The following is a 1152742-nucleotide window of genomic DNA, read 5'->3' on the forward strand; positions in this document are numbered from 1 at the left end:
TCGAAATACGATTCTTATTACGTGGCATCATGTTGATTTCGGAAACAGATGAGTGTTGCCCATCAACTCTCAATTGCATCAAAACAATTGATGTGTTTAAGATAATAACTGATTTGAGTATTAATTCTTTCATGCCCCGATTACCGAAGCGAAGCCGAAGATTGTCGAAAATTCCCGAATGCCATGACTAAATTTATCGGGTCTAGGACGATTCGGCGCCGGGACAACTGGGCGCCACGCAATCGAATGAAATTCAAAAATAAATAAATGTTTGTGAATTATAAGTAGTTTTAAAATAAATATTTAAATTATTATTTAATACTTGGTGTTAATTTAAATATGCACACGTAAATAATGATTTAATTATGCGTATGTTTTAGTTCCAACAAAAAGAGAGTTATTTTATTTTTATATAATACCTCAGTCATCATAATTCCCAGTCCGCAATAAACAAAACATTATAGCACGTTTACACGTGCATGGATTTACTGTTGACAGTAAGAACATGTATGGGTAAACATGTATTATCGTGCAGCTGGCAAGATTGCATGCACGAATCAAACAAGTTTGGAAGTTTCCGAATTTTATTGTGCAAGTAAGATCTGCGCCTGCTCAGTAGAACGATAATGGCGAACCTGCCGGTAAAAAACTACTTATTTTGAGATTTACCGATTTTCAATACGTCTTGTCAAATAGTTCTATAAAATGACAACATCGCGTCTCGATCACTCTTAAAGAATGAATTGAAGAGACAGTCAGCACTTTTACGTGTTAACAGTTATTGTCATGATAGTTTAAAATAAGCACTATTGCCGCCAGTAAATCCATGCACGTGTACAGGCGCTATTATGTTAAGAGCAACATATTAAATTAAAATTATTAAGTAGTAGATAGAGACTGAATAAAATTCCTCGTCTACTTTGTGTATAAAATCGTAACGAACGTCTATTTATTTCATTCGACAGTGTGGCGCCCGATTGTCTTGGCGCCAAGTAGTCCCAAACCCAATATGTCTACTCTATATTGTGGAAAGTCAATAAAATATAAAAGAGTTGCCAGTTCTAAATTAAGATAAATAATGTAACTTTAACAATTCAACTGTTAATTTTATATTCGATATGCCTGGCATTAAATAAAATACTATCGATCACATATTTTGATAAAATCTTTTGATGTTTTAATCCTATTGAGATGTTGTCGGTAAAAATGTTCACCCCACAACAGCCCTGACGGTGTTTTTTAGCAAATCTGTGACCAATTCCGTCGTTCGAATGATCTTGTTTCCGAAGTGATCAATCAGACCCATTGTTCCCGTGTAGATGGGTCTGAAGTCCACGTGTCCAGGAGCTGGAATGACGTAGTCTGGGATCCGCGACGGTCTGGTCTTCGGGCGCGACGTGGTCTTCACTGGTCTGGAAGTGAACGCTGAATTGTCGCGCTGGGTAGTCGCAATTGTTATTGGGATTATCGTCGACGGAGATGCAGTTGTTGGTATTCTGAAAATATTTTCAAATTGATTAAATATCTTTTTCAAACATCGTAATAACGTGGCGTATGCCCACTTACTACATCACAGCAGATTAATAACTGTAAATAATAAACTGATAAATGATTTTAGATTTAAAAGTGAATGGTTTAATTAAACAGAGACGACACAAAGAACCATAGCACCCTTATTATAATTCCAACCACTTTCATTTTTAATTATTTAGCTTATTTAATTGTATTGCAGTTTGCATACATATTTTAATTATACTAACAAAAATAAGTACTCAGATTCAAATCTATGTAACTTATTTTATTTATTGAACTTGCCATAGGTGTATGTAATATTTATATTTGTTATCTATCGATAAGTTATGTTCAAATATAAGATTAATAGTTCCGAACAACCCCCCCCCCCTACGGAATTATTTAAGGCTGCGCGCACACGGCAAAGCGAAGTTTCGGATTCATCCGCCAAACGACGTTTGCGTTTTATTTGCGTTTTATTTGCGAGCCGATTGCGTTTTAAATGCGTGTCAAATGCGTCAATATTTCGACAATGCTGTCCAAGAGAAAACACGGTTTTCAAGGGGATTCATAAACGCCTTTTTTTGAAACTGCACCCTGCTGCGAGAGTATTTATCTTTCATTACAGTGGCGTACAAGGGTAAATAAATCAATATAAAATCAGTACGTAATATTGCATTATACCTACATTTATTTTCCCACTATTGCTTCTTTTGGAGCTGGACTGTTTTATATCGAAAGCGTTTTGAAAATTACCTATTGTTGAGCCTATTATATACCATCATCATCAATACTATCGACCGAGGGTACTTGATGGAGTTTGAATTTAAATTCTAATTGATTTAAGTTTTGTACTATTATTATTTATTAATACAATAAAAAAAGATTATAAGTTAATACACGAAGAAAGGGTAAAAACCTTATTACCTAGATACCTACTAAGTAAATGATGAAGTATAAAAACATAATATTTTGAATAATTTGAATATTTGCAGTGTTTCTAAAAAAACCCGTTGTAAATACGATTAATACATTCGGTAGGTAAGCGTATTAAAATGTCATTTCTCGTAAACAATAGTTTTCTCGTTGTGCAATATGTTGGGAGTTTAATAATATTAACTAATGAGAGATGTCACCAACTGTAACTACTCACTAAATAAAAAAAAAACGAATAAACAATGTTAAGGTATAGTTCGTAATATGCAAATTTAAATAATTTTTGATGAATACCTATATATATACCTATACCGAAAATATTTATATAAGTACCTATAGATACGTATTGAATTACCCACCTACCTATTCATATTATATGAAATACATATTTAAAATAACACCATTCTTTTGGGAAGAATACAAGTAGGTATGCATTTGGTTATATTCGATATTAAATAAGTATGTATCTTTAATAGAATCATGCCTCCTTTTTAGTAGTAGAATCTTTATGTAGGTATCGAATCTATAAAATATTTTTATTAAATTTAATCTGTTTTTAAGCGTGAAGGCTCGCCATAACTATAAGGTAAACTAAACCATTATTATTTATTTTGTAGTAAATATGTACTTCTTTAATTATTTTTTTTATTAGTTGACACTTTTATCTTCTATAGATACACTAAAATGGAAACGGGTGCCAATAATAACATATTGAAGTGAGAATAATGAATACCTTCCTACTACTATCGATAGGTATGTTCCTGTGTACTTGTGTAGGTACATGTATATTTATATTAATTATTGTTTTCGTGTTATAATATATTATTTGCGATTAATTGATAACAAAATTTAGATAATTTATCTATTCACCCGCTACAGTAAAATCTATAAAATATTTTAATTAAATTATATCTGTTGCTCTACATTGCATGAACGCCACTGAAGCAATGGAGTAATTAATTATGTCATACAATACGTGCCATGAATATACTACCTACCACATGTTCTTTTAAATCTTCCCATTTAGGCCAGGACCGAACTTTTGAAAGCTGAAATTTATGGGGGCGCGTATTAAGAAATATTACTGATTAACCACATAATTATGTTCAGAAAGGCCTAATAAATTTTATTTACCAATGACAAACTCATGACCGGATGAGTGGGTATTTTTCATTAAAAACTTGGGTATAATGTAAAGGTTTAAGCCTACGCAATCTGCACCTAGCACATTGTCATATATAATAATATGAAGAATGTTAAATCTCAGTCGGTTCCATGACAAAACAGGACAGTGACAAAACAGAACATGACAAAACAGAACACCTGGAGAAAACCTGGCTGTTCTGTTTTATCATGTTCTGTATTGTTATTGTTGTCGAAGTCATGATGAACTGTTTGCAACCAGAAAGATTCACTTGAATGATTAATGCTTATTTGGACTATGTCTGCATTTGCGTATAGCTAACAAAAATCCGCATGAAAGTCATTAAAAATAATTTCTACACTATGAAAATATCATCAAATTAAAAAACGCTTTCGATATAATATAACAGAATTCTATTCCAAATCAAGCAATAGTGGAAAAAATAAATATAGGTAAAATGGTAAAAAAGAAATACTTAATAATTATGTAGGTAATGTTTACATATTATATTTTTATATTTTATTTATCTTAGTTCGCCACTGGCGACAAAAAAAAGGTTTTTTTTAATTCTTTGGATAGTGCAATAAATAAATTCTTACATAATAACACTAACGGTGAAAACAAAAAGTACTAATATCCATAATAGCTATAAGTTGGCGAACACAATAAGGCACATATTGTATGACATAATTTATTACTTTAGTCCGAAAAAATTAAAAAAATCTTCCTTCTTTCTTAATTAGTGTCATCAAGAATTTCACAGTGGCGTTAATGCAATGGGGAAAACAGATATAATTTAATTAAAATATTTTATAGGTTTTTTGTATATAATTTGTTAGAACAATGTAATATATTATTATACCTATTGTATCTTTTATTAAATAAACATTTAAAACATATTATTCATAAACATTTGAAATATCTCCCCTTAAAATCTGTTCATATTTCCAATAGAATATTATTGCTTAGAATTCAATAGCTACATATTAAAAAGATAGCTATTGTAATGAGACTATATCAGGTAATTTCGTGTTAGTGTACCTACTAATATTTCAATCTATTTTTTATGAAAGGTGTTTTGAATTCATAACTACCAACTTTTTTTGAATATGTAATTGAATAATATGGTACTGTAGCGGCTAAATAGATAAATTATCAAAATTTTATTGTCAATTAATCGCAACTAATATATTATAACAAAAAAACAATAATAATCTCCTATATATTATTATCCTAAGAGATTTTGGAAAATTCACCAACAGCTCATTTAAGCGACATTTTATTGTTATTTTTACATCTTCACTTCAAAATGTGCGCTACCGATTCATCTACCGTTTGAATTGACCACATTTCAGAAATTTTCAATGATTTTACAGGTACGTGATGTTTATAACTGATATTTTCTCATACAGCGTATACAATTCGCCATACTTCTTTTAACATACAGCAGAATGACGTCTTCGTCGCTTAAGACCTTCTAATCCTTTATTTGACAAACAGATTCGATTATTTTTATTCAAATATCGTAATGTAGGCATTGGCGCACTTTTTTCCGGTGAAAAAACCATAATTTTGGTACAATTTACTACGTAAATAAAAATCTAACAGGCACGTCCGCCACTGGTGTTCCAAATTTGATTCTTTTTAAATAATATTTTACGGCTGTCACGTTTACAGGCTTGCAACAATGTAGTACTAATATACTTTTGAGTGCGATATTTATATTAAAATGCATTTTGACAGACAATTCCTAATCGGTCGAGTGATACACATACTTTATTTAATTTAATCATGTTTCCGAGAGATATTAAATGCGAATTATTTCACAATATCGACTCAACAATTAAATAAGTACCCATAACCTCAAAATAAATGTAACGTCATCATAATGTATACACACAATATAGTGTTCTTTTTTTGTTTTTTAGAGTATGGCTATAAATAATATTTTTTTGAACCAATGAAAATTATTTAAAACCTGGATATAAATATAATTTAAAATTAAAATTCATTTTTGACAAACATCGGATCGACTGATACACATACTTTATTTGATTTAATCATGTTCCCGAGAGATATTCAATGCGAATTAATTCATAACATCGTCTCAAAAATTAAATAGGTACCCATAACCTCAAAATAAATGTAACGTCATCATAATGTATACACACAATAATATAGTGTTCTTTTTTTGTTTTTTAGAGTATGGCTATAAATAATATTTTTTTGAACCAATGAAAATTATTTAAAGCCTGGATATAAATATAATTTAAAATTAAAATTCATTTTTGACAAACATCAGATCGACTGATACACATACTTTATTTGATTTAATCATGTTCCCGAGAGATATTAAATGCGAATTAATTCATAACATCGTCTCAAAAATTAAATAGCTACCCATAACCTCAAAATAAATGTAACGTCATCATAAAAATGTATACACACATAGTGTTCTTTTTTTTTAAGTATGGCTATAAATACTATTTTTTTTGAACCAATATACATATTCATATCGTCATCATCATCATCATCATCAATCAGGATCAATCCACTGCTGGATGAAGGGTTCCGCAACCTCTATTCTACTACTATCGGTTTAACGAATTTGTGATATTATACCTATTTCTATCGTCTTTATCATCATCGACCTGAACCAATCCACTGCTGGATAAAGGGCTCCCTAGCCTAAGAGGCCATCCATGGACTGAAACCGAATGCGGTTTAGATCCGTGTGCCATACTAAACTTATGATTTTTGTTCATGAAAATATATTTTCACTAAATTTGTAAGTGTAAGTGTATGGTATAAACGGATATGATCAGATGCTTATAATATAATTTGTGGAAATAAATTTCCAAGACCAGAAAAGATAAGCTTAGTATGGCAGACGGTTTGAAACCGCATTCGGCTTCAGTCCATGGATGGCCTATAATTCTACTCCTTTCCGTCATATGAATTGCTGTATTAATCAAAATCGCTGATATTATATTTATATACATATTCATATCATCATCATCATCATCAACAACAACCAGGATCAATCCACTGTTGGATGAAGGGTTCCGCAACCTCTATTCTACTACTATCGGTTTAACGAATTTGTGATATTATACCTATGTCTACCGTCTTTATCATCATCGACCTGAACCAATCCACTGCTGGGTAAAGGCCTCCCTAGCCTAATTCTACTCCTTTCTGTCATTTGAATTGCTATATTTATCAAAATCGGTTATATTATATTTATCTACATATTCATATCGTCATCATCATCATCATCAACCAGGATCAATCCACTGCTGGATGAAGGGTTCCGCAACCTGATTCTACTACTATCGGTTTAACGAATTTCTGATATTATACCTATTTCTATCGTCCTTATCATCATCGACCTGAACCCATCCACTGCTGGATAAAGGCATCTTTAGCCTGATTCTACTCCTTTCTGTCATTTGAATGGCTGTATTTATCAAAATCGGTGATTTTATATTATATATATTTATAATGCCATTATCATCATGAGCCTGAATCAATCCACTGGTGGATGAAGGCCTCTCTAAGTTATTTGTATTTTTGTCGGTCATATGAATTGCTATATTTATCAAAATTGCTGATATTATATTTACCCATTCATAATATCGTCATTATCATCATCATCTGGATTAATCCACTGCTGGATGAAGGCCTCTAAGCTTATTCCATACCTTTGGGTCTTATAAATTACTATTCTAATCAGAATTGATTTATTCCTTTCAGGTGTATACATTGCTTCATTATTTATCAACATTTCTTTCGATATGAATGTCCCGCACCAACATTGAAACAAAATAATGTTAAAATTATTTTTTTACATTGCTTATGTACCTTCTTCTATTCTAAATGGGCCCCGCAGGAGATTAATATTCACGTTATATTGGATCGCTATTTTCATGATAATCACATATTGCTTTGTATTCGAGCGGTTCAGATGTATAATTTATCATATTTAAATGCACGTGATTTAACGAAACATTCATATTACCTATACACATATTATATCAAAATGTCAGTGGTAGCAATCGGTGATTGCCAGCTGTTTTGCTAGACCTAGCAGCCTGAGGTGGTATCAGGCAACATTCTGAAGGACAGACTCCGGACTAAACAACGCGGATGACCTCAAATTTGTATTGGCAGTGACAATGGAAAACTATGGCGTCGTCTATGCATTCTTCACAATAATTGTATTCAAATCCAACACCATGTCATTAGGATGCCAAGCTGTCTGCAAGACCTAGCGAGACAGACTGGCGAGAGCCAGCTGGCTCAGCTAGTTAATATAAATATACTTGTACCGATACAAGTACACAAGCACATACCTATCAATAGTAGTAGGTGGGTATTCATTATTCTCACTTCAATATATTATTATTAGTACCCGTTTCCATTTTAGTGTATCTATAGAAGATGACAGTGTCAACTAATAAAAAAATTAATTAAATAAGTACATACTACAAAATAAATAATAATAGTTTAGTTTACCGTATAGATATGGCGAGCCTTTCTTCTCGTGAAATACTTCTTCTCATAGCTGTGCTGTGTCACAACTTTTTATTATACGAGTATTTTGTAAAACTGCTTACCTACCGAATGTATTAATAGTATTTACAACAGGTTTTTAGAATACTGCAAATATTCAAATTATTCAAAATATTATGTTTTTGTACTTAATCCTTTACTTAGTAGGTATCTAGGTAATAAGGTTTTTACCCTTTCTTCGTGTATTAACTTATAATCTTTTTTTTTTGTATTAATAAATAATAATAGTACAAAACTTAAATCAATTAGAATTTAAATTCAAACTCCATCAAGTACCCTCGGTCAATAGTATTGATGATGATGGTATATAATAGGCTCAACAATAGGTAATTTTCAAAACGCTTTCGATATAAAACAGTCCAGCTCCAAAAGAAGCAATAGTGGGAAAATAAATGTAGGTATAATGCAATATTACGTACTGATTTTATATTGATTTATTTACCCTTGTACGCCACTGTAATGAAAGATAAATACTCTCGCAGCAGGGTGCAGTTTCAAAAAAAGGCGTTTATGAATCCCCTTGAAAACCGTGTTTTCTCTTGGACAGCATTGTCGAAATATTGACGCATTTGACACGCATTTAAAACGCAATCGGCTCGCAAATAAAACGCAAATAAAACGCAAACGTCGTTTGGCGGATGAATCCGAAACTTCGCTTTGCCGTGTGCGCGCAGCCTTGCGTGCATTTTTGAAGCAAGTGTTAATAAACAATTTTGAATTTTTTTAAAATAATAACTGTCAGAATTTTAAATGAATGGTAAGTATTTATTTCAAAATATCGGGATAAGCCCGCCAGTTTTAATGTTGAATGTAAAATATTGGTACAGCAAGAAATAATATTCAAAAATCAGTAGTAAAGATAAATAATCATTATTTAAATGACATGGGCCAATAGGTAAAACCAATATCCATTATTATTTTGATATTTGTGATTTGATTTTAGTGGATTGCAAAGGTATATAGGTAATCTCGGTAGGTTACTACAAATATTACAGAAATCATATTAATATTTTTTTAAGCTAAGTACATTTTTATTAGGTACCTATTATTGTCTAATTTTATAAAAAAAATGAAATTCAGTTTGGGTACAACAATAATTAATAGTATGATATTAAATATATCTCAATTAAAATATTGTATGCTACATTAATTGGTTAGGGTTCGTGGATTTTTTATAATTTCACATGTTTTAGACTCAAAAAAGGTTTTTTTCAACGTCTTTTAAAATTACTTATTTAAGTAGGTAAGTACATTAATTATTTATATATGTAGGTATATTATTATTTTTACTATTAGTGTAAATGCCGAATCAGATAATAATTTAATATTGTCAATTTATTATAGTACCTATGTAATGTAAACAAGACCATGAAACTTATTGCCAGCGCTCCATTGGCGAGCCAAAAGTCCGAGGACAATAAGTCGTCCGATTTGTCTATGCTCTGATACTGATCAACGAACGAATAAAAAAGTCGAGCCGTCAAAAGTTGCGAGTATCGGAATGTCTTCCGATAATCCTAAAATTTTGTGTTATTTATATGTAGACTTGCATAAATTAATATAACAGTTAAAACAACACAAATTTTATAAGATTATTATATTTTAAGCGAATTTCATCAGGATCTCATGACTGAGGGTCATGAACTGGATGATTTGCCTTCTCAATGAGTTGGCCGCATTATACGATACGAAAGGTCTGTGCTCACTGGAAAATCATTGACACTCAAAAATTGGGCATCCATTGTTTACTTTAATATTCCAATGCTGGTAACCGGACAAATCAGAACGTGAAAAAACAGAACAGTGACAAAACAGAACAGTGATAAATATAACATTTAATTTATAAATTGTCGTCATAACCAACTCTAGATGGGAAATTATTTATTAGGCTTGCGAACTAATTATTTAGCATCCATTCTAGTTACTGTATCTGCAAGTCACAGTTACGGCTCGGTAATGAGTACCCGGCTTTAAATTGTGTTTTCCCGAAAGTTTTAATTTAGACATACAATATTCCTACCTACTGGCTCACAGGTATGATTTGAACATCATTTGAAAACATCTCATGCATATACACACTAGAAAAAATCGTTTTGTAAAAAAATACGACACCCAACGGGACTTGAACCTGTATCTGCTGGATTCGCGCCAGTATGTTTTATCAATTAAACTACGGGCGCCTTAGATAATTACGACAATTTTAGTGAGACATGGCATCTTACTAAGCTTCATGAGTATCGGCTTTTGAGCTTTGAGAATCGATGTCTCCGCCGAATCTTAGGGGTACATTGGTACGATCGTTTTACAAACACCCGAGTTCGTGAGCACACACAGCAGCTTTCTGTGATTGAGGTTATAACGAATAGACGTTTTACGTGGCTGGGACACGTATTCCGGATGCTGCCAAAGAGTGCGATACTTTCTTACCCTTGTGGCACAGCCTCAAGGGTTCCGTCGCCGTCAGCAACAAAAGCAACCTACGTGCTGCAGGTTTGACATGGCGGGAGGCGCAAGAGTTGGCGATGGACCGAGGGAAGTGGCGCGAACTTGTGCTTGTCCTATGCCCCAATACTGGGTCGTGACAGGGTGGAAGAAGATATTCATGAGATGTTTTCAAATTATGTATATTCAGGATATAGAATGTCACATTCTGAAATCTTGTGTCTTATTCGTTGAATAAAAAAAATAATTTATTAAAAATATTTATTTTATGCAATATTTATTTTGTTAGGTAGGTACTGGTGTATCTTGAGCTAGACTATGCATTGAACACCAATGAAGTGTTCATAGTGATACGATACAACCCTCCTTTCAACAACATTTCATTCATTTACCTATTTAGCATAATGAGGTTTCTTAGTATGTGCACCAATATTTACCTCGTTGGCACAGGTGTGCTCGGAACCTGGCGGACTGTTGGCCGACTATTTGATGGCTGTCCTTGAGCTTCGTTATCCTCGTCACTTCCGAAGCGGTTAAAGACAGGCGGAGGCTCTGTGGTCGTGGTTGTTGTTGTGGTTGTGGTTGTGGTCGTGGTAGTAGTTGAAGGTTGTGTTGGTACATATATCGGGGTATCTGAAAAGAATGTGAACTTATTGAAGCATGTTCATACAGGGACACACCAAGCCAGTGACGTCCCGTGTGTGTAGGCAGATTCAGCGATCAGAATCATTTGGTACATAGATAAATAGCTACATAAACTTAGTAATAACGAAAATATCCTTCCAATAAAAAAAATTCAACTCACTAATTGGAAACAAAATGACGTGTTAATTAACATAAAAGGTTTAACAAGACTGTATTTTTGTCGGCTTCGCGACGTCTAGTTTACGTCTGTCGCCCTTCGACGTCCATTGTGAACATAAACGACACGGATGATAAAAAATACTGTATAAAAAATGGGGTGGCATTTTGGGTCTGCCCAAGGGCGGCATTTTGCCTAGTGACGTCACTGCACCAAGCGGGGGTGTTAGGGATGTGAAACATCCGGGCGATCAGATTTAAAAGACGGCAAAAGTCCACAGTCACCAGAAAATTAACTGAGTCATAAAGGTGCATTATTTCAAGAACGATTTCCATCATTAGCTTATTTTCTGTATGAATTATTAAAACCATTTAATACCCCTATTTGTAAGGAAAAATTAACGTGCAACATACCTATGCTCACTAACGCAATGTTTAAGTTGCGTTATGTCCATTATAACGATGACACCTATACTACCATGCTAAGTAAAAATACAGTGTTTTTAATTTTAGGGAAATGAGAACCCAAGTTTTAAACTATTTTTTTCCTTATATTATAATACAAAATTATTGAATTATTTTGACATAACCTCTAAATAGAGAGTGTTTATAATAATATAAAATATAATATAAGAGAAAACTTAGTTTAAAACTTCTCATTTCACTATAACAAAAAAACACTGTCGTTTTAGTTAGCAGGGCAATATAATGTTTTATTCCCTTATTTGGAATTAATAAAAAAGTTAATTCGATTGAAGAATATTGTGTGGACACCCTATCAAAATAATGCAATGTTTAAGTAACAGTATTTCGAAAAGTAAATTAACAACAACTGTGTTTTTTTATACTTCTATCTGGAAAACGTACCTATATGTGAAATAATATATCAGTGAACGTTTCATGATTGGTTTTGCGAGCAATCTCGTAATACATACCACCCAATGTAGATAGGAACGCACACAGAAGGAGAGTATATTATTAAAGAATATTACTTCACCTTATTCTTCGTCAGTATCACATGACTGAGGATCGTGACCCGAATGATCTGGCTGTCGAACAGCCTATGAACGAGTTGACTACACTCGGCATTCTACGACACGTAAAGCCCGTGACATTCATAAATTGGTTCTATTGTCAGGGACATCCAATGTTTCCAATGCTACACGTTTGAAAAACAAGACAGTGTGGACGACACAAACGAACACTAACGGTCCCAATAATTATGACGCGCATTCGATAACCACTTGTGAATGCGACAGCTCGCAACTAATTCTTAAGTGAACAATCCTCAGTTATATATGCAGGCCAGGTATCTATCGTTATATCTACTCAAAGTGTGGTGTCTGGGTATGGGGAAGGCATCTGTAAAAGTGCGGTATTCCGCGGTTGAAGCGATATAGTAGACGAAAGAAAAGTCCTGCTAGATTTTCTTAAGCCCCTCCCGCCGACTTAAAAATCAATATAGATATGTTAAGGATAATTTCAATAATGGGGGTGGGGGTTCAGAACAGATTAATAAATAGAATTCATATAGGGGGAATGGAACAACTGAACGCCAGGACAATTGGACTCCGCACTGTCGTAGACACGTAAACAGAACGTAGACGATGAATTTTAATCAGTTTCTATCTACTACTTAGTAGTTTTAATTCTATTTACTCTTACACTAACTAACTTACTAAACATTATTTTTTATTGCGGATTGAGAATTACCATGCCTAAGGCTGTATATAAAAATAAAAAACTCTTTTTTCGTTGGAACTTAAACATATGCACGATTAAATCATTATTTACGTGTGCATATTTAAATTCTCACCAACTATTAAATCATAATATAATAATTTAAATATAAATAATAATATTAAAAAAAAATTAAGTACGTATAAGTGCCTAACGTCTATTTATTTTCGAATTGCGTGGCGTCCTGTTGTCTCGGCGCCAAATCGTCCTAGACACCATATAGGCTACACTACTACATTTTGAAGCAGGGTTTTGAATGTGTATGTCTCCTACGATCATGAACGACACATTATAGACGTGCAATAGTGTGTGTTGCGACCTTCAAATACACCAATATTGAATGAGCGCCAGTGCATACACCGAGAGCAGTTGTCAGAACGAACGACAAGCTTACTAGGCAGGTGTTCAAGTTTATCCCATATTCTTTCACACTCGAGATCGATTGCCTGTTACTCCACACCCGTTAGGTATATCAGTTCCCATTAATTCTGTGTTCCCTGGTTCAAACCATTTTTGTGCGCACCTTTGTATATCGATTATCAATAAAAATAAATAAAAATACATTTTTATTTCTTACAAACAAAAGTAAATGACAGTTAAATGAGTATATCTAATGAATATATATATAACCTATTAATATATCTATTATGTATATATATCTATCTATGGTTGTATTATCTACTTACTTTCTAGTTTATATAATATTAATTATTATATTTTTTTATATTTTTGTGTAATACATAGATATATATATTAAGATTTTTTATTTTTGTATATAATAGTATTAGATAATGTTTATAAATTAAACAATGATATGTAATTAGTTTGTTTGGTTTGTAAGAACCCCTTTTCGGGTGAAGGCCTCCTCCAAAGTGTTAATCGATTATCAATAAATGATATTATTTAATTCAAATGATAATCGTATGACACAAATATTATTTTCTCGTAAATAAAATAATTACATTGTTCATCTTCACGCGCAGTCAAGGCCTATGATTGTTATCGGTACCTACAGCTGATGTTGAGTTAAAACCCATTAAATTGAATGGATAATCGATACATCAATATTTTAATAATATTAAACTGACTCCTTGCAAATATGTCAGTAATGACCCCACGATAAATAATATTGTCGTAATTAAGTGTTATTAGAGGGTCTGATAAATATGATGTTGTGGATAATTTTGATGACCCAAGATGGAACGTTGCGAATTACAATAATTATTTACTATTACACGAAATCAGCAAGAATGGAAAATAAATTGATACGATCAGAGGTGGTGCATAATAATTATGGTATTCGAACACGAGTGCCCGAATCCAGAGATCCTGTTTGTGATCCGAAATTCCCACAATTGAAAATGTTAAAATCTCGAAAATTTGGGTTATAACTCAGGGTAATAATATATAGAGAGTGGGCATTGTTCGGGAAAATGAAGCCATGGTTACATAAATATTGTTATATGAAACGTTGTACCATGATGTTGCTTCTCAGTATGGCTACCAAATTTAAACACAACATATTTAACCATATTTTCTACTAAATTAACTAAAAATAATTACCACTAACTTTATATTTAACACAAAAATAATAAATTTCATCAACATGTGCTCATAATTTTTAAAAGATTGTAGTCATCCAAATCAATATTTTTACTGGCGACGTGTATAAAAAATATTTAATTCAGCCGTAAAAATTCTATCTTACTCTAACGCAGTGGTTCCCAAAGTTGACTGGGCTCCGATCCATCTAACAAAAATTTCCAATCTTGGGACCCACCTCTTAGCTGTCTTAGAGAAAAGAGAGTATACATATTGGTAATGCTCAGATTCCCTAGTGGCGAGTCGTGGAACTACTTAATGCTGTCTTATTTTGTTCTAATTGAAATTAAAAAATATATTTTTTATAAGTGTTACCAATATGAATGAAAGACTATTGAAATAAGAAACACAACTTAAATTAAAAAAAAAAAAAAAAAAAAAAAAATACCTACACCTGCAAGGTTTTTTTTTACAAAGTTATTTCAATGGGCAATTACAGTTTTAGCATCAACTTCAACTTTAGTTACTTTTTATCGCAGTGAGTTTGATAGGTATATCCAATTTATTTCGGTATTTAGTTTTAATGTTAACCATAGCCGAAAACCCGACCTCACATAGATATGAGGTAGTAAAGAGGAGGAGGACTTTCATAGCTTCATCGAACAGGCAAGAATAATTATCAGCAACTGAGAGCCAGAATTTCGTTAACTGTTTACGATTTAAACTATTTTTCAGTGACGTATCTTCTGATAAATCAATGAGTTCTTCACTTGCTTTTGTTGACATATTAGTTGGTAAGTCGTCTTGAAATGGGCTACAAATCCAACGCAACGAATCAAACTTTTTCATCTCTTCCCCAAAATAGTCGTCAAAGTAATTCTTCTATTTACTATTATTACTTCCTATTTTTTTAATTCATTTATACAGTGGCGAGGGCCCACTAAATATTCGCTCGCGACCCATAGTTTGGGAATCCATGCTCTAACGCATATTGCGGAGATGTAAGCGTGCCGATTGCTTTCTCACTCGCACTTATGGTTAGTTTGTGTTCAGGCCTTAGGTTATAAATAAAATTGAAGGATGATATTATTATGTATGTCAATCTACAATTTGCTTCCGTGTCCGGAAACTTGTATGTATGCAGTTTGCTGTATTACACTTTACCGTGAAATGTTGTATCGGAAATACATAGCCGTATATTGAAGACCGACCAACCTCTTTGGGTCGTATAGTATTGACATAAAATTCATGACGAAATAAAACACGGTTCTTGTCGGTTTACAATAATTTACAGGAAGCCAGCAGCAAACAAATTTTGAAAACAGACGCTCTACTGGATTATTTGTTAGGTTAGGTTATGTTTTCATTCTTGAATTCATGAATTTTGTCAAAATCAGCTATGAAATTTGAATTAATGTTTATATTGAATCTAATAAAATTGGAGACCGTATGGTATACGGTAATCTCTTTCCGATAAGAAAGCTCACGGCGAACTGTGCCACAGTGAAATGTTTTAAGTACTTTCAATTTGCATGTAATCATTTGCTTCAAAATAAGGGTATTTGATCAATGTGTTCTCCCAGTGAATATTTACAAATCAGACCCATCGACCCTGATAGCGAGCCTAGTACACACAGTATGATTGCACACTAAGCGATGGAATACATAGCTATTGTCCATCACAAGACGTAAGTGTCAGTAGGCTGGACATTGCGACAAGGTAACGGCATTGAAAAAATATAAATTAACAAAAACATAGCCACATTAACACGAAATTACACATTGCCAACAGCACTATAGACACCAGTAAAGCATTATACCCCGTTTACACGTGTATAGATTTACTGTGCACAGTAAGAAACATGTATTATCCTGCAGTTGTCAAGATTGCGTGCATGAATCGAACGAGTTTGGAAACTTCCGAATCGTGTTGATTTTTTATGCTCAAGTAAGATCTGCGCCTGCGCAGTAGAACGATAGTGGCGCAACATGCCGGTAAAAAAACTAACTACTCATTTTGAGCTTAACAACCCATTTTCAATACACCTGTCAGATAGTACTGTAAAATGACAACATTGCACCTCGCTTACTCTTGAAGAATGAGATTGGAGAGACAGTCAGCACTTTTACATATAAACAATTATTGTCATGATAGTTTAAAATAAGCATTATTGCCGACAGTAAGTCCATGCATGTGTACATGCGCTATTAATCTGTGGCAGGATAGATGACAACACCGGCAACAAGCGAAAATATAAGAGTATAAAACCATAGCAACCAAAATCAACAACCTTATACAAGACCGATTGCAACGAACACAAAACGATTTATTACTATTAAGCATATTATACAATCAAATATAAAGACATTACAACGATTATTCAAAACATCCATTCATACCACTACGTTTTCATCAGCTTTGTGTATGGCAGAGAAAAGAAGAGCTGATGGCCGATGGGGAATAATGGAGACCTTGTACGCCTCATCAACGTATTGGAAAACCGCCTACTAGATAATGTATGGATGACAGCAGAAGACCAGCTGGACTGAGTTAGATGCAGAAAGCGGAGAACCTGGTGGAATTGAGACAAATGGGAGAGACGTGAAGTAGTTGACGTCATTGAGTAACAAATATTATTATTTTTTCACTGTTATATCTTTGGATGAGAAGATATAGTATTAAGAAATAACACACACTTAATTGGATATTATTATTATCTATGTCAGCTATTATATTTGATTTTTGTTCGCGTCTTAAGGACATAACCTGTCTTGCTCATATATTCTATGCACACGGCGGCTATCGAGGGTAGTTTATAATATTTATGTATTGATGCTAAACGTTACAATGAGTTAACCATCTGAACTGACAAATAGTGCTATTTTTTAACAGCACCTCTTTTGGATGTGTTATTTTTTAGAGCGAGATAGACAGTTTTGATTAATAATATAATTTTAAAAATTAATTTCTATAGAATTCAGTCACAATATATAAATATAGATTGATTTTAAAAATGAAAATAATTTTTATCTATTGATTTTGAAGAGGCGACGTTGGACCTGGCCCAGCCACGTGCTGCGGATGCCAGAAGAGAACTTCAACCTAGCCTGCTTGTTCTTCAAGCCGATCAAGCAAGAAGACTGGCGAACGACAGGGATTCTTGGAGGCGCCACCTGGTGTCCATAATATGCTCGAACTAAGGGGCAGATATGGCGGAAGAAGAAGATTTTTATCTTTAGGAAAATACATAATTTAAACACATCGCTCGATGTTATGTCAGTGAGCAATTAAAATTTCACTGAATCAGTATGTATCTATCCATCAGTAGTAATATTTTAATATCTTCTTATTTCCCGTAAGTATACCTGACAAGTGTGCTCTTTTTCTCTGATATTTTCAGCCTACCTGATAGCCATCCCCTTATTTTAACATGATATTATGTCTCCTAAAGATATTTAAAACATACATATCGCATATTTAACAAATAAAAACTTTGTTTCAAAACCACCATGAGCAAAATAATATGCTCGTGATGACATAATACTAACCGACGCGGTTGTTATCGTCCGTATCGAGGATGCCTTCGAATCTCCTGGTGAAATCCCCAGTCGGATCCCATTTGGCAGCCAGCCTGGACCACTCATCAGGGTAGTCCTGGCGAAGTCGCCTCAGAATGGCCAGCGCGTTGTGCTTCTGTCTGTTCGTGCAGCGTGAGCATTTTGTGCGGAGGCCTTCTGGTAATATACCTGTGGAATAAGAAGACAGCTATATGTTAATTTAATTACAAATGTCACCTCTTGTCAGATAATATTAAGTTACCCATTGAACTTTTTTTTATCAGGATTGCAGAATTAAACAAGGCTGAAGATTATTATCTCATAAATTAAATGCTAAAATATTTATATTTGTTTGCCTGCTTTCAACCATGGATTAAATGGAGCCTTTTGATTCACTAAACTTTTTAGCACACATCCTTTTATTTTTAGTAAAATGTTTTCATTTTGATTATTTTATTTTAATCTTTCAGCTTTTAATCTTAAACATGTAAAACGCCAGTGATTAAAAGAAGATTCGATAAAATAATCATCCTCAGCCGCAAATAAAACACAACTCTTATAGGGTCTAGACCAGGGATGGCGAACCTATGGCACGCGAATGTTTCATTTTGAAGAGAAAGGTAATTAATAGTTTAAAGTAGTGGATTGAGTATGCGGCCAGGGACACGCCAAGCGGGGGTGTTAGGAGAGCATAACACCCGGGTGGCAGGATTAAGGAGGCGGCAGAAGTCCGAAAAACTATATTTAAAAAAAACTCAATCTTAAGACGTTTTTACACACGTTAACTACTGCTGATGGATTGTGTTGATATGATTATGATTTAAATCTAATATAACTCTAAAAATGTACATTAACTTCTCCACAATATTTTAGCTTAGAAGATATTATAGACTTATTTGATGTACAATTGAATTCAGTACACTGTCTTTGATAATCATGACTTCAAACTGAAATTAATATTTAACACAACTACAGCAACACTCGTGAATTTATTTTAATATTTGAAAATAGAATACATTAGTTGGATACATATTTATATTTGCATAATAAATTAATTTAATTAAAGTTGGTTAAATGTAGTTTTACATTCAATGCACTTTTCAAAATAACAACTATTATAAGCAAAATGCCGTCCATAAACTAAATTAAAATGGCGCCCCATTCCATTTTTAGCATCAAGATTGTACGAGAATGTAAATTCATTACATACACTATAAAAAAACGAATGAATACAACAAGAACTCTTTATATGCGTATTATCTTATATGCCAGGGGTGTCAACTAATTTTTACGTAAGGTCTACTTTGGAGAAGAAAATCCTCTGCGATCTACTTTTTCTGAAATTAAGGACATTGTATATTAATAAGGATATTATACGCGGCTTAAGCGTCGGCCTATGACGTTGTGGGTCCCAGGCTCGAATCCAGGGTCTGGCAAATACACATATTGTTTTTCGATTTGTGTTTGAGTCAGAGAATGGTCCTAATAGGTTGAGCAAGTGGCTAACATCCATTTATCGTAAAAACAAAAAACAAAAAACGTTAAAACAAACCTCCACTCTTTGGAGGCCCATATGATTCTATTTGGATCGGATATGGTAAAGAGATATATAGTATAGAACATAACATAATAGATATATTTTTAAACCAAAATAGAATCTTACGAAGAAATTTAAATAAAGCGTTGTACATAGAAAAAAATCGGCGTGTGTACTTATACTTTGTATTGTATTTTAGTACATTTAAGTAGTAATTTAAGGGAAATCATACCCTTACAGAATTATAAATACTTAAGTATTATATTTGAACCTAGCTTACTCAAAAATAACCAGAATGGACTTGGTTTACTATGCTTGTGAACCACTCAATTCTACTATCAAACTTGCGTTTGTATACAGCTGGCTGACTCGCAGCTAACTTCATACTGTCGCGGACTTTCGTAACTGTGTGCGCGCGCAGCTCTCAATTTCACTCTCTACCAAATGCCCCAAAAGACGTATAACTTCAAAAATATTTACAAAGCTGTCCAAGCATACTCAGTTGTTAATAATAAGATAATTAAAAATGTGTATTATAGAAATACGTCTTTATAATAAATAAAATCCCATTATATTTCCAAATTATGAATATATAAATTAAATATTTTTGGCGATCGACCTTATTGACACCCCTGTTATATACTGATGTTTACAGTTAGTAATCGTTGGCACTTTGACAACTCACAGGCAAAATGATTTTTTTCTACTAAACGTGTTCTCAAATATTGAATTATTCTTTTTTTTTCATTTTTGTCGCCTCTCATAATTATATAACCTATGGGCAGTGAATGACCTGCCTACCCCATAATAATCTATGGTAATTTTTCATAAAGTATATGCGGACATTTCGTAGGAAGTAACAATATCTTATAAACATACGTATTTTTTTCAAAATCTAAGTGTAAAAAATCAATCTGAGGTTTTTAAAAAATCCTAGCAACCTAGTTATAGCTGAATTTTTAAAACGCAATGGTTATTTATGTATAGTACAGACAGCCTATCTCTGAACTTGTTAGAGCCGTCATGTACCTATATAAATGTGTCCGGAAATTTGTACGTATGCAGTTGGCCGTATCACACTTCACCGTAAAATGTTGTATCGGAAATATATGGTCGTACATTAAACACTGTCCAACCTTTTTGGGTCGTATATTACTGAGATAAAATTCATGTCTAAACAAAACACGGTTCTTTAAAAGTTCTCTAAATTTTGAAAATAGGGATTTTGAAGGGACATTATTGTCTGCAATGCTCTACGAACAACGCGTAATTTTTTCATCTCTTAACCGATAAAAAGGCTCACGGGGAACTGTGAACTGTGTAATACGTACAATTTACATTTAACCGTATATAAAACCTCCACTGCCCACGGGATGTAAGTGTGCCATATTGTCATATTACAATACTGCATCTAAAATAAGTCGAAAACATTCTTTGTATGTTTATGCAATTCATAATTCCAAAAATTGTACAAATTCTAAAACTAAACTTATATAGTTATTTTGAGTGGAAAAATCAAATAATGGAGAGTAAAAAACATAAGAAATGCTTTTTAGAATAAAATTGTATTGTCTTGTCTCCATTCTCGAAGAATTCCGGAAATAAACTTACAATACGGTTAGCACGTGAAATAACTGCATTTAATTTGCATATCAATGCAAAAAAAAATAATTGAAAAATGTAGAGGTCAAAAGAATGTAAAGTTTTATTACATTTTCACGAATTATTTATTATAACCTTATAAGATAAATGGATTATTTTTTTTCTATTCTGTGGTCAATAATAATATAATAGTTCAAATCTAACCATCTAATATTTTCAACATTTTTTCAATCAATGTTTAGGTACACGACATGGCTTTTCACTTGCTTGACACAAATACCTAATCCCTGTCATATTTATCATTATTTTTAATATAATGTTTGATATTATGTACCTAATTCATTGTATTACTTTTATTTTACAAACAATCGCATTACCTACGTTTGATCTTCATAATTTGTTTCATGCCTACTGCAAGAATAGCAGCATAAACATAGATCTCTCCAACCAAACCGCCCCGTACCATATCCGGTCTTAATCAGGCATATCACGAGGCCATACGTTTGGATATAAAGCCAGTCAACACCAGTTGTTTACGCCTAGGAATGTATCAGTAGTAGTTACACAAGATTGAGGTCGCCACACACTCAAGTGTTTTCAAGTGTGCACGGAAAACAGACAAAAATAAAATAATAAAATATAAATCAAACACTAATATAAAACTGCTAAATAATGATCTAAAAGAAGAATTTTGGTCTTTGTGGCAACCAGGTCGGATGGCTTAACAGGTGGTTGGAAGGACTTGAGAAGATTTTCTGTTTCAGTACACATTTTAGGGTAGTCCTTGAGGATATGGTTTGCATATTGTACTTATCTTCCACGTGGATATTCTGGTCAGGTAAAATGTCCAAACTCAAAGAGTTTGCCAGCAAAGCCACCGTGTCTAGTCAAAAAAATGACTGATGTAGGTAGTGGTCAGGAGTCTGTGCGATGACTTCGATTAAAACGTGTACCGAGAGACATATATGTACTAATCCAAAATTATTTCAGCGACAGATCTATATTATATGATACCGGCAATACAATAATATCTAGGAAATCCACAATGGGGTGTCCCCAGGGATCAGTTCTTGGACCCCTTCTATGGAATATCCTTTTTGATGACCTTCTGTCGATCCCGCTTCCAAACGATTGTAGTATTATTGCCTATGCGGATGACGCGCTTCCTGTTGTGAGTGCGAACAGCCGCAATGGTCTTGAGCTAGCTGCTAACGAGGCTTTGGAAACCATTATGACCTGGGGTTTTACTAACAAACTCACTTTTGCTCCGCATAAAACAGAATCCATCCTTCTCAAGGGAGCAACCAACCTCACTTCAAGGTCGCCCACCATCCGTATGGGTAGTACTTTAGTTAAAGTCAAAGATAAGGTTACATATCTAGGCATTTTACTGGATGACAAATTATCATTACTGCACCACGCCAAAACATCGGTGGCTAAAGCCAAAGCAGCTTACCATCGGGTTTCTTGGCTTACTGGAAATAATTGGGGTCTTAAGTTCAGACCTCTTAAAATAGCTTACGATGCAATCTTTATGAGTATCGCCGGATATGCCGCCAGCACGTGGTATCATAGATGTAAGTTATTGTCCATCCGAAAAACTCTTCTCAGCGGTCAACGCTCAGCATAACTTGCCCTCACTAAGGCTTATAAGACGACTTCTACCGACGCGTTGCCTGTCCTTGCTGGAGTGCTTCAGTTAGACCTGCACATTCAAATCCGTGGTGCCACGACCGCCTTGCTCGGGGGTCTGGGGGCGGAGGTTGGCGGTATCTTTATATCGCCGCCTTTAGGACTTGGATCCATGAGCCGGTGCGCTCGAAAACTTATTGTACGCGACCTGGTGTATGACACGGCGCTGCGTGCGTGGCAGGGGCGATGGACCACTTCTTCCAAGGGCAGACAAACGCATTTGTTTTTTCCTAATATAAAATGGCGCATGGAGATAACCAGATTGACTCCAGACCATTGGACTTCTCAGTTCTTAACCGGACACGGTGGTTTTGCCTCCAAGCTCTGTCAGCTTGGCCTAATAGAATCTCCGACTTGCTTATGTGGCGAATTGCAGGATGCCGATCACATCCTCTGGGAGTGTCCCCATATGTCGGTTGAAAGGGAAGAGCTTCTCAAGTCGGTCCGACCCTCAGTTGGACCGGTCGGCCATTGCGACTTGGTATATACGAGGGAAAATTTCTCAGCTTTTAAAAAGTTTGCGGCATTATACGGCGAGCGAGAAGGTCTTTTCTCATCGAGAATTGACCGTAATACATTATATGGAAGTAGGGATCACGCACACTCTAGTGCACGCCAATCAAGGTCTTGGGAAGTTCCTCCTGGGACACTTTCGGCACAAATTTGAATAGCGCCTATCGTTCGTTACGCCACGGTATACGCCTGCATAACTGCTGTGGAGACGTGGCGGGTGGTGGAGGGAAAAGCAAGTCAGTGCGATCCATTATTATATTATTACAGATTATCACCAATCGTACATTATAATAAAACAAATAATTGTGCCTGCCGCTGGTGGAGGTATCCCACTTTCTTTGCCAGGTCTTCTGCATCCAGCGTCATTACACGTTTCATCCAGTTCGTCATGAATAGTTTTTCAGGAGGGGGGTGGCGTAAGGTGAAACTAGCCGAATAAGATATTAGTAAACGAAACATCGTTTGGAAGGTGAGAAATATACCTACATGCAATAAACACATGCTAAAATGGCGGTTAAAAGGCATAATCAACTTTTTTCTTTCACTCTTCCTTGCCAATGACGTCCCTTCCCAAAGTGCGATCTTTAATCAGATTGACAATGTTATCCCCTTTCATTTTTAGTTTCAAATTACCTATAATATCGTCACCTTAATACTACAACTAGATAACTTGATTTTCACTGTTTTTGAGATAGTTTTTGAATATGATTCTACATTTCCTTCTCCACAAAATGACAAAACTAGGTAAATCAGAAGTTAATGGGAACTGTCTTAATTTTGTGTTTGAAAATATTCGATAAATTTAAAATAATAAATGCATTAAATAAATAAAATAATATATCTATAATATGTTTTCAGACACTTGAACATTATTTAATTTTTTCTAATTAGACATGCACAATTTTAAATTTTTATATTAAATAATAATTATAGCCTAGATTTATGTTAATTAAGAAAAGTTTAAATTTCATTTTGTCAACAATGACCAAATCAGAGTTATCTAGTTGTAGTATGTAGGTGCTTTATTATTTATGTTCGGCTACGTTAAATAGATGAATACACAAAAAAGTCTTTCACTTTACGGAACACTGAGAATTAGAGAATTTTCAAGAGACCTACTCTCAAATAGTGGTGGTTTTAGATATGTACATTATGGTATGTAGCGCTGACATGTTTGAAGGCACCCTTCTGAAAATCTTGTCTTTCCGATAAACTGCCATTACAATTAATAGTATGTTATTAGAATTTTTTATGCTATGATTATTCTTTTTAAACTAAATGTACTTTATAATGAAGCCACAGTATCGTTTGCTTCAAGGAAAACCGCCACTGCTCTTAAAAGTTTTAGTGTTTGTATTCGTTGCTTCATTCGCCGCCCTTTATAATATGCCGCAACCTTTGCAGCGCACGACCTGCCTACACCCACGGGACGTCACTGCGTTTTACGTAGGTATAGTATTAATTGTAGCTCGATTGCTACCGTTTTTGTAATGTTGAAAGTTGTCAAATAAACTGCATGTTACTTAACATTTTTTAAACGCGTTTTCCTTTAAATAATAAATGTTTTTGGGTTATTATGTATTTCAAAACTTCGTATCATAAGAATAATACGACAGTGTTTACATCGATACAAAGAAAAATGGAAGTTTGAAATATTTATAAGCTGAAACAAACATGTTATTCTTATGAATAATAATAAAAAAAACACAAAATTATAATATGTTTATGGAGCTACAACGTCTATTAATTTAAATTGTACTCTACTACTAATCAAGTCTGAAACCATATATTATTTTAATATATCCAAGAAAGAGCAAAACAGCATAATATGAACTTCTAGTAGGTACATAGATAGATCGTTAAAAAACAAGCTCTCGTGTAAGTAAAAAAGTGGTAATATTTAAATTGTTTCAAACACATTAGAATAGTGACGTCCCTAGACAAAATGCCGCCCCTAGGCAGCGCCAAAATACCGCCCATTTTTATACAGTATTTTACAACGTTTTTATTGGCTTGTATTCTTGTTTGTCCGGTGGTTGTTTGTCCAGTACAAATCTTGCAATCGATTTTTAACTAACTTCCCGACTAGCTAGGCATTTGAAACTTTTAATCAATATGAAATCTCAAAATGACATTTCTGTATTCTATAATATTTATTCAGTATTTCTATCAAGTACAATAAAAAGTTTTTATTAATATATAGGATTGTCAAGTTTGTATGATTCAACAGAAAATTTAAAAACGTGGTAGGTATATAAAAGCTCGTTTTTTCTTGTAATTATTTTATCATCCTTTCATGACTCCAATATTTAAGAAATGTGCTGTATGGAAACATTACTAACAAAATATATACCACTAAATCTAATTTAAATGCTATCCTACTTCAATAGACAATATTGGGAGTCCACAGTTTCAGATATATTTAAACTTACACCAGACAACATTCAAAACTTGCGAATAAATGGCAATAATATCTGGATAAATGAATAAGGTACTTGAGTACATGTACTTAACTATAATTCAAATATAATCCGAAAATCTGCACGTGTGATCGTTGGTCATCAAGGACGTGACGTCTAAGGACAGTGGAAGTCAACTAGACATCGCGAACTCGACAAAAAAAAATACAGTTCTGTTAAACCTTTTATGTTTATTAATACACTTTGTTTCCATTCAGTGAGCTGAATTTTTTAATGGAAAGATATTTCCGTTGTTACTAAGTTTAGGTACCTATTTATATTTATATATATAATATATAACTAATGATTGTCCACGATTTGCCGCCCTTCGAGAAACTGTCGCCCCCAAGCGACGATCAATTTGCCTACCCCCACGGGACGTCACTGCATTAGAAATATAAATAATCGAAAAAATTTAATATTGCTACTGGGGAACACATAATTAATGAAAACTAATTTTATCCTACAGGGTACAGATCTCGATTGTGGAAAACTATGGGATAAACTTAACACGTGTTAAATAATATATTATTTTCAATAGTCACGTCTGTCTCATAAAATATTCATTAAAGTTTACCACATAAGGATAACACGCATTCAATATTTTATGAGAGTCGATACGCTTTGTGTCGCTTGGTTTTACGGACTTAAGTAATAAAGCCAACCCTGCTTCAAAACTGCAACCGCACCCGATAGGGTAAGCTAGTTCTCATTAATCATTACTCAGTAAACTCAGTCAAATCTCACTTGAGAGCGTGGCGACCTCAGTCTTGGGTATCTGCTCCTGAGATATTACCAGGCAAAAAAAAACTGCTGATGCTTGACATCCAAATATAGGGCTTCATAATACGCTTGATTAAGTACGAGTATGGGGCGGGGCGGGCTGATTTGTAAGGGTATAGGTAAATCATTCTACAGTGGCACCATGGGTACGGAAAAAGCGACTTGCAGTTGTAGTGGTAATGTTTGTTAGCATTAAACCAGGCATTGCAGCAAGCAATTCCAATACATACGCGTAACGCCTATGGTGCCACTGTAGAATGATTTACCTATATTTGTGTTAGTTCCCATTAATTTTGTGCTCCCGGATTGGTACCAAGTAGGACTCGAATCTACATCTATCTAAATCTGGTTCAGGTTCTTTACTAATTTAGTCATCTACACCATATTTTATCACAACTAAATTAACCAATAACAATTCTTGTTATCAAACGCTTACCATGTTATCAAATTTCGATAATATCTTTTTAACACTACAACAACCCATGACGCCCAATGAGAGTAGGGTAGTGAACTGATAATATAATATAAGTAAAATAATCACACAAATACACAGGTTTTGAGAAGATGACATAAATGTATTGTAACCTTACCGGGAAACGAACCCGAAACCGCCGATAGCCGCCCCGGATGCACAGATATTCATTAATTTGGTCATGAGTATGTATGATGCACTTAGTTAAATTGATAAAATACACGTCTATTTACGAGTCTGATGCATGCGGGTCCTAGTTACTTGTAAATTGTACGTAAAAAATTTCACCGTGGCACAGTTCGCCGTTAGCTTTCTATCGGATAGAGATGGCCGTATACTATACGGTCTCCAATTTTATTAGATTCAACATGAACGTTAATTCAATGTTCATAGCCGATTTTGGGGAAAATTCATGAATTCAAGAATGAAAACCTAACCTAACCCAACAAATAATCCAGTGTATCGGCTATTTTCAAAATTTATTTGCTGCTAGCTTCCTGTAAAGTGTAAACCGAAAGAACCGTGTTTTATTTAGACATGAATTTTATGTACTATACGACTCAAAGAGGTTGGACGGCCTTTAATATACGGCCATATATTTCACGATGAAGTTAGATAAGCCGAACTGCATTCGTACAAGTTTCCGGACACGGCGGGTCCTAGCCAGCACCAATATTTTTTCAAAAAAATCAGAATAATGTATATAATATTAAGTATTATGTAAATTGTTTATTGCTACTAAATAAGTCTGAGTCAATATAATTAATATTGTTATTAAATATATAAGAAAGAAAAATAATTACAAGATAAAAAGAACTTTTTATATACAACATTTTTAAATTTTCTGTTCAATTATTATGCTCAATAATATGCTCAAACTTGTACTTGATATGAAGTAAATAAAAAACAAACAAACAAACAAATATAGAATACTGAAATGTCATTTTGATTTCCATAGTAACGCACGTATTTATTAATAATTTTGTTTGCTAGGACCACCCACTTAGCAACCAATAATAGTGGATTGGATTACGGATTTCTTCCGAAATAACTTTTCATATATTAAAACCTTATTAATAAAACAGAATTAACTGAAAATGAATTCAATTCTACTTAAAGATGGCTGAAAGTATCAAAAAGTGCATTGGCATCGTGTTCTGATAATATTCTTAAAGTTTTAAATGTCTAGCTAGTCGGGAAGTTAGTTAAAAATCGATTGCAAGATTTGTACTCGATAAACAACCATCGGACAAATAAGAATACGAGCTAATAAAAACGTTGTAAAAATCATTTAGATTGTAATATCAGATCGTAAAAATTTATTAAAATACACCAATTAACAATTAATCTAACCCGTTTGTAAGAAAAAATGACAAGATTAATTTTGTTCATCACAACATTCCAGGCTACCGCAAAAGCATTTTTTTTTTAACAAGAGTTGGAACAATGAATATTCATATTCATTATCTTATAATCCAATCACTCTTTATGACATGATCTTTTATTTGCATATAATAAATATACACAATGGCCATCGTATCCATAATTTTAGTCTCGTAAAGTCATGTCATAAAAGAATCGAATGACGAAGAGGGCGCATAGATATTTATATGATTAGACTTTTATTACTCTTGCTAGGCATATGAATAATGGATTACATATGTTTAGCATGTAACGACTTATAACAATTAATCTGCTTGTGTCGGTACTTTCTCATGAATAAAGATTAGATTTTATTGTGTCATTTTTTTTAAATAAGACAACGTCACCATCATAAGTGACCAGTTCTCAATATGAAAAAGTTTACGAACCGAAACGCTCAATTTCTTCTTCTTCTTTTTTTCTTTCGACCATGTCCGATCCTAATAGGATCATATGGGCCTCCTACAGCGCTCGAAATGGAAAAGTTTACGAACCGGAGCGCTCGACAAATTTTCTGAAGATATTTACATTGGCATTAAATCGTATGTGTATTTTATAAAAATAAGTGTGTCAGATTTTCTATTCTATGGCCTATCTAGCTCAGACGGTCAACATATTTTTTCCACGAGACGGAGCGATAATTTTACAAATTTCACGAGCCGGAACGGCGCTCCGGTGCGTTCCGTTCCATTTCGAGCCCTGGGCCTCCATAGAGTAGAGGTTTGTATTGACAGATTTTGTTGTTACGAGAAATGGATGTCAGCCAGTTGCTCAACCTATTAGGTCCATACCATGAGACACACAAATTGAAAAACAATATGTGTACTTGCCAGACCCAGGATTCGAACCTGGGACCCACGGCGTTATAGTCCAACGCTTAAGCCGCGCGGCCACCGTGAGCGACAATTTACTGAAGATATTTACATAGGTATCCGATTTTATGTGTATTTTTATAAAAATAAGTGTGTTAGTTTGTTATATGACCTATTAGACGAAAGACGGTGCCATCCGAAATCATACCATTTAAAAAATCATCAACTTTCGAGAAACCCCAATTGGGAAACTGTTAGGCCATCCGCTCACATGTATACTCAAAAAAGACAAGTCTAAAACTCCAGTATCCAGCTAATGTATTTCAATTTCGCTGACGGCAAAACTGAAATCTCTGTTTCAAAATGTCCGCAACCGAAACCGAAGAGACGCGACTTGATAGTCTCCCAGTTTCCAGTCACCCATAAAACAGTGGTACCAATATTAGTAGATTCGATGAAAAATCATATTTTTTTCCCAAAATTGGTGAACTGAACTGAATTAATCAAGCAATAACAAGTCAAGACGCCAAAAGTTAAAGATGGGCGAACCGATTTTTAATTTAAAATATGTGGCAGATGTTGAGAAATACTCCTGCATGTACAATTACAGGTTGCCAGAATATTCCCGTAAAGATATTATGGAAAAGCTTAGAATGAAGTAGGACAGACAGTGGATTTGACAGTTTGAGGTTATGAGAGTATTAGGTTTCAGTAGCCATGTGTGCAAAGCATCAGTCACTGGGGGAGGGGGGGGGGGGGTTTATGAGTTCCATCAGCAACCAGATTGTCGGATTTTAGTTTCTGCGTGAACGGATGGCCTTATTGCAACAGCTCTGAATTTATCTTTGTATGCTTATCAAGTGTTAATAAGCATGCATAATGAATGGCTGAAAATGCATTTGATAAAGATTTGTTTTATCGCACCATTGTTCATATCAATCCAATCCAGTGTTTCCCAATGTGTGGTACGCGTACCCCCTGGGTACGGGAAGAGTTTGATGGGGGTACGCGCTGCACCGGGCTTTGGCTGCGCCTGGTGCAACAAGCATTAATACGAACTTAATACTACATCCATGCTAGAAGGTTTATCGCATGCGGAAGAAGAGCAATTGTTGGAATTAGCTTTAGACGAATTCTCGAAAAATAAATATAAAGAGTTTACTTTAACATCATTCTGGCTGCAAATGCAACATGTGTATCCAGTTTAACAGAGAAATTCCTGAAATACAACTTGCCTTTTCCAACTTCATAATATCTATGTGAAGTTGCTTTTTCAGCATTTCTAGACATAAAATCAAAAAAGGTACAGGCTTTTGAATATGGAACCGCATCTCAGATTAAAATTAACAACCAGGGAACCAAATTATGATGATCCTCAGCATAAACAATTTCTTCCTTCTCATTGATTACAATGAATGTCATTTATAATATTTATTTATATTAATTTATTTTGAATGAATTTTATTTTTCATTTATTTTTATTTTGTTTATGTACTAAAAAAATCGGTGTGTGTACTTATGTACGCGCGTTAGAAGTTATACTTCTTTGGCGTAACAAAACAAAAATATTATTGCAGAATGTACCTACTTTGGAAGAAAAAAATCTCAAACCTGTGTTTGTAAAATTTAGCAAACCGCTATTTCGACCATCTTTGCTTAAACAGATGACTGAACAACTATTTTCATTAACAATAATAATTTACTACAAATCAAAAGTAAAACATAACCTATGCCCTATTTAATGGTTTAACTGAAACGTGATATTGGCTTTTGTGATGAAACGTAATAATTATTATTGTCTTTAATTATTATAAACAGCTAATAAATAAATCGACATGTGATATATAATATATACGACAAATATTGTCCTAAACTGTAAAAATATGTATTATTGTGTATGAAGTGTCTAAATATTGTAAATTTACAACATACCATTGTTTGAATTATTTACCAACTCAACATTCACAAAATTTATTTATTTATTGATATATAATTTTACTCATAAATAAAAGTTGCAACATTCAATTTTTACCCAACCGGCCCAAGCCACAGTCCTCAATATCACAGCTGAAAATTACAAACCTCCAGCATTTAGAACACCCGAACGTCGCCGCGCAAAATAAATTATGTTGCATCGGCGGGCAAAACTTACGCCAAATTAACGTGTTACATTTGCGCGCGCAACTTCGTCCCACGCCAAAAATACACTCTGATCTGTTTTCCCAAACGCGCCTAAAGAAGTATAACTTCGAAAAAAAGGAAAAAATAAATACATTTTGATTGTTATTAAAGTATATGCAATTTTTTTTGACGAGGTGTACCTACTCAATGTTACGAAAATTATAGAAGGGGTACACAGATGTCGAAAGTTTGGGAAACACTGAGTCTGATGAACTGGATTGGAATGTATCTTTATTATTCATTGTTTTAAACTTCATTCTAACGGATATTAATTATCGTCTGAGAATGCCATACGTAATATCAATGTTTGTTTTATATATTCTTAATCAAAATAGATTTTCAAATCAGTTTTTAACTCAACCTTAAAGAAGGACGCATCGACTGCATTCAATTAATGTAACAAATCAGATTGTTAACAAGTATTGTCTAAAACATAATCTATTATATATAATATACATATATTACATTCTAATAAGGCCAGTTTAAATTTGAAAATGAACCCGCCGTCCCATAACAAAACGTTGATCTAGAGCCGCGACATTCCGAGCCGTAATGTATTCAATTTCAAAGACATAATAATTATTCATTTCGCTAGTACATAGTAGTAAAATGAAACTATATAAACTATTCAATTTATTTGACACGACAAAACGATGTATGCATATTATATATGCACAACATTTAATAAGAATTTTCCCAATCAATTATAATAGTAAGACGTATTGTTTTCAAAAAGAAACTGAACCGGAAACAACGTTGACCTCAAAGCTAAGTATTCAACCAGAACATGCGCATTTTCTCTCTATTAAGTAGTAGTTACTTATAACGTCGACAGCACAACATCGTTAAATACTTACACATATATGTTACTTACCTATATTGTCAAGATTTACTTCAATTCGATCATTTGATAAGGTCATACCATGGCCCCCACACCCTGAAGCGGGCCACCAGGCCACTATGTTTGGCGCCCCCCCCCCCCCCAACCTATCTCTAAGGTTAAGGGCAGTGTGATGTTCTACAGTAGTGTTTCCCAAATGACATACCCGCGGAACTCCAGGGTTCCGTATAAAATAAAGGATATAATGTAGATTTTTAGCGATTTTTTTAAATAAATCCGCTTGAATTGTCGGCAATCAGCATCATATTTTGAAGCTCTGATCGGGACCCCTTTTGTGATAGCTAAGTAACATGTGAACCTTCGCTATGTTGGATAAATAGTTATTTTTATTAGTCAGGAAACACACAAAAAGTAATTATAAAATAAAATTTTATTCGTCTTATAGAACCGCAGGCGATTTTTTTTACTATTGAGCAAATTTGTGGTGTGTGTATATCTCGCTTAACTGGTTGACCTGCCACGCCGGGCCCCTCCTAAGCCCGGTCCCCCAGGCTAGAGGCCTGGCTAGAGGCCATGAGTCATACGCAATGTTCTCTGTAAGGTGTGTGCGTGACCACCTACCAGAATGTCTCCGCACATTTTGTTTTCATCCCCCGCACAGTCCTCACACAAAAATATTATAAAAGAAAGTTTCCTTTACCAGATTTTAGTTTTGCTCGAATACACGAAACCATCACATGCACAATTCTTCGACTCATTTTTCGGAAGGCTAAAGTCAAGTGCGACTAACGCGAGCACGCAAGTGAAATTTTACGTCGAGCGGGATAACTGTATCCATCCCATTCTGTCGCGTGCCAAAGTATATGAAAATATAATACGTATTTTAGCGTTTATCAATGACCATCTATGTGCCGGGTCATCTACATTTCTTAGTCTTTGACATGATTTAACTTGCAAGAAACATTGTCAGTACAGTCTCATAGTAGTCTTTATTATGAAAACATCTCACGGTAAAAGTTTTCGTGCCAAAAAGCAATGTTTTTAACTTAAGGGTCCACATGCTCAGCGTAGGTCAAAATTGAGCTTTTATGGTATTTTCAGAGCATAACCCTGACGTTTGTCATTGTAGGTAATCTATTTATAAAATTGTGAAGCCTTATTATCCTTTATATTTATTTTAAACATTTGATGACTGCATAAAGTATTTTTATTACATAAAATAGTATTCTTTTAAACCTCTCGCTCTAATGTTTTAGAATATAGTCATATTTCAGTACATCCATGTGCAGTGGTGTTAAGATTCTTTAGATTTATTATTTTTTAAACGCATTTATAAAACCATTAGTAAAATTAATGTTAACATTATATAGTGACATATTTACGATAAAAAAATATATTTTATAATCTTTGTGATTCCAAATTTGACAAGAATTAGGCATTTTATTATTCAAAAAATGGGCACGATTAACACATTTGAAGATAATTCTAAAGACACTGATTATAAGCTATGTCTTTAGATATAATATATTTTCTCCTAAGTGTTTTCAAAAATTATGTATGTTCAAAAATTAGAATGTTACATTCTTAAATCTTGTGAATTATTCGTTAAATATAAAAAGTAATTAATTAAAAAATATTAGCAAGTTCAAGGAAGCTACAACACTCAAATATCTTGGAGTGGTCTGTGACGTCGATTAGTAATTAAAGTAATACACACTTTGATTTAAAATACAAAACGCGGTAGCCAATGGTAGCTCAATTTAGAAAACTCTTCAGGGAGTATTATAAGAGCCATTAGTTAAAATTTCTCGTTATTAAGTATAGTACCTTTAGCATAGTGGCATTGCCCCCATATCCTGATGGATGACCTATCGCTAAGGTTAAGAGCCGTGTAATGTGCTATAATAGTGATCCCCAAATGGTACTCTGCGGAAATGCAGGCTTTTGGCATTTTTAAATAAATCTACTTGAATTGTCGGCACGATATTATGAAGCAATGATCGCGACCCCCCTTTGTGATAGCCAAGTAACATGCGGCCAATGACATTAATATGGACGAATCATCTGGAAAAGAAAATGACACTCACTTTATTGTCGGGTCTGCCGAATGGAATAATCTGTTCTAACGCCATTACAATAAAGATGATATTGCTATAAATTCCTGATGCTTTTTGTTGGGTCTGCCGAATGGTTCGGTTCGAACGGGTTCGCTCAAATGAACATTGACATTCGAAACACTGCTCTAACGCCATTACAATAAAGGTCATATTGCTATAAATTCCCGATGCGTGATATCGCATAATGGAAAAGTGCGTGACGTCTACCTGTACATGCGAATGCGCGATTACTTGCTAGCTATTGTATTGAGTGCGTCGTCCATTAATAATGTCATTGCATGCGGCCTATAGCCATATTGGATAAATAGTCGTTATATCAGCCAGGAAGTACACTAAAAATAATTATAAAATAAAACTCCATTCGTAAAATAGCACCGCAGAAGACTTTTTTACTATTAGCGCGAATTTGTAGTGTGTGTTTATCTCGCTTAAGTGATCGACCCGCCACGCTGGGCCCCTTCTAGCCCGGGCCACCAGGATCTAGCCCTGTCAGCCCCCCCTTTGTGGGGGCATGCATAGTGGTCTATGGTCTGTGTGCTTGAGCGCGAAACCCGAGAGATGCAGGTTCGATTACCTCGGTGTGTTTTACTTTTTTTCAAAAAAAAAAAATTCTAATGGTTTTAATATATTTTCTCAGAAGTGTTTTCAAAAAATATGTATGTTCAAAAATAGATATCTAAGACAAGAATCGTTGGAGGAATCTTAGGGATGCGAGGTATAATTAAGAGTTCTGTACGGAGCCTAAAAGGTCAAGTGAGAGCGGAGTTATTATTATTTTATGGTTAGTAAAAAAAAAAAAAACTTTAAAACATAATATATACTTACTTATATAATATATTTTTTTACGTGAATTAATTATTAAATCAAGGGCATGATTACTTTTTAGTATAATTTTTATACTTATCGTGTTTCATTTGCATGAAAAACTTGATCAGATTAATTATTGATATTGGTAAATTCAAATATAAGTATATTATTTCACAATATACACAGATAGTTGACACTTGCAAGTTTGTTAACTAAATTATTCATGATTTGCAATGAAGATTATATACGAGAATCATTGGTAAAGTTAAACGAAACATTGGGAAATAAGGTAGAATATATCATCACGATCGTATATGGGCATTGTTGAAGAATGTTGAAGAAGGAAATATGGGTTCCCATCTGCGTGAAGAAACAAGTAGACTATCAGGCCAAAATGCCAGTCCTGACGTAAGGGAACCATAACCATCACTATAAAATCTTATCACTCCTTTTGGTACTGTCTTCTGGTTACTCCTACTAGGATGAAAAGCACTCAGGCAGCAAGATTAGGGATTCCAATCCCGGGATCCCGAGCTATTTTCAATACCTATGAATCCCGGGATTGATAAACATAATCCCGATACTTTCTGGATTGAATTTTTTATCAATTTTTATGGAAAATAAAATAAAAACGAAAATATAACAGAAAAAATACTTTTAATAACAAATAACTACATTAGAAATAAACTGAGTTTGAATGAAGTTTGATTTATACTTATGTGTAAGTTGCCGATTCATTTTATTTTTTCACATAAATTAATAAAATTGAGAAAGATTGGAAAAAACAATGCTTAGCACTATTAATAAAGTAATTCCACCATGATCTCATACGTTTTACGGCAGTCTCATATTTGGCTGACTAATTAGATTAATGAAGCGGAAAGGCCATAAGTACACCATGATTTGCTTTACTATTTTAAATCTCGCTAACCCATTCATTAAGTCTTTACTATCAGAAACAGCAATCTCATATTAAATTCACATTATTATTTATATTACAATATTATTTACTCCATTAAACTTGGTATGTATTTCCAAGATTGAACTTATACAATATTAACAATAAATGTCTTAAATAGTATATATTATACTAGATTTAATTTAATTACCTAACCGATTTTTTTAAACGGTATAACTTCAATTATAGTTTGTCAATTTATGGCTACGGCCGTATGTTGTAGCTTAACCACTCGGGAATGCCAAAAGAAATGGCGTATTTAAAAAAAAACACTACCTTATTCTTAGGTCAATAATTATTATAAAACAATCATTATTCGTAGGATGTTTATCACACTTGAATGGTCAAAAACATAGCTTATAATCAGTATCTTTAGAATTATCTTCAAATGTGTTAATCTTGCCCATTTTTTGAATAAAAAAATGCCTAATTCTTGTCAAATTTGGGATCACAGAGATTATCAATATAATTTTTTATCGTAAATATTTCACTATAATAATGTCAATATAAATTATACTGATGGTTTTATAAATGCGTTTAAAAATCAATAAATATAAAAAATATTAACACCACTGCACATTTATGTACTGAAATATGACTATATTCTAAAACATTAGAGCGAGAGGTTTAAAAGAATACTATTTTATGTAATAAAAATACTGTATGCAGTCATCAAATGTTTATATAAAGGATAATAAATTATATAAAGGATAATAAGGCTTAAAAATTATATTAATAGATTATCTACAACGTTTAAGGTATGTCCAGGATCTTGCTATGAAAATAGAACAAAAGCTCCATTTTGACCTACGCTGAGCATTTTCCCCCTTAACAATGGAAAAAAATGCCAATTGTCAAATTTTAATCCCGAAATCCCGGGATCAGAATTATGGCTCGGGATTGGATTCCCTAAGCAGGATTCTAAATTGTGTAAATCTAGTATGCATTATTAAAAATATAATATATTATATTCAATTACGAAAACTGAATCTAATTTTGATGCCAAAAGTTGGTATGCCTCGAAATCATGTTGTGAAGTCCTAATTGCATTTTAATGTTTGACATGCTCTCTAAAATCAGGCATAATGCTAATTTATTTGTGCTTTATATGCATGTTCTATATATCGGATACCATGTTTTGTATGGTCACCCGAATGACCCTTTTTTTTCAAACAAATGGTTTTATTTGGTGGTTTATAATGCAACATATTTTACACGAAAAACAATTTTAGTGAAGTTGTCTTGCTATCACCAACTACAGTGGAATGGCAATTAATTGTAACAGTAAGCATTGTTTTAAGACAATTATTCTATACAACGTAATAGCAAAGCCGTGTTATTCCTAATTTGAATTTAAATAAATTGATTTGAAAGTAACTGCGGTCAAGGATAAATTAAACACACTTAAATGTTAAAAAAAAAACTTGATACAAATATACCTGTATGTAAATAGGTACAGGTAATGATGAATGCAGTTTTTATATTTCATACGTATATATTATAAGAGACATATTAATAAACAGGTTAGCGGGTGCAATCAATGTTGCATAATATTTTTCAAAAATGGAATTAAAAAATACTATTATTATTTTATTGTTATTCCAAAAGCTGTTTGAATAAATAATATTAATAATAATTAAGTAATGTTTCCCCTTCAAAACAACAATGAAATCATAATATCATATTAACATTAAATAAACACGCTTTTTATATTTTCACGACTCAATTCCCATGGATATGTTTGGTAGAAAGGATAGGGTCTATCATCCGGACAATTTATGATATATACTTACTCGAATTCCAGTAATTTTAACTATTGTTTTGTATGTGTATTTTTTGAGACACACGCGATTATTTTTTTATCGTAATAGATTCTTCGGTTTCCACCGCGTGTACTTCTTTCTTCTTTCCTCGACGTTTCAGGCTCGTTACAGAGGCCATTATTAAGAGATATGTGTTATGGTGAATGAATGGGTATATCGACTAAAACGCTATACGATGTCAGCAATTGCCGAGCAGTCAACGAACACAGGATACAAAGTTGACTTCGAAACCAAGATACTGGGTTGGAATAAGGGATATTATTCTCACGATTAGTAAACGAGGCCATTAAAATTTATAGAAACCATGAAAATATTAATAGGCTTTGGGAACTGTCGCAACGATTGACACATTACTCTGAGCAACGTTTTCTCTTAGCTAATCTGATTACTTTTGACATTATTAGATCAGCGTTTGCATTCATACATCTACACACAGAACAGATAATAAATAGAATTCCGATAGGCTATATTCAATACACTACATTTTGATGTAGGGTTTTGAATGTGGGTGTCCTACAAAAATGAATCACGCATTATGCACGTGCAATAGTGTGATTAATGCACCAATATTAATCGAGTGTCAATGCATAAACCGAGAGCAGTTGTCAGTCTTCGATGTATGACGTATTCTTGACACGTATTTAAGTTTATCCCGGATTTTTCCATACTTGTGATCAGTTGCCTACTACTCCTTACCCGTTACGTATTTCAGTTCCCATTATTTCTGAGTCCCCTGCACCTACACTACACTTCATCATAGCATTCAATGCCTCTGCAATGATTTAAAGCCAGAAACGTCTAGGAAAGAATGAAGAAGTATACGCGGTGGAAGCCCAAGATTTTATTACGATATTGTTCAATTATTTTTCTAATATATGTGTTTCAGAAATTTATCAAAATTGTGTATTTTCCTAATACACGGGTGATTGAATGCATTCAAGGCTACATAATAAAAAATAATAGATGCAGTAATTAAAAAATATTCGAAGCCATAAAATAAAATGAAATAAGGCGCATATGCCATAAATACAAATTGGACAAATAATTTCATCAATTCAACGGTATTCGGGTCATCAAAATTGAAAAAAAATCAAAATGTGGGCTGGCCATGCCCAAAGTACAGATCTAGATGGACCAGACAGGCAAACTTTCGAAATTATATACTATAACTGGAGAAATAGGCATAATATAGGCCGAAACTGATAGGAATGTCACGAATCAGCCGTTCATTGGCTAACAATAACTTAAATATGCGTAAAAAACTTGCGCACGACACATCATTAAGAACACAATAATGCACAAGCCTGATTAATAACCTATAAATCTTGAGTTTCTTCTGAGTTTCTTGCTTGCCCATGCGTTGAAGTCATTTTCGCCATTACTGGAAGTTTCACTTTGTTTGTAGGTAGGTACGCTCTACGTTACATCGACAGAACAGATAAATAAATATAATTCAGATAGGTTATCAGGGTTTTGAATGTGTGACTGCCCTACGAAAATGAAACACACATTATAGACGTGGAATAGTGTGTGTTTCAACATTCAAATACACCAATATTAAATGAGCGTCGGTTCATTAACCGAGAGCAATTGTCAGAACGGAGGACAAGCTTATAATGACGTATTCTTGACACGTGTTTAAGTTTATCCCATATTCTTCCACACTCAAGATCGGTCGCCTTTTACCCCACACCCGTTAGGTACTTCAGTTCTCATTAATGCTGCGTTCCCTGGTTACATCCCAATTATGAACAATAAATTTCTTAATATTAGATCATAATATAAAGCTCTAAAGTAATAATTTGGTTAATGTGAATACTCTACCTACCAGAGGCACCTAGCGGAAAACAAAATGGAAATTCAGTAAAGTATCCCATCTATTATTACATAATAATTTGTGGTCATTTTATGACAAACTCATGAAAAAGAAAATGTAAATTATCAAAAAACGTCTAAAATTGCAAGCTTGTATGTGTAGTATTCACAGGGAACTCAGAAATAATAGGAACTGAAATACCTAACGGGTAAGGAGTAGCAGGTAACCGATCTCGAGAAAGGAATAATCCAGGATAAATTTAAACACGTGTCAAGAATACGCATACGTCGAATACTAACAACTGCTCTCGGTTTATGCATTAATGTTGCACGTGCATAATACGTGCTTCATTTTCGTAGGACACTCTCACATTCAAAACCCTGTATCAAAATGTAGCGTATTGAATATAGCCTATCGAAATTCTATTTATTATCTGTTCTGTGAGTATTCACCCTAATTCACGGTTTTCTCGTAGGAACATTATCCAACTTTTTACTTTTTTATCTGAATTTGACATGAGTGTTCGTTTAAAGTATCTTTTTTTATTATAGTAAGAATTGTATATAAGTATCTAATGTATTGTAATTAATTATTCATAAACTATATAATAAATGTACTCGGTCAAAACCAAATGCCGCCTATTTGACGCTTGCATTCTGACGGTGCTGCTTTACGGTAGCGAATCATGGCACCTTACGAAAGCTCAGAGCAACCGTATACTGAGATTCGAAAACAAATGTTTGCGACGAATACTGGGTGTGCGATGACTTTAGGAGCAACGAGGAGATAAGAGAACGTACCAAGCAGCCTCTCATCACGCTGAAAGTGAAGAGGCGACATTGGACCTGGCACGGCCACGTGCTGCGGATGTCAGAAGAGAACCTCAACCTGGCTTGCCTGTTCTTCAAGCCGACCGGATTCCGGCTTCCCGGAAGGCCGCTAAATACTATCTACAGAGTGTATACGGCGGAGCTACGGGACGCTGGTTTGACCTGGAACAAAGCAAGAAGACTCGCGAGCGACAGAGATTCTTGGAGGCGCCGCGTGGTGTCCATATACCTCAATTAAGGGGCGGATATGGCCAAAGAAGAATAAGTTCGTTTAAAGTATCTTTTTTTATTATAGTAAGAATATTGTATATAAGTGTAGGGTGAATACCCTACCATCCAGCATGATTTAGCAGGAAACCATTAATTTATAATTACAATGTATCTTGCAACATAATATTGTTAAAATTGCAAAACAAGCGATTTATGTGAGTCAATCAAAATTCAACAGAAAGCTCATTTAGCAAAATAATATAATAATTCAATTAATCAATAATATCGCAAATTAAGAAATAATGCTGTGTAAGTTTACCACAAAAGTTGTTTGTATGAAAATCAATCTTGCTCAATTATTAAAACTGCATAATTGTTCAAATTAAAATAAAATGTTTATAATTTACGAAATGAATCATGCATTGCACAATAAACCTCATAAGTATGATTATTAAAAATATTCAAGTAGTTTATAGCAGCATTTTCTATTGTATCGAATCAATATAAAACACTCAGTAGAAGAAAGCAACATAGTCATTCAGCTATCAAAGATTTAACCGTAAGGTTATCGTTTTTCTTCGCCCGATCGAACATCGTAATCCATTAGAACGCATACTCGTGATTTCACCCATCTAAATTATAATAATTAAATCAATATTTATTTGGAAGGAGATAATAAAACCAGGGTTCATTTCATTCACTCACCAAATCCTGAGTTATTCATTTGGGAGTCAAACCAACCTACCCTGCCTGTTCTTTATTTCATCTCCTAGCCAAATAAGTATCTAATGTATTGTAATTAATTATTCATAAAACATTGTTCAAGTTATTAGTATTTCTCTGGCGTACGCGCATATTCAAAGCTTCTTTTTAATGTCCAATATGAAACAAATCGAAGCATTAGCTCGAAGGTTAATACGTTTTCAATTATGTAGATTAATCTTTGATGGCAAAGATTTTTTAAATCATTTAACGACTAGACATTTAAATAAATGATACGGTACTAAGAATTTTATATTATCAGTAGATTATATTTATTATCTAAGCTAATTTAGTATCCGTCGATATGCTTAATTAGACTAGTTCACTAGTATATTAATTAGTCGAAGTTTAAGAATAATTTTATTGCATTCTTTTCCAACGAACGAAAAAAAAAGATTGACAATACTTAATTAGTTAGTCAAAATAAAACAGTATTATAATAACAATCAGAGATTCACAACTAGTTCTTCGTAACCGATTAGGAAGTGTGATTTTTTTACGGACAGTAATATTCTTATCAATTCAAATCATCAAGATTTCCCAACTAAAATGGGCTAGTTTGAATATAGTTAAATCAGTTAGAGTCTTTAAGTAGAGTCTACTTCAAAGAGAAATGAGCTTAAGCTGATACTGAGGCTAAGAACAGGACACACGATGGAATAAAGATTGAATGTCTTTCATGGGAAGAAGCGATTCGCAGCTTTGCGATGAATGTAATGTGATGTTTTGGAGGACATTGTACATATAGCAGTACAAATCACTAAATATGAACGACACAGAGTACAGCTGCGAATTGCGGATATCTTTGAGAATGTCGACTTGAAAGGTGCCCTGGCGGTGGGTAAGGCGGAAGAGCTTGGCAAAATTGTAAAGTTCTTTAACAGATTTGGAGTGAGGACCTAATCGGCGGACCCCTTCTAGAAGAGAAGAGGCGATATGACAGCAGCGAGTCGCAGTCAAAGCCTCGGTAAAATCATAAAAAAAAAAAAAAAAAAACTGGGGACGACGACTTGGGGTGACTATTCAACATTTTTTGTATTACTTTTCAAAACTTTTGTAGCGTAGCTCTTTCATGCATCGAGAAAAAATGTTCTTCAAACAAGCGCAAACATCTTATTGCAAGAATTGATTACTTATCATATTACAATTTTCAAAATATTCAGTTATGCAAGTATACGTACTAATATATATTTTTTTTCAATTTAAGATATTATAACTGGACGAATGTAGTGTGGACAGATTGGTCACGACGTGTAGTCTAAAAATAGATAGAATAATTTCTTAAGACAAATAATCATTGAATTCCAATAATAGAAAACTAATAATTAGTTAGATGAGAAATCAGTAAAAATAAATTTTTACTTCCTTTAAAAACCTCATTTTTATACTTATTCTTCGGCAGTATAAGTTATTTGTTTTCCGGTGCATCTATTCAATACAGAAGGCTGCTATCGGCAACTATCGAGGATTGTTTATCATATTTATGTATTGAGGCGGTTAATTGTTACGATAAGTTAACCGTCTGAACTGTCAAAAATTGTTATGTTTTAGCAGCACCTCTCTAGACTGTGTTAACTTTTAGAGCGAGATAGACGGTTTAGACGGCTAACTTATTGTAACAATTATAATAAATACATATGATAAATTACCGTTGATAACCGCCAATAGCAGCCTTGTGTATAGTATAGATGCGCTGAGGTGAAAAACTAATCTGCCATTGGTGATAACAATTTGTAGACCAATATTAATGATTGCGTTCAATCAAATCACTGTAATTGATATATTTCACTTGCGTGTGCTGTTTAGATAGACGTTGTATTATCGTATATTCTTAAAAAAATAATTATATGCTATTTTTATAACGCTACCTTTTAAAAATATATTATTTTTAAATATTATTTCACTGTCTTGTTTCATGTCATGTTATCAACGTTTCAAGTTTCTAATTTCAAATTTATTTTTAAACATGTACATAAACAAATAAATTTAATACAGACAAGATGATAGAACATTACAAAAAAATAAAAATAGTTGGAGCGATGGCAACTTTTACTTTTGATAACATTTACCCAAAAAAGGTAAAGGTCAGTTATTTATAGTACCACTTGTGAACCATCATAATAATATCTTGATACCACAAAAATAAAAATATAAAAGTTGAAAAATACGTATAAATCACCCTTTGCTGAATAAATAATAATATTATGAATAAATAAACAAAAAGATTTTGTTTACATAGTATTTTAATTTAATATTAACAAAAATAAACCCTGTAAAAAAGTTGAAATAAATTATTTTATTCTGCCACCAAACCTTATTTTGCAGAGGAGTGATTCCCAACCATTTTCGCGTGGCATCCCAATTTTTTAAATTATTTTTTTCTTCGGTAGGTACACTGAAAAATACTTATATAGACACGTATCACTTTTTTCGACGTACAAATTATCATATTTTGCGAATAGCACATAAAAAACTAGTTCAAGGAAATTGGTCTATAACTAAACATTATATGGCATTTTATTCAGCATTTAATGGAGATTCCACTTCATTTGTAGTGTGGGTCAATTGGTATGGCATATTGAAAGATGGCGACTTATTGTGGCCTTTTGTTTTAATGTACGGTTGAAAAATTGATAATTGTGATGTTTGGAGATCATTCAGTCAACGTTATCGGCAGTCGCGTCTTATTGCGGACGTGAAGATCTCTTCACATAATCTAGTATATCCAGGGCTCGAAATGGACCGGAGCGCTCCGGAGCTTCGTTCTGGGTAGTAAAATCAGCAATATTGTCACTTCGTCTCGTGGAAAAAAATATTTTTACCTTTTGAGTTAGAATGGACATATAACAAAAAATTAAACACACTTATTTTTATAAAACACACATAAAATTAGATAACTATATTAATATTTTCAGAAAATAAACGAGCGTTCCGGTTCGTAAAAATTTCCATTTCGAGTACTGATATCCGTATTATTGTAGCTTTGTTTTTATATATTATATATAAATTAATTATAATCATTTATTTTTGTTAATTTTCCTCTCTCCCATGGGTACTTTGATTAAATTATGTCTAAGTGCCTGGCGACCTCATTATTGAGCATCTGCTCCTGATATATTTCCAGTCATAAACAACTGCTAATGCTTCACACCAAATGTAGGGCCTCGTTATACGATCGATTAAAACCGATTGTGGTGCGGACTGCCTGGTTTGGAGGGAACTATCGGGTAGTATGCACTCTTGTAGTCACATTACAGCTACCGTTGCCAAATTGTGTTTATAGAATAATATTCCTCAAACACGGTGCATTTTTAACCTAAATTGACTAAATTGAAAAAGTGCTTAACTATAGGTAGACAGTAATCGAAAATTTTAAGAAACGTGTACTATTGTGCAAGTACATTTTTTAGACTTTAATGAAGACTAAATAAAAATTACACCGCAGGCACACTTTTCACTTTACTTTACATACAAGTATAACAACATTGTCTGAAAAGTATACAATATACAAAAATAGTACCTTTAATTAAAATGTGGCACACCAGCGAATCACTGTAGTAGAGAAATAATATAAAATAATACATAAATAAAGTAAGACATGGGTCTGAAAAGAGCCATAAAAGGGGTCTTATAACAAAGGATTTGTAAATAAAGGTTGTATTACAATCACGTGAGGAGCGCGTGGGAGATAATATTTTTGACCCGCAATCATGCCATGGTAATGTCTAAAAATATCTAAATGATATTTTTTACGCTGTGGATTAGTGGAAAATGCCCACCTGTTAATCCATGAATCGCTGTTTTTAATTTCGCAACTGGATCAAACTTTTGGATTATGGTTATCATTGGTTTCATATCATTTTTATGTGCGTTGCATAAATTATGAGTAGGTATAGCATTTGTTTACAATTTACATGGAAGTTTGTTGAGGAGAAAGATTTTGGTGTGTTAGCTATATTTTGCAATCTGATTCCCAGGAGAGATCAATTCTCAAAGCTCAAAAGTGGGGACCTTCGGACCTTGGACTTCTTTATTATTAGATTTCACTGGCAGATACCTACACACTTTTTTTACATATTTGCCGAAAGGTGTAATTTATAATTATTCAGGTGAGGTATTATTATATAAATACGATATATAAATGATTGTTTCGCATCGTTATATATCGATTAAAACTGAATACCTTCTTTAAGTCAGTCAGATCCACTGTTAGAACGGTCGACCATCGCGACGATAATATTGTATTAAATTGAAATAGGAGTTGCTCAAAGGGCACAACTCTGAGGGGCTTCCAACTTTAATTACGCCACAGTAAACGCCCGCATAACGGATGTGAAGACGTAGTAGGTGCAGTGACGTCCCTAGACAAAATGCCGCCCCTAGGCAGCGCCAAAATTCCGCCCCATTTTTTAAACAATATTTTTTATCATCCTTTCATGTCTCCAATATCTAATAAATGTGTAGTATGGATACATTATTAACAAAATATATATCACAAAATCTAATTCAAATGCCATCTCTACTTCAATAGTCGAGTCGAATCCACGGTTTCAGATACATTTAAAAATACACCTGACAACTTTCACAACTCAATTGATCGAGGACAATGGAAGTAAACTAGACATCACAAACCCGAAAAAAAATACAGTCCTGTTAAACCTTCTATGTCAATTAATACATTGTATTTCTAACCAGTCATCTGATTTTTTTAATGTAAAGGTATTTCTGTTATTACTAAGTTTGTGTACCTATTTCTATATATACCTAATGATTATCCTTGATTTTCCGCCCTTCGATAAACTGCCGCCCCCAAGCGACGCTCAATCTCCCTACCTTTAAGGAACGTCACTGGATAGCTGGTTGAGAGAAAGCATTGATTTTAGATAGAAAAATAGTATTTATAACAAACTGAAAATCGCTTGAACGCTCTTGATAGGCTCTATCTGGAATAATGGGGGTTTATTCAAGATCTCTGCTCTCAATACACTCAAATTAAAAGGCATTTTCATAAATCCATACGCGTACGAATATTTTTTAATCTCTTTGTCAATGTAGACAGACGCGGAAATTTAAATTCAAAACATTCAAAGACCCATTATTTTTAAAACAATTCACGCAATGCTGTGTAGGATATCATGACGAATGCATTGACAACACTCTAAGATGTTTATTTTGTATTGGTAGTAATCATTTAGGTCGGGTAACCATTTATTTTCAAATTTCTATCAAAATAATTAGATGATGTAAAAATAAACGTTGCATCATCAAGATTATTATAATACATACCTAGTATGTATTATAATAATCTCTGTACTCAGTTTAAACGAAAACATTTTTTGATTGCCTAATGGCAAAATAATCAAATAGCACATATAGCGTCATATTCAAAATACAAACGTGCAGAAAACATTAAAAAAATCTTAAATGATAGTGAGGCCTTTGGATTTTTTTAATTTTAAGAAGAAAACAAAGAAATAGTAATATAACAAGGTCCTATAGAGGGGCTACATCTGTAACGCAGTGTGTAGTTGTCAAGTTTGAGAAGAGAAAATAATCAATTAAATTGATTTCGAAGTTATTTAATGAAATTTTACTGATTACTTTCATTTTAAATAATCAATAAGCATAAAAGAATATTAAAATATATTTTTTAGTTTAAAAATACACAAAATGTGTGTTTTTTGATGTCCGATTTTTATCAGTACATCGTATTGTATTTATACGGTAAACTATGAATATTTAAAAAATCGTTTTGTCACTCTCTGAAGAAGTTATCAAACTACATTTCAATGCTAAAATTTTTCTAAAATACATTGTACAATTTTGAAAAACGTACATTATTTATAGTTTTTTTTTCTAAAATTGTAAGGTTAGTTTTTAATTGTAAAAAAATAATATATATTGGTTAATTTAAATGAAAATTATCAATAAAAGTTTTCAAATTCATTAGCAGAGGCATTATAATCACCCTTAAAGACATGTACCTATACAATATTATAAGCCAATAATACTCAAAAAATCCCCGGATTTTAGCCAAAATTTAGATTTGTATTGTTTCTATACGGGACCCCTATTGATGCTGCGAATAGGGCCCATGAATGGTTAAATCCACGCCTGCATAGCCCCTTATAAAACCTTCCTGTGATGTATTATGTATTTATGTGGAGTTATTCATATGAATACATATTATACTAATGAAAAAATGGTCACCTTATTACTTTTAAAAGAACATCAATTACGTAGTGGGTTTCTTCCTCCAACACTGCATACAAATGAGATTCTTTCTTTGTTCTCATTCAACTTGATATGTCATTCAATTGTCGTACTTAAAGATTTTACTCGAAAAGATAGTAATTACTGAGACACAGTGACATAACTATATTTAATAAATACATATTATTATATTGCACAGCGGGCCCGTAAGTCACGCTCTAGTCTATGTAAGTAAGTAAGTAAAGTAAGTCTATGGTCACGCTACATTTTCAAAATTCAGAACATATTATATTTTGTATTAAGGTTTTAATTCAATATTGAAGAGGCACAAGAAATTATCTTTATAAAACACCAACAATAATAATATACTTATTAGAAAAGGTCTTATGTGAGATTTGAACTGACATCTTTCACTGTCCAAGTAAATGCTTTTAAATTCTAATGGATTTAAGTTTTGTGCTATTCCATTTGAGTCGTTTTTGCGACCCGGGTTTCGCCTTTCGGCATCTTCAGGCGCTGTGTATACTCACCGAAAGTAAACACACACTGACAACGAACACTCTTAACTCTAACGTATATAATAAATCAATACAATAAAGTAGGTAAAAACTCCATTACCTACCTATCAAGCCAAGGGTAACAATAAATATATATATATATATTAATATAATTATTGAGTTTAAAGTCATAATGCTATCAGCAGAGTTTATAAGTATGAGGGAATAAATACATATTATTTAAAATAATCATTAAATTAATTATACATAGATTTTCCATCAAGGAACCAGTTAGTTTTGGGTTTAGCGAATGACCAAAAACGTTTTGAATAAATTTCATCATCATCAGCCAGGGTCAATCCACTGCTGGATGAAGGCCTCCCCAAGCTTTCCTCAACTCTCTCGATCATGTGTCGTTTGCTGCCACGTATTTCCGCCGAACTTTACCAGTTCGTCAATCCAGCGGCTTTTAGGGCGACCCTGTGGCCGTTTTGTGCCCCTTGGGTACCACTGGATGACGGCATTTGTCCAGCGGCCGTCCTTACGGCGAGCAATGTGCCCCGCCCATCTCCATTTCAGCTGTTTGGCAACGTCTATTATATCACGTACTCCTGTCTGCTTCCTAACCCATTCGTTTCTCTTACGGTCCTTTCGCGTGATGCCCAACATACACCTCTCCATACCTCGCTGTGGACATCTCTCGTGTTGAGGGTCCACGTCTCGCAGATTATTACTATTAGAATAAATTTATAACTTCAATATGTTTGTTTTTAATCTGTAAATAAATTTAATTATCTATTTATAAACTTATGTGACTTATGGAGCATCTATATCTTAAATATAAACAATACTTTTTTGTTATTTCCTGATACTCAATGATTGCGTCAATAATATGACAAATCTTAGTATACAATCAAAAACAGTAATATTTTTATAGAAAAAATTGCGTTAAATTGAAATTGCATTAAATTGCATGAAAATTAAGTTATCCGGTATAATTTTTAATTACATTAAAGACAATGATAAGAATTGTGGCTTTTAATCAATGTTATTACTACTGGAGTAAAGTTGTACTAATGATAAGTCAAAGTAGGGCATACAATTAACCAGGGGAGAAATACCTACTGCACTGTTAGCGGGATTAAACAATCAACTGAATGGTTAACCGGTTTAAACCGTAATATAATTAAATATATCAATGATTAAATAGTTTATTTATAAAGGAAACGATAAAAAATCTTCTGTAAGAATAATTTATGTTTTACATTATATATAATATATTTTATACAATAAAAAAATTATATAAAAGATATTATAAATAATATATTATATATTGACACCCACGATAGGTGCGCGGCTTAAGCGTTGGCCTATAGCGTCGTAGGTCCCAGGTTCAAATTCTGGGTCTAGCAAGTACACATATTGATTTTCGATTTGTGTATGAGTCAGAGAATGGACCTAATAGGCTGAGCAAGTGGCTGACATCCATTTCTCGTAAAAACTAAAATCTGTTAATACAAGCATCTACTCTGTGGAGGCCTATATGATCTTATTAGGATCGGACATGATCAAAATATATAAGATATCATCATCATCATCAGCCGGTGTCGAAGGCTTCCTCTAGCTCTCTTCACTCTGCTCAGTCCCTAGCTCTTCGTTGCCACGTACATCCATCGAAATTTATGAGCTCGTCTGTCCAGCGAGTTTTATGACGTTCCTGAGGGCGTTTAGTGCCCCTTTGTGACGAAAGGGAGCAGATAAGAGTACACGATGTGATAGTGATAGAGGTCGCTAAGCAAATGAAATGGCAATAGGCTGGACAAATTCTGTCATTCAGTGGTACCCGAGGATTATTAGTTTTAATTACAGGGTAGTATTCAAATTTACGTGGGTAATTATTTTATTTTTGTAATGCCACGCTGCGTAGTTCTTAATATTTATTTAAGTAATTTCTTTTTTTATTTATGGCAACAAAAAAAATTCTAGGTTAACGGAGGAAAATTACCCGGTTTTCGATTAGTTTAGAATTTCGCGGTTACCCGGTTAAGATTTCGGTAAAACCATTAGTAATTTATTTATGGGTTTGACCTGTTTCGAGGCCCCTTAAAATTGTCTGATGAATGTATTGCGTTATCTGCGTCAAAGAAAATCACTCCTGAGTATCGTTGATTATATAAGATTAGTACAATCAATAATAATTGATTGACGAGTTTTAACTGTTCCGATGCCCCTTGAAATTGTCTGATGAATCTATTGCGTTATCTGCGTCAAAGAAAATCACTCCTGAATATCGTTGGTTATACTATAAAAAAATCAATTACCAACAACAGAAAATTACATATTTTTTATGAGACTGCCCATCTGTGAAATTATTAATTACGTATATACAAAAAAATAAAGACCTAATCGAACGCACATAGCATAATATATTGATATATCTTATTAAATTGATAATACAGAATTGGAAGGCGAAAAGTATATACAGGTAAACGTCGAATAGACTTCCACGAAAATACTGTTGGAAAGCGATATTTATAGTATTTCCAAGTTACTATCAATATACCACCATGGCCTCCACATCCTAAAACGGGTCCCAAGGCTAGGATCTTTGTCGGCCCCCCTACCTATCGCCAAGGTTAAAGGCAGTGTGATGCTCTACAGTAGCGTTTTCCAAATTGACTTCAAGTCTTCAAGTCAAGTCTTCAAGACTAAGAAGTTAAGGGTATTTAGTGTATTTTTTATATTTCCATACACTTGAATTATGGAGTTATCAAGTAATGACATGATTAAAAATTATATCGCACAACCACATATTTTAAAATATAAACAATAATACAGGAAAACAGCGCCGCAGGCGACTTTTTTACTATTGGAGCAAATTTTTTATGTGTGTTTATCTCACTTATTTGGTCGACTCGCCACGCCGGGCCCCCAGGCTAGAGCCCTGTCAGCCCCCCTCTCGTGGGGGCCATGTATACCACATTATATAAAGTTTAACAGTTCGGCCAGGTGATATGAAATAGTGGGAGAGGGGGGGAAATGAAACAATCCGATACTACAGGAATTATATAAATACTGTCAGTGAATGCGACCATATAATATATTACATACATACCTCAAATCTCCAATCAATTTTCACACAGTCAATATACTCCTGCAGATCTATTCCAAGATAACTTAACTCAAAAATCATTTAAAATGGTAATTACTGTGTTGTAGGTATTATATGTTTAAAAATATGAAACGTCAAAAATAACACTTTTAACGGGTCTAGGACGATTTGGCGCCGGGACAACTGGACGCCACGTAATTCGAAAATAAATAGACGTTAGGTAGTTATACGTACTTTAGAAAAAATATTTAATATTATTATGTATATTTAAATTATTATAATATTATGGTTTAATAGTTGGCGAGAATTTAAATATACACACGTAAATAATGATTTAATCGTGCATATGTTTAAGTTCCAACGAAAAAAGAGTTTTTTATTGTTATATAAAGCCTTAGGCATGGTAATTCTGAATCCGCAATAAAAAAACATTATGTTAAAAGTAAGATGAATTAAAACTACCAAGTAGTAGATAGAAAGTGATTAAAAATCATCGTCTACGTCCTATTTACGTGTCTACGACAGTGCAGCGTCCGATTGTCTGGCGTCCAGTTGTTCCATTCCCCTTTTAACGGCGTCCTTTCAGGCGCATTAATTCGTGCGTTCATCCATTCAGACATTCAGGCGTTTACGTTATTTTTATTTGTCCCATATAACACAGATATAATTTGGAGCAATCTACAATAATTGTTAACACACGGTTACTTGATTTCAAATGCATTCGATTAGATTCAAGTAAGACGTGTTAACTATATTACTCAACGATATTTGACAGCTTATGGATGACAGTTAACTTCCCCCCGGGATAATTAACTGCATTATACGACATCTTATATCTATCACTTTTGTATTGATTCTGGAGTTAAATGATATGTTAAAATATAGCCCTGCTGTCTGAGCCCGAAGCATACATGAAACACGCACGAGTTCAAAGGAATGGGGAAACACATTGGGGTTATCTTGGGAATATAATGAAACGGTGTTATTTAAGTGTTATGAAGTTACGTAGTTGGAATAGATGTACTGAAAACATACAAAGCTATGATTAAACCTACACATATTATACTAACGGGTTATAGTGCAATTAGATATTACCTAAAGAGGTATGTTAAAAATGTTTTCATTTACCAAATACTTAATTTACCAAAAGACTATAATATAATTATGTGTTATATAATCGTTTTAATTGCTTCTATATTTATATAATATAAACTGCTAAATATGTAAATAAACTATTCAACATTATATTATGAATATGTATAACCTTATTTATTCCACGAACTATTAGGACGCTAATATAACATTTAATAACAACACAGATAAGCAGAATTCGAGACAATTATATATTTTATAATACATAAAACGTGATAGTGGAACTATTTTTTTTAATCAAAATTTATGTTTTTTTAACATTAAACTTATTTTATTCGGGTAATTACAGAAAGTGGATTTTATGCATATCTGTCAGTGACGAAGGGCGGAGGTAAGCTTTTAAGATCCGGCATAAAAAGTACACACTAAACTTTGTCAGTCAAACGCATTTGTTTTCGAACATACATAATTCTGAAAACACTCATGAGAAAATAAAGCCAATAGATAAAATCAGGAATCAAACCTGCGTCTCTTGGGTATCGCGCCCTATGCATTACCACTATGCTACGACTGCCATGCTTAATTGCGACAAATTTTAACCATTGGCCTTTTTAATACCTGCTGTCCAAATTAAGTACGGTTTTCTTAGAACTATGAATTTTCAATAATTAGAATGGTACATTCTTAAATCTTGTGAATTATTCGTTGAATAAAAGAAAAAGTTAGTATTTGTTTTCATTGAACTACAATATTATGTAGATAGTGATTTTTAGTATATAAAATTTAATTAATTCCTACCTAATCCAAACCATAGTAGATAATGGTAAAAAAATATTTGTTTATCTATAAAATATGTAAAATTATCTCGTTGAACCATACATTATTTTAGATATTTTATAGATAGAAGCATATTTTTATCGATTATGGTTTGGGAAGACAGGGCTTACCGATTTTAAAAAAAAACTAACCAATACCATGTGTAATAAGTATTGTTAATTCGACAAAAACAAATAAGTATGACACACAAAGTTTAGTGTGCACTATTTATGTCGAATCATAACAGCCTACCTCCACCCCTCGCCACTGATATCTGTTTACATCATGCAAGTGACCTTTCAGATTGTTTTTCCTGAATTGCGACGAAATTGTAATCAACTAGCTATGCATTTATTTTGAACCAGTCTAAGTAATTATAATATTTATTTTAATTTATAAAAAAAGCTTCTGAATTAAATATAATTATTAAATGCACACCTAATAATAATATATGCAGAGTTGACTTGCTAACCTATCAATGAGATTGATAGTGACGTTAATATGGTCAGTAATGATACACGATTTGTCCAAATTGAAACATAAACATTATTAATTATTAAAAAAATTAGCCATTCGAATATGGCGAGAGACGCTAGACGTAAAGATGGACTAATGAAATTCCCAAACAGGGTGAAGAAACTAAGTAAGTAAATTGACAAAAACTTCAAAAGGACAACGCCCAAAAATAAATGTCTATAACCTATACTGTATTTAATAATATCGTATATTATCAATGACATTAATATGGACGAAGCATCTGGGAAAAAAATGACACTCACTTTCTTGTCGGGTCTGCCGAATAACATAATCTGCTCTAACGCCATTGCAATAAAGGTGATATTGCTATAAATTCCCGATGCTTTTCCTCGGGTCTGCCGAATGGCCCGGTTTGAACGGATTCGCTCAAATGAACATTGACACTAGAAACACTGTTCTAACGCCATTACAATAAATGTGATATTGCTATAAATTCCCGATGCGTGATATCGCATAATGGAAATTGCGTGACGTCTACCTATACATGTGCGAAAGTCACTATACGCGAATTTACTTGCTAGCTACTGTATTGAGTGCGTTGTCCATTAATTGTGTCATTGTATATTATATACTCGTAAGCGAGGGCACTAATTCACCGTATCTGGAAATTTGTACGTAAACAGTTCACCACAGGACACTTATTCGTGCGCCGCAGTACGTGAAACATGAGTTCGTGTAACATTTAATCAAATGACGAGTTCTTCGTTGAACATTTCACCGTAGAGTATATTTGTACGTATGCTTTAACATGTGGAGATGTCTTTACTAGGTTAGGTTAGGTTATGGTAATGGTTAATCTAATTGGAACAGTACTATTTGCAAACTATCGCCGCATTTTGTAAGATACGTACAAATGTATTCCACGGTGAAATGTTCAACGAAGAACTCGTCATTTGATAAAATGTTTTACGAACTCATGTTTCACGTACTGCGGCACACGAATAAGTGTCCCACGATGAACTGCATACGTACAACTTGCATGTGACCCTAATTCACACGTCATCGTTTGATAAACTACTTTTTTTTAACGTCTTATTATAGAGACATGAAAACAAAATAATCAATAATAATTATAGAGTGAACTTTTTTTTTTTGTTTTCTATGTTCTAATTTAACGACGGAGTACCGAGCTTATACCATCAAGGCCGGCTTTAATTTATAATAAAATCCATGCAAAAATTTTGCTGCATTTCAATAAGATTTTTTTTTCTCGTATTACTTCAAAATTTCAACCCGAATTGTTATAACGTTTAGATATGTCTGAAAAATTAATAATAATTGTTAGTTGTTAAAAGTTGCGTAGCGAATTGTAGTCATGAGCGGTATTTTTAGTAGCCACACGGAAAAATATTTCCTGTACGGAAAATTCCCATTTTCGACTAGCTAATAGTCAAAATATGGTTACATGTAAATTGTACGTAAAACATTTCACCGAGGCACAGTTTTCCGTGTGCTTTCTTTTCGGAAAGTCATGATCGTATACTATACGGTCTCCAATTTTATTAGATTCAATAATATGAACATTAATTCAATTTTCATAGCTGATTTAGGCAAAATTCATGAATACAAGAATGAAAACCTAACCTTACCTAACAAATCGAGGGCTTAGTGTCAAAAAACACTATCTACAAAAGTGCAACCTTACAGGAGAGCCAAAAATCGTTATTTTAGATTCTTGTAACTCAACAAGGGAAATGTTTATTTAAAACCTAATGTTAATATTTTATAATTTATTGTGTATTATACGTTTATCTTGCTTATGATGATGTTAAAATTTATAGGGATAGTTTTAAAAAAATATGAAAACAAGGGTAACTTATGTAGTTAGCGTTAAACTTTACTGACGATTTAATAAGAAATTATAAAAGATTGACATAACGTTGTTTGACTATCATGTAGCCGTAAATGTAAAATAACGTTATCTCAAAACAAAAAAAAAACACTTTTTTTTAGATAACGTTGTCTGACTTTAAGCACTCGAAATTATCCTGTATATCGGCTATTTTCAAATTTTGTTTGCTGCTGGCTTCCTGTAAACTGACAAGAACCGTGTTTTATTTAGACATTAATTTTGACAGTACTAAACGGTCTTATATATACGGCCATATATTTCCGATTCAACATTTCACGGTGAAGTGTGATACGGCGAAGTGAATACGTACAAGTTTCCGGACACGCTAAAATATATGAGTTTGTGGTACCTATATGGATTTAAAGGTGTACATATTATTGTGATCCGATCTTGAGCTAGCGAACATGTCTTGGTTTTCTGTTATTTGTCCCTTCCCCGTAGTGACGGGTTGATGGGAATGGCGTGATCTTGTGTTTGCAGTTTTGCAGTTTTGTACTGATCCTGGAGCATGATAAAGTGATTTAAGTAAGTAAATTACATGGCTAAACTCGCCGATCATTTTTTTGGCCTGATCGAAATATGACACTGCGAATGTTTTGTCTGGAATAAAATTTAAAAAAAATGCTAATATTACCATCAATCGAAAACATTCGAAGTAGACGTGATGTTAGATTATGTTAGGTTAGCCGAGCATGCTGTCAATGATTTAAAAATGTTTTAATAAAAAAGTTAACTGAAGTTAAAATACAATACATTTACGAAACAAAAATATTATAGTAAATACACTTGACAACTTTTACTTCACCAAACTCTACCTTTTTACATTTGAAATTTTAACTTCTAATTATAATTTTAAATACTAGCAACACAGTGTCTATTATACGTCAATCACAGCAGGCACCCAAATTATCTGATTGGTACTCGAATCATTGTGGATTAGCTATAATATATTGTCGAACAAGAACTTCTTGTCCGCGTATTAAAACCGTGAACTAACAATCCCCTACAGTGCAGCTAATCCCATTTTCGTTCTCAAATGAGGAACACCCCCAAATTTTCTATCTATCAAACAATTTACTTAATTTGAAAGTTTTTATAATAAAAATATCTCTTAAACGATCAGAAGTGATATTAAAATTATTATTAGTAGACCTTAGGTTTATTGCGAAGAAGAAAATGAGTCGCATCTAAAAATAGAGCCGATACATTATTAAACGTACCTGTCGTGCGCGCGTTACCGCCATGACAGGTACGTCACTGAGAAGTCTTCTATAAATATGCGACTACAGCGACTTCCTGTTATCGCCGATTTATTTATGATTTTTCACGAAAATCGGCATCTAATCGACGAGTAGAAATAGACAGGCTTTCAGATTTTGGTGGTACAAGATGATTCAGTGGTGGCCAAATGTTTAAGACTGTGGTTTATTATGGGCTATTATGACCCTTTCGAAGGTTGGCGCCTTGAATAATTCACGGTCACCTCCGCACTGGCCACACTGTATTCATCGTTGACTGGGCCTGGAATTCGTTCTTAAAAGCACTCATTACGATGATTATAGTAAGTATACAGTGTGCCAAAACAAATATTATTAAATGTATTTTTTCTGCAATTGCTTTGGCGAACGGTTCGGGTCTATGTTCTGGGAAATAGTGGAATAATTGAGATGTTAAGTGGTATCAGTGATGGAGTCGAACAAATTGGCATCAGATTTAAATACACGATCGTAAATTCTACATAACTATGTTTAACATTTTGTAAATGAGGTCTCGTTTTCAAATGGTCTTTTGTTATTATTACATAAAATATATTTATGTTTCTGTATGTATGTTTATTAATGTTTTTAGTGTTTCAAGGAAAACAGTTAAAGCTTAAATATTCGAATTAATTATGGTTATTAATAGAATAATAACGACATTTTATACACCATGAATTGGTTTGGAATAAAATGCTACAACTGAAACAACGCAGTTATATTATGTTTGGATCCTTTTTCAAAAAGATTTGTTCTATTGTTTACATATGTCTTAGAACTGTTTTCATATTATGTATGTTCAATAAAAGAATTTTACATTCTTAAATCTTGTTAATTGAACTTGTGATCCTGACACCGGTGAGTAAATAATATAGTTAAATACTTTGATTTAAAATACAAAATCAGATTGCCAATAATTACCGCAATCGAGTGTCGTAAAAACCATTAGTTAGACAAGACACGTATAGCTTAGTAGTCACGCGAATCCCAGGGGGCGCAAGTTCGAATCCTGCCGGGTGTCAAAAATAGAATTCAAGTCAAATTCAAAAATATTTTTCTAGTGGTTATATATTTCTCAGAATTAGGTATTTTTAAATTACGTATGAAATTTCATAGGTAAATTATTAGAAACTTTATAAACATTAGACAATATGTCAATAATAAATGACAGTATATTCAATAGAACACAAATAAATAATGTCATGGTATGATTTATAAGTAATTAAAGAATTGTGATCGTTTACAATGCATGAAGATGGCGAAAGGCGAAACTCGATTCTCAAAAATTCTTCAAATTGGAAATTATAAAACTTTAATCAATTTTAAAGTCGAAAGTAGGTATCAGTGGCGAAAAGGTGAAGGTAGGCTGTTAAGATCTGACATAAATAGTGCACACTAAATTTTGTCAGTCATTCGTATTTGTTATCATTGAAATAAGACTATAATTTACAGATGGTGTTGTTTAATTTTTTAAATTAAATTAAACCTTGCAAAAATCTACCCATAATAGATAATAGTCAAAAAATACTCGTCCATGTATAAAATATGTAAAATTATACAATTAAATCATACATACTTTTGAATATTTTATAGATAGAATAATATTTTTATCGATTACACTTTGGTTTGGGCAGGGTATAATGAATTTTAAATAAATAACTATCAATATGTGTAATATGTATTCGCAACACAACGAAAACAAATAATAAGTATGAATGAAAAGGTGTGCACAATTTTGTCGTATCGCCCAAAATATACCAAAACTATCGTGGTTTGGTTTAGGCAGGGTGTAATTGATTTTTAAAAACTAACCAATACCATCTGTAAATGTTAGTCTTAGTTCAATAAAAACAAATACGTGTGACTAACACTAGGTATTTATGGTAGATCTTAACAGCCTATCTCCACCCTTCGCTACTGGTAGGTATTAATTTATATGTCAGTTTAAGAGTTTTAATTTTTTCAACAGCTCTTATTAACCCACGATAGCCGAGCGGCTTACTCGTCGACTTATAATGTCGTTGGTACCAGGTTCGAATAATGTGTCTGGCAAATACACATGTTGTTTTGTAATTTGTGTTTGAAGTCATTGACCCAATAGGTTCAGCAAGTCGATAACATCCATTTTTCGTAAAAATAAAAAATCTGTTAATACAAACCTTCATTCTGCGGAGGCCCATATTAATATTATGATCTTATTAGGATTGGACATGGTCCAATAAAAAATAAATATTAGAACTTGTAAATAAATTTATATTATTTAATTGAAATGTTTACTTTAATCCATGAATCGCTGATTATTAGCCGTGGTGCATACATAATATTCAAGGCATATAATTATTAGTGAGACCATGTTTCGTGCTGTGTATATAAGTAGATGCTTGATTATAATAGCTGGTACTGATGGATCAACCGCAAGCCAATGATCATTCTTTAAAATTATAAGTTATACTGAATTCGAAATGATCGGCTAACCTTGTGACGACTTCGTTAATATTGCAATAAAAAAAAAACTCAGTAGCAATCGATTTGATATCTCTATAAGCCAGCCACATAAAATTGCGCTCACAGAGATGGCCAGAGTTACCAAATAATATGTTCGACGGGTGCACACTGAGCAAGAGACCCTTGGGAAGATAGAGACTTCGGCGCTAAGATAATGTGAGGGGTTGTTGTTGATGTATGGAGAGTAGTCTGGGCTCGATTTGCGCTATAGTGCATATAAGATTAATAGGGAATGGGACCACTGGGCGCCAGGACAATTGGGGGCCGCACTGTCGAATGATATAAATGTACGTTCGTTACGATTTTATACAGAAAATAGAGAGAAATTTTAATCAGTTTCTATCTACTACTTAATAGTTTTTATTCGTTTTGCTCTTAAAATAATGTTTTTATTGCGAATTGATCAATAAAAGTTCTCGTTGGAAAACAGGTGCACAAAATGTGTGCATATAAATATAAATAATAATATTTAATATATATTTAAAAAAAAAACCTATAATTCATGAACGTCTATTTATTTTTGAATGTCATTCGATTGCGTGGCGCCCAGTTGTCCCCGCGCAGAATCGTCCTAGATCCGATTAATACGTGTAGCAAAACGTCTCGTTTCACATTTTTATTAAATATACATAAACTTCGGAAAACACAATAAAAAATAAACTAAAACCCGAATCGATTGCGTTATCTGGAGAGCAGAAATTTATAATAGGTACAATAGCGTAATACAGAGACGTGCACGTTGGTCATAACATAAAAGGACAGCAACGGAATGGTTTGACAAGAGAACAAACAAGGATTATCGATGCTGTAGACTGTAGAGTTTTGTAAAACTCTTTAATGCCAATGAGCAGAAACGCTGGACAAATCTAGTCACCAAGTTAACTCATGAAGTAGAAAACGTCCTAAATCTTGACGTAGATATCACTTGAATGACAGGACAGTTAAGTTCTGCGAAAGAACGTAACCGAGACGAGTAGAATTATCATGGAGACCAGTCAAAGAGTCAAACTGATATACGTATCAACACGATAATACAGTACCTATACATACGTAGTATTTTATTGATTGACACAAATTCTGACAAAATTATTAGTTGTATCAATGGCATAAAGGTAGTTATTATGTTTTATTAACTGCACAAATCGATTCATGCAAAAAGCGTTAGATATAAATTACCAGAGATACCCAAACAGTAGTTTTCGGGCTATTAAATACTTAATTTTAAAATCATAAACTGGTGTAATAAGTAAGTTGTTCATGCAGTCAAAATTCTTGACCATATCATTATCTATCATCTATTTTTATTGAAAACAATAAAAAAAATTAAGAATGTCACATGAATACCGTTTGACAGATAAGAATCTAAGATAAGTATTGACCAATAGTCCTACATATCTCGTTTAACTACCCTAGTATATATTCATGGCCCCCACAAGGGGACTGAAGGGAAAGCTGACAGGGGTCTATCCTGGGGGGTCCATCTTAGGGGGGCACGACATGACGGGTCGAGCAGTAAAATGAAAAAAACACACACCTATTAACACATATTTAGAAAAATGTAGCCTGCAGCGATATTGTGCTCTTCTCTGTTGCAATTTGAGTAGGCCTCTATTGCCATCTACGGGTTTTTTTGCACAAATTTAACGTTTCAGATCTCGGTGTCAGTAACATAATATAATAATATTATATTTGACGTAAGCCGGCTCTCACATCACAACTCGCCTCGCTTGCAACGTGTCGAATACGTCGATGTGACGTCATCGTTATTCACAAAACACACTTTGCCAAATGGAGCTTCGCAGATTGGTCGAATTCGACTGTTTAGTATGAAAAAAATATCTGCTGTTGCAATCGACAAGTTGCATGCTTCTCGGGCTCTGATTCGAAGACGCCAGGTCGCATTCAAACAATTACGAATTGGTGATTCATATACCGGCTCGCCGATCACCCCTTCCAAATATCTGTGTCTATAGTCTAAGCACACACCACAAATTTTCTCTAATAGTAAAAAAAAAGTCATGTGGCTATGCGATGTAATTTGATGTGATATACTATTACTTAAATGATAATTCACGAGTAGGAATTTATTTAATAATTATGGTGAAGGGTTGCATGGATGCATGCAATATTATGTTACTTGGCTACCAAAAAAGGAGGTCGCGATCGGTGCTAATATGCCTAGTGCCGTCAACTCAATAGTAATTATACGGTCTCCAATTTTATTAGATTCAATATTAACATTAATTCAATTTTCATAGCTGATTTTGACAAAATTCAAGAATGAAAACTTAACCTAACCTAACAAATTATCCAGTATTTCGGCTATTTTCAAAATTTGTTTGCTGCTGGCTTCCTGTAAAGTGTAAACCGGCAAGGATCGTGTTTTATTTGAACATGAATTTTATGTCAGTACAATACAACCCAAAGAGGTTGGACAGTCTTTAATATACGGCCATATATTAATTTCCAACACAACATTTCACGGTGAAGTGTGATACGATGAACTGCATACGTACAAATTTCCACATTCCAATTGACACAGGAGGAGTCATTTAGTGATTTGAAACGACCAAGGTCAAAAATTTTGGGCATCACTGCAATGCATGAACGTCTAGTTTATACGTGGCTATATTACTATGTTATACAATATCAATTACCTATAACACTAAATATATTGAAGCCTCGTAGCCAATTCACTTTCAGATTTCATATCAGGAAGTAATGTAGGTTATCGTTATTATCTAGTGTGGATAAAAAAAAATGTTATGAAATATATATTTGATGGATTGCATTCATTCTATGTTAGATAATTACTTCTTCAAGCACTATTATTATAAACTTCTCGCTTATTATCTTCTTCTTAGCGACTTTTGCTGCCATCTCCCATCGAAAATTAGCAGTCAAATTGCAGTAAGTACACCTCCCAGCCGTATTATTTATTTATTTAAGAAAACAAAACATTGTGGACGTAAAAAATCAAAATTCAGGACGTTCACAACATGAGATTTACATTATAACACATATTTCTCTAACAAGAGAGAAGAAGAAGAAGAAGAAGAAAAAGAATAATAATAATATAATAATAAAACATTAACAATTAAATTTTATACAATAAAATAAAGTTTCAAAAACAAAATGTAAAGTACATCATTGAAAATGTCTATATTTTTAGTGAGCGCATTTACTAGTCTTGCACCCTTGCTAATGGTGCCTGATAGGCTTGACTAGAGGAAACAGTTCTGACGCAGAATAGGTCATGGCTGCGACCACGTAGGTAACTGACAGGCGCATATAAATTGAAATTCTTTAGGACGCCAGGATTAGAAACCATCCCACGTGAGAGCATAGGTGACCTACGAGATTCAAAAGAGTAAAAAGTGAGCATGCCTTGTAGAAAGGCAGTCGGAAAATAATCGTTTGACGAATTATTAAAAGGAAAATAGCTATATGTCTTAAAACAAAAAAGACATTGAAGAAATTTAATTTGGATGCGCTCTAAAATAAGCTTGTAGGAAACTTTATAAGGACTCCAGATAATAGACCCATATTCAAGAATACTACGCACTAGCGAGATCTTAGACTATAGATACATCTAGACGCCACCCATTGCATTGCTAAATGAAGCTGCGTGCCGTGCGTTTGGTTTGTGCGCGAGGGAACGCATTCGTATACAAATGTTTGAGACCATAGACTATTTCGCTAGTACTCGCCCAAAGTACTCGCACTAGACGCTCAGAATTAAAATATAGTTTTATATTTTTTATACGTTATATAGCATTTTTAAGCGGTCAAAATTCAACCACTAGGTAAATATATCTAAAATTTAAGTTATTTTAAAGAAACACTAGGTCACTTGATATTAAAATACATAATAATATACAAATAAATTATCACGAACATGTATCAACTTACCTATGAAACATAATACCATCTTCTTGCTTATCATTACGGTTACCACATTTTAATACAACACACAGAACCATCTTTTCAACTTAATTAACTAAAAATATTTACCACTGACTTTATGTTTAACACAAAAATAGCAATTTTAGCAACACACGCTCGCAGGTTATCGACGCTTAGTTAAGCAATAAACTAAGATTTGGCGGCGACACCGTAGCAAAACATCTCACACATCTGTAAACCTTTTATCTTACTCTAGCGCGTGTCGTAGAGATTATAAGGGTGCCGAATACTTTCTCACTCGCACTTGCGCATCGTTTTTGTTCAGGCCTTGAGCGAGACGTCACTAACACATTGGACATTGAGACACTTACGTATCCAAGATAATCTATTTTTGCTTTTACCAAGATCATCAGATCATCTCACAGAAAATTGGATATTTTTAATCTTTTCTCTAAACATTTTATGGCGCCGTGTCATAAGTATCATTTTTATTACTACGACAATAATAATTGACAATATTCTTTCAATCAATATTATTTTCTTCGCCGTATTGTATGATTGATAAAAAAAAACTGTGAAAGTATCCGAGGTCAATATTTTATTTAACTTTTTTTCTATGTAGTATTAATTCAAACAATACCCACTTCAAAATACGTTGGTACAGTGGGTTGGTCAACCTTTTTTATTTTGAGAGCTACTTTTTTACTTTAATTTGCATAGCGATTGACTTCCAAGACATTTACAAGGAAGTGCAAATATAATATTAAATTAATTAATACCAGCTTCATAGACCTGTGCCTATCCATTGCTGGATGAAAAACCTCTCAAAGTTTGTTCATTACGTTCCTAATATAACATCATTAGTTCCAATAATATTAGAACTCAACTATATCGTCGTTCTATCGGCTAGTTTGGACACTTTCTAAATGCGAGGCTATTCTAACATATCACTGTATGTATTCACTATTCAGACAGTTAATTATTACAATAAGTTAACTGTCAAAAATGCTAACTTTTGACACCCCCTCTCTTGGCTGTGTTAACTTTTAGAGCGAGATAGAGTATGTCAATTACCTACATATTGTAAATTGAGATGCGACTGTTTTGAAAAATAATCTATGTCACGGGTGACAGTAGTCGCCTCAATTTATAGTTCCCAATGAGCTTACAAAAAATATCAAGTGGCGAGTAGTAACGTATTTTTTTGAATACACACTGCAATGACATGACTAATAAAATTGTAGATTGTTGTTTGACGTTTCAATTTTTAAAAAATTGAGCATTTCGAGGTTCTGGTGGAAAAAACATAGATAAGCCAACACGGACATACCCGAATTTGACCGAGGTCCGCAAATACGAGACGTATTTCAGACGACATGTCTACCAACTTAAATTTTTACCGTATTACGAATTTACCAATTATTGGAAATAACCGCTCATAACCGCCTTGTGTATGGAATTGCTGCCTCCGTGTTAATTTGGACGAATGAAAATACTGTCAACGTGCTAAAGTGTTAACTATTAAGAATAGTTGTGCTGAGCTGGATGACGAGAATAATTACTGTACAGTGATCTTCTTGTCCATTGCCATTTAAGTTTTTTTAACAAACTCTATTAAATCAAACATTTACCCAGCGGCGATTTTCTTTGACGAAGATGACGCAATCGATTAATTAAATGATTTAAAAGGGAGCCTCGAAACAGTTCAAATCAGTCACACAATTATTAAATTATAGGAACTACAGGGCTCGAAATGGACCGGAACGCACCGGAGCGCCGTTCCGATTAATAAAATCTCGTAGGAAAATAATTTGACCGTCTGAGCTAGATCGGCCATAAAACAAAAAAAAACCTAACATTTATTTTTATAAAATACTCATAAATTTAGACAACTATGTTAATATTTTAGTAAAATCATCGAGCGCTCCATTTCATTTCGAGTGCTGTAAGAATCTTAAAAACATTCGTATTTTTAACAAATTGAGCCTAAAATATTACAGCATCAAAGGGGCCTCTACTCTAACCACTCAATCAGATAATAGTACAAATATATACGCAAAAAAAACACTTTGTGTATCATCACTGTCATATTCAAGCGTGGATCACAAAATCAGTGAGTGCCACGAGTCTTAAAGTCCGTAAACCCACAATTGCTGTTACCTACAGCCGCATTGGCAGAATATATATTCAAATTCAAATTTATTTATTTTTCATATAATGAACATAACACAAAATTATAACTTCAAAGCGTTCACGATATGACATAAGATAAGTGTTAACAATTTTTCAAATAAAAATACAGGGCATGTGAGTTAATAATACAATAAGTAATAAAATAATAAAAATAAAACTACATGGAAGTACACAGAGTAAACTAGGTTGATAGACCCTATGTTAAAAACTCATAAAACAATCTCACCTAAATTCACCCTCTCGTAAGTGGAATATATCAATATCCGAAGCGATTTGATTAAACATAGTTATTGCCCTCCCAATTGGCATTACTGACGATGTATATGTGTACCTTGTACGAAAAAGCAAGGACATAGTTATTAATAATTCTAAAAAAATGATGTAGGTATATGCACGAATGCTGATTTTAAATAATGATCTTATTACTATATGTATTACTGTATGTAAATAAGTAAATATTAATCTAGTTACTAAATAATGGAATTAGTTCTATGATCAGACATTTTGCATGCATTAATATGTCAATGATTTTGTATTGAATTCGAAATACGAAAAGCAATATAATCTATTTAATAATTACAAGATAAAAATACAGCGTTTTTAAATTCTGTTGAACCATATAAACTTGACTTGGCTAGCTTAAACGATCAAAAAGATTTGTACTTGACATGCTATATAGATTTCCATAGTAACGCACGTATATAGTAGTAGTACGTAGTTTAGTTGCTAGGACCCCAGACCCCTACCAACCAATAATGGTGTTGAAATAACTTTTCATACAAAACAGAATTCTACTTAAAGAACAATTCTACTTAAATATGGCTAAAAGTATTAAAAAAATGTATTGGCATCGTGTTCTGATATATTCTAAAAGTTTCAAATGTCTAGCTGGTCGGAAATTTAGTTAAAATTCGATTGCAAGATTTGTACCGGACAAAGAACCACTTGACAAAGAACCACTAGACAAAGAACCACCGGACAAATAAGAATACGAGCTAAGAAACATATTGTAAAAATTCATAATGCATAACGGCTAAATGTTTCTTCAGTTACTTTTGGTTGAGCACCCATGGTACAGTGTGTCACAGACAGTTTTTTTTTAATATTTTATTTCATGTAGATTTATAATCGTGTCGTTATTTATGAGACATGTTATGTAAGAAAGATTTATTTACTGAATATTGTTGTCTACCAACAATTTTATTATTATTACAAGACGCCAGCTGAATTACCGTATAAATCAGAAATTTGGTAAACATTATTAATCAGGTTTCTATTAATCTTGCAAAGCTTCATTAGTGTTTTTAATGCAATAAGAACCTGTAGCACACATAACTTATAACGTACTTAATATATTGTGCTAAATCATGGAAGATCACAATTGGATCCTTACGTATGGCTATAAAGAAGTAACCTCAAAACTCCTTGATCTGACAGGTTGACGAATTTTGACTTTCCCAAAAAGTTCTGCGTAATATTAAAGCCAAAAAACTAAAACTATTTTTTTATTTGTTCATTGTATAATATTATATCTGTTTTTTTAATATTTTATGCGTAAACATTGGCTATTGCTAGTAAGTTATTAAAACATTAAATTGGTACCAATTATTAATTTCATCTATGAACTATGCGAGTTTCATTAAGGCTATACCTCAGCTGGGGCAATGTCTAAAAAGATCGTGACTAGGCGATGCGCGGATTGTGTAAATGACGCGTGTCGAACGAAATATAATTTGTCATAAAAATTAAACATGCGTCCATTTCATGTTCTGTTTATTGTTCTATTAGTAACAATAATAATATATTAATTGACATGTTTTCTTTTTCAAGTAAATGGGTAACGTTTTTTAGTCATCTTCACACGATTTAAGAATTAATACCACCGTCGCCATCACGAAACAAATTGACGTGTTCACAGCTCGACTTTCGCTCTCCGATTGCCAGCGAGTCCAAATTTCGTCGCACCTATAGTTGAAAATTATTTGCCGTTTCATGTCATCATGTCTCATGTTATACACATTTATATTTATATAAAAATCGTAAAATAAAATGTTTAAATAAATATAAAAAAACTATGAATTAGTCAAAAATCTCCTCATGACAAAATAGAAAACTTAATATGTAAACTAAATTTAAATAATAAATATGACCATAAAATTATATGTAGAAGAAAAAAGATCACATTTTTTTAAAATTATAATTTTATCTTTGACAGGCAATAAGATATATTCTTCTTTTTAATGTTTTAAGATACGTCATATTTCATAAAACAATTTAATTTGTAAATTATCAAAAAAAAAATCAAAAATTGTAAGCTACGTATTTTCCGCTAAGTGCCTCTGGTAGGCAGAGGATTCGCCTTTAACAAAATTATATTGTATGCTTAGGTTTCATAGAAATAATCAAAACATTTCTAAATCAGACACTTTTATTATAATATTAGTGTAGAATACGTCGCTTTGCCTATGTAGGTGGCAAAAGCTTTATTTAGCGATAACAATTATTTTGTTATTTTTTTGTTATAACTGAAGAAATAATCAGAAAAATAAAAACTATTTTTTTTGCTTGGTGCAAATAGTCAAGAAGCAGAATAAAAGGCAAATATTTTGAAAGCATTAGTATAGATTTTTGTTAAAAAAATTGACAATTTTTATTTGTTAGTATTTAACCTAGATAAATGAAAGTTATCTATATTTTATTGATCAAACAAACATGCGACTAAAACTCAATTAACATAATATTATAAAATATATTTCAGATAGTAAATCTCTCGATTTCCAAATAATTGTGAAATTATAACCGTGAACTTATCACATTAGTCATGATTAGTCAATATTTTCTAAAAAAAAAATGTGGTTAGGAAATAAAAATATTTTAAATATTTCTTTTACATGACGTGACATTTATGGAGAATTTATACGAATATTTTTTTTATCGGAAACGGTCATAAAACGATAGTTTGTCATTTTGACGCGGCTATAACAATATTCAAGGCATCGAAACGATTTTATTTTTGCATGGACATGACAGATGAAGACTGTAATATTATCTGCTGAATTTATTAACACATAAATGGACTTTTAGGGGATAGTTTAAAATGGGTGACAGAAAGCTAAATATTAGGATTTCATTACGAGAGTTAGGTAATATATCATAACACTCTTTTTAATATACTGTTCTATACTGTATCCAGATTTCCCTCTGATTAACAGCGGACAAAACATCGGGAGCGTCGACAGCTTCAAGTACCTGGGGGACACATCACGGGAGATGGAATTTTGCAGAAAGAGCTCATTATCCGAATGGGAATGGCTGGAGCAACATTCAACTCGATTCGGAGTGTCTGTGACTTATGATTGTACTCGGTCAAAACTAAATGCCGCCTATTTGACGCTTGCATTCTGACGGTGCTGCTTTACGGTAGCGAATCATGGCACCTTACGAAGGCTCAGAGCAGCCGTATACTGAGCTTCGAAAACAGATGTTTGCGACGGATACTGGGTGTGCGGTGGTATGACTTTAGGAGCAACGAGGAGATAAGAGAACGCACCAAGCAGCCTCTCATCACGCTGAGAGTGAAGAGGCTACGAACCTCAACCTGGCTTGCCTTTTCTTCAAGCCGACCAGATTCCTGCGTCCTGGAAGGCCGCTAAATACTATCTATAGAGTGTATACGGCGGAGCTACGGTATACTGGTTTGACCTGGAACGAAGCAAGAATACTGACGAGCGACAGGGATTCTTGGAGGCGCTTCGTGGTGTCCATATGATCCAACTAAGGGGGGGATATGGTCGAAGAATAAGAAGAAGTTTTTTTTTATTTTAATATAATAGAGTCTCGGAGATCTAATTAATTAATTTTAAGACTTTAATATTTACAATACATACTTAATTGCAGAATGTTGGCTAGAAGGGTGGCTGCAAATCCCTCATAGCTTACAAAAGATCAAAACATGACAAGGTTACATTTTTTATTAAAACTATTAAAGTGTAAATTTTCCATGATGCGAAGTATGATTTGTCATTATGCAGCGAAAGGTGAAGGGTAACAGAACAGTAGGTAGAAGACTTTTCCTGGAAAATTAACTTCCGGTGCTACGACTGGCCATGTGTAATCTGTGTGTACAGTATACTGCGATTTAGTAGTCATCCTTCGATAGAAGGGTTACATATAAATTTTACGTATTATATTTCACCTTAACACAGTTCGCCGTGAGCTTTCTTATCGGAAAGATATAACCGTATACTATACGACAGTGGCGAAGGGTACATATTAAACTTTGTAAGTCATACGTATTTGTTTTTATTGAAATAAGACTATAATTTGCATATGATGTTGGTTAGTTTTTAAAATTCAATTAAACCCTGATAAAACTAAGCCATAATAAATAATGATAATATTCAAAAATACTCGTCTATCTATAAAATATCTAAAATTATGCAATTAAATCATACATAACTTTGGATATTTTATATATAGAATAATATATTTTATCTATTATAGTTTGGTTTAGGTATTTAAAAAAATGAACCAACAATATGTTTAATATGTATTCTTAATCGAACGAAAACAAATAAGTATGAATAGAAAAGTGTGCATAATTTTGTCGTATCGCGAAAAATATACCATAACTATTATGGTTTGGTTTAGGCAGGTTTTAATTGATTTTTAAGAACTGGCCTACACCATCTGTAAATTGTAGTCTTATGTCAATGAAAATAAATACGCATGACTGAGAAAGTTTCGTGTGCACTATTTATATCGAATCTTACAGCCTACCTCCACCCTTCGCCACTGCAGTATACGATCATCTCTATAGCACCGAGATGAAAAAATTACGCGTTGTTCGTGGAGCATTGCAGACAATAATGCTCCTTCAAGTATGAAAACCTAATCTAACCTAACAAATAATCCAGTATATCGGCTATTTTCAAATTTTGTTTGCTGCTGGCTTCCTGTAAACCGACAAGAACCGTGTTATATTTAGACATGAATTTTATGTCAGTACTATTCGACCCAAAGAGGTTGGAAGGTCTTTAATTTACAACCATATATTTCCGATACAACATCGTCATGATGCATCTTAGTTTTTTCTCGAGTCCTCTCGTGACAAGTTTCCACAAATTTTGCAATATATTATTTTTACCATTATGCGCGAAGGGTGACTTTTGGAAAGGGGTAGGCTGTAAAGATCTGAGACAAAGAATACACTTGTTAGGTATGCTTATGGGAAATAAGAAAATAATACGATATTACTAATAATGAATAGGTAAACACTAATGACAACGATACACCAATTCGATGAAAATTCAAAAGCTCACTGACGACATAAAATTGAGCGATGAGTTTAAATTATTTATTTTCATACGTATGAAAAATCATTAGATAAAATTATTTTTTATTTTTTAAAATCATCTAGGTATATTTATTTAAATATATGTGATTAAATTTCATTGATTTTTTTTGAAATATCTAATTATTAATTATCTTGGACAAAGTGCAGTCATAACAACAATATTATGCACAAAGCTTTTAGGCTATTCGATAGAAGCCTACCATATTTCATACAATGCGACAGACTTACTAAGATCACGTAAAGTCCATACGAAAAAACCTTTGCAGATTGTTCTGTAATCTGTATAATACATTCCTACATATACGATAGATGTCGTTGACAAATTAAATTATTTTTATAGAATATAAAACAACTATACGCAACGATGGCCTCGTGCCGGTCGTGGGTCCCAGATTTGAATCCGGGGTCTGACAAGACGTACTCGTATTATTTTTAAATTTATGAATGAGTCAGAGTATGGACCTAATGGTTGAGTAAGTGGCTGACATCCATTTCTCGTAAAAACAAAATCCGTTAATACAAACCTCCACTCTGTGGAGGCCCATATGATCTTATTAGGATCGGACATGGTCGAAAAAAACAACTGAGGGATTATATAAATACGTCAATATGCAATTAAAAAATATTTTTCTTAAGAAGGTAGGCTTTAAATTTAAATAATTTCTTAGTATGGCGTCTTTGCCACTGGCATCTGTTTACAAACGTCACCGATGTATTATCGTGATGGTGACACTGTCAATTCACAAACCAGCCATAGAACCGCTTGCTAAAACATAATTAAAAATGAGATTTAATTATTTTAATTACTTGTTGCAGTAATAAATATGTCAAAATATTTCCGGCCTAATTGCAAAATACGGCCATGTCAAATTATTGCAGCCCTTGATTGTGGTTCCCTTCCGTTTTAACCGAATTAAATAAATGACCAAAACATCTCATGCGTCAACAACAATGGACACCAAAAAACGTTGTGCCAAATTTAATTTGATATTATGAAAGTAAAATTTCGGATTAAATGTAATTTGTAATACATTATGGCAAACGATACGGGACAGTTGACATCCTAAAGCTATTATTTTCTTTCAAAATGTTGTCAGCTCGAGTGTGCTTCCATTTATATGAAATTGACAATAATAAAGACGCATTGTCTTATTTATGAGTATTTTAAATTGTCAAACGTAGAGTGAATACGAAAATCTGTGTATCAAAAACATTTCTCAATACTGAATTGTTAAAAGACTGTATTGAGAAATAGATTTAAATTGCAATAAAAACGTTTGAAGCGGTCTTTGGTTGTTAGTAACAGCGTTTGTTGTTAATAGTAAAATTCTATATTATCTCAAATGATTAGTTGCACGTCCATTCACAAAGAAAAATACAATTTTGTAATATCTTTAAAAATGCTAAATAACTCAATTTATATTCTGATTACCTGTGATGTTTTACGTATTAAAATAAAATGGTAATTTTCAACGTTGTTGCAACATTAGTTTTACTAGAATATTCTTGAAATCGACTTCAACTGGAAATATTTATTAGTGAAATGCAAAAAAATGCAGCGTGAATTAGAAATCTTTTAAAAAATATATCATCATCACCAACAGCCGAGGTCAATTCACTGCTGAATGAAGGTCTCCCCTAGCTCCATCCACTTTACTAGTTCTTTGCTGCAACGTACATCCACCGAATTTCATGAGTTCGTCTATCCATCGGATTTTATGGCGTCTCTTTGGGCGTTTGGTGCCTCTTCCGTACCACCATAAGACGGCATTTATTCAGCGGTTGTCAACTCGTCGAGCGACACGCCAGCCCATTGCCATTTCATCTACTTAGCGACTTCAACAACATCGCGTCTTCTTTTCTACTTCCTTATATATTGGTTTATTTTGTTATCTTTACGCGTCATGTCTAGCATGCACCTTGCTATGCCACATTGCGTTACCTATTTATGTTAATACTTAGAAGCTTATTATTTTTATGATTTTTAGAGTGGTTATCAAAATGTACAGAGCTTTTTAAAAGTCGTGTTAAGAGAAACATCACAAATTTGCTTCCAAATATTGAAAAAAAAGAACCAATAATTGTATATTTTTCTTAATAATAAATAGTAACGATATTTAACTTTTTTTTTATGACCGTAATATTTTCTCCTTATCACGCATTCTTGTGGCAACATTTTCATTCATTTGATCGAAAATTTTATAGTAAGTAAATTTAGAGAAAGTTTATTTAAAAAAAAACTCTATTTGTTCACATTAAAATGAAATCACCCCAAGGCACTATCTGCACTGGGGAAACTGGACGCCAGAACAAATGGGCGCCGCACTGCCGAATGAAATAAATAGACATTCGTTACGATTTGATATATAAAGTAGACGAGGAAGTTTAATAAGTTTCTATCTACTACTTAGAAGAAGTGTTAATTCATTTTGCTCTTAACATAATGTTTTTTTTATTGTGAATTACTATGCCCGATGCTTTATATAAAACTAAAATACCTCTCTTCTCGATGGAACTTAAACATTTGCACAATTAAATGATTATTTACTTGTGCATATTTTAACTCTCATTAAGTGTCAAATAATATAATAATATATAAACATATATATATACAAATAATATAAGTATAAAATAAATATTTTTAAAGTTCCTATAATTCACGAACGTCTATTTATTTTCGAATTTCATTCGATTGCGTAGCGCCTAATTGTCTCGGCGCCGAATCACCAAGCCAAAGCACCAAACCAACTATGTATATGAAAATGTTGAAAAAAATTTTTAGATTAGATTTAACACAGTATACAATTCTAAATGATTGCTTGAAAAATCATAACGTTTGTCGTGTATTTCTTCACGCATTTCATTAAGCTTTTCCGGCGTCAAGTCGGTGTCATCCAGTTGGCAACGTCCAGATCCAGCGATCATCATATTTGGTTGGGATTGGATTTTTAGAGAGGTATAACTAAGACATTTAAAATGAGCCACGATCCTCAACAATGAAGGACACGAAAATATAAAACACTGTGTTCCACTTGTAATTTTTAATAAAATCACGTTTGAGTAAACGCCGTTAATCTTTGGAATGTATCAAATATTTTCATTGAAAACACATACCTACGACATAAAGGACTTTATATAAGTCAAAATAATTACGAATTGCTAAATTTTAACGGTAAAAACATGACCTTTATCACCGCCAATTTTAAGCCTAAAAGCCTGAGAATAACTTTTTGCACAAGTAATGAGTGGTCCACTTGTCAGCTGTCAAAATAAGATCCCAGATTGCTTGACATATTGATTCACCCTTTCTCGTTTCAAATTGAATTATAAAAAAATCTCAAATCAAATATATTAACTATCAGTGTTATTAATAAATAATATACATTCCTGTTATTCATCAGCTGTCAAAGTAAGACTAGTCCTTCACACTAAAACCGGTGGTAATATCGATATCCAAAAAATATGTAGCATTACATTTATAGAAGGTGTGTTAATGCTAGTGTATTATTTATCATGTAACTTATCTATTCAAATCAAACCATTCCCTGTGTGAACACTGCAGACGCGTCAGTATGAGCACTCTATAGAACAATGACAGTTCATACATATACAACAACGGGAGGGGCGGAAAAAGAAGGACCAGTCGTTGTGAATGTATCGGCTTTCTACTTGAGTCGGCAATGCCTTTAAATAATATTTTTGTAAATATTTTCGAGGTCGTTACCCTTGCTGTAACGCACCAATCAAATCACTCGTAATACCAATTCCAACGACCAATAAATTTGTTTTAAGTACCCATTCACAGTTGTCAACTACCTGTATTCAAAACAAACACAAAAAGTGTGCCATCCGCACTATGTTAAACATCGCTTCGTCAATAGTAAATGCCTATTTATTCACTTTCCCTTTTTTTCCGGCCAATTTAACTGTCTATTTATTTACTCATGCATGTATATATGGACGTTGTTTGTATATATATTTCCGTATGCAATGCGCTATTACAGGTAGATACTGCACGGAAGTATACATGTTTTCTATGGCCTTGCATTTAAATTACGGAGATTTATTTTTTATGACAAATCCGCGCTTGGTTTCATATACCAAGCAACTATTGGTCTACAGATAAGATATAATTCGTTGGCATAGTACCTACAAGGAAAATCCATTAAGTACGTGAACTATTGTTTTGAGAATAATAAAATATTTACCATTTTGTTTATTAATCATTTATTTATTTATTTAAAAAAAGAGACATTGAGCAGATAACAAATTATGTTATAGGGAAGCCAGGCGGGAACCGCACTAATTATTGTCATAGCCGATTTTGGTGAAATTTATGAATTCAAGAATGAAAACCTAACCGAACTTAACCTAACCTAACCTAAACTAACCCAACCCAACATATATTCTAGTATATCAGCTATTTGTTTGGTGCTGGCTTCCCCATAACTGACTTGTACCCAAATTATTAACTCAAGACGTTCACAACATAACAACAACATGACATTTAGAATAAAAAGTACAGATAAATCAATTTAGTAGAGAAAAAAAACAAAGCAAAAAATAATTTTATAGCAAAAGAAATAAAATAAAAAAAACAACAATAATTCAAGAAAAATACAAATTAAACAATTAAATAGACTTTTAAAAACAATATACACATTGCATCGCTAACAATGTCTATAGCTCTAGGGAGTGCATTGAACAGCCGCACAGCCCTCGCTATCAGTGCCTGGTGAGCCTGACACGAGGAAACAGTTTTCACCCAAAATAGGTCATGGCTGCGACCACGCATGTAATTGATAGGTGCATAAAAATTCAAATTTTCCAGAATATCAGGATTGGAGAGTATACCACGTGAGAGCAGATGATTTGAAAAAAATAAATATAAAAATGGATATCTAAAAAATGATTTTTATTGGTTTTCGTTAAATGTAAAGATAATTTAGATTAGAATTATAAATATAACGTTTATGTCAACAACTAATAAGCAAAATCTTTTTCTGATTTCAATGAATAAATTGTCATAATAATTGTATTGTTCCTTTACTAAGAAAAACGTAAATTATGAAATAGTTTTACTAAAAATCTCTAGCTTGAAAAACTCAGTTTTTTTTATTCCCATTATTATTTTGTTATAACAATATTGTGCATATTATGAGGTACATTTATAATAATCGTGGGGTTCCTACCAAAAGGTGGTAAGTCGTTAATTTAGGTATTTAGAGTTAACAACGGATTATTGAAAAAATGTGTAATTAATACTGACAATGGGTTTAGTGAATCTTTTAATTATATATTAATTATAACACAATCACTGCTGACCGGTTAATTAATATTTAATTACCACATTTAAATATCATGTTAATTATATATAATGGCCATCTTACGCAAACGCGCCTGTCGCGGTGTCAGCACTAAATGAGTTATTAAGAAGAAGAAATGACATGTCGTACCCACTGGGAGTGCGCAACCCCTATTATAAAATACGACTGTGATTTTTTTAAATATAATATTTGATATTTATATACAGTGAATGACGTACGTCGTACCTACATGATTAAATTTATTTCAGTTATGAATTATTTATAAAAAACAAGGTTGGTGATCAGCACAATGAATAAATCAACAAAAAAGGTTACTATTTTAGTTTTGTTTTTTTTTCAAATAATATTTGAACACTAACACTCATTTGTTCTTATTTGGTCTGAAAAGATAATGGATGGAGCATAATATCATTAAATTTAATAATACCTACGTAATTTAAATCATCACTCATCGAGTCTAATCGATAAATAAAATACTGACCATATTATAATATAAACTATATAATATGAATTATGGAAATATATTTTTTAAGTTAATTATTTTTAATGGAAATACAGATTAGAACGTTTTTCAAATGATGCCAGACGCCTACCAATCGGGTTGTAGGTATGTATGTCGGGTTTTAAAGTTTGATAGCCGACAAACCACATTCGGACCGGGATAACCAGAATCGAGGATACTACATAACATGACGTGGGGTTACTGCAGTGTTTCCCAACCTTATTTCTGCTAAGCCCCACTTGAACGCTTCAAATATCTCCATACCCCAATAATAAAAAATTTATAGTTACCTAATTAATTCTGAAAAAAATGAATTGCTTCAAACAAAGAATGCACATATGCAATGCTATTTTTAATTTAACTTTCTTAAGTAAATATGTACATTGCGTTACATATACAACTTAGAAGAAAATTAGTGCGATTCTTGTGCTATGCTTCGTCTTCAAATGATTTTCAAGACGACCTTTTTGCACACCAAAACATTCAAATTGCCCCTGGGGTGTACGCCCTACGTTGGGAAACACTGGGTTATTGCCAAAAGAGAGTATGTCTTGAAATCATGTTATTAAAATTCTAATTCATATTTATTTATTTTACATAATTTAATGAACATAACAAATTATAAATTTAAAGCGTTCACAACATGACATAAAATAAGCGTTTACAATTTTTCAAATAAAAATACAGAACAATGTGAGTTAATAATACAATAAGAAATAAAATAATAGTAGATGGGGTAAATGTTCCATCAGGAGATTTTATAACTTTCTTTTTATACCAAACCAAACCTAACCTAACCTATAATCTTAGTTTGTGACAATGATGCATCAAATGTATTAAAATTTCAATTTTATCGGCCTATGCGCCGATAGAAAAAGGTATTTATTATATTATATACAATTATTATCTACATGGAATAAACTGTTTTCGTATAATAAAAGCTCATGACGGTATTTGCGGCACAATTACCGTAGATGGAAGCACATAGAGTGAAAGACCCTATCTTAAAAACTTATAAAACAACGTCCGTCCTAAATTCACCCTCACGTAAGTGGAATATATCAATATCTTAAGCGATTACGTTAAACATGGTTATTGCCATCCCAATTGGTATTACTAATGGCAGGTTAGTTCTGCACCTTGGCAGAACAAACAACGGATGTCCTCGCTTCCTAAGATAATTATCAGAGACACACAAGTAATTGCAATAATTTGAAGTTTGACATGCACTCTAAAATCAGGCATAAGGTACTAATTTCTTTGTGTTTTATGTGCATGTTCTATATATCGGATGACCTTGTTTTTTTTGGGATACATATTTATATTTTTTTTTTTTAAAAAAAAAAAAAAAAAAAAAAAAAAAACATATTTATATATCCGTTGTTAACTATATATACCTAAATTATCGACTTACCAACTTCTTTATAAAATAATTACAAGATAAAAAGAATTTCTTATAGGTATACCACGTTTTTAATTTTTCTGTTGAATCATATAAACTTGACAATTCTATGTATTAATAATTTAGGACAAATAAGGCAATTGTCAACAAATCATTTTTTTGCTATTTTGCAACAAACAAACAAATATAGAATACTGAAATGTCATTTTGATTTCCATAGTAACGCACGTATATATTAATAATTTAGTTGCTAGGACCACCCCCTTAGCAACCAATAATAGTGGATTGGATTACGGATTTCTTCCGAAATAACTTTTCATACAAAACAGAATTAACTGAAAATGAATTCAATTCTACTTAAAGATGGCTAAAAGTATTAAAAGAATGCATCGGCATCGTGTTCTGATATATTCTAAAAGTTTCAAATGTCTAGCTTGTCGGGAAGTTAGTTAAAAATTGATTGCAAGATTTGTAACGGATAAACAACCACCGGACAAACAAGAATACGAGCTAATAAAAACGTTGTAAAAAATCAAAGAATGGTTCATTAAATAAATTATATTAGTTTTTATTACAATAATATTCGAATAAAGTAACGTACCTAATGGTATTTTTTTTTTGCACCTTTAAGCTGTGTCGGATAATAATTGACGAAATAGTGAAATATTATGATTAGTGATTTCCGCACTTCCCGTGACCGATCAATAATAATCAGCAAGTGGTGTCCGGGTAATATTATTAACATGCAAGGACTTATTGTACAACTAATTTATAAATACACGCATCCTCATTGTTAACAACACTATATCCAAAACGCGGCAAAATCGGAAACAATTTTTAAAAAATCGAATCATTATCATAACGAGGTGCTAATTTCAGATTCGAGGAAATCGTCGTTTGCTCACGATTATTAAAAAAATATAATTGCATATACTTTCTTATTAAGTATGTATTTAATTATATTTAACAATGTGTTTACATAATGACTTAAACTTCGTTAACACATAGTTCATTATTTTTCAAAACTTGACATGTCCACTATTCACTCCTCAGGGATAAATGAACTTTTCAAATCAAAACATAGAGCAAAAATACGCACGCGACAAAAACCAAACTGTCAGATTGTATGACATGACTCCATACAGTCCCGCCATTAGCTGAAAGTGACATGTCTCATTTCGAATGTCAACAACGTTGGACGTGTCCCTATTTGAATGTCATCCTACTTTTTGAAACCTCTTTTCAATGTGAAATTGGTGTTTTGCGGCTATTTTTGAAAGTCAACAAAGTGTGTATGAGGTTATAGAATGATATTCCGATAATAACTCATTTTCGGCATATGTGGGACATGTCCAGTTTTGAAAGTTACCCACTGAGTTATTGATAAGAAATTGTTAAAAAACATATATATATTTTTTTTCTGACTATGTCCGATCCTAATAAGATCATATGTGCCTCCACATAGTGGAGGTTTGTATTAACAGATTTTGTTTTTTTTTTTTTTTTCGAGAAATGGATGTCAGCCACTTGCTCAACCAATTAGGTCCATACTCTGACTCATACACAAATTGAAAAACAAAATCTGTAGGTACTTGCCAAACACAGGATTCAAACCTGGGACCCAAGACACTATATGACGACGCTTAAGCCGCGCAGTCATCGTAGGCGCTATAATATTCTTTATTTCTGCGTTAGCGGATCGCGAAACATTTCTCCTACTTTCAGTGGTCCGCATGTGGCAAAGCCTGAATAAGCACTGCTCTAAATAACTACGCCATCGTGAGACCTAAACGTAGCTGATTATATAGAATAAGAAATTATAAGAATTTATTTCAATTTAGTTCATATAAATAACAATCATAAAAAATGCAAAAACCCAATCAATATTCTTGTTATGGATTGTAATATATAATTTTGAATGGGAGCAAACATCGAAATCAACTTTTTTTTATGTTACCAACTGGATGTATAATATATACGATTTTGGTCCTATGATTTTTATCTAATGCGATTGTGACGTATTTGACGTCCGTAGTTACACTTTTTAAGAGTGTGATTAAAAAAAGATTTTAACCGGTTCCTCGGTACAATAATTTACATTTTTGAACATGCACAGTAGCTCGATTTGAATTAATAAAATCAATTAATATGTTATTGCCGTTGATACGTATTCAAAATATGTTTTCGAGTATTTAAAGGTTGTTCACTAGCCGCGATCCGCCGGTGTTGCAAGTGCACGAATCAAAGATGTTGAAAAACCCTTACTGCCTAAATGTTTACGTGTCAAAATATTCGTAATAATGAGTGGCGTGCTAATGGCTAATTAATATTGATAGTAAATTGTAAATTAGTAACTGCATTATGTGCATATTAGTAGTATTAATTGATTATATATTATTTATAACCAATGGAAAAAATCTTTTTGAAAGAAGTAAGACACCCCGCAGGAATCGAACCTGCATCACTCGGGTATCGCGCCCACGCACATAGACAACTCTGCGAAAGGAGTCAAACTTAATTGCGACATATTCCACTTGCGTCAGGTGAATTTACGTGGGCTATGTTTAATATAATATATTATATATTATAAATAGACTCGATCGATGTACATAAGTCAATGTTTACTATTCTTATAACCCTGCTACTATAGTAAAAATACGATAACCTTTATTTTCTTTGTTTTATGTCATGTTGTGAACGGTCGCAATTTACAATTTGTTATGCTTACTATATGTAAAATAAATTAAATTAAATGATCATAGTATTTATGTCTATATGAAAAACAGGTCTCTTTTTATATCAAGATTTATCGTGAATTCAGGTGAATGCAACAGGTGTAAATTTCGATACACTCTCGATTTCATTAAAACAATCTCGCACACAGATACAAATAAATCACTTTCGATTTTTTTTATTATGACACTACAACGATGACGTCACACTTGATAGTATTTAATTGAATCAATCTCAAAACAAAATATTTAAAACACGTGTTTATGTTTTTCTTGTTTATTTCTTCATTATTGTGTTAATTAATATCTTTTCAAATTATGCTTTTAGGCAACTAGTGAATAAATTACCTAATTGAGATGTTTTTCTGACAGATTCAACTACCTAATTAACAAAAGCCAATCGCCAAATAGTAGCTCAATTTGGGAAGCACTTCAGAGAGTATTAAGACCCATTCGTTAAAATTGGTCGTTATTAAGTATGGTGCCTTTAGCATAGCGCTATATGTGTATGGGCGTGAAACCCGAGAGATGGAGGCTCAATTCCTGCGGGGTATCTTACTTTTTTCAAAAAGATTTTTTATTTTGGTTATATCATATTTTCTAAGAAGTGTTTTCAAAATTATGTAGGTATGTTCAATTAAGTTATGATTTATTTGGTAGAGCTCCGTTTTTCAAATTGATAATATAAATTATATTTAATTTTACCGGTTGTGTTATCAAACGATTCTAACAAGGTTATAACTTCAAGCAGAACATCCTGTTAAATGATGAACTTTTTTTTGTTGAACCCAATATTTTGTTGAACCCAAGATGATTTTTGTTAGCTGTTATTCTCGAAAGACTTATTTGAAAAAGCGAAGATAAATGTAAATTCAACAGCTCATAGCTCTAGCAGCATATTTAGTTAGATTAAATAATTATTGTGGGAAAGGGCATTAATGTACTTACAAGACCCAACCCTAGAAATGTAATAAGCCAGGAAATCGAGATCTACTCTTATAGACCTATCTCTTAGACCTCACAAGGTCTCAGTTAAAAGAAAAGGTAGAGGAAAAAAATATTTTTGTAGTCACGATAACGGTGTTACAACTGAAAGAACTATCGATTAATAAAAAAACATGTAGAATTTAATACGTTATAATATCATTTTGTAAAGATACAACTGTTTTCTCTTTCAAATTATCAAATTTTAAATGCAGAACGTAATATCATGAACTTTGCCATATTGTAATGAATCATAGTAGGTAGGTGTACAGATAGTAATATTATGTTTATATGTCAGCCATTCGGTGAATCTGTTTCTAATATAAGATCGAGGTGAAATTAATAAAAATGTAATCAGAGAAACAAAAAATGATAATTCTTTGAAGCGCTTATAATATTATAAACATAAAGTTGGAGACATTTTAAAATCAAATCTAGAAACATCCAAACACCTACATATCAGTGGCGTGCAGTAATTTGTAACGTAGTTTGTTGTGGTGGTGGCTGGATTTAAGAGGCGTCAAAAGTCCTAAGAACCAGTCATCAGAAAATAAATTGAGTCACAACAGTACAATATTCCAAGAAAAAATAATTTGTCTCAGAAGCATATTAATTCACGAATAGTAAAAAAGTTCTTTTCAATGTCATTATAGATTATTTTATAAAAATATGGGCTTCTGTGATTCGTCTATACATATCGATCGTTCCAAGTAATAATTTAGAATATTATAATATTTTGTGTCACAATTTTTGTGTCACAATTTTTGTTATGAATATTTTATGACAAGAAAATAAATTTTCAAGTTTTATTTGAGTTTTGCTATATTTTCACTAAGCAATTTTTTTTATTTATTTGGGGGACTGCAATTTTGGGCTGGTACCAGGGCGGCAGACACCCTTGGTGCGTCCCTGCTGGTGGTAGTCTATACATTTCCACAATATTTTAAATTGAAAATGTCAATAATTACAATATATTCAGAAAATTGCAAACTATGTATACATTGAACCATTCGAAGTTAGTATATTTTAGTCAATATAATTATAAAATTGCGCAATAAATTAATAATATAATTATCGTAATAGATTGTTGGGTTTCCACCGTGTGTACTTCTTCTTTCATTCTTCGACGTTTCGGCGTTTCCTCGAGGAAAGAAGAAAGAAGTACACCCGGTGACAACCCAAAAATCTAGTATGATGAAAAACAACCGTGAAAGTCTAAAACATTATATTAATATTATTGATACTGTCCGACAAGAAGATCTAGGCAATAACCGCAAGTCACTGTAGTTGAAGTGCGATTAACCTAGTAGGAGGAGTTTTTTCGTTCACTGTTTTAACACGTTGATAAGAAGATCTTGTTCGACAGTAGTAATATATTGAATATTTCTGGGGATGCTCCGATCTACAACAATACGGACCGCATGCCACTGTTACATACATTAGAAATAGCATGAAATAGCTGACATTGCATGTCTACAAATTTTCTAGATTCAGAGCTTCTCAAACTTTTTTATTGTCCGGTCCTCTTAATATGACAAAAAAATCAAGGCCCCAATTTTTTTAATAAAGAAATATTCAACATACAGAATTTTGAAAAACACTTTCTGAGAAAATATATTATAACCAATAGAAAAAATCTTTTTTGAAAAAAGTAAGCCACCCCGGCAGGGAATCGAACCCTGCATCTCCCGGGTTTACGCCCCATCCGAGCATTACCTCTATGCTACGCGGTGACATACCAATTGCGACAAATTTTAACTATTGGCCACTTTATATAATATATAAGAAACACACAAAAAGTAATTATAATAATTGCAAGATAAAAATAACTTTTTATATACAACGTTTTTAAATTTTCTGTTGAATTATTATGCTAAATATGCTCAAACTTGTACTTGATATGATGTAAATAAAAAACAAACAAACAAACAAATATAGAATACTGAAATGTCATTTTGACATTTCATTTTGATTTCCATAGTAACGCACGTATATATTAATAATTTAGTTGCTAGGACCACCCCCTTAGCAACCAATAATAGTCTTTTAAATTTTACGGATTTTTCTGAAATAACTTTTCATACAAAACAGAATTAACTGGAAATGAATTCAATTCTGGTTAAAGATGGCTAAAAGTATTGAAAGAATGCATTGGCATCGTGTTCTGATATATTCTAAAAGTTTCAAATGTCTAATTAGTCGGAAAGTTAGTTAAAAATCGATTGCAAGATTAGTACTGGACAAACAACCACCGGACAAACAAGAATACGAGCTAATAAAAACGTTGTAAAATAAAATTCTATTAGTGTAATAGCGCCGGAGCGCCGGAGCGCCGGCTAGGACAATTGGGCGCTACGCAATCGAATCAAATCCGAAAACCGACTTTTAAAATATATATTTAATATTTATATATTATTATATCATTTACTACTTGATGAGAATTTAAATATTCCCACGTAAATAATGATTTAATAGTGCATTTATGTTTAATTTCCAACGAGAAGAGATTTCTTTATTTTAACCCATAGCTTACGGGCCGCACAAAATTGTGTTTTTGCTAATTACTTTTCAAATGCAAATTAACACGTTAATTACAAAATTAATTAAAAGGGCCCGTAAGCATTGTGTTTATGAAGCGTCAGGCAAAATAATTCTTAATCCGCAATAAAAAAACATTATGTTAAGAGCAAACCCAATTAAATCCACTAAGTAGTAGATAGAAACTTAATAAATTTCCTTGTCTACTTTCTGTATCAAATCATAACGCACGTATATTTATTTCATTGTGATTGCGGCGCCCACTTGTCCTGGCGTCCAGTTGTCCCAATGCCTTTACGCCTGCCTCCGCGACTGATTTTTTTATAATATCGCATTCTGAGCACTAATGTTTCCTCCCACATAAATATGTCTATTATATACTTAACTATAATTTTTAAAAGTGTGATAAACATCTATCAATGATAAAGTTTCCAAGAATTTTCTCACCAAAATGATAATCATATGAAATTATTTGATACATTGACCTAAATTGCAACAAATATAATCATTAAAATATATATTTTTTTTATGAAAATTAGCTTACACGCATAAGGCGTTTTTCTTGACCAAATAATGTTCATTAGTAGTTTAATAAAAGTTAAAGATCTTTTTCATATCAATGGAAAAGGTACTAAGCGACTATTTAACCATTTAGCAGTTATCTTAATATATACTAGTGGCAATGTCTCATAGCAAACGATTATACATCATTTAACGTTTACCTTGACGTATAAAGAAAACATCTAATTACGAAAACTTATCAACCACGATATATAATATTTCGTATGTAGTTGTCACTTCTGTATAATTCATACGGGGGCGCGTCAAGCGGGGGTGTTAGGGGTGCAAAACATCAGTTCAGCAGGATTAAAGGAGCGGCAAAACTAGGAAAACAAACACGTTTAATTATATATTATTTAATTACATAAAATTAACTTTACGATGAAAAATCGCCTGCGGTGCAATTTTCTTCCATACCATTAAACATATTCGTGATTCCGTGTTCTATCAATATATATATATATCGATTTAATGCGCTTTACATTATAATTCATAATTTTATATTATTTAGTAGGTAAATATGTCATTTTTTTTTTACTTATATATTGATGACAATTCCCATAACAATTGTTTCAACTTTTCTTTGACTTATGTCATATTTTCATTTGGGGAAACGGCAATTTTGGGATACCATCCGGATGACAGGAATCCTTAGCGTAATTTCATAACTGTGTGAGAGTTTTCCTTTTTCATAGTCCATGAGGATAAATTATAGTAGTGTTAATAATAGCAGTGAAATCACAGGAACGTCCACCATTGAAAAAATCACATAAATAAATTGTGACGTCGCCGGGATCAAACCCTAAGACCTCGGATGAGACTCCAGTGTTTTACGCTTTGAACTACAAGAGCTGTTATTTTTTTAAGTAGGTATGATACTATTGTTTCGATTGTCCATTGCTTACCTTATACAAGATTTGTATTGCGGCGACGGGATGGACCTGAGTGACCCCAATCAGCGAAAAATAGACGCCATAGCTTTCTTAATTTGTAGATAGGTTTCACCGTAAAATAGGGAGGATTTAATTTAATTAACGCTTTCGCTGCTGAATAGATAATGAGATTTTAATTGCCCCCTTTAAAATGCACGTTAATTACATCGATTGGCCGCCTGGTCATTACGCACCGTGTGCGTCTTCCGCGTCCAAAGTATTAATTATTTTAATTCCTCGTAACAATCGTTATGTTATTACATAATCTACAATCATTGCTTTATTTATTTGTATAATAATAAATATCTCTATAGTATAGATCAGTGATCACCAAACGGTCGCTCGCGAGCTACCAGTAGCTCGCGGCGGCATTTTCGGTAGCCCGCGTAGGATATTTTATCATATTTATAATTTGCCTCTCAAACTTTATTATTGGACTGATGGGAACTGCGGCATACACTTTATCCCTCTCTCGCTCATTTGTTTCGTCGCTTAGGTGGGAAAGACAATCAGCAATGCATATAATACCACATGGCCTCACCCCTATATCATGGCCCTCACAAAGGGAGGCTCATAGGGCCTAGCCCTAGCTAGATGAAAAAAAATATAATGAAGGAATATGTATAAGTGGCTCACCAGACAATTTGCAATTTCTGAAAGTAGCTCACATATTTATTGAGTTTGGAGACCACTGATGTAGATGGATAAAATAAATTAAATAGTTCATTTAATCATGTAATTAGGTAGGTAAAATATCGAATATTTTTGAAATGATAACGATGTGGAGATGGTCCCTACAAACCCCTGAGGTTGAGCTGCCTCTGACTATTGTAGCAATTTTATGAATTGTGCGCTGAAATTCGAATTAGTATTACTAGCCTCGTTGGTTTCTCAATTCGCTGAAAACGAATTATTGCACCGGCCAGCGGCAAATGACCTATCGCCGAAATGATATCGCAAGCATGTCAAAACACTCGCGAAGAGAAAGCTCATTCACTCACTTATCGACTTTGCCTGTGGAGTATTTTGTAAATACGCTCGTGGAGAAAAATACATTACCGTTATTATTAAGTATTGGCGATGCACGAGTATTTAATAGAATGGGCAAAACATTTTTATCACTTTCATAAACCAATAAAATGTAATTCACAATTTCTACCAACGATGTTGTGGTATTTTGAACGAAGGTAAACGATTATAATCGAGATTAGAACAAATAAAAATTACATGATAAAAAGAACTTTTTATATACCTACAACGTTTTTAAATTTTCTGTTGAATCATATAAACTTGACTTGACTAGCTTAAACGATCAAAAAAAATTGTATTTGATAGAAATAATACTGAAATGTCATTTTGACACTCATATTGATTTCCATAGTAACGCAAATATATATAATAATTTCCTAGCAACCAATAATAGTGGATTGGATTACGGATTTCTTCCGAAATAACTTATCATACAAAACAGCATTAACTGAAAATGAATTCAATTCTACTTAAAGATGGCTAAAAGTATTCAAAAAAAATGCATTGGCATCGTGTTCTGATATATTCAAAAAGTTTCAAATGTCTAGCTAGTCGGGAAGTTAATTAAAAATTGATTGCAAGATTTGTACCGGATAAACAACCACCGGACAAATAAGAATACGACCTAATAAAAACGTTGTAAAATACAAATACACATAGTAATAATTAGTATTAAAGTTATGTCATAATACACCAGTGGCGAAGCGTGGAGGTAGGCTGTTATGATCCATCCAACTCGATATAGATAATATTATATTAGATTGGGGCAGGCGTAACAAACTGGACTTCAATATTGATAAATGCAATGTTTTATCGTTTACTAAAGCCTCACGAGTATTGTTATTCCAGTACTCGATGCATGGCAGAGTTCTCTCGCGAATATCATCTGTAAGAGATCTTGGAATTACGTTTGACGGTAAACTGACGTTTAGTGGTCATATAGATACCATTTGTAAAAAGGCGCTAAAGATGTTGGGCTTTGTCTTGCGTACTTCCCGGGTCTTTTCGGATGTAACGGTACTAAAAATTCTCTATAACTCCTTAGTTAGAAGCAGACTTGAGAGTGGTTCTGTCGTTTGGGCCCCGCATCAGTTGAAGTGCGGCCTTATGGTGGAGAGAGTCCAAAAGAAATTTTTAAGACTCCTTTACTTTCGGCTGTATGGATATTATCCGTGGCTCTATCCGACTGATTTTCTCTTAGGAATGCTTACATACTGTAGCTTGAATTTAAAAGGGATCTTTATTTAGCTACATATTTTTTCAGACTTATACGCGGCGTAAATGTGAACTCTGCCATTCTTGGTGGTGTTGGCTTGTGTGTCTCTGATAATTACCTTAGGAATCGAGGGCATCCGTTGTTTGTTCTCCCACGGTGCAGAACTAACCTGCCATTAGTAATGCCAATTGGGAGGGCAATAACCATGTTTAATGAAATCGCTTCGGATATTGATATATTCCACTTACGTGATGGTGAATTTAGGTGGACGTTGTTTTTAAAATTCTTAAAATAGGGTCTGCTTAACTCATCCGGCGTACTTCCTTGTACCTATATACTTAATATTTTTTGTATTTACACATTTATACTGTACATAAAACTGTTTTAATAATATTTCTTTGTTTCTAAATGTCATGTTGTGAACGTCTTAAACTTATAATTTGTAATGTCCACAATATGTAAAATAAATAAATAAATTGAAAAAATAAAATCCGACATGAATAATTCACATTACTTTGTCAGTTGTTCGTATTTTTTTTTATTGAACTAAAACTACATGTAAACCTTACCTAAACCAACCCATAAATACATAGTGCTCACTTTTTCATTCATACTTATTTGTTTTCGGTTAATTAAGAATACATATTACAAAAATGTTGTTAGTATTTTTTTTAAATTCATCAAACCCTGCCTAAACCAAATCATAGTAGATAAAACATATTATTCTATCTATAAAATATCCTAAATAATAATAGACGATTGTTTTTTTGCTATTATCTATTAAGGGTTGGTTTTCGAAGTGTTTAATTGAATTTTTTTAAAACTAACCAACACCGTCTATAAATTGGTAGACTTAGTTCAATGAAAACAAATACGTATGACTGACAAAGTTTATTGTGGACTATTTATGTCGGATCTTAACAGCCTACCTCCACCCTTCGCCACTGTCTGTAATACACCTATAACAGAAAGACAACGCAGTGTATAGTCAGGCCGTGCCATTACACGGCGAGTTCCGAAAATAGTGCTAGTTATTAAAATGTGGTAAACTGTTCGCAGTAAATGAAGATTTTCGATTGCATATTTCATTTGGTCACCGGAAAAAACAGAACAGCTAGGGGAAAAATAAAACATTCATATTTGTCGTATATATTTATTAATTAAATACTTAGAAAACTTAAGTTTATAAACGGATATATGATATATAATAATTATAATCATTGCATGTTGGTCATTCAGCGTAAAAACCTCAATTTATCTGCTGATTTTTATAATCATGCACAACTTCACAGAACTATTAAACTCATTATTTCGTTGTACCTGACCTTGTCACCCAAACATTTTGAACATATTCGATTGATTAAGACGAGATATACCTGGCTTGCCGGCAACACCGAGTTGAGTCCCGTTTAATCGAGGCTTTCCAGCGATACGGAATGCAGATATCATATAATTTGATTTGTTTACGGCGTATTGAAAACCTGTGTTATTAAAAAAATCTATACAACCTAATTATAGAGATACGACAATTTCAATATTAAAGGTTCTATTTTTAATCTTTGTCCTGTTATATTTCATATAAAAATATAGATTGTTTTAATATAAAATTGAATAGGTAAATAAAAAATAAAAATAATAAATAAATACAATAATAAAGATAACGAGTGATGTTATAATCGCGGGTTCGGATGTACTGATGAGATTGGCTATATTATTGAACTGACTGGTGATGTACCAAGATGTTATTATAACAGAGAGACTGGACTCGAGTGGAATGACGGTTGACTGTATCGAGTGACCGGACTCGATGTGAGTAGTGATCCGAGTGATGGACTCGAGTGGAGTGAGGATTTATGGATTGTCCTTTCCATGGCCCCCACAAGGGAGAGGCTGACAGGGCTCTAGCCAAGGGGCTCGAGGTCTGGCGGACCCGGCGTGACGGGACCAGATAAGTGAGATAAACACATATCACAAATTTTGTACTAATTGTAAAAAAAAGTCGCTTGCGGCCCTATTTTACTTCAATAGAAGCGATTGTGCGATTGTGTCGATATTTAAAAATTCCATAATTCAAGTGGATAATATCATAATCATAAACACAAAAAACCGCTAAAATACAATGAATACTCTTAATAGCGAAAACACCATTTGAAAAACGCTACTGTAGAGCCTTTAAACTTAGTGATAGGTGGGCCCGCCAACGATCCTAGTCTATGGGCAAATGTCCTTGCTATTTATACATATGCAGTTTATACATTATAAGAGACATTGTCACAATTAACAAATCATAAAAAACCCTTTTGATTTAGATTATGATTGAGGAAATGCTGACGATCGTTTCCGCTACATTCTTTTGTTTTGACAACAAAACATACATGTCATAATTTTATTATTAAAGTGTGCCATCCTTGTAAATACTGATCGGTATGATTGCTACAGCCATTGCTCCCACTGGGGGCTGACAGGGCTTTAGCCTGAGGGCCCGGGTCTAGGAGGGGCCCGGCGTGATGGATCAACCAATTAAATGAGATAAACACATACGAAAAATTTACGCTAACAGTACAAAAAAAAACTCGCTATTTCGCTTGAAGAATAGTAACATAAAAAATATGTAGCTATGTGATGCAATTTGATGTGATTTGATTAATATTATAATGAAATGATAATTCAGGCCGAGAATTTTATTTTATAATTATTTTTGGTGTGGTGTTTCCTATCTAATCTAATAAAAGTGATATTTATCCAATATGGCGAAGGTTCACATGTTACTTGGTTACCACAAATTTTTCGCGGATCATTGCTCTATAATATTATGCTTACTACCGACTCAATAATTCAAATGAATTTATTTAAAAATATAAAAGTCGTTAAAAATACACGTATGTACCTAATACCCTTAATTCTACCACGGAATACCATTTTGGAAACGCACTTCATCATCAGCCGAGGTCAATCCACTGCTGGATGAAGGCCTCCCCAAGCTTCTTTCAAATCTCTCTCGGTCCTGTGTCGTTTGCTGCCACATATTTCCACCGAACTTTATCAGTTCGTCAATCCAGCGGCTTTTAGGGCGACCCTGTGGCCGTTTCGTGCCCCTTGGGTACCATTAGAGGACGGCATTTGTCCAGCGGCCGTCCTTTCGAGCAATATGCTCCGCCCATCTCCATTTCAGCTGTTTGGCAACGTCTATTACATCGCGTACTCCTGTCTGCTTCCTAACCCATCCGTTTCTCTTACGGTCCTTTCGCGTGATGCCCAACATACACCTCCCCATGCCTCGCTGTGCGACTCTTAGCCTTTGGACATCTCTCGTGTTGAGGGTCCACGTCTCGCAACCATACGTGAGCACGGGCAACACATTGGTTGAATACCCTACGCTAAATCTGATACTATTCAGACGTCCGAAAGCACTCCATCGCAGCTTTGTTCACCGCACTTAACCTTGGCCAAACATCCTGGCCTGGGGACTCGCTTCAAGATGTGGGGGACATGGCTACAGCTATATAATGATTAGACTTAAGCCCAATAACTCCTCGCACGAACTACATACAGTTGTTGGACATATTATAAATGAAGAATACTCACGTTTCAGTGCTTTGCCATCTGGTGAGCATGGTTTCTGATTCAGCAGGCAATCCACGTAGTTTCTGACGAGTCGTTTGTTGTCCAATATTGAGTCTATATCGACGTAATCATAACGGGAGTCATAGAACTGTCCACCGTCCTGAGATTGACACGCTACCCATGTAGCGAGTAGCAAGAAACACGGAACCACCAATAACTTCACCATAATTACCTATACTTGTTTATGTTATGTCAATAAAAAAAATAGTGCACACTCTATTTTGATCGACGGTTTGTTTTTTTTTATAAACCTGAAAATAAAAGAGAAAAAGTACAATTATTATCATGTAACATACATATTTTTCAAATTATATGTTTAACATAACATATTATGTACTTGGAACTAGACACTATCTTATAAAACAGCGTCCACCTTGAGGTGAATTATCTGCCTAGGTACCAGAGGCACGTAGTGAAAAAATATGACTCCTGCAATTCCAGATTTTTTTTTATTACTAACATTTTAAAGTATTTTAAATACTTCTCTATTAACATTAAAAAAGTCAAAGATAAACATGCATTTAAAAGATGTTTTAAATTCGTTAAAGGATCCCATCCAGTGCTGCCAACTGTCATCACAATAATATGTCAGGGTAAAAATAATTTCAAGATAAAAAGAACTTTTTATATATAACGTTTTTAAATTGTCTGTTGAATCATATAACCTTGACTTGACTAGCTTAAACGATCAAAAAAATTTGTACTTGATAGAAATACTGAAATGTCATTTTGACATTCATATTGACTTCCATAGTAACAATTTAGTTGCTAGGGCCATCCGCTTAGCAACCAATAATGGTTTCGAAATAACTTTTCATACAAAACAGAATTAACTGAACATGAATCCAATTCTACTTAAAGATGGCTAAAAGTATTAAAAAATGCATTGGCATCGTGTTCTGATATATTCTAAAAGTTTCAAATGTCTAGCTAGTCGGGAAGTTAGTTAAAAATCGGTTGCAAGATTTGTACCGGACAAATAAGAATATTACCTAATAAAAACGTTGTAAAAAACGTTGTAAAAATGTTTTAAATTCGTTAAAGGAACCCATCCAATGCTACCAACTGTCATCACAATAATATGTCAGGGTAAAAGAAATAAGCTAAATGGTAGAAAATAATGCAAGATTTTCTCAAAATTCAAAAAGTGTCTAGTAACTAATATTTCAGAAAACTAGTAGAAGTTCAGTCATAATTTTGAATGTAGCATTTATTTTATTTATAAAATTTATAAGGTACAAACGATCAGCATGTTGACTTTCAAGCCAATATGGTATTATATTCTAGTTTTATGATGCTTAATACCTTAGACCAGGGGTGGCGAACCTATGGCACGTGTATGAAGAGAAAGAAAATACCTATAATAATAATAAATGACAGATCGCATTGTATAAAAAATACCAGGCAAATACTTTTCAAGAATAAGCATTATGTTTAATATAAATATATAATTGCATAGGTCGGTCCTTAGACTATGTGTCACAGATAATATTATCACACAGCTTCATCAGGCGGGGGAGGATGCCACGACGCGAACCACTAATTATTTACGATGCTTTAGTAAGACCACTGTAGCGAGAGAATGCCCCATCTGATCGGAGCAATTCTTGTGTCAATTTGTGCAATAAGAACCAAACTAATTGATACATTAACAAAAAAAATCATTTCTAACCACAAAAAATGGCTGCACCAAATAAGAAACAAAAACTTGGTGAAGCTAGTAGTAGTAATTCTGGCAGACAGTTTCAAAATAAGTGCACCGAAATGTATGGCGTAATAGAAAAAAGTGATAAAGCTATACATGTGCTATGTTCTGTGAGTGGTATCTAGCTAGATCATCATCATGTTTTAATAGAAATTTTTTTAACTATTTTTTTCATGAAAACTGTTCGGCACGTCAGACAGTTGAAAAATAATATTTGGGCAAGGCCTGAACAAAAACGATGCATAAGTGCGAGTGAGAAAGTATTCGGCACCCTTATAATCTCTACGACACGCGCTAGAGTAAGATAAAAGGTTTACAGATGTGTGAGATGATTTGCTGTGGTGTCGCCGCCAAATCTTAGTTTGTTGCATAGCTAAGTGTCGATAACCTGCGAGGGCGTATTGATAAAATTGATATTATTTGTGTTAAACATAAAGTCAGTGGTAAATATGTTTAGTTTATTAAGTAGAAAAGATAGTTTTGTGTGTTGTATTAAAATGTGGCTGCCGTACTGATAAGCAAGAAGATGGTATTACGTTTCATAGGTAAGTTGATACATGTCCGTGATAATTTATTTGTATATTATTATATATTTTAATATCAGTGACCTAGTGTTTCTCTAAAATAACTTAAATTATGGATATTTTTACCTAATGGTTGCATTTTGACCCCTTAAAAATACTATTTAACGTAAAAAAATAGAAAATCATATTTTAATTCTGAGCGTCTAGTGCGAGCACTTTGGGCGAGCACTAGCGAAATGGTCTATGGTCTCAAACATTTGTGTACGAATGCGTTCGCTTGCCCGCAAACCAAACGCACGGCACGCAGCTTCATTTAGCAATGCAATGGGTGGCGTCTAGATGTATCTATAGTCTAAGTATTTGGGAAATTTTGGCACGCGTACATAAAAAGGTTCGCCAACCCTGCCTTAGACTATAGACACTAAATACGTTTTACAGTGTTTGTGGTGTCAAAAAGACGCTAGATTTAACCCCATACGCCAAATGGGAATTTTGCGAACAATATAATAAAAATTCTAGATCTGGTAAGAAAATCACTTGTAGGAAAAATTGGAAACGTTGATTATTTCGTGGTTGTGTGTATTATAAAAAAATGTTTATTATCTATTCTCGTATGTATGGTGTTAGTGATTTTTGACTAATTCATACTTTTAATATTTTTTTATACTTATTTTTAAAAAAATATCGATTTCTATAAAAGAAAAATATAGCTTGAAAACCTTTTTATTTATAACAAATCTAATTTTACTATGGTTACAATATTAAAGCCTTACTTCCTCAATCTATTCATACATTTATGTATGAGAATGATACATTTATTATAGAAATAATACGTTTTTAAGAGCATTATTTTATTATAAATTTACTTATTAACATACTCGAATAATAATATTGAATTTAATGTTTTTCTATTTATGAAGTGTTAAAATTATGGAAATATTTTTATTTAACATTTGGTTTACCTTATTAATTTATGTATATTGTATTGCATTAATTAATAATTTGAATCAAATTAATAATCCTGCACACTCTATGACAGAGCTTCTCAACCGGTTGTGTAGTAAGCCGCACAGTGAAACCCCTAGATAAAATTCCGCCGTTACACAAATGAATCCATTTTGGTCCGTGAATTCCTATTTACCAAATAATACTTTATTGTATTAATCTTTCTTATTTTAAGGGTGATTTTTTTAAGTCAAAGATAAACTTCTGAATTGAATACTGAAAAAATCTGAATTTGTTACATATTTATGTCCACAGTTACGTTAATATTACATATATTTTATGGCCATATTTATTAATAAAATGTAGTTTATTAAGTTATGTTAGTTGTTATGACGTAGAGGACTAATTCATAGTTTTAATATTTTTATATTTATTTTAAAAAACATCGATTTTTATAAAAATGAGCCATGGCCCCCACATCCTGAAGCGGGTCCCCTGGCTAGAATCTTTGGCTGGCCCCCCTATCTATCGTTAAACTTAAAAGGAGTATGACTATCTACAGTTATGTATTCCAAATAGTGTTCGAGGTAAAAATTAGGGTATTTTTTACCGATTTCTTTTGTATATCTAATACATCCACTTGAATTATGGATTTATCGAATATTGACAAACAATAATCAAAAATTGCATCGTCCAACCATATGATTTTAATTTTGTTTTAAGTGTAATAGCGCCATAATTTATTTAATAATATGCGTTATTTAATTTATTTAAATATCGCATTTATTTATTTAATAATAATAATGCGTAATAACTTTTTTACTATTAGTGCATTTTTGTGATGTGTGTTTATCTCAGTTGGCTGGCCAATTTGCCAGGCCGGGCCCCCCTTAAGCCAGGGCCCCCAGGCTAGAGCCCTATCACCCCCCCCCCCCTTGTGGGGCCATGACTAGAGCTGCAGACGAAAGAAATCCTTTATACAAAACCTACTCTAAAAATTCACTAAATACTGTATTTGTCTCCCCTAAACACTGTATGACCTGCATAGCCCAGAGAATATTTAGTACAAGTCGGTTTACAGGAAGACAGGCGGAAACCGCGCTAATTTTTATAACCGATTTTGGCAAAATTCATGAATTCACGAATGAAAACCTAACCTAACAAATTATCCAGTATATCAGCTATTTAAAACAAAAAAAAATGCCGCTGGCGTCCTCTAAACTGATAAGATTTTTTTTGTCTACAGTAAAATTTAAAACGATTCATTACATTTGGTGTGATGACATTAAAAATATATTTTTTATCATTAATTTCCATATTTATTGTTAACGCAAGGCAAATGGCAAACAAACTCACAAACAAACAAAAATCACGAACAGCTCTTTCAAGCATCGACCGTCACATAATCTCAGCACAACAGCTGTGGTAAGTATATGAGATTTATTATATACTTAATATAATAGGGTGTTACGTCATGTTGTTTCGAATATTTAATACACAAATAATTATTGTATTTATGTAATTATTTATTTCTTGTGCAATATGCGAGATTGATAGGTATAATTAGGTGTGCTGCAAAATTTGTATGGTGTGCTATGACCCAAAAAGATTGGGAAATACTGCTCGATTACACGCCATTCACAACCTAGGTCTAGGGAAGGTCTTCGTGGAATACTTATAAAAAAATCCAGAAAGTAAGAACGCTTATAGAAATAGACTATATCTTTAGAATTTATAAAATATCGTCCACATTAACTAATCATTAATTATTAGGTATACTATTAATACTATGGACCGAAGGTGCTTGATGAAATTTAAATTTAAATTCTAATGGATTTAAGTTTTGTACTATTCTATTGGAATCTACATAATTTTGAAAAACACTTTCTGAGAAAATAAATATAGATAATATCAAAATTATATATGTTCAATAATCTGAATGATACATTCTTAAATCTTGTGAATTATTCGTTGAATAAAATAAATAGTTAATTATCTATTGAAATCGTTTTTTTGCGACAAGGGTTTCGCCTTTCGGCATCTTCAGGCACTGTGTACACTCAACAAAAGGCAAACACACACTGACAACGAACACTATTAATTAACAATTTGGTTTTTATAGTCCTAATCCGATAATAAGTATTGAGTTAATTAAGGAAAACCACTTTACTTCCTTCTTTTTTTTTTTAATTTGACAGCTAAATTTAGATAATAAATTGCAGTTATTTGCAGTGTACAACGTTATTTTCCGATAAAACCTATTTTGAAAAAACGGATGGTTACGTCCTTTTTTTCTACAGTCGAATGTTATCAAATAATTATATCTTATGATATTATAAGAAAATTCGGTACTGTTCGGTTATGAGGAATACAGCGGAAAACACATTTTGAAAATACCCGATATACTGGATTACAGGGCTCGAAATGGACCAGATCGCACCGGAGCGCCGTTCCTGTTCGTGAAATCGGTAAAATTATGGCTCCGTCTCGTGGATAATATAATTTGACCGTCTGAGCCAGATAGGCCACAAAATAGAAAATCTCACACACTCATTTTTATGAAATATATATAAAATATCAACAGAAAACTATCCAGTTCGTAAACTTTTCCATTTCGAGCGCTGCTGGATTATTTGTTAGTATGGGTTAGGTTAGGTTAGGTTGGGTTGGGTTAGGTTAGGTTAACCTAACAAATAATCCAGTATATCGGGTATTTTCATAATGTGTTTTCCGCTGTATTCCGCATAACCGAACTGTACCGAAAATTCACTCACGAATTGGCAAATAACTTTATTTATTGAATTTTTATTGTGTGACAGACTATTTTAATAATATAAATAGGTAATAATATAATTAATCCTATAATAAAAAGCACCTTCTTCTTTGAATTGATAGTTTTTTTTCAATATTTCGAAATTCTTATCGAAATATCACCAAGTATTTTTTTCTATGAAGGTCGGCGACATTTTTTTTATAAATAATCTTTTATGACGAATTTAGATTTTTATTCTTAGAAAATATTCCAAAAAATTTACGTCAAGGAGAAATTTTCCTCAATAAATTAAAATGAATGTACCTATCCACGTAAGATATTATACTTATTAATAACAACCATTCAAATGAAAAAAATAATAATCATAGTTATATACTTATATTTCTTCTTGTTCGTACATTCGCTACGTATGTGGAGCATATGGACACCATACGGAGCCAAATAGATAATATAATATTCTCTATAGCTTGCCATCGAGCTAGCATCTCATGTCTTACTAAATAATATTGACTTATACCGCAGCATTCTTTCAAATTAAAAAAATCTGATGGTTTTAAATCAATAGTTATTTTCGTTAATTCTATTTTATTTTATATTATTTACGTTTCAGGCTATAAACCCATTTTTGGAAATTATAGTCGGCCGTTTTGTCAGTAATTTAAAAATTGTATGACTGATTTGAACTGTTTTGATGCCCTTTTCTTAACTTTTCTGATGAATCGATTGCGTTTTTTGCGTCAAAGGAAATCGCCGTTTCCATTTAGGAAACGCCGAAGTAGAGAATGCTTGCGGTAGACAGAGATAGATAATGGCATTATCGAGCGGCTTAAGCGTCGGCCTATAACGTCGTGGATCCCAGGGGTTCTAATCCTGGGTCTGGCAAATACATATATTGTTTTTCAATTTGTGTTGAGCAAGGTGCTAACATCGATGTCTCATGAAAACAAAAATATATTAATACACTTCACTCTGTGGAGGCCCATATGATCTTATCATGATCGCCACTGGGTGGAGATAGGCTGTTTAGATCCGCCATAATTAGTGCACATTAAACTTTGTTAGTCATGCGTATTTGTTTTTATTGAACTAAGACTAAAATTTACAGACGGTATTGGTCGTATTTCATTGAAAACAAATACGTATGACTGGCAAAGTTTATTGTCCATTATTTATGGCGGATCTTAACAGCCTACCTCCACCCTTCGCCACTGAGGATCGGGCATTGTATAAAAAAAGACAGAGAGAACGAAGATATCATTCGTGAAGATGGCCAAGACCTAATGATGAGGAAGCTATACCTCAATGTCACTACATTGTAATGTAATTGCATTTTAATTTACACAATGTGAGTTTTGTTTTCAATAGACTTTTCTCTTTATCTCACATTCGTATTAAGAATTAGAGATTATAGATTAAAAGAAACACTTGAGGTCAGATTATTAATTAAACTATTAATATTTTATAATGATATTTGAATATTAAATATTATAATGTTGCAATATTAATGTTTGACTCATATTCTACAATGTTATTCAACTAATTTACCTAGTCATTCCGTGTGGATTCACAATTTTCTCACGCTGTTTTTTCAAAGCATAATATAATATTTGAAACTTTCACGGTTGTTTTTTATCGTTATAGACTTTTGGGTTTCCACCGCGTGTAGTTCTTCCTTTTTTCCTCGACGGTTTGGGCTCGTTGCAGAGGTCATTTTCAAGAGATATATGTTATGATCAATGACATTAATAATATGGTCGAAGCATCTGGAAAGAAAAATGACACTCACTTTTTTGTCGGGTCTGCCGAATGGCATAATCTGTTCTAACGCCATTACAATAAAGTTGATATTGCTATAAATTCCCGATGCGTGATATCGCATAATGGAAATTGCGTGACGTCTACCTATACATGTGCAAATATCGCTATGTGCGAATTTACTTGCTAGCTACTGTATTGAGTGCGTTGTCCATTAATAATGTCATTGGTTATGATGAAGTATATAGGCCAAACTATTCGAACGGTAAAGAAGCGTGTAAGTGAACAAAAGAGGGCAAACCGGCTTAAACACTACAGACAAGGGTTTGCGATGTAATAGAGTTCGCTAAAGGCCTCAAATGGAAATGGGCTTGGAGAAGGGACAATTGCTGGACTAATCTAGTCACCCAGTGGTACCCATGAGGTACAAAACGTCCGCAAGGTAGACCGAGAGGCCGCCGGATCGATGAAATAGTTAAGTTCAGCGGAAGTACGTGGTAATGCTACGCACAGGATCTAGAGAAATCGAATCAACTTGGAGAGGCCTTTACCCAGCAGTGGATAGATTCAGAATGATGGATATATTATATTATTATAACACTTCGTGTGTTTATTAAGTTTCTTAGTAATAGTATTGTAAATTTATAAATCAATTATTATTTGTCAAAATATTGTCATATCGATAGATATTATAATTAACTAAGTAAGTATGTAATAAATTGCTTTGCGATATACCAAACTTGGTAATCTTAAAAGTTATTATGTTTATTTTATTTTTTTGCTAACTGTCGGGGATTTCTTTTCTTAATTAGGTAGATACTATTAATGACCTTTTAATTCATAATGATTTAATGAAATCCCTCGTAACTTTTCATTGATGACGTATTTACAATAATTATGCAGCTTGGTTAAGTACTTTAATACAATTATAATGATAGTAGGTACCTATCTGAAAAGTTAGGTAAATTTAATTAGGGAATTTCTTAAAATTTATATCATCATCATCAGCCGGGGTCAATGCTGGATGAAGGCCTCCTCAAGCTTCTTCCAACTCTCTCGGTCCTGTGTATTTCACTGCCACGTATTTCCGCCGAACTTTACCAGTTCGTCAATCCAGCGGCTTTTAGGGCAACCCTGTGGCCGTTTCGTGCCCCTTGGGTACCACTGGATGACGGCATGTGCCCATCTCTATTTTAGCTGTTTGGCAACGTCTATTACATCGCGTACTCCTGTCTGCTTCCTAACCCATTCGTTTCTCTTACGGTCCTATCGCGTGATGCCCTACATACACCTCTCCATGCCTCACTGTGCGACTCTTAGCCTTTGGACATCTCTCGTGTTGAGAGTCCGCGTCTCGCAACCATACGTGAGCACGGGTAGCACACATTGGTTGAACACCCTACGCTTAAGACATAATAGTAGGTCACTCTTGAAGATACTATTCAGACGTCAGAAAGGACTGCATCCCAGCTTTGTTATTCCAGCAATTTCATCGTGCATGCTTCCGTCTATGGGCACCTGCTGTCCGAGATAGACGTAGCTGCTGACTTGCTCAAGTTGGGTGCCGTTAATGGACGCTGAAGACGCACATGCGCGTAATGACCAGGCGGCCGATCGATGTAATTAACGTGCATTTTAAAGGTGCTAATTAAAAAATCATTATATAGTCAGCAGCGAATGAGTTACAGATTATCTCAGGGTCCGAAAAACAGTTCCTCATCACTTTTGTCTTTGAGACATTCATCTTTAGGCCGACCGTTTTACTGACATCCGCGAGTTCTTTCATTCTACCTTGGAGGTATTTCGGGTCTTGTGAGCGTATTAGAGAATAGTAGAATTTATATAAATCTCGATAACTTGTTTAATAAACTCGTTAATGCATAGTATTCTTGAATGTCGACCTATTATCTGGAGTTCTTATGAAGTTTCCTACAAGCTTATTTTAGAACGAATCCAGAAGAAATTTCTTAGACGTCTTTATTTTAAGATTATTTTCCTTATAATAATTCGTCAAACAAATATTTCCCAACTGCCTACAAGGCATGCTCACTTTACACTCTCTTGAATCTCGTAGGTCACTTCTGCTCTTGAAACATTTTTGCCTGCTATCACGAGGGATGGTTTCTAATCATGGGTTCCTAAATAATTAAAATTGATATGCGCCTGTCTGGGATTGATCAGATGTGGTTGTTAGGAATTGTTGGCGACTCCTGTAATTTCAGTGCATCCATAATGAAGTAAAGGATGTAAAGAGAACGTGAAATATTATTATCATCATAGCCCCCCACAAGGGTGGCTGATAGGGCTCTAGCCTAGGGGCCTGGGCTCCGGGGGGGAAGTGTGGCGGGTCGACCAGACACACATCTTAATTTTGCTTTAATAGTAAAAAAAAAAAAATCATACTTCGGGATTATAACCATTTTACAATTACAACGTTTTTATTATGTCGTATTCTTATTTGTCCGGTAGTTGTTTGTCCGGTACAAATCTTGCGATCGATTTTTAATTAACTTCCCGACTAGCAAGACATTTGCAACTATTAGAATATATCGATGCCAATGCATTTTTTCAATACTTTTAGCCAGCTTTCAGTAGAATTACATTAATTTTCAGTTAATTCTGTTTTGTATGAAAAGTTATTTTGGAAGAAATCCATAATCCAATCCACTATTATTGATGCTAGGAAATTATTAATATATGCGTTACTATGGAAATCAATATGAGTGTCAAAATGACATGTCGGTATTATTTCTATCAAATACAATTTGTTTTGATCGTTTAAGCTAGTCAAGTCAAGTTTATATGATTCAACAGAAAATTTAAAAACGCTGTATATAAAAAGTTCTTTTTATCTTGTAATTATTTAAATATATGGTTGTGCCATGTAATTTTTGATTGTTGTGTGTTGATACTCGACATCTCTATAATTTGATGTGTTAAAAAATTGCTATAAATACCTACACTGAATTTTATTTGACCTCGAACTCCATTTTAAGAACGCTACTGTAGAGCGACATACTGCCTATAACCTTAGCGATAGGTAAGGGGCCCGCCAAAATATCCTGGCCTGAGAGCCCGCTTCAGGATGTGGGGGCCATGATTATCGTATATCACTATTAATACATAATTTGTGAATAAAATGTAGTTTGTCAGTGTGTAATGCGAATGACAGCAAATGCTTCGTTCATTTGTTCTGAATCATCGCTGTAACAATGACAGTCAAAATTCTTGATCTTTGATTCAATGAATCTGACATAATATATTATGCATATATATTTTATTAGTCCAAATGTGTGTCAATTGCCTTATATAGTTTGAAATCGAGAGTGGGCGACAGTATTAAACTGGAACAAAACGAAATCGGCAAAACCTTGGGCCAATATTATTTTGACAAAACCAAGGTATCGTGCATTTGATAAGTATGTTTGTCTTTTTTATTCTGATTGTAAATTTAGTTTGTGAATCGCTAATTTTATACCTATGTACCAAATGTATGTTAGCATTTAACATAATATATTAGTTTATTATTTATTTATTGATGTATTTTTTTAGATTTATATTGGAAAAAAGCTGGTTCTAATTAAGCAAGTTAAACAAATATACATAATTGTGTAATATGTATACTTAGGTATAATATATTACCCTCACAAGAGAAAAGAAAAAATAAAAAACAAACAATTTTAAACAGTAAAATTAAATTAAAAAAAAAAAAAAATACACAACACGCCAAAAACTTAAACGTACTGCTGAAAATATCAATCCTGTGAATCAAAGTGTGGATGAAAATCGAGAACCATCAATTACACGTCGTTCTCGAGAACTTGGACTTTCTTATGGCACTAGATGGAATATTTTTCATAAAGATTTGCAGTTAAATGCATATAACGACAACTTAAACCGAATGACCATTTGGTGCGTTAAAATTTTGCTGATTGATCTTTAGAACAACTTGAAACAAACCCATTATTTCATGGAAAAAATTTTCTTCAGCGATGAGGCTCATTTTTGGTTAAATTGCTTCGTAAATAAGCACAATTGCCGCAGTTAGAGTAAGTTATTAAAGCCCACATGTTATTCTTGAAACAACTTTACATTCACAAAACGGTTTGGTGTGGTTTATGCTCTGAAGGTATAATAATTGGACCATATTTTTTTGAAAACGAAAATGGCAATGGAGTTAAAGCAATGCAACGCTACAGAAGCATGATAACTTATTTTTTCTGGCACGAATTAGATGGTTTTGATCTGGACGATGTGTGGTTCCAACAAGATGGTGCAACACAGCTCGTGGCAAGACTTATCCGCTCACGCAGAAACTAAAATCTGACGAAACGATTGGCGATGTAACTCATAAACTGGCCAGTGACTGATGCTTCGCACACGGCGCTACTGAATCTTAATAATCTCATAACCTCAAACTGTCAAACCCGTTGTCTTTCCTACTTCATTCTAAGCTTTTTCCGTAATTTCTTTACGGGAATTTTCTGGCAGCCTGTAATTATACAGGCAGGAGTATTTCTCAACATCTGCCACATATTTTAAATTAAAAATCGGTTCGCCCATTTGTTACTATTGAGGTCTTGACTTGTTATTGCTTGTTTAGTTCAGTTCAGTGCTAGCAATTTTGGTAAGAAAATATGATTTTTCATCGAATCTACTGATATTGGTACCACTGTTTTATGGGTGACTGAAAACTGAGAGACCGGGAGACTAGCATGTCGCGTTTCTTCGGTGAGCGAGCCGCCATTGAAATACATTATCTAGCTAGATACTGGAGTTTCAATCTCGTCTTTTTTGAGTATTCTCGTGAGCGGAAGGCCTTACTTAATGACAATAAAATTTAATTTAGATATCTTTTATTTGATAATCCATAGATGCCTGATGCTCCGCACAGTGGCGCACCCAGGGGGGGGGGGCAAGGGGCCTTGCCCCCCCCAAAACATTGAAATTGATAGCCAATAGATTAGACAAATAATAACACGGCAAAAAAATGATTTGAAATTCTCCAGCACCCTCTTAAGAAAAATTTCTTAGATTTTAATTTCTAACACAAAAATTTCGAAACACTAATGTCGGGTTTTTTTATAAACTCAATCTCTAATGGAAATGTCAAAAAATTCTCGGTGTCCACCCGAATTTCGGAGTGGTGTAGGTCATGGCTGGGGAGGGCTGACAGGGCTCTAGCCTAGGGGCCCGAGCTGTGGGGGCCCAGCGTGTCAGGTTGATCAGATAAGTGAGATAAACACACATCATAAATTAGCTTTAATAGTAAAAAAGTCGCCTGCGGCGCTAGTACACTTCATGGCCATGAACATTTTCAATTACTTATATAATTGTGCAATATATTTTTTGATTATTATTTGTCGATACTCGACAGCTAAATAAAGTAGATGTATTAAAAATCGCCAATAATTCACTGTATAAGTACCCTTAATTTCAACTAAAACACAATTTGAAAAACGTTAATGTAGTGTTTCACACTGCATTTAATCTTAGCGGTAGGTAGGGGGCCCGCGAAACATCCTCGCCTGAGGGCCCGTTTCAGGATGTGGGGACCATGGTATAGGTACACCGAGTGCAATAGACAAAATAGCGATAAACGAGAAATTAAGTTGTGAAGAATAAAAAGAGTTATGGGACTAATTTACATTCTCCTCCTTGGGCCCCCCCAATATTAAATCCTGGGTGCGCCACTGACCATTATGACCGTCCGAGACATGTGACCTAGACAGCAGAGAGATTGCAAACACAGTTCCATTGACCTTTGAATCTCGCCTACAAACCATTTTAGCAAATTGGCTTTTGTTTTCATCACACAAAGCATTTTGTTCATCTCATTTATTAATAGGGTCACCATAGTATTACAAATGATGGGAAACTGTACATCTGTACTAGGTACTTCATAAAATTTAACTGTCTGTTTATTTATTTTTTAATTTAATAGTATTAACTGACAATATTTTCTGAAAAGATATTGTATGTATTAGATGAAATATAACGCAATATATAATACCTACTTATTTCACATAACTTGACATTATTAACTAATACGAAATACCATATTATAGCTATGTATACCAACAAATATTTAAAACAAAATTATTTATTCAAGGTATGGACAATAGTTAAAAGAAATTCTCCGTTTGTATCAATTCGCAATTTCTCATTGAACGAAACTGGCTGTTATTATTATCGAATTAAGTAGAATAATTTGTGTTTTATTTTATTTTCATACACTTATAAAATAGTTAGATGTATGGCAACATCTGCCATAAGATATATATTATAATTGTTACAGTTTACACATTTTGACGCAGGGTTTTGAATGTGTGATGTCCTATGAAAATGAACCACACATTACAGACGTTCCATAGTGTGTTGCCACCTTCAAACACGCCAATATTGAATGAACTTCAGTGAATAAATGGAGAGAATTTGTCAGAACGAAGCACAAGTGTATTCTTGACACGTGTTTAAGTTTATCCCATATTCTTCCATGCACGAGATCGGTTGCCCGTTACTCCACATCCGTCACGTAATTCAGTTTCATTATTTCTGAGTTTCCTTATATATATTATATTATTTTTAGAACTACAACAGGTGAGGAGGGCCAATGACCGTAGTGTAAAGAAACAGTAGTGTACTTAGTATATAATTTAAGTGAAACAATCACAATCACCTAAACAAAACCGCTTATTTCATCTAAAATTATGACACTACTTACATATTTATGGATTGCACTGTCAAATAAAAGCATCCAACTCAACAAGTAAAAATATAAAAAGTCATCAGCAAGTTATTGGAGATTAATCACGTTTAGTCATAAAGTCACCCCAGCAACAATGTTAATATAATATTCATGATATACAGTATTAAAATAACACTCCATATTTTTGGCAATCATTAATTTAAGAAAGTCGATCGTAATTTTACGTGTAAGAATAAACTCAACCCAATCTAATCGGTCTTTCAATGTTACCCTGCCTGATTTCCATGACCTGCTCAACGACCTTCGTTCCAATACATAATATGAAATGGTTACCTCTTGAGTTCAGCCATAGATGCACATGCGGTAAATCTCAAGATACAATGCATTCCCACCCATTTCAATATGACTACAAAAAACCACAGAACAGCGATAATAAATAGAATTCCGATAGGTTATATACCAATCCAGTAAATTTTGACGCGGGGTTTTGACTGTGTGAGTGTCCTACGAAAATGAACCACGCTTTATAGACGTGCAATAGTGTGTGTAATACACCAATATTAAAATTGAATCGCCTAGTTTCAAAAGCCCCTAAAACGACTTTATGTAGTTCTGAGAAAAATGAGGAAAACGATTTTAGGTAGTTTTAAGAAAAATGAGAAAAAATCATTTCTATTAAATTTGTGAATTTTATGTATTTATTTTGTAATTCGTTACATTCTAAAGAGTATTTTGGTTTTCCACTTTAGGGGTATTTGAAAAGCACACCCAACCATTATAGCTGGTTTTGAAAAGAACCCTAATTTTTGATCATACGTATTGACGGTTTTTGGCGTTTTTTCAAGTTCAATCTTTGGCCATCATCTAAATACCCATCTAAATACATGTCTAACTCAAAAAATTTCAAAAACCGTTTTAGGCAAAGAGATTGGACTCCTCCCTCTTTGGTTTTAGGGGCTTTTGAAACTAAGCGCTTCAAATGAGCTTCAATGTATAAACCAAGAACAGTTGTCACTATTAGACTTATTACGTATTCTTGACACGTGTTTAAATTTATCCCGTATTCTTCCTTGATCGAGATCGGTTGCCTGCTTCTCCTTACCCGTTAGGTATTTCAGTTCCCATTATTTCCGAGTTCCCTGCAAAAAATGTATGGTAACCCTATCTCGCTACAATACTGCAAGGTTGAATTGATTTTTAATTTTATTGCACTCCGTGTTGAAATAATGCAAAATGGAATTGGCACGCCTGCTCTAACTTCTTCTGCCGTATTGTTATGAAGTCATTCTTACGGCATGCTAGAATTAAGTAATTTTAATTTATACTGCTGAGAATAAATATTATGAATGTTGTCAATGATTGTTTATAATACTGATTATTATGACTATAAAATGTGAATTTTTAACATCATCCGCTGGATGAGTTAATTATTATATTGAATCTCGAAAACACACGTCACTTTTTTTATACAATTTTCTCATTATTATCTATCGAAATTACAAGTATTCTCATCTTCTTCAAGTTTTCCTTAACAATCATTAATTATATACTTATGTATATGTTACGCCGAATGTGCGAAATTGACTATTACATGAAATGGGCAAAATTTTGCCTAAATCATGAAAAATGCAAGCCCGTTGCCTTATTCATGAATTAGACAAAATATCTGCCGAATGCGTGAATTCGGCAGTAATTTTTCTGCCTAGTTCATGCATTGGGCAAATTATATAGTAGCGCTATGGTGGCGTTTTTTGCAACTAAACTAAATGTGTCAAATGCTCATGCATTTGTAAAAATAGATGGTCGCGCTCCGGTGGTGTTTTTTGCAACTAATCAAACTAACCAAATGTGTCAAATGTCATTGATTACAATTATTATAAAAAATATACCGATCAATAACTTCAATGACGTTCATATCCATTTACTATGCCCAAAAAAAATCTAGAACTATACTTTGATAACGGAAGAATTTTATTAAAAGGTATTTTCGCGATTTGATTCGTGCAATGGTCGATTGTATGTTTGTGATAGTATGATTTGATAGTTTGTTGACACTTGTTAGCTAACCTCAAAATGGACATTCAGTTGAATTCAGAATTACATAACCTAACCTAACCTAACCTAATAATATTATATGATGTCCAATTATAACTAATAAAACCATCCATATTAAATTTACTTTTCCTACTGTCATGTTGACAGTTTAAGAATTCCATACCCTAGCGAATTCACGCACTCGCCAGATAATATACCTAATTCATGAATAAGGCAACGGGCTTGACTATTACATGAATTAGCCAAAATTTTGCCCATTTCATGTAATAGTCAATTTCACACATTCGGCGTAACATATATATTAACGCTACAACAGGCTATGTGGCCCAGTGGCAAAGGGCCTGAATCTACCCACAGCTGGATGAAGGCCTCTCCAAGCTGATTCCACTTCTCTCGGTCCTGTACGTTAAGTTGCCACATACTTCCGCAGAACTTTATCATGTCATCGATCCAGCGGCCTCTAGGTCTATCTTGTCGACGTTTTGTACCTCTTGGATACCAGTGGATGACTAAATTTGTCCATCTCTCTTCTTTTCAGTCTCTTCTTCGAGCTATGTGCCAGCCCATCTCCATTTGAGGCTTTTAATGAACTCTATCACATCGCAAACCCTTGTCTGCTTTCTTATCAACTCATTCTTCTTTTTGTCCTTTCGCGTTATGCCCAGCATGCACCCCTTCATACGACGTTGTGCTACTCTAAGTTCTTAGATCCGCCATAAATAGTGCACATTAAACTTTGTCAGGTATACGTATTTGTTTACATTTAAATAAGCCTACACTTTACAGATGGTATTGGTTAGTTTTTAAAATTCAATTAAACCCTACGAAAACCATACCATAATAAATATTAGTCAATTATGCAATTAAATCATACATTACTTTAAATATGTATAGATAGAATAAAGTGTTATATATTATAGTTTAGTTTAGGCAGGGCTTAATGAATTTAAAAAATGAACCAACAATAAATATGTGTAATATGTATAACGAAAACAAATAAGTATGAATGAAAAAATGTGCACAATTTTATCATACCACTCAAAATATACCAAAACTATTATAGTTTGGTTTAGGCAAGGTTTAATTGATTTTTTTAATGCTAACCAACACCATCTGTAAATTGTAGTGTTTGCTCAATAAAAACAAATACGTATGACAAACAAAGTTTAATGTGCAGTATTTGTGGCGGATCTTAAAAGCCTACCTCCACCATTTTCTACTGATTGTAGCCTAATAATAACAGAAATTTAGTAGTAGAAGGCTTAGAAAAAATCATATAAATATATTGTGACTTGTGACCTCACCGGAATTGAACTCAGAACACCCGTATTAAATACCAATGCCCTTACATATTGAATTACGAGAGTCATCAGAGCAAGCCCTGCGTTTGAGTATTATTATTTTTTTACACGACAATCAATATAAATCTGTTCTATAATATAAATAATTAGCTAAACTCTGCAACGTTTTTCTGTTATGGTTCCCTGTCACGTTGTTTTGTCATGCTCAATTTTCTTCTATTTTCCATATTATAAACTATTACAGGTGCCAATACGGTTACAATCAGTGTTGCCATCTTTTTATAAGCTGATTATAGTACAAAAGCATAAAAACTATTGTATTTCTGAAAAATATATAGTACAGGAACATTTTCGTCTTCAATCCTTTAAAATTATAGTATTTTGGGATATTTGGCGTAAAATTATAGTATTTTACATTTTTCGCGGAATTAAAATTATAGTATTGTACTATAATTATAGTACGGTCGGCATCACTGGTTACAATATACTATTGACTATATATTACAAATTAGGAGCGGTTCGATACTTTAAACATAAACTACATACAACGTTTTTTTTAATAACTTTAATGTTAATGATTTCCCGACAGAAAATTTAAAAAATATGGGTGTCGTTGATCTACTTTTCGAGATAATGGAAATAAACATATTCCATTATTTTAATTATAGTAGGGCTCAGTTAGGTTGCTGAAGGCGGCCAGGGTGGAGAAGCCTCACTAGTATATTTATAAAAAAAAAGCTAAATACGTAAGATGTTCACTTAATATATTTGACATTGAAGTTAATGGGTGCACCAAACAACACCGCGCCGCACCACGCCATGTCTTAATCCACGGGACTCTACATTTGGTGTGAAGCATCATTTGTGAAAAATCATTTGTTTATAACTGTGAATTTTATTTATGTATTTATTTAGAAAAGAGTATTATGGCATTCTAGCGATTGGCCAATGCGCCATAATATATAATAAATACAAATTATGAAAATGACGACTTAATTACAAATAACAACCAATATAACAATAAAGTAGTTTAAGTATTTAGATATTAAAGTAAAATTATAAATACATTCATAAATTTAACCTATTTAACACGTCCACAAACATGATATAGAGCTTATAAAAAATAATTCAACCTTTATGGTGCTATCAAATAAGTTAATCGCACAATACACAGCATCATTAAATATCACATTCGTCCTGCGACGGGGTATCATGAAGACCGTAGAGTTACGAGTGATATTAGTGGGAACGTGAAAATTAATATTTGCCAATATATACGGATTGTAAATGAACCCACGAAGAAGTAAAAATAAATGCTTTAAAAGAGCAATCACTCTTCGAGTGGACAAGAATTGCATTGATAGCATACCCAGAAGAAAACTAGTCGGGAAATTCATTTTATTATCATTATTATAAGGAAAGAATTCGTATGTCTTTTCGTAGAGAAATCTATTGTGGACTCGATCCAACTTAATTGTGTGGACGGACCTGTTAGGACTCCAAATAATGCTGGTATATTCAAGAATACTCAACACAAATATGATACATATAATTTACGTAGCACTCGGATGTCTAAGGAACAGTTACTCAATACTGAGGTCACCTGATCCATGCAGTGACGTCCCGTGGGGGTAGGCAGATTGACCGTCGCTTGGGGGCGGCAGTTACCCGAAGGGCGGCATCGATTGGCTCGACCAGATCGATCGACAGGCTAAAAATATCATTACAAAAGTTTTGTGAAGAAGAACAGCGACAAGAATCACCTTTAATTACTCAAGACAGAGCAAATTAATGTACCTATAGCAAAAATTACATGTAAGAAACCATTGTATTATACGTCTATAATGTACGTCAAAAAAATCTTCACTTTTAAGGAACAATATTTAAAATTTAATTTTGTATGTCTAGTGGTACTAGTAGTCCTCGTAGGTACCTATATGCTTTGTCAGTAATGTATCCATATAACACATTTCTTTGATATTGGAGTCATGAAAGGATGATAAAAAATACTGTATAAAAAATGGGGCGGCATTTTGGCGCTGCCTAGAGGCGACATTTTGTCTAGGAACGTCACTGGATCCATGTGATAGGTTACACTCTCTTTAGACCGCACGAAACCTTCAAAATTTTATATGATCATTATAATAACATATTATGTAGTCCATCTGTCCAATAAAAAAATATTGCGTGACATCGCAATGGATAAGGCGATGTTTCCCCATTTTATTATTTAAATTAATTTCATAACAATTTTCACCTTCATTTTTTAATAATATCACTAATGAAATGTCCACAGAATATACACATTTCATTCATTTTTACATAGTGTTTTTTTTAATATCTCATAAATATGTATGAATGCGTAAAAAAAAATTAAACTAATGATGCATATAATATAATAATATAACGGAAGCCATAAACTATTATAGATTATCGCTATGTTAAGTCATAATATATCAGTAGCGAGCAGTGACGTCCCTAGACAAAATGCCGTCCCTAGGCAGTGCCAAAATGCGCCACATTTTTTTTTATACAGTACTTTTTATCATCCTTTCATGACTCTAATATCTAACAAATGTCTTGTGTGGATATATTACTAACAAGATATATACCACTAAATCTAATTTAAATGCCATCTCTGTTTCTGCTGACAATATTGTGAGTCTACGGTTTCAGATAGGTACCTACTTACATACTATTAACACATTTAATAAGCACAATAATTGTCATTATTGGGAAACAATTTAACTAGATAACGTTATGGAAATTAAAAATACACCTGACAACTTCCAAAACTCGCGAGTGACTGGCAAATATATTTGGATAAATTTTAGATTAGGTATGCACGTGTCATTGCTGTTCAGCAAGAACGTGACGTACAAGGACAACGGAAGTAAACTAGACATTGCGAACCCGACAAAAAGAAAGAAAGTCCTGCTAAAACTGTTATAGTAGGTACTTACTTAATTAATACATTTTCTTTCCAACCAGTGAACTAATTTTTTTAATGGAAAGATATTTCCGTTATTACTAAGTTTAAGTAGCTATTTCTATATATACCTAATGATTTTCCTCGATTTTCCGCCTTTTGTGTAACTGCCGCCCCCAAGCGACGCTCAATCTGCCTACCCGCACGGGACGTCACTGGTAGCGAGGGGTGGAGATAGGCTGTTAAGATTCGTCATAAATACTGCACAGTAAACTTTGTCAGTTATACATATTATTTGTTTTTATTGAACTAACAATACAATTTGGAGATGTTGCTGGTTAGTTTTTAAACTTCAATTAAATCCTGCCTAAAACAAACCATAATTAATGATGCACACTTTGTTTTCGCTGAATTACGAATACAAATTACAGATGGTATAGGTAAGTTTTTTAAATTCATTAAGCCCTGCCTAAACCAGACCATGATCGATAAAAAATATTCTTTTATCTATAAAATATCTAAAATTATGTATGGTTAAATTGCATAATTTTATATATTTTATAGGTAAACGAATTGTTTGACTATTATCTACTATTGCTTGGAATAGGCGGGTCTTAATTGAATTTTAAAAACTCACAATAGTATCTACATCACATACATTGTAGTATTGGTTCAATGAAAACGAATACGTTCGACTGACATAGTTTAGTAAGCACTATTTATATTGGTTCTTAACAGCCTACCTCCACCCTTCGCCACTGTAAATGTAATATAATATACATATTATGTACATTTACATTAACTACTTATTTGTTTTAAATGTATGCAATACAAGTAGATTAATTCGTAATAAAACGGGCTAATTTGCATAAGTTACTTAATATTTTACGGTGTGATTTTTCAACGATTATCAGTATGTTGGTTGAATGGTTTTATTTTATCAAGGTTATGTTTGAGAGAAACATTCATATCATCAAAAAACCTAGGTACATAATAAATGACAACAATTTTTATTAATTCGTGTGACATATTATAACCGTGATAGAATCAGTAAGGACAGTGACGTCCCTAGGCAAAGTGCCGCCCTTATGCAAATTTAGAATACTGACGCCCTTTTTAGTAGTTTTAGGTACATGAAGTTCTGAAACGCTGACTAATTTGGACGCCCCTTATAATTTATATGTCGGTACTTTCAAAAGAAGTGACCTCATCCCCGTTTCATGGAAAACCACCACTGTTTTCAAAAGTTGTAATAATCATATCCGTTCCTTCGTTTGCCGTCATTTATAATTTACCCCCACCCCCACCAACGCATGGTCTGCCTACCCCGACGGCTCGACACTGTAATGGGTGCAAACCGATTTCACCGTTTAATTAGTTTTGTTGAGTGAACACATTTAATATTATTTCTTATTATATTACTTTACGGTATTACTTTAACTTAAAGTTCAAGTAAGTTACAACACAAAAATATCTTGGAGTAATCCGTGACGTCGGCTAGTAATTAAAGTAATACCTACTTTGAATTAAAATACAAAAGTTGATATCCAATCGTGGCTCAATTTGGGAAGCGCTTCAGAGAGTATTATAAGAGCCAATAGTTAACATTTGTCGTATTTAGTATGACAGCTTTAGCATGGTGGTCTATGTGCGGCGGGCGCAATACCCGAGAGATGCAGGTTCGATTCCTGCGGGTTGTCTTACTTTTTTTAAAAAGATTTTTTCTATTAGTTATAATACATTTTCAAAATTATGTAAGTATGTTCAAATGAGTATATATTAAATTTATCAGATATTTTGTCCGTTTAGTTATGTTATATTATAGTGTTATATTATAGTGTTATATTATATTATTATATTATATTATATTCAATTGAATATGCCGTATCACACTACACCGTGAACTGCTGTACCGAAAGCAGATGACTGCATAGCGTTTAACCAAATGACGCATTGTTTGTGAACCATTAAATGGTCAAATTTTCAATGTATCTATCATTCTGCTTATAAAAGAAAATATGTATTGTAAAACCATCTCATTATTCTGTCAAATGCGTTTTATTTTAATTTTTTGCATCAATATATTTTTTATCATTTAAAAAGGACCAACATTAGAATTTTTAAATGGGGCGTAGTAACATAACGTTTGGAAACCACTGGCACACGGCAAACCTCAAACATACAATTTTCCGGACACTCTGGAGAGGCTATTCGACATCCATTCTGACTGCGAATAAAAATACACGGAGAAAACGAAAAATATTTTCTATAATAGATAATATGTTAGTTATTATCCTACTTAAGAAATGAGTACACGCTGTGATGATATCAGGTATTAAAAATGTGATAGTTAAATTTTGCAATCATTATTATCTACTTAGAGACTGCGAACTACGGTATGAGCAATTTATTATTACTTACTGTACATAGGTACTTTCCATATTAAATGCCATTTTTTGCCACAGTAATGCTGCTCTGTCTCGCGGCCGAGTTTCCTAACTGGTTTTCTTATGAGAATGAAAAAGTTAGTGTACAACACTAGTCGTTTGACGCGGTGGATAATATTCATTTCTTGACATATTTGTATCAAGTATTTTGCGCGGAAGTGTGCAGAATCAAGTTCAAATTAGTTGAACATTCCAGCTGTAGCTCTATATAATATTATTATAAAGTTTCAAACACTTTATTAATAATAACTGTTATAGAACACACATAACTTGTAAACACCTCAGATTTATATCCAGTGGCGAGGGGTGGATGTAGGCTGTTAAGATTCGACATAAATAGTGCATTCTAAGCTTTGTCAATCCTACTTATTTGCTTTCATTGAACTAATAATAACAGTTTGAAAATGGTATCAGTTAGTTTTTAAAATTAAATTAAGCCCTGCCGAAGCCAAACCATAATAGTTTAGGTATAATGGGCGATCCGACAAAAATGGTGCACACTTTTTCAATCATTAAGAATACATTATTACAGATGGTGTAGGTTAGTTTTTTTTTAAAATTCATTAAGCCCTACCTAATCAAACCATAATCGATAAAAAATATTCTTCTATCTATAAAATATCTAAAATTATGTATGTTTTAATGGCATAATTTTAGATATTTTATAAATAAACGAATATTTTTGACTATTATCTACTATGGTTTGGATTAAGTAGGGTTTAATTGAATTTAAAAAAAAACTAACAAACACTATCTACACAGTGTAGTCTTAGTTCAATGAAAACAAATACTTTTGACTGACAAAGTACAATGTGTATTATTTATTTCGTATCTTAATAGCCTACCCCTACCCTTCGCCACCGATATATACCCACTAGATAAAATCGCATTTGAGAAAAATTTGTTGAATATATAAATTAATGTTACATTCTCAAATCTTGTCAATTATTCGTTTAATAAAAGAAATGGTTATAACCGTTATGGTCTAATAACATTGAGTATACACGTAGGTACCTAGAGTTGGGTTTCAGGAATTTACCGACGGGAATTCTCGAGAAATTTTCTAGATTTTCCATCCCGAATCTCGAGAATCTTTTTCGGGATTCGGGATTTCTTTTTTATCAAATATTAATTGAAAAAACGATTTTCTATATGGAAAAAGTGGACAGAAAAAAACGAAATGGGGATTTAACACAATTAAGCCAACGTCGACTCAAAATGAGCACAATTTTTGCAACATCAGGGAATTTTCTGTCTCAAAAGCGTACGCGATTGTCAGACGTAGCCATTGACAGTCTGTGTTTTTTGAAATTCTATTTTAATAAGTAATGTTTTGAATTATTTTTGTTTTCCTACTTCTATTTTGTTTGACTTCTTACATAAACAAAAAAATCATATTTTTTTTGGAATTTGTCTGTTTTTACACTAATTTTAGGATTTTTACGATTTTCCCGATATCTCGAAAATTCTTTTCTGGAAATCCCGAATCTCGAGAATTTAAAATTTCATCATTTCGGGAAATCCCGAATTTCGAGATTGAGATTTCCTCGGGAAATACCCAACTCTACACGTACCTAGAAGGCATACTGTGATATTTTTCTAATAACTACATATTATATTATTTTGATAACGCTTTTTAGTATTGTTTGATTAAAAATTATAGAAAAGAATACCAGATGATCAATTAAACAATTAAACAAATCAATTAAACCTTGACAAAATTATGCACATTTTTCAGTCACACTTTATGTGTTTTCGTTGAATTAAGAATACGTATTAATATTACATGTGGTATTGGATAGGTTTTTTTAATTACCCTACCCAAACCGTAATCGATAAGAATATTCTTCTATCTCTAAAATTCTAAAATTGTGTATGGTTTAATGGCATATTTTTAATATTTTATAGATACACGAGTATATTTTGACCATTGTCTATTATGGATTGGTTTCGCAGGGTTTAATTGAATTTTTAAAACTAACTGACACCATCTGTAAAGTGTAGTCTTAGTTCAATGAAAACAAATACCTACGTATTACTGACAAAGTTTAGTGTGCACAATAATTTATGTCGGATCTTAACAGCCCACCTTCACCCGAAGTTTTTTTTAATCTATTAAACAGAGTATGTATTCGACTCTTGAAACTTTTCATCATGGCCACATGTTCTACTTAGGAAACCAAAATCGTTGAGTAATATGACAAAATAACAAGTAATTTTGTATCATCCATAAACTAAGCCGAGACAAGCTGAATTATTAATTTTAACAGTTTATTTCATATTAATTTGCCACGGTTTCGTTCGCCGAAAACCAGACAGTATTGAAAAAAGTGAAAGTTCCTCGATCATCTCTAAACGCGATGTTATAATAGTGAGCGGTCGATCAATTGAATAAATCGATATTCGGTGCCACCTACTTGCCTGTTCACTTCCTCAATTCAAAACGGAAGTTATTTTTATGTCCATAACACAATATGGCAATTGAAAAAAAAAAAAATTTATTCATATGTAGGTATAATAAAAATATATTAAGTATTCTATTATGTACGCTGATTGGTTATATCGTTGCCATGGTGATGTCAATAGCAGTATGTATTCAACCAAATTGCTTCATATAAGGCAAATGATTATAAATGCAGTTTCTGGAGACTTTCTGTAATTTCTTTTCCAAGAAACTTTCCTAATTTTATATTTATTGCTGTAACCAAAGCAAACATCTGCAATCAGACGCACACACTGAAAAAATGATATTATATGGTTCATTTCGAAAAAAAATATTATTAATTATTTTACTTAGTGAGGGGATTGTATATTTATTTCACGTTGGTTATAATAACCACAGTCACCGGTGGTTCCCACGCGTTGTGGACTGCATTTCCTGTCAGATGCGACTCGCTTCTTCTTCTTGGTCGTACACTCCTCATGGCTGAGGATCGTGACCACTTTTTAATTTTGCCATTCTTTGAGCGACCAAGACTTTCCATCCTTCTCAATCTTCCGCTTCTCTCAGAGCAGAATGAATGGTACCCCCCAGTCAGCCCTTCGCATGCCGCATTCGCATCTCTAATGCGCAGACGCTCTTCCTCTGCTTCGCCTTCCCTGGAAGCCACCCAAAACCAACAGTCTCTCCAGGTTGTCCGGTCCGCGCCGGACAATATTTCCAAAAAATTGCTGAATTCGTCTCAGACATATTGTCGAGAGCCATACCTTTATCTGCAGTCTCTAGATGATTTACTGGTTCGTCCTGTGGTCCATCCAACAAATACGAAGCATTCGGCGCCAACGCCACATCTCAAAGGCATGAATTGCCGTCCGCTCCCTTGCCTTCAGGGTCCATGACTCGACTCCGTATAAAAATATGGAGAAGACAGTTAGCCGGTGCCGCTCACTACTTAGGTACCGCTCTTTGACCTGCGTCGATTTCCCATACCCATATATGCTTAGATGCTATCAATGGACATCTGACTTACAGCTATAACCATTGACTGGTGAGAGGCTCGCCTACGAATCGCTTCAAGCTGTCACACAGTAAGTTGTTATCGTATATGCGTGGCCTAAAGGTTCTAACTATCAGGACTGTTACAGTCCGCTTGTATCTTTCGCGCCACGCTGTAAAGTTTTTTAGACATGCCGCATGGTAATATTAAGATTTATATCACCGTGGTAAGTAATGGGTATTTATTCTTAAAAATTTGTTCGAACAGCGAATATTCAACACATGCATTCTGACGATTCTGTTTTACGGCAGTGAGTCATGGCATCTTACGGAGGCTCGGATCAACTATATCCTGAGGTTCGAGAACAGATTCTGCGTCAGCTGAATGCAGAACTATTCTAACTCACATTTTGATTTATTTAGAAGGGAATTCTTTGAAACAACCTACTCCAATTATTTATATAAATAAATGTATACATGACTCAGTAGAACTGTTGATTATTAAAATTATTTATAAATTTGTTTAAGTATATAATTAAGTAATAAATAACTTAAGTAGGCTGTTTCAAAAAACACTTCCGTAAAATATGTCAAATGTGAGTTAGAATAGTTCTGCATTCAGATTCGTGGCATAATTTTAGGAGTGACGAAGAAATTAGAGAGCGTTTTCTGAATATTTCTAGAGAATTTCTCGAGAATTCTCCAAACGAGATTTCTCAATCAAAACCTCTAACTGACACGTACAGGATATTCCAGAAGTTTTTATAAGTAATTAAAAATACTTTCAGACCATTGAAAAATATTTGGAACTCCCTACTTATGTATAATATCTATTCAATAAATATGTGTATGTATGAGAGTAATACATGCATAGAAAACATAACAAGTCGGAAGTCACAAATGAAAATATTTTCGCTCGTGTGACCAATTATAATATTTTACATTTTTTTACATGTGTGTGTGAATGATAAATCATTATTTACGAGATATTAATTTTATTGTTGGGTGTTCGTTTTGGAATTCCTTCCGGATTTTTAATGCATTATTCATTTTAAGACATCATAAATATTTTTTTATTTATGGTGATTCCCAACCTTTTTGATTTGACGAAACATTTCGTAAAATCTTGCTAAACCTTTATTTGACTGATATAATAATTAAATTATGAACATAACATACGTGCAATGCAGTAGACAGTACGAGGCAATACAATGTTTGAGACTTTCACGGTTGTTTTTCATCGTAATAGATTGTTGGGTTTCCACCGTGTGTACCTCTTCCTTCTTTCCTCGACGCTTCGGGCTCGTTGCAGAGGCCATTAGCAAATATGAATAGTCATGGCTTCCGGCACTGTCAGCGAAATCCAATATTCGATCCGGTATCTCTGGTCGTAAAGATTGACACATTAATCTGAGCAACGTTTGCTCTTAGCTAATCGGATTCCTTTTGGTATTCTTAGCGAGACGTTTGCAATCATACACCCACATTACACTTCATCAGAACACATAGGTATTTCTTGGTCCTTGCCTCTGCAACGAGCCCGAAACATCGAGGAAAGAAGGAAGAATTACACACGGTGCAAAACCAAAAATCTATTACGATAGTATGCGGCAAATTGACACCCTTAAGCCATTGGCATATTATTGTCTGTCACTTCTAATTAATTTTGTAATGAACGTGTTATTTTCATTTGCAAATCAATTTGTCACCTCAATACTACAACTAGATAACTTAAGTCTCACTGTTTTTGACATAGCTATTGAATATGATTCTACATGTCCTTTTCTACAAAATGATAGAACTAGGTACCTAAGTTAAAAGTTAATGGGAACTGTATTTTTTTTTTGTTTGACAATATAAGATAACTTTAAAACCATAAATGCATTAAATAAATAAAATGATATACCTATCTACAATATTTTTTCATACAATTGAACATTATTTAATTGCTTCCAACTAGACAAACACAATTTTCCATTTTTATTTTAAATAATAATTATATACTAGATTTATGTTAACCAAGTAAAGTTTAAATTTCATTTTCCTAATAATGACCAAATCAAAGTTATCAAGTTGTAGTATTGAGGTGACGAATTATTGTATTGACCCGCAAATACAAAAAACAAAAGAGTGTGTGAAAAATAAAATGGACAAATACAAAAAACCCCGATAATACAAAAAACTGATAGAGTGTGTGAAAAATAAAATGACGCGAAGCCTCATACAATTTGTATTCCTCATTTTTTTCGGAAATATGAACTCGCATTAAGGGTCAATCCGTCATTGTTTTGTTTTATTTTGTTTATCCCCAACGCGTAATGTAATGTCAGTGTAGAAATTTTAAACGCATTGACATAAACAAAATACGCAGTGCGTAGTAGGCGACGACATTTACTATTGAAAACTAAAAAAACTTCTTTGTATTCCTGCATTATGCTACAAAACTCCCCTCCACAGAACAGATTAATAGATAGAATTCCGATAGGCTATATCCAAATACACTACATTTTGAAGCAGGGTTTTGAATGTGTATGTCCGACGAAAATTAAACATATATTATAGAAGTGCAATAGTGTGTGTTGCAACCTTCAAATACACCGATATTGAATGAGCGTCAGTGCATATACTAAGATCCGTTATCAGAACGAAGGACAAGTTTAGAATGACGTATTCTTAACACGTGTTTAAGTTTATCCCATATTCTTCCACACTCGAGATCTGTTGCCTATTACTCCACAACCGTTAGGTATTTTAGTCCCTATTAATTCTGTGTTCCTTGCTCCCCTTCTTCTTTGGCCATATCCGCCTCTTAATTGGAGCATATGGACACCACGTGGCGTCTCCAAGAATCCCTATCGCTCGCCAGTCTTCTTGCTTCATTCCAGGTCAAACCAGCATCCCGTAGCTCAGCTATATACACTGTATAGATAATATTTAGCAGCCTTCCAGGACGCCGGAATCCCGTCGGCTTGATGAACAGGGAACCCAAGTTGAAGTTCTCTTCTGGCATCTGCAGCAGGCCGCCGAGCCAGGCCCAACGTCGCCTCTTCAATATAATATAATAACCATGATCAAGATGAACTTTCTAATTGCTTCATTTCTCCATTAAATATATAAAAGGTGTCAAGTTTATCGGAAGTCTGCCAATAACTCAGGGAACAGCTCGCGAAACCCCGGTTGGCAAATACTGACTTAATAGTAAATAATAATAATTATTACTGTGTGTTATGAAACCATAATTTTATATATTTATAATATAATATTATTTTCTCTCTGTGTCCGCTTTACAAGTCGAAGTAATTTGCATTCGTTTAACTGTGATGGTCGGTCGAGCCGTCCATACACTAAAACTGCATGTAGCTTTGAACCGTGTGTCATACTAAAAACTTATGATGGAAATATTATGTTCACTGAATAGATGGTTATCAAATAAGAAATTTGTATTTTTAATTTATCTCTCAATAAGTTGATTGTGACACGAGCTGTATGGCATGTTGCACCATCTTGTTAGAACCACATATTATTACCCATATCAAAATGATGTAATTCATGCCAGAAAAAATCAGATCCAATTTCTTCTCCAGACCATAAACCATACCAAACTGTCAACTTTTGTGGATGTAAATGTGTTTTAAGAATAGCATGTGGGCTTTCATTACTCAAAATGCGACAATTGTGCTTATTTACGAAGTCATTTAATCGAAAATGAGCTTCATCGCTGAAGATGATTTTTTCATGAAATAATGGATATGTTTCAAGTTGCTCTAAACCCCAATCAGCATAATTTCGACGCACTAAATGGTCATTCTGTTTAAGACGATACATCAGTGAAACGGCAAATAATTTTCAACTATAGACGCGACGAAATTTTTGACTCGCTGGCATTCGGAGAGCGAACGTCGAGGTGTGAATACGTCAATTTGTTTCGTGATGGCGACGGGGGTATTCATTTTTAAATCGTGTAAAGATGGCTAGAAACGTTACCGATTTACTTGAAAAAGATGACATGTCAATGAATATATTATTATTGTTACTAATAGAACAATAAACTGAACTATAAATGGACGCATGTTGGATTTATATGACAAATTATATTTCGTTCGGCATGCGTCATTTGCACCTGCAATCCGCGCATCGCCTAGCCACGATCTTTTTAGACCATGCCTCAACTGAGGTATAGCCTTGGTCTTGTGTTGGCGATATTTTATACGCATTCAAATGCAAATCTTTATGAAGAATATTCCATATAGTGCCATAAGAAAGTCCAAGTTCTTGAGAACGACGAGTAATTGAATGTTCTGGACTTTGATTCACAATATCGATATTTTCAGCAACACATTTACATTTTTGATGGGTTGAATTCTTAACATCACAAGCATTAACATTTGACTCGAATTATCCAATTAAATTACGAATAGTAAGCTCTGTGGGTCTATTATATACACAAGGTGGGTATCGACGGCAGTTTATCTTATTTCTGTATTGAGTATTATAATTGTTACAATAAGTTTCCCGTCAAAGCTGCCAAAACTGTCTATATCGCTCTAAAAGTTAACATAGGTTGCCAAGAGAGGGAATGTTAAAACATAGGACTTTTTGACAGTTTGGACAGTCAACTTATTGTACCAATTAACCGCCACAATACATAAATATGATAATCTACCATCGATAACCGCCTTGTGTGTAGAATAGATCCACTCGCGCCCGGGGAATAATAGCGGCACAACTCGAAAAACTTGTTTTTGCAGGAGAGCAGTTTGAATATTTTATTTTAGTGTATTAAATCAGTTTTTTTTTAAATTTACTTTATAATAGCGTGAAGTTGGCACACTTGAGCCATCTCATTTTGAATGTTATCCGCAATAACAATGGCACAATGATCACTGTACCACTATTTCTGCTTGAATTCAAGTAAAACGTTATAATAATATGATAATGACAAAAATGCTTTTAAGGCCACCATTATATTTTTAAGAATTATGCCGCTATTTGTGCAGATATAAATGATATCTTGGATAATTTCTGCATACTTAATAATTCAAAAATGACAAATTTGGACTTGTGCCACTGTAGGTCGAGTATTTTGACGATAAATTTTACGTAGAGCCCGAAACGTAACTCGAATAGATTCATCATTATTTAAAAAAAATCAAATGGGAATCAAAATCAATTATATCTATAGTACTATTTTGATAACCCTTTATAAGCGTTTACAATTGTTGTGATTTTAAATATTAATAAAATAAGTATTATTTTAAATAATATAAAATAAGTAATGCTTTCACACCTCCCCCCCCCCCACGATGGCCGCGCGGCTTAAACGTCGGACAATAGAGTCGTGGGTCCCAGGTTCGAATCCTGGGTCTGGCAAGTACACATATTGTTTTTCAATTTGTGTGTGAGTCAGAGTATGGACCTAATAGGTTGAGCAAGTGGCTGACATCTATTTCTTGTAAAAACAAAATCTTTTAATACAAAACCTCCACTCTGTGGAAGCCCATATGATCCTATTAGGATCGGACACGGTCGAAAGAAAAGAAAGAATGCTTTCAAAATTTTATTTAAAGGTTATCAAGATCGCAAAACTTTACCGAAGTAATCAAAATTAAAGTAACATTCGATGTAAAACAGATAAAGAGTCGAATATGACACTAAAATGAAATCATTGCGTCGCTAGAAAACTCGTAGACTCGAAACATAATAAATGATTTTTACGCAACGGCGACCTTCGAATTGAATTCATTAATACTACACCTGCACTAGGTGGCTACTACGAAACCTTTTCATTACTTTAATTGTTTAGTAACCATAATCAAAATAGCGGTAGGCATTACTTACAGTGTTGCCAACTGTCGTTGACAAAAACATGCCAGACGTGGTACGAAAACAAGCTATTTGGCAGGAAAAAACTCTAGATTTTGTGTAGGGCTCAAAATGGACATTAGCGCACCGGAGCGCTGTTCCGGTTCATGAAATCGGTAAAATTATAGCTCCGTCTCGTGGAAAAAATAATTTGACCGTCTGAGCTAGATAGGCTATAAAACAAAGAATCTAACACACTTATTTTTATAATATATACATAGAATTAGATAATTATATTAATATTTTCGGAATATTATCGAGCGTTCCGGTTCGTAAAATGTTCTATTTCGAGCGCTGATTTTGTGAAAATAAAATTGCAAGTAAATTTACTTATTCTACCAAGAACGAAGTCAATACCTTTCTTTCCCTTCGCATACCGAAGAAAAGTCCATAAATGTAAAAACCACATATTTTAACAGAAATATATTTTTAAATTGACAACAAATGCCTACATTGTGTCAACGGCTTTCAAGTTTCGTTTCATGCATTGATATACTACTAGATGAGGAGTTCCCATACAAGTGTCATTTTAAAAATGTACCACAAGATATTACGAATATCGTCTAATAATATTTCCTTGTAGGTATAATGCGTTAAGACCGTTAACATGGATTCCCGAATTTCACCCGTATTGCCCTGGCTGTAAAACTAAAATTGCGTTCTTGGAATAGTGACCCTAAGGGTGTCTGCAACCCAAAGCTTGCAAGCTACCAAATATTCATGTCTGAGCGGACAGAGCAAGTCGTCATGCGCTGACTATTAATTAGAGTAAGATGCAAGCTAGATCGGGATTACTCATAATTATTGCCAGGTCGTTTTAGAGACAAATATTAAGTGCGCTTATATCGAGTTAAGCCCGCTGATATTAAAACAGTAAGTTTTAACACTGGCCGAGTCGCTGAAAATCGGGCGTCATTTTAAGAAGCATATTATTATGATTCATCCAGTAGTATATCAATGGTTTCATGTCATTCCGATAAACAGATGTGAGTGCTGTCACATACCTAAGCACACATTAAATTATATGATACCATTTCACTATAAGGCCATGAATACTCCTATTGTTTCAAAGTGTTAAATTATGTTGTTTTATTGCTCATGCTACCAAAATAGTTACCGACCTATCTGCATCTGATCAGTCAGAAATTTTATGCGCATGAAAATAAATAAACTAAATATCTATAGTATTTTCAAAACATTTAAAGGTGTTGGAGGCATCAAAAAGTGCTGTTATCAAAAACGCCACACGCTAGATGCCTATCGAAAAACGCAAAATTGGCAACGCTGATTGCTTACATACCGCTTGCTTAGTGTCGACTAAAATTCAATACATAAAAAGTATGGAAAATATTGTAAATTAATTAAAAAACGTTGCTGTAATAGTATGTAAATACTACATTATTATTATAATGCTATTAAAACGACATCTTTTTATGAATTTACATATTATTAATAAACTCAGATAATAGGATTGAATTTAATATTTTTCCATTTACAAAATTAGTGATAATACACAAAAAAAAATTTAAATGTTAGTTAATATTATTTGATGTAATATTTTGTATTGAATTAATTAGATAAAAAATAATTAAGAAAACTTATTCTCTAGTTAAGTCTAGTTTAATTTATCGTTTTATCAAATACACTATCACCAACAAGGCTTATCAGAATATCATTATTAAAAAAAAAGAAGATAACTTGTGCTTTATTTATTAAAATTATCTTGCAGGGCATTTATAATATTAGGCAGAACCACAGATCAGATTAATAATAATAGAGTTCAGATAGTGTATACCCCGATACACTATATTTTGAAGCAGGACTTTGAATGTGTGAGTGTCCTACGAAAATGAAACATACATTTTCGACTTGCAATAGTGTGTTGCAACCATGGACCCCACAAGGGGGATCTGACAGGGCACTGGCCTAGGGGCCCGGGCTCAGGGGAGCCCGACGTGGAGAGTCAATCAGAAATGTGAGATAAACACACATCACACACTCTAATACTCGTAGTACAAAATTCGCCCGCGGCGCCATATCACAAAGGGGTTGTTAACATTTAAAAAATGAGGTTGTAAAATGCAATTTTTGATTATTTTGCACACCACTCGACAACTCCATAATTCAATTAGATGTATTAAAACTACAAAAAATCGCTAAAAATAAACTGAAAGCCCTAACTTTTACCTATAACACAATTTTGAAAACGCTTAACTGTGCATCACACATGCTATCAAACTTAGCGATAGATAGGAGGCCCGCCAAAGATTCTGGCCGGGGGCCCGCTTTAGGATGTATTTCAACCTTCAAATACACAGATATTGAATGAATATCAGTGCATAAACCGAGAGCAGTTGTTAGAACGAAGCATAAGCTTGGAATGACGTATTCTCGACACGTGTTTAAGTGTATCCCATATTCTTCCTCACTCGAGATCGGTTGTATGTTACTCCACACCCGTTAGGTATTTCAGTTCTCTCACAACCATTTCGGACAGACATATTTTTGACATACTTACTACGTTGATGTTCCCATTCACATACCTAACAGTATACAAATTGGGGCACAATATTTAGCATTAATATATGAGGAATGCGTTGTAACCAAATATATTGAAGAAGGCACCATAATACAATGCTTCTTTTTATACATTTTCTCGTTACTGCACACTATCCGAATTAGAAAATTTTTGGGGACACACTGAATAGTTTTTACTTAGGTTACTCTTTTAAACTGCTAAAATTACATTGTATTTCAATATTTCCAAAATAACCAGATGCAATTATTTCATGTAATATTTTTTTTTCTTAATACATAGTATAATGTGATATTATTAAAATTCATATCGTCACCTCATTACTACAACTAGATAACTTGATTTTAACTGATTTTGAGATAACTATTGAATATGATTCTACATTTCCTTCTCTACAAATTGATAAAACTAGGTAAATCAGAAGTTAATGGGAACTGTAATAATTTTGTGTTTCAAAAAAAATTTTTTTTTTACCATGACCGATCCTAATAGGATCATATGGGCCTCCACAGAGTAGAGGTTTGTATTAACAAATAACAAGCATTCCATTGTTTTAATGATAGTAGGAAACAGTTCTTACTGGACGGTTGGTTCGCCGAAGATGGCCAGGGTGAAAGAGCCTCATTAGTATATTTATAAAAACGAAGCTAATATTTTTTTCGACCATGTCCGATCCTAATAGGGTCATATGGGTCTCCACAGAGTAGACGTTTGTATTAACAGATTTTGTTTTTTACGAGAAATGGATGTCAGCCACTTTGCTCAACCTATTAGGTCCATACCCTGACTCACACACAAATTGAAAAACAATATGTGTACTTGACAGACCCAGGATTTGAACCTGAGACCCACGGCGTGATAGTCCAACGCTTAAACCGCGCGGCCACCGTGGGTGTTACGAGATGCATTAAATAAAAATAATAATATATCTACAACATGTTTTCATACAATTGAACAATATTTAATTGTTCCCAAATTAAAGAAGCACAATTTTCCATTTTTATTTTAAATAATAATTATAGCCTAGATTTATGTTAATCAAGTAAAGTTTAAATTCATTTTCCCAACAATTACCAAATCAGAGTTATCTAGTTGTAATATTGATGGCGTGACTATATAAACTATAACTAGAACTATAGAAACGTATGCAAATTGTGTCCCGCCAAGCATATTCCATAACAATAAAATTAGTACTTAATACTATTATTAGTTGATAGATTCACAAGCTTATCAAATAAACTATACCCTACTCACTGTGATATTGAAGATGGTTAAAAATCACAACGACAATACAAAATGATTCCTCTTTGTTTTACAGCCAGTTAAATGAATGAAATATTTCTGAATACTGCAGCAACCATACATTTAGTTTAGCGAAAAGGGGGTAAGTGATGTTCCAGTGAAAATAATGGCGTTAGATTTCTTAGGATGTTATCGTCAGCGTACCAAAAGTTTCCCAGCATGAGTTATTCCGTGAAGAAGTTACTACTATTATTTATGAATAAACGAAAGCCAATCAAGATACTAATTGATATTCATGATAATTAATTATAAAATGAATTTATCATTTGGTATTCACAACAAGTATATTATAATTTCATGTTTTACGACAAGTGCTCACATGGTGAGCTTTATCAAGTAACCCAACTTGATAAAACTGATAAATAAATTTGATGAAGACAAAACTAAAAAGAAGCACGTGTCATAAAACATTTTTAAATTGGAAATATAATCAAATCACCTCACAAAAGGGTTTCTGAACAGATTTTTACGAGAAATCGATGTTAGCCATTTACTAATTCTATAACATACATTACATCTTTGCCTGCTATCACAAAGGATGGCTTCTAATCCAGGCGTCCTAAAGAATTAAAATTTATATGTGCTTGTGGTCGCAGCCATAACTTATTCTGGGTCAGAACTGTTTCGTCGTGTCAAGCCTATCAGGCACAATTAGCGAGGGATGCAAGACTAGTAAATGCGCTCCTTAAAGACATAGACATTTTCATTTTGTTTTTGAAACTTTATTTTATTCTATAAAAATGTTTACTTGTGTTTTTTTATTATCATTATTATTTTCTTCTTCTCTCTTTTGAGTGTAATATTTGTTATAATGATCTCATGTCGTGAACGTCCTGAATTTTGATTTATTATGTCGTCAATGTTTTGTTTTCTTAAATAAATAAACAACATATTTACTCTGGTTCAAAACACACATTGAAAAATAACATGTGGATTAATCAGACACGATATTCGAATCTGACAATTATAATTGAATAAACGGGCGCTAAATCAATCTTGTGAATAAACTCAATTTATAAAATAAAATTCTTATTTAAAATCACTGTACTGTTGCAAAATTGCAAATTATCAGTTTCATTTCTTTTGACTGTGGTTTTCTCTGTGTCGTCTGCGATCAATTTTTCGTACGGCCAATCTTATAATAAATATCTTATAATAACAAATAACGGATTTACTTACTATGGCGTGTGTTCCATATTATTTTAACGTCACTAAATCATCACTACTTGACACTCAACAATAACTTTACAATCAGATCAGTGGTGAAAGGCACAACAAAATAAATTAAAATATTTTTTTACTGTCAATAAGCACACGCGATTCTCACTAGATAGTTATAATATGTTAGTTGATGTTGTCAAAAAATATATTGAAATTGCGATCGACTTTTTTACGCGCGTAATATTTTGCGTTCGGTAAAAAACTTCGGTTGTGAATATTTAAAAAGTTAATTAAACGTTTCGCTCGCAAATGGGGGACGTCCGCGCGATCCGTGCCGCACTCTACAATGAGCAAATATCAACAAACACCAAGCTATTAACTGTTATGGGGGGGACAAAAAACATGATCGAGACTTATTTTTTCATTTTATTTTATAATAATATTGCTATTAAATTAATACTGCACACGTACATAGTTAAATAATATTATAAATTGTGATTTTATGTTTTTTTTATTTATTTTATCAAGAACGAAGTCAATACCTTTCCTTCATTCCGACAATAATTGTCAAACTGATGTCACATCACATTATAATATGATACTATTTCACTATAAGGGCATGAATGTTCCTATTATTTCAACGTGTTAAATTATGAATTATTATGATATTAAAAATACATATATCTGATAGTCAAAAAAATTTTGTGCGCATGAATATAAATAAACTAAATATCTAGCGTATTTTCAGCACATTTAAAGCTGTTGGAGGGATCAAAAAAAATATAGTAAAAGCGCTACAAGCCATATGCGTTTTTTGCAGGCTAGATGCCTATCGAAAAACGCTAAATTGACAACGCTGAGAAGAATTGACTATCCATTTGTTTATGATATTACCGAAGCTTTGACTGCGACTCGCTGTCATATCGCCTCTTCTCATCTAGGAGAGGATCCGCCGATTAGGTCCTCATTCCAATTTTGTTAAAGAAATTTGCCAAGCTCTTCCGTCGTACCCACCGCCAGGGCACTTTTCAATTCGTCGACATTCTCAAAAATATCCGCAATTCGCAGTTGTACTGTGTGTCGTTCATATTTAGGGCATTGTACTGCTATATGTGCTCCAAAACATCACATTCATCGCAGAGCTGCGAATCGCTTCTTCCCATGTGAGGACATCAAATCTTTTACCCGTTGTGTGACCTGTTCTTAGCCTCAGTATCAGCTTAAGCTTATTTATTTCTCTTCAAAGGAGACTCTTAAACCCAGGGCACCAACCGTGGGGATTATTTAATTATTAAATACTATAATATTATATTAGGTACATACATAGAAAAATCATCAAGAAAGGCACTCCTCGGTTTTCCTGTGACAGACTCTGACAATTCCATGACAACCTAGAAAAACTCATTGTATTTGGCAGTGGCGAAGGGTGGAGGTGGCCTGTTAAGATCCGACATAAATATTGCACACTAAATTTTGTCTGCCAAACGTATTTGTTTTCTTTTTTTTTGATAATTAATAACCATGTCCTTTTTCGTACAAGATGGTTGTTAGTAATTTTGAACAATCACAAACATCCAGGCTTTGAGAAAAACACATAAATGTTGTCGTCAGCTGAATGCAGAATATTCTAACTCACATTTGAAATATTTTGAAGGAGAGTTTTTTGAAACAGTCTAGTTTAGTTATTTATTATATATATAGACAAGTGTATGCACAATTTTTTTCATCAATAATCCCACTAAAATATGATTTGTACATTTATCCATAAAAATAATAAATAATTTCAGTAATTTGATTCAAAGAACTCTCTCCTATAAAAAAATCAATTGAAATTTAGAATAGTTCTGCATTCAGCTGACGTTGTGTCCTCACCGGGAATCGAACCCATAATTCTCGGGTGGAAGGCCAGCGCCTTACGCACTACACCACGAGAGCCGCATATTTATTTTCATTGTACGAAGACTACAATAATATGTAGATAGTGTTTGTGTAGTTTTAAAATTTTCAATTGAACCCTGCCTAATTCAATCTTTAGTAGATAATAGTCAAAAAATATTCATGTATCTATAAAATATCTAACATTATACCACTAAACCGTACATAATTTTAGATATTTTATTGATAGAAGAATATTTTTTATCGATTACGGTTTGGTATAGCCATTTGTAATAATAATGTATTCTTAATTCAACGAAAACAAATAATTAACTATTTCCTTTATTCAACGAATAATTCACAAGATTTAAGAATATACTCGTATCATTCTGATTATTGAACATATATAATTTTGAAAAAAACACTTTCTGATAGAGTATATAATAACCAATAGAAAAAATCTTTTTTGAAAAAAGTAAGTCACCCCGACGGGGAATCGAACCCTGTATCTCCCGAGTATACGCCTCATCCGTCGCATTAAGCCATTATGCTACGGCGTGACATACTAAAACTGAAAAGGTGTACACTATTTTTGTCAGATCGCCCATAGCATACCTAAGGCTATACTTCAGTTGAGGCATGGTCTAAAAAGATCGTGGCCAGGCGATGCGCGGATTGTGCAAATGACGCGTGCCGAACGAAATATAATTTGTCATAAAAATTCAACATGCGTCCATTTAATGTTATGTTTATTGTTATATTACTAATAATAATAGTATATTCATTGACATGTTTTCTTTTTAAGTACATACGTAAAGTTTTTAGTCATCTTTTTACAATAATTTAAGAATATATTCATCCGTTGCCATGACAAAACAAATCGACGTGCGCACACCTCTAACTGTCGGTCTCCGATTGGCGACGAGTGCCAAATTTCGTCGCACCTACTGTTGAAAATTATTTGCCGTTTCACTGAAGTACGCTCTTAAACTATTATGGTTTGGCTTAGATAGGATTTAATTGATTTTAAACACTAACCAGCACCATCTACAAATTGTATTCTTAGTTCAATGAAAATAAATAGGTACGACTTACAAAGTTTAGTGTGCACTATTTATGTCGAATCTTAACAGCCTACCTCCACCCTTCGCGACTGGTATTTGATCAGGACGATGGTGATAATGCACGAGAAAGACCTCACTCTAGAGTCTAGATCACGGGTTCCCAACCTATGAGTCGTGACCCCAATTGTGGTTGCCAAGGGTTTTCTGTGGGATCGTCGGCTGAAACGGTAAACATAAAAAAATATTCATATTAAACCAAATCACATCCCTAGTATGACAAGGTCCAACCAACAAAATTGACATGTCCAATTAGTGTTGGGAAAGTGTTTCTCTTATCTCATAATTATGACATATTTTATTTTGTCTCTCTATGTTTAATCTGAAGGTGAAATAGGTAGAAATTTTAAAGAGGAAATTATTGGGCATCTTAAATCCCTTGAAAACGAACTCTAGCGTTATTTCCGAGAGCTGACAGATTAATAAGAAGCTACACTGGTACGAAATCTATTTTCTGATTCTCATGATGTAGTCAGAGACGAATTACAAGATGAATTCTTGGAACTGTAAAACGAATTCTCAGCACGTAACCTATTTATCATGAAAAAAAAATCTGAATCAATTATGGTGTGCTATGTATCAGTCATGTCTAGAGTTGGGTATTTCCCGAGAAAATCTCAATCTCGAGAATCGGGATTTCCCGAAATGATGAAATTTTGAATTCTCGAGATTCGGGATTTCCAGAAAAGAATTCTCGAGATATCGGGAAATTTAAAAAAAAAATGTAAAAATCCTAAAATCAATGTAAAAACAGACAAATTCCAAAAAAAATATGATTTTTTTTTATTTATGTAAGAAGACAAACAAAATAGAAATAGGAAAACTAAAATAATTCAAAACATTACTTATTAAAATATAATTTCAAAAAACACAGACTATCAATCGCTGCGTCTGACAATCGCTTGTGCTTTTGAGACACAAAATTACCCGATATTGCAAAAATTGCGCTCATTTTGAAGCGACGTTGGTTAATTGTGTTAAATGCCCCGATCAATCTTTGAACGTTTTGTGTTTTATGTCCTCTTTTTTCATATAGAAAATCGTTTTTTCAATTAATATTTGATCCCGAAATGTTAAAAATTCCCGTCGGGAAATTCCCGAAACCCAATTCTAGTCATGTCCAAATGTTACCATGATTACATTTTGAGTTTTACTACCATTTATTTGCTTCTACGTATCTTCTGCGAGAGTGGATTTTCAACGCTAATCTTCATTTGAAAATCAAAACAAGATACAGATTAAATGTTGAGAATGACATAAGGTTGCCATTAACGAAAACTAAACCGCGAATTTTGAAGCTGGTTAACGACTTATAATTTCAACCATCGCATTATATATTCAATTATATTACACTGAAAAATCTATTATCGACGCGTTTTCTTTACTCAATTAAAAAGACTCTTATTGGGGTCGCGGGTCACTCGGCTTCTATAAAATGGGGTTATGACTTGAAAAAGATTGGGAATGTGTGGTCTAGATGGACGGACCAAGTCAATAATGCCTTAATCAAAAAACCAGTCTCAAATTTTCGATATTAAAATATTTCTAAATTATTCTCGAATTATGTCGAACTTAATCAAATAATCGTAAATGCGGCTTTTGACCCTTGGCGTCTTATCTGATGCACCGAGGGATATGCTCATTTGGCGACATCTATTAAAGCTCACTGTTTCGTCTGCTTTCTTAACAATTTGTCTCAATCATAGTCTCTCTAACCAATTTAAACGATATTTGCCATGACTTTACTTGTTCTACATTACTCTTATAGGCTATCCATGGAATTAGCAAAACCGAATGGTTTATGACGGTCTCACCTTACGCCGGAACCGTTTATTGCCGCAATAAAACTTGTCGAGTGTTCACTGACTTGTCTTCGGCTTTGTATACTCGGTTGCCGCGGTGTTCTATTATGCTCACAGTATGCTGCATTCAAATAACGGTGTTTGTATATGCACGTCTATGTAAAACAAGTATTCCTTATATTAAAACAGAAACATATTTATTCTCTATGGTCAGTTTTTGATGTCTATGTGCACTTAACTGTCAAACAAACGATATTTTTTCACATTTTGCCGCTAGGTAGCCCTAGTAGTCCACATATTTTGAACTCGCTATTCAATGACATTAATGTCATTGTCGCTATTACATAATTTTATATTATTTCTTTTATTTTTCGATTAATACTATGTACATTATGGCCGGATAATCCGAATGCCGAATAAACGTTATTAAAAATAAATATAATCATTACAATATAAACAAATGAAAGGAAATGGTTACCTATCGTGATAGTATGCCTACCTACCCTATAATTATTATGCATAAATCGATTCCAGCATGATGTGAATTGTGTTGTTAAAAATATTGTATTATATTTATTTGATTTTCATGAATCTGCGCTAGATTAGCTTCATCTACGAAAGCAAAGTTTAGTACCTATAAATAAAGCATTCATGATTGAATAAAATGAAGCACCAATTATAGGATCAATTGTAAAATAGATAATACCATTAGACAATAATCAAAATAATTCACTGAATCATAATGAAATACGGAAGAAAACAAGTACCTAGGTATGACAATTATCAACAAACGCGGGCTGTCAGTTGATCTGTCAAACATCGACTCTGACAAATTTAGCAATCGGTTCGCTCAACTTATGGTAGAGGGGCATTCGGTGTACGGATTCGGCGAGATGCTTATATACAAAATTTGGATGAACGCAATTATACGAGCGTATTATATACCTGGCGTAAAATCGCATTCGAAAATTTTGGATGAACACCCTATTAGATTTAAAATGTCTTTTGCATTAAGAGACCATGTTTTTGTATACATAGGTACGTATCAGTGGTAAATAGGTATTGAAATACCGGTATTCCAGTATTTAGCAATACCGAAATACCGGTTTTTTTAAATTTAAAATACCGGAATTTTTGTTATTGAGAAAGCACACTCGTTTAAGTGTTTGAAAATGAATTATAAGTTATGTGCTGCTAAAATGCAAATATTGACTGCATCTAACAGAGGTGAAAGAATGATAAAAACAAAATCGATCACATAATATACCTATGTATATAATTGTTGCGATGAATTATCATATTATATCGAAATAGAAAATATCCGTGACAAATGTTCAATTGAATGCAGCTGGGCTTATTTGCATTTAAATTAAAGGCTTTAATTAAAATTATCAATGTATTGAACTTATTTGTAAAATTCTCCAGTGTTCTACAGTATATTTTTTTAAACATTTTTTTAATGTCAACATGTAGGTAGGTTTTTGTCCTAAAATATTTTTTTAAATGATTTTAATAGCTATATTTATTTACTGATTCTAATTTAATAATAATTAAGTTCTTCTGTTTTTTAATGTTTAACTAATACCGGTATTAAATAATAAATACCGAAAAACAGGTATTGACATTTTCATTCGGTGTTGCAATCCCTAGTGGTAAAGACAGAAACGCATTACCATTACGTGAATTACGTATCGTGAGCTCACTGTAAGCTGGCGCATTGGCAAAATTGTCCAATGTTGTTTTATTCGGTATTTAAAATATTATCAGACAGATGCTCCCATCTCGTAGCACATTTTGAGCCGAAAACGAATAGTTTTAGTTAACAGATTCTGTCAAAATGTATCAGAACCACACTAAAGTCACCTCACGCATATCATTCCAGACCATCAACCCCACGCATGAATAGAACCTTTTTTAATACATATTTACACATTTTCGAGTTACGTGATCTCACGTATATTTGTTTATAGTAGTTTGGAAGCGAGCTACAAATGGCAGGTGATTAGCATGATCAGGGAACTCAGAAATAATAATTGGAACTGAAATACGTAACGGACATGTAAAGCAGGTAACCGATCTCGAGTAAGGAAGAATCCGGGATAAACTCAAATACGTTTCAAGAATACGTCATACGTCGAATACTGACAACTGCTCTCGGTTTATGCATTGACTCTCATTTAATATTGGTGTATTAAACACTCTATTGCACGTGCAAAATGCGTGTTTCATTTTCGTATGACACTCACAAATTCAAAACCCTGCATCAAAATGTAGCGTATTGAATATAGCCTATCAGAATTCTTTTTATTATCTGCTCTGTGGGCATGATGTTCTTGTAGGTTATCAGTTTTTATTATTGAATGTTCTAATGGTTCTAGCATTTGAATTCACGTGATGTGATAACAATATGTTTCTGCATTAACGCACATTGGTTAAACACTTCACGCTTTACAAACAACGAGAGGTCAACTGTTAATAAATCTAATATTCAATGCGCTACATCCAGTTCGATTCTTTAAGAGATTTCCACTCAAATATTATTATTTTTGTCGATGGACACTTATCCAAAAAATATAAACATTAGTATTTAAACAAAATATACTTACTTATATTTTTATTTGCATAGTCAATGCGCCATTTTATAATGAGATTTCTTTGCAATAATATCATTTCGTATAATATGTATGCAGTGAGTAGTAGGTACTCTAGAGTCTAGAGCAGTGTTTCCCAACCACCGGTCCGCAAATAGTTGTCACCCGTTTTAAAATGCATAGGTACATTCCAAAAAAGTAATCACTTCATGGAAGACCACAATCTATCGCTATCACTATACTAACTTAGTCGAGATTCGAGAATAAGGAAAACTAATATTTAGTTGTCTTTTGATGCAATTTTGTATCCATAAAATTCAAATATTTTTATTTACAAACCCATTAAAATATGTATCCGGAAATTTGTAGATAAACAGTTCACCGCATGACACTTATTCGTGCGCCGCAGTACGTGAAACATGAGTTCGTGTAACATTTAATCAAATGACGAGTTCTACGTTGAACATTTCACCGTGGAGTATATTTGTACGTATATGACATGACGTGGAGATGTCTTTACTAGGTTAGGTTAGCATAGGTTATGTTAGGGTTAATCTAATTGGAACAGTACTATTTGCAAACTATCGCCGCATTTTGTAAGATACGTAAAAATGTATTCAACGGTGAAATGTTCAACGAAGAACTCGTCATCAACTCATGTTTCACATACTGCGGCGCACGATGAACTGCATACGTACAACTTACATGTAACCATTAAAATATCATTCTGCCATGTCAGTAATAAAAACGAAATAGATAAACCGAATGGATGTTATTGCAGCGCTTTGTAGCTCCCATACAATACTGAAGGCCAGTTTTGCTAACTGTCATTGACAAAAACATGCCAGACAGGGTACGAAAACAAGCTATTTGGCAGAAAAGAAACACTAGATTTTTTGAAAATAAAATTGTAAGTAAATTTACTTATTCTACTCGTACCAAGAACGAAGTCAATACATTTGCTTTGGCGTATCGAAAAAAAGTGCAAGAATCGAAGAAATGTCGACCACACATTTTAACAGAAATATATTTCAAAATTGACTAAGTATACCTATATTATGTAAACGGCATTCAAGTTTCGTTTCATGTTTAAAGACGAGAGCTTCTTTTTACGTGAATAATTGTTAAATTATTATTTTATATCCGCGGAGATTCTAAATAATATACAACAACATGAAATTATTTCATCCTGTTATATTTCTCACTCACTCACTGCATTAAGTATCCGATAGTAAGAAATTTGATGCGCATGAAAATAAGTAAACTAAATATCTAGCAAGAAATGAAAATATAATTAATATTAAATTCGAAAGGTTTTAAGAAGGTTTGTCGATAGCTATTTCGGTTGTAACACCATTATCAAGACTATCTTGATAATGGTGTTAAAACTGAAATAGCTATCGACAAACCTTTTTTAAAAACCCGTAGAATTTAATATTAATTATATTTTCATTTCTTGTAAAATAGAATTCTACCAAGTAAATGCTAACTCAATTAATAAAATATCTCAAATAAAAAATATAAACTCAATTAAAAAATATAAATATATATTTTCAACACGTTTAAAGCTGTTGAAGGCATAAAAAATGCTAGTAAAAACGCCACAAGCCAGATGCGTTTTTGCAAGCTAGATGCCTATCGAAAAATGCTAGGTCTGGCAAGAAAAACGATAAATTGGCAACGCTGCTGAAGCCCTGGTTTTGCACGACTTTTTAAAAGCGACATTCTCAAATTTCCATAAGTAGGTACTAAGTATTTATTTACTGATCGGTTTCTGATTATTTCAATTAACAATAGAATAGGTATACATGTTATATTCGCAAAAACTATTAAACAAAATAGTCATTACAAATAGTTTCTTCTTCGTTAACGGTCCCTGATATATTTCTTCTATTTGTACCGATCCGCAGGTGTAAAAGGATTAAATAACACTGATTTAGAGAGACCACTCCACAATAATTTCTTTTTATCGAGAGATTCTTTTGAAGTGTGCATTTTTTTAATGGATAGAAAGTAAGAAAGTCGACTTAAGAAGGTTTTTTTAAGCCCAGGTATCGTCTTCAAAACAAATAATTGTACATAAACTAGATGTCAAGTGACTCCTTATATTTAAAAGAATAGTGAATTTTAAAGAATGTGAAGACATGTGGGCTATGTAGAAATAACTGTTGTCTTTATTTTCGGTGTCGCTATGGCCCAGTTCGAGGATTGTCCTCATCCACTGCTTTTGTCCTGGCAGCTCGTCCTATAACGACTTCTAGACTCTTTGTCCCTTCACCGGTACTTGACGTTAAGGTGAATCACAGAACAGATAATAAATAGAATACCGATAGACTATATTCAATACGCCGCATGTTGATGCAGGGGTTTTGAATGTGTGAGTGTCCTAGGAAAATGAAGCACGCATTATGCACGTGCAATAGTGTGTGTAATACACCAACATTAAATGAGCGTAAATGCATAAACCGAGAGCAGTTTTCAGTATTCGACGTAAAACGTATTCTTGACCAGTGTATAAATTTAACCCGGATTCTCCCTTACTCGAGTCGGTTACCTGCTATCGCCTTACCCGTTAGGTATTTCAGTTCCCATTATTTCTGAGTTCCCTGAGGTGAATACTCCGCCTACTAATACAAGTTTCCGGACATGACCAGGGACACCTAGCGGAAAAATACAACGCTTGCAATTTGAATTCATCTTATATTATGTTATTAACATTTGGTTTATTTTTGGTTATCCTTAATGCAGCGAAAATATTTTTAAATAATAATTAATAGTTTTAATGTATTTGATATTGGACTTGCAACTTTAGATCATTTTTATTTACATCAAATCGAGATTCAATATTGTAATCATATCGAAATTGGAATACAAATTATATATTTTTATTAATGTTTATTCAAATAATTAAGAAGTCTGAGCGACAATATTCATGAGCCACATGTTAAAAGTCTTATTAAAAATCATCCATAATAGGATTTTTCGAAAATGCGAAGAAGACATGGATGACACACAATTTGGCTTCAGAAGTGGTTTGAGCACTCGCGAAGCACTCTTCAGCTTGAATGTTCTAGTGCAAAGATGCCTAGATGCTAATGTTGATGTTTATATGTGTTTCATCGATTACGAGAAAGCATTCGATACTGTTAGACATCCTAGACTTCTCGAACTCTTACAGGAGAAAGGCATCGATGCAAGAGACATTCAACTGATAGCTAACTTATATTGGAATCAAACAGCGAATATAAAGATTGAAAACGAAATCAGTGGAGAAGTAAAAATTCGTCGCGGTGTAAGACAGGGTTTTATATTGTCACCTTTGCTATTTAACATGTACTCGGAAGCTATTTTCAAGGAAGCCTTACAAGGTGAATCGGTGGGTATTATGGTTAATGGCAAACATATTAACAATATACGATATGCCAATGATACTGTGCTGATTGCTGATAGTTTAAAGAGTTTACATCAACTGGTAGGAAAGGTTAATGAGGTCAGTAATTCTTATGGTTTAAAAATGAACCTCAAGAAAACAAAACTATTACTAGTATCAAAAACAGCGACACCAGACACCAACACAAATTTTGTCATTAACAGCGAACCAATCGAACGTGTGACCCATTATAAATATTTAGGTACATGGGTCAATGAGAAATGGGACCAGTCTCAGGAAAAAAAAAGAATTGAGATCGCAAGGAGCGCCTTTCTCAAAATGAGACGCCTCCTTAGCAATCGAAATCTAAACCTAGGTCTGAGACTGCGTATAGTACGTTGTTATGTGCTCTCAATTCTTTTCTATGGTATGGAAGTATGGACGCTAAACCAAGAGATGTCACGGAGACTTGAAGCTTTCGAGATGTGGCTGTATAGACGCATCCTCAAAATTCCTTGGACTGACCGGGTGACAAATGTTGAAGTTCTCAATCGAATGGGGAAGGACCGAGAAGTTCTATGTAGTATCAAAACCAGGAAACTACAATACCTCAGCCACATTATGAGAGGTCGAAAATACAGCATTCCCCAACTTGTCATTCAAGGAAAGATCAATGGGAAGCATAGCAGAGGACGGCGCCGCATTTCGTGGCTTAAGAACCTCCGTGATTGGTACGATTGCAGCTCCACCGAACTGTTCCGGGTAGCAGACGACAAATATAAGATCGCCTTGATGGTGGCCGACCTCCGCTAGGGGATGGCACAATAAGAAGAAGAGCGACAATAATTGTGAAGTTTCTTTTTTGTGTTCAGGCTATACCTCAGTTGAGGCGTGGTCTAAAAAGATCATGGCTAGGCGATGCTCGGATTGTGGAAAAGACGCGTGCCGAACGAAATATGATTTGTCATATAAATCCAACATGCGTCCATTTAATGTTCTGTTTATTGTTCTATTAGTAACAATAATAATATATTCATTGACATGTTTTCTTTTTCAAGTAAATGGGTAACGTTTTTTAGTCATCTTTACACGATTTAAGAATTAATACCCCCGTCGCCATAACGAAACAAATCGACGTGTTCACACCTCGACGTCCGCTCTCAGAATGCCAGCGAGTCCAAAATTTCGTCGCGCCTATAGTTGAAAATTATTTGCCGTTTCACTGAAGTACCGTCTTAACTGTCAATTCATGGTGGAACTGCATTGATTATTGATTAATTTAATAAAACGCAAATTTTTTTTAGTAGTTATTCCACTTTTAACAAATAAATTTGGACCGATTTCGTCCGCCTTAGAGGGACATTTTGAACATTCATTTCATCATCATTTTCATGTTGAAAATGTCCCTCTAAGGTGGACGAAACCGGTCCAAATTTATTTATTAAAAGTGGAATAACTACTAAAAAAATTGCGTTTTATTAAATTAATCAATAATAATAAAATTGTAAAGCTAACCACCAGATTGCGTGGAGGTGGTGCCTTAGTGGCAGGTGGTGGTCTGCGGTACTATTTTCGCAGGCAATCGTTGACTCAATCGCCGAGTCGGGTCTGGCAAGAATATAAAGATCCCTTCCGACTATCCTAGCAGATTCAATGTAACATTTTACACCAACTAATAACAATTTACTTGTCTATTTCTTGATCGATCAAGCACAGTTTTTTTTAAAGTAATTAGTATAATAAGAAGTAAGCAAAATTGCGCCGTGTGCCTCTTTTTTCATTGTATGAAACAGAAACGTGTAAGAAAGTCAGAATTTATAATAATATGGTGACGTTAATTTTAGAGAACTTCTTTTTCTGATTACTGGCTGTGTGAGTGTAACCGTGTCCGGAAACTTGTAATTTCCCCGTGAAATGTTGTATCGGAAATATATGGCCGTATATTAAAGACCGTCCAACTTCTTTGGGTTAATAGTACTGACATAAAATTCATGTCCAAATAAACACGGTTCTTGTCGGTTTACACTTTACAGGAAGCTAGCAGTAAACATTTTTTTTCAATAGCCGATATACTGGATTATTTGTTAGGTTAGGTTAGGTTTTCATTCTTGAATTCATGAATTTTGACTAAAGCAGCTATGAAAATTGAATTAATGTTCATATTGAATCTAATAAAATTTGAGACCGTCAGTTGTTACCAGGTAAAACTTTGAAACACATTTTTAATATTATTAGTTTTATGAAATAAAAAATATATTCATATACCTATATAATATAATACGTATTTTTACATATGTATGTACAAATATAAATTTACTTTATAAAAATATAAATATAATACTTAATATAATATTTTTATTAGTGGCTTCCTTGGTTTTGAAATTTTTGAAGTTTTTCAACATTTGGCAATGTTTTAAGTCGAACATAGGAATCAAGATTCTCTGGTGTTAATCGATTTCGCGGAGTATTCTGGACACATTTCATTTGAGAAAATGTTTGCTCACATGAATATAATAGAGCTGATAATAGAGCTAATGCAATTTTTTTAAACATGGAAATTTTTGTGGTAATGACGCCCAGCATGATGATAATGCATTCATGCAATCGTGTTCTGAGTTTTCAAGATGCTGGCGAAGATCTTTAAATTTATTTATCCAGGAACTGAACGAATTCAATGTATTATAATTCCAGATTATTTATTCAAAGATATTCAAAATATATTTAAGCTCATTTAAATCCATCTCATCCGGTTTTATAATAAAGCTATTCAGTGTACCATACGTCTTTCAATCCTCAAATCTCGCATCAAATTCCGTTTTCAATAAATAAATAATTTTATGAAAATAAAAATTTTAAAAAAATATCATATTTTCTTGGCGGGTAACTCAAAATGTTGTAGTGGCTAGTTCAATTACCTGCGGGTAGTAGGTTGCCGACCACTGCCGTAGAGTATACCTACATACGGTCATCTCTTTCCGATAAGAAAGCTCACGGCGAACTGTGCCACAGTGAAATGTTTTACGTACAATTTACATGTAACCGAGTGTCACAACTATCGTGCGACATCTGGATCACGTGTCCGAGCCACGTGCAGAGCTCACAATTACTAGATATAAAATAATTCGTAATTCGGTATTTCAGAAAAAATAATTTCTTTGTTTTAAACATGACAATTGTGGAAAAATACTAATATAAATCACAACATAAGTATTCGATAGGTTGTATTCTATAAAATATACTATTAATCATTATTGATTTGTGAACGAGGTATGTGTTTAAACGATTCATTAAATAAAACATACTGCTAATTGAATTAAATTATAATATATTATGTTTTATTTGTAGGTGTCATTGGAAGGTGTTTCAATATAGACTATTAATCATTATATCATATTATTGACCGGTATGTGTATCATAGTATGGAATGTGGAAAATACGACACAACCACGAAATCTACAATGAATTTGCACCTAATTTGAAACTACACTGTCCAAAGCATTAAGATTTTCCGACTAAAACTGTCCGCCGACACAAACCACCAGACGTTGAGTTTGACCCGCTGTACAGTATCGACCCTTTCGCAGTAGTAAATATAGGAGCCATGGGGTATATAGGGGAGAACTCAACGTCTAGTAGTTATGTCGGCAAACAGCTTAACTCATTTAGTGCTGACAACGCGACTGGCGCGTTTGCATTAGTTGGCCATTAGATATAATTAACATGATGTTTAAATGTGGTAATTAAATATTAATTAACAGGTGATTGTGTTAAAGCCCACACATCGAGTCACAGAGATCGAGATCACAAGGAAGTAGCGAAATTTCTGGTATGATTTCAAGATGGAGATATTTCACAGAGAAGCAGTTGAGCTATTCTAGTTTTTTGGTATATTATTAACACGAAATTTAGCACCTATACGTGCAATGAGATTGGGAATATTGAGATGATTCTGCGGCATCGACTTGACGAGGCCATCTGGATACCAGAACAAAAATGAACCCGAAGAAATATATTTAGCAGGGAACACCATCATTCACAAAGTAAATGTTCTTTGAAAGACATGTCCGTTAGCCGTCTCACACATAAAAACTCGTCTCGTCTGCAACGTGTCGAATACGTCGATGTGACGTCATCGTTATTAACAAAACACACGTTGCCAAATGGAGCTCAACACATTGGTGGAATGCGAATTTTTAGTTTGAAAAAAACATCTAGTGCTGCTAGCAACAAATCGCATGCGCCTCGGTCTGCGAGTCGAATCAGCCAGAACGCATACGCACACCTACGGCATACCTGTGCGGCAGGCGAAGCTAGTAATTTGTATCCAACTGACTTTCTCTAATGTATGCTTACATACTGCAGTCTGTAATTTAGAAGAGATCTTTATTTAGCTACGTATTTTTTTCGACTTATACGAGGTATAAATGAGAACTCTCCCATTATGGGCAGTGTTGACCTGTGTGTCCCTGATAACTATCTTAGAAATAGGGAGCATCAGTTGTGTATTCTCCCAAGGTGCAGAACCAACCTGCCACTGGTAATGCCAATTGGAAGGGCCATAACTATGTCCAACTAAATTGCTTCGGGTGTTGATATATTCCACTTGCGTGACGGTGAGTTTAGGTGGACGCTATTTTATAATTTCTTAAAATAGGGTCTCCTTAGCAAACTCGGCGTACTTCTTTGAGCTTCTATAGATATATAATTGTATTTTCACTGCTTATGTTCTCTTTTTATCGTTTTTATTACCTTTTTCTTTATAATAATGTTTCATGTCATGTTATGAACGTCTTAAACTTGTAATGTCCACAATATATTACAAATTTAAAAAATAATTGAAATTGAAAATCTTTAGATATGAGCCGGCTTACGATTCCAAACGACTTAGAATACGTCCGCAATCGACAAGATTTTAATTAATTAATTTTTTTCACCCTTTAATATTGAACCACCAATTTTGCAAGCGTGCCAAAACCGCATATTAATATGTCATCTATATTCTATACTATTAGTAGATAGTTTCTGTTGCGGTTTAACTTTATAGAGTCCATTGTTAATTATTAATAATATGTATTATTTTTAATTGTTAGTTTTTAGTTGTTTAGTTGTTTTTAGTTGTTAATTATTAATAATATGTATGTATTATTAATAATAATAATATGATACTATCCGTGGCTTTATCCAACTGACTTTCTCTTAGGCATGCTTACATACTGCAGTTTGCAATTTAGAAGAAATCTTTATTTAGCTATGTATTTTTTTCGACTTATACGAGGTATAAATGAGAACTCTGCCATTCTGGGCAGTGTTGACCTGTGTGTCCCTGATAACTATCTTAGAAATAGAGAACATCAGTTGTTTATTCTCCCAAGGTGCAGAACCAACCTGCCACTGGTAATGCCAATTGGGAGGGCGATAACTATGTTCAACGAAATTGCTTCGGGTGTTGATATATTCCACCTACGTGAGGATGAGTATAGGTGGACGTTATTTTATAAATTTTTAAAATAGGGTCTGCTTAACTCATCCGGTGTATTTCCATGTACCTATATAATTAATATTTTTGTATGTACATATTTCTACTGTTTAATAACATATTATCTATCTCTTTTTTATGTCATGTTGTGAACGTCTTAAACTTATAATTTGTAATGTCCACAATATGTAAAAATAAATAAATTGAATTGAATTGAATTGAATTGAATTGAATTGAATAATATAATAATATTAGTATGGTATGTGTGAATAATATATTATGTAGGTACGACAATGTGGCTTATGATTCTTCTGCTACATATGTATAATATTGATTTGTACATTTTTCTTTTGTAATCATGATATTGAAATAAATTATCACAAAATAATAATAAATACATAATAATTGTAATGTGTCATTAAACATGTACTATTAATTGTTAATTAATCAGTAATTAATTATTGCGGTGATGTAACAAGGGGTGTGCGAGCGGGGCGGCCGTGAATGTGAATAGTGAATGAGAATGGTAAATGAGAATAGTGAATAGTGAATAGTGAACATTGAACAGTGACTAGTGAACAGTAAACAGCAAACCGTGAATAGTGAATAGTGAATAGTGAATAGTGAACATATTATATAACAGTGACTAGTGAACAGTAAACAGCAAACCGTGAATAGTGAATATTGAACAGTGGCCAGTGACCAGTGACCAGTGACCAGTGACCAGTGACCAGTGACTAGTGACCAGTGAACAGTGACCAGTAACCAGTGAACAGTGACCAGTGACAAATCATAAAAAAACACAATTATTATGTAAAATCATCAGTAGCCTGATGATGAGTACCTCCGCTACACGGAAGTACATTTGAACATGTATATGTCTTAGAGCGATTGAAGACACGTCATATCCACATTCCAATGTACTTTCATGTAGCGGAGGTACTCCGCATTTACCCACTAACCAAATGTTTTTTTCAAAATTGATATTTTACCCAGTCTCTCAAAAAGTTACCGACCACTGATGTAGATAGTGTTTGTTACTTTTTAAAATTAAATTAAGCCCTAAATCCAAGCCATAGTAGATAATAGTAAAACAAGTTTATTTATTAAATATCTAAAAGTATGCCATTAAACCATACACAATTTTAGATATTTTATAAATAGAAGAATATTTTTATCGTCAATTTGGTTTGTCTAGTATTCACTTATTAACGTAAATTTGTCTTACTAAGGTTAAAAATATAAATTAATAATTTAAGAAATACATATTAGTAATAAAATAAAATATAAAAATATTTGTCGGAAGTTGAATTCGAACCCACGCCAACAGAACTTCAATAACGTATATTTGTCTTACAAGCGGGCACCCATCCAAGTACTATCCGCGCCCAATGTTGTTTAACATCGGTGATCGGACGAGAACCTTAGAGACCGCCTGGCTAGCGTGCTCGTCGCAATGCCGTGAAAAATTGTCATAAAATAGTAATAGTAACATTTCTGCATTACACTTGAATTTCTGCACACAATTTTAATATCACGTCGAGCGGTAAAACATATACATGTTAAAAACAGGCCACAACCGTTTGCAATGCTCCACGAACAACGCATCATTTTTTTATCTCAATGCTATACGGCTATCTCTTTCCGGTACGACAGCTCACGTTGAACCAATTTACACGTAACCGATGCCAGGAAACTCTGTGGTTATATCGGTTAAAATTTGAGTTTTGATTTCTGTGTGACTTACAATATCTATTATTCTTTGTGCTCGATGGTCATATACGCAATACATACGAGGAGATTGGGTAATTATATTATTTTCTTGTTAATTGAGTTAGTTTTCATGGGAAATAGGCCCAATTTATCGTGTAATAAATAGTACTCGTGAAAGAGAAAAACCATTAAGCGTTTCTCAAGAATTTAACAAAAGCGTGTGAATTATTTTCAGTGATAAAAATAGAATTCATGTGTGAATTATATTGTGCGTATCTTCACTTTCACTGGGTACTTACGCATTATTTGTTTGTTACAGTTCGGAAAAATGTACCTCCTTCACTTCCTCGGTTACGTCATATTTAGCGGATAGATTAGTTACGTTTCCTTTGAACGAAACCGTGGAAATGGGAAAAATGGGCAAATATTTCAAAATTTAAAACATTCACAACATAACAGAAAAACTACAATGAGATATAATATTATATGAGTATGCGAAATAAAAATTACGATTAAGTAATATGTAATAGTTTAGCAGCAATAAGTATTAACGCAGGTTCCGTCCAAGTGTAAATCCACCCCTAAAATGGGCCCTAATCGTTTACATGTAAATTGTACGTATTACATTTCACCGTGAGCTTTCTTATCTGAAAGAGATAACCGTATACTATACGGTCATCTCTATTGGCACCGAGATGAAAATATTACGAGCTGTTCGTGGAGCTTTGCAGACAATGTTCCAATTTTATTAGATCCTAACCTAACCTAATGTAACGCAACCTAACCTAACAAAATAATAATCCATCCTAAAAAAAATATACATTATCATTCTCATATTCTATTTCACTTTTTTTTCATGTAGAGGTTGGCAATAGAATTATTGGGTTATTATAATAATATTATAATTATATGGTTATTATATAGCTCGAGGAAATGACGATTAAACAGGATTTTGTATTGCAGCAGTTTTCTTTTTTCATGTGCAACCGCAGTTTAACTTCAGCTCTACTGTTGTGTCATTTTTGATAAATTTAAAATTCAGCGATTATTTAAATTTGCGTTTAAGGAGTAAAACTCAAATATAATTGGTTTTAAACAAAGTTTATCTAACTAAGGGGTGATCGATGACTCGGACCGGCTTAAGAAATTGTCTAGTCAATAGATCGATCCTAAATTCAATTATTATATTTCAAAATAACGTCAACTCTATTATCTAATATAGGTGATGTTTAATTATGATAATATTAATCGTTCATTTTTTCAAAATTTGTTTACCGCTGGCTTCCTGTAAACCAACAAGAACCGTGTTTTATTTAGACATGAATTTTATCTCAGTACTATAGACCCAAAGAAAAGAGGTTAGACGGTTTTTAATATACGACCATATATTTCCGATAAAACATTTCACGGTGAAGTGTGATACGGCGAACTGCATACGTACAAATTTCCGGACATGGCCCTAATCAAGGTCCACTATGTTCAGGCTGGGCCACGAAACTGCAAATTTCGATCGTAGTCTTGGTTGTTGCTTATTCTTCGAATACAATGGTAACCGGTCAAAACAGAACAGTGTAAAAATAAACCATTCATTTTTGTCGTTAATTACTTATAAAAGAAATATTTAAAATATATTATAAACTCTGCGTGTTGGCTATTCGGCGTAAAAACCTTAATCTATCTGCTTGATTTTGATAATCATGCACAACTTCACATAATTATTAAAAGCATTATTTCGTTGTACCTTGGGTGACTTATTTTGAACACAATTAGATTGATTAATATGACATATAGGATATAGGTACCTAGCTTACCACAACATCGAGTTGAGTTCCGTTTAATTGAGGCTTTCCAGCGATTAAGAATGCAGAAATTATATAATTTGATTTTTTACGGCGTATTGAAAATCTGTACAATATATTATTATAGAGATATATATCTATAGTCTAAGTAGAGATACGATAATATCAATATTAAATGTTATATTTTTCCTGAAATGTCATTAGTAGTTCTGTTTGTCGGTGTTCTGTTTTGTCACCGTTCTGTTCCTTCATGTCTGTTTATTCATGGAACTGAATACAATAATTGTAATTATAGTACAATACAACTGTATGTAGAAAATTATGATTGTCGTAAAATGGTAATAACAAAATATTCACTCGAAAATCTTCATTTACAGCAAACATGTTTCTGCATTCAATAATTTAAACTACCATCGGAAATTGCAATTTAGTGCCACGGCTTGATTATAGACGATTTTATACGATTATAGACGTATGGTATGATAATATTATTAAGTATCTAAATTTAAAAGTAGGTAAATTGTCAAGTATCTCGATTTCGAGAATTCTCGATTTTCGAGAGATAAAAAGGTCGAATTCTTATAGCACATACCTTGATGAGATACTTTGTGATGAATAATAATTAGTGTTCACTAAAACGGAGCATACACAGAGAAAAGCATAATATGGCTTCTCCTGTTTTAAAATGATTAATATCTTATTCCATATTTTTGCAGAATTAGAATTTTTATGTCAAAAAATTTTAATACCATTTTAAATCGCGTAATATTGAGTTTTAGTTATTTATTTTAGATGAGGGCAGATTATGTACCTAGCTCATCAATTATTCATAAAAAAAAGATAAACATTGCATAGATCTATTGAAAACAATGTCTTCTGTAGATTTTTACAATGAAATCAAAACGATGTTAATTGGTATTTTTATTGGAAACCTTGGTCCAAAAAGGTGCGTGACATTTTCTTCAATAGGTACTTAATCTGATGAAATTTCCTATTAGGCGTTAAAAACTTCATTATTTTGGTTCTAGCACAAAATAAAAAAGACACACCAGATGGCATGTAGGTAATTTCAATTATTCGGAAATTATAACTAAATTTCCAGGTGCGAAATCGTGAAAAGCTTTTGTTTCTAAATAAAAATAATATTAGACACCACGAGCAAAAACTAGCATTTTATATTATGTTCTTCCTCGTAGTTTAGATTTTTAAAGGGGGGCCTCGTAAATCCCCAGATCTAGTCACAATATCACAGAAAAAATGTTTTATTTTTTTTAATTCATCATCATCAGCCTGAATGTATCCACTGCTGGATGAAGGCCTTTGCAAGCTGCTTCCACTTCTCTCGGTTCTGTGCGTTGCGTTGTAACGTACTTCCGCAGAACTTTATTATTTCATCGATCCAGCGGCCTCTAGGTCTACCTTGTGGACGTTGTGTACCTCTTGGATACCACTGGATGACTAAATTTGTCCAACGATTGTCTCTTCTTCGAGCTATGTGTCCAGCCCTTCTCCATTTAAGGCTTTTAATAAACTCTATTAAATCGCAAACCCTTGTCTACTTCCTTATCCACTCATTCCTCTTTTTGTCCTTTCACGTTATGCCCAGCATGCACCTCTCCATACCACGTTGTTCTAGTATATATTGTATTAATGTAATAATTTAGTATTAACGTTGTATTATATTTTTTTAATTATGTGTTTGTTTATCTTTGAATTTAAAGAAATATAGCTATGTTGCTAAATTAAACATTATAAAATGTCAGCCGTACCCATTTTATTATTACATATTATTCTATGGTTGATGGCGCTTTTGCAGTGGACTGGAATTTGATGACGGACTACGGATGACAGATTCGACAAGATGACAGACACTGACCTTTTATGTTGAAAGGGCTGGCGCGCGCTGGAGCCGGTTCGGTGTTCAATGGCGCACTCAGGACTTAATATTGGGGGGAGCCCAAGGAGGAGAATGTAAATTAGTCCCATAGGCTCTTTTTCTTCTTCACAGCCTAATTTCTCGTTTATCGGTCATTTGTCTATTGCACTCGGTGTACCTACACTATGGTCCCTACATCCTGAAACGGGCCCTCAGGCTAGGATATTTGGCGGGTCTCCTACCTACCACAAATATTAAAGGCAGTGTGAAACACTACATTAACGTTTTTCAAATTGTGTTTTAGTTCAAATTAAGGGTAGTTATACAGTGAATTATTGGCGATTTTTAATACATCTACTTTAATAATGGAGCTGTCGAGTATCGACACATAATAATCAAAAAATATATTGCACAATTATGTAATTGAAAATGTTCATGGCCATAAAGTATAATACTATTAAACCTAATTTATGATGTGTTTATCTCACTTATCTGGTCAACCCGGCACGACGGTCCCCCCACAGCCCGGCCCCCCAGGCTAGAGCCCTGTCAGCCCTCCCCAGCCATGACCTACACCACTCCGAAATTCGGGTGGACACCAAGAATTGTTTGACAGTTCCATTAAGGATTGGGTTTCTAAAAAAACCCAACATTAATGTTTCGAAATTTTTGTGTTAGAAATTAAAATCTAAGAAATTTTCCTAAAAAGGGTGCTGGAGAATTAAAAATCATTTTTTTGCCATGTTTTTATTTGTCTAAGCCCAAAGGTATAGTTTATTGGCTTTCAATTTCAATATTTAAAATCATTCTGATAATTTTCATGTTTGGGGGTTGTCAGTCACTTGCTGAAACTATTAGGTCCATACTCTGACTCATACACAAGCCGAAAAACAATGTGTAGGTACTTGCCAGTCCCAGGATTCGAACCTGGGACCCACGACACTATAGGCCGATGCTTAATACGCGCGGCCATCGTGGTATTCATTTTACAGAATATAAATAATAATTTTTCTATTTTTTTTTTGTGTATTGTTTATTACTATGTCAAACCATAAATTTGCTTTGAAAATATAGGTGGTGCCTGCCGACCTACGGATATTTTAAAATGTGCTCTAAAGTACAAAAAGGCTCCTACCCCTGCTCTAATTTATAGAAGAGAATTTTGACTAATTCATAGTTTTAATGTTTTTTATATTTATTTTTAAAAAACATCCATTTTTAAAAAAAATTTAAATGTGTAACTCGAAATCCATCTCATTTATATCAAATCTAATATCATTATGGATACAATCCGGGTTCAAATCACGGGTGTGGCAAAAATTCACATGCTGTTTTTCAATGTGTGTTTGGGGACCCAGAGTAGGGACCAAATAGGTTGTGCAAGTGACTAACATCCATTTCTCGTAAAACAAAAATAAGGAACCTATGATTCGAAAAGTACCTACCAACAGAATCATCAGTGGAGAACTCCCACGCTGGTAAGCATGTAATCATGCACAACCTGAAAACTACTACTGAAAACCAACACTGTTGGAATGCAAGCATTGAACAAACAGCATTTGATTTTAGCCAAGTATAGTTGTGAGTCCCAGATATTCCGCATCGAGTTGAGTGTTGTTCCAGCCATTCCCAATCGGATAGCGAGTTCTTTTTGCAAAAAGCAATTTCCTGTGATGTGCAGAATTATTATGCAGCCTGTTGACTGTCTCTTGAATGCCCTCGATTGAGCCATCATATAGGACAGCGTAATTGCTGTACTCCAGGTCGAACGGCTTCACCGTGGGAGGTGATAACTATGCCTCAGATAAGGTGGTATTGATTTTCATGGTAGGAAATTGAAGAGGATGCTGAAGTGAAATGGAGGAAGCATGCCACTTATGGATAAAAAGATATATTTTGTAAATACTTTTTCTTTCATTATTGGATTATATTATACACCAATGTCATGGAATTGTCTAAGACAGGGTTTCCCAAACTATGTTCCGCGGAACACCAGTGTTCCACCGAACCTGGATAGGTATTCCGCGACAATTTGGAAAGGTTTTATACACTGCATCACATATTTTCAAGATCTTCTACTAAGTAGAAGTAAAATAATTAAAACTAAAATAGGTACCTAAGTAAAGAATCTACTTCATATTGAAAGGCGAGTGATGATCAAGTATCGATTATGACGTCAAGTATCTAGGTATAGGCGGAGGGCCATCTTTTCTCACACCGTGTGCATGAAAATAGAAAGCTACCTAAGTGTTCTGTTAAAATTTCCGGGTTTGCGAAGTGTTCCATTGCAGAAAAAGTTTGGGAAACCCTGGTCTAAGAAATTGTTGACAACTTACGTACAACCTTCTTTATAAAAAAAATTTTTATTCAAATACGTCGAAGTAAAGTAAAAAAAGTAAATGAGTGAAACACACTTTTGTGGATAAATAAAAATGCATGTTTGTGGGCATTGTTTAATTCTCGAACATGTGCCTTAATTTAAATACAATAGGTATAACTTATTACAATAATTTTTACTAAAAATAGTTTCATGAAACAGGTTTTGGAGAGTTACTCGACATTATCTATAAACATTGAATTCATACTACTATTCATTGTCATTTCAGATATTGAAATTGAACTACCAAATACTTATAAATACACATACACATTGACAACCACTTCAGTGTCAAATTCAATCATCCAAAACACTAAAATAGATTTAAAACAACCACAGCGGAATGAAAAATAAAGCAACCATTTTCTTCCTTCCACAATGCACAATTTAATAACGAAATGAAAAAATACAGGCCAATTCAGTATCTTTAAAACAATGTAAATTAGAATTTAAAATGCATAATATGAATAATGAAACTGAATTATCACAATATTCTAACTATCTACTAAATTAGGAGATCAGACACGCTTTGTCGATGACGTTTTTATTATTGTCCGATCTAGCCTGACAATTGGTACGAAAGACCGCCTCGCAAATAACATATCTTGTCGACGTTTGCCTCTGTACAAATAATTGCGTGTCCGGAAACTGTACGTATGAAATTCGCCGTATCCCACTTTGCCGTGAAATGTTTTATCGGAAATATATGGCCGTATATTAAACACCGTCCAGCCTCTTTGGGTCGTATAGTACTGACATAAAATTCATGTCTAAATAATACATGATTCTTGTCGGTTTACACTACACAGGAAGCCGGCAGAAAAAAAATTTTGAAAATAGCTGACATACTGGATTATTTGTTAGATTAGGTTAGGTTTTCATTCTTGAATTCATGAATGTTGCCAAAATCAGCTATGAAAATTGAATTTATGTTCATATTGAATCTAATAAAATTGGAGACCGTATGGTAAACGGTCATCTCTTTCCGATAAGAAAGCTCACGGCGAACTGTGCCACGGTGAAATGTTTTACGTACAATTTACATGTAGGTAACCAAAAAATTGTCACCAGACTTAATTATATAACAGAAATATACTTATCAGCGCATCTATTCTATATACACAAGACTGCTATCGGCAGCTATCGAGGGTAGTTTTGTATCCAAGTATTAGCACTTATTGTAATAATTACAATAAGTTTGTTGTAATTGTTACAATAAGGGCTATGTTATAACAGCACCTCTCTTGGATGTGCTAAATTTTACAGTGAGATAGACAGTTTTGACTGTTTATAACATATATTTATAACTTATTGTAACAATTATAATACTTTGATACAAACATGAAAAACTAACCTCGATATCTGCTGATAGTATTTTAGTGTATAGAATAGATGCGCAGGAACTTGTAACATCCTAAAACATTCTCTAATAATTTGCGGAGACATTAAATTTGATAAAAGAAAATACAACGGAAGACTATTGTAGAAGCTGACCAAAAAATATTTTTTGGTCTACTTTTAAGTTTCAATACTGATCACAGCTCAATTCATTCATTCGATTCAATTGGTACCTGAATTGTAGCTTATGACGATTGACGGGTGTGAATCATCAAGTTTACCATTATTTACGATGTTATTATATTAATACGATAAAAAAAAACATAGAATTCATCATATCTCATCTGCAATTTCTACAGAATTAACCAATGTGTCTAACAAAGTCGGTGGACCCAGCGGGCTGTCCGACTGAGTGTAGACCTAGAGTAGTATTTGGCAGTAGCGAATGGTGGAGGTATTCTGTTAAGATCCGCCAAAATTAGTGCACATTAAACTTTGTTAGTGATACGTATTTGTTTTTATTGAACTAAGACTACAATTTACAAATGGTGCTTGTTAGTTTTTAAAAATCAATTAAACCCTGCTTAAGCCAAACCACAATAGTTTTGGTATAATTTGGGCAATATGACAAAATTGTGCACACTTTTTAATTCATACTTATTTGTTTTTGTTGGATTAAAAATACATATTACACATATTGTTGGTTCATTTTTTAATTCATAAAGCCCTGCCTAACCAAATTATAATAGATAAAAAATATTATTCTATCTATAGAAATATCCAAAGATATTAATAATTTAATTGCATAATTTTTGATATTTTATAGAGACGAGTATTTTTTTTGACTATTATCTATTATGGCTTGGTTTCGAAGGGTTTAATTGAATTATAAAAACTAACCAACACCATCTGTAAATTATGGTCTTATTCCAATGATAACAAATAGGTATGACTGACAAAGTTTAATGTGCACTATTTATGGCGGATCTTAACAGCCTACCTCCACCCTTCGCCACTGGTATTTGGCACCGCCGTCTGGATGCCAGAATAACTGGACTACAGCAAACACTGCGTCGCATAGAATACATTAATGAAATGCATGAAGAAATACTACAAGCACATTACGGTTAGAACCAGCAAGCTAATATAAAATATCTTACCTTTAACAAAGTTCAGTTTTTGCTTGTTGCAAAGAATCATGTCGATGGTGTGCTTTATTATTCTAAAGTTGCAGTGAACTGCAGCGACTTTGTGCAATCATATGTGTGATATTTCGTAAAATATCTCCAACATCATCATCAGTGTACTGTGCCAATTGAAAGATTGTCGAAATATTTATTTGTAACAAGCAAAAAACTTGCTTTGAGGTAGATACCGGAAGTGAAAAAATCTCTCCACCAGTCTCCAGCAATTTTAATTTCCTTTCTTCATTATCATAATTTTATTAAACTAATTAAAGACACTAACGACAGGGATTCTTGGAGACGCCGTGTGGTGTCCATATGCTCCTAACTAAGGGGTTGGATAGTCAGTGGACAATTATAATATTAATAGATTTTACATAGATACTCTCAACCAGAATAGCGTTTTATTAATTTAGAGAGGGTGGCCAACCAAAACTAGACTTATCTACTGTTTTTTTACACTAATTTTTAAAAGTATCATTTCTCTATTGAATCCTGAAAAATCTGTGTGAAATTTAACTTGAATGGTGTCACAAATTCAATTCAAAATGAGCCACACGACCAGAAAAAAATTAAAACGACCACTGGAGCAAAATACAATTTAATAATATTTACATGCAAATTATTACCCTAGCATCGAATGTTTGTTTTATTTTTCATATCCGACGGTAAACCGCCGACGGTCACACTATTACAGAGCGACACATTTAATACTTAGGAAATTATAGAGAGCGCCATTTTAATGCGGCTAACTGAAAACGTCAAAACGATACTAAAACAGTATGCTAACATCAAAAAGAAACATTTGACAAGGGTGCTGTAAACCTTTCGGTTACATTCTAAATTTCCTGAAGAATTAAATTCGTTGCCCAGTGTTAGTGTCATCTCACCGGCATTGCGGACGTTTCAAACGTCTTCATAAATTAATAATATTGACTATCACATTCTGACGATCGCGGGCTCAATCCGGAAAACCGTTGAGGGGAGGAACGATGACGGAAATGAAATTTTCCTCGTCCTGCGAGAAGAGGGGGTCGGGCTCAGGATGGAAGGGTGCCACGACGGCGTGCGGGGGGCCGGACGCCTCCGCTATGGGGCCTGTGGGCAACTCCACCGTAGGGCAAATCTCGATAGGTACCTCTATCTCTATGGGACTGGCGGGTGTTTCCCCAGGGCTGGCAGGTGTTTCACCAGGGCTGGCGGGCATCCCTGCAGGACTGGAGAGGATCTCCGAGGGGCTGGCGGGCCTGTCGGCATCAGGGCTGAGAGGATTGGCGAGCGGCGACTGCGGAGAGATATCTTCGGATTGCGGCGGAGGGGAGTCGTGGCCGCCATGCGATGTGACGAAGGTGATTGCGGGGCTGGGAGGGCTCGCACACCGATCCGCAGCCGGACTGCGGATCATTATGGGGGTGCTGCGAGGAGAGCACTGCGGCGACGGAGACCCAGGGGTACAGGGCGGCGAGGGGCTATCCAGCGAGATGATGGACGAGACAGCCCGCTCCAGACTGGACTGCTGGGCTCCACTCGGGTACAGCATGTCGTCTATCAGCTCTGCAACAATATTATTTAGTTACAAACACCCATCCGACAAAGTACCGTCTGTTTACTTAATCGTACCGGAAGTTTATAGAGTGTGAAAACTTTAAAACCTGATATAAAAATGACTCCATAATTTGATTTATTCTACAACCAACATGTCATGGCTGCGATTTCACAGCACCGTATGCAGGGTAAAGGACGGAAGCAGAGATCAGGGGCACATAAATGTACATGAAAGAGCAGGGGACGATTTGTAGTTTCATAAATCGCCACTGAGACATCTGCAGCCATGATATAATGGTAAGTGCATAATGGCGCACACCATAATGAAAAAAATTATCTACGAGGGTGAAATGTTCGTTTTGGTTACCTCATTTTTGCGGTAAGACTGGGATTATATAATGGAACATAGTTCGCGTCTCTTAGACATATCCTGCCGTTTGGCTGAAACGGAAACAATTTCACGACGTCAATAAATCACAGATTGTATATACAATACGTCGATTCTGAGTTCAGTAATTTTACTGTTTGCTTACCAAGGAGTGCATCTTTTAATGGAAGCATTTTGTCAAGAATTAAAACTGAAAAAGTAATTTTCAATTTTCATTGCAATTAGTATTATGTAATAACAAAAAAATGTTGATGGGAGGTTAATGAGGACAGGAAAGGGACAACAACATCGGAAAAAGCTGATTCCTGGAGCCCGACACCCTAAAACATTAACCCTTTCAGGTCTTTAAAGGTCTGGGTTTTTTTGTCTAGATCCTTTTCACTGCCAGCAAATTTTTACTAGGTGGACACTTGTAGGCCAGCTATTTTTGGAATAATATAAATCCCTTAAAAACTATGAAAAACGGACAGAATGATAAATATTTGTGAAAACTTGCCAAATCAACATGTTTCTCGAGTTTATCGTGAATATTTTCACTCTAAAATGATAAATATTGTTTAGAAAATATACACAAACAGTAAGTTTATTAAGAAGTTATGACGTTTACAAGAACGCATGAGTTAACTTGTCCATGGCCTGGGGCGACATACATGCTTTATGAGTCAACTCGGCTCTGGCAGTGATCAGGTTTTAAATCAATTGCAATTTTGCAACTTGATTACCGGTGCACTTGTATCACTACAATCTTCAGCACCTTTGTCAATTAATTGTTTTGTACCTGTATCATTTTACAAAAACTGCTTAGCTGGTTTTGAAGGCGGGTGATACATTTATGTATAATTATATTTAGTGAATTAATTTGGAAGAGGAGCAGGGGGCAAGGTATGGTAGGTATACCTCCAAAGTCCTTCGTGATGGAGGCATCAGGCTGCGGCATCTGCTGCGTCTGAGAGAAGGCAGGACGGTCCTGGGAGCTGGGGATGCGCCTCTTAAGAGGCAGGTCATCCTCGCTGTCACTGGTGAGGTCCACGCAGGCAGAGCTAGCGCTAGGCGCTGGAACAGCCACCGGCACGTCCGGGTCGGAGTAAGAAGACAGAGCCGATCGCTTCACACTCGGGATGTCCGTGCTAGAGTCGCTGCCGTCGCTCAGCGGAATCACATCTGTCAAATTACACAGTCTATTCAATCAAAAATCATTATAATCAAATTTATCAGTTCAATTTTTATAGGGAGCAACACTCCGGGAGGCCGAAAACCAACCAAAAAATCATCATAATTATAAATTAACACAGATATTGTGTTTACCAGAACTCATCCAAGTAATTGAATGATTCCTCACCGATATCAACATCATCTTGAATGACTTCAATGTTAGGCAGTGTCTCGTTGAGTACTTCTTCTTGCATCATGTCCTTTTTGATGTGTGGCGTCCACGAGCCGTCTTTGTGCAGCTGAATTTCCTTGCAGTCCTTCGCCAGAGATGTCGAGTTCAGCACATCTTGGAAATACCTGTGAACAATAGCATCCATTTCAGATTTACCTGGAAACTATGTTCACGACTTTACGTCATCTCTTCGACATCGTCGACCCGAATATTTCTTCGCGGTACACATGTAGTTATGACTGGTGAAAAATTGGAAGTAATCTAAAAGGCCAATATTTTCAAAACAATACCCTAATAAAATATATTATATAAAAACAATAGACATATAAAAAACATCATGGATTATCCAACACATTACGCAATGTTGTGTTTGTCGCAATACTTCTATTTAATTCTATGCAAAAGTATCTTTTAGGGATTTGTCATCTCCCGTCAAGTACGAGAGTTAGAAGATGCATTCTCCTTCTTCACTCAATATGCCGGTTGCTGGGTGTCATCTGTTATTTGGGACTTGAGGTGAACAAAATGAACACCTCGGAATAGTCGAAAACGGCGACTTTTCTTTGACGTATACTTTTAGTTATTACATTTTTATACAATTTTGCGGAGCGCGAGGTGTATGCTATTTACAATTCCAACCTCTAGAAGCATCTGCTGCTAAATTTTTGCACTACCCTTACCCCTTACCCCTTCCGCTCCGAGCAATCTCACACACAAAAGCGGTATACAAATGCAACGTTGCCAGTAATTTTATAATGGCGCATGGACAAACAGCGTAGCCAGATATTTTTTTTCCCTCGTAATCGACCATTACTATGAGTCGGCTCGAAAATGGTTCCGGCCTCTCTAGACCCCCAGAGGAGATATCCCCAAAAGGGGACAATTTGGGGGTGTGACAGATTCCGTCACACTTCTAGGTCATTTGCAGCACATGGGTTGAGAAGCTGTCAAGACTATTGAAATGATGAGAGAGAAGATTAAGCTCGGATATAAGAAATAAAATAGCTGCGCCATTTGAAAAAGTTTGGACTCCAGATATAAAACGTCTACTTATACGCACTCTATATAAGTAATTTTTAAGACAATTCGATTTTTGAATCCGATGATTGTATTGGTAACAAATTCATTGTTTTCTCTTTCTATTGCTATGCTAGCCCCAAAAACAAAAAGGCGGCTCGGTTGGACTTGGTTTAAAGTCTGTTGTTTTGTTTACATAAACTACATATTCTCATTGAAACTAGAAAAATATGTAACTCCGTTTTAATCGAAAATTGACTTTGAATGCCATCTAGCGGCCGTTGTTAATATCTACCTGTCTTGCAAATGATATACATAATATTATTATATCATGGATGATTTAACTCCATAACCGTATATTTGTATACGAAACCATGTTTTTTGTCTCTCCTGTAAAGTAGCGTTTTTGGAGTTACACAATTTTCTAGTTTCAGCGACGATATGCATTTATTCGTGTTTTACATAATAATCATAAATGTATAGATTTTGACTGCCTACATAAAATTAACAAGGAAATAATATCTTTTCTAAATGTATGTGAGATGTGTGAAATTTCAAACTATCGGGGAGCTCCGGGTTAAACCCTGACCCGGTGAGGTCACAATATATTTGTGATTTTTGATTTATGATTTTATGTATTTGTGATTGTTTCACTTCTATTACTAAACACACTACTATTATTGGGCCTCTTGGCCTGATGTAGTGTTATAAAGAATATAAAATGTACATATTATTTAGTACTCAAAACATATTTTGGCAATGTCTGTAAGTACATAGAATCATGTATGTATGTAATTAACTGATTGACTGAATCTGAAATTATCTACTATACATTGTAAAAGATTAAAGTTATCTTCAAATCACTTGTGGCTAATTTAATCAGTAGAGCAAATGTTCGTTCTTATTTTTCTTTAATATCATACATTTAGGCTCCATCTCTATATAGACGATTTTTTTCAACAGCTTAGGAATTAATAGTGTTAACAAAGAATATTGACTGACCCATCAACGACGAGGGTGTCGTAGAGGGCGGCCTTGTCGCAGACGGGGCAATGCCAGGTGGACTTCATCTCGTTCATCTGCAGGAAGAGGGAGGCGTCGAAGCACTGCAAGTGCTCACAGGTGGTGGGGCGGCACGGCACAATCATGCGCAGCTGGCCCAGCGGACACATAAGAGACACCCGCAGGGACGTCGTCGCTATTTCACAATCCAGGTCCTCGCGTAGCTTCTCTTTTACTGCAACATCATCACCATCGGTCATTTTTTTTGTTGAGTACTTTGATTATTAATCTTTACGGGATATTAATATTATGTAATACTGAGTTGAGTCATTTTTCTTGAACTACAGTAAAACCTCATTAATAAGAACACGGATAATTCGAAATTCGCCGTAATTCGAAATTTTCGCGAAAAAATGTCCCTTGAACATTATTTTCATATAAAACCATACCTTTAATTCAAATTTTGTAATTTTCGTAATAAAGTACACTATTTCATGAGCCAGTCATTGAAAATTGTGACAGACTTTACTTAAAACATCATAAATTACTTATTTATTACTTTGGTAGGTACAGCTCTGATCGTAAACGATATTAATAAAAATGAAGAAAAAAAATACATATAAATACATACATTTTCAAATTTTTTTTCGATTTTCGGTCCCGTGGAATTTGTATTAACGAGGTTTTACTGTACTTTGCTAGTGACAGATTTTTCAGTAGTTATTCGAGAATATGGCGAGAGGTATTGAAGACTCACTGAGCGATCTGGTGTAGTCGGAATGCTTGGTGCCCTTGTTCTTGAGTCTGGCCAGCAGCTGCGCAGAGGTGAGTTTTTTGACGTGCGAGACGCACAGTGCGTACTGGTGACAGTCGAAGGTGGCTTTAGACCAGGAGCTCCAATTGACGGTGAGCGTGTTCGCCACCGTGGGGCTCAGCTTCAGCAGGCTGGTGATGTTTACCGGGAGGGGCGGCCTCTTCGGCTCCACACCTGATTTGTTCGTTGGTATCGGCATCTGGAAGATAATTTTATTTAATGCCTCTCCACAACAATTCATATCCCAGTATCGATGGTAAGAGTGAGGAGAAAATATGAAAACTCCATAATATTTATAATGATTTGATGGCATTAAATGAAGGGTCTGGGTTAACATAATGCCAACTCCAGAGAGCACAGTTATAAATGGTTTTACACAAATTTTACATGATTTTTTACATGAAGTGTATTGGCTGCTTGTCTACACATCATGACAGATCTTTTATTAATATGCCTGCAAATTAGCAAATAAATGTTAGCAGCAACGTTCCCTCTAATTTTTCCATTGTGTGTGCAGATCATCAACGCATCTGAGCAGTGGCGTAACTAGGGTTGGTGTCACCCGATGTGGTAAATTTACAACTCCCTCCCCCCACCACAAACACCCCCCACACTTTTTGGCACAAACACTTTTACGTTTAAACAATATTGTAAGAACTGTGATGTTTTCACAATAAGGACTACTATGAGATTGTAGCAGTGATGCCAACCGTACTATAATTATAGTACAATACTATAATTTAGATTCTGCGAAAAATGTTCAATACTATAATTTTATGCCAAATATACCAAAATACTATAATTTTAAAGGATTCAAGATGAAAAATGTTCCTGTACTGTATATTTTTCAGAAATACTATAACTTTTACGCCTTTGTACTATACCCAGCATAGAAAAGATGGTGACACTGGATTGTACTGACAATGTTTCTTGCAAGTTGAAACATGTCACAAAGATTAAGAAATATAGAGAACCCGGCAGATAGGTGGTCACTCATAAACACTAAAATACATATTTTTTTCGTATACTTTGGCACGCGAGGGACGGATATAGTGATCTCGCTCAACGTAAAATTCCACTTGCATGCTCGCGTTAGTCGCACTTGACCTTCGCCTTCCGAGAAATGAGTCGAAGAATCGTGCACGTAATGGTTTCGTGCATTCGAGCAAAACTAAATTTGGCAAAGGAAACTTTCTTTTACAATATTTTTGTGTGAGGACTGTGCGGGGGATGAAAACATGTGTGCGGACACATTGGTCAGCAGTAGCGTGAAATTCTCTGCAAATGAACGTGCAATGAGAAGTCACCTACCTGTAACTAATTTCAGATGTGGACTTTTTTTTGATTCATGTTCATACATCTCCGTCTCTATAGAAGGTTTTCAGCGGATTAGCTCTGCCTACTAAACGGTTCCACAATAGTTTAATTGAATTTTAGTTTTTTGAAACAGTTTAGTAGGACTCACAGGTAATTGGCAGACTCTATTGTTGACCTTGACAGAGCAGGACGGAGGAAAGCAGTCTTCCTGTTCACATGACGTCTCCAGCAGGCAGAAGCGTAGTTGGATCTGGACCTTATCAAAATCAATACGTATTATTAGTATATTAGAATCGCTCAAGTCCTGAATTAGATATACAGTCGAACTTGGTTATTACAAGGAAGATAGGACCGACTGAATTTGCTCGTTAAAAGCATTACTCGTTATATCGTTATATAAAATTTTTCGCGCCACGTTCTATTTAAGCATAGAACATAATAAATCTGAAAACCATGGAAAAAATCCCCGAAACAAGCATGGCATTCATCAACTACAAAAGAAGTTGTTTGTTGTAATGAAGTGCTGAGCCGCCGGCTTGGATTTTTTACATGCAATTCAACATTCAATTTGTTTCTTTAATTTCAATTAATTCGGCAAAAACACCAATTAGGTACTTAGACACTTAACTAGTGTCATAAACGTAATCCGATCCCGGCGGCATCGCTTATCGCTCGGATATAGGGTCGAAAATGTTGTTTTTAAACGATTGACACATTAACAGTTTTGCTCGGTATACCCGAGAAGTAGCTCGTTAAAAAAGTGAATAAATGTATGGAGAAAATCATAAACTTAAATGTCAACAAATGTTTCCTCATTACATTCGAGATCTCGCTATTTCCGTGATCTTAATAACCAAGTTCGACTGTATATCTTTCTCTCATGAGAGATATGAGTGATGAGTCGGTTATACATAATATGTATAAATAGGTTTGTTTCTGCAAGAGTTGAGGTTAGTACACTAATAATACACATTTTCATCACAGAACGACTAAGATACTACAGATGACACCTCTGTCTAAATTCTTCATTACGAAGGCAACGTCATGTTCCGCAATCAAAATTGTTGCCACTTTTTATTTTAATTGCCCGTTGAATAAAAAAAATAGTTTATTAAATTATTAGCAAGTGCAAGTAGTATATTATTACAAAAATTTGGAGTGCTCCTGACACCGGTTAGTAATTGGTAATACAATACTTTGATTTAAAATACAAAAACCGATTGTCAATAAGTAACACAATTTAGAAAGCGCTTCAGAGAGTATAAACAGGAATTAACTTCGTCGCAATTAGATAGGACACGTATAGCATAGCCATCGGTACACAAGGGCGCGAATGCCAGAAGGCACAGGTTCGCATTCTGTCGGGTGTAGTATTTTTTTCAAAAAGACTTTTCTAGTGGTCCATTAAACAGCCGTTTAGTGATAAATGACATTCTCTAAGCTCAATTATATATAGAAAACCTTTGGTTTCTGTATTCATAACATGATAAATGGATTATTCATACTTTATAATTTTATAAACACTGCTCTGATGTTTACAAAACAAATGTGAACGAAATAATCACTCACCGCATTGACCTCCGGTGAACTCATAATTTCGTGGGCCTGTTGAGGAGTGAGGTGGAAGTAGTAAGTGCCCTCGTGAAGGCGGGCGTTGGGTGAGTTGGCCACCAACGTGGAGGGCTTCATAATCTCCGACACCAGCTGGTAGAAGGGAAGCTTGCGGAACCTCACGTCAGGATGTACAGGGTAGTTGCCGCCCGCCACCTTGCATGCCTCGTACAAGTACTGCATGTTGCTCGGCTGAGCGTACGGGTGTGGCTGCTCTTGTTGCCGGTTCATGGACATTGAATCCTGCAAAATCTTTCCATTACAACAAGTTTGTATTCCGTTTACAAGGAGACCTGAGAGATAACAATGAATTCTGAAGCTTCTTCTTAATCCGTTCATTCGGTTTAGAATACGGACACCACGTGGCGCCTCCAAGAATCCCCGTTAGTCATTAAACTTCTTGTCTTCCCAGCATCCCATAATTCCGTGTATATACCCCATGGATCGTATTTAGTGGCTTTAGAGAACACCGAAATCCAGTTATATATTTTCACCAAATTGCTCATCTACAGCAGTGGTTTCCAAACTTTATGTTACTATGCCTCCCTTTTAAAAAAAACTAATCTTGGCGCCCCCCCCCTTTATTTCATTAAATAATACAGACACCTTTTTAAATAATCAACAATGTACTAATACAAAAATGAAAAAAAATATATTAAAATAAACAAGGTTTACTACCTACTTATATTATATTCATTTTTTAATTAATTTGTTTTTCATGCGACGAATGTGCTTGTTTACTAACATAATCAATTTCAATAGTAGTCAATCCAAATTCATCATCATTCATTGACAAATGGATTCTATCATGGGCCCCACATCCTGAAGCGGGCCCCCAGGCCAGAATCTTTCAACCACATATTTAAAATATTTACTAATCCCGAAACAAAGCAGTACCGCAGGCGACTTTTTTTTACTATTAATAAAATAATGTGAAAAGTGCATTATCGAACTAACCAAGAACTCAGTAAATAGATTTTTGTTTACTTCAATATACCTGGCGTAGAAATCTTTTAAAAGTGGAGACATAGCGAACTTATTTTTTTTGTAATTTTGATTTCCAAAGCTCCAATTTTTTATGAATGCATTCACTTTGTCTTTTTAAATCACTGAATGCATTAGTGGTCCTTGCATTGATTTATTCACTCAATTTTTTTAAATTTCAACCAAATAGACAAGTTTAACAACAAAATTATCGTTCCTAAACAAATTTGCCTCAAATAAAATTAGCCTCCATATTTTCAGACAGGTTGGCAAACAACCTTTTATAGGACTGTTTTTTGTGTAGTTTATAACTAGCGGTCATTTTATAAACTATGCATTTGCAAACTGCAAACCTGTGGCTACATTAATTGTGTTGAAGTTTTCACGCTTCCCTTTGCAACACTGTGCGCCTACAGTAAGCATATATGTAATTCAAAATCAAGGCAGTTCTGGATTTCAAAAAAAGTGTGAAATTCAAAGAACATGCGTCCACGTTTAGACTCAGATATAATGGACAAATCAACCTAAGTTTCACGAAGGAAAATTAATTTTTGACGTACTGCCACACTCAGCTGAAGAAATTTGCAAGTCAAGACATTACTTACAGAATGGTCATAGGGCTGATGGCGTCGGACAATGTCGAAGGCGGGCACTCGGTGCATGCCCGAGGAGCTGGACTGGTAGCCAGAGCCGGGATTCATGTTATGGGAGCTGGATGAAAGAGTCACTGTTGGCATGGGGGCCACCGGGGCGATTGCAGGCATCGGTGTCACTTCAAGGGTCAAGGATCTGTAAGCGATTATTACACCATGTTGTTCATAAATTAAGTTAACCATGTCTTCTTACGAGAGCTACGTTTCGAAATATTGAACTCATTGGAAATTAGGGATCCCCTGTCGTCTCAGATGTGAAAGTGGGGTACCTCTGTCGGGCAGAGCAGGCCATGTCTTAAAAGATTAGAGATTATATTTTCTTAAATATACATACATAAATTCTTTTTTCAACACTACAATAGGTCTGACGCCCAATAGCAGTAGTGTAGTGAAAGTGAAAGGATTAATAATAAACACCCAGGGTTCAAGAAAATCACATAAATATATTGTGACCTCACTGGGAATCAAACCTGAAACCTCCGAATGAGAGGCCAATGCTTTACAAACTAGACTACGAAGAATGGAAGATACCCAAACACTAAAGGGGCGCCTCTTCAACAGAACAAAGGGGAGAAGAAGGATGGGGAGATCTAGTGGTTGGACTGCGTAGAAACAGACACATTGAGTTTATTAATAAATGATATCGAGAGTAACCTTATTGGTTCATTCCTGGAGCGGTGGCGCTTCCCCGTGTTTCCGTTGGCGGTGGCATTGGCGATGGTGTTACTATTGGCAGAGCTGTTGGCCGAATAGTTATCGTGGAGGGGGGCGACTTCTGCCACCTCCTGCACATCCGGCTCGGGGGCCTTGTATTTCTGCAAGCGGACCGCGGCTCTCGTTCGTACCATTGCTTCACTTTTCTACCTGAAATAAACGAATCTAATGTAATTAATCTTTTCTCTACAACTGTAACATTAACGTATACACTTTAAACACTTTAGGTGGCGATAAATCAACATATTGAATAAAATATGTAGGAAATCATTCAAATATAGTGCAACCCGACAGAAATGCTATCCTCGATGCTATTGGCAGACATGAAAAATCATTTAAGCGTTAATTACATTGAGCTTCTTTACGAGCTGTTTGTTGGCAAATTTAAAAGCGGGCGATTCAGCTACTGCGATTTGATGATTACACACAAAACTTTCCATTCGCTGAGAAGCCACAAGCCAGCAACTATTTTGACAGAACGTAGTTCGTTTTTTTACCAGGAGGTTGCTACTGCGCTCTACTGCGCAGACGCAGTAGGCCCACACGCCGGCGTGTAGCATGTAAAGTTGACCGGCTTTCAACTTTTCTCGGTAGAGTGTTTACAACCTGCTTGTTAGCTTGTTCGATGATTACACTGGGCGACTTTACAGGCAGATTATAAATTCGCCAACAAACAGCTCGTAAAGAAGCTCAATGTAATTGACGCTTTAGTAATGGCGAACATTTATACATAAAGTATGGTAAAATTGTACTCTATTTTTATTTAAGGACTTGGTAAACAAGAAAAAAATATTTAAAGAATATAACTTTTAAATATTGCTATAGATATACCATCATAAATTATCCGGTGTTCGAATTTAGAACTAAGCTCATTACAGTATAAAAAGTATTGAATGATAATATGTCAAATGTTCGCATGTGGCGCCCTCACTCAGCGGACAACTTATACTGGTGGATCTATAGTTAAAGAGAATTTGTATGTGTTTCTACGTGGTGATTGTAAAAAATAAATATCTCATTTAGAAAATATATTGAAATTCCATTCTCCAATATAATTTTTGTATTTCTCTTTATACTGTTTTTCTAATACTGCTTCTATTTCTTTGTTCTTTTCATGTCATGTTGTGAACGTCTTGAATTTGTAATATGTAAAGTTCATTATATGTAAAAAAGTTAATTTGAATTTAATATTTGTGGAGTTTAGTAACTTAACCATTCTTCAAGCGTTAGCTAAACAATTTATTTCAAATGTCATAACAGAAATAAGGTACAAAACTCCTTTTATTTATAATCCAAATTTTGATTTGATTTGAACTAAACCGAATTCGATTTTTCGACTAAAACCGAACCTTTAAAAAACATGGTGGTTCCGATAGCTATTATGCCTACATATTGTATTAATTTTTATTAAGATTAATATAATAATAAGCTCTTAGATTCAGTGCAGACACGGGGTCTTTGATTTGCTCGGATGAATGATTGACAACCAATGCTCATAAAAAGATCATCGCATAATCTCCATGCCCACCTTGGGCAGGACAGTTATATTTTTTTTTAAAACGGTACATGTTCAAACACGCGCGTTAAGTACCATGATCTTACTACCTACTTCATTTGTCGTTTGTCAATTTATGGCTACGGCCGTATGTTGTAGCTTAACCACTGGGAAATGCCAATAGAAATGGCGTATTTCAAAAAAATACTACCTTATTCTTAGGTCAATAATTATTATAAAGCAATTATTATTCATAGGATGTTTATCACATTTGAATGGTCAAAGACATCGCTTATAATCAGTATCTTTAGAATTATCTTCAGATGTGTTAATCGTGCCCATTTTTTGAATAATAAAATGCCTAATTCTTATCAAATTTGGGATCACAGAAATTATAAAATATTATTTTTTATCGTAAATATGTCACTATATAATGTTAACATTAATTTTACTAATGGTTTTGTAAATGCGTTTAAAAATTAATAAACCTAAAAAATCTTAACACCACTGCACATGGATGTACTGAAATATGAATACTTATATTCTAAAACATTAGAGCGAGAGGTTTAAAAGAATACTATTTTATGTAATAAAAATACTTTATGCAGTCACCAAATGTTTAAAATAAACATAAAGGATAATAAGGCATCAAAATTATATAAATAGATTATCCACAACGTTTAAGGAATGTCCAGGGTTATGCTCTTAAAATACCATAAAAACTCCATTTTTACCTACGCTGAGCATGTGGGCCTTTAAAGAGGCTGATACCTTCCTAGAAATCACAGACATTAACCACGACTAAAACTATTGATAATGAAATATTGACTCTTGCCATCATTCTATTAACAATAATTTTATATTAAACAGTAAATAATAGTCTATGAAAATTGTTTACAAACAAGAGAAGAGCGTTTTTTTTTTAATTAGTATGTGACTATGGCATGTAGTGTAAATAATAAGTATATGTGGTTAGTAATAGTGAATTAGTTAGTGAGTTATTCGTTTTGAAAGTGTCAAATCGGTAGCGAGCGAAGGAAGTGACAGTTCCACATTTTCGATAACACATCACTCGTGTCAGTGACATGGGCAATCTTCCGGCATTTTCATTTGGCGCCCTAGCAAACCCACATTTCGTGGGTCCCGATCGACAATCAGACTGCCAAATGATTGAATAAATACAAATTAAACAAAAATGTTAACAAACCTTGCTATTCGCGCCGCAATTAGTTATTGCAAGTACAGCTGGGACACATTAGAAAGTGAGCACCGTGAATATTAGTGCCACTATTATTTTTAAATACATATATAGTTCTAATTTAAATCACCAGTTGTTGTTTTGGTAAATAGTGAATATTAGTAAAAATTTTAATTAATTATTAGAGACCCCGAAAGGTAGCCATTGCAGAACTCCACTATCCGTTAGTTAGAATATCTTTAGCATAGACAAAAGACAAAATTGCTATACTTAAGTGTTGCCAGCCCATGACATCTTCTTCTTCACTCACCCACACCTGCTCCGGTAAAGTACCTATGAGAAACACCTCCAAGAACCCTTGTTCGCTCGTCTCCTTTCGTTTTCCCAGGTCAAGCCAGCATTGTATAGCTTTTCCGGCCGTACACAACTACCTGGATAAATGTTTACATCCTACAAACTTATCTGAAGAATGGGATGGGGGAACCACTGTCAAAAACTAAGTAACAGTATCAATAGTAACGTAACTACTTTTTATAAGCTATTATGCATGTATTATTTTAATAAGAACGGCAATTTCAATAGGTACCTAGTTATTATTTTTTTTAATAATATTCAAAAATCTTGAACATTTTTTTAAACTGATAAATATAAATATTGGTTATTTTTATAATCCATAAGGACTGTTTTAATTTTTAAAATAAAATAATATGTTTATCATCTCGGTACTGAAATGGTTAACCAGAGACTAGCCGATAATTATTTTGTGTAGCCTTGCCGTGAAAACTTGCACTAATCAACCAAATAAGACAAACCTCACAACAACAACATTTTGACGGACATTATTATCAAAATTTACTGGTGATCGCGGCGACTCGCGCCCAGACTTTTAGACTTAGGCAGATTAAACAGATGGATCTCTTTCTAAACAAATAGGCCGCTTGAATTGACAAGATGAGTAGATATTACGATTACACCAATGGAATCTCATGGTGAGTTTTAATCTTTAATATTGCAGTATCTCTCGGCGGTGTGACTTACGGTACTTTGCCCATGGTAAAACACTTGTTTGAGGAATTATCTCTATTTACTTATTGGAGACAGTATTTTTGAAATGTACAACAATAAATAACGATCGTACTGGATCTATGAAATACGGCGGCACCCATAATGTATTTAAATGTAAGTCTATCATAATGTTTTGTCTGCACATACAGCTGGTAATGTCATCAAATTGTATTGTACTCATTTTTTATAATATCTTAATAGAATCGTTTTAGAGTATCCCTACAATTATAATTTAACATCAACGATATGAAAATCATTCGGTTTTTTATTTATGCCGTAAATACCTAAGAATACTTCAATATCTAGTCTCATAGGTAGGTACTTATTACATTTTGAAAATAGAACAACCCGAGTAAGGTTCGAAATTCAAAATTATAATATACCTATTACACGTGGTGCGCATGGGTGCATGGGTGTAGTTAATTTTTCAACCAAGTTTATCCAACTTTTGTTGTGATTAACCTAATTTTTTTCAATGTCATGGAATTGTACGGACTATATGGTGTTACAGGCAAAACCAGGCACTGCAGGGGGGCGGTGTGGGTGGCCAGAAAGAGACTTCCCGGGGGCCTCCCCAGCCTCCGCTCTACCAGCATGCTCCGCATCCCGGGTACACCTCTGCGGCCCAGGACTCACGGGTTGGCATGCCTGTCGCTGTAAGTCTACTTTGAATAATGGCGCCTGTACACGTGCATGAATTTACCGGTTTGGAGTTGTTGGCCATTAGATATAATTAACGTGTTATTTAAATGTGGTAATTAAAAGGTTAGTAGTGATTGTGTTAAACTATCATGACAATAACTGTTTACGCGTAAAAGTCCATGATCCATGCATGCAGTCTTGTAACATGCATGATAATGCATGTAGGTACTTATAGATTTGCAATTTATCGTTATGGTCACGACATTACGTACTGCCGCCAGTAAATCCATGCATGTGTAAACACGGACTATTAGGCTCTCATCTTTAGTATAAATTCTTTGGTTTAAATGCAATCATTATCAGGTGGAGCATTTGGACACACTAATTCGTAAGCTTTCATCCACATAGTAAAAAAAAAATGTGAAATATGTCAGAATGTATAATAATTATATACCTAGTAATTACAATTTTTTTTTTAATAAATGTCTACACCTTGAGTGAATGATGACGAATAATAATAGAGCAATGGAACTTTCGGAACCCGTAATTTTGTAGGGGTTCCTGCTTGAGGTTCTCAAGATTCAGAATAAATAAATTAATCTTATAATAGGGATTTCACGAAAACGTTACTTTGAGAGCTTTCAAGGGACTCAATAATTTTATGTGTAGTGTAATCGCTAAAGCTCACAATCTGGGTTCAAGTCCCATTCAGTACAATTTTTTCTTAAAGTGGGTTAAATTCATTGATTTTGTCTGATTGCAGCCACGGCCAAATGCTTTATACTCTCAGAGCATGTACCACCAGTACCCGCAGAGTAAAGCGCAGGTACAAGCACAGGCACAAGCACAAGCGCAAGCTCAAGCTTCCGTCGTGCCCAACTTCCCAGTTCTACCAGACGTGCGACTGAAGCGGCTCCCATACTATGACATCCTGGCCGAGATTGTGAAACCCACCTCGCTGATGCCGACCACCGCCCAGCGGGTGCAGGAGGTCGTGTACCCCTTCTACCTCACCCCCAATCAAGCCACTGAAATCGCCTGCGGAAGGGATCTCGTCGGGATAGGAAATAAAGTAGAAAACATAGTGCAGGTAAATAAATATCCTCATTTTCTAATATAATTCTCATAGTCTAATTCAATAGTTTTCAAACACAGCATAAACATGACTTTTTATGGCCCATGATTGGCTGACCATACTACGGTGACGTCCTGTGGGAGTACGCAGGTCATGCGTTGCATAAGGACGGCGAATCAGTGGCGGGTTGAGAGCAGTGGCGGTTTTCATTGAAGCGACCGCGTTGTCTGTTTAAGTATCGGCACCTTAGTTTTAAAAATAATAACTATTTTTGTATTGTAATACCCATTGCAATGGGTACTGGACGAAATCCCGAAAGCCAAAATCACGAAAGCCGATATTCCGAATGTCGAAATCCCACAAATATGTAATGTATAAAATGCATTCAATTACAATGAATTACAAATTTCATAGACAATTTAAAAATGGTTATCAGGTTTCTAACCTAACTATCTCTTCTAATTCTCCGCCTCATCACTGAGTTAAATAACATTACTCAGTAATACCCCGTTTACACATGCATGGATTTACTGCTGACAGTAAGTAATTCAGAAGCTTCCGAACTTTTTTTTTATGCATGCAATCTTGCAGCTGCAGGACAATACATGTTTACACATACATTTTCTTGTTTGATTTTCACGTGAGTCGAAAATGCATAGGTCTGCAGAAAATAGAAAAAAACCTTCACTGACTAGTGCGGTTCACGATGTAGCACAATACGCGTGAGGTGACCTCATTGTTATTTTGGCGATTTCGGCAGTTTTGTTGGCTGACTGTTCTTTTAAATTCCAAGAAAAACGACATTAAACACTTTATTTCCTGTACCTAGCGGCAGCTTGGTGTGACAGCACATAATGTGTTGATAATGTATTTGAGGCATAAGTCTGCTTAAGGGCGACACTTCATTACATGCTGCAAAGCGACGTGTATGCTGAATTATTTCAATACATAATACTTTTTATATGAATTTAATGATTGATGAAAATCTAGGTCATTTTATATGTCGCCAATCTGTTGCTACATATCGGATGTAGAAAGGAAAAAAGGCGTAACCATCAGTTTTTTCAAAATAGGTTTTATTGCATAATAATGTTGTACATGACTAAATACACGTTGTGCCCAAAGGATGTAAGCTGCAAATACTAATTTATTATCTGAATTTTGCTAGCAATTAAAAACAAAAAAAGAAGGAAGTGACATGGGAAAAACGACCTAATCATCATTTTCGTTAGTTTTTTTAATTAACTTAATAATTAATATCAGATTAGAAATATAAAAACCAAATTATTAATTATCATGAACTTCAAGGTTATGTCTATTTCGTTTTTTTAACTTTGACCGAAAACCATAACAAAAACGTTTTTGTCCCTCCTGTAAAATTTGATTTATATGGATTACGCCCTTTTGCCTTTCCACAGTCGATATGGATATGGATGGCAAACATAAAAAGATTCGCCCTAATCTCTTAATTGTCATCAATAGTTCATATTATGTGTACGTATAAGTTAAAAAATAAAAAATATTTATCTATCATCAGGTACAACTCCGCTTCTGCTTAGTGGAGACGACCTGCGAACAAGATGACTATTTCCCTCCGAGTTGCGCTGTCAAAGTCAACGGAAAAGTCTGCCAACTTCCTGTAAGTAATTAGCCGCCTGTGCATTCTTACATTACAGGCCGCACTTTGAGAACATATAAATAAGAGTGAGGCCACGCCGAGAAACTGTTTGTGCAAGTCGCGCGACTATCGTCTCTCGGGCGACTTGCAGCCAACCAGGGAGGCAGCCAATAATCCACTCACTTTCAATATATATACACAGCAATAATACGTTCTCTCCGCGCCGTGGCTGCCGGAGACTGGTCGCCTAGTGTGGCGGCGCTCAATACATAGCTATATGTTTTCATGCATCGCAACTGACGGCCCGACCAGAGATCAGGCAACCAGACCGAACGCAAGAACGAGATAATACTGGTCGTCCGACTAAACTGATTGCGCGACTACTGGGCAACCAGGTGTGGCATGGTCCATATAACTGCATACATTTGGTCTGGTCGCTGGCTGCGCTACCAGAGTTGCCCGGTGTGGCCTGGGTCTAAGGAACCAAGCCACATTTTAAAATGTTAATCTATGTTTATATTTACATCAACCATTATTACAACTATGTTTGACTAACGTATTAGACAACTCGCACATCTAAACTCGCCTCGTCTCCCACACAGCCATAAATCAAACCTAGGAACATCGCACCGCTGTTGCATATGAAGATCGCGAACATAGGCGTCTAGCGACAGTTGCGCGTAATCTCTCGAAACGTGGATATGAGCTTGGACGTCTAAACAGTCGTAGATGTCAATATCTAGAAGCCGAACACTAAGAGCTTACTCTTTCCGGCCTTATGATAGGTGGAAATTCCATATTTGGCACGCTGCATTAATTTTGTGTTCCGATTATCACTCATAACTTTGGGAAAAACAACCTTCATTACCTTGAAATTCCTTACATCGTAATAGGTGCAGTTGGCAATACTGTCATCCAATCTGTCATTCTGAAGCAAATTCAAGTGCAAAGGATTTTCACATACAATACATTGTAGAATTAAGTTAATGTAAGAATTAAAATAAATTACACAACTATTTAAACAAGTCAGCATTTATTTCCAGTTACAATGTAGGTACATAATATGTTATACGCTTTGAAATACTGTATCCGATTGCGTCATCTCAATTGTCACAGTGCGTGCAAAAATGTATTGTTTTTACCAGAGCGTTGGAGCGGAGCACGGTGCACTGGAGCAACGGGATTTTACCCGGAGCAGGAGCGGAGCCGGAACACCGAAAATTTGTAGTGCTCTACTGCTCCGGATGTTTTTTTTATTATTAAATTGTCATCCTAAAATCCAATGAAAACAGTATGTATATTTTAACACTTTGCACCACTGGAATTATTTGAAATATGGCAACACTGCCGAGTGTTAAATAACCTCACTTTTTTTTACAGAAGAGGCAAATAATGAGAGACGATTTGCTGTCGGAATTTTGTTTACAATTAATAATGAAAATGAAAATTATTTTAAAACTACTTATTTTTTATTTTTTTTAACATTTTTATACATATAATACTTATTAAAACTTTTTAATATGGGCGAAGCCGGAGCAAGTATTAGGTCCCGGAGCACAGCTGGAGCGGAGAAACTCAAAAAAGGGTCCTCTCCAACGCTCTGGTTTTTACGCCTGTGTGCGTTGCAACAGTAAAAAAAATTACAACGACAGCCGTCGTAATTCGAAGAATACCTGCATTGCTATTTTTTGTTTAACATGCAACACAGATGTTATGCTATGCAAATTTTTACTTAACAGCACCCACGTCTAATGTCACCCAAAACTTTCAGCATGTCAACAGTTTTACAAAAACACAGGAATGTGGGGTCGCTGAACTGTAGGTTAATACTGCTGGTCTGTATGTATGCCATTACATGTTGACCTGAAGGCTCAACCTGCAGCTCAAACCCACTTTCAATAGGCAACTTGTCTATGGCGTTATCTGTCTGACTTTCTCTTACGCGGCGTCTTACGTCGGCGAAGTCAATGCGAGTGCGACGAAAATATCAAGCAGTCAATGCCACCTGTTACAGGTATTATCTGCACGTAGGCCACTACAGTAGTGGCCTACGTGCAGATAATACCTGGCGAGCGGTGCGAAGCGGTACGGGGCTTCAGCGACTCGATCGGTTTGATATTTTTGATTTTTTTTTAACAATTTTATAATAAACATAGGAGGTAATTATTTACATATATCTAAATATTTCTAGGCGATACCATGGGTAATAAACAAATTGTATAAATGTGCGATGGTGACAGCTGGTGACTCAGCTACACGTAGGGCAACGATGCCGCTTCGCATAGTTTTGGATCGTATCGCTTCAAACCGCATCGCGATCGCATTCTCATCGACTTCGCCCACATAAGACGCCCAGTTAGGTATGCTTGCTGTTTATTACTGTAGTCTAAAAGACAGAAGAGAAATATATTTGGCTAATACTTTTTCTGACTCATACGGCGTGTAAATGCGAACTTGCTATTCCTCGCACTGTGGATCCGTGTGTCCCAGATAACTATCTTGGAAATCAAGAACATCAGTTGTTTGTTCTCCCAAGGTGCAGAACTAACCTGCTATTGGTAATGCCGGAGTATACTATTATATTGGTAGTGTATACGGCAGAGGTATGGGATGCCGGCATGACCTAGGAAGATGCAAGAAGAAGACTGGTGAGCAACATTGATTGTTAGAGGCGCTGTGTGATGTACATAATATGCTCCAACTACTAAAGGACGGACATGGTCAAAGAAGACGAAGAAGTATTATGTTGTTAAGGGGACGCTCTACAGCAATGATACTACCTTTAATCGGGCCAAATACATATTATTATATTTGTAAAGTATCGCGGGCAGCATCACTACTGGTGTAACGAAAAAATCATGAAACCCCCCCTGTTTTACAAAACATTTTTGAGATTTTAAAAATTATGCGTGTTTTTTAAATTAATCGTGTGCAATAGCAACACTCTTATACCAGATCTGATGTGGACCATAATGACAATCCTCTTCGGGTGTCACTATCTGTGCGTCAAAGTCGAAACGAATCTCAAGATATACGAAATTCATGATAATAAATGTGTTTCGAGCCGCACATAAAAGCTTAAAGGGCCGCAGGTTGAGTATCGCTGCTCTACAGAAATGCCCTTGAGAATTGAAAATATGATATTTTTATATGTGGTCCGAAATAGTTGGTCTACTAGTAATATTAAAAATTCGCCGCCGATGCGTGCCTCAAAAGTAATGGTCACTAAATTAAATTTAAAACAAACAAACTCACTCTAACTAAGCGAGTATGGGGTGACCAAAAAATAGTATCTTCTAATATACTTAAATGTTACTAAATTCAATATGTTAATCAGCCGTTTGGTGGGAAGTATTGCAACCAATATGGTGGATATTGTGACGTTTTTAAACTTAAAGTTTAGTTTAGTAGTTTAGAAACTTAGAAATTGATTAATAACTTTTTAACATGAAATTGTACGAGAACTAAACATACGAAGGATGTTGAAACACATATTATCTACATACATTTTTATTTCATGTGCTATCCAAAAAACATTATTAATGAATAGTATTTATTTTTAATGTGTAAGACCTACATAATTATTAAAAAAATAGGTAATTATTGTTTAATTCTAATGCATATTTTTTAAAAACGTAGAATATATCTAGTAATGTACCCGATTGGTTTAAGTTCAATCCAACACTTTTACAAACTAGTAACGCAACTTTACTTTTATAATATGTACTAGTGAAACAATAGGTAGGTACCATTATTGTATTTTGTTGGTTGAGTAAACCCAATGCACGAAATAATTTATAACGCCTGAAAATAAATATTATCGTGGAGGCACCCCATATACTTTTATTATTTTTCACATTGTTTTACATTCGGCCGGCCGGCGAACAGCGGTGACGGAACCTAATAAATCATTGCAATGAATTGCTCTACCTACTATAATTATTATTATGTTTTTAAAGTAAAATCTTCGATGACCAGGGATTTTGTTGTAAATTTGATTTAAAATGACGTGGTACTCGCTCTGTGGACTCTCTTCGACTGAAATATGAATCACACTGGTTCCTGTCATACCCACTCTTAACGCCCATCTCTAAACCTATGGGTGTGAAGTCGATCCCAGGACAGGGCTAACGAGCATTCCTCATAAAAAAGCTCTAAAGACCTCCACTCTATCGAAGTCCGTATGCTCCTCTTCAATGTGAAAATGGTTATTTACAATAACATTTTATCTATTTATTTAACTGCAATAATCGTGTATTTACTTAAATATGTAGGTTAACTAAAATCTGATTTCTAAATATTCCTGTAACTGAGTCGTTAATTGAAATTGCAGAGCCCGATTCCCACAAACAAGCCCGGAGTGGAACCCAAACGCCCCCCGCGTCCCGTCAACATCACAGGGCTCGTGAAGCTCAGTCCCACGGTACCCAACGCCATCGCCGTTAGCTGGGCAAACGACTTCACGAGGAACTACGCTCTCAGCGTGAACCTGGTGCGGAAGCTCACCCCCACGCAGCTGCTCACCAGACTGAAGAACAAGGGCACCAAGAATGCAGATTATACGCGCTCACTCAGTGAGTAATATTTCAATCAACTTTCAATCATACATTGTTGACATTCACATAACACACAGGAACTTGACACAACTTTGTAGACATATATACACAATGCATAGGTAAACTGGTTAAAATTATTAATTGTTCGATTTCTGCAGGTCTATTCTTAACAGTTATCACTTTAGCACGTTTCCGATGTTAACATTGGTTTAAATTAGCAGGGTAGCTATTCTTGCCAACCTTAGCACTTAGCCGCGGCTATGTTCTATCACAATAATTTTGTATTGACATATCAACATAACCTACAATTTTATTAGTCATGTCATATGGTTTTGCTTCCCGAATGCGCGAAGTTTTTTCAATAAACATTAAACCTCAACCTCAACTCTAACCTACAATTTTGCTAGTCATGTCAGGCGGTCACGGAGATGTTGACGTAATTATTTTTCGAAACATCTTGCATCTCAATTCTCAGTATGTAAAATTGACGTGCTTTGTCTCATTCTCGCGGTAGCACGGCAGAGAGACTCGCTGTTAAAAGATATCACCTTTTGACAGTACAGGCGGTTAACTTTTATACATAATTAACAACTGGAATAAGTAATGTGATAAATGTTACATATTTTATCACTTTAGCTATTTTTCGATGTTAACCCATTGCAGACAGAATTAATTTTTCAGGATCACTTAAAAAGGCATACTGATTACTAAAATTGATATAACTCATGTATTATTCATTCAATTAAATAAATCTTTTAAATAGTTATAGGTTTTGAATTTTTCTATGAAGTATTTACATTTTAAGTAAACTTTGTGTATAAGTGGAATAAAAAAAACATGTCAAATATAATTTTTTGGGTTTTTTTAGCCTTTTTTTATACAAAATGACATAGATAAAAACTCCATGATAGAAGTAAATAATAAAAGGAAGATATACTAAAACTGGAGCTAAATATAATACTCTTCAAGATATTTAGAAGATGGAGGGCCATTTTATGTTTATTACTGTCTCCAACACCTCATACCTAGCGAACTGATCATTATTTTGACAAATTTAAATAAAAATAGATTTTATAAATCAAATATTTCTTAAAAAATATATTGGACTGTATATAACTAACATCATAAATTATTAAGTAATTTCAACTGTTAGAAAAATTAAAATATAATTATTTTTTTTTTATTTTCATCATGTCCTGCATCCTGTAACACCGGCGCCGATAGGGCGCGATGGGTTAAGTGATATGTTAGAATAGAGCCGCTGGACTCTTTATCTCCGCCTCACTATATAATATTATTGCAGTGTGGTTGAAATTGGTAGCTGTAGCAAAAATTATATTCTGTATATAGGTGTTAAAATTTCAGTAATTTATATACATATGCGATTTTTGTGATTCTTCACCCAAATATTAACAGTTTGTTGTATTTGGCTACCTATCTCTGTATGTACTAGTGGCGAGGGGTGGAGGTAGGCCAATGACATATTAAATGGACGACTCACTTCATACCCGGCGAGCACGAGAAATTGTGCATGAAAGTCATTCACAGATGTATACGTAGATGTCACGTGACCATTGATGTATCCGTTTCCATTATGCGATACAAGCTTCGAGAATTTATAGTAATATAACCTTTATTGTAATGGCGTATTAGTGTCATGACTCATTGCGTTAGAAACAGATTCTCGGTTACTTACGACTTCTCGGAGATTAGACGCAAGTGAGCTCAGCGAATCACAGGCGACTGACTGTCCAATGGTTCCTGTCATTCAATTGCATTGAATAAACATTCATCAATATCTTAAAATGGCATTTTATAAATAATAAATAATACTAATACATGCAAAGTGATATCCCATCTTTCTTGGAGTGTTTAGTAGATTTTTTAACTAGGCACATTGGCATTTTGTAACACAATAATAACGGTGGAGTCGAAACCTGACAGTCAGAAATTTTGTATGGGCAGACCCAGCGGTGTCGCCAGACCGCTTGCAAGCAGAATGTTCATTTGAGCGTAGGATACCGATATTAAAATATGAATTTCGCCATCCGGCAGACCCGACACAAAGTGAGTGTCATTTTATTTTCTAGATGCTTCGTCCATATTAATGTCATTGAGGTAGGCTGTTAAAATTCGACAGAAATAGTGCACATTAAACTTTTCTCAGTCATATTGACTTATTTGTTTTCATTGTATTAAGAATACAATTATTTGCAGATAGTGCTGGTTAGTTTTTTAAATTCAATAAAACTTGGCTAATAGTTAAGGTAAGCTTTGGGTGATCCGACAAAAATAGTGCACACTTTTTCATTCATACTTATCTGTTTTCGTTGAATTAAGAATATCTACACATTGGAGTCTTAGTTCAATGAAAACAAAATACACTTGACTGACAAAGTTTAGTGTGCACTATTTATGTCGGATCTTTACAGCCTACGTCACCCTTCACCACTGGTATGTACAATGCCTTTCATATATAGCTATAAGTTACATTTGTGTTACAATGTGAATGTCATTGAATTACATAATTCAAATAATCTGAATGCTTTGTTTCCAACATTTTTGTATAAAAAATTACTGTTAGTGAATTGTGATTTGATCGTTTCCAGTTAAAGAGAAACTACGCGACGATGTGGACTGCGAGATAGCGGCCACGTCCCTGCGAGTGTCTCTGACATGTCCACTGGGGCGTATGCGCATGAAGTGTCCCTGCCGCCCCACCACCTGCGAGCACTTCCAATGCTTCGATGCCTCCCTCTTCCTGCAGATGAACGAGAAGAAGCCCACCTGGCTCTGCCCCGTCTGCTACAAGCCCGCTCTCTATGACAGCCTCGTCGTGGACGGGTAACTACCTCCATGTTCGATTCATTAGAAATTTAATTTTTAAAGAGCATCTGTATTACAACACTACATATATGACGATTCCGTGACATTTTTAGCTTGGTTGAATTGGTAACTATATAAAACTTTTGAAAAATAATTCATAGAAAAAATCAAAAACAATGTTGCTCCGAGTGAGATTCGAGCTATGCATCTTTTTCTGAATAGAATCTTAACATTCTGAAGTCTTGTGTATATATTCAGTTTTTTATTTAGTTATTTTTTATTCATTGAATAAAAAATATTCTTCTTTCACCCTGCCACACCTCAGCATTGGAGCAAAGTTCAAGCAGTGGCGCACCCAGGGGGGGGCAAGGGGCCCTGGCACCCCCCAAACATGAAAATTATCGGAATGATTTTAAACATTGAAATTGAAAGCCAATAAACTATACCTTTGGGCTTAGACAAATAAAAACACGGCAAAATAATGATTTGTAATAATTCTCCAGCACCCTTTTTAGAAAAATCTCTTAGATTTTAATTTCGAAACACTAATGTCAGGTTGTTTTAGAAACCCAATCCTTAATGGAACTGTCAAAAAATTCTGGGTGTCCACCCGAATTCCGGAGTGGTGTAGGTCATGGCTGGGGAGGGCTGACAGGGCTCTAGCCTGGGGGCCCGGCGTGTCGGTTTGACCTGATAAGTGAGATAAACACACATCATAAATTAGCTTTATAGTAAAAAAAGTCGCCTGCGGCGCTATTATACTTCATGGCCATGAACATTTTCAATTACTTATATAATTGTGCAATATATTTTTTGATTATTATGTGTCGATACTCGACAGCTCCATTATTAAAGTAGATGTATTAAAAATCGCCAATAATTCACTGTATAAGTACCCTTAATTCGAACTAAAACACAATTTGAAAAACCTTTAATGTAGTGTTTCACACTACCTTTAATCTTAGCGGTAGGTAGGGGGCCCGCCAAATATCCTAGCCTGAGGGCCCGTTTCAGGATGTGGGGACCATGGTGTAGGTAGGTACACCGAGTGCAATAGACAAAAGACCGATAAACGAGAAATTAGGCTGTGAAGAAGAAAAAGAGCCTATGAGACTAATTTACATTCTCCTCCTTGGCCCCCCCCCCCAATATTAAATCCTGGGTGTGCCGCTGAGTTCAAGCACAAGTTCGCGCCACTTCCGTCAGTCTATCACCAACTCTTGCACCTTCCGCAATGTCAGACCTGCAGCGTTTAACTTTGCAGAGTGAGGGAGGGCCAGCCACAGCGAAGCCAACCCTTACCCTTAAGATCGTTCTACAGGGCTATAAAGTATCGCACTCTCTGGCGGCATCCGGAACACGTGTCCTAGCCATGTGAAAAAATATTATTTTAATTAATTCGCCGTCATAGATCACGCATGCCCAATTCGTGGGATGGATTTTGGTCGTTCGCACCATAGGTCCATAAGAATTTGAGACATAAAAATGTATAAACCGAGTATGTTTCATTGTAATACAATACGACCTATGTTTCCTGTAAGGTGTGCTCGTGTGCGCATCTCCTACTCGATTATGTGCCGAATTGCAGGATGCCGATCACACCCTCTCCCCCATGTGTAGGTTGATAGGGAAGAGCATAATATGTTTGTCTGTTTAAACAACTTCTTGCTTAAGCTTGTAACAGCAATACAAAAATTTTTAATCGCTGACCTCGTTAATGCAACCTTAGAAGAAGAAGGTTTCTTCAGTCTTGGACTTTTTCGGAGCTGCTCATTATGCTGATGGTGTCAACCCTGATACTAAATGCTCCGGTATTCAAAATCAGTGCTTGACAACTTGAGAAGCCAAGAGACCCACCCTAGATTGAGGAGCCAAAGATTATAATTAGATTAAATTTCAACATCCCTAAACATTGACCTCACATTATTACCCTACTACATATTATTTACACATACGAAACTAATCGAATTAATAAATACATAATTATCGAGTGGAACTGTTTTGTTATTTTGCCTCCATGCTACTGATGACATTTTTTGTGTTCAATAAAAGAATGCCCTGTCGGCTTACAGTTACTTCCAAGACGTGCTGAGTTCGCCACAACTGGACGAAGATTGCTGTGAAGTTCAGTTGTACAAGGACGGCTCGTGGACCGCTCAGAAGGCCAAGAAGGAAGAAGAGATGGTCGCCACGCCCGTTAAAGAGGTCATGAAATCAGAACCTGTCGAAGATCTGGGTAAGTTACTCGGTTCACATCCAAACTGTTGCTAACAAGACATGGCAGAAAAAAGCATGCATTGTATTCTTTCTTTCACTCACCACCACGTAGTTGTATGTATTTACTTTTTCTATTTATTAGTATTTTAGGAGTGACAAGTGTAGAGATGGAAGTCTGATAGGAAGTTGCTCAGATGAGTGGAGGAGCAAGAGTTTATTGCTGCTTAAAGCTATACCTCAGTTGAGTCATGGTCTAAAAAGATCGTGGCTAGACGATGCGCGGGTCGCTGGTGCAAATGACGCATGCCAAACGAAATATAATTTGTCATATAAATCCAAAATGCGTCCATATAATGTTCTGTTTATTGTTCTATTAGTAACAATTACAATATATTCATACACATGTTATCTTTTTAAAGTAAATGGGTAACGTTTTTAGTCATCTTTACACGATTTAAGAATTAATACCCCCGTCGCCATCACGAAACAAATTGACGTGTTCCCAGCTCGACGTTCTCTCTCCGAATGACAGCGAGTCCAAAATTTCGTCGTGCCTATAGTTGAAAATTATTTGCCGTTTCACTGATGTATCGCCTTAACGGTATACCGTTGGTACAATAGTAAATGATACATCAGTTATATTAGAGGTCCGAGGTTCAGGGGAAGAAATGCTGTGCTGAGTGATACATAGCCTGCGATCCGACTGAGATTAAGATTATGGAACTAACTGAGGTTACCCATCAACTATGACTCACTATTTATATACATGAATATTCGGTAAATTACGAATATTACGATAGTCTCTGTGAGAGTATCTGAAAGTACATGTTTGTATAGCGTATATAGATTGAAAAACTGCATAGTGTTACTATTTTGAAATGACAATGAAATGCATGTTTGATTAGTCAGGTGTATTTTGTTTCGTAAATTGTAAATAAATAATTAATATCACTAATGCTAAATCAGCTGTCTTTTGAAATTTAATTGACAAACATAAATGACTTGTTTCACCATAAGTATTGTTTTGCGATTTTGAACAATATAATGTTGCGATATAAATTATAGTTCAGAAGTAATGGTTTTCTGCCAAGTCATGCTGGATGGTATTGTAGGGTCATGTAGATTACCGACACCTTGTCCGACGCTCTGCCTTCTTGGACGAGGCGAGCACCTTGTTCGTAGACGTCCTCACTGTAAGAAGGTTTCAGAACTAAGAGATCGATTCTTCGATCCACTCCCGGGATTCAACTGAATCTATCCAATATGGCGGTGCGCCCACTGCTTGGCTGACGCAATGCAATTTTGCCACTACACTAACGTGTCAATCTAGGCAACACAACAAACGTCAGTGTTGCTATTCAATAATAATAATAAAAACTCTTACATCATTTTACGAAAAAATCTTTCCATTCCCGTATGAAAAGTTTTTGTTTGTTGCAGAAGTTATTCCGCTCAGCGATGGTAGTAACTCAAGCACCGGTCCGCCCAAGCGCTCGGCCTCTTCTACACTCTCCCATAACGACAGCTCCAACTCAACCGCAGCTCCCGCTTCCACAGACGCTGCCACCAAGTGAGAAACCCATCATTTATATATACATCATTATCCAAGGAATAGTTTCACACAAATAACATTCATATACTCGTGATTTGATGTACAGTTATTTTTAATACGTATACGTATTGACGCCCACAATGTCAGAGCGGTTCAGTCGTCGGCTCAATGTGTCTTTGGAGTCGGGAGTATGGACCTAATAGGTTGAGCTAGTGGCTAACATCTATATCTCGTAAAAACAAAAATCTGTCAACATAAACCTCCACTCTGTGGGGGCCCATATGATTTTATTAGGATCGGACATGGTAAAGATATTGAATAACTGGGGAGATAAAACACATCCCTGACGGACTCCCGTCTCGGTTCGGAAACTATCAGAAAATGCTCTATCTATTCTTACCTTTATGTGGTTGCTGCCAAAAGTTGGTAAGTCAATAATTTAGGTATTTAGAGTTAACAACGGATTATAATATGTCCATATTATTATAAATATCAGTGGCAAAGGGTGGAGGTAAGCTGCTAAGATCCGCCATAAATAGTGCACAATAAACTTTGTCAGTCAAGCATAATTGTTTTCATTGAAATAAGAATACAATTTACAGTTAGTTTTTAAAATTCAATTATACCCTGCAAAACCAAAACATTAATAAATAATAGCCAAAAAATACACGTCTATCTATAAAATATCTAAAATTATGCAATTAGATCATACATAACTTTGAATATTTTTTATCTATTATAGTTTGGTTTAGGCAGAGTATTAATGAATTTAAAAAAAATGAACCAACAATATGTGTAATACGTATTCTTAATCCAACGAAAACAAATAAGTATGAATGAATAAGTGTGCACAATTTTGTCGTATCGTCCAAAGTATACCAAAACTATTATGGATTGGTTAGGCAGGGTTTAACGACAACACCATCTGTAAATTGTAGTCTTAGTTCAATAAAAACAAATACGGATGACTAATAAAGTTTAATGTGCACTATTTATGGCGCATCTTAATGGCCTACGACCACCCTTCGCTGCTGATAAATATGTATTTAAGGTCATCCGATATATTATAACACATGCACATAAAGCACAAAGAAATGAGCACTATGCCTAATTTTCGAGGGCATTTCAAACTTCAAATTACAATTACTCCATAATATGATTTCGAGACTTACCAACATTTGGCAGTGACCCCACAATATGATCTTATTAGGTTCTAGGAGGTTGCGGCATTATTTATTGTAACAGATGGAGTTATACTCAACTAAGTGTGTATACCTATATCGTTAAAACATCCGACTAGCTCAAAAATAAAACAACTGCGGTAAAACAAACGAATCCCAATCCCTGTAAGAAATAATACCTACTTATTTGAGGGTCGTGGATACCATGATGTATGTTCAAAATAGGTCCTCAGGCTTCCAGTACTTCATTTCAGAATGCTCAATTAATTATAGTGTAAATTAGAAAGGGGCGCCACTTCGCCTAGATTCCTCCAACTGCGTGTTCCAAACACGGGGGACATATCAGGGCAAAGAATTAAATAATAAAATTGTTTAGGTACGTTCCGAGATCGGACACTAAAAATTTATTAAAACAAGAAGCAAAAGCAACAAGAAATACAAATTGAAATCGAACAAATGCCATGCCATGCCTAACACAACAAGTTTCTGTGGGGAGTTATTAAAGGTTAAAAACGGGAATCTAATCCTCTAAACAAGTGATACAATAAATACCGGGTAAAGCGACGGCCATTTGTCGCCGGTCGTCCGAAGACCGTCCAGCACGTACAAAACTTGACTTCACTCGTCCAGATCCAGATAAAGACTGACGTTCGCTGTATCGCGCACGTAACTCGCGTGCCACGCGCAGGAAATACCAACTTAAAGAATTATTCCGCTGCAGACTGCCACGTCAACGATGTAAAATATCTCCGGCAAAAAATTGGCAGTGTGTTCATAACGTTATATTCCAATGATCGGGAATAAATTACGTTACATTATTTAATACATAATTTATCATAAAGCGGCCATGAGGAATGTATCGGTGAAGCTCTCAGGTCGATGGTGTTATTAATGAAAAAAATTTGGAAGAAAGCTGTGTGGGGTCCGCATGTTTGGAGCAGTGAACCGGCCACAAATTTTAATAGAATGTATTATGTATCAGCAGTTGTGTACCAAAGTCTCTGGGTACATTGCAGCCCCTTCCTAGAATGCTAATAGAACTGTATCTGAATAACTTGTGCATGTTGTCTCTTTTCCAATTGGGATTTTGTATTGCAGCAACGGTAACGGTGCGGCTCCGCGGGGAGTGGTGGACTTGACCAGCGACAGCGAAGATGATCTACCCCTCAAGAAGAAAGCCACCAACTCCGACAGCGCCCCCACTAATCACACTGAGACCACGCCGCATATCAAATATAACGGTAATCTTTCGATGTAACAGTATGATTATACGTGTCCGGAAATTTGTACGCATGCAATTCGCCGTATCTCGGAAATGTCTCTCGTAACGGAAATATATGGTCGTATATTAAAAACCGTCCAACCTCTTTGGGTCATATAGTACTGAGATAAAATTCATGTCTAAATAAAACGTGGCTCTTGTCGGTTTACACTTTACAAGAAGCTAGAAACAAACAAATTTTGAAAATACCCGATATTCTGGATTATTTGTTAGGTTAGGTTAGGTTTTCATTGTTGAAGGAATGTTTTGTCTGCAATGCTCTACGAACAACACGTAATTTTTTCATCTCGGTGCTGTAGATATGACTATATAATATATGCCTACGGTCATCGCTTTTCGATAAGAAAGCTTACGGCGAACTTTGCTACGGTGAAATGTAATACATACGATTTACATGTAATCATGATTATAATATATTATAGATGAAGGCCTCCCCTATCCCTTTCCACTCTTGTCAGTCCCTAGTTCTTTCCTACCATGTACATCCAGCGAACTTGGTGAATTTATCGATCAGATGGGTCCAGCGGTTCTCCACTCTCTAAGCGACTTGTCTGGCCCATCCCCATGGCACCAGCCTGGTGACCATATCATTTATTAAATCTTACTCTCAAATATAATGCCAACACCCCTTATTGTTTGTTTTATTATTCATTACAGACGTGAGCGGTTCGGTGGCGTCATCAGGTACAGGCGTGTCGAGCTCCGGCTATCAGAGTCCCGCCCCTTCTGCGCACACCCCCACCCTCCGGACTCCCCCCGCCCATACCTCAGCCGCGATCATCTCCCTCGACTCTCCTTCGCCACCTCCGGCCCCCGCATCTCCGACTCCGACGCCCGCACCTGCTCACCAGGCCTCCCTGTCGCTGCCCCGAGCGGCGGCCGCCTGGCAGAATCAGACCCCGCCCGCCGCTCACCCACCCCCCCGCTACTGACATCCGAGCACACCCGACGGGGACAACGCCTCCGCGCCCTCTTCGTCCACGCAGAATTCCCCGCAGGACGCGGCTGATGATAAAGTGCAACCGCAGAAAACAGACTCTGAAAGTGCGACGCCCGTGCCGTGAAGGATAAATTTTTGTGGATGCTTGTTTGTTGATATCTCAGTGGATTCTATGTCAGTCAAATTTAATCAGATCAGTAATGACCTAAAGGGTATATGTTTATTTATACCAATATCACTCAAAAGTTTAATGAACGTCTGGTTGAGATTAACAACAGCATTTTTTTATTTGAATTTAGTTTAGTTTTTAAACTGTCAGTTGACAGCTAACGAGTAACAGAGACAAATTCCTTTTTTAATCGATCTTATTCACTTTGTTATGATGGCGACACCTGGAATATTGTTATGTAACGTAACCTAACATACCCCATGGTTCATAAAAAATAAGGAGAATTTTATTTAATGTCCAACGTTCATTTGAATATATAAAGATATTTCACCACACCAGTTCTATCATATTAGAAGTTGTACTAGTTATAAGTAAATTGAGATTCAAGATTGACCCATCCAAATGTATGCAAGGCATGTGTATTATATCTACGTAACCGCACACGCACGTGACTATTATGGCCCGAAGACATTACCATCACGCAGTGGCGAAGGGAGGAGGTAGGCTGTTAAGAGCCACCATAAATAGAACGTTTTCAGTCATACATAATTATTGTTTTCATTGAAATAAGACTACAATTTACAGATGGTGTTGGTTAGTTTTTAAAATTTGAATTAAACCCTGCGACACCAAGCCACAATAGATAATAGTCAAACAATACTCACAATACTGCAATTCAATCATACATAACTTTAGATATTTTAGTTTAGGCAGGACTTTACGATATTTGTAATAAAATTTAAATTAAATTGAATTAAACCAACGATATTTGTAATATGTATTCTTAAGGCCGTGCATTAGTTGAGGCACGGTCTAAAAAGATCATTGCTAGGCGATGCGCGGATTGCGGGTCGCGGGTGCAAATGACGCCTGTCAAACGAAATATTATTTGTCATATAAATCCAACATACGTCCATTTTATGTTCTGTTTATTGTTCTATTAGTAACAATAATAATATATTCATTGACATGTTTTCTTTTTAAAGTAAATGGGTAACGTTTTTAGTCATCTTTACACGATTTTAGAATTAATTGGCCCGTCGCCATCACGCAGCAAAGTGACGTGTTCCTGGCTCGACATTCTCTCACTGAATGGCGAGCGAGTCCAAAATTTCGTCGCGCCTACAGTTAAAAATTATTTGGCGTTTCACTGATGCGTCACCTTAATCCAACGAAAACAAATAAGTATGAATTAAAAAGTGTGCACAATTTTGTCGTATCGCCAAAACTGTTATGGTTTGGTTAGGTAGGGTTTAATTGATTTTTAAAACTAACCAACACCATCTGTAAATTATTGTAGTCTTACTTCAATAAAAACAAATAGGTATGACTAACAAAGTTTAATGTGTAATATTTATGGCGGATCTTAACAGCCTATCTCCAGCCTTCGCTACTGCCATCACGTCACGTTCTGTCACACTATTTTGTGAATCACTATTTTGCATTTCGATAGTCGATATGTTAGAGTAGAAATCTAAGTAGCAAAGACATAGATCAAAATATACCGCTGTTTACTGTAAGAAAATGAAGATCACATATTATCTTACGTGATAATTGATAATAATTCCCTTACAATATGACAGAAATGGGGTGTTATTTGACAATAGTTAGTTTAGTAATATTCTTTCCACCGTCCAGGTATGTATGTAATTATAAATATAACTGATTGTGTTCATTTTGGATATAATGAAAACTGAGTCTTTTTCCCAACATGCTCAATTATGTTTTCTCTTCTTCTTGGTCGTACACTCATGGCTGAGGATCGTGACCACTTTTTAATTTTGCCATCCTTGGAGCAACCAAGACTTTCCATCCTTCTCGATCTTCCGCTTCTCTCAGGGCAGAGTGAATGGTGCCCCCAGTCAGCTATTCCAGCGCGCAGACACTCTTCTTCAGCTTCCTGGAGGCCACCCAAAACCACCAGTCTCTCCAGGTTGTCCGGTCAATATGTCCAAAAAACTGCAGATTGCCTCTCTGACATATTGTCGAGAGCCGTTCCTTTATCTGAATTCTCCGGATAATCGGCTGGTTCGTCCTGTGTTCTGTCCAAGAAATATAATGCATTTGGCGCCGACACCACGTATCAAAGGCATCAATTGTCTTCAGGGTCCATGAGTCGACTCCACATAAAAATATAGAGAACACTAATGTTTGCACAAACATCATTTTTGTGGCAATCGTAATTCCCCGATCCTTCCATATAGTGGTAAGACGTGTCATCGCATTTTTTGCAATCTGTATGGGCCTTCTTAATTCCGCTTCACATCCGCCTTTTCTACTAATGGTCGATCCCAGATGAGAATTATGTTTTAAAATTCAATAAAAGAAGTTTTACACTCTAGCTTCTTGGTATGTATTAGAATGATAGGGTGAAGACTGTTTAGTTTTAGTATTTGCTGAGACTGATTTACTGTTGATATTGAATCCACTGAGTGTATATATTAATAACGGACAAGCGTATTGAATTTACAAGAATAACTCTTGCTTGGCGGCATATCTAGTGAACCGCGGTGATGGATGATAGTGAAAAGTGATTGTGGATGATATTATTGCAGAAGGATGACCTTCCTTAAAATTTATCCGAGACAATTTATTGTATTAAAAATTCATCTTGAGTGAAGTAATATGTAATCACACAGATTGAATATTGATACACTGAGTTCAAAAGAAAAACTTAACAGTGTCGTTGTGTAAGCTTAATTACAAAACATTGTTTTTATTCCTTTTTGTTTGATTAACCTTTTGACTGGCCACTATACTGATTCTCCATGAAATTATCTCAAAAAGTAAATCGACAACACCCTTTTTTTCTATCTGGAAAACTGACCGCAATGAATAGATTGGTGAAGATTTCATAGAGTTCGCTGTAACCTGTCAATGTGTGTCATGCGGTGACGGAATATCGCATGCATGATGGCTCATTTATTCGTTGCGTGGCAACCATGTAAATTAAAATTATGATTGACTACAAATACCTTGATTAACACAATTGTCACATTAAGTCATTAAGTTAGACATTACAGACATTAAGTCTTTTAATCCGTGAAGGAATTTTTTTTGTGCGTGTGCTGAATATTAGTGAACCTTCCACAATACTTTCTGGAATATACCTACAGTACGTCCTCGACTTAAGTGAATTCGTACTTACGTGATTTTTTAAAATATGCTTATTTTGCTGCAGTTTGTTTCTCTGCGCTTGTGTTTATGTATTATGGATCATGTGAAATACTTAGTAGTAATGCAATCTACGATGAGAAAAGAGGAATATTAATAGAAAAAATGGAAATATTGCTTATATGGATGGAAGATATGCAGCAACAACAAATTCCAATAAGCGTTATACTCATACAGGATAAAGCCTTGAGTCGTCTTGACAAAGTGTAAAAATGATGATAGTGTTGATACTCGTATTATACATTTACTGCAGGCCACGGACGGTTTCAAAAATTTAAAACCCTTAATAAACTACACAACATCAAAGTAACAGGTGAGGCTGCCGCGTTATGCGGATACAAAGGAAGCTTTGAATTTTATCACGAGTCTAGCAGAAATTATAAAAATGAGGATTACCTGCCACAACAAATTTTTAATGTGGACAAAACTGTGATTATTGGCAATAATGCCAGATCTGACATACGAGTATAATATATCCCAAATAGAAAAATCTATGCCAGGTTTCAATGTGTCTAAAGATAGGCTAATCCTTTTATTTGGTGGTAGTGCTGCTGGGGATTCCAAAATCACACCGCTTCATTAATTAATAATGTTTTCTTAAATGTATGTATGTATGTCCATTTTATTTTCACTTATCCTTTGAAACTAACACATATTATTTTAAAAATTGCATGATTTTAAGTTTTATTCGACTTACACGAAGATCTTCGGAACGAATTAATCACGTAAGTCGAGGACTTAATGTATTGTAATTCATATATAAAAGTCTCACATTTTATTGTTTCATGTCACTCTTGGAAGTGTGTCTCGCGATAGAAAAATATCTCACCGTGTATTCAGGATACAGTGATAATATGGCAGTCAAATGGTTAATAAAATGCTATGTAAAATATATTGTACGCGAATTTCATAATATAATTTTTTAGATTTACATATTACGAACCCACAAATATTTATGTAATTACCAATGAATGAAGAATGAAGGGAACCTCTACTTAAGAGTGACTGATGTACACGCCCAGTGTGACTAATGACAACTTCTCCGTGTGATTCTTCGAAAACGTCACACATAACACGTCATACTTATATCATTTTCATGTATGTTAGTATTATTATGTGTGAAATAAATAAGGAAAGGCCGTGATGCATAGAATGTCGAATTATGTTAAATCAATGTAACCTCAAAATCACTTCGTCAGCTGAATGCAGAACAATCCTAAGTTACATTTGAAATTTTTCAAGAGAGAGTTTTTTGAAACCACTTACTGAAATTATTTATTATCTTTATGAATAAATGTACGCATCATATTTTAGTAGGATTATTGATGAGAAAATCGGTGCATACACTTGTCTATATAAATAATAAATAACTGAAGTAGGCTGTTTCAAAAAAATCTTCTGCAAAATATTTCAAATGTGAGTTAGAATAGTTCTGCATTCAGCTGATGAATGTGAAAATCTTAAATTAGTGATGTTAACGTTGAGTTCCTCAATTATAATTATTGTCACATTTTCATAAATATGTTCTAACATAGCGCGGTTTCATCTATATTAAAAAAAATTCATGTATATAATTTTCTTCTTCAAGCATCGCTTTCAAATTATCCTTAAAGATTTCCGCATCTTTCGAATTTGAACATGCTGCCTCTACACAAACTTCACATCATGAAAGTTTTCACGTTTTTTAAATCATTTGATGCCGGATAGTGCATTGAAATATTGGTCATTGTTTTCGGCCTTCTTTAAATTTTCGATAATATTGCGCGACTTATAGCGCCTGTACACGTGCATGGTTTTACTGGCACAAATAGTGTGTAAATTCAACTATCACGATAATCACCAATTTCATTCTTCAAGCGTAAGCGAGACGCGTCGTTGTCATTGTATGGTGCTATTTGACAGGTTGTCAAAAATGCTCTGAGCGAAGTAGTTCATATTTTTTCTGGGAGGTTTGCATGAATTCCAACTGTCGCGTGAAAATTCAGAAGCTGCTAAACTTTTTTGATAAATTCTTGCTGCTTGCATGATAATATGTGTTTAAACATGCATTTTCTTGATATGGCTGTGATAATATGTACTGTCAACAGTAAATCCATGCATGTATAAACGGGGTATTAGTTTGGATAGATAATAATATGACAGTTGGTAGAAACATTTTTCCATTTCATGTATGGGATCATTTGGTTTTTTTTATGGTCTATTTTGTTGGGCCATTTTACTGCTTCACTAATTCTTTCTTTGTCCTTTATTATAGTTGAAACTGTTGAATGAGAAAATTTATGTTCATGTGACAAGTCTGACACTGTTTTATCGCACTCGTGTTGTTTTATTCATTTTATTTATTTCTCTAAGTCTATTCACTAGTGTTCCAAGTGTTTGTTTTTGGCGAAACAAAAGTAGCAATTAGGTGGCTTAGAATTTACTACTGCATTGTTTGGTTTCTTTTGTCAATGATTTACACTTAGAACCTTGTAGTATTAGGCTCGTGTATTGTCTTTCCCTTTCTCTCATCACTAGTTTTTTTTAACTCATTCAACGCGGCTGACACGGCTACCGTGTCCCCGTTAAGCGGCCGATCGACCCAATTAGCATGTTATTAATTGCGGTAATTAAAAATTAATTAAAAGGTACGCAGCGATTGTATTAAGTTGTAAGTGCAAATGGTCGTATGTCAAGATATTAACTCTACAATCGATATTTTAAATAATTTTCTTTTGTCAGAAACAACAGACATTAAAAACTATTTATTGATTTCTGGTTAAAATATGACAGTTGTCGGATTTGCGGGTTATCTGTTGCATGCGCACGTTCGTTCTCTATTAAACACTAATTACGTAAGTGACATTCTAAGCATCTCGGCCATACATTTTAATTTTTTTGTCACATTGTAAGCTATCATTTCTCATACTATAAAAAAATGTAATAATCAGCTATGTTGATTAAAGAATTTTTATTAGGTACTTACTATTTTCAATTACCTACTTAACAATTTAAATTTTCCAGAGTTTTACAATTTCAAAAACCTCTAAAATTATTTTGTACAATATTTATGCCTAGTCCAGATCAAAATACAAATGTAACATTTTATAAGAACTGTTTATGAATATTTCTATAAAAACATTTTACATTCTTATTGTTTTTTGCCATTTTCTATACAAATTCTTCTTCTTCATCTCGCATTGCCTCCAACATCACTAGACACGTGCTTTCTGGAGTTTACTGAGAACTTACCATCACCCAGGTTTTGGATGACAATTACCTACTCGCGTGTTCCGCATTCTTAATTCGACGTGTTCTGTTCGGCATGAGGACAAGACAGGTCAGGATGAAACTTTCATAACGCATCCTTAGGACTTGGCCTAGCCGAGTTGAACGTCTCATCATCGTGGACAAAGTCATATTATCTTACTCTGAATCTTTGTATGGTACCATTACTGCCTATTGTAAAGCAACCCTATGTGGCACTTTGTTCTGACTGAGTTAAAAATCTCGTTTGAAATTTAAACCTCAATCAGCTATTCCCAATTGGATAACAAACTCTCTTTATGATTTCCCGTGATCTACACCCGACGTAAGTTTAGTTTTCCATTCGTTGATTTAAATTTAGTTTTGTGATTTGCTGATTTCGTTTTAGTGAAATTAGAAATCACACATGCAAAAATTTTTTGAGGTTTCTGAAATTTAAGTTCTCACAAAACTCTTAGTTATTTTATTTTATTTTTTATTATCATATTTATACACTACATTAAATGAAAATTCTGGACTTTTGTCTATAATCAAATTGATGGTGTAACTTAAAAGTTATAGTGAATTATGATAATTATAAAATTGCTGTTGTGTAAATGTGGCAATTTTCTTTTTATTTTTTGGGCAAACTATTCATTCCATTAAAGAAGGTACAGCAAATCGAAATATTCTGAAACATAAACAAATTTTAATGTATGTACATACCAAATAAATATTAATAATGTCTAATAACTATTATTGATAGAAATTATTAGCCGCCGTGCGCTGAGTATCGCGCTGGCTAGGTTTTTTATGTCGATTATTGGAAGCGAAACAGTCCCTCGAAAAATCGTGTCCGGAAACTTGTAAGTATGCAGTTCGCCGTATCACACTTCACCGTGAAATGTTGAATCGGAAATATATGGCCGTATATTAAAGACCGTCCTATTTGCGTCATATAGTACTGACATAAAATTCATGTCTGAATAAAGCACGGTTCTTGTCGGTTTACACTTTACAGGAAGGCGACAGCAAACAAATTTTGAAATAGTCGATATACTGAATTATTTGTTACTGGGCGTCTTACGTGGGCGAAGTCGATGCAAATGCAACGCGGCGAGGGTTGCGAAGCGGGGCGGGGCTTCAGCGATGCGATCAGTTGGTTTGATATTTTTGCGTGAAGTGGACGCGGCGAAAGTGACTTTTATCATACATTCATCATGTAGAAATTTTAATCAGTTCCATTCAAGAACGTCCTGCATTGTGGGACAAAAGATATTATAATCGTCTATTATCTCACCGTGAATGGGATACAGTTGCGGAAATAAGTGGTTCAACAAGTAATTACTTTTATTATTTAATTTACATTTCGTTGTATAGGATGTTGCCAAAATTTTCCCTCGCTTGCGCGGCTGTCATGAAGCATTTATATCTAATAGATGCATAATAATTAACACATATTATATTATTTAAAACATAATAATTAATTAATTGTATATAATATATGAGTTTTCAAATAAAAAGTCCTTGCGTCCGTTCATGATGAATGTGCAATACTGACCGGCCGACTGGTGACAGGTACTGGCAACGTAGAACAACGTTGCCGCTTCGCATCGTATTGCTTTATATCACTACAAACCGTTGAAGCATTCGCATCGATTCCGCCCACATAAGACGCTGCGTTAGGTTTTCATTCTTGATTTCATGAATTTTGCCAAAATCAGCAATGAAAATTTAATTAACGTTCATATTGAATCTAATAAAATTGGAGACCGTAGAGCATACGGTCATCTCTTTTCTATAAGAAAGCTCACGGCGAACTGTGCCACGGTGAAATGTTTTACGTAGGTACAATTCACATGTAATCTCGAAAAATACCGTTTAATATTTGTAATAGGGAAAAGGTTTAAGGTAATAATTCGTGGTGATTATTTATTGTGTGTTTCCAAACTGAATGAGTATTTTTAAAGATATTATATGGTAGGATTGTGTCGGAATTGTCTGTGAAGAGACTTCACAGAACTTAAGCTTATTTTTTATCAAAATTCCTGCACAGTTAACAGAAAAATGAGGGAGTAACAAGCAAGACAGTATAATATGTTAATAACTTGTTTTATAAAAGGTTTATTAAACATGACTGTTAACAACTACAATATAACAAAAATAAATTTGCAGTTTTTGTTTTATTTCAATCCAATAAAAATAAGCCCATCTTCCTTCCAAACTAGCGTCGCCAACTTGACGTTTTTCTTGCCAGATGTAGTATCTTTTAATAGTCATTTAGTTTTCAAAATACTCATCTGGCGTATGGCGTTAAAACCTAGAATGTTACACCAGATATATTTGAAATTCTACATGCTGACCTGTGCAACGAACAAATTTTAAATAATGAATTAAATAATTTACAAAAAAAAAAATTCTTTATTTCTGTGATAACTAGTAAATAGTAATAACAGTAAAACCTCAATATAATGGACTTTGGATATAACAGACAAAATATCCGGTGAAATGTGAAAATTGTTAAAAACATCTTGTTAATGTTATACAAATTTAAGTCCTAAGTGTCACCACTTATAAACTATATATCGTCACCGTTCAGGCAAAAGTCACCAACCCTAAAAACATAGTTTTGATATATCGCAATTTGAAAGTTTGAAAATGCAAGAAAAATCAGATTTTAATGTTTTTAAGATTTTATCTACATTAAATTATCTTCTCATGTCTATTTAATAATTTCTTTAAGGTAATTTTACTTTTTGATGCTAATTAGAACATCTGGACGGTTTTGAAGGAGGCAAGGTAGCTCAATTATGGTTTGGTGACTTTTGCTTGTTAATAATCTGAACAATGTTAGCCAAAAGAAGGATCAGTATAACTCACCATCCATAGTATAGTGACTTTTGCTTGTATATTTATAACGAAGGATTTATTTTTTTTATATAGTCAATAATGTATATTCACCTATAATGACTTTTGCTTGTTAAGATTTTATCGAAAGTCATTTAGTGAAAAACAAATAATTCGGATTTAAGCTAAATTTTACTAACTAATGTACCGTGGTGAGTTTTGCATCTTAAAGAACATAATTTTACGCTTCGGGTGACATACTCAACTCAAAACTGCCATTTTCAGGGTTGGTGACTTTTGCCTGAACGGTGACGATATATTCTGTCTATGATAATCACTGGAATTCATAGTATTTTTTTAATTACCATTACTGCTGGACGAAAAGCCAATATATAATAAAAATTTGTGGTAAGACTTTTGTATTATTATTTGATCTGTTTCGAGGCCCCATTGAAATTTTCTGATGAATCAATTGTGCCATATGCGTCAAAGAAAATCACCGCTGGCTCTGATATTAAATTAAATACTGTGAGAACTTGGTAAGTCTGTCACCTGACGCGCACTTAAAAAAATGGTATGGAAGGGGCCAGCGCTATCTTTAGATTAATAAAGCCTGAGCATATCTTTTTGCACAAGCAACGAGTGGTCCACTGTTCAGCTGTCAAAATCAGATCCCAGATTGGTTGACATATTGATTCGCCCTTTCTCGTTTCAAATTGAATTATAAAAAAATCTCAAATAAATACCTATATTAATAAATTATAAATAATATACATTCCTGTTATGCATTAGCTGTCAAATTCAGATTAGTCCTTCACACAAAAACCGGTAGTAATATCGATTTTCAAAAAATATGTAGCATTGATCTATGCATTACATTTGTAGAAAGTGTGTTAATGCTAGTGTATTATTTATCATGTAACTTATCTATTCAAATCAAACCATTCCCTGTGTGAACACGGCAGACGCGTCATTATGAGCACTCTATAGAACAATGACAGGTCATCCATACACAACAACGGGAGGGGCTGAAAAAGTAGGACCAGTCGTAGTGAATGTATCGGCTTTCTACTTGAGTCGGCAATGAAGGGGCCCATTTCGAACAATTATCTGTTTATTTGTGGTTTTTTTACGGTGGCGGGAGGGGAGTGGGTTAACAAAATCTAGCAAGTCTCACTGATGTCCACATTTACCCCGTGGACCCCCACAATTTTCGAGGAACATTCCCAGACACTACGCACTTTTGAGTCTGGCGATGAACACCTCACACCTGGCCGCAGCTATAACTACGTGTGCTCACCTACTAGTCATTGCGACCTATCGCATCTACAAGTGGTTATCAAATTTGGTTAACCCAACGGTTATAACTATTAACTCATTCACTGCTGACTAGATGATGATTTTTTAATTACCACCTTTAAAATGCACGTTAATTACATTGATCGGCCGCCTGGTCATTACGCGCCAGGTGCGTCTTCGGCGTCCAAAGTATTAAGATCTTTAGTGTCCGTTTGTGTCGTCCGCTCCTTTTTGTCTTTTTGGCTTGCAGAGTAAGCTGAGATAAGCAAATATTATTAAATGCCCCAGATGATTCCATCAATCCATGAGTGCCACCGATCTTCCATTGAAACAGGCCTCGCGTGTCCTAAAATGCCTAGAGAAGTGGGCCAACCCTTTAAGAAAGCTGTTCATCAGCCAGATCATCCCGGTCACGAGATCTTGAACAGGAAGAAGTAATGTTCCATAGACCTAAATAACCCTTTCATTTTTAATTTCAACTTATATGCAAATTTCTTATGTAGGTAGATACATATTTGTCTATTTTCGGAAATCTTTAACAGGCAGGACGTGTAAAATAAATACGTAGGTACACATCTACTGATCTTTTGAGCATTTCCACGAAAACTACTCTCAAACATTGGTGTCTTTAGGTACCCTACCTCTACCTACGTGGAGGTCTGAGGAGGTGATAGGTTTGGAGGCCCTCTTGCGAAAATGTTGCCATCGTTGGTCGATGTCGACACGTTCTTAACAGTCACTGCACTCAAAAGTTGCAATATTCATTTACCGCCATTTGCCCCTCAGCAACGCATGACCTGCTTGTCACCACTGCGAACCCCCCCCCCTCTTGTGTGAGCGCCTGTGGTAAGTAATGTAAAATAAAATTATATTGTAAAGACTAGGTATGTTGTTTTTTTATAGTTGGCAGCCAACATAAAAAGGAGGCCAGTGAAATCTCGCGAAATTTACAGGCATTTAAAACGACGCTATTCCCATTGTTTCTCTACCCGCATCGCATCGCCTCGGAACATAAAGAGAACTGGTAGGTAATAATATCTGTTATTTTATGCACTCGTAAAACATTTATGTCTGCTTCTCTTTGTTGAGATAAATATGGCGACTCGAATCTGAACAGCCATCTTGTATTTTGAATTCTTTTCGATAGCAATAATAAATAAACCAATGAGCTTAGATTATAGAAAAAAATACCAATGAGCAATGATGCACTAAACCAGTGGTCGGCAAACTCATTAGTCAATAGAGCCAAATATCAACAGTACAACGATTAACTCTTAGCACTCTCTGGGCCAGACAGTCTGGCCCGAACGATTCTAGTGCTCAGCCGGCCAAGGGGTCTGGCCCAGCGCAGGTATACATTTACTCCCCGATTTATCAAAAGTGTATGCGAATTCTACGAAATGTTATTGCCGACAACGGACAAATGTAGTTAAACATTATAACATCCAGGATAAACCATCAAATTTACATTAGTATCAACCGTTGGGTTGAATAAATTCACGGAAAAATTGATGTATCTATTCACCTGATTAAATATTTGCAATTTTCAAATATTTTTGAGACAGTATATCGTAATATCCTATAAGGGGCGGACTTTTAATGCTTTTCCCACTTACAATGACCATATTATTTGTTTGTATTATGGGACAGGTATTTTTATAACTCCTTGTATATTATTAATTTATTACTATTAGATATTCTTAATACATACAATAATTTCAACATGAGGTGTCCAGGTACACATATTATTGTTTTTCAATTTGTGCGTGAGTCAGGGTATTGACCTAATAGGTTGAGCAAGTGGCTGACATCCATTTCTCGTAAAAAAACAAAATCTGTTGATATAAACCTCTACTCTGTGGAGGCCCATATGATCATATTAGGATCGAACATGGTCCGACAGAAAACAATATAAGGATTGCATTGTTTGAGGTTCTAATAGGAAAGGAAATCAAAGAAAACGAACAATAGGTATATTATTGTAAAACTTGCGGCTTGTAACAAACCGGCACTTCATGTGGGCGGATGGATGCTTTGAAAAATATCATACTTTGAAAAAATATTCCGATTAGTGCAAGTAACATTGGTTTAATTTAAAGTTTAAATCGTAAACTATTTTTATTGTTATAACAACATTTAAAATAAATATCATTAATTAAGTAAGTACATTGTAAATGTTATATCTTAAACACCGTGTACAGTGATCAAAACTAGTGCAATAGCTGGGTTATACTTTCTACCCAAAGTTACGCCCCTTTTACGTAAGTAGCCTATAAACAAATTAATACCAGACGTCATTTTGAATATTACAGCCAATTAATAGTTTGCATGCGAAAAAAATTGCAATGAGTCACAGGATAAATAAAAAGAAACTGCTCCAAGAATTTAAGTACCATTTACGGTTATATTACCTGTGTTCTGAACTATGAACATAATATATTGGTAATTAATAGATGACTATACAACATATTTAAAGCATACGTATTACTTTTAGTAAATTTAAGTCCAATAAAGCATTTTTTTTTGCGAATCGTACCAAAAACCCATTGCATCAGAAATGGTCATACGAATCGTCAAAAATCTAATGAAGTTTTTTTTTAATATCAAATTTAGAAAAATGAGTTTTTCTTGTATATTCAGGTACTACCAAAGAGATTGGACTCCCTACAGACAAATTTATTGACATTTTCACTCGCTGGATCAGTATCAAATTATTATTTAATATAAACATCACAAGTTTTCTACTTTAAACATCTAAAAGAAAGTCCCGAATTTAGATCAGAGTAGCTAATACGTTTTGAGTGGTAAAGGTTTTAAGATATCTTTGGAGAGCCAAATTCCTAAATTTAAATTATATATTATGTAGGTACCTACACGGTTTATTAACTTAATAAACTTTTAAGTCTTAATTAAACTATAGGTACACTGAATAAAACTGAATAGGTATCATACGTAATAATGATCTTATTTAATGATAAAAATTAAATTGTAAGTTAGGTATCCATAAAATTGAATCATGACAATGACTAACAAACACTCAATGTGAATAATGGCCTTGCATCCCTTGGAAAGTTTGGGTAAGTCAGGTTTGTATATTATTGTTTTAATTTTATGCACGATTCCAGGTTCTCATCAATAAATCGACTTCTCAATTTACTCTTGTTTTCCTCTCTTAGAAATCTCTTTACTAACCACAAAACTTGCAATATTAACATTGTTGAAAGATTGTAATTAGTAGGTACCTAATTAAATACAGAACTTGATTTTTCTGGACTCTTCTCCTCAACTGCTTTCTTCCTTGCATCACCGACAGGATAATTAGTGCGAAATGACGCGTGTTTAGTTGTAAAGTGTCTCTCTAAATTTGAATGCGCCAATTTTTCCCGACAAATAATACAGGTCGGTAAGCCATTTAAATTTTGAATAAACACGAAAGTCTCGGTCCATTAAACTTTAAATTCACGGTTTTCGTTTTCCATTTTCTTTGCCTCTTCTTTGTAGCCATGTCAAATATGACAGAGGGCATTTGTGGCAGAGCCGCACTCAAGCGGTCAAAGAGCCGCATGTGGCTCGCAAGCCGTGGTTTGCCGACCACTGCACTAAACTGACTATTATTTTTATTAATACCAATCACAGATTTTCGAGGGCTGTTGTTTTATTGCAGAAGAAAAAAAACAAAAGTTTTTGATAAACTAACCATCCAGGCAATGCCGTATTTACTCATGATTTTTTATCACTAACAATCAATTAGTATGTGTACAAGATTATATGAGTGAAGTGTGTGTACTTGCACATGTCACAATGACATGATAATAAATAACCATTTTTCGTTGTCATACGATACGCAATCGTAAGAACATCAGAAAAATAATAAATTCGTTTATTTAACCAGCTAGACGACGCCACTAACGTTCCGGCACGCGAACGGCGTCTAACCGCCAGTTCCACGGATGTGCAGGCAAGCACTCGTTTTTACGCCGAATTTTATGAATGTTATCTTTTCTTAAATAAATTTAAAAAAAAAACTGTTTTACTTTCACATTATTATCTATATTACAATATTATTTACTCCATTGACATTAAATGTCTTAAATAGTATAAATTATACGAGACATTTTTTACCAATTTTACCAATGCTATTTGTATAAATAAATATCCTATTAACCAAAATTTAAAAAAATAATTTGGACTTTATCGCCTGACCGACATAAAGTAATAAATTGAATCCGGCTTCAAAACCTTGGTCACCCAATTATATTTTATTAATCTGTACCTACTGTGATTACTGATTAACTTAGTAATGCAATAATGATTCTTTTCTGGTGTAGACCCGTTCAAACCTAGTCGTTAAAGACAAGCGGTTCAAATGTAAATAGTGTGATTAACTTATTGTAAACACTGTATTGCTAAATAAAATAAAAGTCGCTGTTTTTAATAAAAATCTTAATCAAACCCCACAATTTTTGAAAGCACATTTTTTCGATATTTTGATGGATATGACCTATCTACCAAAAAAATCGCAACATCGATGACAACGATTATCAACATACAAAAAAAAGAAGCGAATTGATGCCAAAGACTGAATTTCACTAGGACTGACTAATAGCTTCTTTTGCATTTTTACAGTTTTAATGGAGGGCTTAGGCCCCCCCATCCATTCAAGATAAAAAAAAAACCATAAGTCAAATCCTTCAATTAAAATAATTATTATTAAGAAAGACACAATAATACAGGTCATTTTTACGTTTGAGTGGTAAAATTACGGCCTCCTTCGGTGTTATTTGCAAGGATTTTGTTATGCTTTGAGTGATATTTTATACTAAATTTGTGAGAAATTTATGTTTTCAGTAAGTATGTACAATTTATTCTTTGGGTGACAAGTATGAACTGTTTCAAGGCCCCATTTTATGTCTGCTGACTGTCTTGCATCATCTGCGTCAAGGAAACCCGCTACTGGGTAAAAATAACAACGGCATAGGTACTTGGATTTTTATATCCACGTGATTATATTTATGAGAATTGTCTGGGGACGTGCCGGAGCGCGCTTTGTTCTGGAGACAGGGGCGCACCAAGCGAGGATGTTAAGGATGCGAAAAACCCAGGCGGTAAGATTCAAAGGTCTGATGATGGTGAATAATGATATTATTAAAAAATATATGTTATTCATTCAGTTATATAAAATTAACATAATGATAAAAACTCTTTTATAAATTGTGCTTCCGTCCTTTATTTGGTATATAATAGGCACTTATATCGAAAATTTAGAAGTGTACATTATATTTTTAATAGGTAAAAATATACCTATGTCATATTTTTTGTTGTAATATTCTTTGATGACAATTAAATAAATGTTTCAAATTTTCTATGACTTCTGTCATATTTTCACCGTTTTTATTTGGGTAGGGAGGGTCAGCAACTTTGGCTTGGCACACGAGCGACAGCCGCCCTTGGCTGTAAATTATGTAATAATTATTAATCGATTATTCGTATAGATAAGACTCGTTTCGGTTTCATAGAAGATTGTATCAGTGCCGACCTAGCTTTGACATAATTTATAGTGTCGTGAACTTAGATTCCAATATTGCAATAATATTATTATCAGATACTTACTGCTGTGATATTTTTTTAATTAATTAAGGAATTGAAATTCTAAGAATAAAGTTAGCTTTAAAAGATAGAGTATGTACATAATCAAAAAAATATACAAGCATAATGGAGGGCGATAAAAAAATTGCGACAGGTCAACGCATACAAAAATACTTCATTGCACGAAGTCCGAATCATGCCAAAATGATTATGTTATCAGTCATCAGTAGTCCCCAACATTTTGTCAATGCAATAGAACATACCGGCCCCTTAAAGTCAAAGAAACGTATTTCATTTTTCTCTACTTTACAGGATACACCAAAAACTTTAAATTTACATTACACAGACATTGACAATAACGCGTTTGCAGGAGATATGTATTGACTTATCTTTTATCCATTGATTTTTTTGATAAGTTTCTTTGTCACTTAACATAACATGTCATTTAATGTCCAGTAGGTACCATATGTAACTCAAAATTGCTAAAAATTAAGATAGGTTTCTTTGACTCTAAGGGGCCGAACATAACTTGAAAACACCTCAGATATATATTACCCACTATAAAAAATAATTATATTTAAAAAAAAAATACGATGCTCGACGGGATTTTAACCCGTATAACCACGAGTCGAGGGCTTAGTGTCAAACAACACTATCTACAAAAGTGCAACTTTACAGGAGAGCCAAAAATCGTTATTTTAGATTCTTGTAACTCAACAAGGGAAATGTTTATTTAAAACCTAATGTTAATATTTTATAATGTATTGTGTATTGTACATTTATCTTGCTTATGATGATGTTAAAATTTATAGGGGTAGTTTTATAAAAATATGAAAACAAGGGTAACTTATGTAGTTAGCGTTAAACTTTATTGACGATTTAATAAGAAATTAGAAAAGATTGACATAACGTTGTTTGACTATCATGTAGCCATAAATGTAAAATAACGTTATCTCAAAAAAAAAAAAAAACTTTTTTGTAGATAACGTTGTCTGACTTTAAGCACTCGGAGTATCGTGCCAAAACCGCTACTGCTCTCAAAAGATATTATAATACTTCGTATAATGTGCCGCTCTTATCCAACACATGACCTACCTACCAATGTTGCCAACTGTCATTGACAAACTTATGCCAGATGGGTTACGAAAACAAACTATTCGACTGGAAAAAACACTAGATTTTGAGAAAACTTACCCGTTTTTGCTGATCGAAAAAAAAATTGCAAAAATTGAAAAAATGGGTATACATGTAAAAATCACACCACATTTTCCCAGACACTCATTTCAAAATAATTAACTAATCTAACAACCTACGATAATTAATAATTAGGTAATACCATAGAGTGGAATCCTTGATAATCGTCAATCCGATGCCATATGCTTAAGCACACAATAAATTATAATATCTGATACCAATATATCACTCAGTGACGTCCCGTGGGGGTAGGCTGATTCAGCGTCGTTTGGGGGCGGTAGTTACTCAAAGGGCGGCAAATCGAGGAGAATCATTAGGTATATATATAAATAACTACCTAAACTTAGAAATAACGGAAATATCTTTCCATTTCATTTCCAAAAAATCAGCTCACTGGTCGGAAACAAAATGTATTAACATGTTACACAATTAAAATGTAATTAACATACAAGGTTTAACAGGACTGTATTTTTTGTCGGGTTCGCGATGTCTAGTTTACTTCCGTTGTCCTTGACGACCACCAGTGACATGTGCAGATTTTTTAATTATAGGTAGATACATACTTGCCTAATTTAAAAAATTTCCAAATATTTTTGCCAGTCACTCGCGAGTTTTGGAAGTTGCCAGGTGTATTTTTAAATCTATCTGAAACCGTGGACTCATAATATTTCTATTGAAGCAGAGATAGCATTTGAATTGGATTTAGTACTAGTATATATTTTGTCGGTAATATATCTATATAATACATTTCTTAGATATTTTAAATAATGGAAAATACTGTATAAAAAATGGGGCGGCATTTTATCTAGGGACGTCACTGATATCACTAAAACGCCAAAAATACGCTCCTATTGTTTCATTGTATTATTTCTCAAGTACCGATCTACCTCCTTTAAATATCTGAATAAATAAACTAAAAATCTAGCTTATAGCACTTTAAAGCTGTTGAAGGCGTCAAAAAACCCTAATAAAAGCGCTAAAAGCTAGATGCATTTTTCGCAAGCTATCGAAAAAGCATAGATCTGGCAAGAAAAACGCTATGTTGGCAACGCTGCTGCCTACCCCTACGGGACGTCACATCCTGGATTCCCTAAAAACCTTGAACCCTTCTATCAAAACGTCAATATTAGATTTCGTCAACGTTAGTTGACTGATATTTTGACATATTCTACGCGAAAATATTAGCATTCGGCACGCTTATATCTCCGTACTATGCGTTAGAGCAGCGATTTCCAAACTTTGAGGCGCGCCTCCCTGTGAAGGCGTGGAGTGTTGCAAAGGGAGGCGCGAAAAGATTAACATAATTAATGTAGCCAAAGGTTTGCAGTTTGCAAATGCATAGTTTATAAAACGGCCGCTAGTTATAAACTACATAAAAAAACAATCCTATAAAAGGTTGTTTGCAAACCTGTCTGAAGATATGGAGACTAATATTATAATAGTAAAAAAATTTATTTCAGGGCTGTTAAATAGTTTAACTATGTGGTTGTGCGTTGCAATTTGATGTGTTATCTATATGATGATTGATATGCTTAAATAATAACTCCCGTCTATAATTTAGGAAACACTACATTAGACCACCACACTGCCCTTAACCTCAACGATAGGTAGGTGGGCCCGCCAAAGATCCTGGCCTGGGGGCCCGATTCAGGATGTGGGGCCCATGATAGAATCCATTTGTCAATGAACGGTGATGAATTTGGATTGAAAAGGAAAAATTGGTAGAATTATCATGCGATAATTCATTGAAACAAAAACCCTAGTTCAATTTTGGTTGAATCTAAGTGAAGAATAATATAATACTTTCTCAAGAAAAGCTATGCAAGTTGTAAGTAAAGTACTGCTAACATCTGTAACATCATATTTATGCGAATCGGGATTTTCTGCATTAGCTGCAATGAAATCCAAATATCGATCCCGTTTAGTAGAAAAAGAGCACTTTGTACTAACAAGCATATTCATCACATGAAAAACAAATTAATTTAAATTATAACAACCTAGTTTATTTTTATATATTTTTTTCATTTTTGTATTTGTACATTTTTAACTATTTAAAAAGATGTCTATTATTATTAATGAAATGAAGGGGGGGGCGCCAAGATAAAAAAAAATCAAAAGGGAGGCGTAGTAACATAAAGTTTGGAAACCACTGCGTTAGAGTCAGATAGAATTTCTACGGCTGAATTATTTTTTCAAAACGTAGCCGGTAAAAATGGATTAGACCGATTACATTCATTTAAAACTGCGAGCACGTGTTACTGAAATTTATTGTTTTTGTGTTAAATATAAAGTACGTGGCAATTATTTTTAGTTATTTTAGTAGAAAATATGGTTGGTTAACTATGTTGTGTTTAAATTTGGTAGCCGTACAGATAACAACAATGATGGTAAGTATAACGTTTCATAGTTAAGTTAATAATAATAAAATCGAGGTTCTACAGTGCGTTATACGCAAGAAACACGGCTTCGTTTTTCCGATAAATAGGCGCTCTCTATATATCATTACTTTGAAGTTAGCACTCATTTTAGCCCCATGAGAAGATGAAGAAGCACTAGTTGATCACCGCTGCCATATGTGATTTAATCGATTGACCCGTGATCCTGTAAGTATAGACCTCATTGGCCATCGCCCATTGCCGTTCAATGTGCTGGCTGGCTTTAGCTATCTCGGTTATCTGAAATCGTTCACGAATGCGGGTCACAATGTCAGATGTCATATATATATGACATTATCTGAATGATAATTACGTTGCTCCCCAAGCCAGTAGAAATTACTTCTTATTTATACCAATATCCATTGAGAAATTGATGCCTATCATATTAAATTTATTCTAGACCCGGTTTAGCTTGACTTAAAAATAATTGATGGCGTCAATATTTTTCCTGGAATAGTAATCAAATAATAATCAGTATGAAATTGACTTTAAATTCATGGCCCCCAGTTAAAACAATCTGGGATTCTCATTATAACAATTGGGATTCTTATTATAATTAATTAAAATAATTTCTTTATTTTACGTATAAAATATTTAAAACTTCACATAATTACACTTTAAGTTCATAGTTATGATTTATTTAGTTACCCACGTTGGCCTAGTTGCTAAAGCGACCGTCTTTCTATAATTACGTAGTCTTATCTGTTCAATGTATGTTTGATGCAATAAAAGAACAGACTAACAATTCCTCTTAAAATCAGTAGGGTCTCTACTCTATGACGGTCTATGTTTTTTTTTTTAGAATTATTATTAATAACCATGCCTTTGGTTTTTCGTACAAAGTGGTTGTTAGTAATTTTGAACAATCGCAAACACCCAGGCTTTGATAAAAACACATAAATGTTGTTTCATGACCGGGAATCGAACCTAGAACTCTTGGGTGGAAGGCAAGCGCCCTGTACCACGAGAGCCGCCTTTGAGGGTAAATTATATGCATTGATGTACATCGATGATCATATGCTTTGCTTACGATCAAACATGTTAATTTACTTTGTTATTTAAGTATATTATTTAGGATGGCTTTATAACCTATAATAGCCTAATAATAGGATTAATTTAATCAAATTAATGTAAACAAGAAAGTATAGAAAAAGGAAACAGATAACTAAATATTAATTAGTGCTTAGTTTTAGTCCAATGTAAATACCTATCTACTAATCAAAATTTCTCCGCAGACGACTGTTTTACTCTTCGTAAAAACACCGAACCGATACTATTTGAATAGACATTAAACTAACACAAGGTCGCTTTAAAACCCGCTGGATCGACGAACTCATTAAATTCTGTGGGTGTATGTGCGTGACAGCTAAGAACTGGGGACCGAGAAAAGTGAGGAGGCCTTCATCCAGCAGTTGGTCGATAATGATATTTACTTAGTAGTTATACGCATTCTGTATGACAGCATTTGTCCAGAGGTTGTCTGCTTACTTATATGTATATTGGTTAATACTTTGGACGCGGAAAACGCACACGGTGCGTAATGACCAGGCGGCCGATCGATGTAATTAACGTGCATTTTAAAGGGGGCAATTAAAATCTCATTATCTATTCAGCAGCGAAAGCGTTAAGGGGGGACATGCTCGTCGAAGGTCAAAATTGAGTTTTTATTGTATTTTCAAACTATGATCCTGGACACTCCTTAAACGTTGTAGATAATCTATTTATATACTTTTGAAGCCTTATTATCTTTTATAGTTATTTTAAACATTTGATGACTGCATAAAGTATTTTTGTTACATAAAATAGTATTCTTTTAAACCTCTCGCTCTAATGTTTTAGAATATAGTCATATTTCGGTACATAACTGTGCAGTGGTGTTAAGATTTTTTACATTTATTAATTTTTAAAAGCATTTATAAAACCATTAGTATAATTTATTACGAGATAATTTTTGTAAAATATTCACGATAAAAAATTATATTGATAATCTCTGTGATCCCAAATTTGACAAGAATAAGGCATTTTATTATTCAAAAAATCGGCAAGATTAACACATTTGAAGATGATTCTAAAGATACTTATTATAAGCTACGTCTTTGACCATTAAAGTCTGATAAACATCTTATGAATAATGATTGCTTTATAATAATTATTGACCTAAGAATAAGGTAGTGTTTTTTTGAAATACGCCATTTCTTTTGGCATTCCCCAGTGGTTAAGCTACAACATACGGCCGTAGCCATAAATTGACAAACTATAATTAAAGTAGGGAGTAAAATTATGTTAACGCGCGTGTCCGCCCTTTGAGTAACTGCCGCCCCTAAGTGACGCTCAATCTGCCCACCCCCACGGGACGTCACTGAGTGGATCGGCCCCGGATGATGATGATACGCATTCTAGTTTTTGGCTCTTCTGAACGTCCGAACGTCTCGCATGGGCCTCACAAGTATTAGAGTAACATAACATTGAATGGATGGCATAACAATGTTTTTCTGCCTACAAAGACCTGCGAAAGCTGCAAAGGGAATGCGACGTTATTCCAATATTATTTAGAGCATTTATTACCTTGACAAACGAAACAAGAATGAAGAAAGGGGCTTGTTTCAGAAAATACTATTCTCTGTATGCATTTTGTTTGCACAATATCACTATCTTTAAGTAGGCAACGTATTATGTGCGCCTAATACCGGGTAGTCCTATTACTGATCGTTGTTGTTCTTCTAACTACTTTATCATGTTTTTAATTTTTAGTTGGGTGTACAAAATGTTGGTCAGGAAACATAATTCAGAGTGTTGGAGCGGAGTTCGGAGCAGGAGCACGGAGCAGTGGAACAATGGGGTTTTACCCCGAGCAGGATATTTTTATTATTATTATTAAAATGTTGCCCTAAAATCCAATGAAAATATAATATTTGAAATATTATTTGAATCTACGGTAACACTGCCGAGCAATAAATAACCTCACTTTTTTAGTAATGAAAATGACGAATAATAAACCTTGTTTTAAAACTATGTCCTTACCTACTTATTTAAAAAAAAAAAAAAAACATTTGTATAAGTACATAATATAATAGGTACATATTAATACTTTTTACCCGAAGCGGAGTAGAGCTGGAGCAAGTATTAGGTCCCGGAGCGGAGCAACTCAAAAAAGGGTCTGCTCCAACCGTCTGGATATATAATTCACATAAAATCTAATAGATTTAAGTTTTGTACTTATTCCATTTGAGTCGTTTTTTGCGACCCGGGTTTCGCCTTTGGACATCTTCAGGCACTGTGTACATTCACCAAAAGGCAAACACACATTACTTTACTGCGACGGATACTGGGTGTGCGGTGGTATGACTTAAGGAGCAACGAGAAGATAAGGGAACGCACCAAGCAGCATCTCATCACGCTGAGAGTGAAGAAGCGACGTTGGATCTGGCTCGGCCACGTGCTGCGGATGACAGAGGAGAACCTCAACCTGGCTTGCCTGTCCTTCAAGCCGACTGGATTTCGGCGTCCTGAAAGGCCGCTAAATACTATCTATAGCTATAGAGTGTATACAGCGAAGCTACGGGATGCTGATTTGACCTGGAACGAAACAAGAAGTATTCTTGGAGGCGCCGCTTGGTGTCGATTTGCTCCGACTAAGGGGCGGATATGTCCGAAGTAGAAGAATACAACACAATAAAGTAGGTAAACATTTAGTTAAAAACTTTCTACGACCAAAATGCTGACATTGCACGTACCTACAGTCGATTATTCCGAAATAATCACTAAAAAATCGATGAAGGTACTAGGAACTAGGTACTATCGATTAATATTTTATAGCTCATATAGTATGAAATTTTTAAGGGGGCTTCAAAAATACCCGTTGCCCCGTGCCCCATATTTTCTATGGATAGTAAGTAGTTGACAAACTAACAAATGGAATAAACAAATATTATTTTTATATGCTTCAAGTAGGTATCTTTGATTGAATTTTTTTGTTGTTGTAAATCGGAACATTAACATTCAATAGTGAATAGAGAAATGTACCTATACGGATCTTACAAAAAAGTAAAATTTCCTATGAGGTCATCAAAATGTGAATGGAGATATCACGTTAATCGTGTCTGTGATAATGGACACAACTAAAACCATATACCTACCTACTCGTATTATAATACGCCGTTTAAAATACAAAATAACTTCTATAAGTATATAATTAAAATGTCACAGTACATTAACATAACTTAGATATTATAGAATTAACGAAAATATTACATCCTCAAATTATAGGCAATATAAGACCAATTGATTTCCAAGATACCTACTTACATTTTAATGGAAACGTACCAGGGAAATAATGGGAACTGAAATAGGTACCTAACGGGTAAGGAGTTGCAGGCAACCGATCTCGACTGGGGAAGAAACGGGATAAACTTAAACACGTGCCAAGAATACGTCATTTACATCGAATACTGACAACTACTCTCGGTTTATTAATTCACGCTCATTTAAATTGGTGTATTACACACATGGCCCCATCGCCCCCACAAGGGATTCTGCCCGGGCTCAGGGGGGCCCGGCGTGGCGTGTAGATCACAATATTTATTTGAGATAAATAGGTACACATCACGAATTTGCTCTAAAAATAAAAAAAGCTATTACATGACATGAGGTTGTGCGATACAATTTTTGACCGTTTTGTGTTGATAATTGACATTTCCGTAGATGTAAGATTTAAGTAGATGTATCAAAACTACAAAAAAAAATCTCTAATAATGCACTGAAGGCCCTTACTTTTACCTCTAACTTCTCTAACGCTTCCGTTGAGCGTCACACAATATGCCATTAAATTTAGCGATAGGTAGGGGGGCCGCCAAATATCCTGGCCCGCTTTAGGATGTGGAGCCCATGACTTACAATTGATTGATTGTCGATAATCTTCCAGACTTTTTTACCATCATCAATCACTGGGCAAACTATTCACTTGACTGATTTTCTTTCTTATGTTTGTCGTTTATTATTAAAATATTGCACGCACCTTGGCGTGATCACAGGCAATAAAGCAATAAATAAGAGACAACTTACTATTTTACCCTTTTTAGTATTCGTGCAACGTTCGTGTCTGATTTTGTTTGGACACGTAGGTACTAAAGTTGGTTAAATTTTACCCACACGGTTAAACTGGAAGTAAGTCGGCAACGGCCATATTATTTTCGATTACATGAGGTTTCAATAACAGAAACATGAGACATTCACATAATATTCATCAGTGGCGAAGGCTCCATACTAAGCGATTATTTAAAGCTTACCTTCTATTTTCAAGTATTTAATTTAAATAAATAAATATCTATATTGTCTAGGACAAGGTAATATAATAAAAATATTGATTGTCATCTATCGTCGGCATTTAGAAGTAGTAGAGCGTTTAATTTAGTCAAGTTTCGAATCAAAAATAAATGACGGAAGGTCACAGACATGAGTTCTATTTTTAGGATTATGTCGAACGTAATCCTCGCTGAATTCTCTACCGCGATTCCGTTGCCAACTTCATACATGTCTGCATATTTGTCCCAGACTAGTAAGCGCTACAGGACAAGCTTACACTCTATGTTGATTTGTTTATTGTCGATGACTATCTTTTTAAGCAAATAATAAGGATGATTAAAAAAAAACTATTGTGTTCGATCACATATAGTTTATAAATTGTTATTAAAAATAAATATTGTATTTCGTGATTATTATTTAGGTTACTTTAGTCATAGACAAACATACTTAACATGCTATTCACAGTTCATGTCATATTGACATTTCAAAGACGGTGATCAAGTTTTATTTTATAATACAAAATTCAGTGTATTACTGTGTTTTGAATGTGGATAAATTATGTCATAGTTTACCGAAATCGTTCGCCAGTGCTTTAAATATATAAGTATTTATTAAATTGTCTAGTGTTTTCGTAGATTGCATTTAAAAAAAATCATTCCCGAGTTTGACATTTCTTCAAAAAATAAAAATTATCAAAGCTTGACCTTCCAAGGGTTTTATTTAGATATGAATACAGCAAAAAAACTTATATTAGACATTTTCACAACAATTTATATAATAAATATTCGTTTTTAACTGGCAGTTATACATTAAACAAACTTTTTTGTTGGCCATGCGTATTGTTTGCTAAAGAAAAGTGGAATTCTACTGCCATAAGTAATTAAAATAATTTGACAAATTTAGCGGTGAAACCTATGACCAGTGTGTCGTTGTCATTAGTGTGCACCTATTCATCAGTAGTAATATCGTAAGTAGTATCTCCTTATTTCTCGTAAGTTACCTGACAAGTGTGCTCTTTTTCTCTGATCTCCACAGCTTACCTCTTTCCAAAAGTCACCCTTCGCCACTGATATTCATAATGTTATCGTCACTGTACAGCCTAAGTAGCGTAACCCGCAAATATCAAATTGTTCAAGAAGTGAAAAAAACTGTGGACATTGGATTTACTTACTTATTATTTTATATAATATTTATCATTTCATATAATATATTATTTAACATAGGTATATAATTTTGAAAAACACTTCTGAGAAAATATATTATAACCTATAGAAAAAAGTAAGACACCCGGCAGGATCGAACCTGCATCTCTTGGGTTTACGCCCCGTCCGCGCATTTTCCACTATGCTACTAGATGACATACGAATTACGACAAATTTTAACTATTGGCCTTTTATAATCCTGCTCATCAGCGCTCTTCCAAATCAAGCTACTATTGGCAATCGGTTTATATTTATTAAATCAAAGTATGTACCTACTACTTTAATTACTAACCGACATCACGGATCTCTCCAATATTTTATGATGTAACTTACTGGAACTTGCTAATAATTTTTAATTAACTATTTCTTTTATTCAACGAATAATTCACTATTCACAAGATTTAAGAAAGTACCATTCTAATTATTGAACATACATCATTTTGAAAAACACTTATGAGAATATATATTATAACATAACCAATAGAAAAAATCTTTTTGTATATTATTAAATATATTATTTTATTACAAATTGAGTGGCTTCTGTAAGTACCCTGTGGCTTACGTTTAGAGGGGTTTACAGCATTTGGCTGGAATATTTTTTGTCAAGTTAGAAATAGCTTAAAAAATAGTTTTGAATTACTATTTCGATATGAAATTATTTTTTGGGATTTATGATACTTGGCCAGTACGTGTAAGAGTATGCAATAAGTCCATTACACCAAACTGTCACTTTGGTGAAAAGTGAGGGGTACGGCAATTGGCCTGTACAGTGACGATATAATATGGCTTGTTCAGTAACGTCCCATGTGGGCAGGCAGACCATGCATCGCTTAGGGGAGGCACATGTATCATCATCGGCCGGAGTCAATCCACTGCTGGATGAATGCCTCCCCAAGCTTTTTCCAACTCTTTCGGTCCTGTGTCGTCCGCTGCTATGTATTTCCGCCGAAATTTATCAGTTCGTCAATCCAGCGGCTTTTAGGGCGACACTGTGGCCGTTTCGTGCCCCTTGGGTACCACTGGATGACGGCATTTGTCCAGCGGCCGTCCTTTCGGCGAGCAATGTGCCCCGCCCATCTCCATTTGAGCTGTTTGGCAACGTCTATTACATCGCGTACTCCTGTTTGCTTCCTAACCCATTCGTTTCTCCTACGGTTCTTTCACGTGATGCCCAACATACACCTCTCCATGCCTCGCTGTTCGACTCTTAGCCTTTGGACATCTCTCGTATTGTGGGTCGACGTCTCGCAGCCATACGTGAGCACGAGCAGCACACATTGGTTGAACACCCTACGTTTAAGACATAATGGTAGGTCATTCTTGAAGATACTATTCAGACGTCCGAAAGCACTCCATCCCAGCTTTGTTCTGCGAGCAATTTCATCGTGCATGCTTCCGTCTATGGGCACCTGCTGCCCGAGATAGACGTAGCTGCTGACTTGCTCGAGTTGAGTGCCATTAATACAGATAATCGCAGGGTCCAAAAAGCAGTTCCTCATCACTTTTGTCTTTGAGACATTTATTTTTAGGCCGACCGTTTGACTGACATCTGCGAGTTCTTGTATTTTCTACCTTGGAGGTCCTTAGGGTCTTGTGAGAATATAACCTGCAAAGCGCAAGTGACTGAGGTGTTGAGGTGATGGGGATTAATTGGAACACCTTTTTCCTCCCAATCAAGTTTCCTGAATAAGTCTCAAGAGTAGCGGTGAATAGTTTAGGCGAAATGGTATCACCATGCCGGACACCTTTGTTGATGGGGAATTCACATGAACGTTTGTGGAGTTTCACCCATGCTTTGGCATCACTGTATATACTGTTCAATATGTTTATGTAGCGTCTGGAAATTCCTTGGTTGCTAAGGGCGTCTATAATTGAGAATTTTTTGATGGAATCAAACGCCTTTTGATAGTCTATAAAATCAAGATATAATGGCAGTTTGTATTCCTGGTAGCGCTCTATGATTTCCCTGACGACCTGTATATATTATGATCCATAGTACTGTAGCCTCTTCTGAATCCGGCTTGTTCTCTTGGTTGGTTCTCGGCTAGAACTGTTTCGAGACGGTTTGAGAGTATATTCGTGAAAACCTTCTACAGAATTGGCAGTAGACTAATTTATTATTGGTCGATAGTTTTTCAGATCTTCAGTGTCTCCTTTCTTAGGGAGAATAATGTATAAAGGTCGGAAAATAAATAGATGAATACGATTATTACAACTATTGATATCAATAATGGTTTTCCATAAGGCAGGCGATAGAAAGTACCAACATCATAGTTTAAAAAATCGTAAGGAGGCCTCCAAAATTGTCAGCGCCTCTGAGTTTAATGGAAATACTCTAATCCTCAGTGACATGTGTACGCCAAATATTTCAAGTTTTTTTTGCGGTTTGTCTGTCTAGCTAAAAAATTTTGTAGTGAAAAGATCGGTATTTACCCAACGACTTTGCATACAACTTGATACTAAACATGGAAGGGCACGACATTATAAGTGTGCCTGGGCGCCAATTTGCCTTGGGACGTCACTGTACTTGTTTATTACAATCATCAATCTTGTGGCCCAGCTGTAATGAAACCTTTGGCAGAATATAGAATCAGATACATATTAATTATAGTAATATAGTAAAATTCAAAATGAATTGAAGCAACCATTTATGACTTTATTGGTATGACGTCACAAGGATAAATCCAACATCCTGAGTCTAAATAAAATAATAATGCCTAATTAATGTTCATTGGACAAAAATGTTGAACCGACGTACACGGCAACCACAAGACCACAAAACAGATTAATAAGATAGAAATGTAAAGCTAGTCCCCATAATACCTAGATTTTACCGACATCGTACAAACAACTTACATACTTATTTTACCTTGTCACGTCCCAGTGTTAGGGCCAGGGAAATCTGTTCTGTGATGGGCATAGGGCAAGCCCAATGTCGCGACATCCCTCGGTTCATTGCCACGTCTCGCGCCTCCCGCCATATGAGACAGAACTCACAGAATCTTTAAGGCACTTCCACCTTCAATTGGGCTTTTGTATTTATTGTGTTGTATGGACTAATCGTCACCAGGAAGTCATCAGCCATTACTGGCTTTTGCATCTATATTAATATAATGGATTATCTAATAGTCAAGCTACAAGCTTCATATAGCTATCACCAGACCCGGGACTCGTACCTGGGACCCACGACATTATAGGACGATACGTTATCTACTCTGCTAGCATGGGCTATTATAATAATTCTATAGTTGCTGGGTACAAGTTCGTCGCTTTTTTTTTAATCCCAATAATATAAAGTGTAATATGTATATAGAATTATTGTGCTTTTTTTGGTCACATAAAAGCACAATAAAGAGATATTTTAATTAATACTATCGACTGAAGGTACTTGATGGAATTTGAATTTAAATTCTAATGGTTTTAAGTTTTGTACTATTCCATTTAAGTGGAATAAGTAGTAAATGGAATAGTACAAAACTTAAATCCATTAGATATTATATTTTATTATTATTATATTAAATCCATTATTTTAATTATTAGAAATAGCTTAAATTGAGAAAATCATTTTTAAACCTTTACCACTCTGCTCATTTTTTTTCAAAACGTATTAGCTACTCTGCACCGCGATTTCCTAACTATCGTCTCGTGTGGCACCAGACGACATGACGTAATTGTGACGTCACGCTCGAGGCATGCCGCCCGCGCACAGTGCTCACCATAGAAAATATTATGATGAAACACCTATATGTGTATGGTGACAATGAATAGCGCCACTGTCTGAGTAGCGTTATATTCTCGAGTGCTATTATCACTCCGGTAGTACGTCATAATGATGTCATATGACGTCATGTCGACCGGGCAGCTGGCACTCGCAAGTTCGAACATAGGGGGCCTGATCTAAATTCGGGACTTTCTTGTAGATGTTTAAAGTAGGAAACTTGTGATGTTTATATTAAATAATAACTTGATAATGATCCAGAGAGTGAAAATGTCAATAAATTTGTCTGTAGTACCTGAATATACAAGAAAAACTCATTTTTCTAAATTTGATATTAAAAAAAAAACTTCATTAGATTTTGGACACCGTGTTTGACGATTCGTATGACCATTACTGATGCAAAGGGTTTTTGGTACGATTCGCAAAAAAAATGCTTTATTGGACTTAAATTTACTAAAAGTAATACGTATGCTTTAAAAATGTATATAGTCATCTATTAATTACCAATATATTATGTTCATAGTTCAGAACACAGGTAATATAACCGTAAATGGTACTTAAATTCTTGGAGCAGTTTCTTTTTATTTATCCTGTGACTCATTGCAATTTTTTCGCATGCAAACTATTAATTGGCTGTAATATTCAAAATGACGTCTGGTATTAATTTGTTTATAGGCTACTTACGTAAAAGGGGCGTAACTTTGGGTAGAAAGTATAACCCAGCTATTGCACTAGTTTTGATCACTGTACACGGTGTTTAAGATATAACATTTACAATGTACTTACTTAATTAATGATATTTATTTTAAATGTTGTTATAACAATAAAAATAGTTTACGATTTAAACTTTAAATTAAACCAATGTAACTTGCACTAATCGGAATATTTTTTCAAAGTATGATATTTTTCAAAGCATCCATCCGCCCACATGAAGTGCCGGTTTGTTACAAGCCGCAAGTTTTACAATAATATACCTATTGTTCGTTTTCTTTGATTTCCTTTCCTATTAGAACCTCAAACAACGCAATCCTTATATTGTTTTCTGTCGGACCATGTTCGATCCTAATATGATCATATGGGCCTCCACAGAGTAGAGGTTTATATCAACAGATTTTGTTTTTTTACGAGAAATGGATGTCAGCCACTTGCTCAACCTATTAGGTCAATACCCTGACTCACGCACAAATTGAAAAACAATAATATGTGTACCTGGACACCTCATGTTGAAATTATTGTATGTATTAAGAATATCTAATAGTAATAAATTAATAATATACAAGGAGTTATAAAAATACCTGTCCCATAATACAAACAAATAATATGGTCATTGTAAGTGGGAAAAGCATTAAAAGTCCGCCCCTTATAGGATATTACGATATACTGTCTCAAAAATATTTGAAAAATGCAAATATTTAATCAGGTGAATAGATACATCAATTTTTCCGTGAATTTATTCAACCCAACGGTTGATACTAATGTAAATTTGATGGTTTATCCTGGATGTTATAATGTTTAACTACATTTGTCGGCAATAACATTTCGTAGAATTCGCATACACTTTTGATAAATCGGGGAGTAAATGTATACCTGCGCTGGGCCAGACTCGGCCGGCTGAGCTCCCTACTAGAATCGTTCGGGCCAGACTGTCTGGCCCAGAGAGTGCTAAGAGTTCTCTTAGCACTCTCTAAGTAAAATTAGTGCGTGGGCAGCAGAGTGGATTTGTCCCGGGGAAGTCCTGCTCAGAGCATATTTCAACTCTCCGATGCCTCCTGCAACAGTACCAAGAGATGAATATAGGTACCTGTCGCCTGCTGCTTCGTGGACTATGAAAAGGCATTTGACAGTCCTCATCGTGAATCTCTGTGGCAAATTCTGCTAGGCTATGGTGTCCCACGGAAACTGGTCGCCGTGATAAGTGCTCTCTACACCAATACAGAGTGTCGCGTGAGAGCAGCCGGAACATCCTCTGACCTCTTTGAAATCACGTCAGGAGTCAAGCAAGGATGTGTACTTGCGCCCTTTCTTTTTATCATCATGATGGATTTCATAATGCGTAAGACGGTTTGCCCCGACAGTGGGATACGCCTACATCATGATGACACAACCGATATATGCGAAGAAAGACTGTGCGACTTGGAGTATGCAGACGACGCAGTCGTGTTTGACTCGACGATCGAAAGGTTGGAGGTAACCGTGAACAGGCTAGCCGCGAACTCGATGCGATGCGTATGGGTCTTCATCTGAATGCCGCTAAGACCAAATCCATGTGCAGTGCTGCATGCATCGACGCCGACACTCCTCTGCGGGTTTCCGGTCTGCCCGTCGAGCTGGTGTCCAGATTCAAATACTTGGGTGCCACGGTTGCCGATGATGGTGGTATTTCAAGTGAGCTTGGAATCCGCATGGGTGTGGCGGGTTCTGCGTTCAACCAACATGGAGTCGCATGGAGGTCAAGGCCGTATTCTGTGAAGACCAAATGTCGTTTGTTTAACGCGTGCGTGGTACCTGTGCTCCTGTATGGCTGTGAGACATGGCATCTTACTAAGCTTCAAGAGTCTCGGCTTTTGAGCTTTGAGAATCGATGTCTCCGCGCGAATCTTAGGGGTACATTGGAACGACCGCGTTACAAACACCCGAGTTCGTGAGCAGACACAACAGCCTTCGGTGATTGAAGTTATCACGACGAGACTATTTACGTGGCTGGGACATGTATTCCGGATGCCGCCAAAGAGTGCGGCACTTCGTACCCTTGTGGCACAGCCTCGAGGGTTCCGTTGCCGTGGCCGGCCCTCCCTCACCCTGCAGCGATGCTACAAAAGCGACCTACGTGCTGCAGGTCTGACATGGCGGGAGGCGCAGGAGTTGGCGATGGACCGAGGGAAGTGGCGCCAACTTGTGCTTGCCGTATGCACCAATGTTGGGACGTGACAGGGTGGAAGAAGAAGAAGAAGAAAATTACTTATAACACAATATCAAAAACTTAATTATAAATAAATAGAGTAATGTAAAATAAATTTTAAAAAAACACAGCGTATTAAAAAGATGTGATTTATTTAAAAACCGATTACCTATCTCAGCTGCAACCAAACAGAGTAAAGTACTTTTCTAATATTATTATAGTCTTAGAATAATTATAAAATACTAAATAAATACAATGACCAACAAATTTAATACAACGTCAACTTTGTAAATTGAAGCTATCCGGCGCACTATCAATGAAGATGCGCCTAGTATCAGGCTTGCAGAATATCTTCTAGGTAGAATAACGACAAGCACATTGTATGAAAAATGCCTGTGGTGTCTGGTCTGTCTAACGCGGCTAAAGCCTTATTACCAACAGTTGATCGATAGCTGTGAAAATAATTCCACGCACCTACAGAATAATTAGTATTATGTATTATAATTACTATCTTTTATTATTATTAAAACAATGTATTGCCACTAAGAATTGAGAGAAAACACCATTAAAGTACTAATTGCATTATATTAAATTCCGCGAATATTTTTTATTGACAGCTATTATTATGCCACGTTATAATAATTTAAAAATATTAATAAGTACCTACATTAATATTCTTATTAACACTACAACAGGTATAGATGCCCAATGACAGTAGTGTATTTAGCAATAGAAGCGAAATACTCACAAACATGTAGGTTTTGAGGAAATCACATAAATAATATATTGTGTCCTCACCATGTCGAGCCCGAAACTCCCAGATGGAAAGTCAGCGCATTACTCACTGCAGGTACCACGACTTGACAATTTGAATAGCTATCGACAATAAAAAACAAATTTGTGAAATTTAATTAACCCACCTTAGTCTTGTAAAATTTAATTATACAAAGTAAATGTTATCTCAATTAAAGGGTTATATACTAAACTAATTATCAATAGTATTCAGTAATCACTAATTAATTAATACATAACGGTACCCATTGAACCGAAAGAATGTTAGTATTAATCAAAGAAATTGGACTATAAATACCTATAATGAATCTTATACGTTATTTCTGTTATGGATAAGTTATTTTGCAAGCGCATGAAGCATGGTTAACTTGGTAAAGTCCAAAAATATTAAAATCACTCAGCTGCCATTCCAATTTTGCTACATACGCAACGTTGGCCATTTATGTTCATTGTGATTACTTACTCGAGTGCAGTTATAAACGGTTTTACAGAAATATTTAAACTAAATAATAATGCCGAAGTGTAGTATTATTGGCCGCATATCTACTCATCGTAACGGATAGTCTTTTTGTAGGAATTGGAAATTGGAAAATAACTGTCGTTGAAGTAGTGTGAAGTCAATTATAGCTAACTAAATCAATGCATCAGTGGTAATTTTTTGCTCAATTTCATACATTAAGCGCTTGGTTACAGTGACGGGCGGGCAGCGGGGCGGCAGCGACATGTACAACTCAAACGTATAACCATGTGTGATATATCAAAAAAAGACACTGTCTACGAACATTTCACACACGGTTATACGTTTGAATTGCGCCCAACCACTACACTCTTGCACTTTGGCTTCATCTCTAAATAACAGTGGCGAAGGGTGACTTTTGGAAAGAGGTAGGCTGTGGAGATCTGATAAAAAGAACACACTTGTCAGGTATACTTACGAGAAATAAGAAGATAACACGATATTACTACTAATGAATAGGTACACACTAATGACAACGACACACTAATTTAATGAAACTTCAAAAACTCACTGACGACATAAAATTAAGCGATCAGATTAAATTAAGTACTTACATATTTTTTCAAAACATTTATAGATACGTATCAAAAATCATTAGATAAAAGTTCTTTTAATTTAAAAAAAACAGTCTATATTTATTAATATTCGATTAAACACCATAGAAATTATTTTTTTAAATTAATAATTATTTAGTTTTAGGCTCTGCGATCGGAGCTTACGTTAGTTCATACAATTCGACAGACTGGGTGGGGCTACGTGACGTAAAGTCTATATGAAAAAAATTGAGAATTATTTGAAACATAATCCGACCTTTATTTACGTCAAGACAGATGGCGCGCTGTGGTATATTTATTAAAACCTTTGCTGATTGTTTTATTATTTATATTATTAGTTATTAATATTTTTTGTAAGAAGGTAGGCTTCGAATAATCGCCTAGTATGGAGTCTTCGCCACTGCTAAATAATAAGGATTTTTCAATTTCTATGGTAGGTTTTGATACTCTCGGATCCTGGGATGGGTATCGGATAAATATTAACGATACATGAGAGTGTTTGAAAAATATTTTGTACGGAATACATATATTTAGGTTCACTGAACAAACAAAATATCGAAAGAGACGAAAAAAAGTGTAGTATAGTGTCGGTCAAAAATATTAATATCCACATAAAAGTTTCGATATTTTATTAACATCCCTACGCGAAGGAATCGATATTAGTAATAAATCGGCAAACACGTGTGTTATCCATAATCAAGGAACACAGAATTAATCGGAACTGAAATACCTAACAACCTAACGGGTGTTAAGTAACAAGCAACCGATCTCGAATGTAGAAGAATATGGGATAAACTTAAACACGTGTTAAGAATACGCTCGTCCTTCGTTCTGACAACAGCTCTCGTTTGTGTACTGACGCTCATTCAATATTGGGGTATTTGAAGGTAGCAACACACACACACATGTCTATAATGTGTGTTTCACTTTCGTAGGACAGTCACACATTCAAAACCCTGCTTCAAAATGTAGTGTATTGCAGTGTGGGCTATAAATAATACCGTATTTATTACTGTGTAATTATGTATAAACTTATTTTTCAGAAATGTCATTAATCAATCATGTCTCTTAATTTGAGGTAGCGTAATATTATTTCCTTTCGTGGAAGATAATAATAATAAACAACCCGAAACGTAGCATGGCGATATTTTGACTAACCTCCATCTATTTTCTGCGTTCCTGATACTCATTCGAGTAATTAGTATTCTTGAATAATGTCGTATGCGCTAAAATCTAAATTGTCGCATGGTTGGTTGGCACTGCACGAGAAAAAAATGCGAATATTCAGCATTGGAACGGTCAAGAACTTATTAATTTGTTCTGCGGATCGAAGATGGCCGATAAAAAATATAAATCAGAAAGCCGACGTATTAATTGAAATAAAATTTTAATTACTGTTGGGCAATTCAATGCGACATTAGTTGATAATCTACAAAATACATGCGGTCGAAATTAATATTGACGAAACCTCTACTAGAAATTATGCACTCCAGTGGGTCTATTCTATGCTTATCGACCGCTAAAGTGATAAAGTGAAAAATATTATCAAACTTAGGGTAGGTTTGTATCAAAATATTAGCACTTATTGTAACAATTACACGAAGCCGGTTTTTATTGTTGCAATAAGTGCGATATTTTAACAGCAGCAAGATATGTGCTGTGTGTGTACATATCTTGCTGCTGTTAAAATATCGCACTTATTGCAACAATAAAAACCGGCTTCGTGTAATTGTTACAATAAGTGCTAATATTTTGATACAAACCTACCCTAAGTTTGATACTATTTATCAATTTAGTGTTCGATAAGTATAGAATAGACCCACTGATACTCATTCGACAAATTGCCATTCTAGTGACTGAAACCGCATACGGTTTTCAATCGTCTGCCGGTCTGCCGGTCTGCCGTACTAAACAAACTTATATGATTTCTGTTCATGGAAATATTATAATTTTACTTTTACTATGTATAAGCAAGCGTATGACAGATATGTTTAAATACCGTATATAGAAACATATCTATACCTAGGTATTAATATTACATACGTATTTCCATGAACATAAATCATAACTCTAGATTCAGTCTACGGATTTTTGGATTTATCATACATCATGACACGCGTACGTGACCACCACACAATATTTGAACACTTATCAGCTGAATGCAGAACTCACATTTGAAATACTTTAGAAGGGAGTTCTTTGAAACATCCTGTTTAAGTTATTTATTATTTGTATAGATAAAGGCCTCCCCTAGTTACCTTCACTTTTCTCGGTCCTTAGTACTTTGCTGCCACGTACATCCACCGAATTTTACGAGTTCGTCTATCTCTAGCGGGCTTTAGGGCGTTCATGTGGACGTTTAGTGCCCCTTGGCTACCACTGTATGACGGAATTTGTCCAGCGGTTGTCCACTCGCTAAATGACATGTCCAATCCATTGCCAAATCATCTGCTTAGCGACCTCTATCACATCGCGTAGGTTTAACTCTCGGTTGATTCCTTGTCCATTGATATCTTTAGTGATCTTTCCAAGTTATCTGTGATATGATGTGAGTTTATTAAGTAATCGTAAAAAGGATGACTTTAAAATAAAGGCTGTTTATTTATTAAGAAGGTTTCCAGACGATAAAGTTTGAAATAAGGAAAATTTTGGTATAACTAACTCAATATGTCATTTTTTCGAATTAGTGTTTTGTGCTAGAAAAGTGACGATATAATTATTTATTGAAAACAGGCGACCGTACTGTAGAGTGTTGGCAGTGTAGGGAGTGAAAGTACAGCGTGTATACACGCTCATTTTATATGGTCTGCCTTGCATGCACGGATTTGAAGAGCGCGTAAACGCGGTTAAATCTTGTGCTTTATCGGTATCGAATAAAAAATAATATTATTCATTCATTATCATCATAGATTAAATACAACTATTATCATAGAATAAATATTTTCAGTTTCATTATGAAATTTAAATATGTAGGTAGGAATGTATTGGCAATTTACCGTAATGGAGCGGAATGATTTTTCTATTGTTATTGGGAAGGACTTATTACCAATAATTATTGTTACAGTTTATTTTTCCACTATCATAAAATCATTAAAAGCAGATAATTTTTGTTCTCGTCAGAATGAAAGATTCATACATTTCGTTTAGGATAGATACTGTAATAAATAACATGAAGCTAAGCGTCACATGCAGTTAAAAAACCGAACTAATGCCGACAAAGCAGAGGGCATCGTTTTAAAATTGAAATGAAATAAATGCTACTTTCCGTTGACGGGTGTTGTCGTTTGCGTCGTTTAGTTGCGGGAAGGGAGCGTCTGCCGCCTGCTTGCTCTATCGCGATGGCCGCTCCGCGTGGCTTCTACGTACCGTAGAAATTCAGTGTTGCCAACATACTTTAATATTAATTAATATTAATTATAATGTAATATAATATTATTATGAATCCAGTCGTATACTTTGGGCGATACGACAAAATTGTGCACAATTTTTCATTCATACTTATTTGTTTTCGTTGGATTAAGAATACTTACGTATTACACATTTTATTGGTTATTTTTTTTAAATTCATTAAGCCCTGCCTAACCAAACAATAATTGGAAAAAATGTTATTTTATCTATAAAGTATTTAAAGTTATTTATGATTTAATTGCATAATTTCAGATAATTTATAGATTGACGTGTATTTTCTGACTATTATTTATTATGGTTTGGATTAGGCAGTTCAATTAATTAATTCAAATTCAACCAATTTCAATTAAGTACTTACATTTTTCAAACATCATGTTATCTATTTATGTCATTATTATCATCATCACCCTGGGTCTATTCACTGATTGATTAAACTTTTACAACACGCCATGATGCCATCATAGACATTAATAAGCAAATACGGTGAAAAACCTGGTATAATACTTTCAGACTATCGATCTGGATGCTTCGTCTGCAGTGGAACAAAAATATAAAAATTGAACTAAATGCCTATTATATATTTCTCAGAATGCGGGTTTGTTACGTTCCATAGAAAACATAATAATAAATCAAATAGATATTAAATGAATTTATATATTATTCTAATGCTATTATCAATGTATGCACTTTCGCTACACAAATTGTTGTATATTTATATTACATATTATAACATCTAGTGGATTTAGGAGTGGCCCTAATGTCATTTAGAGATTGCTATATGGACGTATCTCCATAACTTTTTCAACTATTCTCGAACTCTACTTCGTGTCTACAACATACTTCACAAGTGAGTTTCTTAATACAGCATTCGATGACTAACCAATATCTGCTACCAGTAATAACGTAAGCATGTAAACTTGGATGCCTGTTGTCAGAAGAATCATAAAATTAAAAGGAAGGAGAAAAAAAAGCTTTCGAGTGTGGTTCTTAAAGTGACTATAAAATAATACAGTCAATGATACATATACTTATAATGCTGGAAAACGTATTTATAATCTTGAATTTATAAATAAGATAAAAAATATAATAAAAAGTCACAAAATAGGATGCCAACATCCAGCAGCCTTTAATGAAATATTATTTTATATTTATAGTATTACTGCGAACTTAATTCCTAGAAGTTTGTGTTTAATACATATTCCTGACCAACATATATATGTTTGTAAACAAATTATAAAAATGTCTATTAATATCTATACCGAAATAAATTATTTGGTGTATTTGTCGTGCTTCACTGTAATTCGTGCTATTGGAAATCAATGCAATAATTAATATTATAATATAGGTATTTTACGTAGAGCCACTATATTAATCAACGAAATCAATGCTGTTTGTTAATACATTAGCGTAATAAATTATGTTTTTCATCCACCACGTAATTGGAAAAACTTGATCATAAAATTTGTATAATACATTTAAAATGTATTAATTGTGAATGTTTTTGTCGTAACAAATTATTGGTTAACATATTAGACCCATGTTCTGAGTCAAAAACACATATTGAAAAACGTAATGTAAATTTGACAGACCCCGGTTTCGAACCTGAAATCCACACTTAACAAAGGGATATGGATTCGGGTTTATAATATTAAAAATTTTTTTTTTTATTTATGTAGGGGTTGGCAGCATTTCGCTCAATATTTATTTTTTCGTCAGTTTCGCTGGCTCGCTCGCTCAGCAAGCTGGCACGCCGCGTGTTCCGCGTCGCGCGCAACGCGCATTACAACAAACAAAAAGAAGTCATTATTATCATTTAACAATATTATTCGCGTGAAAAAACACCGCTGCGAATACCCGCAGAGCAGTGGATCACGTGTGTGTGATGTGTGAATCGTTACCATTTACAATACACGACAAATTAGTGCCGAAAATTGTGACAAACGGATACCTTCATCATAGTTTTCGGGGTTCCATTTTCAAAATAGTGCAAGTACAAAGCCGCGGTTTGTATAAACAGCCGTGTGGATTTTTTTGTATTGATAATTTGTGATATCCATCGACGATTTCTGTTAAGCTCGTTCCTCTGATGGTAACCAGCCTATCTTGACGGGACGGATGAGTGTGTCCGGGCCTAAAACCATCCGATATCCAAAAGAAAATACCCAGTGCGTGTCCGGTGTGATTTTTGTTTAAAATTTTCATTGATAATTCAAATATTCTTAGTGATCTTTTAGTGTGATTGATTCGTCGTGGTAGTGGTGTTCGTTTTGTGTGTTTGTCTACCGTTGTGTTGGTGCGATAGTGTGGCGCCGTTGTGTCGTTGTGCGCTTTAACGGTGTGTATGGAAGTGTGTGTATGTGAGAGCTGTACAACCATTGGCAAAAGGATTTCAGTGCACGTGCTCTGGATATTTTTCTGTTCTCCCGGTTGTTTGAACAGGCCCGCTGGATATATCACAAGCTAAAAGGTATAAAATAACGACTTTTATAACATTTTAAACTCATTCTCATTACACTACACATCACAAACTGCATTAATATATGTCATTGTATTCCCACTTTAAAGTACTTATAATCAACGTTCCCTAATTTTCCTATTGTGTGTGCGGATCATCAACGCATTAGAGCAGTGGCGTAACTAGGGTTGGTGTAACGTAACCCGTCAGTGACGGGCCGTCACCCGGTGCGTTAAATTCCCCCCCCCCCCCACAAACATACAATCTTTCATTAACTTTCTTTCTTAATTTTGTTAATATATTTATTAATTTCAATGATACTATAATATATGAGAGAAATGAGTCGAAGAATTGTGCATGTGATGGTTTCATGCATTTGCCCTGATACCTAGTTGCTTAAAAAATGTTGTTCAAAACATTAATAAACAGTATTTCCCACAATGCACATAATATGCAAGTAACTATAACATACTATTGTAGTGGAACCATGTAATTTTGAATAGGCATGCGCGGACGCAATTTCTTTTAGTGCGCAGCGATTGTTCACACCATTAAGCCGCATTTAGACCAAGCGAGCGAATGTTTGTTCTTACCCCACTCCAGCGAAATTCTTATGCTTGCTCAACAAAAAGCAAGACAATTTCGCTGGAGTGGGGGGAAGAAGAACAAACATTCGCTCGCTTGGTCTAAATGCGGCTTTACCTACAAACCTATACGCGGATCAAACCCATTGCATCGCTTTCCGCACCTCGTACTATTTCCAATGTTTACGTCTTTACCACATTACCGTAAGGTTGGATAGTTTTGGCACGAAGCAAGACATGGTCGGAGGGGCGTCGAGGGAGATGAAGCGATGCAATATAATTTATGTAAGTATCTACAGTATACAATATCAACCGTAGCAATACTCACTTCGGCCATCAGAAGAAATCGCATGGCTAAATAATTGTTCAACAATAATTATTATGTTTTTTACTATGTCCGTCATCTAGGATGCTGTATAAAGGTCTCACCAACGAAAACACCATGCTGTATTTTCAAGACGTACATACTTGTGTGTGGTTTTTGGCGTACACCTTAAGGTATTTTTAAACGATCAGTTCAGTTATTCGTTCAGTATCAGTTTCAGTTTAACTGGTGTGTAACTGAAGAGGCCAACTGAAACTGACATTGAGGAATTTGCCATCAGTGCAAGTGTTGGCTTTCACGATAGTCTGATCGAGCTAGACCAGCGATACTCAACCTGCGGCCCTTTAAGATTTTATGTGCGGCCCGAAACACATTTATTATCAGGAATTTCGTATATCTTGAGATTCTTTTCGACTTTGACGCACAGATAGTGACACCCGAAGAGGATTGTCATTATGGTCCACATCAGATCTGGTATAAGAGTGTTGCTATTGCACACGATTAATTAAAAAAAACACGCATAATTTTTAAAATCTCAAAAATGTTTTGTAAAAAAGGAGGGGTTTCATGATTTTTTTTCGTCACACCAGTAGTAATGCGGCCCGCGTTACTTTACAAATATATTATGTATTTGGCCCGAAGAAAAAAAGGTTGAGTATCATTGAGCTAGACTATCGAGACTAGGGTCACTTGAGATTTATCGAAACTATTTATGCTCATGGATAAAGCTTCCTACAATGTTTATTTAGACTGAAATACCAAAAAAAATCTAATTACGAAATGTCAAAGTATCGTTTTTTGGAACTAAGAAAGTACCTAAGTACTTAATTAATTTAGGTACCCATTTAACTTAATCTGAGCATTTAGATATGACCGTATTGTATAGTATGTTTCATACCACTCTTTTAATATTGATTCAATTAATATTTCGGTACTTACAAGTCTGTTTACTGGAAGCCAGGCGGGAACAGTGGCAATTTTTATAGCGGATTTCGGCAAAATTAAGAATTCAAGAATAGTAACCTAACAAAACAGATAATTCAGTATATCGGCTATTTTAAAAAATTGTTTGCCGCTGGCTTCCACTGAACTACAGACAAGAACCATTATTAATAGGTTTAGAAAATTATTATTTAAATAACATTCGTTTTTAGTGGGAAAATAACATGTAATGGGTATATAGATGTAGGTACCTACCTACATCGCAGTTTACGAACTGAATTGACAACTAAAACTGCGCTGAACCGACAAACTTACGAACTAGCGTCTCTAAAAAGACCTTTACACGTACAATAGTAACGGTGGGTTTATCGTTTTTTAATGTAACGTAAATAATACACACATTTCAATGTTTGCGTATTAATTTGATGTAGAAATGGTTGACATTTTATATTAAATATTAATACTAATTATAGGACACAAATTTTATCTTCATTCCCTTGCGTGACAAAGGGAAAAATTTCGGCACTATTTATAAAAATCAATGTTTTAAGCACACACATGATATAGTACATATTTGGGTACACGTCGGTTATGGGGAAGCCAGGCGGGAACCGCACTAATTGTTGATTTTGGCAAATTCATGAATTCAAAAATGACAACCTAACATAAACTCACCCAACCTAACAAATAATCTAGTATATCGGCTATTTTCAAAATGTGTTTGCCGCTCGCTTCCCTATAACCGACGTGTACCCATATTTTGTATTATAATTCCTTTTCCAATTTCCCAAACAATATTACATAGATATAACGACTAAAGAGGTATTGTCTGTCGAAAGACTGTCACCACCCTTCTAAGGGGATGGGGTGCTTCACCGTTTGGCAATTTCTTTTATGCCGAATACAATCAATCCAGATCGATAAGAAAGGATTTGCTTATGTATTATATGTATAACAAGGATTTAATACATGATTAAATCATTGGATGTTTTGAATTTACTGTATTAGTAGCAAATTATAGATACATGTATACATTATACATCTACAACATTTAAATATACATAGTTATATAGTTTTTTTCGACATTCATTTTTATCATTTTAATTAATCGATTTCTGTAACTATTTAAACATATTTTTCTTATGCATTCTACGGGTTTAAGAAGTAATAGATCCCACATACTTTTGGTGTAAAATTACTTATTCAATATATATATATATGCATACTACCTACGTATTGTTTGTTAGATTTTGACCATAGTATGTGGGTTATACTAAATTATCGGTTTTTGGAAATATACGCCGCAATTCTACAACTAGGCCAAATCATTCGAAGCAAATGAACAATTATTAAAGTTTCGTGCATTTATTAATAAGATTATTATTTTCGTTTCGTTGCAGGCAGATTTTAATTATCGTCAGTAATGACAGCTGACACTCGGACTTGTGATAAATGATTCGCGAGCAATAAGTCAAAAACACGTTTGCATTTGAAAAACCAATACACGGCGCATGCAAGCCGTGTATTCATTCCGAGTTAATTATTAATCTCGATATAACGTGTTAATTCTCATCTCATGTTCGTCGGGATATTATTAAATGTGTACCTCACATCCGCTGAGTTTCATTAATATTAAAGTGATACCAATACGCTGTGCAGTTAAATGAAATACTACATAGGTTACAATAAGACAGTGAGCGCTTTTCTTACCAGATGTAACATTTCCCTGGTTGCTTACAAAAATCTCATTTGAATATAATAGATACATAATATAGCAGTGTCGAAGGCTGGTAAGATTCGACATAAATTGTGCACACTAAACTTTGTCAGTCATACGTATTTGTTTTCATTGAAATAATACTACAACTTACAGATGGTGTTGGTTAATTTTAAAAATTCAATGAAACCCTGCGAAACCAAGCCACAACAGATATGTAATAGTAAAGAAAATACTCGTCTATCTGTAAAATATCTAAAATTAAATGATACATAACTTTGGCAGGGCTTAATGAATTTACAAAAAATAAACCAACAATATGTTCAATGAATTAAGTTGGATTATTAATACATTCTTAATCCAGCAAAAACAAATAAGTAAGTATAAATGAAAAAGTGTGCACAATTTTGTCGTATCGCCCAAAGTATACCAAAACAATAATAGTTTGGTTTAGGTAGGGTTTAATTGATTTTTTTAAAGTAAACAACACCATCTGTAAACTGTAATCTTAGTTCTATAAAAACAAATACCTATGACTAATAAAGTTTAATGTGCACTATTTATGGCGGATCTTCACAGCCTACCTCAAGCCTTCGCCCAAAACAGAAATAGTCGCTGCGGAACAAGCAAGGCAATCGATCACCGTAAAGGTTTCCTTTTTCAGACTGGTATATGGATGAAACTCCTACGAAGGAAGGTACCTATACTTATTACGTTTTAGGATTCCACGATGTGCTCAGTGATCTCTATCACACCACACTCGCAAAATAGGGCCTCTTTGAAGCCCCAGTTGTGCATGATAAGACAATACTATATAAGAACACCTGTGGGTCTATTCACTCTATTCTATACTAAACTTATTGACCGCTAAAGTGATAAGATATTGTGTATGCGTTGATCGTAATTGTTGCAATAAGCGCTACATTTTAACAGCGCCTCTCTTGCTGCTGTTAAAATGTAGAGCTTATTGCAACAATTACAGTCAGCGTATTGTAAATGTTACAATAAGTGCTAATACTTTGATACAAACCTACCCTAACTTTGATAATATCTATCACTTAAGCGGTCGATAAGTACAGAATAGACCCACTGGAATGTCCGCACCGAATTTGGTTCAAACAGACAATCGTTATATTTGCGTGGAATCCTAAATTCAGTTCAGTGGATCCGCAATGATCGCATTCGCTAACTTCAAAGTATCTTATCAAAATTGTTATTTACAAAGATTTACGTTAAGGAGATGACTGTATTTGCATTTTTTATTTAAAGGAAAACTTCGATACCTGGAAGAGCTAAAAAAGTATCTCATTTATGAGAGGAGCATTTTGGGTTTGCAAGCTAATCGCTATTTTTTTCTTTATAGATAAACACAACAGTGATGAATAGACACCGGACATCTGGAGTCCTTTTTTTTTTGGGACGGACTCGAATATTACAACATTTTTTAATTAAAAAATGCGTTAATAATTTAAGGAACCTATGTTTTTCAGAAAAATAAGTTGTACGATGTAGTAGGTACAATGAAATATGAAATAAATGATATTGATAATATGTGCAAGAGACTGTATCGATACTTAATTATATAGAAACGCTGCTATTAGTAGATATACTATACTATTTAGAGAAATTAATGAAGCGCTTACGTATAGAGTGGAAGAATTAGTTGTTAATAGTAATATCTATAATATTTAATAATATTCCACTTTTTATATACCTATTATTGAAATCAAAGTTTAAAATTTCTACTAAACTACTTTTATTTTCACTATCAAATAACAAATCACACTTGCTCCCATAATGAGAAGGACCTGACAGCTAGTGTATTATTAAAATCGTACCAAATCTGAATGATTTCGTATATTATGTTGATACTACGAAAATATATAATATGAAAACATATTATTATATTATATGGATTTATGGATATGTAAAATGGGGAATATCGGACCTACGTGGTTAATGAAACCCTTTAGAAAAAGTTTCGTACGAAAGATACTTCAAATCGTACTTTTGTGTTTCAAGCAAGTGGTTGGACATATTGAGATATTCAATTTTAATATAAAGGTACTGATGTTGTAATGTTTTTTTTTTTAAATTTTGATAGGCCATTTTCAAACACTTTATATTCATCATCCAAAATATGTAAGTACATGCGTTTACTGTTAATTGCTACTCCCTAATACTATAAATTATATATCATAGTATTATATCAATGAAATATATAAACCCGACATAAATATTTATTTCGGAAGTTATCAAAATGATACAATCATAATTAGTCGACATTGATACATTGTGTATATATAGTACCTAATACCATTGATAATAAATTATTTTATCAAGAAATATTAGATATAAATAGGTATAACACAGTTGCAGTGCCTACCATTTCTTAACAAGTTGACCTTCCCTAATAGTTCATAGCTTTATCCAATCTGGGAGTTCACACATGAAACTTTAATTTGATGTTATAGTAATATGGTAAAAAAAACAAAAAAAACTTAACCTGCGCGTTTGTTAACTGATCTACGTATTTTCTTAAAATCCGAGATCACTTCAGTTTTGACGATTATGGATTATAGCTTAAAATTGTTTATTTGGTTTTATTTAGTGAGTAAGTATATTTCGTGATATTTCACATTAGCTGGTTCCTTTGTTTACGGGAAATGACGATTTATCGGGCTTACCTATTGAATGTATTAATAGTATGTAATATATTCATTACGGGTTTTCACAAACACTTCAGATAATCAAAATTTGTTTTTTACTTGATCCTTTACTAATAGATAAGAAAGTTTTCACAATCTTTTATTATATTAAATTACTATATAAACGAAAATTAGCTTTTTTCGATGTCAATGTGCATTTACGATCGGTGAGTGCGCATAGTGCACGAAGAAGCCAGAAGGCATTAGCTGGGTCGTAAATAATGACTAATAGAATACCTAGTACAAAACATAAATCAATTAGAATTTATTGATTAATATTTTTACCACTTGTACCCGTTAGATATACGGACCATTATACCACTTTCCTCTAGAAGGTATATAAGGTACTTTTAAACACTTTGTACATTTTGCATTTTTGTTTATTGTTATTAAATCTTAGTTGATATTATTCTTTTGACTTATTAATTTAAAAATAACAATAATAGATGAAATATAATATTCCTAGATATCATAATATGTCACAATCCTGGGTCTGGCAAGTACACATATTGTTTTTCAATTTGTGTGTGTCAGGGTATGGACCTAATAGGTTGAGCAAGTGGCTGACATCCATTTCTCGTAAAAAACAAAATCTGTCAATGCAAACCTCCACTCTGTGGAGGCCCATATGATCCTATCAGGATCGGATATGGTCAAAAAAAAAAAAAAAATATAATATATAATTATCAAGCCTCGATAGCGAAGGCTGCGTGACTAGCAAATGCACTTACGACCTATGTAAACCTGCTGTTATTATTGTTTTAAAAGCACATTGCATTGTTTTTTTTTAAAGATTATCCTTTGCTTTGTAATTTTATTTTTGTAAATCCACGGTTTTATAGATGGCTGCACTATTATATCTAAAATGTAAACATAAATTTATATACAATATTGGTATATACTACAGCTGATGATGATACATACTATCGTATGGAAAATAATTCATTTTTAAGTTGTGGAGTTCTTGTACGTATCATGCGACGAAAGCAATAAAATCGTCTTCAAGTTTTTGTCATTGGTCGCAAACCTTTTTTGATACCTACACCTACGGCAGGTGAATTTTAAACACAGCAAATATTTCACAGTTTTGAAGTTACGCTATTTATTAATGTATATAAATCAGTCATTTAATAAATAAGGACAAATATCACCAACAAGTTAGTTCAAGTAAACAATCGACTCCCACGTCCTCTATACTTAATTGACTTTTAATGCAATAATATGTACCTACCTATATTTTGTACTGTTATTCAATTGAAAATGTCCATTAGGATAAAATCGGTTGAATATACTTTATAATATGTAAGTATTTAAATCAAATACATAATATAATCATATATCAGATAATTACTTTTTAATAACAACATTTAAATATAATGCTAATTATGTCGAATGGCCACCTAATCGGCGCGCCTTTAGCGTACAATGAATTAATGATGGCGGGACTTTTTTTAACATTACACACCTACAAACTTACCTGTAGAATTGCCAAAATGGAACTACGAATTACCATAGGACGCCATTTTGAAAATTTCATTCGAATGTCAGATTTTGTCCAGTTACTAGTCTTGATTGGGTAGTTTTCGACAATGGCTCCATTTTTTTTTGTAGTACATATTCCACTTTTAATCAATAAATTAGGACCGGTTTCGTCCGCCTCTGAGGGACATTTTCAACTGAATCTTCCCTTGTTCAGTTGAAAATGTCCCTCTGATGCGAACGAAACCGGTCCTAATTTATTGATTAAAAGTGGAATAAGTACTACAAAAAAATGCGTTTTTTTAATTAAACAACAATAAATATTAACGCAATACAATCACTAAGTGAAAATCTGAAGTATTAAATGGGACGGCGGGACTTTTTTTTAACGTTACACACCTACAAACTTACCTGTCGAATGGCCAAAAATGGAACTACGAACTACCATAGGACGCCATTTTGAAAATTGGTCAAAATTTGAAAAATGTCAGATTTTGTCCAATTACGAGTCTTGATTGGGTAGTTTTCAACAATGGCTCCCCCATCCCATTCTTCAGATAAGTTTCTAGGTCTGTAACATGCATTTTATCTACTCAAGGTCTTATAACTAATTTAATCACGGTGAGTAGTTTAGTGTGTGGCATTGCGGATTAGTAGCTCTGGAATATTCTAAATCTAAATATATTAACGTAATACTTAATATTTATAATAAACCTATTCAATAAGTGAAAATCTGAAGTAATATTATACTGCAAACCTTTTAGAAAAATGCAATTACGGCTTATGCAATACACAATATTATAATAGTAGGTATTTTAATTATTCAAACGAATATTTCCAGGGATGTCTCGCATCTACATATGTATTCTATAGACCTTACGCCACTGGTATTTTGAAGAGGAAATTTCTTACGATCAATTTGATGAAATTCTTCAATGTCAATAGTTTATAATCAAATAGACCAGATTGGGCAGAGCATCCTCAAAATACTTAAATATCTAAATAAATAAATAAGTATATGACTTTTTTATCGATATGTAGGTATTGTTGTTTAATTTAATAAAACGCATTTTTTTGTAGTACTTATTCCATTTTTAATCAATAAATTAGGACCGGTTTCGTCCGCCTCAGAGGGACATTTTCAACTGAAGGCATAAAGGCTGAACTCATTTCCCTCTGAGGCGGACGAAACCGGTCCTAATTTATTGATTAAAAGTGGTACAAGTACTACAAAAAATTGCGTTTTATTAAATTAAACAATTATACAATGCAGTTCCACCATGAATTAACAGTTAAAAAAATAAAAGATATGTAGGTACTTTTGCGATATCGGTATTGTCACTTGGTAATACTAATAGGTATCAATATGATACATTTAGAACATAAAACGGGTCAGCGGACAAAATCTTTCAATATTTGTATTTATATTAAGGTGACGCATCAGTGAAACGCCAAATAATTTTCAACTGTACGGGCGACGAAATTTTGGACTCGCTGCCATTCACTGAGAGAATGTTGACCGAGGAACACGTCACTTTGCTGCGTGATGGCGACGGGTCATTTAATTCTAAAATCGTGTAAAGATGACTAAAAACGTTACCCATTTACTTTAAAAAGAAAACATGTCAATGAATATATTATTATTGTTACTAATAGAACAATAAACAGAACATAAAATGGACGTATGTTGGATTTATATGACAATTAATATTTCGTTTGACAGGCGTCATTTTCACCCGCCACCCGCAATCCGCGCATCGCCTAGCGACGATCTTTTTAGACCGTGCCTCAACTAATGCATGGCCTTAATGGTAGGTACGCAAAAGCTATTCGATATTTAATTACGAAAAACATATTCTACACGCAGTTTATAAAAATGGTTTACCATTACTTACCTGCAATAAAACAAACCATCAATTTTGTAATGCGATCTTTTTAATTGCGATTTGCGAATTTGAATTCGTTTGAAGTGGCCACACTTCGCATTATAATATTGGCAAGACGATTATTTTAATTACAATAATTATCATCGCACCTGAGCTGCCAGAAAAAACAACTGACTAATTGTAGAAATCCATACTAAGAATCATTTGGGCAAAAGTCTCCTTAGGATATTGGATTCGTCCACCATTTTAATGTGTTTTTTTATGGGTTGACGGTTAAAGACTCGAAAGATCCGGCCTTTAGTGATGAATTTCCATATAAATTTAAACAAAAAATGGGAGAGCCTATGCCTTATATATGCTCCCAAATTCTGAAAAATGCAATTGGATTTTTTTGGATTGAACCGCAGAATTACCACCGGAAGAGTTTAAAAAATCGACATTTTTTATAAGATAATAATTTTAGGTTTGGAATAACCATAAAAGTATAATATAAATGACTAAAAAGACTCACATTTATTCTTGATTCTTGATATTCTTGACAATAGCTGAGATAAGTATTCCTTTATTTTTTAGGAAATCTAACATTTTTTACTGTCAAATGGCATTCTTTAGTCTGCCAATAATTATTTTTATCGTCGAGTTTAGACAACACAATATGTTTAAAGTGCTCTCCAACAGAAGGGAAACTATATAACTATGTATATTTAAATGTTGTAGATGTATAATGTATACATGTATCTATAATTTGCTACTAATACAGTAAATTCAAAACATCCAATGATTTAATCATGTAACATTTTTAACATGTAACATGTAACATTTTTTACTGTCAAATGGCATTCTTTAGTCTGCCAATAATTATTTTTATCGTCGAGTTTAGACAACACAATATGTTTAAAGTGCTCTCCAACAGAAGGGAAACTATATAACTATGTATATTTAAATGTTGTAGATGTATAATGTATACATGTATCTATAATTTGCTACTAATACAGTAAATTCAAAACATCCAATGATTTAATCATGTATTATTAAAAAGTAGAAAAGTGTAAATACAAAAAATAAATAGAAACAAAGAGTTACCTACACCGAATGAGCTAAGTACCTAGACCCTATATTAAGAATTTATAAAACAACGTCCACCTATACTTATCCTCACGTAGGTGGAATATAATATATTCATATTCAATGTATCAACATCCGAAGCGATTTGGTTAAACAGAGTTATTGCCCTCCCAATTGGCATCACCAATGGCATGTTAGTTCTGCTCCTTGGGAGAACAAACAACTGATGCTCCTGACAATGTCCCAATTTTTTATTTGTTTATGTTTATTACACTAAATTGGCTAATAAAAATGAGTATATTGATTTGAGAATACAATGAAAAAAATAAACTAATGTCAAAGCCAACCACTTACGTTGATACACGTTTACTATAAATATATAATAATTGTGTGGACTCATCCTTACAGTTAATTCTTCAATAACATTCATCCATTGTTTCATGACGTTTTTTGTATGCGTGACTGTGCTTGTATCTAAAGTGTGACGCAGCGGAGTGAGGGGTGGAGGTAGGCTGTTAAGATCCGCCATGAATGGTGCACACTAAACTTCGTCAGTCTTAGGTATTGGTTTTCATTGAAATATTATACTACAATTTATTTACAGACCCTGCGAAAACCAAGCCATAATAGATAATAATAAAAAAATAATCGCCTATCTATAAAACATCTAAAATGATGCAATTAATCATATATGAATTTGGATATAGTTTGGTTAGGCAGGGATTAATGAATTTAAAAAAAATGAACCGACAATATGTGTAATATGTTTTCTTAATCTAACGAAAACAAAATAGAATGAATGAAAAAGTCTGCACAATTTTGTCGTGTCGCCCAAAATATACCAAAACTATTATGGTTTAGTTTAGGCAGGGTTAAATTGATTTTTAAAAACTAACCATCACCATCCGTAAATTGCAGTAAGTATTGGTTCAATAAAAACAAATACATATGACCAACATAGTTTTATGTGCACTATTTATGTCGGATTTTAACAGCCTACCTCCACCCAATACGCCACATACGGAATTGTTGATCATCTTAAAAGCTCTGTTTTGCGTGTGTGAATGTGACACGAGCTCCGTTCGGCCCTCTGGGAAGTTGGCACATTGCAATTTCATATAGTTTGAATATAAGCAGTAAATAAATGTGGTACCTTTAATATATTATTATGAAATTATATATAGGTAAGCATTGGATAGATATAATTATCGTTTCTTCGAATTCATTGAATTGTATCATTGGGAAATCTAGTCCTACGAATCTTCTTACGAAAACCGATGCGACCAATAAAACAATATATGTACATACCTGGTCATTTTTAACGGCGGCGAATACCCGTTTACCTGCTCGCGGTGTCTGCTGCCCTAATAGCCGGTGATACCTGCCGAGGTATCTATTAACTTCTGCTAAACAGGTACAAACAATCTCGTCTGATCATTAAGGCCCATTAGAGACAGTTGTTAAGCTATTTTCATATATCTATCTTTTCTGTTTAACCGTTTATATTTAATTCTCTCAATGCTGGTGAAGTATTTAATTATTTACCTTAATAACTCCGCATTTACTTGCTAGAGTATAAATAATACATCGATAATCAATACATACTCTAAAGTTTTTCGATTTACTATATTTCGACGTATATCTACACGACATTTTCATTATAAATTTTATCCAATAGATAAAAAAGGAAATCCAGATAAATGAAGCTTTTCTGTGTTAACTAACATAATATAAGAGACATACCCACCGCCGTAATTTTTTCTCAGTTGGGGTACTAAATTAAATACACTACAATTGATCATAAATAAAAATCATCCATTAAATAATGTTGGACAATCGTTTTATTCATAGTCTAATTTTTAATAATGAAAGCACATAATATTGCTTGGTGTAGCGAACGTTGTGTTGAGTGTCCCGGGAGCAACCTCGAGTGTGCATGGTTCTTATGTAGGTACCTATGTTTACAGCGACGCACCGACTGATGGATCTTCGAGACCTTCAATCTCATACATCAGACCTGAATGTACGTGCATGTCTACTGCTTGTACTCCAGCAATGCGTTGGTGGAAGTAGTTGAGACTCCTTTATTTGAGGTTATATGGATACAATCCGTGGCTTTATCCAACTGGCTTTCTCTTAGGTATGCTTACATACTGTAGTTTAAATACTAGAAGATATCAATATTTGACCACGTATTTTTTTCGACTTATACGTAGTGTAAATGAGAACTCTGCCATTATTGGTAGTATTGACTTGTGTGTCCCTGATAACCATCTTAGAAATCAGGAGCATCAGTTGTTTGTTCTCCCAAGGAGCAGAACTAACATGCCATTGGTGATGCCAATTGGGAGGGCAATAACTCTGTTTAACCAAATCGCTTCGGATGTTGATATATTGAATATGAATATATTATATTCCACCTACGTGAGGATAAGTATAGGTGGACGTTGTTTTATAAATTCTTAATATAGGGTCTAGGTACTTAGCTCATTCGGTGTAGGTAACTCCTTGTTTCTATTTATTTTTTGTATTTACACTTTTCTACTTTTTAATAATAACTTAAGAAGTACCTATCGATCTATTTATTTTTATATTATCCTGTTTTAATAATATTTCTTTGTTTTTAAATGTCATATTGTGAACGTCTTAAATTAATAATTTGTAATGTTCACTATATGTAGAAATAAATAAAATTTGAATTTGAATAAGCCTTAATGAGGACCAGTGATGCTGAGCGTTCTCTGTTGTGAAAAAAAATCTAATGAATGTTAGAAAACAGTTAAGATAAGCTTTACTTAAGGCCATGCATTAGTTGAGGCACGGTCTAAAAAGATCGTTGCTAGGCGATGCGCGGATTGCGGGTCGCGGGTGCAAAAGACGCCTGACAAACGAAATATTATTTCTCATATAAATCCAACATACGTCCATTTTATGTTCTGTTTATTATTCTATTAGTAACAATAATAATATATTCATTGACATGTTTTCTTTTTAAAGTAAATGGGTAACGTTTTTAGTCATCTTTACACGATTTTAGAATTAATTGGCCCGTCGCCATCACGCAGCAAAGTGACGTGTGTCTGACTCGACGTTCTCTCAATGAATGCGAAGCGAGTACAAAATTTCGTCGCGCGTACAGTTGAAAATTATTTGGCGTTTCACTGATGCGTCACCTTAATTGCGATCGATAACTTAATTTTAAATAGGTATTTCAACACGTATTAATTTTATTTTAACTTAACTGTTTGTTACCTTCCCTGCATCACATACTTAGGGTCGTCGCTCGCACTTCCCTGTAGACTGGGGGAGGGGGGTTTAAGATGCTTAAATTCTTGCTTGAAGATTTATTATAACGTCAAAGAGTACAGTACCGTGCTGAGGGGAGATTGCCCAAGCTACGGTAGCTTTTTTCGACATGTCTAAAGTATGTACCTACTTACCAACACGCACTCAGCAGGGTTGCCGACGTTCGAGCCCACAGAACAGATAATAAATAGAATACCGATAGGCAATATTCAATACGCCGCATGGTGAAGCAGGCTTTTGAATGTGTGAGTGTCCTACGAAAACGAAGCACGCATTATACACGTGCAATAGTGTGTGTAATACACCAACATTAAATGAGCGTAAATGCATAAACCGAGAGCAGTTTTTAGTATTCGACGTAAAACGTATTCTTAACACGTGTGTAAGTTTAACCCGGATTCTTCCTTACTCGAGTCGGTTACCTGCTATCGCCTTACCCGTTGTGTATTTCAGTTCCCATTATTTCTGAGTTCCCTGTTCGAGCCTCATTTTTATATAGATTTATTTAACTCGCGCGAACAACTCGCTTTATACACTAAATTCTTAAATTAGGGGTTGGATTTAAGAGGGACCCCTTATACCTACTAGCAGAGGCACCTAGCGGAAAAATACGAAGTTTGCAATTTGAGACATTTTTTTGATAATTTACAATTCCAACTTTATTAATTAATAAATATGTCATCATCATCATCATCAGCCTGAATCTATCCACTGCTGGATGAAGGCCTCTTCAAGTTGCTTCCACTTCTCTCGGTCCTGTGCATTGCGTTGCCACGTACTTCCGCAGAACTTTATCATTTCATCGATCCAGCGGCCTCTAGGTCTACCTTGTGGACGTTTTGTACTTCTTGGATACCACTGGATGACTAGATTTGTCCAACGATTGTCTCTTCTTCGAGCTATGTGTCCAGCCCATCTCCATTTAAGGCTTTTAATAAACTTTATTACATCGCAAACCCTTGTCTGCTTCCTTATCCACTCATTCCTCTTTTTGTCCTTTCGCGTTATGCCCAGCATGCACCTCTCCATACCACGTTGTGCTACTCTAAGTTTCTGGATCTCTCTTTTACTTAGGGCCCATGTTTCACACGCATATGTCATCACGGGAAGCACACACTGGTTGAACACTTTGCGCTTTAGGCACAGTGGAAGGTCACTTTTGAAGACATTATTCAGGCGGCCAAAAGCACTCCAGCCTAGCTTTACTCTGCGAACAATTTCATCAAATATACATCCATCTATAGATACTTGTTGTCCCAGATAGATGTAGCTTTTCACCTGTTCGAGCTGAGTGCCATTGATGAGGATCTCTTTTTGGCCTGCAAAGCAGTTGAACATGACTTTCGTCTTTGTTACATTTATTTTCAAACCTACTTTGTTGCTTACTTCAGCGAGTTCCTGCATTCTGCTTTGGAGGTCTTCTGAGTCTTGCGAGAAAATTACTATGTCATCGGCAAAGCGCAGATGACTCAGGTATTCTCCATTTATGGGGATCCCTTTGTCATTCCAGTCAAGTTGCCTGAATAAGTCTTCAAGGGTAGCTGTAAATAGTTTAGGTGAGATTGTATCACCTTGTCGGACTCCTTTGCTGATAGGAAATCTGCGCGATGGTTTATGGAGATTTACAGATGCTGTTGCGCTACTGTATATATTATTGAAAATATTTATATAGCGTCCAGGGATTCCTTGTTTTCTGAGTGCGTCGAGTATTGAACATTTCTTTATCGAATCAAACGCCTTCTCATAGTCTATAAAACCCATGCATAGTGGCAGTTTGTATTCCTGGTACCGCTCTATGATTTCTCTGACGACTTGGATATGGTCCATAGTGCTGTATCCTCCTCTAAATCCGGCTTGTTCTCTCGGTTGGTTCTCGTCTAGTACATTTTGCAGACGGTTTGAGAGAATTTTTGTGAACGTCTTGTAGAGAATAGGGAGTAGACTTATTGGACGATAATTTGCTAGGTCTTCTCTGTCACCTTTTTTGTGAAGAATGACAATGCTGGCATTTTTCCATACCTCTGGGACATCCTCTTTGCATATGCAGGCTGTGAACAATTGTGCAAGTACTTCATTTGCATCCTTTCCTGCTTTTTTGAGGATATCTATCGTTAAACCGTCTTCCCCGGGGGCTTTCCCACTTTTCATGTAATTTAAAGCATGGGTTACTTCCCAGGATGTAATTTCGGGAGTATGGTCTTCCGAATTTCCATTTCTCTGAAGATCTAAGTCTATAGTCGTATTGTCAGTGTCATCACTGTAGAGATCGCTGTAGAACTCTTCCACTCGGCTTAACAAGTGTTCCCAATTTCTGACGATAGAACCATCTTTTGCTTTTAGTGCTGTGATTTGACGTTTTCCTATCGACAAGCATTGCTTGTTTTTGTTTAGACTTCTGCCTGCTTTCACAATTGCTTGTATGAGGTTTACATTGAATTTACGAAGGTCTTCTCTAATCTTCCTTCGGAGGGTTTTGCAAAGTGATGAAAAGTCAAAGATAAACTTACAATTGTAAAAAAAAATGTGAATTTGTTACATATTTATATCACGAATAACGTTATTATTACATTATATTTATTATTAAATTTTTTTCTGTGTAAATTTTTGACCAATTCATCATTTTAATATTTTTTTTATATTCAAGTATTTCAAAAGACATCGATTTTTATAAAATATAAATGTGTATAACTTGAAATCCTTTTTTTTTAATATTAATTCCGTTAGATTCGTGCCAGAGTACTTTTCCATTAAAGCAACGGGCTTCCTATTTAATTACGACGATTTTAACTAGTAGATTTTACATAAATTGCGTTACAATGTCGGCTATCGGTTTTTGTATATTAAATCAAGGTAAGTATCAATTCAATTCCTTAATTACTAACCGGCGCATGGATCACTCAATATTTAAGTACATAGTTTCTAAAAAGATGTTTTGTAGTGGGTATAATATATGCATCAGTTTCCAATTATGCATGTTCAGTATTATCTTTTGTGAAGAATATTATACAATCTGGCCTTCATCATGCTTATAATCTTAGAGGTATCTTTGATAATAAACATGTGGCATTTAATGTAATATTGAATATCATTAGATATACTGAAATTTCAGGAAACTTGGTGGCAACACTGGATCACTGTTTTCACACCTAACATAATAACATATTCGCTGTCCATTTTTTTTTAAACTCAACTCGTATTAAAAACACTACACAGCTTTTAATATAAATGCAATAAAACTTAATGATAAAGTCTTTGTCAAGTGTCTTAGTTGTTTAGTTTTATTTGCAGATCATTTTTAAAGTGTCCACGGGTCTATTCTATACAAAAGGCTGCTTTCGTCCGCTAAAAGGTATGTTTGTATCAAATTATTAACACGTATTATAACAATTATAATTAGCCGGTATTAATTGTTGCAATAAATGATATATTTTAACGGCATGCCCCCTGCCTGTGCTAAAATTTGCATGAGCGATAGAGAGAGAGACAGTTTCGACTGATTAAAGCCTCAACTACATTGAGCTTCTTTACGAGCTGTTTGTTGGCGAATTTATAATCTGCCTGTAAAGTCGCCCAGTGTAATCATCGAACATGTTAGCTTGTTCGATGATTACACTGGGCGACTTTACAGGCAGAATATAAATTCGCCAACACACAGCTCGTAAAGAAGCTCAATGTAATTGAGGCTTAACTGATAACAATACAATTACAATTATAATATTTCAATATAAAATGTATGTAACAAAATAATACTAACACATTATCACTTTAGCACGTTAGCGGTCGATAGTCGCCTTTTGTATAGAATAGACCCGCGAAAAGACTGTCAAACATTAAAAACTCATGTGTTTCATAGCATGATTCGTCAGCATACTATTATGGTTTTCTTTGCACCATGTTAAAAAAAATAGCCTCTGATATGGGTGTAGCCCTGAAAATAATTCACGTGAAAGAAAGTATAAGAACCCCCCAACCCCTGCTGATCCAATTTGAATAAAAAGGGATGCCTAGCTTTTGACACAAAGCTCCGACGTTTTTTTTTATATATTACTCCCATCGTCCGCGTCCGCTAAAGACGAAATCAGAATAAACGAAAGCCTTTATGTTTATTATATTTAGCTCTTATAATTATTTATATAAGTAAACGTTGACGACTTTTACATCAACGCAAAAAATATTATTTATTTAAACTTCAAGTAAAATAATTACATGATGAAAAGAACTTTTTATATACTTACCACGTTTTAAATTTTCTGTTGAATCATATAAACTTGCCAATTCTGAGTATGTATTAATAAATACTTTTTTTTGTACTTGATAGAAATAAGCACTGAATAAATATAGAATACTGAAATGTCACTTTGACATTTCATATTGATTTCAATAGTAACGCACGTATATATTAATAATTTAGTTGCTAGGACCCCGTTAGCAACCAATAATAGTGTTTTACTTTTTAGGTTTTTTTTCCGAAATAACTTTCCATACAAAACAGAATTAACTGAAAATGAATTCAATTCTGCTAAAAGATGGCTAAAAGTATTAAAATAATGCATTGTCGTCGTGTTCTGGTATATTCTACAAGTTTCAAATGTCTAGCTAGTCGGGAAGTTACTTAAAAATCTCCAATCGTCCGATACAAATCTTGGACAAACAAGAAAAAATTTGTACTGGACAAACAAGAATACGAGCTAATAAAAATGTAGTAATAATAATATATTTAAGTAAGAATATCTCACTTAATAAACTATTATTTTTTCAACGAATAGGCGAAATGTGGCTTTCTTTATTGAACATAGGTACATAATTTGAAAACATTTCCGAGAAATATATTATAACCACTCGAAATAATCTTTTTGAATAAAATACACCAAAATAGATGGCATTATCTTTTAAGCTACCTATCTATTTTGAATATAATATGTAATATTTAGATGTAATATTGTTGATTCGAAGAATAGCTAAAACATTAATTTGCAGATATTTTCAGTTTAATGGGCTGGGTAATTTAAGGTGACTTTTCAGTAACGGGAGTGTTAATAACGACCGCTTTCATCTGTAAGTATTTATCCATTTAGTATGAAAGAATATTTACTAGGGTTGTCCAAAATTGAAGACCTTTATTATTTAAAAAATCGGGAAAAATTTATTTTTATAAAAAAGCACACGAAATTTTAGGTACGTGTCCCCACTATTTTTCGACGTAGTCCCCGTTACGATCGATGCACTTGATGAGCCGTGGCACTAGGTCCTTGATTTTGATTCCCTTGTCGTAGAACTCCGCCGCCGCCGTCCTCAAAAATGTTCTCACCTTTTCCTCCACGTCCTCGTCGGTCTCGAAGCGTTTTCCGGCCAAATGTTGCTTCAGGTAAAGAAAAAGATGGAAATAACTCGGCGCCAGGTCGGGGCTACGGAGGACACCCCATTTGAATGAGACCAAAAGGTTAAAAAAGACCTAGGCGCTTTTCACACGATTTTGTTTGTGAGCTTCCGTCAGCATTTTGGATACCCAACGAGCACACCTTTGCGTACCCCAATTTTTTCCTCAAAATCGTTTGTATGGTAGACTTACTTGATGTCTGGGATCAAAATTGCGAGCTCACGGATTGTCAGACGGAATTTTTTCATTGATATTCTTCAACAAAACGTCACCAATTGAGGACCTCCTTCCTCTCCCCTCCTCATCATGAACACTCGTTCTACCACTCGAAAACTCAGTACACCACTTCCTGACATTCCGCTGGTTCATCACATCACCATAATTGGATGTGAGACGACGATGGTAGGTACTCGTAATTATCAAACCTAAGAGGCCATCCATGGACTGAAACCGTATGCGGTTTAGATCCATGTGCCATACTAAACTTATGATTTTTGTGTGTATGGTATAAACATAAACGGATACGATCTGATGCTTATAATATACTTTGTGAAAATATATTTCCATGAACAGAAAAGATAGGCTTAGTATGGCACACGGTTCGAAACCACATGGATGGACTATAACTGTATGATACTGATGACAGCGTTATTATCAGATATTTATTAATTATTGAATTTAATAAAATTGGAACATTACTGTGTGCAATGCTCCACGAACAACACGTCATTTTTTATCTCAATGTTATATGGCCATCTATTTCCGGCAAGATGGCTCACGGTGAACTAAGCTAGGGCGAAATGTAATACGTACAATTTATTTACACGTAACCAGATAAGAGACTCTGATTCGTATTTTATTAGATAGATATATATTTATATATAACACTACTCATAAAATATATAAGTATTTAGATATTATTTTCTAACAAAGATTAGTTCATTGCCACCATTTCAAAGAATAGGTGAAATTATGATGGGCTTAGCCATTTTTATACCTTCCTATTGTGTTTAGTGGGTTTAGTTTAGTGAGTCCTATATTAAATTGGTGGACATCTGTGTAAGTGTATTAACTTTGATACTCGCATATTCGAGTTGTGGATATTAAATTTCTTTCAACGACTCTCATATAAATCACTTGGCAGAAACCTGTTTTCTATAATTCTTTGAACTCCGCCTTGCACATACAATATATTAGCATATTTTCCCATTGTGCGAGGCGTAATAATTCACAAGGATACACTAAAACAAGATACATAAATAAGCCATTATAATTAATTGTATTTACAAATTTTATGCATTGAACATTTCAATCAACGCTTTTTATCGTTGTACCTGATTATTTAAACACTGTTCTTGAACATTCCTATTGTAACGTGCACAGGTTGCCAACCTATGGGTTGCGGTCTCCAGTTTAATTGCAAGACTTTTTCTAGAAACTCGACAATTACTTCAGTATACGATTGGGAAAACTGCAACAAACAATATATCCACAAAACCGTGTCCGGAAACTTGTTTGCATTCATGCACCTACACTCATGGCCCCCACAAGGGGAGGCTGACAGGGCTATGGACTAGGACAGTGTGGCGCGTCTACCGTATAAGTGAGATAAACACACATCAAATTATTGTATGTATAGTATTATTGTAAAAAAAAGTCGCCTGCGGCTATTTTACTTAACGATTATTGACATTTTAAAATATGTGAATATGTGATGAAAATTTTGATTTTGTGTGTCGATATTCGAAAACTTCATAACTCAAGTGGATTTATTGAAAAATACACTAAATAGCCTTAATTTTACCTCGAACATCATTTGGAAAACGTTTCTGTAGAGCGTCACACTGCTTTTAACTCTAGCGATATGTAGGGGGAGCTGACAAAGATTCTGGTCTGGGGGCCCGCTTCAGGATGTGGGGGTCATGCCTACGCTACACTTCATCATGACACATATCTCTTGATAATGGCCTCTGCAACGAGTACGATACGTCGAGGAAAGAAGGAAGAAGTACCGCGTTATATTAAGTTAAACCATAGAAATGCCATAAATGTAATTAAAAATAACCTTTAATGCCAATACAACCTGTACAAAGTTTCTATCATTGAAATCGTCGAGCTAGAAAGAGTCACATGAACGTTGTTCAGCCCGACTGAAGGGATTTAGGATTTGGCAATTTTAGCGTTGTAGTATTAACGTGGGTTACTTATATTATTATCCATGTCAGGTTTTTGGAACAGTTTTGTCCGAATCTCTAACATCAGATATCGAAAACCTTTCTGAAGATTGGTTCGTAAGCTGAAACAGCTATCAACATAAGTAGGTACTTAATTCAAATACTTAATTATCGTAGAATTAACAAAAAATAACTTTATTTCTAAAACCATTATAATGGAGTTCTACCATTCAATTAATAATACAGAAATATTACGTCTGCAATCTAATCTAGCACCTATCTAGAAATAATATTACATACCCATAACATTTTTTCAAATTCCGTCAACATTGTCTATTAACTTTTTTAAAGTTATGTATTTTCAATGAATAATGATTTGTGTTTTCTTCAATCATTCATGTATAAAAAAAACATATTGATATTGTTATTATTGAGAAGTTCAGGATGTCAAGACCGAATTTGGAGTAATAATCCTTATATGTATCTAGTAATATCAATTCGTCAGCTGAATGCAGAACTACTCTAACTCACATTTTAAATTTTTGAGGAGAGATTTGTTTTGAAACAACTTCCTAAAATTATTTAATTATTATCTTTTTATATCTTTTATTTATATTCATCATATTTTACTAGGATTATTGATGAAATAAATGGTGCATACACTTGTCTATATAAATGATAAACAACTGAAGTAGGCTGTTTCAAAAAACTCTGCAGAACATTTCAAATTTAAGTTAGAGTAGTTCTGCATTCAGCTGACTAATTGTCTTAATTCAAATTTGGTTACAATTTTTGTCCCTTGATCTTTCATTTATAATGTTCTATATTTGAATATAATAATTTATGAAGAATATACCTACACAGATATAAAACTCACCAACAACTCTTGAGTTATTTATTATAAAAAATAAAATGTTATTCCTCTCCCAATTAATAAATCGCTTATTAACGTTTTAATTAATTCGAATTAATTCCTTTGTAATTAATCAGTAATTAATATGTAAACGCAATTGAAAAAAAACACAAGCTTTTGTGTGAGATAATAAAATATTCAATTAACTTTCACCGGCTTAGAGCGTGGCGATTTCGTAAGACCGTCCATAAACATTATATTAAGTATAATATCACGTATTATGATGAAATAATCTATTACAATTTTAAATTACTCGCCGAATAGATTGCATTTCAATTAAATTTTGGAATTATATCTATTTTTTTAATCATATAATACTTTAAATGCTACTGATTTTATAAAGATTCTTTTTATAATATAATATATGAATCTGATTTAAATTTTGTTTGTATTATCCGGGGATTTATTTCTTCGTAAAAACTTGTGCTCGCCATGGAGCAGTGATCGGAGTGCTTGTTTCTTGATTGGTCGGTCACAGGCTCGAATTTCGTGGCTGCAGTGACGTCCGGTGGGGGTAGGCAGATTGGGCGTCGCTTGGGGGCGGCAGTTACTTAAAGGGCGGCAAACAGAGGAGAATCATTTGGTATATATAGAAATAACTTAACGAAAATATCTTTCCTTTCAATAATTCAGCTCACTGGTTCGAAAAAAATGTATTAATTAGCACAAAAGGTTTAACAGGACTTTAATTTTTTTGTCGGGTCCACGATGTCTAGTTTACTTCTCGACGTCCTTGGTGACCAGAAACGACACGAGCACGGGTGATAAAAATATTGTATAAAAAAATGAGGCGGCATTATGGCGCTGCCCAGGGGCGGCATTTTGTCTAGGGACGTCACTGCGTGGCTGATTATAATCAATAATATTATACATTATAACAATTCATAATATTAATAGTATCGACCAAAGGTACTTGATTGAATTTAAATTGTAATGGATTTAAGTTTTGTACTATTCCATTTGAGTCTTTTTCTGCGACCCGGGATTCGCCTTTCGCCATCTTCAGGCTCTATGTGCACTCACTAAAAGGTAAATACACACTGACAACGAATACAATTAATTCTAACTTATATTATAAATTAATACAATAAAGTAGGTAAAAAATTATCACCCAGCTATTAAGTTATCAAATTATGAATAGGTAGTTGAAGTGTTTGTAAAAATTCAAGATAAGTTTTCAAAATACGTACATTGTATAAAACTAAGCATTTTAAAAAAATCAATTAGGTACCAAAATAGCTAATGCGATTTCTCGCGAAATCCGGTTTTAAATCACTGGACATGCTCTGTTCTTGAATTTGTTTTTTTTTTTATATTGATGAATTAAAATTTGACATCGCCAATTTACATAAAATGTTTGTAATTATATTAATTATTTACCTGCATATTTTAAAGGTGACATAAAAAGTATCCAGTAGGTGTCACTGGCTTCCACATTTACCCCACCCACTGCGTATAGCTTCTCGCAGCTTCAACCGCGGGATACCGCGCTTTTACAGGTACATTCTCCATACCCAGATACTCCACACTGTGAGTCTAGCTATAAACATCAGACCTAGGTATATGGGTCTTCACCTACGATTTATTGCGAGCTGTCGTATCCACAAGTGATTATCGAATGTGCGTTGTTTAACATAATTATTTATATAGTTGGTGATCGTTTGTGTCGTCCGCGTGGGCTCGTCTTTAAGACATGGCGCATCGGAATATTAAAACAAACATTGAATGGGCTTACGCCTAGATAGTCTCAGAAATGTATGAGTACAAGGTCCACTAGTGGCCACGTGCATGAGTCACGACCCTCAGTGATGAGGTTCTGGCGAAGAGTTAAGAACAAATTATATTCCATTTACCTAAATAATTTATATTTTTATTCTGGGGGGGGGGTGCTGATGCCGGGAACGAAAACCCTGTGTACGCGCCTGTAGTGAGTGTTATGTTTAAAAATACAGTGGTTATTTTTAAGTAACAATGTTAGATTGATTCAATAAAAATATGTAATAAACTATTTCTTTCATTTAACGACTAGCTAATTCACAAGATTTTAGAATGTAACATTCTTTATTGAACATACATAATTTGAAAACACGTCAGAGAATTATAATATAACCACTAGCAAAAGTCTTTTGAAAAAACCCGCGCCCCCCAGAATTCGCGCCCGTGTGCTTTTGACCACAGTCCTATCTAATTGCGGCAAAGTTGATTAGTGGTTTTTACAATATTCTCTGAAATGCATTCTAAATGTCGTTATTATTGGCAGTCGGGTTTTGTATTTTAAATCAAAGTATTAATTATGTACCTCAATTACTAACCCCCAGGCGTGTTCGAATCCTCCTGGGTGTCGTATTGTTTTCTAAAAGATTTTTCCTAAAGCTTAAATATTATAATATTATCTCTGACGTGTTTTAAAATTATGTATGTTTAATGTTTAATAGAAAATAATACGTATTTATTTATTAAAAGGCGTAGTTATTGATTTGCATAAATGGTCAATTACCTATTATTAATTTAAATTCACATTCCTGCATTTTTATAATAGATTTATTCATTGATTACCTAAATAAAAATAATATTTAAACAGATTGGGAAAAATATTATTCTAGTATGCCAATTAGATATAGCAATAAATAACAAAAAATACTGACCATAAAATTCACACAATGTATGTTTATTTTTTCCATTAATGTTAAGTTGTCTGTTCACAGTCGAAGTGGCTATTCAATATTGTCACTGCATTGGAATGTACCAAAGCTGTGAAGGTATTATAATTTCCAAGGTTTATTCTTCCACGAATGCTGTCGATAAGTTTTAATAATAATTATGTAAAATCTAAATTAATGTTGTACAATTATCAGTCGATAAAAAATATTTTTAATCAATTCGTATTTTATGTCAAATTATCGAGTAGATAATAAATACTATGTAAATTACAGATTTACCAGATTTGGCAGACTCGTTTTGAAATTACGAGTATATAAATAACAATTGCTAAGTGTTGTGAATATGGTGAAATGGTTATACTTACGTATATTACTAGGCTTAGGATTTTGAGGTGCTACAAATGAATCATAGGTGCTAAAAATTTAAGTAAGTATTACAATAATCATATAGGTACTTAAATTTCAACAGTTTAATTTATTATTTATTCACAAACCGAAAACGTTTTGTTACAAATAATAAAATAATGCTTCAAATTTATGTATTATTATTTATTTATTATTTATTATTATATATATTATTATTATACTAATGATTGATGTAAATATAATTTTGTGGGATTTTTAAATTTATTGTATATAAAATCAATTTATAAATATTGCCGTATTCTAAAAATATGACGAAATAGTTAAATACTGACTCATATGTCCATTAAAGGGAATAATTTATTCAAAAGAAAAGATTATAGGTCATATTTTATATTAACACGAATGTGTATTTATAGGTAAGGTTGTTTCGGTGAATCGATAAAATACACAATCCACTAGTGAAATCGTGATTTATTTTACCAACGTCATTGGTGTGTATTTTATGTCAAATTGTTTCTAATAAAAACAATTATAATCATTCTAATATATTCAAAGTAAAATTATTCGTGTATCAATATCGTTCAAGTATACCCTACTTAAAACTAATTTAAACACTACCCCTGTGTAATTATCTCCGCGAACCTAACCTCCACAGTTTTTGACACTTGCTCTGCCACATACAATAACTGTACGTATATGGGCACGTCTTTGACAGTTCGACAGATTTAAATGGGGTAGTTTGAACTGATCTGTGATGTGCCCACTAACGTACAGTTATTGTCTGTGCCATGTTCAACCTGCTACTCAAATTGTACGTGTATGGCCACCTAATTGGCCTGTACAGTGACGATATATTTTTTTCAATTTCAGTCTTTATTAAACTTCAAAATTTATCTTTCATATTTTATAATATATATTTTAACCCTGCATGATTGTAAATAAGAAAGTTGATTGAAAGATAAACAGTAAGAATAAAAAATATAATACAAATAACTACTTAATAAAAATAATATAAAATATATAGGTATATAATATTTAATATATGATATTCTTTTTAGCACACGTGTCATGTGGATGTGGCCCATTGACAGTGTGTAGTTAGTAATATAAGTGAAACAATCATCCATACTTTGAGAAAATTTCATAAATATATTATTGTGACCTCACCGGGCGAACCCGGAGCCTTCAGGATGAAGAGCCAGCGCCTTACGCACTGGACTACGAGGGCTTCGTTAATAAACATGTAAAAAATTGTAAATGTAAATAAATGTTTGGCAATAATGAACGATGACATTTAATGATTAATTCGGTACGTTGAATTTGTGGTCACGATATAATATTATTGAGAATCAAAAATCTTTTTCTAATGATTAATTAATAATGTCGCTTGACTGGGTTATTTAAATTTTTGTTTTGCGAACCGCATTCTTCGGAGAAGACACTGTTTTGCCTCGGGGCGTCTGTAATTATGCCTTCAGCGGACCTCTTAACAATTTAAGACCTTCAATTTATCACACTAGGTCTTTTTTATTATTATTATTTGTTCGCCAAATTGCGCTGCTAAGAATTTAAAGTAGGGTCGTCATTTATCTCCTTCGCTCGCGGATAATTGAAACTGGAAGCCATTTTGAAGAGCGACACACGACAGCTGCGCACGGCTGCGATAAGAACCGAGGAGATGTTTTGCTTTCAAGTTTCAGTGCTATTCGTTTCCCCCCTCTCGCAATGTAAAATGATATCAGCCAGCGCCATCATTAGATTAATAAAGCCTGAGCATATCTTTTTGCACAAGCAACGAGTGGTCCACTGTTCAGCTGTCAAAATCATATTTGACACTTGATATATTAATTCGCCATTTCTCGTTTTAAATTGAATTATAAAAAATTCTCAAATCAAGTATATGAATCTATCAGTGTTATTTATAAATAATATACATTCCTGTTATTCATCAGCTGTCAAAAGTCAGACTAGTCCTTCACACAAAAACCGGTGGTAATATCGATTTCCAAAAAATATGTAGCGTTGATCTATGCATTACATTTGTAGAAGGTGTGTAAATGCTAGTGTATTTATCATGTAACTCATCTATCCAAATCAAACCATTCCCTGTGTGAACACGACAGACGCGTCAGTATGAGCACTCTATAGACCATTGAAAGGTCATCTATAGACAACAACGGGAGGGGCGGAAAAACTAGGACCAGTCGTTGTGAATGTATCGGCTTTCTACTTGAGTCGGCAATGTATCAGCGTAATTTATTTACCCTGGAACTCCTTTTTTGTTCTGCACTCCCCATACAAATTCACAATATCAAGCACTGTATAAAAGTTTTAAACCGTCATTCCCAAAGGTTTATACCACGTTTCGATTATGAACCCCTTGAATATTCAATGCATAGAGCATTATTATAACGTCCTAAGTTACATTCAATTTGTATGCTTTAAATGCGTTTTACCTTTCCGTCAGATAACGTCGCTGTTAAAGTACGCGTGGAAGAATGTCGTATGAGGCAGATTTTCGTAGTCGAAGCTGCAACGGCTTTCGGTTGGTTATTCGGCGTCGACTTGTTTCGTTTTATAAAAGGGCGTTCGTTCACGCTTTGCCGTGGGCACTTTTGACGTTTTATATTTTTCGATTTCTCGGCGTGCATTCATACATGTAATTTACTGAAGCGAATGCAGGTATTTGTCGTAAGTATACTTATGCATGCTTACAAAATATGTTGTTGAACCAATGTCGACGTAATGACTTTGTTCTTTTTTTGTCGTTGCGGTTTTGGCTTATTGATATGTATGAAGTTATCTGCCTGAGCATATGGTATCCTGTTATTTGCTAACTTCGCAGCGACTGGTTTTATACCTGTTTTCTAAAGGTAAATTGTCATTTTAATAAAAACCCTATTTATAAATCTTCACGTCCTTCACGAGGACAATTTTATTCTGAATACGTTTAATTTGCCTTCTGCCAAAAGCATTTGTAAATAAATAACGCTTATTTAAAAAAAAAACTAGATTTTCAGTCTTAACAAGAATTCTTAATTTTCCCCATTCTTGGTTATATACTATTTTTGTATTTCGCTTATTTTATCGATTTCATTACCATAATTTGTCATTGGTTCAATTAACAGTATAATGACGTGTTAACTTTGCCAATAAGTAGTAAAATAAGTAATCATTGGTTTTTGTCCTGTTTATTTAACTGTTCTAGAAGTTTAAAACATACGTTTATAAACTATACCATCAAATAAGTAGTATTTCAATAACATTTACCAGATGGAAAACGTCTAAAAATGTAAAATCTTGAAATTATGTAATATCGCCTTATCGTATGTAAGATATTATCTTTGACATCACAGAATTGTGCAATATGGTGATGGATTACTTTTGATTAAATTTGAAATCTTCCACACTTTTTAATAATACTCGGGAGTCAGGACCGGTTTTGTCCGCTTAAATTTATTTTTATATAGCCTCTATAACTACGATTATATTATTTAATGTATTCTGTGAAGTTTGAACAGAGAATTTACAATAACATGCTTTCAATAAATAACATAAAATTTTTAGAACTAAACAATAAGAGTTTATAGGTATTTTGTATTCATTGAATATGTCATATTGGAGCGGACGAAACCTGTCCTGATCATTAATACATTATGTGGTCATATTGCAGATTGTGATATCAAAGATAAATGTGATTTGGTGATTGCATATTGTGTTTTATTTTACTTAATTAAGATCATCTTCAGTTTGATTGTATGATTTTGTAGAGTAAGTTGCAGTCATGTTCAAGCCATTAGGAATGAGTGAGAAGTATTAGTAAACCTTTTAATTAAATAATAAAACAATATACATATAGCCAAATATATAATATTATATTATATAAAGAGGTATTAACTAAATACCATTTCAAAAATTGCTGCACTCATAAAACTGTCGCATGTTTCCTGTATATAGATTATAGACAAAGAACCTCAATTTAAAACAAAATGGCAAAGGCATATAAAGCAATCATAATTGCTACATAAATAAAATCGTTTGTCACAGTCGACCCTTTTCACAAAATTATTGAAAACATTGCCCCTTCTCCCCCGGAAAATATGGCAATAGCGATGTCCCTTAGCGAGCACCCTCCATCCCCCAACCCTCACCCCACCACTTATATTATGATTTGCAGCCCTGTGCAGGTAAACCGGGGCGCCTTTGTGAATTTATAATCTCCCGAATGAAGTGAGCTTGCCTTTGTGCACCTGGTTTTTCGAAATGAATTCGTTTAATTTTAATTTGGTGTCTTCGTAACGTAACCTATATCTATATTATATTTATAATATACCCAATTGCTAGTTTTGTAGTGAGTGAATATATATATTACTTTAGTTTGCCCTCATATAAAATAATTACAATATAAAAAGAACTTTTTATATACAACGTTTTTAAATTTTCTGTTGAATCGTATAAACTTGACTCGACTAGCTTAAATGATCAAAAAAAATTATACTTGATAGAAATACTGAATAATGAAACGTCATTTCATATTGATTTCCATAGTAGCGCACGTATATATTATTTAATAATTTAGTTACTAGGACCCCTAGCAACCAATAATGGTATCGCAATAACTTTTCATACAAAACAGAATTAACTAAAAAGGAATTCAATTCTACTTAAAGATGGCTAAAAGTATTAAAAAAATGCATTGGCATCGTGTTCTGATATATTCTAAAAGTTTCAAATGTCTAGCTAGTCGGGAAGTTAGTTAAAAATCGATTGCAAGATTTGTACCGGACAAATAAGAATACGACCTAAGAAAAACGTTGTAAAATCATGACAATTACGGTATGTACATAGGCTTTACCATAAAATTCCGAACACTTCAGTTGTATTAATCATCATCAGCCTGACTCTATCCACTGCTGGATGAAGGCCTCTTCAAGTTGCTTCCACTTCTCTCGGTCCTGTGCGTTGAGCTGCCACGTACTTCCGCAGAACTTTATCATTTCATCGATCCAGCAGCCTCTAGGTCTACCTCGCCGACGTTTTGTACTTCTTGGATACCACTGGATGACTAGATTTGTCCAACGATTGTCTCTTCGAGCTATGTGTCCAGCCCATATCCATTTGAGGCTTTTAATGAACTCTATTACATCGCAAACCCTTGTCTGCTTCCTTATCCACTCATTCCTCTTTTTGTCCTTTCGCGTTATGCCCAGCATGCACCTCTCTATACCACGTTGTGCTACTCTTAAGTTTCTGGATCTCTCTTTTACTTACGGTGCATGTTTCACACGCATGTGTGATTACGGGAACCACACACTGGTTGAACACTTTGCGCCTTAGGCACAGTGGAAGGTCACTTTTGAAGACATTATTCAGGCGGCCAAAAGCACTCCAGCCTAGCTTTACTCTGCGAACAATTTCATCAAATACTTAGGACTTATGTAGTAGGTACTTATCTTGTTCAGTACTATTATTTTAATGACAATATTATTTTGTAATATTCATTAGTTATGCAAGTATATACCTACCTACGTAACAGTTTTTGCTTTGTTACTGCGCATTGTTCATGAGATGTTCCTATTCTGTATGTAAACGATTCTCCTCCAGTTTTCCTTGCCAGTGAACGGTTCGTCGACAACGAGAGGCGATCCATAGACTGAAACCGCATGTGGTTTTGAACCGTTTGGCTTATTAAACTTATGATTTCTGTTCATGGAAATAATATGTTTTCAATAGGTATATAAGCGTACATGTTAAAGGTTTATATACGAATGCTGTCGAATGTTGTGAACAAAAATCGTAAGTTTAATATGGCATACGGTTAAAAACCATATTATTATGTATGCGGTTTCAGTTCAGTTTATAGATGGCCTCTAGGAGTCGCATTCGCACTAGTCTCTCTAAGTTGTGTTTAATATATAAAACTGATTTAGTAGATTGCACATGTATTTATTTGACAGGTATATATTTAATACATAATTAACGGAAATGGAGAAATGGAAATGGAACATTAAAGCGCTATGCGTGTATTAGGTATTACTTTGTCATACACATTATTTTATAAGTATAATATGGTACCTCATTATATTGTAGTGTACATCAATAATATGAAGACCGCTTTATTTGGCATGGAAATCAATCCAAAATTAATAATAATATAGTGTTAGTAGTGCACTAATGCAACGTTTAAGTTTCACTATATCGAAAAGCATATCGACGACATCCATATATATTTTTTTATTACTACATATCGAAACCTTCCATGAGAATCTATTAGTGAATGTTTTTGATTATTAACAAAAAAGTAGACTTGGACCCACGTTGGCCGTGCGGCTTAAGCGTCGGGTTATAGCGTAGTGGGTCCCTGGTTCAAATCCTGGGTCTGGCTAGAACCTAATAGGTTGAGCAAGTGGCTGACATCCATTTCTCGTAAAACATAATCTGTTAATACAAACCTCCACTCTGTGGAAGCCCATATATGATCTTATTAGGATCGGACATGATCGAAGAAGAACAAAAAAGTAATTGGATGGAGCCCCATGCTTGGAGTACCTATCAGACCGCCCCTAAATGATAATATGTACAATGTATTGTCAATGGCATTAGCATTAATTGTTTATCCAATTTAAAGTTTAAGGGCTTTTTGAGAACTATTTTTAATATCATTGAGTAGATTATGGATCATGTGAATAAAAACTACAATATCTCACGTTTGTATGGATAAGGATGTCAAATAATCGAATAACCATTTCTAAATAATATCCAGAGCACAGAAAAGAAAAATAGTTCCCTGATCCAGAGCCTATACTTACAAAGACCTTTCCGAAAATATTGTTTATTGATGCAAACTTCGAGATGGTTCGCTTCTTGGCAGCTGGAGGGATCAGGGGTTAATATTCTTGCGGAGGTATTCGACACACACATACAAAATGCACACGTACGCATTCAGCCATTGAAGCTTTCGCGAATGCTGTGTACGTGTAGTAATCATATTACAGCACTCGTCGAGAGCAGTGAAGGATGATTTAGATTTTTTTTTAAATGGCGTATTGTTTTATATATGCGGGTTTCAGTAATTTTTGGTGACTTTCGAGGGCGGTTTGTTTAATTTAGTATAATTATTATGAATTACGAAAAACTGCGTTAGACCAAAAAAGTGATGTATGCACTTGTCCGACGATTTGATATGATATAACTTTAAATTCGAAATGTAGTAGAACAGCCATCATCTTTAGTGAATCTTGTAATATTAGAAGTAGTGGATAGAGATAGACATTTCGCCAAAGCTAGAGCCAGACCAACGCCAAGTTAGTTTACCTCCTTCGTGGCTCTGCTCGCCGCACTCTGCCAGATTACTCCGCGAACGCCATTCCCCTCCCAGCACCCCACTGCACCCTCCTCTTTACCCCACTTGCTACAAATAAGGGTTGTCTGAAATAATATTTTTGTAGAATATTATAATAATATAATGATATCACATACATTATACAATTATACTTATAAAACAAGCCAGCCCCGTGTACATACATTAGTGGCGAAGACTACATACCAGGCGTATACAAAAAGATCGTGGCTAGGCGATGCGCGCATTGCGGGTCGCGGGTGCAAATGACGAATGCCAAACGAAATATAATTTGTCACTTAAATCCAAAATGCGTCCATTTTATGTTCTGTTTATTGCTCTATTAGTAACAATAATAATATATTCATTCACATGTTATCTTTTTAAAGTAAATGGGTAACGTTTTTAGTCATCTTTACACGATTCAAGAATTAATACACCCGTCGCCATCATGAAACAAATTGACGTGTTTCCAACTCGACGTTCTCTCTCCGAATGGCAGCGAGTCCAAAATTTCGTCGCGCCTATAGTTGAAAATTATTTGCCGTTTCACTGATGTATCACCTTAAACCTTCCCATTCACTGCTATTCGCTAAATATGCTAATTATATCTAATGGCCAACTAATGGTTACGCGCCTATTCTCGAAATATAATAAAATGAATAAAAGGGCTTGGATTATTTTTTTCCTAGTAAATGACATCGCTGTGTCAGATAAGGCATCATGGTTTTTGATTGTCAGTGGAAATTTATTTAACTTTTGGATACAAATTTGTCTATTTATAATATCTTTCTAATATTCTAATGGTATTTAATTTAGTAATTTGAAGACGATGTTTTTACTGCCTATTCGCATTCACCTATTACTAACGTGACCGTGCGGTTAATGCCATATTATAATATTGTCTGAATCAATTAGAATTTAAAACCATGTAAATTAATGTCTAAATATTTTGTGATGTACTCAAATTTATTTATTTTACATTTAATAAACATGACAAATTATAAATTCAAAGCGTTCACGACACGACATAAAAAATAAGTGTTAACAATATTGAAATGAAAATACAGGGATATGAGTATTAACTAATACATATTATAAAAGTACACGGAAGCACACCGAGTGAACTAGGTTGATAGACCCTATCTTAAAAACTCATATAAAAACGTCCACCTAAACTCGCTCTAACGTAAGTGGAATACATCAATATCCGAAGCGATTTGATTGAACGTAGTCAACGGATGTCCCCGATTTCTAAGATAATTATTAGAGATACATTTCAACTTAACTTACAGAAGGGTATGTCCTGGATTCAACATCTTCAGAGACTTGAAACAATACGAATATCTTCATCCAGTATCCAAGAAGTATACAATCTGCTAAATCGCTGAGATAATCCAGGTTAACTACCAAAAATGGCAGAGTTCCCATTTACGTCACTTATTTTAGGTAGAGATACTGTCCAACAACAAAAATCGGCGATAACATGAAGTCGCTGTAGTCACATATTATATAAGACTTCTCGGTGACGTACCTGTCATGGTGGCAACGCGCGCTAGAGGTGTATTTATTAATTGATAATGTATCAGTTCTCTTTTTAGATTCGACACCTTTTCTTCGCAATAAACAAAAAAATATTAATAACAATTGTAACATCACTCCTGATCGTTTTAGACATTTCTATTATAAAAAATATCAATTTACTCAAATTGAAAAATCCGCACACCACGGGAGCGTAAAATGAAATTATAAATTTGGGGGCGTTCTTCATTTGAAAACGGAAATGCGATTAGCTGCACGGAGAGGATTATTAGTTCACAGTTTTAACACGTGGACAAGAAAAGAAGTTCTTGTTCGACAGTAGGTACGTTTACCGCTTATGTAAGTAAGGGTTTACAATTTAAATTATAGACCTCAATTTGTTGGTATAATCGAAAATTGTCAAATAAATATATCCGTTTTGGAATGAGAGATTTTTTTAAACGGGCCTATTAAACTATTTTACATAAAGCGGAATTATAATAATATGTACGCATTTTTTAAAAATTTGCTTTCTGTTACATCGTCATGTTATGTTCCCACGGATTCCACGTCAACTTTCCTCTCTCGTTTTCATCAAATCGCCTTTTTAATGAACCAGTTCTCAGTTTAAGTAGATACTAAACCCACAGAATCGTGACTGTTTATTGGATAAACCGCGCCATAATTTATAGTTTTACTGCCGCAATTCATGTGAATCGCTCTAATTAAACCATGACTACGTAAATATTGGATATGTAAAATAATAGTAGTAATAAACTATTGATTGAATACTGGATACAGATTTATAACACTATATAATATACCTAAGCAGTCGAATTTTAATATTACCATTTTTATCTGAAATTTTTCAATTAATAATTTAAATACTGGTATATTAAATTTCATCGTTGTTTTTCTTATCAAAACACAATGCTGTGACTAAGCTTTATCACAAATTTATCACGAATGATAAAATTCCTTCTAATATAATTAATTATTAACGTGACTTCAGGAGAAAAGTGTCGCACTACACCAGGGTTGGCGAACCTTTTTACGTACGCGTGCCAAAATTTCCCAAATAATATTTTTCGACTGTCTAACGTGCCAAGCAGTTTTTCATGGCGAAAAAAAAAGTTGAGTACAATTGAGTTCTTGATATTCTATCTTTCATCGTATTTCTAGCCAAAGGCATATCTTTTATTCTTTGAATATTTTTTCCTTGTTTTCAAATTAGTCAAAAAGATCGTGGGAGCATTTAAACCACTCTTTATTCATATTATATTCTCCATCACGGTTTTCCATTTCCAGAGATTATGTTTGAGGCAAAATAACAAACAGATATAGGTAATATTTGAACGACTGCCGATAATTAGTTTCATAAGGTTTGTTGATTGAATATTTTTAGTTTTAATTCACCGATACTAAGGACCGGCCTATGCAATTATATATTTACATTACACGTAACGATTATTCTTGAAAAGGATTTGCCTGCAATTTGTCATTATTTATGCATGCATTTCGTCGTTTAGATTTGCGCATCGATTGCCGAAAAGTCGAAGAAAATACCCACGGCTATGTCATTATTTTTTAAATATACTTATATAAAATAATAATTTCTTTTCTCTTCAAAATGAAACACTCGCGTGCCATGCAAAATCATCTCGCGTGCCATAGGGTCGCCATCCCTGCACTACATAATGATCTTCAGTAGAGTCGTAAAACGAGATAAATGTTTATATTTTTTTAATTCCAGTATAATGAGTAATGTCATACATACATACAAAATGCTCCCTTGATAGGTAGGTAGTGCATTTGTCTGAAAACATTTTGATTGTACAATATTCAAATTGTCTTGTTCCTTCTTTCTTTTGACTATGTCCGATCGTATTAGGATCATTTATGGGCCTCCACAAAGTGTAGAAAAGATTTTTGTTTTTAAGAGAAATGGATGTTGGCAACTTGTTCAACTTATTAGGACCATACTCTTGACTCAAACACAAATTGAAAAACAATATGTGTATTTGCCAGACCCAAGATTCGAACCTGGGACTCATGAGATTATATACGCCGACGGGTAAGCCGTCCGGTCAACATGTACAACTTCAAGTAGGCAGTGATCTACCACACTCTACCATTACCATCCATCAACTTTAATCGGAGAAACGTATGATTCAGGCCAAAGATACTGATGCTTTACAAATTAAACAATACCGTCTTCCACCATCACAACGAAATACTCCATTTTCCATTCGTCGTTTTCGTCGGTTCCAAGTTTTGGGTTTCTTTTCGGCATTCATCATCAAACTATTATCCTACATTTCATACAGCATACAGCGTGGCTGTACGGGGGACTACGACTCAGTTTAAAGGGTGGGGATTTACATCTTCTCTTTCTCTCACTCTTTTGCGATAGGCAGTAGGTATACGAATAAGAACCAAGTAACATAATGAGATCACACGGACTTACTCATGATTAATTATTTGATAATGACACTCACGTAAGCTGGTTAAGGAAATTAAAATAGTATAATAGTAAATCTCAATGAAATCATATTAATGTATATGCTTTGTACATTTTCACGTATGGTTACGTGGGTAATTAATTGATGAATTCTTTGTGAAATTTGTCTATGCAAATAATAAAATATATTGCATTTCGAGTTCAGTGTCTCAATGTAATGCATAGTTCTTTCTATCCAAGTGACAGGAGGGGAGTACTGCAGAAATTAGAGGAATAAGATTTTCCGCAGTGACGCCCGAGAAAGTATCAGGCTGGCATAAAACGACCCGGGTACTAAGTTGGTAAATAGTAATTTTTGTTCAGGTTTGCCGGGCAATAAATCTTTCTTCATAAATCAAGACAAGGCTGTACCGCGCGAAGGGCGACCACTGAAAATACAACATACGCCTTTCTGCGGTTATGATAGGTACTTATTACATGGTACAGACTGTATAAACCCGCGATACAATGAAACATTACTCACGGATTGTCTGCGACAATGTAGCAAGAATTGTACACACAAAATAAACTAGTAAAGATTATTGAGTTGGATGTTATAATATGATAATAAAATATATGTTTTATCGTGTACTTATGTTCGGAAATGATTTATCACATCTCGTGTTCAATAAATTTCTCGTTCGGATCGTCATCGTAATTGCTTTGTATTACATTTTTATCATATTGCGTACCTACTAATCGTATAAGTTAATTGTAGGAAAATTTGCTAATTTTATACTACTTACTCCATATCGCTTTCGTGAGCAATGTCTTTTGAGACGAAAAACCAAACCACAACATAACACAACCTAGTGTGGTTAATCCCTTCAAAATAAAATGAACTCATATTAATATATTGCAATTGAATGTAGGTACTCGCTTTGTACATTTTCACGTCTGGTTACGTGGGTCAATTATGTGGTTACATGTAAATTGTACGTAAAACATTTCACCGTGGCACAGTTCGCCGTGAGCTTTCTTATCGGAAAGAGATGACTGTATACTATACGGTATTCAATTTTATTAGATTCAATATGAACATTAATTCAATTTTCATAGCTGATTTTTTACAAAATTCATGAATTCAAGAATGCAAACCTAAGCTAACCTAACTTAACAAATAATTCAGTATATTGGTTATTTTCAAAATTTGTTTGCAGCTGGCTTCCTGTAACGTGTAAACCAACAAGAACCGTGTTTTATTCAGACATGAATTTATCAGTACTATTATACGACCCAAATATTTAATATACGGCCATATATTTCCGATACAAAATTTCACGGCGAACTGCATACGTACAAGTTTACGAATACTTATAATATTATGATAGAAAATCGTTGGACAAATTTAGTAATCCAGTGGTATCCAAGAGATACAAAACATCCGCAAGGTAGACCTAGAGACCGCTGGATTGATAAAATGATAAAAATCAGCGGAACTACGTGGCAACGCAACGCACAGGACCGAGAGAAGTGGAATCAGCTTGAAGGGGCCTCCATCCAGCAGTGTGTAGATGCAGGCTGACGATGATGATAATATTGTGGTATTGGTGTCGACCGTTGCTAGATCAACCAGACTGTCAAAAAAACTCAGCTGATTTTTTTCTGCGTTTTAGCGGATCCATAAAATTTTCCCATGTGGATTTTACCTTTTTATCCCTCGAACGTGCAAAAAAATGCCCCCCTCGAACACTCTTGATGCTTTTCTACTGTTTCTTTTGTTACATTATCTAAAAAAACATCCGCTATGCTAATGCATTTCTCGGAAGCGATGAACAAAATTCCTGTGCAGTGCTTGGTGTAACCAAGAATACTTCTGTGGAATTAACCTTTACCTCAAAATTATTTTTATTATGTATAGGTACCTATACGTTTGCTATGGAATATTTTTTTCTTTGACCACGCTGTGCATTGATCATTAGTTAACATTTGCGATTATTTTTTGATTTGCGAAGTATGGCTTACCAATTATTATTTTCCTATAATTTTGTCCGTAAACAAGGTAAATACCTACTCAATGTATTCTTCTTTTTTTTTCTTTCAGCCATGTCCGATCCTAACATGATCATATGGGCCTCCACAGAGTGGAGGTTTGTATTAACAGATATATTTTTACGAGAAATGGATGTCAGCCACTTGCTCAATCTATTAGGTCCATACTCTGACTCATACACTAATTGAAAAACAATATGGGTATTTGCCAGACCCAGGATTCGAACCTGGGACCCTCGACACTAGGCCGGCGCTTAAGCCACGCGTCCATCGTTGGTGCTTTCATGTGACATTAAATAAACAACACAACATTATGAAAGTCTTTAGATGTTTGCGTGTTGGTTATCATAGAATACTTCTGCGCAAGCTCTGTTAAAAAAAACATCGGTATTTTTGCTTTTAGGTACCTATTAGTCATTCATAGCGAGAGGGTTTGGACAATTTAGATAGGGTTGATAGGTATTCCCATTTGGATATATTTTTCAACGTTTTAGAACGATTTTCTGCTGATGATAAAACTGTTATATTATGCTTTCCAATGTATTATAGAAGTTTTTATTTTCAATAAATTCTCAACGCCTTAAGTTGATATCCTCGCTTCTTTTACCGTAGTAAAATGGAAGCTGTCTCGCACATATAAACTCGTCTCGACTGCAACACGCCGAATATGTCGATGTGATTTTGTTGGCATTCACAAAAACACACGTAAGAAATAAATTTACCGCCGCACACCGCATGATTGCAACCACAATATAATTCCGATAGGCTCTATCCCAAATACAGTACATTTTGACGCAGGGTTTTGAATGTGTGAGTGTCCTACGAAAATGAACCACGCATTTCAGACGTGCAATAGTGTGTGTAGCAACCTTCAATACACAGTAGTCATTTCATAAACCGAGAGCAGTTGTCAGTATTCGACGTATGACGTATTCTTGACACGTGTTTAAGTTTATCCCGTATTCTTCCGCACTCGAGACCGGCTGCCTGCTTCTCCACACCCGTTAGGTATTTCAGTTCCCATTATTTCTGAGTTCCTTAATTGAAACCTTTTATTTAAAAAAAAAACTTCTGTCGCTTGCACCAAATTTCACCCGAATCACAGCGCATGTATAATCCCGAAATGTCGTACTTTTTTGCTTGCCGTGTGACGTCACTGTCCCTGCATGCGCACGGAAGAAAGTTGCATGTCGTGCCTAGTTTTGATTCATGACCCCATGAAATCCCAGTCGAGACAATTTTCAATGTGCGACTGGGCTAAGGATCAGAGAAAAGAGTGTCAATTTATAACGCATTGTCTTGGCCCTAACTGTAAAGTATGGAAGTTATACTTCGTAGGGTTTTGCAGTACAGAATAAGGCCCGTTTCAGACGGGACACCGGTGTCGCGCTCGATATAATATAGGAGGCCCTTGTATTCGAATAAAGGGGTCTGTATTATGTTTATGAACGCCCCAGAGCTAATGAGTCAACGCATAATTTCGCGTGACGCATTAGCTTTGGGGCGTTCATAAACATAATACAAAGGCCCCTTTATTCGAATACAAAAGCCTCCTTATTATATACGATCACGACACCGGTGCCCCGTGTGAAACGGCCCTAAGACCATGTAGATACTAGGTACTCCACCGTGTTTACGTTACGGAGCGAACCACAAAAATCAGCAAGCATTATTAATAATGGCGGCGCATACTTCTCACAAAAATTAAAATACCCACTTTAATAAAATATACAAGAGATAAAATTAAAATGAAGAATAAAACCGCGATTGTGTAAATATTTTAGAAATACAATCCACAGTGTCGGCTCGTTAATTAAAAGTATAAAAGTCGGCGGACTTGTTGACAACACAAAGCAAATCTTTCGCAATAAAGAATATTTATGTGTTTTCACGGCATTTAATATAATATTTTATTAAAAATATCACAGCATGCAAAGTTAAATCGAATTTTAATTGTTCAAAAGCGCAGTTTAATCAATTAGCGATTTTTACATCAAGAGGATTAATCTCGTTTGTTCACCGTCTTACAACTTCTAAGTCTTCCGGGCATGATTGAGACGAACTATTTATTACCTATCAATTTTTCAAATGTCATATAAATTCAATTAATTTCAATATTTTTAATTTATAAACCATGCAATTTTATTAACAAAGTATAGGGTTTCGATAGTCCGCTAAATTTCGCAAATTTCCAGGTAGGTAGTGAAGGGTAGGGGTTTACGTAGGGTGTTGATTTACACTTTTACACTTATTAAAAACACTGGCTCAAGGACATTACGTAAGTATATTTCGCTTGACAAGTAACAATTAATAACATTTGTAAACGCACGCTTTGGCGCAAAAAGGTGGCAAATCGTATCGAGGCGTCGTTCAAGGCTCAAGGGTAGGATACCGACTGACCGTACCTACTCTCGACCCTTCGTCCGCCCAGAAACAGATAACGGTAACTTTCTTTTTCTTTGTTTCGCTGTGCATCCTGGTCTAGCCTTTACTCATTTACAATTACAATAATATCATTATATTCCCAACTCTGTCGATTGGAGGATTTTTGATGGGGGATTTAGGCATTATGATAATATAATAAATATTATTTGGTATCAGTAGGTACTTACTCTGTATTGCGTGTGATATTTTATTAGCAGTGAACGTGTCGAATAGGTAGGGCCGAACGATCAAAAGCTGTCACGATCAAAACTGCACCACCGTCCTACACGTATCTCTAGTTCAAGCTTACTCTCTTTTTCTCAAGTCGATAACACTCAGCCTCTCCGCGTCTATCCTTGCGTTGTCCGCCATTTTAATCCGGGGGTCACCAAGGCCTTACGGAAAGCTATAGAATATAGATAGATCCACCGAATCTAATAACGAGACCGCCCATCTGAGATTTCGATCCTTCAAGATATTAACTGTACGGGGATTAAATTGTTCGTAGATCTCGTTGTTCGTACCGATGCTGGCACCCTTGGTCCACGTATACTTGAAGAATTTTGATAGCCTTGTCATGTTACTTCGTGAGGGTTCGTATTTCACACCCATATATAACTATTGGTTTCACGATCACGTTGTATGGCAGTAAATGTGTCTAAAGCGTCAATTACATTGAGCTACTTTACGAGCTGTTTGTTGGCGAATTTACAATCTGCCTGTAAAGTCGCTCAGTGTAATCATCGAACAAGCTAACAAACAGATTGTAAACACTCTACCGAGAAAAGTTGAAAGCCGGTCAACTTTACACGCTACTAAAAACGAACTACGTTCTGTCAAAATAGTCGCTGGCTTGTGGCTTCTCAGCGAATGGAAAGTTTTGTGTGTCATCATCATAATCGCAGTAGCTGAATCGCCCGCTATTAAATTCGCCAACTAACAGCTCGTAAAGTAGCTCAATGTAATTGACGCTTTATTCGATAGAAGCTTGGATCTAAATAGTACAAATATTATTAACATGTATTCCTCAGTTTGGTTTCCAAGTGCTTAAAAAGAACAGTGCTTTCGAATTTTGAAGTAAAGTAAAGTGAATACTAATAAGGAAGTGAGTAAACAGTTCGTTTTAATCATGCTTGGCAAATAAGTACATGTTTTCACCATGACAACAAACAAAACAAGCGAAACCGCCTTCATCAAGGCAATCGAAGTAATTGCAGGAATTGCAACATGTAGTGGTATTTTATTAGCATTTTAAACGCAAATCGCTGGGCGGTATTAAAAAAATATGTTCCTATCACCTATTTAAATTTTAAAAACCCCATTCCTGCCTCCCATTAGATTCGTCCGATACTAATTCGTCTGCGAAGACTGTCTTGGCAGTCTGCCAAAAAACTGAATCTTAAACATTTACCATTTTGCCAATTAATATTAAAATTTTCACCGCGTGATCGCGTTACCGTATTACACCGACGTATTCAACTCTATTATATTCCACGGTCTACCTGACACGAAGATCCAATTTTGGGTCTAACTATTTAGCCTTGGCCACATTCGTCTCCTCATTTTTTCGTCTTAGTTTTTGATTTTTAAATCATTCTTGACATGTACTTCTGACGACTACACCGGTAAATTTTTGACTGGACAAAGTGGATTCGCTGCTAAGCTCTATGAGCTTGGGCTGACCTGACCTGACCTCGCCTGACCAACATGATCATGTGGCAGAGAACTATAGGATGTAAATTGTAAAATGTAAACCATGTGGGAGTGGACCAAAATGTGTATGGAAAGTGAAGAGATGCTTAAGTCCGTCCATCCAGTTGTTCTGCCCATTGTGATAAAGGATTATAGCTTTTAAAATATTTGCGGCGTCTTACTGCGGCCATGGAGATCACTTCTCATAGTTATGTCTATTGTTTTAGCTTTGTTTTTCGTCTATTTTTTGTTAGTCCACTATCCTCCTCTCTAAATACTTTGTGTTAGAATGAGTCAAAGCACTCCGTGAGTCTTTTTTATTTGCTCCTGAGATATTCCCAGGCTAAAAAATACTGCTGATATTTCACATCTAAGCCAAGTGTGGTGCGGGCAGTTGATTTCAAGAGGTATATGTTTGTGTTTCCCTTGTGTACGGAAAGCGAAGAGCTGGTCGGTACAACCAGCTGTTGGGCTCGTCGGACCGTCCGACGTAGTCGCCACCAAAGCCAATTTTGTTGCATTTAGAAATATATGGTGTCATCGTCGCTATATGATTGGTTTGTCGAATATCCGTTTTTGTCGAAATCGACCTTTTAATGCAGAATGACCTTTTGTATCTAAACTAAATGGACTAGAACCATCCTTTTCTTTATTGCTTTGTAATGCATACAGCATTCATATGCTGTAAAAACAACAATTAAAATTTTTCCATGTATTTAAACATAGGATAATGACATTGTTTTTCATCTCCTGAAGATTTGCTATTTGGTCTATTCGACAAACCAATCCTACAGCGACATTACTGCGAACATGAAGGTCTCTTCATTTTGACTTCATCTGGCAGTTTTATTAGCTTTGGTTTTATATTTAAGTATATTTTTCGTGCTCCTCTCTCCCATGCTCACACTTCATTAAAGCACACTAGAGTGCGTAGATTCCCCAGTATAGGGTAACTGTTTTTATTAGACATTTCCAGTCATAAACAACACTGCTGATGCTTCACATAAACACAGAGCCTCGTGATACGATTTATTAATTAAGACTGGGTGTGGTTTGGTGAGACTTCATTATCTTCACCTATGATCTGTGACTATTGTTTGTCGTTGGTTATGGAACACTCCCTCAAAATTTTGAAAGAGGCGCACCGTTATTAACATGGCAGATTATACGTCCATGACTGAAGAGAGGGCCCACAGAGGATCGCGTTGCTTGGGGAAGGGGCGTAGAGTAGAAGACGCCGAACCTCAAATTAAACGACATTTTAATATCATCTTAAATAAACATTTCCACGTTTATTCTGCAATTACCCAAAATGCGATGATCTTGTGTCGTTCAGTGTAATACAGCCATAACTCCCATACTTTGTTTTGATATCTTCGTGGGCGGGAAGTTTGAAAATTTTCAAATTGTTTCAGAGGACAGCCGAACTGACAGAATTACGAAATAAATTAAAACACATTTCCGATATAAAAGATCTCGGTTTTGTTTGTATTTATTTAAATGATTACATGCGATTGTCGATTATAAATGGGGCGAATTATTTTTACAGATTCGTCGCTGCTGCGAATCTCTATTTATCACTCCTGTCGTAATTTGCGAGGTAAATAAATAATCGCGAATCCTACGTACGTAAAATAATGTATTTTTTTCCTGAGTGTTTTTCGAGCAAGCAAATTTGTTTCGCATTTGTATTTTTAGCCCCCAATATTTATTTTGTACTAATGCACGTCACGAGTGCCCACATTTTATTAATAATTCGGGTTCGCATTCACTTAATTTTAATAGATCTAAGTACTTTTTAGTTATCTAATTTGTTTACAAGATAAGCATTGTATTTCATTATTTTAGTGCATGGCCGACTGCAAAACAATTCTTCAAACAATCTCGGTCCCGAACTTCCTTTGTTTGAAGTCAGCGACACTTAGCCCCAAACATTATACATATTAAATACTTATACCTATTAGAAACTTGCACGTATACAGCTCGCCGTATCATACTTCACCGTGAAATGTTGTATCGGAAATATATGGCCGTATATTAAAGACCGTCCAACCTCTTTAGGTCGTATAGTACTGATATCGTCACTGTTCTGGCACAAAACACTAATTCGAAAAAATTACATATTGTGTTAGTTATACCGAAATGTTCCTTATTTCACACTTTACCGTCTGGAAACCTTCTTAATAAATAAACAGTCTTTATTTTAAAGACATCCTTTTTACGATTACTCAATAAACTCACATGATAGACCATTTCAAACATTTTAACAACGTCAAAGTCAAAATACTCAAAACTAGTATTCTCCAGTTAGTGTGTTCTGCCAGAACAAAGACGATATACAATCCATGTCCAAATAAAACACGGTTCTTGTCGGTTTACACTTTACAGGAAGCCAGCAGCAAACAAATTTTGAAAATAACCGATTTACTGGATTATTTGGTAGGTTAGGTTAGGTTAGGTTTTCATTCTTGAATTCATGAATTTTGCCAAAATCAGCCATGAAAATTTAATTAATGTCCATATTGAATCTAATAAAATTGGAGACCGTGTAGTATAGTCATCTCTGTCCGATAAGAAAGCTCATGGCGAACTGTGCCACGGTGAAATGTTTTACGTACAATTTACATGTAACCATTAAATACTTAATACATACAATAATATTACATTCCACCAATTTGTTCTAAAGTTGATAGCCATATATTTTTATTTAAATAATTACTTTGTCTTGTCTTGTTTTGGGTTCAAATTCACAATGAGTTGAACATGTTCATCTAACTAACTAAACCAATGATATACAACCTTTATTAATATTTTCATATGTCGCGATATCATGACTGAAGATCGTGACCCGGATGATTTTGCCGTCAGACGGGCTTCTTCACGGTTTGCGCCTTTCAGCAACACATATAGTTAGAGTTGGGTATTTCCCGAGAAAATCTCAATCTTGAGATTCGGGATTTCCCGAAATGATGAAATTTTGAAATCTCCGGAAATTTAAAAAAAAACTGTAAAAATCCTAAAATTAGTGTAAAAAAAGACGATTCCAAAAAAATATGTTTTTTTTTATTTATGTAAGATGACAAACAAAATAGAAGAAGGGAAACAATAATAATTCAAAACATTACTTATTAAAATAGAAATTCAAAAAACACAGACTGACAATCGCGTACGTTTTTGAGACTCAAAATTTCCTGATGTTTGCAAAAATTGCGCTCATTTTGTGTCGGCGTTGGCTTAATTGTGTTAAATGCCCCGATCAGTCTTTGAACGTTTTGTGTTTTCTGTCCATTATTTTCATATAGAAAATTGATTTTTTTTCAATTAATATTTGATAATAAAGAAATTCCGAATCCCGACGAAAGATTCTCGAGATCCGGGATTTCCCGAAATGTTAAAAATTTCAATTCTCGAGATTCGGGAATGAAAATCTCGAAAATGTCTCAAGAATTCCCGTCGGGATCTATCCCCAGTTCAGATCAAGCTGTTCATAAACATTTTTTTGAATATCTAATACAAAAAAATGTCTACGCACAATCATTTGTTTGAAACTAACGCAGTTCACATCGTGTCTATAATTAATACATGTAAACGTAATATTGCTATAAAATTAATGTCGTTTAGACGCTTTAAGCAAAACAACATTCCCCGAATACTTACGATTAAACACTACAAATTCTCTCCCACAAGCATAACGACACCCGCTGTTTGTCAGTATATTTGCAATATTTTTCCATCTGCCGTGGAATATAAAAAAAACAGATATTTGTATAGGTTCAGTTTTATACAAACCTTGTTCACGGATAGATGTAGAGTAGAGCCTGGGCTATTATAATAATATTAGGTGTCCAATAAACATTGTTTAGCTTATGTGCCAACTGCTATCGTATAAATACCAACACCTGTAATTAATAATTAATTAATTTATTCTATTCACTTGAACAACCAAGTTTGTATGAGTCAGGATTTAATTGCATCTCGACACTCGTGCTAGGCTGGGGCAATTAAACCAACACGACTTCCATTTGATTGCTTTTAAGGTGTTTGTTTCGTTTTTTTCTTAAGTTATTTACTTAATTGCTTATCTTTAAATACAGTTACATTGAAGCCTGATCAATATTATTAATATTAGACAAGTAAGTAATTGGTTTATAATAAAATTAATCTTTTTATCGCTTTGCTTTTCAGTGTTCAAAGTGCGATATAAAGACGCGCGTTAAAAAGTTACAATTTTTAGTTACGTTACGAAAGTAAAAAGTTACGAACCGTCATGAAGGAGTTTATGATTAAAATGAAACAAGTCCACTTCCAGTTGAGTAAATCGACTTCAATATAAACATCCTATCTCAAAATATAATTCATGGTGAAGGGTGATACGGCGAACTGTATACGTACAAGTTTCTGGACACGTATCTAAATAGCGTAGCAATATCTGCACATGGTCTTGAAATTTTACCTTGGCACGTTCTGCATGGCCCCACAAGGGGGGGGGGTGACAGGGCTTTAGCCTGGAAGCCCGGCGTGGCGGATCGACCAGATAAGTGAGATAAACATCCAACCATGTCCGATCCTAATAGGATCATATGGGCCTCCACATAGTAGAGGTTTGTATTAACAGATTTTGTTTTTTACGAGAAATGGATGCCAGCCACTTGCTCAGCCTATTAGGTCCACACACAAATTAAAAAACAATATGTGGACTTGCCAGACCCAGGATTCGAACCTGGGACCCACGGCGTGATAGTCCAACGCTTAAGCCACGCGGCCACCGTGGGTGTGATAAACATACTTCACAATTTTTCTCTAATAGTAAAAAAGTCGCCTGCAGCGCTATTTCACTTATGATGTGTTAACGATACTCGACAACTTCAAGTAGATTTATTAAAAATACAAAAAATCGTTAAAAATACACTGAATACCCTTAATTTTACCTGGAAAACCATTTGGAAAACGGTACTGTAAACCGTCACAATATCTTTATTCCTACCAATAGGTAGGGTGCCCGCTACAGGATGTGGGGTCCATGACGTTCTGTCATTATTATGTATTTAGGTTCAGGGCGTTTAGTGTGTATTTTTTACAGCCCTCGGTTAACCTATTTATGAGTAGGTATTTGCAAACCTTTCCCACTCTCTACAATCTGTATTCTACAACGACCACTATTTCGTACATATGAAGCGCCTGGTTTCAAAAGCCCCTAAAACGATTTTAGGTAGTTCTGAGAAAAATGAGAAAAACGGTTTTAGGTAGTTTTGAGAAAAATGAGAATAAATCATATCTATTAAATCTGTGAACTTTATGTATTTATTTTTTAATTCACTACATTCTAAAGAGTATTTTGGCTTTCCAATTTAGCGGTATTTGAGAAGCACACCCAACCATTTTAGCGAGTTTTGAAATTTACCCTAATTTTTGATCATACATATTGACGAATTTTTGCGTTTTTTAAAGTTCAATCTTAGGCCATCATATAGCTCACAAAAATATCCATCTAACTCAAAAATTTTCAAAAACCGTTTTAGGGGCTTTTGAAACTAGGCGCATCATAATAATATATGATATTATCTACCGCAAGATATTGATAAGAATTCCACTATTGTGCCTAGTAATTAACAGAATATGGAGATTGTACTCGTATACTAAATTAGGCAGGCGTAGGCGAATCTGACTACTTCATTAAACTTCACGTTATACCTACATGTTAAATAAATAATCAAATCTGTAAAGTCATTGCACCCACATTGATCTGCGTACAACGTTACTTACACTAACATATTGATAAAACAACAAGCAAGCTGCCATCTAGCCGTGTGTCTGGCTCTCTCGCTCCGAACAATTCCGTCTACCTGTGTCAGCATTCTGACTTACGGATCGTATTGAATGCCGGCTGTCAGAACAGGTTTCTCTCCGTACGAATAAATTTCAATACATCGGCCCCGGCTATTCTATCTGACAGGGAATCAAGCGACGACTGGAAATTATACGTTGTTTTAATTTCAATCACGCGTCTCGTTTGACGGCCGTACTGACACTTAGCGTCTTGTTTGTGTACTTTGTGAAGTATTAATTCGTTTAGACTTTGTTGGTTGGTAAGTATCTACTTGTTCTATCATGGGTGCAGATTAATAGCTCGTAATCTATATCATCGTCAGCCGGGGGTCAATCCACTGCTGGATGAAGGCCTCCCCAAGCTTCTTCCATCTCTCTCGGTCCTGTGTCGTTCGCTGCCACGTATTTCGGCCGAACTTTATCAGTTCGTCAATCCAGCGGCATTTAGGGCGACCGTGTGGACGTTTCGTGCCCCTTGGATGACAGCATTTGTCCAGCGGCCGTCCTTTCTACTGTTTGGAAACGTCTATTACATCGCGTACTCCTGTCTGCTTCCTAACCCATTCGTTTCTCTTACGGTCCTTTCGCGTGATGCCCAACATACACGTCTCCATGCCTCGCTGTACGACTCTTAGCCTTTGGACATCTCTCGTGTTGAGGGTCCACGTCTCGCAGCCATACGTGAGCACGGGCAGCACACATTGGTTGAACACCCTACGCTTAAGACATACTGGTAGGTCATTCTTGAAGATACTATTCAGACGTCCGAAAGCACTCCATCCCAGCTTTGTTCTGCGGGCAACTTCATCGTGCATGCTTCCGTCTATGGGCACTAAGGGTAATCTATATAATATGATAAAATTGTTCGCAGAGTTTAGCTAGGCTGGAGTGCTTTGAATAATGTCTCTAAAAGTGGGCATCTTCTCCCAGGACACTCCCAGTCCAATTGTTTCAGATGCTTTACATCACCAATTGTAGGGTCCCGCGATACGCTCGATTAAGACCGAGTGTGGTGCGGGGCGAGTTTCGGTGGAGGGCGCTTAACTTCAATGTGCATAAAGCGCCAAGTGATAACCAGTGTAGTATGCTTCCCGTAATCACATATGCGTGTGAAACATGCACCGTAAGTAAAAGAGAGATCCGGAAACTTAGAGTGGCACAACGTGGTATGGAGAGGTGCATGCTGGGCATAACGCGAACGGACAAAAAGAGGAATGAGTGGATAGGGGAACAGACAAGGGTTTGCGATGTAATAGAGTTTTCTAAAAACCTCAAATGGCAATAGGCTGTATACATAGCTCGAAGAAAGAACAATCGTTGGACAAATTTAGTCATCGTGTGGTATCCAAGAGGTTCATTAAATATCTAGCTTACATTTAAAGCTGTTGAAGGCATCGAAAAACGCTAATAAAAACGCCATAAGCTAGATGCATTTTTTGCAATCTAGTTAGATAGATGCCTATCGAAAAATGCTATACCTATCTGGCAATAAAAACGCAAAGTTGGCAACGCTGATACTATCTGACTTTGTGTGGCACATGAAATTCCACTATTTTTATTTCCATCCAGTATAGTTAGTTTATATTTTCAAGCATTACATAGACTTTAAACTATGAGCTGATAAGAAATTAAATTTTTCATTTTTTTAATAAGTAATGACTTCCGACCGTGTTCTTTTTCCACATTGACAGCTCTCTTATCTAAACGCGTTTACTAGGTTGACAGTGCGTTAATTATTCAATATTTTTCCAACGCTATTTCACGTCGTTTATATTAAGATATCATAAAGTGTTGTATTATGACAGGTATATTATGAGAAACATGACGTTTCACGTTAATAGGCTCGGCTAAATGATTGAATAATCGCGAGATTACGGACAAATAGCGTTAGTTATATACGGCTGCTTGTTACCCAATAACTGGTTACTTATTTGTTGAGTGTTGCATATCCACGACTTGCGCTGATAGCCTGGTCGTTAAATATGCAGTCATAATCGTTTCAAAGTATGTGATTATCTAATGATACTTTGTTTCTTTATTGCTCAGTTTAGTTGGTCGCAAGAATTCAACAGCAGCAATAATCAGAGTTATAATACTGTTTCGCGGTTTTGGAAATCATTTGAAACACAATTTGGGTACTTACTTACGTACTGTGTTTTTAATTTGATTTGAATCGAGTTGCTTTCCCTTTGTCATTTAACTGCATCCTAGCGACAATGACACAAAACTAAACACAGCCACCGACAGTAACCGCTTGCCGCGGACTGTATTTTTGTTATACTGTCTGGTCAGTGTTGCCATCGTTTCAAAGTGGAATTATAGTACAGAGCCTCCAAAATTATAGTATTTGGAGAAAAAATATCGTACGCGTTGTCATCTGTTGAAAATATATAGGTTTTTTGTTTCTTAGAAAAAAAACTAAGGGAGAATTTGAGAAACTCCGAGACTTAACCAAAGTCAAGGGATTTTTTTACGTCTTCGAGCAATTTTTTTTTCCAAGTTCTCCAAAACTGCGAATTATATTGCGAAATTACTATTATATTAATATATTAATAATTAAATTTTAGTACTTTTTACATATTTTTTCCGATATTCAAAATTATAGTATTTTGGGCGTAATATACCTGTTTTATATTGTACCTACATAGTACGGGACCAAAATTATAGTACACATACTATAATTATAGTACGGTTGGCAACACTGTGTCTGGTCCACAGCTAGCCGGGGTGACTGAAAACATCTCTTACCCTGCCTACAACCTCACATTAATTAAAAAACCTCGTCGTTTCCAGGATACATTCCTCATATCCAGCCACTTCGCGCTTTGATTCCAACGATAAACACCTGATAGTTTATTTATGTTGACGCCTGTTTCGGGCTACTACTCACTTATTTTCGGTCGACTATAACCAAAGTAGAAGACCTCGGACGGCTGTGATAGAGCGAGATTATAATCATCGCCCGAAAAGCGAAAAAAAATCAACTTGAGGTTTCTTCACTTTAGCAAGTCTATTATTACTGCCTTCAACATGTCGTAGGTCATTTCAGTAAACTGTCGTAAGACGGAATTATACCATCGGGAGACTCCCTTCTTCTTGGACACCAATTAATTATTTTGTTTATTTTGTTTGTTTCAGGTAATAATCTACATTCAATATACACGATCTACAGCAGTTCCCCTGTTTTATATGAATTACTTAATTTGGAAGAATGCTACCAGCTGCCACGTCACGCCGAAAGGTATTTAATAAGATAAACTCTCATTTTCTCCCCCTAATTACTGCAATATTTACAATCATTAATGGAATAAATCGCTTGCAAGGATTTTTAAATTTGATTCAATTAAACTTTGACTGCAAACGTAATACCTATTCCTCCGTAGTTGTGTTAATTAGCTAATTCTTTCAAAGTAGGCTTAAATATGTGTAAACATTACAAAGATTAAATTCATATAGTGCTTCGCTGAACGAAAAGATATCCTCATAAACGTTACTCATTATAATTTTGGTATGGTGCTTATAATGTCTTGTCCAGGGTCTGGCAATATTCACATGTTATTTTACAACGTTTTTCTTAGCTCGTATTCTTATTTGTCCGGTGGTTCTTTGTCCGGTACAAATCTTGCAATCGATTTTTAACTAACTTCCCGACTAGACATTTGAAACTTTTAGAATATATCAGAACACGATGCCAATGCATTTTTTTAATACTTTTTAGCCATCTTTAAGTAGAATTGAATTCATTTACAGTTAATTCTGTTTTGTATGAAAAGTTATTTCGACACCTTTATTGGTTGGTAGGGGTCTGGGGTCCTAGCAACTAAATTATTAATATATACGTGCGTTACTATGGAATATGACATGTCAAGTACAATTTTTTTTGATCGTTTAAGCTAGTCAAGTCAAGTTTATATGGTTCAACAGATTTTAAAAACGTTGTATATAAAAAGTTCTTTTTATCTTGTAATTATTTCAAAGTATGGACCTAATATGTTGTGAAATACAAGTGGCTAACATCATTTCTCGCAAATACAAAAATCCATTATTATATTATTTCATTCTCCAAGTTTCGAACATGGAGATGTCATGTAAAATGTAATGGTATGATTTGTTTTAGTCTGTTATATCGAAAACTTTAAGTACTTATAGTAAACTTCAAAAAATATTACTAAAAAACTATGCTGGGTCCAGAAAATGAAATGAAACTAGAACTATCATCACAGTGATCGAGTGGAACTGTTTCTCTAGCGTCTTTTAAATTCCAAAATTTACCGCTCATTGTAACTGCACGACTGTATTTTTTCCCCCTTATATTCCCCACCTTCTTCATAATATATTATACAATATTATACTTTATATTTTTCTTTATATTTTATTTTTAACTCTTAGTGACAAAGCACACTGCGAGTAGCCGTGCGATGCGCTCCTGGCGTGAGAGGCGTAAAAAGCACTTGCTTTGCGCACAGCACGGGCTCTTGCAGTGTGCTCCGCCACTCGTAAGTATAATGTATTTTTCATAACTGTATTTAACATTTGATTTAATTATGTGTCCGCCTATTTTTGGAACCATCGCTTATTCTTATATTTTATATATCATATTGTATTTATTCACCTGTGATTGGTCCTGTCGGTATACCTAATAAGAAAATGTCAGTGTCTCAGCACTAAAATGACATTAATAAAATACGTTTAATCTAGGTTTAATACACCAAAAATGATTAAATCATTATTTGAAACACCATAGTGATTGCCTTAAAGCATGTATTTGTTTATTTGTGTCGATCTCTATTAAATACAGTTAATTATTAATTGGGTGGTTCACAATAATTATGGATCAAGTCCAATTTTCATAAAATTCGTTTTTTTTTTGTTTCAGTGATAAAACAGATTTCTATATTGTGTTTTAATATCACAATCGTAGCTCTACAATTTTCCGCATAAATGGCAATACTGGTATTAATAAGAATAAGACATCAAATTGAATGTGAATCATGTCCATTTTGACAGTTCCTTCAGCAGTATAAATATGTATTTGCTAACATTAATTTGCCAATATTAATAAAGCCTGAATATACTTTATATTTCGATTATATAATTAAATTGATCCATGTACCATCTATAAAATTATAGTAAGTATATATATTACGCCGAATGTGCGAAATTGAATATTACATGAAATGGGCAAAATTTTGCCTAAATCATGAAAAATGCAAGCCCGTTGCCTTATTCAAGAATTAGACAAAATATCTGAAGAGTGCGTGAATTCGGCAGTAATTTTTCTGCCTAGTTCATGTATTGGACAAATTAGATAGTAGCGCTACGGTGGTATTTTTTGCAACTAAACTAAATGTATCAAATGCTCATGCATTGGTCAAAATGTACATATATTATCTATGGTCAAAATAGATGATCGCGCTCCGGTGGTGTTTTTTGCAACTAATCAAACTAATCAAATGTGTCAAATGTCATTGATTATAATATAAAAATATACCTACCAATCAATAACTACAATGACGTTCATATCCATTTACTATGCGCAAAAAAATCTAGAACTATAATATGATAACGGAAGAATTTTATTGAAAAATATTTTCGCGATTTGATTCGTGCTTGGGTATCAAACGTGCAATGGTCGATTGAATGTTTGTGATAGTTTGTTGACACTTGATAGCTAACCTCAAAATGGACATTCAGTTGAATAATTTAATTCAGAATTACAAAACCTAATCTAACCTAACCTAATAATAATAATATTATATTAACTAATAAAACCATCCGTCATGTTGACAGTTCAAGAATTCCATACCCTGGCGAATTCATGTACTCAGAAAATTTACCTAATTTATGAATAAGGCAACAGGCTTGACTATTACATGAATTAACCAAAATTTTGCCCATTTCATGTAATAGTTAATTTCGCACATTCGGTGTAACATATACAGTGAAAACATTCCTGAATTTAACAAAAAGAGTTTTAATTGTATGCCCCTCAGGATCCATTTTGATGGACTTGATCCATAAATTGTGAACCACCCACTTAATAAATTAAAACCTTTGAATTACGTACCTACCATTAAAGATAAAATTGAAATGCATATTTTTTCAGTATGGCAAGATGATCAACGCACGTAAATTTTATTAGTGACTGGTATAAAAACGTTATTTAATTTTCTTCACATTATGCAAATCAGTAAATCCCATCGCGGGGATTCCATAATACGTTTTTAACGTTCACAATTCTGTAGTGAACAAAGAACAATCTTTCTCGAGTCGCACAATGGAGTTCGTACCTGTCTCATATAATGAAGATTAAATTCGGTGTAAAATAAATATGTTAAATGTTGTTCGGAGCGGCCCACTCTTCGTAATCGTTTGGGATTCGAGCTCAGAGCCCGCAGGCTTACAACGCGAGTGCCTGTAGCTTGTAGTGAACGAGAATTATTCATGTAGGCCTGTTTCATCCTTCATGAATATTTTATTAGCTAATGCCGCGGTCTCCGCTCTTTGCTTTGGCGTTGGAAAGTTTTCGAATTCATTCGCGGCTAGTCCGTGGTGTGCGTTGACTCCTCAGGCACACCTTCTCGTCGAGTCTTCGCTCCTGGTACACATTGACAATTAACATAGTATGAAAATCGTTTAATAATATCTATAGAACAGTACTTCTCAAACTTTTTCATATCACGCCCCCCCTCCAGACATCAGAAAAAAATCCAAGGCTCCTTTCCCCAAAAATTTTAGTCTTTGGTAACCAACAGTATCTTATTTACAATTAATTATGGTACACATCGGTTTACAAGAAGCCAGGTGGGAACCACGCTAATTTTCATAGACGAATAATCCTAACCTAACCTAACATAATCCAGTATAATATCAGCTATTTTCAAAATTTGTTTGCCGCTGGCTTTCATTCATTCCTTTCAAGTGGTTCAGTCTCAAAATGAAATTTGAAAATAAATTGACGTTCGTGAATTATAGGTAGGTACTTTTAAAATATATATTTAATATTATTATTTATATTTAAATCATTGTTTAATACTTGTTGAGAATTTAATTATGCACACGTAAATAATGATTTAATTGTGCATTCCAACGAGTAGAGAGTTATTTTATTTTAATAATATAAAGCCTCAGGCAGGATAATTCTCAATCCGTAAAAAAAACATTTTATATGAAAAGCAAAATGAGTTAAAACTACCTAAAGTAAGTACTAAAACTAAGTAGTACATAGCTAGAAGCTGATTAAAATTTCTCGGTCTATTTTCTGTATAAAGTAACGTACGTTTATTTATTTCGTTCGACAGTGCGGCGCCCAGTTGTCCCATTCTTTCGGCGAGGACAAGCTTGTCAGTTCGGTTGACGATCATTACTTTCGTCTTGGACCAGCGGTTGAGTTTCCAATCCGCCCTAGGAGATCGCACAATGTCTTTATACAAGGGGGGGGGGGGGTACATAACAATATTAATAATCATTATTCCAAAAATCCGCAACGAAAACATTTGACAAGATAATTCAAGTATTGCTCACAAGTTTAATGATCTTCTATTTCGAATTTTAAAACTGGCGGGTTGTCACTCAAACAAAGAGAAAAAAATATATCGTCGTCCCAAAAGCGAAAGGGCACATGTGCAATTTTGACAGTTTTGAGTTATGAATGCAGTTTTCTTCGTAATTTTTTCTCTACATTATGGGCAAAACGGCATTTGTGAAGCAAAACCCATGAATTCACAATAGAGCAAAGAAAATAAAGGTTACTTTTGTATTTGTAAACTGATCTTCATTTAATGTATAGGAAAAAGGCAACATGTACACGATTTTAGGAACTATGTGCAATGTTTACAAAAATAATATAGGAAAAAGGTAACAAGTGTAATTATTTAAAAGCGAGTAAGGGCCTTTGTACAAAAAAAAAATTCGTTGCAGAAAAATGGCACTTGTGAAATTTGTGAAAAATTTAAAAACAAGTTGGCAGCGGACAAAGAGGCCCAAATAAATATTTTAGAAGATCACACACATTAAGCGTAAAGTGGACGCTCGCAAATCAAAAGATGAAGTTAAAGCTATTCATAAATGCATATAGGAAAAAGGTAACATGTGACTTAAAACCTCTTAAAATTCACAAATTATAAAAAAAATAAAAATTGGATTTCAAAATATTAAGTAACAACCTCTCCACGATTTTTTCACTCCAAAAACACTTAAAATGCGTTTTTCTCAAAACTCAATTTGTGCACAAGTGCCCTTTTGCTTTTGGGGCGAAGATATCTTGCCAGTTTGTCTGTATTAATAGATAGTTACTTCTCCACTGTATTGTAATAATTAGATGTCTGAATAGTGTCTTGTAATCGGTAATATGTTTACTATTTAACAATTCGGAATGGTTGAGTACCTATCTACCTATCTAGGCATGTCTAGTTTTCCGTTATTCGACATGTATGTAAATATTTGATCGAGTACAATTTCTATACGGTTTGGGTGTCGTACTGTATATTAACTACATGTCTAATGTATTTCTACAACAGATGTTGTCGTCAAACAATGATCCGCGGGCCATGTCCGGCTTGTAATAATAATTAATATTTAAATGATTCAAATTTCTAAATCTGTTTGATCCTCAGAGTATTGATAATATATAGAGAGCGCCTATTCATCGGCAAAATGGAGCCGTGTTTCTTGCATATATCGCACAGTAGAACCTCGATTTTATTAATATCAACTTAACTATGAGACGTTATAGCGTTATACCATCGTGGTGCTTCTCAATACGGATACCAAATTTAAACACAACATAGTTAACAATATATTTCTACTAAAATAACTAAAAATTATTATGTACCACTAACTTTATATTTTACACAGAAACAATAAATTTCAGCAACACGTGCTCGCAGTTTTTAAATGAATGTAATCAGTCGATTTTGTAGACGTTTTGAAAAAATAATTAATTCAGCCGTATGAATTCTGTCTTACTCTAACCATTGATATACGCATAGTACGGAGATATAAGCGTGCCGAATGCTTACATACTCGCACTTATAGTTCGTTTTTGTGAAGGCCTTGGTTTGATCTGTAAATTTCTTTGCTTTTGCTACGATTTGGCGTTCAGGTTTGTCATGACATGGGGCATAAGGCGATGTGGCTAAAATATTAAAAATAAATCTTCTGGACCCTCCACGAAAAGGCCACATTCGAACTAAAACGTGGGTCAAATAATAGTCAACCCACCCTCAAACTTACAGGTTAGTGAATTATAAAGAAATTTAAATACTTATGCATTTACTGCTTTAAGGGTCGTCCATAAATGATGTCACGCGATTTTCGGTATTTTTGACCCCCACCTCCGTCGTTCTCTTTTATTTCTCTGTCTAAATTACGTTATTAATTAACGTTTTAAATTATCTTGCGGTGGCCGAGCGGTTAACGCATCGGCTTATAAAGTCTTTGGTCACGAGTTCGAATCGCAGGTTTGTAATATTTACATGTTGTTTTTCTCTGTGTGTTTGTACTACAGAATGGACCTAATAGGTTAAGCAAGTGGCTAAAATCTATATCTCATAAAAATAACAATCTGTTAATACAAACTTCCATACTGGAGGCCCATAATAAATGATCTATCATAATATGAGTATTATAATATTATCATATACGAAATTTCAACAATTTCTTAGATGGAGATATACCCAACATTATTATTTTATTTGTGTAATAGAATTGTATTGTAAACTTTCTTATCGGCTTTAATATAGTGGGAAAAGTTATACCATGTAGACGCAAGTTTAATAAACGATTAATTGTAAGCCTAGTCTCGTGTTTGTGGATACTATGTTTATTTAGTAACGATTTGAATAACTTGAAAGTACCTAGCAATAATAATCAACCACTTCACCGGTGTAGGCATTTCTAACGTAGAAGTTTTGTAACTTAAATCCAAATGTTGTGTATGTATAGGAAGGTAAATAGTTATCGATCCCTGGCATTTCTATGATGCGGGCAGAGCACTCAATTTTGCTTAACACGTTTCTGAATGCAGAACTCATTATTGTGAAACTTTACGCTCGCTTTTGAGCGCATGTATGCATGCATGCTGGTGAAAGACCCGTCTAAATTGGTTACGCTGCGAATGTGTTAAGTTTTACATTTAACAGCTGTACTATTTTACTGCCGTGGATTTGATTGATCTACCCGAGTGGATTCATGCTGCCCTGGTAGATTACGTAATGGATTTGTTAGACAAAGAAGTTATTTATTTTTTTGGTTTATGTTTATATCATCAGGGTTTTTCTCCATACCATTCATTAATATTATTTCTAGGTAATTTCGCTCCAATGATGTTGATATTTTATCTAAACCAATTGCTATCGAATTAATTCAATGTTATATATAATATAGGTACCAGTGTGTTTTTATGCTTCCCTAGTAGATTGAAAAATGCACATGATTGTATTGAGACAAATTCACAGTTTTTTATTTGAATCGTCCATTTTTCTTCTATCTACTCATCTGTATTATTGATTCTATGTTGAATTCATTGACATTGAAATTCATATCCCCCCCCCCCCTTTTTGGTGAGATTAAAGCTGTGAAATTTGAAATGTCACTGCGATGGATTTTATTTATCCACCCTAGACGTTTCATCTTGCCCTGTTAGATTAATAATAATTATTGATTTTATACTGTTTTCTTCTGGATTCTTCGCTTAAATGTAGTGATTATAGCAAAACCAGTATACTATTATGTATTCTATTCCCAGTCTCGATGTCATCGCTTAATAATTTTCGGTTATTGATACCACAAACTCATTATTTCGGGAGCTTAGTAAATTTTTTCGTGACATAAAACTTAGGTATACCATGTCTACATATTTTGGCATTTTATGTTGAACGAACTCATATACCTAGTTCGATGTATGTACGTGGCAGTGAAGAGTTGAGCTTCATCCAGCAGTGGACCGACCTTGTTTGAGGATGACGATGACATGCATTAGTACAAATACCACAAACTCGTTATTTCGGGAGCCTAGTAATTTTTTTCATGACATAAAACTTAGGTATACCATGTCTACATATTTTGACATTTTATGTTGAACGAACTCATATATATAGTTCGATGGGTGTACGTGGCAGTGAAGAGCTAGAGACTGAGAAGAGTTGAGCTTCATCCAGCAGTGGACCGACCCTGGTTGATGATGACAATGACATGGATTTCTTCAAGGCGTTCAGTGCCGGATGATCGCTTAAGTAACAATGGTCTCATAATTGAGTAATAATATCAAGAGAGTGTGTATTGTTCAGTTATATGAAGCCGTGTTTCTTGCGTATAACGCACATAGAATTTCAATTTTATTATTATTAACTTAACTATGAAACGTTATCGGTTATACCAGTGGTCGGCAAACTCATTAGTCAACAGAGCCAAATATAAATAGTACAATGATTGAGATTTCTTTTGAGAGCCAAATTTATTAAACTTAAATTATATAATGTAGGTAGGTACACTGTTGATTAACTTAATAAACTAAGTTAAGTCTTAATTAAACTATAGGTACACTGAATTAAACTTGACATCATACCTAATAATGATCTTATTTATTGATAACAATTAAATTGTAAGTATGGTATCCATAAAATTAATCATGACAATGACTGACAAACACTCGATGTGAATAATGGCCTTGCATCTCTTTGGAAAGTTTCAGTAAATCAGTTTTGTATGTTGTTGTTTTTAATTTTAAGCACAATTCCAGTTCTCATCAATAAGTCGATTTCTCAATTTACTCTTGATAAATTCTCTTAGAAATCTCTTTACTACTTACACCGACAAGATATTTAGTGCTAAATGACGTGACAGGGCATGTTTACTTATTTCTAAAGTGTCTCTCCAAATTTGACTTCTTGTTAATAATACTACAGGTCGGTATGCCATTCAAGTTTTGTATAATCGCGAAAGACTTGTCTTCCGTTTTTCTTTGTTTCTTTTTTGTAGCCATGTAAAATGGGGCAGAGGGCATTTTTAGCAGAGCTGCACTTAAGGGGCCAAAGAACCACATGTGGCTCGCGAGCCGCGGTTTGCCAACCACTGGGTTATACCATAATGTAGGTTCTCAGTAGGGTTTCTAAATTTAAACACAACACAGTTAACCATTTTTTCTACTATCTTTACATTTAGCACAAAAGCGATAAATTTTAGCAATACGTGCTAGCAGTTTTTAAATGAATGTAGTCATTCAAATCAATATTTACCGGTGACGTGTAAAAATATATTTAATTCAGCCGTAGAAATTCTATCTTACTCTGACGCATAATGTTTTCTCATTCGCACTTATGGTTCGTTTTTGTTCAGGCCTTGGTCTCATATGGAACGTACATAATATTCAATTCGATTGCTATCATCGCATAAGTGGAATCACAAATTTTAGCATACATTGAAATTAAGTTTGATAGAAATAATTTTATATCAAAATAATTCAATAAACCATACTATATTTGTCTTTCGGGACTTATACAACAAGTCCCACAGGAATTCCTTCTTGCGGTCGAAAATTCCGCGGAGCTTTTGCAATAAAAAAGAAATACAGGCCCCAAAATATCCCCATTTTGTCACGATCTCCACTAAAAAATAATACGGCCCTACCAGGAGGACATAAAAGTTATGATGACATAATATAAACCAGACGATATTATCCGTATTTCGCTTTTACATTCTCTTATCCCGGCATTCGCGTCCCACTTGGCCGATTCACGGTAATGGACCGACTTAACTAGTCACGGTGTTGCCTAGCAATGTTCGCCTTTACGACTTGGTTTATTTTACCCTTCGCTTATACTTACTCTTTATGGAACCCTAATACGCCCGGGCCGCATAATGAAAACGGCTTCTCCGTGAACATGCAAAGCGTTTCACAAAATCGATTCGCGATTCGAACGCATATCGTCTCCTATGCCGTTCTATCGCCCTGATACATTCATATTGTAAGATCCATAACAAAAATAAAACGAATGATTTGGAAGAGCGCTGATGAGTAGGTATGAAAATTGACCAATAGTTAAAATTTGTCGCAATTAGTATGTCACTGCGTAGCATATTGGTAAATGCGACGGATGGGGCGTAAACCCGGGAGATACAGGGTTCGATTCCCCGTCGGGGTGGTTTACTTTTTTCACAAAATATTTTATCTATTGGTTATAATATACTCTCTCAGAAAGTGTTTTTCAAAATAATGTATGTTCAAAAATAAAACACACATGTGAAAACATGCCTGTGAAAGTCTTTATCCGGCTGTAACCTAACATAATCGATGATTATGCAACAGTGGCGAAGGGTGGATGTAGGCCGTTAAGATCCGACATAAATATTCTACAATAAACTTTGTCAGTCATACGTATTTGTTTTCATTGAACTAAGTCTACAATTTACAGATCGTGTTGGTTAGTTTTGTAAAATTCAAATAATAATCGTCTATCTATAAAATAATATTTTTTATCTACTATGTTTTGGTTCAGGCAGGGCTTAATGAATTTAAAGAAAATGACCAACAACACGTGTAATATGTATTATGAATTCGTTGAAAACAAAAGTATGAATGAAAAAGTGTGCACAGTTTTGGTGAATCGCCCATAACATACCAAAACTATTATGGTTTGGCTTAGGAAAGGTGTAATTGATTTATAAAAACTAATCAACATTATCTGTAAATTGTTGGATTAGTTCTGTAAAAACAAATACAAATGACTGACAAAGTTTAATATATACCACATATTTATGTCGGATCTTAACAGCCTACCTCCACCCTTCGCCACTGTCATGCATGCACAGTAGATATGTATTTAATATACAATTTAAATAGATATATAACTGGAACAGCTGCATGTGTCACGGTGGTGTTTTTAACAACAAAATATTCCCAGATCGATTGTTAATACGCCAGTACTATAGGTAGGTACCAAAGTTTAAATAAACGCGATAGAAGCTTAAAAGAAAACTACACACTAAAACTATTGTTTAAATTATATATAATAAAAAAAACTCTTTAAGGTAGGTACCTACCAGTGGCGAAGGGTGGAGGTAGGCTGTTAAGATCTGCCATAAACAGTGCAAATTAAACTTTTTTAGATATACATATTTGTTTTCATTGAAATAAGACTACAATTTATAGATAGTGTTGGTTAGTTGTTAAAATTCAATTAAACCCTGAGAAACCAAGCCATAATAGATAATAGTCCAAAACTACATGTATATCTATAAAATATCTAAAATTATGCAATTAAATCATACATAACTTTGAATATTTTATAAATAGAATAATATTTTTTATTTATTATAGTTTGGTTAAGTCAGGGCTTAATGCATTAAAAAAAATAACCAACAGAATGTGTAATATGTATTTTTAATCCAACGAAAACAAATAACTATGAATGAAAAAGTGTGCACAATTTTGTCGTATTGCCCAAATTAGACCAAAACTATTATGGTTTCCTTTAGGCATGGTTTAATTGATTTTTAAAAACTAACTAACACCATCTGTAAATTGTAGTCTTAGTTCAATAAAAACAAATACATATGACTAAAAAAGTTTAGTGTGCACTATTTATAGCGAATCTTGACAGCCTACCTCCACCCTTCGCCACTGGTACCTACACAGGTACCAGTGGCGAGGGTGGAAATAGGCTGTTAAGATTCGACATAAATAGTGCACATTAAACTTTGCCAGTTATAGATATTTGTCTTCATTTAACTAATATTACGATTTTCACATGGTGCTGGTTAGTTTTTAAAATTCAATTAAATCCTGCTTTAACCAAACCATAATAGTTTAGTTATGCTATGGGCAATTTGACAAAACTAGTGCACACTTTTTGAGCCATACTTATTTGTTTTCGTAAGAAAACATAATATTACAGATGGTGTTTTTTTCCAATTCATTACGTCCTGCCTAAACCAAACCGTAATCGATTAAAAATATTCTTCTATCTACAAAATATGTAAAATTATTTATGGTTTAATGGCATAATTTTATATATTTTATAGATAAAAGAATATTTTTCTACAATGGCTCGGTTTAGGCTTTGAATTTAAAAACTAATAAACACTATCTACATTTACTGCAGTCTTAGTTCAATGAATATAAATCAGTTTGACTGATAGTTTAGTATGCACTATTTATGCCGGATCTTAACAGCCTACCTCCACCCTTCGCCACTGATATGTACATTCCATTTGAATCAAATTAATGTTTTTATTTTGTAATAACTTTCAACTGACAATAATATTAATTTACCTATACCTGTGAATAGTGAAGTAGTTAAACTGTCATTGCCTTGCATGACAGCTGATTTATTCAATTATGTATGTATTACTTAGCTAAAGTATAATCCAGCAATGAATAACTTTACTCAGCTATTAAAGAATAGGCTACATTTGCATTCATTTGTAGTCAGAATAATATTCAATTATTTGATTATACTCATCTGCTGATTATTAATCTATAAAATAATTCATGCAAAATTTATTAACGGGAAAAATAGTTTAGTAGATAATATATGCGTCGTTAAAATATAAGCTGACTCTCACACGATAATTAGTTAAGTCTAATGTTAATTTACAGATTCCGAATCTGGCTTAACTCTTAATTATTGCGGATTAATTAAATATCTCAAACCAGTAGACTTAAAAATAAACGAGTTATTAAACATTTCTACATTAGTATTCAAGCGGCATGGTTTTTATTACGATGTTGCCCGGTCACCATTTAATTAAGGCTCTCGATTTATTGGACTATCCCGTTGGAAATATTACTTCATTATACTTCGTAATAAAATGTAATTAATATATTACTACGATGCTACCTGACTGACAGTAAAATACCTGTCAGATTTCGAACAGCCTTATTAAGAAATCATTGATCTCTGTTGTCCAAGGATTCTATAGAGTATATTTATATAGGTTTTATATTTTAGTGCAACGTTTAACAAACTCTATACCAGGATTTGCGAACCTTTTTACGTATCAATTTGTGCCAAAATTACCCAAATATTATTTCGACTATCTAGCGTGCTGAGCAGTTTTTCATGGGTAGAAAAATAGTTTTTAACAATTCTATTAATAAAAAAGTTTAAAAAATACAATTCAGTTTTTTAAATTCTATCTTTCATCGTGTCTAGCTGAAGGTATATATTTTATTCTTTGAATAATTTTTTCTTGTTTTCAAAATTTTCAAAGAGACCGTGGGAGCATTTTAACCACGCTTCACTGAACGGTTTTCCATTTTTAGCGATAATGTTTGAGGCATAATAACAGGCAGCTATTATATTTGAATGACTGCCGATAAATTTCATTAAATTTTTGTTGATTGAATATTTTTATATTTAATTGGCCGATCAATAAATTGCTAAAGCCTAATGCCGGGTCCACACTGGCAACAAGTTGCTGGCAACCTCGTTAGATTTTACGATAATTATGATAATTATCGTAAAATTTCTTAAGCAATTATAATAATTATCGTAAAATTTAATGAGGTTGCCAGTGTGGACACGGTATAAGGACCGACCTATGCGATTATATCTTTACATTAAACGTAATGCTTATTTACTTGTTATTTTTTTATACACTGCGATCTGTCGTTTATGTGTGAATTTCGTCGTTTTAGCTTGCGCATCGATTGGTAATTAATATTATACCCCTTGGGTACCATTGGATGACGGCATTTGTCCAGCGGCCGTCCTTTCGGCGAGCAATGTGCCCCGCCCATCTCTATTTCAGCTGTTTGGCAACGTCTATTACATCGCGTACTCTTGTCTGCTTCCTAACCCATTCGTTTCTCTTGCGGTCCTTTCGCGTGATGCCCAACATGCACCTCTCCGTGCCTCGCTGTGTGACTCTTAGCCTTTGGACATCTCTCGTGTTGAGGGTCCACGTCTCGCAGCCGTATGTGAGCACGGGTAGCACACATTGGTTGAACACCCTACGCTTAAGACATAATGGTAGGTCACTCTTGAAGACACTATTCAGACGTCCGAAAGCACTCCATCCCAGCTTTGTTCTTCGAGCAATTTCATCGTGCATGCCTACGTCTATGGACACCTGCTGTCCGAGATAGACGTAGCTGCTGACTTGCTCGAGTTGGGTGCCAGAAATACAGATAATCGCAGGGTCCGAAAAACAGTTACTCATCACTTTTGTCTTTGAGACATTTATCTTTAGACCGACCGTTTGACTGACATCCGCGAGTTCTTGCATTCTACCTTGGAGGTCTTTCGGGTCCTGTTAGAGTACAACAATATCATCTGCAAAGCGCAGGTGACTGAGGTGCTCTCCATTAATCTCCATATTATATAAAAATTATTATAGGTAATTTTTTTTCTTCAGAATAAAACATTCGCGTGCCATGCAAAATCACCTGCTCTATACGAACTCGCCTTGACTGCAACACATCATATTAATTGTTGATGTGATTTTGTTGTCATTCAGAAAATACAATATGTAATTTAATGTCGTCATTGGGCGTGACATGTTTGGTAGAAAAAGAAAATGCTTTTCACATGTAACAAATTTCACTCGACATGGGCCGCAGGGAGACGCGTGACGTCACTGTCCTGACATGGTCCCGCTTGTGCGCGTGGAAGAGAGTTTTAATTTATCCCCAAAATCAATTAATAAAACTGCTAAATATGCCGTGTCGTATTCCCACGGTTAATTATCCCGAGATATGAACTGTCAGTCGGGGTGTTTATTTTTAACACGGACATTTTAGAGTTTAGAGCGAAATATATTACGACAATTACATATTGAGTATTGAGATGCGGCGATTTTGCGACACTAGCGACACGGCTGCCACCTCAATTTAACACCATAAAAAGACACATGTAAGAAGCTCGTATAAGTCCACAGTCCATATGAAGTTGGCCGAGCTCCGCAAAACATGTGTACCAACTTAAATATTTTCTTATCACTGTGTTATAAGTTTTGTAGATAACCGCCCTGTATACGTAATTGCCCCCGGTGATATTCGTGTTATTTTTGAACCAAGAAAAATAACGGAAACGTGTTAACTAATTAGAATCGATATATACCCGCAGAAGTGCTTTAGCCGCTTGAATTATGTATTCAAAATTAAACTTTCATTGTGCCTGAAATGCAAACAAAATATATAGCTGGAAAAATCTTGTCGCTTAGTGGTTGGCAACTAAAGTCGAGTTCTCGAATGCAACACGTCGAATATTTCGATGTGATTTTGTTGGTAATCACCACAAAACAGATAATTCCGATGTGCTATAAACCTAATTCACTACATTTTGACGCATGGTTTTGAATGTGTGAGTATCCTACGAAAATGAACCACACATTGTAGACGTGCAATAGTGTGTTGCAATTTCAAATACACCAACATTGACTGAGCGTTAGTGCATAAAACAAGAACAGTTATCAGAACGAAGGACAACCGTATTCTTAACACGTGTTTAAGTTTATCTCATATTCTTCCACACTCGAGATCGATTGCCTGTTTCTCCACACCCGTTGGGTATTTCAGTCCCCTGGTACAATTCACAAAACACATGACTATGTATTTAAATATGAACCCTAAGTAAATTTATTATGAGATAAGTGAAAATGATATTGGCCAGGTGCTGTGTAGTATGTAGTATTAAGTTCTGTACGTAGTCATAAAATAACGTAAATGTATTGGAATGGACAGGCTCTATCGCTGAATATACATTAAATATTGGTAATGTTTATGTAACAGAATAATAATAAAACTATTTAATTTGCATTAAACAAACCTGAATACTAATAATATTGTTGATATATTATTTAATGGGCATTATTTACAGTTAGGCAAATGTGAATGTCTCGCCTATGGCAAAATTCACTCGTCTAGCTTGTTAGCAGCACAATCGTACAGTTTTAATATTCGTAAGGAATCGATCGTGTTTTTTTCGATTTTCGTATTTTTTCTAATAGTAGAAAAAGCGCTTTTTTACTTGAGGGCTATACCTCAGTTGAGGCACGGTCTAAAAAGATCGTGGCTATGCGATGCGCGGATTGCGGGTGCAAATGACGCATGCCAAACGAAATATAATTTGTCATATAAATCCAACATGCGTCCATTTAATGTTCTGTTTATTGTTCTATTAGTAACAATAATACTATGTTCATTGACATGTTTTCTTTTTAAAGTAAATGGGTAACGTTTGTAATCATCGTTACACGATTTAAGAATTAATAACCCCGTCGCCACCACGAAACAAATTGACGTGTTCCCAGCTCGACGTTCTCTCTCCGAATGGCAGTGAGTCCAAAATTTCGTCGCGCCTATAGTTGAAAATTATATGCCGTTTCACTGATGTATCGCCTTAACATGTGGCCATGCGATGCAATTTGATGTGATATTTTGATGATTGATACTTAGTATAATTAAATCAGAATCCACAATATGTTGAATTATTTTTAGTGTGTTTCCTGACCAACAAAAATGGCTATTTATCTAATATGGCAAAGAATCGATGTTACTCGCAAAAGGGGTCGCGATCAGTGCCTGATAATAATATTATTATGATGATGAGTGCCGATAACTGTATAGTTCAATATACATAATTTGAAGACATCTCATGCATATTAAGTACACACTGGATGAGTATATCGTCTCTGTTCTGGCAGAACACACTAACTGGAGAATACAAGTATTGAGTAATTTGACTTTGAAGCTTTTAAAATGTTTAAAATGGTCTATTATGTGAGTTTATTAAGTAATCGTAAAAAGGATGACTTTAAAATAAAGACTGTTTATTTATTAAGAAGGTTCCAGACGGTAATGTTTGAAATAAGGAACATTTTGGTATAACTAACTCAATATGTCATTTTTTCGAATTAGTGTCTTCTGCCAGAACAGTGATGATATTTTGTAGAAAAAAATACGACACCTGACGGGACCTGTATCCGCTGGATTCGCGCCAGTATGCTTGTACAAATAAGCTACGGGCATCTTAGTCAATTACGACGATTTAAAACTAGTACTTGTTACATAAATGAATACGTGTATTAAATAAGGCTCCAAGTACCAAAAAGTAGTATTGCCTGTAGTTACAAAATACCGAGTCATTGCAGTAAAATTTCATGAAGAAGACCTTTTGAAAAATGTAGTTTTACAGTGTGAAGCAATCACGGCAGCTTCTATAATTTTAGGTATTAAGAACTCGCAAGTGTCAACACACTATCGTCAGCTATTTTATATTGAATGCCGTTGACCACTGCAGTGCTACTTACACCACTATAAATAAAACACGCCAACGGACTTACAACGTCGACAGGTTTAATTATTTTGCTGTATTTTTTGACTTGCTTGAAGCACTTAGACTATAGTTGAAGTTATTGGCGTTGGTATGTAGAACATTTTACCATAAAAATGTCAGTTTTATAATTTTGGTACTTAGCGCCTTAATTAATACACGTATTCAAATGATTATCGAATTGAGTTATAATGTTGGCTTTTTAGTATATTAAATAAAATAATGGAGTGTCTTATTCGTCGAATAAAAATATAGTTTATCAATAATTCGAGTTGATTTATTTAAAAATACAAGAAATCGCTAAAAGTACATGTGGTTCCGTGGAATATCATTTGGGGAATACTGCTGTAGAATATCACACTACCTTCAGGCTATACCTCAGAGCTGAGGCATGGTCTAAAAAGATCGTGACTAGGCGATGCGCGGATTGTGCAAATGACGCGAGCCGAACGAAATATAATTCGTCATAAAAATTCAACATGCGTCCTTTTTATGTTATGTTGATTATTATATTCGTAATAATAATAGTATATTCATTGACAAGTTTTCTTTTTCAAGTACATGTGGAACGTTTTTTAGTCATTTTTATACGATTTAAGAATATATTCCTCCGACGCCATCACAAAACAAATTGACGTGCAAACAGGTCGACTATCGCTCTCCGAATGGCAACGCGGCCGAAATTTCGTTCCGCATACAGTTGAAAATTATTTGCCGTTTCACTTATGTACGCTTTTAACCTCAGGTATAGGTAGGGGGACCCGCCAAACATCCTATCATGTGGACCTGCTTCAGGATGTGGATCCAAGCCGATTATATTAGTATCGCAAAGTGAATGGTTGTGTTGGAACGAAGGTGCACTGCACCAGTCGAGGCGCAGATGCGATAATAATTTATCGTCGCAAACAGAAATATCCCACGGTAAATTTGTGCTGCCGAAAACAATGTTGTGTTTTTGTTGCGTCAAACAATATGATAATATGTTTGACCCGACAGTGTAACCGTTAATTTATTATCTCTACATCAACACTAACTATTATAATTTAGATACTATTAATAGCAGTGGCGAAGGGTGGAGGTAGGCTGCTTAGATCCGCCATAAATAGTGCACACTAAACTTTGTCAATCATACGTATTTATTTTCATTGAAATAAGACTACAATTTACAGATGGTGTTGTTTAGTTTTTAAAATTCAATTAAACCCTGTGAAACCAAGCCATAATAGATAATAGTAAAATAATACTCGTACATCTATAAAATATCAAAATTTATGCTATTAAATCATACCTAATTTTGAATATTTTATAGATAGAATAATATTTTTTATCTATTATAGTTTAATTTTGGAAGGGCTTAAGGGGGGACATGCTCGTCGAAGGTCAAAATTGACTTTTTATTGTATTTTCAAACCATGATCCTGGACACTCCTTAAACGTTGTAGATAATCTATTTATATAATTTTGAAGCCTTATTATCCTTTATAGTTATTTTAAACATTTGATGACTGCATAAAGTATTTTTGTCACATAAAATAGTATTCTTTTAAACCTCTCGCTCTAATTTTTTAGAATATAGTCATATTTCGGTACATAACTGTGCAGTGGTGTTAGGATTTTTTACGTTTATTAATTCTTAAACGCATTTATGAAATTATTAGTATAATGAATTACGAGATAATTTTTGTAAAATATTCACGATAAAAAAATATATTGATAATCTCTGTGATCCCAAATTTGACAAGAATTAGGCATTTTATTATTCAAAAAATCGGCAATATTAACACATTTGACGATGATTCTAAAGATACTTATTATAAGCTATGTTTTTGACCATTCAAGTGTGATAAACATGTTATGAATAATGATTGCTTTATAATAATTATTGACCTAAAAATAAGGTAGTGTTTTTTTGAAATACGCTATTTCTTTTGTCATTCCCTAGTAGTTAAGCTACAACATACGGCCGTAGTCATAAATTGACAAACTATAATTAAAGTAGGAATTAAAATTATGTTAACGCGCGTGTTTGAACATGTACCTAACCGATTTTTTTAAAAAAAATTTTTAAACGGTACATGTTCAAACACGCGCGTTAATATCATTTTACTCCCTATTTTAATTTTAGTTTGATAATTTATGGCTACGGTCGTATGTTGTAGCTTAACCACTGGGGAATGACAAAAGAAATGGCGTATTTCAAAAAAACACTACCTTATTCTTAGGTCAATAATTATTATAAAGCAATCATTATTCTAAAAATGTTTATCACACTTGAATGTGCAAAAACATAGCTTATAATAAGTATCTTTAGAATCATCTTCAAATGTGTTAATCTTGCCGATTTTTTGAATAATAAAATGCCTAATTCTTGTCAAATTTGGGATCACAGAGATTATCAATATAATTTTTTATCGTGAATATTTTACAAAAATTATCTCGTAATAAATTATACTAATGGTTTTATAAATGCGTTTAAAAATTAATAAACGTAAAAAATTTTAACACCACTGCACAGTTATGTACCGAAATATGACTATATTCTAAAACATTAGAGCGAGAGGTTTAAAAGAATACTATTTTATGTAACAAAAATACTTTATGCAGCCACCAAATGTTTAAAATAACTATAAAGGATAATAAGGCTTTGAAATTATATAAATAGATTACCTACAACGTTAAAGGAGTGTCCAGGATCATGGTTAGAAAATACAATAAAAACTCAATTTTGACCTTCGACGAGCATGTCCCCCCTTAATAAATTTAAAAAATGAACCAACACTAGATACGTGTTATATGTATCATTATTCAAAGAAAACCAATAAGTATGAATGAAAAAGTGTGCACAATTTTGTCGTATCGCTCAAAGTATTCCAAAATGATTGTGGTTTGGTGACAGGGTTTAATTGATTTTTAAAAACTAACCAACGCCGTGTGTAAATTACAGTCTCAGTTCAATTAAAACAAATACGTATGACTAATAATGTTTAATGTGCATTATTTATGACGGATCTTAACAGCCTATTTCCACCCTTCGCCTTCGCCACAAAAAATGAAGAATTTTACGTGAAAACCGAAATAGCCGAGAATATTTTTTAAAATGTAGTCTCCTGTATTTTATTATTTTACAACGTTTTTATTAGCTCGTATTCTTGTTTGTCCAGTACAAATCTTGCAATCGATTTTAACCAACTTCCCGACTAGCTAGACATTTGAAACTTTTAGCATATATCAGAATACGATGCCAATGCATTCTTTTAATACTTTTAGCCATCTTTAAGCAGAATAGAATTCATTTTCAGTTACTTCTGTTTTGTATGAAAAGTTATTTCAGAAAAATCCGTAAAAGTAAAAAACTATTATTGGTTGCTAAGGGGGTGGTCCTAGCAACTAAATTATTAATATATACGTGCGTTACTATGGAAATCAAAATGAAATGTCAAAATGACATTTCAATATTCTATATTTTTGTTTGTTTGTTTTTATTTACTTCATATCAAGTACAAGTTTGAGCATATTGAGCATAATACGGAATATTTAAAAACGTTGTATATAAAAAATTCTTTTTATCTTGTTATTATTTGAATTATGGTAACATTCGATTAAATAACAACATTAGGCGGCTAGTATAACACGATTGAAAAATAAATAAATGTAGAAACTACAAATTAGCGTCATTGATGGTTGCGATTAGATCATATTATTAATTTCTAAAATAAAAAAAAACGAAATGTTGATTCGAGTGTCGACACACACGACACGTTGTTTCGCAACATGTATTTCGATTTCGTGTTCGTAATGGACCACACATCGGTCATTATTATGTTTATCATAGTTGTATTAATTTATTCAGAAGATTCCGTTTGTATTAATAATAAAAGTATACATATTCATGAGACATTACGCTGAGTTAGCAATGCCATGCGGTGGATGTATGGTATGTTCACTTTCTCTCCGTCAAAATTAGCTTAAAGATAATCCATACATAATGTCTAATAACTTAATCTACTAGTCTAAAATCGTGTCTGGAAACTTGTAGGTATGCAGTTCGCCGTATCATACTTCACCGTGAAATATTGTATCGGAAATATATGGCCGTATATTAAAGATCGTCCAACCTCTTTGGGTCGTATAGTAGGTAATGAGATAAAATTCATGTCTAAATAAAGCACGGTTCTTGTTGGTTTACACTTTACAGGAAGCCAGCACCAAACAAATTTTGAAAATAGCCTATATACTGTATTATTTCTTGAGTTAGATCAGGTTTTCATTCTTGCATTCGTGAATTTTGCCCGAAAATTGAATTAATGTTCATATTGTATCTAATAAAATTGGCGACCGTATAGACCGGTAAGAGACCGGGCATCTCTTTCCGATAAGAAAGCCACGGCGAACTGTGCCACGGTGAAATATTTTACGTACAATAAGTATACATGTAACCGTCTAAAATGGCAACATTTATTTAATCGTTCACGTAATTACAAAACATTGACACGGCTTATTCTAACATTATTTAAAAAATCATGATTACATCGACATTATTATTTTACAACGTTTTTGTTAGGTCGTATTCTTATTTGTCCGGTACAAATCTTGCAATCGATTTTTAACTAACTTCCCGACTAGCTAGACATTTGAAACTTTTAGAATATATCAGAACACGATGCAAATGCATTTTTTAAATACTTTTAGCCATTTTTAAGTAGAATTAAATTCATTTTCAGTTAATTCTGTTTTGTATGAAAAGTTATTTCGGAAGAAATCCGTAATCCAATCCACTATTATTGGTTGCTAGGGTCCTAACAACTAAATTATTAATATATACGTGCGTTACTATGGAAATCAATATGAGTGTTAAAATGACATTTCAGTATTATTTCTATCAAATACAATTTTTTTTGATCGTTTATGATCAGACTCGATTGGTCACTATTTTTCTACGGAAACGCGGAAATATAAATTGCACAACTATGTTTAACAAAGAAATTAACCAATTCGATTTGTTTTTATTGAAATCAATGGGATAAACAACGTTTCGATCTGGGTGTGAACCAAGGCCAATTGTAATCAGGCCGTGCCACTGAATTGAGAATTACGATAGTAGAAAAGTTAGTTACTGATTATCTTCAAGTCCAATGCGGTAAACTGTTCGCAATAAAGATTTTCGATTGTATATTACATTCAAATTATTACCATTAATTTCAAAAATATACATTTAAATTTGTCCCGTAAACGAAACGCACATTCAGTATTCGTAATATTTACACTTCGTGATTCTTGCGATTAATGGTCTGAGCCGAGCCCGGGTTCAAAATGGCTGTCCATAGAACTATTAATTCTAATTCGCATTTTTTAAATATTTTACAGAAGTCTTCTTTGAAACATCTTATTTAAGTTGTTTATTATTTATATAGATACAGTAATGCATCATTTTTTTCATCAATAGTCTTACTAAAATATAATGTATATATAGGTATCTATACAAATAATACATTATTTAATTGGAATGTTTCAAAGAACTCTCTTCTAAAATATTTCATATCTGAGTAGGAACAGTTCTGCATTCAGCTGACGATTTGACTTATTACAACGTTTTTAGAACGCTTTTCTTAGCTCGTATTCTTATTTGTCCGGTACAAATCTTGCAATCGATTTTTAACTAACTTCCCGACTAGCTAGACATTTGAAACTTTTAGAATATATCAGAACACGATGCCAATGCATTTTTTTAAAAACACTTTTAGCCATCTTTAAGTAGAATTTAATTCATTTTCAGTTAATTCTGTTTTGTATGAAAAGTTATTTGATACCATTATTGGTTGTTAGGGGGTCCTATCAACTATATTATTAATATATACGTGCGTTACTATGGAAGTCAATATGAAATGATTTCATTATTCAGTATTTCTATCAAGTACATTTTTTTTTGATTGTTTAAGCTAGTCAAGTCAAGTTTATATGATTCAACAGAAAATTTAAAAACGTTGTATATAAAAAGTTCTTTTTATCTTGTAATTATTATTTAATCTGTTCTGTGGGTTGTAGCATCAATGATAACGACGTAATTTTATTTAATGTTGCTTTTTTGGCGACCCCAAGTTATAACCTATAACACTGCGTTACCGTACTTTGAAAATGTTATAACTGAAATTTTGGCCTAAAATGACTTTTTGATGTGAAAATGTTCCATTAGCCATATTCTATCATAACTCGGTAACATAACTCAAAACACGGTCAAGTGCAATTGGAACCTTTTCAAAGTAAGGTAACGACTGGTTATCTGTAAGTATTTTTTTTCAATTAATGCGAATGAATTATACCTGCGTATTTTCAGCGGAATAATATCGAGTGACGTAGGATATAGCTTGATGTCATTGACAGGTAAATTAGCCGAACGAAAATAATATTCACAGCATCTAAAACCGGTAAACGGTCGGTCTTGCGTGAGCTCATTTTAAAGTATTATTTAATTTATTCCGAGGTGTAATTAACACCGAGCGTTATAAAAATATTGCTTTTTATGAATAATAATCACGCCAATGATTTATTTCCATATTGTATTGCCCGGCCTTAAACGTTTTCTCTCAGGCGTTTTTTACGACATCAATTTATTCTCTATTCGTCGAAAACCGGTATATTATTTTTGATCACAAATATTGTGGCGATAAATAAAACTCAATTTATTGATTTCATTGTCGGCTGGGGGGGGGGGATTTGATTCGGAGATTATTACCCGAAACGATTTAATCAGCGTTTCTTTGTGCAGATGATGCCGGGTTGCATTGTCAGAAGTGCTAAAATCTTAAATAATTACAAGATTAAAAGAACTTTTTATATACCTACCTACAACGTTTTTAAATTTTCTGTTGGATCATATAAACTTGACTTGACTAGTTTCTTCTTTCGACCATGTCCGATCCTAATAGGATCATATGGGCCTCCACAGAGTAGAGGTTTGTATTGACAGATTTTGTTTTTTACGAGAAATGGATGTCAGCCACTTGCTCAACATATTAGGTCCATACCCCGACACCCACAAATTGAAAAACAATATGTGTACTTGTCAGACCCAGAATTCGTACCTGGGACCCACGGCGTTATAGTCCATCACTTAGAGCCGAGCCACACCGGGCGACTCTGGTATCGAGACCAGTCGCCGAGACCAGACCGATGTATGCAGTTATAATGACCATGCCACACCTGGTCGCCCAGTAGTCGCGCAAGCAAGCATACATCGGTCTGGTCTCGAGACCAGAGTCGCCCGGTGTGCCTCGGCTCTTAAGCCGCGCGGCCACCGTGGGTGTAAACTAGACTAGCTTAAACGATCAAAAATAGTGTACTTGATAGAAATAATACTGAAATGTCATTCTCACATGTCATATTGATTTCCATAGTAACGCACGTATATATTAATAATTTAGTTGCTAGGACCCCAGACCGCAACCAATAATGGTGTCGAAATAACTTTTCATAAAAAACAGAATTAACTGAAAATGAATTCAATTCTACTTAAAGATGGCTAAAAGTATTAAAAAATGCATTGGCATCGTGTTCTGATAATATATTCTAAAAGTTCCAAATGTCTAGCTAGTCGGGAAGTTAGTTAAAAATCGATTGCAAGATTTGTACCGGAAAAATAAGAATACGAGCTAAGAAAAACGTTGTAAAATAAGCGTATTTTTTATAAATTGAGTATGGAACGAATTGTAAAAAACTGTCACAATATTACTATTAAATTATTAATGGCAGTCAAAACATTTCGACTTTGGAAAGGAAAAAGGGCGTAATCCACACAAATTAAATTTTACAGTAGGCACAAAAACGTTTTTGTTACGCTTTTCGGTCAAAGTTAGAATACAAAATAGACATAATCTTGAAGTGCATGATAATTGATAATTTTGGTTTTTATATCCGTGTTCTTATATTAATCATTGAGTTAATTATAAAAAAACCAACAAAAATTATGTTTAAGTTGTTATTCCCACGTCACCTCCTTTTTTTAATTGCTAGCTAAATTTAGATAATAAATCGGCATTTGCAGCTTACATCCTCTGGGCACAACGTCTATTATTTAGTCGTGTACAACGTTATTAAGTAATAAAACCATTTTGATAAAAACTGAGGGTTACGCCCTTTTCCTTTATAGAGTCGATTTACAAGGTGACCTCTAAACCTCCACCTCCCTAAAACAGCCACTGCATTAAATTGATATAAATTCAGATTTTAATTTATTATATTTATATTTATATTTATTATTATTATATTTAATTTTTATATTGTTAAGGAATGGAATAGATTCTCCCTAATCGAATTTATGACATGTATTACTTACTACATGTACTACGTTACACTCTCTCATTTATTTTTGTTATACAATTGTGATACCTTACAAAGCTTCAAAGGTCTCGGCTTATGAGCTTTGAGAATCGATGATGTAAATGAGGGAGAGAAGCCCTTTTGAATTTAATTTACTCAAACATTATTATAATAAATGTAACGTTGAAATCTTGATGAGATTGAAAAGTTCCTATTCTGGATCGGTTACGAACTTTTTTTAAACCAATCTCTTTTATACTAACCACGGGATAAATTATTGTGATAGAATCGCGATGTCTGTTACTAACCCACCTCAATTTTTTTGCGATCGCTCGCAAAAGCGAAGACTCCCGGCTGGCTAGTTGGAGAGTATTAAAAAAAGATAACACTCCGGGGATCTATATTTTATTTTCGGCCCAGTATTTTTAGAAACACAACACTGACTTGCGTAGTATATTTTTAGGTAACAACACTCACTTTTACTGGCCAAAGTCCTAATTGTAAGAACGTACACAAACGATTGTATACGTCAGTGAAATCATTGCGATCTACAATGATACGCCCTAAGGGGATAGGATCTGATATATATATGGTGTAGGTGGATTGTAGGAATAATGTGACATCACTAAACTACAACTATTTTTTTCTGAGAAAGTGACAATATTATAATTACTAAAATCGATTATTTTATTGTCCTCAATATAATTTATAACCATGGTGGGGCACACCAGGGACAATGTGGTGAAATTGGGCATTTTTTCTAATCGTGCCTGCAATTATATTTTCACACAAGGAAGACCCACTAGCATGTGAGCACTCTATTCTCTACTAAACTGTGGGCGCATCAAATGTAATTAAGTACGTAACGAAATAATTCATATTTTTTTAGTACGGTTACTCATACAAAATCGTCACGAGTCACGACTGCTACATGATCATAAATTAAAATTTCCAGTAAATTGCAACTCTTTTCCGCGCACACTGGCGGGACCATGCTGGGGAGTGGGGACAGTAACGTCACGTGGCTAGCCGAAACGAATTTATTAGATACAACAAGATGTTTTTTCTTCTTCCAAAAATGACGCATCAATGCTATGTGCGTCAATACATTAAGGTTATACCTCAGTAGAGGCACGGTCTAAAAAGATCGTGGCTAGGCGATGCGCGGATTGCGGGTGCAAATGACGCATGTCAAACGAAATATAATTTGTCATATAAATCCAACATGTGTCCATTTAATGTTCTGTTTATTGTTCTATCAGTAACAATAATAATATATTCATTGACTTGTTTTCTTTTTAAAGTAAATGGGTGACGTTTTTAGTCATCTTTACACGATTTAAGAATTAATACGCCCGTCGCCATCACGAAAAAAATTGACGTGTTTCCAGCTCGACGTTCTCTCTGCGAATGGCAGCGAGTCCAAAATTTCGTCGCGCCTATAGTTGAAAATTATTTGCCGTTTCACTGATGTATCACCTTAAGTTACACATCGTGTTTTCTGAATACCAAAATCATATCGACAATTTCGACTTGTTGAAGAGTGAACATGTGCGACCGAGCTAACATTATTAATTAGCACGCCCCAGGTCGAGTCCGACTAATATGACCCGACAATTGGCACACCTATGATTTTCGAAATCCAGTTTTCATTTGGACCGCGGGTCGAATCGCTGATCAATGTGGGTAGACTTATTTGTGTGGTAGGTACCTACTCGCATACATATAACATCTGAGGTGAAACCCAATAATTCATATTCTTAATTGCCTTTTTTTTGCTTATTTAAGTATGTTTAGTATTTGTACACCACTGACTTTGCCCCGAGGGTCATCTGTAATTACAATAATATGATAATATTTTGAAACGCTATGATTGGCGTTTCTATTTAATCATGTCCGTGGACTTTGAAACAGGTGTATAAGAGATGCGAATGCATTGGTGCCGAAATTAAGTAATAACTTGAAAGTTCAAAGTGTTGTATATTGCAATGGATAACTAACTATATATAATAGATAACTCCAGCTTATATAATAAATCAATACAATAAAGTAGGTAAAAACTCCATTACCTACCTATCAAGTCAAAAGTCAACAATAAAAAAAATACAACAAACAAATTATGAATAGTTAGTAAAAAACCTAATTAATAAAAACCCTATCTTATTAATAATAATACACTCGATAACCATATTAAAATAAATCGTCAAAGCCTGATAATAGATCATTAGTACTTACTTATAAACAATAAAAATACTACCCTCAAGAGGTGTACATCGTCAATTCTAGGAACAATAGTAACGTATTGGAAAGTATTCTATATTATTACTCAGTGGCGAAGACTCCACACTAGGCGATTCTTTAAAGCTTTCCTTCTCAAGAAAAATATTTTTTAGATTATTTTATATTCTACAAAAGGCGTGCCAGGTCAACTAGATAAGTGAGATAAACACACGTTACAAATTTTCTCTAATAGTAAAAAAGTCACATATTAAACTTCAAGAGTATTAACATTTTAAAATGTGTGATTGTGGGATGCAATTTGTGATTAATGTGTCAATACTCGACAATTATTCCTAACCCGCCGAATATTTAATAATTCAAGTGGATGTATTAAAAAAAATACTAAAAATACACTGAATACCATTAATTTTACCTCGAATACTTCATTGTTCTGAAGGGCTCCTCATCATTCAGAGAGTATTTGAATTTTATATCACCTAGTAGTCTTTCATACCGTAGCCACTTTATACTGTGCCAATTAATCGGTTGCCCTTCAACACACTTTGACTTTTAATGAAAGTGGTTTTCAGTAAGTCCGAATAAGAGAGAAAAGTTTCTGCTGACATTTCCATAATTTATTGTTTATTTCTTCCCACCGTAGTAATACTGGCAAGTCACCAGTGCTGTTTTGTTTTCACCTTAACCTAAAATAATGCATTTATATTTATACATTTGTTTAGTATGTAATGCTTTTTAATCAGATTATAAAGACCTGCGAGACATTAGCAGTGCGATCAGTTATCTTGTTTTACGTGTAACCAAGCTGTCAGATTAGATTTGCACAGTCATTCATTCCTTTGTACCTTGTCGAGCGAAATCATTAATAATTTGTCCGCTGTAGCCTTTTTCACATGCATTGTTTATTTTTTACATTCCACAATCTTTTCGCGTTCATAGTCCAACGACTGTTTGCCAGAAAAACGCGATTATTTCGGCCATTTTGATTTAATATCGAAGCACGTAGTTTACCCGCGTAAGTACGAGTGAACTGTCACCGGTCGTTAACAGTGATGTCCCCATTATCATCACATCACGACAAAGAGTTCGCTGAAATATTATCCGGCAAGCTTATTAAAATATCCAACACTGCAATTAGCTATATAAAACACCTCTGCCGTGAAGCCCAGTGTTGCCAACTGACGTTGACAAAACATGCCAGACTGGGTACGAAATTAAGCTATTTGGCAGGAAAAATGCTAGGTTTTGTGAAGATAAAATTTCAATACTTTTGCCTATCGAAAAAAATGCTAAAAAATCCACACCCTAGGCCTGAATAAAAACGACCCATAAGTGCGAGTGAGAGAGCATTCGGCACGCTTATATCTCCGCAATATGCGTTCGAGTAAGATAGAATTTCTACAAATATTTTTTGTCGCATCGCCAGTAAATGTCGATTCGAATGAATGCATGCAAGCACGTGTTGCTGAAATTGATTGTTTTTGTGTTAAATATAGTTAGTGGTAACTATTTTTAGTTAGTTTGGTAGAAAATATGGTCAACTATGTTGTGTTTAAATTTGGTAGCCGTACTGAGAAGCAACGTGATGATATAACGATTCATAGTTAAGTTAATAATAATAACATTGAGGTTCTACTGTGCGTTAAACGCATGAAACACAGCTTCATGTTGCTAAACAAAACCCACTCTCTTTAAATTATTACTCTGAGATCACACCACATTTTACCAGAAACTCATTTCAAAATTGACAAAAAATAATTAATTTATCTCACTACGATAAGTAATAATTAGGTAATAATAGAATCCCTGGTAGCCAATCCGATAGACATTTTTATTGATTAAGGGGGGACATGCTCATGAGGGCCGTTAATTTGTTAATTTACACAATATTGTAAAACGATAGATTTACTTACACGTATGTACTTCTTAAAAGAAAAGATTTTTTTGTTTTTTCACTCATATTCTTTGGAAAGGAAAAAGGGCGTAATCCACACAAATAAAAATTCACAAGAGGCACAAAAACGTTTTTGTTATGGTTTTCGGTCAAAGTTGCATGATAATTAATAATTTGGTTTTTATATTCCATATCTAATATTAATTATTGAGTTAATTAAAAAAAAAAACAACAACAAAAATGATGGTTAATTCGTTTTTCCCACGTTGCTAGCTAAATTTAGATACAAATCGGCAATTGCAGCTTACATCCTCTGGACACAACGTGTATGTCATGTACATGTGCAGTCATGTACAACATTATTAGGCAATAAAACCTATTTTGAAAAAAAACTGAAGGTTACGCCCTTTTTCTTTCCACAATCGGTATTATTGTATGCAAATCTCCATGTAAATAACACATTTCGGGATTATCGAAAGACGTAATGATATCTTTAATTACCGCAAGTGTCAATGCTGGACTTTTTTACTCCTTCGATAATCGTCCGTTAGTCAGTAGCAGAGCACCATAGACTAATGATTGGTCTAATCCAGGGGAGTCAACCTTTTTATAGCTACCGCCCACTTTTGTATCTCTGTTAGTAGTAAAATTTTCTAACCGCCCACCGGTTCCACAGTAACGGTGATTTATAAAGTAGGGAAGTAACTTTACTTTATAAAATTTATAAAGCAGAGTTACAACAAGTTAGAGCATATAATAATAATTTTATTAAGCAAATACTTTATGTCAAACTTTCGCTAAGTTTGGCAGAATAAATCTTTATAAAACAACTTACTGTAGTTAAATCTATCTTTTTATTTATACTTTGCATCATTATTGTCCTGGAAAAGCTGTCGAAACATTCTATCGTTTTTTGAATTGGATTTGATCTTGTTTACGGCTCAAATTATTATAGTTAATGATGAATGGAGACTTCTTACCCCTACCGCCCTCCATGAAAGCTGATACGTCCACTAGTGGGCGGTAGGGACCAGGGGCCTTATGTTGTAACTTGCGAGTTGAAGTCGCCCGGTCGACATGACGTTATATGACATCATTGTGACGTACTACCGGAGTGATAATAGCATTCAAGAAATTAACGCTACTCAAATACTGGCGTTATTAATTGTCCTCATACACAAATAGGTGTTTCAGCATAATAATATTTACGGTGAGCCGTGTGCTTGTGCGGCTCGCCTCGATGCGCGTATTGAGCTTACATCACGATTACGTCGTGTCGTCGGGTGGCTTCATGTCACAAGTTATAACATAGGGCACCGGGTTGACTACACCTGGTCTAATCGGACGACTTATTATATTGTCCTCGTACTATTTACGCCTGCATAAGATGTTTCTACATACATATTTCGGATTGATGGTAACTAAACTTATTAATAATGCGAAGAAGGTGTTCGCTGGGACATGTTTAGGGACACCACTGGTCGTTATAACATAATATAAATGGCCATTTTTATGTACGGCCATTTAGGTAAATTTCAACGCAAAATATTATAATAATATACATTACTATTTTGGAGTTTTTTTTGCGTGAGAGAACTTTGCGACTGTTGTTGCTAATGTCGGCTTACAATAAATAGTTTGCCAGGTAATTATTTATTGACGTTTCGTTTTTGTACAAGATAAATATTATTCGTTCCTTTATCATCGCTGTCGTTCGGGTATAATTTTTAATAAATTACGCTTCGCTTTTTCACAATGCTTTCGGAGTTATTACGTCAATGTTTCGCAATCGGCAAAAATTGAGATATTAAATTTGTATTTTTGCGCAGCGCTAATGTTCGCCGGCAGTACTTCTTGGTACCTACGGTGTTTTTTTTTTTATCTCGGGCATTGATAAATAATTGAGACATCACTGATTTTTTTAAATTTGTCGGCTTATTTTGACACTGTGTTCGTTCATTTTACGATATTGCTTGAATACGGCTAATAATCAATCAGCATAGCAAAGGTCAATTATTATTGACATTGTACGTTACCCGTTTACTAAAATTTTAAATGTTCTAATACCTACAAAATTACGAATAATTCTAAGAATTAAGAATTAATTCTTTTAAGAATAATTTCTAATACACACCGTCACGAAAGTGTGCGCGACAGTATGAAGGTAGCTGCGAATCAGTCAGCTGTGCTGTATACAAACGCAAGTTTTATAGTAGAATTGTTCCGTTTATTATTGTCGGACATTTGCAATTCCTTACGTAAACAAACGATTAAACGTCAGAGTGACAGTATTTACTTTAAGAATAAAAACAACGACAAATAATTATATAATTTAATAATAGAAGTTTAAGTGTATATAAATAAAACAACGGCGTTCCAATAAGCGGCCCTTTTTCTTGAGTGTGTAATTTGACAAGATAATTAAGAGCTAGTCGAAGAATCTAGGTTATCACAAGTTTTGTTTTTGTTTTGTTACGCCAAAGAAGTATAACTTCTAACGCGCGTACATAAGTACACACACCGATTTTTTTTTGTATTCCACTGCTGATGGATAATATTGTCTGCAGGGAACTCAGAAATAATGGGAACTGAAATACCTAACGGGTAAGGAGAAGCAGGCAACCGATTTCGAGTAAGGAAGAATACGGGATAAAATTAAACACGTGTGAAGAATACGTCATACGTCGAATACTGACAACTGCTCTCGGTTTATGCATTGACGCTCTTTTAATATTGGTCTATTACACACACTATTACACGTATACAATTCGTGGTTCATCTTCCTAGGACTCTCACACATTCAAAATCCTGCGTCAAAATTTACTGTATTGGTATTATTAGCCTATCAGAATTCTATTTATTATCTGTTCTGTGATTGTCTGTATCGGAGATGTTGGATCATCCAATTTTTTTAAAGGTCCGGTCTCTAGTTCGGTTCCATTGAAAGTTAAAAACCAATATACTTATCTACTTATACTTAACTACTAACAAAATGCCCTCGTGGTTCCGAAAGAATACTGTATGGAGTCGCGGGAGCACTGTGGAATGTTTTTGGCGAGGGGGGGCAGGATGAACACTGATTATGGTGAACAACTGATTTATTGACGTAGTAGAAATTAGAAAAATTGTACAAGATATTGAGTTTGCACAACGTGTGTGCTGGGAAAGAGTTTAAGAGTATGTATTTAAATCGCGTATAAATATTATTTCTCTCCTTATACAAGTGTGCACAGGAGAGAAGTAAAATAAAAAACGCGTACGTCTTGTTCCAGCGGTTGGCAGGGACATACCGAATCTGAAAAAAAAATTTGAATGAACTTTGTGCATTTGCCTCTATGAACAATGGAAAAAATCGCAGTATTTAGGTATCAAGTTGACGCAAATTTATTATCGGTAATTTAAAAATATTTTTTTTGTGGTTAAGTGTTTTTGCGGTCAAATTTGTCATGTATGTCCTTCATTCGTCCTTAAATGTATTGTAAATAATATACAGTCGAACTTGGTTATTACGAGGAAGATGGGACCGTCTGAATTTGCTCGTTATAAGCCTCTTTATATTAGAGAATAGGTATTTTAAATGAGCGGTCACATTTAACACAATAAGTCGCAATTCAAACAAAATTACACAATTACAATTTTTCCCTGAAACAAGCATGGCATTCATAAACTACAAAAGAAGTGGTTTATTGTAATGAACTGACTTCAGCTTGGATTTTTTACATGAAATTTCAACCATATGCGTGGATAATTTTTCAATATTGTCGGCGAAAACACCAATTAGATACTTTGACACTTAACTAGTGTCATAAACGTAATCCGATGCCGGCGGCATCCGTCTACGGTCGGATTTTATCGGTTACGGTCGAAAATGTTGTTTTTAAACGATCGACACATTAACAGTTTTGCTGGGTATACCCGAGAAGTAGCTCATTATAAAAGTGAATAAATATATGGAGAAAACCATAAACTAAAATGTCAACGAATGTTTTCTCATTACATCCGAGATCTCGCTATTTCCGTGATCGTAATAACCAAGTTCGACTGTATTATTACTCTCATGTATAAAAAGCATTGAGATGTTCACTAAAATACCACAGACTCACAGACACCATTCCCGCCTTGTGTCCCGCCGTGTGCGGCTTGAAATGTACATGGGGGAATAAGCAAAACAAAAGCCAGAACTGCGAAATGTTATTAGGGCTGTAGGAAATTACTGGATGTAAACTTTTAAAAGCCGAGATAATTCGCTTTGGCTGCGGATGTCTCCGAGACCGGACCGCCGAACCCTTCACGGGTCGGATAATACTCAATTACGATCTTAAGTGGACCCTCGTTAGATACCTCCTACGTGTTCTGCGCGCCTGGTAGTTTTCTGTCAGAGATAGAAAGAAAAGAAATTTTATTTATTTACAAATAAAACGAAAGAGGGTTGAAATCTTGTTGAAATAGTCATATTACACTTTTAGCGTGTGTTGGTCGCAGAACCTAGTTATTAAAAAAAATAGGCAGGACCAATTTTGTTAATTGTCGTTTGTTTGCAATTATTTAATTACTGCTAATAAATACCCATATTAAATAATTATAAGTCGTACTTACTGTATTAAGTCTTTAATATTTGCATCTTAGAACATTGTTTATGAATGACAGACTCGAAAAAAATACAGAAAACCCAAGTGCAAAAAATCGCTCAAGCAAATAAAATCTAAAGCGCGAACCAAATTGAGGTGCATGTCGCGAACTATCACGTGCCGTCACAGTAAACTGCCGCTACGGGAAAAGGTGTGTAATGTCGTTTTTCTTGGTGTTTAAAATCAGACTAATACTCCCACCCCGCAGCACATTTTGAACTTTTAAACTAACATTGTCAGTTGGCAAAATCTGCCGAAATCACTAGAACAATAATGAGGTTACCTCACGTTGAACTACACTGCATCGACATCTGCATGACTCAATGAACGTTTTTATCATCTTCTGCATGCCGACGATTTTCGACATGTCGAAATCACGTTTTTGTTTTTAGCGGTTGGCACGTAGAAACAGTTAAAATTAGGAAAATTCTGCAAAATGACGAAACCATAGTCTAAATTGTTGCCGCGACAGCGTGACAGTTAGTAGGCGACGTGCACCTCAATTTGATTCGCGTTTTAGTCGCACAACTTACTTATTTAAAAAAAAAAATAGGCAGGTCCAATTTTAATTGTTTGTTTGTTCTAACAAATACCTGTACAAACTTATGAGTCGTAATTACTATGTACGCACTTACATTGTTTATGAATGATAGGCTCCAACAAAGCAATATAAAAGACCCAAGTACAAAACTTCGCCTAAGCAAGTGTCTAATTTTATTTTTATTTATTTTACAGGATTGGTTTCAATCACAAAGCCAAATGAACACATATAATTCGTGCTTTCTACTAAGTAAACTCCATGTTATAATATGAAATAATGGTCGGTTCTCCAGAATAGGTTTTGCTGGCCTGAAAGATTTCTCCAGTTCTTTGACTTCATAGCCCGAAGAGACGATTTCAATATAAACATAGTTATTGCCAGCGCAAATACCGACGGTCTACGTGGAAGAGCCATGTTCTCTTCACGATGTGCTCTGTCGCTGCTCTTCAGCTATGCGAAATTAAATGATCACTGTAGGTAGAGATTATTTTCAATTAGGCGGTTCGCAAATTTTGAAAATTTGTTGCTTTTTGCACATCTGATAATGTTCATATTGAAGGCTTGCTGTTTTTCCGATGTAGACTCGGTAACAATACTTACTGCATGATAATCTACAGGTTTATTTGTGTCTGCTGTTTTTTGCTGGTTTTGGTTTGTTAAAATTTAATATTTTAGAGTCCATCAAAATAAATAAAAATATGTAATATTAACAGAAACAACATTACTTTAATTAACTATGTTTAAAATTTTAAACCCTTATTGCCCCCGCTCCGCGATTTACTATTCAAAGTTTTTACCCCCAGTCAATTGAAAAGGTATTTCTTACTATACCAGCTATATATGGTATTCTATGTTAGTAACACATTTAGTATGCATGAGTATAACTCATGCATGAGTTAACTTTGTACCTACATCGTTGTGACAAGCTTTTTTGTTCAGTTTGAAATATATTTTTTTACTATGCAACAATGTTTACAACAGACCAGTGTAATATGATACGGAAAATAAAATAATAATTAGGTACATGTCAATGGGTGTAGATTACAATAATGTGGACTTTATAAAACTACTATAATTATGATTATTGATTACATGATTCGAATAATGAACAATGTAAACTGTAAACCGTACACACCTAAAATGGTTGCCCGAACGGAATTATCGAGGCCCATTTTCCCCCATTCATCCAGCCGATCCTGCGTGTCCGACAGATTTAAACCTGATATTACATGTTAAAGAACAGATTAATGAGATGATAATGGACCAAGGTTTTGAAGCCAGATACGGTTTTTTTTCTTTATGATGGTCGGACCATAAAATGCATGAAACAAATAGCGTTCCGAGTGGCTACGAAAATTAAATGCGCGTTTCGTTTACGTGAAATTTTAATGTTCATTATGATACAGACGTAACTATTTAAAAACAAACATCACGTGTTTATGTGTATTCCATATTTCTTCACACTCAAGAATTTAACATTCTACAGCCTTACAGCCTCATCCATAAAGGCAACACACTTCTCTTATTTTTGTGTTCCCTGGGCTGCACTAACGCTATTTATTTTAATTTTAATTTGAAGTCTAAGTTTATGTGCGCACATTAAATTTTATTAGTCATACTTATTTGTTTTTATTGAAATAATACTACAATTTACAGATGGTGTTACTTAGTTTTTAAAAATCAATTAAACAATGCCTAAACCAAACCATAATAGTTTTGGTATATCTTGGGCGATACGACAAAATTGTGCACACTTTTTCACTCATACTAGATTTGTTTTCGTATGATTGATTATACATATTGTTGGTTTATTTTTTTAAATTCATTAAGCCCTGCCTAAACCAAACTATAATATCCAATGTTATGTATGATTTAATTGCATAATTTTTCATATTATATAGATATACGAGTATTTTTTGACTATTATATTCTATTATGGGTTGGTTTTCGCAAGGTTTAATTGAATTTTAAAAACTAACTAACACCATCTGTAAATTTATTGTAGTATTATTTCAATGAAAACAAATAGGTACGTGTGACTGACAAAGTTTAGTGTGAACTATTTATGGCGGATCTTAACAGCCTACCTCCACCCTTTGCCACAGCTATGTACGAGCATGCTTCCAGAGCTCAGCATATTAATCGTAAGTAGATACATGGGTACCCACAGTGTTATCTATTTACCGAAAGTTATGTTTACACGGTCTGATAAGTGATAGCTTATCAGGTAAAATAAATATTTAAGCTTTGTGACCATAAAACCGCGGACTTTGTTTACATGACGGATAAATTTATTCAATTAGGTATTTAGTAAATTGCGTGTTATTAAAAAAATTACTACCTGTCCCTCTTACACCCAATGATCACCTTTTCTTATCAATCTTATCACAGATTCCTATATTGTTGTACTTGTGAAACAAAACATAAGTAATTATTTAAGATGGGTAACAAAATAGTGTATTGGTTGAGAAACTTTTAGTGAATCGCTGTCATCGGCTTTTTAGTTGAAATCTTATCGAATTATTAGGTACCTACTCTAGTGTGACCTACCTCATACTGTTAGACAAAAACATCTCGTCGATAACCGGAAGTCGCTGTAGTCGCATATAGAAGACTTCTCAGTGACGTACCTGTCATGGCGGCAACGCTTGTTTAAATAATGCATCGACTCCTTTCTTCGCAATAAACCAAAAATTTACTAATAATAATTATAACATCACTCCTGATGGTTGTAGACATATTTTTATTATAATACAAATTATGTAAATAATTGATAGATCCGTACACCACGGAAGCGTAAAATGAAATCATTAATTTGGGGCGTTCCTTATTTGAAAAAAGTGCGATTAACTGCATAGGAGGGGCTTGTTAGTTCACAGTTTTAACACGTGGACAAGAAGTTTTTTTCGACAATAGAATACTTACACATTATTTAATTTTTTTATTTATTGTTTTTTTCATTTAAAATTAAAAGAAAAAAACTACTTGTCTCGAAGTTATTCTGCAATGTTGTAATTATTACAGCTTGTCAGCTCTAGTTCGTCAAGTCAATTCGCCACGAATTTGGATTTATGGTGAAGCCCTGAAACCTGAAACACAAAGTTCAATCCCCTAATAAACAAAGTGGTATTCAGTATCCGCCTTTTGTGGCGAGTTTTTAATGAATATCTACTGCTCTCCTAAGCATGCGTTTTACAATGGAAGAAATGATAAGTAAAATTCTTTCTCCGTACGCTGAGTCAACAGAATATTGTAAGTATACCGTTTTTGTAATTTTTACTGTGTCAATAAATCAGTGTTCATCCTGAAACAAAACCCCATCTCACCAAGCACCCTCTCTTCCGCGATTTTCCACCGCATTCGTCCGGAGCCAAGACGACGGTTTATTACTACATATAACTCAACAGAACTTACTTTTCACTCTCTTAAATCTCGTCGGTCTCTTCTGCTGTTGAAACACTTTTGCTTGTTGGTTTCCAATCCTGGTGTCCTAATAAATTTGAATTTACACGAGCCTGCCAATTACCTACGTGGTCGCAGCCATGATTTATTCTGGATCGGAACCGTTTCCTCGTGTCAAGCCTATCAGGCACCATTAGCGAGGGGTGCAAGATTAGTAAATGCGCTCCCTAAAGACATAGACATTTTCAGTGATGCACTTTGGATTTCGTTTTTGAAATTTTATTTTTCTGTGTAAAATTGTACTTAAATATGTTTTGATTTAATTTGTTTTTCTGTTATTATTATATTCTATATTCTCTTCTTCTCTCTTGTGAGGGTAATATTTGTTATAATGTAAATTTCATGTTGTGTAGTCTTGAATTTAGATTTGTTATGTCCACAATGTTTCGTATTCTTAAATAAATAAGAACTCATCAGTAGTCAAACTTCATCGTTTCTCATTTCTTTTTACAAATTATTAATTACCACTCACTGGGCCATATGGTGTTGTCAGTTCTTAATTGATATCCACGTAAAATGTAAATAGTTCTCGGGTATATTATGGGATAGGATATTTAGCCGCTCTCTATGTAAAGTCTACGGAATGTTTACGTTCCGCTTCGCCCATTAAACGCGCTTGGAAGCGATCCAAGATTTAAGCCAAGCGAGATATCTAGCGCTGAACTTCGCTTGCCTGCCTCTGCTAACACTCAGCTAAAATGATACAGCAAATTACGACACATTAATAATATTTTGATTGCAATATCTCAAGTAAGCTCCGCGTGGGAAGGGATTTGCCTGCCACGATAAATAGATGAGACTACATTGGTATAAACACTAATCTATAAATTATCGGCAGCCCGCCACGATATTTTAATCGAATCTGTACGAAGGTTGGTGACTTAAGAGCGTACATAACTGAAACGGCAAATAATTTTCAACTGTATGTAGAACGAAATTACGGCCGCGTTGTCATTCGGAGAGCGATAGTCGAGGCGTCTGCACGTCGATTCGTTTTGACATTGCGTCGGGTGAAAATATTCTTAAGGCTATACTTCAGTGAAACGGTATATAATTTTCAACTATAGGCGCGACGAAATTTTGGACTCGCTGGCAGTCTGAGAGCGAACATCGAGTCGAGAACGTCAATTTGTTTCGTGATGGCGACGGGTGTATTTATTCTTAAATCGTGTAAAGATGACTAAAAACGATGAGAAAAGATGTCAATGAATATATTATTATTGTTACTAATAGAACAATAAACAGAACATTAAATGGACGCATCTTGGATTTATATTACTGAAAAATTATATTTCGGTCGGCATGCGTCATTTGCACCCGCGACCCGCAATCGGCGCATCGCCTAGCCACGATCTTTTTAGACCATGCCTCAACTGAGGTATAGCCTTAAATCGTGTTAAGATGACTAAAAAACTTTACGTATGTACTTAAAAAAGAAAACGTGTCAATGAATATACTAGTATTATTACGAATACAATAACAAACATAACATAAAAAGGACGCTTGTTGAACTTTTATGACAAATTATATTTCGTTCGGCTTCCGTCATTTGCACCCGCGACCCGCATTCCGCGCATCGCCTAGTCACGATCTTTTTAGACCATGCCTCAGCTGAGGTATAACCTTAATTGTAGTACACCTCCCTATCATGCGCCAGTCATATCAGATCACCAACGTCTTGTAACTACTTCTATGCACCAGTTGCTTATCATTGGCTTAGGATTTTTAGGTGCTAAAAATGAATAATAAATACCTAAAATATGTAGATATAATTGGAAAATATGTTATTAAAATTTCATAATTATGTGCTAAAAACAAAAATTGGTGCTAAACATTTAACTAAGTATTACAATAAATCATATTGAATATAGAGTCTGTCTCACAGAACAGATTAAAATAGATTACCGATAGGCTATATTCAATACGGCGCATCTTGATGCAGGGTTTTGAATGTGTGAGTGTCCTACGAAAATGAAACACGCACTATGCACGTGCAATAGTGTGTGTAATACACCACCATTAAATGAGTGTAAATGCATAAACCGAGAGCAGTTTTCAGTATTAGACGTAAAACGTATTCTTGACACGTGTGTAAGTTTAACCCGGATTCTTCCTAACTCGAGTCGGTTACCTGCTATCGCCTTACTCGTTATGTATTTCAGTTCCCATTATGTCCGAGTTCCCTGGTCTGTCTTCTATAAGCTGTCTTACCGGTTTCCCCCCCCCCGCTTCAGCATCCATCTCGTTCCGTCCCATTGAAAACTTGCAACAGTTGAACGCGATGGCACAATGCTTTCCGTGTGACGCGTACGCCAATTTATAGAATACAGACTCTATATTTCAATAGTTTATTTTTTTTTATTCACAAACAGAACACGCTTTATTACAATAAATTATAAAATAATGCTTCAAATTTCCGAAAGTGAATCTTTGACGATTTGATCTTAACAAATTTTTATACATGGAAAGCTTCAGCTGATGTTATTATTGCGTATGTAAATAAAATTATTTCTGAAGTAGAAAAAATTCAAACATCTGAGGCATCTGATGGATTTCCTAAAACAGCTTGAATATTCTGCAGCGTTTGAAGTACAGAATTCTTATCTAAAACACTATTCAATTTTGTACTTATTTGTATTACAATTATTGGTCCTGTGGGTCTATTCTATACACAAGCCTGCTTTTAGTCCACTACGACAGCTAAATAGGGTAGGAAAGTATTGAATTATTAACACTCATTGTAAGAATTACAATAAGTTTGCCGTCTGAACTGTCAAAACTGTCAAAATTTATCACAGACAAGAGAGGTGCTGTTAAACCATAGTACTTATGGTAACAAATTATATGTATTTTTTTTTTGTAATTGTTACAAAAAGTATTAATAATTTGATGCTGTCCTACCCTATTTAGCTGCCGTAGCGGACCGAAAACAGGCTTGTTTATAGAATAGACCCGCAGGAACATTGACATTTTGTGTTTATGTGAAAATATGTGCCTAAACCTAGAATATGTAAAAATATGTAATTATCCAAAAATATTTAAAAATAGGTGCTAACGAATAGGGCTTAAATGTTTCAAAACTGTTGCTCAAAAAAAATATTTAAATACCTAATAATCCTAAGCCTACTTATCATCATAATACTTATATTAATATTGTTTTCTCTTTATTTCAGGTAAATCTACGTTCTACAGCTACACTATGCTCGGCAAGTTTCGTGTGTTATAGAAAATAACTTCGTTGAGAAGAATGCAACCAATCGAAAGGTATTAAATTTAATATAAATCCACAAAGAGTGTCGCTATTTTACATAGATATTCATAATCAGTCACCCTTCCCTAAGTAGTAGTTGGTGGATGTATAGCAATGATTCCCGACCTTTTTTGCTTGGCTTTTGGCTTGGCCTTTGGGATATTTTTTAGAAACTCAAGGATATAATATATGCAAAATACGTCGTAACAGCCCTTTATAGACAAAAACCACGTCTTCTTACAAATATTTTTGGTCTAAAAAAAGTGTTGTAGTGCGAAAAATCTAATCTGATGAGGTAGTTATTTTAACATACTTTTTGACTAGGGATTGCAAACCGGCATTTCAAAACCCGTATCTCAGTATTTTTCCATACCGAAATACCGATTTTAAAAATCAAATAATACTGATATATTCGGTGTTGAAAGTGGAAACAAAACGTATTATTAATTAACGAAGAGGGTTTGACGTGGCTGTATTTTTTGTCGACTTACGCGATGTCTGGTTTACTTCTGTTGCCCCTCAACGCCATTGGAGACTCCGTGCTATAAAATATTAATATTGACCGAAATACTGGTATTAGAATTATTTTCATTCGGTATTACAATCCCTACTTTTGATCAAGCTTTTGGGCAGGTCAATATGCACACACTCGGCAATCAATAGTACTTATAGCAATAAATCACCTTTGTGACTATAACGTTAATAGTACACTTTGACACAAATAAAATGAACAGTGCGTAGTAGGCGGTGACATTCTTTACTGATGATTCTTTTTAGTTCACATTAATTATTTGTCATTGTCAAAAAGAGGTCAGGTTAAACCCTTTTTTCTTATATCAAAATTGTTTCAAACTGTTAGCCTTAACACGATTTGCAGAAGCCCCAGAGTTCTGCGGAACGCATAATTTCGAGTTATTAATTAGAACATTAAACTGGCTGCGGTAATAAAAACAAGTGTATCGGCGGCTTGAGAATGTAGCGGCCGACGAAAAAGTGTACCAGACACGCGTCGACTCATTAACTCTGGGGCGTTCATAAACATAATACAAAGGCCTGTTATATAATATCGAGCGCAACACCGGTGTCCCGTCTGAAACGGGCCTATAACAATGAAATTTCACTACCTAATTGGTTGAAGTTTTTAAAATCTATTTTGTTTGACACGTACTTGTGTAGTGTGCACCAATATTAAACTGTGGGTTAAATATGATAGGTGAAAAAAATCTACCCCTCAAATAGATGATGGTATGTGTTTGTATCATTTCCCATCTCATTTCCATTTTGTAAATTTGACGCGGGGAAACGCCGCAACCCCACGGCACGTGTAAATCCATTATATCTATCGCATATCCACTGTGTTATTTGATGCAAACATTTTGCTTGATCGCCGGCCGTCGGGGGGTTCCGACCGGAAATACCGCCCCAGCGCGAACCAACCCTTATTCCGGCGGCCATTAATCACGGACTTCCCCTCCCAATCACCAGATGCCTGCCCCGTTCTCGATTACGTTCATCGTTGGCACATCAGGACAACAAGGCTTCGATCAATTTACATAATAATGATTTTCATAAGTCACGTTATTATTTAGTTTCGAATTATGGTTTTTAAATTGACTCATTATCAAGGGCGGACGTGCTCAGCGTGGGTCAAAATTGAGCTTTTTTTCTATTTTCAAAGCATGATCCTGGACATACCTGAATATACCTAACCGAATTTTTTTTAAACGGTACATGTTCAAACACGCGCGTTAACATCATTTTACTCCCTACTTCAATTATAGTTTGTCAATTTATGGCTACGGCCGTATGTTGTAGCTTAACCACTGGGGAATGCCAAAAGAAATGGCGTATTTCAAAAAAACACTACCTTATTCTTAGGTCAATAATTATTATAAAGCAATCATTATTCGTAGGATGTTTATTACACTTAAATGGTCAAAGACATAGCTTATAATTAGTATCCTTAGAATTATCTTCAAATGTGTTAATCTTGCCCATTTTTTGAATAACAAAATACCTAATTCTTGTCAAATTTGGGATCACAGAGATTATCAATATATTTTTTATCGTAAATATTTGACTATAATAATGTCGATATAAATTATACTGACGGTTTTATAAATGCGTTTAAAAATTAATAAATGTAAAAAATCTTAACACCACTGCACATTTATGTTCTGAAATATTACTATATTCTAAAACATTAGAGCGAGATGTTTAAAAGAATACTATTTTATGTAATAAAAATACTTTATGCAGTCATCAAATGTTTAAAATAAATATAAAGGATAATAAGGCTTCAAAATTATACAAATAGATTATCTACAACGTTTAAGGTATGTCTAGGATCGTGCTTTGAAAATAGAACAAAAGCTCCATTTTGACCTACGCTGAGCATGTACCGCCTTAAGTATGTAAAAGTAAATAATTTTAGCGGATAAAATGTTCAACAAGATGTACATTATTTTGTAGACATCTTACTAGATGTACCTATTTAAAATGTGGTTAAGTAATTGGTATAGTCAGGATTACTATTTTCTTTTTTAATCGTTTTCAATAACTATCCAATATATTCTTTGTGTTTGATATTTGATGTAATTTGATTTTTATGCTTTTTGTGTCCTCCTGTTATTGGGACCATCACATATATCATTATACTTCAGTGGCGAAGGGTGGAGGTAGGCTGTTGATCTGCCATAAAAAGTGCACGTTTGTTTTCATTGAAACATGAGTACAATGTACATTTATTATGATGTTGATTAATTTTTAAAATTCATTTCATCATCATCAGCCGGGGTCAATCCACTGCTTGATGATGGCCTCCCAAAGCTTCTTCTAACTCTCCCGGTCCTGTGTCGTTCGCTGCCACGTATTTCTGCCGAACTTTATCAGTTCGTCAATCCAGCGGCTTTTAGGGCGACCCTGTGACCGTTTCGCGCCCCTTGGGTACCATTGGATGACGGCATTTGTCCAGCGGCCGTCCTTTCGGCGAGCAATGTGCCCCGCCCATCTCCATTTCAGCTGTTTGGCAACGTCTATTACATCGCGTACTCCTGTCTGCTTCCTAACCCATTCGTTTCTCTTACGGTCCTTTCGCGTGATGCCCAACATACACCTCTCCAATTCGTTTAAACTCTGCGAAACCAAGCCATAATAGATAATAGTCAAAAAATACTATGAATATATAAGTATGAATGAAAAAGTGTGCACAATTTAGCCGTATCGCCCAAAATATACTAAAACTATTATGATTTTTGTTTAGGCAAAGTTTAATTGATTTTTAATAACTAACCAACACTTTGCAAATTGCAGTCTAAGTTCAATAAAAAAAAATACCTACGTATGACTAACAAAGTTTAATGTGCACTATTTATGACCGATATTAACAGCCTACCTCCACCCTTATTATCTGTGATTGATCATGTTTGTTGACCTAAAAAAAGGACGAACAAAACATTTTTTTATTTTTTTAAAATAATATGAATTATTCTGCAAATTTAAAAGTCATTTAAAGTGCTCCAAAGATTTTTCTATCCTTATCTGTTAGAATTTAGACGATTTAGATTTTTATTTCCAATTTTAACAGACACCTTTCAAGCTGGTTGTGTGTCCGGACTTGACTCTGAAGAATTATCGCGATGCATGCCATCCATAGATGTACTAAATAGAATGCCATCCCTACAATTTCCAAATTATACAAACCATTTATTACAAAATAAACATACCTACTAATAGTTAGTCAACTATGTCGTTCCCCCGATAGCAAAGTTGGAAAATACGTCGCTTATATTGCTAACAATGATAACGGTCATCGCCATTTAAATGTACACGTCATGCATTTTCGATTGACTCTATGATCCCGTTTAAGTGACGTCAGTTGGGACATTGTTGTCCTGAGTTCACCTACTTTGGACTAATAATTCTCCCCCTCTCACCCCCGCGCTAAAAGCCGTTGGTCATCAATCATCGTCGCGCTGAAAAGCTGGCAGGCTTACTTGCCCTTCGTCCCATATTCTACTTTGTTATTGGACCATCGTGAAAATTAATTAAAACCCTGCACGACTCCTAATGACGTAATGGTTTTATTGTTTTCCGTTGCCTTCCTTTGGGGCGGTAACATAAGTGAGGAAGGGGTAATCTGGACGATATATTCAGTCTTATCACCACTCTTGAAGTGATTCGCAATCCTCCGCAGATACAAATGTGTCGCTAGATTTCAAAATCAGCCAACTCCATAATATATGAATAGGAGAAAAACAGCTTTTTGTTTTCTCAAATACACAGTCACAAGGGTGAAAGTTTATATTATTTCGAGTATAGAATATTTACAATTAATAAACTCCACATTTTGATAATGCAGAAATGTTAGAAAGCAGTAGTTCTTCAGCAATTCACAAAAAGTCAAAAATACCTATATGTGGACTTGGCTGATTTTGAAATGTAGCGACACAAATATAATAGTGTAAGAAAATAAAAGAAAACTAACCGTAGTTTCTTATCGTTATTTTCATTGCAGCAAAATATATAAAATACAACAGTAAAAGAGGACACATAAGTGGCAAAGGGTGGAGGTAGGCTGTAAAGATTCGACATAAATAGTGCACACTAAACTTTGCCAATCATACTTATATTTTATTTTTACTGAACTACAATATGCAGATGGTGCTGGTTCGTTTTTAAAATTCAGTTACACCCTAACTAAACCAAACCATAATAGTCATACCACATAAACCAATCATACCTATTTGTTTTCGTTGAATTAATAATACGTATTATAGATGATGATTGTCAGTTTTTTTTAAATTCATTAAACCCTGCCTAAATAAACTATTATAAATTAAAAATATTCTTCTATATATCTCTCTTCGTGGTCGTGTACTCATGGCTGAGGATCGTGATCACATTTAAATTTCGCCATCCTTTGAGCGACCAAGACCTTCCATCCTTCTCGATTTTCCGATTCTCTCAGGGCAGAATGGATGGTGCCCCCAGTTAGCTCTTTCACTTGGTCGCTCCTCTGCTTCGCCTTCCCTGGAGGCTACCCAAAACTACCAGTCTCTACAGGTTGTCTAGTCCGTCCCTGACAATATGTCCAAAAAACTGCAGAATTCTTCTCAAACATATCGTCGAGAGCCGTTCCTTTATCTTAGGTCTCTGGATGATTGACTGGTTCGTCCTGTGCTCCGTCCAAGAAATGCGAAGCATTCGGCGCCAACACCACATCTCAAAGGCATTAATTGCCTTCCGTTCTCTTGCCTTCAGGGTCCACGACTCGACTCCGTATAGAAATATCGAGAACACTAATGTTTGCACAAGCATCATTTTTGTGGCAATCGAAATTCCCCGATCCTTCCATACGTAAGATTTCTATTTCTATAAAATATCTAAAAAGATGTATGGTTTCTCTTTATAGGTTAAGGGCATAATTTTACACATTTTATAGATGAACGAATATTTTTTGACTATTATCTAATATGGCTTGGATTAGGCAGGGTTTACATGAATTTTAAAAACGAACAAACACTACCTACAGTCCTACACATTGTATTATTAATTCAATGGAAACAATTATGTTTGACTAATGAAGTTTAGTGTGCACTATTTATGTCCGATCTTAACAGACCACAAACAGAAAGTAGTCTGGTCAGATTGCAATATATCTAAGTAATATAATAAGTATTTGTATAAACTCTAAATCAGCGATTTCCAAACTGACTGCGCGCCTTTCTGGGGAGGCGCGAAAAGTTTAACACAATTCACTTAAAACCAGAATCCATATTTTCATACAGTGAAAGTGACGTGACAAATATTTATTTGTATATGTAGATGTTGAATTTATTTAAAATTGAAGAAAAAATTAATGTTGCCACAGGTTTGCAAATGCATAGTTTATAAAATGGCCGCCAGTTGTAAACTATACAAAAAAACAGTCCTATAAAAGGTTGTTTACAAACCTGTCTGAAAATATGGAGACAAAATTTTTAATACCTCACTTCTACACTTTTGTCAAGCGCGCTGGCTATCTCGTGAAAAATGAAGTCTGAATAAAAGGGTCAAATCGAAATTTGGCGCAAGTTTGTTTAGGAACGATAATTTTGTTGTATTTGGTTGAAATTAAAAAAAAATGAGTGAATAAATCAATACAAGGACCATTAACTGATTCACTGATTTAAAAAGACAAAGTGAAGGCATTCATAAAAATTTGGAGCTTTGGAAATCAAAATTACAAAAAAAATAACTTCGCCATGCATCCACATTTAAATTATTTCTACGCCAGATATATATTGAAGCAAACAAAAATCTATTTACTGAGTTCTTGGTTAGTTTGATAATGCACTTTTAACATTATTTTATTAATAGTAATAAGTCGCCTGCGGCGCTGTTCTGTTTCAGAGCTATTAGATATTTTAAATATGTGGTTCAAAGATCCTGATCTCGGGGCCCGCTTCAGGATGTGGGGCCCATGATAGAATCCATTTGTCAATAAACGATGATACATTTGGATTGACTACTATTGAAATTGATTGTGCTAAAAATAGCACATTCATCGCATGAAAAACAAATTAATTTAAAAATGAATATATAAGTACTTAGTAAAACCTTGTTTATTTATTTTTTCATTTTGTATTAGTACATTGTTGACTATTTAAAAAGGTGTTTGTATTATTGAAATAAAGGGAGGCGTAGTAACATAAAGTTGAAACCACTGCTCTAAATGAATAAAAAGACGAATTAATTTTACATAACATACCGAAACTTTGTATATTTAATTTGACATGGGTTTTGTATGGTAACGACCTTGTTTACACATCTCCATTAATAATAAATTAAAAGCTCGACAAATGCTATGTTCCCTATAATGAGAATGCACCTACTCATTTTTTTTCAGACACGTAATGTATTTTACGGAATCAACGTAATGCGCTATGAAAGTAGTGGTATCAGCTACATTTGTGTGAAATTATAAACTATTATTTTTATCCTCAAACCTCGTGTCATTCATAATGATATGCAAAACACATTAAGTATTCACACAAAAACTACAATGTGGTGATTGAATATTTGTGTCAATGCTACCACGCACGCGACTGTGCTATAAATTGATATTTAAATATGTCACAGAACGTGCGTAAATGAGATTCTAGATATTATCGTTCTGTCTGCTATGCCAGCTATGCGATACTAATTGATGCGTTTGCTATACTGATATTGATATATTTAATTTCTAGTGCAGTCGATTATGTCCATTTTACTTTGGATGTCAAAGAATACCATACTAATATTTTATAAAGGTACTGCCTGACAATGAATGTGGAGCTAATAATAAGTTAACAAATGTCTAGTTTTTTTTAGTAATAAAACCTAACAATCTTATATTTTGTGTGGACATATTGCAGTGTGCCAGGTATAAACAAACAGATAGCGAACATGATAAATGAATTCACTTTGAATACACATAGTATGCGCCAAGATTTATAGAGGACAGGAAAATATAGAGAAAAATTCAGTCAAAAGTGTTGTCAATTCTATCTAACGTATGACTACAGTTCAAACTCAACGCCAGACAGTCAGTTGTAAACTAGATACTTATGGGTAATTTATGTACTTATACACCGCCATCTTTAGATTAATAAAGCCTGAGCATAACTTTTTGCACAAGCAACGAGTGGTGTACTTTTCAGCTGTCAAAATCAGATTCCTGATTGCTTGACATATTGATTCGCCCTTTCTCGTTTCAAATTGAATTATAAAAAATTCTCAGATCAAATGTATTAACTATCAGTGTTATTTATAAATAATATACATTCCTGTTATTCATCAGCTGTCAAAGTCAGACTAGTCCTTCACACAAAAACCGGTGGTAATATCGATTTCCAAAAAATATGTAACATTGATGTATGCATTACATTTTTGTAGAAGGTGTGTTAATGCTAGTGTATTATTTATCATGTAACTTATCTATTTAAATCAAACCATTCCCTGTGTGAACACGACAGACGCGTCAGTATGAGCACTCTATAGAACAGTGACATTACATACATAGACAACAATGGGAGCGGCGGAAAAAGTAGGACCAGTCGTTGTGAATGTATCGGCTTTCTACTTTAGTCGGCAATGACTTCTACCAAACTTGACACGATTTACTTTTTATGTGGTAATTGATTTTACCTTCATCGTACATTATTCATTAATTACTCCTTGAAATAATAATATTTTTTTGTTGAAATCGTGATTCAAACTCATGTTAATTTACCTTACAATGAAAAACATACACAGGAGAAACACAACTTGTTGTGTTACTGTTTGATATTCGTTTATGATCGCCTGATACCTATTGCACATTTTTTATGTGTATTTTCGTCTGCAAGTCAGTTGAATATATCGTGAGTGCGCACATAATAAGAGATTCAATGCCATTTCAATTACTGTAGGAGTTTCTAAAATGATTTTCAATAACACACTATTGATACGTGTTCACGTTTATTGTTTTATTATTCCTTGTAATCGATTATGATTGCCTGGCGCAAAAAATAAACGAACATGTTTTTATTGTGTTTTTTTAAACATAAATATTACTTTCCGGAATCATTTAAATTAGCTGATGTTTGAGAAATAATTTTCATCTTGCAGTAGTGGTAACGGAGCGTATAATAAATTTAATGCTTCTGCAATTCGACTCACTGTAATCGATTATGTTTGCCTGATAATAACTTGTATGCGCAAGTACATAAAATATATTATTAAGCCGTATTTTGAAATATTCATAGGTAAACTAACTGGCTTTTAAATTAGTTCCAATTTTGTTTTTAAACAACAATTTAGAAGATTTATTACATTTATTGATTTTGTCGTGTCCGGAAACTTGTACGTCGGCAGTTCGCCGTATCACACTTCACCGTGAAATGTTGTATCGAAAATATATGGCCGTATTATTAAAGACCGTCCAACCTCTTTGGGTCGTATAGTACTGTCATTCATGTCTAAATAAAACACAGATCTTGTGATCTTGTCGGTTTACACTTTACTGGGAGCCAGCAGCCAACAAATTTTGAAAATAGCCGATATACTGGGTTATTTGTCAGGTTAGGTTAGGTTTTCAAAATTGAATTAATGTTCATATTAAATCTAATAAAATTTTAGACCGTATAGTATACGCCAAACGGCCATCTCTTTCCGATAAGAAAGCTCACGGCGAAACTGTGCCACGGTGAAATGTTTTACGTACAATTTACATGTTTTACCGATTTGTATCATCAGCCGGGGTCAATCCACTGCTGGATGAAGGCCTCCCCAAGCTTCCTCCAACTCTCTCGATCCTGTGTCATTCGCAACCACGTATTTCCGCCGAACTTTACCAGTTCGTCAATCCAGCGGCTTTTAGGGCGACCCTGTGGCCGTTTCGTGCCCCTTGGGTACCACTGGATGACGGCATTTGTCCAGCGGCCTTCTTTTCGGCGAGCAATTTGCCCCGCCCATCTCCATTTCAGCTGTTTGGCAACGTCTATTACATCGCGTACTCCTGTCTGCTTCCTAACCCATTCGTTTCTCTTACGGTCCTTTCGCGTGATGCCCAACATACACCTCTCCATGCCTCGCTGTGCGACTCTTAGCCTTTGGACATCTCTCAAGGGTCCACGTCTCGCAGCCATACGTGAGCACGGGTAGCACACATTGGTTGAACACTTTACGCTTAAGACATAATGGTAGGTCACTCTTGAAGATACTATTCAGACGTCCGAAAGCACTCCATCCCAGCTTTGTTCTTCGAGCAATTTCATCGTGCATGCTTACGTCTATGGTAACCTGCAGTCCGAGATAGACGTAGCTGCTGACTTGCTCGAGTTGGGTGCCATTAATATATATGTAAATATTATCTACTTATTAGTGTCTCGTGAAACGGTCTTGTGTCATGTTTTTTCTAATTTTATTTATAATTTCTGGTCAAATACAATTGTTATGGAACGGCGGGATCATTCTCATATAAACAACTTTTATATTTAAACTGATTTTATTTGAAGCTAATTAATATAATATAAAATATAAAGCAGATTACATTTTAGACAATACCTTGTTGGTTTGATACAGTGAATACAGTTGATGCGTGTTTCTCTGATGCTGAATTTAAACTGAATAAAGAATTGTAAAGCTATTTTGATTACCTAAGTATTAAAACAAACATTGCCATTCTCAGACAACAATATCCGTTGGGAGGAAGTTTGAAACAATGAGCGATAAATCAAATCGTCATCAAACGCATTGCGAGACATTCATTGTACTGCTTATTAATATTTGATAAGCATAATGTAAAGATAAGCTCAGATATCGGAGCTATAACACCATCTTCTTAGATTCAGGAAATTCTTGTTGCTCCCTAGGAAATATTATTTTATATATTACCTACTTAAGGCCATGCATTAGTTGAGGCACGGTCTAAAAAGATCGTCGCTAGGCGATGCGCGGATTGCGGGTGGCGGGTGAAAATGACGCCTGTCAAACGAAATATTAATTGTCATATAAATCCAACATACGTCCATTTTATGTTCTGTTTATTGTTCTATTAGTAACAATAATAATATATTCATTGACATGTTTTCTTTTTAAAGTAAATGGGTAACGTTTTTAGTCATCTTTACACGATTTTAGAATTAATTGACCCGTCGCCATCACGCAAAGTGACGTGTTCCTGGGTCAACTTTCTCTCAGTGAATGGCAGCGAGTCCAAAATTTCGTCGCCCGTACAGTTGAAAATTATTTGGCGTTTCACTGATGCGTCACCTTAAGACGATACATCAGTGAAACGGCAAACAATTTTCAACTATAGGCGCGACAACATTTTGGACTCACTGGCATTCGGAGAGCGAACGTCGAGGTGTGAATACGTCACTTTGTTTCGTGATGGCGACGGGGGTATTAATTCTTAAATCGTGTAAAGATGACTTAAAACGTTACCGATTTACTTGAAAAAGAAAACATGTCAATGAATATACTATTATTGTTACTAATAGACCAATAAACAGAACAATGTTGGATTTATATGACAAATTATATTTCGTTCGGCATGCGTCATTTGCACCCGCGACCCGAATCCGCGCATCGCCTAGCCACGATCTTTTTAGACCATGCCTCAACTGAGGTATAGCCTTAATACCAGAGTGTCAGAGCAGGAGCATGGAGCAGTGGAGCAATGGTGTTTTACCGGGAGCACCGATAATTTGTAGTGCTCCACTGCCCCGGATGATTTTTTTTATTATTAAATTTTGTTCTAGAATCCAATGAAAATATTATATTTGACACTACAATTATTTGAAATACGGCAACACTGCTGAGTGATAAATAACCTCACTTTTAGCACTACTAATTTTCGGTGCGCCAGCTCCGCTTTTCCTCCGGGTTAAACCTCGTTGGTCCACTGCTCCGTGCTCCTGCTCCGAGCTCCGCTCCAACGCTCAGGTTTTCATACCCAGTCTGGCATGTTTTTGTCAACTACAGTTGGCAACATTGCGTCGCTATAGGATTGGTTTGTCGAATATCCGTTTTTGTCGAAATCGACCTTTTAATGCAGAATCATCCTTTGTATCTAAATTCTAAATGGACCAGAACCACCCTTTTCTTTAAATTACTTTGTAATGAATACAGCATTCATATGCTGTAAAACAACAATTTAAATACCTCCATGTATTTAAATTTAGGATAATGAAATTTGTCTTTCGTCTCTTGAACATTTGACATTTAGTCTATTCGACAAACTAATCCTACAGCGACGATTGGGTAGGGTACAACGATATGATTTTTTGTTTTTTTACGTTCATATCAAAATATTGTAATGTCAAAAGTCATTCTTTCATCTTATTTGAATCGTGGACATACTCGTTGGATAATGTCATTTAAATTGGCGGAAGCTCAAAAATGATTTCCAACTTGCAGCGAACTAATGCGGCGCGATTGTGTTTCGGTTCTCCCTAATTGATTATGATTGCCCGATACTTGTCGAGATAGCGAGGAATTGTATTACGGGCATGGTCGGGCTAATTTGTGGTGTGCGTGCGGTACGTAGGTACTGTGTAGGTACCATTGGTACCATCTATTAAGCCCGTGGGATTTAGTCGCGCTGTTCTTTGGGCACATTAGTTACGACGCGGTGAACACGATAATTCTATTATAGGTATGTGACGCATTAGAAAATAGACTCGTATATCCAATTGTTAAATAATGATATGGCTAAACAATACATTTGTACACTGTACATATAATTTTCACTTAGGTTATCCTAGAGACGGCTAACACGCAAACATTTTAGCAATTTTTAAATAAAGAACTATTCTAAGTCACATTTGAAATATTTTACACAAGTGTTTTTTGAAACATCATATTAAATCATTTATTATTTATGTATACACATTTGCATCATTATTTTCGTCAATTGTCCTACTAAAATATGATGCCTATACATTTATCTCTATCGAACCCGGATCCCCCTGATGAAAGGCCAGCGCCTAACGCACTGGGCTACGATGATCCTAGATATTCCAATTTCCGAGTGATCGATAGATATTCAATCTCTTGGAAGTAGACTTGTTTTAAGAATAAATAATGGTCCACATAAACTCATCTAACACAACTTTAATATATCAATATCTATAACAAGCGAGTTGATGGTGAACCTGCCCTGTGGCAGGTTAGTTTTATACCTCGGGAGAACAAACTACTGATTGATGCTTCCGATTTCTAAGATAGTTATCAGGTGAACATTCCCAGGAATGACTGAGTACTTATTTATGACAAAATACGTAGGTAAGCAACTACAGACCTATTTTATTCCATGGGGGCTTCGCTGGCAAGGAGTGTAGGCATTTTTATCAGCCTACATTTCTCTGTGTCTGTAAATTGTATGTTACTTACTAATCATATCTTCTGGAATTGTCTCTAAATGTGTTTAGTTTAGTTGAGGCGTAGTCCGCCTAATCCGATTTTAGCTTGTTAATATTGGCATGCGAGTGTCGTACTCGGACATGGTTCCATGAATAAACAGAACGGTGACAAAACAGAACCTGAAAGAACAGAACAGTGACAAAACAGAACAGCGATAAATAGAACTATGACCTTTCAGGAAAAATATACCATTTAATATTGAAATTGTCGTATCTCTATATTATGTTGTATAGATTTTTAATAACACAGGTTTCCAATACGCCGTAAAAAATCAAATTTATAATTTCTGCATTCCTAATTGCTGGAAAGCCTCAATTAAACGGGACTCAACTCAGTGTTTCCGACAAGCTGGTAACACCAACATAAAATACCGTTTAAATATCTATGATAATATAATATATATTTGATGGCCCAAACATTGTCACCTAATCTTTACCCCGGCGGCTTTATAAAACTCGTAATTAAAATCCCTTGGAGAATCGTCAATCTATCTTACTATTTCAGTTTAAGTCCTCGTCCTGTGTATGCACTGGTGTACACTAGGTGGGAAGAATTTGGTAAATTGAAACAAGTATGCGAGGTGACGAATGGAGTCAATAGATTAAGTAAATATTTAAATTGTTTAATAATGTTTTCAAATAATATGGTATGTACATAGCACGTAAGTTTTAAATAAAGAAATATCTTATTAATAATTATGTATACTCGTATGTGAGGAAGATGTAAAATTGATATACTATAAAGGAGATGAATGCCGGAGAGAATGAGAACTACGATAAATAAATATAAGCATTCATTAAAATATAATAATATGTATAGCAAAATTACCGAAGAGGGTTACTATTAAACTCAGTAGTTTTGTTTTGTATAATTAAATTCAGTAGCTGCATTTTATAATTTAAAATAAATAACGTGTTTAAATAAAATCTGTAAATTTAAAATAATACACGCACTGCACTGCGTATTCTGTCAATCACTCGATATGCGTGAATCGGGCGACTATTTTGATAGTGTGTGTGCACTGTTCATATCGATTCGAAACGAACGAAGAAATCTTTCGGCGGGAGATCCCTATACCTATATATTTTTTTCTTCGCAATGTTTTTATAATTTGTAAATTGAAATAACTTCTTAAATACTTAACTTTCTCCGTAGCTTTCTTCCGTAATTATGTTTTAAATAATTTTACCTAGTTGTTTATAGATTAGAATAAGATTTTATAACAAATTAAATGTTAAGGAATAATACGCGCGATCGCACTGCTAATTAGGTGGTGCCTCTGAAGGGGGACAGGCTTTAAAAAATAGGTCCTCTCCCGAAATAGAAGTAGTGTGATCAGTTCGATTCTGTCCTTCTAATAAGATAGTAATGTAGTTCGATTTCGCTCTTCTGATAGGATAGTTGAGTTCGATTCGGCTCCTCTAGGAATATAGTATAAAACCCACGCTCCTTTATGGCGTGCCAGTTAATAACTAAATAAATAAAAATTATCAATTGAATATCAAAAAATAAGTTCCTAAATAAATAATCCTTTTTATATAAAGTTAAAAATTAGATGTATAAACCCTGAAATGTTTTAAATGATAAAGACCGTGTTTATAACAAAATAAATAAATAAACAGATTTTAATATTTTCTTTAAGACTTTAATTCACATTGTATACATTTCCAAAAAAAACTATAAACATTTAATAACCACCCTATGGTACGTGCACTAACAAGTGAGCTAGCCAGATTTGTGTCGTGCTATTGAGGGTGTGTTACTGGGTATAATATCTCGTCTAATCAATCTAATATGTTCAAAATGCCTGAGTGACTAGATACCTACAACGAAATAATGAATTTAATGATTCTGTGGAGTTGTGCATGACCAAAATGAAGCATTGTCTATAAAAAAATATATGTATTTCGTTAATAACTTAAGTTTTATAGGTACCTATTTAATTAATAAAATAGATATGACAAAAATGAATGTTTATTTTTCCCCTGGCCTTTTTTTCATGTTCTGTTTTGTCCGGTTACCCTCGGACATACCTACTCCAAATAATCGTACTAACTATATTTAAATCTTTCAGTTCCTTTTAAGTGACTAATAACAAAATTATTGTCTTGTAAATAAACACTATGAAATCATATTCGGCATTTAAACATTCATTTCCCATGAAAAAATACACAATGCAACCAAGGCTGAGTCTGATTATCATTAGTCAAACCGACTTCATAAGAAATTAAATGCATACATTGATTTTTTCTAACGATGAGTTAAACATTTTAAACGTAGATGATAATGGCATGTCATTAAAGTTATTTCCTAGTATTCAAATATTATTTTGTATCTCGTATACTTACAACTTCTGATGTTAGGTCTAACAACGCGGATAATAATATACTGGGCTACCGCTTTTTTGTTGTATACAAAAAAATGATAAAAAATGTGATATTCTCGTAACAGACCCGCCGGTATTTGAATCTTGGCTGTTCAATAATTGAACTCTGTGGGTACTTACTACCACCTAATTTGTGCCCGGTCATGAGATAGTGTTGCCAGAATTGATAACCCCCATATACTATTATTAATGTGTAGTGGCGAAGGGTGGTGGTAGGCTGTTAAGATCCGTGTCCGGAAACTTGTACGTATGCAGTTCGCCGTATTATAATTCACCGTGAAATGTTGTATCGGAAATAGTATATGGCCGTATATTAAAGATTCGTCCAACCTCTTAGGTCTTATAATAGTGCTGAAATAAAATTCATGTCTAAATAAAAACGGTTTTTGTCGGTTTACACTTTACATGAAGCCAGGAGCAAACAAATTTTCATTAGTCATTCGTAGGTATTTGTTTTCATTGAAATAGGACTACAAGGTTAGTTTTTAAAATTCAATTAAACCCTGCGAAAACCAAGCCATAATAGAAAATTTTAGTAATAGTAGAATGTTATTTTATAATTATTATTTTTAATGTGTTTCCTGACTAATAAAAATATTTTACTCATACTAGCAAACTAGCAATTTTACTCTGAGCAACGTTTGCTCTCAGCTAATCGGATCCTTTTTGACATACCTACTTAGTTCGCAGTAATACACCTACACTACTCTTCATCAACACATTATCTCCTGAGAATGGCCTCAGCAACGAACCCGAAACTTCGAGGAGAGGAGAATGAAGAATTCGCGGTGAAAAACCCAAAACTCTATTACGATAATATACCGAGAAAGTTTCAAATATTATGATACATGTCCATGTCGCGTACCTATGCAATCAAAAAACTGTCAGATTATTGCAATTCGAATCTGTCAGATACCTATATTATGACAGCAAAAATCTACGCACTGGCAACACTACTAACAAGTGAAAATAAAATTTGTACTCTGTCCGCGACTGGCTTCTATTATTGATTGGCAGTTTATATTCGAAGCATATCTCGGCTAATTGGCCCCTGTGAGTGTGGAAACCGGAAAAAATACACACGATATTATTTACACATAGAAAACATGTAATGTAGATTGTACTTATCGACCAAAGTGTTTCATGTTGACACATACCGACAAATCTTTATATGTGACTTGGATTGGAAGCGTATTACGTTTCACTAGTGGTGGGCCATAACGATACATAGGCTGTCTTCTAGAGGGAGGTAAACGATGTGTAGGTAACTCTCAAGAGTAGGTACTTATATACACCCTTGGTTTGTCATACTAACAAGATTAGATAGGCCTGTTAAAAAATATGACGATACTATTGATAAAGTCTCTGATATTGCGGTAAAGCTACTACATACGTGAGTTGAAAATGTCTTTCCCAGAACCTTTTTAGTTAAGAGCGCGATGCACAATCATCTGGATTAACTTGGCAATAAACACTATCCAGAGTTACTAATTTAGCTCTATTTCGTTAGGCGTGTCTTGACCGTCTTTTAAATCCTGTCGTTCTGTGCCACTGTCTCTTTTCGTAGATTTACTAGAGTATATGCTTCATAACTTTGCACTCCGGCTCTAAGATGAAAATTATAACATCTAATAATATTTTTTTACATACCTATAATTATAATCTATTTATTTATTACTATTAATACAAGTCAATATCATTTCATCAACTTTATGCGAGGTGATCAGGCAAAGAGGCATATTAGTGTAGTAGAAAGTGCATTGTTATAAAACGTATACCCTATCTGCAACATAACGTACTGTTACTATGGATACTGTAATGCATTCCTATGTTACCGATATTGGCCTCTTAAAGATGGCGCGTACCTTAGGGACTTACTGAGTATTATTCTGCATCTGCAATGGATTAGGTACTTTTAATTTAAGTGGTTCTTTTAAATGCAATTCGTGAGCTGAATATACTATAACTCACATTTGAAATGTTTTGCAGAATAGTTTTTTGAAACGGCCTACTTCAGTTATTTGTTATTTATATAGACAAGTGTGTGCACCATTTTTTATCAATAATCCTACTGGGTTTGGGTCGAAATCCCGAATGGCCAAAATCCCGAACGGCCGAAATCCCGAATGCAGAAATCCCGAAAAATAAAAAAATACAAACAGCAATAATTGCGCAATCTCAACACAACACAAAAATGGTTTTTGCCTCTCTTATAAAAATTGCGCAATTCAAGATAAGCGCTGAGATTGCGCAATTATAGCTGTTTGTATTTTTTTTATTTTTCGGGATTCTGGCCATTCGGGATTTAGGATTTCGGCCATTCGGGATTTCGGCCTTCGGGATTTCGTCCGGTACCCAATCCTACTAGGTACTTAACATTATAATTCTTACAATTTATCCATAAAAATCATAATAATTTCAGTAAGTTGCTTCGAAGAACTCTCTCGTAAAAAAAATCAAATGTAAGTTAGAATAGTTTTGCATCCAGCTGACATTGTACATGAATAAAACCAAATTAAACTCGTTCGCACATAATAATATGTGCTGTTAAGATGAGGAATCCAATAATCAACAACTTGGCTTGTTGGGAATGATTTATATTTTAAATATCAAATCTTATAATTAACTATTCTATACATTTTGGCCGGGCTAAATATGTCGCAAGACTGAAACCGAGTCGGGATTTTGGTGTAATTTAAATTTAATACTCTAATTAGTTTAAAAATACAATTGAATAGGTTTAATTGCAAACCGCTATACAATGTAATCACTTTTTTTTACTTCGACTGGATTGACAAGTCGAGCCAACTTGGCTGACAGACGTATTAGGCGAGAGAATGAGTATCAGGATACCAGAAGTGAACTGTCAGGCTGTTTTATTAGTAATCGATATACCTGACGAAGTTGTTCGCTGTTTGTACGTTCTAACAGCTAGGCGCACACCTCGTTTGGTTTCTGTGCGCCTGGTATTCAGGGCTGACAACGATTGCGAAAACAAAAATATATTCATTTTACGAGCCAGTTCTTCTTCTTCTAATGGCGTCAGGTAAATTTCTGCTTACGCCTCTCTGATTTCAATTTCATTTTTTTTTAAACATATTGTGGACATTACAAATTATAAGTTTAAGACGTTCACAACATGACGTGAAACATTATTATAAAGAAGAATAGTAATAAAAACTAAAAAAATCGGTGTGTATTATGTACCAGGCTTGTTGGATTTCAAACATGTTTGATATTTTACTCTTTGAGTTGCCAGACTTCGTCCGTCGATCACTATGCAAATTCGATTTGACATACGCGATCATTCGGACATACTTCTTTACTTAACTTAACTTTAAACTACAGATTATACCATGTGAAATTTAATATAAACGTTATCATACCCAATAGCTTAAACGAGTAAAAATACACGAATCTTATTTTTAGATGGCTATGTTTTAATTTGAAAAATCAATATATTAAAGTATTTTTTTCACGCCCGCTTAAAGATTTATGTATGAACTCGTGTTACCGGCCATGTATGTATATGTGTGGGTACTAATTACACCATGTTCCTTTCATCTCTGTGTCGATTGCCACTTACTTGTAATACCTCGTAACAACGTAACGATATTCACTGTATTTTAACTCTTCAAAGCCATCGATAGACAGCTAGGCTGCTGCACGACACTGAATTTGGATCGCAGTGCTAGTTACAGCTTATACTTTAAACGCAATATGGCAAATTGTTTGTACAAAATGACAATTGTTTCATATTAATAAAATTGAAATTAAATCTGACAGCCAAGTCAAACAAAACAAAAGAACATCAAATTAAAATCGAATCCAAAATATGCAAACTTTATTAGCTTTTGATCTGTTGTGAAAATTCGAAATTCGAATTGGCCGTAAAGGTAATTTGAACAAACAAACTTTGTATTTTTTACAACGTTTTTCTTAGCTCGTATTCTTATTTGTCCGGTACAAATCTTGCAATCGATTTTTAACTAACTTCCCGACTTGGTAGACATTTGAAACTTTTAGAATATATTGTATCAGAACACGATGCCAATGCATTTTTTAAATACTTTTAGCCATCTTTAAGTAGAATTGAATTCATTTTCAGTTAATTCTGTTTTGTATGAAAAGTTATTTCGGCACCATTATTGGTTGCTGGGGTCGGGGTCCTAGCAACTATATTATTAATATATACGTGCGTTACTATGGAAATCAATATGACATGTCAAAATGACATTTCAGTATTATTTCTATCAAGTACATTTTTTTTATTCGTCAAGCCTAGTTTATATGATTCAACAGAAAATTTAAAAACGTTGTATATAAAAAGTTCTTTTTATCTTGTAATTATTATCATGTAAGTAGATGTCAGTTGATGCTAAGTAAGAAAAGGAACTGAAACAAACCTATTAATTTGATTTTAATATAATATGTATAAATAATTTGTGTACAATTTAGTCACATTAATCATCATTTATCTTGTAAACCTTACCATTTTCGAAGCCTCTGGGTATGTACCTACATATTTATTCAAAGTGCTTGTTTCGAGATATTGCACGGCTCGTGGTCGTCGTTGCGCGATGTCGTTGACCGCGTGTTTTGTTGCATTCTTTATTTGAACTCTCTTGTATCTTGGAAGTTTGTAAGTAATCTCCGATAGGCTACGTCTTTTATTTTATGATTCCCTGGTAGATTAGTTGTATACAGACTTGATTTTGCATATTTTTACCTTTGATTACTATAATGGCGTAACCAGACGACATAATTATATTTATTTATTGTTGTTTTATCTAATAAACAAACGTGGTAAGAAATAAATTATTGTTCTCTCATTTTATGATACCCTAATACAATTTACTATTTTGAAAATCTATGCATATTAAATTACATACCTAACTAGGTAAGTGCGATAAAACATTTTCTTAATTTGCACATTTATACCCCGTTTACACGTAGGTGCAACAAAAAAATGTATGGGTAAACATGTATTATCATGCAGTTGCAAGCTTGCATGCATGATCAAGATAGTTTCTGAATTTTCATGCGACAGTAAGGATTTTTTCGATCTGCGCTTGCGCAGTAGAACGATAGTGGCGAACCTGCCGGCAAAAAAACAAACTATACTCATTTTGAGGTTAACCGATTTTCATTCACTTTCAAGTAGTACCATAAAATGGTAACATCGCGTCTCGCTTACTCTTGATGAGTCTTGAAGAATGAGATTGGAGGGACAGTTGGCACATTTACGTGTAAATAGTTATTGTCACGATATTATAAAATACGCACTATTGCTGTCAGTAAATCCATGCACGTGTAAAGGCGCTATCATGTCAGAGAGTAGGTAAAACTAATATTTTTATTCCTAACATTGGATTATACTTAGAGTGAATATAATTCTTTAATGGAAATAGAGGAGATTGAGGATTGACTTTTTTAATATGAATTTGAATTCTTGCTTTCTACACGCCGATTTTTTGACAATTTTCATTTATTTTAGGCTTTTGAAATAATCCAAACGACACCTTTCTGAGCGAGCGAAAAAAACTTTTAAATGTTATTGTTATTTTTATAGCAATGTAATTATCGATTTTGAATGTTTCTCTTGGACGTGTACACGATTAAATACTATGAAACATTTATATCTTTCGTGGGTATCAGACTATACGATTATCACCAATTTCCGTAGTTGCAAAATGTTGAAACAGTTATAATCGCATATTCAACTTTTATTTCCTATTGCCGCGTTCACTCATGTCGATTTTTGTTGATCAACTTTCTGTTGAATGTTGAAAAAGAAATTGATAGGAATCAAGTGAATTTGTTAATGAAATTTTGACTATTTTATAAGTTTTTTGAATGAAGATGACATAGGAACTTACAAAACAAATACACAGTTGTAACTCACGACAATTGGTCGCATTACAATCGACGAAAGTTGTTTCCGTTTGTTTGAATGGATGATTCGCAGTTTAATTTAATACATTAAAAGTAGAAAATTACCTCAACTTCATTCGGTGTAACTTACAAGTTGATTCAACAGACAGTTGATCGGCAAAAATCGATAATACACAGCAACAAGGCATAATAATTATGTGCTTGAATCATTTTTAATCACCCAATTTCATTATAATTCATATTTACTTACATACATTTCATGTTTGCGTGTATGAATACATGCGAACCCTACCTACAGTTTAAACTTTAAAACAATGTGTATCTTTCGCACTTAGGAATATGAAAAAGCATCTCGCACAAACATAATATGTATATAACATGGCGATACAATTTTAGGGGCGATACATTTTTACGAGCCAGACAAAGTGTACACTGTACACGCTATACCAGGGGCGGGCAAACTTTTTGGATGGAGGGCCAAATTCAAGAATTCAAAATGAGCGGCGGGCCGCAAGTAAAATACCATTTTTAGATATACACTATTTATTATAACGAAAAATAAACATTACAAAAAAATTAATGAGAAGAATGAAAGTGTTGTACATTTTTTCAAATTCAGGTGTTAATTTTGTGGTTGATATTTTCAAAACTGGTTGTAAATGCGCATCGGAGATATTTGATCGTAAAGAATTTTTATTGAGGTTCATGATCGAAAATGTTTGTTCACATATATAGCTTGATCCAAAAACAACGAACATTTTTCTTGCATAATCTGTAAAATTTGAATATACCTATCTTCACGACGATGCAATTCTCTTAAATCAGTGTCACACTGCAGACCAATAATCTCAAGTTGTAGCTCTGTCAGTACACTATCAATATCTATTGAAAATGATCGCGTACTGTTGCTAAACTTGTCTCAATTTTTCGGAAGTCACCAAATCTTTGTAAAAAATCGTCATTCAGAGCTTTAATAATTTTACCATATTCTTCAAATTTATATTCTGGTATATTCAGCAACTTCAAAGTTGGAAAGTGGTCCACGTTCTCATTCGATATTTGTCGAAGGAACAACTTGAGTTTTAATTGAAATCCATTCAAACTCTTCACCATATCGTGGGCATATATTTTTTTTCCTTGCAACGCAGAGTTAAAAGTATTTAAATGTGTCACGATGTTCAACATAGAAAATAGTGGTTACATAGTGTGAGACGAGACGCAAGGAAGACATACTGAGATAATACATTAACGAAACAACAAATTCTTCAAATTTTAATCTATTGTCAATATTTTTTAAAATATATATAAAAAAGTTATTCGTAATCAGAAGTACAATTAATGATGGCGGGCCGCAAAAAAATACCCGGCGGGCCGCAGTTTGCCCTCCCCTGCGCTATACGTTGGTGGTACGTTGTACGGCTGCCGAAGCTTTTAAAAGGCTGTTATCCCTAGAAAATTGTCTATGGATGTTACAGCTTACGGTGCACTATGTAAGCAAATGTATGTTGAATTACTTACAGTACATTACAACAGAATGGATTTTATCGCACGTGTTAGGTCCAGAATAACGATGGCTAAATTGATTATTACGCCCACGATGGCCGACCGGGTTACGCGTCGGTTTATAATGTCGTGGGTCCCAGGTTGGAATCGTAGGTCTGGAAAATACAAATTGTTTTTCAATGCATGTTTCGACGTTATGACAGAGTATGTAGGTACCTAATATGTTGAACAATCCATTTCTCGTAAAAATATCTTTTAATACAAACATCCACTTTGTGGAGTGGAGGCCCATATCGTCGCACCAAAAGCAAAAGGGTACTTGTGCAAAAATAGAGTTTTGAGAAAAAGGCATTTAAATTTTTTTTTCAGTGAAAAGTAGTGTACATACATGTTACGTTTTTGTTATACGTTAATTATTGAAGATTAGTTTACAAATACACAAGTGACCTTTATTGTCTTTCGTAAATAATTGTGATTTCATGGATTTAACTCCACAAATGCCATTTTGCCTATAATGTAGAGAGAAATCTACATTCATAACTCAAAACCATCAGTGTCTCAAGTGCCATTTTGCTTTTGGAACGACGATATTATGATCCTATTAGGATCGAACATGGTCAAATGATAATAAGAATTAATGTTTCATTTTTTTCTATGTATGGATCTTGGGGCGGCAGGTTATATGAAAGTATGGTGAAGCAGGCAAGTATGGTGAAAAAGTATGGAAGGCAGGCTGGTAATCAATTTGCGGCAACATTTCCACGTTAACATTATATTATATGGGTACGTTATAATGACCAAAGTAAATCCTCCGAGATGCCCTGCATTTTTTTTATCGCGTTGCTATTTCTCGTAAGTTGTCGGTTATTGTTAGCCTGCTTCATTCAGAAAGCCGATTGATCGCCCCTCATTTTATTTAATACCTCTATGGTATGGATGATACGTTAGTTGGTCAATGAGATACTGATTTAATATGTACGTTTTAATAAATGAATGAAGTTTAGTCAAGTATTTATGCATTCTATTTTGTTTGTAACTTTTGTGAATGCATTTTTTAAAATCCGCTACCGATTCAATGCGCTTTTGCGACTGTTGGTTTGAATTAATTCAAACGCGATAGCAAATTAAAGTTGATGGACGAACGTCGATCACGATCTGCGAATAAATTCCTAGGCCGCGCTACGTGCATTATGTATTTTTATTATCCGTCTTGACGTGAAACTGCAGGAAACAGTATTTATTAGCGACGCCGCGATTGTAAATTATGCGAAACAATGCTTCGTTTTACGGTCCGCGTTTTACAACCCGGCGAGCAGAAAGCGAACTCGGCGCTGCGATTTCATTACGCAATCTTTGACGGTTTAATGAGGGGGGGGGGAAATAATAATGCACTGCGAGGGATCGACCGCCGCATTTCTCCGCGCAAAGCGTTCCGCATAAATTATTCCATTCCATTATGTTTCGAATTTAGAGCCATCGCCTTTTCTGGTTGCCTAATACATTGAAAAACACTCAGATACCGTTCAAGCCATCTCAGATGACATTAAAATGTGGAAGTGTCACATATGGGGGTGTTATTAGGTTCTAAGTACCAATTAGTTTAAGAGCTCAATGCACAATTCGTACTTACCAATTTTTCCTTAAGGCTCTTCAGTTGAGGCATGGTCTAAAAAGATCGTGGCTAGGCGATGCGCGGATTGTGCAAATGACGCGTGCCGAACGAAATATAATTTGTCATAAAAATTCAACATGCGTCCATTGAATATTATGTTTATTGTTATATTACTAATAATAATAGTATATTCATTGACATGTTTTCTTTTTTAAGTACATACGTAAATTTTTTTTAGTCATCTTTACACGATTTAAGAATATTTTCATCCGACTACATGACAAAACAAATCGACGTGCGGACACATCCGTAGGAAATTTTGTCGCACCTACTGTTGAAAACTATTTGCCGTTTCACTGAAGTACGCTCTTAAGGAACCGACAACCATGTGGTAACTATAAATTAAAGAGTTATGAACACGTCGCCTTCTGTATCCATGCAATAACGAACTGTCATTTTGCGAGTAAATTTTACGGAAAAACTAGGTTACGTAGGTAGGCAGGCAGTGCACTTTACCACTGACAGATCGTCGCTATAGGATTTGTTTCCCGAATATCCATTTTTGTCGAAATCGACATTTTAATACAGTTCAATTTCTTTTATCGAACTCTACCGAAATCATTTATAAAAACAATATATTTTTATCTAGGAACAGAGATATTTTTTTGAAAAACCCGAATACGCCATGTTAAGTTACAATTACTCCGTGTTGTTCTCCCGAATGTCCAACTATTCGTACCTGAATATCCAAGTTAATTTCGGTCGAAATAAATCTCTGGCTCAGTTTTTATTTCCCGAATATGACTTTTAGCCAATCAAACCGCGCTGACGCCGTGCATCTCGCTCCCACATTCACGCTGTCCAGCTCTAAAACAATCACGCCCACTTTCATATTTTTCGGCCGTCCGGAATGATCTTTCAAATTTCGTCTTATTGATATTGTTTTTAAAGTTACTATTGTTTTAATAGTGAATTCATCAAATTTGAAGAGATCATTTATAGCTGATACATCACCAGTTCGCCCTGAACATAGTAAAGTTTTGGAAGTGAGTATTTTAACCTAAATAACTGCATTTTGTTTTGATAAATGACACAAAATCCCAACGGTTATATGAATTCTACAGTGTGACCCGGCAACTACTATGACGTAAAAAATAATTATTATTTCAAATTATTATTAATTAAACATTGTTTGTCTTTATTTTACTTTTAATCTAGGTATTTCTATGAAAATAAAGGCGATGCTATTATTTATTTTTGAATGCGCTGATAGTTAATTTAATTTAATATGTATGTTAGTAACTATTTATTTGGTAAATATTATATACTTAGGATATTGGTACCTACCTAATATTAGCAGCCAATGGTAATTAATTTATAGATGCTAATATTTTGTATTGTCATTCCAATAGTAAATATATAATATTTATTTGGTGGTTTGTAATAAGTTTAATTGTTAATTATAGAAATATATAGATATAATAATATACATAGTTTTTTTTTTTTTTTTGGAAAAAGTATTAATATAAAATTGTTAGCAAGTACGAGTAAGTACCATCATAAAATATTGGAGAAATCCGTGACGTCGGTTAGTAATTGAAGTAGTAGATACCTACTTTTATTTAATAAACCAAAACCGATCGCCGATAGTCGCTTGATTTTGAAGAATACTGATGAGCAGGTATTAAAAGGCCAATAGTTAAAGTTTGTCGTCATAAGTATGTCACCTCGTAGCATAGTGGATAATTTGTGGACTGGGTCGTAAACCCAGGAGATGCAGGGACGATTCCTGCCGGGTGTCTTACTTTTTTCAAAAAGATTTTTTCTATTGGTCTCAGAATGGTACATTCTTAATTAATTAGAATGGTACATTTTTAATTAATTAGAATGGTACATTTTTAATTAATTAGAATGGTACATTCTTAAATCTTGTGAATTATTCGTTGAATAAAAAAAAAAGATTATTAAAAACTATTTTATTACTTATTACGAAAACAACCGAAAAAAGCGAATGCCGCATGTTATTATTACCTACGAACTTGGGTTATTACGATCATTAGGTATTTAAATAGTAAAAGTAATCATTAACAATTATCGTGTAAATAAATATAACATTTGAGGTGCGTACTTTTTGACCACTCAGTAATCCGTGGGCCGTGCAGCAATACGCTACGGTCTTAAGTCCCGAACGTCCTTGTTTTGTCCCGAATATCCATAATTCTGAGAGAGCGCTAAAAAATTCCCGAATATCCACAACGAGTACTTGTAAATAAAACGCATTTTCTGTGCATTTACTGATTTATACCAGTATATTATTCTTGGAATCTTTTCTTAGATAATGTTGCAATCATACAGTGTAGAAAAAATGATTGATACATCTACTGATATTTCATAATACGACAATGAAATTTGTTTTTCGTCTCCTGAAAAATTGACATTTGGTCTATTCGGGAAACAAATCCTATAGCGACGAGATGTCGAAATAAAATCGCGTGTCTATATAACAGTACCAACATACACACAAATTCATTTAAAAATCCGTGTCGATGGAAAATTCATTGTTAGAATTAGTAATTGTACTTTAGCCCAAAGAAATATGAAGATCAGTGTTGCCAACCGTACTATAATTATAGTACAATAATATAATTTTGATTCGGCGAAAAATGTAAAATACTATAATTTTACGCCAAATATGCCGAAATACTATAATTTTAAGAGATTCAAGTCTAAAAATGTTCTTGTACTATATTGTAATCAGAAATACTATAATTTTTACGCCTTTGTACTATAATTAGCATAGAAAAAGATGGCAATACTGATGAAGATTGATATTTTGAAGATCGATAAATGCTTTCGTTCAGTGCTTGACACCAGTGTTACCATGTTAAAAAAATATCTTGCGTGGCGTGTAAAATCACGTATAATGACTGATAACGGATACAGTAATAGTAGTATTATAAAGTAAGTATTATAATTAAATATCAATTGTGTATTTATAGTTATTGCATTTTTAAAGTGCAGTTGTCATATTATTGTCATCGTTTAACAATTTCAAAATAATTTACCTAAATAAGTGAAAAGAGAAATTTTATATATGGTATTATTTTCAATAGAAAAACCGAACGAAGCTATTTAAGATTTGGTGAACCATAGAGAACACGACCATTACTATTAGAAGCTACGTATAGTATAGTGTTTTGTGCTAAGGAAATTTTAGTTATAACAGATGGTTCTGCATTGCGCTCTTAGTATTTCGATCTGCTATTTAATTAAATTAGTTGGAAGCACCTGGACAGACTTTTTGATAGGTAGCTTTAGCTAGCTTCGTTTTCAATGGTAGTGAGTATATTACTTAGAAGTGTTATCGAGAACTCTTTCGTTTTCTGCACTCCCGTGAATGACACTCTAGCAATATGCCCCCCGGGAAATCTATTTAATTTCGTTATCTTGACGCTCCACGTCCAGAACCACGCTGCGAAGTGGCTCTCACTCGCACGGCTCCTTTTCACTTGATGTGTTCGGATTTAATAATGGTTTTATCGACTGGCCGGGCCAATTGGCCGTTTTGACTTAACGATCAGCGCCGGAGAACGGATGGCCCACCGAAGTGCAATTGCTTTTCTCATTTCCGCGGCCGACCCGCTGCGGGAAGATTTCGAGCAATAAACTTTATTAACACGCACGGACCAGTCGGTGCGGAAAGAAAATTTAAAACTGACTCACTTTTATCGGTCACCGTTGCCGATTTTGCGTTTTTCAACTTGCAAAAAATGCATCTAGCTTATGGCGTTTTTATTAGCGTTTTTTGATGCGTTCAACAGCTTTTTTAGTTAGTTTATTTAATTATTTATTTTTTATCAATTTTGAAATGAGTTTCTGAGAAAATGTCGTGTGAATTTTTTGCACTTTTTTTCTGTAAGCAAAAAAGGTAGTACTTATTGAAATTTTATTATCACAAAATCTATCGTTTTTTCTTGCCAAATAGCTTGTTTTCGCACCCCGTCTGGCACGTTTTTGTCAACGACAGTTGGAAACACTGTTATTAGTACGTTAAAACGTAAACAATCGGGCGAATTCGTTCTTCATATTATAAGATTAATTGTAACGTTCATAACTACATTAAAATAACTTGGAAATAATTACAAGATAAAAAGAACTTTTTATATACAACGTTTTTAAATTTTCTGTTGAATCATGTAAACTTAACTTGACTAGCTTAAACGATCAAAAAAATGTGTAAGTACTTGATAGAAATAATACTGAAATGTCATTTTGACTTGATATTCAGATTGATTTCCATAGTAACGCACGTATATATTAATAATTAAGTTGCTAGGACCCCGACCCAGCAACCAATAATGGTGCCGAAATAACTTTTCATACAAAACAGAATTAACTGAAAATGAATTCAATTCTACTTAAAGATGGCTAAAAGTATTTAAAAAAATGTATTGGCATCGTGTACTGATATATTCTAAAAGTTTCAAATGTCTAGCCAGTCGGGAAGTTAGTTAAAAATCGATTGCAAGATTTGTACTGACAACAAGAATACGAGCTAATAAAAACGTTGTAAAATAGTTTGAAACACCTTCAGATAACGGCGACGTTTATGAATTAGTACTTATGCAAAAAGCGAAAAGACACAATGGTCTTTCAATTCAGAGTTAATTAACATAACAGTGATATTATTCGATATGTTAATTATGCTCCTCTTAGTCACACATTAGGCTAATGGGTGACTAAGAGGACCATGCATAGAACGTTAAATTACATTAGTTCGAAATAACACCAATATTACATGCCCAAATGGTATTCCGCGGAACCCTAGGATTCTTTGAGGTCAAATTAAGGGTGTTTCGTGTATTTTTAGCGATTTTTGTATTTTTAAATAAACACAATATAATATTTAGTTGTCGACACTCAGCATCATAATATTATGAAGCACTAATCGCGACCCCCTTTGTGGTGGCCAAGTATCTTGCAACCTTTCGACATATATTGGATATATAACCATGTGTATAGTCAGGAAACCACACTCAACATAATTATAAAATAAAATTCTACACATGAATTATCATTGTACTAGGTATATCAATCTTCATATCACATCAAATTGCATAGCACATTATGTAAATATTTATTATGTACCTATTATAAGAGCGCAGGCGAATTTTATTTATTATTAAAGTAAATTTGTGGTGTATGTACCTATATCTCACTTAACTGGCCACGCCGGGCCCCCAGGCTAGAGCCCTGTCAGCCCCCCCTTGTTGGTACCATGTTAACACTATCTCAGGAAGAGTTTGCAATCGTCATTTTGAATCAGTTTTATCAGGTTATTTGGTGTACTACGTGCTAAGACATTGCATCATGCCATAATTGGAATTTCCAACTCTTCGAAAACTAGCTCTTGGTATAAAATTATTAGCTCTATGTAAAAATCTATTAGCATTCATATTTCCAGTTTTATAGGTCAGTTGTAAGTAACTGGTATTATTGAGACTTATTGTCGATAACGCGAAAATCAAATTACTTAGGTATACATTTTATATACACGAATATAAGTAGGCTCTTTATTCGTTTTTGCATTGACATTTCTCTTTTTAACTTTCATCTCGTGGACACCATAGGCCCAAACAGCGGCGAGGGGTGGAGGTAGACAGGTAGACTGTACTTTGTCACATATACTTATATTTGTTTTTATGGATTTAAGAATAAAATTTCCAAATGGTGCTAATTAGTTTTTAAAAAATAATTAAACCCTTCCTAAACCAAACTGTAATTGTTACAGTTATGCTGTGGGCGATCCAACAAAAATAGTGCACGCTTTTTCAGTCATACTTATTTGTTTTCGTTGAATTAAAAATATTTATTACGGTTACCCAAACCATAATCGATAAAAATATTCTTTTATCTATAAAATATCTAAACTTATATGTGTTTTAATGGCATAATTTTTGATATTTTATAGATAAATGATTTTTTTTTACTAGTATCTACTATGGCTTGTATTAGGCAGGGGTTAATTGAATTTTAAAAACTAATAAACACTACTTACACATTGTAGTCTTAGTTCAATAAAAACAAAATATATTTGACTGACAAAGTTTAGTGTACACTATTTATGTCGGATCTGGCATGGGATCGGAATGGCATAATTTTAGATATTTTATAGATGAATAAATATTTTTTGACTGGTATCTACTATGGCTTGCATTAGGCAAGGGATAAACTCATACACGTGTCAAGAATACGTCATACGTCGAATACTGACAACTGCTCTCTGTTTTTGCATTGATGCTCATTTAATATTGGTGTATTACACAGATTATTAATTGCACGTCCATAATGCGTGGTTCATTTTCGTAAGATACTCATACATTCAAAATCCCGCGACAAAATTTAGCTTACCCATTGAATACACCCTATCGTCATTCTATTTATTAAGGCTATACTTCAGCTGGGGCACGGTCTAAATCTAAAACGATCGTGACTACGCATGCAGAACAAAGCATAATTTGTCATCCAAATTCAACATGCGTCCATTTAATGTTATGTTTACTGTTCTATTAGTAATAATACTAATATATTCATTGACATGTTTTCTTTTTCAAGTAAATGGGTGAAGTTTTTTAGTCATCTTTACACGATTTAAGAATTAATTCCCCCGACGCCATCACAAAACAAATTTACGTGTTCACAGCTCGACTTTCGCTCTCTGATTGGCAGCGAGTGTGAAATTTCGTCGCACCTATAGTTGAAAATTATTCGCCGTTTCACTGAAGTATTCTCTTAATCTGTTCTGTGGCCCCAAATGCTTCTTCACAAGGTTTCCAAATCAATGGATTTCAGAAAGCTATATTATGATAATTAATAATAATAATAATATGGTTGGATCTTGTGATATTTTCTAATGTAGGTCAATTTGGCAGTGAGCAGTTTCGTACGCCTGTCACGTATGAGGTCCGCCATTAATATTTCTTGGCTTGTGGTTTGAATTCTTGCAGTTGCACTTATTTGCACGGGTAACGAGATGCATACATACAATAAAGGCAGTCAATTGGCCAATAATTAAATTATATGCGCAGACTGACTTGAATAATTCTTATTGTCTGCTAGAGACTAATCGTAATTATTAATAGTGTTCGAGACAAACGTATTTTGCTTTTGAGCAATCAATATCTTCCCGTATCTATGTATTATCATGTCGTGTTTCTTTCTATACAACAGTCTCGACCAGGGTTTCCCAAACGTTACCTGCGATAAAACAGTTCGCAAATCTTGAAATTTTAACGGATCACCTTGTTTATTTTGTCGTCTAGGTAAATAATACATAATCAATAACTTAAATAAAAGAAAGCCACTTGCTCAACCTATTAGGTCCATACCCTGACTCACACACAAATTGAAAAACAATATGTGTACTTGCCAGACCCAGGGTTCGAACCTGGGACCCACGGCGTGATAGTCCAACGCTTAAGCCGCGCGGCCACCGTGGGTAGTAATACTTCTTTAGCGTAACAATACAAAAACAAAACTTGTGATAAACTAGATTCTTTGACTAGTTATTAATTATCTTGTTAAATTACACACTCAAGAAAAAGGACCGCTTATTGGAACGCCGTTGGATTATTTATGTACACTTTAACTTATAATACTAAATTATATAATGGTTTCTCGTTGTTTTTATTTTTAAAGTACCAACTGTCACTCGTTGAAACTGACGTTTAATCGATTGTTTACGTAAGGAATTGCAAAAGGCGGACAATAATAAATTGGCTGCCTAGGCAACGCAACAATTCTGAACTATATACTTAATAATCGTCACGATCGCAGTATCATACTGTGGGGTAAAAGTAGTGCGTTCGGCTGACAACCGAACAATCGGTGGTTTGAATCCAATCGAGTGCGTTTTTTTTCGTGTGAAAAAATAAATTATGTGTTGCATGTTACACCCCAAAAATACACTCTGATCTGATTTCCCCAACGCGCCAAAAGAAGTATAAATTCAAAAAACAATTACTTAATTATTTATTTAGTTATTATTTTTAAAACATAATACATAAAAATGTACCTATGTCGATGAGATTCTTCGATTATTTTGGGTCCTAATAGCAAATCTTCTTGATATTAGGCACAATATTTTAAAGTTGAATTCTTATATCTGGTGTGGCGTCGAGCCTGTACCTGGACTTTGACTTCGTTCCAGCATACCATGGAAATCCTCTCCGTAGTTTGGGAAACCCCTTTCTCGACAATAATAGGCTAATAACATCTTAGGGTTTAATAGAATTTTAAAAACCAACCAACACCCTCTGCAAGTTGTACCTACTCTTAGTTATATAAAATTAAATACCTATGCCTGACAAAGGTTGGCGTGCACTAGTTATGTCGGACCTTAAGGGGGATGCTTATACCAGCAGAGGCACATAGCGGAAAAATACGAAGGTTGCAATTTAAGACATTTTTTTATAATTTACAATTTTAACTGTATTGATTAATACATATGTATCTGAAAACGCATATGTTAATTAATGGTCATATTTATTATTAAAATTTACTTTATTAGTTTTCAATTTTTCATCGTGTAGCTTTTTGACTAAGTAATTCATCGTTTAAATAATTTATAGGTATATTATTTTTTAAAAACATCGATTTTTATTAAAATACTAGCTGACCCAGCAAACGTTGTTCTGCCATATAAATTATTTCTAGTGAATATTTTGGTCGTTAAATAAAAAATAACGAATGTATCGTAAGTGTGTGGGGATGGGATATATGACAGAAAGAGGAATAGAGCGCCGTAGACGATGACCGCCGATAAAAATAAAAAAACATCTACCACTCATTTTCTCAATTCAAAATGAGTAATGATGTTCATAATGAATGAATTACCTGTGACAGGATCTCGTTGTTTAATGTTTATGCAATATCCGTCTTGTCCCTTCCAGAAAATTAGCGGATATTGAAGAGCGTCGTATGAACGGTGTGTGTCAGCGATGAACTCCAGATTATTGTTTCTTCTTCGAATCACGATTTCTCGCGTCGATGTGCGGTCGCCAACCATGATTCCAGCAATGTCGTCAACTACAGGCGCATTGAATCGACGCACGTGCTCTCCAGCTGGTGTTTTATCAGGATTGATGACAATAGCGTGATTGTCACTTTGCAATTCGTGCATGTGTGCTTTGAAGAATTTCAACAATTCATTGTGCTCATTCAACAGGGCTTTTAGTTCGCCGACGATACGCCTGGCATTAGGCGAATTGAGGCTATTGTAGCCGCAACGTGCATCCACGTGATTGATGTCCTCACCGCCCATGAAGTAGATTTGTAAAAAATTATGTGGTTCGTTTGGCATTGGCAGCAATGAGCCTACTTTGTGGTATACTTGGCCTTTGATTTTGAACGTAGAATGGAATTGTTGACCATTTGCCGCAGTATTGTGAACTATTTCTGTTGCTCCGAACGAAGTCTTTTGGAAGCATGAATTGAATGTGCGAATGGACTTCAGGAACAGGTTTGAATCTGGAACCGTGCCGATGAGCAAGCCGTTCAATGGTTCTGGTGGTATCTCAATTTCTGGTAGTTGCACTTTTCCTGATGCGCAACACATCCCGGCTGACTCATGTTTGAATTTGAGCGCATAACAATGGGGACATTCTTTGTCCATAGCACCAATCAGCACTTTCGGATGAGCGGAATATTCAATATCTGGCTCGTACTCGAATGCGAGACGAAGGAACGAAGCGGATGTAAATGTTCGATGTACTTGTTGGCGTTGTCGGTCATTTGCTCTGCGTGTGTTAACTACGAACCGGCGCGCTTGGCTCCGTTCCAATTGTCGTTGTTGATTTCGTTCAGCTCGTGCCTCTTGTGATTGGGATGCACGCAATTGCAACATGCTTTCACGCACGTTTTTGTTATCTTGTTGGATTTGTTCGTCTGTTCTTTCTGCTCTACTATTTTGCATGTTTGTTGCTTTATTTGTTCGACGGCCCAAATGGCCCCCCTTGCGTCTTGATGGCATTATGCACTGTAATACACGCACATAAAAATAGATAAATTAAAATAAATCGTACAAAATTTTGCACGCACTGCGTTGTGATATGCCGAATGAAATGTCAAAATGACGCGACGCTTCTCTTGAATTCTTCTCGGACGTAGCGCCATCTGTCATTCAACAACATAAATAATTTCGTTCTGTTTGAAATACGAAAGACGGTTAAATTTGTTCATACAAAAATAATAAAATCGCGATTAAAAAATCGGAGGGTGGGGGTAAGAGAGTAAAAATTTGGGGTTATAGGTATTTTTTGATGCAAAATAATAAAAAAAATACAAAAAGAAATTTTCAAAAAAATAAAAGAAAAAACTTTCTGGATAGAGATACCCTAATCACCTAGCGGTATGAAATATACTTGTTGACCTATTCTCATACCTAAAAAATATACATACAAAAATTCATAAAAATCGGTCGAGCCATTTCGGAGGAGTTCGACCACAAACATCGTGACACGAGATTTTTATATATATAGAGATAAATGTGTATAACTTGAAATCCTTTTTATTTATATGAAATCTTATTTTGGTATGGTCCCAATATTTAAGCTCAATATAAATAAAAAGTGCGTCTACTGGTATTTATAAGCATCCCCCTTAACAGCCTGCCTCCAACATTCGCCATTGCCCCGTGGTGCTGTCGACCAAAATCCAGCTCGCGGTCGACGCGTTTGACTTGCTTGGATTAAAGTACTTTTCTATGCATTTTTTTGGAGCAATTCTCGACATATTAAACGTTCGTTTGCTTTGTGATAATATTAATGTGTTGTTTTTGTTGTGTTGTTGCAGGGCTAAGATGGTGTATGCGGGCTCGAGGCCGGGCCGGGCGGGGCTCCCCTCAGCTTGGTGCGGATGGCTGCCCCAATGAGAGACGGCCCGCTGGACGGCGGCCACCGATCGAGGGCGCCAGACGCGAGGCCCGCGCCCAGAACCGATCAGCCCAACGTTCCCCCCAACAACTTCGAGTACGACGACAACGAGTGGGACATCGGCATCGGAGACCTGATCATCGACTTAGATGCCGATATAGAGAAGACGGACGAGGGGACGGCGGCGGGCGGCGCTGCGATGGCCAGCGCGGCCGGCGCCCCCGGCAAGACCGCCGCCAAGATGGGGGCGGACCACTCCGCCACGCTCGATAAGGGCCTCAAAATGAAAATCAAACGCACCAAGCCGGGTACTAAGACGTCGGAGGCCAAGCACGAGATTGTGAAGTCGAACGAAGTGAACGGTGCAGTGGAAGTGGCGGTGGAAGGCGCGGCGGTGCTGCCGACGGCGGGGACTGTTCCCGCGGGCGCCGTCCCCGCGAGGAGATCCTCGGGGGCGCACCGCAGGGACAAGACCGCTCGCGACAAGCACACGCCGACGGACCAGTCGAACGGTGTAGTGGTGCCTCCCGTGACCGGAGCGGCTCCAACGGCGGCGGTTGTCGCGGCGACGCCTGCGTTGGCGGTCGTCCCGGCGCCCGAGCCGCCGGCGCAGCCCCCGATTCCGGTGGCTCCTCCGCTGCCGCCCGTTGACGCGTCACCCCCTCCTGCTAAGAAACCAAAAATGGATTCAAAGGTTAGTTTCTGTTATTATAATACTGATATAATATCTACAATCGTTGTAGATAATCTTGGACGGCCTTACTAGAGCAGATATGTATTTAACAATGTTATTAGTTAACATCTTAGATAATATATCTATTATATTCAATATATTTGGTTCATTCTCTGTATCCCATCACTAATGCCTCATCCAAATTTGATGGACGCGGGATTCAATCGCATGACTTCTCCACGACGGATATTCTGTCACTCGCCTAGTTGGGCTATTTCTAACACAAATAGTTGCAGGTTTAGGGACATTTGTGATTTGGATAAAATTTGACAATTGGACCCTGCAATATCCTGCGCTTGCACAGTAGAACTATAGTAGCGAACCTGCCAGTAAAAAGACGAACTACACCGCACAGAACTTATTTTGAGGTTAACCGATTTACACCACATTAGATCGCGTCTCGCTTACGCTTGAAAAATGAGATTAGCGAGACAGTCAGCACTTTTACATGTAAACAGTTATTATCGCGATAGTTTAAAATACACACCATTGGTGCAAGTGTAAAGGCGTTATTATTCCAACTGGGCATAGAGTATCGGAGTATCCGTCAAAATGTATTGATACTTTTTTGACGGCCCTACTTATGAAGTTGTCGCCAATAATCGTGTCACTGTTCGATGTTTGTGGCATTTTAGACAAACGTGGTTATTGCAGCGTTGTGTATAGTGCAGGAATGGTGAACCTATGGCACGCGAATGTTTAATGTTGAAGAGAAAAGAAATATTACTATTTTATATATATTCAAAAAATATCTTTTTTATAAAAAGTTTTACAAATAAATCTATAATTACTTAAGTGAGTACTTACTTATAATATTAAAAAATAATGACGACATAGCCATGCGTATTTTCTTCGGTTTTTCATAATATGTTTAGGTACCTACCTATCGATGCGCAAACGGAAACGATGAAATTCATGCGTGACAAATGGCAAACCGCAGTGTATAAAAAATTACAGGCAAATCGGGGAATTAAACATAAAAATATTATACAATCAACAAACCGTATGAAATTAATTATCGGCAGTCATTGAAATATAATAACTGCTTGTTATTTTACCTCAAACATAATCTCTAAAGATGGAGAATATGATAATATAAAGAAGAGTGGTTAAATGCTTCCATGATCACTTTGAGTAATTTGAAAACAATGAAAAAAATATTCAATGAATAAAAAATATGCCTTCGGCTAGAAATACGGTGAAAGATAGAATAGCAATAACTCAATTATAATTGTTAACCTTTTAAATAGAATTATTAACTATTTTTTTTATAAAACTTAAAAAAAAATTCGCCGTAAAAAACTTCTTGGCACGTCGGATAGTCGAAAAATATTAGTTGGGAACTTTTAGCACGCGTACCTAAAAAGGTTCGTCATCTCTGGTATAGTGCATACACAACGGTGGAAGCGGTCCGCAACGCCACATACAGTTCTCTCATTCAGCCAGCCGCTCAATATTATAAATCCCGCCTGTCCGGTCGACGCTCGACCGATCGCTGTTTAATGGTGATCGATTTGTTTCAATTACCACCCCACCGCTCCAAACTTCCACCAAATTTAATACCACCATCGCGCCCTTCTCTCCCCCTGTTCAATCCACAATTTGTATGACAATTGCACATATGTGGAATATGGATCTAATAGGTTGAGCAAGAGACTGGCATCCATTTCTCGTAAAAACGAAATCTGTTTATACAAACCTCCACTCTGTGGAGGCCCATATTATAACCTTATTAGTATCGGACATGGTCGTGAGATGTATTGAGATCAAATACATATCTAAATAAAACACTTAATTAAAAATAACCGGAATCGAATACAAGAAAAAGGCAGTAGAAAATAAGTAGGTAGGTAAGTAAATTAAAAATACTAATATTAATATTAAATATTAAAGTATATATTTATATAAAATTCTGAATTTTTCAAAAGTAGGTAAGCGAGTAGGTACGTGCTCATTCGTATCAAGTCCGACCTATCATATAATAATGACATCATATTAGATCATCATAATCATCAGGGGCGCGACAACCCGGTGTGGGTCTTGGCCTCCTCCAACAGCTCCCTCCATCTGTCCCTATCCAGTGTGGCCGCTTTCCAATTCGGTACCCCCAGAATATGGCAGTCACTGGCAGCTCCATCCAACCAGCGAATCTTCGGCCTGCCTCTTCTTCTACGCCTTATTGGATTGCTGGACATCACTCTCTTTGCCGGTTCATTGTCATTCATACGGTGCACATGACCTAGCCATCGCAGTCTCCCAATCTTAATTGATTGAACTGCGCAACTGCAATCTTCGTATAGCCCGTAGAGCACAGGATTTTATCTTCTCCTCCAATTGGTGCCGTCCCTGATCGGTCCATATATACGGCGGAGAATTTTTCTTTCAAAAATGTTCAAGGCTCGTTCATTTCGCAGAGTTAATGTCCAGGTTTCCGATGCGTAGGTGAGCACTGGCTTTGCAAGTATTTTAAAGAGTGCTTTTAGTTCGGCGAGATACTATGCGGGACTTAAAATGTCTTAATAGGCCAAAGTAGCATTTATTCGCAGACATGATTCTCTTGTTGATTTCTTCTGTAATATCATTATATCGAGTTCATATTAGGTATAAACGTATAAATTGGAACATTACTATTTGTCCATCAACAACGTGTATTTTTTTGATCTCAATGCTAAACGGCCATTTATTTCCGATACGACAGCGCACATCAAACTGTGATACTGCGAATTGTAATACACACAATTTACAACAGCTAATCCTTATCTGCGTCTTTCATATGAGAATTTAAATAATTAATACTTAACTATCTTCACAGATTGTAAACAATGTGTTTTTTTACAGAGTTTATAGGTATTTTAGTATCTATGTAGGATAATGGATTCTTGTCTGCCGTATCAGTAACATTATTTTTATATACGGTTATTATCAGAAGTATCTGACATTCATGTCTTGTCGTGAGAGATAACAATCCATGCGATTTGGTTGCTGCTTACACAGTATTCGTAATACGTTTTAAATACTTAAGCAGTTAACAGCTGTTGAGTGTAATTTAGTTACACATGTAAATGAATGTGGAAGACACGGCGGAAATGATTTTCTTCACCATTCCAATGAAACAGGCCCGGGCAACGGAAATACATAAATTATTATCACGAATGTTGTGTGAAGACATCGACAATTTTTCCCACGTATACTGTGGGAATCGGTAGAATTTAAACACTGCTTAGTTATAACGTATTAATAAACCACAAAAGATCGGCTTTATAATGATTATGCCGCACGTACAACGATATTTATCGCTACCTGAAAGCAACAGTGAGACATAGTGAAAAAAGTCGATTTTGTGATAATTATGGCAATCGATTGTAGAAGGCTATATGTACCTGGTAAAGTTCGGCGGAAATACGTGGCAGCGAACGACACAAGACCGAGAGAGTTGGAGAAAGCTTGGGGAGGCCTTCATCCAGCAGTGGATTGACCCCGGCTGATGATGATATGTACCTACCTTCGTATTGATTCACTGAACCACTGGTGTTTATTAAAATTGTCCTGTAATTTCAAAGCAACAGTGGGATAACCCACTGTTAATAATCGTCACTGTTCTGGCAGAAGACACTAATTCGAAAAAATGACATATTGAGTTAGTTATACCAAAATGTTCCTTATTTCAAACTTTACCGTCTGGAAACCATCTTAATAAATAAACAGTCTTTATTTTAAAGTCATCCTTTTTACGATTACTTAATAAACTCACATGATAGACCATTTCAAACATTTTAACAACTTCAAAGTCAAATTACTCAGAACTAGTATTCTCCAGTTAGTGTGTTCTGCCAGAACAGAGACGTAATGATATACAATGAAGTTAAAAGCCCTCCACCAAACCCGCCCCGTATCACCCTCGGTCTCAATCGAGAGTATAAATTTTGCTGTCCGTATGATTAGCTTCGTTCTTTTGATTTAATAAACAATGTAACTTCATTTTCTTTTTACTAATTTCCATGTGATTTTTCTCTCCCCGGCACTTTGCATTAGATTAAACTTAGTAAACTCAGTCAGAGCTCACTCTGAGCGTAGCAACCTATCTTGGGCATTTTCTCCCAGGACACTCCCAGTCCAATTGATTCATATGCTTCACATAATGATATACAGTGGAACCCCGATCTACCGTTCTCGGATAAATCGTTTCCCCGCACGGATCGTTCATCCCGCCAAACACCCATAAAGAACAATGTTAAATATTCCCGCATTAACCGTTCCCCGATTAATCATTTTCCTCGATCTATCGTCTAAATATTGTGGTCCCGTCACTCATATTATCACGATTGACCGTTTTTGTTGAATATTTTCCATTTCGCGTTCGTAGAATTATTTATTATACCTATTACAGATCTTCCAGTCGCGTCACTTTGTTTGCACAGGTCGGCCGACGCTCAGGCTTGCCTCGCATCCCGTGTCACGAATTTTTATAATTCGCAACTAAAATGCCCCCCATGAAGTAAACTAGAACTGTAGCTGAGAAACTGAAAATAATTCAAGACATCGAAAAAATTCAGGAGAAAAACGAGAAAAAAAATGTAGGTATGCCCGCATTTATCGTTTTTTTCTAGGGTCCCTTGAAAATCGAGGAATTGAGGTTTCACTGTACACTCCTATTAGGGAATCCACTCCCGAGCCAAAATCATGATCCCGGGATTTCGGGATTACGATTTGACGATCCGCATTTTTATGCAAATAATGTTGATAAAATCGGTCAAAAATAAATCTAGTATAATTTATATCTATTTAAGACATTTATTATTAATATTGTGTACGTTCAATCTTGGAAATACATACATAGGTTTAATGGAGTAAATGATATTGTAATATAAATAATAATGTGAAAGTAAAACAGTTTTATTTAATTATGAAAAGATGACAAATACAAATACAAGTTCAATTAAAATAGAAAATGACAAATGCATTAAAAACATGGTGGAATCACGGAAAGTGCGAAGCATTGTTTTTTCCAATCTTTCTCATTGTTATTAATTTATGTGAAAAAATAAAATGAATTTTCAACACACGGGTAATAAAGCAAACTTCATTCAAACTCAGTTTATTTCTAATGTAGTTGTATGTTATTGAAATAATCTTTTCTGTTATATTTTCGTTTTCATTTTATCTTCCATAAAAAATGATAAAAAAACTCAATCCCGAAAGTTTCGGGATTATATTTACCAATCCCGGGATTCATAGGTATCGAAAATAGTTCGGGATCCTATCACTCTTTTTCAATTCATTGTACATACGTATATAATTCGGTATACTGGCTGCTTTCAGTGAAGCAGTATTCTATTTTATTTAATTTAATAAAAGTCATGGCATTCGATGGGTACTCTTATATATTCAGTAAGTAGAACATACCCTCCTTGGTATAGGAATTCATATCTTAATGTATTGCCGCACGTAGCGTCGATTCGACAGTTTTTGTTTATAAGAAAACATCTGCTCGTCGTGTAGCAAAGCTTAGAATAGCAAAATGTCGCATCGGCATTTCGTTTCTTCTATTCGTGTGACGTCACTGTCCCGGCATGGTCATGATCTTGCTTATGTACGCGGAAGAGAGTTGCAACATTGCCGGAGACTTTGATTTATGACCATATCCCAATTTTGGCATTGAGCAAAGAGAGTGACGACAGTTTTAGTGAAAAAAGTCAAACATGAAGTTTCCCACAGTTAGTTAGTCTTGTAAATACAATTGCTACTATTTGTGTTTTTATTGTCGTTTTAACTATAATCATGAAAACATAGATTTGGATCAACTCAATAATTTAATTCATGTTTTTATATTCCACAATAAGTCCAGATATTGCCATCATACACATTTAAATTGATATTCTGTTGTAAATTATTATTTGATTTCTATCTGAAAATTATCTATTGCCATGCTGTGATAAGCGTAAATACGTGTTTAAAGAAGGTGTGATTGCTTGTTCACACTCGTACGGAGTGTGTTTTAAAACACGTTTTTTAACAATATAAAATCGGGAAAAAACGTCAAAATTATCGCCATGTGATGTAATTTGAACTGCATTTTATCCAGTATGACTTGAAATTCTCGTTGTTTTAAAAACGAATTAATAATTCACCCAAAAATATGTTTAAAATCCGTCTTGAGAAGTAATAATATGATTATTAAATAGCAATCATGCGGATACCTATATTTCGCCGTACAATATCGCAATATTATCTGTCGACAAATCATTGCTTTTCTCATCAAAATATTGTGTATTGATAAATACATATTTGTGCTCTTTGATCTTCCAATATTATTATTTTTTTCTACGTCTATGTTTTTTTCCTGTATCCAAATAAATTTCCTGACCTTTGTTTTTCCTTCGTATCATGTTGGTATTTATGTAGTGTTGTACGTATTAGTTTTTTTTGTATGTAATTCATTTTATTTTTACCAATGGCAATAATATGTTTTTCAAGAATAATATTGTAATACATCACTGTCAGGAGAAAATTGTGTTTATTTTTTATTGTAATAATTTTATTTACGCAGTTTACCTACCTAATGAAGTGATAAAATGTCTTTTAAAGGAACAAAAGTATCCGGGTTACAGAAGTTGATTAATAATAAGTCTTCAGTACATAAGTAGATATTTACTGTGAATACTTACTTAGGTATAGCGCCTGTACACGTGCATGGATTTATTTGTATCAATAGTTTGTATTTTAAACTATCACGATAATAACTGATTACTCGTAAAAGTGCTAATGGTCTCTCCAATCTCATTCTTCATCAGTAAGACTTAGTGCTTAGTCAGCTGAATGCAGAACTATTCTAACTTCGAACTCACATTTGATTCTTTTAGAAGGGAGTTCTTTAAAACAACCTACTTATTATTTATATTAGTAAATGTACACACAATTTAATAGAACTGATGAATAAAATGATGGACTTATAAATTTGTTATGCTTAAGTTATGCTATTTCAAAAAACATTTAAGTAAAATATTTTAAATGTGAGTTACAATAGACGCGATGTTGTCATTTTATGGTATTTTTGCTATTATGATTATAATTATGATTTTATGGTCGTAAAAATCGGTTAACCCCAAAATAGAGTCTCTTCGCGGTGTAGTTCGTTTTTTTGCCGACAGGTTTGCCACTGTCTTTCTACTGCGCAGACGTAGAAAAAACTCAACTGTCGCATGAAACTTCGGAATTTTCCGAACTTTTTTGATTCATGCATAATGCCGGGTCCACACTGACAACATGTCGCGCGACAACCTCGTTAAATTTTACGATAAGTATGATAATTATCATAAAATTTTGCCATGTTGCCAGTGTGGAGCCGGCATAACATTTACACGTGCATTTTCTTGTTATGGCCGCGATAATACTGTATACTGTCAGCAGTACATGTAAACAGGGTATTATATTTATTTATTTACATAGTATGTTGTAGGTCAGGTCTGTTTTTGAAGAAACAGTTTTCCACTTAGAATTCATTCCAAATCTACACATTCGTTGTATCCGGGCTACAGATAGTGTCCGAAGGTAATGTCAAAAATTAGTTTTGTATTGTATTAAATTGCAATTACTTTATATCTTTATAACTACATATTTTATTGACTGTTAAATTATAAATTTTAACAGCAGCGGTTTTTTAATATATCTTCTATTTGTATTGTGCAGTTCGAATTTATTACTTTACTAGTAAAATGACAATTTTAATAATGTCTGCCTACTGATTGTAATGTATTAGGTCATTAGGATAACAGATTATCGATAAGATCGGCGGTAATTATTATAACTTAACAGGAAATGTTCAATTAAATCGTCAAACGATTGCGATATACCAATATTTTATTACTAGACTATTTTTATATGGTATCCGGGTTACAGAAGCTAACATGGGCGCGCTATTAGAGGCAAATAACCTGTATTTTATGATACCCTGTTTGAATATTTACTACTGAAATGTAAAATAATCGATATTAATTCAATCACAGATTGTGATCGGCGTTCGCCTTTTGCAGCGTTCATTAGTCCGATCTGTTCGATTTGTAGAATTTACTTTCCCATGATGTCAAATAATAATATTGAATCTGTATTTAATTATGTTGTTAATTTATTCAAATGGGCAGTTTAATTAAGGCGAGATAAGCATCTTTCTCTGCGTTCGGGTTTTATTGCCGGCAATTATTGGGAAATCAATTGGACTTGTTTTGCCTTTTATTTAATTTATTAATTCAATGCCGATTGCCGTCGTGATTTCTCCATTACAAAGATTCTTTTATGATTGATTATTTGTATACCCAAGGGGATACAGGATAGAGCTTTTTGGCGTAGAACTGCGTCTTTGTATTCGGCGCTGTAGGTCGCATTTTTCTATAGGCATCTAGCTTGCTAAACGTATCTGGCTTGTGGGGTTTTTACTAGTGTTTTTGATGACTCATTCTCAATGAATTCGTTGAAACAATTTCATGCATTATTTAATGTTTTTGTATATTAATCCGAATTTCCGCGTATAGGTATAAGATAATAATTTAACAGTAAAGTTATTCATCTAAATTCTAAAAGGTAGGTATGTTCTTTAATTCTCTATATCTGTCCTACAAGAAAGAAGCTCTCTTATTCAAACATGAAACGAAACTTTAATGCCATTGACACAATATAGGTAGGGGTATATAATATATCGTCTATTCAATTCTAAACTATCCTAAACGCCAATTTTTCGAAATACGTTTTTTTACATCAATCGATTCTCTATGAAATTTCCAACATTTTGTATAAACCTAAATGCATAGGATTATATTGAATTTAAGAAACAATTATTTTCATGCCACTTCTTAAGTATCCTAAGTGACATTATTTACCAATGTATTGAATTTTTCATAAATTTGAAATTGAAAAAAATTCCCCAAAATTTATTGTAATTTGAAACACAAAAAATGATTTTTTAATATTTCGATATTACAGAACTAAATCGAATTAAGTATAGGTTCATAATTTCTAAATTTCCCTTTCCTGCACATTTTATGATTTGGCATTTAGGATAGTTTATAATTGAATTGACGATATAATACCTTTGTTACAAAGGTATTGACTTCGTTCTTGGGAGAATAAGTAAATTTACTTGCAATTTTACACAAAATCTAGCGTTTTTCATGCCAAATATGTAGCTTGTTTTCATACCCCGTCTGGTATGTTTTTGTCAACCACAGCTGGCAACACTGGTCGCCAACCGCTCGGTAATGATGTCCAAAAAGTGTTACATTATAATCGCTCATAAATTGTGAAGAAACAAACATAGCGAAACAAAAATCTCGTGATAGTAAATATGTTTTGTAGGGCAGTGAGATAGGCTAGGGAAATTATGACTCGATAACTGCGTTTAGACAGCCATTTTATGCATGCGCATAATTTCGTGAGGTCTCGACCGATTGAAACGTTTATGTTGTACATTGTAAACCATTCATTCATTCAATGAAACCAAATTTATAAAATCATTTTATTCTCTAGGTCTATGTAATTCTCTAACTCTCTTCGCCCGAGAACCACTGATTTTTTTTTAAATGTTGTAAGTAAAACCTTAGTATGATTTACTTGGTAGCCATTAAAAAAGTAATATTCTTTTTATTGGCAAAGAAATCGTTTTGCTTATTCTTAGACCTAAGTAATGATATATTTAATGTCCATCCAGAAAACCACCAAGAACTGACTCTTAATATCCGATTTTTGCAAATGTTTATCTGTTTTTTGTTCTCCCAAGAACTCATATGCCATTGGTGAAGGAGACAATTGAGAGGGCAATGGATGCATTCAACTTTTTGCTTGCGTGACATAATTTAGCCGTTATCTTAGAAAAAATACTTTGGGTTTATTTATCGTGTATCTTCCCTGTTTTTATTTCCAAATATATTGTCAATATTTGGCACTAATAATCGATCTATTAAAATAGATAATATAAGTTGGCACCCAACTCGAGCAAGTCAGCAGCTACGTCTATCTCGGACAGCAGGTGTCCATAGACGGAAGCATGCACGATGAAATTGCTCGAAGAACAAAGCTGGGATGGAGTGCTTTCGGACGTCTGAATAGTATCTTCAAGAGTGACCTACCATTATGTCTTTAGCGTAGGGTGTTCAATCAATGTGTGCTACCCGTGCTCACGTATGGCTGCGAGACGTGGACCCTCAACACGAGAGATGTCCAAAGGCTAAGAGTCACACAGCGAGGCATGGAGAGGTGCATGTTTGGCATCACGCGAAAGGACCGTAAGAGAAACGAATGGGTTAGGAAGCAGACAAGAGTACGCGATGTAATAGACGTTGCAATAACAGCTGAAATGGAGATGGGCGGGGCACATTGCTCGCCCAAAGGACGGCCGCTGGACAAATGCCGTCATCCAATGGTACCCAAGGGGTACGAAACGCCCTAAAAGCCGCTGGATTGACGAACTGGTAAAGTTCGGCGGAAATACGTGGCAGCGAACGACACAGGACCGAGAGAGTTGGAGAAAGCTTGGGGAGGCCTTCATCCAGCAGTGGATTGACCCCGGATGATGATATTTATAATTGTAAATATCCCGTCGTTGCATTGGAAACGATATTATGGACGCAGTGATAATTATTTTGCATTCCATTCACCTCTTAATAGCGCCTGTCTAAAATTACCTTTTCATTAAATGCTTCTTGGAGATGGGGCAAAGAGATTGCATCGGGCGTGGGCAGGGACTTAGGTAATTAATTCTCGTCATGCCACCGCCAAGGCAGCAGATAGGTACACAGTTTTAACGTCGCAGGTAAATGTACATATTAAATTATTTGATAATGTATCACAGTTGCTCGGTTTTTTACAATGTAATAAACTATTCTGTGATTGAGGCATTTAGAATTTAGACTATAGGAAAGTTTCTTTCGCGCTTTATCTTTATCCTGGACCCTGGATCGAAGCAGAACATAAAAGACAGGTTAGATAGAGTCCGTATTCTTTATGCTGGCGTTCATTTCACGTCGTTCGCGGACGGAAAGCATTGTGTCATCGCGTTCGTCCGTTGCAAGTTTTCAATGGGTGGGAACGAGAGGGAACGCAGTTTTAAGATGCTGAAGCGGGGGGAAACCACCAGAATAAAGAATACGCACTTAAGAAAGTACTATCATCAAATGAAGGAATACATCAGGGTGCCGACGATAGTACAATTTTACTTTTACCCAATTGAAATATGTAGGTACCTACTGAAATTTTGTAATATGCTGCCATGTCCTGGGTGTAACGTGTCGTCTACAAAGGGTAATGTAGCTAGTGACATGCGTTCTCCCTCCATCATATGGCTCCATCTTTGGCCTATCTCCGCGGTTTGTCGTTATCTGTGTAGGCTCAATAATTTTTTTATCTTTTGTTAACGTCAAGTGACTCAATAAACCAAGACGACGCCCCCAAATATCGTGTTTTCATTCTATAATAACTCGTATTTTCTAAAGGAGTGCCGGGACTAAGATTTGTCAGTACCTATTTAATATACATTATTTTTATTAAATACAGTAATCGACTTACGCGAACTCGGAGTTACGTGGTTCATGATTTTTTCGTTAGGCAACACTTCAGACCCAGTTCCACAATTGCAAGCTTGACAGAAGATAAATCAGCTCAATTGAAAAGGGCTTAAAAATTTAGAAAACATAGACTCCAACGAATAACGCGTTATAGCTACAAATAAAGCAAGGAATATAAAAATTATTAGCTTCCTACGAATAAATTCTGCGTGAAAAAAAGAAGGTATTGGACGAATTTGTTAGATTTTATGAAACCATCGACATCGAAATATTTTTTTTTACATAACTCATTTATTTATTTAATATTTTGTATATATATTAATATGTACAAATAACTACAATTTTATTAAATATTACTCTACTAAACTTGGTAGTGTTTTTGTTAGTCCTTGGTCCCAATTAGAGTTGGGTATTTCCCGAGGAAATCTCAATCTCGAGATTCGGGATTTCCAGAAAAGAATTCTCGGGAATTCTCGAGAAATCGGGTTATTTAAAAGAAACCTGTAAAAATCCTAAAATCGGTGTAAAAACAGATAAATTCCAAAAATATATGATTTTTTTATTTACGTAAGAAGACAAACAAAATAGAAGTAGGAAAACAAAAATAATTCAAAACATTTCTTATTAAAATAGAATTTCAAAAAACACGAGACTGTCAATAGCTGTGTCTGACAACTGCGTACGCTTTTGAGACACAAAATTCCATGATGTTTCAAAAATTGCGCTCATTTTGAGTCGAGGTTGGCTTAATTGTGTTAAATGCCCCGATCAGTCCTTGAATTTTGTGTTTTCTGTCCACTTTTTCCATATAGAAAATCGTTTTTTCAATTAGTATTTGATAATAAAGAAATCCCGAATCCCTAGAAAAGATTCTCGAGATCCGGGATTTCCCAAAATGTTAAAAATTTCAATTCTCGAGATTCGGGATGGAAAATCTCGAAAATTTCTCGAGAATTCCCGTCGGCAAATTCCCGAAACCCAACTCTAGTCCCAATTAAAGAAAATTTATATGGATTTATATGCAAAGTTGAACCCAGACTTACGCGATTTTCAACGGACTCACATATCGCATAACTACCTATACTGTTAAATTCTTTACTCTATTGGGATTTATTTTTACATTTTTGTGTTTAATGAATCAAATAGAGACCGGAGTTTTTCGCTTTTATCATAATAAAAGGTGACGTTTGAACGTGTTAACATTCTGTAAGTATGTGAAATAAATTTAAATGTATGATTTTTTCATAACATAAATAGTTTGAAATATTGCTACTACCGTCGTCATAATAATTAGGAACGTCTCAATTTAATTAATTTAAACAAACTATGTGGATATCTCACGAGCGGTCTATCTATCCACCTTAGCAGCTGTTATGAACTCCTATTCCATCTTTGGATATTATTAACTCCATAATATCGTTTATTACCAGCGATAGTCATGTCAGAAATTCCTCACAGCGTGGACAAAGGATAATAAATTCATCCTAATAAGGAAACATCACTTACGGCCTGGTGAATACGGCACGGCTCTATACCTATGACTGTTATTGCGAAATGAATAAGGTTTTTAATTCCATATTTTCTGCGTTCAATTCTGTGCGTTTGGTCTGATACATTATTTTTATAGTGATTATAATATAAAATACGTTTTTTTTTATAGAACCTAATAGTGCTTATACACGTGCATGGATTTACTGGCAGAAATAGCGTGTATTCTTAATATCATCATGTCAATATAATGTTTGCGCCAATTATTGTTGCACAACTCCTAAGAACATTCCGACAGCATACCTTCCCAAATCATTTATGTCTCCCAGGCACGTACCAATTATTTAGTTACAGTTCGATCGACGACAAGTTAACACGTACTTACACCACCGTAACTTAATCATAAAATCATACAACAATTAGCAGAAGCCATGTACAGGGTGACTTGTCGCGAGAGTGATAAACATGACAATAATCAAACCCAGTGTGCGAGTGAGGGACCAGCTATAGTGCTGCAGACATCCAGCATGTCTACTATCAAAGGTTTAGTCTATATCCCTGCGTTAACTATTCTCCACAAAATTCCAGCTTCCTCAGATACAGTCCACTTAAAAATATCGCCATATAATATAAATATTTATTTTTGCTCTGTAGGTACTACGAATACAAACCCTAAGTAAAAGAGAGATCCAGAAACTTAAAGTAGCACAACGTGGTATGGAGAGGTGCATGCTGCGCATAACGCGAAAGGACAACATTAGGAATGAGTAGATAAGGAAACAGACAAGGGTTTGTGATGTAATAGAGTTTGCTAAAAACCTCAAATGGAAATGAGCTCGAAGAAGGGACAATCGTCGGACAAATCTAGTCATCCTGTGGTACCCAAAAGGTACAAAACGTCCGCAAGGTAGAATTAGAGGCCGCTTGATCGATGAAATGATAAAGTTCTTTGGAAGTACGTGCTAACAACGCACATGAGCGAGAGAAGTGGAATCACCTTGGAGAGGCCTTCGGCCAGCAGTGGATAGATCCAGGCTGATGATGATGAATACGAATTTAAAATTTGTCAAGAAGATAGCATTATTTTGTGCTGAGTCATTTTGATACAACTTGATCAAAACGGTATGTGTAGAAAGTTAGGTGACAGGGGAAGTATTTATAACACTGCCAGCAATGAATGGGCATGTTTATAAACACACATTTCGCTTGAATTAAAGAAACAACATGACAGTATTCTTCGACGTTAGCGATAATGAAAATGAAGTCAAGCAAAAAAGCTTCGCGAAAAATATGTATTTTCTTTTTTTTTTATTTGCGAAATTGCTTTTTCTTTTATTATTTGAAGCACGCGCAAAGGAAAACATCTTTTACAGTTTTCACAGCTCGAGAAAAGCGAGACTGGTTTAGGGGGAGGGATGGGGGGGGACCTTTGTGAAATTTTGAATACCTACGTAATAAAGGTATAACTACGCACGAGTCGGATGACAAATTCTACGCCCAAACTCGCGAACGAGGCGAGACGCAGAACGGAGAAAAGGAACGACCGAGATTAAAAGGAAACTCTCTTAAGAGAAAAGGAAAATGACCCTCGTTCACGATTTTACCGCCTCTATATATTATTATTATGTGCGCCTAATACTTATGGTGTAACCGGGAATTGTCTGAAGGCCTTGGAAATCTGCCAAATAGATTCCAAGGCGTAATGATTATTTAATTGATGCATCAGTGATTTATAACGGATAAAGTTATCCGCGAAAGCAATTTAATCTTTTATTTGTTGACACATATTTCCCTATCAAAGTTTTCATTTCGAATGGACTGATAATCTTTTAAAATAAAGCGGAAAATCCTATTCATATTATTTATGAATTCCTGTTATTTACATTTTACATGTCGTGTCAATCGTTGTTGGTAGGTTGCCAAATTATTGCTAAAAAGTAAACTGAAAAGACTGAACGTGTATTTCGCATTTTAAATAAAAGTATGCTGTTAATTTTAGTATATTTTAGAGATTATTAGTGGGAATAGGGTAAACTGAGCTATCTTTGTGATGTATATTTTTATACAAAATTATTTTATATTTCGTTTATCTCATATCTATTTCTTTTTAAGTATGATGAAATGTTCCCGCCAGTCACAAGGAATTATTCTTTCATTGCATGTCAGCTAGGTAATTCGGTTATATGAATCAACTTAGTGATATGGACTGTATCCAATTTTGTGATATTAGGTACCTATATTGCTATAATTTTTCTGATAGGAGTTACAGTCAACGATTGTACATATATAAGCAGCTAAATATACATTGATTTGAACATAAATCTACGTGATACCAAACCTTGATAATGTACAACATTCCGTCCATGTCCTATCCTAATAAGATCATTTATGGCCGGGTCGCAAAAATCTACTCAAATGGAATAGTACAAAAACTAAAACTAATATACTTATTTAAATTCAAATTCCATCAAGTACATTCGATCGATAGTATTAATATTATACTCTTCATTTATGTACACAATAAACTTAAATTTGTCACACACAAATGCCAGGAGCGCAAGATATGGGGCGCAGAGAAATCATTATTGGAAAACAATTCCGCACCGAAGCAATCGCTGTAAAATTCTTCAAGCTGTTTTCAAATAACCTACCTACATACTACATGCGATGTTCAAAAATATGTAACGTTTTGCGGGGAGATTTCGTTAGTTTGCCCCGTCGCTATCTCAATTTCAAAGTAATCCTTGATTCGGGCAAAATTGATCACCCCTAAGGGATAGCAGCCACCCTTAAAATACCCCCCTCTACAGTATCGTGTATCTGGTTCAAAGTTTATCACGGACATCTTCCAGTTTCATTATGCGGACATTTTGTCTCGCTATATTTTGGCGGTTTTAGTTGGGAGATAATTTATTTTGGAAGGGAAATTTAAAAGCATTATGTAATATTATTATTTCGAGACAAATTTTGCGAACATAAAAAGACTGCGAAACGGTTTAAACGAGTTACTTAAAAAAAAGATTTGTCTTTTACTTGGTAGGTATGAGGTATGATGAGATGTAAAATGAATTTCTTGAATCATTTATTTGTTATTGTAGGGTATATGGTTTTTGGAGAACCGAAATCGCGTGTCCGGAAACTTCTACGTATGCAGTTCGCCGTATCACACTTCACCATGAAATGTTGTATCGGGAATAATATATGGCCGTATATTAAAGACCGTCTAACCCAGGGGTCGTCAACCTGGTCCCTACAGCCCACTTGTGGACGTTCCAGCTTTCATGGTGGGCGGTAGGGGTTTTAAAAACATTCACAAAAACTCTGCTTTATAAATTTTATGAAGTAAAGTTATTTCCCTACTTTATAAATTACCATTACTGTGGAACCGGTGGGCGGTTAGCAAATTTTACTACTAACAGAGATACAAAAGGGGGCGGAAGGTATAAAAAGGTTTACTACCCCTGGTCTAACCTCTTTAGGTAGAGTACTGACATAAATTTAATGTCTAAATAAAACACGGTTCTTGTCAGTTTACACTTTACATGAAAACAGCAGCAAACAACATTTGAAAATAACCAATATACTGAATTATTTCTTAGGTTAGGTTTTCATTCAAGAATCCATGAATTTTGCCAAAATCAGCTATGAAAATTGAATTAATGTTCATATTGAATCTAATAAAATTGGAGACCGTATACGGTCTCTCTTTCCGATAAGAAAGCTCACGGCGAACTGTGCCACGGTGAAATGTTTTACGTACAATTTACATGTAACCCCAAAATCAAGCTTGTCGTGTGTGTTCCGTGGAACCGAAATTTTGAAAAAGCTGGGTGTTCATATAATAATACAATCACAATGAATGCAATAATAAACGCTTGACATGTTCAGAATTATAATTTTATTATTAATTATTTCACAAAAAATATGATATTACTTCACCGGATTTCACCGGTTTCATCATAACGGATATTTTTAATTGGTAACGAAACAGTTTTAAAATACAATATTTACACAATTTCGGTGAACATGTACCAAATTCTAAACAAACATTTTTTTGACGGGTCACGAAATAAAAATAGTTTTGTCAATCAATTAATAGGTGAATAATAACCATACAGTGATTAATAGTTATTTCTAATGATATGTCATTAGGATTTATTTTAATATTTAACTATCAACACTCAAAAAAATCTAAGTTATTTCAAGTTAAAAGTAAGAATCTTGATTTCAAATGAGCCGAAGTATTTCTCGTGGGTTTTTTTTATATAAATCAAACTTTTTTTTATTAACATTTAAATGTTCTCTTGTTTTTTAGTTTCGATTGATATTAAACCTTGTATTATAAAACGCCTTTTCATGATTTAATTGAGATAGATTCTGTGTTTATTATTTTTCGGAATGAGATGAAATTTATCTAATAAGTTTGACTATTTATCTAAATTCGTAAGTAACGAGAAACACATTTATTTTAAGTCTTTCGAGATATTCAACTTTATTGAGTGATGGTTTGTGATAAGCAAGCTATAACATTTATCATCCTTTTTTATTATTTCCATGGCTCTTCAAACCAAGTTGAGTCATGAGATTACCGTCCTCTACGGCTTTTCTCCAGGTGAACCGATTTTACAGCATCTGTCTCTCTCGGTAATCGACGGTGACAATGGCTCTTGCATCGCTTTCCTCCTACCAGAGCATCGTGGCCTCCTTATTCAGGGATGCCCATCGATGACTAATTTTGGCACTAGTGTTTCCGGCATGTGCTGGTCTCCTCCACCACAGACTCACTCACGGATCCGTATATCCGCCTCAGAATCTTCCACACAAATTTGTCAATTATGCAGTTATTTTCACAGTTGCTGTTGACGACGCGCGAATAGGCTCGTAAAGAAAAAACTTTGTTCTTCTGTAGACACTACTGGTGCACCGATAGCTATGACATCTTCCCTATGGGTTTTCTCTGCTTTACTTCTGTTTTATTAAAATTAAAATTTTATTTATTTTTACATAATATAGTGAACATTACAAATTAATAATTTAAGACGTTCAGAAGATGACATTTAGAAACATTTCAAAATATTATATAAAAAATTAAATAAAAGATAAAAAACCAATATTATATAAAAAGTTCTGCGGAAGTACGTGGCAGCGCAATGCACAGGACCGATAGAAGTAGGCGCAGATTGAAGAGGCCTTCATCCAGCAGTGGATAGATTCAGGCTAATGATGATGATGATATAAAAAAGAAATAGATCAGTATTAAGTTATTAAACAGTAGAAAAGCGTAAATTCATAAAAATATAAATTAGATACATTGAAGTACCTACACCGAATGAGCTAAGCAGAACCTATTTTAAGAATTTATAAAACAACGTCCACCTATCCTCATCATCACTTAGGTAGAATATATCAACATCCGAAGCGATTTGGTTGAACGGAGTTATTGGCTTCCCAATTGGCATTACAAATGGCAGGTTATAGTCCCTTGGGAGAACAAACAACGGATGCTTCCGATTTCTAAGATAGTTATCAGGGACACACAAGTCAATACTACCAAGAATGGCAGAGTTCTTATTTACACCACGTATAAGTCGAAAAAATACGTGACCAAATATTGATATCTTCTAGCATTTAAACTACAGTACCTATGTAAGCATACCTAAGAGAAAGCCAGTTGGATAAAGCCACAGATAGTATCCATATAATCTTATAACTACCATCCGAGTGACGTCCGAACATTCAACATGGTGATGTAATTAATGTACAGCCACAACAAGAAGGGGTAACACACTTCCCTTATGTGTGTGTTCCCTGATTGCAACTATCTATGACATACTTGACGTTTTGATATCTCCTTGCCACCTAGGATTGTCATCTTAAACATCGTATGCTCGTTTATACAATTACGATAGACTTACTTTAACTACCAATAATAATAGATCATTCGAGTATATACATATCTTTCGGTTATACCGTTACGGTAGATATCAAATGATCAGTCATCATTATTAATTACAAATTCACACGGGATACCAATTGTATTATACAATAACGGAATAAATTGATTCGAAATATAAAAAAAAAACAAATGAAGCGAACAATAAATAAATTATGTTAGTCGAAGGGGGGTGTAGGGTGTATGCCTTTGTGCCCTGCTATTGTGGCGGTGGGGAATTTTTTCCCTCAATAATACATTATTTCATTTCCATTTTGCATTGTTGTTTGTGAGCCGAAAGTATCCGGGCGGCAGCTGATGCCACATTCTACCCCCTCTCTCCTCACCCTATCCCGTTGAACCCCCACAGCTTACATTATTTTTACTACGCTGTTTTATCTACCGATCCGTGGATTATGTAATCCGGATAGAATGGAATTTATTTTACGGAAATATGGCGTCTTTCTTCAAGGTTTTGAAATAAAAGTTGAATGTTTTAAATTGTTTGGTTGTTGGGGAAATCACATTATCCACGAGAGATCCAAGAGATATTAAAATAGTTAAAGTCTATCAAAGTGTTGCATCTGTACGTACTTCAAGTCCCATTTTGCACAAAATGAGTACAGATTTTTAATCCAAATTATCATACATTTCAAGGCAATTTACCTTTTGAATATACTCAATTCATAAAACCATAAAGCCGTAAGGACGCCTTAAGGAACATTTTCAATTACATTTCCTCAAAGTGTTAATTTTTGACTATAAGATCTGTAGGTAATAAATAGTAGACACTAATTGGTAATGGTTTTATATTAAGGTATTTTCATAAAAAAAACCATGAATCAACCTAAACCTAGGCTTCTTTTCCCTTTGCATTGGCATATGTTTCCCTTGTTTCCACCACGCACCCTTATTAACAAGACTAATTATTCATATCGGGTCGCGAACAATTTCAGATTATCATAGACTTGCGGCTTATTTATTTGACTGTGTTTAATATAATCCCTAAAACCGGTTCTTATTATCTATTTACCAAGTATGTTTTAATGCGGGGAGCGTTATAAACTGGTTATGGCGATATGAAATGTTTATTTCGTCTGAAAATTTTCAATGTCATCTTTAATAAACGTTATACACAAATAGGGGTCGGTCTATATTTGTGTCTATCGTATTTAGGTCGATAAATTTAGGTTATTATTATCATTATGTAGATTATGTCACTGTTCTGGCAGATGACACTAATTCGAAAAAATGACATATTAAGTTAGTTATACCAAAATATTCCTTATTTCAAACTTTACCGTCTGGAAACCTTCTTAATAAATAAACAGTCTTTATTTTAAAGTCATCCTTTTTACGATTACTTAATAAACTCACATGATAGACCATTTCAAACATTTTAACAACTTCAAAGTCAAATTACTCACAACTAGTATTCTCCAGTTAGTGTGTTCTGCCAGAACAGAGACGATATATTATCATTATATAACTGTGATTATCATTATATAGGTATTTAAGATTCATATTTATTTCCAGTTTTTGATAATATGACAGGAGATAACAAGTTTTAATGTTTTATCAATCAACTCAATAACGCTTTGCAGTGCCTCTTATCTATGTAAATAATTAATGTTATTCTGTTATGTTATGTAATATTCAATAATTTTTTTCAAGATATGTCATTTATCTTTTTTTTTTCAACACATGTATGATCTATAATGGCATATTCTTATTCTATTATCTAGCGATAAAACCCTATGTGGCGTTTCATCTCCGCTAAGCATCCAGGTCTGTTCAAAGCCGCTTTCTTCCACATTGTATGATCAAGATCTTTAAATCTGTATACCAGAGGTAAAGTACGGTATATCCAAATGACAACTTTACGGAGAGACAAATTTGTGATTTTTGTTACTTTCAACTTCTGACATTCGTGAATGGAAAACATCAAATTTACATATTTATCAAAACAAGCATATTTTCTCGTGTTCTATTATAGGTGGGTACTATTTATATATTTATATTATTATTATTTAACGCTCATAATGGAGTTACATATTGTGTTTACCTCGAAATCTGTTGGTGGTACACAATAAAATATGCTAAGTGATAAACAACTGTAAGTCCAAGGGTATTTTTTAAATTGAAATTAGAACTTACCCTTTTATTAAAAAAAAAACATGTGTATTTGTTGCATTTCTTACCATTTGTTCAATCCCAAGGAGTCAATTAAAAAAAAAACCTTGGACATACTTACAGTTGTTTATTACTTAGCATATTTTATTGTGTACCACCAACAAATTTCGAGGTAAACACATGTAACTGTAACATTATGAGCGTTAAATAATAATAATAATAACAATAAAATATATACATATTATAATAGAACACGAGAAAATATGCTTGTTTTGATAAATAAATAAATTTGATCTTTTTCCATTCACGAATGCCATAAGTTGAAAGTATGAAAAATCACAAATTCGTCTCTCCTGTAAAGTTGTCATTTTGGATATACCGTAGTTTACCTCTGGTATATAGAAATATGAAACTCGACACTATGTCACGTGATCGACCAGGTATTTTTTTTTATGAGTGAGTCATCCATATGTACATGCCCCAGTCATGGTAAGGTGGTTCAATTTGATGGATTGTACAAAGCGTACATGTCGCTATAGTATTTCCGTTTCCACCTCTACTGTGGGTCATTGATAGATCCGCCGTGCTGCACGCTCCACTCAAATGAGCCCAACACTCTTACCTGTAGGCTCATTTCGAGGGCTTAGTGTCAAACAACACTATCTACAAAAGTGCAACTTTACAGGAGAGCCAAAAATCGTTATTTTAGATTCTTGTAACTCAACAAGGGAAATGTTTATTTAAAACCTAATGTTAATATTTTATAATTTATTGTGTATTGTACATTTATCTTGCTTATGATGATGTTAAAATTTATAGGGATAGTTTTAAAAAAATATGAAAACAAGGGTAACTTATGTAGTTAGCGTTAAACTTTACTGACGATTTAATAAGAAATTAGAAAAGATTGACATAACGTTGTTTGACTATCATGTAGCCATAAATGTAAAATAACGTTATCTCAAAAAAAAAAAAAAACACTTTTTTGTAGATAGCGTTGTTTAACCATGATAGGTATATAATAACAAGAACCAAATAATTAACGTCAGTTGCTATACTTAAATATGTAACACCAAAACGTCACGCTGAATGCGGAGAAGGTTGTTGCCAAGCCGTGGAGATGAATGTAATACAGCCAAATCATTCAGGTCACGATCCTCGGTTATTTCGGTTAACGATGAAGAAGATTTGACCTGATGCAACTGTTTGCTCCATTCTTTTGATTTTAAAAGATACATTCATGCGTTTTTTTACAGTTTTTCGTGAATGAAATACCTACGGAAGTAATGGAATAAGTTAAGTAAGGCCTTCACTTATCATTTTGTATAACCCATGGTACTTAATAATGTTGATGCTTACGATAGAAAGAACTTACGAACTTTATACCTCTGCAAAATGTATCAGGAGAATAAAATTACATCAGACATCGCTAACAAAGTGTACTGTTTATTCCAAGAAACGCCTTTGCCGTGAGCAAATGCACTTATGTTCTATTCGAGACTGCCTGACTTCGTCTGCAGTTTTGTAATATTTACGAAGGCTACATTGCTAGACTGAATTTTGCTTTTGATAATTATATCTACATATTCTACATAATATTAAGTATAATATATTGGTTTTTATCATGTTACAATTTTCAAGTAAAAAAATCACTGAAATTCTTGTTACACACGTGTCGCGCGTATCTATTGAATAAAACTATTTTAATATCTACATTTAAATGGTTGATCGGTGCGAGTATTTATAGTGTTTGTACTTTTCCATTTTTTATTATTAATTCAATTAAATTAAAAGAGCTATCAAAAAGAAGCATTTATTTGTATACTTAAGGCATTAAATGAAAGCGACAATCGTTGATGGCATATTCATAGTATTGTGTTTTTTTTATTATTTCTCAGAGATATTATCAATATTGTACTCATATAACAGTACACTACGTTAACTGCATTATTGCGCTATGTTGGAATGAATACTAAGACCAGTCGCACATTGATAATCGTCTCGACTGAGATATAGTCATAAATCAAAACTGGGCGCAACATTGCGCAACATTCTTTCATGCGCATAGGCGAGGCCATGCCGGGACAGTGACGTTACACGGCTAGGAAAAATGCATGACGAAGTGCGATATTTTGGTATTATACCTATATTATATAAATTGTTGCATGCGACATCAGCTGTTTTTTCAGACTAAAATGTTGCAATTATGCGATGTGCGGGAAGTACATTTAATTACATGTAACAAAATCACATCGACAAATTGGTCCTGTTGTAGTCGATACGAGTTGTATGTGAGACCCGGCTATCTGAACCCGTGTCCAAATTATTATTGAAGTCATTGTTTTGTTTGCTAGAAGATGGGGAATGTGACATATTCCTCATCTTCTAGCAAACAAAAAAATTACTTGTGACAAAATTCGTCACGAAATGTCATAAAGTATCGGAGCTGCATACTATGTGAGGAGATAGATGTTGAATTCGATTTGAATGGAATGAAGCTGAAGCTAAAGATTTAAATATGGAACATTCGAAACAAGTTGAATGAATTTTCCTACTAGTTATTTTTTCTTATAATTTTCTTTAAAACCTAATATTATATTTATTGTTATCAATTAACAACTTAACACATTTTTAATCATTTATACTACACGCTTTTTAAATGTCACTGAATCTGATAACAAGGCAAGTATTAGGGGATTAGAGCATCGAGGAGATTAGAGTCAACTTTTCCTTTCCATTTGGAATAATATAACGAAATGTTTTTTTCCGGTTGAATAAACAGTTTCCCCCGTCCGACGCAATACACCCAGAAAGCGGGGGCAGTCGGGAGGCTCGCAGTCACTTCGATATATTATTCATCTTCTTTGTCGTCTTATAACATCCTTTGGGCGTCGGGCGCGCGGGAATGGAGCCCATTAACTCGGCCTCAATAAATCAGGCGCTTCAAAAATCCATTAACAGTCATGGCGGCGCAAAGAGGCCGTCCGAATGCTCTTCTTTATCGTGTCGACCCTGATAGCGTGGCGTTCTTTTAAACCTATTTTTATTATCTCGAATATCTACTCTCCTTACCAGTGGGCGCCAACGATTTGTACCATTGATATCTACATGATTACAGATCCTCTTTTACGAGAGCCTACCCGTCAGATTTCATAGACAACCACGGTAAAATTAAATTCTTAAAAACGCTTTAAACTGGCGAAAATAATGAACATTTTTCAAAATAACGTTATAGGTACCTTGACAAAATCGCGTGTTTTTTGTTTTTAGCGGTTGGCAATAATTATGTAGTATTTTCTATAAGAATGTTGTCAATTATATTCTATGGTCTGCGGTTTGGGTTCTGTTCAAAATATTATCAATGGATATAATAGCCGAAATCACCAGAACAACAATGAGGTCACCTTACGTTGAACTGCACTGCATCGGCACCTGTATGATTCATTTTTTTTTCAATAATTCAACGTTTTTTTCATCTTCTACATGCTTACACTTTTCCACTGTCATGTCAAACTCTCGTTTTTTTTGTTTTTAGCGGTTGGCACTATGTATTTTCTACAAAAATATTGTCAATTATCTATGGTCTGCAGGTTGGGTTCTGTTCAAAATATTATCTAGTAATAGTAAAAAAATAATTTTAACGTACGTACACGTAAAAAGAAACTGTTACAATTAATTGAAATTAGCATGATTAATAAAAAATAATTCAAAATGCTAATACATTGGAGTTGGCACACTCTTCATCATAGAATTTACAGGGGTGGTGATCGTTCAACATATTCTGCGAAATGACGAAACTATAGACCAAATTTTTCGCCGTGACAGCGTGACAGTACGCGACGTACATCTCAATATAATCACAACTTTAGACGTCAATTAAATCAACATTGTTTTACGTTTAATTACGGCTAATTGTGTAGTGGCATAACAATAGTTATAAAAATGACGAATAATTATCCTATCCCACAATAACTACATAAAGATTAATGATTGACGTGCGTGCGGTAATAAAATAAAACAATAAAAAAATAACAATATAATATTATTGCCACTGATTGATCCCTGATCGTATCGGACACATTCAGCATGATATAAATAATAAAATCAACGCTCGAGTGAATCGAGAGTTTGGCTGCCATTATTATCATTTCCTAGTCGTCGATATGATTTTTTGCCGCCATTATATCTCGGGGAAACAATGGCGGCCCATTGTGCCCGGGCGCCATTGTGGAAGCGTGCGGAGAGCCGGCCGACAATAGGCGGAAAACGCGGGAAATCGATAGCGCGCCAACGCTACCTACTGTAAATCGCCAGGCGTGCCAACTTTTCAAGCCTTCTCGCGGGATTATGTACATACTATATATACCTAACTACCTACCGCTTTAAATTCTCTGTGGTTTCGTGGAAACAGCGTGAGCCTACCTATATAGTATATTATACTACCAGGCAGTGGCGAACGGTGGAGATAGGCTGGAATGTTGTGAGTATAGAAAACATTCTTTATAACAAAACGCCATCAAAATCTCATCTCGGTCAAAATTGCAGTTGGCTGGTTTGCAGATTAAGTAGTCGATATGGCAACGCTGCTCCCTACCCTTATTATTTATTCACATTATTTCGTCTTTTTAATACGTCAATGGTAGGTATAATGCAGTGGCGAAGGGTGGAGGTAGGCTGTTAAAATCCGCCATAAATAGTACACATTAAACTTTGTTAGTCAAACGTTTTTTATTGAACTAAGACTACAATTATTTTCAGATGGTTTTGGTTAGTTTTTAAAAATCAATTCAACCCTGCCCCAAACCACAATAGTTTTGGTATAAGTACTTTGGGCGATACGACAAAATTTTACACACTTTTTCAATATTACACATTGTTGCTTCATTTTTTCCAAGTCCTGCCTAACAAAGCTATAATAAATAAAAAATATTCTATCTATTAAATATCCAAAGTTATGTATGATTTAATTGCATAATTTTAGATAGTTTATAGATAGACAAGTGTTTTTTACTATTATGGCATGGTTTTCGCAGGATTTAATTAAATTTTAAAAACTAACTAACACCATGCGTAAATTATTGTAGTCTTATTTCAATGAAAACAAATACGTACCTATATTTAGTGCCTACGGCGCTATTTGATTTACAGAATAATAACATTGTAAAAGATGTGGCTATGCGATGCTAATGGTATTCCGCGGAATCCCTATGTGAGGTAAAATTAAAGGTATTCCATGTATTTTTTTATCGATGTTTGTATTTCTAAATATATCCATTTGAATTATTGAGTTGTCTGCACTCATGGAACTCAGAAATACTTAAACACATGTCAAGAATACGTCATACGTCGAATACTAACAACTGCTCTCGGTTTATGCATTGACGCTCATTTAATATTGGTGTATTACACACTGTTGCACGTCCATAATGCGTGTTTCATTTTCGTAGGACACTCACATATTCAAAATCCTGTATCAAAATGTAGTGTATTGAATATTGCTATCGGAATTCTATTTATTATATTATCTCGTATTATATGAACACTGATCGCGACCCGTTTTGTGATATCCAAGTAACATGCGACACTACCATATGAGATAAAATATTAATTTTTCTTAGTCGTTATTATAGTATCATTAGTAATTTAAAATAATTATAAAACAATTAAAATGCGATGTTTGTTCACATACAAGCAGAATATTTAAACAAATAAAATGATATTTACCGGAGAAAAGCAATATTTGAAATGACTGCAAATGACCACAAAATTCATTCGATGATTCGTACAGATGAAGGTGATCGGTCTCTGTTTGTATACTCCTCCCTTTTGAACACACCATTGCCTCTTGCATTGAGCTTTCTATCACCCCCTAGGCCTAGGAGGACATTAAAATTACCTATCTCCACTCTGCAAATCATTGCATTATATTATAATATATTATACGAATATCTCTAATCGGAGTCAATATAGGTATGCAGTAGCGGCTCGACGACTTTCTAGGTGGTGGGGTTTAGCCATTAATTATTAAATATCGATTCATACCTACTTTCTCATATTATACATTATGTACCAACCTAGTAGCCATCTAAAAAGCGTGCTTAAAAATAATAACTTAATTATCAATTATAATTATTATAAACATACCATGCAGTTTTGAACAACGACATACAGAGAACGTTTTAACTCACCTAGGGGTTATTTGATTCTTTCCCCCATATGCCTATACTAACGCTAATGCATCCACATCCTTTGTAGAACGAGATTTGTACCGCGGCGATGGGATGGGACTGAGTGACTAAATATCTTTATAAAATTGCGACGGCTTAGAATATTTAGATGGATAAAATAAATTAAATAGTTTATATAAGCATGTAATTAAGCAGGTATATTATGACAATGATAAAAATATCGGGCATGTATTTTTGACATGATAACGGTGTGGGGATGATCCCTAGGAACCCTCAAGGTAGAGCCGCCCCTGTAGGTATGTGAATACATATTAATTTTATTATACTTGGATATTTCATGATTTTTTCACAGTATTTACTGTCGGCTATTTTTCCTGATACATTTTAATATAAACATTCTCCCACAATATTCCAGTAAATACGAAAATATGCTTTAACGTTTTTTTTAAATACATAATACGAATACCTACACAACGTTTATTTTATTACCATTTTCACGTTTAGTAAACAACAGAAAATAAAACATGAAAGAAAATGCCCTCTCGTTGGAAAGAAATTCAAAATAACAAGGCTGGGAATACGAAATTAAAATGCTTTCCGAGAATTTTGTCTCTGGAATCGCTTTTATTGCTGACTGATATAAAAAATCTTTTCTTTTAATACTTCGTGGTGGGTATATTAAATTCACAAAAAGAAAATGATCTTTTATTGATGGTGCTCCATACTTTTACGTATATTTAGGTACTATTTTTCTAGAATATTTTCTCTAGATAAATATGACAATGTTGCTTTTAGAATATTGACTGTATTACAGAGTTTTCTATGCATTTACATTCTACAATGTACAATGTCAATATTCAGTGATAAAATGAGGTTTCATAATTTATTATAATAAGTACGTGATGATCGGTCATAACATAGCTCACAACTATGTCTGTAAAGTCAGCCGATTCTTGTAGTAAGTAAATGATATTTGTGCGTTATTTGATAGCATTTTTCGTTTCTTTTATTATAGATTATTGTTATTAGATTATAAACTGTCAAAAATTAATGTGAAATATTGCATAATATGTACCTAATGTTAAGTCGAAAAATAAAAAAAATTGGATTGTCTTTTAAATGCTGCGTTTTAAAAGTGCTTTCCGATAAGCGGACAAATTAATACTCGTATTTTCAACATATAAATTAGTGTAACTACGAATTTCGTAGATGAAGAATGACCGGACTATATTATATCTATAGTCTTAATGGTTGTGGATATACTTATCTATATATGGAAAAATAGTATTATCAGTAAAAGAAAATGACGTTCGCTCATAAACATACTATTACATATTATATAGCAGTGGCGAAGGATGGAGGTAGGCTGTTAAGATCCGCTATAAATAGTGCACACTAAATTTTGTCAGTCATACATACTTGTTTTCATTGAAATAAGACTACATTTTACAGATGGTGTTGGTTAGTTTTTAAAATTCAATTATACCCTGCGAAAACTAAGCCATAATAGATAATAGTCAAAAATACTCGTATATCTATAAAATATCTAAAATTCTGCGATTAAATCATACATTAATTTGGATATTTTATAGGTATAATAATAATTTTTGTCTATTATAGTTTGGTTTAGGCATAAAATTAATGAATTAAAAAAATTAACCAACAATATGTGTAATACGTAATCTAACGAAAACAAATAAGTAAGAATGAAAAAATGTGCACAATTTTGTCATATCGCCTAAAATATACCAATACCATCTGTAAATTGTAGTCTTATTTCAATAAAAACATATACATTTTACTGAAAAAGGTTAATGTGCACTATTTATGGCGGATCATAACAGCCTACCTCCACCCTTCGCCACTGTTATACAGACACAAACATAGATACTTATAAGAAAAAAAACTTGGTCCTAATGAAATTAGAACACATATTTCACTTGCCGGTTGAGTAGGTACAACTGAGCTATTGGCCCATTGATTTTTTTCTAGTTTTTAAAATTAAAGAATGATTTCTACTTTTCATATCTGTATTTCACGCGGACGATGTCGCGCGCTATCGCTAGTTATTAATTTGGTCAATGTCCATTTCAATGTCTACTTCGGTTCTTGATTTCTATGACATAATATTATAGCATGCATCCATACAAATGCATCATGGGTCACGGCTACATAGAGGAAGTAAGAAAACTTGACCGTCTTGTTTGGTCTTATTGAAGTCCGCGGTTGCTTGTCAAATAACCTCCCGACAAGTTTACCCTCGGTTCTGCTGTATCCCTGGCATTTGTTGCGAGGGAAACGTGACAAATTCGAGATAGCGTCTGTCTGGCAGGCTTATGTTTATTCGAAGCTCTGATATCTCTCTTTCCCCTTGCGACACAAATAGGGGAAGAATTTTCAAACTAACTAGTCTCATTCAAGATTTAATTAAAATGATGTTTTAACACTAATAGGAGAATAAATTAATAAGTAAATTATTGATTAGGTACATGTTTGGACAAACGGTTATCTGATTGCATTGTTCAAACAACGTTATCAATATGATATAATGCTTTTAATTAAACCGTTATTAACGGTCACTTCTAGATAAAAATATATTATACAAAACTTGTATATTCATAATAAAGATTATGCGGATCTGTTCTATACACAAGACTGCTATAGGCCGCTATTGGCAGCTATCGAGGGTAGTTTTTCATTTTTTGTATGGAAGTATTAGCACTTATTGTAACAATTACAATAAGTTAGCCGTCTAAACAGTCAAAACTGTATCTCTTTCTAAAATTTAACACCGCCAAAAGAGATGCTGTTAAAACACAGCACTTATTTTAACAGTTACAACTAACTTATTGTAATTGTTACAATAAGTGTTGATAATTCGATACAAACAATGAAAAAGTACCCTCGGTGGCTGCCGGTAGCAGTCTTGTGTATAGAATAGATGCGCTGATGCGGTTTTGATATAGTTTATCCACCTTTTTTTAATTTTCAAATCAATATTATAGGCAACGGTTGGATTTAACATTATCCAGCCAGTGGATTTTACGGCGTCATTTTGGCTATTTAGTGCTCCTTCGGTACCACTGTATGACAGAATTTGTCCAGCGGTTGTCCACTCACCGTGCGACACCTCCAGTCTCTTGTGTGCTCCTTTATCCCCTGGATCCATATGTACTCATAAATGTTTCCACTATATGCAGATACTTTTAGTTTGTAGCGTGTATGAAATAAACTAATTCGGATGTTTTTCTCTTAATTTCCAGGTGAGTGCAATTTATTCAAATGAATCAGGAGTTTAAGAACCTACGTCGCTCGCACCTTGATTAATCATGCAATAGTCTAAACGTAAGTTTTTTTTAAGTAGTTCTCTAATGTTGCGTTATTTACCTGCATTATTGGTCCATTGATTAAAAAGATATCAACACCATCATTTTCAATATACTATTTAAGTATACAGTTTCACCAAGTGGAGTTAGCTGAATTACTACGATACAGGTTGTCCAGGCATTTTCAGCTTGGTGCACGGCACAATATGTCATCCAAGAAAAGCACACACGGTGCAAGTTTTAACGATACGCTGATCGGTTTAGATTTGTCGTTCAGACAAAGGAGACAGGTTTAATCCCCACTTCTTATTGATGCTGTTGAGAAACACACTGTTGAGAGTTGGGGTACCTATAAGCACCACCATTGAATGTGACCAGATATGATTTACTTATATTCTTCTAGATTTTTATCAATGGACTATTATCAACGCGTGCCGTAAGCCGGCTCCCACATCTAAACTCGCCCGTCCGCCGCACAGCCATAAATCAAACCTTCTAGGAACGTCGATCCGGTGTTGCATATGAAGACTGCGCAGATCTACCTACCGTCAATCGTACGTAACCTGTCGAAACGTATAAATATTTGGATGCGGCGATTGGAGAGCTGGTATAGGAATTACCAATTCTGCGTTCTGGCGCCTTTGACTCGCTGCCCGAGAAGAATGCGATTTGTTGATAGCAGCAATAGATGTTTTTTTTCAAACTAAAAAGTCACATTCCACCAATCTGCGGAGCTCCATTTGGCAACGTGTGTTTTGTGAATAACGATGACTTTACATCGAAGTATTCGACACGTTGCTGACGGGCGAGTTTAGATGTGAGAGCCGGCTAAAATTCCAATGTTTCTGTATTTATTTGATTGAAGAAACGCATTATTATTTACTGTCACAGGGCCTAGAACTAGCTAAGTTCGGATAGAAGTAGATGTGATGGAGAATAATGGAAGGAGCTAGGGGATGCCTTCATACAGTGTGAATCAACACCGGTTTTAGATGATAATGATATTATTAAAACTAGACAACTTCACAAGATACGATATCAGTTTATTTTAATACGCAGGTATTGATTTTCTACCAGATATTGAAACGTATTATTAGGATTCCATAACATAGTAATAATGGAATAATTTTCCCAAATTATAGGGCAGGACGTAATAATAACCCGCTATCTTTTTTTAACGATTAGTGTTATCCACCTACTGCTCACATTATATTATACTCCCCGGATACCTGTGTGTTTAAATAACATGTAGTAGGTATCTTTTTATTCAGACTGTTCGGACATTATTTTTTAGTGCTTGTAATAATTGTTTATCTACACCTACTTATGTTTTACTCACGCTTTTGAGGCCGGCCATGCTTTCGTGAATCATTAAAAATAGCGAGAATCGAAACACTTTTAACTCCTATTGCACGTGTTGGGTTAGTCGTTGGTCCATGTCCGTTCTTTGGGTGGAGCATATAGACACCATGCGGTGACTAAATAAAACATGTAGCTTTTTCCGTCTTTCCAGATTGTATCTCGTAGATTCGCTGTATAAATAATACGGGGCTTCGAACTATTATTTTTTTCGGTTTTCGGTTCAGCTCACAGTGATTCATTTTTAAATGTATTCATTTGTATTCAAAATTTATTTTATACTGTATTGACAACAAAAACAATAAAAAAAATACTTACGTATGGATGGTTGTGACTTGTGAGTGACCCAAGAGTCTTAAGAGTCCAAGGGCCAAGACTCAAGACGTAAGACGGTTTTTCCGGTTTTCGGTTCAGTATCGGTTTGAAGCCCTGAATATTATACTACTAGCGAAAACTCCATGCTAATCGATTATTTAAATTAAGCGTAAAGCCTATCTTATTAAGAATTTAACCTTTAAATTTAATTTGATGATGATCCTTACATAATGTAAAATAAAATTACGAGTCGACCGATAAGTGAGATAAACACATACCACAAATTTGCTCCAAAAAAAAGTCGCTTGCGGCGCCATTTTAGTTCAATAATTATGAATAATTAAATTATTTGATTGTACGATGTAATTTTTAACTATGTGCCGATACTCGACAACTCCATAATTCAAATGGATGTACATATTAAAGATACAAAAAATCGCTTAAAATTTACCTTAATTTTACCGCGTACACCATGGAAAACGCTACTGTAGCGAGTCACACTGCCTTTACCCTTAGCGATAGGTAGGGGGGTTTTGGTATTTTAGGAGTAGTTCCTAAAATATGCTTTGACCGCACAGAGTCCTAAGCCGGATAAAGATAATCTTTTCAATAACGTAGTACTTATTGGTTTTTGTTTTGTTGCTGTTGTTTCATTACCGAAACTAAGCCACGTCGTAATAATAATATGATTAATTTTCACATAACAAACATAATCGTCGGGCTTAAAATTGCGTTCGCTTTCTCATATAAGCTCTGTTTGCCGCGTAATTTCGTCGGCGACGAGCTTTCACAAGGTTTCCCCGAATCACATTTACAAATTATAACGCTTCGCCGTTAACAATCTTAAATCCCTTTGTGAATTCTGCCACCCTAATACGCGGCGAAGTCAACGGTTCTTAGCTATTAAATTGTAAATAACGTAATCACATTTAGGTGTACGAGGAATGTTTTTTTTTTCCGATGTAATTTTGTGTGGATCTTCGGGGAAATTCTAGAAAAGCATTATGAAGCCAAGACCAAGTCAACCTTTACTCTAATTGTGAACTCGTACAGTATGTTGTAATTACATAAACAAAGTGTTGCCATTTTTTTAAACAGCGTTTCCCGTAAATTTTCACGTATTTTTAAAATTGAATTTCGAATTCAGTTTTCATAGTTTTAACATTGTAAACTGCACAATATAATTAAAGTATAGAATAATACCTAGTATAAAATTTAAATAATTTGATAATTAATGAGTTGCTATTAGTGTTTTAATTGAATAATGCACATACCGCTAATACAGTGTCCCTTGCATTATAATCCTAATACTGGTAATTACGTTGTCAAACACAATTTACTTAATTTAAAAATGTTAAGTGAATATAACCAACTCATTATAATTATCTGCATGTTTTTTTTTATTTGACGTCCCGATAATTCTTATCATATATCTTTTCCAAATTTTATTCATCTTTTTCTCCTGCTCATATATTCTATACGCATGGCTGCTATCGGCGGCTATAGAGGTTAGTTTATCATATTTATGTATTGAGGTATTATAATTGTTACAATAAGTTAGCCGTCTAAACTGTCTATCTCGCTCTAAAAGTTAACACAGCCAAGAGAGCTGCTAAAGTGCTGTTAAAATATGGCACTTTTTGTCAGTTCAGACGGTTAACTTATTGTAGCAATTAACCGCCTCAATACATAAATATGATAAACTACCCTCGTTAGTCGCCGATAGCACCTTTGTGTATAGAATAGATACTCTGATAATATGTTGATAGGTACTGGGTTTTATAAATAATTAATTTGGCCTTGTTCCGTTCTAATGTGTAGGTATTGTGTAAATACATACACTACTAGGATCACTGTGTTTTAATTATTCATTTAACAGTTTCACTACCTGTACAATTTACCAATAACTAATTGAGACTGGCTATTATTTTGCAATCTTAAAAAGCATCGACATTTCTATTAAAATCACAATAAGCATCTTTATTTTTTATCAATAAACCACAAAGATAAATGATCAGGTAAATAAAAATATTCTCTTAATTGCGTAAACATATCAAAATTAATAAATTACGGTTATAAAAAATGATTTATTTAACTGTGGTTTTGTGTATAACAATGTCTTCATTTCAACTTATGTTATTAGCATTTTATTTGTAACAATAAACCACAACAATAAGCGATAGTCCTTTTCTCGTTTAAACATAATAAAGCAAGAAAGTAATAATTGAAAAGAGATTTTTAATTAGAATGAATTCTGTTAGCAGTGGAAAATCTGTCGTAATTTTCTTTTGCCAACTTTATGGGGGTGGAAAATGAACATCGCCACCCTATCTTGGCTCGGGGAGGGTCTCTTTCGCAGTGTTAATTACTCTCTCGTCTGGGGGTTTGCGCCCCCTTGCTCCCCGAAGCCGTGTAAAGCGAAACCCCCCAACCTAAAGTTTTCGAATATCAAACTTATGAAAATCTCAACACTGCTGGGGGAAACAATGATTAAGTTATGGGTCAGTATTAGTGGATTATACAGACTTGAAGACTTTGGCGTCTTATCTAGTTTGCTTTATTTATATGTACTTATATACAGGGCCGGATTTCAGTGGCGAAGAGTGGAAGTAGGCTGTTAAGATCCGCCATAAATCGTGCACACTAAACTTTGTGAGTCGTACGTATTTGTTTTCATTGGACTAATACTACAATTTTACAGAGAGTGGTATTTAGTTTTTAAAATTCTATTAAACCCTGCAAAAACCAAACCCTAATAGATAATAATAAAAAAATACTCGTATGTCTATAAAACATCTTAAATTATGCCATTAAATTATACATAATTTTGGATATTTCTTATCCATTATAGTTTGGTTTAAACAGGGCTTAATGAATGTTAAATAATTAACAAACATCGCAATAGACCGTTAACGTAACGAAGATAATATTATTATGATGGTTCTAGTATAGTATACCTTCGGAATTCGCCATTTAATTTAGCGCCATGTAGTTGCCTAAATCACCGTTATGGCGTCCGTGACGACGTTATGATATGATTTTAAGGCTTATAGCGCTGATTATTGCTTTATTGCATATTAATTAACGTATTAGGTACTTACCATTTTTTTCCAATTACAATCATCATTTTCTAAAAACAGATTACCATAGTGTATTCGAAATATAAGCAATAACTATCAGTACTAGCACTACGATCGTAATTCACAGTTTCCTGCCGCAGCCTGAATATAGTGGACCCCTAACCGACGTACAGTCGTCTAATTGTTATTTAATTTTTGGTCGGGCCAATATTTCACATTCATTCCGTTCTTCCCACCTTCTTCCAAATGCCTTATTTATTATTGCCGCGCAATTACGGGTCATCAATCGACCGTGATTAAGTAACATTGAGTTACCCCAAGACGGCCGAGCGCATAGGCTTGCTAAAGCTATCGAGCTATATCTGATACGATACGAACGAGGCCGTTTTAACTAGTTATTCATACAAAACATAGGTATCTGTTTCGTTGCACTAAGTCTGTTACGGTTTGAGTGAACGTCGCGACTATATCATCCATCCTGAACTTGTCATCATCATTCATCAACCTCATAATATATCCATCCAAAATGTACCGTCCGTGAGTTCGTGAACACCGAATCAGCCCCAGCGCGCGCTAGCGCTCAACATAAAGATCAGTGTCTGGCATCCTGTGTAACACCCCCCTAGATCCGTAATCCACCATCACCTTCAAATTACAGTCCACTGCTAAAAGAGCCACCCAACTTTGTTAAAAATACTAAAATTCTTCGTAATACTAATAATAATATATCAATATTTAAAATTTAAAATATTACATAAATTGACGTACTGAAATCATGCAATTTATGATACCGATACCCTATGATAAAATGTTGATATTTTCGTACCACTTTTTTGATTTGCGTCGAAATCTTTATCCAGAAAAAGCGTTTCAAGCTGTGAATGTTGTGACGTTTTTGTATTCATTCTATTTAGCCTTAGCCAATAGCAAAAGATATTTCTGTGGTCGCTCGTGAACGTGGGTGAAGTTTTTTTTGCTGTTGATTAAAATATTTTAATTGGTTAGTTCCGCTGGAAAAGTGATATGTAACTTGTAACAGTGAATAAGAAACGATTTAGTTTTGACGGTGTTGGTAGTATTTTATGATATTATTAAAATGTTCCAATTAACCAATCTTACACCTAACATCTATGAGAATTGTAGAAAGTATTTCCTGTGGTTTTATATATCTAGTTAATTAAATTTTTATTTTTTGCATACAATCAAAAAGTAAATGATGAGTTTTCTCTCTCTTAAAAACCTATTTGTAATCGGTCATCATTTATTAGGGTATCGTGCATACTAAGAGGAACGTAAATTGTCTAAATGATTATGTATACTATAATATAGGAATGGCGAAGGGTGGAGGTAGGCTGTTAAGATCCGCCATAAATAGTGCACACTGAACTTTGTCAGTCAAACATATTTATTTCCATATTAATACTATCGACCGATGGTACTTGAAGGAATCTGAATTTAAATTCTAATGGATTTAAGTTTTGTACTATTCTATTCCACACGAGTCCGACTCAAATGGGATCGACTCTTAAATCCATTAGGATTTGTATTTATTTTCATTGAACAAAGACTGCAATGTGCAGATATTGTTAGTTAGTATTTAATTAACTAAACTCTGCGTAAACCAAGCCAAATAGGTATATAAACAAAATGGTTGTCTCTATAAAATATCTAAAATTATGCCATCAAATCTTACATAGTTTTAGATATTTTATAGACGGAAAAATATGTTCTATCCCTTTGTTAGACATGGATTAATAAATTTAAAAAAAACTAACCAACACCATCTCTAATATTATGTATTATAAATTCAACGAAAACAAATAAAAATATGACTGAAAAAGTGTGCACACTTTTGTCTCATCGCCCATAGAACACCCTGTTATAGATTGGTTAGGTAGAGTTTAATTGATTTTTTTTAAACTAACCAATACTATCTGCTAATTGTAGCTTAGTTCAATGAAAACAAATACGTATGACTGACAAAATTTAGTATGCAATATTTATGTCGGATCCAGCCTACCTCCACTCTTCGCTACTGCTATAATATATATGTATATATAATTAAATGTAGTTGAATGGTATTATGACGTTAGTATCAGGTAACTGTTACAAAAAAGAATTCATATCTATGTATGATGCGAATCTTCAATGAAAAGATACCAGGCGCACATGAATTGAAATTGTTTTCCGGGTATGTTGATCTCGGCTTTATCTAGTTACTTCACAATGCCGTTTGATATTACAAATTACAATATTATTAGTCTCCTCAGCAAACGCCAACACTTCAAAGCGATCGTAGCGGAGTTTGTAATGTGGTGACTGGTGACCCCGCAAATTATTGATTGCACCAATTTAATCTTTTGGCTAGCTAGGCTAGATCAAGCTTGTAGGAGGAGATCTATCCGGCAATGAATATGTGCGCCTGATACATTTTTACAAAACGGCAAATTTAATTCCAATCACTATTTATTGTCTTCTGATTATTTTAAGAATCCGGGATAAATTTCTTCTTCTTCGGCCATATCCACCCCTTAGTTGGAGCATGTGGACACCACGCGGCACCTCCAAGAATACCTATCGCTCGCCAGTCTTTTGCTTTGTTCCAGGTCAAACAGCATCCCGTAGCTCTACCGTATGTACTTTATAGATAGTATTTAGCGGCCTTCCAGGACGGTGGAATCCGGTCAGTTTGAAGAACAGGCAGCTAGGTTGAGGTTCTTTTCTGGCATCCGCAACAGGTGGCCGAGCCAGGTCCAACGTCGCCTCTTCACTCTCAGTGTGATGGGAGGCTGCTTGGTGCATTCTCTTATCTCCTCGTTGCTAAAACTAAAGTCATACCACCCCACCGCACACCCAGTAGGTATCCGTCGCAAACATCTGTTTTCGAAGTATACGGTTGGTGTGAGCCTTCGTAAGGTGCCATCATTCGCCACCGTAAAGCATCACCGTCAGAATGCAAGCGTCGAATACGTGGCATTTGGTTTTGATCGAGTACAATAGTGAGTTCCAAACATTCCGCATCGAGTTGAATGTTGCTTCAGCCATTCCCGTTCGGATGGCGAGCTCTCTCTGCAAAATGCCATCTCCCGTGATGTGTACCCATGAAGCTGTCGACGCTCTCGATGTTTTGTCCGTCCCTAATCAGAGGGAAAATCGGATGGATAGATCTCTAGCCGGGACAAAAATAATATGGATTCAGGGATTTAAAGTAAATTTAATTTTAAAATAATAATTACATATGTATTTACATGCGGGTAACTTGTTAAGGTGATTCATCAGTGAAACGGCAAATAATTTTCAACCATAGGCGCGACGAAATTTTGCACTCGCTCCCATTCGGAGAGAGAATGTAGAGCTGGAAACAAGTCATTTTGCTTCGTGATGGCGACGGCCGTAATAATTTTTAAATCGTGTAAAGATGACTTAAAACGTTACCCATTTACTTTAAAAAGAACACATGTCAATGAATATACTATTATTATTGTTACTGACAAAACAATAAACAGAACATTAAATGGACACGTGTTGGATTTATATGACAAATTATATTTGGTTTGACATGCCTCATTTGCACCCGCGCATCGCCAAGCGACGATCTTTTTAGACCGTGTCTCAACTGAGGTATGGCCTTAAGGCTATATATAATACCTCAGTTGAGGCATGGTCTAAAAAGATCGTGGCTAGGCGATGCGCGGATTGCGGGCGCGTGTCCAGAAACTTGTACGTACGCAGTTCGCCGTAACACACTTCACCGTGAAATGTTGTATCGGAAATATATGGCAATATATTAAAGACTGTCCAACCTCATTGGGTCGTATAGTATAGTACTGACATAAAATTAATGTCGTGTAAAGATGACTTAAAACGTTACCCATTTTCTTTAAAAAGAACACATGTCAATGAATATATTATTATTGTTACTGATAAAACAATAAACAGAACATTAAATGGACACATGTTGGATTTATAAGACAAATTATATTTGGTTTGACATGCCTCATTTGCACCCGCGACCCGCAATCCGCGCATCGCCTAGCGACGATCTTTTTAGACCGTGTCTCAACTGACGTATGGCCTTAATGATAACAGTCAAATTAAAGAGTACTTTCATGATGATAAATTCAAACAACCTTTTATAATTATTGTGATATTTGTTATAATTTTATAATCCCCATGAATTTTAATATTTAATAAACATAGTTACCTACTTAATGTGCTTACCAGTTCAACCTTTTAAAGCAAAACTTGATTTTTATTTCTTTATTCTAATAAACCACAAAAAATTAACATTCACTATTTAGTTGGTATTATTTAGATATATATAATTGATTTGGCATTTGAGTCTCATTAACGTTCAAGTAATGGTTTAAAAATACAACTCACTTAGTCGACATACTAAATATGGCAATAATTCTGTGTTGGTTCACAATGGCCGCAAATTGCAATCGATGTGTTTATATTTTCTATTCATTACGGGTAATTACGTTGCAATATTTTGACGAGTATTCAATGGATGACCTTAATAGTCATGGCGGTGTTGTATCCATTTATGTATTTAATGTTATAATGCATGCAGCTATACTGCATTATTTGCTAAATAAATAACCTTTTAGCTCAGCGATTTCCAAACTGGGAGGCGCGGATGGTTGCAAAGGGAAGCGCGAAAAGTTTAACACAATTAATGTAGCCACAGGTTTGCAGTTTGCAATTGCATTGTTTATAACTTATAAAACGGCCGCTAGTTATAAACTACTTAAAAAAAACAATCCTATAAAAGGTTGTTTGCAAACCTGTCTGAAGATATGGAGACTTATTTTATAATATAATTTTATAATTCCTTTATTTCAGGGCTATTAAATAGTTTAATTATGTGGTTGTGCGTTGCAATTTGACGTGATACCTATATGATGATTGATAACTCCCGTGTATAATTTAGTAAACACTACATTAGAGCACCACACTGCCCTTAACCTCAGCGATAGGTAGGTGGGCCCGCCAATGATCCTGGCCTGGGGGCCCGCTTCAGGATGTGGGGCCCATGATAGAATACATTTGTCAATGAACGATGATGAATTTGGATTGACTACTATTGAAATTGATTGTGCTAATAAACAATTCATCGTATGAAAAACAAATTAATTTAAAAATGAATATAATATAAGTAGTAAAACTTTGTTTACTTTTATATTTTTTTTTCATTTTTGTATTGGTACATTGTTGACTAAAAGGTGTATTATTTAATAATGAAATAAAGGGGGGGCAGCGCCAAGATCAGATTTTTTTCAAAGGGAGGCGTACTAATATAATGTTTGGAAACCACTGTTTTAGCTGGTTTACCGTGACGTGCCTATGATCATTTTACTAGTACGTTTACTGGTAACCAAATATAATAATATTAGGGCTGATGTAGCGAATCAAAAAAATATATTTATATAAATAGCGCTAACGAAACCAGTCGTAGTTAAATAACGTTGACATACCTATCATGTTTTATTTTAATTAATAAAACGTTTACATATTGTTACTTATTCTAACAGTTTCTTACCTAACGTGAAAAATATGACCATAAAACTATTCTCTAATAAACTATTTTTTTATTCAACGAATAAAACACAGGATTTGAGAATGTAACATCCTATCTATATATTGAATGAATATACATAATTTAAAAACATTTCAAATATAACGCAATTCGATAAGCATGTCATGTATCAACTACTTGTTAAAATCGTCGTAACTAACTAAGATGTCCGTAGCTTGGAAAAGCATACTGGCGCGAATCCAGAAGATACAGGCTCAAGTCCCGTCGGGTGTCGTATTTTTTTTCTACAAAATGATTTTTTTCTATTGTGTATAGATAGATATGCATGAGATGTTTTCAAATTATGTATAATAAATATTCTTGTTGAAACATACTGTTTTAAGTGTCAATTTTTATTACCTCCATAATTATTTTGTATCTTATATAATATACTAAGGATTTATCAGCCCGGGTCAATCCACTGCTGGATGAAGGCCTTTCCTAGCTCCCTCCACTCTTCTCGGTCTCTAATTCGTCGCTGCTACGTACATCCACGGAACTTTATGAGTTCGTCTATCCAGCGGTTGTCCACTTACTGAGTGACGTGCCAGCCCATGCCAATATAACTGCTTACTGACCTCTATCACATCGCGTACTCTGAGCCCCGGTTTCTTATCCATTGGTTTATTTTGTGATCTTTACGCATTATGCCTTACATGCCACGTTGTTCTACTCGTATTTTTTGATTTCTCTTACAGAGTCCATGTTTCACATGCATACGTGAGCGTTGGTAGTACTCATTGGTTGAACACTTTACGCAATTAATGAATAATAAAAGTAAATTAAATTAAATGCAAATAATATAGGTACATTACTGCGATGCATTACGCGATGTTCAAGGGACTGTTTTTGAGATGAGATGTCGCTGTATAAAGTGTTTTAGCTTTTTGCCTTGTCCCAATGAGGTCACCTGTACCTCGACCGCGCGCGACAGTCGTCGCGGCGCGAGTGCGTGTGGACGGCTCAATGAGGTCATAAGTAGGTACCTGGAATGCGCGCGAGCCAAAACGCGCCATGTGGACAAGGCCTTAGTTATATGCAAGACTTACGTTTATAGCCAGGAAGAGCTGTTAACACAAATAACTCGAACGTCGTAAAACTGTCATTTTTTTTTTCAAAACCACCATAACGAAAATTTACCGGATAACTAACTGTACGAAACTGTACGAAACTGTAGCATATTATTTATCAATGTTGCAACTATATCTACTTGTATATTCTTTACCCTGGTTGAATACATAATGTATAATATTATATATTATGCTGTCGTTATCAATTGTTAACTTCTAAAATGTATTGTGTTTCTAACATTTAACCTTTATATTAAATTTGACATTGAGATGTAAATTTTATTTAAGTTTACATTTTTTTTCATAAGGTACATTATAAATATATATTATACACAATTAACTATTATAATCATAGTGTATCTATGTGTATTGTATATCACAGCGGAATACGTTTCTAATTTGAATAGATTACTCAGTGACTTGCATTTTTTTTGCGCAATGTAATCAAATCATTTCGGCTATATTGCAAACATTACAGTATAAATAATAACCCAGGTTTTTGCAAGAGTAATTTACTACAAGCACCATGATTCATTTCAATTTCTGCCAACTCCGTCAGGTGCTTGAGGCGATTTTTAATTCGGTCAGATTAATACACCTTTTTTGCATGACATTTTGTATATATTATAAACCGCATGTTATTTTCACATTTTCATTTATTATGTTTCTTGATGGCGATACTTACTTAAATGATGCATAAGACCTTCCTGCATGATCTTGTGATGCTTGCGTCCAGCATGACACATTAATCCTTTCTGCACAATTATTACTCTGTATGACAGCGTGGTTCCCTCGAGGACCTTGTGGACACGTCTTGATCTCTCCCATCAGACAACGTGACCTACCCATCACCTGTGAGATGTTTGGTTTTCTTTTACCATTTCAAATATCACCGTGTAAGTCATTTTGTATTGCAGCTTCGTTTGTACAAACGGTCAGATTCATTGTTCACTGCCGCAATTAGTATTAGTTTAAGCATAAAACATGTTTTTTCGATACCATGAACCATAAATTTTTATAATCGAAACGGAAATAAAGGTAGGCACCTACCTACATATTACCTACATTGATCTTTATGGCCCCACCGAACCACACTCGCCTCGCATCACACCCGGTATTAATCGGGCGTATCACGGAACCCTACGTTTGGTGGAAGCATTATTTTTTATGACTGGAAACGTCTCAAGGAGCAGTTACTGCAGTATTTAACTTGCAGTCCGCGCTCTAAATGAACAATTTTACTTACCGGAGCGTATATTTAGTAATTTAATTATATGTAAGTATATAATAGGTAGTCAAAGTAATTTTTCCACGAGACGGAGTAATAGTTTTGTGGATTTCATGAACCGGAACGGCGCTCTGGTCATTTCGAGCCCCGCCTACAGCAAAGACTGAAATCTGAACAGACCGCCGTATTTCTATAAGATTACCACCAAATCCATTTCAACCAAACTAAAAACTTTCTTGAAACACTATTTGAAAGTGTTATAATTTAAAAAAAAAAAAACGTATTCGTATAGGTACGTGCAGTGCAAACATTTTGAGAATTTAGAGTAAGCACCTAATTTAACTATTCTGTGATGGAGTGTTGCCAACTCAATTGATACTTATAGCTATCCCATCATAAAAAAAACGATTTTGGCAAACATGTTTGACTGTGGGCACCAATATATTTATAGTCGAACATGTCAATAATGGATTTTACATCGCCGAATATTTATTATGGCTTTCGGGCAGGTCAAATTAATTAATGATCTCATCCCGCTTACAAGACAACATCGTGGGAATATTTTGGCACCAATCAGACTCGCGATTTTATATTGGCAACAATTCAATAGACTAGCTTAATCATTCGACATGGTTAAACGTCTCTTTATTATCGTAGTTCGTTGCATTGTCTTAAAATACCATTAACAGGTAATTAATTATTTGATGCATTTATTTTGACACATTTCGTGGCACATTAGTGTTCATCACTTTACTTTCAAAACCTACGAAACAACCAAACTGTTCTCTATTTCAATATCAACACATATTCATTCACCCTTTATCAGGGGTTAACAGAGTGTGTCCCACGTCACTTTTTGATGTGTCCCGCGAGTTTTATGTTACATCTGTATTATTTTTTATTGTTCATATCGAATATTAAAAATTACATTTAAAACTAAATATCCTCTGGCAAGAATGGGGACTTTCACTTGGGGTATATCCAAATATAGCTAAACATGCTCATCAAAATGCTTCTTTATTTGGTAATACCTAAATTTGTGAAAATACATTTTCTACAATGAGCATTAATAAATCAAACGTAAGATCAAAATAAACAGACAACCATATCGCACCTATTTTGCGTATTCACACCACAACATTTGAGCCTAGATTGCAGGATTGAGTTTTAAACAAAAAATTGCATAAATCATGGTAAAAAAAAATATATATTATGTTTTAATAAGTATAGGTTATTTATGAGTAGTTAAAATATTATAAGTATTATTATAAAAGTAATAACAATGTATGTTTAGTTAAAAATATAAGTTTACACCATGAAATATAATTTTATTTTTTTACCTTATGTTTTTTAAAAACAGAAAATATTTAGAAAAGAAAGCGCGACCCGCCAAATATTTTTGATTTTAAAATTGTCCCTTTGACGAAAAAGTTTATGAACCCCTGCTCTAGATGCAGAGATAAGACATGTCACAAATTTTTAGTTTCAAAATCTACACAAATCCAAAATACCTTTTTCGCTGATTTCGCATAAAACTCATACAAAAATGGCCGTTTTTATCTGATTAGGGCCATAGAAATGAATCGTCATTGTAGGTATGCCGGATGATAAATATGCTTTTAAAACTATATCCATCGGTGGCAAAGGGTGACAGGGTGAAAACACCATCTGTAATGGGTACGTATTCTTACGTAGCATATGAAAACAATTATGGTTTGGCTTAGGCAGCGTTTAATTGAATTTTAAAAACAAACCAGCACCATCTGAAAATTGTATTCCTAGTACAATGAAAACAAATAAGTATGATTAACATAGTCTAGTGTGCACTATTTATGTTGAATCCTCGGTCTACTTCCACCCTTCGCCACAGATACTCATATGATTCACTTTTTAAACCTACCCAAACCAGCAATGTCGAATTTAAAAAAAATATATTACGCGCGCCCTTTATGACTACGTTTGTCGACATCTGAGTCAGAGCAAAATGAATTCAACTTAATGTTGTTAGTAATCATAAGCAGATGTACGGGCAACAGGAGGGCGATTCCCGACTGAAGCATTATGAAGCACAAGTGACCAGTTGCGCAAACATTTACACAACATACTTCAACTGTAGCATATTAAAAGTCAACCGCTGGGTGTCACTAGGCCAGGCTTTGGTAGTACACATACTTTGACGGTAGGGGCGCTCGCAACTCTCCGTTTGACATAATAAACGTCAGATTTCGTATCGTACGTAATATTGGAGAACGCTGTTGATCTATTGTTTTACATTTACCACTTATTACCACATATTACCGCTAAAATTATTATTTCGTGTTTCAATTCTCATTTAAGGATGTATTTATTGTGATTTTGTAATACAGAAACACACATGTTTGTTTGCAAAATACAACGGAAATTCCGTGTTGTAATCTTGTTGTAATATTGTTATATTGGAGACGTAACTAGCGTGTTTAAAGATTAATTGGTTACGTACTTCAACAATGAATGATTTAATCATGCAACGTTAACGGTAAGTACTGATTAAATATGAAGTCATTACCAAAATGGATAAAAATGTTATTTAATTTCATGACATTGACAATAGTGCCGTCTTGACATGTTTACTTTCTATCTTACTCTAACGCATGGACATGAGGTATAAGCATGTTGAATGCTTTCTCACTCGCACTTATATGCCGTTTACCCGTTTCACTCGAAGCTCTGTACACATAATATCTCCTGTAAAACTAAAAATTTTACGAGCTTCAGTTGAAGCGGTTCGGTGACGTTTTTTGCACTGCTTCATTCAGGAATCGCCGTCCAGGAGGGAGGAGGTTATGTTGAATTTTCGCTAGTGCATTATCGTTTCGCACTCTACCCGTCTGCTGCTATGAGGGCCTGGTACTTGTATGCATTGTTATTTCGCTGTCGAAATGCTGCCAGCATTTCTGGGATCCTGATAAAGGCAGCCGCGTGAAGCTGGAGGTATTTATTATCCATTGTTATAGTCAACCCTGGAAGCACTCTTGGATTTCAAAAAATATAATTATATTCTTCTTTAAAACATCGTCCAACTTTTACTTTGGTTTATACACGTTCAACGCCTAATAATGTTATCTTGCGAATTTGTAGATTATTGTTAAATATGTACATGGTTGTACAACGTATCTAAGATAATTTTATACATTCATTATCATTAGTTTTTCCCACTGATTCAATTCAAATTAAATAAACAATTGACAAACATATGACGAATCAACCTTAGTTTTGTCAAGTTTTAATTTATTTCTTCTCCTATGGTGTTGCTGTCCGTTCATGCTGGAGATGAATAAGTACTTGTTTTAATTAAAATAAAGTACAATTTATTATAGTACTTACCAATTCCACTTTTTTAATTCATGTTATTAAACATTAATTAATAAGTAAATGTCTTGTGTTGTGTCAATAGTTTGTTAATGATAAAAATGATCTTGAGTTTTGCTATCGAAGTCCTAATAATAACTATTCATTGTTGAAACATTAATATCCACTTCATATTCGGCGCATTTACCTAAACATGATTATAATAATGTTTTTCTGATAATCTAAGTAGGTAGGTACCTAAATGTATTTGATTTATATTGAACAGTTCATAATTTCAATAAATTGTTGTACATTTTTAATTGGTTAGTATAAGTGTCTGTAGTATTGTATCTATATTCTTTGCCAGTAATGTTGACAATGACCCCTCTGAAGCGAAGAAGACTGATTCAAAATATTTAAAAAAAATTGTAGGTACCATACCTATACTGTGTTTTATTGTAGTTGATTTTAACTTACGTACCTTTAAAGAGTTTAAAGACAGTGATTTCCATCTCCAAATTGAGGGCTATTTGAAGAGACAGTGATTGCATTGGTGTGTAGGAGACATAAGGGGCAATAATATAAATCGACACATTCGCCTTTATGATTCATGGCATATTATGATTTGGAGTCATGAAACTTTAGATACGTGTAAAATTAAATTAAATAACACTGGAATAGTTTATCTCCAATAAGACGTGTCATTGTGCATGTTTTTAGGTGGCCAAATCGTCTGCCAATACATTTAAAAGTTTTTTTCCCACTAATTAGGTAGATACTATGTATGTGTAATTTTATGTATTTTTCATTGACATCTACAATCCGATATTGATCGTCGTAGCACACATTTCAAAATATGTGGACTTAACTGACGCAGTAACAAACATATATTTTTTTAATAAGTAGGTATACAACTAATACAATACCTTTAGATTTTAGGAGGAAACTCTTCTTTACGCTGATGAAACTGGTACTGATCGCTATATATTTGTGAATTCAGTACTTAATTAGGCATGTATTTATTTGTTTTATTGTATTTATTTAATTAGTAAAAACAAGAAAATCTATTGAAATGTTTATAAAATGTATCAGGCTGTCATGTAAATGTGTGGATGGAATAACTTAGTGGAACGAACGGCTTGAATTTTATTGATATACCCACTGATATTATACATATATACACTTTCATTCTCCCAACCTGCCTTCACTAGTTCGCCTGGGAGTTGATGACCGGCTTGCACGTTTCCCCGCTCCAATTCCCCACGCGATGTTAACTTCTATTGCTTCTTCCCGAAGGTGCACTTTGGCTCGGACGCTGCAGTCCGTTGCAGCGTTATTGCAAGTGGGTTTTCTGAAAAGCGGCTTCTGCGCGGCTTATCTAAAGAGGTTATTTTCGTTTGAAGTATGTTTTAAAGATGCGATGTTATGGCGGCGGGATATGTTTCGATAACTACAATGGAATGTTAATTATTGTTGGTACTCAAATCGTGTCATTATTTTGTGAAGGATTTAATTATTCTCTGACATCGAGTTGTCCTTGTTTATTTTAGAACCAAAAACAATTTGTTAGAATCTGAATCTGGAAGTAGGTAACTATGTTCTATGCATAGTCGTTGCCTACTGTCAGTAACAAAAAAATGCCAGACGTGGTACGAAAACAAGCTATTTTTTGTTGGGAAAAAACACTAGATTTTGAGAGAATAAAATTTCAATACATTTTTGCCGACCTAAAATTGACAAGTAATAATTATTAATTAATCTAACAATCTACGATAAGTATCTAATAATTAGGTAATACCAAGAGAGTGGAATCCCCGTTATTCGTCAATCCAATGCCACATGCCTAAGCACACATTAAATTACTTATAATAATATGTGATACCAATATATCACTATAACGCCAAGAATGCTCATATGGTTTCATTGTGTTGTTTTATTTCTCAATTACCGACTTACCTTCATGAAATATCTGAAGAAATAAACTAAAAAAATCTAGCTTATTTTCAGCACATTTAAAACTGTTAACGCCATAAGCTAAATAGATGCCTATCGAAAAATGCTAGATCTGGCAATAAAAACTCTAAGTTGGCAACGTTGGTCCTGATCCAAGATAGGTACACGTCGTGTTCGCTTACAAATTATACAATTGTTTGTAAATTTAAGCCGCTAAACAAAATGCACGTGGATTATTTGTTTGAAACTCGACAAACGTGCACACTTTCCCACACATGCAAAAATTGCTATCAAATCAAATACAGTCCACATCGTACAAATTGGCGTGCTTTAATAAAAACAACATTCCGCGAGACCACGTGTCGCTATTTCCGACGAAACAGTGAAATTATACCCTAAATATAGCCGCAATTATTTTATTGTCAGTACTTTTGCACAAGTATTCCATCTGCGGCGAAATACAAAGAAATATAGTCGTTTGTAAAAAAAACACCTACAAATGTTTGTAAACAGTTTTTACAAAATAATATATATTATCGATGGGAATTTAGCTTGTCACACCATTCATCTACTTCTAGCCTTTTCTAGCTTGCAATTTTTAGGTCTACCGTTCTGCGGCCTCTGCTCATGATCTTTCACAGTACGTTCGTCGTAGCCAGCGCAATCTCTCAATCTCGATTGATTGAAATGTTCTTAATAATTTGCCGTAGATGAAAAAAAAACGTGATAAATTTATGTAATGATTATTACAGCATTTGAAAGCATGAGTATTCGTGGTAAATATATGATGTAGCGCATCTGTATGCAGATGTAGATAATATTGCGACGAATATTAAATTATATTACGTATCGATGTTGCTCTGTCACTGATATAATGTACCTAATATAACATTTTTATAGTGATAGGCTCTAATTAATATCCTAGTACCTACTAGGTCCTCACCTGTTATATCCCCGCAACCTGGGCTTTATTCTTATCAAATGTTAATAAGCAGTACAATGAATTTGATATATAGCTATCGTTTCAAACTTCCTTCCAACCAATATCGTTGTCTGAGAATTCCATACATAATAATATCAATGTTTGTTTTATCTTAATCAAAATAGCTTCACAATTCTTTATTCAGTTTAAATCCAACCTTGGAGAAAGACGCATCGTCTGCATTCACTGCATTAAACTATCTATACCAGGGTTTCCCAAACTTTTTCTGCAATGGAACACTTCGCAAACTTACTATATTTTGTAGGTTATTTATTAGTGCAGCTAACCGTTCTGCCAATTTTGGCAACTGTCGCTTAACTGACACGACTTGTCAGCCGGTCAGTTAAAAACAATATACCCCAAATTTTTCAGGCACACGGTGTGAGAAAAGATGGTCCTCCGTCTCTCTCGTCACATCCTGAAGCGGGCCCCCAGGCTAGGATCTTTGGCGGACCCCCTACTTATCGCTAAGGGTAAATGCAATGTGACGATCTACAGTTGCATATTCCAAATGGTGTTCGAGGTAAAATTAAGGGTATTTTTAGCGATTTTTTGTATTCTCAATACACCCACTTTTATGTTGATATGCACAATAATGAACATGTCAAATATCGACAATAAAAAAAACTTAAGTATGGCAAAACCACATATTAGTAAATGTTAGTATGCCTGAAGTGAAACAGCGCCGCAGGCGACATCTATTTTACTATTGGTGCATGTTTGTGATGTGTGTTTATCTCACTTGGCTGGTCGATCTCTCACGCCGGGCCCCCCGTAAGCCCAGCCCCCAGGCTAGAGGCCTGTCAGCCACCTCCTTGTGGGAGCCATGACTTATCTAGACACTTGCCGTCATAAACATCAGTGGAAATTGATCATCACTCGCCTTTCAATATGAAGTAGATTCTTTAATTATTTTAGTTTTACTTATTTTACTTCTACTTAGTAGAAGATCTTTAAATGTGTTGCAGTGTATAAAACCTTTCCAAATGGTCGCGGAACACCTATTGAGGTTCGGCGGAACATAGTTTGGGATACCCTGATCTATACTAACAAGTTGTCTAAAATGTAATCTGTTTTATAGATTTTATTAATTAGCTTCAAATAAAATCAGTTTCAAATATAAAAGGTGTTTACATGAAAGTGATCCCGCTGGACATTTATGTAGTCATTCTGTGGTACACAAGGGACACTAAACTATCACGCGACAGTCGGAAAACATCACATAAATTTTGATTTCATCTTGAATTTCATTTAACTCAGGAAGTCACAACTGGGGTCACGAATTATAATAAGGACACTAAATCAATCGGAAGAAATGCTATGGCCATGTTTTGTAATAGGCTTATAACATCTCATGTAAAAATACATAGCGTGCCGCATAAAAAAAGAGTAGACGGGGCTATACATTACAATGTGCTCGAAAGCTCTCATGTTGTTTTTCGACATTCACTCTATTTTCCTCGCTCGAGCGTTCGATCCACCCCAAACCCCGGCCGTCGTTACACCGGGTGGTGCGGCGGGGAGAAGGGGTCTGTCGGGCGGACGGAAGTGAGAGAGCTTTAGCGGTTTCCATTTCCCGCCGCCGGCTGATTGCACACATTTGTTTTTCATTTTGTTTATTTTCCCCGAAACACCCCCACCCTCGAAGCCTCTGCTTTTTTCAGTTTTCGCCGTTTTTAGCGGGCGCGTTTACGCATAACGTCTTTTCTTTCGCCGGAATGAATACCACTATTAAAATAAATCGCTCTGAATTTAATATTGTTACTTTTTCGTGAAACACCATGATCTTAGAAATACTTCAAAAGGTTTTGTTATATTAAGACGATACATCAGTGAAACGGCAAATAATTTTCAACTATAGGCGCGACGAAATCTTGGACTCGCTGGCAATCTCAGAGCGAACGTCGAGGTGTGAATACGTCAATTTGTTTGGTGATGGCGACTTTGTGCGTAGTATGAAACGATAAAATTTACCTCAGTCACAATATGTGACGACAAAAGTACAGCATTCCACAACTTGTCATCTAAGGAAAGATCAATGGTAAACGTAGCAGGTTTGGTTTAATTGATTTTTAAAAACTAGTCACCATCTGCAATTTGTATTTTTAGTTCAATAAAAACAAACAAGTACGTCCTATATCGGTATATGAACATTAATTCAATTTTCATAGCTGATTTTGGCAAAATTCATGAATTCAAGAATGAAAACCTAACCTAACCTAACAAATAATCCAGTATATCGGCTATTTCTTTTAATTTGCTTCCTCCTGGCTTCCTGTAAAGTGTAAACCGACAAGAGCCGTGTTTTATTTAGACATTAATTTTATGTCAGTACTATACTATACGATCCAATGAGGTAGGACAGTCTTTAATATATTGCCATATATTTCCGATACAACATTTCACGGTGAAGTTGTTTTACGGCGAACTGCGTACGTACAAGTTTCTGGACACGCTCCCGCAATCCGCGCATCGCCTAGCCACGATCTTTTTAGACCATGCCTCAACTGAGGTATTATATATAGCCTTAAGGCCATACCTCAGTTGAGACACGGTCTAAAAAGATCGTCGCTTGGCGATGCGCGAGTGCAAATGAGGCATGTCAAACCAAATATAATTTGTCATATAAATCCAACATGTGCCCATTTAATGTTCTGTTTATTGTTTTATCAGTAACAATAATAATAGTATATTCATTGACATGTGTTCTTTTTAAAGTAAATGGGTAACGTTTTAAGTCATCTTTACACGATTTAAAAATTATTACGGCCGTCGCCATCACGAAGCAAAATGACTTGTTTCCAGCTCTACATTCTCTCTCCGAATGGGAGCGAGTGCAAAATTTCGTCGCGCCTATGGTTGAAAATTATTTGCAGTTTCACTGATGAATCACCTTAATGTATGCCATATTGTGCTCTAGTTTTCCATTCTTAGTTACATTACATTAAATAATATTTTACTATTTATATCTACCTACAAATCAACAGTTTACGTACATAATTAAGCCCGATATCTCTAGCACAGTTCTGTTATCCGTAACCACAAACAACCAAGTTGGTACATATATGTTGCAAAAATTCGCAAATGAAACGATATTGAAAGGACGTGGATGCCAGATAAGACCGATTTCGACTAATAACAAATATAATTACATATTATGATGATATTTTACAACGCAAACAAACGGTAATATTATATTTTTTTTATAATATTTTAATTTATAAATAGCAACTTTAGTTTCTTATCTCGCGTTCTTATCAGGCCGCGATAACACTTATTAACAACGCGATATGCGACGACCTATTTATCAAATTGGAAATGTACACAGCGGTTAATATGTATGCAGGTACCAGTGGCGGCCGGTGACAAGAATATGAGGGAGTGCAAAAAAGACTCACCTATTTATGCAAGAAGTCCATCCTCCGATCCTTGGATTTTGAAAACACGTCAATAACACGAATATTAAAGTCTGGTATTGACGATATCAATTGTTTTTCTATACTAAGCATCGCAAGAACATTTAGCCTGCCTTGAGACATGGTATTTCTCAAAAATGACTTAACCCTCTTTAAAGTTGAGAAACAACGCTCACTTTCCACTGAAGTCATCGGAATTGTACAAATTATTTTTAATAGGGTAACACTTTCACTAAATACTTCCAGTAAATTATTATTAGTGAAAAGTTGAAGTATCGACAATGCTCCATCAGTAACGTAGAAATCTTCTCTACTGTATAAGACTATTAGTTCATTTTTAAGTTTAAATTTGTCAATAATGTCGTATAATGTGGTTACCGTATTAAAATCTGTAGTTGGAAAATTTGTATGATAATCCCGGAACTTTTCACTAAAAAACAATTTGGCTATTACTAAATGACCTTTATATTCGAAACGATCTTTCGCTTGGTTCACTATAATGTCGCATACTTCATTGCATATTACAGAATGAGGTAAATCATTGGGACGACGTTTTTTCGATGGTTGAATTTGTGACATATGATTATTTTGACGAATACATTGTATAGCACGCGTAAAGTGTTCAATGTCCATATTTATCTCCAACACGTCCTTTGACCTCGATTGAAGTTGTTTAAAAAGTATATCACAGTTTGGCATAATTTTGGCAAAGAAATCTAACCAATAGTTAAAAGTGTCTTCGTTTAAATACCGTAACAACATTCCAGCTTGATTAATGGTATCGGCGTCTAAATTTTCAGATTCTAAAATGTGTTCCATGCACTCTTTTAACTGATCGCGATAAGTATGCACAACAGTAACTGTTCTTATATTGAAATTCCACCTCGTTGTTGGTGCTGCTGGTATTTTTCTATGAACTATTTCTTTCAAGATATCAGTTCGCTTCGCAGACCTCGAAAAAAAAATTGGAAACGCTCGTAAATTAGCAAAAAAGTTTCGGACTATGGTGTTAGCTGAAACACTTCTTTCCATTATCAAATTCAATTGATGTGCATAACAATGTATGAAGTGTGCGTGTGGATACGAAGCTTTTATCAAAGCCTGTACACCACCTAATCGGCCACTCATCACGGATGCGCCGTCATAACTCTGGCCAATTAGTTGTGCTTGTTTAATGTCGAGAACTTCTAGTTCTTTCAAAATTTCAGATGCAATACCTGCCGCAGTGTGGTTTTTCGGCGTCATAAATTTCCAGAATCGTTCATGTATCTGTCCGCGTAGTTCATACCTTATGACCAAAACAAGTTGTTCTGTAGTAGATATGTCCGTTGTTTCATCTGCTTGTATAGCTACAAACTTGCTTTGTGATATTTCATTTTTAATTTCGTTACGGCACACCTCTAGAATCGAATCTAAAATGTCATTTTGAATCGTTTTTGACGTACCCTTAAAAACACTATTGCTCTCCAAATGCTGTTTCATGGCTATGTCAATTTCCGAGACAAAGTCAATAAGCCCTCGGTAAACACATGGATTATTTGAATCTGCAGATTCATCATGTCCTCTAAGAGCTAATTCAAATGCACCACAGAACTTCACACAGTCAATCAATCTGGATAAAATATAACGATTTTTGTCAACACGTTCGTTAAATTGTTTCACAGATAAACGGTACCCTGCATCCAATTGTGAACGAATATCTATTTCTCCCAAGACTGCAAGTTGCATTTCATTTAAAATATGTTTTTCTGAACCACTGTGTTTTTTGATTTTTACTGACAGGTGGACCAAGTCTTGAATCCCATGGACCGTCCAGTTAACATCTCCGCCGAACAACAGACACGGAAAACAAAATAGGGTATTAAGAATATTACATCCGCAAAGCCATTGTGTTTTTGAGTACATTTGCACATTAAATTTCCGATTAACAATCTTCGATTTCACTGTACACTTTTGAATTAAATTTATACATGGCAAAGGACGGCCTGCCACTTTAATATCAATTCGTTTGGAAAAATCGTGACGATTGTCCTTAATATATTATGCAACTGAATACACGGTACTCATTGTAAATACTATTAAATCTATATTATAAACCCAACTGTCGAACGATCAACCCATAGACTATATCAACCAAACTAACAGTCGTGAATATGATTATATTTTTGACACAATATGCATCGACATGAAGTTCGTCATTTCATTATAATAATTAGGCTTCCAACTGTACCTCGACGCGTCGCCTGAGTTATATGTAGGAATATTCATATTGGTTTGTGAGGTTTGTGTATAAAGTCCAAATGACTAGCTTATGTGTGTGTGCTTTCGGCCGGTGCACTGTACTTGAAATGAAAAGAATATGAAAAACATCGTTTCCAACGAAGACTCATGTAGTCTTATAGAACTTTGGTGATTTTGATTCTACAAGCTTCATTTCTTTTGTCGCTGTGGTTGTCCGCTATAAATGTATGCGTGAAAAATGTGCGTAAATTCAAGGAACACTTCGAATAATGCTCCTGCATCGATGGAATTATTACGTGTGTATTGGTCGCGTCTCATCGACATTGTTTTTTCGACATTTGTGTGTATGGGTGGCTGAGGCGAAGTGTTGAAACGCTTGCGTCACCATTGTTCGAAAACGCGCGGAATTTAAAATGAGTGATTTCGCATAAGTTTTCGATATCGCAATTTTCTGAATACATGGGGGTTTTATATTACCTATATATTTTTATTTAATCTATGACGGGAGTGCACTGCACACTTTGCTCCTTTACTAGAGCCGTCCCTGGCAGGTACTCATCAAATGGGTTCTCTAAAATACTCCTATCTATATCCTAAATATCAGTGGCGAAGGGTGACTTTTGGAAAGAGGTAGGCTGTGGAGATCTGATGAAAAGAGCACACTTGTCAGGTATACTTACGAGAATAGTACGATATTTACTACTAATGAATAAGTACACACTAATAAATGTTAACGACACACAAATTCAATGAAACTTCAAAAACTCATTGACGACATAAAAGTGAGCGATGTGTTTAAATTACGTATTTTTCAAAACATTTATCCCCATCAAAAATCATTAGATAAAATTTATTTTTATTTTTAAAACAATCTATACCTACTTACTTATTTATTAATATTCGATTAAGGGGGGACATGCGCAGCGTAGGTCAAAATGGAACTTTTATTGCATTTTCAAACCATGATCCTGGACATTCCTTAAACGTATAATCTATTTATATAATTTTGAAGCCTTGTTATCCTTTATATTTATTTTAAACATTTGATGACTGCAAAAAGTATTTTTATTACATAAAATAGTGTTATTTTAAACCTCTCGCTCTAATGTTTTAGAATATAGTCATATCTCAGTACATGAATGTGCAGCGGTGTTAAGATTTTGTACATTTATTAATTTTTAAACGCATTTATAAAACCATTAGTATAATTTATGACGAGATAATTTTTGTAAAATATTTACGATAAAAAATTATATTGATAATCTCTGTGATCCCAAATTTGACAAGAATTAGGCATTTTATTATTCAAAAAATGGGCAAGATTAACACATTTGAAGATAATTCTAAAGATACTAATTATAAGCTATGTCTTTGACCATATAAACATTCTACGAATAATGATTGCTTTATAATAATTATTGACCTAAGTATAAGGTAGTGTTTTTTTGAAATACGCCATTTCTTTTGTCATTCCCCAGTGGTTAAGCTACAACATACGGCCACATCCATAAATTGACAAACTAAAATTGAAGTAGGGAGTAAGATCATGTTAAGGTGATGTCTCTAGGTAAAGTTGTTATCGAAAAATAGCTAGAAAAGTTTATTAATCGGTAAATATATATTCAAAAGTAATGAGAAAAATAAAATAAAAAATTAAGATGTATCGTGGAGTTCTATATACCAAAAATACGTGTCAAATTCGGTACATTTCTATCGGGTGGTATGGATGAATGACATAAGATTTATTATCAAAATTACGATAAAAATGTACGTAAATCTATTACCTAGGGAAACGCTAAACGTTAATTGGAATTTATTATATCCTTATATCTTTTTTTTCAAATTTAAAAAACATCGATTTAGAGGTTAGAAAGCATGCAATTAAAATCGAAACATCTCGGTTCAGATGTAATTTATCGCAATAAACGCTTAGCGTTTCTATTAAAAATATTATTTAATAATTTTTAGGCTAGTTATTTAAATTTAATCTTGTATTTTTGTATATTAACGAATCGATTGTAAATAAAATGAATATTTGACAAGACTTTATCGACATATGCTGCTAACGCGGAAATAAATCGAACTATTTTTGAAACAGTACTTGCATAGATTAAAAAATACATACACACACACATACATTGAAAATAAAGGTTCGCCAGGTACGAAGACAAAAACTGTGTTAATTCTGCTGTCAATAATTTTTGTTTGCGATATTGGAGCATAATATGTCAATGGACTACATATATCAACCTCCACTTTCTGAAATAGTGTTGTGTAATTATTTCAGATATTTATTACTGTTTTGACGTACCTACCTTTTATAAAGCGATTTTAAAATAAATATAGTTTCATAATAATATAAAGAAAGCATACGAGCGAAAATGCCTAAGATACTTCTGACACGCATCAAATTTAATCTTTGTCTAGTAACTGTACAATTTATCCATATTTATGTTAAGTGTTTAAAATGTTATAAGTAAAAAAAAATCGTCTATTCACGTGGTAGTCGCGAAAATTATGAACAATATACAATGTTAAAAATAATAAGAATTGTTAAAATTTCTAGTCACAATATTATTCAAAGACAAATTAACCCGATCAAAACAGCCTCGACAAACTTCCACTTCACTAACTTTTGTTCTATATGTTTATCCTGGATACAGCGGCAAACACATTTTGAAAATAGCCGATATACTGGATTATTTGTTAGTTTGGGTTAGTTTAAGTTAGATTAGGTAATCCTAACAAATAATCCAGTATATAGGCTATTTTCAAAATGTCTTTGCCGCTGTATCCAGGATAACCGACTTGTACCCTAACTTTAATTACATACATACTATTGTACTATATTTGGGCCATCAAACGTTCATTCCTGTCTACGGCCTTAAAATTATTATCTACGTGCCTATATAACTGTATGCCGTCCTGTCAAAAAGTGGAGGTTGATAATTTAGTATGTAGAAAATAGAAGTTATTATTAGTCTCCATAAAATATAGGGTAAACAATTCAGTGAATGAACACATAAGAGGTGAATTTGAAAATAAATTAAATTAAAAACGATTAAATGAACTAAGAAAATTATAACAATAGGTAGGTACAATAAATTGTGTATCACCGTGGTATTACTAATTTTATGCCGTGATGCTTTGATAGTTGAACTTTTCATAATATTTGGATCACTATTTAGTTGCTCATTTATCTGCTACATCATAAAGTCGTAAATATTGTTTTTTTATGAAGCAATCATAAATACAAAAAATTAAGATCTACTTTTCAATCATAGTAGATACCTAGGAATATGGTATAGGTGTTGATAATTTTTAATTATTTATTCGAGATCTTCAGGGAATTACAAAAGTCCACACCTAGAAACCACTGGGCCAATAAGGTTTCTTTTTATATCTCCAAATCCATTTCACTTACACATTTATAGGTAAAATAAATAAAACTATCTTTTATTTTATCTTGCACTGTTCTTTAAAATCGACATTAGATTTTTTCAAATAAATAACGTTCTGTCTTTTTCTTAGAATATTATGTAATCAGTGGTGCACTTACTTCAAATTCTAAATTTTTTTCTTACGTTTTACAATTTTTTTTTTAATTTGTCACTTATTTTGTCCTTGGGTTTGCTTATCAAGATTTGTTCGCATGTTTATTTACGTTTTTTCTTACCTCCAACTTCTTTTTTATTCAATTCGTTGCGTGTCTTACTTTATTCTTATCTCAGATATAGTTAGTTAGTTAATACAAACCGTCCACTCTGTGGAGGCCCATATGAACCCATTAGGATCGGACATGGTTGAAACGAAATGAATTGGGATGTCTATATAATATCGACATTGTCATAATTATAACTATAGTCGAACTCGGTTATTACAATCTCGGACATAGCGAGATCTCGGATGTAATGAGGAAACAGTCGTTGACATTTGGTATATGATTTTCTCCGTACATTTTTATTCACTGTTATAACGAGATACTTATCGGATATACCGAGCTAAAATACTGGTAATGTGTTGATCGTTTAAAGACATTTCGACCCTAAGCAATAAAATCCGATCGGACAGGATGCCGCCGGGGACAGATTACGTTTATGACACTAGTTAAGTGTCTAATTGTTGTTTTCGCCGACAATAAAAATACCTATTCTCTGATATAACGAGTACCGCTTATAACGAGCACATTCAGCCGGTCCAACCTTCCTAGTAATAACCAAGTACAACTGTATATTCCTTATTTTGTTTAATAATAATTCGAATGGCATTTGTTTTGCTATTCATTTCATATCATTCTTTTATTCCACCTCTAGTAGAAATTCGATGTAATTGTCAATTGTACAAGATTAAACTCAATCTTATAAACATTTGTACTTAAATGTTCATTTACTACTATAAATGAATTTTACTGTAGAAAAATATTTATATTAATTCGTATTGACAACGTAAAAAAATCTGGTTCATTGACTGGACAGGATACCCTTGTATTGCCATTGTAAAAAAAACTACGGTAAACAAAATGTAAAAATCATAAACACTTTAAATCAAATCAAATAGACATGTTAGAATTCTAAATATTTTATGAGGAAAATATTAATTGTAAATATTTTTACATAGGTAAGTAAATATATAATAAATTTAAATGCATTTTTATCAAGCTTATGATTTTTAATATGTGGCGACACACAATATTTTATTTTATATTTTATTGCCATCTGGTTGCGATCGACGAAAGTTTTTAGTAACACATTTTTAGAAATTCATGGTAGATGCCTGTAGATGCCTTTAGATGGCGTTGAAGTCACATTTGATCGTAAATTGAGGCAAAGAATTCGCCTTAACGCGCGTGTTTAAACATGTACCGTTTAAAAATTTTTTTTTTTTCGGTAGGTTAGGATTGGTGCGAGTGGAGTGGATTGTCAGACGCAGCGAAATTCCATTTTAATAAGTAATGTTTTGAATTATTTTTATATTTAATTTATTGGGGGAAATACCCAACTCTAGTTGTGTGTGTATTGATTTAACAAATTGAATGCGAGTTCCTATGACGTTACTCGGAATCAAATCAAAAATCATGTCATGTCGTTGCACTTTATCAAACGCCGACTATCCGCTCGCCGAATATCAACCCCTTGCCCTGTCAAAGTAAACTTCCCACCTCCTCAGCTTTGCTGCTGGCCTGATACCACTTTGTTTTCCGCATAACCTCGCTATTGAATTCCCTTCTATTATAAATAAAACTAAGCTCTTTCGTCGTACCTACGAGCGGGAAAGAGACCACACAGTCCTTACGTGCTCCCGGTAGCGAGACAGAGATAAAGTCCCCGTCTTATGTACTCCTGATACTCGCTGAGAGTATGAATACAGTTTGGGGAGGTATGGCGAGGGTGTTCGCTTTGAAAACTGTCCCGGCTATAAAATATAAGAGTTGGTAATTCCTTTAAAAACTCACCCTCTACCCTAGCTACCGTCTACTCTGCTTTTACCTCTGATGCTTTGATGTGGAAGTTGCTAGTGGCATATAATATGCACTCGAGTTATATTATATAGAACATTTATGCTCAATAAAAGTTCACAATAAATCACCGTGGCTGTGCTAGTTTATCGTAGAACTACGTCTATTGGGGGTCGTTTGTGTAATACTAATAGAAATTAAAGTACAAGCGATATATCTAAATGGTTAACGTCATTTTGGTGCCTCGCTGTTAGCGCGGGCTCCCCCCCTTTCTTTCTCTGTTTATAAAGTCTATAACGGTCTGCAGCAGTGCGTGGTGCCTTAAAGTCTGCTATTTTCTGCATTATACCATTATACGCTTTTTTGATACTGTTGATTTTTTACGGGTGTTACGCGAGGCGATTGTTCGGAGACTGATAACGTATCCCCCTCTCCTTTACCATTGCCGGCGACACGTGCTTTTATTTGTTATGAAAGCATCGGCATTTTTTTATAACTGGGAATGTCACGCTCATAGACAACATGCCAGACAGGGTATGAAAACCAAATACCTATGGCAGGAAAAAACACTAGATTTTGTGAAAATAAAATTGCAAGTACATTTACTTATTCTACCAAGAAAGAAGTCAATACCTTGCTTTTGTTTTGCGTATCGAAATCTAGAAATCGAAAAAATGTCGATACGTGTAAAAAACACATTTTAACAGAAATATAATTCAAAATTGACAATAAATACTTACCACCTATGTCCTATATTGTGTCAACGGCGTTCAAGTTTCATTTCATGTTTGAAGACGAAAGTTCCTTGTAGGACAAACATAGAGAATTGAAGAATATTCCTTTTAGATGAATAATAATTATTGTTACAATTATTGTTAAATTATTATTTTATATACGCGGATATTCTGAATAATATACAAAAACATTAAATAATGCATGAAATAGGTACCGACCTACCTGCATTAACTATCTGATATTCAGAAATTTTATGCGCGTGAAAATAAATTAAGGTGACGCATCAGTGAAACGCCAAATAATTTTCAACTGTACGCGCGACGAAATTTTGGACTCGCTGCCATTCACTGAGAGAATGTTGACCCGGGAACACGTCACTTTGCGGCGTGATGGCGACGGGTCAATTAATTCTAAAATCGTGTAAAGATGACTAAAAACGTTACCCATTTACTTTAAAAAGAAAACATGTCAATGAATATATTATTATTGTTACTAATAGAACAATAAACAGAACATAAAATGGACGTATGTTGGATTTATATGACAATTAATATTTCGTTTGACAGGCGTCATTTTCACCCGCCACCCGCAATCCGCGCATCGCCTAGCGACGATCTTTTTAGACCGTGCCTCAACTAATGCATGGCCTTAAATATCTAGCGTTTTTTCAACTCATTTGAAGCATTAAAAAAACGCTAGTAAAAACGCCACAAGCGAGATGCTTATCGAAAAATTCTAGATCTAGCAAGAAAAACGTTAAATTGGCAACGCTGCTAATAGAGACTGCCAACGAAGCCACTGGTGTAATGGTCCGGAGTCAGTTATCTGCATGTAATCGTAATCTATATACAATGCCACGTTTATTTAACGCGATATGTTGAATTTTGATAAAGGTATTATCAGCATTTTAAATTACTTCCAATTTCTTGATGCGGCCTCGTCGGTTAATGCCACTCCATAATGTACCGCAAAAAATCTTTGTTCTATCTATGTCATAGAGTTATGCTGTTGCTGTAAACTTGTGATACAATTGTAATTCAATTGTACTGCAAGTGGGTATTAAAAACAAATCTTCATGCCTACTTCGTCATTTCATTATGTTACTCGAAGTTATCCAAAGTTGGTTCAGTTTTAACTTCACCATACACATTATATTGTGAATTGTGACGCCGCAGATATCGCATAATAGTTTAGTTGTCCCAACTTGTGGAAAGACGAGAGTTTAGTTTTGAAATAACTCCTCTGGCTTTATTGTACCCGCTTCTGTACCTGGCACTAATATCTTCCGTGTACAAACTGAGGTAGGCTGCTATGCCGACTAGAAATTCATCTGCATATATCAACTCGGTCCTTGCCTTTTGTTCGTGTGTTTGTTCTTGTCGGTACACACAGATTATTTTTTATTTTGTTTGTATTTAAAACATTTAAGTAAAATACAATTTCCCGTGATGTCAGGTTTGTACCTATATGTTTGTTTACTAATTTTATCAGGAGTTACGTGGTTTCGAGGAAATTCGTTTTGACTTAATGCGCATTTTTACTAGTTCATAGGTAGGTGTGTGTCTCTCTATACTAGGCTTTAACCACAGCGAAATGTGTCTAGACTCTTCGCTTTGAATTTAGCTATGGACACTTGGTTTGCAAGCTATAACCACAGCTGAGTTGCTTACCTACTATTAGGCTGCCTGCATATAGCGAACCACACGCCGCAACCCCTCTGTACACCGCGCAACAACACACAATCCACACAAAACCGATCTCGAGTAAGGAACAATGACATTTATATGGACGAATCATGTGGAAATTAAAATGACACTCACTTTGTGTCGGGTCTGCCGGATGGCGAAATTCATATTTTAATATCGGTATCCTTCGCTCAAATGAACATTCCGCTTGCAAGCGGTCTGGCGACACCACTGGGTCTGCCCATACAAAATATCGAACTAATTGCCGTTCGCGTCCGTTACATTTCGACACCGCCGTTATTATTGTGTTACAAAATGCCAATGTGCCTAGTTAAAAATTGTAAAAAAAATTCTACTAAACACTCCAAGAAAGATGGGATAACTTTTCATGTGTAAGTATTATTTATTATTGATAAAATGCCATTTTTAGATATTGACAAACGATATTATTCGATGCAATTCAATGACAGAACAATTTGACAGAAATGGCCGAAAATTTTTACGCAGGCAGCGATGATTTCTCCGTTCCTAGGAGGGCTCAACGCACAAATGGTGATTTATAAATATGGTCCGTATTGTAATGACAGTAAGGTATATATTCGTTCAATTTTTCAAATATGGTAGTACTGTTTGCACCGTACTTCAGCTAATTGATTTGCATGAACGGACTGGTAATATTATTTTCAATTTATTATATGTAATTAAACATATTTTTTGACATCGTTTGTTTAATTAAAAATACTTTTTGTCACGAAATCGATAAATGTATTGGGAAGTATATATTTTTATTATTGAATCGCTACAAATTAAAAAGTGAAATAATGAAGAAGGGAGAATAGTAGTATTATGTCAATGGATTTAGCGGTTTTATTGTCATTATTATCTCTCATTAAATTTTAGAGTTCCTCGCGAAGCAGAAAGGCGATTACATTGGACATATATACTTAGAGTATTAAGATGCGATCCATGTTGGACACCATCGGATGAATGTGTAATATGTTCTGATCATTTTGATAGAAAACATTTCATCACGACAAGGAATGGACTTCGTCGATTAACAAAAGATGCGGTGCCTTCTTTAGTGGTGATTATAAGATTGCATACAAATATCCAATTAATATTATAAAGAAATTTATTATATATAAATGCTATCATAAATTTACATAGTTGTTACAAAATGAATATATATACATAATATTGAAATACATATAAATACATACATACGAATGAATTTTGGCTGGTGATTACGCGAACAATAATTAATTAATATATATATAATATATCCTATGAGGTAACAAAACTGCGTCTGGGCTATTTTCGTTTTTAGACTCTATGAGCGTTTGGGAGACGAGAAAACGTAAAATTACATGAATTCAATACTGCGTCCGTATACCGCACCTATAATATAACGTTAATCGTGTATTTTTTATAACTTGATTCTTGATTTTATTCTCATTTCTTGTTGTGATTCTATAATATTTAAATAAACAGTAATAGAATTGTTATCATTTTCATGCTGAAATAATATTTTCTCCAATAAACTGATACTGGTTTTGTCATTAAAACATTTTCAACGGATCAATTTTCAGTTTCAAAATATTCTTATTAACCGACGCTTCAAATTATACCAAATTATTATATTGCAATTCAATAACAATCATAATATGTTATTGTTTAATCTCAAACATCTTAAGCAAAGCAATATGATCAAAACGTGAAAATCTAATTACATATTCGTTGATATTTATTTGTACACTGTATGGTTTGTTAGCGCCGTAGCAAAGAATATTTTGTTTAGACAAACAACTTTTCTCAAAACTACGTAATATTCGTATTTCTTCCATAATTTGCCGCCCCTCATAATGTGGCGCCCCTAAGCAACGTTTGGTCTGCTTATCGTGTATATTTTATAACTTGTTTCTTGATATTTTTTTGTTTTCATTGTTTATGTCATAATAATTAAATTAACAATACCATTGTTATCATTACCATGATTTGATAATATACGGGTATCGTTGTTATAACATTTTCCACGGATCAACTTTCAGTTGAAAATGTCGTAATGATGAAACTGGTATCGCCTGTTTGAAAATAAATGTACGAAGATACATACGTCAAACATACAATAATAATATATTTTTATAACTTGTTTTTATCTCGAATAAATGGCGTTCAATAACAATTTAATTGTGTTTGACTATTTTTTTTTGTTATATTTATCTACCTCCGTTCTCTTGTATTATTATCATAGGTACCTACTTTCTTCTGTATTCATACTTCGAAACTGTGTTATTATTTGATAAAAGGCATGTATTTATTATACACACAACAAAAAGAATAATAATATAAATAACGAGTTACAAAAATATTTAAAGTTATTAATTAAGGGCAGAATTCCCAGTTTGCGTCTGGAATCGTTTCGCTGAATGCCTGGAAGCGTTTCGCTGAATCTCCGGAAGACGTAAGTAGCCCGAGAATTCTAACGCGATGACATTAATACGCCGTTACAATAAAGGCTATATTACTCTAAATTCTCGAAGCTTGATATCGTATAATGGAAATGCAACGTCATATGATCACGTGACGTCTACCTATACATCTGTGAATAAGTTTCGTGCACTATTTCTCGTGATCGCCAATATGAAATGAGTTGTCCATTTAATACGTCTTTGGTAAGGAAGGAGTTTATGCATTGACGCTCATTCAATATTGGTGTATTACACACACTATTGCATGTGCATAATGCGTGTTTCATTTTCGTAGGACCCTCGCACATTCAAAACCCTGCATCAAAATGTAGCGTATTGAATATAGCCTATCGGAATTCTATTTATTATCTGTTCTGTGGTTGGAGCGGACCCCTTTTTAAAAAGTTTTAATAAGTATCTATTAATTAATGTATATAAATGTTAAAAAATAAAAAAATAATTATTATTAAAAATAATCGTCATTTTAATTATTAAACAAAATACGGCAGCAAATAAGATATAAGATAAATAATAAAAAAGCTCATTATTTGCCTCTTCTGTCAAAAAAAGTCAGGTTATTTACCACTCGGCAGTGTTGCCGTATTTCAAATAATTCCAGTTTTAAAGTGTCAAAATTTACTATTTTCATTGGATTTTACGACGAAAATTTAATAATAAAAAATGGATCTGGAACAGTGGAGCACTGCAAATTTTCGGTGCTTCGGGTAAAACCCCATTGCTCCGTGCTCGTGCTCTGAGCTCCGCTCCAACGCCCTGCTTCTGATGAGCGATTGTAGGAGCAATACGGTGCATTGTGTGTTGCGAACTGTGGTTCGCTATGGGCGGGAAGCCTTACATGCCGCTTGTCGCACATATAAGTGTTTGCCGTGTGTGCGTGGCCTTACCCGGCGAAGGTTTGCAGACAATATTTTCCAGCTGTTTTCTTTTCTCGTTGCGCGCAAACTGTAATTTCGCATTCGTCAAGCCGCAAATAAGACGTCATTCATTTTCACTAAGTATAAATACCTGTTTTACTTACCTGCGCCGAAACCAATCAATCTTCACACGTCGAGGTTGTTTTGCATGAAGGAATTGTAATTGTAAACTGTAATCTAATGTAAACTATACGTAGGTTATAAAAATAATTATTGGTTTGCATGTTTGAAAACCGGGCAAAGTCGTATTAAAAAACGTATGTGCTGTTTCCAAACGTTATTTTGATTCGATACATCTTGGAATAATAAATTCGTAATCAAACATTTGCTTGAAACGTAAATAAAACAATCGTTAAACTAATTTTAGTATCGAATTCCGTCATTATTTTAATTTGTAGTTTGGATTGACCAAACGAAAATACTCACAACACTTACTTAGTAAAACTATATTCCACTTATCATATTATAAAATAACCAAATACCACAGATATGTAAATCCTGGATTTCATAATTATTTTGTTGACGGAGTCACAATGCCTAATTTGAAAAATAATATAACAACTATGAAATAAAACAACAAATCTTAATTTTCTTCGAACATCTCCGCCCCTTAGTTGGAGCATATGGACACCACGCGGCGCCTCCAGGAATCCGCCAGTCTCGCCAGTCCAATCTCGCCAGTCTTCTTGCATCGTTTCAGGTCATACCAGCATCCCGTAGGTCTGCTGTATACACTCTATAGATAGTACTTAGCGGCCTTCCAAGACGCCGCAATCTGGTTGGCTTGAAGAACAGGCAAGTCAGGTTGAGGTTCTCTTATGGCATCCACAGAACGTGGCTGAGCCAGGTCCAACGTCGCCTCTTCACTCAGCGTGATTAGAGGCTTCCAGGTGCGTTATCTTATCTCCCCGTTACTCCTAAAGTCATACTTATTGCACACCCAGTATCCATAGCAAACATCTGCCAACACAAATCTCCTTAGTACTTATCCTATATAAGTTCAGGGCAGAATTTGTACCCCTCAATAATACATCTAATTTCACATTTTTGAGCCCACAGTGGCCAAGCGGTACATGTCGTGAGTCTTTGGATCGAATCCTGGGTCTAGCAAATTCATGTTGTGTATTTAGACTAATAGGTCGTGCAAGTGGCTCACATCCATTTTTCGCAAAATCTTCACTCTGTGGAGGCTCGTATTATGATCCGCATATGATTGAACGTTGTAATTTACTTTTTATACAAAATAACACAATCTTACAGCTATTCTTTCTTACTGACAAATTCAAAGTTAAAAGTTATTTATAGAATCAACTATTTATTTCATTCAACGAATAATTCACAAGATTTCAAGAATGTAAGTTCCATTCTAATTATTGAACATTCATAATTTTGAAAACACTCATGAGAAAATATGTACATAGATATATAATCTCCTATATATTATCTCCTATCTCCTACATATTATTATCCTAAGAGATTTTGGAAAACGCACCAACGGCCCATTTAAGCGACATTTTATTGTTATTTTTACATCTTCACTTCAAAATGTGCGCTACCGATTCATCTACCGATTGAATTGACCACATTTCAGAAATTTTCAATGATTTTACAGGTACGTGACGTTTATATCCGATATTTTCTCATATACCGCATACGATTCGCCATATTTCTTTTAACGTACAGCAGAATGACTGTGAAATGGGTCCCGTGGCAGATTAATATTCATGTTATATTGGATCGCCATTTATAATAATCACATACATTGCTTTATATTCGAATTTATGAGATGTATAATTATTTATCATATTGAAATGCACGTGTTTTAACGAAACATTTATATAACTACACATATTTTATTCTATTAAAATGTCAGTGGTCGCAATCGGCGATTGCAAGCTGTTCTATTTCGCCTATCAGCCTGAGGTGGTGTCGGACGATATTGTGAAGGCCAGACTCCAGAATAGACTACGCATATGACCCCAAATTTATATTGACAGTGACGACTTGAAAATCGTAAAACTGACAAATCAGCAAAATGTCAAACTGTCTTGAGGTGAATGAAAATCAATTCCGAAGGGAAAACTCTATGCATACTTCACAATTATATTAAAATCCAACACCGCCAAGCCGTCTGCAAGACCTAGCGAGTCAGACTGGCGACCGCCAGCTGGCTCAGCTAGTTTGTAATAAATACTTTAATTTAGAATAAAAAAACCGATCGCCTACCATAACTCAATTTGGAGAGCGCTTAAGAGCAGGTATTAAAAAGGCCAATAGTTAAAATTTGTCGCAATTAAGCATGGCAGTTGTAGCATAGTGGTAATGCACAGGGCGCGACCCAAGAGACGCAGATTCGATTCCTGCCGGGTGTCTTACTTTTTTCAAAAAAGATTCTTTCTATTGGCTATATTTTCTCATGAGTGTATTATCTATACATGTTATTAGAACACAGACTTATCGGAGTGATCAAAACCGTTCATTTAACAATGTGAAATAAGTGTAATTAGTAATTACCTACTACAACATTGTGTTTCATTTCAATTAATATCTACAATAACATTGATAGTTAATACCACTAAAGAAACATATTAAATATAATATGAGCATTGTTTTCAATTATGCATGTTAAACATTTTCCTCTGTATTATTTCCTTTATTATTCGACCAATAATAATAATTTATCGAAAATCCTTCTTTCATGGCGCCCTAATCCCGCGAGAAGTTTAGCAGTATATCGGCATACGCTGTACGACATGCGCCACCCAATAAATCACCCCTAAACCGCGCTCTCCGAGACTGCTTTCCTGATACTTTGTAACGCCATCCGCTGCCTTTTATGGTAGCTATTAAGGGTTATTTTAGCACAAAAAAACAACGTTTTACATAGGTATTATTTAGTATTTTGATACAAAAAGAATGAAATACGATGTGTCATATAGATATCATCATCATCATCATCAGCCGGGGTCAATCCACTGCTGGATGAAGGCCTCCCCAAGCTTTCTCCAACTCTCTCGGTTCTGTGTCGTTCGCTGCCACGTATTTCCGCCGAACTTTACCAGTTCGTCAATCCAGCGGCTTTTAGGGCGACCCTGTGGCCGTTTCGTACCCCTTAGGTACCATTGGATGACAGCATTTGTCCTGCGGCCGTCCTTTCGGCGAGCAATGTGCCCCGCCCATCTCCATTTCAGCTGTTTGGCAACGTCTATTACATCGCGTACTCTTGTCTGCTTCCTAACCCATTCGTTTCTCTTACGGTCCTTTCGCGTGATGCCCAACATGCACTTATCCATGCCTCGCTGTGTGACTCTTAGCCTTTGGACATCTCTCGTGTTGAGGGTCCACGTCTCGCAGCCATACGTGAGCACGGGTAGCACACATTGGTTGAACACCCTACGCTTAAGACATAATGGTAGGTCACTCTTGAAGATACTATTCAGACGTCCGAAAGCACTCCATCCCAGCTTTGTTCTTCGAGCAATTTCATCGTGCATGCCTACGTCTATGGACACCTGCTGTACGAGATAGACGTAGCTGCTGACTTGCTCGAGTTGGGTGCCAGAAATACAGATAATCGCAGGGTCCGAAAAACAGTTCCTCATCACTTTTGTCTTTGAGACATTTATCTTTAGACCGACCGTTTGACTGACATCCGCGAGTTCTTGCATTCTACCTTGGAGGTCTTTCGGGTCTTGTCTCTAGTGAAAAAATATTCATTTGTCCATAAAATATCTAAAATTATGCCATGATTAAACCATACACAAGTTTAACCATTCTATAGGTATATAGAAGAATATTTTCTTATCGATTATGGTTTGGTCAGGCAGGGCTTAATGATTTTTAAAAAAACTTACCAACACCACCAGATCAAGTTGCTAGGAATCTTTCTGCTCGTACTTAGTCTGAAATAGTTCTCCTGCAATCCGGAAAAAGGTTCCAACTCCCAATTGAGTTGTCTGAAAGCATTTTCGAGGGTAGTTGTAAAAAGTTTTGGTGATATTGTATCACATAACATTATAGAAACGATCAAATTCATTCACTGTCATCTTTTGTTGTCAAGTTTTTCAATGTGTAGCCGAAATCTTTACAACACGCTTGTTGTAAAAGTGACCATTTTCCCACACCGGAGAGAGATAGCAGCTAGCAGCTTAATTCCGAAATCCATCCAAAGTTTACCAAGCGGAATGTACAAACAGAAACACATTAAAGCCAACTTTTTTTATACTCCGACCGCAGTTAGATACTCGGCTAGTTGAACCTACACTGTACGTAAGTAAATACTGGATATGTATTAGTAAACACTCTCTCTAACTTGTAATGAACCACAGTGCTTTCTGTAGGATCGTCGTAACGAAATAAAAAGAATAGATACTTGGTATCGGTATTGAATGAAAGTAACGATATTGGTATCGAATTGGATGAAAATTATCGTTACCGAAATGTCAGTAGTTTTTTGATAAACAATAATCTTGTTGCAATCATTAGTAATTGACGAGTATGACAATAGAGTGCATTTGTTTGAATAGTGTGTATTTTAAAGTATCGCGATAATAACGGTTTACACGTAAAAGTGCCGACTCTCTCGCCAGTCTCATTCTTCAAGAGTAAGCGAGACGCGATGTTGTCATTTTATGGTACTATTTGACAGGTAGTGAAAATCGGTTAACCTCAAAATGTGTCGGCGCGGCGTAGTTCGTTTTTTTAACGGCAACTTCGCTACTGTCTTTCTACTGCGCAGGCGATATTGCACGGTTTTACTTAGCATGGCAGTATTAAAATACCCCTTTAACGCATTCATGAATTTACTGCTGACAGTACGTGTTATCGCGGCCATAACAAAAAAATGCACGTGTAAACACCTATTATCGTGCAAATTACAAGATGGCATGCATGGATTAAAATAGTTCAGAAGCTTGTGAATTTTCATGCGACATTTGGACTGTTCAGTATCTGCGCCTGCGCAGTAAAACGATAGTGGCTAATAACCTGCCGATAAAAGATAACTAACTTCACCGCGTTTTATGAGGTTAACCGATTTCTTAACGTTTGATTCGCGATCTGTCATTTAGTACCTACCATAAAATGACAACATCGCGTCTCGCTTACTCTTCAAGAATGAGAGAAGAACGAGACAGTCGGCACTTTTACGTGTAAACCTCCGATCTGGAGGAAAAATACAGTACTTTTAAATATTGAGAATATTGCAAATATTTCAATTCACAGTAATCGCCAATCAATATTTTTAAAAATCGAACAAAGTAAAAAGTGTCTTATTATTATCCGATATTGACAAAAAAAGTATCAATACTGGTATAGTATCGAAGTGTTGGTCAAAAGGTACCGATAGCTTTTGACGTGTCTAGCTTTCTGCCATCTGGTCCGAGTCGGAGGAATGCCGACAACAGTCGAGTATTATATTATTATTTAGTTCGCGTGGGTTAATAAGTTATCGAAACTATTCTCTATTGCAGTGGTTCCCAAAGTTGACTGGGCCCCGACCCATCTAACAAAATTTTCCAATCTTGGGACCCACCTCTTAGCTGTCTTAGAGAAAAGAGGGTATAAATATTGGTAATGCTCAGACTCCCTAGTGGCGAGTCGTGGAATTACTTAATGCTCTCTTATTTGTTCTTATTGAAATAAAAAAAATATTTTTTATAAGTGTTACCAATATGAATGAAAGACTGTTGAAATAAGAAACACAACTTAAATAAAAAAAATATTACTGAAATATCTACACCTGCAAGGTTTTTTTTACAAAGTTATTTCAATGGGAAGGATGTATTTGTTTCTTATTTTTCTTCATTACAGTTTTAGCATCAACTTCAACTTTAGTTACTTTTAATCGCCGTGAGTTTGATATATCCAATTTATTTCGGTATTTAGTTTTAATGTTAACCATAGCCGAAAATCCGACCTCACATAGATATGAGGTAGTAAAGAGGAGGAAGATTTTCATAGCTTCATCGAACAGGCAAGGATAATTATCAGCAACTGAGAGCCAGAATTTCGTTAACTGTTTACGATTTAAACTATTTTTCAGTGACGTACTCGTATCTTCTGATAAATCAATGAGTTCTTCACTTGCTTTTGTTGACATACTAGTTGGTAAGTCGTCTTGAAATGGGTTACAAATCCAACGCAACGAATCAAGCCATCTGTAGTGCATTGGCAATTCAAATTATTATTATTTTATCACAATATTTTCCGTAACTTAAGTTTATTTCAATTTTTAAGAATTATAAATAGCTGAATGAAATATCAAATTTATCACTTTCTATTTTTTTAAATTCATGTATACAGTGGTCGCGACCCTCAGTTTGGGAAACCATGCTCTATTGAGTAATATTATTAATTTAGTATAATTTACGTAATGGTATTAATAATATAAACAAAGGTATCATTATGTTAACCCAATGGCCCTTTGTTCAAACCTTTATCGCTTCAGACGAATGATTGATTTCATTCCGTAAACAGACTATGGTATTAATAATTTGTTCTGTTGGAAATTGATCGTCATAAAGTTCTGAGAAAAATCTTTGATCAGAAATTATAAACGGCATGCCGAATGCGTCGATCAAAATGTAAAAAGCGTGTATCTATTCAAAATTCCCGCCCTTTTATGACATACTTTCAAAATATACCAATAGAGGCGTAGTTTAGGGGAATGGTACAACTGGACGCCAGGAGAATTGGACGCCGCGCTGTCGTAGACACGTATACAGAACGTAGACGAGGAATTTTAATCAGTTACTGTCTACTACTTGGTAGTTTTAATTCATTTTACTCTTGATATAGTGTTTTTTTTATTGCGGATTGAGAATTACCATGCCTAAGGCTTTATATAAAATAAAATAAAACTCTTTTCTCGTTGAAACTTAAACATATGCACGATTAAATCATTATTTACGTGTGAATATTGAAATTCTCAACTACTATTAAATCATAATATAATAATTTAAATATAAATAATATTAAATATTTTTTTTAAAGTACCTAACGTCTATTTAATTTCGAATTGCGTGGCGTCCAGTTGCCCGGCGCCAAATCGTCATAGCTAGACCCTAGTTTAATAGTAATAGTTACTAGTTCAATAGTTAATAGTAACTATGAGTGAAATGAGTTCTCGAAAGAATACTACAACCAAGTAGATCACAGCCTATTTGAAGTTAGGCATCTCTGCTATAGAATAACACTCTTTGTTAGGTACTTAATCCTCACGGTTTAAGAGCATACATCAGTGAAACGGAAAATAATTTTCAACAATTGGTGGGACGTAATTTCGCACTCGTCGCCAATCAGAGAGCGATAGCGAGCTGTGACCACGTCAATTTGTTTTGTGATGGCGTCGGAGGAATATATTATTGAATCGTGTTATACTTGTTATACCATGTATCAGCTGAAGCCTTAAATACGACCAGTCTCGACCGATTAATTCGGGGGAAATTGTCGACTGAAATCATCAAATACATAATATTATTATTCCAGTTTAATAAAAAAAATAATAGTAGTGTCTGTTCTCAGTTCACAAGGAGAAACAAAAGTTTTAACTCTTCTAATAGAAGAACATATTAGTTTCCAGTTAAAATAAATTGATCTAAGACCTCAAAAATTATAATATATTATGTTTCGTCCGCTTAATTAGAGGGACATTATCAACGGTTGTCAATGTTCACCAGTTATTAAATGAAACACTATTAGTGCAGGATCCCATAGACTTTTCGTATACATAATATGCGGAACACATTCTGACAATTGGAATAGGTTCTAGGGGTCACAAAGATATATAATGTCGATGTTGCCAGGCGATATTAGTGGTAAATTTTTTTTATTGAGGTTTTAATTATTTTTCTTATAACCCACCAAAAATTATTCTGAGTTCTTCAATAAAACCAAGACCGAATCAGAGATTGATTGAAAATGCAATAATTGTACCATGCCATCGGCAAAAGCTCATCTGATAAACTATTTGAGCCTATTGATTTCCTACAACTTGTCTATGAGTTACTAGAAAATAATTTGTATCCAAGACAGATGACGAATGAACCTCTACCAAATTATTTAGTTAAGCCATGCAAATGTAATTCTAACTGCAGTAAATTATCATGTAGTTATAAGAAACCGGCTCTGACATGTATATCATTGTGCAAATGTGTAATTAGTGTTTGTAAAAACTGTGATCATGATACTTAAAGTAGTTTGAACACTTGACTTATTGTTTCTTTTTTTTAATAAATGTGTACTTAGTGTGGTTATCGTTATTTCATTTATTCACCTACCGATATATGCAACCTACACTGTTTCAGGATTAACCATAATACTAAAACTAATGTCATATGCATAGATATAGTAAAGAAACCAATCTGGGTGATTCTATACAAAAATGCTACTAAATAAAATAATTTAAGCCAAGGAGGATCCTAAGAATCGATAATTTTGAACACATTGCACTACCCGCTATTTTTATTTTTTCAAATGGGACGAACCGTTCTACGACCATGCCGATGGCATGGTACAATTATTGCCTTTTTAATCAATCCCTGATTCGGTCTTGGTTTTATTGAAGAACTCGGAACAATATTTGGCGGGTTATAAGAAAAATAATTAAAACCTCAATAAAAAAAAATTGACCACTAATATCACCTGGCAACATCGACATTATATATCTTTGTGACCCCTAGAACCTATTCCAATTGTCAGAATGCGTTCCACATATTATGTATACGAAAAGTCTATGGGATCCTGTACTATATGTTTATATGTGAATTAAATACATATTATTTTAATGTGTCTTTACACAGATAATTAACAGCTAATAACACCACAGTGAAAGCGAAACATTTTAATTGGTAGTATGTATATTTTTAAGGTGACATGAATTTAATATCAGTTATTTACTAATTAACCACAAATTCAGAAAAATACAATATGTACTTATTGTTGTATTAAATTGGTTATAGTGTTTAGTTAATTTGTTTGTGTTAATAAATGAACTGAAGTTTGTGGTAGGTTTTAAATAACTCTATTATAATGTTTTTGTAACAAAGTACCTATTTGTTAATTTTATGATATTTATTGTATAATTAACAACAACTTTATTTCCAAACCAGAAAATACATTTATTACATCTAGCCAAGACGTGTTTAACGTGAGTTATATTCGCTTAATGAATTAATTGTAATTAATATTCAAAACAATGTGTACTGTGAATAAATTGTTTTTTATTACATTCTTTATATCAAATTAACGTGGAATTACGTGTAGTTGGGAATCTCAAAATGGTGCGCCGGCTCTACAAAGAGATCACATGGAAGATAAAGATGGAAAATACATTGAAATTATGTTATATGGGTTACCTCCATTATGAATTAACTTTACTCTAGTAGTCTGCTGCCAGCGACCACTGTTTCGTGAATTTATTTATTTAATTAGTACTGTTCACATACTAGTAAAATACGACTACATGCATGGCCCCCACAAAGGGGGGGCTGACAGGGCTCTAGCCTGGGGGCCAGGGCTCAGGAAGGGCCCGGCGTGGCGAATCTACCAGATAAGTGATTCAAACACACAACAAAATTTCTCTCAAACAGTAAAATAAAGTCAGTCACCCTCAGTTTTTCAAAATAGGTTTTATTGGATAATAATGTTGTACACAACTAGATACACGTTGTGCCCAAAGGATGTAAGCTACAAACGCCGATTTATTATCTAAATTTAGCTATCAATTAAAAAAGAGGATGTGAAGTGGGATAAAACGACTTAACTATAATTTTTGTTGGCTGTTCTTTAATTAATTGAGTAATTAATATCGGATTAGGAATATAAAAACCAAATTATTAATTATCATGCACTCCAAGAAAGATTATGATAATTACATATGTGTAAAGATTACGCTTTTTTTCCTTTCTAAAGTCGATATTAAAAGTATATTATGTGGATTAAAACATTACCTCGTGCTAACATCGCTCTTCTAAGACTTTTGCATTGTTGAAAGAAAGTGTACAGTATTTACATATTATTTATGGATGTAGTGTGGATATTCGCCGAACAACACGTTGTCAGGAATACGTCACGAACAAGCGGCGGTATCGCGATCATATTTTATATTACCTCAGCTCCATGCGGGATCCAATAATACGGGAATATTCTGTATGGAGGATAGGTACGCAGGGAGGATGTCAGTCAGTCTTGCCGACGCGTCGAGACTCTCGCCTCTCGACACAAAAGGGAGATACTTTGCGTCATGTAGCCGGGCAGGGTCTGCAATTAATACTCCCCGGGATTTTATTAAGTTTTAGAAGCATTTAATCATTATTGTCGTTTGCGATGCTGCATTAAAAATTAAACAAAATATTCACAACATTGAAGTTCCACCAAACCACACCGCTCCGCACCACACCCGGTCTTAATATAATTTTTAAAAATATTTTATTCACTGAATCCTCTTAAAATGGTATGTATGTATTGTTAATTATAATTATTTTTTTTAAATACCGTTTAGAAAAGATATTACTTACTCCCGTTATTGCGACTACAGTCCCTTGTCGCTTGAATATAATATTAAGGCTATACCTCAGCTGGGGCACGGTCTAAAACGATCGTGACTACGCGACGCGAAGATTGTGCAAATGACGCGTGCAGAACAAAACATAATTTGTCATATAAATCCAACATGCGTCCATTTAATGTTATGTTTATTGTTCTATTAGTAACAATAATAATATATTCATTGACATGTTTGCTTTTTAAAGTAAATGGGTAACGTTTTTAGTCATCTTTACACGATTTAAGAATTAATACCCCCGTCGCCATCACGAAACAAAATGTTGTATTGACACCTTGACGTTCGCTCTCAGACTGCCAGCGAGTCCAAAATTTCGTCGCGCCTATAGTTGAAAATTATTTGCCGTTTCACTGAAGTATCGCCTTAACGTAGATCTTTGTCATGCGGGTTTGTCGGTATGTCGAACGCCGCCAGGGCGATATTTTATTCTTTTATTCACGGGGAACGAGAAGCTTTGGCTTTCTTATTATGCGGTATTTTAGTATCAGATCGATCCAACACCAATAATTGTTTTCAATTCCTTATGGAAAACGTATTATAATAAACCGTGTCGGAAACTTGTACGTTTTCAAGTTATGTATGTTCAATATAATAATTATTATGGAATGTTACATTCTCAAAATCTTGTGAATTATTCATTGAATAAAAGAACTGGTTTATTAAAAAATTAGCAAGTTCAAGTAGACGTTATATCTAAAATATTTGGCGAGAGCCTGGCGTCGGTTAGTAATTAAGGTAATTATTAATATTCCTTGATTTAATACACAAAAACCGATAGTCAATAACAACGCAATTTGATAAGCATTTCATGTATGACATATTAGTTTAAATTGTCGTAATTAGATAGGAGACTCATAGCATAATTGGTTATTGCACAGATTGGCGCGACACCAATTGTTATACGGGCTCAAATCCCGTCGAGTTTCGTATTTTTTTCAAATATGATTTTTCTAGTGGGTATATAATACATATATTGAGGTGCTTTCAAGTTTTGTATGTTCAATATATGGAATGGTACATTCTCAAAATTTTGTGAATTATTCTTTGAATAAAAGAAATGGTTTATTAAAAAGTTTTAGCAAGTTCAAGTAGACGTTATAACTAAAACATTTCGCGAGAGCCATTGGAGCGAGTAATTATTAATATTCCTTGATTTAATACACAAAAACCGATAACGCAATTTGATAAGGATTTCGTGTATGACCTAATTGTTTAAATCGTCGTAATTAGATAGGAGGCTCGTAGCATACTTGCTTAATGCACAGATTGGCGCTACACCAATTGTTATACGGGTTAAAATTTCGTCGGTTTTCGTATTTAGGATTTTTTCTAGTGGGTGTGTATATCTGAGGTGTTTTTAAGTTATGTATGTACAATATATGGAATGTTACATTCTCTAAATCTTGTGAATTATTCATTGAATAAAAGAAATGGTGGTACAAGTCGGTTATAGGGAAACACATTTTGAAAATAGCCGATATACGGGATTATTTGTTAGGTTGGGTTAGCTTAGGTTCGGTTAAGTTAGATTAGGGTGGGTTCTTGATTCTTGAATTCACGAATTTTGGCCAAAATCGGCTATGTCAATTAGCGCGGTTCCCGCCTGGCTTGTCCATAACCGACTTGTACCGAAAATGTTTATATATTATTAGGGTAATTTATTACTGTTTGTATTAATTTATTATTGTTTGAAGATAATATAATACATTTATTTTTCTTTTATTTACAGGTGAGTGCTTCCAAATAAGATTCTGTTGTGACAGTATAATCGGTTGACATGGCGTCCCTTCGAGTTATCCATCTGTAAGTTTGATATTAATTACACTTCAAGTTTGAGCGACAATAATCCCTGTCCGCAATATCAGGAAACCATACAAAGTCGTCGGGCGTAATAAATACGGGGCCATCCGAGAACAAGCTCATTAGACAAACTTTGTCAGCGGGGAGATTGAACATGACAAAGTTCAGCGGAAACGACTGACCTCCTTCTCCTTCTCTACCCACTGCACGGTATGCGCTCCTGGGAATTCATTGGATAGACATTTCGGTCTGTCCATTTGTTTCTGAGACAAGTTGTATACTCGCTTTGTCATGCACTTGTCATACTATTTATATGAAATCCTGTAACATAAAGAGATGCAAGGAATTTATTGGTAGATTGATTCCAATCTAATTATCCAATGTAACCGTTTACCGTTGTAATATTATGCCAGCCTGTTAGTTAGTGTTGTTCAAAATTAAAACATAGCTATATTAGAAAAACTCCTAATATGATCATATGGGCGGGCCTCCACGGAGTGGAGGTTTCTATTAACAGATTTTATTTTTACGAGAAATGGATGTCAGCCACTTGCTCAACCTATTAGGTCCATAGTCTGACTCATACACAAATTGAAAAACAATATGTGTACTTGCCAGACCCAGGATTCGAACCTGGGACCCTCGACACTATAGACCGGCGCTTAAGCCACGCGGCCATCGTGGGTGAAACATCGTGAGAAAAACACTTTATTATAATATTCAGCAGAAATAGTATTACGAAATTAACTGGAATAATATAAAAAAAACATAAAAACTAAAAATGCCATCTTCCCCCACTTTGTCGGGATGCCACAAACTAAACAAAAATAAGTCACAAATGTCCGGATTGGACATGCTTGTTGCTTGCTTGGCACCTTTCGTGAATATGCAATCCAATCAACTGTAGGGCCTTATTTATCAAAGTAATATCCCTTGCAAATGGCGCAATAGTTTTCACTCAATTCACTCACATCAGAAAGGCTAATTACGCTACAATACTACAATATAGAATTTTTATAATATTTTAAATTAATTAAATGTGGGTTCTTCGATGATTCCAAAATATATTATTGTAAATTGTAAGACGTGTCATCCCTTGTATGCGATAGCCACACTATAATGTCTATGGTATTAAATTCGGTTTACCCTATGTGCAGCGTGCACTAAACTAGGTTTTCCGAACCAGCGCCCCTTTCCGGTCAGACCTCCGAGTTAATTCTCACTCCGGTCTGCCGATTAAATATTTGCTTTTCGTGTTTGAAGAAACAATATCGACTTGGTGATGGCGGCGATTCTATTTTAAGTTGAAAAGATAACATTGTCCGATCCGCCATTTTGGCAAAACAAAAGCTTCTTCTTTATATCGAAATAATTGGATTTTGTTTGTTTATTCTATTTGGTTCAATGATTCAATACGATTTTACAAGCAATGCGGTGTATTATACCTATTTGTATTTTTGTATGCATTATAATATTAGATTATAGCAGTGGCCAAGGATGAAGGTAGGCTGTTAAGATTTGACATAAATAACGCATACTAAACTTTGTCAGCACCAAGGAGCCTCTCATTACGCTGATAGTGAAGAGGCGACGTTGGACCTGGTTCGGCCACGTGCTGCGGATGCCAGAAGAGAACCTCAACCTGGCTTGCCTGTTCTTCAAATCGACCGGATTCCGGCGTCCTGGAAGGCCGCTAAATACTATCTATAGAGTGTATACGGCAGGGCAACGGGATGCTGGTTTGACCTGGAACGAATCAAGAAGACATACGAGCGACAGGGATTCTTGGAGGCGCCGCGTGGTGTCCATATGCTCCAACTAAGGGGCGGATATGGTCGAAGAAGAAACTTTGTCAGTCAAACGTTTTTGTTTCCATTGAATAAAAACCACAACGTGTGGATAGTGTTTGTTAGTTTTTAAAATTCAATTAAACCCTGCCTAATCCAAAGCCATGATAGATAATAGTCAAAAAATATTCGTTTATCTATAAAATATGTAAAATTATGCCATTCAACCATACATTATTTTAGATATCTATTTTATGGATAGAATAATATTTTCGATTATGGTTTGGTAAGGCAGGGCCTAATGAATTTAAAAAAACCAACCAACACATCTGTACCTAATGATATGTACCTATAAATAATTCAACGAAAACAAATAACTGAAAACGTGTGCACTATTTTTGTCGGATCGCCAATTGCATACCTAAATTATTATAAATTGTTTTATGCGGAGTTTAATTGAATTAACTAAGAGCGGAATGCAGAATCCAATATTTCGAACTTAAGGATAAGTTGCCGAAAAGGATGACTTAACTATAGACTATATATAGACTATACTGACTATAGAGTTAGAATGAATCCTTAACCATAGCCTACTTTTGTTATGAACACGCCCCCTTCTGTATTAGTATTTACCACTGACAGCTGCTATCAAATTAAAAGGAAATTTTGTTTAAATGTTTCTGCATTCCGCTCTAAGTATATAAAGTTTGTAAAATGTATGTTTGGCATTTTAGTGTGATAATAGTTTTATTATCTAAAGAGTTCTTATAATATATCTCGGATACTTTTGTTAATCTATCAAAGAACCCGTGAAATACGCAAATGTAAAGAAAAAGTCATCTTTTATTAAGATGATGGTACCTTTATTGTTTTACTAAAGAAATTAGGTTTCATCAATTGAAATTGGGGAGAGATTCCATGTTATATTGTGTTCCGTGAACCATTGGATGGCTTTATTTGTCCAAACATACACACACACACACACCAAAATACTAAAAGCCTCGAGAATAAAACGTACCCTCTTTGAAAGACATAATAACGCCGTGCTAACTTCTAGACTTGTGTAGTCGTTTCCTCTCCCTCATTCTCACTTCGGGCCGCATAACCTCGTCCTATTCCTCCCCTCACAAAGCGAATTTATAGTATTTCCAGTGCGAGGAGTTCCGGCAGACACGGAGGTCGTAGGAGGGAACGAGATGAAAAATACTTTTCCGTTCTTGGGAACAATTTATTTACCGTGTCGACGCTCTTACATTTAATTAAACCAATTTAACTTTGGAGCGTCATTCTTTCGCCCGCGTTATTTGAATCTTTCTGTTCGTTCTTTTCATATTAGATTGTCATAATGCGATATCTCTTCACTTTCATGATTCCCTGATACTTTTGTGACACTTCTGTGACGCGAAAACACAATACACAATACAATTATTAAGCTATCATCTTCCATTATCATCTTCATTAAGGGCCTGACAACTCGAGGCGGTTCATGGCCTCCTCCTATTACCCTTTCCACCCACCCCTATTGTACTGAACGGGTCGACCTTCAATTCGGTATCCCAAGCATACAAAACGATAGGGTTCCAGCAAATCTTTGACCTGCGTCTTGACCATGGCCCCCACAAAGGGGAAGGGGGGGGCTGACAGGGTTCTAGCCTGAGGGCCCAGGCTCAGGAAGGGCCCGGCGTGGCGAATCGACCAGATAAGTGATTTTAACACACATCAAAAAGTCGTCTGCGGCGCTATTTATCTTTAATACTAGTATTCTTTTAAATTATGTGGTTGTACGATACAATGTTTGATTGTGTATCGATACTCGACAACTCCATAATTCAAATAGATGAATTCAAATGTACAAAAAACACTAAATATTTGTACACATTAATTTTACCGCGTACACCATTTGGAAAACGCTACTGTAGAGCGTCACACTGCCTTTATCTTTAGCGATAGGTAGGGGGCCCTTCAAAGATCCTAGCTTGGGGGCCCGCTTCATGATGTGGGGGCCATGGTCTTGACTAACCACATAACTTTTTCCAATCCTGGTTGCACTGCATTAGAGTCCGTATTCTTTATGTTGGCGTTCACGTCACGTCGTTCGAGGACGGAAAGCATTGTGCCATCGCGTTCGACTGTTAAAAGTGTTTTATAACATAGTATAAATAATGTGTTGCGGTACAATAGAAATTGATAGTAAATAATACTTTCAATCAATATAGGTATACGATTCTTTACATGTAAAATTGGCTTGTTCCATCATTATTCATCAAATATACCTACATACCTGCCATGTGCTTGGAACACGGAATAAACTGCTGATGAACGACTCAGGAACTGCAACTCGAAAACAAAACTATTAACCATTAATTTGGTAGTTTGCGATGTTTATTATCTCAAACTCCATTATTATCCATTCAATAAACTGGGTTCGGAAACTTGTACGTACCCATGCAGTTCGCCGTATCACACTTCACCGTGAAATGTTGTATCGGAAATATATGGCCGTGTATTAAAGACTGTCCAACCTCTTTGGGTCGTATAGTACCTACTGACATAAAATTCATGTCTAAATAAAACATGGCTATTTTCGGTTTACACTTTTACAGGAAGCCAGCAGCAAACAAATTTTGAAAATAGCCGATATACTGGATTATTTGTTAGGTTAGGTCAAGTTTTCATTTTTGAATTCATGAATTTTGCCAAAATCAACTATGAAAATTGAATTAATGTTCATATTGAATCTAATAAAATTGGAGACCGTATAGTATACGTTCATCTCTTTCCGATAAGAAAGCTCATGGCGCATTGTGCCACGGTGAAATGTTTTACGTACAATTTACATGTAACCTCAATAAAAATCATAATATGCTCAGGAAAAATTAGGTATCATAATGACAGTGGTAAGTTTACAACAAAGTATACGGATTGTCCAAGGTACGAGTAACCCTAATGCCGGGTCCACACTGGCAACATGTCGCCGGCGACCTCGTTAAATTTTACGATAATTATCACACTTATCGTAAAATTTAACGAGGTTGGCGGCGACATGTTGCCAGTATGGACCCGGCATTACAGGCCTAACATAACTTAACCGAAGTTCTTCGTGTTCGACGTTAATATTCCACTTCTGCACCCCATTTTAATTCTTTCCCTTTACGATTGATTGATTTTCTTGGGTTATCCAATCAAACGTTTTTATAATTTCAGGACTATACTATTAATTAATTAGATACGAGATAGTCCTACATACTTAATGTGACCAGACGTCCCGTTCTCACCGGGACAGTCCCGTTTTCAGGCGGCGTGTCCCGGTGTCCCCGAACACAGCATCGGGACGCCAAAATGTCCCGTTTTCGAAAAGAAAGAAACTTGTGACCAAGATACAGAAATATTTGATGACTATTCACTTTTTTCTAATTACATTAGGTACACTGCAAAAAGTGTCTGAATGGAACACTGGGAATGTTTCAACCAACAGTCGTTGGGTGGAAGTTGTTCAAATACTTTCGCGTCAATTTGGATCACAAAAATTTTCGTATAATTATTGAATATATTTTATGTCTGCCCGGCACTAATGCACCAGTAGGAAGGATCTTCTCTTCTCTTATGAATAAGTTGTAGACGTGTGAAAAAACACAGTTAAAAGTAGATGTCCTTAAAGCAATGTTAATTATAAAAATAAATTCGAAAAAATCCTGCCAAGAATTTCATTCGTTTTGGAAATCAACACCAGATATACAAATTTGTTCTTCGGAAAAATATAACATCCGATAAATTTTCATGTATTCATCATACCTGTGTGTACTTTTCATTAATAAATAAAATGTACTATCAAAAATATATATAGGAACTCAAGCGTTGTACCTATGCGCCTACTCAAACATACCTACCGATAATCTTCAAATAAATAAATAGAATAGGTAACCTAAATGAAATGAAAAAACATTACTATAATTGTCTATAATTATTGTATTGTATGAAAGTGTGAGGCGCCTAAAATGGATAAGTAACTACCCTTTTTTAGGTATCCCGGCTTGGGGGAAAAAATAAATGGCCACGTTATACATACTATTAGTTTTGCATACACACTTGTCGTGTGTTTTTATTATATTATCGAATTATTGAGTGCTTTTTTGGCAGTAGGTATGCACATTAGTTATCTGGTATATTATAACATATTACATCTGTTGTGTATTATACGATAATGTGACATCAACCAAATTGCTAATGCAACTTAATATAATGTTCACATTGATCCGTTTTTATCTGTCACGTTATCAGTAATACGTGGATACCTATCCTAATCTTCTGATTTCCAGTACAAAATAATTAATTAATTTTATATTGGTGGTTATATTACACCTATGCTATTTAACATGTACTCGGAAGCTATTTTCAAGGACGCCTTACAAGGTGAATCGGTGGGTATTATGGTTAATGGCAAACATATTAACAATATACGATATGCCGATGATACTGTGCTGATTGCTGATAGTTTAAAGAGTTTACATTAACTGGTAGAAAAGGTTAATGAGGTCAGTAATTCTTATGGTTTAAAAATGAACCTCAAGAAAACAAAACTATTACTAGTATCAAAAACAGCGACACCAGACACCAACACAAATTTTGTCATTAACAGCGAACCAATCGAACGTGTGACCCATTATAAATATTTAGGTACATAGGTCAATGAGAAATGGGACCAGTCTCAGGAAATAAAAACTAGAATTGAGATCGCAAGGAGCGCCTTTCTCAAAATGAGACGCCTCCTTAGCAATCGAGATCTTAACCTAGGTCTGAGACTGCGTATGGTACGTTGTTATGTGCTCTCAATTCTTTTTTATGGTATGGAAGTATGGACGCTAAACCAAGAGATGTCACGGAGACTTGAAGCTTTCGAGATGTGGCTGTATAGACGCATCCTCAAAATTCCTTGGACTGACCGGGTGACAAATGTTTAAGTTCTCAATCGAATGGGGAAGGACCGAGAAGTTCTACGTAGTATCAAAACCAGGAAACTACAATACCTCGGCCACATTATGAGAGGACAAAAATACAGCATTCCCCAACTTGTCATTCAAGGAAAGATCAATGGGAAACGTAGCAGAGGACGGCGCCGCATTTCGTGGCTTAAGAACCTCCGTGATTGGTACGAGTGCAGCTCCACCGAACTGTTCCGGGTAGAAGACGACAAATATAATATCGCCTTGATGGTGGCCGACCTCCGCTAGGGGATGGCACAATAAGAAGAAGAATTTTATATTACGTTTCATGTGGATTGAGTATTAATATAATTTTTAAAAAAAATGTAAATTCCCGTTTCATCCCCAAGACGTAGTACCTAAAGGTATTTCACCATTATCAATATTTTATTACCATGTAATTTATCAAAAATCTAAACTCAAAGAATAATGCGCCAGGTTGTGATGCACCTTTTACCCTATCCCAGCGTTTCTCAATGGGGTACGGGAGACATTAACAATAAACATTTTGGAATAATTAATAGTAACGTATTTTTTTTACTTAATTTTACCATACTTATCTTATCTATTCCAGTATGTTAGTACAAAAAAGTTAAGTCTTTGTAGGTATTAATTACAATAGAAGAAGAATTGGCCAGGTGTTCATTGCTAAAATTAATTAGGCAGGGTTTTGTTTAATTGATTTTTAAAAACTAACCAACACACCATCTGGTAATTGTAGTATCCGTTCAATAAAAACAAATACGCATGACTAATAATTTTTTTTTCGACCATGTCCGATCCTAATAGGATCATATTATGGGCCTCCTCAGAGTAGAGGTTTGTATTAACAGATTTTGTTTTTTTACGAGAAATGGATGTCAGCCACTTGCCCAACCTATTAAGTCCATACCCTGACGGAAACAAATTGAAAAACAATATGTGTACTTGCCAGACCCAGGATTCGAACCTGGAAACTACGGCGTTGTAGGCCAACGCTTAAGCCGCGCGGCCACTGTGGGTGAATTAATAAATTTTAATGTACACTAATCATGGCGGATATTAACAGCCTACCTCCACCCTTCGCTACTGGTACCTACACACAATTATTATTATTGAGAACACAACACATTACGATTTTTACAATTGTTTTTTATTATTATTCTGTTATTCTACCAAAATAAATAATATGTATCTAGTCACCTTGCTTTTTTCAATTTTGTAAATTATTGTCAATACTTTACCATCACATACCGTGGATAATGATTGTTGCTTATATAGCTATTTATAATTTCATTCATGAATCGAATAACAATCGTAGGACGCATCTGACTTGCATCTATCAATGGCTGTGCCGAATAGGGATTGCAATACCGGTATTTAAAAACCGATATTCCAGTATTTATCAATACCGAAATACCGGTTTTAAAAATCAAAAATACCGGAATTTTCGGTATTAAGAAAGTACATGTTTTTGAAAATGAATTATTAGTTATGTGCTGCTAAATTGCAAATATATTGAGTGAATCCAACAGAGGTGAAAAAATAATAAAACGATATTCACCAAATATATTTATATACTGAAGTAATTGTCGCGATGAATTATTATCATAATATTATTTCGAAATAGAAAACATCCGTGACAAAAATGTTCAATCTTTCTGTAATTATTGATGACATGTACAAGCGTTGAATTTAAGAAGCTTTTCCTGCAGCCGGGACTTATTTGCACTTGATGGATGAACTTTTGAGGGCTTTAGTTAAAATTATCAATATATTCAAATTATTTGTAAAATATCACTTGTTCTACAATTATGATCAATACATATTTTTAAATTTCAACATAACAAATGTAGGTTTTTGCTATAACATAGTATTTTAAAAATATTCTAATTGCTATATTTATTGAAAAATACCTACTTCTGTTTTTTAATGTTTAAGAAATACCGAAAAACCGGTATTGACATTTTCATTCGATATTGCAATCCCTAGTACCGAAGAATCATCGTAGTCGTCCTGAGGAATGGAGGTCACGACCTTCGCCAATGGTATATAAAATATAATCCTTCGCTGAATAATAGCACTTAACGGTATTGTAAAATTCGACTGTAGGTACCTTATTTTAATTCTAACCTACCTAATGCTCGGTATGAATGTTTATGTATAAGCATTCGTAAGCTATCGCCGCTCTCTCGTATAGAGGTGTCGGAAAATAAATCGTCCACCCTTCCGCCGCGGCCCGGGCGCACCCCCACCGACTCATCCCTCCAATTCGAGACATCAATCATTCAGACAACAATGGCGGCTCGCCTGCCTCTGCCTACTTGACGAGTGAGGTGGCCCATCACACCACACCGAAAGACACGATCCTAGTTTATGGGTGAACCGACGTCGCAACGTTGCTGTAAGAACTAAGTTAATATAATATATTATATTATACCGATCATAATGTAAGTTATCGTAACATTATACCAGTAGCGCAGGGTGGAGGTAGGCTCTTAAGATCCGTCATAAATAGTGCACCTTAAACTATGTTAGACATACGTATTTGTTTTCATTGAAGTAACACTACAATTTACAGATGGTGTCGGTTAGTTTTTAAAAATCAATTAAAACCTGTCTCAACCAAACCATAATAGTTTTGGTATACTTTGGGTGATACGACAAAATTGTACACACTTTTGTATTCATACTTATTTGTTTTCGATGGATTAAGAATACATATTACACATATTGTTGGTTCATTTATTTAAATTCTATCTATAAATATACAGAAATATGTACGATTTTATTGCATAATTATAGATAGACGAGTATTTTTTAACTGTAATCTATTATGACTTGGTTTCGCAGGATTTAATTTAATTTTAAAAATTAACCAACACCATCTGTAAACTGTAGTCTTATTTCAATTAAAACAAATACGTATGACTAACAATGTTTAATGTGCACTTTTTATGGCGGATCTTAGCAGCCTACTTCCACCCTTCGCCACTGGATTACACGACACATCTGCCGAAAATTACTGACATGTTGTTGCATAATAACTGATATCCTGAGAAGCTTTATTATAGGCCCCATCTCGTGTTTACTCGTCGACGATCGCCTTTTCACGGACGTAATAATTATGTACATCTCTTGTAATCAATTATTAATTACACGCCATAATTCAATATCACAATAATAATAAATTGTCATATTTTTTATGTAAGATCACTGCGATGCCTACTTCTCGTATCATGTCAGCCTGATACATCGGGTCGGGCGGATGTGCCGGCTATTGAGCGGAAATGGGTAGTTTGTTTGGTTGAGCCGGGATTTTTTTTCTGGGAGTCTTTTGAACTCGTTTTAACAGCTTCTTTACGCATATGCATGTTATAAAATTAACACTATCTCCTCATTTTTATGGATTCCTCATAATATAACTGGGATATGTGGTTAAGCTCTTTAAACAACTCTTAAAAATAATATTGTCTGTTTCAGCGCATCTATTTTATGCACAAGACTGCTTCCGGCCGCTACAACAGCTATATAGGGTAGTAAAGTATCGAAGTATTAGCAGTTATTGTAATGTTACAAATATAATACATTAGTTGTAATTGTCGATGGCCGCGCGGCTTAAGAGTTAGCCTATCTATAGCGTCGTGGGTCCCAGGTTCAAATCTCTCTCTCTCTTGAAGAGTCTGGCAAGTACACATATTGTTTTTCAATTTTTGTGTTAATCAGAGTATGGACCGAATAGGTTGAGCAAGTCGCTGACATCCATTTCTCGTAAAAACAAAATCTGTTAATACAAAACCTCCACTCTGTGGAAACCCATATGATCCTATTAGGATCGGGCATGGTCGAAAGAAAAAGAAAAAATGAAGTTGTAATTGTTACAATAAGTGCTATGTTTTAACAGCACTTCTCTTGGCTATGATACATTTCAGAGCGTGTTACTTAGTCAGTTTTGACTGTTTAGTTTAGACGGCTAACGTAGTGTAATTGTTAAGAGCGTACTTCTGTGAAACGGAAAATAATTTTCAACAGTAGGTGCGACAAAATTTCTCAGTAGTCGCCAATCGGAGACCGACAGTCGTGGTGTCTGCACGTCGATTTGTTTTGTCATGGCGTCGGATGAAAATATTCTTAAATCTATAAATATGACAAAAACTTTACGTATGTACTTAAAAAAGAAAACATATCAATGAATATACTATTATTATTAGTAATATAACAATAAACATAACATTAAATGGACGCATGTTGGATTTTTATGACAAATTATATTTCGTTCGGCACGCGTCATTTGCACAATCCGCGCATCGCCTAGCCACGATCTTTTTAGACCATGCCTCAACTGAAGTATAGCCTTAAGTATTCCACAATTAATTATTATACCTAGTGCTTATATGCAAGACCAAAGATTTTGTCAATCTTATTAAGTTTAATACTAAGTGCTAATACTTATATACTTTTCTACCCTAGATAGCTTCCGCAGCGGGTCGAAAGCAGTCTTGTGTATAGAATAGATGCGCATGTGTAATAAAAATATCGATTTTAATAGAATATCTACGAAGCAAACTGTTTTATTGTGCGAAACTAATGAATTTTATTGTTTTTAAGTTGGTCACTGCCATCGACTTGAGTTGGACAATTTTTTTCGCATTGCTTTCTCTTCGTAAATAACTGGTCGGGAGAGTGTTCTGATGATTTGTCCGAGTGATGTTAATGGCTTTTTCTAATATATAATGAGTTTATGGCCTGAAACAGCTGTCAACATGACCAACCCAAAATTGTAGAATCAGCAAAGAAGTTGTTTGTTAAACGTCTGTTAAATCAACAAATGATAAATTAAATCTAACGTCGAATTTCATCCAAGCAATATAACCAATTGTAATTAATATTCAATTAAAAAAGAGAGAAAAAAGCGATTAGTTAATGGCAATTACGCGGCTTCATTTAAAAGCCATTTCACGATGTGATTGCTGATCGGTAGGGTTGTCACTCGTTCCCGAAATACGGGACTTCTGCCGTATTTCTCTCATATGCCCCGTATTTTTATTTTTGTAACTTATATACATTTAATAATATTATTTATATTTAAATTATTGAATACTTGGTGAGACTTTAAATGTGCACACGTAAATAATGATTTAATTGGTATATTATTTATTTATTTAGAAAAAAGAGTATTACGGCATTACAGCGATTGGCCCAATGCGCCATAATACATAATAAATACAAAATTATAAAAATATCTGAATTACAAATAACAACTAATATAACAAGAAAGTAGAAAAGACAGCATGTGTTTATATGAATATTAAAGAAACATGATAATATATACAATTATAAATTTAACCTATTATGTTGAAGTTCCAACGAGAATAGAGTTCTTTTATTTTTGTAGGTATAAAGTCATGATAATTCTCAATCCGCAATAAAAACATAGTGTTAAGAGAAAAATGAATTAAAACTATTAAGTAGTAGATAGAAACTGGTTTTAAAATTCCTTGTTTACTTTCTGTGTAAAATCGTAAGGAATGTCTATTTATCGTAGTAGATTTTTGGGTTTCCACCGTGTGTCCTTCTTCCTTCTTTACTTGACGAGATGAGATGATATATGGCCTCTGCAACGAGCCCGAAACGTCGAGGAAAGAAGGAAGAAGGACAAACGTTGGAAACCCAAAAATCTACTACTATGAAAAACAACCGTGAAAGCCTCAAACATTATATTATAACGTCTATTTATTTCATTCGACAGTGCGGAGCCCAATTTATTGTCCTGGCGTACAGTTGTCCCATTCCATTTCCGCACACTTTCCTCCGTTCCTCATTAAAGGAATCAGCAGGATAAGAACGTTTACATCAGAAACACTTGCAATTTGTTTACCTACTGAAAAGATTATATTATTATCATGAGAATTGAACATTTTTAATTTCCTCCGTTCTTGAACACTATCGCCCAGTTTTAAATGTTTCTTCTTTTTATGAAGTGTATTCGCGCGTTTTTTCGCGTTACTCTTTCGATCGTTGTGCGGCCGATTCCAGTTGACGATATTCAATAGTCAACGCAACAAATTATTTCACACGGTGTACGAGCATGTTAGACACACGTGGCTGTAAGCCGGCTCTCACTTCAAAACAACGTGTCGAATACGTCGATGTGACGTTATCGTTATTCACAAAGCACACGTTGCCAAATGGAGCTTCGCAGAAACATCTGGAGGCACATGAAACTATTTTTACCCGACATGCAGCGCAGGTATAATCCCAAAATGTCGCACTTCGTCATTCATTTTGGCTTGGCGAGTGACGTCATTGTCCTCGCAAGACCTTGCTTTACGCACACAAGAAAATGCATGTTGTGCCCAGTTTTAATTTAATTATAACTATTATCCCGGACGAGACGATTTTCAATGTGCGACTGGGCTAATGCAAATTTCATTACATCTCGTCTAATGCCAGACTTCTTCGTGTCCGGTTTTCAATGGATACAGAATGTCGCTCCAGAATTCTTAAGATTAGCAAAGAACACACTGGTTTTCTCAGCTCGCTAGATCTCGTTTAAATTGCATTTTAGTGGGTAATAGTATTTTTTGTACCAACTTTACAACTGTGGAGAAAGAGAGAGCAATGGCAGATGACAGTTGAGTGTATCTAAGTATCGGATCAGAGTTTTTTAGGCCACACGTACTAAGTATGGATAGTTGCATGCCAAGACATGAGTACAAAAACTGGTGTCAGTATTTCCAACTTACCTCTAATCCATAACGTTCAATTAAATCGCAGTCTCAATTCATGGGTGTCCCGTATCCTTGCTCCGCATTTATGGCAACCCTGACGATAGGTCCGCTCCATTCGATATAAAAGGTCTCACCGCTATCAGCTTTTTCCATTCGCTCATCAATTACTCTCAGCCAGCCGCTGATGTCGGAGCGATTTTATTATTGAAAGCCGTCCGATATGAACCAGAATCGAGAACAAAAGTAATTGATCAATTCTCGGAGTACAGCATGTCTGTCTATCCCAGCGAAAAGTAATTTATTACATTTGTTTTTTGTGTGAAAATAAATGTGTTTTTTTTTCACTCGCTGTGTAATTATGTGTGGAGCGTAGATCTGCGTTTCTCAACCTGCAGCCAGCGGGACGCAACTCTTTGTTAAAATTACTGTTACTACAAATATGACGTTTATATTGTCTTCTTCTTACAATATCTTCTCACGACTTTTTTAATATACGTCTTATAAACCTAAAACTCAATTATGATGCATGATTCTTCTTTTCTTCTTTTGCCATATCCGCCCCTTAACTGGAGCATATGGACACCACGCGGCGCCTCCAAGAATCCCTGTCGCTCGCCAGTCTTCTTGCTTCGTTCCAGGTCAAACCAGCATCCCGTAGCTCCGCCGTATACACTCTGTAGATTGTATTTAGCGGCCTTCCAGGACGCCGGAATCCGGTCGGCTTGAAGAACAGGCAAGCCAGATTGAAGTTCTCTTCTGGCATCCGCAGCACGTGGTCGAGCCAGGTCCAACCTCTTCACTTTCAGCGTGATGAGAGGCTGCTTGGTGCGTTCTCTTATCTCCTAAAGTCATACCACCGCACATACAGTATTCGTTGCAAACATCTGTTTTAGTATACGGTTGCTTTGAGCCTTCGTAAGGTGCCATGATTCGCTACCGTAAAGCAGCACCTGATTACTCAAGCAAATATTATCATTGATTCGAATACACGGCCTATTGTACCGTGTAGTGGCGAAGGTTGGAGGTAGACTGTTAAGATCCTACATGAATAGAGCACACTAAACTAAATCAGTCATACGTTTTTTGTTGTCATTGAACTAAGGCCCGTTTCAGACGGGACACCTGTGTCGCGCTCGATATAATATAGAAGGCCTTTGTATTCGAATAAAGGGTCCTTTGTATTATGTTTTAATTAATTTAAAAAAACCAACGAACGATATGTGTAATATGTATTCTTAATGTAACGAAAAGAAATAAGTATGAATGAAAAAGTGTGCATTATTTTGCGGATCGCCCATAGCATACCAAAAGTATTGTCGTTTGGTTTACGCATGGTTTAATTGATTTTTTAAAATTAACCAACACCGTCTATAAATAAATTGTAGTCTTGGTTCAATAAAAACAAAAACGTATGACTGACAAAGTTTAATGTGCACTATTTATGTCGGATCTTAACAGCCTACCTCCACCCTTTTCCACTGGACTACCGTGCCAACCCCTGATCCACAATGGGCGTTGTCTATAATTTTTTTGTATGGTTCGGTGACGTCGCAAATAATTCAGATATTAAAACAATTCCAGTCCGGGGCACCCGCGCAGCAAAACGTCTGGGAGAGAAACAAAACTGTATTCTTGCTCGTAGAGAATTGTATACAAAAAGAGTCTTCCGATATGGTTTTGTTACTTTGTCAATATATCATTGCTGAAGACCGTGACCTCCACTCTTCGGAACGACTACCACGATGCATTCATCTCTTCGGCACAGCCATTCAAAGATGCACGTCGGATGTCTTCTACCATAATATGGTACCATAATTAATATTATTAATTTATGAATGTTAATAATTATACATGTATAAGCATCAATCATTATCCTCGGTATGTGATGGTAAAATACTGACATTAATTTACAAAATCGAAAAAGCAAGCTGACTATTATTTATTTTGGGAGAATAACAGAATACTAATAAAAACAATACAGTAAATAACATTGTAAAAAAACGTGTACCTACATATTTCAAAAAGAGAGATCGTCGATCACTGGTACTGTACGTCGTAGAGAGAAATTCATATATATATTTTTTTTGTTATTAAACATTTTGATCTTTGACATTAAAATCAATATCAGTTATCAGCTGAAAGCAGTGTTCTCTCATAACGGCTCCGACGATGTATTTATTTCAATTTGAAATGTTTCTTTGATTTTATTTTTCGTACACCGCTCGTTCATAGATGTTTTTAGAGATTTATGTTTTTTCCATTCTATATTAATGGACGCCCACGAATTGTTGTGTTTTACACGTATTCTTTCTTCTACGTACCTAGCTCACGATGGTGGGTATACGTTTGATTAGATACATCGAAATATCGTGGGTAAACACAACATAACATTAAAATTTAGCATTTAGTTCTTGTCAACGAGAGGAATTGATTAGAAAAACTGACTAACTAGCGGTATTAACTCAAAACTAAAGAGAAAAAATATAACATTTCATATTATATAGGTAGATACTTATACAATATATTATATTATGCCTGTTGATTAATTGAACTTGCGTTATATGGTAGGAGTGGTAAGACCCATTAATTTATTGGTTTTTGGAACAATGTAATTTAGTTTTTTGATAGTTGTCCGATATTTGAATTAAGTAATTATTACGTTGACAGCCTTAGTACTTTGCTATCTATAACTAATTATTGTAAATTGTTTCAAGTATGGGCTTAGACACCAAATGACTGTCTACATAAATAACTTATTAAATGCCATTTTTATAATTAATTAACGGGAAATTTATTTTTTCATGTGTTGGAAGGGGTCAAGAAAAACATTTTCTTATTACAATATTTTATACATACATGCATGCACATTGAAGGTAGCCTAATAAATGCTTACCAATGGATCATAGATTAATTAAATAAACTTATATTTTGTCAATATACTTATCTACCTACTGCAGTACTTCCCTGTACGGCCTGTATGCTTATTATTAATTATGTTAATGAGGGTATCAATTACTTGTTTTCTTTTACGTCCCAATTAAAACTATGTCATTTTTAGCGTGTCAATCTATTTTTCAAATTTAGACTTTGTTGTATATTTTATCTCTTCTTGATGGGTATCTTTCTTAGTCTTCCAAGTCATATCCCAGTTTCGCTGTCTCCTACACATTTACACGTTTTCTCTTATGCGTTACAGACAGACAGTCTAGACGAATATATTATTAATTGTTCGTTAATTGCTTACCATTTAACTTATTTATATTATCATTGAACGGACACCTTGTTATTATGTTGTATGTTCAAAAAATAACTCTGCCTTATCTGCTTGTGAATTTTCAGAATATATCTTTCAATTTAAAATATAATAAATATATCTCAGTGGATCGATAAACCTGTTTGCCTTTATTTTATTTGTTGAATATTTAGGATGCATAGCTATTATGTATTCGCCGCGATATTGTTTTGCGCTCAAGGTATCCGGGCAACATCAGAGGACGGCGGGCGATGTGTTCGCAGTTAATTATTATCGTTTACCGCGATCTCCGCGGTAGATAGTACGTCCTTCTCCCTCCCGCCCATCACTCCCTCTATCCTCTGTCCCTCATTGTGATTCACGGCAACTCGTGACCATCGACCGATTCGCCTTTCAGCTACGCTGCGAGCCTGTGAAATTTTTCGGAGTGAAGATGCATGCTCATGATATTCACCGAAAGTATCGATCGATTATTGGCATCGATTGCTATTTATTTCACTATAGCTATTTTATATTTCTTATATTACTGCTGGATGAAGGAAAAGCTTATCAAATCTTTTCCACTCATGGTATTACACTAGAAAAAATTATAACACGTCTTGTTGGGACTTGAACCTGTAACCGGTGGATTCGCGCCATTGTGCTTTTCCAATTAAGCTAAGGGCATCCTACTTCATTACGACGATTTTAACTAGTAGTTGTTACATGAAATGCTTAACAATTTGTGTTAATAATGTTGGCTATCGGTTTCTGTATATTAAATCGAGTAAGTATAAATTAAATGCCTTAATTACTAACCGACGTGAACGACGAATTGGAAAAGCACACTGGCGCGAATCCAGCGGTGGTTACAGGTTCAACTCCCGTCGAGTGTCCTATTTTTTTTCTAAAATGGTATTTTTTCTAGTGAGTACCTATATGCATGAAATGTTTTCAAATTATGTAATATATGTAACATAGAATGTTACATTCTTAAATCTTGTGAATCATTTGTTGAATAAAAAAGTGGTTAATTAAATATACATATGTAATACATACAAGTAGAGTTATTTCTTTTGATTTACTTTTTGTGAAACATTATTATTATATTTATTATTAAATTAAAATTATTACCATCATATCACAATCGTAACGTGATTTACAGTAACCTACCAAAAGTACTGTTTTTAAAGATTTCCCCTTTCAATCAAATACACACGTAAGTCAAACGATATGCATATCAACATTATTATTATCCGTTAATGTCCCAACAAACACACATTCGTTTACCCACTTAACATGTGCAGCAGTTATATCCTGTCAATACTGATTATCCTGAAAAATGATAATCATCCTCATATTGCGAAGCCACTTAATTGCGTATTACATCGAGCATCTTGTTCTTTTTTTTGTTCAAAATAAATTAACTTCTCGCGAGCGGTGTTTGCTTGCAGATGTGCAAGCCACATAATCGCTCCATTACAAGCAAAATAATTATACAGAATATTATAATCATTTTTCAAGAAGCCGAGTGGCGTGTTCAGAGCCCATTAAAATAATTGAGAAATATAATTATACCTATCGCATCACTTACGTCTTGCGCTCTAAAAGTCTACGATCATAATTTCGAGTCTTGTTAAGGTGAATTTTTAATAAATCTTTTGTTGACTAATTCCGATGAAAAAAAATCTTTTTTTAAATAAGTAGCTTGGTATTATTTATTATTCTAAATCTAAATCAAACAAAACACGCCAATCTTGATCTCAATTATCGTTAAACACACATGCCTGCGATAGAATCAGCGTTGCCAACATAGCGTTTTTCTTGACAGATGTAGCATTTTTTGAGACGCATCTAGCTTGCAAAAAATGCATCTAGCTTATGGCGTTTTTATTAGCGTTTTTTTGTTCGCTTCAACAACTTTCAATGTAAATTTCTATGTAAATAAGCTAGATATTTAGTTTATTTATTCTGATATTTATTAATGAAGTTAGGTCGGTACTTAAGAAATCTTCTTCGTCGTGTCAGGTCTTCAATAGCTGCAATATGTTGCTCCAGTAGTTGGCGAAGGCAACACCATTTTCCTCGGCTTGTAGGATCTCGTCGAAATTGCAGCTTCCTGGGCAAGCCTTGCATGAAAAGAGGTGCTCCCTGCTCTGCATTTCACCTCACTCGCAGGTTTGGTCATCAGAGATCAGAGCAGAGATGGTCATCAGAGAACCTCTGAGGGTCTTGAAGATTGGGTAAAGCCAGCAGAGCATCTCCCACCGAGAGCCAGTCTCGGGTACCGTACATGGAAAGCCCTAAACAGACTTGAGAAATAAAGCCAATACAATGAAACAGTAGGAGCATTCTTGGCGTTATAGTGATATATTGGTATTAGATTTTATAATTTAATGTGTGCTTAGTTAGGCATGTGGCATTGGATTAACGATTATCGGGGATTCCACTCTCTGGTATTACCTAATTATTATTTATCGTAGGTTGTTAGATTAATCAATTTTTTGAAATGAGTTTACGTACTCCGTCTGGCATGATTTTGTCTACGACAGTTGGCAACACTGGATAGAATGACAAAATTAACATTGTTTTTCCTAATATTATCAGCACTGTGTTGACATACCTACGCATCCTTTTTTTATTTATAACATAAATCCCAGCCACTCGAATATTTTTTTTATTAAATTTATTATTAGTAAAATAAAAACCGAGATTTATGCCATCTACGGGCTAATAATAAGCCTAGGGAAGGTCTTCAATAGGTAACCCAATGAATTTAGTTACTTCAATAATGATAACTGATTATTTTTTGGTTATAAATTTCTGTTTATTAATAATTCTGCTATTTTCGTTTGAATGATAGGTTTGTAGCTACGACTCAACGAGAGAATATTAATTGTCTTCTTCTTTTGCCAACCTATATTTATTTTGATGTCAGTCACCGGGGTGCGATCTTTGCTTTATCGTCTGCTGCCCAGAACCGTTCGGTAGAGTTGCACTCGTTTTAATCACGGTCTTCTGCCAATATAATTATCGAAATACCAAAAAACATTGTTTCAACGCTATCACAGTGGATAACTAAGTATATTAAGTTATTTTTCAATAAAAATCGTGACATGACTATTTTCCTTGTGAATCATCGTGGTTTCAGTACTTTTAGTATTAATTTTCCAAAATTATGAAGAGGCCTGAAGAAAATGTCTATTTACATATTGTTGTACTATGATACTAAATGTATCAGGCATTCATGAAATCAAACGGGTAACCGAATATTCCATGTCATTTTCAAATTAATTTATTTGTATTGACACACACACATGTAAGTTGTGTACATCGTTCAATACATTCATACGCAATTAATTGCTCTCACATTGTATTCCGCTACCTCAAACCGTGGCTGCGTCGTTATTAAACGACATTGAAGCGTTACTTTGTAGCCCGTTGATTGTGTGAAGGCACGGGGATATCATATCAAGTCATTAACGTAGGAACGTTAATGCATAATGGATGTATGGGGCTGACGTGGCCCCTCTGGCAAACGACCTGCGCCGAGTTACGAGAGCTTGGGCGGGCTTCGGTATGTAACGTGGAATCACACCACGAATATCAGCCTTATTGCTGTAATGCCCAAAGCCGAAGTTCAAAAGTCAAAGATGACTCGAATCAAATACTTTATTGATGAATCGAACATGAAAATTGTTATCTATGCACGTTGTAAGCTGGTCTCCTTATCGAAATTTATAGATGAAACCGTTTTAGCTTTTAATCTAATTTGAATTATTATTAATTTCTTAAATTTAATAATAACGTAAAGTGGTACGTAAGATTAATTAATTGTAGGCTCAAAATATTCATTACCTTAATTGTATATTAATATTCTGCTATCCTGATCAAAATAATTTTGAGAGAGGTACAGAGGTCAAAATAATATAGATATTATATTTATTTCCTACTTTGTATTTATAATAATATATTGTATTGGTGGCTCTTGTGGTGCAGTGCGTAAGGCGCTGGCCTTCCACCCGAGAGTTATGGGTTCGATCCCGGTGAGGACACAGTATTTATGTGTTTTTCTCAAAGCTGGGTGCTAGGACATGGTTATTAATAATTAAAAGAAATAATAATAATACCTATATGTATTCACAAAATATTTACTTAGTATTTTAGCGCCTGAACACGTCCATGGATTTACTTGCACCAATAGTGTGTATTTTAAACTATCGCGATAATGACTGTTTACACGTAAAAGTACTGACTGTCTCTCAAATCTCATTCTTCAAGTGTGTAAGCGAGACGTGTTATCATTAATGGTGCTATGTGACAGGTTCGTAGATAATCGGTTAAAATATTCCGTGCGGAGTAGTTCGTATTTCCTCTGGCAGGTTCGCCAGTATCGTTCTACTGCGTATGCGCATCCGCCATGCAAGTACAAATTATTTCGTGTTAATTCAAAAGCTTCTGAACTTTTTTGATACATGCATGTAATCTTGGAACTTGTACGATAATACGTGTTTACACGTACATTTTCTTGTTATGGAGCCGCGATAATACGTACTGTCAGCAGTAAATCCATGCACGTGTAAACGTGTAATTAACTTAATTGTAATTACAAAATACCGCGTACATAATTTAAGTTAAACCGATTATCCGGAAAAAACTTGATATACCTACAGTTTAAACTCTGAAAGTATTATTAATAGGAATTCATCTATTTTGAGGATTCCATTTTTGTACAAAACTCTTTTTCGTACTGCATACTATGTAATAATATACGAACTTTTTAAACGACATGGTAAGTATTATTAAAATCACTATAAATGTATGTAAGTTCCTTTCTTGTTCACTGGTGAGATAACGACTTGAAGCTTTTCTTTGAAGTTATCACCTTTCACGATTCAGCTTCAACTTGTAGAAGAGTCATATGATCATTTGTATTATTATATTCGTAATAAACTGGACTTCATCGTTGGTACGTGTAATCTTTTATCGTTTACTAGAGACTGTAAAAAGGGTTTTGATAATTTTCTATGCATGGTTCTCTGGGGAATATCATAATTTAAAGCATGTTGGCATTAAATCGTTTGAGAGTCGACTGACGTTTTATCAAGATGATATAAATGTTGGCTTTTTTTTTGCGTACTTACCTAATTCCTTGGTCTTTTCAGATGTTAAATATGTATTATTAACAATTATAATATATAATAATTGTAGTTCCATTGTTTGAAGTACAACGGCTGTGCTAGGCTACAGCCCAGTGGCGAAGGGTCGAGGTAGGCTGTTAAGATCTGCGATAAATAGTATCTACACATTAAACTTTTTCAGTCATACGTATTTGTTTTCATTGAAATAAGATTACAATTTACTGATGGTGTTGGTTAGTTTTTAAAATTCAGTTAAACCCTGCGAAACCAAGCCATAATAGATAATAGTAAATAAATACTCGCCTATCTATAAAATATCTAAAATTACGCAATTAAATCATACATAACTTTTGGATATTTTTTAGATAGAATAATATATTTTGTCTATTATTGTTTGGTTTTGGCAATATAATATTATCGTCGCTCGCAAATCAAAAGATGAAGATAAAGCTATCGATAAATGCATATAGGAAAAAGGTAACATGTGACTTAAAACCTTTTAAAAATCAAAAATTGACAAATAATAAAAAAAATAAATAGCATTTCAATCTTGAGTAATTAGGTCACATGTGTTCCAAATTTTATTTGAAAATATTAAGTAATAACCTCTCCACGATTTTTTTTCACTCCAAAAACACTTAAAATGCGTTTTTCTCAAAACTAATTTATGCACAAGTGCCCTTTTGCTTTTGGGGTGACGATATGTAGGTAATATAATTATTGTATTCTTAAAATGAAAACGAATAAGTATGAATAAAAAAGTGAGCACACTTTTGTTGTATCGCCCAAAATATACCACAACTTAGCAGGGACGACTCTAGTAAAGGAGCAAAGTGTGCAGTGCACTCCCGTCATAGATTAAATAAAAATATATAGGTAATATAAAACCCCCATGTATTCAGAAAATTGCGATATCGAAAACTTATGCGAAATCACTCATTTTAAATTCCGCGCGTTTTCGAACAATGGTGACGCAAGCGTTTCAACACTTCGCCTCAGCCACCCATACACACAAATGTCGAAAAAACAATGTCGATGAGACGCGACCAATACACACGTAATAATTCCATCGATGCAGGAGCATTATTCGAAGTGTTCCTTGAATTTACGCACATTTTTCACGCATACATTTATAGCGGACAACCACAGCGACAAAAAAAATGAAGCTTGTAGAATCAAAATCACCAAAGTTCTATAAGACTACATGAGTCTTCGTTGGAAACGATGTTTTTCATATTCTTTTCATTTCAAGTACAGTGCACCGGCCGAAAGCACACACACATAAGCTAGTCATTTGGACTTTATACACAAACCTCACAAACCAATATGAATATTCCTACATATAACTCAGGCGACGCGTCGAGGTACAGTTGGAAGCCTAATTATTATAATGAAATGACGAACTTCATGTCGATGCATATTGTGTCAAAAATATAATCATATTCACGACTGTTAGTTTGGTTGATATAGTCTATGGGTTGATCGTTCGACAGTTGGGTTTATAATATAGATTTAATAGTATTTACAATGAGTACCGTGTATTCAGTTGCATAATATATTAAGGACAATCGTCACGATTTTTCCAAACGAATTGATATTAAAGTGGCAGGCCGTCCTTTGCCATGTATAAATTTAATTCAAAAGTGTACAGTGAAATCGAAGATTGTTAATCGGAAATTTAATGTGCAAATGTACTCAAAAACACAATGGCTTTGCGGATGTAATATTCTTAATACCCTATTTTGTTTTCCGTGTCTGTTGTTCGGCGGAGATGTTAACTGGACGGTCCATGGGATTCAAGACTTGGTCCACCTGTCAGTAAAAATCAAAAAACACAGTGGTTCAGAAAAACATATTTTAAATGAAATGCAACTTGCAGTCTTGGGAGAAATAGATATTCGTTCACAATTGGATGCAGGGTACCGTTTATCTGTGAAACAATTTAACGAACGTGTTGACAAAAATCGTTATATTTTATCCAGATTGATTGACTGTGTGAAGTTCTGTGGTGCATTTGAATTAGCTCTTAGAGGACATGATGAATCTGCAGATTCAAATAATCCATGTGTTTACCGAGGGCTTATTGACTTTGTCTCGGAAATTGACATAGCCATGAAACAGCATTTGGAGAGCAATAGTGTTTTTAAGGGTACGTCAAAAACGATTCAAAATGACATTTTAGATTCGATTCTAGAGGTGTGCCGTAACGAAATTAAAAATGAAATATCACAAAGCAAGTTTGTAGCTATACAAGCAGATGAAACAACGGACATATCTACTACAGAACAACTTGTTTTGGTCATAAGGTATGAACTACGCGGACAGATACATGAACGATGCTGGAAATTTATGACGCCGAAAAACCACACTGCGGCAGGTATTGCATCTGAAATTTTGAAAGAACTAGAAGTTCTCGACATTAAACAAGCACAACTAATTGGCCAGAGTTATGACGGCGCATCCGTGATGAGTGGCCGATTAGGTGGTGTACAGGCTTTGATAAAAGCTTCGTATCCACACGCACACTTCATACATTGTTATGCACATCAATTGAATTTGATAATGGAAAGAAGTGTTTCAGCTAACACCATAGTCCGAAACTTTTTTGCTAATTTACGAGCGTTTCCAATTTTTTTTTCGAGGTCTGCGAAGCGAACTGATATCTTGAAAGAAATAGTTCATAGAAAAATACCAGCAGCACCAACAACGAGGTGGAATTTCAATATAAGAACAGTTACTGTTGTGCATACTTATCGCGATCAGTTAAAAGAGTGCATGGAACACATTTTAGAATCTGAAAATTTAGACGCCGATACCATTAATCAAGCTGGAATGTTGTTACGGTATTTAAACGAAGACACTTTTAACTATTGGTTAGATTTCTTTGCCAAAATTATGCCAAACTGTGATATACTTTTTAAACAACTTCAATCGAGGTCAAAGGACGTGTTGGAGATAAATATGGACATTGAACACTTTACGCGTGCTATACAATGTATTCGTCAAAATAATCATATGTCACAAATTCAACCATCGAAAAAACGTCGTCCCAATGATTTACCTCATTCTGTAATATGCAATGAAGTATGCGACATTATAGTGAACCAAGCGAAAGATCGTTTCGAATATAAAGGTCATTTAGTAATAGCCAAATTGTTTTTTAGTGAAAAGTTCCGGGATTATCATACAAATTTTCCAACTACAGATTTTAATACGGTAACCACATTATACGACATTATTGACAAATTTAAACTTAAAAATGAACTAATAGTCTTATACAGTAGAGAAGATTTCTACGTTACTGATGGAGCATTGTCGATACTTCAACTTTTCACTAATAATAATTTACTGGAAGTATTTAGTGAAAGTGTTACCCTATTAAAAATAATTTGTACAATTCCGATGACTTCAGTGGAAAGTGAGCGTTGTTTCTCAACTTTAAAGAGGGTTAAGTCATTTTTGAGAAATACCATGTCTCAAGGCAGGCTAAATGCTCTTGCGATGCTTAGTATAGAAAAACAATTGATATCGTCAATACCAGACTTTAATATTCGTGTTATTGACGTGTTTTCAAAATCCAAGGATCGGAGGATGGACTTCTTGCATAAATAGGTGAGTCTTTTTTGCACTCCCTCATATTCTTGTCACCGGCCGCCACTGCAACTTAGGTTTAATTGATTTTTAAAAACTAACTAACACCACCCGTAAATCTTAGATCAATAAAAACAAATACGTATGACTAACAAAGTTTAATGTGCACTATTTATGGCGGATCTTACTGATACTACGGATACTGCTACAGCCTTATGGTGAAGTTGGTGTGTTTTCTCTGTATTCCGAATTTTGTTTTTTTTTTGCCTTGTGTTTAAGACACTTTTAATTGTGTCATCGTGTAAATAAATTTCTTAATTTCAGTTTGGGTTTATCCTACTCTAAACCGTGTAAGCTTGAACACAATAAATAATATTACCTATGTAAAATTATCAGCAATTTATCACGAAACAGATTAAAAGAGATACCTACATGATATTATGATTCCATTTTGTGATAAGACTTTTTATTGTATGAACAACCATGACGAAGCGATGTCAGCGTGCATACACGTTATCCCTATTAAATAATTCGTTATGCACCATGCACACATGGGCGCATTAATTTAATCCAGTCGATCCCAACCGGGGGTCGCCTGGCGTCGGATGGACAATCGCAGCGGACCGGGTTTTGATGGTTTACAAAAATTCAAACACAGAACGCAAAATTACGAGTAGATTAACAAACAACATTAATAAACAACAATGATAAATTTAGCGAATATATTTTACTATATAACGTTAGATAACAATTAAATTAAAATTATATTTCTGTAACTACTGACATCTCATTAAGAGCGTACTTCAGTGAAACGGTAAATAATTTTCAACAGGTGCGACGAAAATTTCTCACTAGTCGCCAATCGGAGACCGACAGTCGTGGTGTCTGCACGTCGATTTGTTTTGTCATGGCGTCGGATGAAAATATTCTTAAATCGTGTAAAGATGACTAAAAAACTTTACGTATGTACTTGAAAAAGAAAACATGTCAATGAATATACTATTATTATTAGTAATATAACAATAAACATAACATTAAATGGACGCATGTTGGATTTGTATGACAAATTATATTTCGTTCGGCACGCGTCATTTGCACAATCCGCGCATCGCCTAGCCACGATCTTTAAACCATGCATCAACTGAAGTATAATAGTGTCACCGACAGGTTTTTCTGCCCCTGTGGGGGGCGCTTCCATAAGGAGTAGTGCCACCCAGCCGCTCGGTCTGACCCTGGTAGTCAATGCGCCACCGATGAAATGATGATGACCCTTGGCAAAACCGAACAAAATATTTTCATATGTTAAGTCCCGCAGTTTGCTCTGACAGGCCCCACGGCTTCTCAGAGTGAACTGTGGATGGTTAAGTCGGTCGCCACAGACCATGTAAATAAAGGTAATAGGTAATAGGTAATATGGTATAAGATTGAATTTTTTTTTGTAATATAATATGTGAAGGGTAATTAAATTAAATTAGATTTGGTTGTAAGGATAATATATAGTGTAAATTGTAATATAATATTCATATGTAATGCAAAGGATAAAACAGTAATAAAGGGGGACTTATGGATGGGCGTTGATAGTATGTAATAATTAAGGTAGTTAAGATGTACGTAATATTAAGGTATATAGTTCGATGTCGCTACGCATCGCACGTACACGGCACAATAATTGTTAACATATGCTCATAGGCCTGTTGCGAAGGCTCCCATTTGTACGTATGTGCAATCACAAAGCATAGCAACACGTAGGGCAATCATCGATCCGATTATAATCACGATCCCGCGTAATTAATTTTCATAGTAAATCCGATCCTAAATATCCGCGGCTGTTCCGCGCGCGACGTTCCCAAATCGGTATCCCGGCAGGTTTCCTGCTCTGACATACGACGGCGTCTCTGTCGTATGTGTGGAAATCGATTTCGCGATCTGAATTTGCCAGCTTTGCAGAGACAGAGCCCCTCTCGCTCGCGTGTATGACGGCGTCACGCTCACGCGCGACGGGAGAATCGGATCAATGATTTTGGTCGATCAAGGAGACCACGTACTGGAATAAAGTGCGGGAAATCTTTGATCGGCGAGGTATGAGTATGTACTAAGCAATTATTACTGCCTATATGTTTGGTTGACGGAATAACATCCGTCAACTAGCCGTAAGTATGTACCTGTGGCGGCGCCGAGCTATATTAGTTGTTAATGTAAGAAAGATTGCGCGACCAGTACATTTATAAATTAGAATCAAGTAACTTCCCCACTTGATATTGTTTAATATTAAGCTTTTATTTTGTAGTTAAATTAACAATCTACCGAGTTCATGTTCTTAGACTAACGTCAAGTAGGTATTCAGGCCGTCGGGGCGCCTCAAAGTTGAGCCCCCCAACGGTAGTTGGCCGAAGGATTGGTATGCGCTGTCGTAGGCCTGGTGCCGCAAATATGTCAATTTAACCACTGGCATATGACGCCTTATCATCCAGGCTAACTTGGTAGTACTCTTGTTTCTGAGTGAGAGGTACCTTCGCGCCGCTAGGGCCCGTGAAGCCGGCCGCCGCGGGAACGCCCCTCCCTCAGCCATGAAGAGCGCCACCACGCGGGGGGTGTGCTGTATCGATAGGTAATTCAACCACGAATCCGTCGATGCCGCGCACGCCTTCGTAGGTGCGTTTTTCGTGGGGCTGGCCCAGAAACAAGGCGGTACTGCTACAGCAATTACGCGCTCTCGGTACTACAGGTACTCGAAGTACGTACGTGACGCGTGAGCGACGTCGCCCATCGGCGAGCGTCGACTCGCACCTATAATTTTACTTAGTCGGCCCTTGCGTAGATGTCGCGGGTAATTAGTCATTGTACAATTTCCGCCACTCTCGTAAGGAAACCGTTAATTAATTTTGTCACCCGAAAAACGTTGAGCTAAGGGATGAAATCGGCCAGATTTGCATATAAACCCACTATTTTTAATTTCATTATCAGTCTTCGCTCGCATTTACGACCCTGAACCTGCGAAGGTCAGCGGCGTAATTTATCCGCATATTTACATACAAGTCGCCAGGACTTGTGAGGAAGTGTTCGCCAAGGTTCGATACCTACTGGTCGACCCCTCTACCTTCATACCTACTGTCACTCTGACAGATCGCGGAGTAAACGTCAACCAGCGACTTAGTCATTTTTTCGCGTAAATTTTATCTTTCATTATTGGACCCGGTCCTCAACCTTTTCCGTACAGTGACCCGCGCTCGTGCAATCTCGCTTGCAACCTATAATAAATAATTAGTTAAATAAATAAATTGTGTGGTTCTATAAATAACTTTATATAATAAATTAGTGTTTGATTATAAACTTTAATAAATTGACTTTTTCCGTTGTTATTGTGGTTATGGTTCAATAAATTAGAGACAATCTAGTAACCTGGTGTTTTTCAATAACTATAATAAGTGCCTACCTGTTCTTCCAAAATTTGAATGTACCTCCACTCCAGGCCCGGAGCTAGCCGAGGATTCGGAGGCCTACAATAGCCCTAACAAAAATATGACTTTATCGTTAAAGTGTCGACGTTTACTATACCTACTTAATATGTTATGGTATTTGTATGTTTTATGTGATCCTGATAAGAAAGGATGGGACGTTTCCTACAGATTGTTCACACTTAAATTTTTCATTTTCTACCGTTATAAAACACTTGTTATACTGTGTTTAATATAAACGAATCTCTTGCATGACTCTAAGGTCTTTCGCTCATGGAGAAACTAAAATCCTACGAACTGGTTGGTGATGGAACTCATAAACTGCCCAATGACTGATAATTCGCACACGGCGCTACTGAAACCCACTTGAAATAATAATCTCATAACCTCAAACAGTCAAACACAATATTGTCTTTCCTACATCATTCAAAGCTTTTTCCGTAATATTCTGGCAGCCTGTAATTATACAGGTAGCAATATTTCTCAACTTCTGCCACAAATTTTAAATAAAAACCTGTTTGCCCATTTTTTACTTTTGATGTTTTGACTTGTTATTGCTTGTCCAGTCCAGTTCAGTGCTACCAATTTTGGTAAGAAAATATGTTTTTTCATCGAAACTGATGTTGGCACCATTTTTTTTTTTATCGGGGACTGGAAACCGAGAGACCGAGAGACTAGCATGTCGCGTCTCTTCAGTTAAGTCGCGAACGTTTTGAAACTGAGAGAAACCGAGAGATTTGTCGTGAACGAGCCGCCATTGAAAAATACATTAGCTAGATACTAGCTGGAATTTTAGTTTCAGTCTCGTCTTTTTCGAGTATTCTCGTGAGCGGAAGTCCTAAAGAGTAGCCAAAAAGACCGCTGTGTCGTCGATAAGACCACGAACCGTGAAGGTGGAGATCCTCATCCAGCAGTGGATAGAGAGTGGCTGAGATGGTAAATATTATATATCAATAGTATTTATTCCCCACAACTCATCAAATGAAAATGCAACGGTAAACTTAATAACTTTTGTGATTTTCGGAGTGATACGATATTTTTTTTACTTAGGAGATCGCGATGCAAATCAGGTTGTGCACCACTGTTTTCATCTATTCATTTATTAATCGTATTACTGCATTCACGATAATAATAATAATATATAATATGACAATATAAATTCCAGTTATAAACGGCTCTGAATTGCATACGGCCGGCCATATAGAATAATTAGCAAGTATTCATTCGCCTGTGTATAATATGAAATTATTATGCTCATATTTGCGAAAGAAATTTATTGAAATTTCACATATTATTACTCAAACGACATAAAAGTATTTTATAGTTATACGTTAATTATTATTATATTCGTATATAATCCATATTTTGTTACCTAATTATAAAACATACACTTCAAATAGACAAGATTGGGATAGTTATTAGTTAATGTTAATACACCTTCGACAGCCGTGCGACAATTTAAATTCTAAATCCTAAGACCAGGATCACAATCTTCAAAATCTTTTAACTTTACACGGTAAACTTATAAACTTCATTCACAATATTCATAATAATAATAAATGTACATGGCAGTAGCGAAGGGTGGGGGTAGGCTGTTAAGATTCGACATAAATAGTGCGCACTAAACTTTATCAGTCATACGTATTTGTTTTCATTGAATTAATACTTACCATTTACAGATTGTTTTGGATAGTTTATAAAAATTCAATTAAACCTTGCTTAAACCAAGCCAGAATAGATAATAGTCAAAACTATTCATCTATCGATAAAATGTGAAATTATGCAATTAAATCATACATAATTTTGAATATTCTATAGATAGACGAATATTTTTTTTTATTTAATATGGCATTTGGTGATCCAGGGCTCAATGAATTTAAAAATACATATGTACTAACTAACACCATATGTATTCATAATTCAACAAAAACAAATAAGTATTACTGGAAAACTGTGCACTATGTTTGCCAGATTGCCTATAGTATATCTAAACTATTATGGTTTGGTTTAGGCAGGGTTTAATTAAATTTTAAAAACCAGCCAACAGTTGTGCACATAGTAGTATTATATTAATACTATCGACCGATGGTACTTGATGGAATTTGAATTTAAATTATAATGGATTTAAATTCCATTTGAGTCGTTTTTGGCGACCCGGGTTTCACCTTTCGGCATCTTCAGGCACTGTATACACTAACCAAAAGGCAAATAAACACTGTCAGTAACAGAATCAGTTATTCCTGCAAACACCGGAAATGTTAAATCAAAAATAAAGATTTATAATCGAAGAAATAACTGCAAACTAACTATTAAATATTCTTATGAGTGCGATTTTCTTCTCATACATTCCCGATCTCCAGCCGTGCCAATTTGTGCAAGTATCAGGCTCTCAGAAAGCGGCAGATGGTCTCGCCGACATGTTTATTAATATATTATTATTTGGAACGGTCGCTTCAAAGAGAGACTTGAATCCAAATTACTCGCTGGAAGTTTGCAGCTCTACACGTCTTCGTCTTATTATCTCTGTGTGAAATGTTTGAGTTGTCGGCGCAGCTCGGAGGCTATTACGCCGATCGTGTGTACTTACTTACTGTTAAAACATGCAGGTTATTTCGGAATAACGTATCTCTCGTGCTTATATAATGAAGAAATATTATTTCATATCAGACCAGCATGTATTCAATAACTAATAAGTGCAAAATTCAATACTATGTCCTACAACCTACATATCAACGAGAAGAATGTGTTGTATTTTATTCAAATAAATAGTATTAATTTTACAAATCTTAAAAACCGTTTTAGAAAATAATGAACCATTTTAATAATTTTTCGTACCTAACGTTTTTGAACAATGTTTTTGATAATACTACTTTAATTGAAGGGTTGAAAGTCTATAGGGTCTAAGTGCCAAAAATGTGAAAGTGAGATGTAACAAAAAAAAAAGATTAAAACCATACATACATAATATATGAAAACTTACATTTTTATTTTTTACAAAGTTACAGAAGAACATCAGTATAATAATATGATAAGTACCTATACATGATTCTAAAAATAAAATAAACAAAGGAAGAATAAAATATTTAAACATGTACAATATTAAAACGTTCTCTGTGGAAGGGTAGGTAGGGGTACATAGACCCTGCCCATATTTCAATGTATTTGTGTGACAAAAATGGTAGAGTTAGGAACTTAGACCCTTCAGAATATCATTAGGCTTTACATAATATAGATTGTATCGGAGTAGAAAACTTCTTATAGATTTTTTTGGCACTTAGACCCTATAGACTTTCAACCCTTCAATTGTGTCATTTACGTTGACAGATGTTTCGGGCTATAAACTCAATTTCGGAACAGTCGACTATAACTCGACACTCAAGTTATAGTTCTACCACGTAAATGCCAGTTGAATTAATAGCCATTGATTCACAATTATAAAAGATGTTCACGAATACGAAATTTAAAAAAAACACCTCAATTGCATGTTAGGAAATTTGTACATTGTTATATTAATTAGGTAAATCACAGTGCTTGGAATGCCATGGTTCGGTTCAAATATTTTTCTATTCTTTCCTAATAAGTATGTTTACAAAGTTACCGAAAAATGATATACTTACCAATCTATTTATTTGTTCAAAAAACAACTAAGTATTATCTGGAGTATGGACGATTTACAGAAATATTTGTACTGTTTGATACCATATTGTCTATTTTAATGCTACCATTTAAAACCAATACAACTACGAATGGCTTTTGCTATATTCGTGGTGCCACTGTAGAGTGAATCCGGTATACGTCAAATATTAATTAATAATATATACTTATACATTCATCAAAATAGCTGTCAAAGATCACGGCATGTTTCATTACTAAGTCAACTTATAAAATTTTGTATTAATTTAATTAATTAATTTGTGTGTGACGTCTACTAACATTGATAAACCTTTCTCTTGTTTGTAGTCCAAAATCTTTAGGCCTGGTTTCACGTTAAAGTTATTAATACTAGGTAAATACGGCTTGTTATTACGTTTTTAATTGAAAAAGTATATAAACACAAATTAAAATCCGAATGAATGGAAAATAAAAAGAATCTAAAAACAACTTGAGATGAAGATTAAATCTTATCTCAAAGGAAACGGAAAACAGAAAGGCGAAGAGGTAGTGAATCTTGTGTATTTCGTTTTGTGCTTGCTCGTCGTCGAATGCACTTTTTTTATAGAGAAGGCGATCCGCTCTCGCTGGTAGGTACAGCTTTCCGCTCAGTAAATGTCGGGACATTAAATTTTATGTCGAGATTGAAAACAGCTCCCTTTGGATATCTCGTGGAGATATGATATTATTTGCAATGCACTAGGGTTCTAGTGTTTCACGTCCGAAAGCTATTTTTTTTTTTAAATAACATCTATATTATCAGCTTGTCAAAACTAATTTATTGTTGAACATATTATGCAACAATTATACCGCTCAACGTTGTGGTTGTGGAGATCAGTGTTGCCAATTCTCGTCGACAAGCTTTACGTTAGACGTGAGAAAATAACCTATCTGGTAGGGGAAAATTTTATGAACGTTAAAATACTGAATAAAATCCTCCGAGGATTAATATTGACATGTCTTCCAGTGAAAAATCGATAGTGATATCAAATATTTCACGTTATTAATGACAATTTGAGGGCGTGCAATATGACAACTGTAACTTGCGCGACGCGTTGGTGCCTAGTACCTATCGTATTTCAAGATTTAACATACTGTTCTCCTCTATCTCGCTATATCCAGTATCCAGGTTTTTGTGCCCATTATTAAAGAAACGTTACGCCTGAGTGTGAGGCCTCAGTGCCAGCGTTCGGCGCAGCGTTGATCGTTGTGCGCAACTAAAACGTATAACCGTATAAATGTATAACCAAAAAAAGACATTGTCTACGAACATTTTCACACACGGTTATACGTTTGAGTTGCGCAAAACGCTCAGCGCTGCGCCGAACGCTGTCACTCAGGACGTACACTAACAGTTTATTCTTTGAGGTAATTTAACTCTTGAAATACGACATAGCATAGTTATCACCTTTTTAATCGATTTTTTGAGATAGCTATTATGTTGGAACAGCCCTGCAGTGCCTATTTAAAAGACTTTTGGGATTGCTTCCAAAGAATGGCTTTTTGACGTTATATCTGTGGTAACCGATGGAAGGGGTGGACAGGGGTCTAGCCTGGCGGCCCGGATTCTGGAGGGCACCGGCGTGATGGGTCAACCAGATAAGTGAGATAAACACATCACAAATTGAGCCTAATTGTTAAAAAGTCGCCTGCGGTGTTAATTTACTTAAAATGTTAATGTTGATCATGGTTTTAAAAGATGTAGTTGTGACGCAATTTTTGATGCGTGTCTATACTCGGCAATTCAATAATTCAAGTGGATGTATTAAAAAATACTAAAAATTGCTAAAAAAATATTCTAAATACTCTTGATTTAACCTCGAACACCATTTGGAAAACGTTATTGTAGAGCACTATACTGCCTTTTATCTTATTGATAGGTAGGGGGGACTACCAAAGATCCTAGCCTGGGGGCCCGCTTCAGGGTGTGGGGGCCACTATACACACTACAACATAATATCCACCTTGCTACAAAGAATTTTCCAGGGTTTTTTTGCAAGGCGGTTTCATAGGCGACCCGATATATTATATAATAATACAGACGATAAGACATATTTCTCAGCAGGCACAATTTTCATTTGACTAGCATCAAGTAGAGTAGTTTGCGTGCCAAAGTTCTCGATAGTAAATGCGAGGTATCCATAAAGGCATCTAGAAAAAAAACACACTAAGTAGATTCCATTCATGAATAGAAAAAAGGTTAAAATAAATTATATAATGTTATAATACTTATAGGTATTCCCCAATTTCCTAAAAAGGAATTATCGCTATAAATTTACCATCCTTTTTGATTTTTCCTGTATTTGTGTGTGATTTAAAATATCTCCATATTATTCCATAATATCCCCTGTGTCTACTAAGTCTTAATTAAGTGTTGTTCAACCTTTTAACAACCGCAGCCCGGTGAATATAGGAAACATATTTTGCGAACCGGTATCAGCCAGACATAAAAACCATTATACTTAGATAGAATTTTATTTATTAAATCTCATGTTAAAAAATTACAACTTTTCATTTAGTGCGACATTTGCGTCTGCTTATTTGTAAGAAAATTTGATATACGTGGTTGCAGCTCTGTTTCTGAGAGATGAAGCGCTGCATTAACATCCATTCGATTTCTCTGTTTGGTTTTTATTACTGACATACCTAGATGAAAAAGTCTTTTCACACAATTAGGAAGTCGAAAAAATTACCAATAATCTGACAGCTTTATAACTCAGAGATGGATATTATTTATCGAGGGATATTCAAAATTGAGACAATGATTGCATTTTTTGTCTGGAAAAGCTGATCGAGCTATCTTCTGATGTACCAGAGTTACGTCAGAAGATAGCTCGACCAGCTTTTCTTTCTCAGGAGAATCAAGTGCGCATGATTTAACATCTTCGAAAAAGGGATTATTAATCCAGAGGTTAGAGGGTCCGCCTTTACGTAGGTCTTAATTTTCAGAGAAATATTTTTTAAGTTGTCAGCTAACGTTTTTAAATGTTGGCTTATGATGTTGAATATGACTTTCTGGTTAATATCAGCAGCATTCAAAAATTGTCGTGTATCGATATGTCGGTTGATGGCATGGTGAAAGCTTTCGCGGACCGGTAATTAATTCTAGTGGACCGGCGCCGGTCCGCGGAACACCGGTTCAAGAACACTGAACTAAGATCCTCTTTACTCCTGTTATATTGCAACGCAACGCACTCGGTCTTGCCAGGGCATCATAAGCGGATAATATTCCCAAGATTGCCGCAGACCATTGTGTGCAGCGTACCTACAAACCAGAGTGCCTTAAGACTTATTTATCGTTGTCTCGACTTTATTGTGCATGACACTTAGAAAGGATTTCCTCCTTGTAATTCTGCGCGCCTGGTACGTGCTCCAAATGCGGGAGACGTTTCTTCGAGATTTATTTACATTGTTTATTGATTTAGTTTGGCTTCTTTGTCGTTTTAACTTGTACAAAGCGACCGCGATCTCTGTATTGTGAATTGCATTCCGTAAAGTTTATTTTGTTTTATTTTATTTTGCTCATGAGCTCCTGTCATAGTCATGCTTAGGGAATACGTATTTCACACTGGAAATTCCAGGAGGGGTTTTTTTAGAAGACCCAATAATGCAAGATTATCACTTTTAATCATATTTTAAATATTATTTACGAATTTCACAGTATTTTATTTGCCTGTTTCGTCCGCTTCAATAGGATTTTTTTAACTGCACCTTCAAAAAATTAACAATCTTCATCAGTTCTGTTAAAATATATGAATATTTAAATTTTAAGGATGGCCATTATCATCTTGGTCCATTGCACTACTAAACAATCCAAAATCTTCTGATAGTATATGCACAAACATCGCATTAATTCAGAATTCAGGAAAAGTTTGGTAAATTAGGAGAGGAGAAATTAATTTTCTTCTTATTGAACGACAGATTTTGACAACTCTAATAGTAATACCCACGGTGGCCGCGCGGCATAAGCGTTGGACTATAAAGCCGTGGGTCCCAGGTTCGAATCCTGGGTCTGGCAAGTACACATATTGTTTTTCAATTTGTGTGTGTCAGGGTATGGACCTAATAGGTTGAGCAAGTGGCTGACATCCATTTCTCGTAAAAACACATCTGTCAATACAAACCTCCACTCTGTGGAGGCCCATATGATCCTATCAGGATCGGACATGGTCGAAAAAAAAATAGTAAATATTCCGTAGTGTCTTGTTGTTTAGTTGTACCTAATTAGTTATAATAATATAGGTATTGACAAGTAAAAACTATTCTGCCCTGCTAAGTGAAAATACTGTTTTGGTTCTCATTTCACTAAAGCAAAAAACAACTGTATTTTTACTTAGCATTGCAGATCGTTCGTAGTTGTTAATTTGTGCGAACCATTCGTTTCCAATGTGATAACCTTATCAGGTCGTAGTGAAAGCAGTGTTTCAAAAAGTGACTTATGATTTTCAATATTGTGTTATGCGCCTTTTTATTGTTGCAAACTTTTTCTTTCCGATAATAACGCTTATTTTTACACGTGTCGGACGCGTGGGCGCATTAGCATTCACGCCATGAACACGTGTACCCTCGACAGTGAAGTCCCGTGGGGGTAGGCAGATTGAGCGTCGCTTGGGGGCGGCAGTTACTCGAAGGGCGAGGAGAATTATTTGGAATATAAAGAAATAGCTACCTAAACTTAGTAATAACGGAAATATCTGTCCATTAAAAAAATCAGCTCACTGGTTTCATCGGGTTCGCGATATCTAGTTTACTTCCGTTCCCTTCGACGTACTTGGTGACCAGAAACGACACATGCAGATTTGCGAATAATTAGTCTGATATTTTATTAGTAATGTATCCATACAACACATTTCTTAGATATTGGACTCATGAAAGGATGATAAAAATACTGTATAAAAATGAGGCGGTTTTTTGGTGCTGCCTAGGGGCGGCATTTTATCTAGGGACGTCACTGACCCTCGATAGGATTTCGTGTGCCGACTCACAATGCGCGGCCGCGTTTATTTGTATTTTATAAAGTGCCCGAACGACGCTGAAACTGGCTTTATCGCGGCAATCAAATTAGGGTAATGAATACAGGGTAATTAGGCGGGGCCCGCTCCCATGTCGAGGCGGACGAGCGTGTCGGTTCGCAACCCCCTTTCCACCCACCCCCGAACGTGCTCGCAGTTTTCTGGTGAACGTCGAATCATTTTGCTTACACCCTTTCGATACATCGAATTTCCATTTTATTATCATGACCGCGGAACCCTTACTGGAGATCTGCATACTTAAAAATCCACCCCACTCCCGTCCTTTATACTGTCACGACTCACGTTAATTATAAAATACGCCATCCCAATCAACGCTCTCCACTATTCGCTAATAGTCAGTAAATAACTGATCCGCCGTCAATGCAAATATATGAGAATGCACGATGTTTCTTTTATTTGTAATTTACCCTTAAAAAGGGATATTCTAATTAGTTAACACGATAACGCGTTTCCGTTATTTTTCTTGATCTGAAGTACATGCAACGGATGTCGCCTGTGTCGTTTCTCTATATAAGGCGATTGTGTAAAATGGCAAGTTGACACTTACCAGTCCCTGTACGAGCGCTATGTCACTTTGACATTTTTTAACATAAAAAACAGAACTGAAATTATGTACTTATACGATATATTATCTCGGCTAGTTTTATTGTTCAGTATATCGTCATTGTTTTGGCAGAAGACACTAATTCGAAAAAATGACATATTGAGTTAGTTATACTTACCAAAATGTTCCTTATTTCAAACTTTACCGTCTGGAAACCTTCTTAATAAATAAGCGTCTTTATTTTAAAGTCATACTTTTTACGATTACTTTTATAAACTCACATAATAGACTATTTCAAACATTTTAACAACTTCAAAGTCAAATTTCTCAAAACTAGTATTCTCCAGTTAGTGTGTTTCTGCCAGAACAGAGACGATATTATATTAAGTATAACGTTTAATAATATATAAATATGACATTGTATAAAGGTATATTGCTTCTGCAATTTGTTGAAAACATTTCGCATAGCTAATCAATGAAATTTCATAGCTGGCGGGCGTGTTAAATACGCCAACTTTAGTTTGACGCGCTGCGCGGTGACGCTGGTGTCGCAACGTTAGTATTCATTTTCGAAATCGCTGCATCTCGACGTGTTAATTTCGTCTATCTCACTTTAAGTCATCCAGACCCGCGTTAAAAACGTCACGCCTGACAGTTCATATTCCGAGATATTTCATTGGTCTATTCTATGGCGACTGGCTTTCAAATTTAGATCTTATTAATACTATTATAATTACATTTGACTTAATATTAAGTATTTCGATTTGTCGTGGCTATAATATGGACTACTCCTACTGGTATGGGTGTGTGTCGGAATGTTATACTTTAATTAAAACCATGGATTCGGGGAGATTTCACACGAGATATGAGACATGGATATAGATTGGTAGCAAGATTTTGGTGCGGAAAAAATGGCGTCGAGTTAGGTCAGGCGGTTTCAAGCCTGCTTTCCGACTATATACCCTCTAACCTTCCAATCACGCAGAGACCAAACAACAGTACCTACTTTTTTGACTATTCCTATTTCACTTTGTCACTTTTTGTTGTGGGTCCCGTGTTTATAGCCCCGCAATTTGAGCTTATCTTTATATTATTCTTTTCAAGTGTTAATAAGCAGTAGCATGAATGTTTTGCAATGCGTTTTATAAGGATTTGATTCATCGCTTATTGTTTCAAACTACCTTTGAAAGGAATTTGTTGACTGAGAATTCCATACGTCACATTTTTTTTTTAGAATTATTAATAACCATGTCCTTGGTTTTTCGTACAGGTGGTTGTTGGTAATTTTGAACAATCACAAACACCCAGGCTTTGAGAAAAACACATAAATATTTTTTGTCATCACCGGGAATCGAACCCAGAACTCTCGGGTGGAAGGCCAGCGCCTTACCCACTGCACCACGAGAGCCGCCTTCGTCATATTGTCAATGTTTGTTTTATAATATACTTAATCAAAATAGCTTTACAATTAAGTTTAAATTCAACTTTAGAGAAAGACGCATCGACTGTATTAACTATATCAAACCATGCGGACCATACGGTAACAAGTTATTGTTTAAAATGTAATCTGCCATTATATATTATATTATATTATTATATTATTATATTTACTAGCTTCTAATAAAATCAGTTTAAATATAAAAGGTGTTTATATGAAAATGATCCCGCCGTTCTATAACATCCGGCCTGCACCGCGATTTCCTAACTATCGACTCGTGTGGCACCAGACGACATGACGTAATTGTGACGTCAGCCAATACACGCTCGAGGCATTAATATGACGAAACACTTATATGTGTATGGTGACAATGAATAGCGCCACTGTCTGAGTAGCGTTATTTTCTAGAATGCTATTATCACTCCGGTAGTACGTCACAATGATGTCATATGACGTCATGTCGACCGGGCAGCTGGCACTCGCAAGTTCTAACACAGGGGGCCTGATTCACCGATCGTTTCATTTAATTTATTTAAAATTTCTTAACATAATATTTTTCTTCCAAATTCGGTCGATTACAGAATTATTGATTGGGGGATTATGCGTTTATTAGATTACTTGTTTACAAGTTGTAATAATCTTGAAACTTTTAACCTCGTTTGAAAGTATCAACGCGACTTTTAAAAGCTCGACCGTTACAATTGGTCGAATTGAAACTCATGAGAGTGTACCTACACATTTTCAACTGTTTCGAGACAAACTTTCGCAACTAAGTCTGCTTCCATGTTCCATTGATTTTAGAGTACGGACTGTAGTTCTCCTCCTTGCGATATCGATTACAGTCGCCGAGCGGACTCGCACAACTTTTGTTTAATCCGAGTTAAAAGTTGTTGAGCAACTTCCGAAGCGCAGTTCGGCGCAACTTAATGAAGTCGGACTACTAGAATGTCGTCGTCAACTATTATATTGCTTGAAACATCTTATGCTAATGACATATTACAATCACGTCGCGTGAGCTCATGTACTATAGCCATTAAAACATTCAATAATAAAAACATGTCAATAATTACCTGTCATTTGTACTTAGCTCTCTTCAAACAAACCACTAAAGTAAACAAAAAAATACGTGAGATTACGTGACTCACAAATATTTAAACTTTCAGAAAATTAAAATCAGTCGTTCTATCACTCGTCAGTCTCGTCACATATTGGTGATGTGGCGTGTACGCGTGAGGTAACCTTTGTATGGTTCAGCGCATCTATTCTGTACTCAAAACTGCTTTCGGCCGCTTTCTAGGGTAGGAAAGTATCCAAGTATTAGCACTTATTGTAACAATTACAGTAAATTAGTTGTAATTGTAACAGCACCTCTTTTGGCTGTGATAAATTTTAGAGTGAGATACACAGTTTTCACAGTTCAGACGGCTAACTTATTGTAATTGTTACAATAACTGCTAATATTTCGATATTTTCCTACCGTAGATAGCTGCCGTAGAGGCCGAAAGCAGTCTTGTGTATAGAATAGATGGGCTGATACATTTTGTCGAATTTTGATAACATATTTTAATATTATAACTTTGTTTTCGGCTCGAATTGTGCTAAAGGGTGGGAGTATATGTCTGAAAGTGCACGTATGCTCACGTGATGTGATGGTAATGTGTGTTTCTAAAATTACGGTTGTAAGTGATCTCTACAACGAGCCCGAAACTGTGGTGAAAAAAGAATATGTACACGGTAGAAGGCTTTTTTTCGCTGTCTTGTAGAAACACATTCACGCTCAAAAATCGGTCATAGCCACTTTCAAAATTGCAGTCCCGATTGTATGTATGTATGTATTGTTTATATTGTATTGTATTGTATTATTGTCAAAAACTGCGTACCCGTCAAATTTATTTCACAGTTTATTCACTGACAGTTGGAGGCCTCTCATCTTTGCGCTCGTACCTAGATCACGCATCACCGCGGAAATGATTAATCCAGCATGTTTTATGTTCACCTTTGTCGTCTCTTGAGTCTTGGGTACTTAAAACTAACCACGTCCAGCGATTTTTGTTTTACTGAATACCAAGTCATCGTTAACTGTGTGTTAATATTTGTGTTATTATTACTCTCGCGTGTTATTTATTCATAGGAAGATATCCATATTTCTACGATTCTAATCGTTTGTGTTTTAAAAACATAACTAATGCTGAAAAGGTGTCATGGTCTACTGCTTAAATTAGCTGCTATTCATTTCACCACATTTGTAGCACATTTTTTACTGTTTTCGTACACACCTCAGAAACCGCAAGTATTTAATTTTAAAACAGTAATTTTAGATTCACCGAAACTATCAATTCCATACATTATTAATATTGTAATACCCAATTCACGATTTTACGCAATCCGTGTAGTTTTAACTTTAAGTGGATTATTAATATGACAATCCTGCAGTGGCGAAGGGTGGAGGTAGGCTGTTAAGATCAGCCATAAATAGTTCACACCAAACCTTGTCACTCATACGTAGGTATTTGTTTTAATCGAAATAAGAATGCTATTTACCGACGGTGTTGGTTAGTTTTTAAAATTCAATTAAGAAACCCTGCGAAACCAAGCCATAATAAATAATAGTCAAAAAATACTCGTATATCTATAAAATATCTAAAGTTATGCAATTAAATCATATATAACTTTGGATATTTTATGGATTTAATAATATTGTCTGTCTATTGTAGTTTGCCTTAGGCAGGGCTTAATTAATTTAAAATAATGAACCGACAATAATATGTGTAATATGTAAGTACCTATTGTTAATCAAACGAAAACAAATAAGTATGACTGAAAAAGTGTGCACAATTTTGTCGTATCGCCAAAACCAGTAAAAGTATGCGAAAACTATTATGGCTCGGTTTCGCAGGGCTTAATTGAATTTTAAAAACTAACCAAGACCATCTCTGTAAATTGTAGTCTTATTTCAGTGAAAATAAATACGTATGACTAACAAAGTTTAATGTGTACTATTTATGGCGGATTTAACAGCCTACCTCCACCCTTCGCTACTGCAATCCTGAAATGATTTGGTAATTATTTACGTATTAGACAAGTTTACTGGTTCAGCACAACAAATGCGGCTGTTGCCAAGATATTTAGATAATCAATTACAAATTACAAGCATGTTATCTAAAAGTGAGCAAGCCGTTATATCATATTAATTTCGTCACCTCAATACTACAACTAGATATCTTGATTTTCACTGTTTTTGAGATAGCTATTGATTATAAAATTCCTTCTCTACGAAATAATAAAACTAGGTACCTAAGTCAGAAGTTAACTTTAAAATCATAATTGCATTAAGTAAGTAAATAAAATAATATAAGTACATAATATCTACAATATTTTTTCATACAATTTAACAATATTATTATTTAATTTTCCACATTAATTAACCACAATTTTCCATTTTTATTTTAAGTAATAATTATTTTAGCCTAGATTTATGTTAATCAAGTAAAGTTTAAATTTCATTTCCCCCACAATGACCAAATCAGGGTTATCGAGTTGTAGTATTGAGGTGACGATTTGATTGTGGTTTCTTACTCTACCACACTAAAAACGTTACAGAAGTACCATCCATAAACAACATTATTACACCTATAAGACCTTATTGACGTGAACAAATATTATGTAACAGTCGATAGTAGGTGGCTGGAAGAAAACTAACACTCACTATTTTAATTATTAAAAAGTTCACATTAAAAGTTTCAGAATATATCTACCGGCTCGGGCGAAACGGTATTTTCCATTTACCCCCGACAGAACACAAATATGAGGAGTGCAGAAACGTAAAGCGGGGGCGCAAATCTCGCATGGCTGAGTTACAAACGGGGCGACAACTCTATAAGCCCACCCCCCCCCCCACACAGACGACAAGCATAGTTGCCGGTATGCAGGAGGCATGCACTTGAGAGGAACTAATGACCAAAGTCCTTGTTCAATCTGTAGATCGTGCGAACATTTTGGCATGCACGTACCTACGTCTACTTCGCTACCCACGTATTTAGGAAGAGTTATGTGCGCCTGATAGAATCTAAATGAATTTGAAACGATATTTAACATTGAATTAACTATATTAATCCTATTTGATTATTTTAATCGTGGTTTGCATGCGTTAGAATATTATCATAGTGTATTTTATTTATTACTCTTCCTTCCTGTATGTATTTAAATAGTATAATCGTTCAGGAAGTAAATAATATAAAACAAGTAATACAACTCACATTCAGGTTAATCAAATGTATCAGTGTGGAATGGTTCTGAAGTGATCTATGTATGTATTTTGTATCACAATTTGTGTCACCAATGGTAGGGGTTAGTTCTGGACTATTTGAGAGCAAACCACTGATGCTCCGGATTTATTAGCTAGTATGATCGTAACAGCGATACCAACTTAGCGTTTTTCTTGTCAGATGTAGCATTTTTCAATAGACAAAATTTGCATTTGGCATATGGTGTTAAATCTAGCATTTTTGACACCGCAAACAGCTCAAAACTTCTCGCGTTAAAGCTAGACTATTATCAAGAAAAGAAAATATAAATAATATTGAATTCTACAGGTTTTTTAAAAAAGGTTTTGTCGATAGCTATTTTATTAGCAAGACTATTCAGATAGACCGTTTGCCTTTGCTTAAATACTATACATATAGCAGTGTCTGCCAAACTTTTTTACTTCACGGCACACTGGTGAATTGGATTTGTTCCGCGGCACACCTAATAAAAATGCCTTATTGATATGAATAAAAGAAATAATATTGTAGGACGTAGGTAACAATTTTTTAAAATAAATTAATATTTTATCAACATATTACGCATTTAATTAGTTTTATAATTGTAAGATTATCTTTTTGCCTTCAGATTGATATTGATTAATTAAAACACTTCTAAAACCATTTATTTCAGTCAATTTTATTTAATTGAAGTTTCTTATTTTCGTCATTAGTACCTATCATTTCACTTCCCCGTAATTAAAAAAAATAATAATTGATAATCTCACTTTATCTTAATATTGTGTAGATAGTATATATTACTTACATTCAATCTATATAATATTTGATTCATACAATCCGTTGAAACTTGAAACCAAAGCACATGTGTAGCATATTATTTACCGTGGGAAAACACAATATGATAAATCAATCTATAGATTTAACACGCGATGCTAGTTTGTTTTCAGTCGAAAGTATCGTTGGAATTAATTATCCAGTCTTACGTAACAAATTCAAAACAGCGGGCGATTTTACAACTGTGAATATTAAGTTATTATCAGTCTGTATTTTGATAACGGGACAAATCTACATAAATGAGCGTATTAAATTCACAATCTGTCGGTGCGGTTTCAACCGGTAATAATTGCGAACATGTCAATCGATTGGCGCCATTCAAACAAAATGTATTCATTGAACAGATACGATTCGAATTGGTGACATCATCTCGTAGGTAACTAGTTATCATTCATTTTTAGTTCTACATTTAAAATTGCAATGTCTAGGTACCATATTTTTCTACCTCTTCACTTGGTCTGTGATCCTGTTCCATATTTTTTATTCTTTTTGTTATTGATATTCCCCTCATGGTTGATGTTTAGCTAGTCTCCAAATGTTATCTCCTGAAGACTAGTTCATGGTTCTCTGTTTATCTCAAGGCATAGTGAAGGTTGTAATTCCTTTACTCTTGTTGCGCTTCTCCTGGTTTGCCTATCCAAAACCACCAGTCTCTTCAAATTATCCAGTCTGTAACAAGGAATAATATTGATCGGGTCATTCTGTGCTCTGTCTAATGTGTTCGAAGCATTTGGCGTCAACACCATCTTGTCTCAGGGTCGGGTCCACGATTCAACACCGTGCAAAAACACCAATGTTTTGATAAGTGTCATTTTCTTCGTGGTAAGGTAACCGAGATTCCAAGATATTAAGATATAACTAGTCGTAAAACATGTCCTCGCAGATTTGGCAATCAGTGTGGGCTTTCTTATTTCTTCTTATAACCATGTATTGTAATAGTAATTAAAAAAAGTTTATTGTTATTTAGAAAAGTGTTAATATAGACTGTAGGTATAAAATATCGTCACTTTTCTGGCAGAATATACTAATTCGAAAAAATTACATATTGAGTTAGTTATACCAAAATGTTCCTTATTTCAAACTTTACCGTCTGGAAACCTTCTTAATAAATAAGCAGTCTTTTTTTTAAAGTCATACTTTTTACGATTACTTAATAAACTCACATGATAGACCATTTCAAACATTTTAACAACTTCAAAGTCAAATCACTCAAAACTTAGTATTCTCCAGTTATTGTGTTCTGCCAGAACAGAGACGATATTCTGTACTTTTTTTTATAAGTAAATATTAATTAGACGACTTATGTATGCAGTTTTTCTAACCGTATTTTTAATTAAATAATCGTAACGAGAAATTACATATATATTTTGCATAACATGGATTATAATTTGTAACATTATAGCCCGTTTACGCGTGCATGGATTGACTGCTGACAGTACGTATTATCGCGGCCATAACAAGAAAATGCACGTATAAACACATATTATCGTGCAAGTTGCAAGATTGCATGTATGTATCGAATAAGTTCAGCGGCTTCTAAAGCGGTGCCTGCGCAGTAGAACAATAATGAAGGCCCTGCCGGAAAAAAATAGAACTACACCGCGCAGAGCATTTTGACTTTTATCAATATTCACAACTTATCAAATAGCACCATACAATGACAACAGCGCGTCTAAAAGTGCGGCCACACCGAAAACAAGTCGCGCGACAACTCGTTAAATTTTACGATAAGCATGATAATTATCGTAAAATTTCTTAAGTAATTATGATAATTATCGTAAAATTTAACGAGTTGTCGCGCGACTTGTTGCCGGTGTGGACCAGGCATAAGAATGACATTGGCGAGACAGTTATCACTATTGCGTGTGAACAGTTATTATCGCGATAGTTAAATTTATACACCATTGGTTCCAGTAAATCCATGCACGGTGTAATGGCGTTATCAGGTTCGATAAATTCCATAATATGAATATTGAATCATCATCATCATCAGCCTGAATCTATTCACTGCTGGATGAAGGCATCTCCACGCTGATTCCACTTATCTCGGTCCTATTCGTTGCGTTGCCACGTACTTCCGCAGAACTTTATCATTTCATCGATCCAGCGGCCTCTAGGTCTACCTTACGAACGTTTTGTACCTCTTGAATACCACTGGATGACTAAATTTGACGATTGTCCTTTCTTTGAACCTTGTGTTCAGGCCATTTCCATTTGAGGTTTTTAGCAAACTCTATTACATCGGAAAGCCTTTTCCACTCATTGCTCTTTTTGTCCTTTCGCGTTATGCCCAGCATGCACCTCTCCATACCACGTTGTGCTACTTTAAGTTTCTGGATCTCTCTTTTACTTAGGGTCCATGTTTCACACGCATGTGTGATTACGGGTAGGTACTCAGAATATTTTCATGAAAATAACTTATTGTATCGATTTAATAGACAATTGCTAGAAAACATTATTTTGATCGACACTTCTGTTCTGTCAGTATCACACAGAAAACAAAATATGATATAGTACCAGTACGTAATATTTCAACAAAATTCAATTATGTTTTTTTTTTAGATAAGCACTCACGAATTGAATTTCTATTTTTCCTAACATATTGTTTCGGCGTATACTTTCACAATGACATAACATTTCACACCGCGAATGTCTTATAAAGTGGATAATAAAATAATAATTTGTGTCGGAGTTGCCATCAATCTTGTACATTTTTTTCTTTAAGTGGCTTATTCGCTCTGTGAGAAATTATTCCTTATACATATTATTAGAATTACATTGGTAACACATAACGTGAGATTATGACTATAGCGGCCTAACACACATCATATATTCTGATGCCAGGTTATATTATGTGCGTTGTAAATGTTACAATAATTACTGTCTATTGAAATATTGGAATATTTTCTTTTTAATCACGAGTGGTCAGACCTCGGAGTAATCATATAATATAATAGACAGTGCATATTTTTCGGCAAAATGATGCCGTGTTTCTTGCGTATAATATCGTCTCTGTTCTGGCAGAACACACTAACTGGAGAATTAATACTAGTTTTGAGTAATTTGACTTTGAAGTTGTTAAAATGTTTGAAATGGTCTATCATGTGAGTTAATTAAGTAATCGTAAAAAGGATGACTTTAAAATAAAGACTGTTTATTTATTAAGAAGTTTCCAGACGGTAAAGTTTGAAATAAGGAACATTTTGGTATAAATAACTCAATATGTCATTTTTTCGAATTAGTGTCTTCTGCCAGAACAGTGACGATATATTCTACTAAAATAACTAAAACTAATTACCACTAACTTTATATTTACTAACAATTAAAAGGTCCGCAGAAAATATGTTTTAAAGGCCAAATAATCAGTGTTTCCAGACACTTTAGCAATACAAACATCATCTAATAATGAATACAGCAAGCTAGGGGGACCGTACATATTTTACTATATACCTAATGTTAAACAACAATTCTATGCATGTGTTGAAAATTTGATAATTTAAAAAAGACACATGAATGTACTGCAATATGACTATAATCTTAACCATCTATTCACTATTGGTTTAAATGAATACTATTTTAAGTATTACAAATACTTTATGCAGTCATCAAAATATTTAACATAAATATAAAGAAATAATAGGGGTTTAAAATTATATATATACCTATATATTGTTTACGACGTTTAAAGAATGCACAGGTTTATGTACCTACTCTGAAAATACAATAAAATCTCCATTTTGACCTGCGTGGCACTTTGTGGGCTTTTAATATTTTTTCGATTTTTTGTTTAATTATCTAATATTCATAGGTTTTATAATGACATATTAAATTAAACCTTGAAGTAACGTAAGCAGTGGTCGCGTCTTTCTTTTAATTACCATTTTATCGTATATTTAAGAATTTAATATGCAATGTTTTTTTTAAATTTATTTACAAAATAAACCGATGAGATATTTATTAATTTAAATAATTAATGACTGCAATATCGTCACTGTTCTGGCAGAAGACACTAATTCGAAAAAATAACATATTGAGTTAGTTATACCAAAATGTTCCTTATTTCAAACTTTACCGTCTGGAAACCTTCTTAATAAATAAACAGTCTTTATTTTAAAGTCAATCTTTTTACGATTACTTAATAAACTCACATGATAGACCATTTCAAACATTTTAACAACTTCAAAGTCAAATTACTCACAACTAGTATTCTCCAGTTAGTGTGTTCTGCCAGAACAGAGACGATATTTTCTCCTTTGCAGATGAAGCAAGTGACTACAAATGTATTCCTATGCTGAAACTTTACGTTTATTTGATAGAAAAATCTGTAATAAATTTAATACAATCGATAGATATCCAAGAACGAAAATGACTACTTATACTGAGTACGTTTAGATTGGTTTTAATTCACAAAAGGTGATTATTTGAAACATCAAACGATTATCTCAATTGCGTAAGCCGAATTCACTTCGTGAATTTTCCATCTAATAATTATATAGCTATAAACGTAGAAAGTTATATACTTTTAAAATTGAATACAAATTACCGTCAATTCCAATCCAATTACTGCAATTCAGAAGCCATAGTTTTACACTTTCACAGTCCCTACACGAGAATTAACTTAAGGAAATGGTTTATTATTCATGTCATTCATTTGCGGTATCAATTGAAATGGGGGACATGACATGTTATTACGAAAGAAAACGTCATAATTAAAATAATCGTAGGTATAGGACATAGGTGGTGATGCTACATGCTACATATTTATTTACCTTGCTTTTTAGAACTGCCTATAGGACAAAAGAAAATATTTTTTACATAATATATATACTATGAATCTACCTATATAATTATAGCATGTCCATACAATTAATATATTTCGTGAGTATGTAGGGTTTCATTGATAATTCCATAATAATGTGTAGTCTATTTCGCTTGTACTAGCACCATGGGCAGAAATACAATGATAAGATTTAGATGTTTAACTTACTAGTTTTAAAAACAAATATGTAGTAAAGTATACTATAAATCAGGGGCGGGCAAACTTTTTGGATGGAGGGCCAAATTCAAGAATTCAAAATGAGCGGCGGGCCGCAAGTAAAATACCATTTTTAGATATACACTATTTATTATCACGAAAAATAAACATTACAAAAAAACAATGAGAAGAATGAAACTGTTGTACATTTTTGAACATTTTTTTTAAATTTAGGTGAATTTTGTAGTTGATATTCTCAAAATGGGCATCGGAGATATTTGATCGTAAAGATTTTTTATTGAGGTTCATGATCGAAAATGTTTGTTCACATATATAGGTTGATCCAAAAATAACGAACATTTTTCTTGCATACCTACTCTTTAAGTTGGTCGAATTTGTCTGAATTAAGGGTATTGTAAAATTTGGAGATTTCTTCACGACGATGCAATTCTCTTAAATCAGTGTCACACTGCAGATTAATAATCTCAAGTTGTAGCTCTGTCGGTACACTATCAATATCTATTGAAATCGATGTTCAACGTAGAAAATCGTGGTTACATAGTGTGAGACGAGACGCAAGGAATACGTACTGAGATAATACATTTACGAAACAACAAATTCTTCAAATTATGATCTATTATCAATATTTTTTTAAAAATTATAAAAAAGTTATTCGTAATCACAAGTACAATTATCGATGGCGGGCCGCGAAAAAATACCCGGCGGGCCACGTGCGGCCCGCGGGCCGCAGTTTGCCCTCCCCTGCTATAAATGGTAAGATTAAAATAAATAATCTCCAAAAAAATTTCCAAGTTTGTATTTTATAACTAAACCATACTAAGTATAACTAGCTACCAACGTTGGCCCAAAGTGTTTCTATGTTATAAATATATAAGAACCAGCCATCCTATCATCATTATCATCATCAGCCGGGGTCAATCCACTGCTGGATGAAGGCCTCCCCAAGCTTTCTCCAACTCTCTCGGTCCTGTGTCGTTCGCGGCCACGTATTTCCGCCGAACTTTACCAGCTCATCAATCCAGCAGCTTTTAGGGCGACCCTGTGGCCGTTTCGTACCCCTTGGGTACCACTGGATGACGGCATTTGTCCAGCGGCCGTCCTTTCGGCGAGCAATGTGCCCCGCCCATCTCCATTTCAGCTGTTTGGCAACGTCTATTACATCGCGTACTCTTGTCTGCTTCCTAACCCATTCGTTCCTCTTACGGTCCTTTCGCGTGATGCCCAACATGCACCTCTCCATGCCTCGCTGTGTGACTCTTAGCCTTTGGACATCTCTCGTGTCCATCCATCCTATAGCATTCATTTTAGCCAAATACATACTGCATGGAAAACAAGTCTAATTATCTTATTGTTCAGTACAATAATAATTATTGACTTGTGTTATGGGTCTATGGGCATAGTTTTATTACGCATATTAAAAAACCACTTAAATTGAATCAACTGATAGTAAAATGCGTTGTTAAATGTTTTCAAATTTATTTAACGACTTTAAGCGCCGCAGTCGGTTCTTTAGTCTCCTGGCACACGACCAGCGCGACAACTTCTAGGTTGAACGATCAGATTCATCCCCCGGGAGGTTATGTAGACACTGTGGAGTAGACACCCTCCTAACCCTCTCTATATATAGTGAATAACTTCCCAACCCTCCCCGTGCAGTTAACCGAACTCCGGGAAACCTATGCGAGTATGTACATAATGTGTTAGGTTGATCGCACATAGAGATTGCATGCAACATCAACTAAGCAATTACAACGCAATTTGGTGCATCATAGCGATCATTATCGTACGTAATTACTTACTCGTACACTCGCTTAAAACAAACTATCAAGCTTAGACTATAGCTATCAAGTTTTGATGCGTGACCGTATCAAAATATATCCAGGCGTACATATGTGGTTTTTGTTTTACTTTATAATATAACAATTATTCATTTAATTTTCACGTGATATCAACATGGATTATTATTATGTGTAGTTTATATCCCGTCGCCCAATGGGTGATAGAGTGAATTGCAAAATAATATGACAATTGACGGATTAATGCCTAAAGGCTAAACCGAACCATAATAGTTGTGGAATTTTTTGGACTATACGACAAAATTGTGCACACATTTTCTTTAATAATTATTTGTTTTCGTTTGATTAAGAATACATATTACATAATATATTGTTGGAATTTTTTTATTTAAACTCATTACGCCCTGCCTAAACCAAATTATAATAGATATATAAAAATATTATTCTATCTATAAAGCAGCCAAAGTTATGTATGATTTAATTGCACAATTTTAGATATTTTATAGATAGACGAGTATTTTTTGACTATTACTAGGTATGGCTTGGTTTTCGCAGCGTTTAATTGAATTTTAAAAAACTAACCATCAGCACCTGTAAATTGTAGTCTTATTTCAATGCAAAATATTAAGCAACAGTCTAGTTTTCGTCATAAATATTGAGTTTGTTACTTTTTTGATAACGGTACGTGCCTATTAGGTATATGCTTTATACCGGTAGACATTGTTTGCTGACATTTGACCTGTGAACTTGGAACCTGGGCAAAAGCTTAACTAATTAAGGCAATTAAGCTACAGGATCAAGATTCATGTCAATATTTTCGAGGTATTCCTCATTCTGTAAATTATTATTAATTGGTATGTCTGACGTTTCCAATAATATTTAATGATGATACTCCTTCTTATCATACGAATCACGGAGGTCCTTATTAAGCCATGAAATGTGGCGACGTCATATTATACGTTTTCCATGGATCTTTTCTTTTTTTGTTTCGTTGGGAAATGGTATACTTGTGTTCTTTCCCATTCAATTGAATACACTGGGCTAGTCCAAGGAATTTTGAGGATACGTCTTTACAGCCACTCGAAAGCCTCAACTCTCCATGGCATCTACTGATTAGTGTCCAATATATCCATACCATAGAAACGGATTGCGAGAATATAACAGCGAACAATACGCTGTCTCAGATTAGAGTTAAGATCTCAATCGCTAAGGAGGCGTCTCATTTTGAAAAAAAGCAACAATAATTCTTGTTTGTATTTTTTGACACGGGTACCATTTCTCATTGACCCGTGTTCCTAGACGTTTATAGTGGTTCACACGTTTAATTGTTGTACCGTATAGCTGTTAAGATCCGACATAAATAGTGCACAATAAACTTTGCCAGTCAAATGTATTTCTTTTTATTACACTGAGACTACAATAATATTAGTGTTTGTTCATTTTTAAAATTCAATTAAACTTTGCCTAATCCAAGCCATAGTAGATAATAGTAAAAAAATATTCGTTTATCTATAAAATATCTAAAGTTATGCCATTAAACCATATATAATTTTAGATATTTTGTAGATATAAGAATATTTTAACGATTATGGTTTGGTTTAGGCAGGGAGGGCTTAATGAATTAAAAAAAAACCTAACACCATTTGCAATTTGTATTCTTAATTCAATGAAAACAAATAAGTACCTATGAGTGAAAAAGTGTTTGTCGGATCGCTCATAGCATACATAAACTAATATAGTTTGGTTAGGCAGGGTTTAACTGAATTTTAAAAACTAACCAGCACCATCTGCAAATTGTATTTTTAGTTAAATGGATACAAATAAGTATGACTGACAACGTTTAGTGTGCACTATTTATGGCGGATCTTAACACTATTAACATTGTCGCAGCAATCTCTATGACCTGTGTGATGTTTGTGTGCGGCCCCATTCCATAGCCTGTATGCTCCCTCCCTCCTTATTTCTGTTCGCCTGTTACACGATTAAATATATTTTCCCGAAAGCCACAAAAGTAAAGAAAAAAAATAAAGAATTGTTTAAATGTTGCCAGCATGGCTGAACCGGGAGTTACAGGCTTAATAGTATAATTTGTATTATTAAATTTCTACCATTCTCTGGCGTCGACGGGCGGTTATCGGAAAACGATAAACAGAAGTAAAAAGCGGCCATTGTTTCATCAGATTGCGTTTAAGAGCCGAGTTCTTGTTTTAGTTGGTCGGGTCTGCGGTGGAGAAAGCAAAGATACCTCCGCGTCTTTTGTTTTAAAATACTCTTGTATTAAATCCTAATTGCTTTCCGTCTGTTGTTTTTTGCGCTGTGTACACAGAAGCCATGTTGTTACGAATGCCGGGCTCGGCGTTAATTTGTTTTACCATTAGGCACAAGAAACGCTTTCAAAATCATGAGTAATCCTCTCTTTGATAGCTTTACTTATTATTATGAATTAAAAATGATAATATTTAATGCTCAATAGAAATTAGCTATCAATTATTATATTAATATGAAATTCACTGTAGATGGTTATCAAGTAATACTGAACTTTTCTCTCAATAAGTTGATTGTGCTGTATTGCACCATCTTGTTGAAACCACATATCGTCCAGATCAAAATCATCTAATTCATGCCAGAAAAAATCCTACCTCACTGACGAAAACAGCTCCACTGCCATTTTCGTTTTAAAAAAAACGGTCCATTTACATCTCCAGACCATATACCAAAGTGTTTCAAGAATAGCATGTGGGGGGGTTTCAATACTCCAAATGCGACAATTGTGCTTATTTACAAAAACGAGCTTCAACGATGAAGATGATTTTTTCATGAAACAATGGGTCTGTTTCAAGTTGCTCTAAAGACCAATTTGACGCACTCAATGGTCATTCGGTTTTAGTTTTTGCTTTACCTGTATTTTATACCTACGCCTTCAAATGCAAATTTTTATGAAGAATCTTCCATGTAGTGCCATAAGAATGTCCAAATTCTCAAGAATGACGTGTAATTGATTGTTCTGAATTTCATCTACACTTTGATTGACAACATCGATATTTTCAGCAGTACGTTTACATTTTTGACGGGTTGGATTATTAACATTAGGTACTATTTGACTTGAATTTTCCTATTGAATTACGAATAGTAAGTTCTGTAGGTTGATTATTTTGTCCATAAATTTCACGTGATGCCCATAGCGTAGCTCGAATAGATTCATTATGATTTTATTGTTATAGATTTAAGAATTAATACACTCTGTACAGCTCTGTATGTTTCCATGATGATTTGCCAAACAATACTGATGAATGCAAGTGTAAATTTTGTTAAGAATGACGTTTTAAAAATTATAGTAGATATTAATTTGATAACCCTTTATAAAGATTTTAAACATTCTATCACGATTCATAATTTTTTTCTAGTAAATAATTGTCAATATTTTCTGCGTTGGCAACAATGGCGTATGCTGAAGTCCTTTATCCAGCATTGAAGAACGATTTTATATGCATTTTATTGACACGCTACACTTGAAATTGTCAAACAAAAGTATTAGGAGCACAAGAGATGAGTTGGGAACGAATCAATATTGGAAAGCAATTCTATGCATGCGACGCGTCGTCTCTGTCCCCTGGGGTTTGAGCGAAATATGGCAAAACATCGTCTGTTCTTTCATAGTAGCTACATATTTGACAAACAAACAAAAATGATACTGCATAAGAGAATGCGCATTGTAAACAACTTTCGTCAAATTGCCATACCGTACCACAGACATGTAAGACCTAAGTACACATAAATTTCATCTTGGCTATGTTCTGTTAGCCTGATATAATAATATTATTTGTTATGCACTCTGTAATATAAAAAGTTAGCTTTATAACTTTAAATTCGGCCAACCAATGCGGTGATGATACATACGATTATAAATTGGGGGCGGTTCGGTTCTCCAAACATGAGGCTTCACACAATGTTTTGTTAATAATCCTATCGATCTGAAACAGGAAACTCAGAAATAATACACCGACAGGTAACCGATTTAGAGGAAGAATACGCTTGTACTTCGTTCTGACAACTGCTCTCGGTGTACTGACGCTCATTCAATATTGGTGTATTTGAAGTTGCAACACACGCTATTATTGCACGTCTATATTGTGTGGTTCATTTTCGTAGGACAGTCACACATTCAAAACCTTGCGTCAAATTGTAGTGTATTGGGGTATAGCCTATCCGAATACTATTTTTCAATATGTTCTGTGAACTGAAACCTTCACTAATAGATTACTCATGGACATTAATTAATAAAGGTCATAGGCGATTGGAGTTTTCTAAATGCTTGTTCTATTTTTTTTTTAGATAATTAAGGCTATACTTCAGCTGGGGCATGGTCTAAAACGATCGTGACTACGCGACGCCAAGATTGTACAAATGACGCGTGCAGAACAAAACATAATTTGTTATAAAAAGTCAACATGCGTCCATTTAATGTTATGTTTATTGTTATATTACTAATAATATATTCATTGACATGTTTTCTTTTTCAAGTAAATGTGTAGGTAACGTTTTTTAGTCATCTTTACACGATTTAAGAATTAATTCCCCCGACGCCATCATAAAACAAATTTACGTGTTCGCCGCTCGCTTTCGCTCTCCGATTGCCAGCCAGTCCGAAATTTCGTCGCACCTATAGTTGAAAATTATTTACCGTTTCACTGAAAAACCGTCTTAATGAACAAGGCAGATGGTACACCTTTAAATAAACAATAATAATATTGCTCAAAGCATTCGTGTTTCTGAAAATTTGACTATCCCACAAAATAATATAATAAAATTGTGGAGTGGTATTAACACATTCTGTGCTGCTATAATTGCCATTAATGTGCTGTCGCTAATTTCACCGGAAAATTTAAATTTAACACGCCATGTTCCTAAATTCACCGCGCATTTCCCTTTCTCGTCTCTGAAACCCCAAAACCGCCCCATCCCTCTTGCCGTACGCAGTTTCGTGAATAAAATGCAAATTTGAATTTATAGCCGTGTCAGGATTGGGGTAGAAAAATCCCTTCAACCCGAAAGGTGCGAGTCTATTGGCTGTATTACACGGCAAGATATTATGCCAGTTTTTTGTACATTTTATAATGACCATTATTACTTTACCCACTTTTTTTTAAAAAAATATTTAGGTCTACCAACAGGATCAATCACATGGGATGAATATAAATATAATATAGAAAAAAATAATATGTTATGGTCCCAATACTAGGGACACAAAAGGCGGACACAAAAGCATGATAAATCAAATTAAATTATTAATATTACTACTATCGACTGAAGGTAAGTACTTACCACTTACCGTACTAAGTGGAATTTGAATTTAAATTCTAATGGATTTAAGTTTTGTACTACTCCATTTAAGTCATTTCTTGCGACTCGGGTTTCGCCTTTCGGCATCTTCAGGCGCCGTGTACACTCACCAAAGATAAACACACACTGACAACGAACACTCTTAACTCTAGCTTATATAATACATCAATACAATAAAGTAGGTAAAAACTCCATTACCTACCTATCAAGTCCAGTCAAGTCAGTACCAGCGTTCATTGCAATAAACAACTTCTTTTGTAGTTTATGAATGTCATGCTTGTTTCGGGGATTTTTACGATGGTTTTTAGATTTTTTATGTTCGATGCTTAAATAGAACGTGGCGCAAAAAATGTTATATAACGATATAACGAGTAGGTAATACTTATAACGAACAAATTCAGTAGGTCCCATCTTCCTCGTAGCAACCAAGTTCGACTGTAAATAACATCGGTGGTAAGATATAAACATCGAACATCCCCCCGATAGTCTGGCCAATATATATCTTTTGACATCCGCTACTAGCTTATAAACGTCGTATACAATTCTAGTCCATATTGTCTTTGGCATTTAATTAATCTGTATCTTATATTGTCCGGTGTAATATTGCTAGTCTGTACGTAAGTATAACACACCCAGAATTCACGTCCCTGCTAGCCTGTTCGGAAAAGCAACGCTGTTTCCGTGTCTACATAAATTACACCTCTCTCTCTCCTCTCGCAGCCTGTTCGGTTATTGCGGTGCAGGATCCGTGTTGTGTGTTGTGGTAGGCGGGCAATACACGTGCCGACCGCCATGTTACATTTACAATGACTCTTTTTTGCGATCTTGTTTTCAAATAGGTGTTGTACATTTCGACGACATTTTTCGCCGTTATAAGGACACTTTTATACCGTATATAAGACATCGCTATAAGGATAATCATGGCACCTTGTGAAGGCTCAGAGCAGCCGTATACTGAGCTTCGAAAACAGATGTTTGCGACGGATACTGGGTGTGCGGGTGGTATGACTTTAGGAGCAACAAGGAGATAAGGGAACGCACCAAGCAGCCTCTCATTACGCTGATAGTGAAGAGGCGACGTTGGACCTGTCTCGGCCACGTGCTGCGGATGCCAGAAGAGCAACCTGGCTTGCCTCTTCTTCAAGACAACCGGATTCCGGCGTCCTTGAACGCCGCTTAACACTATATATAGAGTGTATACGGCGGAGCTACGGAATGCTGGTTTGACCTGGAACGAAGCAAGAAGAGTGGCGAGGAACAGGGATTCTTGGAGGCGCAGCGTGGTGTCCATATGTTCCGACTAAGAGGCAGATATGGCCAAAGAAGAAGAAAAAGAAGAAGATAAGGACACACCATAGCAGTAGCGAAGGGTGGAGATAGGCCATAAATAGTGCACATTCAACTTCGTTAGGCATACGTATTTGTTTTAATTGAATTAAGACCACAATTTACAGATGGTGATGGGTAATTTTTAAAAATTATTTAAACCCAGCCCAAACCATAATAGTTTTGGTATATTTTGGGCGATACGACAAAATTGTGCAGACTTTTTCATTCTTACTTATTTGTTTTTGTTGGATTAAACATACATTTTATTAGATTCACGTATCGTTGGTTCATGTTTTTAAATTCATTAAAACTATAATACATAAACAATATTATTCTATCTATAAAATATCCAAAGTTATGTATGATTTAATTGCATAATTTTAGATATTTTATAGATAGACGAGTATTTTATGACTATTATTATTATGGCATGGTTTCGCAGGGCTTAATTGAATTTTAAAAACTAATCAAGACCATCTGTAAATTGTAGTCTTATTTCAGTGAAAACAAATACGTATGCCTGACAAAGTTTAATGTGCACTATTTATGGCGGATCTTAACAGCCCACCTTTCGCCACTGCGGCATAGTCATAGTTGGAAAACGAATAAATTCGTCTTCCGGTGGGTGGCGATAAATATTCGCCCTAACAACTGGATTCATTGAGAATTTGGTTTGTTTGGATTTGTTTAGACTGGATGGATTTTAATTTGGAAATCATGAGTAATTGAAGTGCCTAGTTTCAAAAGGCCCTAAAACGGTTTTTGAATTTTTTTGAGTTAGATGGATATTTTTGTTACCTATATGATGGCCAAAGGTTGGACTTTAAAAACCGCCAAAAACCGTCAATATGTATGATCAAAAATTAGGGTAAATTTCAAAACCCGCTAAAATGGTTGGGTGTGTTTTTCAAATACCCCTAAAATGGAAAGCCAAAATACTCGTTAGAATGTAATGAATTAAAAAATAAATACATACAGTTCCCAGATTTAATAGATATGTCTTTTTCTCATTTTTCTCAGAACTACCTAAAATCGTTTTAGGGGCTTTTGAAACTAGGCGCTTCAGTTGCATGTGCAGTAAATTGATCGTTTGAAACTACGATGAGCTAAATCATATCAAGGAAGGATCAAGTGTAGTATTTTAAATCAGTTCCCATTGCCGTGAATCAAGAATGATACACTAGAAATTATTTTTTAATAGTAAAAACTATCGCATTACATGCATCAATATGTTGTAGGTATGCCTTCGAAACATATCAATACAAAGATTCATTCGTACACATTAGAAACATAGATATCGAATTGTATTATATGCCCGCTTTGAACAGTCCGGCGTCTCCTGCCGCTTCATTGTCTTGGAACCCTTGAATCTTCTAGCACCAGGAAGCATTTGCTATCAATTTTGGAATCATTCAATCTTTTAGGCACTCGATTGATACAGGACACAAATTTGACTTTACTGGGTCGGAATAAGGGATATTGGTAAAGGAGGCCATCGAAATCTATAGAAACCCTGAAAATATTAATAGGAATGATGGGTTACATTTAAAAACGTCAAGACTTCGGGCACTGTTTGAAAATTCAATATTCGATCCGGTATCTCTGGTCGTAACGATTGACACATTTCTCTGAGCTTTGTTCTGAGCTAATCGGATTCCTTTTGACATGCTTACTAGTGCAGGATCCCATAGACTTCTCGTATACATAATATGCGGAACGCATGCTGACAATTGGAATAGGTTCTAGGGGTCACCAAGATATATAATGTCGATGTTGCCAGGCGATATTAGTGGTCAAATTTTTTTTTTATTGAGGTTTTAATTTTTTTTCTTATAACCCACCAAAAATTGTTCTGAATTCTTCAATAAAACCAAGACCGAATCAGGGATTGATTGAAAATGCAATAATTGTACCATGCCATCGGCATGGTCGTAGAAAGGATCGTCCCATTTGAAAAAATAAAAATAGCGGGTAGTGCAATGTGATCAAAATTATCGATTCTTAGGATCCTCCATGGCTTAAATTATTTTATTTAGTAGCATTTTTGTATAAAATCACCAAGATTGGTTTCTTTACTATATCTATGCATATGACATTAGTTTTAGTATTATGGTTAATCCAGAAACAGTGTAGGTTGCATATATAGGTAGGTGAATAAATTAAATAACGATAACCACTAACCACACTAAGTACACATTTTTATTAAAAAAAAAGAAACAACAAGTCAAGTGTTCAAACTGCTTTAAGTAAAGTATCATAATGACATTTTATGACAAATTATGTTTTGTTATGCACGCGTCATTTGCACAATATTCGCGTCGCGTAGTCACGATCGTTTTAGACCGTGCCCCAGCCGAAGTGAATAAAATTTTTTAAATATTTGTTTTTGTTTTAGTTATTTTTAACAATCTCATCAATACTGTCGTCGTTTTCATTATCGATTATAGACCAACGTATTTCTTGAGGAAGTGAATTTGGTACTGTTCGGTTATACCGGAGGCAGCGGAAAACGCATTTTGAAAATAGCCGATAAACTGGATTATTTGTTAGGTTAACCTAACCAAACCTAACCTAACCGAACCTAAACTAACCCAAACTAACAAATAATCCAGTTTATCGGCTATTTTCAAAATGCGTTTTCCGCTGCCTCCGGTATAACCGAACAGTACCGTGAATTTAATTTAAACAAGCACAAATCCACGAAATACTAATCTCGCGCCCTTAAAAGCTCTGAATTATTGACAATCTGGTTTATATTAATATATTGATATTTCGAGATGTTCACAACTACGTAATATGTAAACATGTATGTTTTAATTTAATTAATTGACAGTATAAAATACAAAGGCTTGACAACGTCTTCTCGCAAATCTTCTAGCACTGTTTGGAGTACGTTACGCTTCGCGAATTCTTTTTATAGCCGACTCGCTTGACTGACTTTCTTTCTCTTTCCCTCTTCAAAGTGAGTGTGTGTATGTACATAAGTAGTTACCCCCTCCGTCCTTTGCGCTCCTGCGAAACTCGGTTATTCCTCGGGAAATCGGAAAGTTCCTCTCTGGGGAGGAGAGGGAGCGGCCAGAGGTATTGCGAGGTCGATACATTTTCAAGTGTCGTCTGTCCGGCAATCTTCACGATTCGAGAGTTATTCCCGCATTTATTGCCATTGATTCGAAGAATAATTTGTTTCTGAATCTATAATGTTGATTGAATTGAATTGTTGCTGGTTGAATGTAGACCCGCTAATACCCATGCTGATTGCATATTCACTAGAAAGACTCAAGTAGAATATAATGTTTGACACTTTCACGGTTGTTTTTTATCGTAATAGATTTTTAGGTTTCCACCACATGTGCATACTTCTTCCTTCTTTCCTCGACGTTTCGGGATCGTTGCAGAGGCCATTATCAAGAGATATAATATGTTATGATGAAGTGTAGTGTAGGCGTATAAATGCAAACGTCGCTCTAAGAATGCCAAAAGGAATCCGATTAGCTAAGAGCAAACGTTGCTCAGAGTAATGTGTCGCTCGTTACGACCAGAGATACCGGATCGAACATTGGATTTTGCGGACAGTGCCGGTAGCCATGACGTTTTTAACCGTAACCCATCATCATGTCATGTTGTGAACGTCTTAAACTTATAATTTTTAATGTCCACAATATGTTACAAAATAAATAAATTAAAATTTAATCATAACATATATCTTGATAATGGCCTCTGCAACGAGCCCGAAACGTCGATGAAAGAAAGAAGAAGTATGTGCACGCGGTGGAAACCCAAAAATCTATTACGATTTGTAAATCTAACCCCAATGAACGAACATGCGTTTTATTTTGAGTAAGTAGGATTTAATTGATTTTAAAAAACTAACCAGCACCATCTGACAATAATTGTAGTCTTAGTTAAATAAAAGCGAATATGACTGACAAAGTTGAATGTGCACTATTTATATTGAAACTTAACAGCCTACCTCCACCCTTCGCCACTGTTATACGGTTATGTACATTTACATAGATTTTACGACGTCTAAATTTTAAGACGTCTAAATAGTATCTTCAAGAATGACCTACTATTATGTCTTAAGCGTAGGGTGTTCAACCAATGTGTGATGCCCGTGCTCGCGTATGGCTGCGAGACGTGGACCCTCAACACGAGAGATGTCCAAAGGCTAAGAGTCGCACAGCGAGGCATGGTGAGGTATATATTGGGCATCACGCGAAATGTCCGTAAGAGAAACGAATGGATTAGGAAGCAGACATGAGTACGCGATGTAATAGACGTTGCCAAACAGCTGAAATGGAGATGGGCGGGGCACATTACTAGTCGAAAGGATGGCCGCTGGACAATAATGCTGTCATCCAATGGTACCCAAGGGGCACGAAACGGCCACAGGGTCGCCCTAAAAGCCGCTGGATTGACCAACTGATAAAGTTCGGTGGAAATACGTGGCAGCGAACGACACAGGAACGAGAGAGTTGGAGAATATTTGGGGAGGCCTTCATGCAGCAGTGGATTGACCCCGGCTGATGATGATGACATAGATTTTATAAACTGACTACAAAGTATGAAATCTTTTGTATTTGAATTTCTTACGATGAATAGAGACAACCGTTATATTATTTCGATTCGATATTGTAATATGAATTTGAAAAGCTTCGTCAACGTAGACTGTAGAGAGATATAAATAAAATCCTTCAGTAAAAGTGGAAGCGAGCTGTAGGTATTGTACGCGTCTCGATTCCCGTGCCCACCTACCTATATCCATAGCTATATAGCGAACATCCATTTTGTTTCCTTACTAAATGTAGGAATATCTGCTTGGCAATCTCAGCTTTTGAATATTTAGATGGAAATTCAAAGCGCCGAGACTTCGCACTCAATTTAGTTTTATTTATCTTACAGTTCTGAATACCAAACACTCTCGTACACACTTACTTACTTTCAAGCAAACAAGATTAAAGCATTTTCTTCATAAATACTTAACTTTATATTATAACTTTATATAATATACCTCTTCTATTTTCTGTGCTCCTAGTAATATTAATAACGTCTAAGGATTTTTTATTCGATACATTTATTTTAAATGTGTTCATTTATTTATGTACCATAAGTACGTGATATATTCTTAAAGTGTATTTAACAGTGGCGAAGGGTGGAGGTAGGCTGTTAAGATCCAACATAGATGGTGCATACTAAACTTTGTCAGTGATACGATTTTTTTTTTCATTGAACTACTGAGATGATTGTTGTTGGTTAGTTTTTAAAATTCAAATAAATCATACGGAAACCAAGCCATAATATTATATAATAGTAAAAAAATGTTCATTTATCTATAAAATACCTAAAATTGTGCTATTAAACCATACATCATTTTGGATATATTATAGAAAGAATAATATTTGTATCTATTATGGTTTGGTTGAGGCAGGGCTTAGTTAATTTAAAAAAAATCAGCACTATGTGTAGGTAGTTACTATATTGTATTGTTAATTCAACGAAAACAAATCGTATGAATGAAAAAGTGTGTATATTTTTTTTGTATCGCCCGAAGTATACCAAAACGATTATGGTTTGTTTAGGCATGGTTTAAGATTTTTAAAAACTAAAAAAACACCATCTGTAAATTGTAGTCTTAGCTCAGTAAAAATAAATACCTACGTATGACTGACAAAGTTTAATGTGTACTATTTATGGCGGATCTTAACGGCCTACTTCCACCCATCGATACTGATTGCCACTATTATTCGCCGGATTGGAATCGAATCGAATACATCCTCGTGCAGCGCGGTGCCTTAGTAATGTGTGATATTTCTTGGATTAACGTTGTTTTTCTTCGTATAATTTTACGCTACTGCGGCTGAAGAAGTGTCACGTTGAAGAAAACCTTCGTGTAGTAAAAATCACTAAGTGGTAGTTCCCGACAGTAAAAAACGTCGGTAGAAATTAGCGTCCAACTGTTCTCCACTTGAGAGGGCGACCCCCTTTATCTCAGCGCGTAATTGCCACTCCTCGCTCTCATTAGCTCGCAAACAAGGCAAAATAAACAGAAAAATCCAATTACACAAGTAACACGAGAACGCATTAAAAATGTATGAAAGAATTAAATATCCCCGGGCGAGAGTATGCTAGCCTGATACTTTTTACTTTGCACACTGTTCTGTGTCTCGAAGCGTTTTCGTTGCAACTTTTCCAATTATGCGATTTAAATTTTCTTCTCGGAAGGGTCCATTATCTCTTATGTGAGTCTGATATTTATATTTTGAATTTAAGATGAATTTTTGAAACATCGAGATGGAAATGAATAATGTTTATTGTTTTTTGAATAATTTTGATGGATAAATAAATGTTTGAATCGTATTCCATCGTGTATTCTCACAGAACAGATTAATAAATATATAAATGTAAAAGCCATCGCAATAGACCAAAGTTCTGATGCAGGGTAGTTTATGGTCTGACCACCATAAAACCCAAGTAAAAAAAACCCCGTCGACTGTTCTCAAAGATTGAAAGGACGTTACATTATTAACGTGACAAACTAAAATACACATTGTTAGCTACTGAAAATAGTACGTGTTTAAGTTTATCTCATATTTCTCATACTCTGGATATTTAGCCTTTTATACCATACCCAGTAGGGTAAGCCAGTTCTCCCATTAATTTTGTGTTTCCTGTATATTCTTCTTCTTTCATTGACGCCATCTTCTAGCGAATATTGGCGACCAAAGCGCAGTACATATCCCTGCCCACAGTCGAATAAATTCAACAAATACATTGAGGCATTTACAGAGGTTCTCTTTCTGCCTACGCTTCTGCTGCCCTCTGCCTTCCCTGCATTATGAGTTAATCATAACGGAGAATATAGCTGATGTATGCATGTTTTCTGTACTTGGTAGCTTAAGTAAATATCTTATTGTATTAGTAAATTAAATGAAACGCAATTTTTATAGTACTAATTTCTTTTTTGTTAAATATTAAATTGGACCGATTTCGGCCGATTCAGATGAGCATTGTCAACAATAAGTATTTAATACAAATGGAATTAGTACTATAAAATTGTGTTATTTTTAAATTAATAACTATAATTTAATGGAATTTATCTTCAAGATAGCGTTAAAAACACGCAAAACGATATAACATTTATAACTATGTAATCTTGTTTCATTTTGATAAATAATATTAAATTAATCGAATAATTTTGCGTGTCTTTTCTATTTCGTGTCAAGATTATTCTACCCGCATGATCGTTATGCGTTCCCATTCCTCCCATAAACAAAACTTAGTAAATTATCCAAATATGAATACAGTCTATTTTGCATCCCGGGGGGATGAAAGAACAGCCTGAAACTGAAACGTGCGCTGTATAATGGGGGTTTTGTGGGGGGGTTGGGGCCGCACGCGTGTCTACGAATATTGGCAGACACGATTTTCTTTTGTGACGCTAAACTCGAGGCGCGAACGTTCGTTCTCTCAATTACATTTTCGCCTCGCCGCAGTGATGTGCCACACGGGATCGCGGCGGTTCGGTTGAACCCTTTGTTGAAATTGTCAACCGAACTCTAAATGTCGAAATGGTCACAAATAATATAATTGTCGTATTGCGAATCAACACATATTATTCGCGTTGTGTACGTGAATCTTTTAACGGCAATTGTCGAAATATTTGTGTACTACTTACCTAATGTACCTACCTATTTGAAAATATATTAAATGCTACTTCTGATAATACCTACTGTTTCTCTCGGAAACTCTGCACAATATTGGTCTGCTTATTTCTTCGACTTTACCAAAGCCATGAGACTCTTGACATTCACCTAACGACATATTTCAAATGAGTCTATAAAGCTTACAGCTACATGTAAATAGTACGTAAAAAATTTCACCGTGGCACAGTCAGCCGGTCTCCAATTTTATTAGATTCAATATGAACATTAATTCAATTTTCATAGCTGATTTTGGCAAAATTCATGAATTGAATAATGAAAACCTAACTTAACCTTACAAATAGTCCAGTATATCGGCTATTTTCAAAAATTGTTTGCTGCTGGCTTCCTGTTAAGTGTAAACCGACAAGAACCGTTTTTTTATTTAGACTTGAATTTTATGTCACTACTATACGACCCAGAGGTTGGACGGTTTATAATATACAGCCATATATTTCTGATACAACATTTCACGGTGAAGTGTGATACCGCGAACTGCATACGTACAAGTTTCCGGACACGACCTAATGTAGGTACCTATTTGAAATTATATCGAATGCTATTGATAATACCTACAGAAATACAGATTCAAAAACAAAAACCAGTTTAAGTTTTAAGGTTTCAGCGGTCTCTAAACAACAAATAGGTAGGCAGTTCGTGTACGTCGTTCAGTGCTGCCAACCGTACTATAATTATAGTGTTTGCACTATAATTTTTGTCCGCGTACTATGTACGATATAAAAAATATAGTACGCCCAAAATACTATAATTTTAAATATCGGAAAAAATATGTTTCTCTCGGAAACTCTGTACACTACTGGTCTGCTCATTTCTTCTACTTTAAAAAATGAGACTCTTGACATTCACCCAACGACACATTTCATAAGCTCTCGGCTTTGTGACCCGTGATACGTACCGATGTATTATAATATTATTATACAAATAGAAAAATCTACAGTTTCCACAATGAAAATTTGACCACACGTTCTTTGCCATCTAAAAATAAATCCTCATTGTACCTACTTTGCGTTCTTTTAACATTTTAAACATGAACCTGGAATAGACTGGCAATGGATATTTCTTAACAATTATTATTAGGAAAAAACCGGCCCAAGGAGAGATACCCTCGCATGTTTCTTCCCATCCCTCTCGTAGCATTATGGTGCGGAATGTCGCACTTCTAAACTGCATCCGGAGCGCATGTTCCAGTAAAACGTGAAACGCATTTGTCACCAACGAACGATTGACGCGTCTACTGACGAACTTAAGTGTTTGTGACGCGATCGTACTAGTGTAGACTTACAATTCGGCGATGGCATTCATTAACTTGATCTTTGGCCAGATTCCACGAGTCAACATCTAGCAAGGGCATTCGCCATCCGGCATTCGTTCCGCAATAAATACAAAGGATACTTCCATATGACTCTTCAGTTTCTTGATTATGTGCGTAAATGTTTCTTTTATTAGATTGTTGCATTGTCTTACATCATACATAATAGTGTCATGCAGTAGCGAAGGGTGGAGGTAGGCTGAATATCCGCCATAAATTGTGCATATTACACTTTGTTAGTCATACGTATTTGTTTTTATTGAACTAAGACTACAATATTTACAGATAGTATTGGTTAGTTTTTAAAAATCAATTAAACCCTGCCTAAACCAAACCATAATAGTATTGGTATATTTTGGGCGATACGATAAAATTGTGCTCACTTTTTCAGGCGAGTATTTTTGACTATTATCTAGTATGGCTTGGTTTTCGCAGGATGTAATTGAATTTTAAAAACTAACCAATACCATCCAATGAAAACAAATACGTATGTCTGACAAAGTTTAGTGTGCACCATTCATGGCGGATCTTAACAGCCTACCTCCACCCTTCGCCACTCGTGGCACGTCATAATATTTAATAAACATTGTAAAGATTCAGAAATCTTTTAGTATTATATTTTTGTGTACATCTCGCAACGAACCACCACCCCTTCCCTTATATGCGCGCCTGCCCCTGACTATATCTAAATATAAATCTCGTTAGTGTTTAAAATGGCGGTCAGGCTAGACATATCATTCCTAAAGACAAGTTGACTGCGGCTCCTTCAAAATGCGAAGGGATCTTTTCGCTTCCCCTAGTTATTTATTCTTGCTCTCGCTTTTTATATTTCTTTTCTGAAGGCAGTTGTCGCGTCAGACGACAAGTGCTTGGTGTGTGTACTTTAGATGGGTACCCTCTTGTACATATACTATGCATTGCGTATCATATTCCACTTGAGAAGTTGTGAGTAAAAAGTTATATCTACTATTTCTTTTATTCGACGAATAATTCACAAGATTTAAGAATGTACCGTTCTAATTATTGAACATACATACATTTACTCGAACAGTTGGCAAGTAATCGCGTATTATCCAAAATTAATCACATAATTAATGAAAATTTGGTAATGCATTCGTCACCACTATTAAATATAATTTAAGCACATGATTAACACAATTATACTAATAATATTTTAATTGATTAATAATGTCAAGAAATAACCAAAGCACTCAAACACTGTACTTTCGTTAAATTTTGTAAATTTTGATCACCATTAAAAACCCACTTGTGATTTCAAAGTATTAATAATATTATTACAATTAATAATAAGTATACATAGTGATAATATTGTTTGAATGAATAATAAAATGTATTCTGTCTCTATCTATTTAAGCAAAGGCAAACGGCTTATCTGAATAGTCTTGATAATAGTGTTACAACCGAAATAGCTATCGACTAACCTTTTAAAAAACCTGTAGAATTTAATATTAATTATATTTTCATTTTTTGTAAAATGGAATTCTAACAAGTAAATGCTAACTCAATTAATGAACATACATAATTCTGAAAACCACTCATGAGAAAATATAGCTAATAGAAAAAATCTCTGCATCTCCTGGGTTTACGCCTCAATCCGCGCATTATCCACTATGCTAAGTGTGAGGCCTCAGTGCCAGCGTTTGGCGCAGCGTTGAGCGTTATGCGCAACTCAAACGTATAACCGTATAAATGTATAACCAAAAAAAGACATTGTCTACGAACATTTTCGCACACGGTTATACGTTTGAGTTGCGCCAAACGCTCAACGCTGCACCGAACGCTGCCACTCAGGACGTACACTAAGAGGTGACATACTTCGATTCCTGCCGGGTGTCTTACTTCTGTCAAAAAGATTTTTTCCATTGGTTATATTATATTTTCTCAGAAGTGTTTTTCAAAATTATGTATGTTCAATAATTAGAATGGTGCATTCTTAAATCTTGTGAATTATTCGTTGAATAAAAGAAATAGTAATTAAAAATTATTAGCAAGTACGAGTAAGATACTTCATAAAATATTGGAGAGATCCGTGACGTCGGTTAGTAATTAAAGTAATAAATACTTACTTTAATTAATTAGAATACAAAAATCGATCGCCTACCGTAACTCAAATTGGAGAGCACCAATGAGCAGGTATTAATAAAAGCCAATGGTTTAAATTTTTCGCAATTAAGCATGGCAGTCGTAGCATAGTGGTAATGCACAGGGCGCGATACCCAAGAGACGCTGGTTCGATTCCAGCTGGGTGTGTAACTTTTTTCGAAAGAGTTTTTTTTTCTATTGACTATATTTTCTCATGAGTGTTTTCAGAATTATGTATGTTCAAAAAGTTATACGTTTGGATCTTAAAAAGAACAAATGTTATAAGACAGTTGTAGGTAAGTAAGAAAGATAAATCACTAATCTCCACCCACAGTTGTGTGGAGAGATCCAACATATTTTAATACAATTAATGTCCCATGTATTATTTTTTTCCGACGTGGATCTAAAACATCGTTCACTTATACAGCTGATGTTCTTGGTCTGGACTAGGAATTTGTGGATATCAGAAAGATTTCTAAATTTATAGATACTTTTTCGGGTAAAACTACTTAAGATAGATCAAAAGTGTTTCCGAACATTTACAAGATCAAACATATTTTAATACAATTAATGTCCCATGTATTATTTTTTTCCGACGTGGATCTAAAACATCGTTCACTTATACAGCTGATGTTCTTGGTCTGGACTAGGAATTTGTGGATATCAGAAAGATTTCTAAATTTATAGATACTTTTTCGGGTAAAACTACTTAAGACGATACATCAGTCAAACGGCAAATAATGTTCATCTATAGGCGCGACGAAATTTTGGACGCATTCGGAGAGCGAACGTCGAAGTGTGAATACGTCAATTTGTTTCGTGATGGCGACATTAATTCTTAAATCGTGTAATGATGACTACCCGATGACGTTACCGATTTACTTGAAAAAGAAAACATGTGAATGAATATATTATTATTGTTACTAATATAACAATAAACAGAACATTAAATGGACGCATATTGGATTTATATGACAAATTATATTTCGTTCGGCATGCGTCGTTTGCACCCGCGACCCGCGCATCGCCTAGACACGATCTTTTTAGACCATGCCTCAAATGAGGTATAGCCTTAAGTGTCGATTTTTCTTGAAAATTAGTTTTAACCGCTATACTTATTTATGATTCGATCCACCTTTGGGTGAAAAGTAAGTACCTACATGAGACACCAGTTATGTTTAAGCTTCAATTAGAGAATGCCTTGCCAAACGGACGAAACCGGTCCCGGTCTTTATTACACTCTGCGCAATATTATATTATTGTGTAGGTTTGTATCCCCTAAGGCTTGTATGTTACGCTTGCACTTCGTTCTGACAACTGCTCTCGGTGTACTGACACTATTGCATGTCTAAAATGTGGTTCATTTTCGTATGATACTACAAAACCCTGCGTCAAAATGTAGTGTATTGGATTGGTATATTTATCGGAATTATATTTATTAATCTGTTGTGTGGTTAACACAAATGAAGTGAAGTTACAGTATTGTTTAAAATTGATTGGACATATTACTTATTTCAGATTGTAAATAACTTATAACTGAAATAGCTTGTTAATTTAACATTTTATTTCATTTGCTATATATTGTACCTCTACGTGGCTGTTTTATTATGTAGTTATAACACTCGCAATACATCAAACATGAATAGACACTGAATCACCCCGTTTGAACGGAATCGTTCACTTTGTACTCCCTCGCTTCTCCTCGGCCCTCCTCGTAAACCTGTTATGAGGCTTACCTGTACACGTACCACCTACGATGGCTTCTTTTTATTTCACTTCTTTCTGCCGGCGCTTCTTCACAAGTCAAGCAATTATCAACAAGGTGTAACTCACCTGTCAATACAGATATTTAGAAAGCGGCCTAAGCTCAGAAAACATATCTGATAATATCTTTAATCAATAGACGTTTATATTAAACAAATATTGTAGGTATCGATTTAAAGAGAAATCTTTCTTAGGATAAATAACTCAACTGTCGTTATCTGGTATAAGATCATTCGTAAGTAATAATATATCATTCTCGTGCTGGCCTTTCTTATCATATGTTGCTGATCACAGCATTGCCCTCAACTCTCCGCTACGACTCCCACACCCTGTAAGTGTCCGGAAATTTATCGCAGTTCACCGTGAGATATTGTATCGGAAATATATGAACGTGTAGTAGGTATTAAGATAAAGTTCATGGCTAAGTAAAATACTACAAAATGTGTAATAGAAACCACCGGAATACAAGGGAAAGTCAGAAAAAAGTAGGAACACGAGTGATTTTTATGAAACTGTTATGAATGCCCTCAAATAAACGTCTGATATAGGTTTATAATAATTCTAATGATGTTTTTTCTTTTTTTTCAGGTAAGAGGCGAAGTTATCACCCTACTAATTCTGGAATTTGCATCGCAGTATTTTTCGTAAATGGGTAATTGCATTTTTATTATTTATTGTTACTACCTAATGCAGTGATATCCTGTGTGGATAGGCAGATTATGTGTTGCATAGGGACGGCACATTATAAAGGGCGGCGAATGAAGGAACGAATACAAACAACATACAATGGGTAACCGGACAAAACAGAACATGAAAATTCAGAACAGAATACATATTCAAATACTATTATAACTTACATAAAATTACAATATAAATTATAACTAAATTATTGTAATTGTTACTAATTCGATACTTTCCTTCCCTATTTAGCTGCCGTAGCGGACCGAAAGCAGCCTTGTGTATTATAGAATAGACCCGCAAGAGGGTTATAACTTACAATTTTTATAAACACTCGGAATAAGTGAAATACTCACTTATCTACTCCAATCGCTGTCATTTCCGTTTTATACGGACCGAATTACCGGTCCTTCAGTTACTTTTGATATCTTGTTGAAACCAGCACTGATTCCCCTTCGTTAATATTATTCTCAAAACATCTCTAATTATGAATCATTATACCCCCCTCGTTAGCTCTGTAAATATCTTTCGGCGTGAATCGATTTACCGCCAGGCAATTCGCCTTGCTTTATGCCAAAACCACTTAGCTATTTAAACCTATGTCGCCCTGTTCCATATTATCACAGAGAACAATTAATAATAAACCTATCGGTAAGCCTAGCAACTAAATTACATTTATTAACGAGTATTAAATTTGCATTTACAAAAATAATTATTACAAGATAAAAAGAACTTTTTATATACCATGTTTTTAAATTTTCTGTTGAATCGTATAAACTTGATAATACTATGTATCAATAAAAACTTTTTATTGTACTTGATTGGAATACTGAATAAATATAGAATACCGAAATGTCATTTTGACATTTCATATTGATTTCCATAGTAACGCACGTATATATTATTAATTTAGTTGCTAGGACCCCCCACTTAGCGACCGATAATAGTGAGTAGTAAATAATATTACTTTTAACGATTTTTTTCCAAAACATACAAAACAGAATTAACTGAAAATGAATTCAATTCTGCTTAAAGATGGCCAAAAGTATTAAAAGAATGCATTGTCGTCGTGTTCTGATATTATATTCTAAAAGTTTCAAATGTCTAGCTGGTCGGGAAGTTAGTTAAAAATCTTCAATCGTCCAATACAAATCTTGGACAAACAAGAAAAAATTTGTACTGTACACACAAGAAGAAATCTGTACCGGACATAAGAAGAATACGAGCTAATAAAAACGTGGTAATAAGACATACCTTTATATTTAATACTAGCGATCACCTACGACTCCGTCCGCGTAATAAAATATAGATATTGAAAGAAAAACATATATACGTAATGAAGAAATAGACTGATTTATTTTATTAAGTGTATGATTTTTTTGTAGTTCGCAGTAATTAGTTTGGCCAACTATGATCATTGTCACGGTTGATATCGTTGACTGTAATAGCAATATTGCATTGCTTTCTATCGCTCGGCGCCCCATCGACTATTTTTTTGTCAATACTATCGTAGGTATATCATTTTTGTGTGGTATGTTTATAATTGTTCGATTTAGACGCGCTTTTCTTTCCCCGTGGCCGACTTCATATTGTTGCATTTTTTTGATACTTGATTTGCTCGATTTATAGGCGTGCGTTTCTCAATCCTGGCGTGGAGTTTCTTTTGAAATATATAGATCAATGAAAGTCCACTAAACTTAGTTTGTACCAATAATGTTGTCCATAAGCTTTGTATGTTTCATTAATATTGGTTATTGAGTTAGGTTAGGTTAACGAGCGGACAGGCAAACACACTTAAATTTCATTATAATATAGTTTTTTGCAAAGATTTTCGACTGTAAATAGGTGTATTCTTACGTTTTTTTAAAATGTACTTCAGCATTCTATATGTTGGTGTCTTCAGAATAGAAAACGCTCCTAGACCACCCCTCCAGCGTCCACTTTGGGAAACCATGATCAAAATAATTATTATAGCTCACGTAAAGTTAATTATTGCATTGCGTTTTTATCTGTCAGTACCTACGTCATTGAAGAAATAAATACAAATAATTACAAGATAAAAAGAACTATTTATATAACACGTTTTTTTAAATTGTCTGTTGAATCATATCGAGGGCTTAGTGTCAAACAACACTATCTACAAAAGTGCAACTTTACAGGAGAGCCAAAAATCGTTATTTTAGATTCTTGTAACTCAACAAGGGAAATGTTTATTTAAAACCTAATGTTAATATTTTATAATTTATTGTGTATTGTACATTTATCTTGCTTATGATGATGTTAAAATTTATAGGGATAGTTTTTAAAAAATATGAAAACAAGGGTAACTTATGTAGTTAGCGGTAAACTTTACTGACGATTTAATAAGAAATTAGAAAAGATTGACATAACGTTGTTTGACTATCATGTTGCCGTAAATGTAAAATAACGTTATCTCAAAAAAAAAAAAACACTTTTTTGTAGATAACGTTGTCTGATTTTAAGCACTCGATATAAACTTGACAATTCTATGTATTAATAATTTAGGACAAATAAGGCAATTGTCAACAAATCATTTTTTTTCTATTTTGCAACAAACAAACAAACAAATATAGAATACTGTAATTTCATTTTGATTTTCGTAGTAACGCACGTACAAAACAGAATTAACTATTAAAATAATGCATTGGCATCGTGTTCTGATATATTCTAAAAGTTTCAAATGTCTAGCTAGTCGGGAAGTTAGTTAAAAATCGATTGCAAGATTTGTACTGGATAAACAACCACCGGACAAACAAGAATACGAGGTAAGAAAAACGTGGTAAGATAGGAGTGCGATATTTGCCACAAATAAATGAGCAATGTAAATACAATTAGTTTAGTAACTTTATTTATTATTAGTTTCACTTTCAGAATATTATGTAAGTATACGTAATATATATATATATTATGTAAATGTACGTTAATTATTATCTATAAGCGAATGTTAGTTCCCTTATGCCAATGAATTATTTATTATTTAAAAAACGGATTAATAACTTACTGTTGATAGCAGCTTTATTTTAAAAAAGGCTATAGGTAAAAGCGGGCTTACTATAACCGTTAAAAAATAGTAAACCCGCTTTCTACCGCTTCCATTTCACGTTTTATCGCAAAGTGAAAAACATTAATCTGTTTTGCAACATGCATGTAGACGAGCAATTCAAATGATAGAAACATGGCATGAGTGGCAATATTTTTATGTTAAAGGCTATAATGTTTCGTATACACGTATATACGCAGTATTCAATTCAAACATATGAGATACATATGTATACGGTTATATTGCAGCGTGTCACGTCTGCAGTCTCAATAAAAACGTCAAATCAATTTTCTGCTTCAACTTTTTCACGCGCTGTCCGTTGCGTCCCTATGCACTTACATGTACTTGTACTACATTCTATTATAGTTAATCTCGACACGCCCGTCAGTTAGTTATGTTGCCCGGATACTTTTACCCGCGAAATACTTATCCTTCAAATTGCATTATATGATAATAACTATTTTAAAAGTCACTAACATCTGTCTATGTTTACCCACTGCTGAATTAATGTTTTTCAAAATTGTTTCTTTTTTTTTTAATAAGATAATAGATAGTCATAGACCAAAGTTTTGAAGTCAGTTATCGTTTATTACTTAATCTCGTACTGTAATTCCATAAAACACACTAAATACAAAGCCCGTCTAGTATCCTCGAATATCACCAATATTGAATGTGTGTTTTGCGTACGGGACAAGCTTTAATGTGTAAAGACGTAACTTTTGAAAATAACATTCTTAAATACGTGTTTGAGTTTATTACACATTTCTCCACACTCGAGAATTATAACTTCTTACAGCCTCGCCCAGAAGGTAAGCCAATTCCCTAATATTTGGTATTTCGGTAAACCATTTTCTCATTTTCAAACCCAAGCATCTGCTTAAACTGGCGATACTTCAGTGAAACAGCAAATAATTTTCAACTATAGGCGCGACGAAATTTTGGACTCGCTGCCAGTCTGATAGCGAACGTCGAGGTGTCAATACATCAATTTGTTTCGTGATGGCGACGAGGGTATTAATTCTTAAATCGTGTAAAGATTACTAAAAACGTTACCCATTTACTTTAAAAAGAAAATATGTCAATGAATATATTATTATTGTTACTAATAGAACATTAAATGGACGCATGTTGGATTTATATGACAAATTACATTTCGTTCGGCATGCGTCATTTGCACCCGCGACCCGCAATCCGCGCATCGCCTAGCCACGATCTTTTTAGACCATGCCTCAACTGAGAGGTATAGCCATAAAGAAATATCATAGCTATAAATACTGTTATGTGATAATTTACTCAAGAGTATTCATGCAGTTTTGTTATATAACTCAAATGTCACATAACTATTACATAATAGTTGGGGGGAGGGGTATAAGACGTGATAAAACAAAAATCTTGATCAAGGGCAAATTCAAGGACTGGAAATAAAATCAAGAGCGTCTTCCGTCCGATTAAAGGATGTCCAGTAGACTACATGTCAATACTGTAAGTTGTAAACCATCTTTTTAATGATATTTTTATTGCATTATTTATTTTGTTTCCTCAAAGGGGGGCTAAATTCTACCAATGTACCCACTGAGCACTTCTCTTGAGCACATAGCTCCCCTCGATAATAATATTGAATTTAATATTATTAGGGTTTCATGCTGTCTGTCGTCTGGCGCAGTTGCTGCCGTGTCCTTTGTCAACACGTTTTGCGTCATATACGCTCAACTAAATAATGCACCCTCTGTAAAAATCGAGCCCCTTATATCGGTCGGTAATGTTAATTTTGTGGGGTACTTTAATATCTGTGTGCTTCGGTCAATCTATGATACATATTATTAGATGTATTTGAAACTTAATTTCTTTCTGTATCGAAAATTGTACTGCAATGGTAATTTTTATGAAATTAGTGCATCGAAATTACCAATATCGAACGAATAAATTGACCATAGACCACAATGTGGTCATGTATCATTTTAGTATAGTCATTGATTGCGTTGGTCCCGACTAGGGATTCCAATATTTTCGATACCTATGAATCCAGGGATTGATAAACATAATCCCGAAACTTTCGGGATTGATTTTTTTTATCAATTTTTATGGAAAATAAAATTAGAACGAAAATATAACAGAAAAATACTTTTAATAACAAATAACTACATTAGAAATAAACTGAGTTTGAATGAAGTTTGATTTAACATTACAATATTATTTACTCCATTAAACTTATGTATTTCCAATATTGAACGTATACAATATTAACAATAAATGTCTTAAATAGTATAAATTATACTAGATTTATTTTTGACCGATTTTATCAATGTTATTTGTAAATATAAAAATTTTATATTAACAATGGAGAAAAATGCCAATTCCGGGACCAGTCCCGGGATTGTCAAATTGTGGTCCCGAAATCCCGGAATCAGAATTTTGGCTCGGGATTGGATTTCCTAGACTCCTGACATGTATGCATATGTCACCAATCGAACAAGTTATGTCTGTTAATTGAATGAAATTATTGGGCAATAATTTGATTGAAGTATCAAAATTTTGTGCTTAATTTTATGACACCATCTAGTACCAAAGGCTGAGTTTTAATTCGTATATTTGAGCAATTACACATTCATTCAAGTTAATGTAACCACCCCTGCCTTTAATTCATATTACCTAACTATTACGTAATAATTCAACTATTACACTATAGTACCTACTTATAATTGTGAAGGTACACATGTTTATTTTCATCAGCTCATCGCCTTTGAAATGAATTCATATTGTAGTCCGCTATGTACCTACAAATGGATGCAATAATTCCATGACAATATAAAACGACATAATAGTAATATAATAGATAGGTACGAACCTAACATAACGTGCAACAGCTGCAGAATAAACACAAAGCTATGAAACTGTGCTTTAACATGGATACAATTTTATTTAATTTAGTATAGAATTTACCATACTTTCGTTGTATAAAGTAGCCTTTCCATATGGTTCGACTATAGGTATTTTTTCTACACATTAAGTGTAAACTGTTTTTAATTTAAAATACTATTTTTTATGAAGCTCTCACTGTAATAATATGCAAAAACGCAAACAGTAATCTTAGTAAACAGTCAATAGCAGGACGCTTTCCATGAAAGATTGATACATACATAGTCTGCAGAGAGTGGGCACTTCGAATGCAATTATATTTTCACGGCCCGCAAGCTTTTGCAATCGAAGTATTCATTTTTGCTCCGGAGGAGGGATCGTGGAGGGGCCTCGACCCCCTCCGGCGTCCTCCTCCCTTGGCCACTAGAATCCATTTTCTACGACCCCCCTTCAAGTAATGCTCGCTCGGGGGGCGGCGTGCTCGAGAACTTCAGACACCATTTGCGATAGACTTGTAGACAGGAGGTTACCGACTCATTTCATCCGTGTAAATCGGTGTGGAAACAAAACAATAATTTCATAGCTGACTTGAATGATTGATACTTAGGTGAGTTACCCCGTACTTCAACTCAGCGTAATGTACCCCCGAATAAGTCATAATATGATAATTAAATACTATCGGATCGCCTTAGTTTGTTCGTCGAAGCCAATAAGTATTAGTAATTTATTTATTTATTTGTTTTCAATGCTAAATATCAGTGGCGAAGGGTGGAGGTAGGCTGTTAAGATCTGCCATAAATAGTGCACATTTAACTTCGTCAGTCATACGTATTTGTTTTTATTGAACTAAGACTATAATAATTTACAGACGATGTTGGTTAGTTTTTGAAAATCAATTAAAATTAAACCTTGTCTAAAAGAAACCATAATAGTTTTGGTACACTTTGAGCGAATATTCATACCTGCTTATTTGTTTTCGTTGTATTAAGAATACATAATATTAAACACATTGTTGGTTCATTTTTCATGGTCTATGGTTAAATACATTAATACCTGCCAAACCAAACCATAATAGATAAAACATATTATTCTATCTATGAAATATGCAAAGTTATGTATGATTTAATTGCATAATTTTAGATATTTTATAGTGTGATGAGTATTTTTTGACTATTATCTATTATAGCTTGGTTTTCGCGGCGCTTAATTTCATTTTAAAAACTAACCAACACCATCAGCTGTAAATTATAGTCTTATTTCAATGAAAACAGATACTTATGACTGACAAAGTTCAGTGTGCACTATTTATGGCGGAGTTTAACAGCCTACCTCCACCCTTCGCTACTGGTATCATAACATACAGTTTGTCACGTAAACGAAACGCGCATGTAATATTCGTGATATTTTAGGATGGGTTTTGGACAGGGTAGGTAGGTTTAATACAATTGGCCCCTTTTAAGTTGATAATAATAAAATCGAGGTTCTACTGTGCGTTATAAGCAAGAAACACGGCTTAATTTTGCCGAGAAATAGGCTGTTTCTATATACCTATCATTACTCTGAGGTTGGGACAATTGGGAACACCTGTACACTATTAGATACCAATATTTAGTGAGAGTTAATTATAATATTGTAATGTTTGAGGCTTTCACGATTGTCTTTATCGTAATAGATTTTTGGGTTCCACCGTGTGTATAAAGGAAGCCATCGAAATCCATAGAAACCCTGAAAATATTAATAGGGATGATGGGTTACGGTTGAAAACGTCATGGCTTCCGCCAATATCAGCAAAATCCAATATTTGAGCCGGTATCTCTGGTCGTAACAATTAACGCATTACTCTGAGCATTGTTTGCTCTTAGCTAATCGGATTCCTTTTGACATTCTTAGAGCAACGTTTACATTCATATACCTACACCACACTCATCAACGAGCCCGAAACGTCGGAAAAATAAAGAAGAAGTACACACGGTGGAAATGCTCGATAAAAATGTGGATGTCAAGAATTTTATACCAATATTTGAGGCGGTTAGGTTGGCTACCTCATTTCAGCCTTGAAGAAAGAGCGCGGGAGAATTTGAATTTCTTTTTATCCGGGGTGGCAAGTCTTGTTGGGAAAATCGTCAATATTTCATAAAGGCATTCGATATGTGTTATTTTTCCTCTCCGGCGTTCATAACTCGCAGTCTGTTGCGGCCGCCAGCGTATTTCTGGCGATCTTGCGGTGTTTTATGGGCTATTACACCATTACGGCGCCCTGGATCCCTGGAATTAAAACGGGAACGTTGGGTAACCTATGTGCTTCGTTTTAGAAGTCAGTCAATACGTGCGTTCAAACGCCGCTCACATAAAACGATAATCTAAATTAATCCTTTGTTTTCTGGACTTCTCTACTTCCACCAGAGTATCTTCATTCACCACGTTCACAAACATTAAATTTTATGCCTTTAACTTTAAGTACTGTTTTAATATAATAAATTCTATTATTACCTATATTATATATACTTATGTGTATATGTATATAATATATATAAATATGTATATAAACTGTGTTTAGAAAAAAGGGCATAACCCTCGATTTTTCGAAAAGTGCTTTTATTAGATACTAGCAATGTATACAACTAAATACACGTTCTATAAAAAGGAAGTAAGCCGCAAATGCAGAATTATTATCTAAATTAAGGTTTTAATTGAGATTAATTAATTATTAATTTATGGAAAAAAGCATTTATACTCAATTACAATGATTTTTCTGTAATAACTTCTTTAATTATTATTAGATCGAACATATATTACACCAAATCATCAATCATCGTGCACCAAATGTCTGTGCCTATTTTTTAAAAAAAATATTAAACTAAAATCACTCAAAAAACGTTTTTTGCCTCTCCTGTAAAATGTGTTCTGTGAGGGTTACGCCCTTTTTCCTAAAAAACTATTCTATTATCTATTATTCTAGTGCTAAGAATGTATATGTTATTTAAGAAGACTCTATATTAAACAATTAAACATTTTTTTTGCAATATTGTATAGATACAACTCAAATTTGAAATCACCAAGTATCCACGGAGGATAGTATTAATTACTTACGTTGAATTTAATTTTAAAAACCAACAAGCAATATCGACACATTGTAGTCTAAGCCGGCTGTCACATCTAAAATCGTCTCGTCTGCAACGTGTCGAATATGTCGATGTGACGTCATCGATATTCACAAAACACACGTTATTTTATGGACTGCTGCACACTGCTGGCATGAAATATTTTAGTTTGGAAAAAAACCATCTGGAGCCGCATGCAATTATTTTCACCCGATATGCAGCGCAGGTATACTCCTGAAATGTTGCACTTCGTCATTCTTAGCTTGCCGTGTGACGTCACTGTCCTCGCACGGCCTTGCCTAGTTACGCAGATACCTAATAAAGTTGCATGTTGCGCTCAGTTTTGATTAATTTATGACTAGGGGCCGGATTTGTATGCAACAAAAAACATGATTATATGCATGCACGTATGCACTTAAAATCAATAAAATATGCACTAAAGCCGAAGAAATATGCAGTTAAAAATTGACATTTTTTGTGGGAAATAATTATAAATAAAATACCCACTTCACCCAATATTACCGACAAAAAATCGAATAACTAGTTAATAATTTTTCAACATAATACGATATCAGAACAAAAAACAAAAACAAAGAATATAAAGTTAATCAATTACAATTTTCAAAATAGTTTTTTCACAAGTACCTACAAATAATTGAATAATAAATGCAATGTAAACCAAACACAACTTAAAAAACAAAAACGACACACTACTATTCCTAAATACTATTTTCTGTTTTTTGCCCGAAAAAAAAAATACATTATTTTTTTCAATATCATGCTCTGGCATTAAATTTTTCTGCATATGTATCTGTCAGTATTTTGTTTATATGCGGAAAACTACCTCTCAACGTCCACTTGGGAAAACTTTAAATAATAATACCCGAGTTGACTTCACTTTTTCCACTGATAAATCCACAGCTCGGAGATGGCATGGCATTAAAAATGCAAGTGCAGCTAAACTATCTTCCTTCCTAACTTAGTTATATTTCGATAAAATAATTAAAAAAAAATAATATTATACATTCAAAAGCTCTAAAATATGCATTTATTTATGAAATATGCACTTATGTCTCAAATATGCTCTAACGTCTCAAATATGCATTTATATGCACAATAAAATTTTATTTTTGGATTCTGTGTCTTTCAAAACAGATTTCTGTGCAACTCTCATAGCTGTGCATACACCCTAACAAAACATGCACTAGCATATAAATCCGGGCCCTATTTATGACTATTATCCTAGTCGAGACGATTTTCAATGTGCGACTGGGCTTATTCTCCGTCTTATCGGATATTCACTGGGCGGACATCATTTTTATTCAGCTTATACTAATATAATCTCGTTTATATTGCAGTTTAGTGGTTCACCAAGCCTTACGTGAAAAACCTTCAGGCTTGGGAACACCATTTCCCCACCATATTATGCTGGGGGTTGGTGGAAGTCTTGGGTCAAAACACAACAACTAGGTAGGTAGCCTTGTTTTGCGTCTCCCTAAAATGGGACACATAATTTTATTAAACTAAGTCCATAGTAAACAACTATAATCCGATATGTACAATGGAGGGTTGGTGCATTGTGTTTATTTTTTTGGAATATTGGTCATTGTTGGAATTATCGAATAATAAATAATAAGTAGGTACCTAGGTAGGTAGGTAATGAATTCAACATCCGAACATTGCAAAGTATAATGTACCGGTATGATTGCTGTTGCGAACGGCGACCCTCTTGCGTTATTAAACCTTTTCAAAAAGACCCCAAGGCGAGGCGAGCCTGAAACGGATGCTTACAATAATAAAAATAACATTTCGCCAGATGTCGTGCCAACCCTTCTCCCCCCACCAGCCCTCCGTTGCCGCGTCGACATTTTTCGATACCTTCTCGTTTTTTATGCGCGCTTGATACATTTTATCGAATATGCTGCGGAATGTATGTTTATAAATTCCATTTAATTCTCGGGGGCACTTCACGTTTTTTTTCCTCAGTTATAATCATGTTTTATTGTGCTATAAATCATATTGCCCAGAGTCGTTATAACAAAAGATTTTAGTATTTTCAGGATTGTTTTTATTTGTGGTTGATTTGGTAACCAGCGGAGCATTTTGTAAGGTCTATTTTGAGTTTTCGATACGAATGACACTGAAATAATTGGAAATGCGTTAACTACCTTTTGGATGTGCTAGTACAAATAATTATGGGATTAACTTGGAACACGCGTTGAAGAAAATAGTGCACACTAAACTTTGTCTGTCATACGTATTTGTTTTCATCGAAAGAATACTATAATTTACAGACATTGTGGGTTAGTTTTTAAAATTCAATTAAACCCTGGGAAACCAAGCCATAATAAATAATATGTTGTCAAAAAATACTCGTCTATCTATAAAATATCTAAAATTATGCAATTAAATCTTACATAACTTTGGATATTTTATAGATATAATAATATTTGTTATCTATTTTAGAAAAAAGCTCTAACAAGATGTGTAGTATCATGACTAATATGTATTCTTAATCCAACGAAAACAAATAAGTATTAATGAAAAAGTGTGCACAATTTTGTCATATGTGTTTTTATGACCTGAGTAATAAATCGAGCTCTGTTTGAAAACCTAGGTCCATGGCGACTGGCTATTATATTGCTATCTTAATAATCTGGTCTGTGCGAATGATGTACAACACAAAATATCAACTGTAATATCGTAACTTATTACAACGATTGTAAACTATAGGTACCGTAAATATTATTATTATTATCTTACACCGGCTGTTCAACCTGCCCCATTATGTATTTGTATTATATTATCTGAGTCTATTGTTTATCCAATCTCCGCCTTCACCTGTGAAACTTGTTTCAAATAATAATTATTGGTATGTACCTACGTACAGGTACCTATCACAATATTGTTTTTCTATTACTATTCTAATCATAGTACTCTGTCATTTCTAATTATAACAAACTCATGATATTGCAGGTACCTCGTAAACGTGAGTAACGTTTCAGTAAGTAAAAGTGCGGCCACACCGAAAACAAGTCGCGCGACAACTCGTTAAATTTTACGATAAGCATGATAATTATCGTAAAATTTCTTAAGCAATTATGATAATTATCGTAAAATTTAACGAGTTGTCGCGCGACTTGTTGCCGGTGTGGCCCCACTTTTATGCTGGGTCAACACTGGCAACATGTCGCGCGACAACCTCGTAAAATTTAAGGCCATGCATTAGTTGAGACACGGTCTAAAAAGATCGTCGCTAGGCGATGCACGGTTTGCGGGTCGCGGGTGCAAATGAGGCATGTCAAACCAAATATTATTTGTCTTATAAATCCAACATGTGTCCATTTAATGTTCTGTTTATTGTTTTATCAGTGACAATAATAATATATTCATTGACATGTTTTCTTTTTAAAGTAAATGGGTAACGTTTTAAGTCATCTTTACACGATTTAGGAATTATTACGGCCGTCGCCATCACGAAGCAAAATGACGTCCTTCCAGCTCTACATGCTCTCTCAGAATGGGCGCGAGTGCAAAATTTCGTCGCGCCTATGGTAGAAAATTATTTGGCGTTTCACTGATGAATCACCTTAACGAGGTTGTCGCGCGTCATGTTGCCAGTGTGGACCCGGCATTAGAACTCGGTTATAATATTGTAGAATTAATAAACACAGCCAACGACTGAATAATTTCTTCATAATAATTCTTATATTATCAATTCTACAGCAATCGTTACATACTCCCTTTCAGATAATTGATTCAACAAACTTCTTATTTTGTCATCCCCTAGCGGAGGTCGGCCACCATCAAGACTATCTTAGATCTGTCATCTGCTACAAGCAACAGTTCGGTGGAGCTGCACTCGTACCAATCACGGAGGTTTTTAAGCCACGAAATGCGGTGCCGTCCTCTGCTACGCTTACCATTGATCTTTTCTTGAATGACATGTTGGGGAATGCTGTACTTTCGTCCTCTCATAATATGGCCGAGGGTACCTACTGTACTTTCTTGGTTTTGATACTACGCAGAACTTCTCGGTCCTTTCCCAATCGATTGAGAACTTCAACATTTGTCACCCGGTCAGTCCAAGGAGTTTTTAGGATGCGTCTATACAGCCACATCTCGAAGGCTTATTTTTTCCGTGATATCTCTTGGTACTCTTGACTACTTGTGAATTCATCCAAGTCTATCTTTAATGGCACTTTAAAGGACACAGTTGAAATAATATTTTTGTTGTAGCGAGTAGGGAATATGTTTAATTTGTAGCGAGTCGGGAGTATATTTTACATTTCACTGACAATATTGAATCACTTCTTTCGCAGCTTTGTACGTCACGATTAACAAGTACCGGCTTACTTACCTAGTTAATCCATCAATTGCATTACGTTTGTTTTTATATTAGATATTTAAATAAATAACAAAATAATACGAATCACACGAATAAAACATAATATACAACTGAAGTAAATTGTTTAATTATTAATTGATTTAATTAACAGATCGTAGCAATATAAACGGTTCCAAAAAAATAATAGTGGTCGTTAAGTGCAAAAGAAAAGAGCCGAATTTATTAATCTCTCGGAAGGCAGTTTGATTACTTTATAAGCGTTCTATCTACCTATTTAAAATTCATTTCACTCTTTCTCACAATTCCTTTGAAGTTTATACGAGAGATCTTGAGTCGTGACTTTTGGCCCCTGAATTTGACTATAAATCAATAGATTTATATTATGTGTACGTGCTCTTTTTTTATAATAATCTAGGATTTAAATTTCGAACACAAATGTGGCCGAGTCGTCTTTTTAATCTGATATGTATGTGTGTGTGCATGTGTGGGTGATGCTGCGAAACTAATCTTGCAATGTAAATAATTATAATAATATAAATTTCCTGGCACGTTAAACAGTGACAACACGCACACACATACACAATGACGCTTATAAGTAGTATAAATAAACATAAAGATTAAAAAAGCATTTTAAAAGTTTAATCTATCCCCCACGTGTTGAATACTAATAATAATGTACTAGGAAATGAGAAATGAGTGATGCGAACAGAGTTGTCTTTATGGGCTATTAAAATCTCACAGTTTCACATATTATTAATGCTAATTCATTTAGGAACGAACACTCCGTAGCTATTCCAGTGGGTCTATTCTATGCTTATCGACCGCTAAAGTGATAAAGTGAAAAATATTATCAAACTTGGGGTAGGTTTGTATCAAAATATTAGCACTTATTGTAACAATTACACGAAGCCGGTTTTTATTGTTGCAATAAGTGCTATATTTTAACAGCACCTATCTTGCTGCTGTTAAAATATCGCACTTATTGCAACAATAAAAACCGGCTTCGTGTAATTGTTACAATAAGTGCTAATATTTTGATACAAACCTACCCTAAGTTTGATACTATTTATCAATTTAGTGTTCGATAAGTATAGAATAGACCCACAGGATTGAATAATATAATTAATGACGGCGTTGAAATGCTATGTGACGATGGTGGAAAAGGATTCTTTTATCCAAATCTGGTAAAGGCTTAATTAATTACATTGGCAGCCGCGCAGACCCAACCCGATCCAACAACCTTCGCAGCCAACGTTTTAACACTATTTGCAATTACACGCAACGATTCAATCGCGTTGGTCCTTGCTTTTGATTGGTTTAAATAAGCATAGTGTTGCTATTATTAAAAATAAAGGTTGACAAAAAACTAGATATTTTCTTAGATTTGACGCGTGTGTGAACATGTACCTAACCGATTTTTTTTAAACGGTACATGTTCAAACACGCGCGTTAACATTATTTTACTCCCTACTTCAATTATAGTTTGTCAATTTATGGCTACGGCCGTAGGTTGTAGCTTAACTCATTCGCTGCTGACTATACATTACGCGCATGTGCGTCTTCAGCGTCCAAAGTATTAACCACTGGGGAATGCCAAAAGAAATGGCGTATTTCAAAAAAACACTACCTTATTCTTAGGTCAATAATTATTATAAAGCAATCATTATTCGTAGGATGTTTATCACACCTGAATGGCCAAAGACATAGCTTATAATCAGTATCTTTAGAATTATCTTCAAATGTGTTAATCTTGCCCATTTTTTGAATAATAAAATGCCTAATTCTTGTCAAATTTGGGATCACAGAGATTATCAATATAATTTTTTATTGTAAATATTTCACTATGATAATGTCGACATAAATTATACTGATGGTTTTATAAATGCGTTTAAAAATTAATAAATTTAAAAAATCTTAACACCACTGCACATTTATGTACTGAAATATGACTATATTCTAAAACATTAGAGCGAGAGGTTTAAAAGAATACTATTTTATGTAATAAAAATACTTTATGCAGTCATCAAATGTTTAAAATAAATATAAAAGATAATAAGGCTTCAAAATTATATAAATAGATTATCTACAACGCTTAATGAATGTCCAGGATCATGCTTTGAAAATAGAACAAAAGCTCCATTTTGACCTACGCTGAGCATGTCCCCCCTTAATTATTCAGCGATATATGTGTGACATTTTTTTCAACGTAAACGTTAAATAATAATTAATTAGCAATTAGTCTTTTCCACTCTGTAATACCTACATATTAAGGTTATGAACGAAGAGAACATAAATCTAATACATGAATACGTGTATTAATTAAGGCTCTAAGTACCAAAAACAAAAAAACTGTCATTTTTATAGAAAAGTGTTCTACATACTAACGCCAATAACTTCAGCTATGGTCTAAGTGCCTCAAGCAAGTCAAAAAAATACAGCAAAATATTTAAACCTGTTGACGTTGTAAGTCCGTTGGCCTGTTTTATTTATAATGGTGTAAATAGCACTACAGTGGTCAACTTCATTCAATATAAAATGGCTGACGATGATGTGTTGACACTTGCGACTTCCTAATACCTAAAATTATAGAAGCTGCCGTGATTGCTTCACACTGTAAAACCACATTTTTCAAAAGGTCTGCTTCATGAAATTTTACTGCAATGACTCGGTATTTTGTATCTACAGGCAATACTACTTTTTGGTACTTAGAGCCTTAATTTATTCACATATTATACGTTTCGCTCGACGGGTCCCGCGATCATAGTCAGCGAAATACCGCATGTCAACCGGTTGCACTTGTCACTACTTCTCTTTATCCGTCCCTCAATTACTAATGACATACTGTTCCGCTAACTACAAGATGCGAGTTAAAAAGCTGAGCAATAAATAAATTACACCTTGCCAACTTTTGCAATGTTATGCTCGCCTAATACTCTCCTTGAAGAAAAACCAACCGACGAAGATCAGCTGACAGCGCCAACTGAGACAGAAACACTCTAATTAATATAACTCTCTACGACCATGTTCCAAAATACCCTAATGTTGTTATGTGCGCCTAATACTTTGAAGAAAATTCATAGGTACTACCTATCTAGTTTTCTAGTCACCTGTTACTAAACGTTTATTTGTAATTTACTATCAAATAGTACGACTATAAAATAAGTCTATATATACTGTGCTGTGCTGCTAATTGGGTAGTACGGTAGGTAGAGTGAATTAATTGCTCACAGTGAAAAACTGACAGATTACATATTAAATACATTGCTATTCATTCGAAACTGTACATTTAATTAGATTTTAATAAATTTACGGTGCGAAGTGTTATGTTTTCCTAATACTCTTTCCTCAACAGAAAAACCACCCATCCATCATAAACCGAAAAATATTATATCTACGTTTATAAACCCGAGCATATTTCTGTGCGCCTAATACTTTCAAGTCTTTTGATGAAAGAGTTAAACTGGCCAACACAGCTAGTTTTCTGTTTTCCTGATAAAAAACAAATCCTATATATTTTTTTAATCAGTTGAGGAATGGAATTTACTTGTTAGTAAGAATCTTCTACACATTTCATTTAGGACTTAGGTACATACTTAATATTATATAGGTCGGTTCTCTTCAGCCATTTATTTTACCTTCGCCCCATATAAGAAGGAACACTGGTGTAAAAAATATATATTTATGAATCGAAATTAGCGTCTCATTCAATGTGAATGGTGCCAAATGTATTTAAAATTAAATAAATGCTATTGTGGGTAGGATTGGTGTTTATTGTTATCGTATAATTTCCCACTCGTTTTATATTAAACAAAATGAATTCAAATTATCTAATTCACCTCATAAGAGCGGAGATATTCAGAATTGATTGCGAGCAAGAGCATCGTATAATGAAAAAACAATTTTACGTATCTAAAATATGGTAATATAAATTCATAAGCCGTGACCGGAGCATTACTCTGGGACTTTAATAATAGAGCGGCCGCGAGGCCAGATGAAATAACTCGAGAACGGTGATTATTATTCAGTATATAAATAAAGTCATAAATCAGTATCATTGATGCATTAGCACTGCCTCGTAAATCATTCCGCGGGGTAAATTGTTATTAATACAATATTATTATGGCTCAAATCAATATGGTGATTAAAACCTCTCTGGAAATTGTCCATTTACGTAACGTACCTAATGCAACCTCACACGCTTATGTACTTTCAAACTAAACGTTTTCAATTATCTGGTTTTAATTTCTTCTATCGATAGACAGGGCCGCCCCGATTATAAGTGCTAAATGTGCAATGCACAAGGGCGACCGCAAATCTTTTCGGTTTTTGTTTTGATGTATGTCGAGTAGGTACATATTAACCTTATCACCCCTAGCCAATTTTTACTAGGAACTAGGGTTATTTTTTTAATTTAAGAAATCCCTTAAAAATATGAAATAATAACAAAATGATAAATATTTGTGAATAATTACCATATCAACATGTTTCTCGAGTTTATCGTGAATATTTTCAGACTAAAATGATAAATAGATATTGTTGAGAAAATATACACAAACAGTTTATTCCGAGGTTATGCTCGCCCATGTCCTGACTCGACATTTGACCCTTTATTCATTACCCTTATGGAGATACCCTCCTAGTTAAGCAAAAATCAACAAATAGCCATAAAAATATAGAAAGGAATGCACCACACGAAACGCTAATGATTTGTTGACATTCCGTAGTAAATATTGACACATTAAAATTAAAGGTTTGAGATAAGTATATTGACTAATTTCTTTAAATATGTATTTAATAAATTTAATAATATTGAGTAAGCTAAATTTGACCGCCCCGATACCAATCATAATTAGTAATGGCCAATATTTATTTTATCATATTATCTTATTTATTTTCTAAAGAAAGAAGAAAGAAGAAGAGTGTTTTTCTTGTTTTTAAGTCGTTTTTCAATGGAAATGGAGAGCCAGCAGATTTTTGATTGTTGTGCAAGGGCGGCCGATTCCGTTGGGGTGGGCCTGGACAATGCATTAGTTATATTTTCATTACCTACACTTAATGTCATACTGTATTATATTACTTTAACGATCCTATTGGCATTGACATAGTCTTACCTTATCAATTTATATTCTTTAGTAGGTAAGACTCTTACCTACTAAAGAATATAAACTGATAAAAGATATGTATAAATCTGCCGATAAAGGACATCTAATATTTCCTTCCTAAGACCGGCGTAGAAACATTTACTGATTATTATTAGCCTTAAATATTAATTAAGAATGACTATTATGTAAAAATAATCAGTATTAATTAATTTGTCAAAAGTTGGCTATAAAATCTTCTTACGTGCTAGAAATTGATCGGTTCGCAATCGACCCTGCCATACTACTATGGATACATCAATAAGTATCCAGCAGAGGCGAAGGCTCCATAGTAGGCGATAATTTGAAGCCTACCTTCGAAGAAAAATAGATATGAAGTATTTAAATTTAAATAAATTAAAAAATGTGCATTGTATAATATCTATCGCCAGAATAATTAATTAATATTTAATAAATATACATATATAAATGAGAGCCATCTATCGTCAGAATAATGTAGAATAATTAAGTAATAAGTGACAAAGCTGCGCCTCTACCGAGTAGGTATTGAAATATCGATTCACTCGAGATGAATTAGACGAGCTTATTGTATGAACTGCGTCTCAAGGTCATCGGGGTAGTCTGGTATTCTTCATACGAATGTTATAAAGCTTATATATTTAGTGTCGAGGACTGTCGCTTTGGCGCTTTATTCAAATAATAATTAATAATTGTGATAATTGAAAAAAAATAATTTCTATGGGTTCAATGACGTCATATAAAGATAGTTTTTAAAAATAATTAATAATTTTAACTCGTGATTATTATTTTTGCCAGTTATTTCAGTCATAGACTAACATAATATATATTATTTTTTTGTTTAGTTGTTTGTCATTTTGAGCTGTTGATACCGCTGTATTTACCGATGATATATTTTTAGGCGTATGTGTATGTTCCGTGTATGTATAGGAAAATACATAATTTATATCCATTTCTCAATTATCTATTATCGTCAGTGAGCTATTGAAATTTCATCGATTTAGTGTGACATTGACATTAGTGTGTATTCATCAGTAGTAATATCGTATTATCGTCTTATTTCCTCGTGCTTTTCTTTGATTTCCACAGCCTACCTCATTCCAAAAGTCACCCTTCGCCACTGGTATCCAGAGAAGACCTCCTCCAAATGGTCAAATTTGGGGTGGAGGGTGACACCTTGACACACTCGAATGAAATGCGTTCTTCAGAAAGCTAACTAGCTCAATGATTTACATAATATTATTGTAGATAGATAGTTTCGACCGATACGGCGTTACGTCTCAGTACTCGATCCAGCTTTATTTTAAAATCTCTGGCCCACTCGCCGAACGACTTGGCCGACAGCGTCCCATTTGTTTCATTTGGTGCAAACATTAAAAATATATTCGAATTATCTGCTACATCTCGTGCGTCATTAAACGCTTGGATGCACACTGTATTTTATACGAATGGAAAGATACAAATTTAACGTGCGTGGAACAAAGCGACCGTATTATTTGGCATCCTCTCTCTGCTAAGTACTTAACTATAATGAATAATCGCCGTACTATTGCGGACGATACGGGGAAGGCGGCGCATTTTCATAGTTCTTGGAAAATTCGCAATTGAAAGCTTTCTGCATTATTTTTTTATATTAAACATTTTTAGTCACGCATGCAAGTTCGTGCAATGGAAATCTGAGTGCAACGAAAAATGATACCGATCCTGGTTACATGTAAATTGTACGTATTACATTATTTCACCCTAGTACAGTTCGCCGTGAGGCTTATTATCGGAAAGAGATGACCGTTTGTGTTTTAGGCACGAGTCGATTTTACAGGAAGCCAGGCGGGCAAAATTCATGAATTCAAGAATGAAAACCTAACCTAACCTAATAAATAATCCAGTACATCGGCTATTTTCAAAATTTGTTAGCTGCTGGCTTCCTGTAAACCGACAAGAACCGTGTTTCATTTAGATATTTATTTTATCTTAGTACTACGACCCAAAGAGGTTGGACGGTCTTAAATATACGACCATATATATTTCCGATACAACATTTCACGGTGAAGTGTGATACGACGAACTGCATACATGCAAATTTCCGGACACGACCAAACCTACGGTAAGAACAGCGCGTTGCATTCTTGCAGTGTCAGTCCATCGAGGCAGTGGCTAACGTCTGCATTGAGCTTTGCGGACCAATAGCATATCCATTGTTTGCTACAATTAGAACGAGGTGGACGCGTTGTTCGTTCCGTCAATGTATAGGTACAGCCAATCCATCTTCAATTTGGCTGATTATGGTGGTCTGTACGAGTCCTTATCAAGCAGAACATGAAGCATTTGTATGTGAAAAACTTCACAAATATCAAGTACACGTGTACGGATTTACTGGCACCAATAGTGTGTAAAATTTAAATTAAACTATCGCGATAACTGTATACACGTAAAAGTGTAAACTGTCTCGCCAATCTTACTTTTCAAGCATAAGCGAGACGTGTTGTTATCATTATACGGTGGTATTTGACAGGTTGTGAAAATTGGTAAAGTCAAAAATGCTCTGCGCGGTGTAGTTCGTATTTTTTCCGGCAGGTTCGCCATTATCGTTCTACTTATTCAGAAGTTACTGATTTTTTTGACCCATCTATGCAATCTTGCAACTTGTACGATAAAACGTGTGTGCATGCGTTTTCTTGTTATGGCGCGATGTGTACTGTCAGCGGTAAATCCATGCAAATGTAAACGGAGTATTACGAATTGAAACAGGGAGTAAACATTCACGATAGATATAATATAACAACATAGATACGGTAGATTGTATTCTATTCAGCTATAGGAAATATTGAATATCCTATGTTTAGTGTTTTATACTTATTGGTTATTTTCCAATAATCCTGATTTCTTCTTGACGCCTTTTGCTAATTTGGTATGCAAATAAATTCGTTTCGAATATTTACAATAAGATTTGTCAAAAGTTGGATAAAAAAGGACAGCGAAATGTATGTGTCATGTATCAGGCGAGCAGAAGTAGTCCCATATCGGCCGCTATATACCTACGGACGGGTAGGATCACAAAAGGGCGGAAGAGGGTGCTATAAATTGTAATAAAATATTCATCCAAAGTGCTATCGTGTCCGCCCGGCCCTCTTCTGATCTCCCGGTCGCAACTATTATGTGCGCACCTTTGCCAAGTGTTTGGCAATCGGAGTGTGTTCGCGATTGATTGGACAGATTTGTTTGCTCGCAGGAGGCGTCATTTTGGCCATCCATTTGAAATGCTGAGTTTCTGGTGGCCTGATACTTTGCACGACAAAAGATAAGAGCCACGCAATTATTAATGATTGTTGACAAAAGTAATTATATTGATGGCGATGAGTCGATACTAAACGATTACTTAACTTTGACTAGACCTGATATAATTTAAATAATATAGTAAAGTAATCATTAAATTATAATTGTTTATATTGTGATATTATTATAACAAATGAATTTATTTATATGCTATTCGGTAGGTAATTACTAATTACTGAAGTGTCGATGCGAAATTCGTGACTTGGCAAATCATGGCACCTCATTTAGCTTGCAAACAAGGTGGTACCTATTAACAAAACGTACATTATGTTTAATACAAAAAATACGCTTATCTATGTTCTGTTCATACATTAAGACAATAATTAGACACTAAAACACTGTACAATTGGTGTCACGATCACATTGTGGCCAAGCAGTCACGACTGTTCGTCGAATTTTGTATTATTTTCTTTCGTGTCTTGCCTTAATCGGTCGTTATCTGGAAACGGATGTTTCGTTTAAAATCATTAGTCGAATTTGACAGCGGTTATCTTGCGTTTTGTCTTTTTATTTATTGATTCTGTTTATTATTGTATTTTGTGCTATTAATGATGTGAATAAACAATAGTCATCGATTTTACACCTAAATATTATTGGCTCTTCTCGCTTTACAGGTGATTTGCTGTAGACAGATTGAACTATAAAATGTACGTGGAGTGTAATTAATGTGTTGGACGTGTTGCGATTAGGAGACATGCAATATGCAATTATCTGAAACAAAATTCCAATGGCCATGTCATACCACATCTAAACAAGAATTGTTTACTGTACAAAACTGAGATTATAATTTACGTTTTGATAGACTCTAGCTAGCGCAAACATGTGGGTTTGTATTCAGACAAATTAAATTGAATTTCATTATTATTTATATATTTACTTATACTTACATAATAATATTGTTACCACAACATATTGATTTCCTATAGGTATCAAATTATCGTCAGTCCACTGCTGGATGGACTGGACCTCTTCATAACTCCTTTCCCATTCTTGAAAAAAGCATTTTTATATATAGATAGTACTTTTAAATGTATGAGATAGAACACTACTGCTATGACATCTGTTGTCAATTTGCAGGTTATATAAAAATCAATCTGTCACGATGAGTAGATAGATAAGCATCCGATTATATTGGGTTCGGCTTTAGATTATAGAAAAATATAGATGGAGCTATTGCATGTGTTTGTCCTTCAAAACATGACGAACTATTTCATGCACTTGCCTCGCCCCCTTCACGCTTCCTCCGCGACCCTTCCCTGGGTTATTCGAAAATATGTGTGACAGTGTGCGTGTCGTAGTGTTGCCAGATATCGAATATTTATTCAAATGTTATAATTTTACAAGCGATGTTTTTATAAATTATATTATGGCAACACTGGCGTGTTGGCTATGCACTTGGTAAAACATTACTCACTAAAATCGGCTCATGCGGAGGGCTTGGGTGCGGCATTATTAGGCAGTTGAAAAATCCTGTAAAATGTATATAAAACAGTTTAACATAGAAAATGGCAGCCATTGCGTAAGAAAATCGGAATGTCAACTGTTTGTAAATAATTTCAAACCCCTTAACAGAAATAACGTATTAAGGTTCTTTCTATGTAGGTGTAGTGAAAATTCTTTGGTATTTCTTCGCTGGCATTTACGTCCACTGATTTTGGTGATTTCTTTGCTCCAGCGAGTTTGTAAATCCCCTGCTTAGTACCCAATTTGGGACCACTGAATGATTCCTTTTTTTGTCGGTAGTTATATAGCATTTCCGCCCTACTACCATTTACTCAACTTAACCTTTATTAAGTACATCATGAATCATGTTTGTTCTGTCTCCCTTACCATAGGGATATTTGGTGGTCCTTTCGCGTTATGCCTAATAAGCATGTTTCATATAAAATACAATGAGTATTTAAAAAAAAGTGTTCTGGAGCACAATAGCCTTCTCTAAGATTAATGTAATGATTAATTGGTAGAATCCATTGGGTGGGCCATGCAGCAACAATATATAGTTAGAACTCCCGATGCATAAACCCGTAGGATACTGAGGTTGGGGGGGAAATACTAAGAAGAGACTAAGACCCACTCTGCGTTGTTTTGCCACTTCTGATGATGATTCGTCACAACCGGACAGCTTACTACACTATTTTTCGTTGTTAATATTTTGTAATAATATATAAGGTTAACAAGTAATCTACGTTACATTATCAATATGTGATTGGTTTTGTTGGTACATTAGCTACCTGGGTTCTGGGTTAGTTAAAAGAAGTTTTTTCACCAGTGTTCCGTGAAAAACAATTGAAGATTGTTTGTTTGGTTTTATCAAACACCGTTCGTTTAATTTTAATTGATTTGTTTCGTGACTTCGTTATGTTGTTTTATTTCGAAACAATAACATTTATTTATTATTTACCATCGTATTTAGTTAGCTCTGAAAAGTTATTTATTTTTTTCTAAAATCGTTATCGCAACCGTCCAAAGTGAGGACAATAAAAAATCATTAAATCCATCCTCACACTTGGTTAGGTATTAGGGCGCCATAAAAGCCAGCCGGATTCTCGAAAGGAAATAGATTTATATTGAGAGAGCGAAGCGTTCTGATAAACGTTGTATATCTTTAAATTGGTTCTGGCTAATAGTCCTTCAGAGTTATCGCGCGTCCCTCTCGCACCCGCGCGACCGCGCACCCGGCCTTTGTGCCCGCACTTGTGAAAGCTACCTTTCAACTACATTCCAGCCTCTTGCCCTCTCGCTCCCTCCTGTATTTCATGCTCTCCTGATACTCAGCTGGGTTCTCACCCTTCCGCCGTGACCGCATCTCCTCTGTATTGTGGAGGGAAACCACAATACCTCCTTCCCCACCCACTCCTACACCATTTGTTTCCAAGATCTTTTTTGTGGGTTTAGTAGCTTTGAACATATTACTTTTTTTTACGCTGTGTAAGGTTTTTTACATAGAGATTTTCCTAACGTAACTAAGTATAAATTGCTTTATCATACAATATAATGTACAGTTTTTTTTATAATCAACGTTGCTTAAAAAATTACATTTAAAATTTTGCGAAAATTAAATCACCCATTGAGAACACTCTGTAGCATTATCATTGGACTTGCAAAATGAAGACATCCGGCTTTCCTATATGTCCTTCCACTCTTACTGGTTCCCATTTATTCACTGCCACGTACCATCTGCGGAACGTGATGAATGTGAATATCGACCGAGCGTGTTTTAGGGCGGCAGTGTGGTCGTTCAGTACCATTTGGGTACCTAGCACTGTAGTCCAGTATCCACTCGCCGATAACATTATCTGCCCGTTGCCATTTCAATGGCTTAAGTAGCGATCTATATCATGTCGCGTACTTTTATTAACTCTGTCTACTTATTAAAAAATAAAGTTTTTTTTAATCTAACCGCGTTATTTACAAGATGCTCATTTTCATGGTGAGCTTTTATCAAGAGTAGGTACCGAAATTTGTGTGTTATAATAATTATTGTAAAAACTGTGTGATGAAGGTTGAAAAGGATAAATATGAGAAAGAGTCAGTTGGTTAAATTCCATGTTGGCCCGCTCTCACATCTAAACTCGCCCGTCTACCGCACAGTCAAATCAAACCTAGGAACGTCGATCCGATATTGCATAGAAAGACCGCGCACATCCACCTAGTGACAGTCTCGCGTAACCTTCGAAACGTATAGATATTTGGATGCGGCGAGCCGGTATAGGAATGGCCAATTTGTGGGTGTTCGTATGCCTCCTAGCGTCTTCGACTCGCGTGACGAGAAACATGCAATTTGTCGATTGCAACAGTAGATTTATTTTTAAACTAAAAACTCGCTTTCGACCAATCTGCAGAGCTTCATTTGGCTACGTGTGTTTTGTGAATAACGATGACGTCACATCGACGCGAGACGAGTTTTGATGTGCGAGACGGCTTATGATAGAGCGAAATAGATAAGAATTTCATGTTTAAAACGTATATTTATTACCTGGAATTGTAAACCATTAATTTTAAAGCCTTCTTTATACGTGTAGTAAAAGATTTTAATAATATTGTCTTCAGTAAAGTTGTGATCATGTTCGGTTAGGTTCAAACAAATTCCGAACGCCACTAATATCTAAAAGTTTATTTTTGTCTTTGCTATTTGAAAATATTTAGGTAGGTCCTTAAAACTTGTTTCTACCTGTGGTTGGCCACATTATAAACGAGCTTAATTTTAATAATTGACATGCAAACTCAAATAATTCATCACAGTTTTCCGGCGTATTTCAGCGCCTAAGTAGCAACAGAAAAATTCGTGAACACGGTCGCCAAAAGTAATTAGCATTATCAAACACACCGTGAGAGTGGGTTTCATGAACGTGCCGGTAATTCTGACACATTCGTGATACAAATTATCATTTTGCCAGTCTCTGAATACGTATAATTCACAGTTATCATGGCCGACAGTAAGAATTATTAAATAACATTACAACGTACACGCAATTGGTATGTTATGTTAATCCTATTCGAGGTAGTAGATTAAATTTAATGCTTGCTTTCATATTGGATTGTCCGACGCTATTACAAATTTAGGCCCGTTTCAGACGGGACACCGGTGTCGCGCTCGATATAATATAGGAGGCCTTTGTATCCGAATAAAGGGGGGTTTGTATTATGTTTATGTGCGCCCCAGAGCTAATGAGTCAACGCATAATTTCGCGTTATAAATTAGAACATTAAACTGGCTGCTGTAATAAAAACAAGTGTATCGGCGGCTTGAGAATGTAGCGGCCGACGGAAAAGTGTACCGGGCACGCGTTGACTCATTAGCTCTGGGGCGTTCATAAACATAATACAAAGGCCCCTTTATTCGAATAAAAAGGCCTCCTATATTATATCGAGCGCGACACCGGTGTCCTTTCTGAAACGTGCCTTAGTCTTATCAGTCTTAATCAGTTAGTATTGTGTTATATATTAGTATCCACGGTCATATTTTTTTCGATAATCAGCCAATCGGCCCATATTTTGATTATTAAAGATACGTCTAGTTCAATAGCAGTAGCGAAGGGTGGCCTGTTGGAGGGAGGTATGTAGGCTGTGGTAGATAATTGAAAAAATCTTCGACCAGCTATATTTACACTACTTGATTTTGAATTTTGTTCATCTTCAGTATATTACTGAGCACAATATATTATATTTTACATACATAATTTGACACCTCATACATATATCTACTAGAAAAAAATCGATGAAGGTACGACGTGACATGAACCTGTAAGCACTGGATTCGCGCCAATGCGCTTTTACAAGTGTGCTACAGACTACGAGACAGACGTTCGGGTTGCTTCGAATTTTAGTTATAACCAGTCACTATGCACTGCGGAACTGCAGCATCCCCAAGAAAATTGCGACAACTGTAATATTATAATATACCTACGTAAATTGATGTATATTGTATGAAAATATCAATATTGTTAAGCGTGTAATCAGCTCGCCCGCACATCGATACATCCAATGTCCAATAATATTATCATACACCGCGGTAGGTACCTACTTGATTTTGCACAGTACCGATTTCAATAGAATATTCTCAAGTGGGCGACGGAGGGGCGCGGACAGCTGTGCTTGCAGCTTCGTACTGCCGGTCAGACAGTCCGATTTCAGTATTTCTCCGTTTCTGCGTCGCACGTGAGCACGCGCGCCACAGCGAGGAAAGAAATATAGCTATAATTATTTATTAACATTGTTAAAATTTATTTCTGCAAGCAATTTATACAAAGTTCTTTATTTTCATTATTAATATAATTAATTATTTATATTTAATTCTGATGTTAATAGTAAAATATAATACAAATAAACATTTATTTTTATTTTTATTCAACCGCAGCACCGCCAGATATCTTATCCACGAGCCGCCACTAGCTATAGCATACTTGCACTTGCTAATAATTGAATAAACCATTTTATTTTATTCAACGAATTTTGATTTTGATAATGTAACATGCTTTATAATTTATAATTTTTAAACACCTCAGTTATAATATAATAGTAGAACGGGACTTGAACCTGTAACCATTGGATTCGTGCCCATATGCTTTATCAATTTGGCTTCTAGTTAATTTCGGCACACGTGTCGCTCACTATTATAGTGGGCATTGTATAAGACCCTCCTCTCGGACGTGACGTCACACATGAACAACACTACGACGTTATTACAGGGTGGTTTAATATCAGCTTGAATAGTACGAAATAATTTGTTTAATTTAATTAACGAATTTCATCAATCTATTGTTATATTATCCCAAATTTAATATAAGTACTTAGTGTTGATTGAGTAGGTAGTCGAGTACCCAATTTACGAACGATTATACATTGAATGGTTTCTCGAGCTAATCCGACGAAACACGCTTCATCGGTTGGATTTTGATGGTGAAGGTAATACTGAAAGCTTTTGTGTCATATATGTAGTTACTAACTTACTGTTTGGTTGCGTGTCTTGGCAACTTGCGTATAGGGATTGCAATACCGAATGAGTATAATGCCGGTATTTCGGTATTTCTTATTGAATACCGGTATCTATCAATAAACATAACTATTAAAATCTTTTAAAAACATTATTTTATAGCAACCTAAAGTACCTAAATACATACATTTATTATGTTGACCTTTGTAAATGTGTATAGATCATAATATATTGAAACTGCTAATTTTAACAAATATTAATAAAGTCCGGGTACAGAGAAATCTCTCTGAAATTTAACGTTTGTTGGAATGTTTTTTACTGTCAACGGTAAATTGGAAATATTTGCAACGAATGTTTTCTTTTTCGAAATAATATGTTAATTCATCGCGATAATTCTATATATTATATTTGTATATTCAGTTCATATATTGCGTTTTGGCAGCATAAAACTTATGCAATAAATTTAATAATATACCCAGGGGCGGCTATACCTTAAGGGTTCGTAGGGACCATCCCCACAACGTTATAAGTCAAAAACACACGATATTTTTATCATTGTCATAATATGCCTACTTAATTACACGATTACAAATATCATTCTACAAAGCATGTGAATGCATTAACGTTATTCTACACATACTGGGGAGAGAATTAATAACCCCTAGATGGGTAAAAACACTCGCTGTATGTCGTTGTTCAAAACTGATAATGGTAAGACTATAATAGTTATTATTATTAATTAAATTATTAGTTTTTTAGATGTGATTATTTAACGACTCAGATAATGATAGTATTTATTCTGAAAAAATACTCATTTCCTCATTAATGAAATCATATTATTTTAAGTAGCTTGGTACATAATGTATAATATGAGATAGGTTGGTAGGTATAAGTATATATTTAATAATTAATGACTAAACCCCACCACCTAGAAAGTCGTCAAGCCGCCACTGAATATATCTATTTACAATATGGTAGTTACAATAGCATTAAATTCATTTTTGAAAAATCTTCGTGTATGCTTTCCGAAAATACCGGTATTTCGGTATCGATGAATTTAATAATTGATTGTATTGCAATCCATACTTGTGTAGCCATGGCTTACAGTTAACACTCACCTCGATCACAATACGAAATTGTTGTATCTGAGCGTATTACTATATTACATATTCTGAAAATGGTTGACGTTCTGTATGGCTCTGATGTCCTGTTATATATGAAGGAAGCAGACAAGGGTTTGCGATGTAATAGAGTTTATTAAAAGCCTTAAATAGAGATGGGCTGGACACATAGCTCGAAGAAGAGACAATCGTTGGACAAATCTAGTCATCCAGTGGTATCCAAGAAGTACAAAACGTCCACAAGGTAGACCTAGAAGCCGCTGGATCGATGAAATGATAAAGTTCTGCGGAAGTACGTGGCAACGCAATGCACAGGACCGAGAGAAGTGGAAGCAACTTGAAGAGGCCTTCATCCAGCAGTGGATAGATTCAGGCTGATGATGATGATGATAATATGGGGTGTATTAAATTTTCGGTTGCTTGTTTGTTCTGTTCAGCTTTTGTGAATTTAGTTATTAAGTAAATCGTTCAGTTGAGTGCTTTGTAATAAATTATTATGTCAATCGATTTAACTTGTATGTGCATGCGCGCACCCAGAAAAATACTATGGGGGGGGGGGCTTCATTTTGAAAAAAATATCTATAATATAGGTAGATAAGGTTAGGTAAGAAAAACTTAGGTAAAAAAATCTAGCAGGTGCCATTGATTTCTCGTCGCTTCAAGATATGTTCCCCATACCCATACCAGCACTTATTAGCACATGAGTTTAGCGATAAACACCTGATCTGCTGGTAGAATTAAGGGTGTTCACTGATGGGTTATTGAGATTCGTATCCAAAAGTTGTTATCAAAATATGCAAGTGGCTAAATGGGGTATAAACCATTTTATCAATTGTATGTGTGTGTGAAAAAATCACATTTAAAAAAATACGACGCCTGACGGGATTTGAACCCGTATATCCACTGGTATCGTGCCAATATGCTTTAACCAATTAAACTATAAGCCGCCTACCTAATTACGATAATTTAAACTAGTAGGTCTTACATGAAATGCTTGGTTATTAAATTGCGTTATTGATTTTTTATCGTATCTGAAGTGTTTTCATGTTATTTATATGTTCAATATATGGAATTGTTACATTCTCAAATCTTCTGAATTATTCTTTGATTAAATTATATAAATTTTATTATAACTGTATATTATTTTCATATCTGCAACCCGGTCATTGCTAGTTGTACTTATATAGAAGAAAAAACATTGTTAAGAAGTGTCACAAACATGTGGCATAAACAACAAGCTTATCTAATTGATTTTCTCCTCTTTAGGAAATCTAGTATGTAGCGGTAGCGAAGGGTGGAGGTAGGCTTTTCAGATCCGCCATAAATAGTGCAGATTAAATTTTGTTAGTCATACGTGTTTGTTTTTATTGAACTAAGACTACAATTTCATTATTTATCGATGGTATTGGTTAGTTTTTAAAACTCAATTAAACCTTCCCTAAACCAAACAATAATAGTTTTGGTATACTTGGGCGATACGACAAAATTGTGTCCACTTTTTCATTAATACTTATATTTGTTTTCGTTGGATTAAGAATAGGTATCTACATATTATTACACGTATTGTTGGTTCATTTTTTTTTAACTTAAACCAAACTATAATAGATTAAAAATATTAGTCTATCTATAAAATATCCAAAGTTATGTATAATTTAATTGCATAATTTGAAATGTTTTCTTATCATTTATTATGACTAGGTTTCGCAGGGTTTAATTGAATTTTAAAAAACTAACTAACATCGTCGGTAAATAATTTTAGTAGTATTTCAATGAAAATAGATACGTTTGACTGACAAAGTTTAGCGTGCACTATTTATGGCTGATCAGCTGAACAGCCTACCTCCACCCTTCGCTATTGTTATGTAGTAATTACCTAATAACATAGAAACGTGGGCGAACAATAAAATTGAATTTATCGGAGCTACCCCACCCGGTTTTCCAGTCCTGTGGGGTCGGGGGTAAGTTGTGACACTTTTTTAACGACAAGGGGGCGGCCGATTAGCTACGTACACAAAACGAAGAAATGACAGCCACATCAATGGCGGCACGTGGCGCTCAGTTTTTTTGTTGTTGTTTTTTTCAGAGTTTAGCTCACTATTAAAATGCCGCACTTTTTTTAAACGTCCGCATGCAGTTAATATCGGCGATTTTTTTTAACATTTCGGAGAGTTTTATGGTTTAATTATGTCGTTGATTTCGTTTGTAGTTTGTTTGAAATGAAAAACTATAATTTAAAATATTGCTATACTAAATTATGTAGACATAATAATTATTATGATACCTATAATTAACTATTATGTAAGTATAAATAAATATCAGGGGCCTAATGCTAGAAGTGCCTATGTCAAATAGCTAAATATGACCAAAGCCAAAATGCATGAAATTCAATTGAAGCAAAAAGGGACCACTGGTCTACTGATTAAGCTAGTTAGCTAGCTAGGCTAGGCTTCGCATTACAGATTCACTTTAAGAAAATAACACACTTCTACTAATATATTCCATTGATACATACATGATTCTAATGGATTTAAGTTTTGTACTATTCCATTTGAGTCGTTTTTTGCGACCCGGGTTTCGCCTTTCGGCATCTTCAGGCACAGTGTGCTCTGTGTCAAACGGCAAATAATCACTGACAACGAATACAGTTAACTCTAACTTATATAACAAATTAATACAATAAAGTAGGAAAAAACTTTATCTCCTACCTGTCAAGGCTCACAAAAAAATATAACAAACTAATTTTGAATAGTTGAGAAGTGTTCGTAAAAAACCCCATCTTATCATTAATAATACATTCGCGTATACTCGATAAGCGTATAAATCGTCAAAATCTAATAATAGATCATTAGTAATTATAAACATTAAAAATTCTACTCTCAAGAGGTACCTACCCACTCATTGCTATCGGTACTGCAATCTCAAATATTTTAAAAACACTGCCATATTATTTTGAAAATCTAAAATCATTATAGGTATTGAAAAAGCTTAATATTGTATTCACTATCCATGTGGTTTGGTTCAGTTAAGTTTTAATTTATGCTGAAAGAAACACCCACGATGGCCGCGGGGCTTAAGGTGACGCATCAGTGAAACGTCAAATAATTTTCAACTGTAGGCGCGACGAAATTTTGGACTCGCTCGCATTCAGTGAGAGAATGTCGAGCCAGAAACACGTCACTTTGCTGCTTGATGGCGACGGGTCAATTAATTCTAAAATCGTGTAAAGATGACTAAAAACGTTACCCATTTACTTTAAAAAGAAAACATGTCAATGAATATATTATTATTGTTAATAATAGAACAATAAACAGAACATAAAATGGACGTATGTTGGATTTATATGACAAATAATATTTCGTTTGACAGGCGTCATTTGCACCCGCGACCCGCAATCCGCGCATCGCCTAGCAACGATCTTTTTAGACCGTGCCTCAACTAATGCATGGCCTTAAGCGCTGGCCTATTGCGTGGTGGGTCTCGGGTTCGAATCCTGGGTCTGAGAAGTACTCATATTGTTTTTCAATTTGTGTATGAGTCAGAGTATGGACCTAATAGGTTGAGCAAGTGGCTGACACCCATTTCTCGTAAAAACAAAACAAAACTGTCAATACAAATCTTCTCCACTCTGTGGAGGCCCATATGATCCTAACAGGATCGGACATGGTCGAAGAAGAGAAAGAAAGTTGAAAACTTCAAATACGATTTACGCAGAACATGACATTTGGGATTGTGCGGTGTTGTTCTAGGGGTGCGATATATGAATAGTAATTAAAAAAACTTAAGAAATTCTCTGTTCAAAAATAAACTAATTAAAATTACTATATATATTGTCATTCAAAATTACTATCATTATTGTAATCGATGATGCATATTTATGAAGAATTAATTTAATCATCACGAATTAGAAGGCAATTAAGTCATTATCAAAAGAAACCCCTAATTGTTAATATATGGCATATTATGTTTATTATGGTCGTCATAATAAGCATTTATGTAAGTATCATACTATCATATTCCTGGATTCTGATATACCCATGAATACATACGCCATTACTCTAATTAACCATAGATATTTTCGCAAACAGCTTTCCGTCAGGGGTAAGACGCGGCCGTAAATAAATGTTAACGCTCCCCTAATGCTTCGCCGTTTCATCCCCCACCCATGAGACCACCCCTCTAATTTACCCCTGCCTACACGGCTAAGTCATTCTGACAATTCACCTCCCGCAAATAATATTTTATTACGTTTGTCAAAAATACGATTTCAAACATCCAGATATACTAAATACTGTAACAAGTCTGAAAACGGCTTCTGATTTTCGAACGAAATATCGTGTTGATAGTGATATTTGAAGCACAGAATGAAAATAATTCAAACCATCAAAATTTCTCAGCTGAAATGAATGGACTTGTCATGTTCAACGACGACCAGTGATGCCATCTGGGCGGAAGAGTGTTGGAAGACCCAAATTGCAGTGGTTGAAGGATGCACCGGCGATTGGACTCTTGGGATTGGAGGAGGATAGTGGAACGGTTTATCCTGAGATCCTGATTCTTCCGTAGAATCATCGAATTCAAATCATGATATTACCTAAGTATGTGGATACAGAGGACATTTAATGTCACCGAGACTAACTGACTCAGGCCAACCCTTTTATCTCTAAATTCTCTCTTAAAGCAGCAGGTTAAGGTTGTTACCACGGAAAATCTTTTCTTTCTGGCGCGTTATAAGCGTAATGAAAGGCGGGCCCTGCATATCCACGGCTGTGCATACATGACGGGTGGAGATGGGGAACCTAAAATCAGGCCAAGACCCATCCCGGGCTGTTGCTCCATGAGTGATGATGAAGTTAAATTCTTCAATTTATTTAACAACTTTTTTTATTTATCGAATAATTCACAAGATTTAAGAATGTAACATTCTAATTATTGAACATACCTGCATAATTTGAGATTTTTTTCTTTTGAAAAAGTAAGACAGCAAGTAAGCAGGAATCGAACCTGCATCTCTCGGGTTTCGCGCCCATGCACATAGACCACTATATGCTAAAGGCGCCATACTTAATAGCAACAAATTTTAGTTAATTGGTATTAATTAATATTCTCTGAAGCGCTTACCAAATTGAGCTACTATTGACCATCGGCGTTTTTATTTTAAATCAAAGTAGGTACTCGTACCATTACTTTAATTACTAACCGACGTCACGGATTAATTCAAAATTTCTTGTTGTAGCTTGAACTACATAAGTATATTAATTAACTATCAAAAAATATATTTTTTTTGTACTGGTTATATATTTTCTCTCAGAAGTGTTTTCAAAATTATGTAGGTAGGTATGTTCTTTAATTTAATATTTTAATTTAGAGATAGATACAGACCTACAAACTTGTCTATATAATGGATGGGGGAGCCACTGTCGAAAACTACCCAATCAAGACTCGCAACTGGCGAGCTTTCAAAATGGCGTCCATATAGTAGTTCGTAGTTCCAGTTTTGACCGTTTTTTAGATAAGTTTGTAGGACTGTAGTCATCGCTTCGGCAAAATTCAGCTTTACAATATTCCATTTGTCAATCGGCCCGATTGCTTCGGTTAATTATTTTCGTTCAATTTACTCTTTGTGAGAATATTTTTTTCTTTGCCGTTTACCCGACAACGAATTATTGCCGGCGTGTCTCCGGGCCCTAGTTCGTTCCGGCCACTGTTCGCCGTCGCCCAATTCAAGAGCTTCATCTCACCGCGCCGGCCTTCTGTTAGCCTGGTAGACTCAGTGTACCCGATTTGGTCTTTTCGCTTTTATTCAGCCAGTACACATTTTTATTTGCGCTGTAATTATATCGCAAACATCTTTCTTTCTCTCTTTCCTGTGTGACTCTCTTTTATATTGCACCTGGCCTTTGTCACAAATTGCTCACACTCACACGCATTATTTGAACATACACCTTTACGGGCACAAATTGCGACACATATAACAACACATAAATCCTATATAATACTCTGAACGAAATGAAAATCCCTTTACTTCATATTAATGTAAATATTTTTATATAAATTCTAATAGATTAAGTTTTGTATTATTCCATTTGAGTCGTTTTTTGCGACCCGGGTATCGCCTTTCGGCTATTTTACCACGTTTTTCTTAGCTCGTATTCTTGTTTGTCCGGTGGTTATTTATCCAGTACAAATCGCGATTGCAATCGATTTTTAACTAACTTCCCGACTAGCTAGACATTTGAAACTTTTAGAATATGTGAGAACACGATCCCAATGCATTCTTTTAATACTTTTAGCCATCTTTAAGTATAATTGAATTAATTTTCAGTTAATTCCGTTTTGTATGAAAAGTTATTTCGGAAGGAATCCGTAATCCAATCCACTATTATTGGTTGCTAAGGGGGTGGTCCTAGCAACTAAATTATTAATATATACGTGCGTTACTATGGAAATCAAAATGACATTTCAGTATTCTATATTTGTTTGTTGCAAAATAGCAAAAAAATGATTTGTTACAATTCGTCAGCTGAATGCAGAACTATTCTAACTTACATTTGAAATTTTTGAGGAGAGAGTTTTTTGAAACAACTTACTGAATTTATTTATTATTATTATGGATAAATGGATGCATCATATTTTAGTAGGATTATTGATGAAAAAAATGGTGCATTCACTTGGCCTTATAAATAATAAATAACTGAAGTAGGCTGTTTCAAAAAACTCTTCTGCAAAATATTTCAAATGTGAGTTAGAATAGTTCTGCATTCAGCTGACGAATTGCCTTATTTGTCCTAAATTATTAATACATAGAATTGTCAAGTTTATATGATTCAACAGAAAATTTAAAAACGTGGTAAGGTGCATTGGGGTAATTCCGACAGAAATTTCTATGAGATGACTCGAGGTTATATATTTCGGTAAATTATTCAAAGTGTTTTATATTTACTGCCATTATTGTTTTACCTCTGTGTACTTAAAGAAAAGATGTATGATAAATATATATTAGATTCTTGAATATATAGTTGGTTTCTTTAAATTGAGAATTAGAAATATTGAGTCATTTTTTTTTGGCATTGGGGAAATTACGAACTATCTTGGGGTAATTCCGAAATTATTCAAAAGTTGATTTTATTGCACTTTGACCGAAGGTTTACCTTTCTTTTTCGACCGTAATTACTCCTTACACAAAATATCATCAATTTTGTTAATAGTATCCATAATCCTTAACTTTTGATACTATTAGTTCGGAATTACCCCAAAAAAAGATAGTGGTTCTCAACATTTCAGTTAAGAACTTAGGATTTAAGGGATTGTGGAACGGGATGGAGCAGAGCAGGTTTATTCCCGGTTGTTACTACCAGTTTTGTTCCCACCGGTGACAAATAATGAGAAAAAATAGCCCAATATGACACAAGTACCTACCACCTTAAATCAATAAAATAAAGACGAGGAAAATCAAAGAAAGTGATAATTTTTATAATGATAATTTGACTACCTTGATAGAACAATATTTTTTAAAAAGATATCTTTTGTTTACTTACTGCTTTTTGCATAGCAAAATAAACTTTCTTGATACCCATAAAATTAAATTAGTCAACATTAAAAATGTTAAATCAAAGTCGGAACTTGTCTTTTTAATCATTTTCATCTACTTTTATGGCATAAACTTATAATTTATTCCTTCTAGCAAACTTAAAACTAAAATGCGGGCTACACTGTTAAAAAATATAACAGAATTGCTTAAGACATGGTCTGAAAGCCTCACATATACATAATAATGATCTATTAGTTTGGTACGCAATCAGTCAAAATAAATTCTATCTTTATCATTACATAAGTAATATTCTTTTTCATCAGCATTTTTTTTGTATATCTATCCTCTTCACTATTAATGACTCTGGAACGTTGTCACTATCTTTTCTTTTGATCGTAATAAAGGTTAGCTGCTGCTGTGGTCTCAATAGTTTTTTAAGAAGCTGATAGAGAAGTATGTTTCCTCATGTTTTATTATTTCTTCTTTGAACCCAATATAGTACCTCCATTTTTTCTGATTGAATATCTGACAAGCACTGAATCATTTAATTTGTAATTTTCCTTCATGGCAGGGTCCTTTTCTTGAGTTTTGTATACTATATCTTTATTTTTCAGTTTTAGTAGCAGTTGTTCATCTTTGTCTTTTTCTTTTGAGTCTTCTCTAGTTGTCATATTTTTTCCTTTTATAAAAACATCAACGTTGTCTTTGTCATCTCTTTCAATGTGTCTTTTCTCTTCGTTTTTTTGTCTGTTTTATTCGTTTGATTTTCTTCACCTTTACTTTTTTTGCGAACACCTTTACTCTTAGTACAGAGAGAATTTGAATCGTTGTTGGTGAGTATCTTTTCGTCAGTTAAACTTTCACCGTATTTCACATCTTTTGTTTTTTTTTTTGTGACCTTGGTTCTTCCTTGTATATTTTTCTATCATCTTCAGAGTATTCATCCATCAATTCTTCAAAATCAAGATTATCTATAATATCAGCATTGCTATATTCGCTCATGATGTCGGATACACTAGTTATGCTGTTAAGTGGAGGCTGGCGTTACCGCACTTACCCAAGATTATAATAGGGCGTGCGATAGCTTCTTATTAGGACGACGCTAAATTTACTTACTTTAATATTAATTTAATTAAGTATATTATGTACATCTAAATTAGATATAATTTTAGTTTCTTTACAGATTGAGAATCACTGCCAATTACTATGAAAAAGTTAAGTGGGCTATTGCGGAATGAATATATATCGGAATAACCCCAAAGGGGTATTTCCGAAAAAAAATTAAAAACACAGCTAGGACGTTGTGTTCTCTAACCAATTCGTAAAAAACGATAATCTATCGTAAAAGCAATCACTTATTCAAATAACTTACCAGAATTCCGAGATATGTAAGTTGGGGTAATTACGAATCAGCAAAAATGGCGCGAAAAACACTTCTCCGAAAAAACTTGATGGTATGCACGCATTGTTGACACTAGCGACTAGCGACGACTTACGAGGCGATCACAATGAACATGGCTTCTAGACTAAATGTTGCCAACAGGAAAATATCGCTTCGATTGGTAGAATTTTTGAACTTTCGGAATATACCCATATTCGGAATTACCCCAATGCACCTTATATAAAAAGTTCTTTTTATCTTGTAATTATTTTTATTCCCTTCAAATAATTCTAAAGTCAATCTAGCAACATGTACTTCACAACGTAAACAAACAGTACCTATATTCACATAATGCAAACTATTGTTTTAATTTCAATCCTACTTCCATCCCATAATCGGTTCACGACCTTACACAAATCAGCATACAATATCATGCAGGGCATCCTTGTCTCAGGAGTCTACCTACAAAGCAAAAAACAAAACAATACCGAAACTAAGCGATATACAAAAGAAGGTAGCAAGCAGATCTAGCATTTTTCAGTAGTCATCGGGCCTGAAAAGAAATCTATCTGGGATGGCGTTGATTATTGAGCTTTTCACGTCACGTCTTAAGCTTTAAAGTTTCAAGAATAAAGCATAAAGGTTTAAAGAGGTTTTTAGGTACATAATACACAAGTTTTACTATAATATTATATCATCATCATCAGCCGAGGTCAATCCATTGTTGGATGAAGGCCTCCCCAAGATTCTTCCAACTCTCTCGGTCCTGTGTCGTTCGCTGCCATGTATTTCCGCCGAACTTTACCAGTTTGTCAATCCAGCGGCTTTTTTACGACCCTGTGGCCGTTTCGTGCCCCTTGGGTACCACTGGATGACGGCATTTGTCCAGCGGCCGTCCTTTCGGCGAGCAATGTGCCTCGCCCATCTCCATTTCAGCTGTTTGGCAACGTCTATTACATCGCGTACTCATGTCTGCTTCCTAACCCATTCTATATATATCATAGAGTATTTATATACGTTTTATAGAGTATTTATATACTTTGACCATTAATTAAAAATAACTGTATCTAGTCTAATTTGAACTTTTCAGAAATGGAGATAAACTCATTTTACCTTGAGAGGAATGTTTTCCATTTCACTATTGATTTTTCTTCCGACAATCTTACAAAAAGTCCATATTTCCTCAGCATTTTTTTTACAACGACGTTTGTTTTTCGAGAAATCTAGCGTTTTTCGTGATAAACTAAGTTACTTTCTTACCCGTCTGGCATATTTTTCTCGACAGGAGTTGGTAACACTTGTAAGACGTCGTAGAGAATATAATAAATAGCCGTGTACGCTTCAATAAACAATGGCTGATAAAATAGTATTGCCTTGTTAATTTGATTTTATATTAAAAAGCATGCGATGTGACCCAGTATTTATACGACAATAAATCAGTATATTCTTTTCGTTTCACCAAGTTTTCCCTATTATTTGTCCGACTTCGTATTTTAGAAGGCAACACGCGATCCGATCAAATCGTGTCATTCTGTGGACAAACTGATTACCGAATCGACGTCGAGAACGTCCCAAGCGCCGGGCTTGGCAAATATAATCCTCCGCAAGGTGAGCACGAAGCTTTACGTTTACTTACAACCTTGTTACATAATGTTCGCGTATATTCCCATAAAAGTAATAAGCATTAAGCCCGAGTTGGATGGAGCCCTCTTACGACCTTCTGATTCTTTCGGTTACGGTCGCTTGTTTCGTTTTGTTCCCCCGCGAATTCAAAACCCTCCTCGGCTGGCTTGCTTGCTTTATTATTGTTATTCTGGAGTCCGCTTTAAAAGAAGCGCTATATTTTATCACGGCTTCGTATTGCCGTAGGTCAGCGTTTCTCAAGTTATTTGCGTATTTATTTATTTTTATAAAACCTTTTTCGTCATCGTCATGACGCAGAAACGTAGCCACTCTGGATTCCAAAATGTCCAAGAAACTAGGGTGAACAAAAACGCGTTTGTTCCAAATACATAATCTCGTGTATGAAATTCAGCTTTTAGGCCATCCTCTCACGTGAATACTCAAAAAAGACGAGACTGAAACTCCAGTACCTATCTAGCTAATGTATTTCAATGGCGGCTCGCTGACGGAAAGACTGGAATCTCTCAGTTTCAAAATCTCCGCAACTGAAACCGAGGAGTCGCGACATGCTAGTCTCCCAGTCTCAGTTGCCAGTCACCCATTAAACAGTGGTACGAATATCAGTAGATTCGATGAAAAATCATATTTTCTTACCAAAATTGGTAGCACTGAACAAGAAATAACAAGCCAAGACATCAAAAGTTAAAGATAGGCGAACCGATTTTTAATTTAAAATATGTGGCAGATGTTGAGAAATACTCCTGCCTGTATAATTACAGGATGCCAGAATATTCCTGTAAAGATATTACGGAAAAGGCTTAGGATGAAGTAGGAAAGACAATAGGTTTGACAGTTTGAGGTTATAGATTATTAGGTTTCAGTAGCCCCGTGTGCGAAGCATTAGTCATTGGCCAGCTTATGAGTTCCATCAGCAACCAGTTTGTCGGATTTTAGTTTCTGCGTGAGAGGATGGCCTTACCCCGTCCAAACTCGAGAATTTTTCGCGTTGTAAACTTACATATTATAGTACCTAGGTACTTCTTTAATATAAAAGTATAGTAAGTAATATAATTATAACATATAATATAATTATTTTTACATGTATTATTCCAGGTCCAGTGTAGTAAGAGCCACGTTGGCCTGGTTGGTAGGGCGGCGTCTTTCTGCCAGCCGCGTGTTATAACTAAAATGACCGATCAAAATTGCATATTGTTGTTTTTTATGTATATTTCCATTGCAATAACCCAATGTTTGGTCGAATGACTGACTATTATTTTTATAAAAAATATGATCCACTTACGAGCGAACATGTCGATTCAATAGGTACTGAATATACACGATATTTAAGAATGTAACATTCTTTCTATTTGAAATATATACTTTATAATGTAGCTTAGTTATTAGGATTTGATGTTCGCAAGAAATATAGTTATGTCGACATATAAATTGGCCTCACCTCGACACATGGAAATGTGTTATCGAATCCCATTTGGTCCTAGATTTTTTCTATGATTCTTCCAATTGTAATGTTTCTGAGGCTTCTCCAAATTAATATACGTATTTTCAATGTAATCGATCGTCTTCGTATGAACATTGAATCAACATATTATTTAATCGAAAAGGTTAAATATAACGTTATTATTTGTTTATAATAATTTTAGATTCGTATTGATTTTTCACATTTTTACAATCACTGGTTCACGTGTATAGCTAGAAAAGGTAAAGCTCTCGACTCGGTTATGCAGGGGCGTAAGTCACCCTATTTCTTCAAGGGAAAGTCGTCGCACATCTTGAATGTTTTGTAAAAGAGTCGTTCTCTTTCCGTTCTATAGCGATATTATGTGATTAAGATTGTATTAGGCATGAACATAATCCATTTATGAGAGTGCGTGGATGTACCGATGTGGTGTGTCTAGCCTGCTTTTATTTGTTATCTTTTATTACACATGTTGCCCTAATAACCCTGTTATTCTTTTCAATGGATGGATAATTCTTGACATTTTAAATCGTTTTCAATTCTCCACACACCATTATAATTTTTTTTTGGTACTGTTCGGTTATGAGGAATACAGCGGAAAACACTTTTTTAAAATACCTGATATACTGGATTATTTGTTGGGTTAACCTAACCAAACCTAACCTAAACTAACCCAAACTAACAAATAATTCCAGTATATCGGGTATTTTTTAAATGTGTTTTCCGCTGTATTCCTCATAACCGAACAGTACCAAAAAAAAATATAATGGTGTGTGGAGAATTGAAAACGATACAAACATCAAAAATACTCATAAGATTTATTTCTGTGTTTTCATTGTGATTAATTATTATCCAGTCTAGATAAATAAAATCCGTCTTGACTCTTTGGATAATAAATTCTATTCGAATTAATGTCCTTTTCGGACTTAATTTTTTCTCCATTCAACGCCGATTTCAAGTATTTATTATTCCATTATGAATGGGGCGCGCTCGTCGGGCTTCGCGGAATAAAGCATTATTTCGTACCCCAACAAAACTCCCATCGCCGTAATATTTACCAAACGGCTAAAGGCTAAACTAAACTCTCTTACCAAATAATTTGGGAGAAATATTTTCACGAAACACTCGACTCCTTTCTGCGTCGTCGCAAGAGTCTAATGTCTCTTGTTTGATTTAGCCTCTTCTCTCAAAAGAGATTTTCATTCTTTGTTTTTTGCGTAAGGACTTTTTTTATTCCTGGAATCAAACGTTGAGTGATTCTTCTCATAAATATCTCTTTTCAACATAAATATCTTCGTCTCTTTTTCTGTGTTCGCATACCCATATAATATACAATATATTCTGTATATACTTATATATATTATTATTATTATTTCGATTGACAATTTGTTGTAGTTTTCATGGTTGTAGCTTTTGAGAATATTAAAGTTCATGTCAAATTGATTCAGATTTTTTTTAAATACAGATTTTCTTAATATAATGTTTGAGGCTTTCACGGTTGGTTTTTTTATCGTAGTAGATTTTTTGGGTTTCCACCGTGTGTCCTTCTTCCTTCGGTATCCCTGGTCGTAACGATTGACAGATCACTTTGAGCAACGTTTACTCTTAGCTAATCGGATTCCTTTTGACATTCTTAGAGCAACGTTTACATTCACATACCTACACTACATTTTCAACATAACACATAACATCTCTTGATAATGGCCTCTGCAACGAGCCCGAAACATCGAAGGAAGAAGGACACACGGTAAAAATCCAAAAATCTACTAGATTTTATTAAATATATTATAGTTATTACAAATAATTCGCACGACAAATAGACGGTCGATAGGATAGGAAATAGGTCTCTCAGTCCTCATTTTCACCTTCAATCTATTTGAGAGGAGCGTCCTGGTTGGTTATAGTTGCCTTCCATCGTGGCCCCCACAAGAGGTGGGAGGTGGCTGACAGTGCTTTAGCCTGGGGACCCGGGCTTAGGATGGGCCCGGCGTGGCGGATCGACCACTTAAGTGAGATAGACACACCACAAATTTGCTCTAATAGTAAAAAAATTCGCCGGCTTGCAGTAGAACATCACACTGCCCTTAAACTTTGAGATATGTACCTATATAGCTTCAGCATGTGGGGGCCATGAAACCAAGGTGTTAAACGACACAAAGGTACATCAATGTACGATGCGTGTAATATGCAGTTCGTGGTTGTACCTTTCTCGTGGTGTGCCATATTTGAAGACCCTTTTCAAAAATATCAATTATGCCAGCGAATATTTTAATTCAATATAATATGTCGATATTATGTTGACACAGTTTATCCGGATCTCAGAAATCTGCCTATCGATTTTCTGTTACTTACGAACAAAAACTTTTTCTTTCACCTTTGTTTTCCGGCCGAGAGATTCGGTCCTTTTTGAATTTCTGCCGGCCTGGTAGACTAGTATCACAATAGACTCTCTTATATAATTTATTACGTGTCTCCTTCTACGCCAATTTCCGCTCCGCTGAAAGGACTACCTCTCCCTCCCCTTACCATTTCCATCTCCGCCCTCACACCGATAAAGTTTCATACTACCGTCCTTTTCTCGTCGAACTTTTAGTAATATCTTTTTAACCTCAGTGTTCCGTTCCATTCCACATAATTCTTTATTTATTTGATCCCCGTCTTCTTTTTATGTCGCCCTAATACACAGAAACGTAAATGAGTTTAGTTCTTCTCCGTTTTTTTTTGCTTATTTTATTTTTACAGTATCTGAATAGTATACTAATAACGTTGACATAGCATGCGGATGGTTATGGGTTCAAATTCCATATACATAAAACAATGATACATGTACGTAGGGGTGCCTACTTATTAGCACTAGGTGGCTAGGTATGTCAACGGCGTTATAGGTGTTTATTATTGCCCTCATCTAATGGTTGGCGTGACGTCCAATCCTCGTTATTATTTATTATATATATAAGAAACATCCTAGAACACATAGCTAGAAAAAGAGACAATCGTTGGACGAATTCAGTCATCCAGTGGTATCCAAGAGGTACAAAACGTCCACAAGGTAGGCCTAGAGGCCGCTGGATCGATGAAATGATAAAGTTCTGTGGAAGTACGTGGCAACGTAACGCACAGGACCGAGAGAAGTGGAAGTAACTTGAAGAGACCTTCATCCAGAAGTGGATAGATTCAGGCTGATTATGATGATGATAAAAAACATCCATTATAATAATGATGAATATGTCGTTCCTCATCTAATTCAATTTACTTTTTGTTGGGAAGCAAATATTCAACATCAAAATTCTAATTGATGTGACTGCCTCACGTGTTCCTGGGGTTTATTTTAATTGAAATGCAATTTATTATACAAATAACGCTAATATTATGTAACCCACAAAAATATGAAAATAAAGGCTCTCTTTCTGAGGAAAGAATTTTAAATAGTAAAAATACGTCATTTATCACTCATTGCTTTGGTATGTAGTATTCTGGTTCTGCGGAGGATAGGTTGTAGAAGAAATACGGTAGTAGTTGTTCGTGATGATGGAGGAGGCGAGAATTTATTTACTGTTTCCACCTAGGTACAAGGGTACAATCGATGCAATATAATAAATATATCTGTAATCCGGTGCGATGTGTCTTTAACGGAGACTTGTAATCGAGTTAGATGTCCAATCGATTCTGACCCGCCATTTATTGACCGGCGCACTATGAAATAATATGTTGAAATTATTATGAAATAATATTAATTCGTAATGTTATGAAATTGCAGATCTGCTATCTCATAACATTACGAAATCATGTTACAGGTATATAGATACTGACTGATTGTATGTGAAAAATGAATATTTAATAAATAATATTATAATTGAGATCTGCGTTACAGGAATCCGATGACAGCCATATGTATATTAATTATTCTATTAATATCGAAGGAATATTTATATAGTCAAACTATTAGTTATGGATTATTGAAGCAAATGAAACCGAATGTTATAAAATTATGTGGAATAGGTGTATTGACTATAATATGTTGTTTTACGTTAATGTTTTTCTATTAAAAGTTTACAGTCAACAATAAACTAACAATAATTATATAAAATATCACAAACTTTCCGTTGGATTTCAGGGAATACATTGAGTAAATATAGATTCACCAAAAATCTATTTAAAATAAAGCGAAAAAGTAAAATCGCCGAACAAAAAATTCGCGCTTATTGATTCAAACTTCGAATTATCGGAAATCTTTGTTTACTTTCCAGGTATTTTCCGCTTCTAGTTGGTGTACACTTCCTGTGACCAGAATAAATAAATTGGCAATTTCATCTGACCAAATAATAATCAATACAATTCGCCCGGCGGGAACGCGTTTCAAGATGTTTGTAATTATATAAATATAGTGTATTTTTCTCGTACGCAATTCGTAGGAGCGAATTGTTAATTATAAATCCTGCTGACCTGATATCTTTATACATTATTCAGAACTCGCCAACAACGTAACGATGCTTTTAATTTTACACGTAAACACAACATTCCTTACCCGTTTTTGTTGTACCATAATTACATAATAAGTCTAACGACAATAAACACCGAAGATTATCCGACCATGTCCGTTCCTAATAGGATCATAAATGGGCCTCCACAGAGTGAAGGTTTGTATTAATAGATTTTTTTTTACGAGAAATGGATGTCGGCCACTTGCTCAACCTATTGGGTCCATACTCTGGCTCATACACAAATTGGAAAACGATATGTGTAGGTACTTCCCAGACCCAGAATTCAAACATGGGACCCACGACGCCAAAGGCCAACGCTTAAGACGATACATCAGTGAAACGGCAAATAATTTTCAACTATAGGCGCGACGAAATTTTGGACTCGCTGGCATTCGGAGAGAGAGAACGTCGAGCTGGGAACACGTCAATTTGTTTCGTGATGGCGACGGGGGTATTAATTCTTAAATCGTGTAAAGATGACTAAAAACGTTACCTATTTACTTGAAAAAGAAAATATGTGAATGAATATATTATTATTGTTACTAATAGAATAATAAACAGAACATTAAATGGACGCATGTTGGATTTATATGACAAATTATATTTCGTTCGGCATGCGTAGTTTGCACCCGCGACCCGCAATCCGCGCATCGCCTAGCCACGATCTTTTTAGACCATCGTGCGTCATCAAAGATAATGAAGTAAAACTTTGTGTATAGAAGTGCTAAACGAATAAAAGTGGTGACCAAAATGGACTACCTACTAATTTTCATACAAAACTCTTTATTAAAAGGGAGAGAACTTTATATTTTTTGTACGTATACAAAAATGGCATCTGCGTCAGGCTAAAAAGGCTTTAGCGATTTTTATAAGCAAATTACAGAATGCTCAATCTGGAAGAAGATTCAAAATCATTGTTGAAAACAATTTTCCAAAAAAATAAATAAACCATCAATCTTAATGACAAAGCTTTCCGGTATTTAGATTTTTTATCGAAAAATGCTGGTAAGAAAAACGCTAAATTGGCAACGCTGGTTGGGTTAGGTTAGTAACCTAATAAACAGAAATAACGTCGTGGTAAAAATCATTGTCATTAGATATAGGTGGACTGCTTTTAGAGAAAGATTCTGATGCGGATATACGGACCCATGAATGATGGTGGGGAGTGAAGAATTAGGTACAACACGGAACTATACCGCTTATATCAAGATTCAAAACTCTCCACCAGAGGCTAAACTGGGCAGGCGATGTCCAGTGCATGCCTGAGTCACGGATACCGAAGAAGATCCTCGAAGGAAACCCAGGGGGGAAAAGGCCAGTGGGAAATCCACGCACACGATGGGGTGATAACATTACAAAAGATGCCAACCAGCTGCTAAAAATCAGGGACTGGAAAAGACGTGCGGAGGACCGTTCCGGTTGGAGGACGGCGGTGGAGGAGGCCAGGGCTCGACTTGAGCTGTAGCGCCATCGAAGAAAAAGAAGAAGAAGATATTATTATTAGCCATTATTAAATGCAGTTGATTCGTTTTATATGCACGCACTCAAATGATGTGATATCGAAAATTACTTGACTTCGTGGGATCAAGATTTAAGATTATTTACTGTGTATTATGGTAATCGTTGTTTAAAGGCACTAACCTTTATCGCAGCCAATGGGTGGTGATTCGGAATTAATTATAGCCATCGAAGCTTCCCCTGCTTTTCCAATTCGGAGCACAAAATGTTCATTCATTTACCTGTTTATTAGGTAATTAAACGGCCGCGCTTTGATATAAATTCCCTCTTTGCACAGGTTCGTTGAAAGCTGGAGTTAATTTTCGCAACAACAAAAATAACATTGTTATTTACGGCTACTAGATTAAATTGATTTAATAACAGTCGAACTTGGTTATTACGAGGAAGATGGGACCAATTGAATTTGCTAGTTATATCGTTATATAACTTTTTTCGCGCCGCGTTCTATTTAACGGCCCACATGCTCAGCGTAGGTCAAAATGGAGCTTTTATGGTATTTTCAGAGCATAACCCTGGACATTCCTTAAACGTTGTATATAATCTATTTATATAATTTTGAAGCCTTATTATCCTTTATATTTATATTTATTTTAAACATTTGATGACTGCATAAAATATTTTTATTAAATAAAATAGTATTCTTTTAAACCTATCGATCCAATGTTTTAGAATATAGTCATATTTCAGTACATCCATGTGCAGTGGCTTAAGATTTTTTAGATTTTTTAATTTTTAAACGCATTTAGGTACATACAATTTCAACCATATGCGTGGATACTTTTTCAATGTTTTCGGCGAAAACACCAATTAGGTGCTTAGATACTTAACTAGTGTCATGCACGGTCTAGTTGACTGCCCAGTCGGATTTTATTGCTTAGGGTCGAAAATGTTTTTTTTAAACGATCGACACATTATTAGTTTTGCTCGGAATACCCGAGAAGTAGCTCGTTATAAAAGTGAATAAATGTATGGAGAAAATCATAAACTAAAACGCCAACGAATGTTTCGTCATTACATCCGAGATCTCACTATTTCCGTGATCGTTATAACCAAGTTCTACTGTATATAAAACAAAAATATAATTTGTAGTGTTCCATAATTAAAATTCAAAAAGTGTAATACATAATATGGTTTATCTGAAAAATTAAAAATGATTTACAAATAGTTTTAAATGTTGAAATAATCGCAAAGCGTACCTCACCATCATAATTATTATTATACCTATTCCTTTCTGCATTTTCAAAGTCTTGTGAAGGAGAATACAATAAATTCATTCGGGTTCGATCCACTGACTTATGAAGTATCAACCAACCCTTACCAACCTCCCCTTTAATTTTTCTACTGTGTGTGCAAATTCTTTATTTAAAGTTAAAGGAACTCGTTAGGTTACGTTAGGTAGGTACCTAACCTAACAAGGAAGCAATTATTTTCATCTAAATTACACACTATTCTACCCGATTTTACTGCTCAATCCCATTTGGTGGTGTAATAAAATGTTGTTTGTGGGGATTGGAAACATTTATTTCCTCGCACAAAATTTTACAAATTGCACGCTCACATCTTTGCCCCTAATTGACTCTTCTCGGTCCCTAGTTCTTCGCCACCATGTATTTACGTGCATCCATCGAATGAGTTTGTATATCTTGCTGGATAAAGGGCACCCTGTGTTCGTTTAGTTGGCCAGGTCTTTAGTCGTCAGTTCGACGACCTCTATCAATTCTTAACTAATTATCTCTTTTGAGGTCTTTGTTCGTTATGCCCAACGTGCACCGTTGCATACCACGTTGGGCTGCTTATATTTTTTTGAATTTTTCTTACACATCAACAAACAAATTGTTAACAGATTAATAAGAAGCAATTCGCCATGGACCAAAGTTTTGGATTAGGGTTCGCTTAATTACTTTAGTTATGCCATAAACGCTACGGACAAAAACACATCTCGTTTACGTGACAAACTTTAATGCATATTTTTCAATTAACTGCTTTTTTTATTCAACGAATATTTTACAAGATTTAAGAATGTAACATTCTAATTATTGAATATACATAATTATTTTGAAAACACTTCTGAAAAAATATAGGTACTTATCGTCACTGTTCTGGCAGAAGACACTAATTCGAAAAAATGACATATTGAGTTAGTATCAAAATGTTCATTATTTCAAACTTTACCGTCTGGAAACCTTCTTAATAAATAAACAGTCTTTATTTTAAAGTCACCCTTTTTACGATTACTTAATAAACTCACATGATAGACCATTATTTCAAACATTTTAATAACTTCAAAGTCAAATTACTCAAAACTAGTATTCTCCAGTTAGTGTGTTCTGTCAGAACAGAGACGTTATTATAACCAATAGAAATAATATTTTTGATAAAAGTGTGCTGGTTATAATATATTTTCTCTGAAGTGTTTTTCAAAATTAAGTATGTTCATAATTTATTATGAACATACATTATTATGTATGAGACAGACGTTTCTATCGAAAATCACATCTATACATGCTTAAATTTATCTCAAAATTTTCCACACTCGAGATTCATACCTCCCCTTTTATACCATACGTAGGTAAAATAATTTGACGTGTAATTTTAGAAGTTTTCGTATTTATGCTATGGTAATGTATTATATTATTAGGTACATATCATAGTAATAATTATTAACCAACTAATATTTTTGTAATATAGAGTTTTTAAATTTGAATTTAGAATTATTTATCTTTTGTTAAATGCTTTTTCTATGCAATAAGTAAGATAGAGGTTTTTTGTGTACATTATTGAATTTACCCTAGCTATTATTGAATCTGCTTCGTCTATGGAATCAATTGTCAAAAGGGAGAGAGCATTAATAGTCGTATATGCTTTCCCATATTGTGCATTCAGTTGGGATGAGACATTCCTAATAGGTTAGGTTACGATCTTTATTAGGTGAGCCATCACCACGAAATTCCGACGGGGCGAGCGGCGAGAGAGGCACAGACAGTGCGGGGACCGTTCAACACATCCCGGATCATAGTACAATCACATAGTAAGCCGGCACTCGTAAACCTGCCCCGCCGCACGACACTCCAGCCCGTCCGTCTGTCGTATTGATCCGCCGAGCCCCCTTTCGCCGCATTACCCCTCCCCGACGCCTCGTCCACCCTCCATCCCACTCCTCCCGCTATACTCTTTCACCCTCCTGCCAGCCTGCTACCGCCGAGCCTTATATTGCCGGCTGGCAGGGAGTGAATTTGTTCGCACTTTTTTTTTTTTTTTGAATTTTTAATTCAAGGTTTGTCTCTGCGACAGAAGTTTGCCGAGGGATATTCTTTTTTTTTATTAATAAAAGAAATCCGATAAGTAACCAGCACACACGATAGAAGTGAGACTTCTTGTTTTATATACTATTTATTTTATTCAACGAATACGACACAAGATTTGAGAATATAACATTCGATAATACGACACCCTACGGGACTTGAACCTGTATCTGTTGGATTCGCGATTCGATATGCATTTCATGTAACAACTACATATTATAATTCAATAAGATGCCCGTAGCTTAATTGGAAAAGATTCCTGGCGCGAATCCAGCAGATACAGGTTCAATTTCTTTCGGGTGTGTATATATATACATGAGATGTTTTCAAATTATGTATATTCTTGTTTTATCATACTTATATATTTTGTATTTTTATTTTTTTCATAAGATTTCTTCTTTTCTTTCGACCATGTCCGATCCTAATAGGATCATATGGGCCTCCACAGAGTGGAGGTTTGCATTGACAGATTTATTTTTACGAGAAATGGATGTCGGCCACTTGCTCAACCTATTAGGACCATACTCTGACTCATACACAAATTGAAAAACAATATGTGTACTTGCCAGACCCAGGATTCGAACCTGGGACCCTCGACACTATAGACCGGCGCTTAAGCCATGCGGCCACCGTGGGTGTTAAGATATCAATCGAATATAATTTTCTTCATTCCTATAAAATATTTTTAATGCCATTTTTTAATACTTAAAAAAAGCGATAATTTTTATTGGTCTGTGTCTACAATAATAGTTGCGTTTACATAAATGTCACAAATAAATCCGCACCCCGATATTACTTCCAACTAGTTTAATATGAATTCTTTTATTCAGCAAGACATGATACTATCATAAAATTTAATGAACTCACAAACAATGTAACCTTTGACTTGAACTGTCAGTGTTTGCATCTAACGCCGATTGAAATTCCCGATATGTTTCAATGAACAATAATTAATTACGGCCAACAATTTAGCAGTCTGGCATCCCTCGTGGGTTGGGCTGTTGAGCGTCGAGGGCTGGGCGGGGGTGTTTCGCAGGATGGGATCACAGGTTTATTAATCACGTGGAAATGAATCAGGTTTTTTAGTCCCGGCTCTGCAGCGCTGCCGGCTCACCTCTATTTTTTATTTTGATTATTTTTCGCCGCTTTTCGTTTTTCGCAGATTTTTATTTTTTACGTATTTTTTCCACGTTTGATGTTTCTATTTGCTCTGACAAAGTCTTTCGGAATATTCATAGTTTGTGCATTTTGTTCATTAATTCACTGATCGCCCGGTTTTTATATTCCCATTGTAAGTATACAAAAGCAGTGATGTTTTTAGTACGTATTCGTATTACTCACACGGAACTCACAAAATATATATAAAAAAAAAATGTATACTTTTCTTGTAAACATTTCCTAAAAAGTAGATGAAAATCATTCTACAGTGGAAACATGAGTAAAGCAAAAGCGATTTGTAGTTGTAGTGATATTGTTTTTGAGCATTGAAATTGAAACAGACATAATGCTGGGCCCACATTGGCAACATGTCGCCGGCAACCTCGTTAAATTTTACGATAATTATCTTAATTGCTTAAGAAATTTTACGATAATTATCATACTTATCGTAAAATCTAACGAGGTTGCCGGCGACATGTTGCCAGTGTGGACCCGGCATAAGAGCGAACAATGCCAATACATTTGACAATCGCCTATAGTGGCACTTTATATCATGGCCCTCACAAGGGGAGGTGGGGTGACAGGGCTCTAGTCTGGGGCTCAGCGTGGCGTGTCGATCAGATAAGTGAGATAAACACAAGAAATTTGCTATAATCGTAAAAAAAAGTCGCATATACTTGATAATTACTCACATTTAAAAAATGTGGTTGTATGATGCATTTTTTTATTATTGTCTATTGATACTTGACAACTCAATAGGTATTTCAAGTGGTTGTATTACAAATACAACAAAAACGTTAAAACTACACTGAATACCCTTAATTTTTTTGATATTACTGTAGTGCATCACACTTCTTTTAACCTTACTGATCTTACCGATAGGTAGGGGGGTCCGACAAAGACCCTAGCTTCAGGGCCCGGTTTAGGATGTGAGGGTATTTATATAGATATAATGATTTATCTATACCATGGCAAAGGGGTCGTGTTGAAGGAATGTAGGTACTGTGGTTGGTAACTGTAAAAGTCCTAGGACAGTCATATTTACGAGACTTCTTATCGGGTTAACGACAGTTGCCCTTTAACTGCAATTAGCAATGCATTTCATTTTATCGGTTCGATTAAAGTTGCGACCATTTTCTTGAAACAGTCATTATGTTATGACATTAATTATTTCCCTAAAATACGCATTATTATAAGCTGTTTTCCACGGGATTTGATAGCGTGATGTCACGGCCTTAATAAAAAAAAATGTTATTGCTCCCAACAATGAATGCATTAAAAATAATTGTTTTAAACGCCACCTTTTTTGAGTATAATTACGGCTCTCGTAAGAATTCTTAAACGGCTTCAGTTTTCATAATCCACTTTAATGTGTAAAATACGAGAATTCCTCGAGAATAACATAAAACTTTTGATCATACAAACTCTCTTCTGCATAATGGCTGTTAAAAGCGACACGCCAAAAATTAACATATAACGAGCATTAATAAATCATACAACTTCTCTAGAAGTATACGCAACGCCGTTTATTATTATATATTATACGTATTATTTATGCATAAGTCTTTTCGTAATTAGGCTTCAGTTGCTCTATGTATTTATTGCGCACGGTATACTGTCGTAATTGAGATACTATGTACGTACAATTTCGCACAGTGTATATTATTATGGCTTATTATAGGTGAAAATTAATCGCAAATTGCGTTAGTCAAAATTCACGGTAGCTAAAAATATTCAAACATTTAGAAAATAATTTTCATATAAACCAAATATACCTAGGCACACTTAATTTTGACAATATTTACGAGTCACAGTGGTAAAATTATTGTTCTCGATTACAACTATCAAAATTAACCTCTGTTTTTCTCTTTGTTTCAGGTATGTGGACCCAAATTTTCGATGTTCTTTTACTGCAATGATCCCAACCGGGTTCCACGGGCCGTGTTGGATGTTTCGCACACGGCGCTACTGAAACCACTTGAAATAATAATCACATAACCTCAAACTGTCAAACTGAACAATCAGCTGTTTTGTACAAAAACCGACAACACGCACGCTGCTGCGTTTATTCGAATAGAATTAGGTTATTTCAATTTTGTTTATCTTGTTATTTTGACGTCTTGGGTTGTTAATGATTTTTATAGCATGACACATGTTATCAGTGCGACCAATTTCGGTAAGAAAATATGATTTTTCACCGAATCTAATGATGTTAGTACCACTGTTTTACGGTAACTGGAAACTTCAGAGACCGCGCGACTAGCATGTCGCGTCTCATCGCGACCGTTTTGAAGCTTAAAGATTCCAGTCTCGCCGTCAGCCAACCGCCATTGAAATACATTAGCTAGATACTGTTTGGAATTTTAGTTTCAGTTCCGTCGGACTTCAGTTGCTCCGTGGGAGGAGGGCCTTAGAGGTCAATACAACCAATTTGGCAAGCAGAGTAATAAAGGTTCAACTTTATGTGCCTGTTTTTAAATACCTAATGAATTATTTTCCAATTTTATGAAAAAACCATGAATAGTTGTTACTACCCACTGTTCGTTTGTTTCTGTCGAAAGGGTTTAAAATTTGGACAACAGCATGACAGCTACATCACAATAATAATTTATAACTATACCATTTATTATTATGTGTGTTTATTGGCCTTAATAATATTAGTTTTGGACAATACGTATGTTAAAATAACAAATTTATCATTAAAAATGATAGTTAAAAATGGTAAACGGCTCTGTTTTTGTCTATATTTTCTTAGGTGCCCTTTGTCTTCGTCATGTCCGGAAACTTGTACGTATGCAGTTCGCCGTCGTACGTATGCACTTCACCGTGACGTTTACAGCAGTGTTTCCCAACGTGGGGCGTTACGTAACTATAAAATTTTGATAGGGGGGCATGGAGATTTTGAAGCGTAAAAGTGGGGGCACAAATAAGGTTGGGAAACACTGCAGTTTACAGGAAGCCAGCAGTCAACAAATTTTGAAAATAGCCGATAAACTGGATTATTTGTTAGGTTGGGTTAGGTTTTCATTCTTGAATTCATGAATTTTGCCAAAATCAGCTATGAAAATTGAATTAATCTAATAAAATTGGAGACCGTATAGTACATACGATCATCTCTTTCCGGTAAGGAAGCTCACGGCGAACTGTGCCACGTTGAAATGTTTTACGTACAATTTACATGTAACCTTGCCTTGGTAATCTTGGTATGTCACTTTCCGGTATGTCAATGTATGTAATTTTCCTATCTGAACCTTAATATTCATCACAAGGCAGGGGTTCCCCGATACTTTACAAATTGCTTTCAAGGATTCCGCCAACCAAAAAACGTTAAAAAGCACTGTTTTAATGTGAAAAAAAAATATCGTTTCAGAGCTTAATTTTAGTCCCAATTTCGTTAAAACTGTGGCAGTGTAGATGGTTGTTAAGTTTTTTCTAGTTGCATATAAGTTAACTGCAGCATAGAGTAGCATCGGTGGGCTGACAATTTTATTTCTTCTCTCGCCTTTATGGCCACTAAAACTTTTATAACTATTTCGTTCCTGCGCGTTCCCCGCCCTCCCGGGTTTTCTATTTTTATTGTTTTTTTTGCCTCGTTTTCGAAATCCTTTTTCTTATCGCCTCCTGCCCTATGTCATCGGCTATCATGGATGGCCTCGGGTCAGGCACGGATGCCAGTTTTGAAATTGCCGCCCACTAAATAAAAACTATTTTAATTTCAAATTTGACAGACATGTCTGCAAAATATTGACATATTTTACTTATTAAATAGTACTATCTATAACATTCTGAATATAAAATAAAGTGTCTTAAATCGATTCGACAATTCGACAACTCAATCGAGGGCATTCAAGAGACAATCGACAGGTTGCATAACAATTCCTCTCGCGTTGGTTTGAAAATTAACGCGAAGAAAACCAACGTCTTGTGCAATAGCACCTGTCCTGATCCAGATTTCCCTCTGATTAGCGATGGACAAAACATCTAGAGCGTCGACAACTTCAAGTACCTGGGGTACACATCACGGGAGATGGCATTTTGCAGAAAGAGCTCGCTATCCAAATGGGAATAGCTGGAGCAACATTCAACTCGATGCGAAATGTCTGGGACTCACGATTGTACTCGGTCAAAACCAAATGCCGCCTATTCGACGCTTGCATTCTGACGGTGCAGCTTTACGGTAGCGAATCATGGCACTTTACCAAGGCTCAGAGCAACCGTATACTGAGCTTCGAAAACAGATGTTTGCGACGAATACTGGGCTGCTGATTTGTACGAAATAAGGTAAGCTCCTATCGTAGAGCCTAATACATTCGCGCATAATAATGTTGTCACGACTGCGCACTTTGTCCAAAATCATTAATAATTAGATAATTAAAAAAATAATTTCAACGGCGTTTAATCGAATATTAATAAATAAGTAAGTATAGATTGTTTTTATAAATAAAAATAAATTTTATCTAATGATTTTTGATAAATATAATTTTGAAAAATACGTAATTTAAACATATCGCTCATTTTTATGTCGTCAATGAGTTTTTGAAGTTTCATTGAATTAGTGTGTCGTTGTCATTTACTAGTGTGTACCTCGTTAGTAGTAAATATCGTACTATTCTCGTAAGTATACCTGACAAGTGTGCTCTTTTTATCAGATCTCCACAGCCTACCTCTTTCCAAAAGTCACCCTTCGCCACCGTCCATTGGTTTATTTTGTAGTTTTTCTGCGTTATGCCCAACATGCACCTTCCCGTGCCGCGCCGCGCTACTAGTATTTTTTTTTAATTTTTCTTACCTTAGCACTGCTGGAACACCTCAGTTGAACAGTTAACGCTTAAGACAAAATGGAAGGTCACTTTTGAAAATACTATTTAGACGCCCAAATGCAATATCGTCATACGTAGGTACAACCGTCAATTGATATTTGTTAAGCAAGATAGACAGACGTATGTGCAGTAAAAACAAAACAATGATTCGGTTGGTCGATGGTGTGCGTGCGGATGGGGAGCCGTACTAAATACCTGGCAGCCGATTAGCGCGTATTCGTACGCATACAATCCACAAGACGAATCATTGTTTTGTTTTTACTGTACATACGTCTGTCTACTCTGTACATATTTGATCGCCATTGGCGAGGATCGATTTGATTCAGGAAGGCAGTTTTTTTATCATTTCTTTTGTCTTCGAGACATTAAACTTTAAACCATCTTTGCGGATTTCATTTCCAAGCTTTTCTGCGTCCTGTAAAGTAAGATTAGTAGTTAATAAATTGAAAATAAAGTTGAGGGATGGTCGTTAATGTGTCATTTGTAGAGTGACTCTCCAACTGTTTTAGAGCAAGCAAGACAGGCAATAAACAAGAGTTCGCCTGCCGCCTTGCCCAGCGATCCGTGGAAGAGGAGCGGAGCGCATTAGCGGAGGTAATTGACGCGGAGAAGGTGCCTGTTAACACGCCAAAGGGCAGACACTGCTTGGTCTCGTATTGTACCTATATAACTAGGGTTGAGATAACTGTCTCTCCGGGATTTTCGGGAATCTAATAAATTTCATATATTATTTATAAGAAAACTGTAACCAACGATTTCCATAAAAAAATGCGTAACATGAATTGTGATCTTAGACTATAGATACATCTAGACGCCATCCATTGCATTGCTAAATGAAGCTGCGTGCCGTGCGTTTGGTTTGCGGGCGACCGAACGCATTCGTATACAAAATTTTGAGACCATAGACCATTTCGCTAGTGCTCGCACTAGATGCTCAGAATTAAAATATAATTTTCTATTTTTTTTACGTTATATAGTATTTTTAAGCGGTCAAAATGCAACCATTAGGTAAAAAATATCTATAATTTAAGTTATTTTAAAGAATCACCAGGTCATTTGATATTAAAATATATAATAATATACAAATAATTTATCACAAACATGTATCAACCTATGAAACGTAATATCATCTTCTTGCTTATCAGTACGGTTACCACATTTTAATACAACACACAGAACCGTCTTTTCTACTTAATTAACTAAAAATATTTACCACTGACTTTATATTGTTTAACACAAAAAATATCAATTTTAGCAACACGCGCTCGCAGGTTATCGACGCTTAGTTAAGCAACAACCTAAGATTTGGCGGCGACACTACAGCAAAACATCTTACACATCGCATCGTTTATTGCATCGTTTTTGTTCAGGCCTTGATTGTGATGCTTTTGTCGTTCAGACAAAAACTTTGGTGGTCGGACGGTGTGAACACGGATCATAGAGCGGTCAGTACAGGCATTTGGTGGATACTGGATGGGTGAAAGGTGGAAGAAGTTGTTAGAGAGGGCTAGGATCTGCACCGATAATAATTATGTTAAGAAAATTCTTTAGTAAACGTCAATCAACAAATGTCAAATAAATGTTTGCATGATAATAATAGACGATTAAAGTAAACGCTGTCAAATTAAATGATACCGTACGTTGTACTTTTCTTTGTGGTAATTTCGCGTGGGCGTTTGGACAAATCTGGCGGAAATACAGTACGCAGGTAAGTATATTTTTTGTGTTTTCATTTCCCCTTCAATTCGGGTAATGCGATCGTAGCAACACGCGAAGTGAAGCGAAAGAATTCGCAAGAAACGTTATTTCTGACATTTCATTTTACTCACTTTCAAATCTACAAAAAGCATTGAGAGTGATTTATTATATTTTATTTTGTTGAATATTAAGTTGCCTTGAATGGGCACAGAAATATCCAAGTGGAACTGTGTCACGCATAGGAGGCATTAATCAATAAATACGTTTATATACTTAACATAATTTTTGATGATATTTTGAAGGATTCAGCGTTTACTTGATGTTAATTTACAAGAATTTATATATTTTAAAAGATGCGTTTATTTAAAACCACACAGATAATATAAATATATTTTTTACGACACGTGAGCTTTATCAAGTATGAAAATAAGGTTATGTAAGGTAATGTGAAAAAGTGGTAGGTAGTGTTACCACCATGGCCCCCACAAGGGGGGTCTGACAGGGCTCGGGGGGGGGGGGGGGGGGCTGGCGTACCGGGTCAATCGGATATGTGAGATAAATACACATCACATATATGCTCTAATAGGCGCTATTTCACGACGGGATTATTAAGGCTATACCTCAGTTGAGGCACGGTCTAAAAAGATCGAGGCTAGCCGATGCGCGGATTGCGGGTCGCGGGTGAAAATGTTAAATTAAATTCATGTCTCCTTAAAAATATATATACTACCAAATAAAATGTTTCGCTTTCACTGTGGTGTTATTAGCTGTTAATTATCTGTGTAAAGACACATTAAAATAATACGTATTTAATTCACATATATACATAGTGTTTCATTTAAGGCTATACCTCAGTTGAGGCATGGTCTAAAAAGATTGTGGCTATGCGATGCGCGGATTGTGCAAATGACGCGTGCCGAACGAAATATAATTTGTCATATAAATCCAACATGCGTCCATTTAATGTTCTGTTTATTGTTATATTAGTAACAATAATAATATATTCATTGACATGTTTTCTTTTTCAAGTAAATAGGTAACGTTTTTAGTCATCTTTACACGATTTAAGAATTAATGCCCCCGTCGCCATCACGAAACAAATTGACGTGTTCCCAGCTCGACGTTCTCTCTCCGAATGCCAGCGAGTCCAAAATTTCGTCGCGCTTATAGTTGAAAATTATTTGCCGTTTCACTGATGCGTCTTAACATTAAACAATGTGATTGTAAGATGGAATTTTTGATTGTTTTGTGTTGACTCGACAACTCCATAATTCAAGTAGATGTATTAAAACTACAAAAAATCGCTAAAAATAAACTGAAGACCCTTCCTTTTACTTCTAACACAATTTTGAAAACGTTTATGTTGTGCATCACACATGACATTAAACTTAGTGATAGGTGGGGGGGGCCGCCAAAGATCCTGGCCGGAAAAGTTCAGTGGAGCTGTATTCGTACTAACTACTGAGGTTCACCACGAAACCACGAAACCACGAAATATTACCATTGATCTTTCATTATATGACAAGTTAGGAATGCTGTACTTTCGTCCTCTCATAATGTGGCCGAGGTACTGTAGTTATCTGGTTTTGAGATTACGCAGAACTTCTCGGTCTTTTCCCATTCGATTGAGACCTTCAACATTTGTCATCCGGTCAGTCAAAGGAATTTTGAGGATGCGTCTGTATATACAGCCACATCTTGAAAGCTTCAACTCTCTGTGTCATCTTTTCGTTTAGCTTCCATTCCATAGGAAAGAAATGAGAGAACATAACAACGAACCATACGCAGTTAGAGCCAGGCCACACCGGGCGACTCGGTCTCTTCGTGCGATTTGCGATTTGCTTCGGGCGACCTGCCGGCGACCAGAGAGGCAGCCAATAATTAATAGTAATGAATGTACACGCAAGTATGCAAAAAATACATTCTCTCCGCGGCGTGACTGCCGGCGACTGGTCGCGACCGCGTAGTGTGGAAGCGCTCAATACATAGCTATATGTTTTCATACATCGCTACCGATCGCCCGACCAGAGAGACCGGGAGACCAGACCGAGCGCACGAACGAGATTTTATTGATCGCCCGACTTTATTGCTTGCGCGACTACTGGGCGACCAGGAGTGGCATGGTCCATATAACTGCATGCATCGGTCTGGTCTCGAGACCAGAGTTGCCCGGTGTGGCTCGGCTCTTACGATCTTGATTGTTAATACTTTGGACGCGGAAGACGCACACGGCGCGTAATGGCCAGGCGGCCGATCGATGTAATTAACGTGCATTTTAAAGGGGGCAATTAAAATCTCATTATCTCTTCAGAAGCGAAAGCGTTAAGGAAGTGTTTTATTTTGAGAATGGCACTCTTGTGATCTCAATTATATTTATTTTTTTGTTTCCAGAGACTGGTCCTATTTCTCATTGACCCATCTTCCGAAATATTTATAATGGATCATACATACGTTCAATAAAATTGGTGCACTGTTAACGCTTTCGCTGCTGAATAGATAATGAGATTTTAATTGCCCCCTTTAAAATGCACGTTAATTACATCGATCGGCCGCCTGGTCATTACGCACCGTGTGCGTCTTCCGCGTCCAAAGTATTAATAACGAAACTAGTGTGTTCGTGCCCAGACTTAAAAGGGTCCCGGCGCGGCGTTTCGACCAGTGAGATAAATTGGTACACGTTACAAATTTGATGTAGGTAATAGTTTAAAAAAAGTCGCCTGCGGCGCTATTTCCTTTAAAGACTGGTAACATTATAAATTACTATGTGGCTGTGCGATGCAAATAAATGCGATAAGATAATCTGTGTAAAATCTTATGTTATAATTACATATTTGTAGTGTATTTCCTGACTAATGAAAATGGCTTTTTATCCAATATGACGAACGGTCACATGTTACTTGACTACCACAGAAAGGAGTCGTGACTTCATAATTTATGATGCCGAGTGCCGACAACTGAATAATTCAAAATTTATAAAAAAAAATACAAAATCGCTAAAAATGCGCGAAATACCCTTAATTTTACCTCGCGGAATTGGGCTAACACTACTGTAGAACACCACACTGCCCTTAACGTTGGCGATAGGTAGGGGGGGCGCCAAACATCTTGACCTGGGGACTATTGGGGGTAATAGGAAGATGCTTGGTAGCCCGAATATCTGTTCTACAGGTTGCGGATGTGTGTGTGACATGGAGTGTTTCGGGACGTGATGAATAACACACAGTTATGGTATTTTCATGGTTTTATATTGTGGTGATTAAGCTTGATCATACAAGACACTATGGAATGACTGTCACAACTATATCGGTTGAGTTGGAATATTTACATTATAATTTGGAATTTAGATTAAGTGAGACGCGGAACAAGGACGCATTGTCGACTACATTATTGAAATGCCAAAATGCAACTGTTCTAGAACGGTCGAGATGCAACCGTTTCCTTTTCCGTTTTTGGGTAGTTGTATATGGTCCATAGACAACGGCATGACAGTTTGTAGGTTTATATACAAAACCTCTACATGACCCGCTTTAGGATGTGGGATGAGGGTGTTTCGTGTCGCAGTCCTAAATAATAATAAATTATAGATATTTTTTCGAACTAGACCATTTTTAAGTGTGTTCTGCTTACATCCAAAAGTGGATCTGCTGCTGAGCTATGAAAGTCACAGCTAAATTATTAACGATTACTTATCTCCTTAGCGGAAATCCATATTTTATTACAGAATGAGTGATTGTTAAGGTAAACAGTTGTTGTCGAAATAATTCGAAGGCATTAAGGCACCGCCGTTCTGTTTGCCGATTCCGAAAGTCGCATTTGCATAAGTAATTGCCGGATAATGTCGACGCAGAACAAACGGCATTCTGCAAGACCGGCTCGGGCAAACAATGAGAGAAAGACGAACATAATTGAATAAGAATTTATTTAAAATTATAAACCGCGATTGTTTTCAAATAGGTTACATCGCCGTGAATGATGCTTTATTTTATGGCTTTGTGGGCGCGGAGAAAATATGACAAAATATTTTAAAGAGAAAATTTAAATTGCTTTTTGCCGTTTAGCGCTCACGGCTCGTGCATTCCGTTATTATTATTTAATATTGTAAAATGCTTACAAATCTCTTATTACAATTCCATGTTCATTAAGGTGACGCATCAGTGAAACGCCAAATAATGTTCAACTGTACGCGCGACGAAAATTTGTACTTGCTTCGCATTCATTGAGAAAAAGTGGAGTCGGACGCACGTCACTTTGCTGCGTGATGGCGACGGGCCAATTAATTCTAAAATCGTGTAAAGATGACTAAAAACTTTACCCATTTACTTTAAAAAGCAAACATGTCAATGAATATATTATTATTGATACTAATAGAATAATAAACAGAACATAAAATGGACGTATGTTGGATTTATATGAGAAATAATATTTCGTTTGACAGGCGTCATTTTCACCCGCGACCCGCAATCCGCACATCGCCTAGCAACGATCTTTTTAGACCGTGCCTCAACTAATGCATGGCCTTAAAGCACACGACTGGTTATTAAACTAAATGTGAGGTTTGAGAACAGCGTTGATAACTTAGCATTTCTCTTACTAGATTTTAACATTTCTCAGTATTGAACAAACACAATTCGCAAACATCTCATGCATAATATGCCTTTGGCGGTAGATAGTGAAGGGTGGAGGTAGACTGTGAAGATCCGACATGAATAGTACCTACACAGTCATGCATATATTTTGTTTTCATTGAACTATGACTACATACAATATATGCAGATAGTTTTGGTTCGTTTTTTTTTTTTATTAATTAAACCCTGCGTAACCACGCCATTATTAGATATATGCCGTTGGCGGTAGATGGTGTGTAGCACTGGCGAAGGGTGGAGGTACGCTGTGAAGATCTGACATGAATAATACTCATAAAACTTTATCAGTCATACATATTTGTTTTCATTGAACTAAGACTACAATATGCAGATAGTTTTGGTTCGTTTTTTAAAATAATTAAACCCACCAAGCAATTATAAGATAATAGTCAAAAATATTTGTCTATCTATAAAATATCTAAAATTATGCCTTTAAATCATAGGTAACTACATAGTTTTAGATATTTTATAGATAGATGAATATTTTTTATCTTTTATTGTTTGGTTTACCCCGGATTTAATGAATTTTAAAAAACTAACCAGCATCTGTAATAAGTATTCTTAATTCAACAAAAAAAAAAACCTAAGTATGATTGAAAAAGTGTGCACTATTTATGTCGGATCGTCCATAGCATACCTAAACTATTATGGTTGATATCTATAGGCAGGGTTTAATTGATTTTTAAAAACTAACCAACACTATCTGCAAATTGCTGTCTTAGTTTAATGAAAAAAATATGTAAGCCTGACAAAGTTTAATGTGCACTACTTATATCGGATCTTAACAGCCTACCTCCACCCTTCGCCACTGGTGTGTAGGCAGCTGTGTGATATTTATTGTCTTGATGCAGATTACAGAGAGTTATACTGGTAGATATGATCGAGATCTGTTTGTGTTGATGATATTAGTAAACTGAGAGACTTGATTCGAATAGAGTGATGGTTAACTATATCGAGTGAAGAACTCGTGACAATAGTACCTAGTGCGTGATGAGTTGAGTGAGGATTCATGCATTTTCTTTACAATTTATACAAATGCAGTACATACATTACCAGAGATATTGTCGCAATTAACAAATCATATAAAAGACCCTACTGATTTAGTTATGACTGAGGAAATGCTGACAATTATTAGTGTTCTATTGTTTTGTTTTGACAATAAAACATACATTTTAAAGTGTGTCATTCATTTAATCCTGAGTGGTTTAAAAACAAAAAACGTCACCCGACGGGAGTTGAACCTGTAACCGGTGGATGCGCCAGTGTGCTGTTCCAATTAGGCAAAGGGTATCCTATTTAAATACGACAATTTTAACTAGTAGTTCTTACATGATATATTTATCATATTGCGTTACAATGTTGGCTATTGGTTTTTGTATAATATTAAATCAAGTTGTCATGGACCATTCCAATATTTAGTTTTTACGTACTTAGACTCGCCAATAATTTAATTATCTATTTATTTCATTCAGTGAATAATTCAAAAGATTCGAGAATGAAATATTATATATTTAGGTTATTTGAACATATATAATTTGTTCGATATAATATATGTACCTACTCTAATATTACATGCGAATTATTCGTTGAATAAAAAGAATACTTTGTGTATTTTTCAGTAGGTACTAGTCTCCAAAATTCTTATGTGGCATGTGTGATGTGACAGAAACATGAAATGTTGTTTTACTTATATTGACATCATAAATATACTAAAGTCTCTTCACGCGTTATGGAGCTTTTTTCTTTATATAAATTTACACATTTTCGACTCATCAATATTTATAAAGGTTTTCAGTGGTTCTTTATTAGTTTGTAAATTATGGTGGTTAGGTTCTGGTTTTATTTAATTTATAAATAAATCGGGGTATATGAAGTTATATCCTAGATACAATCATAGATCGCCTGATTATCAACAAATTCGCCAAGAAACTTGATTGGATGGAGAATATAAATTTATGTGATTGCTAATTAAGACAATGTTTATGTTGGTTGTCTTGCATGTGAGTTCACGGCGTAATGTTTTAATGTCACGATCCTCAACTAAAATAGAAAAGAAGAAGAAATAATATAAACTTAGCGAAACCTTAGTACTCAAAATTACCTATTAGTTGGACTGAACTGGCACTTTCTCTAGTATGTATTATAATTATAAATTACTAATAATTATTGTGTTATCGGGTGATATAATATAGCTACTTAGGCACGGCGCGCACGCGGTGCACCTACATGTGAATTGATTACAGGTAATAGGCAATGTTTCAAAGGAATACACCGCATGGATAATGTGCCGATACAAAACGCTGCGTTGGCTGTCAGTACGTTCATACAATTCTGCACGTTATGTCATGGATATAAATTAGTAGAAGTATGAATCGAACTATATGTACACTGTAAATCGATGCAATATATTTTGTTGGTTCCCGCGGTATCACTACCGAAGAATCGATAAAATGTACCCATAAAAATATTTAAATTCGAGAATTGCCAACAATACAATAATTGTCCCGGATAGCGGGAAGATTTATTATTTTCAGGGAACACAAAAATAATGGGAAATGGGTTGCCTTCTGGGTGACTGAAACTAGTTTTAATTCTCACTATGGTCATATGGGATAAACCGTGTTACATTTTAAATTGTTACTGAATGAGTTTAAATTTTGAATAGTCATGAATACTTTGTCGATAAAAAGGCAAGAAAAATATAATCCTAAGTTTTCTTATATTATTATAATGTCTTGTAGGTAGGTAGGTACCTACTGCTAATAGTTATATAGATCCATGCAGATTTTTTTGAAAAGTTTTTTCAATTAATTTATTCACACTGATAATCAACCCTTCTCATCTGTTTTTGGAGAGGAAAATAGTATATCTATAACCTGAGGACACAGAACAAATAATAAACATAATTCCAATTGGTTATACCCCCAATACACTACATTTTGATACATGGTTTTGAATGTGAGTGTCCTAAAAAATGAACCACGCATTACAGACGCGCAACAGTGTGTGTAATACACCAAAATTAAATGAGCGTCAATGCATAAACATAGAGTTGTTGTCAATATTCGACGTATGACATATTCTTGACACGTGTGTAAATTTATCCCGTATTCTTCCTTACTCGAGATCGGTTGCCTGCTTCTCCTTACCCGTTAGGTATCTCAGTTCTCATTATTTTAGAGTTCCCTTCTCCTTACCGCACTTGCTAGGACCGGCCCTACACCCAAATCCTCATAATCTTATATGTGCCTTCGCCCAACAGGCAGTCGTCGCCACTGCATCATGCCTAGTGATAAAAACAGACAGTAAACAGTTGTATAAAGATAAGCTTCATAATTACTGTATCATATCATATAACACTAATAATATAATTGCAGTGAGCGATTTTATAATTACATACCTAGTTTGAGTGTTGCTATGTGCAACGCAATAAAATATTAATTACTGCTTTTATACTAGTAATTATGTTCCCATTATAAACATTTACAGAAACAATATATCGCCATTAATAAGGTTTAAATGGCGCTTTTTATTGTATGTATGTATTTCATTCAAATTGTGTTTTACTTCTTAGTCACGGGTTATAAATTTTAAATGAGAATAGTCAGTCATATCATAATCTATAATCTACACATACTTAACTAATTATTATCTGCAACCGGAAATATAATATTTTATAATTTACGTTTTATGGTAACTTAATTCATTCTAATGGTACACGATCAATGTGTTTTAATTTATAATATTGGCGACTTCGCCCACGCGAAATACGGAAATAAAAAATATACAGATATACCCAATGAGGAAATAGAGTGATTCTTTTTTTTTTCAAATGAATGAGACAGATAACTGTTGCCTTCCCGCACCTCACCTCACCTCTCCACCGCTTCTATTTGACTTATTTACCTATGCGTGAAAAATATTTGTAAGCCGTTATGGGATATCAAAATGAAACTAATAAATTTGTACCAACAATTTGCTTTGTCTATAGTTTATACCTACTATGTGTAATCTGTTTCTAATTTTAAATTTAAAAAAATAAACAGTTTTATTGAACCTTTGGAATTGTCAACACTTTTTATTGGTTCTTGTTCCTTTTCACAGTTCTCAAATTCCGAAATGCAGAGTTGCGGTTACAAAATAATTAGAGGGTTTTTAAGGTTCTACTGTTTTATTCCGGTTCTATTTTCATAAATGCTTAGTATGGATCTCTGCAACGTGTATTTTTACTGCCGTTCTGTTAATTAAGTGCTATTCTCTTTTCTATTCTAGGTATATAGCGTGTATTCTTGTCTGCTGACCGTTATCTGAAACAATGGACGTTTAATGTTATAACAATTCCCCTGTCTTCTCCGTAAATTTCATGTTTATTTCAACAATGAGTAAAAATTCATTGTCCAGACTCCAGATGTTAATAAAAAGTTTCATTACAATATACGTTTCGAGTTATGACAATCTATTGTTTTAACAAATTAAACATTTTTATTCAGCATGATTAATGGTCATTTGTATTATTGATTCTTGAAATCATCATAGTGCCAATAAGGCATAAAGCCCACCGAAAAAGCGCTCGACGCGCTCACTACTGAGTAGGCCCCCTCCCACCCGCGCATTACCCTTCACCTATGTAATAAGGGGCTCAAGCAGCACAAAATAATTATTATTATCAGCGTCTCTCATAACAGTCATAACAAAGCAATAAAAATATTATTAAATTTCTCGGGGCTTGTAATTAAAATCGGACACGCAATAAAATTAAACAATGAGTTCTCTGTTATTAAATAATGGCTTCTCGCCCGTCGATCGACGATGCTTCCTGAGCGTGATTTTGCTCGCCGCGTTCAATGAATGGACTGCATTGTATTTTCGTTCATACGTATCGCCGAGAAGCCAAAAAACGATGACTCATGAGGCGGGCGCGCATAATGCGTCGTCAAATCCAGTGGGCGCTGGCGTATTTGATTACGTTGTATATTCGTTGATTTACGCGCCACTTGTGAAATTTTGCGCGAGAGCCACACTTGCTGCGTTAAGTGGGTTTTACGCCTAACTATTTAGTATCCATAGAAAGAATGAATAATACCTATTCACTATTGTAGATATCAGTGGCGAAGGGTGAAGGTAGGCTGTTAAGATACGATATAAATATTGCACACTAAACTTTGTCAGTCGAACGTATTTGTTTTCATTGAACTAAGACTATAACTGTGTAGATAGTGTTTGTTAGTTTTTTTTAAATTTAATTAAACCCTGCATAAAACAATTCATAATAGATAATAAATGTACCTACTGATAAACCACCACACTTCTGGTCTAGCTCAGTTCCGGTTTTTTTGAAGGTGGGTATCATTAATTGTTCTGTTGTAATTAGCAAACTGTCACTTTTATCTTTAGTATAGTTTTTCGTCTGTATTTTAGGATTTGGAGGTGAACAAATAACACACCGGAATTGTTTTAGAAACGGCAATGTATATTTAAGTTAATATTATATTATAGTTACATTTTTAATAATTTAATTTTACGGAGGACGAAATTGGCGTGTTCGCGATTTAGCTGTTTGTAGCGTTCTGCGGGCCATCTTGTGTTTTCGCTTTTCAACGAGAGCCGTTGGCGAAAGACGGCGACGTTGCAATATCTCCAACGGTCATAATTTACGGTATTGCCGGCTCGGCTCTGTTATTATTATTTATTTCCGTAATCAGCGCTTTACTATTTGTTGGGTTTGATACCGATTCGGGCCTCTCCAGATACACAGAGACATCCCCAAATGGGGTCCATACGGGGGTGCCACACTACCTACTCAAAAAAATATTCATTTATCTGTAAACTATCAAAAAATAAGCCATTAAGCATTAAACCATACATAATTTTAGTTATTATATATTATATAAGAATATTTTTATCGATTATGGTTTGGTCAGGCAGAGCATAATGAATTAAAAAAAACAACACCATCAGCTGTAAAATGTTTATATTTCTTATTTCAACGAAAACAAATAAGTATGACTGAAAAAATGTGCACTATTTATGTCGAATTTTAATAGTCTACCTCCATCCTTCGCAACTGATAGATTTAAACTAGACGTTAGATTCTAAAACAAAAATGTAGTCTTTATAACATACTCAACACTTTCCAAATCAAGCACAGACATACCACCTATAAGTAGCCAATCTTTAGTAAAAAGCCAGGCACAAAGTTTGCACCAAAACTTGGTGGACCTATTTCATAGCTGTTGTCAAAATCAAAACGCACAATTTCATCAGTTTTTTGATGTCATTACACAAATTGTGACATGTGTGAAAATGCGTAACGGCCTTAGACTATAGGCAGATGATTTCGGATCGTGGATTCAAGAGTCACGAATTTCAATATTTTTGACTGCACCTTTTAGAAACCCCTTCTTCTTCTTATTGTGCCATCCCCTAGCGGAGGTCGGCCACCATCAAGGCGATCTTATCTTTGTAGTCTGCTACCCGGAACAGTTCAGTGGAGCTGCACTCGTACCAATCACGGAGGTTCTCAAGCCACGAAATACGGCGCCGTCCTCTGCTACGCTTCCCATTGATCTTTCCTTGAATGACGAGTTGGGGAATGCTGTATTTTTGTCCTCTCATAATGTGGCCGAGGTATTGTGGTTTCCTGATTTTGATACTACGTAGAACTTCTCGGTCCTTCCCCATTCGATTAAGAACTTCAACATTTGTCACCCGGTCAGTCCAAGGAATTTTTAGGATGCGTCTATACAGCCACATCTCGAAAGCTTCAAGTCTCCGTGACATATCTTGGTTTAGCGTCCATACTTCCATACCATAGAAAAGAATTGAGAGAACATAACAACGTACCATACGCAGTCACAGACATAGGTTAAGATCTCGATTGCTAAGGAGGCGTCTCATTTTGAGAAAGGCGCTGCTTGCGATCTCAATTCTAGTTTTTATTTCCTGAGACTGGTCCCATTTCTCATTGACCCATGTACCTAAATATTTATAATGGGTCACACGTTCGATTGGTTCGCTGTTAATGACAAAAACCCCCAATCATTTCAATATATTTTATATTTCACGGAAGCAATAATTTCCATATATAAAGTTGTTATTATTATTGTCATAAAGTTGCTGAACCCGATGGTATAATCTGACAATACTCCTTGGTGACGAGTGAAAATGCTTGAAAGGCTATCCTGAAATGATTTGGTTAGAGAGATACATCGTCAAATGGCGTCTCAATATGGAATAATTGAATTATCGTTGATAAATCGAAATAAAGATGGCGCATATTATAAACTATTCGTTGTTTCAATTCCAATCAGTTAATTTACAAAATATTACTTTGTTCTGGTTAGTTACTAAATAAACCTTCCTGAAAATTGGTTTGATACCATTTTTTTGATTAGGATCACAGAACAGATGTATAAATAGGATTCCTATAGGCTATATTCCAATACACTAAATATTTGAATATGTGAGTGTCTTACGAAAATTACCCACGCATTATAGATGTGCAATTGTGTGTTGCAATTTTCAATACACCAATATTAAATAAGCGTCAATGCATAAACCGAGAGCAGTTGTCAGTATTCTACGTAAAGTATGACGTATTCTTCCACGCTCGAGATCGGTTGCCTGCTGCTCTACCCGTTAAGTATTTCAGTTCCCATTATTTCTGAGTTCCCTGATTAGTACTATAATATGTGTACCAGTGGCGAAGGGTGGAGGTAGACTGTTAAGATCCGCCGTAAGTGCATATTAAAGTTTGTTGGTCATTCGTATTTGTTTTTATTGAACTAAGACTACAATTATTTACAGATGGTATTGGTTAGTTTGTAAAAATCAATTAAACCCTGCCTAAACCAAATCATAATAATTTTGGAATGTTTTGGGCGATACGACAAAATTCTGGACACTTTTCATTCATACTTATTTGTTTTCGTTGAATTAAGAATACATCATATTACACGTCATAATTGTTGGTTCATTTTTTTTAAATTCATTAAGGCCTAAACCAAACTAAAATAGATACAAAATATTATTCTATCTATAAAATATTAAAAGTTATGTATGATTTAATTGCATAATATTAGATGTTTTATAGATACTGTAGATATACGAGTCTTTTTGATTATTATCTATTATGGCTTGGTTTTTCATTGAATTTTAAAAACTAACCAATACCTACCATCTGTAAATTTATTGTAGTCTTATTTCAATGACCATAAATACGTATGACTGACGAAGTTTAGTGTGCACCATGTATGGCGGATCTTAACAGCCTACCTCCACCCTTGGCCACTGATGTGTACAATATAATATCGAATGTATGATATTATTAATATTTAAATTTTTAAAGCATATGAAACTAAATAAAAGTAAGTCGAGTACTTGCGCGACTTCCACTGAAACACTTTTCTGTGAGGTTATCGTTCGTATTAATAATACGAGCACGTACAAAAGTACGCAAATGGCGGCAATAATATTCCCGCGAAAACAACATAACGACGCACGCTATATCTCCATTAATATGCTGCGAGCCGGATCGTCCGAACTTCCCTCTGTTATTTCTCGCAACGTTTTTTAGGGGGAGAGTTATATTAACATCATCTCTGTCTGCCTCCTGCTTGCCTGATACAATTCACATATCGTTTGGTGAATATTTTTACGATTCATCATAAATATGTAGTCCATGGCCCCCACAAAGGGGGGGCTGACAGGGCTCTAGCCTGGGGGCCCGGGCTCAGGAAGGGCCCGGGCGTGGCGAGTCGACCAGATAAGTGATATAAATACTTTCATTCGGTAATGTTATGAATCGGAATTATGTGTTTGTACGATACAATTTTTATTTGCGTATCGATACTCGACAACTCCATATTTCAAATGGATGTATTGAAATATAAAAAAAACACACTAAAATATACACATTAATTTTACCGCGTACACCATTTGGAAAACGCTACTGTGGAGCATCACACTGGCTTTATCCTTAGCGATAGGTAGGGGGGGCCGCCAAAGATCCTAGCCTGGGGGCCCGTTTCAGGATGTGGGGGCCATGATGTAGTCAGTCGATCCAGTGACGAATGAATGCTCGCAACGATTTATTAAAATGAAGAGTTGTATTAAACACCAATACCTCTTGTTGTGTTCTGCTTGCCTGATACTTTTCACATCACCGTCAGTTGGGATCGATCCACTATATCCACTGTTGGATGAACGGCTTTCTTAACTTATACTCCATTGTCTCCTGGAGCACTTTTTAGAGGAGAGTTTTTATCATACGTTATTTTTTCTGCCTTCTGCTAGCCTGATCCTACCAATCACATCGTAGATAAAATATGTATAATTAAAATTCTATGATCAACCGGAATTAATCTTTTTTAGCCCTGTACACTGTTATTTCTTGTGACGTTTCCAATGCAGAGCTATATTGTTATCAACAATCTGGGTGGATCACAATAATTATGGATCAAGTCTATCAAAATGGATCCTGAGATATTTGGACCCAAAGTTAAAAGTATTTTTGTAAAATTCAGGAATGTTTTCACTGTATATTTACCATATTTTGATAGTACATGGATCAATTTAAATAAATAGTCGAAACATAAAGTATATTCAGGCTTTATTCATATTAGCAAATTAATGTTAGCAAATGTCAGCCACTTGCTCAACCTGTACTTAAGTAAAACAGTATGTGTACTTGCCAGACCCAGGATTCGAACCTGAGACCCACAGCGTGATAGTCCAACGCTTATGCCGCGCGGCCACCATACTAGTATTGTCATTTATGCGGAAAATTGTAGAGCTACGATTGTGATATTAACACACAAGAAGTCCGTTTTATCTAGCCACTGAAACAAAAAAAATTGGACCTTATCCATAGTTATTGTGAGCCGCCCAAGTCTCTTTCTCCCTTCGGCTTGCCTGATATCTTTCTCGTCGGCTGCCAAACGGGGTCGATTCTCCGATATAATCTCTTCAGACGCTTCTACGTTCTTTGCCTTCGAAGCCTTTCGTTGCTATTTTAATAACTCTGTGGAATGGGAAACAGTCCTTTTAGATTGGCATACAAAATACATAATAAATTAAAAGTATTTATTTTTAGTTCTAATTTGACAGGAGTACTTATTCATTCTTTTGTTTCAAATGTTCTATATTTCAAATTTGTTTATATTATTACAGCTTGGTTTATTTGAGAATCAAATAACTTTTTATGCTATCCTGATATTTTATGAAATTTCTTGATTCCCAATTTTTGCGGGACGTCTCGTTTTTTAAGCAAAAATTGTTTGTCCCGCGCGGGATTCGATCTAAATTCACGATTATTCAACAAATACAGATATGACAGATTTTAGGTTAAGGCAAAATAATAAATAATGCGGTGGCTATATTAAATTTAACTGGGGAAGTATACATGAACGTGATATATGAAAAAATGAATTCGCTGAAACCTTCTATTGATGTGATTACGAAAAATTTGAAGGATTCAGCTGCAAAGAAATGGAATCAGTTATTCAAGTTATTCCCGGAAAAAAAGACTAAAAATATATTCAAGCTAATTTCATTTATTTTAAACATACTAATATATCTAATAATTGTTATACCAAAAGGGTATTTTCTCAGATGAGTTTAAAATTGTCAAAAATGCAAGAAACAGCCGATGTTCTATTGAGTTGATACAATCTACATTATTTGTTCAATTCAACATGATTATAATTGTTGCTGAATTTTACCAATATATTTAGCAGCAGAAAGAAACTCTTCAGGAAGTAAAATCTTCTGCCAAGTAAAAATTGGCGAGTGTCGAGAAAAATATTGTTTAATATATTATTTTGGAATGTAGTTGAAAATATTTGTAGTTTGTGTTGTCATTTATGATTGAAATAAACAGTAGAAGTATAGAACTATGCGTCTTTAGGTTGTCCCGTTTTTTGCTCCTTTTTTATTTGAAATGGTCAAAATCCCGATATGGTAAAATAATTATCTGGCAACGCTGCTTGCTGCTACCTACCCACGGAAATATACATTAATATCTTTTAAACGAATCGTACAAATATTGCATTTTAGCATTCGATAGTTTCTTTCTGTTTTTGATTTTCAGATACTGAATAATAATCATACATAATTGAAATACAATTCGTGCATGTTGTCAATGCTATTTCGTCACAAAATGCAAATTAGCTCGATCGCTATTCACAAAATCAATCTGGGCAAAAAAAAATACAACCGTTTTGTTGACAGTGTTCCCACTAATGTTTTCATTTACAATGTTGTTAATTATTATTCATTAATTTATTCTATGCGGGTGAATTTGCATAATTTGTTATAAAGAGCTGCTTTTTGTATCAATTTGTTTGACTTTTATAATAATTATAATAATTATAATGCTAAATAAAATACGGCCATGTTTTAATGGTATAGGTATATTTTACACGTACGCAGATATTTTTTTAATGTTATCTATTTTCCATTCATTGTTTATGCTAATAATTATTTGTTCATGAATATTAATAAAAAAAACTCTTCTTTACTATAATATGATCGCTTATTATAAGTAAATTATTTACATGTATTTATTGATTTCTCCTTGTGTGAAAACATTATTATCTAATATATTTGAATTGTTGATTTCGGTACAAGTCTGTTTACTGGAAGCCAGGCGGGAACAGCGGCAATTTTCATAGCCAATTTCGGTAAAAAATTTAACATAACCTAACCCGTGTCCGGAGATTTGTACGTATGCAGTTCGCCGTATAACATTCACCGTGGAATGGTGGCACGGTTCTTGTCTGTTTACAGGAAGGAAGCCAGCAAAAAAACTAAAAACAGCCGATAGCTATATCTAGACCTAGAGGAAGAGAAGATTATATTCATTTTGAACATCCTTTAAATCAGGGGTAGTCAACCTGGTCCAACCGCCCACTAGTAGTCGTTCCAGCTTCCATGGTGGGCGGTAGGGGTTTTAAAAACATTTTCATTGTTTTCATAAAATTACCCGTGACAATTTAAATTTCAGAAAATATGCTATTATTAAATTAATTAAATGTTATTTCATCAGACTTCATGATTCTATCTATGCAAAGTATAAATAAAAAGATAGATTTAACTACAGTTAGTTGTTTTATAAAGATTTATTCTGCCAAACTTAGCGAAAGTCTGACATAAAGTGTTTGGTAAGTAATTATTATTATATGCTTTAACTTGCTGTAACTCTGCTTTATAAATTTTATAAAGTAAAGTTACTTTCCTACTTTATAAATCACCATTACGGTGGAACCGGTGGGCGGTTAGAAAATTTAACTACTAACAGAGATACAAAAGTGGGCGGTAGGTACAAAAACGTTGACTATTCATTCCTGCTATTTAAATCTTTAACCAAATGCAATAAGAATTGCCCTTATAAATCTTCTGGCCTCATCTCATCTAATATTTTTCGCAAATATATATTTTTTGCGTTCGATAATTTCATTAATAAATAATTTATTCATTATAATAGGTATATGTGGCAAAGACATTGACTTATTGAATGAATATTATTATGCTAAATCATGTTTTTTTTCAACCGCTCTGCCCACTCGTTTTCGGACCTCGCTCTCGTAGATAACAATTTCATGCCAATTTGTCAGAATTGGGAGATTCTTTTACCCGATTGCCAAATAAATCAAATCGTCAGGAGTAAAAACATCACGACAGATTTCTATAGCTTAATTGTAATTTATCATTGTTATTCTGTTTTGGTGATAATTTCAATAAATTGACATATTTTTCTACATAAATACAATCTGCGTTCCTATTTGGTATGTCAGCATATTTTTCTATAATCTACTAAGGTCAGCATATTATGTGCCATTAATTTGTAATGTTGAAAACTCTCTGATTCTACTTTAAAATATCACTGGTTATATTTGTAATTGCATGTAATATGTGTGTAAGGCATAAAGTCCACTAAAGCAGGCTTACGGGGCGCTCGCGCATTTTCTATGTGAATCATCGAAAATACAACGTAATCAAATACGCCAGCGCACACTGGATTTGACGACGCCTTGTGCCCGCCTGCCCCATGAGTCACCGTTTTTGGCTTCTCAACGATACGAATTAACGAAAATACAACGTAGTCCATTCATTGAACACGGCAAACAAAATCACGCTCTCGAAGCGTCATCGATAGACGGGCGAGAAGCCATTATTTAAGAACAGTGAACTCTTTGTTTAGTTATTGCGTGTCCGATATTAATTACATGCCCCGAGAAATTTAATAATATTTTTATTGCTTTGTTATGAGAGACGCTGATAATAATAATTATTTTGTGCTCCTTGAGCTCCTTATTACATAGGTGAAGGGTAATGCGCGGGTGGGAGGGGGCCTTCTCAGTAGTGAGCGCACCGAGCGCTTTTTTGGTGGGCTTTATGCCTAAGAGTCAACGTTTATTAACCACACCCCATCTAAAACTCAAAAGTCTTATTGTACCTATATTTCCCCATCGTAGTTTCCTTCATTGTATACGCTTCAAAAGGCATGTTCAACAACGCGTCGATCGCGGGATGGGTTTTGGTCGATCACATTATATCGACATGAAAATGCAAAAAGCATATAAATTATAGTATAATATCACCTCCTGCCGCAGCAGTGAGTAAAGGAGAAGATAAGAATCTCCGCTCTTTAAACAGAGGCGTAGCTCATTTTACATTCGCGGTGCAGTTATACTCTTTATCCAGTAGGAAAATATGTGACGATGAGTGTTTAATTTAAAAGATGACCGACACTTATCATTTTCACGACGAATAGGATATTCAGTAGGTATGTATTTCTCGTGATCGTAAAAGTGTTGATATTTAATTTTTAAAGCCTCAGTGTCTTCAGCGAAATATAATACGTGTGTTTAAATTGAACAAATACAATGGGAGAGTGTAGTAGATCATCGTCAGTTTTGATAATGGACAACAGCCAATTTGTTGTTGGACATGCCTGCACTACACATGCCATGAGGCCCAATAGTGTCTTAGTAGCAATGAAAACAATTACAGACGCATCCATGTTAGAGAAAATCATATAGGAACATCCTGGTATGAGAACAAAGGTTACCGTTGAGAATTATTGTGGATGAGGCTCATTTATCATGTACTTATATACTTTTGAATGGACCCTTTCCTATTTATTTATTTTTAGATTTTTTAGTATTATGCCCAACAATTCATCTCGTCAAAACACACTTTGTTATTGGAAGAATACATTGGTTAGAGTTGAACACGTCACGCTTTATGGTTAGAGTAGGTATATTCCTCATAAATTTGCACTACGGTTCTCGGATGAAAATGATGTAAGTAATATATTCTAAAAATATGTTTTTACATATACATATCATCTATTTCTTTATTTATTAAGTACTACATATATGTTAATACAAAATGTATATCATTTGCTCTAATTGTATGCAAGGTAATCAATCGGGCAAAGAGGCGTATCAGCGTAGCAAAAAGTGCAAAGTTATAAAACGTACACTCTACCTTTTGGGGGTCTCTTTTGACTTGATTATTAATTCATTCAGCTCCAAATTTTTGGCGTATTGTCCCAATCAATGATCATTGGTCCCAATACTCCAAATGTTTTCCACTCCACCTTTGATCTCCGGAAAATTTATCCGTCTATACGAGAGTACAGTACATTAATTAAATAAAATTCTGAATGTTGTTAAATGTTCGCTGCTTGTACCTCCCTCCTACTATATACATATTGCATGCAGATTATAATTTAAATCTTGTTAAAATAATGTAGTTGTCAGTTTGAGCGCTCGCTTCAACGTGTCTTGTGAATTGGATATTTTTTTCTGAGCAAAAAAAAAACCGTTTCAAAAAATGTCAACACAGGATGCGGATGACATTAAGACAGATTAATGGCGTCGAGACCGTACATTGTAAAGCTGCGGCGATGCACTCAACCGCCCGAGAAGATTGAAATAAACACGTTTTTTGTTCGCAAAAGTATCAGGCGCTCAGAGTTGTAGCCGGTAGTGGTTTCGCCTCCCTCCCCCACTCGCAACTAATTGCCAGTGGGTAGTCGGATTTTCAGTCGACGATTTATTGCCCCGGCGCACGACCCGTTGCTCCTTTTCCCTTCTTTCGTGAAAGATAAACATCTGAGCGCCTGGTATATTCTTCGGCTGCCTTTTTGTTTCGCTTTTAAAGCTCGCCCCGTAATTACATACATTCCTCGTCGTTTTGGATCATATTATTGAACATACTTACCTGCTAATAGTGTCTGTTCCCCTACCAATCTAATCTAATCTCATAGATGTCGAACGTATAAATTTGATAAAAATTTGTAGGTGCATTTTTTGAGACAAATTAATAATAAGATTGGTATTAACACATTTTGCGCGGGCCTCAATACAAATTCACAGGTACACGCAGCGGGCGAAAACCAGCGGCAATTGAAATAAAATCGAATTTTACAAAAATCGCTCTATCTTCCAAACTATCGGTTATTTTTAAATGAAATTTGGAATTCACACTCACCATATATTGCTCCTCAGTGCTGTGTTTCTTTTTAGAACAAATTGTTTAAAATAACATAAGTACATGGTGCTAATCACATATTTACAGGAAGGTTTCGTAAAAAATATTCCATTCACTATAAATAAATTCCCGCACAAAAATTATTATTCTAATATTTGGATAAAGTATGATATTTATGAAAACACTCACCCCTGTGTAGGGGGACGTCACAAAATGTACACATATAACTAGTCAAACTTTTCTTTTTGTGCACCGAACACACTCGACACTGTCTTTGTGGGTATTTTTTTTTACCATCTGTAACAATTTTTATCATTCGATGCTTCTTCATATCGAGTGATAACCTACCAGGATGATCACTTTTACCCACTCTTCTTGGTAATCGTGATGTAGATGGCCCTGCTTCTTCCAAAATTGCGTCGGTTTCAACGATATGGTCGGCTATCCAAAATTTGCTTATACTACGCAAAAACTGTTTGTAAGTTAGCCTTTTGGTCGGATTTAATACTTTATAAACTTTAAAAGAATTGAAAAAAGCACAATTTAACAAATACATGACAACTCTCTTTGTCCATTTTTTTGTTCTTCGTATGATCGAGTAGTAAGAGAGATACTGATCCGCACGGTCAACCCCTTTCATTTATTTATTATATTCGATAACACATAGCGGTTTCCAAATGTGTAGTCTCGTATTCCAATCGGTGTTGTGACTCTCTAAAATGGTAGATGGATGTATTGTTGAAATCATTCGAACATCTCTCTTTGATTTCCAGAGTTGTAACAATACATCCTTTCGCCGACGGAAAATACTCTGTCCTGCACTAAGATTGACGTGTTTAAAACATTCTGGGAAGCCTCGGTTTATTCGCATTGTTCCGCACGTCCTAATTTTATTTTCTAAAAGTGCTTCACTGGTTTTTACACTATTATAATAATTGTCCATATAGACATGATGCCACAAATTTAAATACGGACCAAGAAGCAATTGGATGGTGTCTAATAGTGGTCTTCCTTGCCCACTGTAAATGAGCATATTACAGATGTATCCCGTAGTGGCTTCACTGACCATGCGCACTAGGATACCGTATTTTATTATCTTAGATGCATTATATACTTTAAATACAAGTCTTCCCCGCCACGGTATAATACCTTCATCTAAAGAAAGTTCCCTTTGAGGCTTATAAACCGAAGAAAACTTCGGTATTAGGTATGTCATAATTGGCCTAATCTTTTCAAGGCGATCGCTGGAATCCGTAATGATATCGTTATTTGAAAAGTGCCACGATTGCCAAATTTGTCTAAAACGATCACGACTCATTGTTTTAGAATATATTGGTGTTTCTATACTCGGATCAGTAGACCAATAATCATCTCTTGTGTCTTTTCGAACTTGTCCCATAAGCAAAATGAGTCCGAGGAATTTTTTCATCTCACCAAGATTTACAGGCTTCCATTTGATAGATTTCTTCATTTTCTTGATTCGGGATTCATTTTGTGTGCGGTATCGATTGCTTTCCTCTACCATCATGCTAAGTAAATCATCTCCAATAAATAAACTAACTATATCCATCACATTTTCAGAATTGTTTGGTGCTACGCAAATACCAACGTTGCCTAAAAATGGTTCAATATGCGGTGGGTTGTCTATTTCAGACCATTCCATGACTTCCTCTTCCTCCACTTCACTGTCTTCAGAATCACTGATTTGTAACGGTATCACTGGTACCCTTCTCGTGCGAGGGAACTCTTCACTATCGCTGTCGCTATCACTGTCGCTGCCTAATTCTGGTAAATCTTCACCCGAATAGGCAGACAAATTATCGGCAAATATTTCGTCATCGCTTTCATAATTGTCTGAAGCCATTTTTTAAAGATTAAATAAAATATCGATTACTTAAATATATTTCACTTGTAAAAACACACCCGTTCTATAGCGCCGTATTTCAAGACTGAAAATTCAATACTGATATTCAATATAGATCGTAGTAGATTACAGACATCTAAATAACATTGGTTTCCACTTATGTTATAATTTATTGCTCCGCTCGCATACCAGCGTTATCGCACCGCACAATATCACTTACACAAGTGCGAAGAATGCATTCCGTCTATCACAAATTGTCGTCTTTTCACTCGCTCACAAAGGATAATATTATAGTATGAAAAGGAGGCCTATGTATTTATCACACATCATAAAAATATACATATAATCGCATTCACAGTACAGCGAACAAACCATGTTTAAAGAATACATCGATATTTCACAAAATGTTGTCTTCCTGCTCACCCATCAAAAAATAAACAAGTGTAAAAAGAAGACGCATATAGTTTTAGCATTCTTATCGTCTACAGAAATATAGTTCGCTGATTTAGTGACTCTAAACAAATTTCCTGATTACGCACAAGCTCTCATTTGGGCTGCGCAAGAGTGTGTGTGTAAGTAAATGAATCGACGGTAAATTATTTTTTTTTGTAGACGTGTGTGTAGTTTGAAACATTTTCAAACCGTTGACATAAAATATTCGTATGCAATAATCGGGTAGAAATACCTTTCCCGCACTTCAAGTGGAGCCGGCGTAAAAGGTATTTCTACCCGTCCCGCCGACGAGCACCGGTACGGCGCGCGGGTAGAAATACCCTTCCCGCTCAAGATGTGTTAAGTAGATATGTAAGGACCAAAGACGTTGAAGGAAGTCACATTAGGATTATACGAAGCATACATATACATAATATGAATCATGGCCCCCACAAGGGGTGGAGGGGGCTGACAGGGCTCTAGCCGGGGGCCCGAGATTAGAGGGGGCCCGGCATGACAGGTCGACCAGTTAAGTGAGATAAACACACGCCACAAATTTGCTCTGATAGTAAAAAAGTCGCATATTTCAATTAAAATTAATTTGACTGGTGGTGCAATTAGGTGTGATATGATTGATATAATTAAATGATAATTCACATGTACAAATTTATTTTAATTATTTCAAGGGCGCATGTTACTTGACTATCGCGAAAGGGGGTCGCGATCAGTAATTCAAGTGAATTTATATAAAAATACGAAGAATCGCTAAAAATACGCAGCACGTTTTTAACTTTACTTTGCAGAACCATGGGGTTCCATTGTGTATATAGTATCACTCTGCTCTTAACAGGTATAGGGGCCTGCTTCAGGATGTGGGGGCCGTGATAGGAATACCTACATTACCTATAACTAATTTCATATTGCGGATTTGTAAATCCAGAATACTAGGGAAACACGATATTGAAACGGTATTTAAAATATTGCAGTGTTTAGAGACTGCAGTTGTGTATGAGATAAACTGTCGGGAATGTCTGAAGATGTACATTGGCCAAACCTCGCGAACGGTGAAAAGCGTGATTCAATACGAGGGGGTATATAGATTAATATATTATTATACAATGTCAGCGATTGCCGAACACTCTTTGGACACAGACCACAAATCTGACTTGAGATTAAGATATTGAACGGGAATAATGAGTATTTGTCGCGCTTTGTAAAAGACGCCATCGAAATATAGCGTAATTCTGACAATATCAAGGCTGTGGGCTATGTTTAAAACTATCATGAGTTACGGCTGGTTCTTTGAGCGCATCCAATCTGGTATTACTGACACAGTACATACGTACACCCCCCCCCCTCCCGTGAACTACATTCGATGCATTATCTCTTCAGAATGGCTTCTGAAACGTCGAAATACACATGGTGACAACCCAGAAAACCTAGTCATTCGAACAATGTGTATTTAATTTAATTAATACAATGTCTTGCCAACACCATTAAAGAAATTAACCAATTCAACTACGTACGATAAAGGGCAAGGCTTTCCAAAACTGCTGTATTATAGAATAGTTACATGCTCACGAGATAATGCAACTACTGTTTACTGTTACTACTACTACTACGTAGGCACTAAACGTTTATAAGGTTCCCTATTATTGTAGTTCAAACTATGTTATTAATAAAAATATTATTTAAATAAGTATCATTGCATGACAATACAATACAATACAATAATGTAAAAAAACATTACAGTATTAAGATAACAAAGTGGGTTGTCATAATGCAGGGTTGGCGAACCTTTTTACGTGCGCGTGCCAAAATTTCTCAAATTTTATTTGTCAACTGTCTGACGTGTCAAGCAGTTTTTCATGAATTTCATGATATTTTCTTATTTGGTACAGCCATTTTTGTGGGTAGAAATGTTTTTTTTTGTTATTGTTTTTCTTAGATTGATTCTTTACGCACAAATTGACACCAAAATTACTCAGGCATTCTCTTGCGACAGTGGTTGGTCTCAAGTATTGTAAATTGATCAAAATCAGAGGCTCGTGGCACGACTTCCCCCGCCGCCTGACGAGGTTATTGCGATAATATTATGTGACGGATAAAGCCTAAGGACCGACATATCCAATTACATATTTATATTAAACGCAATGCTTATTATTTATGAGTATTTACCTGCTATTTTGTATACAATGCAATCTGTCATTAATTATTGTTATTATAGGTATTTTTTCTCCTCAAAATGAAACATTCGCATGCCATGCAAAATCATCTCGCATGCCATAGGTTAGCTACCACTGTCATAATGGATTGTATTTTGTACCTGTATTAAATTTGACATCACGACTCATAACGCATTATACAAGAAAAGAAATACAACACGAAAAAGTTGCCGTCACGTAAAATATCCAGCGACACAAAAACGTGATGAATAAATTACGAATCACACGCCAATAAAAGATAATTTCATAATTCGTTTTCGGCTCGAACCGGGTAAAATGGCGATTTTTTAAATATTTTTATTCAAAGCGGAGAGAGACATTATTATTGTATTGAATTTATCGAGCGGCGTCGCTGAATAATTTAAACCAATAAATAAAATGGCTTCCTCGCGCATAAACGTTCAATATGAGATTGGCAACGATTTAAAATGCCAACGCAAAAGAATCCGTAAGAATTCAGTGGGTTTTGAATGGGATTACTTTTAAACGCTTGATTCAGAAAAATGTGATATTCATGGGAAAATATACTCAGCAGCCGTAAAATGTTAATTGTTGTTTTTATTAGTGTTTCAGACAGTAGCGAAGGGTGGATGTAAGCTGTTAAGATCTGCCATAAATAGTGCACATTAAACATTGTTAGTCATACGTATTTGTTTTTATTGAAGTAAGACTACAATTTAAAGATGGTGTTGGTTAGTTTTTCAAAATCAATTATACCTTGCCCACTCCAAACCATAATAGTTTTGTTAGCTTTAGGCGATACGACAAAATTGTGCACAAATTTTTATTCATACTTTGTATGTTTTCGTTCGATTAAAAATACATATTTCACATATCGTTGTTTATTTTTTTAAATTCATAAAACCTGCCTAAACCAACTACAATAGATAAAAAATATTATTCTATCTATAAAATATCCAAAGTTATGTATGATTTAATTGCATAATTTTGGATATTTTATAGATAGATTAGTTTTTGAGTATTGTCTAGTATTACTGGGTATTCGCAGAGTTTAATTGAATTTTAAAAACTAACAAACACTGTCTGTAAATTGTAGTAGGTACCTACTTATTATTTCAATGAAAACAAATACGTATGACTGACTAAAGTTTAGTGTGTACTATTTATGGCGGATATTTACAGCCTACCTCCACCCTTCGGCACTGGTGTCAGATAACAACGGCAGGTGGGAAAAGCTAGTTTAGGATTCGCCAGTATTCTAGACCGATCTCGATCCTCAGTTATGAGGGGATAAGAAAGAGAGAGATTGTTAACTAATATTCTTAAGCTATCGCACGTTTTGTTTGACTGATGAAGTCCTCCTCAAGGCTTACACACACACTAATGCAATTGTCAAGTCAAGCTTCTCATACAACCAAACGAACTACAAATCATTAGGAATTTAAAACCAATTTCCATTAAGTATTTTCCGGTTTTATGTGTTTACTAAAATAAAGTGTTTCGTAGCAGAGGGCGAATTATACGGAAAATTTTTTACGTTGAAAGAAATAATTAGGTTATTTTGGTTTATTACATTTTTCTTTGAAAATAAAATTTCCATTAAACATAAAAACACTCATAGGTATTAGGGGTTCATACCTTTGAATGTGGAACGTAACTCAGCACTGTAGCCGTGTTTAATGTGCCGGCTTCAATGCGGAATACAAATGGCTTCATTTGTCGCGGCGCGAACTGGCCGAGCGAGAGGGCCGTGTTATGTGTACTAACCTAACTACCATCGAGCACTTTCTACCTCCTTCTACTTCAGCCGCCCTGTTACATAATGCTCTTTGTAAAATGTTCCCAGCACTTTGTACGCCCGCCCGCCACAAACCCATTTTAATAACCAATGTAGACCATATTATTAGGGTTATTTGATATCATCTCGTGTTATCATGTTGACTCGGTAACTATGGATATCGTCTCTAATTTTCTACAAACACGTATCTCAATTTTTGTCAGTTTTGAGTTGTTTGATGTACTTAATGAATTCCAAATTTGAATACGTACATATTCCGCTAACATGTATCTCAAAACATACTTTATATTTTATGACATAATAGATTTTTAAACAATGCAAAAAAATCGTATCAAGACTTTTATGATTATTATAAACTTGTATTTTGATTTACGTGTCTGTAAGTACACAGAATACTGAATTTCGACAGATGATTATACTGGAGTTCTTTCTCGTAAGTCAAGATACGTGTTTACTGCAGTAATATTGTGGTGTGATTCACAGTAAAGTTGCAACGCATTCTCGTATCTTCGACAATATGACTGATCGGTCCACAATGTAGTGCGATAGATTGAAGAAACATAACATTTTTTTTATGAAAATATTTGTGTTTATACTAAATGGATAATATTATTCCATAGAAGAAAATTTATTTCTGAATTTAAAACTGAGAAAATAAAGTTGTTATTTGTCTCTCCTAAAAAGTTGTGTTTTTTTAGATACCTACGTAGCACTGATTTTGTGAACATATTGTAAATCAATTGTAACGTAACATAGGGACTAATTTACATATTGACTTGATTGATTTCTCTATCTATCTATACAAGTGACACGACAAACAGGGGAAAGGAACTACCTACATTATTACTATATCTACTGTTAGAATTACGCGTGTTTTACGAGCTTTCGTTGTCAGCCATTAACTCAATTATGTGCTGGCCAGCTATGAATTCAAATGCGCAATAGATCTTTTGAAAAACAACATGATATTTTACCCATTAAATGCGACAATGCGTAAAGGGAGACATTCATTGCTCAAAATAAGCGTTTTAGATTGATCAATGGTGCATGTTATTATTATATACTGCATTTATTTGAATTTCTGAAATATTTGTATTGCTTTGAATTGATAGAGACATACAAATAATTGTTTTCCAAGTTTCTACATTGAACCATGGCGGTTGTTTACCCAAACTAGATATTACCCCAAAATGAATTTGTTTACCCATCGAGCTAAAAGTGTTTTTCAAAAGTATTTCAATTCTAAATAGTTCATTCATTCCATTTGTATGGAGAATAAAGTAAAAATATCAAATTTATATATTATTGTGCTGTAAATAAACATGCGCAATTTTATTTATTTTTTTATTGAACCTTCATTACTGTAAAATTATCATTATTTTCCCACTTGTGGCAATTTATCCCGGATACCAACCCCTGATAATAAATGGGTGGATGGATGGATGTCTTAGTTCCTGTACAAGTCATGTTTCGTGTTGGAAATGGTCATGTAGGAATGTTCAATTAGGTACAGAATGATAATTTAAAAGATATTAAATCCTGCAGGTTGCAGGTGTGTTATATGTTTGTAAAATGGAATTATATAAGTAAATCTTAACATTTTTTATTAATTTATTTAACCATAAATACCGTATAGACGCATCTTCAAAATTCCTTGGACTGATCGGGTGACAAATGTTGAAGTTCTCAATCGAATGGGGAAGGACCAAGAAGTTCTACGTAGTATCAAAACCAGGAAACTACAATACCTCGGCCACATTATGAGAGGACAAAAATACAGCATTCCCCAACTCGTCATTCAAGGAAAGATCAATGGGAAGCGTAGTAGAGGACGGCGCCGCATTTCGTGGCTTAAGAACCTCCGTGATTGGTACGAGTGCAGCTCCACCGAACTGTTCCGGGTAGCAGACGACAAAGATAAGATCGCCTTGATGGTGGCTGACCTCCGCTAGTGGATGGCACAATAAGAAGAAGAACAATGCATAACGAATGCAAGTTTCAGTGTTTATCTGCGTATAGGTGCAGTGCTAAATTATCTACAGCTAAGCTGGCTCTCATATCAAAACTCGTCCAGCTGTAACGTGTCGAATACGTCGATGTGACGTCATCGTTATTCACGAAACACACGTTGCGAAATGGAGCTCCACAGATTGGTCGAATGCGACTTTTTACTTTGAAAAAAAATCTACTGTTGCAATTGACAAGTTGCATGCTTCTCGGGCTGCGAGTAGAATACGCCAGGACGCATATAAACACATACTAATTGGTCATTCCTATACCGGCTCGCCGATCGCCACATCCAAATATATATACGTCTTTTCGAAGGTTACGTACGACTGTCAATAGGTAGATGTGCGCAGTCATCAGATGCAACACCGGAAGGTTTGATTTATGGCTGTGCGGCAGACGAGGCGAGTTTAGATGTGAGAGCCGGCTAATTTCAACATAGATCCATTAGTCACTTTTGTTCACCCTAATAATATGTTTATGGTCGATCTATCTGAATAAAAAAGGCTTGCATCTTATTGGTTTGTTATTTTAATTCCATCCAATCTTTTGGTTCCCTAAAAGAAATAATAGGTATCAATTTATTATCTATAATTTCTCTTCATCAGATTCATATTATATTGTATATATATGACTATACGTTACTTACACCTATGTATATAATACGTACCTAGTTAAATGGTGTCCCTACCACATAATCTAAATTGGCTCTATCCTGCCTAGTGAATGCAGTGCACAACTAGACAAGACAAAGGGCTATCATGTCAATTAGTGTTCACCAATAAAACAACATGCCCAGTCAATTATCTACCCACTGAATAATATTTCTAAATGCAACGGAAAGCGTATGCACGTTCTACTCTGTTATCCTGATACATAATATAATGTTAATTTAACTTATAAGATAGGGAAATGGTAATTAAAACGAGTTTTTCGGTGGGTATTTCGTAGTACCGCAGATCCTTTTTAATTACTTTATCCCTATGCGTTTACGACACATGACAACAACATTATTATAATATTATGCGATAAAACTGCAGGTAATTAAATCATTATAAGGGAAGGGGTTGATGGGATGTCAGGTGCATATTATCAACATTATTGCTAAATGCAAAGTGAACCAAAGGGGTTCATATTTTACAACTAAAAAATAGACATGTAGCTGCCAAGCAAGTAGATTTGCTCGAAGCTTATGGGAGTTTATCATTTACAAACCTTATTATGTGTAGCAACTATTTGAGCGAATATTGGTAACAGGAGTAGGTACACCAGTATTTAAATCAGGGATCCCAGCTTGTTTTTGATCACGAGCTAATTTTTTCATCAAGAAGGAGTGGCGGTAACAATTGTTCGTTATAATTTTGATGGAAAAACAATATTGGTACCTAAGTAAGTAGGTAGTCGTGGCGAAGGGTGGATTTAGACCCTTGAGATCCGACACAAATAGTGCACACTAATAGTCTGTCAGGGTTCTAGGACGATTTGGCACCGGACAACTGGACGCCACGGAATTCTATAATAAATAGACGTTAGGTACTTACAGGTACTTTAAAAAAAATATTCAATATTATTATTTATATTTCAATGATTATAATTATTATGATTTAATATTTGGTGAAAATGTAAATATGCAGACGTAAACAATGATTAAATCGTGAATATGTTTAAGTTCCAACGAAAAAAGGGTTTTTTATTTTATATAAAGCCTTAGGTATGGTAATTCTCAATCCGCGATAAAGAATACATTATGTTAAGAGTAAAATGAATTCAAACTACTAAGTAGTAGATAGAAACTGATTAAAATACCTCGTCTACACGTGTCTACGATAGTGCGGCGTCCAATTGTCCGGAGGCCAGTCGTCCCATTCCCTCTGTCAGTTATACGTATTTGTTTTCATTAAACTAAGACTACAAAGTGTTGGTACTTTTTAAAAATTCAATTGAACCTGCGTAAACCTACCGTTTTAACAGTACAGTTATTTTTTGATCGAGCAAATACTGTTTTAACTGAATAAAATTGCTCACGGGGCGACCATTTTCATCGTATAAAACAGAAAATAGTACAAGAATGTGTGGCTTTTTATCAGAATTTATAGGGCTTAAAACGGAGAAAGGATGATATTCTAGGGACGTTATTTCCCTCCATAACTTGGCCATTCCTGAAAACTTCTGGAACAATGTATGCCCATTATTCATGACAGACGACAATGTCGTGAATTTTATTATCCATGTATCTTATAATATTATCAAAAAACCGTTCACGGTCGGCCTATAACCATTAATCCCGCTGTTTTCAAGCCAAGTGCGCTACCAATTGCACCATGTGAAAAACGTTTAAAATACTTAAGGCGATCTGCGATGAGGCACTTCAGTGAAACGGCAAATAATTTTGAACAGTATGTGGAACGGGATTTCGCAATACCTACTCGCCAATCGGAGACCAAACTTCGAGGTGGCTGCTCGTCGATTTGTTTCGTGATGGCGACGGGGGTATTAATTCTTAAATCGTGTAAAGATGACTAAAAACGTTACCCATTTACTTTAAAAAGAAAACATGTCAATGAATATATTATTATTGTTACTAATAGAACAATAAACAGAACATTAAATGGACGCATGCTGGATTTATATGACAAATTATATTTCGGTCGGCATGCGTCATTTGCACCCGCGACCCGCAATCCGCGCATCGCCTAGCCACGATCTTTTTAGACCATGCCTCAACTGAGATTATATTTTTATATTTATTATATTGTTATATATGTTACACCGAATGTGCGAAATGAACTATTACATGAAATGCGCAAAATTTTGGCTAATTCATGTAATAGTCAAGCCTGTTGCCTTATTCATGAATTAGGTAAATTTTCTGCTGAGTACATGAATTCGCCAGGGTATGGAATTCTTGAACTGTCAACATGACAGAAGAAAAAGTAAATTTAATACGGATGGTTTTATTAGTTATAATTGGACATAATATAATATTATTATTATTAGGTTAGGTTAGGTTAGGTTAGGTTAGGTATTGTAATTCTGAATTAAACTATTCAACTAAATGTCCATTTTGAGGTTAGCTATCAAGTGTCAACAAACTGTCACAAACATTCAATCGACCATTGCACGTTTGATACCCAAGCACGAATCAAATCGCAAAAATACTTTTCAATAAAATTCTTCCGTTATCATATTATATTTTTTATATTTTATATTATATTATATTAGATTTTTTTGCGCATAGTAAATGGATATTAACGTCATTGTAGGACGACATTTGACACATTTGTTAAGTTTGATTACTTGCAAAAAATACCACCGGAGCGCGATCATCTATTTTGACCATAGATAATATATGTACATTTTGACCAATGCAAGAGCATTTCTTACATTTAGTTAAGTTGCAAAAAATACCACCGTAGCGCTACTATCTAATTTGTCCAATACATGAACTATGCAGAAAAATTACTGCCGAATTCACGCACTCTTCAGATATTTTGTCTAATTCATGAATAAGGCAACGGGCTTGCATTTTTCATGATTTAGGCAAAATTTTGCCCATTTCATGTAATATTCAATTTCGCACGTTCGGCGTAACATATACACAACTACTTGATAAGGTATGTGTATAGTGTGGATTGCTTTGATTCAGAATCGGCCGGCCAGCAGCGTAAATCGCTTCTTATGGTGGAGCGAGTTCAAAAGATTTTTTGAGACTCCTTTACTCGAGGTTGTATGTATACTATCCGAGGCTTTATCCAACTGGCTCCCTCTTAGGTATGTTTACATATTTGGCCACTTAGACTATGGATACTTTTGTCCACGTTGTCCACGTATTCTCGTAAACGCTTCCATTCTTGGTAGTATTGACCTGTGTGTCCCTGATACCTATCGTAGAAATTGGGAACACTAGTTGTTTGTTCTCCCAAGGTGCAGAACTAATCTGCCATTGGTGATGCTGTTTGGGAAGGCAATAACTCTGTTCAACCAAATCATTTCGGATATTGACATATTCCACCTGCGTGAGGATGCTGGATGAGTATATCGTCTCTGTTCTGGCAGAACACACTAACTGGAGAATACTAGTTTTGAGTAATTTGACTTTGAAGTTGTTAAAATGTTTGAAATGGTCTATCATGTGAGTTTATTAAGTAATCGTAAAAAGGATCACTTTAAAATAAAGACTGTTTATTTATTAAGAAGGTTTCCAGACGGTAAAGTTTGAAATAAGGAACATTTTGGTATAACTAACTCAATATGTCATTTTTTCGAATTAGTACCTTCAGCCAGAACAGTGACGATATGTGAGCATTGTTTTATAAATTCTTAAAATATAGTTTGCTTAGCTCATTCGGTGTAAGTACTTCCTTGTATCTAATTTAAGTATATATTTTTGTGTTTACACTATTCTACTGTTATCTTTTATAATATTCGACTGTTTAGGAAAAAAGGCGTAACCCTCGATTTTTCGAAAAGTGCTTTTATTAGATATTAACAACGTATACAACTAAATACATGTTCAATAAAAAGGAAGTAAGCCGCAAATGCCAAATTATTACCTAAATTCAGGTTTTAATTGAGCTTCAATTAAGTTTTTAGTTAAGGAAAAAAAGCATTTCCCCAAAATTTTAATGATTTTTCTGGAATAACTTCCTTAATTATTATTACATCGAAAATTTATTACACCACATCATCATGCACCCAATGTCTGTGCCTATTTTTTTTTTAAATATTTAATCAAAATCATTCAAAAAACGTTTTTTGCCTCCTGTAAAATTTGTTCTGTGAGGGTTACGCCCTTTTTCCTAAACATGCCACCTAATAATGTTTATTTCTTTGCTTCTAAATATGTTGTGGAGGTCTTAAATTAATAATTTGTAATGTTAATCATATGTTAAAAAAAAAAAAAACCAAATTTGAATTTGAAGCCACGCAGTTATGAAAAATTCAACAATAACAGCATAACAGAAATGGACAGTTGACCCTTTGTTCTAGATATTTTTTGGTACAAAATTTAGTGGAAATGACGATGGGATAATAATATAATTACAATAATTACACTATTACAGTGATGTGAATTTCGTGAACAGTTACCACACATTAACTAGGTATAACGTTATTGAAGACTATACATTTTTTAAATGTAGAGCAAAACAAAAAGTTTCAGTACTGTCGCATCTGATCAACAAACATACATGGGCATTTTCGCCAAAGTTTGTACATGTTTGAAATTTGGGTAATATTATTTTTTCACTCAAATTAACCATTTTTATATAGCTAGCAGATTCCTTGTTCTATTGCTGAATTGGTGATAGCAATTTTTCAGCAAAATATTGATTAATACAATATTTATATCATTTTTATTATGAAATTGGGCATAATAAGTTTCCGTTCCGTGACTACGAAACTTAGCTTTTAAAACATGAATGAAACACTTTTTATCACTTAAAAGAGCTCTATTAGATTAAAAAAACCATACACTTCAAAATAAAACTACAAATAGTCAAAAAATATTATTGAATTTTAATTCTTGGGCACATTTCGTTCCCCTCCGTTACCCTATGTCTATAATGGCAGAGCATTTTTCCTTTAGTATTTGAAAAAACCAATCAATGTTCGTTCTGCTATTTTTTTAAAGACAATAATCACTTTTACTAAATTTTATTGGAAAAATAAATAAGTTTCGTTATTTAATAATCAAATGAAAAATAGTTAACGTTCAACTTTTTTGGGGACATTTTCGGAATGGAACGAAATGGTAACGGAGTGTAATTTGTAAAGCTTAAGTTACATGTTACCATAAAAACAAATTTTTGTTTTATGAAATTTATTTGAATTTTTTGATAGACAGATAAATATTCAACGTGCGTCAAAATAACAAAACAAATCAAACTTAATCACTAAAATAGACATATTTTATAATAAATTTCACAATACTTGTAAAATAAGGTAGGTAATAATTTTGACACACTATACATTACCATAACTTTATTTGGCATTTATATTATTTGTAACTCAGATAAAAAATATTTTTAAGCAAATTAACAATATATGAAAAAAAAAATCAGCAAGGGATTCAGACGCGAGTTCCTAGCGCGGCACGGAGTATATAACTTTTACGAAAATAATTATAGTCAAACTCGGTTATTACGATCTCTGACATAGCGAGATCTCGGATGTAATAACGAAACATTTGTTGACAATTGGTTTATGATTTTCGCCATACATTTAATTCTTTCACTGTTATAACGAGCAACTTATCGGATATACCGAGCTAAAATACTGTTAATGTGTCGACCGTTTTAAAACATTTCGACCCTAAGCAATAAAATCCGATTGGACAGGATGCCGCCGGGGTCGGATTACGTTTATGACACTAGTAAAGTGTCTAAGTACCTACCTTATTGGTGTTTCACCGACAATAATAAAAAAGTATCCACGCATATGGTTGAAAAATCCAAGGTTTGTGAAGTCCGTAGGTACCTACCAGCGTTAATTACAATAAACAACTTCTTTTGTAGTTTATGAATGCCATGCTCGTTTCGGGGATTTTTACGATGGTTTCCAAATTTTTTATTTTCGGCTTTTTGTGTAATGTGACATGCTCATTTAAAAATACCTATTCTCTGATATAACGAGTAACGCTTATAACAAGCAAATTCAGTCGGTCCCATCTTCCTCGTAATAACCAAGTTCGACTTTATGTTGTCTTGAAATTTAATTGTATTCATCAACATAAAATGTAGCTATACAGGTTGATTGTAATCAAGACGTACTTTTCTGACATTTCGTGAATACCTACAGTTCTAGGTATTAAATCTAATCGAGTACACATTTCTGTTAAACGTGACAAAAAAATACTTTTTCATACATTTTTATAAATTTCTATGCCTAAAATGTATGGAGAAGTTTTAAAATTTTGGTGGCGTATAACAGAAAGAGTATGACAGAGCCAGTGCCTGTCTCGCAATTATTTCAGTCTGGTGTTTTTTCTTTTCCTTCTGTTGTTTTTTTTTATCTCCATACTTTTATGTGCGCTATTTTTGCGTATTCAGACATATCACATACTTTTTTAATCTTTATTATATTATTATATTATAGTCAGGTTATTTTTTATATTTTTTAATGAAAATATTTTTGTTTTTCATACGAACAGACAAAATAATTTTTTTTATAATCTATGAAGAACTAAACACACACTGTAAACCCAACTTTATGCATGCCATTTCGTTACTTTTACATTCCACATATACGTTACCACCAATATAGTTTCGGAGTGGAAGTAACGGATTCTGTTTCAGAAGTGTTTGAAGCCAAAATTTAGCTTAGTTTTATTGTTAAACCTGCGATATGTTTTATTATATCTGTAGTATGAAAGATAAGCTCCATATGTGTAGTATGTGAAATAGAAATATGTGTTTTCTTACCTTATAAATCGTGGTAACAGTAGTGGAACTTCTTAAATGACCAACCCAGAAAGCAACCTGTTCCGATAGCGATACCGACACACACCAACAATTTAAAGTGTACATGGCGATCAGTGTTATACAAAAATGTTGCTACATTAAAAAAAAACATATTTATAGTGAAAATTTTTCGCCTTCATGCTAAAATCGTGGTAACGGAATGTGGAGTTCCACTTTTTCAAATATCCTGGGACACACTTTAAACGTGATTTTTTTTCAATATTGGTACAAATTTACGAAAAAACTATATATTTTCCAAAAATATATAATGTAAGCTGTTGAAAACACTACGAATTTAATTTTACACACTCAAAATTAATGACGAAATCAGACTTTGTTTATTTGAATTTATGGGTGGGACATGGTAAAAACGCACTACCTTTCGATCTAAATAATCAATTAAAAATATATACAGGTCAGATAGTTGTATTTAACTGATTGAATAGAGTAAATTAATAAATTTGCATGTTAAAAGTACATAACTTTCCAACATTTTATAATATAATAACTATGAAAAAATCAATCAAAGTCATGGGACATGCCAAAAACGCAATGTACAAACTTTGGCGAAAATGCCCACATACACATTTTTTTGTCGTCCTACTGTCACTAAAGATAATATTGTTTTTCATCAAAGATCGGATTCATCTGTGGTTGGAGTTTTAATGCATCGCCTCTCAAATGGAAATAAAATTCGGAATGTGGTTCTTACTTATACATAGGTGGTGTGTTTCACTCGGCTCGGAATGCGCTCTGTATGCCGGTCAGGCGGGAAGCCCCGTCTGATTTGTAAGCCGAGATTTTAAATTATCTTCGTACTTTGAACTGAGAGGAGATCTCGCCTCGGAGAATTTAAATCGTACAAGTGATTAACTACTGAGTGGTCGTGTGATCTGAAACTGTGAAAGACGTAACTGAACTAAGTAGCCATCATAATGTTATGTATCCGTAACTCCCCTCTCTATGGATATCTATCTCCCCAATAACAATAAATTATACTCTATGTTTAATTCATCGACACCCTAAGTTACCAATTAAGTATGTAGGTACCATTATTAAGAATATTCGATAGGTGTGATTTCGACTACATATTGCAATGTATATAGGTACTACTCAATATTATATTATTGATCAACCCAATTAATCCACCCATCTAGCTGTGTTACTACCATGGCCCCCACAAAGGGGGGGCTGACAGTGCTCTAGCCTGGGGGCCCGGGCTCAGGAAGGGCCCGGCTTGGGGTTTCGCCAGATAAGTGATATAAATACACATCACAAATTCTCTTTAATAGTAAAAAATGTCGCCTGCAGAGCTATTTTCCTTCACTAGTGTTATTATTTAAAATTATGTATTTGTACGATAAAATTTTTATTTGTGTATCCGATACTCGACAAATCCATAATTCAAATGGATGTATTAAAATATTTAAAAAAAAAACACTAAAAATATACACATTAATTCTACCGCGTACACCATTTGGACAACGCTACTGTGGAGTGTTACACTGCCTTTATCCTTAGCGATAGGTAGGGGCCCCGCCAAAGATCTTAGCCTGGGAGCCCGCTTCAGGATGTGGGGGCCATGGTTACTACTTACTACACACATATAAACCTTTGTACATGAACTAAGCGTCACTAATATTACTTACTTACTATTTCATATTTTATATCTACTGTAAGTGATTCTGATATCATTCAACTCGGACCATTCAACTTCTTGTTCAAACTTAATTCAGCTCTGCTCATCGAGTTGTTCCATTGCGGATCGAACTCTCCTGAGTTCTTTCCATTTTATATTTACAACATGTAACTGTAAATTGAGAAATGACGAATAAACGTCTCTGAAGATTAACATCCATCGAGTCTTATTACTGACATACACCTTTCACTGGACCACGTGAAGGATCGCGGCCCGTTGGTAAGGATTTCCGTTGCTGAAAACATAATAAGAGTAATTTTTGACTGCTGAGCATTGTGATTGTTCGATTCATTCTGTCATATGGCGGCAGGTTGTTAGTGGGAAGTTAAATAGCAACCCTGCGATAAAAATACCTTCAACGGACTCATAAATGGAGCATACAAACTCATCAATGTCGTACTGTGCCATTAACCCAAACCAACACAAATTTACATCAGTAAAGCATGATGATGATCTTTATCTCTTGTTTTTGATGGAGGTAGGCTGTTAATATTCGACATAAATAGCGCACACTAAACTTTGTCAGTCATATTCATTTGTTTTTATTGAACTTAGATTACAATTTGCGGATGATGCTAGTTTAATAGTTAGTGTCTAAAACAAACTATAACATTTTAAGTATCCTACGGGATCCGACAAAAATAGTGCATAATCTTGCATTCATATGTACTTAGGTATCAGTTTTCGTTGAATTACACATGGTGATATATTTTTTAATTTATTAAGCCCTGCCTAACCAAACCATAATCGATAAGAAATATTATTCTATCCATGAATAAGTATCTAAAGTTATGTATGGTTTAATTTAATGGTATATTTTTGGATATTACAGATAAACGATTATTTTATTATCTACTAAGGCTTGGATTAGGCTGTTAATTGAATTTTAAAAACTTACAAACACTTTTTACATTCCACACAATACTGTAGTCTTAGTTTAGTGTATACTATTTATGTCGGATCTCAACAGCCTACCTCCACCCTACCCTGGACCACAGTCTTTTAAACATTTAAACAATAGAGACTTGATGAAGAATATTATACCTAGGCACTTATTTTGTTTTCATTCGCTTTTTGTGTTTTACGACTCTCGATTTTAATTTATGCATTTTTCTATTCTCGAAGCTTTGCGATTAAATTTTACGATTCTCCACAATGGAAATAGCAAATGGCTACTAAACCCAGCCCATTAAATTTCGATAGTATTTTTCCGATAAATCCCCGTCAGTTGAATGAAATTTCGTATCACGTCTGTCTATCTTCTATGAAAGCTATAATCTCGCTCACATTCCTAATAATAAAATAAATTTAAGTCTTAAATTGAATTTTGTCTACTTATATTATATGTATTTTAACAGATACTTGTATTGAAACTTGCATTATACATATTACATAATATTATTATTTCACTGTGGCCGAAGGTGGAGGCTGGCTTTGAAGATTCGACATAAATAGTGCACTTAAACTTTGTCTGTCATACGTATTTTTTCATTGAAATAATAGGTAGGTACCTACTACAACTTACAGACAGCATGGCCCCCACCATGGGGGGCTGACAGGGCTCTGGCCTGGTGGCCCGGGCTTAGGAGGGGCCCGGCATGATGGGTCGACCAGATAAGTGAGATAAACGCAAATTAAAATTGTTCTCCAATGGTTAAAAAGTAGGCGGCTTTCGTGTTGCAGTGCGTAACGCGCTTGCCTTCCACCCGGAAGTTCCTGGGTTCGATTCACGGTCAGGACACACAATATTTATGTGTTTTTCTCAAAGCCTGGTGTTTGTGATTGTTCAAAATTAGTAACAACCACCTTGTACGAAAAAGCAAGGACATGGTTATTAATAATTCTAAAAAAAATAGTAAAAAAGTTGCCTGTTACGCGCGGTATTTTTCTTCAAAGATATTGACATTTTTGAAATAAGTACTTATGCGATAAAATTTTTGATTGTTGTGTGTCAATACTCGACAACTCCATAATTCAAGTAGATGTTTTCAAAAATACAAAAATCGCTAAATAATTTACCTCGAACACCATTTGGAAAATCCTTGTGTAGTGTCATATTTTTGTTAGCCTTAGCGATAGGTAGGGGGGCTCGTCAAAGATTCTAGCCTGGGGGCCCGTTTCAGGATCTGGGGCCCATGGCAGACAGTGTTGGTTGTCAAGCCAAAGCGTAGGTACCTGGTCCGTCTTTTTTCCACAAGCATTCAAGAAGACCTAGCAGTTTCCGATGCTGACGCTGATGCTGTGCCCATGATTTTGAGCAACAGCGACGAAAAAGAAGATATATGGCGAAACAACTTGAAAAATATGTCCAGCAATGCTCAAAACCAAACGCAAACATTGCACAACATGCGAGAAACGATTTAGAGTTTAGTTTTAGAGTTTAGTAACGAAACGATTCGTTACTAAACTCTAAAACTAAATCTATATGAAAAAAGTGGACAGAAAACACAAAACGTTCAAAGACTGATCGGGCATTTAATATAGTGAAGCCAACGTCGACTCAATATCAGCGCAATTTTTTAACATCAGGGAATTTTGTGTCTCAAAAGCGTACGCGATTGTCAGACGCAGTCATTGACAGTCTGTGTTTTTTAAAATTCTATTTTAATAAGTAATGTTTTGAGTTATTTTTATTTTCCTACTTCTATTATTTGTTTGTCTTCTTACTTAAATAAAAAAAATCATATTTTTTTGGAATTTGTCCTTTTTTACACTGAATTTAGGATTTTTTACAGGTTTTGTTTTAGTTTTCTCGATATCTGGAGAATTCTTTTCTGGAAATCTCGAGTCTCGAGAATTTTAAATTTCACCATTTCGGGAAATCCCGAATCTCGAGATTGAGATTTTCTCGGGAAATACCCAACTCTAGGCATAGTTGCAGACGCATAATATAGGATATTATGTGATCTAGAGAAGAAGTTTGCTTCGATGAGCTAAGTTCAAATAAATATCTAGATATAGTCAAAACTTTTTTATTATGTACATTGACATAACATTAGGTTTGTGGGTCGTTCGAAAAAGTTTCAACTCCTTACGTCGTATTTTCCCGCGTTACGTGAACGCATTATCGACCTTAGCGAAACAAAGAGACGTCGGGAGATGTCAAGCGGGCGCGCGTGCGGCGCGAACAATAAATAATAACAAGCCTATCGATCCTGCCGCGCTGATAAGGGTCGGATTGCCTTGGCTAACCGCAGGCGGCCGAACAATGACTGTGTCAGACGGCGTTTACACGAGAGGATTTTCGTTTCAATTTATTAACATTATCATCATCAGCAGGTCTATTCTTAACGGTTATCACTTTAGCACGTTTTCGTTATTTTCATTAGTTAAAATTAGCACGGAAGGCATTCTATTCTATAAACAAAACAGTTATCGGCTGCTATCTCTAATTCATAATACGGCGAAAATTTAGATTGGTAGACATGTCGGTGAAATTCGGTTATGTTCGAACTGGCGAACCCAAGCGGATGAGACCGAACACAACGGGATAAAGCCGAACCTGGTCCACCTTTCAGCTGTCAAAATCAGATCCCAGATTGCTTGACATAGTGATTCGCCCTTTCTCGTTTCAAATTGAATTATAAAAAAATTCTCAAATCAAATATATTAACTATCAGTGTAATTTATAAATAATATACATTCCTGTTATTCATCAGCTGTCAAAATCAGAATAGTCCTTCATACAAAAACCGGTGGTACCTAATATCGATTTCCAAAAAATATGTAGCATTGATCTATGCATTACATTTGTAGAAGGTGTGTTAATGCTAGTGTATTATTTATCATGTAACTTATCCATTCAAATCAAACCATTCCCCGTGTGAACACGACAGACGCGTCAGTATGAGCACTCTTTAGAACAATGACAGGCAATGACAGTTCATACATAAACAACAACGGGAGGGGCGGAAAAAGTAGGACCAGTCGTTGTGAATGTATCGGCTTTCTACTTGAGTCGGCAATGGCAGAACACAAGAATTTTATGTTGACAGTTGACACGTCAGTCATATCACATAACCTACAATTTTATTAGTCATGTCGTTGCGATTACAGCAAAACAGTCTGATCTTGCATCTCAATTCTCAATAATATGTAAAATTGACAATACTCGATCTCAAAGTTAACACGGCTAAGCTAGAAGGTGTTAAAAGTTATCACCTTTTGACAGTTCAGACGGTTAACTTTTTTATATAATTAACCGCTAGAATACGTAAAGTGATAAATGTGATATATTTATCCCAATTAGCTCTTTTTTGATGTTAAGTGGTTAGAAGAGGCCGATCAGCCAGCAGAGTGAGGTCGATCCACTATTGGATGAAGATCACATTTAGTTACTCTTCTCGGTTTACGCAGCAAATATTTTCTTGGACGCAGACGATACGATCGGTTCGTCACAAGATTTTGATATATTCTTAATTACTAATAGATTCAAGCACTGTACTATTCCATTTAAGTCGTTTTTTGCGAGCCGGGTTTCGCCTTTCGGCATCTTCAGGCGCCGTGTACACTCACCAAAGGTAAACACACGCTCACAGTCAGTGTGTACACGGCGCCAGAAGATGCCGAAAGGCGAAACCCTCAGTCGATAGTATTAATAATATTCTTAATTACTAAAGGAATGCGTACATCTCATAAATTGTGTAGATATAAAATGTGATCCAAACCATAACAATATGACTACAACTAACATCAATGGGTATAACACAATGACATTAATATAACATAACAATTCGAACGGTTACATGTAAATTGTACGTAAAACATTTCACCATGGCAGAGTTCACCGTGATCTTTCTTATCGGAAAGATATTACCGTATACTAAATAAACGGTCTCCAATTTTATTAGATACAATATGAACATTAATTCAATTTTCAAAGCTGATTTTGGCAAAATTAGCAATAGGTACCCGGTGCAGGTAGTGGAATTATTGTTTTCAATAAGGCATTTCTCTCAGCTGGCACAAATTTCCTTTGACTTTAGCATCAAGTAGAGTAGTTTGCGTGTCAAAGCCCTTAAGGCTATATATACTTCAGCTTGGGCACGGTCTAAAACGATCGTGACTACGCGACGCGAAGATTGTGCAAATGACATACAGAACAAAACATAATTTGTCATAAAAAGTCAACATGCGTCCATTTAATGTAATGTTTATTGTTATATTACTAATAATAATAATGTATTTATTGACATGTTTTCTTTATCAAGTTAATGGGTAACGTTGTTTAGTCATCTTTACACGATTTAAGAATTCGTCGCCATCACAAAACAAATTGACGTGTTCACATCTCGGCTTTCGCTCTCCGATTTCCAGCCAGTCCGAAATTTCGTCGCACCTATAGTTGAAAATTATTTGCCGTTTCACTGAAGTACCGTCTTAAAGAAACTTCCATGGTGAATGCGAGATATCCATAAAGGCATCTGATTAAAATAAACCTCATTTGACTATTTGAATTTAGGAATATTTTAAAGTAACAGTTCCGCATGGGATTGAAGAATAATATCTACTTAAATTTAAAAAAAATGTAAAACGTGCGATTAATCTTGTGGGTGTGGCCAGCCCCTAACGTTAAGCGGCTGACAGATTTTGACGATGATAATATCGCAAACACATCGGTGAGCAAACACTGCGGCAATGTCTCTCGCCAGGCCGATAGCCGAACCCCATCGGATTATGTTTGCCGGATATACGTGCCACAAAATGTCGACCGAATGCCTGCTATTATTTGCTATTCGTGATATTATAATACATTATATCCGATACGTACTGTTTACCTAGGTTCCTATTTTATTCGATTATTTTTGTGAAGTGTCTCGATCAAAAACTTTCTCTTCTTTCATATTTTTCTTTTTATTCATCACCATATCAAAATCGAGGATCGATTTTGTAGATAGCAGTGGCGAATAGTGGATGTAGGCTGTTAAGATCCGCGATAAATAGTGCACATTAAACTTTGTCAGTCATACGTATTTGTTTTCATTGAAGTAAGATCACAATTTACGGAATATGGTGTTGGCTAGATTTTAAAATTCAATTGAACCCTGCGAAAACGAAACCATAATAGATAATTATAAGATATAAGTTGTCTATCTATAAAACATCTAAAGTGATGCCATTAAATAATACATGAGTTTACATATTTTATAGATAGAATAATATTTTTTATCTGTTATAGTGAGTGTGCTTGAGGCAGGGCTTCTTGAATTCAAAAAAATAAACCAACAATATGTGTATTTATTCTTAATCCAATGAAAACAAATATGTTTGACTGAAAAACTGTGCAGTAATTTTATCGGATCTCCCACAGCATACCTAAACTATTATGGTTTTATTTTAGGCAGGGTTTAATTGATTTTTAAAAATTAACCAACAGCATCTATAAATAATTGTAGTCTTATTTCAATAAAAACAAATACGTATGACTAACGGAGTTTAATGTGCACTATTTATCGTGGATCTTAACAGCCTACCTCCACCCTTCGCTACTGGTAAATAATATGGCTGTCCTAGGAACACAGCCTACTTACCTTCAATAGGCACCCTTCGCCACTGATAACGAAACGACAAATAACCGTAAAATATCACACAGGTGTTATGTTTTTAGTTTTAATCGTATTTGGAAAAAAAGTAACTTTGGTGGTTTTTGGTTTGTCTAACCCTAACCTCATGTCATTTTGTCAGTAATGTGGGTCGGATAGTTTTTCTTCGGCTGCGCGAATTTACAGTCAATTAATAAGGTAATTAATTCGTTGTATTTTGTATTGTTACAGGATAGCGCGGACGTGTGCGTTGGAACTAGCGTGGGCACGATCACCGAGCCGGACTGCCTGGGGCCCTGCGAGCCCGGCACCTCCGTCACGCTAGAGGGCATCGTGTGGCACGAGACCGAGGGTGGTAAGTGTCAAACATTATATCCGAACCCTTTATAAATATTAAATACCTCCTGAGTAGATCTGGACGCCAGATACACGCCGGGCCTATTAGACGGAATAACGTAATGTTTTTCATTTTATTGTTGTTTTTATTAATAAATCCACGGTCTAGTTTTCCAATCGATATTTTGAACCCTTAAAAAAAGTTCGATTCTAAGATGATCAAATAGGCCTTCACATAGTGGACGTTGTACAGATTTCTGTGTTTACGATAAATATTGGGTCCATGCTATGACTCCAAACCAATGATGAATACTCCAAACACAGATTGAAAAACATCTGAATTTAACAGATCCAGGACCCACGATATTATAAACCGTGTATCAAAACATATTAAACGTTCGTAAATGTATGTTTTGATACAACTTTCAAACAGTTTTTATACCTAAAATGTTCATTAGAACCAAGGCCTGAACAAAAACGAACCATAAGTGCGAGTGAGTAAGCATTCGGCACGCTTATATCTCCGCACTAAGCGTTAGAGTGAGATAGAATTTCTACGGCTGAATTAAATATTTTTGTAAATCTCGCCGGTAAATATGGATTTTACTGGTTACATTCATTTAAAAACTGTGAGCATCTGTTGCTGAAATTTATTGATTTTGTGTTATATATAGAGTAAGTGGTAATTATTTTTAGTTATTTTGGTAGAACATAATGGTTAACTATGTTGGGTTTAAATTTGGTAGCCGCACTGAGAAGTAACACGATGGTATAAAGTTTCATAGTTAAGTTGATAATAATAAAATCGAGGTTCTACTATGTGTTATACGCAAGAAACACGGCTTCATTTTGCCGAACAATATGCGCTTTATATATATAAGTATACATTGTATAATATATCATAACTCTGAGATTCGAACCGTTTTATTTATGGACTATTAATTATTGGACACACTGTTTTCCGCCTGTCGAATAATTTTGTTCATAGGTGCGGTGAACTCACCGTTGTTCGACTGATGTCGGTATACTTGTGTCGGGAAACTCAATAGTAGCCTCGTCAGAAATATCTGAATGTTGGCGGCTCTCGTGATGCAGTGGGTAAGGCGCTGGCCTTCCACATGAGAGTTCTGGGTTCGATTCCCGGTTATGACAAAAACATTTATGTGTTTTTCTCAAAGTCTGGGTGTTTGTGATTGTTCAAAAATTACTAACAACCACCTTGTACGAAAAAGCAAGGACATGGTTATTAATAATTCTAAAAAAAAAGAAAAATATCTGATTGTATTCGGCATTCGTAAATAGTCAGGACTTACAAAAGCTGATTTTTCTCGGCACTTTGATAAATGTTTTGACACAAATTGGACTAACAGGTCAATATCTATGTTTTTATTAAAAACATAAATTACACATAGCATAATTATTTGAATACAAATAGCTAGAAATCGTCATTCTAGAACTGACCACAGCTCAATGATTTATTGCAATCCCAATTCAATTGACCAGCGATTGCCTTAGAAATAATGTCTCACTCGGCCTTGTTACAAAAAAGTTACAATAAATTGAATTGCTAATTTCATTTTGTAAACACCTCATTAATTTAGTATAAACAGCGCTGTCGGCGAAGTGTACTCGATGTATAAAAATAATGGTATTACAATTATACTAATCCGCCTCGCTTGCATCTCTAAGATGTCACTATGCGATACTGACATCAAATCTAGTAATTACCTATTAGTTCATATTGTCAGACAACAAGAAATTGGCGATAACAGGCAGTCGCTGTAGAAGAATTTTAGTGACGTACCTGTCATGGCGGCAACGCGTGCTAGAGGCGTATTTAAATAATATATCAGCTTTTTTTTAGATGTGACTCCTTTTCTTCTTCGTAATAAAGCACTTCGTAGTAACATAGTAATTCTTTATTATAATATATATAAAAAAATATTTTATTATAAAAAGTTTCAAATTACTTAAATTGACAGATCCGTACACCACGGGAGCGTAAAATTAAATGATTTTGGGGGCGTTTCTCATTTGAAGTGTGCTTAGCTGCACTGGAGGGGTTGTTAGTTTACAGTAAGTTTTAACACGTGGACAAGAAGTTCTTTTTTGACAGTACATACGGTCAGTTTATATAAAAGTGGAAAATGAAGAATTTAATATATTATGTTATGGACCTAAAACTGAACCATTCGTTTCTAATTATTAGGAAAGTTATTTGTCTACACATTTCATGACCACGAAAAATATTTTTATATCATACAATCGTAAGTATTGTTTATATTAAACGTTTTCATTTTGAAATTGAGAATAAAGCCATATTTTGTGTACTTATACGAATCCGTGGTTATGGTATTTTAGTAAATACCCTACATATTGTGTAATTAGTGAATCTCTAAAATTTTGGTGCTGTAAATATAAATTACCGAATAAATTTTACGAATTATTTATTTTTAAGTGGATATTAAATTAAATTAAGCCCTTTTTATTAAAAGAATAGTTATTTGAATTAAGTATGTACCCTGGTAAGGTGACTAGATTTGTCCAGCGATTATATCTTCTTCCAAACGTCGGTCCTGTCACTCCTGCCATTTCGATATACGGTTTTTAATAAACTACATGGAATTATTTTCTTTATTTCTTTATTTGATCCACGATTTTGGTCCATGATTCGCATACGTACAATTCGTATGTGATTACGGGAAGAACATAATATGGTTCAGTAGGTAGTAATAATTTTTACAGTCATGTCTGTCTATTACTAATAATTACACAGTGAACGATTATGTTGTTCACAAAGAAGACTATATTCATCCTCGAGAATATAAACATTTTCATTGATTGAATTAAAAAAAAAAGGATTACTTACGTACTGTTATTTATTTACTATTGAATAAATACCAAGGCAGCAGAAATATAGAAGGAACTCACCTTGGCGCTGTAAAAAATGGTCAGGTGTGTGTAATGACTGAATAACGATCATTATTTCCAAAGTGGAATACGCTAAATCAATCATTTTGGAATTCGATATTGCCTACCTGTCGAGGAGTGCAATTTAATTCTGGTTTAAATACTGCATTAGTGTCTTATCTATTTAATGCATTTATTTGAAGGGGAGGGAAACAATTCGATTGGATTAATTAGTAATGAATGACAGTCGTCTGTAATATCTATCAATCAATTAATTTATTTTATATTTAAGACTTGAATGAAGAATATTTTATTCATAAATCTTTGTACCGTAGTAAAATAAATAATCTGTATTTTGACACGTCGCGTACTGTCACGCTATCATGGCATCAAATTTAGTCTATGGTTTCGTCATTTTGCAGAATATTTTGAACGATCACCACCTCGGTAAATTCAACGATGGAGAGTGCCAACTCTAATGTATTAGTATTTTGAATTACGTTACTTTCCTACCCTATTTAGCTGCCGCAGCGGACCAAAAGCAGGCTTGTGTATTGAATAGACCCCCGCTGGTTTACAACATTTTCAGATATACATAAACCGAGTGAAATAAAAGTTGAGGATGATTTTCAGACCGTTCGGTGTCTTGAAATTGACGACGTATTATTAATCTTAAAAACGTATTTTTGTCGGTGTTTCGAGTGCCAATATTTGGTGACGACTGATTCGCACAGTTCTTAGTGCATTGTTGTATTAATTCTAGTATTAAGGCCCATTCGTCAACCTCCTGGCAAATGATAATAAATGTAACATTGATTGATGATACCCACTCTTGAGGTGGCGAGCGAAATCAGAAAGCATTATGTATTACGTACCTTCTAACTTCTACAATATTAGATATTTGATTCCAGCAAAAAAAGACTCGCATATTAGTCACACAGTAATGAAATTCTCTTCTTCTTCATTAGCGCTACAATCGACTCTTTCCCCCATTCAATGCTCCACCTCCAAAGTAATTAATTGGTCGCGACACAAAATGACAACTGTAGCAATAATACCACTCAGCAAGACGATACATCAGTGAAACGGCAAATAATTTTCAACTATAGGCGCGACGAAATTTTGGACTCGCTGGCATTCGGAGAGAGAACGTTGAGCTGGGAACACGTCAATTTGTTTCGTGATGGCGACGGGGGTATTAATTCTTAAATCGTGTAAAAATGACTTAAAACGTTACCCATTTACTTGGAAAAGAAAACATGTTAATGAATATATTATTATTGTTATTAATAGAACAATAAACAGAACATTAAATGGACGCATGTTGGATTTATATGACAGATTATATTTCGTTTGGCATGCGTCATTTGCACCCGCAATCCGCGCATCGCCAAGCCACGATCTTTTTAGAGCGTGCCTCAACTGAGGTATAGCCTTAAATGAGTGACACACTTTAAAATGTATATTTTGTAGTCAAAACAAAACAATAGAGCTATTATAAATGTCAGCATTTTCCTTAATCACAACTAGATCAGTAGGGTATGTTATGATTTGTTAATTGCGACAATATCTCTTGTAATATATGTACTGCATTTGTATAAATTGGAAGGACAATGCATGAGTCCTCACTCACTCATCGAGTCCGACACGGGACGCACTACTACTATTGTCACTAGTTCTTCGCTCGACATAGTCAACCGTCATTCCACTCGAATCAAGTCTCTCAGTTAATTAATTTAATCAATCTATTGATCACATCGATGTCACCGGTATATCATTAACCCGCGATTATAATCTCACGCGGACGCCCAGCAGGATTCGAACCTACGCCTCTCAAGATACGCGCCCATATGCTATATATACGTTTTTAATATTACGTAATACCTACCAGGGTTGTGCGGTCTATATAAGTATGCTGTAGTTGCTCTGCATTACCAGAAATAATCGATCTATTACCTAATATGCAATGATATTACCTATGTACTGTTATGAAGTAACATCTGTTGAACCCTAGACATAAAGCCCACCAACGCGGCGCTCGGTGCGCTCTCTACGAAGTATGCCCCCTCTCACCCGCGCATTACCCTTCACCTATGTAATAAGGGGCTCAAGGAGCACAAAATAATTAATATTATCAGCGTCTCTCATAACAAAGCAATAAAAATATTATTAAATTTCTCGGGGCTTGTAATTAATATTCACGATGACATCATTATACCAGCGAAATATCGGACACGCAATAACTAAACAAAGAGTTCACTGTTCCGTGTTCAATGAATGGACTACGTTGTATTTTAGTTAATTCGTATCGCCGAGAAGCCAAAAAAACGATGAATCATGGGGCAGGCGGGCACAATGCGTCGTCAAATCCAGTGTGCGCTGGCTTATTTGATTACGTTGTATTTTCGATGATTTACGCGCCACTTGTGAAATTTTGCGCGAGAGCCCCACTTGTTGCGTTAAGTGGGTATTACGCCTAACGTTCGATACTTATAATATCTACCTATATTAGTTGAAAATTTTTTGCACTGGCAATAGGTAGGTAATTATTGTGCAAATCGTATGATACATTTTATTTAACTTTACTTTAATAGGTTATATTTTACTAATATGTCTTACGTTGCTAATTATTTTAGAAATATATAAGAGCTTCCATGTTCCCATGTTACAATACGACATACCATAGGTAATCAATCGTATAATAATATGTGACAAATAGTAGTTTAACTTAAATATACTTTTTAACAGAATCTTTACAAGCCAAAGTGACCGAACGCCACTGGTACCTATATTAATAACGCGAAATTATCATTAGGTGACATATTTGATGTTCGCACATATTATTAAACTGTATCAATACCTATCCCTGTAGGTAGGGTGTGGGCAGACAGGCCTGGCTTCATCTTATTAATGCAAACGGATACAGTGGCTGTTTTCCCGTAATGGGATTCCGCCAAACAACTGGCAACCCCTTGCGATCGCTCGGCAAATTACAAATGTCTACGATGCAATGCACAGTCGCACCCACTCTGACTTAATTGAGGCGTTCATTGTTACGGTCGACACCTGCCGAGGAATCCGGCCCGAATTCCCGAAGCGTATAAGGGCCAGGTTCCTATCCCCGGGTGTAGGGGTTTACGTCGTTTCATACGCTGGCTTTAAGTGGCGTTGGATTACTCACATAGCCCCCGAGAGTTTGATACGGTGACGTCACTCAACCGGTTCGCGCAAGCCGGTTGTTAAATTACTGTTCTTGGGCTGTACGCTAATGGGGCGGTTATACGCTAGCAAAACCTCAAATGTAACAATGCGATGAATGGAAAGATTGTTTTACAATTAAAACTACATATGTATTAATGAATTAATACGTCGAACTTGGTTATTACGAGGAAGATGGGACCGACTGAATTTGCTCGTTATAAGCGTTACTCGTTATATCAGAGAATAGGTATTTTTAAATGCGCGGTCACATTACTCAAAAACTCTAAATTAAAAAATCTGTTTACCATCGTAAAAATCCCTGCAACAAGCAAAGTTGTTTATTGTAATGAACGCTGATAGCTACCTACGAACCTCACAAACCTTGGATTTTTCAACCGTACATGCGTCCGATACCTTTTATTATTGTCGGCGAAAACACCAATTAGGTAGGTACTTAGACACTTAACTAGTGTCATAAACCTGATCCGACCCTGGCGGCATAGTCAATCTCATAACAGTCATAACTGAGATTATATTGTACTGATTACTACATATTATAATATTTTTACAAATCTATTATTCTTATGATAACTTAAAGACACTGTAAAATGTTGCAGTGCACAAGGTTACTCAGAAATAATGGGAGCTGAAATACCTAACGGGTGTGGAGAAATAGGCAGCCGATCTCGAGTGTAGAAAAATATGGAATAAACTTAAGCACGTTAAGAATTAGCTTGTATTTCGTTCCGACAACTGCTCTCGTTTTATGCACTGCCACTCATTCAATATTGCTGTATTTGAAGTTGCAACACACACTATTGCACGTCTATAATGTGTGCTTCATTTTCGTAAGACACTCACACATTCTAACCCCTGCGTCAAAATGTAGTGTATCCTGATAGTATATCGGAATTATATTTATTATCTGTGAGTGCAATATTCACTAGACTACATTTTGCTGCAGGCTTTTGAATGTGTGATTGTTCTACGAAAATGAAACACGCATTGTGCGCGTGCAATAGTGTGTGTACTACATCAATATTAAATTAGCGTCAATGCATAAACCGAGAGCTGTTTGTCAGTATTCGACGTATGGCGTATTCTTGACACGTGTTTAAGTTTAACCCGGCTTATTCCTTACTCGAGATCGGTTACCTGCTACTCCTTACCCGTTAGGTATTTCAGTTCCCATTATTTATGAGTTTCCTGGTGCCACACTGCATAGGTAGGTATGAGGTACACTGCAAATATACGTCAATGAAAACAATCACTGAAGAGAGTCATAAGATCCATGTAGAGGGCTTCATCCAGTAGTGGATTAACCTCGGCTGTCGATGTAATTATTTGGTTAACTTAACCTGCGAACCGGTTGTTATAAAATTAGAACGACAGCACTGCCCTTCGATTACTCAGACGGCTCCTGAGAGTTTGATACACGTTCGGGAGAGTTTCCACCACCACCACCCGGTGGAACATCACTTATCATATCCTGATATTTGTCACCTCTGAATTGTAAAGGAAGCTAAGTGACTTGTCGGGTTTTGATCGATGACAATATTATCTTTCGAACTTAACTTTAAATCGAACATTTAAAATTGTCATTCACTCTACGTCACTTTTGTAGGATCCGGAGTTGCACATGAAGTGCCTCTTTATGGTGTCATCCGTCGCCGTGGACTGACATATCAACTCGAGTGTTTGTGACGCGGTTTTACCAATGTACCCCTAAGATTCGGCAGAGACATCGATTCTCAAACTTCGAGATCTCACAGTCGTAGTAGATTTCGCGACCCTCATAGTCCAGTACGCAAGGCCAGTGCCTTACCTGCTGGGGGCTCCGGGTTCGATGCTAAGTGAGTTCACAATACATCTATGTATTTTCTTTTATTGTGTTAACTGTCAATTCATGGTGGAAATGCATTGAAAATGTCCCTCTGAGGCGGACGAAACCGATCCAGATATAATTAATAAAAGTAGAAAAAGTACTATAAAATTGCATTTATTAAATTAAATAATGCATTTATGTGATTATCTCAAAACCTTGCTGTTTATGTGGTTGTTTCACTTCTACTGTTCTACTATTGCCATTAGGCCTCGTGGATTATTGTAGTGTTAGAAAGAATATAATAATATGTTATCTTGAACGCACGCGTTGTATATGCGGAATTTGGCCGCTGACTCATTTTGGTATAGTTACTTTCAAATGACACTAACGCCGTTACAAAGTGATTTTTTTGTCGTGGTCGCAATGCCAGAAGAACATGTCCTTCATCTACCAAACGATCTTCGAAAAAATATAGTAATTATCTCTCACTGTTCATCACTGTGATACGGTCGTGTAACTAAGGGGGAGGATGGCCTCATTATTGCTCTTCATTGAAATGAATAAGTCTTTAAGCGCATTACATTAAGTAGATATACGTACTGTCATCTTTCGATTAAGCACACTAATTAAGACGATCTATGTGCCACTATAAATTAAATTAATTAAGTTTTTAATTAGGGGCATAATTACAGTATGCCAGATAGAAAAGTGTAGCGTGATATGGCGATCAAAACAGATATTATATATTATATAGCGTTGGTAGGTACATAGCTAATTCATTCTTAATAATTATAAGTAGATTTGGTTTAATCTTTTTTTGTTAGGGCCCGATGCATTGTAGCATTTAAAATTTAAACAAATAAGTAAACTTATGCATTAGTGTTGTCAACCAATTAGTTAATAATTTCAGAATATTTGTTTAGTGTCCTTAATGATGTATGTACCTAGTAAGAAATAATATCCAATCTCATTAATTTTAATTTAATTGTTAGTGACAGAGCACTATTGGACGGATAATGCGATGTATTAGTGGATTATTTGTGTCGCCTTCATGATTTTGTTTTGGTTAATACCTGTTTTATTATTCAGTTGTAAATGTCCCTTTGAGGCGGTCGAAACCGGTCCAAATTTATTAAATAATAAGGTGGAATAAGTACAAAAAAATATTAATATAAATCAAGAGTAGTTATTAGGTAATATCTTTACAATAAAATGTCTTTTAGTTGTAGGAACTCTTGTCTGGATAGTAAAAGCTGTGTTAAATAAAATCCCAGTCAGTCCAAAATTAGTTTTTGATGATTTTTCAAGTCATGTAGGTATGTATTTTACAATATTAATAATCGAATGTCAGTACCTACATTAATTAGCTCTTTATAATTCGAATGTATAAATCTATTTTCTGTTTTAGTACATGGGCATTTTCGCCAAAGTTTGTACATTGCGTTTTTGGCATGTCCCATGACTTTGATTGATTTTTTCATAGTTATTATATTATAAAATGTTGGAAAGTTATGTACTTTTAACATGCAAATTTATTAATTTACTCTATTCAATCAGTTAAATACAACTATCTGACCTGTATATATTTTTAATTGATTATTTAGATCGAAAGGTAGTGCGTTTTTACCATGTCCCACCCATAAATTCAAATAAACAAAGTCTGATTTCGTCATTAATTTTGAGTGTGTAAAATTAAATTCGTAGTGTTTTCAACAGCTTACATTATATATTTTTGGAAAATAGGTATATAGTTTTTTCGTAAATTTGTACCAATATTGAAAAAAAATCACGTTTAAAGTGTGTCCCAGGATATTTGAAAAAGTGGAACTCCACATTCCGTTACCACGATTTTAGCATGAAGGCGAAAAATTTTCACTATAAATATGTTTTTTTTTAATGTAGCAACATTTTTGTATAACACTGATCGCCATGTACACTTTAAATTGTTGGTGTGTGTCGGTATCGCTATCGGAACAGGTTGCTTTCTGGGTTGGTCATTTAAGAAGTTCCACTACTGTTACCACGATTTATAAGGTAAGAAAACACATATTTCTATTTCACATACTACACATATGGAGCTTATCTTTCATACTACAGATATAATAAAACATATCGCAGGTTTAACAATAAAACTAAGCTAAATTTTGGCTTCAAACACTTCTGAAACAGAATCCGTTACTTCCACTCCGAAACTATATTGGTGGTAACGTATATGTGGAATGTAAAAGTAACGAAATGGCATGCATAAAGTTGGGTTTACAGTGTGTGTTTAGTTCTTCATAGATTATAAAAAAAATTATTTTGTCTGTTCGTATGAAAAACAAAAATATTTTCATTAAAAAATATAAAAAATAACCTGACTATAATATAATAATATAATAAAGATTAAAAAAGTATGTGATATGTCTGAATACGCAAAAATAGCGCACATAAAAGTATGGAGATAAAAAAAAACAACAGAAGGAAAAGAAAAAACACCAGACTGAAATAATTGCGAGACAGGCACTGGCTCTGTCATACTCTTTCTGTTATACGCCACCAAAATTTTAAAACTTCTCCATACATTTTAGGCATAGAAATTTATAAAAATGTATGAAAAAGTATTTTTTTGTCACGTTTAACAGAAATGTGTACTCGATTAGATTTAATACCTAGAACTGTAGGTATTCACGAAATGTCAGAAAAGTACGTCTTGATTACAATCAACCTGTATAGCTACATTTTATGTTGATGAATACAATTAAATTTCAAGACAACATAAAGTCGAACTTGGTTATTACGAGGAAGATGGGACCGACTGAATTTGCTTGTTATAAGCGTTACTCGTTATATCAGAGAATAGGTATTTTTAAATGAGCATGTCACATTACACAAAAAGCCGAAAATAAAAAATTTGGAAACCATCGTAAAAATCCCCGAAACGAGCATGGCATTCATAAACTACAAAAGAAGTTGTTTATTGTAATTAACGCTGGTAGGTACCTACGGACTTCACAAACCTTGGATTTTTCAACCATATGCGTGGATACTTTTTTATTATTGTCGGTGAAACACCAATAAGGTAGGTACTTAGACACTTTACTAGTGTCATAAACGTAATCCGACCCCGGCGGCATCCTGTCCAATCGGATTTTATTGCTTAGGGTCGAAATGTTTTAAAACGGTCGACACATTAACAGTATTTTAGCTCGGTATATCCGATAAGTTGCTCGTTATAACAGTGAAAGAATTAAATGTATGGCGAAAATCATAAACCAATTGTCAACAAATGTTTCGTTATTACATCCGAGATCTCGCTATGTCAGAGATCGTAATAACCGAGTTTGACTATAATTATTTTCGTAAAAGTTATATACTCCGTGCCGCGCTAGGAACTCGCGTCTGAATCCCTTGCTGATTTTTTTTTTCATATATTGTTAATTTGCTTAAAAATATTTTTTATCTGAGTTACAAATAATATAAATGCCAAATAAAGTTATGGTAATGTATAGTGTGTCAAAATTATTACCTACCTTATTTTACAAGTATTGTGAAATTTATTATAAAATATGTCTATTTTAGTGATTAAGTTTGATTTGTTTTGTTATTTTGACGCACGTTGAATATTTATCTGTCTATCAAAAAATTCAAATAAATTTCATAAAACAAAAATTTGTTTTTATGGTAACATGTAACTTAAGCTTTACAAATTACACTCCGTTACCATTTCGTTCCATTCCGAAAATGTCCCCAAAAAAGTTGAACGTTAACTATTTTTCATTTGATTATTAAATAACGAAACTTATTTATTTTTCCAATAAAATTTAGTAAAAGTGATTATTGTCTTTAAAAAAATAGCAGAACGAACATTGATTGGTTTTTTCAAATACTAAAGGAAAAATGCTCTGCCATTATAGACATAGGGTAACGGAGGGGAACGAAATGTGCCCAAGAATTAAAATTCAATAATATTTTTTGACTATTTGTAGTTTTATTTTGAAGTGTATGGTTTTTTTAATCTAATAGAGCTCTTTTAAGTGATAAAAAGTGTTTCATTCATGTTTTAAAAGCTAAGTTTCGTAGTCACGGAACGGAAACTTATTATGCCCAATTTCATAATAAAAATGATATAAATATTGTATTAATCAATATTTTGCTGAAAAATTGCTATCACCAATTCAGCAATAGAACAAGGAATCTGCTAGCTATATAAAAATGGTTAATTTGAGTGAAAAAATAATATTACCCAAATTTCAAACATGTACAAACTTTGGCGAAAATGCCCACATTCATTATTGTGCTTTATGGGTAATGAGTGCCCGGATTTATTTTTAATAATCCCCCAAAGCATGACATTATCATTATATTAATTATAACATGACTGTATCATATATTTTAAATCATTTAGCCTTGTTTTCAATACATATAAATAAGTGCCAATCGCTTTGAATAGCCAATAAAATATTTTAGTTGTTTTTGGTGTGCGTAGAGTCAATTATATTTGATTTATTAGTAATAACAGCAATAGGCAAGATAACAATCTATTTCAATTTAGCGTTTCAAGGCAGTAGCTGGTTTTATCTCGACAAATCGGAAACTGCACAAAATTCAAGTGAATAATAATTATGACGTTTATCTTGGCCTAATGAATAAATGATTCATTTTACTAACGGATATTAAATTTGTTACTAAATATTATTACTGATAAATATAAGACAGATTAGAGTGGTTGGACGAGATGGTTTATGTGAAATTAAATGCTACCTGTAGTAGTTATTTGTAAATGTTTAAATTATTGATATTAAGATATGGTATCTACACCTTAAAACTCAACAATTGAATTGTAGTCTTGTAATCGTATGTGGAAAAACGTAGATTTTGAGATATGTAATTGAATCCAAAGATCTTAGCGTCACATCACTAAAAAAAGACACAATGAAAAGAGGTAGAGATGATTTGAGTGGTTCACAAGCATAGTAACCAAGTCCATTTTGGTTTTTTTTTGAGTAAGCTAGGTACAAACATAATATTTGAATAATTCTTATTCTGCAAGGGTATGATTTCCCTTACATAATAACAATAACTTAAAAGTACTAAAAATAACACTTCAGAATTGTAATCATATCCTTACAGAATTAGAAATACTCAAATATTATGTCTGAACCTAGCTTACTCAAAAATAATCAGAATGGACTTGGTTCACTATCCTTGGGAAACCACTCATTTGTTAGGTAATATAAAAACAAAAAGCCCAGACACTAGGTATACTGATGAACTAACGGATGCCGTGATAAGTGTGTGTATGTAGCAAGCACAGAACAGATAATAAATAGAATACCGATAGGCTATATTCAATACGCCGCATGTTGATGCCGGGTTTTGAATGTGTGAGTGTCCTACGAAAATGAAGCACGCATTATGCACGTGCAATAGTAGTGCTATTTTAGATACGACAGTTTGATCGTTGAATAGAGAATTGAGTGGGTAATTATATAGATAACTCAAAAATGCATTTTTTTTATCGAGATTCTACAAATCTACAGTATGGTTCCATTATGCCGAATTATTGATTTGAATCATGATCAATCAGATCAATCAGAATTATACGATACGCCGGTGAATAACACCCTAATTCCATTAGTAAGCCCGTTTCACACCAGATTTTTTTTTTGTTAATCAAGCTGGTCCCGAATCCCGATATAATAGATAGCAAAATTCCATAATGATGTACTTATATCTATAGTTAACTAAAATCTGTTTTTCACAAAGCTGTTGAAGAAAAGATTATTGGGTCAAATCATTAAATTATCTAGACATATTGCATTGCGCAGGTACGTACTCATTTAGTATTTCTCAGATTTATTTAGCCCACGATAGCGGCGTGGCTACTGCGTCGGCCTATGACGTCGTGGGTCCCAGGTTCAAATCCTGGGTTCGGCAAGGACACATTGTTTTTCAATTTGTGTATGAGTCAGAGTATGGACCTAATAGTTTGAGTGAGCAAGTAGCTGATATCCATTTCTCGTAAAAACAAAATATACAGATACAAATCTTCACTCTGTGGAGGCCCATATATTATGATCTTATTAGGATCGGACATGGTTGAATTATTTACCAGTGCTGCACTGAAATAAAACGCAATGGATTAGTGTTACAGTTTTAAAAAATAATAACATTAGTTAATAAATTATCCAAAGCTCAAACGTCAAAACGGTTGGTATTTTTTTGAATTTACAAACACTGATTGATACTAATGAACAGATTATTGTTTTGTCTACAGTAGTACCAATTCAACCATTCATAAAGTCATTCATGAATCGCTGTTAGAAGTTGTTATATCTACAGAAAGTTCATAATAATTAAATTATGATCCCTCGTAGTTGAAAATAGACTGGAATTTTTTCACTCATATTTCGTACGGAAACGACAGATCGAAGGAACCAAATCCAGTCGATTCAAAATAAAAAAATACACTTTAATTTTCCATTTATGGAAGTTATGATCAGTGATGACTAAACAATACTTGGGTTTTATCATAGGATTATTTAGCCATAATTACATCGATAGCAGACTCGCATACCAATCCACGCGTAATTTTCGGATACGTGTGTCTGACACGTGCTTCGTTGGCTCGTTACACTTGCCCCCTGCCGGGGTGGCATGAGGCGCGGCCGGTCGATAAGGGGGCGAGAGAGACACGAAGCCTTCGCCGTTCATTGTGTGCGTCCTTCCTTCCGAATTTCTGCCCCCCTGGGAGCGCCCGACACGGCGAATCTCGATTCGCAACCCCTAAAAGGTTTACGCAGGCAAGAGCCGCGTAAAAGTTTTCTTCTTCGCCGTACCCACTTACCCCCCTGTCTATGCATTATTATGCTACCCCTAAGGCAGCGGAGGGGTCGTTCGCAGTTAATTCAATATGAACTCGTGAAGTGTAGTCATAATTTTTCGTTTTCTTTGGAGTAATTTTCTCTGTCTGTCATTGTCATCGTAAGGGGATGTTTTATATTCATTGTCGTTAGATTGTGTCTCTCTCCGGGTAATGCTCTCGCTTACGATATGTTATATATTATAACATGTCATGTCTTTACTAAGGCTTGTATAATATCGCTTATACCTATATATTGTTTTATTTTTTTATTGGTAAAATGCAATATAGATAGTGAGTTATTATTATCAATTAACTGCTGACTGTAGGTGTGGTCGATGGTGTGTGGTAGATGAAAGGCGGTCGTGGTTATTCGTGATGATGGAGAAGTGAGAGTTTATTTATGGTTACATAAGTACAAGGGTACAATCGGTACAATATAACAGAGGTAGGTGTTATTTTCCGAGGCACTAAGTTCTCTAGCAAGATACAAGTTTATTAAGTGAATATTACAAAGGACTGACTTGTTGACGTGAAAACACGTATAACTGATAATGAATGTACCACAAATTCCCGACAATACAACATAGCTGGCAGTTATGATTTATGGTTAGGTATGTTGTTTATGTCACCACGAATTTCAGTGTGCATTGCCCCTTATCCAAATTACTGCCCCATGAGCACGAGTGTATTTAATTATCCATCGGATATCCATTCAGTTTGGCGGTTAGGTACATGTAAATTGTACGTAAAACATTCCACCGTGGCACAGTTCGCCGTGAGCTTTTTCTTATCGGAAAGAGATGACCGTATGCTATACGGTCTCCAATATTATTAGATTCAATATGAACAATAATAAATTTTCATAGCTGATTTTCGCATAATTCATGAATTCAAGAATGAAAACCTGACCTAACCTAACAAATTTAATAATCCAGTATATCGGGTATTTTCAAAATTTATTTGCTGCTGTTTTGTGTCAAAGTGTAAACCGACAAGAATCGTGTTTTATTTAGACATACATTTTATGTCAGTACTATACGACACAAAGAGGTTGGACGGTATGTAATATACGGCCATATATTTCCGATACAACATTTCACGGTGAAGTGTGATACGGCTAACTAACTGCAGTTTATGGACACGCAGCTTGGCGACATCAATAATAATACACTGCGTGTGTTCCCATTTAGATTGGGTTCTCCCGTGGTTTTTCCATGTTAAATGCGTAATATGTATTTTTCCATGCCCAAATGAGAGAATGAACTTCATCTATGATTGGTGCCAAGCTATAAAGGTATTGATATACACTCACTCTAAAATAATCTCCATTACAGAGTGCCTCCCCGTTGGAATCGTCCGTTTGTTCGGCCCGCGATATCGTAAATACTCAGCCGCCACAACCCTGGCAGTAAATTTCTACCAGCCGCTTTTTCACTCTGGCATCCTTACAGTGGCTGCTTTAGTGCCCTGATACTTCGTATCGCGCCTCGCTGGCTGTGGTCATGCTGGAGGGCGGTTTTACGGTTGTCGGACGATTCAATTGGATTTAACACGCCGACAATTTCTTGAGTTTATAATATAATTTATAATAAGTGACCCCTTTTATATAGATTGAAAAGTTGAATGTCGTGTTTAACTGCTTCACTGAGCAAAAAAGATCATCGGTTGACCAATAACACTCAGCTCGAACAAGTTCGGGTAGAAATATTGTGCAATTTAGATAAAAAATAATTAAGTTTTTTACTATTCCATTTGTGTACCTACTATGAATTCAAATGGAATAGTACACAGCTTAAATCCATTAGAATTTAAATTCAAATTTCATCAAGTACCTTCGGTCGATATTATTAATATTATAAAAATAATTACTTCTTGTTATGTAGGTACCTAAGTACCATACAAATTTAACGAGTTCGTTTATCTATCTACACAAAAATCATGAGTACAAAATTTTGAGCTAAGAAAAATTACAGGGTGTTGCCAAAGTGAATTCCGGGTGATATGTCTGGTTTATTCAAGATTTGTTCGTTTTTCTCATCATTTTCATATAACTGCTGATCCCTGAGATATAAAAGTTAATGAATGACATATCCTTAATTATTATTACTATATATCAGTGGCGAAGGGTCGAAGTAGGCTATTAAAATCCGCCATAAATAGTGCACACTGAACTCTGTCAGTCATACGTATTTGTTTTCATTGAAATAAATCTACAATTTATGATGTTAGTTAGTTTTTAAAATTCAAATAAACCCTGCGAAACCAAGTCATAATACATAATAGTCGAAAAATACCCGTCTATCGATATAATATCTAAATTTATGCGATTAAATCATATATCACTTTGGATATTTTATAGATAGAATAATATTTTTTATCTATTATAGTTTGGTATGTGCAGGGCTTAATGAATTTAAAAAAAATGAACCAACACTATGTGTAATTTTACGAATGAATGAAAAATTGTGCACAATTTTGTCGTATCGCCCAAAGTATACCAAAACTATTATGGTTTTGTTTAAGCAGGGTATACATAATTGATATTTCAAAACTAACCAACACCATCTGTAAATTTTATTACAGTCTTACTTCAATAAAAACAAATACGTATGACTAATAAAGTCTAATGTACCTACACTATTTATGGCGGATCTTCAGCCTACCTCCACTCTTCGCTACTCCTACATATTGATGATTTGCACGGAAATCTACTCAGCATGAAACAATTAGTAGATGTGTAATATATTATAGTGTTAACATTTTAATATGAAACTCCACAAAAACCAAAACAGAATACATGTTGAATTACCACTAGGTAGCTGAATTAAAAAATCAATTGATTTCAATTGAGAGGAACTTCCCGACATACCCTTTCCTGTCGAAAGCGGACAGTTAAAAATACATTTAATATTTATTGTGAATTGTCTTTCATCAGTCCAGTTACGAGCGATTGTTCGAATGACGTGTCGTTTTGTCGTTACATTTTTATTCAGAGGGTGCGATTGCGACAACTCTTCCCCTATTTTTATAACAGGGTTGAAAATATGTAGTATTATACAACTGACGACATGAGAAATTGAGTCATTCTCTGAAGTGCTTTAGATTTTTAGATTGTTTATAATTTGAATGAAATGAGAGTTTTTCTTATTTCAATGAAATCTTATTTGAAATCAAATTTCTTTTGGTGGAATACGTTGTGTTTGTTTTCGTATTTAACCATAATATAAAAATAACGCGATGTGGATACATAATTTTCATGGTTAGGCATGTAACTAATACTATTTTCATGAAATGGTTTCTGTGCTTATAACTGTAGAACACATAATATGTTATTTCGTGCAAATAACTGAAATTTAACCCCAAATCCAGCATCAATTTTATATATATCTGTCCTAACTAAACCTAGATATATAAGTAATTTGAAAGGATTTTGAAATGTGGGAAATGTAGGTAGGTACCTAGTACCTAAGCTATTTTATAATTTTAGTTAAAACAGATAAGTATCCAGTACCTACATTATGGCATTTTTATTGGGTAGGTACATGATAATTTTGTTCTTTGACTTTCCCAGATTTTCCTTGTCTCAGCGATATTCTGTAAACTGTGAAGTAAAGCATGATTCTATTGTTTTTACATCAGCTTATCAGAAAGCATACCCTACTTTTAGTTTACTTAGTATTAATAATTATTGACTTAGGTATTTAAATATGCCCATTGGAAAACTGCATGACACATACCAACCTTCTACAAAAATCTTTAACTTCAAATTTATTAACCGCTTATGGGGTGGTTGATAGATGTGTGCTCGAATCTCACTAGGTCTAACAAAATTAACATGTTTCTTTCCGAAGTTTCTAGGTTATGTAGTTATTTAAAATAGCCACCGTCTTCTCTAGGTGCTGCATGTCTTATTACATTCTTAGCCGGCTCTCACATCAAAGCTCGTCTCGCCTGCAGCGTGTCGAATACGTCGATGTGACGTCATCGTTATCCACAAAACACACGTTGCCAGATGGAGCTCCGCAGAATGCGACTGTTTAGTTTGAAAAAAACATCTGCTGCTGCAATCAACAAGTTGCATACTTCACGGACTGTTAGTCGAAGACGCCAGGATGCATACAAACGCCTACGAATTGGTCATTCCTATACCGGCTCGCCGATCGCCGTATCCAAATATCTATACGTTTTGAAGGTTACGTGCAACTGTCGCTAGGTAGATCTGCGCGGTCTCCATATTATTATCCAATACCGGATCGACGTTCTTGGAAGGTTTGATTTATGGCTGTGCGGCAGACAAGGCGAGTTTACATGTGGGAGCCGGCTTACTGAATACGAAAATACGAAACAACCCTTATCAAACATATTACGATCATTAAATGGTTTTTGTAGATAGCGTCATAGCAGGCTTATACTTATGTAAATTATCAGACAAAATGTTGTATTATAATTATCTCAAATAACTTTTGCAAATGCGATCTTTTATAAATAATAAATAAATTAATACAGTTTCAATTACTCTGACATTAAATTAACGCGGGGAGCATAAAAAGCCCGCCTTTTCTGGAAGCGCTTTTATAATAATTTTCAAATAACATCTTTTGAGAGCGGTCCGCCGGAACGAGCCGGCGTAAAAAACGGGACAAGTCGCCGCAGCGCAAAAGAGATGCTAAGCTCAGTACGCCCCAAGGCTCTTTTTCCTTTGAATTCGAAACGTCAAGTATCAGGCGGGCAGAAAGAATGAGGAGTAAGTAGGCAGGAGTTTTGTTTTATTCGCAGCGCAAATGGGAATAGTTTGGAGCCCTCTCGGAGTGGTTTGAATATTCGATGTCGCGGAAGTTTTCAAACTGCGGCGGGCAAAGGAGTGGAGATTTTTTTTTTTTTTTACCTCCTTTTACTTCTGCTACCCTCTTTGCTCATTTGGATTGTTTAGTGGCTTTGGCGAAGTAAACTAGTTTTTCTTCTTCTTCTTTTTCTTCGTTTTTTTTCCGTTCATCTTTAGCGTTTTGCGAATGGCGGCCGTAAATCATTGCGGGCGCTTTTTATTGTTTTTGTTTTTGCGGGGAATTTCGTTTCTTCTTCCTGCGTAGTTTGTTTTTGTAGCCTTTTAACATATTTTTTTCGGGCAATAATTCTTCTAGTTTGTGTCGCTTTTGCGAAATAGTTTTTCGGCGAACTTTGTAATGGCTTTTGTAGCATATTCAAATAAGCCCGATAAATTCTTTGTTTTGTTTCGTTTTACATTGTACGCAATAAAAGCACAATAAATCATACACGATTGTCATACTACGATTATTACGATAATTATTTTGCAAAAAAACAAGATAATCAGAGTCTTTCTTATCAGTCGTTTCTTCATTACTGTGTACCGTTGTTTATATTATGAACCTTCTCTGCTCACAATTTTTGGTTTGACCCAAGGAATACAAAATTAATAGGAACTGGGCATGGTATAAACAGGGTACCGCTCTCGAAAATATGGGATAAAACACACGTTAAAGAATATCTTATTTTTTTCAATAGTAAGCCGGCTCCGACTTCGCACACCTAGCGACAGTCGTATGTAATCTTCGAAACGTATAGATATTTGGATGCGGCGATCCAATTCGTAGGTTTTTGTATGCGTTCTGGCGTCTTCGATTCGCAGCCCGAGATGCGAGACGCATGCGATTTGTTGATAGCAGCACTATATGTTTTTTTCAAACTAAACGTTAGTCGCATTCGACCAGTCTGCGGAGCTCCATTTGGCAACGTGTGTTTTGTAAGTAAAGATGACGTCACATCGTCGTATTCGATACATTGCAGACCTTACCTTCGTCTTTCTCATATTTTTTAATTGAATCTGTCACTTAAACATAACGCGCAATCAATATTTGAAGACAGTGGGCGCGCTTTGTGTTCCATATACGCATTTATCTTACTTCTTCCCATCACAACTATTGTTACGTAGTTAAATCATTTTTGAGTATTGTAATATATTCGCAGTGGTATGTTTAGAGACGTGGAGGCCCTAGGCACTGAAGCACTACGATTAAAACAATCCAATTATAAACGTACCTATCCAATTATACCTAGTTGTTTATTTATTTTTTGTACAAGTAGATACGTATAATATGTCTGATGCAATGACATTATTATAGACAACGCACTCAATACAGTAGCTAGCAAGTAAATTCGCGCATAGCGACATTCGCACATGTATAGGTAGACGTCACGCAATTTATATTATGCGATATCATGCATCGGGAATTTATAGCAATGTCACCTTTATTGTAATGGCGTTGGAACAGATTATGCCAATCGGCAGACCCGACAAAAAAGTGAGTGTTTTTTTTTCCAGATGCTTCGTCCATATTAATGTCATTGGTCTGATGTTAGTTGCAGGATTTTTGTTATTCTTTGGTTAAAATTTATACTCAATAATTATTGTGACTGGTTTTAACTGTTTTAAATCTTCTGAAGAATCGATTGTGTCATCTGCATCAAAGAAAATCGCCACTTTATATATTTTGTATGTGCAATACAAGAGTAAATTGGTATTATTGAACGCCTTTGTTATTTAACTATTTATATTCCACCGGTTTGATCGACAGAATAATATAGTAAAATATTCAAACCGTAAGCCAGCGAAAGAGGTATCGTTTGATTCTGCGAACAGCCGCAAAAGAAAATCACGCAAAGAACTTATTTCTTTCGTTTTATTTCACACCTCACGAGATGATTCTCAAAAGCCACCACACGAAATAAACGTAAAATCGATACAAATTTCCCTCTCTGCGTCGTTTTTTTCTCCCATATACACTTTGCTGTTCGTGTACACTGTACACAGTGTGGGAGATAAAAAAAATATATAGGTATATATACACGCGCTCAATCACGGCCATCTCTAGTATACAGGCCAAGTACAGTTTCGCGCCAAAATTCAATGGTCCTACTTTGTGGCTGCCAAATAAATCATTAGGCATTTTCATACTTCAGTGAAACGGCAAATAATTTTCAGCAATAGTTGGGACGTAATTTCGCCCGCGTTGCCATTCGGAGAGCGATAGTCGACCTGTGAGCACGTCAATTTGTTTTGTGATGGCGTCGGAGGAATTAATTTTTAAATCGTGTACCTAAAGATGACTAAAAAACTTTATGAATTTACTCAAAAAACAAAACATGTCAATGAATATAATATTATTACTTAAATAACAATAAACATAACATTAAATGGACGCATGTTGAATTTTTATGACAAATTATGTTTTGTTCGTCACGCGTCGTTTGCACAATCTCGTGTCGCGCTCGCACCCCCGAAAATATGAAAATCATCAGAATGATTTTACCCATTGAAATTTAAAGCCAATAACTATACCTTGGGCTTAGACAAATAACACGGCAAAAAAATGATTTGTAATTCTCCAGCACCCTTTTCAGAAAAATTTCTTAAATTTTAATTTTTAGCACAAAAATTTCGAAACACTAATGTCGGGTTTTTTCAGAAACCCATTCCCTAATGAACTGTCAAAAAATTCTCCGTGTCCACCCGAATTCCAGAGTGGTGTAGTTCATGGCTGGAGAGGGCTGACAGGGCTGTAGCCTGGGGGCCCGGGCTGTGGGGGCCCGGCGTTTCGCGTTGACCAGATAAGTGAGATAAACACACATCATAAATTAGCTTTAATAGTAAAAAAAAATTACATTATTACACTTCGTGACCATGAACATTTAAAATAATATAATTGTCCAATATATTTTCTGATTATTATGTGTCGATACTCGACAGCTCCAGTAGATGCTGAAAGTAGATGTATTGAAAATCGCCATAATTCACTCTATAAGTACCCTCAATTTGAACTAAAACACAATTTGAAAAACGTTAATGTAGAGTTTCACACTGCCTTTAATCTAAGCGGTGGATATGGGGCCCGTCAAATACCCTAGCCTGAGGGCCCGTTTCAGGATGTGGGGGCCATGGTGTAGATACACCGAGTGCAATAGACAAAAGACCGATAAACGAGATATTAGGCTGTGTTGTGTTGAGTAGGTTGTGTATAAGTTTAATGCAATAATACTTTTTTTGTCCATTTTCAATTAATATTTTGGAACCTCAATATTATTACAAAACCAAAAATCTACGATAAACATTGGGCGAAAAGAACGACTACACCCACTACAGTCAGTGGTGGTGTAAATCAAAAGAACATTTTTTTTCGGTGGAATTCGGCATTAATATTGTAGCTCTCTAGACCAGTGTTCCCCAAACTTTCGACATCTGTGTACCCCTTCTATAATTCTCGTAACACTGAGTACCCCTCGTCAAAGAAAAATGCATATAAGTACTTTAATAACAATCAAAATATAGTTATATTTTCCTTTTGTAGTACATAAACAAAATAACAATAAACGAAAAATAAATTCTATAAAAAGTTATATTATAAAAAATAACATTCATTATAATCAATGAGAAGGATGAAATTGTTTATGTTGAAACGACAGATCATCGTAATTTGGTTCCCTGGTTATTAATTTTAATCTGAGATGCGGTACCACACCATGAAGTTGGAAAAGGCAAGATGTATTTCAGGAATTTCTCTGTTAAAACTGGATACACATGTTGCATTTGCAACCTAAATGATGTTTAAGTACACTCCTTATATTTATTTTGCAAGAATCCGTCTGAAGCTAATAATTCCAACAATTGCTCTTCTTCCGCATGCGATAAACCTTCTAGCATGGATGTTGTATTAATGCTTGTTGCACCAGGCGCAGCCATCGCCCGGTGCAGCGCGTACCCCACCAAACTCTTCCCGTACCCCAGGGGGTGCGCGTACCACACTTTAGGAAACACTGCTCTAGACCAAGCGGGTAGCACAGCCGATATTATCTAATGTTTAATGACATCCACGGTGGCCGCGCGGCTTAAGCGTTGCACTATCACGCCGTGGGTCTCAGGCTCGAATCCTGGGTCTGGCAAGTACACATATTGTTTTTCAATTTGTGTGTGAGTCAGGGTATGGACCTAATAGGTTTAGCAAGTGGCTGACATCCATTTCTCGTAAAAAACAAAATCTGTTAATACAAACCTCTACCCTGTGGAGGCCCATATGATCCTATTAGGATCGGACATGGTCGAAAAAAAAAGGTTTTAGCATACTAGGTGCACATGTCCAGCATGGTCGCTGCTAGTCACTTCCAATCCGCCAGTCGCTGATGACACGCTCAACGGTTACCGCCACGATGCCTCCAATTTAATAAAAACTAGGAGAAATTGTACAAATATATCGCCATGTATTGTGAAAATATGTAAAAATAATTATATGAAGAAGAAAAAGAGCCTATGGGACTAATTTACATTCTCCTCCTTGGTCCCCCCCAATATTAAATCCTGTGTGCGCCACTGCAATGTAGGTACAAAATACGACCACCGATCGACTCTTGACGACAAAGTTTGCGCTCGGCCTGTATACTAGAGTTGGACTGTCTCAATGCGTTTTGCGAGAGATTTTTACGACGCCGTATTGTGTGTAACGTCGGCGGGCATTCCCCCATTTCGGGATTTTCTGACTGCCACCCCCCCCCCCCCCCCCAACCCTGGCCGCTGCCGGACATTTCGGGATGTCCACCCCGTCCGACCTAACAGTTTTCAAAGCGAGAGATACAGATGGGCTCCCCTTTGTCTGACAGCGCCAAATCCTCTATTTTCCCTTTTCACGGCAAAGACGTCACGGAATAAAGTTAGAAAATGTGTACGGATGTGTTCGGATAATGAACGCTTTCCATGGCCCTAATTCAAAAAGTTTGTGTTCCGTAATACATTATGTAGTTATAAGATTTCTAATCCTAAGTTTCCATTGCCACGTATTCTCACTAACCTAGATCATCTCCGATATGGACTATTTACGTCTGAATAAAATATCTAAAACTGACCTCCCACCAGTGGCGAAGGGTGACTTTTGGAAAGAGGTAGGCTGTGGAGATCTGATAAAAAGAACACACTTGTCAGGTATATCTACCTACGAGAAATATGAAGATAATACGATATTACTACTAATGAATAGGTACACACTAATGACGACACACTAAATTAATGAAACTTCAAAAACTCACTGACGACATAAAAATTAAACGATCAGTTTAAATGAAGTAGGTACGAATTTTTTCAAATCATATCCCATTATACCTACCTACACATCAAAAATCATTAGATAAAAGTTCTTTTTATTTTAAAAAACAGTATATAATATGTATTAAATTTCGATTAAACACCATAGAAATATTTTTTTTTAAATTATCTAATTAATTATTTAGTTTTAGGCTCTGCGATCGGAACTTACCTTAGTTCATACAATTCGATATACTGGGTAAAGTGCATATGAAAAAAATTGAGAATTATTTGAAACATAATCCGACCTTTATTTACGTCAAGGCAGATGGCGCACTGTAGTATATTTTTAAAACCTTTGCAGATTGTTTTGTAATTATCTGTGTAATACATTCCTACACATACGGCATCTCTCATTGGCAAAATAAATTATTTTATAGAATAATGTATAATCAAGTGATTATATAAATAAATCAATATGCAATTAAAAAATATTTTTCTTATAAAGGTAGGCTTCAAATAATCACCTAGTATGGAGTCTTCGCCACTGCTTCCCACTATCCTCGAAGTGTGAAATGTTTAACCAGTGTGTTCTATCTGATAATACTCCGTTTACACGTGCATGGATTTACTGCTGACAGCAGTGGCGAAGGGTGGAGGTAGGCTGTTCCGCGTATCCGCCATAAATGGTGCACATTAAACTTTGTTAGTCATGGGTAAAATTTTGTTTTCATTGAAATAAGACTACAATTTACAGATAGTGTTGGGTAATTTTTAAAGTTCAATTAAACCATGGGAAAACCTAGCCATAATAGGTAATATGTAGTCAAAAAATACTCGTCTATCTATAAAATACACACTATTGCTGCCAGTAAATCTATACACGTGTACAGGTGCTACAATGCTCTGCGAGTCATTTATTTTCTGGCGCTTTGTGATTTTACCAAGGCATCATTTGGTCTCCTCGGTGGAATTTTAAACCAGCGATAGCATAGTTATTATAATTAGTTTGCATGAGTCATATACGGATCGATAGCCTGAAGGATAAGAGCACTCACACGACAGTGAAAGATGTGAGTATGAATCGAATTCGGTCCAACATTTTGTATTGTTTTTTGCGGGTTCTCTACATTATATATTTTCAAGTACCTACCTTAATCTACCCTACCTCTCGTATAGCGAGAATATTAGATAAGTAGATGTAGGTATACATCTTTATTTGTCAAGGTAAACGTTAAATAATCGTCTAATGTCGCGTTTTCGCAACTGGTTTCACGGGTAAACTATTGCTTTGTGTTAATAAATTATATATACAAACATGTTACCTGCCAATTTATCTCAGTCACATACGTTTATTTGTATGGCAGTAAAAACGTTCTCTGGGTGGATAAGTACCAACGGCATCTGACAAAACAACCAAAGATACAAAAGCAAGGCAATTCAGAAAGGCGAGATCGAGTCGGCCGAATAAAAAAGGCTTGAATTATAGGGTCAGGCCGCTTTAGGCAGAGCTAATGCTCGCGAGGCTGCGAGGAAAAGGGCGGAAAAGGTAAGGGAGGGTTTTCTTTTTATAGGGACCGAATTCTGCGACCGATAAGCACCTAACCGGCTGAACGGAGAAAAGAAACGCAACCCTAAACCCGACCAGAGGAAGAAGCTGTTTTTAGGCAACAAGAAAGACATATTAATAATGATATTCAAGGAGGCTGTTGCGAATTGAAAATGGCGGCCAGGAAATATACCTGCATACCAGTGGCGTGCGGTAAAGATTTGATAATGGGTATCCTGTCCCACAAATCCACATTAACCCATTTACTACATATTATTATCGACACTAAATAAATCAAATTCATGTCAAAATAAAACACTTAAAAATACGGTCATAAACTTCCGGAATACAAGGGGACAGAAGACAATATAATTATATACCTAAGTAAATTGGAAATACAATCATATGAATGAATGATTCAAAAGCAGGTTGGCACGTATGTTGTCATAAGCTTTGATTGATTCGTATAAAATTTCAGATTGATGTTCTTATTGAATCTAATACAACTGGATGTTTAATGTTTGCGAAGTAGCATCGCATTTAAATGGGTTTGTAACATATGCACCTACAATTTACTTCTCAATACTATAGGGCCGACAGCTCACGGTGAACTGTGGTACGGCAAACTGCGTACGTACAATTTGCTTGTAACCACTAGATTATAGTCCCTGTAAATTGCAGTGATGTGTGTGGTACTTGGTATCTGATTATTTTTCTAGTCCAAACGCGTGTTTATGTTCATTAAATTTATCGTAGAGTTCCACCAAGAATCGATTAGTAAAACTGTCAATCAATATCCGTTCGAAAGTTTTTAGTATTAGGCGCGCAGAAAAAGAAATCGATACACCGTGAAAAGAGTTCCAATACGATTGGACGTGAGCACAAGATTAACGATCGACGATATCCCACAACACGAGTAGCACCAATCAAAGAGGGGTGTAATAGTTGATTTTCTATTATTACAATGTCTCTCGCTTGAGGCAGTTTGCGAAAGCAATTATTATCTAGTAAGGGGACAATTAGAATCTTGGATACCAATTCGTAATATTGTGTTGTATATATAACTTGAATCCCTGAGATTAAATTTAGTTAGTAACAACCAGTGGCGAAGGGTGATTTTTGGAAAGAGGTAAGCTGTGGAGAAAGCACACTTGTGAGATATATTTACGGGAAATAAGAAGATAATCCGAGATTACTACTGATGATTACGTAGGTACACTAAATCGATGAAATTTCAAAAGCTCACTGATGGTATAAAATTAAGCAATCAGTTTGAGTTGTGTATTTTTCTGAGGTTAAATTTTCCTAAACATTTATAAACGCAAGATACGCTCAAAATATATTGTCATCTTTGAAAAAATCCGTTGTTGTGTATCTGTTCCATAACAATTTATAATTTAACCCGTAAAACAAGACATTTTAAAATACTTCTATATTTAAAACACAGACTTAGGTACAATATCAGATTTCAACTGACATAACTGACAGAATAAATTGTCTTAGAGCCGAGCCACACCGGGCGACTCTGGTCTCGAGGCGACTGGTCTCTTCGGGCGATTTACTCGGGCGACTTGCCGGCGACCTGGGGCCCGATTTCCTAACTATCGTCTCGTGTGGCACCAGACGATAGTTAGGAAATCGGGCTGCTGGGGCCCTATGTTAGAACTTGCGAGTGCAAGCTTCCCGGTAGACATGACGTCATATGACATCATTGTGACGTACTACCGGAGTGATAATAGCATTCGAGAAAATCACGCTACTCAGACAGCGGCGCTATTCATTGTCACCATACACATATAGGTGTTTCATCGTAATAATTATCAACGGTGAGCACTGCGCGCGGGCGGCATGCCTCGAGCGTGGATTGGCTGACGTCACAATTACGTCATGTCGTCTGGTGCCACACGAGTCGATAGTTAGGAAATCGGGGCCCTCAGAGAGGCAGCCAATAATAATAATAATAATGAATGTACACGCAATTATGCAAAAAATGCGGCGTGGCTGCCGGCGACTGGTCGCCTAGTGTGGCAGCGCTCAATACATAGCTATATGTTTTCATACATCGCTACCAATCGCCCGACCAGAGAGACCAGAGAGACCGGGAGACCAGACCGAGCGCACGAACGAGATTTTACTGATCGCGCGACTTTATTGCTTGCGCGATTACTGGGCGACCAGGTGTGGCATGGTCCATATAACTGCATGCATCGGTCTGGTCTCGGCGACTGGTCTCGAGACCAGAGTCGCCCGGTGTGGCTTGGCACTAAGTTTATGAATGGAGTAAGTAACTGATAAATGAAAATCACGAGATAAATTATTTAATATTTTTAACAACAATCAATATTATGTGATTTGTTATTAATTATTTTGAATAAATGTGCACTTACGGTAATATGAAGGCGCTCCTTAAATAGCTTACAGATTTGTATGGGCGGCCCCAGACATATGAGAAAAAAAGTTTATTAATTAATTGTGGAGTTTTGTCGAATACATGTGTCGACACAATAATAAAACAAATGCTTCGCACAGCCATTACTCTCGAAGTAAAATAGCGGCTCAGGCGCCTTTTTACTATTAGTGCAAATGTGTGATGTGTGTTTATCGCACTTATCTGGTCGACCCGACACGCCGCTCCCCCGGACCTCGGGCGTCAGGCTAGAGCCCTGTCAGTCCCCCCTTGTAGGGGCCATGATGGCTGCTATAGACAATATTTTATCGCCGCTATGTTTGAATACGCTTATATATTTTTTTCTGTGGTACCAATTTAATTCGACCCCACTAAAATGTCGCAGTCACCATTAAATGTCGTAATAATAGAAGCCTCCCCTTGTTATAGTCCAAAATATTCTGATTTATATCTTTTAAATGTTTCTCAGTATTTGTGTCTCACAGTTGGACGTTGTTAAGTCAAAAGAAAGTCACTATAGGTATACTATTATGAGAATCAACGTAAATCTATTATTGATCTAAGAAAATTTCACCGCTTATTTTTATCCCGTGTATTTATTTCTAAATGGCCCAAAGTTTACATTTTAAATCCCGAACATGCGTACCGCATTCTGTAGCCTTATAAAATGGAAAAAAAGTATTCGGATCTAAATAATACGAGAGAAAAAAACCATGCTCCAACCCGGCCCGAATAACATAATGCTTATTTCTTTGGACACGCAGCTCGTCACGTATTTTTATTTATACTTCACTGAACATTCGGCGGTTGTTTTTTTGTACGATGGCTTGTTTCTTGTTGTGAAAAAGACAACGTAAAAGCAAATATCACATAAAGTGAACAAGAATTAGTTCGTATTAATAAAATTATTATCAGTTAGCATTCATTAAATAACGTGACTTCTTATGATATACTTCTGTGTTGACAGTGCTTATTTATCAAGGTACACCTATTGTTTATCTGTTTTTTGGTTTATAATTAAAAATTATAATCTAAATATTTACGTACTTGGAAATGTTTTTCAATCTAGTTAACTAAAATTAACATTAAACCAAATAATATAGTATCTACGTGTATGTGTAGTCCTGTAATCCATTCGTAACGGATGCATTTTTTTCGCTTTTGTTTTAATACAATCTAAAGTTGTCTTATCATCCGATGGTACTTGATGGAATTTGAGTTCAAATTCTAATAGATTTAAGCTTTGTACTATTCCATTTGAGTCGTTTTTGGCGACCCGAATTTCGCCTTTCGGGATCTTCAGGCACTGTGATTTCCAATACGTTACCATTCTTCCTAGAATAGACGATTTTACACCTTGAGTGTAGTATTTTTATTGTTTATAAGCACCGATGATCTATTATTAGACTTTGACGATTATTATAATATACTTATCGAGTGTATTATTATTATTGGGTTTTTTACAAACACTTAATAATTTGTTTGTTATTTTTTATTGTGACCCTTGACTTAGTTGGTAGGTAATGGAGTTTTTACCTACTTTATTGTATTGATTGGTTATATAAGCTATAGTTAACCCACGGTGGCCGCGCGGCTTAAGCGTTGGACTATAAAGCCGTGGATCCCAGTTCGAATTCTGGGTCTGGCAAGTACACATAATGTTTTTCAATTTGTGTGTGTCAGGGTATGGACATAATAAGTTGAGCAAGTGGCTGACATCCATTTCTCGTAAAAACAAAATCGGTCAATACAAACATCCACTCTGTGGAGGCCCATATGATCTTATCAGGATCGGACATGGTCGAAAAAAAAAGTTAATAGTATTCGTGGTCAGTGTTTATTTGCCTTTTGGTGAGTGGACACAGTGCCTGAAAGTGAAGATGCCGAAAGACGAAATCCGGGTCGCCAAAACGACTCAAATGGAATAGTGCAAAGCTTAAATCCATTGGAATTTAATAAATATACGTTTGAATTTATGTAATGTTATAAATATTGTCAATGATGGTTGTTTGATGAGAGTAGAAAAAGAGTTACGTAAATGTGGGAAAGGAATAGTGTTGTTGGTAACATTTCAAGTTATAATAATTGAGTAGGGAGGAGTTAGGATTTTAAATGTTGGCAATTAGTGTGTTTGTCTGTTAATATTTTTATTTGTTTTTAGAGATTGTTAACTATGTTTCAAGTTAACTATTTTTCCACAAATTAGTTGACATAAAATTACCAAACTGGAAACGCAACCCTTTAATTCAAATTGGCCATTATCCCTGATTGTCGCCAGTAGAGAATATTTCGCTAAACAATTTTTAAATTTCTTCTTCTTTCACCCTGTCACAACCCAGCGTTGGGGCATAGGGCAAGCACAAGTTCATGCACTTCCCTTGATCCATCGCCAACTCTTGCTCCTCCCGCCATTCCACACCTGCAGCGCGTATATCGCTTTTGTAGCACCTCTGCAGGGTGAGGGAGGGCCGGCCACGACGACGGGTCTCTTGAGGCTGTGCAACAAGGGTACGAAGTGTCGCACTCTTTGGCGGCATCTGGAACACATGTCCCAGCCACGTAAAACGTCTTTGCGTGATTATGTCAATCACCGAAGGCTGCTGTGTCTGCTCACAAGATTATTTATTTATTTACATTTACAGCCATGTCATCAGTAGGTGGTTAATTATTAGCCAACTGTTCAGGTAATGAATGGATGTTGCCATATTTGTTTCGCCGTGATATTGCGCCGCGTTATCTAATTTAATTAGTCAGGTAAATAATTGAACACGGGTTGGGGGGGGGGGGGGGGGTTATCTGGCATTGGAATAGCAAATTACCGCGGGATTTGGCGAAGATTAGTGTGTTCGCAAATTCTGTGTTCGTTCGCGGAGCGGGGCGCCGAACAAAGGGGCGCAATTAAGCCGTAAAGCCTCCGTCCATTGATCGTGCAAAGCAAAAACAAGCCACCGAAATACTCGCCCGACGTCTAGGTATACCTACGTCTCAGTGGCGTTTCAGTTCAGTGTTCGTACCGTCATTAACGTATCATTGATAAACATACATAATTTTGAAAACCATACTTAATTGCGACAAATTTTAACTAATGGCTTTTAATAATCACCGATGCGCTATCCAAATTGAGCTACTATTTACTAACTAATCTAATTAGGTACTAACCTTTAGCATGGTGGTCTGTGTGCGTGGGCGCGATAGGAATCCGAGAGATGCAGGTTCGATTTCTGCGGGGTGTCTTACTTTTTTCAAAGGATTTTTTTCTACTGGTTATAATAGTATGTTCAATGATTAGAATGTTACATTCTTAAATCTTGTGAATTATTCGTTAAATAAAAAAAATGGTTAATTAAAAAATATCATTGATAGTTTAATCACACATATGGACGAAGTGTGCGAAAAATAAAATCTCTACAAACTTATTGTCTACCAAGTTATTAGTCTGCCAGATTCAATCCTTATTTTTTGTTCTTTCGTAATAGTAATGTCGATAAATATGGATGAAAGTGATTGAAAAAGATTAATTTCCAAATTGTATTAATTTGCATTCGTAATTTTTTGTCATTTCATACCTATATAAATGTTATACGATATTTTTAAAGAAAATTATTATAAATAGAAATACATAGGTTGTATTGTGTGTATTTCAGACTCAACCTAAATTGCAATAAATACCATATTATTGTGTTACTTATGGTACGGAATGGTGTACTACCCATCTTGTTCATATTTCAGTGGATCACACTGTTAGAAAAGGTTAATTTTTACATTTACGTATGACAGCGCAGAATTTTAATATATTTTTTAGGTGTTTATGGCTATATATTAGTTGCGAAAAGATTTAATTGAAGCAATCATTATGATGTATTAGTAGGCCTGCCTAACCATTTTTTGTGTTATATCATATCTATGCCAAACGTATTTGTTTATCGTCACTTTCGTGTTGGAATAACTATTGGTTATAATGATTTATTTTTCGAATGCAAACAGTTTTTAAGAAATATTTTATACTTTTTATTTGCATAACATTTTCGACCAAACTGGTACAAAATAATTACAAGATAAAAATAACTTTTTAAATACTATGTTTTTAAATTTTCTGTTGAATCATATAAACTTGACAATTCTATGTATTAATAATTTAGGAAAAATAAGGCAATTGTCAACAAATATTTTTTTTGCTATTTCGCAACAAACAAATATAGAATACTGAAATGTCATTTTGATTTCTATAGTAACGCACGTATATAATATATTAATAATTTAGTTGGTAAGACCACCCCGTTAACAACTAATACCTAATAGTGGATTGGATTACGGATTTCTTCCGAAATAACTTTTCATACAAAACAGAATTAACTGAACATGAATGCAATTCTACTTAAAGGTGGCTAAAAGTATTAAAAGAATGCATTGGCATCGTGTTCTGATATATTTATTCTAATAGTTGCAAATGACAAGCTAGTCGGGAAGTTAGTTAAAAATCGATTGCAAGATTTTTACTGGATAAACAACCACCGGACAAACAAGAATACGAGCTAAGAAAAACGTGGTAAAATGGTACAAGTTGTTTAAAATTATTAAGTAGGCATTCGTTTTAAATATATTGGCATAGCGGAGATATTAAGTAATTTATGCAAGAGTCCTGTACATGCAGCTTAGTGGAAACAGCCATTGACTAGCAAGCGAAATACATACCTACGTGTTTTCGAATCCCACTCAGTCCAACATTTTTTGTTTCTACATTTCTAAGTTATGTATTTTCAGTGACTAACTCTACATTCTCAAATCTAGTGTAGTGTTAAAGTACATTAAAATTGTTATATCCTTAAAATGACAACTGGGACTGCCTCCTCTCTCTTAATTTTAGTGCAAAGTAACAGGGATTTATTTTTATAAAAAAAAAACTGAAACGTACCTGTGTCTTCCGCACTGATACGGTTGTGAGTTTGGGAACCATCCTCTGAGATCTAAATAAAGCCCTCGTCCATTGATCGTAAGAAACATAAAGTAGACAGAGGAAAGAAAGCCCGAGTACAAATCCTCCCACCGGTTTTATAATCGACGGAACAAATTGAATAAGTTTTTTTACGAGGCCGCGGCATTAATTAAAAACAGTGGCGGTGCGTCTGCCTTCTTGCTTCTTCCAGGAGGCCACAATGAAAAGAGGACTTATTTTGGTGATTCTCTTATGTCCGTATTAGATGGGAAGATCAGTAGGTACCTAATTGATCATTTTAGATTTCTTAAAATATGTGAGTTTAGTGGCCGGTTATAATAATAGACGTCGATAAATTGTACAATGCTTACTTGCACGAACATCGAGTAGACTGCTTCACTAGCCAGCCCAAGCCATTGGATACAGACGTCTTTCAAAATTCCCTTTCATATTATTTCGTTCTTTCAAATGTTCAATTTTTTTCAACGCATACAATATTTAGGTGTATAACAACATGTGATGTCTCTCGCTTAATCTCACACTTACAATCATCACACAAGCAAATGGCAACACAAACATAGACCCCTCCAAACTAACCCTCCCCGCACCACACTTGGTCTTAATCGAGCTTATCACGAGGCTCTACGTTTGTTGTGAAGCATCGGCAGTTTTTTACGCCTGGGAATGTCTCAGGAGCAGTTGCCCAAGACCGAGATCGCCACGCTCTCATGTGAGCTTTGACTGAGTTTTCTGAAAGATGTAATTTAATAAAAATTGCTATGGGAGAGAAAGGCACGGAGACTTAACAGAAATAAATGAATGGCAGTGAGCATCAATCGTATATCGCTATTATTGAAAGTGTCCACTAACTAACCCAGGGGTAGTCAACCTGGTCCCAACCAACTTTCATGGTGGGCGGTAGGGGTTTTAAAAACATTTTCATTATGTTTTCATAAAATTCCCCGTGACAATTTAAATTTCAGAAAATACACTATTTGTATCGCCCTCGCATAAGTTTGAAAGAATGATGCTTTTTATTTTGCAGATATTTTCAAGATTTAATGATGTCAATGGCTAATTATGGCAAATATAATAAAGAAATGACTAGCACTATTTTAATACCTACTGATCAACGTATTAATACTTTTAGATTTGCTGATCCTGATTAGGTACCTATACTCTATAAATATTGAGGCCTTGTGATGTCACATGTCTTTAATATACATAATTTTGAAAAACACTTTCTGAGAAAATATATTATAACCAATAGAAAATTTTTTTTGAAAAGAGTAAGCCACCCCGGCAGGGAATCGAACCCTGTATCTTCTGGGTTTACGCCTCGTCCGTCACATTTACCTCTATGCTACGAGGCGACGTACTAATTGCGACACATTTGAACATGTCTTTAAGGTTATCGCCTTGTCGTCCGATATTGCGTCGTCGCTTCTAATGCTGCTTTTGCGTTAACTTCAACCACCGCCCTGTTTATGTTTCCCCTGCATTATATTCAGACGGGCGCATTTATATTCAGTGCGCAACAAAGAGTCACCCCGCCCCGCCGCTTGGCGATACCTGGCCAGGTACTTATTTGCGAGGGCGGCGGCCGCCCAAGTGCGGTGCGACAGGCGTTTTAGGCATGCAAAATACATGGGCGGCAATACGATGCTATCGTGACGTAAACGCCTCACGGCGATTATGTTGTCCTGGTATTTTGCCCGACTATATTATTTTCTCGTTGTGTTTTCCCTCTTCTATAGCACTGACATCTCCCGAAGTCATGATTTGCGATTAGATTTTCAGAGCAGGTATAAGTACCTAGCTAAATTAGGACCACCATGAACTGATGCTTTTATGCTATTCTGTGTCAATCAAAATAATCACCCCCTCGTACTCCAAAGGACTGGCTTTTCATTCGATTCCCGGTGAAGATATAGGTAATACATCTTTGTGATTTTCTCAAGCCTGGCTATTTATATGATAATTTCACTGCTAATACTACTACTGTAATTGGGGCACGAGGCCTGCTGTAGAAGGAAATAAATAATTTTTAAGTTACGAGTTTTCAAAGTACCTATAACTTTGTTTGTCCACCACCCACGGTAGTATAAAAGCGTATCTATAAAGGAATGTGTGTCTAAAATACGTCACAAAATATTATGATATACGAGAAGGTTGCTCTATGTTGGGACAAACGAACTGAAACTGAAGAAAATAGAAAACCGATTTTAAATATAGAACATTAGAATAGATTGAATTGAATTTTCCTGTCAGAACTATTACTTGATAATAACACAAACCCCAATATTTTTCTTAGTTTGAAAATATATAAACGTACCTATCTATAGTTTTGTTGAAATTAATAGCTTTTATTGGTACTTTAACCCAACTATACTTTCTTAGTATTTTAATACGTTGATTTGCACTTTCAAATTATGTGGAATAAGTATCTAAGTACTTAATATTGCTAACTAACATCATTGATGTGAAAAAATATTTAAGTAGTAGCTATATTGATTAATTCAAATAGAACTTGATGTGTGTAGTACTTATTCCACATATTTAAACTATGATCAAGACCGGTTTCATGCTCTTCGAATTATAATTAAACTATGCAGAATTAGTGCTTCATATTGTGTTTTATTTTAATTAATACAATGTCTTTCTGTCGAGAATTAACGGTAAATAATGATTACTAATAGAGTTTTATTTCTGCCGCGATTATAGGCATTATGAAAGAAAATATCTGTAAACTTTATATTTTACTGAATATTATTAAATATTTAATTTCAATTATTTATTATTTGTGTATTTATAAATGTATGCTAGATATTTTTTTGTAACACGACAAAATATGCATAAACCTACTTACGCTTAAATTCTAATGAATTTAAAGTTTCTACTACCTATTCCATTTGAGTCGTATTTTTTCGACTCGGGTTTCGCCTTTCGGCATCTTCAGGCACTATGTACACTCACTAAAAGGCAAATAAACACTGACATCGAATACAATTAAACTGTAACTTAAACAACAAATTAATACAGTAAAGTAGGTAAAAACTTTATCACCTACCTATTAAGTCAAGGATTACAATAAAAAATAACTAACACGTTATAAATAGGTACTCTTCTGCAACATCTTCTTGGCTACGCTTCTAGGTGCTGTTGTCTTCTAAAGGGGAGGAGCTTGTTAGTTTATAATGGAAGTGCGGTTAAAAATGGGCGGAGCATGTTAGTTCACAGTTTTAACACGTAGCCAAGAAGATGTTGCTGATGAGTTGTTGAAGTGTTTGTAAAAAACCCCTACCTCATACACTCGATAAGCTTGTATCAATCGTCAAAACCTAATAATCGATCATTAGTAATTATAAACAATAAAAATACTACACTCAAGAGGTGTAAAATCTTCCATTCTGGGAAAAATGGTAACTTATTGGGAATTAATGGAATTAACTAATGAGATATAATATCTATGATATCAGTCTTTAATAGTTATTAGTTATTAAGCAATTAATATTCAATTATAAAAAAATTAAACCCTGCGACGGCTAAAATTATTAAACATGGAACATGCTTTTTCTACTGATTCTCTGAATGCTGGTTGTCAAAATTCGAAAGAAAATAAAATTAATTGCGGGGCGCGGGTTTACCGTCATTCCCGAAGCGCCGTTCGCGGCCGCGCTACTTGTGTGACTTTATTTTTCGTTACGCCTGTGCGATTTTTCGTAAAGGCAAAAGCATGTATCCATGCTAAAAAGTAGGTATCATGTAAGAATATTAATTCCGAATTCCATCAAGTACGTTCGGTCGATAGTATCTATTAATAAATTCTACGTTTGTTTATACAAAAATGAATACCTAATGTAAGTCAAATAACTCACATATAAACTAATATTATGTAAAATGTTCTCATGTGAAAGTTTCAAGCATATAACTCAAGCATATAATTATAAATAACAGCTTAATTTAATGATTCGTTGATTTATAATTAAAATTAAATTATAATTTTCTACCAGGTTAACATAAAAAAAAATCGAAGCACTGCATAGAAATTTAATGAAAAGATATCGTGGAAGCTTTTTACCTCTTGCGTAATCTCGTCATAAAAAAGGCGGCTTACATTTTTGTTCGATGTTATTTTTTTTCTTCGTTTTTCATTTCGCCGTGATTATTTGAACTCTGATTGCAAAGATGTAATCTTTTTTTTTATTAAAGCAGTCTTTACTCTTAATAGGATTAATAAATAATCTTTTGATGAAATATTTTTTTTAAAAATCCATTCATATTAAAGCTTTTATTGACATTAAACATCAACCAGTGTCGAAAGGTGGAGGTAGGCTGTTAAGATCCGAAATTAATACCTTCACTGCTGAGCTGATAATATTTTTTTATTAACACATTTAAATAACACGGTAATTACATCGATTGGCCAGGTAAATCAATCGCGCCAGTCGCGGGCTTAGCACCCAATGAGTTAATAAATAGTGCACACTGAAATTTATCAGCCAAACGTATTTGTTTTCATTGAACTAAATCAAACAATATGGGTTGTTCACAATAATTATGGATCAAGTCCAATTTTCATAAAATTCGATTTTTTTGTTTCAATTGGCTAGATAAAACAGATGTCTATATTGTGTGTTAATACTTTCACAATCGTAGCTTTACAATTTTTCGCATAAATGGCAATGTATTGATAAGACATCAAATTGAATGTAAATCATGTCCATTTTGACAGTTCCTTCAGCAGTATAAAGAGGTATTTGCTAACATTGATAAAGCTTGAAAATACTTTATGTTTCGACTATTTATTTAAATTGATCCATGTGCTATCAAAATATGGTAAATATACAGTGAAAACATTCCTGAATTTTACAAAAGGAGTGTTAACTTTAGGTCCAAATATCTCAGGATACATTTTGATGGACTTGATCCATAATTATTGTGAACCACCCATATGGCGTTTGATAGTTTTTTAAATTAAATTAAACCCTGTGAAAACCAAACCATAATAGATAATTAATAGTCAATAAATACTCGTATATCTATAAAATATCTAAAATTTTGCAATTAAATCATACATAATGTTGGATACATTATAGATAGAATAATATTTTTGATCTATTATAGTTTGGTTAGGCAGGACTTTGAAAGAATGAATTTAAAAAAATGAACCAACAATATGTCTAATATGTATTCTTAATCCAACGAAAACAAATAAGTATGAATGAAAAAATGTGCACAATTATGTCGTCTCGCCCAAAATATACCAAAACTATTATGGCTTGGTTAGGCAGGGTTAAATTGATTTTTAAAAACTAACCAACACCATCTGTAAATTGTAGCTTAGTGCAATAATAGGTAGGTAATAGAAGTGAAAAAATCACAGATATCCCAGGTTTTGATGAAATTACATATTTATAATATGGTATTGTGACCTCGTCGAGAATCGAACCTGGAGAACGTAGATATTGGACGAGGGCCTTTATCATAAACCATTTCGGTACCAAAATAAGTTTGCATCATACATCGTAGAATTGTATCAGGCTGCAATAAGTAGTAGTAGGTATAATAGAATGTGTTTTTTGTGTTCGAAAAACAACTTTTTGAAAAAAGCGGGAAAATGAATTGAAGCGTTTGCTTCTGAGTCGGCACATTATAATGCCGCGTATAAATGTCTATACATCGGCCATTGAATGCTCCCCTGAACAACCTCACATAATGTGCGGCTTTTATAATGCTCTGGCTTTATATTTTCGACGAGCAAAGCGTGTTGAAGGCAGTTTGTTAATGTGTTCTGCGGGCAGGCTTGAACAATATTGCGCGGCCGGGCGTCGTCTCTAATGCAGCGTTTATCAAAGTTTTCTGACGGCACCCCCTTGAACTAGAAGTGCCTGGTAATGAAACATTGAAAGCAAGAGGCACTAGCTGTTCACATAGGAGCCTACGTTAATTGGACTTTAATGTTGTTTGATAGTGAACACACGTTCAAGCGTTTTCACATGTTATCGGTTGTCCTTGTGTGAATTAATATATTCACCGTCCGAATAAAGCATAATAGTTGTAGTGCTCTAATGTCGCTCGAATTTTCATATAATATATTGTGAATTGCAGTAGCGAATGGTCGAGGTAGGCTGTTAAGATCCGCCATAAAAAGTGCACATGAAACTTTGTTAGTAATGTCTTTGTTTTTATTGAATTAAGACTACAATTTATAGATGGTATTGGTTAGTTTTTAAAAATCAAATAAAACTCGAGATCGGTTATCTGCTACTCCTTACCCGTTGGGTATTTCAGTTCCCTGATCGTGTCCCTTTTCTTTAATAACATGGAAATATTAAAAATCCATATTCACATTGCATTAACATGGCGATGAGTAGGTATCTATCGAATATAAAAGATCGCTTTCCGATTTTCGACTCCACTCTTAATTCCGATTCGTTGCCAAATATTTCTGCTAGTATTTAGATAACTACTTCGAGATACGCAAACCATTGTTTGTTCCTATTTTTTAATGTTCCGATACAGGTGCGTTATGCCCAACATAATGTCTCTCTATTTGTATTAGATATTCTTAGTATTTGGATCTCTTTTGAAATTAGGGTTTATATATTTCGTAACCAAACGTTAGTACTATACGAAGAACACATTGGTTTCACTTATCGATTATAAGTATATAAATATTTTAATTTTGGAGGTACCTCATCTGAAACGTTGACAAACCGGTGCTCTAACATCCCGGCGGTAGAGTTGTATGCTTATTCACATATCCTCAAAAGCGAAACACAACTTAGACACAAGTACGAGAAAATTACGTACCCACCTATTCATTTAATATTTTGTCGTGAGCGACAGACCTGGTTCAGCTTTTTAGCAGTCATTTCCAGCGGTCAAATTAATAAGAACCTGCTAGCTTTTTTCGAATGTGTGTTTTCGCGCTTTGCCATTTCGTGTTGCCCTGGTATTTTCCTCTCGGAACAATGTTATCTATACTTATGTATTACAAGCTTTTAAAAGCTCTAAGTCCATGGCTATTTCGGCATTCACACCATGATCAACTTTCAAGATTAATTAAAATAATATTTGGTGAATTTACTATCTCGAACATTGTATACTAATTTGCTAACTCGATTAATCTATATGGCGAACTGGTATGTGATAGTTTAGGAGACTATCGCGCTGGTAAATAACATATCTTTACAGAATAATTAATATATTAATTCAAGCATGTCCAACTTCAAGTACCTAGGCTGTGATCTACGATCCACTATCAAAATTAGCGTTGATCTATCACTCTCTCATTGTCATTCATCAATACTTACGTATTGGTTATTATATTTGGCGATACAAATTAATAGACAACAATTTTCTTTCACTATCACACTCATTTGTCAATTTGTTATGAAAATATATAAGTGTTGGTCGTCTTTTGGGCATTCACTGTCAAACTATTCTACTATGGAAAGAGCCTACTGGACAATTGCAACTATATCGCATCTTCTCTTTCTCTCAATCTCCGGCCGTCAAATTTTAATGATACGACAAGGTTGATTTCACGACTCATTTCGCGGTGCGAGCGATCAAAATCTATTTCACGATCGCCGTGTTGAACATGCCTGTACTAATCCATAGATCGTAAAGTATTAATCAAATAGGTATGTATGTATTGTATAAAAATATTGCTATACTTCCGAGAGAGAGGTTTAAAACACGTAATCCTATTTTTATGATAGGTAGATACAGGAATATAATATTATGTGATCAAATGCTTAAGATGACGCTAATATCTATCCTACAATGTTTATGGATTTAATACTTTCGACCGAAGGTACTTGATGGATTTTGAATTTAAATTCTAATGGATTCAAGTTCTGTACTATTCCATTTAAGTCGTTTTTTGCGACCCGGGTTTCGCCTTTCGGCATCTTCAGGCGTCGTGTACACTCACCAAAGGCAAACACACACTGACAACGAACACCCTTAACTCTACCTTATATAATAAATCAATACAATAAAGTAGGTGAAAACTCCATTACCTATCTATCATTGTATCTATCATATGGAGTTTTCACCTACTTTATTGTATTGATTTATTATATAAGGTAGAGTTAAGGGTGTTCGTTGTCAGTGTGTGTTTGCCTTTGGTGAGTGTACACGACGCCTGAAGATACCGAAAGGCGAAACCCGGGTCGCAAAAAACGACTTAAATGGAATAGTACAGAACTTGAATCCATTAGAGTTTATGGATTTGTGTAGGCATACGATAAGTACACCCCTAACATATTATCTAGGTACCTATTTTTTAATATTCGCCTTGTTTAGAGCACTACTTATCCCTTTATATAATATAATATAGATAGTCAGTCTGAAACACCCCTTACAATCTTAGCAATTACGACAATTCCCAATTTACTATTATAGTCGACTCGTTACATACGACACATTTAGCTGACATGTTAAATAATATGTATATTAGACAAGCTAAGATGTCGAAAGCTTATACCTTTATATATACAGGTATGTTAGACAAATTTCCTTATAGAAAGTTTGATTTACTTACCTCATCAGCACTACCGCAGAGGCGTAGGTAAAAGTAGATCCTCTTGGCTATGCAACATCCGCAAGTGGTTCAATTTTGATGTACCTGCTGCAGTTTGTTCACTAACCTTCAATATAACATTGCATCAATAACGAATAAGTTAAATATTTTATAACTCGTAATCACATAAGTCATAAACCATATGCTATTGCAGTTGTTATCAATTCTGGCTCTTACAATTGTAAGGAATAATTTCAATTGAAGACATCCATAATATGTTTAACTTTCAGAAGGTCATTGTTTTGTTAAGATCAAAAGGGACATTGTTTACCTGCCTGGAACAGGTAATTGGAAGGTTGCTTCTCATCTCATTCTTGACTGACAGTATATGATTTGAATACACCTGCAGTTAGCTTATTGATTGTACAGCGTTTCTATTACAAGAGTATATTAAAATAATGGAAATTGTAAGTTTTTGTTTAAATTTGCATTTGACATTAGTATTTTATATTCACAGAGGAATACTAAAGACGCTTTTCTGTAGTGACGAAACTTAATTAATAAAATTAATTGTATGAGTTCCAATTATTTTAATATGTATTATTCAGGACCGGTTTCGTCCGCTTCAAAGAGACATTGTCAACTGGTAAAATATAATACAATACTAAAGATATTCATACTATCAGAGCGTAGACAAATCAGAAAAGTTAGAATAACCGTGTTATAATGCTTCAATGTATTAAATATAATGGAATTAGTAATTGATGTCTTCCAGAGGTGGCAAAATGCATTGAAAAATAGCATTTATTACACAAAAAACACTATTAGTAATAAGTGTAGAACATACACAATTTTGAAAACACTTCTGAGATAATATGTATATATTTTAACCAATAGAAAAACTCTTTTTGAAAAAGTAAGACCCCCCGCAGGAATCAAACTTGCATCTCTCGGGTATCGCGGCCACGCACATAGACCACTATGCTAAATAACCCATCTACTTAATTGCGATAAATTTTAACTATTGGCTCTCAATAGTCACTGAAGCGTTTTCCAAATTGAGCTACTATTGGCTATTGGCTTTTGTATTTTAAATCAAAGTAGGTAAGTATTACTTTAATTACTAACCGACGTCACGGATTACGTATGTTCATTAATTAGAATTTTACATTATTAAATCTTTAAACTATTCGTTGAATAAAAAAATAGTTAATTTGAATCGAACGCTATATTTTGACACCGAGTTTCATGTAAGAATACAGTAATTGGTCTTACAAAGATTTTGCTGTAGGTACATATTGTTAAAGGTTCAGCAATTTAACATAAAGATTATTGGTAAGTGCCGATTTACAAACTTTTCCCTGACCACATATTAAACAATATCAGCAGTATCAATATCCCATAGTCAGATCAGATCCCTTTTTAACTATAGATATTTACTTATATACACGTAATTGATCGTTATCTCAAAATACCGTACATTTCGACATACCAATTTTGGCACCAGCCCCACGATATTTAAAAGCAAGTAGGGAGGAGTGGCGTGCGTGATTTTAGCATAATGGTGCAATGTTTTTTCTTGCTACGCCACTGCTTTACATGACTCCTGTGCTCGGAACATCAAAGGTTATAAAACATTATTTTCTTTTGAGAACGCTCCAAAGAAGAATCAAATGAGAGGAATTTAATTGGTTTCTGACGATGCTGTTAATATTTTGAAAGCGTTAAAGAATGACTTTAATGCCTTTTGCGTGTTTATTGAGAAGGCATAATAAACTCTGCCTGTCGTGGAGTCCTGGTTTTTTTTTTATTATCATCAATTTTATTCTATTGATTGAATTTCGCTTTCATATAATATTATTACAGCGCGAGTAGGTATATTGTAATTGATCATTTTAACAATTTTATCGTATATTATATATAATATTTAACAAACATAATTTTGAAAACACTCACGAGAATAATATAGCCAATAGAAAAAAAAGACACCCGGCAGGATCGAACCTGCGTCTCTAGGGTATCGCACCCTTTGCATTACCACAAGGCTACGACTGCCATGCTTAAGTGCGACAAATTTTAATTATTAGCCTTTTTTAACCGTTAACCGTTTTGGCCGTAATTTAATTTGGAGAGCGCTTATGAGCAGGTATTAAAAAAGGCCAATAGTTAAAATTTGTCGCAATTCGCAATTAAGCATGGCAGTCGTAGCATAGTGGTAATGCACAGGGCGCGATATACAAGCGACGCAGTTTCGATTCCTGCCGGGTGTCTTACTTTTTTCAAAAAAAGATTCTTTTCTATTGGCTATATTATTCTCGTGAGTGTTTTCAAAATTATTTATGTGCAATACCTAATTAGAATGCTACACTCTTAAAATCCTGTGAATTATTCGTTGAATAAAAGAAATAGTATAATATTATGTATAAGTATATATGTATACATATTTGGTAATAATTATAGGATTTAAAATTTTCTGTTATATGTAGGTACTTACATACAGTCGTCATATATTTTACATTTCGTTTTATTACACTAAGCCACATTTGACATCTATCTATAATATATTTCATGCAATCATATTAGTGTACCCAGTTTGGATATGTTGCGGCGGCGCTTGTCACTAATCGTTAAATTTTAGTTGCATAAGATAAAAAGGACACATATGAATATGACTATACATCTGGACCAAATAAAAATCTAAATCTGCCATTTTTCCATTGTAATTAAATAAATTCCTCTGCCGTAAAAAGGGGATTTTTTTTATAATTTCCACTGTTTAGTGACATTGGAAAAATAGGCGACTTATCGCTGGGTGAAATTTTCCACGCCGCCGAGCGTTATTTATGATTTGTGGATATTTTTATATTTAGGTTATGTTTCGCCGGCGAGATTTACGACCTCTCATATAAATGCGAGGGGCGGGGGGCGGCGAGGGAGGCACACGCGGCGCCCTCCCCGCGTGCTCCCTCCCTGCCCGTTCTTTATTTTTGATATTTCGTTTGTAGTCTGGAATAGCTCGGAATGTAGCGTGTTTGTGATTTTACTCGTTTAGCCCCCGAGCTTTTTTCTACGCCGGTGTGACTTGTATCATTTTACCCCGACTCCTCTGCAGTTTAATAAAATATATATTTTTTTGCATAGCTCTCACAAATGGGGATGCTTTGTTGTATTTTTTCTGCTTGGAAACGTATGATTAATAATAAACTTTTAATGCTGTTTCTGAACGTACACACACACGCTTATGAGCTTTGACTTGTGGGTACCTTCTTCATGTTATATTCAATGTTGTGTACAATAATTAATATGAATTCATTTTTTACAGTTTATAAAGTCGCTTTGGAATAAAATATATTGTACTTACCCTGAATTTATATAATTGCCAACCTATTTACGGTTGGCTGTCAATTTACTTCCAATTAATCCAAATCATTAAATGTTTCCCCTCTACCACCCGCCACATCTATCTCCAAACGGGATTCAGCCATCAAATTCGTGCTAGGAACGTCTAAAATTTAAAAACTAAATTAAACTTAGCTCCAAAACATCAATAAAATATTAAAATTACGCAATTATAATATTCTTACCCAATTTCAATGCACGTGTTAATCGTTTACAGATTACAAACAACGCTCTGACAGCAGAATCATCCGAAAAAATATTAAAATGATATTAATTAACTATTTCTTTTATTCAGCGAATAATTCACAATATTGTACCTACCATTCAAATTATTGAACATAAATAATTCTCAAAACACTCATGAGAAAATATAGCCAATAGATAAGATTTTTTTTTATTTTAAACTTTAATTTGAATGCATAACAAATATTTCTCAACTGCGACTCTTCGTCCGGTTAACAGGGTCGCGATAAAACTACAGCCAAATGTAGATATCTATTCAATGACAAAGGTTTATTATGGTTAAAAAATAAATCATCACGCTTCCACATAGTGAAGGTTATATTGACACGCTTTTTCACGAAGAATGGATGTTAGCCATTCGCTAAATTAACGCCCCAACCTATTGGGTCATTCGCCCGAATCAAACATAATTTTTAAAAACATGTAATGTTTCTACGGCTTCAAAGAAAGCCACATTAATTAACCGTGTGCCGTGGCGTGTCCAGAAAGTTGTACGTATGCAGTTCGCCGTGTTACACTTCACCAAGAAATGTTATGTCGTAAATATATATGACCGTATAAAAGATAGCGCAACCTCTTTGGGTCGTATAGTACTGACATAAAATTCATATCTAGATAAAACACAGTTCTTGTCGGCTTACACACACTTCACAGGAAGCCAGCAGCAAACAAATTAAAAAAAAATAGCCGATATATTGGTTTATTTGTTAGGTTAGGTTTTTATTCTTGAACTCACGAATTTTGCCAAAATCAGCTATAAAAATTGAATTAATGTTCATATTAAATCTAATAAATTGGAGACCGTATAGTATATGGTCGATAGAAAGCTCACGGCGAACTGTGTCACGGTGAAATGTTTTACGTACAATTTACATGTAACCGTTTAGTGGGACTAATAATATTTTAAATGTGTATTTACTTTAACTGTGTGGTCTAGTACTGGAACAGGATGGGCCTGGAAACGAGTGATAGGATTAAGTGGAAGTTACGTGTTGAGGACGGTGATGGTCTACTATAAAAAAATGTCTAACAATTAAAAATTGTTTTTTTACAGGTATAAATTTTATTTATATACGTTCCTACCAGTAGCGATGAGTCGAGGAAGGCTGCTAAGATCCGTCATAAATAGCACACATTAAACTTTGTTAGTCAGACATATTTGTTTTTATTGAACTTAAGACTATAATTTTCAGATGGTGTTGGTTAGTTTTTAAAAATCAATTAAACCCTGCCTAAACAAAACCATAATAGTGTTGGTGTACTTTGGGCGATACAACAAAATTGTGCACACTTTTTCATTCATACTTCTTTGTTTTCATTGGATTAAGAATAGGTAGAAACATATTGGTGATTCATTTTAAATTCATTAAGTCCTGCCTAAACTAAACCAAACTACCTACAATAGATAAAAACAATATTATTCTATCTATAAAATATCCAAAGTTATGTATGATTTAATTGCATAACTTTAGATATTTTATAGATAGACAAGTATTTTATGACTATTATCTATTATGGCTTGGTTGTCGCAGGGCTTAATTGAATTTTAAAAACTAACTAACACCATCTGTAAATTATTAGTCTTAGTTCAATGAAAACAAATACGTATGATAACAAAGTTTAATGTGCACTATTTATGTTGGATCTTAACAGCCTACCTCCACCCTTCGCCACTGCGTGTTGAGGACAGTGATAAAGACAGTTTACTTTAAAAAACGTCGAAGAATTAAAAACTGTTTTTGACAGATATAAATTTTATACGTAGATATTTTATTCGCCTGGACATTAATGTTTAGTAAAGCTTGTTACTATTACGTAACATAGAAGTGGCTACATGCGTTATCCAATGACTAGCGGACCTCTAACCGCACAGTGTTATTAAACCACCTATGTCTGTACAGGGTGGCCATGTTGTTAATCTCTTAAACCGATTTGGAGGAATTTATTCATCCCTCGTATGTTAATTTGGACGAAAATGTATTATGGCGACAGAAATCGATCTCGGTATGTTTTAGTTACGTAATACCTAATATGTGTCGGTCTTCGCACGCGTATATTCTCACAAAGGATTTTGACACCCTCGATACTCGTTACGGAGCAGTGTAGCAATGGGGTTTTATCCCGATCACCGAAAATTTGTAGTGCTCCACTGCTCCGAATGTTTTTTTTTGTTATTCAATTTTCGTCCTAAAATCCAATGAAAATATTATTATATTTGACACTTTGGAACACTGGAATTATTTCAAATACATCAACACTGCCGAGCGATAAATAACCTCCCTTTTTTGACGGAAGAGGCAGATAATGAAAGATGATTTGCTGTCGGAAAAATAATAATGGAAAGGACAAATAATAAACATTATTTCAACACTTATGACATTTCTATATTATATATAATACATATTCAAACTTTTTACCTGGAGCGGAGCAGACCCTGCAGCGGAGATAAAGCAAGTATAAGAGGGCTCGCACGTCAGAACTCGCCGCATGCGTCTTACGACGAATTCGTCGATGTGACGTCATCGTAAACCATGAAACAAACGGTATCATATGGAGCTTCGCAGATTGGCCGATGCAACTGCAACTCTGCGACCCTGCGACATTCGTCTAGTTGCATTGGCCAAAGCCTGCATGTCGATGTCCGGCCAATATCGACTCCGCGCATGCACACAGCTGCAGAATCGGGCAAATCGGCCATTTCTCTCCAGACTGTCGCTGCGTTTGGTAGAGCTAGAGCTAGCAGCGCTAGGCAGATGTGCGAGGTTGTGATCGTGCAACATTCGCTGGCAGTCTCGAAGGTTTTAATTTATGGCCGTCGCTAAGCCGGCTCGCACATCACAACTCGCCTTGTGTGCCTGACGGCCATAAATCAAATTTTCTGAGACCGCCGATGAATGTTGCATGCTACAACCTCGCACATCTGCCTAGCGGCAAACGTCAAACGCGAAAAAGGAGAGTCTCTCGTCTGCCATTTTTATTGTGTTGATTGTATGAACAAACGTCAAACGCGGTGACCAGCGATGAGCGAGCAATGACAGTGTAGACAGAGATAGAGACAGAAATGGCCGATGGCCGCGGGCTGTGCGCTTGCGCGGAGTCGACTTTTTTTAGATACAACATGCAGGCTGTAGCAGAATGCGACATGTTGCATGCAGGATCGTCGCAGCGTCGAGTTGCATCGGCCAATCTGCGAAGCTCCATTTTATAACGTTTGTTTCTTGGTTTACGATGACGTCACATCGACGAATTCGTCGTAAGATGCATGCGGCGAGTTCTGATTTGCGAGCCCTCTTAGCCGGCTCGCACATCACAACTCGCCTCGTGTGCCTTACCGCCATAAATCAAATTTTCCGAGAACAGGCGGCCAGTGTTGCATGACACAACTCGCACATCTATCTAGCGACAGTCGCGCGTAGCCTTCGAAACGTATTGATATTTCAATGCGGCGATCGGTGAGCCGGTATAGGAATGACCAATTCGTATGTGTTTCTTTGTGACTTTGACCCTCCGACTCGGACCCCGAGAAGGATACAACATGTCGAATGCAACAGCCAGATGTTTTTTCAGACGAAACAGTTGCATTCGGTCAATCTGCGAAGATCCATTTGGCAACACGTGTTATGTTGTTTCGTTAAATAACGATGACGTCACATCGACGTATTCGACACGTTTTTAGGCGAGACGAGTTCCAATGTGCGAGCCGACTTAGGTCCCGGAGCGGTGCTACTCAAAAAAGGGTCCGCTCCAATCCTCTGATTTTCACGATCAAAATCCATCCAGGAATCGACGCGTTGGACATGTCTGCTCCACAATACCAGACGAATAATCACCTAAATACAATCCTTGCCTGTGGGGTCTGATTGCTAGCCATTGATTGGACCATCAGTCAATCGCCAACAAGTCGAACGAGCGTGTCAGCAAATTGCGATGTCACGTCAGAGCCATATTGATTGAACTGTCGCGAGACCTTCGTGTGACGTCACTGCCCCGTTCGTGTGTGTATTTATTATTTCTTTTGATTCCAGTTATTTACCCGCCGCCTTTTATGTCCCCCTTGGACACGCAACGCGGCAATCATAGGCCGGGGTTTGTAATAAAAACATTATTTTAAAACTCTCGCTGCGAATGAACACGGGCCTCGTGTGTCGTTCAGTGTTTTATTACCTACCTTGGGTTTTTTTATCACTTATGTATGAATAATAATAAATTATGCCAACTCACTTTGGACATATTATTTTTTGTAAATAAAAGTAATAAATTCTTATCATTTAACACTACATAGATTAGCTTTTACAATTTTGTTTATACTGTCATGCTTTCATGGCAATAATGTTGACGTATAATAAAACATACATAATTGCTGACTTCGGTTATCTACTAGAAGAGAAACTAATATACAGGGAAATCAGAAATAATGGGAACTCATATACATAACAGGTAAGGCGATAGCAGGTAACCGACTCGAGTAAGGAAGAATCCGGGTTAAACTTACACACGTGTCAAGAATACGTTTTACGTCGAATACTGTTTATGCATTTACGCTCATTTAATGTTGGTGTATTACACACACTTTACTAAATGGATATTTCATAGAAGAAAATTTATTTCCTAATTAAAAACTGAGAGAATGAAGTTCTTATTTGCCTCTCCTGAAAAATTGTGTTTTTTGAGATACCTACGTGTTTGTAGAAAATTACAGACGATATGTAAGTAGTTATCAATAAAATATATTTTTAGAATATACATAGAACCGGAGTGCAAAGTTATGAAATGTATACTCAAACGGGAAAATTGTTTCGATTACTATAGGCATTTAAATATATACCTTTCGAAAACATTGTAGAATTCAATCCAATCAGTCACTGGGAAGTGTGTGTGCATGAATAGCGATAAACATGACGAAATACGCGCTCTAATGCAGATTTGAAAAAACGAATGTATACCAGATCGATATATTTTACTGAGTCACTATTTGATAGAACTAGATAGCCTGACGCCAAAATGCAATATGGAAACTCAACAACCCTCGTTATTTGTCAAAAGCGACACTTACCTCTGGGATCAAGATATTGCGTCAATTACTGTCTTAGGCATGCGCAATTGCAGACGTCTATGTAGGGTGTTAACCAATGTGTGCTGCCCGTGCTCACGTATGGCTGCGAGACGTGGACCCTCAACACGAGAGATGTCCAAAGGCTAAGAGTCGCACAGCGAGGCATGGAGAGGTGTATGTTGGGCATCACGCGAAAGGGCCGTAAGAGAAACGAATGGGTTAGGAAGCAGACAGGAGTACGCGATGTAATAGACGTTGCCAAACAGCTGAAATGGAGATGGGCGGGGCACATTGCTCGCCGAAAGGACGGCCGCTGGACATATGCCGTCATCCAATGGTAACCAAGGGGCACAAAACGGCCACAGGGTCGCCCTAAAAGCCGCTGGATTGAAGAATTGATAAAGTTTGGCGGAAATACGTGGCAGCGAACGACACAGCACCGAGAGAATTGGAAGAAGCTTGGGGAGGTCTTCATCCAGCAGTGGATTTACCCCGGCTGATGATGATGATGATATAAATAAAGCGTTAAAAATAACGCCTCGTTCGATAAACTTTTTCATCATGTAAAATCTCGCGTAATGACGTGGCTATGCAGAAGTTCCGAGCTAAAGCGAGCGGTAAACAGTGGCATTAATTCCTTACCTTTTCGGTCACGCGATGTGATATGGCTTGCATTATTTCTTACTCTGATTATATAGGTACTTATTTAAATCGTATTACCTAATTCATTTTTTACGGCTAACTGACTACCTAAATAATATTTTGTATTTCTGAGGTTTTGTTTTAGCGATTCTCAAAGGCTCTCCCCTTCGATTTGGTAATCAGTAAAGACCGGATTATATGCATTTGCCATATATGCACATGCAATTGCATATTTAGCCCATTCTCACCGGTTATACTGCAGGGGAGGGCAAACTGCGGGCCGCATGTGGCCCGCCGGGTATTTTTTTGCGGCCCGCCATCATTAATTGTATTTCTGATTACGAATAACTTTTTTATAATTTAAAAAAAAAACATTGACAATAAATAGATTTGAATTTGAAGAATTTTCTGTTTCGTAAATGTATTAGATCAGTATGTCTTCCTTGCGTTTCGTCTCACACTATGTAATGACTATTTTCTACGATGAACATCGATTTCAATAGATATTGATAGTGTACCGACAGAGCTACAACTTGAGATTATTGATCTACAGTGTGACACTAATTTAAGAGAATTGCATCGTCGTGAAGAAATCTCCAAATTTTACAATGCCCTTAATTCAGACAAATTCGACCGACTTAAACATTATTTCAAGAAAAATGTTCGTTATTTTTGGATCAACGTATATATGTACAAACATTTTCGATCATGAACCTCAATAAAAATTATTTACGATCAAATATCTCCGATGCCCATTTACAAGCACTTTTGAGAATATCAACTACAAAATTAACACCTGAATTTAAAAAAAATGTTCAAAAATGCACAACAGTTTCATTCTTCTCATTTTTTTTTGTAATGTTTATTTTTCGTGATAATAAATAGTGTGTGTATATCTAAAAATGGTATTTTACTTGCGGCCCGCCGCTCATTTTGAATTCTTGAATTTGGCCCTCCATCCAAAAAGTTTGCACCCCGCTGGGTTATAGCATATTTTACCTAAAATCTAGTGATGCATATTTTCGCTATATTTTAATATTAGATAGATACATAGTGCAAAGGCTATGACAGTTTGTCAGTCCAGGAAAGCATTTTTTAACGATTCTAGTATATAAAAAAAAACATAGCTGTGATGAGCACTTATTTTTCCCGTATTAAGGGGGGACATGCTCGTCGAAGGTCAAAATTGAGTTTTTATTGTATATTCAAACCATGATCCTGGACACTCCTTAAACGTTGTAGATGATCTATTTATATAATTTTGAAGCCTTATTATCCTTTATAGTTATTTTAAACATTTGATGACTGCATGAAGTATTTTTGTTACATAAAATAGTATTCTTTTAAACCTCTCGCTCTAATGTTTTAGAATATAGTCATATTTCGGTACATAACTGTGCAGTGGTGTTAAGATTTTTTACATTTATTAATTTTTAAACGCATTTATAAAACTATTAGCATAATTTATTACGAGATAATTTTTGTAAAATATTCACGATAAAAAATTATATTGATAATCTCTGTGATCCCAAATTTGACAAGAATTAGGCATTTTATTATTCAAAAAATCGGCAAGATTAACACATTTGAAGATGATTCTAAAGATATTTATTATAAGCTATGTCTTTGACCATTCAAGTGTGATAAACATTTTATGAATAATGATTGCTTTATAACAATTATTGACCTAAGAATAAGGTAGTGTTTTTTTGAAATACGCCATTTCTTTTGTCATTCTCTAGTGGTTAAGCTACAACATAAGGCCGTAGCCATAAAATGACAAACTATAATTGAAGTAGGGAGTAAAATGATATTGACGCGCATGTTTGAACATGTACCGTTTAAAAAAAAATAAAAAAAAAATCGGTTAGGTACATGTTCAAACACGCGCGTTAACATAATTTTACTCCCTACTTTAATTATAGTTTGTCGTTTTATGGCTACGGCCGTATGTTGTAGCTTAACCACTAGGGAATGACAAAAGAAATGGCGTATTTCAAAAAAACACTACCTTATTCTTAGGTCAATAATTCTTATAAAGCAATCATTATTCATAAGATTTTTATCACACTTGAATGGTCAAAGACATAGCTTATAATAAATATCTTTAGAATCATCTTCAAATGTGTTAATCTTGCCGATTTTTTGAATAATAAAATGCCTAATTCTTGTCAAATTTGGGATCACAGAGATTATCAAAATAATTTTTTATCGTGAATATTTTACAAAAATTATCTCGTAATAAATTATACTAATGGTTTTATAAATGCGTTTAAAAATTAATAAATGTAAAAAATCTTAACACCACTGCACAGTTTTGTACCGAAATATGACTATATTCTAAAACATTAGAGCGAGAGGTTTAAAAGAATACTATTTTATGTAACAAAAATACTTCATGCAGTCATCAAATGTTTAAAATAACTACAAAGGATAATAAGGCTTCAAAATTATATAAATAGATTATCTACAACGTTTAAGGAGTATCCAGGATCATGGTTTGAAAATACAATAAAAACTCAATTTTGACCTTCGACGAGCATGTCCCCCCTTAAGAAGCTTGAAACTCAACGTTTGGCGTTGATTGAATCTATTCAGTTAATGAATAAAATCCGCCAAATGAACTCCGCATTGCCAGAGGTATTCCCGCGTAAACTTAGAGAAAAGTTTGAAAACATTTTGAATTATATCCCAGGCTTTGAACCTTCGTGTCAAATCGATAGTTTTCTTGATGGGACGGGTGAACTTTTGCCAGAAACAATAAGTGCTAACATAGCACCCAAATTCAAATACTTACCAGTTAGGTACCTCAGTGAATGTGGACGGTCCTTTTCTTCTTATCTTACTACCGAACATTTGGAACAGTACCTGATGGTTAACGTTTACAAGAGTAACAAAATGTTAAATAATTGTTAATTAATAGTTATCGTCGATATTTACTAATTGTATGCTGATTTTGAAATGAAAAAACTAAAAATTCCTATTTTTATCATATAATGTTGCATATTTTGACAGTTTTCATCCATGTTTTAAGCATTTTTCATGCTTATTTCAAGCTGTTGTTTATAATCCGGTCTCTAGTAATCAGGCATTTTATTATTTTAACTGCATATTGTTTTTATATATGTACCTGATATTATTTCAAATAGATACTGGCGTAGGTAACGAAAATGAAAAATCTAACCTATTTACCGCGTGTTTACCGGTGTCGCGCTCGATATAATAATATAGGAGGTCTTTGTATTCGAATAAAGGGGCCTTTGTATTATGTTTATGAACGCCCCAGAGCTAATGAGTCGACGCATATTTTCGCGTTATAAATTAGAATATAAAACTGGCTGCGGTAATAAAAACAAGTGTATCGGCGGCTTGAGAATGTAGCGGCCGACGGAAAAGTGTACCGGACACGCGTTGACTCATTAGCTCTGGGGCGTTCATAAACATAATACAAAGGCTCCTTTATTCGAATACAAAGGCCTCCTTATTATATACGAGCGCGATACCGGTGTCCCGTCTGCAACGGGCCTAATACTTTTCACGACTTATTTTCCTACAGTACCTTCATCCCGCGATCAACCAGTCGATAAGACGTGTTGGACATGCTTGATTTATACTATTTATAGAATCCGAAGTTTTTTTACGGTGAAATTAGAGACATACAATTTCTGTATGAGTTATTATGGCCAGTGTAAACTTATTTGGAATAGTTATCTATATGAATAGATACCTACATCGCGTGCTCAAAGCGGGCGGCGCGCATGCCCTGAGAAATCACCGCAATCAATTTGACGCTAAGATTATGGTATCCGATCTTTGGTTTCCATTATAAGCGTGACCTTCTTATAAAAGAAGTTGTAGGCTTTACAAATTCGGCTTACACTAGACCAGTGGTTTCCAAACTTTATGTTACTACGCCTCCCTTTAAAAAAAATGTAATCATGGCTTGGCACCCCCCCTTTATTTAATTAAATAACATAGACACCTTTTTAAATAGTCAACAATTTACTACTTAATACAAAACTGAAAAAAACAAGGTTTACTACTTATATTCTATTTTTAAATTAATTTGTTTTTCATGCGATGAATGTGCTTGTTTATTAGCACATCAATTTCAATAGTAGTCAATCCAAATTCATCATTGTTCATTGACAAATGAATTCTATCATGGGCCCCAATCCTGAAGCGGGCCCCCAAGCCTGGATCTTTGTCGGGCCCACATACCTATCGCTGAAGTTAAGGACAGTATGGTGCTCTAATGTAGTGTTTCCTAAATTATACACGGGAGTTATCATTTCAGTACCTATATAAATCATCATATAGGGCCACGTGGCGAAGGGTGACCTTTGGAAAGAGGTAGGCTGTGGAGATCTGATAAAAAGAACACACTTGTCAGGTATACTTACGAGAAATAAGAAGATAATACGATATTACTACTAATGAATAGGTACACACTAATGACAACGACACACTGATTTAATGAAACTTCAAAATCTCACTGACGTCATAAAAATTAAGCGATTAGTTTAAATTAAGTACTTACATATTTTTTCAAAACATTTATACATATCAAAAATCATTAGATAAAAGTTCTTTTTATTTTTAAAAACAGTCTATATTTGCTAATATTCGATTAAACACCATAATTTTTTTTTTAAATTATCTAATTATTAATTATTAATTATTTAGTTTTAGGCTCTGCGATCGGAGCTTACCTTAGTTCATACAATTCGATAGACTGGGCGTGGCTACGTTACGAAAAGTCCATATGAAAAAAATAGTAAACAAATAATAATAAAAATAATAATAAAAAGTAATAATAAACAAATTCGCTTCTAAAAAATTAGCCAGCGCGCTTCACAATAGTATAGAAGTGAGGTATTATAAAGTTAGTCTCGATATTTTCATTTATATGTCTGTTTTTTTATGCGGTTTATAACTAGCGGCCGTTTTATAAACGCATTTGCAAACTACAAACCTGTGGCTACATTAATTAATTGTGTTAAACTTTTCGCGCCTCCCTTTGCAACACTCCGCGCCTCTCAGTTTGGAAATTGCTGCACTAGACGATAAATCGTAATTTCTTTTTATGAATTAATTTATCACATATCAATGCTTTCCAAATGGTATTTATTATTTGACTCTAAAATATTAATAGATCGACAATAATAAATCTCTCGATCTACTGTTTAATGAAGGCACTGCAGTCTGCATTTTTGTCGGTCCTTAGTCTTTGGTTGATACCAGTGGCGAAGGGTGGGCTGATAGTGATAAGCTCCGACATAAATAGTGCACACTAAACTTTTTCAGTCATACGTATTTGTTTTCATTGAACTAAGACTACAATTTACAGATGGTGTTAGTTAGTTTTTATAATTCCATTAGATCGAAAATTAATCATCGAATAATTTAATAGTCAGCGATTAATTGAATAAATGCACGCACCGCGAATATTATAGGTGCAGCTATTATTATTTTGACAACATTTCTTAAGTTAACGTCGTCTTACAATATATGTTAATCTAGTTTCAATCGTTTACATAATAATATATACCCCATTTTTAATAAGGCTAGCTTTTCGTGTTTGCTTAGATCATCGGTATTCAAATGAATTTACTTAATTTCTATTTAAAATACATAAATACACGACAGCTGTCACTCATCATGTGCTTATATTTTTGTGTGTTATTTATTATTTACCCCAAAATCGGATGACGAACGCTTAAGCCGACTTCTCTCTATAAATATTATATAGGTGGGCACTATGCATTAAGCTGCAGACACACGGCATTGCAGTGGACTGCAATGCCGTGTGTCTGCGCCCTAAGAATTAGTCACACACACTACCGTAAGGCAGTTACAAATTTCTTGTTTAATTTTATCCCTTCTATCTTATATTCTCCTGGTATTAATAGTTTTTCATTCACTCAGTCCTGTTAAATTAATATATTTCTGGCCATCAAAATTTTGTGTTTCCTAATTGATTTGAAATACTCAACAGCTGGTACATGAGTTATAATGACTGTTTGTTGTCAGTGCCCCAAAACCAGCGGCCTATGTCAAATGGCTCTTTTATTATGGCTGAGCCGTTAAAATCGTCCATAATGATGGGGTTTGACGCTCGATTCGAATGTCAGTTTTATAATTAGGGTGTACGCACTCCCTTTATAAACCTGCTTGCTATATCGTATCATTCTTATCTCAATTGACACGATTTCCATAATGTGGATTGCTACCTTGAAACGCGTACATATCGACTGTGTAATCTGCAAACCAGCTAACTCCACCTTTGAACAAAAATGAGAATTTAATGGCATTTTGTTATATAAATAAAGCATGTTTTCTATGCTCACACAAAATTTCAAACTCCTTAACCTATAAATAAATCGTCACCTGAATGCAGAACTATTCTAATTTACATTTGAAAATTTTCAAGAGAGTTTTTTGAAACCACTGAAATTATTTATTATCTTTATGGATAAATGTACGCATCATATTTTAGTAGGATTATTGATGAGAAAATCGGTGCATACACTAGTCTATAAAAATAATAAATAACTGAAGTAGGCTGTTTTAAAAAAAATATTCTGCAAAATATTTCAAATGTTAGTTAGAATAGTTCTGAATTCAGCTGACGAAATGCGTTATCGTTCTTCACACAATACAACCAACTGCAGGTGCCATATTTCCAACATCGTAAATGCAAACGTAAACAACTCCGCTCTTTATATAAAATTTCTATATATAAAAGGGATGCTAAAACAGTGTATTAATTCATACTGCAGATTATTAGATAAGAGTTACAAGAATCGAAAATGCTAAATACACTAGGTACAATTGTCTGACAATAAGAAATCGGCGATAACAGGAAGTCGCTGTAATCGCATGTAGAAGACCTCTAGTGACGCACCTGTCATGGGGGCAACGCGTGTTTAAATAATGTATCGGCTCTCCTTTTAGATGCTACTCCTTTTCTTCTTCTTTATAATTCTAACACCACTCCTGATCGTTTTAGATATAATGTTCTCATAAAAAGCTTCAAACACCGCGGAAGCGTAAATTGAAATGATAAATTTGGAGGCGTTCCTTATTTGAAAATGGAAGTGTGATTAGCTACACTAAAGGGGGTTAGGCGGCCATAGACGGACAGTTTTCGTAGCAGTTTGAACATGGCACAGACAATAACTGTTCAATAACTGTACGTTAGTGGACACACCACAGATCAGTTTAACTACCCCATTTAAATCTGTCGAACTGTCAACAGACGTGCCCATATACGTACAGTTATTGTCTGTGGCAGATCAAGTGTCAAAAACTATGGAGGTTATGTTCGCCGAGATCATACACAGGGGTACCATGTGTTAAATTAGTTTTAAGTAGGGTATACTTGAACGAACGATTGATCTACGAATATTTTTACTTTGTTAGATTTATTATGATTACAATTTATTGTTTGTGTAAATATATGTCCAGATTCTTTTATTTTGAATAAATTATTCATAGTATACTTAAGTTGTTTTTATTAAGATAAAATACATACGTATTGTTTTATTTAAATCAGGGTTATATACATTAAATTTATGTAATATGTTTTATTCAATCACCAAAACAATTTACTTATTGGTTTTGAATAATATAATATATTAATTTGGTACAGACATATTAACAACACACAATAAATATTGTTTGCGGTACCTAGTTGACACTTCACAATATTCGTAATTATATAATATGAGTAGCAAAAGAATATGCAACAAAAATAATATACTTCTTATCGAACGAACTTAGAAGATTATGACAGAACTGTCAAAATTTGCCGCCAAATCGCGCCAGCTACTCCTACTTTACGACACAGCTAGCTAACGTCACCCGAAAACTTTCGGTGAGTTGAAATTCCAACAGTTTTACAAAAACACGGGAGTGGGAGGTCGCTGGCAGTTTGAACATGGCACACATCTGAAAGGTCGAAAAGTGTCCGTCTATGGGCGCAGCAGATTATCTACCAAAGATAACTGTATGGTTATTAACTGGCATGTTCAACCTGTTACGAGAACTGTCCGTCTGTGGCCGGCAATTGTTTGTTCACAGTTTTAACACGTGGACAAGAAGTTTTTGTTCGACAGTACTTATACTATTTTTAGTATTTTTAGGTTGCTACCGCGTTTGCAAATTTATTTATTAATTGTAATTAACACTAATGTAAGCATATTTTTCTTCAAAGAGTGTGTTGTTTTTTTAATATAAAACGAAAAGTATTAGGGCGGTAGAAACACAGTTGGGTATGTAGTTAATTACATTTTGGAGTTGTTAATTTCATTACTGCTGCATTTATTGCGTTATTTTATAAGGCAATGCCTCCCTCGACTAACATTAGCATTAATGTCTTTAATCTTTCATCGTTTGTTAGTGCGCGTTCATAAAATGACCGAATTTTTAATTCACGAACATGCTCCATCTTTGCGCATCGAAATGCGGGCCTCGTTCGTGTTTCTCTCGTATATAATATTTTTTAATTAACAACGCCGGCCTAATAAGGGGCATGAAATATAATAATTTATTTTTAATTCAAATGAGCTGCGATCCGGCCGAATTCAATTAGGCATTATGCCGGTCGCATGTTCGGTCGGTGGAGGCATTTTATGAACACGTTCGTCCGTTTTGATTAATTGCCGCCGACAGCGCCTCGGGCAGGTCTCACGGATAGAGATGCTGCTCTTAATACACACAACGATCATTCCGTATACTTAATTGATTCATAGGTATATAATAATATGTACTTAACTTTGGGAAACTGTTTTCAGCATTAAATAGGTACACATACATTAGTGGCGAAGGGTATGGTGTTAAGCATGGCTCCGACATCCTGAAGCGGGCCCCCTACCTATCGCTAAGGATAAAGGCAGTGTAACGCTTTCCAAACAGTAGCATTTTCCAAATGGTGTACCTACGCGGTAAAATTAATGTGTATATTTAGTGTTTTTTGTATATTTTAATAAGTACATCCTTTGAATTATGGAGTTATCCAGTATTGATACTTACACAATTCAAAGTGGTATCGTACAGCCACATAATTAAACAATAATATTAAGGAATAATATTAGTGAAGCAAATTTGTGATGTGTGTTTATCTCGCTTATCTGGTCGACTCGCCTCGCCGGGCCCCAAAGCTAGGGCCATGTCAACCCCCCCTCGTGGGGGCCATGGTGTTAAGATTCGACATAAATAGTGCACACTAAACTTTGTCAGTCATGCGTATTTGTTTTCATTTAAATAATACTATAATTTGCGGACGGTGTTGTTTAGTTTTTAAAATTCAATTAAACCCTGTGAAAACCAAGCCATAATAGATAATAGTCAAAGAATACTCATCTATCTATAATAATTATCACATTAAATTTTGGCTATTTTATAGAGAGAATGATATTTTTATATTATATTATGACATGGTTTAAGCATGTCTTAATGAATTTACGAAAAACTGACCAACATGTTATAATTTGTATTCTTAATTCAACGAAAACAAATAAGTATGAAAGAAAAAGTGTGCACAATTTTGTCGTATCGCCCAAAATATACCAAAACTATTATGGTTTGGTTTAGGCAGGATTTAATTGACTTTTAAATATTAACCAACACCATCTGTAAATTGTAGTCTTAGTTCAATAAAAACACATACGTAGGTAGGTATGACTAACAAAATTTAATGGGCACTATTTAGAGCGGATCTTAATAGCCTAGTCTAGGTCTAGACTAGTGTTTCTCAACCTTTTTACACCAGCGGACCACTAAAAATATGAGAAACGTTTAGAAACCGTCTGAATGCGGTTGATTTCGTCCCGTAAAACTATTATCTATTTTAAGAACAAAACACAATGCACCAACACTTGCAGGTGTATGGGTTTTGAAGATCTTATTGGAATTTTTAGCATCGGCATTTGAACGCCAACAATTTGCGGACCTCCGGTTGAGAAACGCTGTTTCATCTCGATATCTCAAAAGTATTAATGTCGTATTAATGAGTGGCTAACAATCGCTACACCATAGTATAAATTCGGAAGACATATTTTTTTTATATATAAGTGTCGTCAAGCTGATGAAAAGTCGCTTTAGGAAACGATAACTAAACTACTGCTGGACAATTACAATTATACAGTGACTAAATGACCACACGGCTGTCCTCAATATCGAGGAACTTAGAGCCGTTTCAGACGAGACACCGGTGTCGCGCTCGTATATAATATAGGAGGCCTTTGTATTCGAATAAAGGGGCCTTTGTTCTATGTTTATGAACGCCCCAGAGCTAATGAGTCAACGCATAATTTCGCGTTATAATTTAGAACATAAAACTGGCTGCGGTAATAACAACAAGTGTATCGGCGGCTTGAGAATGTAGCTGCCGACGGAAAAGTGTACCGGACACGCGTTGATTCATTAGCTATGGGGCGTTCATAAACATAATACAACGGCCTCCTTACTATACACGAGTGCGACACCGGTGTCCCGTCTGAAACGGCCCTTATGAAGCGAGAAGGGTGAACGTCTTTTTCCAGTAGCGGTTTGGCCCCGGCTAATGATTATAGATTACGTACCGATACCTGGTATCTGTCAATACTTTCTACCATTGTACCATCACTACGTCGGCGTCTCACGTTTATTTAATCCAGAGTTTAATGTTTATAAAATGTTTCCAGTAAAGTATCGGAATTAATCCGAAAGTTTCCGGCGTATTTGATGCTTTATGTGTGCCCCGTATTGAAATTTCCCCGAAATTTTGTTACAAGTGTGATAAATTTTCACTTTAGAATTTATAATTTTGACTTAGAAACGCGCTGGCAACTCTTTAACGGCACGTTTTGAATAATAGCTAGTAGGTACTTCCATTAAAAGTTAACTTGATTCCGTATAACTTGTTTTAAAGTAGATAATAAAATTACCTTTATTGTACGTTTGTAGTATTATTATTTTGTCAATTGCTTAATTTCAAAACATCTCATGCATATTATAACACTTTGGAAAAAGTCTTTTTTTATAAAAAAAAAATACGACACCCGACGGGGACATGAACTTGTAACCGCTGGTTTCGTGCCAGCGCGCTTTTCCGATTAAATTACGGGTATCCTACTTCAATACGACGAATTTTAACTGGTATAGGTACTTACAATTTACAATGCTTATCAAATTGCGTTACAATGTTGCTTACCGGTTTTGGTATATTAAATTAAGGTATGTGTCATTTATTTCCTTAATTACTAACCGACGTCACTGATCACTCCATTATTTAGTTTTTATTCTACGATTGTATAATATTAAACATACATGATTTGTAAACATCTCATGCATATTATATGTATATATGATGTACACACCAGAATAAATCTTTTTTAGATAAAAATACGACGACAGGACATGAACGTGTAATCGCTGGATTTGCCCCATTGTGCCTTTCCAATTAAGTTATTAACTTTAATAGTTGAGGTATGCTATGGACGATCCGGCAAAAATAGTGCACACTTTTAGTTTTTTTAGTTATTAGTTTTCGTTGAATTAAGAATACATATTACGGATAGTTTTTTTTTGAATTCATCAAGACCTGCCTATCTCAAACCATAATCGATAAAAAAATTCTTCCATCTATAAAATTTCTAAAATGATTTAATGGCATAATTTATATATTTTATAGATAAACGAACATTTTTCGACTATTATCTACCATGGCTTGGATTAGGCAGGGCTTTATTGAATTTAAAAAAAATAACAAACACTATCTACTACACACTGTAGTCTTAGTTCATTGAACACAAATACATTTGACTGGACTAGTGTGCACTATTTATGTCGGATCTTAACCTCCTACTTCCGCCCTTCGCCCCTGTTACCTATGATAGATAATCAGTTTGAAAGCAGAGTGATTAAAACAAGATAAATAATTATGCTATTATGTTATTTACTTATTATTTGAATAGGTATCGTAAATTTTTGGATGTTTTTTTTAACTTGTAGGTCATCGATCAAAATCCGACAAGTCACTTAACTGCCTTTACAATACACATTGACGATGACAAATACCGGGATATGATACGAGAGTGATATTCCACCAGACGTCAGGGTTGTGGACTTTCTGTATAATTAATCAATCTTGTTAAATTCCACGAATTATTGAATGAAACATTATTCCCGTTTTCACTCTCGTGAAGTTGTTGAAAATGAAATTACACTCGACGTGGATAGGCAGACTGGCGAATCAATTGAAAATACCGCGTTCTGAATTGACAACCTAATTGTTTGGCCGGAGAGTATTTCCGTGAAGCGTGTAATTAGATTTTTTTTGGAAGGGCTGAGGGGGCGACGCATGATGCCGTCGCGACGCTAGTCTACGAGCGTCTCGAAAATAAAGTGCGTTATTTCGGTTTGCATTTTTTTCTCCTATTTGTCTTCTTTTCTTCGAGTTGTCATACTATGAACAAGGGAACAAGGAAAGAGTCACCGAATGACTGTCATCTAGACCAGGGTTGGCGAACCTTTTTACGTACGCATGCCAAAATTTCTCAAATATTATTTTAAACAGTTATGGGAGGAAATAGTTTTTAAAAATTCTATTAAAAATCATGATACTAGATATCACTCACAGAACATAGCACACACATAGCTTTTTTCAATTACGCCATACATTTCGGTCCACTAATTTTGAAACTGTCTGCCAGAATTACTACTACTAGCTTTACCAAGTTTTTGTTTCTTATTTGGTGCTGTCATTTTTTGTGGGTATAAATGAAATTGTTTATTAATGTATTAATTAGTTTGGTTTTTATCGCACAAATTGTCGCCAGAATTGCTTCGATCACAAGAGGAGTTCTCTCGCTACAGTGGTATCAAGCATTGTAAATCGATCAAAATTAGAGGTTTGCGGCACGGCATTCCCTGCCGCCTGATGAGGTTAGTGCGATAATATTATATGTGACGCATAATGTCTAAGGACTGACCTATGCAATTATATATTTAAATTAAACGTAACGCTTATTTTTGAAGAGTATTTGCCTGTTATTTTTTATACATTGCGATCTGTCATTTATTATTGTTATAGGTATTTGTTCTCTTAAAACGCGTGCCATGCAAAATCATCTCGCATGCCATAGGTTCGCCACCACTGATTTAGATTCAAGTACGAATATGGGTTTATCGTGTACCTACGAATCACTAAAATTGTGTAAGCTGTTACTACTTTGGAATCCATTAGGTAATTAAAAAAAAAATACAAATGCACATTGGTTCCGTGCGTTCGAATTGTTTTGCAGATTCATTACTTTGTTGATGTACATTAAGTAATGGGATTATTTATTTATTTATTTAGTTATAAAAAATGATTTATAACAACAATAACCAAAGACGGATTATAAAAGATATATTGCTAAGGCTAATGATTAAATTAACTGCAAGTCTTAAACAAATTTAACCCATAACTGTGAAAGGACTGACAGATATGCAGCCAAATACATCGAATTATCATCGTTGAGAATATTAAAAAAAACATTTACAAAAGCGTATGCTATAGGTACATGTTACAGTTCACCGTAAGCTGTCATACCGGAAAGAGATGGTCGTACAGCATGAGACCGAATACCTTATTTCTAACCTATTTTTAAATCGTTCATAATTTTATAATTCACGGTATCATCAGGGAACTCAGAAATAATGGGAATTGAAATACCTAACGGGTAAGGAGAAGCAGGCAACGATCTCAAGTAAGGAACAATACGGGATAAATTCAAACACTTGTCTAGAACTTACATACTAACACTTACTGCTCTCGGTTTATGCATTACCGCTCATTTAATATTGGTGTATTATGTACACACACTATTGCACGTCTATAATGCGTGGCTCTTCTTAGGACACTCACACATTCAAAACCATGCGTCAAAATTTACTGAATCGGTATATAGCCTATCGGAATTCTTATTATTAATTGTTCTGTGGGTATGATTGTATTTAGGTAGGTACCTACATATTTTATTCTTTTTTTGCCTTGTATTCCGGTGGTTTTTATAGCGTGTTTTAAGTGTTTTATTTAAAAATTGATATGATCTCAATGCTATACGGCCATCAGTTAATCCATTTGATTTTTTTTAGAAATGAGTTTTTTTGAAACAAATAAGGCACTTAAATTATTTATAATTTAGGTATATTAATAAATCGAGTGCTTAAAGTCAGACAACGTTTTCTACAAAAAAAAGTGTTTTTTTTTTGTTTTTTTTTAAGATAACGTTATTTTACATTTACGGCTACATGATAGTCAAACAACATTATGTCAATTTTTTCTAATTTCTTATTAAATCGTCAGTAAAGTTTAACGCTAACTACATAAGTAACCCTTGTTTTCATATTTTTTTAAAAACTATCCCTATAAATTTTAACATCATCATAAGCAAGATAAATGTACAATACACAATAAATTATAAAATATTAACATTAGGTTTTAAATAAACATTTCCCTTGTTGAGTAACAAGAATCTAAAATAACGATTTTTGGCTCTCCTGTAAAGTTGCACTTTTGTAGATAGTGTTGTTTGACACTAAGCCCTCGAAATGTAGGTATACTTACATCATATTTTTTTAGAACTGTTGATGAAAAAAATGTCGTATGATTTATAAATATAAGTAATAAATAACTCGACTATGCTGTTTCAGAAAACACTTTTGTAAAATATTTCAAATGTGAGTTAGAATAGTTCTGCATTCACAATTACTGTGCATATATACAATTTTCCCGACATGCAAATATGTATCGTTAGTATCGAGAGCTGTTAGAGAGTATGTTTTTTTGTTTAAATACAGTAAATTTATTCTTAACAGAATAATTTGCTGTCTTTTTTCTATAGAGATTGCCTAGATTAGGTTGCGGCTGGATAATATCATACAATGTGGTTTCAGACGTCTATTCACCGCGAAGATACGATCGATATACCAGTTAGTTGTTATTCTCCCTATGATTAATGAATAGAATCGCTTCTCGCCGACGCCGCCTCGCAGAATATCATAAAAAGATTTTCAACGGGATAATAAAATAAAGATCCCTAGATAGCTTTGTTATGGAATCGAATCAAAACTTTCAAGACTCCGGCAACGGGGCGCGAGAGAGCGAGGGAGGCATTTGCCTTGCGTTCTCTCGCATAGTACGTCATAATATTTTATACGGGAACGGGTCTGGCGATGGGTGGACAATTTTCGCCAGTGTGAAAACGAATATTGTTTCGCTCGAGAATTATCGGGACGGGGTATGAAATAAGTTTAAACTTGGGTAGGTACGACACTCATTTATACCTCTCTCTATACGGTACGGTACGACGTTGGATATTTTTAAATAAATTGTGTCGTTTTATTGGTGAGTTTCATCACAAAACTTCAAGGGATATACATAGCAGTGGCGAAGGGTGGAGGTAGGCTGCTATGATCCACCATAAATCGTGCACACTAAACTTTGTCAGTCATACGTAGATTTGTTTTCATTGAAATAAGACTACAATTTACAGATACATGGTGTTGGTTAGTTTTTAAAAGTCGATTAAACCCTGCGAAAATCAAGCCCTAATAAAAATACTCACCTATCTATAATATATCTAAAATTATGACATTAAATCATACTTGGATATTTTATAAGTAGATAGAATAATATTTTTTAATTCATGATCAAACTTCTAATCCATAAATTTTAGAAGACTCATGACTGGTCTACTCTAAACAATGTTTTATAAATTATCTGGATTTTAATTTTTGACATAACAATAACAATTTGTACTTATTGGTGATATATATACGCATTTTGATTTATGTTTCCATTCTTGGCGGTAAATTCACCTTGATAGTTAACTTAATCTTTTAAAGTGCTCTGCAATCATTTGTAGAGATATAGGTAGAATCACAAATTAAATATCTATTTTCCATAGTGTCAAATTATAGCAAACTTGGTAAGGAGCTGACCACAATAATAAATAATATCCATTTTTCACTTAGTCAGTCATCCATTGACGTAAACGCCAGATAATGGCTGACTCGATTATTTCAATAAAAAGAATATTATTTTGACTGTATAAATAGCGAATAATATTTCATCGAAAATGTCAATCGAATATACGTTTCTGGTCTGTTACTATCGCAGTCTCTATATCGTTTCGCACAACATCACATTGTACCGAGATTCGAACCTCGGAACATTATCATAAGTATTGTAACATAACTACTGTAATATACTCTTGTACCGACTGTTTACTACGCCGCAAATAAAACTCGCTCCAACATCCATCTTCTTCGAGTTCGTCATCATGATCCTCAACACCATGACCTACGACACGTCGACGACTCCCACAGTGGTAACTCAAATCGAACCCTACAAATATATTAAAACAATGAAATATCGTCAATTATGTATCTCTTTCTCTATGCTCGATTTTATTCTCGTTTCCAAAAATCTTAAACGATTCATTCGAGCGCAATTTCGTGAGAGAATTAATTGTCACGGAAGTTGGCAGTTGGCACGCCCGGACATTTTTGTGGCTCGGGTATCAGGCGCTCAGCAGAGCTAGCGGGGATAATGGCTCGGAAGTCTTGTACGCGGTACTAACTTCGCGTACGACATCGGGCTTTTAATTAAGCAAATTGTATCACCTCCTGATAACTTCTGTCGTACGTTATGATTATTACTCTGAGGGTGTCTCGCATTTTGCGTAAAAAGTTTAATACGTCATAAGGGAAGGTGATATAACATTTATAATTGTGTTAAAACGAAAATAGTTTTATATTTGTAATCAAATTTTACAGTATACTGTTATACACCCACTTCATATTCTAATCCCCTAATACTTTCAATATTCTATCAACTCTGTAATATTGGTTATTTTTTCATGTGAATTATTGTAATCTAATTTGTGTATCATGGAGCTCTACTAAAAATTATTCGTTGACGTACTTTTTGGATATTTACCATAGCAAAGATATTTAAAAATGTGGAAAATAATATTTGTATCATTATAAAGTATTACCACTTTCAAATCGTCACCTCAATACTACAACTAGATAAGTTGATTTTCACTGTTTTTGACATAGCTATTGACTATGGATACCTACTGCATTTTCTTCTTTACAAAATAATACAACTAGGTGAGTCAGAAGTTAATGGGAACTGTATTAATTTTGTGTTTGAAAATATTAGATAACGTTAAAACCATAAATGCATTAAATAAATACAATAATGTAGGTATCTACAATATTAATTGTTCATACAATTGAACATTATTAAAATTCTAATGAATTTAAATTTAAATTAAATTAAATTTAAAAAATACTTAAGATTTTTTCGAGTGGGTATATATGCATGGGATGTTTTCAAATGATGTATGTTCAATAAAATAGACTTACATTCTCAAATAGTGTATCTTATTCGTTGAATAAAAGAAATATGAATCGTATCAAAATAATATACCTAATGTAACATGAAGATCTTTTGTATAATATATCTCTGAATTAAAAAAAATATTTAATCTGATTTATTAATTTGTAAATGTAGCCATCAAAAAGTCTCAATATTCAATGAAACATTTTAAAATTGAATCTTTGGTGCGTAAATGTCTCCCCATTCCCACTCCAATTTATTCAAATATGATGTTGTCATCTGGGGCCCCATTTTGTGATGGATTTCGCGATAAAATTTCTGCTCGAGTTTCAAACTTAAACTCGATAAAAAGCGTGACATTCATATCAAATTATTTAATTTTAGCCGCGAAGTAAACAGCCCGAACCACCCCCCACCCTTCATAATAATTTCGCCCAAAAGTAATTAAAGTTTTGCGAAATTTTCCTGCGCCTTTATATTATCATTTTTGTTTACTTGTTATTTTATTCTGTGAAGCTTTTAAAAGTTTCGGAGGCTTTCGTTATTTATATATTTTTTACTTTTTCAAAGAGGCAACTTTCTAAGTCTAAGATGTTTCGTGATTATTTTTTTTATGAATAGATAAAGACTGCTATTAAATTAAATTGTTTCAGTTTTTTTAATTGTGTATTTTTAATGCGACTACACTACGCATTACCCCTCAAAACGACATACTCTTTCAGATATTACGGTATTCAAAATTCTTTATAATCCCTTAAGGCCGGTTCAGATTGGTAGAGTAGTTTAGTCGAATGGTGAATGTTTAAAGCGTCAATGACATTGAGCTACTTTACGAGCTGCTTGTTGGTGAATTTATAATCTGCCTGTAAAGTCGCCCAGTGTCATCATCGAGCAAGCTAACAAGCAGATTGTAAATAATCTACCGAGAAAAGTTGAAAGCCGGTCAAATTTACACGCTACACGCCGGCATGTGGGCCTACTGCCTAGAGTAGAGCGTAGTAGCGACCTCCTGGTAAAAAAACGAACTACGTTCTGTCAAAATAGTCGCTAGCTTGTAGGCTTCTCAGCGAATGGAAAGTTTTGGGTGTCATCATCACAATCGCAGTAGCTCAATCGCCCGCTTTTAAATTCGCCAACAAGCACCTTGTAAAGTAGCTCGATGTAATTGACGCTTTAGTTACCACTAAATGATTTAGTAACTGAAAAGTGTCCGAACACAGTATTTAGTGAGTGACGCGACATAATGAACAAAAAATAAAAAAAGTTTAATAACTTCAGTAATATTGCTATATCAGAAGAAATGGAGGAAGAAATTTGCAACAACGGCACTTATGGTTTAAATATTCCGAAACTAATTTATGTGTAGCATCTTCGCTCCAACGAAGTGTCATTTCTACGACGACTAATGAACTTGACTAAAGATAACGTGTTCAGACTTGTCTCTTAGCTTGTTTGGTATTTAGTGAGAGGTGGTGGGAGTGCTATTCCACCGAAAAATTAGAACAAAATGGATTGAATCGAATAAGTGATTTTACTCAATTAATTTAGTTCGAAGCAGACTTGACAGTGGATCTATTGTTTGGGCACTGCATCAGTTTGGGCACATATTATGATGGGGAGGGTTCAGAAGAATCTCTTGAGACTCCTTTACTTGAGGCTGTATGGATAATATCCGTGGCTTTATCCAACTGATTTTTTCTAAAGTAGCTATGCTGACATACCGTAGTCTAAAATGTCAGAAGATAGTTCACTGTACATACACTATAAAACTAATATGTCATGATGTGTAAAAGCATATAATATACTTATATCTCACTATTTCAAAATAACTAAATCATTTACATAAAAAAAATGGAAATCAAGTCTTATTTATAATTAAAAAGTATCAGGGGAACATATAAAATAATTAGTATTACTCAACGTGTTACCAGCATCACGCGCGACATTTGAAATATTGACTGATTAATGCGACCCTTGTCGAGCAATAAAAGTTTCAGTAATTTCGATACGATGACCAAACACTACGTATATTTTACCTACCTATTTACCCTTCCACACTTAATATCGCCCTGATACTATCAGGGGTACCAAATTTGCTCCGGGCTTGGTTAGAGCTTTATTATTTTTCATTGTGGAAGCTTTTTTAGGATTTATAAACTTGTACCTGCATTAATTATATCAAAAACTAATTTGCGTAGATGGGGACTTAATCAAAATACTCATGTATTTTTAAATACATAGTAAATACTATTAAATACATACATGTATTTTTAAATTCATAGTATTTTTAAATACATAATAAACTTTAACTTTAGATAGTCGTGGGTACAATAAAGGTTATTCAAACTTAGAGCTTAATACAGGTGTCCTCTATCTACTATTCTAAATCAGTCAGTCGATCCGATCCAGAGGATGCGTCCCTTAGTTACCACTGTATCACTACATTATTTTTATCCAGCGGTTGTCCAGTCGTCTAGCCCAGTGTCATTTTATCACTTGCTATATCTAGCCGTACTAGTTTGTATACATAATATGTATAAATCGATCCTATTATTGGACGGCATTTATGTAGCTATGCTCTGCATAACTGATTTCGTAACTGTCATGAAATTTGAGAAAGACGTTGCCGTATTAGCAAGATACTAGTATTAGACAACAGTATTGATTTCTATTTTTCATGCATTGAAATTGTAGTACATTTGTACATCACTCTATCTTAGGCCAGTCTAATAAGATCACCAACGCCTCGGACATTAACGGCCCACATGCACAACGTAGGTCAAAATGGAGATTTTATAATATTTTCAAAGCATTAGCCTGAACATTCACGTTGTAGATAATCTATTTAAGTATATAATTTTGAAGCCTTATTATCCTTTATATTTATTTTAAACATTTGATGACTGCATAAAGAATTTCTATTACATAAAATAGTATTCTTTTAAATCTCTCGATCTATTTTTTTAGAATATAGTCATACTTCAGTACATCCATGTGCAGTGGTGTTAAGATTTTTTAGATATAATAATTTTTAAATGCATTTATAAAACCATCAGTAAAATTTATGTTAGTGAAATATTTATAATAAAAAAATATATTTTATAATCTCTTGTGATCCCAAATTTGACAAGAATTAGGCATTTTATTATTCAAAAATGGGCAAGATTACCACATTTGAAGATAATTCTAAAGATCTGATTATAAGCTATGTCTTTAACCATTGAAATGTGATAAAACATCCTACGAATAATGATTATTATTAATAATTATTGACCTAAGAATAAGGTAGTATTTTTTTGAAATACGCCATTTCTATTGCCATTCAACATACGGCCGTAGCCATAAATTGAATTGCCAAAAATCGGCCGTAGCCATAAAAATCCTCAGAGCAGAGAAAGATCATAGGGTAGAAAAATAACTTGATAGTCAGGGTATCTTGTCTGAAACTATGCGATTGGTAACCCTGTTTAATACTCGGGTGAGACATAACACTCATAACGCTCATATTCCTGGCAATAAGGGACACATTATGACGAGGGTACGCCATTTAAGCAGACTATACCGGAGTTTGCGTGGTCTCCCGGCTTTGGGGACTGGCCTCCCTGTCACTCCCTCCGCTATCCAGTATACGCCTGTCCTACTCGAACGATTATTCCTGCTTTGACTATGTCAAGTCGCAATCACGATGTGTATTTATGGGAGCCATTTTCATTGTGGTGGTAGCAGGGAACAGGACTGTGTGCAGTAAGTTATAATGATTGGTATTTAGGCGATAATTATTGTCTTGAGCGTTGAAGCAAAAACTAAACAGATAAAGTCAATATTTACAGAGTATCAGATCATCTAAGAAGAAAATTATCTGCACAAAATATATTCACAATTTTTTGTGTCTCGTCAAATCAATATGCGATGCACGCAAATGCATGCATTCAAATGTGTGCACGATGGCCGCGCGGCTTAAGCGTCGGCCTATAGCATCGTGCGTCACAGGTTCGAATCCTGTGTCTGGCAAAGTACACATATTGTTTTTCAATTTGTGTATGAGTCTAGAGTATGGAACTAATACGTTGAGCAAGTGGCTGATATTCATTTCTGGTAAAAACAAAACACTCTGTGGAGGCCCATATGATTTTATTAGGTTCTGACATGGTCGGAAAATGAATCAATCAGTTTATTTAGGCAAATCAAAACTCTGGTTTCGCACACTACTTTCTATAAAATTTCTGTTTGCACAATTGTACACGCACACCACTTAGGGCCAAGATACACGGCACTGCGAATCAACACAGACGGCAAGATGCGTCAACGCTGGTCTTACTTGATTGCAAATGTTTCCCAATCGGAGAAAAAAGACTTTGTGTATAGCATATATTTACTTTTCTTTGTTTTTCATGTAATGAATGTCTTGAATGTGTAGTTTGTAAAGTTTCACTATATTACGTAAATGTATAAATTAAACATTTGAATATTATTATTAACACCTTGACAAACAGCCAACTCAATTAATTATGCCCCTTCACAAAGTAAAGTACATAGCAATTCAAATTATTTAGTTTCTAAAAGTGAATCTATTCATTTAATCTGAATGTCGAAAGCTGTAAAATTTCTCAGTATCTTTCCCTCGTTTTATTATATTATTATGCTCGAAATACATAAACGACTTAAAAGAAATGCGTCGCGAGCTTTCGTAATGTTGAGCATTTTCAATTTTATTTTAATTCCTTTGGAGAGCTTTCGCCAATGTCGCTTTCACCTCGACCGCCCCCCCCCCCCCCGCCAGAGCTCTCAAAGAACTAAATGAAATACTTCTACTGAGTTAGGATTTATTCAATTTAATGTTTTGCGCTAGGTCTGTGTTTATAATAACAACGTATAGGTACGTGGGAAGGTTTGTAGCCATGGACGTATTACATGGATATGATCCATATTCTAAGTTTGAGGCAATTTTACCACGTTTTTCTTAGCTCGAATTCTTGTTTGTCCGGTGGTTGTTTATCCAGTACAAATCTTGCAATCGATTTTTAACTAACTTCCCGACTAGCTAGACATTTGAAACTTTTTGAATATATCAGAAGACGATGCCAATGCATTTAGCCATCTTTAAGTAGAATCGAAAGTTATTTCGGAAGAAATCCGTAATCCAATCCACTATTATTGGTTGCTAAAATTATTAATATATACGTGCGTTATTATGGAAATCAAAATGTCATTTCAGTATACTATATTTGTTTGTTTGTTGCAAAATAGCAAAAAAATGATTTGTTGACAATTGCATTATTTGTCCTAAATTATTATCTATGTATTAATTGTCAAGTTTATATGATTCAACAGAAAATTTAAAAACGTGGTATATAAAAAGTTCTTTTTATCTTGTAATTATTTAATATATTCCCGCATATTTTCAATAAAAACTTTTAAAAGGCAAAAGGACTTATCCCACACAAATGAAATTTTACAGTAGGCACAAAAACGTTTTTGTAGTGGTTTTCTCTCTATGTTAATAAGATATAAAATATACATTAACTTGAAGTGCATGATGATTAATGATTTGGTGTTTTATTTTCCCAATCTCTCGTTCATTATTGGGCTAATTAAAGAAAAATCAACAATGATGGTTAAGTCTTATTCCCACTTCTTTTTTTAATTACAAGCTAAATTTAGACAATAATTCGGCATTTATAGCTTACAGCCTTTGGACATAACATGTATTTAGTCTTGTGCAATATTATTATGCTATAAAACATATTATTTTGACAAAAACTGAGCGTTAAATCCTTTTTGCCTTTCTACAATCGATATTAATGTATGCACATAACTTGGTACTTATCTTGAAAATCGATCACAAAAAATCGCTAAAAATACACCTTAATTTTACCGCGTACACTATGGAAAACGCTACTGTAGCGCGTCACACTGCCTTTACCATTAGCGATAGGTAGGGGGGCCCGCTTCAGGATGTGGTGGCCATGCTCTCCATACAATGTTATTGTAATAACATACTTTTTTATGATGATCCTTTCGATCTGACACATTTACCAATAGATTCCTAGGACATGGACTGTTTCCAAATATACATATAAAAAAAACATGGGTGCTGTCAATCTAATTTTCGAGATAATTTAACTTAACAATTGTAATAACATATTTAAAACCATAATAGATTTCGCTCTTATTATAGAGGTAGGTACTCTATAGATATCTCAGGGAAAAAAATCCGTGACCTTTTTCAAAATGGCCGCCGAAAAAAAACCCAGTCTGTCACGTGACCACAGATCGAATACAATGAAACGGTCTCCCTCGGTCGCCGAGCAATTGTGCGAGTTTCCCGTCTAATAAAGCCTCAACCGTATAAATAAGTATCAGGAGAGCAGGGAGTCAGTATGGCCAAGGGCGGCGACGGGTGTTCGCAGTCTCTCTCTCCCCGCCCAGGCGGACGTGCCCGGAATGTTGGTTTAATTGTTTTATTATACAGGAGCGGTCGTTCCTTTTCCTTTGTGGGATTTTGTACGCATCACTCCGCTGTTCCCCTGGGAAAACCGTCTTGAGGATTTATTTGGAAATATCAATTCGGTAACTGGATTTTTCGCATTTTCTCTGGCCTAGTCCGCGAATGCTCGATTCAATCGTTGCGATGGGTTTGTTAAAAACTATAATAAAAAGTTTTCAAACGTATTACAGCAAGTAAATTGTCATGTACACTCCAAGACAGAGCATAACATGTGATAAATATGAGCCGAGCCACACCGGGCGACTCTGGTCTCGAGACCAGTCGCCGAGACCAGACCGATGCATGCAGTTATATGGACCATGCCACACCTGGTCGCCCAGTAGTCGCACAAGCAATAAAGTCGCGCGATCAGTAAAATCTCGTTCGTGCGCTCGGTCTGGTCTCCCGGTCTCTCTGGTCGGGCGATCGGTTGCGATGTATGAAAACATAATATAGCTATGTATTGAGCGCTGCCACACTAGGCGACCAGTCGCCGGCAGCCACGCCGCGGAGAGAACGTATTTTTTGCATACTTGCGTGTACATTCATTACTATTCTTATTATTGGCTGCCTCTCTGGGGCCTTATGTTCTAACTTGTTATGTCACCCGACGAAATGACGTAATTGTGACGTCAGCCAATACACGCTCGAGGCAAGCCGTCCAACGCACACGGCTTACCATAGATATTATTATACTGAAACACCTATTTGTGTATGGGGACAATGGATAGCGCCACTATTTTAGTAGCGTTATTTTCTCGAATGCTATTATCACTCCGGTAGTACGTCACAATGATGTCATATGACGTCATGTCGACCGGGCGACTACAACTCGCAAGTTCTAACATAAGGCCGGTCGCCGGCAAGTCGCCCGAGTAAATCGCACGAAGAGACCAGTCGCGCGACTCGAGACCAGAGTCGCCCGGTGTGGCTCGGCTCTATATCACATTTATCACGTTATGTATTTAGGGAGCTAATAATTATTACAATAAGTCAACTGTCAAAAGTATTATATTAACACCCTCTTTCTTGACTTATGATTTATGGTTAGGTATGTTGTTGATGTCACCACGAATTTCAGTGTGCATTGCGCCTCACCCAAATTAGTGCCCCTTGAGCACCACGAGTGCATTTATCCATCGGATGTTCATTCTGTTTGGCGGTTACATGTAAATAGTACCTACCTACGTAAAACATTCACCGAGGCACAGTTCGCCGTGAGCTTTCTTATCGGAAAGAGGTTACCGTGTATTATACGGTCTCCAATTTTATTAGATTCAATATGAACATTAATTCAATTGTCATAGCTGATTTTGGCAAAATTCATGAATTAAAACCTAACCTAACCCAACAAATAATCCAGTATATCGGCTATTTTAAAAATTTGTAATTTCTGGCTTCCTGTAAAGTGTAAACTGACAAGAACCGTGTTTTATTTACCCATGAATTTTATGTCAGTACTTGAGTACTATACGACCCAAAGAAGTTGGACGGACTGTCTTTAATATGCGGCCATATATTTCTGATACAACATTTCACGATGAAGTGTGTTACGGCGAACTGCATACGTTCAAGTTTCCGGACACGTTATTGACTATGTTAACTTTTAGAGCGAGATAGAATACGTAAATGACATACTGAAAATTGAGATGCGATATGCGACTATTTTGAAAAATAATCTACGCCACGGGTGTCAACAATTTATAGGTTCCCCGTGATCTGTCAAATATCGAGTGGCAACACTTTTTTGTAATACATGCTGCAATGACATAATTAATAATATTGTAGGTTATGTTGACGTTCAATTCTTGTTTGACGTTTCAATATGTACCTACAACATTTCGAGGTTCGAGTGAAAAAACACAGATACGCCAGTATGAACATACCCGTATTTGACCGAGGTCCGCAAATATGAAACATCTTTCACACGACATGTCTACCAACTGAAATTTTCGCCGTATTACGAATTTACCAATTGTAGATTACTGCCTGTGTATTGAATTGCTTCCGTGTTAATTTGGACCAATAGAAATAACGGAAACGTGGCAAAGTGTTAACTGTTCTGTGTTGGACGTATTTTATCATTGTTTGGTGTTTGCCAAAATTGTATGTTCTGATAGACATATAACAATTATTAACATGTGACTTTGATCACGAATAAACAATAAAGGATTTTTCTATAATCTAAGAATAAAGGTTAACTAATTGCATTGTGATGCAGTGTTTTTGTGGCATGTATGCATTCATTCATCGAATTCTCGTACCTACAGCTAACCGCCAGTGTAAACTGAGCACAACTTTAAAAACCAATCAGCCAAAAGCATAAATGATAATGGGTCTTCGAGGGGCGCAGGACGTAGCAGGAGGTAGCGAGCGCCATTATGTCGGGATAGCGCCGACCTCGTGTATATGGTAATGAGCGACCGGGGCTATCTCCCTGCACGGCGTGTTCGCCTGATAACTCCCCGTTTCACAGAGAGATTCTTCCAAACTATGGCCGCCCATAAACTAAATTCATCATAATAATTAGTCACCATTTCTGTCCTTCACTATACCAACTCCTTGGCTACGCTTCTAGACGCTGTTGTCTAACTAAATAGGAGGAGCTTGTTAGTTTATAATGGAAGTGTGGTTAAAAATGGGCGGAGCATGTTCGTTCACAGTTTTAACACCTAGCCAAGAAGATGTTTTCGCACTACACAACTGGGGAGAAATGGAGACCAATGACAGTTGAGTATATCACGGCTCGACATACGTGTATTATGCTATCTCGCTTGCGCGCATTTAATGTCAATAGTATTGAAACGTCATCATTGAAATGTCAACAGTACCAACTAGCGAGTCGCGGCGATGATCTCATCGCATGCGGTCGAAGTTCGAACAAGTTTTTTGGATAAGTTTATTGGGCCACACGTACTGAGTATGGGTAGTAGCATGCCGATACTTGAGTACACAAACTGGTGACAGTAGACCAGTGGCGAAGGGTGACTTTTTGAAAGAGGTAGGCTGTGGGAGTAACCATGCTTGTCAGATATATTTGCTGGAAATAAGAAGATAACCCAATATTACTACTGATGAATAGGTACGCTAAAACGAAGAAATTTCAAAAGCTTAATTGGTTTGTTATAGTTAGTTCATAAAAATGAGCAATTAGTTTGGATTACTTATGTATTTTCCTAAACATTTATAAACGTAACATACGCTCAAAATATATCACTTATCATCTATGAAAATATCCGTGGTTGCATATATATTATGTTCCAAAACAATTTATAATTTAACCCGTAAAACTAGACATTTTAAAATACTTCTATATTTAAAACACAGACTTAGGTAGGTACAATATCAGATATCTAAATTGTCTAATGAGTGAACTAATAAATAAATAAAAATCACGAGATAAATTATTTAATATTTTTAACAACAATCAATACATATTTATGTGATTGAATCCCATATAAATTATTTTTAAATTATCTTCTTATTAATTATTTTGAATAAATGTGCTCTCGTGACGTAAGCGCAAACGAAACAGCTTGTACATTTGTATGCGGGACGCCAGACATTTTGAAATAATGAGAAAAAAACTTCATATTGAAAAACCCGTCGGTTCACGCGAAAATAATCCTATACAATAAATATGTGAAGCGAAACGCGGCGTGTTCTATTTTTTAAACTTTTGAGAGATGCTATAGATGGTGCTTATTGAAATATGGGAAAAGATCGTAAAATTATGACAATTATACGACAGATGTCTTTGGGCATATTGAATATATTATTATCCGTGATTATATAAATACGTAAACATGAAAATAAAAATTATTTTTCTTAAGAAGGTAGGCTTTAAATAATCGCCTAGTATGGAGTCTTCGCCACTGCAGTAGACGCCGGTGTTGCGCTCGTATATAATGTAGGAGGCCTTTGTATTCGAATAAAGGGGCCTTTGTATTGTGTTTATGAACGCCCCAGAGCTAAAAGCATACTGGCGCGAATCCAGCAGATACAGGTTCAAGTCCCGTCGGGTGTCGTATTTTGTGGGTATGCATGAGATGTTTTCAAATAATGTACCTATATTCAGCCATCAATAAAAAAGTCATAAGAAAATTCATCCATATACGAACATAAAGACACATAACACAGAAAATTGAAGAATGAGAATGCGGATCGATGAATTGGTGATGAAACAAATCGTCAGCTGAATGCAGAACTATTCTAACTTACATTTGAAATTTTTGAGGAGAGAGTTTTTTGAAACAGCCTACTTCAGTTATTTATATGTATGTGGACAAGTGCATGCACCATTTTTTTCATCAATAATCCTACTAAAATATGATGCATCTATTTATCCATAAAGATAATAAATAATTTCAGTAAGATGTTTCAAAAAACTCTCTCCTCAAAAATTTCAAATGTATTGTACGACAACATCTTCTTGGCTAAGCTTCTAGGCGCTGCTGTCGACTAAATGGGAGGAGCTTCTTAGTTTATAATGGGATTCCGGGTAAAAATGGGCGGAGCATGTTAGTTCACAGTATTAACACGTAGCCAAAAAGATGTTGTCATACAATAAGTTAGAATAGTTCTGCATTCAGCTGATGAAATGTTCACGTTTTAACTAGCACTTTAATGGTAATTATTAAGTTTTACTTCTGACACACATTTTTATTTGAATGCCGACAAGCGACACAGTACATTATTTCTTTAATATAATTGTAAGTAGGTATACAAAAATATCACAAATGTAGTGGACTGGAATCTTAAAATGAAACAGTCTACCCCCCTTTTAAGGGGGTTGCTTTACAAACCGTGCCGAAACTTTGTCGCTCGGCGCGTTTGTGTATTCAAAGGTGGGGCGGGGGTGGCCCGCCCGAATTTTGAATCCACGCCGTTTTATGATGGCCTGTTCTTCGCATGGCGATGATTTCGTGCATAAATTTGGTTGTCGACCATCTTGCGAATTAGCCACGTCATCTTATCTTCACACATTTTATGCTAGCCTGATACATTATTTGTAAGCTATTATTTTTGCTGTGATTTTATTTACCGCAATTTTATCTATCGACCGAAGGTACTTGATGGAATTTGAATTTAAATTCTAATGGATTTAAGTTAAGGTACGAGTCGGTTATGGGGAAGCCAGGCGGGAACCGCGCTTAATAGTCATAGCCGATTTTGGGCAAAATTCATGAATTCAAGAATGAAAACCTACCCTGGCCTAACCTAACCTAACTTAACCTAACCTAAACTAACCCAACCTAACAAATAATCCAGTATATCGGCTATTTTCAAAATGTGTTTGCCGGTGGCTTCCCCATTAAGTTAATTCTACAATATTTTAGATAATTTATGTGAGATCTGAAAATATGCCCAAATGGAGTTGAAAATAGTAGGACGTAGAACCAAAATCTTGATATATAAAACCATAATGAGTCAAGTGGTTAATTGTAAAATATTTTGTCTAAAGGACAAGAAAAATAATTTAGCAGTTTTTTAAAGAAGAATCTTTGGACCAACTGTATAAAATGTGAAATGGATATCACAATGAAACACCAAAACATTAGTAAACACAGCAAGGCGCGAAACGACGACTGCAATGAGTGGGTCGCATTGAGAGAACGTCCGATGATAGGGCCCCAGCGGAAGCGACCTAGAGGGAAGCCAAAAACGAGGTGGAATGACTAGTCGACTAGTGGATGAATTGGACAGGAGGTTTCGGGCTATAAAGTGACTAATTTTCAAAAAGTCAAACTCCACATTTGCAACTCACGTCTGTTCTTACGGAATATTTTTTTATGGTTTTGTGACATCACATTTTCATTTTCTACAACTCCCCTCCATAGGTGTCAGTGGCGGAGGGTGGATGTAGGCTGTAGAGATCCGACATAAATAGTTCTCACTACAATTTGTCAGACATACATAGTTGGTTAGTTTTTTAAATTAAATTAAACCCTGCCTAAGCAAACCATCATAGGTCTAAAAATTGGGATAAAAATTCCATCTTTAAAATATCTAAATTTATGTAAGTATGGTTTAATGGCATTTATAGATGGAAGAATATTTTTTATCTATCAGGGGCTTGACTTAGGCAGGGTTTAATCGAATTTTAAAACCATTTGCAATTTGTATTCTTATTTCTGTAAACAAAGTTTAATGTGCACTATGTATGTCGGATTTTAACAGCCTACTTTCGCCACTGCAGCTTATTAATTATTAATTAATAGTCGCGAAATAAATGTACGCGATAACTTGTAAATTTTATGTATTAATTTCATCCTTTTGTATAACGGCTTGACATGATGGGAGAAAGCTGGAATCTACGACGATTTCGTATTCCGTTAAATTTTAACATAATACTTGGTCTCCATTTTTGGAATATCTGCCGCAGTTGTTGAATAAAACATTTTGTACGTATCTCGGATTTTATTACAATCTTGCCAAATCTCTCGGAATGCTAAAATATACTGAGGCAGTTGGTTATAATATGGATTGTGCTTCTGTTTTATGTTTCTGTTTAGATGTCTTTCAAACATTTTCACAACATTACTGTAATCGCCGCGATGCCTTCATTATCGTGACGAAGTCGTAGATAGTTTGGCAGCCGTAAAATTCTAGAGTGGGTGATATCGAATGAAAATGTATTGATACTTGGTTATCGCTATTGTATCGGTGCCGAAATATTGAATACCCACTTTACTAAATTTAACAAAATTTGAGCCTTACAACATTGATTAATTTCAAAATGTTTTGGAAAAAGTATTAGTCTTATAGGTACAGGGAACACAAAAAATAATAAGTGGTTTGCTTTCTGAGTGATGCTATGCTTAACACATGTTTAATTCTCGAATATTGATAATATTTGAGGACATTCGGGACGTTTAGTATTTCTTCGGTTTTGTGATCTGACCGTCATTAAGTCATAAAGCAAATTTAGCTTTAAAGTTTTGGTGTATCTGTGACAACTGGCTTCACATGTATTATATTATATATATACAATTTACATGTAACCATAGAATAGATGCGCAGCTAGCTACATTATTTATTGTGTTGATTTGACTGACATGTTTTATGCCAAAGCGATTATGTTTGATAAATTCTAATGTAATATTAATCCAACTATGAATAACAAAATTTCACAAAAAGGGTAAATCTCTATCTTTGTGTACGATCTGCAATTTAGTGCCTCCACGTATGATGGTCGTTATACTTTCATATCAGGGTCACAAAGGGCACTAAAAATAGCTTTTGTATTGTAATATGATGGCCATTTTTGTAAATCGATAAAAGTTTTTCGAATAAAAACCCAGCCTCAGCCTATTCTGGCTTGGAAAGCTTTATATAAGTATTATGCTGGAAAAGCTATGTAACTTTGAAGAGAAATCTTTTTCATTTGTATCTTGTTATACCTATATATAGGTAAGTGTTTTTATGAAAATATAAGTTTGTATTATGTGTTAGGTTTTTCCAGGGAACTCAGAAATAATGGGAACAGCGCATCCATTCTATACACAAGACTGCTTTCGGTTGCTATGGCAGCTTTCTAGGGTTGGATTTTATCGAAGTATTAGCACTTATTGCAATTAATTAATTAAAAAGTTAGTTGTAATTGTTACAATAAGTACTAATACTTCGATACAAACTTACCTTAGGTAGGTGTCGTAGCGGCCGAAAGCAGCCTTGTGTATAGAATAGATGCGCTGAAATACCTAACGGGTACAGAGTAGCAGGTAACCGATCTCGAGTAGGGAATAATCCGGGATAATTTAAGCACGTGTCAAGAGTATGTCATTCGTCGAATACTGACAACTGTTCTCGGTTTATTTTATGCCTTGACGCTCATTTTATATTGGTGTTTTACACACACTATTGCTCGCGCATAATGCGTGTTTCGTTTTCGTAGGACACTCACACATTCAAAACCCTGCATCAAAATGTAGTGTATTGAATATTGCCTATCGGAATTCTATTTATTATCTGTTCTGTGGGTTTTTCACTCGAGCTGTCAATTGTATTGCATATTAAATGCACGTAATATTATATTGCCAAGATTTTTTAAATCATCATTAGAGTTACTTATATTGACCGCTGTTTCGGCTTATACCTACATCCATCATCGGAAAGTCTATCATGAGTTATGTATTTCAGATTCAGACAACACAATGTAGAACAAATTCAGACAACGAGCGTAGATACTAGATTGCTATGATAAAACAAGAGCGTATTCAACATATTATTATCTAATGGGTTTAAGTTTTTTACTATTCCATTTGAGTCGTTTTTTGCGATCCGGGTTTCGCCTTTCGGCATCTTCAGGCACTATGTGCACTCACCATAAGGTAATTGCACACTGACAACGAATACAATTAATTCTAATTTATATAGCAAATTAATACAATACAATTGGTAAAAACTTTATCACCTACCTATTAAGTCAAGGATCACAATACAAATATAACCAACAAATTATGAATAGTTGGTTTGTAAAAAAACACCTGTCACAAATAGGTAATACAATCAATAGGACTAATACTTCTTCAAGACCCTAATTAATAATTAAATAATAATCAATAAATAATATGTACTACCTACATTCCAGAAGTATAACATCGTCAATACTAGAAATTGAATGGACTCAAACGACTCAATTGGAAAAGAACAAGACTTAAATACATTATAATTTAAATAAAATTCTATCAAGTACCTTCAGTCGATAGTAATAATATGTAATTTAGCTACGTATTTTTTTCGACTTATACGAGGTATAAATGAGAACTCTGCCATTCTGGGCAGTGTTGACCTGTGTGTCCCTGATAACTATCTTAGAAATAGAGAACATCAAAAAGGATTTCAAGTTATACACATTTATATTTTTTTTTAAATCGATGTTTTTTAAAATATATATAAAAAATATTAAAACGATAAATTAGTCAAAAATCTACACCACATAAAATCTAAAACTTAATAAACTAAATTTTAATGATAATTATGACCATAAAATATAATGCAATAATAAGATTTAACCCTGCAACGAATTCACATTTTATTACATTTTTTTACAATTGTAAGTTTATCTTTAAATTTAAAAAAAAATAAAAAATCTTTTTAGTGTTTTCAGATACATATTTATTAATTACTACAGTTGAAATTGTAAATTATCAAAAAAAATCTCAAATTGCAAGCTTCGTATTTTTCCGTTAGGTGCCTCTTTTCGCCTCTGATAGTATAAGCATCCCCCTTAATAACTTACTATCTATCTCTATACTGAACTATCTCTTTTTTTATGTAATACTGTTTTATATTTCTTTGTTTCTAAATGTCATGTTGTCAACGTCTTAAACTTATAATTTGTAATGTCCACAATATGTTAAAAATAAATAAATTGAATTGAATTGAGTAATTATCTGTTTTCTTTCTCTTTCACAACACCATCTACCTGCATTAAATACAATTATAATTCACTCTTGATTTTTTTCCGAGTAATAATTTCAAAATATTCCACAAGGTGGCATTTTTTTCTTTCCGCCTGTCCTTCATTATGATTATTATAATTAATAATCATGTATTAAAACAGTTTTAGTAAAGGGTCATGAAAATCGTTATCATCTACATTAATAAGCATTTTTGCAATATATTTATTTAACGGCCCACGTGCTCGTCGTAGGTCAAAATTGAGTTTTTATTGTATTTTCAAACCAAGATCCTGGACACTCCTTAAACGTTGTAGATAATCTATTTATATAATGTTGAAGCCTTATTATCCTTTATAGTTATTTTAAACATTTGATGACTGCATAAACTATTTTTGTTACATAAAAAGTATTCTTTTAAACCTCTCGCTCTAATGTTTTAGAATATAGTCATATTTCGGTACATAACTGTGCAGTGGTGTTAAGATTTTTTACATTTATTAATTTTTAAACGCATTTATGAAACCATTAGTATAATTTATTACGAGATAATTTTTGTAAAATATTCACGATAAAAAATTATATTGATAATCACTGTGATCCCAAATTTGACAAGAATTAGGCATTTTATTATTCAAAAAATCGGCAAGATTAACACATTTGAAGATGATTCTAAAGATACTTATTATAAGCTATGTCTTTGACCATTCAAGTGTGATAAACATCTTATGAATAATGATTGCTTTATAATAATTATTGACCTAAGAATAAGGTAGTGTTTTTTTGAAATACGCCATTTCTTTTGTCATTCCTCAGTGGTTAAGCTACGACATACGGCCGTAGCCATAAATTGACAAACTATAATTGAAGTAAGGAGTAAAATGATATTGACGCGCGTGTTTGAACATGTACCGTTTAAAAAAAATAAAAAATAAATCGGTTAGGTACATGTTCAAACACGCGCGTTAACATAATTTTACTCCCTACTTTAATTATAGTTTGTCAATTTATGGCTACGGCCGTATGTTGTAGCTTAACCACTAGGGAATGACAAAAGAAATGGCGTATTTCAAAAAAACACTACCTTATTCTTAGGTCAATAATTATTATAAAGCAATCATTATTCATAAGATGTTTATCACACTTGAATGGTCAAAGACATAGCTTATAATAAGTATCTTTAGAATCATCTTCAAATGTGTTAATCTTGCCGATTTTTTGAATAATAAAATGCCTAATTCTTGTCAAATTTGGGATCACAGAGATTATCAATATAATTTTTTATCGTGAATATTTTACAAAAATTATCTCGTAATAAATTATACTAATGGTTTCATAAATGCGTTTAAAAATTAATAAATGTAAAAAATCTTAACACCACTGCACAGTTATGTACCGAAATATGACTATATTCTAAAACATTAGAGCGAGAGGTTTAAAAGAATACTATTTTATGTAACAAAAATACTTTATGCAGTCATCAAATGTTTAAAATAACTATAAAGGATAATAAGGCTTCAAAATTATATAAATAGATTATCTACAACGTTTAAGGAGTGTCCATGATCATGGTTTGAAAATACAATAAAAACTCAATTTTGACCTTCGACGAGCATGTCCCCCCTTTCGGAATAAAAAGTTCCAGTTCCAAAATAATTAAGTATTCCAGGTTTCAGATCCGGATCAATTTCATTTTATCCTAACATCATTAAATTTGCATTATTTAATAGACCGCTTATTTGTTACACCTCTGAACGTCGTAATATAATGAAATGTCTACAATCTATCTTACATAATGTAGCGTATTACATCTGTTTTGTAACATGCTTCCCTGGTATCTAGTCTTTTAGATCTTTTTTTATGATTCTATTACGATAATCGTTTCGCCGTAGCGTCGCTCGTTATTGTTGTAAAACGCAACAATGTAATCGCTTCTCTTCTCACTTCGTTCTGTGCGCCTGATCCGTGAATAAAATTATCACGGAGTTGGCTTGGCTGCATAAATTTCGTGGCTTTGTATGGTGATTTATTCAATTTTTATGGCTCCATTATTGAGGTGACAATATAATTTGTTATGTCGGTTTTGATTATCATAATGGTGTATTTGTTTTTTTTTGTGTGTAAACATCTTAACTAACGCCCCCTCCCCCCATAGAAATGTGACAAATAACCTTAACGTTCTTAAATCCTATTACTATTGACCGATGGTACCTACTTGATGGAATTTGAATTTAAATTCCAATGGATTAAAGTTTTGCACTATTCCATGTTTGAGTCGTTTTTGGCCACCCGAGTTTCGCCTTTCGGCATCTTCAGGCACTGTGTACACTCACCAAAAAAGGCAAATAAACACGGACCACGAATACTATCAAATTCACTCTAATTAATAATGTAATAACGTAAAACGTATAGCTGACCCCAATCGGTCTATCGAATTGTATGAAATATGATTGGCTCCTATCGCATTATCGTATTAGTGTTGTTATCGTTAGTGAGTATCAGTAGTAATATCGTATTATCTTCTTATTCCCGTAAGTATACCTGCCAAGTGTGCTCTTTTTCTATGATCTCCACAGTACCTCTTTCCAAAAGGTCACCCTTCGTCACTGCATTGTACCAGCATCCATGATGCATCGCCAAATCGTTACTCTCGCTATTCTGGTCTTATGTTACCGGGTATATTATCAGGTATTTGCGAAGTCATCGTTGATGGCGGCCCCGGCAAATCGTGATCGCCGCTCGTATTATTATGATTAATGGCAACTGAGAACCGCGCAGACATTTTATCTCTATTTATCACCTGCAAGCACCCGAGAGATATTTTCTTGTTCTTTGCATACTAGCAACTGTGATACCTTCCAGTGTCTGCCAAGCTTTTTTTATCTTCGTGGCACACCGAATGAAAATCCCCCAAAAATTAATCATACTATATCGACTGTTCCAAGCCATTATTCGCTACTATCCAGGGTGAATTCGAATGTCGAGTGAATATCGAGTGAAAAAACTTCATGTTAATGAGAACTTCGTTTCTTTACAACTCCTTTCTTAGTATTGGAGTTTTTTTTCCTTTCATTTATGGTAGAATAATATTGTTTTGGAGTACATATTATGTAGTGTTAATTAATTTATTTATTTTCAATTAGAATTTTCAAATCACTTAATTCCTTTTGGCTGTATTATTTTATCCATGTTTTTGTTTGTATTTCTGTTATGTTTTATTTGTTTATTATAATCATTTTAATTTTGGCACGTTAGTGGTAGTTACGTTAATTCTTATTGGCTTTCTGTAGGGTAGGGTTATCACTTACGCCCAGATTGGAAAATCGTACCTCTGTTTGCGATCATCTATGATAAAGAACACCCTTTTACCAGTCTGTAGATTTCTTTTGAAAACCTAACCTCATATTATTTAACTCAAAATCGCCAAAATTTACTTACGCCCTTTTGGTTTGGAAACGATATTATTGTTTTATCAATATTACATACGTATACCTAATTCGCAAAAATACGACGATCAAAACGGCAACATACATTTACCTAATAACTGTAGTAAAACCGAAACCCAAAACGCTGACAATTCTAGATCAGAGAATGAAGATTTGTGCATATGATCGTTTGTATATTATTTTTTACGCTGTTACATCAGGTGTGAACTGTCGTATCTTGCGAAAGGAGTGTTGATTCACTCGTAGATTTGATAATCAAATGATGAAAAATACATTTTAAATGATGCAGATAATATTTTTTCTGCTGCCTCCTTTATGCCATTTATCCATACTTAGAAACCAATCAAGGTGTTTGTTTTTAACTTTTCCGGTCCACAGATCTAACTTGTCGGCAAAAGCTTTCAATTTGTCTCTAATTCTAGGCTCAAATTTAAAACATTTCGATTTTGAACGAGGAATGTCAATAAAAGCTACCGATATTATTCGTGATGATGACTCTCTTGAACAAATATCTATAGTGTAATCCACAATATGGCAAATTCCGACTTCTGTAGGCATGGCACACCTGGAGCCTCTCGCGGCACACCAGTGTGTCGCAGCACACAGTTTGACAGACACTGTCTCAGAAGAGCTGTCTAGATTGGCTATCACGTGATAAAATTGAGTATACTTTTTATCATTGATTATTACTGCGTAGTAAAGTGTTAGTGTATGACGTATTTTCAAGACATTCAGCGATTCTTCTTCTTCTTCCACGGCGCTACATCCCGGGGTGGGATTTGGCCTCCTCCACAACCGCTCTCCACTCACTCCGGTCTCTCGCCACACTTCTCCAGTTACCGGATCTTCCTATATGAAGCCAGTCCATTTCTACGGCGTCAGCCCATCTCCTTCTTGGACGGCCTCCGGGTCTCTTCCGTTGGGGTAGCCACTTCGTCATGATCCTTGGCGCTCTAACTTCAGACATTCTCTCCACATGTCCCGCCCATCGTAGTCTTTGGGACTTACAGTGTCTTATGATTGTTTGCTGTTCAATCAGCTCTTCCAACTTGTGGTTCATTTTAATTCTGTAGTTCCCATTTTCCAACGTGGGTCCAACGATTTTGCGGAGTATTTTGCGCTCGAAGACAGCTAATTTGTTTTCCTCGTTTTGAGTCAAGCACCAAGTCTCACAGCCATAAGTGACCACTGGCCTTATAATCGTTTTATAAATTAGAAGTTTACTTCTTCGGCCTAGAATTTTCGACCCCACCAGTCGCTTGCAGGCATGCCAGCATTTATTCCCGGAGATAAGGCGGATTTTTATCTCCTCTGCTGTCTTATTTTGGGTATTTAGGCTGGATCCGAGATACGTGAACTTGTCAACCCCTTCATATGCATGCTGTCCTATGACTATATTCTGCAGCGGTACTTGATCGCGTCTGCTGACCATATACTTAGTTTTTGACTGGTTTATTTCTAGCCCAGCGTTGTCTGCTTTTATTTTCATAGTGCCACCATGGTCGATCATCCTCTGTTTGGATCTGCTTGTAATCTGCGATTACTTGGTGGTAATTCATGATGATGATTTATAAAATGAATAGTTATATCGGTATTTAGGCCACATATATTTTACTTTATGACACGTTTGATCACTTTTACTTTGCAGACGATATAGGTCACAGAACAGATTAATAAGATCGAAATATAAAAATGATCACCATGGACCAAGTTTTTGAAGCAGGGTACTTTAGGACGGTCATCCCATAAAACCTAAGTAAAACAAAGAGCGCCAACCGTCCCGGAATTACGTGATACTCTATAATGAGTGTAATGCATATTATTATTATGATACAGACGTAATTATTGAAAATAAAATATTCTTTAACAAGTCTTTAAGTTTATCCCATATTTTTCCGCAATCAAAATCCATAGCCTGTTATACTACACTCAGTAGGTTAATCCAGTTCCTATTAATATCGTGTTCGCTGCTTGAGACATAGTAAAAAATATAAATATCGTGCACCAAAATAAACATTTATTATTTTAATTATTTTGCAGGCGCTTGCTTTCCAAGCATGTTCAAATGTCGAATTACTTTTAAGTGGATTCACGTAAACACGACGCGGCGCGATATGTGTCTTCTTTCTTGCCAAGCTTTCTATAAATGTTTACATTATCAAATTTTTTCAATACAACTAGACTTAATTTGAGTTATTCACCATGCCCAATGACTAATGACACGCCATCTCAGTGCTATCTTTTCGAGTTTGTATTTATGGGCATACTTTTGATCTGCGAATGCCCCATCTAACCGCGTTCATAAATAACGAGTTAATGACATCCACCGCTTTTTACGAGCCGGGCTCTTGGCCTCTGTCTTGTTTTTTTTGTGTGGTCTGCGCGATATTCATCTCACCTGCGAGCTCGTGTTGTTATTCCGCGCCGGGATATTTTACACTAAATACAATCTTGATTACCCGGCAATGTAATGAAGCTAACGGGCCTTCTTTTAATCGTTCAACTAATTGATATAGCATAGCTGAAATGAAAACATCGCCGTTTCTTCTCAAATCAGTTTTGGTTGATTTATAATATAGCATTATCGTGCTTTTATGTTTTCCTAGTATGATAGATGACGATATCGGCGATATCGGCGATATAGTATTACCAGGCTTAGTTTAAAGGTAACCTGCCACTGAAATTCAATAAACTATCCCCACTATACTTTGTGTATATTTTTTAGCATTGGTACATGCCCTTGTGTTGACCTCTTGTAACGAAAAATAATGTCACAAAATTTGCGCGGCCGCTAGATACTCCAGCCGGCCGCGAGCGCGCCCCGCAATTTTTTCTGTATGGATTTACTGCTGACAGCAGTGGCGAAGGGTGGAGGTAGGCTGTTAAGATCTGCCATACACAGTGCACATTAAACTTTGTTAGTCATACGTATTTGTTTTTATTGAACTAAGACTACAGTTATTTACAGATGGTGTTGGTTACTTTTAAAAAATCAATTTAACCCTGCCTAAACCAAACCATAATCGTATACCAAACCGATTATGGTTTCGTTTAGCGTTACAACAAAACTTTTACATTCATACTTATTTTTATTTGTTTTTGTTGAATTAAGCCCTGAAAGCCATCGACGATTATTTTTTTGACTATTATCTATTATGGCTTGGTTATCGCAGGGTTTAATTGAATTTTAAAAACTAACCAACATAATTTGTAAATAAAATTGTAGTCTTACTTCAATGAAAACAAATACGTGCGATAGGTTTAGTGTGCACTATTTATGACGAATCTTAACAGCCTACCTCCACCCTTCGCCACTACTATAATATCGTCTCTGTTCTGGCAGAACACACTAACTGGAGAATACTAGTTTTGAGTAATTTGACTTTGAAGTTGTTAAAATGTTTGAAATAATGGTCTGTCATGTGAGTTTATTAAGTAATCGTAAAAAGGATGACTTTAAAATAAAGACTGTTTATTTATTAAGAAGGTTTCCAGACGGTAAAGTTTGAAATAAGGAACATTTTGGTACTAACTCAATATGTAAATTTTTCGAATTAGTGTTTTCTGCCAGAACAGTGACGATATATTATACTCATGTCTGTTTCTCTATCAAATGGTTTATCTTGTCATCATTCCGCACTATGCCCAACTCTATAACGCATTAATTTCTCTCAAAACAATTTGTATTATTAAGCATTTTTTTTATGATGCTGTAGATATTTATCCGACTGTTTATTTTCCAATTTTTTGAATGTACCTCTTTATTAAAAGCATCGTACAACTTTCACAGTGATTAAGTATTACGTATGGAGGCGATTACGAGGTATCAGGCGGGCGTAATATAATTACAGGTGTAGGCCTTTCGAAAAGAAGTGTTGAATAATAATATTACATACCGACGTAGCGCCGGTATTATTCTGGGAACAAATTTATAATAATTACTTCGGTGCTCGAAATTTTAATATCAGAAAAAGATCAACAGTCGAGATGCCTAAAAGATAATATTGGTAAAGTTATTGTATGTAGGTAAAGTGGAATTATAGAGTTTTAGTTTACTTTAGAGAATTATTATTACAGAGCTTTTTCCGTTATTCAAAATTATAGTATTTTGTGCGTACTATACCTGTATTATATCGTACATAGTACGCGGACCAAAATTATAGTACAAATACTATAATGATTATAGTACGGTTGGCAATACTGGTTCTGATGAAGTGTAGTAGGTGTATGAATGCAAACGTCGCTCTAAGAATGCCAAACGGAATCCGATTAGCTAAGAGCAAACGTTGCTCAGAGTAATGTGTCAATCGCTACAGTCAGAGATACCGGATCGAATATTGGATTTTGCTGACAGTGCCGGAAGCCATGACGTTTTTAACCGTAACCCATCATCATTATTAATATTTGTGTATATGTGCGAAATATCTTTTATTCATACAGGACACAAATTTGCCTTCGAAACCAATATAGGTACTGGGTCAGCCACAGCCCACAACATTTCGATGGTGTGGCGTGCTTGTTCATCGTGGAACGGTCATAATAAGACTATAACATTACATTAATCAACATAATATCAATACTATCTCGGCACGAAGAATATTTGTTTTTAAAATACAAAGTTCTATTTTGAATATAATTACTTGACGTTTAATTATATACTTTACATACCTAGACAACAAACCAGAGTAGATATTTATTATATCCAAATAATACACAGCCCTTTAATTATTTATAATACCCTACGTTACAAAATGTAAACGACAATATTAGCTATATTAAATATCATAATTCAAAATGTATACAATAAAATAATGCTACGGGCGCTTCAAAGAACTAGACATCAAAGGGGCGGAATATCCCCCGAAAATTTGGGGGGGTTGAAAGCGTCTGGTGTTTGGGGCTGGGGGAGGCTCGGTGGCGATGTGGGGGCTGCGGATAGGTGCCCGACACTCGAATCCAGGAAGTCGTATCCTCGCGGAGATCGTGCCACGAATCATAACGCCACAATCCGGTGAAACGTGACGTAAATATTATATTATTACTGCCTTCCTTGGTTTTGTGCGAATATATGAATGTTGTAATTGTATGCACAATATGCTTGGCTCTATAAGTCCAATACTTCTTACAACACCCTCTTATTTTAGTGTGATATGTTGGAACTGTTCAGGTGACTAATTAATTTAGAGTTGAGACAGACTGTAATAGGTATATACCTTTTAGAACTAATGTTATTTTGCGTATGAATAAATCTGAAGATTTTTATAAGGATAAGCTCTGAAGTAATCTTTGTCAAAATTATCGCGACCTACCACAATTAGGAGTGAATTTAAAGCGCGAATCAAATTGAGGTGCATGTCGCCTACTGTCACGCCGTCGCGGCGACAAATTTAGTCTATGGTTTCGTCATTTTGCAGAATATTTTGAACGAGCACCATCTCCGTAAATTCACTGAAGAATGACACTGATGAAGGGTGCCAACTATAATGTATTAGTAATTTGAATTATCATTAATTATTATTCATGGTAATTTCAATTAATTTTAAGTTTCTACGTATGCGTACGTAGAATGACTTCCGATATGACTTCCATAGATAATATTTTGAACAGAAGGCGGCTCTCATGGTGCAGTACGTAAGGCGTCAGGACACACAATATTTATGTGTTTTTCTCAAAACCTGGGTGTTTGTGATTGTTCAAAATTACTAAAAACCACCTTGTACGAAAAAGCAAGGACATGGTTATTAATAATTCAAAAACATTTTTTTTTCAACAACCCAACCTGCAGACCATAGATAATATACAACATTCTTATAGAAAATACATAGTGCCGACCGCTAAAAACAAAAACCGTGATTTTGACATAACAGTCGAAAAGTGTGACAGTTGACAAAAATCTACTGAAATCACCGAAATGAGGTCACCTAACGTTGAACCGCACTACATCGACATCTGTATGACGTTTTGAACGTTTTTATCATTTTCTAGATGTCTTGATGTGTTTTGTTTTTAGTGGTTGACACTATGTATTTTATATAATATTGCCTATTATCTATGGTCTGCGGGTTGCGTTCTGTTCAAAATATTATCTATGGATATAACATTGCAAGTAATTTTAACGTACGCACACGCAGAAACTGTTAAAATTAATTGAAATTAGTATGAATAATGAATAATAATTAGAAATACTAATACATTAACGTTGGCACTAACTATAATTGAATTTAGAGAGGTGGTGGTCGTTCAAAATATTCTGCAAAATGACGAAACCATAGACTAAATTTGTCGCCGTGACAGTGACGTGACATGCGTCTCAATTTAAACACAACTTAAGTATCAGGGACACATAAACCCGATGACTCAATCGGTCTCGAGCAATCAAGCTTACGTGTACTGTATTATAAAATATTGTTCTATTCTATTCTATGAAATTTATGTGAGCTTATTTATTATTTTGTTCGGTGATCTGTGTGTAATGTAAATGCCCTCGCCTCGAAGCCTCCTCACAGTCTCGTTTAGCAAACAATGCCTGCTTCAAGCTCTCTCGGCTCATTCGGGTGTGATTTATATCAAACTGTCAGTGTACATTCTGACAAACGGTACTACGAATCACAAAGAGTGTTGAACGAAACACAAAAAATATATTATAATATCATTGATGCGGTGATAAAACTCTATTCTGTTTTTGAATTTTATCTATCTCCTCTTCTATTCTGCGCGCCTAATACAATATTTTTTGACAGGCGATCTAGATGTATTTTTATTTTGTTGAAGTTACGTATTTTCAGTTGGTTGAAATACCATCACCCATGTACCAGCAGCGAAGGGTGGAGGTAGCCTTTTAAGATCCGCCGTAAATAGTGCACATTAAACTTTGTTAGTCATACGTATTTGTTTTTATTTAACTAAGGCTACAATTTACAGATGGTGTTGGTTAGATTTTAAAAATCAATTCAACCCTGCCTGAACCAAACCATAATAGTTTTGGTATACTTTGGGCGATACGACAAAATTGTGCACTCATTTTCATTCATACTTATTTGTTTTTGTTGGATTAAGAATACATATTACACATATTGTTCATTTTTTTAAATCCATTAAGCCTTGCCTAAACTAAACTATAATATAATATATAGATAAAAAATATTATTCTATCTATAAAATATCCAAATTTATGTTTGATGTAATTTCATAATTTTAATTATTTTATAGATAGACGAGTATTTTTTGACTATTATTTATTATAGCTTTGTTTCGCAGGGTTTGAATTTTAAAAACTAAATAACACCGTTTGTAAATTGTAGTCTTATTTCAATGAAAACAAATACGTATGACTGACAAAGTTTAGTGTACACTATTTATGGCTGATCTTAACAGCCTACCTCCACCATTCGCCACTGGTATGTACAGGTTAAAATAATACAGCCTCGACAACATGGCGTAAATGTGAATATGAGGCCATTGTATTCGAATAAAGGGGCGTTTGTATTATGTTTATGAACGCCCCAGAGATAATCAGTCAACCCGTGTCCAGTACACGTTTCCGTCGGCCGCTACATTCTCAAGCCGTACACCTATTTTTTGTTACCGCAGCCAGTTTTATGTTCTAATTTATAACGCTAAATTATGCATTGACTCGTTAGATCTGGGCGTTCATAAACATAATACAAAGACCGTTTTATTCGAATACAAATGCCTTCTTATTATATACGAGCGCGACACCGGTGTCCCGTCTGAAACGGGCCTTAGAATCGTCTGGTGCACACAACAACGACACTAGTATGTTCACGTCTATATTCTTGACACGCCAATTGACTTCAATTACTGTTATTTATCGTGACATAGTCGGTATTATAATATGACTATGCTATGAGGATAGCACTCACAAAGGCAGACAGATTAAATTTGTTTTACGGTGTCAGTTGGTATTCGAAAATCGTTTAAAAACACCAATATATTATACCTATAAGATTATCAAATTAGTATGTAAGCATTATTATGCCAGGTCCACACTGGCAACATATCGCGCGACAACCTCGTTAAAATTTACGATAAGTATGATAATTATCGTAAAATTTAACGAGGTTGCCGGCGACATGTTGCCAGTGTGGACCCGGCATTAGAATTTTTTAAAACGTCATAGCAGCCATTTTCCCCCCCACCAAAATTGACATTTTGTATTCAGTATTATTTGGCAAATCATCATGGAAAGATATATTTATTATAAATAAATAAATAAATCTAGACCTTTGTTATTTTTATGTTTAAAGCCTCAATTACATTGAGCTTCTTTGCGAGCTGTTTATTGGCGAATTTAAAAGCGGGCGATCCAGCTACTGCGATTTGATGATTACACACAAAACTTTCCATTCGCTGAGAAGCCACAAGCCAGCGACTATTTTGACGGAACGTAGCTCGTTTTTTTACCGGGAGGTTGGTACTGCGCTCTACTGCGCAGACACATTAGACCCACAGCGTGTAAAGTTGACCGGCTTTCAACTTTTCTCGGTAGATTGTTTACAACCTGATTATTAGCTTATTCGATGATTACACTGGGCGACTTTACAGGCAGATTGTAAATTCGCCAATAAACAGCTCGTAAAGAAGCTAAATGTAATTGAGTCTTAACTCTTGTTTACTCTTATAGTGGAGCAACTAAACATTGAAATTGCGATTTCTTCTACTGCGCACGAATTAGGTACATACTCGTACCTTAGACTATTGATACATGTAGATGTAGACGCATTGCATTGCTAAATGAAGCTGCGTGCCGTGCGTTTGGTTTGTGGGCGAGCGAACGCATTCGTATACAAATGTTCGAGACCATAGACCATTTCGCTAGTGCTCGCACTAGACAGAATTAAAATATATTTTTCAATTTTTTTACGTTATATAGTATTTTTGAGCGGTGAAAATGCAACCATTAGGTAAACATATCCATAATTTAAGTTATTTTAAAGAAAACACGGTCACTTGATCTTAAAATATATAATAATATACAAATAAATTATCACGAACATTTATCAACTTACCTATGAAACGTAATACCATCTTCTTGCTTATCAGTACGGCTACCACATTTTAATACAACACACAGAACTATCTTTTCTACTTAATTAACTAAAAATATTTACCACTGACTTTATGTTTAACACAAAAATATCAATTTTAGCAACACGGACTCGCAGGTTATCGACGCTTAGTTAAGCAAAAAACTAAGATTTGGCGGCTACGCCAACAACAAAATCTTCTACACATTTGTAAACCTTTTATCTTACTCTAGCCTAGTGTCGCGGAGATTATAAGGGTGCCGAATACTTTCTCACTCGCACTTATGCATCGTTTTTGTTCAGGCCTTGGTACATACCTTAAATTTAATTATTGTTGGGTTCCGTTATTATTTCCGACTGCTCTTACATGAAGCATATTGCTTCGTTTTCTCTCGCTCGGCGTCGCTCTAACTACGTTATATTTTCTGTCAAAACTATCGAATTTCACGCTTATTGAATAGCAATAAGGTGATTGGTGTGCTTCACATTTAATTGAAAATGGATTTTATGATTGAATGTACCTACATTATTTTGGCTGTGTTGCATTTCTAAAGTTTCTAGTTACACAAGATTTATTATCATTATAATATGCGAACGATAAAGTGACAATTAATATTGGAATGCGTTGTTAGTTGTCAATATTTTTGTAGTAATAATATGCTGATATAAATAATTGCTTTATCATACATGTATTCAGTTATATTGGGAATTCCTAAAGCCTATTCCTAAACCAAGAACACGTTTTGTACTCTTTTGACAATATTTTCCATCCGCGTCAGAAAACAAAAACACAAACAATTTTACCAGCACATAAATTATTAAAAATGTTCAAAAACAATAATTTTGATACAAGATAAGATCAGTTCGTAATTTATAAGATGAATCTTTGTCCATAGATTTTGTATAAATCCGATATTTCATAATATATTATTTGTGGTTACATGTAAATTGTACGTAAAACATTATTTCGCCGTGGCACAGTTCACCGTTAGCTTTCTATCAGAAAGTGATGACCGTATAGTATACGGTCTCCAATTTTATTAGATTCAATATGAACATTAATTCAATTTTCATATCTGATTTTAGCAAAATTCAAGAATTCAAGAATGTAAACCTAACCTAACCTGACAAATAATCCAGTATATCAGCTATTTTCTAAATTTGTTTGCTGCTGCCTTCCTGTAAAGTGTAAACCGACAAGAACCGTGTTTTATTTAGACATTTTATGTCAGTACTATACGACCCAAAGACGTTGGACGGTCTTTAATATGCGGCCATATACATCCAATACAACATTTCACGGTGAAGTGTAATACAGTGAACTGCATACGTAGAACTTTCCGGACAAGATTATTGTTTGTAATTTGAGTCGTATGTAAATAATAATTGTCTTGCAACCTCAGAAATGCTGAACACAGTTATTAAGTTCATTAAAAACTGATATTATTTTGTATTGTCAATGAAATGTGATTCACAAAGTAGATAGGTAGACGCAAGAGCTCAAAGTCGATCGTACCTTTTCACTCTTTTCAGCGTACAGTTAATTCATATTGAGTAATCATTCGACTAAAACGCCGTGGGTCCCAGGTTCGAATCCTGGGTCTGGCAAGTACACATATTGTTTTTCAATTTGTGTCTGTCAGGGTATGGACGTAATACGAGGGTGGGTCAATAAGTCCTTAGAAAAGCCGACAGGTGGCGCGACTAGTACTGTAAGCGGTTTGTTTTCATGCAGCGGCACTACCGATTCAGTATGCTGCGAAGTTTCAATCAGATTGGTCGGGTTGTTGTGTGTTTCTCGTACATTTAAAAAAAAAATTTGCTTGTTTACAAAAATGGAGAAAATTGAGTTTAGAGCTGTTATTAAACATTTTAATATAAAAGGGTTAACAGCAAAGGAAATAAAAAATGAGTTGGATTTAGTTCACGGCATATCTGCTCCTTCACTTGCAACTATTTATAACTGGTTAAATGAATTTAAACGTGGTCGTACATCAACAAAGGATGAACCACGCTCAGGACGTCCTGTAGAGGTGACTACACCAGAAATGATCAATAAAATCCACGATATGGTGTTAAGTGACCGAAGATTAAAGTTGAGTGAGATAATTGAGGTTACAGGGATCTCAAAAGGTAGCGTCATTTCTATTTTACATGACAAATTGGGCATGAAAAAAATTTCTGCAAGATGGGTGCCGCGTTTGCTCACAGTCGACAATAAACGCAATAGGGTGGTGGCCTCTAAAGCCCTGTTGTCGCTCATGCAACGCAATCCGGATGAATTTTTTCGTCGCTTTGTGACTGTAGATGAAACATGGATACACCACTATACTCCCGAGACGAAAGAACAGTCAAAGCAGTGGATTGCGAAAGGCGAACCATGTCCAAAGAAGGCGAAAACCGTAAAATCAGCTGGTAAGGTTATGGCTACTGTATTTTGGGATGCACGTGGAATTATTTTCGTTGACTATTTGGAAAAAGGAAAAACAATAACAGGGGATTATTATGCATCTTTATTGGACCAGCTAAAAAACAAAATTGAAGAAAAACGGCCTCATTTAAACAGGAAAAAAATCCTCTTTCATCAGGACAATGCCCGTGTTCACACATGTTTACGATCAATGGCTAAAATTGAAGAATTGAAGTTCGAATTGGTCGACCACCCACCGTATTCGCCAGATTTAGCCCCCAGTGACTTTTTCCTTTTCCCAAACTTAAAAAAATGGCTAAGTGGACAACGTTTTTTTTCAAATGAAGAAGTCATCGATCGGACAAATGCTTATTTTGAGGACCTTCCGAAAACTTATTTTTCTGACGGTTTAAAAAAATTGAGAAACGTCTAACCAAGTGTATTGAGCTCCAAGGAGATTACGTTGAGAAATAAAAAAAAAATACAAAAAAAAAAAACTGTTTTAATGCTTTTTTCTAAGGAATTATTGACCCACCCTCGTAGGTTGAGCAAGTGGCTGACATCCATTTCTCGTAAAAAACAAAATCTGTTAATATAAACGTAGCCATAAATTGACAAACGACAAATGAAGTAGGGAGTAAGATCATGGTAACGCGCGTGTTTGAACATGTATCTACCGTTTTTTTTTTTTAATATTTTTTTTTCGGTTAGGTACATGTTCAAACACGCGCGTTACTATGATCTTACTCCCTACTTCATTTATCGTTTGTCAATTTATGGCTACGGCCGTATGTTGTAGCTTAGCCACTGGGAATGCCAATAGAAATGGCGTATTTCAAAAAAATACTACCTTATTCTTAGGTCAATTATTATTATAAAGCAAACATTATTCGTAGAATGTTTGTCACATTTGAAAGGTCAAAGACATAGCTTATAATCAGTATCTTTAGAATTATCTTTAAATGTGTAAATCTTGACCATTTTTTGAATAATAAAATGCCTAATTCTTGTCAAATCTGGGATCACAGAGATTATCAATATAATTTTGTATCGTAAATATTTCACTATAGTAATGTCGACATAAATTTTACTAATGGTTTTATAAATGCTTTTAAAAATTAATAAATATAAAAAAATCTTAACACCACTGTTCATGGATGTACTGAAATATGACTATGTTCTAAAACATTAGAGCGAGAGGTTTAAAGAACACTATTTTATGTAATAAAAATACTATAAGCAGTCATCAACTGTTTAAAATAAATATAAAGGATAATAAGATTAATAAGGCTTCAAAATTATATAAATAGATTATCTACAACGTTTAAGGAATGTCCAGGGTTATGCTCTGAAAATAGCATAAAACCTCAATTTTGACGTACGCTGAGCATGTGGGCCGTTAAGTTTTAAGAAACATAAATCTATACAAATTGTGACGACACAAGATCTGTACTAGACGCATTAAGTCTTTAAAATTAGTTGCAGTTTCGGCATTTTTGCACATAACGATGAAATGAATGACTAGGTTGTGAAACTCTGCAATAAACAATTTAATGTTAGATTAATAATAATTATTATCAGACTAATTACTCAATATCAATTGACTGTACGCTTAGCAGGTAAAATAGACTTTGGCCTCTTATAAAATGTAATGCACAGCGATTTGTAGTGCACGTATGTGAATTTCATATTAATTTTTGGTAGTTATAATAGTGCAACAACTGTTGAAGGTCCTCTGAGTGATAATAATAATTAATACGTAAGGTATTAAACCAGTACATATTTACATAATATGTAAATACTTTATTTCTTTTGCAAAGTAAAGAGTAGTTTTAATAAAATGCCTATAAAGGGTGGTAAACTGCGTTCGGACGGAAATAAGATCGTCCACAATGTGATGAAATTCTTTCAAAAACTCAGGGACTCCCCCGATTACATTAATTCGTGGAATTTAAAACAAGTGCACTTGCTGACTGCGGAGGCGTGCAGTGTAACCAGGCAGGCCGTGCAGCGGATATCTTCGGAAGCCAAGAGCCAGCGAACGGGGAAACAAGAGTTCACTCCGCCCTATTGCAAATGCACCACGTCTGTAACTAAACAGAGCGGTTCTGGTGGAGACCTTGTGTGTCGAGTCGTGTGGGATATGTATAAACAATGTACCTATAACTTAATACATAATATTATTTGTAATCGAATAATTCACAAGATTTAAAAAAGTAACATTATAATTATTGAACATACATAATTTTGAAAACACTTCTGAGAAAATATATTATAACCAAAAAGTAAGACACTTCGCAGGAATCGAACCTGCATCTCTCGGGTATCGCGCCCATGCACATAGACCACTATGCTAAAGGCGTCATACGTAATTCCTACGTCCATTTCCATCAGCTATTTTCAAAATTTGTTTGCTGCTGGCTTCCTGTAAAGTGTAAACCGACGAGAACCGTGTTTTATTTAGACATGAATTTTATGTCAGTATTATACGACCCAACTAGGTTGGACGGTCTTTCATATAAGTCTTAAAATATCTGACTCCTGACCATCACACCAGTCAATTTGTGACTGGACACGGTGGGTTCGCTGGCAAGTTCTTCGAGCCGTTGTAAGCCGTCCGACATGTCCACGCGGAGGGGAAATTCAGGATGCCAACCACATCCTCTGGGAATGTCTTAGAATGTGGTCCGAACGGGAGGAGATGTTCAGATCGGTCCAACCAGCTGTTGGGCCCATCGGGCCGTCCGACTTGGTTGCTACTAAGGCCAATTATCTTGCATTTAAAAAATTTGCGGCGTCTTACTGCGGGCGTGAAGATCTCTTCACATAATGTTTGCTGTCCGTATGATTAGCTTCATTATTTTTGTTATATATACACTAGAATCATTTTTATTTTTATAATTTCCCTGTGCTCTTCTCTCCCGGGCACTTTGTATTAGAAAGTAACTTTAAACTCTAACCTTAGTCTTGGGTATCTTCTCCTAGGGCAATCCCGGCCTAAAACTGAACTAGATGCTTCATGTCGCCAATGTATGTAGGGCCACGTGATACGCTCAATTAAGACCGGGTGTGGTGCGTGGTGGGTTTTGGTTTGGAGGGATTAACTTCAATCGTCTTTAATATACGGCCATATATGTCCGATACAACATTTCACGGTGAAGTGTGGTACGGCGAACTGCATACGTACAAGTTTCAGGTTTTAAATTTAAAGTTTTAAATCATACATAGTTTTAGATTTATTTTATAGATAGAAAAGATATTAGTTTTTTTTATGTAATCTAGGCAGGGTTTAATTTAATTTTAAAAACTAACCAATACCTCTACCATCTGCAAATATTTGTGTTCTTAGTTCAATGAAAAGAAATAAGTATGACTGATAAAAGTTCACTGTGCACTATTAATGTCGAATCTCTACGTTCTTCGCCACTAATACCTATTCAATTTGTGAGAAACACAGATCGTTTTAAGATCCGAGGCCCCCTTTTAAATCTTCTGACGAAAATCGATTGCGTCAACTGCGTTAAGAGAATCGCCGTTGGTTAAGCTCTCGTCAAATTGAGGTGCATGTCGCTTACTATCACGTGACGTCACAGTAAGCTGCCGCTACGGGAAAAGTGTGTAATGTTGTTTTTCTTGCTGTTTAAAATGTTATCAGACTGATGCTCCCGTCCTGTAGCACATTTTGAACATTTAAACTTTAAACAAACATTGTCAGTTAGTAAAATCTGCCGAAATAACCAGAACAACAATGAGGTCACCTCACGTTGAACTGCACTGCATCGACACCTGCATGACTCAATGAACGTTTTTATCATCTTCTACATGCCTACACTTTTCGACTGTCATGTCAAAATCACGTTTTGTTTTTTGTTTTTAGCGGTTGTCACTATGTATTTTACAACGTTTTTCTTCGTTCGTATTCTTATTTGTCCGGTGGTTGTTTGTCCGGTACAAATCTTGCAATCGATTTTTAACTAACTTTCCGACTAGCTAGACATTTGAAACTTTTAGAATATATTAGAACACGATGCCAATGCGTTCTTTTAATACTTTTAGCCATCTTTAAATAGAATTGATTTCATTTTCAGTTAATTCTTTTTTGTATGAAAATTTATTTCGGAAGAAATCCGTAAAAAGTAAAACTATTATTGGTTGCTAAGTGGGTCCTAGCAACTAAATTATTTATATTAATATATACGTGCGTTACTATGGAAATCAATATGAAGGTCAAAATGACATGTCAGTATTTCTATGAAGTACAATTTTTTTTTGATCGTTTAAGCTAGTCAAGTCAAGTTTATATGATTCAACAGAAAATTTAAAAACGTTGTATATACAAAGTTATTTTTATATTGTAATTATTCTATAAGAATGTTGTCTATTATCCTATAGTCTGCAGGTTGGGTTCTGTTCAAAATATTATCTATGAATGTCATGTCTCAAGTAATTTTAACGTACGCACACGTAGAAACTGTTAAAATCAATTAAAATTAGCAAGAATAATTAATAATAATTCAAATTACTAATACATTATAGTTGGCACTCTTCATCAGTGTCATTCTTCAGTGAATTTACAGAGATGTTAAAATATACTGTAAAATGACGAAACCATAGACTAAATTTGTCGCCGCGACAGCGTGACAGTAGGCGACATGCACCTCAATTTGATTCGCGCTTTATGCGTCCCACTTTAATATGTAATATTACATAGTTTATCTATGGTGCTATCACAGCACAATAAAAAGGATACGTCTTTATGGGTAGGGAGGGGAAACGATCTCAGATAAATAGGCATTGAATAAAATAAGAATTGGACAGCCATAAAAAAGTATTCGAGTAAATCATTCAAATGTGCCCGGATAAAACATAAAGATAAATGCTCTCTGTCAGCACTACTGCAACCGCCCCGCCAGCTTTTATGATGTCCTGGATCAATGGTTCAACCCAAACATCTACATTACAGAGGACACATCTCATTTATGTATTTATTCTCCGCTATGTGGGCGGGGTGATCCACCAAATCATTTCGCTGAAGACAGTAGGACGATATCTTTATGTTTTAAAAATGTTTTATTCATGTATAATAAATATTAGGTATTATGTACTCCCATGTATGAACACAAAAAATATGATGACCAAACGTCTTGTATTTATAACACATGTTCAGTTTTTGTTCCACAATCCCGACATGACTTAAATGTCCCGCATTTACGTAGCTTTGTAGTGGTAATTGGCAAAACATTTATGGGATTTTTTGAAAACCTGGGTGTTTGTGATTGTTTCACTTCTATTACTAATTGCACTGTCATTGGGCCTGATGGTCTCAAATACAAACATCATACGGCTCAATTCATGTAAGAGAATAAAGTATATTTCAATTATTTATGTAATGAAATTATTTATTAACAATACTTTGCTTCGGAATTTTGCCGCCCCCGAATAGTGCCGCCTGGGTGTTTCGCACCCCTAACACTCCCGCTTGGCACGCCCCCGACCATTCGAGTTTATTTGATCAGTAAACGTCTGTAGGTATAGGTAAATCATTTTACAGTGGCACCATAGGCGATTCGCGCGTGTATTGAATTGCTTGCGACAATGCCTGTTTCAATGCTAGCAAACAATACCACTACAACTGCAAGCCGCATTTGCCGTACCCATGGTGCCACTGTAAAGCGATTTACCTATACATAATTTGATGGAATGTACAGTGTGCGTGCCCTCGTACAAAAAGCGTGTAGTTCGTAATAATTGTATCTTTGTCCTCCACCCCAACTGTGTGTTGTTGAGTGTTGAGCTCATTTGAGCGGACAGGGCTGCATGGCATCTTTCTTATTTAGTAATGTGACATCTTAGAATTCTGTTCTTAAATTTAAAAGTGAATAGAACACAATGTAACATTTTTAAGGGAAAATCCCAACTCATCTATGATTTATTTAAATCGTTGAAAATATTTTCATCGAAAATGTTCCGCATTCGTATTTTGCAAATCTGGTCACCCTTATTATTAAGAAGCTACACACTGGGTTACACACGTCATATATACGTAGAGACGATTCTTAATTTATTCTTTCAACCATGTCCGATCCTAATAAGATCATATATGGGCCTCCACAGAGTGGAGGTTTGTATTCACATATATATTTTTACGAGAAATGGAAGTCAGCCACTTGCTCAACCTATTAGGTCCATACTCTGACTCATACACAAATTGAAAAACAATATGTGTACTTACCAGACACAGGATTCGCACTTGGGACCCTCGACACTATAGACCGGCGCTTTATATAACATTGGTAAATTATGGAAATCAATGACTTATTCAGTTATTGCAATGTAATAAACAATATGCCAAATAATATTAATTTTAAATAAAATAATAACTAATGAATGCGTTTTTTCCTATTTGTTTCAGGTGTACTAGTGGTGAATGTCACTTGGCGAGGAAAGACGTACGTCGGGACATTGCTGGACTGCACCAGACACGATTGGGCACCACCAAGGTTGGTATATTTCTTATTAATTATAGATTCAGCATTTTGATAAAATTCAAAGATATAAGCCGAAACAGCGGTCAATATAAATAACTCTAATGAGTAATTATGAATTTAAAAAAAACTTGGCAATATAATATTACGTGCAATACAATTGACTGCTCGAGTGAAAAACCCACAGAACAGCTGATAATAAATAGAATTCCGATAGGCAATATCCAATACACTACATTTTGATGCAGGGTTTTGAATTTGTGAGTGTCCAACGAAAATGAAACACGCATTATGCACGTGCAATAGTGTGTGTAATACACCAATATTAAATGTGCGTCAATGCATAAACCGAGAGCAGTTGTCAGTATACGACGTATGACGTATTCTTGACACGTGCTTAAATTTATCCCGTATTCTTCCTTACTCGAGATCGGTTGCCTGCTTCTCCTTACCCGTTGGGTATTTCAGTTCCCATTATTTCTGAGTTCCCTGAATGCCATCATGTTACAATGCCTCAACTTAGAAAAAATACTAATATTTGTCTCTAGCTATCAATTTAACCACACTACTGCAAACGTTGCATAAATTACATGACATTGAGTACTGTAACAGTTAAACATCCCAAGGGTCCTTCCTTATAGTGTAGCCCTACCTTTATGATATCATTTTATAATATGTAATAAACTATTTTACTATTGCTATTATATATGATATCTAGGTATATTATTGAATCGGGTTTCTTCTACCGTTCTTTATTCTGTTGACCCAATATGCAGAATTATTAATTTCGAAAAATTCCTTTTGCAGATTTTGCGATTCTCCTACCGAAGAGCTGGACGCTCGAACTCCTAAAGGCCGAGGAAAAAGAGGTCGAGCCGCCGCTCCTGGGGGCGACCTGAGCAACTTTACAGAAACCCGCTCTTCAGTGCATAGCAAGCTGCGGAATGGGGGAGCCAAAGGAAGAAGAGGAGCCGCCGGAACTACCGCGGCGACTCCCGGGGCAGTATCTTCCGTCAGAGACGCACCCTCGCCTCCGCCCGCACCCAAAGCAGAAACCCCGCCCGTCGCCCTCCTCACTCCTGCCGGAAAGCGAAAATCCCGGGCGCCGGACGAGGATTCCCCCGCCGTCAAAAGGCGCGTTCCCGCCAGCCCCCCGGCGTCGCCCGCGCTCCTCGAGTGCCCCGAGCCCAACTGCTCCAAAAAATACAAGCACATCAACGGCCTCAAATACCACCAGTCGCACGCGCACGGTGCCATCGAGGAGGATGAGTCCAAAGATGTCGCTTCCATGTCAGAGAACGACGAGTCCAACGCCGAAGCGCCGAGTCCCGCCGGACCCGTCAAATCGCCCGAAAAGCTTCAGGAGCCCGCCACTCCCAAGAAGGAGGAGCGGCCGGAAGTCACTGCGACCCCTGTTATTGCACCTCGAGTACCTTCTCCGGTCCCACCTACGGTGCAACCACCGCCCGCTATTATTCCTTCTCAGCCGCTTCCGATTGCTGTTCTCCCGCCAGTCGTGCCCCCCGTCATTCCGACGGCGGCGGTGGTGCCGGAACCCAAACCAGCTGTCGTCAAACCGGGAGTGCTCAGATTCGGTCCGCAGGAGGATTTCCCCGTGGCGAACTTCGCCAACAAACCGCCTCCGATGATCGCTCCAATCCCAGCCGTCGCGGCCATCGCTGCGCCCGTCGCAGTCGTCGCGCGCCCCATGGAACCTCTCCCGCAGCAATTCCCCCTGCAAATACCTCAGACCCACGTGACGCCACCCCCCGCGTTGCCCCCGCAGCACGCTCCTCCGCAGATCCCGCACCCAACGCACGTTCCTCACGCGACTCACCCAATCCTGCCGCCCGTCAACCACGCGCAGCACTCTGCTCAACCCGCGCCGCTCGTCGGATCTCTCCTGCCGCACGGCGTCGTCTCTCCCGCCCACCAGAAAGGTCTCCCCCCTTCCCCGCAGAACCCGCAGTTCAAAGTCAAACCCACGGCCGCCCTCATGCCCGCCGAGGATAAAAAGCTACAAGACGCCCGGTCGATCCCCAAACCGCAAGGATTCAAAAAGAACAAGAACCGGAAGTCACCCGGGGGCAGTCCGCATCCGCCGGAGCAGGTTCCATTCGGAATGGAGACTTCCAACCGAGACGACGTCCAGAGTCCCGCCTATTCAGATATATCTGACGACACAGCTCCGGCTATGGACGCAGAGCCGGACAAGATCAAAGTCCCCGGCGAGAAAAAGCCGGATGGCGTCCCGCCCTTACCCCATTCCATACCCCCGACGTACGGAATGTATCAATTCTACGGGCAGTCTCCGTACATGGTCAATCAGCCGGCGCCCGATCCCAACAAGCTCAAAGACGACCTCGGCAAACCTCTCGATGGTAAACCGATGCCGGAGAAAGAAATCAAAAGAGAGGGCCCTCCGGAGAACATGCCTCCTCAAAAGATGTTACCCCAGCACTATTACCCGTACGGTTATATGCCGCCGGGGTACGCTTACAATATGGACCCGAACTATGCTCCCATTTCCTTACTCCCGGAGGACCGGATGAAAGAGCAGCAGGATAGGGAGAGGGAACGTGAAAGGGAGCGGAGTAAAGAGAGCCCCAGTCCCGCGGAGCACAGCAACGGCAAGCCTCCGCCTGCCTCCCCTCAGCAGCCCCAGCACATGCAGACCTCCAAGCTGAAACCCGACATGCTGAAGGAGAGCAAGCATCCCAACGAGAATCACCAGATCTTGAAGGAGAGCATAGAGATGAAATCGCAGATGCACCCCTTCATATACCAGAGGCAGCAACAGGCGCAGCACTTCCACCAGCAGGCTCATCAGCAAGCTCAGCACCACCAGAAAGAAGAAGACATGCGGAGGTAACTTGCTATACATCTTTCTTTAACCAGTTCTTGATTTTAAATATTTTAATGTATTAAGGTTAAATGATTATCAACTTTCACAAATTCAGTCCCTAGCAGTGTTGCCAACTGTCAACTGTCATCATGCCAGATGGGGTACGAAATCAAGCTATTTGGCAGGAAAAAATGCTAGATTTTGTGATAATAAAATTGCAAGTAAATTTACTTATTCTACCAAGAACAAAGTCAATACCTTTCCTTTCGCGTATCGAAAAAAAAATTCCAAAATCGAAAAAATGTCTATACATCATGCCAAATATTTAACAGAAATATATTTCAAAATTGATGATAAATACCTATATTGTGTCAACGGCATTCATGTTTCGTTTCATGTTTAAAGACAAGAGATCCTTTCTTGTAGGAAAAACAGAGAATTACCTTTTAGATGAATAATTGTTCGGAATAATATACAAAAACATTAAATAATCCAGCTCAACCCTAAACCGACATAGAAGAGTGGAATCCTGATAATCGTCAAACTGATGTCACATATACATAAGCACACATTAAATTATATGATACCATTTACTATAAGGCTCGGTTCTGACACGGTTCAGTCAACTGCAGAAAAATGGATCCCGCGAATATTCTGAAAGCTAGTACAAATTGACTCCGAGCGGTTAAAACCGCTCGGAATCCGTCGTTAAAGCTGTTGGAGTCATCAAAAAACACTAGTACAACACCACGAGCCAGATGCGTTTTTTGCAAGCTAAATTAGCAATGCCGTTGACTTAATTTTTGTCACATGTGCATGAAACATTTCATTAAATAATCCATCAAAATGTCTTCAACTTTGACTCAATTTAATCTTTTGAGCATGTTTAAACGCTCAACACAGGGTAAAGTTTAAGTAATAGTCGTTATTTGATAAACGTTTTCACTCTTGCGATTACTAACATGTATTTAGACGTTGATTTCAATCCACTGTCAAGTTGGTTGGTGGGTTCGTACCCCACTATTTATAGTGTGGAACAGTGCTAGAGTGAGCTAGTTTCGTGTACCGAATATGGAATGGTAACACATTAGTGAGCGATCTCGTCATGCAGAATTTATAATTGTCGTCGTGATATTGAGTGATATTATTTCTACTTCCAGATACTACATGTCCCTGGAGCAACAGCGGAGGAAAGAGAATTCCATGAATCAAGATGGAGGAAAGCCTCCGCAGATGCAACAGCAGCCGCCGCAGTCATCCGGCAAGTCACACTCCAGCCAGGGTCAGTCAAAGATGTCCTCTGGCAAGGACCAGAAACCTTCTGAAGACGGCTCCAAACCCTCCATTAAAGAGGACATCAAGCCTATCATCAAGCAGGAGGGCCAGAAGCCCACTATGGAGACAACAGGCCCTCCGCCGCCACCCACCTCTCAATATTATCTTCACTCGCCGTACATGCAGCCGTCGCCTTATGGAGTGCCCTTCGATCCGTATCGCCAGATGAATATAGTTTCCGGACCATACGTGCCGGGGCCCTTTCTCCACCCGGGTCCCATGCCGCGCTACCACGCCCCTGAGGACCTCAGTCGCCCTCCGCCTTCACCGAAATCCATAGACCTTCTGCAGCACGCCTCGCAGTACTACTCCTCTCACAAGATCCACGAGCTGCAGGAGCGAGCGCTGAAATCGCCCACGCCCAAAGCTCCGCCGGGGCCCGGGAGTAGTCCCGGCGTGGCCCCCGGAGGTCCCCCAAGCGGGGTCCCGCCTCCGCCCCCCGCCAAGCCGGGAAGCCAGCCGTCACCGTCGAGCTCCGAGTCTCCGGCTTCGGGAAAGGAGTCCCGATCGCCTCCCCCGCAACGGCACGTGCACACACACCACCACACCCACGTGGGGCTCGGCTACCCCCTTTATCCCGCCCCCTACGGAGGTAAGCCCCTCGTGCGACCATGACAATAGCCCTTGCCCCCGGCCCCCGCTCCGGCACCTCCCGCCGGTAGAGCGTAAGGCCTCACCCGATGGCGACGTTTCCACCCAATTCACCGCTCCAAAATGATAATAATTCCAATATTGAAATTAAGAATGTTTCACACCAATTATGTACATGCTAAAAACAATCCAGTTTGTACCATAGCTACTTTTCAATATCTGTATATATATTTAAAAATAAAATTAATGAAATTTACAGTCATTAAATTTGTAGTCTCAATTCGACAGGAGCAGTTGACTTAATGAATTGCTTAACCTATTGTCTCCACCAACTGTTAATATTCATTGTGCTCAAATATTTGCCTATCTGTAGAATCATTTTCAATGGAAAGCGTGATGAATTGTCGCCAACTCGGATGAGGTTCACTTTTGGAAATCTAAATCTTTTATCATTTTAGTCAAATCGCTGTCAAAAAATACGTCACAAAACATGCGGCCGCATCCTGTAAAAGACATTAAGTGAATACATAAAATTTGCAGTTCGGTTCGATCAAATCGTATGTCGTATGACTTTGATTTTTTGACAATGTTGAAGAATCTATCGAAAAGATTTCAATATAATAATGAATTTAATTGGCTTTAAAATGTTTTCAAAAGATTTACGATGCAAAGGGGGCAAGGTGCAAAAGTGTTGATGACTAGACACTTAAAAAATAATAAAAACATTTAGTATTTTAAGGAATTTTAATGACAGTGACATTTTATTTCTGCGAAAGAAATATTTAATTATAATCATTGACACGTCTCGGTACGATCACGATTCCAGGTTAGTGCTGAATTGCATTCACTATAATTGTAGCGGAAAAGCTGTCGCTTATCTTTGTACACCATATTGGTGGTTAGAAATTATCTACTGGCCGTTGCGAGTTTAGACATTGTCGTAAATCTAATTAAAAGTGAATTTAGTGTGAAGTGAGATGCATAATATGAATTAACATGTACGATAGAATTTATAGATGTAATTGTAAATCAATGCTTATATATTAAGACTTATTTTTTAGTAATCATGAACAAAAAATCAAATTAAGCAGTATTTGTGCTATCTTAAGTCATAATTTTTTTAGGTGTTTTAGACAAATCTGTGATAAAAATGTTTTCTTTTCCTTTTATATAAAAAAAAATGTACATATGTTTTTTTATTCTCAATACGCAGTTCGGTTTCTTATATTACTTGGTTATTTTAGAGATAATATTTTGAATTGAAATGCTGAATTTCAAAAATGGCTAAAACAATCAACATTTTTTTTTTTTTGAGCATGCGAATCCTAGTAAGAGCCGAGCGGCTTAACTCTATAATGTCATGGGTCCCAGGTTCGAATCCTGGGTCTGGCAAATACACATATTGTTTTTCAATTTGTGTTTGAGTCAGAGTATGGACCTAATAGGTTGGGCGAGTTGCTAACATCCATTTCTCATAAAAACAAAAATCTGTTATTACAATCAATATATTTCTTGTCGAACAATTTATTTTTATTTGTGTTTGTACTTGCTCGTAGTGGCGAGGGTTCTGGCTACGCGGATGCCTGAGACTCTGGCAGGGTACATTCTTCCTATACGATAAACCCTCATTGGGTGTTTAAAAATAGCACTAGTGATGTTTCCAAATTTTTTTTAAATTCACTTATCACATTATCTGATGAATTAACTGCCTCAACTAATTTATAGAAAACTGTTACTTTGTACTTTGGCACTTGAAATGGACATTTGGAATATTTTAACGTATTTTGAAATTAAGTCTCGATTTAGATTATTTTGAATATTGGATCTTAAATCGATTGTAAATAAATATCAGTTGAGCCGTTTTAGCAGTTTTTGAAATTAAGCGTTTCAATTCTTGAGTTGTATCAATATTTTTGTACTTAAAATTTTTAGAAGAAATGTTTTCACTTTTTTTTGTCAATTTGATTTGCATGTTTCAAAAACTGAACTATCCTTATTTGTATATTTTGAAATGTTAATAAGTACATACGTTAAATAGTTATGATTTCCGGTTTTGTTAATACTATAAGACGTGTCGTAGAGGATGCCATTGAAGATGGAGCACACGCTAATTTCTGCTTTCATTGTGCCCTTTTTTACATGCTTAACTAAATATGACTCCTCGGTATATATTAATAATATTAATAAATAAATAAATAAATTCATACATTTAATTAATGCACAAAATGGTGTCTACGGGTTCTTGTAATAAGGCATTTATTTAGTTTAAAATATCAATAGAGCGTTAGTAACTTTAGTGCGGTGTTACACTTGACAGCATTTAAGGTGATGTGATCTCGTGAACAAAAGATGTGACAGAACCGAGCTATCTTACTGATAATACTGTCAGTTTTATTCTGTCATCTGCATTCCTTGGTGGAGGAGACTCTTTGATTTATTTAACCTAATTGCTGCATCTGACTTTTTGAGGATTTACAGTCCTTGATTTGACAGTTTGTTCAAAGAACGTTACAATACATCACAGACCGACTCAATCAATATCTAAACCTTCTAATCCGGCTCTCACATCAAAACTCGTCTCGCCTGCAACTTGTCACGTTGCCAAAGTCGTTTGAAAAAAACATCTACCGTTGCATTCAACAAGCTTCTCAGGCTGCGAGTCGAAGACGCCAGGACGCATACAAACATCTGCGAATTGGTCATCCCAATACTGGCTCGCCGATCGCCGTATCCAAATATCTATACTTTTCAAAGGTTACATGCGACTGTCGCTATGTAGATGTGCGCGGTGCGGTCTTTATACGCAAGACCGACAAGGCGAGTTTAGATGTGAAAGCCTTAGATTCGCAATGATGTATTGTCAATGTTTTATCTGAAACATGTAATTGTTGTTACATCATTAAAATTACCTTTTGTCATTTCACCTGAAAGCAGTCTCTGAGCTTGATCGTTTCCAATCGATGAATGTTAGCATATCAAAAAAAATTGACAAACTTTTATGCTAGTTTTTTTCTTTGATACTAACATTTATTCATAACTATTATGAAAACACTTAATATCGATGTATTGTCAGTTCTTTGTCTTTCCTAGCGCAAAACCCAGGATAGATCTTGACTACCTTAAGCAGAATCCGTCATTGTATTCGCTCTACTGCTCTCCTTCTGTTGTTGCTTCTACGTGCATGTCAGTCAAGCTGGTTGGATCAAGTTGGATAAATTTGATGACGTCAGTCTGATTGTAGCGATTTTGTAAAAGCTCTTTTACAACATTCTACCCTCAAATACACGTAACTTCTCGTAATCGCTGACAATTAATGTCCTTATGAGTTTTAAAAGTCACCTAATCACCATATATGGCTGCTCGAGTGTGACGAATCCTTTAGACTGAAAGAAAACCTTACGTTTATAAAATATGTATATTAATTCTCACCACGTTACGATGCTTCATTAAAATTAAACTTCCTTTTTACGATACATTCAATAAAAAAAATCTTTTTCTGTGATAAAAAATCAGCGGCTAACCTCTAAATTTAGTAATTTTTTATAGAATCAACATCTCTCCGTAATAATAATATGATAATTTATTTTTTAAAATAAAAGCACTAAGTATGATTGTTAACGTTTAAGTCTTCCTATGATAATGTCACTTTTTTAATCGTCCGTAAGTCCATCTAACCGTACTTTCTAGTTAGATCGAACCTAAGAGTTACAAAATGTGTTAAAGATACTGCCTTTCGATTATTCATTATGTAATAAGTATGTCAAATGCGCCGGTTCTGTGAATGGAATCGATCTTGTTACTTCTACTTCGAAGAAACGGATCGTGATGAAGAAAATGTTATTTTTTGAGTTACTTCCACATCTTTATCATAGATTAAAATCAGTCAGGGTCGATCCAATGGTTGATAAAAACTTAACCTTGCTCCTTTTATTCTTCTCACTTCCTAGAGTGGCCCTCAAATTGTTCAGCGCTGCTTAGTACCACTGTATGACAGTGTTCGTCCAGTGGTTATCTAATTCATGAGCGACATGTTTGGCCTCCTTTTCACACCTTCGATCATTGTTCCCTTTAAACTGTGCATTTTTGCAGACACAAACTTTTAAGGGAGTGTACATGAGATATTGATTGCCTCAGTTAAAAGCCACATTTGTAAAATTATAGCTAGCTATTATGTTTTTATACTACTAGCAACAATTTTTTTGTCCTACGATCTATCTAGTGGCTTTTAAGGGTAAAGTGCCCTTTGGATACCACCATGTGACTGCATTTGTCCAAGAGTTATCTACTTGTTCAGTGTTATTGCCATTTCATTAGATTGGCTACCCATATCACATCTTGTACTCCTGTCCATTTCTTTATTCATCGATTTTTCCTACGATCTTTCCGCCTTATGTCCAATATGCAGCTTTCCATGCCACATTGTGCCGCTGATCTTAAATTTAAAATCAGGCAGCGTGATTATTTTTTAAACTGATTCTAATCTATGCTAGAAACAAGGAAGTAATTCAAACTTAATTTTTGCTTCTTTGAATTTTTGTGCAAAGCAAAAGAGAGAAGATTGAATATTATGAAAGGGATGAGTCTAGGTTAATAAATGTTTTGATAAAATAAGCAGATTATAAGGATTAACTAGAGTTATAGGGTTACATGTAAGATGTAAAGTCGTAAGTGACTATTTTTGCAGAGGTTTATCGTTAAAACCGACAAAGGTTTTTGCTTGGACATAACGACATAAAGACCTGAATTTCAGTTAATTCATACTGTAATTCTTCATCCTATTATAGTGACACTCAATATGATGGCTTTTAAATATTAACTTAAAGAATGATTTGATTCAGTTGACTGAGGGTGCTCGATTGGACATTCAAACCGATTACAAAATTACATGATAGACGTGAATAAACACTCTTTCTTTCTAAATGTAATTGTGAATTTGTCTCACTTGAAAGGCTATCCAAACTTGCAATGAGTGATTGTAACACTGCATTAATTTGTAAATTTGATAATTCTTATTTCAGTAATTTGTTACTTCAAAAATTATTATTCTACTTCTTAATTTTATTGTGCCATCAAAGCTATGTAGGAGTCGTGTCTCTTATTAGTTTGTGTACGTCAAAATTGCGAAACCTATCATATTAAACGAAAGCCGTTTCCAAAACTATTCTAATGGAGTTTTATTAAATATAAATGCCGGATTGATTAATGAATGTCTCCGTGGAAGTTTATAAATTCTTGTAATCGGTTCGAAGTTTAAATGAATGGGGTTTAAAAACTGAAGACTGAAAGTTCTAACAGAGGGCTGTTTGTGTTGCAGCGGCCGTCATAGCTAGTCAGCAAGCAGCCGCGGTCACGGTTGTTAATTCATTCCCGCCAAAGTGAAGCCGCCGAGTCTCGCGCGTCGTCCTCGACGAATGCCCCCCGCATCGGCCGATCGATACAGCGGCCGTATTGGCAATTCGGGACGGGGTCGCCTCCGAGAGCCCGCGTAGCAGTATGTGCCGTTGCATTAACCGAACACGCGGGGCCAGCTGAGGTTACTTCTTCAAATTTTACCACTTCTGGAACGTCTATGTCGGATAATGGTGCACGCCGATCAGGCATAGACCGATTTTGAAAAATCTTTTTTTTCGAAAATACCTACAATCTTTCGAAATGAAATATAATTTTCGAGAAAATAAAATCTTATAAAAGGATTACACAGACTTATTATATGCATCATCAAAATAATAATGTTGAAATCTCATAGACAATAGATTTAAAAAAAAATACTATTATATAAGTACATCATTTTCACATACAAATAAATAGTGTTTGTCTTATATTTTTTGCTTCAAACTGCATTTCTGTTTTCATGTAAATACTAATTGGAATATTCATACATACTTTGATAGTTGAATTAGATATTTTTGAATAATTTTGTATTTTTTTTTATGTCGAATGTTTGTATTTTTTAAAAAATGAATTTCGAAGAATTGTATTTTCAGAATCGTGGTGAAAAAACGTGTTGAAGAAATTATCCGCAACTCGGAGTTGGAAATTTTTGTAACGGAAATCGCCCGGTGGATCACTTGGCGATTTCCCCGATAGGTCTATGAATGTGATACATTTTTTTATGTCGTACCTATTCTATCGACCGATTATTGTTGTTACTTCGACAAAACCCTGTACGCTTATTAATATTAATATAATAATATTATGTAAATCTAAAACTCTCCTCAACTCGATTAGTGATACGACGATCCCTTTGTAATAATATCGCTTCAAAACGACACACGAGTCTGTTGTATTTAATATTCTATCACAAGTGAAAGCAGAAAGATTCTCGGCGACTCGACAGATTGTAACTATTATATCGATGTGTAATAAACTTGGTTTGTAACTAGAAATATTACTTATTACAAGAGATCAAAACAATGTAGTGCAAATGTATTCGAATTAAAAGAAGAAAAAAAAAGAAAAAATGTTGAATGAATAACTCCCAGCCTCATAGAGTTTTATATCCGCAGCATTCCAAGAAAGCAAAAACAATGTTTATAATGAAAATATTTATAATGTAATATTTCTGGGTGTGGTGTATTTGAGGTATTTAGCGTGCACGAACAATTCAGTGTTGTAATATCCTGTAAGTGTTAAGTTGAAAGAGACATTGTGGTTTATTTTTTCGTAAAACAAAAATAAATACCGCACCACGTGCCCAATTTTTTTTTATTATTATTATTTTTAATTATCGTTTCTGGCGACACCGCTGAGTAGCGGAGCTGACTGTGACTGTTGTGAACTGCGAAATGGCTGACTTATACTTATAACGTCTATAACGTCAGCAAAAACTCGTTGGAGAGATTCTATCTTCACAGAAATGATGTGATCTAACCCATAAATAATTACTATATCTTCATAAAACGTGTTAAAAAAATTATTTGTATCAGGCACATTTAGAGTGATTAAAACAAATAAATAAAATTTTAGAATCACTCCGACCATGTCCAATCCTAATGAGATTAAACTAAGATTACAAATTGTAGATGGTGTTGGTTAGTTTTTAAAATTCAATTAAACCCTGCGTAAACTATCTATAAATATCTAAAATTATGCCATTATATCAAAGATATTTTATAGATAGAAGAGTATTTTTTATCCATTATGGTTTGGTTTAGGCAAGGGTAACATGACTTTAAAAACTATCTCCTCTATGATGGTTTGATTTCTTTTCTTTTGACCATGTCCGATCCTAATAAGATCATATGGGCGTCCACAGAGTCAGCCACTTGCTCAACCTATGAGTCAAGGCAAATGATAAAAGAAACCTCCATTTTGAATGTACATACTCTATTGTTGCTGGTCTATCATAAGATGGCTACTATAGGCAGCCATTTTGAATTTAGTTCCAAATTTGAAATCCAGTTGCTCTGAAACAACAGTGTTGCCACATTTTTTTTTATTATCGATAAATTTACTATGACATGTTGTAACATAAATTATTAACCCGCTGAGGTGAGTTGTATGTTGGCAGTGTCTCGCATTTGTGTTGTAAATAGTGTAATTAAACGCTTAAAAGAAACACTCAAACAGTCATAGTTTATCAATTCTGTAGACTGAATTATTAATAATTTATGAATTTATGTTCATAATTTTTTTTCCCATTGAAAAACAAAAAAATATATATTGATTGTGTATTTTTTAAATGTAATAATAATAATAATAATTAACAATTTGGATTTTTTTTTCTTAGAAATTATTAAAATTGGAATAATCGATTGATTATTTCTCATGCTGATTTTCTGTTTTATTTTTTACACCCCTCCCTAATTTCCTGTTACTTGTTCCTGTCAGCCTCCGCAATGGACCAATTTAAGATTACATTTCAGGAATGACTTGGACGTGAGGATATTACACAGGCTGGTGCGGAAGTGTCGTATGCCCCTTAATCTGCGATACCTGCCCGCCTCGCTCTGTAATATATCCTTGTCTGAACCGTCCCTGAAGTAAATGTACACCTGGACTACACTTCCTGTGATTAGTGGTTGCCGTCGTTGCCTATGTTGGCGTAGATCGGTTGTCTTTATATAAATACAAAGCTGTGGGTCGCAGCCTTGAAGAACTCGATAATTCTTATTGTTGTTATTGTTAAATAAATAACCTCATAAAAATAAAGCTGGGTGCAGCTGGTCAACAAATGTTTGTTGTTTTTTCAATATGTATTTGATCCAGTGCAAAGACCTAATAGGTTGGGTGAATGGCTAACAACTATTCAGTGGAAAAAAAATCTGTTAATAAAATCTGAACTCCGTAGAGGTCTATAATATGCTCCACTTATGATCAGGCATGGCAAATTACTTTTTTTTATTAACTAGCTGTCATAATATGCGATGAGCCAATGTCCATTTATGAATTAATTCGAATCTCAGGTCTGGAAAATTGACAAGATGTTTTCCAATATGTGTTTGAACATGTTGAAAAAGTGTTCTTATCAAAAAAAACTGGAAACCCCTTCGTGAGCAGGCTAAGATCCACATCAGATTGTAGAACCAATAAAAATATCTATTGAAAGATATTTACATAACTTTAGAAATTATAAATACAGTCGAACTCGGTTATTACGATCACGGAGATAGCGAGATCTCGGATGTAACAAGGAAACTTTCGTTGACATTTTAGTTTATGATTTCCTCCATACATTTATTCACTTTTATAACGAGCTAATTATCGGTTATACTGAGCTAAAATATCGTCAAAAATTTTCTTAAAACTGTTAAATGTGTCGATTGTTTAAAAACATTTCGACCCTAAGCAATAAAATCCGATCAGACAGGATGCCGCCGGGATCGGATTGCGTAAATGACACTAGTTAATTGTCTAAGTACCTACCTAATTGGTGTTTTCGCCGACAATATTGTAAAAGTATCCACGCATATGGTTAAAATTGCATGTAAAAAATCCAAGGTTTGTGAAGTCAGTAGGTAGGTACCTACCAGCGTTCATTACAATGAACAACTTCTTTTGTAGTTTATGAATGCCATGTTTGTTTCGGTGAAAAATTCTAATTGTGTATTTTTGTTTGAATTGCGACTTTTTATGTTATGTGACCACTCATTTATATTCTCTGATATAATGAGTAAAGCTTATAATGAGCAAATTCAGTCGGTCCCATCTTCCTTGTAATAACCATGTTCGACTGTAATTCAAGACGTTCACAACATGACATGAAAAAAAAAGTATGGAACAATATTAAAAAAACAAAGAAATAAAAGTAATATTAGAATATAAACAGTATAAAGAGAGTAGCATTAAGGAGGTGTAACCCAGTTGTGTTGTTCCCAATTAAGTTATCTGAACACGTTTTTGACAATAGCCGTAAAAAGTTTAGGTAAGATTGCATCACTTTGATGGAGACTTTTGCCGATGGAAAATCTGTGTCAAGAGTTATGGAGAATGATGGATGCTGTTGCGTGACTACACATCAGTGGCGAAAGGTGAAGGTAGGAATCACTTGGACTTGGAAGGTAGGAATAGGTAAGATCTGACCTAGTGAACACTAAACTTTTTCAGTCATAATGTATTTGAAGGGTAGGCGGAAAGAAAGATCATTGTCACATTAATTTAGTTTTGAGATAAACTTAACTTCCTTGTTATATTAATTCACTCTAGTTAAAACGCCCACGATGGCCGAGCCGCTTAATAACACATTGCTGACTATATAATTACTACTTAATTAACACATTTAAATTGCATGCTAATTATATCTAATGGCCACCTAATCGTTATGCGCTAGGCGCGTCTTTAGTGTCTAATGACTTAAGTGTCGACTTATAATGTCGTGGCTCCCAGGCTCGAATCCTGGGTCTTGCAAATAAACTTATTGTTTTTCAATTTGCATTTGGCGTCAAAGTATGGACCTAATAGGTTGAGCAAATGCCTAACATCCATTTCACATTAAAAAATCTGTTAATACAACCTCCACTTTGTGGAGGCCCGTATGATCCTCTCAGGATCGAACATGGTGAAGTGGTAGTAAATAATTATATAGTTTTGGAAAAAAAGAAAAAAATATTCGACTATAATTGTCACAGTTCAGGTAAAAGTCACCAACCCCAAAAAGGCAGTTTTGAGTTGAGTATGTCACCGAAGCGTAAAATTGTGTTCTTTTAGTGTACATCCTGAGTGGCAGCGTTCGGCGCATCGTTGAGCGTTTTGCGCAACTCAAATGTATTACCGTGTGTGAAAATGTTCGTAGACAATGTCTTTTTTTGGTTATACATTTATACGTTTGAGTTGCGCAAAATGCTCAACGCTGCGACGGACGCTGGCACTGAGGCCTCACACTAAGATGCAAAAGTCACCACAGTACATTGGTTAGTAAAATTTAAAAAAAAATCTAGGGATAGCTATCATTTCTTATTCAGACAATTTATTGCACTTACAAAATAAAAATTAGTTACATGTATTTACATGGCGTAAGAAATTTCAAAATCCTAAGTATTACCCACAAATACTTATTTGTGGATCATAAAATCAGGATGATTCCATGCATGCGACAATTGAACATCAGAATAAGAGGCAGTTGTAATCTGGTCTGATTTATATCGCAGCCCAGTGGAGTTCCGTAATTCAAGCGTCAATGGGTGATCCATATAAAGTGACTGAGCTGACTTCGGCTTTTTCAAATTTCTCCACACTGTCGACAGTAATGTGACCAAATTTTAATTCAAATACAGACAAGGAAAAAGTATTGTGGCAGGATATATTAATAATTAGGAAAAGGAGATGCTGTTCATAATCAATTATAAAACAGAATATGTCGCAGAAAATTTCAAGGTAGGTAATTAAAATTAGGAGATGTCAGCCATCCTTCCTTTTGCTGCTTGCATCTTCTCTAAAGCTGCAAGCGGCAAAACTTAAAGCTTTGCCAGATCTGTGTAAATCTAAAGTAATTCCTGATGTATATCATAATTTCTCTGACATTTGACTTTTTGACACTCATTTTATGTGAGAAAATATTTTTTGATATTTGTGCAACACTAAGTAGGTACCTACTTAAAAGAATTTTTAAATATGGCAGTTGGCCCTGCACCCCTCTATATTTAAATTTCAAAACACTTTTTGGTTATAATAGTGCCGCAGACGCCAGGAGAGCTTTTATATATTTTTTTTTTCTGAAAGCAATTTATATCATATAGACAAATATATCAAAAACCTTTTTCTGTCGGCGCAGATACTTTTCGATCAAATATTGTTTTAAATTTGATATTTTCATACATTTTGATGTATCATTATCACACACTAAGATTATGTTAGGTTAGATTCGCTTGGATTTGGTCTAAAAAGAAAGTTATAAAAGATCATGCATAAAAACATTTCAGTTAATTTTTAACGTCGTGTGGGAAAACAGTGTCATGGGAGCTTAAATTTTCCCTAGGATTTGAAGAAAAAGAGTTTGACAACACTAGATGAACTTGAAGAAAATTGTGCTAAAAGACATGGCTGCAGCTTTTAGACAAATCAATGACACCGATAGATCTTCGAAAAGATACGTCACCTCATTCAGCCAGCACTTGCCTGTTAGGTATAATGAAATTCGACTTACGACCATTTAGACTTGCGACCTAGGTGGCAGAACTGAACCCCGTCGTAAGTCAAGAACTCACTATATTCATTATGTTGTGTATTATTTACGATAATTACTTAATAAATATTATAATTTTAATGTCCCTTTAACTTTAAACAATCATAATAAACAAAAGGTCTAGTCGTCATTTTTTAACTGTAAAAGTGAAAGGAAATGATTTTTAGGAAATGTCCATTGGCATTTTGGATAGCATACAAATTTAAAATCTATCTTAACTCAACTTTGTTAATATTTAACACTTTCACTTTGTTTATACACTCCAAAAATGTATCTTGGTTAAATGGAACAATATAATATTCTTGTGGGTCCTATACTCATCGACCGCTAAAGTGATAAAGTGATAAATATTATCAAACTTAGGGTAGGTTTGTATCAAAGTGCACTAACGCAGATAAGTTGGTTGTAATTGTTGCAATAAGTGCTATATTTTAACAGCAGCAAGAGAGGTAATTGTTACAATAAGCGCTAATACTTTGGTACAAACCTACCCTAAGTTTGATAATATTAATCACTTTAGCGGTCGATAAGTATAGAATAGACCAGGGATGGCGAACCTATGGCACGCGAGATGATTTTGCATGGCACATGAATGCTTCATTTTAAAGAGAAAAGAAATTACTATTTTATATACTTATATTTTAAAAAAAAAAAAATTAAATAGCCATGAGTATTTTCTTCGGTTTTTAATATATTATGTTTACTAACCGATGCGCAAACGGAAACGACGAAATTCATGCATAAATGACAAATCGCATTGCATAAAAAATAGGCAAATCTTTTTCAAGATCATTAGGTTTAATGTAAATATACAATTGCATAGGTCGGTCCATAGGATCGGGCAATTAGAAATAAAAATATTCAATCAACAAACCTTATGAAATTAATTATCGCAGTCATTCAAATATAATAACAGCATGTTATTTTGCCTCAAACATAAACATAATCTCTAAAATTGGAAAACCGTTCAGTGATAGAGAATATAATTTATGAAAGAAGAGTGGTTTAAATGCTTCCACGATCTCTTCGAGAATTTTGAAAACAAGGAAAAAAATATTCAAAGAATAAAAGTTATGCATTCGGCTAGAAATACGGTGAAAGATAGAATATCAAGAAATCAATTGTAATTTTTTTTAATGGAATTCTTTAAAACGCCATGAAAAACTACTTGGCACGCCAGACAGTCAAAAAATATTATTTTGGGAAATTTTGGCACGCGTGCGTGAAAAGGTTCGCAAACCCTGGAATAGACTCACTGATCAATAAATACATTTCAAAATTCAAACTAAGACTTCATTACAATAATAATTTATGACATAAGTACCTACATTGATAATGTTCCAGTATTTTGGCTGTGAACAATCGACTGATTTTTTTTAAGTAACCCAATAAAAAATATTTAAATTTAATTATCTAGATAATATCTATAACTTAAATATTTAAAAGTCGTTCAATAATAATTGGTGATATACCTACCTATACATTAAAATCATTATCATCATCGGTCTATATAATTAAATTCACTGCTGGATGAAGGCCTTACTAATCTAATTCCATTCCACCGGTACCTAATAATAATATACCTAGTAATTGCGATAACCCACTGTGATAAAAATTTCAATATAAGTATTATACTGAAGTCATTGATAATGCAAAAAGACCACAAATTATGCTAAAATGAGGCTATAAAATTATTTTTACCAATCTCAATTTTTATTGAAAATAATTTAAATAAAAGTGCAATATTTTATTTTTAATTAACAATTAAAAAACGTGGATGTACCAGAGTCTAATCTCTTTGGGAGGCGGCTCTCGTGGTGCAGTGTGTAAGGCGCTTGCCTTCCACCCAAGAGTTCTGGGTTCGATTCCGGTGAGGACACAATATTTATGTGTTTTTCTCAAAGCCTGGGTGTTTGTGATTGTTCAAAATTACTAACAACAACGGACATGGTTATTAATAGTTAAAAAAAAAAAAAAAATCTCTTTGGGACGTACCTACCTAATTCTTTTTCATTGAATAATCGATAATAATATTATGTGGACAAGTATCACGCATTTATACAAGTATACCCTACCTAGACAAATTATTTTGGGTAAAAATAAATAGTATATGGCAATATTTTTACTAAATGTTAGAAAGATGGAGTTTGAATTTTTGACGTTTTGTTTTTACAGTGTGTTTATTTCTATTTTTGCGATTTTATCGCCCAAAATTGAATGTGAAGTGTTTGAATAAACTATGAATAATTCTTTATCTGAAAGTGTTCATCTTGACAACCTACAGTTTTCATTTGTTTCTCATTAAAATGGATTTCAAAGCCGATTTAGCTCATTCTATGTATCAAAGCATTATTAACCGAAACGTAGAGTAAGTTTTATTAATGAAATGTGTTAACTATTCTATCGTATATGCGTTATTAAATTAATTAATTCTTTGAAATACATTTCAATGTTTGATTATATGAAGTTATACTTATCCTATGTACTAGCACTGATTTTTCAGTAGATTCTTATACTAATTATTTTTTGTTATTTTTTTTTTTAATTTGAATATTTATTGTTTAATTAAATTATTAATCAGCTAAGTACCTTTCCCTCCATAATATCTTCGCTAATATTCTAGTACTCCATACATCATTTTGGTTAAGGTGTTTTAAAATCAAACCAAAACTTAACACAATCTACTTATTTTTGGGTTACAGTGGGTTGTTGGGTTTTGGTTTGGTTTTTCGTCTCAAAAGACTTCGATCTCTGCAGGAGTACTATACAATTATCATAATATCTTCACTTTCCCTTTCCCCCTTCCCTGCCATATACATACCGAGGATAATATTTAGTAGCTTTTCAGGACGCAGGAACCTGTGTAGCTTCAAAAAAGGCATGCTAGATATTTTTCAGTCATCTGTAGCATGTTGAGCCAGGTCCAACATGTCTTCACCTTGGATGTAGCATGAAGCTACATGGTCAACTTTCTTATCTTAATGTTACAGACAAAGTCATTCCAAAGCACACTGTGTCTGTTGCAAAAATCTCTTCCTGAAACTCAGCATATGGTTGCACTTCTCCCAAAGTCCACTATTATAGTCAGGCCGTTACACGAAACTGTAAACTTCGAGGGTAGTGCTAGATATTGTTTATACTTCGAATACAATATGGTAAACTGTTTGTCTAAAATGGTGATTGCTGCATATTATATCATCAACTAGCTAACTTGATTTTCACTGTTTTTGAGATAGCTATTGAATATGATTCTACATATCCTTCTCTACGAAATGCTAAAACTAGGTTAAGTCAGAAGCTAATAGGAACTGTATTAATTTTGTCTTTGAAAATATTAGATAACATCCATATACCTACTGGCAGTTAAAAGTTTTAACTGCCGGTAGGTATATGTATGGCGGTACCTTGCACGCCGCGAATTTTATTGCAAAAATAAAAAATGTATTAAAGTTTATTTATAACAACTTACAAAAGAAATGAAGAGTGCGTTGATTGTTTCCGCCATCTATCCATAATAACAAAATTAACATGTTTATGATTTGTATCTAATAATTGATTTACGTTAGTAAAATCCCGTTTAAAGCGGTACATCCAAAGATGTCATTTTTGTATGAGCGGCGTTCCGTTCACGGAAAAGTTCGCATCTTAAGACATTATTGGCAGCCATCCGGTTAAAACCATAAATGCAATAAATGAATAAAAATAAATAGTATATTATTATCTACAATATTTTTTCATACAATTGAACATTATTTAATTGTTCCCTATTAGACAAGCATAATTTTCTATTTTTATTTTAAATAATAATTATAGCCTAGATTTATGTTAATCAAGTAAAGTTTAAATTTCATTTTCCCAACGATGACCAAATCAGAGTTATCTAGTTGTATTATTGAGGTGACAATATTCTATCGATAATCTTCATTTCTTGCGAATAGGTAACTGATTGCTTTCTGAGATAATCAATAACTATAGATAAGCACTACCATCGTAATTCGTAATTCAGTGCCATGGTATGAATATCGTCGGCCTTGATTTCTTCATAATGTGCCGTGACTTGCTACAATAAATCAGCACTGTCATAATGCAGTCGTCATTTGGTTTTAACCGATTACAGCTGTTCAGACATTCCTGATTGACCCGAATGCTGCTCGAGTGAGCTTTCTTTGTGAAGCACCACCCCCTGTGATGTGCCTCCTCAGATATTTAAAACTGTCAACACTCAATATTGTGACAGTTTCTTTGGATTGGTGTAGATGCTATTGCACATAATAATGAGGCTAACGCGAGACGATTTTTTATGCAACCTGCCTCGTGTTTGCCCCCCATAAAATTGTTAAATAGTTATGCTTTAAAACTCAAGTTACTTCTGATTTATTTGCAGGGACATTGAGATGCTTTTACAAATAAACGATCCAAATGAAGTATTACCAAACGAAGGTATAAGTATCTTGCACCTGGCTGTCGGGATAGAGCCCATTACGTCATCGGAAGAGATCACAAGGATCATTCTCCAATATGGCGGAGATCCCAATCGGCGGTATTATATTTCAATAAATTATGCACTATTATTATCGTGTTCAGAAATTTGTACGTATGCAGTTCGCTGTATCACACTTCACCGTGAAATGTTGTATCGGAAATATATGGTCGTATATTAAAGCCCGTCCAACCTCTTCGGGTCGTATAGTACTGACATAAAAATCATGTCTAAATAAAACACAGTTCTTGTCGGTTTACAGGAAGCCAGCGGCAAACAAATTTTGAAAACAGCTGATATACTGGATTATTTGTTAGGTTTGGCTCTAATAAAATTGGAACATTATTGTCAGCAATGCTCCACGAACAATGCATAATTTTTTCATCGCAGTGCTATTTATAGAGATGACCGTGTAGTATACGGCCATCTCTTTCCGATAAGAAAGCTCACGGTGAACTGTGCTACGGTGAAATGTAATACATACAATTTACATGTAACCATTATGATAGCCTGCGATAGATCTTGGCTGCCTCAAGGAGACTCTTGTACTCTGCTTAGTCCTCCGCTCTCTTTTTCCAGTTAATCACTCCCAGCACTCGGAGATCTCCTTGTAGGCTATCAAGCCACTGAATTCATGATTTTCCTGCACTTCATTTTCTTTCTGGATAATTAAACATTAGGATTTTGTTCATCTACAATTTTGCAATATATGTCACGACATTGGGTTCTGATAAATTTGACGACTTCGGGTTCATCAGACAGCTTGTAGAGTACATGAGTGTTGAAATATATTATTGAGTGTGACATTGAAAAATGAGTGATTATTACATTGATGGTTTAGTCAGTTTAGTGTAAGGATATTGTTCGAGTATGTCCATTTATGTATGTTTTGAGATGCATGAGGAATTGACCCATTATGTATATTTTGAATGATACAATATCTTCTCAAATATCCTGTTTGGACGCACAATATTTTTACAGCAGAAAGATACGATGCAGAGGAACGTTTTGTGTTTGTTAACTGGTCCTGTGCCTTCAGCAAGTTATTTCGCTCTATGGTGCCGGGCAGCCAAAGTGGATGTCTGACGAAACGTGGACTGAAATTGGAAAACGAGCCAGGCTGAAAGCCCTGAGAGACGAGGAGACAGACCCCGACCGAACCGAGGACCGCCGGACTGACTACCAAACCCAAGACAGGGTAGTCAAACGATCCGTGCGGTTGGACAAGCGCAATTTTATGAACCGGCAAATTGAAGCGGCAGAGGAGGCAGCAAGCAGAAATGACACCAGGAAACTCTTCCGAATCACCCGTGAAGTCTGCGGCAGGCGACCACCGACTCCCGGAGCCATTCGTGGTCCCAGTGGAGCAATAGAGTCTGACGCAGAATGTGTCAAGAAGATTTGGAAGAATCATTTCTGCGGAGTGCTGAACCGTCCACCCCCTTTGGATCCCTTTGACATATCTGCGGAAGCTTTACTTTTGGACATTCCCCGAGCGACCGATATTTCCGATTGCCCGCCCACGCACACCGAGATAAAATCGGCTGTGAAAAGGCTCAAGAACGGAAAGGCACCGGGGGGAGACGGGATTCATCCTGAATTCCTCAAGTACAGCCTGAGCGCAATCCTGCACCCTATGTTTCATTTGATGACAAAGGTGTGGGAAGAAGAGCGCTGTCCAAGGGACTGGGTGAACGGTGAAATCATCACACTTCACAAAAAAGGTGACCCTCTAAGCTGCGACAATTACCGAGGCATTACGCTACTCAGTGTTCCGGGAAAGATTTTGGCAAACATCCTCTTGATGAGAATAAGGGACCCAATAATGCACGTCCTCAGGAAAAACCAAGCCGGGTTTCTACCTGGTCGAGCGTGTGCAGACCAAATCCACAACCTTCGATGTGTTCTCCAGCAGAGCCATGAGCTGAACAGTCCGATGGCCTGCTGCTTTGTGGATTATGAGAAGGCTTTCGACAGTCCGCACCGCCCCTCCCTCTGGACGATACTGGGAGCATACGGGATCCCTCCCAAGATCATTGCCATAATCAAAAGCCTGCACGAAAATAGCGAATGCTGTGTCAGAATTGGAGACACTGTCACGGAATGGTTCGGGGTCACGACCAGAGTCAGACAGGGTTGTGTCCTTGCACCGTTTCTCTTCATATTCTCTTTGACTTCATACTACGGAAGTCAATACCACCCGACCGAGGCATACCTGTTACCCCCACGGTGAAGCTATGCGACCTAGAATACGCCGATGACGCTGTCCTATTCGACAACTCAATCGAGGGCATTCAAGAGACAATCGACAGGTTGCATAACAACTCCTCTCGCGTTGGTTTGAAAATCAACGCGAAGAAAACCAATGTCTTGTGTAATAGCACCTGTCCTGATCCAGATTTCCCTCTGATTAGCGACGGACAAAACATCGAGAGCGTCGACAGCTTCAAGTACCTGGGGGTACACATCACGGGAGATGGCATTTTGCAGAAAGAGCTCGCTATCCGAATGGGAATGGCTGGAGCAACATTCAACTCGATGCGGAATGTCTCGGACTCACGATTGTACTCGGTCAAAACCAAATGCCGCCTATTCGACGCTTGCATTCTGACGGTGCTGCTTTACGGTAGCGAATCATGGCACCTTACGAAGGCTCAGAGCAACCGTATACTGAGCTTCGAAAACAGATGTTTGCGACGAATACTGGGTGTGCGGTGGTATGACTTTAGGAGCAACGAGGAGATAAGAGAACGCACCAAGCAGCCTCTCATCACGCTGAAAGTGAAGAGGCGACGTTGGACCTGGCTCGGCCACGTGCTGCGGATGCCAGAAGAGAACTTCAACCTGGCTTGCCTGTTCTTCAAGCCGACCGGATTCCGGCGTCCTGGAAGGCCGCTAAATACAATCTACAGAGTGTATACGGCGGAGCTACGGGATGCTGGTTTGACCTGGAACGAAGCAAGAAGACTGGCGAGCGACAGGGATTCTTGGAGGCGCCGCGTGGTGTCCATATGCTCCAGTTAAGGGGCGGATATGGCAAAAGAAGAAAGAAGATGGTGCCGTGATCGACGGGCCACACATACAAATCTCACGAGTTATCTCTTCTGACTTTAAACTCAAATTACTAGCCACTGTCTATTGATTTGCATAATCTAAAAAATTAAACACACATTGACATCTGTTTGAATAATTATGAAATACTAAGCCACAAATTACAGCTGTTGTAGTAAGAGCTTCGCTCCACAATCAACATGTCTCGTTAAAAATCTGCGGCCTGTCAGATACTGCCATAGTAAGGCATAGGAAAGGTTAACTCAATTTCAACAAAACCTGGACCTATCTTTGGACTAAGTCATTGAATTATAAATTCAAGACATTCACGATATCTTATAATGAAATCCATGGGATTGCGTCTTAAGACAGCCATCATTCTTTCTAGCAGTAATAGACTTTGCTTATATTGTAGTTCAGAAGACGGTATGACTGCCATTCATGTTGCCGCTGCATGGGGCCGCCTGGAGATAATCAACCTTCTCCTGGAGCATGGTGGGAATCAGTTTTTGGAGGACTTTGAAGGGAAGACCGCACTCGATTACGCTGTTGAGAATTGCCATCAAGATGTTGTTCATTTCCTGATTGAAAATTCCAACAGTTATCATCACAATAAACATCATGACACGCCTGATAAGTTCAGTTTTAAATTAGGTAAAACTACTCCTAATTTCTTTATACTACAAGCATTTGTCGACTTCTGAATTTTTTCGACTGAAAAACTGTATTTTTTGATTTAAATAAATTGTTATTGATTGATTTTTGCATATATCGTTGGTGTTTTGTAAAAAGGGCGAATCAACCATTTTGGCGAAATCGCGATTTTAATGATAAAAACAATATGTACCTCACTAGCTTTGTTGTGTAAAAACGGCAAATTTCTATCTCCACAGGAAAGTACTTAAAAACGATAATCGTATGGGCGAATATCCACCTAGTACTACAAATAAAAAACGAATCTGACATGTTATGCCTTTTAAAATACTGTATTATAATGCCTATTATAAGGACAGTATTCTTTCTAAGCTTTATTATAAACTTGTTAGACATTTATAATCATCCACAAGTAATTAATAAATAAATGTCAAAAGTTAAAAATCCTCCTACAAAATAGCATTTTGGTTAATTCGCCCTTTTTACAAAACACCGATGATTTATGAAAGTGGTAAAAAATATTAACAAACTAACCAAACCACAATTATTATCCTCTACACAAATGGTTTGTTTTTTAGTAGCATGAAAATTAACTATATAAACTACTAACCATGGCCCCCACATCTTAAAGCGGGCCCCCAGGCCACAGTGTTTGGCGGACCCTCAACCTATCGCTGAGGTTAAGGGCAGTGCTCTACAGTAGTTTCCCAAATAATATTCCGCAGAACTTCAGGGTTCCGTGTAAAATAAAGGATATTCCATGTATTTTTAGCCATTTTTGGTATTTTTAAATGAATCTGCTTGAATTGTTGGCACTCAGCATCATATTATAAAGCACTGATTGAGACTCCCTTTTGTGATAGCCAAGTGACATGCGGCCATTCGCCATGTTGGATAAAAAATAGTCATTTTTATAAGTCAGGAAATTATAAAATAAATTTCTACTTGTTGACTTTTTTTACTGTTAGAGCAAATTTGTGGTGTGTTTATCTCAATTAACTGATCGACCTGCCACACCGGGGCCTTCCTAAGCCCGGGCCCCCAGGCTAGAGCTTTGTTAGCCCCCCCCCCCCCTTGCCACTTGCCACCATGCCACTAACTTTACTGTTAATTACTATAGTTCCCGGCCACTTAATTGATCGATATATTATCTACATCTATATTATATAACAATAATAATTACATTACTCTATATTAAAATATCTGTGTCTAGGCATACACAATATGTCAAAATGAAAATAATTCAGCAATAATAAACAGCAAAGTCTAACAAAACAACATCAAATTTAAATCAAATCCAAAATGATATGCTTACTTTATCTGTCATGGAAATTCAAAATTGGAATTTGCAGGAAAGATAATTTGAACATAAAACTTTGTATTTTACCAAGTTTTTATTAGCTCGTATTCTTGTTTGTCTGGTGCAATTTTTTTCTTGTGTGTCCAGTCCTAGCAACTAAATTATTAATATATACGTGCGTTATGATGGAAATCAATATGAAATGTCAAAATGACATTTCAGTATTCTATATTTATTCAATATTTCTATCAAGTACAAAAAAAAGTATTTTTTACTATATAGAATTGTCAAGTTTATATGATTCAACAGAAAATTTTAAAACGTGGTATATAAAAATTTCTTTTTGTCTTGTAATTATTTTTATAAATGATGTACGACCAAAGAGATTGGACTCCCATCTCTTTGCGTACAACCTATTCTTCAACAAAAGTCTGTTAAAGTACCCTGGAAATGTAGATTTAGTTTTTTACACTTTTTTTTCAGACAAAATCATCGTAAAAAATGATTACGTTGAGGCAGAATATTTTCCTCAAGGAAAAACAGAAAATGAATCCAAATCGATTAAAAAATCTGAATACGTAAATGAATGGTGTGAGAAAAATTTTGAAAAACATGACGAAACCACAGACGATTTAAGTTTGTATTCAGCTAAATCAAAACAAACTCTTGACAGCAGTGATAGAAAACATTCATCTAATTATGATACTTGCCTATCTATAACTAGCCGAGGATCAAAAGCTAGTCCAAAACAATCTAATGACTATTCCAAAATAGAAGGAGACATTTGTAAAAGCGATGATACAGTTTATTCCGACGAATGTTTTGTGAGCGGTGTTGAATCCATTGCGTTTACAAAGACCGAAGAAAACGACGCTTACAGCGTGATTTTAAAGCAATGCAACTCATCTAAGGAGTCTGAAGAGACCGTCAAAACGAAGACTTTCGTCAATTTTGTTTTTCCTGAGTCGCCGCATCAAAACTATAACTCAAGAAGCAGCGTCAACTCGCGGAAACGCTACAACAACTATCATGAGTTGAAGAATGAAACTTCAGACGACAGTTCTGAGTTCAGCGATACTTCGTTAGATATCAATGCGGACTGCTCAAGCGTATCGTCTGTCGTTTCGAGCAAGTTCAATAAAGCCCACATTGCCAGCTCCTTGAATTTAACTGAGGAATCGAATACTGAGGATATTTTTAATAAAAAGGACAACCATAATTTTAACATTATGAGCAATTGTAACATTTCAGACAAATGTAACATTTCGGACAAGTGTAATATTTCAGACAAATGTGATATTTTGAACAATTGTAACAATGTAGATAATTGTAACATTGCAGACAAATGTAATGTTGGAGATAACTGTGATATTATGACTGAAGATAAAATTATTGACAAGGTTTTTCATGAAAAGAAAATTAGCATTGTTATTCCTGATAGAAAAACTAGTTTTCTAGCATTGAAGAAATCAATGCCAATGTTAAATGACACTCTTCTAAGTGTGGCGGAAGAATACAAATATGAAGATGAACAGGCCGGAATTGTCTTGCTGGAGAAACGGATTCTGGTAACTCCTGTACCGTAAGTATTAAGATTATTCTATTTTATATTTTACTTTGTAATCTCAGGGAGTGGATCAAACTCACCCCATTTTACGTTAACGGTTATTTAATTATTAATAAAAACAAACTAGTGGTGGGAAAACTGGTTGATTTTGAAGACTAAGTATACTTACTACCAGTTTAAAAAAAATACTTAGTATCGAAACTTGTTCTAAAATACTTACTAGTATTTGAAATGTCAGCTTTAATAGAATCACTAAAAATACACTGAGCTGATTCTATTGGCTTTTCGAAATGTCCCATTTATTATAAAATTTAACACATTTAAAATTTATGAGTTGTTTTTATCTTAGGTTATTATATTCTTGTTAACATAAAATGAATATACAATGATTTTTTTATTATTTTAAACATGTTTTGAGCTGTCATAACAAGCCTGTGTCTGTCACCACATTCCTGAGGGAATGTGCTGCCAATTACACAAAATTTATGACCTATTGTTCGAATATAAGATTATGTCATTCGACGTGTAATATGCTATCTCACTCGCAGCACGCATTTAATGTCAGTAGTATTGAAAGTCTACCAACTAGAGAGCGACTCGCGATGATCTCATCGCATGCATTCGAGCAAGTTTATTGGGCCACACGTACTGAGTATGGGTAGTTGCATCCGAGACTTGAGTACACAAACTGGTGGCAGTATTTCCAACTCACCTCTAATAAAAACGATTGTAATCTGTTTAGTTCTATCATACGTCAAAGAGCTTCTGATAGACATACCAATAAGAAAAAATCTTATAAAAAAAGTTGGATCTAGTGAAATTTAAAACTTATATCTTTCACTATCTGGGCGAGTGCTCTTATCTTTTGAGACTATGTCCTTCGTTTAAATACATCATGGTTTCCATGTCTTTCATCAAAAATCAACATCCGATCTAATATATCTAGTTTCGACTAACATAATAGACTATCAGACCTTTTTACGCTGAGCAATGTTTGCTGTCAGCTAAACCGAACACTTTTCGACACATTTAGAGCAGCGTTGACATTTCATACACCTTGTCACTTTGAAAATGGCGTCTGTGATGAGCTCAGAATGTTGTTAAAGAAGGATTACATTCTAACAAGCATTCAATAATTCTCGTAAAATCAAAGACATGTTAATGAAACCTCTTTGTGAGGCGGCCAAGATCGACATCAGATTGTAGAGTTAATATAGAAAAAATCTATAATCAATTTAAATAAAGCGAGAATACTAATTCACGATATGTTTATAGAATAACTACAGAGAGTTGCGATTCGTCTATAGCATTATCTACGACAAGCTCAGTGTCTACGTTACCAGAGTCACTGAGTTACGACACGGACACTCTTCGAAAAGAGCTGACGGCTTGTGGTGTACATCCAGGACCAATCACCACATCCACCAAGAGGGTGTATTTAAAACGCCTGACTAAATTAAAAAAGACACCCATTATTGTTAGCGATTTGCATACCCCCAAACAGAAATGTAAGTTATATTTTATTTATAATATTAATACTTTCGACCGAAGGTACCTACTTGATGGAATTTGAATTTAAATTCTAATGGATTTAAGTTTTGTACTATTCCATTTGAGTCGTTTTTTGCAACCCGGTATCATGTAAGAATATTATTGAATATTAATTGTTTAACTATGTAATAACTCTTAATGACTGATATCATAGATATATCTCATTAGTTAACTCTATTAATTCCCAATACGTTACCATTGTTCCCAGAATGTACGTTTTTACACCTCTTGAGTGTAGTATTTTTATTGTTTATAATATATTATTTTCCCATGAGTGTGTCAGAATTATGTATGTTCAATAATTAGAATGGTACATTCTTAAATCTTGTGAATTATTCGTTGAATAAAAGAAATACCTAGCTAAGTATCCATAATTTGTTTGTTATTTTTTTTTATTGACTTAATAGGTAGGTGATAAAGTTTTTGCCTACTTTATTATATTGATTTGTTATATATTATGTTAATAGTATTCGTTGTCAGTGTGTGTTTGCCTTTTGGTGAGTGTACACAGTGCCTGAAGATGCCGAAAGGCGAAACCCGGGTTGCAAAAAACGACTCAAATGGAATAGACAGTACAAAACTTAAATCCATTAGAATTTATATTTTATTTATTATCATATTATGCGAACTCTCCATCCTGCTCTTTCGAAGGGTTGGGGAGAATTGTTAAAAGGATTAACATTTGTGTTAACTTAATTATCTCGAATTCCTCCAAATGGCATGCCTTACACTGCCTTACAGCTTAAGTGTTGTTTTTTTATGCACAAATTACAAGAGCATACTTGACGATTTCCACCGACCATCTGGCCCCATTGAGTAATCTAGTAGACTGTAAAACATTTCTATTATAGCCTGAACAAACAGACATCCGACGATAGGGGTGAAAGATTGTCTCGAAGGCGTTTGCATTTACAGCACTCTCTCAGTAATCCGCCATTTCAAAAACCAGACAGGTGTCCAATTAGTGAAAACGGCGAATTATAGTGCATAAATACAAAATATTGTAAAAATTAAAACAGGTATTTCGTAAAAATAGTTTTTATTGAGAAATTTGTACTAGCAACTTTTATGATCAAAATCAATTATGTATTAAATAATTATACATATTAATTATTATAAACTAAGTTTATTAACTACATACAAATTAAACAGTAAATCACTTAACACAACCACTTGTTTCAGTGTTGTTTGTTTTTTTTTTTTGAATATTGTTGGAAGATTGTGTCGTCTCATAATTTATGCAACATGATGAATGTGTTGACGGTTGCATTATTTTCCTCTGCCCATTTAATGGTAACGTGTCAGTCCCGGCTAGTGCATCTTCTGATTTGACTGTATGAGCTGCGGTCGGTTGACAATTATTGCCGTCATCCTCAGAATCCAAGCCTCTTGGTGTATTTACGAGCTCGTCTCCAGTCGGAAGTGGTGCATACCCCTCAGAACTTTCCGCTATCCTTTCTTCCAAAACATTTCGAATTAGCTCTGAGTTTTCAGTCGCCCTCTGAATCAATCCTTCTAATGGAACTAAGTCTTCCGGTTCCCAGTTTTCATCATCTTCATGGAGGGCCACAGCTTTTATCATGATTAAATCATTGCTCGTCCCGGTAGGTTATTCCATGCCTCAGCTACATTAAATACGACTGCGAACAGTTTATATAGACATGCGGCGGACTATTGAATTTTACATACGAATACCGGCGAATTATAGAGCCTGATTTTGTGTTTTAACTAGTAAAAATAACGGCGGACTATAGTAGTTGTCGGATAATCGAGCGGCGGATTACTGAGAGTGTACTGTAGTTACATTTTTAATAAGAATATTTTTGTCAACAACGGTCTGCAACAGTTATCGAACTGTAGGGTATGAAAAAAGTTGGAAACATTTTTCAATATTTTTAACCGTAATAAAAATCATCGCTCTTTTCCAAAATGCAGGCCGTAGCACACCACGTAGGAGTGTTGATTTGTGGTATCCTATTACTGGACACTAGCACTATGCATAATAATAATATACAAAGTCTTTCCCTCTTAGGGGAATATTATTTTCTCCTTATATGGCGGCACTACATATTATAAAAGTAACAAAAAACTATTTTTGAAAATGGAAGATTACTTCTGTCATTTGAAATAATTTTGTTTCATAATGATTTTCTTTCGAAGCAGATTTTTTAGTTGTCATTCTAAAGCACATAAAGGTTATAATATTATCGACTACCTATATTAACATGATCTCTAATTGGACTGCGTCATGCATTTATTAGTCGAGCAAAGTTGATGTACTTAGCTTTAATGTTATGTATCTTATTGCAATTGTGCTCAATTTAATACTTCACTGAAAACATTGTATTATTACTAGAAAAATTTCTATTTACTGTATCTTTCTTTCAAATATCATGTTGCCGTAATCAAAATTCCTTGTTTCTTCTGTTAGTGTATGCAATAGAAATGGAAAAAACCTTCCGCGATCCAAACTGGAGTACAGACATGTTAACGTATATTCCTCTGGAGCGTCAACTAGTCCAGCAGTTCGATGCGCCGGATCTTAATAAGCGATGGCGCGAGGGCATCGTCAAGTCTTCGTTCACATACCTCCTGTTGGACCCTAGGATCACTGATAATCTGCCATGCAAAACTGATGTAATTTCAAAACCGGACGCATGGAGAAAGTTTATTGATTCTATATTTTACGTTGGAAAAGGTAAAAGATCCAGACCATACTCTCATCTCTACCAAGCCGTCTCCTTGTACAATAATGGTCAATTGAAATCCGACGTTAAAAAATTACAGAATATATTCGATATATGGAATAACAACACAGGCGTTGTTTGTTTGCATATATTTCAAAATGTTATACCGGTAGAGGCTTACACGAGAGAGGCCGCCATGATTGAGGTGCTCGGCTTGAAGAACCTGTGCAACATCAAGCCGGGTAATTATTACGGAGTCGTTTCTACGTGGCCTTTGAAGCAGAAGAAATTATTGGGTGTCTATTTACTGTACAGAGCTATGTTGATATTTCTGAATGAAGGTGAGAGGCAGTTGCGACCGGCAGATATTGGTTGAAACCAATTGAATGTACCAAATTAAGTAAGCCATTAGTTATGTAATACCGAAATATCTTGAAAAAACCTTTCTTCTGTCAGAGCCTTCTGTGGTCAGTTTGACATGAGTGCTATTTTCTATGCGAGGTCAATGATCTGCTTCTCTATCTCACTGTTTATATGAAAATTAGTAGACCAGCAGATCTATTCCAATGTATCATTATAAATATTGATAAAAATGCTATGATGCATTCCAAGAGTTAATTATCTCGGGGTATGAAGTGTTAATAATATCTGTGAATAATAATAACCTCGCGAGCTGTCATGTCATGTAAGGCAAACAATTAAGATGGTATTATATTATACTGTCGTATGTCAATAATTTCTCTGTTTTCACCTATAAAATTTATGTGATTTCAGAAATATAACAAAACACATTAAGGTGTTACATAGTTATAATATATCTGCCGATCTCTCTTTCTTGCTTTACTATCATATATTTAGGCTTAATCTGTATATAGAAGGTATTCTTTAACATTTTTGGTTAATACACAACATGGTATGTAATATGGCAAAGATAATTGATACTAATGTTTACCATATTCACACCAAAATAGTAAAAAATTCATTCGCACATCCGGTGCAATAACGTCATAAATGCAAAACAGGAGAAGCATTTAAAGATTGTGAACTTGATAGTCACATGATTTCATGATTTGACATATTGTCGCTTAAGAAACAACACCGCGGAAGTCAATTAATTAAAATTTTCAGGGGCAAACGAAAACCGTCTCAAAAAATTTCAAAAAAATGTTTTTTTTTAACTAAACACAAAAAAAAATAAGTTAAAAGGTATCAATTTTCAATTTTTTCAGACGGTTTTTGTTTGCCCCTGAAAATTTTAATTAATTGACTTCCGCGGTGTTGTTTCTTAAGCGACGATATGAGACCTTTGAAGAAAACTATAAGAACTGTATTTATGACATTGACGCACCAGCGCATCTATTCTATACACAAGACTGCTATCAGCCGCGATCGGCAGCTATCGAGGGTAGTTTTGTATCGAAGTAGTAGCACTTATTGTAACAATTACAATAAGTTAGTTGTAATTGTTACAATAAGTGCTATGTTTTAACAGCACCTCTCTTGGGTGTGTAGAAGGTTAGTAGGGTTAGTAGAAGAAGAAGAAGAAGTAACTTTATTTTATAAACTTTATAAAGAGTTACAGCAAGTTAAAGTATATAATAATAATTACTTACCAAATACTTTATGTCAGACTTTCGCAGAATAAATCTTTATAAAACAACTTAAGGTGATTCATCAGTGCAACGGCAAATAATTTTCAACCATAGGCGCGACGAAATTTTGCACTCGCTCCCATTCGGAGAGAGAATGTAGAGCTGGAAACACGTCATTTTGCTTTGTGATGGCGACGGCCGTAATAATTCTTAAATCGTGTAAAGATGACTTAAAACGTTACCCATTTACTTTAAAAAGAAAACATGTCAATGAATATATTATTATTGTTACTGATAAAACAATAAACAGAACATTAAATGGACACATGTTGGATTTATAAGACAAATTATATTTGGTTTGACATGCCTCATTTGCACCCGCGACCCGCAATTCGCGCATCGCCTAGCGACGATCTTTTTAGACCGTGTCTCAACTGAGGTATGGCCTTAATGCATTTAAATCTATCTTTTTATTTATACTTTGCATTCATAGAAAGAAATAGTACTTATAGCAAATAGTATATTTACTGAAAACATAATGAAAATGTTTAAAAACTGGAACTATAAATACTATAAAAGCTGGAACGTCCACTAGGGACCAGGTGGACTACCCCTGGTTTAAATGGCTAACTTATTGTAACAATTATAATACTTCAATACAAAAATATGAAAAACTACCCTCCATAGCTGCTGATAGCAGTCTTGTGTATAGAATAGATGCGGAGGTGCGGAAACCTATTAGGCATGTTTTTGACATTAATCTCATTTTTTATTTTTTAGCATTTGTGACGTTGCACTAGATATGTATATTATATACATATTTCATACAATCCTTTAATATTGACGCAGTGATTTGTCAAAATGCTTTGAATAGGGCATATCCTAGAAAACTGTTAATTATTAAATTTTATGTACAAAGACTTGATGTATCCGTCCTGAATCTTGTTTATTAGAATACTCAGTAATATTATTTATAGGTAGGTATTGGTAGTTACCAATGTATGATAAATTATTAGTAAGTATCCGGGTTTTAGGATTACAGGGGCCTATCGACAATAACACAGTTTTGAGATAAAGGCAAATAAAAAATTTGGTACTATGAAATTCGTTAAATAGAGCACACTTACTCAACCGTATCTTGTAAATGATTATTTAGAGCTTTGTGTCACCAATAAATATGATTATGGCATTATCCAAACCAGGGTTAATTCAATACACGCATTTTTGTGTTTTTGTAGTTAGGCCCCTGTGATCCTAAAACCCTAGGATGTAATTGACGATATTATATTTTTATATATTTTTTTTCCACATGCTCTCAGATTCAGACATATTATTTCTTTTTTAATACATTTTTTTAATTGATTTGACATATTATTTAGAAATTATTTGACTTTTAAAGATTTATATACATAGTGTCATCTCCCGACAAGTGCGAGAGCGAAGAAGATGCATTCTCCTTCTTCGCTGAGTATGCTGGTTGTTGGTCATTGACTGTTATTTGGGACGTCGGGAATGAATAAATAAACACCTCGGAATGGTCAAAATCGGCAATTTTTTTTTGACTAGGTAATTCTTTAATATATTACATTTTATACAATTTTGCGGAAGACGAAATGTAACTTTTTACAATATCAATCTCTTAGAGCATCTGCCGCCAAACTTTTGCTTTCGATTTCACTTTCAGCAAGAAACGCTGCAAGCGATCTCCCACCGCAAAAGCGGTGTACAAAATATGCAACGTTGCCAGTAATTTTTTCAATGGCTGGGACTTACAGCGTTGCCGGATTTTTTTTTTTGTAATCGACCATTACTATGAGTCGGCTCGAAATGGTTCCTGCCTCTCTAGACCCCCAGAGGAGACATCCCCAGATGGGGACAATTCGGGGGTGTGACAATAGTCCATTACTTAAATTATATAACACGATGATCTCTTAGTTATAAATAATATTTTTTTTTATATTGGGAAATTAAATAGGTACTTTCATATCAATTTTTTACATATTAAAAAATTTATACTAATGATTGGAGGGAGGATTGAGGATTAAAACGGTATAAGTGACAATTGACAAATAAGAACAATGTTTTGGAGCAATTTTCACCTCGTAACTATGTGTGACCTTGTAACTGCCATTGTATGGTTTATTCCTGACATTGAATTACATTTTTATGAATTCTTGAATAAAGTGTCGCTGGATTTCAAAATCAGCCAAGTCCATAATAGATGAATAGGAGAAAAACAGCTTTTTGTCTTCTCAAAAAAACAGTCACAAGGGTGAAAGTTTATATTATTTTGAGTATAGAATATTTAAAATTAATAAATTCCACATTTTAATAATGCAGAAATGTTAGAAAGCAGTAGTTCTTCAGCAATTCACAAAAAAAGTCAAAAATACCTAAAGGTTGACTTGGCTGATTTTGAAATGTAGCGACACATTAATATACTATTATTTTCATAGCGATATACTTATCAAATTTGGGCATTTCAGCTGTACTTCAAATCTTAACACTAATAAAATGAAAGAAATATAAATATCTTTTCTTGGCATAGGAATAATGTATTATTTTGGAATCAGACCCCATTTACAGAATGTGGAAAACAGTTATGAATATTTTATACTTGCATATTTAAATTTTCAATCGATTTATTCAACAACCTATGCAATTGGATCCTTGTTAATCTTCGACTCCTCAATTTATTGACATATATCATCGTTTGATACTAAAATAATTGAGAAATTATATTAGTAGATACCTATATATAGCAGTGGTGAAGGGTGGAGGTAGGCTGTTAAGATCCGCCATAAATAGTGCACACTAAACTTGTCTTTGTCAGTCATACATATTTTGTTTTCATTGTACCAAGACTACAATTTACAGATGGCGTTGATTCGTTTTTAAAATTAAACTAAACCCTGCCAAAACCAAACCATAATGGATAATAGTCAACTATCTACAAAATGTCTTAAATTATGCCATTAAATCATACATCATTTTGGATATTTTATAGATGGAATAATATTTTTTATCTATTATAGTTTGGTTAGGCAGGGTTTAATGAATTTAAAAAAAATAACCAACATATTCTGTGAAAATATGGATTTCTAATTTAACGAAAATAAATAAGTATGAATGAAAAAGTGTGCACAATTTTTTCGGATCGCCCAAAATATACTAAAACTATTGTGGTTTGATTTAGGGTTTAATTGATTTTTAAAAACTAACCAACACCATCTGTCAATTGTTGTCTTAGTTCAATAAAAACAAATACGTATGACTAACAAAGTTTAATGTGCACTATTTATGTTGAATCTTAACAACCTACCTCCACCCTTCGCCACTGATATATCGATATAAAAGAGTTACTAATTGGTATTAGAGACATCTAGTGACAGGATTGTGAGAGATGCAAATATTAATTATTAATTTATATTTAAAAATTATTTATTATTCTAGAGCAGTGGTTTCCAACCTTTATGTTACTACGCCTCCCTTTAAAAAAAATCTTATCTTGGCGCCTCCCCCCCTTTATTTCATTAAATAATACAGACACTTTTTTAACACACAAGTTTTTACTACTTATTTATATTAAATTCATTTTTTAATAATTTTTTTTTTCATGCGACGAATGAGCTTGTTTATTACCACAATCAATTTTAATAGAAGTCAACCAAATTCATCATCGTTCATTGACAAAAATTAATGGATTCTATCATGGGCTCCACATACTGAATAGGGCCCACAGGCCAGGATCTTTCACCCATATATTTAAAATATTTAATAGTCCCGAAACAAAGCAGCGCCGCAGGCGACTTTTTTTACTAATAATAAAATAATATGAAAAATGCATAAGCAAACTAACCAAGAACTCAGGAAATAGATTTTTGTTTGCGAGTGACATTTAAATTTGAGGTTATTGTTTTCATGCAACCAGCGGTCGTTTTGTGCATTACCGAAACAGAGCGTTTGCAAAAGCGCCATTTTTTAATTTCTCCGCTCCAAATATTTTTTAATAGGATTTAAATATATGTATTATGTATTATATATTAAAATAAACATTCATGCACTGAATTTTCACTGTTACGTTAAGATATGAAGTTTTATTTATTTGTAGATATTATGGTATAAAAATTAATTTATTAAAAAATTTTGGCGCCTCCCCTGGCAATAGATCGCGCCTCCCCTGGGAGGCGCGCCTCCCAGGTTGGAAACCGCTGTTCTAGAGGATTTTATTTGGAATCGCTATATGTAACATGTATAATATATTATAAAAAACTACATTTATATTGAGTATTTATAAAATTGTCCTATAAATTATTAAAACTATTATTATGATAAGGCAAGGCAGCTCAATTAAATATACATTTCTACTTAAAAATATTTTATTTCCTAGTTAATATCTGTAGTTTTTTAAATAAAATAAAAAGATAAATGAATTATTATTGATTTGGCTACAACCGGTATGGGCCCTGGCCGAATCTGACATTATTTTCCACCATATTCTCTTTCGTGCTCTGGAACGCCATCTCTCTTCAGGGCGCTATTATATTTAATTTTTACAGACTGGTCCAAGTATCTTTCTGAATATCCTGCTCAAACACCGCCAGTTTCTGTGTGTCTGGAAATTTGTATGTATGCAGTTCGTCGTACTACACTTTACCGTGAAATGTTGTATTGGAAATATATGGTCGTATATGACCACTTTGGGTTGTATAGTACTGAGATAAAATTCATGTCTTAATAAAACACGGTTTTTGTCGGTTTAAAGGAAGCCAGTGGCAAACAAATTTTGAAAATAGCTGATATACTAGATTATTTGTTAGGTTTTCATTCTTGAATTCATGAATTTTGTCAAAATCAGCTATGAAAATTGAATTAATGTTCATATTGAATCTACTAAAATTAGAGTATAGTATACAGTCATCTCTTTCCGAGAAGAAGGCTCATGGCGAACTGTGCTACGGTGAAATATTTTACGTACAATTTACACGTAACACAGTTTCTGACAGTCAGCGGAGTACAGGGTCCATGTCTCAGTGTTGTACGGCAATGTCAGCCTTATGAGAGTTTTGTATGATAAGGTTTTTCTGAATAATAAATTTGTTTTAATTTGTTTTGGCATAGTGTAGGAGTTTATATTAAAATTTGATCTATCTATTCTGTAAAAATGATGTAGTAACTAAACGTGCCAAATTATTTATAATTTGTAAATTTATATTATATTTTATAAAGAATTATTTCCTATTTTTAAATTCTAGTTTTATTAAATTTCTTTCTATAAAAAAATAATGATAACAATTACCTAATTTAAAAGATAAATTACATATTACAAAAAAATGTTTGTGATTGTTTTACTTTTATTACTAATTACACTACTGTCCTCATGGCCTGTTGTAGTATTAAAAAGAATATAATATATTATTTTTATTATATGTCATATATATTTGTAATTAGGTAAAGGGGGTCCTCGTTATCCAATGGTAATTGGGACTGACAAAATACCTCTTAAAGCGAATCCGCTTAAAAAGACATGTGAGCAAGACAGAAATAGCATAGGAGTGTGGGATTGAAAGTGACAGTTGACTACTGAGCTATTGAGCTTGTGTTTTTTATAGTTTTTTTGCATCTACCTGCAAATTCGTAACTCCGGGGACTCGGATAACAAATACTCTTAACAACTAAAGTATGTCAAAAGAAGCCGACATTTTCTTTTTTTCTTACGAGTGCTATCAGGAAGGCAGGTTCATTTTTCCATAGTTACCAATTCAATTATACTAAATATTGTCATTGGAACTAGGAAATTGTGTAACTCCAAAAACGCTACTTTACAGGAGAGACAAAAAACATGATTTCGTATACAAACTCGGCGCTTTGCGCCTCCCGGGTGGGGTCTGCCCCCCTGGGCCCCTCAGATGGTGGTTACTTAAACCCTGATGGCTAAAATTATTAAACATGGAACACGCTTCGCCTACTGATTCTCTGAATGCTGGTTGTCCAAATTCGAAATAAAATTTATTTGGCAAAGTAACCGAATCCAAAGGATTCAAACAATTTTACTTTTCTGAAAAGTGTGTAATTACAATAATAAAACTAATGAAGTATGTAGGCTAATGTAGGCTACTGAACGTAAAATGAAAATAATCGGCGCGCGTAAGTAATCGAAGCGCGGGCTGCGGGCGGGCTGCGCGTCTAGTTGTTCTACGTCTATTTTTCGTAACATTTTTGCGTCGGAGATCATGAGTAAAACATGTTCCATGTTAATATGGTTATGGAGTTAAATCATCCATGATTTAACGATGTTACAGTTTTTTTGCAATTACATCATTTGCAAGATGGGAAGATAATAACAACGGCCACTAGATGGCATTCAAAGTCAATTTTTGATTGAAACGGAGTTACACATTTTTTCTAGTTTCAACGAAGAATTATGTACTTATATTAAAAAACGTTCTGGAGTCACTAGTGTTGTGATACAACAGTCATACTATTTTATATTACCATAGTCTTATATTAATTAATTATTAATGATGGATCTCTATTTACTGATTAAAATTGATAAGGAGAAAACTAGTAATGTGTTGTGTTCGATCGATCAGTGGTGAGTGGTATCCTATTAATGAAATTGCTGTATTATAATATTAAAATAATGTTCCACCATTATTTACCAAAGTGTATCTAATTTGTGATTTGTAAAATATATTATTCTGTTTATTATTTTTGTTTTGTTTTATTTCAACGATATTTGTCATAATTTTGAAACACTTTCGAAACATACCTAGTAGGGAAATCTTAAAAAAAATCTTGGACCCGGTGGAATACAAACATACATCTTTCACATTCCAGATGAGTGGTCTTTTAACATATTCGCGTCATTGTGAATAACTGCTAGTGGCTTATTCTACAATCATGTAGTTTTAAAGTCAGTTTGTTTCACGTTAGCCAATAGGAGCTCGGCCTTTGGGTCATGCTACTAATATTTTACTGGTATCTCATTTGATTACATACTTGCATGCAGATTAATGTTGCAGAAATGGGCCAATTCAACTTTCACTTTCAAACTCGGCTAGATCATCCATTATTTATCAACATTAAATGTAATAATAGATTCAGTTACTTAATAAATAAACACAATAACTCTTTAAATCGACATATACACTACTGAGAATTATAGCATTTCCACTAAACCTACTCTCAAACAGTGATGGTTTTAGGTATGTGGAGATTTGTTGCGCTGATTTGATTAGGTGGGTATTTCTATGTAATAATAATGTTATGGTGGGTAGTTTTCTTTACTCGTTTCAACTCAATTTTCTAATTTTTGTCTAGTAACAATAAAATTATTTGAATTCTCGATAATCACATCGATTTCGATGATTTATCGAGAAATGAGAATTTTAAAAATTTGAGACAAGGTTTCTTGATCTCGATATCTGTCGAAAAGGGGATATCCTCTAGCATTCTTGGAGAGATAAGCGTATAGTGAGGATGATCTCAATTATTATCCATTCCGGCGACATGATAGATTTGGGTGTCATTTACAAGGATGAGTCTGTCATGGATAATCAATTTTATTAATATATAGGTGTTCCCACACAATATATAATTGAGATTTAACACAATATAAGTGATTATTGATTAATGATTAGTAAATATATAATAATTGTACAACATGACATTGAATAACATTAGTTATCTGATTGGATTACATATTATAATACTATAATTTTAGAGAAAATATGGCAATCTATCTGTAATAATGTAATATGTTTTAATTATTATAATGCATATGACAAAATATTTATTATTGCTTTTACATTTTGTATTGTTGGTATAGGTACAATCCGTTCTTGGACCTTCAAAATAAAAAATAGTAGAAAGGACGTAGGTACTACTAATTATCAAGTGATAAAAAATGACAATTATCTGTCTCACTGCTTTATAGTTGTCACTGAGGAATGATGACGACATTGCTATTTATCGTTATTATGAATTAGGAGTATGAAAACTCAGAAGGTAAATTTCCAACCGTGTCTGATCCTAATAAGATCATATGGGCCTCCATCAGCGTTGCCGATTTAGCTTTTTTCTTGACAGATCTAGCATTTTTTGATCGGCATCTAAATATACATAATTTGAAAACATCTCATGTGTATACTCACTAGAAACGATCGTTTTGTAGAAAAAAAAATACGACGCCTGACGGGACTTGAACCTGTATATGCTGGATTCGCGCCAGTATGTTTTACCATTAAACTACGGAGGCCCTAGATAATTACGACGATTTTAACTAGTAGTTAAATGAAATGTTTATCGAATTGTGGAGATGGGACCGACTGAATTTGCTCTTTATAAGCATTACTCGTTATATCGTTATATAACATTTTTCGCGCCACATTCTATTTAAGGCTATACTTCAGTTGAGGCATGGTCTAAAAAGATCGTGGCTAGGCGATGCGCGGATTATGCAAATGACGCATGCCAAACGAAATATAATTTAGAATCCAACATGCGTCCTTTTAATGTTATGTTTATTATTACATTCGTAATAATAATTGTATATTCATTGATATGTTTTCTTTTTCAAGTACAAGCGGAATGTTTTTTAGTCAACTTTACACGATTTAAGAATATATTCCACCGACGCCATCACAAAACAAATTGACGTGCTCACACCTCGACTATCAGTCCCCGATTGGCGACGACTGCGAAATTTCGTTATGTACGCTCTTAATTATTATTACTCCTGATTCTATCTATAAATCGTGTTAGTAATATCGATTCATTTTAAAGATGGGCTCATGGCCTGAAAGAAATGTCAAATACAAATGCAATTCTCTTGACATAATTTAGTTTTAAATTATGTAATCTATAATAATTATACATGTTAAGATGTTGCGCAAATTGATTGATAATGCGATTTAAAATAAGGTATGATACCACATGAAGGTAGATAGATACCTAATACAATTGAATATATCAGTGACGTCCCGTGGGGCTAGGCAGATTGAGCATCGCTAGGGGGCGGCAAATCGAGGAGAATCATTTGGTATGTATAGAAATAGCTAAACTTATTTTGTGTACATGTACAATAATAGCATAGTAAAAATGGTGTGAAAATAATAAATCTGTGTATTGCTAAATGGTACAAACCAAATGTGTCAGACATGGCCCCCACAACGGGGGGCTCAGAAGGGGTCCGTCGAGTCGAGTTGACCAGATAAGTGAGATAAACACATTACAAATTTGCTTTAATAGTAAAAAAAGTCAACTGTTATCCTTTTGATAATATTATTATTTTAAATTATGTGGTTACGATGCAATTTTTAATTATGTATCAATACTCGACAATTCCATAATTCAAATAGATGTATATATTCAAAAAACACTAAATATACACATTAATTTTACCGCGTACACCATTTGAAAAACGCTACTATAGAGCATCACACTGCCTTTATCCTTAGCGTCAGGTAGGGGGCCCCACCAAAGATTTTATCCCGGAGGCCCGCTTCAGGATCTGGGGGCTATGGTGTCAGAAATAGCAACCAATTGGTACTTCAGACTCTGATGATTTGGGTAAGTGTCTAACATACCTTATTTATTCACTTTTTATATCAAATTTATATTTTAATTATATTTTAAATTTATATTTTAATTATATTTTAAATTTATATTATATAATTTATATTATATTAAATTTAGTAGTGGTTTATATTTTGTTAGTAATCCATACAACACATTTATTAGATATTGGAGTCATGAAAGGATGATAAAACATACTGTATAAAAAATGGGACAACATTTGGCGCTGCCTAGGTCTAGGGAAGTCACTGGAATCTCCTATATATTATTATCCTAAGAGATTTTAGAGATACACCAACAGCTCATTTAAGCGACATTTTATTGTTATTTTTACATCTTCACTTCGAAATGTGCGCTACCGATTCATCTACCGATTGAATTGAACACATTTCAGAAATTTACCATGATTTTACATGTACGTGACGTTTATATCCGATATTTTCTTACGCATCGTATGCAATCGCCATATTTACTGTTTACGCCCCACAGAATGACGTCTTCGTCGCTTAAGACCTTCCAATCCTTTATTTGACAAACGAATTCGATTATTTTTATTCAAATATCGTAATGTAGGCATTGGCGCACTTTTTTCCGGTGAAAAAACCATAATTCTGGTACAATTCACTACGTATAATATCTTTTGACAGGAGCGTGCGCCACTGTCCGCCATTTCATAGATAACATGATATTCCAAATTTGATTTTTTTTTAATATTACTTTGTGGCTGTTACGCACTATTTTTTTTATTGAATAATTACCTAGGCTACTAATTTCCATAGATCACAATATAGTCATATTAAACTAACAATGTTGCCATTGCAAACAATGAAAGAAATTAATACGAATTGTTATAGTCATCAAAATGTGTGATATTGTATAATATCTACCTATTTTTATCGTCCCTATCATCATAAATCTTGACCTATCCACTGCTGGATGAAGGCCTCCTCAGCCTTATTCGACTCCTTACTTACACATGAATTGTTATATTTATCAAAATCAGTGATATTATATTATTATCTACCTATCTATATATAATGCCATTATAATCACGAGCCTCAATAAATCCACTGCTGGATTAAGGCCTCTCTACGTTGATTGTATTATTGACAGTATTGAATTTCTAATGTTATTTATCTACATATTCATATCGTCATCATAATCATCATCAACCAGGATCGATCCACTGCTGGATGAAGAGTTCCGCAACCTGATTCTACTACTATTGGTTTAACGAATTTGTGATATTATACATATTTCTATCCATCTTATCATCATCGACTTGAACCAATCCACTGCTGGATAATGGCCTCCCTAGCCCGAATCTACTCCTTTCTGTCATATGAATTGCTGTATTTATCAAAATCGGTGATATTATATTTATCTACATATTTATATCGTCATTAACATTATCATCATCATCGACCTGAAACAATCCACTGCTTAATAAAGACCTCCCTAGCCTGATTTTACTCCGTTATGTCATATGAATCCCTGTATTTATCAAAATCGGTGATATTATATTTATCTACATATTCATATCGTCATTAACATTATCATCATCATCGACCTGAACCAATCCACTGCTTAACAAAGACCTCGCTAGCCTGATTCTACTCCTTTCGGTCATATGTATTTCTGTATTTATCAAAATCGGTGATATTATATTTATCTACATATTTATATCGTCATTAACATTATCATCATCATCGACCTGAAACAATCCACTGCTTAATAAAGACCTCCCTAGCCTGATTTTACTCCGTTATGTCATATGAATCCCTGTATTTATCAAAATCGGTGATATTATATTTATCTACATATTCATATCGTCATCATCATCATCATCATCCTGAACCAATCCACTGCTTAATAAAGACCTCCCTAGCCTGATTTTACTCCGTTATGTCATATGAATCCCTGTATTTATCAAAATCGGTGATATTATATTTATTTACATATTCATATCGTCATATCATCATTATCATCATCATCATCATCGACCTGAAACAATCCACTGCTTAATAAAGACCTCGCTAGCCTGATTCTACTCCTTTCTGTCATATGAATTGCTGTATTTATCAAAATCGGTGATATTATATTTATCTACATATTCATATCGTCATCATCATCATCATCATCATCATCGACCTAAGCCAATCCACTGCTTAATAAAGACCTCCCTAGCTTGATTCTACTCCTTTCTGTCATATGAATTTCTGTATTTATCAAAATCTGTGATATTACATTTATTTACATATTCATATCGTCATCATCATCATCATCATCGACCTGCACCAATCCACTACTTAAAGACCTCCTTAGCCCGATTCTACTCCTTTCTGTGATATGAATTTCTGTATTTATCAAAATCGGTGATATTACATTTATCTACATATTCATATCGTCATCATCATCAACCAGGATCAATTCACTGCTGGATGAAGAGTTCTGCAACCTGATTCTACTACTATATTATACCTATTTCTATCGTCCTTATCATCATTGACCTGCCTGATTCTACTCCTTTCTGTCATTTGAATTGCTCTATTTATCAAAATCGGTGATATTATATTATATCCATTTATATTTCCATTATCATTATGAGCCTGAATCAATCCACCGGTGGATGAAGGCCTCTCTAAGTTGTTTGAATTTCTGTCGGTCATATGAATTGCTATATTTATCAAAATTGCTGATATTATATTTACCCATTCATAATATCGTCGTTATCATCATCAACCAAGATTAATCCACTGCTGGATGAAGGTTATACCAACCTAATTCTACTCTTCTTGGTCATATAAACTGCAATATTTTTTTAAATTTGTGATTTTATATACCTACCCATTTATATCGTCATTATCGTCATCAACCTGTATCAATCCACTGCTGGATGAAGGCCTTTTTAAGCTGATTCCACATCTTTAGGTCTTATAAATTCATATTCTTATCAGATATAATATGTATTGCTTCATTATTTATCAACATTTGTCTCGATATGAATGTCCCTCACCGGGAAACTATATTGTTTAAGGTTAATTTAAAAAAAAATATGATTTTTAAAATATTATTCTATGGCTCCAAGCATTTATTTTTTATAGACAATGAAACAAAATAATGTTTAAATTTATTTTTTTATGCTGCTAACCTTTTTCTATTATGTAAATGGGACCCGAAAGGGATTAATATTCGCGTTATATTGGATCGCTAATTCAGTGGCGAAGGGTGGAGGTAAGCTGTTAAGATCCGCCATAAATAGTGCACACTAAACTTTGTCAGTTATCCGTATTTGTTTTCATTGAAATAAGACTATAATTTACAGAGGGTGTTAGTTAGTTTTTGAAATACAATTAAACCCTGCGAAAGCCAAGCCATAATAGATAATAGTGAAAAAATACTCGCATATCTATAAAGTATCTAAAATTATGCAATTAAATTATACATAACTTTGAATATTTTATGGATAGAGTAATATTTTTTATCGATTATAGTTTGGTTTAGGCAGGGCTTAATGAATTTAAAAAATGAACCAACAATATGTGTAATATGTATTCGTAATACAACGAAAACAAATAGGTATGAATGAAAAAGTGTGCACAATTTTGTCGTATCGCCCAAAATATACCAAAACTATTATGGTTTGGTTTAGGCAGGGTTTAATTGGCTTTTAAAAACTAACCAATACCATCTGTAAATTGTAGTCATAGCTCAAAAAAAACATATACGTTTGACTGATAAAGTTTAGTATGCAATATTTATGGCGGATCTTAAGAGCCTACCTCCACCCTTCGCCACTGATCGCTATTAATGATAATCACGATTGAGATGTATAATTATTTATCATATTTAAATGCACATACCTATACATATATTGTATTAAAATTAAAATGACAGTGGTAGCAATCGGCGATTGCCAGCAGTTCTGCTAAGCTTAGCAGCCTGAAATGGTGTCAGATGATATTGAGAAGGCCAGACTCCAGAATAGACTACGCACATGACTCCAAATTTGTATTGGCAGTGACGACATGCAGATCGTAAAACTGACAAATCAGATAAATTTTCAATTGTCTGACGTGAATGAAAATCCATCTCGAAGGGAAAACTATGGCGCCGTCTATACACACGTTACAATTATTATATTAAAATCCAACACCAAGTCACTATGACGAAAAGCTGTCTGCAAGACCTAGCGAGACAGACTGGCGAGAGCCAGCTGGCTCAGCTAGTATATTATTAATCATGATGGAATAATAGTGTAGTAATTTATGATAAATATTGGCCTAAATATGTCAATTATAAAACTGAAGTAGCATTATGGTTTCGATATTGATTAATTATAAGTACCTACTTATATAAATTGTTATTAGAGTGTAGGCTTATTAACTTATTATAAGTATTTTATTTTTGTTCTGATTTCTTCGGGTTATGGTATCGGAAATATATGGCCGTATAATAAAGACCGTACAACCTCTTTGGGTCGTATAGTACCGATATAAAATTCATGTCTAAATAAAACACGGTTCTTGTCGGTTTACACTTTACAGGAAGCCAGCAGCAAACAAATTTTGAAAATAGCCAATATACTGGATTATTTGTTAGGTTGGATTAAGTTTTCATTCTTATTTATGAATTTTGCCAAAATCGGCAATGAAAATTGAATTAATGTTCGTATTGAATCTAATAAAATTTGAGACCGTATACTGTCCAACAAGAAGATTCAGGCACAAGCCGGAAGTTGCTGTCGTCGACTAAATAGGAGGAGTGTTAGTAGTTCACAGTTTTAACACATGGACATCTCGTCGCTAACCGGAAGACGCTTCAATCAAAGCTTGTTAGTTCACAGTTTTAACACGTAGCCAAGAAGATCTTGTTGGACAGTAGTTTACGCCATATCATTTCGATAGTAGCTCACGGTGAACTGTGCTACGGTGAAAGGTTTTACGTGCAATTTACATGTAACCCCTCTAGAGAGTACGCCAGTCACGCTATATTAACACAGCTTCTTTTACCGTGGCGCGGTTCCCTTTCATTTTTAGTTTCAAATTATCTACAAATTCGTTTGGTACGAGGGTGGGTCAATAATTCCTTAGAAAAAAGCATTAAAACAGGTTTTATTTTTGTATTTTTTTTTTATTTCTCAACATAATTTCCTTGGAGCTCAATACACTTGGTTAGACGTTTCTCAATTTTTTTTAAACCGTCAGAAAAATAAGTTTTCGGAAGGTCCTCAAAATAAGCATTTGTCCGATCGATGACTTCTTCATTTGAAAAAAAACGTTGTCCACTTAGCCATTTTTTTAAGTTTGGGAAAAGGAAAAAGTCACTGGGGGCTAAATCTGGCGAATACGGTGGGTGGTCGACCAATTCGAACTTCAATTCTTCAATTTTAGCCATTGATCGTAAACATGTGTGAACACGGGCATTGTCCTGATGAAAGAGGATTTTTTTCCTGTTTAAATGAGGCCGTTTTTCTTCAATTTTGTTTTTTAGCTGGTCCAAGAAACGCTACTGGTCGGATCACTGTACTGCGCGCCATCGGTGCACATCGATGAATCGCTGACCGGCATGAGCAGGCTAATGAACACTTCAAAGGGTCACAGGCTGTTACTCGGAGGCGACGTAAACGCAAAGAGCATCTGGTGGGGCAGTCGACGTACTGATAGCAGAGGCACAGCCGTGTCAGATTTTTTAGCACAGCACGACCTAAACGTATTAAACGAGGGTTCTGTCCCAACGTTTGAAACGATCAGAGGAACTCGTAAGCTGGAAAGCTATATTGATATTACGGCGTGTTCCAACGCTCTGCTCACCAGAGTCGAAAATTGGAGAGTATGTCGTGATGCAGCGTTGGGATCCGACCACAATGCGATTGTTTTTTCATTACAGGCCGCAGATAGCTACGCTGCAAACAAAACTTCAAATGTCAATCAACAGCGACCAGGTTTGTTTAAGACGTCCAAGGCTAACTGGATAGATTTTGGGCTTGCACTTATTTCCCAGATTCAGGATCGCGGTATCACTGTAGATAGTTTGGATAGCGTCACAGACGCACATGAGCTCGAAAACATTGTCAAAGAATGGTCATTGGCGAACGAGTCAGCATGCGAGAGCACGATGGTGCGCTCTTCGGGCGAAGGATTTCAAAGAAAAAGTAATCCATGGTGGAGTCCGAAACTGGATACACTGAAGACGGCTTTTAGAGTAGCAAGGACAAAATTTCGAAATTCAGGCGTGGTTCGACGGCCGTTCACTCGACAGATTTTTGAAGCCGCAAAGAATAAGTATGAAACTGCAATTGCGGAAGCGAAATTAGAAAGCTGGAAGAGCCATTGCTCGGCTCAGGGAAAAGAGAATGTATGGTCTAGTCTTCAGAGATTGCTCAAAAGTAAGGCGTTCAAACCGCCTGAAACTCTGACAATCAACGGTCGCATGACCTCTTCGGCTCTCGAATCTGCAGAGGCTCTTCTTGCGTATTTTTTTCCAGACGACAGTATTGCAAACGAAACGGAGCAACAGACATTGATCCGAAATGCGGCCTCGATTCCTTCAGAGGAAGATGACGACGAGAACTTCACTCTCGAGGAGGTCGAAAGAACAATGAGGCTGTTCAATCCAGCTAAAGCTCCGGGACACGACAGTTTCACGGCGGATATCTGTCTCAATTCATTCTTAACTGTTCCTAGCATAGTTGTCGCTCTTTATAATGCTTGTCTGCGAATTGGTCATTTTACAAAAATCTGGAAAGTAGCTAGAGTGGTGGTCATTCCCAAACCGGGAAAGGATGACTACGCTAACGTCTCGTCATATCGGCCCATCGGATTGCTGCCCGTGTTCGGTAAAGTACTCGAAAAATTATTTATTAATCGAGTTTCCTGGAAACTTCAGACTAAACATCTGCTCAGCGAATACCAGTACGGTTTCACCCCTCAAAAGAGTACTGAAGACGCGCTTCATGCAGCAATTGATAGAATCAGGGGGCTAATCGCGATGGTCAGCTCGTAGTGGCGGTATCTCTTGATATCAAAGGCGCGTTTGACAACGCATGGTGGCCATATCTTCTTCAACAGTTGAAATCTAAAAATTGTCCCGCTAACATTTTCAGGCTCATCAAAAACTATCTATCCGACCGAGAAGTCTTCGTCGAATATGCTGGAGCATCTGCTACCAAAGAGACATCAAAGGGATGCATACAAGGTTCGTCTTGCGGCCCTGTATTGTGGAACATAGTTCTCGACGATCTTCTCTCTATGCCGTTTCTTGAAGGTGTACACGCACAGGCCTTTGCTGATGATGTATTGCTGATTATGGAATCCAAAGAACTTGGTTCTCTAGAATCCATGACTAACAGCGTGCTGGAGAGCGTCGAGGCCTGGGGAAGGAAGGTCAAACTGTCTTTCTCCGCGGAGAAAACGAAGGCCTTATTCTTTACTAGGAGGCGCGTCTCTCCGCCTTCGCTGGTGATGAATGGGCAACCTCTATCTTTTTCTAGGGATCTTAAACTTTTAGGGGTTGTAATCGATGACAAACTAAATTGGTCAAAGCATGCGGACAGCATCTGCAAAAGAGCCGCGGTGACTTCGCTCAAACTAGCAAGAATGGCCAAACACACATGGGGTGTATCTTCTGAAGCTCTTCGAATTCTCTACACTTGTGCTATTGAGCCTATGATCACGTATGCGGCCAGCATATGGCATGAAGCTGCCAAACGGAAAAACATAGCAAAAAAACTCAATACGGTTCAGCGAGCACTAGCGATACGAATATGCAGAGCTTACCGAACGGCTTCGCTCAATTCAACGCAAGCTCTAGCAGGACTTATGCCTCTAGATTTACGTTTAAAACAAATCGCTCTCATTTACAGAGCTAAGAAGGGCGAGGAGGGCCTCGCAGGTTTTCTGCCTGACGACAGGCTTTACGAAAAACCGGTGGACTATAGAAGGCTGCCACACCCGGCTAGACTATTTTCTGAAGTGGTTTCTTATCCTGCAACGTTGGAAAGCAACGAATGCAATAACATGCCGATTTTCACGGATGGGAGCAAAATTGATGGCGGTACTGGTGCAGGGTTTGTGGCATACATTAATGGCGGTGAGATAGCGGCTCGTAAGTACCGCCTTGCCAGCTATTGTACGGTAATGCAGGCCGAACTCTATGCCATCCGATGCGCTCTGGAGTGGGCAGGCTCAGATCCAATTCAGCGAAAGCTCACCGAAAACCATAGTATTTGTATTTATTCGGACTCCAAAAGCTCAATCCAAGCAATTGGAAATCCGTTGTCTACTAATCCGATTGTCTTTTCTATTCACAGCGAGTCCGCTCTACTGAGACGGCGCCACCCCGAGGTGCACTTCAAGTGGATAAGGGGACACACCGGGATAGAAGGAAATGAAAGAGCTGACAAATTGGCTCGGCATGGTGCCTCTGAACCCAAGACCGCGGTAGCTTATGACAAATTTCCTCTGAGCTACGCGAAAATTACAATTTCAGACATGGTGAAAAACGAATGGAACTCACGATACATAAACTCATCGACAGGGGAGTTGACCCGAAAGTTTTTACCTTCAATTTTAGCAGCACGAGACGTCAGGGTGCATAAGGGACTGTGTTTTGAGATGACTCAGATTCTTACAGGTCACGGAGTCATGCGAGCATACCTGCACCGGTTTAAAATAACATCTGATGGAAAGTGTCCATGCGACGACGGAAGCGACCAGGACGTCTTACATTTACTCCTAGATTGTCAAATCTTTAGCAAGGAGCGGCACAACCTGAACTTTTTATTACAGATGGCAGATGCGGACATTCGAGACCTTCCGGGGACCATGGCAAACGAGGCCGGAAGAGATGCCCTTTTTAATTTCTGTATTGATGTAATAAAAAGAATAAAAATAATAAATGGTGACATGTAAAGATGATTCATGCCTTTCAGATCCAGTGACTGCAATCATATAAGATAGGATAAGTATATACTTAGAACATTAGTCCAATGCGACATTTCTTTTACCACGGGAAAAAACTCGACTACAAATCGCAGTCCTCAGTTCCCAATGAATACGACAAAATATTCATCAGAATCACCTCCGCCTTGCGCTACTAAGAATTTTCCAGGGTTTTAGCAAGGCGGTATCATAGGCCCTGGCCGAATTCAAATCAGCAATACCCGATGCGGGTAGAAGAACAGTTTTCAATAAGGCATATTCTCTCAGCCGGCACAATTTTCATTTGACTAGCATCAAGTAGAGTAGTTTGCGTGCCAAAGTCCTTAAGAGAAGGCATCTAGAAAAAAAAAAAAAAAAAAAAAAAAAAAAAAAAAAAAGATGCATAATAATCCCCTGTTATTGTTTTTCCTTTTTCCAAATAGTCAACGAAAATAATTTCACGTGCATCCCAAAATACAGCAGCCATAACCTTACCAGCTGATTTTACGGTTTTCGCCTTCTTTGGACATGGTTTGCCTTCGCAATCCACTGCTTTGACTGTTCTTTCGTCTCGGGAGTATAGTGGTGTATCCATGTTTCATCTACATCACAAAGCGACGAAAAAATTCATCCGGATTGCGTTGCATGAGCGACAACAGGGCTTTAGAGGCCACCACCCTACTGCGTTTATTGTCAACTGTGAGCAAACGCGGCACCCATCTTGCAGAAATATTTTTCATGCCCAATTTGTCATGTAAAATAGAAATGACGCTACCTTTTGAGATCCCTGTAACCTCAATTATCTCACTCAACTTTAATCTTCGGTCACTTAACACCATATCGTGGATTTTATTGATCATTTCTGGTGTAGTCACCTCTACAGGACGTCCTGAGCGTGGTTCATCCTTTGTTGATGTACGACCACGTTTAAATTCATTTAACCAGTTATAAATAGTTGCAAGTGAAGGAGCAGATATGCCGTGAACTAAATCCAACTCATTTTTTATTTCCTTTGCTGTTAACCCTTTTATATTAAAATGTTTAATAACAACTCTAAACTCAATTTTCTCCATTTTCCATTTTTCCATTTTCCACAAGCAATTTTTTTTTTAAATGTACGAGAAACACACAACAACCCGACCAATCTGATTGAAACTTCGCAGCATACTGAATCGGTAGTGCCGCTGCATGAAAACAAACCGCTTGCAGTAATAGTCGCGCCACCTGTCGGCTTTTCTAAGGACTTATTGACCCACCCTCGTATCTACTTACCAATTTTAATATTGATTTTCGGACAATAGATTAAAAAGGCAAATAAACAAAAAATCTTTTAATTGACATACACATTACTAAGAATTATAGCATTTACACGAAACTTATTCTCAAACAGTGGTGGTTTTAGGCATATGGAAATTTGTAGCGCTGGCAGGTTTGGAGGCACTCTTATGACAAAATAACCTGTGTGATAAACCGACATTAAAACATGTATCACAGTGGGTATTACAACGCAATAATAGCTATGGAGCGGTGGGTAGCTTTATTTTTCCGTTTCAATTTATTTTTATAATTCAAAAAAAATCTGAATGCAGAACTATTCTAACTCACGTTTGAAATATTTTGGAAGGGTGTTCTTTGAAATAACCTACTTTGTTATTGTTTGCATAGATACCTACATGTTTACATAATATTTTAGTAGGACGAAAGTTTTAATATGTTGGTAAGTATTATATGTATACAAATGTTAAAGATTAAAAAAATAAGTAGTTTTAAAATTAGGTTTATTGTTCGTCTATTCTATTTAATTATTAAATATATTAAACAAAATTCCGACAGCAAATTGTATTTCATTATCTGCCTCTTCTCACTTAGAATTATTCAAATAATGCCAGTATTGCAAAGTGTCAAATATAATATTTTCATTGGATTTTAGGATGAAAATTCAATAACCAAAAACACATCTGGAGCAGTGGAGCACTACAAATTTTCGGTACTCCGGCTCCGCTCCTACTCAGGATAAAACCCCATTGCCCAACCGCTCCGTGCTCCTGCTTCGAGCTCCCCTCCAACGCTCTGTACATAAATATAAATAATAAATAACTTAAATAGTATGATTCAAAGAACATCTCTGTAAAATATTTCAAATAGAAGTTAGAACAGTTCTGCATTACAAAAAAAAAAATTTGTTTTGTAACAATTTTTCGAATTCTCGAGAATCTCATCGATGATTTCACAAGAAATGATAATTCTTAAAATTTTTCAACGTTTTTTGATTATTTCTGGAGAATTCTGAAGACGAGATTTCTCGATCTCAAACAAAAGTAAGTTGAGTGTTAATAATTACAAGAACTTTTTATATACAACGTTTTTAAATTGTCTGTTGAATCATAAAAACTTGACTTGACTAGCTTAAACGATCAAAAAAATTTGTACTTGATAGAAATACTGAATAATGAAATGTCATTTCATATTGATTTCCATAGTAACGCACGTATATATTATTTGATAATTTAGTTGCTAGGACCCCATAGCAACCAATAATGGTATCGAAATAACTTTTCATAGAAAACAGAATTAACTAAAAATGACTTCAATTCTACTTAAATATGGCTAAAAGTATTAAAAAAATGCATTGGCATCGTGTTCTGATATATTCTAAAAGTTTCAAATGTCTAGCTAGTCGGGAAGAAAGTTAAAAATCGATTGCAAGATTTGTACCGGACAAATAAGAATACGACCTAAGAAAAACGTTGTAAAAAGAGCGATACTTCAACCGATGTATTTAATATTTGATCTGTGTTAAAGATATGTATATAATAAGATGTCACCAACACTATCCAATTGAGATTTTAACACAATTGAAGTGATTATTGATTAGTATAATATGATAATTGAACAGCATGTCATATTGAATAACGTAAGTTATCTGATTGGATTGCATATAATATATGTTTTTTTTAGAGAAGATGTCAATCTATCTGTTATAATAATATAATTATTATATTATTATGTTTGACATTAATTATTATTGTTTTTACATTTTCAATTGTTGATGTACAATCCGCTCTTGGACCTTCAAGATTAAAAATAAATAAAACATAGTAGATACGAAGTGGTGCTACTAATTATTATCAAATAATAAAAGTGATACTAATCAACAATTATCTGTGTCATTGATTTACAGCTGTCACTGAGGAATGAAGAAGATATTCGCAGAGAACGTCCTTAAAGAAAGTGCCGGCCTTAGACATATTGAAAATGACGCCATCCGATATTTATAAATTGGTGGAATTCTTGATTTCTTTGGATCAGAATCGGCTTTCAACTTTTAATAACATTCACAAAGCAAAATTACTCGTGTGTGACTTATTTTTTTTTACGCCTCTACTACTTTTTGGCACGCGTCATTTGCACAATCCGCGCATCGCCTAGCCACGATCTTTTTAGACCATGCCTCAACTGAAGTATAGCCTTAAAAAGACAAACAAACAAAAAATCTTTAAATTGACATACACATCACTGAGAATTATAGCATTTCCACGAAATTTATTCTCAAACAGTGGTGGTTTTAGGCATATAGAAGTTTGTAGCGCTGGCAGGTTTGGAGGCACTCTTATGCTAAAATAACCTATGTGATAAGCCGACATTAAAACATGTATCACAGTGGGTATTACAACGCAATAATAGTTATGGAGCGGTGGTAGCTTTATTACAACGTTTTTATTAGCTCGTATTATTGTTTGTCCGGTGGTTGTTTGTCCAGAACAAATCTTGCAATCGATTTTTAACTAACTTCCCGACTAGCTAGATATTTGAAACTTTTAGAATATACCAGAACACGATGCCAATGCATTCTTTTAATACTTTTAGCCATCTTTAAGCAGAATTGGATTCATTTTCAGTTAATTCTGTTTTGTATGGAAAGTTATTTCAGAAAAATCCGTAAAAAGTAAAAGACTCTTATTGGTTGCTAAGGGGGTGGTCCTAGCAACTAAATTATTAATATATACGTGCGTTACTATGGAAATCAAAATGAAATCTCAAAATGACATTTCAGTATTCTGTATTTGTTTATTAGTTTGTTTTTTATTTAGTTCGTATTATCAAGTACAAGTTTGAGCATATTGAGCATAATAATTCAATAGAAAATTTAAAAACGTTGTATATAAAAAGTTCTTTTTATCTTGTAATTATTGATATTGCGGCCGAAATTCGTTTTTTGCACTTGTTTTCAAGTCACAAATGAAGGGAATGGGGAAAGAAAGATCATTGTCACATTAATTCAGTTTTGAGATAAAATGAAAAAACTTAATAACTTCTTTGTTAAGTATATTATTTATTAAACTAAAATTTAAAAGTTATTTTGCATATAAGTTTAATATTAATTACAATCACAATTCACTCTGGTTAAATGTATAGTTTTGGAAAGAAAAATATATAGGTATAAATATTCTTTGACAAAAAATGTTTGTGACGAAGTTCTTTCTTTTGAATTTGACTGTTTTTTTCTGATATCAGATCTGATATCTGAAAGTTCTCCATAAGTTGTCATCATCAACTCATTTTGAGATTTTCGTGGACATTGATCTTTCTTTCGCCTGCCCTTCAAATGTTATGCAACGAAAAAATATACTTTCCATCCCGAAAATTTATCAATAATAATTAATTTACTATTGACTATTTTTTTTATTCAACGAATAATTCACAAGATTTAAGAATGTAACATTCTAATTATTGAACTTACATAATTTTGAAAACACTTCTGAGAAAATATGTTATAACCAATAGAAAAAAGTCTCCCGCAGGAATCGAACCTGCATCTCTCAGGTATCGCGCCCACGCTACGACATATTTTAACTATTGTCTTTTTTAATACTCACTGAAGTGCTTTCCAAATTGAGCTACTATTGGCAATCGGCTTTTATTAGCGGCAAATTATTAGAAAGTTCAAGTAAGTTACAAACAAAAAATCTTGGAGTCATCCGTGACATCGGTTAGTAATTAAAGTAATACCTACTTTGATTTAAAATACAAAAGCCGATCGCCAATAGTAGCTCAATTTGGAAAGCGCTTCGGTGAGTATTAAAAAAGCCAATAATTTAAATTTGTCGTAAATGACCATTTGCGGATATGACTCGTAGGAAAAAAAAGGTTTTTGGTCTGACACTGCTTTACATAATTTTTTTATAATACCTACTACTCTATCATAAAGTGTGGATAAAAAAGGGTCATCAAAAATAAGGTTGTTTACAAGGCCTGAACAAAAACGATGCATAAGTGCGAGTGAGAAAGTATTCAGCACCCTTATAATCTCTGCGACAAGCGCTAGAGTAAGACAAACGGTTTACAGATGTGTAAGATGATTTGCTGTGGTGTCGCCGCCAAATCTTAGTTTGTTGCATAGCTAAGCATCGATAACCTGCGAGCGCGTGTTGCTAAAATTGATATTTTTTGTGTTAAACATAAAGTCAGTGGTAAATATTTTTAGTTAATTAAGTAGAAAATATGGTTCTGTGTGTTGTATAAAAATGTGGTAACCGTACTGATAAGCAAGAAAATGGTATTACGTTTCATAGGTAAGTTGATACATGTTCGTGATAATTTATTTGTAAGTATATTATTATATATTTTAATATCAGTGACCTAGTGTTTCTTTAAAATAACTTAAATTGAGGATATCTTTATCTAATGGTTGCATTTTGACCGCTTAAAAATACTATATAACGTAAAAAAATAGAAAATTATATTTCAATTCTGAGCGTCTAGTGCGAGCACTTTGGGCAAGCACTAGCGAAATGGTCTATGGTCTCAAACATTTGTGTACGAATGCGTTCGCTCGTCCACAAGCTAAACGCACGGCACACAGCTTCATTTAGTAATGCAATGGGTGGCGTCTAGATGTATCTATAGTCTAAGGTTGTTTATCTTTATTTGGCAAAATTGTTCGAGCTCTATTCGTTCATGTATAATATTATGCTATGGCAGAGAGGAGCATACAAAAATATGATGGACCACTACAGTTGGCCGATGCCCCTGGGTTGTAGCCCAAAATCCAATACTTTAATACGACCCTGTAAATTGGTGGGTACCTAGGATATTGGTGATATTTAAATCGATAATATTTTTTCAATCAGAGATAGCAAAATTTTCACCAACACACGGAAGGTAATTATTAATTCCATGTCTTATCATGGACACCCCATTGTTAGATTTCCTGTCTTTATCTACTAAAACGGTTTTCAAGTGCATGAAATATGTTTGTGTTATCAGTAACATTCGTCCAAAAAATTGTACGCAATATAAAAAACGATTTGGAACTATGGGAAGGTAGTAGAGTGTTTGTCGTCTATCGTAAAAGGTGTGTATTAACAATTCGCAAGTTTACTATCAATAATAAAACATAATATATAGGCAATTAATCACTTTCGTAACATGAAATTTTACTACTTAAATTAGTTTTGAAAGTAAAATAGTTTTCATAATAATATTTAGCAAATGAAAAATATATTTACATAGGTACATACAATAAATAATAATATTAATACTATCGACCGAAGGTACTTGATGGTAGCATGTAAGGATATTATTGAATATTAATTGTTTAACAAATAGCTTTTAAAGACTGATGTGATATCATAGATATATCTCATTAGTTAACTCCATTAGTTCCCAATACGTTACCATTGTTCCTAGAATGGACGATTTTACACCTATGGCGTGTAGTATTTTACCACATTTTTATTTGGTCGTATTCTTGTTTGTCCGGTACAGATTTTTTCTTGTGCAGTACAAATTTTTTCTTGTTTGACCAAGATTTTTAACTAACTTCCCGACTAGCTAGACATTTGAAACTTTTAGAATACATCAAAACACGACGACAATGCATTCTTTTAATACTTTTGGCCATCTTTAAGCAGAATTGAATTCATTTTCAGTTAATTCTGTTTTGTATGTTTCGAAAAAAAAATCGTTAAAAGTAATATTTACTACTCACTATTATTGGTTGCTAAGGGGGTCCTAGCAACTAAATTATTAATATATACGTGAGTTACTATGGAAATCAATATGAAAAGTCAAAATGACATTTCAGTATTATATAATATTTATTCAGTATTTCTATCAAGTACAATAAAAAGTTTTTATTAATACATATAATTGTCAAGTTTAAATGATTCAACAGAAAATTTAAAAACGTGGTATATAAAAAGAATTTTTATTAATATTTGGGGGTAGCTAGACGTATATAATACGAAGGAGATTCGGAGTAATTTAGGGCCTCCACAGAGTGGAAGTTTGTATTAACAGATTTTGTTTTTACGAGAAATGGATGTCAGCCATTTGCTCAACCTTTTAGGTCCACACTCTGACTCATAAAGATGAAAAACAATGTGTACTTGCCAGACCCAAGATTCGAACCTGGGACCCACGACGTTATAGGCCGACACTTAAGCCGCGCGGCCATCGTGGATTAGTAATTACCCTTATTGAAATATGGGTTTCGTTTTTTTTAACCAAATTCATTTATATTTTATTTGGTTATGAAAGAATGAATTCTGTATGAGCAGACTTTGGTATATCCATATTATGTTTATTGGTAGCATGGCGTAACTGTGCATGCTAGCATATTTTTATTGTTATAAAAAGCGATCTCAGAAATAATGGTAACTGAAATACCTAACGGGTAAGCAGTAGCAGGTAACCGATCTCGAGTAAGGATGACAAACTTAAACACTTGTCAAGAATACGTCATACGTCGAATACTGACAACTGCTCTCGGTTTATGCATTGTCGCTCATTTAATATTGGTGTATTACACACACTATTGCACGTGCATAATGCGTGTTTTATTTTTGTAGGACACTCACACATTCAAAACCCTGCATCAAAATGTAGCGTATTGAATATAGACTATCGGAATTCTATTTATTATCTGTTCTGTGATTATAAACTTCAAATTTAAATTAAGTTTGGTTTGTAAATGAACTAGATTTCGCGTGTTGTTTATCAAGTTATCTATTCTACGTCCTTTGGCAATTTTTGTTAAAACTTTAAATCGACTAATTATTATTTTAAATGTAAAAGTGTTCTACATAGATAGGTAATATAGGCTATCAATTGCCTGTTCAGAATATAAATTCGTATTAATGACTTAGTAGCAAAATGTCAATGGTTACATGTAAATTGTACGTATTACATTTCACCGTAGCACAGTTCGCCATGAGTTTTCTAATCAGATATAGGTACCTACTACCTAGATAAGATAGATCTGAGCAAGGATTGCCTTTGGTCAGTCAGTTTCCGTTTGCCTTCGAGACAATATAAACAGATTAATGTTTTCATTGTTATCAATATTTCAGACACTACGCCAAAATTATGATGAAGTTCTTCGCAGCACTACTGGCGTGTCTTCTTGTGAACGCTGCCCATGGATTGGATAATGGAGTCGCGTTGACTCCTCCAATGGGGTGGCTCACTTGGGAGAGATTTCGCTGCATCACCGATTGCGAAACACATCCTGATGAGTGTATAAGGTAAATATATAATTCCAACTGTTGTTAACTTAATCAAGACACTGAACACGTACTCTGCGACTGCCCGTTGATGGAATCCGACCGAGCGGAGCTGTTTGCCAGGGTCCGTCCACATACGGGCCCGATTGGCCACGCCGACTTGATATCAACCAAGGCCACTTTGAGGCATTTGAAAATTTTGCAGTTCGCATTCGCAGTTTAAAAGATCGTTGGAGTAACCTCATTCCTTCATATTGTTTTCAGTCCTAGTTACTCCAGTTCGCAGTGGCGAAGGGTGGATGTAGGCTGTTAAGATCCGATTTAAAAAGTGCACATTAAACTTTGTCAGTCAAATGTATTAAAGTTAATGACTCTTAAAAAACTAACCAACACCTGCAGTAATAATATGTATTCTCAATTCAATGAAAACAAATAAGTATGAGTGAAAAAATGTGCACCGTTTTTGTCGGATCACCCATTGCATACATAAACTATAATACTTCGGTTTAGGCAGGGTTTAATTGAATTTTAAAAACTAACCAGAACCACCTGCAAATTGTATTCATCAGTGGCGAAGGGTGGAGGTGGGCTGTTAAGATCCGCCAATTAAACCATACGAAAAACAAGCCATAATAGATAATAGTCAAAAAAATACTCGTATATCTTTAAAATATCTTAAATTATGCAATTGAATCGTGCACAACTTTGGATATTTTATAGATAGAATAATATTTTGTATCTATTATTGTTTGGTTTAGGCAGGGCTTAACGAATTAAAAAAAACCAACAATACGAGTAATATTATGTATTTTTAATCCAACGAAAACAATATGTATGAGTGAAAAAGTGTGCACAAATTTGTCGTATCGCCCAAAATATACCAACATTATTATGGTTTGGTTGGTTTAATGGATTTTTAAAATAAATACGTATGACTAATAAAGTTTAATGTGCACTGTTTATGTGCGGACTTTAACAGCCTACCTCCACCCTTCGCTACGTAGTTCAATGAAAACAAATAAGTTTGACTGACAAAGTTTAGTGTGAAATTTATTAACCTTGACAGCCTACCCACATCGCAACTGCCGGTTTGTATTAGATTCATTGTCTTCCAAACTGCCGAGTCCTACGTGGCTCCAGGTGACAGTTTCTCGTCGGGCACCACCCTGTCATTATCTCCACTGCAAGCGTCTCTGAAATCTCCTTCGATGACCCAAGCTTATCACATAATATCAGATCGCTAACACGAAATATGCAGTCAAATTGAGTTGTTCCACGAGTCTTGTTTGTTTGAGTTGTAGATATTTTATATATGGAGAAGCTCTTTCCTGATTATTATTCATATTAGGTACATAATAATATGTCGATGCTTGATGTGCCAATGAGTATGCCAGAGGATCAAGCCAGTGGCGTCCCGTGGGGGTAGGCAGATTGAGCGTCGCTTGGGGGCGGCAGTTACTCGAAGGGCGGAAAATCGAGGAGAATCATTTGGAATATATAGAAATAGCTACCTAAACTTAGTAATAACGAAAATATCTTTGCATTAAAAATTCAGCTCACTGGTTTTGTCGGGTTCACAATATCTAGTTTACTTCCGTTGCCCTTCGACGTCCTTAGTGACCAGAGACGACACGTGCAGATTTGCGAATAATTACAGTCTGATATTTTGTTAGTAATGTATACATACAACACAATTCTTAGATATTGGAGTCATGATAGGAAGATAAAAATACTGTATAAAAAATGGGGCGGCATTTTATCTAGGGACGTCACTGGATCAAGCGTATCGATGTAGTGAACAGTTTGAAAAATGCTAGCCTACTTTATATAACCTAATCTGTGAACGTACCTATTGAATTAGTATAATCTGTAATGTGCATGATATTATGTTTTTATGGGGTCTCGACAAAACCGCCCGGACATTACCACCCAGACATTGCCGCCAAAACAAATATAAATTATTTAAAATTAAATTTAAATATTGTGTGCTAACATTCTTAAATATTCTAAATTAGAAATACTACCATACAAAGGCATTAACTAAAGTGTTAAACGCTGATGATTTTAAGTTATTGCTCTACTAAAAGCTGCGGTGGCCGCGCGGCTTAAGCGTTGGACTATAACGCCGTGGGTCCCAGGTTCGAATCCTGGGTCTGGCAAGTACACATATTGTTTTTCAATTTGTGTCTGTCAGGGTATGGACCTAATAGGTTGAGCAAGTGGCTGACATCCATTTCTCGTAAAAAACAAAATCTGTTAATACAAACCTCTACTCTGTGGAGGCCCATATGATCCTATTAGGATCGGACATGGTCAAAAGAAAAAAGAAAAGCTGCAACGGACTAAATCTTAAATTACAGTGATTATCGTTAGTATGTAATTTTCTATCGATACGCAATTCGAAAAACCAAAAAAGCACTTGTTTTTATATATTTTTGTATTTTTTTCGGGCGGTTTGTTTAGGCCAGAGTCTGTCAAACTGTGTGCAGAGTGTGCCGCGAAGGAAGAAGCCTCAAAACTGTTCATATTAAAAATGGCTGTTCATTTAAATTTTCTTCAATTTTAAATAAATTCAACATCAACATACGAGGGTGGGTCAATAATTCCTTAGAAAAAAGCATTAAAACAGGTTTTATTTTTGTTTTTTTTTTATTTCTCAACATAATTTCCTTGGAGCTCAATACACTTGGTTAGACGTTTCTCAATTTTTTTTAAACCGTCAGAAAAATAAGTTTTCGGAAGGTCCTCAAAATAAGCATTTGTCCGATCGATGACTTCTTCATTTGAAAAAAAACGTTGTCCACTTAGCCATTTTTTTAAGTTTGGGAAAAGAAAAAAGTCACTGGGGGCTAAATCTGGCGAATACGGTGGGTGGTCGACCAATTCGAACTTCAATTCTTCAATTTTAGCCATTGATCGTAAACATGTGTGAACACGGGCATTGTCCTGATGAAAGAGGATTTTTTTCCTGTTTAAATGAGGCCGTTTTTCTTCAATTTTGTTTTTTAGCTGGTCCAATAAAGATGCATAATAATCCCCTGTTATTGTTTTTCCTTTTTCCAAATAGTCAACGAAAATAATTTCACGTGCATCCCAAAATACAGCAGCCATAACCTTACCAGCTGATTTTACGGTTTTCGCCTTCTTTGGACATGGTTTGCCTTCGCAATCCACTGCTTTGACTGTTCTTTCGTCTCGGGAGTATAGTGGTGTATCCATGTTTCATCTACAGTCACAAAGCGACGAAAAAATTCATCCGGATTGCGTTGCATGAGCGACAACAGGGCTTTAGAGGCCACCACCCTACTGCGTTTATTGTCGACTGTGAGCAAACGCGGCACCCATCTTGCAGAAATATTTTTCATGCCCAATTCGTCATGTAAAATAGAAATGACGCTACCTTTTGAGATCCCTGTAACCTCAATTATCTCACGCAACTTTAATCTTCGGTCACTTAACACCATATCGTGGATTTTATTGATCATTTCTGGTGTAGTCACCTCTACAGGACGTCCTGAGCGTGGTTCATCCTTTGTTGATGTACGACCACGTTTAAATTCATTTAACCAGTTATAAATAGTTGCAAGTGAAGAAGCAGATATGCCGTGAACTAAATCCAACTCATTTTTTATTTCCTTTGCTGTTAACCCTTTTATATTAAAATGTTTAATAACAACTCTAAACTCAATTTTCTCCATTTTCCATTTTTCCATTTTCCACAAGCAAATTTTTTTTTTAAATGTACGAGAAACACACAACAACCCGACCAATCTGATTGAAACTTCGCAGCATACTGAATCGGTAGTGCCGCTGCATGAAAACAAACCGCTTGCAGTACTAGTCGCGCCACCTGTCGGCTTTTCTAAGGACTTATTGACCCACCCTCGTATTTAAATAAATATGTGTCACGTTCGTACATAGTGGTCGAGCTGAGTTCTGAGCTAGAGTTGTCAGCATTTTGGGTATTGCTTTGGAGTCAATATTCTCGATAGACTACGACAGCAATTAAATCTCTGTTGTCGTTTGGATCGTCGTGTCTTTGCGAATTTGGTTTTTCAGCACTCGTGGAAATGAAATCAAAAAAACGAGAACGGTTACAGATGGTAGATGAGGAGTTACGTGTTTGTTTATCTAATTTAGAGCCGCGTTTTGACAAAATTCTTTCTAAAAATCAATTGCATCCTTCTCACTAATACAATTATTACCACCTTTGTACATAATATATATGTTGATAAAATATTAACATATTAAAAAGAATTGTTACCAACACTATGATTCTCTTTATTCATATTAATACGGTACATTTCCCTTTTTAAAGGCATTTTTATTTGGTGTGCCGTGGAACAAATCCGATTCACCAGTGTGCCGTTAAAAAAGTTTGGGATACACTGGTCTAGGCGGATTTGTCCGGGCGATTTTGTCGGGGTGCCGTTTTTTTATATTCCTGTTTCTAATAATTTTAGTGAGGCACTAATCATCAGGATGGCTGATTTGATGGTTTCCGAAGGATATTTGGCAGCCGGCTACGAGTACGTCGGCATCGACGACTGTTGGCTGGAAATGGAACGGGGTGCTGATGGAACGCTGGTTCCTGACAAACTGAGGTTTCCCAGAGGCATGAAATACGTTGGTGATTACGTGAGTCTTGACGACTAGTTTTCATTAATCATTTATCAACATATAAATATATTATTGATAGATATCAGACGCTCCCTGTTCTGACTGGGTCCCCTCCCTTGATAGTGAAGTGGTGAACGGATGTCAATGAAGAATATGAATATCTGTCTAATGATGCTGGGTGCAGCATTAACCGTATCGGTACGGCATCAGTTAAAATATGGCCTTATGGTCGAGAGGGTTCAGAAGAAATTCTTGAGACTCCTTTACTTGAGGTTGTATGGATACTATCCGTGGCTTTATCCGACTGACTTTCTCTTAGGTATGCTTACATACTGCAGTCTGCAATTTAGAAGAGATATTTATTTAGCTACTTACTTTTTTCGACTTATACGATGTATAAATAAGTACTCTGCCATTCTGCTCTGTGTGTCCCTGATATCTTAGAAATAGAGTGCATCAGTTGTTTATTCTCCCAAGGTGGAGAACCAACCTGCCACTGGTAATGACAATTGTGAGGGCGACAACTATGTTCAACCAAATCGCTTTGGGTGTTGATATATTCCACTTGCGTGATGGTGAGTTTAGGTGGGCGCTATTTTATAAATTCTTAAAATAGGGTCTCCTTAGCAAACTCGGTGTAGTTACTTCTTTGAACTTCTATAGATGTATAATTGTATTTTCACTGCTTGTGTATGTTTCATGTCATCTTGTGAATCTCTTATACCGGGTCCACACTGGCAACATGTCGCCGGTAACCTCGTTAAATTTTACGATAATTATCATACTTATCGTAAAATTTAACGTCGTTGCCGGCGACATGTTGCCAGTGTGGACCCGGCATTAAACTATATTTGTAATGTCCACAATATGTTACAAAATAAATTGAAATTGAATCGAGAACATGGTAGAAAAGTAGGACGCCTCTACCAATGGCAGGCATACACATTAATTGTTCTTTGAAAATATTAAGTAGCTAACGATAAAAACCGCTTTGACTCTGGATCATTATATTGTTGACCTCTATCGGCTTGGATTTGTTACTGGTCCAACATGTCATCATCTGGAAATGTCCTTAACTGTGTACGGAAAGGGAAGAGTTGCTTAAGGTGATACATCGGGTCTAGGACGATTTGGCACCGGACAACTGGACGCCACGGAATTCGAAAATAAATAGATGTTAGGTACTTATAGGTACCTTAAAAAAATATATTCAATATTATTATTTATACTTCAATGATTATATTATGATTTAAAAGTTGGTAAGAATGTCGAATAAGACGTAACCAATGATTTAATCGTGCATATGTTTAAATTCCAACGAAAAAAGAGTTTGGTATTTAATATAAAGCCTTAGGAATGGTAATTCTCAACCCGCAATAAAGAATACATTATGTTAAGAGTAAAATGAATTCAAACTACTAGGTAGTAGATAGAAACTGATTAAAATACCTCGTCTACACGTGTCTACGACAGTGCGGCGCCCAATTGTCCGGATGCCAGTCGTCCCATTCCCGATACATCACTGAAACGGCAAATAATTTTCAACTATAGGCGCGACGAAATTTTGGACTCGCTCGCATTCTGAGAGAGAACGTCGAGCTGGAAACACGTCACTTTGTTTCGTGATGGCGACGGGCGTATTAATTCTTAAATCGTGTAAAGATGACTAAAAACATTACCCATTTACTTTAAAAAGAAAACTTGTCAATGAATATATTATTATTGTTACTAATAGAACATGGTGTGTAAAACTTCCACCTCCGCTCCCGTTATGTATATGCAGCCACGTCATACGCGGCCGGCTAACATAACCCTTATGTGTGCCAGATCAAAGAATTTAAGCCCTCTTTTTGTCCCAAGCAGAGCCGCACGGGACTGGTGATGCAACCTTGCACCGAAGTGCGAATGCATAATGTTAATTTATATGGCAACCATCATAGTGACTTTAATTTGATGAGTCGCAAGGGGAGTCGAGAGTGTCCCGCCCCCCGTACGCTCTGGCGAATTTAGTAAGGGCCGCAAAATTGGCCTCGGTTGCCACCATGTCCGCGTGTCCTATTGGGCCCGAATGAGGTCGGACCCGGGCAAACAACTCCGCTCGTTCGGGGCCCATAAGTGGACAGTCCCACAGGACGTGCTCTGCGTCCTGCTGGTCGTGTTCACATGAGCAACCCGACCCATGTCCTGCCAAACCAAACCCCTGCAGTTTGGCCGCAAAGTTTCCATGGCCAGTCATGAATTGACCAGTCCAGTGGGTCGGCACCAGTCTCCTCGTCATGTGTCTCACCGAGACATCTGGAAAGTATTTGGTGTGCCACACGCTGGAGGCATAGCCAGCGATGCCCATGAATATAGCCTCGTAGGCTTTAGGCCCCAATTGTTGCCCGCCAGGCGAGCAACCTTCTGATAGGCTGAGTTGGCCACAATTACTTTAGCATGCTTTACTAATAGAACATACGTTAAAGTTCCCACCACCACCCGTCATATATGCACAACCGTGGATATGCACGGCCGCTTTCTATGACGCTTTAAACGTGTCTGAAAGAAGTGATTTTAAGTGCTCATTCCGTCCCGAGACGGAGCCGCACGGGACTGATGCTGCAACCATGCACCGTAGTGCTTAAAGAAGAAAGTTAAGAAAGAAAATGTTTGTTTTTGACTGGCTCTGCTGTCCGCTGACGTTAAGCGCTTTGTGTACCCGCATACTGAGTGTCACGAATTGAAATGGATGAGTCTACAGAAGAGTCGAGACTATCCCGCTCCCCATACGACGCTGCAAATTTCTCAAATGCCGCAAAGTTGGCCTCGGTTGCTACCAGATCTCCATGACCAATTGGGCCCGTGTGAGGACGGACCCTGGCAAACAGCTCCGCTCGTTCGAATTCCATAAGCGGGCAAGCCCAGAGGATGTGTTTAACATCTTGGTGGTCATGCCCGCAGGTACAACCCGGCCCATCTTTTATCAAGCCAAACTCGTGGAGTCTGGCGGCGAAGTTGCCATGGCCGGTGAGGAACTGGCTAATCCAGTGCGAAGGTTGGAGTCTTCTAGTTTGGTGCCTGCAGAATACGTCTGGAAAAAAACGGTAAGTGTGCCGCCCCTTGGGGGAGGCGGTCCACCTCGCCTGCCATGCCGCAAATGCGGTCTTGTACACAATGTCACTTACAGTCTTTCTGTAAGGAACGTCCTCGGATCTCTGCGGTGGTGTCAGATGGACACCGGCGAGTATTGTGCTGATCCCCCTCAAGAGGAGGGTGATCGATCCTCTGACTTGGACGTGCAGATCGAGGGGTAGCACCCCCGCGAGTACGGCAAGCGCGTCAGTAGAAGTTGTGCGGTAGGCTTTGGTAAGCGAGATCAGCGCAAGTCGCTGCCCGCTTAATAGTGCGCGTCTCACGAGAGTTAAGGAGTTTACTCGGGAATGCCAAATGCTGGAGGCGTAACCGGCAATTCCCACGAAAATTGCACCGTATGCAACCTTAGGGCTCTAGGCTTAAGTCCCCAATTGCTGCCCGCCATTCGGGCCATTCTCTGATAGGCCGAATTGGCCTTAGAGACGGCCGTCTTGGCGTGTTGAACGAAAGACAGCTTGTCATCAAGAATTACTCCCAGATACGTAACCCTTTCGGAGAAACGCACTGAGGTCTGGCCAAAACGAACCGTGGGCGGCCGTCGAGTTATGTTGACCCGAGAACTACCCCTGAGGAGGACAGCTTCCGTCTTGCTCGGGGCAAAGGTCAGCTTGTTCAGCAACCCCCAATTAAGGATTCTGCCCAAGGCGTCCGTGGCTGCACGCTCAAGTGCCGGTCGGCTCGTCGCCCCAACAAGCAGGAGCAAGTCGTCGGCGTACGCAACGAGCGTGCAGCCCGGAGGCAGTGGCAGGGACAGAACGTCGTCAAACAGAATGTTCCACAGAAGGGGTCCCAGGACGGAGCCCTGGGGACACCCCATGGTGGTCCTCCTGTGAATCAGGCTGGGGCCGGAGTCGTAGGCTATCTCCCTATTGGTGAAGTAGCTTTGAACTAAGGCAAAGAGGTCCCCGGGGATCTGTTTCAGCCTAAGCTTTGCCAGAACCAAGGGCCACCACGCAGTATCAAACGCGCCCGCGATGTCGAGAAAAATCCCGGCAACGAGGTCCTTGCCAGAGCTCTCCACAGAATCGATCACAAAGCGAATCGCATCCTCGGTGGACTTTCCGGGTCTAAACCCAAATTGTCTCTGCGAGATTGGACAGTTTTCCGACAGGTGGGACTCAATCCTGCTGTTTATCAATCTTTCCAATATCTTTCCGAAGACGGGAAGGAGCGTAATCGGTCTATACGCTTTCGGGTCACAAGGAGGGCGACTGCCGGCTTTGGGGATCACCGTGAGATGACCCTTTTTCCAGCAGTCGGGGAATATGCCACTACTCAGGCATTCTTTGTAGAGTTGCGTGATCTCGTGTGAGGCAAGAGACCACGCCCTTCTCGCTAGCACGTTATCTATGCAGTCAAGCCCCGGGGCTTTGCCAATCGGGAGGCTAGCAAACAGGATCCCTAGTTCGGACATGGTAGTGGCTGCGGATCGCAGAGTGTTTAAGGGGAGCAGCGCATAGACGCGAAGCTGCTGAAAGCGGTCGTTGTCAATGTCGAGCGACTCGTTGTCCTGCGGGATAAGAGCATCCAACAGGACTGTGGCGGACTCTTCAGAGCTATTGGTGAACGATCCGTCGGGGCGCCGTACCGCCGACATGACTTTTCCGGGCCGTAAACCCAGCTTCATCACGCGGAAGGGGGGGCCCCACGGATCATTGCCACCTATTTCAGTGACGAACTCTCTCCAGTGCACCTTCTTAGCCTTACTGATTGCCTTTTTGAACTTGAGTCTAGTGGTCCTGTAGGTGACCGCAAGCGGATGGTCCGCGTGCAGCGGCCCCTCCAGCGATCTTCGCGCTGCTTGTAAGGCCCTTCTGGCCCTCCTCATCGTGTCTCTCAGTCTTGTCAGTCTCGGCTTCCACCAGGGTGCGAGGTTCGGTGGTCTCGGGGTCGTCCTTCCGATAGTGCCCTCCGCTTTTTCAATCATGAGATTCGTGAAGTCCTCAGCCGCAGCGTGCATGTCCTTTGGCGGAGGGCGCGAGGCCATCCTGTCCAGACCCTCAGCAAACTCGCGGTCAAAACGTACCCAGTCGGTTCCCTTGGTCCTGAAACGCCTCGGCAGTGACTCGCTCACAAGTGGAGCGAGAGACGCGTGGCCCCTCTCGGTCCTGTAGGCGAACGTGATCAGACGGTGGTCGCTTGCTGACGCTTCCAAATGGACAGTCCAGTTCTCGACGCGTCCGGCAGAACCAGTGGATATCAAAGTGACATCAATGTGAGATTCCCCATTGTTGGTAGAGAATGTGGCTGGACTATTAGAGTTATTCAGCACCGTCAGGTCGTGAGTTGCCACGAGTTCCTCGAGGGGCACCGGATTGTCCCGGCCAGACCGCGGCCCCCGGGGGGCCCACAGCCATGATTGAACGTTGACGTCCGCTCCCACTATAATATGTTTGCCGCGGCATGCAAACAGAATTTTACCGAGCTGCTCGACGCATTTCAGGATGTTTACGCTGAATTTAAAGTAAGAAGAGACCACCATAATGGAGTTCCCCGATCGGTCGGAGACCTCCGCTACGGCAAAGAGTTCGCTCGACAAGTGGGCAAGGTGTAGCACCACTAGGGTAGGATTCGCAACGAAGATGCAGGCCATGGACCCCAGGCCGTGGTGCATTACCCGACCCCCACTGAAACCCAGGTTGGGGCCTAGAACAATAAACAGAACATAAAATGGACGTGTGTTGGATTTATATGACAAATTATATTTCGTTTGGCATGTGTAATTTGCACCCGCGACCCGCAATCCGCACATCGCCTAGCCACGATCTTTTTAGACCGTGCCTCAACTGAGGTACAGCCTTGTTAACCCAGCTAATGTTCTTGCATTCACACCGCAAACGTGAAGATCTCTTCATTTAGATTATTCGGCTGTTTTAAAATAGTTTTTTTTATTTATTATCATTTTAATATATCCTCTCTGTGTTCCGCTCTTCCATAGGCACTCTTAATTTGAAATCATGTAGGTTCACAGTAATATCACGCTTGAGTGCATAACAGTCCTACCCCAATCTTAACTATCTAACTATTCCTGAGAAATTCCCAGTCATAAAAAATGCCGACGTTTCATAACCAAACGTAGGGTCCTGTGATTCACTTGATTAAGACTGTCATTAACTTAAATGTATTTGTTATATGTCGACAGCTTCACAGTAAAGGTTTGAAGTTTGGAATATACCAAGACTTCGGAACCAAAACTTGTGCAGGGTATCCAGGTATCCTGGGTCATTTGGAAATAGATGCCAAGACGTTTGGGGAATGGGGTGCAGATTACGTCAAACTCGATGGATGCAACGTTGAGCTCGAAGAAATGGACAAAGGTAAATATATAATTATTCATTAATCAATAGCTACGTAATTCAACAAAGAAATAGAGTATTTTGTTTAATGTGAATATCTTCATCAATGGGCGATTATTATTTGGTCTTTTCTCCAGGACTCATTATGAACAGGATTACGGCATAGGCCAACGAGTTTTGATTTTTTCGCTGCGTTCATGGAGACGTACATACAAATGAAAATTGTTCATTTCCACATTCAGTTTTGGCAAACCTAATATAAAATCTCATTGACTGATAACCACTCCATACTAATTAGTCGATACCTCATTGGTTACATATTATTTAATACCACTACGCCGACCAATGAATGAACGAACGTTTTGAACTAATAGAAATTATTGTGTACGCACCAAATCTATGTGAATTTAGAATAGAAGAAATATGGTCCACACAAGGTGGGGATAACAGGGGTGTAGCCTGGGGTTTAAGTGAGATAAACATTCTAAAAATTTACTAAAATACTTTTTAAAAGTAGACTGGGGCGCTATTTTACTTCAAGTGTACAATTTTATTTTATAATTATTTTTAGTTTATTTATTTCCTGAATAATGAAAATGGCTATGTATCTAATATGACGAAAAGTCGCATGTTACTTGACTACCGCAAAATGGGATCTTGATCAGTGCTTCATAATAATATGATGCCAAGTTGTGACAACTCAATAATACAAGATTGATTTAACAATACAAACAATAAAATTAATAAAAATACACGAAATACCCCTAATTTCACTTAGTGGAACTTTAGGGTTCCACTGAATACTAGTGGGGAACACTATTGTAGAACATCACACTGCCCTTAACCTTAGCGATAGGTAGGGGGCCCGCTAAACATTTTGGTCTGGGGGCCAGTTTCAGGATGTGGGGGCATGATGGTAAATAATTGGCAGACCCTATTATATTATATAGGTAGGTACGTGGTTTTTATCTGGGCCAGGGTGAGACACAATAATATTAATAAACTTTATTTTAATTTTGAAAATAAAGCACACCCCTGACCATGAATGCAGCTCTAAAAGTTATTACTAGTGTTTTAAAAATATCGGAGTGATAATAAAAAAAAGATATTGTGTAAATATTGATTGACAGGAGAAAAAGCTCTTTAATTATTACTAGTTGACTATGTGACAATCAACGATCATTTTAGGTTATCCTGAGTTTGGAATGTATCTCTACCAAACTGGCAGACCAATACTATATTCCTGCAGTTGGCCTGTGTACCAGGAGTTTGCAGGAATGACGGTAAGATTGCTGTTCTATTAATTTATAATATAAAAACCAGGTCCGTCCCAATGATCACAGCTGCCCCATGCACAATCTCAAAAATACAACCAAATCTTTAACGAGACTTTTAAGTTGCTAGGAAAAATATTCGAATTTTATACATACTGATTTTGTCGTAGAGATATTATTATATTTTAAATGCTTAAGAGCGGAATGCAGAAACATTTGTCATAACTAAAATTTCCTTAGCAGAAAACATTATGCAGAAAAATTGTCCTTTCTATTGAAAATAATACTATATTTAAAAATTATCTTTCCTATAGTTTACGTAAATTATTTTATAATTGTTAAACGATGACAAAAATATGATAACTGCATTTTATAAATGCAATAACTATAAATACATATTAATATTTAATTATATTACTCTTATGTTTCCGTTATAAGTCAATATACGTGATTCCATAGGCACCGCAAGATATTTTTTTAACATGGTAACACTAGCGTCAAGTGTCATTGTATCATCTGGCATCTTGTATTTCTGCGGGCTGGCGTATAAAAGTAAAATAATATTCTGCAAGTACATGCCAAACGAATTAACACTATCAATATCCATATTGAGATACATTGTTAAATGAATTTGAGTGTATGCACTGTTTTCTACAATTCGCATGTCTATACATGCGAATTTATTTTGACAGCAGCTGTCAGTGGTAAATGGTAATACAGAAAGGGGCGTGTTCATAACAAAAGTAGTATATGGTTTAGGATTCTTTCACTCTATACTCAGGATTGTCTATAGTTAAGTCATGCTTTTCGACGACTTATTCTTAGGATCGAAATCTTAGATTGTGCATGCCGCTCTAAGTACATAATAATATATTTACTGCGAATTGGTTAATGTAAAACAGATATATCTCATTAGCTAACTCCATTAAATTCCCAATACGTTGCCACTGTTTTCACAGTATTGACGATTTTACACATTTTGAATGTATTCTTGAGTATGGGTCCATTATCTGGTGTCCTTATGAGGTTTCCTATAAGCTTGTTTTAGAGCGTGCTCAGAAAAAAAATCTTCGACATCTTTATTTTAAAGTTTATAACTATTTTCCTTTTGACAGCTTCTCAAACGAGTATTTTCCGACTAACTTTCTTCAAGGCATGCTCGCCTTTCATTCTCTTGAAGCTCGTAGGTCACTTCTGCTCTTAAAGCATTAGTTTTCCTTGCTCTCACGTGGTATAGTTTCAAATCTAGACATTCTTGAAAATTTGAATTTTTATGCACCCGTCAATTACATGCGTGTTCGCAAAGGCCATGACCTCTATTGGGTGAAAGCTGTTTCCTCATGTCAGGCTCACCTGGCACCAATAGCGAGAGCTGTGTGGCTGGTCAATGCACTCCTTAGAGATGTAAATATTTTTAGCGATGCATTATATTATATTCTGTTTTTAAAATTCTATTTTATTGCTTAATTTGTATTTTTTTTGAATTATTGTTGTTTTTTTATTTTATTTCTTTTCTATAAAAATATTTTTTGCTTTGTTTTTTTTTTCATTTGTTATATAAGTTAGAATTAACTGTATCCGTTGTCAGTGTGTGTTACCTTTTGGTGAGTGCACATAGTGCCTGAAGATGCCGAAAGGCCAAAACTAGTACAAAAATAGTACAAAACTTAAATCCATTAGAATTTAGATTCAAATTCCATCAAGTACCCACGGTTGATAGTACTTATAGTAGGTATTAATAGATAATCGTATATTGCATTTGGTGGATGCTTTTATATTGTAGATGTATTACGATTTCGTTGATTTTTTGTGAGTCAGAACTTGGCTGTAATGATAAAGGATTTATTTTACATGTTTTGAAATATTTGTAGCCTGACTGGCCGTCCATCATCAAGCACTGCAATATGTGGAGGAATTACGGAGACATTGACGATTCTTGGTCCAGCGTCACAAGCATCATGAAATACTTCGGTAACAAGTCGGTAACCTTGGCGACGTTCGCTGGGCCTGGACACTGGAATGACCCGGACATGGTAATTTTTACCAATACCTACCAAATACCTAGCTTTCACGGTTTATCCCATGAACATTTCTAACAGTAACATAAACATTAACATTAATATTAACATTAACTAACATTAACTAACATTGATTAACTAAAATTATGTCCAGTCCAAGCTTAACTGTAGTTTAAAAGTTAGTAGGTGTAGGTACATAATACTAATAAAGTTCGCCGTGAGCTTTCTTACCGGAAAAGATGATCGTATGTACTATACGGTCTCCAATTTTATTAGCCGGCTCGCACATCACAACTCGCCTTGTGTGCCTGACGGTCATAAATCAAAACTTCTGAGACTGCCAGCGAATGTTGCATGCTACAACCTCGCACATCTGCCTAGCGGCAAACGTCAAACGCGAAAAAGGAGAAGAGGGCTCGCACATCAGAACTTGCCGCATGCGTCTTACGACGAATTCGTCGATGTGACGTCATCGTAAACCAAGAAACAAACGTTATCAAATGGAGCTTCGCAGATTGGCCGGTGCAACTGCGACTCTGCGACCCTGCGACATGCCTCGAGTTGCATTGGCCAAAGCCTGCATGTCGAGCTCGAAAAATATCGATTCCGCGCATGCACACAGCCTGCGGTCATCGGCCATCGGCCATCTCTGTCTCTGTCTACATGCGGCGAGTTCTGATGTGCGAGCACACTTAGATTCAATATGTACATTAATTCAATTTTCATAGCTGATTTAGGCAAGACCTAACTTAACATTACAAATAATAATCCAGTATATCGGCTATTTTTAAAATTTGCCGCTGGCTTCATGTAGACCGACAAGAATCGTGTTTTATTTAGACATGAATTTTGTCTCTACTACTATGCGACCCAAAGAGGTAACTGCATACCTACAAATTTCCGGTCACGTAATATAATGTGTATTTAGCTAGGCATTTTTTAATGTTTGGTTCTATTGGAAGAATCCACTCGGGTCAGTATCATCAAATCAAACATCGGAATCTTGGTTTTAAATCCTTTAACAACAATATTCTTGCCTACTTTTATAAGCGAAGGTGGAGGTAGGCTGTTAAGATCCGCCATAAAAAGTCCACATTAAACTTTGTTAGTCATACGTATTTGTTTTTATTGAACTACTACTACAATAATTTACAGATGGTATTTGTTAGTTTTTAAAAATCAATTAAACCCTGCTTTAACCAAACCATAATAGTTTTGAGTTTAAATGACAAAATTGTGCTCACTTTTTCATTCATACTTATGTATGTGTTTTCGTTGGATTAAGAATACAAATTACACATATTGTTGGTTAATTTTTTTTAAATTCATTAAGCCCTGCCTAAACCAAACTATAATAGATAATAATATTATTCTAACTCTATCTGTTTTATTTTAGTAATGTGTGATTTAATTGCATAATTTTAAATGTTTTATAAATAGACGAATCCGTATAGTGTGAAAAGGCGCGAACTTGTTGCCGATTCGGATTTTTACTGTTCGATTTTTTTCCGTGCGGCTAAAACCGTATAGTGTGAAATAAGGGAAGAAAAATTTATTTCCACACCGTTGTAATAGAGTTCGATTTTACCATGTACCTAAATTCTAGTTAAATTATTAAAGGATTGATTTTTGATAAATTAATACATATTTTATGTATGACTGTATTAATTATTGTTAAACATTATTATTTTCAGCTAATAATTGGAAACTTTGGTCTAAGTTACGACCAAAGCAAAGTCCAGATGGCAGTGTGGGCTATATTGGCAGCGCCTCTATTGATGTCCAACGATTTGGCAACCGTACGACCAGAGTACAAAGCTATTCTCCTGAATAAAGCTGTAATTGCTGTCAGTCAAGATCCTATGGGTATAGCTGGAATCAAACTTTTCGAGGTACGTTTTGTATGAAGACGAATCCACTGACCCTCGCATATTCTCCATAGCCAAACATTCCACGATTTCATTATAGCAACATATGTATGACCCGGCGGTGGAGGGGTGTAGGTAGGCTGTTAAGATTTTACATAAATAGTGCACAGCAAACTTTCCCAATGGAGTTAAGTGCACTCCACCGAAACCCGCCCCGCACGACATTCGGTTTTAATCGAGCGTATCGCGGGACCCTACAATTGGTGATGTGAAGCATCTGAATCAATTGGACTGGGAGTGTCCTGGGAGAAGATGCCCAAGACTTAGGTTGCGACTGTCAAAGTGAGCTCTGAATGAGTTTAATGAGTTTACTTTAATGCAAAGTGCCAGGGTGAGAAAAGCACAAAGAAATTACGAAAAGAAAATGAAGTTACGTTGTGTATATAGCAAAAAAAACGAAGCTAATCATACGTCAGCAAAAATTATGTGACGAGATCTTCACGCCCGCAGTAAGACGCATCTTTTAAAAGCAAGATAATTGGCCTTAGTAGCAACTAGAGTTGGGTATTTCCCGAGCAAATCTCAATCTCGAGATTCGGGATTTCCCGAGATGATGAAATTTTGAATTCTCGAGATTCGGGATTTCCAGAACAGGATTCTCGAGATATCGGGAAATTTAAAAAAACCTGTAAAAATCCTAAAATCAGTGTAAAAACAGACAGACAAATATGATTTTTTTTTAATTATGTAAGAAGACAAACAAAATAGAAGTAGGAAAACAAAAATAATTCAAAACATTACTTATTAAAATAGAATTTCAAAAACACAGACTGTCAATCGCTGCGTCTGACAATCGCGTACGCTTTTGATACACAAAATTCCCTGATGTTGCAAAAATTGCACTCATTTTGAGTCGACGTTGGCTTAATTGTGTTAAATGCCCCGATCAGTCCTTGAACGTTTTCTGTTTTCTGTCCGCTTTTTTCATATAGAAAATCGATTTTTCAATTGATATTTGATAATAAAAAAATTCCCAATCCCGAGAAAAGATTCTCGAGATCCGGGATTTCCCGAAATGTTAAAAATTCCAATTCTCGAGATTTGGGATAGAAAATTTCGAAAATTTCTTGAGAATTCCCGTTGGGAAATTCCCGAAACCCAACTCTAGTAGCAACCAGGTCGGACAGGCCGATTGGCCCAACTGCTGGTTGGACCGCCATGAGCATTTCCTACCGTTCGGAGCACATACTCAGACATTTTTTTTTCAGAAACTTTGCCAGTCAAACTTTGTTTGTTTTCATTGAACTACAAATACAATTTGCAGATTGCGCTAGTTAGTTTTTTTTTTTAATTTAATTGGATGCAAAGTGCGTATCAGTGTGTGTAGACAATAGTGATTATTTTAATTCAGGTGTAATATAAATTATGATCACTTAATATTTTTTTGGGTGGAGGGCAGAATTTTAAATTCTGTCACTGATTAATTACTGAATTATTACTGTAGTAATTAAAATGAAAATTCAGATATAATATGTTAATTTCTTTGTTAACTGTCAATTCATGGTGGAACTGCATTGTATTGTTGTTTGATTTAATAAAACGCATTTTTTTTAGTACACCCGATCCTCTTTTTGCACGAGGGATACGTTCCAAAAACTACCGCCAAAAACAAAACCGTATAAAAAAAGATACGGTGCCCATACAAAAATGGTAGATAGATTCCATTACTTAAAATCCACTCAAAATACGAAATTCTTGATCTCAAAAATAAATCGAATTTACTTATTATTTATACATAAAAATATTTATTCATAAAAATACATAGTTTTCTATATAATTTTTTTTCCGGCCATGTCCGATCCTAATAGGATCATATAAACCTCCACAGAGTGGAGTTTTGTATTGACAAATTTTGTTTTTACGAGAAATGGATGTCATCCACATGCTAAACCTATTAGGTCTTAAATTAAATTTAGCATAGAGAAATAATATATTCTTCAGTGTCGCTACTTGAAAATAAGCGTGCCCGTTTACTGCTGTTTAATGACACTGACGCCGAAGCACGCGGCGGGTATCTCATATCGAACCGAAGTGACTGACTAGTAGCGCCATGTATGTACGTATGTATGTCTGGGTGGCATCCCGTGACAACATATTATGTATCCACCAGTGGCGTGTAGTCCATAGCAATGCATTTTTTTTTTGATAAATATGTACATACATACGTAGTTTTATTCTTTTTAGTTTTTTTAAACCGTGTAAAAGCAAAAAAATCAGTGTAAATAAAAAATAATTCGTACTTTTTTAAACTGTGTTATTTCGAAACCGTGCAAAAAAAAGCCGTCCAAAAAGAGGATCGGGTATACTTATTCCACTTTAATAAATAAATTTTGACCGCTTTCGTCCGCCTCAGAGGGACATTTTCAACTGAGGCGGACGAAACCGGTCCAAATTTATTTATTAAAGTGGAATAAGTATTACAAAAAAAATTGCGTTTTATTAAATCAAGCAACAATATAATATGTTAATTGATAAATTATTTTTATCAGAAAAACCTGGTGGAAGTATGGAGGAGAGAGGTGTTACCAGTTGTTGACGACAAAGCCTCCCTCGCTTTTGCATTTGTCAACTACAATACAGACGGAGCACCTAGGACGTCAGAATTCACTTACGAAGAACTCGGCCTGTCCGGCAATAGCGACTACACTGTTACTGTAAGTATGCTGTCATAATAATCATTTCACCGTATTATTAGGACTTGGACCTTTCCATGTCTACTCAGCTCCTACCACTTAGCCGGCTCGCACATTTAAACTCGCCTCATCTACCGCACAGCCGTAAATCAAATCGTCTGTCGTTTGTAGGATGCAGCGACGATATAAGAATGACGGTTCCATGACAAAACAAAACATGACAAAACGGAACGTGACAAAACAGAACATGACAAAACAGAACAGTGACTAAACAGAACAACGATAAATATAACTATGACCTTTCAGGAAAAATATAAATTTAATATTGAAATTGTCCTATATCTATTGTATTGATAGATTTTTATTAGCACAGATTTTCCATACGCCATAATAAATCAAATTATATACCTAATTTCTGCATTCCTAATCGCTAGAAAGCCTCAAATAAACGGGACTTAGCTCGGTGTTGCCGGCAAGCTTAGGATATCTCATCTTAACCAATATAATATGTTCAAAATGATTGGGTGACTAGGTACAACGAAATAATGACCTAACCTAACGTAATCTAACCTAAATAGATTCCACAAAAAATAATGTTTCATTTTTCCCCTGACTGTTATTTTTTGTCATGTTCTGTTTTGTCATTTTCTGTTTTGTCATGTTCTCTTTTGTCCGGTTACCAAGAATGACCAATTCGTAGCGTGTGCGTACTGGCGGCTTCGACTCGCAGCCTGAGACGTATGCGATTTGTTGCTAGCAGCACTAGATGTTCTTTCAAACTAAAAAGCCACATTCCACCAATGTGCGGAGCTCTATTTGGCAACGTATATATTGTAAATAACGATGATGGCACATCGAAGTATTCGACACGTTGCAGACCAGACGAGTTTCGATGTGCGAGCCAGCTTACTTTTGTTGTCGTTGATAAATGGAAAATGCCATTTTTTTGACCATGTCCGATCCTAATAGGATCATATAGGCCTCCACAGAGTGGAGGTTTGTATCAACAGATTTTATTTTTACGAGAAATGGGTGTCAGTCATTTTCTCAACCTATTAGATCCATACTCTGACTCATACACAAATTGAAAAACAATATGTGTAGGTACTTGCCAGACCCAGGATTCGAACCTGGGACCCTCGACACTATAGACCGGCGCCTTAGCGCCATCGTGGGTGTACCATATAGAGTTGAGAAATAAGTTAGTTTTTCTCAAAATGTCTAGAAACTTCTAGAATCTAGAAACTGGGGACTGTTGGCAACACTCTCCACCAGTACAGTATTGTTCCAATTTTCTGAACAAGCCATTTTTTTTAAAAATAATATTGTCACTGCCTATTCTAAATTGTCTGAACTAAGTCGGGTCTAATTTTATTAGAAGTTTTATGTCTAATTTAATAAATATTCATTAATTTTACAGGACCTATTCTCATCGAATGTTTTCACGTTAAGGGCTGATGGAAATCGAGCTGGAACATTTACTACCAAAGTCAATCCTACCGGTAAGAAAAATGATCAAGTGTGAGATTGTCGGAAGCCAAGAACCTGGCTGATAAGAAATAGGGAGAATAAAATGATAAACTAACAATTCTAACTGATCACAGTAAAAAACAAGCAAGAAAACGCTGCCGGCAGTTTCGTAATTTTCTAGCCGTCAAAATTGTAACTAATGCAGTTACAATTTGCGGTTACAATTAACTATTTCTTTTATTCAAACGAATACTTCACAAGATTTCAGAATATATCATTCTGATTATTGAACATTATATAATTTGGAAAAACACTTTCTGAGAGAGTATATTATAACCAATAGAAAAAATCTTTTTTGAGAAAAGTAAGCCACCCGGTCGGGAATCGAACCCTGCATCTCCACGGGTAAACGCCCCAATCGTCGCATTTATCCAATATGCTACGGTGTGACATACTAATAGCGACAAATTTCAACTATTGGTCATTTTAATACATACCCATCAGCGCTCTTTGAAATCAAGCTACTTTGGCAATCGATTTTTGTTTATTAAATCAAAGTAGGTAACTATATAATGTTTAATGCAGTTACTATTATAGCAGGCATCTCCAACGGCTCGATTGTTGAATGAATTAATGTCGATCACACCAGTCGTGATCATAATATAAAAAGCGTGTACATTCAGTTGTAATACAAGATGCTTTCAGTGAGGTTTCGAAGGGGAGCATAATCAACTTTTTAGCACAATCGATTGTTTTTTCGGATCGGTACATGTTCAAACACGCGCGTTAACATGATCTTACTCTCTACTTCATTTATCGTTTGTCAATTTATGGTTACGGCCGTATGTTGTAGCTTAACCACTGGGAAATACCACTAGAAATGGCATTTTTCAAAAAAATACTACCTTCTTAGGTCAATAACTATTATAAAACAATCATTATTCGTAGAATATTTATCACATTTGAATGGTCAAAGATATAGTTTATAATCAGTATCTTTAGAATTATCTTCAAATGTGGTAATCGTGCCCATTTTTTGAATAATAAAATGCCTAATTCTTGTCAAATTTGGGATCACAGAGATTATAAAATATATTTTTTTATTGTAAATATTTCACTATAGGTATAATGTTAACATAAATTTTACTAATGGTTTTATAAATTCGTTTAAAGATTAATAAATCTAAACAATTTTAACATCACTGCACATGTACTGAAATATGACTATATTCTAAAACATTAGATCGAGCGGTTTAAAAGAATACTATTTTATGTAATAAAAATACTTTATGCAGTCATCAAATGTTTAAAATAAATATAAAGGATAATAAGGCTTCAAAATTATATAAATATACTAGCTGACCCGGCAAACAATGTTCTGCCATATAAATTATTTCTAGTGAATATTTTGGTTGTTAAATAAAAAATAACGAATGTATCATAAGTGTGTGGGGATGGGATATGTGACAGAAAGAGGAATAGAGCGCTGTTGACGATGACCGCCGATAAAAACAAAAAAACATCAACCATTCATTTTCTCAATTCAAAATGAGTAATGATGTTCATAATGAATGAATTACCTGTGACAGGATCTCATTGTTTAATGTTTATGCAATATCCGTCTTGTCCCTTCCAGAAAATTAGCGGATATTGGATAGCGTCGTATGAACGGTGTGTGTCAGCGATGAACTCCAGATTATTGTTTCTTCTTCGAATCACAATTTCTCGCGTCGATGTGCGGTCGCCAACCATGATTCCAGCAATGTCGTCAACAACAGGTGCATTGAATCGACGCATGTGCTCTCCAGCTGGTGTTTTATCAGGATTGATGACAATTAATAGTGTGATTGTCACTTTGCAATTCGTGCATGTGTGCTTTGAAGAATTTCAATAATTCATTGTGCTCATTCAACAGGGCGTCCAGTTCGCCGACGATGCGCCTGGCATTAGGCGAATTGAGACTATTGTAGCCGCAACGTGCATCTACATGATTGATGTCCTCACCGCCCATGAAGTAGATTTGTAAAAATTTATGTGGCTCGTTTGGCATTGGCAGCAATGAACCTACTTTGTGGTATACTTGGCCTTTGATTTTGAACGTAAAATGGAATTGCTGACCATTTGCTGCAGTATTGTGAACTATTTCTGTTGCTCCGAACGAAGTCATTTGGAAACATGAATTGAATGTGCGAATGGACTTCAGGAACAGGTTTGAATCTGGAACCGTGCCGATGAGCAAGCCGTTCAATGATTCTGGTGGTATCTCAATTTCTGGTAGTTGCACTTTTCCTGATGCGCAACACATCCCAGCTGACTCATGTTTGAATTTGAGCGCATGACAATGGGGACATTCTTTGTCCATAGCACCAATCAGCACTTTCGGATGAGCGGAATATTCAATATCTGGCTCGTACTCGAATGCGAGACGAAGGAACGAAACGGATGTAAATGTTCGATGTACTTGTTGGCGTTGTCGGTCATTTGCTCTGCGTGTGTTAACTACGAACCGGCGCGCTTGGCTCCGTTCCAATTGTTGTTGTTGATTTCGTTCAGCTCGTGCCTCTTGTGATTGGGATGCACGCAATTGCGACATGCTTACACGCACGTTTTTGTTATCTTGTTGGATTTGTTCATCTGTTCTTTCTGCTCTACTATTTTGCATGTTTGTTGCTTTATTCGTTCGACGGCCCAAATGGCCCCCCTTGCGTCTTGCTGGCATTGTGCACTGTAATACACGCACATAAAAATAGATAAATTAAAATAAATCGTACAAAATTTTGCACGCACTGCGTTGTGATATGCCGAATGAAATGTCAAAATGACGCGACGCTTTTCTTGAATTCTTCTCGGACGTAGCGCCATCTGTCATTCAACAACATAAATAATTTTGTTCTGTTTGAAATACGAACGACGATTAAATTTGTTCATACAAAAATAATAAAATCGCGATTAAAAAATGGGAGGGTGGGGGTAGGAGGGTGAAAGTTTTGGGTTATAGGTATTTTTTGATGCAAAATAATAAAAAAAATACAAAAAGAAATTTTCAAAAAAATGAAAGAAAAATTTTTCTGGATAGAGATACCCTAATCACTTAGCAGTATGAAATATACTTGTTGACCTATTCTCATATTTAAAAAATATACATAAAAAAATCATAAAAATCGGTCGAGCCATTTCGGAGGAGTTCGACCACAAACATCGTGACACGAGATTTTTATATATATAGTCGCGATTAAAAAATGGGAGGGTGGGGGTAGGAGGGTGAAAATTTTGGGTTATAGGTATTTTTTGATGAAAAATAATAAAAAAAATACAAAAAGAAATTTTCAAAAAAATAAAAGAAAAATTTTTCTGGATAGAGATACCCTAATCACCTAGCGGTATGAAATATACTTGTTGACCTATTCTCATACCTAAAAATATACATAAAAAAATTCATAAAAATCGGTTTAGCCATTTCGGAGGAGTTCGACCACAAACATCGTGACACGAGATTTTTATATATATAGAGATTATCTACAACGTGGCAAAACTACATACACTTCACCAGTGTTTTTTATTATGATTTTGTATTTCCAGGAGTTCAAATGTACAAATTTCAAATGGTATCTAAGAAGTCGCCAGCATCTAATGAAGTGAAGAAGACACCCTTATTGAAGAGATTCTTTGCCAAGGTTTAAGAATCTCGTTATTATTAAGGAGTTTCCACCAGATTAACATAATATATTGTTAAAGAATGTGTAAATAAACCATTTTTTATTTATTAATAAAGTTACTGTTTTTAATCTTATATTATCGGTGTTTAATATTATTTTCTTCTTCTCGTCAGAGTAATATTTGTTATAATGTAAATCTTATGTTGTGAACGCCCTCTGTATTTTGATTTCTTATGTCCACAATGTTTTGGCTAATTGTGCCGCAGATGCCCGCATTAGCTTTTATATATATGTTTTAACGAAAACAGTTTATTCCATGTAGACAATTATATTAAATACCTTTTTCTGTTGGCTTTGTTATGTATATCATTGTGCAAAAGTGTCAGTAGTGTTTGCAAAAACTGTTAATTAATTAAAACGGTTTGAACATTTGACTAGTTTTTTTTTTTTTAATAAATATGTACCTACTTAGTGTGTCATCATAAAATATATCATCTCTTGATAATGGCCTCTGCAACGAGCCCGAAACGTCTTGTAAAGAAGGAAGAAGGACACACGGTGGAAACCCAAAAATCTACTACGATAAAAAATAACCGTGAAAGCCTCAAACATTATACAACTTAGTGAGGTTATCGTTATTTCATTTATTCACCCACCTGTATATGCCACTTACACTGTTTCTGGATTAAACATAATACTAAAACTAATGTCATATGCATACATGTAGTAATGAAACCAATATGGGTGATTCTATACAAAAATGCTACTAAATAAAATAATTGGAGCTAAGGAGGATCCTTTGCACATTGCACTACCCGCTATTTTTATTTTTTCAAATGGGACGAACCGTTCTACGACCATGCCGATGGCACGGTACAATTATTGCATTTTTAATCGATCCGTGATTCGGTCTTGGTTTTATTGAAGAACTCAGAACAATTTTCGGTGGGTCTTAAAAAAAATTAAAATCCAAATAAAAAAAAAAAAACATTAATATCGCCTGGCAACATCGACATTATATATTTTGGTGACCTCTAGAACCCATATCAATTGTCAGAATACGTTCTGCATATTATGTATACGAAAAATCTATGGGAGCCTGGACTAACTGATATCCCATAAACATATTGTGGTACCTACCTAAAGTAAATGGCCATATTCTTGCTCAACATTTTCCGCGATTAACATCGGTGTCAGATTATTGATTTATCACCATGGTTATATAATTCAATTATGCCGTAGATAAAACTCTTCTGATATGTCCGGTACTTACACAACATTACATGTCAGTATTACTATCTACACTCATGTGCACGATAACCTGGTTTTATTTGACAAGATGATTACCTATTTAAATAGCTTTAGAAATAATAGCAGCTGCTAGATATGCCATCTACATTCACACGTATCTGCTTATGAAATAATAATCTTAACGTAGATACTTCAAACAGATTCCTACATTGTTGTATTGGTTCAATTTCAATTATTAAGGAATAATTTAATTGATAAACTTTTGGTACTTGTACAATGTTTGAGAAGTCGTAATAGATTTTTGGGTTTCCACCGTGTGTACTTCTTCCTTCTTTAATTGACGTTTCGGGCTCGTTGCAGAGGCCATTATCAAGAGATACTAGATATATGGGTTATAATGAAGTGTCGTATAGGTATATTAATGCAAACGTTGCTCAGAGTAATGTGTCACTCGTTGCGACCAGCGATAACGGATCGAATATTGGATTTTGCTGATAGTGTCGGAAGCCATGACGTTTTTAACCATAACCCATCATCCGTATTAATATTTTCAGGGTTTCTATGGATTTCGATGGCCTCCTTTACCCATCGTGAGAAATATCCATTATTCCGACCCAGTATCTTGGTTTCTAAGTCAAATCTGTGTCCTGTATCCATCGAGTGCTCGGCAATTGCTGACATCGTGTAGTGTCGGTATGCCCTCTCGTGTTCACCCACACGCTTATTTACCGTTCGAAAAGTTTCACTTAATATACTTTTTCGGGTATACTTTTTGGAACTTGTCTCTGGCGAGCGCATTGTTTAGCGTCGCACCCATCGGTAATAGTGCCTGATTAACCTGACACATAAGGAAACGGTTTTTGTCTAGAATAGGTCATGGTTGCGACCACGTAGGTCAGGGGTTGGCATAAGCGGCTCTTTGCACAAATGTTTGCGGCTCTTCAGACATAAACTCCAATTTCACCTCATCTCAAGCAGCCTTATAATTTATGCGTTTATGAGATGATGAATATGAAGAACTGTTTTGGTGAACGTTTTCACCAGTTCAGAGAAAACAAGACTACACTAGCTTTTATCGTACGTCCTGTTGTAATAAATGTAAATGAACTTAACTTGACATCGTTAGACACAGTGATGCTGGTTCACTCCAGATGCAGAAAAGCTAGGAACTGTGCTTTCGGTATTTTCACAATCTTTGGCCCCACATTTATTATTATAATATATTCGAACAAATATTCTCATCTATGAACCAAACTAAAAATAAACTTAGAAGCAAACTAACTGATGAAAATTTACAATCATGTATTCAATTAAAAATAAGTAGCCATGTGCCAAGTTATCAAAAGCGATATATGGACGCCGTTCTATAATTTTTTAAATAAAAAATCTTGAACTTCCCCCCCCCCATAAAAATCTATATCCGTATACATAGTATGTGTATTACATATATGCGGCTCTCTGGTACCTTTGTCATCCTGTTTCCTTAACAATTTGGCTCTTCTCACTTGACAAACTGTCGACCCCTGACGTAGGTAATTGACAGATGCATATAAATTATAAATCTTTAAAGCGCCAGGATTGGAAACCATCCATCACGATAGGAGGAAAATATATCTCAAGAGTAGAAAAGACCTACGAGATTCAAGAGAGTTAAAAGCGAGCATACCTTGATGAAAAGCAGTTGGAAAATGATCGTTTGACGAATTATCGAAAGCAAAATATTTATTTGTGTTAAAATAAAGGCATATAAGAAATTTTTCTGGCTCTAAAATAAGTTTGTATGAAACTTCATAAGGACTCTAGATAACTGACCTATAATCAAGAATACTTTGCATTAACGAGACGTAGAGTGTAGGTTCATTTGGATTTTTGAATTGTCCAGCTTATCGCATAAAAATCCTAAATGCTTACTTGCGTGTAGAGATGTAGAGGTGGTGTGTGAGTGAAAAGACAATGAAGAGTTAAAAATTATGCCAATATCGATATTTCATGTCCAATCCGATGGACACGATGGTTTTGCATCCAAGTTCTGTCAGCTTGTACTGATAGAATCTCCGATTTCCTTATGTGGAGAATTGCAGGATGTTGAGCACATTCTGTGGGAGTGTCACCATATATGTTGTTTGAAAAGGAACAGCTTCACAAGTCAGTCCGACCCTCAGTCGGACCGGTCGGTCATTGTGATTTGGGAAAATTACTAACTTTCAAAAATTTTACCGCGAGCGAGAAAGTTCTTTTCTCACTGTGTTTATACCGTTTTTATATCAGAATAGGAACCAAGCATACTATAGTGCGCGTCAACCAAGAAATTGGGAAGTAGCTTCTGGGATACACTCAGCACAACGAGGGCGTCTAACGTTTGCTACGTCATAATATACGCATGCATAACGGGTGTGGCGAAAACAAGTTATATAATTAAATTGTGCCATAGATAAAAATCTTCTAATATGACCGGTACCTTCACAATATTATGTCATAATTTATATGTATATATTGTGACACCATATTAACCTAGATTAAATTTTTAATTTGACTTACCTTACTTAATTGATTACCTATTAATTACCTTTTGAAATAACAACAGCTGATAAATATGGTATCTAAGTATTAGGTTATGAAATAAACATCTTCAGCGAACATTAGATAAACGTTGATTGTAGATAAATCAATCTGATTTATTTATTATTGTATTGTTGTCGAAATTCATTGATAAGAATTTTTAATTAAGAAAAATTGTGTGAAGATGAAAATAATTAATAATTATTAACTGCCTTATATAATATTTGTCTTGCATTATCTGTAACGCATGAGAAGAAAACATAGGCATGAAATTGTGTAAGAGAGCGAGACATGAAGAAGATGTATAAAGGTTCGCAGTGGCGCACCCAGGATTTAATATTGGGGGGGGGGCAAGGAGGAGAATGTAAATAAGTCTTCTTCACAGCCTAATTTCTCGTTTATCGGTCTTTTGTCTATTGCACTGTACCTACACCATGGTCCCCACATCCTAAAACGGGCCCTCAGGCTAGGATATTTGGTGGGCCCCCTACCTACCACTAAGATTAAAGGCAGTGTGAAACACTACATAAACGTTTTTCAAATTGTGTTTTAGTTCAAATTAAGGGTACTTATACTATATATATATATATATATATATCTAAAAAAACCTGACATTAGTGTTTCGAAATTTTTGTGTTAGAAATTAAAATCTAAGAAATTTTTCTAAAAAGGGTGCTGGAGAATTATTACAAATCATTTTTTATGCCGTGTTTTTATTTTTCTAAGCCCAAAGTTTATAGTGTATTGGCTTTCAATTTCAATATTTAAAAATCATTTTGATAATTTTCATTTTTGGGGGGTGCCAGGGCCCCCTGCCCCCCCCTGCCCCCCCCCCCTTCCCCCCCTGCCCCCCCCTGCCCCCCCCCCTTCCCCCCCTGCCCCACCCCTGCCCCCCCCCTGCCCCCCCCTGAGTGCGCCACTGAAGGTTCGAATACATTATCATCACGTTATGTGCTGTCACAGTAAGCTGCCGTTACGGAAAAATTGTATAACGTCGTTTTTCTTGGTATTTAAAATGTTATCAAACTGATGCTCCCATCCCAGAGCTTTACAGTTACAGGAGTTTCCAAACTTTATGTTACTAAACCTCCCTTTTAAAAAATCTAATCTTGGTGCCTCCCACCTCCCTTTATTCCATAAAATAATACAGACATATTTTTACGTCTACAAATACTAATACAAAAAATTGAAGAAAAAAAAAGCTTAATTAAGAAAATAAATAAGGTTTTACTTTATATTCATTTTTAAATTTATTTGTTTTTCATGCGATTGATGTGCTTATTTATTAGCACAAAGTGCTCTTTTTCTACTAAATGGGTAGTAATATGGGTAGGATACTACTATATCATTTTTTCATGAGATAGCTAGCGCACTTCTCAATAGTATAGAAGTGAGGTATGTATAATAAAATTAGTCTCCATATCTTCTTTGTTGGAAAGGTTTGCAAATAACCTAACTTTTGTAGGACTTCTTTTTTATGTAGTTTATAACTAGCGGCCGTTTTATGAACTATACACTTGTAAACTGCAAACCTGTTACATCTGTGTTAAACTTTTCGCGCCTCCCAGTTTGGAAATCACTGCCGTATCACGTTTTGAACCTTTAAGGGGGAGACGCATAGAAATTCATTATAATTCATTATCAAATTAATGCTTTAAACATATTTTAATCGATCGATACCTATCTAAATACAATGGGAAAAATAAAATATATTTTTTTATTTCAAAGAGAAAGCGACAAATAAGAAAAAACGGCTGAAAATAAGGGTTTTACTATTAGATACATTTATTGTTCCAAGTAATTTCTTGAAACAAAATTATCGATTTAATGTTGTTTAATAAGTTTTCTTGGAAGTAGTGTATCTATATTGTCAATGTAGTCATTATAGTTATAATGTTTTTTTTTTAATCTAAGAAACATCGATTTTTACGAAAAATAAAAATGTATTTTATTCGGTTATTTTGAATAATTGCAACAAACGAATACGACGATCTGTTAAAAAATATATTTTTTTAATTTTTAGATATAATTTATGTAATATTTTAATTGCGTTTTAATGAGGTTTTTGTTAAATAACATTTTTTAATTACTATGCACCAGGAAGTGGCGTCTCTAATGGCGAAAAGTGGCGATTATATTTTCAATAAGGTTTGAATTGGTGTGTTTTCTAACCGTAAACTTATTTTTATGAGCATCGGAAACACTCCCCTATGATGAATTCATTCCTGACGAATGGTGGTGTTGCCAAGTTTAGAAAAGTCCCTCAAACTACGATTTGAACAACGAAACGAAATGCTGTAATTATCGAGGAAAATTTTTTTGTTTAGTAAAAAAATACCCAAATATATAATAAAGTTACTGTATTGTACGTATTGTGAGGGAAATTCTAGTTTTCTAGCAAATTATTTCAAAAGAAAATCAAAACATTTGTCAGAGTTCCGGTGACTTCTACGTGCAAATTTTAAATGAGCCGGATCCGCTGGCGAGGGTGGGTTTTTTTTTTTCCTACCTTTTCTTCTAACTGAAACCTTGTGAGGTCTGAGAGGCAGACCTCGGTTTCCTGACTATTATTTCTAGGGTTGGGTCTTGTAAGTACATTAATGCCCTTTCCCGCATGTAATCTAGCTAAGTATTGAGCTGTTGAATTTACATTTACCTTCGCTTTTCAAACAAGTCTTTCGAGGGAAATAGTTAAGAAAAACCCTCTTCCGAATATTGTCCTTATGGGTCCAACAAACAAAAAGTTCATCCTTTAGCGGGATGTTCGGCTTGAGATTATGATCTTGTGTGGATCATTTTATAACATCAAAGATGTTCGCCCAGTCCCTAGGGGGTATACCCCGTTTTCTGTTTTCCACAAGTTTAGCACTCACCTGGGCTTTGAGCCTGAGTCTCATTCTGATGTACATTCTAAAGCTACCTAGTTTAACTCTTAGGGCTTGCAAACATTCTTTTACCTCTACCGCTAGACCCTGGAAGGGATCCGGCGGGGTCAGAGTACTGCCCGCCGCATCCGCTGTGGAAGAGGTACCTGTAATTGAGTGAGGAGGGGGTGGATCATCAGGATTTGGAGAGTCAGGGGGCATCATCTTATGACGGAGCCTAGCTTCCTTGCGCTTGTGCTTAAAATTTTGAATTTTGTTGGCAAATAGTGTAGGTTTCTTATGAGGCCCTTCTGTCAGTCTATTCAAGAAGGTCTCTCTGTATTTAGTTATGGTTTCGGCAATGTCGATTCCATCGTGTTTTGCATTGATGCGTTTGATGCTATGGTGAGGCTTGAGTTCGTAGACGATTCGAAGGCATCTGTTCTCTATTGTTTGCAGCATCTTTAAATTGGATTTGGTGATGTCAGTAGTCCAAATTGGGGATGCATACAGCACGGTTGGTTTAATAACCATGCTATATAGTGCCTTTTTGTTTTCTTCTGAGAGACAACTTCTACGGTTGAGATGGGTCTAAGAACCCCCATCGCCATAAAGGCTTTTCGCCTGGCTTCAAATAGGTGAGGTGTCCAGCTCAATCTATGGTGAAGGTATACCCCGAGGTATTTCACAGTGTTACTGAATGAACAGGGGATGTCACAAACAGTAATTTTTCCTTTAAAGGATTTTTGGCTCTGCGAGAAGAGAATCGTCTCCGTCTTCTCCGCGTTAACTTTAAGTCTCCAGCGACTGAAATAATCAGTTAAATGTCGAGTGCCCTTTTCTAAGTTCCTAATCGCCGTGTCAGTCTGGCGGCTGGTGGAAAGGATGGCTGTGTCATCTGCGTATAGCGCCAGTGTGCAGTTGGCGGGATTTGGCATATCACTTATGAAATGATTGAAGAGCCTAGGCCCCATCAAACTGCCCTGTGGTACCCCTGCATCGATAGTGCAGTGAGATAAATTCTCCCGTTTGACCACTGCAAAAAGCGCTCGACCGCTCAGGTAGTTCTGGATGATTTATGTGATGTACACGGGCATGTTCGTGGTAAAAAGTTTGTGGATTAGACCGTCATGCCAGACCGTATCAAATGCCTTTTCGAGGTCCAACAGAACCATACCAGTGGTCTTGCGCTGCTTCATATCGGCCATCACAATCCCGGTAATTCTGGAGAGTTGTAGGGTCGTTGATAGACCCTTCCTGAAACTATATTGGGTGTCCGGGAGGACTTGATTGTGGTATGCAAGAAAGCGTCGAAGGATCACTTTCTCGAAAAGTTTGCTTATGCCATCTAGTAGACTTATAGGTCTGTAGTTTACAGCCCGAGAGTGGTTTTTCTTAGGGTTTGCTATAGCAACAACGTGAGCCGTTTTCCAGGTCTTTAGAAAGTATCCGCGCAGCAGACATGCATTGAAGATCTTAGCAATATGTATCCGCGCCTTCTCGGGAAGTCGTTTCAACATGTAATTTGTGATATTGTCTCGTCCGGGTGCCTTTCTGGCGATCAAGGTATTGATAAATCTAGAGATCTCGCGCGGTTCAACAATTTTTACATCAACGGGATCGATGTCTTCTTTCGCAAATGCAAGAATTGAGTTGTTCACCAAGGCTTTAGTAGCTGAGTCGGTGTCGACTGGATTCTAGTATTATTGACGAACGCATCGGCAAGTGCGTCCGCTTTTTCGAGGTCTGAGTATACGAAATTTCTACTAGTCGCGTTCTGCCTGAGGGGCTTTATGACAGACGGGCCCGTTTTAATCGCCCTGGATAGTGCCCAGAGCGAGTTCCGCGGATCGTCTGTATAAATTCTGCAGTCCTTCAGTTTATTGTCCCAATGCTCGGCTTGTAGTTCTGATACTATCTTCTTGATTTTACCTTGCAAAGTATTGATCTCACGTTTGATGAAGTGATTTGTACGTCTAGCTTTATTCCAGTCCTTGCGTAGCTGGTTTCTAATATTGATGAGCTCTCTGGCCTCATCATTAAGATCCACCCTGATGGGATTTTTCTTGATTTTCGGAATATAGCGACGTCTCACTGTGAGAATAGTCTCAGTGAGTTCGACGGCCGCTGTCTCTATCTCTACCTCCGTTTGAAAGGTTCTCGAGGGGGGGGGGGTTTATACCCCTACGATATTTTATAGTGAAAAAATGCGCATGCGCCTTAGACTATAGATACATCTAGACGCCACCCGTTGCATTGCTAAATGAAGCCGCGTGCCTTGCGTTTGGTTTGTAAGCGAGCGAACGCATTCGTCTACAAATGTTCGAGACCATAGACCATTTCACTAGTGCTCACCCAAAGTGCTCGCACTAGACGCTCAGAATTAAAATATAATTTTCTATTTTTTTACGTTATATAGTATTTTTAAGCGGTCAAAATGCAACCATTAGATAAAGATATCCATAATTTACGAGTATGTTATTTTAAAGAAACACTAGGTCACTGATATTAAAATAATTAATAAAATACAAATAAATTATCACGAACATGTATCAACTTACTTATGAAACGTAATACCATCTTCTTGCTTATCAGTACGGCTACCACATTTTAGGACAACACACAGAACCATCTTTTCTACTTTTTTAACCAAAAATATTTACCACTGACTTTATGTTTAACACAAAAAATATCAATTTTATCAACATGGGCTCGCAAGTTATCGACGCTATGTGAATCGTTTCGCCCCGATTTGATGGCGATACTTTTGGAAACTGGCTTGTAGCTAGTAGACCTTTTATCTTACTCTGGCGCGTGTCGCAGAGATTGTAAGGGTGCCGAATACTTTTTCACTCGCACTCATGCATCGTTTTTGTTCAGGCCTTGGCATGCGCGGATTTTTCGGGCGACCATTTTTTTCATAGAATGTCTTTTGTTTTCGATTTTTCTCGGAGCGGCTGTCAAAATCGTTTTCCATTTTCAAATAACTACGTGGAGATTTCGATATCACATTTGCAACTCTTTGGTCGAGGAATAATATTATTTTTTTTAATTTAAAAACTTTCTTTAATGGTTTTCATATCCCAATATAATAATATTATAGATATTGCTCGTGAGTGCCAAGTGAAATTTAGATCACATCGACTGCATGGCTTTCAACCACAATACAATATAATCCAATAATATGTACTATCGCCAAATACATAGTTTGATCGTGGTTGCATTAAAATTGTATTATCTTGCCAAAGCTCTGTAAGCCAGATAAAAGAGTGTATTTTTGGCGTGTGACATGTAACACATAATTTATTTTTTCACACGAAAAAAAACGCACTCGATCGAATTAGAACCACCGATTGTTCGGTTATCAGCCGAACGCACTACCTTTACGCCACGGTATGGTACTTATGGTAATTTTACAAGATAATTAAGAGCTAGTCAAAGAATTTAGTTTATCACAAGTTTTGTTTTTGTTTTGTTACGCCAAAGAAGTATAACCTCTAACGCGCGTACATAAGTACACACACCGATTATTTTTTGTGTTTTTCCTAATAAAAATGATTATTTATCCAATATGGCGAAGGGTCGCATGTTACTTGGCTATCACAAAAGAGCATCGCGATCTGTGCTCAGTGACGTCCTGTGGGGTTAGGCAGAATGAGCGTCGCTTGGGGGCGGCAGTTACTCGAAAGGTGGCAAATTGAGGAGAATCATTAGGTATATATAGAAATAGGTAGGTACCACAGCTTAGCTGAAATTCAGCTCATTGGTTGAAAATAAAATGTATTAATTAACATAATAGGTTTAACAGGACGGTATTTTTTTGTCGGGGTCGTGATGTCTAGTTTACTCCCGTTGTCCTTGGATGACACGTCCTTGGTGAGCAGCAATGATACATGCAAGTTGTCAGGTGTAGTATTTTTAAATGTATCTGAATCCGTGGGCTCTCAATATTGTCTATTAAAGTAGAGATGGCATTTAAATTAGGTTTAGCCACAGAAAAGAAAATAAATAGAACTCTAATCTCCTATCCTGCAAACGGTTCAAAGTGAAGCAGGATTTTAGAAGTGTGAGTAAATGTGTGGACGCACAAAAATGACCTTCACAGCACGCACAGAGCCACATTATTGATGACTACTTTTCATTAGAAAGATTTAATACGAAACATATTTTAAATACTTACATATTACTAATATTAGTGTTTTAACGCGTTTTTTAAATTAACACACATACTTATTAATTTCACACACAATTAGTTAGGAATATACTTTCTAGAAATTGAAAAAAGGATATTAATTGGATTTTGTAGAAAGTATATTTATATGAAATGAATGAACATAAATAACAGATTGTACAGAATAATTGTAAAAAATATTAAATATAATTATAAAAATCCCATTCAACTTATACGCCACATAATATATAAGGTTAAGTAATAACAAGGTACAGCAATATTTACATACAACAGGTAATTCTAAATAGGTATAACATTAATCGCATTTATAATAATATATTAACAGAAAGTATACATTTTTGTCTTATACCTAACTTACTGTCATCCATCAAATACACATTTTATTAATGGTAAGGGTTGAAAAAATGTAGGGTGTTGTGACTCATGTAGGGTTTCCAATTATTATTAACCTGAGGAAAATTACTTACTCTCCGGTTAGCAGTTAGGTTAGGTTAGGTTGCTTATTTACAATATATTTGTATACAAACAAAATTATTTACGGGCAAGACAAGACGTGTACCAACCCAATTTAGGGGATTAAGCAAAAAACCCAATGCAGTTGTCGATACTCCACAGATTTGCCGTGGGATATCTGAGCCACGCATAATCCTTAAAGACCGCCGCGCTATTATTTATTCTATGGAATTTGACTAACACTATATCAACAACAATAAAAGTAAGCCATTTAAAGGGTAAGTAAGTAATAAAGTAATTTAGGCAGGCGATTTTATTACTTGAGCGTAAGACTGAGTTGTTGATTATTTGTTACGACGCGACGTTTATGAAAAAGCTTTCACACGCTATTTTCGCTGTTTGTCTCTTTAGTTGTTCATATACCTACTAATAATTTTACCCGGTTTTAGGTTAGTTTACATATCCGCGGTTACCCGGTTAGCAGGTTTCAGTGAAAACAGGGTTGAAAGCTCTAGATCTATTTACACGCTATTCATTTTTCGTATACAAATTCAATATGAAAAACGACGGTACGGACACAAATAAGAAAATATTATACACGATTTATTCAATCGAGATGGGTATCCAAAACAAGGTACCTATTTGGAATGATAAAAAGATCATGGCTATGTCAAATTGCCGATGGAGATTAGGTATGTCGACGTAGTTTTAAAATTTGGAATAATATAGCTAGCCATGTGTTTGTTTTTTTAAATTCATAATCGGCGGATCTCGTGGTGCAGTGCGTAAGGCACTGGCCTTCCATCCCTGATGATGAGTTCCAAGTCCAAGTCGTACGCCGTACTTGGTCCCGTGGAAATCTGTTATGCCAAAAGTCAATAGTATAATAACACTAATTATTCACAAAATATTTGAAATCGTTAAACTTTGTAATATGTAATTAGTGGGTTTATCTCTTCATTTTATGATTAAAATGAATATTGACAGTAAATAAATGCACATTTACCTATGTATATTGCATATGCAACTGTATAAATCATTATGATAAACGAAAACAGTTATAATTGATTATAATAAATATTATCTAATATTCCCTGTCTGAAATGCGGCCCTGTTATTAAAACAAAGCACACGTATTATGTGCATACAATGGTGTGCGTTCTACTTTCCAAATACAAGTAATATTGTTTGTGCGTACGTCAAATACCATGCGTAAAATAAATTTTAATGCTTGTTAAGATATTGACATATATATTCAAAATAAAAATAAAAATTTGCTTTCTTGTGAAATGTAGTTGCGCTATTTGTTTTATTTTTCATAATTGTATCGCTACTACAACCTTTTACTGAACATATTGCCATTTTCAATTTTAAATGAACATAAAACCGAGAGCACTGAGAGCAGTTGTCAGGCCGACGCACAAGTTTAGAGTGACGTTTTCTGAACACGCGGTTTAGGTTTACCTTACTCGAGATCGGTTGCTTGCGTAGCCTTACCGGTTGGGTATTTCAGTTCCCATTATTTCTGAGTTCCCTGGGTTTAGTGGTATATTTTGTTAGTAATGTATCCATACAACACCTTTCTCAGATATTGGAGTCATGAAAGGATGATAAAAAATACTGTAATTCTATAACAAAATGGTGCGGTATTCTGGCGCTGCCTAAGGGCGGCATTTTGTTTAGGGACGTCACTGGTTAAGGTAGGTACCTATTTATTAATTTCAGCGATTTTATATAATAATAACACTAACAACGATAATTTTGAAGTACCTACTTAAATAAAACAATAGGAAATAAAGAAAAAAAGTAAAACACCCGATCTGGTCAACACAAAAACCAATTTGTTGCATTTAGAAAATTTGCGATGCCATACTGTCAACGTGAAGATGTTTTTACTTAGATAATTAATAATTATCAGTTTTGTATTAGCTACCGCAATTTTTAATGTTGCTTATGTGTTCCTTTCTTTCATGGCCACTCTTGACTAGTCATATAAATTCGGTTGAAGCACACTTGAGTGCATGGCAACATGGCCGAATTACAAAAATTCGGGGATTAGATGGCTCTATGAAATCGAAACTTTTGATGAAATCCCCCTTAAATGAACATTTTCAGGTTAGAAAAATCTACCAAAATGGCCAAAACAACAATGAGGTCACGTCACACGTATCGCGCTACATCGCCAACCGCATGACGTTATGAACGTTTTTTATTATGTTCTGCATGCCTACACATTTTCGACTCACGTCAAAACGCGTGCTTTTTTTTCTCTATACTTAGATTTTTTTATTAAATTATTATCTATGTATGGTGTTTACGTCTATTATCTATGGTCTGCTGGTTGAATTCTGTTATCTACAGATGCATTATCGTACGTAATTTTAACGTATGTAGATGTAGAAACCGTTAAAATTAATCGAAATTTCCATAAATAATGAATAATAATTCAAAATAATACTGAATTATAGTTGGCACTTTCCATTATAGAATTTATAGAGATAGTGACCATTCAAAATATTCTGTGAAATGACGAAACCATATACTTACTAAATTAGTCACCGTGCCAGCATGTGACATGATCATAATGTAATCGCAGCTTTAAACATATGCGTTTATTTTAATCGGTTCGTGAAAGAAAACAAATTATACTCTCATGATAGTTTGGCAGATGCTTATAGTAGGGTGATACTGAGAAATTAGTGTGTTATCTAAGAGATTTAAGAGTAATTATAATAGGGATAGGGTGCTGTAACCTACTGTACCTACCTTAAGTAATATACACAATCAATAAAAAAATAAATCAGAAAAAACTATCAGCTAAGCGTCGCCGTATGACAAATGAACGAGTTCAGTGATGGCGTGCTCTACAAAGTCAGAAGACAGGCTGATGAAACATCTTCACAGAAAAATAATAAAGTTTAAAACACCGTAACAAAGATGTACCTATACGTATGAGAGAGAGACGGAGCAATTATTCAACTCAACTAAAGCTAGGAATGAAAATATCAACACCGGTTTTTCGGTATTACATATTGAATACTGGTATTCGTTAAAAACATATCAAGACAACAATTCTTTTATAGCACCCTAATTGTTTCCTCAGTGCCGTCATCTTTTATACACAAAATTAAATAAAACCATCGAGCAACCGAAATAGACATGGTTTTTTAGCTCTTCTTGCCAAAAAAACAAATATTCCATCCTAAACCAAAGTAGAGACTTTTTCTGCCCCAAAACGTTTGTCTTAGCTCGTATTCTTATTTTTCCGGTGGTTCTTTGTCCGGTACAAACCTTGCAATCGATTTTTAACTAACTTCACGACTAGCTAAACATTTAGAATATATCAGAACACGATGCCATGCATTTTTAATACTTTTAGCCATCTTCAAGTAGAATTGAATTCATTTTCACTTAATTCTGTTTTGTATGAAAAGTTATTTCGACACCATTATTGGTTGCTAGGGGTCTGGGGTCCTAGTAACTAAATTATTAATATATACGTGCGTTACTATGGAAATCAATATGACATGTCAAGTACAAATTTTTTTGATCGTTTAAGAGAGTCAAGTTAAGTTTATATGGTTCAACAAAAAATTTAAAAACGTTGTATATAAAAAGTTCTTTTTATCTTGTAATTATCTCAGGAATACAAACTGCCATTATATCTTGGTTTTATAGACTATGAAAAGGCGTTTGATTCCATCAAAAAATTCTCAATTATAGACGCCCTTAGCAACCAAGGAATTTCCAGACGCTACATAAACATATTGAACAGTATATACAGTGATGCCACAGCATGCGTGAAACTCCACAAACGGTCGTGTAAATTCCCCATTAACAAAGGTGTCCGGCAAGGTGATACCATTTCACCTAAACTATTCACCGCTACTCTTGAGGACTTATTTAGGAAACTTGATTGGGAGGAAAAAGGTGTTCCAATTAATGGAGAGCACCTCAGTCACCTGCGCTTTGCAGATGATATTGTTATACTCTCACAAGACCCGAAAGACCTCCAAGGCAGAATGCAAGAACTCGCGGATGTCAGTCAAACGGTCGGTCTAAAGATAAATGTCTCAAAGACAAAAGTAATGAGGAACTGTTTTTCGGACCCTGCGGTTATCTGTATTTCTGGAACCCAACTCGAGCAAGTCAGCAGCTACATCTATCTCGGACAGCAGGTGTCCATAGACGGAAGCATGCACGATGAAATTGCTCGAAGAACAAAGCTGGGATGGAGTGCTTTCGGACGTCTGAATAGTATCTTCAAGAGTGACCTACCATTATGTCTTAAGCGTAGGGTGTTCAACCAATGTGTGCTACCCGTGCTCACGTATGGCTGCGAGACGTGGACCCTCAACATGAGAGATGTCCAAAGGCTAAGAGTCACACAGCGAGGCATGGAGAGGTGCATGTTGGGCATCACGCGAAAGGACCGTAAGAGAAACGAATGGGTTAGAAAGCAGACAAGAGTACGCGATGTAATAGACGTTGCCAAACAGCTGAAATGGAGATGGGCGGGGCACATTGCTCGCCGAAAGGACGGCCGCTGGACAAATGCCGTCATCCAATGGTACCCAAGGGGTACGAAACGGCCACAGGGTCGCCCTAAAAGTCGCTGGATTGACGAACTGGTAAAGTTCGGCGGAAATACGTGGCAGCGAACGACACAGGACCGAGAGAGTTGGAGAAAGCTTGGGGAGGCCTTCATCCAGCAGTGGATTGACCCCGGCTGATGATGATTTCAGTTTTATGTGGCGATTCAGTTATTTGAGATATAGTATTTTTAATTTATCTGCTTTATTTAATTAAAAAAATACCGATATTTTAGATTATTAAAACCGGTATTTCGGTATCCCGGTTCTCTGAATACCGGTATTGCAATAAGTTTACCGAGTATATTTTACTTTATAATATTAGATAATAATTTAACTAAACGCATAATGCGCGTGTTGACAGATGACAATTTGACAAGACACCAGGTGTAATTAAATATGGCTTTATTCTCAATTATTTCGAACAACAATGTTTACAATAATAATAGATACCACTGGGTCTATTCTCTACACAAGGCGGCTGTTGGTGGCTATCGGCGGTTATCGACGGTAAATTATCATATTTATGTATTGGGTGGTTGATTTTTACAATAAGTTAACCGCCTGAACACTCTAAACTGTCAAAAAGTACTGTTTTAGCAGTACCTCTCTTGGCTGTGTTAACTTGTAGAGCGAGATAGACAGTTTTAACGGCTAAATTATTGTAACAATAATTATAATACCTCAATTCATAAATATGATAAGCTACAGTCGATAGCCGCCTTGTGTATAGAAAAGACCCACACAGGTATTAATATATTTTATGTTTATTTCATCATAAAATGTTGACCCCTAGATCGAGAAAAGATATGGCACCATAATGATATATTCACAATGTCCTACAAAGTCAAAAGATTGTGATGATAATCGACATTTTTTATACGGCCATTACGGCATACGGCGACATTTTACTCGCCCCCTGAACAGGTTCAACTATTATTGTTTTATCTCGATCAATAAAATATGATATGAATTTTCTTTTGTCAAATTGTATAACATTATCATTATATTTAACTGATTATAAAATGTAATTAAAAATTATTTCTAGATAAAGACCTACCTAAGCAGTGTTGCCAACCTGTCGTTGACAAAAACATGCCAGACACGGGTACGAAAACAAGCTATTTGGCAGCAAAAATGCTAGATTTAATGAAAATAAAGTTTCAATACCTTTTTTTGTCTATAAAAGGCCTAAAAATACATAAAAAAAGTGTAAAAATTAAAAAAAAAAATGGTATATGGGTAAAAATCACACCACATTTTCCTAGAAACTCATTCCAAAATTGTTAAACCATAATTAAATTAATCTAACAACCTAGATAAGACTTAATCATTAGGTAATACCAGAGAGTGGAATCCCCGATAATCGTCATTCCGATGACACATGCCTAAGCATATATTAAATACTATACGTCTGATACAATTATATCACTATAACGCCACGAATGCTCCTATTGTTTCAATATGTTGTTTTATTTCTCGAGTACCGACCAACCTTCATTAAATATCTAAATAAATAAACAAAATATCTAGCTTATTTTTAGCACGTTTAAAGCTGTTGAAGGCAACAAAAAAACGCTAATAAAAACGCCATAAGCTAGATGCATTTTTGCAAGCTAAAAATGCTAGATCTGGCAAGATGTTGGCAATGCTGTATCTAAGTACAGTTGTTGTGGGTAGGTACATTATTTGCAAGTGCTTTATCATTTAAAACAGTAAAATAATCAATGGATGCCATTTGAGTTTTCTCCAGCACTCTATTAAGGTGTGTAATAAATTCATCAATCAATAATTGGCTGTACAAGTATATTAGTAAATATTAGGTATATTAGTCGTACATACCGGGAAATATTTAAATTGTATTTAAGCAGAACATGTTAATATCGTAATATACCTACGTAATATTCGCTAACTGAAAGCAACAGTGATATAAAGTGAAAAAAGTCGGTTGTGAGCTAAGTATGCCAATCGATTGCTGAAAGCTATACCTACCTACATAATGGTTCTCTGATTTTTTTTTAAAATTGTAATACCCCACAAATAACACTGTTGCATTTATGAAATTTTCCGGTAACTTCCAAACAACAGTGGGGTAACTGCTACTAAAAATAATGTTATACATTTTTTTTCCTATTATTATCTATTATAAAACGTAGAAAAAACAAAATAAACGTACTTATAGTTAACTAATTCATTTGTATGACACAAATATTAAAGTTCAATTACCTCGAAACTAGTATTTTTGACTTTTGCCAATGTTGCTTTCAGGTAGCGAATTGTATTCAAAAGTGGGTCATATGATTTCTTTTAAATATTGTCAAAAATTGAGACAAAACATAATTGAATAATTATTCTGTAAAAGTGATTTAAGAAAATACTGAAAGATCTAAAGGGGTGTCGATCGTATGCCGTGTTGGGTTGGGTATTCAATGAAACTATTTGTTCCACACTTTGCATTTCTTAGCATTTGCATGTTTTATCATCAGAGATCATCCATTCCACCGCATTGTTTCACGTATGGCTTACTATGGGTTCTAGTATATAAATAAGGCTTTCCATGTTATGACTCTCTGCTGGCCTTACTGATTCTTGATGATCGGCCGATTTTGAGAAAAATTGTCAAAGGTACAGTTGTTGTCATCAAGTTTCTCCTGGATGTTAGTCATCTTTTGTACAATTGGTACCCATTCATGGAGTGTCGCGGATCAGTCTCTTGGACAATCTATTTAATACAGGTTGCAGATTGGCATCGGATAAAGGGATAGGCAATTCAATTGTTATAATTCCTTAAAATTTCGACGACAAGGCTTATTTTCGAGTGCTGTACCTTTTCATTATTTGTTTGGATAGTTTTTATTTGAATATCACATATTGTTATCACTGTTATGTTCAGGTATAGGTAGTCACTTTTATTGCAGCACTCATAGTGCAATGCGTAACGCACTGGCTTGTTATCCAGTGACTCCAAACTCGATTCCCGGTGAGGTGACAATATACGTATTATGTGATTTTCTCAAAGCCTGAGTGTTCCTATGATTATCTAATTCCTACTTTATTACTGGTTATAGTGTTAAAAAGAAAAATATTCAGACTTTTACGATAGTAGTCACCTATCGTTCCTTTATTCGAGAGGTACGTGTCCGGAAATGTGTCCGTATGCAGTTCGCCGAATCACACTTCAGCGTGAAATGTTGTATCGGAAATATATGTTCGTATATTAAATAAAGAGTGTCCAACCTCTTTCGGTCTTATAGTACTGAGATAAAATTCATGTCTGAACAAAACATGGTTCTTGTCGGTCTACATGAAGCCAGCGGCAAATTTTGAAAATACCCGATATACGGGATTATTTGTTAGGTTAGGTTAGGGTTTCATTCTTGAATTCATGAATTTTGTCAAAATTGGCTATGAAAATTGAATTAATGTTCATATTGAATGTGCTAAAATTGGAGACCGTATTTAATACGTCATACGTCCTCTTTTTTCGATAGAAAGCTCACGGTGAACTGTGCTACCGTGAAATTTTCACGTATCTACAATTTACAATATGTCAGCATACATACGCCAACGGGTCGGGTCTTCTGTGCATCACTATGAGTGGGATCCTAGTTTAGCTCATAATTTCTCCGTGTGCCTTTCAAAATTTACCTTTTTTAATCTTTCACACGTGACCATATCTTCAATTTTGCCGATTTATCAGATACGTTCATATCTCATATAACCCATGACAGTTTTGATTGAGATACGTCTGAGTGTCTTCATTTTGCAATTTCTATTATATTTGTAAACATTCATTAATGTAATATTTTATTATTTTAGTAGTGCTCACACCAAAATGAAGTCCTTCACAGCCGTATTAGCGTTTCTTTTGGTGAACGCTGCCAGCGGATTGGATAATGGGGTGGCATTGACTCCGCCAATGGGTTGGCTCACATGGGAACGTTATCGGTGCGTCATTGACTGCGACGCACGTCCAGACGAATGTATAAGGTTGGCTATATTTAAAATAATACTCCTTTAATAATTGACTATTGTGCATATTTTATGATAAAATATTTTATTTTAGTGAGAAATTAATCATGGAAACGGCCGACTTGATGGTTTCCGAAGAATATTTGGCAGCCGGCTACGAGTATGTTGGCATTGACGACTGCTGGCTTGAGATGGAACGAGATGCCGATGGAAAATTGGTTCCTGACAGGAAGAGATTCCCGAGGGGTATGAAGTTCATCGGAGATTACGTGAGTATTATTGGATAATCAAGACTGAATACGTGTATTAATTAAGGCGCTAAGTACCAAAACCATAAAAACTGACATTTTTATAGTGCCTCAAGCTAGTTTAAGTGCCTCAAGCAAGTCAAAAAAATACAGCAAACTAATTAAACCTGTCGACGTTGTAAGTCCGTTGGCGTGTTTTATTTATAATGGTGTAATTAGCACTGCAGTGGTCAACGGCATTCAATATAAAATAGCTGACAATGGTGTGTTGACACTTGCGAGTTCTTAATACCTAAAATTATAGAAGCTGCCGTGATTGCTTCACACTGTAAAACTACATTTTTCAAAAGGTCTGCTTCATGAAATTTTACTGCAATGACTCGGTATTTTGTAACTACAGGCAATACTACTTTTTGGTACTTAGAGCCTTATTTAATACACGTATTCATTAGTGTTTTATTTCCACGATTGATTATTGATATTGTTTTGAATATGGTTTGATCTTTCGCAGATTCACAATAAAGGCTTGAAATTCGGAATATATGAAGATTTTGGAACTAAAACTTGCGAGGGTTATCCAGGGATCTTGGGACATTTAGAGACAGACGCTAAAACATTTGCTGAATGGGGTGCAGATTATGTAAAAATCGACGGGTGCAATGTTGAACTTGAAGAAATGGATACGGGTATATTTTTTTTTAAAATACATTTTGGTACCTAAATCAAAATCACAAAGATTTTGTGAAGAGACAAATCAGCGGTTATACTACGTTTTTTTTTAAAATTTAAAAACTATAAACACTTCCGGTTTACTATTTATTCAGAGTGCACAGAGAATATTTCAAACGATACACGAGTACAACAGATTAACAAGATGACTCGCTCAACCAAATAACAAGATGAACTTTCCAAAAGTTTAGTTCAGTTCAGGTAGGTATCAAATTTGACAACTAGAAACCACACTTATCACTAGAAACGAATCGCGATTGTGTATTTGCTTAGATCAAAATAGAGGACTTGTATGATCAAAACGGTCAGAGCTAATCAGACTAAACTGACTGGCTGTAATACTGTGAAAGATAAAAATTACGGAGTAATCGAAAACCTAATCCGTCTACATAGAGCTTGCGGCGATCAGTCAATGGGCAGCGCCATCTATGGGTCTCTTTTCAAAATCACGCAGCTACACCGTAAAATACTGTATCAGCAGGGTTCGGAAATAGTCAAATAGTTTGATTAAATGGGTCAATTTGGTGACATCATGTTGATGGTTGGATAACTGGACGACTGTCACCTTGGCGCCGAAAAAGATTATAGAAAAGCATGATGAAATACACGTACGTTATGGCTCGATGTATATTGCTAGTTTATAGAAATTTTGGCGCAATATTAGTGGAAGATTCTAATGCGAAAGCGCGTCATTAAAATGAATGTAAAAACTAAATAAAATAAAATTATTATGCAATTTGAGAATAATTATTGCATTGTACACATAAGTAAGTAGTCATGTTGGCTAGTCTCTGTTTCAAATCACACTGTAAAAGGATTTATTCACGCATTTCATTCATCTTTGCCGGCGTTCAGTTGGCATTTGTCCAGTTGTTTTGTTGCTTTAGACGCGTTAGCATATAACAGATTTTTGTGATCTACAGGTTATCCCGAATTTGGAATGCACATTAATAAAACTGGAAGACCAATGCTATATTCATGCAGCTGGCCGGTTTACCAAGAACTCGCAGGAATGGATGTAAAAATACTATTTATTGAATAGAGCATTAAAAATGATATTGTTTCAGTCGAGTTATATTATTATATATATATTTATTATATTATAACTAAAAATCCTCGTTACGTTAGCCAGTGGCGAAGGAATGAGGTGTGCTGTTAAGATCCGCCCTACATAGTGCACACTAAACTTTGTCAGTCATATGTATTTGTTTTCATTGAAATAAGACTACAATTTACAGATGGTGTTGGTTAGTTTTTAAAATTCAATTAAACCCTACGAAACCAAGCCATAATAGATAAAAATACTCGTCTATCTATAAAATATCTAAAATTATGAAATTAAATCATACATAACATTGAGTATTTTATTTTATAGATAGAATAATATTTTTATCTATTATAGTTTGGTTTAGGCAGGGTTTAATTGATTTTTAAAAACTAACCAATACCATCTGTCAATAATAATTGTAGTCTTATTTCAATAAAAACAAATGCTCATGACTAACAAAGCTTAATGTGCACTATTTATGGCGGATCTTAACAGTCTACCTCCACCCTTCGCTACTGCGACATGCTGCTAGAATTTGTTTAGCCTTGTTACCCACCGTATAGTTTAGTTTATAAGAAGGCGTTCCCTCTCCTGGCTGGGATCCACACTCCATTGATCGTACAGGTACGTGACGCATCCACGATGCTCATCAGAGGTGTAGAGTTGGACGTCGATGAGTTTCACCTGGGGCCGTCTCCTGGATTGGACGGCGAAAAGCTTGATATGAAGAAGTAGATCATGTGTCTTATGACACCGTGGTGGGTCATACGGAACACTCCGGCAAGGGCAGACACCAATGTATCTTTTCCCTAATGTTATATGGTGGAGGTAACCGTACTGATTCCTAAAGTTTGATTTGATATAAATAAAAAATATTTCAAGTTACTTATACTTTTAAAATAAAAAATACCATAAAATAGTAATATGTAATAATAAGATGGAATCCTTAAAAAAATTCATATTTTATAATGTTTTTTTTTTTTAATTGTATGTTTATCTTTGGCTTTAATACAACATATTTATCTTGAGAATATTATGTATTAATTCAACCACTTTAAAAAGTAAATCACAAAACAATGTCTCAAGTTTTCTCTGGTGGGCCGAGTATTCACCTTAACCACAATAATTATACTTGAGTTATTTTTAATTAATTGTCTATGTTAGGTTGACTTCGACTCTATCATCAAACATTGTAATATGTGGAGGAATTTCCTTGACATTCAAGACTCATGGGCGAGTGTCACTACAATATTGAAATACTTTGGAGACAAATCTAAAATCTTGGCAACGTACGCTGGCCCTGGACACTGGAACGACCCTGATATGGTAAGCATGATCATTTTCTTGATTCATTATGCGAATAAACCTATATTAACAAATCGATTGTGTTGGTCGAGACACATGAAAAAACGCATAGTTCAATATTTGTAATATATAATATCAATCATAAATGACTCAACACAAACTACAAACCCATTAAAATAATAATATTAAACAATATCTTTTCCTATTTGACACTCGCCTATTTGAACTTTTCTGAAGATTTTACTACCTGAAGAGTTTCTTTCTGCTGCTTAATGTACTCGTATTAGTAAAATTCTGTTATATAATGTTGAATCGAACAAGTAATTCCGATTTTATCAACATATCCTCAAAATTCCTTGGACTGACCGTGTGACAAATGTTGAAGTTCTCAATCGAATGGGGAAGGACCGAGAAGTTCTGCGTAGTATCAAAACCAGGAAACTGCAGTACCTCGGCCACATTATGAGAGGACAAAATTACAGCATTCCCCAACTTGTCATTCAAGGAAAGATCAATGGTAAGCGTAGCAGAAGACGGCGTTGGACCTCCGTGATTGGTATGAGTGCAGCTCCACTGAACTGTTCCGAGTAGCAGACGACAAATCTAAGATCGCCTTGATGGTGGCTGACCTTCGCTAGGGGATGGCACAATAAGACGAAGATCAACTCAATAGAGAATCTGTTTCTTGAATCTGACTATTTTAAATTCATTTGAGAAAATACCCGTTTGGTATAGCAATTGGAGGTTGACATGCTTAAAATAAATGAAATTAGTGTGTAAATTAGTGCATGCATCCATCGCGTTGATTTGTTTTTACCTAAGCGTCTTTTTTGTGTTTGTTGAATAATCGTCAATGTCCCGCACGGACAATCTATTTTACAATGTTTTTCTTAGCTCGTATTCTTATTTTTCCGGTGGTTCTTTGTACGGTACAAATCTTGCAATCGATTTTTAACTAACTCCCCGACTAGCTAGACATTTGAAACTTTTGGAATACATCAGAACACGATGCCAATGCATTTTTTAATACTTTTAGCCATCTTTAAGTAGAATTGAATTATTTTTCAGTTAATTCTGTTTTGTATGAAAAGTTATTTCGACACCATTATTGGTTGCTAGGGGTCTGGGGTCCTAGCAACTAAATTATTAATATATACGTGCGTTACTATAGAAATCAATATGACATGTCAAAATGACATTTCAGTATTATTTCTATCAAGTATAAATTTTTGTTGATCGTTTAAGCCAGCCAAGTCAAGTTTATATGATTCAACAGAAAATTTAAAAACGTTGTACGAGTATTTATAAAAAGTTATTTTTATCTTGTAATTATTTGTTTATAAAAATGGGACGTCTCGAAAAAAACGGGACCTCTAGCGACGCCGGTCTGGATCCAGAACATGGATAATAATACTCCTTTCTCGTAAAATATCTGCCAAGAAATTAAAACTTCGGAAGGTGGCTAATATACATGTGGGGTTGAACAGTATTTTTTTCAAATGATATCAAAATTGTTTTAGCTCATTATCGGAAACTTTGGCTTGAGTTATGATCAAAGCAAAGTCCAGATGGCAGTGTGGGCAATATTGGCAGCACCCCTATTGATGTCCAACGATTTGGCAAACATTCGTCCACAGTTTAAAGAGATTCTCCTGAATAAAGCTGTCATTGCTGTCAATCAAGATCCTCTAGGACGAGCTGGTATTAAATTTCTTGAGGCAAGTAATTTTTATCAAATCTATATTAATATCGCATATTAGTTTATTTACATAGATATATTTCTAAAAAAATATTAAGGCTATACCTCAGTTGAGGTACGGTCTAAAAAGATCGTGGCGAATGACGCATGTCAAACGAAATATAATTTGTCATATAAATCCAACATGTGTCCATTTAATGTTCTGTTTATTGTTCTATCAATAACCACACTAATATATTCATTGGCATGTTTTCTTTTTAAAGTAAATGGGTAACGTTTTTAGTTATCTTTACACGATTTAAGAATTAATACGCCCGTCGCCATCACGAAACAAATTGACGTGTTTCCAGCTCGACGTTCTCTCTCCGAGTGGCAGCGAGTCTAAAATTTCGTCGAACCTATAGATGAAAATTATCTGCCGTTTCACTGATGTATCACCTTAATCAAAAAATCGGCAAGATTAACACATTTGAAAATAATTCTAAAGATACTCATTATAACTAACTAGGATATAGATACAAATACTCATTATAGGCTAACCTCACCAAACCTAACCTAACTTAACCCTAACCTAACCTAAACTAACCCCAACTAACAAATAATCCAGTATATCGGGTATTTTCAAAATGTGTTTTCCGCTGTATTCCTGATAACCGAACAGTACCATATAAACTGCCAATCTTTGCAGTATTGACTTGTGTGTCCATTGTTTATTCTTCCTAAGTGCATAAACTAACCTGCCATTGGCAATGTCAATTGGGATGGCAATAACTGTGTTAAATGAAATCGCTTCAGGTATTGATATATTTCACTTACGTCAATGAGTTTAGGTGAACGTTGTTTTTCTAATAGATACACTTTTTTACTGTATTTTATTTTTTACAAAACCCCCTTTTTTACAAAACATTTTTGAGATTTAAAAAATTATGCGTATTTTTTAAATTAATCGTGTGCAATAATAGCAACACTCTTATACCAGATCTGATGTGGACCATAATGACAATCCTCTTCGGGTGTCACTATCTGTGCGTCAAAGTCGAAACGAATCTCAAGATATACGAAATTCCTGATAATAAATGTGTTTCGGGCCCCACATAAGAGTTTAAAGGGCCGCGGTTGAGTATCGCTGCTTTAAACTATAGCATGTGAAGTCGGATATAGCCACGAATAGAATCAATACAGCCTAAAGTGAAGTAGTCTTAAATATTTCTTCTGACCCCTTTACACCATAGCTAATGAGACAGTAGCGAAGGGTGGAGGTAGGCTGTTAAGATCAGCCATAAATAGTGCACTTTAAACTTTGTTAGTCATACGTATTTGTTTTTATTAAACCGATACTGCAATTTACAGATGGTGTTGGTTAGTTTTTAAAAATCAATTAAGCCCTGCCTAAACAAAACCATAATAGGTGTGGTGTACTTTGGGTGATACGACAAAATTGTGGACACTTTTTCGTTCATACTTATTTGTTTTCGTTGGATTAAGAATACATATTACACGTATTGTAGGTTCATTTTTTTTAATTCATTAAGCCCTGCCTAAGCCAAACTAGAATAGATAAAAATATTATTATATCTATAAAATATTCAAAATTATGTATGATTTAATTGGGTAATTTAAGATATTTAACTATTATCTACTATGGCTTGATTTTCGTAGGGTTTAATAATTGAATTTTAAAAACCAACCAACACCATCTGTAAATTGTAGTCTTATTTCAATGAAAAAAATACGTAGTTATGACTGACAAAGTTTAGTGTGCATTATTTATGGCGGATCTTAACAGCCTACCTCCACCATTCACCAGTGGCTGATGTATACCTTCAACTAGATCAAAGCATCATAAATCTCATCCACCCTTCTCTGCTAAATCACGTCCTGTGGGACTGTCCACTTATGGGCCCCGAACGAGCGGATTTGTTTGCCCGGGTCCGACCCCATTCGGGTCCAATAGGACACGCGGACATGGTGGCAACCGAGGCGGCCTTTACTAAATTCGCCAGAGCGTACGGGGAGCGACTCTCCCCTTGCTCTCTTCTTCCTTGCTCTCGACTCCCCTTGCGACTCTTCAAATTAAAGTCACTCTGGTAGTTGCCATATAAATTAACATTATGCATTCGCACTTCGGTGCAAGGTTGCATCACCAGTCCCGTGCGGCTCTGCTCGGGACAAAATGAGGGCTTAAATTATTTGATCTGGCATACGTAAGGGTTATGTTAGGCGGCCGTGTATGACGTGGCTGCATATACATAATGGGTGCGGGGGTGGGAGTTTTACACACCATTTATAAATCGAATTAGTCGTTAAAGCGTGCTCTTGTCGCAAGAATATTAATATATGAACCCGGCCAGTAGCGATTTGTTGACTATCAAATTTATTATTTATTTTCATAATAGTCGTCATGGCAACATGAAGGCAAAATCAACGGCCGCGGTCCTTCATTAATGTATTTGTTAATTCTCAGAAATCTAATGTGGAAGTATGGAGGAGGGAAGTTATGCCAATCGTCAATGGAAGCGCTTCTCTGGCATTTGCGTTTGTCAACTATAATACAGTTGGCCTTCCCTGGATTGTACGTTTCACTTACCAAGAGCTCGAGCTGTCTCAATTTCATGACTACACTGTTACTGTAAGTATTAAAAGTCTTGTCAATAATTCTTCTCGTTATAGACACCCAGAAACACATTAAGTTGTGATTATATTATGCTGCACGTCGCGTACTATCACATGACGTCACAGTAAGCTACCGCTACGGGAAGAAGTCAATGGAGAACTATTTGAAATATTTTACAGAAGTGTTCTTTGAAACATCCTATTTAAGTTATTTATTATTTATATAGCCACATGTGTGGATCATTATTTACATCAATAGTCTTAAAATAATAATCAATACACATAATAAATAATTGAAGTAGGCGGTTTCAAAGAACTCCCTTCTGAAATATTTCAAAAAGTTAGAATAGTTCTGCATTCAGCTGACGATTAGTGTGTAATGTCATTTTACTTGGGGTTTAAAACGTTACATGGCCAATGCTCCCATCCCGTAGCACATTTTGAACCTTTAAACGAACATTGTCACTTGTCAGCAAAATCGGCCGAAATCACCAGAACAAAAATGAGGTCACCTTACGTTGTACTGCACTGCATCGTCACCTGCACGACTCAATGCACGTTTTTTTATCATTTTATATATGCCTACTAGAGGTGAGTTGGAAATACTGTCACCAGTTTGTGTACTCAAGTTTCGGATGAAACTACCCATACTCAGTATGTGTGGCCCAATAAACTTATTCCAAAAAACTTGTGATGATATCATCGCGAGTCGCTGGCTAGTTGATAAACTTTCAATACTATTGATATTAAATGCGCGCAAGCGAGGTAGCACTTAAATACAATTATATTTTAATTTATTAGTCTATGCGTGCAAATGACATCATCTTATGTATGAATAAATAGGTCATAAATTTGATGTAGCAACATATTATTCCCTTGAAAATGTGGTGAGGTGACTGAGGTGACGCAGTTTACAATAAAAAAATCATTGTTATTCATTTTTGTTAACAAGAATATTGTAACCTAACAGATAAATAACTCATAAAATTAAAATGTGTTTAAAATTTTATAATTAATGGGACTTTTCGACAAGCGGAGCTCAGCGTATTTTTAGCGATTCTATTGAAGCCAATACACAGTCTGAGTTCCCTGAGCCGATACGTATTTTAAATAGTAATATGGAGTTGGTTTTAGTTTCAGTTGAGTACGAAACTTTTGTCGCATACGCACGCCAAAAGCTCTATATAGTATTCCAAATACTAGTAAGTATTTTGGAACAAGTTTCTATACTATATTATATAGTATTTTTTTATACTGGTAGTAAGCATAGACCAGTCGATCGACCAGTTTTCCCATCTCTAATGCCTACACATTTTCGAAACATGTGAAAATCACGTGTTTTTCGTGTAATTCAGACATTTTTGCTTTTTTGCATTTTTTTCGTTAAGTTTTGGAATATGAAATAATTGTAATCGAATTTAATATCATCATTACAGGACCTATTCACATCGGAAGTATTCGATTTGAAAGCTGACGAAAACAAAGCTGGATCATTCAATATGCATATCAATCCTACTGGTAAGAATTAATAGAATTATATTTTTCTAAAGATGACAATTTGTGGTAAAAATGAAACTACGCCTCGTGCGAAAGAGATAACTTATATTAATGCAATGCTCCCTCTCTTTCTGTCTTGACTCGAATGTTGTAAATGTTCAGTTTTAGTTTATAAAACTATAACACGTAAACTCTAGAAACTAGTAAACTCTAAAAATCTAGTGATTCTCAAACTTTTTTGATTGGCGGAACCCTTGAGCCATTTGGGAAATCTTTGGGAAACCCTATCTGGTGCATGTTGAGGTCTATTTACAAAATAAAAAATAAGTAGGTAGTGAATAATTTAGGAAATGTGCTGTCTCTAAACACACTCAATATAGGTACCTCCTGTCCCTAACTATGTTTAGTGTCAAATTTTATTATTTTAAGCATGTACGTGCAGAGAAAATATTAAAAAAATAATAATTAGATTAAAAAAATCTTTCGTTATATACTTGCAATCTTTTCTCAAAGGTTGTGTTAATTACCGTCCCCATAGCAACGAATGAATTGTTTGCTTATATTTGTTATATAAAAAAGACGTCACGTCAAACATTTTACTCCGATCGCTAACAATAAAAAATGTTTCATATTGTAGGTATCTTTTTTCTGAAGCTTTTACAAAATCTCGCAGAGCCCTTGGCATATCTCACGGAATCCTAGCTGTGAATTAATGATATATATATAATGGATTATCTTTGTAGATTATCACCATTTACTGAAGCTGAATGACTACTGGATAATATGGACTTCCTCATATTATTATGTTTTCCTATTCAAATACTCTACTTATAGACTCAGTATCTTCTAGCTAGGATGATACTATGGCTGTAGCTTTAATGAGTGACACATTTTAATATATTGTATGTCTTTTTATAAAAACAAAGCAATATAGCGATAATAATCGTCAGTATTTCCTCAATAATAAGTAGATCAATAAGGTCTGTTATGATTTGTTAATTGAGACAATATCTCTTGCAATAATATATTATGTACTGCATTTGTATATATTGGAAGTGCAATGCATGAATCCTCACTCACTCATCGAGTCCGGCACGAGTCCTTTACTCGACATAGTTAACGATCACTCCACTCGAATCAAGTCTTTCAATAGATTAATATAATCAATATCTTGATCACACCAGTACATCTGTATCCGCGACTATAATCTCACGCTGTTATCTTTATTAAAGTATTATTGTATCGATCAATAAACTCTCTTCTCGAAGGCTACATGCTACTAGTTCCGACTACCAGCATTATGATCTCCACTCTCCTCCAAACATCCAAGCAACCACGACGTTATCTTCTCCACATAATCTAACGCCAAAGTGGTGACTCCGACATTTATTGCATTCACATGTCAGATGCTTGGCTTTAACCATTGTTTTTTCTTGTGTTCATTCGACGATATTTCCCGTTTACAATTTCATGTCTTTTTGGTTTGGTTTTTGGCTATAATTTTCTCACGAATACTGAACAATGATAATGCTAGCAAATAATATTGTTTGAATACTTTAAACGCCACTGATGAATATCATTGGACTATTGATATTTATGAATTTAATTGTATTATTTAGCATCATTAACATAATATTCTAAATTTACAGGTGTCAAGATGTACAAATTCCAAATGTCATCAACGCAGAATACAAAAATGAAGAAGAATCATCCTCCAATTCTTCACAGACTTCACGCAAATGGCTTATAATCTCATTATTTTATAAATGAATTTGTTGACATATTGTTAGCAACATAATAAAGGGATGTAAACTGTATTATTTTGTAAAATCACCGTTAGATAAAATAATAATTCATATTTTGTGGCTTACTATAACGTAAGTATAAAGGTATAATATAATAGTATTTTAATGGACACGATTATAAATACCAAAATAGGGGTGTATTAAAATGCTCTTCTCTGTAGGTTTCCACCCAAGCAAGACGTCATATTTCAAAGTGTATTTTAAACACATAAATTTATTAAACATACATAATTTTGAAAACACTTCTGAGAAAATATATTGTAACTATGTACGTTTAATAATAAGACGTGGGTTAGTAATTAAAGTGATACCTACTTTGATTTAAAATACAAAAGCCGATCGCCATCAATTTGGAAAACGCACCAAAGAGTATTAAAAGCCACTAGTTAAAATCTGTCGCAATTAAGTATGACTAATTAATAAGTAGTATAATATGTGCGTGGTCGCAATACCCGAGAGATGCTGGCTCGATTCCTGCGGGGTGTCTTACTTTATTCATTTTTTTTTCTCTATTGGTTATAATATATTTTCTGAGAAGTGTTTTTAAAATTACGTATGTTCAATAATTAGAATGTTACATTCTTAAATCTTGTGAATTATTTGTTGAATAAAAAAAATAGCTAATTAAAAACATAAATTTATCTCGTCATTGTTTCCGGGGGCGAGAAATCTTATTCATATTTATAGAACTGTTAATATATGGTATTTAAAATGTATTAATTTGTTGAAAATGTCTTAATAAATTATCGGCGAGCCGGTCAATCAACATGAAAATTTGTTTTGTTTATTAATTCCACCACTGACTATATGTTAGAAGAAAGCTGGAAGGAAAAGCTTTCATAAAATATGTTCAGGTAATTTATAAAATGACAAAAGGCAGATAGAGATATTACAATATATTACACACTATGAGGTAATAGCTAATGTATATGGAGTATATTGGAAAGTATATAATATCACCTCGTACACGCTTATCAAGTAGGAGAGAATTCCAGAAAGAAATTCAGGTAGAAGACAAATATAGTGATCAAAGAATATGGTTTCATAAGAGGATAACATAACCTCAGAAATTGAAACCGAGTTCATTCAATTACTGTTCAAAACTATTTTTCGAAGCGTAATATTATTACGGAGCTCATAATTAAATTGTAGTATAACCATTCGCCTAACCCAGTGGTCGGCAAACAGTGGCTCGCGAGCCACATGTGGCTCTTTGGGTATTGGCGTGCGGCTCTTTTTTGCCAAACTCCCAATTCACAATTTTTACAAAAACTTTTGCAAAATTCACAATTTTTATTTTTTCCTATTGATATGTACACTTATTATATTATACTAGCTGAGCCAGCTGGCTCTCGCCAGTCTGTCTCGCTAGTATGTACACTTATTATATTATATAATGGTAACTTTATGCAGTCATCAAATGTTTAAAATAACTATAAAGGGTAATAAGGCTTCAAAATTATATAAACAGATTATCTACAACGTTTAAGGAGTGTCCAGGATCATGGTTTGAAAATACAATAAAAACTCAATTTTGACCTACGACGAGCATGTGGGCCGTTAATGAATATGTGAAAATTGTGTGTAATTCATATTCTGTAAAAATTATATTTATAATTTCATCAATAAAAAACATATATTTATGTTAGTATTATTCGGGAAATCTTATTCACCTAATAAATAAACAATTATAAAATGTAATTAATCCATTTAAATAAATTATATTTATAAAAATATACGTATGGCTCTCGATTTTTTTTTAACCGTTGTGCTACTCATATTTGGCTCTTTTGGTTCAAGAGTTTGCCGACCCCTGGCGTAACCCATTTGGGCCTTTGGTTGCACATTTTTATGTGTGTTGAATAATTTGTCCATTCAACTATTTTTTCTTAATAATTTATTTAAAAGAAAATTATTTCTCAAGATTGCTCCTATTTCTCTTAGTCAATGCGAAAAAATATTGTTTGAATGACAGCCAAAAATAATGAAAATAAAAAATAACATAACGACAGGTGGTTCCATCACTGGAATGCGGGGAAAGAGCTCATTTGCATGTTATCGTAACGTTTCTAATAATATATATTTATCTTCTTTAGCTGGCAAACAATGACTGTAAGTAAACACATAGATTTTCATTGATAGTATTGTCTCTAAGTAACACTTGTGGACGATCAATTAATTGTCTTTAACCTTTGGCATTTGTTTTTGTGATTTTTCAGATTACTGAAAGATAATATAGTTATCAACTTTAATAAAATATCCAACTGATTCAATCAGTAATCGATTAGTATAACAATTATGTAATGAATTTGTTTTAAAAGAGGTTAACTATTTTTTACCGTTGTGACTAGTACACAATAATATTGTTTTTCAATTTGTTTATGAGTCAGAGTATGGACCTAATAGGTTGAGCAAGTGGCTGACATCAATGACATTAATATGGACGAATCATCTGGAAAAAAAATGACACTCAATTTTTTGTCGAGTCTGCCGAATGGCATAATCTGTTCCAACGCCATTTACAATAAAGGTGATATTGCTATCAATTCCCGATGCTTTTTGTCGGGTCTACCGAATGGTTCGGTTCGAACGGGTTCGCTCAAATGAACATTGACACTAGAAACACTGTTCTAACGCCATAACAATAAAGGTGATATTGCTATAAATTCCCGATGCGTGATATCGCATAATGGAAATTGCGTGACGTTTACCCATACATGTGCGAATGTCGCTATGTGCGAATTTACTTGCTAGCTACTGTACTGAGTGCGTTGTCCATTAAAAATGTCATTGGCTGACATCCATTTCTCGTAAAAACAAAATTTGTTAATACAAACCTCCACTCTGTGGAGGCCCATATTAGGATCGGACATGGTCGAAAGAAAGAAAAGAAATAGGATTTTTTGACTATTATCTATTATGGCTTGGTTTTCGCAGGGCTTAATTTCATTTTAAAAAACCAACCAACAACTGTAAGATGTGGGCTTATTTCAATGAAAACAAATACGTATGACTGACAAAGTTAAGTGTGCACTATTTATGGCAGATCTTAACAGCCTACCTCCACCCTTCGCCACTGATATGTCAGGAGTTTTCAAATTATATATGTTCAATAATTTATAAAGAATTTTATTTTCTCAAATTTTATGAATTGTTCGTTGAAAATCCTGGCATCCTGGATAGCAGACCAGATTGTCGCAAGTTGACTGAAAAACCTAAACTAAGGTGGTTGGACGGTGTCGACAAAAATGCAAGAGCTCCCGGTACAGATCTTGATCTCAGAATCTTGACCCAGGATAGGGTGGGATGGAGGAACTAGCTGCAGGATACTAGGGGTTATTAAGCCATGAAATAATATTTTGTTGTATCCATAATACGTTTTAAATAAATAAATCCGTATTGTGAGGTTTATGCAACAGCGGTAAAAACCTACGTATTTAGAGCTGGGTGAACTGTCCACTACTCCACTGCAGTCGTTGATAAGTGTAGTGATTTGATTTACCGATAACAATAATTGATTAAAACTTATGATAAGATTTGATTATTGTTCTTACTGAAAACAATAAAAACAGAAAAAAATATATTTATAAATTTGTTAGTTGAGATTTGACCATACTTCAAGTAGAAGGTAAGTATTTTTTTAAATTTATGATACGTACAAAACTGATAACTTGGTTGTATAGAGAGGTTTTATATAAATTTCTGTCAATCCAATCTATTATACATCGATGGCTTCAAAGTACCGCACTGAACCAAAAGGCAAAACAATTTTCCATAGTTTGGAGGATTTTGTTGAAATTGAATTTTAGTGGGCATGGCATTCCCCCTATTTCACCATATTCCCTCTATCAAGTGCACCTAGGGATTGCAATACCGGTATTTCAAAACCGGTATCCCAATATTTTTTGATACCGAAATACCGATATTAAAAATCAGATAATACCGATGTATTCGGTCTTGAAAGTTGAAACAAAATGTATTAATTAACACAAAAGGTTTAACAAGACTGTATTTTTTTTTGTCGGTTTACGCGGTATCTAGTTTACTTCCGTTGCCCTTGGATGTCCTTGGTGAACAGCAATGACACGTGGAAATTTGAAAAATACATTTGCATTATAGGTAGTTACTTCCTTAACTTTAAATTTATCTTTATGTTTCGCAAGTTTCTCGTGGGTTTTAAATGTTTAACCAGTGCGTCACATACATATTATCGAAGAATACTTCATAATATAAACTGCAAAGAGATTAAAGATCATTAATTTGAAAAATAATGAGCCATTAGTTCAACTACTACTTTTTTTTTTTTTTGACCATGTCCGATCCTGATAGGATCATATGGGCCTCGACAGAGTAGAGGTTTGTATAAACAGATTTTGTTTTTTTCGAGAAATGGATGTCAGCCACTTGCTCAACCTATTAGGTCCATACCCTGAGTCACACATAAACTGAAAAACAATATGCGTACTTGCCAGACCCAGGATTCGAACCTGAGACCCACAGCGTGATAGTCCAACGCTTATGCCGCGCGGTACTATGTATATGTAAACATCAGTATCTCTACTATAACTTACCTTTACCTATTTTTCAACGATTACTTATAATATTATGTACCCATTTAGATATTTTGTTATAAAACATTAATATGTTATAGAGATTTATTAATATATATATATATATATATATTATATCTCTTCGTGGCGAAGGGTGGAGGTAGCCTGTCAACATCCACCATAAATAATGCACAGTAAACTTTGTCAGCCATACGTATTTTTTTCCATTGAAATAAGACTACAGTTTACAGATAGTGTTGATTAGTTTTTAAAATTCAATTATTAAACCCTGCGAAACCAAGCCATAATAGATACTAGTCAAAACATACGCGTCTATCTATAAAATATCTAAAATAATGGGATTAACTCATACATAACTTTGAATAATTTATAGATAGAATATTTTTATCTATTATAGTTTGGTTTAGGCAGGGCTTAATGAATTTAAAAAAAATGTACAAACAATATGTATACTATGTATGATTAATTCAACGAAAACAAATAAATATGAATGAAAAAGTGTGCACAATTTGTCGTATCGTCCAAAATATAAGAAAAGTTTATGATTTGGTTTAGGCAGGGTTTAACTGATTTTTAAAAACTACCGATACCATCTGGTAATCTTAGTTCAATACAAACAAATACGTACGACTAACAAATTTTAATGTGCACTAGTTATGGCGGATCTTAACAACCTACCTCTACCCTTCGCTACTGATATCTATTGGTAGATACTATTTTTTTCCCATATATTTCTCAAATACCGGTATTCTATATAGGAAATACCGAAATACCGGTATTGGCATTTTTATTCGGTATTGCAATCCCTAAATGCACCCTAATATGGTTCTCAGGTTATTGATTCGATCCCTACTCGAGACTGGTTTCCTGATGTAGATAATCTTTTTATAATCATAGCAAAGTCAACATGAGGATGAAGCTTTTCACCGCGTTATTAGCCTTGCTGTTTGTGAACGCTGCTCACGGATTGGACAATGGACTGGCATTGACTCCACCAATGGGTTGGCTCACTTGGCAAAGGTATCGCTGTGCCATAGACTGCGATGGGCGTCCAGATGAATGTATAAGGTTGGTCATATTTATGTTTGTCAATATTCCCAACAAAAAAAGTTTATTAAAATTTATTTATATAGACACACCAGAGTTTCGCAAACTAGTTCAGTGGGTCTATTCTATACTTATCGAACACTAAATTGATAAATAGTATCAAACTTAGGGTAGGTTTGTATCAAAATATTAGCACTTATTGTAACAATTACACGAAGCCGGTTTTTATTGTTGCAATAAGTGCGATATTTTAACAGCAGCAAGACAGGTGCTGTTAAAATATAGCACTTATTGCAACAATAAAAACCGGCTTCGTGTAATTGTTACAATAAGTGCTAATATTTTGATACAAACCTACCCTAAGTTTGATAATATTTTTCACTTTATCACTTTAGCGGTCGATAAGCATAGAATAGACCCACTGGTGTTCCACGGAAATTTAAAAACGTTTTTTTAAATATTTGTAAAATCATATGTAGCAACAACCTTATGCCTGGTCAACATGAATTTCGACAACGTAAAATCAACAAGTCATTTAACTATCAATTGCTTCATCTAGCAACAGCGTTTTAATTACAGGCAATGATAATATACCAATCGGCTATCTCATGCTCATCATGAATACACCTGGGAATTCAGAAATAATGGGAACTGAAATACCTTACGGGTGTGGAGTAACAGACAACCGATATCGAGTGTGGAAGAATATGGGATAAACTTAAACACGTGTCAAGAATATGTAATTCTAAGCTCGTCCTTCGTTCTGACAACTGCTCTCGGTTTATAAACTGATGCTCATTCGATATTGGTATATTTTAAGGTTGCAACACACACTATTGCACTCTATAATGTGTGTTTCACTTGCGTAGGACACTCACACATTCAAAACCCTCCATCAAAATATAGTTTACCGGGGTAAAGCCTATCGGAATTCTGTGTAACATATAGTCATATGCTCACAGTCAGTCGACACTTGATATCCGACAGTAAATTTGCTGAGCTACTGAGTGTTAGTACGGGGACGTGTCATAAAGATTACCCCGTGGGAAGTCTATTTTTCCGGTGGATGACGAGATCAAAAACGAGATCTTACGTTATATACCTGGTGCCTTATCTTGTCATATATGACATTTTATTCCTCTCCGACCGGTTCAATGTTCGATAACGGCAGTCACTCCTTTAAATGTCAATGTTAATTGTGTAATATAATTTTCGGCTGATTGGCCAGATATAGTCTGCCATGTCCCCTACAAAGGGGAGGCTGAGAGTGCTTTAGCACGGGGGCCCGGCGTGGCGGATCGACCAGGCCAGTGAGAAAAACACACCACAAATTTGTTCGAATAGTAAAAAAAATCGCCTGCGCCCAAAGAGATTGAAGACTGGTCCAATCTCTTTGCCTGCGCCGCTATTTTCCTCAAGAAATATATACATTTTAATATACATGGCTATGCGTTGCAATGTGATGTGATATTATGATGGTTGATCTAATAATTACATGATAATTCATGTGTAGAATTTTATTTTATAATTATTTTAAGTGTGTTTCCTGCCTAACGAAAAATGGCTATTTACCCAATATGGCGAAGTGTTACATGTTACTTGGCTACTACAAAAGGAGGTCGCGATCAATGCTTCATAATAATATGATATGAAATAAATCAACTGGATTTATTTTTCGCTGACGATACACAGAATTACCTTAACTCTGGGTTTCCGCGGAAACCATTTGAGGAACACTACAGTGTCGAAAGTCACACTGCCCTTAACCTTAGCGATAGGTAAGGGGTCAGCCTGTGAGCCTGCTTCAGGATGTGGGGGCCATGTAGTCAGCACCGTGGGTTCTACAATTATTAGTTTTGTATCTTGGTAGAACCAGCAATTGATAGTCTTGATTTTTAGATAATTACCAGGGAAATACATAGAAATAATGTCAAGTGTATCAGAGGGCACGATTGTCAATAATTGTGCAATATATTTTATTTCAGCGAGAAGCTAATTCTGAAGATGGCAGACCTGATGGTTTCCGAAGGTTATTTGGCAGCTGGTTACAACTATCTGGGAATAGATGATTGCTGGCTGGAGAAGGAACGAGATGCTGAAGGAAAGTTGGTTCCTGACAGGCAGAGATTCCCCAGGGGTATGAAGTTTGTTGGAGATTACGTAAGTAATTATTTTTTCGGTCTTAGATCCAAGTAGCTTCACCAGATATCGTATGTTTTCCCTCTCAAAACAATGACACTGGAGACTGGAGATGTATCACGTCAATGCCATTTCAATTATTATAAATACATCCATTTTTAACTAATGCGAGCGGGACATACTCGTCCATATGTTGGCAATAACTGCAAATTTAAAAAAATGTGTAATTTAATCTTTGAGTGAATCTAAAATTTTGTTGAAATGCTTACGATTTATTCGACTCTGTTGTATTTCTTCAACGTCATTTTATATGGTCAACTTTAAAACAATAACAACCAGGCACGCAGAAATTATTTGATTTTGATTTTAAATTAGGGGGGTCCATTTTTAAATATATATCTAAGTACTTATTATGTATTTTTATTGATTTTAAGAAAATCTAGCGGCGTTACTAACTTCCACATTTATCCCGCACACATGAGTAGGTACCGCACTTTTCCAGATACATTCCCCATACCCAGACACTCCGCACGTTGAGTAAGCGATAAACACCTGGCCTGCAGGTATAACTAAGGGCGCTCACTTACCAATTATTGCGAGCTGTCGATAGTGTTTTTCATAATTATTAGGATCTTTGGTGTCCGTTTATGTCGTCCACGCTGTCTTGTCTTTTAGATATGACGCATCGGACTATTAAAGCAAACATTGCCTCAAATAGTATTGTATTAATGTCACGAATTTTCCAGTGGCCACCGCTCGCGCGTATCGTAGAATACCGAGAAGAGTGGAGCCAGTCCGTTGAAAGACTGTCCGATAGCAAATCATCCTCAGTCATGAGATCCTGACGAATTAATATTCAATTTGCCTAAAATAATGTATTTTGTCGTTTCTGGTGGGCGTCCAAACTCAATAACAACATGTTGTCTATTCTAAAACACCTATAGTACACTACGTGTCGTATAATCTCTATCGGTGACCTATTTTACTATTGTATCAATCGATATCTACGGAAGGTGATTGACTGATACTGTTATCATCAAAATAGAAAACATTATTCTGAAATTGATTTCTTTTCTGCAGATCCATGACAAAGGCTTGAAGTTTGGAATATATCAAGACTTCGGTACCCACACCTGCGAGGGTTATCCTGGTATTCTTGGACATATGGAAACTGATGCCAATACGTTTGCGGAGTGGGGCGCAGACTATGTCAAACTCGACGGGTGCAACGTGGATGTTTCACTTATGGACACTGGTAGCAATTTCAGTTATTCTTCTTTGTTTATGCTTCATGATAGTCATAACTAGGGTTTGAAATCCAGTAGTCCAAGCTGGTTTCTTGATCCCGAAATTCCGGAATCCGGTTTATCTTTTATCTGATTTTTAACAAAAAAGAACGTATTTTTGTCAACCAAGGATTTGTTGTTTTTAAAAAAATTAATAGTTTATATTATAATAGCGCAGTGGGTAGGTATGGAGGTAGGCTGTTAAGATTTGACATAAATAGTGCACACTAAATTTTGTCATTCATATTTATCAGTCATTGAACTAAGAATACAATTTGCAGACGGTGCTGATTAGTTTTAAAATTCAATTAAACCCTGCCTAAATCAAACCACAATCATTTAGGTATGATATGGGCGAACCGACAAAATAGTGCACACTTTTACAGTCATACTTAACTGTTTTCGTTGAATTAATAACACATTTTATTACATATTATTATTATGGCGTTGGTTAGTTTTTTAAAATTCATCAAGCCTTGTCTAAACCAAACCATAATTGATAAAAAATATTTAAAATGATGTATGGTTTAATGGCATAATTTTAGATTTTTATAGATAAACGAATATATTTTAACTATTATCAACTATAGCTTGGTTTAATAGAAATTTTAGAATTAACAAAAACTATTTACACACTTATGCCAGCGCTCCATTGGCGAGCAAAAAGTCCGAGGAAAATAAATCGTCCGATTTGTCTATGCTCTGCTACTGATCAACGAACGAATAAAGTTGCGATAAGTTGCGATTATCGTAATGTCTTCCGATAATCCTACAAGTTTGTGTTATTTATATGTAGACTTGCATAAAATAATAGAGCAATGAAAACAACACAAGTTTTATGTTTTCTTTTATGAATTTCATAAATACAAATAAAAAAAATAATTGATAAATCTCAAATTTTCTAATGTGTAAATTAACAAAGCCATCAATAAAAATATTTAAAACAATTACAGATTTTTTCTCGGTCCGAATGATCGCGTATTAATGTCAAATCGAATTTGCATAGTGATCGACGGACGAAGTCTGGCAACTCGGAGAGTAAAATATCAAACATGTTAGAAATTCAACGAGCCTGGTCTGCGGATTAAAAAGTCCGCAGATCTTGGGTGCTCCACGTGAAAAAAAAGTCCGAAGACTGTAAATCGTCTGACCGGCGTGCTAATGGAGCGCCGGCATTAGGTCAATGAAAACAAATACGTCTGACTGACAAAGTTTTTTTGATAATACATTAATAATGATTATTTTTATTATAGGTTACCCAGAATTCGGAATGAATCTCAACAAAACTGGAAGGCCGATGTTATATTCATGCAGCTGGCCATTCTATCTGGACATTTCAGGAATGAAGGTGAACAAGTTTAGATTTAATATTGGCCTAATTTAAAGGGTCCTCAAAAATTCTAGACCCCCGGGGCCTAAAGCATAAATTAATTGAGGAGGGGGAAAAGTTTGTTTTTCAAATTTTAAAATCGTTTACCCCACATCATAATATAATGTTGATTTAATTTCATTCAAATCTTTTTTATGGAACTCTCAGTATAGGCTCCAATTAATCAAGAGTAAATCCCGCACTCGAGGGAGATAATAATTAAACTAGTACGTGTGGGTACCCACGATGGCCGCGTGGTTTAAGCGCTGGCCTTTCGTGTCGAGGGTCCCAGGTTCGAATCCTGGGTCTGGCAAGTACACATATTGTTTTTCAATTGTGTATGAGTCAGAGTATGGACCTAATAGGTTGAGAAAGTGGCTGTCATCCATTTCTCATAAAAATAAAAACCTGTTAATACAAACTTCCACTCTGTGGAGGCCCGTATGATCCTATTAAGATCGGACATGGTCGAAAGAAGACGTATAGGTACTACACATTGGTTGATTCTTCAGGTACAAATTCTGACATTTAAACATTTTTCAGCCTGATTTCGATTTGGTCATGAAGCACTGCAACATGTGGAGGAATTACGGAGACATTCAAGACTCTTGGGCGAGCGTTACTCAAATCATCAAATACTTTGCAGACAAGTCTAAGACTTTAGCAACGTATGCTGGCCCTGGACATTGGAATGATCCAGATATGGTGATTATTATACATATTAGCTTTACAGTGTTATTTATTTTATCTTTAAGATATCTGAATCGCTTTGTTCCACATTGTGATTGGTAGATACTACAATGCTGATCGTCTCCAAGATATCCTGTAAGCTTTCTGCATTGTCCAACTATCTCGCCATACGGGAGACCTATTCCCGACCCTTTCAACATTCCTGTTTATCAAAGAAGAGCGTCTTTCATCCTTGAAACATGTCTTGTCCAATGTTATATTCCAACTTTCATATAATATTATGATGACGCATCCTAATGTCCATGGTTGCATACTTCTCGCCACTCCATAGACCAGCGGTAGCGAGCCTATGACACGCGAAAGAATTGCAGAACTTTAAGCCGGTTATCACATCTGAATTCGCCTCGTCTGCCGCACAGCCAAGAACGTCGATCCGGTGTCGCATATGAAGACCACGTACATATACCTAGCGAGAGTCGCACGTAACCTTCGAAACGTATAGGTATTTGGATGCGGCGAGCTGATATAGGAAAGACCAATTCGTAGGTATTTGTATGCGTCCGGGCGTCTTCGACTTGCAGCCCTAGAAGCGTGCAACTTGTAGATTGTAACAGCAGATGTTTTTACAGTCACATTCGACCAATCTGCGGAGCTCCATTTGGCAACATGTGTTTTGTGAATAACGATGACGCCACATTGACGTATTCGACACGTTGCAGGCGAGACTAGTTTTGGTGTGAGAGCCAGCTAAAGACCACCGGCGACACGCCTCTAACGTTGCCAGCGTCACGAAAATGACAATCCTGCTCCGGATTTCGGGTGATTGCCAACCGGGTCGCATAATGTTGCAACATTTTAAAGGCCACTGACCCATTAAAAATAAAACTAGTAAGTAAGAACGAAGCGGAGCAGCTGACAAATTTAAAAATGGATCTGGTGAAGAGGGAAATTATATTTCCTGAGGGACAGGAACAACACGGACGGAATAAAGCTCTCAACCAGCGGCGGCTTCTCTAACACCATGCATGTGCGCTGCACCCCTTCTATTTTCTAAAACATCACTCAATGTGCATCATTCCTATTCATAAGTCATCACTCGCTTATCGCAATTCAATCTATGTAAATTTGCACCAAAAGCATGTACCCACTGAACAATCATCGAAAACGGTGCTAGCGTGGTCAGAGTCCCAATATTGATCTTGATATTATTTTGTATTGTCTAATAACGCTACAAACCATAGACTATAGATATATCTAGACGCCACCCGTTGCATTGCTAAATGAAGCTACGTGCCGTGCGTTTGGTTTGTGGGCGAGCGAACGCATTCACCTACAAATGTTCGAGACCATAGACCATTTCGCTAGTGCTCGCCCAAAGTGCTCGCACTAGACGCTCAGAATTAAAATATAATTTTCTATTTTTTTACGTTATATAGTATTTTTAAGCGGTCAAAATGCAACCATTAGGTAAAGATATCCATAATTTAAATTATTTTAAAGAAACACTAGGTCACTGATATTAAAATAAATAATAATATACAAATAAATTGTCACGAACATGTATCAACTTACCTATGAAACGTAATACCATCTTCTTGCTTATCAGTACGGCTACCATATTTTAATACAACACGCAGAACCACCTTTCCTACTTAATTAACTAAAAATATATACCACTGACTTTATGTTTAACACAAAAATAGCAAATTTAGCAACACGAACTCGCAGATTATCGATGCTTCATGAAGCGATTCACCACGATTTGCCAGCGATACTTTTGGAAACTGACTCAAAAATATGTAGACCTTTTATCTTACTCTAGCGCGTGTCGCAGAGATTATAAGGGTGCCGAATACTTTCTCACTCGCACTCATGCATCGTTTTTGTTCAGGCCTTGCTACAAACTAATTCGTCAAACCCATAAACCCACTGAAAATATTATGGGCGCTCTCACTGCGAAAAACGTCACAAGTGAGATTGAACGTGGATTTACACAGAGTTTTAGGAAGAAGAGCTAAAAAAAGCTTTCGATCTGATTCCTGTAAGAGTTTCCTTTGGAGAAAGAGTAAAGTTCTCGGTGGAAGTAAAAAATGTTATTCATTGATATCTAAGTAATAATAAAAAAAACTGATCTTTCTTTAAAGCTTGTTATTGGAAACTTCGGACTGAGTTACGACCAAAGCAAAGTGCAGATGGCAGTGTGGGCAATCCTGGCTGGTCCTCTATTGATGTCTACTGATTTGGCGAGTATCAGACCTGAATACAAAGAGATTCTTCAGAACATGCGTGTTATTGCTGTCAGTCAAGACCCTCTTGGAAGGGCTGGCATTAAATTACTCGAGGTAAGTGTTCAATTAGGTAATATTAAAATGTGTTTTTTTTTTGAATTTTCTTACTATACTTAGCAACTATGTTTTATTAACGGATTTTTTTCCACTAGTTACTGATTTTATAGATTAGTTCCTACAGTTCAGAGACGTAGACATTTAGACAATGTATAGCATGCCTGGTTCGGAAACTTTCACGTATGCAGTTCGCCGTAATTATTACACTTCACCGTGAAATGTTGTATCGGAAATATATGGCCGTATATTAAAAACCGTCCAACCTCTTTGGGTCGCATAAAGTGACATTAAATTCGTGTTTAAATAAAACACGGTTCTTGTCGGTTTACACTTTACACGAAGCCAGCAGCAAACAAATTTTGAAAGTAGCCAATATACTGGATTATTTGTTAGGTTAGGTTAGGTTAGGTTTTAATTCTAGAATTCATGAATTTTGCCAAAATCAGTTATGAAAATTGAATTAATGTTCATATTGAATCTAATACAATTGGAAACCGTATAGCATACGGTCATCTCTTTACAATAGGAATCTCACGGCGAACTGTGTCACGGTGAAATGTTTTACGTACAATTTACATGTAACCGGGAAAACTACGGCCCGCCAAGCATTTTTGTGAGGTCCGTGAGCTTTAATCGTATTTCTGAAAAAAGTTTTTAAAAGTACTTTTTTTTCTACATGTTAACCCCTTTTTAAACATAAAATTTGAATATACATGAATAATTATTGCACCATCGACAAGAAATCTCTAAGCTTAATTCGGAAAAAATTCGAGCAACTTAAAGATTCTGCTAGAAAAATGTTGACTATTCTACATAATATGTGAAGAAACATTTTCAATTATGAATATCAATATAAATTAAAGGATTGAACCTTATTTAGAGCTATAACAATGCAGATTGCGTCATGATAGGTGAAATTTGAAGTACCTCAGATAAAACGTGGTTATAAGAAATGAAAACGAATGAAACATAGCTTAGAGGTGAAAGCGTTCACAAGTAAAATAATATGTTAGTTTTAGTCCGACTAGGTCCAATTTTTTTTTGTAATAAGTATGTTTGTTTCTGATGTTTCAAAATGATGTTTTTCTTTATAATAACAATCTAACCATAAGTATTATTCAGTATTAAAAAAAATACATGTTGTTTTTTCAGAAATCTAAGGTGGAAGTATGGAGAAGAGAAGTTTCCCCAATTGTTAACAACACAGCTTCCCTTGCATTTGCATTTGTCAACTACAACACCGACGGAACCCCCAAAAATGCGTCATTTACTTACCAAGAACTAGGACTGGTTATTGATCAAGATTACGTCATTACTGTGAGTATATATTGGACCATGTCAAAGATTTGAAAAACATTATTTAGTTAGTCGATGACAGGTGGACAAAATAAATGAAAAAAGCGCTGCTGTAATTCGCATTACGCATTATTATTTAATTAAAATTGAGCGTACATGTTATATTATATCGTAGGGAACATTTTTTAAATGTATATACCTAATGGATTATATAATTATGTACCTAATGCAGTGGCAATCCCAAAAGTTATATGAGATGTATAAGATTATGCATAATGTTTATTTATTTATTTAAGAAAACAAAACATTGTGACATAACAAATTAATATTCAGGACGTTTACAACATGAGATTTTCGTTATAACAAATATTACTCTCACAAGAGAGAAGAAGAAAATAATAATAATAATAAACATAAACAATTTTATACAATAAAATAAAGTTTCAAAAACAAAATGCAAAGTACATCATTGAAAATGTATATGTCTTTAGGGAGCGCATTTACTAGTATTGCACCCCTCGCTGATGGTGCCTGATAGGATTGACTCGAGGAAACAGTTCTGACCCAGAATAGGTCATGGCTGCGACCACGTAGATAATTGACAGACGCATATAAATTTTAATTCTTTAGGATGCTAGGATTAGAAACCATCCCTCGTGATAGCAGACAAAAATGTTTCAAGAGCAGAAGTGACTTATGAGATTCAAGAGGATGAAAAGTGAGCATGCCTTTTAGAAAGGCAGATGGAAAGTAATCGTTTGACGAATTATTAAAAGGAAAATGGTTATATGTCTTAAAATAAAGACATCGAAGAAATTTCTTCTGGACGCACTCTAAAATAAGCTTGTAGGAAACTTCATAAGAACTCCAGATAATAGACTCATATTCAAAAATACTACACACTAACGAGACGTAGAGTGTACGTATGACATTTGGATTCTTGAATGGTGAATTTTGCAAAGCATGAAAAGGATAAGACATTCTAACCATTTGGATGACTTCATTAATTGTTAATTGTGATTCCAGAATTGGCACATATATTGAATAAATATTATTTTTGTTAATTTATTTTACAGGATCTCTTCTCTTCAGAAGTTTTTACATTGAAAGCTGCCGAAAACAAAGCTGGAACATTTCCCGTTAAAGTTAATCCTACTGGTAAGCCAAAATAGTACTAATTGATTAACTTGGATACTAATATCCAAATTACACGACCGGACTCGCCGACACAATTAGCTTGAAGGCGCAAAGTTCCGGCTTAGACAGTGTTGCCATCTTTTCAAAGTGGAATTAGAGTACAGAGCCTCCAAAATTATAGTATTTGGGGAAAAAATATAGTACGCGTTGTCATCGGTTGAAAATTTATAGGTTTTTTGTTTGAATTTGAGAAACTCCGAGACCCCTTTTTATTTAGATACCTACCTCTTCCAACCTAAAATGCTTACCGAAGAATTCAAGAAAATTCATTTTTAACTTGTTTTTAACGAAAGTCAAGAGATTTTTTTACGTTTTTCGAGCAATTTTTTTCAAGTTTTCCTAATCTTCTTATATTGCAAAATTATAGTACTTTTCACCAATTTTTCGAATGGTAATATCGAAATTTTAGTATTTTTTTAAAATATTTTTTCCGATATTCAAAATTATAGTATTTTGGGCGTACAATACCTGTTTTATATCGTACATAGTACGCGGAACAAAATTATAATACAAATACTATAATTATAGTACGGTTGGAAACACTGAGCTCAGACCATCCGTGGTCTGATCTGTCAACTGAGTTAGACCCGTTTCACACGGGACATTTGTGGCAAGCCACCAGTGTGGCGAGAAACCGTATTTACACATAACTGAATGGGTGCGTTCAGACGGGACCACACGAGTGTCGCGTTACGGAAATCTGGAATCTCGCCACGCCAGTGGCGCCACACAGGTGTCCCGTGTGAAACGGGTCTTAGGTTGACAATTGTTTTAATAATCAGGCGCACACACAGAAAAATATTTTGAAATGTTCCATTTTTTAAAAATATCCATAATATTTTTTAAATGATTTTTAAGGCATCGGGAAAAAACGGGGTTAACAAAATCTAGCAAATATTACAGACTTCCGCATTTACCCCGCCTACTACTTACGGCTTTTCGCCAATTTAATCGCGGAATAACACACTTTACGGATATATTCCCCATACCTGCACCGCGATTTCCTAACTATCGACTCGAGTGGCACCAGACGACATGACGTAATTGTGACGTTAGCCAATACACGCTCGAGGCATGCCGCCCTGCGCACAGTGCTCACCGTAGATAATATTATGATGAAACACCTATATGTGTATGGTGACAACGAATAACGCCGCTGTCTGACCAGCGTTATTTTCTCGAGTGCTATTATCACTCCGGTAGTACGTCACAATGATGTCATATGACGTCATGTCAACCGGGCAGCTGGCACTCGCAAGTTCTAACATAGGGGGCCTGGTCTGCAATTATATTTAAGGATGTTCACCTACAAGCTATTGCGAGCCATCTCATTCACCAGTGGTTATCGAATCCGCGTGGCTTAACGGTCATACTTATTAGAAGCGTGAGTGTCTGTTTATATCATCCGCACTGTCTTGTCTTTTAGATATGCCGTATAGAAATATTGAAACAAACATTGGATGCCCTCCCTATTGAGGCGGCTATTTGATAGCCAAATTATCCAAGAAGAAAAAGTAATATTTCATCATCATCATCATCATCATCAGCCTGAATCTAGACTGCTAGATGGAGGCCTCTCCAAGCTGATTCCAATTCTCTCGGTCCTGTGCGTTGCGTTACCACGTACTTCCTCAGAACTTTATCATTTCATCGATCTAGCGGCCTCTAGGTCTACCTTGCGGACGTTATGTACCTCTTGGATACCACTGGATGACTAAATTTGTCCAACGATTGTCCCTTCTTCGAGCTATAGCGAGCATAGCTCGAAGAATATTTCATATGCCTGCTTAAATAATTTGTATTTTTTCGTTCCTGGAGGGGGGGGGGCGGTCCGGAACCGAACCCTCCCCCCGTGTGTGCGAGTCTGTTATTAATAGTAGACAGATAAACAAAACGAAGAAAAACTGATTCGATTTCAATTTTTTGAAACCAATATAACAATTAATAATGGTTGCAACTATGTACTCAAGTGCACGGATTTTACCCAGCAGTTCCATTTATATAAATATCCAGAGTTTAGACACGTACGTCAGTATCAAGCTTGAGTGAGCCCGCACGATCGACACTGGTTCGATATAAGTTCGTGGATTTCTACGGGTCGTGTAATTTGACTATATACTTATGTTAAATTTTGTAAAATACAACTCTAAAAATATTAATTATATATTTTATATTTACAGGTGTCCAGATGTACACATTTCAAGTGTGACCCACTAAAACAGGAAAATGCATTCTCCCATTTTGCATAGACTTCCGGTTGATGTAACCTACATCATTTTATTCATCACTCCAAGTTAATGGGTTATCAGATATTTATCGTGAAATTATGTTATATTAGAAATTGTATTAACAATCAATGTATAAATAAATTTTGTGATATTTAAGTTAAGTTGTGTTTATAATGCTTTTTCCTTTACCGCTATGTAGTTAGAACTTGGAAGTTGGGTACAGTGACATCTATAGGCAAAGTTCCACCCCCACGCATACTTAGAATACCACCCCTCAGTGACTTCCCGTGGGGGTAGTCAGATTGAGCGTCGCTTGGAGGCAGCAGTTACTCGAAGGGCGGCAAATCGCTAAGATAATAAATAAGTATATAGAAATAGGTACCTAAACTTATATCTTTCAATTTCAGCTCACTGGTTGTAAACAAAATGTATTACTTAACATACAAGGTTTAACGTGACTGTATTTTTTTATCGGGGTTGCGATGTCTAGTTTAATTCCGTTGAACTTGGACGTCACGTCCTTGATGATCAGCAATGACACGTGAAGTTTTGCGAATTATATTTAAATTATAGGTAGGTACATACTAACGTAATTAATTTATACAGATATTTTTACCAGTCACTTGCGAGTTTCGAAAGTTGTCAGGAGTATTTTTAAATGTATCTGAAACCGTGGACTTGCTTAATGTTGTATATTTTGTTAGTAATGTACCAATCCATACAACACATTTATTAGATATTGGAGTCATGCAAGGATGATAAAAAATACTGTATAAAAATAGGGCGGCATTTTGTATAGGGACGTCACTGCCGCCCCCTGTAATTTTACTTTCAAATATATATATATATAAATAGGTACTCACTTACCTATTATAATATAATTTATATTCGGGTATATTAAACAGACAGATAGGTACACCAAAAATCTTTTTAATTGTCATATTATATACCAGAGCATTTCCACGAAATCTACTCTCGAACAGTGGTAATTTTAGGTACGTGGAGGTCTGTGGCGTTAAAGTGTTTTGAGGCAATCTTGTGATTTTTTTTAGATAAACCGCCAATAGTTATATTGTCAGATTTTTTATGCTTCGATTATTTTTAAACTAAGATTCTTTCTAATGATGTGACGGCATCGGCTACTTGGTGGAAAACTACCACTGCTCTCGAAAGTTGTAATATTTGTGTTCATTCGACCCTTATGCAGCGCAAGACCAGTCTACCCCCACGTGGTGTAACTGGTTGGACCCACATTCAAAAATCGTGACTAATTAAGCTATCGTAAAAACATTTTTTGACAATATATTTTGTAAAATATATATATTTATAAAATACATATATATATATATATATATATATATATATATATATATATATTTTCACCTACGGCACTTACAAACTTTGTCTGTCCAGATCGTCAAAAGATAATACATGCCAGTAGTATTAGAACCAAGGCCTGAACAAAAACGAACCATAAGTGCGAGTGAGAAAGCATTCGGCATGCTAGTAAGATATTATAATGCTACCGCTGAATTAAACATTTTTTGTACACGTCGCCATTAAATATTCATTTGAATGACTACATTAATTTAAAAACTGCGAGTACGTGTTGCTGAAAATTATTATTTTTGGTTAATTTATTAGAAAATATGGTTAACTATGTTGTGTTTAAATTTGGTAGCCGTATCGAGAAGCAACATGATGGTATAACGTTTCATAGTTACTGTGCATTATACGCAAGAAACACGGCTTCATTTTACCAAACAATACCCACTTTATTTATATTTTATGGTATCATTCTGAGATTAGAACTGTTATTGCATTTTTCCGTCGTATATAGGTATATAAAAGAGAAATTTATAAATTATATAAATATAATTTTATAGCTCACCGGTTCGTAAAATTTTCTATTTCGAGTACCTACTGTAGGGAAAGCTTTTTTATAACTTCTAAAATGTCACTAGGTCATTGATAATTTATTTTATGATAAGGCGTGCACTTATTATTATTCGGACGTTTTGTAATTCTTTTAAAATGTGTTATCTTTAAAAATTCTAATATTAGAACTTTGATTCAATTTTATAATAAAGCCGAAATATTAAAGTACATAACACTTATATGAGAGATAAATAGGTTCATTGCTTAGACTTTATCATAAGGTTAATTTATAAATAAGCTTTTACTTAACCTCTCTTCTTCTTGGTCGTGCACTCATGGCTGAGGATCGTGACCACATTTAAATTTCGCCATCCTTTGAGCGACCAAGACTTTCCATCCTTCTCGATCTTCCGCTTCTCTCAGGGCAGAATGGATGGTGCCCCCCAGTCAGCTCTTTCACTTGGTCGCTCCATCGCGCAGACGCTCTTCCTCTGATTCGCCTTCCCTGGAGGCTACCCAAAACTACCAGTCTCTCCAGGTGTCCGGTTCGCGCCTGACAATATGTCCAAAAAACTGCAGAATTCTTCTCAGACATATCGTCGAGAGCCGTTTCTTTATCTTCAGTCTCTGGATGATTGACTGGTTCGTCCTGTGCTCCGTCTAAGAAATGCGAAGCATTCGGCGCCAACACCACATCTCAAAGGGATCAATTGCCTTCCGTTCTCTTGCCTTCAGGGTCCACGACTCGACTCCGTATAGAAATATTGAGAACACTAATGTTTGCACAAGCATCATTTTTGTGGCAATCGAAATTCCCCGATCCTTCCATATAGTGGTAAGGCGTGTCATCGCATTTTTTGCAATCTGTGTGCGCCTTCTTATTTCCGCTTCGCATCCGCCCTTTCCACTGATGGTCGATCCAAGATATGCAAACTCGTCGACTGTTTCGAGGTTTTGGAGTGTACTTGGTGTTGGTAGAAGGTTGGCCCGATCAACAACCATTAACTTGGTCTTATTCCTAATAATAAGGATGCCGTATTTGCGACTCTCTTCCTCTACCCGGTGAAGCAGCTCTGTGAGTTCTCTTTCATCAGCAGCGATTACTTAACCTATTAGTAAGTTATTACTTAACTTTAGTTTAATTGAAAATATACAATAGGTCGTACTTATTTTTACTAAATACCTACATCAGTGGCGAATGGTGACTTTTGAAAAGAGGTAGGCTGTGGAGATCAGAGAAAAATAAGATACTTGTCAAGTATACTTACGGAAAAGAAGAAGATAATACGATATTACTACTGATGAATATGTACACACGAATGATAACGATACACTAATTCTATGAAATTTCAATATCTCACTGACGACATAAAATTGAGTGATGAGTTTAAATTATGTAAATTATTAAATTATTAATTATTTTGGACAAAGCTGCTGTCATAGACAATAATATTATACGCAAAGATTTTAGGCTTACGCATCAGAGCCTATCGTTTTGCATACATTGCGATAGACATGCTGAGGTCACGTGACATAAAGTCCATACAAAAAAACATCAGCACTCCAAGCGAATAATTCGATAAATACGTTAAATACAGATGGCGCGCTGTGGAATATTTTTTTTTAACCTTTGACAGATGGTTCAGTAATCTGTATAAAGTTTATAATACATTCCTACATAACAGATGATGTTGTTGGAAAAATTTATTTTACAGAATATAAGCGATTATTTAAATACGTCAATATGCAATTAAAAACTAAATAATCGCCTAGTATGGAGTCTTCGCCACTGTTACATATATATTTATTTTCAAAACAGTAAGTAAAATTATTGTTATGAGCGTAAAATACAGATAATACAAAGTATTAATATTGCATGAAAACAAAAAAATGCGTTATCAGTCATATAGGTTCAAACTGTTTCAATATTTTTATTACCTATTACATAAAAACAAATTCAAACGAATTCATTTTGTCACTCGAGTGTCTGCAACTGTGGGAATAAGGTGTGTATTTAATTAATATATAATTAACATTATATCGATATATAATATTATTTTTAATTAAAATGTTTTTAAATTATCTCGTATATTAAATTTTATAGTAAATACGAAATGGTCTTATGTAGGTGTGAATAATAGTTTTCGATAATAATGTAAGAATTATTATTACATGCAGTGCCATTCATTGTTGTGAATTTTTGGTGCGTTGTTTGTCCGTCATGCAAAAGTGAAAGAACGAAGAAATTGGAAACATGGAGAAAGTCAGTAAAATCTTACAGATCCATAAGTCTATTGTCTTTGGTTTGGTTTTATAATACGTCAAAGGTCAGTATAATAGATTATCAAATTCTGGATAGATACCCATGTTTATTTTTGTGTTTTGATTTATAATAATATTATCGTGTACTCTTTAATGCAGTGATTTTCAACCGGAGTGTGTCAGGGGTTCCGTGAAATATTTTTGGTAACAATAGAAAAAAAAGTGGTATTGAAGCTACGACCGGACCGAAAATTTGATGTAAAATGTCACGCTGACAAGTTAATAAATACTTGTGATTCTTTCTTGCTTGCTTGTGCCAAAATGTTTTAAATGCCGATGTAAACGATTCAAATTTTTCAAATTCAAATTTATTTTATTTTCATATATAGTGAACATTACAAATTATTAGGCGGCTCTCGTGTTGCAGTGCGCAAGGCGCTGGCCTTCCATCTCGGAGTTCTGGATTCGATTCCCAGTGAGATCAAAATATATTTACATAATCTAATATGTAAATTACTCAAGCCTGGGAGTTTTACCACTATTATTGGGCCTCACGGCCTGTTGTGGTGTTTAATAATAAAAAAAAGACGTTCACAACATGACATTTAGAAACAAAGAAATATTAATAAAACATTTATATAAATTATATAAAATTAAATATTATATAAAAAAAGAAATAGATCAGTATTTTATATTCAGTTATTAAACAGTAGAAAAGTGTAAATACAAAAAAAAAATTAGATACAAGGAAGTACAGTAAAAACGAAACAATGATGCGGTTCGTCGATTGTATGCGTACGTATATGTACGAATACGCGGTCATCGGCTGCTAGGTATTTATAACGACTCCCCACACGCACGCACACTATCGACCAACCAATAATTTAATTATAACCAACGATGTTGGTTATAATTAAAGTACCTAGCGATCGTCTTGCATGGGGGGGTTAGCGACCAGGGGCTCTATGTTAGAACTTGCGAGTGCAAGCTTCCCGGTCGAGATGACGTCATATGACATCATTATGACGTACTACCGGAGTGATAATAGCATTCGAGAAAATAGCGAGTGGTCAGACAGCGGCGCTATTCATTGTCACCATACACATATAGGTGTATGATAATAATATTTTCTATGGTTATTCTGTGCGCGGTCGGCATGCCTCGAGCGTGACGACACAATTACGTCATCTCGTCTGGTGCCACACGAGACGAGAGTAGGAAATCGCGGTGCAGCTCAGGAATTGAGTCTTCAATGATAACATAATATTACCTATGCACTATTCATTTGTTTCTTTTAAAATTTACATTCTGTCGTCGTATTGATGCATTGTTTTATTATGCGTTAAAAATTGTGTTTTATTGACCTGTCCATCGCATTTGTTCTATACACAAGACTGCTTTCGGCCGCTATGGCAGCTATCTAGTGTAGGTTTGTATCGAAGTATTAGCACTTATTGTAACATTTACAATAAGTTAGCCGTCTAAACAGTCAAAACTCTCTAAACTTTGGCACACCCAAGAGAGGTCCTGTTAAAACATAGCACTTATTGTAACAATGACAACTAAGTTATTGTACTTGTTACAATAAGTGCCAATACTTCCTACTTACCTACCCTAGATAGCTGCCGTAGCGTCCGAAGGCAGTCTTGTGTATAGAATAAATGCGTATAAGTGGAAAATTAAGAAAAACTTGCGAATATTACAACCATTCAGATTGGATTACGTGAATATGATTTTTTTTCGCCTGCAGCGCTTACAAACTATCTGTATTAATTAGAAATATTTATATCACAATTTTAAAGATTTTTTTTCGTGTATCCGTTTCCGCGCAGCAATAATGACATTTAATACATACCTATGTAATGAAAATTGACATAAAATGTTAAACTAAAATGGTATATGGCAATATTTTTCGTAGGTATGACCCTCCTTGACAGATTTAAATTAATATTCACATTTTTATTATGTCAGCTCAGTGTTCGATAATTTAATGAAAATATTAACATAGTTATATAATTGTACCTATGTGTATTTTATAAAAATAAGTGTTAGATTTTTTTATTATAACATGGCATATCTAGCTCAGATGGTCAAATTAATATTTCCACGAGCGATAATTTTGGGGATTTTATGAACCGGAACAGCGCTCCGGTGCTCTCCGAATATACAATAAATAGTACCGAACCGAGATTCAATAAAATTCTTGCGTTGCAAAAAAGGTAGAGAATCACAGCCCTGATGAACAAAATGTGTCTTGTCATTGTTTCCATAACAATTAATATTTTTTATTTATAACTATATTATATACTACTTTTTTTATATATACTATATACCTAATTATTATCTTTTAATGTATTTAATTATAACTTTAACTTTTAATAAGACATCAGTGTTATTGTTAGTGAATAATTATAATTATAATTGGTACCTAGTTTGTTAGCTGATATTGAATATACGAGTATCATAATATAATATTATTATTCTCTACATGGATAAAATAACATTATCTAAAAAAATGCAATAATTAGTCTCCTTTTCCTATTCATTTAAGAAACCTATTATGTTGTTATATTTAAGGCTATACTTCAGCTGATGCATGGTCTAAAAAGATCGTGACTAGGCCATGAGCGGATTGTGCAAATGACGCGAGCCGAACGAAATATAATTTGTCATAAAAAATCAACATGCGTCCTTTTAATGTTATGTTTATTATTATATTCGTAATAATAATAGTATATTCATTGACATGTTTTCTTTTCCAAGTAGGTACATGCGGAACGTTTCTTAGTCACTTTTACACGATTTAAGAATATATTCCTCCGACGCCATCACAAAATAAATTGACGTACTTACACCTCGACTGTCGGTCTCCGATTGGCGACGAGTGAAAAATTTCGTCCCACCTACTGTTGAAAATTATTTGCCGTTTCACTTATGTATGCTCTTAAGAAACCTATTATGTTGTTATATTTAAGCCATGGTCCCCACAAGATGGGTTGACATGGCTCTAGCCTGGGGGCCCAGGCTAAGGGGTAGCCCGGCGTGGCGGATAGACCAGTGAAATGAGATAAACATACACCACAAATTTTCACTAACATGCGGCGGATTTCACGGGCAGTATTTAATTTTATAATTATTTTTACTGTTGAACAATAACTTCATGTCCACGTCTTAAAACTGTGAACTAACAATCCCCTCCAGTGCAGCTAACCGCACTTCCGTTTTCAAATGAGGAGTTCCCCCAAATTTATCATTTTATTTTACGCTATCGTGGTGTACGGATGTGTCAATTTACGTAATTTGAAGGTTTTTATAATAAAATCATGTCTAAACGATCTTGAGTGATGTTATAATTATTATTAGCAAACTTTTAGTTTATTACGAAGAAGAGGAGTCACATCTAAAAGAAGAGACGATACATTATTTAAATACGCCTCTAGCACTCGTTGCCGCCATGACAGGTACGTCACTAGAAGTCTACGTGCGACTACAGCGATTTCCTGTTATCGCCGATTTCTTGGTGTCGGACAATAGTGTGTTTCCTAACTGATAAAAATGACTATTAATCCAATATGGCGAACAGCCGCATGCTACTTGGTTATCATAAAAGGGGGTCGTGAGCAGTGCTTCATAATATGGCGCCGAGTGCCGACAATTAATGTGGATTTATTTAAAAATACTAAAAATCCCTAAAAATACACGGAATATCCTTTATTTTCCGCGGAAAACCTTTTGGGGAACACTACACTGGAATGTTACACTGTTCTTAACCTTAGTGATAGGTTGGGGGGGCTGCTTCAGGTTCATGGTTTCTTCTTCTTTTCTTTCCACCATGTCCGATCCTAATAATTATGATCAATATTATGATCATAATTTGGGCTTCCACAGGGTGGAGGTTTGTATTAACAGATTTTTGTTTTTAAGAGAAATGGATGTCAGCCACTTGCTCAACCAGTGATTCATACAGAAATTGAAAAACAATATGTGTACTTGCCAAACTCAGGATTCGAACCTGGGACCCACGACGCTATAGGCCGACGGTTAATCAGCGCGGCCATCGTGGGAGTAACATGGTTTAAGCATAACGATTTATTTTAATGTAGCATATTTTTTCATTTAGGAAAATTGACGAAAGCCAGAACCAAGATGAAGCTGTTCACCGCGTTACTAGCGTTTGTTTTTATAAACGCTGCACACGGATTGGACAATGGTCTGGCACTGACTCCGCCAATGGGATGGCTCACCTGGGAACGATATCGTTGCATCACCAACTGCAACTCGCACCCTGACGAATGTATAAGGTAAGAAATCACTCTATTAATACAAATCAGGATAATGTATACTCAGGGACGCGCCAAGCGAGCACTAACTGCTAAAGAGCGCCAAATCAAATAGTTAAGGCGATACCTCTACCTACCAGAGGCACCTAGCGGAAAATTACGATGCATGCAATTTGAGACAAATTTTGGATAATTTACAATTTAAACTGTATTAATTATTAATAACTATGTACTTATCTGAAATCGAGCTGCAATTTGGGACACAAACCTAAATAAGATTTGATATAAATAAAAAGGATTTCAAGTTATACACATTTATCTTGTAATAGTTTTTTTTTATAAATATTTAATGTACATATATAAAAATATTAAAACTATGAATTAGTCAAAAATCTCTTAGATACAACATAGAAAACTTCATAAAATACATTTTAATAATAAATATGACCATAAAATAATATGTAATAATAACATGGGGTCCTTTAACAAATTCACATTTTATAACATGTTTTTACAATTATTGTAAGTTTATCTTTGACTTAAATTAAAAAATATTTTTCTTTTTAATGTTTTTAGATACATCTTTATTAATTAATAAAGGTGAAATTGTAAATTATCAAAAAAACGTCTCAAATTGCAAGCTTCGTATTTTCCCACTAGGTGCCTCTGGTAGGTAAAGACTTTGCCCTAAGCCTAAAGCGAAATATACGTAGTAGGTACAGTACCTTTATTTTGGCGTTTAAAATCTCAGATCTGGAACTGATTCATTACAATCGTTTGCAGAACCATCGAAAAGCATTCTTTCAAAGTCTCAATAGGATGGATTATTATCGTAAAGAAAACGTTTCTGCGAGAAAATTAACTGAGCCATAAAGGTTCTTAATTTGAATTTAAAAAAAATGTCCCATAAGTATATATAATTTGTTTTACGTACAGTAAAAAAATGCAATTATTATCTTTTATCACATTAGTAATAAATTGTGCTCAATTTGAACGCTAATTAGAATGGTGTCAGATTCTTCTGGCAGTGAAGGCGACTCACAGGAAACTCAGAAATAATGCGAACCGAAATACCTAACGGGTTGGAGAAGCAAGCAACCGATCTCGAATGCGGAAGAATACGGGATAAACGTAAACACGTTTCAAGAATACGTCATACGTCGAATATTGACAACTGGTCTCGGTTTATGCAACGATGCTCATTTAATATTGTTATATTTTAGGTTGTAACACACACTATTACACGTTTATAATGCGTGGTTCATTTTTGTAGGACTCTCACACAATCAAAACCGTGCGTCAAAATGTACTGTATTGGGATATAGCCTAACGGAATTCTATTTATTAATCGGTTTTGTGACGACTCATTTATATGTTGATATAATTTTATTGTAGGTCCTATATATCGCACACCGAGATCTATAGGGTCATATCTGTCATATCAAAATGACTTATGAATGCAGTTCGATAGAAAAAAAAATCTATTTTTAATGCTACATGGCATTAACTGCTAGTTGGAAGTAGTGGCCTACACAATTGTGTCTATGGCATAGACTATAGATACATCTAGGCCACCCGTTGCATTGCTAAATGAAGCCGCGTGACGTGCGTTTGGTTTGTAGGCGAGCGAACGCATTCGTCTACAAATGTTCGAGACCATAGACCATTTCGCTAGTGTTCGCCCAAAGTGCTCGCACTAGACGCTCAGAATTAAAATATAATTTTCTATTTTTTTTACGTTATATTATATTTTTAAGCGGTCAAAATGCAACCATTAGGTAAAGATATCCATAATTTAAGTTATTTTAAAGAAACACTAGGTCACTGATATTAAAATATATAATAATATACAAATAAATTATCACGAACATGTATCAACTTAGCTATGAAACTTAATACCATCTTCTTGCTTATCAGTACGGCTACCATATTTTAATACAACACACAAAACCATCTTTTCTACTTAATTAACTAAAAATATTTACCACTGACTTTATGTTTAACACAAAAATAGCAATTTTAGCAACACGGTCATCGAAGCTTAGTTATGCAATAAGCTAAGATTTGCCGGCTACATCGTAGCAAACCATCTCCCAGATCTGTAAACCCTTTATCTTACTCTAGCGCGTGTTGCAGAGATTATAAGGTTACCGAATACTTTCTCACTCGCACTTATGCATCGTTTTTGTTCAGGCCTTGCTATATCCATGGTTATTTTATATTTAAATTTTTAATTTAGAGCTATATAGCATTATCTTACATGAGGCCCTTTTGCCTAAAAAATATTTTATCTTTGGTAAAATATTTATTGTGCTAGAGTGCTAGACCGCCGTATTTTTCAGCAGTGTACTGCAATTAATTAAATTGTAGTTAATTATTTAACATTCAAACTCAAATTACTCAAGATTATGTTATTTGCAGTTAATGACCCTATAGATCTCGGTGTGCGATATATAGGTATTTATAATAAAGAATCCAACATTCTTAAAACTTCTGTATATTCAGTATTGAATAAAAAAAATAATAAAGATAATTTTATGTATTTATAGTTGGTTTTTGTTTCACATTTTATTTTGACCTTTCGTGCCCCCAAACAAAACCAAAAAACAATAATTTTTACAAATGTAATACTAATATAATTATTGATAAACATTCGAAGATTTAATTTTTAATGTGACAAACCTATGCGATTTTACGTGTGTTGACGTATTTAATAACAATATTAATAGTGTCAACTTTACTGTCAAGTTAATTGGATTCTAAAAATACGTAAGGTCAGGTTAGGGTTACGTTACCAGATTAAAATATATTAATTTATAATATTATCTAAACGTACCATAACTTTCTGTTAAATTTAATTATCCGTGTAAACTCCGTTAAAGAATTCATTTAATCTTTTACACAGGTTTTATTTTGAAGAATTTTGATTCTGTTTCATTGTTTGTACGTGCCGTAGTTTTTTACATAACAGTATTAACATTAAAATAATTACAAGATAAAAATAACTTTTTATAAACCACGTTTTTAAATTTTCTTTTAAATCATATAAACTTGACAATTCTATGTATTTATGGCGATATTACATATTGAATTAATAGGCATTTCCATGTAGGTATCAAGTCATAGCAAACTTTGTAGATCAATGACCGCGACAATAATCTTTGTATATCTGTTCTCACTTAATTAGTTAATAGCCTAATTATTACATAATTAAAAGTTGATAAAATAATAATCAGTATGTCATGATTGATAAAAAGAGAATTATTCAATTGTAAGTTTTCGACCGAAGCACATCGCTCTGTGCTGTGATTCGCATTATTGTAACAATTGTACACTCGTCGATGTTTTGTAAAAAGGGCGAATTAACCAAAATGCTACTTTACAGGAGGAGGATTTTTAACTTATATTACACACTGACATTTATTTGTTTTTCACCTGTAGATGATTATAAATATCTAACAAGTTTATAATAAAGCTTAGAAAGAATACTGTAATTATAATAGGTATTATTATATAATATTTCAAAAGGCCTAATATGTCGCATTTGCTTTTTATTTCGTAATTTTAATTAATTTAATTTTAGTCGATTATCGTTTTTAAGTACTTTCCAGTGGAGATAAAAATTCGCCGTTTTTACACAACAAAGCTAGTGGGGTACATATTGTATTTTCATTAAAATCTCGATTTCGCCAAAATGGTTGTTCGCCCTTTTTACAAAACACCGACGAATGTACTTACGCAATTTAAAATAAACTGACACCCTTCATAATCACGATAACGACTTCTCATCTCTCCTCGTAACCACACCATTGGCCCTCACATCGACGACCCCTATATATTAATTAGGACAAATAAGGCAATTGTCAACAAATCAGTTTTTTGCTATTTTGCAACAAACAAACAAATATAGAATACTGAAATGTCATTTTGATTTCCATACTAACGCACGGAGGTATATATTAATAATTTAGTTGCTAGGACCATCCCCTTAGCAACTAATAATAGTGGGTTGGATTACGGATTTCTTCCGAAATAACTTTTCATACAAAACAGAATTAACTGAAAATTAATTCGATTCTACTTAAAGATGGCTAAAAGTATTAAAAGAATGCATTGGCATCGTGTTCTGGTATATTCTAAAAGTTTCAAATATCTAGCTAGTCGGGAAATCGATTGCAAGATTTGTACTAGATAAACAACCACCGGTCAAACAAGAATACGAGCTAAGAATAACGTTGTAAAATAATGTGCGATGCATTTTGGTGTGATACGATGATTGATATATCATTCACATAGAGGGATTTATTGTATAAATATTTTAGTGTGTTTCCTGACTAATAAAAATACTATACATGTATCCAATATGGCGAAGGGTCATATTATGTTACTTCGGTACCACAACAGGGGGTAGCAATCAATGCTTCATAATACGATGCCTAGAGTGTTAATAACTCAATAATTCAAGTGGATGTATTATAATTGTTACAATAAGTTAGCCGTCTAAACAGTCAAAACTGTTTAACTCGTTCTAAATTTTATCATAGCCAAGAAAGGTGAAGTTAAAATATAGCACGTATTGCAACAATTACAACCAACTTATTGTATTTGTTACATCGTCACTGTTCTGGCAGAAGACACTAATTCGAAAAAATGACATATTGAGTTAGTTATACCAAAATGTTTCTTATTTCAAACTTTACCGTCTGGAAACCTTCTTAATAAATAAACAGTCTTTATTTTAAAGTCATCCTTTTTACGATTACTTAATAAACTCACATGATAGACCATTTCAAACATTTTAACAACTTCAAAGTCATATTACTCAAAACTAGTATTCTCCAGTTAGTGTGTTCTGCCTGAACGGAGACGACATGATGATTGGTACAAACCTACCCTAGAGTTAGCCGTCGTAGCGGCCGAAACCAGTCTTGTGTATAGAATAGTCCCGTCCCGCTGGAATACCCTCAATTGTATGTGGTGGAACCCTCGAGTTACGCGTTACCATTTGAACAGCGCTCGCAATGGAAAAGTTTACGAGCCGGAGCGCCCAACAAAGATATTAACATAGTAGTTATCAAATTTTATGTGTATTTTATAAAAATAAGAGATTTTTTGTTATATGGTATATTTAGCTCATACGGTCAAATTATTTTTTCCATGAGATGGAAAGACAAATTTACCGATTTAACGAATTTACACTACCCTTGATCCTATAGATATGTTGGGGGGCCGCCACATATTGTGGTCTCAGGCTTCATGATGTCGGTTATGAATGGGGTAAACATGACTACATTTAGAGATTTGAAACCGGGTTATAGGTACCATGCGTTTCTAAAATAATCGAAAAGCAGGTAATTTTACTCGACCAACTGGCCACATTCTTCGTATGTGGACCAAAGTGATTATAATATAACATTGTATTTGTAATGTTTCCAAAGAGCAAGCAAGTTGAACAGTAGTCCACTGAAACCAGTGCTCGAAATGGAAAATTTCACGAACAGGAACGCTCTATAATTTTCCGAAAAAACGGTATGCTTAATTTTTTTCTTTACATACGTACGTACGTTGAATGTATAAATGCAACAATAAACTTTGAACTTCTTACGTGGATGTATATTGAGCAAGTGGGCAAGGATTGTCAGCGCCGCAGGCAAAAGAACCTCGTCTCAACAAAGTATACCGTCAAGAATTGTATTATTCTTTACTCTTACTTTATCTACCACCCATAATCAGCAGGCATGTTACTTCTACCATCACTCGTCACTGCTTATAACTTATATTACTGTCTCATTTGGGATAGTTCAGTTTGTTAATTAACTAAACTTAAAAAACAACATATCCACATACCAACCATAAAGATTCAAATTAAAAATTAATTTACATATAACAAATTTTACAGATTATAGATTCAAGACGAGCACAGAATATTTTTAAAAAAATCAAAGAAATAGTGTTTAAGAATAAAGAAATAGATGCAGCAACTATTAGAAAAAATAGTAAGTACCTATACAGAGACGAGTAAATACAAAATTTATACAGTACATATCTGTACACCGATAGAGCTAACTACGCCATTTAATTATTTAAGAAGTTATAAAACAAAGAATTTATAAATCGTTCACATAAACTCTTTCTCACGCAGGAGGAATATACCAATATCCGAAGCAATTTGGTTGAACACAGTGTGTAAGCGTTCTTAAGATAAATCAATCGGATAAAGCCATGGATGGCATCCACACAGCTTCAAACAAAGGATCCTCAAAGATTTCTTTTGAACCTTCTCCACCATGAGGGCCTTTAGGCCATACCTACTTCTAAGAAAAGCTTCAAGCCATCATCATCAAACTACGTAATTATAGCATTTTAAATTACCAATGGTGTATCATTAATTATCGGCTTTTGAGCTTTGAGAATCGATGTCTCCGCCGAATCTTAGGGGTACATTGGTACGACCGCGTTACAAATACCAGAGTTCGTGAGCACAGCAGCCTTCGGTGATTGAAGTTATCACGAAGAGACGATTTACGTGGCTGGGACACGTATTCCGGATGCCGCCAAAGAGTGCGGCACTTCGTACCCTTGTGGCACAGCCTCAAGGGTTCCATCGCCGTGGCCGCCTCTCCCTCACCCTGCAGCGGTGCTACAAAAGCGACCTATTTGCTGCAGGTCTGACATGGCGGGAGGCGCATGGCGTTGGACCGAGGGAAGTGGCGCCAATGCTTGCCCTATGCCCCAATATTAGGACATGACAGGGTAGAAGAAGATCATTAATTATATAAGATAAAACATGACGGAAGGTGCAACTCGAGTTACTAAACACGATTCCTATAGAATAATATAAAATTGTCATTAATCAGTAGGTACCTACCTATATTCAACATTATAAGGACTAATATTGTAGTGTATGTATATACCTATACCATAGGCCCCACATCGTGAAGCTGGCCCCCAGGCTAGGATCTTTGGTGGGGCCCCCTTCTTATCGCTAAGAATAAAGGCAGTATGTACGGGGTAACAATAATCTGTATATTTAGTGTTTTATTGTATATTTTAAAACATCCATACGAATTATGGAGATGTCGAGTATTGATAAACAATTAAGAATTGTTTCGTATAACCACATAACTATAAATAATAGTATTGTAAGAAAATTCTTTTTTTTACTATTAAAGCAAATTTGTGATGAGTGTTTATCTCACTTATTTGGTCGATTCGCCTCGCCGGGCTCCTCCTGAGCACGGGCTCCCAGGCTAGAGCCCTCTCAGCCCCTCTTTGTGGAGACCATGACCTATATGTTACAATGATGATGCTTTGGTTACCATTATTGTAATATACGTACACTTACCACCTCAGATTAAAGAACTTACCACCGTATTTATTTAATCTATGACTACCATCTAAAATTATTTGTTGTCCGCACTGAACACGTACCTACCTAATTTGTGAGTGTATTTTAAACTAAACGATTCAATTTGTGATGTTTGCCCTTACCTAGTCTCATTATAGTCATTATTATTGCCACGGTGATGAATAATGATAATACAGAACAATAATTTATTATTATGATAGTAATAAAATTTTATTGGAGGATATTCCTTTTTTTTAAAAACAAATTTACAAACAAAAATTAACTAAAAGTTCTCTACATAGTAGGTATCTATTATTTCTATTATTTTTAAAGTAGCAAGTTACAACGTATGAAATTATAACACAATAGAAACGTCCCTTAAAAATAAACTAATTACGGTAGGCTATTCAATAGTTTCATACCAAAAACATTTTTGTAGGAAAATGGCATAATGGTGCATTTATTTATTATTCATTGTAAAAATAAGGGTTTACGACACGTCATAAATATTTTTTAAAACGTCGAGTCAATTGTCGAAATGACATTGAATCAGAAAACCCTGTTTCAACTGTATTGTCGATCTTAAATGCTTATCGGAGTGAATTCTTAATGTTTTAGCAGATTTACACGAAGTACCTACTACTTAATTAAACCTTCATAAAATTTATAAATATCCACTCATATTTATCATTTTCAAAACGAAAAAATTAATACAAAATGTTTTAAAAAACAAGCGATTATCACTAATAAGTAGATTTTAGCGGAATTGTACGATTTAAATTACCAAACTTTATCATATTAATTTTACCACCGAAAATTTTGCCCGCAAAAATAGACGTGGGTATAAAATTAACACGGCGATTAGATGGCGATGAAAATAAATAAGTTTTATCACTCACAATAAAATATAAGTAATAAATTAGTAGGTAAGTAAATTCGCAATGCATACCAGTCAAAGGTAAAAGCGAGACTGTACTGAGATGTTTCATACTTTAGAAATTATTATACAAATATGTAGGTGCCAACTTTATTTTTTATTGAATTTAAGTTATTTAAGTACAAAAGGTTTTCAAACAATGTCAGCAAAGGCACAATTCTTTTGTAGCTTGCAGCTGTAGTTACTTTTTTTATGTAAGTATGCAATTATTTGGAGTGTTTAGACAATGCATTTAGACACGGATGTATCGACACAAAAAAGAAAATTGAAAGAAATTTAGGGATGTCATAAATTTTATTTTTAACCCTTGCACGCCCGGCATGACATAACTTCGTTAATTTTTAATTTTGAGAAAAACTTTAAAAGATACATTCACACATAAATATCTCAATCTAACGAACCGCAACGCAATTTTAAATGAATCTACGAGCCGGAACGGTATATTTTGGAATTCCACGAACCACAACGGCGCTCCGGTGCGTTCCTGTCCATTTCGAGCGCTGACTGAAACGTTTTTACAATATATACATGAAATAATATTGTCATTTTGCTTGCAGCGAAAAACTAATCATGAAGATGGCAAACATCATGGTTTCCGAAGGATACCTGGCAGCCGGTTATGAGTATCTCGGCATTGACGACTGCTGGCTGGAGTCGGAGAGAGATGCCCAAGGAAAATTGGTTCCCGACAGGGTGAGGTTCCCGAGAGGCATGAAGTTTATCGGAGATTATGTAAGTAGTATATTGAAATCAATTCATTTTATTGGTTAGTATTAAATACGAGTACATCGAATAAACCCTTCTCTAGAGACGATGTAGACGATATATTATGATAATATAGATTATAGAAGCTGCCAATAGCCGTTTTCTATGAATTCATAATACCCCGCTTAGACGCGCATGGATTTCCTGCTGACAGTAAGTATTATCGCAGCCATAACAAGAAAATGCAAGAAGAAGAAAATTGGAAGCTTCTGAATTTTCGTGCGACAGTTCGGATTTTTTCGATCTGCGCCTGGGCAGTAGAACGATAGTGGCAAACCTGCCGGCAAAAAAACGAACTACACCGCGGAGAGACTCATTTTGAGGTTAACCGATTTTTACGACATGTCAAATATTAAGTCTTGAAGAAGAGAGATAGTCAGCACTTTTACGTGTAAACAGTTATTGTCACGATAGTTTAAAGTACACACCATTGCATCCAGTTAATCCATGCACGTGTACAGGCGCTTGGGAACGCCTAACTGAAACTGAAACTGAAATTGTTCTGTGGCTGTATAATATGTCAATTCTAAGAGTTGAGAAAATGTTCAAAACCCACTAATTGTTATTTTGAGAGGGACAAGCAAAGATATTTATAAGCTAAGGGTGACGAGAAACGAAAATTTAGGTAAATCAGTGTCATATATAAAGGCTTTCACGGTTGTTTTTTGTCGTAGTAGATATTTGGGTTTCCGTCGTGTGTCCTTCTTCCCTCGACGTTTCGGGCTCGTTGTAGAGGCCATTATCAGTGACGTCCCGTGGGGGCAGGCAGATTGAGCGTCGCTTGGGGGCGGCAAATCGAGGAGAATCATTTGGTGTACTTATATAGAAATGACTAAAATTATTTTGTTTACGTATTGTACAATAATAGCATAGTAAAAATGGTGTGAAAATAATTATTCTGTGTATTGCTAAATGGTACAAACCAAATGTGTCAGAAATATCAACCAAATAAAACCTCAACTCTGTTGATTTGGGTAAATGTCTTACTCAATAAGTTATCTTTACTTGCTTTTTATATCTAAATTGTACGTTTTAGTGGTAAGTAGGTACTTACCTATATATGTTGTTAGTATTGTATCCATACAACACATTTCTTAGATATTGGAGTCATGAAAGGGTGATAAAAATACTGTATGAAAAATGGGGCAGCATATGGTGTTGCCTATGGGCGGCATTTTGTCTAGGGACGTCACTGGCCATTATCAAGAGTGATATGTTGTATGATGAAATGTAGTGTAGGTATAGGAAAGTAAACATTGCTCTAAGAATGTGAAAAGGAATTCAATTAGCCAAGAGTAAACGTTGCTCAGAGTAATGTGTCAATCGTTACGACCAGAGATACCGGCTCGAATATTGGATTTTGCTGACAGTAAGCCATGACGTTTTTAACCGTAATCCATCATCCCTATTAGTATTTTCTGGGTTTCTATGGATTTCAATGGCCTCCTTTACCAATCGTGCGAAATATCCTTTATTCCGACCCAATATCTTCAATACTCAATGCCATATAATTATCAATTGGAATCAATCCACCGCTGGACAAAGGCCTCTCCTAGCTCCTTCCACGTATCTCGGTCCCTTATTCTCGACTGCCGCGTGTATCCGATGAACTTGGTGAGTTCAGTGATCCACCAGGTTTTAGGATATTCTTGTGGTTGCTTCATGCCTCTTGGGTAGGTAGGTACCACTGGACGAATGCATTGCCTACCCGCCGGACGATAGTCCATCCCATTGCCATTTCATTAACACTTGACGATCTTTATGACAGCATGTACACTCCTTTGCATTATTATGCATTGATTTATTTTGTGGCATTTTTGCGTTATGTCTAATAGCACCTTTTCATACCACGTTGCGATACCATGTTTCACGTAATTTTTGAAGTTATACTTCTTTTGGCGCATTTGGGAAATCAGATCAGAGTGTATTTTTGGCGTGTGACATGTAACACATAATTTATTTTTTCAGACGAAAAAAATGCACTCGATTGGATTCGAACCACCGATTGTTCGGTTATCAGCCGAACGCACTACCTTTACGCCACAGTATGATACTGCAATCGTGACGATTATACAGTATAATATTATAGTTTAGAATGGTTCCGTTGCCTAGGCAGCGAATTTATTATTGTCGGTCATTTGCAATTCTTTACGTAAACGAACGATTAAACGTCAGAGTTAAAAATAAAAACAACGAGAATACATTATATAATTTAGTAATATAAGTTAAAGTGTATAGAAATAAACCAACTCTGTTCCAATAAGAGGTCCTTTTTCTTGAGTGTGTAATTTAACAAGATAATTAAGAGCTAGTCAAAGAATCTAGTTTATCATAAGTTTTGTTTTTGTTTTGGTACGCCAAAGAAGTATAACTTCTAATGCGCATATATAAGTACACACACCGATTTTTTTTTTGATTTTTCTTACATTAAGATGCTAATATGTAATACTACGTAGGATTAACAATCATTCATATTTAATAATTCGTAATTCATAATCCATTCGCAGATTCACGCTAAAGGATTGAAGTTTGGCATATACCAAGACTTTGGAACTAAGACTTGCCAGGGATACCCAGGAATCCTGGGACACTTGGAGACAGATGCCAACACGTTTGTGGAATGGGGTGCAGATTACGTTAAGCTCGACGGATGCAACGTTGAAACTAATCTTATGGATGCAGGTAAACAAAAATTATATTTCACTCTCTTGAATCTCGTCGGTCTCTTCTGCTGTTGAAACACTTTTGCCTGTTATCGCGAGGGATGGTTTCCAATCCTGGTGTCCTAATGAATTTGAATTTCCATGCGCCTGTCAATTACCTACGTGGTCGCAGCCATGATTTATTCTGGATTCTAACCGTTTCCTCGTGTCAAGCCTATCAGGCACCATTAGCGAGGGGTGCAAGACTAGTAAATGCGTTCCCTAAAGACATAGACATTTTCAATAATGTACTTTGCATCAGGGTTCGAAATGGAACGGAACGCACCGGAGCGCCGTTCCGGCTCGTGAAATTTGTAAAATTATCGCTCCGTCTCGTGGAAAAAATATGTTGACCATCTGAGCTAGATAGGCCATAGAATAGAAAATCTGACACACTTATTTTTATAAAATACACATACGATTTGATGACTATGTAAATATCTTCAGAAAATTTGTCGAGCGCTCCGGTTCGTAAACTTTTCCATTTCGAGCGCTGCTTTGCATTTTGTTTTTGAAACTGTATTTTTCTGTATAAAATTGTATATTTTTCGTTCTCAAAAATTATATTTTTCTGTATTAAATTGTACTTAAGTATGTTTTGATTATTTTTTTTTTGTTATTATTCTTGTTATTATATATATATTTCTTTTTCTATATTCTCTTCTCTCTTGTGAGGGTAATGTTTGACTTATAATGTAAATCTCATGTTGTGTACGTCTTGAATTTAGATTTGTTATGTCCACAATGTTTTGTATTCTTAAATAAATAAAAAAATAATATTTCTATAGATAAAACAATCCACGTGGGCATGTTATTATTAATTTAAAAAATGGGTTTATTAGTTGCTATTCTTTAATGACCGGTTTAACAAGGCCTGCCAGAGGCACCTAGCGGAGAAATACGAAGCTTACAATTTGAGACATGTTTTTGATACCTAATTTAGAATTTAAACTAATAAATATGTATCTGAAAACATTAAAAAGAAAAATATTGTAATAATTAAATATTGTAAAATAACGAATAATTCACAAGATTTAAGAATGTAACATTCTAATTATTGAACATACATAATTTTGAAAACACTTCTGAGAAAATATATAACCAATAGAAAAAATCTTTTAAAAAAAAAGTAGGGAATCAAACCTGCATCTCTTGGGTATCGCGATAAAAAGAAAATTTGGCATAAATTAATTAATACAATTAAATGATTCAAGACGCTAGGAAAAAGTTTTTTTTCTATTGGTTATAAAATATTTTCTCAAAAGTGTTTTCAAAATTATGTACGTTTAATATTTACCTGTATATTATTATGTAGAAATAAATAGACAGATAATGTATGTAACAAAAATGTTTTTAGAATATATTATATCATTTTCATCCTAGAGCCGGAATGCAAAAATATGAAGCATTATAGGCACTCTACACATTATAATGCAATTTATAATTATTTAAGGTTATCCCGAATTTGGCATGCATCTCAATAAAACTGGCAGACCAGTCATGTATTCCTGCAGCTGGCCATACTACCAAGAGTTTGAGGGAAAGCAGGTGAGGATAAGTTGTCACTTGCACTAAATCTTGCACTAAATGGTGACATTTATATTGTCAGATCGGTGATTCAATTTGTCATGTCATGTGCTAGCCGCAAGCTACTCTTTCTGCATAAGCCAATCAATTATGTTTAGAAGAGAATCGGTCGGTATCTTCCATCTGTGAAACTAGGGATAGCAATACCGGTATTTCAAAACCAGTATTCCAGTATTTATCAATACTGAAATACCGGTTTTAAAAATCCAAAATACTAGAATTTTCGGTATTAAGAAACCACACTCGTTTACGTTTTTGAAAATGAATTATAAGTTATGTGCTGCTAAAATGCAAATATATTGAGTGAATCCAACAGAGATGAAAAAATAATAAAACAAATTTCATCAAATATATTATTTATATAAGTAATTGGCGCGATGAATTATACTAATATTATTTCGAAATAGAAAACATCCGTGACAAAAATGTTCAATTATTCTACAATTATTGATGACTGAACAAGCGTTGAATTTAAGAAGCTTTTCCTGCAGCCGGATTTACACTTAAGGGGGGACATGCTCAGCGTAGATCAAAATGGAGCTTTTGTTCTATTTTCAAAGCATGATCCTGGACATACCTTAAACGTTGTAGATAATCTATTTAAATGATTTTGAAGCCGTATTATCCTTTATATTTATTTTAAACATTTAATGACTGCATAAAGTATTTTTATTACATAAAATAGTATTCTTTTAAACCTCTCGCTCTAATGTTTTAGAATATAGTCATATGTTCAAACACGCGCGTTAACATCATTTTACTCCCTACTTCACTGCACTTTGCACTATTTATGGCGGATATTAACAGCCTACCTCCACCCTTCGCTACTGGCATATAGGTATAAAAGAGTGTTTTATGTTTGTCGTTGGTGGCAGCCTCCTTGATTGGTATATTATTAAATTTATACAAAACAGATATGCTTAAAAATTCATTCACAATAATATATACACCGTTAAATCAGGGGAATGGGACGATTTGGCACCGCGAACTGGCCTCCGCCGATTGGCCTCCGGTAATTGACCGCCGGTACAATCGGACGCCGGCCCAATTGGACGCCGGCCCAATTGGACGCCGACCCAATTCGACGCCGACCCAATTGGCCTCCGGGAGAATTGGACGCCGCACAGTTGAATTAAATGCGCAAAGGAATAGACGTACGTTACGATTTGTTGGAGTAAATAAGCAAGTCAGTTTAATATGATTCTATCTTCTCAGTAGTTGTACCTTATACATTTTGCGCTTGACACATTTTTAATATAGATTGAGAATAATTATTATGCCTTATGATGTTTATTAAAAGAAAATAATTCTTCCCTCACTAAAACTTAAAGATGTGCATAATCAATTAATTTATTGTCTATACATGGCTACTTATTTATATTTACAACAAATATTAAAAATAATGTTAGATGTCAGAATGAAAATTACATTATATTTCAGCGTTTTATCGACTTAATATTATAATAAAGCTTAAATATGTATATTATTATGTATAAATGCGTATTTTAAGATAGTATGAAATTACAAACAAAATATTAAGTAAGTTATTTGGTAAATATAAATGTTTCAGTAGTTTGATTGATAAACTACTTAGGTACTGGGTGCCGAACGAAATCCCGAAGGCCGAAATCCCGAAAAAAAAAAAAAAAAAAACATCAATAATTGCGCAATTGTGAGCGCAATTTTTGTAAGAGAGACAAATCCCATTTTTGCGGAAAATGGGTTTTTCCGATTGCGCAATTTTTTCAGGAGAGACCATTTTGTAGAACGAATGGATTTTGTGTCTCTTGCAAAAATTGTGCAATTCACGATTTTGCGCAATTATTGATGTTTGTATTTTACATTTTTTTATATTTCCACAAAAAACGGGTTTTGTGTCTCTTGCAAAAATTGCGCAATTATTGATGTTTGTATTTTTTTTTATTTTTCGGGATTTCGGCCTTCGGGATTCCGGCCATTCGGGATTTCAGCGTTCGGGATTTCGGTATTAGGGATTTCAGCTTTCGGGATTTTAGCATTCGGGATTTCGGCCTTCGGGACTTCGTCCGAGGTTTCAACGAGGGAAGAATTATTTTCTTTTAATAAACATCATAAGGCATAATAATTATTCTCAATCTATATTAAAAATGTGTCAAGCGCGAAATGTATAAGGTACAACTACTGAGAAGATAGAAGCATATTAAGCTGACTTGCTTATTTACTCCAACAAATCGTAACGTACGTCTATTCCTTTGCGCATTTAATTCAACTGTGCGGCGTCCAATCCTCCCGGAGGCCAATTTGGTCGGCGTCGAATTGGGTCGGCGCTCAATTGGGCCGGCGTCCGATTGTACCGGCGGCCAATTACCGGAGGCCAATCGGCGGAGGCCAGTTCGCGGTGCCAAATCGTCCTAGACCCTAAATCAGTAATATAACTGAATGGCAGAATCCTGATAAGCGGTAATTCTACTAGTTTGTTCTGTGGACTCTAGAGATGGGAAAACTGGTCGATTTTGAAGACTAAGTATACTTACTACCAGTATAATAAAATACTTAGTATAGAAACTTAATAACTAATAATAATAATAATAAACTCTAACTTAACTTTAACCAAAATACTTACTAGTATTTGGAATACTATATAGAGCGTTTGGCGTGCGTATGCGACAAAAGTTTCATACTCAACTGAAACTAAAACCAATTCCTTATTAGTATTTCAAATACGTATCGGCTCAGGGAACTCAGACTGTGTATCGGTTTCAATAGAATCGCTAAAAATACGTTGAGCTCTGCTTGTCGAAAAGTCCCATTTATTATAAATTTTTAAACACATTTTAAATTTATGAGTTGTTTTTCTGTTAGGTTACAATATTCTTGTTAACAAAAATGAATAACAGTGATTTTTTTCAAATTTAAAACATGCTTTGAGCGGTCATATAACAAGCCTAAGCCTGTGCGTCATCTCACCACTGTGCTGCGACACAAAATTTATGATTTAGAACGAAATAGACTAATAAATTAAAATATACTTATATTCAAGTGCTATCTCGTTCGCGCGTATTTAATGTCAATAGTGTTGAAAGTCTACCAACTGGCGAGTGCACAGAACGATGATATCATCACAAGTTTTTTGGAATAAGTTTATTGTGCCTCACATACTGAGTATCACTGTTGCACCCAAGGGGGGGTCATGGCTGGGGGCCCGGGCTGTGGGGAGCCCGGCGTGTCGGGTTGACTAGATAAGTGAGATAAACACACATCATAATTTAATAGTAAAAAAAGTCTATTATTATTAAATTATTAATTATAAATTAAATTATTATTAAAAGGCGCTATTATATTTCATGGCCATGAATATTTTTGATTATATAATTGTGTAATATAGTTTCTGATTATTATGTGTTGGTACTTGACAGCTCCATTATTAAAGTAGATGTATTAAAAATCGCCAATAATTCACTGTATAAGTACCCTTAATTTGAACTAAAACACAATCTGAAAAACGTTAATGCCCCGCCAAATATCCTAGCCTGAGGGCCCGTTTCATGATGTGGGGGCCATGGTGTAGGTACACCGAGTGCAATAGACAAAAGACCGATAAACGAGAAATTAGGCTGAGTTGTGTTGAGTAGGTTTGTGTATAAGTTAAATGCAATAATACTTTTTTTGTCCATTCTCAATTAATATTTTGGAACCTCAATATTAAAAAACGGAAAGTCGACGATAAACATTCGGCGAAAAGAACGACTACACCCACTAGTCGGTGGTAGTGTAAGTCAAAAGAACATTTTTTTAGTGGAATTCGGCATACATATTGTAGCTCTCTAGACCAAGCGGGTAGCACAGCCGATAATATTTGAGTATTTTTTTAGCAGACTAGGCGCACATGTCCAGCATGGTCGCTGTTAGTCACTTCCAATCCGCCAGTTGCTGATGACACGCTCAACGGTTACCGCCGTTATGCCTCCAATTTAATAAAAACTAGGAGAAACTGTACAAATATACCGCCGTGTATTGTGAAAATATGTAAAAATAATTATATGAAGAAGAAAAAGAGCCTATGGGACTAATTTATATTTTCCTCCTTGGGTCCCCCCGATATTAAATCCTGGGTGCGCCACTGCTGAGTATGGGTAGTTTTATCCAAAACTTGAGTACACAAACTGGTGACAGTATTTCCAACTCACCTCTAGTGGACTCGTGAATACATGGAATCCACACAGTTCAGTGTAACCAACACATTGATCACCTTTTTTATGTTTCCAGCCTGATTTTTCATCTATCATGAAGCACTGCAACATGTGGAGAAACTTTGATGACATCGATGATTCATGGGAGAGCGTCAAATCAATTATGAAGTACTTTGGGAACAAATCAACGACTTTAGCAAAATATGCGGGACCAGGACATTGGAATGACCCTGATATGGTATATTTTTACTTACAAATATATTTTACCCAAAAGATTATCCGCTATTTGTGTATTACGATTAGTATGTTAATGTTGAACTAAGTAAAGGGGAGATCATGGCCCCCACAAGGGGGGGGGGGGGGCTGACTGGGTTCTAGCTTGGGGGCCCGGCGTGGCGGGTCGACCAATTAACTGAGATACACACACACCACATAAATTTTCTCTAGTAGTAAAAAATGTCGCCAGCGGACTATTTCACTTTAATTTTATAATTATAATTAGCGTGTTTCTTGATTAATAAAAATGTATATTTATCCAAGACGGCGAAGGGTCGCATGTTACAGCGCTATCACATAAGGGGGTCGCCATCAGTACTTCATAATAATATATTATGCCAAGTGCCGACAATTAAGTGGATTTATCTGATACTATGGATAATACCAAAAATCGCTTAAAAAACAGGAAACCTGGAGTTCCACGGAATACCATTTGGTGAACACTACTGTAGAATATTACACTGACCTGAACCTCGGCGGTAGGTTGTGGGGCCCGCTTCAGGATGCGGGGGCCATGGGGGTGATGCTTTATGGTAGAGTCATGGTACTTTACGAAGGCTCAGAGCAACCGTATACTGGGCACCGAGAACAGATGCTTGCTGTGGATACTGGGTAGTATCAAGAAAATAAGAAGGCACAGCATGTAGACTCTCGCGCCTTTGAAAATAAAGAGCGGGTGTTGGATCTGGCTCGGCCCCATCCTAAGGATTCTTCAAGACAGTTTCAACCTTGAAGGCTGCTAAATACCATTACACCTCAACCGTTTTATACCTACCGCCCACTTTTGTATCTCTGTTAGTAGTAAAATTTTCTAACCGCCCACTGGTTCCACAGTAATGGTGATTTATATGTGTATATTTAGGTGTCCGTTTTTGAGGTCCCCACGACAAAAAATAAAATTTAATCCTTAAATTTCAAATATCAAGGTAGGTACTAATTATCTATCTACTTCTTTTCTAGAATCATGTCCTGCAACAACTATAAATGTTAGGTATTAATAATGACAGTGATAACACGTCATAACAATATTAGTGGTTATTTTTTTATTTTTATTTGAGTAAAATTGTTTTATTACAGGCCAATTTGACGTTAGATGCTTTAGACCAGGGGTAGTCAACCTTTTTATACCTACCGCCCACTTTTGTATCTCTGTTAGTAGTAAAATTTCTAACCGCCCACCGGTTCCACAGTAATGATGATTTATAAAGTAGGGAAGTAACTTTACTTTATAAAATTTATAAAGCAGAGTTACAGCAAGTTAAAGCATATAGTACCTAATAATTACTTACCTAATACTTTATATCAGACTTTCGCAAAGCTTGGCAGAATAAATCTTTATTAAACAACTTATGTATGTACTGTAGTTAAATCTATCTTTTTATTTATACTTTGCATCATGCCCCCCATAAGGGGGGGGGGGCTGGCAGGGCTCTAGCCTGGGGGCCCGGGCTCATGGGGGGGCTCGGCGTGGCAAGTTGACCAAATAAGTGAGATAAACACACATCACAAATTTAATCTAATATTAAAAAAGTCGCCATTTTCCTTTAATGATGGTTATGATAATGCCCACCATGAACTACTGGAACCTGGAACACCCACTAGTGAGCAGTAGGGACCAGGTTGACTACCCCTGATCTACAGGATGTAGGTATACGGTAGGCCTACAGGGCAAGGCCTCGAAAGACACAATTTGAATTTTATTCCAGAAAATAGTATTTTTTTAAGCTGGAAGAATCCATAGACTTTTGATAATATTAATTTAGTAAAATTAATAGTAAAAAAATAATTGTCTTTGTCAGGAAGTAGTAGCCGTTTTAGAAAATATTACTAAAATCATTCCTGACGCTCGATGACGGATATAGCGCATGAAGATGAAAAAGATTCTTAATATTAAATAAACTTTTCAATTCATTCAAATGATTTTTTTTATATTTCAAGCTAATCATCGGAAACTATGGCTTGAGCTACGACCAAAGCAAAGTCCAGATGGCAGTATGGGCAATTCTGGCAGCACCCCTGCTGATGTCCAATGATTTGGCTACCATTAGGCAAGAGTACAAAGACATTCTTGTCAACAAAGACATCATCGCCGTGAATCAGGACCCTCTGGGTAGAGCTGGAATTAAACTGATGGAGGTAACTCTATTTACTTGATTTCTTAAAATATAAATATTTCCTGGATACCGCACTAGAAAATTTAACTTGTAGGGATCGAACTTAATTAGGTTTAGACGGTTATTGTACTTACTGTTATGTAAATGGAAACGAAATGACAGTACATTGTTGCGCAATTTAGAAGTTATTATTGCATTGTCTAGTTTAGAGTCTAAACTAAACACTCGTTCCCAACCTTTTCCGAGTCGCGACTCCCTTTTTCAATTTCCAAGTAACTTTACCCCAAACATTGGCAAATCATAATCGACAATGGGTCGTCTGCATCCACTTATCAATTAATTGATTGTTTTGGCATTCATATTATTAATGTTTTATTAGACCATGTCCGATCCTAATAAGATCATATGGGCTCCATAGTGGTGGTTTGTATTAACAGGTTTTTTTGTTTTTACAAGAAATGGATGTTGGCCACTTGCTTAACCTATTAAATTCACACTCTGACTCCAAACACAAATTGAGAAACAACTTTTTACCTGTTAGATATTTCAGTTCCCATTATTTCTGAGTTCCCTGAGGTACTTATAACCACTCAAAAATTTCATGCTGGTGAGAAAACTGATGACAAGCGATTTACATCAAATACTTGTTTTATTAGAAATTTAATAACTTAAAAACACTTCAGTGAAAATCTATTTCATTGCAACTGTCATGAATTTACAATTAGAACCTATGAAAATATATATGATAAAAACATTTACTGGTGACAAACGATTTAAAACAAATGCTTGTTCATATTATTACAATGACGACCGTCCGGCCGGCAATATTGTAAGTGTGATGAAGAATAGCAGATATTCTCTTGTAAAAAAAGCAATTGATTTCATTTAAGATTTTTTCGCGTGCCAGCCTAAATTGCCATAGGTTCGCCACAGCTGATATAGTGGATCCAAATCGCCCTAGACCCTTTCTACCAGAGCTCAGAGCAGGATCATGGAGCAGTGGAGCAATGGGGTTTTCCGGAGCACCGAAAATTAGTAATATTCTACTGCTCCAGATGTTTTTTTTGATATTAAATTATCATCCTAAAATCCAATGAAAATATTATATTTGACACTTTGCTAGACTGGAATTAATTAAAATACGGCAACACTGCAGTAATAAATAACCTCTTTTTGACAGAAGAGGCAGATAATGAAAGACGATTTGCTGTCGGTTTTGTTTAATTGAATTAATAAACTTCTCCTTCGTAAAACGTACGTTCATCGCGAAGTACGAATGTACATGGGAGAAAATGCCCAAGGACCGCATCACAATTATGCCGTGCTCCAATGCAACCGCGACACACAAACTGAAGCTTTTGGTCATAGGGAAAGCCAGGAATCCTAAGCCATTCAAGAATATCTGCCTCACTGAACAACTGGTTGTGTCAAGTGATTTACTGATTTTAAACTTAGTTTAAAAATCTTATGTATAATTTAGTAAAATACTTGATTTTAATTATAAATAAAACCGTAATTTGCTAGTACAAATTTTTCAAAAAAACTATTTATACGAAACACCACTGTTTTAATTTTTACCATATTTTGTATGTATGTATACGCCACTTTCATTAATTGGATACTTGTCTGGTTTTTGGGGTGGCGGATTACTAAGAGAGTACTGTATACCTTATTTTTTAACATTTGTATACAATATACATAATATAATAGGTACTGTCATTTCCCTCCATTTTGGCAAATGGCAAGTGGCAAGCACGCTGTCACTTTGTTTCTTGGTATGGATTTTCGTCTGGATTCAGGACTTGGAGGTGGACAAATAACACACCGGAATTGTGGAGGAAACGGCGAGATGTATTTACGTTTAATATTATCTAATGGTTACATTTTTTCACATTTACAATTTCTTTTATATGAAGCGCGAGTTAACGATGTTTACGTTTTGGCCGTCTGGCACGTATTAACCGCCATCTTGTGTTTCGTTCCCCGCGAGAAGCGTTGTCGAAAACGGCGACGTTGCAAATATTTTTAACGGCCGGGATTTACGGCATTGCCGGCTCTATTATTTTCGTAATCAACCCTTACTATTTGTTGGATTTTGTTACCGACTCGGGCCTCTCCAGATACACAGAGACATCCCCAGATGGGGACCATTCGGGGGTGTAACAGTACCTACCTATTAAAACTGTTTACTCGGAGCGGAGTAACTCAAAAAAGTGTCCGCTTCAACCCTCTGCCTTCTACTAGCAAATAATGGATAGCGAATCTGTTGCTAATATTTATTTGTAACACCCACAGAGAAAACAAATGGAAGTGTGGAAGAGAGAGATCATGCCTGTTGTAAATGACACAGCGTCTTTCGCGTTTGCTTTCGTTAATTACAACACGAACGGAGCCCCGATGACATCGGTATTTACTTACGACCAACTTGGTCTCTCCCAAGACACCGACTACGAAGTCACAGTGAGTATTCGAGTTTTATCCACACTATTAACACTATCGACCGAAGGTGCTTGATGGAATTTGAATTCTAATGGATTTAAGTTTTGTACTATTCCATTTGAGTAGTTTTTTGCGACCCGGGTTTCGTCTTTCGGCAATTTCAGGCACTATATGTACTCTCCAAGTGGTAAAGACACACTGACAATATTTATACAGTTAATTCTAACTTATAAATGTCTTGCTTGCCATTCAACAATAAAAACAGATTTCTAAAATTAAAAATCATGTTGATTCCCTTTAGTTCAAATACAATTTATTATTGAAATAACTCAACTTAATAATATATTTCGTATTTTTTCCCGATCATCTCCGATCCGAATATGGGCCTCCCAGAGTGGAGGTTTGTATTAACAGATTTTGTTTTTACGCGAAATGGATGGTCAGCCACCTGCTCAACCTCTAAGGTCCATACCAGTGTTGCCATCTTTTTCTATGCTGATTATAGTACAAAGGCGTAAAAATAATAGTATTTCTGAAAAATATATAGTACAGGAACATTTTTCGTCTTGAATCCTTTAAAATTATAGTATTTTGGTATATTTGGCGTAAAATTATAGTATTTTACATTTTTCGCAGAAATAAAATTATAGTATTGTACTATAATTATAGCACGGTTGGCATCACTGGTCCATACTCTGACTTATACACAAATTGAAAAACAATATGTGTACCTACTTGCCAGACCCACGTTTCGAACCTGGGATCCACGACGCTATAGGCCGACGCTATAAAATCCAGGTTTGGACCGCTGGTTACTGACCACTGTAATAAAGTTTTCTAAACATCTTAAATGGAGTTAAGCAACATATATGTTGAAAATACAGCAACAATAATTTGCTGAACAATAAACAGAGAACATCCGAAATAGATTGATGGATCAATGAGATACCTAGTGTAACTTCTGCGGAAGTAAGTGGCAATGCACATAACCGAGAGGAATGGATCCAGTTCATCCTGCAGTGGATTTATACATGCATCTATTTTACACAAAGCTGCTTTCGGAGGCTATCGAGGGTAGTTTATCATATTTATGTAATGGGAAGTTAAATGTTACAATAAGTTAACCGTCTGAATTACTGTCAAAAGGTGTTATTCTTAACAGCATCTCTCTTGGCTGTGTTAACTTTTAGAGCGAGATAGACAGTTTTGACGGCTAACCTATTGTAACAATTATAAACCTCAGTACATAAATATGATAAACTACTGTCGATCGCCGCCTTGTGTACAGAATAGATGTGCTGGGGCCTAAGCTGACAGTGATGAATATAATTTAGAAGCTAGTGGTCTAAACTAAATTACGTATTTCTTTTACAGGACCTCTTCACATCTCGTACAGTATCTTTGGTACGGGATGGAGATGGTCACGAAACCTTCACTGTGAAAGTTAACCCTACTGGTAAGAAAATTATTTAGTATTTCATAAGATACTCTCTTGAGGTTCACTGTGGAGTGGCAGTGGTGGAGGGAAAGCATTATTTTGTTAGGATTTCAACAATTCACTGAATTCTTTATTCAGGCATTTTAGCCTAGGTTCTATGCCTTCAGCGAGTTTTTTACTCTGCCGTGATCAACAGGCCGCACATACAAATTTCGTGAGTTATCTCGTCCGACTTTAAACTAAAATTACTAGCCACTGTCGATTGATTTGCATAATCTAAAAATTTTAACACACAGTGACATCTGTTTGGATAATTATAAAATACTAAGCAACAAATTATTGGTATTACAGCGATTGTAGTAAGAGCTTCGCTCTACATTCAACGTGTCGTTGAAAATCTGCGGCCTGTCAGATACTGCCATAGTACTATATCGTGAGGCATAGACATTTTACGAATACATCTATGATTATCACATAATAATATTATGTTTTAATATTTCCAGGTGTCCAGATGTACAAATTCCAAGTCCCGCCTCCACACAAAATTTCAACGAATATAATATTTAAAAACGTCCACTCGCATGTGTTGAATAGAATTGACACTGAGCTCGCTTAGTCACACCATCTTAGTCAGAAAATAAATAAAAAATATACATGTGGCATTCAGAAAATATTTATTTTGTAATACTAATAACATAATTAGCCTCTGCATAGTACTATGTCATGATTCGTCAAAATGTATTGTATTATTTGCTATAAAACAACAATTCGTGGGTTTGCTGCCAAAAGTTGGTAAGTCGATGATAATTTAGGTATTTAGAGTTAACAACGGATTATGACGTGTCTATAATATAAATATGATATAACAGAACATGCACATAAAGTACAAAGAAATTAGCATTATGCCTGATTTTAGAGGGCGTGTCAAACTTACAATTGCAATTGGTACTCCATAACACGATTTCGAGACCAACTTTTGACAGTAACACCACGATGAGCATACATAAATGAAACGGCAAATAATTTTCAACTATAGGTGCGACGAAATTTTGGACTCGCTGGCAATCGAAGAGCGAAAGTCGATCTATGTACACGTCAATTTGTTTCGTGATGGCGACGGGGGTATTAAATCTTAAATCGTGTAAACATGACTAAAAAACGTTACACATTTACTTGAAAAAGAAAACATGTCAATGAATATATTATTATTGTTACTAATATAACAATAAACAGAACATTAAATGGACGCATGTTGAATTTTTATGACAAATTAAGTTTTGTTCTGCAGGCGTCGTTTGCACAATCTTCGCGTCGCGTAGTCACGATCGTTTTAGATCGTGCCCCAGCTGATGTACCTATAGCCTTAAGTGAATTAGTGGGATTTATTTTTTTCCTTTTGTGTCATAGTTTCAAAATTCACGCACTCCGCCTCTAAACCACCAGTGTAATTGACTACTGTGATAAAAAATGATTTATACCATGGGTGGCCAACCTTTTCAGCAGCCGTGCCAGATTCTAAAAATGAGACTTCCTACCGGGCCGCACAACCGATTTTTTTTATAATACAAAACAAAAAAGAAATATATATTAAGGGGGGACATGCTCAGGGTAGGTAAAAATGGAGCTTTTGTTCTATTTTCAAAGCATGATCCTGGACATACCTTAAACGTTGTAGATAATCTATTTATATAATTTTGAAGCCTCATCATCCTTTATATTTATTTTAAACATTTGATGACTGCATAACGTATTTTTATTACATAACATAGTGTTCTTTTAAACCTCTCGCTCTAATGTTTTAGAATATAGTCATATTTCAGTACATAAATGTGCAGTGGTGTTAAGATTTTTTACATTTATTAATTTTTAAACGTATTTATAAAACCATCAGTATAATTTATATCGACATTATTATAGTGAAATATTTATAATCTCTGTGATCCCAAATTTGACAAGAATTAGGTATTTTATTATTCAAAAAATGGGCAAGATTAACACATTTGAAGATAATTCTAAAGATACTCATAATAGGCTATGTCTTTGACCATTCAAGTGTGATAAACATCCTACGAATAATGATTGCTTTATAATAATTATTGACCTAAGAATAATGTAGTGTTTTTTTGAAATACGCCATTTCTTTTGGCATTCCCCAGTGGTTAAGCTACAACATACGGCCGTAGCCATAAATTGACAAACTATAATTGAAGTAGGGAGTAAAATGATGTTAACGCGTGTGTTTGAACATGTACCGTTTAAAAAAAATCGGTAGGCACCTAGCAACAGATGCAAGCTCCAATTTCTTAAGTTACGAGAATTTAATTGGAGCAGTAACAATTAGAGAAATAGTGAATACTTCGTGCACACAAATCTGGAAAATCCTGCAACCATTGTTTATGGCCAAGAAAAATGAAGAGGACTGGTTGAAAATAGCTGATCAATTTTATGAACGCACCAACTTTTCCTAATATTATCAGTGCAATCGATGGGAAACATATCGACATAATACCCCGATTACACGTGCATGGATTTACTGTGCACAGTAAGAAAATGTATGGGTAAACATGTATTATAGCGCTTGTACACATGCATGGAATTACTGTCGGCAATCGTGCTTATTTTAAACTGTCATGACAATAACTGTTTACACGTAAAAGTGCTGACTGTCTCTCCAATCTCATTCTTCAAGAGTAAGCGAGGCGCAATGTTGTCATTTCTATCTAATATCTAATACTACTATCTGACAGGTCGTATTGAAAATCGGAGCTCAAAATGAGTAGTTCGTTTTTTTGCCGGCAGGTTCACTACGATCGCTCCACTGCGCAGGCGCAGATCGAAAATAATCTTACTGTCGCATTGGAAATTCGGAATCTTCCAATCTTCTTTGATTTATGCACGCAATCTTGCCAACTGCAGGATAATACATGTTTCCCCATACATTTTCTTACTGTGCACAGTACATCCATGTACGTGTAAACGGGGTATTATCCGGCAGTTGGCAAGATTGCATGAATCATAAAAGTTTGAAAGCTTCTGAATTTTCAATGCGACAGAGGCCCACCCACATTGAGTGCATGTCACGGTGCTTAAAATCTTATCAGACTGATGCTCCCATCCCGTAGCTAGCACATTTCTATCATATTCCACATGCCTGCACTTTTCGAATGTCACGTCAAACTGTCAAACTGATGTTATTTTTTGTTTTTAGCAGTTGGCACTATGTAATTTCTATGAGAATGTTGTCTATAATCTATGGTCTGCAGGCTGTGTTCTATTATCTATGAATGTCATGCCGCATGTATTTTACGTACGCACACGTAGAAACTGTTAAAATTAATTGAAATTAGCATAAATAATAAATAATAATTCAAATTACTAATACATTGTAGTAGGCACTCTTCACCAGTGTCATTATTCAGTGAATTTACGAGATGGTGAGCGTTCAAAATATTCTGCAAAATGATGAAACCATAGACATTTTTATCGCCGTGAGTTCACGTGATAGTCCGCGACATGCACCTCAATGTAGGTGGACCTTAAGATTATTTTTGATCTGCGTCTGCGCAGTAGAGCGATAGTGGCGAACCTGCCGGCAAAAAAACGAACTATATTTGACATTTTTACCGCTGTCATACAGTCAAATCAGAGTTGCCAACCGTACTATAATTATAGTATTTGTACTATAATTTTGGTCCGCGTACTATGTACGATATAAAATAGGTATAGTACGCCCAAAATACTATAATTTTGAAAATCGTACTATAATTTTATGTAAAAGTACTATAATTCTGCATTTGCCATTTCGCAATCGAGTGGTCTTCGAAAATTTGGAAATCTGCGGCCCGCGGCGAAATATTTTACCCAAAAAAAACGAGCCGACCATGAAAATTTGGGAACCTGCGGCCCGCGACGAAATATTTTTCCTAAAAAAAACAAGCCGACCATGAAAATTTTGGAACCTGCGGCCCGCGACGAAATATTTTTCCTAATAAAAACGAGGCGACTATGAAAAATTGGGAAAATTTTCATTTTCAACAGATGACAACGCGTACTATATTTTATCTCCAAATACTATAATTTTGGAGGCTCTGTACTATAATTCCACTTTCAAAATATGGCAGCACTGAGTCAAATCATCAGTGAGTCCGTCTCGCAATCCATTCAAACACCCAAACTCGTCTCACGTCTGCGTCTTATATTATTTTCTTACGACAATAATAGGCCGCGATTGCCGCTGCAGCAACTCCATTTGCCGTCATTATAATACGACGTGGACAGGAACAAAATAGTTAATAAGTTAATATAATTTTAAATCTCACTGGAAAGCCAACTGATATGCCTAATATTATTACTTTTGTTGTTTTTCGGACCAGTGTTGCCATATTTTCAAAGTGGAATTATAGTACAGAGCCTCCAAAATTATAGTATTTTGGCAAAAAATATAGTACACGTTGAATGACCAATACTTTTGTGCGTTTTCTAAAAAAATCGGCGTAAAGAAGTAATTAATGTTTCGTTTTTTTTGACGAGATTTCCGCGGTGGGTCACAGTCAGTAAATTTATTCACAGACAGCTCGTTCTTTTAAACCAAAAATTCCGCGGAGGGTAATTATTAACGTTTCGTTTTTTTACACTAATTATTGTGTTCAAAAATAATTAACAAGGACTTCATATACTTCACTTTACTTACAAATTTTATGGAACGCAGATATATCAATAGATTTCATAAAAAATCATCAGAAAATATCAGTAGATCTACTGAAATTTCAGTTAACATGGCAAAAATGGTTGGGTAATTATTAACGTTTCGTTTTTTTAGACAAATTTCAAAATGTAAAGTTATTCACTTCACCTTTTTTTAAGTTATCGCAGATTACTTTAGCGATATTTTTCATCTATTGACAATGTTTTTCGAATTTTTCAAAATTATAGTATTTTGGGCGTACTATACCTGTTTTATATCGTACATAGTACGCAGACGAAAATTATAGTACAAGTACTATAATTATAGTATGGTTGGCAACACTGTTACTGACGTTAGTCGTAAAGTATATTAAAATAAATTAGTCTATGGTTTTATGTTTACAAAGACGTACTAACCCATTCCAACCATAAAGATTGTCAAATCCAAACGTCATGTTGGTAGTATTTGTCAATGTAAAATAATAAGTGACAAAATAATATATTTACGGCATTGTGTCTAAGCACATTTGAAATTGGCAAATACAGATGTCATACATTCTATACCCACGCTTCTGTCATAATAGACTTTTTTGAAATATTATTAATATTATTATATTCGCTCATAGGTATGTCATTATACGGAATGGCCAAAATAATATAATCATAGACACCAACGCTCTTCGCAGATGGTCACCAAATAAATTAATTTGTTGGCTGTTTATGGCAGCACTGATCTCTTTGCTTGGCCTAAAATTGTCTGTGGTCTATGGGTAAATAAACTGTCATTCCATCAGTTTGTGTTGCTTATTTAGGAAAAAAGTCCATCAAATGTCAATATATGACATTGTAAGTATTTAGCAATATCATACTTATCAATAATACATTAGTTTTTAGGATATTTTCATTGGATATCTCTATTTTTCAGTTGGTGTCAATCTTCGTATTGGTCAGCTGGGTCCATGTTGTTTTACTGGTGAAAGAATTATCAGTCAGCTAAATATCAAATAAAAAACGGACTAAAAATGCCGCTCACTGCGGACTTAGCTGCTCAACAAGTGCAGGTATTATTAATTCACATTTAAGCTACAATATCATCGTGTAGTTCTAAATACTAAAAACAGTAATGGTTAACAACCCCCAAAACTGTCAACACATCACTATTGTTTATGAATTTCGAACACATCTTTCTTGCTTTTATGTCGTAATAGCTAATGAATAATTTCAAAAATATTAGCTGGGTATCTTTGTTATATATATTACAGAATTATTTGTTTTAAAAAGTGCTTTATCCTAACCTAAAAGTTTAGAATGAAAATTTCAAAAGTATTATCGGTAAATGTGTCGCAGAGGTAGCCATGAGATTTTACAACTTTCTTTTTAGACCAAACCTAATCTAACATACCCCAACCTAATAATACCTCATATGAGGCGTCTAATTACAAAAAGCGACAAGTCCACAATTCAATATTTTCGGGAAACAACGTTTTTATGTTTCAAGCTTCAATTATTTGTTTTAACGTGAGATTTTTTCTCCCGTTGTATTCTATATCGAAATTAGAACCCAATGTCAATTTGTTTCAGCCGATAAACTCTTAAATGTAATAAATATAGGCAAAATAAAATTGGACTTAGCGCTACTTGTACTTCACTTTATAATTTATCCCGCATAAGGCACATATTTCCGTGGCACTGTCATAAGTTTACCAGATGCTGCAGCATGGGAGACACCCTTTTCAATATTGAACGTTCCCTTACTGGTTGACTTAAACACGCGCGAAATCAACCAAGCTTTAAATAATATGAAACTCGGACTTGGCGCTTTTTGTAATAATAAATCGAGACTTAAAATATTTTTTTTCATAGGGTTATGTCGCATTTTGGAATTTATAAATCAATACGTATTGTGTAAAATTATACAAAGAATACCTGCGAATTTTTTTCTCGATTTTGACCAAATGTGGACTTATCGCTTTTTGGAATTAGACGCCTCATATAATCTTAGTTTGTGATAATGGTGCACCAAAATGTATGAAAATTTCAAATTTTCAATTTATGATTATTGGATCGAAAAGCCGATGCTTCGACAGAAAAAGGGGTACTGTTCGGTTATACGGAATACAGCGGAAAACGCATTTTGAAAATAGCCGACAAACTGGATTATTTGTTAGGTTAACCTAACCAAACCTAACCCAACCTAACCTAACCTAAACTAACCCAAACTACAAATAATCCAGTTTATCGGCTATTTTCAAAATGCCTTTTCCGCTGTATTCCGTATAACCGAACAGTACCGAAAAAGGTATTTATTATAATTGTCTACCTGGAATAAACCGTTCTCTTAAAATAAATTTATAAAAGCTCATGGCCACCTCTGCGGCACAATTACCGTATTATCTTCAGCTTGGATCAATCCACTTACTTACACAGAACTTCATTATTTCGTTGATTCAGCGGTATATGTATCTATATTTCGATGCCGTGTTTTTATTATTATAGGTACTATAATAAGTATCATAGATACTCCAATCAGCGTTATTAGGAATTATTTGGGTACAAGTCGGTTTATGGGAAGCCAGGCGGGAACCGCGCTAATTTTCATAGCCGATTTTGGCAAAATTCATGAAATAATTCAAGAATGAAAACCTAACCTAACCTAACAAATAATCCGGTAGATATATCGGCTATTTTCAAAATTTGTTTGTCGCTGGCTTCTGTTAAACCGATAAGAACCATTATTTGTAAGGGGGACATTGACCCTGTGTTCCACTGTTTGTCAGAAACTGATTTTGTTTAAGCACAGGTTATTTAGAAATATCCTCGGATCAATCAATGAAAATTGAGTATAGCAACGCTGGCTTACGCTGTTGTTTGCGATGAGCTGAATATCGTAAATTCTATAAAGATCCAAAGACTCTGCTGGGTCCATACAGAAAGGATGACTAAAACATCAATGTCAAAGCTCTTATCATCCGAGAGATCACAACTCCGGTGGCTGCACATAGGACTGCCATTCTAGAGCAAGGGAGAGGAGATGGTGGAGAACATCTTTAGAGGCGGCCGGGACCGACAACAGGCTGTTAAATCATTGATAGTAATAATAGTAGCTTAATTGGTTAAGAGCAGTCACCCATTAAGACCATACTTCAGTTGAGGCATGGTCAAAAAGATCGTGGCTAGGCGATGCACGGATTGTGCAAATGACGCGTGCCGAACGAAATATAATTTGTCATAAAAATCCAACATGCGTCCATTTAATGCTATGTTTATTGTTATATTACTAATAATAAGAGTATATTCATTGACATGTTTTCTTTTTTAAGTACATATGTAAAGTTTTTTAGTCATCTTTACACGATTTAAGAATATTTTCATCCGACGCCATGACAAAACAAATCGACATGCGGATACCTCGACTGTCCGTCTCCGATTGACGACTAGTGAGAAATTTCGTCGCACCTACTGTTGAAAATTATTTGCCGTTTCACTGAAGTACACTCTTAAGTGAAAGATGTGTGTTCAAATTCCATTCATTATTTAGTTTTTTTTAATATAGAAATTTTTTTTTGACATTGCCATATTAGATGAATGCTATATATTATGTGAAAATGAATGGGCCCTCTTAAACGAGCATGCTAATATGAGTGTAGTCTTCCCGAGTCTTTAACCACAGATGAAATTGGTTGGCAAAATGAAATATATGTATCTAACGCATCTACAGCTGTACCGACAGATGTTTATTGTAAAAATACATTATATGGTATTTAATTAAAAATTAACTCTACCTACATTGCAGTAAGGTTGATTTTTACCAATTTTCATCAGACGTCTTTGATATACTTTAGTGTGCAGTTTTTATATGGGAGGGAGTAATCCTGCGTATCACCGATTTTTTATATAATGTTAACCATTGTTAATTTTTTGTTCCAGGAATGTCTGAGGTCCTTACATCGCTTGGTGTACGAAATAGAGGCAGAGAGAAATCGCACTGAACTGAATATGGAGAATGTCATACGGGCCCAAGAGAAAATGGCAGCTGATGAGAACGGCGCACACTATTATGAAGTAAGAAAAGATATGTTATCAATTGTGATAGTTCGTTTGACCTGTCGTCATTTGCTATTGGCCAACCAAGCTTAAGGCTGACCTGTGCAACTGCTGTCTTATGCAGATGATGTTGACATAATTGGGAGGCCCACGCAAACCTCTATAGACACATTCATGGTTTTGAATCTAGCGCCATGAAAAAAAACATTAAAAAAAACCAAATTTATAAAGGCTTAATTACATTGGCAGACGCGCAGATCCAACGATCCACGCCGACCATCGTGACCAACGTCTTTACACTATAAGCAATTACACGCAACGATTCAATCGCGTTAGTCCTTGCTTTTGATTGGTTTAAAATAAACATAGTGTTACTACTATTAAAAATATAGGTTGACCGAAAACTATTTCTTCGTTAGATTGGTGGCTACACTGCACAGTTTTCCCTCGCAATTTTACATCAAAACTCAGCTGTCAAACCTAACCTTGCAAGCGGGCGGTAGCTTCGGATATTTTCGTACGTTCTTGGCAATCTTCGCTTGAATCTTCGTGAATCGTGGCAGACTGCCAATGTAATTTGAGCATTACAGTGCCTCTGCAAAGCCAAATATACAACCAAGTTCGATTACGATTCGAATGACTATAACAAACCAAAAGAATATTTATTGGTGAACTATATTATGATAGGATAATGAAGAGTCTTCTGTTTTTCTTTGCAGCAAAAATTAAAAGGATTATACAAGACTGCCTTAGCCGATACGAAACAGGAAGATGAACTCTTGAGAAACGCCTTGTCAAGGATTAACGAGATCAGGGCAATTAGGAATGAAAGGAGGATTCAGGTGACGTATCATTCATTTGAAAGTTAACTACAGTAGAACTTGTTTATTATGATCACGGAAATAGCGAGATCTCGGATGTAATGAGGAAACATTCATTGTCATTTTAGTTTATGATTTTCTCCATACATTTATTCACTTTTATTATGAGCTACTTCTCGGGTATACCGAGCAAAACTGTTAATGTGTCGATCGTTTAAAAACAACCTTTTTGACCCTAAGCAATACAATCGGACCGGGCAGTTAACTAGACCGATGCCGCCGGGATCGGATTACGTTTATGACACTAGTTAAGTTCTAAGTACCCAATGGATGTTTTCGCCGACAACATTGAAAAAGTATCCACGCATATGGTTAAAATTGCATGTAAAAAATCCAAGCTTTGTGAAGTCAGTAGGTACTTACCAGCGCCGGCGGCTCAGCATTTCATTACAATAAAAAACTTCTTTGGTAGTTTATGAATCCCATGCTTGTTTCGGGGATTTTTACGATGGTTTTCGGATTTTTTATGTCCTATGCTTAAATAGAACGTGGCGCGAAAAATGTTATATAACGAGTAATGCTTATAACGAGCAAATTCAGTCAGTCCCATCTTACTCGTAATAACCTAGTTCGACTGTATTACTCCTTATTGGACTTAGTAAATTGGTAAAGATTTTATATTGGACCATACTTTTATATCTGAAGAAAACGGTCATAAAGAACCTGTTTCCATTTAGACAATTGGACCTTTATTTAGATGTTATAATTCTCAAGTTCTTAAGAATCACTGACAGTTAATATCCATATCTCTGAACCCGTAGCACAATGTTGTATATAGGTGACTTTTAGTAATACCAGTACGTTTTATTGATTTACAGGCTCGGAATGCTGGAAACAAGGAGACTATTGGGTGCGGAGCACTAATGAAAATGTTGCTTAATTCAGCGCAGACTTTGCCGTTGTTTGTCGGAGTCCCAGGAGAGAGGGCGCCACCCCTGTGCGGAGCTATGCCAGCTGATTCCAACTATATTGCAAAGGTTTGTTTTACTATCTTCATGTATAAGTACCATCATTAATATGTCTTGGAACAACCGTATATGGAGTATTGAGAATGGGTGCTAGCAAGAGAAATCAGGAGACAAGTAGCTTTTCATCTTGTATCTAAAGTGAAAATGCGACGTTGGATCTTGTTTGACCATGTGCTGCGGAGTGCCTTTTTTAAGTCGACCAGATTCCTATAAGAATAATTTAATGACAAAACGTTTATTTCGAAATTTATTTGTGTAAGGTTTTTGTACAGTATGGCAAATGACTAGAAGGACGCTTATAGAAATGTTTAATTTCAGAGTGGCGATATGGTGGCAGCACTTGTCAAAGTGTCCGATAAAGAAGAGAACTGGATCCTGGCGGAAGTCGTTGGATGGAGTATCCCTCAGAGCAAATATGAGGTATTATTGTCATTTCGAATTTAAACTTTTCACTTGTTAAATGTGACATTTTGGTTAGCAATACCAGAGGAATCGGAATTGTCAATTTCCTTCTCAAAATGTATTCAACAACCCTGGCATTGGTATCGCTAATTGGGAGAACAATAGGTGTATTTGGTTCAATGTCATGTACTGAATGTCTTGAATTAATAATTTTTAATGACTATGTTATTTCCGACTTGTACGAGGTGAAAATGATAACTGCCATTCTTGGTAAGTATTGACCTGTGTCCCTGATAACTATCTTAGAAATCGGGAGCATCAATTGTTTGTTCTCCCAAGGTGCAGAACTAACCTGCCATTGGTAATGCCAATTGGGATGGCAATAACTCTGTTCAACCAAATCATTTCAGATATTTTCATATTCCACCTGCGTGAGATGAGTATAGGTGGGCATTATTTTCTAATAATAGGGTCTGCTTAGCTCATTCGGTGTACTTCCCTGTATCTTATTTATATATTTTTGTATTTACACTTTTCTACTGTTTAATAACTTTTGTATAATACTGTTTTAGTAATATTTCTTTGTTTCTAAATGTATAAATTAATAATTTGTAAAAAATAAATAAAATTTGAATTTGAAATTTAATAATAAAATTAATTGAAATTATAATTTTTGGTACGTTCACATTTTGATACCACGGTACGTGTATCGATCGATATGAATTAAAAAGGATTTGTTCATTTACAGGTTGATGATATAGATGAAGAACAAAAAAATCGGCATGTTTTGTCGAAGAGACGAGTTGTACCGCTTCCTTTGATGAGGGCCAATCCTCAGACAGATGAAGCTGCCCTCTTTATCAAAGGATCAGTCGGTAAGCATGATAACTATACCCTCAACGTTATCATCTCAAGTCCTGGCCTCTTAAAATAATAATATATTCCAATGTAAAGCACGTAGTTATCAGCCCAGTGAAACCTCGGTCTGCCAATTATTTTTCATTTTTTAGAGTTTTATATCTTCTTCTTGGTCGTACACTCATGGTTGAGAATCGTGACCACTTTTTAATTTTGCCATCCTTTGAGCGACCAAGACTTTCTATCCCTGTCTTTCTTCTGCTTCTCTCTGGGCAGAATTAATGGTGCCCCCAGTCAGCTCTTTCACTTGGTCGCTCCAGTGCGCAGACGCTCTTCCTCTGCATCGCCTTCCCAGGAGCTCTCTCCAGATTGTGCGGTCCAGATATATTGTCGAGAGTCGTTCCTTTATCTGCAGTCTCTGGATGATTGACTGGTTCGTCCTCTGCTCCATCCAAGAAATACAAAGCTTTCGGCGCCAACACCACATCTCATAGGCATCAATTGCCTTCCGCTCCCTTGCCTTCAAGGTCCATGACTCGACTCTGAATAAAAATATAGAGAACACTAATGTTTGCACAAGCATCATTTTTGTGGCAATCGAAATTCCCCGATCCTTCCATACAGTGGTAAGACGTGTCATCGCATTTTCTGCAATCTGTGTGCGCCTTCTTATTTTTGCTTCACATCCACCCTTTCCACTGATGGTTGACCCCAGATATACAAACTCATCGACTGTTTCGAGGTTTTGGAGTGTACTTGCTGTTGGTAGAAGGTTAGCCCGATCGACAACCATTAACTTGGTCTTATTCCTATTAATACGGTAGCCGTATTTGCGGCTCTACCTCTACCTGGTGTAGCAGCTCTGTGAGTTCTCTTTCATCAGCAGTGATTGGTGTGGTATCATCTGGGAAGTTGTTTATTTTCTGCACCAATTGTTATTCCGCCTTGCCAATGATCTAGGGCTCTTCGCATTATATGCTCTCCATATTTATATTGAATAAATGAGTACCTTGGTATCAAAGTGGGACATAAGCCACACTCCACTAAATTCATGTTTTTGTTGATTCTGGTAGTGTTATTGATGCTCTTTCCAACAATGCCTTCGACAGTATCAAAAACGGTCGTTTTCATGGAGATTTTTGTGTTTAAAGTTCGTGTATAATATCAAAAACGGACACTTGACTTATATGCGCGCGCAGGTAAGGGCCAGCCAATCACTGAGCAGGAATCTTCTCAGACTGTCATGGCTGCCGGGATTTCGGCACTCTGATAACATTATTCTAAAATAGAGGTTCTCTGTCAGTTTTTTTCAAAATAAGTGCATTTATAATAGTTTTCAAGAAAAAGTATAATATTTAATGAACTGAAATGGACTCAAGGAATGCTAGAAAACGTGTAGCTAAGCCCAATGAGTGGAAAAGGGCCAAAGAAAAGACTTTAAAGTAAGTACTATCAGAATACTACTACAAAACTTTTTCGATCACAATGCATCTTTTTTAAATGCGATTTATTGTTAAAATATGATGTGCTCAAGCATAATTTTATGTTTTTATAAGAATAATAATATTTAAATATTAACCTTTGCGCATTTTCACTCGTTATTTACGAGTATTTTTCATTGTTAACGCATTTACACATACGCTATTACCTCCATGTCATTACTATGGTCACGGAAAGGGTGGTTCAAGAACAAAATGTTTTTTCAAACCGTGGTTTCTAAGTTGAATAAAACACTAAAATATATTATTTTTTCCAGATATTCTGCAAAAGGCGTGCCTTCCTTTCCTAAATGCGGCCATCGTCGTGGTCTTCAATGCAGATTATTGACAATGGAAGACATAAGGAAGTTTCACGAATCGTTTTATTCTGCACCAGCTAAAGACAAGCAGGATTCTTTTATTTTGAAATACTGTAGGACTCTCGTACCAAAAAGACGCCGTCAAAAAGTTTTTATAAAACAAAAAATGGCTACATTTCATTACAGCATTATAAACACTGCTGGGAATTGTCTTCCCGTATGCAGGGCCACGTTTTTATCAACATTAAATATAACAAAACATAGAGTTATCGGAGTCTTCCAACGGTTTAAAAAAAATAACATGTTAGTACCCATTGAAACAAGGGGTGGATCAAGAAAGGATAAACTTTTTGAAAACAAGATGAATTCTGTCATCGATTTCACCAAATGTCTCAAGGGAATCGAGTCACATTATAAACGAGACCGAAGTACAAGAATTTACTTAGATTCAGATCTAAGCATTACCAAAATATGGTCAATGTATAATAATAGCGTCACTGATGACTTCAAAGTAAAAATGTCATACTTTCGGATGTTGTTTAATACCCGGTTTAATATGAGTTTTGCAACTCCAAGCACTGATGAATGTAGCACATGTTTGGAATTAAAAGAAAAAGTGAAATTAGAAAAGGATGAAAATGAGAAAAAAGATTTGATATTTAAACTTACTCTACACAAAAAAAAAGCAAACTGTTTTTTCGAATATTTGAAGAAGAAAAACGATGATTGTTTTCTTATGTCCTTCGATTGCCAGAAAAACCTTGTGTTGCCAAAAGTTAGTGACCAGTCCGCCTATTACTCGAGACAATTTTACTGCTTCAATTTAGCAGTCGTATCAGGAACGTCAAAAAATAATTTGTCACCACAAAATGTGTCAATTTATACATGGAATGAAAACCAAGGGAGGAAATCTTCAAATGAAGTAGCATCAATCATTTTCAATGAACTACAATCAAAAGTATTGAACGGATACACAAATGTTCGGTTGGTAGCAGATGGGTGTGCTGGCCAAAATAAAAATTTAACAATAGTAACGATGTGTGCCAAATGGCTTCATAACAATGCTCCTCCATCAATCACTAAGCTAGAGATAATTTTTCCAGTCACTGGACATTCTTTCCTTCCAGCAGATCGGGTATTTGGTCTTATCGAAAGAGACTTAAAGAAAAAGAAAACAATAATACATATTGAAGAATATCATGATGTATTTAAAGCACACGGAACATTGAAAATAATTGGTACAGATTGGAGTCCTCATAATTGGAAAGACGAAGCTAAAATAAACATAAAATCTACAGCACAATTACATTTCAAAATATCTCAATGCAAGAGAATTTTATTCCGCAAAACGAAAAAGAATAATATTGTGGTAAGAGGTGAAATACCTTACAATTGTGACATCGCGAGAGAGAAGCAAATTCTAAAAAAGAATAAAACATACGATGCAGTAAATCCAGCACCGATTCCTATAGGCGTTAAACTGAATGAAAACAAGATAAACGATGTAAATTCTCTACTTTCGAAACATTTTGGACTCGAATGGAAGAATATAGAAACCCTGCATTGGTATAAGAACATAATTGAAACAAATAATAATTTGCCAATCGATGGCCAACAATATACTGAAGATATTCATGCATGTGAATGCTTTGAAGAAGTGAATAATTTAGAAGCTATTGATACACTTGATGGAGATGACGTGGAACTTGCGGGAGTCGAATTATTATCTCCAGAAAATGAATGATTATTAATTTTAAGGCTTTTCATTTATTGTTAAATCCTGTCAATAAAAGAAATTTCAACTATCTTGAAATTTTATTTAAAAAAAATTAAACTTTCTGCGAATTGTTATCTCCAGAAAATGAATAATTATTAATTTTAAGGCATTCCATTTATTGTTAAATCTTCTCAATGAAAGAAATCTGAACTACCTTGAAATTTTATTTAAAAAAATTAAGCTTTCTGCGAATTGTTATCTCCAGAAAATGAATGATTATTAGTTTTAAGGCTTTCCATTTATTGTTAAATCTTTTCAATAAAAGAAATCTGAACTACCTTGAAATTTTATTTAAAAAAATTAAGCTTTCTGCGAATTGTTATCTCCAGAAAATGAATGATTATTAGTTTTAAGGCTTTCCATTTATTGTTAAATCTTTTCAATAAAAGAAATCTGAACTACCTTGAAATTTTATTTTAAAAAAATTTAAATTTTCTGCGAATTGTTACCTATCTCCAGAAAATAAATGATTATTAATTTTAAGGCTTTTCATTTATTGTTAAATTCTGTCAATAAAAGAAATCTGAACTACCTTGCAATTTTATTTAAAAAAATTAAACTTTCTGTCAAAAGCGGACACGTACGGCCGTTTGCGTATCAAACACGGACAAACGCAAAAGTATGTGTCAAAAACGGACGTAAGCAATTTTGAACGATTATATTTGATATTTACAAAATGAATATCTTAGATTTAACTTAATAAATGTGATTCTATACCTCTAAGCATTACTCAAGTATTTTTTTTATATATATTATGTTTCAATATTTATATGAAATGAAAAATCGCCTCTCCTGCAAATTATTGCAGATGGCTCATGTCCCACTTTGATACCAAGGTACTCAAATGTTTAAAAAAACACTTTTTTGATTTCAGTAATGGCATTATACCCTCAAACGACTTGCTTCTACAAAGCCGTCGTCAACAAACTCCCGTCGTTGGGATCAGACAAGTACGAAGTCCTGTTCGAAGACTCGTCATACGCGGACGGGTTCTCTCCCCCGGAACGGGTGGCCCAGCGCTACGTAATCGCCATCAAAGAGGGCAAGGGGAGGAGCAGCTGACCCAACGCCCCGCATTCTCCTCACCTCGGAGACATCTCGCCGCACTCTGACAGTACCAGCGATACCGGATTCAGACTATAGTTACTTGCTCTGACTGCCTCTCTAACTGGAATATGACTATCTTCTTTCTCTGTATTTCTTTTTAATTCGTACACCATCCGTAGGGTGCTTAAGAGTGAGATGTTTGTGGGTCCTTTACTTAAAATGTCATTTGAAATACAATACTATTGTATGATCGCTTTTTAACCACTCTGGTGGTGGCGTTAATTGCATGGTAATTTATAGTACCACATTTAACTTATTATTATGAAATTTGTTTAGTGAGCTTTGCAGACATCATCAGGTGACATCCACTTATGTAAGATGAGAAACGTAGTATGGGCCTTTGGTGAATATATTATGGAAGTTGTATAGCCTAGTGTTTCTCAACCTTTTTACTCCTGCGGTAGGAAAAATGTTTTGCGGACTGCTAATGCAGAAATATCTGATCGTGGTTGATTTTGTCACATAAAACCATTTATCTATTTTAATACGCCGTTTACACCTGTAAGTACAAGTATTATTGCGGCCATAACAAGAAAATGTATGGGTAAATATGCAGTTGCAAGCTTGCATGCATGAATAAAAAAAAAAATGGAAGCTTCTGAATTTTCATGCGGCGGTAGGGATTTTTTCGATTTGTGCCTGCGCAGTAGAATGAGAGACAGTCAGCACTTTTATGTGTAAACAGTTATTGTCACGAACGATTGTTAAAATACGAACTATTGCTGCCAGTAAATCCATGGAAGTGTACAGGCGCTATAAGAACAAATACACAATGCACAAACACAGGTGCACGGGTTTTGAAGATTTTATTGGAATTTTTAGCATAGGCATTTGGAGGCTAAAAAATTGACGGACCACCTAAAATTCTCTGCAGTCCACCGAGAAACACTGGTAGAGTATATACTACTACTACTAATACTGTGTTCAACCTTTAGATGATCATATGGGCCTCCACAGAGTGGAGGTTGTATTAACAGATTTTGTTTTTACGAGAAATGGATGATAGCCACTTGCTCAACCTGCTAGGTCCATATCTCTGCACCTACAAACACAAATTGAAAACCAATATGTGTATTTGCCAGAGGCAGGACTCAATCCTAGGACACACAACATTATAAGCCGACGCTTAAGCCACTCGGCCATCATGGGTGTAGGGTACATACTAACCGAAAAAATTAAATATGTCTAGCTCTTTTGGAACTCAATAAAAATTGCAGTTAACCTAAAACTGCATTTTTTTAAGATACTACTGTCTTGGTCCAGGGTGGTGATATACAAGGTGTAGTTGTACATATTATGGTGTGTGATGGAGACGTTACTTGAAGGTAATACACACTCACAGTTATTCTTCACATATTTATAGCAGGGAGAGTAAGGTTATAATATCACAGGCTGGTGATGGTTTTTTACCTGTATGAACGGCACCCTACCAAGTATGTTCAGAAAATTTATTAGGTTTTACCTTTATATTTAAGGTATAATTTATGTACCAGTAGCAAAGGGTGGAGGTAGGCTGTTAAGATCCGCCATAAATGGTGCACATTAAACTTTGTTAGACATATACAGTAAAACCTCGTTAGTAGGAACACTGATAATTCGAAATTTTCCCGAAAAAAAAGTCCCTTGAACATTATTTTCATATAATACCATACCTTTAATTCAAATTTCGTAATTCGAAATGATTTCAGAGTCCTGGCATCTAAAAATATTCAATAAATCGTAATAAAGTACACTATTTCATGAGCCAATTGTTGAAAATTGTGACAGACTTTTTTTAAAACATCAAAAATTACTTATTTTATGAAGTTAATAAAAATAATCCTGACATTTTATGACCCAATTCGGTAGGCACATCTATGATCGGAAACGAAATTAATGAAAATAATTTTTTTTTTTAATATTTTTCCCCCATACATTTCGTAATTCGAATTTTTTTTCGATTTTCGGTCCCATGGAATTCGTATTAACGAGGTTTTACTGTATATTTGTTTTTATTGAAGTAAGACTACAATTTACAGATGTTATTCGTTAGTTTTTAAAAATCAAGTGAACCCTGCCTAAACCAAACCATAATAGTTTTGGTATATTTAAGGCGATACGACAAAATTGTGCACACTTTTTCATTCATACTTATTTTGTTTTCGTTGGGAATGAGAATACATATTACACATATTGTCGATACATTTTTTTAAATTCATTTAGCCCTGCCTAAACCAAACTATATAATAGATAAAAAAATACTATTCTATCTATAAAATATTCATAGTTATGTATGATTTAATTGCATGATTTTAGAGATTTTATAGATAGACGAATATTTTTTGACTATTATCTATTATGGCTTAGTTTCGCAGGGTATAATTGAATTTTAAAAACTAACCAACACTATGTAGCCTTATTTCAATGAAAACAAATATGTATGACTGACAAAGCTTAGTGTGGATTATTTATGGCGGATCTTAACAGCCTACCTCCACCCTTCGCCACAGATATGTACCCATTCTATGTTTAGTATATAGTATCAACTTATGTTAGTTTTAGTTTTATAATACATATAACGCCATTGTAGAAAACCAAAGGTGGTGCATTGCCCAATATAGTCATTGTCTTGAGAGCGCAAAGAATCAGATGGACGGGCACATTGTTAGATGCGATTAGGGATTGCAATACTGAATGAAAATACCATTACTGGTATTTAGGTATTTTATATTGAATACTGGTCCTAAAATAATTTAAAAAAATAGAAGTACCTACCAATATATCGCACCCCCAGTAAGATACTGTAGTAATCCAAAAATTGGCATTTTGCAGGAGAGCCATTTGAAGTTTCAAATATTCTTTGTAAATACAGGAAAAGTCTGAATGCAAGAATTATTACTCATTTTTATGGAAAAACATGATCGATTTTCAACTGTATTCATCATTTTTCTCTAAAACATATACAAATGGAGATATTTGAATATTTCTGAGTTACGACAGTATTTTATTAGGATATTTGAAAATTTCATGGTAAAATTTGAATCAACTCAATACTTTCTAAGTAAATTTCCCTACCATCACTCTAATAATTTCAACTAATTTGTTGAGCACTGTAAGGGAAGGTTTTCAAAATATTAGGTTATGTTACAATCTTTAAAGATTTATAGAAAAAAAACAAGAAAAATACAATTATTAGTTCAAAACAACAAAAAAATACTTAATTATTTTATTTAATGGGCAAATAAAAATTTTAGGTATGATTTTAATTTTTAAACATCACTTGGAAGAGAAGCAAAAAAATCATAATGAAATTCACAATGCTTAGCAGTGCAGAGAGAAAGCAAATCCTTTTTAATTGTCGTTATTTTTGGCCGCTCTTGATATGCTTTGGATAAATTGAGACCATCTATTGGTAACGGTTTACCTATTTGCCCTTGACGAACATTCAATTTTCTACATTCTTCATGATAACTGGTTTAAAAAAAATAATGTATGGATAGTCACTGTCTACTTTTATAACTTTAATCTTCTGCCACAAAACTTTTTCTCCATTTTCATCTGTTAGTTTTTTCATGTTGTGAAAATTATTTGTCGTCATGGGTTTAACAATGTATGGTTGTCCTGTTTTCTTACTTGTTTGTACAATGGTAATCATTTGGCTGGGCACAAATATTGGTCCACTTTTTAGAGCCCTAGTCTTCTGCTACTCAATTGTAGAATGGACACAATATCGCCTTCATTTTGCGTATGCCCGGTGACCAAAAACTTATGAGAGATCGTTTTATTTTTTTGTGAATTCCCGATGGCATATAAATACATTGCAGCAATGTATTTATTTTCATTCTACCCGGCACAATTGTCTCTGTAAAAAATAAAATGCTCAATGTGGTGATATTTTTCACTCATGCAGCTTGACTCCCATGTCCCACATGTATCAGTTTGCAATATTATCAGTGATATTATAGACTATAAGATTGTACATTGCCAACTTTCGTTTATAATAGAAAGTTGACACATTTCCGCAAGAAAGCGGTAAAACAGCCTGGAAATTATATATAGCTACATTAATGACGCTATTTTGGCCATTAGTTTGGGACTCTGCTACGTCTTTGGTCTTTTCACCCCTTGCCTATTTTTTTCCAGGTTGATGTGTCTCATACTTTTCTTGAAGTTGTTCTTTTTTTCTGGTGAAGAATTATTGTATAGGTCGCATTCAACGCACAAATCTTTTTTAGGCTTAAAGAAGCCAATATCAAATTCGTCATTAAATATGGATGCGTATAATAGTGTTCTTCTTCAAATGGCATATTGCTGTCAGGTTGTTGTTTTTTGTATAACCGATACATTTCAGCAATAGTTAATTTACCATCTAAATACAATCTAGACCTCTGTGCATGCAAATAAAGTTACTCAATCACTGGGAAAGACTTAATGTGAGCTGTTATATCATTTTTTAAATCATCAATTTTTTGTGATTGCCATGGTGACCTTTGTTCTGGAATTGCCGTTCCGGAAAGGAGTCTCTTGTTTTCCACGCAGTATCTTTCACTCACCCCAAATGTGTTGATAAAGTATTTTTTGCATACTTCTTGTATTTTACTTCCATTTAATTGAAGTTGATAACAAAAATTGTTGCCTCTGTTGTTTCCAGTTTTTTTGTTTGAATACTATGGAACAATAATATCCATGCAACTAGTCAGAAAATTACGCTGTATCTCAAGATCTTCCTATAGTAACAGAGTTACAACAGTATTTTTTTGAAAAGTATTGTTTTAGTTTTTTAGAGAGCTTCTTGTAAAATACTGTCGTAACTTAGTTACAACACTATTTTATTATCAATTTAACAGTTTGCAGAAAATAGTGTACTGTATTAAGTGCTTTCTCTCTGACACTATTTGAGTTTGAGATACGACAGTATTTTATTAAAATAGCAAAAAAAAAAAAAATCCAACCACATCCATAACTCGAAAACGCCCATTTCAGACTTATGACAGTATCGATATATATATATATATATCTCTTTAAAAATATTAATATTTTATAGCATGTGTCACTGCTGATAACCGAGGACGATGAAGGGCAACGGAGGTAAACCAAACATCGCGCAACCCGACAAAACAATTACAGTCCTGTTAAGCCTTTTATGTTAAGTAATATATCTTGTTTCCACTTTCAATACTGAATATATCGGTATTGTCTGATTTTTAAAACCGGTATTTCAGTATTGAAAAATACTGGGATACCGGTGCTGCAATCCCGAAATGCAATGGATCTAGAGCTCTCCATACCAAAACTGCTGTTGGCACTCAGTCTCTTGGGTGCCCTCAGAGGATATAGGCGGATAACGTCCAGAGAGGCTGAGTGTGATCGACTGGGAGATCGGAATAGAGACATCTGGAGGATGGTTGTGCAGTCAGCCATGGACTAGAATGGCCTCTAGTGCCAGCTTAACTTATTAACTAATATAACCAGATTGTATAATATTAACAATAAAATAGAAACCCCACCCCATCCAAGGATGTACGGAATAATATCTAAATTCTTGTTAATATCAGGAAGGAACCGACATTGCGCTGGAATCTATAATTTAGGAACATATTATGTAATGTAAAATAATAGCAAAAATTATCCAAAGGTTCCTTATAAAGTTAGTATCTAATCCCATCATCATTTTGTTTTTTTACCACTGGCAATGAATGTGTCTTGCGTATTTAAAAGTATTATTTTCACAATATTAATAATATTAACCTTTTCTATGCCTCACACCATCGCAGTATCTGACAGGCTGCAGATTTTTAACGACACGTTGAATGTAGAACGAAGTTTTACTAAAATCACTGTAATACCGATAATTTGTGGCTTAATATTTCATAATTATTCAAACAGATGTCACTGTGTGCTTAAGTTTTTAGATTATGCAAATCAATCGACCTTGAACCGTTAATGAAGTCATACAAATGATCAGAATGTCTTCTACAACCTTCCAATAAATCTTTTTCATGCGTTGCAAAATGTTTCCTATTATTTTATACAATATAATAAATAATATGCATGTATAATTTAATTATTAAATGATTTTTCAATGCATGGTGCGAATGATGGCAATACTGTTTCCATACCAAGTGAAAAGGTTTGTTCATCTGTTTTAAACTTCAAAATAATGTTTTTAAAATGGGAGCTGCGTGTGAATTTCATACTTAATTTTTTTGGAAAATGTCAACCTACTATAAAGGGGCCCGTAAACGAGCATCAAAAATTGCAGATTGCTAATACAATTGTCAAAAAAATGATGCAATTATTGCCCAGTTGCTGGGCAATGTATGACCCGTCATCAGTGTCGGGCAAGTGAGGCTGATGTATTTTTTGCGTACACGTGACAACAACGGCCGGCAATGAAGTTTCTGCCCATATCTCGTCCTAAATAATCACATAAAGAAATCTCAAATAAAATAAGGATTTGGATCGGGTCCTACTTAAACAAACGTGAAACAATAAGTAATATAAACCAGAAATTAGTTATTGATAATTATTTATTTAAAAACTTTACAAAAATGACAAAAATTGACTTTTAGTAGGTATTTGTTAAATACAATTAGTGCGAAGAAAAAGAAAGTAGATACAGTTATGAAGAAAGCAACACTGATTACTATTATTATACTGCTAGTCACTTTTTCACATTCTTGCTAACTGGAGATTCATACAGTAGTTTTATTCAGGGTGTTCAACTCTTCGATTGCTCACATTGTTCCAGATCCAGACGTTTGTGCAGCTTTGATAATTGGCCTTTTCATATTTTGATCATTATATAGTTTGGCTTCCACGTTCCATAGTTCAAGACGTAAATAAACCCCGTTAATAAGCTTCTCAATACCCTGCGGTTTGTTCATTTATTCATTGTACGTAGTGTGAATTGACGATTAGTAATAACACCGTAATAATATTAATAATGACACAGCGAAAAATTATAATAAGGTGTTGTCAAATCGGCTGTCACTAAAATGTTTTTATTGTCGCTAGGGGTGTGGTCAAACAGAGACGCATACATGTAGCAGAGCGAGAATGAAATAGATTTATATAGCAATTATTGCCGTATTTTCGATTGCGTTCGATATTACATATATCGACCAATCATGTTGCCAGAGAGCATGGGCAATAGATATAAATTTTCGGAAACGTAGACTACTATTGTCGTGTTTTAGGGAACTATTAACGGCTACACAATTGCCGTATCAAATTGCTGTAAAAAATGGCTCGTTTACAAGCCCTTTTAGATATATTTTCATTATTTTTCTATTGTGTTGATTACGTTATAAATATTTTCTTAAATATGTAACTCATATATTATGTATTAAAGGCTGGAGCTTTCATTGGACCATGATGTATCTATAGATCAAGTGTTATTCCTCTAGAAGCCGCAGCCTAACTATTTGAAATTGAACCTGAACACAATTATTATTGTTAAGGTACATCCTTAATCTTTAATATGTTATGAATGAAAGGTGTTGTTTTATTAATTACTACATATTATTATACGTCGCCTTTTGAATATGAAACATGGCAGCGCTCAAAATGGAAAAGTTTACGAACCGGAGCGCTCGACAATTTTCTGAAAATATTTACATAGGTATCACATTTTATGTGTATTTTATAAAAACAAGTGTGTTAGATTTTTTGTTGTGTAGCCCAGGGGTCGGCAAACTCTTGGACCAAAAGAGCCAAATATGAGTATCACAACGGTTAAATTTTTTTCGAGAGCCATACCATACATTTTTATAAATATGATTTATTTCAGTGAATGTTATTGTTTATTTATCAAGTGAAGAAGATTTTGCGAATAAAACTAACGAAAATATAAGTTCTTTTATTGTTGACATTATAAAGATAATTTTTACAGAAAATGAGTTACATACAATATTCACGCATTCCTTAAAACTAATGTGAACAATGAATGACCTTCCTTGCATTTCTTTGGAGAGTGTCTGTATGTTTGGTATGTAACTTGTAGTTTTCAATTTTAGGCGCGACTCCAAATTCACATCGGTTATTTGGCTTCTCTAAATGCTATTTATTGTCCATCGTATCTATCTATCTTATTATATAGATCTTTTAGAGAGCTCCGTTGTGTTGTGAAATTAAATTGCATTTTTCTCTCTCCAAATCCTCAATTTTGGTGGCAAGACCTATAAATTTGGAGCTACATAACTCTTTGCTTGTTAAATCCACAAAAAAAATCTATTTTAAAAGTGCTTGTGTCAATATGAAATGGGGACAAATGTAATTTGTTGACTTTTGCAATGGGCGGATTTAAAACGACAACAATCATACCTTTTTGTAATAAATCTGAATTGGTAATTTGGCAAAGAGCCGCACGCCAATACCCAAAGAGCCACATGTGGCTCGCGAGCCGCGGTTTGCCGACCCCTGGTGTAGCCTATCTAGCTCAAATGGTCAAATTATTTTTTCCACGAGACGGAGCGATAATTTTACCGAGTTTACCGGAACGGCGCTCCTGTGCGCTCCAGTCCATTTCGAGCCCTGAAACATGGTTGAGTTGTGCCAAAATGAAAACATTCACATCAGTATAATGAAAATGTAGCTAAGACTGCCTGTGACTGGACAGACCATGTCAATTGTTTGTACATTAACCAAATAAAATGAACTCTGAAACGTCACCATTTTGAATGTTTAGATTAACTATCACAAAAATCCATCTGTACATCCAATGATGTTTGAAATTTTACCATTACACTTGTGGAGATACCTCTTTCAGTTTTGGCTCATCTATACCTTCGGCTCTATATCAATATTGGTCGATATCTCATTAGCTCCATATCACCTAATAATACAAATGCCATCCAAGGCAACCCAATGAACATCTCCAATTGTCATATGAATTCATGTTAAAAACTATGTATTTGTTAAAACTATGTGAATTCAGCTAAATATCGTATATGGTGAATCAATGATATGTCTGAGGTACATAGAAAATGTCGAAACAGCTGTCAAAGATTTATGGAAACTTTGCTGGTTGCAATAACTTTTCATTATTATATTTTTAATTTTTGTAATCAATATGTAACTATTTGTTTCCTTAAAAAAAAAAGATGGTGACCATATACAAATAGGTACTTCAGTGCAATAGTAATTTGTCTGTTGTTATCAATAATTATCACACAGCATCAACCGTTCTAATATTACATGTTTATAACAGTTTAGACAATCATTTGTTAAACTTTTAAATTGAATAATGATATATACAATTAAAAATATAAATCTATGTTTCTTGAAAAGAGAGTTTTTTTGAAGACTGTTTTCTGACAATTGCTTACACAATCAAAACGTAGCTCGATTGATATCTATAGATGCATAATGTGCTCCAAATATTGCATTGGACATGGGATTTGTAAGGTTTTCCATGTAGGATGTATTGTTTATTTTTTAGTGTGAACCGTTTTGTAAACATTCGTAAATAAAAACACTTCTATCTTTTTTTATTTATGTTTTATTTTAAACCCACGATAATATTATCTCACGGCATTCAAAATAATGTCTTTGGATGTATGCATGTCTGTCAGTGAGGTACTAAACAATCAAGTCCATTACTCTGTTGCCAGACCCAGGATACGAACCTTTTACCCACAAAGTTATGAGCCGATGATATAGTCAGTCGGCAATGGTAGGAGTACTGTCTCTTTTGGTTTAGTATAATTTCCAATCCTATCCCAATTCGGCTCCGATGTGACCTTTTTTTGGAGATTTTCTGGAAGGTCTTGATACACGGCCATCGGAACAGTTTTTTCTGCAAAAAGAAATACAATAAGTAATACCTAGCAATGCTATCCAAAACGGTGAAGTGAAATACTCAATGACGACGTCCTGACGTTGCCACTGCCTCCGGGATGCGCGCTTGTGGCGTAGGCCGACGACCTTCTTCTGTTAGTCGGTTCGTCAAGTCGTGCCGCCCTCGAGCGCGTGTCTTCGGACGCGCTGTCGAGAATTCTTGACTGGGGTAAACGTAACAAACTCACTTTTGCACCTGGCAAAACAGAAGCTGTCCTCCTCAAGGGCAGCTCGAGAATAAACATTATTAAAAGAGCACCTAGTGTACGCTTTGGCGACTCCGCCGTCAGGTTTTCTCATGTGGTGACCTACCTGGGGGTCGCTCTGGATGATAAGCTAACCTTTCTGAGACATGCCCAAGTAATTGTTGCGAAGGCCAATTCGGCCTACCAAAAAGTTTCTCGCTTGGCGGGTAACAACTGGGACCTAAAGCCTTGTGCCTTGAAGATTGCCTATGGGGCTATATTCATGGGCATTGCTGGCTATGCCTCCAGCGTCTGGCACACAAAAGCCTCGCTGTCACATGTCAAGAGGGCTCTGCTTAGCGGCCAGAGGGCTGCCCTGATTGGCCTTACCAAGGCTTACAGAACTACTTCGACAGACGCCCTGGCGGTTCTGGCTTAGTCTTCCCCCTTGACCTGCACGTCCAAATAAGAGGTTCGATCACCCTCCTTCTGAGGGGGATCAGTACAACACTGGATGGTGTCCCTTTGACAGTGACGTCCCGTGGGGGTAGGCAGATTGAGCGTCGCTTGGGGGCGGCAGATACTCTAAGGGCGGCAAATCGAGGAGAATTATTTGGTATTATATAGAAATTATATAGTTATATTATTATATATAATATAGTTATATTATAACCAGAGCGTTGGAGATGTTTTTTTTATCCAGTACTTACTACAGTACAGATTTTAGTATGTCACCACGCTTCTCGAGGAATTTTTGTATTATTTTTGACTGGTCTCGTTTCGTATACAATGCCAATAAAAATATATTTTTTACTACTCTTGGCGCGTAGACACATGAATATTATGATAAATGTAAAACACCAAAAACCCATAATAAATCAGTCATAATAATATAATGTCATTTACTCAGATTAAAGAGTTCCTTTCATAATAGTGATATTATGTAGGTATGTGCGCAAAAACCAATTATGTCGCGCCATAGGTGGCGCCGAACAAGCGACGAATGTAGGTATTGAAACAAAATAATTACTAGGTATATAGCTTTCAACGTTGGTGACGAAGCAAGGAAAATTATGGTAGAGATTTATAGGTAGGTACATACTTTCGTATTTTTTAATTTATCCAAATATTTTTGCTAGTCACTCCCGAGATTTAAAAGTTGCCGGATGTACCTATTGCAAAATAGATATTCATAATGATTATTAATCCATTGACATTTGACGTAATCATATGCATATAATAGGTATTTACGTTAAGTACCAGCTAATTGTAATAAAAATGTACACTAGTAGGTACCTACCTAAATTATATCGTATTTATCGTGCTGTGAATAACAATACCTTATTTTAAGTCGTTTTTTTGTAAACATATTTTGTGCTGATAATAGTGAGGATTTGTGGTTTATTTCAATCATCAACGGTTGGATGTTGAGATTATTAATTAATAGTGTATTTATGATTAAAAATAGGTTTATATTAAATAAATAATGAGGAAAATTATTTTGTTTACATATTGTAGCGTACACTAATAGCATAGAAAAAATGGTGTAAAAATATTACGTCTGCGTAGGTATTACATACAGATACATACTAAATGTGTCAGATATATCAACCAAATGGCATCTCAGACTCTGGTGATTTGGGTAAGTGTTTAACTAATATTATATTTATTCGCTTATTTATTTATTAATATCTAAATTTTATTTTGTATGATCCAGCTTAGTGGTAGGTATATATTTTGTTAGTAATGTATCCATCCATACCATGCCCCCCACAAGGGGGGGCTGACAGGGCTCTAGCCTGGGTCCCGGGGTCGATAAGTGAAATAAACATATATAACAAATTTGCTCGAATAGCAAAAAATTCGCCTGCGGTGCTATTTTCTTCACTAATGTTATTATTTAAAATTATGTGGTTGTACAATACAATTTATAATTGTGTAGCGATACTCAAAAACTCCATAATTCAAATGGGTGTATTAAAATTTACAAAAAAACACTAAATATACACATCAATTTTAACGCGTACATCATTTGGAAAACATTACTGTAGAGCGTCACACTGCCTTTATCCTTAGCGATAGGTAGGGGGGCTGCCAAAGATCCTAGCCTGGGGGTCCGCTTCAGGATACGAGGGCCATGCTTCATACAACACATTTCTTAGATATTGGAGTAATGAAAGGATGATAAAAAAAATGGGGCGGCATTTTGACGCTGCCTAGGGGCGAGATTTTGTCTAGGGACGTCACTGCCCTTTGACACCGCCACTGAGAGTTGAGGGCGTTTTATACAGAAAGACTGTAACTGAGCTGGTTTTAAAGACCCCATACGCGTCATGGCAGGCGAGATGGGAGGCCTCCGCCAAGGGCCGCCAGACATTTCTTAACTTTCCGGATGTCTCGGCGAGACATATGACGAGGAGATTGTTGCCGACCCACTGGACCAGTCAACTTTTGACTGGCCATGGAAACTTTGCGGCCAAATTACAGGAGTTTGGCCTGGCAGGACATGGGTCGGGTTGCTCATGTGGACATGACCAGCAGGACGCAGAGCACGTACTGTGGGACTGTTCACTTATGAGCCTCGAACGAGCGAAGTTGTTTGCCCGGGTCCGACCCCATTCGGGCCCAATTAATAGGACACGCGGATATGGTGGCAACCGAAGCCAATTTTGAGGCCTTTACTATATTCACCGGAGCGTACGGAGAGCGGAACAACCCCGACTCCCCTTGCGACTCGTCAAACTAAAGACACTTTGATAGTTGCCGATAAATAAATAAAATCCATTTACTTTTGCACTTCGGTGCAAGGTTGCATCACCAGTCCCGTGCTGCTCCGCTCGGGACAAAAATGAGGGCTTAAACTGGCACACTTAAGGGTTATGATAGACGGTCGCGCATCGACGTGACTGCATATACATAACGGGAGCGGAGGCGGGAACCTTTTTTTTTCCCAAACCAGACCAGTCGCAAGGGGCTGTTAAGATTCAACATAAATAGCTTTTAATAACTTTTTCAGTCATACCTAATTGTTTTCATTGAACTGAGAATATAAATTGAAAATGGTTATGTTAGTTTTTAACATTCTGCAAGCCCAAATGAATACTTTTCTAGGTAGAATATCTTATTTTTCATTATCAAAAAATGTCTCAAATTGCAAGCTTCGTATTTTTTCGCTAGGTGCCTCTGGTAGGTAGAAGCATCCCCCCTAAGTTGCTATAAATCCCCTTAGCAAGCAATAATAGTGTTTTGCTTCAATTTTTGTTTTTTATCGAAGAAAAGCTCTAAGTATCTATCTTTTATTCAAAATCCATCGCTGGAAAATTTTAAGCCGGAACGCTCAATAATTTTCTGAAAATAATAACATACTTATCTAATTTTATCTATATTTTATAAAAGTAATTGTTTTAGGATAGTTTTGACCAAATAACCAGATGAACATGCCAAAGTATTAGTTCAGTTTAGGTAGGTATCACATTTTAAAACTAGATACCACACTTATCACTAGAAACGAATCTCGATAGTGGAAGGTGCTTAGTCTCAAAATAGAGGACCTGTAAGATTAAAAGTGTCAGAGCTAATCAGACTAAACTGACTGGCTCTGAGAGATCTGATATCAATTTCGGAGTCAACATAGAGTTAAATCCTAATTCGTCTACATATCGCCATCTATGGGTCTCTTTTTCAAGTTACGCCGCTGTATATAGAGTTAAATTCTAATCTGTCTACATAACGCTTTCGATGTCTAGTCAATGGGCCACGCCATCTATGGGTCTCTTTTCGAAATTATGCATGCTATATTGTGTTATATTTTTTGGAATACATAATAATATAGCCTATCTAGTTCAGATGATCAAACTATATTTTCCACGGAGCAATAATTTTGGAGATTTCATGCTCCGGTTCGTTTCGAGCCCTGTCAAAATCTTTGGTATGTACCTACCATATTATAAATCTTAATAATAAAATGTTACATACCATTGCATCGAGTGTGCACATCGTACCAGATGACCCTCTCCTGAGAGAAGGAGAGCACTCCTACACGCCCTCCCGTGAGAGTATCATCGTAGATGTTTCCGGAGTCAGCTACCGTAGTGTCGTCATCGTATATCCTCAGTCGGATGAGGCCGATGACGGGGCGGTGAAGAAGCAGCCAGCGGTATGTAGTGTTGGATTTCCAACCGGTGTTTTTCGGATCTTTCCATAATAATTTCACCTGAGAGATGTCATATTATAATTATTTAATAAATTCTGTAGGTACCGTTCCAAGCAAAAAATCGTGTGTCCTTTTTTGAGGCCCTCCACCACAAAAAATTAAATAAAATCATTAAATTTCAACATCAAAGTAGGTACCTAGTAAATTATCTATCTACCTCTTTTCTAGAATCATGTTCTGCAACAAATATACATGTTATTAATAATGACAGTGATGGCACATCATAACAATATTAGTGGTTAATTTTTTATTTTTATTTGTTTGAGTAAAGTTGTTTTATTACAGACCCATTTGAAGTAAGATGCTTCAGAGCAGGGGTAGTCAACTTTTTTATAAAATTTCTAACCGCCCATCGGTTCCACAGTAATGGTGATTTATAAATTAGGGAAGTAACTTTTCTTTATAAAATTTATAAATCCGAGTTACAGCAAGTTAAAGCGTATAATAATAATTATTTATCAAAAACTTTATGTCAGACTTTCGCTAAGTTTGCCAGAACAAATGTTTATAAAACAACTTAGTGTAGTTAAATCTATCTTTTTATTTATACTTTGCATACATAGAAGCATGAAGTTTGCTTTAAAAAAAAACATAATGAAAATGTTTTTAAAACTCTTACTGCCCACCATGAAAGCTGGAAGGCCACTAGTGGGCGGTAGGGACCAGGTTGACTACCCCTGCTTTAGAGTTTAGGTTATATTTTATACTCAATTTGTTAGAAAAAATATGATCTTTTTAAATATATTAGTGCAATTTATTTAATATTTGTATGACTGCCTTGAACTGTTTGGAGCCCCCATTTAAAATCTACAGACGAATCGAATGCGTCATTTGCGTCAAAGAAAATCACTGCTGATGTTGTAGGTAGGCAGCACTCGAAATGGAAAATTTTACGAACCGGAGCGCTCGTTAATTTTCTGAATATATTAGCATAGTTATCTAGTTTTATGTGTGTTTTATAAAAATAAATGTGTTAGATTTTTTGTTATATGGCCATTCTAGCTGAAACGGTAAAAATATTTTCTCCATTAGACGGAACGACAATGTTGTAGATTTTACGACTCAGATTACTCCGGTCCATTTCGAGCCCTGTAGGCTGTAGGTACATAATTAAATTTATGAATGACAGTTAGTAGGTAAGTAAGTTGTATGAAATAGCTGGAAGCACTATCTTATCCTAATAAGCTGTATTATTGTGGTAGGTAAATACCTGATCAGGAGTGTCTCCGGTATGCCAAAGGGCGTTCCTCATCATCTCACCAGGACCAGTGCTCGAGTTGACAAGCTTTATTTGAATACCAGCCTCCGCAGTTGCTCGGAATGGTGTAACAGACCAATATGTTTGCGGATTTTTCTTCCACATCATCGTGTAGAACTTGCTATTGTCTTGGTAACTGTCAAAAATATATTATAAAGTCTGTAATAATGTTAAAACAATTGTTACATTATAATTATAAGACATTGGCGTGAGGTTTGATATTTTTGACAGAAAACTAGACATAGTCGATGCAATATTATTGATGTACCTATGTACATTCCATGACAGCTACCGTAATCAATAATCACGTTTGCTTCGCCTAATTTCTGTGCACTAGAAGAAACCGCATCTGCGCATGTTAGACGTCCGACTATTACACTTTTGGAAAGAGGTAGGCTGTGGAGACAAGAGAAAAAGAACACACATTTCAGGTATACATATGGGAAATAAGAAGATAATAATATGATATTACTACTGATGAATAGGTACACACTATCGATAATGACACACTAATTCAATGTAATATCAAAAGTTCACTGACAACATAAATTGAGCGATGAGCTATTTTCAAAAAATCAGATAAAATTATTTCAATTTTTAAAACAATCTATTTTTATTTATATGTACTTATGTGATTGACGGCCATTGAAATTATTTAAGTATTAAAATTATCTAATGATTAATAATATTTTTAACAAAGCTTCAGCCATAGACAAAAATGTTATACTTACGAAAAGATTTTACGCTTACGCATTAGAGCCTATCGTTTTACATATATTGCGATAGGCATACCTACTGAAGCATGTGACATTAAAGTCCATACAAAAAATACGTTAAAAACAGATGGCACTCTGTGACATATGTTTTTTAACCTCAGATGGTGCTGTAATCGATATTTTTTTTAAATATATTTGAATATATACGACAAATGTCGTTGGCAAATTAAATTATTTTTCTTAAGAAGGTAGGCTATAAATAATCGCCTAGTATTGAGTATTCGCAACTGATTTATGTAATAGCTTATAACTTTTAAATAAATAAACACAGCCAAACAATATTTACCTATATCACTGTTTTGACTGGTTTATCGGCGAGACAGGTGGGGGAAAACAGGTCATGATTACTAAGTTCCAGCGACTATTTTATACGCACTATCAAAAATTCTGGGCTTTAACATGTTACTTTATAAACCATTCATTCATTTAATAAACAAAACAAATTTAAAAATTATTTCATTCATTAAGGTGAAGCCTTTACTGAACCCTTTTTAAAGGGGCACCTAGCGGAAAAATACGAAGCTTGTCATTTAAGACATTTTTTTGATAATTTACAATTTCAACGAAAACATTAAAAAGATTTTTTTTTATTTTAAATGTAACATGTGAATTTTGTTTACGCCCCCCTCTTATTATAACATATATTTTATGGTCATATTTATTATTATAATTAAGTTTATTTTTCAATTCTTCTTCTTAAAGAATTTTGACTAATTCATAGTATTAATATTTTTTATATTAATTTAAAAAAACATCGATTTTTATAAAAATATTAATGTGTATAACTTGAAATTCTTTTTATTTATATCAAATCTAATTTAGGTATGGTCACAATATTGAAGCTCGACAAATAAATTGTGCTCAATTTAGTTATTTGAAATCGTTTTTACATGTTATAAATCAATATTTTTTAATATTGGATAGGGGACAAAAGTTTTCAGCTGGCACCGAGCTGGCTTGGTGCGGCATGGCCGCTTTCACTCCGGCGTGAAAGAAAAAGAGCACCCCGAGTCTAGGAAGCCTAGATTGACTGCTTAAGTTGTGATCAAATTGAGATGCATGTCACGTCACTGTCACGCTGTCACGGCGACAAATTATTTAGTCAATGGTTTCGTCATTTTGCAGAATATTCTGAACGATTCACTTACAGAAAATGCCAACTCTAATGTATTAGTATTTTGAATTCATTATTCATCATATTATCAATATATTTTAACAGTTTCTATGTGTGCGTAGGAAGTTACTTGCAATAGGTATTATATCCTTAGATAATATTTTGAACAGAACCCAACCTGCAGACCATAGATAATAGACAATATTCTGATAGAAAATACATAGTGCCAACCACTAAAAACAAAAACGTGATTTTGACGTGATTCGAAAAAGTGTGGGCATGTAGAAAATGATAAAAACGTTCAAAACGTCATGCAGGTATCGATGCAGTGACGTTCAACGTGAGGTGACCTCATTGTTGTTTTGGTGATTTCGGTGGATTTTGCCAACTGACAATGTTCGTTTAAAGGTTCAAAATGTGCTACGGGATGGGACTATCAGTCTGATAACATTTTAAACACAAAGAAAAATGACATGACACACCTTTTTCCCGTATCGGCAGCTTACTGTGACGTCACGTGTCCGCGACATGCACCATAATATCTTTCGCGCTTTAGCCACGAGGGAATGACCGAGAAGAGAACCTTTGTAAGACATACCTGAAAACGATTCCAAAATAATCGTCATCCATTTCTGTGTCAACGAAAAAGAGGCCATCATAATCCATTCCACTGAAATCGTTGTGCCCGATAGCTAATCCTGGATTTCCGTTGCTGAACTGCACTATTTCATTTCCTTTATCGAAGACTGTCCAGTTGGGGTTGGGTTCGAACTCTGATGCAGGGTCTAGCAGAACTGTCTGGTACGTCCTGAAAGTTACATATAATATTGTTACAAGAGACATTCAGTCCTTAGTAGCGATCCAATCCCGAGCCAAAATTTTGATCCCGGGATTTCGTGATTACAATTTGACAATCCCGGGACTGGACCCGGGATTAACGTTTTTTTCGATAGTTAATATAATTTATTTTATTTATACAAATAGCGTTGATAAAATCGGCCAAAAATGTCTAGTATAATTATTTATACTATTTAATACATTTAATGTTAATATCACGTACCTACGTTGAATCTTGGAAATACATACATGGGTTTAATGGAGTAAATAATATTGTAATATAGATAATAATGTGAAAGTAAAACAGTTTTTTTTTATATATATTTAAGAAAAGATAACATTCATAAAATTCGGCGTATAAACAAGTGCCTGCCTGCACGTCCGTGGCACTGGCGGTTAGACGCCATTCACGTGCCAGAACGTCAGTGGCATCTAGCTGGTTAAATGAACGAATTTATTATTTTTCTGATGCTCTCGGTTTATGCATTGACGCTCATTTAATATTGGTGTATTTCACACATTTTACTCCCTACTTCAATAGTTTGTCAATTTATGGCTATGGTCGTATGTTGTAGCTTAACCACTGGGGAATGCCAAAAGAAATGGCGTATTTCAAAAAAACACTACCTTATTCTTAGGTCAATAATTATTACATAGAAATCATTATTCGTAGGATGTTTATCACACTTGAATGATCAAAGACATAGCTTATAATGGGTATCTTTAGAATTATCTTCAAATGTGTTAATCTTGCCCATTTTTTGAATAATAAAATGCCCAATTCTTGTCAAATTTGGGATCACAGAGATTATCAATATAATTTTTTTATCGTAAATACTTCACTATAATAATGTCGATATAAATTATACTGATGGTTTTATAAATGCGTTTAAAAATTAAGAAATGTATAAAATTTTAACACCACTGCACATTTATGTACTGAAATATGACTATATTCTAAAACATTAGAGCGAGAGGTTTAAAAGAATACTATTTTATCTAAAAAAAATACTTTATGCAGTCATAAAATGTTTAAAATAAATATAACGGATAATAAGGCTTCAAAATTATATAAATAGTTTATCTACAACGTTTAAGGTATGTCCAGGATCAAGCTTTGAAAATAGAACAAAAGCTCCATTTTGACCTACGCTGAACATGTCCCCCCTTAAGGAACTCAGGTTTAAGCTATGCAGCTAAGCGTTAAGAGCTGATGATTTGAAGTAATTACTCTACTAACAGCTGCAACGGATTAAATCTCAAAGTACACCGATTATCGTAACTATGTAAATTTATATCGATACATTATAATTCGAAAAACCAAAAGAGCGCTTGTTTTATATAGGTATTTTTGCGCATGTCCGGAAACTTGTACGTATGCAGTTCGCCGTATCACACTTCACCGTGAAATATTGTATCGTAAATATATGGCCGTATATTAAAGACCGTACAACCACTTTGGGTCGTATAGTACTGACATAAAATTCATGTCTAAATAAAACGCGGTTTTAGTCGGTTTACACTTTACAGGAAGCCAGCAGCAAACGTTTTTTTGAAAATAGCCGATATACTGGATTATTTTTTAGGTAAGGTTAGGTTTTCTTTCTTGAATTCAAGAATTTTTCCAAAATCAGCATTGATTCCAAAATTGAATCAATGTTCATATTGAATCTAATACAATTGGAGACCGTATAGTATACGGTCATCTTTTTCCGATAGACAGCTCACGGCGAACTGTGCCACGGTGAAAAGTTTTACGAACAATTTACATGCAACCATTTTTGCGGGCGGATTTGCTTTGACGGCAATATCTGGGTGGTTTTGTCAGGGTGCCGGAGAATATATTATTATATTAGAGAAAGCTGGTTTAAAATTCAACACAATTGCAAAAAGATTACGATTCTCAGTAATGAGCGTGGCAAAGAGGAAGAATACCTATTAAAAATACTGATGTACCTAAAATCTTACCTAAAATCCTCCTTGGCGACATGCATATGGGGACAGTTGTCGTCATTGGGAATAATGTCTGGACCGCTATCAGATTCGCATGCGTCTCCGACGCCATTTTCTATAGTGAACATAAGAAGAAGAAAAGGTAAAACAGAGGGTGAAGAAGCAGAAGAGGAAACAATTGATTAGGGGTTAATAGACGGGGTGACCGTAGTATTAAGTGACTACCCCTAAGGCCATCCGCTCACGTGAATACTCAAAAAAGACGAGACTGAACTCCAGTATCTAGCTAATGTATTTCAATTGCGGCTCGCTGACGGCAAGACTGGAATCTCTTAGTTTCAAAACGTCCGCGACTGAAACCGAGGAGATGCGACATGCTAGTCTCCCTGTCTCTCAGTTGCCAGTCACCCATAACACAGTGGTACCAACAGTGACGTCCCGTGGGGGTAGGCAGATTGAGCGTCGCTTGGGGGCGGCAGTTACTCGAAGGGCGGCAAATCGAGGAGAATCATTAAATATATATAGGAATAGGTACCTAGACTTAGTAATAACGGAAATATCTTTCCATTAAAAAATCAGCTCACTGGTTGGAAACAAAATGTATTAATTAGAATAAACGGTTTAACAGGACTGTATTTTTTTCGTCGGGTTCGCGATGTCTAGTTTACTTCCGTTGTCTTTGGACATCACTCCTTGATGACCAGCAATGACACGTGCAGATTTGCGAATTATATTTGAATTATAGGTAGGTACATACTTAGGTACCTACCTAATTAATTTATCCAAATATTTTTTCCAATCATTTGCGAGTTTTGAAAGTTGTCAGGTGTATTTTTAAATGTATCTGAAACCGTGGACTCGCAATATTGTCTATTGATGTAGTAATTTTGTAGTATATTATATTTTGTTAATAATGTATTTATTAGATAGGTATTGAAGTCCTGAAAGGATAATAAAAAATGCTGTAGGTATATGTAATGGGATGGCATTTTGACGCTGCCTAGGGGCGGCATTTTGTCTAGGGACGTCACTGGGTACCAATATTAGTAGATTCGATGAAAAATCATATTGTCTTAAAGAAAATGGTAGCGCTGAACTGAACTAAACAAGCAATAACATGTCAAGACGTCAAAAGTTAAAGATGGGCGAACCGATTTTTAATTTACTTTATTCAGATGTTGAGAAATACTCCTGCATGTATAATTACAGGCTGCCAGAATATTCGAGTAAAGATATTACGGAAAAGCTTAGAATGAAGTAGGAAAGACAATGGGTTTGACAGTTTGAGGTTATGAGATTATTAGGTTTCAGTAGCCCCATATGCGAAGCATCAGTCATTGGCCAGTTTATGAGTTCCATCACCAACCAGTTCGTCAGATTTTAGTTTCTGCGTGAGCGGGTGGCCAAAGTCAGTCCTAAAAAACGTCACGTCATGTATAAGGCATACCGTAAGGCGTAAAGGAATTTTTTTAGAGCAGCATTTTTTGGCGCAGGTTTCACATTTTACAAGGGCGCTGAGTACTGCTGAATACAGAAATTGATAGATCTAAGGATCTTAGCCATGGAGAAGACCATCAGATGGACAAACCATCATGGTTATGTGCCTTAATCACGAGGGACTCGGAAAAAAAGGTTAATTCCGAAGTAAAATAGGTTGAACATACATAATTTTGAAAACATTTCCGAGAAAATATATTGAATAATTGAAAAAAGTTAGACACCCCCGCAGGAATCGAACCTGCATCTCCCGGGTATCACGCCCACGCACAAATACCACTATGCTAAAGGAGTAAACTACTGCGAAACGAAGCGAGAGAAAGACAAAACATGTGCAGATACGATTGAGATGATTTCATGCATCTTGCATCGTTCGGTGGCTTATTTTTCCGGATTGGTTTCCTGTGGATTAAAAAATGAAAATATAATATCCACATTTATTTGCGGACCAACGAAATTTTCTCACGGACCACCACTTTGGGGACCGCTGATTCTGGAATACTTTTGTCTCAATTAGTCCGGATAATAATTATTTACGACCCACTACGCGTTATGTTCATAGTAATTTAACACACTGAAATCGGATGCATCTAGCCGGACAATATCCTCTCCTTAGATTATAGAAAAATATAGATAGAGCTATTGCAAGTGTTTGTCCCTCAAAACATGACGAACTTTTTCACGCACTTGCCTCACCCCCTTCACGCTTCCTCCGCAACCCTTTCCTGGGTTATTCTAAAATATGTGTGACTGTGTGGTCGTAGTGTTGCCACATATCGAATATTTATTCCAATGTTATAATTTTACAAGTGATGTTTTTATAAATTATATTATGGCAACACTGGCGTGTTGGCTATGCACTTGGTAAAACTTTACTCACTAAAGTCAGCTCATGCCATCCTCATCCTCTCTCTATATAGTATATACCAGTGGTTCTCACGTGAATTTTAACTGTGGCCACACAATTGACATTGACAGTTCTATAGAAACGTCTGGTGGCCGCACCAAATTTTGCTTTTGTTGTGATTGAAAAATGTAACCTAAATTTTATTTACAAAAAAAAATGGATCAATTTATTTATAGGCAAGTCTATTTAATAAAAGACATTTGAATATGTTAGTACATACATATCTATTTATTTAAAAATAATGCAAATGTAAATCTTCAATGCAAGCCGCTTCTAAGTTTACATCTGTCAACTGGCTTCGATATTTGTTTTTTATGAAGTGCATTACACTGAATCATCTTCCACAGTATACAGTAGTAGGAAAAATCGACAATATTAATAAAGCAATTGTTGCCAATTCTTTGAATTGACTGTTCTCAGAAATGGACTATTTCACACATGATCTCATCACAAAAATACACTATGGGTCATTTGAGCGTGGAAAGATATTTAAAACAAGTCATGTGTATTCAATCAATTTTATAAATAAAGTTTTGAAATATTATTCCGTCAAGCGCTGGTGGCCGCACATGAGAATCACTGGTATATACCGTCTATGATCTGGATTTTTTTATTAATGATATTATGAAGGATCTTCATGGCAACTACGCACTACTTACTGTCTTCATCTTCTTGTAATTTGTTGGAGACAAGGGGACAGTTATCTAAATCGTTGAGTATTCCATCGTTGTCTTTGTCAGGGTCGCAAGCATCTCCTATTCCGTCATTGTCCACATCTAGCTGATTCGTATTTGGTATATTTGGGCAGTTGTCACAGGCATCTCCTACTTCGTCCTTGTCGCTATCGAGCTGATCTGGATTCTTGTGGAGTGGGCAATTGTCGTCGTAATTTAAAATATCTGAAAAATTCCCAAAATATTAGAAAAAAAATTAGACGGCAAATACAAAAATCTTTAACGTAGGAAAAGAAGACGTCGCGTCGAAGTTAATTGAGAACCTTTTGGATATACTCTGGTTGGGCCAATTATGGTGGCTGTCATTCCTTATTTCCCCATCTATCTCACATCCTTATTTATTATTGTCGCAAGACCATTGCGACCAGCAGTTACGGCTCACGAGACGACCGTGATTGCAAATAACATTTAGTTAGCTCAGGGGTTCCCAACCCCGTGCCCGCGGGCACCATGGCGCCCGCGGAACGATTCGTATGTGCCCGCCACTATTCGACAGAGACAGAATTTTCACGCTAGCCTGACACACGCTTAAAACCCGAAGTGAACGAACGCCACGAACTGAGCCGATAAACGCCGAAGCACGTGACAGTAGTCACGTGCTCGTACTGTCCCGATTGCTTCGGCGATCATTGGCTCAGTTCGGGTTTTCGGCGTGTACAAGGAGTGATGTGCAAATAGCATTCCCCGCCTGGAACCGCGTTGTTGTCATTGTGATTGCGATTGCTGCCCCGTTCGGGTAGCGACAGTTAGCTAGGAGACATCTTCGTCTGACGAAACACGAATTAGGAGTTTTGATATTCCTTCTATATAGTTCTAAAATGAGTGAACCGAGTAAAAGACAACGAACCTATAATTTTAACACTGACTGGGAGGAATCATATTGTTTCTTTAATGTGAAAAATAAATGCGTCTGTTTCTTGTGTGGCAGTAGTATTGCAGTGCTGAAAAAACATAATGTTGAACGACACTTTCAGACAATTCATGCCACTTTTGATGTGAATTATCCACTTAAATCTGAAGTAAGAAAGAAAAAATTAGGTCAACTAAAATCAAGTCTAACTGCATAACAGACTGTTTTCACTAGACATGTGGAAATTTCTAAAAAGGCCACCATTTCTTCTTTCAAAATTTCTCACATGCTCGCAAAAATGAAGAAACCTTTCATTGATGGTGAGTTGTTTAAAAAACTATTTTTGACTGGTGCCGATTGTTTGTTTGGTGGATTTTCTAACAAACGTGAGATTGTCTCAGCAATACAAGACTTACAGTTGTCAAATAACACCGTCACAAGAAGAATACATGCAATTTCAACAGACATACAAACTCAGTTAAAGACTGCCTTTGAAATATGTGACTGGTTCTCGCTACAATTTGACGAATCAACAGATATATCAGAAACCGCACAGTTAGCAGTTATGGTGAGAATGGTATTTAGTAACTTCACAGTAAAAGAGGATATGTTGCAAATATTACCTATGAAAGGACAGACAATGGGTAAGGATATTTATAATACATTCAGAACATACGCCAAGTCAATAAATATGCCTTTGCATAAGCTGTCTGCGATAACCACCGATGGGGCACCAGCAATAGTAGGTAAAAACAAAGGATTTATTGCCCTCTGCAAGAAGGATGAATCATTTTCAAACTTTATGTCCTACCACTGTATTATCCACCAGGAAACTCTGTATTGTAAAATATTGAAATATTGAAACACGTTATGAAAATTTTTACAAAAATAATCAATTCTATTCGAGCAGCTCCTTTGCAACACCGACTTTTCAAGGCCCTGTTAGAAGATACTGAAGATAAAAAACATGATCTTATTCTGCATACTGAAGTACGTTGGCTCAGTAAAGGAAAGGTTCTTACAAGATTTGTGAGTTTAATTGAAGAAATAAAAACATTTACAAACGATAAAAAGGAAATTTATGATGAACTAGCTGACTCTCACTGGCTGATTGGTTTGGGATTCCTCACAGACATCATGGAAAAATTGAATTCTTTAAATTTGGAGTTGCGGGGGAAAGACAAAAACATAGCTGAAATGATAAGCTCTGTAAAGTCATTTAAAGCTAAATTGGATTTGTTGATATCACATCTGCAGATCTATTCTCTCGTGCATTTCCCACATATGAATAAAATGCTAGGTAACAATGAATTAAACGGGTCATTATTTATTAAGCATCTTCAAGTGTTAAAAAAACAATTTGAAGAGAGATTGTTGCAGTTTACAGATATTGAGCCAATTGTTTCCTTCTGTATCAATCCTTTTACTTGCCAAATAAATGTAATGGAAATGGCCGCATGTATTGCAGATTTTGTTCAAGGTAAGACAGAAGAACTAGAGTTAGAAATTTTGGAGCTTAAGAATGATATTTTGCTTAAATTCTTAATATCAGGGGACTTTTGGAATACAGTGGACAGAGAAAAGTTCCCATTTTTGAAAAAAGCGGCATATAAAATTGAATCATTTTTCGGTTCGACATATTTAGGCGAATCATTGTTTTCAAACATGAACTTAATAAAATCAAGATATAGATCTCGACTCACCGATGAGCATCTTTATGATTGTTTGCTAACAGGATTATCGTCATACTCTCCTAATTATTATGAGGCACTGGCCAATGATATGCAATGCCAAAGATCACATTGACAGATTGATATTCTATTTTTTTATTAAATGTTTTCTTTGTAGTTGTGTTTTTTGTTTACTTTGTTTACGTTTTGTAAATACATTTCTCTGTGTGTATGCAATTTGAATAATAGTTTTATTATTTTGAAACATTTTTGTTTATTATTTATTTATAAATTATGAATATAAGAAAATAAATTATGGGAAAATGAGAAGTTATGGAAGGAGTTTGTCGATTAAAAATAGGTGGTGCCCACCACCCTACCGATATTTTAGAATGTGCTCTAGAGTACAAAAAGGTTGGGAACCTCTGAGTTAGCTCAAGTGACATCAAGTAAGTGGACGCGTGCAGTCTAGTTATAGCTTTACCGTCGCTAAGTGGCACTTGTGAATTGATCGTAAACCACTGTGCGTAGATATAGGTACAGGGTGATTCGTCTATCGAGTACCCTGTCGATCTCTAAGGAAGTTACATAAAGACAGTGGGCGCGTGTAGGCTTGTTAAAGCGAAGCCGCCGTTTACCACAGAGTAACTCAGACAAAATTGGACCAAGATTTAAGCCTATCTTTATATTCTTATCAATTATTGCATAATGAATGGGTGGTAATGCATTTGTGAAATATTTGCTGTATCGCACTATTGTTCTTATCATTTTAATCGACTGAATGCAATGCATCTTTATCGCTCATTGTTTTAAATTTTTTTCTATCGGATATTGTCGTCTGAGAATGATTAATGTATGTTTTATATAGAATCAAACTAGTTTTTTAATTAAGTTTTTAATTCAACCCTAAAGAAGGACGCATCGACTGCATTAAATCACTGTATCTGTGACTGACTATTAACAAGTTATTGTCCTAAACATAATCTATTATAATATAATATAATATTACCTTCTAATAAAGCCAGTTTGAATATAAAAGATGTTTATATGACGTTGATTCCACCGTTCTATAACACCTTGAGGAACACCATAGTTTGTTCTAAAACTCCGCGATTCGATTCCCATTGTAATCAACAAATTGGCGGCGATTTTTCAAATAAGAAGCAAAACATATGAAACTACACACGATCCTCTTTTTGCACGGTTTCGAAATAACACGGTTTAAAAAATAAAGTGCCGATTATTTTTTATTTACACTGATTCTTTTGCTTTAACACAGTTAAAAAAAAACTAAAAGAATACAAATACGTATGTACCTATGTACATATTTATCAAAAAAAGTGCAAACATATGTTGTCACCGGATGCCGTCCAGACATACAATACGTACATACATGGCGCCACTAGTCAGTCACTTCGGGTTCGATACGAGAGACGCGCCGCGTGCTTCGGCGTCAACGTCATTAAATATTTCCAGCGATGAGAGTGATTTTTCGAAAAACAGCAGTAAACAGGCACGTTTATTGTCAAGTAGCGACACTGAATGAATATAAATGTATTTCTCTATGCTACATTTAATTTAAATCGAAAACTATGTAAGTAGTTTTATGTATAAATATTTTTATGTATAAATAATAAATAAATCCGATTAATTTTTGAGTTCAAGAATTTCGTATTTTCAGTTGATTTTAAGTAATGGAAGCTATCTACCATTTTTGTATGGGCACCTTATCTTTTTTTACACGGTTTTGTTTTGCACGGTAGTCTTTGGAACGTATCCTCTGTGCAAAAAGAAGATCGGGTATATATGCAGTGACGTCCCTAGACAGAAGGCCGTCCCTAGGCAGCGCCAAAATGCCACCGCATTCTTTATACTTACAGTATTTTTTTTTCATCCTTCCATGTCTCCAATATCTAAGAAATGTATTGTATGGATACATTACTAACAAAATAAAGACTGTAAATTCGCCAATCTGCTCGTGTCGTTTCTGGTTACCAAGGACGCCGAAGGGCAAAAAATAAACTAGACATCGCAAGCCCAACAAAAAAATACAGTCCTTTTAAATCTTTTATGTTAATAATGAATACATTATGTTTCTAACCTGTAAGCTAAATTTTTAATGAAAAGATATTTTCGTTATTACTAAGTGTAGCTATTTTTTTTATCGATTTGCCGCCCTTCGAGTAACTGCCGCCCCCAAGCGACGCTCAATCTGCCTGCCACCACGGGACGTTACTGACTATATGACGCGCCAAATGTACATAGCTTTTGTAATAAAATATCGTGGTCAACGCGATCAAATGCCGTAGAAATAACTGTGTACACAGAATCAACTAGAACTGATTTATCCATAGAATTTGAAATACAATTATTATACAGTAGGTATAGGATGTGTTACTGTGGACCGCCTAGGTCGAAAACCAGGGTGCGAATCGGAGAGGCGAGAGTCTATTGGTTGATGCTATTATGTAACATCGATGAATCATATGTCATACGTACTAGAGGTGAGTTGGAAATACTGTCACCAGTTTATGTACTCAAGTTTCGGATGAAACTACCCATACTCAGTATGTGTGGCCCAATAAACTTATTCCAAAAAACTTGTGATGATATCATCGTTCTGTGCACTCGCCAGTTGGTAGACTTTCAACACTATTGACATTACATGCGCGCGAACGAGATATCACTTGAATATAGGTATATTTTAATTTATTAGTCTATTGCGTTCGAATGTATGAAAATAGATCATAAATTTTGTGTCGCAGTACAGTGGTGAGATGACGCACTGGCTTAGGCTTGTTATATGACAGTTCAAAACATGTTTAAAATTAAAAAAAAAAACACTGTTATTAATTTTTGTTAACAAGAATATTGTAACCTAACAGAAAAATAACTGTGTTTAAAATTTTATAATAAATGGTACTTTTCAAAAAGCGGATCTAAAATTTAGCATTTAAAATATCTGGAAAATTCTCAAAATATTAGGATTTTCTAGACGGCAGACACGACGATCTTTCATGTAGGGAAAGAAGATCCTATCAGACGTAACTTCGAAGTTAATTATGAACCTTTTACGAAGGTATTATACATAATGCCAATATTTTAAAGAACTGTCCATAGCATGGGAATCATCGACCATCTGCTTATTTCAACTAGATCATTAAACTAGATCTCTATCATCGCTTTTATCCAATTAGGCCAGTCTTCTGGGAAAAAAATTCTTTATCACCCCCCCCAGCGACGTTGAGGGTGATGCTTCTACCTACCAGAGGCATATAGCGGAAAAATACGAAGCTAGCAATTTGAGATATTTTTTGATAATTTACAATTTCAGCTGTATTAATTAATAAATATGTATCTGAAAACATTAAAAAGAAAATAAAAATAAAAAGCATTCAAGTTAGGTATACACATTTATATTTTTATAAAAATCGTTTTTTTTTAAATAAATATTAAAAATATTAAAACTATGAATTAGTCAAAAATATTTACGAGGAAAAATTTAAAACTTAATAAAATAAATTTTAATAATAAACATGACTATAAAATATGATGTAATAATAAGATGCGGTCCTGTGACAAATTCACATTTTATAACATTTTTTCTCAATTGTAAATTTATCTTTGACTTAAAATAAAAAATATTTTTTTTAATGTTTTAAGATACATATATTATATTAATTAATACAGTTGAAATTGTAAATTATTAAAAAAAATGTCTCAAATAGCAAGCTTCGTGTTTTTCCGATAGGTGCCTCTGGTAGGTAGAAGCATCACCCTTAAGTGGCAAATGATAAGTCATAAAGTTACCATCGTTGTCGGCGTCTCTATCGCAAGCGTCGCCAATTCCATCATCATCAGCATCTTCTTGACGAGGATTCGGGACATGTGGACAGTTGTCGCAAGCATAACCCACTTTGTCATCAGCTCCCAAGTCTCCATCAATCTGATTTGTGTTGGGTTTCGGAAGGCACTTGCCCTAAAAATAATATTATAATTATTAAAAAAATATAACTATAGTCGCACTTGGTTATTACGAGAAAGATGGGACCGACTGAATTTGCTCGTTATAAGCATTACCTACTCGTTATAACGTATATAACGTTTTTTGCGCCATGTTCTATTTAAGCATTGGACATAAAAAATCTAAAAACCATCCTAAAAATCCCCGAAACAAGCATGGCATTCATAAACTACAAAAGAAGTTGTTTATTGTAATGAAGTGCTGAGCCGCCGGCGCTGGTAGGTACCTACTGACTTTACAAAGCTTGGATTTTTTAAATGCAATTTCAACCATACGCGTGGATACTTTTTCAATGTTGACGGCAAAAACACCAATTGGGTACTTAGACACTTAACTAGTGTCATAAATGTAATCCGATCCCGGCGGCATCGGTCTAGCTCGGTCGGATTTTATTGCTCAGGGTCGAAAATGTTGTTTTTAAACGATTGACACATTAACAGTTTTGCTCGGTACACCCGAGAAGTAGCTCGCTATAAAAGTGAATAAATGTATGGAGAAAATCATAAGCTAAAATGTCAACTAATGTTTCTCATTACATCCGAGATCTCGCTATTTCCGTGATCGTAATAAGCAAGTTTGAATGTATAACATACATAGATATACCGACTACCAGTGGCGAAGGGTGACTTTTGGGAACAAGTAGGCTGTGGAGATCAGAGAAAAAGAACACACTTGTCAGATACGGGAAATAAGAAGATAATACGATTTTACTATATTGATGAATAGGTAGGTACTTATTCACTAATGATAACGACACATTAATACGATGAAATTTCAAAAACTCTGAACGCCATAGAAATTATTTTTTTTAAATTATCTAATTATTAATTATTTTAGTCGAGATAATATTTTGCGCGATGGTTTTAGGCTCTGCGATCGGAGCCTACCATTTTCATACAATTCGATAGACTGGCTGGGGTTACGTGACGTGAAGTCCATACGAAAAAAAATCACAATTCCTTGAGAGATAATCGACATTTATTTACGTCAAGACAGATGGCGCACTGTGGTATATATTTTTAAACCTTTGCAGATTGTTTTGTAATCTGTATACTACATTCTTACATATACGACATCTGTCGTTGCCAAATTAAATATTTTTTATAGAATACAAAATAATCAAGTGATCATTATAAATATGTCAATATGCAATTCAAAAATATTTTTCTTAAGAAGGCAGGCTTTAAATAATCGCCTAGTATTCGCCACTTCTAACTACTGCAACAACCTGCTACTTGAAGATGACAAAGACCCAAAATCTCCCTTGCCTATCTGATGTACCAATATATTTAGCTTTATTCTCTGTTCTATTTTAGACGACGATGATTACAATAATATCCTTCATTTATAATTGAGTTAGCATTTACTTGGTAGAATTCCATTTTAAAAGGAATGAAAATATTATAATTAATATGAAATTCTACAGGTTTTTTAAAAAATGTAGTCTAAAAAACCTGTAGAATTTAATATTAATTATATTTTCATTTCTTTTAATATCCTTCATATTATGAATCGTGTCCGGAAACTTGTACGTATGCAGTTCGCCGTACCACAATTCACCATGAAATGTTGTATCGGAAATATATGGCCGTATATTAAAGACCGTCCAACCTCTTTGGGTGGTATAGTACTGACATAAAATTCATGTCAGTTACAGGAAGCCAGCCGCAAATAAATTTCGAAAATAGCCGATATACTGCATTATTTGTTAGGCTAGGTTTTTATTAGGCCAAAATCATCTATGAAAATTGAATTAATGTTTATATTGAATCTAATAAAATTGGAGAACGTATAGTATACGGTCATCTCTTTCCGAAATGAAAGCTCACGGCGAACTGTGCCACGGTGAAATGTTTTACGTACAATTTACGGTTACATGTAAATTGTACGTATGCAGTTCTTCGTGGGACACTTATTCGTGCGCCGCAGTACGTGAAACATGAGTTCGTGCAACATTTAATCAAATGACGAGTTCTTCGTTGAACATTTCACCGTGGAAAACGTATTCTACAACATGTGGCGCTAGTTTGCTGTTCCAATTAGATTCAATACGAATTTGATGAGATGTCTTTATTGGTTTTAAATAATTTAATGTTGAAACTACATAAATAATATACCTATACGATGAGATTGTATTTATAATCTACTTACCTACCTATTTTTTATGTGTGTTCCTTGTATTACGATAGTTTTTAAGTGTTTTATTTAGACATTAATATTATAAGTTACTGAAATAGCAATATTTTGTTAAATATTATAAATAAATAATATTATATTTATAATTCCCTGTGTAATATATTAGTATTAGCTAGTATCACTATATTAGTAAGTAATATGTGAAAAATGTTCTCTTATTGTATAATATGTACTTATATTTATATTTGTATATAAAACCAGATCAAATGTTTCTTATACACATAATTTTTCGTCTGGACAATGGACTAGTTGATTTGCAACCTTTAGTAAGTAAGCATTATTGAAAATACAAAGATGGCAATACCTACCTACTTTAACTTTTACTATAGATAAATTCTGTTATTAAATTCATTAAGGATATTAATGATTTTTATAGATAAGTACGTAGTAGCGTAAAGACCCAATGGGTTGGGCGAATGGCTAACAAGTGACAACATTCTTTGTAAAAAGTTTATTTATTAATATAATTTCCATTCAATGGAGCCCAATGTATTGCGCTTTGGAGCAAAAATGTTAATTATTTAGCTAGGTACCTACTGTATTCTGTTTACTAAGTATTCACACATACATGACTTATAAATAATAATATGTAATGTTTAATACACTTACGTTATAGGTTACTTTTGTTACAGTTGCATAATAGTGCATTTTAAATATCTATAGGTCATACCACAGAACTGAGTAAGTAATAAGATATGCGAAAGCCAGTCACCATCGACCAAGAATTTGAAGCCAGCAACGCAAAAAATACTAAGCCCGTTAAGAGTCTTCGAATATTGCCAATATTGAATGCGCGTTTCGTTTATGTTAGAAACTTTAATGCATATTATGATACATAATGTAAATATTGAAAATAACATATTCTTTATCACGTGGTTGTTGACTATACTGCTACTACTACTATGACTTATAGATATACCTACCTAATATAATGTTTTCCTAATTCCCACCAATAAATAGCTGGCACTACATAATGTTACTAATAAAAATCATCAATTATCTATACTTACATGATTACAATATATTACACAAGGAATTATAAATCTGGATCTATGTAAAAGAAGTGCCTATGTCAAAATTGTCTAATATGTACTAAGTTAAGTGTTGAAAAGTTCTTAAAAATTTTCAAAAATTGCTTTATTTTTTAGTCTTGTCCAAATTATTTACTTGTATTAAAAACAAAAAAAATCTATAGTGCATCATTATTGTTAAAATTATCAATTAACAAGTCTGAAAGGTATTAAACAATCGCTTGTACTGGAACTAGCTAAATAATTAACATTTTTGCTCCAAAGCTCCATTGAATGGAAATTATATTAATAAATAAACTTTTTACAAAGAATGTTGTCACTTGTTAGCCATTCGCCCAACCCATTGGGTCTTTACGCTACTACGTACTTATCTATAAAAATCATTAATATCCAAAATGAATTAAATAACAGAATTTATCTATAGTAAAAGTTAAAGTAGTTAGGTATTGCCATCTTTGTATTTTAAATAATGCCTACTTACTAAAGGTTTCAAATCAACTAGTCCATTGTCCACACGCAAAATATGTATAATGTGTATAAGAAACATTTGATCTGGTTTTATATACAAATATAAATATACATATTAATAAAATAAGAGAACATTTTTCACATAATTTTTTTATTCAAATGTTTTGGTAAGATTATAGGAATCTGAATAAAACATTTGAAACCATAATATTCTAATAATAAAGATAATCTCCCAATATAATATTTTACCAATTACCACCAATAGCTGTTGATAATTTATACCATAAAAGTGCAATATTACTTACTAATATACCAATACTAGCTAATACTAATATATTACACAGGGAATTATAAATATAATATATTATTATTTATTTATAATATTTAACAAAATATTGCTATTTCGGTAACTTACAATATATATGTCTAAATAAAACACTTAAAAATACGTAATAAAACCATCGTAATACAAGGAACACACATTAAAAAATAGGTAGATAAGTAGATTGTAAAATAATACAATCACATCGTATAGGTATATTATTTATGTAGTTTCAACATTAAATTATTTAAAACCAATAAAGACATCTCATAAAATTCGTATTGAATCTAATTGGAACAGCAAACTAGCGCCACATGTTGTAGAATACGTATTCCACGGTGAAATGTTCAACGAAGAACTCGTCATTTGATTAAATGTTTGCATGAACTCATGTTTCACGTACTGCGGCGCACGAATAAGACTTAGTGTTCTACGTTGAACTGTTTACGTACAAATTTCCGGATACGACAATTTACATGTAACCATTTTACATAATGATGACTTTTTGAACTGACAAGTTTGTTCTCACCAGTAGACCATTTGGAATGAATAAACGATTTCATAATAATATATACCTCTAAATTAGACGACGAAATTCGATGCCCAAGAATGCTGAGTTTTTCAAGCCATGAAGCCCAATGGCATTAATATAAGTTTTTTGAGACTTTCCAGACTTTGAGAAAATCATATTAATACAGCGCTCGAAATGGAATATTTTACGAACCAGAGCGCTCGATAATTTTATGAAAATATTAACATAGTTATCTAATTATATGTGTATTTTATAAACATATTAAGTGTATTCGATTGTTACATTATATGGCAAATCTAGCTTAATGTCGAATTAATATGTCCACGAGACGGAGTGATAATTTTGGGGATTTTATGAACCGGAACGACGTTCCGGTCCATTTCAAGCCCTGCATAAATATATTGTGACCTCACCGAGATGAACCCGGTGCACCCGGATGAAAGATCAGCGCCTTACACACTGTACTACGCGGACCGACGTTGTCTCACCAAGATAAGGAAAAGTCGTTAAAACGATAATATTTTTAATCTTCCTTTACTTACGGTGATGAAGCTTGAGCTGATTCTTATTCTGTCAATATTTTTTTTTTCCATTAAAAAATATGTATTATTTTTTGAAATAAATGAGGGGGGAGGCACCAATATTTGATATTTTTTTTAAATGGGGGCATAGTAACATAAAGTTCAGAAACCACTGGAGTGTAGGTAGGGAGAAAACGATGTTACCTCTGTACATCTCTCATCTTCTGTGCAGTCTGGCCAGCCATCAAGGTCTCTGTCTACATAGCAGAAGAGTCCGTTCCCAGCAAAACCAACTTTGCATGCGCAAACGAAGGTTCCGTTTGACGTCTCATTACAGTATCCGTTGTCATCGCAGACTGTACCATTGTCAGATACTCCTGGGACGCCATTGCATCCTATCGTCTGCTTTCCGGTAGGACCTCGAAAAGTAGGTAATGCAAGGACTTAATTAGATTCTAAAAATTATAAATTACGAGGAAATATACCGAAAAATACACTATTTTAAGAATTAGTAAAACAACTATAGGTATAGGTACCTAAACTAAACGCGTGTTTTATGCAGGTAAAATACGATGGCTTAAACACGAATTATATAACGGGGCGTTTTTCGTGGGTGAACTCGGCGAAGCGTTGAGCGTTGAGCGGCACGCGCAACTCAAACGTATAACCATGTGTGAAAATGTTCGTAAACAGTTTTTTTTTGTTGTAAGTTTATACGGATATACGTTTGAGTTGCGCGCGCCGCTCATCGCTTCGCCGACGTCGCTCACTTAAGACGTAGTGTTATGGTGCATGTCACGGACTATCACGTGGCGTCACAGTAAGCTTCCCGCTACCGGAGAAAAGTGTGTAATGTCGTTTTTCTTGGCATTTAAAATGTTATCAGACTGATGCTCCCATCCCGTAGCACATTTTGAACCTTTAAACTAAGATTGTCATTTGGAAAAATCTGCCGGAATCACCAGAACAACAATGAGGTCACCTCACGTTTAACTGCACTGCATCGACACCTGCATGACTCAATGAACGATTTTATCATTTTCTACATGCCTACACTTTTCGACTGACATGTCAAAATCACGTTTTTTTTGTTTTTAGCGGTTGGCATACATTACTATCAGAATATATACCACAAAATCTAATTTAAATGCCATCTATATTTCAATAGACAATATTGTGAGTCCACGGTTTCAGATACATTTAAAAATACACCTGACAACTTCGAAAACTCGCAAGTGACTGGCAAAAATATTTGGATAAATTAATTAGGTAAGTATGTACATACCTATAATTCAAATATAATTCACAAATCCGCACGTGTCATTGCTGGTCATCATGGACGTGACGTCCAAGGACAACGGAAGTACGCTTGGCATCGCAAACCCGACAAAAAATTACAGTCCTGTTATGTCAATTAATACATTTTGTTTCCAACCAGTGAGATGATTTTTTAACGGAGGGCTGTTTCCGTTATTACTAAGTTTTTTACCTATTTATAAATATACCTAATGATTCTCCTCCATTTTCCGCCCTTCGAGTAACTGCCGCCCCCAAGCAATGCTCAATCTGCCTTCCCCCACGGGACGTCACTGGTCACTATCCTTAACCACGAAGGAACAACCATACGGAAGCTACTAATAATTAGGGATTGCAATACCGAATGAAAATGTCAATACCGGTTTTTCGGTATTTCTTATTGAATAAACATTAAAAAACCAGAAGTAGGTGCTAATCAATAAATATAGCTATTACAATCTTTTTAACTTATTATTTTATAGCAAAAACCTACATACCTACATTTATTATGTTTGACATTTAAAAATATATATTGATCATAATTAATTATAGAACTAGTGATTTTTTACAAATAATTTGAATATATTGATAATTTTAACTTAAGCCCCCAAAAGTTCATCAAGTGCAAATAAGTCCGGCTGCAGGAAAAGCTTCTTAAATTAAACGCTTGTCAGTCATCAATAATTATTATAGAATAATTGAACATTTTTGTCATGGATGTTTTATATTTCGAAATAATATTATGATAATTCATCGCGACAATTACTTAAATAAATACATATATTTGATGAAATTTGTTTTATTTTTTTTCACCTTTGTTGGATTCACTCAATATATTTGCATTTTAGCAGCACACAATGTATAATTCATTTTAAAAAACGTGAACGAGTGTGCTTTCTTAATATCGAAAATTCCGGTATTTTGGATTTTTAAAACCGGTATTTCGTTATTGATAAATACTGGAATACTGGTTGTGAATTATCGGTATTGCAATCCCTACTAATAATATAGAATGGTTAAAATAAATTATAATTTTTAGACTTACTTGACTGGATTATGTTTAAAAGGCTTAAAAGTAGACATCCAGCAATTATGGGCCGCAACATGGTTATAAAGCTTTTTTATGAAATCAATATTCACAAAACTGTTGATTGCAGATTTCAGCTGTAAATACCAAACTTAATAATTATTCTATCACGATTAAATTAACGGTTATTCTTAACCATTTTCGTGGACCGCTGACGTGCCAAGATGGTTTGTAAATAATATTATTACTTTTAAAAATATTTCTAGAATATTCTAATCATTAGAGTTCGTTAGTTACCTAATATCGCGGAAATACATACAATATAGTCAGAGATGAATCGGGAATATTTAAATGATATTTTAATCAGTATTTAAGTGGGCAAGTTGGCAGAAAGCCGACAAAAGCAGAGTAGGCTGGGCCAAAGTTCCAGTTTTGGAAACCATCAATTTGAGGTTGTCAACTGGTTCACATACCTGGGTTCCAATATTACAAAAGAGAACGTGGAACTGGAAGAAACAAAAGCCCGAATAACCGCTGCAAATAAATCGTACTTATCATTGCTGCCCATATTCAAATCCAGAAATGTCCACAGAAAAACTAAGACCCGGCTCTATAAAACCGTCATACGCACAGTCGTTGCATACGGGTGCGAGTCATGGACGCTAAATATGAATATGGCCTCTAGGTCTACCTTGCGGACGTTTTGTACTTCTTGGATACCACTGGATGACTAGATTTGTCCAACGATTGTCTCTTATTCGAGCTATGTGTCCAGCCCATCTCCATTTAAGTCTTTTAAGAAACTCTATTACATCGTAAACCCTTGTCTACTTCCTTATCCACTCATTCCTCTTTTTGTCCTTTCGCGTTAGAGGCCGCTGGATCGATGAAATGATAAAGTCCTGCGGAAGTACGTGGCATCGCAATGCACAGGACCGAGAGAAGTGGAAGCAGCTTGAAGAGGCCTTCACCCAGCAGTGGATAGATTCAGGCTGATGATGATGATAATATATTAATAAGGTATCTATATTTCTTTTTAAGGCATTTCTATTTGGTGTGCCGCGGAACAAATCTTATTCACCAGTGTGCCGTGAAGTAAAAAAGTTTGGCAGAGACCTCACCGAATTTATCAGGAAATGCGGAGTACTGAATAATATTGTGGTGGGTAATATGGTGTGTTGGTGTTCCTGTTCAAAATTATTGATATCATTTACATTTACTTACACATTGCCGCCATACGAGTAATTGGATGAGTTGTTATTCCCAGTTTGCCTCTGATATTTGAACTAGAATAGGTCTCTGCGGGCCATAGGTCAGGTAGCGTATTTTTAGTTTTTATCAAAAAATAATGTAGGTATCTAGCAATAACAAGTCAATTCGCCCAGAAATATAATATAATATTATCGTTAATATTATAATATTACATTTTCTAAAATTTTAAATCTGAAATGCGTGAAATCTTAGTTAATATTAAATTTAAATTGAAAGGTAATAGGTAAAATGACAAAAATAATATTAAAAGGTAAGTACCTAACAAATTTCCAGACCATTTGAAACTAAAATGATGCCATTTTAAGTCTGCTTAAGGGGGGAGGAATAGAAATTCATTATAATTCTTTAAACAAATGTTAATCGATCAATACCTATCTAAATACAATGGGAAAAATAAAATATATTTTTTATTTCAAAGAGAAAGCGACAAATAATAAAAAACGGCTAAAAATAAGGGTTTTATTACTAGATACATTTATTGTTCCAAGTAATTCCTTGAAAGAAAATTATCGATTTACTGTTGTTTAATAAGTTTTCTTGGAACTAGCGTATCGATTTTGTTAATTATAGTTTTAATGTTTTTTTTTCAATCTAAAAACATCGATTTTTACGAAAAATAAAAATGCATTTTATTCGCTTATTTTTGAATAATTGCATCAAACGGACACGACGACCTGTTCAAAATATTTTTAGATATACTTTATGTAATATTTTAATTGCGTTGTAATGAGGTTTTTGTTAATTAACATTTTTTAATTACTATGCACCAGGAGGTGGCGCCTCTAACGGCGAAAAGTGGCGATATAAGATTTGAATTGGTGTGCTTTCTTATTGCCGCAAACTTATTTTTCTAAGCATCGGAAACACGTACCTATAAGATGAATAATTTTTTCCTGACGAATGGTGGCATTTTGTTGGGTGGTTGGTGCCAAGTTTCGAAAAGTCCCTCAAACTACGATTTAAACAAAAGAAACATAATTTATTTGATTACGAATCTTCTGAAACAATTTGAGAAATTTATGTTAGCATTTACATTAAGCCGTCTTCGCATTTGTTTACTTGTATATTGATAAAATAAAGCAAACATTCATCATAACATCATCAGTCAATTTCAATACACAATGAAAACCACATCCACTGGGAATGTCCTAAAATGGGTACCGTCAAACGGGGTTATTCCGGCTGGTTTTTCTAAGGCGTAAATTTTTATTTTCTGACATTTTTTTTGTACTACGTATCCATTGTTATGTGGTTTTTATGGTTATATATACTTAACTGCAATTATTAAAAATAGTTAATAATATTTATCTACATTCTAAGATATTGATTTTACTGATACAAATATGGAGGCGTAATTACACTATCTCGGGGTTATTCCGCCCACTTTTAAAAAAATCCGACGTCATTATCACTGTTACGAGGGAACACCAATGTAGTAGAATAATACTCATATCACGTGCTGCAAACATGTTAAATACCATAACCCATATATATTTATCTTTTTTGTGTGTTTTTACATGGTCAAAATGTTCTGGGCAGAATTACCCTTGTTTCACTGATATGTGCATACATTTTGTAGATTGAACTTAGGGGTGGGCAAAAAAAATAATTAATAATTTTTTTGTATATTAACTATGTTCATAATAATATTATGGTATGTTCTAACATTAACGTGCACATTAATATTATAATGTATGAAACTATTGTTTTCTTGGTTATGTTTTTTTTTTTGAAAGAAATAGAACAAGTATATTTGTAACTGAATACAAAAACTGATATATTGAAGCCTCTTACATCTAATGACAAAATAGATACCAATACAATTATTACGCTTATGTGTATTTTTATATTTTAGTACTTTTAACACAATTTTATTAGACGCCAATATCAATTTCATCATGCTTCTATCAAATTTGTTTATTAACGAACAAATAATAATAATCGTATTGTTATACCTATTTTGGGGTACACTAATAAATAATAGACAATTTATTGTATTTATTGATATTAAAAAATAATACTTACTATAAAAAAGTGTTTTGACGACCCTACCTCAGGCGGAATAACCCCAAAACTTCATGTCGCTCTTCGGTACAAGTCCGCCTGGCGTATTTTAAGTCTTTAAAATTCAATTTATTTAAATATAGCTATGCATTCTAATTGCTAACATATAACGGAATGGAGAGTAAAAATATCAATATCGTACCTTTTGTATTTCTGGTAGATAAATGATGATTTTTCGACAGTTGACGTAACTGCATATGCACACACCATTTGGAAAAGCAAAGTTTTATATTAACTTACGTAAAGTTATAGATGTTTAAAATGTACTATATGACTAAATGACAATTGAGAATAAGGTTATAAAGAAATATTTTGTTTACCTGAGTGTAAAAATAAGTAGTGGCCAACAAAACATTTAACATTAAACAAAATATTGTTTACTAGGCGGAATAATACTTGGAAGGCGGAATAGTCCCATTTGACGGTTCAGGAAGAAAAGAGCGGTTCAATTCAATTCAACCAGCTGTTGGCTGTTGGGCCCATCGGAACGCCGGATCTGGTTACCACAAAAGCCAATTTGTTGCATTTAGAAAATTTGCGGCGTCATACTGTCAACGTGAACATGTTTTTACTTCCTTAGATAATCAATAATTATCAGTTTTGTATTAGCTACCACAATTTTTAATTTTGCTTATGTGTATTTCCTTTCTTTTATGGCCACTCTTGACTAGTCATATTAATTCAGTTAAAGCACACTTGAGTGCATGGCAACCTCAGTTTGGGTAACTGCTCGTGAGACATTCTCAGTTATAAAAAAACAATCAGATGAAATAGGTAATGTTCGCGCTTACATAGTAGGTAGGTGCAAGTTAATTTTTCTGAATCATCTCATGAAAAGACACACATATCCTGAAAAACTATCGCGTTTGACATAGGTATGCAATTCTATTACCATTTCTTCAAATAAATGTGAACGCGAATTTTCGCAAATGAATCTAATTATTACCCAAATAAGAGCTTCTTTGAAGACCAAAACAAACTCGTCGGACCACCTTTGACACTTTATGGTCCTTAAAAATACGTTCATCGGTGGTTACTCGGTGGAAGACATTCATCCATAAACTCTAAGAAAAGGAATCAAGACGATTTTCCAAACGAAAATTGGACTGAACTTTGGAAATCACCATGGCCCCCATAAAGGTGGGACTGACAGGGGTCTAGCCTGGGGAATTGACCAGATAAGTGAGATAAACGCACATCACAAATTTGCCCTAATCGTAAAAAAATCGCCTGCAATTTCCTTCAGGCGTATTAACATTTTAAAATATGTGCTTGTGTAATTAATTGCATTTAGGCGGGCAAGCGGGCAAGGCCGAAGAATTATAAATCGTAGCATTTCTCGATGGGATTTTGAAAAACATCGTAGGTAGCCAATATAATGTTTCCATGCTTAATACCAATCAATAGTCGCGAAGTTCCTTTGCGGCAAACAAATTGACTGCCGTCAGTATGATATTATAGTCTGAATTCTTTATGCTGGCTTGCGGTTCCCCTCCCCCCCTCCGCTTCAGCATCTTAACACTGCATCCCTCTTGTTCCCACCCAACTTGCAATTGTCGAACGCGATGACATAATGCTTTCCATCCTAATTCCTTCCGACTCTAGGTACCTAATACATGTTTTTTTAAATAATAAATTTTTGTGTGATAGATTTAAAGTTAGGCATTCACATTTTTTTTATTTTCATTCTCAATATTTAATATAAATTATTATTGTCTTAGTTTTGGTGTATTTTTTTAATTTTTTTGTATTCTACCACAATATTATGTAATAAGTACATGCTCAATAAGTTGGGAGAATATTTTTATGAAAAAAAACCGATTTGTGCATGGCTTTAAATAGACAGGAGCGCACCGGAGCGCCGTTCCGGCTCGTGAAGTTGGAGAAATTATCGCTCCGCCTAATGGAAAAATTTGACCATTTGAGCTAGACAGGCCATATTATAATAGAAAACCTAACACACTTATTTTTATAAAATACACATACAATTTGATTGCTAATATTCGATAGGTAAAATATCTTCACAAAATTGTCTGGCGTTCCGGTTTGTAAACTTTTCTATTTCGAGCGCTGGATTTGTTAAATTTTTATTACCTACTGTTAAATAGAAAACATGATGGATCTTCTGACCGACGTCATGCAATGCACATAATGCATAGCGTCTGTAATTTTCTACAAACACGTATCTCAAAAATCACAACTTTTCAGGAGAGGCAAATAACAACTTTATTCTCTCAGCATTTAATTTAGAAATAAAATTTCTTCTATGAAATATCCATTTAGTATAGTTATACAAATATTTTCATGAAAAAATGTTATGTCTCCTTAATTTATCGCACTATATTTCTTTTATTTTGTTTTTAATTGTCAATTAATGGTGGAACTGTATTGTATTGTTGTTTTTATTTAATAAAACGCAATTTTTTTTTTTTGTAGTCGAGAATGCATTGCAACTTTACTGTCAATATTACTGCAGCAAACACGTATCTTGGCTTACGAGAAAGAGCTTCAGTATAATCATCTGTCGGAGTTCAGTATTCTGTATACTTACAAACACGTAACTCAAGATACGAGTTTATAATATTTATAAAAGTCTTTTATTGTGATACAAGTTTTTGTTATTGCTTAAATCTACTATGTTGTAAAGTATGTTTTGAGATACGTGTTAGTGGAATATGTGCGTATTCAAATTCTGAATTCATTACATCAAACAACTCAAAACTGGCAAAAATTGAGATACGTGTTTGTAGAAAATTAACGACGATATACGACTGGGGCGGATCTGTCGACTATAACCTGACGAATATGACATACAATTATTAAGAGCGTACATAAGTGAAACGGCAAATAATTTTCAACAGTGTGTGGGACGTAATTTCGGCCGCGTTGCCAGTCGGAGAGCAATAGTCGACGACGATGGCGTCAGAGGAATATATTCTTAAATCGTGTAAAAATGACTAAAAAACGTTCCGCATGTACTTGAAAAAGAAAACATGTCAATGAATATACTATTATTATTAGTTATATAACAATAAACATAACATTAAATGGACGCATGTTGGATTTTTATGACAAATTATATTTCGTTCGGCATGCGTCATTTGCACAATCCGCGCGTCGCCTAGTCACGATTTTTTTAGACCTTTAGGTGAGGTAAAGCCATAAATGAGTTACCTACTAAAACGGCTAGATAGAATAAGTACACTTTTTAAATTCTTAATAATATTTTTTATTGACGACAAGCAACATATAAGTAGAATATATTATATTATTTAGAAATAGATACAGCTTTCATGGTTTCTCATTCATAAGTGCATAAGTAATCGTTGGTATAGTAAATTATACATAATGAGTTGTATTATTTTGAATTTAAATAATTATAATACATGAATACACACAATAAAATAGGCAGTAAGTGCACGACAACAGAAAAATATGAGTATTTCTATGTGCCATTGCCAATACCCTAAATATATATTATCTAAATGCCAAAAAGACAATATATTAGAGCTTCTGTGGATATTCAAAGATGGGCCTGAGTGTACAAGGAAACATGGTTATTTAAAAAATAGGTTCTAAGTGCCGTTTGGTTAATATGTGTCATTGAGACTTAGTTCCTCGTTTTCGATGTAGTACGTGGCACTTAGTACTTATTTTAAGAAATTAGTGTTACGACGTAGTGTTTTTTTTAACGTAATGTTTAATTATGATTTTTTTGTATTTTTTTTCTTCTAAGGGAATAAATATTATAATGTATGTTAAATCTATTAGAAGCTAATAAAACAGTTATTTTATGAAAAATAAATGAACTCTTATACCTCAGATTCAGCTTTTTGGTAGTTAGTGCCTATTTTATTTTGTGTATTCATAATATATTATTAACATATATATAATATTGCTAAATTCTCAAATTGATAAACATAAAAAAACCGATTATAAAACAGGTAGGTATATCTTTGTCACATTATGTAGAAATGTGTAATTATAAAAATAATATACATTATTATATTGAAAGTGGAAAATATTATACAAAATACTGGTTAAATAGTTTATTAACTTCAATAAAAGTAGTGAACATAATATTTTCAATAATAACATGATACCTAGCATACAAATTTTATTCTGTTTCGAAGAAAACGTGATAACTAAAGTTGATTTTTATCTATAGTTTTATATCGAGATATTTAGAGATATCGGCTTTCTATAAAAAAAGTGTGCAGATAATGATGTAGAAATTACGCCAAATACAAAAGATAAATACATATTATTATATAATATGTGATTTCATATGCCATAAATTAACTGATGAATAGTAATGATTAAAACGACATTATTCCAGAATCTAAAAGTCATAATATCATTTGTTTTTTTTGTGCATATAATAAAAACATAAGAACATAATATAAATGTAATAAAATCTGTATATTTTAAGTGATGTGATGAATATTGCAACAGTGTGACCAGAGAAGACATTGCAATAATAAATAAATATCATTTATATTCTTCCTAATCTTCTTGGGTCCACGTGTACTTGTTGCCGTAGCCTTTCAGGCAGCTCACGGTAGACGGCTTCTGGAACATTTTCTGCAAAGAGATCGAAATATTAGTGATGACAAAATCGAATCAAAAGTGGAACTATCCATTATTTTATATGCGAATCGTTTAATGAAAAATATTGTGTATCTTTTCAGTTGTTGTTTGAGCCAATTAAACCCAGTACCCCTTCTGGAAGCCATGAAATAATAACTCAATTATTGACGCTTGTGCTACTAGTGGCGAAGATGGTTTTTTTATGTATCAAGACATTGTAAAATACGGGTCTATGCTATCCAGTAATAATTAAGGAGAACACTAATTGAATCAAATTGACAATGTCTGTCAGAACATAACAACTTGTTTATAATACAATCTTCTTCTTTTGGTGCTGTTTTCTTCTATTGAAGGTTGACAATCAGATCGCGATTCATCTCCCTATTCTCAGCCAGTCGTATCAGATCACTCACAGCTTATACATTGAACCATCTATAGAAATTACATAGCCAAGAAAATCAGTTTCTGTTATCGTTAACTTTAATTAACTGTAGTTTTCTAGGCTAATTTTATAAAGCTAAACCCTCCACTATCAGTGAGTATTAGTGAGTATTTAATGTTTTTTTGTAACGATTCAATTACCAACCTTCAGCGGGTACAATATTTGTCACTGTTGCATACTTATACAAAAAAAATTGGTGTATGTACTTATGTACGCGCGTTAGAAGTTATACTTCTTTGGCGTAACAAAACAAAAACAAAACTTGTGATAACCTAGATTCTTCGACTAGCTCTTAATTATCTTGTTAAATTACACACTCAAGAAAAAGGGCCGCTTATTGGAGCGCCGTTGGTTTATTTCTATACACTTTAACAGCGAGGGCTTTGCGGCTGGACAATACCCTCCCTAGAGATATAGATATTTTTAGCGATGCATTATAATTCTGTTTTTTAAATTCTTTTTTATTATTTAATTTGTATTTTTTTTTAATCATTGTTGTTTTTTTATTTTATATCCTTTCTATAAAATTATTTTTTGCTTTGTTTTTTTCTCTACCTTGTTTTTTCTCTAATTGATTTACTTGTACTTTTTATTCTAAATGTCATGTTGTGAACTTCCTGAATTAATAATTTGTTAAGTACTCAATGCGTCTTTTTTAAATAAATAAATTACTAAATTAGGTATAGGTATAATTATTTATCGTTGTTTTTATTTTTAAAGTAACAACCATCACTCTGATCGGTGTGCGCACGCAGCTCTCAATTTCACTCTCTACCAAACCCCCCAAAAGAAGTATAACTTCAAAAAACATTAAACATAATTAGGTCAAAATATAAAAGTGAATCGTCATACCATTGCATCGGTAGACCAAATCAGACCAGATAATCATCTCCTGTGAGAAGCAGAACACTCCCAATCTTCCTCCCTTAAGAGTCCCATCATAGATGTTGCCTGAGTCTGCCACCAGATGCTCTCCTTCGAAGACCCTCAGTCGGATGAGGCCAATGTCTGGACGATGAAGGAGCAGCCAGCGGTATGCTGTCTTCTCTTTCCAGCCGACATTACGGGGATCTTTCCATAAGAGTTTCACCTGCGGAAAAGTGTTATACATGTTTTTCAAGTTTATAGATAATATATTGTTATTATGGCCTACGCCTCAAGCATGTAAAACGTACGGCTTCCCTCGCCGCCTGTTGAGGTCAGTGAGATAATATGATGTATGACGCATAAAGCCCAAGAACCGATCTATGCAATTAAAATAAAACGTAATGTTTATTTTTGAAAAGTATCTGCCTGCCATTTTTTATACAATGCGATCTGTCATTTATGCTTGAATTTCGTAGTTTCCGTTTACGCGTCGATTGGTAAATATTATTGGTAAAAATATTATTAAAAACTCAATAAATTATGCATGGCTATGTCTTCGTTATTTTTAAATTATTATATCTAGTTGTTCTTCAACATAAAACATTTGCGTGCCATGCAAAATCATCTCGCGTGACAATAGTGGCACGCGTGCCATAGGTTCGCCATCACTGGAGTATGCAGTATGGAGTTTTACAATATTGCATTTTGGTGCCAATTTCATGATATTTTGAAAACCCATTCGGCGTAGGTACCTATTATTAGCCATTGGCAAGGTCCTTCTAAGCGGATGAAACCGGTCCTGATCACTATTCAATTATGTGAGTACCTACTTTATAACATTATGTTTTATTTTCTTCAATACAAAGTATACATAGATGACTTTTCAGTAGCTGATGATTAAAAGGATTCACATAGGTAAATAGGGTAACCAGCTTGAAGATAATGACTTCAACTCCAAATAGGTACAATGCGATTATAAATTCAACCTAACCGTTTTCTATTACTACTTTTTCAAGAAAAATATTGATATTTATTAGTGTTTGTTTGTGTAGTTTATTCTCATGCATATAAATTCTTCATTGGGCCAGTGAAAATGTCGAATATAATGTTCACAATTTTATTCATACCTGATCAGGAGTGTCTCCGGTGTGCCAAAGGGAGTTTCTCAACATCTTACTGGGTCCAGTGCTGGAGTCGACCAGTTTCAGCTGAATACCTGGCTCTGCAACAGCTCTGAACGGAAGTGACTCCCAGTATGTTTGCGTAGATTTTTTCCACATCACCGTGTAGAACTTGTGGTTGTCATGATAACTGTTTTTACAAAATATATAATCAAAACAATCTGAAATATACTTGCTCCAAATAGTCATTGTAAAAGTATCATGTGGATTTGAGTTGAGTCCTCGATTGCATTTAAAAGAGGGTGTTATAGCCAATGGCTAAGCTCTACGATTTGAAGCGACTAGTTTCAAAACCCCCTAAAACGACTTTAAGTAGTTTTGAGAAAAATGAGAAAAATCATATGTAGTAAATCTGTGAACTTTATGTATTTATTATTTAATTCGTACATTCTAAAAAGTATTTTGGCTTATCCATTTTAGGGGTAATTGAAAATCACACCCAACCATTTTAGCGGGATTTGAAATTTACCCTAATTTTTGATCATATGTATTGACGGTTTTTGGCGTTTATTAATGTTCAATCTTTGGCCATCATATAGGTAACAAATATATCCATCTAAATACATAATATTATCTCACTCAAAAATGTTTAAAAACAATTTTAGTGGGATTCGAAACTAGGCGCATCGTATGTACAAAGTATTGAGTACAAATAAATCAATCATAATTTGTAACGTAGTTATAACGTAGCAGAAGAGACAGATCTTAGATTTTATAGCTGGTAATATCAATAACGTCCCGTGGGGGAAGGCAGATTAAGCGTCGCTTGAGTACGGCAGTTACTCGAAGGGCGGTAAATCGAGGAGAATCATTTGGTATATCGTCTCTGTTCTGGCAGAACACACTAACTGGACAATACTAGTTTTGAGTAATTTGACTTTCAAGTTGTTAAAATGTTTGAAATGGTCTATCATGTGAGTTTATTAAGTAATCGTAAAAAGATGACTTTAAATTAAAGACTGTTTATTGATTAAGAAGGTTTCCAGACGGTAAATAAGGAACATTTTGGTATAACTAACTCAATATGTCATTTTTTCGAATTAGTGTCTTCTGCCAGAACAGTGACGATATATAGAAATAGCTACCTAAACCGAGTACTCAATAACGAAAATATCTTTCCTTTAAAAAATCAGCTCACTGATTGGAAACAAAGTATTTTACAACATTTTAATTAGCTCGTATTCTTATTTGTCCGGTGGTTGTTTATCAAGTACAAATCTTGTAATCGATTTTTAACTAACTTCCCAACTAGCTAGACATTTGAAACTTTTAGAATATATCAGAACACAATCCCAATGCATTATTTTAATACTTTTAGCCATATTTTAGTAGAATTGAATTCATTTTCAGTTAATTCTGTTTTGTATGAAAAGTTATTTCGGAAAAAATCCGTAATCCAATCCACTATTATTGGTCGCTAAGTGGGTGGTCCTAGCAACTAAATTATTAATATATACGTGCGTTACTATAGAAATGACACGAATGACAAAAAATGGGGCGGCATTATGTCTAGGGACGTCACTAGGTAACATCCACTAAATTGATCTCCCTCCGAGAATTACACTGGAACTGGCTTCTGGTGGGTTTATAATAGAAGAGCTTAAATTTAGTAATAGTACTATTAAAATGGACAAGATTGCTAGCAGAATCAAACTGGGATGGAGGTCAATAGGGCACCTGAATAGAATCTTTAAAAGTGACCTACCATTGTATTTGAAGCGTAAAGTGTTTGTACTACCAACGCTCGTGTATTCATGTGAAACATAAAGTCTCAATCTAAGAGAAATCCAAAAATTACAAGGTGCATGTTGGGCATAACGCTTAATGATCACAAAATAAACCAATGGATAAAGACACAGACTAGAGTACGCGATGTGATAGATGTCGATAAGCAGATGACATGGCAATGGGCTGGACACCGCAGGACAAATGCCACCATACAATGGTAACCAAGGAGCACTAAACGCCCGCCCACAGGGACGCCCTATGACCCACTGTATTTAGTATTTGTATTTATATAATGTTTGAGGCTTTCACGGTTGTTTTTTATCATAGTATATTCTTGGGTTTTCACCGTGTCTCCTTCTTCCTTCTTTACTCGACGTTTCGGGCTCGTTGCAGAGGCCATTATCAAGAGATGATATCATCATAATGGCCTCTGCAACGAGCCCGAAACGTCGAGTAAAGAAGGAAGAATTAGACACGGTGGAATCCCAAGAATATACTATGATAATTTGTATTTAATTAATAAATAAATACGACAAAAATGAATTTTTTATTTTACTTTTATTTTTGTTATGTTCTGTTTTGTGCGCAGTGACGTCCCTAGACAAAATATCGCCCTTGGGCAGCGCCAAAATGCTGCCCCATTTTTATACAGTATTTTTTATCATCCTTTCATGACTCCAATCTCTAAGAAAATGTGTTGTATGGATACATTACTAATAAAATGTCACTCAAATATATCAACATAAATTTATAAGTATTTTTTCCCCATAAGTAGGAAATGTTTTGACGTTGGTAATGTAGTGATTTGTAATGATGTTTTTAGCCTAAGATCCCAAAGGTTTGGGCATTATTAAATCAATATAATGACGGCGCGGCGCTTCGATGGCCAACGCAACTTCCGTGCGCACTGGTTAATAAGTCAGGCTGTAATTATTCGCAAATTTGCACATGTCGTTATTGGTAACCAAGGACGTTGAAGGGCAATGGAAGTAAACTGGACATCGCAAACCCGACAAAAAAATTACAGACCTATTGAACCTTTTATGTTAATTAATACATTTTATTTCGAACCAGTGAGCAGATTTTTTTAATGAAAAGATATTTTAGTTAAGTATTACCAAATTTTGGTAGCTATTTATATATATACTTATAAGTATATCAAATGATTCTTCTTGATTTGCCGCCCTTTAAGTAACTGCCGCCCCCAAGCGACGCTCAATCTGCCTACCCCCACGAGACGTCACTTTTTGCACGGTTACCGATTTACAGGTAGAAAGAGTTGTTAGAGAACAAATAATGATGATGCTCTGTCCACTAAATACTCATCTAAAGAGGTAAAGAATGTTTAAAAAACCTAATACAAGACTAACCTGAATATGAATCCAACATAATCGTCGTCAACATCCGTATCGACGAAGAAGGTTCCTTCAAAGTCTACTCCGTTGAAAGAGTCATAACCAACGGCTAATCCTGGGTCACTGTTCATTGTCTGAACGATTTCAGCTCCCTTGTTGTAGATGACCCAATTGGGATCTATTTGTGAGTCTCCTTCAGGATCCAATACGACTGTCTGATACGTCCTGAAAACATAATAAGTTTACAGATCGGTCATAGAACATTTAAACATTATGGCTGGAATAAGATGCTGATCGTTATCTTCGTGGTGAACTTCCAATGTATGAAATGGGATGTCGGAAAAAATGTTGTAGTCTATGGTTTCGTTATATTGCAGAATATTTTGAACGATCACAATCTCTGTAAATTCACTGAAGAATGACACTGATGAAGAGTGCCAACTATAATGTATTAGTAATTTGAATTATTATTAATTATTCATGCTAATTTCAATTAATTTTAACAGTTTCTACGTGTGCGTACGTAAAAATTACTTGCGACATGACATCCATAGATAATATAACCCAACATGCAGACCATAAATAAAAGATAACATTCTTATAGAAAATACATAGTGCCAACGGCTAAAAATAAAAAACGTGATTATGACATGACAGTCGAAAAGTGTAGGCATTGTGTTATGCAGGTGTCGATGCAGTACGGTTCAACGTGAGGTGACCTCATTGTTGTTCTGATGATTTCGGCAGATTTTGCTTACTGACAATGTTCGTTTAAAGGCTCAAAATGTGCTACGGGATGGGAGCATCAGTCTTATAACATTTTTAACACCAAGAAAAACGACATTACATACCCTTTTTCCGTAGCGGCAGCTTACTGTGATGTCACGTGATAGTAGACGACATGCATCATAATATAATTCCCGCTTAATTGACAGCTACTACCATTAAAGTGATAACTTAAGTTGTAAAGATATCATACCTAAAATCGGTGGTGAAAATCAGTGAATTATTAGGGCAGTTGTCAAGATGATCTGGTACATCGTCAATATCTTTATCATTCTCGCATCGGTCTCCAACACCGTTTCCTATAATAAAACAGTTAAATTAGCAATTAATTACATCGTTCTGCCAGTAAAAAATGTAAACACGAGATAAACAATTTAAGTTGATGAAAGGGATTGGCATGGATGAAGTGAACATAGGTATGACAAAAGGCCTGAACAAAAACGAACCATGCGTGCGAGTGAGTAAGCATTCGTCACGCTTATATATCCGCACTATGCGTTAGAGCAGAAAGGGGGGGGGGGGGGAAACTGCGGCCCGCCCGGTGTTTTTTTGCGGCCCGCTATCATTAATAATTGTACTTCTGATCAGTGGCGGCCGGTGATTTTTTGGATTGTAATTTTTGAGGGTGCGCTGGAAACTTACCTTATTGAAAAATGAAATCAATTCGGCGTTGTTTTTGATTTGACAAAACGTTATTGACATTTGGGAAATTACCTGTATATTTTATATTTTTAATAAAACATGATGTGAGTTAATTAAATCTTTATTGGATTAGTTTTAAGAAACGATTGTATCTCTTATAGTAGATAAATACCTCATACTTTTAACGGAAGCCATTTTATTCTATATAAGTACATTAGGTATCTTTACCAATTGGTACACTATATGAATAATGATTATTATGAAACTGAACTTTGTGAAATAGTATTAAGATTTATTAGCTTATCACTAGAATTCATGAATTAATAATTTTCTATATTATAAATAAACGACATCATTTCGCGTTTAGTCAACACACAGAGTACACATAAATCAAAATATCTTACCGGCATTGTATTTCTTACCGATTTTAAATTTAGAAAATAATGAATTCTATTGTTTTTAGTTTTACAGACATTTTACATACGAGATTACTAAATATGATACTAAACATAATTTGACCGTGAACAGTAAACTACAGCGTCTATAATAACAAACCATAATTAATTCAAATCTGTAATTGCTCTCTACTCAGACCAATATGATGTCATTTTACCCGGTCGGCGCACGATATTCTGTAACTTACGCATGGCGAAAACTATTAGCACGGTTTAGGTTGTTTTTTAATGGCTTTAGTTCATACTAAGCTTTGGTTTCATTTTAAGTAAACTAAATATATTGCCCGGGCGCAAATGATTTCAGCGAGGATGACGTATACGGTGCGTAGTGACTGTATTATCGCCTATTGACAATATGGGCACATCGGTTTATGGTTTGCATTACAATAAGTGAGCGATAATATTAAAAACCTACTAAGAAAAAATATGATTTACGATGTTGAACAATGTTTCATAGCAATGAAAGCAGTGCAGTGTACTTGTATGATGTTAGACCAGCCGCCGCTGCTTCTGATTACGAATAACTTTTTGTAATTTTTTAAAAAAATATTGACAATATATTAAAATTTGAAGAATTTGTTGTTTCGTAAATGTATCATCTCAGTACGTCTTCCTTACGTCTCGTCTCACACTACTTAACCACTATTTTCTACGTTGAGCATCGATTAGGAATGAATGGAAAGAAATTTCGGATTGTAAACACGTCACATCTCACATTATTACCTACCTAACCGAAAAAAATCCTTTTTTTTTTAAACGGTACATGTTCAAACACGTTAACATGATCTTACTCCCTACTTCAGTTTTAGTTTGTCAATTTATGGCTACGGCTGTATGTTGTAGCTTAACCATTGGGGAATGCCAAAAGAAATGGCGTATTTCAAAAAAACACTACCTTATTCTTAGGTCAATAACTATTATAAAGCAATCATTATTCGTAGGATGTTTATCACAATTGAATAGTCAAAGACATAGCTTATAATTAGTATCTTTAGAATTATCGTCAAATGTGTTAATCTTGCCCATTTTTTGAATAATAAAATGCCTAATTCTTGTACAAATTTGGGATCACAGAGATTATCAATATAATTTTTTATCGTAAATATTTCACTATAATAATGTCAACATAAATTATACTGATGGTTTTATAAATGCGTTTAAACATTAATAAATGTAAAAAATTTTAACACCACTGCACACGGATGTACTGAAATATGACTATATTCTAAAACATTAGAGCGAGAGGTTCAAAAGAATTCTATTTTACGTAATAAAAATACTTTATGCAGTCATCAAATGTTTAAAATAAAAATAAAAGATAATAAGGCTTCAAAATAATATAAATAGATTATCTACAACGTTCAAGGAATGTCCAGGATCATGCTTTGAAAATACAATAAAAGCTGCATTTTGACCTACGCTGAGCATGTCCGCCCTTAATATTTTTTCATACAATTGAATATTATTTAATAATTGTTCCCAATTAGACAAGCACAATTTTCCATTTTTATTTTAAATAATGATTTTAGCCTATATTTATGTTAATCAAGTAAATTTAAAATTTCATTTTCCCAACAATGACCGAATCAGAGTTATCTAGTTGTAGTATTGAGGTGACAATATATTCACCATCACTGAACGGTTTTCCATTTTTAGCGATTATGTTTGAGGCAAAATAACAAGCAGTTATTTGGTTGACTGCCGATAAACTCCATCAGGTATTTTGGTTGAATATTTTTATTTTTAATTGCCCAATTGGTCTCAAGTATTGTAAATCGATCAAAATCAGAGTGTTGCGGCTTTTCCCGTCGCCTGATGAGGTCTATGCGATAATATTATGTGAAGTATAAAGCCTAAGGACTGACCTATTCTATTCAATATTTACATTAAATGTAATGCTTATTTTTGATTACTGCCATTTTTTTTATACATTGCGATCTGTCATTAAATTTATGCATGAATTTCGTCGTTTCCATTTGCGTATCGATTGATAAAATATTATTGGTAAAAAAATAATATAAAAAACCGAAGAATATTTTTTAATATTATATACCTACTTACACATTTATTATTTGTAAATCTTTTTGTATTTTTTGTCTTCAAAATAAAACATTTGCGTGTATGTGGAACAAATAAGTATGACTGAAAAAGTGATTTTTTTGTCAGATCGCCCATAGCATACCTAAACTATTATGGTTTGGTTGGTATCTTGGATAGAAAATTGGCTAAGGAATTGGATCAATCTTTGATATCAAATGACACAAAAGAAGAAGAAAAATATGCTGTTAGTGTACTGTATAGGTGGTTGAGATCAATAATTAATTAGCTATGAATGGTGAAATACGATTCTTCAGAAACACCTCTCCAAGACCCAGAAAGCCTTGGAAGGCTAATTTATTTTAAGCAGTGTGCCAGGTAAAAAAGGGAGATCACGAAGACATACCTATTTATGAGGTAATCTCATAGAGATATAGATATAGAGAGATAATCCCGAGATTTCGGGATTACAATATGACGAGCCCGGGACTGGTTCCGGGATTGGCATTTTTACGATAGTTAATATATTTTTTTCTATTTATACAAAAAATATCATTGATAAAATCGGTCAAAAATGACTAGTATAATAATTTTTATACTATTTATTAAGACATTTAATGTTAATAATGTGTACGTTCAATCTTGGAAATACATGGGTTTAATGGAGTAAATAATATTGTAATATAGATAATAATGTGAAAGTAAAACAGTTAGACAGTAGAGACAAGTGCCTGCCTGCACGTCCGTGGCACTGGCAGTTAGACACCGTTCGCGTGTCAGAACGTAGTGGCGTCTAGTTGGTTAAATGAACGAATTTATTATTTTTCTGATATACTTACAATTGCGTATGATAACAAAAAATGGTTATTTATTATCCGTAAGCATCCGACGATTCCCCCTGTGACATGTGCAGGTACATGTACTAACATAATTTTGGACACATACTAATGGATTGTGATTGATAAAAAAATCAATCCCGAAGGTTTCAGGATTATGTTTACTAATCCCGGGATCCCGGGATTGGATTCCCTAATTTCAAGGTATTATGAGGAAAAATCAACAGTCACTACTTACTATTGTGATCTTCCTGTCCAGGATTTTCGGCCAGAGGACAATTGTCTTTCTCGTTGGGGATGCCATCGTTGTCCTTATCTGGATCACAAGCGTCACCTCGGCCATCGTGGTCTGTATCCAGCTGATCGCTGTTGGCTATCTTGGGGCAATTGTCTTCGCTGTCTTGGATACCATCTCTGTTAAAATATAAATACGTTTTAACTAGATATAGTACCTATAATATATAACTACGGCTTGAAAATTACAACACATTATATTTTATTGTATACATTTGTATGCGACCTGACGTCTTCTACCGGAGCCCGAGAAGCATGCAACTTGTCGATTGCAACAGCAGATGTTTTTTTCAAACGAAACAGTTGAATTCGATCAACCTGCGGAGTTTCATTTGGCAACGTGTATTTTGTGAATAATGATGACGTCACATCAACGTATTCGACACAATGTAGGCGAGACGAGTTTTGATGTGAGAACCGGTTTAGATTTCGCGATATGAATTTTGCTCACCTGTCTCTGTCAACGTCAGTATCGCAGGCGTCACCAACTAAATCTTTATCGGAATCCAGCTGCTGTGGATTTGCAACGCGGGGACAGTTGTCACAAAGATCTCCCAATCCATCACCGTCGCTGTCACGTTGGTCGACATTTTTATGTCGCGGGCAGTTGTCAGCATGGTTAGCAATGCCTGTAAATTTAATAACAGTATCATTCATTTCGTTTACCTTTTATGTATCTCATTAGGATTTTTGGGAGTGGTGGTACTCTTAGGCAAACTATTACCTTTGTGGCGATCAACGAGTCCTGTGACAATAAGCATTATCAGCACAGATCCGTGATATATGAGTCTTCTCAAATTAATATCATTTAATTATTTTTATACATATACATTTTTCACAAGCCGTCAGCGTATCGGTTAAAAGCTCGATGACATTGAGCTACTTTACAAGCTGCTTGTTGGAGAATTTACAATCTGCTTGTAAACTCGCCCAGTGTCGTCATCGAACAAGCTAACAATCGTATTGTAAAAAAATCTACTGTGAAAAGTTGAAAGCCGGTCTACTTTACACGCTACACGCTGGCGTGTGGACCTACTGCGTTTGCGCAGTAGAGCGATAGTGGCGACCTCCCAGTAAAAAAACGGACTACGTCCTGTCAAAATAGTCGCTAGCTTGTGGCTTCTGAGCGAGTGCAGTGACGTCCCGTGGGGGTAGGCAGATTGAGCGTCGCTTGGGGGCGGCAGTTCTTCGAAGGGCGGCAAATCGAGGAGAATTATTAGGTATATGTAGAAATAGCCACCCAAACTTAGTAACAACGGAAATATCTTTCCATTAAAAAATTTAGCTCACTGGTTGGAAACAAATAATCAACATAAAAGGTTTAACAGGACTGTATTTTTTTTGTCGGATTCGCGATGTCTAGTTTACTTCCGTTCTCTTTGGACGTAAAGTTCTTGATGATCAACAATGACACGTGCAGATTTACGAATTATAGGTAGGTACATACTTACCTAATTTAAAATTTATCCAAAAATATTTTTGCCAGTCACTCTTTTTCGAGTTTTCCAGTCGAGTTTTGGAAGTTGTCATGTGTATTTTAAATATATCTGAAACCGTGGACTCACAATATTGTCTATTCATTGAAGTAGAGATGGCATTTAAATAAAATTAGATTTAGTAGAAATTATATTTTATTAGTAATGTATCCATACATCACAGTTCTTAAATATTGAGTGACGTCACTGAGCGAGTAGAAAGTTTTTTCTGTCATCATCACAATCGCACTAGCTGACTCGCCTGCTTTTAGATTCTCCAAAAAGCAGCTTGTCAATGACATTGACGAATAATGCTTACTCAGTGAGAAACGCAGATGGCGAAAAATAAAATCCATTTAGTACATACATTTTTAGCATACGAATTTCAGACGAATCTAATTACCAATTATTGCAAATAAGAACTTTTACTTAACTATTTTTTTATTCAACGAATAATTCACAAGATTTAAGAATGTCACATTCTTATTATTGAACATACATCATTTTCAAAAACACTTCTGAGAAAATATATTAAAAACGATGGAAAAAATCTTTTTTTGAAAAAAGTAAGACGCCCAGCAGGAATCGAACCTGGATCTCTCGTATTTCGCGCCCATGCACATAGACCACTATGCTATAGACGCCATACCTCATTGCGACAATTTTTAACTAATGGCGATTAATAATCACTGAAGCGCTTTCCACATTTAGTTACTGTTTGCAAAAGTGTTTTCAATATTATGTATGTTCAAGGACTTTTACCTCTAATATTATTAATATTACTTTTGTTAAAATGCATTTCTCACCGAAGGTATGAGATACTCAGTGGTTGGGCCAATTAGGGTAGCTCTCATCCTTATTTTCCTACCTACCTCAAATCCCTAGTTATTGTCGCAAAACCAGGAGACCAGCAGTTACGGGTCATCAGTCGACCGTGATTGTAGAACATTCAGTTATCTCAAGTTACCTCAAGACAACAGTCGGGTGTAGGCTTGTCAGAGCTAAACCGCCGTTTAATAATTAATTCGAATTATGAAGATTCAGAAGTTATTCGTAGACCACGGCGCGGGTCAGCTTGATATAGTGTGACCATCAACAAAGCGATACTTATGTATACCTGACAAGCGTGATACTGGTTCTTGTCATTCATCAACCTCATTTATCATATAATTAATCAAAGGTGAACCGTCAAGTGCCGCGCACCGGGCAACCCAACAAATAATACCGCGCGACTGACAGTTTCAACAGCAATAAGGTTAGTGCCTGGCATCCTAAGATAACCTCCTCCACAGTATCCACATCCACTATCTCAATCATTCCGTCATAAAATTACAGTCCACTATGAAAAGCGCAACCACTGAGGAATTCACTAAATAGTCTATCACGGTTGAATGAATAACTAACTCCACATTTTATCTTGGTATAGAACTACCACTTTGTATCATCATGCCTCAGGCCAAACATAATTACGGCGATCTTATCATTTATCATTGAATCATTGTACCTATTTAAACTGTACTTAATAAACATGCAACCGCTCTCAACAATCATACTTTAGTTCTTCACTCACCTCCTCATCCCACCATCATTCGCTTACATCCAAACCTTAAAGCTAAGCTAATCACCATGATAAACAGGAATAAAAACTAGTAATGGTTTATTTACCGTCATTGTCAATATCAGGATCGCATTTATCCCCAAGTCCATCTTTGTCAACATCTTCTTGATCGGGATTGGGGACAGATGGACAGTTGTCACAAGCATCTCCTACTTTATCTCCTCCACCTTTTTCCCTGTCGCTCTGCTCTGGATTATATTTAAGGGGACAATTATCCTGAGAGTAAAAAAAAGAAAAGAGTATTTATTACAGTCGCAGTTCTTGAAAAATGTTTACTTTCTATTAAAATACAGTGAATTTAGATTTTAAGATCTACGCCCTACGGAATAGGTCCACAGAGTTTTGGCACCACACTTCGTGCTTGGTTTTATACCTACCAAAAGTTAGCTATGGATTTGGACATGGTATAAAATTAGACATAATTAAGCTTGTCTACACATTTTTGTACAGTTGACTGTCATTTGGATCAGCAGGAAAAAAACAGGATGCAAACAACATCCTCTGGGAACGTCCGAGAATGAGCTCCAAGAGGGAAGTGATGCACAAGTTGATCCAACTAGCTGTTGGGCCCATCAGGCCGTCCAACATGGTCCCCACAAAAATTTTGTGGCGTCTTACTGCGGGCGTGAAGATCTCTTCACATAATTTTGTTTGTCCGTATTTTTTTTTTAATATTGTAGGTATATCATTAAATTCGTTTATTTCTATTAAGTCTCCGTGCCTTTCTCTCCCATGGTACTTTTTATAAAATTACGTCTTACAGTAAACTCAGTCAAAGCTCACTTGCCTATCTGATTAAGACTTGGGAATCTGCTCCTGAGACATTCCTAGGAATATAAAAACTGCTGATGTTTCACATCCAAAGACAGAGTGTGGTGCGGGGTGGGTTGGTTTGAAGGGTTCGTGTTGTCATTTGGATATGCCATCATTAATAGGTACGAAAATTTGCTACAGTCTAAAGAGTTGTATCGTTGCTATAGGATTGGTTTGTCGAATATCCGTTTTGTCGAAATCGACCTTTTGATGCAGAATCATTTTTTGTATCTAAATGGACCTGAACCATCCTTTTCTTTAAATTACTTTGTAATGAATACAGCATTTATATGCTGTAAAAAAACAATTTAAATACCTCCGCGTATTTAAATAATATAGGATAATAAAAATTATTTTTCGTCTCCTGAACATTTGACATTTGGTCTATTCGACGGTATGGAAATTGCTTCTGTCGTCTATGATGACCAAATGCTGGACTCCAATGAATAACATTCTGCCTCTAAAATATGGAATCTGACACAGCTTACTGACTTCGACTATTCAGGTTTGAATAACCGGTGTCTCCGTCAAATCATAAATATATATTGGCAGGATATGTCTACTTGAATTTTCAAAAAGATTCGTCAGTCCTCGGTGACGGTTGTTGTAATTAAGAAATATTTCATATAGCTCGGTTATATCTTAAGGACATTGCCCCAGAAAGATCATTCGCACCCTTGTCATTCTGGACCCTAAAATAGTGATCTACGCGCTGCAGGGAAAGCCTGGACAAGCAATAATAAGTAGAAAAATATTGATTGGGTTTAGAAGGTTCATACTGGACTATTCGGAATACCATCGCCATCAGCGTCTGGATCACAAGCGTCACCCACTCCATCACCATCGGCGTCTTCTTGGCCAGAATTGGGAACTGTCAGACAGTTGTCCTGTAACAATTTAAAAACATAGTGAATACAAAATATTTTTGGATAGGTTCGTATTTTTTATTTATAATTATATTATTAGTCAAATGTATAAGTAATTGGATCTTTTGTATTTTACACCATATGTATTATTACATCTCTCTTAAGGGCCCATATGCCCAACGAAGGTCAAAATGGAGTTTTATGGTATTTTCAAAGCATTAGCCTGAACATTCATTAAACATTGTAGATAATCTATTTATATAATTTTAAGCCTTATCCTTTAGTCGTATTTCAGTACATCCATGTGTAGTGGTGTTGAGATTTTTTAGTTTTATTAATTTTTAATCGTATTTATAAAACCATTAGTAAAATTTAAGTCGACTATAGTGAAATATTTACGATAAAAAATTATATTTATAATCTCTGTGATCCCAAATTTGACAAGAATTAGGTATTTTATTATTAAAAAAATTAGCAAGATTACCACATTTGAAGATAATTCTAAAGATACTCATTATAAGCTATGTCTTTGACTATTCAAATGTGATAAAACATCCTACGAATAATGATTGTTTTATAATAATTAGTGTTATGTAATTTATTTAGGAATATAAGTTTCTGATATATATTTTTAAAGATTTTTTTATTAAACAATACTTATATACCCTTCTGCATCTGGCGTCCGGACAGCCAAGGTCTGAATCTGGCCAGCCATCGAGGTCTCTGTCAGCTCCGCATACGATTCCATCTCCAGCCCATCCAACCTTGCAGACACAGCGATACGCGTCATTGTAGGTGTACTGGCATTCTCCGTTCCTGTCGCAGATGGTTCCATCAGCACATACTCCTGGTCCGCGATGGCAACCCGTAGTCTGGTTACCAGCAAATCCTCGATTGCAGGGACCACATTCAAAGGATCCCTACAATCACGACACGAAAATTAGTTTAAATAGTAAAGGAATATATTACAGTATTTTTGTTACTACATAGTTATTAAAAAATATCTTATAAGTTCCACTCCAGAACAGAGAATATCTCACAAGAATATGAACAGAATTACTGTGTGGATTGGTAATTAATTTCCTTTTCTTTGCCATCTCCTTAATGTGACTAGTTCGTGACCTGAAACTCGTGGTACTCTAGAGCAGGGTTTCCCAAACCTTTTCTGCAATGGAACACTTCGCAAACCCGGAAATTTTAACGGAATACTTAGTTTATTTTGTAGGTTATTTATTAGCGCAGCTAACTGTTCTGCCAATTTGGCAACTATCATTAAACTGACGAGACTTGTCAGCCGGTCAGTTAAAAACAATATGGGGTATATTGTTCATGCGCACGGTGTGAGAAAAGATGGTCCTCCGCCTGTACCTAGATCATGCCCCCCAGGCTTGGATCTTTGGCGGGCCCCCTACTTAACGCTAAGGTTAAAGGCAACGTGACGATCTACAGTAGCATATTCCAAATGGTGTTCGAGGTAAAATTAAGTGTATTTTTAGAGATTTTTTGTTTTTTTAATACACCCACTTTTATGTTGATATGCACAATTATGGACATTTCAAAATAATATTGACAATAATCAAAAATTGCAAGTAAGGCAAAACCACATATTATTTAATGTTAGTATGCTTGAAGTTAAACAGCGCCATTTCATTTTTTTACTATTAGTGCATGTTTGTGATGTGTGTTTATCTCACTTGACTGGTCGATCTCTTACGCCAAGCCCCCCATAAGCCCAGGCCCCCAGACTAGAGGCCTGTAAGCCCCCCTTTGTGGGAGCCATGACCTATCTAGATACTTGACGTCATAAACATCAGTGGAGATTGATCATCAGTCGCCTTTCAATATGAAGTAGATTCTTTAATTATTTTAGTTTTATTTATTTTACTTCTACTTAGTAGAAGATCTTTAAATGTGTTGCGGTGTATAAAACCTTTCCAAATGGTGAGCGGAACACCTATTCAGGTTCGGCGGAACATAGTTTGGGAAACCCTGCTCTAGAGCATAGTTTCTTAATCGGTGGTCCGCGAAGATTTTTGGGGGGGGGGCACAAGATTGTTCTGCAGTTCAAAAATAGTTACCTAGAAACCCAACATTTGATGTGGGCTTGTATTATATTTCGACAATTGTTTCAAAAATAGTGTAAATATAAATATTTATTATTTTATTCCAATGTTGATGGTCCGCAATACATTTTTTGATTTTTTTGTGGTCCGCGGATGTAAAAATGTAGAGAAACATTGCTCTAGAGGGAGTTCTTCGTAGCCTTTTGCAATTTTTGATTTGACCAGCTGGTGCCACGGGTGTTTAAAGTTTGTATCCTTCCTGCCGACAATATGACGATACAGTGTAGAGAGCAGAACACGCAAACCTAGAAAATGTGTCTCCAAAACCAAGCTCGTTGATGATGGACTAAGCACTAAAGCAATGCTGATATCTCACAGGAATTCGAAGAATATCCATCTAAAAAATGTCAAACATACTTCGGTGTTTCTGCATACAGAATTGACATCGCATCCACCATTCCGCCCGTCGCTGCATTCGTCGATGTCTTCGCAGACTTGACGATGTCTTCTGGCGTGGTCGAGTCCGACTCCTGGGGTTCTCCTGCCCACTGTGTATCCGTGGGGGCACGCACTACACTGGTAACCAGGATTCATGTTTATGCATTGCTGGCGAGGGTCGCAGGGTTCGGCCAGGTCACACTGGATGGAGGAAAATAAATTGTATAATGCAAACACAAATTATAATCAGTCAATATTTAGAATTTCACGACAATATCCATCTAAATAAATAAACCATAAATACTAGTTATTCCACTTCCAGTGAAAGTCTTCAATGACTAGATCAGCGTTTCCCAAATGTGTTCCACGGGAGTTTTTAATTTTTGTAAAATATGATAAAGGGATTTGAGAATACTAGCTAAAAGTATTTCAATCACACTTAAAACTACGAGGTATGAACAAAAAGTTCCCTGTTTTTTTAAATCTCGTGCACTATGTGCATCCGATTGGACCTGCATTTATTTTCTGATTTTTTAAACTTTGAAAATGACGGAACAAAAAATTTGCATACAATTTTGTCATGTCAGAAATAATCAAAAAAAGACGAAATTTCGAGAATTCTCATTTCTTAAGAAATCATCTACCTACGAGATTCTCGAGATATCGTAGTGTCGATTTCTCGAGAATCTCGAGAATTCTTGGGAAATCAAAAATCAATCTTAAATTCTTAAGAAAACAATTATTCTTGATTTTGAGAATTCTCGAATCTCGTGAAATGAGTTCTACCCATGCATGATGTATCACAGAATTCTTCTCCAGTGCTCTTTAACGTTTTAAGGATTTATAAATTTAATATTAACCTCGTCTTCGTCTTTACACTCTGTTCCGTTTCCGGTGTAACCTTCGGGACATTGTCCACATCTGTAGTAGGGCGGACTATCCGTTGGTGCGCACTGGACTCCTGGGAAGCAGGAGTTCGGCTGGCAGGTATATCTTTTGGTGCAGGTTTTGCCATCACCGTCGTATCCACCGGGACACCTGCCGCACTGGGCGCCGTCAGCTGTGTCATGGCATCGTACACCTGAAACATTATGAAGACATCATTTTATCAAATTCATATTTACTTGAATGACTCCCTGGGCATTTGAGTTTTTTAGTACTACAGCAGAATATAACAAGGCACTAGAGGATATATAAGCGTATGACAATTAATCAATTCTAAAACAAATAAATTACAAGATAAAAAGAACTTTTTATATACAACGTTTTTCTGTTGAATTATTATGCTCAAACTTGTACTTGATATGAAGTAAATAAAAAACAAACACACAAACAAAATATATAGAATACTGAAATGTCAGTTTGATATTTCATTTTGATTTCCATACTAACGCACGTATATATTAATAATTTTGTTGCTAGGACCACCCTCTTAGCAACCAATAATAGTCTTTTACTTTTTTCAGATTTTTCTGAAATAACTTTCCATACAAAACAGAATTAACTGAAAATGAATTCAATTCTGCTTAAAGATGGCTAAAAGCATTGAATGAATGCATTGGCATCGTGTTCTGATATATTCTAAAAGTTAACAACCACCGGACAAACAAGAACACGAGCTAATAAAAGCGTTGTAAAAAATAGCAGGCAAATACTTTTCAAAAATAAACATTATGATTAATTTAAATATATAATTGCATAGGTCGGTCTTTAGACTTTTAAAGCACCTCATCAGGCGGCGAGGAATGCCTCTAATTTTGATCAATTTACAATGCTTGAGACCACTGCAGCGAGGAAATGCCTCATTAGAGCAATTCTGGTGTCAATTTGTGCGTAAATTTTGCTAAAAACAGCTAGTGTGCTATGTTCTGTCAGTGGTTTTTAAGAACATCATTTTTTTTTAAATAGAATTTTTAAAAACTATTTTCCTCATAACTGCTCGGCACGTCAGGCAGTTGAAAAATAATATTTGGGAAATTTTGGCACGCGTACCTAAAAAGGTATACTTACCTAAGAAGTGAAAGAATTGCATGATGTAATATAAAATATTTAAGAAGTTGTGGAACATACTCGTAACTTAGCATCACAGGCAGGAAAAGGTTAATAATATTAATTTGTTACCTGCAAAGCACGGGCGATCAGCACAGGTATTTCCTGGCCTGCATGATCTTCCATCGCCGAAATATCCTCTGGGGCAGGGTCCACATCGAGGTCCACCAGAGGTATCTTGACATCGGACTCCTGGAATATTTTTTGTTCACACCATATTTTTTTGTAAATTAAAAAATAACTGTTATCTACATCACTCAGGCGAAATATTTTTATATGGATGTATGCTGGGTTCCTATAATAACCTTATGCAGAATATGTAAGACCGAACAGGGAGACAGTGAAGTCACTTCATGGAGGTATTTATTTCACTGCCCTGAACGCCCTTAATTTAGTAGTTTTATCAATAGAAATCATTTTAACGCCATTATCTATATACATATAAGTATATAAACATTTCCATTGTGGACAGTCGGGAAGATTTTCAAATAGTATACTCATAAGTAAATGATTTTTTTTATTCAATATAGAATACAGAAATGATTTTAGAATATATTCTCTATTATAGATAATAAAGAATTTTTAAAAACCCTATTGGGATTCAAACTCACATCTTTCACTTTCTGGGTGAGTGCTATAGCCTTTAAACAGATCATCTAAGAAACTATTTTTTTATACAACGATTAACTCGCAAGATTTATGTATTTATCTTGTATTAAACATACATAATTTAAAAAAACGCAATAGAAAAAAAAAATACGATGCTTAGAAGGATTCGCACCAGCGCCCACGTGCTCTATCAACTAAGCTATGTGCGTCCTACATAATTACGAGTATCTAGTAACTAGTAGTTTTTATAATACTCCCTGAAGCGTTTTCTAAACTGCGTTAATTTATTCGTCAGCGGGCTTTTGTTTTTTTTTTCAAATCAAAGTATTAATGAGAGTACCTTAATTATTATTATTAACCGGTGTCAGAATCTCTCCTAATTTTAGTTATTACGTACTTGCACTTGTTAATAATTTAATAAGTTAGTATTTTTAATCATCGAATAATTCACAAGGTTTAAGAATTTAACATGCAGAATTAAATGGTGATTTAATGGTTTTAATAACTTTGGAGCGTTGTCTTTATTCGCCTAAAAAGTTGATTATTCAATACATCAACGGGCCAGGTATCCATATCAGTCCCAAAAACAATATATTATGTAAAAAAAATTTTACAATATAATCAATTATAACTTTTGAAGAATTAACCAAAGCGAAATATATATTATATCACTGGATTAACCCGACTAGACACCAAGGTCAACGAGACGGGTGGGGGGGAAATTGCCTGGATAACTGCGTTCCTACAGCTATTTTATGCGCACAACTCCGTGAGATCTGGACGTTTATGTTGTATTTTGTAAATCATTCATTCATTCATTTAAGAAACAAAATAAATTAAAAAATAATATTTTTTTTTATAATTCTGCGAAGTTGAATGTAGTTGAATGTCCATAAATTCACTAACACAATTCACTATAATTATAGTAAGTAAGTCGCAAAATTAATGTGTTTTTTCTCTCTTGTGTAAAATCTTCAGATTGTAAGTTATGGCCATTATTATGTGAATCAATCAAGTGCAAATATTGTGCATATTATATATTGTTGAATGTATAATATAATATAGGTAGGTATATCATATATTTAAAATAATTCTGAAGCATAAAAGCAAGGAAACGAAAAAGCTCAATATTAGGTAAATCATTCGAGTGTTTTGGTAATTAAAACAGAATAAACAATTATATTAAAAAAAAACAATTTAATTTAAAAAAAATTTAAATAGAAAAATATCCAAAACATCAATTATTAATATTTATCTACCTCCTTTTTCGTTTAACTTGTTTTTATTCTTAGTTTATTTATTTTAAAATTAAATGTGACATGAACAATGGTTAGTTTAAAAAAACGATGATTTTTTTTGGTAAGAAAACCCCATTTTGTTTTTTTTAATTAGTTTAATTCGTTGTAAAAAAAAAACCAAACAAATACTTAATAAAAAACAAGTTACTTAAAAAGGTAGGTACATAAAATAGTCGAAAATGATTTAAAAAGGTGCATTTTTAATTACCATATAATATTAACTTCATAACTAGTTATCATTTTATACATTTTAAATAAAATTTACATGTATATAGGTAGTAAATAAAAATATGTAACAGATGATTATGTATATTGCAAAAATATGAATATTGAGCATTTTTCATTTCACACTACTTAATTAATATTATTATCTATGCAATGTTCTATTAATGATATAATTAGAGGTTATCCATATATGAGGTCACGCGATTTCAGTATTTTAACCCCCCCCCCCCCCAACACTCTTAACCCCATCATCAAACTTTGTGACAATCACATTTTTTGAACTCCCCTTAAAATAAATTCGTTGAGAGATTTACATATTGTAATGTTCCCACGGAAATATTTATTCTTCAAAAAAATAAGTAATACTATAATATACTAGTAGTTTTGTTGGTTTTATTAGGTACTTAACATTTTTTATAAACCCCCTCCCCTCAATAAACATGACATCACATCAGAATATCAGAATTCATTACGGCTCGTCTTAGAGGCCATCCATGGACTGAAAACGTATGCGGTTTCGATTCGTCTGCCATACTAAACTTAGAAGTTTTGTTCATGAAAATATATTTTCACTAAATTTGTAAGTGTAAGTGTATGGTATAAACGGATACGATCAGATGCTTATAACTTATAATATACTTTGTGAAAATATATTTCCATGAACAGAAAAGATAAGTTTAGTATGGCACACGGTTCGAAACCACATACGGTTTCAGTCCATGGACGGCCTATTAGGTAAGCACGTTCGGCGGCGCGCGCATCTCAAACGTATAACCGTATAACCAAAAAAAGACTTTGTCTACGAACATTTTCGCTTTCAACGCTTCGCCGACTTCGCCCACGACGCCCAGTTAGGGCGTGACTTCATATATGGATGACACCTTAGTATCGAAGTAGATGTATTTTATGAGATACCTATGTAATTAATTTTTAATTTTTTCAAACAATAACGTCATGCTAGGTTATTTTTTAAATCAAGTAAAATGCATTAATAATTTTGTGTGTACTTTTCAGTGATGTAACAAATGTGCGGATGTAATAATTACTATTTCATACAAGCAACACCATCTATGGCCACGTAAGAAGTTAATGATCAAATAGACAGATGCCTGTAATACCAACAAAGCAAATTTTCAATTATTATCATCGTGCTACAAACGCCAGTAAAAACACAGGTTACTTTATCGATTTCTGCTGGGACGTTAAAATTCGCTTGATATACTAATGCAGTCGTGGTTATTGTAATAATGTATATATTTTTATTTCAACCAACTATCTAGGTACCTATATACCATATTTTACTTTAAAAAACCCCAAAATGAAAAACAACACATCAATTAAATATTATTTGAATTCATTTGCGACATATTGGAACCAAAATTATTTGAGAAGTTATACTACTTTTGGCGCGTTTAGTAGAAGGTCAAATTGAGAGCTGTGCGCGCACACCGTTACGAGAGTGCGACATGATGAAGTTAGCTGTAATCGGGGTATACCCAACCCGCATGTGCGAATCAGTCAGCTGTATACAAACGCAAGGTACTCAGCATAACACGTGTTTATTGTTATTTTATTTTGTTTATTATTACATTTATATGTGTAAAAATAATTTAACTCTGTACAAATAAATGTAATTTTAATTTGATTACCTACGCTTTATAATCAAAACTTTATTCATTGCATTAAATATATTTCTTCAATTATTTTGTCGTATTTTCTACTTACTTGTTTTGTTACGCCAAAGAAGTATAACTTCTAACGTGCGTACATAAGTACACGCACCGATTTTTTTATATCCACACATACAAAACAAATAAAATTTAAAAATCGTATAAAATTCCAACAGTAAAATTTGACAGTTGTTTAAATTTAGAATATTGTTGGATAAAAAGTTTCTTTGATTATAAAATAGGGATGGGTATTCTCAGCGATTTGACGAGTATAAATTTGTATTTAAAAACCGTTCAAATCTTTGAAATGATTCTATTGAATTGAGTCAGTAAATGAATCGATCGTTTATTGAATTAATACGCATTGCATTTAAAATCATTTAATCTAGCTATATTATGAAGCCGTCAAAGTAAAAACTAGATTTTCCATCAGGCTTCTCGGAAACATTATTTAATTATTGCGATTGTAGTAGTAATCACCGGAGAAGCAAGGACTGTTGGCACACGAGTCTCTTTGAGGTGCTGGCTCCCTGCATCCAGCGCAGTTCTCCAAAGTCTGTCTCAGCGACAGAATCTCAGTTCGTTGGCGCTCGATCTCAACCTTCAACATCATGATTTGCTTAATCAACTCATTAAGGGTTCTCGCCAAGATGTCTGCAAAAAAAGAAGAATAATTGTGCTTTTATTTATCATGTTTATTCATCGTCTAGAGCAGGAGTAGTCAACCTGGTCCCTACCGCCCACTAGTGAGGGTACTAGCTTTCATTGTGGGCGGTAGGGGTTTCAAAAAACATTTTGATTATGTTTTCATAAAATTCCCAAGATATTCAGTATTTAGTTTCGCAGCATCAGCCTCAGGGATCTCATTAATAATTTAATTAATTAAATGTAATTTCATCAGACTTCATGCATTTGGGAGACTGAGAAATCATAGAAATATACTGGGACCTCACCGGGAATCGAATTCGGAGCTCGCAAATGAAAGGGCAGTGCTTTACGTACTGGAATACGATGGCTAACTCCACAGGAAGATAGTCTCGTACAAGGTGCACGCAGATCCCAACATAATATGCCAAGATTTTATTTACCTCACTGAATGTACTCTAGACTAGGAGTAGTCAAACTTTTTATACCTAACGCCCACTTTTGTATCTCTGTTAGTTAAAATTTTCTTAACGCCCACCGATTCCACAGTAACGATGATTCATAAAGTAGGAAAGTAACTTTACTTTCATATGACAATAATTACTTACCTAACACTTTAAGTCAGACTTTCGCTAAGTTTGGCATAATAAATCTTTATAAAACAATTTATAGATAAATCTATCTTTTTATTTATGTATTTATAAATTATATATAGAAGCATGAAGTCCGATGAAATTACTAAAGTAATTATCTAGTCAGTAGTCAATGTGTTTTAATTAAATTATCAATGAGATCCCTGCGGCTGATGCTGCGAAACTAAACACTGGATATCTGGCTCAATTTTTGTGAGGAACAAACGAAGGTCTCCTCTTTCGGAAATATTCAGGCGGTTTCTTTCTTTGGTCATAATATGATTAACAGCACTAAAGCCTGATTCCACAAGATATGAGGTAGGGAAAGGTATCAATAAACTGAATATCATTTTCCACATATTTGATTATAAGACAGGCATTTTTATTTTTTTGAAATTTAAATTGTCACGGGGAATTTTATGAAAATGTTTTTAAACCCCCTATCGCCCACCATGAAAGCTGGAACACCCACTAGAGGGCGGTAGGGAACAGGCTGATTACCCCTGCTCTAACATGTGATCGATGTCCTGCAATTTGCCAAATAAACAATCATAATAAATAATACTACATCTCACCGTCGCAATTATCGGTAGAAATCATCGGAATGTCTCCTCTTCGTACATTCTCATCATAGGGTTCCTGAGCCTGCATTAACTCGCCAAAGAATCGTGGACTCTTGGTCTTCATAAACGTCTTTTTATTATTTTTAGACGTATCCATTTTGACTGGATTGCAGCCCAGGGCTTCGGACGCGGGGCCACCTGATACGGACACTTTGTGATGTTTCTCGTGATACTGCAAAAAAAAAATTAAAGAATCGTATTAGTTTCACAATTTATTGTAGTCATCGATTACTGTAAATTGTACGTATTACATTTCACCGTACCACAGTTCGCCGTGAACTTTCTTATCGGAAATAGATGACCGTATAGTATCTATATATACGGCCATCTCTATAGCACGGATTATTACGCGTTGTTCTGTATTTCTAATTTATTTACATACCTATTTTCAATTGTATTTCCCTTGTATTTCAGTAGTTTTATTATTTATTAAGTATTTTGTAAGTGCTTTAGGTACAAGTCGGTTTACAGGAAGTCATGCGGGAACCGCGCCAATTTTCATAGCCGATTTTAACAAAATTTATGAATTCAAGAATGAAAACCTAACTTAACCTAACAAATAATCTAGTATATTGGCTATTTTCAAACTTTGTTTGCCGCTGGCTTCCTGTAAACCGACAAGAATCGTGTTTTATTTAGACTTACGTAGTAGTAGTTACTTAGTACATACGACCCAAAGGTCTCTCACGGATGATCTCTCGCAGCCTCTATTTTGAGGCTAAGCACCTTACACTAACGAGATTCATTTCTAGTGATAAGTGTGGTATCTAGATTTCAAATGTGATATCTACCTGAACTGAACCAATCTTTTGACAAGTTCATCTGGTTATTTGGTCGAGCGAGTCATCTTATCTTGTTCATCTATTTTCGTGTACCGTTTGAGTTTGAAGTAGTCTCTGTTATTGTTGATTAATCTCTGTGACCTATAACTGGTGACCAACGTGGGCCCAAAGTGTTTCTAAGTTATAAATACATAAAAACCATCCTATAATATTTCAATATCAAATAAGATGTTTAGTTTCCATTTTAAATTTCTGTCAGTTGTAATAATAAAATATGTTCTTACCAGTTTGATTGCTGGTTTATCCATCTGAGAGAAGACATCCCTGAAAGAAGTGGCAGCCGTGAGCTCCGCTTGGGCCTCACACCCTCGGTACATGGTGAAGGCTGCTCCTCCATCGTCATTCTGGCGAACTGCCAGCGAGATGGTGTCGCGGCTTCCGTCCTTTGGATGTCCCCATCGCATTGAGCTGTCCCCAGTTACAAGTGTCACTACAAATAAAATGATGTATTGAAGTAGGTATCAAAGTGTCGAAAAGAAAACCTATGAAGATGAGCCTTTATATCTGTGATGAAGAGTAACTTTTGGAAGTAGATGGGCTATGATGGTGCATAGAACTACTAATTGTCAGCCATATTTACGCAGCGCTCGAAATGGAAATGTTTACGAACCGGAGCGCTCGACATTATTTTCTGTAGATATTTACATAGTTATAAAATGTTATGTATATTTTATAAAAATAAGTGTGTTAGATTTTTTTGTATAATATGGTCTATCAAATTCAGACGGTCATAATAATTTTTCCACGAGACGGAGTGATAATTTTACCAATTTCACGAACTGGAAAGGCGATCCGGTGCGCTCCGGTCGTTTTGAGCTCTCTATGTATGTGACTTAATAAGACTTAATAAGACTAACTTAAAAATTTCATATGCTAATGTCGTAGAATCAACCAAATAGATAGGGGGGTTAGTTACTTATAAAAATTTAATTAAAACCTGAACCATAAGAGGTAAAAAAATTACTTAAAAATTTATTTATAAAAATAGCTAAAATTGAATAATATGATTTAAGGGCGTGATTTTATTTTTAAATATTTTTTACTTAAAGGCTGATTATGAAAGGTCTTAAACTCTATTTAGCTAAACAATTTGCTGGTCGATGTCACGATATTATATACAAAAACATGATAAATTTACGTACGGATTATTACAGTCTTTAAATACTTGATTATTGCTGATACAAATATGATGTAGCGCATATGTAGATATGTATATTAATTGTATATTGTAACATCGACCCAGTGTTGTTGTTGTTGTACGTGGCAACGCACAGGATCGAGAGATATGGAATCAGTTTGGAGAGGCCTTTATCAGAATCAGCAGTAGATAGATTCAGGCTGGTGATGATGATGATATTTTAACAGCAGTATTACAATATATTTATGAACCTATACCTCTGTTATAGTAAGTTACTGGTAATATAATGTAATTTAATAAGGAATCGTTTACTATTGATTAATATATGAATACTGGAAACTCAAAAGGCTGTAAGTGCCAGAAATTATGAAAACAGTTTTATTTAGGAAATGGATAGCATGTGCCAAGGCCAATGTCCTACAGAAGGGTACAAGTGCCACTGATGCCCGGAAATAATTCTTAAAATTTCCAGAAGATAGCGTTGGTTATACGAATTGTATAGTTGATGTATGAATTGAATGTTTGAGTGTATTTTGAAATTCCCTCTACCTTCTTTTTTTGAAAATGGCATTTACACCCTTATAAGTTTCCGGTATACATATTATGAAGTGAAGATAAAATAGGTTTGTATGGTTAATGGTTAAATTAGTTTTAAGTGTGTAATTGCGCATTGCATGTTGATTAACTTTTGTAAAACCCATATTTGTGAATTAAGCAATGTAAAGTTTTCATTATTTTGATGAATTCCATCCCTACATAATCAACCTTCCCCGTTATAATTTTGAGTATCTGGAGGCACAAAATGTGGTGTGAATCATCTGCAGCTCGTTTTCATTTGGGAATGTGTTAGGAGCAACTAAGTAAGGCTTTTGGTTGTAATGCATCAATATATTAGGTATTTTATTTCTCTTGTAGAGAAACGATGATTGGGCCATCATTTTTAATCATTAATCATTAATAAGAAAAATAACACATAAGTACACACATATTTCTACAAACAATAATAAGATTTTGTGTTATTTTGTGACAATTTTTTTCGGTCCTAGGTTAGGTTAGGTATGTTTGTATATAATATATAACAAAAAAACTTTAATATTTTCAGAAAATTTTCGAGCGCTCCGGTTCATAAACTTTTCTATTTCGAGCACTAAACAAATTGTATTAATTTGAATAAAATATGCAGTCTAAGACCTTGCCAGTAATCAATAACTACCAGTGTCTACCACTACTATCGTAATTCAAAATTCAGTGCAACGGCCTGAATATAGTCGGCCTTGTGCATCCATTATTAAGTTAAAGGTTATATTGCAAGACTATCGTATTACTTTTCCTGTTATAGCAGATAAGTCTCCCTGGACGTGGTCAGATTATAGGCTAGGCTTAATAGAGGGTAGGCTAATTACCTCCTCCGTCGTCTTCGGTGAGGGTGAAGCGGCGAACCTCCCCTGGGAACCGGACCTGCAACAGCTGTTTACCATGACTGGCTTCGTCGCCGCTCTTGAAAACCTTCAGCACCACTACGTCACTCTTTACCACTTCTTCCAAGCGAAGACTGACATCTGGAAACAATAGAAAACATATATATATATATATAACAAAGGTACATCATTACATCATCATTTCTGAGAAAATATATTATAACAAATAGAAAAAATCTTTTTGAAAAAAGTAAGGCACGCCGCAGAATCGAACCTGCATCTCTCGGGTATCGCGCCCACGCACATTGACCACTATGCTAAAGGAGTCATACTTAATTGCGACAAATTTTAACTAATAGCTTTTAATATTCACTGAAGCGCTTTTCAAAATGTTGGCGAACGGCTTTTGTATTTTAAATCAAAGTAGGTATTACTTTGATTTAAAATATTCGGTACTGTTCTGTTATCAGGAATACAGCGGAAAATACATTTTGAAAATAGCCGATAAACTGGATTATTTGTTAGGTTAACCTAACCAAACCTAACCTAACCTAACCCAACCTAACCTAACCTTAACTAACCCAAACTAACAAATAATCCAGTATATCGGGTATTTTCAAAATGTGTTTTCCACTGTATTCCTGATAACCGAACAGTACCAAATATTCTATTTTATTGTTTAATTTGTATTTTTCTTGAATTATAAGTAGCTATTTTTTATTTTATTTTCTTTTCAATAAAATTATCTTTAGCTTGTTTTTAGCTTTGTTTTTTTCTCTACTAAGTTAATTTACGTGTACTTTTTATTCTAAATGTAATGTTGTGAACGTCTTGAATTAATAATTTGTTATATGTGTTTTTTTTAAATAAATAAAAATATTGTAACCGCAGAAATAAACCAGTCGATGTGCGTATTTAGCCTCAATAATAAAAGAAAAATATAAAAAAATAGTGGTTTGATTTTCTGAACCAGTTGTCGAATGCCAATCCTTTCTCGTCACAAGTCCAACTGCTGTGCCGTTAAAGTCTCCTTTTTCGCTACCGATCTGCCACTAAACAAAAGATACATCACAAACAGGGTTGCCCTGGATTCTGCGCAAGCTTCGCAAACGAAATTATTTTATTATTGCACTATTATTTTTTCCCCTTACTATAATAGCACAATCAAATGACGAGGTTTATCGCAGAATCTGGAGACTGGTACGGAACGCACTTGGAGTATTTTCAAGAGCGTTGGAGCGGAGCTCGAATGCACGGAGCAGTGGAGCAATGGGATTTTACCCGGATCAAGAGCGGAACCGGAGCAACGAAAATTTGTGATGCTCCACTGGTCTGGTTGTTTTTATTTTCTTATTAAATTTTCGTCCTAAAATCCAATGAAAATATTATATTTGACACTTTGCGACACTGGAATTATTCGAAATACGGCAACACTGGCGCCCCCCTCCCTACCTTTAAACCACAGGTTCTCAAACTTATTTCGACCACCGCCCACTATGAGATTTAAAAAAAATCTAGAGCCCCATATTTTTTAACTTGGGTACCTTTTTATACTACCATCTGTTGCGTATCTTAAAAACAGTTATTGCAAAAATAATTTTTAAACATGCATTATTATATGGATAGGATAGATAGGGTGTGACCCATATCATATTTCTAAGATCAAAGAATGTTTCAATGAGAGGAAATAAAACTCATACTTAATCATATTTATAAGTATTTTTGTTAACATTAAAAGAAGGCTTTGAATTTAAAACCTATCTAATGTGAAGGATGAGTCTGATGCATTTCGACGAGTTTGTCGTAAGTCACCGCGTTCAGTAACTTGCAGCCGATTTCTCTTTTTAGTTGGCAACGTTGCTACAGCACTAAATCCACGTTCACACAAATATGACGATGAGAATGCTGTCAGAAATCGTTGAACAACCGACCATAACCCAGGGTACAGTTCAGAGATTCGTTTCTGCAGCCAAAATTCTTGGTAGCCATTCGAATTTAATTTTTAATCCTTCGTTTGTTGTCAGTTCTATAAGTTCTTCTAATCTAGGATTTTTATAGGTCACCCCTCTAGATTTCCTTAACGCCTTCTAATTTTCTTTGAGCCTTCTACTGCCCCCCTGAAAGCCTCCAGCGCCCACAAGGGGGGGGGGGTTATAACCCACTTTGAGAAAGACTGCTTTAAACTATATAAACAACTAAATACCCTACGTTAAAGGCAGTGTGGCGCTTTTCAGAAGCGTTTTCCAAATGGTGTTACAGGTAAAATTAAGGAAATTCAGTGGATATTTAGCGATTTTTTGTATTCTTGAATGCATTTACCTCAATTTATTATTGAGTTGTCGAAAATTCCATCACACAACCACATATTTCTTAATGTTAATACTTCTCGCGTAAAATAGCGTCTCAGGTGACTTGTGTGATGTGTGTTTATCTCACTTAAGATAGACGCGACACGCCGGGCCCCCAGGGTAGAGAACTGTCGGTCCCCCCCCTTTTAGGGGTCATGCACTGCTATCATTGGGTTTCGCGGCCTGTTGTAGTGCAAAAAAGATCTCGAAATTACCAATTTGCACATAATATCGTCAATTGGCCAATGGCCACAGATGTATGTGACAACCTTGTTATTTATTTACAAACAGACGACATTGCCATGTATGGCAGGGAATCCGTTATTCAGTCGCTTCTTCGATATATATCATTGTTTATTCTTATTCCATATGCGTCTTACAAATAAAATTGCATTATTGTCTCATTTTGTCATCTGAGAATGGGACACACAACAGCTTCAAAACTTGCGTCTATTGAAATCAATAAACAACACTATCAGCGGCGATTTTATTTGACGCAGACGATGCAATCGATTCGTAAAAATATTTAAAATGGGGCCTCGAAACAGTTCAAACCAATCATCAGATTTAAATTATACCATTATTATTAAAAAAAAAAAAAAAAAACATTTCTCACAAATTTTATTTAAAACATTGCCCAAAGCATAACAAAATACTGCAACTACCACCAAATGGGTCCATCACATAACCACTCAACAGATACATATAGTTGCTACTTCATAACTTTGCACTCCGGTTCTAGGATGAAAGTGATGTAATTATATTCTAAAAATAGTTTTGTTACCAGGGAACTCAGAAATAATGGGAACTGAAATACACAACGGAAAATAAATGTAGGTATAATGCAATATTATGTACTGATTTTATATTGATTTATTTACCCTTGTACGCCACTGTAATGAAAGATAAATACTCTCGCAGCAGGGTGCAGTTTCAAAAAAAGGCGTATATGAATCCCCTTGAAAACCGTGTTTTCTCTTGGACAGCATCGTCGAAATATTGACGCATTTGACACGCATTTAAAACGCAATCGGCTCGCAAACAAAACGCAAACGTCGTTTGGCGGATGAATCCGAAACTTCGCTTTGCCGTGTGCGCGCAGCCTAAGGCGATAGCAGGTAACCGACTCGAGTAAGGATGAATCCAGGTTAAACTTACACGCGTGTCTAGAATACGTTTAACGTCGAATACTAAAAACTGCTCTCGGTTTATGTATTAACGCTTATTTAATGTTGGTGTATTACGCACACTATTGCACGTGCATAATGCGTGCTTCATTTTCGTACGACACTCACACATTCAAAACCATGCATCAAGATGCGGCGTATTGAATATAGCCTATCGGTATTCTATTTATTATCTGTTATGTGCTCATATATTACGGATTTGTGCTGATAATGCATATTGTCACAGGACTCGTTGATCGCCACAAAGGTAATAGTTTGCCTAACTCGACACTCACACATTCAAAAGCCTGCTTCACCAGGCGGCGTATTGAATATAGACTATTGGTATTCTATTTATTATCTGTTCTGTGTTTGTTACATATACCATATATTTATTTATTTATTACTAGATAGATACATAATGTATTAATACAAGTGAAAATCGTTAGATCTAATTTTATGCGAGGTAATGAGGCAAATGAGGATAATGAGGTTGTACGCGCACGGTGGCCGCGCGGCTTAAGCGTTTGGCTATAACGCCGTGGGTCCCAGGCTCGAATCCTGGGTCTGGCAAGTACACGTCATATTGTTTTTCAATTTGTGTCTGTCAATGTATGGACCTAATAGGTGGAGAATGTGGCTGACATGCATTTCTCGTAAAAAACAAAAATCTGTTAATACAAAACTCTACTCTGTGGAGGCCCATATGATCCTATTAGGGTCGGACATGGTCGAAAGAAAAGAAAAAGTAGAATGAGGCAAAGAGGTGTAGCAAAAAATGCAAAAAAGTACAAAGTTATAAAGCGAATACTATACTTGTACACACACCTGTGGTGAGGGGTGGAGGTAGGCCGTTAAGATTTGACATAAATAGTGCACACTAAACTTTGTCAGTCATACTTATTTGTTTTCATTGAACTAATAATACCAATTGCAGATGGTGCTTGTTAGATTTAAAAAATGAATGCGTTGATTTGACTCGTGCTTTTTACCACGTTTTCATTATCTCGTATTCTTGATTGTCCGGTACAGATTTTTTCTTGTGTGTCCAGTATACAATTTTTCTTGTTTGTCCAAGATTTGTATTGGACGATTGAAGATGTTTAACTAACTTACCGACTAGCTAGACATTTCGTCGCTATAGGATTTGTTTCCCGAATAGACCAAATGTCAATTTTACAGGAGACGAAAAACAAATTTCATTGTCGTATATTTAAATATCAGTAGATGTATCAATCATTCTTTCTACATTGTATGATTGCAAAATTATCTAAGAATAGATTCCAAGAATAATATACTGGTATAAATCATTAAATGCACAGAAAATGCGTTTTATTTACAAGTACTCACTGTGGATATTCGGGAATTTTTTAGCGCTCTCTCAGAATAATGGATATTCGGGACAAAACACGGACATTCGGGATTTAAGACCGTAGCGTATTGCTGCACGGCCCACGGATTACTGAGTGGTCAAAAAGTACGCGCGTCAAATGTTATATTTATTTACACGATAATTGTTAGTAATTACTTATACTATTTAAATACTTAATGATCATAATTACCCAAGTTCGTATGTAATAATAAAATGCGGCAATCGCTTTTTCGGGTTTTTTCGGATTAAGTAAAAGAAATTTAATTTAAGAAATTTAAAACATTTAAGAATGTACCATTCTAAAAATTGAATAAACATAATTTTTAAAATCACTTCTGAGAAAATATCTTTTTGAAAAAAGTAAGACACCCGGCAGGAATCGACCCTGCATCTCCTGGGTTTACGCCCCAGTCCACGAATTATCCAATATGCTACGAGGTGACATACTTATGACGACAAACTTTAACTATTAGCCTTTTAATACCTGCTCATCAGCATTCTTCAAAATCAAGCAACTATCGGCGATCGGTTTTTGTTTATTAAATAAAAGTAGGTATCTACTACTTCAATTACTAACCGACGTCACAGATTTCTCCAATATTTTATGATGGTACTAACTCTTACTGGCTAACAATTTTATATTTATACATTTTCCAAAAAAAAAATCTATGTATATATATATCTATATATTTCTATTATTAACAATTAAACTTATTACAAACCACCAAATAATATTATATTATATTGTAAGGAATAACAACACAAAATAATAGCGTATATAAATTAATTACCATTGGCTGCTAATATTAGGTAGGTACCAATATCCAAGTATATAATATTCACCAAATAAATAGTTACTAACATACACATTAAATTAAATTAACTATCAGCGCATTGAAAAATAAATAATAGCATCGCCTTTATTTTCATAGAAATACCTAGATTAAAAGTAAAATAAAGACAAACAATGTTTGATTAATAATAATTTGAAATAATAATTATTTTTTACGTCATAGTAGTTTTCGGGTCACACTATAGAATCCATATAACTGTTGGGATTTTGTGTCATTTATCAAAACAAAATGCAGTTATTTAGGTTAAATTACTCACTTCCATAACTCTACTGTAAGTTCAGGACGAACTGGTGATGTATCAGCTATGAATGATCTCTTCAAATTTGATGAATTCACTATTAAAACAATAGTAACTTTAAAAACAATATCAATAAGACGAAATTTGAAAGAGCACTCCGGACGGCCAAAAAATATGAAAGTGGGCGTGATTGTTTTAGAGCTAGACAGAGTGAATGTGGGAGCAAGATGCACGGCGTCAGCGCGGTTTGATTGGCTAAAAGTCATATTCGGGAAATAAAAACTCAGCCAGAGATATTTTTCGACCGAAATTAACTTGGATATTCAGGTACGAATAGTTGGACATTCGGGAGAAAACCACGGAGTAATTGTAACTTAACATGGCGTATTCGGGTTTTTTTAAAAAATATCTCTGTTCCTAGATAAAAATATATTGTTTTTATAAATGATTTCGGTAGAGTTCGATAAAAGAAATTGAACTGCATTAAAATGTCGATTTCGACAAAAATGGATATTCGGGAAACAAATCCTATAGCGACGATTTGAAAGTTTTAGAATATATCAGAACACGACGACAATGCATTCTTTTAATACTGATTTTAATGAATTCATTTTCAGTTAATTCTGTTTTGTATGTTTCGGAAAAAATTCGTTAAAAGTAAAACAATATTATTGATTGCTAAGGGGGTCCTAGCAACTAAATTATTAATATATACGTGCGTTACTATGGAAATCAATATGAAATGTCAAAATGACATTTCAGTATTCTATATTTATTCAGTATTTTTATCAAGTACAAAAAAAAATATGTATTAATATGTACATAAAATTGTCAAGTTTATTCAACAGAAAATTTAAAAACATGGTAGGTATATAAAAAGTTCTTTTTATTTGCATCATGGTTAATTTGGCATATGGATATATATTTTCTTTAATTTTAAAATTTAAGACTAATCTCCCTTTTCCATTTGGCGGACAGAATTTAAGATAACTATTTTAATTCAATTGACGTAACGTCACCATATTATGATGTTGTTAAACAATCATCGGGCTATTATTTAAGACGTTCTTGCAATATGAAATATTAACCTAATGACAAAAACATATTGCAGTTTGATTGAATCAACAGATGTTTTAAAATGTCTACATACATTACAACACCATAGTTATTTTTAAAGTAAAAATGATATTTAAATATCTCGCTGGAGGCTGTCAATGAATTAAAATTTATGTGATGATTGATACAGGAATGATTACAATTATCGACTAGCGATAGCCAGCGACTTTACTCGCGTGAGATCTAGACAACTGTTGGATTCAGTGATATTATTCATTTATCCCAGTGGCGAGGGGTGGAGATAAGCTGTAAAGATACGACATAAATAGTGCACACAAAATTTTTACAGTCATACTTATTTGTTTTAGTTGAATTAAGAATACAATTTGCAGATGGTACTGGTTAGTTTTAAAAATTTAATTAAGCCCTGTTTAAACTAATCCATAATAGTTTAGGTATGCTATGGGCGATCTAACAATTAAGGCTCTACGTACCAAAAAGTAGTATTGCCTGTAGTTACAAAATACCGAGTAAAATTTCATGAAGCAGACCTTTTGAAAAATGTGGTTTTACAGTGTGAAGCAATCACGGCAGCTTCTATAATTAAATTTTAAGTATTAAGAACTCGCAAGTGTCAACACACCATCGTCAGCCATTTTATATTGAATGAGGTTGACCACATTGCGCTATTTACACCATTGTAAATAAAACAGGCCAACGGACTTACAACGTCGACAGGTTTAAATATTTTGCTGTATTTTTTTGACTTGCTTGAGGCACTTAGACCATAGTTGAAGTTATTGGCGTTAGTATGTAGAACACTTTTCTATAAAAATGTCAGTTTTTTTGTTTTTGGTACTTAGTGCCTTAATTAATACACGTATTCATATTATAAAAAAATAATGTTTATGTAATCTGCATATTTTTTGCGTTTTTATTAGTAATTTGTGTAAAAATTGACATTTATATCTATTCTCTTGAATGAAATTCGAGCACTAAGCTGACATAATACCATTATTATCAAGTTTTTTTTCATAATTTGGTATGGACTAGGACTTAAATAAATGTGGAATAGATAGTTTATAAGAAGATAATTATGTGTCATTGAAGTTTTATTCGTGAAGTAACAATGCAATATCCTAAGTAAAACAAACAAATGAGATTATTACATCTTACAGTTATCGTTTTTATATGACTGAAAATAATGAAACTTGAAATGATATTTTACATTTTACTGTTTTACACATTTGAAATATTCAGAAGAAATATAAAATTGAAGACTATAAAGTACCTACATATCCACTAGGTACATAATATCCATCGGTTTTACCTTAATCGTAAAATTAAATCTTATTAATCCGTGGCTTTTTTTCAAAAATCTGGATCGAATATAACTAATTTTTCTAAATACAGTTACCGTATTCTTAATTGTTTTGAAATAAATCATTCCAAATTCTTTTCTGTATTGAAACCATTTCGTTAGCTGAATGGGAACTACTTTAACTCACATTTGAAATATTTTACAGGAGTAGTTTTTGAAACATCCTATGTATGTTATTTATTATTTATATAGACACATTATATATCATTATTTTCATTATACAGAAAAAAATATCACTAAATACAAATTTAATGTAGATGTATAATATTGTTTAAAAAATGAAACAAACAGGTGCAATTTACCCTCCATGAATGCCCATCATCATAATCGTAGATGGTTCATTTGAATGCAAAATGTAGGCGTTTATAGAATGCAACATTTACTGCTAACATCAGGGTTGGTAGGCACTGCCGGAGATCTAATGAAAAAACCCTTTTGGTTGGATCCTACTTGGCTTCCTCTTTATCTTACTTTTTTGTATCATAAGCAGCTTGAGCGAATTCTTGAGGTTTTTTAATTCTGCTAAAAATGAAGATTTTTATTTTTACCTTTTTGTATATTAATCATTGCAATAATTTACTATTGCAAATATCAATAACATGTCAATGTAAAGTAGAATTCACGCTTATTATGATACGTTTTATTTGTTTAAATATCACTCATAACAGTCATAATTTATGATTTTACCGGAAAAAACATTGACGTCACAAAGAAAGAGAATATGTCCCAAGTGTCTATAATTTCATTGTAATACAGTTTTGATTGACAAAAGTCTATCAGACTGGCATTTTTATGCTTTCTCTATTGGCACTGTCCAACCTATTTGGGTATATGTCACTGATTCAAACAGCACTACAGCATTAATTCACGCTACAGCGAATTGGGAGTAGAGGTGTAAGTCACATAACACTGTTTTCTTAACAGCTTTCTGTATATTTCTGTACATATACCACATTAAAGTATCGAAAAGGGTATAAGCAATTTTTTTCATGACTTGTGTTTATTCTCCTGCATAGAATGATCGAAATTTTAGACATCTGCATACTTAACTCATTTTCGGATTTTTGATGACATATACCACTTCTCCTGATTGCCACGGAATTAATACACGTATTCAATAATTGTTTTCAGAAATTCTATTACAAATAATCCAGCGATGTACTTTGTATAAACGATGTTTTGAGAAACAATCCACAATTTATTATTATGGATACATATAACTTCCTGCGTTCGTAATTTATACTCGCTAGTGAGATAGTATTGTGATTTTGACACCTAAATTACTTCAATTATTTCGATGCATATATTATCATCTTGAGATAATTTATGGAATGTCGTGACAAACCCACAAAAAGCAGTGATCGCCATATAAGGCTTGCGAGCCATGTGGCCACGATGCGGCGTGGGTGCGAATTGCGTCACCATCACTGTCGATAGAGCGTTCATTATGACATTTCAAAATATGCACTATTGTAATACAGGTTAATGTATTGTTATTTTTATCAAACTTTTTCATACGTGTATTTTTTTAAATATTAACTAAACTACATACAGACATACAGATATCTATGTAGTAAACAGTGGCGAAGGGTGGAGGTAGAAACTCTTCATGGAAGTTGTCACCTTGGACGATTGTCGTCAACTCCAACTGGATATAGATAATATTACATTAGGTTGGGGCAGGCGTAACAAACTGGACTTCAATATTGATAAATGCAATGTTTTATCGTTTACTAAAGCCACGCGAGTATTGTTTTTCCAGTATTCGATGCATGGCAGAGTTCTCTCTCGAACATCATCTGTAAGAGATCTTGGAATTACGTTTGACAGTAAACTGACGTTGAGTGGTCATATAGATACCATTTGTAAAAAGGCGCTAAAGATGTTGGGCTTTGTCTTGCGTGCTTATGTTACGATACTAAAAATTCTCTATAACTCCTTAGTTAGAAGCAGACTTGAGAGTGGGTTGATCGTTTGGGCCCCGCATCAGTTGAAGTACGGCCTTATGGTGGAGAGAGTCCATAAGAAATTTTTGAGACTCCTTTACTTTCGGCTGTATGGATATTATCCGTGGCCCTATCCGACTGATTTTCTCTTAGGTATGCTTACATACTGTAGCTTAAAATTTAGAAAGGCTCTTTATTTAGCTACATATTTTTTCAGACTCATACGCGGCGTAAATGTGAACTTTGCCATTCTTGGTGATGTTGGCTTGTGTGTCTCTGATAATTACATTAGGAATCGAGGGCATCCGTTGTTTGTTCTCCCAAGGTCTAGAACAAACCTGCCATTGGTAATGCCAATTGGGAGGGCAATAACCATGTTTATTGAAATCGCTTCGGATATTGATATATTCCACTTACGTGAGGGTGAATTTAGGTAGACGTTGTTTTATAAATTTTTAAGGTAGGGCAGGGCTCGAAATGGAACGGAACGCACCGAAGCGCCGTTCCAGCTCGTGAAATTTGTAAAATTATCACTCACATAGGCCATAGAATAAAAAATCTGACACACTTATTTTTATAAAATACACATACGATCTGATGACTACGTAAATATCTTCAGAAAATTTATCGAGTGCTCCGGTTCGTAAACTTTTCCATTTCGAGCGCTGAGGTAGGGTCTATCAAAGTTCACTCTGTGTGCTTCCATCTACTTTTATTTTTGTTATTATTTTTTGTTTGTTGTTATTTTATTTATTTTCTTATTTTATTTATTTTATTATTAACTCTCATTTCTCTGTATATTTTTTTTTTAAATTATTAACACTTATTTTATGTCATGTCGTGAACGCTTTGAATTTATAATTTGTTATGTTCATTATATTATGTAAAATAAATGAATTTATTAAATTTAACAAATAATAAATAATTTGATTTAGGCTGTGAAGCTTCGACATAAATAATAGTGCACATTAAAATTTGACAGTTATACTTATTTGCTTTCATTGAATTTATAATTTGCAGATGAAGCTGGTTAGTTCAATTAAACCCTGTCCACCAAACCATAATATGGTATGGGCGATACGCCAAAAATAGTGTACTTACACCTTTTCAGTAATACTTATTTGTTTTCGTTGAATTAAGAATACATACTAATATAACAGATGGTGTTGGTTAGTATTTTAAAATTCATTAAGTCTTGCCTACCCAAATCATAATCGATAAAAAATATTCTTCTATCTATAAAAATATGTTTGACTATTGTCGACTATGGATTGGATTAGATAGGGTTTAATTGAATTTTAAAAACTAACCAGCTTCATCTGCAAATTATAAATTCAATGAAAACAAATACATACGTTTGACTGACAAAGTTTAGTGTGCACTATTTATTTCATATTCAATTTCAATTTTTTTTAACATATTGTGGACATTACAAATTATAAGTTTAAGACGTTCACAATATGACATGAAATATTATTATAAAGAAAAAAGTAATAAAAACGATAAAAATGAATAATATGGACATACAAAAGCAGTGAAAATATAATTATACATCTATAGAAGTTCAAAGGAGTACACCGAGTTTGCTAAGGAGACCATATTTTAAGAATTTATAAAAAAGCGTCCAACTAACCTCATACTCACACAAGTGGAATATATCAATACCCGAAGCAATTTTGGTTGAACATAGTTATAGCCCTCCCAATTGGCATTACCAGTGGCAGGTTGGTTCTGCATCTTGGGAGAATAAACAACTGATGCTCTATATTTCTAAGATACTTATCAGGGACACAAAGGTCAACACTGCCCAGAATTTACACATTTATACCTCGTAGAAGTTGAAAAAAATACGTAGCTAAATAAAGATCTCTTCTAAATTGCAGACTGCAGTATGTAACGATACCTAAGAGAAAGTCAGTTGGTTAAAACCACGGATAGTATCCATACAACTTATATTATGACGGATCTTAACAGCCTATCTCCACCCTTCGCCACTGGTAACAAAATAAATTATATTTATTCAATCATCTGCCGCAAAAAAGCTTTTTAGACATAATGAAAATACCTGTCTCGACGAAAACAGGTTTCTTTTATACATGGTTGAAACGAAATTGTAGTGACAGAACTAAATTGTACAAATGTGATTTTCGGTATATTTCAACATCCCCTCCCCCATCACCACTTGTCATATTTTTCTACCCTCTGTCTAAATTTCGTCACATTCCTATCACTAGATCGCCCATTCGTTAACAATAATTATTGATTTCAGTACTTATAATGTTCTCAAGCAATGACATTAATGTCATTGTTCTCAAGGCATAACAACATGATTCTCAGAAAAAGAAATTCAATTTTGTGTTGGTGGTTTTTTGACGTCTCACTGTACACCACCCCTTCGCCCAATCCCCATCGGCACAAATCATCATATTATATCAACCCTCTTCTGTCCTATTTATGACATGACTCTATACATGGACGACCCCTAACTACAATATGAATTATGAACGTGTGTAAGTCGATGGTCTTTCATCCGGGGGCTCCGGGGTCGATCCGGTGAGGTCAAAATATATTTTTATTTAATTTTCTCAAAATCTGGGTGTTTGTTTTACTTATATTACTAACTACTATTTCACTACACTACTGTCATTGGGCCTCATTCCCTGTCGCAGTGTTAAAAAGTGTATAATATAATAATACGTATTTTTTAAACAATTATAGGTGACTTTAAATGAAAATTAAGTGACAGCTAATCACGTATCCTCTCCCGTCCTCTTTATGACCTGACTCAATATATGGACGACCCCCAGTGGCGAAGGGTGGAGGTAGGCTGTTAAGATCCGCCATAAATAGTGCACATTAAACTTTTTCAGACATACATATTTGTTTTCATTGAAATAAGACTACAATTTACAGATAGTGTTGGTTAGTTTTCAAAATTCAATTAAACCCTGAGAAACCAAGCCATAATAGATAATAGTCAAAAAATACATGTCTATTTATAAAATATCTAAAATTATGCAATTAAATCATACATAACTTTGAATATTTTATAAATAAAATAATGTTTTTTATTTATTATAGTTTAGTTTAGTCAGGGCTTAATGAATTTAAAAAAATAACCAACAATATGTGTAATATGTATTTTTAATCCAACGAAAACAAATAACTATGAATGAAAAAGTATCCACAATTTTGTCGTATTCCCCAAATTAGACCAAAACTATTATGGTTTCGTTTAGGCATGGTTTAATCGATTTTTAAAAACTAACTAACACCATCTGTAAATTGTAGTCTTAGTTCATTAAAAAAAAATACATATGACTAAAAAAGTTTAGTGTGCACTATTTATAGCGAATCTTAACAGCCTACCTCCACCCTTCGCCACTGACGACCCCTAACTACAATATAAATAAAGTATTAAGTACGCAAGTCGCCGGAATTTCATTCGGGGCTCCGTGTTCGATACCGGAGAGGTCCCAATATAATATATTGTGTAAGTATTTGTTTTTCAAAATCTGGGTGTTTGTTTTACTAACTACTGTTTTACTACACTACCGTCATTGGGCCTCTTTCCCTGTTCCAGTGTTAAAAAGTGTATAACATAAACTATATATTTTTTTTACAAATATAGGTGATATTTTCAAATGAAAATGAAGTGACGAATCCACCATTTAATACTTGTGCGGTACGTATTTTCGTCAAGACAGCAAACAGGTGGGGTGAATCGTTTTAATTGTCAAATGTATACGTCCATTGGTCCATTGATGAATAAATACTATGTCAGTGTAGTCATTCCGTGATAAATAATGCTTTATTGTAGAGTGAGTACAAAGATACTGACAGTGTCACGAAGTTAATACAAAAATAACAATATACATTTAAGTTAATTCTTAATAAATTATACGTGATAACCTCAACAAGACAGAGAGACCTTTATTATCATTTTTACTCTAAAAAAACTGCTCTTAATAATCTAGTATTCGTAATGAATAAATTTATTCACTGTGAATTAAATTTGTAGTGGGCGGGTACATGTAGAATTTATTTATTCATTCATATGGTGTCTAAAACAGAAACACTATAAAACAATGGAACATGAAATTCCATCAGTAAATGCTAGTATTTTGTCGTATTGTCACTTCGTTTCATTGACTTACTCGTGGACGCATTACGTGAAGAATATAAGGGCCATGGGTAAATGACCATGATCATATTTTAATTTTTTCGAACACACAAACCCTTCCGAACCAACCTGCCCCACAGCACATTCGGTCTTAATCGAGCGTATCGCAAGCCCTGCGTTTGATGTGAAGCATTAGCAGTTTCATACGCCTGTTACTGTCTCAGGAGCAGATACCCAAGACCGAGGTCGCCACGCTCTTAATTGAGCTTTGATTGAGTTCGCTGATTTGACTTAATTTAATAAAAAAAAAATACTATGGGAGAGAAAACAAGAATTTACATAAAAGTACATTAAAACGCCGCCTTTTTTAACGCAACGAAACTGGCCTTTGTGGCGACCGGTTGGACGGCACGATGGGCCCAACACCTGGTTGGACCGACTTTAGCGTCTATCCCCTTTCGTTTGAAATCACCTATAGGTATTTGTGTAAAAAAAATCGTATTATTATATTATACAGTTTTTAACACTGCAACAGGGAATGAAGCCTATTGTCAGTATTGTAGAGAAATAGTATTTAGTAATATAATTAAAACTACCACTCAGATTTTGAGAAAATTACATAGGTAAATATACTGTTTCCTCACGGGGGATTGCACCCAGAGCTCCCGGATAGGAGGCCAGCAGCGCCTACGCACTGCACCACGGGTGCCGCCACGGTGTGATAATATGGTTTATGGAAACTACGTCGATATTAGTAATTTAATTCCTTCGTCAAACAAAGCATTGTTGAAAACAAAACATGTTAATTTGATTCGAGTTACGGAATCAATATATTATGTTATACCTAGACATACAAATAGGGAAAGTAATCTCTGACGAAGATAAAAATATGGTAAACAAAATTCCTTTTCTTCATGTTTCTTAAATATGTGACCAGAGTCGAATTATTGCAAGAGTTATGACAAATCTTATCTGATACTACCTATCGAATTACTGTAACGTAAGAATTTACTCGTTTAACTCCTAAGATGGAGTGATTTTGCGCAGTGGCAGTCGACCTTATATTCAAGCGGAGGCGTCAGCTTAAAGAAAATGACAGAGCGGACAGTAACATCCCATGGGGGTAGACAAATCATGCGTTGAATATTGGCAGAAAATTATAAAAGGCGGCGGATGAATGAACAAATAATATAACAACATACATAATTTAAAAAAACTTGTGATAACCTAGATTCTTCGACTAGCTCTTAATTATCTTGTTAAATTACACACTCAAGAAAAATGACCGCTTATTAGAACGCCGTTGGTTTATTTCTATACACTTATATTACTGAATTATATAATGGTTTCTCGTTGTTTTTCATTGCTTATTATTTATTTATTGTCAATCTGATGTTTAAACATTTGCTTACGTAAGAAATTGGAAATGGCCGACAATAATAAATTCATTTCCTTGGCAACGGAACAATTCTTCGTACATATAATAATAAATTCGCCGCCTAGGCAACGGAACAAACTATAATATTATACTGTATAATCGTCACGATTGCATTATCATACTGTGGCATAAAAACAGTGCGTTCGGCCGTACATTCGTGATTCGAATCCAATCAAGTGCGATTTTTTTCGTGTGAAAAAATTAATTATGTGTTACATGTCACACGCCAAAAATACAGTCTGATCAGATTTTCCAAACGCGCCTAAAGAAGTATAACTTCAAAAGTCAAACTGTTTAAGACATATGCTATACTATTCAATTGTCTAGAAGAGGAGTCGGCTGTGCACGGTGGCAAATGTCTTATCTGGTTACCCGCACTGGAGTCGCTTGATATTGTGTTATACTTCAGTTTACCAAAGGAGATAGCAATAATAATATGACTTGAGTACCTTAGTTAGAGTTTAGTTAGTTACCTTAGTTAGAGTTTCGCGCCCATGCACATAGACCACTATGCTATAGCAGTGGCGAAGGGAGGAGGTAGGCTGTTGAGATCCGACGTTACCAACCTCTGGTTTAGCGTCGTTCGCTGTTACATTCTCATTCACCACAATGTCGACATCTTTGCTATAACTATGAATATTGTAACTATAAAATATATTTACCTGGATCGAAGACTAATGAAGCGAAGACTAGAGAAGGCAGCAGGCAGACGACGAGCGCCGTGACACGCCAGTCCATGTAAGTCATTCTTGCGCCCTTCTGCATCAAGCGTCGCACCACACTTTGTCTATAGTAGTCACTTCAACTGTTATAAATTCATATATAATTATTGAATTGCCACAAGTCAATTAATGGAATGTCTAAAAAAAATATATTCAATATTAAAACGAAGTATTTTTATAGATAGTGTTTTTTTTTATTATTGATAGTATCAGTGGCGAAGGCTGGAGGTAGGCTGTTAAGGTCTAACATAAATAATAGGTACAAACTACGCTTTTTCAGTGAAACATATTTGTTTTCATTGAACTAAGACTACAGTGTGTAGATGGTGTTTGTTAGTTTTTAAAATTCAATTAAATCCTGCATAATCCAAGCCGTATATAATACCTAGTCGAAAAATATTTGTTAATCTATAAAATATTTAAAATTATGCCTTTAAACTATACATAATTTTAGATATTTTTAGATATAAGAATATTTTTTTATCAATTATGGTTTGGCTTAGGCAGGGCTTAATGAATTTAAAAAAGACTAATCAACACCATCTGTAATATGTATTCTTAATTCAACGAAAACAAATAAGTATGACTGAAAAAGCGTACACTATTCTGTCGGATCGCCCATAGCATACTTAAACTATTGTGGTTTGGTTTATGCCAGTGCTCGAAATAGAAAATTTTACGAACCGGAGCGCTGAATAATCATTGAAAAATATCAAATTATGTTAAATATTTTTCGGATATCATAAGGGCGATATGCCTAATAATCAGGGTTTCATTTATACTTGAAGGGGCTCTGCGCTAATACACATTACCCCCCCCCCCCCATACAACATTAAAATGTTTTTTTTTTAAATGGGTACCTACTCATTTTTGCAAAATCACTTATTTTTCGTCAATTTTCTTAGAATTAGGCTCTTATCTTCAAAATTCTAGAAGCTCGTACATTTGTGTATTCCTTCGCTGCAAGGATCTTTTGTAATTTCAAATTATTTTTCAGGTTCCGGAGACCTACTAATTTAAGGTGCTGGACCTGTAGCCACTTTAGTCCTTTTTGTAAACACATGTGAAGTCCGAACAGCCTATATTATATTATAGATCTTGTAGGACTAATCATTAATAAATAATAATCATGTCATGTCAGCGCCGCAGGCGAATTATTTTCCCACAAATCAGTTCTTACAACTTTAAAAACTACATACCTACATGCAATATTATCTCAATAACATGAAACGGAACGCAATTTTCAATGAAACCACGAGCCGGCACGGTATCTTTTAGAAATTCACGAACAGGAACGGCGCTCCGGTGCGTTCCGGTCTATTTCGAGCCCTGGTTTATGCAAGGTTTAATTGAATTTTAATAAAAATTAATAATCAGCACCATCTGCAAAAATGGTAGTAGTTCAATGAAAACCAACAAGTATGACAGACAAAGTTTAGTGTGTACTATTTATGTCGAATATTAACAGCCTACCTCCACCCCTCGCCGCTGGTATTAACAACAGCGATAGTTAGTTGTACGCCAGTGTCGCTGTTGTATTTAAAAAAAATCATACAAGTATATCTATTATTATAGAACATATTATGTTATATAAAGTATTGTTATTAACAAATTTTGGTAATTTATACTAGAATAACGATGTTGCTCATATTGTACTGTTGTCGTTTGGAGTTTAATAATAGTTGTATTTATAGAAAAGAGATTCAAATTATTTATGTCACCCAGTTCGAGCTTTTAAAGAATTAGATAATATATCTGGGACAAGTGGATATAGATGGATGTTCGATGGAGTATTTACAAAGCTTTCTTGAGTGCTTTTGACCGCCAAAACAATATCTTTAACAGTGATTCCCCATTGTGTATAATACGCGGTGTTTAACTAATGCGAATTACTAATACACATAGATTCAGATAATGCGTTCGAAACTGATTGAACATACCTCAGAGTAATGACATATAGAGACCGCCCTTTTTGTCGGCAAAATGAAGCCGTGTTTCTTGCATATAACGACCAGTAGAACCTCGATTTTATTATTATCAAACGTTATACCATCATATTGCTTCTCAGTACGGCTACCAAATTTAAACACAACATAGTTAACAATATGTTCTACTAAAATAACTAAAAATAATTACCACTAACTTTATATTTAACACAAAAAAAATATTCAGTAACGCGTGCTCGCAGATTTTAAATGAATGTAATCAGTCTAATCTATTTTTACCGGCTACGTTAAAAAAATATTTAATTCAGCCGTAGAAATTCGTACTCTAACGCATAGTGCGAAGATATAAGCGTGCCGAATGCTTACTCACTCGCACTTATGGTTCGTTTTTGTTCAGGCCTTGGAACAGACCTTTTTGATACACCCAGAGCAGCATTCGCATTCATACATCAAAAACTACACTTTAATAAGTCCGAACGTCCGCCGAAACGGAAGAATGAGAAAACACTCACGGCAAAAGCACAAAAACCTAAAACGAAAACAAACAACCGTGAAAGTATCAAACAATATAACATAACAGCCATATTCATTGACGCCATTGCAAGGTATCGGCTTGTAATTTCGTGGGTCCTGAGTTCGTCTGGGAAATTCACATTCAAGTGTGTTTGGTTTCAAAGTGAGGACGTAATAGTTTGAGCAAGTGGCAACAAAAATCTGTCAATACGACATCCACCCTGTGGAGGCCCATAATATTATGATCTTCTTAAGAACGAACATGGTAAAAAGGAGAGAAATTTCGTTTTGAAAAATCTGTCGGAACTTGGAATGTACCGCCAGCCAAAGTTTACCTATCACCCCAATTATTTTTTCTAGAATTCACAGAGATAAAAAAACATAATAACAAACTATTATCATCAAATAGCATTATATATAATTTGTTTATCGTTTTCCGCACTGGGTTGAGAAATAGTTAATAATTATTTTAGTGATGTTATTCGTTTATCTGACATACTTGCTTATCACCAAGACATAATTAGGTTATCCTCCAGTCAATGTGTTGCTCTGTCAGAGAAAACTAAGCAATGATGGTCAAGAAAAAAAAGATTTTACATTAGTTCTCAATGCCACGGTTTAGTAGAGGGGTTCCCAAACTTTTCTACGGCTCGCACCACTAGGAAATGTTTGATAAATGCTCGCCCACCCTGCCAAAATAAATTCTGTATACCTACAAAGTCGGGAGTACTCAATTTGACATGTACTGCGAATATGATTTTTTATATTCCTATAAACATAAACGAAAGTAAAACAAAATATATTCCAGTTATCTACAGTGCAACAAATGATAATAACACCTTTATTATTGGCGGCGATGCGATGAAAACGATCGACGAAATATAATGCCCTCAATCACCTTCGTCAGCAGGTGCTATTTTGTTCTCCAAAAGCTTCAAAAAAGGAAAGCACTTTTAAGGAAAACCAAAACAACTTTATATAAAACTCTTCCGGTATTGGATCACAAAGCTGGACACTCAGCAAACAGGATGAGAAAAATATGGCAGCAGCGAATTGATATAGGTTGATAACGATAATGACGATATAAATGGGTAGGTATATACAACCACACATTTAGAAAAATATATCAATTTATAATGACCAAGAAGAGTAGATTCATGTTGAGATACCCTTCATCTAACAGTGGATTAATCCGGGTTGATGATGATAATGACTTTATAGATAGATAGATATAATATCAGCAATTTTGATAAATATAGCGATTAATATGACCGACAGGGTGACAATCAGCTTAGAGAAGCCTTCGTCCAGCAGTGGATTGATAGGTACAAGTTGATGACGACGATGACGATATAAATATGTAGGTATATAAAATCACAAATTTAGAAAAATATAGTAATTTATATGACCAAGAAGGGTAGAATCAAGTTGGGATAACCTTCATCCAACAGTGGATTAATCCGGGTTGATGATGATAATGACGATATGGATAGATAGATATCATATCAGCAATTTTGATAAGCGATTCATATTACCGACAGGAATACAATCAGCTTAGAGAGGTCTTCATATAGCAGTGGATTGATATAGGTTGATGACGATATAAATGGGTAGGCATATAGATATTATCTTTGAGAGTTTTGAGAAGAATCTTTGGGGCTATTCAAGAAAGTGATATTTGGAGGTCAAGGTATAATGAGGAGCTGTACACACTTTACGGGGGCAAAAAGATCACGTGGCATATAAAAATGCAGAGACTGTGCTGGATCGGCCACGTGCATAGAATGCCGTGTGGCGTACGATATACCAGCGAGACGAGCTATGTACGCTACCCCCGATGGCAAAAGACGACTTGGACGGCCGAAATTAAGATGCGCCATGGGAGATTTAAAAATGCTCGGTCAAAGCAACTGGTCAAGTGTCAAGGGTCAAGAAACAAGTGTCAGCGCTGCATCGTCCATGATGGAGGAAGTTTTTGAAGGAGGCCAAGACCCACCAAGGATTGTAGTGCATAGTGTAATATATCAGAACACGATGCCAATGCATATTTTAATACTTTTAGCCATATTTAAGTAGAATTGAATTAATTTTCAGTTAATTCTGTTTTGTATGTATAGTTATTTCGACACCATTATTGGTTGCTAGGGGTCTGGGGTCCTAGCAACTAAATTATTAATATATACGTGCGTTACTATGGAAATCAATATGACATGTCAAAATGCATGACGTGTGTTGAATTCAGTTTCAAAATGTCACTTTCAAATTATTTAAAAGGTAAACACGGAATATAAATAAATCACGGAAATAGCGGGAACTTGGTTGTAATGAGGAAACATTCGTTGACATTTTAGTTTATGATTTTCTCCATACATTTATTCACTTAAATAAAAAGCTACTTCTCGGGTATACCGAGCAAAACTGTTAATGTGTCGATCGTTTAAAAACAACATTTTCGTCCCTAAGTAAATAGACCGATGCCGCCGGGATCGGATTACGTTTATGACACTAGTTAAGTGTCTAATAAGTAAGTACTTAATTGGTGTTTTCACCGACAACAATGAAAAAGTATCCACGCATATGGCTGAAATTGCATGTAAAAATCCAAGCTTTCTAAAGTCAGTAGGTACCTACCAGCGCCGTCTTTTGTAGTTTATGAATGCCATGATTGTTTCAAGGATTCTTTCGATCGTTTTCAGATTTTTTTATGTTCTGTGCTTATATAGAACGTGACGCGAAAAAATTTATAAAACGATATAACGAGCAAATTCAGTCGGTCCCATCTTCCTCGTAATAACCAAGTTCTACTGTATATATTATATTTAATACTAACTATCGAAAAAATGCCAATCTCGGGATCAAAATTTTGACTCGGGATTGGATTCCGTAATCGAGACCAATTTCACACGATAATTTTTTCGCAATTATGTCATTTCCGTGACGTGAACAAAACGCATGTATAACATTAAAATGACTGCCATAAAGATAATAATGTACCAATAGCTATGATAATTTTAAGAGATCTCTTCCAAGTGACATCGCGGAATGCCTAGTAGGTAAACGGACTAAATTCCAATTAGTTCCGTTCATTTAGAAAATGGGACAACACAGTATAAATAAATTTAATAGTGTCTTGACTCGGTAATATTTATTCACATGACAACCATTATTTCGTAACACGAGTTACAATATTTTGCACGAAGTTAAATAATACTACATAATAACCTTATATTGTAATATACGTACGCTAAAACAATGAAATTCCTTGGATATGGCTAGTGACGTCACCGTCGAAATGCCGACCCATTTTGTATACAGTATTTTTTATCACCTTTCATGACTCCAATATAATTTTAATTTTACCACGTTTTTATTAGCTCGTTTTCTTGTTTCCAGTACATTTTTTTTCTTTTTTGTCCAAGATTTGTATTGGACGATTGAAGATTTTTAACTAACTTCCCGACTAGCTAGACATTGAAACTTTTAGAATATATCAGAACACGGCGACGCTGCATTCTTGCAGAATTGAATTCATTTTCAGTTAATTCTGTTTTGTATGGAAAGTTATTATTGTCGGTTGCTAAGGGGGTCCTAGCGACTAAATTATTAATATATACGTGCGTTACTATGGAAATCATTATGAAATGTCAAAATGACATTTCAATATTCTATAATATTTATTCAGTATTTCTATCAAGTACAATAAAAAGTTTTTATTAATACATAGAATTGTCATTTTTTCGACAGAAAATTAAAAAACGTGATAGGTATATAAAAAGTTCTTTTTATCTTGTAATTATTTTTATTTATTAATTTTAAAAAGACACGTTGAGTACATAACAAACTATTAATTCAGGACGTTCACAACATGACATTTAGAATAAAAATCACAAGTAATCAGTTAGAGAGAAAACAACGTAGAGAAAAAAAACAAAGCAAAAAATAGTTTCATACAAAATAAATAAATTAAAAAAACAACAGTAATTTAAAAAAAAAAAAACAAATTAAACAATAAAATAGAATTTAAAAAACAGAATGCATAATGCATCGCTAAAAATGTCTACATCTCTAGGGAGTGCATTGACCAGCCGCACAGCCCTCGCTATTCGTGCCTGGTGAGCCTGACATGAGGAAACAGCTTTCACTCAAACCACGCAAGTAATAATTGAAGGGTGCATACAAATTCAAATTTTCTAGAATATCGGGATTGTGTTGTATGAATTCATTTTTTTTTTTAGAATTATCAATAACCATGTACCTATTTGCTTTTTCGTACAAGGTGGTAGTTAGTAATTTTGAACAATCACTAACACCCAGGCTTTGAGAAAAACACATAAATGTTTTTGTCATGACCGGGAATCGAACCCAGAACTCTCGGGTGGAAGGCCAGTCCTTTACCCACTGCAGCACGAGAGCCGCCTGTATGAATACATTGTTACTAACAACATACATATTATTATGTACCATTAAAACATACAAAATTAAATTTACACAAATCACATTTGGTTCGTACCATTTACACAGATTTATTACGTCCACCCTTACCAAACCGTAATATAATAAAAATATTCTTATGTCTGATTTAATGGCATAGTTGTGAATATTTTGTAGATATACAACCATTTTTTGACTATCTCTTATGGCTTGGTTATGCAGGGTTTATTTATTTTTTAAAAAAAACTAACCAACGCTATCTAAATATTGTAGTCTTAAGTTCAACGAAAACAAACACGTACGACATATGATAGAAAGTTTAGTGTGCACTATTTATGTCGGATCTTAACAGCCTACCTCCACCCTTCGCCAGTGATACAGCGGAGCTACGGGATGCTGCCAGAAGTTGGAATGACGCAATAAGACTGGCGAGAGACGAGGATTCTTGGACGTGCCGTATTGTTTGCATATGCTCCAGCTAATGGGCAGACATGGCCGAAGAAGAATGGTTCATTCATATACAAAGACGGTGCGAAAAAGAGTACACGTGATACATGCGATGTGCATAGTTCAATATGCGATAAAAGCCGTTTTCACAGGAAACTCAGAAATAATAGGAACTGATATATCTAACGGGTGTGGAGAAGCAGGCAACCGATCTCGAGTGCGGAAGAATACGGGATAAACTTAAACACGTGTATGCAATGACGCTCATTTAATATTGGTGTATTGAAGGTTGCAACAAAAACTATTGCACGTCTATAATGCCGTATACGGAAACTTGTACGTATGCAGGTCGCCGTATCACACTTCACCGTGAAATGTTGTATCGGAAATATATGGCCGTATATTAAAGACCGTCCAACCTCTTCGAGTCGTATAGCACTGAAATAAAAATTATTTCTAAATAAAACACGGCTCTTGTCGGTTTACACTTTACAGGAAGCCAGCAGCAAACAAAATTTGAAAATAGCCGATGTACTGGATTATTTGTTATGTTAGGTTAGGTTTTTATTCTTGAATTCATGAATTTTGCCAAAATCAGATATGAAAATTGAATTAACGTTAATATTGAATCTAACGAAATTGGAGACCGTAGGTATAGTATACGGTCATCTCTTTCCGATAAGAAAGATCTCGGCGAACTGTGTACATGTAACTCTATAATGAGTGGTTCATTTTCGTAGGACACTCACACATTCAAAACCCTGCGTCAAATTGTACTGTATTGAGATATAGCCTATCAGAATTCAATTTATTAATCTGTTCTGTGTGCGTTTTCACATCACCACATACTTATTATGTTAACATATATACTTAACAGGATTTAAAAATATATTGTAAAAAATTACATTAAATTTTTGCCAACCATGAGAACTAAACCACGATTTATGGCTTTAGGGATGGGCTTTCTACCAAACTAATTCAACGTGAATGCATAAGTTAATTAATTACCTACATAAAAATAGCAAATATCACGACAAATCGAATTTCATAATAATAATTAAATATAATAATTGACACCCACGGTGGCCGCGCGGCTTAAGGGGGATAGGCACGGCAGCAGAGAACCTAGTGGAAAAAATACGAAGCATGCAATTTGAGATTTTTTTTTGATAATATACAATTTCAACTGTATTAATTATAATTAACTAGCTTAAGTACCCGGCTTCGCACGGGGTCGCTTCGTGGTTATATTTATCTTAGATATTTGAAAAATAATAAGAGGTAATTATTTCTTTAATATTAAAATATCTGTGTAATACAATATGGCAATATGAAAATAATTATAATAGGAGTAAAGGTCAAACATAAGAACACTAAATTAAAATCGAATCCAAAATATGAAAACGTTATTAATGTTATAAATATGTAGTTAAAAAAAATCAAAATTGGATGGAACAAACAAACAACAAACTTTGTATGTTATATAATAATAATTTAGAAACCGCACACAACTGACAAAAGTTTCATCGCAATCGGATGAATGGTATAGGAACGCATACGAATAGTAGAAGAAGATGATTTTCTAATTCAGAAACCTTCGTGGGCATGCGCATGACAACTCACCAAAGTTTCATTGCAATCGGATTAATGGTATAGGAATGCATACGAATAGAAGAAGAAGAAGATGGTTGTACTAATTCAAAAACCTTCGCGGGCTTGCGCACAACAACTGGTCAAAATTTCATCACAATCGGATGAATGGCATAAGAACGCATACAAATAGAAGAAGAAAAAGATGATTGTAGTAATTCAAAAACCTTCGCGGGCTTGCGCACAACAACTGGTCAAAATTTCATCACAATCGGATGAATGGCATAAGAACGCATACAAATAGAAGAAGAAAAAGATGATTGTAGTAATTCAGAAACCTTTGCGGGCAAGGGCACAACAACTCACCAAAGTTTCATTGCAATCGGATGAATGGTATAGGAACGCATACGAATAGAAGAAGAAAAAGATGGTTGTACTAATTCAGAACTCTTTGCGGGCGTGCTCACAACAACTGGTCAAAATTTCATCGCAATCGGATGAATGGTATAAGAACGCATACAAATAGAAGAAGATAGAATAGAAGAACAAGAAAATAGTTGTAACCATTCAGAGACCTTTGCGGCGTGAGCACAACAGTTGATCAAAATTTCATTGCAATCGGATGAATGGTATAGGAACGCATACGAATAGAAGATAGAATAGAAGAAGAAGATGGTTGTACCAATTCAGAAACCTTCGCGGGTGTTGGCACAATTACTGACGAAAAATTTGTTGCAATCGGATGAATGGAATAGAAACGCATACGAATAGAAGAATATAGAATAGAAGAAGAAGAAGAAGAAGATAGTTGTACTAATTCAAAAACCATTGCGGGTGTTACCACAACAACTGACGAAGGTTTCATCGCAATCGGATAAATGGTATAGGGACCATACGAATAAAAGAAGATAGAATGAATAAGAAGAAGAAGAAGATGGTTGCACTAATTCAGAAACCTTTGCGGGTGTAGGCACAATTACTAACGAAAATTTTATTGCAATCGGATGAATGGAATAGGAACGCATACGAATAGAAGAATATAGAATAGAAGAAGAAGAAGAAGAAGATGGTTGTACTAATTAAAAAACCATTGCGGGTGTTACCACAACAACTGATGAAGGTTTCATTGCAATCGGATGAATGGTATAGGGACCATACGAATAAAAGAAGATAGAATGAAGAAGAAGATAGTTGTACTAATTCAGAAACCTTTGCGGGTGTTGGCACAACTACTGACGAAAATTTTATTGCAATCGGATGAATGGAATAGGAACGCATACGAATAGAAGAATATAGAATAGAAGAAGAAGAAGAAGAAGATGTTTGTACTAATTCAAAAACCATTGCGGGTGTTACCACAACAACTCATGAAGGTTTCATCGCAATCGGATGAATGGTATAGGGACCATACGAATAAAAGAAGATAGAATGAAGAAGAAGAAGAAGAAGATGGTTGTACTAATTCAGAAACCTTCGCGGGTGTAGGCACAATTACTAACGAAAATTTTATTGCAATCGGATGAATGGAATAGGAACGCATACGAATAGAAGAATATAGAATAGAAGAAGAAGAAGATGGTTGTACTAATTAAAAAACCGTTGCGGGTGTTACCACAACAACTGATGAAGGTTTCATTGCAATCGGATGAATGGTATAGGGACCATACGAATAAAAGAAGATAGAATGAAGAAGAAGAAGAAGATAGTTGTACTAATTCAGAAACCTTTGCGGGTGTTGGCACAATTACTGACGAAAATTTTATTGCAATCGGATGAATGGAATAGGAACGCATACGAATAGAAGAATATAGAATAGAAGAAGAAGAAGAAGAAGAAGATGGTTGTACTAATTCAAAAACCATTGCGGGTGTTACCACAACAACTGATGGAGGTTTCATCGCAATCGGATGAATGGTATAGGGACCATATGAATAAAAGAAGATAGAATGAAGAAGAAGAAGATGATGATTTTTCTAATTTAGAAACCTTCATGGGTGTGCATACAACCACTTGCCGAAATTTCATTGCAATCGGATGAATGGTATAGGAACCATACGAATAAAAGAAGATAGAATGAAGAAGAAGAAGAAGATGATAATTTTTCTAATTTAGAAACCTTTATGGGTGTGCATACAACCACTTACCAAAATATCATTGCAATCGGAAGAATGGTATAGGAACCATACGAATAAAAGAAAATATAATGAAGAAGAAGAAGATGATTTTTCTAATTCAGAAACCTTTATGGGTATGCATACAACCACTTACCAAAATTTCATTGCAATCGGATGAATGGTATAGGAACGCATACGGGACAGACACACAGACAGACAGACATACAGACAGACAGACATTCATTTTTATATATTAGTATAGCCTATACTCTTCCCGCAAGTGCAAGCAATACGTTTACAAAGTTTTATCGCAATCGGATGAACGGTATGGCTGCGCATTAAATACGAACAAACAAACACACAAACACACAAATATTAATTTTTATATATTAGATATGTATCTGAAAACATTAAAAAGATTTTTTATTTATTTTTTAAATTGAAAGATAAACTTACAATTGTAAAAAAAAATAATAAAATTCGAATTCGTTGCAGGGTCACATCTTATTATTACATTATATTTTATGGTCATATTTATTATTAAAATGTAATTTCTTAAGTTTTCAATTTTTCGTCGATTTTGACTAATTCATCGTTTTAATATTTTTTTATATTTATTTTAAAAAAACATCGTTTATTATAAAAATATAAATGTGTTTAACTTGAAATCCTTTTTATTCGAAAATGATGGCATGCCTCTCCCTCTTAAGCGTTGGACTATCACGCCGTGGGTCTCATGTTCGAATCCTGGGTCTGGCAAGTACACGTCATATTGTTTTTCAATTTGTGTGTGAGTGAGGGTATAGACCTAATAGGTTGAGCAAGTGGCTGACATCTATTTCTCGTAAAAACAAAATCTGTTAATACAAACCTCTACCCTGTGGAGGCCCATATGATCCTATTACGATCGGACATGGTCAAAAAAAAAATTTAATTAAATTGTAATTCGGTATCCTGCTCTTATTAATTGAAAAAGAGGTTATTCGGGAATGTATGGGAGGAATAAAGCTTATTAAATATTTTGATAAGTTAAAATATGCAAACTTATTCATGGTGTCATCTGCAGATGATGATAGCTTGGAAAAGCTCATGATACCAAACAGTCAGTCTGAAGCTTTGGGGGAACGTGGAAAAGCAAAATAATGCCAAAATGTGGTGTTGCATGTCAGATGCAATTCAGAACGTGGTGCCATGAGATAAGTGGGTAAGGACCTCACGAATAAAGCCATGGTACGTAGGTATATGGAACGGCTATATAGAATTGACAATGGCATTCAGAGCGGGCGAAACGGGTCCTGATCGGTAGGGATTTTCGAATCATGGAATTGATTCAATTCAAGTCATAAAAATGGATTCAATAATAAACTGACAGCAAAATATTAACTATTTCTAAATTCAGCTCCTATTTTTAAATTAATTTTCTAAAACAGTGATTCCCGACCGGGTTCCGCGGAACTGGCAAAAGCAATTTGAAAAAAAATGGTAATAGAGTTGAAAAAAGGTTTAACTTGACCCATTTTTTAATAAGACGTATTTTCAGGTAAAAGTAAAAATCGAGAATTCTAGTTGATTTTTTACTTTGATATCGTATCATTTTTTTTATAAATATATGAGGTAAACTAATATAATTACTTTTTAATAATTCACGAACCGGAATGGAATATTTAATTTTCCACGAAACGGAGTGATAATCTCGGGAATATCACAAACGCGTTCCGGTCCATTTCGAGCGCTGCCGTAAAAATAATTACCACTTACTTTATATTTAACGTAAAAACAATAAATTGCTCGCAGTTTTTGAACGAATGGAGCCATTCAAACTAATATTTACCGGCGATGTGTATAAAAAATATTTAATTCAGCTGTAAAAATTCTATCTGAGTTATCGCATATTGCGGAGAATAATATAAGTGTTCCGAATGCTTTCTCACTGGCAGTCAATAGTAAAGTTCGTTTTTGTTCAGGCCTTGATTCCGCTAAACAAAACAAATTGGGAATCACTGGTCTAAAACAACACTGAAAATGAAGTAATTTTAAGTATAAATATGGAATAATGAAAATAAAAAAATAACTATTAAGATAGTTATGTCAATATAAAAATATTGATTAAATCATTATTATAACGAATCAATCAAAAGAAATTCGATTTATAAAATAATTAATTATTATTCAATTATACGGATCAAATACAATATATAAATTCACTTAGTTTTTTATATTTATAATAGTAGCTATAAGTTGATTTTTATATTTTTTTTATTGATACAATCATTTCCAATAATTATTTATCGCAAACATTGTGTTTATTAAGTATGTAAGTATATTATTTGCCAAATATTATTCATAGATATTATTTAAATAGATATTATATCAATTTATTATTACTAACGTTGGCTATTTTTTATCACGTTTGTTTTTTACAATTTTTTATTTAGATTTTTTTATCACTTTTAAGATACTTAACAGAATAGTATTATTGATAATAAAAAATGTTCATTTACGTATTAATACCGGAATGACGAGCGAACAGCTCAGTGGTCAGAAGACAACTGACAATAAACATGTTTTTTTGTATTCACTATTCGTTCAAATGAGACGCTGAAGATATTGAAGTACCTACCCACTGTTCGAGGAAAAAGCTCTAATTAGAAATTAAACGTAAGAAAATATTATTATGATATTATTACATGACTTAATTTCCTGTGAAAACTGTGTGTTTCATCATTATTAGTATCGACATTAGCTGTTAAATAAACCATAATTTATTACACGTGATTTTAGACCGAGTGGCCAGAAACCAGAGTTAAAATCATGACTATCTTTACCAAGAAGAAGAAGTAGAGAAGTATGCCACAGATCTTAGAGCTGATGAGGGGGGTATCAGTATTCCATTTAAAAAAGTGTGTGATTATTAAAAATACAAAGAAAAAGCACTTCAATTGGTATTGGTTACTTAGCAAAAGAAAGAAGAAGATATTAATGATCGTCCAACCTCTCTGAGATAAAATTCATGTCTAAATAAAACACGGTTCTTATCGGTTTACAGGAAGCCAGCGGCAAACAAATTTTGAAAATAGCCGATATACTGGATTCATAATTATAGGGTTAGGTTAAGTTAGATTTTCATTCTTGAATTCAACTTGTTCTACTTTTCGATCATTTTGTGTTCAACCACGTCCGATCCTCATAGGATCATATGGGCCTCCACAGAGTAGAGGATTGTATTAACAGATTTTGTTTTTTTACGAGAAATGGATGTCAGCCACTTGCTCAACCTATTAGGTCCGTACCCTGACTCACACACAAATTGAAAAACAATATGTGTACTTGCCAGACCCAGGAATCGAACTTGGGACCCACGGCGTTATAGTCCAACGCTTAAGCCACGCGGCGTGTTCACTGCGGATGATTCCAAAAGTCCTGCGCACTGCGCCCCTGAGAACAGCTGTCATCAATCATATCCCATGCATATCCCCATGATATTACGTCGCATTACCCATGTATATTTGTATATTAGTCTATGGTTTTATCCACCAATGACTAGGTATGTTTCCTATTCGTCTCTCTCTCGATGAAATTTCAGCATAATAACAAACAATCACAAATTGTTTGAATTCCAACCTGCAACGCACTTGACGCCATTTTGGATGAATTATGTATTTCACTTTCAGTGATACGTGTATACAAAAAATGAACGCCTGCATTCAATTCACTGACTCGTCTAAATGAGCCTTTAGTATACTTACATTATTTATGTCAAATCTTAACAGCCTACCTTCACCCTTCGCCACTGCTGCATAGTCTACTACACAATAGTTATTACAAGTTGGCGGCATTTAACAAAGACATAGAGTCAGACATTTCCGAGAAAACTTAAAAGGAGATAGGTATGCGACCATAGCTGAAAAATAAATGATTGTCATCAGCCGAAATAAGATGTTAGTCATTAAAAAAATGCGCTCATCAATTTGATACAAACATCTTGTATCTTGTATGCAGCTCAAGTGTGGTCATTATGCGGTCGGCTTAACGAATGAAAATAAGCAGTGGCACCCATTTAGTTGCTGTGATTTTATTATTAAGGCTTTGAATTAAAATAAACACGTAACGCAAAGCACAGGATTCGGCGCGAAAAGTCAGTGGACCTTTTTGTATTCGGTAGCTGTCAAAACGAAAAACCCAGTGGCATTCATCCAATCGCTGAGAAAAATTAAGGATTTGTATTGAAAACTTCTTGTCAAAGTGTTAAAACTGGGAACTAACAATCCCCTCCAGTGTAGCTAATCACACTTCCGTTTTCAAAAAATGAGGAACACCCCCAAATTTATAATTTCAATTTACGCTCACTTGGTATACGGATTTCCCAATTTACGTAATTTCTAAAACGATCAGCAGTAGTTTTAGAAGTATTATTATTAGTAAACTTTTGGTTAATTTCGAAGAAGAAAATGAGTAGCATCTAAAACAGGGGCGGGCAAACTTTTTGGATGGAGGGCCAAATTCAAGAATTCAAAATGAGCGGCGGGCCGCAAGTACGAGGGTGGGTCAATAAGTCCTTAGAAAAGCCGACAAGTGGCGCGACTAGTACTGTAAGCGGTTTGTTTTCATGCAGTGGCACTACCGATTCAGTATGCTGCGAAGTTTCAATCAGATTGGTCGGGTTGTTGTGTGTTTCTCGTACATTTAAAAAAAAAAATTGCTTGTGGAAAATGGAAAAATGGAAAATGGAGAAAATTGAGTTTAGAGCTGTTATTAAACATTTTAATATAAAAGGGTTAACAGCAAAGGAAATAAAAAATGAGTTGGATTTAGTTCACGGCATATCTGCTCCTTCACTTGCAACTATTTATAACTGGTTAAATGAATTTAAACGTGGTCGTACATCAACAAAGGATGAACCACGCTCAGGACGTCCTGTAGAGGTGACTACACCAGAAATGATCAATAAAATCCACGATATGGTATTAAGTGACCGAAGATTAAAGTTGAGTGAGATAATTGAGGTTACAGCGATCTCAAAAGGTAGCGTCATTTCTATTTTACATGACAAATTGGGCATGAAAAATATTTCTGTAAGATGGGTGCCGCGTTTGCTCACAGTCGACAATAAACGCAATAGGGTGGTGGCCTCTAAAGCCCTGTTGTCGCTCATGCAACGCAATCCGGATGAATTTTTTCGTCGCTTTGTGACTGTAGATGAAACATGGATACACCACTATACTCCCGAGATGAAAGAACAGTCAAAGCAGTGGATTGCGAAGACAAACCATGTCCAAAGAAGGCGAAAACCGTAAAATCAGCTGGTAAGGTTATGGCTACTGTATTTTGGGATGCACGTGAAATTATTTTCGTTGACTATTTGGAAAAAGGAAAAACAATAACAGGGGATTATTATGCATCTTTATTGGACCAGCTAAAAAACGAAATTGAAGAAAAACGGCCTCATTTAAACAGGAAAAAAATCCTCTTTCATCAGGACAATGCCCGTGTTCACACATGTTTACGATCAATGGCTAAAATTGAAGAATTGAAGTTCGAATTGGTCGACCACCCACCGTATTCGCCAGATTTAGCCCCCAGTGACTTTTTCCTTTTCCCAAACTTAAAAAAATGGCTAAGTGGACAACGTTTTTTTTCAAATGAAGAAGTCATCGATCGTACAAATGCTTATTTTGAGGACCTTCCGAAAACTTATTTTTCTGACGGTTTAAAAAAAATTGAGAAACGTCTAACCAAGTGTATTGAGCTCCAAGAAGATTATGTTGAGAAATAAAAAAAAAATACAAAAATAAAAACTGTTTTAATGCTTTTTTCTAAGGAATTATTGACCCACCCTCGTACAATAGCATTTTTAGATATACACTATTTATTATCACGAAAAATAAACATTACAAAAAAATTAATGAGAAGAATGAAAGTGTTGTACATTTTTCAACATTTTTTCAAATTCAGGTATTGATTTTGTGGTTGATATTTTCAAAACTGCTTGTAAATGGGCATCGGAGATATTTGATCGTAAAGAATTTTATTGAGGTTCATGATCGAAAATGTTTGTTCACATACATAGGTTGAAAAAATCGTCATTCAGAGCTTTAATAATTTTACCATATTCTTCAAATTTATATTCTGGTATATTCAGCAACTTCAAAGTTGGAAAGTGGTCCACGTTGTTATTCGATATTTGTCGAAGGAACAACTTGAGTTTTAATAATTGAAATCCATTCAAACTCTTCACCATATCGTGGGCATATATTTTTTTTCCTAAAGCCGCGTTGACACGGTCCAAGTACGATCCAAGTAGACTTGGATAGGAATGATTAGTATGAAGATGTCTCATCCAAGTGACAGCTTCATACTATTTATTCCTATCCAAGTGACAGCTCCATACTATTTATTCCCATCCAAGTTAACTTGGATGAGTAGGACGCGGTCCAAGTAGCTTGGATAGGAATAATTAGTATGAAGATGTCACATACGAGTGCACTTGGATGGCACTCGGCCCAAGTGTACTTGGATCATCTTCAGACAGGAGACATCTTCATACCAATTATTCCTATCCAAGTAGAGTTGGATCGTACTTGGACCGTGTCAACGCGGCTTTACAACGCAGAGTTAAAAGTATTTAAATGTGTCACGATGTTCAACATAGAAAATACTAGTTACATAGTGTGAGACGAGACGCAAGGAAGACGTACTGAAATAATACATTAACAAAACAACAAATTCTTCAAATTTTAATCTATTGTATTAAAAAGTATAAAAAAAGTTATTCGTAATCAGAAGTACAATTAATGATGGCGGGCCGCAAAAAAATACCCGGCGGGCCGCAGTTTGCCCTCCCCTGATCTAAAAAGAGAGGCGATACATTATTTAAACACGCCTCTAGCACGCATTATCCCCATGTCTGCCTAATAAGTTAGACACATCCTAAATACTTAGATACTCTTTCCGCGCGAACGCGATGTGTAAAATAATGTTATACTGTCAACTTTGGAAGTTTTACTGTCTGTCATGATACACCAGTTTTCAAAAATCAATGTTCACAACCCACATTCCACAAAAATATCTTCTCTCCCACGATTCCCATTCTTCCGTATTCGTCCAGAGTCAGAGGGCGGTTTGTCAGTATCTACATAACTATAAAGTTTCGCGCCAAAATTTGGTGGACCTATTTCGTCGCTGTCGACATCAAAATTAAAATAAAAAGGATATCAAGTTAAGTATATCCATTTATATTTTTTTATAAAAATCGATGTTTTTTAATTACTTACAACCATGAATTATTGGTCAAAAATCTTTTCATTACAATTTAGAAAACTTAATAAACTAAATTTTATTAATAAATATGACCATAAAATAATATTTAATAACCTTTACCAAATTCGCATTTGATAGCATTTTTTATCTTTGACTTAAAATAAAACAATAAGTATTTTTCTTTTTAATGTTTTCATATACTTAAGTAAATATTTTTTAATATAGGTAAAGAATATTATAGGTAAGAATAAGTAATATACGAGGGTGGGTCAATAATTCCTTAGAAAAAAGCATTAAAACAGTTTTTATTTTTGTATTTTTTTTTTATTTCTCAACATAATCTCCTTGGAGCTCAATACACTTGGTTAGACGTTTCTCAATTTTTTTTAAACCGTCAGAAAAATAAGTTTTCGGAAGGTCCTCAAAATAAGCATTTGTCCGATCGATGACTTCTTCATTTGAAAAAAAACGTTGTCCACTTAGCCATTTTTTTAAGTTTGGGAAAAGGAAAAAGTCACTGGGGGCTAAATCTGGCGAATACGGTGGGTGGTTGACCAATTCGAACTTCAATTCTTCAATTTTAGCCATTGATCGTAAATATCTGTGAACACGGGCATTGTCCTGATGAAAGAGGATTTTTTTCCTGTTTAAATGAGGCCGTTTTTCTTCAATTTCGTTTTTTAGCTGGTCCAATAAAGATGCATAATAATCCCCTGTTATTGTTTTTCCTTTTTCCAAATAGTCAACGAAAATAATTCCACGTGCATCCCAAAATACAGTAGCCATAACCTTACCAGCTGATTTTACGGTTTTCGCCTTCTTTGGACATGGTTCGCCTTTCGCAATCCACTGCTTTGACTGTTCTTTCGTCTCGGGAGTATAGTGGTGTATCCATGTTTCATCAACAGTCACAAAGCGACGAAAAAATTCATCCGAATTGCGTTGCATGAGCGACAACAGGGCTTTAGAGGCCACCACCCTATTGCGTTTATTGTCGACTGTGAGCAAACGCGGCACCCATCTTGCAGAAACTTTATTCATGCCCAATTCGTCATGTAAAATAGAAATGACGCTACCTTTTGAGATCCCTGTAACCTCAATTATCTCACTCAACTTTAATCTTCGGTCACTTAACACCATATCGTGGATTTTATTGATCATTTCTGGTGTAGTCACCTCTACAGGACGTCCTGAGCGTGGTTCATCCTTTGTTGATGTACGACCACGTTTAAATTCATTTAACCAGTTATAAATAGTTGCAAGTGAAGGAGCAGATATGCCGTGAACTAAATCCAACTCATTTTTTATTTCCTTTGCTGTTAACCCTTTTATATTAAAATGTTTAATAACAGCTCTAAACTCAATTTTCTCCATTTTTGTAAACAAGCAATTTTTTTTTTAAATGTACGAAAATAAAAAACAACAACCCGACCAATCTGATTGAAACTTCGCAGCATACTGAATCGGTAGTGCCGCTGCATGAAAACAAACCGCTTACAGTACTAGTCGCGCCACCTGTCGGCTTTTCTAAGGACTTATTGACCCACCCTCTAATAAGATAGGTAAATCAAAGAATTTTGACTAGGTATAAATAATAAAAATGTCGAAGGAATCTTATACGTTTTTTCTATTACGACATTTTAAATTATTTTCCAAGCGCCAGAAGCATGGCTAAGTTGGTAAACTTAGAAACTATTAAAATCGCTCAGTTGCCATTCAATTTTTTACATAAGCAACTGAGGCTATTTTTATTTGTTAACCGTGATTATTTACTCGAGTGCAGTTTTATAAACGGTTTTACACAAATATATATTTATATTATTTATAACATACCTAGTATCTGTCACTGAAAATGTGGTACGGATTCCAATCCCGCATCTGGCAAAAGAAAATGTGTTTTCAATGTGAATATGGTGTGGGAAAATGGGATTTCCTGGATAGTTGGATTTTTTTTAGAATTATTAATAAGCATGTCCTTGCTTTTTCGTACAAGTTGGTTGTTAGCAATTTTGAACAGTCACAAACACCCAGGCTTTGAGAAAAACACATAAATATTGTGTCCTCACCAGTAATCGAAAACTCAGAACTCTCGGGTGGAAGGCCAGCACCTTACGCACTGTACCACGAGAGCCGCCTGGATAGTTGGATTGCTAATCTCAATTCAGATATTTACTTAAATGTTTAGATAACTATTTAAAAAAAAAAATAGGACCGCCATTTGGTTTATATGGTGTGGGTGACAATGTTATAGAATGCAAAATAATATGTAGGCACATATACCTAATATGAATGCGTTGACATAATATAAAGTCAACGAATGACTGCAATTCCGGTTTATATGGTGTGAATGCTTACACACTATGTAGTTAGAATATGAATGTATAATTTATAATATGGAAACTATATTATAACTATCTAAAAATCAAGTCAATCAGTTGTTTAGTCCAGTGCTTCTCAACCATTTTCGCACGATAACACACTATTCAAATTATAAATTTTTCGCGGCACACTGATACGAACCAATCTATCATTTTTACAACCTTTTTATTATCTCGTATTCTTGTTTTTCCGGTGGTTTTTTGTCCAGTACAAATCTTGCAATCGATTTTTAACTAACTTCCCGACTAGCTAGACATTTGAAACTTTTAGAATAAGTATATCAGAACACGATGCCAATGCATTCTTTTAATACTTTTAGCCATCTTTAAGCAGAATTGAATTCATTTTCAGCTAATTCTGTTTTGTATGGAAAGTTATTTCAGAAAAATCCGTAAAAAGTAAAATTGGTTGCTAAGAGGGTAGTCCTAGCAACTAAATTATTAATATACACGTGCGTTACTATGGAAATCAAAATGAAATGTCAAAATGATATTTCAGTATTCTATATTTGTTTGTTTGTTTTTTATTTACTTCATATCAAGTACATGTTTGAGCATATTGAGCATGATAATTCAACAGAAAATTTAAAAACGTTGTATATAAAAAGTTCTTTTTATCTTGTAATTATTTATACTCAGCTATGTCTACAATAAAATTCATCTTTTATTTCGGTTTCAACTTTCAATCGCCCTTTTTGACAGCGAGTAGTTTGGCGTATGCCTTAACTTAAGAGCATACATCAGTGAAACGGCAAATAATTTTCAATAATAGGTAGGACGAAATTTTGGACTCGTTGTTGCCAATCGGAGAGCGATAGTCGAGCTGTAAGCACGTCATTTTTTTTTGTGATGGCGTCGGAGGAATATATTCTTAAATCGTGTAAAGATGACTAAAAAACGTTACGCATTTACTCGTAAAAGAAAACATGTCAATGAATATATTATTATTATTACTAATATAACAATAAACATAACGTTAAATGGACGCATGTTGATTTTTTATAACACATTATATTTTGTTCTGCACGCGTCGTTTGCACAATCTGCGCGTCGCGTAGTCACGATCTTTTTAGACCATGCCTCAGCCTTAAATGGACGTGTTGGAAGCGTGCATTTAATTTTCGATTTTTCACCTCTGGTTTTGGCAAATACACATATTGTTTTTCAATGTGTGTTTGGAGTCAGAATATTGACCTAAGTCCTAATAGGTTGAGCAAGCGACTAGCACACATTAATTTCTCGTAAAAACCAAAATCTGTTAATACAAACCCATATTATGATCTTATTAGGATCGGACGTGGTAATATAATATATTATATATCATGGCCCCCACAAGGGGGGGAGCTGACAGGACTCTAGTCTGGGGGCCTGGGCTTAGAAGGGGCCTGGCGTGGCGGGTAAACCAGTAAAGTTAGAAAAACCACAAATTTGCTCTTAGATGTCGCGATCAATTTTTCATAACTTGCTAAGTGCCGACAACTCAATAAATCAACTGGATTTATTTAAAAATCGCCATAAATCGTCATAAAATCATACAAATTTATTTAAGAATACCCTTAAACCTGGGGTTCCGTGGAAACCACTTGGGGAACACTACTGTAGAAAATCACACTATCATTAACCTTAATGATAGATAGGGGGGCCCGCCATAGATCCAGGCCTGAGGGCTCGCTTCAGGATGTGGGGGCCATGTTATATAATATTATAGTTAATGTGCACTATTTATGTCGGATTTTAACAGCCTACCTTCACACCTTGCCACTGGAATAGACTTACTCCATTTCTCTTTGTCAAGGGATTATCTGTGTCAGGAATCTACCCACTTGTTTTGGCACTGGTTTTTCTTTATGGACTTAATTCTGAGCATTTTGGAATCTACTGGGATGGTGTTCCTAATTATTGGCCAACTTCTTTTGCAAGATTGTCTGTTTTCATTTCCCTCAATTCCTATATTATATCCTACGAGAGCCCACTCTCCATCCAGCCAGTGAATGAAGAGCCTCTTTAGTGGTTGGGGGTTTTACATCTTGAGACACGGCCTGTCCAACAGAGTCGCCCCTCTTTCATGTGTGTGATAACGGGGAGATCGCCGCACAGTGTTTCATTAATAGAAGAGGTAAAGATAATCAGCGTAAATGTAAATCAGGTAAAGGTTCCAGAAACAAAACCGGATATGTTAAGTACGGAGTATTCTCGAGTGTGGGTCATTATCAATTCCTATATGCTTGTTTTAGAGCGAGTTTTGAAGAAATTTCTTCGACACCTTTATTTTAATATAATATAATTATTTTCCTTTCGACAGTTTCTCAAACGAGTAGTATTTTCCGACAAACTTTATTCAAGGCATGCTCGCCTTTCATTCTCTTGAAGCTCGTAGGTCACTTCTGCTCTTAAAGCATTTTTGCATGATGTATAGTTTCCATTCCTGATATTCTAGAAAATTTCAATTTTCGCAGCCATGGCCCATTTTGGGTGAAAGCCGTTTCCTCACGTCAGACTCACCAGGCACCAATAGCGAAGGCTGTGCGGCTGGTCAATGCACTCCCTAGAGATGTAGACATTTTTAGCGATGCATTATGTACTCTGTTTTATTGTTTAATTCGTATTTTTTTTTTGAATTAACATTGTTTTTTTATTTTACTTCTTTTCTATAAAACTATTTTTTGCTTTGTTTTTTTTCTCTAGTTGATTTACTTACTGTACTTTTTATTCTAAATGTGATGTTGTGAACGTCTTGAATTAATAATTTGTTATGTGCTCAATGTGTCTTTTTTAAAAATATAATTATTATTATAATAAACCAACGGTAAGCTTATATTATATTATAATAATACGTACACGCAATGAAATCACTGAAGTAATATTATTGACCTAGTGTACTGAGATGAATAAATTGACCTTATTATTTAATTACCTCATGTTTGAAGTGACTCATACTGGTTAATACTCAAAATGACAACACTTTAGATGCAATATAAAATAACAGTCAACAAAAAACCACAGAATGACTGTAGTTTGTTTGTGATGTTTATTTGTCGTTTTTTTACCCACACAGATAACATTCAAAACGGTGGAAATGTCGTACAGTTTTCGAATGGATTCGCGTGTCCGATACAGGTATAACGAATATCGGGTTTACATTAAACCAGAGCGCTAGAGCAGAGCTCAGAGCAGGTACACGGAGCAGTGGAGCGATGGGGTTTTTTTACCCATAGTAGGAGCGGAGCCAGAGCACCGAAAGTTTGTAATGCTCCACTGCCCTGAATGTTTTTTTTTTATTATTAAATTTGGGTTGGATGCATAGGTTGGATTAGGCAGGGTTTAATTGAATTTTAAAAACTGACAAACATTATCTTAACCAGGGTTGGCGAACCTTTATACATAGGCATGCCAAAATTTCCCAAATATCATTTTTCGACTTTCTGACGTGCCGAGCACTTTTTATAGGGAAAAGTTTTTTTTTAGTAATACCGTTAAAAAAGTTTAGTACTACCGTCTTTCAGTGTTTCTAACCAAAGGCATAGGTACCTTAGGCCTTTTTTTACTTATTTTCAAAGAGATCGTGGGATCATGTTAACCACGCTTCTTTCATGCTTCCCCGACGCCTGATGAGGTCAGTGCAATAATATTACATGTGTTTGCATAAAGCGTAAGGACCAACCTATGCAATGAAAGGTAATGCTTATTCTTGAAGAGTATTCGCCTGCTTTTTTTTCTACTACAAAGCGATCTGTCAATTATGCATGAATTTCATCATTTCCATTTCCCAATTAAAATTAATATTAAAAACTGACAAAAATACGCATGGCTATTATTGTCATTATGTTTTCATTAAGTATATACCTACCTACCTATATAATATATATTTATTTGTAAAACTTTTTTGTAAAACAAATATTTTTTAATTATTAGGTATTCAAAATAAAACATTCGCGTGCCATAGGTTCGCCATCACTGATCTAAACATTGTAGTCTGTAGTTTAATAAAAACAAATACGTATGACTGACAAAAAGTTTAGTGTACATTATTAATATTGGACCTTAACACTGCTTGAAAGGAACTGCTGGAAAAACCTAGGAACTACACTTTGTTGTTGCACTTTTGATAGTCACAATGATGTAAAATGAATAACACTCATTCATTTAAAAATATTTATTTTGAACATAAAAATATATAATAAGTATATAAATATGTATTCATTAGGAACAGTAATAATAAGATTAAAAATAGCCTCGAAATAATCACATTTTAAATGCACATATAAAATATATCTAGCACCATAATATATTCATATTGCTACATTGTATTAAAAATTTTTAGGTGTTTCCACATATCACTAGTATATCCGATGAAATAGTTGATTCGGTTTACCTTTCTGACTAATAAAAATAATTATCAAACAAAGTATAGAGTTTTTAAACAAAGTTTGAATGTAATCAAATAATCATCGTTTAAAGTTTATTATTGTATATAACATTCCGTAAAGCGGTACCAACAGAATTTATATAAAGTCAAATTAATGAGGTCATACTGTGCTACAATGCATACGCCCAGAGAACACTTAATTGTGTGTTCCCTGCATATGCCCCATAAGAAATAAATAAAGTAAATAATATCAAAACATTAAAACTAGCAAGTCGTGTATTTGGTTAAAATTTTTAAATGATGTTATCAAGTCGATATCCCCTGTTCTTTCATATAGACTTTAAGTTTTGCAGCCAAATCTTCACCAGCTTTCTCCAAAGTCTCAGCATCATGGAAACCAATAGATACGCGAATAGCGGGCGAATACGTGCCGGCACTGCTCTGCAAGATTTCAGCATTGGACTCTGCGGAGTACGAATATATCTTCGTTGATGGACTGAATCTGAGTGACGGAACAGCTCCGGGACCACCCCTAGTCTTGCACCATGCCAAGAATTCTCCCCCATCAACTGGAACCTCGATCCATATGAAATACCCGCCTAGAGCTGGTTTGAAGTTGCAATTAGGCGGTAGATGAGTTTCTAGAGCTCTGCAAATGGCCGCCATTCTTTCCTAGAGTAAAGAAAGGACTATGAATAATGATATGATACTCCAATTTATCAATCGAATTATTAAAATAAATGGAAGTATACCGACGATTGCTAATAATTTCTAATTAACTATTTTTTTAACCAGGGCCACAATTTACAGATGGTGTTGGTTAGTTTTTAAATTCAATAAAACCCTGCGAAACCAAGCCATAATAGATAATAGTCAAAAAATACTCGTCTATCTATAAAATATCTAAAATTATGCAATTAAATCATACATAACGTTAAATATTTTATAGATAGAATAATATTTGTATCTATTATAGTTTGGAGCAGGCAGGGCTTAATGAATTTAAAAAAAATGAACCAATAATATGTGTAATATGTATTCTTAATCCAACAAAAATAAATAATTATAAAAGTAAAAGTGTGCACAATTTTGTCTTATCACCCAAAGTATACCAAAACTATAATATCTTGGTTTAGGCAGGGTTCAACTGATTTTTAAAAATAACCAACACCATCTGTAAATTATTGTAGTCATAGTTCAATAAAAAGAAATACGTATGACTAACAAAGTTTAATGTGCACTATTTATGGCAGATCTTAACAGCCTATCTCCACCCTTCGCTACTGTAATATGCAAAGCCTCCCCTTTATGGGAAATATTTCCAGGTAAAACTGAGTGAACTAGAACGTCTGCAGCTTTCGTAAACATTGTGCTGTTTGCATTATCTTATCATCTTGTCCGTGACAGCTGGCATGCCAGAGCGTCGCCTTGTCTAAAGCCATTCAGTGTTATACCAAAAAGATGTACATATATGGCATAAATAACGGTAGGCAACACTTACACTATAGATCTTCTTGTACCAATCGAGTTGCTGCTGAGCTAGTCCCAATTGAATAACACTCTCCATGATGCCAAACATTACGTTGTTCACTGATCCGCCACTTTGGATAATTCCGCTAAAAAGGAAGAAGGTCACAAAATAGTTACCAAATATTCGAAGAAAACTTATCAAAAAATCATTTAGTCAAATGTCACAATGTCTATGGTGGGCTCTCACTGCAAAAAGTTGCGAATGTTGATTTTTCATTTCATTCTGTCCGGAAACTTGTACGTATGCAGTTCGCCATATCACACTTCACCGTGAAATGTTGTATCGGAAATATATGGCCGTATATTAAAGATCGTTCAACCTCTTTGGGTCGTATAGTACTGACATAGAATTCACGTCTAAATAAAACACGGCTCTTGCGGTTTACATTTTACAGGAAGGCAGCAGCAAACAAATTTTGAAAATAGCCGATATACTGGATTATTTGTTAGGTTAGATTAGGTTAGGATAGGTTTTCATTCTTGAATTGGTGAATTATGCTAAAATCAGCAATGAAAATTGAATTAATGTTCATATTGAATCTAATAAAATTGGAGACAGTATAGTATACGGTCATCTCTTTCCGATAAGAAAGCTCACAGCGGACTGTGCCATGGTGAAATGTTTTACATACAATTTACATGCAACTGTTATGTGTAGTAGGTGATGAAGCATTTGGATTAGCTAAACATATTGTACGTCCATTTGCTAGTCTCTTTCATATAATGCACGTTTGGAATTTTAGCTAATAAATGGCGAATTTGCCGTCATAAATTTTTTATATGCAATATGATTGCAACAAAACAACTTACGATTGCCTAAGCCGTAGCGCCACTCTCTGCGGGACCTCCAGCCATCCGACACGGACTCCTGGAGCTAAGATCTTGCTGAACGATCCGTTGGAGATGACGTGGCCTCCGGAGTATCCTGGACTCGAAGGTTTGTCGTAGGAGAAGAGGCGAGCTGGTGGCTTTGGATCGTTGCCATAATACAGCAAGTTGTAGACATCATCACACACCACGAGAAGATCCAGTTCACGAGCAGTGTCTACCAGAGCCTGACAGCTGTCTGAAAATTAAATCATCAAGGAGTTTGAACTAGAAGTAGAGGAAATCTTAGGAAATATTTTTATTACAACACATGATAACAGCAACCGCAGGAAAACTAATAGTATGTAAGTTGGTGCATAGAAACATTTTCAACGGCAGCCGAGTGGGTTATGTGTCAGCTTATAATGTTCTGGGTCGCAGGTTCGAATCCTGGGTCTGGCAAACACACATTGTTTTTTCAATTTGTTTTGGGAGTCAAGAGTATGGACCTAATAGGTTGAGCAAGTGGCTAACATCCGTTTCTCGTAAAAATAAAAATCTGTTAATCTGTGAAGACCCATATGATTCTATTATGATCGGACATGGTCAAAAGAAAAGAATATTGGCGAATAGAAATATCTTCTTTTTCCCGGCACTACAAGCCCATGTGGGTCTTAACATCCACAGACATCCAAGTCAGTCTAAGCCCACTTTCTTCCAAGGTCTTCAAATATAATTCGACACTTTCCCTCTATCTTGTAGAAGGTTGGCAATGTATTTGTTTCCTGTCCGGTTTTCTGAATATCAGTTTCTTTGTCATTCTTGCACTTATCCATCCTATGTACAAGGCCTAGCCATATACGGCAGTTGATCTATGGCATTGATTGGATCTGAAGATACCACATAGTACATCATCATCGGCATTAAAACCTTATAGGTCTTGGCGGTCTCTAAGAAATATCTCAATTCACCTCTATCTGCATGCAAGCTCCATTCACTGTCAGTCTCAGGGATACTGTGTCTTTTACTAAACAGTCAAACCAGAGCAGTCTAGGTCTGACGACGCCTCCTTTTCCCATTCAGGTCAGTTGAAGAGACGCCTCTGTGGTGGATGGGCGTTGTCATCTCCCGTCAAATGCACGAGAGAGAAGATGCATTCTCCTTCTCGCTCAGTACGCCAGTAGAAGGCATCGTCTGTTGTTCGGGACTTTGGTAGTGATCAAAATAAACACCTCGGAATGGTTTTCGAAAACGGCGCGGCGCGATTTATTTTAAATAATACTGGTGAAGAGTTTACATTTTTCTACAATTTTATATCTGCTTTTGTGGAGGGCGAGAGTGACACATGTCTTTTTATGGTTTGCGGGTATAAAACTTTCTGTCGCCAAAAAAAATATCTCGCGCTTGCCGACACGCTGCAGGCGAAGCGTACCCCTACCCCTCGTGTAAGCTCACACACCAACGACGAGGTACAAAAACCGGATATTTTGTCAATGGCGTAATAAAATAATATGGAAATTATTTTAAAGAATTTTTTTTTAAATAATAAAAAATATTGCAGATAGTAAATTGAAGATTATAGTGTCAGTCTCGTAATCGACCCTTTTCATATTACTATGAGTCCGCTGTAAATGGTTCCGGCCTCTTGAAGCCCCCAGAGACAATATCCTCAAATGGGGACAATTTGGGGGTGTGATAGCGTCTTCCATCCTTGAGTCTCTGAATCGACCTCAGCATCAAATAGCTTGTGGATTATCCACGGGACATTCGCCACAAAGATTTTGCATATAGAAGATAGAGCCTTCTATGGTTCACATAACAATATAGCTGAAGAAAATGTCAGTTTGTCATATTTTCCAGTTGCTAAGCAACGAATCATCTTTGAGTTGGGATATCTGTGTATATCAACCACTTATGGGTGCAAATATCGCAATAAATTTTACAATTAATAACAACTATTTAAAAAGAAAAATGAATACGTTTGTATTTATAAATCGGGCGTATCTAGGTATACCAGTGGCGAAGGGAGGAGGTAGGCTGTTAACATCCAACATAAATAGTGCACATTAAACTTTGTTAGTCATTTTTATTTGTTTTTATTGTATTAAGACTTCAATTTACAGATGGTGTTAGTTTTAAAAAATAAACTAAACCATGCCTAAAGCAAACCATAATAGTTTTGGTATACTTTCGGCGATATGACAAAATTGTGCACACTTTTTCATTCATACTTATTTGTTTTCGTTGGATTAAGAATACATATTACACATATTGTTGGTTCATTTTTTTAAATTCATTAAGGGCACACATGCTTACCTAGAGTTTCTGTTTTTTCATTTAAAGTTGAACTATGACATTGAATACTAGGTATGATTTTTAAAGTGAAAGTGATATTATGTTACATCTCTTTTACGCATGCTAATATGATTAAAAAGTTATTCTTTCTCTTTCTGTCACATTCGAATTTGATTACCGAAGTTTAAACATTTACTATGCGTATTAGCTGACGTGCTTCGTCGTTTACAAATTATAACATAAATTTAAAAAATATATGTATTTATAATATTAAATATATTTTATAATGTACACAGATTTTTTTAACAACTATATTATATATACTTTTATTTATTTGTCGCATATTTAAAATGTTCTTGCTTTATTAAAATCTTTTTATTAGCCGGCCAAATAAATCCGTATTTTTGGCCATAGACTAATATAAAAATCTCTCTGCTGTCAAAAGTGTCAAATATTATGTTTACAAATTGCAAGGTACCTAAAACAATTGTGTTTTATATCAGGAATAAGAAACACTATCTGTAAGTACAATATTATGTTATTTATTACTATCGTAGTATTCTGTGTGTTTTGCATATATTATTCAAGTGTTTATTTATTGTTTTCTTAGTCTATACATGCTTTCAATGTTTCATAATTCCGACGTAATACAATCCTTTTTTTGAGGTTAGTTACATTCATTCCAGAATTATATAAAACCTGTGATTTCATATATATTTGTTTGATATAATCTAAGGCGTTCTAGTTGTTATTAAACATGTTACCTACCTGATTACTTTATTTTAGTTAATCAATCTTTTTTGATGCTTTGTATTATCACTAATCCGTTTTAATTACCACTCTTCAAACAGTCGCCAACTATAAAAGATTAAAAATCACACTATTAACAGTTCCTATGTTATGTTTTTTGCAGATGGAGAAAATGTTTACCGAGATCTTTGCTTGTCGACGGTTTCATATGAATAAGATGGAATGAAATAAATCTTTTAATTAATAATGAAATAAATCCAACTTTCGGCGTACGATTCGAACATGGCGTGATTTATGACGTCGACCATAAAGCATATACACCCATTTTATAGATTTAATAGTACAATTACACAAGGTAAATATAAAGTGACTAATGTTTAAAAAATAAAACAATTTTATAAAAACATTTTTGCACTAAATTTATTATCGATAATGATATAAAAGTTGCTATTTTGATTCGTAATATAAAATATAATATAATTGTGCATATCAGTTACTTGTATCATATTAGGTATGTCATTTGGTAGAGCTTACTCTCCAAGTCTTGTCTTTTTCAGTCTCAATATCACTTTGATATTAGAAAAATTGTCTTTCCAACACCAATGAAAGGTGCATGTATCTATACACACACATTTCAAAGGCTTTAAGTTTTCTAGATACTGTATATTACTTCTTCTCTTCGGCTATATCCGCATCTTAGTTGCAGCATATGGATACAATGCGGCGCCTCCAAGAATCTCTGTCACTCTAGTTTTTTTGCATCGTTCCAGGTCATACTAGCAGTCCGTAACTCCGCCAGATATGCTATATAGATAGTATTTAGCGGCCATCCAGGACGCCGGAATCCGGTTGGCTTGAAGAACAGGCAAACCAGATTGGGATTCTCTTCAGGCACTCGCAGCACGTGGCCGGGCCAGGTACAAAGTTGCGTATTCACTCTCAGCGTGATGGGAGGCTATTTGGTGCGTTCTTTTATCTCCCGTTACTTCTAAAATTACCGCACACCCAGTATCCGTCGTAAACATCTGTTCTCGAAGCTCAGTATACGGTTGCTCGGAGCCTTTGTAAGGTGCCATGACATAAAAACTAGTAAGATATTTAAAATAGCTGCTAGAATGAATACATTGTTGAAAGGAAATGAAAACTGAAAATATGATATATCAATTAATTTGTCCATCTGAAGTTGTAGATATCAGTTAATAATTATGTGTTATACCAGTAATTAAATGCTGACTTCAAATGAAAATTGACAATTAAATATTGAAATAATATATTACCAGTTTTGATTTTTTTAAGTACTATACTATATCCATGGTTCATATTACAATGTCATAGTAAAACTTAGAAGAATAAAATATGTCGTAAGACGAAATCAATCTTGGGGTTTTAATATAAGTTAAATAAATAGTACACAGCTAATTTGTTATTACTTTGAATACATGCCATGTCTTTACATCAATAAAAAACAGAAAAACAATTTAATAATGTATAAATATTTATATAAGACTTAACAACGGCTGACATATAGTTAGACACGATGACCTCCATTTAATTTCCTCTTATTTTAAAATTCACCAAGATATATCCTAATAAGTAGGTAAGTATATTACATTTGTACATATAATAAGTAAATCAAGTACAAAATTAAATTACTATTGAAGCAGTATATACTATATATGGACCCCACAGAGTAATTAACAATATAATAATTTATATAATTATATCGGGTATATACTATATTGACACATTTTAATGAAGTCTATTTTTCTTGGTACCTACGTTCAATGATAAATGTTGTTTTATATTGTAACATAAACAATGGTAATATGCATTGATCTTTCTGATTTTTAAACTGTGATATCTATTTTATATATCTATTGATTTCTATGTGTATTATTGATACATTATTTATTTCAAATACAATAATTTCAAAACTAACAGTAAATAATATATAGAAAGCGTCATGTTGTTTAGTTGGAAAATCTACTAGGAAATTCCATCCAATCCAAATCCAATTTTTACCAGGTGGGTACTTGTAGGTCAGTTATTTTTGGAATAAAATGAATCCCTTAAAAAATATGAAATAAGAATAGAATGATAAATATTTGTGAAAATTTACCAAATCAACATGTTTAACGTGAATTTTTTCACACTAAAATGATAAATATTGTTAAGAAAATATACACAAACAGTTCATTCAGAAGTTATGACGTTTAAAAGATCCCGCGAGTTAACTCGTGCATGGCACTGATCAGTTATGAGGTGATATCAGTTATAATCATTTATGAGGAATGGTTATAAGCCATTGGCACAACCAATTTGGTTTTTGACCTTGAGAACAAAATGTAATTTTTACACGGGACCAAACTCCACGGCTGCAGAGACGAATGCTTATACAAAATATGGCACAGTGGAATCGCCAGCAAGATCTTTAGGTATCATTATTTAGATGTAAGTATACATATTATTTTGAATTTCATAAAATTACACTCGTTGTGGGTGTCTAGTAACAGTAAACTATATTAGTAAATTAGATATATCTTGATGAACTATAAAATAGTGATGTACTATAGACTTGTTGAAAATATATTAAGCATAATAAAATTTAAAATAAAAATTTAGAAAGTCAGCCTTTCTGGTTCTCTAATATTCATAGATCTACTGGTTCTGGGATCTACTATTTCTGGCAGTAGACAATTCATATAAAAGTGATATATCTTTTTTTCAATCTTTTCAATCCAAAATGTCTCGTCTTTTTTGATTAATTCTATTTTAACAGGAAAATTATGTCCCGTCCAAACTCCAAATAAACAGACATCTTTCTTAGTAATATGAAGCTGCCCCTGAATCTGGAAGTACCAATCGTGATTTTTATCTATTACCATATTCCTGTCTTTATCTACTTTCCAAAATTTAATTTTTTTCTGTACAATAGCTTCATCTGCACTTATTCCAGCAGCTGAGAAAGGACATTTTATTTCAATAATTGTATCATCATCGCTGATGCCATCTGGCGTTGCACCGATAAAATCATACACATCATCGATAAACAATCCACATCTCTCAATCTTAATTCGTTCTTGTACACTAAGCTGTTGTAAAGCTATTGATTCATTTTCTTTACCATATTTTACCGCTTTCACGTTGGCTAATGATTGGCTATATAATAAACGTTTTACCAAAGGCCCAAATTTTGTATTTTCTCGCCGCTTACACACCTTTCCAAAAACAGAGGCAGTAAGAAGGTTTCGTCGCCTTTCTAGCCATTCTGCACATTCAGATTGTAATACAGTGCGTCTTTCTATATCCCTCCTCTCATAGTTTGTCAGTTTGAGTTTTTTCAAAAAAGTTTCTTTTAACAATTGATATTGATTTTTGTCCATATCAGGTTTTTGGCAACTCTCTCCATAATCTGGATTAGATAAAGGAACAGAATGTATTGGTTTTCGCCAAGGTTTTCCTATTTTTTTTTTATTTTTTTTCAACCTTCTTGATTCTAAGCGATTTATGAAGGCTTTTGGGCTATTTTTATAAACTTGTTTTTGAATTGTGCAATGTAACTTATTTGTATTAAATGCGATTACCGCCGCTGCACATCGTCCCATGTACGATTGTCTTTGAGAGTAGTTAATTCTCTTGCTGCCTACAAATTTTGCAATCATGTTATTAAAAGATTCTGAAATATTAGTAGAAAAATTATAAATTAAACTTTTTGAATTTAGCACCAAACGAGAATTATATATCATTAATTGAGAAAATAGACTGCATTCTTTTAATGCTGGTACATAATTTACATCAAGCATGTCCTCTGTATTTGGTTCATTTGTACAAAAATATGGTAGACAAGAAGTATGGTCTCCAAAAACATGGTGCGGTCCATTAATTAAATCTTTTTTCAAAGCGATAACCTTTTCTTCGAAAGTACTATCTTGTAGTTTTCTATACTTGATTGCACCTATGACGGCTTTCCGCAGACGTCTTTTTCTTGACGCAATGATTTTTCTTACATTCAAGGGATATCTTGTGTCTTTGGTTAATGCCTCTATTTTGCCACAATAATTTCTAATTAAATGGTTTTTACATTCAACTTTCTCGACAGTTACATTCGGATATGGGTGACAATCAAGAATTTTTTTGTATGTGCTGGAATCTCCATCAGCAATCAATTTTGAATAAATCAATCCATGTGTATTAATAGATTCTTTAAAGCCTTCTAATATTGCTGTAGATTCCATTCCAGCTGACGGACCGGTGTAATTTAAAAAGCATTTATGTTGTTGAGCAGGGATATTTTTATTTTTAGCTTTGGCGCACAAATCGCAATATTTATTTTTCACTGACATGTACAAAATCTTTCCGGTTCTTTGACCAATGATCGTGGCAGCGCCAGATGCTGCGGAATAATTGCATCTGTATGAACGTTTCGACCAACAGCCGTCTGCAACAACTGATATCATGGGAATACCAGAAGAATCGACGTCACCATTTTCGATTGCAAGTTGTCGCTCTTCTTTCGCAGCGTTTTCCATACTCTTATTTTTGGTTTCTTCAAACCACTCGTACACCTTCTGTTGACTCTTTCTGTATGTTCTTGCTGTAATCGATGGTACGTCAATTGCTGAACACATTTCTTCCAGATTTGAAAATCCACTGCCGATACTGATTATACTGGATACAAATGCGTCACACAGATTCATTTTGTTTTTGTTCATTTCAGTGGTATATAATTTTAATTTTTTACCACAAAGTTTACATTGGATAAAAAATGTACTACTAAAGTTATCCCGATTTTCCCCAAAAATTTCTAAATGTGATAAATTACAATTAAATGGAGAATCATGGTGGCTAATTAATTGAAGTTGTTGGAAAAAATATGAAAAGTCTATAATTCTACGGCCTTCTACACGGAATTTAGGGCTTGAATCTTCAATTTCATTTTCTATAATAAATTCTTCGTGTTCGTGTTCAAATGTGGGATGAAATTCTGGTTCAGGTAGTATGCTTTGAGGATTTCCATGCTCAGGCATAGTCTTCGGCAATATATCAATACTATAATACATTCAAAAATATTAGTTTAGTAGATAGTTAACAGAAAACAAAATGTATAGCTGCTATTAATTATTGTACCAGATTATAATTTTTGTCACAGACACACTAATTTCGAATAAGACATGGCACAAACATAATATAAGTACAAATGATCATTATACTTAATTGTGTGTATTAATAAGTAATACGCAAAACTTCCTTTTGCAAGATAAATAAATATTGTGAACCAAAATTTTCTGTGAAATGTGGTTTTTTCAACTATGTATAATTATGTCAAATTATAAAATAATAAATTCAAACCTTTGTGTTTTTAATGTATTAATATTTCCATCTTTTTTCCTACGTCTTTTTTTGGAACTTCCAGCCATCGGATAGTGAGTTCGTGGCATTTTTTGTAAGTACAATCGATATAAATAATTGTGATAATATTGTTAGGTACCTATGTCAAAAACCGAGGATGAAAATTTCGCATTCCCGCTGAAATAAATGACGTTCATAGTATTGCCAGGCTAAACTTTCGAAATTAAAGTTAATTTAAAAGAAAAAAATATTTCATTGGAAAATATTATGTAAGTACAGGCATCCATTATTATGTTATTATTTGATGAAAGTATTCTTTAAACTCATCTGTATTATTATAATCTCGCAAATTCATAATTTAGTAAAAGTTAAATTTTCTGTAATATAAATATCAGTAGGTACCTAACCTAGGTAGATTCATAATTTGGCTAAGTAAAAAATATAGATATTTTTACTTCGCGATGTGTTTGAGGTGTTCTAAATTATGTAAGTATGTTTAATAACAAATGTGAAATTCGTAAAACCTCATGTGTATTATTTATTAAATAAAAATAGTAAAACTAATAGTAGATACAAATGGTGAAAAACTTCTTTCAATTATTTACTAAAATATCAATCCAATAATATTTTAGTAGATATGGCAATACTGGACGACCTGATATATTTCACTGAAATAAAATAAAATCTATCACAATTTATAAAATACATACCTACTACAATCATAATTATTTTGAATGTAGAGGGAGATAGTTATAGAAAGGGACAGAAAACTGATTGCTATGTTGCAATATTAGGCAAAATAGATTGCAACAGTGTTAAAAATTGTAATGTATGATTTAGTATGACATAACGTAGAATTGACGCAAATACAAATTTCTTCAGATTTTTTTTTGTTTTGTCCTCAAATGTCAAAATATGTTTTCCTTTTGAATAATTTGTCCGAATTTATGTTTGTATCACATATTTTTGTGCTCAATTTGTAGCATTCACTTTTATAAACATATTTTTATACAATATTCGTGGATTGGCGTATTTTTTTGGTCATATGAAGTGAAAATAGCACCAGCTAAAGATTCCATACATCTAACGCCAAATTTGCAGGCGGTCTGACGTCCCATCGAGTTGGTCAAATATTTCGTGAAATGGTTGTTTTTAAAATGTATCTATTTAGTATTATAAATTTATATTTAACAAGATATTTCATCATTTATTCAATGATTAATGATAACCCTTCTGATACGTAGCTTTAGATTATTTGGAATGTCTATAATTATCGCATATTTTAATAACAAAATATCCAGTCGATTCCGTTAGATTTAGAGCCAACAGAAACTGCAAATATTATAATTATACTGAATATATTTTACTACATTATGTTTGATAACATTAAAGCTATCTATAATAAACGTTTTGACATAATATTTAGTGGAAAAAACGGTTATCAACACAGTCTATTAATGTCACAAAAATATGGCTTCGTTATCAATTATTACATTTCAAGGTTCCAAAGAATATTATTTTACGTCATAAAAATACTTTATGCAGTTATCAAATGTTTGACATAAATATTTGCCGATGAATAAGCTTCATAATTATATAAATAGTTTTTCTATAAATCTTACGTAAGATTCAGGCTTAACCTCCGAAAATACCAGAAAATAGCTGACATGGAACACCTTCCCCCTTAAGCACTGAATAAACCAAACCATAGTAGAAAAAAATATGGTACTGTTCGGTTAAAGCGGATACAGCGGAAAACGCATTTTGAAAATAGCCAATAAACTGGATTATTTGTTAGGTTAACCTAACCAAACCTAACCTAACCTAACTCAACCTAACCTAAACTAACCCAAACTAACAAATAATCCAGTTTATCGGCTATTTTCAAAATGCGTTTTCCGCTGTATCCGCTTTAACCGAACAGTACCAAAAATATTATTCTATCTATAAAATATCTAAAATTATGTGTCATTTAATTGCATAATTTTAGATATTTTATAGATTTTATAGACTAGTATTTTTTGACTATTATCTATTATCATTTGGTTTTCGCAGGGTTTAATTGAATTTTAAAAACTAACCAACACCACCTGTAAATTGTAGTATTATTTTAATGAAAACAAATACATATGACTGACAAAGATTAGTGTCCACTATTTATAGCGGATCTTAAACAGGCAACCTCGCCACTGTAAAATACAATACAAATATAAAATACATTTTAAAACCAAAACAGTGGGAGTCACATACAAAAGTTGCAGTAACTGTGTAGATTGAATTTAAAACGCAAACTACAATTTAATAATTATGAGATAATCAAATTTATGTAGATACGAAAATGCAAACATAAGGCGAATAAATTTGTCACGAATTTTGACAAGGTGGGTGTCGAATGCATAATTTAAATCATGTTGTATCATAGTCAAATAAAAACAAAACATTTATAGAAACTCGTGTCGTGGGAGTATTGCCAAATATGGAGGGTCAGTTGGGCAAGGTAATCTAATACAGAGATGTCCAACCTTTTTAGATCGGAGCCTCATTGCCCAACACCTGTATAGAGGAAAGAATTTGATCAGTTCACACATTGAGGAAAAGCTTTGGAAAAAAAAGAGCAGGTCAAAAGTTTCATAGATTGGGAAGACGAGGAATCATACTAGACCTCAGAGTAATGATATTATAGAGAGAGTCTATTTTTAGGCAAAATAACGCCGCATTTCTAGCATATAACGCACAGTAGAACGATTTTATTATTATCAAACGTTATACTATCTTATTGCTTCTCAGTAAGACCACCAAATTAAAACACAAAATAGTTAACCATATGTTCTATTAAAATAACTAAAAATAATTACCACTAACTTTATATTTAACACAAAAACAATAAATTTCAGCAACACATGCTCGCAGTTTTTAAATGCATGTAATCAGCCAAATCAATTTTTGCCGGCGACGTCTTCATATTTTTTAAATTCAGCCGAAGGAATTCTATCTTACTCTAACGCATAGAGCGGAGATGTAAGCAGGCCGAATGCTTACTCACTCGCACTTATGGTTCATTTTTGTTCAGGCCTTGTACTATACGCATTTTATTTGTTTTGGTAATGTTTTCATTCTTCCAAATCAGCTCATCTATTCTATACACAATACTGCTATCTGCCGCTATCGGCAGTTATCGAGGGTAGTTTTTCATATTTTTGTATCGAAGTATTAATACTTATTGTGACAATTACAATAAGTTAGTTGTAATTGTTACAATAAGTGCTATGTTTTAACGGCACCGCTCTTGGCTGTGCTAAATTTTAGAACGAGATAGACAGTTTTGACTGTTTAGACAGCTAACTTATTGTAACAATAAAATTATAATACTTCAATACAAACATATGAAAAACTACCAATGGCGAAGGGTGGAGGTAGGCTGTTAAGATCTGACATAAATAGTGCATACTAAACTTTGTCAGTCAAACGTATTTGTTTTCATTGAATTTAAGATTACAGTGTGTAAATAGTGTTTGTTAGTTCAATTAAACCCTGCCTAATCCAAGCCATAGTACATAATAGTCAAAAAAATATTCGTTTATCTATAAATTCTGCCATTAAACCATACATATTTTATAATATTTTACAGATGGAAGAATATTTTTTATCGATTATCGTTTGGTTAAGGCAGGGCTTTATGAATTTTAATAAACTAACAAACGCCATCCGTAATATGTATTTTTAATTCAACGAAAACAAATACCTAAGTATGACTGAAAAGTTTGCACTATTTTTATCGGATAGCCTATAACATACCTAAACTATTATGGCTCAGTTTAGGCTTGATTTCATTGAATTTTAAAAACTAACCAGAACCATTAGCAAATTGTAGTCGTCAATAAAAACAAATACGTGTGACTAACAAAGTATAATGTGCACTATTTGTAGCGGATCTTAATAGCTTATCTCCACCCTTCGCCACTGTAAACTACCCTCGTTAATCGCCAATAACGGCCGATAGTAGTCTTGTGTATAGAATAGATGCGCTGTTGTGATAAAGCATTTTTTGCCATGGATAACACAGTTAAAATCAATTCACACTTCGAATAGATTCGTAGAGATCTGCGAGTCACCAGTTGGACATATCTGTTTCTGTTTTAATGTACATACATTACGAGGAAGTATACATTAAGAGGTGTAATTAAATTAATTTGTATACCCACATATTATGAATACACTTTTATTACATAACAAATCATAGGAATGTTGATCAACTTGACATTAGCATAAGTGGGTTTGCCACACTTTCAATTTTTAACTGACGACTTTAGTGCATATTGTTGTCTCGCCGGAGTGACCAGGTGAAGGATGCCACGAGCTTGGAGTGCAGGAGTGAAAGGATACTCGAGGGTAACAGAGCTATTTCTGGACAGTAGAGGTCAAAAATCTCCGCAGTAAGAACAACCATTACAAAGACTGGCGACCCCCCCCAACTCTGATTGCGTTAATGTCAGAATACATATTTGTATTTTGATATGACTGTTATCATGATTATTTCACTATTATTACTATATAATTTGGGCCTTGTGGCCGATTGTAGACTAAACAGTCTACGGAAAAAATTCTGAGCGAGAGGTAAGTGGAATGGTTACATGTAAATTGTACGTAAAACATTATTTCACCGTGGCACAGTTCGCCGTGAGCTTTCTATCGGAAAGAGATAACCGTATACTACACGGTCTCCTATTTTATTAGATTCAAAATGAACATTAATTCAATTTTCATATCTGACTTTGGCAAAATTCATGAATTCAAGAATGAAAACCTAACCTAACCTAACAAATAATCTAGTATATCGGCTATTTTCAAAATTTGTTTGGTGCTGGCTTCCTGTAAAGTGTAAACCGACAAGAACTGTGTTTTATTTAGACATGAATTTTATGTAAGTAGGTACTATACGACCCAAAGAGGATGGACGGTCTTTTATATACGGCCGTATATTTTCGATACAACATTTCACGGTGAAGTGTGATACGGCGAACTGCATACGTACAAGTTTCCGGACACGATGTGGGATGGACCCATTTCTAAACAGATGGCTCAAAAGAAAAGAGTAAAGTCGGCACAGGTCTTGTGATAACAGACAAAGTTATTAACAAGACCCAACAACATCGATAATGACGGTTGAACTTACTTCTCTGCGCAAAACGCTGTCATAATAACACGACTCCAAAGTGGTTTACAAAATTTTGCTGCAGTTACTCGCTTATATAAATTTAAGAGCATTTCATACTACATCCCCACACTCGAGAATACTCCGTACTAACATATCCGGTTTTGTTTCTGGATATCTTTACCTCTTCTATTAATGAAACACTGTGCGGTGATATCCCCGTTATCACACACATGAAAGAGGGGCCACTCCGTTGGACAGGCCATGTCTCAAGATGTAAAACACCCAACCACCAAAGAGGGTCTTCATTCACTGGCTGGATGGAGAGTGGCCTCTCGTAGGATATAATAATTATAGGAATTGAGGGAAATGAAAGCAGACAATCTGGCAAAAAAAGTCGGCCAATCAGGAACACCATTCCAGTAGATTCCAGAATGCTATAAAATGAGTCCATAAAGAAAATGTGCCAAAGCAAGTGGATAGATTCCCGCTACAGGTAATCCCTTGACATGGGGAAATAGAGCAAGTCTATACTAGTGGCTAGGGGTGGAGGCAGGCTGTTAAGACTCGACATAAATATTGCACAATAAACTTTGTGAATCATACTTATTTGTTTTCATTTAACTAAGAATACAATTTGCAGATGCTAGTTAGTTTTTATAATTCAATTAAACCCTACCTAACCAAACCATAATAGTTTAGGTATGTATGTTCCCCCATAATAGTTATTATAAATGAAATTAAGACTATACTTCAGCTGAGGCATGGTCTAAAAAGATTGTGACTAGGCGATGCGCGGATTGTGCAAATGACGTGAGCCGAACGAAATATAATTTGTCATAAAAATTCAACATGCGTCCTTTTAATGTTATGTTTATTATTATATTCATAATAATAATAGTATATTCATTGACATGTTTTCTTTTTCAAGTACATGCGGAACGTTTTTTAGTCATCTTTACATGATTTAAGAATATATTCCTCCGACGCCATCACAAAACAAATTGACGTGCTCACACCTCGACTGTCAGTCTCCGATTGGCGACGACTGCGAAATTTCGTTCCACCTACTGTTGAAAATTATTTGCCGTTTCACTTATGTATGCTCTTAAACGCTACCTAACCAAACCATAATAGTTTAGATATGTATGTTGGCACATAATAGTTATGGACGATAGCTCGAAAATTTAAATAGTGCACACTTTTTCAGTCAGTTGTTTTCATTGAATTAAGAAATAATATTATTATTAGATATGGTATTGGTCAGTTTTTTTAAATTCATTAAGCCCTGCTTAAAACAAACCATAATCGATAAAAGATATTCTTTTATTTATAAAATATTTTAAATTATGTATGGTTTAATCAAATGGTATAATTTTAGATATTTTATAGATGAACAAATATTTTTTGACTATTATCTACTATAGCTTCGGTTAGGCAGGGTTTATTTGAATTTAAAAAACTAACAAACACTATATACGTTTGACTGACAAAGTTTAAGGTTTTAAGGATCTAAACAACCTACTTCCACCCTTCGCCACTGATCTAAACTACCTTCCTATGTCCGATGCCCTGGTTTGTCAAGTCGCCTTTGAGCAGAACTAACTGAGCTCAAACCGATATTGAGTTAAAGATCAGGACACATGATAGGTATATTTGATGTCCTCATAGAGAGAAGCAATGAAAATAGATTATAAAAAAAATACGGGTGCCCCCAGAAGCGATAGCGAATGGTGACTCGATGACTATAATATTGTTTTCACAAACCTGGTAATAGTAAACATCCAGTTGGATTTTGGAAGTTGGGAATTGTGTAAAACATTGCCCAGAATGGCTTCTCTTCACTAACTTTGCATTGTGAGTTTGCCTTCGCGCGAGTGGCGATTTCTTTGAATTTCTTCACGTCCACTCCGTCAGGTGTCAGTGGCACTGGAAAAACAAAAGTATAAGATTACTAAATTTAATTTTAACTGTCAATTGGTGGAAAGACATAATGAGGTTAAATAAGGAACATATTATGACATTACAGTTATTTGCCAAAGCGCATTATTAGTGTCGATTCTTTGGTTAAAAAGTTTTCTTCCGATTATTACCAACATGTAATTTTACATTACAGTAGAACCTCGATTATCCGGACTAATTGGGGATGAAGATAGTCCGGATAAGGAAAAATTCGGATAATCGAAAAAAAAAATCATAATTGACAGGGAAAGACAGTATGAATAATTTATATTTGTCTAGATTTACATATAAATACACATAGAAACTGATAACTGTTTCTTCATTATTTTCGTCTGCTAGCAATAATCGTTGAAGCATATGTTTTCTATATAAACGTTTGATTGTTTCTATTACACCCTGATCCATCGGTTGTATTACCGACGTGACTCTTTCGTCTTTGTATGCACATAAAAATACACTCTTCAACTTCTTTATTTCCTGATCTTTTCATAACTTTCCGCTCTGAGCTTCCATCTTCTGACCGTAAACAATTAGTAAACTTCATAATAGTTTCACTTTGTTTTTTTATATCCGAGATAGTTGACGTTCCGACGCCATATTTATTAGATAGATAACATCCTGAGTCACCGCTTTTCAAAGCATCGATTATATCCAATTTGTCTTTTAATGATAATACGACACGTTTTCTTTTTGATGACACATATCGGTAATATTAAAAATAATGCGGATAATCGAAAATCCGGATGATCGAGGTCCGGATAATCGAGGTTCTACTGTACCATTTAATTGTAATTTAATAAATGTAATAGAATAAATTTTTGAATATTTTTTAATGTATTTATATTTAATAAAGTAATATTTTAACTTGAAATCTTTTTATTTATATCAAGTCAAGCTTTATGGTCACAATACCGTACCTATTTAAATATTTTTTTTATGAGGCAAAGTTAATGTTCAATAAATCTCTATCGAGACCTGGACGAAGGCATTTTTGTATTCACCTTTAACAATACTGAAAGACGGAAACTCTCTGAAAAGGTGAAGGGCGATCATGAAGGTGTATTCCTCGACGAATATGACAGCGGAGGGCGCCAGCAGGCAGCTCACCACTAGCTGTAAGCCATATGTAGCGCCACATGACAGGAACAAATCGGCCCTGAAGCAAAAAAATACGTCTTGAACTTCTCTACCACTACAGCCTGGAGTTTATATACTCCAATTAAGGGGCGGATATGGCCGAAGAAGAAGAAGAAGATATTTTGTATGTATGCACTATAATCCATCGCTTTCACTAATTGGACACTTGTCTGGTTTTTGGGGAGGCGCATTACTGAGAGAGTACTGTATTCTAATAGATTTTAGTTTTAGTCGAATTAATTTGGCCTGACCTGTTCACAGTGTCGCCGTAATTCTTTGTGAGGAATTCTGCCAGCACATTTCGCAGACCACTCCAGCCGGCAGTCGGTCCATATTGAAAGAGGTAGAAGTTGTTCTGCTCTTCTGATTCCTGAAATGAAGGTTAACATGCTAATCAACGGCCCAATACGATACGATAGTAAGTTGTATTGGTTTTTAAGTATGCTGCAAACAGTTAAATTTAAACATTTACCCTGGTGGGTTTCAAAATTCATTGTTTCACAGCGCCATTAGTGCATAAAGATGTATAATTTAATTGCATAATTTTAAATATATTATAGATAGACGACTATTTTTTGACTATTATCTATTATGGCTTGGTTTTCGCAGGGTTTAATTGAATTTTAAAAACTAACCAACACCATCTATAAATTGTTGTCTCATTTCAATGAAAACAAATACGTATAGCAGACAAAGTTTAATGTGCACTATTTATGGCGGATCTTAACAGCCTACCTCCACCCTTCGCCACTGGGATATTGTACAGAGAGAAGAAAAAGGAACATGGCTTTGGCATGTAATTTTCATAATATGATCTTAGTAACTTACCATTCGATGTTGAGTGGCAGCTTTGAAGATGGCCGGAAGACGCGAAAGTAAATCAGGTCCTGGACATCCAGCGGCTAAGTTTATTGTAGTTTTATCATATACATTTAGAGCTGCAGATTCTTCAAATAAATGTCTTATCTCATTGTCTCCGTGGCCTTCTTTTCCACTGAACAGTCTTTCTGCTTCTTTCGGCTGCTGCTTTGATTTATCCATTCTTGGATTCTACTGCTTAAAGGATAAATTGATCACATTATAAATTTTAAGGACATTATTTTGACATTTACAAAAAATATAAGTAAAATTGGTGTATTCTATTATCTATAGCTATTCTTCAAAGCTATTCATTGTAAATATACATTAATCATTGTCACCAAGGCCTGAATAAAAATGAACTATAAATGAGAGTGAATGAGCATTCGGCATGCTTATATCTCCGCACTATGCATTAGAGATAGAAAGAATTTCTACGGCTGAATTAAATATTTTTTGTAAGCGTCGCCGGTAAAAATGGATTTGATTCATTACATTCATTTAAAAACTGCGAGCATGTGTTGCTAAAATTTATGGTTTTTGTGTTAAGTATTAAGTTAGTGATAATTATTTTTAGTTATTTTAGTAGAACATATTATGGGTAACTATTTGGTAGCCGTACTGAGAACCAACACAATGGTATAATGTTTCATGGTTAAGTTGATAATAATAAAATCGAGGTTCTACAGTGCGTTATACGCAAGAAACATGGCTTCATTTTGCCGAAAAATAGACGCTCTCTATATGTCATTACTCTGAGGTTCTAACACAATTTGTTTTAACTGAAGTGTTATATGAATACCCTTTTTGAGATGCTTTTTAGTCTAAAAAAAGTCAAAACAAAATATTTGCTAGTTTTACAATAGCATCCTTAGCGTAGGGATCAAATTTTTTGTAACTCTGGAATCATTTGTTTATGTCAGCAAGCCTATTCCAATAAAACAGTTTATTCCAAAATAATGTAAAATTGTATGCATGCTACCCGTTTAATATGCAACTTCAAAAATACCACTTTTAATGTATAAATTAGATAACTCTTTTAAGCAGTCAATATCCGTATCCGGAAACTTGTACGTATGCAGTTCGCCGTATCACACTTCACCGTGAAATGTTGTATCGGAAATATATGGCTGTATATTAAAGACCGTCCAACCTCTTTGGGTTGTATAGTACTGACATAAAATTCATGTCTAAATAAAACACGGTTTTTGTCGGTTTACACTTTATAGAAAGCCAGCTGCAAACAAATTTTGAAAATAGCCGATATACTGGACTATTTGTTAGATTAGATTAGGTTAGGTTTTCATTCTTGAATTCATGAATCTTGCCAAAATCAGCTATGAAAATTGAATTAATGTTCATATTGAATCTAATAAAATTGGAGATATATATAGTATACGGTCATCTCTTTCCGATAAGAAAGCTCACGGTGAACTGTGCCACGGTGAAATGTTTTACATACAAATTACAAGTAACCGTTAATATTGTGACATTAGCGAGGGGACAAGCGGAACATCGCAAAAACCTCATCCAAAGCATGTTGAGTTTGATCGAAGATCTAAATAGGGGTACCAATTAAAAGATTCGGCTTTTAGATAACGAAAGGTACGCAGCACACAGAATACGTCAGTAACATGTTGCGGTTAATTTCATACCTAGTAAATATAACGAAACAGTGTTGTGAAGTTACATAGTTGGAATAGACTTTCACGTCCCTTTTCACAAATACTAATAAAGCAAGCAATAAAAAAATACTATTTTGGTCTACAAAAGCTTCCTTATCAAAGAAAACCAAAACAACTCAATATAAAACTCTCCTGTGCCTAATAGTAATATGGAGAACATAAGTAAGAGAATGGAGCGGTTGCACTCAGCATATAAGGTGAGAGGATGATAAAGATGAGGAAAGGAGAGTCCTGAGAAGTAACACCCTTTGTGGTGTTAAAGAAAACAGCATTTGGAAGTCCAGATATAATGAGGAGCTACATTCACTATACAGGGGTGAAACCATCACGTTGAACCAGCGCTCGAAATGGAAAATTTTACGAACCGGAACGGTCGATAAGTTTACGAAAATATTAACATAATTATCCAATGTTATGTGTGTTTTATGAAAATAAGTGTGTTCAATTTTTTGTTATATGACCCATCTAGCTCAGACACATAATTTTGGGGATTGATTGTGTGTGTCGATAACGGCGCTCCGGTCATTTTGAGCCCTGCGTTGCACACAGAAGAAGAGGCAGCCTTAAATTCGCTGGCTGAATATAAATTACTGAATGTATTACTGAACCAGAAAGCGACCATTTGTCATAAGAAAGCCAGGGTGGCTTTTACAAGGGAATATTTCTGGTAAGTGAAGGACATTATGGTTCAAAAATCTCTGAGACTGGTTGATCTCAGCACTCCATCGCTGTTCAGAGCAACGACAGACAGGTAAAAGATGGCCAAAATCATTGACATGGCGCAATGGATATGGCATGCCCCAGATGCCTGCATGAGTTTTTATATTTTTTTTTTACGAAAACTTAATTCCATGTAGACAATTTTAATATTAAATACCTGTTTCTGTCGGCGCAGACATTTTTCGATCTAATAAATGTTAATTTTAAATTTGATATTTTCATACATTTCGATGCACTAAGATTGTGTTAGGTACGATTAGGTTGGGGTAGGTTAGGTTAGGTTATGGTTGAAACAGACACAATGACGATCTGGCACATATATGCCAAAAAACCCGTTTAGCTCATTTATCAGTACTCAGTCATAGCTGTCATATAATATCTGTATACCAGAGGTAAACTACGGTAAATCCAAAATGACAACTTCACATGAGAGACGAATTTGTGATTTTTGGAACTTTCAACTTGTGGCACTCGTGAATGGAAAAAAGATAAAATTTATCTATTTATCAAAACCTTTTTGTTTGTTTACTGCTGTAGTTCGATTATAAGTTTCATCAAAAGAATTGTATGTTTTCTTACTGTTGTTTACCTCTAATAGTTATGGAGTTACAATGACATTATTAATTTTTAACTTTTATAATAAGAGTAATATGAGTTACAGCTGTTTACCACGTATGCAGGATAAGTAATGAAGTAGGTAACAATATAACAATAACTCCATTTCACGATTTTTGGAGTTACAATAGTTTACCTCTGGTATACAGATATGTATGTATATGTCGGAATAGCATAGATACGATCATGGGCACTAAAACGTTCTTAACATATGTGCCAGATCGTAATTGTGTCTGTTTCAACCTTTAGGTTAGGTTAGGTTAGGTTTGGTCTAAAAAGAAAGTTATAAAAGGTCATGCGGGCATCTGCGGCACTATTACCATAAAAAGAATCGTCATATTATAGTGAAGCAGGATATAAATCTTATTGAGGGATACAAATTTGAAAAACAATTGAGGTTATGTACACTTACGTCAAACAATGTCAAATACTGAAGTAATACAAAGAAATCAAATACGCTACCTAGAAAATATAATACCTTATCACTTGTGGACATAAAAATTTAAAAAAACAGCATGACATTATCTCGTTGCGCGTCATAATATGTACCTACAGATAATAGGCAACCGTAAGAATTTTTATAAAATCTGTAATAACTCACGTATCAATAATGGTGTTATCAATAATATATTCATAATTGATTAAAGGATTAAATCGCTAATCCGTTATATGTGCTAGATAACATTTTATTACACTGATGGTCTTTTATATAAATACTGAAATTAGTTAAAATAAAAACCGAGCCGTCAAAACTTTTCTTCAGCTGTCAAAGATTTTCAAAGAGTGCTGCCATCTTTTTGTCATCGAATTATAGTACGTAAATCTTAGATTATAGAAAACGTAAATATAGTATTTTAGCAAAAATACACGTTTTGTTGAAAATGTATAGGTCTTACTCACCAAAAAAAAATAACGGAGAATATGAGAAATTTTGAGACCCCTTTTTATTAAAGCCGCGTTGACACGGTCCAAGTACGGATCCAAGTAAACTTGGATCGAGTGCCATCCAAGTTAACTTGGATGAGTAGGGCGCGGTCCAAGTAGCTTGGATAGGAATAATTAGTATGAAGATGTCTACTTGGATGGCATTCGGTCCAAGTGTACTTGGATAGGAATAATTAGTATGAAGATGTCTCATCCAAGTGACAGCTTCATACTATTTATTTCTATCCAGGTTAACTTGGATGAGTAGGATGCGGTCCAAATAGCTTGGATAGGAATAGTTAGTATGAAGATGTCTCATCCAAGTGACAGCTTCATACTATTTATTTCTATCCAGGTTAACTTGGATGAGTAGGATGCGGTCCAAATAGCTTGGATAGGAATAGTTAGTATGAAGATGTCTCATCCAAGACAAGTGACAACTTCATACTATTTATTCCTATCCAAGTTAACTTGGATGAGTAGGTCGCGGTCCAAGTAGCTTGGATAGGAATAATTTGTATGAAGATGTCTCATACGAGTGCCATCCAAGTTAACTTGGATAGGAATAAATAGTATGAAGCTGTCACTTGGATGGCACTCGATCCAAGTGTAGTTGGATCGTACTTGGACCGTGTCAACGCGGCTTTAGGTCGGTACCTCTTCTCGACCAAAAACGCTTAAAAGTGCGTTGACACGGTCCAAGTACGATCCAAGTACACTTGGACCGAGTGCCATCCAAGTGCAGTCGTATGCAGTGGCGCACCCAGGAATTATTATTGGGGGGGGCCCAAGGAGGAGAATGTAAATTAGTCCCATAGGCTCTTTTTCTTCTTCATATAAATATTTTTACATATTTTCACAATACATGGCGATATACATAGGGACATTTTCAACTACTTGAAAATGTCCCTCAGAGGCGGACGAAACCGGTCCTAATCTATTTAATAAAAGTGGAATAAGTACTAAAAAAAAATACGTTTTATTAAATTAAAACAACAATACAATATTTATTCCGAATTCCACCGAAAAAAATGTTCCTTTGATTTACACCACCACCGTAGTGGGTGTAGTCGTTCGGCGTTCTTTTCGCAGAATGTTGCAGATTTTTGGTTTTTTAATATTGAGGTTCTAACATATTAATTGAAAATGGACACAAAAGTATTATTGCCTTTAAATTATACACAACCTACTCAATACAACACAGCCTTATATCTCGTTTATCGGTCTTTTGTCTATTGCACTCGGTGTACCTACACCATGGCTCCCACATCCTGAAACGGGCCCTCAGGCTAGGGCAGTGGTCGGCAAACTGCGGCTCTTTGGCCCCTTGAGTGCGGCTCTGCCACATATGCTCTCTGTCATATTTGACATGGCTACAAAGAAGCAGCAAAGAAAATGGAAGAGGATAACCGTAAATACAATGTTGAATAGACCGAGACTTCGCGTTTATTCAAAACTTAAATGGCTTCCAGACCTGTATTTATGTGTCGGGAAAAATTGACGCATTCAAATTTAGAGAGATACTACAACTAAAAACTCGTAATTTTGCGCTAAATATTCTGTCGATGATGCAAGGAAGAAAGCAGTTGAGGAGAAGAGTCAAGAAAAATAAAGTTCTGTATTTAATTAGGTACTGAATAAAATCTTTCAACAATGTTAATATTGAAAGTTTTGTAGTTAGTAAAAAGATTTCCAAGAGAGGAAATCAAGAGTAAATTGAGAAATCGATTTATTGATGAGAACCTGGAATCGTGTTTAAAATTAAATCAACAACATACGAACCTGACTTACCCAAACTTTACAAGGAGGTGCAAGGCCATTATTCACATTGAGCTTGTCAGTCATTGTCATGATTCAATTTTATGGATACCTTACTTACAATTTAATTTTTATTAATAAATAAGATCAGTATTACGTATGATATTCAGTTTTATTCAGTGTACCTACCTATAATTTAATTAGGACTTTAACTAAACTACCTACGTATATAATTTAAGTTTAAGAAATTTGGCTCTCAAAAGAAATCTCAATCGTTGTACTGTTGATATGTGGCTCTATTGACTAATGAGTTTGCCGACCACTGGGCTAGGGTATTTGACGGGCCCCCTATCCACCGCTTAGATTAAAGGCAGTGTGAAACACTACATTAACGTTTTTCAAATTGTGTTTTAGTTGAAATTGAGGGTACTTATACAGTGAATTATTGGCGATTTTCAGTACGTCATCTACTTTAATAATGGAGCTGCCGACACATAATAATCAGAAAATATATTGGACATTTATATAAATTAAAATGTTTATAGTCATGAAGTGTAATAGCGCCGCAGGCGACTTTTTTTTACTATTAAAGCTAATTTATGAAATGTGTTTATCTCACTTATCTGGTCAACCCGACACGCCGGGCCCCCCACAGCCCGGGCCCCCAGGCTAGACCCCTGTCAACCCTCTCCAGCCATGACCACCACCACCACCGGAATTCGGGTGGACACCGAGAATTTCATTAGGGAACGGGTTTCTAAAAAAACCTAACATTAGTGTTTCGAAATTTTTGTATTAGAAATTAAAATCTAAGAAATATTACTAAAAAGGGTGCCGGAGAATTACAAATAATTTTTTGCCGTGTTGTTTGTCTAAGCCCAAGGTATAGTTTATTGGCTTTCGATTTCAATATGTAAAATCATTCTGATGATTTTCATATTTTGGGGGGGGCCAAGGCCCCCTGGCCCCCCCCCTGGGTGCGCTACTGGTCGTATGACACATCTTCATACTAATTATTCCTATCCAAGCTACTTGGACCGCGTCCTACTCATGGCACTACGATGGCAGTCGGTCCAACTGTACTTGGATCGTACTTGGACCATGTCATCGCGGCTTTTTACCGATGAATCGAATCCAAGAAATTTCATTTTAAACCAAGGTCAAGGGGTTTTTTAGGTTGGTTTTTCATGAATTTTTTTTCCAGGTTCCCCATATGTATTTTCTTATACATATAGCGAAAATAGTGCTTAGCACAAATTTAAAGTAGTAGGTACGGAATTATCGAAAATGTAGTATTTTTTGCGTAGGTATGTTTTCCGATATTCAAAATTATAGTATTTTGAGCGTACTATATATACTAGGTGCCAGTTTTATATCGTACATAGTGATAGTACGCAAATGAAATTTATAGTACAAAATAAATACTATAATCATAGTACGGTTGGCAACACTACAAAGATTTTGTCACAGTGCTGCGTAACGTAATCGGGTGGAACTAGAAATATTCCGCGCGCAAAATTCAAATTCGATTTTGTGCATTATCTACTATAGAATGATATACCAACATAAATCATCAGGTGTTCGAATTTAGAACTATTGAGTGACATGTCAAATATTAGCATGTGGCACCCTCACTCAGCGAGCAACTTATACTGGTGGATCTATAGTATGGCTGGCTGTGATTATTTACCATCGCCGCTGGAGGGTTCATGAAAAACAAACGGTCCAACCTGGTCGCCACAAAGGCTAATTTTAATGCCGTTGAGATATTTGCGGCGTCATACGACATCAGCCTCCCCCCATTTATTTCATAAAATAATACACATCTTTATAAAAGATAAATTTATTCAGGTTTACAACACAGGCTATATCAAAAATATATCTTCATCACTGTCAGATTGGTTTTCAGAAGCATTTGACAAATTTGATCCAGGAGATGACTTCATAGTTGTCTGTTGTGAATCTTGATAGCCAATTTCACTAATTGCTTGCAGAAACTGCATCTTCACTGCTAGTTTTTGAGAATGATTCATTCTCTGCAGTGAAGGTACTAGTGATAACAGGAAAAGTGTGTCTTCGTCTGCTGCTTCACGACTTTTGTCTTCCAAGATACGTAATACTCTTTTTCTGTAAGGTTTTATTGGTTCACTAGGCTTAGTTTTGTTTATGGGGGCTGGTGGCTCTGCAAAACTTTGTGAAATATCTATAACAGTCGACGAAGCTACTGAATTCGGCGATTCGATGTTACTGAGTACAGGCAGTGAAATTGGATCTTGCTCGGTAACCGTTTGCGAATTTTTGCTCCCAGACTTTTTCTCGTTAATCGTAGGTACAAGAAAACGTAACTGATTATAAAATTCGTACATCTTACGTCTTTTAGCAACTTTGCCACCAGCCTTGACATATTTTTGTAAATTATACTCTTTTTTGAAACTAGTTCTCAAATTCTGCCACCGCTTCTGGACTTTCATGCCTGAAACAAATTTAAATATTTTTTATCATTCACTAGATACCTATAACGAGAGTAAGAGGCCTTCCATGGACTGAAACCGTATGCGGTTTAGAGCCGTTTGCCATTAAAACTTATGATTTCTGTTCATGGAAAATATATTTTCACAAAGTACCTATATTACAAGCATTATTGATCTTGTCCGTTTATACCACACTTCAACTTACACTTACAAACTTAGTGAAAATATATTTTCATGAACAAGAATCATAAGTTTTAGCATGCCATGGCACACGGTTCTAAACCGCATACGGTTTCAGTCCAGCGCAAAATATATAGTGGTGCATGTCGCGGACTATCACGTGACGCCACAGTAAGCTGCCGCTATGGGGGAAAAGTGTGTATAGTCGTTTTTCTTGGTTTTCACCAAAACAACAATGAGGTGCATGGCGTTTTGAACGTTTTTATCATACTCCACATGTCTACACATTTTTGAATCATGTCAAAATCGTGTGTTTTTTATTTTTAGTGGTTGGCTCAATGTATTTTCTATAAGAATATTATCTATTGTCTCTGCTCTGCAGGTAGGGTTCTGTTCAAAATAGTATCTATGGATATTATAATATCGCAAGTAATTTTAACGTACCTACGTACACGTAGAAACTGTTAAAATTAATTGAAATTAGCATGAATAAGGAATAATAATTCATAATACTAATACATAAGAGTTGGCACCATTGAATTTATAGAGATAGTGATCATTCAAAACATTCTGCTAAATGACGAAACCATAGACTAAATTTTGTTGACGTGACAGCGTGACAGTACGCAACGTGCATCATAATCCGTCACGAGCACGACATGTCAAAATACATATTAGGTATAGCGTCTGCTTGCCCTTGCCTCTACCGTCCACATCCATATTGTACAAACTGAGTAAACAAGCGATCATAATATTATGCATTGAACATTTAATATAGGTACCTACTTAAATAAATAAAGATGCATACGTACATATCTGTGTTTTTTCATCTGCAGGTAGTTTCGGCCATCCTGTTATCAGATTTTCACATACTTCCAGCCACAATCTATGTTTAAATTGGCGGTCATTGTATGTGCTTAAATTTTTATTATAAAGCGCAGGTCTTGTTTCTATAATAGTAATTAGTTTTTCTGACTCAATGTCATCCATTTTGGTGGTGTTGTATTACGCGTACTCGTTTGAAGTCAGTGGAGTCACTCGGCCGATTGAGTCATAGATACCTACTAAAGATTGAATCAACGTGAGGGAATGTGGCTGCCAGCGCCATCTCATTTAAAAACATTGACGTATGATGTAATAATATCTACTCGGGCCGGGCATGTCTTGCGGTCATTCATCCATCCATGCGAGCTTCAACGCCATATTATTATTACTCCAACAGTCGTAAATCTACCCGATTATTGATCGGCCGATTAATTAATCGTCTATGCGCGCTTGGCCGAGTGACAAGGAATCAACTTTTTCATACAAATGAATGAAACGGCGATTAGGACAGATTGATGACAATAATTCAATTAATAGTGATGTGATGTGATAAACAAGCTCAGTTAGGGATGTCATAGCATAAGAAAAGGTATTGAATCAAAGTATCGAAACTTTTAATATTACAAAAATGCAATGTTTTCTTACAAAATATTAATCATACTTACCTACTAAATTTATGATAATTTAGGAACGTATCAAAACACAGAACAGATTATAAATAAAATTCAGATTGGCTATACCCCAATACACTGGGTACATTTTGAAACAGGGTTTTGAATGTGTGAGTTTCCTACGAAAATAAAACACACATTATAGACGTGCAATAGTGTGTTGTAACCTTCAAATACACCAATATTGAATGAGCGTCAGTGCATAGACCGAGAGCACTAATTGTCAGAACGGGGGACAAGCTTAGAATAGCGTATTCTTGACAAAGTGTTTAAGTCTATTCCAAATGCTTCCACACTTTAGATAGGTCGCCTGTTAGTTAGGTACTCCAAATCGGTTAGGAACCTATTTCAGTTACCATTAATTCTGTGTTCTCTGGTTATTGCTGGTGATTGTTAAAAAAATTCCGTCCGGTTTGCGTGCAGAGAGTGAAGTGACGACTAAGCAGCGCAGAAATAGAAAAGTTTTTTTAAACCGTAATGCTCGATAATTTTCTGAAAATATTTAAATGTAAGTAGGTATGACTGTTTTCTTATTAGGTACCTACCTATATAGGTACATATTATTACCTACCTACCGAAAACGGACAAATAATGCAACTAAGACATCTGATACGCACCACCACTAAAGATTTAGGGAGGCAAAGTTATTCAGCGCCGCAGGCGAAAAAAAAACACTTTTCATAAAATAGGTACCTAGGTATGCTGTCAAAATCGATATAATTATTTTCCCTTCATTATTTATCTACCGCATATTATAAGCAGTCAAGTGTATGGTTTGTCTAACCCGAGTAATAAAAAATCTGGTACCTACAAAATTATTATTAGTCTGTTTACTGGTCAGGCGGGAACAGCGGTAATTTTCATACCAGATTTCGGCCAAATTCCAGCTAGGTATGTATTTTAATTTTTTTTTTGCCGCTGGTTTCCACTAAATGGCCAAGAACCGAAAATAATTTTGATTTTTCCACGAGAAGAAGGCGGGTAATTTTCACGAACTGGAATAAAATATGGCAACACTGATGGTAATACTTAATACTTAAAAAATAGAGTGGCAATACTTACAAAAGTCATAAACGCATGGCGATTGGCGTAAAAGTTTTGACAGCTACTTTTCAGGTTAAGCTTACAATCAAACGTCAAAATGTTGCGAAAGTCTCCAAAAACGAAGAAAAAAGAAATACTATCCGATAAAATCGCGAGCTTGTTCACCGTAGCACCCATAGCAGACGTCGAAGATGACCAAGTATTCGGTACAAAGCCAAAAACGGTGACCAGAGACGATTTAGATTCGGGATCTGACAGTGGAGAGGAGGCCGAATTAAGCAGTTTTAGGAAACAAAACGTTACTTTATTAGCGGACTTGAGTAAAAGATATCAGGGAGAAGTGACGTCACGGAAGGATTTAGGGTTTCAAAAGTCGAACGACAAAAGTGTTGTTTCTGCCGAAACAAATGAATCAGATAATTTTGACAATGGTTCAGATGACGAATCTGATATTCCTGACGAAGATTTGGACGAAAAAAACGATTCCGAAGATGATAAAGACTATGAAGGTTTTGAAGATGAAGAAAATTCTGGTGAAAATGATGTAGAATCTGATGAAAATGATGTAGAATCCGATGAAAGTGACGATGATGATCCAGATGATGGTATTGATTTAAGCCAACTAGATAACGCGGAAGGAAAACAAGAATTTAAACACATAAAGGAAACAGATCGTTCTGACGATTTAAAGAAAGGAAAATGTGTCAAAAATCAACTGTCAATGTGGGAGAGCTTGTTGGAAATGAGAATAAATATGCAGAAGTGCTTAGTTACGGCAAATAAGTTTCCTCTCCCTGAAACTTTCAAAAGGTTAAAAGACGAAGGCGGAGAAAAATATAATACAGCTTTGGGGAGAACCAAGGGCAGCGTTGCATCACTCTTTAATAGGTTTGTCAATATTTAATTACTGTAAAACCCGCGGTGGCCGCGCGTCTTAAGCGTTGGACTACAACGCCGTGGGTCTCAGGTTCGAATCCTGGGTCTGGCAAGTACACAAATTGTTTTTCAATTTGTGTCTGTCAGGGTATGGACCTAATAGGTTGAGCAAGTGGCTGACATAAATTTCTCGTAAAAAACAAAAATCTGTTAATACAAACCTCTACTCTGTGGAGGCCCATATGATCCTATTAGAAGATCCTAAAGAAAAATATAAAATTACGTCTACGATGGTTGAGTGGTTACGTGTCAGACACGGAACTCAGAAATAATGGGAACTAGTATACCTAATGGGTAAGGAGAAGCAGACAACCAATCTCGAGTAAGGAAGAATACGGGATAAATTTAAATACATCATACGTCGAATACTGACAACTGCTCTCGGTTTATGCATTGACACTCATTTAATATTGGTGTATTAGACACACTATTGGATGTCTATAATACTTGCTTTCGTAGGACACTCACATATTCAGAACCTGCGTCAATATTTACTGTATTGGTATATAGCCTATTGGAATTCTATTTATTATCTGTTCTGTGGTGCCAGACCTATAATGTCATCCGTCCCGGGTCTGGAAATTCACATGTTGTTTTTTAATTTGTGTTTGGACCGCGAGTATGAATCTAATAGACTGAGGTAACATCCATATCTTGTAAAAAAACCAAAAAACTGTTAATTCACAATCTATTCTGTCGAAGCCCTTATGAGTATATGAGTATCAAAGTGACATAAGCCATCTACAAAGTGAGGTGATTTTTTATACATAATGTGTAATGAAACATAATATATTCATGAAAAAAAATTATAACACGTGCAAGGATTTACTTGCACCAATAGTGTATATTTTAAACTATCACGATAACTATATACACGTAAAAGTGCTGACTGTCTCTCCAATCTCATTCTTGAAGCATAAGCGAGATGCGATGTTTTAATCGTACGGTGCTATTTGTTAGATTCAGACAGGTTCGGACAAGTTTGTAGATAATCGGTAGACCTTAAAATATTCTATGCGGTGTAGTTCGTATATCTTCCGGCACGTTCGCCACTATCGTTCTACTACACATGCACACCGCCATGAAAGTACTAGTTATTGCGTTAAAATTCAGAAGCTTCTGAACTTTTTTGATACACACATGCAATCTTGCAACTTGCAGGATAATACGTGTTTACATGTGCATTTTCTTCTTATGGTCGCATGCATGCTGTCAGCAGTAAATCCATGCACGTGTAAACGGGGTGTTCTACTTGTAGGTACAGAATCACATTAAATAAGTTAAATCCATGAAATTAATTTTATTATTTTTATTGAAAAAATAAAGACATGGAAAAGGTGACTTTAATGTCTTTTCATTGGCTCTTTTCCACTCGTTGGGATTACCTGTACGCTTTCGAGTATTGCTTGAGTTCATTTCAGTTAATATAAATTAATAACAACAGATAGAGCAGGGGTGGCGAACCTATGGCACGCGAGATGATTTTGCATGGCACGCGTTTGAAAAGAAAAAATAATACCTATGATAATAATAAATGACAGATCGCATTGTATAAAAATAGCAGGCACATACTTTTCAAAAATAAGCATTACGTTTAATTTAAATATATAATTATTGGATAGGTTGGTTCTTAGACGTTATGCGTCACATATAATAATTATTACACTAACCTCATCAGGCGGCGGGGAGTGCCGCGCCGCAAACCTCTAATCTTGATTGATTTACAATGCCTGAGACCACTGTAGCGAGAGAATGCATCATCTGATCGGAGCAATTCTTGTGTCAATTTATGCGATAAGAACTAAACTAATTAATATCATCATTTCTACCCACAAAAAAATGACTGCACCAAATAAGAAACAAAAACTTGGTGAAGCTAGTAGTAGTAATTTTGGCAAACAGTTTCAAAATTAATTGGTGGACCGAAATGTATGGCTTAATTGAAAAAAGTGATAACGCTATATGTCTGCTAAGGAATGGTATCTAGAACATTATCATTTTTTTTAGACTATTATAAATTATATATTATAAAAACTATTTTTTCCTCATGAAAAATTACTCGGCACGTCCAGACAGTCTGAAAATAATATTTAGGGAATTATGACACGCATACATAAAAAGGTTCGCCAACCCTGAGATAGAGTATCTGCTATGACAAGTCAACACGCAAAGACCACGTGACATATTATGTAATAGTATCAGCGCGATAAAACCCCGTGACTTAACAGTGTCAGTACATGCAGCATTGTAACATAGATGACTTGATATCGCACCCTCGCAACTAAACCGCCACAAGTCCAAATTTACGTGTTTTGAGTTAATTACTACGTTTCATTTTCTATCGTTCATAGTATATGTACCGAAAATTTAATATCTCTAAGTCATCAAATTCAAGTCAAAACTTCATTCAATATCTAAACATATTTCAAAAACACAGTACAAAAATGCGAAAGGTAAAAAGTTCAAAGCTGATTTTCTCTGTTTGACGTTTTTTGGATTGTGGCAGTTTAGTTGCGAGGGTGCGATATACGAGTTGGTCTATACTCAGTGGTTTTGAGGAGATGATTTTATAGAAATGAAAAAGCAATTAAACATTCTTAATGATTTGCCAACATTTTCTGAGAATTAAAACTACTAGGTATGTTTCTAAAGCCCTCTCAACGTAAACTTAACTCTTAATTTAACATTTAGTCGATGTGTATGCTATCCTATCGCGTCATATTGTTCGTATTCATCAGTTTTCCTTTTACTTTAGTAGATTGATAATGGTTTGTTTAATTTCAGGTTATTAGATCTTCAAACGACTCTTCTATCCAATTATCCTGAGACCAAAGATGTGGTTAAGAAAGATATTATTCCAGAATCAGCAAGCGAGGACCCCATGGATGAAGAGATTCCGAGCGATTCTGATTCGGTGAGCAGCGAAAAGCCTGCGCCAGTCGAAGACAAACCCAAACGCAAGAGGAAAAGAAAAATGGCTGACTACGCTGAAGATCTAGCACAGCGCCACAACAGTTATACGAAATACCGGAACAGCGTCATACAAAAATGGTACGACAAGACCAGGGTTTCAAGCCACGCCCAGAAAAATCAACCTTCAATCATTTCCACTATATCACAAATCGAATACATTTTAAAAGATAGAAATAAACTCATTAAAAGGACTCAGTTAAAAAGGACAAAGTATGACATATTGGGTGAAAAAGAATTGGAAAAAATTCCTGAGACGAGTTTTGACGATAGTAATTTGCCGAAAGATTTCGATAGACGGAATCTAGATGAAGAATACTGTCCGGAGATTTTTGATGATGACGATTTCTATCATCAGCTTCTCAGGGAGTTGATCGAGCACAAGTCGGCCGATGTGTCGGATCCGATTCAGCTCAGCCGGCAATGGATCATGCTACAGCAGATGCGGAGCAAGATGAAGAGGAAAATCGACACGAGAGCTACCAAAGGCCGTAGAATCCGGTACGCCGTGCACTCCAAGCTTGTCAATTTTATGGCGCCCAATCTCGACGAGGACTGGACAGACGACACCAAAAATGAACTCTTTGCATCGCTCTTCGGGAAACAGTTTGAAGGGAATAATTTAGACAGTGTAAAACGTAAAAAGGTAGTAAATAATGATAATGATCTTGAAGTGTAATTTAAAATGTAAATTCAGAATACAAAGGCTGCATTTGTCAAGCAGTTATCAATTCGCCGTGCAGCACGTCCGACCCATTGCCATTTCATCACCTCATCGACTACTATTACATTGTGTACTCTTCTCTGCATCATTATCCATCGGTTTCTTTTGTAGTCTTTCCTCTACATGCCTCGCATCCACAGCTCTATTCTACGTTGTGCTACTATTAAAAAAATTAGCATTTGTAGTATGAAATTAAAATTCGAAAATATGTTAAGTTAGTATTTACAGAAATATATCTATCTTTGAAAATAATATTTTGTTTTATTCATTGGATATTTGCTACACAGAAAGTGCTCTTGAAATATTATGATTTTTCGCATTTCAGTATTAGTTTTATAGCGCCTGTACACGTGTATGGATTTACTGGCACCAATAATGTGTAAATTAGACTCGTGATGATAACTGTTTATATGCAAAAATGCTGACTGTCTCGCCAATCACATTCTTCAAGCGTAAGCAAGACGCGGTGTTGTCATTGTCGTCCGTATTTTTTTTCAGCAGGTTCATGCGCATACGTCATGCAAGTTGCAACTATCGTGTTAAAATTCAGAAGCTACTATACTTGATCCATGCATGCAGTCTTGCAACTTGCACGATAATACGTGATTACATTTGATTTTCAATTCGTTATGATCGTGACAATTGGTACTGCCGCTAGTAAATCCATGCACGTGGAAACAGGCTATCAGCTTACTCTTGAAATATTACCATAATATGCCATATTACATTACCATTTTAATTTTAATTTAAATTTAATTTATAATTTTAATCATTTCAATTTTTTTAATTTACTGGTGTAGGTAATCCGGTCAATAAATTCATCACCATCATCAGAAGCATGACATCTCAGATGGGTTCTGACTTCCTCGAACAACTTTCTCCACCTGTTTTTATTCAAAATGATCACATTCCAATCCGATACCCCACATATACGGGAGTCATTGGTAAGCTGTTCTAACCAGCAAAATTTTGGACTGCCTGTCTCGCTATGATCTATTGAATCTCTCGAAAATATTCTATTTATAGTTCATCATCATTTATAGGGTAGACATGACCAAACTTGATTATTGAACTGCGCTGCTATCTTTGGAATAGACCGTCAAGCTCAATTGTTTATTGGCCAATAGATACAGTGGAGACTTTATCTTTCAAAAGTATTCAAGGTTTGTTTCTTTCAATGTCCAGCTTTCAGAGGCATGGGTGAACCTTACAACTGATGATCGTGACCTGGATGATTTGGCTGTCGAATAGCCTTCTCAATGGGTTGAGCCCTCTTCTTAGCATTCTACAACACGTAAACCTGTGTCACCGGAACTCATGAATTAGTTTAAACTGAGGCAACCAATGTTAGGTTTAATATTGATAACATGATAAACATGACAAATGATTCTAATAATTATGATTGTTAGGTCGCGCGCATTCTGTAAGCATCTGTAGTGATAGCTGGACAACAGGTGTTAATCTTTATAATCAAAAAGTGTGTCTGGGCATGAGGAACATACCCGGAAAAGTGCGAGGGTCCGCTGTTGCAGCGGCGAGAAGCGATAAGTAAATTCTAAAGTAGGTATCATGATACTATTTACTTTTAGAATATTCTCCACATTCTTATAAAGGCACTGGAAAATGTCTAGGCACTCATACAACTTATGCAGGTGAATGGAAATGGGACGACTGGCCTCCGGACAATTGGACGCCGCACTGTCATAGACACGTGTAGACGAGGTATTTTAATCAGTTTCTATCTACTACTTCGTAGTTTGAGTTCATTTTACTCTTAACATAATGTATTCTTTATCGCGGATTGAGAATTACCATGCCTAAGGCTTTATATTAAATAAAAAACTCTTTTTTCGGTGGAACTTAAACATATGCACGATTAAATCATTGTTTACGTCTGCATATTTACATTCTTACCAACTATTAAATCATAATATATTATAATCATTGAAGTATAAATAATAATATAGAATATATTTTTTTAAAGTACCTATAAGTACCTAACGTCTATTTATTTTCGAATTCCGTGGCGTCCAGTTGTCCGGTGCAAAATCGTCCTAGACCCCAGGTGAATAATATTCATATTATATTATATTGTATTGTTTTTAAGTTTTTTTTTAAGTTATACTTCTTTAGGCGCGTTTAGGAAAACAGATCAGAGTGTGTTTTACGCGTGTGACCGGCCGCGATGTAACACATAATGTTTATAATTTATATTGCATTCGGGTTGCGTAATAATTTGAAATATTTATCGTTGTGTTAGGCGGATTCAAATTTGTTTCTGTTAACTATCCTAACGTTATTCATAAAACTTTATTTATATTGGTCTGTATATTTATTTTTCATTGTATTGATTGTGTATCAAGATCATATCTATATTTATGTAAGTATTATTTATGAATAAAATTATATACTTATCAATAAATAAATAAATTTTGTGATTGTTGAGTTGTTAAATAACTATTATTATGATTATATTCATTTCGGTCTCAAGGGTTCATGTTAAACTAGTGGCGCTCCAATAAGCGGCTCTTTTCCTTAGTGTGTAATTTAACAAGATAATTAAAATAGTAATAGTAAATAATATTAATAATTACAGAATGAAGCAATAAATAATTTCAAACCAGCGGCGCTCCAATAAGTGGTGCTTTATCTGAGTGTGTAACAAGATAATTAAAATAGTAACATTAAATGATATTAATTATTACGAAATGAAGCAATAAAAGAATTTTAAATCAGCGGCGCTCCAATAAGCGGCCATTTTTTTGAGAGTGTAATCTAACAAGATAATTAAAAGAGTAATAGTAAATAATATTAATAAATACGGAATTAAGCAACAAGATAATTTTAAACCAGCGGCACTCCATTTCAACTTCCTGCCAATAAGAAAAACAAATAATTTGGATAGTTCGATGAACCAAAGGAACACTTTTATTTATTTTGTGAACCTGATTCTAAATCACCACACCAGAGCTAGTCGAAGAATCTAGGTCTAAGTTTGTTTAAAAGTCTGCATATTTAATAAAGAATGCTACATTCGTATTGTGTATTAATTGAATACCTAATTTTTTTAAATTAATTTATTATGATGTTCATACTGTGTTCTTGATGCTTGATGCTCTTGCTTTTTCGTACATGTTGGATTTTGATTTGATTAAAAAATAGTTTTATCAAAATATTTCCAATTTACTAAAAATCAGAGCTTTGAATAAAGTAGCATGTGTCTTGTCTGTATCTATCGTTGTTTGTCATCGTAATTGATTTTTGGGTTTTCACCGCATGGACTTCTTCCTTCTTTCCTTTAAGTTTCGCGCTAGTTGCAGTGCAGAGGCCATTATCAAGAGATATCATAATCAAACACAATTATTATATTATAACATATCGAGGAAAGAAGGAAGAAGTACACTTGGTAAAAACCCAAAAATCAATTACGACAAGGTATCTTTACTCATGTTTCCATCTACACTTAGTTATACATTTATAATTTATTCAAACTACTGACGAAACCTATGGGAAATTGTATTGTTTTGTCCATTATTTCATGTATTTTTATGTTTCCTACTCCAATTAGATTCATATACCTTTAGATATTTTCATTTGTATATTAATGCTATGATTTTTTAAACGATTTCGTAAACTTATCTCTATATACGAGGGTGGGTCAATAAGTCCTTAGAAAAGCCGACAGGTGGCGCGACTAGTACTGTAAGCGGTTTGTTTTCATGCAGCGGCACTACCGATTCAGTATGCTGCGAAGTTTCAATCAGATTGGTCGGGTTGTTGTGTGTTTCTCGTACATTTAAAAAAAAAATTGCTTGTGGAAAATGGAAAAATGGAAAATGGAGAAAATTGAGTTTAGAGCTGTTATTAAACATTTTAATATAAAAGGGTTAACAGCAAAGGAAATAAAAAATGAGTTGGATTTAGTTCACGGCATATCTGCTCCTTCACTTGCAACTATTTATAACTGGTTAAATGAATTTAAACGTGGTCGTACATCAACAAAGGATGAACCACGCTCAGGACGTCCTGTAGAGGTGACTACACCAGAAATGATCAATAAAATCCACGATATGGTGTTAAGTGACCGAAGATTAAAGTTGAGTGAGATAATTGAGGTTACAGGGATCTCAAAAGGTAGCGTCATTTCTATTTTACATGACAAATTGGGCATGAAAAATATTTCTGCAAGATGGGTGCCGCGTTTGCTCACAGTCGACAATAAACGCAATAGGGTAGTGGCCTCTAAAGCCCTGTTGTCGCTCATGCAACGCAATCCGGATGAATTTTTTCGTCGCTTTGTGACTGTAGATGAAACATGGATACACCACTATACTCCCGAGACGAAAGAACAGTCAAAGCAGTGGATTGCGAAGGCAAACCATGTCCAAAGAAGGCGAAAACAGTAAAATCAGCTGGTAAGGTTATGGCTACTGTATTTTGGGATGCACATGAAATTATTTTCGTTGACTATTTGGAAAAAGGAAAAACAATAACAGGGGATTATTATGCATCTTTATTGGACCAGCTAAAAAACAAAATTGAAGAAAAACGGCCTCATTTAAACAGGAAAAAAATCCTCTTTCATCAGGACAATGCCCGTGTTCACACATGTTTACGATCAATGGCTAAAATTGAAGAATTGAAGTTCGAATTGGTCGACCACCCACCGTATTCGCCAGATTTAGCCCCCAGTGACTTTTTCCTTTTCCCAAACTTAAAAAAATGGCTAAGTGGACAACGTTTTTTTTTCAAATGAAGAAGTCATCGATCGGACAAATGCTTATTTTGAGGACCTTCCGAAAACTTATTTTTCTGACGGATTAAAAAAAATTGAGAAACGTCTAACCAAGTGTATTGAGCTCCAAGGAGATTATGTTGAGAAATAAAAAAAAAAGACAAAAATAAAAACTGTTTTAATGCTGAATTATTGACCCACCCTCGTATATAAAAATCTCGTGTCACGATGTTTGTGGTCGAACTCCTCCGAAATGGCTTGACCGATTTTTATGAATTTTTTTATGTATATTCGTTAGGTATGAGAATAGGTTAACAAGTATATTTCATACCGCTAGGTGATTAGGGTATCTCTATCCAGAAAATTTTTCTTTTATTTTTTTTGACAATTTTTTTTTTTGTATTTTTTTTTATTAATTGGCATAAAAAATACCTATAACCCAAAATTTTCACCCTCCTACCCCCACCCTCCTATTTTTTAATCGCGATTTTATTATTTTTGTATGAACAAATTTAACCGTTGTTCGTATTTCAAACAGAACGAAATTATTTATGTTGATGAATGACAGATGGCGCTACGTCCGAGAAGAATTCAAGAGAAGCGTCGCGTCATTTTGACATTTCATTCGGCATATCACAACGCAGTGCGTGCAAAATTTTGTACGATTTATTTTAATTTATCTATTTTTATGTGCGTGTATTACAGTGCACAATGCCAGCAAGACGCAAGGGGGGCCATCGAATGAATAAAGCAACAAACATGCGAAATAGTAGAGCAGAAAGAACAGACGAACAACAGCATGTCAAAATTGCGTGCATCTCAATCACAAGAGGCACGAGCTGAACGAAATCAACAACGACAATTGGAACGGAGCCAAGCGCGCCGGTTCGTAGTTAACACACGCAGAGCAAATGACCGACAACGCCAACAAGTACATCGAACATTTACATCCGCTTCGTTCCTTCGTCTCGCATTCGAGTACGAGCCAGATATTGAATATTCCGCTCATCCGAAAGTGCTGATTGGTGCTATGGAGAAAGAATGTCCCCATTGTCATGCGCTCAAATTCAAACATGAGTCAGCCGGGATGTGTTGCGCATCAGGAAAAGTGCAACTACCAGAAATTGAGATACCACCAGAACCATTGAACGGCTTGCTCATCGGCACGGTTCCAGATTCAAACCTGTTCCTGAAGTCCATTCGCACATTCAATTCATGCTTCCAAATGACTTCGTCCGGAGCAACAGAAATAGTTCACAATACTGCGGCAAATGGTCAACAATTCCATTCTACGTTCAAAATCAACGCGGCGGTAAGGACATCAATCATGTGGATGCACGTTGCGGCTACAATAGCCTCAACTGGCCTAATGCCAGGCGCATCGTCGGCGAACTGGACGCCCTGTTGAATGAGCACAATGAATTATTGAAATTCTTCAAAGCACACATACACGAATCGTAAAGTGACAATCACGCTATTGTCATCAATCCTGATAAAACACCAGCTGGAGAGCACGTACGTCGATTCAATGCGACTGTTGTTGTCGACATTGCTGGAATCATGGTTGGCGACCGCACATCGACGCGAGAAATCGTGATTCGAAGAAAAACCAATAATCTGGAGTTCATCGCTGACACACACCGTTCATACGACGCTCTCCAATATCCGCAATTTTTCTGGAAGGAACAAGACGGATATTGCATAAACAAACACAATTGCATAAAGATCCTGTCACAGGTAATTCACTCATTATGAACATCATTACTCATTTTGAATTGAGAAAATTAATGGTTGATGTTTTTTTGTTTTTATCGGCGGTCATCGTCTACAGCGCTCTATTCCTCTTTCTGTCATAGATCCCATCCCCACACACTTACGATAGATTCGTTATTTTTTATTTAACAACCAAAATATTCACTAGAAATAATTTATATGGCAGAACAACGTTTGCCGGGTCAGCTAGTATTATTATATATTTTGATGTCACAAACAACTGATTCGGGCGAATGTGGTGATGAAAATGTTTTATAAAGTACATTATGTAAAACTGAGATATTTTTGTATTACAGTTATTATATCGAATATTGCACATATTTTTTGAAAACATATTGAGCGTTCCGGTTCGTAAAATTTTCTATTTCGAGCACTGTATACACCCACGGTGGCCGCGCGGCATAAGCGTTGGACTATCACACTGTGGGTCTCAGGTTCGAATCCTGGGTCTGGCAAGTACACATATTGTTTTTCAGTTTGTGTGTGAGTCAGGGTATGGACCTAATAGGTTGAGCAAGTGGCTGACATCCATTTCTCGTAAAAAACAAAATCTGTTAATACAAACCTCTACTCTGTGGAGGCCCATATGATCCTATTAGGATCGGACATGGTCAAAAAAAAAAAAAACGACTCAGATAGGTTGGACGGTCTTTAAGATACGGCCATATATTTCCGATACCTACAACATTTCACGATGAATAATTAGTGTGATACGGCGAACTGCATACGTACAAGTTTCCGGACACGTTTTTGTTTTGCTATTTTGACATGTGCGTGATGTCTTCATAATATCTCGGACAAATGGCGAAATACAGAAACACGGCGTTCAGCAATGAGCAAGCGCAATGAAAGAAGAGAACATTTTTTCTTTAGAACTGATTTTGAATTAAATTCGTCTCGATTGGATACCAACCCATTTGACTTTCTGCAGATAATAATATATTTATCAATTTGTAAGAACATTTTAACATTATAAAATTTGAATTTTGAACGTCTCTATTGACTATAAAAAAAAGCTTATGTAGCACATCTCGCAAATCTGAAAAGTGTTAGGCCTTAACAAGGTGTCGTGTACCAAAAGTTTCATATACGTTTTGAGCATTAGGCTTTTAACACAGTTGACAATATGACTGAGAAAATAATATTTCTAGATATCAGTGGCGAAAGGTGGAGGTAGGTTGTTAAGATCTACCATGAATTAATAGTACACTCGAAACTTTGTCAGTCATACGTATTTGATTTCATTGAAATAATACTACAATTTACAGATGGTGTTGGTTAGTTTTTAAAATTCAATTAAACCCAGCGAAAACCAAGTGATAATAGATAATAGTCAAAAAATACTCGTCTATCTATAAAATATCTAACATTATGCAATTAAATCATACATAACTTTGAATATTTTATAGATAGAATAATATGTTTTATCTATTGTAGTTTGGTGGTTTAGGCAGGTCTTAATGAATTGAAAAAAAATAACCAACAATAGGTGTATAATATGATGTATTCTTAATACAACGAAAACAAATAAATAGTATGAATGAAAAATTGTGCACAATTTTGTCGTACCGCCCAAAATATACCAAAACTATTATGGTTTGGTTACGCAGGGTTTAATTAATTTTTAAAAACTAACCGATACAATCTGTAAACCATTGTAGTCTTATTTCAATAAAAACAAATACGTATCGTATGACTGACAAAGTTTAATGTGCACTATTTAGGGCGGATCTTAACACCCTACCTTCACCCTTCGCTACTGCTAGATATCTACTATTATGTACCTACACAAGACAACAATGATATTCAATAACATACGATTTTCTATGACGAAGACGACGCAAATTATACGTCAAAAATTTAAAAGAGGCTCTCGAAACAATTCAAACAGGTAATTCAACAACTAAATCACAAATTAAGTAAGTATAAAATATTACCCAAAGCAAAAAACAAAATTCCTTTAACTGTACTCATAACGGCAATTTAGCGGTCGAAATGGATAATTTAACGAACCGGAGCGCTTGTTAATTTTCCGAAATAACATTTATATAACTAGATGTAAGTATTACATTTTTTTATATGATCGCGTAGCTGAAGACCAGGGAACTCAGAAATAATGTGAACTGAAATACCTAACGGGTGTGGAGAAACAGGCAACCGATCTCGAGTGTGGAAGAATATGGGATACACTTAAACAGGTGTTAAGAATACGCTTGTATTTCGTTCTGACAACTGCTCTCATTTTATGCACTGACGCTCATTCAATATTGGTGTAAGTTTGCAACACACACTATTGGACGTCTATAATGTGTGGTTCATTTACGTAGGACACTCACACATTGAAAACCCTGCGTTAAAATGTAGTGTATTGGGGAATAGCCTATCAGATTTCTATTTATAATCTGTTCTGTGCTGAAGACATTCAGAGGCCTGTAACATAATATTTACTTGGTCGGATCATCGTGTAGGCGACTATCTCCTTCCGCGTCGACCCTCGATGACTTTACAAATTATTGTTTTACCTTCTGGCTAATTTAAAAAAATCTACTACGATAACATAATGATAACAGTTTCACATAATATTATGGTACCAATGTCCCAACAAGCCATTCGTATTCTATACATTTATTTTAATAGGCAGTGATTGGAAGTGTTAGATTTCGTGTCCAGAAATTTGTACGTATGCAGTTCGCCGTATCACAATTCACCAATGTTATATCGGAAATATATGACCGTATATTAAAGACCGGCCACGCTCTTTGGGTCATATAGTACTGAGTACTGACATAAAATTCATGTCTAAATAAAACACGGGTCCTGACGGTTTTCACTTTACAGGAAGCCAGCAACAAATTTTGAAAATAGCCGATATACTGGATTAATTGTTAGGTTAGGTTTTCATTCTTGAATTCATGAATTTTGCGAAAATCAGCTATGAAAATTGAATTAATTCATTTTGAATCTAAAAAAATTGGAGACGGTCATCTTTTTCCGATAAGAAAGCTCACGGCGAACTGTGCCACAGTGAAATGTTTTGCGTACAATTTACATTGTAACCGTTAGTTTTCATGGCGCATTGAATATATTTAAATATTTTATTTTCTTACTGTAGAATCGGACTAGTGAGCTGAATGGAAAGTCTTTCTCAGTTACGATTAAGTGGCTACCTTGGAGATATCGCGGTGTTATATTTCATTTATTACCTAGCAGAAGAAGGCGATAACTTTTATTTATATTATGATATCTCATAAAATAAATAGGTACTTACCAGCTTTGGGGTATGAATTCAAGGCGAGAAAGAAACGATCCATTTCAAGGTTAACTATCTATCTACATAACAGCAAAAAAAGTATTTTGGAAATTTGGGGTATCAAATCGGCGATAGATGTGTTTTTACTTATTTGAGTAGCATAATATATATTGCAGGATGTCGTCCATCGATGACAGTGGTGGAGTGCAAAATAAAAAAGTCTGGGAGCGCTGATTAACTAAAATACTATAATACCACACCCCCTACCCACAGTGATTTGATTTTAAAACGTTCTTCCAATACATAATTAAAAAAATCAATATATTATATTTACGTTAGAAAAAATATTTATCAAACAAAAATAATAGATGTAGGTATGTGCAATAGCGCTTACAAAAACAAAATAATATTATTTTATTAAAGGTAATTCGATTAAAAAAAAAATATTTATAATTGATAACAAGTACAAACTTTTTTCATAATATGTTTTGATGAATACTGGTATAAATACCGGTATTAAAAAAGAAACACCGAAATACCGGTATTGATATATTATTCTTTCAGTATTGCAATCTCTAGCTAGAGTTTTTCAGAGCAGATTTTCTTACAAATTACATATTGCTACGTCATGTCCGGAAACTTGTACCTATGCAGTTCGCCGTATCACTCTTCACGTGAAATGTTGTATCGGAAATATATGGCCGTATATTAAAGACCATTCAACCTCTTTTGGGTCGTATAGTACTGATATAAAATTCATGTCTAAATAAAACACGGCTCTTGTCAGTTTACACTTTACAGGAAGCCAGCAGCAAAGAAATTTTGAAAAAAGCTAATATACCGGATTATTTGTTTGGTTAGGTTAGGTTTTCATTCTTGTATAAATGAATTTTGTCAAAATCAGCTATGAAAATTGAATTAATGTTCATATTGAATCTAATAAAATTGGAGACTGTATAGTAAACGGTCATCTTTTTCCTATAATAAAGCTCACGGCGAGGCTTCGATTAAAAAAAAATAATTATATTATTTTGATAACATGCAACACAGCCGCACAGCGCGAAATCCCACTTGATGACACCCACATCTAATGTCACTCGAAAACTTTAAGTATGCAGATTATCCAAGAACACGGGAGTGAGGGGTCGCCGGCAGTCTGAGCCTGGCATAAACCATGGGAAAACAGATATCACGACATCACTGATGTTTTCGTATAATGTTTTTTTTACTCGTTTTAAATAAACAATATTTTCAATAGAACACATTTCTGGGTCCTAACAAAAAAAAATGTACAATTTATATTACGCAAAATTTCAAAGTCGTCTAGAAAAAAGTGTGGGAGCGCCGATTCCACGCACCCCCGCAACACTACACCACTGGTGGTTTGAAGATTCGATGGTAGGGATTGAGATGAACCTGAGCGGTCTTAGGACGATTGGACCGATTGGATCCAATCGGATCTAAAACAAAAGAAAGATGATTGAAACAAATAAATTTTTGAAACAAGGGTTTTTAATTTTTCATTTCGTTTAAAACTAGGGACCCCTTGTGCAATAAAACCATGAAATCTTTGAAGATGCGACACGGCGAAGAAGTTGGCATTTTTGAAAAAATCGGGAATAATAAGGTTCTTATAAAGATACAAATTTAGGACTAACTACTACATAGGAAAACTTTTTCAAAATTAGCTCATTGGCATCATGAGGGATGCTGTATAAACCAATATTTTCAGGAGAATAAAATTGCTCATTAATTGGCTGTCTAGACATCTGTCATGTTATCGGCTAGGTACATAATTAAAAATATATAAATTTCAATTGAAGAGTGACATTCCAAACCGGCCTTAGTCCAAAATTACAAATTTTCATGTTTTGATGGAATCCGATAGAGTGTGCTGAGATCTATATTCTCACTAAAACTTATATTTTACAAAAAATCCTAAGTCTCTTAAATTTGATGTCGAATTGTGCCTTTTTTCTCAAAACAGCACTAAGGTAACGGTTGATTCTTTCCAAACTGGCCTAAGGATATATGCGCATGCGCAGTTGAACTCTTTTTGCTTCATTTACGCTCCAAGCGGCCATAATATAATATTGTAACACGTCAGATTAGAAATGTCAGAGTAAATATTAGAGAATTTGTGTTTTATAAGTTCATGTGCACATCAGTAAACTATTTTTTTATTAAAACTGATCCTACATTGTAGTATTATTATATAATATATTATTATGCTGTAAAAGTTACAATGTTTACCTTTTTATCAAAAAATGCATCAAAGTGAAAGAAATTTTATATTATTTTTATTCATTAATCATCCCAACAGAACTGTCCATGACCACATTCTATTACACAATCATAATTGTATACACAAAAGACACTCAACTTTATTTTATTGTGTCCCAAACTGTACTTAGTACAGACTTAGGGCCATTTTGAAAAAAAAGTCAGTTTTTGAATGAATTTTTTTGAAGTTTTACTATACTTTTTAATGTTATTTATATACTATGTTTTTGAGTCTTTGAATTTTCTATAAAATTGCCAAACATTATAGTACCGAAAAATTAAGAGGTAAATTGCAAATCACAAAAATATGATTATCTCAAAATCAGATTTTTAGACTTAGGCCGGTTTGGAATGTCACTCTTCAATTGTAATATAAATTATGAATGATTTTGACGATGAAACGGCAAGAAAAAATCAATCTTGTTTATATAGGTAGGTACACTACCAAACTATTATAATATAGGTACACCCACGATGGCCGCGCGGCTTAAGTGTCGGTCTATAGGGTCCCAGGTTCGAATCCTGGGTCTGGCAAGCACACATATTGTTTTTCAATTTGTGGATGAGTCAGAGTATGGACCTAATAGGTACAGCAAGTGGCTGACATCCATTTCTCGTAAAAACAAAATCTGTTTAAAAAAAAAACCTCCACTCCGGCCCATATGATCTCATTAGGATCGGACATGGTCGAAAAAAATGCCTAATGATTTTTCGAGGAATTGATTAACTGAGTGAATCTAAAACTATGTTGAAATGTTTGCGGTTTTTGATAGGTTTGGGCTAATGACATGTCATTGGTTTGGGCAGACGCGCACAGAAGACGCGGGGGGGGGGGGGGGGTTCGGCTCCGGGCTTGTTCTCAATACTATACGATTATCTATTTTTTTTACATACATCATTTCATGGTGAACTGTGATTCGACCAACTACATACGTAAAAATAAAAACGATAGTCCTTAAAACTTTACAATAAAACAATTGAAAATTGTCACTCAAACATGACGACATTATTTTGTTTACTAGTATATTGTGTCCAGGTTTTCCATTCGCTGCGGATTACATAAAACATGGTAATCTCTTTTTATGTCTATTTTTTGTGGATACATGTCTGTTGGCTTGGATTAGACATTAACAACATTTCTTCAGCTTAACTTTCATCGCTATATTTGCTATATCCTGACTAACTTTGCCAACGTTTTTGAAGAGGGTAACTTTTGCGCTTAAGGGATAATCTGACACTGACTAAAAGGGTTCTTTGCACAGGGATATATTATTATTACCATACGCGTAAATAAAAATAACCTATCCTGACCTTGTCAAAAAAATCGCGCGCATTTTTCCATTCATTCACCTATCCAAAACCCACGCAGCATTTTGCCGAAAGCGGTTTTCCAATTTAAAAGATGGCGTCGCGTCCGGTGAGGCGGTCAATTGACCGAGAATAATTACGCTTCAATTCATTTTGACAAGTCAATTATGACCGAGCGACGGCTGGTTGAGGCGTCGATCGTCCTGGGCTGTGGCGACCTTTAATTCGACGCCATCGGTTAGGAATCGGGGTGGCGAACCTAGGGACAAACGATATCCACTCTGACTAAAACGGAATAACTTCAAACCACCGTGATGAAAACGGCCGAAGATCGAGCGAAATTTCTTATAGAGGGGTTGGAGTATTCAGGAACTTAATTTATTACTTTGTACATCAGAAAATATGTACAAAGTGGATACTAGAATTTAAAGACTCGCAGACCCAACCTGATTCAGCGATCGTCGTGAGTAATCGTCGATTTTAAATAGTAATTAAACTGAACGATTTAGCTACTAACTCGATAGAGTTGACGCTTGATTTGGTTAGCGAGATATATTGTTGTCATTGTGCTATTTGTTTGATAGTGTGAAAATCTGTAAACGTCAAGATGCCGGGGTAGTTCGTAGTTTTTCCGGTAAGTTCGCCACTACCGTTGTGCTGCGCAGGCGTAGTTCCAACTACCGCGTGAAAATTCAAAAGTTTCTGAACTTTTTAAATCCATGCATAGGGATTGTAATCTTGCAACTTGCACGTTAATATTAAATTTACACGTGCATGTTCTTGTCATGATAATACGTATTGTCGGCAGTAAACCCATGCACGTCTAAACGGGGTATAATAGCGCCTGTACACGTGCATGGATTTACTGGTAGCAATAATGTGTAAATTAGACTCGCGATGATAACTGTTTATATGCAAAAATGTATTTCAAAAGAATATTTTAAACTATCGTGACAATAACTGTTTACACGTAAAAGTGCTGACTGTTTCTCCAATCTAATTCTTTAAGAGTAAGCGAGACGCGATGTTGTCATTTTATGGTGCTATTTTACAGTCGTAAAGCCGCGTTGACACGGTCCAAGTACGATCCAAGTAGATTTGGATAGGAATAATTAGTATGAAGATGTCTCATCCAAGTGACAGCTTCATACTATTTATTCCTATCCAAGTGACAGCTCCATACTATTTATTCCTATCCAAGTTAACTTGGATGAGTAGGACGCGGTCCAAGTAGCTAGGATAGGAATAATTAGTATGAAGATGTCACATACGAGTTCACTTGGATAGGAATAAATAGTATGAAGCTGTTACTTGGATGAGACATCTTCATACTAATTATTCCTATCCAAGTCTACTTGGATCGTACTTGGACCGTGTCAACGCGGCTTAAAAATCGGTTAACCTCAAAATAAGTCTCGGCACGGTGTAGTTCGTTTTTTCCACAGGAGGTTTGCCAATATCGGTATACTGCGCAGGCGTAGATACCGAACAAATCCTAATTGTCTCGTGAAAATTCAGAAGCTTCATGCATGCAATCTTGCAACTTGCAGGATAATACATGTTTACATGTGGATTTTCTTGTTATAGCCGCGATAAACGGGATATAATACTCAGTTGATAATGTTAACAATAATCAGTTAACCAAAAAATATCTGTCAGCTTGGTTGCAATGTTGCAATACTAAACAGTCTCCTCTCATTATAATTGTCTTTTGCACCTAGCACTTCATGTTGCTTTAAATTGTGTCTGAACGGTTTGCCATCACTGCCATCTGAAATAATATAGACCAATGACTCGTTCAATGGTCTCAATTTCAGAAACAGTGACCTACTTTTCTCGTGTCTGTCTCATCCAGTACTTAAAGACGCATATATCTATAAGTTTATTATACCTATCTAATAGTTAACACTTATACTCATTGGATAGGGTATCGATATTGACTGGAGCAATTGTTATCAGTAGGTAACAATCGCTGATAGGTACCAACGTGTATTTCTACGCAGTGGCATTTTTTTCGCGTCGTAGGTATTTCATTATTAATTATTATGTTATAGTCACTAGGTAGAAACTCCATTAAAAAAACATACGAAAAATATCTAATACACTATTTTTTATATCGACACCTCCTACGTAGAGTATTGTAACTTCAAAATCGCAACTTTACAGGAGAGCGGTTTAAAGATACAAAAGCTTGGTGTAAGTCGACCTTTTGAATGTTTTGCACCAAATTTGGGATGTCAATTGTAAATTATAAATAGATTTGTTTTGCATTAAAGGATATCTAATATTTTCTGTGGTTAATCAGAAAATGCAGTTACAACATTATAGTACGGAAAAGAATTTGTTTGAAATATTGTATAAACCACATACAATAGTTTACGGCGGAACCTCTTACATGCATTTAGTTGTATGTGATACTTATCATAATTTACGTCGTCATGGTTTTGGTGAAATATATTGTATATGTTAGATACAATCCTTCACCTAGGATTTTTTGCGTATTTAAAATCATAATTCGGTAATAACAATAATTAAAAGTTATGGTATGGGTCGTCAGATAGGTAGGTTGGAAAAAATACTCTATATAAAATTGTTTTTTTGTCATTTAATAAAACATTACATAAATCTAAGACTTTCATGACATGATAAAAATTAAACATACAGAAAAAAACAGAGAAGAAATAATTTCAATCAAAAATCCAATTCAAGAAAGTATGTAAATATTGAAATAAAATTAAAAGCAAAAAAGAAAAATTACAATCACTTTAAACCAACGTTTTTGGTTAAATAATATAACAAATATCAAAGGAAAATCAAACAAGAGAATAACAATGGGTGATTAAGTGGAAGGGTGCACTTCAGGTTAAAATATAAGTGAAACTGAAAAAGAAATCATTCTGCAACTATATTTTTAGTTTGGAATTAATTTTCAATTATATGATGCGAAAAAAGAAGCATGCACAATTTAAAACATACAACCGAAAAGAGATTTTTTACACTGACATATTAATTATTAAGCTGATTCCTCAGAAACTGCTGGTGGAATTTCAGTGGTAGGTATTAACAGGTATAAAATTACTGAAAAACTCAAGATAACGCTCAGGAATGATTCCATTGTTGCACATATGCAGTAAATCATCTGTCTTAGCTTTTGGAATTGGCAATATTTGTGAATAAAGAACCTTTACCGAAAATGAAGTTTCTCGTTGCGTGTGCTATGTGTTACTTTTCACGACCATGGTCGAGTAGACAGTGCTGGACAAGTCGCACTTGTAATTAATCTTAAACGGATCATTGTGATTTATATTAATTTGTATTAGTCCATATATGATAATTTAATAGAGCTCTGAAATCAAACATGCTATGTGATTGATCTCTACCACATCCCCAGGTTTTCCTTCTTGTTTTGTCCATCCAACTAAACAGTACCATTCTGGAGGTGCAAAAATTTGTTTGTTTGTCGAACATCTTTCAATCAGGGCTTTAACGCAGTCCTCTTCATTTTGCGTACGTCCCCTTTCCAAAAATGTGTGCTTTACATTAACATTGTATTTATGGACCAAATACAGTCATGTTAAAGTCATAAACAATGCGATTTCTGTTCTGGCCTATATGTTAGAGCAAAACCTGAATTCTTTTGCTTATAGACCACAATAAGTAAGCAACTCGAGTCCTCATTTGCACCTCGTTTGCCTTCAGCTTCCTGCTATATGTATCATGTAGCTACCTTTTGTGTAAATTGAAAAACTGTGAAATTTCAAACTGATAATTTACGTTTATAATAAAATGTACTTACTCAAATTTCCGTGAAGGGCATTCAAAATTTTTTGGAAGTCAAAATTCGCAGATACAATTTTGCCGTGTAATGATTGAACATCATGTTTATCAAATAATCTTAACTGACGACCAAGGTTCTTGCCATAAACTGGGAGTTGCTCCGTGGATGCTACTCGGACTTGTAAGTTTTTGAAAAAGTGACATTGGACACACTGTTCCTTTTTAGGGACATAGTGACACAACACAATTTAAAATAAAATTGATACTGCCTTTCTGTTTGAGCTTTATGTGTGTATATTATGGGTTCATACCATTCATTATATAGTTTAAATAAATTGGTAAAATCCAGGTCGCCATCTAAGTAAAGTTTGCTTGATCGCTGTCGAACATAATCTGATTCGAGCGGTTGGATGGACTTAACATGGTCGGAAACACTGGTATTCATATCATCAGTTAATACAACATTGCAATTTTGGTGTCGACTTCGTTGATCAGGTGTTAAAACGGCAGTTTCATTATCCACCTTGTCCAAAGCTGTGAATACGAATTGGTCACAAATAGAGAATGTAGCTAGAAACTTTTTTTACAGACCTTAACCAGCTCCATGTTATTTTCATTTTGATATTTCGTCAGATGATATTTAATGGTAAAATTTCGCCACGACTGAGTTTCAGTAAAAAATCTGCGTTGATTTTCATTTATCGCTAATTTAGCAACATATTACCACTTTTATTTCGATCACCCGAAACCTTAGCCATTATAATTGAGGTTTTTAAAAAAAAATGATTATAAAGCATTATAAATCTCATAGTTTCTGATAACAGTACCTCTTGAGGTGATTTTTCACAAAACTAGCTCTATATTTTATAATATATCCAATTAATTTTACTGTTAATCTTTTCGAGAGAATGTAGTCTGTTTGTATCAGCAACGCTGTCACTAGTCTCATCATCGTCACAAATAATGTCTAAAAGTTCCATTATCATATTTTAATCAGCACCTGAAGGCAGTGATGACTCTGTAAAAAGCAAAACAACTAAATAAACATGAATTTATAAAAGTTATCACGCGTATAATATTGCAACTAAAATTGTATGTCGCCGTATAATATGATAAGTACTACATACAATATATTTTACTAAAATAAGCACGACGTAAATTATTATAAGTGATAGATACAATATTTTTTTTCAGTTTTTTCCGACGTAAAATATGGTAAATATTACATACAATAATAGTTACACGCAAAGAAACGACGTAAACAATGGTAAGTATAACTTACGATACTTTTTGTTGTCGTACGAGACAAAGATTAAAAATATTAACTTACCTTGAATCCTAAAGTCACAGTTTCCCTGGGTAGAATTTATTTCGTCCATTGTTGTTTTACTATTATTATCCGTTTCTATAATATTATACGCTGTACTATTAATTGTCCCATCTGGCCTAATCACACATTTTTGTGCACGCATAGATTTTCTATCAATTTTTGTATTCTTGACACTAAAGTCCTGTAGGGGCGAATATATTGCGCAATATTTGTTGACATTGTCTAGATCTCTTCATGATGGTATTTAATATTTACCAAACCATACAAAAATACAATATAACCGAAAGTTCACAGTGGTAGCGGTGTGTCACCTCCCGTCCGAAGTGAAGTATTGTAATTAGCAGTAACAATACACCCGCGCGGCAAGATCTCCGCGCGTTTCCCGCGTATAGTATTGCCAAATACGTTACCATACTTCACGTCGGAAAAATTTCAAGAAATTTGAGATACAATAATATGCAATGCTTGAAAATCGCACTTATAATACGAATTTTGAAATTCTGTAAATGGCATCATATGTAATACATACCAGTGGCGAAGGGTGGAGGTAGGCTGTTAATATTCGCTATAAATAGTTCACACTAAACTTTTTTAGTCATATGTATTTGTTTTTATTGAACTAAGACTACAATTTACAGACGGTGTTAGTTACTTTTTAAAAATCAATTAAACCATGCCTAAACGAAACCATAATAGTTTTGGTCTAATTTGGGCAATACGACAAAATTGTGCACACTTTTTCTTTCATAGTTATTTGTTTTCGTTGGATTAAAAATACATATTACACATATTTTTGGTTATTTTTTTTAATTCATTAAGCCCTGCCTAAACCAAACTATAATAAATAAAAAATATTATTATATGTATAAAATATTCAAAGTTATGTATGATTTAATTGTATAATGTTAGATATTTTATAGATAGACATGTATTTTTTGACTATTATCTATTATGGCTTGGTTTCTCAGGGTTTAATTAAATTTTAAAAACAAACCAACACTATCTGTAAAATGTAGTCTTATTTCAATGAAAACAAATATGTATGTCTGAAAAAGTTTAATGTGCACTGTTTATGACGGATCTTAACAGCCTACCTCCACCCTTCGCCACTGATACATACTATGGATACCAAAAATGAAAAAAAGTGAAAAACGTCATTTTGTTAGTTACAATATTATACGTAGGAGGTGTCGATATTATTCAACGAATAAGTCACAAGATTTTAAAATGTAACATTCCTTATGAAATTTCCTTCAAGCTTATTTTGTCCAGAAAAATTTCTTCGATGTCTTTATTTTAAGACATATACCTAACTATTTTCCTTTTAATAATAATTATTTGTCAAACGATTACTTTCCGACTGCCTTTCTACAAGGCATGCTCACTTTTCACTCTTTTGAATCTCGTAGGTCACTTCTGCTCTTGAAACATTTTTGCCTCCTTTCACGAGGGATGGTTTCCAATACTGGCATCCTAAAGAATTTAAATTTATATGCGTCCGTTAATTACCATGTAGACGGATGAGGGTTTAACTCTATATTGACTCCGTAATTTTTATCTCTCACAAATTTACAGCCAGTCAGCTTAGTCTGATTAACTCTGACCCTTTTGATCATACAGGTCCTCTATTTTGTAACTAAGTACTTTACACTATCGAGATTCATTTCTAGTGATAATTAGTGTGGTTTCTAGTTGTCAAATGTGATACCTACCTGAACTGAACTAATCCTTTGGCAAGTTCATCCGGTTATTTGGTCGAATGAGTCATCTTATTTGTTAATCTGTTATGGTGTACCGTTTGAAGTATTCTCTCTAATAATTGTTGATTAATCTCTGTGAACACTGAATAAATACTAAAACCGGTGTTTTTATTTTTATATATGAAAAACATACTAAGTATACAATATAATAAATGTACGTATTGACTTAAGGTTGCTATAAAATGGTGTTTTAAAAATATTTATATTTATTAAGTTATAAGTTATATTTTTTACTTCATACTTTTTTATAATATGTTTTGATGAATACTGGTTAGCTATATATACTGGTTAGCTAATATACTAATTAGCAAAAACACAATTTCGTGCAGCCCGTAAGCATTGGGTTAAATAAGAAAGACCAAATACCGGTATTGATATATTATTCTTTCAGTATTGCAATCTCTAGCTAGAGTCTAGATGGAAGCTTCCTACGCAGATTTTCTTACAAATTACATATTGCAACGTCATGTCCGGAAACTTGTACGTATGCAGTTCGCCGTATCACACTTCACGTGAAATGTTGTATCGGAAATATATCGCCGTATATTAAAGACCGTCCAACCTCTTTGGGTCGTATAGTACTGATATAAAATTCATGTCTAAATAAAACTCGACTCTTATCAATTTACAATTTACAGGAAGCCAGCAGCAAAGAAATTTTGAAAAAAAGCTAATATACTGGATTATTTGTTAGGTTTGGTTAGGTTTTCATTTTTGAATAAATGAATTTTGTCAAAATCAGCTATGAAAATTGATTTAATGTTTATATTGAATCTAATAAAATTAGAGACCGTATAGTATACGGTCATCTTTTTCCTATAATAAAGCTCACGGCGAACTGTGTCACAGTGAAATGTTTTACTTACAATTTACATGTAGCTGTCTAATGTGATACCTACCTGAACTGAACTAATCCTTAGAATTCATCTGGTTATTTGGACTAGCGAGTCATCTTATCTTTTTAATATGTTTTCGTGTACCGTTTGAAGTATTCTCTCTAATAATTGTTGATTAATCTCTGTGAACTCTGAATAAATACTAAAACCGTAAGTGTTTCTATTGTTATAAATAAAAAACATACTGTACAATATAATAAACTTTAGGTTGCTATAAAATAGAGTTTAATAGTATATTTATTGATAAATACCTTTTTTCTATAATATGTTTTGATAAATACCGGTATTCAATAAAAAAAATACCGAAATACCGGTGTTGATATATTATTTCGGTATTGCAATCCCTAGATGGAAGATTTCTACGTAGATTTTCGTACAAATTACATTTATTGCAACGTAACCAATAATTATTGTCAGAAGCGTCACCTGTTATTCTGAATAAACACATGATTCGGAAGAACATGTCATATTATTCAAATATGTAAATAATATAAATTACAAATTAAAACAAATTTACATAGGTATATCCATTTAAATTGTTCTTCAATAATAGGACTATGGCTGCGCATTATTTATGAATTGCGTAGTATTCATTTAACTATGAGAATATTACAACGTTTTTCGGTACTGTTCGGTTATACGGAATACAGCGGAAAACGCATTTTGAAAATAGCCGATAAACTGGATTAATTACCGGCAGTTAATTGGACGGCAAATAATTTTCAACTATAGGCGCGACGAAGTTTTGGACTCGCTGGCAGTCTGAGAGCGAACGTCGAGGTGTCAATACGTCAATTTATTACGTGATGGCGACGGAGGTATTAATTCTTAAATCGTGTAAAGATGACTAAAAACATTACCCATTTACTTTAAAAAGAAAAGATGTCAATGAATATATTACTATTGTTACTAATAGAAAAATAAACAGAACATTAAATGGACGCATGTTGGATTTAAATGACAGATTATATTTCGGTCGGCATGCGTCATTTGTACCCGCGACCCGCAATCCTCGCATCGCCTAGCCACGATCTTTTTAGACCATGTCTCAACTGAGGTACTCGTATATAGCCTTAAGTAGAATTGAATTCATTTTCAGTTAATTCTGTTTGTATGAAAAGTTATTTCGACACCATTATTGGTTGCTAGTGGGGTCCTAGCAACTAAATTATTAATTTATACGTGCGTTACTATGGAAATCAATATGACATGTCAAAATGACATTTCAGTATTATTTCTATCAAGTACAATTTTTTTTGATCGTAGTCAAGTCAAGTTTATATGATTCAAAAGAAAATTTAAAAAGTTATTTTTATCTTGTAATTATTATATTATAATGTTCAAACAGTTGGGACTATAACAGTGGTGGCGAACCTATGGCACGTGTTTGAAGAGAGAAAAAAATACCTATAATAATAAATTACAGATCGCATTGTATAAAAAATAGCAGGCAAATAATCTTCAAGAATAAGCATAACGTTTAATTTTAATATATAATTGCAAAGGTCGGTACTTAGACTTTATGCGTCATATATAATATTATCGCAGTAACCTCATCAGGCGGCGGCGAACCTCTAATTTTCATCGATTTACAATGCTTGAGACCACTGTAGCGAGAGAATGCCTCATTTGATCGGAGTAAATCTGGTGTCAATCTGTGCGTAAATAACTAAACTAATTAATACATTAACAACAATTTCATTTCTACTCACAAAAAATGACTGCACCGAATAAGAAACAAAAACTTGGTGAAGCTAGTACCTAGTAGTAATTCTGGCAAACAGTTTCAAAATTAGTGGACCGAAATGTATGGCGTAATTGAAAAAAGAGCTATAATTATGTGTGCTATGCTTTGTGAGTGGTACCTAAAATATCATCATTTTTAAATAGGATTTTTAAAAACTATTTTTTCCCTTTAGTAGGCACGTTAGATAGTTGAAAAATAATATATATTTGGGAAATTTTGGTACGCGTACGTAAAAAGGTTCGCCAACTCTGGACTATCACTACAATATTTGTTGAATTAGTACCTAATTATTAAAAATAATATTTAGTATAATATATTCGCATTGAAATATCTTTTTCGTCTTTGTCCATGCCCGCTTATTAGTTGTAGCATATGGACACCACGTGGTGCTTCCAAGAATCCTTGTAGTAACAAACCGCCCTCCTGCGGGTATCAATTAACCACCGTAGAAATTACAAATATAATATAATATTTTTTTACACAACGCGTGTGCAGGGAAAAGGTTTGGGAGTATTTATAACGCGTCTAAATATGGTTTCATGGAACTTGTACATATTACATTTCACCCTAGCACAGTTCGCCGTGAGCTTTCTTAGTGGCAAATTCATTTTGGCTCATTTTGGCAAAATTCACGAATTCAAGAATGAAAACCTAACCTAACCTAACTAATAATCCAGTATATCGGTTATTTTCAAAAAAAATTTGCCGCTGGTTTCTTGTAAACTGACAAGAACCGTGTTTTATTTAGATATGAATTTTATCTCAGTACTATACGACCCAAAGAGGTTGGACTGTCTTTAATATACGGCCATATATTTCCGATACAACATTTCGCGGTGAAGTGTGATACGGCGAACTGCACGTATAAATTTCCGGGCACGTCTAAATATACCTTGGTGACAAACCCTAGATTCTTCTGGATAAGAAGTCACACAGGGATAGCCGGAAACGAGGAAGTTTATAAATACGCCAAACAAGCCACAGCAGATAAAAGACCTTCAACCTACACACACTCTAAATTACGCAAAAGAAAAACTAAACGAAGACACAATAGAGCTATAGAACCACAGATACACAACATCCGCCACAGGATCAATAACGCAGAAATTTATTCCAAAGATAAACTCTGCCATCACTCCTGCCAGGAACATAAAAATATCACACGAACTCACACAGATACTAACAGGTCATGGAGCGGTGCGATCTTATCTAAAAAGATTTAAATTGAGGGATGATGACTGTTGTTGTCCATGTGACGGCAACACCTCTCAAACTGTGTGGCATGTCATCAACGACTGCCCTATACTAGAAAGGGAGCGATGGACTCTCAGGACTTGGTGTAGACAGCATAATCATGAAATTGACCTCCAAAAGCCTCACGAAGTACTAAGCAATATAACAACATAAGAATACTACACAACATATTTAATCCTGGCCATAAAGAAAATTAAAGATATAAATGGAGGAACCTAATTAGTCCCACATCAATGCAACTAACCCACCCAACCACCTTGTACGAAAATGCAAGGGCATGGTTAATAATATTAAAAATATATATATGATACTTCCACGTTTCTAAGTGTATGGAGGACCCCTTAAAGGCAAAGTACGAGCGAAGCTATGGATACCACATTCATGTTTTTTATAGTCCGCCAAGCCAAATGTCCTTCCATCGCCGCTCGATGATAAAATTCTCTGTATTTATTAACTAAAAATGTAAAAAAATACTAGATGATTGAGATAAAGGTTGGTCACGTAAGATTAATATTTATAGTCGTTTTCGAATATGTTAAAAACCATACCTAATATTGTTCCTTTTGAGCCTAATTCTCCGAATTCATGTAACACGACTACCTGGCCGAAATTCTAGCCAAAAAAACTCACGGCGGGTAAAGAACGAAAACTTGACACCCTGGAAGTCCGGGTAGGGAGGGGAGTCGGGGCCGCACAGCCCGATCCGACGATCGTGGGAGTCACACGACCAGCTTCCACCCTTCGACTGACGGCACGCTACCAGGGCGTCATTGATGCCCGGTCGACCGGAGAGTTGAGCGCGGAGGTCGGATCGGGCTGTGCGGCCCCGACTCCCCTTCCTACCCGGACTTCCGGGGTGTCATATATATACCTTGGTACTCTTTGAGGCTTGCAACGCCACACGTTGAAACAATATGTGAGGTACATAGTATTGTTTCTTTCATTGTGCAAAGCGTGTAAAGGAGAGGAGTATTGCTTTAAAAAAAATATGCGTCTGTCTTGATCCCATGGCTGGAAGGCAGTGATACCGAAACTGAAAAACCATGTGAAAAATAGGGTATTGAACTCTGAGCATCCGTGAGACATCGTAAACCCAAAGTTTGAAGCGAGTCGGTTTTACGAGGGAGAGCAGGTGGGAGGCGCCCAGGTGATTGTTTGTCATAAAAGGCGGAGTTAGTAGCAGTGGCGAAGTGTGGATGTAGGCTGTTAAGATCCGACATAAATAGTGCACATTTTTTTTTTTTATAGAATTATTAATAACCATGTCCTTGCTTTTTCGTACAAGGTGGTTGTTAGTAATTTTGAACAATCACAAACACCCAGGCTTTGAGAAAAACACATAAATGTTTTTGTCATGACCAGGAATCGAACCCAGGAACTCTCGGGTGGAAGACGAGCGCCTTACCCACTGCACCACGAGAGCCGCCAAAATAGTGCACATTAAACTTTATTAGTCATACGTATTTGTTTTTATTGAACTAAGACTAAAATATACATATAGTATTGATAAAAATCAATGATAGTTGATAGCCAAGCCATAATAGTTTTGGTGTACTTTGGGCGATATGACAAAATTATCCACACTTTTTCATTCATACTTATTTGTTTTCGTTGAATTAAGAATACGTAATATTACATCTGTTTGTTAATATTTTTAAATTCATGCCTAAATCAAACTATAATACATAAAAAATATTATTCTATCTATGAAATATTCATAGTTATGTATGATTTAATTGCATCATTTTAGATATACTGTAGATGGACGAGTATTTTTTGACTATTTATTACCTATTATAGCTTGGTTTCGGAGAGTTTAAATAAATTTTAAAAACTAACAAACACCATCGGTTGACTGTTATCTTACTTCAATGAAAATAAATACGTATGACTGACAAAGTTTAGTGTGTACTATTTATAGTAGATCTTAAAAGACTACCTCACCATTCGCGACTGGTTAGTAGTGTTATATTCATTAGAATATCCAATAATGTATATACAGAACATCGTGTGGCACCATTGATGTACAACCAAATTTTATTAAAAATCTTGGATGTGAAAAAATGTGAAATCTAAATACAGGTATTTTGCTTGACGGGTTAGTGGGGTGTAAATATACTTTTATACCTTATTGCTATAAATCTTAGAACACAACCCTGGTACAACGTCGTTAGCAATGTTAGCATTATAAAATATGTAGCGTAAAAGACGTGTCAAATGGCTTATTTGAAAAGCGGTTTTCCAGTGTCAAGTAAGTTTAAGGGGGATGTCATCAAAAGTTTCGATTTCATAGAGCCATCTATTCCCCGAATTACAAAGCATATAGGTCAAAATTATATCAGATTCTAATTCCAATTACAATCCAATTTGAATGAATCTTCGAGGCATCTTATCTAGATGTCACTGTAATTATATATTAATAAAAAATCTAAAAACAGATGATATAATTACAATTATTATTTAAACAATGGTATATATATTTTTTGCATTTTATTTCAATCGGACTTTTTTATATTTCGTCAGATTATTATAAAAATATACGTGGACCATCGACCTTATAATAATTACTTAATATGTGAGTTTAATTGGAATGGATTGGATTGTATTAGAATTTGGATTTTATAGTAATATTAAAAAAATATATACATATAATAATATTGTGTAATGATATTTATATGTGATAACACTGATAACAATCTGTGAATTATCGACATTCTCATAGTAATGAAGATAGGTAATTAATTAGGTATGGAATCATTAGACCATACACATGATCTCCATAAAAATGGCGTCATAGGCTATTTTACAACACATTTTTAGAAAATAATGATTAGGTTACCTAAGTAAAAATATAAATATTATCAATACATTATTAGAACAATCCGAAGATGACAGCCGGTTTGGTGATTTGAAAATAATTAAATATACCCAAAACATTGACAATAATATTTTATTCTCATCATAAGAAAATATACCAAACATCTGAATACAATTGACCCATAGGGACTTTTTATTTTGTTTGGCATTCACAAAACGTAATAATAATAATATGTACTAGGCACACTGCAGGGTTTATTTGGAAAGCATCTGTCAGTCGAGCAGGTACCTACCTAGTAATATATCAATGCTGGCTGAATTGGCGCGGACAGGGAACTAAGAAATATTTTTTTTTCTTTTCTGTGGTCCGGACCATTCCAAACAAGCAATGTTGCGCCAGTTTTAATTTGTGACTAGGTATAAATATGCCAGTCGAGATTATTTTTGGTAGGTAAATACTTCTGATTACTTATACAAATATTGAAAACTGGTTAAGTAAAACCAAATAAGGACTGATCTAATTATTTAAATCTGAATAGGTATATCCCAAATTAATTTTACTAATTAATTTTGACATTATTTAGTTTGCAGATATTTTATTAGTAATATTTTTTTTATGTAGCTACTTACAAACATTGTGTCAATTTTATTTTCGATGAATATATATTAAGTAGATATGTTAATTACTTAACACATTGACTGCTGACTAGATAATTGCTTTTTAATTACCACATTTAAATAGTACGCTAATTATATCGATTGGCCACCTAATCGTTACGCACTAGGTACGTCTTTAGTGTCCAAGTCGATATGCCCTGGATCGAGGGGCCCTGGCACCTCCCAAACATAAAAATTATCACAATGATTTTAAACATTGAAATTGAAACCCAATAAACTATACCTTTGGGCTTATAAAAATAAAAACACTGCAAAAATATGATTTGTAATAATTCTCCAGCACCCTTTTTTGAAAAATTTCTTAGATTTTAATTTCTAACACAAAAATTTCGAAAAAAAAACAAACAAAATTTTAGAAACCCAATCCCTAATGAACTGTCAAAAAATTCTCGGTGTCCAACTGAATTCAGGAGTGGTGTTGGTCATGGCTGGGGAGGGCTGACAGGGCTCTAGTCTGGGGGCCCGGGTTGTGGGGGGCCCGGCGTGTCGGGTTGATCAGATAAGTGAGATAAACACACATCATAAAGTAGCTTTAATAGTAAAAAAAGTCGCTATTACACTTCATGGCCATGAACATTTTCAATTACTTATATAATTGTGCAATATATTTTTTGATTATTACGTGCCGATACTCGACAGCTCCATTATTAAAGTAGATGTATTAAAAATCGCCAATAATTCACTGTATATGTACCCTTAATTTGAACTAAAACACAATTTGAAAAATGTTAATGTAGTGTTTCACACTGCCTTTAATCTTAGCGGTAGGTAGGGGGCCCGCCAAATATCCTAGCCTGGGGGCCCGTTTCAGGATGTGGGGACCATGGTGTAGGTACACCGAGTGCAAAAGACCGATAAACGATAAATTAGGCTGTGAAGAAGAAAAAGAGCCTATGGGACTAATTTACATTCTCCTCCTTGCCCCCCCCCCCAATATTAAATCCTGGGTGCGCCACTGCTTATTGGTGTAATAATTAGATTCATTTGCGAAAATTCGCGTTCACGTTCACTTGAAGAAATGGTAATAGAATTCAATGCATATATATCAAAGTTTTTCATGATATGTATGTCTTTTCATATAAGATGATTCAGGAAAACTAACTTGTACCTACCTACTACGTAAGGTCGAACATTATAACTGAGAATGTCTCAGGAGCAGTTACCCAAACTGAGGTTGCCATGCATTCAAGTGTGCTTTAACCGAATTTATATGACTAGTCAAGAGTGGCCATGAAAGAAAGGAACACATAAGCAAAATTAAAAATTTTGGTAGCTCATACAAAGCTGATAATTATGAATTATCTAACGAAGTAAAAACATCTTCACGTTGACAGTTTATGACGCCGCAAATTTTCTAAATGCAACAAATTGGCTTTTGTGTGACCAGATCGGGCGTTTTACTTTTTTTCTCTTTATTTCCTATTTTTTTAAATTAAGTAGGTACTTAAAAAATTATCGTTGTTAGTTTATTATTATATAAAATCGCTGAAATTAATAAATAGGTACCTACCTTAACAATATAAGTTTTAATGAAAAATTTTATGTGTTTGTTTGTGGGGGGGGGGGGGTGTAAATTTACCACACCGGCTGACGGGTGACACCAACACTATTTACGCCACTGCTCAAATGCGTTGATGATACGCACACACACAATAGAAAAATTAGAGGTGGTAACATTGCTAGCAGTGTATTAAAATTGACTGATGAATGTTTGCTTTATTTTATCAATATACAAGTAAACTAGCAGTGTATTAAAATTGACTGATGAATGTTTGCTTTATTTTATCAATATACAAGTAAACAAATGAGAAGACGGCTTAATGTAAATGCTAACATAAATTTCTCAAATGGTTTCAGACCATTCGTAATAAAATATATTACCATGTGCATGCCTACTAACGGCACGTATCTACATACGAGGTAGGTACTCGTACCTATTATTCATGCGAACTAGAATCTAATACAGATGACAGTTATTTCGGTATCGCACGTTGTTGCCGCTAGAGGCAGCACGTCCTTGACGACTGTATTTAATTTGAAATTAGTAAATAACATAATAAATATAAATTAAAATATTACGTTAAATATATCTAAAAAGTAAGAAAAATATATTGAACAGGCCCACGTTTTCGCTTGATGCAATTATTGAAAATTGAACATTTTTATTTTTCGTAAAAATCGATTGATTTTAGATTGAAAAAAAAACATTAAAACTATAATTAATTGACAAAAGAGATTCACTAGTTCCAAGAAAACTTATTAAACAACATAAAATCGATAATTTTGTTTCAAGAAATTACTTGGAACAATAAATATTTATTTTAGTAAAGCCCTTATTTTTAGCCGTTTTTTCAAATTTGTCGCTTTCTCTTTGAAATAAAAAAATATATTTTATTTTTCCCATTGTATTTAGATAGGTATCTATCGATTAAAATATGTTTAAAGCTTTAATTTGATAATGAATTTCTATGCCTCTCCCCCTTAAACAATATAATTTAATATCCCTCTGTAGGACGCATGGCTGGGTCTTATCTCTAAATAAACCTTCATAGACGAGATTGTGAAAAGACCGTTTCATGCAAGTATTCAGCTCGCTCTATATACTTACCATTAAGCGTGAAATATAATATTATTATGGTACATGTCGCTGACTATCACATGACGCTACGGGAGAAAAGTGTGTAATGTCGTTTTTCTTGGTGTTTAAAATGTTATCAGACTGATGCTTCCATCCTGTAGCACATTTAGAACCTTTAAACGAACATTGTTAGTTGGCAAAATCTGCCGAAATCACCAAAACAACAATGAGGTCACCTCACGTTGAACCGCACTGCATCGACACCTGCATTTTTTTTCTAGATGCCTTTATGGATACCTCGCATTTACTATCGAGGTTTCTTAAGGACTTTACGCAAACTACTCTACTTGATGCTAGTCAAATGAAAATTATGCCGGCAAAGAGAATGTGCCTTATTGAAAACTATTCTTCTACCCGCATCGGGTATTGCTAATTTGAATTCGGTCAGGGCCTATGAAACCGCCTTGCAAAAACCCTGGAAAATTCTTTGTAGAGCAAGGCGGTGGTGACTCTGATGAATACTTTGTCGTATTCATTGGGAACTGAAGACTGCGATTTGTAGCCGAGTTTTTTCCCGCGGTAAAAGAAATGTCGCATAGGACTGACATTCTGAGCATATACTTATCCTATCTTATATGACTGCAGTCACTGGATCTGAAAGGCATGAATCATTATTACATGTCACCATTTATTATTTTTATTCGTTTTATTACACCAATCAGAAGAACTAGTTGAGCTACTACTTTCTAACATCGAATTTATAGAGATAGTGAACGTTCAAAGTATCCTGCGGAATGACGAAACCATAGACTAACTTTATCGCCGTGACTTCCACGTGATAGTACGCGACATGCATCTCAATTTGATCACAACTTTAGTCGCATGAGTGAGGAAATAAACGCTGATATTTTCGAAGACAGCATCGAACTTGGCATACAACACGTCTATAGACTCAATGACTTTTAGGATGGAGAGCCACCTGAAATTTATCCCCCAAAAAATAGCAGCCATGATTCCTGGATTCATCATCATCAGCCGAGATCGATCCACTGCTGGGTGAAGGCCTCCCTTAGCTCTCTTTACTCTTTTCGGTCCCTAGTTCTTTGCTGCCACGTACATCCACTGAACTTTATGAGGTCGTCTATCCAGTGAGTTTTAAGACGTCCCTGTGGACGTTTAGTGCCCCTTGGGTACTACTGTATGGCGGCATTTGTTAGCGATTGTCCACTCGCCGAGCGACTTGTTCGGCCCATTGCTATTTAATCTGCTTAGCGATCTCTATCACATCGCGTACTCTTGTCTGCTTCCTTATACATTGGTTTATTTTGTGATCTTTATGCGTCATGCCTAACATGCACCTTTTCAAGCCACGTTGCGCTACTATTTTTGAATTTCTCTTACATTGGTTGAACACTTTATGGTTAAGACACAATGGGAGGTCACTTTTGAAGATACTATTCAGGCTTCCAAATGCACTCCATACCAGTTTGGTTTTGCGAGCAATCTCGTCATTCTCGTCTCAGAATTCCCTAATTCCTTGGGTTACCCAGCATACAATTTAAATAATTTCAATGTTTGTAAGTAGCGTGTCAAATAATTAAATGTTTTCGCTGTGATGACGAATTAAAAAGGCTCAAAAATTGTTGTTGGAAATCCACAGGACGAGATATTGGATATCTCGTCCTGTGGATATCATGGCAACTAAAATGGTTGAAAACGTAAATCATTCCATCTTTCGTATACTTATATATTTTAAAGTAAGGAATGGCTCCTAGTGAGCGGGTGTAGTAAATGATATGGCGGTAATTTTTAAACACTACTAAAATAAATAATTAAAAAATCAGGTTCTTCTTATTATGTAACCTAGTCGGAGCTTTTTTTCCGTGATCTATATAGGTGTCGGGGGGTGTTTAGCTGTGGTCATCTTTTCCCCGATAATATATTATATTCAGACGGTTGCGTTTGGATGTGCGATGTGATATTATATGGGTCTCTATTAAGGAAACACGCGTGGGTATTTATATAGTTTTGTATTTATTTATATAGCACAATTACACTGGAGATATTACATGGCTGAATAACACGGAAGTATATTATTAATTTATAAATTTACACGTACAGGTTTATAATGATACTTTTTAGGCGTTCCAGATAGTGTTCTCTTTATGAATCTTAACGGCCCACGTGCTCGTCGTAGGTCAAAATTGAGTTTTTATTGTATTTTCAAACCATGATCCTGGACACTCCTTAAACGTTGTAGATAATCTATTTATATAATTTTGAAGCCTTATTATCCTTTATAGTTATTTTAAATATTTGATGACTGCATAAAGTATTTTTGTTACATAAAATAGTATTCTTTTAAACCTCTCGCTCTAATGTTTTAGAATATAGTCATATTTCGGTACATAACTGTGCAGTGGTGTTAAGATTTTTTACATTTATTAATTTTTAAACGCATTTATGAAACCATTAGTATAATTTATTATAAGATAATTTTTGTAAAATATTCACGATAAAAAATTATATTGATAATTTCTGTGATCCCAAATTTGACAAGAATTAGGCATTTTATTATTCAAAAAATCGGCAAGATTAACACATTTGAAGATGATTCTAAAGATACTTATTATGAACTATGTCTTTGACCATTCAAGTGTGATAAACATCTTATGAATAATGATTGCTTTATAATAATTATTGACCTAATAATAAGGTAGTGTTTTTTTGAAATACGCCATTTCTTTTGTCATTCCCCAGTGGTTAAGCTACAACATACGGCCGTAGCCATAAATTGACAAACTATAATTGAAGTAGGGAGTAAAATGATATTGACGCACGTGTTTGAACATGTACCGTTTAAAAAAAAATTAAAAAAAAATCGGTTAGGTACATGTTCAAACACGCGCGTTAACATAATTTTACTCCCTACTTTAATTATAGTTTGTCAATGTATGGCTACGGCCATATGTTGTAGCTTAACCACTAGGGAATGAAAAAAGAAATGGCGTATTTCAAAAAAACACTATTCATCGCAATACCATACTCAGTCGATATTCGTCAGACGCGGTTCGTCACGCAACCGCTTTGGACGTTAAACTGTATCGATTTTTTTTTTGAGATGGCGGCATAAATATTATATATTGTTATATCGTGTAAAGATGACTAAAAACGTTATGCCTGTACTCTAAAAAGAAAACATGTCAATGAATATATTATTATTATTATTACTAATATAACAATAAACATAACAGCATGTTGAATGTTTATGACAAATTATGTTCAACAACGACAAATTGTGAAATATCGTTTGTCATAAAAATTCAACATGAGTCCATTTAATGTTATGTTTATTGTTATATTACTAATAATAATGGTATATTCATTGACTTGTTTTCTTTTTTAAGTACATACGTAAAGTTTTTAGTCATCTTTACACACTTTAAGAATATTTTCATCCGACGCCATGACAAAAAAAATCGACGTGCGGACACCTCGACTGTCTGTATCCAATTGGCGATTAGTGAGTAATTTCGTGGCACCTACTGTTGAAAATTATTTGCCGTTTCACTGAAGTACGCTCGAGTTATATCAGTTTAGTTGATTTTAAATAATATAATGGAACCGGAATCTCTATGTAAAACGGAGTGAAAATGGTTTAGATATTTTACCGCGCAATATCTGTTTGAAACGACTGGAAAAGTGTTTTTAACCAGCGTCCCTCAAGTTTCAAGGCTCTATAAAAACCAGCGGTTGTTAAGTATAATAATGTAGGTAGGTATACAAAATATCATTGACTGACAGCGGCAAATATTGTCTGTTTTAGGGAGGTAAATGAAATTCGTAACTGAAAAGAATAGTAAGTAAGTACACACTCGGATAGTAAAGCTAAAGATAGTGTGATACTAGGTTTACCTATGATAGTTTACGGTAAATGGTAGAAAACTCGATATGATTTCAATTCGAAGGGTAGGTAATTGGTAATAGGTATTAAATTTATAGTCGGATTTGACCAAACATATTTACTTCGGTAATAATTTACATAATCGACAAAGCAAATTTATATAATAATTATACACCATTACGGATTTGATTTTTTAATTTATTGAAAGGGGCTCGAGATTACAATAAATGTCCCGATTACTTCTTTTGCCATATCCGCCCCTTAACTGGAGCATATGGACACCACGCGGCGCCTCCAAGAATCCCTGTCGCTCGCCAGTCTTCTTGCTTCGTTCCAGGTCAAACCAGTATCCCGTAGCTCCGCCGTATACACTCTGCAGATTGTATTTAGCGGCCTTTCAGGACGCCGGAATCCGGTGGGGTTGAAGAACAGGCAAGCCAGGTTGAAGTTATCTTCTGGCATCCGCAGCACGTGGCCGAGCCAGGTCCAACGTCGCCTCTTCACTTTCAGCGTGATGAGAGGTTGCTTGGTTCGTTCTCTTATCTCCTCGTTGCTCCAAAAGTCATACCACCCCACCGCACACCCAGTATTCGTCGCAAACATCTGTTTTCGAAGCTCAGTATACGGTTGCTCTGAGCCTTCGTAAAGCAGCACCGTCAGAATGCAAGCGTCGAATAGGCGGCATTTGGTTTTGATCGAGTACAATCGTGAGTCCCAGACATTCCGCATCGAGATGAATGTTGCTCCAGTCTTTCCCATTCGGATAGCGAGCTCTTTCTGCAAAATGCCATCTACCGATTACACCCGGACAAAAAACAAGCCTCAGGATGTTTCATTTTTGGTCACTATGGTCGAATGACGACTGACTTCTTATCTCGCTTTCGTTGACAGGTAGCGCGTACTGCTAAAAAGGCGTGAATTAAAAATAAAAATCAAACTGGCTCTGCTTTGGTCAGTCAATCACGGTAACAATAATACATCGGTTCATAAGTATTACCCAGATTAATAAGATAGACATGTAAAAGCCACAATTTTGGACCAAGATGTTGAAGCTGGGTTCTTTATGACGGTCAGGCCATAAAACCCAAGTAAAAAGGCGCAATATTGAAAGCGTGTTACATCAACGGGACAAACTTTAATGCATATTATTATTATGATATAATATATACATTACTACTAAAACTACCATATTATTATTATTATTATTATTATTTTGCACGCGTTTAAGTATAACCCATATTTTTACACACTCGATATTCATGGCATGTTATTCGAATTCAAATTTGTTTATTAGATGTAGTGAACGGTAAAAATTACAAAATCTATACGTTCATACTTCACAACATGATATGAAAAATAAAGACATATTATTAAAACAGTATTAAAAAACCAAAAAATAGAAGCAGTATAAAAAGAGTATAAAGAGTAAATAGATGTTAGATTTATATGTAAGTATATAGAAAGCCAAAATAATTACAAGATAAAAAGAACTTTTTATAATATACAACTTTTTTAAATTGACTGTTGAATCATAATATAAACTTGACTTGCTAGCTTAAACGATCAAAAAAATTAGTACTTGATAGAAATAATATTGAAATGTCATTTTGAATTTCATAGTAACGCATGTATATATCAATAATTTAGTTGCTAGGACGACCCAGTTAGCAACCAATAATAGTGGATTGGATTACGGATTTCTTCCGAAATAACTTTTCATACAAAACAGAATTAACTGAAAATGAATTCAATTCTACTTAAAGATGGCTAAAAGTATTAAAAGAATGGATTGGCATCGTGTTCTGATATATTCTAAAAGTTTCAAATGTCTAGCTAGTCGGGAAGTTAGTTAAAAATCGATTGCAAGATTTGTACCGGACAAAGAACCACCGGATAAAAACCACCGGACAAATAAGAATACGAGCTAAGAAAAACGTTGTAATAAAGACATATTATTAAAACAGTATTAACATCCAAGGAATAGAAGCAGTATAAAAAGAGTATAAACAGTAAATAGATGTTAGATTTATATGTATAAGAGAAATCCAAAAAATACGAGTATCTAGCTGAAAGCAGAAAGGCATGGAAAGGTACATGTTGGGCATAACGCGTAAAGATCGCAAAATAAACCAATGGATAAGGATGCAGATAAGAGTACGCGATGTGACAGAGGTCGTTAAGCAGATGAAAGCATTCGGCACGCTTATATTCTCCGTAATATGCGTTAGAGTAAGATAGAATTTCTGCGGGTGAAATAAATATTTTTTGTACACGTCGCCGATAAATATTGGTTTGAATGACTCCATTCATTCAAAAACTGCGAGCACGTATTGCTGCGCATCTATTTTATACACACGAGTGCTATCGGTAGCTATCTAGGGTAGTTTTTCATATACTTGTATCGAAGTATTATAATTGTTACAATAAGTTAGCGGTCCAAATAGTCAAAATTGTCAATCTCGCTCTAAAATTTGGCACAGCTAAGAGCGGTGCTGTTAAAACATAGCACTTATTGTAACAAATTACAACTAACTTATTGTAATTGTTACTTGTGCTAATACTTCGATACGAAAATATGAAAAACTACCCTCGATAGCTGCCGATAGCAGCTGATAGCAGCCGATAGCAGCCGATAGCAGCCGATAGCAGTCTTGTATATAGAATAGATGCGTTGAAATTAATTGTTTTTGTGTTAAGGCCGTACATCAGTTGAGGCACGGTCTAAAGATCGTTGCTAGGCGATGCGCGGATTGCGGGTCGCGGGTGCAAATGACGCCTGTCAAACGAAATATTATTTGTCATATAAATCCAACATACGTCCATTTTATGTTCTGTTTATAGCGTCATAGAAAGCGGCCGTGCATATCCACGGTTGTGCATATATGACGGGTGGTGGTGGGCACTTTAACGTATATTCTATTAGTAACAATAATAATATATTCATTGACACGTTTTCTTTTTAAAGTAAATGGGTAACGTTTTTAGTCATCTTTACACGATTTAAGAATTAATTGGCCCGTCGCCATCACGAAGCAAAGTGACGTGTCTCTAGCTCGACGTTCTCTCACTGAATGCGAGCGAGTCCAAAATTTCGTCGCGCCTACAGTTGAAAATTATTTGCCGTTTCACTGATGCGTCACCTTAACTATAATGTAATGGTATATTTTTTTTGTTAATTTAGTAGAAAATATGGTTAACTATGTTGTGTTTAAATTTGGTAGCCCTACTGAGAGACAACATGATGGTATAACGTTTCATAGTAAAGTTAATAATGATACAATTGAGGTTCTACTGTGCATTATACACAAGAAACACGGCTTCATATTATATAAACTAATTATAAACATTCTCTTTATATTATTACTATGGGATTTTTCTAGGTAATGATTATCCACGTACTTATATATTTGAGAAGCTCTGTGCGAAAATAAATTGATGTTTATTTTTAGCTATATAAAAGAAGATACGTACTGTATTGCGCAGAATCCAAAACAAGGGATATTAAAAAACTTTCTCTACAACTTTTGACGGACACCAAATTAATAATATGATAGATTATTGGTATTTAAGCGAATAGGTTTGGAAAAATATTGCCCCAATATTAAATTACATGACATACACTTGATAAACAAGATATCAAAATTCAATACACATTTTTATATACCTAAGTATAATATTTTTCCATGTATTTTTAACATATTATTTTTTATTGAACAAGTATTGCTTTCGTATAATTTGTTCGCTTAGGTGTACGGTGCATGGCCCCCACAAGGGGGGTCTGGCAGGGCTCTAGCCTGGGGGCCCGGGCTCAGGAGGGGCCCGGCGAGGTGAGTCCACTAGATAAGTGAGATAAACACACATCACACATTTGGTAATAGTAAAAAAAGTCGCCTGCTTCCTTCAATAATGTTTGTATTTAAAATTATGTGGTCGTACTGTTACGTCCCCAAAAAGTGGAATAGTTTAAGTAAGATAGTTAATCACTTTCATTAAGTCTTTTAGGTTTCGTAATATACGAAATTAAATAGTCTTTATACTTGTTAGGTATTATTTGCTATTTTATTATTATTATACAGAGGACTATGAAATAGAACTCTGTAAAAGTCTCTTTTGTTTTGTCAGGAATAGCGAAAGAGGGCGGAAATATTCACAGGAGATATCAAATCGAAAATAGAAGAACTTTTGATAGATGTTTGATTTATTAAACGGTGATAAATTACAAGTAATACAGATTTATTACAATTGACAGAAAGCCAACTTACATACTATAGGTACAATGGTAGACAAAGAACTAACAAATTCATTACGTGTACAATGGTTCATATATAGATTGAATAATGTTCTAGATGTTTCCAATTATCAAACACAAATAACATGATATTATTGTTTTGTGGTTTTCTAGAATTAATTAGAATAAATGAATCAATATTTAAATTGACAATATTATCTATATCAGAGGATGCTATTGTTATCACAGGAAGTTGTGGTTTCTCTAATTAGAATCTCTTATCGACGTATCGATCTAATGCATAACAGTACGATAAAAAGTTTAATTCTGTATCGATACTCGACGACTCCATGATTCAAATGGAGTAAATGGTACACATTAATGGTACACATTACGGTGTACATTATTAAGTATAGGTAGGTACCTACCTGTTAAATATCTTATTGTGTAGTAGATATATAGTCCAGTGGCGAAGGGTGGAGGTAGGCTGTTAAGATCCGACATAAAAAGTGCACACTAAACTGTGTCAGTCAAACGTATTTGTTTTCATTGAATTAAGACTAAAATTATATATAGGCTGTGTTTGTTCGTTTTTAAAATTCAATTAAACCCTGTATAGTAGATAATAGCGAAAACATATTCGTTTATCTACAAAATATCTAAGATAATTCTATTAAATCTATTAAGTCAAATTGACCAACACTATAATAGTATCTATGCATTCTTAGTTCAACAAAAAGTATGGCTGAAAAAGTGTGCACTATTTTTATCAGATCACCCATAGGATATTAAAATACTATGGCTTGGTTTAGGCAGGGTTTAATTGAATTTTAAAAACTAACCACTATCACTGCATATTGTATTATTAGTTCAATGAGAACAAATTAGTATGACTTTGGCATGGAAACTGCATTATTTGATGGTAATTTTTGACTTATTGTGTCTTATTGGAAATCATTCTCTATTAGCACCGGGTATTGTGATTTGAATTCAACCGGGGCCTATGAGACCGCCTTGCACATTTCCTGGAATTTTCATTGTAGCGCAAAGTGATTCTGATAAATATTTTAATATCTCCAAACTGCCATTCATTTTAGCTTTGTTTGTTGTTTTCCCGTGGATGAAATAGGTTGCTATGCGACCAGTAAATAATATGACATTTTAAAATCGTTTCGAATTCGCTGTAATGATTTTGATAAGGAAAACACCTTCGGGCAAGAGGGAGAAAATGTCAAAAATATAAATTGCTGCCCTGGATCTAAACACAGACGGTGATAATTCAAAGGAACACCAGCCTATGGGGTCAAACCTGACCTCATCAGCGTCGGCACATTAATGCACTACTAACCCACTAATAATAAAAGCAAATTATTGAGGTGGAACCATTTTGGTTTCTGACATCAAATATTATTTATCTACTAACTAGCCAGTCGTAAAATAAATAATAAATGTTGTGGCTGTCTATCTCTCATTAAACCAGCGCTACTCAAAATGTGGTTGCCACCCACCATGATCCAGAATGTTACATGTAAATTGTACGTAAAACATATAACCGTGGCACAGTTCGCCGTCAGCTTTCTTATCGGAAAGAGATGACCGTATATTATATGGTCTCCAATTATATTAGATTCAATATGAACATCAATTCAATTTTCATAGTTGATTTTGTCAAAATTCATGAATTCAAGAATGAAAACCTAATCTAACCTAAAAATAATCTAGTATATCGGCTATTTTCAAAATTTGTTTACTGCTGGCTTCCTGTAAACTGTAAAGTGTAATCCGACAAGAACCGTGTTTTTAGAGGTTGGATGGTCTTTAATATACGGCTATATATTTCCGATTCAACATTTCATGGTGAAGTATGATACGGCGAACTGCATACGTACAAGTTTCCGGACATGGATCTAGAATAGTGCTTCTAATAATATTCTTCATTATCATCATCATCATCAGCCTGAATCTATCCACTGCTGGATGAAGGCCTCTTCAAGTTGCTTCCACTTCTCTCGGTCCTGTGCATTGGGTTGCCACGTACTTCCGCAGAACTTTATCATTTCATCGATCCAGCGGCCTCTAGGTCTACCTTGTGGACGTTTTGTACTTCTTGGATACCACTGGATGACTAGATTTGTGCAACGATTGTCTCTTCTTCGAGCTATGTGTCCAGCCCATCTCCATTTAAGGCTTTTAATAAACTCTATTACATCGCAAACCCTTGTCTGCTTCCTTATCCACTCATTCCTCTTTTTGTCCTTTCGCGTTATGCCCAGCATGCACCTCTCCATACCACGTTGTGCTACTCTAAGTTTCTGGATCTCTCTTTTACTTAGGGTCCATGTTTCACACGCATATGTCATCACGGGAAGCACACACTGGTTGAACACTTTGCGCTTTAGGCACAGTGGAAGGTCACTTTTGAAGACATTATTCAGGCGGCCAAAAGCACTCCAGCCTAGCTTTACTCTGCGAACAATTTCATCAAATATACATCCATCTATAGATACTTGTTGTCCCAGATAGATGTAGCTTTTCACCTGTTCGAGCTGAGTGCCATTGATGAGGATCTCTTTCTGGCCTGCAAAGCAGTTGAACATGACTTTCGTCTTTGTTACATTTATTTTCAAACCTACATTGTTGCTTACTTCAGCGAGTTCCTGCATTCTGCTTTGGAGGTCTTCTGAGTCTTGCGAGAAAATTACTATGTCATCGGCAAAGCGCAGATGACTCAGGTATTCTCCATTTATGTGGATCCCTTTGTCATTCCAGTCAAGTTGCCTGAATAAGTCTTCAAGGGTAGCTGTAAATAGTTTAGGTGAAATTGTATCACCTTGTCGGACTCCTTTGCTGATAGGAAATCTGCGCGATGGTTTATGGAAATTTACAGATGCTGTTGCGCTACTGTATATATTATTGAAAATATTTATATAGCGTCCAGGGATTCCTTGTTTTCTGAGTGCGTCGAGTATTGAACATTTTTTTATCGAATCAAACGCCTTCTCATAGTTTATAAAACCCATGCATAGTGGCAGTTTGTATTCTTGGTACCGCTCTATGATTTCTCTGACGACTTGGATATGGTCCATAGTGCTGTATCCTCCTCTAAATCCGGCTTGTTCTCTCGGTTGGTTCTCGTCTAATACATTTTGCAGACGGTTTGAGAGAATTTTTGTGAACGTTATATGGTTCCTTAAATCTGAAAGCAATCTAGGTTCCCCGAAATAGTATAAAAAAATCATATATTATAAATCAAAACATATTAATTAAATAAAAGGTACCGAACCATTGATATACAATAATAGAAAATATTGAATGTTATGTTTTACCTATGTCCATACTAAAATTAAATGCCAAAAAAATTCGAAAAATTCGACATTACCTACATGTCATGATTTATTCATAGAATTTATAAGGGAAATTAATACTGGTTCGTTTTTCCCATAAAAGTTGGTATTGAAGGATGAATTTTACATTTTTACTGACCATTGAAAAAAATTCGCACGATCTGGGTACACTACACTATTTTTTAGTTAAATAATAAAAGCGAGGACTCAACTATCAGTCGTGTGCCAATATATTAAACTCTTTCAATATTTTTGATAGTGTTTTAATTTATTATATACCTACTCCAGACATACATAATAATATAATACAATTGTCATATTGTAGGTATATCATACGTTTTAATCGTTTTTTTTTTAAGAAGCGTGTTTTCTCCAAGACACCGAAAAACGAGTTAAATTTGGAATATCTTTGGGAACGAAGCCGGAATAATTTTTAAACATTGTAGGAAAGATATAATAATATGTAATTTTGATGTCCAGTCTTTTCTTATTCTGATCTCTAAATTTAAGAATAAAGCCGGAATATTTAATGTGATTATAACTTTATTTATATGTGTCACCACTGACTGGCATTATGGTCCAATTAATTCAATGTCCACTTTTAACATTATACAAAAAAAACTCGGCACTTTGAGCCTTGCGGGGGGACTTTTCCCCCTGGGCCCCTCAGACTATTGCACCTCACGGGGGGGGGGGGGGGGCTCTGCCGGACAACGGTAACAATAATTAAATTTAATCTATATACCTAATTCGTGCGCAGTAGGAAAAATCTCAATCTGCGCAATTTCAATGTTAAATTGATCCACTATAGTGATTTATTTTGTTTGTGTAAGTACCGGTTGGTATTTGTTTTAGTGTTTGTATTATATGCACATATTCTGAGTTTTTGTTATGTTAAATCTTCCGACGAATCGATTGCCTCATCTGCGTCAAAGAAATTCGCCGCTGGCATTCGCATACGGGCACAAAATTCTACGACTTGAGTTGTATTTTAAGGGGTGATTAAAACAATGAATAGTTTTAGAATCACTGCTGCACACAGGTTATCAAAAAGCGTGCAAACACGGCAGTTTAATCAAAACTGCCACATGCCGAACCGTTTCGATCGAGATTCTATTTCTGGATGGTATGCCCACCTCACGATGTGATATACAAAACACATTTAGATTACATATATTTTTTTTTATCTTAATGCTTTATACCAAATACCAACAGCGCATAATTAATATATATATATATTATGAATTGAGGGCTCTGGAAACAAAAACTCCATTTTTGCAATATTATTTGACGAGTCATTAAAAATGTCTTACATTTTACCACATTTTTCTTAGCTCGTATTCTTGTTTGTCCGGTGGTTGTTTGCCCAGTACAAATCTTGCAATCGATCTCGAAAACTTCGCGACTAGCTACACATTTGAAACTTTTAGAATATATCAGAACACGATGCCAATGCATCGTTTTAATACTTTTAGCCATCTTTAAGCAGAACTGAATTCATTTTCAGGTAATTATGTTTTATATGGAAAGTTATTTTAGAAAAATCCGTAACAAGTAAAAGACTGTGGTTGCTAAGGGGGTGGTCCTAGCAACTAAATTATTAATATATACGTGCGTTACTATGGAAATCAAAATGAAATGTCAAAATGACATTTTTTTGTTGTTTTTTATTTACTTCATATCAAGTACAACTTTGAGCATATTGAGGATAATAATTCAACAGAAAATTTAAAAACGTTGTATATAAAAAGTTCTTTTTATCTTGTAATCATTTCTTATAGGTATAATTTCTGAAAAAAGTATTATAACATGTTATAGGTATATTATTAGTATAAGTACAAACAATATTTTAAAATACTTTTTCAGAAATATACCTATAAGAGAAGATGTAAGGCATTTTTAATGACTCGCCAACATATTGCGACATTGGATATTGCTGTTTTTGTTTCCAGAGTCTTCAATTTACTTTGCCTTCATCGTGTAGGACGCGGTGATGTAGTTCTACAGCGTTCGCCTCTGAAATCATTTGTCGTGGGTTCGAATCCAACGTTTGAAAATTTCGACAACATTCAGTGGAAATATCAGTGAAATGCAAAAAAAAAAAGTTTCGATACACCTTTTCCATAACAAACATCTAATGAATAAATCAAAACAAAAATATTTTGAAAGATATATTAGGGTTATCAAATCGTGTCTGGAAATTTATACGTATGCAGTTCGCCGTATCACACTTCACCGTGAAATGTTGTATCAGAAATATATGGTCGTATATTAAAGACCGTCCTACTTCTTTGGGTCGTATAGTACTGACATAAAATTCATGTTCACGGCTAAGACCCCCTTAGCAACCAATAATAGTGAGTAGTAAATATTACTTTTAACGAATTTTTTCCGAAACATACAAAACAGAATTAACTGAAAATGAATTCAACTCTTCTTACAGATGGCCAAAAGTATTAAAAGAATGCATTGTCGGCATGTTCTGATATATTCTAAAAGTTTTAAATGTCTAGCTAGTCGGGAAGTTAGTTAAAAATCTTCAATCGTCCAATACAAATCTTGGACAAACAAGAAAAAATTTGTACTGGATACACAAGAAAAAATCTTTTTATACTATTAAAGCTAATTGATGATGTGTGTTTATCTCACTTATCTGGTCAATCCGACACGCCGGGCCCCCCACAGCCCGGGCCCCCAGGCTAGAGCCCTGTCAGCCTTTCCCAGCCATGACCTACACCACTCCGGAATTCGGGTGGACACCGAGAATTTTTTGACAGTTCTATTAGGGATTGGGTTTCTAAAGAAACCCAACATTAGTGTTTCGAAATTTGTGTTAGAAATTAAAATCTAAGAATTTTTTTCTAAAAAAAGTGCTGGAGAATTATTACAAATCATTTTTTTGTCGTGTTTATTTGTCTAAGCCCAAAGGTATAGTTTATTGGCTTTCAATTTCAATGTTTAAAATAATTCTGATAACTTTCATGTTTGGGGGTGCCAGGGCCCCTTGTCCCGCGCCACTGCTTTACATCAACACAAATTATTAACAGTTCGGTGTGGTTTATTGTCTTTAGGTGTAATTAGACTGTAATTTTTTTTAAAACAACAATGGCAACTCAGTTACTGTCAATGGAGAACGCTACAGAAAGTGATTTTCTTCTGGCACGAATTAGATGATTTCGATCTGTACGATATGTGGTTACAACAAGATCGGTTTAAATTATTTATTTTTTAGTTAAAATTAGGTAAGTGCATTTTGATTTTGACAGCTACGAAATAGGACTATGGACCTTTGGCACGAAACTATAATGTATGGCTCACATTAGAGATGGCTGTGACCTATGTCAACTGAGTAAAAATATGTTAGTAACACAAGACTTTGTTAGTAACACAAGCACGTAATTTGGGAACGAGAATTCTGTGATTGATCGAAAATTTTATAGCGCGAAAGAAAGATTGGTTTTTAAAGAAAGGGTTTTTTTTAAAGTACATAAGTACCTATATTTTATACAAACTTGTAATATCGGGCATATTATGTTAGGACCGCTTTTATACTTAATGTATCTAATGATTTGATTTTGGGTTTGTTTCGTATGGGGTGTAGAAGATGGTACGGGATATCAATGTGAAGTTGGATGTATTTTAAAGAAAAATAGATATTCCCATCAGTTTTTATGTGTTTTTGGTATATTTTTTTAAAATTTACACAGGAAGATTACACAAATGGTTTTGCATAAACTTAAATTTTTGAATACAAAGGGCTTGGGCCATGACTAATTAATATCTAATTGGCCCACTGGAGAACAGAGAATGGCATGGCTTTTCATCAAAACTCGTCTCGTCTATAACGTATCGAATACGTCGATGTGACGTCATCATTACCCACAAAAACACACGTTGCCAAATAGAGCTTCACACATTGGTGGAATGTGACTTTTTAGTTTCAATAAAACATCTAGTACTGCTAGCAACAGATCGCTTGCGTCTCGGGATGCGAGTCGAAGCCGCTAGAACGCATACGCACACCTACGAATTGGTTATTCCTATACTGGCTCGCCGGTCGCCGTATCCCATAACGTTTCGAGAGGTTACGCGCGACTGTCACTAGGTGCCTATGTATGTGGTCTTCATATGAAACATCGGAGCGACGTTACTAGAAGGTTTGATTTATGTCGGTGCGGCAGACGAGGCGAGTTTAGATATGAGAGCCAGCTTGCAGTTTAAAACATACAGTTTTTTTTTATTCCTACGCCGCCTGTTCGGACACATACCTTGTGTTATTGCATTGTGTACAAATGGCGGGATATTTGAAATTTATAAAATTTAACCAGGCTCGGTTAAACAATTATTTCGACCATAATAACGCATCGGTCCACAAGTCTCACCCACGCAATATCGATGGTGACAAAATGGACCAATTATATTGAAGAAAACCTTCTCTAGAAGAAGGAGCCTATATGTATGAAAAGGAAACTAACGTAAAAGATTATTCCTCATTGTCACATTTATTCTAAAGGATTGTGATCACTTTGGAGTATTATCGCCCGAATCTGTCAAAATTTGCAAGTATGTATTTCAATATGCTTTCGATTTAAATGGAAAAGCTGCTCAAGTCAATACAACCCTCAGTCGGACAGGCCTGCAATTGCAACTTGGTTTCTACAAGGGATAGTTTCTCAGATTAAAAAAAAAAATGCGGCGTCCTACAGCGAGCGAGCCATTGGCAGTTTGCCTCAGTCCCGTGCAGCATCGCTTCGGGACAAGGAAGTGTGGCACTAAAATCTTTTCATTCTGACACGTTTATAGCGTCATGGAAGGCGGCCGTTCATAAAACGCGGCTGCATATACATGGCGGGTGGAGATGGGGCAACTCAAATCATTGCCCATAATAATATATTTAATCTAGATATTGCCAAGATAAAACATGAAATTTCAAACCCCATTGTGATGAAATTTTTTCTCTATTTTCAAATAAAAGGTTACCTAGTGTGTTGCCATCAATATGAAATTAATATTCCTGAGACGTATTAAATAAGTTTTTTCTTTCTGCGGCTGGCGACTTTGTCTTTGAGAAGTTTCATCATAAAAACTGTATCAAAAGACGCTGAAAGGATATTGTTTTAAGCGATACTCATTATTTACTTTGATATACAAGAGTCGATAAAAGTAACTTATTGGTTTGGCGCCATTGAGACTGACCTACTACCGTACTTTAAATTGCGCGTTTACGCATACAAACGATATGATGTGTGAGATCAATTTGAAATTTCAGGATTTGTGTTGAAAATATTTGCACATATAAAAATCATGTAAATGTATATTTGAATGAATATTAAACAAGTAGAAGAGAGAATATTATAATATAATTATTAATTTATAATTTTTACCACATTACTATAGATCTACCATCATAAATTGGCATTTCAGCGAGGGCGCTAGTATCACATTTAGAATGTTGCCATAACTAACAAAAAAATGGTAATTTATAATTTTTTATTGGTAGTAGATTTATGTAAAAATATTATTAAAATAAAAAATTAACACAATCAAAATAAAAACGTGTTACTTTTTTTATAACCACGAGGAAGAAATGCATAGTTGGAAAAATCAGAAATTGGAAAATATAAAGTAGTATCTTGTATTATTCGATCGATTATAAAATACTATATCAAGTATAAAATTATGTATTAGGTACATTCCTTATTTAAAAGGAAAAAGCTTTTTTTACTTGTTGATCTCTTTTTTTAATAGGTATATTTTATTTATCACACTAAATATCATGTGTTTTTGATATTTTGACACCACGAGAGCTAGATAAACGCAAGCGCAATCCATAATTCGAGAAACATGTTGTAAAATTAAATGGCGTTTGTGACAAATTTATCCTCGATAGACAATTTTAGTTTCAAATTCGACCGGCTGACGACTTACGATGGTAGATCTATACATATATTAAAATTATATGTGAAATAAGATACAAACAATGCATTTAAAATGAGGTTTTATTCAATATATTTCTATTTAAACGCGTAAATGGTTTGTATAAAAACATGCACGCATTTTATTACCAACGTTGTAGCCAAGGCTGCGCCAAGAGAAATTGCCGCCTGGGTGCCAGCCCAAAATGGCCGCAGCCACAAATAAAAAAAACGGAAATATAAAAGAAATCAAAGAAAAGTTCGAATACATATTTTATTGCCACAATCACCATCGGCTAATATATATATATCATATATCAGTGGCGAAGGGTGGAGGTAGGCTGTTAAGATTCGGCATAAATAGTGACAACTAAACTTTGCCAGTCATACTTATTTGTTTTCATTTAACTAAGAATCAAAATTGTAGATGGTGTTGGTTAGTTTTTAAAATTCAATTAAGCCCTGCCTAACCAAACCATAATAGTTTAGGTATGTTATGGGCGATCTGACAAAAATATTTCACACCTTTTCAAGCATACTTATTTGTTTTCGTTGAATTAAGAATACATTTAGTTTTTAAAAAACCATTAAGCCCTGCCTAAACCAAAGTGTAATTTATAAAAATATTATAAATATCTATCTTTAAAATATCCTAAATTATTTATTATTATTTTATTGACTATTATATACCATGGCTTGGATTATGCAGGGTTTAATTGAATTAAAAAAAAACTAACAGACTATCTACATAATATTGTAGTCTTAATTAAATGAAAACGAATACGTTTGACTGACAAAGTTTAGTGTGCACTATTTATGTCGGATCTTAACAGCTGATTACCTCTACCCTTTGCCACTGCTGGGAGTCGAAACTGGGGCCCTAGGATGAGAAGTTAGAAGCCATTTTCTTATGTATTTGGCTACTATAGTTTACTAGGTGCAAACGTTCATGCAACTTATGTACTGCTAAGTTAAAATATTTCGCTAGAAAACAGTGGAAAATGTGTTGTTTTCCGATGACATTAAGTGAAAACTGCCTACGTCAGAGTTCTATGCTGATGGCGTCATCGTGACGCTTTTCTTTTTGTATTATTTGTTACTTTCACCTAGATTTTGAAATAGCATCTTTTTTGTTGACGTCAATGGGATACCTTCGGGATCAAGATTGTTTTACCTGAGTACTAGTGTAGAGTGCACACCTGTATCGATCAGGGGTGGAGACTATTTTAAGACTATTTAAACACTTACCTGTAGATAATTTCAGCATTTTAATTAATATATTTACTGATCTATTTCGATCGATTTACTATGTCAAAAGTTGTAAGTGAGGTTTTATACAAGGTGGTTTATTGAAGCGAAATATTTAAATTTCGAATTAGGCCAGTAGATACCTAGTGGAAATTTTTATTAACAATACGTTACGATGGCCGCGCGGCGTAAGCGTCGGTCTATAGCGTCGTGGGTCCCAGGTTCGAATCCTGGGTCTGGCAAGTACACATATTGTTTTTCAATTTGTGTATGAGTCAGAGTATGTACCTAATAGGTTGAGCAAGTGGCTGACATCCATTTCTCGTAAATAAAAAAATCTGTTAATAAAAGCCTCCACCGCCCATATGATCCTATTAGGATCGGATATTCTTCTTCTGGAAAATCTTCAAATGTGACCTCCAAATGTATTTAAAACTGATCACTGTACCATTAACGTGGGAAACCGACCAGCAGCGACGATTTTCTTCGAAGCAGATGAGGCAGCCGATTCTCCAGAAAATTTAAAATTGGGACCCCCAAACAGTTCGAATAAGTAATGTTTTTTTTTAAATCTATTTTTTCACAGATTGAGTGTAAAAATATTACATACAAATAATGTCGATTTATGTTTCACACAACTGACGTTCAATGATTATTAAAACAGTGTTAAAACCCTGTAACGTCACGTAGGTATAGACATGTCATACATTGCGTAGAGACAACAAATAATTAAGGCGAAAATACGAATATTACATTGATGTTGTGGACGATGGCCGCGCGGCTTTAGCGTCGGCCTATAGCATCGTGGGTCGCAGGTTCGAATCCATTGAAGTACACATTATTGTTTTTCAATGTGTGTCTGAGTCAGAGTATAAATCTAATAGGTTGAGCAAGTGGATGACATCCATTTCTCGTAAAAACAAAATCCGTTAGGTAATACAAACCTCCATCCTGTGGAGGCTCATATTATGAGCCTATTAAGATCGGACTAATTACCGAAGGATACCATATAATACATTTCATAATTCTAATGGATTTAAGTAATTCATAATTTGTTTGTTATATATGTTTTTATTGTGATCCTTGACTTAAAGGGTAGGTGATAAAGTTTTTACCTACTTTATTGTATTAATTTGTTATATAAGTTAGAGTTAATTGGGTTCGTCGTCAGTGGGTATTTGCTTGTTGGTGAATATACACAGTGCCTGAAGATGCCGAAAGGCGAAACCCGGGTTGCGAAAAACGACTCAAATGGAATAGTACAACACTCAAATCATTTAGAATTTAAATTTAAATTCAATCAAGTACCTTCAGCCGATAGTATTAAAATTTCATAATTGGCTTCATTTTCAAGAAGTCTAAAAAAACGTCTGTCAAATGAGATCCAAATGTTTGTAATGTCTTATATTTGACATGATTGAACGTCTGTAGACCATGTTGTAACAATAGGACGGAGTGATAGGAAATGAAAAAAAACCACTTCGTATTAAATATATTATATTATTATTACTTGCGTTGGTATATTGGAAAATTGTTATTTTCACATCGGCGCTTTCCTTGTTGTGGGCGTGAAAATAATTTCAATTCGCAACGATATAATAAATCGTATTTATATTGAAAACTACCAACATGCTATATAAAAATTGCTGTTTTCATATATTATATTTCCGAATACAATTTTATTGATTTATTTAAAAAAGACACGTTGAGTACATAAAAAATTGTTAATTTAGGACGTTCACAACATGACATTTAGAATAAAAAGTACAAGTAATCAGTTAGAGAAAAAACAAGGTACAGAAAAAAAACAAATAAAAAACAACAATAATTCAAAAAAAATATACAAATGAAACAATAAAATGGAATTTAAAAAACAGAATGTATAATGCATCGCTAAAAATATCTACATCTCTAGGGAGTGCATTGACCAGCCGCACAGCCCTCGCTATTGGTGCCTGGTGAGCCTGACATGAGGAAACAGCTTTCACCCAAAATTGGTCATGGCTGCGACCACGCATGTAATTGACGGGTGCATAAAAATTCAAATTTTTGAAACTATACCCGGTGAGAGCATGGAAAAATGCTTTAAGAGCAGAAGTTTAGTGACCTACGAGCTTCAAGAGAATGAAAGGCGAGTATGCCTTGAAGAAGTGTAATATATAGGTACGTTGTACCCACACGATGGATACATTTTTGGCCAAAATTTTGCACACTATGACCAAAAGAATTAATATACATATAATACATATAGTGAACATTACAAATTATTAATTTAAGACGTTCACAAAATGACATTTAAAAACAAAGAAAGAAGACAATTATTAAAACAGTACTTATAGGTATATATATAAAAAAAAATAGATTAGTATTACATAAGTTAAACAGTAGAAAGTGTAAATACAAAAATTACAAATTAGATACAAGGAAGTACACCGAATGAGCTAAGTAGACCATATTTTAAGAATTTATCAAACAATGGCCACCTATACTTATCGTCACGTATGTGGAATATGTCAATATCCGAAGTGATTTGGTTGAACAGAGTTATCACCCTCCAAATTGGCATCACCAATGGGTAAGTAATTTTTTTTTTTTTTTTTTTTTACATATTGTGGACATTACAAATTATAAGATTAAGACGTTCACAACATGAAATGAAACAATATTATAAGGAAGAAAGAAAAAGAAAAATAATAAAAGGGATAAAAATGAAAATATAAAAAGAGAACTTAATGTAAACATACAAAAGCAGTGAAAATGCAATTATACATATTAATATTATAGAAGTTCAAAGAAGCCCCCACCGACTTTGCTAAGGAAATCCCATTTTAAGAATTTATAAAATAGCGTCCACCTAAACTCACCCTCACGCAAGTGGAATATATCAACACCCGAAGCAATTTGGTTGAATAAAGTTATCGCCTTCCCAATTGGCATTACCAGTTGCAGGTTGGTTCTGCAACTTGTGAAAATAAACAACTGTTGCACCCCATTTCTAAGTTAGTTATCTGGGACATACAGGTGAACTCAACACTACCCAGAATAGCAGAGTTCTCATTTATACCTCGTATAAGTCGTAAAAATACGTAGCTAAATAAAGATCTCTTCTAAATTGCAGACTGCAGTATGTAAGCAGACCTAAGAGAAAGTCAGTTGGATAAAGCCACGGATAGTATCCATACAACCTCAAGTAAAGGAGTCTCAAGAATTTCTTCTAAACCCTCTCGACCATAACGCCATACTTCAACTGATGCGGTGCCCAAATAATATACCCACTCTCAAGCCTCTGCACCTTGGGAGAACAAAAATAACTGATGCTCCCGGTTTCTAAGGTAGTTATGTATATATACATATGTCAATACTATCAAGAATGACAGAATTGTCATTTGCACAGCGTATATAAGTCGAAAAAAATATTCGGCTAAATATAAATATCGCTTAATCTCTGAACTACAGTATGTAAGTATACCAGTGGCGAAGACTCCATACTAGGCGATTATTTAAAGCCTACCTTCTTAAGAAAAATATTTTTTAATTGCATATTGACATATTTATATACTTAATCACTTCATTATTTTACGTTATATAAAAATAATTTATTTTGCCAACGAGATCGCATATGTAGGAATGTATTACAGTATTACACAGTTTACAAAACAACTGCAAAGGTATTAAAAAAACCACTTCGCGCCGCGCCGTAAATTAAATAATAAATGCCGCGACTTCTCGACGTAAATAAATTTCCGATTATGTTTGGAATAATTCTGATTTTTTTTTGTATGGACTTTACGTCTCGTAACCTCAGCAAGTCTGCTGATTTGTACGAAATGAGGCAAGCTCCTTTCGCAGAGCCTAAAACATTCGCGCATAATATTGTTGTCACGACTGCGCACTTTGTCCAAAATCATTAATAATTAGATAATTAAAAAAATAATTTCAACGGCGTTTAATCGAATATTAATAAATAAGTAAGTATAGATTGTTTTTAAAAATAAAAATAAATTTTATCTAATGATTTTTGATGGGTATACATGTTTTGAAAAATACGTAATTTAAACACATCGCTCATTTTTATGTCGTCAATGAGTTTTTGAAGTTTCATTGAATTAGTGTGTCGTTATCATTTATTAGTGTGTGCCTATGCATTAGTAGTAAATATCGTACTATTCTCGTAAGTATACCTGACAAGTGTGCTCTTTTTATCATATCTCCACAGCCTACCTCTTTCCAAAAGTCACCCTTCGCCACTGAAGTATACATAAGAAGAAGCCAGTTGGATAAAGTCACGGACAGTATCCATATAATTTCAAGTAAAGGAGTCTCAGAATTTTATTTTGAGCTCGCTCCACCATAAAGTGATATTAAAGCACTAGCTCCTTGTCCGGTGGCTCCGGTTTGATTTCCGGTGAAGCTCACAATACAGCTATCCGAATTTATAAACCGTTGTTAGTATTACAGGATTAATTATATTGATGAACTGTTTATTGCAATAATATTTCTTTGTCGTCAGTCATCTAAGCAAAGCCAAAGCTTTTTAGACTTCTCTCTGGAAACTGATTATGAGAAATCGATTGACGAAGGTTTCAGATCGATAAAATTAATTAAATTATTAAGATAGCTTCTTTGAAGGACGTAGTTTTTAGTTTCTGATTATTGGCAAAGCGTTTTTATTCCAAAGAGTGTAAAAACGAAATCGTTTCAGCAAAGACTACTAAAAAAATAGGACTATTTCCGTGACGTCAGAAGTTAGCGCGTTTTCTTTAAAGAAATGCTAGTTAGAGTTGTTTGCGTAGTTTTTCTACAAATTGAATAGTGTAGAGAGAAAAATATAAAAGACAATGATTACCGTTGAGCTATTTGGTAAAAAATAAATTGAAAATACCTAGTTCTTTTTAAAAACATTTTTTCGATTTTTCTGCAATATACGATTATAATATGTTATATTTATTGTTATGTTCCTTATATTCATGAATGGCATTGTCAATGTTATAAATGGAATCCAGTTTTTACTCTTTGCAAACGATTTAAAATTAGACAGGTACGGCAATTCGCAGTGAATTAGATTGTCACATTACAAAATAATTTCAATTCAATTGAAATTTGGTCTAAAACAAAATAAACTCGAATTTAATACTGACAAATTTGTGTATTAGCTTTTCGAAATCAAGATCTCCGATTATATTATTCAACTATAATGTGTCAAATAGATTACTGAAGCGTCAATCAAATATTAAAGATCTTGGCATATTGTTTGATTCACGTTTATCATTTCGCTCACACATCACTTCTCCGACATTGCGTGCGAGCAAGCATCTAGGATTCGTCATGATACAAACCAAGCCATTCAAGAATCCAACTGTTTTACGTACACTCTATGTATCGTTAGTACGGAGTATTCTTGAATTGCCTCCAAGCTCTGTCAGCTTGGTCTAATAGAATCTCCGACTTGCTTATGTGGCGAATTGCATGATGCCGATCACATCCTCTGAGAGTGTCCTCATATGTCGGTTGAAAGAGAAGAGCTTCTCAAGTCGGTCCGACCCTCAGTTGGACCGGTCGGCCATTGCGACTTGGTATCTACGAGGGAAAAATTCTCAGCTTTTAAAAAGTTTGCGGCATTATACGGCGAGCGAGAAGGTCTTTTCTCATCGAGAATTGACCGTAATACATTTTATGGAAGTAGGGATCACGCACACTCTAGTGCACGCCAGCCGAGGTCTTGAAAAGTTGCACCTGGGACACTTTCGGCACAAATTTGAACAGCGCCTATCGTTCGTTACGCCACGGTATACGCCTGCATAACGGGTGTGGAGACGTGGCGGGTGGTGGAGGGAAAAACAAGTATGGGTCCATTATCTGGAGTCCTTATGAGGTTTCCTATAAGCTTGTTTTAGAGCAAACCCAAAGCTCCTGGATGAAAAGCCAGCGCCCAATGACATATTAAATGGACAACTCACTTCATATCGGCGCGCACGAGAAATTGTGCATGAAAGTCATTCACAGATGTATAGGTAGACGTCACGTGACCATATGACGTACCATTTCCATTATGCGATACAAGCTTTGAGAATATATAGTAATATAACCCCTATTGTAATGGCGTATTAGTGTCATTGCGTTAGAAACAGATTATCGGTTACTTACGACTTCTCGGAGATTAGACGCAAGTGAGCCCAGCACATCACAGGCGTCTGTCCAATGGTTTCTGTCATTCAATTGCATTGAATAAACATTCATCAATATCTTAAAATGGCATTTTATCAATATTAAATAATACTAACACATGAAAAGTGATATCCCATCTTTCTTGGAGTGTTTAGTCGATTTTTTTACAATTTTAACTAGGCACATTGGAATTTTGTAACACAATAATAACGGCGGAGTCGAATCCGAAAGTCAGAAATTTTGTATAGGCAGACCCAGCGGTGTCGCCAGACCGCTTGCAAGCAGAATGTTCATTTGAGCGTAGGATACCGATATTAAAATATGAATTTCGCCATCCGGCAGACCCGACACAAAGTGAGTGTCATTTTATTTTCCAGATGCTTCGTCCATATTAATGTCATTGCCAGCGCCTTACACACTGCACCACGAGAGTTACACTTGTTGCACGGGTTGATACCATTAAGACTCTATTGTAACATATGTAACGATTTTATTTTCTGGTGTCTTACTTTACCCAATGTTTGTCTTAATGTTGCCATATGATTATAGTCTGCTTACTCACATAATATATTATAATAATATGGATTTGAAGTGGAACACACATCACTCTTCTGAGCATTCAATTTGTAAGCTTAGTGATTCTCTAGGCTTAAGAGCCATAACGACAATTGGTTTTATAAGTGTCCTGTACAATGATGTACTCTTAAAATACTGGCTCAACGTTTTGAAGTGCACACATATAGCGAGATTTTAGCGTAGGAAGATCATTTATTTGCTTTTATACTTTTCCAATTCTTGATTCTGGGTGGAATGTACACATAAATAGTGAAAATCACACGTGAAAATTATTATTTCCGCCTCAGAATAATGTTTAGATGTGAGATGTCAGTGCATTTGAGATATAAGACGATTTAATTCTGCTCTATAGACTAGAACAGGGGTTCACAAACTTTTTCGTCAAGGGTACAATTTTGAAATCGAAAATATTTGGCGGGCCGCCCTTTCTTTTGTAAATATTTTCTGTTCTTAAAAAACATAAAGCAAAAAAATAAATATTTCATTGTGTAAACTTATATTTTTAACTAAAAAATGTACAATATTATTATCATATTAATATACAGTCGAACTTGGTTATTACGTACGCGGAAATAGTGAGATCTCGGATGTAATGAGGAAACATTCATCGACATTTTAGTTTATGATTTTCTCCATACATTTATTCACTTTTATAACGAGCTACTTCTCGGGTATTAATGTGTCGATCGTTTAAAAACAACATTTTTGACCCTAAGCAATAAAATCCGACCGGGCAATTAACTAAACTGATGCCGCCGAGATCGAATTACATTATTTATGACACTAGTTAAGTGTCTATGTACCTAATTGGTGTTTTCGCCGACAACATTGAAAAAGTATCCACGCATATGGTTGAAATTGCATGTAAAAAATCCAAGCTTAGTGAAGTCAGTAGGTACATGCCAGCGCCGGCGGCTCAGCACTTCATTACAATAAACAGCTTATTTTGTAGTTTATGAATGTCATGCTTGTTTCGGGAATTTTAACGATGGTTTTCTGATTTTTTATGTTCTATGCTTAAATAGAACGTGGCGCGAAAAATGTTATATAACGAGTAATGTTTATAACGAGCAAATTCAGTCGGTCCCACCTTTCTCGTAATAATCAAGTTCGACTGTACTTACTAAAAAATAATATTTACGAACGTTTCCTCGTTACATCCGAGATCTCGCTATATCCGAGATCGTAATAAGCGAGTTCGACGTACTTGTGAATCTGCAAAACTGGTATTTTAAGTCGTCACCAAAATGATAAACGGTAGTCTACTGACCTAATTTGTTCACCATGTGATTTATGCAATTGTTTGTTTTGCTTTAAATCCTGCAATCTGGGCTCAATTTCTGTGGTGTGAATACGCAAAACAGAAGCGATATGGTTGTCTGTTAATTTTGATTTTAAGTTTAATTTATTAATAAATGCTCATTGTCGGAAATGTTTTTTCACAAATATAGGTACTTTCAAATAAAGAAGCCATTTGATGAGCATGTTCAACTATATTTGGATATATCTCAAGTAAAAGTCCTTTGTAGAATTCAATTAGATTCTTATCACGATAAGATGCTTTTGTAATTTTTAATATTCGATATGAAAAATAAAAAAATAATACAGATTCCACATAAATCACGCGGGACACACTTTGTGAACCCCTGTACTAGACAGATTTGGCACTGAAGCGTTTATCAACATATTAAGTAACTACTTGGTGATTTATGGAGAAATAATGATGAAACTACGATGGATAAATAAACTCTTCAATTAAAGCTATCTTAGCCAATAATATGCCTTACGCCTGTGCCCGATGGGAGATTCGTAAAGTGTTCGCTTACATAGCCGTGGTTCTTGGGTCTGGAAAATTTAGCCATATACAATAAACCAGCTAAAGCAATTAATTAAGAATAAACGCCAACCCTGGCCAATTGATAATGCCGTACATCAGTGGCGAGGGGTAGAGGTAGTCAGTTAAGATTCTGCATACATAGTGCACACTAAACGGGAATGGGACAACTGGACGCCAGGACAATTGGACGCCGCACTGTCGTAGATACGTATACAAAACGTAGACGAGGAATTTTATCTTCTATCTACTAATTAGTAGTATTAATTCATTTTACTCTTAACATAATGTTTTTTTTGTTGCATGTTCAATAATCAGAATGATATATTCTTAAATCTTGTGAATTATTCGTTTGAATAAAAGAAATAGTTAATCATAATATAATCATTTAAATATAAATAATAATATTAGGTATTTTTTTAAAGTACCTATAGGTACCTAACGTCTATTTATTTTCAAATTGCGTGGCGTCCAGTTGTCCCGGTGCCAAATCGTCCTAGATCCCACTAAACTGTGTCAGTCATACTTATTTGTTTTCATTGAACTAATAATACAATTTGCAGATGGTGCTGGTTAGTTTTTGAAATTAAATTAAGCCCTGCCTAAACCAAATTATATTCGTTTAGGTATGATATGGATGATCCGACAAAAATGGTGCACATTTTTTCAATCATACTAATTATTTGTCTTCGTTGAATTAATACAGAGATGGCGTTGGTTACTTTTTTAACATTCATTAATCCCTGCCAAACCAAACCATAATCGATAAATATTCTTCTATCTATAAAATATCTTGAATTATGTTTGATTTAATGGAACTGTGTTATATATTTTATAGATAAACGAATATTTTGTACTATTATCTACCATGGCTCGGATTAGTCAGGGTTGAATTGAATTTAAAAAAACTAACAAAAACTATTTTCTCACTGTGGTCTTAGTTAAATGAAAACAAATACGTTTGATTGACAAAGTTTGGTGTGCACTATTTATGTCGGATCTTAACAACCTGCATCCACCCTTCACCACTACCATACATATGACATTGAAAATAAACTGAGGCAGTTTAAATGGGAAGTCATGGCATTATAATAAATCGTCGTTCTATCTTGTAAACCTCATAAATCCAGAATAACTTTTTTCGATATAAAGCAAAACCCATCGAGTATTCGCTTTAAAAATTTGTACTTAAGTTAAATTAAAAAAAATAATAATGAAATAACTGTAGAAAATGACGATTTCTGGTACTAAGGAGGTTTACAAATTATTCGGTTATATATGGACACGATTTGTTGGGTTATATGTGCAAGAATTTTACCCAGAATTAGATAAGCTTATTGAATAATAGTCTTATGATTGACCAAAATGGGATTTATGAGTTATACAATATAAACCAACGATTTTTTACTGAATTGACAGCATCATATTATTATCAACTTTCCCGTTGTATATAATATGATAACTTCTCATTGTGTCTTAACCGTAAAATGTTCAACGAATGTATGCAACAAGTAGTCACGTATATATGTGAAACATTGACTCTTAATATAAGAGAAATCTAAAAATTACGAATGGCATAGAAAGGTGCATGTTGGATATAAAAACCACCAAAGAAATCAATGATTTAGGAAACAGATTAAACTATGCGATGTGATAAAAGTCGATAAGCAAATGAAATGGAAATGGGCTGAATACGTCGTTCGACGATTGGGCAATCGCTGGAAAAATTCCGTCATATAGTGATACCCAAGGTGTACTATACGACCATAGACACCATGAAACCCGCTAGATAAATGAACTCATAAAGTTTGGTAGATGCACATGGCAGCGAAAAACTTGGGACCGAGAATAATTGAGGGACCTAGAGGAGGTTTTCATCCAGTAGTAGATTGACCTGCTGAACATGGTATAAGCATATTAATTGCAAACGGTTTGGTTCAGAAATGATATTTGAAGGAAGATTGATTTATTCCTCAGTTGAAAACTGAGAAAATTCTATCGTCAAAGAACTGAAATTTTAAAGGTACAGTTGCAATAATCTTAAATAATAATGGAAAATATATCATGAATTAAACTAAAAAAAATGATATATCATTTAAAATATTGCATTTGTATAATGGATACATATTATACATATTATTATGCTACACGTCTGATTTCATTGACTACGAGAGAGATAATATTGAGAAAACATATTGTTTATAAATAACCTAGTAGAGTGTTATATTATCACTCAGAAGTTTACTACCCTCAAGCGTCAAAGGGATGTTTTAACAATAGACGCAAAATATCACGGCTAAAAGCATCGATGTACTATTAATTAATGATGTAATGTTATACTTGGAAGTCTTCTTACAGGGCCACACTGTGAAAAGTATGCAGTGAGCATGTTATATTAGATAAGTAAAAATTGGGCAGTTATCAAACTTTGACGATATCATACGGCATTATGAGAGATATCAACTTCTGTATCTTATCGTTTAAGGCAGGGGGGGGCAAACTTTTTGGACGGAGGGCCAAATTCAAGAATTCAAAATGAGCGGCGGGCCGCAAGTAAAATACCATTTTTAGATATACACTATTTATTATCACGAAAAATAAACATTACAAAAAAAATAATGCGAAGAATGAAACTGTTAAATTCAGGTGTTAATTTTGTAGTTGATATTCTAAAAACTGCTTGTAAATGGGTATCGGAGATATTTGATCGTAAAGAATTTTTATTGAAGTTCATGATCGAAAACGTTTGTTCACATATATAGGTTGATCCAAAAATAACGAACATTTTTCTTGCATAATTTTTAAGTTGGTCGAATTTGTCTGAATTAAGGGCATTATAAAATTTAGAGATTTCTTCACGACGATGCAATTCTCTTAAATCAGTGTCACACTGCAGATCAATAATCTTAAGTTGTAGATCTGTCGGTACACTATCAATATCTATTGAAAAAGGATCGCGTACTATTGCTAAAAATTTTTTAATCTATTGTCAATATTTAAAAAAATATATATAAAAAAGTTATTCGTAATCAGAAGTACAATTAATGATGGCGGGCCGCAAAAAAATACTCGGCGGGCCACATGCGGCCCGCGGGCCGCAGTTTACCCCTCTGGTTTAAGGGAAGACTTCCTGTAAACGAGAACCTGGCACAAGAAGAACAATTTAACCAACGATTCTTCAGCACTGTTTAGAGATAGTCCTACTTCCGGTGACGGATATCGCACCGAACGCAGTAATTGGCATTCGTATTTAGTAAGCTCCTCGTTATTGCAACAATAATCTCGCAAAGTTAGCCATCACAGTGGAGGTGAGTTAGAAATACTGTCACCAGTTTGTGTACTCAAGTCAGTACGTGTGGCCCAACTTGTTCCAAGAAACTTGTTCGAAGTTCGAACGCATGCGATGAGATCATCGCCGCGACTCGCTAGTTGGTACTGTTGGTAGACTTTCAATAATATTCACATTAAATGCGCGCGAGCGAGATAGCATAATACACGTATGTTGAGACGTGATATTTATTTATTTATTTAAGAATACAAAACATTGTGGACATAACAAATCTAAATTCAAGACGTACACAACACAAGATTTACATTATAACAAATATTACCCTCATAAGAGAGAAGAAGAGAATATAGAATATAATAATAATAATAATAACAGAAAAACAAATTAAATCAAAACATACTTAAGTACAATTTAATACAGAAAAATAAAATTTTGAAAACAAAAAAACATACAATTTTACACAGAAAAATAAAGTTTCAAAAACAAAATGCAAAGTACATCACTGAAAATGTCTATGTCTTTAGGGAGCGCATTTACTAATCTTGCACCCCTCGCTAATGGTGCCTGATAGGCTTGACACGAGGAAACGGTTCCGATCCAGAATATACTCAACTGTCATTGGCGTCATTGGGCTCCCTTTCTCCTCAGTTGTAAAGTTGGTATAATGAAGGACAGAAATGATGACAGGTTCGTTTTATAGTAATAATAATATGGAGTTAGTTTTAGTTGCAGTTGAGTATGAGACTGATAAGTATTTACGCGTTTATCTGGTTTCGTCACGTCGAGTTTCTCGATATTTTAGTGTTATAATTGGAACTTATAAACTAAATTCAAATTTTATGCGTGATTGTGTAAATGGATAATAATTATAAGTGTAAAAATGGCTTCTAAAAAACACTGACACAGCTTTGCATGCCAAACGCTCCATATATTATCCCAAATGCTAGTAAGTATTTTGGAACAAGTTTCAATACTAAGTATTTTTTTATACTGGTGGTAAGTATACTTAGTCTTCAAAATCGACCGATTTTCCCACTTCTACATCACAGCGAGCAACTAGTTTGCCAATTCGATGTTAGATTTATTATTATATAAATACGACAACCGGTCATGCACAATAATATGTATAAATAATGTAATAAGTATCAATAATACGCCATTTCTTTTGTCATCCCCCAGTGGTTAAGCTACAACATACGGCCGTAGCCATAAATTAACAAACTAAAATTGAAGTAGGGACTAAGATCATGTTAACGCGCGTGTTTGAACATGTACCTAACCGAAAAAAAATCTTTTTTTTTAAACGGTACATGTTCATACACGCGCGTTCACATCATTTTACTCCCTACTTCAATTATAGTTTGTCAATTTATGGCTACGGCCATATGTTGTAGCTTAACCACTGGGGAATGCCAAAAAAAATGGCGTATTTCAAAAAAACACTACCTTATTCTTAGGTCAATAATTATTATAAAGCAATCATTATTCTTAGGATGTTTATCACATTTGTTGTGTTTTAATGTGTATGTAATGTGTATAAATAAAATAAATAGAAACACATAGTTAGCCTATCCTAACCCCTAAATAAATATTGAATATGTAATTTGTATTACTTGAGCAACTTTCAGAGTATATTCCTTCTGAAGGCTTAAACTTTTCTAGCGGAAATTTATAAGGCATGCAATTTAAACGGGATGTGAAAAAGGGTTAACTAAAACTACTCTATCTCGAAGTATATTTTATTCAGGAAAATGTGGAAAGGACATTTTCTTTCGGGGCTGTTTTTCTTCAAAGTTGTTGGAAATTTATTTACATAACAATATGAAGGAAAATATTCCTTAAAAAAAATAGATTTTAGTTTTTCTTATTCAGAGAGAGCTCGCGCATAAACATATAACGAAACTACAACTCGTCAACTATATTCGGGATGTATATCTCGATTATTAATTATTTTAACTATGTAGGCTACCAATTGCTGCCAATGAAAAATATCATAGTTACTATATGGCGTGAATCGTTAAATTAATCTTTACAGATTAACTTAGACATTAGAAGCTTGAATTCCTACATTAGCAAAAAAATACTAAGACAATATTTGTCCCGATATTTACACGCACATTGTAAAAGACGTAGTGTCTATTTTCTATTTTGATTAATATTATGTATTATAAATTATAGGTTATATGACAAGAGTCATATAAAAATCGATGTAAACTTAAGTAATTGAAGTGTGGTTTCAAGAGCCTTGGAGAAAGAGAGACACGGAGTACAGGACCATTTCCGCAACTGGAAACATGACTTTTCATATATTCTATAGAGTATAGACAAATCATGAAATAAACGGCTTTCATTTATTGTGCCTACGAACATATCCTTAGCACCCTATATTGTCTACGCTCTACGTCTCCGACATAAATGTGAAAATTTAAGCAATTGTTGTGTTTTAAATAATCATTTAAAATGTACTAAATCTAAACTAAACGTTCTTTTTTATTTTCAAATTCGTGCTAGGAATAGAGATAACAAGTAGAAACAAAGTTATGTTTTTTAAATATTATAAAACCGTCAATTAAACAATTGTACAATTGCCACTTTGGCGGACATTCTTTGACTTTAGCGAAGGTTTAGGGGTTGAACGAATATTTAAAAAAAAATGCGTGTTAATCACAGACATATAATATCTATCTTTCATAGGACTCAGGGTTCGAAATGACCGAAGCGCACTGGAGCGCAATTCTGGTTCATGAAATCCTCATAATTATCACTGTCTTGTGGAAAAATTAATTTGACCATTTGAGCTAGATAGGCATTAAAAAAAACTAACTCACTATTTTTTTTTTAATATACATAGAATTAGATAACTATCTTAATATTTAACATAGTTGAAAATTATTTGGCGCTCCGGTTCGTAAAATTTTAAATTTCGACCGCTGATAAGACTCATATTTTATTTTATTTATTCGACATACTATGCTATGTAAATAACTGTGTTGACACTCAATCAGAACCTCATTTCAAAAAATTATATTTGAATATGGAGTACTTCTGTGTTGCCATCCGATAATCACTAATTATATTGAACTGTGTAAAATTTAAATGATTTTCGAAAATTTGGATTGAATTTAATCGGTTAGGGGTGAACAGTGCAAAATTAATTAAGTCCGAGAATACACAAACAATATGGCGGGGCTTTGACAGGTTTTTGGTTTCAACGTTGACTTGATTGAAAACAAATATTCCTGAAAGGACCTTCCCCTTTAAATTTGTTACCGTTTGGTATTCAATCTCGTAGCTCAGGGCAATGGCACGGCCATTTATGTGTATACATTGGATAACGAACCTGAAGTAAATTTACGAAAGATGTTATTTGCGACTTTTGAGGATAGTAGTACCTAATAAATAAAACAGCGTTTGTATCAAAAAAATTGAAGAAAGCTTTCTCTAGATTCTAGATTCTAGGCAATAATATCATATGACATTAAATTTATAATTAATTTTAATTAACTATTTCTTTTATTCAACGAATAATTCACAAGATTTAAGAAAGTACCATTCCAATTATTGAACATACATAATTCTGAATACTTTACTTTAATTAAAATATTTTAATTCTTCTTTTCTTATTCTTCCATGTCCGCTCATTAGTCGGAGCATATGGACACCACGCGGCGCCTCCAAGAATCCCTGTCAAACCAGCATCCCGTAGCTACGCCGTATACACTCTATAGCGGCCTTCCAGGACGCCGGAATCCAGTCGGCTTGAAGAACAGGCAAGCCTGGTTGAGGTTCTCTTCTGGCAACCGCAGCACGTGGCCGAGCCAGGTCCGACGTCACCTCTTCACTCTCGGCGTAATGAGAGGCTGCTTGGTGCATTCCCATATCTCCTCGTTGCTCCTAAAGTCATACCGCACACCCAGTATCTGTCGCAAATATTTGTTTTCGAAGCTCAGTATACGGTTGCTCTAAGCCTTCGTAAGGTACCATGATTCGACACTGTAAAGCAGCACCATCAGAATGCAAGCATCAAATAGGCGGCATTTGCCTCCTATTACTTTAATTTAGAATTCAAAAATCGATTGCCTAGCGTATCCCAATTTAGAGTAATATGGCCAATACTTAAAATTTGTCGTAATTAAGCATGGCAGCCGTAGCATAGTGGCAACGCACAGGGCGCGAAACCCAAGAGACGCAGGTGTGATTCATGCTGGGTGTATTACTTTTTTCGAACAAGATTTTTTCTATTGGCTATACTTTCTCACTATGTATGTTCTACAATTAATTTGTAAAAAAAAATATTTTACCTAATGGGAAAATATTGTTTTCTTGGTGTAATATTTTTTTTTATAATAAATCATTTCTAAAAAACACAAACTGCCTTGTTTTTTATATTAATTATCTTTTACCACATATAAAATATACATAAATATACTTCTAATAGGTTTTTTTTGAGTATTTGTGAGATTGTTTGGTGATTCATCATTACTGAATAAAAAACATCACATCTAAGGCTGTTAAGGTAATATTTTCCCAAGCAATCAATTGACTTCCGTAGATAAGAAATAAAATGTAGAAAAAGAATTATGAATTACAATTTACAGATTTAAATTGAAATCCATTTTCTATAATATAACCATGCCATTTATCTACTTCCATGCCACATATTTAACTAAAGAATTATCTTAATATAATTTAATAGAATAAAAATCTTGTCAATTAAATTACCAAGTCAAAATATGTACCTAACACTATCATCTGGAGCACTGTTTTCAACCTTTCTATACAATTACAATCAATAACAAAAAATCGCCACAAGCAGAAGAGCTTTGAACGATTTTTTTTATAGTTAAAATTAACTGGGGTTGGATTTCAATTACAATTAAGTTAATAAATAAATTTACCTCAATTGATCCGAGATTAACATAGTTATTAAAAATAATTCGCATAAATCATAGACGAAGAAACTTAAAGGATATAGCAATCACCCGGAAAGTAAAAGATTGGTTGAGTTAAAATCCAATTCGGTTCAACCTTTTCTAATCCATAGGTATGTTTCTGAGGGTTTTTCAAAAATATTTATTTAGATAAGTATTATGCAGCTTTAAGGAAGCCAGCGGCAAACAAATTGTGAAAATAGCCGATAAACTGAATTATTTATTAGGTTCGGTTAGGTTAGGTTTTCATTCTTGAATTCATGAATTTTGCTAAAATCGGCGATGAAAATTTACTTAATAAAAACTACCGAAATACAAGAGAAAGACAGTAGAAAAGGAAGAAAAGTATGTAATTAAATTAGAAATACAGAACAACATGTAATTTTGTCATCTCGGTGCTATAGAGATGACCGTATTGTAAACGGTCATCTTTTTCCGATAAGAAATCTCACGGCAAACTGTGCTACGGTAAAATTTTATACGTAAAATTTACATGTTACCAATTTTAATATGAACATAATATTATGTATGTCCGTCGGAAACTCGATCTTATTGATTTTCGTTTATTGTTATTTAGCACTATAACCTTGAAATTTACTTAGGACTTAAAGCTTTCTGCGGTTCACCATCGTAACCTCCTAAGTCAAAATAATCACCTGCCGTGGTCTGGTCGGAAGTACAATATAAAAACCGGAATAAATCCAATCAAAGGACTTACCCGTGATGCTTCTAATAATAATATATGTATATTCCTTACACTAATCCTGATACCTTGAAAGTATCACTTGTGCGTTCTTCTAAGGCAGTGTTTGTTAAACTTTTCAGACATGGGAGTTGAAAAAATAGATTTCGTGTTCTACTGCTTTTAATTAATAAAATGTCACTCGGTTTTTACCACATATATATTTATAATTTCTGCAGTAATTTCTTTTTGAATATTATAATTCTATAAAGAAAATTGGCCAAAATATGTGGATAGGTTTTCACCATAGGGTATCATTAGAAAAGGGGAAATGGAGTAAGTCTATTCTACCATCACCACGAGAGGTGCCCTGGTTTGTAGAGTCTCCTTTGACGAGGAATTAGCTTAAGTTAATACTGAGGCTAAGAACAGGGCACACAGTGGGCAAAAGATTTGATGTCCTCATGGGAAGAAGCGAATCGCAACTCTGCGATGAATGTCATGTTTTAGAGGACATTGTACATATAGCACTACAATAAATATGAACAGAGTACAGCTGCGAATTGCGGATATCCATGAGAATGTCGACGAATTGAAGGGTGTCCTGGCGGTGCGTAAGATGGCAGAGCTAGGCAAAATTGTAAAGTTATTTAACAGAATAGGAGTGAGGACCTGATCGACGGATCCCCTTCTAGAAGAGAAGAGGCGATATGACAGTGAGTCCCAGTCAAAGCCTCGGTAAAATCAAAAAAAAATATATATATTATAATAATATATACTTTCATTCAATGTGTGTATGAATCCAGACCATATACCTAACTTGTTGAGCAAGTAGTTAACATCAAGTTTTCATAAAAAAACGTCTTTAACTAACTGTACTTCTTTCTGATGTGGCCAAGATCCACATCGTATTAAAGACCAAACGGAAAAAAATATATATCATGTTATCAACACCAACTCGACAAATAATCTGTGAAACTATTTAATTTTGTAGATACTGACACTTGTTTTTTATGACAAGTAACCATCTGGATGCTCTCCGTGTACTCTGTCGTAAAATATATTCGTCACGCATTTAGTTTACGAAGTATCCCAGATACACAAATTTTATTCCTTTAATCAACGAAGTAGTTTTGTTTGCAGTATCTGCCTTCCAGTTGCGAAATCAAGACGTGTTTTTGATTAATACTCCTCGCCTGTACACGCGTTGTACAAGGAGAGAAATAACATTTAAATGCATTCAAAAACTACGTTTGTGATTTCTACTATGTAAATAAATCAGTTATAATAAAGCATTGTTCATCCTGAAGCAACCCCCCTCACAAAAAATATTGCACCCCTCACTTCCTCGATCCATACCATATTTGTCTGAAGCCGTGATGGCAGTTTATTAATACCTACTGAAAATCATTTCGATAGTAAACTTATTCGTTATAGTATTTACAGAACCTATATACTTTTATATTTTCTAATAAATTAATTTAATAAAATTTAATTTAAACTATTTTTTTATTCAACGTATGAGACAAAAGATTTAAGAATGTAATACTCTATATATTGAATATACATAATTTGAAGACATCTCATGCATATACACACTAGAAAAAATCTTTTTGAAGTAAAATATACGACACCCGATGGGACTTGAACCTGTATCTGCTGGATTCGCGCCAGTATAATTTTCCAATTTAAACTAATAGTTGTTACATGAAATGCTTATGGAATTGATGTTAAGATGTCATAAATTTATTTCACATGGCTTAAATGCGAATATATACATCGCAAAAGAACTATTTTTTAATTAAAATATAACACAATAATACATTTAGAAACCTGTTTATTTCACTTAATTTAATAACGACCAATACCGTTTTCATCCACTTCAATATAACGTTTTCCACTTATGTCACAGAAGCAGACAAAACCAGTCCTGCGCATCTATTCTATACACGAGACTGCTTTCGGCAGCTACGGCAGCTATCTAGGGTCGGTTTGTATCGAAGTATTATCTCTTATTGTAGCAATTACAATAAGTTAGTTGTAATTGTTACAATAAGTGCTATGTTTTAACAGCACCTCTTTTGGCTGTGGTAAATTTTAGAGCGAGATAGACAGTTTTGACGGTTTAGACGGCTAACTTATTGTGATTGTTACAATAAGTGCTAATACTTCGATACAAACCTACCCTAGATAGCTGCCGTAGCAGTCGAAAGTAGTCCTGTGTATACTCGTAGAATAGATGCGCTGGTCATTGTTAAATTATGTGGAATAATTGATAGAAATTGTGTTTTACTTTAATTAATAACATGTATTTTCAGCATTGATAGTGAATCATTTATTATTAGTCTCATGAAATAAATTATGATTTGTGTTTATGTGATTACTTCACGTACGCAAAAGGGCATACCTACTCTAAAAAAACGAGATATAGGTAAACAGTTTTATCATATTTTATTAATTCTATGTTGATAATTTTACAGAATTTTATGTAGCTTTCCATTCATAAAAAGTTTTCCGTCCAAATTCCAAGTAGAGACATTTTTTAAACCAAAAATTGTGATTCGATTTTCAAACTGAAACAAAAATACAAATGTATCATAATACTAATTAATTTAATATGTGGTGACTAGGGAATCCAATCCCGAGCCAAAATTCTGATCCCGGGATTTCGGGATTACAATTTGACAATCCCGGGATTGCCATTTTTTTCATTGTTAATATAAAATTGTTATATTTACAAATAACATTGATAAAATCGGTCAAAAATAAATCTAGTATAATTTATACTATTTAAGACATTTATTGTTAAAATTGTATAAGTTCAATCTTGGAAATACATAAGTTTAATGGAGTAAATAATATTGTAATTTAAATAATAATGTGAATTTAATATGAGATTGCTGTTTCTGATAGTAAAGACTTAATGAATGGGTTGGCGGTATTTAAAATAGAAAAGCAAATCATGGTGTACTTATGGCCTTTCCGCTTCATAAATCTAATTAGTCAGCCAAATAACATGAAACTGCCGTAAAACGTATGAGATCATGGTGGAATTACTTTGTTAATAGTGCGAAGCATTGTTTTTTCCAATCTTTCTTATTTTTATTAATTTATGTGAAAAAATAAAATGAATCGGCAACATACACATGGATATAAATCAAATTTCATTCAAACTCAGTTTAATTTTAATGTAGTTGTATTTTTTCTGTTATATTTTCGTTTTTATTTTATTTTCCATAAAAATTGATAAAAAAGTCAATCCCGGGATTCATAGATATCGAAAATAGCTCGGGATCCCGGGATTGGAATCCCTAGTGGTGACATACAGAACTGAGAGGAATGGAATCGACTTATAAGCCTTCATCCAGCAGTGAATAGATTTAGGCTGCTGGTGATGATGAAACCATACTCAGGAAAGGTAAAATTATATTCTTCTTCTTATTATTCTTTATAATATGTATTTTAAATCAATTTTCACATGATACCAAAAAAGTTGTTTACAAAATAATATACGAGATAGAAAATCCTTCGATTTCTGATTCGTCGAGTTTCTACATCGAATCTTTCAATGGATGGATTCACACCCTACAAAAGTTTAGGGATGCGTTTGATATTTTCAAATATAATAAATTCGGGCAATATTATTATATTTGTATAAATGTATGTTATATAGTCGTTTGCATTCAATTTTAATATAGTATAATTTCATTGCGGTTTTGAAAGGGCTGAATTAACTATTCCTAATTTTATTTCCTTGACCAGTTTATGTGAAAGTCGTTCAAAATAACCATTGTCACCTTGTCATCTTAATTTAATCGTGCATCACTCACAGCTAGCCGCAGGAGTGAGAGAAATAGAAGATGTCAATCGCGACGTAGTTCCCCTTACCGTCGCGCAGAAGGCTCTTTGCAATCAATTACCAAAAGAAGACCAAAAGATATCATTTTCCGACGAATTGAAAATTGAATATTTCTTTGCGATGGTGCTTATGTTTTAATGTCTCAGTGACCTTAGACAAATATAATACGTTTGTTATAAGTTGAAAAATGACAATGGTAGAGTGTTGTAGTGTTGATAATAAATTGTAGATTACAGCCTACTAAAGGTTGGTTAAGCCCACGATGGGCGAGCGGGTTACGCGTCGGTTTATACTGTCGTGAGTTCCAGATTCGAATCCCGGGTCTGGCAACTACATAACTCTGGCATTCTTTGTGGTATTGGGTTGTGTGCCTCTGATAATTATCTTAGTAATCGAGGGCATACGTTGTTTGTTCTCCCAAGGTGCAGAACTAAATTGACATTGGTAATGCTAATTGGGAGGGCAATGAAATAAAACATAATAAAGTAAAAAAAAAACTGCCGATGCTTCACATCCAAACGTAAGGCCTCGTGATACGCTTGATTAGGACCGAGAGTGGAGCGGGACGGGTTTGGTTTGGAGGGAGTGTTTGTGTTAGTTCTGACGGTTAAATTGTTGTAACAATAAACCAGCTCAATACATAAATAGGATAAACTACCCCCGATAACCGCCGATAGCAGCCTCGTATATAGAATGGATGCGCATATATACATAATTGATTCGAGAGGTATCCGTGTTATTTCGGATTAAGAAAAATAGCGGACACGTCGTGTTAATAACTTTAGAAGTTTAAATTCACAACAGCGGTTACGGAAGTACGAGTCGCACGTGTATGACGTAGCGATACTGTGTATACACATTTTTCTTAAAAACAATATATCGAAAAATATTATCCGTAGAGTGCAACTATTATAATAGTGCATACTATTAAAGTGGTTAGTGGAGTCTTCGCGTCACTTAAGATATTGTTTATATGTATCTAGGACATCGGTGTTTTGATTGTCTTCCCTTTCGTCTTGTCTATTTCTAACTGTTCTTTCTAACCGGTTCAATGAAAGGAAAATCACTGTAAAAAATTAATACAACTCCCATGCTATGAAGCAGTGGTGAAAGATGGAGGTAAGCTGTTAAGAACCGCCATTAATAGTGCACACCAAACTTTGTCAGTCATACGTATATTTTTTTCTCAATATTGAACTACAATTCGAGGGCTTAGTGTCAAACAACACTATCTACAAAAGTGAAACTTTACAGGAGAGCCAAAAATCGTTATTTTAGATTCTTGTTACTTAACAAGGGAAATGTTTATTTAAAACCTAATGTTAATATTTTATAATTTATTGTGTATTGTACATTTATCTTGCTTATGATGATGTTAAAATTTATAGGGATAGTTTTAAAAAAATATGAAAACAAGGGTTACTTATGTAGTTAGCGTTAAAATTTACTGACGATTTAATAAGAAATTAGAAAAAATTGACATAACGTTGTTTGACTATCATGTAGCCATAAATGTAAAATAACGTTATCTCAACAAACAAAAAAACACTTTTTTGTAGATAACGTTCTCTGACTTTAAGCACTCGAATTTACGGATGGTGTTGGTTAAAATTCAATTACACAATGCGAAAACCAAGGCATAATAGATAGTAGTCAAGTTATGCAATTAAATCATCCATAACTTTGAATATTTTAAATAGAGAATAATATTTTTTTATCAATTATAGTTGGGCTTAAGCAGGGCTTAACGAATTTAAAGAAATGAAACAACAATATGTGTAATATGTATTCTTAATCCAAAGAAAACAAATAAGTATTAGTGCACAATTTTGTCGTTTCGCCCAAAAAACACCAAAACTATTATGGTTTGGTTTAGGAAGGGTTTAATTGATTTGTAAAAACAAACTAGTACCATCTGTAAATTGTAGTATTAGTTCAATTAAATCAAATGCGCACGACTAACAAAGTTTAATTTGCATTATTTATGGCAGATCTTAACAGCTTACCTCCACCCTTCGCTACTGCAGTATGAAGGTATTATGATCCCAATTGAGGCACAATGTCTAATTACCCTTTTTATTAACAAGTTTGACATTGTAAAATACAGTCGTAGTGACCAGGTGTTTAGTTAGGCCTACCTACCTAGAAAAGTAATTAAACATTTTTAGACGTACAGAATAAAAGAAAAGATGAAGAAATACGGGAAACGGAAAAGGGAATAAGGCAAAAATGAAATCTTGGAAAGATGACAACTTAATTGACTTTCCGTTCATACTTTTGAAAAACTTCTAATAAAATTTATTTGACAAAAGTGAGTTCTAAAAATAGAATAACCAACCCAATAATCCAACAATAAAATGTTTTACGAATTTGGTTCCGTGAGACTTTTAAATTATATCTGACTGATTTTAATTGTCGAGGAAAAAAAATCATATACAAAATGGTGCGGGAGGAGAGAGAGAGACAGAGACAGAGAAAGAGAGTAAGAAATTTTAAAATGGATAAGGTCAGAGAAAACATACGTAAATGTGTGTGAGAGAGGGTGAAAGGGTATATTGATATTGTGGTAAGGTAAGATAGGACATACACGTACACGTATGAGAAAGAGTGAGAGAGACAGAGACAGGGAGAAGACGTATTAAAAGGGGTAAGGTGAGAGATATATCTTAGTAACGAATAAGCCGTGTCTCTCTGACTCCCGTAAATTGTAAATTTTCATGTGAAAGAGTTTGCGTCTTTGATGCGCGATCGCATAAATAGAGCACCTACAGTAAATTGCATCCGTCTCATGTGCGCTCGTATAGTCACGTATATGTAATGCTCTCACGAGCTTACTCAATTGAAATACATCGGCTTTATTGAAATAGATATCTACCAATCCACATTTGTATTCAAATCGACGCGTTCTTTAGCTGTCCATATTGCTTTGCTTCTGATATAAAAAATAATATTATTGTTAGTGAAACCAATAATATTATAGAGCGCATCGACGAGTATGTTGACAGGTGACACTACCACTTGGTAATATTACTATTATTATAATCCGACGTTGATCCACCAGTGGAGGAAGGCCTCCCCAAGCTACTTCCACTAATTTCTCGTTTTATAGCACTGTATGACTATATTCGTCCAGCAATTAGGTATCACATCGCATAGGTATTCATTTCTTTCTCATCATCCATTAATTTATTTTGTAGTAATTTCACGTTATGCTCAACATGCACCATTTTATTCACGTTGCGCTATGTTTCTGTAATATTTTACGTTTATTATTTTTTTATATTTATATACTTCGCCAGCATCCGAGAGTATCGAATATCGACATGTATGTAGTGACTGCAATGCCGAGACACATCATTTTATGGGGCATCCCTAAACCCAACCACTTTCTAAGTTCAATATGACAAGATAAGGAAAATAGTATTATTTATTGGTTTGTGAAGCTGGATATGGATGAATGATCAGTTCATAAGACAAATATTGATAACAGAGGGGATCAAACAATACGAAGAAAAGAAAGTTTAATGCTTTGTTTCTGTTGAAATTGATTCAACTTGTTATACCTACATTTCGAAATGCGTATCAAAGAAGCATATTGTCATTATATCATTTACTAAAACAAAGACAGTAGGTAACGTCCCACGATGGTAGGCAGATTGAGCGTCGCTTGGGGGCGGCAGTTACTCGAAGGGCGGCAAATCGAGGAGAATCATCAGCTATATATATAAAAAGCTACGTAAACTTAATAATAACGAAAATATATGTCTATTAAAAAAATCATCTCATTGGTTGGAAACAGAATAATTAACATAAAAGGTTTAACAGGACTGTTTTTTTTGCCGGGTTCACGATGTCTAGTTTACTTATGTTGCCCTTCGACGTTCTCCTTGGTGACACGTGCAGATTTTCGAATAATTATAGTAAGTACACACGCATGTTCTTGCTCGATGGTTTTACGCTGATTCCAACATGTCTCTACGTGTGTACCATCTGGCTCGATGGTTTTTTGTTCGACATCGAACAAATTGCGCTATCCGAAAAAGATTAAAGGTCTGTAATTCTTGCGTGATCTAATTTGAGTGAGGGAGTGAGGACGCACCGGCAAGGCTAGTGTGACCTCGCTCTCACTCGTGGTCGAAGTCGTGGCGGTGCGAAGGTGGCCTCACAGCGTCTTGTGTCGAGTTGCTCGACTGTGTGGACGCAACGACGAGCAACATGCTTCCAAGTCAATATGCTCGATCGATCGAAACCGTCGAGCAAGAACGCGTGTGGGTACTAGGCTTTAGTCTGACTTATTAACCAGTGCACACGGAATATGCATTGGCCTTCAGAACTAAAGATACACCCTCCTCTTACAGAGAGTCCCACCTAACGCTCCTAGTCCACGATTTTAGTCTGTAACGAAGCGTCGCGCCGTCATTGTATCGATTATCGATTTAATAATGCCTAAACCCGACTACCCTCGTATATGCGACTTTCAATTACCTACGTGGTCGCAGGCATGACATATTATTCTGGGTCAGTACGGTTTCCTCGAGTCAAGCCTATCAGGCACCATTAGCAATGGGTGCAAGACGAGAAGAGGGTAGGTATGTGTTATATTTCTGGAGTAAGTAATCGTGGGAGATTCGCGTATTTAACCCATACTGATTATCCATATCAAAAAGTGAAAAACATTTCAGCCAATCTGTATATAAATACATTGATAATAGTGTTGTAGAGGTCAAATCCTGTTATGATGAAATATATATTTTTTTGTGAATGAGACTACAAAATAAATAAGTTTTATAGTTTTCTTAATTACAGTCAATGTTAATAGTCGACCCATACAACTAATCATAATATTATATTATATGATAATGCTTCAAGCATTACTATATTTTATATATAATTTAAAAACATTTGTGATAAATATAATATTACCACTAGAAAAAATGTTTTTGAGAATTTGTATTAATTTGTTATATAAGTTAGAGTTAACTGTATTCGTTGTCAGTGTGTATTTGCCTTTTGGTGAGTGCACATAGTGCCTGAAGATGCCGAAAGGCGAAACCAAGGTCGCAAAAAATTACTAAAATGGAATAGTACAAAACTTAAATCCATCAAGTACCTTCGGTCGATAGTATTAATATTAAACGTAATTAACTCAAAACATACATCATCTGAAAACATATTATTATCATGCATATACATGCTAGAAAAAAATACGACACCCGACGGGACTTGAACCTGAAACCGCTGGATTTGCGTCAGTGCCCTTTTTCAATTAAGCTACGGGCGGTATCCTAGTTAATTACGACGATTTTTACTAGTAGTTATTTAATGAAATGCTTATCAAATTGTGGGTACATGCATATAGGGATATTTTCAAATCATTTATGTTTAATATAATATTATGGAATGTTACATTCTCAAATCTTGTGAATTATTTATTGAATAAAATAAGTAGGTAGTTTATTTAGTTATTAACATATTTGCAACTTGATTTTTAACAGTTATTACAAATTATTTTTTATTTTACAGTACATTTGGAGTTGTTCCAGGGAACTAGTATTAATAGCGGAATGCAGAAACATTTGTCATAACTAAAATTTCCTTAGCAGAAAACACTATGCAGAAACACTGTCCTTAGTTAAGATCATTTTTATTGAAAATAATACCATATTTAAAAATTCTCGTTAGGTAAATTACAAAAATATGACAACTGCATTTTATAAATGCAATAACTATAAATACATATTAATATTTAATTATAATACTCTTATGTTTCCGTTATAAGTCATTATACGTGATTCCACAAAGATTTTTTTTTAACATGGTAACACTAGCATCAAGTGTCATTCTTCATCTGGTATTTTGTATTTCTGCGGGCTGGCGTATAAAAATAAAATAATATTCTGCAAGTACATGCCAAACGAATTAACACTATCAATATCCATATTGAGATACATTGTTAAATGAATTTGAGTGTATGGACTGTGTTAGAGACATGCGAATTTATTTTGACAGCAGCTGTCAGTGGTAAATGGTAATACAGAAGGGGGCGTGTTCATAACAAAACTAGTCTATGGTTAAGGATTCCTTAACTCTATACTCAGGATTGTCTATAGTTAAGTCATGCTTTTCGGCGACTTATCATTAGGAACGAAATCTTAGATTGTGCATTCCGCTCTAAGTACGAGTATATTAAAATATGTGGGAAAATAAAAAAAAAACTGTTTTTATTTATTTTTAACAAACTTTAAATAAACAAGAAGTGAGGGGAGACGACATTCATCGAAGGTTGATGATCATTGTCTATAATTTTAATTTATAATCAAGTTTCTTATCAATATCGCGAGACAAAAAGGATATAAAATTCCAATTAAATTGTGTCAATTAATTATGTTTGTTTAGTCTACCACGAAATACCTAATTAGGTACTGAGTTCAATACAACACTTAAATATTTCATAAAAAATACAATATTTGTGATAAGTAAGACTCTGTTGCAAAATTATTATTAGTCATCATTCAAATGGGGATCCATTAAAACAGTGGTTTTTAAATGGTAAATTTTCTTTTAAAACACATTCATGGAAACTTTTTTTTTAATATCTAACTTCTGGCATTTTTACAACGTTTTTCTTAGCTCGTATTCTTATTTGTCCGGTGGTTCTTTCTACGGTACAAATCTTGCAATCGATTTTTAACTATCTTCCCGACTAGCTAGACATTTGAAACTTTAATAATATATCAGAACACGATGCCAATGCATCTTTTTAATACTTTTAGCCATCTGTCAGTAGAATTGAATTCATTTTCAGTTAATTCATGTTAATTAATGAAAAGTTATTTCGACACCATTATTGGTTGCTAGGGGTCTGGGGTCTTAGCAACTAAATTATTAATATACACGTGCGTTACTATGGAAATCGATATGACATGTCAAGTAAAAAAATTTTGATCGTTTAAGCTAGTCAAGTCAAGTTTATATGGTTCAACAGATTTTAAAAACGTTGTGTATAAAAAGTTCTTTTTATCTTGTAATTATCTATAATCTAAGCTTCTGGCATTGATGTCTTGATGAAACTGCATATAACTTGACTAGGAAACAAAAATAATGGGAGGTGGCTTGCCTTCTGAGTGATCAAGAGGCAGCGTTGCCGATTATCTGGCAACGTCGTATTTTACGAAATTGGGATTTCTACCAAGTGAAATAATAAAAAAATGGGATTTAGGAGCAAACAGCGGGACAACCTAAAAATGCATAGTTCAATATTTCTATAATATCAATCATAAATGACACAATACAAACTACAAATTTCTTTAACTATCAAAATAATAATATTAAACAATAGCTTTTCCCGACACACCTATTTGCACTTGGCAGAAGATTTTACTTTCCGAATAGTTTCATTCAATTTAAATTTTTCATACAATTTTAAATTCATCTCAGAAAATACCCGTTCGGTATGGCAATTATATGTTGGTATACTTAAGAGCATACATCAGTGAAACGGAAAATAATTTTCAACAGTAGGTGCGACGAAATTTCGCACTCGTCGCCAATCGGAGACCGATAGTCGAGGTCTGAGCACATCAATTTGTTTTGTCATGGCGTCGGAGGAATATATTCTTAAATCGTGTAAAGATGAATAAAAAACTTTACGTATGTACTTGAAAAAGAAAATATGTCAATGGATATACTATTATTATTACTAATATAACAATAAACATAACATTAAATGGACGCATGTTGAATTTTTATGACAAATTATATTTCCTTCGGCACGCGTCATTTGCACAATCCACGCATTGCCTAGTCACGATATTTTTAGATCATGTCTCAACTGAAGTATAGCCTTAATTATTTGATGTGTAGATATTTTTACTCAACCAATTTCAATCTCCTGTACATTTTTTTTATTTATTTACAAATGCGGATTTTCGCGTACATACGAATTCGTCAACTGTCAAAGCAGAAATGCAGAGACTATAATGCAGAAATGCTTTATTTCTTGAAATGTCCAAACAAAATCGGTAAAGTAGGATTTTTATGGTAAAACAATTTTCTAGGCATCGAAAAAGGATATTATTTGATAATTTACACAAATGGCATTGGCTATATCGAAATAGTTTGAAATGTCGCAAATTTGCAACACTATGCAGTAAAGGGTTAAGAGAAATGAAATTAGCTTACATAACCTAAACGTCTTATTTGTATTTGTTGAATAATCGTGAATTTAGCTGTCCCGCGCGTGACAATCTATTTTTTGATGATGTAGTAGGAAATATTAATATCCAATCTCATTAATTTTATTTTAATTGTTATTGACAAAGTATTTGTGGAGGGATATTGCAATGTACTGGTATATTATTTGTGTCGTCTTTTGAATTATGTTTTGGTAAAAACCTGTTTTATAAATATTATTCAGTTGAAAATGTCCCTCCGAGACGGACAAAACCGGTCCAGATTTATTTATTAAAAAAGTGGAATAAGTACTAAAAATTTTGCGTTTTATTAAATTAATCAAATAAATACAATGCAGTTCCACCATGAATTGACAGTTAACACCATAGACTATATATACATCTAGACGCCACCGTTGCATTGCTAAATGAAGCCGCGTGCCGTGCGTTTGGTTTGTGGGCGAGCGAGCGCATTCGTCTACAAATGTTCGAGACCATATTATACCATTTCGCTAGTGCTCGCCCAAAGTGCTCGCACTAGACGCTCAGAATTAAAATATAATTTTCTATTTTTTTACGTTAAATAGTATTTTTAAGCGCTCAAAATGCAACCATTAGGTAAAGATATCCATAATTTAAATTATTTGAAAGAAACACTAGGTCACTGATATTAAAATATATAATAATATACAAATAAATTATCACGAACATGTATCAACTTACCTATGAAACGTAATACCATCTTCTTGCTTATCAGTACGAATACCATATTTTAATACAACACACAGAACCATCTTTTCTACTTAATCAGCTAAAAGTATTAACCACTGTCTTTATATCTCACACTCTGGCGCGTGTCGCAGAGATTATAAGGGTACCGAATACTTTCTCACTCGCACTTTACATTGTTTTTGTTCAGGCCTTGGTTAACACTAAAAGTTCTATCTTGAGATTGATCATCGTGCCATAGGTTCGCGACCGCTACACGATTATGGACAATTTTACAAGTATCTCACACAAAATAAACCTGAACTGTCAATAACTCCGTTATAATATTACCCGCTGTTTTCCAGGATATGCAGAGAATAATCTCGTCGTGGATAATTGACCTGTTTTCCACTAAAATTGAATCTCTTCTTTGCTACGAAGTGGCTCATTATTCGATTCGAGGAATTCCGAGCCCAAATCATTGAATTACTAAGACGCTTTCAAATGGCCGTATGCCAATATTCATAACATGGGATGTAAGGGTGTCAAAAAAGTATCTATTCTTTTTAACTGATATTTCGATACGATATGACTTTCAATACTTTGTTGTCAATATCGGATCTATAAAAATACCTTTTCCAGATTAAAATATTAAATTTAAATACTGATTGACATTTGCAATATTTTCGCCATTATTTTCATCATCATTTCTATACCAGATGGAGCATGTAAATATGAAGATATTATACATAACTTAAAAACACGTTAAATAAATATGGCGCTGCTTTTTATGGTGGACTGTAATTTTTGTATGATTGTGATGGTGGATGTGGATGCTGGGGGGGGAGAGATGGTTACACAGGAGTTAGTCCAGGCACTTCACAGAAGCTTCTGAATTTTCTCACGACAATTGAGCCGTGCAATATCTACTCTTGTGCAGAGAATGATCTCCCGGTAAAAAACGAACTACACAGCGCAGAGATTCATTTTCTGGTTAACCGATTTTCACGACCTGTCAAATACCACCATGAAATGACAACATCGCGTCTCGCTTACTCTTGAAGAATGAGATTGGCGAGACAGTCAGCACAGCACTTTTACGTGTAAACAGTAATGTTATTTTTGCGATAGTTTAAAATACACACTATTTGTGCAAGAAAATTTATGCACGTGTACAGGCACTATAAGATTTAAGGTAGTTTATATAGGTTGATTTAGTTATATCTGGGTTATTCATATTTACATTTATGTTGATATCTATTCTAATTCCAATAGCGCTACCGATGCTATTTTGTTTGTTATATTTTATATACATAACTTTCTGTAATGGCGTTCTACCAATAAATATTGTGAGATCAAAATAATTAAATACCGGTCGGTATTTACTATTCATGAACCCTTACACCAGTAGCATTCAACATGTGTGACCGTGAATAATACCCAGGAGAGCCGAAAACTGTTCCATACGTGTACTGTATGACATGATCTTCTTGGCTACGTGTTAAAACTGTGAAATAACAAGTCCTACCATTTTTACCCGCACTTCCATTATAAACTAACAAGCTCCTCCTATTTAGCCGACGACAGCGCCTTCCGTCTTGTTCCTAAGTCTTCTTGTTAGACAGTACGTGCACGTGTTAAGAATGAAAGTTTACGTTAAAAAAATAGTGCATTTGGTACTGTTCGGTTATACGGAATACAGCGGAAAACGCATTTAGAAAATAGCCGTTAAACTGGATTATTTGTTAGTTTGGGTTAGTTTAGGTTAGGTTAGGTTGGGTTAGGTTAGGTTAGGTTAGGTTAGGTTAGGTTAACCTAACAAATAATCCAGTTTATCGGCTATTTTCAAAATGTGTTTTCCGCTGTATTCCGTATAACCGAACAGTACCGTGCATTTTTGTAATATTTAAATATTGTCGATATTTTCTATCCGATACAATACCGATACCATGAGTCAATACTTTCTCTTTCGATATGGCGTGCCTAATGAGATGAAAACATTCTACGTACTCGTATCATATTATATTATACAATAAGTAAGTATATTACTATGAGTAAGCAGTAAATATTTTGCATGTTGGGTTTACGGACATCTGATGAAAGATATGAAACAAACAAATAAAATATATACTTACTTAATTTTACAATAATCGTTTGCTGGTAAAAAATGTTATGATACTCGTATCATAATATTTGTATTTCTGAGATACGGTTTGGTTGTTTATCATATTATGTTATTTTAGGAATCGTCCAATTATACATATTCTATAATTTATATAAGTCGCAGATGCATAGTAAAAATAGGCTATAGTTCAGTGGTCGGCAACCTTTTGAGGGACTGGGTAAAAAAAATCAATTTTGAAAAAAATATTTGGTCAGTCGGTAAAAGTTTGAAACAAATTTTCAATATTTTTAAAAAACAATTTTATTTTCTTCTTCTTTCTTCTTTTGCCATATCCGCCCTTAACTGGAGCATATGGACACCACGCGGCGCCTCCAAGAATCCCTGTCGCTCGCCAGTCTTCTTGCTTCGTTCCAGGTCAAACTAGCATCCCGTAGCTCTGCCGTATACACTCTGTAGATTGTATTTAGCGGCCTTCCAGGACGCCGGCTGGCTTGAAGAACAGGCAAGCCAGGTTGAAGTTCTCTTCTGGCATCCGCAGCACGTGGCCGAGCCAGGTCCAACGTCGCCTCTTCACTTTTAGCGTGATGAGAGGCTGCTTGGTGCGTTCTCTTATCTCCTCGTTGCTCCTAAAGTCATACCACCGCACACCCAGTATTCGTCGCAAACATATATTTTCGAAGCTCAGTATACGGTTGCTCTGAGCCTTCGTAAGGTGCCATGATTCGCTACCGCAAAGCAGCACCGTCAGAATGCAAGCGTCGAATAGGCGGCATTTGGTTTTGACCGAGTACAATCGTGAGTCCCAGACATTCCGCATCGAGTTGAATGTTGCTCCAGCCATTTCCATTCGGATAGCGAGCTCTTTCTGCAAAATACCATCTTCCGTGATGTGTACCCCCAGGTACTTGTAGCTTATTTTTATAAAATAAAAAATATATACATACATATATATATATATAATACGTATATTCGCATATGTATGTGTAAATACAATATTATTTTATAAAAACATACATATTATAATATGATACTTTTATTAGTGGCTTCTTTGGTTTTGATTTTTTTGCCAGTTTTTCAACATTTGGCAAATGCGTAGTTGTAAGTAGAATACAGGAATCAAGATTCTCTGGTGTTAATCGATTTCGCAAGTATTCTGAACACATTTTATTTGAAAAAATGTTTGCTCACAAGAATAATGTTGATAGTAGAACAAATGCATTTTTTTAACCATGAAAAATTTTGTGGTAATGACGCCCAGCATGAAGAGCATCATTCATGTGATCGTGTTCTGTGTTTTCAAGATGCTGGGGAGGATCTTTAAATTTATTTGTCCATAGAACTGAACATTTGGATTCAATGTATTCTAATTCCATATTATTTATTCCAAGATATTCAAAATATTTAAGCTCACGTTTTATAATAAAGTTAAACATTGGACCATACGTCTTTAAATCCACAAATCTCGCATCAAAATCCGTTTTTATAGCGCTAAATATATTTCACAATTATATTCATATCTACATCTTAAATGTCTTCATGTGTTTTTATTGATGGAAAATATTTTACTTTTGATATCATTTTCAAATACAGAAAATTTAAACAAAAACCTTCAGTTATTTACTTAAAAGTAATAAAAAACATTAGTTATTCATTTTAACTAATTATTGGTATTTTCAATAAATAAATAATTTTATAAAAATATTAATTTGAAAAAATTATTACCATATTTTCTTGGCGGGTAATTCAAAATGTTGTAGTGGGTAATTGAATAACCCGCGGGTAGTAGGTTGCCGACCACTGCAGTATAAGTTCGATGTCAGACAGCAGGCTACGTCCAGAATGTGACATAAAGCGTAGCCTGTCTAATTATATTGCTTCTACTGAGGCATGCAATGCACCGAGTTCAAGTGGGACGCAATAATTATATTATCAAGATTTGACGAGGATTGAAAACTTGTTGAAAACCAAGGTTCATTATTACGAGCATTGTATGATTTAATATCATTATCAATATACATGATGCTGGATTTTGTATTTTTAATACATGTCATTTATATTTTCTTACTCTTGATTGTACACTCATGGCTGAAGATCGAGACCACTTTTTAATTTTGCATTCCTTTGAGCGACCAAGACTTTCGATCTTTCGCTTCTCTCAGGGCAGAATGTATGGTGCCCCCAGTCAGCTCTTTCACTTGATCGCTCCAGCGCGCAGACGCTTTTCCTCTGCGTTGCCTTAACTTCACCCAAACCCTTCACGCAAAACCACCACAATATGTCCAAAAAACTGCAAAATGCGTCTCAGACATATTGTCCAGAGCCGTTCCTTTATATGCAGTCTCTGGATGATTGACTGGTTCTGTCCAAGAAATACGAAACATTCGGCGCCAACACCAAAGACACACTCAAAGGCATCAATTGCCTTCCGCTCCCTTGCCTTCAGGCTCCATGACTCGTTTCCATATAAAAATATAGAGAACAGTAATGTTAGCACAAGCATCATTTTTTGGCAATCGAAATTCCCAGATCCTTCCATATATTGGTAAGACGCGTCATTGCATTTTTTGCAATCTTTGTGTCATTTATTCAATTGTTATTAATTATATATTAAAATTTTTCGTTTTATTAATCTTTTCTTTTGTTAGCGATATCAAAAATATTACCTTAATTTGAGTCACAGCTCAAAAAGGTTAACAATGTTTAATGTACAAAAAAAATTACAACAATTACAAAGTGTGCAATGCAAAATATTGTTTCTCTCTTCTCGATGGTTCCCTGATAGCTAAGAATCCTGAAATAATGTAGTCATCTTACAGTGAAAAAGACTTTCAACCACACGGTCCTCTGGCTCTCTCAGGGCAGAGCAAAGACTACTACCCCCAGTAGGTTATTTCACTTGGTCGTTCCAGCCATGTTCCAGCGCGCCAACTGTTTACTGCACCTTATTTTCTGGAGGCTACCCAAAACCATCAGCCTTTCAGATTATTCGATCAGTACCAAACAATATTTATGAAAAAGTGCAGAATATATCTCAGATGTAATATTGTCGAAAGCCATTATTTTTTATGGATACTCTGGAAGATTAAAGACATCAATTGCCTTTCACTCCTTGTCCTCAGCGTCCACCACTCGACAACGTACAAAAATTTAGACAACATTAATGTTTGCACAAGCATAATTTTTGTTGTAATTTAGATTCCTCGATATAAATAATCATAATCATCAACCGGGAACGATCTACTAGTAGATCAAGGCTGACCCTAGCTCACTCATTCAGTTCACATCACGGCATTTCTGTGGTCGTTTTGTGGCAATTTGGTACCACTGTATACCGGAATATATACCTACAGCGATATAATATATATATATATATATATATTAGATATGGAATTATACAGTTAAGTTTATTAAATCAATGGATACTTTGTCATTATAGTCTTGATAATGATATGAATTATTTATATCATCAATTTTATCAAACAATAACTTTACATTATGTATTATAGAAAAATACTATTTGCAATTAAGATGCTATTTTGAATTGAATTTTATTAATCATCTCCAAGTAAACAATGCAAACATTGAAAAGGAATTTATATATTTTTAATTACAAACTACTTTTAAACAATAAAATACTGTTGTAGGAAGATATTTTATTTGTATCGATCGTTGGAAACAATTTAATAAGACAAAGTTAAATATTTGGTTTACCTTGAAAAAGGCATGGAATTTCCTCAAGCCCTTTTATGGTAGTTTACAATTTACTTTATTACGTGTTTAATATTAATGATGATAAGACAAGTCTAGTACAAAATCCTTATAAAGAATAATTTATTATATTTTAATAATTCATTTTGATTAATAATTGAGAGCCATTGAATAAAAAATCGCTGCCGGACTAGCACGTGGCGAGCATGCGTTTCCATTCGTGATATAATAATAATTTTGTTGAAATAATAATAATTATTATTATTATTGATAAAACAGAAATCGAATTATTAAAATATTATTTACACACAATTTCGACGAAGGCAACACGACACGACACGCTGTTTCTAAAAAAGTAATTGTTTATGTTCTGTTAAAAAGAATACATTTGAATTTTAACAATGATAAGGATTCAATAATATTATTCAATAATAATATCTCGAAAAAAAACGCAGTTTTGAGTAAACTATTAGGTGTATTAGTATGCAATCTTCTATCCGACGTTGAAACTATAGTATCATTTATAAATAATTACAAGATAAAAAGAATTTTTTATATACAACGTTTTTAAATTTTCTGTTGAATCATGTAAACTTGACTTGCTAGCTTGACTTGCTAGCTTAACTGAAATGTCATTTTGATTTCCATAATAACGCACGTATATATTAATAATTTAGTTGCTAGAACCATCCGCTTAGCAACCAATAATGGTGTCAAAATAACTTTTCATACAAAACAGAATTAACTGAAATTGAATTCAATTCTACTTAAAGATGGCTAAAAGTATTAAAAAATGCATTGGCATTGTGTTCTGATATATTCTAAAAGTTTCAAATGTCTAGCTAGTCGGGAAGTTAGTTAAAAATCTATTGCAAGATTTGTACTGGATATACAACCACTGGACAAACAAGAATACGAGCTAATAAAAACGTGGTCAAATACTGTGTTAATTTTAATGAGCTTATTCATTTACGAACTGTGCATCTATTCTATACGTAAGCTGCTATTGGCCGCTATCGGCGGCTATCGAGGGTAGTTATAGTAGTAGGGTATAGCAAATTAATATGGATATGAAAGGGTTCATGCAGGAGAGTTCGTTTCACTATAATTAAAACCACGGATTCGTGGATATTAAATATTCAGTATATTTCACTTTTAAGACTCATAAATTGATTGGGGTAACATTTAAATTATTATTAATATTTCACGTTCACGTACATTTTGGTGCAAAAGGGTAGCGAATTAGATTTAGACGCGACGGTCAAATAGATAGTTCCCGACTGGCTAGTACCTACTGACACACCCCCGATTATCCTCATTGGGGATGTCTCTGAGGGTCTAGAGAAGCCGGAATCGTTGTTGAAATGACGCATAGTGAGTGTGGATTGCAGAAAAAAATAATAAATAATAGTAAATATTAATAAAGCCGGCAATGCTGTAAATCGCGGCCGTTTAAAAAATATCTGCAACGTCGCCATTGTAGACCGCTTTCAGTGGAAGAGGTCACTGAAAGCGCTGTCGAAACGGCGCTTCTCGTTGACAGCGAAATGAAAAATGGCGGGCAGACGCTATTAGACAACCAAATCGATAACATATACATTTCGTCCTCTGTAAAAAAAATATTTAAAATTTGTATAAAAATGTAACCATTGGTAGATATTAACGTAAATAAATCTCGTCGTTTCCGACCACAATTCCGGTATGTTATTTGTTCACCTCCAAGTCCAGAACTCAGACGAAAAACATTAAAAAAAAAAGTGACAGCATCTTTTCACTTGAAAGAAATGGATGGAGATGACACTACCCTCTGTCCTTTATCCACCTAGAAACAAGTACTTAACGGTATTTCTTTCACTTGTTTGTTTCACTGTGCATCCTGGTCTAGCATTCCTCTACTGACTCATTTACAATTAAAAATATTATGGTCTAGTTCCTTTCTTCCCAACTCTGTCGATTGCAGGGTTTTCGATGGAGAATTTAGGCATTTAATGTGATATTTCAGGGTTGGCAAACCTTTTTACGTACGCGTGTCAAAATTTCCCAAATATTATTTTTCAACTGTCTGACGTGCCGAGCAGTTTTTTATGGAGGAAAAATAGTTTTTAAAAATGCTATTAAAAATGATAATGTTCTAGAACTCACAAAACATAGCACACATATAGGTTTATCACTTTTTTCAATTATGCCATACATTTCGGTCCACCAATTTTGAAACTATATGCCAGAATTACTACTACTAGCTTCACCAAGTTTTTGTTTCTTATTTGGTGCAGTCATCTTTTGTGCGTATAAATCAAATAATTGTTTGTTAGTGCATTAATTAATTTGGTTTTTTACGCACAAATTGATAGGTACTAGAGTTTAGGCATTCTCTCGCTACAGTGGTCTCAAGCATTGTAAATCGATCAAAATTAGAGGTTCGCGGCGCGGCATCCCTGCCGCCCGATGATTTTTTTTTCTAGATGTCTTTATGGATACCTCGCATGTACTATCGAGGTTTCTTTAAGGACTTTAGAACGCAAACTACTCTACTTGATGCTAGTCAAATGAAAATTGTGCCGACTGAGAGAATATGCCTTACTGAAAACTATTATTCTACCCGCATCGGGTATTGCTAATTTGAATTCGGCCAGGGCCTACGAAGCCGCCTTGAAAACCCTAGAAAATTCTTTGTAGCGCAAGGCGGTGTTGATTCTGATGAATATTTTGTCATATTCATTGGGAACTGAGGACTGCCCGATGATGTTAATGAGTTGTTGTTTTTATTTTATAAAACGCAACTTTTTTTTTGCAGTACTTATTCCACTTTTAATCAAGAGATTAGGGCCGGTTTCGTCCATCTCAGAGGGACGAAACCAGTCCTAATCTCTTGATTAAAAGTGGAATAAGTACTACAAGAAAATTGCGTTTTATTAAATAAAAACAACAATACAATGCAGTTCCACCATGAATTGACAGTTAACAAAATAAAAGATGTTAATGAGGTCTTATGACTGACCTATTCAATAATATACGTATTAACATTAAACGTAATGCTTATTCTTGAAGAGTATTTGCCTGCTATCTTGTATAAAATGCGATCTGTCATTTATTATTATTACAAGGTACTTATAGGTATTTTTTCTTTTCAGACGCGTACCATGCAAAGGTTCGCCGCCATTGTGATATTTGGTATCAAAACTTACTATAGCTAAGCCGTGGCTACTTTTAGTTTTAACTGGTTTCATTAGTTAAAATCACAGTTTCCTGGTTGTAAAATTTATCTGTGTGATTTTTGGGCTTTTTCTTGTTATACTTATTAAAAAATTCTCAACCCGTACCAAATGTTCTATTTATTTTTTAATCGATTGGCTTAGTGAGGAAAATCATTGAGTTCAATAATTATCTTAAATCTATGATGTTTCACATTCCACTTTCTGGTTTCGGGACTACGAATTGAGCAGCAGGATATAAGATAAAAGACGTAAATAAAATAATGCCATTCTATGAGAATTGTTGTTTATTCCGTATTTACCAAGCTACTAAAATTATTTCTATCTGACAAGTTACAATCCATTGCTGGTTAAAATTAATCCAACCGGTCCCTGATTGCGTTTAAGCCTTTTTAAAAACATTTTTAGGTGTCACTAGATGATGATTTTTTTATGATTTTACTGAAGCTTTGACTGCGATTCGCTGTCATATCGCCTCTTCTTATCTAGAAGAGGGACTGCCAATCTCTTCCGTCTTACTCACCGCCAGGGCACCTTTCAATTCGTCGATGTTCTTAAAGATATCTGCAATTCGCAGTTGTACTCTGTGTCGTTCATATTCAGGGCATTATACTGCTATATGTACAATGTCCTCCAAAACATCACATTCATCACAGAGCTGCGAATCGCTTCTTTCCATGAGAACGTCAAATCTTTTACCCATTGTGTGTCCTGTTCTTAACCTCAGTATCAGCTTAAGCTCATTTCTCTTCATAGGAGACTCTACGAACCAGGGCACCACACGTGGGGATGGTAGAATGGACTTACTCCTTTTCTAGGGATGCCCTGTAGTAAAAATCTATCAACATCTTTTGACACATTTTCTTTATGGCATCATTCTAGTCCAGGTTTTCTGGTATCCACTGATGGTGTTGTCCTAATTGGCCAGTTTCCTTTGCCAGATCATCCGCCCATGATGAAAAATTTCTTCCAGTCCCTACCCGTACCCAGTACAACCCCTAAAAATCACCCCTTGAGCAATGGATTTGGAGCCCATATATTAGACTACGATGCCCAAATTTAATTTAACTTGTCCAGATTTAATTATGGTAACCTTTTAATTAATCTTTTTTTCAGTTACACTGCCTCTAATATTCTGTCCTCATTTATGTGGAAATGTTTCTATCAACGTCTTCGGTTTCCCTATTTCCTATTACAATGTCTTTCGCAACGCAGTCGTGTCAATTATTATTATGAACGTTATATTAAATCTAATAATACTTTAATAACCACCTATGTATCTGTGATGCTGTTTCTCCGTATCTAAATGTCGAGAAGTAGGCAGAAGGTCGCGTTAATTGTGTTATCAAGATCACTCTGATCGAAGTTCAAGTGTATCGATTTCTCGCTGACGAAGATAATTTTCCCACCAAGGTTATGGAATCATTGTAATACATTATTTAAAAATCCTTAACATATTATTATCAAATACAGTGGCGTACCTTATTGAAAAGGAGTGCAGTGCATTATAACTTAGACGGAAACGACCCATAAATCCCAGTCCATATAAAAATATTTAGTGCTCACCTTCTATTTACCTACAATGGTCGAAAATTAAGAATTTGCGGTATTTTTTAGAACTCATGGATGAAGCGGGCAACAATAAGATCATACAACAAATTTGGAAAGATTAACATTTTTAAGCCACTTTCATATACACTATGACTTTTCAGACACAATGTGTCTAATTTAATAAATTACACAATAGTCATGCATAGTCGCAAGAATTATAATTATCCACCGTTTGTATAATATGTTAAAAACTTAATAAAATAAAAATTGATTGGATGTTGAAATTCTTGTGTAGGTATTGAAGATAATCACAATTTATTTTAAACACTACAACATATTGTCATCAGACCATGGCCCCCACATCCTGCAACGGCCCCCCAGGCCAGGATCTTTGCCGGGCCCCCTACCTATCGCTGAGGTTAAAAGCAGTCTGATGCTCTACAGTAGCGTTTTTCAAATGGTGTTCGAGATCAAATAAACCTCAGTGTATTTTTAGCGATTTTTTAACAGATCTAATTATGAAGTTGTCGAGTATCAACACACATCAACCAAAAATTGCATCGCACAATCATATATTTTTAAAAGGTTTTCGACTTTTTTACTATTATAGCAAATTTAAGATGTGTGTTGATCTCATTTATCTGGTCGACCCGTCACGCCGAGCCCCCTCTGACCCCGGGCCCCTAGGCTTGAGCATTGTCAGCCCCCCCCTTTGTGGGGGCCATGCATCAGACCGTATAATAGATTGCAAGTTTTTCCGAAGTCGATTTCGTAGCCCACGGATTAGATTCCAGTGCCTTACGTATTGAAGCATGAAGGATGCTGACAAATAAAAATTAATATTATAATATGTTTATAAAGGGGCGTTGACCTGATTACGTTTGACCTGAAATATTATATTGATTCTTCGCCTTAATCAATATCAATGATCGGCTTATCTGTCATTTTATTTTCGCCGCAATATCAATAAGTATACCTATATTATGTGTTTAATTTCCAAAACATAATCGATGTAATAATATCAGTTGAGCGTTGTCATGAATGTTATGGTGATGGCAATTGCATGTCGATAGTGTCGCTCAGCTCATCCAGTGGTAATAAAACAATAGAAAAACAGTTTCATTCGCTCAATTTGCACAACTATAATATGACCTGTTGCGCTATTTTCTAAATCATCAGTACATATACACAAAACAGGCGACACACGTAATACCGTTTAAAGTACGCATGGCTAAATATGACTAAATGTATCGAAGATAACCTTGGTTAAAATATCTAATGCATTATCCATTTTAGGGTGGGCGAAATTAAGATCATGCACAATGTTCAAGTCATAAGTAAGAACACATCTCTTTTTTAGTTAGTCAAAAAAGCTCATTTAAGTCCCGTTTACATGATTCACTTTTGACGATCATCGCGGAGAAATCATCTACAGTGACCCATATAAACACACATTTATCTACGAAAGTGATCATCCGGAATCAAAAGTGAATGAAGTTCAACTTGTTCTACTTTTTGATCACTACGGATGATTCCACGCATGCGCACTGCGCCCCTGAGTACTGTCATCATATTCCCCATGATAATATTACGTTGCATTACCCATGGTTTTATCTACCAACGCATCTTTTTCCTACCCCTTTTTTATCAATGAAATTTCTGCATCCATATAACAAATTATCACAAATTGTTTGAATTCCAGCCTACACCACAATTTCACTTGACACCATTTTGGAATGAATTTAGTATTTCACTTTCGGTGACACGTGTAAACAAAAAGTGAATGCCCGAATGCAATTCTCTGCAGATGATTATCCGCAGTGACTCGTCTAAATGAGACTTTCCTCCGCGATGATCGTCAAAAGTGAATCATGTAAACGTGACTTAAAAGAAAAGTAAAGATAATTATCAACTGGTTGATTCAAAATCAGAAAACGTTGTTCCCATACTTTCAACATCCACACAGTTCACTAAAACTTATACTCACTATATAATTACATTTTGTTTTTATATATTATAATTAATCTTCTTCTTTAGTGTCTGTGCGAGAGAGAGATGTGTCTAGCTAGACGATTTTAATTAATAAAAGTTAACAATAATTATATACTTTGTTGGCATTTTTTATTATTGAAGTATCCTTGTCTGAATATAAAACCTCTTTCTTACTTTCAGCTCACACGTTTTCGATTTTCCCGCCAAAACCTAAGATTGCCGATTTTATCCAAATCAATTTTATTCTCATCGCTTGAATCGGTAAAAAGATCGCAGCGTTGCCGCGTGTGGCGTCGTTGTTATCGTTTCCCTGTCGATAGCTACGCAGCGAGAGATGGAAAAGCGAAACATTTTCTCGCGCCGCCAGTCTCCGAAAGCTCGCGCCTAGAGAGCAACGCTTCAGTGGTGCCATATCGCGAAACATAAAACATAACAATAAACAACAGTCGTTAAAACCGCGGGATAAAATTTGAAAAAAAATATCACAAATACATTCGATTGACAAATACCTACCTATAATAATATTATAGAGGTTTATTTCGTATTCGAATTTTAAAATTGAAATTTGTCTGTGGTACATATTTGACACTTATTAATTTTACTAATATGGCGAATTTAAATGAATGAATGTGAATTTTAAGATGTGATTTAAGTGAGAAAAAAAAACAATGTGAACTTTAAGTAATTAAAATAGCTTGAAACAAGTGAGCATCTATGAATCATAATTATTGATAGGTACTATTTATTTGTGTTAAGATTAATCTTGAATCTATTGCCACAAAATAAACAAATAACATTTCTTCTTATATTCTGGAAATAATGTCGGTTTCAATTAAATTAAGAAGTGTACCTATCTTAGAAGTGAATAATTGGATTTTTTCACATGTTTTCTGTTCAAACATTCCAGTTTTTTTTAAATATTATAAAATGGTATATTGGAATCTATCGATTTAGAATTCGATTATAAAAAAAATATTATCTATGATTTCCGTAGATATTCTATATATCAATATGATACGTATACAAGTATTATAATATTACAAATATTTAAGTAGGGCTATATCGTAATTAAATGTTATATTATGAAGTCAGATACAATTCTTTAAAAGAGCCTCATTCTTTGAATGGGTTTGTTGACATTTAACGTAGAGATTGTGAAATGTTTTGTAAGAAATCTCATTAAATCTGCATTTTCACGGATGATATCACTCCGAAATTTGTGTTTCCTAGCGTCTTGGATCGTTTAATTTTATTAATGCATTTATGCGAAATTTTCTTTTTAATATATTTATTGTAATTAACTATTTTTTTTATTCAACAAACAATTCACAAGATTTAAGAATGTAACATTCTAATTATTGAACAAACATAATAACCAATAGAAAAATCTTTTTGGAAAAGTAAGAAACCCCGCAGGAATCGAACCTGCATCTCTCGGGTATCGCGCCCATACACATAGACCACTATGCTGAAGGCGTCATACTTAATTGCGACAAACTTTAATTAATGGCTCTTAATATTCTCTGAAGCGCTTTTCAAATCGAGTTACTATTGGCGATCGGCTTTTCTATTTTAAATCAAAGTAGGTTTTACTTTAATTACTAACCGACGTCACGGATCACTCCAATATTTTTTATTGTAACTTACTTAAACTTGCTAATAATTTTTAACCCGAGAGATTCATGTTCGATTGCTGCGGGTGTCTTACTTTTTTCAAAAAGATTTGTTTATTGGTAATAATATATTTTCTCAGAAGTGTTTTCAAAATTATGTATGTTCATATTTTTACTGTACATGATGATTAATATTAATTTTCCCATAATGTACTGCATACAAAACAATTTGCGATAATACAACTGGTTTATATTTATTTTGATTTGAATATGTTTTTAACCTTTATATTATAATATCAATAATTCAACATCGTCATTACATAACATTTTATACTGAGGCCAGTATCGGATTCTCCTATTGGAAAGCAGGAAGAAAATTTCCGTAGGCCGACGAGTAGGCCTACTAAATGAAAAAAAAAATGATACACCTACACAAGTATTTGACGATATCAGTGACCGACCTATTAGAAACTGTCATAGGTTACATTAATTAGTAACCATGCGGCAATTTCACAATTTCTATGCATTTGAGGTGTTATTTCAAATTTTTATTATTTATTCATAGGTGAGATATTTTATTATTGCAAACAAATACTTACATAATTATATTATTATAATGAGAATTATATAGAAAATTAATAAATTGGATACAAAAACATTATTTATTTAGAAAAAAGAGTATTATGGCATTACAGCGATTGGCCAATGCGCCATAATACATTATAAATACAAATTATAAAAAATACTTAATTACAAATAACAACCAATATAACAAGGAATTAGAAAAATAGTATGTGCTTATGTAGATATTAAAGTAAAATGATAAATACAATTGTAAATTTAACCTATTTAATACGTCCACAAACATGATATAATTAATAAAAATAAATCAAGCTTTATGGTGCCATCAAATAAGTTAATCGCACGATACACAGCATCATGAAACATCACATCCGTCCTGCGACGGGGTATAATGAAGACCGTAGAGTTAGTTACAAGTGATATTGGTGGGAACATGAAAATTAATATTTGCCAGTTAGTATTAGACTTGAAGCTTTCGAGATGTGGCTGTATAGACGCATCCTCAAAATTCCTTGGAATGACCTGGTGACAAATGTTGAAGCTCTCGATCGAATGGGGAAGGACCGAGAAGTTCTATGTAGTATTAAAACCAGGAAACTACAATACCTCGGCCACATTATTAGAGTACAAAAATACAGCATTCCCCAACTTGTCATTCAAGGAAAGATCAATGGGAAGCGTAGCAGAGGACGGCGCCGCATTTCGTGGCTTAAGAACCTCCGTGATTGGTACGAGTGCAGCTCCACTGAACTGTTCCGGGTAGCAGACGACAAAGATAAGATCGCCTTGATCGTGGTCGACCTCCGCTAGGGGATGGCACAATAAGAAGAATTATACGGATTGTAAAATATGAACGCACGAAGAAGTAAAAAGAAATGCTTTAAAAGAGCAATCACTCTTCGGATGTACAGGGATTGCATTGATAGTATACCCAGAAGAAAACGAGTCGGAAAATTCATTTTGTTATCATTATCATAAGGAAATAATCCGTATGTCTTTAACTAGAGAAATCTAAGAAATCTATTGTGGACTCGATCCAACTTACCTATTAGGACTCCAAATAATGCTGGCATATTCAAGAATACTCAACACAAATGATACGTATAATGTACGTAGCACTCGGACTTTTTCAAATGATCTTGAAACCCTCATAACAAAAGCAAGCAGTTTGCTAGATCTAGTACTGATGTTAAGAATACGCTGATTGAAAGTGAACTTTGCATCATATAATACACCCAAATCTTTTATCCCGTTACCCTACTCAATATTATAAAAGACATTATAATAAAAAAATAAGCGACAGAATGTGTAAAATTAAACTATATAAGTAAATATATAATATTGATACTATCGAATAAGGGTGCTTGATGGAATTTGAATTAAAATTTTAAATTAATACAATAAAGTAAGTAAAAACTTTATCACCTACCTATTAAGTCAAGGATCACAATAAAAAATATAACAAACATAATTATTATGAATAGTTGAAGTGTTTGTAAAAAACTCATATCACTAATAATACAATCAATTGGCATATAAATCATCAAAATCCTAATAATAGATCATTAGATAATAATCAATTAACTACAATAAAGGCGAAACCTGGGTCGCAAAAATCAAATGGAATAGTACAAAACTTAAATCCATTTTAACATATATATATATATAAATCAATTTAATAATAACTATAAAACTGTTGATATACGAGGTTTCCCTAGGTATATAAAATACTTCCTCTAGTCCTTTGGATACCTCAAGAGTACCTAAAACGGCGAACGCATTTCGTATTTAGATTTATATGCTTATTCGCTGTCTCAGTTGAACATCAATCACCTGTGTTATCAGATCTCAGCCATCGTCTTCAAAGCAGACGGTCCCAAGGGTTCAAATGTATAGAGACCCATAGCACAGAAGGTCGTATTTTTGGCTTTTTTAGACTCAGCCAAAGGGCTACTGAACCTGAAGATTGAACTGATTTATTCAAGTGAGATGCCGCGAGTGCATGCATTTCCCTTCCCTCCATAGAATCATCATGATCCCATCAGGTGAAGGTTGCAATCTTGTCGATAGACACCAAGAGACACCTGCCTTGATGGAACTACCGACAAAACTAAAGATCGATAGATCATAATTATCACATATGTCTCCAGGCAAACTTCTGGCAACTCAATCCATGTTAACTCATACGGTCAACTTGTACATATGCAGATGTTGTATCGGAAATATATGGCCGTATATTAAAGACCGTCCAACCTCTTTGGGTCGTATAGTACTGACATAAATTCATGTCTAAATAAAACACGGTTCTTGTCGGTTTACGCTTTACAGGAAGCCAGCAGAAAACAAATTTTGAAAATAGCCGATATATTGAATTATTTGTTAGGTTAGGTTAGGTTTTGATTCATGAATTCATGAATTTTGCCAAAATCAGCTATGAAAATTGAATAATGTTCATATTGAATCTAATAAAATTGGAGACCGTATAGTATATGGGTATCTCTTTTTTAATAAAAAATCTTGAACTCATTTCCCCCCAAAATCAATACCCATATACATATGACATATATTACATATATGCGGCTCTCTGGTACCTTTGTTATCCTGTTTTCTTGACAATTTGGGTCTTCTCACTTGACAAACTGCCGACCCTTGGTATATGGTCATCTCTTTCCGACAGAAAGCTCACGGTGAACTGTGCCACGGTGAAATGTTTGACGTACAATTTACATGTAACCACGGTCAACTGGTCTTCCACAATTACATTGGTGTGCGTAATACAAAGTTTATTCATTGATTATCTATACTTACAAAAATTTATTTTTCCGACCATGTACGATCCTAATAGGATCATATGGGCCTCCACAGAGTAGAGGTTTGTATTAACAGATTTTGTTTTTATGAGAAATGGATGTCAGCCACTTGCTCAACCTATTAGGCCCATATCCTGACTCACACACAAATTGAAAAACAATATGTGTGCTTGCCAGACCCAGGATTCGAACCTGGGACCCACGGCGTGATAGTTCAACGCTTAAGCCGCGCGGCCACCGTGGGTGTATTAAAATTTATATTGATAAATATTTTCATCGTAAATAGAGAACATCACAATATGGAAATTATGATAATAGTACAATAGTTTAAAATTTCACACGCAATAATATTACATTGTATCATCCGAGCTGTTTTTGAATTCCTCTACATTACGAGACATCCCGTTTCATGTCAGTAGGTACTTTGTAATCAAAAAAATCAACCTGCATTGTTAATAATACATTACGTATAGTTTATCTGTGACAGTCAATTTTCACATAATATTCTAATGGATTTAAGTTATGTACTATTCCATTTGAGTCGTTTTTTGCGACCCGGGTTTCGCCTTTCGGCATCTTCAGGCACTGTATACACTCGCCAAAAGGCAAATAAACACTGAAAAGTAAGACACCCCGCAGGAATCGAATCTGCATCTCTCGGGTATCGCGCCCATGCACATAGAACCACTATGCTAAATGAGTTATACTTAATTGCGACAAATATTAACTAATAAATGGCTTTTTTAAATACTCACTGAAGCGCTTTCAGAATTGAGCTACAATTATTGGAGATCGGCTTTTGTATTTTAAATCAAAGTATGTATTACTTTAGTTACTAACTGACGTCACGGATCACTCCAAGATTTTTACACTTCATTAATAAATTCATCATGGACGGTTTCCCGATATAAATGTAAAAAAAAAACATGAGTGTCGTTGGTCGACTTTCCGTGATTCCAGATAGAAATGTAAAACAATGAGTAGCGTCGATCTACTTTTCGAGATAATGGAAGTAAATATTGTATTGTTCATGGGCAAAATTTGTATTATTATTTAATTTAATTTTGGTACGATTGTCTAGAAAAAAATCCGTGCCATTATCATTTCAACCAATCCGTACCTGATCCGTACCCGGCGCGTTCGTTAACAAAAACAAATGTTTTGTTTTTAAATATTATAAATAATAATATTTCAATAAAAGATAGCGTTCGAAATAATAATAAAAAATGAAAACAGTGTGATTTTTAATATTATCATATTTAATTTTATCAATATATTTATAAAATAATATTATAATATACACCAGATAATCTCTGTGACATAAATTTAAAAAAGGAATCTTTGATTTTTTACGAGCTCAACAAAATTAATAGAACCATTCCTTATGTCTTTTCACGAGAAATAAACATGATTTTTTTTGTTTAAAATGTTTTTTAACAGTTCAAAGTTTAAAAGATAACTTGCCTACTGTTTACACAAGGACATGTCGATCAAAACAAATTTTTATTATCTAACGACATAAGAAAATTAAATTCTAATCGATTAAAGTTTTTTTTTTTACTATGTATTGCATTTCTGTCGTTTGTCTTCACCCTTAATTCTTAATTCTTAAACTTAGCCAGTAAGTAACTAGACTCACTGGCGAGGGGTGGAGGTAGGCTGTTAAGATCCGACATTAATAGTGCACATTAAACTTTGTCAGTCATACGTATTTCATTTCATTTAACTAAGACTACAATTTTTAGACAGTATTGGTATGTTTTTAAAATTAAATTAAACCCTGCCTAAACCAAACCATAACAGTGTATGTATGATATGTGTGATCCGATAAAATAGTGCACAACCTTTTCAGTCATACTTATTTTGTTTTCGTTGAATTAAGAATACATATTACTGTTGGCTCGTTTTTAAAATTCAATAAGCCCTGCCTAAACCAAACCATAATAGATAAAAATATTCTTCTAGCTATAAAATATCTAAATTTATGCATGTATTAATGGTATAATTTCAGATATTTTATAGATGAAAGAATATTTGTAACTATTATCTAGTATGGCTTGGTTTATGTAAGGCTTAATTGAATTTTAAAAACTATCCAATCCAATCGAATCTTCAAATTGTAGTCTTAGTTAAATGAAAACAAATAAGTATGCCTGACAAAGTTTAGTGTGTACTATTTATGTCAGATCTTAACAGCCTACCTCCACCCTTCGCCACTGAGTAACTACCGATGTTTAACTAAAATGCTTGGTTTTGCTATGAGGGTATATACATACTATTATCATTTGTGTTAAATATTCTCGAATATGCCATCATTATTTGGAGTACACATAATGAAGTTGGATCTAGTTTCTAGTCCATATAGATTTTTTAGATTTCTCTACCTGAAGGCACATGAATTCTTGCCTTATGACAATGACAATTAAAAGAATTACATGTTTTCTTCTGGGTATACTATCAATGCAATCATTAAACTAATCATTATTTTTACTTATTAGTGGGTTCATTTACAATCCGTATATACTGTCAAAAATATTAATTTTCATGTTCCCACCAAAATCATTCGTAACTCTGCAGTCTTCATGATAGCCCGTCGCAGGACGGATGTGATGTTTCATGATGCTGTGTATCGTGCAATTAACCTGTTTGATGTCTATATAATAATTGTGGATGTGTTAAATAGGTTAAATTTGTAATTGTTTTTATCATTTTACTTTAATATTTACAAAATACTTTCTTTTCTATTTTATTGTTATATTTGTTGTTATGTCTAATTAAATCATTTTATATTTTGTATTTATTATGTATTATAGCGCACTGGCCAACCTGTCTAATGCCATAATACTTTATTCTAAATAAATAAATAAATAAAGTTTGACCTAAAAAACTAAATTTAATATAGTCAGTATATCTATCAGTTCAGTGTTTCCCCAACCTATATAATTATTTTAGAGATATATTATATTTTTACCGTGGTGCCACACTTTTCATAATTAATATAATGATTTGAAATGACACCACAGATATACAGCTGTTAATAATAACTACTGTATCGCTAGCTTATTTGACAAAGTTCACCACCAATGCTATTAATGTTTTTGCGATTGTTACAAAACTGGGGGTTTTTTTAATAGAATACTATTTTCAAATAAAGGACTGTCATCTTAAATAAATGACGGAGGCTGCATACTATTCGTTGTTCACTTAATTGTGGTGCATTACTAACTTCCCGGGGGCGCGGGTTGGGCACGTCTGTTCTAGTACTTTTATGTAAATTATAAAACGCATTTTGTTATTGACTATAGTCGTTATAGCTATCAACAATAATAAATCCATTATTTCGATTGTACATCAGCGAATTTAATTGAAATTATCTGCAATGATTGAGTATTTTTATTGTGACAGGATAATAAACCCCTGGACGAAAACCCCCTGGATAAGAGTACCATGTATAAATAACCACCCGGATATTAAAATCCTAGATAATTAACTCCATAAATTTTAAATGTTGGTAAATTAGATTAAATATGACAAAAAAAGAATTATTATGTTAAACTTATTTAAAATGTTGCTTCATAAATATTTTTTTTTGACTGAGTATGATTTGAAATAATAATATTAAACTAAGCACCTACATTTTATGATATTTCAATATTTCAGTAAGTAATCAATTTAATTGAATTTCTCTAAAATGTGCATATTAAATTTAATGTTAATATGAGTTTTTAATTTTTACACAAGGGGTTATTTTTCAGGGGGTTATTGACGACGGGTTAACTTTTGGAGGGTTTTTCATAAAGGGGATTATTTTCCGGAGAGTTATTGACGGAGCGTTTATGCCCAGGGGGTTCTTGCCTGTGTGGTAAAACGTTTTTAATATATCGTGCAGTACCCCGAGGCATTACAACTCGAAAACCTCTATAATATATAGGTTGTTTTCGACTTAATTAAGTGCATTATAA

The 1152742-nt window shown here is 34.9% G+C and overlaps 16 protein-coding genes and 1 long non-coding RNA gene across 31 annotated transcripts; 11 read left to right on the forward strand and 6 right to left on the reverse strand.

Annotated features, from left to right (window-relative positions):
- Positions 1-378: 378 nt before the first annotated feature.
- LOC147074333 (uncharacterized) lies at positions 379-129861 on the reverse strand. The gene is made up of 5 exons (XM_085943637.1): positions 129528-129861; positions 92031-92320; positions 18242-18439; positions 11047-11242; positions 379-1496 (listed from the first exon to the last, which is right to left on the reverse strand). The coding sequence occupies exons 2-5, from the start codon at positions 92233-92235 to the stop codon at positions 1211-1213; spliced, it is 885 nt and encodes a 294-aa protein (XP_085799763.1). The 5' UTR covers positions 92236-92320; positions 129528-129861; the 3' UTR covers positions 379-1210.
- A 25835-nt stretch (positions 129862-155696) lies between these two features.
- LOC147074334 (uncharacterized) lies at positions 155697-170551 on the reverse strand. Of its 3 annotated transcripts, none has more exons than XM_085943615.1 (10): positions 170424-170551; positions 167401-167610; positions 166699-166882; positions 165068-165352; positions 163647-163754; positions 162125-162380; positions 161368-161602; positions 159304-159473; positions 158862-159125; positions 155697-157585 (listed from the first exon to the last, which is right to left on the reverse strand). In XM_085943615.1, the coding sequence occupies exons 2-10, from the start codon at positions 167592-167594 to the stop codon at positions 156993-156995; spliced, it is 2289 nt and encodes a 762-aa protein (XP_085799741.1). In that variant the 5' UTR covers positions 167595-167610; positions 170424-170551; the 3' UTR covers positions 155697-156992. The 3 variants fall into 3 exon arrangements, with proteins under 3 accessions (XP_085799741.1, XP_085799742.1, XP_085799740.1); XM_085943616.1 differs by lacking the exon at positions 170424-170551 and adding an exon at positions 170163-170399 and having other exon boundaries at positions 163647-163748; XM_085943614.1 differs by lacking the exon at positions 170424-170551 and adding an exon at positions 170163-170399.
- A 393-nt stretch (positions 170552-170944) lies between these two features.
- LOC147074335 (E3 SUMO-protein ligase PIAS3-like) lies at positions 170945-192529 on the forward strand. 3 transcript variants are annotated; one of them, XR_015070213.1, is made up of 11 exons: positions 170969-171142; positions 171730-171874; positions 172624-172950; positions 174473-174574; positions 178887-179127; positions 181719-181953; positions 184008-184171; positions 185593-185722; positions 187984-188126; positions 188825-189724; positions 190650-192529. XR_015070213.1 is itself a non-coding variant. In XM_085943620.1 (10 exons), the coding sequence occupies exons 1-10, from the start codon at positions 171105-171107 to the stop codon at positions 189097-189099; spliced, it is 1800 nt and encodes a 599-aa protein (XP_085799746.1). In that variant the 5' UTR covers positions 170945-171104; the 3' UTR covers positions 189100-191994. The 3 variants fall into 3 exon arrangements, 2 of the variants coding, with proteins under 2 accessions (XP_085799746.1, XP_085799747.1); XM_085943620.1 differs by having other exon boundaries at positions 170945-171142; positions 188825-191994; XM_085943621.1 differs by lacking the exon at positions 190650-192529 and having other exon boundaries at positions 185596-185722; positions 188825-189836.
- Positions 192530-229141: 36612 nt separating this feature from the next.
- sbb (scribbler) lies at positions 229142-730084 on the forward strand. The gene is made up of 7 exons (XM_085943600.1): positions 229142-229894; positions 358458-359231; positions 612493-612616; positions 718810-718897; positions 719690-721750; positions 722888-723654; positions 728968-730084. Exons 2-7 carry the CDS (start codon positions 358521-358523, stop codon positions 729030-729032), a joined length of 3816 nt encoding a protein of 1271 aa, XP_085799726.1. The 5' UTR covers positions 229142-229894; positions 358458-358520; the 3' UTR covers positions 729033-730084.
- A 7407-nt stretch (positions 730085-737491) lies between these two features.
- LOC147074337 (uncharacterized) lies at positions 737492-751660 on the forward strand. Its single transcript, XM_085943952.1, has 6 exons — positions 737492-737641; positions 739658-739813; positions 743220-743458; positions 745242-746340; positions 747601-747833; positions 750308-751660. The coding sequence occupies exons 1-6, from the start codon at positions 737580-737582 to the stop codon at positions 750937-750939; spliced, it is 2421 nt and encodes an 806-aa protein (XP_085800078.1). The 5' UTR covers positions 737492-737579; the 3' UTR covers positions 750940-751660.
- A 17672-nt stretch (positions 751661-769332) lies between these two features.
- On the forward strand, positions 769333-773853 carry LOC147074338 (uncharacterized). The gene is made up of 2 exons (XM_085943953.1): positions 769333-769957; positions 773837-773853. The coding sequence occupies exons 1-2, from the start codon at positions 769333-769335 to the stop codon at positions 773851-773853; spliced, it is 642 nt and encodes a 213-aa protein (XP_085800079.1).
- A 5172-nt stretch (positions 773854-779025) lies between these two features.
- On the forward strand, positions 779026-799588 carry LOC147074339 (alpha-N-acetylgalactosaminidase-like). The gene is made up of 8 exons (XM_085943954.1): positions 779026-779183; positions 783626-783800; positions 790057-790231; positions 791399-791493; positions 793356-793517; positions 795197-795394; positions 797920-798084; positions 799484-799588. The coding sequence occupies exons 1-8, from the start codon at positions 779026-779028 to the stop codon at positions 799586-799588; spliced, it is 1233 nt and encodes a 410-aa protein (XP_085800080.1).
- A 23347-nt stretch (positions 799589-822935) lies between these two features.
- LOC147074340 (alpha-N-acetylgalactosaminidase-like) lies at positions 822936-833961 on the forward strand. The gene is made up of 9 exons (XM_085943955.1): positions 822936-823090; positions 823167-823341; positions 823832-824006; positions 824973-825067; positions 826262-826423; positions 827923-828120; positions 830566-830730; positions 832151-832232; positions 833861-833961. Exons 1-9 carry the CDS (start codon positions 822936-822938, stop codon positions 833959-833961), a joined length of 1308 nt encoding a protein of 435 aa, XP_085800081.1.
- A 5533-nt stretch (positions 833962-839494) lies between these two features.
- Positions 839495-852213, forward strand: LOC147074341 (alpha-N-acetylgalactosaminidase-like). The gene is made up of 9 exons (XM_085943464.1): positions 839495-839655; positions 841620-841794; positions 842854-843028; positions 844313-844407; positions 844972-845133; positions 847263-847460; positions 848616-848780; positions 849836-849917; positions 852137-852213. The coding sequence occupies exons 1-9, from the start codon at positions 839495-839497 to the stop codon at positions 852163-852165; spliced, it is 1242 nt and encodes a 413-aa protein (XP_085799590.1). The 3' UTR covers positions 852166-852213.
- Positions 852214-856036: 3823 nt separating this feature from the next.
- LOC147074342 (alpha-N-acetylgalactosaminidase-like) lies at positions 856037-885625 on the forward strand. The gene is made up of 10 exons (XM_085943626.1): positions 856037-856068; positions 860445-860625; positions 869447-869621; positions 872162-872336; positions 873810-873904; positions 878189-878350; positions 880327-880524; positions 882798-882962; positions 884316-884397; positions 884883-885625. The coding sequence occupies exons 2-10, from the start codon at positions 860471-860473 to the stop codon at positions 884993-884995; spliced, it is 1320 nt and encodes a 439-aa protein (XP_085799752.1). The 5' UTR covers positions 856037-856068; positions 860445-860470; the 3' UTR covers positions 884996-885625.
- A 4177-nt stretch (positions 885626-889802) lies between these two features.
- Positions 889803-905808, forward strand: Sgf29 (SAGA-associated factor 29). 3 transcript variants are annotated; one of them, XR_015070215.1, is made up of 9 exons: positions 889803-889908; positions 889988-890123; positions 892990-893124; positions 893826-893948; positions 894806-894964; positions 895274-895375; positions 896106-896232; positions 900665-902383; positions 903364-905808. XR_015070215.1 is itself a non-coding variant. In XM_085943638.1 (8 exons), exons 2-8 carry the CDS (start codon positions 890085-890087, stop codon positions 900850-900852), a joined length of 873 nt encoding a protein of 290 aa, XP_085799764.1. In that variant the 5' UTR covers positions 889803-889908; positions 889988-890084; the 3' UTR covers positions 900853-902681. The 3 variants fall into 3 exon arrangements, 1 of the variants encoding a protein (XP_085799764.1); XR_015070216.1 differs by having other exon boundaries at positions 900665-901770; XM_085943638.1 differs by lacking the exon at positions 903364-905808 and having other exon boundaries at positions 900665-902681.
- LOC147074344 (uncharacterized) lies at positions 897479-899818 on the forward strand. The gene is made up of 2 exons (XR_015070217.1): positions 897479-897657; positions 897972-899818. It is a non-coding gene; the product is annotated as an uncharacterized LOC147074344 (long non-coding RNA).
- Positions 905809-909300: 3492 nt separating the features above from the next.
- On the reverse strand, positions 909301-938364 carry LOC147074345 (cartilage oligomeric matrix protein-like). Its single transcript, XM_085943624.1, has 9 exons — positions 938146-938364; positions 936009-936223; positions 930521-930689; positions 924116-924355; positions 921068-921167; positions 918861-919070; positions 916325-916508; positions 914877-915114; positions 909301-910675 (listed from the first exon to the last, which is right to left on the reverse strand). Exons 1-9 carry the CDS (start codon positions 938204-938206, stop codon positions 910521-910523), a joined length of 1572 nt encoding a protein of 523 aa, XP_085799750.1. The 5' UTR covers positions 938207-938364; the 3' UTR covers positions 909301-910520.
- Positions 938365-945194: 6830 nt separating this feature from the next.
- Positions 945195-1005334, reverse strand: LOC147074346 (cartilage oligomeric matrix protein-like). 6 transcript variants are annotated; one of them, XM_085943608.1, is made up of 19 exons: positions 1005295-1005334; positions 991683-991825; positions 975084-975239; positions 972767-972972; positions 971653-971872; positions 970281-970454; positions 966071-966190; positions 964810-965030; positions 963929-964150; positions 962114-962368; positions 961362-961469; positions 959817-959985; positions 957128-957305; positions 956621-956796; positions 952606-952711; positions 951642-951851; positions 948490-948673; positions 947348-947585; positions 945195-946047 (listed from the first exon to the last, which is right to left on the reverse strand). In XM_085943608.1, the coding sequence occupies exons 2-19, from the start codon at positions 991783-991785 to the stop codon at positions 945959-945961; spliced, it is 3135 nt and encodes a 1044-aa protein (XP_085799734.1). In that variant the 5' UTR covers positions 991786-991825; positions 1005295-1005334; the 3' UTR covers positions 945195-945958. The 6 variants fall into 6 exon arrangements, with proteins under 6 accessions (XP_085799734.1, XP_085799732.1, XP_085799730.1 ...); XM_085943606.1 differs by having other exon boundaries at positions 991683-991880; XM_085943604.1 differs by having other exon boundaries at positions 1005285-1005334.
- Positions 1005335-1016605: 11271 nt separating this feature from the next.
- Positions 1016606-1040414, reverse strand: LOC147074347 (uncharacterized). Of its 4 annotated transcripts, none has more exons than XM_085943779.1 (8): positions 1040246-1040414; positions 1036595-1036819; positions 1036018-1036136; positions 1035631-1035785; positions 1034435-1034596; positions 1019125-1019380; positions 1018286-1018400; positions 1016606-1017456 (listed from the first exon to the last, which is right to left on the reverse strand). In XM_085943779.1, the coding sequence occupies exons 2-8, from the start codon at positions 1036805-1036807 to the stop codon at positions 1017091-1017093; spliced, it is 1386 nt and encodes a 461-aa protein (XP_085799905.1). In that variant the 5' UTR covers positions 1036808-1036819; positions 1040246-1040414; the 3' UTR covers positions 1016606-1017090. The 4 variants fall into 4 exon arrangements, with proteins under 4 accessions (XP_085799905.1, XP_085799906.1, XP_085799907.1 ...); XM_085943780.1 differs by having other exon boundaries at positions 1036595-1036822; XM_085943781.1 differs by lacking the exon at positions 1040246-1040414 and adding an exon at positions 1040057-1040111 and having other exon boundaries at positions 1036595-1036822.
- Positions 1040415-1044182: 3768 nt separating this feature from the next.
- Positions 1044183-1046287, reverse strand: LOC147074348 (uncharacterized). Its single transcript, XM_085943698.1, has 2 exons — positions 1045790-1046287; positions 1044183-1044799 (listed from the first exon to the last, which is right to left on the reverse strand). Exons 1-2 carry the CDS (start codon positions 1045965-1045967, stop codon positions 1044192-1044194), a joined length of 786 nt encoding a protein of 261 aa, XP_085799824.1. The 5' UTR covers positions 1045968-1046287; the 3' UTR covers positions 1044183-1044191.
- A 1242-nt stretch (positions 1046288-1047529) lies between these two features.
- LOC147074349 (protein AATF-like) lies at positions 1047530-1052399 on the forward strand. The gene is made up of 2 exons (XM_085943432.1): positions 1047530-1048405; positions 1051238-1052399. Exons 1-2 carry the CDS (start codon positions 1047615-1047617, stop codon positions 1052100-1052102), a joined length of 1656 nt encoding a protein of 551 aa, XP_085799558.1. The 5' UTR covers positions 1047530-1047614; the 3' UTR covers positions 1052103-1052399.
- Positions 1052400-1152742: the final 100343 nt, after the last annotated feature.

Source organism: Rhyacophila brunnea, unplaced genomic scaffold (genome assembly GCF_057557595.1).
Source record: "Rhyacophila brunnea isolate RB1 unplaced genomic scaffold, BYU_Rbru_1.0 scaffold_16, whole genome shotgun sequence".
Classification (NCBI taxonomy): Eukaryota; Metazoa; Arthropoda; class Insecta; order Trichoptera; family Rhyacophilidae; genus Rhyacophila; species Rhyacophila brunnea.

Bases quoted from the DNA above. Each gene is read 5' to 3' on its own strand.
- LOC147074333 (XM_085943637.1), bottom strand. From the start codon at position 92,235: ATGGTGAAGTTATTGGTGGTTCCGTGTTTCTTGCTACTCGCTACATGG. The intron at 18,440-92,030 runs GTGAGTATTCTT...CTTATTCCACAG, and splicing joins AGATGGCAAAGCACTGAAAC to GTATATTACCAGAAGGCCTC. The intron at 11,243-18,241 runs GTTAGTATTATG...CATTCTTTTCAG, and splicing joins GGACGATAACAACCGCGTCG to ATACCCCGATATATGTACCA.
- LOC147074334 (XM_085943615.1), bottom strand. From the start codon at position 167,594: ATGGTACGAACGAGAGCCGCGGTCCGCTTGCAGAAATACAAGGCCCCC. The intron at 165,353-166,698 runs GTAAGTAATGTC...AAGATTTTGCAG, and splicing joins ATCAGCCCTATGACCATTCT to GATTCAATGTCCATGAACCG. The intron at 157,586-158,861 runs GTATACCTACCA...ATATTGTTGCAG, and splicing joins CATCACGAAGGACTTTGGAG to AGCTGATAGACGACATGCTG.
- LOC147074335 (XM_085943620.1), top strand. From the start codon at position 171,105: ATGAGTAGATATTACGATTACACCAATGGAATCTCATG. The intron at 179,128-181,718 runs GTGAGTAATATT...GATCGTTTCCAG, and splicing joins AGATTATACGCGCTCACTCA to TTAAAGAGAAACTACGCGAC. The intron at 185,723-187,983 runs GTGAGAAACCCA...TTTGTATTGCAG, and splicing joins TCCACAGACGCTGCCACCAA to CAACGGTAACGGTGCGGCTC.
- sbb (XM_085943600.1), top strand. From the start codon at position 358,521: ATGGCTGCCCCAATGAGAGACGGCCCGCTGGACGGCGGCCACCGATCG. The intron at 721,751-722,887 runs GTAACTTGCTAT...TTCTACTTCCAG, and splicing joins AAAGAAGAAGACATGCGGAG to ATACTACATGTCCCTGGAGC. The intron at 723,655-728,967 runs GTAAGCCCCTCG...TTTGTGTTGCAG, and splicing joins TTATCCCGCCCCCTACGGAG to CGGCCGTCATAGCTAGTCAG.
- LOC147074337 (XM_085943952.1), top strand. From the start codon at position 737,580: ATGGATTTCAAAGCCGATTTAGCTCATTCTATGTATCAAAGCATTATT. The intron at 737,642-739,657 runs GTAAGTTTTATT...ATTTATTTGCAG, and splicing joins ATTATTAACCGAAACGTAGA to GGACATTGAGATGCTTTTAC. The intron at 747,834-750,307 runs GTAAGTTATATT...TTCTTCTGTTAG, and splicing joins GCATACCCCCAAACAGAAAT to TGTATGCAATAGAAATGGAA.
- LOC147074338 (XM_085943953.1), top strand. From the start codon at position 769,333: ATGGCCAAACACACATGGGGTGTATCTTCTGAAGCTCTTCGAATTCTC.
- LOC147074339 (XM_085943954.1), top strand. From the start codon at position 779,026: ATGATGAAGTTCTTCGCAGCACTACTGGCGTGTCTTCTTGTGAACGCT. The intron at 783,801-790,056 runs GTGAGTCTTGAC...ATATGTCGACAG, and splicing joins TGAAATACGTTGGTGATTAC to CTTCACAGTAAAGGTTTGAA. The intron at 791,494-793,355 runs GTAAGATTGCTG...AAATATTTGTAG, and splicing joins AGGAGTTTGCAGGAATGACG to CCTGACTGGCCGTCCATCAT.
- LOC147074340 (XM_085943955.1), top strand. From the start codon at position 822,936: ATGAAGTCCTTCACAGCCGTATTAGCGTTTCTTTTGGTGAACGCTGCC. The intron at 830,731-832,150 runs GTAAGTATTAAA...TCATCATTACAG, and splicing joins TTCATGACTACACTGTTACT to GACCTATTCACATCGGAAGT. The intron at 832,233-833,860 runs GTAAGAATTAAT...CTAAATTTACAG, and splicing joins TATGCATATCAATCCTACTG to GTGTCAAGATGTACAAATTC.
- LOC147074341 (XM_085943464.1), top strand. From the start codon at position 839,495: ATGAGGATGAAGCTTTTCACCGCGTTATTAGCCTTGCTGTTTGTGAAC. The intron at 839,656-841,619 runs GTTGGTCATATT...ATTTTATTTCAG, and splicing joins CGTCCAGATGAATGTATAAG to CGAGAAGCTAATTCTGAAGA. The intron at 844,408-844,971 runs GTGAACAAGTTT...AACATTTTTCAG, and splicing joins TGGACATTTCAGGAATGAAG to CCTGATTTCGATTTGGTCAT.
- LOC147074342 (XM_085943626.1), top strand. From the start codon at position 860,471: ATGAAGCTGTTCACCGCGTTACTAGCGTTTGTTTTTATAAACGCTGCA. The intron at 880,525-882,797 runs GTAACTCTATTT...TAACACCCACAG, and splicing joins CTGGAATTAAACTGATGGAG to AGAAAACAAATGGAAGTGTG. The intron at 884,398-884,882 runs GTAAGAAAATTA...TAATATTTCCAG, and splicing joins TGTGAAAGTTAACCCTACTG to GTGTCCAGATGTACAAATTC.
- Sgf29 (XM_085943638.1), top strand. From the start codon at position 890,085: ATGCCGCTCACTGCGGACTTAGCTGCTCAACAAGTGCAG. The intron at 890,124-892,989 runs GTATTATTAATT...TTTTTGTTCCAG, and splicing joins TAGCTGCTCAACAAGTGCAG to GAATGTCTGAGGTCCTTACA. The intron at 894,965-895,273 runs GTTTGTTTTACT...GTTTAATTTCAG, and splicing joins ATTCCAACTATATTGCAAAG to AGTGGCGATATGGTGGCAGC.
- LOC147074345 (XM_085943624.1), bottom strand. From the start codon at position 938,206: ATGTTGCGGCCCATAATTGCTGGATGTCTACTTTTAAGCCTTTTAAAC. The intron at 936,224-938,145 runs GTAAGTCTAAAA...CTACTTTTCGAG, and splicing joins TTTAAACATAATCCAGTCAA to GTCCTACCGGAAAGCAGACG. The intron at 916,509-918,860 runs GTATGTCTTACA...TATTTTTGACAG, and splicing joins TATTTTGGAATCGTTTTCAG to TTACCAAGACAATAGCAAGT.
- LOC147074346 (XM_085943608.1), bottom strand. From the start codon at position 991,785: ATGCAGAAGGGCGCAAGAATGACTTACATGGACTGGCGTGTCACGGCG. The intron at 971,873-972,766 runs GTAAGAACATAT...TTTTTTTTGCAG, and splicing joins ATAAACCAGCAATCAAACTG to TATCACGAGAAACATCACAA. The intron at 966,191-970,280 runs GTGATTACTACT...AAAATATTCCAG, and splicing joins CAACAGTCCTTGCTTCTCCG to GAGTCCGATGTCAAGATACC.
- LOC147074347 (XM_085943779.1), bottom strand. From the start codon at position 1,036,807: ATGGATAAATCAAAGCAGCAGCCGAAAGAAGCAGAAAGACTGTTCAGT. The intron at 1,036,137-1,036,594 runs GTAAGTTACTAA...CCTTCATTTCAG, and splicing joins CTGCCACTCAACATCGAATG to GAATCAGAAGAGCAGAACAA. The intron at 1,018,401-1,019,124 runs GTAAGTTGTTTT...CTTCCTTTTTAG, and splicing joins GCGCTACGGCTTAGGCAATC to CGGAATTATCCAAAGTGGCG.
- LOC147074348 (XM_085943698.1), bottom strand. From the start codon at position 1,045,967: ATGGATGACATTGAGTCAGAAAAACTAATTACTATTATAGAAACAAGA. The intron at 1,044,800-1,045,789 runs GTACGTATGCAT...AATTTGTTTCAG, and splicing joins AGATGAAAAAACACAGATAT to GCATGAAAGTCCAGAAGCGG.
- LOC147074349 (XM_085943432.1), top strand. From the start codon at position 1,047,615: ATGTTGCGAAAGTCTCCAAAAACGAAGAAAAAAGAAATACTATCCGAT. The intron at 1,048,406-1,051,237 runs GTTTGTCAATAT...GTTTAATTTCAG, and splicing joins GTTGCATCACTCTTTAATAG to GTTATTAGATCTTCAAACGA.